Genomic DNA, 1,153,433 nt, shown 5'->3' with positions numbered 1-1,153,433 from the left:
CGTGTACCTTTGATGACTGCACGACACAAAGAGCTACGCCTCGCCTGGGCCCGTCAACATCGACGTTAGACTGTTGATGACTGGAAACATGTTGCCCAGTCAGAAGAGTCTAGTTTCAAATTTTATAGGGCGGATGGATGTGTATGGGTATGGAGACCTCACGAATCTATGGATCCTGCATTCAGCAGGGAACTTTACAGGCTGGTGGAGGCTTCGTAAGGGTGTGGGGCGTGTGCAGTTGGAGTGATGTGGGACCCCCTGATACGTCTAGATACGACTCCGACAGGTGACACGTACGTAAGCAGTCTGATCACTTGCATGCATTCATGTCCATTGTGCCTTCCGACGGAATTGGGCAATTCCAACAGGACAGTGGGACACACCACACGTCCAGAATTGCTACAGAGTGGCTTCAAGAACACACTTCTGAATTTAAACACTTCCGCTGGCCACCAAACTCCCAAGAAACGAACATTATTGAGCATATCTGAGATGCCTTGCGACGTTCTGTTCAGAAGAGATCTCCACTCCCCTGTATTCTTAAGGATTTATGGACAACCATGCAGGATTCATGGTGTCATTTCTCCCCCCCCCCCCCCCCATCACTACTTCAGACATTAGTCGGGTCCATGTCACGTCGTGTTGCGGCACTTCTGCGTTCTCGCTGCAGACCAACACGATATTAGGCAGGTGTACCAGTTTCTTTGGCTCTTCAGTTTACAATATAAACGTACTAAAGTAGCAAGTGAGAGACAATAGCTGCAATATTTTAGGGAAGTGCTCATGCATCGTTCTCATCAGTTTCGCTCTAACAGCATGCGTCGCAAAAGTGGTGGAACGGAGGACCATCAGAGCAATCCCTATGTGTTGATGTTAAAATATTTTTTTAGTAAGTTGAGAAGAATGAAATACTTCACTTTCGGTGCAGGGTTGTAGGGTCGTTTAAAGTTACTGGCTAGTAACCAAGTTACTTAGATATAAATTGATTTAGTGGCGTGCTTTTGAAGAATGTCGCAATTTTTAGGGTCAGAAAGGCGGAGTCTTCATAAATGCTCCGGCTTTTACTAGCGTGCAAGTACTCGCCGTTCGGCTACTGACACGTACAGTAACTGATGAAAAGTATGTGGACATCTTCGAGACTTAATGCGAGATGTGTCCGCTTTTCGCCTCCAAGACGGCTTCAGTTCTACTGGGAGTCACTTTCAGTGAGATTTCAGGACGTGTGTAGAGGAATGGCAGCCCATTCTTCCTCGAGAACCGAAACCAGGGAAGGTAGCGGTGTTAGGAGCTTGAGTCCGGAGCGAGGTCAACGTTCTAATTCATCCCAAAGGGTCAGGACAGCCCATTTCACTGTCCACAAACCATTGCCTCACAGATGCTGCTGTATGTCAGTATGCATTAGTATGCTTGTAACCTCCCCCTCATTTATCGACCTTAATGACAGTGAAAAATTAAACCGCGTGCACCTAATGGAAATTTGGGAGAAGCCATCGTTACGGAAGTTAATTTGTCGGTAAAGGAGGAGGAAAGGGTTACATCTAAATGAGAGGAAAAATCCAAATGAAATTGGTGGTTCGAAATGGTTCAAATGGCTCTGAGCACTATGGGACTTAACTACTGAGGTCATCAGTCCCCTAGAACTTAGAACTACTTAAACCTAATTAACCTAAGGACATCACACACATCCATGCCCGAGGCAGGATTCGAACCAGCGACCGTAGCGGTCGCGCGGTTCCAGACTGAAGCGCCTAGAACCGCTCGGCCACTCCGGTCGGCGAAATTGGTGGAAATTAATTTTGAGGAAAGGGTAAAATTAATAAAGAAAGTAAATGCGCGGTCGTTACGTTAACAATTAATTGGCGTTAATTAGATATTTGAGATTTGGGGAAAATTACGGTCGTCAGTCCTATTGACAACTACTATAATAACTGAAAACTAAAGATTAATGCACATATAATTAGCACTAAAAGCGTGGCAACCGAAGGTAGACACGTGTTGTGTGAAAACTGAATGTTTGTCAGAAGTAATAAAGTTCGCTACACTCTGACTTAATTTAGCAAAAGAATTAACAAAACCGGAAAATTGAAAGTTAATTTAGTGACTGAAATTAATAGTGCACTTTGTTTCTGAAGCACTACGAAATTCAATAAAATTAGGTTAGTCTTGGGCTACCTCAACAATCATTTCAAAAGCTACTTGAATCTACGCAATTTAGAAATAAGAGATTTAACTTTGAACTTGAATTAAATGGTTCAAATTGCTCTGAGCACTATGAGACTTAACATCTGTGGTCATCAGTCCCCTAGAACTTAGAACTACTTAAACCTAACTAACCTAAGGACATCACACACATCCATGCCCGAGGCAGGATTCGAACCTGCGAACGTAGCAGTCGCGCGGTTCCGGACTGCGCGCCTAGAACCGCTAGTTTTATTAAATGATTCTGAAAAATTAACAATAGTAAAATTTAATACGTACCAAGCTGAGCTGCAGTCACAGGTAAGCTAAAATATGGTAACAAAACCCGCATTCTTAATTTGTGCTTGTGTGATCTATATATTGTAGCCAGCTATGAATACTTTAACTGAACTTTGAAATTAAAGCAGTGAAGCGGAATGATATCACTTTAATGCTGGCGTTTGAATTTCAACGGCACTCGGGATCATTCCGGAAAAGGAAGGAACCCTGCTTGCTAATGCAATTGGGACAATGAGCAACAAAGGTTCGTGCTAAGTTGCTGTATTTTTGTGATGCAACAGTTTGAAAAGCTGAGGTCTGCCATACAGTTCTAAAACATTACCTGCTTGCAGTCTTCCTTGTTGGTTGATTGAAGGTTAGAAGTCGTCGATCGAGGAGGTGGCGACAGTCACTCATTGTCGGCCGTCGCAGAAGCTGGATGTTGGCGCGCCTTCTTCTCGACACGGTCACCAGGCGAAACGGGCTCTTGATGTGCGCCAGCTAATGCTTCCCGTCCGCGACACCATGTCAGAAACTATCATAGCAAGTCGAGCGCAATTACATGCTGCCAAACCCCGAAAGCTCGGCAACTCGCGGGAGCGTCACACAACACACCTGCTCCACCACCCTACTCCCGCCAGACTCCCTGTGCCCGCGCTCCTTGCGGCAGAATTAACTCTACCAAAGATCCTAAACACTTTGGTTCTCGACACGACCTATCGATGTAATCGTTCAATAGCATAGTTATCCCTAGGCCAGACTCAGCGTAAAAATACAAATAATATTTACAAAACAAACCAATTATACATCGACATATATATACAAACAGTAGAACAAAAAAATGGCTCTGAGCACTATGGGACTCAACTTCTGAGGTCATTAGTCCCCTAGGACTTAGAACTACTTAAACCTAACTAACCTAAGGACATCACAAACATCCATGCCCGAGGCAGGATTCGAACCTGCGACCATAGCGGTCTTGCGGTTCCAGACTGCAGCGCCTTTAACCGCACAATATATAAAGACACAGAAATGTCATATCTTCAGGTAACAAAATAAGGAAGAAAATTTATAGTGTAATAGATGGAAATAGGATGATACGCATTTCCGGCGTTACATGCTGATGCAAACTGTTATCGTCTCCGAACTGTCGCTCTACGGTACGCAGTACGCAATGCTATGTGTTAGTATTCTTCTGCATTTAGCGTTTCCTTAAGCACGATCTGGGCACCACACCCTAACCACGAAAAACACTCCCATACCGTAACATCGCTTCCTCTGGAGCTCATTGTTGGCGTTACACTTGAAAGCTTACTTTCTCCATGCATTAATGGTACCCTAACCGTACCAACAGATCGCCACAGGGAATGGCGTGATTGGTCACTCAAAATCACTCGTTTCCGGTCATCCACCGTCCAGTGCTGTCGCTTTTTAAACCGCCTCAAGCGCCCCTCAGCGCTGATCTCAGAAATGTGTGGCTTCTGAAGAGCTGCTCGACCACTGTTCCCCATTGTTTTCAACACGCTGCAGACCGTCATTATGCTGACTGGACTGCTGGTAGCACTTTTAAACTCAAGAGTCATTCCTTCCACCGATTTAATGATACTTCTTACAACCATTCTCCGGAATGCTCACCGCTCTCTTGCTCGTAAATACAGCAAGCCTGCCTGATCACGGCTTAGCTGTGGTTGTGACTTGGCGTTTCCACTTCACAGTCGCATCACATACAGTTGACATGGGCAGTTTTAAAAGGGTTCTAGTGTCCCTGACGGATTTGATAGTCCAGTGACATCCAATGACTTGACGGAGTCACTGAGCTACCCTTAGCGACCCACTCTGCCGTTGCTGCTTCTCTGCTGACTACACTACACAACACACCTCCTCCTGTACTGGCAGGTTCGCGTCTCGTTACACCTACCGGCCAATTCCCTCTTACGAAGGCGTGTCCGGACACTTCACATCAGATGTTGTACATACTACAGAAGCACTGCATTGCAGAGTGTGAAACGTTCTTTGTACCAGTCGTAGCGATTTTATCTCCTTTTAAATTTGCGTACTGAGAGAACGAAAAATGGCCGTGTAACGTGTGTCTGACTCGGCACGAGCCCCATTCTCGCTTATACCCACACGAGATGTGCGGCGGAGGCAGCAGATTTGTAGGGAACTCTTCCTCGAGTACCGATTCTTTAAACTTACTTAAAAGCGTCCAGCTGGAACAACATCGTCTTTCTTCGAAGCATTGCAATTTACATCCCGCGAGGATCACTAGGAAACTTCGGTACGCTCTCTACAGGCCCATTTCCACGACCCTGCCACCGCGTCCCTGACACTCATCGGATCTGCATCTACATCCATACTCCGCAAGCCACCTGACGGTGTGTGGCGGAGGGTACCTTGAGTACCTCTATCGTTTCTCCCTTCTATTCCAGTCTCGTATTGTTCGTGGAAAGAAGGATTGTCGGTATGCTTCTGTGTGGGCTCTAATCTCTCTGATTTTATCCTCATGGTCTCTTCGCGAGATATACGTAGGAGGGAGCAATATACTGCTTGACTCTTCGGTGAAGGTATGTTCTCGAAACTTTAACAAAAGCCCGTACCGATCTACTGAGCGTCTCTCCTGCAGAGTCTTCCACTGGAGTTTATCTATCATCTCCGTAACGCTTTCGCGATTACTAAATGATCCTGTAATGAAGCGCGCTGCTCTCCGTTGGATCTTCTCTCTCTCTTCTATCAACCCTATCTGGTACGGATCCCACACTGCCGAGCAGTATTCAAGCAGTGGGCGAACAAGCGTACTCTAACCTACTTCCTTTGTTTTCGGATTGCATTTCCTTAGAATTCTTCCAATGAATCTCAGTCTGGCATCTGCCTTACCAACGATCAACTTTATATGATCATTCCATTTTAAATCACTCCTAATGCGTACTCCCAAATAATTTATGGCATTAACTGCTTCCAGTTGCTGACGTGCTATTTTGTACCTAAATGATAAGGGATCTATCTTTGTATGTATTCGCAGCACATTACACTTGTCTACATTGAGATTCAATTGCCATTCCCTGCACCATGCGTTAATTCGCTGCAGATCCTCCTGTATTTCAGTACAATTTTCCATTGTTACAACCTATCGATACACCACAGCATCATCTTCAAAAAGCCTCAGTGAACTTCCGATGTCATCCACAAGGTCATTTATGTATATTGTGAATAGCAATGGTCTTATGACACTCCCCTGCGGCACACCTGAAATCACTCTCACTTCGGAAGACTTCTCTCCATTGAGAATGGCATGCTGCGTTCTGTTATCTAGGAACTCATCAATCCAATCACACAATTGGTCTGATAGTCCATATGCCCTTACTTAGTTCATTAAACGACTGTGGGGAACTGTATCGAACGCCTTGCGGAAGTCAAGAAACACGGCATATACCTGTGAACCCGTGTCTATGCTTGGTCTCGTGCCTACTGAGAAGAATCAAAATGATAGAGCAGAACTCTAAAATTGGTTGCAGCAGCATCTCTCGTAACTTTTCCTTTGCTGAAAGAGTTATGTTGATATCACTGGAGACCTAATTTATACTTCATTGATAAGAGTCGTAAAATCGGAAACCTATTGGCATTTCATCGTCACTCGACACTTCGTTTTGTTGTTGATTGCCCTTTCAGTACCTGAATATGGGAAGCAGAGAGAGAACCTATTTGGTTAATTCTTTGCACTGTTGGTCTTACGGAAAGAATGGATAATTGAGGTGGATTCAATAATTAAAATTAGTGTTTTTACACCATGGCACGAATTCTAAAATATGTTGTGAAACATCTACTGACGAGTCAGCAGTTTCTACACTTCTTGTTGTCAACTCGTGCTGGTTCTTCATTAGGAAAATTCTGAAATTTGAAACAAATTTCTTTACGATAGGACAACGGAGAGGATACTTAAGTTCTGTTAGTGAAAATTTCGAAGAAATCCTTTAGTAAACTGTGCGAATTTCCTTCAAATTTTCCGCAGAAAAGCGGCGTTTTTTTGTAATGTTTACTGCTAAGTATCTTCGTATTCTACTTAATGTATTTTCGTCGGCACTCAACTTAGTCTTTCATCCCCAATGTTCATCCCCTTCGCCGCACCCCAATTCTGCAGAACCACTGAAAACGAAGCTTATACGGTTTTTTTCGAAAACGTTTGTCAATTGGCTCTTTAATTAGCTACAGAAGAGGATTATAGTACAGCTTATTTGCGTTTTTTTCCCCGAACGAATACAATCGAACCCAACGTTGTCTGACCGACTAAACAATGTCTGACATCGTGAAAGGTATTACTAATTTGATATCAAGAAACGGACATGTCTCCGTAACCTGTGTGGTGGCGTTCGACTCGGAGGTAAGCTGGTTCGAATCCTGGTGGTGGTTGGAATTTTCATTGCCAGTTTGTGACCAGTAAGCCGAGGAGAGGTGCTGGCGTAAATTTTCTGATTACCAGTCTTAGTCAAGGGTCATGGGTTAAATTACAAACATCTCCACAGTGTCTCATGAAGTGAAGACATGCGACACTGGTGATTGTGATACCAATGTCGGATGGGGACTCCGAGCTTGGCGGACCCCTTGGCTCTTTTCGATAAAACAAGGCTACGAGCCGCTACTGTGTTTCACCCTCCCCGTTCCCATCACTCATAACACCACGAACCCGACACTAAACTGTCCAACATTCATCGCAGTCACCCACACGACACAGAAACACGCTTAACATTTCATAACTGGTCGGAGGAAGGTGATAGAAAACCACCACCTCTAGGACGTTGCCAGGAGCATTGGTGCACGATTCCTGCATTTCTTCTCCCTACACTCGGTTCCCTGAATGTGGGAGTGTCTACCTATCTCTCAAGAAATGGGCTGCTTCTTGACTTCGATAACATAAACGAAGGCAGAATACTGCGGAACGGTCGTTAATAGTTAAGTATTGGTGACGCTGGTTGTACTTAAAAAAGGTCCAGGAAAGAAAGTCAAAATTTCGCTGTGTGCTTCATGTTCATACACTACTGACCATTAAAATTGCTACACCACGAAGACGACGTGCTACAGACGCGAAATTTAACCGACAGGAAGAAGATGCTGTGATATGCAAATGATTAGCTTTTTAGAGCATTCACAGAAGGCTGGCGCCGGTGCCGACACCTACAACGTGCTGACACGAGGAAAGTTTACAACCGATTTCTCATACACAAACAGCAGTTGACCGGCGTTGCCTGGTGAAACGTTGTTGTGATGACTCGTGTAAGGAGGAGAAATGCGTACCACCACATTTCCGACTTTGATAAAGGTCGGATTGTAGCCTATCGCGATTGCGGTTTATCGTATCGCGACATAGCTGCTCGCGTTGGTCGAGATCCAATGACTGTTAGCAGAATATGGAATCGGTGGGTTCAGGAACGTAATACTGAACGCCGTGCTGGATCCCAACGGCCTCGTATCACTAGCAGTCGAAACGACAGGCATCTTATCCGCATGGCTGTAACAAATCGTGCAGCCACATCTCGATCCCTCAGTCAACAGATGGGGACGTTTGCAAGACAACAACCATCTGCACGAACAGTTCGACGACGTTTGCAGCAGTATGGACTACCAGCTCGGAGATCATGGCTGCGGTTACCCTTGACGCTGCACCACAGGCAGGAGCGCCTGCTATGGTGTACTCAATGACGAACCTGGGGTCACGAATGGCAAAACATTAATTTTATCGGATGAATCCAGGTTCTGTTTACAACATCGCGGTGAACGCAGATTGGAAGCGTGTATTCGTCATCGCCATACTGGCGTATCACCCGGCGTGATGGTATGGGGTGCCATTGGTTACACGTCTCGGTCACCTCTTGTTCGCATTGACATCACTTTGAACAGTGGACGTTACATTTCAGATGTGTTACGACCCGTGGCTCTACCTTTCATTCGATCCCTGCGAAACCCTACATTTCAGCAGGATAATGCACGACCGAATGTTCCAGGTCCTGTACGAGCCTTTCTGGATACAAAAAATGTTCGATTGCTGCCCTGACCAGCACATTCTCCAGATGTCTCACCAATTGAAAACGTCTGGTCAATGGTGACCGAGCAACTGGCTCGTCACAATACGCTAGTCACTACTCTTGATGAACCGTGGTATCGTGTTGAAGCTGCATGGGCAGCTGTACCTGCACACGCCATCCAAGCTCTGTTTGACTCAAAGCTCAGGCGTATCAAGGCCGTTATTACGGCCAGAGGTGGTTGTTCTGGGTACTGATTTCTCGGGATCTATGCACCCAAACTGCGTGAAAATGTAGTCACATGTCAGTTATAGTACAATATATTTGTCCAATGAATACCCGTTTATAATTTGCATTTCTTCTTGGTGTAGCAATTTTAATGGCCAGTAGTGTAGTGACTAGATCATCAAACTAAACATATGGTTACGGATAAAGTATCTTTTCGTCTACACGGCGCGAAATGGGTGAGAAACCAGTAGTGACATGGTAGTTAGTCTGTAGTCAGCTGTCGATTCAGGCCGCCGTCACCAAGACAGTGGCGGCGGCGGCGGCGGCGGCTCTCCACCTGACGAGAGCGCCATCGCCGGCTGTTTGGCGGCTGTGTTGTTGCGAGGCAATCAGCCGGGCATGCGGCGATGTGGACAGCGTCAGCAGGGCGCGCCCGCCGTCAATCAATAGCGCCGCAGTCAGCAGCTGACGCCGCGCCTCTGACTGCTGACCTGGCCGGCGAAAACTCTCCGCCCGTCACGTACTGCCCGAATCAGTAGCCGGACATCGCTGCTTTGTTCTGGCCCGTCGATGCTGCCGCAGCTTTGTTCCTAACTGCACATCTAAAACTGCTTCTAAATAGCCCCAGTGCAGTCCGGCGAGAAACGATAGCTCCGTTAAAGACGTACTTGATTCTTACTTTATTTCCGGCAGCGAGAGTTCACGTTCGTAATAATCTTGAGCGAGTCCTATGGGATTAGCCTCGATAAATACGAATCTTGGTCTATTTCTTCAGACAGTTACTTGCCACCACTTTTACTGTTCCTTGGTTCGGAATGCATGTTAAAAAGGCAGAACCACGAACATGGAATGAGTTCAGAGACAGGCTGGTTGGACGTTAACAGGTCGTTTCTGCATATACAAAGTACAACAAATGCACGGGTTACTTAAATGGGAACTTTTACAAGGAGACGTAGTTCTCGCATACACCGACGTGCCAAAAGTCATAGGGTAACTAATAATATCGTGTCGGACTTCGTTCTGCCCGGCTTGATGCACCAGATCGACATCACGTTGATTAAACAAGTCACCTGCAGAAATACTGAGCAGTTCTGCCTCTATACACTTCCTTAACTGCGAAAGTGTTGCCGGTGCAGTATTTTGTGTACGAACTGACCTCTCGAATTATGCCCCATAAATGTTACATGGGACTCATGTCGAGCGATCTGGGTGGCCAAAACATTCTGTTGAATTGTCCAGAATGTTCTTCAAACCAATCGCGAACAATTGTGGCCCGGTGACATGGCGCTTTGTCATCCATAACAATTCTATCGGCCGGCCGGAGTCGCCGAGCGGATGTAGGCGCTACAGTCTGGAACCGCGCGACCGCTACGGTCGCAGGTTCGAATCCTGCCTCGGGCATGGATGTGTGTGATGTCCTTAGGTTAGTTAGATTTTAGTAGTTCTAAGTTCTAGGGACTGATGACCAAAGAATTTAAGTCCCATAGTGCTCAGAGCCATTTGAACCAATTCTATCGTTGTTTGGCAACATGAAGTCCATGAATGGCTGCTAGTGGTCTGTAAGTAGCCGAACATAACCAGGACACCATTATGAAGCTATCACCAGTTTGCACAGTGTCTTGCGACAACTTGGGTCCATGGGTCTGCGCCACACTCGAACCCAACCATCAGCTCTTTCCAACTGAAATCGGGACTCATCTGACCAGGCCACGGTTTTCCAGTCGTCTAGCGTCCAACCGATATGATAAAGAGCTCAGGAGAGGTGCTGCAGACGACGTCTCGTATTAGCAAAGGCATTCGCGTCGGTCGTCTGCTGCTATAGTCTAACGGATACGTTCGTCGTACGTCCGACGTTGATTTCTGTAGTCATTTCACGTAGTGTGGCTTGTCTGTTAGCATTGACAACTATACGCAAACACCGCTGTTCTCGGTCGTTAAGTGAAGGCCATAGGGCACTGCGTTGTCCGTGGTGAGAGGTAATGCATCCCATTTGGTGCATTCTTGACACTGTAGATGTCGGAAGACTGTCAATTCCCTGACGATTTCCGAAATGAAACGCCCCAAAATGAAAATTCCGCTAACGCACTGCCATTTTATACCTTGTGTACACGTTTCTCCTCCCATTTGTATATGTATGGGAGATGTGTTTGAGGAGGACTGAGCGACAGTTTTTCTGCCAACACCGTTTATCTCGAGACAGACAGACAGACAGACAAACACAGAGAGAGAGAGAGAGAGAGAGAGAGAGAGAGAGAGAGAGAGAGAGAGAGAGAGAGCGCGCTCAGTTCTCTTGAGGAGACGCACGAGTTGTCATTTTCTCTCGACAGATAAATAAAAATATCCTCGTATCATATAGTGACTTGCCTTACAGCTTCTATCTAGTAGGTCACATCTATTACTTCCCCGAGTGTCGTCCTGACATAGGAGAGAGGAAGAGTTTAGAGCTTACAAGGGGTGTTCAAGCCAGTCTGCAATTTCTGAGCGGTTAGGAGCGGATGCAGAAAGGTAAAGTTCCTGTGATACTAGATAACTGCTCGGATTAGCACAAAATACTGTCATAGGGGATCCACGACAGGTGCAGATTTTGGGACTCAAAAGAGGTACTTGCTGTAGGAGACCCAGAGAATTCAAAGGAGTGAAATACACTTATTTAATGCATTCACACTAACTACTACACTAAAGGTTAATTCTACACTACGGGCCATTAAAATTGCTGCACCACGAAGATGACGTGCTACAGACGCGAAATTTAACCGACAGGAAGAAGATGCTCGGATATGCAGATGATTAGCTTTTCAGAGCATTCATTCAAAAAGGTTGGCGCCGGTGGCGACATCTACAACATGCTGACATGAGGAAAGTTACCAACCGATTTCTCATACACAAACAACAGTTGACCGGCGTTACCTGGTGGAACGTTGTTGTGATGACTCGTGTAAGGAGGAGAAATGCGTACCATCACGTTTCAGACCTTGATAAAGGTCGGATTGTAGCCTATCGCGATTGCGGTTTATCGTATCGCGACATTGCTGCTCGCGTTGGTCGAGATCCAATGACTGTTAGCAGAATATGGAATCGGTGGGTTCAGGAGGGTAATACGGAACGCCGTGCTGGATCCCAACGGCCTCGTATCACTAGCAGTCGAGATGACAGGCATCTTAACCGCATGGCTGTAACGGATAGTGCAGCCACGTCTCGATCCCTGAGTCAACAGATGGGGACGTTTGCAAGACAACAACCATCTGCACGAACAGTTCGACGTCGTTTGCAGCAGCATGGACTATCAGCTCGGAGACCATGGCTGCGGTTACCCTTGATGCTGCATCACAGGCAGGAGCGCCTGCGATGGTGTACTCAACGACGAATCTGGGTGCACGAATGGCAAAACGTCATTTTTTGGGATGAATCCAGATTCTGTTTACAGCATCATGATGGTCGCATCCGTGTTTGGCGACATCTCGGTGAACGCACATTGGAAGCGTGCATTCGTCATCGCCATACTGGCGTATCACCCGGCGTGATGGTTGGGGTGCCATTGGTTACACGTCTCGGTCACCTCTTGTTCGCATTGACATCACTTTGAACAGTGGACGTTACATTTCAGATGTGTTACGGCCCGTGCCCCTATCCTTCATTCGGTCCCTGCGAAACCCTACATTTCAGCAGGATAATGCACGACCGAATGTTCCAGGTCCTGTACAGCCCTTTCTGGATACAGAAAATGTTCGACTGCTGCCCCGGCCAGCACATTCTCCAGATGTCTCACCAACTGGAAACGTCTGGTCAATGGTGTCCGAGCAACTGGCTCGTCACAATACGCCAGTCACTACTCTTGATGAACTGTGGTATCGTGTTGAAGCTGCATGAGCAGCTGTACGTGTACACACTTCCAAGCTCTGTTTGACTCAAAGCCCAGGCGTATCAGTGCCGTTATTACGGCCAGAGGTGGTTGTTCTGGGTACAGATTTCTCAGGATCTAAGCACCCAAATTGCTTGAAAATGTAATCGCATGTCAGTTCTAGTGTAATATATTCGTTCAATGAATACCCGTTTATCATCTGCATTTCTTCTTGGTGTAGCAATTTTAATGGCCAGTAGAGTAGGTATTAGAAAAAGCAAGGTATCATACAGTTGGCATAACAGAAGTTAGTGTCTGAGTCTCTGTGGTGAGAGCTAAAATAAGTAGCAACCACTAGCAACGTCGTACAGTACAAGCATTTGAACACCACTCCAAGTGAAAAACAGGCTTAAACCGGAGCATACCCGAGGCTGGCGTCGAGCGACATGGAGTGGCCGTCCCAATGAACCGACTGGACTCTTTTTCAGTACGAAAATCCTGGAGTTTTAAAGGATTGTGGCGGCTCACGGTTACTCCTTACCAGTGATGGGCTCGCCAATCAAACGGCACGTTACAGGCATCGGCCAGCCAGAGAGGAGACTCTGCATCTCCCTGGTGCCAAGTCCGTATCCTTCAGCTTCTCCTAGTTGTACGTAGTGATATCCCTGGCGCTTGCGAGAACAAACTCCATGTTTGGTAGCAACAACATTCAGCTGAAAGCTAAACGTCAGTAGCCTTCCTAATATGGCTAGCAACAACAGTGTTTCACGTCACTTCACCCCACTCTACAGGTGGAGACACTCGGCAGTGGCGACCGCAATTTTCAGCAGTTTTTCATATTTCCCATTTCGCTCGAAGCTGTCTCAGTCCACTGACATTGAGGTTCTTAGGACCTATTGTGATGCCTGCTGCATATGCTAAGATGGTCCTGTTTGTGACCACCATCAACTGTGACACGTTACAACATTGTCTGGATCAGTAGTAGACAACATGGTCCCTGCAGCCCAGTTTTCGCGGTGGGCGGTTGGCGTTTTCCAAACATTTTCAATAGGTTTTCATAAAAGTTCTGCAAAGTATTTGATACGTAATTATTAGCTATTATTGCTTTAACTTGCCGTAACTGTAATGCGTAAATTTTATGAAATAAAATTACTTCCCTGCGTTGCAAATCACCATTACTGTGGAACCGGTGTCCTGTTAGAAAAATTTTTTACTAATGGAGATAAAAAGAGGCCTTAGGCATAAAAGGTTCACTACTCGTAGTCTAGACGGTATATGGAGTTGCCAGCTAATTCCCTGAACTGAAACTCCTACTTTGAGGCGACTGGTCGGACTCATACGCGCCTTCCGGTTCTGTTCATCTCTTGTAACCTAAATGTTGGCACTAGCGCTTGCGCTCTGTACTTTGTTTCTGGTTTCCAGTCCGGGAGTTAACAACGCTGAAGTCGATAAGTCGACGATACATGACAAAGCTTCTCGTGCATACCTTGTGAGACTACTTCTCTACGCCGAAATAATTCTGCATAAAAATGGCTTTTTTGGCCACAATGTTCTTCAAACCAACAATTGTGGTCCAGTGACGTGGTCCATAACATTTTCCTATCCTGTTCTGATCTCATTATCACAGAGGAGCTCTTACACTCAACGCCCTCAATGATGTATTGTATATATGCAAGTCTCTGTTTTTACCCGTAATGTTTGTTCTTTACTACTCCCTTTAGTACCATGGAAGCTACTGCTTGATGTTTTATCACATGTAATTAAATTGTGTCGCTTCTTTGTTTCTATTTCTACATATTCCTCCTGGCACGAATCTCATTTTCTGTATTATCATTGCACGTAGCTTTCAGCATAGCAACACCACATCTGAGACACTTCGATTATCTTCTTTTCCGGTCTTCCCACATCGTTTGATACACTTTCATGAATAGCTGTGCTCCAGATGTCAATTTTTTCCGCAGACTGAAGCCTATGTTCGCTCTAGTAGACTTCCTTTGGCAAGATTGTTCTGCCTTTGGTAGTCTAGTTGCTACGTAATCTTCGCGTCGTCCGTCATTTCTAACTTATGCTCCTCAACACTTACGTGCCTCCATCCCCCCTCCCCCCTCTCTGTCTCTCTCTCTCTCTCTCTCTTTTCTTCTTCTTAATTAGTCACATCAACTTCACAACTCTAGGCAAACATCCTAGTAAAAAGGGGAACAAGAGAAAGTCACTGTTTAAGTAAACAGCATCTAATGGCGGAAGATACTTCCAGCTGCCTGTAGTGCACTTTTCGTTATTTTGGAGTGAGGAAGTTGTGTATTGGCTCACAGAGCCAGTTTGATAAAAGCAGCGCAGGTCCTTCGACGTGAATAAATAAGCAGTCTCCTACTCTTGGCAGACGAATATAGAACTACACTGTCTGAACCGCGCTGGTTGGTTCTAGACCTTGCACAGAGCAGAAAGGTTTAGGCTAGAAAATTGCAAGCATGAAGAATGCATTTCACGCTACACACACTTCAAAGAGGAAAATAATGGAAGGCATCGCCAGACAGTGCAGCGGGCACAAAGAGGGAGGCGAGGTTATCAGTTACATACTAATATAAGGGGAAGTTATTGAAAGGGACCACACATTATAATAAGGGCAAAGACGAGACCCTTGTAAGCAGGCTGTTCAGATTTTTATATTAGTAACGCCACGTAGCGCTCTGTATGAAAATCACTGGCTGTGCTGTGTGCAGACTGTGGCTAGTTTGCATTGTTGTCTGCCATTGTAGTGTTGGTCTATTGGCTGTTAACAGCGCGTAGCGTTGCGCAGTTGGAGGTGAGCCGCCAGCAGTGGTGGATGTGGGGAGAGAGATGGCGGAGTTTTGAAATTTGTAAGACCGGATGTCATGAACTGCTATATATATTGTGACTATTAAGGTAAATACATAGTTTGTTCTCTATTAAAATCTTTCATTTGCTAACCATGCCTATCAGTAGTTAGTGCCTTCCGTAGTTTGAATCTTTTATTTAGCTGGCAGTAGTGGCGCTCGCTGTATTGCAGTAGTTCGAGTAACGAAGATTTTTGTGAGGTAAGTGATTTGTGAAAGGTATAGGTTAATGTTAGTCAGGGCCATTCTTTTGTAGGGATTATTGAAAGTCAGATTGCGTTGCGCTAAAGAATACTGTGTGTCAGTTTAAGCACAGTCATGTATAATTGTTCTAAGGGTATGTTTCATATGTCGACCCTTAGCCGAGGATACATCACTGGAATCTTCTGATTTTTTTTCTTGTAGTTTGTGTAATTAGTGTAGCTATTGTTTATTGCTAGCGCGTAATTGTAGAGAGAATCTCCTTTGTAGTTGCAGTCTTTCATTGTTGTTATGGCATGCATGTAGATTTGCACCAAGTATTTCGCAGCTGCGCTTGCAATTAACTAGATATCATTTTCAGTGCTATGTTAATGTGTTTTCTTATTTTGCTCTTCAAATTGTGCTTTTCTGTGTTGTCGTGTGAAATACTGACACACTTATGGCGTGTGAAAAACGTAATACTAGGCTCGAAAGTAAACTGAGAAATGACAGTGAAGACGAAAGCAGTGTGTTAGCGCCACCATGTAATGAGTTAACTAATGTTCAAAATAGTAATTTGGTAACTGTGCATAGGGAAATGGAGCGGGCGTCAAATAATGGTGTAGACAGTGAAACAGGTAGTGAACAGGGAAGCATTATCGATCGATCGGTCGGCAACAGCTCACCTCAGGAATTGGGAATGACAGAACATAATATTGCAAATACTGTAGACTCAGGTTTTGGGTTCTCACCGTTTTCTCAAATGAGTCAAGACCCATTTTCCGCTTGTCAAAATGTGAATGTTGCCGGTGCAAATTCACTGCCGAAAAGCACTGAGGAACATGTTTCAGACACCAGTGCATTGTTATTACAATTAATGCAACAAATGGGACAAAAGCTTCAAAAGTTAGACACAATGGAACACCACCAGAGACAAACACAGCACAAGTTAGACGCAATGGAACAAAATATTCACAACACGCTTGAACAAACACGTGAAGATTTAACTACTGAGTTACATAAAATCGAATCGAAATGTCAAAAAGTCTGTAACGACGTAAACACACAAATTTGTGAGCATTTTCAACCTATTTTTTCGCGGCATGAAAATGCATTACAGAATCACGAAGCAGCCATAAAAGAACTGCAAATTATTGTTCATGAAAATCATGAGACCTTGCAAGCTAAAATTGACTCAGTTGCATCTACCGATTCGGTTATGCAACTTGCAAAAACTCAGGAAAACTTAAAGGACACAGTAGAAAGACACATGGAGAAAATTAGTTAATTATCAGAGAAAGTAGTTGAAATTTCGGATCAGCTAAATAATTTATCTACGAAGGTAGATGATAATCTGAATGACACAAAACCGGTAGTCTTTAATGACACAGAAGAGTGCGAACAAATTAGGAAATTCAAACAAAATCAGAATCAAATTAATACGCAACACCAAAGAGAAATCCGGGAAGTACAAGATCAGCTGACACAGGTAATACAAGAATTACGTATTTCAGAGGCCACTCGCGCTCCAATATGGGAAGAGGGACATGGAACTACGGAACAGCCACAAAATAATAACTCAGGGCACTTCGGAAATTATGAAAGAAATTGGCAAGGTAAACCGAATTTTGAGATGGAACCGCCGAAACGACGTAACAATGACCGACATGCGACTCGCCGACATGATGATTTTGACTATAAGCTGTTCATTACCACACATAAATTCAAAACATTTAAGAATTCTAGCAACGACATTCATCCACAAGCGTGGCTCCATCAATTCTCTCATTGTTTTCCTCCCAACTGGTCATCAGAGCACAGATTAGAATTTATGTGTGGGTATTTAGAGAATGAACCAGCTGAAAGAATGCGATCGGTCATTCACGGTTGTCACAGTGAAGGAGAATTTTATCATGCCTTCCTGTCAGCGTATTGGTCTCAAACTACACAAGACCGAGTAAAACATAGCATCATAATGATGAAACATTTCGAACAATCTGAATTTTCCAGTCTTGTGAAATATTTTGAAGACATGTTGCACAAGAATCAGTACCTGTCAAACCCATACAGCCGCATTTGCTTAATCAAATTGCCTGAACATTTAAGAAATATTATTTTGGCAGGGCGTTGCAAAGACGACATTGAAGCATTTCAGGGACTGTTACAAGAATTAGAAATTGACACAGGCAGTCGCGGGATGCGAAAACAGGAAAACAATCACTACAGTTCAAATCCGTCACAATTCCGTGACGACAGAAACAATAACTGGACACAACAAGGCTATTCTTACAACGCAAATCGTGACCAAAACAGACACCACCCATATGACAATCACTGGCAGAGTAATAATAGTTACAGAGAAAGATCGCATTTCTGTAGTAATGAATATGACAGAGATTACCATAGAAACAAACAATATGGGAACAAAAACAATTATTATCAAGGCAGTTAAGATTCCGGGAGAAATTCTCCACCACATGACCGACAAACAAGAAACTATGTAAACTACCGACAAAACGACAGACCTGAATTCCATCAGAACTGGCGGGATTCAAACAGAGGAGGGCACTCTCGATAAGGTGAATTTGTAGAAGTTAGGTCTCCAAATCCCAATAACGACGCGCGCCAACAAAGAGACAATAGGCAATGACTCATACCGTTGGCAGCCACAAAACGTATGTATAAAACTGACGACGCAGCTGCCGTAGCTAGTAATTACGTAAAAATGGAAGACATTAGGGACATCTTACTCCAGGAACGCGACATAAAACATAACGACATTGCATATCCTGTGATTCACATTACAGTAAGTGACGTAAAATTTACTGCAGTACTTGTCTCTGGCAGTCCCATTTCAGTAATTAGTGAACAGCTTTTAGCAAATGCAACAAATCGAACGATTGCCCCACACTTCCGTTACGTAAGATTAAATTACAAGGTGCAATAATTGGAAAAAGTGTAGATGTACGCCAACAAACCAACTTAGAATTCTTTTGTCAAAGCTACAGCTTCTCTATGAACTTTCTCATTGTTCCATTATTGTCGACAGAAATTATATTGGGAGTAGACTTTTTGAATGAATACAAAGCAATCTTAAACTTTCACGATGCTGAAATAAGTTTAGAGAAAGAAGGTAAGTCAATAGCTTTGAAATTTGAAGATTGGCTCTCAAACCATGACGAGGAAATTAATCGGCTTTACCTTCTGTTAGACAACAGTTCGGAATTTTCTACGGAACTAGACACTAACAATCACTCTGCAAGTACTGACAGGGATGATATCGACGGCATATTTGAAACGAATGAGTTAATTCAGAAAAAATTCAAACAATTGAGAATTGTAATGACACTGATAGGCAGGACCTTTTTGAGATTTTACAAGCACATTCCACAGTTTTTACTCACAAAACAGGAACAATCAAGGGATTTCAATACCAATTTCGTGTTCGTGAGCATACTAAATTTTGTGTTAGACCATACGTAATTCCAGCACATTATAGGGACCGTGTTAGAACAGAAATACAATCTATGCTTGACGAGGGCATTATTGAGCCTGCAGTAAGCTCATACAATAATCCATTACATGTTGTTGAGAAGAAAAATGGATCGATCAGGCTTGTCTTAGATTCGAGACAAATCAATACTATCATTATTCCTGAAACAGACAGGCCGCAAACGTTGGAAGAACTTCTTCAAAATTTTAATGGTGTAAAAGTGTTGTCTTCCATTGATCTCAGATCCAGTTTTATCAGATCGAACTTCATCCAGAACGTAGAACACACACAGCTTTCCTTTGTTTCGGCGTTTGTTATCAGTTTCGGAAACTTCCTTTTGGTTTGAACATTTCTTCGGCAGCATTCATGCGCGGGCTAAATTCCATATTACCCGAGTTCTTAAAACGTCACATCACCTTATATGTGGAAGATATTCTAATAGCAGAAGTTTCATGAGAACAACACAATCGCATCCTCAACAGCGTGTTACATATTTTTGCAGAATCTGGAATTACAGTGAACTTGGAAAAATCGGAATTCGGTAGGTCAAAGGTGAGGTTTTTGGGACATATTATTTCTTCTGAAGGCATTCAGCCGGATCCTGAAAAGTTAGAAGCAATCAGAGCCATTCCAGTTCCACCAAAAAAAAAAAAAAAAAAAAAAAAGCCCGCAGTTTTCTAGGTCTCGTAAATTTTTACCGTCGTTTTCTGAATATTCAAATTCTAGTTACACGAAAACTTTGTTCTCTCACTGGAAAAAATACTATTTGGAACTGGGACGAACAAGCACAGTTGGAATTCAATTCTTTGAAAGAATCGCTACTTAATGCGCCAATACTAGCTCATCCAGATCTGTCACAAGATTTCTGCCTTAACACGGATTCTTCTAAAGTCGGTCTTGGTGCCCATTTATTTCAAGAAGCCATAGAAAATGACACTACTGTTCAGAAAACCATTGCTTTTGCTCGCCGATTGCTAACAAAATCTGAAAACAATTATTCCGTTACTGAATTAGAAGCTTTAGCTATCGTTTGGGCATTTAACAAATTCCGTTTCTTTCTTTCTGGTAAGCACGTAAAAGTATACAGTGATTATCGTGCATTACAATGTCTTATGTCTTCAAAATTAAATCATGACAGGTTAAAACGTTGGGCATTGTTTCTGCAAGAATTCCACTTCACAATAGTCTACATTCCCGGCAAGGAGAACATTGTTGCAGACGCGCTGTCACGCGCACTGGCTGGGCTTGAGAAAAGTAACACAGAAGGCAACATTGAGAAAAATTTCAGTATTCTTTACATTCAGAAAGTCGCCTTTGAAAACTTCATCACCACATCTTTAAAGGACATTGCTCATAAACAAGATAAAGATCCGATTTGGAAAGACATCAAGAGCAAATGGCATGAAAAGACACACAGATTCGGCATTATTACCTGGTTAGAAACATTAGAAACAACATACTCTTCAAACGCTGCACTGTTGATGACAAGCTATGGGTACTTTGCATTCCAGACGATTTTGTTAATAAGCTCATTTGGTACATTCATTTCAGCTACGCACATTTTGGTCCACGAAAATGTTATATTCTTCGAACGACTTGTTATTTTAACAATATGGAAAAGAGAATTCGAAGAGTCTTGTCTATTTGTAAAATTTGTCAAAAGGCGAAACCATCTACTGTCTCACATCGTGCTCCATTGTTTCCTATTATTCCTTCTAAATTAAAAGAATTTGTTGCTGTTGATCTCTTGGGACCGCTTGTCAGAACATCTAATGGATTTTCGTACGTTCTAGTCGCTGTTGAACTTACTTCAAAATTTGTTGTTTTCAGTCCGTTACGTAAAGCCACTGGACGGTCTGTATCCAACGCCTTTGTTAAAAATTTCTTACGTGAAGTTGGACACGTTAGTAAAGTCATTTCAGATAAAGGACCGCAATTCAGATCTGCTGTTTTGTCACGCATGCTTCGGAATCATAAAATCAAACCTGTTTTTATTTCATTGTACTCACCACATTGTAACCCGTCTGAAAGGATTATGAAAGAAATCTATAAGCTTTGCAGACTTTATTGTCACAGAAAGCGTCAGCATTGGGACAGATATTTACACTTATTTCAAAACGTACTGAATGACTCCACTGCTTTACCACCTACTCTTGTACTGAAGAATGAAGAACCACCGAACAGAATCAGAGAGCTTCTACCTTTCCCGGATACACGTAAACTTCGACACAAGGACATAACTGATTTGGCTATTAAAAATATAAAATCTGCAGCAGACAAAAGGAGAAAACTACACGGTAAAGCAAATGCAAAGAAATTATATATTGGTCAGAAAGTACTCATTAAAGCTCATTCATTGTCACATAAGAAGAAACACTTGAGTCACTAATTCTGTCTAGTTTACAATGGACCTTACAGAATACGATGTATACCACATGATAATTGCGTTGAAGTTGAAACTCTGCGTACGAGGTAGAGCAAAGGTTTATACCACATTTCACATGTAAAACCGTTTATTGAAAGATAATCTGCTCTTTAATTTTGTCTTTGCCATATAACTTTTCACTTTACATTGCTAGTATGCTTTGTCAGACTTAGAATCTGTTAATAGGCAACAATGTTTGAAGTTAAATATCCAGTCAAGAGCCAAGAGAACTTATTTAAACAGAAATTACGAATGCATTGTTAGTCTGAACAGACGACACAGTGTTGTTTTGTGTGTACATTCTTGCTTGTTAGTTGCACGATTATGTAACAACTATAAGGCTCACATACTTAGAACATTTACCAGTACTGCTAATGAGAATTTAATGCAACATTTTGGTTTACTTGAAAATACATTCTGGATTTAAAGTACTTTCTGTGAGATACCAGATGACACAGTGGTCAGTTTATGTGACAGCTCACGATTTTATCACGACGCCACTAATGAGTGACAATTTACAATGTTGCTTTTTGCGGTATATCTGTTTTATATCTGCACAGTTTTTTTTGAATTCTTCTGGAAAGTTAAACATGTTTTAGTAGTAACTTTTGTGGTATAGCTACAAGGAGACAGCCTTTTCCGTAGGACAACAATACGTTACAAAAATGGTTCAAATGGCTTCGAGCACTATGGGACTCAACTGCTGAGGTCATTAGTCCCCTAGAACTTAGAACTAGTTAAACCTAACTAACCTAAGGACATCACACACATCCATGCCCGAGGCAGGACCCGAACCTGCGACCGCAGTGGTCTCGCGGTTCCAGACTGCAGCGCCAGAACTCCGCGGCCACTTCGACCGGCCAATACGTTACAGCACAGTACTTTCTTCATCACGGCAATAAGCGTAATAACTAAGATATCTATACACAAAGCATTTCACTTTTGTTTATCATGAGGTAAGTACATTGACTTCTGCAGAACTTAGCTTTCGGAGGACGATAACTACGAGACTTCCACAGAGATTATCTTACAACATGACGCACTGTTTAGCGCTACAGTACACGTATTTGAGTGATTAATTTCGCACTTAAAACATTTATTTTTTTAAGATATTTGAAGTACAATGATACAAGGGATTTCCGTGATACATTTCATTCCATTGCAGTAACCTGTAACACCTGAGGGTATAATTACATTAATCCTCAGGGGGGTATACGCTTAGTTTGTGTACCATGTGTTTGGCAAGCACTAGGAGCCCTAGCTAATATGGTATTTGCTTATACAGCTTTACACATCGGTACCATATTTCTCTAACACACAAATTACACAGGTATCTGATCATTTAACTGAGAGATAAACATTTTTTTTACTACGTCAGTGACACATGTTTATGCAATTACAGAGTTGGATTACTTCACACTTACGAAATTGTATTTTGTCTGTACTTTGTGAACTGTTCATATTTTTTTGGAACCATTGTGATACTATGAGAGCTTTGAATGATGTATTTGGTATGGGATCATGATTTTAAAGTACGTTTGAGGTAGATGACACTATTGAAATGAGCAGAGAATTTTTTTAGGTTTTGAAATTATTGGAGGAAGCTACGACGATTTTGAGAGTTGACTGAGGTGTTATGATGTTATTATTACGATGACTATGTGTATTATGCTGTTGCGGTATGTTTATGATCAATAAGCTGATGTTATACGAGTTACTTGAGTATGCTACGTATCTGTTATGATGAAATATTGAAGAAGTGTCGACGAATAAGGTAAGGAATAATTAGTAGTGGTTAGGGACTCTGGTTTGTGAAAAAGGTTGTTGGAAACCAAGAATCGTACTTTAAGAGTTATGAAATGTATGTAAATGCGTGAATGTATTACAATGCCAACGAAAATTTTTTTGGAATCTGTTATATCAATAGGGATTTTGTTTCTACAGATTTGTAACGCAAATTCTTGACCTGTGAAATATTTTTATATGAGACTGCCACTGTAGCGGAAACTGCTGTCGTAAATATTTCCAAGTGACCACCTGCACGTAATGCGTCGTGGGCACCCAGCTGTGTCAGACGCCTGGAGAAAAAGCCGTTGGTGCGTGCCTTTTTCAGAGGCACAGGTAGAAAAGAAAAAAAAAGGGAGGCCATTATCCTCGCTATTGACATTCCTTTTAGAAAGCATCGCAAATACGACACGCTCAAACTTGAAAACATATGATTATACTGTGGAGCTCTTAATTTATGATATTTATTAAAATGCCTAATGAAACGATGAGAAACATTTCACGGCTATTGTCTTGCTAGTTGAGAGAAATGCCATATGGCTTGCTTTATGTATTTATTTACTCATTTTGTTTAATATCTAGTTTCTAGCTGCACCACAGCATTGGTTAAAATAAAATTTAATAGATGTACTAATATAAATATTTTATGCCTACAGATCCAGTAAATAATTTTATGATCTATTCAAAAAAACGAAGGAGCATAAAAAGACATTTTCCTTCACAGGAATTGCACACGGAATTTTCTTTTCAACTACTTGGTAATTTTTTTGGTAGAATAACTTTTTGTGGTGCACCACTTTAATTACATAGACATTAAGATGTGAATATACATTTCCCTTGTCTGCATTGTTGTCTTTAATGTAATATTTTTTCTGCTTGAGCTTTGTCATGTTTAGATATAAGTTATTGCATTTGCTGCTGCTCTGTGTCAGACATAGCGCTACTGAATTTGACTTTGTATTACGCTGTTAAGCCAGTTTTACTACGGATTTATTTTTCTTGTTTGCTGCACAGTGCCTTATATTAGTTGTAATATTGCAATTGCTTTGCCAATTTGAATTTTTTGTCATTGCTGTTTGTGTTAATTGTTTTGTGCTGCTGCATTGCCTCGTCCCTTAGTTCAGCATCTGAGCTCAGTAGATTTAACTTAACTTAAGAGGGGGTAGACTATATAAGAAACTAACTATGATGAACTGGAAGAAATGCATTGAGAAGCTATAAGAAAATGGTTTGGCCAAAAAAAAATTTTGAAAGAGGATATGAACCAAAAAAGTAGGGTTTAGGGGCAACAGGTTTAGGTAGGATTTTCTTGGAAATAAATGATGAGGTAAGATAATGGAAAATAAATAATGAGGTAAGGAATGTGTGAACATATAAATCCAGAAAGCATGCTTGGATAGAATTTTTTTGGTGGAAACAAATGTTGAAATAAGAGGAAAGATATATGGAATGAAGTTTTGGGGTGGACTGCAATACCAAATGTCACACTGAAAACAAACCCTGTCCTGTATTTTTGTGTTATTACGCTATGTGAATTTGTGTTTTTCCTGTCTGTATGTGTCTAGCTAATAAGATTTATGTTGTAGAATTCTTCTGATAATATGTTATTTACCTTGTAAATATGCTTAGACATTATTTATTCTATTTTGTTTTAATGCTCATGTGTGAAGTTGATGTTTCAAAAGTTATTCTGATCTTTTATGTATTTATTTATGTCATAATTCCTGTAACACTGATGTATATGTTATTTCGATTCTTTTGTAAAGCCCGTATTACTACAAATGTTATCTGTATTGTTATGTTCTTTGATGATGTATTTTGTACCTTTGTTATTGTATTCTTACGTTATACAATTGTAATTGACACCAGTTCATCAAATTAAGTAACTTGTAAGTTACATTTCACTGCACACGTTTCTGTTGGTCATAGTATATGGACAATTTGAGAGAAGTAGGGACTGATAGTGTATGCACGAGTGTTAATAATTCAGCAAGGGACTGGATAACAGCATTGCTGGTTCTAAGGACATTTCAAATAAAATTTTGTGAGTGCACAAGTCACCACTTGTTCATGGACTTGCTATATTGTCCACAAGACTCTTCGATGGTGATTGTGCACCTGCACAGTTACAACAGATGGCTGCTGGCCATCTCTACAAGGACTACAGTGGGTCTGCATCTTCGATGACCCACCAATACCATTATTTCTACAAGGACTACAGTGGGTCTACACCTTTGCTGACTCACCAGTACCATTATTTCTACAAGGACTGCAGTGTGTCTGCACCTCTGGTGGCCCACCAATACCGTAATCTCTACCAGGACTACAGTGGGTCTGCTCTGTGATGACCTACCTACCAATACTCTTCAAAATTTCAACTGACTCTGCTGTGGGTTTGCTCTGTTGTGGCCCATTACCTGTCTTCATGTCAAGAGTCAGCACTGTCTTTCCATTGGAAGGACAACACTACTTCTTCAAGACTGCATGGAAATCCACTACTTCAGGGTGCATTTTCTTTTACTGCTCAGACTTTGGAGAAAAAAAAACCACTGCAATTTTACTGTGATGAATGATCAGGACTGTCTTTTTGGACTGTGTGAAAATTTTAGCTTTTGACCAACATTGTATCGATAAATGTAATTACGAAAATTTTTTCAAATCTGTATTGGCCACTGCCCAAAACAATTTGTAAAATTTTTTGTGGTGAGCGTGGGGGCTATGTAAGTAGGCTGTTTAGATTTTTATATTAGTAACGCCACGTAGCGCTCTGTATGAAAATCACTGGCTGTGCTGTGTGCAGTCTGTGGCTAGTTTGCATTGTTGTCTGCCATTGTAGTTTTGGGCTGTTGGCTGTTAACAGCGCGTAGCGTTGCGCAGTTGGAGGTGAGCTGCCAGCAGTGGTGGATGTGGGGAGAGAGATGGCGGAGTTTTAGAATTTGTAAGACTGGATGTCATGAACTGCTATATATATTATGACTATTAAGATAAATACATTGTTTGTTCTCTATTAAAATCTTTCATTTGCTAACTATGCCTATCAGTAGTTAGTGCCTTCCGTAGTTTGAATCTTTTAATTAGCTGGCAGTAGTGGCGCTCGCTGTATTGCAGTAGTTCGAGTAACGAAGATTTTTGTGAGGTAAGTGATTTGTGAAAGGTATAGGTTAATGTTAGTCAGGACCATTCTTTTGTAGGGATTATTGAAAGTCAGATTGCGTTGCGCTAAAGAATATTGTGTGTCAGTTTAAGCACAGTCATGTATAAATTTTTCTAAGGGGAAGTTTCACCCTGAACCACAACTCCCTGAGCCTCAGTCGTCCTCCTCCCGATATCTGTAGCCGTGTAAGAGGCTACATTTAGTGTATTTCTCTCTCTCTCTCTCTCTCTCTCTCTCTCTCTCTCTCGCGCGCGCTTTTCTGTCGCTCCCATTTGTTTCCTACATGTCGTACTTTTCCCAGCATCACTAATATTATTTTAATTGGTATATAGATAACATGCTAAATGCAAACAGCGAATAAAGAAATAAATTTCTAAGAAATCAATCAGTATTATACTCCCGTAGTCACACGAAATAGTTAAATCGTATTTCCTACTGTTGAAACTATTTTCGCTTTGGGGTATTTTCTCCTTATCTTTCAACGTTCATTTGTATCTAGTGAGATGAAGACCTCGGAAACCCGTAGGGATATCCTTCAACTTTTCCAAACGTAATTTGGCAATGCCCTTCGTCGAGTGTTTTCAGTCTGCAGTCAACAAACGCGGTACCCATCGCACATTCAGCTTAGTCATTTGCACAAGTCATTAACTCTGTTGTGTACCTCTTGATGTAAGATGTCTGTCGTCTCAAAGAACGCAACAATATTAATATGACTGTCTACCATCGCGATTCCATGCGTTTTATTAACAATTTTTCTCGCAGAAAGCTCAATGGAGCGCCCACAACGTGCCAAAATTCCACGTTTAAATTTGTCAAGTAGCAAACGACTGAGTACCACCGAAAAGTCCCCTTTGAACTTTTATCCAAAACAAATATTTCTGTGCTACAGCCCATTTTTAAAATGTTCTGTCATTGCGCTTATCTCGTCTTTGTTAGTTTATATGAAACGCACGACGTTGGTTACTAAAGATGACTAACAACACGCTTAACAACAGTAAGAAATGTTAATACCCTATGGGATTGTTGGATGAGGTATCCCTAGAAGTCGTCTTTATTTTTTCTTTTTTTCAATTGAATTTATTGCGCTACAGCCTACACTGTACAATCAACTCACACTTCAATGAAAGACGCATGCATTGATGGAAAATTAGCGTTGGAATATTCGTTTTGTAAACGAACACAGTTACAGATCAGTACCCTATAATCGTTGAAAAATCAAATATTATTGACTTTTGTGCAGCTAACTGACAGTGATATGTTTGTGTTAGATACAGATTGCTGCAGCAACAGTGAATATGTACATCGTATGGAAAAGTCTGTGATCCTGTGTTACTAACAAAGTCATCACGCGGGGTGACAACAGATGACCTAGCTTCACAAGATGATTTAAAATGGTTGTACGAGTAGTGCCTCCTTGCCGTCTGGGGCGCCCAAAGAAAAGCTGGCGTCTTTTTCCGCGAGAGAGGAAACGTGTCTCCACCATGTGCCTGTGAAGATGTTTGCAGTAATATCCGTGGTTAAATTCGAGCCTGGCTGGTAGGTAGGCGATGTGCCTCGGTATTGACAAATGGCTAAATTGCCGCCTTTATGTCTTGCTATTTCCTCCCATTCCTGTTGACAGTCTTCTATCATGCGTCTCTGTATGATCTATCGGTAATCCGACTTGGGATTGCAGTACAGGTCGTATGTCGTATTACAACTTCTTTGACTAAGCGGTAGACAGCTTCATTGCCAGTGGTCCCACAGTGTGATTTCGTGCAAGCGACATTAACGAAAATGAATTCTGCACGCGTGGATTCCAGCACTTCGATCATCCTGTTTAAAATGGGGTTTTCTGTAACAGCTTTCTTTGACGCGCGCGCGCGGGTGTGTGTGTGTGTGTGTGTGTGTGTGTGTGTGTGTGTGTGAGCGCGCGCGCGCCTTGTTGCGTCGTAAGTTAACTGTTCAAAGTCGGTGCCTGTGATACGAACGTATGAAGTACATCGTCGCACTTGAGAAGTTGAGAATGGTGAAAAAGAAGCGAGAGGACGAGAAGCCGTGGCGGTACGTAGGCTACTCTTTCGTTACGCGCAAATGGCGACGTAGAATCTCAACATTTCCACCCGACGAACAGATTAGCATCATCAGTGTCATACGATCTCATTAGTGGCTCGGAACTCAACCCAGAGTGTTGGAGAAATGTCTTGTGATAAGGAACTGTACGCCATCATCTCTCCCCTTCTTGTTAACGACATAGTAGCGATGAAAATTTCTTTCATGACTACGATTCGAAGCGAGTACTCCCTAGCCGAACGGCACCGTCAGCAACCTCGGACACGTAACAGCTGAACAGTTTTCCCCATATTTTACGGAATTTTAGTAGACTGATCAGTCTGTGACAGTGGAATTTCCTGGTGCAAAAGCGGTTTCGTCAGAGAACTGATACACTTTTAGAGGTGCCAGACCACTCCTATTGTCGCCAAGTATTTTTTTTATCGTTCAGGGAATAATGTCAACTGACTTGATTCTCCACAAGACGGTGTGGCTGGTGGAAGGGACGGGTCGGTGTGGAGAACGCTGAGAGAAGGATAAGTTTAGAGGGTGAGTCTGGACGTGGGAGTTGCTGAAAATTTCATGAGGGTGGATGTGGCGTGAAGACGGATATACGGGTAGAGTGCGCGGGTGTAATGGCGCGGCAGGCAATCGGATTTTGTGTTAAGGAGGCAGGGCTTGGGTCGTGTCGACTGAAGCGGAGAGAGTGCGTGTTTCGGTGAAAAGCACAAATATGAAAAAGGTTTTGATGCACTACAGGACAATTCTTTAAACTTTACTTTTATTAGCGTAAATGATCAGGATTGTCGGACATTAAATTGGAAGGCATAGGCCATAGGCGGAAAATAGATTTTAGAGGTGTAGGTACTGGTGGAAGATTTGAGGCACTGTGTGTGTCGTAAGTTTTTCGCTCGTTTTACCCGCACCCGTGGTCTACGGGTATCGTCTTTGATTCATAATCAAAACGTCTTCGGTCCCGGGTTCGATCCCCGCCACTGCCTAAATTTTGATTAATAATCAGCATTGGCGGTCGAAGACTTCCAGCATAAGAAGTCAGCCTCATTCTGCCAACGGCCTTCTCAAAGAGGGCGGAGGAGCGGATAGAGGTTCAGGGCACTCTCTTGTCCTAGGGGTAGGAAACTGCCCCTAAAGGCGGAAGAATCAGCAAAGATCAACGACATGAAGATGCAGAAGGCAATGGAAACCACTGCATTAAAGACACGTAACGTGTATCCACAGGACGTGTGGCCTGTAATTGAAGAAGTGTCATAATGATCTCTCCATTGGCAAAAGATTCCGGAATAGTCCCCCATTCGGATCTCCGAAAGGGGACTGCCAATGGGGAGGTTACCATGAGAAAAATATTGAATATTCTACGAAAGGATAACGTTCTACGAGTCGGGGCGTGGAATGTCAGAAGCTTGAACGTGGTAGGGAAACTAGAAAATCTGAAAAGGGAAATGCAAAGGCTCAATCTAGATATAGTAGGGGTCAGTGAAGTGAAGTGGAAGGAAGACCAGGATTTCTGGTCAGATGAGTATCGGGTAATATCAACAGCAGCAGAAAATGGTATAACAGGTGTAGGATTCGTTATGAATAGGAAGGTAGGGCAGAGAGTGTGTTACTGTGAACAGTTCAGTGACCGGGTTGTTCTAATCAGAATCGACAGCAGACCAACACCGACAACGATAGTTCAGGTATACATGCCGACGTCGCAAGCTGAAGATGAACAGATAGAGAAAGTGTATGAGGATATTGAAAGGGTAATGCAGTATGTAAAGGGGGACAAAAATCTAATAGTCATGGGCGACTGGAATGCAGTTGTAGGGGAAGGAGTAGAAGAAAAGGTTACAGGAGAGTATGGGCTTGGGACAAGGAATGAAAGAGGAGAAAGACTAATTGAGTTCTGTAACAAGTTTCAGCTAGTAATAGCGAATACCCTGTTCAAGAATCACAAGAGGAGGAGGTATACTTGGAAAAGGCCGGGAGATACGGGAAAATTTCAATTAGATTACATCATGGTCAGACAGAGATTCCGAAATCAGTTACTGGATTGTAAGGCGTACCCAGGAGCAGATATAGACTCAGATCACAATATAGTAGTGATGAAGAGTAGGCTGAAATTCCTGACATTAGTCAGGAAGAATCAATACGCAAAGAAATGGGATACGGAAGTACTAAGGAATGACGAGATACGTTTGAAGTTCTCTAACGCTATAGATACAGCAATGAGGAATAGCGCAGTAGGCAGTACAGTTGAAGAGGAATGAACATCTCTAAAAAGGGCCATCACAGAAGCTGGGAAGGAAAACATAGGTACAAAGAAGGTATCTGCGAAGAAACCATGGGTAATAGAAGAAATACTTCAGTTGATTGATGAAAGGAGGAAGTACAAACATGTTCCGGGAAAATCAGGTATACAGAAATACAAGTCGCTGAGGAATGAAATAAATAGGAAGTGCAGGGAAGCTAAGACGAAATGGCTGCAGGAAGAATGTGAAGACATCGAAAAAGATATGATTGTCGGAAGGACAGACTCAGCACACAGGAAAGTCAAAACAACCTTTGGTGACACCAAAAGCAACTGTGGTAACATTAAGAGTGCAACGGGAATTCCACTGTTAAATGCAGAGGAGAGAGCAGATAGGTGGAAAGAATACATTGACAGCCTCTATGAGGGTGAAGATTTGTCTGATGTGATAGAAGAAGAAACAGGAGTCGATTTAGAAGAGATAGGAGATCCAGTATTAGAATCGTAATTTAAAAGAGCTTTGGAGGACTTACGGTCAAATAAGGCAGAAGGGATAGATAACATTCCATCAGAATTTCTAACATCATTGGGGGAAGTGGCAACAAAACGACTATTCACGTTGGTGTGTAGAATATATGTGTCTGGCGATATACCATCTGACTTTCGGAAAAGCATCATCCACACAATTCCGAAGACGGCAAGAGCTGACAAGTGCGAGAATTATCGCACAATCAGCTTAACAGCTCATGCATCGAAGCTGCTTACAAGAATAATATACAGAAGAATGGAAAAGAAAATTGAGAATGCGCTAGGTGACGATCAGTTTGGCTTTAGGAAAAGTAAAGGGACGAGAGAGGCAATTCTGACGTTACGGCTAATAATGGAAGCAAGGCTAAAGAAAAATCAAGACACTTTCATAGGATTTGTCGACCTGGAAAAAGCGTTCGACAATATAAAATGGTGCAAGCTGTTCGAGATTCTGAAAAAAGTAGGGGTAAGCCATAGGGAGAAACGGGTCATATACAATATGTACAACAGCCAAGAGGGAATAATAAGACTGGACAACCAAGAACGAAGTGTTCGTATTACAAAGGGTGTAAGACAAGGATGTACCCTTTCACCTCCATTGTTCAATCTGTACATCGAGGAAGCAATGATAGAAATAAAAGAAAGGTTCAGGAGTGGAATTAAAATACAAGGCGAAAGGATATCAATGATACGATTCGCAGATGACGTTGCTATCCTGAGTGAAAGTGAAGAATAAAATGATCTGCTGAAAGGAATGAACAGTCCAATGAGTACACAGTATGGTTTGAGAGTAAATCGGAGGAAGACGAAGGTAATGAGAAGTAGTAGAAATGAGAACAGCGAGAAACTTAACATCAGGATTGATGGTCACGAAGTCAATGAAGTTAAGGAATTCTGCTACCTAGGCAGTAAAATAACCAATGACGGACGGAGCAAGGAGGACATCAAAAGCAGACTCGCTATGGCAAAAAAGGCATTTCTGGCCAAGAGAAGTCTACTAATATCAAATACCGGCCTTAACTTGAGGAAGACATTTCTGAGGATGTACGTCTGGAATACAGCATTGTATGGTAGTGAAACATGGACTGTGGGAAAACCGGAACAGAAGAGAATCGAAGCATTTGAGATGTGGTGCTATAGACGAATGTTGAAAATTAGGTGGACTGATAAGGTAAGGAATGGCGAGGTTCTACGCGGAATCGGAGAGGAAAGGAATATGTGGAAAACACTGATAAGGAGAAGGGACAGGATGATAGGACATCTGCTAAGACATGAGGGAATGACTTCCATGGTACCAGAGGGAGCTGTAGAGGGCAAAAACTGTAGAGGAAGACAGAGATTGGAATACGTCAAGCAAATAATTGAGGACGTACGCTGCAAGTGCTACTCTGAGATGAAGAGGTTAGCACAGGAAAGGAATTTGCGGCGGGCCGCATCAAACCAGTCAGTAGACTGATGACAAAAAAAAAAGCTTGTCTTGGGCAGGAATGCCCTTTCGCCATTGCTAATCTGATTTTGATGTCCTCCTTGCTCCGTAATTCATTGGTTATTTTACTGCCTAGATAGCAGAATTCCTTAACTTCATCTACTTCGTGATCATCGATCCTGGTAAGTTTCTCGCTGTTCTTACTTCTACTACTTTTCATTACCTTCGTCTTTCTTTGGTTTAATATCAGTCCATACTCTGTACTCATTAGACTTCATTCCGTTCAGCAGATCATGTAATTCTTCCTCACTTTCACTCAGGATAGCAATGTCATCTGCGAATCGTATCACTGATATCCTTTCACCTTGAGTTTTAATTCCACTCCTGAACCTTCCATTTCTTCCTCGATGTACAGATTGAACAGTGGGGGTGAAAGGCTACATCCTTGTCTTACACCCTTTTTAATACGAGCACTTCGTTCTTGGTTGTCCACTCTTAATATTCCCTCATGGCTGTTGTATATATTGTATATGACCCGTTTCTCCCTATGGCTTACCCCTACTTTTTTCAGCATTTCGAACATCTTGCCTCATTTTACATTGTCGAACGCTTTTTCCAGGTCGACAATCCTATCAAAGTGTCTTGATTTTTATTTAGTCTTGCTTCCATTATTAACCGCAACGTCAGAATTGCCTCTTTCGTGCCTTTACTTTTCCTAAAGCCAAACTGATCGTCATCCAGCGCATTCTCAATTTTCTTTTCCATTCTTCTGTGTATTATTCCTGTAAGCAACTTGGATGTATGAGCTATTAAGCTGATTATGCGATAATTCTTGCAATGTCATCTCTTGCCGTCTTCGGAATTGTGTGGATAATGATTTTTCGAAAGTCTAATGGTATGTCGCCAGACTCATACATTGTACACACCAACGTGAGTAGTCGTTTTGCTGCCACTTCCCCCGATGATTTTTAGAAATTCTGATGGAATGTTACCACCCTTTCTGCCTTATTTGATCTTAAACCCTCCAAAGCTCTTTTAAATTGTGATTCTAATACTGCATCCCCTATCCCTTCTTCTATCACATCAGACAAATCTTCCCCCCCCCCCCCCCCCCCCTCCTCCGTCATAGAGGTTTTCGGCGTATTCTTTCCACCTATCTGCTCTCTCCTCTACATTTAACTGTGGAAATCACGTTGCGCTCTTAATGCTACCACCCTTTCTTTTAATGTCACCGAAGATTGTTTTGACTTTCCTGTATGCTTAGTCTGTCCTTCCGACAATCATTTATTTTTCGATGTCTTCACATTTTTCCTGCATCCATTTCGTCTTATCTTCCCTGCACTTCCTATTTATTTCATTCCTGTATTTGTATTTCTGTATTCTTGAGCTTCCCAGAACATTTTTGTACTTCCTCCTTTGATCGATCAATTGAAGTTTTCCTTCTATTACCCATGCTTTCTTCTCAGTTACCTTCTTTGTATCTATGTTTTTCTTCCCAACTTCTGTGACTGCCCTTTTTGAAGATGTCCATTCCTCTTCAACTGTACTGCCTACTGAACTATTCCTTATTGTTGTATCTATAGACTTAGAGACCTTTAACCGTTTCTCGCCGTTCCTTAGCACTTCCGTATCCCAGTACTTCGCATATTGAATCTTGCTGACTAATGTCTTGAACTTCAGCCTACTCTTCATCACTACTATATTGTGATCTGAGTCTATATCTGCTCCTGGGTACGCCTTACAATCCAGTATCTGATTTCGAAATCTCTGTCTGACCATGATGAAATCTAATTCAAATCTTCCCGTATCTCCCGGCCTTGTCCAAGTATACCTCTTCCTCTTGTGATTCTTGAACAGGATATTCGCTATTACTAGCTGAAACTTGTTACAGAACTCAATTAGTCTTTCTCCTCCCTCATTACTTGTCCCAAGCCCATATTGTCCTGTAACCTTTTCGTCTACTTAGCCCATAGTTTACGTTCTGACCATTTCGTGGGCGCAGTCTAACGAAATTATCGGTCACTGTTCTTGGATGGTTGACCTTTCTGGCGATTTGGTTATTAGAGTGTCTCATTTCGTTGTATGGACCAATTTTTCTTTTCTCCGCTTGGCATTGTCACAATAGTGGTTTATGTCCACAGAATGCCCTGTCACTGTTGGTGTCTGTTTCCTATCTGCAGTAAAGGCACATACGCACACACTAACATTACACAACCTGAATCGTTGACGTCTTGTTACCCACTGTACTACTAACATCAGATGCGATGCCATTTGACTTCATTTATAGTATACTGAATCTCATTCTGTTGCACATAGATTGTGCACATCTGTTCCAGCCGACAATGTTAACTTTCCTAGAAATATCCACTCCGTTATACTGAATTCCACAACTGTATACGATGACAACAGCCGTGTTTAGAGTGCTGCTAGAATACGTTCCTGATTCACGAAGACTAAGGCACCACATCGCTCTTTACCTGATTCTTCAAATCATCGGATAGCAATACATAAATACCTGTAACTATCCGTCAGTCCGTCAGGTGAAATGTAGCAGTCAACATCACAGCAAGTTAGTAGCAGTACGCGATCTGATGACACAGACCAACGATGGAAAAACTTTTTTGCTGAAAATACCTTATTCTTATGTTTTTTAAGGTGGGAAATCCAAATATGACACTTAAATAACTGTACACCCACCATTTCTCCACATTTTACACGGAAATTTATTAAATTAAGTGATTTTTAAAAGATTTTAACAGCCTTTATATAGTTAAAATAATTTGAAAAGGAGGTGTAATGAATGTAGATGATATTGGTAGCACAGCTGAAAAACATTTGCTGTCAAGAAAAGTTCGATTCTATTTTTGTGTTAACAGATGGTCTTTTATTTACTGTCAACCTAACCTCACTTCCCCGTTTCCTGTGCGTGTGCTCAGTACAATGTCTAATCGTGGTTGTAAAAACTCTGCTGACAGTTTTTGTTACATTTGTGGTGAGTATGTGACTAAAAAACACTAAAGAAACTTTTACAGACTTTGTGAAAAATGTTTATCATACTTTGGATCTAATGACCTTGAACGAAAAATAAGCATGGGTATCATTCAAGTAAGTCGTTACAAAGATCTTAAGACATAAAAAAGACCCAGAATATGTTCTATTATAGCTACAATGTCAAAGAAGTTTAAAACTTTAGTATGTTTAATGAGCCTGGAAGTTCTCTTTTTGAACAGTCACCATGATTACTTTCCGGAAAATGTGGGAGATGTTAGTGAGGAGCAAGGAGAGCGTTTCCACCAGGACATTAAAGTGATGGAAAAACGCTACCAAGGATACTCGAACACCAAAATGATGGGGACTACTGTTGGTCACTTCACCGAGAAGTTCAGCAATCGACTCATCGTAGAAAAAGCTACACAAGAAGCATCAAAGAAAAAAGAGAAAGAAAATACAAACCAATTCCAGCTGAGAAGTGAAACCTCTATTAACACACATCGTTGTTTTAAGTAGCTTACTGTAAATACAAACCATGCTTATGTTGTAACAAAGCGTTTCATTAATTTCCCCATTTACTGTATAGCATAGGATTTTTATACTATATACTAAAAAGAATTTTGCTCGAAAACTGTGAGTGATACAAGAAAACTAAGGCTAGATTTGGATTCAGCTTATAAAAATGCATAAAGATCAGCCATCAAAGTAAAGAAAAGTTTTACAATGTAACTTTTAATCCGTCTTGATTGCAAAATGTTTATTCATATGACCGGTTTCGGTTCCTTTAGAACCATATTCAGATCTGTAACGATAATGATACTAATTTATTATTTCACGAATGCAAGCCTTTTTCATCCTATCTAATAAACATCAAATGTACCAGAACGTACCTGATGTTTCGGTTACAGGAGTAACCCGTCCAAATACAGCAACTTTCACATGCTGCGTCACATAAAATTGGTTGGCAGAATGCACGTCATTTATATTAATTATAACACTATTCCCAACAGGTGGCGTCTGGTACATTTGTTAAAATACATATGCCCATACTGTATTCAGTAGATTTTTGTAATTAACTTTTATCTCTAAAAATACTTAATTAAAATCTGTAGATGTCAAGGTTATATGTATTGTAACAAATGTACCAGACGGCACCTGTTGGTAATAGTTGGTAATAATTAATATAAATGACGATAATTCTGTCAACCAATTTTATGTGACGAAGCATGTGAAAGTTGCTGTATTTGGACGGGTGAGTCCTGTAACCGAAGTATCAGGTACGTTCTGGTACATTTGATGTTGATTAGGTAGGATGAAAAAAGTTTGCATTCGTGAAATAGTAAATTAGTATTATTATCGTTACAGATCTGAAGATGGTTCTAAAGGAACCGAAACCGGTCATATGAATTAACGTTTTGCAATCAAGACGGATTATAAGTTACATTGTAAAATCACTGATTGCGGCTATTCTATCAGACATTATGTCTGTTTTTGTAAAAAAAGTTTACCAAAAAATTTTTCGTTGGCTTGTGTAATCAGTGGGTGATTTCAGATGGACATGGCGTACCTGAGGATACCTAAGGACTCACCTAGTGGCCGAATTGAGGACATTATCAAGGCGGACGCGGGGTCCACTGGGTTTACCTTTTTGTTGGATCCTGCATAATGTCCGTTCCACACCGACACACAGCCTTGGAAAATGTTTGAGTAATGTAGCACCAATTTTGATATTGCAGCATTGGAAGACATTTCCGAAAAGGGAAATAGGTTGTGGTTTTTCAACCAACGGAACGTTGCGGGTCAGCCACTTGGCTGTTACAGCAGTTGTAACGGCGCGAGCCTACCAGCGTCCCCGCGCAGCCAGAGCCTGTTAGGGCGCGCCGCCTCCGCAGAGTCCCTGCGGGAGCGGCTGTCCCTGGCGATGCCGGCGGCGCAGCCATCCATCTCAGGCCTGATTGCCGGCGCGCCTCCCGCCACTTGTTTGCTGGCTCTGCTTTACGACTGAGCCAGCCATTCGTTTAACTCCCCGTTCCAATCGCAGTCCCAACGCTTGGGCTGGCTCTAGCGCTCTAGGTAGCCCGTTAATCACTCCAGAAAACACTTTGCTAGCTCATTTACTAGAAACAATTTACTTAGCATACCCCATTTGGGATTCCAGAAATGTTGCTCACTGAGAATACTACACTACTGGCCATTACAATTGCTACACCAAGAAGAAATGCAGATCATGAACGGGTATTCATTGGACAAATATATTATACTAAACAGACATATGATTACACTTTCACTCAATTTGGGTGCATAGATCCTAAGAAATCAGTACCCAGAACAACCACCTCTGGCCGTAATAACGGCATTGATACGCCTGGGCATTGAGTCAAACACAGCTTGGATGACATGTACATGTACAGGTACAGCTGTCCATGCAGCTTCAACACGATACCACAGTTCATCAAGAGTAGTGACTGGCGTATTGTGACGAGCCATCAATGACCAGACGTTTTCAATAGGTAAGAGATCTGGAGTATGTGCTGGCCAGGGCAGCAGTCGAACATTTTCTGTATCCAGAAAGGGCTGTACAGGACCTGCAACATGCGGTCGTGCATTATCCTGCTGAAATGTAGGGTTTCGCAGGGATCGAATGAAGGGTAGAGCCACGGGTCGTAACACATCTGAAATGTAACGTCCACTGTTCAAAGTGCCGTCAATGCGAACAAGAGGTGACCGAGACGTGTAACCAGTGGCACCCCATACCGTCACACCGGGTGATACGCAAGTATGGCGATAACGAATACACGCTTCGAATGTGCGTTCACCACGATGTCGCCAAACACGGATGCGGTCATCATGCTGCTGTCATCAGAACCTGGATTCATACGAAAAAAATGACGTTTTGCCATTCGTGCACCCAGGTTTGTCGTTGTGTACACCATCGCAAGCGGTCCTGTCTGTGGTGCAGCGTCAAGGGTAACCGCAGCCGTGGTCTCCGAGCTCATTGTCCATGCTGCTGCAAACTGAATTGTTCGTCCAGATTGTTGATGCCTTGCAAACGTCCCCATGTGTTGGCTCAGGGATCGAGACGTGGCTGCACGATCCGTTACAGCAATGTGGATAAGATACCTGTCATCTCGACTGCTAGTGATACGAGGCCGTTGCGATCCGTTGCGATACTGCGTTCCGTATTACCCTGCTGAATCCACCGATTCCATATTCTGCTAACAGTCATTGGATCTCGACCAGATCTCGACCAACGCGAGCAGCAATGTCGCGATACGATAAACCGCAATCGCGATAGGCTACAATCCGACCTTAATCAAAGTCGGAAACGTGCTGGTACACGTTTCTCCTCCTTACACGAGGCATCACAACGACGTTTCACCAGGCAGCGCCGGTCAACTGCTGTTTGTGTATGAGAAGTCGGTTGGAAACTTTCCTCATGTCAGCACGTTGTAGGTGTCGCCACCGGCGCCAGCCTTGTGTGAATACTCTGAAAAGCTAATCATCTACATATTCGAGTATCTTCTTCCTGTCGGTTAAATTTCGCGTCTGTAGCACGTCATCTTCGTGGTGTAGCAATTTTAAAGGGCAGTAGTGTATTTAAACATTCACTCGTCAAGTAGAACAAACCTTAAATAATAAAATATCGCCAGTTGGTATTTTTTGTAATGTTTCCAAGGCTTTCAATTCACTAGACCACTTTGCTCTTAGAAAAACTGAAGTTTTGTGAAATTCGTGGCCTTGTGCACAGTTGGTTTGAATCACACTTACCAAACATAATGCAAAAAGTTGTGCTGAATAATTCCAATAGTATTGGAAAGGTAGAAAACTTTAGTGACTGGGAACAATTCACAAAGTTAGTTCCACAGAGTTCAATTCTGGATCCACTCCTATCCCTTAAATATTTGAATGATCTTCCACTAAACATCCAACAAGCAGAATCGATTTTTTTGCACGCAATACTAGCGTTATAATAAAAGAGTCTGAAACCCACAGAAAAGATCGTTTTTCTTCGAAGAGTTATTAAGCTGTTCTTTGAAAATGGACTCTCTCTAAATTTTGAGAAAACATTATATTCAGTTATTCTGCCACAAATATTAATACCAACAATTGATGCAGCGCATGAGCAGGGGTCAGTAAACGGGTAGAATGCTCCAAATTTTTTGGGTCTACATACTGATGAAAACTTTAACTGGACGAAGCATATCAGTGAGATTCTCAAACAATTAAGATCAGCTGCTTTTACTGTTCGAGTAATTGCTAATCTTGCCATCCCAAACAGTCTTATGGAATCATATTCTATCTCATCATACAGAAAAATAGTATTTATTGCACAAAATCCAGCAGTAATAATCAAATATGGTTTCCACTCACGGTCGACATGTGGGCACTGCTTCAAGGAGCTAGGCATTTCAAATGCGCGATACAGTACATATATTCCCCAACGAAATTATTCATAAATAATCCATCACAGTTTGAGAACAGTGATGTCCATATCTACAACAACAGAGCGAAAATTGACGATTATTTCACATTATTGAAGCTGTCAGTTGCTCAGAAAAGAGTTCATCTTGCAGCAACAAAAATATTTTATCATTTGCCGAAAAACATAAATTGTCTTAAAAGTAGCGAGGCAAATGTTAAATGTAACCAAGAAAAGATACCGCCTGGACAGCTGCTTCTGTTCCATGTAAGAATTTCTATTTAAAAGCTGGTAACTTAAAAGGAAAAAGAAACTTTTTTAAATGTAGTTGCATGGGTAGAACTAAAAAAAGTGTTAATTAATGTCAACACCAGTCGTAACAGGCATCTTGTAAACTCATACCTTCCACATCATTCGATGATCTTTGGAACATGTAACTAAGTAATTAACTAAGTAGCTAATTTATCATTAATTTACAAGAGGTGGTCATCAATTGACTCAACGAAGAAGTTACGCTGTGACCATGAAACACGGTGATAGAGTTTGCACTTCTCTATACATCCACCCTTCAGTGACACATGTTTTCCAGCGATGGATATTTTGTGGAGAACCTTGGCCCAACAAGTCCCCGCCTCGAAAATAACGTCATCGTTCCTGAAATGGTTAAAACGAGTTTCATGCTTTGCAGAATGATCTGAGTCGGTATCGTGTGGCGAATACAGCTTCCCACGAGCATACGTCTTCACAGCGTTATGTAACCCCCTCGGAATGTTTGGATAATATGCTTGTGTGACGATTTGCTCCTTGCTACCACGGGATAGCATTTCCAAAAAACAGTCAGCATCATCCTGCCCCTGAAGGTTGAGTTTCCGCCTTTTTGGTGGTGGTGAATACACTCATGTCCCCTGCTTGCTTTGATCCTTTGTTTTTTGGCTGGCTGCGGCCCAAGGTGATAATGTGCCAAAATAAATCGTGGATAATGGCCCGACATAACAGATTGGCCGGCCGGAGTGGCCGCGCGGTTAAAGGCGCTTCAGTCTGGAACCGCAAGACCGCTATGGTCGCAGGTTCGAATCCTGCCTCGGTCATGGATGTGTGTGATGTCCTTAGGTTAGTTAGGTTTAAGTAGTTCTAAGTTCTAGGGGACTTATGACCACAGTAGTTGAGTCCCATAGTGCTCAGAGCCATTAGAACCATTTTGAACCGTAACAGATTTATACTTTATACTTTTTATACTTAAAAGAGAACACTGTTTCCTTATACCCAAATTCTGTTTGTATCATATGATAAAATTTTTCTGTAAATAACAGGTGTGATAGTGGAGATATCTACTAAGCTAGCGTATTTCGTACACTTGCCTCTATCCAACATACGTATAATTTATTCTTTGCAATTTGTAACAGTAGTTTTCACTCATGAAAGCGCTAAACGATCTCTGCATCCACAATGTGCTTTTAAAACATTCTGCTTTCATAATTACGATGACTTTTTAATCTACACAAAGTGTCCCAACGGAATAAATGAGATGTGTGTTTCATCACGTCGCTAAATACGATAAAAAATTGATAATTTTCACCCTTCAAAATATTTTTATAACACGTAATAAGTTTCACGGTATTTTGACCTGCTATATTGTGACATACATTGTATAATTACATTTATGTATTTGACTTATTGGTTTCAGTGTAATATTTTACGTAAATTAAGAACCTTATATATCTGACTCCCTACGCCAGATGGCGGTTACTATGTTATAACAAATTCTGTTATATTTGATGTCATGTTATTTGTATATTTTTCTTCTTTTCTAGTCCTGTAATCTGACACCATATAACCTCATCTGTTTTTATTCTGACACGTTTTTTAAGTTGTTTGAAAATAACACGTCAGCGTATGTTGGCAAGATGTGCATTTCCACCCTGTTTTTTTTCTTGCTATGCGTTTTTTAATGTACAATTTTAAAATTGCAATATTCAATTAATGATTTGCAAGTGCACGTTGGTATTTTGTGGTAATCTCTTGGCAAATAAAGAATTGTTAAGTCTTCACGTGACTCACGCCACGTAGAGGGCGTTCCAAGACCCCGTCACACCGAGGTCTGCTGTATAGGTGAATGTAAACAGCGGCTTCAGTTACTGTGATCGCATCTCAGTCTTGGTTACTGATAACTTGATACCAGTGTCTGAGTTTAATTTGTACAGGTACGTTCTTTCCAACAGTTGGTTTATACGCAGGTGTATTTGTGTTGTTTTTACTCACTGATCACTATGTAAAAATTTGTAACTCCCAGCACTGAAGATGATCGCTATGTGATCGAAAATCGATTCTGCTATCAATAAAACATGAAAATTACGGTCAACGCTTACCTTCCTTTTAATTTAACTTGTATGGTCGTTGTGCACACAGCACTCCATGGAGTCACCAATCGAGAAAGATTTCCGTTGCTTCCTCGGTTCGCTACGCTTTGTGAATTTGTGCGAACAGTCGCGGAACCCAGCGGACGGCGTTCTTTGACGTTTTCAAAATGTCGTACGAGACGCTGACAGTTGATCCACGGCTGACGTTAACTTTTTCTGCTGTCACCTGCACTGTCATACGCCGATCTCGGAGCACCGGGGCCGCCACGCTTCTTCGCAGGGAGAGGGTCAGTCTCTTCGTTCCTCGTCATTCAGACTTGTTTGACCTGACCTCTGAGTCATACGAAGTGGCATTGTTGCAGCATAGAGAAAAAAAGTAACTGACTGGGAGGGTTCAAAAAAATTAGTATGTAGTCTTATATATATATATATATATATATATATATATATATATATATATATATATATATATATATATATATAATTTTTTTTTTGAGGTCATTATTGAAATTTCAGTATGACTACCCATCATAGGTATAAATCGTTTAGAGCCTGACAAACCCATTCCTCTTGTTGTTGTTGTTGTTGTCTTCAGCCCTGAGACTGGTTTGATGCAGCTCTCCATGCTACTCTATCCAGTGCCTAGTGCAGCCTACATCCTTCTGAATCTGCTTAGTGTATTCATCTATTGGTCTCCCTCTACGATTTTTACCGTCCACGCTGCCCTACAATACTAAATTGGTGATCTCTTTGATGCCTCAGAACATGTCCTACCAACTGATCCCTTCTTCTCGTCAAGTTGTGCCACAAACTTCTCCCCAATCCTATTCAACACTGTACCTGAAAGAATGAAGTAAATGTTTCATGTTGGTGATCAAATGAGAATGACGCGCTACTAAATATGAGCCCAGGTAGTCAGAACAATAGAACCTCTTTAAGTCAATGAACAAAGATTCTCTGGGTGTGTAATTTGTTGCAAGCTTAGTCATTCGTTCTACACTTGAATGCCATTGGAATGGTTGTAGGTGGTCGAAGTAATAGAATCGTGTTCCACAAGGCGGAGGGCTTGGAGATGGAGACGTAGCTGACATCCCACGAAGCAATGTGGAGGAGGCACACGGTGAAATGGACAGTTATTCGACACGCAGCCTCTGGGGTACTGCTCTGTCTTCCGTTGCAGGCGGAGTCTGCATTAGCGGTGTCCCAAGCGGATGGTCGCCACTTGTGCACGGAGCGACTCTCGACGTGTACTGCCGCAGATTGATCGAGCGGCTACGTTCATAGCCTGGTCGCGGACTGGTGCAGGGACTTGGGTCAGGCACGTGACTGGTGGCAGTGATGTGCTGCCAGCGCCCGCCACCGGAGACAGTGATCGCTGGAGAACGTGTAGCAAACGGGTGAGGAAGCGGGCGACTCGCGGTACGCGGCTGTACGAGCGGCAGTTCGATCGCAGGGACTAGACATGAGATACAATAAAGACGATTATTGATTTCCCGTTACCCACATTGTAGCTTTTAGATCTCCAAGAAATCCTACATTTTGTTATTAGTAAAATTTAAAAATATCGCAATGAAATTCTAAATATTTTGAGCAGTTTGAAAAATTATGAAACAAAACTCATTCTTATTATGTACTTCCATAATTTTATCGAAAGACATATAACGTAAGTAATATAAGTGAAATTATTTTTATACCTTTTAAAGTTACCTATAGTTCTGTTTACAATCAACATGACAGTTTCTAACACCAACGCACTTCTCAATGGAATGATTTATAAACAAAATTTCACCAGAATAAGATTTTCCCCAGGCTGTGGCTAAGCCATGTTTCCGCAATATCCTTTCTTTCAGGAGTGCTAGTTCTGCAAGGTTCGCAGGAGAGCTTCTGTAAAGTTTGGAAGGTAGGAGGGGAGGTACTGGCAGAAGTAAAGCTGTGAGGACGGGGCGTGAGTCGTGCTTGGATAGCTCAGATGGTATAGCACTTTCCCGCGAAAGGCAAAGGTCCAGAGTTCGAGTCTCGGCCAGGCACACAGTTTTAATCTGCCAGGAAGTTTCATATCAGCGCACGCTCCGTTGCAGAGTGAAAATATCATTCTGGAAACATCCCCCAGGCTGTGGCTAAGCCATGTCTCCGCAATACCCTTTCTTTCAGGAGTGCTAGACCTGCAAGGTTCGCAGGAGAGCTTCTGTAAAGTTTGGAAGGTAGGAGACGAGGTACTGGCAGAAGTAGGGCTGTGAGGACGGGGCGTGAGTTGTGCTTGGGTAGCTCAGGTGGTAGAGCACTTGCCCCCAAAGGCATAGGTCCAGAGTTCGAGTCTCGGCCCGACACGCAGTTTTAATCTGCCAGGAAGTTTCAAAATTTTACCAATCTTCCAATAAAAACATGGTTCGTTGTAGATTGTATCTTGATGTTTTTATTTAATTCTTGCAATTAGCTAATTTTGACTTTGCGTTATTTTCAATCATATGCATCGTACCACGCTTGACGTTAAGTATCGGATTCATCTTAAATACATATAGCTACACACACCATACTCCACAAACATATGTGGGCAGAATTCAGATCTTAATGCTACACCGACGCATGTCACAGTCAGTATTGTGAGATATGTTATGGTGTACCGTCATGATCTAGATTCTGCCTGCATGTATTTATGGATTATGGTGTGTGGCCATACATATGTAAGATGAATTCGATTCTTGCGCAATGTAAAGCGTGTTGTACTTAGACTGATGAACCAAAACATTACGACCACCGGCTTAACAGCTTTTTTGTCCGTCTTTGGAAATCACTGATTCTGCGTATCATCCAACAGCTTGTTGGTAGGTTTGTGGAGGTATGTGGCATTAGATGTCTAGGCACAGGTCATGTAATTCCCGTAAATAATGGGCCGCTGAATTGGGTATGCCGTGTTCGCGCCCGATAGAGACCCAGATGAGTTCCATAGGGTTTACACCAGGCGAATTTGGTATCCGAGACATCAACATGAGTCCGCTATAACGCTCCTCAAACCGCTGTAGCACGACTTTGGTGATGAGTTACGGAAAATTATACTTGCTGAAAGATGACATCGCCGTCGGGGAAGACATCGAGAGCGAAGGAACGCAGGTGACCTGCAGCTGTGTCAGACTGTCTTCAATTAGTACCACAGGTCCCATGCAAGCGCAGTAGAATGTCTCTCACGGCATAATACTGCTCGCACCAGCCCGCGTACGTGGCGCGCTGCACGTTTCGAGCGGCCGTCCACCTCGATGATGGCGTTTGTGGAGATTACGAGCGACCTAATGTAGCAGACGTGTGATTTGCCCGAAGAGCATATACATTTTCATTGATCGACGGTCGAAATCCAACGATCCCGTGCCAATCTCAATCGTAATTGACGACGCTCCATGTTCAGACCTGTGCGATAACCGGTGTGCTCCGAAACACTTCAGCGTGCACCAGCATTGCGAACTTCCGGCAGAGATGCCACACATCACCATCTATCCTAAATTACAGAACAGACAAGCCTCAGAACCCCGCGTTCTGTAAAGAGTCGTGGAAGCGCAGCCATTTAGCGCCTGGTGGTAGTTTCACTATCCTACATCTTTCCGTAGATGCTCATGACATTCAAATCGACAGCAGAAATAAAAGGCGAGAAAGTGTTAATAATACTATGTTCTAAAAACTAATCTATTTTCTCTTTCTGTGCTTTTCATGGCTTACAAAAGGTGCTCTGAACAGTAAGGTACGTAAGACAGTGCGTGCGCAAGGTCTCTCCCCCTCCCCCCCCCCCCTTCTCTAAAAAAAAAAAAAAAAAAAAAAAAAAATATGCGCGCGCGCGCGCGCACACACACACACACACACACACACACACACACACACACACACACACACACCTTGCCTGCAGCTTATTCTTCTGCAGCTTCGGAGGTGTTTCTTACTGTAATGGCATATGCTTGTTGCTTGGGACTCTGTTGCAGCTGGCTGCCCTGGAAGTTTTGTTACGCTCACTGACATTAATCACCTTCTCCGGATCACCGATTGTTCACTTTGTGGAAGGATCTAGCTCTTTTAATCAGTTCAGGAGGGGATCACCCAACCCTTATATCAATGTAAATAAATCAATCAGCCTCCCTTATGTTGCGTTCATACTAAGAATTTTATATATCTTTTTATGATCGCATTCATCGTGATACAGATACGGGATCAAGATAACCAGTTTCTTTGTCTTACGCTCCTTTTAAAATGTGGGTCTGAGAAAGTAGTGTCGATGGCAGAAGTAAAGCAGTTATAAAATTCAGAGTAGTAATAGGTAGAAAATGTTTGCTGGTAAAGAAAAAAGTGGTAACATCTGCAGTGTAACCTTACAAGGAAGTCAAATGAGGACGATAAACAATAAAAGAAAAAAAAGGCTTTGAATACTAGTACTCAAAAAAGTATGTCACAGCTTGACTAAAGCAAGTGATCGCTTGACAGAACTCATCTTGAGGCACCAGCGTGTAGTTAATATGGTAATGAAGGGGGAAGTGTTAGTGTTAACAATTGAAGAAGTCAACGTTCGTTTTCGAGAGGATGTAAGCAACAGCCAATGGCCACATTTTTCTGCGTTTATTTCAAAGTATCAATGAATAAAATTAAAGAAAACTCAGAGATAGAATAAATTGTCGAGTATTTTTCATTAATTAAAGTACTTAATATGATTCGTTAAAACGGTATCAGCATTTGCATAATCCTCTAAAGTAGGCTGAATGTTAATGGTGGTACACAATATCGCGGAAAGCGCTTGGCAGGGATAAATATTCCGTTTTCAGCAAAGCGACGGACTGCCTCTGGCTTAATTAAAACTTATATTCGGGGTATATCTTTCAACTGTCCGAGATGGAATTTTGTGCTGTTATTTAATTGTGATCGTTTTAAAAGAACAATAATTGCGAACTTGGAGTTTCAAAATAATCTCTAAAATATGACGGGCTGCTCTGACAGTGCCCGTCCAAATGACGTCATGTTCCTAAGATGTAGGTAGAAATTATACTCAGTGCTACATACGTTGTCCTTTCTAGGAGACCGAAACAAGATTAAGGTTCCACGATGTTTTCTACGTAATATTCAGTAAGTGATTGGCGTATTTCAATCCGATGATGGTATCCAGAATAATCTGTATGCCCATTAAAATATAGTAATGTAACTTGTTTTTGGGATTACAAGGTTGGAGGTCATTTTGAGCCATGCACTACACACAAAATATATATCTTACCTTGATGGATTCGGCTAATCATTTGCTGTCGAATGGGTCTCATGTTAATTGCTCATATTCAGTGTTTCAGTACAATTTCAGCTTTGTATTCACATATTGGTATGCTGTGCCATTTCATATCAAGATGCCGTAGCGCATTTAAACTTACGCCATAAAAAAAAAAAACAAGTTCTCGTTTTAATTCTTCCACCAGACTCTGAGTTCATGGAAGGTGCTTTGCACTTTGTAAGTTTTCTAGATGGAGAGAAACTTCGTAATCCTTATTTTCACATATTAAATATGTCACACTAAATCAGGGAAATATAACGAAACACTGTCTAGTGTAACCTTCGTGTTGTTGAATGGCTGTTCAGAACGAACACAGCTGAAAGGGAAGGTGACAAACGCTTTATTTGTGGCTGGCGCGTGACCAGAATGAGTCAGAGGTATGGCAGTTCCTTTCACGCGATTCTCGGAATCCAAGTGACGTCCACGCTTCTGATTCTGGTACTCGCCTGCTACGTTGAGTTTTCTACTTGTATGCAGAAGAGAATATGTACCAAAATTTGAGCGTATCGGACAATTCGTGAATGTAGGAAAATGAACACATAGTTAGCAACAAGATCTGGATAGAACCGAAGGGTTATGGTAACACCATTGCCTCTCCACAAATTCAACAATCCATTTTCACCTTAAAATTTTAACTTGCCGTACCAAGCACACCAAGAAAAGATCAAGATCCTGATAAATATTCTGTTCCATAATTTCGCGTGTTCTACCCTTTATCTCGGTGTCAGTCTGAAATAGTGCCTAGTTAGATCTACGTAACCTACTTTATGGTGTATGACGGAGGGTATTTGTAGGCCACTGTCTGGAGGTCCGTCCCCCACTCCTCATGCCCACCGATCCGCACCCGTTTCTTTCTCAGTCGCGACCAGTGCCCGGTAAGAACGATTGTTGATAAGCCTACGTGTGAGCTCGCATGTAAACTTACCTTACCGTTCTTTTCAGGAGAAATACGTAGGGAGAAGATATGTTGACTGACTCGTCTAGAAACGTATGCTCTCGGGATTTAAACAGTAAATCACACCGTTATGCGCAACACGCTTCTTGCAGTGTCTCCTGCTGGAGAAGACTGACCCTCTCCGTGGTGCTTTAGCACTTACCAAACGACCCTGTGGCGAAATGCGCTGCTGCTGTTTTTGCGTCTTTTCTCTCTCTTCTATTATTCCTTTCTGGTACGGGTCCCAGACTGACGAGGCTCCTCCGTGGTTGGATTACTCTTCTTAACGATTCTTCCCGTGAATCTTAGTCTGTCATTCATCTTCCTTGTGATTTGTTGTACGAGGTCGTTCCGCTTTAAATACATACACATACTCCCAAATGTTTAATAAATGTCACTGCTTCGAATGATATTTTTCGGCAACCATGTAACCATACAATAACGGGTCGTTCCTCTCATTTATGCGCAATAAATTAGTTTATTGGGCCTAGGTCAGCTGCGAAACCCGCTCCGAGAGTAATACGCTGTGAAGTCGTCTTACATTTCGCTACATTTTTCTAACGTTGCTACTTTTCTATAGACAACACCAGCATTCACGTACGGTTCTCTAGCACTCCTTTAGGATGCTCTCGAAGTTACTTTCACGTATAAAGGTAACGAGATTTTAATTTAACAATGTTTGTCTTCGTTTTATATTTGACGCGTGCTGAGACGTTTTTCCACTCGCATATTCATTCTTAGATGCACCTGGTCATCCTGCAGGGCTACACTCTCAAGTCCCCTGGTTTCATTTCGCATCTTACATTTAGGATTTCTGTATCTTACTGAATAAGAATATCGGAGTCTTTCCTTTGTTGTCGCTACGGACGGTTTTTACTAGCTAGCAAGGTCTATTTGACGAAATGCATGATACACATCATGCTGTCTTAAGATACGTTTATTTACTACTGGTTTCGATCATGGACCCTCTTCACAGTGGAAAAATGTCTATTGTGATACCTTCACTATTAATTTTTTTTTCACTGTGAAAATGGTCCATGATTGAAACAGGTAATGAATAAATGTAAGACAGGGCAGCGCATATCATGCATTTCTCCAACTATATCGATGCTGTTGACGTCTCAGAACGTGGTTTAGTAACAGCAGCTTCTAAAGACATCTTGGAGTTAGGAGCAACCTCTGTTGACAAGTAGCCAGATTTCCAAAGAATTGCGTAAGAATCTACCGCAATCGTTGAAATACCTTTCCCGAAGAGATTATACAAGTATGTTAATTTATCTAATATATTGTAAGAAGCAGCACGAGCAGTAGTATTCCTCGATTCACAGCTGAGAAAGAAAGCTATAAAATTGTTCCAAGTACTCTGGTGTACACGTAACGATTCGCTGCCAACAAAAACAAAAAGATTATAACAATACTATATGAAACTTCCTGGCAGATTAAAACTGTGTGCCCGACCGACACTCGAACTCTGGACCTTTGCCTTTCGCGGGCAAGTGCTCTACCGACTGAGCTACCTGAGCACGACTCACGCCCGGTCTCACAGCTTTTACTTCTGCCAGAGTGAAAATCTCATTCTGGTATAACAATACTATTTTTAATAGTAATTTTGAGCGTGTAATAAGTGTATAAGATTCACGCTGTCAACACTTATCTTAGTTTCTGAGCTTAACACGGTTTTTAAAGTTTCACGTTGAAATATCTATGTAATAGCTGATTGAAAATCGATATGGGGCTTCACTAGCAACAGTCTGCAGTATACGTAGAGCGAGGAGCGCGTGAGCTGAGTGGGCACGATGCAGAGCGGTGAGCCTCACTGAGTGCTGCTCGTATCTGCTCTCGAACGCAGATTTAACGGCCGGAGAAGGCGACGTGCGTTAGCAAATTACACATGAGTATGAAATACGTCTTGTTATCTTTCCCATCAAAGGAATGAATGTGTAAGAAAATGATTGAACTTTAATCCTCCGAAAGGTAATTGTTCGGAAGTGGGATGCATCACAGTGACCGTAGCAGGAGCACATTGAAGAACACGAATAATTATAATGTCAGTGTTAAATAGTATCATAAAACCTACTTGGCAAAAAACGGCTCCATTATAGGTGCAGAGTCGTAATTGGGAGCGGAAAAACTTAGTGTAGGATGGACCGTGATAACATGAGGTATGGTGCAACAAATGATTTCCATCCCACAGAAACAGCAGTCGAAAGTGGTAATAAGAAATTTAGATAGCAAGGTTCGACTTGTCAAAATACAAATGCGCATGTGATACCGGACTAATGGCACGCAGTCGGCAGTCACCAAACCAGTGGCTTCCCAACGAAGTTAAATGGCTGAAATATAAAATAATTTTTTGTCCATGATTGGTAAAAGATATTAATCACTTCAGTAGTAAATAAAAACACGTTTGATCTTGAATTACGTCATCATTTTACCAAATTAGACAGAACAAGAAAAATTGTTTCCTTACGTGAAGAGAAGGAAGACAAAAGGGTAAGGAGACTTAACTACTTTCGTTGTTTTGAAAAATATCAAACACTGAATCACAAACGATGGTAACAATACAATTACAATTTGATGTCTGACGTAGCGAGACATTATAATTTATTAAAGTCTAATCTAATGCAATAAGCACAATTTTTGTGACTGATGGAGGCATCATAACCATGAAACAGAAAATACAGCAAAATCACAAGCTGTATATTGTTGACCGTAGCCGTTTTGTCCTAAAAATGGATAAGCCTCACTGAAACGGATGGAAGATATACTAAATAATGCCGAGGCTTCATTCGAAGCACGATGAAAAAAATTCCTTGTTGCATGTATTTGCTGTCATGGTCCGGACTACTAAACGAAAACCGATGCCTGCATGTAGTAATTTTTGGGTAGTTACCTGTCACAGAGCAGTAAAAGATCTTCGCCTTAGATGAGAGTAAGGTGATTTGTTCTGAATGGTAATAAATTTTGAGCTTGTTTATGCGAGTAAAATAATTACTTGTACCACATCTGTTCCTTTTACTCCATATGTCGTGACAGCAATTCTCATGATGCAAATGTGCAAAATGTGATACGAATACAGCGGAGTTTCTCAGCTCTTTCCCGTGTTCTGCCGACAGTGTAGTGAAGCCTGACAGTGACTAAAACGTGGTTGTTTATCCCTGGGGACCACTTCGCCAGTTACCGCATAACCACGCAGCCCACAACTGCTCACGCACGCCAGCTACCGAGCGCAATAAACCCAATTAAATTAAATTTTATTCTCATTACATTTATTTGCGGGTGAGATCTGTAAATGAAACAACAAAAATCATCACTGGCAATTGTTTAATTGGGAAACGTATGACCATTTTCCAACTCGTTGTTTAATTTTGTCAGAAACGTTCTTATTTTAAAAACGTAGTTTCACTTGTCTGCACGATACACAATTTTGCATTATAATATCTGGACAACGGCAGAAATAGCTGCAAATACCCGGCTGATTACGGCAATACGTTGCACAGTGAGCTGAGTGAAGAATTTAAGTAGCATACCAGAGTTCGATGCTCTGTCTTAAATCTGCATTTCACAGTGACTGTCCCAAGTACTATGCAGGTCAAAACGTATCGCGAAGTTCCGGAAATACTAAATTGAACGTGCAAACACATGGGATTATATTCCTCATTTTCGTAGGCTTTTGGTGGCAGTGTGTAAAGCTTGCTTGTAGAGATCCTCCTTCGTTCCAGTTAGTAGGATTTCAGTTACGTGAGACCGCAATTAGTGTACGTGTCAGAACAGTAATTCAAAAGATTTAAAATAATGTAGCCTTTTACGTATCTTTCATCTGTTAGTCAAACTGGAGATGCTAACGAATGATCTGTTTTGCACAAAGAGTTTTGCTTTTTTACTCTACTGTTGAGTTTTTCCGTTAGTTCAGCGTCCTTTCTGAAATTTTCCTTCTACTTTTTACTGTGGCCAGACCCTACTATTCATTGGGGGATTCTTGTAATTCTGTTGTTCCCGCATAATCGACTCAATTCCGTCCCTCTCTCCCAACACACACACACACACACACACTCTCTCTCTCTCTCTCTCTCTCTCTCTCTCTCCACCCCTCCCTCTCTCCTTCTGGCTAGTTTTCCACTTCTGCCATAGGTAAAAAATCTTTAGTTTCTCGGTAAAAAATATTCTAATTCCTCCTGCAGGGGGCTGTTACAGCCGTGTTATTGGCTTAGAGAGCTAGAGGAGGAACAAATTGCGGTTAGGGGGTAGTAGATAAAGATGGACAGCAAATAGAAAGAGGAAATATCGTTCAAGTGACGAAGAAGACGCAGCTAAATGTAAGTAAACACAAGTAAAGGAGGAACATATAATCAGATTCAATATAAGTGAATATAATTACGCAAAAACTATATAAATTACTTGTATAGTTCAACGCACAACTTTACAGATAACGAGAGTATGAGGTGAACCAGATCCTTATCCAACGGCCATTGGTCTGATAAACCATCCAGACTGATTGTGATTTGAGCAGTTTTCCACAGTCGTTTAGAGAAAGGCTTCGTTAATCACCAATTAGTATCTCAGAAAATATAATTCACAAATAGTTAAAATATAACAGGAAGCGCAACGACCTGGCAACTAACAATAAATAAAATGAAAGCAGGTAGAGCCCATACTACAGAATAAACGCCAGAAAATACGTATTATTTCTAGGCAGGTATTCAGAACGAGTTCTCCTACTTTTTTTGGAGCTCACAATTCATTGACTGCCCGTAAGTAGCTGGGTAGAGAGTCAAAGAGTGCAGTTTTGGGTCCTTCAGTGTTATGTGGATCCGACCTCTCCCTCTTCCCTTAGTACCACCCCTCTCCCTCCTCCTTTTCTCGTGCAGCATTGCCGTATATCTTCTAAGATGGGGGATCTAGCAGACTCACAGTACTACTTTAAAAAATTCAAGATGGAGACAACATGTCAGTTAACATGGCTGAATCGACATTTAAATGTCTACTACTGGTACAACTTAAGCAACTGTTCTTTCAAATTCAAGATTGCGGAAATAGGTCGGTTACAGTGGCGACACTGGAGGTTTATGTTTAATTTTATTATTTTTTTACACACACAAAAAATTTTGCATCACCTTCGTTCCGAGAGTTCCGGACCCTGTACAGAAAATTGGAATAGAGATCAACATAAACATCATTTCTGCCCTTTCTATTGCTCATGAAAACCACACATTGCATCTTTACCAACATACAGAGAGACCTTCAGAGGTGGTGGTACAGACTGCTGTACACACCGGTACCTCTAATACCCAGTAGCACGTCCTCTTGCACTGATTGTATTCGTCGTGGCATACTATCCACAAGTTCATCAGGGCACTGTTGGTCCAGATTGTCCCAGTCCTCAACGGCGATTCAGCGTAGATCCCTCAGAGTGGTTGGTGGGTCACGTCGTTCATATACAGCCTTTTTCAGTCTATCCCAGACATGTTCGATAGGGTTCATATCCCAAAAACGTGCTGGCCACTCTAGTCGAGCGATGTCGTCGTCCTGAAGTAGGGAAGGGGGAAGGGAGTGACAGATGCGAGTGAGGTTTCTCTTGGCACAGATGAGCTGTCGTTTAGCATCTGATCTGACTACCAGCCCCATCCATATCCCCTTTAACCTCTCTTCAAATTTTTTCTCAGCCGTGGCATCAATATTTCTTTCAATGCTTCGATTGTACTGCTCCAATCTACTTACATCATTCGATGAAATTTCTGGTTGATGTCACCACCTCAATATGATCGAGGGACTGATCACGTCTGTTCAGTCCCTTAGCCCCCAAAGGCAATATATTGTTGTTCACAGTATCAGAGAGACACCTGCTTCATTGCGCATTTGTGTAGTTTATCAGCAGAAAACTTGTACGCTTTCCCGCTTAAGTCGTATCAGATTTTCTCTCGCCCCCACGTCGTATGAGTTCTCGCATATTTTAGAGGTTGTCATGTTATAATATTTGACATTGTTGGAAACACGTTTCATCGATTTGTACGTCTGTACTTGTAACGGATCTTGTCAGAACTTAGTGAATGTGCCTTTATTGTTACGCACTTGTCCAATTAAGATTTCAGACCGGAGGTGTTGCCTAGATGCGAGGGTGGATCAAAACGTAACGCCCATTGTATCAAAAAAATCAATAATAAACTTATAGGAGTGCAATTAACCAGAACTGTCCTATACACAGTACTACCGTGCTACATAGTCACCATGAAACTGTAAACATTTGCAACATCTTTGGACCAAGGTACCTAAAACTGGAAAATTTGAGGACTTTGCATTTTGACCCATGATATGAAAGCTATTTTTGCGTGAAATCGGTAAACCTGTTTTATGAACGAAAGAATATTCGACATCGCTTCTACTGGTGTTCTTATCGTGATTCAAAAATAAGTGTGGTCGTTAATGTAAATAAGTTAAAGGTATTCCTTGTCCACTGTGTACGCTTATATTGTAGCGTAACAACAAGAGACTAGCTTGTATGGGTCTTCAGTTCTTGTCATTACCGAGAACTGTGTTGCAGCAGGCTGACACCGGGAGCTTGAAGTCGACACAAGTTCACAGACACAACCCAAGGTCGCGGGCACGTTTGCAGCGGGGAATTACCTCTTGGAGAGCCAGGAACTGCTTTGGTTCATTCCCATTACTTACGCCTAGGGCCGAAATCACGCGTGGCCTCGCAGCACATGTTAACGTCCACAACAACCATCCTGAAAGTGCTCTGGAACAGAGTAATTCCTGGGCCTAGGGTTGTGCAAAATTTTCTCTGAACGTGCTCTTACACATGATAGGGTAGCTCTAATTCTTCGGCTCACGCCACGTCCTACCGGCTCTCGGTGATTTAGCCAAACGGAAAAGCACGCACTTTCCGTGAAAGATAGCTTCTGAAAGCCATCCACTCTCGACTAATGCCTAGTTTGCCTTTATCTACCGTCAGACGGCCGTAGTGGCCGAGCGGTTCTAGGCGCTACAGTCTGGAACCGCGCGACCGCTGCTGTCGCAGGTTCGAATCCTGCCTCGGGCATGGATGTGTGTGATGTCCTTAGGTTAGTTAGGTTTAAGTAGTTCTAAGTCCTAGGGGCCTGATGACCTCAGCAGTTAAATCCCATAGTGCTCAGAGCCATTTGAACCATTCTACCGTCATCTGCAAACATCTGGCGCAGTCGACGTGTAAATATTGTAAGATTCTTACATGGGCTCCCTCCTGCATTTTGCGCTGAGCAGACGAAAGAAGCGAGGTGCCTCGGTCGTACGTGTACCCCTGCCTCGACAAACTTTATGTGGTGAATGCATGTACTTCCTCCGTGTGTCACGAGATGGGTTGGAATTGCCTCGTACACATACATCACGGATGCTGTGACTCAGCTTGCGCCTGGGCGAGTTGACGCCTTGTTTTGGTAAGGGTGACAGGTTTGGTGAGCATTCAAGGCCGCCGCTGGTACGGAGAGGAGCCGACCGCAGCCGCCGAGTGCGCACCGCTGCAGTCGCGGCCTGAATAACGCGCGTCGCGTGCATCATTGATGCTGTCCAGTCGCTCCCAACTCCAACTCGTCTGTAATGCGGAGCAACTGTGGCTGGCGCAGCGCTGAACACTCTGCAGCTGTGTGGAGGAAAACTCCTCTCAAATGCCGGAAATAACAAATGTTACGCATTGTACTGAGGTAACCTACCTGCACAGTACTGTGTAGTTATTGTTTTAGTTCATTGGCTGACTTACGTAGGTGACGTGACAATCTTCAGCGGTATCTGCACTACAGGTAACAAAACACCTTTTACAACATACTAATCACTAAACTATAGTGTTTTGTGTGAGATAATGCGACTACTATTTCCCGACATGATTTGGGTTCCTTTATATATACCGGTTTCTTAGCAGACGTCAGAATCGTTTGCAGACATGTCTTGCAATTGGTTAATTATGTTCGGTACGTGCTAAAAAGCCTAATATATTCATCAGCCAAGTCACATTATGATTCATGGAAAAATAACAATAACGGTAGCTCATAACGAAAGGCTTTTTGCTGTAGATAAACATATTGTAAAAGCCATTTGGATACAGCTTGTCATATACTTTTGTGATCGATTATGAAAGCAAAGTCAATCGCGGCACCCAATTTGAACTTACGACAACAGGTCTATGTTCTTGATCGTTTGCTGATACCTTTCACATCATACAATTCTTCCAAGACTGTGTTTCAGGAATTCTGTAAGAAAACCGTATTTCGAATGTTCAGATCACTTTAATACGAAACCTTATCTTTCGTATACCACGAATTGAAGATCCATAACAAATAAAGACTGCAGTAGGATAACAGGTTTAAAGGGCGCGAGGGGGGGGGGGGGGAACACCTTGTTTAATTAATTCAAAATTACGTGTCACATCAACAAAGGAAACTGCAGCGTAACTTTGAAATTCAACTCGGACTGTTTTGAAAAGAAAAATGTCTTCAGCAGATGTTGCAGGACAAGACATCTAGTTTTGCACAAACAAATGTCATACCAGAATAATTGTTGTTGTTGTTGTTGTTGTTGTTGTTGTTGTTGTTGTCCTTCCAAGCTGTTGTATCCTGTACAGGCTTGTTCACGTCTCAATAACTACTCCAACTTAGATCCATTTGAACCTGCTTATTGCATTCATTTTTTGGTTTCAGTATGAAATCCCCCCCCCCCCCCACTCGAAACTGATGATTCATTAGTGTCACAGAAAGTGTCCTATCAACTGAATCATCCTTTTAGTCAACTTACACCACCTTGCACAATTCTGTTCAGTACCACCTCATTAGTTACGTGATCAAACCATCTAATCTCCAGCATTCTTCTGTAGCAACACATTTCTAAAGATTCTATTCTCTTCTTGTCTGAACTGCTTATCGTCAACGTATCACGTGCGTACAAAACTACACTTCAGAAAAATACCTTCAGAAAGGACTTCTTAACACATTTAAATTTGATGATCACAAATTTCTCTTCTTCAGAAACAATTTTATTGCCGTTGCCAGTTACATTTTATATCCTTTCTACTTCGGCCAACATCAGTTATTTTGCTTTCTAAATAACAAAAATCATCTACTAATTTGTCTCGTTTCCTAATCTTATTCCCTTAGCATCACCTGACGTAATTCGACTGCATTCATTATCCTTGATTTGCTTTTGTTGATGTTCGTCTTATATCGTTCTTTGAAAACACTGTCGATACCGTTCAACTGCTCTTCCAAGTCCTTTGCTGTCTCTGACAGAATTACAATGTCATCGGAGAACCTCAAAGGTTTTATTTCTTCTCCCTGGACTTTAATTCCTACTCCAAATTTTTATTTTGTGTTCTTTACTGCTTGCTCAATATTCAGACGGAATAACATTGGGGAAAGGCTACAAGCCTGCCTCGCTCCCTTCCTAATCTCTGCTTCCCTTTCACGCCCCTAGAATCTTAGAACCGCCATCTAGTTTCTGTGCAAATTGTAAATAGCATTCCTCTCCCTGTATTTTATCTCTGCCACCTGTAGAATTTCAAAGAGAGTATTCCAGTCAACACTGTCAAAAGCTTCCTCCAGATCTACAAATGCTATAAACGTACGTACGTCTGCCTATCTTCTAAGAAGTCGTAGGGTCAGTATTCCCTGGTGTCGATCCCATATTTCTCCAAAACTCAAACTGACCTTCCCCGAGATCGACTTCTATCAGTTTTCCTATTCTTTCCATACAGTTCGTGTCAGTAATTTGGAACCACGAGTTATTAAACTGATAGTTGGGTAATATTGACACCAGTCAGCACCTGCTTCCTTTGGAATTGGAATTATTGCAATCTTCTTGAAGTCAGGATATTTAGCCTGTGCCATACATCTTGCACACCAGGAGTAGTAGTTCTGTCATGGCTGACTATCCCAAAGGTATCATTATTACTGACGGAATGCCGTCTACTGCAGGGCCCTCGATTCGACTGAGGTCTTAAAGTGCGCTGTCGCATTCTCGCTCCTGTATCATATCTCCCATCTTCAAAAAAATGGTTCAAATGGCTCTGAGCACTATGGGACTTAACATCTGTGGTCATCAGTCCCCTAGAACTTAGAACTACTTAAACCTAACTAACCTAAGGACATCACACACATCCATGCCCGAGACAGGATTCGAACCTGCGACCGTAGCAGTCGCGCGGTTCCGGGCTGCGCGCCTAGAACCGCTAGACCACCGCGGCCGGCTCCCATCTTCATGTAAGTCCTCTTCCTTTTCTGTAACATCGCCTTCAGGTTCATTTCTCGAATACAGCCACTCTCTATACACCTATCTTTGAGCTTTGGATAGTACTGGTTTTCCTTCCGAGCCCCTCTAATTTTCCTATGGGTGGAATCTACCCTTCCCCCAGACATACATCCTTCTATATCTTTGTATTTGTCCTTCCCTACTTAAGGATTTAGCAGTTTCTTTCAATCTCACGTTTTCGGCATCTATATTCCCATTCGCCTGTGTAATACGCGGCATTTTTATATTTTCTCCTTTCATCAAATACATATCTCCTGCGATAGCAAAGCATTTCGCCTATGTCTAGTCTTTTTACCTATTCGGTTCTCTGCTGCCTTCACTACTCCGTGTCTCGAACCTACTGTACTACTACTTACTGTTTCAGTCAAACGTTGTCTGATACTCTTTTTGAAACTCTAACCATTCCCTGTTTCTTTCGACTTCACACAGTTCCGTGCCTGTCATTTCCCACCTTTTTGGAATTTCTTCAACATTAATAAACAGCTCATAGCCAAAAAATTGTGGGCAAAGTCCCACACCTTAGACTGGTGGAGAGAGGGACGACTTATATTTTTCGATATAGGCCTACGCCAAACATAACTTGAGAGTGAGTTGTAGATTTGATAGCACAGGCAAACTTCGGCACCAGAGATCTGGAATCGTGCGCAGCCATTAAATTCGTCACATTACGCTGATGAAGTCCACAGGTTGGATTTGTGTCATGCTATTTTGAATAAGGGCTTAGACTTTTTCTTTATCGACAAAAAAAAAGGTTCAAATGGCTCTAAGCACTATGGGACTTAACATCTGAGTTCATCAGTCCCCTAGAACCTAGAACTACTTAAACCTAACCAACCTAAGGACATCACACACATCCATGCCCGAGGCAGGATCCGAACCTGCGACCATAGCAGCAGCGCGGTTCCGGACTGAAGCGCCTAGAACCGCTCAGCCACAGCGACCGGTTCTTTATCGACACCAAGTGTAGGTAACGGCAAACGCTGAAGAAACTCACGCGCCAGATACTACTCTGGGAATGATGTAGGAAAATAAAATAAAACATCATCACTGTAATGAACTACTTACGTCGTCACATATACACTACCTCATCAAAAGTATCTGGGCACCTATTAGTGCACATTACTATCACTGCTTGAATGCTTTCAATGAGGTGTGTGAATGTCTGTGAAGTACTAGCAGCCCAGTCCTCATACAAGGAAGTGATTTTAGACCTGTGTTGTGGAGCAAAGACAACAAGTTGTTCCATTAGATTTGGGTCGGACTCTGTCCACGTCAGTCCATTTTAGGAATGTTGTTGGCCGCAAACCACTGTCTCACAGTTGTTGCTTCGTGACAGGTCGCATTGTTGTGCTGGTACAGTTATTGTCTCTGGGCTGTTCCTCTACCGTACACAATACACACATCTGTGAAATATATTCGTAACGTTCTTAGTTCAGCGTTTTCGTAAGCACACCAAAGGTATAACACCCTAATCACGGTAAACATCCGCTTACTGCAGTACCACGTGGTCCGTACTACACCATTGGCACTGCATATGATGGCCGGTAATGTTCTCTAGGCATTCTCCAAACCCAAACCCTTCCATCGGATTGCCACAGAGAGCATTGTTATCCATCTTTTGCAATCACTCGTTTCCAGTTATGCACTGTGCATTAGTGTCGGTCTTAAGACCATCTCGAGTGTCACTTAGCAACGACTACTGTACGCCATTCTTTTTAACTTCCTGTTCACAACCGTTGTGCTATCTGTACTGCTGTTGGCGCTTTGGAGTGACTCCCCCTGCTAATTTCATGCAATTTTTTACAACCACTCACCTCGGTGCTCGACGGTTCCTATCTCTGATCACTTGAGGTCTGCATGCTCTGCGTTTAGCTGTAGTTGTTCCTGCACGTTTCCGTTTCTCAGTCACATCAATAGCAGTCGACCTGAGCACCTGAAATGTCCCTGATGGACACGTTTCTCTAGTGACATCCAGTGACTGGTCCACGTTAGAAGTCGCTGAGCTCTCCTGTCCAGTCCATCCAGCTCTTGCTGTTTAGAAGCTGCTGAGCACCTCTTGGGCAAGACATGATATCGGAGAACGAGTTCAGTTTCTGAAAACACGTGCATTAAACGCAGCTCACCTTGTGCTTCCTCAAGAAAGATGTCCATGTCATTTGTTTCAGAGATTGCTCCGTTTTAAACGGATAGCTCTTCCTGTGTGATCTTTTGATGTCAAGAAATTGTTGCACACAGCCACCTTCGTAACTGAGGTCGAAGTGAAGCTGCGTTCTGAATACAGGAGAGGGCGCAGTGTGTCACGGCGTGCGCTGCTCACTTCATTAGTTTTTCTCTGTCTGTAGAGTTGGCTGCTCTTAAACTGTGTACTGAACTAATGCGCAACCGCCCCAACTGACGCTGCTTCGGCACAATAGAATTTTCCTCTACAAATAACATATTAGGAATTGTAGCAGCTGACCATGAAATAACTGGTCATCATGCCTCGATTGATCATTCCTAGATCAGACAGTGCGCACACGATCGCTTCACGAGAAGAGTACACGAGAAGAGTAGTTATTAGCACGGGAAGGTGACCGGCGTATTGTCGTACACCACAGAGGCGTCATTCAAACATTCGGGGAGAGAGAGAGAGAGAGAGAGAGAGAGAGAGAGAGAGCGCAAGTGTTTTCGTACGCCAAGAAGGTGGACATGCGGAATGGAACCTGGATCAGTGGCGTCGATTTATCTTCTCGCTGAGCGCAGGATCTGTCTGACGCCTGATGATCGTTGTTGAAGTGTGTGGGAGCGTCTGAGTAGTTCAGTGCTATGGGTTCCTTAGGGAAGTGGGCCAGTCATGTTCAGTGCGGTACCATGTATGGAAGTCTCTCAACGCAATCGAAGGCAATTTGAAAGCTGCGTTCTAACTTGACAGGCTGCTGCTGGCCATTGTCGAGCCTCATAGTCAACATATGGGATACAGTTCGACTTGGCTTGAACCCTTCCTCCTGGCAGCAGATTCTTACGTTCATGATCTCCTTCAATAAAAGGCGATATACATCCACCGATCTGCAGATAGTGAAAAGCTTTTCTTGAGTTTATCAGAACACGATATCTTGGAAAGAGGCGCAGGCCAATGGTCGATAATGTCTTCCTAGATGTCGTGACAGGTGTTCACACTGACGCCTGACAGCCGAGTTACTGATCGCATCGATGAATTTTTAAACATCGCTGCTCAGAACCTTCCACTGGACGCTGAAGGTCCAACAAGAACGGTTAAAACACTGAATGTGCCCCAGTGCCGCTAGTGTTTCCAGTATCCTTGAAAGATGTGCCAGAAACACGCTTAGAACGACTCTTATCGATGCTGCTTCCAGAAGAGCATCGCATCTGCATCACTGTAAGGAACTACTTCACATAGCATGCTGAGAAACGCCTCACTTTAAAAGTTGATTAAATGTAAGATGATGACCGTAAACAAAATAAATAGTGATGAAAGTTTCAGCATTGGTGGTATATTTCAGTGACCTGCGAAAATGTTCTCGGATTACTACTACAAAGCTCTCTGTAATGCAACGAAACGTGAAAACAGCAATGACTTACGGCGTGTGGCAGACTCCGATAAATTGGCAGGGTGCTGATCAAGTTCGGTTCATCTGTAAAGACATCAAATGTAAGACGATGATTTGGTCTGTTTTCGAACATTGTTGTAGGGGTTGGGGGACCTCGTCTAGCTGGTTTGACAGAAGACTTCAGAGGAAACATCAAACACCCTGCCACACGTTGCAAGTGTAAGCGATGGTCAAAACAGGATTTTGAGTAGTTGTGAGATCATTGTGTTGGAGCTGATGAATCCGAAGAAAGTAGAATTTTTAGTTCTCATACGGTGCATCCTTCTGTCACCAAGAAAGCCGAAGACACACAGCATACAGGGAAATCGGAAAAACATCATCCGCTAAGTCACAGTGCGGACGTAAGTGTGTGTTATGCAATTGACAGACGGTCATTGAAGAGGATTGTGATGAAAAGTAAGAGAATGCCAGCAAAAAAAGTCACTGCAGAACTGAATGTCGCATTCCAAAACCGCGTCAGCACAAAAAACCTAAGGAAGCTCCGTAACCTGCGAATGTCAGGGTGAGCTGGAATTTCAAAACTACACATCAATTATGGGAATGCCCATAGCAAGAAAACAGCAGCTATGGCATAAATTTTGATACGAAAGTAGCATGCATTCATGAATGCACATTATAGACACGGTCATTTTCAAACTTGGTACATATGTGTAGCAAGGAATATGAAATTAAATTAAGGCTGTTGTAATACAACAGTAGTAGAAGAAAAATTACCTTTAAAGCGTTTAGTCAACATGTGTGGTCGTGTCTCATATAATGCATTCAAATATCCGTACAGTTAATGTTATTAATCAGTTAATCATCCCCTCACACAGAAATACAACGCGACTTCGTCAAACAATTACAGTCTCATAACTCTCGGATCGCTGAGCGTGGCAGCAGTCTGAAACAAAGAACAAACGTCAGGAAGTAATCCGAATGGTGCCGACTTATAACAATCATTGCTTGGGAACTGGCGGCCAACGTAATAGTTAGCCTAATGAGGACCCATGACGCACTAATTTATGTAAGTTACCAATTTGTAATAAGGTCGGTATATATGCCGCCCCTGAAAGTGTTGAATGTGTGTGCGTTGGGTCTTGATATACGGCCCTGTTCCATTCTTTATGGGTGCTCCAGAAACTGCCTTTACATCTGTCGGTTTCGTCCCTATAAAAAGGTGTTCAGTTCTGTCTACTAGGAGGTTCTGAAACCAGTCATAAATCTGGTCCGGTAGTCGGTAAGCTCGTTCTTGTTCACAAAACGACGGTGACCAGCTGCATCGAATGTCTTCAAGGAATGCGGTGTCCATCTGTATTTCATGGACGATTTCGCAAGATCACAGTTTACGGAATCCGTATTCCGCTTTGTAAATCACATTTTTCGTTCTCCAAAAAACGTCGTAATGTGTGGGCATAGAACGTGGTCCATAACTCTGTAACAGTCTGACGACGGTAAAATATGCCATCCGTCGACCCTTCTGGAAAACGGGAATGACCTGTGCTTTATTCCAGTCCCTCGGTACCTCATTGCTCTAGGGTACTATGATAAACCGATGCTAGAAGGGGAGTAAGTTCATTCGCATAATTTATGTAAAGCCTCACGGGTATGTTATCTAGTACAGACGCTTTTCCACTGTTGAAGGAATTCCGTTGTTTTCTCATTCTGTGAATCCTCACCTTATTATCTGTCATTCGGCTTTAGTGCGATCGGTCCAAGCCTCAGCCTTTCTACATTATCTTTTTCAGATATGGAATACCACAGGGAACGATTGAGAAACAGTGCCGACACACAATGGATGTTGACACAGTATCCGATTTAGTCATTCCTGCCCACTGGCGATTCAGGGTATCCCTTTTTTTTGTCAGTTCCTTTGGGAACCAGGGTTCTTACGAGGGAGCAATGTTATTTAGTCTACTCTCCATACATTTGAGTCATCCTTGAAGATAAGTGTTCTCTGTTCCTCCGTGTCGGCGTACATTCACTGCCCACATACATAGCGTTGGTAATCCAAAGACAGCTCTGGAGGTGGTCTTTGTGCGCTCTGTCTAACGGCATTATCGTGGCTCAGGGCCTGCTAGAAAGGTTTATTATTTAAACAAGGACATTTGTGAACACAAAGGGACCCCTTATTCATATCACAAGCAACGACTACAGTCAATTAACTACTTGAGCAATTACACTTTTCACAAACCGAAGAGATGGTAGTACCACTCAGAGTTTCAAAGAACTAATTTTACTGACGCATTAAGTTTCCCACCTAAACATACCACAAGGCTCACTAATAATGAGAACTGGTGACTGGTGACCAGGACACATGCGACAAATCATCTCCTGTTCCCAACACGTCACCACCACTGGGGAACAAACATATCCAATGGTATGGACATGATCAGCGAAAACAGTAATATAGCCCTCGGCAGCAATGCGACCTTACAGAATAAACATGGGGCGCGTAGAATAGAGTACCACGATTTGGCTACCCAAATCACCAAACCCCTGCCACCTTTCACTCTTTGGACGTAAGCTTGGCCAGCAATTTGAAACACCTTTCTGGTGACCACAATAATGCTTGACTCCACAGTTGAAACGTGGTTCTGTAGGAGTCTGCCTTTCTTTCTGGAGACTGTAACTGTGTTGGTTTATTACTCTCAACAAGTTTTAAGCGTGGTAGTTTTAGGTATTTATCTGAAATATTTATTCTTTTAAGAGAGACGCTCATTCAGTCTACTCTCGACTTACTCCTTTTTGACTGCTATGTGATATTTACAATTATCGCATTGCATTTACTGTCTGCCAGTTTCCCACCAGCATACGTCGAGGTTGTCCTGTGAATAGTTTTGGGACTTAATTCGATGAAGTTGGTTACGCTAGCTATTCTTTCCCAACCTCAAGTTCCAAAAGATGCCCTACTTTGAAACATGCAGTTGTGCGCCGTGTACAAATGAAGAAGCAGACCGCGGTGCCGCCAAGTGGCGTGCGGCGGTTTTGCGCAGCATTGCTGTGTTTTCAATGATTCCGGCCCTTAGTTCCAACTGCCATTTGCTTTATCGCTTATTTACGGAGACAGATTTAGAAACACTCTGGTTTGTATACATCAATTTATTTCTACTTGTTCAGTTTCACAGTGACCTTCGTTAATACTGTTACTTTCCATTCAGAAGGAAAAAAATACCTTCTGTGAAAAGCTGTATTTGTCGTCTACTGTGTGCTGGAGAATGTTTTGCTGAAACGTCTGGAGAAGAAGAAGAATCGTTAACACAGCGGGACAGCGCGCCAGAGAAAATGTCTTGTTCGAGAGATTACAAGAGCATTAATCTGAAGTTGACGTCGTAATCAGATTATGGAAATCCCGGAGAATTTGCATTTAAATGTGTGGCCCGCGGTGAGGTCTCGCCTCGCACCGCCTTATCTCGGAGCCCAGGTGACACGGCGTGGCTAGGGGAGCGGCGGCGCGCCCTGTCCACGAGACTCGCTGCACTGAGTCTTAGTAGGTGAACGCGTTCTAGAAAGACACAGATGTGTGTGATTTACGGCCATACGGTACTTCAGCACATTTGCGAGGGAGTGTATGCAAACCTGAAGTCTTAGTTGAGCCAAAACAGATGGAAGAATACACACTGCTTCCTCTTACGCGGCCGTTTTGGATTTTAGTATCTACGCAGCTTCATTGAGCATGTTAGAAACTGGAGTAACGCGAGCCTTCGGCAAGGGTACCCATTAATGTTCACAACTTCCAAAGTTTTTAAATGTTGTCGTTGCTAAATGGCAGAGAAAATTATCGACACTTTTCAAAACTGAAGGTATTGCTGTGGACACGATGCCAGTTTTGCAGTCGAACAAATCATTTTACTTCAATCAAATGTGATCTTCGAAGGAACTATACGTTCTTCTGAAGGTAGTTTTCGAGTAGCTAGGATACTTCGAGGCTAGACGCCAAAATTATGGATTCAGAGGAAGTGGACACGCCAGTCTAATAATATTATTAAAAATAGTCAAACGAGGCGACATATCGATTTGTGTTTCGATTAGTAACAAGGTTGACCGGTTGAACTTAAAAAGAACAGAAAACGTAGAATGCAAATAGTTACTGTAAAATATGGTACAGAAAGTATATTAAAATATACCAGTTCAGCTTCTTAAATTAAATTACCATTGTAATGTGTAATAGTAATGGTAACAACATAGGAACTATCTATCCTACTTCGCGTCACGTTTACAACAGCGAGTTAAACTATATCAACAGTGTGTGCAGAACCATTCTCGACTTAAGTAAGTTAGAAGAACTACACAAATATAAAAACTGGAAATAAAATAACTATAGCCCTCACTATCTAAAAGTCACATATTATTCACAAGTACTGGTTCAAATGGTTCTGAGCACTATGAGACTTAACATCTTAGGTCATCAGTCCCCTAGAACGTAGAACTAATTAAACCTAACTAACCTAAGGACATCACACACATCCATGCCCGAGGCAGGATTCGAACTTGTGACCGTAGCAGTCGCGCCACAAGTACTGGATATAAGGTCTGCCTGTTATGCAAAATACCGCTTTTTTCATATGGACACAAACATAATTGAACACCGTTGCTTCTTCTTTATTCATATCATTGAAATGTGTTGTTCTCAAATGAGTTTGATGCCAAATTAGAATTTTATTCTCTCTCTCTCTCCCTCTCTCTCTCTCTCTCTGTGTGTGTGTGTGTGTGTGTGTGTGTGTGTGTGTTTGCGGGGGAGAAGGGAGGGAGGCAGGGTTGCTCCTTTTATTTATTTGTATCGTCTTTCCTTTAATGTTCCTGTAATGTTTCTTTAATGTGTTGAACAGTGTTCCTTTGCACAGTGCAATTTAGCCGGTTATAATCTTTTTTTCCTGCATGGGGAAGTTTTCTGCTGTTTTAACTTCATGGCAAAGGCTGTGCCCAGATTTTAGTTCTTGTAAATATATTTCTGTTTTAGTTGGATGAGGGTTGTGGGCTGTTTTTAAAGATTGGAAGTGTTCTTGAGAGTAACTTGTTTGAAATTTTTCTGCATGTCTGCCTTGTGTGTACACAGGAAACACCTGTAAATAAATTCAAGAGCTCAGGCCTTTATAAACTTAAATGCAACACTGGTAAGTCTGTATGAAGGAAGAATACTTTCGCTATTTTATGAGCAAACCTGGCCAATATAAAAGCAGCAAATTCAAATAATGAATATTTCACCGCCTACCCAAGCATTCTCCAGCAAACTCTACCGTAACTACAAGAACATCTTAATGACATGTCAAAAGATAATTCTCAATATACAGTTTCATAAAAACTGCCTAGCTCATAACTTAATTCGAGACTACATAAAAATCTCTGTGAATGGCATGTCAATGGCAGCAAGATAAGTGGAAAGGAAGGCGGAGGTAATGTGTTTAAGACAAGAAATTAGGAAACTGTACGCTAAAAACAGTTGCTCAACCAAAAACTTCAGAAGAACACATCAAGAATTGGCAAATAAATTTACAGAATCGGCTTACTTCGAGGAAATAACAGAAAGAAAAAAGGCACACATACAAAAAATTATGTAACATAAGCAGGAGAAACAAAGCCAAAAACTCAACAGAATCATAATTAGCAAAAGTACACACACTGCAAACAATCATCAAAATTAAACATATAATTTCCATGGTAGAATCGTAAACTACCCAAAATATATGTCATCAAACAATGAAAAAGTCTACTTGAAAAAAGACGACACAGAATTAACACAAATAACAGAAGACGTAATACCAAATCTGAACACATTAGAAAATAACAAGAAAGACTCAGCACACCAAATTTTAATGCAAACTTAACAAGAGAATTGCTAGCTGCGGAAATGACGCAGATAATCAGAACACACACATCCATCATATCCAATAACAGAACGCTTGAATAAATCCTAATAATCTAAAACTAAAGCAACACAATGTCATATTAACAAAGGCACACTCCCAAAATACTGTAACGAAAGTGCAAAAACAAAATATACCATTAAAACCAGTCATCAACTTCAGAAATGGCCAATATTCTCACTCAGTCCAACATAACACACAATAGTAAAGATAATACACTTTTTAAAACATTAGGTACCTCAAAACTTAAAGAAATTAATGGACAGAATCAAGAACACAAAAACAGATCCAGATAGTCCTATATCATCATTTGATGTTACATCAATGTAAACTAATATTCGAACAGATGAAACATCATCTTGGCACAAGAGCTAAAACACAAGGCAATACACCAGATACACACAGTGATGAAGTAGCAATCGGACTAAGGACGTAACAGCACAAAATTAGTTTGTGTTCCACAAAGCATTATATTCCTCACGTGGTCCACCAATTGGATCACTAATTAGTGGCCTTTTAGCCAACGTATTTGTGAACAACTTAGAGCGCAAGAACTTCAGAAACATAATAAAGCAAAACAAAAAAATACGATATTATATACTGGTACCATTATGTTGATGACTAAGTATGACACACACACACACACACACACACACACACACAAATAACGAGTGGCGTGTTTCAAAGTGCGAATGAAAAAAATGAACCATTTCATCAGTCCCTTGAACCAACGGCGGTCGTTGTTCCTCCTCCTGCGTTATGATAGAAGAGTGATACTGACACAACGTGTAGACGGAGTGGGGACAAAGCCGTACAGAAAGTCATTAGTTTGCACGCTTCGGATTCTGTTTCCGGGAAATGTCACTTGCAATTTAATAAAGTTATCGTTGCTTTCGTAGTTTCAGTTGGTAGCGTGCTGTTATTCCTCCTGGCCTCTTAAAATTGCAGAAATTCATGAGTTTTGTACCTCAGGTTATAATGACCCTGTATCCTTCACTCTATTCGTAAACATAGTGTACTCTCCTAGCCTTTCGTCAAGAGTAGTTGGTCATGCCTGCTTAACTGCGATACTTCTTTTGCTGTCTGTCGTAGCGTCTGACATCGGACTCGCAAATAAAAGCAAAACATTACACTCTGAGCACCGTTTCAAAGTAAACTGTTACGAATGTTCACTGCCTTTGTGCCTGTCTGAATATTAATTAGGCTCCGTGGAAAACCAAGAGGTCTTTGTATCCATAAACAAAGCATACACTTCACTTCTTACCTTTAATTATCGTTTTGATAATTGTTTTCCATTAAAACACAATGTCCGTATTTACCACTGAGCCAGGAGCCAATAATAACAACCTTGATAACTTCCCTTCTAAAAATCAATGATTCTGCTTTGTAATACCCGTCGCAAGTCCTGGTGGGATGAATTTTGAAAGTAAGTCGGTTTTTTAAACTTGTCACAGTTAATGAATCTACTTTTAAATAAATGTAATTTTTTCTTTTAGTATTAGAATGAAACTGTTACCATGTTCAGTGACTTCTGTGGTAACCATTACCTTACGATCTTTGCAAGAAGAAATGAAGTGACGCAGCATGTGAAAGTTGCTGGATTTGAACGGGTTACTCCTGTAACTGAAATATCAGATCTGAAGATGGTTCTGAATGAACCGAAACCGGTCATATGAATAAAAAAAAACTTTGTTTTGCAATCAAGACTGATTATAAGTAACAGAAATGAAGTCAACAGACTGAATCTGCTTTCATCTTGGGAATTTAAGAAAGCACTATTATAACGGTATCCGTCAGAGTTCCGTGTCTCCACTTCATTACCTTCATGAACTAAGGAAACATTGCATGAAGTGCGGTTACTTTTCCACATAACAAATAAAAATTTTAAGATAAAATTAAAGCAGAATAATAAAATAAGATGGTAACAGTTTTAGATGTAACTCTTGATGTATTAAACCGAAGTCACTTTTTATCACAGTTTATGTTTACACACGTCTGGATTTCCTGTGGAAGAGTACTATTGAAATAATTTGTCAGTATCTTGCCTCGTCGGAAGAGTACAGCTGAGAAAGTTGTACAAAACTGCTTCCACATCTGAAATTACTTAGCTAAACCAAACATGCCAAAATGTCTACCTTTTGAAACCATTATCGAAGTATGATGGTGCAGTTATTGCAATACCATGATTTCAGCCCGGAAACATCTTGCATATATGCCTAAAATTTACATGAGACGATTTAATACTGCAGAAGTACTCATTATCGCTTTCCTTCATCAGCGTTAGTACAAAACATTGAAACCTTGGAGAGCGCACCATTACGTGACCTCACTTCCTACACCACAGTACGCCTGCTGTACACCTCGTTCCGTAGAAAAGCCGACCCAGCAACGGCAACGACACGGCCTACCTGACAGCCCTATCTCAACACTGCTCACGGCGTCAGCCTACTGCGCATTTTCTCTCGTAGAAAAGGCGTTCCAGAAACGGAACGAGAAAGAAACAAGCTTAGCAGTCGTCAAGCCTGAAAGGTTCCCCATTTCGTTGGCTGAGTAGAATTCTTTTCATAATAATCAATTATAGCGTCCTCAGGAGCAGCCCAGACTTAACAAACATCATTGTTTTAAATTCTTATCCGGTCGGAGTGGCCGTGCGGTTCTAGGCGCTACAGTCTGGAGCCGAGCGACCGCTACGGTCGCAGGTTCGAATCCTGCCTCGGACATGGATGTGTGTGATGTCCTTAGGTTAGTTACGTTTAATTAGTTCTAAGTTCTAGGCGACTGATGACCTCAGATGTTAAGTCGAATAGTGCTCAGAGCCAGTTTAAATTCTTAAATATATAACAATAAAATAAAATGTTCATTTAATATAATATACTTTTACAGTCGTTTTATAACATCTGTTCCCACTTATTCATCTTAAAATAACCATTAATAAATCACATCAGAAACTGGCGTCCGCAGCTCGTGGTCGTGCGGTAGCGTTCTCGCTTCCCACGCCCGGGTTCCCGGGTTCGATTCCCGGCGGGATCAGGGATTTTCTCTGCCTCGTGATGACTAGGTGTTGTGTGCTGTCCTTAGGTTAGTTAGGTTTAAGTAGTTCTAAGTTCTAGGGGACTGAGGACCATAGATGTTAAGTCCCATAGTGGTCAGAGCCATTTATACCATTTTTTGAAACTGGCAATACACTACATAAATGTAAAAGTAAAACTGTTCCGTACAAGGTGAGATGTTTGTATAACACGTTTAAATCATTTAGTTACAGAAAGAAATGGTTGCTTGATTTGTTTTCTCACAGTTACAGATACGAGATTGGAAAAAAATGTAGAAACACCGCGAGAAGTGACTGTTTAAACATAAATGCCGATGCTACCCAAGCTTGTTTTCTTTGATCAAGAACGGCACCTGTCCAGCGTCAAAACGTGGCGTGGGTCAGTCGTAGTCAGGATAGGTGTCTGTGGTCGATGACCTCGCCCTTTGGTCCACTCCCCAAATCAACCAACCAACCAACTAACCACCGGGGTTGTGTGCAGTTTTGGGTGCGTTATATCGGTGCTGAGTAAATTCGAAAGTTGGCAATTTGTTGTTGCTCGTATGGTGGGTGCTTCCGTAAACAAGATGGCCGAAAATGTTGGGCACCGTATTAAAGATTCATACCACATTCTGGGAAAATGACGAAACATCATGCACTAAGTCACAAAGCGGACACATGTGTGTATTGTGTGATCGTGACAGTAATTGCAGAAGACTGTGACGGAAAAATAAGAAGGCGACAGGTCGAAAAAATCACTTCAGAAGAGAATGTGGCTCTCGGGAACCCAGTCAGCATCAAAACAACACCAAGGGAGTTCCGTAAGTTGCAAATAGAAGGGCGAGCTGGAATTTCAGAACCACACACCGGTGAGGTAAGTGCCCATAACAATTAAACGTAGTGGCTAAGCCATTGAAACTGGACTACGGAACGACGGAAGAACGTCATTTGGTGGGTGAGTCTTGCTGCACACTGTTTCAAATTATTGGCCAAGCTTACGTCCAAAGAGTGAAAGGTGGCAGGGGTTTGGTGATTTGGGTAGCCATATCGTGGTACTCTATTCTACGCGCCCCATGTTTATTCCGTAAGGTCGCATTGCTGCCGAGGGCTATATTACTGTTTTCGCTGATCATGTCCATACCACTGGATATGTTTGTTCCCCAGTGGTGGTGACGTGTTGGGAACACGAGATGATTTGTCGCATGTGTCCTGGTCACCAGTCACCAGTTCTCATTATTAGTGAGCCTTGTGGTATGTTTAGGAGAGAAACTTAATGCGTCAGTAAAATTAGTTCTTTGAAGCTCTGAGTGGTACTACCATCTCTTCGGTTTGTGAAAAATGTAATTGCTCAAGTAGTTAATTGACTGTAGTCGTTGCTTGTGTTATGAATAAGGGGTCCCTTTGTGTTCACAAATGTCCTTGTTTAAATAATAAACCTTTCTCCCATTTTGCGATTTCCTTGAGTCTAAAAATCTGTAAACTGCAACTCAGTCTGAAATAGTTTCATCATTGCCCTTACAGATACATCAGTGAATTCACAGGGATAATTAACAGAAGGGCGGGAGAAGCTCAAGACAGAATTCATGGCAGACGTGATAGTTTTGTTTACTGCTGAAACATCTGGTCTCAGTCAGTCAGTCAATCAATCTATCTATGGCGTCGCAGGGAAAGTAATATAAGGCCCGCGCCACCCAGCTCATCAGCATATTGCAAAGATGCACCGCTGTTCCCGCCACATAAAAGCGGCCATCTCGCTGTTTGGCGTGTTGGAGGGGGATAGGGGAGGGAGGCAAGGCATCATTCCCAGTTCCGCCTGCCCCCGTCCTCTGCCTGCCGCCACAGGGGATTGCAATTTTGGAAATGATTCTGTCGCAGGCCGCAGGCGATGCGCAGACGACACGCGCCTGACACGGCTCTTTCTCGTGTCTGTAGCCTCCATGCCTCCAGAGACGTTCTCCTGGAAACACTGCCTCCTGCCTCCTCCAGGCGCTGACTGAGCGGGGACTGACTCCCCCTCCCCCTCCCCTCTCTCTCTCTCTCTCTCTCTCTCTCTCTCTCTCTCTCTCTCTCTCTCTCCCCCCTCCTCACCCCTTCTTCCCCCACCCTCCTTCCACCCCTCATTCCACCCCTCCTTCCATGATACAATGGTATCACATTGGAGAGGTTTCCTATGTGACTCGTAAATACGACGGCGGCAGCGGCTTCCATGCGAATTTCGCCTGGATAGCATTACACTCGCAAGGGAACCTCCCCATCGTAACCCCCTCAGATTTAGTTATAAGTTGGCACAGTGGATAGGCCTTGAAAAACTGAACACACATCAATCAAGAAAACAGGAATACGTTGTGTGGAACTATGAAAAAAATAAGCAAAATATACAAACTGAGTAGTCCATGCGCAAGACAGGCAACATCAAGGATAGTGTCAGCTCAGGAGCGCCGTGATCCCGTGGTTAGCGTGAGTAGCTGCGGAACGAGAGGTCCTTGGTTCAAGTCTTCCCTCGAGTGAAAAGTTTAATTTTTTTATTTTCAGTTTATGTGACCAACTCCTATGATTTCATCACTTTTTTGGGAGTGATTATCACATCCACAAGAAAACCTAAATCGGACAAGGTAGAAGAATCTTATTACCCATTCCCCAAGTGTACAAGTTAGGTGGGTTGACAACATATTCCTGTCATGTGACGCACATGCCGTCACCAGTGTCGTATAGAATATATCAGACGTGTTTTCCTGTGGAGGAATCAGTTGACCTATGACCTTGCGATCAAATGTTTTCGGTTCCCATTTGGAGAGGCACGTCCTTTCGTCTACTAATCGCACGGTTTTGCGGTGCGGTCGCAAAACACAGACACTAAACTTATTACAGTGAACAGAGACGTCAATGAACGAACGGACAGATCATAACTTTGCGAAAATAAAGTAAGTCAACTTTTCACTCGAGGGAAGACTTGAACCCAGGACCTCTCGTTCCGCAACTGCTCACGCTAACCACCGGACCACGGTGCTCCTGAGCTCATGTTATTCTTGATGTTGCCTATCTTGCGCATGGACTGCTCAGTTTGTATATTTTGCTTATTTTTTTCATAGTTCCACACAACTTCTTCCTGTTTTCTCGATTGAACTGTGTTCAGTTTTTCAAGGCCTATCCACTGTGCCAACTTATAACTAAATCTGAGGGGGGTGCGATGGGGAGGTTCCCTTGTCAGATGTTGCATCGGAGGCGGACACACAACCCCAAGGAACCAAGCTACGAATGGGTGAAGTATTAATCACGAGCACCTTGGTCGCCAAAGAGAGCAGAAACTGCAGTTCATTATTGCTGGGTCAAATCTCAGTGCTCTCCAGTTTTTATGCCGCAGAAGGTACGTGACATTCGGCAACTACATCAAAGGAAATTACACATATTATGAACAGTCATTCATGCAGATTTCACCCACAAGGCAATCACGTGGCCGCAGTACACGTCGACAGCTACGGCGTGCCTCTTCGGCATGTCTTCGCGGATCTGGCCGTCAACTAACGCGCAATGTGACTGAATAAGGTGACCTTTACTTACAGAAGGTGCTCGATGCTACGCCCCTCTGCGGCCAGAACAGCCCGATAGCATATATCAAACAACTGTCTAATTTAGGACGAAATTACAAGCTAAATATTGTCTTGAAAATCTTCGATTGCGTGCTGAGTAAATCTTGCCTTTTATCATCCGCCGAAGATAGAAATAAGGAGGATTTAAATCTGGCGAACGAGGCGGCCACTTAGCTGATACTTCGTAATGTTGTTTGGCGCATCGGCGGTTTGTGCTCTTGGATGACATTACTTTAGGTTATTTAATTAGTAGTTAGTTCTCCGGGAAAAGGTTACAATATATTGTTCACATACCTGTCAGAAGATAACAATTGATGCAGTAAGATCAGTCCAGTAAATGGTATTGTACCAATTGCACACCACGCTCCTGTTTCCACATTATTCCGTGGCAGTTGATACAACGATTTTTAGAACTGCAACGCCGTCTGTCCTGATCAATTAATAAATGCAGCCGTCCTTTATAAAAAAAAGTGTTTCATCATTATTCTCTCCGTTGTGCAAAGACTGCAATAGACAGCTGCAGTACTAACAGAAGGGCAAAGTATATCAATTTGTCAGTCACTGTAAAACCGTTGCAGTGAAGTTCTAGTGTGGGCGTGTGCACAGTTCTGTGGACAGATGGTACTCACACACCAGTCTCAAGTGCTACGTGGCGCAACGTTTTTCTCGGACCTCTTTCCGAGGTTTCTTGTAACTCCCGTATTTGATTCTCGGTTAAAACACTTGGCTTTCTAGATCATTTTTTGTGCAACGCTTACTTTTTTTTTTGTTCTGTTACATAGGTTCTGTAACAGATCATATGTTAGGTGGGACTGACGGATGACATCGAAAAAGAAAGAAGGGCAGCTCGTTTCGTATTATCGAAAATAGGGGAGGTACTGCCACAGACATGATTCGTGAATTGGAGTGGCAATCATCAAAACAAGGGCGTTTTTCGTTGCGACGGGATCTTCTCATGGCAATTCAATCACCTGTTTTTTCCTCCGATTGCGAAAGCATTCTGTTGGCACCCACCTACGTAGGGAGAAATAATGAGCACGATAAAATGAGAGAAATCGGGGCTCGCACAGAAAAAATTAAGTTCTCGTTTTTCCCGCGCTCCGTTCGAGAGTGGGACGGTAGAGAAACAGCTTGAAGGTGGTTCATTGAACCCTCTGTCAGGCGTTTTATTGTGAATGGCAGATTAATCACGTAGATGAAGACGCGTGAATTTTATATGTGAGTACAAAACAGAATATAATATAAAATTTAAAATGTATTAATTATTCAAGTTAATTGACTAATTAATTAAAACCATAAATTAACTAGCCACTCCCCCACATGGGAAATCCATCAGCCGTCCCCTCCCACCGCATCATTCGTCTCCCCCACCTGGAAATTGGCGGGCAAAGGATTCAGTCTGTGCTGGAGAGGGAGGATCTCACGACAGGAAATTCAAATCAGTGTCAACTACATATCAAAGAATATACTGTTTGTTTATAAAATTCAATTCGCAAGCGGTTTGATCTCATCATTCTCCACTGGTTTGGAAGACGCATGTCTTGAAAAAATACATGGAAAAGTAGTTGTTAAATAGATCGCTTTTTTCTGATCATGCAAGGAATACTGTCATGAAATCAGCGTCAATGTAACTCACCGCAAGTAATTACACTTTCAACAATCTTCCGACTGTGTCCTCAATCCAACTGCGCGGCAGACGTGCAGGCAGCTGTGTGTACTTCCGCGCGCGCAGGTCGAGACAGAAGCCTGCAGACAGGACCGCCTCACGTGGCGCGCAGACTGGTAGTCGCTCTAGTCGTCAGCTGACGGCAACTCTTTGATATTGATACCTGAGCTGAGAAATTCCTATCGAGACACTCTCTCTCTCTCTCTCTCTCTCTCTCTCTAACGGCCACTGCCTGCCGCACTCCACTTCCGGGCTCACATGCGCCGTTGGTCGCGGTCGGACCGATCCGCAAACAAAGGAACGTTTACTTGTGAAACACCTCAATCCTCTCCCTACTGGATACCGACTCACACGAGAACTCCTTCCAAGGTAAATACCTGACTGGAAATCGATCCAGAAATTTTGCTGAAGTCAATAAATTGACGGACTAATTAATTTCTGGTCACATTATCACGATGTAGGGGATATAAGGTGGATGCAGTAACTAACTGGTCTCAGTAGCAGTCTGCCTCTGGAAGAAGAATCACGAAGTGTCAACGGCAGCCGAAATCCTGTCTATTGCAGATGAAGTGTAATAGTAAGTACTCATTACATGTCATTGCTACTATTACCACGTGTAATGGTTTGCTCCTCTTCTTTGTCAAGTTCCCTTTCTTTGTTCAACTCTATGTCATTATCTGTGGGTGCTTACTGTTTTTTTTCTCCTTTCTTCAGCGGCTTCTGGTGTGTCGAGACCGGCAGCGATGCCATCGTATCCCGCGCCGCACAATCTCGCTACCACGCTGGGATACAACGCTACACTATTCCCTCCAGCCATTGTGCTGTAACACCGCAACAAAATAAAGTCCGGATACAGTGCTATTCTCTACTGTGCGAATACTGTGCTGTACCACCCCGTCTCAAATTGAGTTCAGGTACAGTCCCATACGTTACTGTGTGAATATTGCACTGTACTGTCCCGACCAAAAACGAGTCCAAGTACTGCGCTGTACTACACATTCTGCCCAATGCGCTGCTCCTACCGATACATAAGGATAGTACTCACGAGGGGCAGTCTTCCCCTCTCCAACGGACACCTTGCACACGAAATAGCGCAATTCCGGTGGAAGTTTACAACTAGATTGCAAATAGAATCAAATTTAGAATGTACGACCGGAATATCGCGTGACTGGAAGTGCCGCCATCTTCGATCTTCAGAGTAAAAGGAGGCTTAACAGCTGCAGTTCATTAGTAATAACTGAAAGTGTCAACATGAATTCCTCCAAAGCGCTTAACATGCCTCAGCTGTTAGCTTGGAGGATCAGACCAACTGATAAACGCTTTCGTTCATGGTTACTACTGGAGAACATGGACAATCTTATTCCTTACATTGGTAACATAAATTGCACAGAAAATGGTATGCTCCTTAATAAGAAGAATTTAAATGTGATTGCTGCTATTACAGAACCGTTTTGCAGTAACATTATGGTAGTTACGATCTGTGATGAAGTGGACTGTCAGGAGCAGTTAGAGACGGCACGATCTGTAATATTAAAGAAGGGAATACGTGGCTCATTTAACTATTATCAAAGTTCGTCATTGGAAGACGTGATGTCAAGGGGAAGCTGTCATTTCTTCTACATGGGAGCGACAGTGTGACAACAAGAGGAATATTGAATAAAATCGGCAAGGAGGCACTGGAAACCATCAAGCAGAAGTGTAAAAATCCTGTAGCTATACCATAAAAAGTGGAATTAGCTGAGTTGGAAATGGACGCTCTAATGGAAAAGCTGCCAGGAATATTGCAACAGCTACGTGTATACGACTATTACCTTTTGAATTTGGTCATAACTAAAGATTTCACCGGGATTTTTAATAAAATAGAATTGTGTGACTACCTAATACCGAACTACGAATTCTGCGTAGAAGCAGATCACCAGGGAAGCAGTAATGTGACTGTGGAGAACGATGAGGTACTTGGAATAGGCTGTTTAACGTGGATGACCTCCAACTGTAGAGTAGAGATATACGACAAACTAATATGTCAGATCTAAAGCACAGATTCGAAAAAAGTTATCGGTAAACACGTTGTAGATTTTACAAAGTGTCCAGACATGCCACAATCAGAAACTCTTGCGTCCTCCATGTGTAAACAACACGAAATTTCCAGAGTGGACGCTACAATATACAACTATAGGATGGATCGTGTGTTTGACCCTGTGGAAAACCGTTAAAGTATTTTAAACTCTAACAAACAGTGTGTACATCGTGCTCCACTGTACTCTGTGCCAATCACATCCGTGTGGCGTCAGCTAACCAATAATTTACAGAGCAGCTGCTGTGTGGTGTGCAACAACATTCTGGGGTAATAAGGGTACCCGAAAATTGACTGGTATGCAAGTAAGTCTGCCAGACTCTCAAGTTACAAGTTATGCACTGTCTGCATACAGTTTTAATTATCTACCTGTAAAATACATGGAGATCGTAACACTAACTCCAACAAAGATAATACAGGTATTATACAGAAGTGCTATAATAAAGCACGACGAACATATTTCTCTTAATCCAGGACATTGTTCTCCGCAATACATTTAGATATAGATATCTCTCACAAACAACGTTATTACCCAAGTCTTAAGAAAAAGAAGCAATGTATCAAACAGACTTATGCCATTCCCCATTAAAGAAATTACGGCTTTACGTGCAGTTAGTGTGTGTGTGTGTGTGTGTGTGTGTGTGTGTGTGTGTGTGTGTGTGTGTGTGTGAGAGAGAGAGAGAGAGAGAGAGAGAGAAAACTGGAAATGGAAGTGATCGAAGCCAGAAACGAAAGCTGTAGTATGTGGCGTAGACAACTGCTATAAAGGAAGAATTTAAACTGCAACTTGAAAAAGAAGCTATTGCAAATGTATTAGTAGTAGTAGTAGTAGTAGTAGTAGTAGCAGCAGCAGCAGCAGCAGCAGCTGCTTTAGTCATCTGTAGATATCTTTTTACAAGGATATAGGACATGTCAAAGTATTTACAAGTTTAGACCAATTTAAAATAAGTCGTATATACATATATTTACAGATTTCTATTTAATGACAATCAGTAGATATACTCCTGGTATGCAATACTTTTTTTTACAAATAACTTATTAAATAATATAATGGCATACTTCACTCGTATCTCACTATCAGTCACTGCACACACTATAAACACATTCATAACACTTCACACACACACACACACACACACACACACACACACACACACACACTGATGATCTCTGGGCCATTTGCTGCACCATAACTTCCCATTTGTTATCCTGAAAAACTTAGTCAGCATCCCTCTATAATAATTGTTGTTGTTCTCAGAAAGAGGAAGAGGTGTTAGTATTGTGCAATGCACAGCTTGGGGGTAAGTTTTTCTAGAAAGGAAAAAAAGAAGGGGAAAAAACATGAAGTGAAGGTGTTAAGTGGAATGTTGGAGTTTTATAATCATTATTATTATTTATTTGTATAAGATTTTGTATCAAACCCGTACTCTCTTTTATTTAAGTAATCCTTCAATGTATAAAATGTATTGCATAACAGGTACTTTTAACTGCCTTTTAGTAAGTGTATTTTTGCAGTTTCTATAATCTCTTTTGTTAATTTATTGAACAATTTTATTCCTTGGTAGAATATGCTGTTTTGAGTTTTATGTTTATTTTTTCTTTGTGAATGTAAGTTGAGTCTAGCTGTTGTTGCATGGTTGTGGACAGAGCTGTTTCTGCAGTAATTACCAATGTTATTTTTGATGAGTGCAACTGACTGGTAGATGTGTTCACATGATATGGTTGAAATCCTAAGTGTTTCGAACTGATTTTTACAATGAGCTCGACTACCATTTTTGGTTATTCTTATGGCTCTTCTCTGGAGTTTGAAAATTGTGTTCATATTTTGTGCATTTGTTCCCCCAAAACGAATGCCATAGCTAAGAATTGAGTGTACATAAAATAGTATGTAAATAAAAGACACTGTATGTTACACACTTATTATAGGATTCTAAGGGCATAACATGCTACAACATTCTGTTTGCAAGTACCTTTGTGTGTTGACACCACTTCAGCTGAGAATCAACATTCATTCCTAGAAATTTTGCATTTGTTACACAATTTATAGAGGTGCCATCTACATTTAATTTAACATTGTCATTTTCCCTCTTCAAACTGAAATTCATGGCATTAGTTTTCTTTAGGTTCAATGTCACTTTATTGCTTATTGAGCAGCCGTAAACTTATTTGAGAGCTTCATTTGCTTTCTCTGCAAGGCATTCTCTTGTTTTCTCAGTGACTATAATGTTGCTGTCATTAGCAAAGAGAATTTTTCCACCATGAGTAACACTACTGGGAAAGTCATTATTGACGTATATCAGGAATGGAATTGGTCCTAATATGCTATCTTGCGGAACCCCTATATTAATGTATTTTGGTTCTGATATGTGTTTTACTAAATGTTTAGATCTCTTTGAAGTATGTGTTATCTCTACTCTTTGTACCCTATTTGCTAGGTAGGATCGAAACCAGTCATTAGCTAACCCTCTTATTTCTAATGCTTCTAATGTATTTGACATAATCTTGTGGTCAACTGTATCAAAGGCCTTAGAAAGATCCAAAAATATGCCTGTGACACACTGATCTTTGTGAAGAGCATCAAGTACAACCTTTGTGAATTCTACTATGGCTGACTCCGTGTTTTTGCCACTTTGGAAACCAAACTGTGATTCTCTTAAAAGGTTGTATTTATTCAAGTAATTCATTAATCTGTCTTTCATAATGCTTCTGTTATTTTTGAGAATGGTGACAGCAGGGAAATGGGTCAGTAATTTTCTGTCTTCTGTATTACCTTTCTTAAGCAAAGGTACACCTCTTACCTATTCTAACTGCTCTGGAAATGTCCCTGATGTGAAGGATTCATTTATTATATTTGTTAAAGGGCCCTGTATAATCTCTATCCATTGTTTCAGTACACACATCGGTACTTCATCTAAGCCTACTGACTTTTTATTTTTAGTTTTTGAACAGTTTCATTGACTTCGTTCTCTGTGGTTGGAAGTAATATCATCGTATTTAGTGCAACATTATTTACAGGTGTTATATTTGTTCTGGGGAATTTTTACTGTAACTTCTCTGCTATACTTGAAAAATGTTGTTTTACATAGTGTTCTAAGTGTTGTGGATCATTTATTACCTTATCCCCCTCCCTTAGCAGCATTTTCCCTGTCCATATTTGTGACCACATGGTCAATTACTGGTGCAGTCATTGTAGTAACCCTTGTTGCACTATTGACCAATAGGGACACACCAAAAGTTTGAATGATATCTATGAGGGTGCTGCTGGATTCATTTATGATATTAGTTTTGATGTTAATATCCCCACACATAATTATGTTGACCTTTGTACTTGAGATTTTATCTAGAACTTCCGTTAATTTATTGAAAAAAGTGTCCACACTACCACTGGGAGATCTATACACACATAAAATGATTAATTTCTTGGTGATATCAAGTCCTGTTAATTCAACAACTGATATTTCAAAGTGTTTCTCTTCACTTGCTCTACTGAGGTCATGTCTTGATTTGAACTGTGTTCCTTTTCTGATATAAATGCATGATCCTCCACTCCTTGAAGCAGTTCTGCAGTAAGAGTTTGCCCTTTCATAAGATAACACTACATTTTGGATTTATGTGCTCAGTAACACAAACTACTGTACAGTCCAAAGACTGGAACTCAACTTCTAATAGTTATATTTTATTTTTTATTGATTGCATGTTTTGATGGAGGATTGTTAAGTTTGTGAAATGCCCCATGTTACTCTTTCCAGGCAAGGCTTGGAAATTGCTTTATACTCAGCGTGTGATGTAATCTGGCTAGCACTGGGGAATATAAAGAAATTGCATTTACTGTCAATAGCACTGGTAAGTGTCAATATGTTGGAGGACTGGCCGAAAAGGATGGATTGGAGCACATTTAGAACATTAAAGAGCGCACGGTAAACTTGTTTATAAAACTCTGTCGCCACCTGGATCTGATTAAAAAGATGGATACATTGCGTATAAGTGTGCTGAACTAGATGTTGTTCCCTTAGCGACAGAAACCGTTTTCAGAACTTAAAACCAACGGTATAACAATATTTAATGACCACTCGTTTGCCAAAGTTGTAAACATGAACATATGGATGGAAATACTACAAGAATGTGCGGCAGAAGAGCTGCTACAGTACGACCAGGAAGATTTGGAGTAATACAGCAATAATGTTACGCAAAAAATAAGAGGCAAAATTAAAATCGCCGAAAGCTCTCGTCTAGAAGAACTGCTGAAAGGAACCGAGCTAGCTGTTACAGCCATAAAATAGTTCACAGGAAGAAACTGAGGTATGTGGTGGAACTGGAGACTGTACCTTCTTCATAACTGTGAAATTACTGGCCAGAGAACGAAGTAGAAGACTCCAATGTAGATTTAAATTATAAGTTAAAAATTAAGTTGGATGTTGTTAAGCGTATGCCAAACAAACATAAGGAAAGGAGTGTATTCTGTGTGTGAATGTATAGGTCGATGTTAGTAAGCTTTTCGTACAAACATATTTCCTTCTCTTATTCGTTCACCAACTTAAAAAACACACACACACACACACACACATCCTACTTACGATGATCTACGTGCATTCGATATGGGTAATGGGATAGCCTTGAAAAGTAGCCGAAGGCAAGGCAAACATCGATTTTTACGTATATGAAAAGACACACAACACAGCATCTACTGTATGTGATCATTCTCAATCAACCATCACTTTTCCTCCCTTATAACCCAGTGGATACGTTGCAGAACCCCTGTTACAGTGCCTAGATGGCATCGAGATAGAATGCGTTGCAAATAACGTTTGTTAGAGGGAGAAATATCCGCTTAATATCACGTTCTTTAGTCAAATCACTTTCTAAATTCGGTGATAAGGGTGATTTTATTAGAAGCTTACACCGCTGGTGACGTGCACCGGCACTTTCGATCTATTAATACGCACCCCAACGAACACCATCTATATTCAGTGTTGCGGTATTTGTGTGGAAGGCCACTTTGCTCAGAAGCAATATCCTACGTCAATTTATGAAGCGTGTATAGCTTTTAACATGGACATCGTTAGCGCTACGTGTGTGAACCTGTAGAAACAAGATAATTTTTGGCCAGGGTGACAGTAACATAATCGTTGGGATCGTGTTTTCAGTAGTTGCTAGCTTATAAGACGATTACGTCTCCTTTTCTAAGACATACTGGTTCGATTCGCAAGAAAAACAAACGGAGCATTTCCATCCACCCTGGAATTTTCGATCAAAATTGTGTGGTGCCACTAGAATGCAATTAATGGCGAAGTATTAGACTTTGTAGGGGACGTGTGATAGAGTCGTTGCGATGAGTAGGCTTATAAAGTATGTGTTGGGATTTAAAGTTACTGTGACCAGTGTTCCGATATGTGCAAAGAAACTATGTCCAGTTGTAAGGGCGGTATGGAATTGACGTGGAAAACTGTGATTTCAGTGCATCGATAGTCACAAGGGGTTGAAAGATTGTATGTGGAAAATTACGTCCAGTTATAAGGAGGATATAGTTTTATGTGGGCAACTGGTATTTCCAGAGCGACAATAGTCAGGATGTTGTATCTGCGATACTTCAGTCATTGTCGAATGTCACCATATTGGAGCTGCAATCGTAATATTTAATTGTAATTGAACTGATAAATATATGGCTGGTTTCCTAGGACGACTCTGCAAGCCATATGGGTGCGTGGTGGAGGTAGCCGGTGACGAACAAATGGACATTTCCAGCTTAAGCGGGTACAAAGAAAAGTTCCAACTGGTCAGCTAGTTGACTCTTGCCCGCAGCCACAGTGACAGGTCCTGGGAGCGGCCATGGCAGCGCCCTCTGGGTAGCTGAATAGTGAAGTAGTCTGTATGCTGGTAGAGCAGTGACAGAAGTGGACGTGTGTGTTGTGTGATAAGATAAAATATGTCAGCTGTTTGCGCTGGGCGATTATTCCTTCCATGTAAATTGATCGGTTGACAGCTTGGTCGCAGCCTCTCCGACCTCTGAGTATTCGGCATGGAGGGCATGTGAATGCTGGGGAATGGGACAGCGCGGTCGTGGGTAACCGTCAGTCGACGGACGGCGCGCACGTTTTGTGTGTGTGTGTGTGTGTGTGTGTGTGTGTGTGTGTGTGTTCAGGAATTATGAATATGTGATACACGACCTCTGACCTGGGACGCTGTTTGTGGACATCGGGAATGAGCGTGTGAGTTGTTCAAGGATTCCAGCGATCTGAAGCATCTATTACTCAATGGAATGTGATTTAAGTGTATGGTCCTTACTGCTTCTCAGTACAGTCTAGTGGACTCTGTCTTGTATCGGAAAGCTGGAGTAATATATGTTGTTGTTACTATCCTATCTTGCGGTAGACTCTTCCTCCTCGTCCTCATCGTTCTTCGTCCTAGTGTAGCCGAGTGAACCAACTTCAGGGTTATATAGTGATCTAAAAAACAAATAACAACGCTAAATTCCCGATTGATCAATGTATTGTGTTCGATATTGATTTGCGAGCAGACTCCAGTCAAACCCCTCTCTCCTGCAAATAGCTTATGGACATAGTGTAAGTGAGCTGGAATTTAAAATTTTTAGCTACCTCCAACGTAATAGGCTTACTACCAAACGACTTACCTGTGCAGTATCCTCCAACAGGATTCAAAGAAAAAATCTGGAAATGGGAAGAGTAGATTTCCCTTATTTTATCGTGGTGATCGTTCCTCCCTATGTACATCGGTGCCAACAAAATATTTTCGCATTCGGAGGAGAAAGTTGGCGATTGGAATTTCGTGAGAAGATTCCGTCGCAACGAAAAACGCCTTTCTTTTAATGATGTCCAGCCCAAATCCTGTATCATTTCTGTGACGCTCTCTCCCGTATTTCGCGATAGTACAAAACTTGTTGCCTTTCTTTTAACTTTTTCGATCTACTCCGTCAGTCCTATTTGGTAAGGATCCCACACCGCGTAGCAGTATTCTAAAAGAGAACGGACAAGCGTAGTGTAGGCAGTCTCCTTAGTAGGTCTGTTACATTTTCTAAGTGTCCTGTCAATAAATCGCAGTCTTTGGTTAGCCTTCCGCACAACATTTTCTGTGTGTTCATTCGAATTTAAGTTATTCGTAGTTGTAATACCTAGGTATTTAGTTGAATTTACGGCTTTTAGATTGGACTGATTTATCGTGTAACCGAAGTTCAACGAATTCCTTTTAGCACTCATGTGGATGACCTCTCACTTTTCGTTATTTAGGGTCAACTGCCACTTTTCGCACAATTCAGATATCTTTTGTAAATGGTTTTGCAGTTTGTTTCGATCTTATTAGTAGATAAACGACAGCGTCATCTGCAAACAACCGAAGATGGTTGCTCAGATTGTCTCCCAAATCGTTTATATAGATAAGGACAGCAAAGGGCCTATAACACTACCTTGGGGAACGCCAGAAATCACTTGTTTCACTCGATGACTTTCCGTCAGTTACTACGAACTGTGACCTCTCTGACAGGAAATCGCAAATCCAGTCACATAACTGAGGCAATATTCCATAAGCACGCAATTTTACTTCCAGCCGCTTGTGTGGTACAGTGTCAAAAGCCTTCCGGAAATTCAGGAATACTCTATCGATCTGAAATCCTTTGTCAACAGCTCTCAATAGCAATAAAGAGCTACTTGTGTTTCACCCATGTTGACCGTGTGTCAATAGACCGTTTTCTTCCGTGTAATTCATAATGTTCGAACTCAATATATGTTCTAAAATTCTGCTGCATATCGACGTTAACGATATGGGCCTGTAATTTAGTGGATTACTCCTACGACCTTTCGTGAATATTGGTGTGAACTGTGCAACTTTCCAGTCTTTGGGTACGGATCTTTCGTCGAGCGAACGCGTGTATGTGATTGTTAAATATGGAGCTAATGCATCAGCATACTCCGAAAGGAACCTAATTGGTGTACAGTCTCAAAGAGAAGACTCGCTTTTATTAAGTGATTTAAGTTGCTTCACTATTCCGATGATATTTACTTCTACGTTACTCATGTTGGCAGCTGTTCTCGATTCTAATTGTGGAAAATGTACTTCGTCTTCTTTTGTGAATGCATTTCATAAGGCTGTGTGTAGTAACTCTTCTTTGGCAGCACTGTGTTCGATAGTATCTCCATTGCTATCGCGCAGAGAAGGCGTTAATTGTTTCTTGCTACTAACATACTTCACATACGACCAGTTGTGGAATCAAATCCCGGAATTTTCCACCATATACGTCAGTCTTAGTGTCCACCAATGAAGCAAAGAAAAATTGTCCCACACCGAGGGTATCGATTTAATTAATTAGTCAGTCAATCTGACAGAGTCAGGGAATATTTCCACGACATCCACAGCCTTGCATTTTTGGAAGGATTGGGGGTTTCCCAGGTGTCTGCTGCTTTGTTCAGGACAAACGAGGGGTTGGTGTGGCACATGACACACGCTACTTACGTCTTCTAGAATGTCTTTGTTTCATCCACTACAGGTTTCCATACCAGTGGAACTGTGAGAGCAAAGCAGTACACCGATTACCAGAACCAGGTCTGCATGAATGGCAATGGGAGGAGGGTTGAGGAGGACATCTTACATACGTCGGTTCATGCAGCAGGAAATAGGCACTTCAGTGGAAGTGGAGATGGTTTCACGGGCGTCAAATATCAAAAAGATACTCTGGGATAGTTTTACTGTCCACGTGGCGATGCTCGAGGAGCTCACTGGATGGGCGCATAGTGAACTACTGCTCAGTATGCGTTTGGCTGCTGTCGGACTGTGTGGGTTACGGGCAACACGTGCAGGATTGTGCTTGTGTTCTCAAACGTCTCTGCATACAAGTCCTTCGAAATATGGGGAGTGTTTTTGAAATTTAATTAGTTTATTTGCTTTCATCTGTCTATACATATGGGGATGGATCACATCACTCTCTGTGATGTGATCACCAGTCAGTAATTGCCACCGATGTCGCTTTGGGGCACTGGGATTTCTCGCTAGTTGTTCACAGACCTGAGCACAAGGCTTCCAGACGTGTTGCCCCGACGGCCCCAGTGAAATGCTGTAAGGGAGTCATTTCGCTAGTACTATACATTTGCTCAGAGCTGTTAGCAGGTGTGCGTTTTATAGAGTCTATGTGCGGTATACGTTGAGGCGGTTTTTTCCCCGCAATCTTTTTGGAATGTTTAGGTTCTTATTAGCGATGTTTATTTTTGAGAGATTCACTCTGTGGTATGTTATCCCCACAACCAATCTGTAACACTGTAATCAGAGCAGGACATCACGCCTGATGTGTGTGGCAAAGGAAAATTCGTGCTTCCTACCACCTCTTACCTATCGGCACGTTCAGGCAAAGGATTGCCGTCACCTGACCCTTTGTTTGGGGAATTAGAGCGACTTCCAGTCTGTGGACTACATGAGCCCGCCCCCTGTGCAGGCTTCTCTCCCGACCTGCGTGAATGTGAATGCGCAAAGTGGCCGGTATGTCTGCCGTGCGGAGACACAATCAAAAGATTTTTAACAATGTAATTACATGTGATGAGTTAACGTTGATGTCGATTTCTTGACGGTATTCCTTGCACGACTGGACAAAAAGCAATCTTTTTAATTACTTCTTTATAAAGACTTTCATCTTCCAAAACAGTAAGAATGATGAGCTTCTCCCCACCAAATAACTGAGATATCCAACACCGCGAACTGCTTTTTATAAATAAATAGATATCCTTTGCTATGTAATTGATACTGATTTGAATTTCTCTGTAATTTATTCAGGAAAAGTGGCCTTTTATCCTTAGTTTTTGATCATCCCTGCCGGCCTAGGTGGCCGAGCGGTTCTAGGTGCTACAGTCTGGAACCGCGCGACCGCTACGGTCGCAGGTTCGAATCCTGCCTCGGGCATGGGTGTGTGTGATGTCCTTAGGTTAGTTAGGTTTAAGTAGTTCTAGGGGACTGATGACCTCAGAAGTTAAGTCCCATAGTGCTCCGAGCCTTTTGAACCATTGATCATCCCTCGTCCACAGACTTGGAGAATATCATCATCCACACAGTCGCAAATATAGCAAGGGCTGATACATCTATAAATTACTCGGCATAAAAACTCGTGCATTCGTGGCCATAGGAAGCCTATTAGAATGAAACACAGACGTTAATATAAGGAATAAATTTCTGAGAATTTACGTTTAGAGTACTGCATTGTATGATACTGAATCATATTCAGCGAGGAAATCGGATCGGAGGTGAATGGAGGCGACTGAGATGTGGTGCTACCGACGAGTGTTGAAAATTAGGTGGTCCTGTAGGCTAAAGAATGAGGAAGTTTTTGAGAGCGTTTGGGAGGTGAAGAAACTTTGAAAGCAAGAAGCCGTAAGATGGTAGGTCATGGATTAAGACATTAAAAGAATAGCTCACGTGGAACTCGAGGTAGTTGGAAAGGGTGGACAATGTATGGGAAGACAGGGATTGGAACACTCGTATTCGCAAAAAGTAATTGAAGACTTGGGTACGAGTGCTCTCCGAGAGGAAAAGGTTGCCAGAGGACAGGGGCCCTATCAGACCAGTTAATACTAAACGTTAACTCCGTCCGAACAGGCCATGAAGGCCCAACGGTACCGACCGGCCGCCATGTCATCCTCAGCCGACAGGCATTACTGGATGCGGATATGGAGGGCCATGTGGTCAGCACACCGCTCTCCCGGCCGTTGTCAGTTTTCGTGACCGGAGCCGCTACTTCTCAGTCAAGTAGCTCCTCAGTTTGCCTGACAAGGGCTGAGTGCACCCCGCTTGCCAACAGCGCTGGACAGACCGGATGGTCACCTATCCAAGTGCTAGCCCAGCCCGACAGCGCTGAACTTCGGTGATCTGACTGGAACCGGTGTTACCACTGTGGCAAGGCCGTTGGCAGGCCAGTTAATAACGAAAATAAAACTACTATTTGACCCTTTTAAGAGAACTGGTCGAGTTCTGTCTGCTAGGAAATGACAAGACTGTTCAGATGTTCCCTAATTTTGTATTTTGTTGATTAGGCGGCAGTATCGATTGCTTTCCGAAAGTCAAGAAACACAGCATCAAAGTGTGCTGCGTCATTAGCTGCTCTCTGAGTTGCAACGACGAACTCAACGATTTGAGTTAAACAAGATATCTGTTTGTGGAACACGTGTTTATTTCTTAAGCAGTATTTTTTGTACTCCATAAAGCGTGTCCCATCATAGTGGAAAATGATTTTAGAAGTGTATCTGCCTATCTCGCCTATTTACATACATTAAATAATACTCGTTTATGTTGATCAAGTGGAACTGTGTGCATCAAAGGTTGATCATCTGCGGGCATTTTTTTCATTTCTCAGCAGTACTGTAATGACACAGAGTACTCCTGTATACAACTGCGTCGTCCCAGGTATATTCAGATATCGACTGAAGGGGGGTAGGACGTCAAACGGGCCGACTTGGAGCAGGAGAGGCACCACAGGACAGTCTAATTTCCACTGTCTATACTTTTACAAGTAAATTCATAAAACTTTGTCAGCATGACCAGGAAGGATTCAGGATTCACACTCGTAGCAACGGAAGTTCAAAAACATAACAAAATAATTTTTTTTACATGTGCAATTTCATCATTTTTTTCACTTACTATTGGCTGCATTTGTTGCTATAGGAACACTTTTCTTCGTAAGTAAGAGAGACTGCTCGATGAATTTTGTACAGCATACAAACCATACTTACAGGTATCTGAAACTCTAGAATCTATTTAATTTATGAAAAAATGAATGAGCTGTTACGTTTTAAACTTTGTTTAGAAAAAAAAATCAAATTTTGTAGTTAATTATCTCAATTTTTACCACAGTTTTTAATAGATTTGGAAAATTCTAGAGTTTCATACACCTATAGGTATGGTTTGTATGATGTGCAAAATTAATCAAAGAATCTCTCTTACTCTGTGAAGAAAAATGTAACTATCGCAACAAATGCAGCCAAGAGTAAGTGAGAAAAAATGATGAAATTTCATATCTAAAAACAATTTATATTTTGTTATGTTTATGCACTGCTATGAGTGTGAATCCTGAATCCTTCCTGGTCATGCTGACAAAGTTTTATGACTTTATTTGTAAAAATATAGGCAGTAGAAAATAAAATGTCCTTGGTGCCTCTCCTGCTCCAAGTCGGCCCGTTTGACGTCCTACCCCCCTTAAATAATCAAGAGGTTGTGTTCCGCTGAACTAGGTCGCAGAACACAGTAAGGCAAGCGGGTTTGGCATGTGGGTTGCTTCACTGTGGGCCCGAAACATCCACCACACGTTAAGTATTGCGCTTTTGTATAAGGATTAGTAAACAAAAATGAGATAGGTGGAAAAAAGCAAGTAAACTTTTTTATATCGAAAGGAATCGCCATAAATGTTAACACACTTATCCCACTGAGAGACAAGACGTCAGTGATCCGTGGAAAAAATTCTGTGGTTGCCTGTGGAGCCATGGTTGTAACGAGGCATGCACTTCTTAGTCTGATGCAAATCGACATACACAAATGTCTTTGTCCGGGGCTCCAAAAATACTGGAAAGAGATCGGAACTGTTTGGAGAATGTATAAAGGCTTACCAGCGAAGCTTCTGCAGGGTAATCGAAACAAACTTGGTGACATGTAGGCGGGTTCACATGATTCGTATCGGACGAAGACGTGCGGCAGTGGTTCAGTAGGTAGTCGGAAACTTTCTTCCATGAAGGCATTGACCGTCTGGTCTCTCAGTGGGATAAATGTATTAATAGTTACGACGATTACTTTTGAAATGTAAATAGCTTATGTGCTTTAATTCCCATCTGTCTCGTTATCATTTGAGTAACCCTTCAGTCTCGGCTGATGTCTGCTGTTGCGATTTCCCTGTCAATAGCGTGCTTGGCCTGATATTCGCACGTATTTTGCAAGGCGGTCACGGGAAAATATATCGAAGATAAGTAATGAGCTCAGTTTCACGCCATAGCTCGTAACGGAATCGGTACTGATTCTTTTGCAGGAATTATCCGGCCTCAGTATAACATAGTGCTTCATAACGTATTACCTAATTCCATAATACACATGCACGTAGTTAGCGGCATAAGACATGTGAAGTTGGTAATTCCTTAACCCATCTTGAGTTTTGTTAACATGTTCAAATGCAGGTTACATAATATTTATTCGTAAAGGCAGGAAGATTAGAGTTTAACGTTCTGTTAATTATTTGACACTTTTAACTGAAATTTATACATGCTGTCTTACATGGTAATAAACTGTCCGGGAGGAAAAACAGCAAAACCAAGACTGGGTTGTGCGGTATTAACGAAAGTTGGCAGGCATGTATCTACCTCTGAAAGATGATATCTTCAAATTTCAAATGGTTCAAATGGCTCTGAGCACTATGGGACTCAACTTCTGAGGTCATTAGTCCCCTAGAACTTAGAACTAGTTAAACCTAACTAACCTAAGGACATCACACACATCCATGCCCGAGGCAGGATTCGAACCTGCGACCGTAGCGGTCTCTCGGTTCCAGACTGCAGCGCCTAGAACCGCACGGCCACTTCGGCCGGCTCAAATTTCGCACCAGTCGCCTCTTGGGGCGCCGCTATGAGGATGCAGATCAGGTTTGCTTTAAACACACACTTAACAGTCGTGAGCGTTAGTTACCTTTGAGACTGGACGTGGTGAGTTGATGTTAGTCAAGAATGCCTTTAAGCCGACAAAGACGCAATTATCAACACGTCACTGAGTTTGAACGAGGTCGTGGAATAGAGCTCTGATAAGCTGTATCTTTGTAACACCACAATCGATTGTGGACAATCGGTACAGTACAACTTTATTTATGAAGTGTTTACTCGTTACTAGTTCAGTTCTTTGGATCACTGGAGGGAGGTGATACTTTATGATGCATGAATTGTTTAACGTAATAGTGTGTTTGAATACTGGAGTTTTGTTAAATACGTTTATGTATGAAAAACTGCAATGTAAAAACTGGTTCATACTTAGGGATTTTGTATTGTATAATGTAAAAGACATAGTGATTCCCCTCCGCTACGGAAATGGTGTGGCACGAGCTAAAAGGTGGAATTGGCGCTCGGTCTGGGCGCTGAGCGAGAGAGCGCAGCAGGCAGTCAGTAGCCAGCAGCCAGGTGCCGAGCGAGGCATCCAGTATCTAATTTGTGATGGATTGGCCTCGGGTGTAATTGTGGCTGTAAAATGGTGCTCTCGCATTGGAAATGGCTCTAAAAATTATACTCACCTCGCCAAGAAGCACTAAATAGAGCATATTACTGCCAAAGGAGAGACTAGGTAGCCGCCACGTGCTCGCCACCACTATTGCGCCACCACTTCATCAGATTCGACAGGTTAGAAATGTGTAACATTATGAACCAGAGTGTTTGTATGATTTAATTTACAATAATAATTCAAATATTGCTGAACTTTCTGTTCGAACCATGAATTTACTCCCATCATGGTACCAAGCAGGGTCCTTTCCTCAAAGTATGTAAGTCCGAGTATTCTGTTTGTGAAAGACTTGTATTAATCCATTTCATTTTGCGTCGAACTTATGAAAAGCTCCAAGTTACTTTGAATAGTTTCTACTTTACAAGTGTCATTGTTTACAGTGTAGGAACATTAAAATTGTCAGTGAAAACTACTCGCTTCACGAGTAACATAAGGGGCACATAATACTTATCAGATGAAAAGTTTTTAATTTACTATGAATTGCTAAAGTTGGAAAGTGCCAAAGATATAGTATTGATGAACGAAATAGAGGTTAATTTAAAACCACTTGTTTCACAAGTGATGTTATGAGGCACTTAAATTTTAATACTATTTGAAGTTAACTTTTAATTAAAAGTCTTTTCTGAAGTTTTTTGTCAGTGCAAACGGTATTAAAAGATTGCAAGATAAATGATCTTAAGTGTGGAAGTAATTCAGATTTTTTCATAATTCAAAATATTTTTGTGAAGTGTATACAGTTAGCTTGTATAGAGAAGGGATGGTTTGTGGGACCCCAGTTCATTCTTTTCTATCAGGAAGAAACCAAACTGAATAGTTGTTTGCTAGCTAAAGAAACTAGAAGTGATTATTTAATAGAACATGTATAAAAGGTATGTGTACAGTGCTACCTTATTGCATTTGTGATGTGTATATATGTGTAGTCAAAAGTTAATTCTTACCAAATGCCACTTAGTCTTGCGTATGCCCTAGGAAACAATTCATGTGCCAAATTAGTGAAAGGTAGAAGCGAAGATCGTGGTTAACAGGAATAAAGCCTCTTTTCCATTTCTATGATTGCTTAACTATGCTGCTGATAACTACTGTTACCCACTGTGTAGTTCGTCTGGTTATTGTAGGTGTTCATTGCACTTGATTAAGAAAGCATTTATGAAAGAGTAAAAATAGATTTATTAAAAATGTTTCCAAATTATAATGCCTAATTAGGCTGGCGACCGTTTTATTTTTCATTTACAAGAACTCTGTTACTGTAACTTCTTGCAAAATTTTAGTCTTTCTGGTATCTACTAACTGCTACCATTACGAATTTCCTGTTCGATTCCCTCTGTCTGTTAGGTAACACACGGTCAAATTCAAAAAATTCTCCCAGAGGGTAACATATACTGCAAGTTTCTACCAAATTTGGTAATCATTAATACGCGGTAGTGTTACTTCCTCTTCACCGATATTTGAGAAAGACTTGGCAGAAATGTAGCCACTGTGCATGACTGCTGGTGTGGTGGTCATGGTGGTCACGAGAATGTACGGTCGCAAGAAATAGCAAATCATATGTAGTCTTAGAAAGATCAGCTAATAAAATATTTGTGGACATTAATCACTGGTTCCTAGCCAATTCCTTGTCACTAAACTTTGTTTTTTTTTTCACACTACATGCAGTTCAGAACTTGTAAGGGATGTCCCATTAGTATATGCCTAACATTTGATGACAAGCAGATAGAAGAAGTGGACAGTGTTAAATTCTTGGGATTACAGCTTGATAATATATTCAACTGGGAAAAGGACACCACAGAACTGCTGGAGCGTCTTAACAAATCTCTATTTGTTATGCAAATTGTGTCAGACATAGGGGATATAAAAATGAAAAAGCTGGCATATTATGCTTACTTTCACTCCATAATGTCACATGGATTATTTTTTGGGGTAATTAATCAAGCCAAGCTAAAGTTTTCCGGGCACAAAAACGTGCAGTAGGAGTTATATGTGGTGTGAACTCAAGAACATCCTGCAGAAGCCTGTTTAGGGAACAAGGTATACTAACTACTGCTTCCCAATATATTTATTCCTTAATGAAATTTGTCATTAAAAATATATCACTTTTTCAAACCAACAGCTCAATGCATGGAATCAATACTAGAAATAAGAATAATCTTCACAAGGATTGAAAGTCACTTAGTCTTGTACAAAAAGGTGTGCATTATTCAGGAACACACATTTTCAATAACTTGCCAGCAGCCATAAAAAGCTTAACAACCAATGAAATTCAGTTTAAGGGAAGCCTAAAAGATTTATTGGTGGCCAACTCCTTCTACTCCATTGATGCATTTCTCAGTAGAACCAACTGATTCGTGTATATATATAAAAAGCACAATCTAACTTCTGCACCATTTCAGTGCAGTCATGTGTTCATTGAAAATAAGTATTATAGAAGTTGTATTACATGTTTATTACCTTATAAATAAATAAAAAAAATATTTTAAATTCAGTGCATTAGTATTTGTAAAATAATTCTTTCATATAGTGTTCATTAAAAAATGACCATCATTCCACTCGGGACCTGTGGAATGGTACATTAGCCTATTTGTTTGAGTTATAAATATTTGTCATGTATTGTTGTTTTTCTAACATGTTCTACATCCTGGAGGAGCTCCTCACGACAGATCAATAGGAATGAAAGTAAATCTAATCTAATCTAAGAAGACCGGGCTCCAGACATCCACGTGGGACTGCCGTGTTCGACATATGGCTCTGGCACATTGTACTGAATCTGCAGCAGCAGTTTGAGGAGCAGTTATCACTACAGCGACACAACTGGTACGAATCGGCAACTTCAAGGACAGCTCCGAGTCAGACGCCCTGTAGCGTGCGTTCCATTGATCCCAAACCATCGCCATTTGCGACTTCAGTGCTGTCAAGCGAGAGCTCATTGGATGGCAGGGTGGTGGTCTGTTGAGTTTTCTGACGAAACCTGGTTTTTCCTCGGTACCAATGATGGCTGTGTTTTGGTTAGGAGGAGGCCAGTTGAGGGCCTGCAAGCAACCCATCTGCGTGCTAGACACACTGGACGTACACCTGGAGTTATGGTCTGAGGTGCGATTCCATATGATAGGAGCATTAGAGTGACTATCTGGGCAGCAAATATGTACGTAAATCTAGCGATTCGATCTGTTGTGCTGCCGTTCATGAACAGCCTGCCAGAGGGTGTTTTACAACAGGATAACGCTCGTCCACTTATCACTGTTGTAACCCGGCTTGCTCTAGTGTGTGCTGACGTGCTGCCTTAGCCTGCTCCATCACCAGATCTGTCTCCAATTGAGCACATATGGGACATTTTCGGGCGACAACCCCAGCGTCATCCAAACTAGCATTAACCGGCTTGTAAAGACCGACAAGAGCAACAGGCACGGAACTCCACCCCAAAAACTTCCATTCTCCACCTGTACAACACAATGCATGCACGTTTGCATACATGCATTCAGCATTCTGGCGGCTACAACAGTTATTATTGTACCAGCATTTCGCATTTGCAATGGTTTATCTCGTTCTAGAATTAATCTATCGTTTCGCAATGTTAATCCCTTAAATATGTTACCTAGACAAATGTACTCTCCAAAATAGCCCGCCCGGTTAGCTGATGGTCTAACGTACAGCTTCCTGGAGCAGGAAGGAGCGCCTGGTCCCCATCACGAATCCGCCCAGCGGACTTGTGTAGAGCTCTGGTGATCCGGACAGTCTGTGCATGGTTTTTAGGCGGTTTTCCGTCTGCCTCGGCGAATGCGGGCTGGTTTCCCTTATTCCACCTCAGCTACACTATGTCGGCGATTGCTGCGCAAACAAGTTCTCCACGTACGCGTACACCACCATTACTCTACCACGCAAACACAGGGGTTACACTCGTCTGGTGTGAGACGTTCCTTAAAGGGAGTCCACCGGGGGCCGAACGGCCCAATAACTCTGGGTTCGGTGTGGGGCGACGGAGGGGTGACCTGGACTGCGGTAGTCGTCGTGGGGTTGTGGACCACTGCGGCTGCGGCGGGGCGGAGCCTCTCCGTAATTTCTAGGTCCCAGGTTAACATATAACATACAAACTCTCCAATTTTCATTATTCTGAGTTATTTTTCTGGTTTTGTGGTTATTTTTCGTTAGAGTATTTAATTTTCATGTAAGTCAGTTTAGTTTGTTTCTCTCATTCGAATTTCATGCTTTTCTAATGCCGATTCAAAAATCATAAGTGTTTTCAGCTGATGATGTGGTTCAATTGTTTTGGGTATAATGTAACGGAGCGTCATTGTTACGTGCTGCTGGAGATAGTATCATTATGAAAACAGGGTCTGTCGCGTTCCCCAATCTGTTTTGGGAGGCTGCGCCTCATTCTTTATCAGTGTTCGAGCGTACGTAGAGATTTCGAAGGAGTGGAGTCCAATTCCGAGTCCTTACATCCAGATCACGATGTGCTTTGATTTAGCAAAATCGATTGAGGGAAACTTGAGGTGTGGACCGCGAGGGCGGAACCGCCCGCGTCCCAGAGCGAGTGCGCCAGAGTTGGGCCGTAATGACCCCGCACGCATCCGTGCGCAGCCGAGAGGCGTCCCGGCGTCGGCTGGTGGGGAGTTGGCGCCGCGTGGACGCCGAGCGCCGCGACGGCCGACTGACGGCGCCGATCGATAGGGCGGCGGAGCCTGCGCCACGTCTGACTCACCCGCCTTCCGCCTGGAATTCGTCGTTCCCACGGCGGCACGCGAGCACCTGCCCGCCTGCACACACCTCGAAGGCTGTTCCACATCCTGACTCATATTCCTAATAAGTCTTAGAGTGACATTGCCAGCCTGCATATCGCTGTAACGAGACGTGCGTTTGTCTTATCCTCTGTCGTCTCGAAGTGCTAATTAAACATTATTTCTATATTCGAAGTGCTCTGATTTCCTACATAAACGGGATGGAAAAGCGCCCATAATTCAGGAAATGACCTCCATTTAATTTTAGCCTGAGGTTTCTACCCATATACCGGGTGATCAAAAAGTCAGTATAAATTTGAAAACTTAATAAAACACGGAATAATGTAGATAGAGGGGTAAAAATTGACACACATGCTTGGAATGACATGGGGTTTTATCACAATAAAAAAAATTGCTAGATGCATGAAAGATCTCTTGCGCGCGTCGTTTGGTGGTGATAGTTTGCTCAGCTGCCACTTTCGTCATGCTTGGCCTCCCAGATCCCTAGACCTGAGTTCGTGCAATTATTGGCTTTGCGGTTACCTGAAGTCGCAAGTGTATCGTGATCGACCGACATCTCTACGGATGCTGAAAGAAAACATCCAACGCCAATGCCTCACCATAACTCCGGACATGCTTTACAGTGCTGTTCACAACTTTATCCTCGACTACAGCTATTCTTGAGAAATGATGGACATAATGAGCATTTCCTGTAAAGACCATCATCTTTGCTTTGTCTTACTTTGTTATGCTAATTATTGCTATTCTCATCAGATATAGCGGCATTGGTCGGACATTTTTGAACATTTGTGGTTTTTTTTTGTTCTAATAAAACCCAATGTCATTCCAAGCATGTGTGTCAATTTGTACCTCTCTATCTACATTTTCCGTGATTTATTCAGTTTTGAAATTTATACTGACTTTTTGATCACCCGGTATATGATGAAGGCTTCACTGCAACTCAGGATGACTGACTCATTATCATAATTTAAAGCGAGTTCTCATTCGAGTAGTAAAGATGCTGCCAAATAGAAGGAAAAGACTTATTTTACGAATCACTGAAAATACACAGTTAAAATGATCAGTTACAAAATTCCTGTGTTTATACAAAAATTAAAGAAGTGGAAATGAATGTTATACCGAACAATACGGGTTTTTACTCAACGACGTCAAAAATGGTTTGTATATTTACTTCCATACTGAGGTGTAAAATACAAGGTAATATGTCGCTGTGAATTCTAAAGTTGCTTGCGTGACTACTGCGAAAAACATCTAAAAGTTCTACTTTCTTCAGGAAATCCATTTCCCTGTAATACAAAAAATTACGGGTAACCTGTCTCGCCTGATGTCCAATACACACATGCTAGTCTGGTTTCTATTTTATTTCAGACGCGTTATTGACCTTCACAGTACTCTATTTGCAAACGTGGATATTACTCTTAAACAAAAATTTTTAATTTTGTTTTAGTAATTATGCTCCTGCGGTTAAAAGTGGAAAATACCATCCTATGTAAACAAAAATGATGGTTTACAGATAGCAGAACCTTTTGAAAGTCAGTGCGTGTAAAATTAAACAAATTTCTGAATATCAATTTTTATCAATTATTTTAACTTTTTTAAATTCTAGAAGATAAAAGTAAGCAATGCAAAGTACGTCGTCCAATTCTGTTAAGCCAATCGGCATAACACACATGTAGCAAAGTGAATACAACTTTTTTCAGAACTGCTGAATTTGGGTACAAATTACGTTTTTATGCTTGTTGATCATTTCGGAAAAGGTTCAATTCGTCCTGTTTTCAATTTTTGTACGATTGCCTCCTCGTAAGTATTTCTCAGAATGACGGGTGTTATTAATAGCATTAACGAATCATGGAACCATAATGGTGAACGTTCCGTAGCAAGATCAATTGTATAAAAATACACATTACATGTAGTATCGATCGCATATACAAATTTCACCGACGTCAGAATTTTTATATATTGTTGTAGTTTTTTGATAAATATTGTAACACCTTCACAGGTGTGTGCTTTACAAGTCGTGATAATTTATCTGTGCCCCTTATCTGCCGATTGGTCTCAAAATGCTTTGTAGAAAGTGTTCTCGAATCACAAAATCAGAGGCGATGAAATACTCTAGCTTCATCTTCCCTGCAGTCCTTACGTGGAATGTATGCTATATCAACAATTTTATTACCGGCATAACAAACTGGTTTCATAGTTTTTCCAACAACGCCCAGTGCAAGACTGTAATAATTAGCGCCTCAGTTCGTTCACTATTTTCATATAAGTCAGTTTCGTGAAGCTTCTAGTACTGGAGCATTTCTCTAGAATAGGTTCATATGTGATTTCGACACATCGCAAACTCCCGAAATTTCAACAGCAAAAGTGTAGACTGGAAGTTTTTATAGCTGATATTTGGTTTATGGCATAAAGGCGTGATTGAAGGCAGAATTATGTGCCTGATACTTCGTCTTCCATCAGAGGCTTTAACGAATAATAAATCTGTTAAGACTCACAGCAAACTCAGCAAGCCGAACTGTTTATGTGTACCCACGTGGATACATCTGAACATTTCGGCCTTGTGTAAAGCCTGTAATAAACTCTCCACCTGTGGAAGACGAAACGTTAAACTGACAATTATGCCTTGGTCCAAGGCCTTAAGGCCACAAATTAAATATCAGCAAGACCGCAAATACCGGCTGTGAAACCCTACATTATATGATAGTTATAACTGATTTTAGGTGTTCGTTCTCCCTGGGAGCGTTACATGCAGGTATTTAAATGATGATTAATTGATGTTCGGTTGAGAGGGGGGTTGGGGGGGGGGGGGGAGAAGAGGTGCGGTAATGGATATTTCTCGCGACTGTGGTTACTCGTGTATTTATTAACGTGTAAGCCGGCCCATCATTTCTTACGCAACTGCATTTTTCCTTCGTTTCGTTCTCGTCTTCTTTGCTATTATCACGGCGGTCGTTTAGAGACCAGCATCGCCAGCGAAGAGTTAGAGGCCACTCTGCATCAAATACCGTTAAGACGCACTGAAAATGAGGTCGGTCCTTTGATGTTTGTTTGCGGTACACCAGACGTCTCCTAATTTATAGTGAACAGTCACCATCCAGGACTACGTACTCGTACTTGGACCTATGGATGAAGAATTATTTGAAGAGTGGTTGGTTGTGTGGAAGATTAGGGAACAAACAACGAGGATATCAGTCCCTCGATTACGAAACTAGTCTACAGAGGTGTCACCATGCAGAAATAAGAGCCTTCTAAATGTGTTACCGTGGTGTATCGAATATGGACGCTAGAAAGAAGTAAATTCAACTAATGGAAACGTTAAAAAGTGTCCAAAGTTAGGCTGGTGTCTTCGAACGCATCACCTACTCCATAAGGTACTGTGTTACAATTCAGTCTCCAGCGACTCACCTTTTCTCTACACTATGTCGTGCTGTCGTAATCTTACAATATGCCCGCATTTGACATCCAACCCTTCGTTATGCAAATCTATTTTCGCGTTACTTTTCAAACTTCAGTTAAGTTTTCCTGCTACTCCCGTGCTTCCTGTACGGGTAGAACTGATTTCAATGTATGAACTGCAGTCCTGGGGTTCCGGACAAATGTCGAAAGTCCGACGATTTACACCACACGCGAAGGGCCCCGACCTTCGGGCGTATCTGAGAGACCGAATCCGACGGGCATGGCCTGCACATTAGTGGGAAACGCCGGGTGTGAGACAGGTGCGCCGAATCCGTCAAAAATAGCCGCGAAAGTGGCCTGCAGAAACGGGCTCGTGTGTCGCCAGCTGTTTGCAAACGGGATAAATTCACAGGCGCGCGCGCCACCAGCCGAATAGCCCCCTGGCAGAAGGTTTCACACACACTGCTGACGTCGCATAGCTATGCTGAAGCCATACATGTCCTCAGCCACAGTAATCCAAAGGTACAGGGTCGTTTCATGGCGTTTTTTATTTACTTTTATTTTTGTTATTATTAAATCATGATATTGTTACAGCCGTTTTGTACTCTGTTTTTGATATTTTTTGGAGGTTTCAAATATTATTGTGAGCTGCTCCACGGTAACTAAGTTTTCAATTATAAGTTTTATACTTCTATTACGAAGTAATTGGTGATCCCTTACCGTACTGTACTATCAAACAGTTCATGTGCAGAAAGAAAGAAAGAAGTGCATGTTATAAATATAGTAATAGTGCGCTGACAGACTTTTAAAACTTCAATGCAACTGCATGAGCAATCAACTCCATCTCCGTTTACTAAGTAAAATTTGTGAACGCGCTGTTACTATAGGAGTTGACTATATCTTGGCCTGGTTAAGACAATGGATCCCTTTGCACTTTGGTACGAAGCTGTATACGGAACGCAATGAGGTGTAGACGTACCAAATTATCATATCAAATAACTTTTATATGGTATACGAAATTAAGAACTGTTTTTTAAATATTCCTAGACAAGACAATTTCATGAATGAATACTTTTAAGCATTGTTACGTTGAGATCTCGTACTGTGCTTCCGCGTAGTTAACCACGCTCTTTTAAAGGTGTACAACAACATTCCATTAGTTTTTAAAATTTTCAATGATAAATTTTATACTTCTATTACGAAGAAATTGGTGATCCCGTACCGTTCTGTATCATCAAGAATTGTAACGTTATGAGGGTACAATACAGCTTACCTACAAGTTGTTCAAAAGTGAAACCACTATTATAAGAAAATATGAAACGGAGGTAGTACTTTACAAGGAAACAAGATAGTATTGTAGCCTATCCTTGATATTATTAAATCTGTCCATTGAGCAGGCAGTCAAAGGAACCAAGGGGAAATATGGAAATGAATTACAGTTTAGGGAGAAAAATGAAAGCCTTTATGTTCGGTGAGGACATTGTAATTCTGATAGAAGTGGTAAAGGACTTGGAAAGAATTTCACCAGTGTCCTGAAAAGACTATATAAAATGAACATCAACAAAAGTATGACGAGTTTAATCCAGTATGGACGAAATAAATCAAGCGATACTAAGGGGATCAGATTAGGAAATACACAGTAAACGTTGTAGACGCGTCTTATTGTTTGGGCAGCAAAATAACTGACGACGCCTGAAGTAGGCAGGATATAAAATGCAGACTTACAATAACAACAGAGACGTAGTGCGTTAAAAGTGATTATAAGTTTAACTGTCAGACTTTTCAGGAAGTAACTGGAGTATACCTTTGTATGGAAGTGAAACGCGAACTATAGAAAGCATGGATAAAAAGAGAATAAAGCTTCTGAAGTGGGATGTTAAGGAAGGATGCAGATAAATACGTAGGCAGATGGAGTAAGTGGTGATATCGTACTGACGACGAAAAGGTTTCATAGAGAGACTGAAGGAAGGGATTCGTTGATAAAAAGACATCCTGCGACATCAAGGAGTGGTTAATTTGCTAACTGAAGGACGTGTGAGTGGCAAAAATTGTGAATGGTTGTGAGCACATCGGTTGTTCTACTTGCCACTATGGGTGTGAGCAGCACACGGCCAATTGTATGGAAAACATACTGAAAGGCAAATAAAGATTATATTCTAATTTGTGGCTTGACTCGCTAAATCACAGGGGTCGGTCATACACCGTCGCTTGAAAATCCACACATTTGTTACAGAACTGATCCTTAACCTTTTTAAGTAGATAAACAAGTTAACGAATAAAATGGATAAATAAGTCGGGATTAATAATGTTGACGAAACCGAAGGATTATAATTAAAACAAAATAAATGTTTATTGAATAATAATCACATGTGTGTGAACGGTGGCCTCATATAAATTGCGAATTCAAATAAAAAACAAACAGTAACCGATGCGTGTAATGGAGGCAGAGGATAGAATACCGAATCACATGCTAGCGACGTTCATTTAACTGCACATTCATACACGAAAATACACGAAAATCAACAGCAAGCACTCAAAGCCCGAAAGTGAAGTTTCTCACCATCAAACGCAATGTAAATTAAAGTTCGTTATGCTAACTGACCACTGCTAAAAATGCAAAAAGTGAATCACACAGGAATATAAATATCAACTGCAGCAAATAATTATACTTCAAAGTCGTCTCAAATGTCATAAACAAAATTAAAGTTAATAACTTGGTGCAAAATCAGTCACTGAGTACGCAGTCAGATGATGAAAGCCCAACGAAAATTTGAGGTAAGAACCCGTGCTCATGAAGTTATTCAAAGTCCAACTAAAGTTAATGCAAGCGGCTCCTCTCGCGTACAGTCTTCTTAAGACTCAGCAACAACAACCAAAGCACAGGACCACCGACCAGCAGACCACCTCGTGCGTCTTGCAGCTGGTACTTAAATTTCTTGTGTGTTATCATACTATTCTTAATGCTTGTTAGGTACTTAAATAAGGGCCACAGTTCGAATTACATCTATTTTCACAAGATATTGGAATACTGGTAAAATTATTGTGATCATTTTTGGACCTGTTGTTGTTGTTGTTGTTGTTGTTGTTGTTGCTGCTGCTGCTGCTGTTGTGGCCTTCAGTCCGAAGACTGGTTTAATGCAGCTCTCCATGCTATTCTATCCTGTGCGAGCCTTGTCATAGCCTAACAACTACAGCAACCTACATCTTTCAGAGTCTGCTTACTGATTCATCTGTTGGCCTCCCTCCACGTTTTTTACCCCTCACACTTCCCTCCAATACTAAACGGGTGATCCCTTGATGTCTCAGATTGTGTCCTATCAACGGATACCATCTTTTGGTCAAGTTGTTCCACAGATTTCTTGTCTCCCCAGTTCTGTTCAGTGCCTCCTCATTAGTTACGTTATATGCCCATCTAGTCCTCAACTACATTCCATTGTCCTTGTTTTGCTTTGTTGATTTTCATCTTACATCCTCCTTTCAAGTCACTGTCCATTCCATTCAACAGCGCTTCCAAGTGGGACCTCTTCTTAAAATAATAATACTAAACAAATTATCACAAAAATAACGAAGTATGCCTATATCTGTTTCCACACTGTGACAAAAAAAATTGTGTGAAATTATAGGCAAACATGACGAGTTTGAAGAGTGGGTGTCATTCTGCTCTTTACATGGACTGTCTTTTACGATGCTGATTTTATATAATTTTGTTAATGGCCATCTACATAACTAATAGACTGAAGTATATCAAATAACTGTGGATAGTCGTCCACTAGGAACATTAGATAAGGATCCGGGAAACCCATTCTGCCTTCGTACTACTCGTAAATGTGGAGGATTTATAGTATTGCCACATTTGCATACAAACTTTCAATAAGCTCACCAGTAATTGATTATTCGCATGCATGGCGTTTAATAGCTTGTTGTGGTGCTCATTAAGGTCGTCAGCTTTCTTTTGGTATTCCATACGTTAAGATAGCTCCAGTGATATTGTATCATGATTAAAACGATTATAACTCCCGTAATATTTATCCTAGAATCAAGCATGAAGTTGCAGTGAGCTCGTTCCATCGCAGAAGTTTTTTCATATGTAGTTGGTTTTGCTGTATTGTGTTTGTAAGGCATGTGAAATATAATAATCACCTTTCATTTCGTCCACCTTAGCTGCAACTGAATTATCTCCTCCTAGCCAAGCGCGCACACTGAGGCCCCAGGCAAATCTCGGCGCTCGGCGAACAGCCCACCTCTGCGGGCGCTGTTCAAACATGCACCACAGCCTCTCGCTCTGCCAGCCGGCCTCTCGTAATGTCATAGGACATGACTCACGCTGTTCATAATTTCCTATCTTGCGTTTCATTCATTCATTATTTTCACTAATCTGTTTCAATGTTTATGCACCTCTACAAATGATCCCCTGTGCTATTCCTATAAGTGCAACGTTTACCATTCCTAAATACGAAGACGGGGCGTGAGTCGTGCTTGGGTATCTCAGTTGGTAGAGCACTTGCCCGCGAAAGGCAAAGGTCCCGAGTTCGAGTCTCGGTTCGGCACACAGTTTTAATCCGCCAGGAAGTTTCATATCAGCACACACTCCGCTGCAGAGTGAAAATCTCATTCTGGATTCCTAAATACGGTTAGACATGTGTTCTCTGGTAACGATCCTTTTCCGTGCTTCGATATACGTAGCGTACTCGTATTTCATTCTTCCACTTAACTGTTAACATCCTGATGTTAGACTGCCTTACGTGCACTGAACGATCCTTGTTACCCTCTGCTTACCTCCTTGGTTCATATGTTATGTCAGAGTACAACACTGTCTTTCAGAAGTGCATTTGAGGAACCCCTTTGTCGATTCTATGCCAGTATTTGATACTAGTAAACGTCTTAGGCAGAAGTATCCATTGCATAAAACTGCGTAGGCTCTGATCTTTAGGGACTCGCTTTTTCCTTCCTGCTGCCTTAAAATACTTTAGCCTCAGTCTGAACTGTGTACTAAGAAACACATTTATTTCATTCAAGTTTATTTCGCTTCTTCTCTACTTTCGCTCACCGAGGTTTTTTGTTGTTATTGCACCCTCTGATTCTTGGTTGTACAAGTGAAATAAAACTAGCGGTTATTTGGAGTCCTATCTTATATCTTTCGAGTGAATTACTTACCGATGCTTTCGTTTTTCAGTACTCGATCTTTACATTTTTATTGATATTTTAGACTACGTATTTGCCTTAGTATAACATCATCATTGTCATTCTCTTGCAATAACTCACGGCAATGCAGCTGGGCAAGGTCCTCGACCATCACAGAGATACAGAACCCTGTCATTTTCAAGGCACAAATGAAACGAGAGATTGCAATGAATGGCAACGTAAGACCAGAGTAAGGCACTAGCGCCATCACGCAGACAAATATGGCGAATATCTTACGTTATCGACAGTGAAATATTAATTAAAAATGGGTCAGCAACTACCGTTAATTTTATCCCCTCGTTGTTTGATCGGGAAGGGACCAGGATTGTTAGATAGTTTATTCTGATGGCTTCGTTAATAATAACATTCTAATAGCTGGAAACGTGTATCAGAATCTCTGTGTTGTTGGTTATATTCCAGCTGATGAGCAGTACGGGCGCAGTGTTTATATTCTTAGATTTGCTCCACTATTATAAGCTTGTGTGACGCCTGTGCTCTTTACAACGGCGTTCCACGGTCATGATGGTCTAACAGATGTTTGACATGTCAAATTGCATAAGATACAGTTGGACAACAACTCACAGAAACTAAGATCATCATTTACAAAGCGTAAAAGGGCGCTACTGTTACATGGTGATCGACAAACTCACTTCACAACGCATTTTCTGATAATACGAACGATCTTGTTGGATATAGCACCTGCACAACACAGAAACGCTGTAGACAGTTTTCATCATAATTCAGCTGTTCAAGGATGGTCTACAGAGACACTGGCGTCTGATTTGTCTCTCACTATACCCGCTCCGACGAAACAACTTCACGGTGGGATAACTGCGCTGACAAACTGGCACCATACGGACTCGCCCATAGTTAATTTTATTCATACATTTGCTAAAGTGGTATCACAGAACCCTTAAAGAACTCTGAAAAATTGTCTTTATAATCAACAGTTGTTCAGAAATAAAATATTCCAACATTTGTGAATTCTTAACGTGGTTGTCGATTGCAGAGTGTGGAGCATGAAAGGCTGATAATTGTGTAGTAGCTCGTCCGAATCGTTAAGCAGTAATACATTTCACTTTTATTTAAATTCCATATTTATTTACAAATAGAAATGTTAATTGACATCTTCTGAATTATAATTTTTAATCAAAAATGACTCCAGTTACTATTTATCTGAAAATAAATTAACATCTACAATGAAGCGCCAAAGAAACTGGTATAGGCATGGTTGCCCAAATACAGGGATATGTAAACAGGCAGAATACGGCGCCTATATAAGACAGCAAGTGTCTGGTGACGTTGTTAGGTCGGTTACTGCTGTTACAATGGCAGCTTATCAAGATTTAAGTGAGTTTGAACGTGGTGTTATAGTCGGCGCACGAGCGATGGGACACATCATCTCCGAGGCAGCGATGAAGTGGGGATTTTTCCGTACGACCATTTCACGTGTGCACCGTAGATATCAAGAATCCAGTAAAACATCAAATCTCCGTCATCGCAGTGGCCGTAAAAAGATCCTGCAAGAACGGGACCAACGGTGACTGAAGAGAATCGTTCAGCGTGATAGAAGTGCAACCCTTCTGTAAAACGCTGCAGATTTCAGTTCTGGGCCATCAACAAGCCTCAGTGTGCGATCCCCTCTACGAAACATCATAGATAGGGCTTTCGGAGCCGAAAGTACACTCGTGTACCCTGATGACCGCACGACACGAGGCTTTACGCTCCGCCTGGACCCCTCAACAGCGACATTGGTCTGTTGATGAGTTAAAACATGTTGCCTGGCCGGACGAGTCTCGTTTCAAATTGTGTCGAGCGGATGGACGCGTACGGGTATGGAGACAACCTCATCTAGATCTACATGGATACTCTGCAAATCACATTCAAGTGCCTGGCAGAGAGTTCATCGAACCACCTTCACAATTCTCTATTATTCCAATCTCGTATTGCGCGCGGGAAGAATTAACACTTATACCTTTCCATGCGAGCTCTGATTTCCCTTATTTTATTATGGTGACCGTTTCTCCCTAGGTAGGTCGGAGACAACAAGATATTTTCGTATTTGGAGGAGAAAGTTCGTGATTCGAATTTCGTGAGAAGATTCCGTCGCAACGAAAAACGCCTTTCTTTTAATGAGTCCAGCTCAAATCCTGTATCATTTCTGTGACACTCTCTCCCATATTTCGCGATAATACAAAACGTGCTGCCTTTCTTTGAACTTTTTCGATCTACTCCGTCAGTCCTATCTGGTAATGATCCCAAACCGCGCAGCAGTATTCTAAAAGACGACGGACTAGCGCTGTGTGGGCAATCTCCTGTTACATTTTCCAAGTGTCCTGCCAATAAAACGCAGTATGTGGTTAGCCTTCCCCACAACATTTTATGCGTGTTCCTTCCAATTTAAGTTGTTCGTAATTGTAATTCCTAGGTATTTAGTTGAATTTACGGACTTTAGATTTGACTGATTTACCGTGTAACCGAAGTTTAACGGATTCCTTTTAGCACTCATGTAGATGACCTCACACTTTCCGTTATTTAGGGTCAACTGCAAATTTTTGCTCCACACACATCTTTTCTAAATATTTTGCAATTTTTGATCTTCTGATGACTTTAAAAAGTCTTTTTGTGGAAAACTATCATACTGAAGATGCAACGTCGGACGTTGGTCGTCATATGTTATATCGTGGCACTAGCGGTTTAAGGTTTTTATTGTCTTTCTACTATGGACACCCGGCATGTCAATAGTGGACTGAATAGGCTAGTGGAGGCTCTGTAATGGTGTTGGACGTGTGCAGTTAGAGTGATATGGGACCTCTGACACATTTAGATACGACTATGACAGGTGACACGAACGTAAGCATCATGTCTGATCACCTGCATCCATTCATGTCCATTGTGTATTCCGACTGACTTGGGCAATTCCAACAGGACAATTTGACAACCCCACGCGTCCAGAACTGCTACAGAGTGGCTTCAAGAACACTCTTCTGAGTTTAAACGCTTCTGTTGGTCACCAATCTCCCCAGACATGAGCGTTATTGAGCATATCTGGGTGACTTGCAATATGCTTTTCAGAAGAGATCTCCGCCCCCTCGTACTCCTACGGCTTTATGGACAGCTGAGTAGGATTCATGGCGTCAATACTCGACAGCACTACTTCAGACAGAAGAGTCCATGCCACCTCGTGTTGCGGCACTTCTGCGTGTTCGCGGGGGTTCTACACGATATTAGGCAGGTGTACCAGTTTCTTTGGCTATTCAGTGTAATACAGACATGGGAAAAGCCTTTTTGTGGAAAACTATCAGACTGAAGATGCAACGTCTGACGTTGGTCATCATATGTTACATCGTGGCACTTGCGGTGTATGGTGTGTGTTGTCTTCCTACATACGCTGTCTTTTGGTTCCTGGTTGACAAGTCGCTAGTCCCGCCCACAGCAGGCTTAAGTTGGCGTCCATAGCGATCTTTCGTCTGATTTGTGCCTTTAAGATGACAGGGTGGTCACCTGTCGAATTGCCGCGCGTGATAGTCGTGCGGTTTAATGCGCCTTGCCACGGTTTGCGCGGCTCCGCCCGACAGAGGTTCGAGTCCTCCCTTGGGCATGGTTGTGTGTGTTGTCCTTAGCGTAAGTTAAAGTTATATTAAGTGGTGTGTAAGCGTAGAGACCGATGACCTCAGCAGTTTAATCCCATAGAACTTACCATAAATTTTCTTGTCGAATTATTTGCAGTACTCGAGAATATTACCCGGCTTAACTTTGTTGAACGTTATTAAAACTATTAACAGTCGGCAGGAGTTTAGTTGTTTAGTGTTCATTTGGAATGATCCGATTAGGGCCTAAATACCCTCTCTCAAGTCCGACAAGGAGCAACAAATGCCAAAAAATATTACACAGAACGCTCTCAATACTAGTTAAATTATGACTTCTGAAAAATGATCGTGAGATCAGTCATGATTACCAACAACAATACCAACAGTAAATAATAATAATAATAATAATAATAATAATAATAATAATAATAATAATAATACTTTGTTAGCCACATTGAAAACCGTTTTTAGTATCATTATAAACGAGAGGGACAGTAAAAAAGGAGAAATTGACATTAGGTGCTAAAAAAATATACTTACAGTAGAAGACACTGTAGGGAGAGCGAAAGGTGTTAGGGGAGGTGTGAGTTGACAAGGGTGGCTAGCAGACTGGTGTATGGAAAGCGTAGCTATTGATTGGTGGACCGTTAGCTGACTTTTGAAATTTGGGAAGTATTTAATTTGTTTGAGATTGTGAGGAAGACCGTTGGACAGGCATCTTCCCGATAAGAAAATGATTCTGTGAAATGTGGCAGTATTGTGTAGTGGTAGAAAGAGAATTTTGTTTTGTGGAGAACAAGTATTACTGCTATGCTGTACAGATAACAGTGTAAGCGTTGACGATACATACGAGGGAGTGCAGTCATTGAGAAGACGATAGAGCAAACACAGGGTGTGATTGTCTCTACGCATATTGGCACATAGCCAAGATAATTGTTCATAGTCAGGAATGATATGTTCGAAATAGCGAAGGTCACAAATGTGTCACACACGAGCGTTCAACGCCAGTTCCAGCCAATGTGAGCTCTCATACGAGAGTCCCTGAAGAACAGGATCACCATAATTAAGGATGATGAGAATTAGTGAGTGTACAAATTTACTTTTAACTTATTGGGGAAACAGCTATTTGTATTTCTTTAGTGAATGAAACAAGGCACAGACATTGTTGTACTACCGTTGTGTGATCGGGCTACTCTACGTTTTAGAGTTACCTCCCATATTCTTTGCAATAGACTAAAAAGTTATTTCTGTACCATTTAGGATCAAGTGTGAGACAGATTCCATGAACTGATGAGGGGTAATAAGTCTTTTGTGATGGTGTAATAACGCATGCGTTAGAAATGCTAAGTTAGAAACCTATGTTCTGTGATAATGCAAATAAGTCAGCATTTATATGCTGGACGACTGTCAGTAGGTTTCTTGGACTTCCATTTGAAAATACTGAAGTTCGTTAGTGTACAAGTGACATTTGCTGTGGGACCGAACAGTCGACACATCGTTAACGTATAATGAGGAATGTAAGTGGGTCCCTTAGTTTAGCACTAGAGCACGGTGCGGTCTGAAAAGTAGGCTAGCTTCTGGAAGCCTCGGCACGAGTACGTAAGAGCGCCGGGACGCGAGGTCGGCCGTGGGATTAAGAGGCGCCTTGGCCAGCAGCTGCCTGGCACAGCGCCAGACGCGGTGCGAGCGAACCGGCTCGCGGCTCGCCGCGCCACAGGGCGTGAGCTGCCGGCCTGCCTACCCACAGGCGCTCTCCCGCTGCGGGCCTACGAAACGGGTACTGCTCGCAGTGAGCACGCCGAAACTAATACACAGCTTGCGGGATACGACATTGATGCTGTCGTCTTCATTACACGTTACACGGACGTATTCATCTAGATCCAGTGGCAGACGCTGCAGGAGCGACTTTAACGTCATTGTCTCTTTTTATATGAAGTTACGTAAAATAACTGAAAAATGAAAATACTAACTTCCTGTAAATTCTGACTTAAAATGACGGCGATGTTAAAGAAAACTTTGATTCTGGTGTTAATACTTTTTCGTAAATTGTTACAGAATATCAGTAGCAACTATAAAACAGTGCGGACCACAGCTTGGGAGGCTTATCTTTTCGTAATCTATAAATTGGCCACGGAATTTAATGCTTTTTCCTTTCGGAAAAGAATATGTTAACGTATAACCGCACTTCATAATGTAAAAATGCTGCAGATTCTATCGGAATTTAAAGAAAAAAGACAGCTGCGCATGAAATTGCTCTTGAAAATTACGCGGATAAAAAAAAATCGGTATTTAATTATTTCACAGTTACTAATATTGTAAGGAAAGCAGGGGTATCTTAAATGAAATAAAAAATAAATTAAACAATATATTGAAAGTAATCTACAAAAACACATTTGGTCGTCACAGTGACTAATTGATAGTTACGACGGAAAAACAAAAAAAATGTGTCTGTGAACATAATACTTTCATGTGATTCCTATAATTTAATTATTTCCAGAATCAGATTAACCATTTATTCTCCAGATACGAATTAGAGCTGAAACCCAGCTAAATTAACTTCAGATCAAAGCTAGTGTAATTCAGAATCGAGTGAGCCAACAAAGAGAGCGAGCAAAATAAGCAGACAATGAGATAGCCGGACGGAGTGGCTGTGCGGTTCTAGGCGCCACAGTCTGGAGCCGAGCGACCGCTACGGTCACCGGTTCGAATCCTGCCTCGGGCATGGATGTGTGTGATGTCCTTAGGTTAGTTAGGTTTAATTAGTTCTGAGTTCTAGGCGACTGATGACCTCAGAAGTTAAGTCGCATAGTGCTCATCTACATCTACATCTATACTCCGCGAGCCACCTTACGGTGTGTGGCGGAGGGTACTTATTGTACCACTATCTGATCCCCCCTTCCCTGTTCCATTCACGAATTGTGCGTGGGAAGAACGACTGCTTGTAAGTCTCCGTATTTGCTCTAATTTCTCGGATCTTTTCGTTGTGATCATTACGCGAGATATATGTGGGCGGTAGTAATATGTTGCCCATCTCTTCCCGGAATGTGCTCTCTCGTAATTTCGATAATAAACCTCTCCGTATTGCGTAACGCCTTTCTTGAAGTGTCCGCCACTGGAGCTTGTTCAGCATCTCCGTAACGCTCTCGCGCTGACTAAATGTCCCCATGACGAATCGCGCTGCTTTTCGCTGGATCATGTCTATCTCTTCTATTAATCCAACCTGGTAAGGGTCCCATACTGATGAGCAATACTCAAGAATCGGACGAACAAGCATTTTGTAAGCTACTTCTTTCGTCGATGAGTCACATTTTCTTAGAATTCTTCCTATGAATCTCAACCTGGCGCCTGCTTTTCCCACTATTTGTTTTATGTGATCATTCCACTTCAGATCGCTCCGGATAGTAACTCCTAAGTATTTTACGGTCGTTACCGCTTCCAGTGATTTACCACCTATGGCATAACCGTACTGGAATGGATTTCTGCCCCTATGTATGCGCATTATATTACATTTATCTACGTTTAGGGAAAGCTGCCAGCTGTCGCACCATGCATTAATCCTCTGCAGGTCTTCCTGGAGTACGTACGAGTCTTCTGATGTTGCTACTTTCTTGTAGACAACCGTGTCATCTGCAAATAGCCTCACGGAGCTACCGATGTTGTCAACTAAGTCATTTATGTATATTGTAAACAATAAAGGTCCTATCACGCTTCCTTGCGGTACTCCCGAAATTACCTCTACATCTGCAGATTTTGAACCGTTAAGAATGACATGTTGTGTTCTTTCTTCTAGGAAATCCTGAATCCAATCACAAACCTGGTCCGATATTCCGTAAGCTCGTATTTTTTTCACTAAACGTAAGTGCGGAACCGTATCAAATGCCTTCCTGAAGTCCAGGAATACGGCGTCAATCTGCTCGCCAGTGTCTACGGCACTGTGAATTTCTTGGGCAAATAGGGCGAGCTGAGTTTCACATGATCTCTGTTTGCGGAATCCATGTTGGTTATGATGAAGGAGATTTGTATTATCTAAGAACGTCATAATACGAGAACACAAAACATGTTCCATTATTCTACAACAGATTGACGTAAGCGAAATAGGCCTATAATTATTCGCATCTGATTTATGACCCTTCTTGAAAATGGGAACGACCTGCGCTTTCTTACAGTCGCTAGGTACTTTGCGTTCTTCCAGCGATCTACGATAAATTGCTGATAGAAAGGGGGCAAGTTCTTTAGCATAATCACTGTAGAATCTTAAGGGTATCTCGTCTGGTCCGGATGCTTTTCCGCTACTAAGTGATAGCAGTTGTTTTTCAATTCCGATATCGTTTATTTCAATATTTTCCATTTTGGCGTCCGTGCGACGGCTGAAGTCAGGGACCGTGTTACGATTTTCCGCAGTGAAACAGTTTCGGAACACTGAATTCAGTATTTCTGCCTTTCTTCGATCGTCCTCTGTTTCGGTGCCATCGTGGTCAACGAGTGACTGAATAGGGGATTTAGATCCGCTTACCGATTTTACATATGACCAAAACTTTTTAGGGTTCTTGTTTAGATTGTTTGCCAATGTTTTATGTTCGAATTCGTTGAATGCTTCTCTCATTGCTCTCTTTACGCTCTTTTTCGCTTCGTTCAGCTTTTCCTTATCAGCTATGATTCGACTACTCTTAAACCTATGATGAAGCTTTCTTTGTTTCCGTAGTACCTTTCGTACATGATTGTTATACCACGGTGGATCTTTCCCCTCGCTTTGGACCTTAGTCGGTACGAACTTATCTAAGGCGTACTGGACGATGTTTCTGAATTTTTTCCATTTTTGTTCCACATCCTCTTCCTCAGAAATGAACGTTTGATGGTGGTCACTCAGATATTCTGCGATTTGTGCCCTATCACTCTTGTTAAGCAAATATATTTTCCTTCCTTTCTTGGCATTTCTTATTACACTTGTAGTCATTGATGCAACCACTGACTTATGATCACTGATACCCTCTTCTACATTCACGGAGTCGAAAAGTTCCGGTCTATTTGTTGCTATGAGGTCTAAAACGTTAGCTTCACGAGTTGGTTCTCTAACTATCTGCTCGAAGTAATTCTCGGACAAGGCAGTCAGGATAATGTCACAAGAGTCTCTGTCCCTGGCTCCAGTTCTGATTGTGTGACTATCCCATTCTATACCTGGTAGATTGAAGTCTCCCCCTATTACAATAGTATGATCACGAAACTTCTTCACGACGTTCTGCAGGTTCTCTCTGAGGCGCTCAACTACTACGGTTGCTGATGCAGGTGGTCTATAGAAGCATCCGACTATCATATCTGACCCACCTTTGATACTTAACTTAACCCAGATTATTTCACATTCGCATTCGCTAATAACTTCACTGGATATTATTGAATTCTTTACTGCTATAAATACTCCTCCACCATTGGCGTTTATCCTATCCTTGCGGTATATATTCCATTCTGTGTCTAGGATTTCGTTACTGTTCACTTCTGGTTTTAACCAACTTTCCGTTCCTAATACTATATGCGCACTATTTCCTTCAATAAGAGATACTAATTCAGGAAACTTGCCCTGGATACTCCTGCAGTTTACCAATATTACGTTGACTTTTCCTGTTTTTGGTCTCTGAGGACGGACGTTCTTTATCAACGATGATAATGTCCTCTCTGGTAAGCCGTCAGGTATTTTATCGTTTCGCCCAAAAAACCCCCGTGTGCACGCCACACGTACTCTGCTACCCTAGTAGCTGCTTCCGGTGTGTAGTGCACGCCTGACCTGTCTAGGGGGGCCCTACAGTTCTCCACCCAATAACGGAGGTCGATGAATTTGCAACCATTATAGTCGCAGAGTCGTCTGAGCCTCTGGTTTAGACCCTCCACACGGCTCCAAACCAGAGGACCGCGATCGACTCTGGGCACTATGCTGCAGATATTAAGCTCAGCTTGCACTCCGCGTGCGATGCTGGTTGTCTTCACCAAATCAGCCAGCCGCCGGAAGGAACCAAGGATGGCCTCAGAACCCAAGCGGCAGGCGTCATTCGTTCTGACATGTGCTACTATCTGCAGCCGGTCACACCCAGTGCGTTCAATAGCTGCCGGAAGGGCCTCCTCCACATTACGGACGAGACCCCCCGGCAAGCACACCGAGTGCACACTGGCATTCTTCCCCGACCTACCCGCTATTTTCCTAAGGGGCTCCATAACCCGCCTAACGTTGGAGCTCCCTATAACTAATAGGCCCGCCCTCTGTGACTGTCGGGACCTTGCCGGAGAATCGGCCACTGGCCCAACAGGCGAGGCATCCTGTGGTGGCTCGGAAACGATGTCATCACCACTAGGAAGCACCCCGTACCTGTTGGAAAGGGGTAAGGCAGCTGCCACGCGGCCAGATCCCACCTTCGCCTTTCGGCCAGGCACGCGCGAGCCCACCACTGTCCGCCATTCACCCTGGAGTGATGGCTGACCGGTAAGATGCTCACTGCCGGAAGACGCAGCGACATCAGGGGTTCCATGCGATTCCAAGGCCACCGAAGTAGGCATAGGTCTCAGAGCCGTTTGAACCATTTTTTGAGACAATGAGATAGAAAAGTGAGATGGAGGAGCATTGTACAGTGGTTTATATAAATCGCTTATGATGTTTGTCCGTTTGGAGATAACGTTTATGGTTCCAGTCTAGTATCTCTGATACAGTACATGTATCCCTAATAGTAGTATACATTTCGTTTGCGCAGATTGCAGTGTCAGTGTCCACATATTTACATTAAGAAATAAATTTCAGGGGAAAAATTTTTTAAGTTCGACTGCAACGCCATTGGGCGTTTGTATCACGGCGTGGTTCACGATTTAAACTCTGTGAGCGTACTTTCATACTCAATATGTGGCTTCCTCCCTACGTACAGAGACACAAGTATTGACCTATATGAAATAAAATAGTCATAACTTTTGAACGGTTTGCGTTAGAACGTTCAAAGCGCACGGCTGGCCGCGGGGCATGATGGGAATTAGTATGTGCGTGCGCATGGTTTCGTTTAGCGACGAAGCCTACTTTCATTTGGACGAGTTCCTCAATGAGCAAAATTGGTGCATTTGGGGGACTGAGACTCCGTATTTCGCAATGGAGAAGTCTCTTCTTCCTCAACGGGTGATTCTGTGGTGTGCAGTGTCCAGTCACGGAGTAATCGGTGCGATATTCCTTGACTACAGAGTTGTACGTGGAGGTTTTGGAAGATGATTTCATCTCCATTAGACAATGTGACTTTGATTTCGACAAGATGTGGTTCGTGCAACACGGAGCTCGACCCCATCGAAACAGGAGTGTGAATGTATCACGTTGACATAAAAGCTTTCTGGGTGTGGTACCGCGTCATAATGTTTAAAACTACTGCTGCTGCAGAAAAACCAACGTTTCGGCCACGGTTGCAGCGGCCTTCTTATGGGTCTACTGTACATTATGACGCGGTATCACACCCAGAAAACTTTTATGTCGACTGAATCTGGCCACGGAAGCGTATGCAATTAAATGTAGCACGTGTTGTAAAATTTTATGTTGTCCCAACACTTCCCCTACTTAGTATGTGTGGATGGACTTGCTTTATCCATTTCCTTTATTCTCTTTCATTCCCCATCAATAGTTAGTGAGCGACCTTCTCCTGAAATATCTTATTTTACTGACGAGAGAGAGAGAGAGAGAGAGAGAGAGAGAGAAAGTGGGATTGGGCAGTGGTGGCTGCTGCAGCAGCAGCAGCAGCTGCTGCTGCTGCAGCAGCAATTACGTTGTGACGAACTGCAGCCGCTAATTACCGAGATGGAGATGGAAGATGACGCGAGGTAATGAACGGCTGTCCGCCGTATATGCACCACTACTTGTAAACTACCTCACGCAGCCCTCTCCAACACTAATACCTTACCCTTAACACTAAACGGCAAACATGGTAACATTTTTTAGGCCGAACGATCATAGGTTGCAGATGTTCTGTCTAACGGTTTCCAGGGACAACGGAAATGTGGACCTTAATTATTTCATATAATTATAGACAGAATTTAAAAACTTGAAATGCCGTCTTAATCCACTCATGTAGTCTTACGTTAAAAGATCAGCACAATAGAACAGGCAATATTAAAGTTAGTAACTGTTTAGACACTCCTATATCCACGTAGCGTTAACTCACGGCGGGCAAATTACACAGACTATATTCTTGGACTATTTCAGAATGAGAGCACTTAGCGATTCCCAACAAACTGTGCACAAAATCACTCTTCCTGCTGTAAAACTTCACCCTTACGTGTAACGCTTTAATTTATTACTTCCTTACTACTTATTGTATCCGCGACACATTCTGCAAATAGTAACGACATGCACCACTGAACGTGCCTGCAATATTGTGTCCAAGAAAGGCACGTAGTTCAGGAGATACGAAGTTCTAAACATTGAGAAGTGTGAAAAATTATCAACATGTTGTTTCATTCTTTAATGAATCAGGTGTAGGTGGGGGGGGGGGGGGAATATTACAAATACTAAACTAAAAGCTTTTCCGTTACTCAACACGATCGTCACTTGTCGTTAAAACTTAATGCAGAGTATCGTCTCAAGTTGTAACTATCTTATGTTGAGCTCAAATGTTATGGTACGTACCAAGTCGTTGGAAGACCACTTCACAAATATTGAGCCTTGCTGCATCTATGGTCGCCCATAATTGAAGTGTTTCCGGTGCAGAAAGTTGAACATGAAATGATCTCTCGATTAGGTCTCATAAATGTTCGATGGGATTCATGTCGTGCGATCTGGGTGGCCAAGTCATACGCTCGAAATGTCCAGAATGTTCTTCAAACGAATCGCGAAAAATTGTGGCCTGTTGATATGATGTCGTTGTTTGGGAATGGCTGCAAATAGTCTCGAAGTAGCCGAACATAACCAATTCCAGTCAATGATCTCTTCAGCTGGACTAGAGGACCCATTTCATTCCATGTCAACACAGCTCGAACAGTCCTTTGTTGACATCTTGGGTCCATGTTTTCGTGGGGTCTGCGCCACACTCGACCCCTACCATCAGCTCTACCAACTGAAATCGGGACTCATCACCAGGCCACGGCGTTCCACTCGTTTAGGGTCCATCCGATGTGGTCACGAACCCAGGAGAGACGCTAAAGTCGATGTCGCGCTGTTAGCGAAGGCATTCGCGTCGGGCGTCTGCTGCCATAACCCATTGGTGCCAAATTTCACCGTACTGTCTCAACAAACACGTTCGTTGTGCGGTTATTTGACGCAGTGTTGCTTGTCTGTTAGCACTTACAGCCCTACATAACGCCGCTGCTCTCGGTCGTTAAGTGAAGGCCATCGTCCAGTGCGTTGTCGGTGGTGAGAAATGATGCATGAAATTTGGTATTCTTGGCACACTCTTGACACTGTGGATCTCGGAATATTGAATTATGTGATGATTTGCGAAATCGAGTGTTCCATGCATCTAGCAGCAGCTACTACTCCGCGTTCAAAGTCCGTTAATTGTCGTCGTGCGGCCATAATCACGTCGGAAACCTTTCCAAGTGAAACACCTGAGTACAAATGACAGCCCTCTTATACCTTGTGTACGAGATACTGCCGCCATCTGCATAAGCGCATATCGCTATCCCATCACTTTCGTCACCTCAGTGTATATATGCCGCGGTACTCGTCCTGACTTCAATTCCTAAGTGATGTATCACGCAGACAACTGAATTGTTGAGCAGTCTTCCTTACCAATCTCTAAACACACCAAACACGCTTTTCGTGAGAACCTCACCATAGTTCTTTCAAAGAGCCATTTTCAAGTTCGCTGAGCACCTGTTACACATTTTCGTATGGACTTTACTGATAAGATAGTGACAGCGCACTCCAAACGCTAAAGCAGTACCGTAGACTTTGTCCACCGGCGTCTTATGTGCAGTTGACGTTACCGATGAAGCGCACTTTGATAAGTCTAACAGTGGAATCTTATTGAATGGGCCTCTCTCCGATTTTTTGATACTTTTGTCGAATTTGAAGGTCATAGTCGAGACATCCGTTCCCTAAAGCATTTCTCAATAAAAAAATTAAGAAAAAGTCGATTTTTGAAGAGCTACGAGCGCAGAACATGCATTGTAAATGAAGGACCTGTTATTGTTAACCGACAGAAGTTCTGTTGATTCTGCTCAATCTCTTAAAAAAAGTATCGAATTCATATATCTCGTTTTTGTACAAATTATTACATTTATTATGTATATTTACATTTTCAAGTGAATAGTAATTAAAAACTAACAGTTCTTTTTATTTATAATAACGATTCAATTTATATTAGCTAGTATTTCAATTTCACGACAGATATAGAATTCAGACAAGAGTAAAAAATATAGATTGCTGTCAACAGAATCGAACCAAGGACTTCTAGAATACAGCACTATGAAGCTACGCTAGATATAGGCACTGATCTGTCACACTGATCGAAATATTTCGAGTGTGTTGGCAAGTGGTTCAGGAAACTCATATCCGGACACTGACATCCAAATCTTACAAATACGAGGAGAACTGCAGACTTGAAGACTCCTGTCGTCGCTGTTGCTGACTGCATTTGTTGCTTCTACTTAACATGATGACGCGTTATTACTGCAAAGTATGCGGTAAACGATGTAAAGACTCCAGACGTTAATCAACAAGTAGGAGGTAAACTACACGGCCTGTTCTCTCTGTTATTGACATCTTGTATTTACTCACACTTGAAGAAAACTGACTTCATTACTCGAAGTGGAAACAAGTCATCTCATCAAACGTATCCGGGCAGCACAGTGTAATGCAGGATTGACCACTAGACGTAACGAGAAGCTGACGCACTACTACAAAAGAAGACAGCGAGTCTAGAGACGTCGACAGCGAAGCAGCGACAACAGAACGGGTCGGTCAGCAGATGTCAGTGACATCTAACGCGGATTAGTCATTAGACGACAGTCGAGAAGGGAAGGAAGGAGAATTAATGTGTAATTACTGACGACAACGATGTCGTTATGGACGGATTACAAGCTCGGCTTAAAGAAGGTGGTGGAAGGAATTTGGCGGTGTCCTTTCAAAGCAGCAGTATCGAAGTCTGCCTTTAGCGATTTAGCGAAATTACGCAAAACCTAAACCAGGATGGCTGGACGGGGATCTGAATCATCGTAGCCCGAATACGAGACCAGAGTGCCAACACTGCGATACCTAGCTCGGTAACCTCATCTCAGTAATGGATCCATTAGGGAAATTTCAGTCCATCTAAAGCTGTTCAAGTCGAATGTTCGTGATATAAAATGCGGAGAAAGAACCACAGGTAAATCAAAACCAGGTTGACCTCGTGTACTGATTGACAGAGACCACCGAGCATTGCAGGGCGTGATGGTAAAAAATCGAATAACGTCAGCAGAATGGATCATTGAGAGTTGATAAATGCTTACCAGCAGTCCAGCTAGCACACTGACTGTGCGTAGGTAACTGAAAAGAAAGGGATGCAACAGTAGAGAATCTTCTCAAAAGCCACACATTTGTTATCAGTGCTACATGAAGCTTGAGGTCGTGTAAGAAGCCATGTCACTGGACACTGGATGACTGGAAACGTGTGATTTTGAGTGGCAAATCATGCTAACTCTGCGGAAATCCGGTGGAAGGGTTTGGGTTTGGCGAATTCCTGGAGAACGTTACTTGTGTGTCGAGACAACAATAAAGTACAGAGGAGGTGACGTTCCTTATGGAGGCATTTTTCAAGGTTATTGGTGAGAAAATGATGCATAATGGTATGAATGAATGAATTATACAACAATATGTTCTGAAAAGTAGAGCAACAGTTCGGAGGCAGTGACTGATTGTATCAGCATGACTGTGCACCCTCTCATTGTGCGCCAGCACACCAGGCAGCAAAGAGGTCCTGAGAAGATCGATAGAGGCCAAAGACAGACTAGCAAGAAACGTACCGCCAACGCCGTCTCGGCCGCCAGTATTTAGATCGCTGCCACAGACCGGTGAGCCCATCAGCTCCAGTTAGTCATCCAGTGACTGAACGAGTCATCAGTCGCAGCCCAGTGGGAGATGCAGTCACAGTTAGCCTAGCCCATAGCTCAGAGTACTTTGTACTTCACCAGCAGTGAGGATAATGTGAACTATTATAGAGAACTTCTACCACAACACCTGGACTACCTTGAGTTATGTAACTTTCTCATTCTTATGAATAAAGAACCCAGTTAATACATGAGTGCAGTTTATGTTACAGAACGAGGATACCAGCCACCAAACAACATCTCCTCCTTGTTTCCCATGGTACCAGCCTACAGTGACAACGAGACAACACAAAACTTTTAAAGCGGGATTCGTGAGGCAATGGTTTGTGGACAATAAAGTACCTGAACTAAAATGGAGTGACCTGCACTGAGTCCTGACCTGAACCTAGTGGAACACCGTTGGGATAAATTAGAACGTCGACTCCGTTCCAGACTCCACCGTCCACCAACTGTACCTCCTCTAGTTTCGGCTATTGAGGAAGAATGGGCTGCCATTCCACCACGTACAATCAGACACGTCACTAGAAGTATCCCCAGCAGAGTTCACGCCATCATAAGGGCGAAGGGTGGACACACCCGATATTAGTATCCACTGACAGGTGTCCAGATACTTTTGATTAGATTGTATACTACAGCTCCCTACGATCAGATTCCATAAGAGAACACCGAAGTTTCTGATACCACTGCTCAGTTGGTCTTCAGTCTCTAAGCACGTCATATACACTGCGCAACCATATTATAGGAACACTTCTTCAAAACCCCGTAATTGTCTCCCATTTGCGACGCATAACTTCGAAATTTTGCTCAAAGGTCGCTACAGCCCCCCTCTGTAATGGTGTAAAAGCACTCTCGGGCTCGGTGACGCTTCGGACAGCAATAGGTGTCGACACATACGAAAAAGAGGGAACAGACCAATAGTTCCTGTGAGACGTACGTTGGATTAACGGTATCACATTGGCACCAAATTTCACCGTTGTCCTGCACAACGCTACACGATGGGAGACAATTATGGGGTTTCGGAAAAGTGATCCTTTAATTCTGTTGTGCAGTATAAATTAATAATCTGAGAACACTCACTAAATTGGCTTATAAACCTGTCAGTGTTACTGTAATTTAAATTAGACAGTGTTCCTTGTATAATACAGACGTAATACATGCTTCATGGGTTTAATCTAGGCTCTCTCTCTGTTGACACACCGGACACATTGTCCAGAGAACACTTCGAATATGCAGTTTTCAACAAGCCCAGTGGTTTAAGTACGTTGTTAATGAGAAAAACTAAAACAAATCCTATTAATATGTTATTTTTGTATTAACGATAGTGCGTGGACAATTTTCTGAACATATTCTTAGAGGATCATGAAAACTAACTTCGAGAAAACTGTTTATAGTTCAAGCGCGTAATGGTTCCTTTACAATAAAATGAACACGAGAAAAAATTCTGGATCCAAATTCATTAGGTTTTGTTAGTGATTAATATATAAGATTTCGAAGCTAAATACTATGAGCAGGTAGGGTCCGTTCTACGAAGAGCGCTTATTAGGTGATGCTGAAAATTATTAAATGGTGAGACCAAAAAATACCGGGAACTTAATAGTATTGGAAATAAAGTTTGCTCGAGGCATGCTTATGTGGATTCGGCGCAACGATAAAGCAAAATCAATTTGTAACTCCCCGACTGAATTCATTTCCATCAGTTTAGTGACTCCAGCAAATTTTTATTTCCTCTTTGGCACGCCCGAAAAATTTTCGGACATTTCAGTATCATAAAAGGTTTATTTTCTTCCAGAACGAGATTTTCACTCTGTGGCGGAGTGTGCTTCCTGGAGTGTTAGTTCTGCAAGTTTTGCAGGAAAGCTTTAGTGAAGTTTGGAAGATAGGAGACGAGGTACTGGCAGAAGTAAAGCTGTGAGGACGGGGTGTGAATAGTGCTTGGGTAGCTCAGATGGTAGAGCACTTGCCCGGGGAAGGCAAAGGTCCCGAGTTCGAGTCTCGGTCCGGCACACATATTTAATCTTCCAGGAAGTTTATTTTCATATACATCAAACTGTCACTGTTTTCACGTCTTTGACACGTGTATGAAAAACTGAATGTCTGAATACGCACTGAGTCTCAGTGAAAACACTTATTTCCATAATAAAGCTTTCTCTCACTTTATGTTTGGAAACGTCAGAGATACACCTTCCTTTTTTTGTTTTGTTTTTAGTCGTTAGTCTTTTGACTGGTTTGATCCTGCCACGAATTCCTCTCGTATAGCAACCTTTTCATCTCAGAACAGCACGTGCAACCTAAGTTCTCAATTATTTGCTGGATGTAGTCCCATCTCTTCCTTCCTCTACAGTTTTTACCCTCTGCAGCTCCTTCTAGTACCACGGAAGTTATCCCCCGAAGCCTTAACAGATGTCCTATAATTGTGTCCCTTCTTCTTGTCAGTGTTTTTCATAAGTTGCTTTTCTCGCCGATTCTGCGGAGAAGCTCCTCAGGTTTCAGGACTGACGATTTTCGTGTAGAGTTTCCACAACTACATCACTACTCCGCAAGCCACTTGACGTGTGTGGCGGAGTGTACTTGTAGTGCAACTAACTGATACTCCCTAGTCAACTCCCTAGTGACGCATGGAAATAATGATTGTCAGCTAGCCTCTGCGTTAGCTCCAGTTTCCCGAATTTTCTCGTCGTGATCGTTTTGCGATATGTATGTGGAAGGAGGTAATACATTGCCCGACTCTTCACAGAAAATACTCATTCGAAATTTCAGTAGTAAATGTGTCCGTGATGCACAACGCCTCCCTTATAAAATCAGCCATTGGAGTTCGTTGAGCATCTCTCTAACGCTCTAGCGTCAACTAATAACATTGCTGCCTGGTAAGCGTCCCAGATTGACGAACAGTACTGGAGAAGTAGTCGAATAAGTGCCCTTGTAAGCCACTTCTTTCGTGGTGAGTTGCATTTCCTTAAGATGATTCGTGTGAATCTCATTCTGGCTTCTGACTTTCCTACTGTTTGTTCCTTCTGTTTGTTTTATGAGGTTATTTCACTTGAAGTCGCCCTGAATAGTTGCTCCTAGATATTTTGCGATAGATACTGTTCAGAGAAAATTGACGTCAATAATGTAGCTGTACGCTATCGAATTTCTTTTCTGTGTTTGCACATTTCATTACGTTCTGGTCAACTGCCAGAGACTGCAAGTTAATCAATCCTGTGCAGGTCTTTCTACAAATCCATACTGTCTTCTGGTGTTGCTACGGGCCTGTAGACAAAAGCATCATCTGCGAACAGTCTTAAAGGGCTTGCGGCGGTTTTTACTAGATCATTTATGTACATCGTAACAGTAACGATCTTGTCACACTTCCTTCGGGTACTCCGGAAATTACCTTTACATCTGTCGTTTTTGTTGCATTAAGACTGCCGTGTTGAGTTCTGTCTGCAAGAAAGTCTTGAATCCAGTCGTAAATCTGGTCGATATGCCGCAAACGCGTTTTTTTGTTTCTTCACTAAACGGCAGTGCAGGATGGTTTCAAATGCTCCCTGAAGTCGAGGGACATGGCAACAACTCGAGCGCTGGGGTTGCCTGTAACGCTATGGACCTCATAGAGGAATAGAGCGAGCTGAGTTTCGCACGATCTCTGTTCGCGGGATCCGTGTTGATTTTTGTAAAAGAGGTTGTCGTTCTTCAAAACGTCATATTTCTAGACCATAAAACATGTTTCATATTTTTAAAACAGACTGAAGTTAGCGAAATAGACGAATAAATAAGTTCATCTCTCCTACAACTCTTCCTGCAAACGGGAATGACTTTCGCGTTTTTCCAGTCGCTAGGTACCCTTCGTTGCTCCAGTTAACTAACTGCTGCTGGACGCGGAGCGGGTTCTTTCGCAAAATCTTTGTAGAGTCTTACGGGTATCCCAACTGGCCATGATACCTTTCCACTACTAAGCGATTGTAGTCGCTTTTGTACGAGTCGAATCATGGAATGTCAGAATTTTGAACGTAATAGGGAAACCAGAAACTCTGAAAAGGGAAATGCTAAGGCTCAGTCTAGTGAAGTGAAACGGAAGAAAGACAAGGATTTGTGGTCAGACGAGTATTGGGTAATATCAACAGGGAGTAGCGTTCGTTGTAAATGGGAAGGTAGGGCAGAGAGGGAGTTACTGTGAACAGTTCAGTGATAGGATGGTTCACGTCAGACTCGACAGCAAACCAACATCGACAACGATAGTTCAGGTGTACATGCCGACGTCACAAACTGAAGATGAAGAGGTAGAAAGAGTGTATGAGGATATTGAACAGATAGTTCCGTATGTAAAGGGAGAGGAAAATCTAATAGTCATAGGGACCTGGAATGCAGTTGTATGGGAAGGAGTAAATAACAGGTAACGGGAGAATACGGGTTTAGTAACAGAAAGCAGAGGAGAGAAAGACTAATAGAGTTCTGCAGTAAATATCAGTTAGTAATAGCGAATACTCTGTTCAAAAAACACAAGAGGAGGACGTAAACTTGGGAATGGCCAGGAGATATGGGAAGATTTCAGTTAGATTGGATCATTATCAGGCATGGATTCCGAAATCAGATGACTGTAAGCGTACTCAGGAGCAATATACGAGGTGCGACAATAAAGTAACGAGACTGATTTGAAAAAAAAGTTGCTTACCGTTTTAGTCGAGTTTAGTGTTGTCTCCTTCAAAGTATTTCCCTTCTGATAGCACACACTTTTTCCAGCGCTTCTGCCATTGATGGTAACATTTCTGCAACTCATCTTCTCTAATATCCTCCAAGACCCTCGTCACAGCTTTTTGGACAACTTGTGTTGTTTGAAAATGGTACCCCTTGACCGCCGTTTTGACTCTTGGAAATAGAAAAAAGTCGCATGGAGCGATATCTGGTGAATAAGGTGGCTGTGGTAATACTGAAATTTGTTTAGAGGTTAAAAATTGCTGTACTGACAAAGCAGTATGGGATGGCGCATTATCGTGATGCAGAATCCAATTATCAGCAATGTTGCCACGGACACGAAGAACTCTCTTACGAAGTCTTTCTAAAATTTCTTTGTAGTAATATTGGTTAACTGATCGTCTGGGAGGCACCCACTCTTTATGTACAATTCCTTTGGAATCAAAGAAGCCCATAAGCATGCATTTCACTTTTGATTTTGACTTGGGAGCACCATTGCAAACTTCGGCATTTTTCCTCTGGATCGTACTGAAAAAATCAACTTTCATCACCACTGATAATACGGCTCAACAATTCCGGATTGACTTCCGTTTGCTCGGACAGATCGGCTGCCACATTTTTCCGTGTTTCTCGCTGTTGCGGTATGAGATTTTTGGGGACCATTTTTGCAAAAATCTTTCTCATACCAAGATCTTCAGTTATTATTAGACGAACCGTTTCTCGATTCATGCTGAGTTCTTTTGCAATCATTTTCACAAAAAAATGGCTCTGAGCACTATGGGACTTAACTTCTAAGGTCATCAGTCCCCTAGAACTTAGAACTGCTTAAACCTAACTAACCTAAGGACATCACACACATCCATGCCCGAGGTAGGATTCGAACCGGCGACCGTAGCGTTCGCGCGGTTCCAGACTGTAGCGCCTAGAACCGCTCGGCCACCCCGGCCGGCTCATTTTCACAGATAATCTTCGATCAGATGGTACGAGTTCACGCACCCTGGTCATGTTGACATCCGTCCGTGAGGTTGATGGTCGTCCACTGCGGTCTTCATCTTCAACGTTCCTTCTGCCTTCACTAAACATTTTATGCCAACGAAAAACTTGAGCTCTTGACAAAATCTCTTCTCCAAAAGTCTTCTGAAGCTTACTGTAGTTGTCGTCGTGTTTTCAGCCAATTTAACCCAAAAAGAAATGGCATAGCGTAGCGCAATATTATGCGGTCCCATTTCCGTGACGAGACACACAAACATGTGTTAACTTATTACATCACAACCCTCGATTGACAGTTGCATCGATATGCCGCTTGGACTAGAAGCAGCTTATAGACCAAGGTCAAATATATTGTTCCTACGCAAGCCTGCAGGGTTGCCACATCTTGCGAAGAAAATCAGTCTCATTACTTTATTGTCGCACCTCGTAGACTAAGATCAGAATTTAGTAATGATGAAGAATAGGCTAAAGTTTAAGAGACAGTCAAGAAGAATCAGTGTGCAAAGAAGTGGGACACGGAAGTACTACAAAATGAAGAGATGCGTTTGAAGTTTTCTTAGGCTATAGACACAGTGAAAATTACTAGTTCAGCAGGCAGTATAGTTGAAGAGGAATGGACGTCTCTAAAGAGGGTATTCACAGACATTGTAAAGAAAATCATCGGTACAAGGAAGAAACTGCAAAGAATCCTTGGATATCAGATAAAATACTTAAGTTGATCGATGAAAGAAGGAAGTACAAAAATGTTGAGGGAAATTCAGGAATACAGAAATACAAGTCTCTTAGGAACGAAATAAGTATGAAGTGCAGGGGAGCTAAGGCAAAGTGGCTGCATGAAACATGTGAAGGAATTGTAAAAGATATGATTGTTGGAAGGACGTATTCAGCTTACAGAAAAGTCAAAACATCCTTCGGTGTAACTGAAAGCAAGCGCGGTAATATTAAGAATTCAATGAGAATTCCGTTATTAAATGCAGCGAAGATAGCGGATATGTGGAAAGAGTACATCTAAGGCCTCTACGATGGAGAAGACTTGATAGAAGAAGAAACAGGAGTCGATTTAGAAGAGTTACGGGATCCAGTAATAGAACCAGAATATAAAAGAACTTTGGAAGACTTCAGATCAAATAAGGCAGAAGGGACATATAACATTCCATCGGAATGGCGATTGACTCCTCCCAGGTGGCGCAGTGGTTAGCACACTGGACTCGCATTCGGGAGGACGACGGTTCAATTCCGCGTCCGGCCATTCTGATTTAGGTTTTCCGTGATTTCCCTAGATCACTTCAGGTAAATGCCGGGATGGTTCCTTCGAAAGGGCACGGCCGATTTCCTTCCCCATCCTTCCCTAATCCGAGCTTGTGCTCCGTCTCTAATGACCTCGTTGTCCACGGGACGTTAAACACTAATCTCCTCTTCCTCCTCCTCCTCCTCCTCCTCCTCCTCCTCCTCCTCCTCCTCCCCCCATGTTGCGTCGTCTGTAAAGAGAGTGCGTGCGAAGAAATAGGAATCACGACGTATTCGCATATCGGCCTATCGACAAAATGCCAGGCGTCTCTTAGGATCCCCAGGCTCAATTGCTTGGGTGACATGTAAGCGATATGGGTGGAATTTAAAGTATCTTAAAACACGAGATACCGCTGATCGAGACATGCCATGCATTCGCTGAATCTGACGAGTCGAAAAATGTGGATCTTCAGCGACGATGGCACGAACTCCGAGCGCAATCGCCTCTCTCGGACCTGTTTTTCGTCTGTGCATTTTCAAGGTCCGTCTTTCAACTCTTCTTACCAGAGACCTAATTTAACCTTCGGCATACAATCTTTGCGCGCCTGCATCATTATCGCTACACTATCCAACAATTTTTATCATTCTCAGTGTTTCTAACGGCGTGTAATCAGCCATTTCGGACAGATTGGAGTCGAAAAATAAATTGTACTGATTACTTTTACTGTTATTGGTTTCCTTATGTTTTTCCTTCAATGAAAATCCGGTAAGAGTGTTGCAAAACAAATAACTTACTACAGCGTACGCGACCCGTTTGTTTACACTTGCTCGCTGCTGTTCACGTCACAATGTGAAGCCAAAACATACAGTATTCAAGCGCGCTCTTTCAGAAAACTGCTTAGATGTGTAACGGATGTGTGTCTTTCAAGAGGGCACCTTTACATATCTCAGTATTGACGTAAATAATGAAATACCCCATCGTAAACCGTCCTTTCCAAATATGGAGAGAAGGCAGAAACGAAAGACGGGCTCGAGAACGTCGATTCCGAGACAAGGTGACTCAGACAAAATTTTTCTCTTGTTGGCTCCAAACATTCGTGTTGAGAATAAGTTTGCTTGTACGGATTTGGGAAAATTTTACTTCGCAGGAACTCAGAGTCTCACGAGACGAGATTGTTCAGAGGTCGGCGAGGTGGAATTTTTGTAAATCCTCAACATACATTTTTTCTAAGACAATAAGACAAAAATTTATGAGAGTCACGCCAGTCAACTGAGCGAGCACAGCCGAGAAATTTTCAGAGTCTCCAAAGGTAAAATTTCTCTGAACACCCAGTCATGATTTCAAATTCCCCGACGATGACGCTTATTAGTTAGCCTCAAAGCTACGCTCTTCTCTTCTCCTACTGTGCCGGCACAAGCACAGCGCTGGTCTCTGATTCGGCGCCCTCCACGTGGTGCACATTGGGTTCCGCTAATGCCGACGGTATTTGCTTTCAGGTTAATCCCTGGTGAAGAGTTTCAAGGCCATTTCAGGGTCACGAAAATTTCACCAATGGACAGAGTTTAGAAACCATACAAGATTTTCATTTGAAAATTTTCCCGATCTCGCTTCGTTCTCGAGATACTGGTAACCTGGGAAAGTTACAATGAAGTGCGCCCCGTAGGCAAACGATTGGTTTTTCGAAAAAAATGTTCCCTACAAACAATGTCTCTTTTCTTCACGTAGAATACGAATATGGAATAGAAAATGGTGGTTACCATCTACAAAAATGAACTTGACCTCAGTTTGACCTTGAAAACAGGGTGCAAGGTCATTTCGAGGTAACCATCCCATGACCCACCTCAAACATTACAGCTTTTACTAGAAACTTTTTGTGCAGGATTATGCCACTCCAGAGATATCGGCTGGTATAGATTAACATGGGACACCCTGTAGAGGGAATTGATTCAGTATAGTACTTAAGGTAACTCAGAGAAATAGGCAATGATACGAACAGAAATTACATTTTTATTAAAAGGCGCTAATTACACTGGAGTCACCGCGATTCATGAAGGGCTTCTGGACGTAAGAAAAGACGGGGCATGGTTCTCAACAGAGTGTGTGATCACCACAGACAGCAGTGGGTACTCTGCAACATATCCCCACGCTGGCCGCAACGTTGGTAAGGAGTTAATGTGGTAGAGCGTTCCATTCCCCCACCACCGCGGTTGATGGGATGGCTTTGGTGCTTGTGGACGTTCTGCAGTACGTTTCTCCAACGCATACAACACGTGCACGTGTGATTCAAGTCGAGGGAACGCTCAGACTGGTCCACTCGTCGAATATCCTCTGGCTCCAAGAGCCCTGTTCGATGTTGCCGAACACTGTCGTCCACAAAAATGAAGTCAGGGGCGGACGGACCCCTGAAAAGACACAAATCGCACATTGGAAAGAAATAGTGCTCCAATAACATTGATCAATGAGTGTACATTCTTCGAAGATTTTGAGGTCAATATGTGCCATGTGTGAAGATATGTGTAGAATCACTGCTCGGACTGAATCTGTTCTCGTGCGAGAAGAGCACGTAACTCCACTCGTCGTTGACCCAGTCTCTATGATATTAGCACCATCGCAAAAAATACCACCGGTGTCCTGGTCTCAATGGAACAAAACGTACTGGTCGTAGGGCAAAAAGACCACTCCCATGCAGTCGCCGTGCCAGTGTGCTGCGTGAGATTATGTGCCTCGCAGACCTATTAAATGTGATTACAATTCTACCTGCTGCCCGATGTGGATCTCTTTTTGCATGTTGCACAATGTAGCGTTCATGTGCTATTGTAGTTGACCTTGGTTGACCACCTTTTCTCCTTCGGGCAGCATTATTTGCTCCCCATGCACGTGAAACAATGCTGTGAGAAATACTAAACTTCTGCACTATACGCGTCAGAGTTTGCTTTCTTCCAGTTTCACGATCACTCATACTCGTGTGAAATCATCCATGTGTTGTTCTTGTCTTCCGCCGGCCGCTGTGGCCACGCGGTTCTAGGCGCTTCAGTCCGGAATCGCGCTGCTGCTACCGTCGCAGGTTCGAATCCTGCCTCGGGCATGGATGTGTGTGATGTACTTAGTTACATGTAAGTAGTTCTAAGTCTAGGGGACTGATGACCTCAGATTTTAAGTCTCATAGTCCTTAGAGCCATTTGTTGTTGTCTTCCAGTCATGTTAAATGAAAAATGTCACCAGAGTGCAGCGAAAATGTCACCAGAGTGCAGCGTAACTGCTTGCTGACTGACTCTCTCTCTCTCTCTCTCTCTCTCTCTCTCTCGTTTCCCCAGCTAGATTTTGCGCTGTAGTCACGTTGACCTCATACCATGTGAGGTCTGGCATTCCGTGCACGACTGGGAGACCTCCGGAACATGCTCGTGGACTTCGATTTGTTTACCGCCGAGTTAATACGTTATGTTGAGTCTTACTAGAAAATTAAAACTTTGTGCCGGACCGGGACTAGAGTGAAAATTTCGTTTTGGAATATGTTATGTTACTTAGACCCTTTTTTTTTTTTGTCATCAGTCTACTGACTGGTTTGATGCGGCCCGCCACGAATTCCTTTCCTGTGCTAACCTCTTCATCTCAGAGAAGCACTTGCAACGTACGTCCTCAATTATTTGCTTGACGTATTCCAATCTCTGTCTTCCTCTACAGTTTTTGCCCTCTACAGCTCCCTCTAGTACCATGGAAGTCATTCCCTCATGTCTTAGCAGATGTCCTATCATCCTGTCCCTTCTCCTTATCAGTGTTTTCGACATATTCCTTTCCTCTCCGATTCTGCGTAGAACCTCCTCATTCCGTACCTTATCAGTCCACCTAATTTTCAACATTCGTCTATAGCACCACATCTCAAATGCTTCGATTCTCTTCTGTTCCGGTTTTCCCACAGTCCATGTTTCACTACCATACAATGCTGTACTCCAGACGTACATCCTCAGAAATTTCTTCCTCAAATTAAGGCCGGTATTTGATATTAGTAGACTTTTCTTGGCCAGAAATGCCTTTTTTGCCATAGCGAGTCTGCTTTTGATGTCCTCCTTGCTCCGTCCGTCATTGGTTATTTTACTGCCTAGGTAGCAGAATTCCTGAACTTCATTGACTTTGTGACCATCAATCCTGATGTTAAGTTTCTCGCTGTTCTCATTTCTACTACTTCTCATTACCTTCGTCTTTCTCCGATTTACTCTCAAACCATACTGTGTACTCATTAGACTGTTCATTCCGTTCAGCAGATCATTTAATTCTTCTTCACTTTCACTCAGGCTAGCAATGTCATCAGCGAATCGTATCATTGATATCCTTTCACCTTGTATTTTAATTCCACTCCTGAACCTTTCTTTTATTTCCATCATTGCTTCCTCTATGTACAGATTGAAGAGTAGGGGCGAAAGGCTACAGCCTTGTCTTACACCCTTCTTAATATGAGCACTTCGTTCTTGATCGTACAGTCTTATTATTCCCTCTTGGTTGTTATACATATTGTATATGACCCGTCTCTCCCTATAGCTTACCCCTACTTTTTTCAGAATCTCGAACAGCTTGCACAATTTTATATTGTCGAACGCTTTTTCCAGGTCGACAAATCCTATGAAAGTGTCTTGATTTTTCTTTAGCCTTGCTTCCATTATTAGCCGTAACGTCAGAATTGCCTCTCTCGTCCCTTTACTTTTCCTAAAGCCAAACTGATCGTCACCTAGCGCATTCTCAATTTTCTTTTCCATTCTTCTGTATATTATTCTTGTAAGCAGCTTCGATGCATGAGCTGTTAAGCTGATTGTGCGATAATTCTCGCACTTGTCAGCTCTTGCCGTCTTCGGAATTGTGTGGATGATGCTTTTCCGAAAGTCAGATGGTATATCGCCAGACACATATATTCTACACACCAACGTGAATAGTCGTGTTGTTGCCACTTCCCCCAATGATTTTAGAAATTCTGATGGAATGTTATCTATCCCTTCTGCCTTATTTGACCGTAAGTCCTCCAAAGCTCTTTTAAATTCCGATTCTAATACTGGATCCCCTATCTCTTCTAAATCGACTCCTGTTTCTTCTTCTATCACATCAGACAAATCTTCACCCTCATAGAGGCTTTCAGTGTATTCTTCTCACCTATCTGCTCGCTCCTCTGCATTTAACAGTCTAACTCCCGTTGCACTCTCAATGTTACCACCGTTGCTTTTAATGTCACCAAAGGTTGTTTTGACTTTCCTGTATGCTGAGTCTGTCCTTCCGACAATCATATCTTTTTCGATGTCTTCACATTTTTCCTGCAGCCATTTCGTCTTAGCTTCCCTGCACTTCCTATTTATTTCATTCCTCAGCGACTTGTATTTCTGTATTCCTGATTTTCCCGGAACATGTTTGTACTTCCTCCTTTCATCAATCAACTGAAGTATTTCTTCTGTTACCCATGGTTTCTTCGCAGCTACCTTCTTTGTACCTATGTTTTCCTTCCCAGCTTCTGTGATGGCCCTTTTTAGAGATGTCCATTCCTCTTCAACTGTACTGCCTACTACGCTATTCCTTATTGCTGTATCTATAGCGTTAGAGAACTTCAAACGTATCTCGTCATTCCTTAGTACTTCCGTATCCCACTTCTTTGTGTATATTGATTCTTCTTGACTAATGTCTTGAACTTCAGCCTACTCTTCATCACTACTATATTGTGATCTGAGTCTATATCTGCCCCTGGGTACGCCTTAAAATCCAGTATCTGATTTCGGAATCTCTGTCTGACCATGATGTAATCTAATTGAAATCTTCCCGTATCTCCCGGCCTTTTCCAAGTATACCTCCTCCTCTTGTGATTCTTGAACAGGGTATTCGCTATTACTAGCTGAAACTTGTTACAGAACTCAATTAGTCTTTCTCCTCTTTCATTCCTTGTCCCAAGCCCATATTCTCCTGTAACCTTTTCTTCTACCCCTTCCCCTACAACTGCATTCCAGTCGCCCATGACTATTAGATTTTTGTCCCCCTTTACATACTGCATTACCCTTTCAATATCCTCATACACTTTCTCTATCTGTTCATCTTCAGCTTGCGACGTCGGCATGTATACCTGAACTATCGTTGTCGGTGTTGGTCTGCTGTCGATTCTGATTAGAACAACCCGGTCACTGAATTGTTCACAGTAACACACCCTCTGCCCTACCCTCCTATTCATAACGAATCCTACACCTGTTATACGATTTTCTGCTGCTGTTGATATTACCCGATACTCATCTGACCAGAAATCCTGGTCTTCCTTCCACTTCACTTCACTGACCCCTACTATATCTAGATTGAACCTTTGCATTTCCCTTTTCAGATTTTCTAGTTTCCCTACCACGTTCAAGCTTCTGACATTCCACGCCCCGACTCGTAGAACGTTATCCTTTCGTTGATTATTCAACCTTTTTCTCATGGTAATCTCCCCCTTGGCAGTCCCCTCCCGGAGATCCGAATGGGGGACTATTCCGGAATCTTTTGCCAATGGAGAGATCATCGTGACACTTCTTCAATTACAGGCCACATGTCCTGTGGATACACGTTACGTGTCTTTAATGCAGTGGTTTCCATTGCCTTCTGCATCCTCATGTCGTTGAACATTGCTGATTCTTCCGCCTTTAGGGGCAGTTTCCCACCCCTAGGACAAGAGAGTGCCCTGAACCTCTATCCGCTCCTCCGTCCTCTTTGACAAGGCCGTTGGCAGAATGAGGCTGACTTCTTATGCAGGAAGTCTTCGGCCGCCAATGCTGATTATTTATCAAAATATAGGCAATGGCGGGGATCGAACCCGGAACTGAAGACGTTTTGATTATGAATCAAAGACGCTACCCCTAAACTAGCTCGACTTTAAGTTTTGCACAGCAGTGTAGTAAAGTCAAACTGATGGACAGACATGGTCTACATCTGCATCTACATCTACATCAGTACTCCGCAAGCCACCTGACGGTGTGAGGCTGAGGGTACCTTGAGTACCTCTATCGGTTCTCCCTTCTATTCCAGTCTCGTATTGTTCGTGGGAAGAAAGATTGTCGGTATGCCTCTGTGTGGGCTCTAATCTCTATCCTCATGGTCTCTTCGCGAGATATACGTAGGAGGGAGCAATATACTGCTTGTCGGTAAAGGTATGTTCTCGAAACTTCAACAAAAGCCCGTACCGAGCTCCTGAGCGTCTCTCCTGCAGAGTATTGCACTGGAGTTTATCTGTCATCTCCGTGACGCTTTCGCGATGCTTATTGCGATTTTTGTCTAAGGCGTTCTTTATAGTATGCTCCGATGATTTTGCAGGTAAATACGAAGTGTGACTCACTTTTAAAACCTTTTGTAACACTGTCATTCTGAGGGATACTTGAAAAGGACTGTGCTTCCGTTGACCGGTAAACAACGTTTCAGACAACGTTTTAGCGTACTGTGTTTTAAAAGTCAGCCCCGGAAATGCGCACTCGCTTTGTGAGTCGGGAACAAATGGCCTTGCACCGCCAGCGTGAAAGCCGCGCCAGAGAAGAAAGGAGGTTGCAGCAGGTTTAAATTCTGCGCGCTGCGCCGCACGAGTCGGGAGGATTTTGGCCTTTTGCATGTGGCGTGATAGCGCTGCCGCTCATAAGAATTCCGGTGGGCGGACCCTTTCGCATTCGGCACGTGGCGGAGCGCTTAGTCCGTCCCGTGATGCATCGGCCGTCGAGGGAGACGGAGACCCCCTGGCAGGCGTCGAGCCGTAATTCATGGCGTCGCCGCCGCCGTTATTTATGGCGCTCGATTTTTATTTTACACTTGCGGTCGCGGTCCCGACAGGAAGTTGGCCCGGACGGAGGGGGGAAAGTAGGAGGCAATAAAACTTGGCAAAGTAGCGCTTAACTCGGCGTCGCGCTCTCTTGACAGCTCTCGAGTGGCCCATCAGGAAAGATGACTTAACATGTTTCCGGCAGAAGTGCACCGTTCGTGTTGTGAGGGTTGTTGCAGTTCTTCCTTCAGAGAACTAGCCATAATTATCACATTTCAGTTGGTGTACTTCGTTAATGACGAATGTAGTCGAATTAAATCAGGTGATGCTGAAGAAAGTACATAGAGAAAAAAAAACTGAAAAAAACAGTCAAATGTTTTGTGAAATGATACGTATAAAAGTAAAAAATAAAATGGATTAGAAAAAATTTTTGCCTGTCTTTGAATGGTGGTCGAATTCATGTATAGCAGCTGAGAGCTCTTCCGTTGGTGGCATATGGAACCTCTGAGTGAAATTCCACTGCACAAATATTCTCTGGTACTCTTTAGAATTGTAAGACCCTAAGTTAAAAATTGAATTTTAAGTTTTCAATCGGCACCTCATTTGCTATAAGCGATATCGAGCATGATTCAAAGGCTCTTAAAATGATTCTCTAATCTATTTTTTTCACGGCTTTCAGACAAATGATTTCACAAAACATTAGCCCTTTTTTCTTAATTTTTTAATTTTTCTGTTTTTTTTTCAGAAAGTATAAAATATATTGATCGGTATTCCAATATTATTAGGAGTATACAGGGTGATTTTTTTCCACCGTGCACAGACTCTAGGGATTGATCAGTGAGCGAATACGGAACAAAAAAGGTCCACTGAACTTAAGTCCGGAATTGCATGGTTTCCATGCTAGACACTATTTATTCAATCACACATTGTTACGCGGAGTGTGATCTAATACGAGCTATAGCGCGCAGCCACCATTACAGTATGCGTTGAAAATGATTACCATGTGCCTCAACGCATGCGTGTACGCTCTGTAGCATGTTCTGTCTCGCACGTTCACATCGGCCATGCTGCTTCCGAATGATGTCGAAGACAGCATGAGTACTATGCTCCAGTGTCTCCATATTTGGAATGGGCTTTGCATACACGACACTACTGAGAGGACCCCATAAACAGAAATCGCGCGGGTTGAGATCTGGTGAATGAGCAACCCATGCAACTGGACCCCTCCTCTTCCAGCGACGAAGGAAGACACGATTGAGGTGCGTCTGGATGCTAACGGTGAAGTGGGCTGGAGCAGCATCATGCAGCAGCCAAATAACGCTTCGAATACATTTCTTCCAGCAGCGGAGGCGAAGTCACCCGTTAGAAACGCCGATAGTTCCGGCCTGTTGGGCGATGTGGGAGGAAGACTGGTCCCAAAATAGGTCGCCAATTATCCCGGCCCAAACATTACGGCTGCACCGATGCTGATGATTCGCTTTTCCTATACTGCATACTATCCTATAGATGACTCTTATGAAAGTCGAAGATACCACTCCGCGTAAAGAAGGCCTAATCTGTGTATAAGATGGATGACAAAAATCCCGCAAACTTGGTTGCCTGGTGAAGAGACCAGTGACAAAACTGTTCCCGATGTGGAAAGTCTGTCGCTAGTAAGCCCTGCACACGCTGTAAATGATAATGGAACAATTGCCATGGAGAATGTTCTACACGCTCGTCTGGCTTACTGTGTACTGGCGGGCCAACTGCCTGGTACTGACTCGGCGGTCGCCTTACCCCTTGTTAATCACATTGTCCTCCAAGTCTGGCGTCCGAACATTTCGGGTACGTCCGTAGTGATTTCCTGCTTCTTGAAAACACCCTGTGTCAAACAAACGACGAAACGCTGTTGCAAACATTGAATGCTGTGGTCGTTGTCGGCGGGGATAGGTCTCCTGATACAACTTTGCTGCCCGCCGCCCGTTGCCATTTGCCTTTCCGTAAGTAAACACCATGCCGGCAAGCTTTCTATTCGAACCATTGTGTACAACGCTGTATCACATTCGCTACGAGGTGAGTCAGTAAGAGAAGTGAACCGGACACGAAGTTACCAATTACTTTGACAGGAGACTGGGCTAGGGCATGACGTACGAGGAAAAGTACCACCCTCTAGGAGGAAACGATGCACACTAACTGTGGGTGCATGGTACAGCGCTTATTAGACAGCAGTCTCAGTAACAAAATATGATTGAATATATCGTCTCTGACATGGAAACCATGGATTTACGAAGTTGATTGGGCCGTTTTTGATCCGTATACTTTCATCGATCAATCCCTAGATTTGGTACACAGTGGAAAAAATCACGCTGTATAGATCAAGAGAAAGTAAAAAAAAAGCTGCAAACTATACTGTGATTTCATATGTTTGGCACTCAGTTTCCTCACTAGCAGCAAATGTTTGTGCAATATTTCAATTTTCTCTCAAATGGCTAGTTAAATGTTTCTTGATTTTCCTGATAACTTTCAATCCGTTATACTTTTTTGAAGGCTACACTTCACTCTGGCAATTTTATACCCCATTTGTTCATTTCCCATTCTTCGTTGGGCTACGAAAAATCGGACAAAATTCTTTGTGTAATTTCTAGGAAGTCTTGTTTTCACTTCGCTGAAAGATTTGTCCAAAAGGCACTTACTGTGGCAAGAAACCGTTTTTATTTATGCAGCAAAATAAGTGACGAAGACCGTAGTAGAGAGGCTATTAAATACAGATTAGAAATTGCAAGAAGAGGTTTATTGAAAAAAGAGAATGTTACCACCAAATATAAATTTGTTAGGAAGTTTTTCGTGAAGGTATTTATATGGAGTGTAACTACAAAGAGTTCAGACAAGAACAGAACAGATGCTATGGAACGTGATGGTACCGAGTGTACTGAAAAAACTGGGCGCTCGATTGATAGGACGCATTCTGAGACATCAAGAAATTTGAAAGTAGCTACTGAGGGGGGGGGGGGGGGGGGGTTCAAATGGCTCTGAGCACTATGGGACTTAACTTCTGAGGTCATTAGTCCCCTAGAACTACTTAAACCTAACTAGCCTAAGGTTATCACACATCCATGCCCGAGGCAGGATTCGAACCTGCGACCGTAGCGGTCGTGCGGTTCCAGACTGCAGCGCCTAGAACCACACGACCACCTCGGCCGGCTTGGGGGGAATGGTAGCCGTGTCTGCTGGTCTACTACAAGGACGTCCAGATAGAAGGACGTAGAGTGTAGTAGTTACGCAGAGTTTGAGAGTTTTGGACAGGATAGTCGAGCATGGAGAACTGCATAAAATCAGTCTCAGACGGCGACGGTGACAGCAAAAACTAATATAACAACAAAGATTGTTAGCTTACAATTTTGCGAGCTTTGGTTGTACAGGCTACCTCGTAATAATTTTGTCTTTAACTATAGCTGACGTCTGATTTAATGTGAAACAAACACTAAAATAAGAATTCTGAATACGCCTCTCTGTGTAGTATGAAGTCTTTTATACTGATAGGATCATCACATTCCGAGCTATTGCCAGATTGCTAATTCCTTATATTCTGAGAGTCACGCCTGTAAAGGTGTATTTGTTCAGCGTGTCTGCAGAACATTCTACGATAAGTGGCACATTATCGCCAACTTTTCAACAGCTTTCCGATCTAATACGTAGCTGACACATGAGAATTAACATTCCTTATCGCTTGCAAATGAACGTAAACATTCCTTACATGTTTGGTTCGTAACTTTTCGTGTGGATTTATTCATTGTTGTAAAGAAAATGGCGATCACAAAGAGGGTTCCTTCGTAGATGAATTTAATACCTAATATTAACGATAATGGTAGTAAAGAGTAACAAACGCTTCGCGTTCGTCTAAACGACAGAAATCAAGAATCGAGGAAGAATTCTAATGCATTCCTCTAACGAAAGTCTGGGGAACACAGAAGAACTGAGAAAATATTAACGTCGATTTCGAGATACTGAGTGAATTTATTAAAGTAAATGAATGATGCTGGTGAATCTTCCGGTTTGTATGGTCGTGGTCCTAGAAACTTTCCTGTTCCTGACGTTCCGTCCACAGCTGTGCTGGACATCTTCGGAGGTCCTCCTGATGACGCTGAGTCTAGCCGACTGTGAGTCGGGCGTCGGAGAGCGACTTAAACGCTGTGTAGGATGGACGTGTGATCAGCAGAGATGATTCTTGTCAGGGATAAACTTACGTGTCGACTGTCTCCTGTCAAGGATAAAGGCTTATCTATCAATTCTGCAGAGCCACTGTCCATGTATCACTAACTCGTTCTGCATTTTAATGAATAGATTATGTTAAAGATGTCGTAGAGGTTGATGAAATGTTTTTGAAAAATCTGTCGATTACGTAAGTGGGAAGAAGCTGAAGCGTCGGTACATATGCGTAATTTTCTTAAAATGTTAGCGCATTTACTACTTACCGTGGCGCTGCAAAATGCACACTCCTAAACTTCAGCAAAGCATTCTACTGTCAACTTTGACATACTGCTAGAACAAATGTGAAGCTGAAAACTTTGACATGATAGTTTGGAGTAGTTCGAAAACTACTCAGTAAACACAGCAACATGTTGTCTATGGGAATGAAAAGTCGTCCTGGAAATATGTTCTCTCAGGAGTGCCACAGAGGTCACCACTTCCCGCTCGTCAGTTCAGTGGTTATGTACATATCAATTTCCGTCGATTTCCAGCATTACCTAAGTGGCAGACATGAGGATATGAGTACAGCGATCGTCCAACGGTAACATGGGTTGAAGTCCTAGGACGAACTAAATGCGAAAAAGTCTCAGTTTGTCTCCTGAGAAATTAATATGTTGAGAATTACGCGAACAACTGCCTACTGCTCTTTTTACGGCATTCGAATGACATATGAGTAGACTTTATAATTATCCGGGCTGTTATGCCGTGGTCGGTTGATGAATTCTGTGTCAATTCCCAAAGTTTCGTCTCCGACTGCGGGAGACATCTTCAAGGGGGTCCGTATCTCGATGGAAGGTCCAACACACCCTCTGGCTCGCTACTGACTGCCGCTAAATTCCGTGTCCGCGTGCTCCCGCGCCGCGGCGTGACGTCACGTGTTTTGAAAAGGTCAGTGCAATTGGTCGCTGTCCGTCGCCGTCGATCGCCGTTGCCATCACCCAGTAGTGTATGGGTGGTACACATCTTCTTTAACACCGGCATCCATATACCGTTTAATTTCACGCCCTCCTCCTTTCGATCGAAATTATTAGGATGTTTAGCGATTTCGATTGCTTCCCTGTAGAGCTTTTCGTAATATCCGCTTGTGGCCGCTAGTACTTGCGTCTCCTCGAAACGAATATTGTGGTTCCCTGGCTGGAAAGCATGCTCCGCAACAGCTGATCGTTCCGTTTCTCCTCTTATACAGTTGCCCTTGTACTCTTCCAAACGTTTAGAAACAGTTCTTTTAGTGGTACCCACATAAACATCTCCACAGCTGCATGGGATCCTATACACTCCAGCTTTTTCCAATGGTTTGCGAGCATCCTTGGCAGGCTTAAGGTATTCATCAACCGACCACGGCATAACAGCCCGGGTAATTATAATAGATATTTCCGGCCGTGAAAGTCTACATTTTAGTATATGAGTAGACTGTGAAGAATCCTTGTCTAACTGTGGATGAGCATCTCAACTGGATGGAAAATACTGCTGCCACGTACAGTAAGACTTCCACTTGCCTCAATGCCCTCAAAAGTTTCCACAGGATTTGAAACAACCAGTGCAACTATTCGTTCTACCCAACATGGCACGAGCAGTGAGAACGCTACACAATTAGAACTGACCCCGAATGCTTGCAGACGTAAATCTGAAAAATCCGTCAGTTTGACAGTGTCACTGCTTCATACCCCAATTAGGTTGGTTACAGCTAGACATGTTACGTGGCCATCATACGCCACGTCATCGGCTCGAAGGGCGCAGGCAGCCCAGTAGTTCGCATCATAGGTGAAGCACCTGTCATCTCATTATAAGCGAGACACTTTTCTAGTACACTATCGGTGCCCATCCACAAAACAAAAACGGTCGCAAAAGCTTTCTCTGTTGCTACCTTCCACTCGTGGAACCAGCTATCCCGCAGGCTTCATACTATTCAGTGGCAAGTTTCCTACAAGAAACAGCTCAGGCACATCGGTCTGTCATCCTTATAACGTTTAACCAAAAGTTAACTACGTCGCCAGTTTTTCTGTGTCAAACAGTGATTCAAATTCTTTCCATTTTTTCCCAGTTCTGCTTCTTTCTCTTCGCATTTTTCTGTATGACAAGCCACTTTATTTTCTACTTACCTTCGTTAATAGTGATTGACAACGTTTATCGCTCTCTCCCTCTCCGTCTTCCATTCTTTCTCTCATGTCCATTACTGCCGACGCTCATACGTTTAGTCTACCGTCCTGTAATTTGTACTCACATTTATTGTTGTAATTGTCCTTATCGAATGTAAATAGTGTTTTTCCTCTGCGCTATAACAGTTTCTTAATGTTTTCTATGTTAGATGTAACAGCATGCTTACAGCAATACACATGATGTAAAATATGTAGGAAATAAAATACATAGAATACATTATTAGGTGTAATAGAGGCCCTGATGACCCAAATGTAGCAAGGCTAGTTAAGTAAATAAAATATTACTTTCCGTATGCAGTATACTGCTATGAGATATAGGTTTAAAACTGTGTCAGTGGAACGAAAACGTAAATTCAATGTCCTGTTAGATTGATATAGTGACCGATGTTGCCAAGTTCTCCAGATCACTATCTTCCTGCGTATAAGGTTTTTTTCGTCAATAAAACTGCACGGTCTCTCTCAGTACCATGGCATCATCTGCTTAGGATTGATAAGTACTCGCTAATTCCATCATTACTGACTACAAGTAAAATAGATTAATATTAGCTGCTGACCTGGGATGCCTTCATACCTTCCAGATACTTGATAACCGGCACACCAGTCAGTGTTAGAGGGCCTTCCCGTGAACCTGACATCTGAAGTACCATGAATCACTAGAGACTTTTTTCACAAAGTCTCCGAGCATTGTCAGATATTGGCGGTAAGAATCAGAAAAGCTCCTAAGAATAACCGGGGAGCGAATCACAACCATCGATTTAGAATCTGACTGTTAATGCAACAGCTGCTTTTCTGTTTAAGGAATAGAATCTAAATCGATGTTGCCAAATTTCGGTGCACATCTTTCGCACATCCCTGCTCTTCTGGAAGTATCTGCTAGGAAAGTCACAGAATGACAACGCCGAATGGCAGTTATACCCCGTTTTAAAATTCAACGTCACGTCTGTATGATCCGTAACTTCCTTAGGAGCCTATGAGACGCAAGAAACTTATTTCGTGACTGTTCGTAACGATAAAAATGAGAGCAGCGTCTTGCGTCATCCGTTTACTTAGTAAGCGCTACGAAGATAATCAGCCAACCGCAGTGGTAGACGCTACAAGATGTTAGTTCTGCATCACTCTGTGGTTCACTAATAAAATTCCGAGAGCACACGTTCCTTGAAGAGTCAGTTAATGTATTGCTTCCTCCTAATTACATCTTGCGAAGAGACCATGAAGGTAAAACTGTAGATGGGAGCTCAGACGGAAACTTTACCAACAACCGTTTTTGCCGCATACCATTCGCGACTGGAATAGGAAAGGGCATAATTGACTGAGCAACACAAAATACTCTGTCACACACCGCAAGACGTCTTGTGTAGTACAGAGGTAGATGTAGATGTCTGCAGTCGGCAGTCGGCAGTGATGTATCTGTTCTGATGCAGTGGGCGCGTGAATGGACTCCTCCCAGGAAGTAACTTTTTTTTTCTTCTTCACGAGATAAATCGCGGCTACTTAGCGATGGCAGGCAGGCGGAAGCGATGCTATCGCCAGGGGCGGCTAAGTGATTTCCGCGTCACGTAGCGCGCCCGGTAACGAGGCTGCCGCCTGTTTCGCCGCTGTCCGACCCGCTCCTCCAGGGAATGCAATTTGCATTCTCATCAGGCGACCTGCAGCCCGCCAATGGAGGGGGCTTCCTCGGGCAGCCGTGGCCGGAGATGGGACGCTCGCAAGCTTTGCACACTCACACACGTCACCTTCATGTTTGCAATGAGAGGCACCCACATGCGTTGCTCATACTGTGGCATCAAGCAGTCAGGCCTGCAAGATGAGTGGTCTGCCAAGCGAGTGGATTCATTCTTATTTATCGAGTAACATTAGTACTCACACTTAAGTTACAAGTTATCCTCCCATATGATTAATACGCAACGGAAACACGCATCTGACTATCAGTAATTTACAGAACTCTGACTGTACGCTACGCACTGGCAATACCACATTTTCTTTTTGTCTTTTATTTAACGGCTTTTGTCACCACGTGGCCACCGCACTGAATATGAATGGCGCACACATTATAAATTCGGGACATTATGACAACATACAATTCGAAGGAAAAGTCCACCAATCTTTTTCTTTTCACTATCTTATTTATTCCGATAAATTCTCTAACCTAAACACACAAATTCTACAACCTACAACAATAACACATGAGAAATTCCGCCCAGTGGGCATGGCTTTACAATGGTGAATCTCTATATTATGGTCTCGTAATTACTTTTAACACTACAGTGCACTTTCTGGATAGGATGGTGGATCTTTTATTATACCTCACACTTCGACTCTCACAATCATCATCACGAAACTTTCTTCCAGACCGAGCGGTACCGAAGGAACAAGCATAACCCACTAATCTTTTGAAACTACCTTGCTACTCTCCCATGCAAACCACACATACCCAAATTACATGACATACATCACACTGCAATAAGAAATATAAAACACTAAATAGTCACAACACTATCACTTTCAGCTTTCCCACTTCAATTAATATTTATCCCAGTTTCACACGACACTGCCCCACTTCGTAATTCTACTTTCCTACTATGAACTCTGGAGATCTATGCACGTCTTCCTGTGCAATGCAAGCCAAGTGGCGTTGCTGGATAGACGGCTGACTCACCTTGCTTCTCTCTCAGAGTTTGAATCTAGCGTCACACGGAATTATATCACGCAAGGTAATAATAAGAACGTATTCATCACACACGCGAGTCCTCAACTGATACCATGGACGAGTACTTCTCTTTATCCTTTGTCTCATACACAGATTGAGACTCACACAGTACTCACCACGAGGAAGTACTCGTCTCTAATTCCAAGTCCTGCACACGCCATTTCTTAAATATTTCAACTTACGGTACACACGCTATTTCTTAAATACACTCCTGGAAATTGAAATAAGAACACCGTGAATTCATTGTCCCAGGAAGGGGAAACTTTATTGACACATTCCTGGGGTCAGATACATCACATGATCACACTGACAGAACCACAGGCACATAGACACAAGCAACAGAGCATGCACAATGTCGGCACTAGTACAGTGTATATCCACCTTTCGCAGCAATGCAGGCTGCTATTCTCCCATGGAGACGATCGTAGAGATGCTGGATGTAGTCCTGTGGAACGGCTTGCCATGCCATTTCCACCTGGCGCCTCAGTTGGACCAGCGTTCGTGCTGGACGTACAGACCGCGTGAGACGACGCTTCATCCAGTCCCAAACATGCTCAATGGGGGACAGATCCGGAGATCTTGCTGGCCAGGGTAGTTGACTTACACCTTCTAGAGCACGTTGGGTGGCACGGGATACATGCGGACGTGCATTGTCCTGTTGGAACAGCAAGTTCCCTTGCCGGTCTAGGAATGGTAGAACGATGGGTTCGATGACGGTTTGGATGTACCGTGCACTATTCAGTGTCCCCTCGACGATCACCAGTGGTGTACGGCCAGTGTAGGAGATCGCTCCGCACACCATGATGCCGGGTGTTAGCCCTGTGTGCCTCGGTCGTATGCAGTCCTGATTGTGGCGCTCACCTGCACGGCGCCAAACACGCATACGACCATAATTGGCACCAAGGCAGAAGCGACTCTCATCGCTGAAGACGACACGTCTCCATTCGTCCCTCCATTCACGCCTGTCGCGACATCACTGGAGGCGGGCTGCACGATGTTGGGGAGTGAGCGGAAGACGGCCTAACGGTGTGCGGGACCGTAGCCCAGCTTCATGGAGACGGTTGCGAATGGTCCTCGCCGATACCCCAGGAGCAACAGTGTCCCTAATTTGCTGGGAAGTGGCGGTGCGGTCCCCTACGGCACTGCGTAGGATCCTACGGTCTTGGCGTGCATCCGTGCGTCGCTGCGGTCCGGTCCCAGGTCGACGGGCACGTGCACCTTCCGCCGACCACTGGCGACAACATCGATGTACTGTGGAGACCTCACGCCCCACGTGTTGAGCAATTCGGCGGTACGTCCACCCGGCCTCCCGCATGCCCACTATACGCCCTCGCTCAAAGTCCGTCAACTGCACATACGGTTCACGTCCACGCTATCGCGGCATGCTACCAGTGTTAAAGACTGCGATGGAGCTCCGTATGCCACGGCAAACTGGCTGACACTGACGGCGGCGGTGCACAAATGCCGCGCAGCTAGCGCCATTCGACGGCCAACACCGCGGTTCCTGGTGTGTCCGCTGTGCCGTGCGTGTGATCATTGCTTGTACAGCCCTCTCGCAGTGTCCGGAGCAAGTATGGTGGGTCTGACACACCGGTGTCAATGTGTTCTTTTTTCCATTTCCAGGAGTGTATTTCAACTTATTGTACACACGCTACTAATTCAGCCTAACTTAAGCACACGGAAGTATTTCAACTTAATGCTACACGTGGTTTCATTGTGACCGTTGGTCACTTCCGAAGATTCCTACAATCCCATTAATATTACCTGCCTGACATTTAATTCTCCCCACAAAAGTTCCTGAAATAGAGAAATTAATATTTCAAACTACTCTTAAATATTCCACATGCATACCATGTCTCCACTCTTTCGTCATTACGGAGCACAACTAAAACAGGTCTTAACAGCACAAGATCCAGCGGCAGAGTGCCGAAACATGGCCGTTCTCTAGGTCCTCTCCCATCTCTGTCGAGGTGGGGGAAGCACCTTGCTATCGTATTGGTCAGCCACATTTCAGGCGCTCAAAGCTCTGGTAAATTTCATCTCTTTGGTCCCACCAAAGGTGGCCAAAGGATCGACTCAAAGATGATCATATATTCACATTCACTATCTGCGGTTAGCAGACGACCATACATTCATTCATTTCACAGATCTCACCAAACTGGATGTAGGGATTTACTTTGTGGTAGTGCACATGTGATCAATTAAATAAATAAATTGTCATCTTTTCCCACACTGGTATCCGGGTATTGAAATTGAGTTATTTTACAAAAAAAATGTGTTGTTCTGACAAAAATAATGAAGTATGTTGTACCTATTTTCAATGTCGGGCGGTACTGTACCCTTTCAAGACTTAAATTGTCGGTGCATAGCACACTAACGTTGTCTGTAGAAACGTTACCATTTAGCAAACCTACGTATAAACTAAGTTTGTCCTTAGAGAATCTGCAGCTTTTTTTTTTAAAAAAAAAAAAGATTCGTACGCTTTCACAAGGCTTCTACATCAATGATTGTAAAAACTTTGGGTAGGCTTTTAAGTTGCGCATCGAAACTAAAAGTTTACCTTGGCGTCAGTTTGCAGGTTACTGGCTCATCTGCTTACTCGATGAGGTTTCCTCGGCGAAGTAAGCGCGTTCGCTCGTTCATTACCCAATAACCGTCAAGTCGAGATGACGATAAACGCCAACAACGAGCGCAGGTGCAGTTTAGCTACATGTGTGCGACATGAATTCCGTTGAGAGTACGGCACTGCACCACTTGCAGCGTTCGGCGCACATGGATATCGCCTTACCCTGCTTGGCCTCAGCGGGTCTGAGGGTAAGAATAGGCCCGAGATATTCCTGCCTGTCGTAAGAGGCGACTGAAAGGAGTTTCACACATTTCGGCCTTTGTGATGGTCCTCTGTAGGGTTTGACATCCATTCTTCAGAATTTTCCCGAAGGGCGAGCCAATTACAGAAGAGCACCTTACATGGTGCGTCGTAACCATCGTGCATTGAGATCTTTAACCCATTTCCTCGTCGTCGCATTTCAGTTCCGCTCATTCTCCATCTCTTGGGCGAGGAATCCTTCCTGGGTGCGTTTCTCTGCACCCACTATCCAGTGTTGCTTTTTTGCGTCGATGATGACCATGGACTTCTTTGCACCTGATATCCAGCACGGTAGCCAGTCCGTTGTGGTGGGGTCGCCATGTACCCTGTTGGTTGTGGCTCCCTGGCCATACAGGGATTGCTCTGCTGATGCCTGCGCCGTTAACTCCCCACGTATGCCAAGGGGTACATGCCCATCCCCCTGGGGCATCGGGACTCCCGGCGGTGGCCATCCTGCCAGGTGGCCTTCACTGCGACTGGGTGTCGCCCGTGGGGAGGGCTCCTGGTCGGAGTGGGTGGCATCATGGCGGATGACCCGCGATGAAGCGTAGTACATCATCTCTTGATGGTGGTGAAACACCAGCAGTCTGTAAGTGTTCACGAGCTCAATTCAGTGCACAGAAGTACGACACCAAATCGTTTCCCTCCCTGGCCACACCATGGGGGGAAAGTCAGCCTAAGGATGGCAATGGATCTTATTCACCCCGGTACCTTGTGTGTTCGAGAGCTGATGGGGAATCTTTCATGACGATGAAGCTCAGTTTCTTGTTGAGAATGTAGAGGACAAGTTTGTGGAGGTGGAGGGATTGTCCAGAATGAGATCTGGGTCAGTCTTGATCAAAACTGCATCTTCTGCCCAGTCAGGAGTTACTCGCTTGTGAAAAGCTAGGGTATGTTTCTGTAATCATCACGCCCTATAAGAGCTCAAATAAGGACCATGTTATCATATTTCACAGAGACCTTCTGTTGCAGTGTGACGATGAGCTGCGCGCCAGTTTAGAGTGGTGAGTTGCACATTTCATATGGTGTGTCCACCGGGGTTCGAGGGATAATCAGGTTGCCACCAGTGCCTTCATCTTGGCCTTCGAGGGTGATACATTGCCCGAGAAGGTCAAGGTGATGGTCTACTGCTGTGATGTAATGCCATATATCCCTCCCCTGATGCAGTGCTTTAAGTGCTGGAAGTTGGGCAATATGTCTTCCTGCACCACATCTAGAGATTGTGGACGCCCAATATTCCATGGGCTCCACCTCCAATCTGTGTCAACTGTGAAGAGCACCATTTGCCTTGTTCACCATACTGCAGGATTCTCCAAAAAGAAAGGGAAATCATGGAGTACAAGACCCTGGACTGACTGACTTACACTGAGGATAAGAGAAAATTTGAACACCTGCATCCTGTATGTATGGCATCATCTTATGTCGCCGCTACAACAGTTCTGGCACCATCAGATAAACAAACCCCAGTCACCTCTCAGAGCCAGAAAACTAAACCTGCCCCGTTGATGTTGGGAGGGGGGGGGGGGCGGAAATTCCCTCCCTGTTGCTCCTGCACCACCTACTTCAGGTACAACACTCCCCCCACTCCCCCCAACCATCGGGGACGTCTGTCCCCACTTCTAAACTGGAGAAGTGTAAGTCTTCTTCGGCTTCTCTCTCTAGGAAGGGGTCCCTTGGGTCACTCCCCTCCCAGGTGTCTGCTAGTGAGAAAGATGACACTTGCCAGTGGCTGAAGAGATCAAAGGCAGCTGGTCATAGGGTTTCACGCTCATCCACAGTCCTGGAGACTGAGCCAGTGGAGTCCTCCCAGCAAGGGAAACCTAAGGAGCAGCGTGAGAAATTCAAAAAGAAGACCAAGGAAATTGCGGTGGCACCCACACGTACAAGCTCTGTGTCTGAGGACGGGATGGAGATAATGGCGTCGGCTGAGGACCTAGATCTCACCAGACCCTCGGACACAATGGATACAGGCTTATCAGGCAAAAAGTCGGTGGCAGCAGGTGACCCTGAGGCGTGAACTGCTTGCTCCACGCTGCTGCAGCTCTACAGTGCCCTTGTTCAATCCCGCATTGACTATGGGAGTGTGATTTATGGTTCGGTGGCGCCCTGAGCATTGCGTTTGCTCGACCCATTGCACTACTGCGGAGTTCGACTAGCGACAGGAGCTTTTAGGACGAGTCCGGTGACAAGCGTACTGGTGGAGGCTGGAGTCCCTCTATTGAAGATCAGACTTGCACAACTGCTCGCCAGTTACGTTGCACATATTCATAGCACTCCTGAACATTCTAATTACCGTATTCTTTCCCCAACCATGGCAGTTCACCTCCTGCGTAGGCGTTCCAGGTCAGGGCTAACGATTGCGGTTCGCGTGCGATCGCTTCTGTCTGAATTGGAGTCCTTCCCTCTCCTCGAGGTCCATCATGTACACCTCTGTGGTGTAACTGTAGGCCGAAGCTTCGCCTGGACCTTCGTTAACCCTGCGGCTCTCCGCTGTCACGTCCTCTCGATACTTGAAGTGTTCCGGGGCTGTGAAGCGTTTTACACCGACGGCTCGATGGCTGATGGTCACGTCGGCTCCGCGTACATGGAGGACATACTGAACACTACTCCTTGCCCGATGGCTGCAGTGTTTTCACGGCAGAGCTGGTGGCTGTATCTGATGCTCTCGAGCACATCCATTCATGCCCTGGGCAGTCATTTCTTCAGTTTACTGACTCCTTGAGCAGCCTACAAGCTACAACCAGTGCTACCCTCGCCATCCTTTTGTGGCGTCCATCCAGGAGTCCATCTATGTCCTGGACCCTTCTGGTCGTTCAGTGGTGTTTGTGTGGACCCCAGGACATGTCGGCATTCCAGGCAACGAACTTGCCGACAGGCTGGCGAAACAGGCTACGCGGAAACCGCTTCTGGAGACGTGCATCTCTGGACCTGACCTGCGTTCTGACTTAGGCCGCAGAGTTTTTCGGCTTTGGGAGACGGAATGGCATAACAGTACACAAAACAAACTGCATGTCATTAAGGAGACTTGGAATGTGTGGAAGTCTTCCATGCGGGCCTCTCGCAGGGACTCTGTGGTTCTCTGCCAGCTCCGCGTTGACCACGCTTGGGCGACCCACGGCTACCCCCTTTGCCATGAAGATCTGCCTCAGTGTCGGTGCGGCGCCCGGTTGACAATATCCCATATTCTGGTGCACTGTCCCACTTTGACTGCCCAGCGACGAAATCTTGGGTTACCGGACTCGTTTCCGCTCATTTTATATGACAACGCCTCGTTGGCTTATTTAGTTTTACGTTTTATTCGTGAGGGTGGGTTTTATCATTTGATCTAAGTTTTAGCGCATGTCCTTTGTCCCTCTGTGCCTAGTACTTTTAGGGTGGAGGTTTTAATGTGTTGCACAGTGGCTGGCTTTCCTTTTTTATTTTCGTGGTCGGCCAGCCACTGTTTTCTGTTTTCTTGATTTACTCTCTTCTGTTTCTAGCGTATCTGTTGTTTTCTTGTCCTCTTTTGTTCCTTGTAGTGTTCGTTGACTTTACTTCGTTCTTGTGGTTTTTCCTTTCTTTTCGTTTTGTGTTGTACGTCTCGTCTGTGTTAGTCTCACACTAGTGCCATTGTTTTATTAGGAACAAGGGACCGATGAGCTCATAGTTTGGTCCCTCCCCCCCCCCCCCCCTTTAAATCAACCAAGCAACCAACCAACAGCCAATTGAAGGTGGGCCCACAGTGTAGTGTGGTACGAAGCGCGGTGCATATCGACATTATTTACTCATCTGTGCCTCCATTTCCCACAACTTCTGGTGAACTGTAACGCCGCATTGCAACATCAGGCAATGCGATGAATTCAGATGAGCTCTTGAAACGAACGTTATCTGCGTTTATATTCCTTAACCCGTCTTTCGGTGTGTGGCGGAGGGCAATATGTGCACCACTGTCACCCCTCCCTCCATTTCCTGTTCCGGTCTTGAATGATGCACCGCAAGAGCTGTTTAGCTTGAATCTCTCTAAATTTACCTACATTGTCTTTTCGCTAAATACACTTAGAAGGAATCAATATGTTGACTAACCCTTGCTGGAAAGTCCCTCGCGGGATTTTAAACGTGAAGGGCTACTCATCTCTCGTCGCGTCTACCATTGGTTGAGCATCTGTCATACTCTCGCTTACTAAACAAATAAAACGCGCTGCTCTTCTTCAGATCTTCTCTCTTTCCTCTATTTGTCTATTCAGATACGGATCCCAGATTGACAATCGATATTGAAGTATCTGTCGAACTAGTATTTTGTAAGATACGCCCTCCATGGGTGGACTACACTTCCTGAGGGCGTTCCAGTGAATGTCAGTGTGAGACACGGTTTTCCTGTGACTAGTTTTACGTGGTCATTTCACTTTAAACCCCTTGTGTCCCCATATATTCAGATATTTGATTGATATAACTGCAATCGTATAACTACATGGAAGTAGTCCTTTCCCACTATTTATGTGCACTACATTAAATTTATTTACATCGAGGTCAGCTGACAGACCCCGTATCGACCCTCCTGCACTATGCTCCACGTCCCTATCACTGCGACTTCCTGTGTACAACAGCACCATCGCTGAATAGGCTCTTGGAACTTCCCACGTCATCCACAACCTACGTTATTGCGAAAAGCAGCTTTACTACAATTCTCGCTTGGGTTACACCCCAACTTACTTTTATTTCTGAAGCTTAATCTCCATTAAAAATTACGTTCCGTGTTCAATTTGCGAGGAATTCTCCAATCCAGTCGCAAAGATCATCTACGTACACGCGCAGTTTATTTTTTGGTGCCAGTGATGAACTGTATGTGACGAGTTTGACTGCATATGGCTGTTTTACGTGCGCCTTATGAAGAGTACATTGAGTGTTTGTGAAAGGGTGATGTAAACGTTGATCCTAATTGTAATGATAAGGACCCCGAGGTTGCTTTGCATGCATATACCATTCTAAAATAGAATGGTTTGTTTGAAAATAAGAACTCCGTAGTCCTATGTTTAACTTTAAATTTTAACTGTCAAGTCGTACATTGTATATCATATCAGTCGTGTTACAAGCATCTATGTCTATATGGGTACTCTGCAAGTCACAACTAAATGCCTAACAAAGGCATAATGTTAACCTAGCAGATATATAGCTTCTGAAGTAAAATTTAAAATATAAGAAGCGAGAAAGATGACACAGAGGTTCACAAAATTTATGCACATGCGATAGGACAGCGATATATATCCCAGTCCGCCCATCCAGACTTGGGCTATTGATTTCCCAAATCGTAAAGGCAGTTGTCGAAATGATTCCCACGAAAGGCCACGGCAGATTTCTTTCCTCATGTTACCCGTCTCCGGCATTCTTTATGTCGACAGGACGTTAAACTCCAAGCTTCCTTCCTGTCTTTACGTCAGCAGTTATTAACACGTTAAAAGCTTTTAACAGCTGTAGCTCACAGACGTGGCACGTTCATTGCGCTGAGATGAGTATTTCACCAGGAGCATTGCACGGTGTGGAGAGGGCAGGAGTAAATGTTCGTAGCTATTTGTGTTTGGTCGCATAGTCAGTATCTTCAGGCTCCAGGAGACTCCATTTCTACAGGTTATTCGGTGCATCTCTCCATCCGAGAAGTGGCTTGTTCCTTGAATACTGCTTCATTGCCTAACAACTATGATTGGTGAAGCAGGTGTTGTTCAGGGGCAGACAGCTTACTCCAAGTACGAGTGATGCCCAGAAAGTAATGCTCCACATTTTTTTTTTTCTCTCGGCCGAAAAGAATGCTACGAATGCGAAACGTTAACATGTATTATTTGAAGTCTCCTGGGTAAGCGCACCAGGTTTTCGTCACTTCCGACGGATAGCGTAGCTGCAGGACAGTTTCAAAATGGCGTCTGTAGGTGATGTACGTTACAAGCAATGTGCCGTCATTGAATTTCTCACTGCAGAGAAAGAAACTGTCGAGAATATTCACAAACGTTTCTACAATGTCTATGGACCATCTGCTGTCGACAGAAGTACAGTTAGTAACTGGGCACTGAAGGTGAGGTCATCAGAAGGCGCTTAGGCGGAGCTCCACGATTTGCAGCGGTCGGGGAGAAAACACCTAACACGTTGCAGCGGCCTGATGTTGCAGCGAGCTGCTGATGTCATTAGGGAGGACAGACGCATTAGTACTCGGCAGTTGGTGCTGCATATGTCAATCAGCAAAGGAAGCTTGGATCCAATTTTCCGCTCTCTTGGATGTTCAAAAGTGTGTGCAAGATGAGTCCGACGATGTCTAACGGTGGATCACAAATTGCACGGAAAAACATGTCTTCTTTTGTTGCAACGTTTTGAAGCTGAGGGGGGAGGCCTTCTTGTCCTAGATTGTGACAGGTGATGAAATCTCGGTTCACCCGAAAAAAAAGACAGCTAATGGAATGGCGTCGCGCCCACTCCCCACAGAAGAAAAATTTCAAAGCAACTGCTTCCGCCGGTAAGGTCATTATCACCGTTTCCTGGGAATGTGAAGATGTGATTATCATTGATACGATGCCAAGAGACGGTACCATAAATTCTGAAGCATATGCCAAAACAGTAACAAAACTCTAGACGCGCTTCCGACGACTTCAGTGCCATACCAACCCAGGAGATGTTTTGCTGCAACATTATTACGCTTGGCTCCCATACAACTCTGAAAACTGCAGGACACATCGCAAAACAGGGTTGTACAGTGTTACCTCATCCACACTACAGCCCTGACCTAGCCCCCTCGGACTTCCCTTGTTTGGGCCATTAAAGGATGCCATTTGTGGAAGACATTTTGAGGAAGATGAGGTGATTCACACAGTTGAAACGTCCCCTTAGAAAAATTATACATGACTGTGCTTAAACTGACACAAAATATTTTTTAGCGCAACGCAATCTGACTTTCAATAATCCCTACAAAAGAATGGCCGTGACTAACATTAACCTATACCTTTCATGAATTCTTACCACACAAAAATCTTCGTTACTTGAACTACTGCAATATAGCGAGCGCCACTACTGCCAGCTAAATAAAAGATTCAAACTACTGAAGGCACTAACTACTGATAAGCATAGTTAGCAAATGAAAGATTTTGATAGAGAACAAACAATGTATTTACCTTAAAAGTGTTCAAAAGTCATATATAGCAGTTCATGACATCCATTCTTACAAATGTACTGTTTCTGATAGATACACGTCCAGATCATCCGCTCTCAAAATTCCGCCATTTCTCTCCCCACATCCACCACTGCTGGCGGCTCACCTCCAACTGCGCAACTCTACGCGCTGTTAACGTCCAGCTGCCCAACACTACAATAGCAAACAACAATGCAAACCAGCCACAGACTGCACACAGCACAGCCAGTTATTTTCATACAGGGCGCTACGTGGCGTTACCAATAAAAACCTAAACAGCCCACTTACACAGTGAATCACTGGCCCCGCCCCAAGGACAAGGATTGGTACCGCCAGGGCATCTACGCCCTTGTTTCGCACTGGAGGAAGGCCGTAGAACGGAATGGATATAACAAAGAAAATTAGGGTGTGCAGGTAAAACACTATTCTTTCGTGTGTGTAATTCTCATTATGTTCAATGAAGAATTGTGGAAGAAAGAAATGCGGTGCATTACCTTCTGGTCAACCCCCGTAGTATACCAGAGTGCGTACGAGTCTAATGGGCCTACTGTTCTTGTTATATAAGGAAGCCGGTCACTTTGTCTAGCCTCCTTAGTAAACAACCGGTCAGCTGTATTTTTAAGATACATAAACATAGTTAATAACCCTAATGTGGACAAATCGGTCATACATACTCTTATATTATATTTAAATAAGTGCTGATTTGATCATGTATAAATGGTTTTTGAAAGCCTGCGACTGTAGAAACAATAGGTTTGTTTTTAAATAAATAAATCTTCTGCGGCCAGTCACGATTTTTCTTTATTTTACTTTTCGCACGACGCGTTTCGAGAAATAATTCCCATTTTCAAGTGCGTTTTTTGTGTGTATTAAGCCATTTCTTTTGATGTTGTCTGTGTGTGTGTGTGTGTGTGTGTGTGTGTGTGTGTGTGTGTGTGTGTGTGTGTCTGCTTCATTTAGTTGACTTTTACTGTAATGCATAAGAAACATGCGATTTGTTTTTTAGTTGGGTATCAATTCTTTTTGTGAAGTTGTGTTGTTGTCTTCAGTCTTGAGACTGGTTTGATGCAGCTCTCCATGCTACTCTGTCCTGTGCAAGCTTCTTCATCTCCCAGTACTTACTGCAACCTACATCCTTCTGAATCTGCTTAGTGTATTCATCTCTTGGTCTCCCTCTACGATTTTTACCCTCCACGCTGCCCTCCAATGCTAAATTTGTGATCCCTTGATGCCTCAGAACATGTCCTACCGACCTGTCCCTTCTTCTTGTCAAGTTGTGACACAAACTCCTCTTCTCCGCAATTCTATTCAATACCTCCTCATTAGTTATGTGATCTACACATCTAATCTTCAGCATTCTTCTGTAGCACCACATTTCGAAAGCTTCTATTCTCTTCTTGTCCAAACTATTTATCGTCCATATTTCACTTCCATACGTGGCTACACTCCATACAAATACTTTCAGAAACGACTTCCTCACACTTAAATCTATACTCGATGTTAACAAATTTCTCTTCTTCGGAAACGCTTTCCTTGCCATTGCCAGTCTACATTTTATATCCTCTCTACTTCGACCATCATCAGTTGTTTTGCTCCCCAAATAGCAAAACGCCTATACTACTTTAAGTGTCTCATTTCCTAATCTAATTCCCTCAGCATCACCGGATTTAATTCGACTACAATCCATTATCGTCGTTTTGCTTTTGTTGATGTTCATCTTATATCCTCCTTTCAAGACACTGTCCATTCCGTTCAACAGCTCTTCCAAGTCCTTTGCTGTCTCTGACAGAATTACAATGTCATCGGCGAACCTCAACGTTTTTATTTCTTCTCCATGGACTTAAATACCTACTCCGAATTTTTCTTTTGTTTCCTTTACTGCTTGCTCCATATACAGATTGAATAACATCGGGGACAGGCTACAACCCTGTCTCACTCCCTTCGCAAACCACTGCTTCCCTTTCATGTCCCTCGACCGTTTAACTGCCATCTGGTTTCTGTACAAATTGTAAATAGCTTTTCGCTCCCTGTATTTGAACCCTGCAACCTTTAGAATTTAAAAGAGAGTATTCCAGTCAACATTGTCAAAAGCTTTCTCTAAGTCTACAAATGCCAGAAATGTAGGTTTGCCTTTCCTTAATTTATTTTCTAAGATAAGTCGTAGGGTCAGTATTGCCTCACGTGTTCCAATATTTCTACGGAATCCAAACTGATCTTCGCCGAGGTCGACTTCTACCAGTATTTCCATTCGTCTGTAAAGAATTCGCGTTAATATTTTGCAGCTGTGACTTATTAAACTGATAGTTCGGAAATATTCACATCTGTCAACACCTGCTTTCTGTGGGATTGGAATTATTATATTATTCTTCAAGTCTGTTGGTATTTCGCCTGTCTCTTACATCTTGCTCGCCAGATGGTAGGGTATTGTCAGGAATGGCTCTCCCAAGGCTGTCAGTTGTTCTAATGGAATGTTGTCTCCTCCCGGGGCCTTCTTTCGACTCAGGTCTTTCAGTGCTCTGTCAAACTCTTCACGCAGTATCATATCTCCCATTTCATCTTCATCTACATCCTCTTCCATTTCCATATCGTCCTCAAGTACATCGCCCTTGTATAGACCCTATATATACTCCTTCCACCTTTCTGCTTTCCCTTCTTTGCTTAGAACTGGGTTTCCATCTGAGCTCTTGATATTCATGCAAATGGTTCTCTTTTCTCCAAAGGTCTCTTTAATTTTCCTGTAGGCAGTATCTATCTTACCCCTAGTGAGATAAGCCTCTACATCCCTATATTTGTCCTTTAGCCATTTTACACTTCCTGTCGATCTAATTTTTGAGACGTTTGTATTCCTTTTTGCCTGCTTCATTTACTGCATTATTATATTGTCTTCTTTCATCAATTAAATTCAATATTTCTTCTGTTACCCAAGGACTTCTACTAGCCCTCGTTTTTTTACCTACTTGATCCTCTGCTGCCTTCACTACTTCATCCCTCAGAGCTACCCATTCTTCTTCTACTGCATTTCTTTCCCCCATTCCTGTCAATTCTTCCCTTACGCTCTCCCTGAAACTCTGTACAACCTCTGGTTTAATCAGTTTATCCAGGTCCCATCTCCTTAAATTCCCACCTTTTTGCAGTTTCTTCAGTTTTAATCTACAGTTCATAACCAATAGATTGTGGTCAGAGTCCACATCTGCCCCTGGAAACGTCTTACAATTTAAAACCTGGTTCCTAAATCTCTGTCTTACCATTATATAATTTATCTGATACCTTTTAGTATCTCCAGGATTCTTCCAGGTATACAACCTTCTTTTATGATTCTTGAACCAAGTGTTAGCTATGATTAAGTTATGCTCTGTGCAAAATTCTACAAGGCGGCTTCCTCTTTCATTCCTTCCCCCCAATCCACATTCACCTACTATGTTTCCTTCTCTCCCTTTTCCTACTGACGAATTCCAGTCACCCATGACTATTAAATTTTCGTCTCCCTTCACTACCTGAATAATTTCTTTTATCTCGTCATACATTTCATCTATTTCTTCATCATCTGCAGAGCTAGTTGGCATATAAACTTGTACTACTGTAGCAGGCATGGGCTTTGTGTCTATCTTGGCCACAATAATGCGTTCACTATGCTGTTTGTAGTAGCTAACCCGCACTCCTATTTTTTTATTCATTTTTAAACCTACTCCTGCATTACCCCTATTTGATTTTGTATTTATAACCCTGTATTCACGTAACCAAAAGTCTTGTTCCTCCTGCCACCGAACTTCACTAATTCCCGCTATATCTAACTTCAACTTATCCATTTCCCTTTTTAAATTTTCTAACCTACCTGCCTGATTAAGGGATCTGACATTCCACGCTCCGATTCGTAGAACGCCAGTTTTCTTTCTCCTGATAACGACGTCCTCTTGAGTAGTCCCCGCCCGGAGATCCGAATGGGGGACTATTTTACCTCCGGAATATTTTACCCAAGAGGACGCCATCATCATTTAACCATACAGTAAAGCTGCATGCCCTCGGGAAAAATTACGGCTGTAGTTTCCCCTTGCTTTCAGCCGTTCGCAGTACCAGCATAGCAAGGCCGTTTTGGTTAGTATTACAACGCCAGATCAGTCAATCATCCAGACTGTTGCCCCTGCAACTACTGAAAAGGCTGCTGCCCCTCTTCAGGAACCACACGTTTGTCTGGCCTCTCAACAGATACCCCTCCGTTGTGGTTGCACCTACGTTACGGCCATCTGTATCGCTGAGGCACGCAAGCCTCCCCACCAACGGCAAGGTCCATGGTTCATGGGGGTAGGTTTGTGAAGTTAGTGGGTAAAATTTAGAAGAATTTGTACTTAGAGTTTTCTATTGGTCCATTTGTGCAGAGTCTCACGCACACTTAACATCACACACAACTTGTACACTTTACACATCGAAAATATCTTACATAAACAAAACAATTACAAAGATCTTCTTACAGGTAGTCCACAGATATAACATTATAGGTCTTCCACAGATTATGATATGCTTTTGTGCAGAGGTTATTTATCTTAACAATTTGGCACATAAATTACTTATATTGATTTTACAGTTGTGCTTATTTCAATGTTTTACTATTTTTAGTTAAGTATATTGTCGAAGCATTTGAAGAAATTCACTGATTCACTTTCAAGTTTTTCATTTAATATTTTATCTTCATGTTAACTGTAATGTGAATATATCTCCATTTATTCAGGCAAATCCATTTTATGTCCTTTATTTAGTCGGTGGAGTCCTGTAGTTATTAAGTCGTTTCCCCATCCACTTCGAAATAGTTTTGGCTTATCCCACCATTTACTGCGGTTTGGTAACCACCTTCACGACATGGACTCGTCATTCGTACTATGCAGGCGGGTCGAAAACGTTGTTTAAAACTCGCTGCAACTTACAAATTACAGCTATTGAAATATTAAAGGCCATTTGCTACAAACACAGCAGAAGGCATCAGACGCCAGGAATGGCTGTAAATAAGGTTTTAAGGCTTACTGCTAAAATACAAATTCCAAAGTAGAATTTTAAGGCAAATGACCAGAATCACGGCTGAAGGCATCACACGCCAGGAACGGCAATAATATAAAAATTTAGAAACCTGCAGTAAAACAGCAAATACAATAGCAAAGGTTAATTTAAAAGACAAGCAACTGATCACCAAACGCGTAAAATAAGATGATGGTAAACTTTGTAACACAACCCTTAATATCCATTGAACACTACACTGCTAGATTTATTCCAGAAGGCTAACAGAACTATTAACTAGATATAAATTACCTTTAATGTAGGCATTACAAGGTATTGTAATAAATAAGACAATAATAAAGCACAAGGACCAGTACATAAGTTACTTAAAGGGTACTGAGGCAGATTATACCCGCAGAAGGCGTGGGCTGAAGGAGCGTTGCACTGAACTACTGGCCATCAGACCTCCTTTTAGAACACACGTCTTACAAGAAACAAGGAGCCACGGTCGGTGCTCCAGGAATCGACCTCTGAGAAGGTCCGGCAACGAACACTTTCGCGAACCATGAGATAGGCAGCCAAGGGTTGCATTCACTTCACAAGATGGTAACTCAGACTAGTGGCAGCAGTGTAACGTATGACTAATGATAATCTTGCTGAAACTACCTGACGTCCGATAAACCAAATGCAACGATGGAACAATACACCAAAGCCGGAACCAGCGGTCTGCACTACGTCCCCAGAATACTGTGTTTACAGCGCCCGGTACGAGAAAGGAACCACTACCACCAGATTAGAAGAATCACCAACCGGCCTACAATCTTGAAAGCTGTCAAAACTACACGCCTCACCGGACAGCAGCGGCAAGGCTAGGAAACGTACACTGCCGTTACATACACTAACCCCCAGGGCAGGTAACTGGGGCGTTAGCGACCACGAGGGAAGAAAAATTACCGCAGGTTGAACTTAACAAATTGTAAGAAACTGAATGCAATAAATAGTAACAAGAAGTCGAGGAAAGCTAATCAGATCCGCCTTCCCCAAGCACTTCACTCGCTGCTCTTCGCCTCGGCGACACTACGAGCAGCAACACGACCCAAGCCACTGGAAAATCGTGGGATATCACAATGGTGGAGGTTTCTCTACTTGAATTGAAATGCACCCATCTTAAAGCTTGCTGGATCCGGTTTACGACGAAGTCGTGCACCCTCGTGACCACAGCCCTTGCATCCGGCAGTCCATCATGCGTGCCGCCAGCAGTCCCGGCACTGTGCGGACCTGGCTTCTCCTGAGTCCCCAACCGAAATGGCCCATTCACACGGCCCGGAAAAACGACGACGTCTCCACAAAGATAGGGCGCCACTAGCAGACAGGCAACGCTTGCGAAACCGAGTGGCGCCAGTCAACACGAGAAGAAGACAAACAGCCGCAACCATGCCAACTAAACAATACCGTCTGGCATCCAACAAAGGGCGGAAACCTACAAACAGCACCAACGTGAGCCGTAGCACAGCTCAACCGTCACATTCGAATGTAAGTATTATTAATCCAACGATCTATATCACTGCTGATTATTATTCATAAGGTGTCTTCTCATTTATTATTATTATTATTTCTCCTACAGTGCAACGATCCCTGATAACGCTGTCGAACAACAACTGTTCCATTGCCACCGCCACCACACAGTAGCGCACCAACAGCTTACCCGGTGTATCGCTCAGCAACATCAGCAGGAAACACAAGAACTGTTTCTGGACTCTGAATTCCAGCTATCGTCATCGTCGGTACCGTATGTCTGTAATATGGAATTTAAACTTGTTGTTAAAGGCCTGACCTCTAATCATGAGTTCAAAACAGACTATGATTGGTATGTTTTATCTCAGAATTCTGCCAAAATAACTGTTCAACGCTCAAACGTCTTAGGTGTTCCTGGAACGCCGTACAGCATCTACTGGGGACTAGTCAAGAACAGTGAAAATATACCTTAGTGAGAATACCGCACAGTGCAATCACTTTCAGGAATGAACGTAGAGAAACTTAACGTGTCCTACCTCAACCAACCAGTATGTGCTGTGTATGAACGTCTCGGGTGGTGGGAGTCATGTATTTTAAAACTTTACCACTACGTTGAAACCGTGATTAAAGGAAATGCCTACAATAACACGTTTAATAATACGTTTAGGGTGTACGTTACAGAGAATAACATTACTTTAACAGTTGAGCTATAACACAGTACAGCTTGTTGAGTGGTGTTGACGGTCATAACGGAAATTCAAAGTCCGGGAACAGATCTTGTATATCCTGCTGCTTTTGCTGCACCGATATATGAGGTAGACTGCTGCTGCTCTGGTGGTGATTTAGACAAAGGAAATTCAAAGTCTGGGACCAGTTGCTGCTCCATTGCATCATCAGCGCCCCGTTACACTGTGGGAGGAATAACAAGAGATGAAAAGACACATAATGAATAATAATGACCAATGATAGAGATCGATGGTTTAAGAATTCTTGCATTGGAATGACAGTCTTCTTCTCTTCCTGTTATTCTGTATGTGGGCGATGGCTGATCTCTACTGCTGCTTCTGAAGCTTCATGGTAGTCACAGACGCACAGGGCACGAACGACGATTCCTTCTTGTGATGATGTCTACCATATCCCGAGGAATGTTGGGGGTAAATCTCAACTATTTTGAAGTGAAAGGGAAGTCGTATTAGTAATTAAGCCCACCCAACTGGACTAGAAGAGTGGTGGAGGAGGCAAGTGGCTTTTTTTGGATCACAAATTATGTCCAATTAGATCAGACTAAGAGCGTCTGGTCACAAATCAGACATAAGCTTAGATAACTTGAAAGCACAAGTGAGCAATTCGTTTAGATAAGGAGGCTAAGACAAGTGGCCGGTTTGTTTACATAAGGAGAACAAGAAGACAATTGGGCTCTTGCCCGCTCTGTTATATCACCACTCCCTCCCTTGCAAGCTGCCTCATGCACTCTAATTGTTGGAGAGACGGTACAACTTAGGTTAACTTTTCGAAACTTGGATTGATAATAGGCGACCAGTTATCAATCTGCAGCTCCGTCTGAAAGAACAGTAGCTTATTTTAGTGGCCTCCAGTAATATAGCTAGTGAAGGAACACAGTTACATAGCAAGAGTCTTATCAGTTGGTTGGTTCCCCAAGTCGTGATAGTTAATAAGTACGTTGATATCATCTTTGGCATTTGCCTTGACTTGCCTTGCCTAAACAGCTCTCGAGATAATTTTAATATCGGGACCGCGTCTTAATATATTCCGTTTGCCGCGACCCCTCACTCTTAAACACATTTGCACATTTATATGGGCTTACCGGAAATATTGCAACATACCAGTGATTCTAGACAAAGACCTCCTATTAGGGACAATATTAAGTACAGTGCTACTGAACACCACCCTCGTCACCATTTTGCTGAGAAACCCAATCTGTCATACCTCTATGTAAAATTCGCTACTAGTTTCCGTTTTCTGTTAATTGATTGACATTCTACGTCAAAATAATGCAATAGAAACTACGTGGATTAATAAAACGTAACAAAATCTAGTTACCCACGACACAGGCTGGCCATGACATAAAACAGAACAAAACTGAAATATATCACATTTACGCACTCATTCCTATATAGCAAACAGCACAAGTAACTACAGCTATTGCAACAGAATTCTGTCTCCTGCACTATGTTACTGTGCGGGTGCTGAAGACCTTGCTGTTGTGCGCCCAGAAAAACCATCTACTATTACTCTGTCTCCTGCAGGGTTCCTACAGCTGTCGCTGCGTCCCGCATATCTGTCGCCATCGATTTCTTTCTTTCCATGTTTTCTCGTCTTCTTCTGCTTCTTCTTATTCTTCTCCTCTTTTGCTCATGGCCGTCTATATTCCATCCATCCAGGCATTCTTCGTTCTCCTCTCCCTCCACTTCCTCCCACTCCCTGAAGATGCTACATCAACATCTGTTTTTGGCCACCTGCCATCTGTACTCGCATTGTGTACTCATACCAGACGAGCCGCTGTTCTTCTATTTTGTCTGTGATGCTTTTTTGAGTCTGGCGCATTTCCCTAATCATTGCATTTGTTACGTGGTCTCTACAAGATATTCTACACGATCTTTTGAGGTAGTACATTTCCATAACTCTTACTTCGTCTTAATTTCTTTTCAGTAACCTCCCAGTACTCGAAAATCCATTTCCACAACTCTGTTTTTTATTTTTTGCAGTAAGCTCCCAGTATTCGAAATCACAAGTCGCTATAGGCCCTACAAAACTTCCGTAGAGTACGTTCTTTACGTTACAACGTATCATAGGAGACCTTAACAGGAAATTAACTTCTAGACTCCTGCTTTCCCGTGGGCTATACGTTGCTATATTTCGCAATTACTTGTTCCGTCTTCCGCTATGACGGTATCCAAATATTTAACTTTTTAGTATCCAAATATTTAACTTTTTACACGCCGTGGTGTGTTGGCCATCTTCTGTTGTTTTTCCGATATTTTCACTACTCGATAGGTATTCGGTCTTTCGAAAATTTAATTTCAATCCCCACTGGTCAGTACTACCTGATAACGTGCGAAGAACAAGGTGTACCAATATTGATCCTTTATCTGAATGCTCATTTTTACACATTTGCTGCTTCACAGGTCTAAGGCTTTTTGGGTGTCTATTTTAAACAGTGCAGGAGATAAGCAGCTTGTAACAGAACTCAATATGAAAATACTTCGCATAAGCTTTAGTTAACAGTTGTCCATTGTATAGTGTGGCAGTTATCTGTTTTACCAAAAATGAGTAAATAAAAGCCCGCATAATGGTTGCGCAATACTGAGAAGTTTATTTTGAAATGAAATGGAACAAAAATTAATCTGACTGAATTTGTTCATGTTGCCGAAAAATCTCTCCCCCCCCCCCCCCCCCCCCCCACACACCTCCCTTTTTTGAAGTCTTGCAAACAGCGGGCACAGTATGACACCAGAGTTTAAACACGCAAAAATTAAGTTCAGGGCACTGTATTTCGTATCTTTTAAAAGTTAGTGATACCTTACAATATCAGGAAATGGAGAAAGTATCTCAACTATTTCCAGAATTTTTTAAGAAAATTTATACGAATCTTGTAATTGTCTAGATTGTAAACAGTATACAACATTAAATTTGACAATTATTCTCGGTTGTTTACACAATCATCATCAGACCACTCTCGGTAAAAACATTGTCAACGTATGCGATGCGGTCTAATTTTACTGTATATGTCGACACAGTGTTTTCACCGTGACTGATCTGAGGATGGTTGTGTGAGTAATCGGAAACAGTTATCAAATTTTAGTATGTTGTTTGCGATGTACAAAATTGAAATGTTTTGTATGATTTTTTAAAAATTTTCTTTTAAAAGTTCTAAGAAGACCGTCTGAAGCGATATCACCTCGGCCGTAGAGAAAATGTTAGCAGCCGTCACCTCTCGTAAATAGGAATGGGGTGACTCATGGGCATTCATCTCATTCGGTCTTGTTTCTGAAGGGTACTTCAGTTAAGACAAACCATTGCGGGTGGAACTTGCACCATCCGCAGCTAAATTCTCCCAATGGCACACGTCTATTTTGCGCAGGCTTATACTGCCGTTCTCCACATTTGACAACAAAACCATAACTAACGACGCACACCTAACAGTTATATTGACATTGTTTATGTATGGCATGGCTGTTTCGGATTACAGACTAGTTGATAAACGTTTAAACTATGTACTCGCATACAGCCAGTAAGTATTCATCGCCGGCCGCGGTGGCCGTGCTGTTCTGGCGCTGCAGTCCGGAACCGCGGGACTGCTACGGTCGCAGGTTCGAATCCTGCCTCGGGCATGGGTGTGTGTGATGTCCTTAGGTTAGTTAGGTTTAAGTAGTTCTAAGTTCTAGGGGACTTACGACCTAAGATGTTGAGTCCCATAGCGCTCAGAGCCATTTGAACCACTTGAAGTATTCATCGAATACCGATATCTAATACCATATTTCACATTGCTTTATGAAAGGTGGTAAATCTGGCAGTAGATGGAAATACAATGACACCTCAACGCAGAACGGCACTAACAATGGGAACAGTTTGTACTCAGTGGCTACACAATGATGGTAAAATCGAAATAAGTGAATCTGTATACTATTCATAGTTGTTGCGTTTCAAAATCGTTGTTCCAAAACTGCTTGTGACCGTAATCTCGTAGTTACACATCTGTCTACAGATTGTATCTTACTATAATTTCAGTATCTCGTAGAAATTGCTCTAGGTACACTGCAGTCTTCTTTATGTAGGTGTCCGATGCCATCTTGGGAATAATTTCTCCTCGTGTCAGTATTGGCCAGTGGCTGTTGTTCTTAATACAGACCAAACTAGGCACCGTCTTTTCAGGTCCTTCATCTGGACGGAGGAAACCGTATCATCATGGAGAGCTCATCGAGAAATCCGGACGTATATATTGTCCTGATGGACGGACAGGTTCCCTCAATAACCATTGCAGCTCTGGGCATTGCTGCTGCTGTCGACGCTGCTTCGCAGACGACTACGACTTGTCCCAAGGCAGAATCTGGCATTATCACTGAACGAACTTTGTGTCAGTCATAGATCCCATTAAATAATTACTATTAAAAACAGTCTTGATCACGATTTATTTAACAAGGTGACCGGTTTCGACCACTACTGTGGTCATCTTCAGACCATTGAGTAGGAACCTCTTTCTGTTGGAGAATCACTAGTGATGATCATATAAAATTAATTGTTGGTAAGGCGGGTGCTAGGTTGAGATTCATTGGGAGAGTCCTTAGAAAATGTAGTCCATCAACAAAAGAGGTGGCTTACAAAACACTGGTTCGAGCTGTACTTGAGTACTGCTCATAAGTGTGGGATCCATACCAGGTCGGGTTGACAGAGGAGATAGAGAACATCCAAAGAAGAGCGGCGCGTTTTGTCACAGGGTTATTTGTTAAGCGTGATAGCGTTACGGAGATGTTTAGCAAACTCAAGTGGCAGACTCTGCAAGAGAGGCGCTCTGCATCGCGGTGTAGCTTGCTGACCGGGTTTCGAGAGGGTACGTTCCTGGATGAGGTATCGAATATATTGCTTCCCCCTACTTATACCTCCCGAGGAGATGACGAGTGTAAAATTAGAGAGATCAGAGCGCGCGCGGAGGCTTTCCGGCAGTCGTTCTTCCCGCGAACCATACGTGACTGGAACAGGAAAGGGAGGTAATGCAGTGGCACATAAAGTGACCACCTCCACACACCTTTGGGTTGCTTGCGGAGTATAAATGTAGATGCAGACTGGAAAACCCTCCGGAATAACACTTCACTGGAAGTGATCTCCCGATTGTCTACGGGACTAAAGCATCGATATCCATTTAATTGTAACTGTGTCCGTTGACGCAGTCCAAGCAACGATCTCTAACTGAGATCGGAAAATTTTCTTGACATCTCTTTAGAAAACCTTTTAAATTAGCAGTCTGCAAGTTCCTCGGATGTAGTGTGGGGGCAGACACACATGACTTCGTGCACACGACTTCCCTTCCTTGGCGTAAATGGATCAGGAAAAGCATCCTGCTACAGAAAATCCTGTGTGACGGTCATATATGGCCTGTTCCGCAGGCTGGAAAACACTGAAGAAAGTATGATCAAGGAGTAGGTTTAGGTGCGATATCCAAGGCAAGGAATGTTAAGGTGAAACTGGAATATGTCGTCAATATCTGGTAAGTCGTGATGTCGTCTATTAAAAGCTCACAAGTAAAAATGTTCGACATTATGAAATATTACTGTATCTCATTACTACCTATCAGAACCCCCCGGAGAGCATTAAAGATAAACACCAGGCCTAATTGTTCAATTGTAAAGTGACCTGTTTCCAAATTACATACAAAAATAACCACTATTTCAGTATACATATAATTCGAAAACGATGCTTTGCTGATTAACATTTTTCTTATGTGAGAAACAATATAAATGTAAAATTAATACTGTAACTAATCGAAAGAAATAGAGCACATGGTCAGGATGTACCAGTAAACTTATCATTATAAAATTAATACAACAAATTAAATAGAACATATAAATAAAGCACGTTAATTGAATTTCCGATATATGTTAGCACTAAAATTCAGGCACCAGTTGATTTGTTATAAACAAATTTAGAAATGTAATTGTTACCTGTAACATAAATAAGTCATAAAATGTTACATTAACTCGTAACTATGTTGGAAATAGATTCACCTTGTTCAGCACTGAGATTGTAAATTTTTAGCAATGTGTATCTCATATTCGGTTCAACTTTTAATTGTGATTTTACATAAAATTGTAATTTTCATTGTAGGTAATTGTTAACAAAAGTACAAATAGAGGTTACGCAGGCTCCTTGGGGCACTCGTTTTTTGGCTAGGGTTGCGAGCAAATGTATTGTAGGCTCACACCTTTGTTGATTGTTGTGAACTCTGTGTCGTTTGATGTCAACTTTGGGTACATGTGATGTAACCGGTACAGTTCACCAGGCTCGGACACCAGAGTTCTGGAAATATATTGGTATTAAAACTGCACAGCGACGAGACATGAATCCAGGAATTTTACAAAACACCGAGAACTAAACAACTCTAAATGTTGGTAGAATTGACGTGAAAACAACAGCGCATCGACTGGGCGTTTCACTCAAACCATTTGCAACGCGGAGGTGGGAAAATATAAACATCTCAATCACTAGCTTAGAGGTTAGTTAAGGTAAACTACTTGTTTCATGTTTTCTGTTTCTATAGTTACCACATTTGGACCACGGGATCAACCGCGCCGTTGTGTACACAGATAGTTCGTCAAACAACAGATACTGAAGAGTTGCATGTGGTCAGAAACTTCATGTACTAATTTAACTTCCGGAATGCAGTCTTACTTATTACTTGATAAATTCTGGAGAAAGTATATTCTCCTTAGGAGGGTTAATGTTTCATGAAATTTGAGGGGACAAAAGATGTTACCTGCAGGATATTTGCTATGATGTGCATGTTGAGATGAATGTGGAAATACCGGTACAACAGGTTACAATAATCGCACTTAACACTAAACTTCCTGCAAAATAATTTAGCGTTTAGTCGCAGCAGCGCAGGTCATTCGGTGCCGTCTACTTACTTCAGATTGTAGAGAAGGCCTTTCCGCTCACAAAGGCGAGAAGAACGAGTTATAAATGGGGCAGAAAACTGAAATAATGACGAATAATTCTTGAAATCTATCCTGTATACACCACGTTAAAATGTAAGCTGCTTTTGTTGTTTTCAATAAACTATATGTTTATAATGTGTAGCATATTTATTTTTACGTAACTAATGCGTGATTACTGGTCATTATTAAAGGGAATGATTACTGTCGTTAAGGCGTCATGAAATGTGGATGGTGGATAAAAATATGTTGATTGTGTCAGTTCGCTTATAAGCAGCTCATAAATATTTCACAGAAATTTCGTCGCTTCTTACTACGTAACACGTATTTCTAATGCTTCGATACGAACCGAGAGTTACAGCACCCTTTAAATATTGTAAAAACACTTTCATGGTGATGAGACACATCATGTAAATTCCGTCTCAAGTCAATCATTAGCGTTATTTATACGACAATGGACTGTTTTGTAAATTATATGTCAGGTAAAAACTATTCGAAATCTACAGTAATAATAAGAGAAAATGATCAGCAAAAGAAGGTTCGTGAGAAAGTTAGTTTACGGCCTATATGGAGGTGATTCGGACACAAAAAATGTGTATAACAAAAAGTGCAAAATGTGCTTCACGGGCGTTTTCAGTATGTAACTCTGAAGGGTACACAATTCGAAGACTGCGTTTATCTTAGTCACTTACTTCCTCCGAGAGATACAGAAAAAAATATTTAAGTACTTGCTCCCCTAATTATGATCTCAGGCAATTCACTATTACCGTTTTACTTACTGTTCGTCGCTTTCGTCTTTGTTTCGCTTACCTTAAAGCCAAGTTTATCGCTAACATTTACCTTCGATTCTATTCTTTGAATACTTATGTACGTTAGTTCAGAATAGCTACGTCGTATGAGGCCCTCACCATTTCTAGCTGTTCTCCCTGTCTATTCATTCCTCTTATTTGACACGAAAGTTAAATAAAATTTCTCCTAATATGCAGCACATCCTTGCGCCCTTCTTAGGAAGAGTTTGTCTTTAATGTTTCAGTTTTGTTAACTTTACTCGACGTTTGTAAGTGTAGTAAATTATTCATCACGCTGTGTACTTCAGTCCCACATTGATAAGAATCACGACGTACGATTCCACTTCGCACTTCAAACGCTTTTCTTTAAGTCAACAAATATTAAGCCGATACTCTATTCTTTAATCTTATTTTATTATTCAGATGTACTTTTTAAAAGTACGCGGGTGTACTGAAAAGTAAAGTTTCTCTATTTTTTTATGTGGAAACGCTTAAAGCGAAAGTTATTTACATTCTATATCTTTGTTCTTCATTTCTACATATGTGCAACCCTCTGCCGCTGGAGGGCACAAGCGCTGCGACATCTGCAACAATTACGACGCTGTGAGTTCACTGCCATGTATTATCCCCCGTACAGTCCCGACTTGGTCCCATCCGATTTTCGGCTGGTTCGGAAACTTAAAGAATACATTCCATGACTTCACTCAGATAGTGACGATTCGGTGCAAGCAGAAGTGAGATTGGAGTTCCGTTAGCGAAGTCAAACATTCCACAGTGACGGTATCAACAACGTAGTCTCTCGTTGGGAGAAATGTGTTCGTCGACAGGATGCCTTACGTTGAGAAATAAATATGCAGACATGATTGACGAAGCTGCAGAATGTTTGTTTTATTTAAACAGCTTTGAGTTTCCACAGCAAAAATTCGGAGCTATTACTTATCAACACGTCCTTGTATAAAACATTTCTTCTACTCTTGACAGGTGTGATTCAATTGCCTGATTTATTTACTGTTTCCTTTGCATGTATTACGATAAGTTTTACTGTATGCGCCGTCAATTTTTCTTACAACTGTTTCTCAGATTACTTAAAGTATCTTTTACCCATTCTGGAAAGAAAGTAAAGATTCAGACTTAATATTTGATCGACAATTAGGTCATTAAATACGGAGCACGTATTGGGCTTGGTAAGGAAAGGTGAGGAAAGCGACCGTTTCTCATTCATAGTAACCATCCCGCAATTTGCATCAGGTGATCAAGGGAAATCACGTTATACCTAAATACTGATGGCCGTAAATGATTTGAACCGCGGTTCTCCGGAATCCCAGCCCAATGCGTCAGCCACACCTCCGCCCCCGCCAGTCTTGGCTGTCACGATGTTGCTTCTCTGCAGTGCGTGTTTATCTCAGGCTCGAGTTGAGTTTTATTTCATGAGAATCTCCTTGTGCAGAAGTATTTGTAGTACCTATGTAACAAGCACGTCGCAGACGTTAACGGATGAAATACTAATTTGTATTTGATTTTGGAGAGCGGTGAAGCAATTAGTAGTTCCATATGGTGCTAGCTTTAGTGTCAAGAATGCATTTGAAGGTTTACTGTCGAAGTAAATAAACATTCATTAAAAAGATATAATTTTTTATCAGATAGAATTAGCCACTTTCTGTATTGTTCTAACCCATTATACGGTTAAATACAGTATAAAAGCTAGCAGGATAGAAAGAAGCGAAACTCAAATAACGGTAACTGCATGTTCTAAAAGTAAATGTAATCACGTCCTTGTGTCCCACAACATTGTGTGTGGAACGTAGTAACACCACCACTACGACGTGAGCAGAGAGGTATCCAGGGCAGCCCCTTGCGATGAGCAAGGACGTCTCTCCCCTGGTACGATGGCGGCCTGTTTACAGACGACGCTTGTTTGTCGCGGTACGTAATCACTTGTTTGTGGAACGTGACTCCTCGGTAGCAGCCCCGCCCACTCCGTTCCGAAGCAATAACACGCGCCGGCAAATTTTTCAGGAGAAAGATTATAACTAATGACAAAAGTATTTGTAACGTAATTTGTAATTTAATCGGGCTTATGGGGTGCAAATGCGCAAGAAGCTTCGTGATCTTCGAGGAAATACTGAGGACGTGAAATTCGAGGAAGGAGAAGCCTTTGAATATTCCACAGCATTGCATAAAAAAAAATCAGCACCCTTGTCTGAAGTGGTAATACTCTTTCATGACATCGCAGATACAGCCGGCCAACTTCTCCGAAGTCGGAGCAATACTCTGCAGGCTATCATGCGGCATGTAGTACATTCTGTACCACAATTATTCCTCTTCTTTTTACCCCACTCTCGCGAATGAAAACTACTGATACTGCTCTCTCAACATCCGAATGTCGCAGGCTTTATCGTCGCGGTCATTATGCGATATACAAATTACAGACAGTAATCGTTTTCATGATGCGTGATAGAATATTTTGAGAGTAAAGATGTACGCTATGCACAGCACGTTTCTTGTAGCGTCTCGCTTTGTAGTAGCATTTTTGTGACTCACTCACATTTTTGTGACTGACTCGTCTGTGACGCTGTAATCAGTGATTTTTTTAAGCTCTCTCTCTCTCTCTCTCTCTCTCTCTCTCTCTCTCTCTCTCTCTCTCTCTCTCTCTCTCTCTCTCTCTCCTCCCCCTCCCCCTCCCCCTCTCTCTCTCCCCTCTCTCCCCTCCTTCCCCTCTCCCCTCACCTCACCTCTCCCCTCCCCCTTTCCCCATCCTCCCCTCCCCCTAACTGGTACGAGTCCGGAGTGATTACGTGTACACAAATACTGATGTAACGATGGATTTGAGTATTCCTTCGTGAGGGAATAGACTTCCTTAAAAGTCGTACGATAAATTGTCCGGCATCAACCTTGATCACGACAACGATCGCGTGGTCGTTCCAACTTAAACCGCTCTTACGTGATGGTTGCATCTCATTCCAGTGTTTGCTTGCGTACATCAGTTGATACTTGGCGTATATGTCGGCCTACGGTCATTATTTTACATTTATTTATGTTGGAAGTCAGTTGACAGTTCTCGTATCTAGCACAGCATTCTGAAATAAGCTAGGTGATGCCTTCTTTGAAAAGAACTGCATTAAGGGGCATATATACATCCCATGCCCACAGTGTTAAATTTGCATTATTGAAGACCCATTACCTCAAAACCTTTGACAGAGAGAGATCTGAAAATTTGGGGAAGTGTGGTTTCACAACTTTTCTGAGTTACCGACCAAGAATCATAACATACAGACAACTAATTAGTTATCATTTTTTAAAATTTATGTTCAGTTTTTTAAATCCAGTTTTGCTTGTGTATATAAAAAACCATTGTAGTAGAAATGTTTTGGTAGCTCCGCAGCAGCAGTATATTAACAGGTAACACAGTGTGAAATTAAGCGTACTTATCTGTAAGAGTGCCTGAGATAAACGGTCAAATACTAAAAAAAAGTCTTTTTCAGAAAGTCAAGTTTAAACGTTTCATTTGATATTGACTGGTATATGGAGGCATGCCAGGTGCTAGAAAAGCCAGGCCCATAATCAGCATTATCTCGATCCTGTTCTCGATCATCCTGCAAACCTAAAAGCTGCTTACTTTTACTGTCTCTTGCTTTTCCTCTGCTGCTCACTGGGCTTTCATGGTCCTAAGTCGATCCGCCCACTGCAATGCTTGATATCATTCTAAGGGCCAAAAGACTGCAAGCCTTGCAGTGGGTGGATCGACTTCGATCGCCTCTTTCTTCAGAATTCATTGAGCAGTTATTGCACACCTCCTTCCGCTTAATTCAGTGCCGATTGCTCAGCAAACAGCAAGGATTCGATTGCTTTTTGAGTTTGCTAAGCAACTCTCAGTTTTGTCGGAAATTTACGAAAATGAATCTCTCACATCATCTACTGTAATAAACTTTAAACACCTATAAATTTATATAGTGTGGTAGATACCTGCAGGACAAATTTAAATAAACTGAAAACGCAATTCTTTTTGACGGTGTGTGCTTTTCTGCTTGATAAAAATGTGGCACATTTCTAGACTTTTCTTTGATTCGTGTTTCCGTTGACTGCTGTAATGGAGAAATGGTTACAAAAAAAAAAAAAAAACTGAGTAAATGCATCATCTTCATGACGAGAAACAAAGCTTTGAAATTCCTACCAGCCTTAATCCCGCACTGCAATCTCTGCATCTTGTAGCGTTCCTTGTCCCCCGTCGCCACAAAAATGCTACCGATGGAGACTCGTAACACCTTTCCACGCTCCGAATAACACCTGGCGGGATACAGTCCCTACTAATAAGCTCCGCACTGTCAAGGAGACTACGGCTTCATTGCGATTCTCCTCCTGATCCTCAAGAAATGAATCCACCGTCCTGTGTCGCTCCTGCATCGGTTATAACCCGTAGTTTCGTTTTAGATAATGGACCACAAACAGTACCTCAAATCCTGGTGCAACGAACACCTCTTCCTCGCTCATCACGCCAATCATGGTCTTCAGAATTCCTTGCCTGACGGATGACATACAGACTGAAACTTCCTGGCAGATTAAAACTGTGTGCCGGACCGAGACTCGAACTCGGGACCTTTGCCTTTCGCAGGCAAGTGCTCCACCATCTGAGCTACCCAAGTACGACTCACGCCCCATCGTCACAGCTTTGCTTCTGCCAATACCTCGTCTCCTATCGGCACACAGTTTTAATCTGCCAGGAAGTTTCATATCAACGCACGCTCCCATGTAGAGTGAAAATCTCATTCTGTTGACATACAGACTGTTTAACTGGTTCTTAGTTTCCTCCAAAAAATTGATTTTCATTCTCAGGTATATCGCTTTAAACTGCTTCGGTGGCGGGAGTGCTGGGGTAGCGGTGTCTCCTCTGCTAGCCGCCTTGTTCATCCTTCTTTTACTGTTTGAACTGCTTTTTTCTACCGCACCATATTTTACATTTTTACGAATAACACTCTTATAAAGACAGGGACTTAAGAAATCCTTATCCTTGGTGCTAGTCATGGCTGCTGTCGAATGAACAGCTAAACAGGTCTTTATGCTTCCTCCTCCTCCTAGAGAGTGGGTGCAGTTCCCATCTTTGACTATAATGGATCACAAGTGGGACGGCAGTGGGAGGAACAGAGAGACGCGCGGGGCACCCACCTACTGACCTCATTACTTCTCTCACCTTATTTTCCTCCTGTCGTTCCAGTTGATGTTCATGGTGTTTTTAGCATTCTCACTTTTACTATGTCGTATCTCCCGCAGAGAAGGCAACGTTTATTTCGTTACTGACATTCTTGGGCGTCAGATATGTATGCGGTCTCTCGCCCTCGTATGAATCTTAGTAGAGCCCTCGTTCGCTCTCTGATTTACGTACAGCACCGAACCATATTATTTTTCCTCTCTTTAAATTATTTTTCATCTCCAGCACCACTAGGCCCCTATTGCTTCCAGTTCCTGTATTCTACGTTATCACAAACTATGACAGTTTGACAGAATTCTTGCCTGATTCCAGTAACGTCAGTTGGAGTATCTTTTGGCCGAAGGCTTCATGAAGTCGCTGTTCAATGCCAGCCAACAAGCCAACTAGAGCTTTACTTTGACTTTTTACCATTTTATTACGAATACTGCCTCTGTTAATGGCTGAGAACCACTGTTTACAACTAGTGTGTAGTTTCTGTTCAAAATCAGGGCTGGACATTGGAAATTGTGGATCATAAAATGGATCATAAAATGAAAAGCAGCGTGCTTGTGGGGGTACAGTGCACTGAAGAAGCAGGAATGTAGGTGTCTTCCAATCAATTCTCATGAACTTCGCTGCAGAACTGCACGCCAAGCGCTTGAATATGTTCTATGGCATTTTAACCTTAGTCATACTTCGGCGTGTTCACCCCTGAAGTGTCAAGTGGTAGGTTAATTCTGTCTGTGCTGGACTTTGCGAATGGAAAAAACGTTACCTTGTGAGCACTGATAGCTTTTGGAGCACAACGTATGAGCCATTTACATTTGTGTTTTTATTTTGTCTTTGTTTTTCTAAACTGGCGTCTGGACAGTGTTCACCAGCCCGGATCGCCGTGCGTGTTAAAGCTCCGACCCTGGACCGAATTCGGCTGGCCAGCCTGGATGTAGTTCAAAAATGGTTCAAATGGCTCTGAGCACTATGGGACTTAACATCTTAGGTCATCAGTTCCCTAGAACGTAGAACTACTTAAACCTAACTAACCTAAGGACATCACAAACATCCATGCCCAACGCAGGATTCGAACCTGCGACCGTAGTGGTCGCGTGGTTCCAGACTGAAGCGCCTAGAACCGCTCGGCCACAGCGGTCGGCCGCCTGGATGTAGTTTCCAGGCAGTTTCCCCACATCTGAATAGCTGAATACAGTGTTGATACCCAAGTCCCTCGTCATTTGACAATTAGCAAAGATTTAGAAAACGTTCGCACTTTTTCAGATGGATAACTCTACACACCAACATTTGGAATACATACATTCCGTCCCCAGGGGTAACGGGGCGGTGATAGTAGGCCATCCGGTCACCTCTTAAACTAACCGTGCCATGTCCAACACATTTTATGCTGACCCTGCGTAGATGCAGGACAAAGGTAGAAGGAGGAGGAGGAGGAGGAGGAGGAGGAGGAGGAGGCGGAGACGTTCGGGCATAATTCATCAGAATAGTTTTCAATAAATGTAGCTGAAATTCAGTAGTTCCTACAAAGTAAAAATAAATGCAATCAGCCGGCCGGGGTGGCCGAGCGGTTCTAAGCGCTACAGCCTGGAACCGCGCGACCACTACGGTCGCAGGTTCGAATCCTCCCTCGGGCATGGATGTGTTTGTTGTCCTTAGGTTACTTAGGTTTAATTAGTTCTAAGTTCTAGGGGACTGATGACCTCAGATCTTAAGTCCCATAGTGCTCAGAGCCAGTAGTAAATGCAATCAGAGGTCACAGCACAATTCTCTCAGGGCAATACGTTCGGTATAGTGTTAAGACAACGACGTACCGCAACGGCAAATTCAAAAACCACACATATGTCTGAGGCGGCCATCTCTTTACCGAGTAGTGACACGCACGGAGTCCACAGGTGTTTGCTGTGTTTGGGGTGGCAGATAGTAGTACAATTATCGAATCTTCATGGTACCGATCAAGCTACGAAGGATAGTCACGAAGCTTTAGTTATCACAGACAAGAAATAAGGTTAAGTGATGAATATTTTGTATGTTTGCGGGTGCATATCTGCGGACCCGGTACACATTGACACCCTCGCGATGTAGTACCGCAGCAAGCCGTCATAGGCGCTATAACAAAATGTCGCAACTTGTCTGGATGTCGTTAGTGCGTCACACAATCTTGTTGTGGGTCCTCTAGCGCAGAGCTACGGCACTGACGGTAGTGTGCCGCAGACATGTATCAGCAAACTTAACGTTATTTTTCCTCGGTCATCATTAAAGCTCTATTACTACCCTTTATACTTTTTCTTGTCTGCTGACGTGATTTAAATCACGTACAAAAATTTTCGCGGCTGGACATCAAAGGCGCTTTGGTGCTAGTCGCTGCCAGGTACTTAGTTGCTAGAGGTACCGTACGGGCGAGAAGACAGTACCCGAAAGTATTACTAGAAGGCGAAAAGCAATCTGGGTATTACTGTAAACTGAGAAAAGACTTATTGTATTAGCAACAATTATTATAGAAGATAACGATTAGAATTTTAGAAATGAACTTTTAGTTTTAAAAAATTAAAAAGTTGAACTAATACAATAAGTCCGGAAATAATGTTTTTTTCCTCGGTGGACGATTAAAACCATAGTTAAAAGCCGAGCGGTCTTAGGCACCTTGTCACGGTTCGCGCGGCTGCCCCCGACGGAGGTTCGAGTCCTCCCTCGGGCATGGGTGTGTGTGTGTGTGTGTGTGTGTGTTGCCCTTAGCGTAAGTTAGTTTAACTTCGATGAAGTAGTGTGTAAGCCTAGGGACCGATGATCTCAGCAGTTTGGTCCCACAACACAGTGCCACAAATTTCAATTTTCGTAGTTAAAACTCATATATATATATATATATATATATATATATATATATATATATACACAAGGAGTCCGGAAATGTTTTTCCCTCGGCGAATCATTGAAAACATAGTTGAAGCTCATTTATAGTTCCAAAAAAAATATTTCCTTTATTCAGCGTTGCCCAACAAGCCACCATCAGGAAGACCATTTACTTTTATTATCGAATTAGCACAACACACAGAAAATCCACCCACGGCAAAAGCGTTTATATCAGAAAATGCTATTCGACCATACTGATAACCCATCACCTCCCCTATTGAATTTCCGAAGCCGACAGTACCTACTTGAGTTTCTTTGATTTCACGACAATGTGACATTAACGATTCGGTACGCCCTCAATGTACTACATGAAACGTATTTTACCCAAATAGATTAGTCTCACTGTTTTTACTGGAAATGAATTGTGCAGTGTGTACTTACTGCTGAGACGAAGGATTATCACGCTTTCCTGCACCACTTACCCGGAGAGGGTCATGGACCTCGTAAGTCAGCAGACTAAGACCTGAGCTCCAAGCTCTCGGGCCTCTGGAGGCCTCGCGAAGTTTCCCAACTTGAGGCAGCTGCTGCTGTGCGACGGTAGGACGGCCCCCCCGGAGTCCCAGCCGCCAGGCCGCGTCTCTGAGAGGGGTCAGACATCTCTAGCGTCCAGCACATTCAGTGAGTGAGCAGGTACTGAGGAAGAGGACGCAGGGATCGCCTGCAGGCCCACATACAAAGATCGTTGCAAATGTGCGTACAGATGCACCGCCACATGTGTCGTACTACTTCATTTCTTCATAGTTAGATTTCAACACTATAAACGTCTCGGGTGTTGACGTGCCGGTTTATCTGTACAGCACTAACCACAGCCCCGATTCTTCAAAGAATTGATCTCCCATGAATAAAATAGTTTCAAACGTCTGATTACTTTCCAGATGAGTTAACGTGTTAATCTAGTTTTTCACGCACCTTAGTGTTCATGACGACATATCTCATACGCTGTGTGTCATACAGTGATACAATTTTGAAGGTACGTTCAGTGTTCTATGTGGATGTCATCTGCAAAACGTGTTACGAATAGAAGAAGTAATAAATTAAAACCTCATGCCAGATGACTAGGTTATAGTGCATGAATGGGAAATAGTAGTAAGCGATAAACTTTCTCCCTTCATTGTTTTTGGTGTTTGGCGCTTGTCAGGAAGAATAGACTTGTAAAAGATGTGGAATTATGAGTACAGTTTGTTGCAAGTCGCTAAGTGCTCTAATTATCAAACACTTGGTAATCTACGCGCTGTGAGTTATGCTGCCTCAAGACACGTGTACAGTTTCTACATCTACGTCATTACTCTGCTATTCCCAATAAAGTGCCTGGCAGAGGGTTCAGTGAACCACCTTCAAGCTGTTTCTCTACCGTTTCACTCTCGAACGGGGCGCGGGAAAAAACGAGCACTTAAATTTTTCTATGTGAGCCCTGATGTGTCTTAATTTATCGTGATGATCATTTCTCCCTACGTAGGTGCGTGCCAACAGAATGTTTTCGCACTCGGAGGAGAAAATTGGTGATTTAAATTTAATGAGAAGATCCCGTCCCAACGAAAAACGCCTTTCTTTTAATGATTGCCACTCCAATTCACGCATCATGTCTCTGTGGCACTATCCACCACTATTTCGCGATAATACAAAACGAACCGCCCTTCTTTGAACTTTTTCAATGTCATCCGTCAGTCCGACCTGATACGGATCTCACACCTCACAGCAGTACTCCAGAACAATACTCCAGAATAGGGCGGACAAGCGTGGTGTAAGCAGTCTCTTTAGTAGACTCATTGCACCTTCTAAATGTTCTGCCAATGAATCAGAGCCTTTGGTTTGCACTACCCACAACATTATTTATGTGATCATTCCAGTTTAGGTTACTTGTAATTGTAAACCCTAAGTATGTAGTTGAATATACTGCCTTCAGATTTGTGTGACTTACCGCTTAATCGAAATCTAGCGGATTTCTTTTAGTACTCATGTGAATAGCTTAACACTTTTCTTTATTCTGGGTCAATTGCCACTTTTCGCACCCTACAGATATCTCACCTAAATCATTTTGCAATTCGTTTTGGTCGTACATGACGGTAGATAACAGCATCATCTGCAAACAATCTAATAGGGCTACTCAGATTATCTCCTATGTCGTTAATACAGATCAGGAAGGGTAGAGGGTCCATAACATTTCCTTGGGAAACGCCGGATATCACTTCTGTTTTAATCGATGACATTGCGTCCATTACTACGAACTGTGACCTTTCTGACAGGAAATCACGAATCCAGTCGCACAGCTGAGGCGATATTCCATAGGCACGCAGTTTGGTTAGAAGACGCTAGTGAGAACAGTGTCGAAAGCCTTGTGGAAAGCTAAAAAAATGGATCAATTTGACATCCCCTGTCGAAAGCACTCATTACTTCATGAGTATAAAGAGATAGTTGTGTTTCGCAAGAACGATATTTTCTGAATCCGATCTGACTGTTTGTCAGCAAATGCTTTTTTACGAGGTACTTCATAATGTTCGAACACAGTATATATTCCAAACCCCCACTGCAAATCGACGTTAGTGATATGGGCCTTTAATACAGTGGATTACTCCTACTTCCCTTTTTTGGGTATTGGTGTGACTTGAGCAGTTTTTCATTCTTGAGATACAGATCTTTCTGTGAGCGAGCGGTTGTATATAATTGCTAAATATGGAGCTATTGTACCAGCATACTCTGAAAGGAACCTGACTGGTACACAATCTGGACCGGAGGCCTTGCCTTTATTGATTTAAGCCGCATTGCTACACCGAGGATATCTACTTCTATGTTTTGGCAGTTGTTCTTGATTGGAATTCAGGAGTTTCGGAAAACCGTGTTTAATAACACTGTTTTAGTGGTACTGTCATCAGTGACTTCACCGTTATCATCGCGCAGTGAAGGCATTAACTGCGTCTTGCCGCTGGTGTGCTTTATGTATGAACAGAATCTCTATGCGTTCTCTGCCATATTCCGAAACAGAGTTTAGCTGTGGAATACTTGACTGTCTTAAACATAAGATTATACTACTGAATGAGTAGTGTGTGACAGCATTTTAAATGCTGAAAATCAAATTATGTGGAATACTGAAAATGAAATGATTTATTCCCCCGGAAGCCGTTGTTTATTTTTATTTATTTTGTTTATTTGTTAGGTAATCTGTAAATGGGATTAGTGACCGGTTCAGTCGTTTAATACTGTTGATTAGTAACACAGCGGCACAGCGCGATAGCAAACCGTCAGAGCCGTTCGTAGTCTAGAACAACTACACACATTTTTGTGTGAACTAATTGAATATCACATACATTGGTATGGTAAGCAGGACAGTTCCGCACTGATCAATAAGTGATGCAGCTTATCTTTATTGCTATTCATCTCTGACTTCGCAGATGCTCTGAAGATAGTGAAAGGAAATTCCAGAACGGCAATAAAACAGCACCGAGTGAGGTGGCGCAGTGGTTAGCCACTGGACTCGCATTCGGGAGGACGACGGTTCAATCCCGCGTCCGGCCATCCTGATTTAGGTTTTCCGTGATTTCCCTAAATCTGTCCAGGCAAATGCCGGGATGGTTCCTTTCAAAGGGCACGGCCGACTTCCTTCCCAGTCCTTCCCTAATCCGATGAGACCGATGACCTCGCTGTCTGGTCTCCTTCCCCAAACAACCCCAACCCAACCCAATAAAACAGCACGGGGAACAGATACCCGTGCTAAAGCTGGCAGACGTAGCCCCCCGAAAGGAGTGCTCAGCATACTTGGCACAGAAAGTAGCTTAACGACTAACGTAGAAAACACGAAGATGTTGAAGAAAGTAACCTGTTGTTTTACGCCGAAATCGGTGTCTGCGTATTAGTGGAAAATGTGAAATAATCAATGGAGTAAAATTATACGGGATGGGCGAATCAAGGAAGATATGCATCTGAGTGAGTTAGAGTCTGGGCCCGGCACACAGTTGTAATCTGCCAGGAAGATTCGTATCAGCGCACACTCCGCTGCGGAGTGGAAATTTCATTCTGGAATCATTCTAGTGAGTTCATACTCATTGTTAATTTTTATGAATGATTCTGTTCAGATTGGATAATGCATTTTCATTTATTATAAAGTTTTTCTTACTGTCCTAGCAGAATATTTCTTAAATTTCGTGCGTGTTTTTCTATTCAAGAGGTGTAATCTCTAGGTTTGTGACAGTAAGTGTAAGTCTGTACCGCAGAGGTCGCTCATTTTTTTAAAGGCAAGCGTCCTTTTCAGTCTAGTAAGACAGGCAATCAGGTTTCAGCTGTCAACAATGTAAGCACAAATTCAGGAATTCTGTAGCACAGTTTTCATGGCTTCTGAAGAGGCAGCTACACAGCTTTTTAAGGCATCCATTGCTGACACATCATTTGGATAGCTAATTGCATACATAGGTTCTATGTGCTTTTATAGTTTCCTTTTTTCAGTTAATCTATGTGCGGACGCAGGAGGAGTCTGCCACAGTTCGCCGGCCGCTGTGGCTGAGAGGTTCTAGGCGCTTCAGTCCGGAACCGCGCTGCTGCTGCTACGGTCGCTGGTTCGAATCCTGCCTCGGCCATGGATGTGTGTGATGTCCTTAGGTTAGTTAGGTTTAAGTAGTTCTAAGTGTAGGGGACTGATGACCTAAGATGGTAAGTCCAATAGTGCTTAGAGCCATTTGAACCATTTTTGGCCACAGTTCACGAACAGCTGAATCGATTTGTCTCGTCAGAGACGGGGAGGAGTCTTGCCTGCGGCTGTCGAGCGTGCATGGTGAAGTCACCTGCAAGTTATTGCAGCAGCGACACATGTCACAAGGGTTCTGTGGTCATTCGCAGTTGATACAGGCGGAAGAGGTGCAGGCTGCTGCCATCGCGTGCGGAGTCAAAGCGGAGCTCCTAATTTGCAGCATCGTTCCCAGAGTCGGCCGGCGTCCTTTGGTTTGGAGGAGTGTGGAGAATACCAAAGGCTTCGTCGACTTTGTGACAGACACCACCACCACCACCACCACAACAACAACAACAACAACAACAACGGGACAGACCTCGAATGTTGTAAACGATTTTTCCGATTACTACGGGGGAGTTCAGTTAGACTACCACTACTGTGATGTACGTTAGCAATGAGCTGCGCCTCGTCCCTGTAGAAGTGATGGGAATGTTGCTCGTGTTGCCGCCGTGGCATTGTTTTGGCGCCGTCCCGGCGGCTGGCGCGCTCCCAGCAGCAGCTGGCAAGGCGGGAGGCGGCGGCCGCCTGTGACGCACGGCGCGCGCTATTACGGCGAGGGCCTAACCGCTGCGGACAAGGCGCGCACCGCTCTCTGCCGTCTCTCGCTACTACATTAAGAAGCTTAATAGATACACGGCCTACTTCCCGTCATGTGTCAAAACACATCACACTACACATCGACACAGCACCACATTCTCAAGAGGGCAGAGACCGCAGCTCGTGGTCTAGTGGCTGGCCTTGCTGCGTCTGGATGACGGGGCCCCAGGTTCGATTCCCGGCCGGGTTGGGATTATCTCTGCCCGGGTACTAGGTGTTTGTGTTACCCTCATTATTTCATCATCATTAGTGACAGTGGCTAGATTGGACTGTGAAAAAAACTGGGCTGTGTAAAAATGACTTTGTACGGGCGCTGATGGCCGCGCAGTTGAGCGCCCCACAAACCAATCATCAACACAAAGAGGGCAGAGGCTTATTTGGGTAAAAATCTACTTGATATTATAGCTGATCGTAAAAGGAAAGCGGGATAAATTTTAAGATTGTGGGAAATGTGCGACTTATTCCGTAAAAATTAAGGAGTTTCTAATGTGTTATCAAAATAGCTGGCTCACCCCTGTTTTTTTGTAAGTCATCAGCTACGTTTTTTAGGTAGCTTATTGTATTATACGTGACCAAAAACAGTTTTAGAAAGATTAGCGACGAGCGATGTTACGGAATACATAAGGGGTGACAGAAATAAGGTCCTCTCAGTGTCCGCTGACACTGTTGTTGTCTGTAAGAAGGTATAGTCGCTGTATGATACTGGAAGAACATAAACTTCTCAGAGCTTGGCAGACTGGTGCAGGTTACGTTTCTGGATGCTTAAACGACCTCCATCACAACATTGCATTCGCTGTGGAACTATAACACGGTGGTGTGTTCTTTTCTTGGATATCCTAATAAGGCGAAAGGCTGTTGATACCGTACCACATGTAGTTAGTAGGAAGACGGTCCCCCACAAACGAGCTGTCCACCATCCATCTCAGAGACATAGATACTCTGCTAATCGCCCTGATCAGTATCAGTAGGCCGCGCGTCATCTGTGTCAACGAAAGTACCCCAGTAGAACTGCGACACCCGAAGAAAGTGTTCCGTCGAAATTGGTGCAATGAAGCCCAAATTAGAAGTGTGGCCAAGAACAAATGCAACAAAACCCCAAGAAGGAGGAGAAGAAGAAGAAGAAGAAGAAGAAGAAGCAGAGAAGCGTCTGTTTCCTTCGGAACGTGGAGCCACTCTCAGCCAAGATTGCGAGGCTGCTTGGATAATGTGACATGAAGACCTACTTTTCGTCGCTGCCGAAGGGAATAAATGTTTGTGGCCCTGCAAAGAACCCAACTGAGACTTTACTTACTACCCCTTGCGAATGTGACCACCAATACATGGGACAAACGCAGCGCTCCGAGGAATACATCAGGTGAATATCGCTGGGATACAAACGGAAACCATCGTTGACATAGCACTGCCTAACTGAAGCACATGCGTTTGAGAACACTAAGTTGCTATGCCTAGTTAGCGGTTATTCGAAAAACGTAACGTAATCTTTAGAAATAAAAGTCCGTTAGACTGTAGTCTGTAGAGGCAAAGGTCTTCAGAAAAGTTCGTCGTGAAACAATGCGTTAACGGGACTACGCCGAGAGCTGACGACGGGGAATATGTACCTCTGCCGTGTGCCATGTTACTCGGAATTTTCCCGAACGGCGTTCAGTGTCCGAGGCGCGAGCGTTGCCTTGTGCAAACAGCTGCTTCTGCTAGGTTTTTCGAGTCGTCAGTTCATTCGCTGCTGGCGGTTTAGATACGACATTGGCCCCTGAATTTGGCCTGTTCCGATCCAGAACCGACTCTTCCTTTAGTACAGGATTCCAGCTTTACCCTAAACACTGCAGGGATAAATATGTATTTTACCATCAAACGTTTTTACCGAGCCATGGAAAACCTTTAATAAAAGTCATATGTGCTTCTAGATCTCCTTTGGATTCATGTGCGAGAAGTGTTGTTTAGAAATCCTCAACTGCTAATGTGTTTCATCGCTTTTGCGTCTTACGTGATTCACCCGTTACAGTTTATAGTTACAACGTCGTCGTACTTCCAAATTGCGTAATCGACGCTACTCTCGTTTCTAATTGTGTACTGAATTCCGTTGCACACAATTTAAGTCAATAACGTGGGACGTTACACTGAAAGAAAGAGTCTCAACAATTTAGATTCTCGTTACAAATTTCGTGCACTGTGTCAGTTGGGACTCGAACCGAAATTTGTACCACCCACTATGGCGGTTGAATTATTGTATCACGTCTCAAAGGAGGGCGGAGGCTTTTCTGAATTATGCAGGGCGCTATAGCACGCCCTGTGCGTGAGGTATCGGCCCGGCGGGCTCTCAGTTAACAGGTCTGCCTCGCTGTGCCGGCGCCTTGACAGCCAAGTTTGGCTGCGCTTCCTTGTTAGCGAGGCGGGACGGCTGTAATGCGATACGGCGCTCCCCGCGGAGCCGGCAAAGTATGCGAGCGGAGGTGGCGGCGGCGCGGCGGCGGCGGCAGCCACCAGCTAGCAGCCACCCAGCTGCTCCCAGCCACCTACCTTGTTAGCGCGCTCCTGGCGGCGGCTGCTACCAGGGCCGCGCCTGCGACTCCCTAATTAGGCTACCCTCGACACGGACACGTTATGCGGGCTAGCCTCCCGGCCTCACTGCGCGCTAATTCTGGGGTGTTGCTGACCGCGCGAGCTGATTGACCAACCCGTGCATCTGCTGCAGTTGCATTTACATTTTATAGCGCGCAAATCTCTGTAAATGCCACATACGACAGAATTTATGAGACCATCTTGGGGGAAACGCTCTTGGAAAAACATTTGTCCACCGCATAGATTCCGTCTCCAAAACGTTGTCCAGAGAGGGCCCTAAAATGGCTGTCTGCTGCTAACATAAAAATGTTCATTTAATTCCGAAAGTTTCCGAGTCACGAATTTCCTCAAATGGAAGTAGAATGAGGGTGCAACATAGGACGGTATAGGCTGTAGACATTCTAAGCACCTGTACTTTAAAAAAATTTCCATTGTTTACCTACTTTTGTGCGCAGATAATTTGTCCACAGAAAAGATAATATGTTTATTAAATTTTCTATACATGTTTATTCTAGCGTTCATCTTTGCCTACTTAACCCAGAAAGCTTGGGTTGTATTCGACAGTTGTTGTTCTACCTTTCATTGTTGTTGTTGTTGTTGTTCTACCTTTCATTGTTGTTGTTGTTGTTGTTGTTGTGGTCTTCAGTCCTGAGACTGGTTTGATGCAGCTCTCCATGCTACTTTATCCTGTGCAAATTTCTTCATCTCCCAGTAGCTACTGCAGCCTACATCCTTCTGAATCTGCTTAGTGTATTCATCTCTTGGTCTCCCTTTACGAATTTTACCCTCCACGCTGCTCTCCAATACTAAATTGGTGATCCCTCGATGTCTCAGAACATGTCCTACCAACCGATCCCTTCTTCTAGTCAAGTTGTGCCACAAGCTCCTCTTCTCCCCAATTCTATTCAATACCTCCTCATTAGTTATGTGATCTACCCATCTAATCTTCAGAATTCTTCTGTAGCAGCACATTTCGAAAGCTTCTATTCTCTTCTTGTCCAAACTATTTATCGTCCACGTTTCACTTCCATACATGGCTACACTCCATACAAATACTTTCAGAAACGACTTCCTCACACTTAAATCTGTACTCGATGTTAACCAATTTCTCCTTCAGAAACGCTTTCCTTGCCATTGCCAGTCCACCTTTCATAAGGAAATGAATAAGAGGAATGCCTTTTGTATCCCTGGACTACCAGCTTGTAAACATAGCACACAGTGTTTTACGATAACGAGGTCAGCATCCCCGCAAAGACATCGTTTAAATTTTGTCATTGTTACAATTTCGCTTAGATTATACTAACATATTACGATGGATGCAGCATCTCTCTTACCGATGTGCTGTGAAGAACTGCAGCTCCAGAAGGGAAGCGATTTACTAGCCGGCCGGTGTGGCCGAGCGGTTCTAGGCGCTTCAGTCTGGAACCACGCAACCGCTACGTCGCAAGTTCGAATCCTGCCTCGGGCATGGATGTGTGTGATGTCCTTAGGTTAGTTAGGTGTAAGTAGTTCTAAGTTCTAGGGGACGGATGACCTTAGATGTTAAGTCCCATAGTGCTCAGAACCATTTGAACATTCATTTACTTATTGTTCGTCACGTTTTGTGAACACCGACCTCCAAACCAGTAGAGGAAGTGGTAAATCTCTCTGGCGCGTGACAATAGATATGTTGGTGTAGATTTAGAGCTGAGCGCAATTCGTCTGTGCGCGAGTGTCGTCGCTCGCCAGTGTTCGAACAGTGTCAAAAAAATGTTCAAATGGCGCTGAGCACTATGGGACTTAACATCTGAGGTCATCAGTCCCCTAGAACTTAGAACTAACCTAAGGACATCACACACATTCATGCCCGAAGCAGGATTCGAACCTGCGACCGTAGCAGTCTCGCGGTTCCAGACTGAAGCGCCTAGAATCGCTCGGCCACTCTCGAACAGTGTCGACTTGTTATGTGACACGTTAGTGGATAGTCATAGTTAACCGTTTTCCGTAGGTCGCTATGCTCAGACAGAAATGTGAAAAAGCTTGACAACGTGTTCTGAATGGAAATCAATGAGTTTGTTCACGGCGATTGAAGTTTCCCTGTAAAAGTAACGACAGTAATTATGGCACATAGTAGACAGTTACCTGTGCTGACTCTAGCATAATCTGTCTTGAAACAATAAATAATTACTTTTTCAGTGTCAATCGTGTTTCAAGGTTAAGAAACACAGCCTTTCATGAACCATATCCCTATTAAATTGATTCGAAGGAAGAAAGATAGAGGCTATGAGTGATGACAATGAGATGACTGTAGGTAAAGATCAGTAGTCGAAAGTCTAATCAGTAATCAATGTCAGTGACTAACATAAAATTTAATTAAAGGATATCTTATGTTGCTACTTGTGACGAGCACATTTGAGATCAGACCAGACAGAGAAGTAGTACAGTGCAATCAGGGGGTGGACTTCGTAACGGCCACTCTATGAAGTCTCCAAGTATTATAATAGTTAAAAATGCACACAACAGCGCCCTGGGTCGCCGGTTCCTTCGCAGGTACTCCACATTTTTACAGAATACTCAAAACGAATCCAGATCTTCCATTCCGCTTCCCCATTACTGAGGTGTGTGTTGGTCATTTTGCCATGTTGCTTTCGTGCGTTACTGTTAGGTACGTAATTAACAATGCGAGATCTGTGTGTCACAGATTCTGTGATGGGTACTCCCCTTTCCTCTCTCTTTATTATGGGAAAAGAGTTTGTGCTCTGCAGTCGTCAAATTATGAAGAGATACCAACCATCAAGTTGTTCAACTGATACATATTTTTTTAAATATAGAAAACATGTTATAGACGAAACTGGCTGCGTGGGCGAAAAAAACGTGTGCCTAGAGCCCTAGGGAAGTGACACTGTGCAGACCAAGGCAACAGAACCGCGTTAGTCTCAAATAGTGGCAACTATACCCCAGGTCTTCCCATAACAAAGTCCGAAGAGTAAATAAGGGTCGTGAACTTAAGTATCGGATCTGGTGACTTCCACCAACACGGAGAAGTTTTATCTGCATGGAGAGTATGGATTGCATAACAGAACTATAGAGAACCAAGAAGTGAAGGTGAGACTTAAGGTGAAGCAGGTTTTATGATATATGCAATATCCAGTACACAATGTAACTCCTGATATGAGAGCATACTGGAAGCATTTATGATCTTAGATGAGTTGAAATCAGTGTTGGTGCAGGTATGTGAACGATTTGATGACAGTGTATTTTTTTCCGACAACACAACTTTGTCACGTGTCGAATAGTTTTGAGTGTTCTAGAGAGAAAGAAATGCCACTTCGGAGCTGCATAGCTATAGAAGATATTGGAAAGGAATTTGCGTAGTAAAGGAGGAAATTTTTGACTGTGAGTTACTTAAAAACGATATTGAGAAAGGGGTGGAATGAAATTAAAGTGGAATACTTTTACAGTGTAATTCAATCAATAGCAGTGAGAATATATTTGATGATAAAGCGGAGTGGATGTTGGATAAAGTACTAGATACTGTGTGAAACATTCGTTGTATATATATTTTTTAAGTTTACTCCGGACATTGCAATAATGTCATTAGAATTTCTTCCGATGAAATAGGGTGTTTTTTTTTTTTTTTTTTTTTTTTTTTTTTTTTTTTTTTTTTTTTTTTTCACGGCCTGCTGTGACATGACGAGTGTGAACACACTTGTATATTTTAACAACAGCGTGGATAAGGGGTTCATGTCATGTTATAGTAAATGACTGTAACTGTATTTGTTACATAAAAATCTTCGTCTACAATGATCAACTGAATCCAGCGTCTGTGGCCGTTATCAGGTAATTAGAGTGCACAGTTACATTACAAAAGAAAACGCATAAAATCCAAATTATTTTCGCAACAGTGCAGAAATGCGTTAGCTGGTGGCACGTAATATGATACTAATTTTGAAGTAAAAAAAAAGTATTTTTCGCGTCAACGAGATATCCATACAGGTGCTGCCGAGGTGGCGACCAGGCCGCAACTCTGTCTCACATTCAGTCCATTTCGTATCGGACTGCAGAACTGTTCCAACGTATGAAAGCCATGTGACGAGCTGCAGAAGCGAGCAGCTAATAACTCACTGCTCTCTGTTTTTTATGAGCGCTACCTTTGCGCTACCAACATTTGGAGAGAGCTACCATTTTGAAGAGCTCTTGGTTCCCCAGCCACGTGGCAGTGTTGAAATAACAGGACATTTTGCTTGTATGACGCTCATCACCTTCTGGCGAAGTGGCGAGGTGTTACGGTTGCTTCGATATTTATATGTGAGGGCAACCTCCACCTTTCTGATTCTAGTGCACCCGGCAAGGATGATAGGGCATAGTTTGATCGGTGGGGTCGGGGGGTGTCGCAGAAGCTGAGTTGGAATTTCTGTATGGGCGAAATTGGTTCGCTTTCCGTGCTGTGCTGGCAACTGCTGAGCGTATTTTCGGCGTATTTCTGAAGGCTCCTTTGCGTTTCACCGATAGCCACTGGCTCGGCAAATCAACTTGGTCTTTACAAAATTACGTATGTGCCGGAATGAAAACCCGTCCCAGCTGAGTATGTCATTGGCACGGCAGTGTTTTGTTGCCCGCCGGACGTGAGCCATCGCCGAGAAACTGACAACGCCCTACTGATGCACTTTTAGACGGTACAGCTGGGCTTACGCGTACCAGACCACGCTGCCTCTGCTGGTCAGCTAACCGCAGACCACAGCCTGGCCGCCCACCGAACAGTTTTCCGAGTTTGACTCGGGCCGACGCCTCCCGTCTGCCGCGATGCTACGAGATGCCTCTTGCTGCGCCTTGCTTCAGCAGATTGGCGACCAGTGCTTCGGTCGTTGCCGCCGAGGAGTCAGCATCCGCCGTTTAGGCACTGAACGGGTAATCATCCGCCTCCCAGGTTTGTACGATCACCGCAGTCCTTTTGCTACGTCTCATGCACGGCGCTGGAATATTATGGCGCAATGCCAGAACGCTCCCGGAACCTGAGAACGCACTGGCAACTGTTTAAGCCTGAGAGAATAATGAGGAATTCTTATATTCACCGAAGTACTCCGAAATAATGTCACGCGTTTGAAATTTGCAAAACAAGAGGATACATGTAGGAGGAATGCCACAGGAGGTCATTCAGACGAAGGTGAATGGACATCTCTAAAGGGGCAATCGTGATTGCTCGATGGACAAACATTAATGTAAGGAAGAAACCTTGGGTGACAGAAGGAATACTTCAGTTGATCGACGAAAGAAGCTAGTACAAAAATATTCGGGGAAACACTGCAATATAAATCACTTAGGATTTAAAAAGGAAGTGCTGGGCATCCAAGGCGAAAAGGTTGCAGAAGAAATGCGAAGAAATGGAAAAAGAAACGGAGGATTGACTCAGCATTTACAGTGCGCATCGAGAGCGTAATGTCCACATACCTGTTATCAATATAAACCCGTCCAGGCAATAGTAGCGCTACCTGATAAGGAATGACTGGCAGTCAGCAGCACCCACGGCTCATGTAGTATCAGTGATCGTGCTGTCTGTATGTAGAATGGGGAAGGGGCACGATTTGTCTGAACTTGACGGAGTGCAGATTGTGATGGCCCGGAGGCTCGGCACGAGAATTTCGGAAACTGGCATGACTTCTCAGGTGTTCTACGAGTGCTGTGGTGGGTGTCTTTAACACGCAGCGCACGCAAGGTGAAACCACGTCCAGACGTTGTGGGGTTGGTGTCGCACGTCGCAGGCTGGGCATACTGGTATAACAGGACAGGCGGCGTTGTGGTGGAACTAACGTCAGACTTTAATGCTGGACAGACTACAAATGTTTCTCAGCACACAGGGCACCGATTACTCTTAACGATGGGCCTCCGCAGCCGATGACTCTTGCTTGTGCCATTGTTAACACCCCGGTATCGGCAACTACCACTGAAATGGGCATGTGACATTCGGTACTGGACGTTGGCACAGTGGCAGAACGTTGCGTGATCCGATGAATTCCATTACCTTTTTCATCTTGACAGTGGGAGGGTGCGAATCTATCGTCTTCCAGGGGAACAGCTTCTTGACACCAGTACCGCGGGAAGGAGACAAGCTGGCGGCGGTTCCATTATGCTCTGGGGAACATTCACGTGGGCATCCATGGGTCCAGTGGAGCTCGTGCAAGACACTATCACGGTCAAGGACTATTGTACATTCGTTGCCGACCATTTGCACCCACTCATGACGATCATATTTCCCGACGGCAAAGCCATTTTGCAACAAGATAATGCTCTGTACCAAGGACAGGAACGTGACGACGTAGTTAAAGGAAAACAGTGGCGAGTTCCAATTGATGTGGTGTCACCCCAACGCGCCATATCTGAACCTGATCGACACATTTGGGATGTGTATGAACGTGGCGTCAGAGCTCATAGCCCCTCTCCCCGGAATTTACGGGAATTTGGTGTCCTGTGTGTGCAGATGAAGTGCCAAATCCCTCCAGTGACTTGCTAAGGTCTTATTGCTTCCATGCTGAAACAAGCGTCGCCGCTGTCACCCGTGCCAAAGGTGAACATACCGGCTATTAGGTCGGTGGTCATAATGTTCTGGCTAATGAGTGCAAAAAAGTCAAAGCACCCTTCGGTGAAATTAACAGCAAGGATGGCAACATTAAGAATCCAATGGGAGAGGAGAGAGCGAATAGTTGGAACGAGCGCATTCATGGCCTCTTCGAGAGGGTGGAGTTGTCTGATAGAAGAAGAAATTGCAGCCGATGTGGAAGACATAGTGCCGCAGATTACTAGAGTCAGCATTTAAAAGAGCTTTGGACGACTTAAGATCAAATAAGGCAGAAGGTACAGATAACATTCGATCGAAGTTTCTGAAATCATTTCCGGGAGTGGCAACAGAATGACTATTCGCGTTGGTGTGTAGAATGTATGAGACTGGCGAGAACTATCAGACTAACGGAAAAATCATTCATAAATTCCAAGGACATCAAGAGACGACAAATGTAAGAATTATCGCACACTCAGATTAACATTTGATGCATCCAACTTACTGACAGTAATAATATAGCGAAGTTTGGGAAAGAAAATTGAAGATGTGTTAGAGCACGATGAGTTTGGCTTCAGGAAAGATAAAGGCAAAAGGCATGCAGTTGTGACGTTGCTGTTGCTAGGGAAAGGAAGAAAGGAAGGCTAAAGAAAAATCGAGACACTATCATTGGATTTGTCGACCTGGAAAATTTGTTCGACAGTGTAAAATGGTGGGAGACGTCCAAAATTCTAAGAAAAATTGGAGTAAGCTATAGTGAGAGACGGGTAATAAGCAATATGTACTAGAACCAAGAAGGAACAATAATACCGGAAGACCGAGAGGTAAGTGCTTGGATTAAAAAGGTTGTAACACAAGGACGTTGTTTCTCGCCCTACTATTCGATCAGTGCATCGAAGATGCAATGATGGAAGTAAACGAAATGTTTAAGAATGGGGTTAAAATTGAGTATGAAAGGATACCAATGATAAGAATCGCTGATGACATTGCTACCCTAACTGAAGGTGAAGAAGAATTACAGGATGTGTTGAACGGAATAAACAGCGTATTGAGGACAGAATATGGACTGAGGGTAAACCGAAGAAAGACGAAAGTAATGAGAAGTAGCAGGAATGAGAATAGTGAGGGACATAATATCAGATTTTGGTATCACGAAGTAGATGAAACTAAGAATTTTTGCTATCTTGGGAGCAAAATAACCCATGACGGACGAATCAAGGAGAACATAAAAAGCAGACTAGTACAAGCAAAGACAGTGTTTCTGACCAAGAGAAGTCTGCTGGTATCAAACACAGATATTAATTTGAGGAGGAAATTTCAAAAATGTACGTTTTCAGTGCAGCGTTTTATGGTAGTGAATAATGGACAGTGGAGAAACCTGGACAGAAAGGAATCGAAGTGTTCTAGATGTGGTGCTTTTGAAGAAATCGGCTCTAAGAGACATAGTTTGTGAAATTTTGACCTTGAAATTATCGGAACATTAGACCTGGAAAAACGTAGTGAATTTTGATTATTTTAGACTCAAAAGATCCCTTTTCTCCACTGAAATTACCGAACTGACCTCTATGAGCACTTGATTTCATAGTCAAAAGTATATGTAGTACTTTGTAAACAATAGCGGAACAGGCTGTGTTATGATCAGTTCTAACAACGAAAAAAAAAATACATTCGGTCCTGAATATGCTGTATTATCAATATCTATAGACTGTGAACATAATCCTCGTTGTCAGACAGCTGTCAAATTTTTTAGTTGCCAGAGTTTCCGTTGCTTGCATCAATAGCGAGCGAGAAGGCTTGCTACTGTTGGTCAGTTCTCGAAAAGCACTGGTGGACGCCATACATCACGCAAACTACTGCATGTCGCAGCAAAACACGTAAATGTGCCTGATAAAAACACTCCACACCCAGCGCACTCCGGCAGGAAAAGTGACATAAGTCAAAAAACGGCAATTTTTAGTTTTTCGCAGAAGATTGCATGCGACGTACCTCAACGTGCACGAAAAATATAATGGAATTTACTGCCAATAATACATACCTGAAATTTAAAGTAAGCTTGTACTAATTCTCATTATAAGCATTATGGAATTAATCCTTTAAGTCGAGTTGTTACTGTTCTTGCCTGAGTACGATGCAAAAAAGCACACCCTTCCAAAAGGCAAATAAAAACATATACAACAACAGCTACAATAACATAAAACAGAATGACGAAGGTCGTTAAGAGCAATGACTACTTGTAATGGTAGAATTAACAATGTCAACACTGATTGCGAAAACTCTTCACCGAAACTACAATTATTTGTAGAAAGAGCAGTAGTGGCCAAAAGTTCATTACAAAAAGAAAAGAAAACTACAACAGAAGCTGGTAAGCTACATTTAAAGTCTTGAGTAAGCGGCTGAGAGAGCAAGAGCTTTGCGTTGAGTTTGTCCATGATCGGTCCGTCGAGCGTCGACGATGGTTAGTCTGTGACAGCGTAATTGAAGCAGCGCACTTAGTAATATCGGATAATATTTTCCTCCTTTGATGACAAAATGTCCGAACGTAATTGTTCAAGTGTAGATCTAAGGTCGTTTGTGTACGACTACAACGTTCTTGACATACACGATTCTGTTTTTAACACCCCATACAGCTGAACACAGTTAAAAAGGGTTTAAAATTCATTTAACTCGCTGATCGTGAAGCTACAAGTCGGTCACTTTATGTCATGCCTGTCACAGTTACGTACACAAAATTCTAGCGAGTCAGTTTTACACAAAGAAAAACAATTTAAATGTTTCCCCAGCGACATCTAACGTTTGTAGCGTGCGCGACACTTCATTAAATTGCAAATAAAATAAGGTTCTTAATGTACATTAGCTGGTACAACTCGGACAGGTGCAAGCTGTTTCGTTCTAATGACGTCAATTATCGACTACCCGCGGGTGCATTGCCACTGCTGTTTCTAGCACTCTGCCAAGCTGGCAATATTCGAACAGTCTAACATTTTCTTTCACATCGTTCGAATTAACATCTAGTTCAAATCATACGCGAAACAGAACAACACCGCAGTAAATTTTGCGCGACGTTCCAGTAGCGCGTTACACATCATACACATGCTGATACACACACTGGTCGACTGCGGCTGTCGATATCGCTCTCGAATAACTGTTCGTATATTACATTTAGTAATCACAAGCATTCAGTATCCAGTCAACTCTTAAATCCACTGAATAAACAACTGATTCACGCTCATAGCGAACAATCAACTTCTGTTTAATCCGCTTAATCATGCCACTGGCATGAACAATAATGTGAGGTCTGTATCACAATACACACCGCCACGAACCCACTTGCCATAAATACAAACAGACAGTATCCATTGTTTCACCAATAACCTGCAGTTAAATCAGTTAAAATGATCCTGAGTTTAATTTTTGCATGTGGTCCAAGCAGCAGACTTTATCATTTCTCTGAGGAAGTACGATGTTCTCAAACTCGCAGTACATATCGACCACTAGTTGCAACACAAATGGCCGGAATCTTTCCGCCCCCCTCCCCTCACCAACCATGCATTCGTCGCTACTTGTTCCTCATTTAAGAGAGAAATGTACTTTAATCAGAACATGCGTGCATGAAACCGTGTGACTTAAGTGAATGTGGATAGTCTCTCGTTGCGCTGCTGTGTTTGACCCTTCACACACAAGGAGAGGCACCCGTAAGGCCTTTACGCAACATGTGCGATTCCATTCACACCTGTCTCCTCACTGGACGTCTCTACTTCCGTGTGGGGCAAGCGCAGTCGCGCAGCAACTAGCCATAAACCACACAGGTGCAAACGCGCCTTAAGTGTGATTGTACGAATCTGGAGCACCTGCCATCTGCCGACAGTAAATAAAATTAACACGCGAATATCTTAATACGGACTGTGTAAAGAACAATACGTAAAATAAATGGCGATCGTAAGTGTAAATTACAGTGCATACCATAAGAAGGCGTCCCTGCTAGGCTTTTTATTTAGTGTGATCCACTGCAACACTTTTTAAAATGTGTCTAATTTTTGTAACTAACTCAAATTCTGCTCGCCGTCCAACCGTGAGGGAGGTGAACGACAGAAGCAGACCGTTGAAGAAGGAAATATATCAAAATGGTTCTTGTTTTGATTATATTTAACTGAAAATCACAGACCCACGTAAGGAGCACTAACAAGGGCACCTCCCCATCGCACCCCTCTCAGATTTAGTTATAAGTTGGCACAGTGGATAGGCCTTGAAAAACTGAACACAGATCAATCGAGAAAACAGGGAGAAGTTGTGTGAAATTCTGAAAAAAATAAGCAAAATATACAAACTGAGTATTCCGTGATCAAGATAGGCAACATCAATGATAGTATGAGCTCTGGAGCGCCGTGGTCCTGCGGTTAGCGTGAGCAGCTGCGGAACGAGAGGTCCTTCGTTCAAATCTTCGCTCGAGTGAGAAGTTTTCTTTCTTTATTTTCGCAAAGTTATGATCTGTCCGTTCGTTCATTGACGTCTCTGTCCACTGTAATAAGTTTAGTGTCCGTGTTTTGCGACCGCACCGCAAAACTGTGCGATTAGTAGACGAAAGGACGTGCCTCTCCAATGGGAACCGAAAACATTTGATCGCAAGGTCATACGTCAACCGATTCCTCTACAGGAAAACACGTCTGATATATTCTATACGACACTGGTGACCGGCATGTGCGTCACGTGACAGGAATATGTTGTCGACCCACCTAACTTGTACACTTAGCGAATGGGTAAAAAGATTGTTCTACCTTGCCCGAGTTAGGTTTTCTTTTGGATGTGATAATCACTCCCAAAAAAGTGATGAAAACATAAGAGTTTGTCACATAAACTGCAACAAATGAATGCAACAGTTTCACAGTCGCACAGTTTTCCCTGTGTTCTGTCATATGTTTTTAACGTTTCCAAATTTTTCCTCGTGTACACCGTCAAATCCTGCATATGTCCAAGCAAATCTGAACATGTCCTGGAACTTTGGAGAGCGAAGTTGATTATGTGTGAGTGCCTGAACTTTGATAATTGTCTGAAAATAAAAAATTAAACTTTTCACTCGAGGGATGACTTGAACCAAGGACCTTTCGTTCCGCAGCTGCTCACGCTAACCACGGGACCACGGCGCTCCTGAGCTCGTATAGTCCTTGATGTGGCAGATCTTGCACGGACTACTCAGTTTGTATATTTTGCTTATTTTTTTCATAGTTCCACACAACTTCTTCCTGTTTTCTCGATTGATCTGTGTTCAGTTTTTCAAGGCCTATCCACTGTGCCAACTTACAACTAAATTCGAGGGGGGTGCGATGGGGAGGTTCCCTTGTAAGTTAATTTACAGCTCTACATCTATATGAATCCCCTATCAAGTTCACAATGACCTGCTATTCCTTACTAGCTGTCAGCAGTTACATTTGTGGCATTAAAAATAATCGTTTGAGTGATAAATTTTCGAACGGTTTGCTGTACTAAGTCCATGTCTCCACAATGATTTATTTGGCATGTGGGCGAGGTTATGTGGGACAAATAATAATCTAGGTTAGGCAGCCGCCCCATCGACCCTATTTTCCGCCACCTCTTATTGCATACACATCAGTGCTCTGGCCCAGGTTAGCTCATTTCATTCGTCAAAAACGTTACAGATACCTAGAACAGAAATTCTCAAAATTTGAGCATAATATAATAGATGAGATATCGACACCACACTATGTAAATCTGCTCAACTGTTTTTGAACAGTTACACCAAAGACGTGAATAGTATTTTAGAGAGCTGCGTTGCAAAATGGGACTTCAAGAAGAGAGAGACTGAACAAAGAAAGTGAATAATGATCGCAGTGGAGTGCGCCGAGTGCGAGAGAAACCCCCAGACCATTAGTGGCGTCATGTGAGATGAAAAGTCGCACTCGTTATTCATCGTCAGGATCCGTGCGGTCTCACTGCGTGCTGCGCTCTCCGCCTTCAAAGGTCGCCGACTTTTGGCCAAGTTCTTAAAAACCTCAAGAAGTCACACTTTTCGGTGAGAGCTAATAGCGAAAGTTTTTTCTCCTTTCCTTTTTTTGATGGGTGCGGTTAGCAGCTCAGGAATCAATCCCTGATTCACAGGGTGAAGAGAGTGGCTGCCACAAATAAATGGTACGGATTTTCGTATTTAAGGAGAATTGACGCAAAATAGGTGACGAACACACTAGGATCTCGTATAAGCGAAATTGAAAGTGTGACCTCATTTAAGTATTTGCATGTACCATATATCATAAATGTAACCTCTCACTTAGGAACAAATTAGTTTTACGTTTATAACAGTTATTCTCAGTGAAATATGCGACATGTTCACCATTACATTTACATGATTCCCTAAAGCAATGTTTTTTTACACAGCTATTCGTGCTTACGTATGTTCAGACCGTCCCCCCCCCTCTCTCTCTCTCTCTCTCTCTCTCTCTCTCTCTCTCTCTCTCTCTCTCTCTCTCTCTCTCTGTGTGTGTGTGTGTGTGTGTGTGTGTGTGAGTGAGCACGCGACACACACACACACACACACACACACAGAGAGAGAGAGAGAGAGAGAGAGAGAGAGAGAGAGAGAGAGAGAGAGAATTGTACCCATTAAAAAAGGACCTTCGTCGCTATGGAGTCCTGTAGATGGTGTAGAACTGGTACGAGCTGCCTTCAATAAGCAATACTAAACTTTTTTTTCTCGGCCAGTTTCGGTGGTATGCGTTGTGGGAGACGGTGGAATATTTCCGCTTCAGCCACCGATATGTGGCGGCGCTATGCGTAACCTTCGGTATGGCGTCTGAAACGGAGGTGCGTTCCAAGTAGAAAGCTATTATTAAGTTTCTTTTGGCGGAAAATGCCTATTGACAGGCGCTTGCAGAATGTCTGCGGTGACCTGGCACTGAACAAAAGCAGAATGAGTTGTTGGGCAATGCTTCTGCCGTCGTAGAAACAAGGTCGCGGCGCAAACCAATCTGATCCAAAGCGATCGCAGTGAAACACCTCGCTGCTCAACCGAGCGTCTCTGTTGGTAATGCTGACGCACTCGTCCACCGTTTGGGATGCTCAGAGGTGTGTGCCTGCTGATTTCTTCACCGCCTACCAGAAGACCATAAAGAACAATTCCATCTGTTTGGCGCAGCACTCCACGGAAAGCAGTACATGGGCGACGGGGAGTTTATTAATGAAGCAAGATGTTGGCTTTGGGATCGACTAGTAAAGTGGTATCATGCGGGCATAAAGGTTCTTCCAGTAAGGTGGCGTAAGGCCGTCACATTGAACGGAGATTAAATTGAAAAATAGGACCTTCTACATCTGCATCTACATCCGTACTCCGCAAGCCACCTGACGGTGTGTGGCAGAGGGTACCCTGAGTACCTCTATCGGTTCTCCCTTCTGTTCCAGTCTCGTATTGTTCGTGGAAAGGAGGATTGTCGGTATGCTTCTGTGTGGGCTCTAATCTCTCTGATTTTATCCTCATGGTCTCTTCGCGAGATATACGTAGGAGGGAGCAAGATACTGCTTGACTCTTCGGTGAAGGTATGTTCTCGAAACTTCAACAAAAGCCCGTACCGAGCTACTGAGCGTCTCTCCTGCAGAGTCTTCCACTGGAGTTTATCTATCATCTCCGTAACGCTTTCGCGATTACTAAATGATCCTGTAACGAAGCGCGCTGCTCTCCGTTGGATCTTCTCTATCTCTTCTATCAACCCTATGTGGTACGGATTCCACACTGCTGAGCAGTATTCAAGCAGTGGGCGAACAAGCGTACTGTAACCTACTTCCTTTGTTTTCGGATTGCATTTCCTTATGATTCTTCCAATGAATCTGTCTGGCATCTGCTTTACCGACGATCAACTTTATATGATCACTACATTTTAAATCACTCCTAATGCGTACTGCCAGATAATTTATGGAATTAACTGCTTCCAGTTGCTGACCTGCTATTTTGTAGCTAAATGATAAGGGATCTGTCTTTCTATGCATTCGCAGCACATTGCACTTGTCTACATTGAGATTCAATTGCCATTCCCTGCACCATGCGTCAATTCGCTGCAGATCCTCCTGCATTTCAGTATAATTTTCCATTGTAACAACCTCTCGATACACCACAGCATCATCTGCAAAAAGCCTCAGTGAACTTCCAATGTCATCCACCAGGTCATTTATGTATATTGTGAATAGCAACGGTCATATGACACCCCCCTGCGGCACACCTGAAATCACTCTTCCTTCGGAAGACTTCTCTCCATTGAGAATGACATGCTGCGTTCTGTTATCTAGGAACTCCTCAATCCAATCACACAATTGGTCTGATAGTCCATATGCTCTTACTTTGTTCTTTAAACGACTGTGGGGAGCCGGCCGCGGTGGTCTAGCGGTTCTAGGCGCTCAGTCCGGAGCCGCGCGACTGCTACGGTCGCAGGTTCGAATCCTGCCTCGGGCATGGATGTGTGTGATGTCCTTAGGTTAGTTAGGTTTAAGTAGTTCTAAGTTATAGGTGACTGATGACCATAGAGGTTAAGTCCCATAGTGCTCAGAGCCATTTTGACTGTGGGGAACTGTATCGAACGCCTTACGGAAGTCAAGAAACGCGGTATCTGCCTGGGAACCCATGTCTATGGCCCTCTGAGTCTCGTGGACGAATAGCGCCAGCTGGGTTTCACACGACCGTCTTTTTCGAAACCCATGCTGATTCCTACAGAGTAGATTTCTAGTCTCCAGAAAAGTCATTATACTCGAACATAATACGTGTTCCACAATTCTACAACTGATTGACGTTAGAGATATAAGTCTATAGTTCTGCACGTCTGTTCGATGTCCCTTCTTGAAAACGAGGATGATCTGTGCCCTTTTCCAAACCTTTGGAACGCTACGCTCTTCTAGAGACCTACGGTACACCGCTGCAAGAAGGGGGGCAAGTTCCTTCGCGTACTCTGTGTAAAATCGAACTGGTATCCCATCAGGTCCAGCGGCGTTTCCTCTTTTGAGCGATTTTAATTGTTTCTCTATCCCTCTGTCGTCTCTTTCGGTATCTACCATTTTCTCATCTGCGCGACAATCTAGAGAAGGAACTACAGTGCAGTCTTCCTCAGTGACAGCTTTGGAACAATACGTTTAGTATTTCGGCCTTTAGTCTGTCATCCTCTGTTTCAGAACCATTTTGGTCACAGAGTGTGTGGACATTTTGTTTTGATCCACCTACCGCTTTGACATAAGACCAAAATTTCTTAGAATTTTCTGCCAAGTCAGTACATAGAACTTTGCTTTCGAATTCATTGAACGCCTCTCGCATAGCCCTCCTCACACAACATTTCGCTTCGCGTAATTTTTGTTTGTCTGCAAGGCTTTGGCTATGTTTATGTTTGCTGTGAAGTTCCCTTTGCTTCCGCAGCAGTTTTCTAACTCGGTTGTTGTACCACGGTGGCTCTTTTCCATCGCTTACGATCTTGCTTAGCACATACACATCTAACGCATATTGTACGATGGTTTTGAACTTTGTCCACTGATCCTCAACACTATCTGTACTTGAGACAAAACTTTTGTGTTGAGCCGTCAGGTACTCTGTAATCTGCTTTTTGTCACTTTTGCTAAACAGAAAAATCTTCCTACCTTTTTTAATATTTCTATTTACGGCTGAAATCATCGATGCCGTAACAGCTTTATGATCGCTGATTCCCTGTTTTGCGTTAACTGTTTCAAATAGTTCGGGTCTGTTTGTCACCAGAAGGTCTAATATGTTATCGCCACGAGTCGGTTCTCTGTTTAACTGCTCAAGGTAGTTTTCAGATAAAACACTTCAAAAAATTTCACTGGATTCTTTGTCGCTGCCACCCGTTATGAACGTTTGAGACTCCCAGTCTATATCCGGCAAATTAAAATCTCCACCCAGAACTATAACATGGTGGGGAAATCTACTGAAAATATTTTCCAAATCATCCTTCAGGTTTATCCTTCAGCTGCTGAGCCCGGGGGCCTATAGAGACATCCAATTACCATGTCTGAGCATGCTTTAACCGTGACCTTGACCCAAATCATTTCACATTTCGGATCTCCGTCAATTTCCTTCGATACTACTGCACTTCTTATCGCTATAAACACGCCTCCCCCTTCACTGTCCAGCCTGTCTCTGCGGTATACATCCCAATCTAAGTTTAGGATTTCATTACTGTTTACCTCTGGTTTCAGCCAACTTTCTGTCCCTAGTACTATATGGGCGTTGTGACCGTTTATTAATGAGAGCAGTTCTGGGACCTTTCTATAGACGCTCCTGCAGTTTACTATTAGCGCATTAATATTGTAGCCAAAAGAGCGGAGAATAATATGGTGTACTGAAATCCTGAATAAAAGCAACGTACTTTAAGAAAAAAATGTGTTGCATTATTTATTGAACGCCCCTCGTACTACCAGCCGGTCACGTAATCATTCACCGCTGACGCAAATGATGATAAATAGCGACGGGTATGCGCCAAGTAAATTGTCCGATGTTTTGAAGTATTGCAGCGTATTGTTCAACCCTCTGCGGGGAATAGTGCACCACACACAGCCGTGCAACACGGTCTCTGAGCTGTCGTCGTAAAAAGCTCCTAACTGACAGGGATCGTAGGATAATGCCGCGCCTTGTCAATGAAACCGGTTTGAATATCGACAGGAATACTGTTGTCACTGAATTGCCGGGAACCTCGCTACAGGGTGTTTCTCACGGCGGTACATAAAGCTGCACGTGTTCAGTGGGCAAAAAAGGCAGAGAACGCACAGTAGGTGACTGTATGCGTGTGTTGCGGCACGGTAAGCAATTTCGCCTCTTTTCAAACTATACTAGACGTTGAGTGTGTAACACCATAGCTCTAATGCTCTACTGAATTATTTTGCCTTTTGTTTTATTTAATGTTACATCATTGAGCTTCTGTAAATGTGTTTGATTGAATAGATAACACAAAATTGTATACTCCTTTCTTTATAAAAAGTTCGATGTCATGATTTGATGATATGCAATGTAGTATATCTGTCGTTTAAATTCTTTGTCTCAATTGGAGAGAGACAAAACTTACTGTATATAATAGTAATTTCTGTGTGAATAATTTTTTTTAGAAATGTCAATATGTGCAAATGTTCCGTTTTATTTACTATGTTTGGTTGCTGTTATGTAAACTGCTGACCTTGACTTAGGGTCATTAGTTATTTTGTTTGTAAGGCCGGTATTACACTATCAAATTTCTTTGTCAAAGATTTGATCAAAGATGTGACCCAATATTCCGTCCAATATATTTGACAAAGATCTTTGACGTAGCGCTACAAGGGGTATTACACTGTCATCAAATTTTTCGTCAAAGTTCAAGATGGCTGACAACAACTTGTTATTAACCGCAGCAGTTCTACGTACTCCAATTGCATTGTGTGCACATGCGGAAAAGAAGTGGGGGGAAAAAATGGAACCATACATACGAGGTTGACAGTCTTAAAAGTCCTGGGATTACAACTTGATAATAAATTCAGTTGGGAGGAGCACACCACAGAACTGCAGAAACGCCTTAACAAATCTGTATTTGCAATTCGAGTGTTAGCAGACATAGGCAACATAAAAATGAAAAAGCTTGCCTACTTTCATTCCATAATGTCATATGGGATAATATTTTGGGGTAAATCTTGAAGTCAAACAAAAGTTTTCAAGGTCCAAAAGCGTGTAATACGTATTATTTGTGGAGTAAATTCACGGACCTCCTGCAGAAACCTCTTCAAAGAACTGGGTACTTCAGATTCTTGCATTGGTACTGGGGGGAAAATAAGAAAGAAAATGAAACTGTTGGCGGGCCAGAAGTACAGTGAGACTGTCGTTTGGACGTACGAGATTTGCAGGTTAGCTTTTTTTGTTTTGTATTTCATGCCTAGATACTTCCGTAGAGCTATTGTTGCATGTGGATCATTATATGTAATGATTATTACAATACATGCAACGATATGTTTGTACAGTTATCTAGGCATGAGAAACAAACAAAAAAAAACTATAACTCTCGTAGGCCCAAATGACAGAGTCTCCCTATACTTCCGGCTCGCAGGTTAACTACTGTCTCTCAGTATATTTACTTCTTAATAAAATTTGTCGTAAATAATATATCTCTTTTTCCAACAAACAACTCAGTTCATACATACAATACCAGGAACAAAAATGATCTGCACAAGGACTTAAAAGCACTTACTTTAGTTCAAAAAGGGGTCCACTACTCAGGAACACTTATCTTCAATAATTTGCCAGCAGACATAAAAAATTGTTACAAATAAAGATCAGTTTAAAAGGAGCCTGAAAGACTTACTACTGGCCAACTCCTTCTACTCCATTGGCGAAATTTTTAATAGAAACAAATGATGTATTGTATTTATTCATACTATTAGTATTGTTATTTCAGCTTAAAAAAAATCGACATGTTCCACATCCACAAGGATCTCCTCAGCACGGATCTATGGAACGAAAAACTAATCTAATCTGGGTGAAGCCGTGGGTTTTACGACGACACGATAAAAGCATTCAACAAAACTTGTTACGTGAGCTTACAGTGGAAGACGTCAAGTCGTACATCAATTACTTAAGAATTGATGAGCATACATTTCTGTATGTGCTCAATGAAGTGTATCCTCATATCACAAAGCACAATTTTCACTTAAGAACTGCTATATCTTCAGAAGACAGGCTCACTATAACACTCCGATTCCTTGCTACAGGAGAGGGTTATGTTATGTTAGGTTAGGTCAGGTTAGGTCTCCAATCTTCTTAATGTATTTTTGTATTCAGGGTGCCTCACGTTGTAAAGCACCTCATAAGCTTCAGACATCTCTATTAATTCTGTAGTTGTCGGCACACACCAATTGTATTTACCGGCAATGGTTATAAAAACATTACAGACGACAGAACGCTGCAGCGATGCTAGCGCTCCGCGTGGTAACATATCGCATTGCAGTGAACAGAAGACAAGCGATTTCTTTGATCAAATATACGGCCTCGGCCTAGATTTGATCAAATATTGGACGACATTTGTCAAAGATCCCTATTACACTATCAAATATCTTTGACAAAGATATTGGACAAAGATATTGGACAAAGAAATTTGATAGTGTAATACCGGCCTAACAGTTGTTGTGGTTCCCCTCGGCAACGGAACTGTGTAGCGCGCGAAAATTATGGTTAGTCTAAGTAGAAAAGGTGGAACAAGACGTCAGTCGGGGACGACTACCAAACTATCAACTGCTCATGTAAAAGTTGTGTATTGTAGTGGTTCCGAGAGAGGCTTTTCCTGACGTTTTCCAGTGCCTTGGATGGATGGATAATGGCTCTGAGCACTGTGGGACTAAACACCTGTGGTCGTCAGTCCCCTAGAACTTAGAACTACTTAAACCTAACTAACCCAAGGACATCACACACATCCATGCCCGAGGCAGGATTCGAACCTGCGACCATAGCGGTCACGCGGCTCCAGACTGACGCGCCTAGAACCGCACGGCCACACCGGCCGGCGATGGATGGATAAAGAGCTGAAATTTTTCTGAAATTGGTATCTATCATCGCCACCAAGAAATGACAGAGTCCAGCAATTCTGCCTGCAAATCCACCTACCAACATGCGACTGCCACCACATTGCGCAATCACTGTAATGGAACACTGTAGTAAGGTACAGTGAAGGATCAGCTTATTGGATGTGTTAGTGTGCTCAAATAGAAGGTAATTTGTAACTGAATTTATGTTCCTACCTTGATTTTTTTTCCTTATCATAACACCTCTCCGTTTGAACTAAAGTGATTACCGAGTGTCCTTACTGATAGAACATTAAAGCCCAGTGTTTTACTAATTAATGCCACTTGAACATATTAAAAAGGAAATTAAAGTTAATATGGCAAGAGAGTGAATTAAAGTAAATGATGCTTGCTGAAAATAATTTTCCTATTAAAACTGCTTATTAATACGTTGTTGCCAACTTCAAAATTAAAAGTTCTTAAAACTGAGGCTTATAAAGTTTTGCTTAGTAAATGATCACATTGCTGCCTGTTGTAAATCGCAAAAGGTGAGTCAGTATCTTACAAATATGTCAACTTTGTGTCTCACTGTAGTAAAAGTTGAAAACTGCAATTGTGGAAAGTTATACACTCACGCTTGCTGAGCATTTGTTTCTTTTGTGTATTGAAAGTGCATATTAATAGTGTAATAGGATCCACAGGTTATCCTTTATCCTCATGATAAATAACAATTAATAGAAAGACCACTATATATGAAAACAATAATTTCTTTACTCAAAAGACAGTGAGAAGTAACCTGTTATTGAATTCCATTTAACATTCGTTCTAAATAGAAAAGTATTCAGCTGAAAGAGACTTAACCTGTGACCAGTTCATAATTTTGCAGTGAACTACATTTACAATTCTGTGACAGTTAGGAAAATGTTTGAAAAGTAATACTGAACCTATGTCCAATTTATGATTGTTCAGTGAATATTAATAGTAATGTTATAAAGACCATTCAGTTTGAATAAGCCCTGAAAGTAATAGTGTGTAGTGTTATAAGGTTATATTTATGCGAATAGTTTGGTCTGATCTGGTAGCTCCGACCTTAACGTGAACATACAGTATTCAGGTGCCAGAGTTCATTGAAGCCGCGTGTGGCAAAGTATAGGTTGTGTTTGTCTGTTAAAGTTACTCATACTTACTTTCTTGAACAAGAATGTCAATCATTCTCTTGCCTAATTAGGCTGGCGATCGTTTTCTTTACTCCTTGAACTGTGTAGATTGGTAAAATATTGTTTTTTTACTGTTTAAATATTTACGTCTTTCTGAATTTTTCACCGTGCGAGGTGGCGCAGTGGTTAGCACACTGGACTCGCATTCGGGAGGACGACGGTTCAATCCCGTCTCTGGCCATCCTGATTTAGGTTTTCCGTGATTTCCCTAAATCGCTTCAGGCAAATACCGGGATGGTTCCTTTGAAAGGGCACGGCCGATTTCCTTCCCCATCCTTCCCTCACCCGAGCTCGAGCTCCGTCTCTAATGACCTCGTTGTCGACGGGACGTTAAACACTAATCTCCTCCTCCTCCTCCTCCTGACTTTCACTTCCGATAAGCCACCTCCGTTAGGTACAACACGGTCAACATAACAAAATTCCTCTCAGAAGCTAACACTGCTCTGTTGCTTTATACCATAATTGCTTTAACAAGATAGTTTTGTTTCACGACCTGCCTCCAACTTTAAGGTTATGGTATAGCATTAGCGGACGGAGGTGTTGAACAGGAGTATTTGTTCTGCTGGGGCATAGTACGTAATAAACTAACTTTAGTATTTTATTGCACATGCCACGTAAATCCGTTTAGCAGTGTTATAAGTGTACGGACGGCCCAGTTCGTTTAACCCGCGACGTGTAGAGGCTGTAGTTGAGGCTGAAGGCGATTTTGTGACACTTTTGGGGTGTCCTTTGTACCGCGACTTGGGCTCATTCATTCATCTTGACGTTATTATGAACCAGAATGTTGATTACTATGTTCTAGGTGACCAGATGTTACCTTTCTTCTAAACGTAAGTATGCTGTGAACAGCTCCGTCTTCAAAGATAACAGCTATTTTCACAGGGGTGTTTGCATACGATTTTACTTTGACGATGATTCAAGTGCCGTATCGTATCCCCAATGGCCCACTAAATCTCCAGGTGTTAATTCCTTAGCAAATGTGTGGGATTATTTGGAACAGCGGGTGGAATGTAGCAGCTAACGTGTTCGCGATTCGGTTTCTCTACGACATCTAATCAACTGTGAGTCGCTTCAGCTAGATATACAGGAAGGAACTTCCGATCTGAGGCCATTATCAAGGCCAGTGGTGGTGTTATGCGGCATTAGCGTGGCGTCACACGAAGATGACTGATTTATGTCCGGACGTTAGGGGACGTCTGCTAATCACGTGAGCTCAAAATCGATGGGGGGGGGGGGGGTGGTCCCGCGAAACTTCACCTAATCTCATTTAGGGGGGCAGGGCAATGAATATCTCGTGCCACCTTTTTAATCCACAGGATATATCTCATTATAAAATGGAAAATATTAAAGTGCCAACCAGTCTTCACGACCCCTCTGAAACGAGCGCATCACACATGTCCATGCCCGGAATTCCCTTACTGAAACCTGTGCGGCACAAGTGTCAGATTTCATATGGTGAGTTCTCTCTCTTGCGCCGGTCGAAATCACTGCGTGCCAGTTCAAAATAAATTTGTATCAAAAAGCGGCATGTCGAGAAGTCGAAACGCACGTGCGAGCAGGAATTTAATCGCTTGTGGAAGGAAGCTAAGCCGAAGTTCTCCGACGAGAATTCTCTAGTTGTTTTTGTTGTTGTTGTTGCTGACGTTGTTGTCGTTGTCGACGTTGTTGTCGTTGTCGTCTTCAATCCAGAGACTGGTTTGATGCAGCTCTTCATTCTACTTTATCGTATGCAAGCTAGCTTCACCTCCAAGCAACTGCTGCAACCTACATCCTTCTGAATCTGCTTAGTGTATTCATCTCATGGTGCCCCTCTACGATTTTTACCCTCCACGCTGCCCTCCAATACTAAATTGGTGATCCCTTGATGCCTCAGAACATGCCATATCAACCGATCACTTATTCTGGTCACGTTGTGCCACAAACTCCTCTTCTCCCCAATTATATTCAGTACCTCCTCATTGGTTACGTGATCTATCCATCTAATCTTCAGCATTCGTCTGTAGCACCACATTTAAAAAGCCTCTATTCTCTTCTTTTCTAAACTATTTACCGTCCATGTTTCATTTCCATACATGGCTACATTCCATACAAATACTTTCAGAAGAGACTTCCTGAAGCTTACATCTATACTTGATGTTAACAAACTTCTCTCCTTCATAAACTATTTCCTTGCCATCCCCACTCTACATTTTATATCCTCTCTAGCTCGACAATCATCAGTTATTTTGCTTCCGAAATAACAAAACTCATCTACTACTGTAAGTGTCTCACTTCCTAATCTAATTCCCTCAGCATCACTTGATTTAATTCGACTACATTCAATTGTCGTCGTTTTGCTTTTGTTGATGTTCATCGTACATCCTCCTTTCAAGACACTGTCCATTCCGTTCATCTGCTCTTCCAGGTCCTTTGCTGTCCCTGACAGAATTACAGTGTCATCGGCAAACCTCAAGATTTTTCTTTCTTCTCCCTGGATTTTATTCTTACTCCAAATTTATCTTTTGTTTCCTTTACTGCTTGCTCAATATACAGATTGAATAACATTGGGGATAGGCTACAACCGTATCTCACTCCCTCCCCAACCACCGCTTCCCTTTTATGCCCCTCGACTCTTATAACTGCCATCTGGTTTCTGTACAAATTCTAAATAGCATTTCGCTCCATGTTTTTGACCCATGCCGCCTTCAGAATTTGAAAGAGATTATTCCAGTCAACATAGTCAAAAGCTTTCTCTAAGTCTTCAAATGCTAGAAACGTATGTTTGCCTTTCCTTAATCTATCTTCTAACTTAGCCTTAGGGTCAGTATTGCCTCATGTGTTCCAACATTTCTACTGAATCCAAACTGATCCTCCCCGATTTCGGCTTCTACTAGTTTTTCCATTCGTTTGTAAAGAATTCGTGTTAGTTTTTTGTGACCGTGACTTATTAAACTGATAGTTCAGTAAGTTTCACACCTGTCAACACCTTTATTTGGGATTGGAATTACTATATTCTTCTTGACGTATGAGGGAATTTCGCCTGTCTCATACATCTTGGTCATCAGATGGTAGAGTTTTGTTAGGACTGGCTCTCCTAAGGCTGTCAGTAGTTCTAATGGAATGTTGTCTACTCCCGGGGCCTTGTTTCGACTTGGGTCTTTCAGTTGCTCTGTCAAACTCTTCACACAGTATCATATCTCCCATTTCATCTTCCTCTACGTCCTCTTCCATTTCCATAATATTGCCCTCCCGTACATCACCCTTGTATAGACGCTCTATGTACTCATTCCAGCTTTCTGCTTTCCATTCTTTGCTTAAAACTGGTTTACCACCTGAACTCTTGATATTCATACAAGTGGTTCTCTTTTCTCCAACGATCTCTTTAATTTTCTTGTAGGCAGTATCTATCTTACCCCTAGTGAGATAAGCCTCTACATCCTTACATTTGTCCTCTAGCCATCCCTGCTTAGCCATTTTCCACTTCCTGTCGATCTCTATTTTGAGTCGTTTGTATTCCTTTTTTGCCTGCTTCATTTACTGCATTTTTTTTCATTTCATCAGTTAAATTCAATATGTCTTTCGTTACCCAAGGATTTCTACTAGCCCTCGTCTTTTTACCTAGTTGATCCTCTGCTGCCTTCACTATTCCATTTCTCAAGGCTACCCATTCTTCTTCTACTGTATTTCTTTCTACCATTGTTTTCAATCGTTCACTAATGCTCTTTCTGAAACTCCTATTTTTTATTCATTATTAAACCTACTCCTGCATTCTCCTAGTGATCACATAAATAAAGACATTCAAAAGATACGTAATCATACAGTAAAAGTAAGGTTCAACCAATGTTATCTTTCGTCTGCAAAGTAAGTAAAGTTTGAATGACGTTTAATGTATATAACTCCCGATAAAAGGTCAATTCCTTAGGGACCCATCAAAACAGTTAATACTATTTTCGTGGAGCCGTAGTGTCTGTCTGTCCCGTCCAAATATTATCGAGGGTTGGCACGTTTCAAAAAATGGTTGAAATGGCTCTGAGCACTATGGGACTTAAGTTCTGATGTCATCAGTCCCCTAGAATCTAACTAACCTAAGGACATCACACACATCCATGCCCGAGGCAGGATTCGAATCTGCGACCGGAGCTGTCGCGCGGTTCCAGACTAAAGCGCCTAGAACGGCTCGGCCACTCCGGCCGGCGCCCGAGGCAGGATTCGAACCTGCGACCGTAGCAGCAACGCGTTTCCGGACTGAAGTGCCTAGAACCGTTCGGCCACAATGGCCGGCTTGGCATGTTTGAAAACAGGGTTTTTAATCACGTGTTAAAAACACAATACATTTTCCCAATTAAACGTAGTTTTAATAAAGTGAATTAATCAGTGTTTAAAACTAATTTTAAAATTATTTGTACGTACTTTCAATCTACTGCGGGTAAACCTCCCGCGAAGTGGTGGTGCTCCCAGTTTTGAAGAAAATTCCTCACCTAGTTAATGGACGTCCCCTTTGTGAATGAGACTGGCGAAATGTCTAGTAGATGCCATTTTCATCTCCAGTATCTGGTATTTCCGTAACTTCAGAACGGAAGATCCCGGACGTTTAAGAAGACATGTAACACACGACTTAAAGTTCAGATTTTAATTAGTAAATGGATATGACGTAAAGTTTTTAATTATCACCTCGAAAAAATAAAGTTACATGATTATTTTTTGGTTTGTATTTAATTACGAGTCTGCAATCCTGGTACACACCGACAGCCCCGCGCCGCAGCACCGTAGCAAGTTGGTAGGAGAGGCAAACAAAGTGGAGCAAGGTGCGGTAACAGATTTTTCAGCAGCAGCGGAAATGCTTTGGGCTACTTCAGATGACTTCTTTAGCCGTGTGGACCAGCCTGCCTCAGTTGCAGTAGGTCCACCGTTGCTGAAAATGAGTGTATGGGCCGCATCACATTGTTTTGGTTCCTGTGGCAGCATGCTGTGGTACTGTGGCGAGGGGGTTTCAGCATGGGCCACGACCGCAGACACGTACGCGCAAATAAACAAGAAATTAATTACATAATATTCTTTTCCATTTATTATTTGTAACAGCGTGACCTGGCCTCGTGCAGTAGAGAATTGCATTTATTGTGTTCTGCAGGGAAACGAGAAAGTTGCTCTCAACGACTTGCAGGATCAATTTAAGTCTTGCAACGTCGCCGTTGTTGTGTACTGCACCTACAGAAATAATGTCACTCACCTAGCGTTGAGTTGTTCTTCTGGAGTCCGGCCTTTACGCCTGCCCTGTTAAAAACGAATAATATGTGTGTATTGGAGAAGCCGTAGCAAAGTAAATAACTTTACACGAGTCTAAGGGGTACAAAAAAATGTTTTGTCAGCGTCAGGTTGTGTGTGTGTGTGTGTGTGTGTGTGTGTGTGTGTTTTGTGTGTGTGTGTGAAAACTTCAATATGTTGTAATTTGTTTGATACAAAACACCAAATCTATGCTAATGTGAACTACAATTTTAGCACACTCACACGTAATCGCAGTCACTCACCGAAGCCAGTTTATAAAATTAAGTGAACCCGTAACCAAAAGGACCACCAAACCGATCGTCTGTGACAGAATCCATATTACGCTATACGATCACTTCGACTGTTCAGTTTGCGGCCACGGTTTTTATAACATGCCACGCGGATTTTGGTTATTCAGAAGTCATAGTTCACATACACTACTGACCATTAAAATTACTACACCAAGAAGAAATGCAGATGATAAACGGGTATTCATTGGACAAATATATTATACTAGAACTGAGATGTGATTACATTTTCACACAGTTTGGGTGCATATATCCTGAGAAATCAGTACCCAGAACAACCACCTTTGGCCGTAAGAATGGCCTTGATACGCCTGGGCATTGAGTCAGACAGAGCTTGGATGGCGTGTACAGGTACAGCTGCCCATGCAGCACAATACCACAGTTCATCAAGAGTAGTGACTGGCGTATTGTGACGAGCCAGTTGCTAGGCCACCATTGACCAGACATCTTCAATTGGTGAGAGATCTGGAGAATGTGCTGGCCAGGGCAGCAGTCGAACATTTTCTGTATCCCGAAAGGCCCGTACAGGACCTGCAACATACGGTCGTGCATTATCCGCTGAAATGTAGGGTTTCGCAGGGATCGAATGAAGGGTAGAGCCACAGGTCGTGACACATCTGAAATGTAACATCCACTGTTCAAAGTGCCGTTAATGCGAACAAGAGGTGACCGAGACGTGTAACCAGTGGCACCCCATACCGTCACACCGGGTGATACGCCAGTATGGCGATGACGAATACACGCTTCCAATGTGCGTTCACCGTGATGTCGCCAAACACGGATGCGACCATCATGATGCTGTAACCAGAACCTGGATTCATCCGAAAAAATGTTTTGCCATTCGTGCACGCAGGTTCGTCGTTGAGTACACCATCGCAGGCGTCCTGTCTGTGATGGAGCGTCAAGGGTAACCGCAGCCAAGGTCTCCGAGCTGATAGTCTATGCTACTGCAAACGTCGTCGAACTGTTCGTCCAGATGGTTGTTGTCTTACAAACGTCCCCATCTGTTGTCTCAGGGATCGAGACGTGTCTGCACGATCCGTTACAGCCATGCGGATAAAATGCCTGTCATCTCGACTGCTAGTGATACGAGGCCGTTGGGATCCAGCACGGCGTTCCGTATTACCCTCCTGAACCCACCGATTCTATATTCTGCTAATAGTCATCGGATCTCGACCAACGCGAGCAGCAATGTCGCGATACGATAAACCGCAATCGCGATAGGCTACAATCCGACCTTTATAAAAATCGGAAACCTGATTGTACGCATTTCTCCTCCTTACACGAGACATCACAACAACGTTTCACCAGGCAACGCCGGTCAACTACTGTTTATGTATGAGAAATCGGTTGGAAACTTTCCTCATGTCAGCACGTTGTAGGTGTCGCCACCGGCACCAAGCTTGTGTGAATGCTCTGAAAAGCTAATCATTTGCATATCACAGCATCTTCTTCCTGTCGGTTAAATTTCGCGTCTGTTGCACGTCATCTTCGTGGTGTAGCAATTTCAACTGCCAGTAGTGTATTAAAATCGGAATTTCACATGTTCGTTTTCCTCATACATTCGTATCCACTTGGCCGCACTCCATGGTCGAGTTTTAGTCATTATTCTGCAACATCATCGCAGCTGTTTAGGGCTCCTTATATCCGATTCCGTACATGATGATGGCTGAGCTCCGAATACACTATGTAAATTCCACAAAGCAATTCCTTAACCTACGAAATACGCGCGAACGTACTGTCGTCTGACTGGCGGTTTCACACAATAGCCAACACGATATTAATATTAGACTGCGAGATCTTGTGGCTTTTACACGTGACCGGTCACAACTTAATAGCTTTTAAGAAGGATTTACTAAATGAAAAAAATTTAGGAAGTCTAGTAATATCAAAGTAACTCCTTCTTTAAGTAAAAGAATTACCGTATAATGTTTCTTGTTTTCCCAGTCCCATAAACTGGCTAACTGTACCTTACAAAATTCCCCTGAGAGTATAATTCACTTTCTCTGTACAATAACAGATCTCAAGATCTCACACTGACATATACTCACTTAACTGACGTTGCAGTATTCGTTTAATATCTTACATTTTACTGATATCTTCAGACACATTAATAAACAATTTGGAAATAATCAATGACAGTCGTAGTAATCACAATAACGACAGTTTTGCTTCCAAAATGTTTTAACTATCTGATAATTTCATAGTCCGTAAGAAGCTGACATCTCTCGTAGCTAACATGAGCGTGATATGAAGCGCTACGCCTCAGTCTTAGAGGCTATTTAATCGAGTATGCATTTCAAATTTTTAAAAATAAGTTATTCGCCTTTGCTGATAGTACACCCGTTGTTAAGCTAATCGATTTTTGATGCTTGTGTTAAAGAAGTTTCTAGAGGTTTAAATTGTAAAGGTAAATTCTGTAAGTGTTTACCTGTCAGCGGTGATCGCCCAGTTCTATAATTTTACATCTTTATATGTATGCAATTAGTCGGGCTTATTTGTTTTGCAGATGGTATTCAGAACTTACCAGGTTTCCGTGCCTTAGACTTCTGGGGCTGAAGACATCTTAAGTTTGGCTATTGGGAGTATATAACCGCAGTTTCTTTAAGCTGTGGCTGTTTAAGTCTACTGGCGAAAGCTCTGAGAAGTAGAACATCCAGTTACGTTTTTGGTGATTTCTTTCATGTTTGCTGGAACGTGGTTCTGCAATGTGGCGGTATACGTTCTCAGTCGATCTTCCAGGTATCTCTGATGATCTTCCCGGTCTGCACTGAGGGCTGCCGTCTCTGCTTCGATTTAGTTCAGATCGAGAACTGTGAACAGACGAGAGCTTCAGTGTTTTCCACAGCTCTCAATCCGTTTTCATGCTCTTCTGCGTTTTACTTGCCGTTAGCAGCCGCTTGTCGTACGTTTCGTTTCCCATATACGCAATTAGATCGCTCGATGCGAAGTAAGTGTGTGTGGATACGAGCGAGACGAGAAAGACGCTGCACTCTGCCGTCATAAAGACTGCACCTGCTGTAATAACCTGCCTGTGTTGGATCGATACCTGTTCAAACAGGCAGCTTCCAATTAACGTCGTGTGCGCTGGAGGCCCCTCTCCAATTATCGTGATGACGCTGAGGTCCATCAGAGGACAGGCAACAGTGGGCCGGCCAAACGTACGCGCCTGTGTGTGTGTGTGTGTGTGTGTGTGTGTGTGTGTGTGTGTGTGTGTGTGGGGGGGGGGGGGGGGGGTCGTGCGCGCACGTTCACACCTTCCCCTCCGGCGGACGTCGCTGGCGCCACGACACCGCTAATGTGATTGTCTCCCGTCTCCTCCGGTCCCAGCCCAGGTTACCGCGTGTGTGGGCGGTTAGGAGGTGGAGGGAGAAGTAGGGGGTGTGGGGCACGAGGTTTGCTGTGAAGCCGCAGCAACGGCCCTACACCTCCCGGCTGAGGGCTCCGCTCATCGGACTAGAGGTACGGGGCGTCCGGGCAGCTTCGCTTGCACTTCAAGGGAAGTCGCAAAACGGCAGTAATAAATCGCAACAGAAAGATACATTTTTTCCATGTTAAAGCTTCAAGATTTCAGCGAATACGTTATAGCTCTCAAAGCTTTCTGGAAGTGTAAGAATGTGGGGCTTCTCTTGAACAAAACTTGAAGAGGAAAGACGTAAAAACAGAACATAAAAAGACGAGAAATGAAACTATGGCAGCATTAAATATATTTTGAAAAGCGCTTCGGACTTCGTTACCTTGGCATAACGTGCCTGCACTGAGACGTTAGAATTTTCTCCTATACTGTTGGAGACATACCAACAAAATTTACAATGACTGATTTACAGTGTGCATTTCTGTAGAAATTTTTTGGTACCTCTGAAATTATTACGTCGAAATTTTCTGTTGCATACATTTTAGTAATCTGAAACCACTATTCAAAGAAATTTTTTGGTACCTCTGAAATTATTACGTCGAAATTTTCTGTTGCATACATTTTAGTAATCTGAAACCACTATTCAAAGACTTGTAGTACGCTAAGTTCCACTTTATTTGAGAACTGTGCCTCACAGCTTCATAGGTTTTGAAATACATACATGCTCATGAGTTATAACTATTATTAACATTTCTTTTAGTTTGCATTTTCGAATAATAGTATCCCAATGAAAAAAGACTTTAGCCCTCCCCCCCTTGCAGTGGAAAATTCAATTAGTCAGATAATATTGTATCAACCGTTTGACTTGTATTAAGGATAACTCGTACCTGCTCTCAGTTGCATGCTTTCGTTAAAGTCTTGCACTGCACATACACGTGCTGCTGCACGGGGTAACCGCGCGGTCTTAGGCTTCTTGTCGCGGTTCGCGCGGCTGCCCCCCCCCCCACCCCCACCCACCCTGGTCGGACGCTCGAGTCCTCCCTCAGGCATGGGTGGGTGTGGGTGTGTTGTCCTTAGTGTAAGTTAGGTAAGTTAGATTAATTAGTAAGTCTAGGGACCGATGACCTGAGCAGTTTGGTCCCATAGTCCTTACCACAAATTTCCATACACGTGCGTCGGCGTCCTTACTGGGTGTTAAAAATATTTGTTTATGAATTATTCATTTTACCAATTTTTTATTACAAACGAAAACAATAAATGAACTGTGTTTGCAGTGTTATCGAAAAAAATTTCATTTCCGCGTAATCGTAAAAACGCTTTTCACAATATGAAACATTCGTAAAAAGACATAGGCATAATGTACAAATGTATAGGTATTGCCGGCCGCGGTGGCCGAACGGTTGTAGGCGCTACAGTCTGGAGCCGCGCGAACGCTACGTTCGCAGGTTCGAAACCTGCCTCGGGCATGGATATATGTGATGTTCTTAGGTTAGTTAGGTTTAAGTAGTTCTAACTTCTAGGGGATTGATGACCTGAGATGTTAAGTCCAGTTAAGTCTCATAGTGCTCAGAGCCATTTGAACCATTTTTTGTATAGGTATAGTATCCAATTCAAGAAATGTGATCCAGAACAGTTTCTGTACGCTGAACGCAGCCGTATAGCGTGTTTACAACGCGATTTTGAAAACACATCTGTCGCAACACCTGTTCATTGCTCTGTAGGTGGCTATTGGGTCCGCCTACAGCAACTTGCGCTTCGCAGTTGAAAGCTGTCGCAACCGCTGCCAAATGTCAGGGCTACCCGTAATTTGGCTTGACTGTTTACAATAAATGGTCTTGGTAGTTAAGAACAAATTTACTGAAACTCCATGGATGATACGGCCATTTTTCACTTATCTGAGTGTTTATGACGTCATATCTCTTGAACTATGTTTAGTTCAATGATCTATTTGTGTAGGTACCTTCAGCGGCTGTGTGAATGCTGCCTGTAAAATATATTGTGAGTACAGTTAGTAGCACAGAAGTAATACCTTTAAACGGCATGAATGAGTCAGCAGTTTTTCACCCATCTCTTTATGACGTCATATCTACTGAAGTATGTTAGGTAGGCGATTCTTAGCCCCATAGCGATTGTTGCCTGACAGTAAGGAAGTTTCCTCCAAGTATGGTTGAAAACGGTCCAGTGGTTTATGAGGAAATATGGAACACGCGCTCGCGTGCGCGTACACACACACACACACACACACACACACACACACACACACACACACTCTCTCTCTCTCTCTCTCTCTCTCTCTCTCTCTCTCTCTCTCTCTCTAGTATTACAAAAACTTTTAATAGAGCATGTTCTAAATAAACAAAACAAGTATCAAAATAAACAAAATAAGTATCAGTTGTACCTACAGTGTAATATTACTTATTTGCAAACAAAACACAACCATACAAAATTAACATTGTGCGTCAAAATACTGACTACGAACAGGTAATTTGTTGGCACTGCAAAACACACTGTTCTTCTGTTTCAAAATCACATGAATGGCCTTGTTCCTTCACATCTCTAATTACACTGGAGCATGTGCGCTATTACTAGCGCTAGAGGTTACAAACAGATTCTGTCCACTACATTCCGGTGTCTGATGATATACCCCATCTATCCCTGATAATCAACAATATTAATCCGCTAGCATAAAATACTGCGGGGTGTAACACAGCAAGAACTAGTTTCAACTTCACTTCAATCTACATTTACTGAACACTAACGTGTTGTTTCATCCTGCATGCGCTGTAGATGGACAACTATACGCCACGTCTCTTCTAACCTTCGCACTAGATCGTGAGACCGTGTTCCCTGGTCGCGCTGAATAAGCCCCGTTCCATTGAGGCAGCGCTGGTAGGGCGGGACGGCCTAATAACTAAAGCCTCCTTCATTCCAAAAGGAATAATACATACATATATATGAAATTGGTACATGGGTCAGTACCTCACCAGTACCCACACCGGAGTGGGGGCTTACAGTGTGTGACACACCTCAAATGTATATATTACAAGGAAACGTAAACTAAACAAATTAACAAAACAAGACACATCGGGCGCTGTGCCGTCATTCGCTCAAAGACTCTGAACGACGCACAGCACGACGTCAGCATCCTGAACGAGATGGTGGAGAACTCCCGCACCTTGAAGCCCAGCCTCAGGAAGTCTCTTGCGAACTGTGGGGAACATGCTCCCCTCCAATTCAGAGCGGCTGGTGAATATGTGACGCTCTGGACGTCAGGACGCAGGTCGAGGACGGCACGCCTGATGGGCGTCGTGTCGTACTTGGCCGCCTTCTGCTGGTGACATCAGTGCAGCCGGAGGTGGTCGCCGACTATCTGGGCGTCGACTGTGCGGTCCTGGCCGTCTTTGACCGCGACGATGTCAAGCTGCGGAGTCCTTCCGGTGTTCGAAGGTGGGACTCCACCGAGACGTCTAAGCCACTTTGCGCGAGTCCACGAGCGAGGTACTTCGCAACAGCGTCATGATGCTTCACGCGCGACCCGTGCGTTTGTCCGCAAGCCTGGATGACGCGGTGGTCTCGACGGCCCTGCATCCCGCGCCGTGTCGATCGTCAGCTGCGCGCCCGCGACTGCGTCGCACCTTGGAGGACGAGGCGTTGATGCGGGCGCGGGTGGCACTGACGAAGTCGCGCCCAGAGAGGAGAACACAAGTGTCGGCGACCCATTGGTGCTGCCCCCGGATGGCGGCAGACTCGGCTGCACCGTCGAAGGCGACGTGCAGGCGACCCGCCCACATGTCCCCGAACTGCTCTGACGCCATAAGGACGTGGCCTTCCCACGTCAAGTGCCGCGCCGCGACCTCGCGCTGTACCTGGCGCAGGCCCGCGTCGTCCGCAGCTGGCCCCATCTTCTGCAGCGTCAGGAGTCGGACCCGCCGTAGGGTAGGGCCCATCCAGTGGGCAGATGGAATGCCGAGGCCCCGTGGGCTACAGGAGAGTGGAAGTAACCCAATGGGGTGTCTGCTGGGAGGAGGAACCATCTACTGACAGCAGCTCGTAACGCGATGCCTGTGGCGTTCAGGGCACCAATACGGGTGCAACTGAGGGACAGCCCGTGATACAGGCCCAGCAGCAGCACGTGGACTAGGGCGTACAGGCGCTGTTGCTGTTTCAGGGGAGCCCAGGTGATGATGTCCAACTGCTCTTGCAGGTGGCGGCGAGGATGAAACAGGCACCGAGAAACGCAGCTCGAGGGAGCAGAATGTCTCACCCACGTGTAGGAGTGGCGTGGTGGCGTTGCCAGCATTCAACGTGATGGAGTCGTCCACCTTCACCTTCTTCTCGCGGCTGGAGGCAACTAAGGCGAGGGTGAAACACTTTCGCGCGTTGATGTGCAGCGCCAGATGGGCGGCGGCTGCCGTGGTTGCGTCGATGACGAACTGCAGGACCCTCTTCGTCGATACAAACAGCAGAACATCATCAGCGAAGGCCGCAGCGTTGACCCTGCGACCTAAAATCTGGGCTCCTACGTGGGAAAGCAGGGTGTTCAGCGTAATATCTATGGCCATGTTGAAAAGTAGAGGAGGGAGACGTTCCCCTTGACGGATGCCCCTTCACAGCTGCAAGGCCACGCTCACGCCGCCGCCTCCGCCACCGCTGCCGCCTCCCACTATCACCGTAGTGCTGCCTCTGAAGCAGCTCTCAACGTAGCAAATTTGGTTAGAAGACCATGCACTTTTCGCACGGAGATTAGGGCAGCATGGTCTAGCAGGTCGAACGCCTTAGACAAGTCGAGAGATGCAACAAAGACAGATCGGCTGGAGCGGACTGCGTCGACGAGAACCTGGTGCAACATGTTCGTGTTTTCCAGCATCCCATCCCGAGGGGTGAAGGCCCGCTGACGTCCGTCCACATCACACAGACACATCAGGTGTAAGCTAGAACCTGACGGCAGGTCCTCGCCAGCACCGAGCATACGGTGTTGGGACGAAAGCCAGTGGGGGATGCTTGTGCAGCCATTTTGGGTAGTAAGGTGGTCCGGGCATGTAGGAGGCGAGGAGGGAGTGCTCGCGCAAGGAGGAGGAGATTCATGATCTTCACCACCACATCGCGCGGCAGGCGTCGTAGCTTGGCAGGGGTTAGGCCGCCCGGGCCTTGTGCAGAGCTCCTGGGCGGCAAGGAATTGCCGACCTCTTCTACTGTGACTGGCCTCCACAAGTACTCTAAGTCCACAGACTGCGAGTATGGCAGCAGGCGGTCACTGATGGCTCCAGTAGTGGACGGCGGTTGCTGTTGGAAGAGGTTGGCCCAGAAGTCATGCAGACTGGGAATGTCAGGTGGCGGCTGTAGCAGGGTGCCATCCTTCAGACCCCGCACGCAACGCCCCTGGGACTGCCAGAAGGCCTGTTGGGTGCACGCGAACTCCCACCGGCGCCGCTTCCGCTGATGCTGAGGCGGCTGCTGCCACTTAGATGGCGTGTACGGCATGGAACTGTGAATTACCCCTTCCTTTGAGCCAACAGCAGCATGGGCAGCCCACAGCATGCCCAAGATGGTGGCGGGTTGTGTCCCAGACCCCAAACTGATGATGCAGTTCAGGGCCGAGAAGCACTGCGCGGACGCGGGAGGCCCCGCTAGGTGCTCCCAGACGGCCGCGACGACACCGGTCTCTGACGGCAGCGTCCCTGGTGGTGTCATGCTGTCCTCTCCCCTGTCGGTGGCGGTGATCTCGCTGGCCCCAGGCTTGACGCCGGTTCCTCCTCGTCCCTCTCCCGCAACACGACCAGAAACTCCTGCACAGGCTGGCAGTGCACAGGCTTCCGTCTCTGGCACTTGATGGCGTCGAGTGTCCTGTCGGGAAAGACACGGAGGAGCTTCTGGTTGGCGAAGAAGGACCGGCAGTCCCTCTCATGTAAGAGATTGGCCTCCACCTGGGCGAGCGAGAGGGCCGCCTCCTCAGTCCACCTCACATGTTTCCAGTCAGTGTTGACGCCCAAGCTGGCTGCCACCTGGTGGTGCAGGCGGCGGTGGACCGCCAGGCCGGACTTAGTAGTGAAGGTGTGGACACATTCAGGGCATTCGTATGCTGTGAGTCCTACAGGACCCTCAGCAAGGTCGGTTGGCAGGGTAGGCGTTGGGGTAACTGGCTTGGCACCTCCAGCGAGAGGGCCAATTCCCCTGTTTTCTCTGTTACTGCCCCAGCTAGAAAAGGGTATAATGCGAGAAGGAGGGCTGGTAACCCCCGCTCCACCCCCCCCCCCCCCCCCCGCTAAGCCCCCAGTGCACTCTTATACTCGGCGAGATTAGCTGGCCCACTAGAAGGGGGGGGGGAAGACTGCAGGTGGTGAGGAGAGGCTAAGAGGGCTAGGCCCATGTATTGCACATCACTCACCCTGTAACTACAACCCAAAGAAGGAGCTTCACAGCAGTGGCCCAGCCACGAGAAGACTAAGGTTCGGGAACCAAAGTCCAGCCATAGACGAGTCACTGCTGTTCAGCTAGATAAGTGGACAGCCTCACGGCTATGATGCCCAAGTTTGAGCTACTGGTGGGGCGTTTACATCGTTAAGGGCCACCATCTCTTGTTGTTCTTACAATCAATCATTCCCTGGTGGCCTTCTTTTAATCACGCAGCATTTGGGTCCGCTGTCTTCTCCATGCAATTCCCATGAATTGCCGATGAATGTACACGCCTGATGTTACCGTTTTGCATACTAAGTCCCTTTTCACAAAAGGGCTTACGGCAAACTTCTATCATATGTCGTTATTCCCTGAACCCCACGTCCCTCTCTCACCCAAAACTAATGGTAGTACCAGAGGTTCTGTAGTTAATGAATGCTTTTGCTGGATTGCATTCAGCACCTCCTGTGCAGAATACTTCTGCTCTTTGATATTGTATGCCCCGCGTAAACTGCCGTCATATTCATAACTGACGGTTGCCTCTATGAGAGTAGCATAACCAGATCCTGGTTTTCGGTTGATATCATGGAATACCATCAGGTCAGGGACATATCCGTTGGAATTTCTCGAAGTGTAGGCGGGGGCTTCGATGACGTTATAGGCCTTGGTGGTGAGAGCAGTTTTGACCGTCGGTGTGACCTTTTTATGGCGATCGATCAGGTCAAAGTGTGTCAATGGACACCTTTGCGGAATATGCTGCAAAGTTTCTCACCTATTTCGACAAGGCCCTCCCGCTCTACAGTTTGTATTGGGGCCTCTGATGTACAGAGAAGGCCGATACGCAGATGGATTGCGCCAGCACATTCTCTGCCGCTCCAAAACGCGGATGGGTCATTAATCCACTGACTGCAGGAAGTCTCTAGCCGACTGTGCTGCAGGCCCCTTCCTAACGCTGTCGAATGAAGGAATTTCCGCCAAAAACCCGCTACACCTTCTACTGTAGGAGGCGCCTGTATAGTCTGCGTCTTCACGATGTTTCTCAACCCCGCCACCAACATTGCCGCTGTACCCGTTCCCATAATTGCTGCTATTTGTCTGCCCGCACTAGCCAATAGATTTTCTAGGCGTCTTAGGTGGGACGAGCCCACTAGTAGCTGCACCGATGGCACACCAAGCCCTCCATCCTTCAAAATGGTTCAAATGGCTTTGAGCACTATGGGACTTAACTGCTGGGTCATCAGTCCCCTAGAACTTAGAACTACTTAAACCTAACTAACCTAAGCACATCACACACATCCATGCCCGAGACAGGATTCGAACCTGCGACCGTAGCGGTCGCGCGGTTCCAGACTGTAGCGCCTAGAACCGCTCGGCCACTCGGGCCGGCCTCCATCCCTCTGCTTGGCATCAAAGAACGGAATGGGTGTGGTTTTTGGCAAGTGGAGTATCTGCTTCAGGAGCCCTCTAATGATTAGACCTACATAATTTAACTTCTTTTTTGTTATGTTACGATTCTGCAACGAGTGCAGCAACCTGGGCACAAGATACGTATGCAGCACATTCAGTTTCTGCCAAGGCTTCAATGGTTCTTCGTAAGCCTCTCCACTAACCCAGGAAATCTCGTAACAGATGCTTTGATTCCACGGTCGCCGTAGTGGTATCCTAGGTATTGTAGTTAAGAGAGTCATAGTGACTCCCGCCAAGGCGCCTCGCGGAGCAGCCGTGGTTTATCCCTCCCAGTGATGTCACGGCAGGCGAGGCCCGTGGCTGGAGCGATAACTGAGAGGCTGCCCGCTGCTCCGCACAGTGGCGACCGGGGGTTGCTGCGGGAAGCGCCGGCAGCTGCCACCGTGCACTCAAAACATTCAGTCGCAGCAGCGCTCGCACGCCCTGTTCTGCGAACTTACAAAATATGTCACTCCGTTTCCTCGAATTAGCAAAATCGCAAAACCCGATACCTGTAAATACCTACGTAAGTTGTTTCTTCACTTCAGATGTGTATCTCCACACTTTTTGAGGCCGGCCGCGGTGGTCTAGCGGTTCTAGGCGCGCAGTCTGGAACTGCGCGACTGCTACGGTCGCAGGTTCGAATCCTGCCTCGGGCCTGGATGTGTGTGATGTCCTTAGGTTAGTTAGGTTTAAGTAGTTCTAAGTTCTAGGGGACTGATGACCACAGATGTGAAGTCCCATAGTGCTCAGAGCCATTTGAACCAACCAACTTTTGGAGATGATATTGTTTTCTTCCACCGAGTCTATCATGTTATTGCAGATCTTCGCAGGTTTTGGATTAACTGCCCTCTACTCAGAGGGTTGGCTGTACATGCTGACAGCTTAGATGACCGTAAAGAATCTCTTCTCAGACTTGTGTCGATACTGAACTCTCGGCACGGATGGTTCCTGCTCTCGTTCGACATCTCAAGATTTCGAAGGAAACCTTGATATCGCTGTGAGGCACGAGCATCCATAAGAAACTACAGTAGAAACTGTAATGCTGCTGGTTTCACTGTATTAAAGGACTGTGCTCCTTTGTATAAAGATGTCAATGTCTAATTCCTCAGTGTTGCCCTTTGTGTATCATATCGCACTGATGTATAATACGCACCATCAACTACACGGCTTAAAAATTTCCTAAAAACCTTGAGCGAACTTGGGGAAGAATTAATCTTACGGACACTGTCTTTGAAAAGCGGGTGTTATGTAATTTTATTTGTTGTGGTGTTTTATGTTGTGCTGGTATATTATTTGGATAAGTGTTGGTTTGTACTGTTGGCATTCAAGTGATGTATTGTTTGCCGGCCGTTGTGGCCGAGCGGTTCTAGGCGCTTCGGCCTGGAACCGTGCGACCGCTACGGTTGCAGGATCCTGCCTCGGGCGTTGATGTGTGTGAAGTCCTTAGGTCAGTTAGGTTTAAGTAGTTCTAAGTTCTAGGGGACTGATGACCTCAGATGTTGAGTCCCATAGTGCTCAGAGCTGTTTGAACTGTAATCTAAACTCCTCTTTTGCGTAATATGTTTAGTGACGAATTCTAGCTAAAGCACTGTTAACGCTATTTAAATGCGAATTCTTGACTCTGTAAGAATTGCCATGTGATTGCAGATTCGTTCTCCACGTCTCCAGCGTCTCTCCAAATGCACGTCGACGCAGATATCTGCAACTCTCTAGGTTTTATGAGAATGTAATTGTAGAAGAATAATTAATTTAGAGTCTGATCTATTGATCAGCCGAGATGAGCTCTTTATTTCCTCCGATACAATATGTTTATAGAGCTGTTGTCTCAAGTTAACCTTAACGAGAACAATAGTGTGGAGAACAATAGTCAGAATAATTAACATTCCAGATAAAAATGTAAGTTATATATAAATCAGAGACGATAGTATTGTTCGTATCTCTCTCCAAAATTACAGCGTCTTTGATTCCTACATACATCGCACACTGTCTAACAGTCAATTTACTAATAAAATTGTTCGTATTAAATTGTGACATTACACGAGCACGAATTCTGTAGCCTGGCACATCATTCTAAGAATGCAACGGGACAAAATCGTTACTTGTTACTGAGGGCACAATTTCATGTATGATCATACTTTTAACAGCTATAGATCGAGAACATCCCCCCCCCCTACCCCCCCCCCCCACACACACACACACAAACTGAATGACATAAAATTATTGTATATTAATAATTTTTACTTATGGACCACAGATACGTCAATAGTTACACTCATAAGTTTGGCAATAACATTGGATCTTTGGCAAAAACATTTGACAGTCGGTAACAGAAACCAAAACATTGCTTTAAAACAAGCGTTCAGTGCATAGTGTTGTGGAATGGGGAAAGAAACCGCAAATTGGCATTCATAAGAAGAACAACAACACCAAAAATGCAACAGGAGCGTAATATGTAGGAAATTGTCCACGCAACCTGTAAGTACAGTTCAAAACATTACTTCTTAATAGGAAATACCAACCACCAGAACTGTTTATAACCTATAGGCACAATGACAAAAATGTAAATAAAATAGCTAACATATGTACATTTTCCAGGCCACTGATGATGCCTTGCAGAAAATAAAGGCGAAACGCGTATGGCACTAAAATTGTGTTTTGTTCGGTTGCTGTCAGACGGTCCATAAGTAAAAATTATTAATATACCGTAACATTACACGCAACTGAGGAAGACAGGACTATAAAAGTTGAATGACATAAAATATGCAAAACATTCTCGGTTTTCTTGCCGTATCAATTCGGGATAAAATCTCGAGCTATCGACGATAGCCTCCATCGTCAGGAGCAGCTCCTCCTGACGATGACGATGGAGGCTATTGTCGATAGCTCGAGATTTTATCCCGAATTGATACGGCAAGAAAACCGAGAATGTTTCACATATCAGTGTCGTCGCGAAAGAGTGCGTTCTCTCGTATTGAATGACATAAAACTGAAACACCAGAAGGGGAGCAAGAAAAGAAATGAAACTTAATGGGTTGAGAAGGAAATTGCTGCTATTTCAGTGGTTATAATATCGAATCAAATTTACAAAGAACTCGATTGAATGAGCCCACTTACAGAATGACGCTGCACTCCAGCTGGACTAGATTCAGATACACGAATGACGGCGGTTCACGCATGTCGTGGCACAGATGGGTACTGCACTGTTGGCGATTCCAAACCTCAGCTGCGGTAGGCGCATGCGCGTCCTTTCCGCTTGAAGAAAGCTTATATCCTGCAAATTGTCGCTCTCTTGCTTACGCAGAGTTTTTCACTTACCACAACCATCATCGATGACAACTCGTAACGAATTGAATAGAAATTCACTAAACAACTCGGCACGATCATGTTTAATGCTTGCATTAGCTACGGCATTCACGTTCGTGACTCGAATTATAATTCTGTTGAGAAGGGTAGCATAAATTCGTTCTATTCTCTCTTGAGGCAAACTGGCCCACAACTGTTGTAACTAGTCGTTAATATTGTAGTGGCCACTTCTGTCCCCAAATGTAGCGGGAAGAGACAGAAGGCGCCGTATTAAGACTCTTCTGAGCTTTCCAAGTGATTTATTGTTTCCAACTACAGTGCCCCTGTTCCTCTCGATCTGCGTCACTGGGTCCCGCAATGTTGAGGATACCACTTCGCTGCCTGCGAAACGGCTTGGCGCAGAATGGCTGCCTCCTGACCCGTGCAAGCACTGCTGTGTGTTGGCCATGTGTGGCAGCAGAGTTGCGTCATCGTCAGGGGATGCCGGCAGTTGACTCAGCGGTCTGCGTCCCTGTCAACTCAGCGCCACTCGGTGAGGGGGCCACAGGCAGCCAGCTGCGTGCTTCTCGCCGGCGTTTCTAAGATCTCAGCGGCAACAAGCGCCCACGATCCAGAGTCCGAATCTGCGGCCCTTGCCTCAGGATGCCTCTGGCATGTGTTGGAAGCCAGGACGACTGCCCACGTTAGCGAACCGTGTAGTGGCCCGCCACTGGCTGGCTATGGACCCCACGTTGGCCTCGGAGGGTCGAACCAGTGACCCACCGTGGACTGGAACGCTGGCGCCCCACCTGCTGCTGCGTGTAGCTGGTGGTGTGACAGGCCCCGCTGTCCAGGAGAGCTGCCACACTCGGATGAATCTCTTTAGAGACCCACACCTATTTATATGTGGCTGTGCACCTCTGTTTTGTCATACGCACTGCTTTGCGTCACATTCTCATAACACGCTAGGTTGGCCAATGGGCCACTTCTGCTTGTGATTTGCAACATGCAAAACTGCTACGTATACTCTTTCAGCAATTTTACAGCCCTCTGGCCTCTATTCTACTTCTGAACTGTTGGTATGCGTAACTCACTGCAATCCGACCCTCACCTGGCTGTAACTTGTGCTCAGAATATTGCACAAAACTAACTTTCCCTATCCTAAACGGTGATGACGCTACAATATTCTGCATATCACCTTAGGCACGGAGTTACATCTGATCTGGTCTCTGATACATTGTACCACTGGTATCTAGCCACAGGGGTACCTGAACATCGCGTAGGCTGCTCAGACATCTATGGACAAGTATGTCCTGTTGAAAAATGGCACCATGATAACATCGAATTCGAGGTAACAATGAGGCTGCACGATGTCTGTGAAGTATGGTTCTGACTTCACAGTTTGGTTAAAGCCGTGACCTGAAGTAATACTGCCATGGCTCCCCACACCAAGACGCCAGGAGTAGCACCGCTTTCCCTCTCCGAAACATTGAAAGAATGGGACCTCTCGCCCAGTTCTCCACTGTGTTCGCCGACGATGATGGTCCAGGGTAGTGCAGTGCGGCGATTCATTTCTGAATATAGTGCGACGCCACTCATGAGCAGTCCATGGTTCCTGGTCACGGCAGCCGTTTGCGTTGCGATGCTGGTGGCAACCTATATGTGTATTGGTAATTCTCTAGCCTGGTTGCTGCAGACCTCCGACTAATGGTTAGGGATGGTACAGAATACTGCAGGGACTCAATTATTTGTTCTTCAATGGCAGATGCAGATGTGAAGGGGTACGATGTGGTTGGTGCACAGTGCGGCGATCCTGCCCTGCGACTGCCACACGTGGTCTGCTGAAACCTTGACGACGGGTTGCCTGCCTGTGGTCCAACGTCGGGTCACACCCTAAAGCCCTAATCTGAATACTGCACGTTTCGACCAGCCGCCCAAATGGAGACCCACAGTAAGGCCCCCTTTCAACTCTACCAGTTGCTGATAATGGTGTCTCAGATGAATACGCGGCATCTTTGTGTCCTTCGGTGATTGCTCAACATCTTGTAACACAAAGACAGCGAAACAATAACGAAGTGAAAATAAACAGTGGAATGTGATGTGCACTGCAGATTATTAATCCTCTTTATCATCAAAACGGTTGTCTTCAAGGTCTATATAAGCCTACGCACAGTGCGTACTACATACTGCTGCAAATTGGCATGCAGACGTCAGCTTCCACAAATTACATCAGCCGGCACTGAACTTCACCGTTTTGGTTACAAGAAGATAGCAAGGACTCTATGAAATTAAAGTCCTAAGTCTGCTCTTCATTTGCACCCTGTACCTACACTGATTATCTGGAGGTGTTTCAGTTCCCTGGCGTCTTCTATAGACGTCTCGTGGATGCCATTTGTAGGTACTGATTCCACCATTGGATTCTTCTTCTCAACAGTTCGCGAGTTCGTTGCTCCCTACACTGAATGCTGCAAGGAAAAACAGCGCTGCAAAATGAAATTCCGAATTATGACTAGGCCGAAATAAAAGAACGGATATTGACTCAGGATGCCACAAATGCCTCTCCAGATTTATTCAGACATTGCCGTAAACGGCTCGCGGACGCACAGAGCGAATAAAAGCTAATTTTGAACTTTTAAATATTTTTCTGAACACTGTAAATAAGTCTCATTGCACGCAACATGCTTTAATGTCTCCCGGTGATACCAAACGATACATTACAGCGCCACTCAATGTTCTGTTACTTACAACAGACGTCTTTACACCTTCAGTCCCGATCGCGACTCCTGCAGACGCTTAACCACCGTTTCGCGCCTGTCTCCTCCTTCTCGCTTCTGATTGGCCCATCTCAACGTTTAATGAAAGTTGACCTTACTTAAAACATCCAACTTTTGTTAGAAAAATTATTGAAGTTCATGAAATCATTAAATGATTATTCTCAGTACAAGTAAAAGCACCGGTGTGGTTGGAAGTTAAAATTTAATAATGACATGCAAAAGCAAATTGTGACCGATATGCGGCTTTGCGCCCCGTCCAAACGGTTACACTCCACTGCTTCGAAATAGGTGGCGTCTCGTACGTTCCGTGTTCCCACACTACGTGACCATCGGGCGTCACGTGGTGTGAAGTCAGGTATCGACTACCGGTTACTGATGCGGCTTCGTTATATGCACCGCAGCCTATACTGTAATGTAGGAATAAAAGCGGGGCGCAGTGTGACACAAATGGCACAATCTGACGCTCTTCACGGCCGTTCAATACCCTACCAGGCCTGGTAACAATACTAGACACGAATAATACTAATGCGCTATAGTGGCTGTCCTACATGTCAGAGAACTGTAACTCATTTAACCTTTAACTACATTCGTGGCGTAATTTATTACACCAGGTGCCACCCTTTTCTTTACATTTCCGTTACTACTAAACGTTGCCACTCCGCTTCTATGTAAACCTTATATCGGATGTGCACAGACGCGTGCTAACCAGTGACCATTGTTTCCGTAGGTACTTAGCAGTCGGAGTCGAAATCTACCCAATGAAGGTATAAAAGGTACTTTCCTTATTTGCCTTCACGAATTGTTTTTCATTGTTTTAGACGGAAGGAGCGACGTCTGAAAGACGATCGAATTTTGGAGTTATTGTTACTGAAGACTGATGGCGCACTGGATACACCAGATCATTTTCTAGATATAGCGGAGTTTAGTAACAATGAAACAGAAAATCTGTTCATCAGACTGAAGTAGCGGACACTGAAGACTCAGAAGAAGAGAATGTTTGCGAAGAAAACCAAGAAATAGGAAAACAGTCTGACTTTTTTATGAAATACCCGTTATAAATAAGATTAGCTAAAGGGTGCATCAATATCAGTGGAACGAATTCTAAAAAAATTTTTTTTGAGGTTTTAGGACTGAATGGACGAAGTTCCTTCCAAAAATTTTGAAGATGGTATGACCGACGAATTTGCGTTGCAAGTCGAAGCAGGAACGGTTCACCTAAAGAAATCGAAGGTGTGACGATGCCACATATGTCCATGGCTTAAAAACACACAAATTAAAAGAGAACATAGTCTAAAGTCCGAAATACATGTGCAAAATGCATTCCGTTGACGAATAGATGTGTCTTGTTTGTGTGAACGAAAATAAGTGCTTAGTTGATCTGTTCATTTACTTTCTGCCGTTTATTTAATTGGAAGACATTGTTTATTTTTTCTTTATAATTTATTTAATTGATCATTAACTCAAAACGTGTTTCTGAACGTTGTTGAAGTGCATTTCATTTGCTTTTAAGTTAATTCCAAAAACTCTGTTTAAGAGGCCAAAGCTATTGTAAGAGCCTTAATTCTTGGTGATAATGTTTCTTTCTTAATAATAATTAATTTTTCATAAACATGAGCTTTTCTTTTATTGATTCCTTAACAGCACTTCAGAGAAACGTAGAGGTAAATAACTTTCAGATGGTTTTTGTTTTGGGTTCGAAAGCTACCCCACATAGTTACTAACGGCAGTCTAACTAGAGAGTGTAGTCAAGAATTATTATTCCCAGCCGATGGTGTGTACATGGACAATCGCGTCGTCATCCCACCGCATCATATTTTTGTCAGAGTACATACAGCCATTTTGGAGGAAATGTGTTGGCAGAAGTGTGGTATTGGAAGTAAAGCCTTCCTATTCCATTACATACTACATAAGCGTTTGTCAAAGACTAAGAGTCTTTTTCCGTTAACTCATGTTAGGTACCCAGTTTTTGTGAGAGGACTAAAATATCAACGTTCAGTTGTTTCCATAAGTCGTATAATGTCAATAAATATTCACTTCTACAATGCTCCATGAAGTAAACCCTGTCGATCAGGCCCGACAAAAATAGGTTATATGACCTGTATCCTGCCAGCAGTCTACAATTTCTATGGACTTGTTTATCTGAGTTGTTTACATCAGATATTTCCTATTTTTGCCATTATACAGAGTATTCGCTTCTCACCCACAATTACACACATGAATTTTCCGTAGGAACGTCTTCATAGTGTTTTGTGCTCTTACTGAGTGGTGTCACTATCAGAATAAATGATGGATGTTAGTAGTTCACGTCTGTCGATGTATTTATGAGACATCAAAGGCGTGCATAATATGTTACTTTATATGTACCTACACTGAAGAGACAAAGGAACTTGTACATCTGCCTAATATCGTGTAGGACCCCCGTGAACACGCAGAAGTGCCGCAACACGACGTGGTATGGAGGGAATTGACACCATTAATTCTGCATGTCTGTCCATAAATCCGTAAGAGTACGACGGGATGGAGTTCCCAACAGCACGTTGAAATATATCCCAGATATGCTGAACAATGTTCATGTCTGGGGAGTTTGGTGGCCAGCGGAAGAGGGTAAACTCGGAAGAGTGTTTCTGGAGCCACTCTGTAGCAATTCTGGACGTGTGGGGCGTCACATTGTCTTGCTGGAATCGCCTAAGTCCGTCGGAATGCACAATGAATATGAATGGATGCAGGTGATCAGACAGGATGCTTACGTACATGTAACCTGTCAGTCGTATGTAGACATATCGGGTGTCTCACATCGCTCCAACTGCACGCTCCGGACCATTACAGAGCCTCAATCAGCTTGAACAGTCGTCTGCTGAAATGCAGGGTCCATGGATTCAGGAGGTTGTCTCCATACCCATAGACGTCCATCCGCTCGATACAATTTGAAACGAGACTCGTTCGACCAGGCCACATGTTTCCACTCATCAACAGTCCAATGTCGGCGCACGAGTGGCCTACGGCTCTGAAAGCCAATATCGATGATGTATCGTTGAATGGTTCGCACGCTGACACTTGTTGTTGGCCCAGCACTGAAATCTACTGCAATTTGCGGAAGGGTTGCACTTCTGTGAAGCTGAACGATTCAGACGTCGTTGGTTCCGTTCTTGCAGGATCTTTTGCCGGCCGCAGCGATGTCGGAGATTTTATGCTTTACCGGATTCCTGATATTCACGCTACGCTTGTGTTATGGTCACACGGGAAAATCTCCACTTCACCGCTACCTCGAAGATGCTGTGTCCCATCGCTCGTGCGCCGACTGTAACATCACGTTCAAACTCACTTAACTCTTGATAACCTGCCATTGTAGCAGCAGTAACCGATGTAACGACTCCGCCATACACTTGTCTTACATAGGCATTGCCGGCCGCAGCGCCGTATTCTGCCTGTTTACATATCTGTATCTGAATACGCATGCCTATACCAGTTTCTTAGGCGCTTCAATGTAGATTGTAATAACAATTTATGTGCCTTAGGCAGTTATTTAAATAACAGGAACGCCTGCGCCTCATCCGCTAAGATAACAACACGAGAACGTACGACTCACCATTAATTCTACAGTAATTTGTCCACAGTTTTCGTGAGAAAAAGTAGATCGCTTCACAGTTAATTTGTAATTCTGGCTGAGGTTTGAAAATTTCCCATTTCTATTACTAAGCAGTTACTGGCGACATGGAAGTTGAGGGGCAGCCACATGGTGATGGATTTCATAATCGTAGAAAAGGTGTTCTCAAAATGTTGTGTCTGCAATTGTTAGCGGTCGGCTAATATTTTAGCTTGTGCGGTTGCCCACTTTCTTTCGTTATGTCTGTTCGCAGCTAGAATGCACGCTCCCGTTGAGTGACAGTAATCGTTCACTTGTGTTTCAGTTCTGAACCTAATTAGTTGAGACACAACTGTTGGTAAAGAATGCAAAAAAATACCAAAAACACGTTATTGGAGTACTGTCAGTTTTCCGTATACGTTTGTAACTTTCCGTCGCAGCATAGCAGACGGAGTCCCGATACACTGCACGCATAAGACGTTGATAACTACACAGACGAAGTGCAGATTATCAGTCGCTAACAAGTACTCTTAAAGACTTCGGTACAGCTGATCGTCGGAAAATAAATAGGCTGTTGCTGAGGCTCCTGCATGACTTCATACAGAGCATTACACTCCCGTAACGTTTTTAGCAAGGGATTGCTAGAACTGATAATTTTGTGTAGGAGATTTTTAGACTTTTAGATTTTTTTAAAATATGTGTTTCCATTTTCATCAGTTACAGTCAGCCATTTTGTACATATTGCTTGCCAAGTGTAAATTAGTTTTATTTCGTTCCGTAACGCTTTCGAAACACTCTTCAGGAAATAAGAACTGATATCTTGATTACGGTTGAATTTAGGACGCTTCGTTTGTAGAAGCATGTGTGTCCAAGAATCTTATAATAAAAGTGAACGTTATTAAGAAAGGAAATACGTGATATTGATTTTCAGAGAAAGAAGTTTCCCTGTATTTACCTCTTATTTTTTGTTGAAGTGGAGGCATTTATAACATCGCTGTTAAGATAAAACAGAAAAGTACGCAAGCAGGTAAAAAATGTCATAAGACTGCTAGTAGATGATGCGGTAAGTTAATACCGATATGGATGGGCATGTGGTCAGCACACCGCTCTCCCGACCGTATGTCAGTTTCCGAGGCCGGAGACGCTATCTCTCAATCAAGTAGCTGTTCAATTTGCTTCACAAGCGCTGAGTGCACCCTGTTTGCCAACAGCGCTCGGCAGACCGGATGGTCAGCCATCCGAGTGCTAGCCCAGCCCGACAGCGCTTAACTTCGGTGATCTGACGGGAACCGGTGTTGCCACTGCGGCAAGGCCGTTGGCATAACGATTTACCTGATGAATTTAAATAGATCATCTCACAACATCGTCGGGTTCTTTCATCAGAGCATACGTCTTTTCCATAGAATACGCGGTATACCCGTGGCCGTTTCATGCAGGTGCGATGAAATGTGTGGATTTCGATATTATTGACGATAGTAGGTGTATTTCTTCAGGTATGCCTTCATCTTCGATGCTAGAGATATCATGTCCATAGCACATGACCATAACTATGGTACAGATAACTAATAACAATTGAAATCCTGCTCCCAAATTAAAAAAAAAATAATAATAATTTTCGTGTGGCTCAACGGCCTGATGCCATCCTTAGAATTGTACATCTCCACTTCATCTACGAGCGTGTCGCAAGTAATGCTACTGGTGAAAGGGGGCCTGAAATCCAGCGTGGAATGTCGACCACTGGAAAATATTCACATCACTGAGAGGTGCAGACTAGGTTGAAGGTAAGTCTCGAGATGTGCTGCTTCACCACTAAACCACCAGCCCCCACCGTGTGCAGCACGACTGATACGTCAGTGAGCTCCACTGAGGGGTGACAAACCAGATCGTGATAAACTGCACCGAATGAATAATCTTTATGTAGCAGAATGTTACTGTCTGGCCAGAATCGCGTACGAAATACGGATCATTTCGAATTGCATTTTTTTCTAGTCCTAAAGATTGAGAAATACATGGCTGGATGAGCGATCATCACGCACTCGATCGGTACTCACTGACGATGGCGGCTGTCCAGCCTTATAGATCACGGCATTAAAACGTGTTACATGTTCCACATACCAGGTGACTGCCACTGAACCTCGATGTATAGAAAGCAGCGTCCTGACTGACTGGCTCATCATCGGCCAGCGCAAACTGCTGAGGACGGAAACGTGAAATTTGGAGAAAGTGGGATCTTATGCTGTAGGCATCGCTCAGTAAGCGATTTTCCGAAATTCCATCCCTGAGGGGATGAAATAGGTTATGCGGTGTGTTTTTGAAAATATGTCGCTATTAAAGCAATTTCAAAGACAGAACAACGAAAATTGCTGTCTAGTTTCTGGTTCAGAAACAAAGAAATACGTGTTTTACAATTTTAGAAATTTAATGCCTAAGGGGGTGACACAGGGGAAGAAAGTTTTTATGGAAATATTTCATTAGAAAGATATTTTCGAAGCTAAATCTATGAAAATTTTTATTTGGCTTCTCGGTAGGAAATAAAAAGTAATACGCTTCAGTGTGTTTGGTTATTTAGACCCTGAGGGGGCGAAACAGAGGACGAAAACTGTTATGAAAATATTTCATTATGAAAGCACTTTAAGCTAAATCTAAACAAAATTGTGTGTGGCTTTTCGGCTAAAACAAAGACTTAGTTCAGTTAAAAAAAAGACTTATTTCAGTGGTTTCGAAAATACAACCTCTATGGGGGTGAAATTAGGTATGAAAATCTTCATGAAAATATTTCGTTATATTAAAATGTTGTTAAAGGTAGATCTGTGAAAATTTGTATTTAATTTCTAAAGAGATATGGGTTAGGGGATGAAAGTTTATGTGGAAATATCACCGTAAAAACTCAAAAGGCATGATTAACAAAAGCCTCTGACTCTAGCTGCCAGAATCGCTTTTTGATCACAATTACTTCCGGAGAAGACTATGCTCCTAAGGCCTTAATTAGCGTATGAAGTTACGATGATGTTTCAGTCTGTGAAAAACATATAATTTCGATTAAATGTGAACAAAAATCTATGCCGACCAGTGAAGCAGCGGTCGCAACGCAAGGGATCACGGAACAGGACATCCATTTAATTTGCCTGAACGCTTATTCACAGTTACGCGTACACTCAATATAACGGTCATAAGAAAGTCGATGTCACGTTGCGATTTAGTTATTTGAAGATGTAACTTCAATGTCTTTGCTAATTGCTGTGGAAGCTCCGTGTTGCTTTCTTGTAGCAAACGATTTATTAATTTTGTTTGGCAAGCTGTAAAGCTTTTTTCCCGTCAAATATCGTTCAGTATGTGAGTGGACCTGGTAATAAAGCGCCGATATAAAGTGAACTGTGGACAGCGGCGGCCAGTGCGTCCGTCGCAGCGGCAGATGGCGGTGCCCGCTCCCCGCTCCCCGCTGTTCTGCGCTCGTTGAGATGTGCACTGAGCGGACAGGTTTAATTTCCGCCTGCGACAGGGCTACACATCTGGCCTGATACAGATCTCATTGTCACGGGTCTCGAGCTTCCTCATCAAACCGCCCTGTCAAATCAGCAGAATCGCTATCGCTCTTTATTTCCAATATCTAACGACAAGCAATGCCGTCTGACAGAACAGTGTATACTGATGTGTGAGATAGTATCACAGCCTCATTCAGGTTAACAAAAACTACAGCCAACTCTTGTTCCTTCAGGAAGTCTGTAAACAGTCTTAATCCTTGTCTGTCGTGGACTCGGTGATAGCAAGGTTTGTACTGCCATATATATATATATATATATATATATATATATATATAAAACTCTTGACTGTTTATTCAATATAAATACAGAAAACTGCGACCAGTTTCTTGAAACGGTTAAACCGGTTTTCGAATCTTTTCAGGTTCATCTTCAGATAGTGCACAGGAGGTTACATGAGTCTTTCGTAGCGTAATCCTGGGTGCTGGCTATGTGACAAGAATATGGAATATACTTTAATGTGTGGCCTTGAATACTGTTTATATAGCGAGTGGATCAAAAATCGTAGACAACATTCCATTGGAACTACTGATGGCCCTGGGAGAGCCAGTCGTGACAAAACTCTACCATCTGGTGAGCAAGATGTATGAAACAGGCGAAATACCCTCAGACTTCAAGAAGAATATAATAATTCCAATCCCAAAGAAAGCAGGTGTTGACAGATGTGAAAATTACCGAACTATCAGTTTAATGAGTCACAGCTGCAAAATACTATCACGAATTCTTTACAGACGAATGGAAAAACTAGTAGAAGCCAACCTCGGGGAAGATCAGTTTGGATTCCGTAGAAACACTGGAACACGTGAGGCAATACTGACCTTATCTTAGAAGAAAGATTAAAGAAAGGCAAACGTACGTTTCTAGCATTTGTAGACTTAGAGAAAGCTTTTGACAATGTTGACTGGAATACTCTCTTTCAAATTCTAAAGGTGGCAGGGGTAAAATACAGGGAGCGAAAGGCTATTTACAACTGGTACATAAACCAGATGGCAGTTATAAGAGTCGAGGGACATGAAAAGGGAAGCAGTGGTTGGGAAGGGAGTAAGACAGGGTTGTAGCCTCTCCCCGATGTTGTTCAATCTGTATACTGAGCAAGCAGTAAAGGAAACAAAAGAAAAATTCGGAGTAGGTATTAAAATTCATGGAGAAGAAGTAAAAACTTTGAGGTTCGCCGATGATATTGTAATTCTGTCAGAGACAGCAAAGGACTTGGAAGAGCAGTTGAACGGAATGGACAGTGTCTTGAAAGGAGGATATAAGATGAACATCAACAAAAGCAAAACGAGGATAATGGAATGTAGTCGAATTAAATCGGGTGATGCTGAGGGAATTAGATTAGGAAATGAGACACTTAAAGTAGTAAAGGGGTTTTGTTATTTGGGGAGCAAAATAACTGATGGTGGTCGAAGTAGGGAGGATGTAAAATGTAGACTGGCAATGGCAAGGAAATCGTTTCTGAAGAAGAGAAATTTGTTAACATCCAGTATTGATTTAAGTGTCAGGAAGTCATTTCTGAAAGTATTTGTGTGGAGTGTAGCCATGTATGGAAGTGAAACATGGACGATAAATAGTTTGGACAAGAAGAGAATAGAAGCTTTCGAAATATGGTGCTACAGAAGAATGCTGAAGATTAGATGGGTAGATCACATAACTAATGAGGAGGTATTGAATAGGATTGGGGAGAAGTTTGTGGCACAACTTGACCAGAAGAAGGGATCGGTTGGTAGGACATGTTCTGAGGCATCAAGGGATCACCAATTTAGTACTGGAGGGCAGCGTGGCGGGTAAAAATCGTAGAGGGAGACCAAGAGATGAATACACTAAGCAGATTCAGAAGGATGTAGGTTGCAGTAGGTAGTGGGAGATAAAGAAGCTTGCACGGGATAGAGTAGCGTGGAGAGCTGCATCAAACCAGTCTCAGGACTGAAGACCACAACTACTATATATATATATATATATATAATATAATATATGTGTGTGTGTGTAAAAAATTAATGCGAATATTACTTCAGTATGACTATCTCCCTAGGGATATATTTTATGCAGAATTTGTTTCTACGTAGTTTGACCTCCGTTTCTAAAGACTTTCTGTATTTGTAAGATGAAAATCATTCTATATGCTACTTTTGACAACCAAAGTATTCTGACATAAATGCTGACTCTTTGTTAGAAATCTGAAAGTTATGGTTCACTAGTATCTTAAAATTCTCACCGCTCAGCGAAAAAAATTCAGTAATACAAAAATAGACGAATTACTTAAAACGATCAGTATGGCGCGCTGGTGAAACACTGGACTCTCATTCGGCAAGAATGAGGTTTAAAATCCTGTTCGGATATTCAGATTTATCTACTCGTGATTTCGCGTAAATTCTTAAGAGGACACGACTCATTTCCTTCTCTATCCTTCCCAATCCGCATGTGTGTTCGTTATGCAATAACCTCGCCGTTGGCATGTTCAAACTGGAAAAATTGTGATCGAGAGTCGAACAACTCTTAAAAGTATTTACTTAACAGAACAGGAGTGCTGCTTGTAAGCAACCGTCTACAAAACGTTAAAATGGATCAGATAAGACAACACTAACATTTGTCCTTAAAACAACGGTCAGTTTCCTTTCCGGACTGAATTTTGATGGAGAAAGCTTTACTGTAGGTTTCACAACTCCTGCTTACATGGACTAATGCCGAAGGAGGCGTAAAAGAAACGTAGCAATGAATTCCACCTGATTGTTTCGGACCGTTAGCAAACGAGCCTAAAAGCTCCCTAAAATTTATATTGTCGATCAGCTCAAAAATATCCTTCTAAAGTGTGAATCGCGGTTCTAACGTGGACAAAAATAATTCTTCGAACTTTTTTATATTAAATCTGTCATATCACAGAAACGGTTAAATCCCTTACAGACATCCTTACTAAAAACTTTTTAACATCGTAGTTTTTACTGTCTTGTTCAAATACTACAGCTACAGAATTATCTTTAAAAACGATAAAAATTCTTTGTAACCAGTAACTAAAAGGTTGCTGAACATTTCTGTTTTAATACAGTTTTGTCACTAACTGAGTAGGGTTATATTTAAAGATACAGACTTGTCACCTAACATCTATTGTGGCAATTGAAATGGAAATTTGGTTGTAGTAAAGCCGTGCCTTCGAAAGCCAGTTTTCAATAAACTGTCTATCAGATGGACAGGAAACTTTTCTGTTCCATTTTGAAGCAGTCTGCAGCGATAAATCAGCACCTAATCATCATACATATTACTTCCTTTTCTTTGGCTTCGTGTAACCAGTTTTTGAACAAAATAGTTTCTTATGTACTAAGATTATTTCACGGCGTTGCAGTACATTTGGCATTATCGAGCATAAAATGTGAAATATAAACAGGACTGCACATTTTGGTTCTGATACAGTGATTTAATTAAACAAGATGTGAATAGTGTGAAGGTGGCGTCGGTATCCAAAGTTGTAAGTTGTACTGATTTCGAAACTGGAGAAGAGTGCAACGAGATCATAGTTTATGATTGCAATTTTGGCTATTTGTGATTGTTTGGGATATACCTAAATCAGAAACGGGATGCTAGCATGCCTCGATGTGAAAAACGTGAACAATAATTTCCCTATAATAGAAGCACTTGAAACTATTAGACGTATCCTGCTAACCCATAATGAGTACAGCAGAATGTAAAGAACTAACAGAACTTTAACAGTTCATTTCAAAATGTAGCTTCCTTTTTCTTTTTCTTCAAGTGACAAATTATATTATCAAAACATTGTGATGGAATAGGTTGGTATTTTAGTAGATATATTTTTGAACTATATAGAAATTAAATTTTTTCTGAAGTTTAAATAGCTAAAAGAAAAAGGTATTAAGGTATTATGAACGTTACTTCAGTGATATTTTTTAACTGATCGAAGGTGAAACTATTAAGGTTAACGCATTTCGAAGCAATAGGCACCAAGGTATCGCAGTAGCTCAGTGGCGGATACATATGAGAGGAGGAGGGGGGGGGGGGGGTCGCGGAGAGATGTTTTAGAAAATTTAATATTATGCGTCGTTTGCAAGTTAACAATGGACTAAAACTTACAGTAAAACATGGGTTGAGAAGTGCGTACGACAAATTCGGGGCCTCTGGGATGTCAGTGGCGACCACAAAGTTTCCGTTTTAGGGCATTGTTGCAGCGTATATGCAAAGTAGCGGGTATATAAACACCGACATGCCTTAGTGAGGCATTCGTGTGTTTTCAGAGTGAGTGCGCTAAATACAGAAACGTGAACAAAGTGGCGTTATTACCAAATTGCCTAAACAGAATCAACGTTTTGTTGCTCTTTCCTCGGCTTCCACAGTACAAACACCGGTAGACATACATCGGAGAATGAAGAATGTGTATGGAGCAGCAACCTGGTGAAAATCATTGTTGAGGAATGGTGCCCCAAGTTCTGCTCTGGTCACGATTCGACCGCGCTGTTGGACCTGGGAGGCCAGCATCGACTGGGATACTCAAGTGGCAGACACTCCAGTGCTCGTCCTATAGGCCTGATCTCTCTACATGCGAATATCACTCCTTCGGTCCCCTAAAAAACGTGTTGAAGGGTTGACGATTCCTGGCGGACGAAGAAGTGTATCAGCCAGTTATGGACGTCATCACACAGGACGACATGTTATTTCACCAAACGAATATTTTCAGTCTGAGCGTCTGTGGTTGATTGCCTCAGTGGTCATGGCAATTTTGCCTGATTGGCATACCGACTCTGAACTGTACAGCCTTCAAATGGAAACTTTTTATCGCCCCTTATAGGATTGGTTCAAATGGCTCTGAGCACTATGCGACTTCTGAGATCATCAGTCGCCTAGAATTTAGAACTAATTAAACCTAACTAACCTAAGGACATCACACACATCCATGCCCGAGGCAGGATTCGAACCTGCGACGTAGCGGTCGCCCGGTTCCAGACTGTGGCGCCTAGAACTGCACGGCCACTCCGGCCGGCTCCCTATAGGATTGACAGCAATAGCTGTGATAAGTGCTACACCGGCGAACAGGCCGTTCTTTTGATATGGGGTTTAAGGAACATTTACCACCATGTAATATAACTGAAATTTGGTTGCATTAAGCAGAGATAGGCTATACTATAGGGAACATTGAGAATAGGTCGTGTTCTCAATTTGCTGGAGGTGCTTGAATTTTTTTGTAAACGAGAAGCAAGCGACAGCAAGAAGCTCAGTGGACGAAGCGATGTTGTGCGCAGTACCTACATTGCTCTACTTGACTACATCCTGCTTTAATCGTCTAACGCCTGTCTCGATGTGTGTGTCTTTTATGATCATCAGCCAGAACAGATCGCGTTGGATCTATGCATTATTTTGTTATGATGCTCGTGTCGCTGTCTTGTTCGATTGCCTCTTCTCTGTTTTTACTATGTATTTCATTGGCTGCGCGATCCCATTAATTACCTGGTACAGTTGTTTGTGATTCACCTGCAGGTTACGTTCGCCTGTGCCGCAATTAGACGGCTACGCCAACAGTGGGCACTAATGAGCCTACTCGCGCTAGTGTCAAGTTTTATCTGTGTGGTCTCTTTCTTTAGTTACGTTGTTAGCTCCTTGAGCTTGATATTTGGGAATATTATTAATGTATTTTTAAAATGATAGCATTAGTATTTCGAAATGGCTTATCATCACATAGCTGTTCACGTTTGATCATTTCAGAATACAGTGTCCATCAAAAAGAATCATCCGATTTGGCACGTCTATATTTCTGAAACTAATAAATGTGTACAATGAATTTTTTTATTTATTTATATATACATATTTTTTTATGAACGGGAAACTTAATTGTTTTCATACCTTTTCAAAGGTGTTCAATACACAACATATGTCAGTGCGTTACTCAAATTGTTTCTACACTGTAGAGAGCATTGTTGTGTTACAGCTTCCACAGCTGGTGTTACGCGATGCCTCAGTTCATTCATTGTTGTTGGTAACAGAGGCACATAAACAGAGTCTTTTATAAACCCTCACAAGAAATAATCACGTACAGCCAGGTCTCATTGAAGGGCAGTAATGTAAGGCTGAATCATTTGTTCCAGTGCGTCCGATCCATCGTTCAGTAGTCCTTTAATTTAAAAATTTCCGCGCTTCCAGATGCCACTGTGGCGGTGCCCCATCTTGTTGATACATGAAGTCGTTCAAATCAGTCTCCAACTGTGGGAAAAGGAAGTTTTCAAGCATATCGAAGTATGTACTTCATGTAACGGAGTTCGTGGCAAAGAAAAATGGTCCATAAACCTCTTCCCGTGAAACTGCACAAAACACACAAAATTTTGGAGAGTCCCTCTCGTGTTGTACAGCTTACATGTGGTTGTTCCGTACCCCATATTCTCACATCGGGGGCATGTTGAACTGTCGAGCTGCACTGCGGACTCCTTGTGAAACTATGGCAGATGCTCTCGACGTCTGTCAGACACTCAGGGACGGCCCGGCGATTTGCCTTTACACAGACAACTTGTTTTTCTGAATTGTTCAAATGGTTCAAATGGCTCTGAGCATTATGGGACTTAACATCTGTGGTCATCAGTCCCCTAGAACTTGGAACTACTTAAACCTAACTAACCTAAGGACATCACACACATCCTTGTGCGAGGCAGGATTCGAACCTGCGACCGTAGCGGTCACGCGGTTCCAGGCTGAAGCGCCTAAAACCGCACGGCCACACCGGCCGGCAATGAATTGTTCATGCCACCGTGTAACGCTCTGTGCTGTAGGGGGACCCACATCATACCTAGTACGAAAGTCACGCTGAACAATTGTTACTGACTCGCACTGCGCAAAACATAGAACACACAACATTTTCTATTGTCCGGACACGAGTTTTACTAGATCTGAAGTGGGCACACACTGTTGCTACCTACCGAAAGTTTGCTCTTCGCAACAGTACGGTATGTTGTTTACGCACACATCTCAAAAACATAATAGTTACGATATCTTTTTAAATCGGATGATTCTTTTTTATACACTCTGTATAATTTCATTTGCGTTGTTAAAGTACTTCATTTTATCACTTTAAACTTATAACCGCTTGTAATTCCAGAACAGTTCTTTCCCATTGTACGTTTTTATTCAATTTCATATTTGAATAATTGTATATTTAGCCAATACGTTTGCAGCAACGACCACTTAAACAGATTACGATCTAAACATATTGTCTATGATAAGTGTACTACAGTCTGCTGTGGGCAGTATCTCCGTTCACATGACGACTCTGTCGGAAGTGTGGCCTAGATCGCACCAGTCTTAGCTGTGTCGCATGCCTAGCTAATTTTGTTTGTACCTCTTGACAGTGTCACTCTGGTTCCATTGTATTACATCGTGGTTTAAACAGATGTGACATCAATAGTCTGAGGATAGTCCTTGTGATCATGGATTGTAGTAAAAGAAACATCGGTACACGTTCCTTACACTAAACTGTTTGATAAAAAGAATGCGGACTCTGATTGGTCGACGTTACTATGGGGTGTGTCCACCTTTCGCTTTCACGAGGGCTTGAACGGTATAGGGAACACTTTCGATGAGGAATGTATGTGGCAGAATGGCAGCCCAGTCTTCCTCGTTAGTCTAAACGAGGGACGGTTGTGCTGGTGGATGTTGGGGTCTGGAGCAAAGTCGACATTCCAACTCATCCCACAGGCGATCCGTTCGGTTCAGGTCGGGAGTCTGGGCATGCCTGTCCGTTTCAAAACGTTGTTCTCCACAAATCATTGTCTCATAGATGCTGCTTCACAAAGCACGGTGCATTGTCATGGTGACACAACCAATTATGGTCTCAAGATTGTTCTGTGTGGAGTTCACACTGTTGTAATGGGCGTTCATACCCTTTCACATTTAGCGATTTCTTAAGCGCAATAAGAGACAACACCCTAAGCACGAAACTTCCCCTCGCCCAGGCCGTAACACCGCCTCCTTCATACTTGGTACTACTCATGATGACCGGTAGCCGTTCACTAAACCCAGCTCGACCATCGGGTGCCAAAGGATTCATCACTGCAAATCACTCATTTCCAGTCATTCACTGCCAGTGGTTTCCCTCCTTACACGCCATCAAGTGTCGCTCAGCACTGACCACAGAAACGTTTGGCTCGCCCAGTGTCCCCCGCTCTTTTCTACTCCCTATGCTCAGTCACTGCGCTATCCGGGTTCTTGGTGCCACTTCAGAACTCAAGCTGATTTCTTGAGGCATTCTACAACTAGCCCTATCCGCCCCATCCCCCACCCCCACCCCTGCCCTTAACCTTTTTGTAAATGTTCCTCCTTACTAGGCTGTTAATTTCTGTGACTTTAAATTTAACTAAGAGGATAAAATGTTGCTGAAGGATCGAAACGTCATATTGCCAGCTCGGGAAGAAAACATATAGTTGTAAAAATTAGAGAATGGTATTGAATCTCACACTGATCTTAAGGCATAAAATATTTCTGCAACAGATTATTTCATTACTCATACGTGTTTTCCTACAGGCCCAGAAAGCAGTAAACTTTGTGACAAAAACAGTTAACTGAAAATAATTTACATATTAATAATAATAATAATAATAATAATAATAATTGGAACAGACAAATGTAAGAAAAATAGCATAGTCAAGGGAAAACACACTAAACAAGAAGATTACATATTGGATAACCACAGCGACTGCATAGAAGCGATGGAAAAAACGGATGCCTATAAATATCTAGGATACAGACAAAAAATAGGAATAGATAATACAAATATTAAAGAAGAACTAAAAGAAAAATATAGACAAAGACTAACAAAAATACTGAAAACAGAATTGACAGCAAGAAACAAGACAAAAGCTATAAATACTTATGCCATACCAATATTGACATACTCATTTGGAGTAGTGAAATGGAGTAACACAGACCTAGAAGCACTCAATACACTTACACGATCACAATGCCACAAATATAGAATACATCACATACATTCAGCAACAGAAAGATTCACATTAAGCAGAAAGGAAGGAGGAAGGGGATTTATCGACATAAAAAACCTACATTATGGACAGGTAGACAATTTAAGAAAATTCTTTCTAGAACGAGCAGAAACTAGCAAAATACACAAGGCAATCACTCATATAAATACATCGGCTACACCACTGCAATTTAATAACCACTTCTACAACCCTTTAGATCACATAACATCAACAGATACGAAGAAAGTAAATTGGAAAAAGAAAACACTTCATGGCAAGCACCCATATCATCTAACAAAGCCACACATCGATCAAGACGCATCCAACACATGGCTAAGAAAAGGCAATATATACAGTGAGACAGAAGGATTCATGATTGCAATACAGGATCAAACAATAAACACCAGGTATTACAGCAAGCATATTATTAAAGATCCCAATACCACAACGGATAAATGCAGACTTTGTAAACAACAAATAGAAACAGTAGATCACATTACAAGCGGATGTACAATACTAGCAAATACAGAATACCCCAGAAGACATGACAATGTCGCAAAAATAATACATCAACAGCTTGCCTTACAACATAAACTTTTAAAACAACACGTTCCTACATACAAGTATACACCACAAAATGTACTGGAGAATGATGAATACAAATTATACTGGAACAGAACCATTATAACAGATAAAACAACGCCACATAACAAACCTGACATCATACTCACCAATAAAAAGAAGAAATTAACACAACTAATCGAAATATCCATACCCAATACAACAAATATACAAAAGAAAACTGGAGAAAAAATTGAAAAATACATCCAACTGGCTGAGGAAGTCAAAGACATGTGGCATCAGGATAAAGTTGACATCATGCCAATTATACTATCAACTACAGGAGTCATATCACACAATATCCACCAGTACATCAATGCAATACAGCTACATCCAAACATATATATACAACTACAGAAATCCGTAATTATTGATACATGTTCAATTACCCGAAAGTTCCTAAATGCAATATAACACATACCGTACAGTTAAAAGGAAGTGACGCTTGATCAAGGTCCGCGTCACTCCATTTTTAACCGGACTTAACGTCTGAGAAAGTGAAAGATAATAATAATAATTATTATTATTATTATTGTTATTATTATTATTATTATTATTATTATAGGTCTCGTTAATTATAGACTGCACAGCAACTTGTGAATGTTGAAATGCAAATACAAGGGCGCACAATGGTCGCGTCAACAAATTGTCTGCTTTCAACTAATTTTAAAAACTGAAAAAGTATACAAAAGATTTTACTTCTACAGACGTTCAGGGTTGAGCATTCAACTATTAAAATAAAGTCGTAAATGACTTAAAGATGTTATTTCGATAAAATTCGTCGTACAGTGGGTGATACAACCTTCTAGTAGCAGGGCTCGAACAAGACGACCGCTACTAACGGTTCTCTCCATTTTTAACAAAAGAAAATCGAAATTTTCACATATAATTTCGATGTCACAATTCCTCAGAGGTGTAGTCTTATAGCTAGTATCTTTGCAACCCAACGATTTATTATGCCATCCATCAGTACATGAGGTATGTCTGATTTTGGTTAGCTGTGCTTGTTTCTTCGCGTTTCCACTCCGCAGTCACATCTCCAACAGTCAATGTGGGCAACTTTCCAAATAAGTGAATACATTAAATGTAATCACAGTTGCGAATATGAATAATCATCATAACATATGGTTGTGGACATCCCATAACGGAATGACGATAAATAAAATTAGTGCCAGACTGGGATTCGAACACGGATTTCCCGCTTATCGTCAAGCCGTCGCCTTACCATTTGGCTACGAGAGCACGACTCACGGCCAGACGCAAGAAATTCTCCATCGTACTTCCGAAAAACACAGATTCTGCAACATACCGAGTTTTTAAAACTCTGTCTTGAATAACGAATTGAAAGAGTTGCATCTTTCTTCGTCAACACATCAGCTCCGGTACACCACTGACCTGTAGGCTTCCATCTACTCAACATCAATTTTTTCAGCGCTCGTTCCCTTCAAATGCAGCAAACAAATTGCCGGACAGTATTCGACTACGTCAATGGGCTGCGGAATATTGTTTTGACTCGGCTTGTGGTATGCTATGGTACTGTAGAGTAGGTATTTCCTTGTGTACCGCGGCTCCGATACTGCCCGGTAGCATGCTTTAAATGTGAGAAGATGTATTTTAATCCACCTGTGTAGGAAACACAATCCTGTACTGTTTGAAAGCAGTATTATTGGTATGCTGCTTCACGTAGTCACATCCATTAAACTTAACTTCGGAGGTCATCAGTCACCTATAACTTCCAACTACTTAAACCTAACTAACCTAAGGACATCACACACATCCATACTCGAGGCAGGATTCGAACCTGCGTCCGTAGCAGTCGCACGGTTCTGGACTGCGCGCCTAGAACCGCGAGACCACCGCGGCCGGCTAATTGTGAATGTCGCCTGCCTCATAGATGAAGCATTTTCCTATCGAGTGAAGGAGGTCTGTAAGGAAACCGTATTCAGAACGCTAATGAGAATCATTCAGAGGCGTGCTGTTAGATTTTGTTACTGGTAGATTCCATCAACACGTGAATGTTGCGGAAATCCTCCGCGAAGTCATATCAGACTCACTGGAAAGAAGAACACATTCTATTTGAAACACTACTGAGAATGCTTAGAGAACACGATTTGTGACAGGATGCAGAACGATCCCGCTGCGATCGAAGACCAGTGAAGGTATATTAGGGCTCCTACGGAAGCATACAGACAGTCGTTTTTCCCTCGTTCCGTTTTCGAGAGGAACAGGAAAGAAAGCGAATGATTAGCAGTGGTACGATGTAGCCTCTGCCATGCACCCTAAGGTGGCTTTTCTGAATACAATTGTTTTTAACGTTGTGAATTAAACGTCCTCTGTTTCCTACATTAAACTTCGTGTGTGTCTGTGTTGTAATCGTGAACAATGCAAGTGGTTTAATTACGAAACGCTATCTGATAAAATACGTCGCCAAACTATCTGAAATTGTGTAACTGTATGCCTATATTGCAATTAGCTTTTACCAAATTAATTAGAAAACCAAACTGTAAGCCAAATTAACTGTAGTGCTCAGTATTGCGAAAAGTACGACGTTGAACTACATGACTCATAGTTTCAAGACACAAGAATAACAGAATGAACATTATACATTAAGTTACAAATAGAATGTTTATAGAACTAACAGCTCGAATGTTTCTGTTAAAATGGCCTGTAAATTTACGTTCACGAAAAAATCTATCTGCACACAACGTGAAATCAGAAATGAACATTACCTAAATTGACTGTGACAACAATATTGAAATGCAAACCTAACTGTATGTTCTCACTGTGATGTAACTGGCCCTAACAGATTTTCATGGCATCAGGAACTGGGTACTGCTCGAAGTGATGAACACAAAGAGTGCAGCGCAGCAGCAGACAAGCAACAGGACAGAAACGGAGCCTTGCGCAGTGCAGTGCTAGGGCATGCAACTAGGCTAACCACACAGACCTTCAGTCTTCTACACTGTGTTCCACTCAACGCAATTGAGAAAAAACTAAGCTCTAAAATACTGCATTATGAACACTGGAAACTCATTCTTTTTATGAGAAATATTACTGTGCCATGAAATCAATTACTGGAATGGCGAAAGACTGGTAATGTAACTTCTTAGTGCAAGCCACGGGAACTGGTAACCTTCCTTTATCACATCTGAAAAATGCAATGGTGCCTAACGGTTACTGCTCGAGTTGTTGCTCTTCCAACCAGCATCCCATAAGAGCAAACCAGTTGTGTCTTTACCTGCGGTCACTTCAGGTACAGGGGCTATAAAAGGCTCTGTTTAAAAAGCATAGCTCGAAGTAGTCACAGGGTCGAGCCTCGTAAGTTTGCTTTCATGCCCCGCACCTAATTTGCTGCAAACAATAACCTGTTGCTGTGATCCTGCAGTCAAACAGTATAAGCATCGGTTAGAAAGGCGAGTTAATAAAATACTCAGAAATACAAAGTGATAGTTAAACGAATACTTTAATAACAAGGGTTCTATTTATCTTGTTTATGTTTGTCTTTAACCCTTGACTTGAGGGTATATATATATATATATATATATATATATATATATATGTGTGTGTGTGTGTGTGTGTGTGTGTGTGTGTGTGTGTGTGAATTATTTTATTTGCCATTTTAACTGCATGTTTCTACCACTTGAGATTCATCATGTTGCTTTAAGATTTTTGGTTGGAGGCCTGCAGCCGTGAAATAATTGTCCTTTTTAAACTCATAGTTCTAAAGATTCGGCTATGTGTCGTTTTGGTTTAAAGGTGTTATTAAATTACAATAAATTACAATTTTGAGTGAACCTAGCCGACACCTTATTTGGCCCTTTCCACAATCCTAATCACCTGTTCTGCCCAGCGAGTTTTATGGGCGTTTCACAGTGTATACGAAATATTCATCAGCTCAAAACAGTTCAGAGTTAAACACGATGATTCACAAATTAACATAAGTGATACAAAGAATAGTAAACTACACCCTGTCTGTCCTCAGTTCCGTAATATAAGTGGAGTACATTCAGATCCGTTCGAATCCCTTCAAAAGTTTATCGTACTCTAACGGTCGTTTACCGTTCCGAAGCAGTCACCTACACCACTGAATCACTCACGTTACGATAGGCAGTCCGCCTTCTTCCAGCACTCGGTACAGATTGTCCAGAATCACTCGCCTGAGCGCTTCACTCTGATAGTCCCAGCCTCGACCAGACTCCGGCAGTATTCCGCCACTGTCCACCTCTCAGTGGCTGAAGGCCATCACCACCAACAGCACGTCATTCTCAAGATCTAGAGGCATTGACTCACTTGATTACTTCCCGCACTGAACTAATGTATTATAACAATATTTAAATAAAAGAAATGTTATAAACATTCGATTACACTCAGACCATTTACAATAAATAAAAGCTATAGTTGTTTCAAAAATAAATAAGCCAGCATTCTCATGCAAGTGCGCTCACGTTAAATGACAACGAATTGCCGTTAACTACAATTATTTAGGCCTGGTTGTCAGAAGCGTTTTTTGGCATTCTCTTACAGAGATTGTGTCTGCTAAAACACACGGGTGACCACTTTTAAATTTGCACAGTTTTTAATAGCACTTCCAGTCGACATTTAAATAAAGTACCCGGAAAACCAGTAAAATATTCATTAAACAAAACCACAAGTATAATAAAATACAAGGTACTCATGCTGCATTCATTTGCTATGTAAATGTGGAGAATACGATGTTCTGACAGACATTTGCAGAATGAAAAAGATGTAAAAAATATCGTAAATCAATAAATAAAATAGATACAGTTACGTAGCTTTCAGGGATGATAGCTGTAATGCAATGCTGTCTTTATTAAAATCACATGAAACGATTAAAAGTTTTTAATTCGGGGGTTGATTGTGTAAATGTTTATTCACTGTGAAATATTAACTTCTCCAGTTTTAAAGATACTGATATATTGTTGTCTCTTTGGATGTGCCTCATTTTTTCGGAGATGGCACATGCATTCACATTGTGCTAATATGTGACTGTGAGTTATTGTCGAATCTCAGAAAGCTGTAACTTAGCCATCTTTAAGATTTTCTGACTCCCCGCCATTTCCTGCAGCACCTCCTCCACAAAGGACATCCGAGAAACAGCCTTCCAAATTCCCAGCTTCGGGATTTCCCCCCTGGTGTGTCGCCTGGAGCGACCACGTCGTTCTATCGGCTCTGGGGCCGCACACCTTTGCAAATAAATTCACTTTACCTTGTGCTTATTCTAGGTGGTCCAATAGCTCGCCTAAGTACGCACAACATTACAAGAATGAAACTAAACCAAACCAATAAAGAAAAATTCTACTAAAATGTTCTCTCTTTCCAAACAGATCATAAATTTTGACCGGGCAAGCAGCACAGCGACCACAGTAGCTGCAAATCTTCACTTCTCAAATTAAGATTAACCAAACCATTTTTCCAAAATTCTACTTCCTCTGGATTTTTTATCTCTGGGCTCAGCAAGGTATTTCCAGATCCCTCAGTAGTACGACCAGTACTTCACTTACTCACTAGCTTCTGTTAGACTTCTAAACCAAAGACAATGCTTCCTCAGTAACACAACCTAGTACGTTGTCCTCGATGGTGAGTGTTCATCGGAGGTGAGGGTATCATCTGGAGTGCCCCAGGGAAGTGTGGTAGGTCCGCTGTTGTTTTCTATCTACACAAATGATCTTTTGGATAGGGTGGATAGCAATGTGCGGTTGTTTGCTGATGATGCTGTGGTGTACGGGAAGGTGTCGTCGTTGAGTGCCTGTGGGAGGATACAAGATGACTTGGACAGGATTTGTGATTGGTGTAAAGAATGGCAGCTAACTCTAAATATAGATAAATGTAAATTAATGCAGATGAATAGGAAAAAGAATCCCGTAATGTTTGAATACTCCATTAGTAGTGTAGCGCTTGACACAGTCACGTCGATTAAATATTTGGGCTTAACATTGCAGAGCGATGTGAAGTGGGACAAGCATGTAATGGCAGTTGCGGGGAAGGCGGATAGTCGTCTTCGGTTCATTGGTAGAATTTTGGGAAGATGTGGTTCATCTGTAAAGGAGACCGCTTATAAAACACAAATACGATCTATTCTTGAACACTGCTCGAGCGTTTGGAATCCCTATCAGGTCGGATTGAGGGAGGACATAGAAGCAATTCAGAGGCGGGCTGCTAGATTTGTTATTGGTAGGTTTGATCATCACGCGAGTGTTACGGAAGTGCTTCAGGAACTCGGTGGGAGTCTCTGGAGGGAAGGAGGCGTTCTTTTCGTGAATCGCTACTGAAGAAATTTAGAGAACCAGCATTTGAGGCTGACTGCAGTAAAATTTTACTGCCTCCAACTTATATTTCGCGGAAAGACCACAAAGATAAGAGAGATTAGGGCTCGTACAGAGGCATATAGGCAGTCATTTTTCCCTCGTTCTGTTTGGGAGTGGAACAGGGAGAGAAGATGCTAGTTGTGGTACGAGGTACCCTCCGCCACACACCATATGGTGGATTGCGGCGTATGTATGTATGTATGTAGATGTAGAACCAAAGATTACGTGCTCATGCTCAGAATCAAAGTGGTGTAAGATATCGACTACTGAAAAGCTCTATCTAAAACAGACTCAGTTTACAGCTACGAAGTATGACACATGAATACCAAAAGCAAGGTAGAAACCTTACAACGTATATACACTGAAGAGCCAAGGAAATTGGTACATCTGCCTAATATCGCGTAGGGCCCCCGCAAGCACGCAGAAGTGCCGCACCACGACGCGACATGGACTTGACTAATGTCTGAAGAAGTGCTGAAGAGAAATGACACCAGGAATCATACAGGATTGTCCATAAATCCGTAAGAGTGCGAGGGGGTGGAGATATCTTCTGAACAGTACGCTGGAAGGCATCCCAGTTATGCTCTATCATGTTCATGTCTGGAGAGTTAGAGGGCCAGCGAAAGTGTTTAAACGCCGAAGAGTGTTCTTGGAGCCATTCCGTAGCAGTTTTGGACGTGTGGGGTGTCGCATTGTCCTACTGGAATAGACCAACTCCGTCCTAATGTAGAATGGACATGAATGGATGCAGGTGATGAGACTGGGTGCTTAAGTACGTGTCATCTGTCAGAGTCGTATCTAGACATAATAGAGGTCCCATATCACCCCAACTGCTCGCGCTCCACACCATTACAGAGCCTCCACCAGCTTGAACGGTTCCCTGCTGCCGGCCTCTGGTGGCCGAGCGGTTCTAGGCGCTTCAGTCTGGAACCGCGCAACCGCTGCGGTCGCAGGTTCGAATCCTGCCTCGGGCATGAATGTGTGTGATGTCCTTAGGTTAGTTAGGTTTAAGTAGTTCTAAGATCTAGGGGACTGATGACCTCAGATGTTAAGTCCTGTAGTGCTCAGAGCCATTTGAACCATTTTTTTTGGCACCCTGCTGACATGCAGAGTCCATGGATTCATGAGGTTGTTTCCATACGTGCATCCGCTCGATACTATTTAAAACGAAACTCTTCCGACTAGCCAAATGTTTCCAGTCATCAACAGTCCAATGTCACTGCTGACGGGCCAATATGAGGCTTAAAGCTTTGTGTCGTGCAGTCATCAAAGGTACACGAGTGGGCCCTCGGCTCCGAAAGCCAATGGTTCGCACGCTGACACTTGCTGATGGCCCAGCGCTGAAAGCAATTTGCGGAAGGGTGCACTTCTGTCACGTTGAACGATTCTCTTCAGTCGTCGTTGGTCCCGTTCTTGCAGGATCTTTTTCCGGCTGCAACGATGTCGGAGATTTGATGTTTTACCGGATTCCTGATCTTCACGGTACACTCGTGAAACGATCGTACGGGAAAATCCCCATTCCATGGCTACCTCGGAGATGCTGTGTCCCATCGGTCGTGCGCCCACTATAACACCACGTCCAAACTCACTTAAATCTTGATGACCTTTCATTGTAGCAGCAGTAGCCGATCTAACAAGTGCTCCAGACGCTTATTGTCTTATATCGGCATTGCCAACCGGAGCGCTTTATTCTGTCTGTTTACATATCTCTGTATTTGAATAAGCATGCCTATACCAGTTTCTGTGGCGCTTTGGTGTATATTTAGATATGTAGCTCTTGAAATAAACAAACAAAAATTACGTAACTTTATTTTTTCTAAGTGACAGTTAATAGTTTCTGCCGACCTCTCGCAGTTGTTGACGAAATACTCGCAAAACGCCGTGCGCATGAATTCGACTTCGTTGTCGAACAGTTTTTCCTGCAGCGTTGAACATGGACGTCTTTCCTCCTGCGTTCTCAGTTGACCTCGCGCCCGATTCGGTAGTTGAAGCTGTCACCGCTCGTGGACGTGAATGGGGTTGCAGCGCGGCACGCTGGACTAGGTCTGGCAGGGCAGTAAAAGCTGGCGTTATCGCGCGCCGCCGGGCCGTTAGGCTGAGTCACGGCGCGACCGTCTTGTCTCAGGAGCGGCCCGGCGGCCTCCGGGCCGATAAGCGGAGGCGCATCGCTCAGCCGGCTGCCGCATTTGCACTTCAACCAGGGCCGAGGCGTGTCTCACACAGGACGTTAGCGGGTCTTTATAGCCGACCGTCGAAGTGTGTGCCTAGCAGAGCTCCGTCTGGTTGAAAGGGGCAGGAAAATAAAATATCGAATATCACTGTCCTACCTTTTGGCTACCGCATAAACTCGCTATGGGTCATATTCAGATAAGCGTTGACAGAAATCAAAATAAATTCAGGTTCTTGTGTCCCAATGATATATTTTTAAGTCATCATACTGTAGACTGTATTCATGCTGTCCATTTGTTTCGACCTTGCTCGCAGGCCGCGGTGGTCTCGCGGTTCTAGGCGCGCAGTCCGGAACCGTGCGACTGCTACGGTCGCAGGTTCGAATCCTGCCTCGGGCATGGATGTGTGCGATGTCCTTAGGTTAGTTAGGTTTAAGTAGTTCTAAGTTCTAGGGGACTAATGACCGCAGCAGTTAAGTCCCATAGTGCTCAGAGCCATTTTTTTTCCACCTTGCTCATCCGCTCGTAACCACTGCACGAAAGAACCTATCAGGAGAACAATGCCTACCTAAAAAAATAAAAAAAAAACTTTTGTTCGATTGGTGATGTCTTCAGTCTTTCCCTGTCTTGCACTAAGCTTGTCAGCACTGCCTATAATACTCAACATCATTTACAATCTGCTTTTGTATGATCTAGTCTTTATCTACACCTCGATTTTCGCCACTGCAGGCCGGCCGAAGTGGCCGTGCGGTTAAAGGCGCTGCAGTCTGGAACCGCGAGACCGCTACGGTCGCAGGTTCGAATCCTGCCTCGGGCATGGATGTTTGTGATGTCCTTAGGTTAGTTAGGTTTAACTAGTTCTAAGTTCTAGGGGACTAATGACCTCAGCAGTTGAGTCCCATAGTGCTCAGAGCCATTTGAACCATTTGAACCATTTTCGCCACTGCAGCTCCTTCCAGCGCTAAGTTTACTATTCGTGGATGATATACCACGCGTCCGTCTGTGCACTTAATTTTCAGCTTTCTTCGATAGCATCTCATTTCAGATGCTTACAGTTTGTTTTTCTCTCCTGGATTTCCGACGGTCCGCGTTTCGTTACCATACCGTCCTCCGCTCCACAAGCACTCCACAGTCACGTATCTGTATCCGTTGTTTCGTTGACGAAAGCTATGGCTGTCTGCTTCTGTTAATTGTCTTACTACTGCCACTGCTATGTCGTAATCAACGTCGTTATCCTCCTGTTACTCAGCATCACCTTCAGCTTTTGCCTTATCGTCAAACCAGGTTTAGTGTACGTTGCCAAAATGTGATCTATATTTACCCGCCTAGGTCATGTGCGATTCATATAGTACACTGTCAAGTACAGATGAAGTAGCCTGTCCATGAGTCTCGGCAGGACTAAAGTAAGGCCTTTCTCCCTTTATAGCGTTTATAGACGCAAATAGATATTTACATTACTGGCTATTAAAATTGCTACACCAAGAAGAAATGCAGATGATAAACGGGTATTCATTGGACAAATATATTATACTAGAACTGACATGTGATTAGATTTGCACGCATTTTGGGTGCATAGATCCTGAGAAATCACTACCCAGAACAACCACCTATGGCCGTAATAACGGCCTTGATACGCCTGGGCATGGAGTCAAACAGAGCTTGGATGGCGTGTACAGGTACAGCTGCCATGCAGCTTCAACACGATACCCCGGTTCATCAAGAGTAGGGACTGGCGTATTGTGACGAGCCAGTTGCTCGGCCACCATCTACCGGACGTTTTCAGTTGGTGAGATATTTGGAGAATGTGCTGGCCAGGGCAGCAGTCGAACATTTTCTGTATCCAGAAAAGCCCGTACAGGACCTGCAACATGCGGTCGTGCATTATCCTGCTGAAACGTAGGGTTTCGCAGGGATCGAATTGAGGGTAGAAAAAAAAATGGCTCTGAGCACTATGGGACTCAACTGCTGAGGTTATTAGTCCCCTAGAACTTAGAACTAGTTAAACCTAACTAACCTAAGGACATCACAAACATCCATGCCCGAGGCAGGATTCGAACCTGCGACCGTAGCGGTCTTGCGGTTCCAGACTGCAGCGCCTTTAACCGCACGGCCACTTCGGCCGGCTGTGAGGGTAGAGCCACAGGTCATAACACATCTGAAATGTAACGTCCACTGTTCAAAGTGCCGTCAATGCGAACAAGAGATGACCGAGACGTGTAAACAATGGCACCCCAAACCATCACGCCGGGTGATACGCCAGTATGGCGATGGCGATGACGAATACACGCTTCCAATGTGCGTTACCGCGATGTCACCAAACACGTATGCGACCATCATGATGCTGTAAACAGAACCTGGATTCATCCGAAAATATGACGTTTTGCCATTCGTGCACCCAGGTTCGTCGTTGAGTATACCATCGCAGGCGCTCCTGTCTGTGATGCAGCGTCAAGGGTAACCGCAGCCATAGTCTTCGAGCTGATAGTCCACGCTGCTACAAACGTCGTCGAACAGTTCGTGCAGATGTTGTTGTCTTGCAAACGTCCCCATCTGTTGACTCAGGGATCGAGACGTGGCTGCACGATCCGTTACAGCCATGCGGATAAGATGCCTGTCATCTCGATTGCTAGTGATACGAGGCCGTTGGGATCCAGCACGGCGTTCCGTAGTACCCTCCTGAACCCACTACCAACGCGAGCAGCAATGTCGCGATACGATAAACCGCAATCGCGATAGGCTACAATCCGACCTTTATCAGAGTCAGAAACGTGATGGTACGCATTTCTCCTCCTTACACGAGGCGTCACAACAACGTTTCATCAGGCAACGCCGGTCATCTGCTGTTTGTGTATGAGAAATCGGTTGGAAACTTTCCTCATGTCAGCACGTTGTATGTGTCGCCACCGGCGCCAGCCTTGTGTGAATGCTCTGAAAAGCTAATCATTTTCATATCACAGCATCTTCTTCCTGTCGGTTAAATTTCGCGTCTGTAGCACGTCACTTTTGTGGTGTAGATATTTTAATGGCCAGTAGTGTACATACACCAAAACTAGGGAGGTTGTATTTTTCAATTTTTTAAGGGGCTACCGAAAAACTGTTTTTTATTTTTTCTACAGAAATGGCAAAATTTCATTATTACTTCTGCTTTTTATAATATAAAAATATCTTAATGTATATAGGGGCTTGAGAATGTGACGCATGTAACCGCACGCCAAGACTATTGTGCAATGAGAGTGGCGCATTGTCAGAATAGAGTAAATGTTTCGGATATTCTGCAGATAATTCTGCTGTGGCACACGTAACTGGTGCATAACAGTGTGCGATTGAAACGACATGACAGCTGGAACTCCACATTTGAAGCACGCGGGACAGTACGATTCTTGTACGCTAGAGGTCTAAATTACGCACAGGTTAATCGTAGAATTCTGTCGATACATGGAGAGCAAATACAATGTCCCGTGTCGCCGCAGTGAAATGATGCCAGGAATATGTCCGAGGCTTCAGAGATTGTGAAGTTCAAATATTGCATCTTGCGATTTCTGTTCTTACTGCGATCTAAAAGAACGCCAGGGGGAAGAGTTCTTCCAACGATGAGGATGTTCACACCACGGTTTTCCAGTGTCCCCGTGCCCAAGAAGCGGACACCTGACCTGCGTCTGGGAACTGAACATTGCTAGAACGATCCGATCGTTGACAACAGAGACTAGGTGAATGTTCAAAAATAGTCTCTTGTATCTGTGTCACCTTGAAGTGTAGCGCAGCGTCCAATAAAAATTACTTTACACACCATAATAATGTGTAATTTACTTTACAAAGTCCCCTCGTACTTCCTAAAATATAGGTAGGAAACTAAATAAGTAGGAGCTACATGTAACTGGAGTATTTGTTTTCTCATTCTTCCTTCGAAAAAGTAACTTTATCCCAATTATTTTAAGCTTAATGGCCAACAGTAGGCTTCTCTAGTGGCTTCTATTACTTGTAAGCTCTTGTAGTATAGCTGCAGTCATGGACTGTGCGGCTGGTTCCGGCGGAGGTTCGAGTCCTCCCTCGGGCACGGGTGTGTGTGTTTGTCCTTAGGATAATTTAGGTTAAGTAGTGTGTAAGCTTAGGGACTGATGACCATAGCGGTTAAGTCCCGTAAGATTTCACACACATTTTTTTCTTGTAGCCTAATGAATATCAAATAGATTTTATGCAGAATTTACTGTTACAAAATTGTACTTCCTATTCCCTTGCAATCAAAGGATAGCTATAAATTTAAACCTTTTACTTCATGGCGTATAAACACGATAAGTTCTGAAGAGACCTGTATCAAAAGCCTGTAATAGATGCGATGGCCGACTGTGATGTTTTGGTTGAGTTTCGCCGGTAGTGTAGCACAGTAACAAAGGTGACAGTCTACAAAAAGCCTGTGTCTGCCGCTCTTGGGTACTGCTCGAGAGTTTGGGATCCACTACAGGTCGGAATAAATGCGGATGTCAAAGCAGTTTAGAGGAGTCCTGATAAATTTCGATCACTACAAGAGTGTAAGGAAATGCTTCCTGAGCTTCTGTGGGAATCCTTGGAGGGAAGAAGGCGATCTCTTTTCCAACGGCTATTAAAGAAGTATACAGAAATAGCATATGCGACCGACTTAAGTACGGAGTTGTTTTACGAGTATCTAGCATATTTCGTTTTCTGTTTGAGTAATTGCCAATCTTAGTCTTAATATATGTAGACAGATAAACATCTAACACAGACCTCAAAGAAACAGCTAAAAACGAGTAAGTTCCTGGCCTTAACGGAATTTTTATTGAGTTGCCCCTTTATTTCGGATTCAGCCTTTTTCCTAAGTCATGTTTATCAAACATTCCTCGCGCAGATGATTTCACTGCGTGAAATGAGTTACTACCGAAGCTAATATTCAAAGGCGGAGAAACAGTTGATTCATGCTTACTAGGAACAACTAACGTATGACGACCCACTTTTTCAGTTGCTTTCTTTTACATCAGTAAGGTTTAACGATTTACAGATATCAAAGGCGCTGCTGATATTTGTGATGCTTATCTCGTAATGTAAAGCGGCAGTACGGATGTATGATGGTTTGGGCATTAACAGAAAAGCACTCAAGTTGTCGTACTAGCTTGACGAAAATTACTTCAGCGCCTGGCCTTACTTAAACATTCTTGCGTAGCGGCGTCGAAGGTGCCTGGTAGCGACGACCCCCTCACGACGGTGAGATTAGAAATACACTTGTCAGGGCAACGAGTAAGACACCCTCACCTCAGGCGTGCGGGCTTTCTTGTGAGAGCAAGAGCAAATCAAATCACACTCAGGTTGCACTTAGTGGATCCTAGTTTGACCTTCGGGCCACCGGGGCAAGACGGGTTGACCCGTGTGATGACGGCTCCAGCGGACTTCGGTAGAGCAACGATGCTTTTCCATGCCACACAGCGGCAGCCCATCCACTCGATGCCTCTTACGTGCTGGGCGACCGTTATTTACACGATGCAGGGCCAGGCGAGTTGATATGCGGATACTCCAGGCATCAAACAGCGTCCTGCATTTTGGTAACACCACTGGTTATCGACAAAGTGGTTGTATCAAGGTACCGACGGTGGCCGTGAAAAAGAAACGCTGTACCAGCTGATTACTGCAGCCGTGGCGTGCGCCGGCTAGCGCCTCCGGACTCAACTCACGACTACACACAATCGTCATCAGGGAGAGTCCGCGTTTGTTGCTTGCATAAAACTGTCCATTTTCAATCTCTAGATCGCTGCCCGTTTCAGAGATTTGTTTCAGTTACAAACGACCTCGGAACTGAATGACAGTGAACTTTCGGTTCCGTTTTCAACAGGTTACTATGTAACTGTAACAAATATCTGAAGACAAGAAGTTGAACCTAAACTAGTCATGTGGACAAAAAGGAAAGTGTTCTGGAGACTGAAATTTGACTGTCATAAATTTTACAGAAGATCTTTCCTCTGCAGACTTGTTATTGCAATTGAATCAAAGATTGGCCAGGATATTACAGACACGTGTATAATGGCATGATGGCCTACCTTTGTCATATAAAACTGTTAAACGTCCCTGATCCAAATCTGTGTTGTTTTATCGCAGATACACACACAGTTTCAGATATTCCTTTACAATTTTGGAATTCCTGTGGATTGCGCGCAGGTAGTTCAACGGTCTGTATCGACAGACGATACGAATCTCAGATATATTCGATGTAATTCATTTCATATCAATTTTAGGGCTACGACAAACTGAACTGAACACAAAGATTCTGCTTTCCTCCTCTTCCCTCATCCTCCCCCTCCTCTTCTTTCCTCCCAACTCCTCCTCCTCTTTATTCTCCCCCTCTTACTTCTCCCCCTTTCCCTATTTGTCTCCCTCCCCTGCACCTCTCTTATCTCTCTCTCTCTCTCTCTCTCTCTCTCTGTCTTTCTCCACTCCCTCCCTCTCCCTCCATCCTCCACTCCTCACTCCCTCAACACTTTCCTTTACCCCTTACTCTTCTCCCTTTCTTTCTTGTCTCACCTCTCCACTCCTGTCCCATGCCTCCCTTTTGTCTCCTCCTCCTCCTCTCTTTCACCACCTCCTCTCTTTCACCACCTCCTCTGCTTCACCACCTCCTCTGCTTCACCACCTCCTCTGCTTCACCACCTCCTCTGCTTCACCACCTCCTCTGCTTCACCACCTCCTCTGCTTCACCACCTCCTCTGCTTCACCTCCTCCTCCTCCTCCTCCTCCTCTGCTTCACCTCCTCCTCCTCCTCCTCCTCCTCTGCTTCACCTCCTCCTCCTCCTCCTCCTCCTCTGCTTCACCTCCTCCTCCTCCTCCTCCTCCTCCTCTGCTTCACCTCCTCCTCCTCCTCCTCCTCCTCCTCTGCTTCACCTCCTCCTCCTCCTCCTCTGCTTCACCTCCTCCTCCTCCTCCTCTGCTTCACCTCCTCCTCCTCCTCCTCCTCCTCCTCCTCCTCTGCTTCACCTCCTCCTCCTCCTCCTCCTCCTCCTCCTCTGCTTCACCTCCTCCTCCTCCTCCTCCTCTGCTTCACCTCCTCCTCCTTCTCCTCCTCCTCTGCTTCACCTCCTCCTCCTCCTCCTCCTCCTCCTCCTTCACCTCCTCCTCCTCCTCCTCCTTCACCTCCTCCTCCTTCTCCTTCACCTCCTCCTCCTCCTTCTTCTCCTCCTCCACCTCCTCCTCCTCCTTCTTCTCCTCCTCCTCCTCCTCCTCCTCCTCCTTCTCCTCCTCCTCCTCCTCCTCCTCCTCCTCCTCCTCCTCCTCCTCATTTTCTCTTTCTGCTCCCCCTCTCCCCCTCTGTCTCTTTAATGGTTTTTCTTTAACAACACTCCTTGCTCCCTTCACTTTTCTCCTTACTCTCCTCCCTACATTCTTTAATTTCGTCCTTCTATTCTTCTGTCCATCCCAATTGTGTGTGTGTGTGTGTGTGTGTGTGTGTGTGTGTGTGTGTGTGTGTGTGTGTGTGTGTGCGTGTGCGTACAGGAGAGAGAGAGAGAGAGAGAGACGCGGCTGAGACGGCACACACTCACAAGCAAGGCTCGGAAGGCCAGTGGAGGAGTGCTTTTCCGCTCTAACTGAATCCTCTCTTGTTTCTGCGGAGGTCGCTGCGCTGCGATAGGTCAGGGGTCAAGTGTCGGCGGATGGCAGCCACCAGCAGCAGCCACCTGCCGGCTCTCCGTTGATTAATACTCCCACCCCTCTCCCGCCCCTCACCGCATCACGCCTGCCACGGCATGGCCCACCTCGCGAACGAAACAGAGCCTACTGGTGATCGCGCTGCTGCTGTTCGGAGGGGGGACCAACAGTGGAGGTCACCTGTGTACTGTACCGTTCGGCAAACTGTAACTCTGCCTTAACAAAAGGTTAATTGTAATATTTCTTTCTCGGAGGTCCGGGGTCGTCAAATTTTTCTCCGTATTGTGTACCATTAAATATCTTAGCAAGGCTGTTAGGATCAACTGGCTGCCCTGTCGGAAATCCAATTCTGCATTATCTGCGTACCACTTTTTTCCCAGGCCACAGAGGTACATTGTTGAAATCGTTACAATTGTCCCTCACCCAATCACTGTACACAAGAATCCTTCTGTTGTTTGTTAATGGAAAGCGAAAGATGATCAGCAAAGGCGTGAAACATAAAATCTGTTTCTGCGTGGGAAATTTATTCTTAGAAACAAAGGCAATGATCGGAAGTACGGTGTGGTAGGAGCATTTGTGGTCACTTGCCGAACGTAGGTACACTGCACCCGCAATATTTATGTTTGAGTTACTGACGAGATGGGTCTGACTGGTAGATGTTGTAGACAGGCAACAACATCGTCACGGAGCGCACTTCCAGTGATTAACTGAATTCAAAGTTGTCATATTGTAGGTTGGAAAGAGGGCGGTTCTACCGATAATAATTACTGTTTTAGAGTAAAAAGATGAAGAAACTGGGAGTAGTTGCAGGAATCAGTAAGTTAAAATGTGCGGTAGCTTTAGTTTGTAACACAATGACCGAAGATTACAAGATAAATCAAGTATGGTGGAACTAACTACTCAGTTACTGAAATATAGGCCTATGCAAATTACAACAACATTATGTGCACTTGCATCTCTTTAACCAATATGTGCGTGACTTACTCCCAATTTCAACAGTGTCATCGAAGAATAGTACAGGGTTAACAAGTTTGCAACCGCAATAATAACGGAAAGTTTTTTTGACTGTTTCATTTCTACTCACAGAAACGCTTACGGAAGCCAGTGACTCAAAAGTGACAGAATCTCGTAACAAAACTACACTCGGCACCACAGTTACGAAAACGAAAGGAACATTAGCATTTATGTAAGTTGTACTTTAGCATGTGTTACAAAATGTAGGGAGTTATCAAATCAGACAGATCATCCTTTTTATTTTCTGCAGTGGCAGGTTGTGATCTGTATGACGGAGATGGTTTTTGGTGGGTTGCTTTGCTTTCCCTCTTGCAAAAGAATAATGGACTTACAAGGAGCACATTTATACCGTGTGTCTTTTTAGGACAACTGTCTAACAGTACTGGGAAACAATAATTTATCCATGATGTTGAAGGCTGAGCTTCGTGGTCGTGGATTAAATGTTTTGTCGAAATATAGCGAAGTGGCTGGCTACTGCACATTAAATAATCTTTGGTAAATCTTAACCACTTCTTTTTGCACTGTAGAAATGGATGTCCAACATATTTAGTTTTCCACATTGACAAACCATTTATCGGCAGGCCTGAATATTGGAAAAATTTGCTTTTTTCGTCTCTGTAGGTTTTCTTTCTTGCTCTTGTTTCTCAGCTAGCTGCATCCAATTATTTGGGCTACTTTCCTCTTTCATCTTCGTTATGTGAACATGATAAATAAGATGTAACACATGAGCCTGACGTAGCTCTACGAATTTGTGGTTCCTTAGTATTAACATACGCAATGCAGCCTTCCTCCCCCTCCTCAGTGCATCAGTTTTACAGAGTTTAGTTACACATCCTTCATCATTTGCTTCACTCATCATATTAGCGGTATACCTGACCAGCGATGCATTAATCAAAGATTACGTCGAATGTCCAAAGTTGGTACTCATAAAATTTCGCAGAACGTGCGAGGATATGGCAGACACTGCTACACGTAAAAAGTTGACGTAGTTATTTTGTCATTGACTGCTGCAACTTTTGTATCTCTTGACTTTGAAGTTTGTGAATCATCCGCCATTACGTGGTGTTCACTAGTGTCCTTTATTACTTTCCTCTCTTCTGGAACTAAAATACTGATCTTTACTTCATCGCAGATGTGTCAAGTGTCAGTGGAAGGATATTTTTAGTGCAATACTTAAGTCTCGGGTGAGTCTCTCATACACTTCACGACCTATAGGCTTGCTGCTTTTGAACCGTGCCCTAATCCGCGTAATTCGTACAAGAGGATGGGATGATGACAAATAACTTTCTTCCGAATGCCTCTTTTTCACACTCCGGTGGAGACAACAGACTCGCCTTTTCGTTGCCTCCGTCAGAAAGCACACTTGGTGGTGGATGACATACCCTGAATGGACTTATTTGATGAACAGAACCTGCTGCATTTGTCGCTGTTGACTGTTTTCGAAGAAGGGTAGGAAACTTAGAACTCCTCTTTCTTTCTTTCTTTCTTTCTTTCTTTCTTTCTTTCTTTCTAAGTCCTTTTGAGACGTGGTGATTAGGAAGCTAAGTCGAATTCCCCAGTGTTCTTCAAATATAACGCGGCGTTGTTCACAATTAAATCATTCTCTGCATCGTAGTCTGCAGTCTCCCAGTGACTTACATACCTTCACAACCGTGTACTCGCCAGCATTTGTGTGCAATGCTGAACGCCTACATTAATGCTGAAGGCCAAATGTCAGTCGCTGTTCTCGGGCTTTTTGTCGGTCAAATTAGTGAAAAAATTTGCGCTTCCGATGACGCCTACATGCATTTCTTCAAGAGTATCAGACAGTGGTGACTGTTTCTGTGGCGGCATTGCTGCTACCAAGAGCCAGCCTGTAATGTCAACCTGTGTCAATTGCTGACGTCGCACTGTCAGACATCATGTCAACGTCAGTGACGGAGGCACGCCAGTGGTCCCACTGTTCTCGTTGGAACGTAGACAAGCCTACGGGTTTCCCTGTACTCCATCAGGGTCGACATCCGACCTCTATGCACCACGAAGGCCACAGCCGATGTCCCTGTTAAGCTTATTGTAGGATATTCTTATCTATCAGTAAACCGGCTCTCCCGATACTTTAAACAATCGAACTCCCATGCGTAAATACCACATCTACCGAGCTGTGTATTGTGCAATAACATAATTTATAGGTGCCGGCCGAAGTGGCCGTGCGGTTAAAGGCGCTGCAGTCTGGAACCGCAAGACCGCTACGGTCGCAGGTTCGAATCCTGCCTCGGGCATGGATGAGTGTGATGTCCTTAGGTTAGTTAGGTTTAACTAGTTCTAAGTTCTAGGGGACTAATGACCTCAGCAGTTGAGTCCCATAGTGCTCAGAGCCATTTGAACCATAATTTATAGGTACGTTCGTACGTATTTGGGGGTACTATCCGAAAAATGTGAAGCGAATAGAGCTAGTAGTAAAGTAGTAGAGTTAGTAGTAAAGAATTAGTAAATTTTTACTTTCACCATCTTTTGGCGGTGGGGGAGGGAGGGAATCAGAGAGAAAAAATTTCAGAAGGATTTGAAATTATCTGTAAATCTTTTTGCCGATCGGTAAGTGCTCTAATTCTTGAACACTGGATGAATAAAGTCACGGTAATTTGTGCGCCATATGTTACATTGCCCCTAAAACAAACACAGTTTCTAACTGTAATACTTTATTATTTTAAAAATACAGCTCTTAATGAAGAGTAGCGTTTTCCATTTCTGCATTTGGGCTGTAACTGTACGAAATATTCAAAAAACCAAATTTTTATTTCCCATGGAAGCCGTTAGAGAGGCAGCATACAACTACTCCGCGTCAGCCGCTAGTGACGTTCAGGGTGTGTCACAGTTCATGTTACACATTTCTAGAAGGGACATAGTAGATCAAGTTTCACATAGGAACCCATATCCGGAAACGTCATGCAACGACACTACAGAGCGTCAAAGTGGTAGGCGCCGGCACTTGTAGATTTATGTATATACCGGGTGATTCCATCATGACGTTACAAACTTACAGGGATGATGGAGAAGGATAAATGTATCGATTTGAGACAAGGTTCCCTGTACTGGAAACGAGCGAGTCGAAAGTTGTAACCGAAAACCATTGTGACACCTCAGACAGTGGAATACATGTACTGGTAATGTTATTGCTAAGATTGTCTGATAGACAACTTTCAGATGTGGTAGTAGAGATCAAATCAAGAAAAAGATGTAAGGTAAAGGCGGGCTGTAAAATGGATACCTGAGGAGGTACTGTGCAACGTATTTTCTCTACACAAGTTCTCATATCTCTTAAAGACTGCATTTTAGAGCCCACGTTGACTTCACATTTTTTTCTTGTTTTGATCCATACTACCTCTTCTGAAAGTTGCCTACTCTAAAATCTTAGCAACAACAGTACCAATATATGTGTTCTACTGTCAGGCGTACCACAACAGTTTTCAACTATAGATTCGTTCGTTTCCAGTACAGAGACCCTCACCTCAAATTGATAGATTTATTCTTCTCCATCATCCTTCAAAGTCTGTAACATCATCACGGAATCATCCTACACATACAAATATCAAAAAAAGTTTTGCATCACCTCGGTTCCGAGAGTTCCCGAACATATACAGAAAACTGGAATAGAGATCAACATAAACATAATTTCACCCCTCTTTATTGTTGATGAGAACCACACATTCCATGTTGTACCACCATAACCTTCAGAGGTGATGGTCCAGGTTGCTGCACACACCGGTAGCTATAACACCCAGTAGCCCGTCCTCTTACATTGATGCATGCCTCTACTCGTTGTGGCATGCTATCCACAAGTTCATCAAGGCACTGTTGGTCCAGATTGTCACACTCCTCAACGGCAATTCGGTGTAGATCCCTCAGTGTGGTTGGTGGGTCACGTCGTCCATAAACAGCTCTTTTCAATCTATCCCAGGCATTGTCGATAGGGTTCACGTCTGGAGAACATGCTGGTCACTCTAGTAGAGCGATGCCGTCGTCATGAAGGAAGTCATTCACAAAACGTGCACAATGGGGGAGTGATTTGGCTTCCATGAAAACGAATGCCTCACCAATATGCTGCCGATAAGATTGCACTATTGGTCAGAGGATGGCATTCACGTATCGTACAGCCGTTGCAGCACCTTCCATGACCACCAGCTGCGTACGTCGGCCCCACGTAATGTCACTCCAAAACAGCAGGAAACCTTCACCTTGCTGCACTCGCTGGACAGTGCATCTAAGGCATTCAGCCTGAGTGTGTTGCTTCCAAACACGCCTCCGACGATTGTCTGGTTGAAGGCATATACGAAACTCATCGGTGAAGAGAACGTGAAGCCAATCCTGAGTGGTGTATTGGGCATGTTGTTGGCTCCAACTGTACTGCGCCGAATGGTGTCGTGGTTGCAAAGATAGACCTCGTCATTGACGTCAGGAGTGAAGTTGCGCATCATGCAGCCTATTGCTCACAGTTTGAGTCTTAACAAGATGTCCTGTGGCTGCACGAAAAGCATTACTCAACATGGTGGCGTTGTTGTCAAGGTTGCTCCGAGCTATAATACGTAGGTAGTGGTTATCGACTGCAGAGTAGACCTTGGGCGGCCTGAGCGAGGCATGTCATCGACGGTTCCTGTCTCTCTGTATCTCCTCCATGTCCGAACATCATCTCTGTGGTTCACTCCGAGACGCCTGGACACTTTCCTTGTTGAGACCCCTTCCTGGCACAAAGTAACAACGTGGACGCGATCGAACAGCGGTCTTGACCGTCTAGGCATGGTTGAACTACAGGCAACACTAGCCGTGTACCTCCTTTCTGGTGGAATGACTGGAACTGATCGGCTATCGGACCCCCTCCGTCTAATAGGCGCTACTCATGGATGGTTTTTTACATCTTTGGGCGGGTTTAGTGACATCTATAAATAGTCAAAGGGACTGTGTCTGTGGTACAATGTCCACAGTCAACGTCTGTCTTCCGGAGTTCTGGGAACCGGGATGATGCACAACTTTTTTTGATGTGTGTACATACATTTACAGCTCCGGCTCCTAAAACTTTGATGCTCTGTAGCATCGTTGGATGACGTTTTCGGACAAGGGTTCCTATGTGACACTTCGTCTTCTAAGCCCCATTACAACCTTCTAGAAGGACGTAACATAAATTGAGAAAAACCCTACAGATACGACGTCGTTGATTAAAGCATTTCAGCAGGTGGCACTATATGTTATTTTTCATCAAATTCCATTTCATACATATTCGTGAGACTGTATTCAGCAACTGAGATTTTTCTAAAGCTAGTTTTAATGTGGCATTTGGACTAACCAATAAAATTGCTCGTCTACTGACAAGGAGGTTATGAATTCAAAGGACTCTTGTACCACGAAGTTCCTTAGTCGGTGGAGCATCTTTTATATTCTAGGATGGTCGGGAAGTAGGTCTTGTGTAGACATGTGACTACCTGTTTAACCAGATGACAGACCCACAGAAAGAAAGGGACGCTTTATGTGCAGCTTTCCGTGATTGTTTAGTATCTTCGTGCTTTTGTTTTATAGGGAGCGTTAACTCGATGACTCGATACCCATATATTTTTCCAGATCATTTGTTTCTGATGGATAATCTCGCAATCGAAATAGTGATTGTCTGTCGCTCTGCGGTGTACAGAATACCAGAGTCGCTCATCCGATTTATGTTAAACTAAAACGCATAAAATGGTACTTTCCCTTTCTCTCCTCTCTTCGCCTGCATAGAAAGATCGCATGACAGTCCATACCAGAACACACAACGAAGAAGTAGGTTTATAGGCGCAGCCATTTCGTAATTGAGCTGTAACAGAAATCAATTATCGACCTACCCAAGTTAACAGGCTTGTAACCTGATATGCAAGTTGAGTGGTCTCGTTAATCTTTCACATGAGCAGAGTGACACCGCCTGTACGCTGTGTGTGTGTGCGTGTGTGTGTGTGTGTGTGTGTGTGTGTGTGTGTGTGTGTGTGTAGGCTTCATTTAATAGTCGTCCTCGCAGCGAGCAATTGAGTGCTGCTTGTTTGTCGGCGCCAATATCGTTGCTAACGTTGCTTGCCATCTTGTCGAAGTACAGAATCGATTGTTCTGCTCGATTACCCTCTTCCTCCCCCTTCATGACGCTATATGATCAAAAAGTGTTCTACCACGTCCAGTTATTTAATATCAGACGGCATCCTATCGTTATCATTGTTGTTTATAGTGACTGTCCATAAGTAAAACACACTTAGCTGTAGAAACAACGTGTGAAAGAATTTTCGTGCGTGTATATTATAACGATGTGTCTTTAATGCCAGTGCGAGAATTTTCACTTCCACTGTCCATACATACGAAACAAAGTGTGCATTCTACAATAAAAGCTGCCTGGGTACCGACAGCGAAAAACTGTGGTATTCTATCGTTACTAGCATTTTTCCCTGAATGAGGCCTCATTACCATTTCATTGTTTGATAATTGTTAAGCCATTTTCAGTAATTTTTGAATGAACACTACTATTTAAAATTAATATCATTAAAGCGTAGCATCAAAATTCAAATTCAGTGTAGAAGAACCATCATTACTGGAAGGAACTTGTTTCAACTCTTTTTAAGGAATCAATGCTTTCCCTTCCGCAAACATTTGCCGCACGTCACGTGATGTTCGTGATTAATTTATGGAAGTTCTCTCAATGTTTAACAGAACCTTCGCATTGTATATACATTTAAATTATGATGCTTACATCGCCTTCTATTGCTACATTTTGTAACTTTTTATTTTTCTTCTGCCATATGTTTTCACTCTTCTCCGATAATATTCCGTTGCTATTTGAAGTCATTCTGACCAGTGGTGTTATTTCTATAACGGTCTGAAAGGTTAATTATAATCACCTTGTATTATATTAATAGTGGTCGACTACAAAAGACAAATGAATCATATAACAATGCCTAAGGTGTACGTTTGACGTTGAACTATACTACTCAGTGTGCATGGGTGTACAGGTGTGATACAGTTACTGGCCACGGTCATACCACATCGGATGGGAAAAATCGGTTTTTAATTGTCCTCAGGCCAGAAACCGCATAAAAAGCATCTCTCACATAGGTTTTTAATTGTCTTGAGGCCAAAGACCGCATAAAAAGCATCAATCAGAATCAAATCTTATTATTAATTTCCGTGGGACTGGCGCAAAACATGTTCAATATGCTGCCCACACCGTTTTCTGTAACAAGCTGAAATCTAGAAACAGCATGCTCCACAACTGATCGAAGTGTTTCCAGGGTCACGTTCAGAATGTGTTGCGGAATGCGTGCCTTCAGTGCAGCTAAGTTTGCAATGGGAAGACGGAACACGACATCTTTCAGACAGCCCCATAGACAGAAGTCACACGGATTAGGATCAGGTGATCGGGACGGCCAGGCTGTAAGGAAATTGCGGCTGATAATTGTAGCATTTACGAAATGGCGCTTCAGCAGCTGCTTAACTGGATTTGCAATGTGCGGAGGTGCGCCATCTTGCATAAAAATGATCCCATCCACAAATCCACGCTGTTGGGGAGCTGGAATGATGTGGTTGCGCAAAAGTCGCTCATAGAGCTTAGCATTGAAGTTACAGGTAACAGGACCAGAAGCATCTGCCTCTCCGAAAAAATATGGCCCTATGGTAAATGATGCTGTAAACCCGTATCAGACAGTAACCTTTTCAGGATGAAGTGGTACTGGTTGATTTGCGTGTGGATTTTCCGTTGCCCTTATTCGACAAATCTGTGTACTGACGTATCCTGTCAGATGGAAGTGGGCTTCATCTGTCCACAAATTCTTCCAAGGCCAATCATTGTCCACTTCCATGCCAGCAATAAATTCTAAAGCAAAGGTCTCTCTTGCTGGCAGGTCAACAGGAAGCAACTCGTGCAGATGGGTAATTTTGAATGGATAAAAAAGACGGATGTTTCGTTTGATTTTTACGCACCGTGATCACGGGTAGGTCCAATGTTCGGGCAACTCTCCGTGCACTACACGTTTGCACACAACCAGTCGTCTCCTCCTGCGTTACTGTGACCACTGCTTCGATTGACGTCGAATCAATTCGTTTTCTCCCTCTACCAGGTTGCAAACAAAAAGAACAGTCTTTTCGAATTTCCAAATCATTTTCTCCAGACCCATGCCAGTCATCGGACCAACGCGTTTTTTCAAACCCTTCAGTGTCCGGAACTTGTAATACAGCTTTACAAACAGAGCGCGATCCTGCATTGAGACAGTCATGGCAAACGTCGCAGACGCGAAAGGAGGAAAAGCCGTGTACTCGGCAAGTTTCTACAAACTTCAGTGGGTCGTGCGCATGACAGGTGTTTTCATTTACGTATTCTGACACATACGGTGCCATCTATTGATCAATTTTCACTCTATTTTTTTTCTTCTGCCACACGTTTTTGCCCTTCTCAAGTAATATTACGTTGCAATTTGACGTCATTCTGACCAATGGTGTTATTTCTACAACGTTTTGAAAGTTTAATTTTAATTATAATCACCCTGTATATTTATATTTTCCTATTTCGTTATTATTTTTCGAGAAAATTATGGCAGAGTCCCTTTATGTGTGGGAATTACTCATGTTGTACTCTACAAATATACGTTTTTGGAACCAGAAATAGGTATTACATGGCTAGCAGCATTCACAATAAAATAAAAGTTTAGGTATCAGAAGTGAGTGGTGTATTGAGAACGAGCGGAATACAGTAAATGTGTATAGTGAATTGTTTCCTAGTTTCGCGATGAAACCGTGACGTGATGCAGCGTTTTGTACCCTAAGGTCCGTGAATGGATGCAGTGCTAAAGAATTAATTCGTTATCCGTGCTTCTGCGATAGAAACGTTATTTCGACAGTACAAATGCCCGTGAGACTATAGGGGTAGGAAAGAGTAGGTGCACTGAATGCGTTACAACTGTCAACACTTTCTGGTACAGAAGAAGGATGTGAGGGGGAATCAACCCGCCGGAACTACCGCCTCGCTCCATCGCCCCGTTCCCTCCCTGGCAGACCACACCCCTTTCTCCTCACTCCACTCCAGACAGCGCCCTCTGAATTTTAGCGCTTTGTATCCCAACGTTACGCTTTATGGTGCAGAAAGCTGGATAACGGCGGGCCAAGTGCTTTAAGTTGCGAATTATGGTTACGGTGGAAAGTTCTCTTCACGGTACTGTAGATCGGGTGCGGATCGGAGACGTGGCGAGGAACATAGCAGAGAAAATGTGTCTTTGAAGAACTGAAATGAGGTGAAATGTGACCACATGTTGGAGGGATTGCCGAGTTTTATATTTCTGGTCGAAGCGAGTACGTGGAAGTAACTATAAAACGTTCTAAATTTTGTCCGCAATAGAAATGTTTGTACCCGTGCCCTATCAGGTCAGTGAGCAATAAATACTGTCTGCAACCATAAAAATATATTTTTATTGCGCAGTAATACATTCCAAAGCCCTCTAAGCTAAAATGGAACGAGAAAGTCAAGCACGACTCGCGGCGTTTGAAAGCGTAGTACGACAATAACGTCTAGAAGTCGGGTGCAAATTATTATTGAAATGTACTAATTCTGTCATCAGTGACAGAAGGAGAATTATACACATTTAGGATCTTGTGTACCGCGGAGAGGGTGTACGTTCAAAGAGTCTGACAACATACTACTTCTAATCACTCATGTCACGCCAGATGACCGCGATGACTAAATCAGAGAAACGGGAAATCTTACGGAGGTTTATCCACACGCAACATTAATTCCACACGCCATTTGCGAGCGGAGAATGAAAGGGGTGGTGACGGAAATCATAGAGGTGCCCTCCGCACACGTCGTAAGGTTTTTTGCGTAGTATATACACCGAGGCACCAAAGAAACTGGTATAGGCATGCGTATTGACATGCAGAGATACGTGATCAGGCAGAAGACCACAATGCTGTCGGAAATGCCTGTATACCACAAGAAGTGTCTAACACAGTTGTTAAATCCGTTACTGCTTCTGCAAAGGGAAGTTATCAAGATTTGAGTGAGTTTGAATGTGGTGCTATAGTCGGTGCACGAGCAACGGGACACAACATCTCCGAGGTAGCGATGAAATTGGGGATTTTCCCGTACGGCCATTTCACGTGTGTACCGTGAATATCAGGAATCCGGTAAAACATTAAATCTCCGACATCGCTGCGGCCGGAAAAAGATCCTGTGAGAATGGGACCAACGACGACTGAAAAGAATCGTTCAACATGACAGAAGTGCAAACTTTCCGCAAATTGCTGCAGATTTCGATTGTGGGCCATCAACAAGAGTCAGCGTACGAAACATTCCACGAAAAATCATCGATATGGGCTTTCGGAGCCGAAGGCCCAATCGTGTAGCCTTGACGACTCGCCTTGACCCGTCAACACCGGCATTGGACAATTGATGACTAGAAACATGTTGCCTGGTCGGCCGAGTCTCGTTTCAAATTGTATCGAGCGGATGGACGTGTACGGGTATGGAGACAACCTCATGAATGCATGGATCCTGCATGTTTGCAGGGTACTGTTGAAGCTGATGGAGGCTCTGTAATGATGTGGAGCGTGTGCAGTTCGTGTGACAAGGGACCGCAGATGCGTCTAGATACGACTATTGACAGGTGACACGTACATAAGCGTCCTGTCTGATTACCTGCATCCATTCATATCTGTTGTGCATTCCGGCGGACTTGGGCAATTCCAGCAGGACAATGTGACACCCCACACGTCCAAAATTGCTACAGAGTGGCTCCAGGAACACTTTTCTGTGTTTAAACACTTAGACCATCAAACTCCTCAGACATGAACACAATGAGTATATCTGGGATGCCTTGCAACATCTTGTTCAGAAGAGATCTCCACACCCCGTAGTCTCACTGATTTGTGGACAGCTCTGCAAGACTCACGGTGTCAGTTCCCTCCAGTACTACTTCAGACATTGGTCGAGTACTTGCCACGTCGTGTTGCGGCGCTTCTGCGTGCTTGCGGGGACCCTACACGATGTTAGGGAGGTGTACCAGTTTCTTCGACTCTTCAGTGTATGTAGATATACGTTAATAGAGAAGAATTCTCTGTATGAGATTTCGTTCGAAAATATATCTTCGGCATCGTACAGAGACTTAAACGTCATTCCTTGCGAAGTTACAATTCCGTTTCAGTACGTAGTTTCATATTACAATCGTAGTGATAATGCACAAGACAAATGTCTTCTTACGGACTGCACTGATGAAAAATCTACATCTACACGGATACTCTGAAAATCACATTTAAGTGCCTTGCATATGGTTCATCGAACCAGCTTCACAATTCTCTATTATTCCAATCTCGTATAGCGCACGGAAAGAATGAACACCTATATCTTTCCGTACGAGCTCTGATTTCCCTTATTTTATCGTGGTGATCGTTCCTCCCTATATAGGTCGGTGTCAACAAAATATTTTCGCATTCGGAGGAGAAAGTTGGTGATTGGAATTCCGTGAGAAGATTCCGTCGCAACGAAAAACGCCTTTCTTTTAATGATGTCCAGCCCAAATCTTGTATCATTTCTGTGACACTCACTCCCATATTTCGCGATAATACAAAACCTGCTGCCTTTCTTTTAACTTGTTCGATGTACTCCGACAGTCCTATCTGGTAAGGATCCCATACCGCGCAGCAGTATTCTAAAAGAGGACGGACAAGCGTAGTATAGGCAGTCTCCTTAGTAGGTCTGTTACATTTTCCAAGTGTCCTGCCAATAAAACGCAGTCTCTGGTTAACCTTCCCCACAACATTTTCTGTGTGTCCCTTCCAATTTAAGTTGTTCGTAATTTTAATACCTAGGTATTTAGTTGAATTTACGGCTTTTAGATTAGACTGATTTATCGAGTAACCTAATTTTAACGAGTTCCTTTTAGTACTCATGTGGATGACCTCATACTTTCCGTTATTTAGAGTCAACTGCCTCTTTTCGCACCCTTCACATATCTTTTCTAAATCGTTTTGCAGTTTGTTTTGGTCTTCTGATGACTTTATTTGTCCATAAACGACAGCATCATCTGCAAACAACCAAGGACGGGTGCTCAGATTGTCTCCACAGTCGCATATAGATAAGGAACAGCAAAGGACCTATAACACTACCTCGGGGAACGCCAGAAATCACTTCTGTTCTACTCTTTGACTTTTTGTCAATTACTACGAACTGTACACTGGACTCGCATTCGGGAGGACGACGGTTCAATCCCGCGTCCGGCCATCCTGATTTAAGTTTTCCGGGATTTCCCTAAATCACTCCAGGCAAATGCTGGGATGGTTCCTTTGAAAGGGCACGGCCGACTTCCTTTCCCATCCTTCCCTAATCCGATGAGACCGATGACCTCGCTGTTTGGTCTCTTCCTCGCAAACAACCAACCAACTACGAACTGTGACCTCTCTGCCAGGAAATTACAAATCCAGTCACAGAGGAAAGTCCACTGGACCTGACAGGATACCAATTCGATTCTACGCAGAGTACGCGAAAGAACTTGCCCCCCTTCTAACAGCCGTGTACCGCAAGTCTCTACAGGAACGGAAGGTTCCAAATGATTGGAAAAGAGCACAGGTAGTCCCAGTCTTCAAGAAGGGTCGTCGAGGAGATGCGCAAAACTATAGACCTATATCTCTGACGTCGATCTGTTGTAGAATTTTAGAACATGTTTTTTGCTCGAGTATCATGTCATTTTTGGAATCCCAGAATCTACTATGTAGGAATCAACATGGATTCCGGAAACAGCGATCGTGTGAGAGCCAACTCGCTTTATTTGTTCATGAGACCCAGAAAATATTAGATACAGGCTCCCAGGTAGATGCTAGAAGACTTCCGGAAGGCGTTCGATACAGTTCCGCACTGTCGCCTGATAAACAAAGTAAGAGCCTACGGAATATCAGACCAGCTGTGTGGCTGGATTGAAGAGATTTTAGCAGACAGAACACAGCATGTTGTTATCAATGGATAGACGTCTACAGACGTTAAAGTAACCTCTGGCGTGCCACAGGGGAGTGTTGTGGGACCATTGCTTTTCACAATATATATAAATGACCTAGTAGATAGTGTCGGAAGTCCCATGCGGCTTTTCGCGGATGATGCTGTAGTATTCAGAGAAGTTGCAGCATTAGAAAATTGTAGCGAAATGCAGGAAGATCTGCAGCGGATAGGCACTTGGTGCAGGGAGTGGCAACTGACCCTTAACATAGACAAATGTAATGTATTGCGAATACATAGAAAGAAGGAAAGGATCCTTTATTGTATGATTATATGATAGCGGAACAAACACTGGTAGCAGTTACTTCTGTAAAATATCTGGGAGTATGCGTGCGGAACGATTTGAAGTGGAATGATCATATAAAATTAATTGTTGGTAAGGCGGGTACCAGGTTGAGATTCATTGGGAGAGTCCTTAGAAAATGTAGTCCATCAACAAAGGAGGTGGCTTACAAAACACTCGTTCGACCTATACTAGAGTATTGCTCATCAGTGTGGGATCCGTACCAGATCGGGTTGACGGAGGAGATAGAGAAGATCCAAAGAAGAGCGGCGCGTTTCGTCACAGGGTTATTTGGTAACCGTGATAGCGTTACGGAGATGTTTAGCAAACTCAATTGGCAGACTCTGCAAGAGAGGCGCTCTGCATCGCGGTGTAGCTTGCTCGCCAGGTTTCGAGAAGGTGCGTTTCTGGATGAGGTACCGAATATATTGCTTCCCCCTACTTATACCTCCCGAGGAGATCACGAATGTAAAATTAGAGAGATTCGAGCGCGCACGGAGGCTTTCAGACAGTCGTTCTTCTCGCGAACCATACGCGACTGGAACAGGAAAGGGAGGTAATGACAGTGGCACTTAAAGTGCCCTCCGCCACACACCACTGGGTGGCTTGCGGAGAATAAATGTAGATGTAGATGTAGATAACTGAGTTGACATTCCATAAGCTCGCAATTTCACTACGAGTCGCTTGTGAGGTACAGTGTCCAAAGCTTTTCGGAAATCCAGAAAAACGGAATCGATCTGAAATCCCTTGTCGATAGCACTCAACATTTCATGTGAATAGAGAGCTAGTTGTCTTTCACAGGAACGATGTTTTCTAAACCCACGTTGACTGTGTGTCAATAGACCGTTTTCTTCGAGGTAATTCATAATGTTCGAACACAATATATTTTCCAAAATCCTGCTTCATATCGACGTTGACGATATGGGCCTGTAATTTAATGGATTACTTCTACTACCCTTCTTGAATATTGGTGTGACCTGTGCAACTTTCCAGTCTTTGGGTACGGATCTTTCGTCGAGTGAACGGTTGTATATGATTGTTAAGTATGGTGCTAATGCATCAGCATACTCCGAAAGGAACCTATTTGGTATAAAGTCTGGACCAGAAGACTTGCTTTTATGAAGTGATTTAAAATGTACTAATTTACGGTATCAAAGGTTGTTGCACCCTATGATCTCAAGTTCCCAGCCGGTTTTGACTCTCATTGGGAAATTAGCGGTTCTAATATTCAGTACAGAGGTTGCATCTCACTAGTTTCCAGGAGAGAAAGTCTTAGACACAAGCTCGTAGAGCTATTAAAGGCATCTAGCGGCCCAAATCCCAAGGTACATTGAAAGTTAACCCTAGTGGGGACTGTGTAAATCATTGAGAATGTTGGCATTATCTCAGTGTTCTAACATTTATTTTTTCTTTAAAACAGACGTAAATTATGCTAAACAAGTTATTGACTGAATATGTAAATCACTAACAGGTGATTAAACACTACACTGGACAAGGATCCTGGGTGGCAGACGCAGTATAACTAGTGGAGTGAGTCAAGTACTCTGGCCCTAAACATGTGGATAACGCAATCTGAATTGACCAGACGCTGAGCAGACTTTGACTGATCAAATCTACTGTAGTTACTCTACATAGGTGCAGCGGAGAGCAAGTGGCGATTGAGATCTGTACGCCCTGACAATGCCGGAGTGGCAGTACGTTACCCTGTTTGCTTTATGTGGCAATGTAACTTGCAGCTGGCGAGATGTATGCGGTGGAGGTGAGACGTGGAGGCAGCATCTGTGAATCGATCGCGGCCACGATAGAAATGCAAGAATCTCACGGTCTAGCGATCAGGCAGACGGATCGCAATTTACTCACTACCAGAGGTCTGAAATCTTGGTAGATTTCAGTTTGTGACACACCTATTCTCTGGTCGTACCAGGGACCAATTTGGTTTATTTATATAACAGAGCGCACAAGGATACCAAACGTCAAGAATCGTAAACCAAACATGACTAAGTGTGCCCTCGGCAAATGAGTAGTGTGAGACGTTTAAAGTCACACTGTCGGTACAGTAAGAACTTCGCCACAGGCTCCCCAGTCTAAACTACTCGCAAGTGAAGTCAGTCTCAGGAGAGGTCCCAAGTACCAACCACATTTGCCAGAGCAACGACCAGAAGGTGCTTCCAGACCAAAGTCCACACCCGAGTGCGTCGCACCTCTCCAGAAATTTTTTTTTAAAAAATCCGTTTTCCCGCAAACAACACTGCCTTCACCCCTTCTTGAGCCAATCACAGGGCTCTAGAGGAGCTAAGTTTCCCCTCCCACCTCCCACATGAGAGTACAAACTCATGTCGAACCAGGGAAAGAGTTAAGAAACCTGCATCTCTGGAAGAAAAAGAAACTGTCAATTACTGGCCTTTTTAAGATTTTGCAGGGGGGAAAGACTATTTTCTCCAAACTCATGTCACTTCCCATGGCAAGTCACTTCCCATGGCAACAAGCAAACAGATCTTTATCTAAATCGCCAGTGCCTTGGAGCTTGTTAGTCCTAGCTACGAAGTTTAGTAAAGATTCTATCTCCAAACGTTTCCCAGACGCCAGATTTTTCTTATACAACCGAGGGGGCCAGGGGGAGTGGTTCACTGGCCTATTTGCACTTTTGGCGAACACAAAAGCTTGTGAATTCTTATTACGCATGGCTCTGGTCACAATTCCCGGTTAACGATTTCACACGCGTTCCTTCAGACCGTCGCCCCCAGCGCAGGCTTCTGCTGGCGCTATTACAGGTAGCTCGCCATTGTCCTACTGGAGACCTGTCACAACAAGGGTCTTTCCTGTCTACCCTCTATGGCTGTGGGACTGTTGGGTAAGGTTTACTAAGGGATGAGCTCACCACCAATTGATTTCAACTCCCAACATGCCGTTTGTATGAGCTAAGAACCATAAAAATACTTCATGTTTTTAGGGCTGTACCAGGCTCAGTCAATGTCTGCTCAGGCCGTTCAGTATCTACAGTCTCGCTCCAGGTGCGTCATGTTGTAATAAAATCTTAAATAATATTCTGTGTGTGGAAAATAGATGAGAGAGTAACTTGTCCTCTCTCAACATTCTGTGTCAAGACTACTTCATGGGCAAAAACACTCATGTTACTAATAATAGCTGTAAATTACGTTGATAAGTCTGTTTATGCTTATTGATGTCTAGATCTTGTAAGTATTTGCATTCATTACGATCACAGCCATCAGATCACAACCTGGAACTTCTAAAGAAGACTCTTCAGATAGCTTAAGAATACGAGTACCTATTGGTGGACTGTCTGTAGTTGTGGTTCGCCTCTGTCGAGAAGATCACTTCATGTCCGACACATGAAATTTCATTCTATGTTACGCCGGACTACACCAGATGGAGCATTGTCACAGTTGCCGTCGTCGTCTTCAGTCCAAAGACTTGTTTGATGCAGCTCTCCATGCTACTCTTCCTGTGTGTATGTCTTCACCTCTGAACAACTGCTGCAGCCATGTTTATTAAATTCATGTGTTGGTTGCCCACTACAGTTTTACTTCGTCCCTCTGCCACAAACACATGCAAACACGTACACATTCTTCAGTACTAAACTGACGATTGATTGTTGTCTCCGAACATGTCCTGTCATCTGATCCCATCTTTTAGACAGGCTTGCCACAAATTTCTTTTGCCTCAGATTCTGTTCAGTGTGTCCTCATTTGCCCACCTCATCTTCAGCATTCTTCAGCAGCAATTTCAAAAGTTTCTAGTCTGTTCTTGTCTGAACTGCTTTTCATCCATTTTTTCACTTCCGCACAGTGGTACACTCCATACAAATAGCTTCAGAAAAGACTTCTTAACATTTAAATGTTTATTTGATGTTGACAAATACTAACCTTAGAGACATGCGTTTCTCTCGGTTGCCAGTCTTCATTTCATATCGTCTCTACTTCGGCCAACATGGCAGAAATCGTCTACTACTTTTACTGTCTCATTTACTGATCTGGTCTTCTCTTTGTCATTTGATTTAATTCGACAACCTGCCATTCCCTTCGTTTCATTTTTGTTGCTGTTCATATTCATGTCCTCCTTTCAAGACACTGTCCATTCCGTTCAGCTGAACTTTCAAGTCCTTTGCTATCTCCGACAGAATGACAATGTCATCGACATATCACAGTTTTTTATTTCTTCTTCCTGAACTATAATTCCTACTCCAGATACTTCATTCGTTACCTTTACTGCTTGCTCAGTGTACAAACTAAGTAACATTGGGATTAGGCTGCAACACTGTCTCACTCCCCTCTCAACTATTGCTTCCTTTCTATATCCCTTGACTCATAAGTGCCGTCTGATTTCCGCCCAAGTTGTCAATAACCTACGGCTTCCTGTATTTTGCTCACTGCTACCTTCAAAAATTTAAAGATTGTACTCCTGTCTACATTTTCAAAAGCTTTATCAAAATCTACAAATGCTATAAAAGTAGGTTTGCCTTTCCTTAACCTGTCACCTAAGAGAAGATGTGGGGTTAGTATTGACTCGCATGTTACTTTATTTCTCTGGAACTCAAACTGATCTGTCCCGAGGTCGACTTGCAGCACTATTCTTATTCTTCTGTAAATAATTCGTGTCTTTATTTTTCACTCATGACTTATTGTATTGATTATTCTGTGGTATTAACACTTGTCAGCACCTGCTTTCTTTGGAATTGGATTTACTATATTCTTCTTGAAGTCTGAAGTTATTTGACCTGTTTAATAATTCTTGCACACCAAATGGAACAGTTTTATCTTGGCTGATTCTCCCAAGAATATCAATGGAACAGGGAGAATGTCGTCTACCTTTTTCCAACTGAGGTCTTTAGTGCTACGTCAAATTTTTCTCGCAGTTCCATACGTCCCCTCTCATTTTCAAGTGCTTCCTCTTTCTTTCCTATAATACTGAATTTAAGGCCTTTCCCGGTGTATAGGTCCTCCATAATTATATTCCTTCGATCTTTCAGCTTTCCCTTTTTTTTTCTTTTATTTGCCATATCGCGTCTTGATATTCACACAGCGCCTTCTCTTTCTCCAAAAATCTTAATTTTGCTGTAGGCGGTATCCATTTTTCTGCATAGTTACACTTGCTTTTACGGGATTGTATTTCTTCTCTCTGCATTCCTGCTGAGCCATTTTGCATTTCCTGTTAATCTAATATTTTAGACGTTTGTATTCCCATACACCCTTCATTGCCACAGTTTTAGATTTTCTCCTTTCGTCACTTAAATTCAACATATCCTGTGTTATCCAAGGATTTCTGCTAGGACTTGTCTATTACCTTTATCATCGCCTGCTTCCCTCACTCCTTCATCGCTCAAAGCCATCCATTCCTTTTTCACTGTACTGCAGTCCCTTGTTTCAGTTCATGACTAATGCTCCCTCTGAAACTGTCAACAACCCCCAGTTCTTTCAGCTTATTCAGATCCCACCTCTTTAATTTTCTACCGTCTTACAATTTCTGTCTTACGTGAGCAATCCGGTGTGTCTCGATCTCCTCTACGTATACAGACTTAAAAAGTATACAGTCTTGAAACAAGTATTAGCGATGATTAAATTATGCTCTGGGTGGTATTCTACTGGGGGAGAGGTGATACATTTTTCGTTCTTTTAACCTAGTCCATATTCCCCTACTGTTTTTCCTAAAACAGATTCTCTTTCACGTTTCGTATTCAATTATTCATGTTATTCAAAGCAAAAGAGCTATATTTTATCAGTACTGTTCTACTTTCACATTTGCTTAACGTGGTTCCTTGGCTGAGTCAGTATGTGTCCGATGTGGTTGAATCCTTTGTTAATACGGAAAACGCTTATGTGCGTCGTGGTTCGAAGTCTACACTAAGCTTTAAGTTGTCCTATAACTGGCCGACTGCTGTAATGAACGACAGACCTCTCTAGACGTGGAGCAAGGCAAGATAATGCCTAAAACACAGAGAAAGAACCGTATTGTATGTCATTACAAGCTTAATGGTGAAAATGTAGAGTATTAATGTAGAGTATTAATAGAGAATACTAAGAAGCGACATGATAGTGGCGGTCAGGTAATAACATTGTTCCAGAAGACGATAGAAGACAAATTTGCCGGAAGAGTAGCGGGAAAAATGTGGTACGCTGTGAAGGAAGTAGCACACAAGACGCCAGTGCGATCAATTGTGATGTCCTAATCAAGTAAGCAAGAAAACGGATGTCGAACGAAGAGACGCGCTGATAGTCGTAGTATCGCACACTGAAGTGTAACAGATGCTGTAGTGGATTTGTGGTAGACACACTAAGTGACGGGCTGTGTCGTCCCATGAATTTCCACAAGCTCTCCGCAACGGGTCGGGCTGAGGAGCGAGCGGGGCGGCAGTACGAAGCCACTTGAGTTCAAGTGGGAATGACTGAGTTCTCTGAATATTTCCGGCACAGATAAGGAGTAATATATTCTTGTGAAACCTGGACTAAACAAGTAATGGCCACTTCGTCTCACACATCCGAAGTCTACAGGATAGCACATTGTAAACTGTGTACACTACTGGCCATTAAAATTGCTACACCAAGAAGAAATGCAGATGATAAACGGGTATTCATTGGACAAATATATTATACTAGAACTGACATGTGATTACATTTACACACAATTTGGGTGCATAGATCCTGAGAAATCAGTACCAAGAACAACAGCCTCTGGCCGTAATAACGCCCTTGATACGCCTGGGCATTGAGTCAAACAGAGCTTGGATGGCGTGTACAGGTACAGCTGCCCATGCAGCGTCAACACTATACCACAGCTCACGAAGAGTAGTGACTGGCGTATTGTGACGAGCCAGTTGCTCGGCCACCATTGACTAGACGTTTTCAATTGGTGAGAGATCTGGAGAATGTGCTGGCCGGGGCAGCAGTCGAACACTTTCTGTTTCCAGAAAGGCCCGTACAGGGCCTGCAACATGCGGTCGTGCATTATCCTGCTGAAATGTAGGGTTTCGCTGGGATCGAATGAAGGGTAGAGCCACGGGTCGTAACACATCTGAAATGTAACGTCCACTGTTCAAAGTGCCGTCAATGCGAACAAGAGGTGATCGAGACATGTAACCAATGGCACCCCATACCATCACGCTGGGTGATATTCCAGTATGGCGATGATAAATACACGCTTCCAGTGTGCGTTCACCGCGATGTCGCCAAACACGGATGAGACTATCATGATGCTCTAAACAGAACCTGGATTCATCCGAAAAAAAACGACGTTTTGCCATTCGTGCACCCAGGTTCGTCGTTGAGTACACCATCGCAGGCGCTCCTGTCTGTGATGCAGCGTCAAGGGTAACCGCTGCCATGGTCTCCGAGCTGATAGTCCATGCTGCTGCAAACGTCGTCGAATTGTTCGTGCAGATGGTTGTTGTCTTGCAAACATCCCCATCTGTTGACTAAGGGATCGAGACGTGGCTGCTCGATCCGTTACAGCCATGCGGATAAGATGCCTGTCATCTCGACTGCTAATGATACGAGGCCGTTGGGATCGAGCACGGCGTTCCGTATTACCCTCCTGAACCCACCAATTCCATATTCTGCTGACAGTCACTGGATCTAGACGAACGCGAGCAGCAATGTCGCGATACTAGTAAACCGCAACCGCGATAGCCTACAAACCGACCTTTATGAAAGACGGAAACGTGATGGTAAGCATTTCTCCTCCTTACACGAGGCATCACAACAACGTTTCACAAGGGAACGCCGGTCAACTGCTGTTTGTGTATGAGAAATTGGTTGGAAACTTTCCTCGTGTCAGCACGTTGTAGGTGCCTCCACCGGCGCCAATCTTGTGTGAATGCTCTGAAAAGCTAATCATTTGCATATCACAGCATCGTCTTCCTCTCGGTTAAATTTCGCGTTTGTAGCACGTCATCTTCATGGTGTAGCAATTTTAATGGCCAGTAGTGTATGTTAGTTCTTTATTCACTAGAGTCATACGGAAAGTTGTTGACGTAATTAAAAGGAAAACTGAAAGAGTATTGCATAGGCTCTAGCACGATGAATGGAATACTCTATTTTCACTAATAAAATAAACAGATAAATACGTACACAGCCTAAAACATAGGTTGCTACTGCAGTTTATGATGGAATATCTTTCGCAGGAACTGCTACTTGTAAATGAGATATCGGAAATCGGTCTTAGCTGGCGCAGTGCACAAAAGACCGCCCAGTCATTTAAACGCGCCTGTCTTCGCACAGCAGCTTTTACTGGCCCCCACTGTGAAGTTTAACCTCATTGCTTAATGCATGAATAAATTTCTTCATGGAAGGAAAAAATCAAAAATTATGTCGCTTTAGAAGTACCCGAAACACTCAGGACACGGCAGCAAATGTCAGAACTGTTGGCAGCTTTGAGTAGAATCTGCACCTACCGACACAGGAACTCGAAAAGAACGTTACAGTTACTAGAGTGGCATTGGTATGATGTGAATTCGCAACACCGGAGTTAAGTGACAACTTGAGGGTGTCTCAATATAAATTTTATTTTTGCAGAGCTCTCTACACATGCGCAAACAATCCGAAGGGAGTGAGGGGTACGTTCATTGTTTCATTGGTCCTTACGGAATCGGTCGATACTGTGCGCTTCTTGGGAGCGGACCGCCCGTTCTGTGTGCGAGAATTTTACGAAAACTGTGAGTCTCCGTCTGTAGCATGGGAGGAATTCAGCAGTGATCGTGGATTGTATAATGTATATGATGCTCAAAGTGTTTGCCTTATCCGGAAATGGATCAAAACGTTTGAGGAAACGACTTCAACACTGGCCAAAAGGAAATCAGGGATACGAGGGTCATCATGAAAGGGCGAATACGTGGAGAGTGTAAATCGGTCTCTTCATGACGATTTTAACCTCTCCATTCGTAAGAGTGCAAGTTCTTTAAATCGCTTCACCGAATTCTGCAAAAAGACTGTAGACTGCACCTTAACCAAATCCAATTGGTACAAGAATTAAAGCGTCACGATACCAGACGTACGGTGCAGTTCGTTAATGATGTGACGACTGATTACCCCCTGTTTAATTACATCTTGTTTTCTGACGAGGCTCGTTCAAATGGTTCAAATGGCTCTGAGCACTGCGGGACTTAACATCTGAGGTCATCAGTCCCCTAGAACTTAGAACTACTTAAACCTAACTAACCCAAGGACATCACACACATCCATGCCCGAGGCAGGATTCGAACCTGCGGCGGCAGCAGCAGCAGCAGCAGCAGCAGCTCGGTTCCAGGCTGAAGCGCCTAGAACCGATCGGCCACAGCGGCAAGCACGAGGCTCGTTTTCACCTCAACGGTCATGTTAGTAAGGAAAGTTGCCGCTACGGCAGCGCAACGAATCCTGAACAGAAGCATGAGAAGCCCCGTCATTAGCCAAAAGTTAATGTACGGGCTGCGATGTCGGCTCGAGGAATAATTGGCCCGTACCATTTCCGAGGACGAGAACGGTCGTGCAGTTACAATAAATTCGGAACCTTACGTGACAATGTAAATGGCTATTCGTACCTGAGTTGCAAAACTTTCCTGGTTATAACCAAAAAACATAGTTTCAGCAAGACGGAGTCTCAGCACACAGGCCGAATTCGTCTATAAAACGAGTTGGCGAAATTTTCTCTGAAAAATTGATCTCCAGGAGCGGTGATATAAATCGGCCACCAAGCAATCCATATTTGAGCCCCATGCATTTTTCTTATGGGGATATGCCGAACCTAAGTGTATGTCAATAATCCGACTTCTCTGGAGGAACTCAAAGAAAATATCCGTAGCGAAGTGGCAGCTATCCCAGTGTCTACCTGCCGAGCCGTCATGCAAAATTTAGTTCATCGCTTAAATAAGCTGGATTGCATTGAAATGACACTATTTTTAAGTAGTAGTTTCTTAAATTTTATATTTCAGTAATAAATTTAAAGTTTGTAGATAGAGTTAGAGCTCTGATTTATTTTGACACACCAAATGTAAACTTTCCTTTGAGACATCCTGTAGATTGTGGTATGTTACGCTGGGTCGGCAGATACTTTGTGTAAGAAACAGAAATTCCATTTTTCAGCTACTACATAAATTTTATTTTGAAAACGGTTTTCAAAGTAAAAACTGGACTGCACTTGTACAGGGAGCATCTTCAAGCTTCGAAACATTGTAGATCCATTTTCATTTAACGCATTTCGTATTTGGTTTTTAGTGTTAGCGTGTTTACTAACCTATTACAGTAAAATGAATTTTCTGCGTTTAAAATGAAGCTACGTTATATTAAAACAGTTTTTAACTAAGCAAAAAGGATATTCAGCTTGAAAAAAAAACAATGTTTCGTAATTAATTTGTTTGTTTGCAGGTACACTTCTACGACCCTGGCACACATGATATAACTTCGCGCTTAATAGTAACGTAACAAACTGCTAGAGGAGGCAGAACAAAGCGACGCAGTTTATCGATAATCTTGATTAGCGAGTGCGCCGGTCGGTGTGGCCAGCCTGTTCTAGGCGCTTCAGTTTGGAACCGCGTGGCCGCTACGGTCGCAGGTTCGAATCTTGCCTCGGGCATGGATGTGTGTGATGTCCATAGGTTGGTTAGGTTTAAGTAGTTCTAAGTTCTAGGGGACTGATGACCACAGATGTTAAGTCCCTTTGTGCTCAGAACCATTTGAACCATTTGATTAGCGAGCGATAATTCTTTACCCGTCTGGCCGTAACGTTTCCGCAGTTGCCGAAAACAAATCAACGCACGATATTCAGCTTCATCAATTGACTGCGCCCCTTTTCTCCTTTATCGGTCTGCTATGGCAGTGTGACGCGGAGATTTGAATGTGTGCCAGGACCGGAAACAAACAAATAAATTACGCTCGTAACTTTATTTCTTTTTTTTTTGTAGGGGATTATTAGAACTTTACGACTAACCCTCGTGTGTATAGAAGCTGCACGAACGACTTTCTTACACGAAAGTAATGAAAACACACCCTAACACAAAAGAAAGGAAAGAAGAAAGACGCACCACGAACAAGCGCTGTGGAAATCAGATGTGATGTACATGTACAGACATACAAATGATTACAATTTCAGAAAAAGATGGATGATTCTTTGAAGAGAAAGGGACTCACAAATTGAACAAACCAGTAACGCGTTGGTTCACCTCTGGCTCTTACGCAAGGAGCCCCCCCCCCCCCCTCCCCCACCACACCCTAGAAAGTGCACTGGCCTGGCCGCTCAGTGTGTCTTCATATTTGTACCTCTCCACACCAGAAATAAAAACTTCGAAAGTGATTTGGTTTACTAATAATTTTTAATTCTTTGTAGAGAAATATGTTAATGTCTCGTTCTCAGGAGCCGTATCTATTTCGTCCACTGAGTCCACAAACGGTGTGACGCAACGTAAATGAGATGGAATACAGTGGATACGCATTTCAGCAGAGACTCCGCGGTGGTCGTAAACCTTGGAATAGCCCGTGCGCTGTTGTCGAGTGACGGCAGCAATTGGTCAGATAATGAGCCAGCAGTGCGCAGCGTTTGTCGCGCTTTCCGGGGATTCCGCAGAGCAGCGCAGCACGATGAGACGACGGCACTGGCCGCCGGCTGTTCGCGGTCTGCCAAATTCGGGGCCGCGGTCCGCCGTGCCAGCGCCAACGTGGCGCACTGCAGGGGTCTGTTTGCCAGTGCGCTCTGCCCACTGTGCTTCGTTTGCACTGCCGTTGCTAGTTTGACGGGCAAACTGTATCCCACTGCACGCCGGCATCCAAGCATAACAAGATGTTTCAGCACCACTGTGGCATGCTGTCGGTAGTTGACATGCACTATTGACTGATTCCAGAGTGACATCAACATTTGTACCAGCATTTTGTCATTCAGTGAGGAGAAGCCTGTAACGAATACAGGAAGCTGATTAAGATCAGGAGATTAATTTCTACTTTTTTGTGTTACATTTATGATTGACACTTGCATATGTTGTGTGAACTGCGTCCATCAGTCACCTTTTTGTGTCAGCATTGATGTAAACCAGTAATGGACGTATATCGCTTATTTCAGTTCCTATTAAAATTATGCAATATCTTTTGTATTGATCTGCAGTGTCTCCTATGTATTGATACACAGCCAGCGATGTACCCGACAATACAGCTCTAAATTCTTTCATACTGAACAAACTGCATACTTACATTAGAACAAATAATCCCTCGGTCACAAATATTAAGTCAAAATTGACCAGGTTTCGACACTACTATGAGCGTCGTCTTCAGAATTAAACTAAATGTTTTAAAACATATTATTTCCAGTCAGTACAAACTTTAATTTTATTAATGTATTATATACCTAATAGGTTTTAGAACAGTTAGTTTAATTCTGAAGACGACGCTCATAGTAGCGTCGAAACCTGGTCAATTTTGACTTAATATTTGTGACCGAGGGCTTATTTGTTGTAATATAATTCTGACACGGTCACTGAACCTTAGCAGCTATGTTCAAAGTTTTGTGCATACTTACTGTTTGTCAAACCAGATGTGAGGCTGGTTAAATACACGTTCAATAGGAAATCGACGGAAGAGCAAGATAATTTGCCGTTAATTGAGTGTGATAGAGAGGTTACTATTAACGATGTATGTTAACGACGTAAAGGCAAGGTTAAGCTTTCCGAGACTATCTGGAGAAGTACAACAGATATTTTAATTGAGAACAATATTATCAGGCTTATTCTCATATAGGGGAGAGGTGATAGATAATATCGGAAATAATTAATAGCATTGAAAAAGTTTTAATTAAAATTATCGATGTATAATCTCTCGTGAGAATAACGTCCGCAGCAAAGTAGCACCTCACGGAGGTCACAGAGCGTTCAACGCGGCTACTTTCGTTCCTAAATTCTACTATGCGCGGGTATTGTTAGTTCTCTTATTTTGTTTTCTGTGATCTGAATAAGTGTACGTAGCTGCGGCGTGCGACATAGCTGGCATTTGCGTGTGATATGCTACGGAAGGGATCAGGGCACTTGCGTTAAAATGCAAGAAAAGTGACTATAGTTAATTTATACGGGACAGAATTATGCTGAAACTTATACTGACGTCTAGTTAGATCTTTGCCGTAAGGTCATGGACTAAGAATATGTGAGGAATAGTGTGCGCGAGAGAAAATAGCGCTCAGTATTAAACTCTATTACATGCCGAATAACCGATAGTAGGATCTGTGGACTACACGCGGGGACGTTAAACCGAATATAAGAACGGAATTGGACACTTACCGGTAGGTTTGTAAAAGTAAAAACGTACAAAGTCTGAATGACTGTACCGAAGTATAGTAATGGACCACCAAGCGAGGTGGCGCAGTGGTTAGACACTGGACTCGCATTCGGGAGGACGACGGTTCAATCCCGCGTCCGGCCATCCCGATTTAGGTTTTCCATGATTTCCCTAAATCACTCCAGGCAAATGCCGGGATGGTTCCTTTGAAAGGGCACGGCCGACTTCCTTCCCCATCCTTCCCTAATCCGATGAGACCGATGACCTCCCTGTCTGGTCTCCTTCCCCAAACAACCCAACCCAACCCTATACTAATGGACCATACTCATTGCTGTTGTATATTATCTTTGAGTGACGAACTATAAAAATCACGGACGTTTTAGTTGCCGTAATTGCTGAGAGTAATTGTACGATCAGCCCTCCTCCCTTTCTCTCTATATAAAACGCAAATATTCATGATCGTTTAATTATTCTTAAATGTTGTTAACAAAAAACTAAAGTTATTTCCACAATAGCGTGTGTATTAGTCAACGACAGTCATAGGCAAGCTACAAACTGTATCTTTGGATGAAAGAATGTTCGATTATGAAATATTGCGAAGCGTAAATTGTGACTTAAAAGCTACTTAACATTTCATTTCCAACCGCAAAGAAATGAAACAAAATCGAAAACAATACAGGTAAGGACGTTGAAATAATAACCGACATCCAAAGACGTTATTAACTATCTGGAGTTCGGTAACGCAGCAACAAATGAAGGGTGATCGACTCTTCAAAAGTCAACATTAATTATTATTATTATGAAAACCCTAAATTTAGTCGCCGTTACAGTGAAGATGTTTGTGGCTGCACCATATGATGGGTAGGTGTAACAAAAAGTCGGGAATATACAGTAGATAACAACATCAACATCTTACGTCAGAGAAGCCGACGACAGCAGATCGACGGAGGGCGGCTACAAAAGATTGCCTTATGCGCAGAAATGTGCCACTGTTAGAGAATTAGTGCGAAATCCAAAAAGACTTGAAGAGCTACTAAAAGTGGAACGATCATATCATGTGAAAATATGATAAAGTAAAATCGCGTATCGAATTTGGGTAAAACGTACGATCCCTGCCTTCCGCCAGTTGTTGACTGCCAGGTACGCCTCACTAACCGACTCTAAGCTTCAACTCACCACATACAATCACCTCAGCAAATATTCTGTTACGAAAGAGAATGGATTGGTAACGAAGGAAAGATACATTTATAGAAAGTAACACTAGAATGAATCTGTTTGAAAGCTTTCGAGTCAGAGATAGCTGATGCATAATCAGGTTCGAGACAATAAATTTTACGTGTATAAGAAATAACTGAACACCGTTTTCTTTTGCATTCTTTATAGGTATATCTAAGAGTGCCTATGCTTTGTGCACTCTGCAGTTATTTTTAAGAAGTTATAATCGTATATTCATGCTTTTCTTATTCTGGTTGTTTTCGACTTTGTTTCAGGTGAGTTCCAGCAGACAGTAAGTTACGCTGTACATTTATCAAGAACATCAGTTCGGTTAGCATCCAGAGAACTCAGAGTTCGGTATTCCGTTTTCCATTGCTTTGAATAACGCAATGTCAGCGGTAAGTATTAAGTCTTCTGTATTTGCTTTGAATAACGCAACATAAGCGCTAAGTACACGTGCAGTAGAGAGCTAACTGCCGTCTGCGGAATTTTATGTTCTTTGTTGCATTATCGCTTACGATACTTATTGCCAATTAGTGAGGAAAGAACCATGTCATTGGCACTGCAAGGACCGTAAAATATTTCACCCGCTGTGTATGTTAAAATGTTTGTAGTTTGCCTGCAGCAGTAATCGCTTCATTTGCGTAGATACTTACGCTCCCAAATATTTCCATGCAGCGAGAAAATGTAAAAACTACTACAAAGCCATTTGCTCTTTAGGTGATCACTCTTCGCCGCGACATCAATTGATATGTTTACACGTCAATAATGATACAGACGACGGTTCGCTCAACTAACTGACCCTCAATTCCAGCTTGGTCCCACATAAGTAAAATGTGAAGCTTCTTTGTCTGCGCTTGTAAGCATTTACTCAGCAGCAGACGTGCTAACACCTGTTTTTCATGTAGCGTCCTGCCTGAATGTAGTCGGTTAGAGTACTACAGACAGACGAAATGAACATCTCAGTAATTTTCACAGGCAAGGGGGGTAGAAGCGGAATTATACAGCTCCAGATTACTGGACTACATCATTTATGAAAACTTCTTCAATGCCCAATCCGCGTCATCTTTGACTATAAAAATGGAGTTTTCGAAAATATTCCGCATCCTCAGCGACAGGAGCTGATTGCTGGGATAGATGTGTGTTGCTTACAGTAATAGTATGGCAAAATGGGGGTAATGGACAGTGATCAGAGAGCAGCTCCTCTTATTTCCTCACCTTCCCCCACCCCCCACTGGGTCCCCAGAATTACGAGACACCAGAAATTCTCAAATTTTTAATTTTTTTCTTCGCGAACGCACTGCTTTTTGTTCCCGGGCCCCGGCTCCACCAAGCTCAAATCCCAATAAGACGATGCATAAGATATTCGTATCTTCAAAGGATATCATACGTACTTCAGTAAGACTACGTTCTGCCATCCATGCTTTTCTAAGATTCTGAAAATATTCTATTTTCAGCATAACGCTAGGGCAGAGCGCAGTTTATCTGGCCTGTGTATTCACATGGCATTCCTCGTCAGTGAACGTCAGAATGCCGATATAAATATAGATGTCACTTTGCATGTCAGCTACCGTCAAAATGTCACAGTGGTACAGAAAACTTTTTTGTGCTTGGAGGCCAACGTACAATATGCAGATACCTTCAGGCAAAGGCATTGTTTTGCTGGAACCATATATTTAATTCCCTGCTTCCGATCAAACACAACTTGAGGTTGTTCAGCAGTGAGGAGTAGATGCAGATATAATTTGACGCATTCTGAAATATTAGTGGTGACTGCAAGTAATTTTGACAGCTGCTGCTTTACGTATTGAAAGAATATCAATTGTTGACACACGAAAATCTGTACCAGACTGGGATTCGAAACCAGATTTTCTACTTATCGTGAGTGGTCACCCTGACCACTCGGCTATCCGTGCACGCTCCCAAGACAGGCCTAAACCTTCATATGCTACAGCCCCTGCTACTCGCAGCTTTACCTGGATTCTCTAAGTCGAGTGACATGAAAATCGGAATGTTTGTTTAGAAAGATTGTTTCAGATCTACTGATCCAACGTTTTCTAATCTTGATCCTGGTTTCATTTATAGTGAAGTCGTCATGGTCTGGACGTTGAATCCTAATCATCGTACATTCCTTTATCTCTGAATATGCGTGATTGGTGTTATTCGGTGCACTTGTGATTCGACCTTTACTTTCACTCCTAGCGCAGATGAAGATTTCTTACCGATTTCACAGAAATTAGTTAAGAATAGAAATGCCCAAATAATAAAGGGTACCTTCAGCGAGAGGAGAAAGGTGTAAGATCACAGCACCATCGATTCTGTCCCGCAGTTCGGCGAATGCGTCTGTTATTTAGTGCACTGTTTCCCCAGCGCTAATGCGACAGCGAATTAAAGTCGCATCTGGGCCACGCCGTTAAGGCAATAACCGGAAACCGCGCTGGCTGTCTCTGGAATTCTCAAGGCGGCCCTCCATAGTCGTTACGGGTGGCCAGTGCTCTCTTCACCATTTAGCGACAGCGGCACATCGCAACCACTGTCCGGCTGGTTTGAATTAAAAACTTGGGAGACTGCACGGAAGCTTCTCAGTTCCGTGTAACTTGTAAAATTTTTGTTGTTGCTGCGTCGCTTTTAAATTTCCTGAAGCGAAAAAAAAATTATTTTTCTTATATCGTACAGAGTTTCAGAAGATGACTGCGTGCGAAGAAGACATGACTGCGTGCGAAGAAGACATGACTGCGTGCGAAGAAGACATGACTGCGTGCGAAGAAGACATGACTGCGTGCGAAGAAGACATGACTGCGTGCGAAGAAGACATGACTGCGTGCGAAGAAGACATGACTGCGTGCGAAGAAGACATGACTGCGTGCGAAGAAGACATACAAAAAAATTGATATATGTCAGCGGAAAGAGTATCTCCCCACGTGTTTAACTCGCATTACACGTGCACAATATGGATACTGTGACACGGCGTACTGCCATACTAGCGGACTCGATTTGACTGGGTTGCCTATCTGCAGGCGCGAAGCAGTTCGAAGCGATAATATCAGCGGGTGATTTGTATGTATGTTCTGACACCCCTGGCCCCTAGTGCAGCAACGACAGTGCACGTATTACCAATCGAAACTGACAGATGGGCTCTACCCAATGACAAGTGTCATTTTTCTGTATGTCTTGGAGTTTTCAGTGCAGTCGACTTCTGAAACCCAGGAGTTACTTGAGAATAACTTTACATCTGCTTGTCCTCGTTTGATTCTACATTTTCTCTCCAAGATATTTTTCTTAGTTTGTAGATTTCCTGTGTCATTTTTTTTTTCTACAGGCCCCTTGAGGAAAGACAAGTTTTTGTACTACTCTCGAACAAATGAACGTTTTCAATTTTAAACCTAGCCACATGTACACACTCCAGAAGTCACTGTACACCACGCGCAGTAGCATACTTTGTACTAGTATTAGCCAGTTTTCTATCTTACTGCATTAGCATCCTGTACGGTCCTTAATCAATCTGATATTCTACGGTCGCAGGTTCGAATCCTGCCTCGGGCATGGATGTATTTGATGTCCTTATGTTAGTTAGGTTTAAGTAGTTCTATGTTCTAGGGGACTGATGACCCCGGATGTTTAGTCCCATAGAGCTCAGAGCCATTTGAACCTCTGATATTGTTGTCATGATGGCTATAAGAGATACATATTGATGGCAAGGGAACTGCCGCACGCTCTCCAAATGTGCCAAACAGGTATTCAGCAGGAAGAACACTGCCTTTGTTCCAAGGATTCATGTTTATGTTTCCGGAATATTTCGTTACACCTCCGCGTGGGCTGTACCGACCTCTTGAGATCCTTGCAGCGCGTGTCCCAAATACTTCGGGATGTGTTGTTGTGCCTGCTTGATAAGGGTCAAAATCGCTGGAACAATAGAGTTGCACTTACTTGCCTTTTGCATGAGGCATACTTCATAGATGCATTACTTTTCCCCGGAAACCTTCCAATAAATGTCTTTCAGTAGCATTCCCTATTACTTATCTTATTTATTTGTCTTATTTTATATCGCTTGTTAGTACTTACGTGCTGTGACGAGCTCGAGTTCTTTCTATATGTTACAGGTATTCTGTTCGCCCACATCCAAAGAGCGTTGCAGTTGATTAACGAAATAAAATGTTAGTCCAAGGCTTTCTGCATTTGCCTACAATGATCAGCATATGTCTTGTAGACAGCTTGTCATCGACCATTCTTGTAGTGTATCTGAATCTGTACGACAAATCGTTTATGTATATTGGCAACATTCCTATTACGCTTTTTTGGGACGCACCCGCGGTTACTTTCATTTCTGCTGAACATTCTTCGTGCATCAAAATTTACTCTGATATGTGAGTGCAGAAACTGTCCAGCCATTCGTGTATCAGTGAGGCTGTTCTGTGTAAACGTAACTTCGTCGCAACTCTAAGTGTCGTAAGGCGTCGGATGCCTTTTGGAGAACTAGCAAGACCTTGTTACCTGCATGAAACTGCGTGAATACTTGTAGCTTTTACTGTAAATGTTGATTTTAGTGGTGGTACAGACTCTAATGGTCGTCGAAAGAAACACACTTTCTGTTCAGTGTCAGGCACGTTTCTTTTCTACCATTTTCTGTTTTTGTGATGAACAGTGCGAATGGCGTATACAGTTCTCATTTCGTCTTCATCTAAAGTAGAGATTTTCGATAACGTAGCGATCGCTAAATGTATGAAATCTATTGTAATTTAACTAACGTAGAAAGAAACAAAAATCAGTGCTTATGATGTCATGCAAGCATAAAATAAACGAAGTATTATACAAAAGAAACTATCGATAAAAAACTATTTCAACAGAAGACTGTTCAAAAAGCTACAGGCGAGGATCCTTAATTGAGGTGAAAACTGAGGTCGTCCTTCATACAGGATAAAGCTGTTTCCTACTCATGTCCATGTTGGTATTATACTGTGCTCCTTTTCGAATGGCCTGCGTGTCGACGGGTTGTATACAAGCCCTCCCTTAACGCCATGACAACCGTTCATCACCTGTACCATCAGTCAATCCACTTTATTTCGTGCCCAAAGCAAAGATGTAAAATCTATCCAATGGATCCGTCACAGCACGAAGGATAGGGTCCATAGAGTACATACTGACTGTAATTGTTAACTGAATGCAAAACTGGCGCTTAAATTTCCTCATTTGTTCTGTTCTTAAACTCTTGATGGGATGAGGAAGGAGGAGAAGTCACAAGGAAAAAGGTCTATTCAGTAAGTCACACATTTATTCAACAATTACAGGCTGAGACTGCTGGATCGACAAAACCGTTCGTTGACGTTTCATCGCTGTTTGTGGGAAATACATTACGAGATGAATCAGAGGCAATTGCATCGAAGGCTCAAGGGGCCCCGATTTTGCACAGCCGTTCTCAGCTACATAGAAGGCACTACCAATCGTCACGTGATGCCAAATACAGGTGACATTATGAGTTATCAATCGATAGAATTACTCTCTTTGAGCAAAGTCGACTTCCACATTTTACATAACTCACCCCTCAATTCTGTTAGAATTGTTTTGGAGCTTCATAAACTTATGTTCTCTGTATACAAACGTTGTATTGGCTAAAAAGCTAGTTTCACGAAAAATTATTTTACGTTCTTGGTAGTACAGTGGACGTTCCGCAACGGCCAATTGAACAGTTAATTCGAAGACAGCTACTCTTGTGTTCGGATAAACACGGCCCCCATAGATGACATTCGTCTTTTGCAGTACTAATGAATTTGTGTTTCTGGTGGAGCTAAAAAATCTACTTGGCCCCGTACTTTACCAGAATTTGCCAATGCGATCAGCAATATTGTCTATAAATGAGACAGCCCCATGGCTGTCATTCTTCCTAATTAGTCCTAGACATCTTTTTCTCAGCCGCATTGCACGTCTCATCTCTCTTCTAAATAATTGTCTAAGAAGCAGACTGTAAGAAACTTCCACGGTATTATCTCTTTATTCTAAGTAGTTCAGTTCAGCCTTACTGTAAGATCCATAATATCACATATTAGATTAATGGATCTTGGACATTCGCGACTGGACTGAATAGTGAGTTTTGCAGAATCAATCTCATCTTTTTTTCCTTGTGCAATTCACGACGTACGAAATTGTTTTCAGCGCCTGAAGATGGAGTAGCAAAATGCTGAAACTGGTTACCAAATAAAATGTTGGAAACTAGACGGCTGAAAGGTGTTTAAGATTTTTTGAAGGGTGTTCTCGTTGTAAACCGGTTGCCTTGCTTAACGTTTCGGCGCTTCAGTGCTCAGGAACACTGGCGCAACATGGCACGGAAGCTGCTGGTACATGTGACTCGGAGGCGTACCGTACCTTTCGCAGAAACGCAAGTTGATTTGCTGTTGTTGTTGTCGTCGTCGTCGTCGTCGTCTTCAGTCCTTAGACTGGTTTGATGCAGCTTTCCATGCTACTCTATCCTGTGCAGGCTGCTTCATCTCCCAGTACGTACTGCAGCCTACATCTTTCTGAATCTGCTTAGTGTATGCATTTCTAGGTCTTCCCTCTACGATTTTTACCCTCCACGCTGCCCTTCAGTACTAAATTGGTGATCCCTTGATGCCTCAGAACATGTCCTACCAATCGATCCCTTCTTCTAGTCAAGTTGTGCCACAAACTCCTCTTCTCCCCAATTCTATTCAATACCTCCTCATTAGTTATGTGATCTACCCAGCTAATCTTAAGCATTCTTCTGTAGCACCACATTTCGAAAGTTTCTATTCTTTTCTTGTCCAAACTATTTATCGACCATGTTTCACTTCCATACATGGCTACACTCTATACAAATACTTTCAGAAACGACTTTCTCACACTTAAATCTATACTCGATGTGAACAAATTTCTCTTCTTCAGAAAATCTTTCCTTGCCATTGCCAGTCTACGTTTTATATTCTCTCTACTTCGACCATCATTAGTTATTTTTCTCCCCAAATAGCAAAACTCCTTTACTATTTTAAGTGTATCATCTCCTAATCTAATTCCCTCAGAATCACCCGACTTAATTCGACTATATTCCATTATCCTCGTTTTGCTTTTGTTGATGTTAATCTTATATCCTCCTTTAAAGACATTTCATTGACATTTGTTGACGGAGGTGAAAAACCTGAGACCCAGTGCTCAATTTGGGTGCTAGTTAATATCTTCCCTTCCACAATAGTTGGTATACTGGGTTCGCATTCGGAAGGACGACGGTTCAAATCCGCGTCCGGCATTCGTGATTTAGATTTTCCTTGGTTTCGCTAAATTGCTCCACGCAAATGCAGGCAAGATTCCTTCGAAAGGGCATGGCTGATTTCCTTCACCGTTGTTGAAAGAATCAGAGTTCGTGCTCCTTCTCTAATGACCTCGATGTCGATGGGACGTTAAACATTAATCTTTCATCCTTACAAAGACAGCAGTACCGTTTACTGACGAAAGAGGGACTATTTTTTGTGGCCAATGTTACTATGTCTGCCACAGTAGTTCTGGAAGGACCACTGAGAGGTTAGGTTGCAATACGCGGGCGCCGCTCATCGGCCACGTTCACTTTGCTGGTGTATCCCTGCGCATGAAGCCGTCTAAGTTCGTACGAACACCTGATTTAACGGAAAGTGCTCTCTTCGTGATAAATAGAAACTTCGGCCGGCCGGAATGGCCGTGTGGTTCTAGGAGTTACAGTCTGGAACCGAGCGACCGCTACGGTCGCAGGTTCGAATCCTGCCTCGGGCATGGATGTGTGTGATGTCCTTAGGTTAGTTAGGTTTAATTAGTTTTAAGTTCTAGGCGATTGATGACCTCATAAGTTAAGTCGCATAGTGCTCAGAGCCATTTGAACCATTTGAAATAGAAACTTATTAATACAATCAGGCGTTGACTCAAAGAAATCAGGGAAAAAGTTCTATAAACCTACGTATTATAATTTTCTGTTCATCGGTTCTCGTCCGCCCTCACGGGCCTAAGCCTGATTTGCAAATTTGCTCATTAACTAATTACTGAAGTCTCCGAATTAATTTTAGCGTCGAGTGCATCAATTTCTTCACATTAAAATATTCGAAAATTTTTTTGGTATCTCTCGAAGGTGAGGCATCACAGGTAAGGAAACCCACGTTCGTACTGTACCCCATAAGTGGAAGACGAAATGAAGACGTCTGAAATGCCTCTGCAGCTGCAAGTACTTCCACTGGTGGCCAATAACCTGTGCGCAGACGACGGTCTCCCTGATAGCTCGTACGCAGCGGAGGACGAACGGCGGCAGCGCGTTCCTCGCCGTGCCTTGTCGCCGGGCGCCCTGCGAGCAAACTCAATTCCCGGCCAGGCGAGGGCGGCTAAATAATCGAACAATCCCCCGGCGGGGTGCTGCTCGCTGCCAAATTGAAAACAGATCGCAATGAAATTCCTCGGCGGGACCACGCCTGCACCCGTCGCTGCTCGCAAACCACTTTATAAGACTTCTTAGCGGCACCGTTTAAATTGGATCCGCGCTTTCGTTCTGGTGCTGTTGTCCGTGCCCCGCCCCCCCCCCCCTTTCTTGCTGCCGGCTGCAGCGGTCGTATTGCCGAAACCGAACACGAAATGTGCCGACTTGGAAAGGAAGTGCGACACGTGTTTATTATTCCGCGACCTCGCCTCGCCCCCTCCCGGATGCTGTGCGGCAGCCAACGCATCACTGTTACACCAACTTCTTCGTTCAGTTACGTTTCTTGAACGATATATTTCCCTGACATGCTCCTTGTCAGTATTCAATAATCTCTTTTATTACTATGGAGTGGTTAGGTTGAAGACCTTGTAACCCTCAAATGTTTCTATACGCTCTTCACCGTGCGAGCGTAAAAGTGTCATTATGATGCCTGATCGAAGAGGAAGGTATACAAGAACTCTACATCTACACTTAGCGAGCTACTTTACGGTGTGCGGCTGAGGGTACTCTTCCTTGTTAAATTCGTGAACGGTGTGTGGAATGAATGACTGTCGATAAACTCCGTATTAGCTCTGCTTTCTCGAAATTTTTCGGTGTGCTCATTTCCGGCAACGTGCATGGGAGACGTGCTCACCTCCCAGTGATACACAATACCCCTCTTGTAGCCAGCTACTGCCACCTGACTTCTTTAACCATCTCACTCTTATCAACCGAGATTGCGGCTACAATCTCAGCAAGGCTTGGGACCCGGCATTGAATGTAATTAAGAATACTCTCAGCAAGAAGTGTGACTGGCGACCAGGCCGGACGTAGCAAGCAAATCGACGCTACGACAGATTCCGACGCCCACGTCTTCGCGACCGCCGGTGCGCGGGCGCGGACGGCGAAGAGAGCGGCCCGCGGGGGGAGGGGATTTAAATCGGCCGCCCGCCCTCAGGAGCTCAGTTCGTCAGCTCACCTGACGATGGCGACATGTCTGATCGCCGAAATATTGTGTCCGTTGGACACTATGAGCCGACAGTACACCCGTGGGCTGTTCGAGCATCTCCGTAATTGTCTCGCGATCACAGAAACGAATCCGTGAAGAGACACATCTCTCTTCGTTGGAACTTGCCAGCCGCCTCTATTAATCCATCTATGACGGGTCCCAGACTAATGAGCAATACCCAAGAATATAGCCGCCCGATGTGGCCGAGCGGTTCTAGGCGCTTCAGTCCGGAACTGCGCTGCTGCTACGATCGCAGTCCCGAATCCTGCCTCGGGCATGGATATGTGTGATGTCCTTGGGTTAGGTAGATTTAAGTAGTTCTAAGTGTAGGGGACTGGTGACCCTCAGATGTTAAGTCCCGTAGTGCTCAGAGCCATTTTTGAACCCAAGCATCTATCGAAAGACTGTTGCGTAAGCCACTTCCTTTGTGAATGAATTACATTAACATTATTTCTATGAACCGCAGTGTAACAACTGGTTTTCCAGCTCTTTGTTTTACGTCGTCATTTTACTTTACAGTGAGGCGAAAATGTCGTGGTACATTTCCTAATACCGTGTCGGAGCTCCTTTTGCCCGTATTAGTGCAGCAACTCGAGGTGGCATGAACTGAACAAGTTGTTCGAAGTCCCCTGCAGAAATATTGAGCCAAGCCTCTGTAGCCACGCCCTTATAGCCGTCCATAATCCCGAAAGTCTTGCCGGTGCAAGATTTTGTGCAGCAACTGACCTCCCGATTCTGTCCCAAAAATGTTCGATGGGATACATATCGCGCTAACTGGTTGGCCATACATTCGTTCGAATTGTCCAGAATGTTTATCAAACCAATTGCGAACAATTCCGGCCCGGTGACATGACGCATTGACATCCACAAAAATTCCATCGTTGCTTGGGACACTATGTCCATGAATGGCTAAAATGGTCGCAAAGTAGAAGTATATCTTCTAAAGGGTGCGGGAGTTACGACTCCTGGGGAGGCGAGTGGGTATTTCAGCATGGCTGTGTGCTGATGTTGGGCAACGCTGGTGACCTTGAAACGAGTTCCACCAGCCGCCGCTAGGGCTGGGAGGATCGCGCTCAAGTTTTAACAGACTGCCGGCACCATTATGGAGCCATCACCAGCTTGCATAAAGCCTTGTTTACAATTTGGTGACATGGCTTTGTGGGGCCTGCGCCACATTCTAAACCTACCATCAGCTCTTACCAACTGAAGCTGGGACACATGTGACCAGTCCACTGTTTTCCAGTCATCTAGGGTTCAACCGACATGGCCGTGACCCCAGGAGAGGCGCTGCAGGCGACGTCGTGCCATTAACACAGGCTCTCGCGTCGGTCGTCCTCGACCGTAGCCCATTAACGCCGAATTTCGCCGCACTGTCCTAACGGGTATGTTCGTCGTACGTTCCACATTGATTCCTGCGCCTTATTTCACGCAGTGTTGCTTGTCTGTTACCACTGAAAACTCTACGCAAACGGCTCTGCTGTCGGTTGTTAAGTTATGGCCGTCGGCTACTGCCTTGTCCGCGGTGAGCTGTAATGCCTGAAATTTGGTATTCTCAGCACTCTTGACATTGTGGACCTCTGAATATTGACTTCAATAACGATTTCCAAAATGGAGTGTCTCATGCTTGTAGCCCAAACTACCACTCCGTGTGCAGAATCTGATAATTCTGTCGTGCGGGCCCAATCACGACGGAGATCCTTTCACCCGAATCACCTGAGTGCAAATGACATAGCCGGCAGTGTACTGCACCTTTACGTCTTGTATACGCAACACTCTAGCGCTCTGTCGCTATCACGTGACTTCTGTCACTTCATTGTAATTCGCTCTGAATGTTTTTATTCGGTAAACGACCGTGCAGAAGTGTACCTAACGCTTTCCTGAAGTCACAAAACACGGTGTCAACTTGAGCGCCGATGTCTACGTCTTTTTCAATCTCTTTAACGAACACCGCGAGCTGGTTTCGCAAGATCTCTGTTTCCAGAATCCGTGTTGATTTTTGTAGAGATTTTCGTTCTCCAAAAAGTCTTGATAATACTATGTTAAATTTCTCGTCACGCGATTTAAAAAGGAACTCGACGTAGTGAAATCGAACTAGACTGAGACAGCCACAGAACAAAACTGACAATTCTGATGCCTCAGAGAATCTCGAAGTGCGTGAATGAATCATCGTCACCCGTCCAACAGGACAACATTTTTGATTAAGTTATTGCTTATTCGTATGGTGATAGTCACTCATTCTGAAGGAATCACTTGCAGTGCGCAGCTAGAAGAGTCTGTATAAAAGTCTCCAATAGATTTGATTTTATCCTTCGAAATTTTAAACAGCAAACTAATAATGAAGAAATAGTTGCAGATACTGTAATTAACTGGCAAAATAGTGATAATATAGGGCTGCTCATTAACAGTGGACTTCCTTAATTCCACAGCAGCGTTTAGTTTCAGATATTTCGTCAATAACTTTTAATTAGTATGGTGGACTCCGTTAACCCTGCGTCTCTCCGTTATCACTTCCTCTCGATTCTCGACATGTACCGGGGCCTTGAAGTTGTTTACACCGACGGCTCGATGGCTGATGGTCACGTAGGCTTTGCGTATGTTCGTGGAGGACATATTGAGCAGCACTCCTTGCTAGATGGCTGCAGTGTTTTCACTGCAGAGCTCGCGGCCATATCTCCTGCTCTTTAGCACATCCGCTCCTGCCCAAGCGAGTCATTTCTCCTTTGTACTGACTCCTTGAGCAGCCTCCAAGCTGTCGACCAGTGCTGCCCTCGCCATCCTTTGGTAGCGTCCATTCAGGAGTCCATCTATGCCCTAGAACGGTCCCGTCGTTCAATGGTGTTTGTGTGGACCCAAGGACACGTGGAATCCCACACAACGAACTTGCCGTCAGGCTGGCGAAACAGGCTACACGGAAACCGCTTCTGGAGATGAGCATCTCCGAAACTGACCTACACCGCAGGGTTATCCGGTTTTGGGAGACGGAATGGCATAACGGTACGCACAAGAAACTGCGTGACATTAAGGAGACTACGAATGAGTGTATGTTTTCCATTCGGTCCTCTAGCAGGGAAGCAGTTGTCCTCTGTCGGCTCCGCATTGGCCATACGTGGATAATTCGTGGTTACCACCTCCGTCGCGAGGACCCACCTCGGTGTTGCTGTGGCTCACAAATGACGGTCGTCCACCTCTTGGTGGACTGCCCACTTTTAGCCGCTCTGCGGAGGACTTTTAACTTTCCCAGCACACTACCTTCGGTGTTGGTCGACAATGCCTCAACAGCAGCTTTAGTTTTACGTTTTATTAGTGAGGGAGGGTTTTATCATGTAATATAAGTTTTAGCGTATGTCCTTGTCCCTCTGTATCGTCCACCCTAGTGGTTCTAGGATGGAGGTTTTAATGTGTTGCAGAGTGGCTGCCTTCTCACTTTTATTCTCATGATCAGCCAGCCATGGCGATCTGCTCTTTTGTTTTGATCTCTTCTACATGTTTCTTGGGCCTCTCTGTGGTTTTCTTGTCCGATTTTGTCCATTTTAGTGTTTGTTGTCTTCGTGTCATTTTTGTGGTTTTTCTCCTTTCCCCAGTTGTGTTTTATGTATGTCTCTATTATTTTACTGCCACCCTTGTGGAATTATTTGGAACGAGGGACCGATGACCTAGCAGTTAGGCCATTTCCGAATCCAACTTGCATTACATATCTAATTTTCCGAAAGGTGAAATAAATACTAAGAACACGTAACGAAACAGAAATCTCCCCAATATTAATTTTACCAGAAATGACCATGCGCATGTAAAAAACTTAGAAATAAAATAATCAGTCCATTACATTGTAACAGAATTTAATCCAAAAAGATATTAAAAGTGTAGGGAACGTAACTATAATCATGAAATTTGAACTGAATTAATTAAATACTGCACCCATTCTGAATCGATTGTTAATGTTCACCAAGAAAATTAGAAGAGCCCCACATTGGCTGCGGAATACCATAATATGACAAATACTGATGCGTAAATAAGTGCCATGCAACACAAGTGTCAACCTCTACGTTTTTACGTGGGCTGTAGACTTCATCATAGAAAACACAACTACTCTGTTCTGACTGGCTGCAGCCAACTGACTTAATGACGCGTACTACACGTGCATTTTACTCGTACTTTGGAAAAAACACATTTTGACCCGTAATTTGTGTAAACGTGCAAGAAACGGGAGTAGCGGTCATGGGCTCTGTAATTACACATTTATATGTAGGAAAAAAAGGAAAACAGAAACTGGAAAATTCTGTTTAATGGCAGATAAAACTCAGTACTCGTAAATGCTACTAGAATGAAAATAATGCCGATATGTAAAGTATTCTCGAAAATATATCATCTGCTCTGGAAAGTTATTCTCCAAGAGAAGAGCTTCCTATCACTTATAACGTCCGATGAACAATGAGTTAGCTGAAGAAACTGGCGTGTCGTCCTCTCACGTTGGCGGTCCATGAACCGCTAGTGCGATCCTCATTAGCAGTTTCAGTTGTAATGGTCGTCTTGCACATGACCACTCATCTAATAAATGCTAATGTAAAGTGCGATATTTGCAACGTCCTCTTGATCAAAGTATGTGTAGTCTGCGACGCAGACCGAACGTGCTCCACAAACAAACAACTCATGTTGATAAATGTCATAGTCCTCCACAGCACGATCTTTTTAGTTTTGTATCAGATTATTGCGAAAAGCACTTCATATATCACAGTCCGCAATGTGCTCCAGAAACCATTCATTTCTTAAATGCCTTGCTTTATACTCCCAACGTTATGGTGTCGCGATTATTATTTCTGCAATGCTCTTACGAAGCATTCAGCTAGGTATAACTGTCTCTTCTTTGTCCCGACTGACAGCTTTTCACTACATTAGGTTACGACACAGCAAGTTGTAATAGAATCACTGGGATTTGTATGTTCATTAAGTTTACAGTTGACTCGGCTCAGTGAAAACTGCCCATTCGGGAAACACCACACTGTCCGCACATCGTGTCTTAAAAGTGCAATTGGTGAGACTACTGTCCACGTTTTGATAGTACTGTAACATGTATGGATTTAATCGAAACAGTTTGTGCTGAACGAACCGAAAACCATATACGTCGCAGACGGAACAGCGTGTTACCAAGTTTTGTTTTTGAGGTATTAGTCCACGAAATGACACACTGTGGTAAGTTTAGTTTTTAGTGTCATCGTCCGCTGTATGTATCATGCTACACCAAAAGAAAAGTCTCAAAGACTGCGGTCTCGATCACACATCTCAGCCGCTCGCACAAGATATGACACTCAGTTTCTCTCGGCTCTTCAAAAATCCTTCGTTACCGTTTCACTTGTCCATATTTCATCACATTTTTAAAGCTCGACTTCCCTCGCAGAATATTTTGCAAATTACGATGTTTTTGCACTTTTACGCGAAACCACAACTTCAAATTTATAAACAATAATTTGTATTGAGAAACATTTTAAATGCATGCCATGAGGAAACGACAAAAAGAAATTCTACAATTTGGCAATTACAAAACGTCTACAAAAGAAACAAAAAAACCTGCGCTTCTGTCGCTCCCTTCAGTGTGAAAGGAGACCGAGAAAATCAAGAGAAGAAAGGAAAAAAAGAAAGAACTACATGGTAGTATATAGTTATCTTCACAAGCAGATAACGCATATATAAAGATTCATCCGATTGTACGAGGCTGTATTTTCTATGTGAATACAGACAGAAGCTTTGTATGAACGGGAACCGGGAACTTGTTCATCGAAACTAAAAGTTTACGTTGGCGCCTGTTGTAAATAGCCAGTTTATGTGGTTGCTTGCCTCACTCGTTTCTTTGTCGATGTGCGTAGAGTCGAGATGGCGATTACACTAGGAATAAAACAGTGTATTGCGTTCTCCGTTTCGGCACGTGCAAAAGAGCTACAATCGTACGGCGTGGTTTTCGTCGAGAGTACGACGCTGCAGCTAGAGCGCAACACATTGGACGATGGTAGCAGAACTCCAGGTCGCCTGTCTCACTGTTCGTCACGTTTTGCGTTCAGAATTGTGGAACGAGTTCGACTACCGTCGGGATGATTGTTTAGCGCCCTGTGAAGTGACGTTGAAAATTCAGAATGATAAATGAAAACTTTGGTCCTTATTATTGGACCATGAGGTTACAACACTACGGCCCATTTCTGTTATATTATAACTTCAAAGCTGGAGGCAGTTCGTATAATGAAATTATTTTTATTAAAACAATTTCACCATAAAGAAGCAGAGCAGTGTTACCCTCTGAAAGGTATTTTGTTGTTTTGACCGTGATGTACCTAACGGAGTGGCTTATCGAAAGTGAAAGTCAGAATTACGTAAATATTTAAACAGTAAAAAACAATATTTTGCCTATCTACACTGTCCAATTGAAAAAGAAAACAGTCGCCAGCCTAATTAGGCGTAAGAGTAACAAACAATTTTGTTCAAGAAACTAAATATATGTAACTGCAATGGAAAGATCCAACCTATACTTTGTCACACCAAGAGTTCAACGAACTCTGGTACAAGCATATGTTAACGTTAAAGACGGACCTCATAGTCAGAGCAGAACAAAGCTATTCGCATAAGTACAATATATAATGACATAAACTTTTACCTTCAAGGCTTGGTCAAACTGAATGGTTTCAATAATATTACTATTAAAGTGCACTTTAGGATTATACAATTAAGCATAGATTTTGTCTCACTTTTCAAATACTTTCCTATCTGACATGAAATGTGAATACGGTTCACTGCATAGATATGTATTGTGCATATATTAAGTCTCTTTCTACTAAATACTGTCCTACGTAGCATGAATGTTAAATGGAGTTCACTAGCAAACACTTTCTCACAGCCTTTGAATAAAAGAAGTTACTGTTTTCATAGGTAGTGGTCTTTCTGTCAAATGTTACCTAGCACGAGCACAATAGACCAACTGTGGATCCTATTACATTATAAATATGCACTTTCAATACACGAGAGGAACAAGCACTTAGCAAGCATGAGTATATTACTTCCCACAGTTACAGTTCTCAACCTTTACTGCAGAGAGCCACAAAGTTGACATATTTATAAGATACTGACTGACCTTTTGCAATTTACAACAGCCAGCACTATGAGCATTTACTAAGCAAAACTTTATAACCCTCAGTTTTAAGAAGTAAGTTTGAAGTTGACAGCAAACTGTTTTAATACCTTTTTTTATTACTGTATTACTTTAAATTATATTTTTCACTTTAGTTTTTTAGCAAGCCCACAAACTTTTAATAAACAGTTTTAATGGCAAAATTACTTTGAGCAAACATTATTTACTTTAGCACACTCTTTTGCCACATTAACTTTCTTTTTACTATGTTCAAGAGGCATTAATTAGTAAAACACTGGGCTTTAATGTTGTTTCAATAAGGACACTCGGTAAGCAATTCAGCATGGGAAGGACCCTAAGTGGGTATGTGACTGAGGATAAATCAAGGTAAGTTTTCATAGATAGTCTTTTTGTTTACCTTATTATTAAAAACAAATAAATCATCTACATGAGCTGATCCTTCACTGTACACTTCTACAATTCCTTGGTTCCGTTAAAGTGATTGCGCAACGTGGTGGCAAGTGCATGTTGGTGGGTGGATTTACAAGCGGAAATGCTGAACTCTGTCATTTCTTGGTGGCGATAATAGATACCAATTCCAGAATAGTTCCAGCTATTTATCCATCCATCCGAGGCTTTGGCACATTGGAAAACGGCACGATAAACCTCTCTGGGCTCCAGCACAAAACACAACTTTTACACGAGTGGTTGCGGTCCTCAGTCATTACTTACGCGATGTACCTACGCAATTTTTGGCATTCTTCTATAGCAAAATATCTCGGAAGTTTGTCTTCTTGTCTAACCTGCTTACCGTCCACATTTTACTTCCATACAAGGCTACACTCCAGACAAATACCTTCTGAGAAGATTTCTTAGCATTTAAATTAATATTAGATGTTATCAACTTCCTCCTTTTTCAGAAATGCCTTCTTACTATTACCAGTCTCCATTTTATATCCTCTTTACTTTCATACTTCATCCATAAGCCGTTACTTTGCTTCGCAAATGGGAAAACTGTTCTTATATTTCTAGTATCTCATTTGCTAATCTAATTCCCTCAGTATCACATGATTTAATTCGACTGCACTGCATCGTCCTTGATTCACATTTGTTCGTTTTCACCTTACAATTTCTTTTCAAGACACTCTACGTCCCATTCAGTTGTTTTCTTTACTCCTTTACTGCCTCTGACACAATTACTATATGCTCGGCAAGCCTCAAACGTTTATTTCTTCTCCCTAAATTTTAATTCCCTCTCCAAATTTGTCCTTTTTTTTTTTTTTTTTTTTTTTTTTTTTTTTTTTTTTTTTTTTTTTTTTTTTTTTTTTTTTTTACTGCTGCTGCAGAGCGATTGATGTCAGGGACAGGTTACATCACTCTCTCTCTCTCTCTCTCTCTCTCTCTCTCTCTCTCTCTCTCTCTATTTCTCCCCCTTCCAAACTATGGCATTTCTTTTATGTCTACCAACTCCTACAAATGCAGTGAGGATTCTGTGAAAGTTGTAAATAACCTTTTGCTCCCTATATTCATGCCTGCAACCTCCAAATCTTCAGAGTGTAGTGCAGTCTACATGGTCAGAAATGTTCTCTAAATCCACAAATGCTGTAAACGGACGTTTGCCTTTCTTCAGCGAGTCGTCTGACACAGGCATTTGCGGAACACAAACTGAGCCTCTCCGATGTCGGTCTCCACCAGATTTTCCATTATTCTATAAATAATTCGGGTGAGCGTCCTGCAGCCATGATTTATTAAACTGATGGTTCAGTAGTATCCACCCTTGTCAGCACTTGTATTCCATGAAACTAGAATTACAACATTCTTCCTGCAGTCTGAGCGTATTTCGCCTGTCTCATGTACCTTCCATACAAGGTGGAAGAATTTTCTCATGACTCACTATCCGAAGGACATGAATACTTAAGGGGATGTCGTCTCTGCAAGGGCTTTGTTTCAACATAGATCTTCCAGTTCTGTGTCAAATTCTTCTCACAGTATCACGTCTCCAATTTCATCTTCAATAGTTTGACGTACAAGAAACAGATCACATGTATGGAGTTCAAGTAGTTTACACAGATAATACTCTTGTTTATGATGAAAGTTTTAACATATAAAATGTATCAGGTTGTATGCCTGACGAAAAAAAAGTGAAGCATCCAGAAGGAGAGAAGGAAATGAAGTTTCTAGGGTAGAGAGTGTATGCGATGTTACTGCAGTGACCGGAAAATCGAGTCAAATTTGCGATGAACTCGGCACTATAAGCCAATAATCAGTACGACGCTGCACTACTTCTGGCCTGACTGCATCCACTGATTCGTCTGGGAAGGGTATCATGAGCCCTTCATGCTCTCTCCTGAAGCAAGCTGCCTCATACCTGTGTAACTCGTCATTGATATCCCGGATTACTGGCAATGGGGTGGTTGCCTTACGAGCTGGTTCCACAGATGTTATGTCAGGGACAGATCTGAGGATCTCGCTGGAAAACCGAATACCTCAGCATCACACAGATCGTTCATACGTAATCGTATCATTTGTGGACGAGCATAGTCCTGTTGAAAAATAGCACAACGATACAGTCGGATGAGAGGTAAACGTGACGAAGTAGGTTGTCGTTGAGTACGGTTGCGCCGCAGAATTTGTCAGTACCACAAGTGACCTGAAGTCATTCCCGATGGCTCCCCACACAATGACCTCAGAAGTAACACTGATGTGCTTCTCCAGACTACTGTAAAAATGGGTCCTCTCCCGGGGTCGCCGCAGTGCTCGCATGCGATCCATTGGGGGGTAGTGTCAGTATCGTGATTCACGACTGAAGACAATGTGACACCATTCATCACCAGCCCTTGCTGCCCGGTCGCTTCACGACAGTAAACGGAGACGTTCGTGTTGTGCTTTTAACGGTAGCTCTAAAAAATGGTTCAAATGGGTCTGAGCACTATGGTACTTAACATTTGAGGTCATCAGTCCCCTAGAACTTAGACCTACTTAAACCTAACTGACCTAAGGGCATCACATCCATCCATACCCGAGGCAGGATTCGAACCTGCGACCATAGCAGTCGCGCGGTTCCAAACTGAAGCGCCTATAACCGCTCGGTCACAGCGGCCGGCTAACGGTAGCCTACACGTGAGACGGTAATTAGCTAGCAGTTGCTGCTGTTACTAATCTCTGACCAGTGGTGCGGGATGGGACAGAATGTAATAGATGTCCGTTATTTGTTCTCAAATGGCAGGTTCGAGATTTGAAGTAGCTACTAATTGCTTGGTGCAGAGGACGGCGTCCCTCCATTAGGGTAATAAGACGTCGTTGACCCGGACCTTGACGACGAATAGGCTTCCCCCCACTTTCACAAGCAGTCCAATGTCGGGCTACCACAAATGTGGATTTTTTTGTGATTGAACCAGTCGGCCAATAAAATAATGAGGCCCATTTTAAACTCTGCCACGTGCTGATAACGGTGTCTCACACGAGTACGCGGCCTGTTCGTGTGTTTCACAGTAATCACTCAAGATGTAACGCTGCTCACACCCCTTACACACCCCACCAGACCTGGTAACAACACTCAACAATTGTGGTGGCCGTTCTACTTGAAAGTCAAGCAATGTTCATATCAAACGATAGTTTGTATGTGTGCGATGTTACATTGACATCGGAGCATGTGTTCTGGATGATGGGCGTTGTCAGGATGTCTAGATGTTCAGGTTGCACACGTCGAATACCGTTGTTTGTATTATAAACGTGGTTTTTTTGTGTCATGCGGGCCTGTAGCTACTGCTGACTTGCTTGGTAATAAAAGATTCTCTCTACAACTATTCTGCGTTTCAGTGGTATTCTTAAGAGTGACTGTTAGTGATAAAAAGTATTCGCATCCGGAGATACTGTTGCTGATTAAGTCACAGACGGTGGTCCTAAGCTGAAAAGAACGTGGTGATCTCAGTTAGCGCGCTGAGTTGAAAATGCTGGGAACCTGCATCCCATCCTGTGGTACAGTCAGCGAGGCGCGAGGCGGCTCCAGGGCGGCGGCCCGGGCGCCGCCCCCGCACTTGACTGGGGGAGGACCGCGGATCGTGGAGCGTGGACCGGGAGTGGCAGGCGCGGAAGTCTGGACGTGGCCACAAAGCGCGGCCCAGCAACAGGTGGCTGGAGAATACAGGCAGATAAAAACCGGCCGGCCGGCAGCCGATAAAAGGCGGCTCAAACAGACCGGCGAGGGCCGGCGGGGGCGGGCCCGTACAGCCGCGGGGGAGCTGGCCGGGCCAGAGGCGCAGGCCTCTGCATTACGCGCACAGTATCTCCGAAAAATAACTGCAGCGTACCCAGGACTGTACCTGCCACGTTCTGAACTACAAATACCAGCTCCTTACAGATTATATAGCACTTATGTGAGGCTACTGCAGCAGTTCAACCTTCAAATTTCGGCCCAATTAGTACCTTCTCTTGTACGTTACATTAAAATGTATTATGCCTTGCAATCGTAATGCCATTGTGATTTTATTCTGTGAACTTGCCCCCCTATGGCTGTTGTTGTTGTGATCTTCAGTCCGAGGACTGGTTTAATGCAGTTACCCATGCTACTATATGCTGTACAAGCCTCTACATCTCCATATAACTACTGCAACCCACATCCCTCTTAATCTGCTTGCTGTGCCTATTTCTACGTTGCCCTTTACCATTTTCAGTCCCCCTCCCCACATCACTCCAACGATAAATTCATGATGCCTCAAAATGTGTCCTGTCAACCGATCCCTTCTTCCAGCCAAGTTATGCCATAATTTTTTCTCCCCGGTTCTCTCCAGTATCTCCTCATTGTATTGTATTGTATGTTAACCGGGGACCTAGAAACGATGGAGAGGCTCCGTCCCCGCCGCAGCCGCAGTGGTCCACAACCCCACGACGACTACCGCAGTCCACTTCACCCCTGCGCCGCCCCACACCGACCGCAGGGTTATTGTGCGGTTCGGCCCCCGGTGGTCTCCCCAGGGAATGTTTCACACCATACAAGTGTAACCCTTATGTTTGCGTGGTAGAGTAATGGTGGTGTATGCGTACGTGGAGAACTTGTTTGCGCAGCAATCGCCGACATAGTGTAACTGAGGCGGAATAAGGGGAACCACCCCGCATTCGCCTAGGCAGATGGAAAACCGCCTAAAAAACCATCCACAGACTGGCCGGTTCACCGGACCTCGACACATATCCGCCGGGCGGATTCGTGCCGGGGACCAGGCGCTCCTTCCCGCCCGGAAATCTCCTCATTAGTTACATGATCTACTCACCTAACTTTCAGCAGTCTTCTGAAGTATCACATTTCAGAAGCCTCTGTTGTCTTCTTATCTAAACTGTTCGTCGTCCACGTTTCACTTACGTACGGGGCTACACACTACAGACAAATACCTTCAGAAAACACTTCCTAACACTTGAATCTACGATCTTAATAAATTTTTCTCGAGAAACGCTTATTTTGCCATTGCCAGTCTACATTTTATGTCCCATGTACTTCGGCGTCAGCTATTGTATTGCCCAAATAGCAAAACTCATCTACTACTTCTAGTGTCTCACTTCCTCATACAGTTCCCTTAGCGTTACCTCACTTAATTCGACTACATTCCATAAGCCTCGTTTTGCTTTTGTCGATGTTCATCTTATGTCCTCGTTTCAAGACTGTGTCCATTCCATTCAAGTACTCTTCCAAAACCCCTGCCGTCTCTGGCGGAATTATAATGTCATCGGCAAACCTCAGAGTTTTCATTTCTCTCCCTGAACTTTAATTTCTACTCCAAATTTTTAATTTGTTTCCTTACTGCTTGTTCAATGTACAGATCCAAATGGCGTCAAAAATATATCACTTCTTCCCTTTCGAGCCCCTCGTCTCTTGTAGTTGTCGTCTGGTTTCTGCACAAGTTTTAAATAGCCTTTCGCTCCCTATATTGCATCCCTCCTACCTTCAAAATTTTAAGGACTAAATTCCAATAAACGCTGTCAAAAGCTTTCTTTAAGTCAGTAAATCCTAAAACGTAGATTCGCCCTTCCTTAACCTATCCCCTACAAGGAGTAGTAGGATCAGTGCTGGCTCGCGCGTTGCTAAATTCTTCTAGAATCCAAACGGATCGCCCCCGAGGTACCATTCTTTTGTACATAATTCGTGTTAGTATTTTGTAATCGTCACTTTTTAAATCGTCAGTTCAGCAATATTCACACTGTGGCTCCGTAGACTTTCCAGGCGTAGTAACTGATGGCATTCATATCGGATCTCCAGTCGGACACAATATTTGAGCGGTCCACCTAGCCGCCATCTTCAGTTGAGCGGGCCGCCGCACTAACTCGCCGGAACTGAAATCAAACACGTCGCGGTGGCTCCTTTATGCACCGCCCGTGATTCCACCTCTCGTGCGCGCAACAGCGCACCGGTGGTGAAAACTCGCGGAAACGATAAATTGATATCAAACGCTGTTGATAGCTTTTGATGACCGAAACAAAGACCGTTGTCTTTTAAGAACAAGCAAAGCAGGGTTCCAATTCTTACTTAAGAGATATCTCTTATCTCTGTTTATAATATAGTCAGATAGCCGAATTTCAGTGGCTTATTTCACTAAATAATCCCACTACCGCGTCGCAGGGGCAATCACTTCTATCTCATCGTACAACATTTTATGTGCTTCAGTAAGACAATGTTTCGCAACTGTGGCGATGGTGCTCCACGCGTCGATCCTGGACCATCCAAACCATTTGTAAAATATGGGGGTTCCCACAATGGCAGGGGATTTCGTAGACTCCAGACTTCCTCAAACCGAAATAATGCTTCACGGAGTCCAGTTGAGTCTTAGCTGGCGGACGGAATACACTTCTAATATCAATTTTGCGAGAACTGTTCGTTACTTTGGGATAAAAATGGCCAACAACATTAAGAAGCATGCTTGTTTACCTTAGTAAGGGACACCATTCGTTTTACACTTAGACAACTGGATTTCATATCCGAGGATTTATGTCATTTGCATTTGGAAGTTTCGGCGTTGCTGTCTGCTGCATCCTGGAATTGACCTGACAGTTCATCCTGGGCAATATCAGACTGGGACCATGCAAATGCCGTCAGTAGGCAAGCCTCGAAGTTTTAACAGCTTTCTTCTCAGTCGACAATATCAGCTGATGACACCCGTTGACTTGCTGTGATCAGTCTCACAACCAAACAACTGGACGATGCTAAGCTGACAGTATTGGAAAAGGGATTGAATTTTGCGCCTACACCCAGGAATGTTCCCATTAGGGAATTCATTCCCGCCGTTGAACAATCGGTGTCCCAGATTTTGCCGACGGTCTGGCTGAAGAAGTTAGGTAAGAGGTCTCGTATACATTGCGTCGGGTGCCATGCCCGCGAAGTTAAGATATTCTCGCGTGAAAGAGCCGCGATAGGGGCCATCAGAGAAGATCAGCATTTAATAGTTATACCAGTACACCAGGGAGAAGCAACGGTTCTTCTTTCGCGGGACGATTATGTGAGTAAAATGGATCTTTTGCTGTCTCGGCATACCGAAGATTACAGAACGATCCAACTGAACGTATAAAACGCAAGACGCTTTCATTTTCGAAGAAGAGTTCATTACCTGACGATGTTATTAAAATGTCGACCAGGTGCTGCAGTCCCGACGAGATTACACTGTTTGCCTAAGGTGCACAAGCAAGGAATTCCTCTTCGACCCATTGTTAGCAATTTGGGCGCTCCTACTCACAACTTAAACAAGTAATTAGTGTCCATTCTCAGTCCCCATGTAGGAAAATGCGAACATCATATTTCCAATTCTCTGCTTTCTATTCAACGTTTGAAGTATGTATCTCGGTCCCATGGACTGATGCTGTGTCTCTTTTTACCAGAGTTCCTCTTGAAGATTCTTTGCCGTTAGTAGGTAAAAAACTGGACGAAGAAACAACTAAGCTTTGTTGCCGTGCCTTGACGTCGATATTTTTTTATTTAATGACAATTACTTTGAAAAACTGACGGGCTGGATATGGGGAGTCCATTATCCTCCATAGTCGGCAGTTTGTTTATGGTTAAATTTTGAGGACATGGCACTAAAGACGGCTTTCTTGAAACCAACTTGCTTTTGGAGATACGTCAACGGTGCTTTTATGGTATGGCCACATGGGAGGGATCCTCTGGATAGTTTCCCCAGATCATTTTAATAATCTGTATCCCAATATTAAGTTCACGATGGAAGTAGAAAAGGATGGAAAACTTCCGTTTTTAGATCTCTTGGTCCACAGGACGGATGATGGAACGTTAGGACACAGTATTCATTGTAAGCCCACGCATACAGATATCTTCAAGCATCAAGTTGTCACCCATCGTACCACAGCAAAGGGGTCCTACGTAACTGGATCATATAAATGCTGTGTTCAAGCAGAATGACTATACCGACAATCAGATCCGTCGTGCTCTATAGATTGGACCTTCGCGGGAACAAACAGTAGATGCAAGCAAATCAGTGGCATTCCTGCCTTTCGCGGGAAGCATCTCTTAAAAAATAGGAAGAACTTTTAAGAAATTTGATAATAAAAATGTATTCCGTCCGCTGCTTTGCTGGCCTCATTAAAGGATAATTTGGGTTTGAGGAAGCCCGATGTCTACAAAATTCTCCGCTTTTGCGGGAAAGCCTATATTAGACAAACGATTCGTACGGTCCACAATCGATGCGTGGAGCACCATCGTCACAGACGTTTATTTCAGAGAGAAAAATCTGCAGTTGCGAAATATTGCCTTACTGAAGCACATAAAATGTTGTAAGATGGGAGAGAAGTGGTTGCCCGTGCGTCGCATTATTGAGACTGTGTAGTGAAAGAAATCATTGAAACCCAGCTATCTGACAATATTATGAACAGAGATAAGGCATATCTCTTAAGTAAGAGTTGGAACCCTGTTTTGCTTGACATTAAAAAACAATGGTCTGTGTTTCGGTCATCAAGAGCTGTCAACAGTGTTTGATATCGATTTATCGTTTCCGCGAGTTTTCACCACCGGTGCACTGTTGTGCCTTCAGCCAGAGGGCAGTTCGCGCATGCGCAGTGGACCTACTGCGACGTGTTTGGTTTCAGTTCCGGCTGGTTAGTGCGACGGCTTACTCACGTGAAGATAGCGGCCAGGTGGACAGCCGAAATATTGTGTCAACATGGCGATATATTCCGGCTGGAGACCCAACATGAATATCATCAATATTCACATTTCTCAGAACCTGGTTTCTTTGGAATTGGAATTATTACATTCCTGTTGAAGTCTGAGGGTGTTTCTCTTGTCTCACATATCTTGCACACCAGCTGAAATATCAGTAGTTCTAAAGAAATTTCCTCTGTTCTAGAATCCTTGTTTCCATTTAAGTCTTTCAGTGCTCCGTCAAATCTTTCTCGTAGTATCAATAACTCCCATCTCGCCTTCATCGGCTTCCCCTTTCCTTCCGCCTTCCAACTTTTCTTTCTTAGCTTTGAACTGGTTTTCCTTCTAGATATTCGTACAGCTGCTTCTCTTTCTTCGAAAAGCCTCTTCAATTTTCCTGTACGCGGTATCAACCTTTGCAGTATTTATATATTCTTATGTATCCTTGCAGCTGTCCTCTCGCCTTCCTGCTTAGCCATTTTGCGTTACCTGTCAGCCTCATTATTTAGACGTTTGTATTTCTATTGGTTGGCTTCATTACTGCAATTTTATATTTTCTCCTTTCATCGATTAAATTAAGTGTCTCCTGTCATTTCCAAGAATTTGTGCTAGGCCTTTTTTTACCTATTTAATCCTCTCAAAGGTATCCATTGCTATTCTACTGTATTCCTTTTCCCTGTTTCAGTCAATCGTTGCGTAATGGTCCCTTTGAAGCTCACATCATCATCATCATCATCATCATCATCATCATCATCTGATTCTTTCAACGTATCGAGATCACCTCTTCTTAATTTCCCACCATTTTGAATTTCTTCAGTTTTAGGCTGCAGTTCATAAGCAAGAAACTGTGGTCAGAGTCCACATCTGCCTCTGAAAATGTCTTTCAATTTAAAATCTGGTTCCTACATCCCTGTCTATTCATTATATAATCAACCTGAAACCTTTCGGTGACTCCAGGTTTCTTCCAAGTACACGAGCTTCTTTCATGGTTCTTAAGTGCTAGTGATAATGAAATTAGCCTCTTTGCAAAATTTTAACAGGCGGCTTCATATGTCATTCCTTTCCCCCAGTCCATGTTCACTTACTATTCTTCCTTTTCTACCGCCGAACTCCAATCACCTATCTCAGTTAAGTTCTCCTCTCCCTTAACTATCTGAATAATTTCTTTAATCTTATCCTAGATTCTTTCAGTTCAACGCTAATGTTTTCACTATGCTGCTCGTAGCAGCTCACCCTCATCCCTGTGTTCTTATTCATTATTAGACCTTCTCCTGCATTACATATATTTTATTTTGAAATTATGAGCCTGTGCACATTTGATTAGAAGTCCTGTTCATCCTGCCACCGAACTTCGTTAAGCTCCGCTACTTGCAACTCCAATTTATCCGTTTCCCTTTTGAGATTTTCTAAGCTATCTACCCGATTAAGGATGTAACAATCCACGCTTTGATCCGTAGTATGCGAGTTTCGTTGAGGAGTTCCCGCCAGAAAATCAGAATGAAGGACTACTTTACCTCAGGAATGGTTTACCTCAGAGGTGGTCATAATCATTTAAACATAAAGTAGAACTGCCTGTCATTGGGAAAAGTAACAACTATAGTTTCTACTTGGTTTTAGCCGTTTGCAGTACCACAACAGCAAGACTGTGTTGGTTGATGTTACAAGGCCTATTAATCGATCAGTCATGCGGACAGTCGGTCCTTCAACCACTGAAAAAGCTGCTTGCTCTCTTCAGGAACCACATGTTTGTCAGGCTTCTCAATAGATGTCGTTGGACCTACAGTATGGATATCCGTTTCGTTGAGGTGTACAAACCAGCCTGCCATGCCAAGGTCCATGGTTCATGGGTTTTGAATTTGGCCCGGGTCTTTAGGTATCACATATCCCCGACATATTGTCGATGGAACGCCGTCCAATGTAGGCCATCTCCTGGCACGCGGTCGTCACGCTTGCTACAATACTCGACACACCTACTTGGAAAGGAAGCGTGACGACTGTCTGCCAGGGGATGGCCTGAGGATGGTACTGCCTACCGAACGGGTAGGCAATGGGCAACATAAATAAATCGTCACTGTGGACACTAACATGCACTTTTCCATTACGTATCCATGAATCCATGACCGACCTCGGCCTGGAACTCTTTTTTAGTCATCTTACATTGTAGTAAAAGGGGCATTACTGTGAAATGTATTTTAAAATATTTGGAAGCTGCTTACAATTATGTCAAAAGTATATATTTTACGTTGGGAAAACTGAATTCCCTTTTCTCTACCTGGGGGCCTTGGCTGCTTCTGGCCCACTGCATCTTAATGTCTTCACAAATCATATTTATTTTAACTTCACTTAAACTAAAAACTCAACTGGCTGTCAAACGGCCCTTGGCCAACGAATTGGGCCGATCTTTTCTCTCCTTCCCTCTGCCTTTTACTTCACACTCTGCCTCAGACGATGTCACAGAGGTTAACTTATTATTATTATTATTATTTATTATTATTATTATTATTCCCAAGTTATCAAGAACACCTAAGAGGCAGTCTGTCGCTTGGTGGAATTATGAGTGTCGTTCTGCCCTCAGGGGCACGAAGGCGGAAGTTTTTTTAGTCATCAGTCTACTGACTGGTTTGACGAGTCCCGCCACGAATTCCTCTCCTGTGCCAACTTTTTTTTTTATCTCGGAGTAGCTATTGCAACATACATCCTCAATTATTTGCTAGATCTATCGCAGCGTCTGTCTTTACTTGGGTGTGCAAAGGTACCATCGGTGCTATGTGGATGGATCCCGATGGGAAAGATGACTCCTACCGAACAGGCCTCGGAAGGTCCAACGGTACCGACCGACCTCCGTGTCATTCTCAGCGCACAGGCCTCACTGAATGCGGATATGGAGGGGCAAGTAGTCACCACACCGCTCTCCCGGCCGTTGTCAGTTTTCGTGACCCACTACTTGTCAGGCAAGTAGCTCCTCAATTGGCCTCACAAGGGCTGAGTGAACTCCACTTGTCAACAGCACTCTGCAGACCCCGACGGTAATCCACACAAATGCTAGCCGAGCCCGATAGCGCTTAACTTGGGTGATCTGACGGGAACTGGTGTTACCACTGGGTCAAGGCCGTTGGATCGAAAGTAAAGGCGAGGAGAATAATTCCAGAGAGTAATAGATGGTGTTAGCGAGAGTTGCTAAGCTCCATCGGTAATTCGGCACCCGAAAATGAAATATGTAAAGCCATTAGAAGGATTTCTAGGCGGAACTCATGACCACCAATAGCAGTTCTACGGGAGCAAAGATGCTTCGTAACTGTGCCGGAGACATCGCTCGGAGATTCACTCACTTTCGTGAGACAGTTAAGGCTGTATCTAGCCGGTATTCAGCTTCCTGTCGTTATCATGCGGCAGAGGAAAGGGCTGGTTTTGATTTCCCTTCTACCAAATTGGAGAAATACAAGCGCTCTCTCTCTCTCTCTTACAATTTAAAATCTGTTTCCTATATCCCTGTCTGTAGCTCGTATTCTGCACCAGAGAACCACCTGATAACGTAAAGCATGTTAAAGCACCCTTCAACTTTTTGATGAAACACTGGTGACAGATTATTTCCCAAACCATAGAAGGAAAGGATTTCAGATTTCAGTCTCGTTTTTACATTCAGGGAAGGATCGTAATAACCCCAGTAGCTATCGCAGCGTCAGTCTGTAATGTTGCTTCCTCTTTTGGGATACTAAGTTTGATAATTACGTATTGTTTTAAGATTTAAAACAGGATAATCAGCATTACATAGTTTGCTGCAAGAGCGCAATTAATGTTCAAATTGTTAAACAGTTCAGAATGACGTACTTTATCATCAAGTGATGTGTTTTCTCTAGTGCAGATCATAATTCATTCCATGGGATTACCAGACGCTTGGGTAGTACAATGGCAGGTATTGTCGTTGGAAAGTTGGAAGACTGGTGACATAAAACTGGATTAATGTTAAGTTTCAATGCAGTGAAGCTTTTCGAAAGATAACAATAATAATCGTACTTCCTAAACATATTAGAGTGCGGGCTCGACATGCAAATGTTCAAATGCTAAGACGTAGCACGCGATCGTTGCGTCATCAAACCGGCCTCTTTCAGTGTACTTAACAGAATGAAAAGACACACAAAGTTTTGATCCGTGGAATGGGATTGTAATCGTCTTTCGCTAAATAAAACATGATTTATTTTGAACATGTAATTATCATTTCAGCGTAAGATTACAACAACAAATTCTGCAGGAACTTTTCATGTGACGGTCAGAGCAAGAAAAAAGGAGACGACAAAGCAGCGTACTTCACTTCTTACAAAACAATCTAGACTCAAGTTTTACAAAGAAATACTGATTATGATATAAATGTAAGCTTTGCACGTGGCAAAAAATTACATCGCTGACTTGGCGAATTGTAATGGTTCGCAACACTGCCCTCTTGAATGGAGGTGAAAATGTCTGTCACAGATTTAGGAAACTTCGTTCAATCACATCATTCTGGAGCTTAACGGTAAGTATTGTTGTTATGGTCTTCAGTCTGAAGACTGTTTTGATGCCGTCTCCATGCTACCATATCCTGTGCAAAGCTCATCATCTCTTAATACTACCGCAACCTACGTCCTTCTGACTCTGCTTACTGTATTCATCTCTTGGTCTCCCTCTACGGCTTTTACCCCCCGCATTTCGCTAAAATACTTAATCGGTGATCCCTTGGTGATTCTGTCAAACGATCCCTTATTTTAGTCGAGCCATGATGTCTCGCAATATGTCCGCTCAATCGAGCCATCCTTCTAGTCAGATTGTGCCACAAATTTGTTTTCTCCCCAATTCTATACAGTACCATCTCATTAGTTACGCGATCTGTACAATTAATCTTCAGCACTCTTCTGTAGCACCACATTTCGAAAGCTTCTATTATCTTCTTGTCTAAACTGTGTATCGCCTGTGTTTCACTTCCGTACATGTCTATACTCAACACAAAAACGGAAACTACGATTCCTCAGGACTTCAAACATCCTCAAATGTGCCAGTCATAGCTTTTGTGGAGCCGGCAGGGCATGTTTGCACCAATTTTATAAAGCCTTTGTGTGACTCCGACTAGAATACAGACGCCAGATTTATGCATCAACCTCATAATGCTGGAAGAAACATCAAAAAGCCGGATGCAGTTCTCTACGATCGTATTAGGCTGTCAAGGAGCCTAACACGAGAGTCTAGCTTGAGTGCAGAGCCAGGTGTGCCTCCACTGTCTGTTCGCCACTTCACTTCGTGGTACTCCATCCGTATAGAACTCCGTCTGTTCCAAAATCGCCAACATCCATCTCCGTTATCCAGTCACCACTGAATCCTCCCTTTCGTAACTGCCCATGGGCAACGAGGCCGTTTGGGATCCGTGCGATTGAGAGCCCCGAGTTATTACAGATAGAGGATATTGTGATCCGAAGCTATGCGTCGAGTAGGCGATCCCCCTCGATACTAAAGAGATAACTTTTTGGAATGGCAACAGGAAGCGTTGCATCCCACATTATAGTTTTAAAACTAAATTTTATGAGTATTTAAATCATCACCAGGATTTTATTAATATTTACATTGATAAGTCTAAGCAGGAAGACTTTCCCAGCTGCTCCGTCTCGTTGACAAAATTTGTCTTTAGAATTGGGCTTCCGTTTACTACGTGAAACTGTTCACTACCCTGAGGGCTGCGACGCAGATGGGACACCGTTGTGGCAAGAAATTCATCATGTGCTCAGAGCCCCAAAGTGTCCTTTTTGCTACTGATCAGATGTGCCCTCGGATAGGGTGGTGCAAGAAATCAAGGACATCCTCCTCCTCTTGTAAAGATAAGATAAGAAAAGGAAATAATTTTGTGTTCGGTCGAGGGCACACAGGAATCCGGGACAGTGAACTCGCAGATACGGCTGCCAAGACTTGTCACCTTTCAGCTCCTATTCGCTGTTCAGTCCCCCTACAGGCTGTTACCAAACACGTGGCCTGGAAAACCATGTGTCGTTGAGAGGATCAGTGGCTGTAAGTGAGGGATAATAAACTGCGGTCTGTTAACCTTCACTGCGACTATGGCGTATCTTCTTGCGACCACTGAAGAAGTAGATCCTGTAAGGCCGACAGAGGGACACAGCCCAACGACACGCGTTTTTTTCTTACGTCGCGAACAGCCAGCAGTGTGTCACAGATGCGGAACACAGCTGTCGATACGACGTATTTCACTTCAGTGTTTTTCATACGACGAGCTGAGGGTAGACCTGGGTCTACCTGCCTTTTATTTTAACCGGTAATGAGGCGAGTTTCCTTCGTATTTTAAGATTCGTGTACTGTCATGACCCGTTCCATAAACATTGGGAGGAGATTTTAATGTATCACAGAGGACCTTGGTAACCCGTTACTTTTAAGTAATCTAGGGACTTTTCAATGTATCTGTGGTATTTTATTCTTGATCTGATCTTGTTACACTGCTGCGTTTTACCTACGTTTTATGGTTGGTGTTACATGAATCTCAAAATGACAGCGCCGTATTTTAAGCGCTTGTTTGTTGATACAGCTTGCTTTTAAAATCTGTCGTTACTCTTCTCTGTATATCCTGCAAGGGCGCTCTTTAGCCTCAAAAAACACTAAATAATAATAATAATAATAATAATAATAATAATAATAATAATAATAAAGGTCGCTACACTATGCACACATTGATTACCAAAAAGCTTTTGATAGTGTACCCCACTCATGGTTACTACAAATATTGGAAATATACAAAGTAGATCCTAAATTGATACAGTTCCTAAACATAGTAATGAAAAATTGGAAAACCACACTTAATATCCAAACAAATTCAAATAATATCACATCACAGCCACTACAGATTAAGTGTGGAATATACCAAGGAGACTCATTAAGTCCTTTCTGGTTCTGCCTTGCTCTGAATCCACTATCCAACATGCTAAATAATACAAATTATGGATACAATATTACTGGAACATACCAAAACAAAATCACACATCTGCTATACATGGATGATCTAAAACTACTGGCAGCAACAAATCAACAACTCAACCAATTACTAAAGATAACAGAAGTATTCAGCAATGATATAAATATGGCTTTTGGAACAGACAAATGGAAGAAAAATAGCATAGTCAAAGGAAAACACACTAAACAAGAAGATTACACATTGGATAACCACAGCGACTGCATAGAAGCGATGGAAAAAACAGATGCCTATAAATATCTAGGATACAGACAAAAAATAGGAATAGATAATACAAATATTAAAGAAGAACTAAAAGAAAAATATAGACAAAGACTAACAAAAATGCTGAAAACAGAATTGACAGCAAGAAACAAGACAAAAGCTATAAATACTTATGCTATACCAATATTGACCTACTCATTTGGAGTAGTGAAATGGAGTAACACAGACCTAGAAGCACTCAATACACTTACACGATCACAATGCCACAAATATAGAATACATCACATACATTCAGCAACTGAAAGATTCACATTAAGCAGAAAAGAAGGAGGAAGGGGATTTATCGACATAAAAATCCTACATTATGGACAGGTAGACAATTTAAGAAAATTCTTTATAGAACGTCCAGAAACTAGCAAAATACACAAAGCAATCACTCATATAAATACATCGGCTACACCACTGCAATTTCATAACCACTTCTACAACCCTTTAGATCACATAACATCAACAGATACGAAGAAAGTAAATTGGAAAAAGAAAACACTACATGGCAAGCACCCGTATCATCTAACACAGCCACACATCGATCAAGACGCATCCAACACATGGCTAAGAAAAGGCAATATATGCAGTGAGATGGAAGGATTCATGATTGCAATACAGGATCAAACAATAAACACCAGATATTACAGCAAGCATATTATTAGAGATCCCAATACCACAACAGATAAATGCAGACTCTGCAAACAACAAATAGAAACAGTACATCACATCACAAGCGGATGTACAATGCTAGCAAATACAGAACACCCCAGAAGACATGACAATGTAGCAAAAATAATACATCAACAGCTTGCCTTAAACATAAACTTATAAAACAACATGTTCCCACATACAAGTATGCACCACAAAATGTACTGGAGAACGATGAATACAAATTATGCTGGAACAGAACCATTATAACAGATAAAACAACACCACGTAACAAACCTGACATCATACTCACCAATAAAAAGAAGAAATTAACACAACTAATCGAAATATCCATACCCAATACAACAAATATACACAAGAAAACAGGAGAAAAAATTGAAAAATACATCCAACTGGCTGAGGAAGTCAAGGACAGGTGGCATCAGGATAAAGTTGACATTATACCAATTATATATCAACTACAGGAGTCATACCACACAATATCCACCAGTACATAAATGCAATACAGCTATATCCAAACTTATATATACAACTACAGAAATCCGTAATTATTGATACTTGTTCAATTACGCGAAAGTTCCTAAATGCAATGTAACATACACTGTACAGTTAAAAGGAAGTCACGCTTGATCAAAGTCAGCGTCACTTTCCATTTTTGACCAGACATAACTTCTGAGAAAAAGAAAGAATAATAATAATAATAATAATAATAATAATAATAATAAACCCCGTGGAGGCCCGGGAAAAGAATAGGCCTCTGGTATATTCTGCCAGTCGTAAAAGGCGACGAAAAGAACAAACCACTAATAGGGCTAACCCCCCTTTTAGTGTGATTACTTGGTTCAGGACAGAACTAAAGAAGCCTCGGACAAGCGCCGTCATGGTCGGGGACGACGCTTGAACCCTATGCCCGTCCACAATGGTAACGACACTGCTAGCCAACTGGAAAATGATTTAAATCCAAATAGAGGTGTTTTGCAGGATATGCTTCCTGCAACCACCCTAGAAGGAAAACAAAGACAGAGGATGAGATGGTCAGATGAAGTTAATCGACACCTCATGTTCTGTTATTACCAAGCAACAAACCTAGGAACCAACACAACTGGATACAGATCACAAGTATACACAACATTTATTACCAGATACCCAGAATTAAAATTTTTAACATAACAACGACTAGCTGATCAGATCCATGTAATAATAAAAAAATAACAGGATACCTCAGTCAGAATTAGAAAACATCAAACAACAAGTACAACAAATACTGGAACAAAATAATGTGCAATCAGAAGAAAAAGAAAATACAGTAATGGACTCAAACATCCCTGAGCAAACAAACAAAGACCAACACGCATCAATTAAACAATCAGAGGAAAACAAAATCTTAAGACAGCCACCAGAACAAGCACAAATAGAACACGAAGAGACACACTTGTTAGATATAGATGAGAAATTTCAGCTGACGTATATAGAATACAAAGACACAAATACAGACATTAGACCATTCTTGCATAGACCGTCAAATAACCCACAAGTCGAAACAACAATAAAAACTATCAAAACAATCATATACAACAAAATAAATGAAAATACAACTATGGAAGAGTTACAACTACTGGTTTATATAGGAGAACTCACTACACTAAATATACACACTAGGCAGAGATCAGAACAAACCAATACACAGAAGAAACCCACAAAACCAGCATGGCAACACAGGCTACAGATCAGAATAGAAAAACTGAGAAAAGACATCGGACAGCTAACACAATTTATAAGAAATGAAATATCAGACAAAAAACGAAAAAGGTTAGGTAAAATCTCACAACAAGAAGCAATAGAGCAATTAGATGAAAAGAAGCAGAAATTACAAGCATTGGCCAAACGACTTAGAAGATACAAAAAAAGTGAAAATAGAAGGAAACAAAACCAAACATTCAACACAAACCAAAAGAGATTCTACCAAACAATAGATAACACACACATTAAAATAGACAATCCACCAAACATAACAGACATGGAACACTTCTGGAGCAACATATGGTCAAACCCGGTACAGCATAACAGGCATGCACGGCGGATACAAGCAGAAACAGACACATACAAGATGATACCACAAATGCCTGAAGTGATAATTTTGCAACATGAAGTCACCTGAGCAATTAATTCTACACACAATTGGAAAGCCCGTGGAAATGATAAAATAGCAAATTACTGGCTAAAGAAGTTCACCTCAACACATTCACATCTAACTAAATTATTTAACAGTTACATTGCAGACCCATACACATTCCCTGATACACTTGCACATGGAATAACCTATCTGAATCCTAAAGATCAAGCAGACACAGCAAACCCAGCTAAATATCGGCCCATAACATGCCTACCAACAATCTACAAAATATTAACTTCAGTCATTACACAGAAATTAATGACACATACAACACAGAACAAAATTATAAATGAAGAACAAAAAGGCTGCTGCAAAGGAGCACGAGGATGTAAAGAGCAACTGATAATAGATACAGAGGTGACATATCAAGCTAAAACTAAACAAAGGTTGCTACACTACGCTTACATTGTTACCAAAAAGCCTTTGATAGTGTACCCCACTCATGGTTACTACAGATATTGGAAATATACAAAGTAGATCCTAAATTGATACAGTTTCTAAACATAGTAATGAAAAACTGGAAAACCACACTTAATATTCAAACAAATTCAGATAACATCACATCACAGCCAATACAGATTAAGCGTGGAATATACCAAGGAGACTCATTAAGTCCTTTCTGGTTCTGTCTTGCTCTGAACCCACTATCCAACATGATAAATAATACAAATTATGGATATAATATTACTGGAACATACCCACACAAAATCACACATTTGCTATACATGGATGATCTAAAACTACTGGCAGCAACAAATCAACAACTCAACCAATTACTAAAGATAACAGAAGTATTCAGCAATGATATAAATATGGCTTTTGGAACAGACAAATGCAAGAAAAAGAGCATAGTCAAGGGAAAACACACTAAACAAGAAGATTACATATTGAATAACCACAGTGACTCCATAGAAGCGATGGAAAAAACAGATGCCTATAAATATCTAGGATACAGACAAAAAATAGGAATAGATAATACAAATATTAAAGAAGAACTAAAAGAAAAATATAGACAAAGGCTAACAAAAATACTGAAAACAGAATTGACAGCAAGAAACAAGACAAAAGCTATAAATGCTAATGCTATACCAATATTGACCTACTCATTTGGAGTAGTGAAATGGAGTAACACAGACCTAGAAGCACTCAATACACTTACACGTTCACAATGCCACAAATATAGAATACATCACATACATTCAGCAACAGAAAGATTCACATTAAGCAGAAAGGAAGGAGGAAGGGGATTCATCGACATAAAGAACCTACATTATGGACAGGTAGACAATTTAAGAAAATTCTTTATAGAACGACCAGAAACTAGCAAAATACACAAAGCAATCACTCATATAAATACATCGGCTACACCACTGCAATTTCATAACCACCTTTACAACCCTTTAGATCATGTAACATCAGCAGACACGAAGAAAGTAAATTGGAAAAGAAAACACTATATGGCAAGCACCCATATCATCTAACACAGCCACACATCGATCAAGACGCATCCAACACATGGCTAAGAAAAGGCAATATATACAGTGAGACGGAAGGATTCATGATTGCAATACAGGATCAAACAATAAACACCAGATATTACAGCCAGCGTATTATTAAAGATCCCAATACCACAACAGATAAATGCAGACTTTGCAAACAACAAATAGAAACAGTAGATCACATCACAAGTGGATGTACAATACTAGCAAATACAGAATACCCCAGAAGACATGACAATGTAGCAAAAATAATACATCAACAGCTTGCCTTACAACATAAACTTATAAAACAACACGTTCCCACATACAAGTATGCACCACAAAATGTACTGGAGAATGATGAATACAAATTATACTGGAACAGAACCATTACAACAGATAAAACAACACCACATAACAAACCTGACATCATACTCACCAATAAAAAGAAGAAATTAACACAACTAATCGAAATATCCATACCCAATACAACAAATATACAAAAGAAAACAGGAGAAAAAATTGGAAAATACATCCAACTGGCTGAGGGAGTCAAGGACATGTGGCATCAGAATAAAGTTGACATCATACCAATTATACTATCAACTACAGGAGTCATACCACACAATATCCACCATTACATCAATACAGTACAGCTACATCCAAACTTATATATACAATTACAGAAATCCGTAATTATTGATACATGTTCAATTACCCGAAAGTTCCTAAATGCAGTATAACATATACCGTACAGTTAAAAGGAAGTGACGCTTGATCAAGGTCCGCGTCACGTCCCATTTTTAACCAGCCTTAACGTCTGAGAAAGTAAAGAAATAATAATAATAATAATAATAATAATCTGCCTCTCGATTCAGCGGAGAAGCACCTCATTCTTATCAATCCTCGTAGCTTTGAACATCCACCTATAGCACCACATCTCAAACCATTCGATTTTCTTCTTTCAGTCCATGATGCGCTTCCCTACAACGCGGCTTTCCACACGTACAGTCTCACAAGTTTATTCTTCAAGGCCGATATTTGATACTGGTAGACTACTTTTGGCGAATGACGCTCTCTTAACCTGTGCTAGACTGCTTATATGTCTTCCTTGCTTCGTTCGTCGTGTTTTATTTTGCTTCTAAGGTAGGAAAATTCTTTAACTTGATCTACTTCATGGTCCCCAGTTTTGATGGTGTTGCACTACTCTCATTTCTCCTACTCCCCAGTACATCCTTTAGTTTACTCTCACTCTACATTTTGTCCTCATTAGACTGTTGCTTCCATTCAACAGTTCCGGCTGTTCTTTCTCACATTAACTGAGGATAGCGTCCCAGAATCTAATGACTATTTTAATCCCACAGCGCGAATCATTTTTATTTGCGTCATTGCTCGTTAGATGTTCATGCTTAGTTTTTGATGCGAGCATTTCTCTTTTGGTATTCCCTTCTTGTTGTTACATTTTAGTGTTGTTCATACGCTTTGTTACTCACTTCCCCTACGATTTAAACTTACTTTTCTGAAAATTTTACATATGTTACTCCATTTTTTTGTTATGAAAAACTGCTTCTACCGTAGATCTGTAAATTTTGTACAAATGTCTTAAGTGTCCTTAAGTTTTGCATTCATTATCATTGGCAAGAATAATAGACAGAGGAATGGAAAAGAAAGTTGACGGTCTCTTAGATGACAATCAGTTTCGCTGCAGTAAAGGCCTTGGAGAGGCATTCCGGACACTACACGTGATAACGGAAGCAAGATTCAAGAAAACTGAATACACGCTCATATGATTTCCCGACGTGGAAAAAGCGTTCGACGATGTAAAATGGTGCAAGATGTTCGAAATTTTGAGAAACATAAGAGCAAACTATAGGGAAAGACGGGTAATATACAATGCATACAAGGACCAAAAGGGAATAATAACACTGGGATACCAAGAACGAAACACTTGGACTAAAAAGCCTGGAAGGCGGGGATGTAGCCTTTTGCCCCTACTCTTCAGTCTGCTCGTCGAAGAAGCAACGACTAAAATAAAAGTTCATGCGTGGGATTAATATTCAGGGTGAAATGATGCCATTAACATTCGGTGATGACTTTGCTATCTTTAGTGAGGGCGAATACCATTTACAGGCTCCGTTGAATGGAATTACTAGTCCAATGAGTACAGAGTATGTGGACTGGAAGTAAACAGAAAAAAGAAATGAGAGGTAGCAGAAATGTGAACGGCGAGAAACTTAACATCAAAGTTGTTGGTGATCATGAAGTAGATGAAATTACTGTATTCCCTACACTGAAACCAAAACAACTAGAGACGAAAAAAGGAAGTAAAACACAAAAAGGAGATTAGGAGAAGTAAAGAGGACATTTTAGCCAAAAGAATTTTACTTGTATCAAACATAGGCATTTGTTGGATGAAGAAACATTCAAGAATATAAGTTTGGCGCACAGCATTCTATGGTAGTGAATCATGGACAGTGGGAAAACCGGAACAGAAGAGAATCGAAGCATTTGAGATGTGGTGCTACAGATGTTAAAAATTTGGTGGAGTGGTGAGGTAAGGAATGAGGCGGTTCTCCGTGGAATCGGCGAGGAAACGAATATATAGGAAACGCTGACAATAAGAAGGGACAGAGTTATGGGATCTCTGTTAAGACGTCAGGGAATGACTTCGATGGTACTACAGGGATCTGTAGAGGGCGAAAACTGTAGAAGAAGACAGAGAGTGGAATACATTCAGCAAATAACTGAGGATGTATGTTGCAAGTGCTACTCTGAGATGGAGAGGTTGGCACAAGAGGGGAATTGGCGGGGGGCGGGGTGGAGGACTGCATTAAAATCTTACGCGAAGCCAGAAATGCAACCATGGTGCTTCTACCTATCCGTAACCTAAATTGATGGTCACCTAACAAATTGTCTTTTCCAGAATGAGATTTTCACTCTGCAGCGGAGTGTGCGCTGATATGAAACTTCCTGGCAGATTAAAATTGTGTGCCGGACCGAGACTCGAACTCGGGTCCCGAGTTCGAGTCTCGGTCCGGTACACAGTTTTAATCTGCCATGAAGTTTCAAATTGTCTTTTCCTTTATTGTGTGTTGTTGTGGTCAGGAACTTAGATGTGTGAGATGTTACTTTGATCGTGCGGTAGTTGTCGCATTTATTTACCCTTGTAATCGTCGGGATTTTTTGTATAATTTCGTCCGCTAGTCCGACAGTATATAACCAGCCCAATCGACTCTGCACATTAACTTTAAAAAAAATTATTCAAGAAATTCCGAAAGAATGTTTTCCATCCTTTTTTTTTTCTTTTCCTGATAGAAAACCTTACGGACCCCTCTCAGTCTTCTACTCTAATAGTTCCAAATAGCTAATCGTCCCTTTTTCATGACGTCAGCAGACAATTCTGCACCTCGTAGAGACTCTTAATGCCTCGGAAATACATAAAACTGGAAGTGTGTGCCTGTGGAAGTACCCCATAATATCGACGCCCAAGGGAAATAAATGTGTGGAGAGCTGTGATAACTAGTGAACGTCGGACGTCAGAGGTCGCCATAAATACCGGAGAACGTTCCTGGGTACGACTAAGCTGCTGGCGGACGGGGAGAGCTGTTGAACTCGAATAAAGAAGTCTTATTTTCTTTTTTAGCTCTGTGAAATTTTTACTGTTTATTTCTGAATGTGAGTAATTCACTTTGAAAGTTACGAAGATGGCAGCGTGTCCTATCGAAAAACGTCTGCGCTAATGTGAACTGCGTTCAATGTATGTTTAGATTTGAATTATAGATTTTAATAAAGGAAGACAACAAATCCAAAGGACATGGACAAACACAACATTATAATGTATTAAGTACAACATGTCAGTCAGCACAATGAAATTACTTGAAAGAAGTAAGTTTCCTGCAACGCTATTTATTTCGGTTTTATTTTTATTTCCAATACTCCGACGTATCCGCTGTGTAGCAACACTGACAGAAAGAATATTGCAACACCAAAAAAAAAAAAAAAAAAAAAATGTAGAGTAACTAAATCTCGTGAAAATATTCGTCTAGGTGATATACGTGAACGATCAACATTGCAAGATCACAGCTTAATGTAAGCGCGAGATAAGCCATTGCAAATATGAAATGCTGGTACATTAATTACTGCCAGAATGTTGAATGCAAGCAAGCAAACGTGCTTGGATTGTGTTGTACAGGTGACAGCTGTCAGATTGCACTTGGTCGGTCAATACAGGGACAGTTAATGCCTATTGTATATGAAGCTTGAGTTGTCATCCGACGATGCCCCGTAAGTGCTCGGTTGGGGACAGATCTGCTGATCGAGCAGGCCAGGAAAACATGTCGATCCTCTGCAGACCGTGTAACTGTGGACAAGAATTATATACGCAGGAATGTAAAAGGAAATTGAGGACCTGTTAGATGACGGTCAGTTTAGCTTTAGGAAAGTTAAGATAATGGAAGCATGACTGAAGAAAAATTGACACGTTCATAGGATTTGTCGATCCGGAAAAACCATTCGACAGTGTCAAATGGTGCAAGTTCGAAATTCTGAGATGAATAGGGCTAATTTCCAGAGAAAGTCGGGGCAATACACAGTATGTACAAGAACTAAGATGAAGCAATACGTCTGGAGGGTCAATAATGAAGTACTCGCATTAAAAACTGTGTAAGGCAGGGATGTAGCCTTTCGCCCCCACAATTCAGTCTTAAAAGAAAGGTTGGGGAGTGCGATCAAAACTCATGGTACGTGAATGATAAGACTTCCTGATGACATTACTATCCTCAGTGAAAGTGCTAACGAATTACAGGACGTATTAAATGAAATGAATAACTTAATGAATACAGATTATGGAGAGAGAGTAAACTGAAGAAAGACGAAAGAAGTGAGGGGCTGAAGAAATAAGATTTTACTTAGCGGCGAAATAGGTGGTCACAAAGTAGAGGAAGTTAAGTAATTCTGCTTCCTTCCAAATAAAGTACGAGTGGCATAGCTAGAGGGCATCCCTCAGCAAAACAAGTCTGGAAATGTAAAAGATCGGTCTCAATCTAAGAGAGAAATTTCTCAGAATGCACAACTGGAGCAAAACATGGTATGGTAACAAAAATCATTTTATTTATTTATTTATTTAGTTAAATTTTACACGACTAGTTCCGTAGGGCCAAATTGAGAAGCAAATTTCCATCGTCATGGTACGTGTCAGTACATGAAATTACAAACTGGAAAGTAATAACAGATAAAATAACATGTTAATGAATCCGAAAAAGATGTCAGGCAATAAGTTTATGTAAACGCAATCAACAGTAACTTGGGAATCAGCTTAATTTTTCAAGGAAGTGCTCGACAGAATAGGAGGTGTGAGCCATGAGGAAAGACTTTAGCTTAGATTTGAAAGCGCGTGAATTACTGCTAAGATCTTCGCATTTTTACGGTAGCTTGTTTAAAATGGATACAGAAGAATACTGCACGCCTTTCTGCACGATAATCAAGGAGGTGCGATCAAAATGCAGACTGGATCTTTGTCTAGTATTATCTGAGTAAATATTGTTAACGAGAAAGACAGTAAAGAAGAAAATATATACGTGTATAATTAACAAAGGTCGACAAGAGGTACGCGAACTAACACTGCTTACTGCACGAACCGCCCATTTCAGAGCCAAAAATACCTTTTGAGACTGGGAAGAGTTACCCCAAAATATAATTTCATACGTCATAAGCGAATGAAAATAAGCAAAGTAGACCACTTTTAGTGTTGTACTATCACTTACTTCAGATACCGTTCTAAAAGTAAAAATTGCAGCATTAATTCTTTGAACAAGATCATGAACATGGGCTTTCCATGTGCCGCGGGAGCACTGTAAAAGAAGAGAATCGAAGGTTTTGCGATGCGGTGGGATAGAAAGCTGTTGAAAATTCGGTGTACTGACAAATTAAGAAATGAGGTGATTGTCCACCGATTCTGCGAGGAAAGGAACACTGACAAGGAGGAACGACAGGATAACAGAGCATGTCTCCAGAGGTTAAGGAATAATTTCCATGCTACTAGAGGGAGCTGTAGAGAGTAAAAACTATAGGGGAAGACAGAGATTGGGATACACGAAACAAAAATTCTTGTACTCGTGAGCTGAGGAGGTTGGTACGAGAGAGTGATGAGTTGCGGTCCAAGCAAACCAGTTGGAAGAGCGATGACTCGAGAAAAATGGCCCATTAAACATTTCGTTTCATCTAGTTGACTATGATGGAGGTCCGTAATAGAGCGCCGCCTACCGTTGCCATTCACCACCGATCATCATTACCAGCATCCGTTGACTATTTGCAAGTCCAGGATCGATATCTTCAAGGTGCCTCAGATATGGTAAAGGAACTAATCAGAGGGCCTACGATCAGTATTTGCTGTGGTGATTTAGTACTGTTCGATCGCTTACCTCGTCATATGCAGGAAATGCCAAACTCCTCACATTGCTGTCGATTTATTATTACGGAGTCGGGGAGTAAAGCGAAATAGCGCTGACAGTGCTCTCTGAACGACCGTGGCATTTAACCAGCAACTTACAGGTTTACATTAAGGACAGACTACAAACACGCAATTGCAACGATATTGTGACCGGCCAGGCCGTCGTACACGAATTAAGTCAGATCATTCATGAGGAAGTCGTTATCAGGAGAAAGAAAACTGGTGTTCTACGGATCGGAGCTTAGAATGTCAGATCCCTTTATCGGGCAGGTAGGTTAGAAAATTTAAAAAGGGAAATGGATAGGTTAAAGTTAGATATAGTGGCAATTAGTGAAGGTCGGTGGCAGGAGGAACAGGACTTTTGGTCAAGTGAATACAGGTTTATAAATACAAAATCAAATATGGGTAATGTAGGAGTAGGTTTAATAATGAATAAAAAAATAGGAGTGCGGGTAAGCTACTACAAACAGCATAGTGAACGCATTATTGTGGCCAAGATAGATACGAAGCCCACGGCTACTACAGTAGTACAAGTTTATATGCCAACTAGCTCTGCAGATGATGAAGAAACTGATGACATGTATGATGAGATAAAAGAAATTATTCAAGTAGTGAAGGAAGACGAAAATTTAATAGTCAAGGGTGACTAGAATTCGAGAGTAGGAAAAGGAAGAGAAGGAAATGTAGTAGGTGAATATAGAATGGGGGTAAGAAATGAAAGAGGAAGCCGCCTGGTAGAATTTTGCACAGAGCATAACTTAATCATAGCTAACTCTTGGTTGAAGAATTATGAAAGAAGTTTGTATATACGGAAGAAGCCTGGAGATACTGGAAGGTATCAGATAGATTATATAACGGTAAGACAGAGATTTAGGAATCATGTTTTAAACTGTAAGACATTTCCAGGGGCAGATCTGGACTCTGACCACAATCTATTGGTTATGAACTGTGAAAAAAAGTGGTTCAAATGGCTCTGAGCACTATGGGACTTCTGACGTCATCAGTCGCCTAGAACCTAGAACTAATTAAACCTAACTAACTTAAGGACATCTCACACATCCATGCCCAAGGTAGGATTCGAACCTGCGACCGTAGCGGTCGCTCGGTTCCAGACTGTAGCGCCTAGAACCGCACGGCCACTCCAGCCGGCCCATGAACTGTAGATTAAATCTGAAGAAACTGCAAAAAGGTGAGAATTTGAGGAGATAGGACCTGGATAAACAGACTAAACGAGAGGTTGTACAGAGTTTCAGGAAGAGCATAAGGGAACAACTGACAGGAATGGGGGAAAGGAAATACAGTAGAAGAAGAATGGGTAGCTTTGAGGGATGAAATAGTGAAGGCAGCAGAGAAAAAGTAGGTAAAAAGACGAGGGCTAGTAGAAATCCTTGGGTAACAGAACAAATATTAAATTTAATTGATGAAAGGAGAAAATATAAAGTGCAGTAAATGAAGCAGGCAAAAAGGAATACAAACGTCTCAAAAATGAGATCGACAGGAAGTGCAAAATGGCTAAGCAGCGATGGCTAGAGGACAAATATAAGGATGTAGAGGCTTATCTCACTAGAGGGAAGATAGGTACTGCCTACAGGAAAATTAAGGAGACCTTTGGAGAAAAGAGAACCACTTGTATGAATATCAAGAGCTCAGATGGAAACCCATTTCTAAGCAAAGAAGGGAAAGCAGAAACGTGGAAGGAGTATATAGAGGGTTGGTGGGACATGTTCTGAGGCATCAAGGGATGACCAATTTAGTATTGGAAGGCAGCGTGGAGGGTAAAAATCGTAGAGGGAGACCAAGAGATGAATACACTAAGCAGATTCAGAAGGATGTAGGTTGCAGTAGGTACCGGGAGATGAAGAAGCTTGCACAGGATAGAGTAGCATGGAGAGCTGCATCAAACCAATCTCAGGACTGAAGACCACAACAACAACATTCAGCCGTTCCAATGACATCGCTTCAGAACTTGTTCCAAAAGCAGGCTTACTGCAGACACTGCCTTCAATGATCTCAATATCAGCGGGATGTAGAAGTCCACTCTTTGCCAAACACGACGCGGTTATAAATCCATCGTTTTAGAGCCGCCCGGCGCCGGTACGGAGACTGCAGCATCTCGATAGGCGCGGTGGACGCAGGCCGCGCCGGGGTCGGGGCGCCGGCTTAACGTGTGTAATTGGCAATCCTGCGGCGGGGCAGCGAGCAAATACCGCGCCGTGGCACGGCGCGCGGAATTACAAGTCCGCAAACAGCACCCCGCGCCACGGTACAGCCGGGGCGGAGAAAAAAAATGGGGGCGGGGGACCACGGTGACTGTGTGCACGCGCATGCGCACGAACACTGTCGACACGCCGCCGATCTCCGCAGAAGCGCTCGCTGTTTCGCGAGTTTGGCCCGGTTTCAATATACTTCACCAAGCTGGCGACGAACGAAACCTTGGACTCGTACTGAATAACGGATTGGTGTAGTGCTGGAAAAACTACATTTTAAGCTGGCATGAGGCGATTCAGTTGAGTAAGCAGTTTTTATAAAGACAATGCAGCTGTGATTTCTAACGTCCGTTGTGGCGCCCATCGGATGAGTCCACATTCTGAAAATCTTCCGAAAGGACTTCAGCTATTCTCCCTGAAATTTTGTGGCCATTTGTCTAATTCAACGACGTCAGTTGAAGGCAGAGTCACGTAAGGTGCATATTGTTGTATGTACCGAAAGTCTGCCGTTAGCGTCGCATTTTTTTCTTTAGAGCGCAGTCGGTGGGGGCTGCCCCCAGAAGAGTTTGTTTGGATACCCCGATGTCGATATGCACCAGGATTTTAGAACATATATTATGTTAGAACATTATGAATTACCTCGAAGGAAACGGTCTACTGACACAGAGTCAACATGGGTTTAGAAAACATCGTTCCTGTGAAACACAACTATCTCTTTATTCACATAAAGTGCTAAGTCCTATTGACAAGGGATTTCAGATCGATTCCGTATTCCTGGATTTCCGGAAGGCTTTTGACACTGTACCACACAACCGGTTCGTAATGAAATTGCTTGCTTACGGAGTATCGTCTCAGTTATGTGACTGGATCTGTGATTTCCTGTCAGAGAGGTCACAGTTCGTAATAATTGACGGAAAGTCGTCGAGTAAAACAGAGGTGATTTCTGGAGTTTCCCAAGGTAGTGTTATAGCCTCTTTGCTGTTCCTTATCTATATAAACAATTTGGGAGACAATCTGATCAGCCGTCTTCGGTTGTTTGCAGATGACGCTGTCGTTTATTGACTAATAAAGTCATCAGAAGATCAAAACAAACTGCAAAACGATTTAGAAAAAAATCCGAAATTTGTGAAAAGTGGCAGTTGACGCTAAATAACGAAAATTGTGAGGTCATCCACATGAGTATGTACATCTGCATCTATATACATACTCTGAAATCCACCATACGGTGCGTGGCGGAGGGTACCTCTTACCACAACTAGCATCTTCTCTACCTGTTCCACTTGTGGCGTCGCAACTAGTGCGCGATCGCCCATTTGTCTATTAAAAGCTTTACTTCAGGATGTATGTGGGCTGCAATGTAAGCCGGTAGAGTATTATACGGTCAGTAACGGACGAGTTGTGTCCTGCAGACTTAACGTCACGACCGTCTGTTGCAGCTGCGCGTGTGAAAGCAGTGGAGTAGCGCTGGCAGGCCACTTATATTATACGAAACTAAAAATATTAATAACTAACAAAGGAATAACCTGAGGAACGTCATATTTGATGTACATCCTTCTGTTGTGAAAACAAACAATATGTCAAAGTCTGAGGTCAAAAATAGTTGTATTTTGGAAGTTAGTAAAATTACATAGAAAAACGTAATTTTCCGACAGTCAAGAAGTTAAATAAATACAGTGATGTAATAGTTCACCTTCAGTGACTATGTACGATGATCTGATAACATTTTCAGAGTTCATATATAAATTTGGAAAGTTTTTTGTTTCAGAAAACCTCTGAGACTTTTCTATAATAATAATTTCAAGAATTCTAAGTAAATATGTGTATTGTGTGTAAGGGTGCGTGTGAATGAGAATGCGTGCGTGAGAGTATGTGGGACGTTCGGAATTATTAAAAATCATTCATGTAATTCTCTACAGGAACTGGCTAGTGTTCCAACTCTGTAACGTGGGAACGAGTCCACTAGTGGTTCCCCTACTAGTGAATGTCGGATGTCCAAGTATGTATGTTTATGTATAAGACAGCCAGAACATTCGCGACTACATAATTTCCAGATGTAGAGTAAAGCTTATAGTTCATTTTGTTTTGTTTATTTAATTAGAGAGTTTTGTGTTACTTAATTTGATGACGTCAATGAGCCTAGGGAAGTGGTTGGTGCTTGCTAGATTTTGGCGCGAGCCGCGCCCTGGAAGTGAGTTCTCATTGGTCTTAAGTGCTGTTAGCCAATGAGAAGCGAGACGGTTGGCCGCCTAGCGAGGAAATATAGTTTTGAGTGTGGGAGAGTGTGGGGGGAGTCGCGAGTTAGCTTTGATTGGAGGCGGTTATGCTGGATGTGACTTTTCACATAACGTGTAAGATGAAGTCTTGAGATGACTTCCCCGTTATGGTCCAGTGCTAATGGTATCTGGTAGTGACCAGAATCTGTTTATGAAAACTTTAGAGTGTTGTGATAATTCGTTCCGACGAAAATTGCGAGTGAACTTTGAATTATATAGCGTGGCGGTACTGAGTTTAATCTTACTGAGTATTTTATGGCGAGCATAAACTTTAACTAAAGACAACCACTGAATATCGTGTTCAGAAGTAATTGGCCAATCATTGACTGTGTTACAAGTAATTGGTTTCGGAATTTGGGAAGGTAAAAGTTCTGGCTGTTTTAGGTATGGTGATAACTGTGAGCAGAAACTTTAGTAATTTTCGTAAATGTGGGCTGATGATCTTGCGTGACGACAATAAAGATCTATTGAAGGTTTAAATTTGAGCTTCATGTTTAAAGTACGAGTGACATCCCCTTTCCGAATCATTTCTTTAAAGTACATAGACAATTTTCAGCAAATTTTACTTATAGCGGCCTCCGACTTGTAGCTATCAGGTTACAGTTTCCTCAACACTGCTTTTCTGTGATCTCGTAAGTAGCCGCAGTCAGGAGTTTACGTGCGAAGATCTACCGTTGTAAAGAGGTAGGTGAAGAAAAATTATAAAAGAAATTGCATTGCAGCAGCAGCGACGTATAATCCGTCGCAATTGGTGCATCGCACGCACGCACGTAAAAATCCGTCGCACACTCCCAAACAGAACGAGGGAAAAATGACTGCCTGTATGCCTCTGTACGAGCCCTAATCTCTCTTACCTTATCTTTGTGGTCTTTCCGCGAAATATAAGTTGGCTGCAGTAAAATTATACTGCAGTCAGCCTCAAATACTGGTTCTCTAAATTTCCTCGGTAGCGATTCACGAAAAGAACGCCTCCTTTCCTCCAGACACTCCCACCCGAGTTCCTGAAGCATTTCCGTAACACTCGCGTGATGATCAAACCTACCAGTAACAAATCTAGCAGCCCACCTCTGAACTGCTTCTATGTCCTCCCTCAATCCGACCTGATAGGGATCCCAAACGCTCGAGCAGTACTCATGAATGGTCGTATTAGTGTTTTATAAGCGGTCTCGTTTACAGATGAACCACATCTTCCCAAAATTCTACCAATGAACCGAAGACGACTATCCGCCTTTCCCACAACTGCCATTACATGCTTGTCCCACTTCATATCGCTCTACAATGTTATGCCCAAATGTTCGTTAAATTTCGGTTACACGATTAATCAGTCTAATCTAGAAGCCGTAAATTCAACTAAATTGCTAGGTATTACAATTACGAACAACTTAAATTGGAAAGGACACACAGAAAATGTTGTGGGGAAAGGCTATCCAAAGCTGCGTTTTATTGGCAGGACACTTAAAAAATGTAACAGACTTACTAAGGATACTGCCTACACTACGCTTGTCCGTCCTCTTTTAGAATATTGCTGCGCGGTGTGGGTTCCTTACCGGATAGGACTGACGGAGTACATCGAAAATATACAAAGAAAGGCAGCTCGTTTTGTATTATCGCGAAATATGGGAGAGAGTGTCACAGAAATGATACAGGATTTGGGCTGGAAATCATTAAAAGAAAGGCGTTTTTCGTTGCGACGGAATCTTCTCACGAAATTCCGTTCACGAACTTCCTCCTCCGAATGCGAAAATATTTTTTTGACGCCGACCTTTATAGGGCGGAACGATCACCACGATAAAATAAGGGAAACCAGAGCTCGTACGGAAAGATACAGGTGTTCATTCTTTCCGCGCGCAATACGAGATTGAAATAATAGAGAATTGTGAAGGTAGTTCGGTGAACCATTTGCCAGGCACTTGAATGTGATTTGCAGAGTATCCATGTAGATATAGCTGTAGATGTAAAATCGTGTCAACCGCTCGTCGGAACACTGAGCGGGGAGTGAAGTTCAAAGTTTTATTTGGTGGGAAGTGGCAGTTATTCGGTGTTGTGTTGTAACGGTACAGATATCGATTCGATACTTGAAGGATCGAATGTACCATTATGCTCTTTGTTACATCACAGCGGCATCGCTGACGTGGATACACCTTCGTTCTAGAAGGGAGGGTTCGGCGGCTGGAGATCTTTGGGCGCGGAGTAGTGAGTCCCCTGGCATCCTGCTCCGGGAATCGCGCGTAAAAAAAAAAAAGTGAAGTAGTTTTGTGACACTGCGGAATACGATCAGTTCAGCCGGAGTATGCTTACAAGGCAGATTCAGAGTCGAGCATAAAAGGGGAGACTTATAGTCGAACCAGAGTTCGAATGCGAGTAGAACGCGTGTTTGTATGAGCAAAGTTCGAATTTTGAAGCTCAGAATTATATTTCGTATCCGGGAGAAACATCACGAAATGAAAAGGCGATCGTGCAGTAATAAACAGGCTATGGTAAACTCATAAAAACGCATGATAAATCGGTGACTGCAGTTCCAGTGTGAATGCAATCTGAACCAGCAGGAACGTGTTATTTTAATTTAAAATGGAATAAATGAGCTTTATCGTACAAAAGTGTTCACATATTGCAACACCTTCATTATTAGTAGCATGTTTTGGAAGGGATAGAATCGTGGAACAGTGTGTTATAGCCTCAAGGTCAGAACTTCAATTATCGGCACATGTACTTCGGGAGTAAGTTCGTCCTCTATAACTGGGTACTTCGTGATATACGATGCCTAATTTTACTAAGCAGCCAGGCTGCAGCAAGTATTAAATAACTACAGCATATTCACTGAAAAAACAGTAGGGGTGCTTACAGTGCGTACATGTGCGCCGCGCAGTACTGCAGAAGATCATTCAGTGCACAATTTAAGCGAATTCGTGGACGTTAACACTTGTAATCGGATACATCTGTCGAGCCGCGTCGACTGAAATAGGAAGAACGTGATAACGATCACGAGAAAATGATTAGTACTTGACAGATTTGGCTGTGAAAATTATTAACGTTTTTGTATGAGAATAGCATGTGAACAACGCAGCCCTGGGAAAAAAGACATTTTAGCAGAGTTCATTACTGAAACTGTGTTGCTTTGATTGGTATAATAACCCGCGTTCCCTTCGTGACGAACTTTTACATTTTGCTGAAACATCGCAGCATCTCTACAAACGACACTGTGTTGAAGCTTCAGGTAGCTGACATAGGTCACGATCGTAAAACTAACGCTTCTATCACCTAACGTGGTGAAGAGTAAAGAATATTACGTTAATATTTTACTAGCCAGGCCGCTAACAGCATTTTAGTTCATCTTGCCTTGTAAGTGCTGCAGTTGTCCCAGGCAGTTGACAACGTGCCAGTGGCAGCTATTTCCAGCTACATCGCTGACAAGGCTACAAATGGTCTTCGCAGTACGTGGAACGAAGGGCAGTTCCATACAACATAGCCGCTGAATGAAGAGGTTAATATAACATTTACAATACTATTAGTGATCATGCCAATCAGAATTCGAACACGTGTATATGAAAATTAGCCCTCGTTTCCTCGGTGACTGGACGTGTACGGGTATGGAGACAACATCATGTTTCCGTAGACCCTGCATTTCAGAAGGAGACTGTTCAAACCGAGCGGGGTGGCGCAGTGGTTAGACACTGGACTCGCATTCGGGAGGACGACGGTTCAATCCCGCGTCCGGCCATCCTGATTTAGGTTTTCCGTGATTTCCCTAAATCACTCCAGGCAAATGCCGGGATGGTTCCTCTGAAAGGGCACGGCCGACTTCCTTCCCAATCCTTCCCTAATCTGATGAGACCGATGACCACGCTGTCTGGTCTCCTTCCCCAAACCAACCAACCAACCAAGACTGTTCAAGGTTGTTGAAGCTCTGTAATAGTGTGAGGCGTGTGCAGTTGGAGTGTTATGTTACCCCTGATACGCCTATATAGAACTCTGACAGGTGACACGTATTTAAGCATCCCATCTGATCACTTGCATCCATTCATGCCCACTGTGCATTCCGACGGACTTGGGCAATTCCAGCAGGACATTGCGACACCCCACACGTCCAGAATTGCTACAGAGTGGCTCCAGAAATACTCTTCCGTGTTTCAACTCTTTCGCTGGCCCCTAAACTCCCCAAACTTGAACATTATTGAGCATATCTGTGATGCCATGCAAGAGATTTCCACCCCTTCGTACTCCTACGGATTTATGGACAGCTCTGCGGGATTCATGGTGTCAGTTCCCTCCAGCGCTACTTTAGACATTATTCGAGTCCATGGTAAATCGTGCTGCTGCACTTCCGCGTGCTTGCGGGGCCCTACACAATATTACGCAGGTGACCAAGTTCTTTTGGCTCTTCAGTGTAAATTAATATCATCGTAAAAATGATTGGCTGTATCTGTAAAGTTCTTTAAAAGTAAATAATAAGTAGGTCGCTATGGCTTTCTGTCAAAATACTAGTAAAAAGCACTTAGTACATTGAAGATTTAATTGCTAGTCTCTCTAATCTAAATTTTGGAAAAAAACATTATGTTAGCATGACATATTACCAAGTATCTTTAAGTCGATTGTATTCCGCTGCCTACATCATTCTAAAAGGTTGTGCTGAAAGGCAGTGCCTCCGAATTTTTATATGAAAATTGATAAATTTTAAAGTTTTTTTAGTTTTTTAAATGAAACGAACGTTATTAACATTCTACATCTTTATTCCTCACGTCTATATTGCTCAGTAGACACCATACCGTCGCTGTAGGGTGTTTGACTTTATTGGCGAGCCACAAACTCATCTGTTTGCACCACTTCATCCCTATTAAAGTGAAGTCCTCGAAGGTGTTCTTAAAGTTTTGGAAACAGATAAGAGGGGATGGGCCCAAGCAGGGACCGTATGGTGGACGATCTTCGACAGTGAACCGAAAGCGTCGGATTATTGCATATACCTAAGCCCTCGTGCGTGGTCCGGCGTTGACATGCTGAAGGAGGTGTTCCATGTATGACGAATCTTAGAATTCGTGCTTTCTGTTTTTGTTTCTCTCCATCCACCGACATAGTTATGTTACACACCGCCATGTTTCGGAGCCCTCTAAGAGCACAGGTTTGCAGCTTCCGTCAGCGAAACGGAAAACTCGATCCAGTAATGTGCATGTAATACCTCAACCGATATTGAGAACAAAATAAAAAATTCGGAGGCATTACTTTTCAGCAAGCTCTCGTATCTAATACGTATTTCCAACACCTATACAACAGCAAATCTATAAAAAAATCTGCAAGTGCTTACGGAACTGAAACATCTATTTACATGTACGGTTTGGTCAATAAGAAAATCACTTAAGAACCACCTATGTGCTATAACGGCAAGAGATAGAACCAGAAGTGATTGGATCATGAAAAAAGCACACTCTTAGTAACGGAAGGCAGACTGAGCAAACATCAGGATACCTCCATGGCAGTTGTGGACCTAGGGAAATCCATCGACAGTGTAAGGTGGAGTAAAATGTTGCATAATCCTTAAAATGTAAGCACATATACATACGCTCTAGAATATCTACAAAACACAAGTTGGAATAATAAAATTGGAAAGACGGGAGAGATCAGTTCGTTTTACGGAGGGAACAAGGTAGATTTTCTGCTTATCGCAAATTTTGCTGAACTTTTACCCCAACGAAGCAATGAATTAAGTGAAATGGAATTTCGGTCCAAAAATAAATACCGAAAGGGAACAGATGCCAATGTAAAAAGTTCGGAGTCGACTTAACTTTTGTAGCCGGATGTGAGCGATGGAGGAGACTTGTTGAAAGAATTAACTCCAAATATGGCACGAGGATAAGCAGAAGAATGACGAAAATTATAAAGAGTAGTAGAAAAGAGAATATCAAGTTAACATCAGAAGTGAGTAGTGCAATAAGTGAAAGTATTGTATCCAGGGAGCAAGATAACAAAAGATGGCCGAAGCAAGGAATAACGGAACAGGAGAAGAAAGTTTTCTTCAATAAAAGAGTGTTCTGTTGATGGCAGATATTGAGTCATGAACAAGTAGATGCTGAAAATGAAGTGAAAAATGAATCATGGAAAATTCAGAGAAATAGTATTGTAGGCATCTGAAATGTTGAGCTACTGAATAAAGTTACATACAAAGTAAACAAAGTAACAAAAGTAGTACCGAAAATAATAGGTGAGAGAAAGGAGTTAGTGGAGAACCCGTACCACGAGTAGGTATGGTATAATGGGATACGCCCTGGGACATCCAAGAATAGGTAGCCTGTCAGTGGTAGAAGCAGTGTGATGAATTGAACCAGACAAAGACTACAGAATATTCCAACAAATGGTAGAGGACGTTGTATTTAGTAGTTACGTAGAGAGGACAGGGAAAGATGAAAGACAGCAACAAAGCAGCCGGCTAAGGACTTGAAAAACATATTAAACAAAAACTGCATCTTCCCATTTTCCTGTACTGACTGAAAAGGAGTAGCGAGATTCTTAACGTAGAACCAACGTATTATGTAATCTAAACTGAACGTGGAAGCTGCCGATTCTAGTGATGTCAACGCTTAAAAAACGAATACAATGCTCTCCTGCCCGTAGCTCACCACCTTGAGCACGTAACAGTTCATCTCATAGAATTCCGAGTTCGATTTTCTGACCAGAACTTGTGTAGGAGTGACATGTTCGCAATCCTGACCTGTTGATAGCCGCGCGGAGTAGCGGTCTGAGGTGCGCTGCCACGGTTCCAATCCGCCCCCCATCGGAGGTTCGAGTCCTCCCTCGGGCATACGCGTGTGTGTGTGTTGTCCTTAGCGTAAGTTAGTTTAAGTTAGATTAAGTAGTGTGTAACCTTAGGGACCGACGACCTCAGCAGTTTGGTCCAATAGGAACTTATCACTACGTGACCTGTCGATAGCATTTCAGCAGGAACCGCATTGTACGTCTGGTACACAGCTCTTTTAGACGTCAACAATAGCGCAGTACATTGCTACACATACTAGGTTTTCTTGTTCTGTTGACAGTCATTGTATTCACGTTCCTTGTGGCAAACAATACGTATCCATTTTCAGGATTTCAGGTACATTTGAAGTATGTATATCTCCATTGGGACCCACAGATGATGTGCAATGGCTGAAACTCTGGAATCGCATTCGGGACTGGAGTGAAGCGTATTCCCGTATGGCCTTTCAGAATTTTTTTACTGTGTTTCAGTTCTTTCGCGTCGTTGTTACGGTTTAGATAGTTTCACTAAGAAATAAGTTTACAGTTTAACCCAACGCTAGATATCCTTGACGTACCTTTTATCACAGATCTGATCATGAAAATGATGAAATGCGATATAAATACACCACCTGACAAATAAATGTGAAGCATCCACAAGAGACGGTCGGATATCAATGTAACTTCGTACCCTACACACTATAGGCAGGTATTTAAACGATTGTTGTTGAAATTATGGCAGGTAGAACTTCCACCAGTGAGCATTAGTGTTGTCACCAGACCTGGTGAAGAATCGAAGGTGCCTGAATTACGTAAGATGTGGAGTGATCACTGTCAAGGACACGGAGATGTCTTGTACTCGTTGAGGCAACTTTATCAGCACCTGACAGGTTTGGAAAGGTGTCTAACTGTGCGTCTCCTTTTGGCCGGCTGGTGGAATCGTGCAATGTCCGGGCCTGTTTTTGCACAGGGTGGCAACGTGAGGGCAGGCATACCCTACGACAACGTGCGACCACCACAAGGGAGGATCACCGAAATGTGCACCAAGCACATCCTAACCACCTCACATCTGCGTCTGCCGTCCGAGAACAAGTAACACACTCCCTGAAACAATCTGTCACCTCGCACCGTTGATAGGAGACTAGCAGCAGCCACACGGGGGAACTGCCGACACATGCCTAGGCTCCCATTAAAGCCAGAACACAAACGACTGAGTTTGGGGTGGTGCCGTGACTGGGAAATATGGACTGCTGACAAATGAGATCGCACTGTGTTCAGAGATGAATCGTGGTTCTGCACTACGTCAGATGTCCATCTTTGGCGAGTACGGAGGCTGCCATGGAGAGGTCCCATTCTTCCAGTGTTTTGGAGTGTTACTCCTGGCGTGGCATCATGGAGTGGGGGAGCCGTTGGGTACAGCTGCAAGTCACAGATTGTAGTGATCTGGCGGCACAATAGGACTTCACAGACTCCTTCCGCCATCATGTGTTGCCTCAGATGAGGTTTTTTAAACAGGACAATGCTCATCCACACTCGGCATTTGTCACTTTTGTCACTTTGAAGTGTCTGCATGATGCTGAGGTACACCCCTGGCGATTACGCTCCCAAGATCCCTCTCCGACAGAACATACATGGCACCATCTCAGACATCATCTCCGTCCCAATGCTCGAACCAAAGAAATCTTGACAGTTGTAGGCCATCTTACCCCTCAGGAGAGGATACAATGGTTTTGACACCGAATTAGCGCATGTACCCAGGCCAAACGTGATGCAGTGTCATATTGATAAATAAGCTCATACTGCCAGGTTTTTTTTTTTTTTGTTTTTGTAAATTGGACTCAGTTTTGTAATCACAGGTGTAATATCACATACCTTCTCAAAACGTGAAGTTCCATTTCGTTTCTCCTCCTGGGCGCTTCACTTCTATGACAGACAGTGTAGACTAAGGGAGACTGAATAAAAAAATGGTTCAAATGGCTCTGAGCACTATGGGACTTAACTTCTGAGGTCATCAGTCCCCTAGAACTTAGAACTACTTCAACCTAACTAACCTAAGGACATCACACACATCCATGCCCGAGGCAGGATTCGAATCTGCGACCGTAGCGGTCGCGCGGTTCCAGACTGTAGCGCCTAGAACCGCTCGGCTACACCGGCCGGCGAGACTGAATAAAAGTTAGACTACATGATACAGCAATAATTTATAAGTCAACGATACGGAAGATCATTTTGGATTCCGGAGAAACGTTGCAACACAAGATGAGTCGTTAATCTTATGACTTACCTCAGTAGATAGGCCGAATAAAGGCAATTCTACGTTTGTAGCATTTGTAGAGTTGCCGAAAGCTTGTATTACATTATCTTTTCTACTACTGGCAGGATAATGAATTAGTTTTTGAATTGGAAATATTTTGACTTTCAACTGTGAAGTCAAACGAAATGTTTTTACGGACGGCTGCCGAACAGGCACCATCAAACATACGTGAAATAAACTTTCTAGTAAATTGAATAGTAAATGTTCTTAGTTTTTTTCTTCTCAGAGGCAAACTCTGCCTCTTCTTCCTGCTGCGATGGCAGCCTCGAATACAGCAACCGTAGAATTTGCTAATTGTTGACCACGTCGCCTAATGAAACAAACTCATATTTCGATGTGGTGAGATGAACAGTTTGTCAGATAAATAGACAGGCATTGTAATTCACTTCACGTTGTCTATATTAGCCCAAAATCCAATTTATTAACAAACCTATTACAATAGGAAGAGCGATGAAATGTACGCGTTCTCTCTTCATCAAGACGCACCGCAGACTTCTCTCTTTTCACCGACTTAAAAAAAGTGACAGTCACAACTCTCTCATCTAACAGCAACTCTGCAGCAGCGCTTCGCTTCCTTGTTTTATCTTACATGTACCTCTTTGGAAGCATCTAGGAAGTGCCATTACAGCTGCCCCCCTGCTGTGGGTTGTGGATTCATGTACATAGCACACGCTACAAAATGTTCTTTTCTTATTAATTTATACAAATTTTTGCATTTTACATTTTGTACGCAGAGGGACAAGGTGCAGTCATCTGTTTTCATAGCCTACGGACCAGAAGCCTTTATTTTGGCCATTCAACCATTGGCATATTTGTCTAGTAATCTTTAACATACTATATCACTAATGAGTGTCAGCTATGTGGGAACCTCGTTTTTATCAAATTCTTTATATGTCATATATTTTATCAAACATTTTCTTACACTAAATTAAAATCACAAATAAATCAATTACTTTACACATACACTCCTGGAAATGGAAAAAAGAACACATTGACACCGGTGTGTCAGACCCACCACACTTGCTCCGGACACTGCGAGAAGGCTGTACAAGCAATGATCACACGCACGGCACAGCGGACACACCAGGAACCGCGGTGTTGGCCGTCGAATGGCGCTAGCTGCGCAGCATTTGTGCACCGCCGCCGTCAGTGTCAGCCAGTTTGCCGTGGCATACGGAGCTCCATCGCAGTCTTTAACACTGGTAGCATGCCGCGACAGCGTGGACGTGAACCGTATGTGCAGTTGACGGACTTTGAGCGAGGGCGTATAGTGGGCATGCGGGAGGCCGGGTGGACGTACCGCCGAATTACTCAACACGTGGGGCGTGAGGTCTCCACAGTACATCGATGTTGTCGCCAGTGGTCGGCGGAAGGTGCACGTGCCCGTCGACCTGGGACCGGACCGCAGCGACGCACGGATGCACGCCAAGACCGTAGGATCCTACGCAGTGCCGTAGGGGACCGCACCGCCACTTCCCAGCAAATTAGGGACACTGTTGCTCCTGGGGTATCGGCGAGGACCATTCGCAACCGTGTCCATGAAGCTGGGCTACGGTCCCGCACACCGTTAGGCCGTCTTCCGCTCACGCCCCAACATCGTGCAGCCCGCCTCCAGTGGTGCCGCGACAGGCGTGAATGGAGGGACGAATGGAGACGTGTCGTCTTCAGCGATGAGAGTCGCTTCTGCCTTGGTGCCAATGATGGTCGTATGCGTGTTTGGCGCCGTGCAGGTGAGCGCCACAATCAGGACTGCATACGACCGAGGCACACAGGGCCAACAACCGGCATCATGGTGTGGGGAGCGATCTCCTACACTGGCCGTACACCACTGGTGATCGTCGAGGGGACACTGAATAGTGCACGGTACATCCAAACCGTCATCGAACCCATCGTTCTACCATTCCTAGACCAGCAAGGGAACTTGCTGTTCCAACAGGACAATGCACGTCCGCATGTATCCCGTGCCACCCAACGTGCTCTAGAAGGTGTAAGTCAACTACCCTGGCCAGCAAGATCTCCGGATCGGTCCCCCATTGAGCATGTTTGGGACTGGATGAAGCGTCGTCTCACGCGGTCTGCACGTCCAGCACGAACGCTGGTCCAACTGAGGCGCCAGGTGGAAATGGCATGGCAAGCCGTTCCACAGGACTACATCCAGCATCTCTACGACCGTCTCCATGGGAGAATAGCAGCCTGCATTGCTGCGAAAGGTGGATATACACTGTACTAGTGCCGACATTGTGCATGCTCTGTTGCCTGTGTCTATGTGCCTGTGGTTCTGTCAATGTGATCATGTGATGTATCTGACCCCAGGAATGTGTCAATAAAGTTTCCCGTTCCTGGGACAATGAATTCACGGTGTTCTTATTTCAATTTCCAGGAGTGTATAAGGAAAATATTACAAATTTTGTTTCGCATCATGTAGTCCTTTTTCACAGTCAGTTAAATATTTATCTTTCTTTATTTACATGTATAACAACTGCGTGTCTCTCCTTTAGTTTGCAACAAAAATTTGCGTCGTCTCTGTCCTTTGTCTTTCTATTGTCGCGGAGTCGTCCGCGTGAGCTGGCTTCATTGTTTGTAGTTCTTTGCGGCTATTGTTTTCCGCACCGCGTAGACCATTATTCCAGCGCGTGATGCAGTGTGATTTACACCTATCTACGAATTCCGTAAGCTACAACGGTCTCCACTGCACCGTGAGGCCGAAGGACCTTACTGGACCAGATACGTCCGGATGAAATCTTCGTCGATATTTGGGGTGGGGGTTCGCCTTTCAGTTAGCACGTACCTCCATTGTTCCGCTTATTTAACTCGGTACTGCACATTCATTTAACTTTCTGCATTCCAGGTGATGAACCACTTCGCGATTGCGAACTTGAATCGTCGCACGGCACTTTCTTTAACCACTAGGTGGCAACTCCACATATCTGAGCTACGCTGCATAACTTAGTACCACTCTTTCACACGTATTTGTACTTTCTAATACGTCTGATGTCGCCTAAGATCCGTTTTCACTGGTTTATAAAATATACTGGAACATATTTTACAGAGACATGAAACAAATAAATGTCTCACCACCACATTTACAAGAAAATCTTATCTATATTCTAATTGTAGGTTCCTCGTAATTAATTTTTGCTGACACCTTCATTTTTACTTCTAAGATTTTTTTTTTTTAAACTTTCAATGAGTGAAGAAATAAGTTCTCAAAATCTTTACAGCTCCTGCAACAAACTGAAAACTGATATTATCGTCAATACAATCAAGAGCAATATCAGCACCATACGAGGAAAGGAAAAGCATAGGAATTACATCAGGAACTTCTGTTTAAAATAATCATCTTACTGCTTCTTATACTAGTGTTTGTTTTCACAAACTATTTATGTTACTTGATAGAAGGCATTTAAAGTACTGCTGATAAGTCCGGTTTTGCTCACAGCATAGTGATTGTTCCTCATATTCCTATCTGTGTCTCAAAAACCTCTGTTTAATATTACACAGGTTTGTCAAAAATAGTCATCCGTTGTTAAAAAATTATAACTATTGTTTTATTTGAGGTATGTGCATGAGCAACGTACCGTCGGAAAGAGCAATCTCTACAGTTGTACATGGTTTCCGGGGGTAGCAGCAGTGTGCGCCCAATTCAGTTCTAGTAAAAATGGTGTCGGGGCAACAGTAAGCGTTTTGTGTTCTACGTTTTGAGCAGTGCGGATTAGTAATAACTGTTCAGCGCTTCTTTCGTGCTAGGTATGGTGTGGATCCCACTACAGCACAGAACATTAGACGATGGCATGAACAATTCCGAGAAACAGTTTGTTTGTGTACAGTCAAATCGCCGGGCCGTCCACGAGTGTCTGATATAGATGTCGAGCGCATCCTCCATAGTTTCACAAGGAGACCGCAGAAATCCGTTCGCCGTGCAGCTCTACAACTTAACACGCCCCCGATGTCCGTCTGGCATGTGCTGCGTCGACGTTCACGCATGAAACCACACAAAATTCAGCTTCTGCAAGCTCTTCGTGAAGGTGACAAACAACAACTAGTGGAATTCTGTAATTTCTTTCTTGGCAAGATGAAGGATGACAGTTTTCTTAGACACGTAGTGTCTAGTGACGAGGCAACATTCCAATAAAATGGAAAGGTAAACCTTCATAATGTGAGATTATGGGATACGGAACAACCACATGAAGTTGTACATGAGAGGGACTCTCCAAGATTTAATGTGTTTTGTACAGTTTCACGGGGAAAAGCAGTACGGTGCATTTTTCTTTGCCGATAACACTATTACAGGAGGCACATATCTCGATATGCTTGAGAACTTTTTTCCCCACAGTTGGAGACTGATTCGAACGACTTCATTTACGAACAGGACGGGGAACCGCCACATTGGCATCTGGAAGTGCGGGAGTTTTTAAACTAAAGGATTATTGAACGACGGATCGGTCGCACTGGACCAAATGATTCAGCCTTACATTACTGGCTTCCGAGGCTGTATGTGATTATTTTTCGTGGGACTTTGTAAAAGACTTTGTGTGTCTCCGTTACCCAGAACAATGACTGAACAGAGATACGCAGAACACCAGCTGTGGAAGATATAGCTCAAGACATGCTCACTGCATTGTGGGAACAATTTGAATACGACAGTGACATACGCCGTGCATCTCAAGGGGCTCGTATTGAACACCTATGAAATGATATGAAAAAACTTTTTGGGTTTCCCGTTCACCAAAAAACAAAATTCATTGTGTATGTTCATTAGTTTCAGAAATATAGACGTGCCAAATCGGATGATTCTTTTTGATACATCCTGTATTTTTTACTCAGCTAATCACTGTCGAAACCGTCTTTGTATACTACAAACCGATATATATGTACACAGCTTTCATTGCGTTTTATGTTCAGGTTCACTGGTAACTTTGTCTCTGAACATAGCGTTCAAGTGTTTCTATAACGCTAGTTTTTTTATTACTCTTTGAACAACTTGAGCGTAAGTGTTGATTTACCCTCAGATGAGGCTTGCATATCCATGTAAGATAAAAAAAGGAAGCGATGCTTTGCTGCAGAGTTCCTGTTAGGTGAGAAAGTTGTGACTGTCACTTTTTTTTTAAGTCGGTGAAAAGAGAAAAGTCTGTGGTGCGTCTTTCATTGGACATAGCACTCAAAGGTTTACGTAATCGCTTAGGCCATTCCGTGTGTTCATTCACACATACGCATAAAGTACAACTCGTTACATGTAATACTTTTGCTAATAACGTTTCAACTACATACCTGTCAGAGTATATGTTTATCAGTATTTGATATTAACTTATGCACTCTTTGATAGTGACTTGCCAGGTTTTACTGTGTTTGGGTAACTAACGCTTGTTTACCATAATGAACCTTAACTCACCTTGAGGCTTGTAGTTGCTAGCCATGCAAAGCTTTTGCCATTCTAATCACGTGTACCTAATTTTATTTTTTTCCTTCCTATACAGTACATCAATTTATACAGTACATAGTTTTTCGTATTCACTTTAATGGAGAGATATTTTTCAATATAATAGTGTAAAGTATTGTATAATCGTCATAGATTATCGGTTGTAGTTTTATATAAATAACGTGATTCTTTTTTTGTTGTAAGTAGCTATAGCTAACGTAATATAAATTGCAATTAATTTTAGTAACATCACTATATTCATTACACTGTTTCTCGTAGTAGCCTAATCGATAACATTTGCCTTACGTATTACTTTAGTATAATCGTAACCTTTTTGTAAGTAGTTCTTACCCCGCACGCGATAGCTCTTACTGCGTAAAAAAAAACCCTTTTGTATGTATTACTTCTTACTCTGATATATCTTTCTTCTTGTACATAGTCCTAAATCTACGTACGGTCGTATTTGTGAAGTTGATTTTGAAGTGCGTCGCATAATGACTTGGCAAAACGGACATGTCATTAGATAATATGTTTCATACTACCAAATTTTTTGTTACGATACTCAATATACATGTTTATTCTTATGGTTAATACACTGGCTAGCGATACGGGTTATCAAGTATACTTTTTGTTCCTATAATTAGTTGTACACTTAACGTGGAAAATTTGCTACTTCATCTGTTCCAGTTCCTAGTAATTTGGTCTTAGGTATGTGTCAATGTTTACTTAATACGGTTTATTCATAGTATTTCCTTTGTGAAATTAAGTATTATTTTGTCATTTTCACTAATTAATGTTTGAATGACGCGCTTTGTCTCTTACATCCAAACATTGTTCGTTAAGCCGTTCGGTGACCCGTTGCGTATGTGCTCATGCGAGAATATGGCCACTGCAGACTTTCAAAAGTGAGAAGAGGAGAGGGGAGAAATGTTACCACGCGTGACTCAGCAACTCTTCCTCTCTCGCTGCGCCATGCACAGGCTGCCAGACTGTGTTGTTGTAGTTCGTATTCACTGTTTTCAAAAATGTATTTAACGTACAGTTTGTATATTGGCACTTCGCTCTGAATAGAATAACAAAATTTTCATAATAGGTTTCCAAGAATCTCCGTACTTACCTTGGATTATACCTAGTCTAACTTTCCTTAAGAGATTCACCAATTTGTTTTAAAAATAATATGGATATTTTGCGTGTAGTGAAGCTAGGCGCTGAAGTGCTAGAGATGCAGTGACCTCTTATGTTTAGCGTATAAATTCTTTGAAATCTTTATGTGGATATAACCCATGTATTTTCCCTGTTTTTGAGTTGCTCAGTAAGTTGCATCCCGGGTGTGGTGCTCCGTGTATACTGCACGCTTCTGTGTATAACTACTGCCGTTTTTTTGTTAAGCTTTTTGTGTTTGGTCAATTAACGATGTGTGCGTGATTGCACCACCACCTGTTAGGACTGCCGTATGTAGCTGGGACGTCGTCGGGACACTCCGAAATTGGGGAGTAGAAATGAAGTAAAAAATTTATTTAAGATAATTGCTTTTCATTCGGACACAGTTAGAAGAACTTGTTGCGGCAGAAGTATTTGGTACACTATTTCTCGGAAGAGTTCATCTTTCTACTACCATTCTTCCAATTCATGGTTGGTTTCAAAAAAGCTCTTCAGATAAATATATCCCTGAAAATAATTCTCGCTTGAAATCATCACACTATTTTTAGCCAGGTTTAAAATAGTGTTTTCAGTCATCATCCAATCTGGGGTTTCAGATAGTCATCAAATCAAATACTTGATATTTATTAGAAGGAATAGCCTCTTTCTCTAAGTAATCAAATACTTTGGTGTTTCTTATTTCAGTTATCGAGACTTTATTCTTCTTCTTCTTTTATTTCAAACAGAGCCAAATGTGGTTGTGGAAACATGAAGCAAATTTCACTGATCGGACTACTGAAAAAAATGGTTCAAATGGCTCTGAGCACTATACGACTTAACTTTTGAGGTCATCAGCCCCTGGAACTTAGAACTACTTAAACCTAACTAACCTAAGGACAACACACACATCCATGCCCGAGGCAGGATTCGAACCTGCGACCGTAGCGGTCTCGCGGTTCCAGACTGAAGCGCCTAGAACCGCTCGGCCATACCGGCCGGCTTGCAATTGTTCTATGCATTCGGAAACTTAGTGTATTTTTAACAATCGCTATAGCTGTGGTCCTGGCTGTAGACCTCTTTGCGGCAGTTAGGAGTCGGGATACATTGTGGCATTCAGTTTTACGGTACATTGAAGAGAACTGATGGATTGATATTGCCTGACAACTTCATAACTTGTTGTTAGTTCTGCAGAAGCAACGAGCAGATCTTCCTGGATATCTTCTTTAATTACTAATGTAGAAACAGTCTTTGATGTCGCTGCTACTGTAAATCTGTTTCTATGATTCTTCGTAGAAATGCGATGCCTTACATCTGCCTTATCTCCGTGAGTTACTGAGATGTAACACCTACAGATCTCACACAATGCTTCCTGAACCGAACGTCCTTTCTTGACGAAAGACCACTCTTTTGTGCAATCATCCGAAAAGTGACACTATCTATTTCCATCCTTAGGCATTTTCGTAGGCTATAAGTTTATTAGACGGTAGACAGTCGACAATAGCACTGTAGTCATCGAAGTACGCGTCAGTATTCTCTTCACGACCTATATCCCTGCAGCAAAAACTTCAAACATTACTAACTTGCACTCTCTGTTCGTATTACGTTTAGAAAGAAGCTTCTTATCAGATCGCTATGCAAATTGGAACTACCCGATTCTTCCGCGTGGCGCTGCTTAAATAGTTCCAGACCTGTACTACTGGAGAAGTCTGGTATTTTCTCGAATGATGGATCTGACTCGAGAAGGTACTTGCATCGTCAACACAGTGCACGCAACATGCAAAGCCACCTGTGAGACGGCCTTGCCAACATGAATTTGCTGACATATATAAAACTAACCGAGCCTGCGTTTACGTTGTGCGCTAAAAGATGGCGTTACTTTTAGGATTTGAGCCAAACTCGTAATAGTATTATGCAAAATCAGGAAAACGTTGGGTCTTGTTGGGATGTTGGGACAAGAAGGTCCATACCCGTGACGCTCCTTATAGATCAAGCCGTATGGCAACTCTACTGCCTGTCAAACGTGAAAAGTAGTTGTGCGACCTATTCTTTTATCATACTGTTTTTTCCTGGCTTGTGCCTTTGCTTTCAACGCTTTTAAGACTTGTCTAACCTTTTCTTCTAACGGTCTCTCTTTCTCAGAAAATGTAGGTAAGGATTTAATCTAGTCGTCTATTTTATACTTCTCGTACATTAATTCGATTGGTGTAAAACCTGCAGATGAGTGTGGCAAATTATTTACTATTTGCTGAAAGGGCGTCACGTATTCAACCCAATTAGTGCGTGTGTTTGGTGTATGAATTCTGATAAACCTGTTAAGCTCACGAAATACCTGTTCTTCTTGGCTTTATCGGGGATAAAATAAGGATATATGTTATGTGACTTGGCAAATTCTCTCGACTTGGCACATGCGAAGTTAGTTGCATTATCAGTCAGAATAGCTTTTGGTTTACCAACTCTTCCAAAATACACTCCTGGAAATTGAAATAAGAACACCGTGAATTCATTGTCCCAGGAAGGGGAAACTTTATTGACACATTCCTGGGGTCAGATACATCACATGATCACACTGACAGAACCACAGGCACATAGACACAGGCAACAGAGCATGCACAATGTCGGCACTAGTACAGTGTATATCCACCTTTCGCAGCAATGCAGGCTGCTATTCTCCCATGGAGACGATCGTAGAGATGCTGGATGTAGTCCTGTGGAACGGCTTGCCATGCCATTTCCACCTGGCGCCTCAGTTGGACCAGCGTTCGTGCTGGACGTGCAGACCGCGTGAGACGACGCTTCATCCAGTCCCAAACATGCTCAATGGGGGACAGATCCGGAGATCTTGCTGGCCAGGGTAGTTGACTTACACCTTCTAGAGCACGTTGGGTGGCACGGGATACATGCGGACGTGCATTGTCCTGTTGGAACAGCAAGTTCCCTTGCCGGTCTAGGAATGGTAGAACGATGGGTTCGATGACGGTTTGGATGTACCGTGCACTATTCAGTGTCCCCTCGACGATCACCAGTGGTGTACGGCCAGTGTAGGGGATCGCTCCCCACACCATGATGCCGGGTGTTGGCCCTGTGTGCCTCGGTCGTATGCAGTCCTGATTGTGGCGCTCACCTGCACGGCGCCAAACACGCATACGACCATCATTGGCACCAAGGCAGAAGCGACTCTCATCGCTGAAGACGACACGTCTCCATTCGTCCCTCCATTCACGCCTGTCGCGACACCACTGGAGGCGGGCTGCACGATATTGGGGCGTGAGCGGAAGACGGCCTAACGGTGTGCGGGCCCGTAGCCCAGCTTCATGGAGACGGTTGCGAATGGTCCTCGCCGATACCCCAGGAGCAACAGTGTCCCTAATTTGCTGGGAAGTGGCGGTGCGGTCCCCTACGGCACTGCGTAGGATCCTACGGCCTTGGCGTGCATCCGTGCGTCGCTGCGGTCCGGTCCCAGGTCGACGGGCACGTGCACCTTCCGCCGACCACTGGCGACAACATCGATGTACTGTGGAGACCTCACGCCCCACGTGTTGAGTAATTCGGCGGTACGTCCACCCGGCCTCCCGCATGCCCACTATACGCCCTCGCTCAAAGTCCGTCAACTGCACATACGGTTCACGTCCACGCTGTCGCGGCATGCTACCAGTGTTAAAGACTGCGATGAAGCTCCGTATGCCACGGCAAACTGGCTGACACTGACGGTGGCGGTGCACAAATGCTGCGCAGCTAGCGCCATTCGACGGCCAACACCGCGGTTCCTGGTATGTCCGCTGTGCCGTGCGTGTGATCATTGCTTGTACAGCCCTCTCGCAGTGTCCGGAGCAAGTATGGTGGGTCTGACACACCGGTGTCAATGTGTTCTTTTTTCCATTTCCAGGAGTGTATGTTCTCACGATTCACTTGGTTATAGGCCCTGCCGTTAGGGCTTAGTTGGCAACAGCTGCACATATAAAAAAAAAAAAAACATAGAAGGCTGTTACGTGTTTAACTCCTCCCCTTGCCGTCGGAAAAGATCCTGCGGCATCGACTGATTCGAAATCAAAGGACTTCACTAGTATAATTGGAATGTAATTCATTAAAGCGTGATCTGTTTTTAGTGTCTGGTCTTTATATATACCTTGAAGACCTGTTGTACTCTACGTCTAATGTTAAGGAAATAGTAGTATGACATTTTCTGAGCGTACTTGACTTCACTATAGTGCCCCACGAGTTATTTGTATACCTGACAAAGCTGTCTACATATGCTTCGGGTTAACAAACCCACCAGCTACCAGACTGAGGCGTTCGACAATAAAACAAAAGTCTATTACGTAACTTATAACGTGTTCTCAAGCCTCGCATCGTCAGTACTTGTTAGTTGTCTTATCTTGTTCCATCGAGTATCTTCTTCTTGAAGCTGACTCATTTTTACATAATTTCTCATAATAGGAACTATATGTACTATCGTACATGAGTAGAATCCTGAAGTCGGATGTTTGTTTTTCTAATTCTGTATGTTCATTTAATCGTTTTGGAAGTGTAGAGAGGGCATTTGCCAAAGTATTCTCTCCACCTTTATATAAATTAGCTCACAACCGAACTTTTGAAGAAAAAGACACCATCTGGGTAATCTTTTGTCAAATGGCTTACATGTAAGTAAGAATGAAAGTGGTTGATGATCACAATGTACTTTTGTGTGATTTCCCCATACGATGTACTGGAATTTGCAGAATGTCCATACTACTGCTAGCGCTTCGTGCACTGTTTACCGTCTCCCGCCGGAGGTTCGAGTCCTCCCTCGGGCATGGGTGTGTGGTTTGTTCTTGGTATAAGTAGTGTGTAAGTCTAGGGACCGATGACCTCAGCAGTTTGGTCCCTTAGGGATTCACACACATTTGAACATTTTGAACACTGTTACGAAATAAGCGCCTTCATATTCTGTCAGTGTGTGACTAGTAAAACCGATTGTACTTCCATTCTGATTTTCATTATAGTGGTTCATCTTGAACAGTGATACCCCCAGACCCTGGAAGGACGCATCGGTACTGAGGCAAAATTAGTGTGTCATATCAGGATATACCAGTACTTCAGCGTTTACCAAAGCTTGTTTTATGACATCAAGGTCTTCCTCCAATTTTCTGTCCGCAGCCAGGTGGGGTTTTTCGTCAAAATATTGAGCAGTGCGTCACTATTTAGTAGTTGGTGAGGCACATACACTTTTTTTTTAATTTGTGGGATAGAAAAGTGTCTGAAGGCGTCTAGTTTGTGTGGAAAAGTTCGAATATCTCGTGCTGAAATAATGTGTCCCGAGAAATTAATCTCCTTTCTGACAATTTCTGATTTCTTTGTCGTATCTTAAATAATTATTTATTAGCTTCGTGCCCCGACACTCCTATTTTCGATCGGTGGTGTGAGGTCGAGGCCGACCGATTGCCGTTTACAGTCTGGCGCTCCTGTCGGTCACTTGTGCAATTTTTATAACTTGATCGGTATTTTGCCGTGTTCTACTCTGCGCATAATTTGGGGCCGCGTTTAACTGACGTTGGTTTATGCCACTCCCATAACCGCTGTTTTCATAACTGTGATATATGCATCGGCGATCATTCCTGTTCCTATACCACTGTTGCCTATAATCGCCGGGACCGCAACAATTATTCCAGCCATCACAGTTGCTTCTTGATGGTGAGCCACAGTACCCTCCGTTGTAATTTCTACTATTTCTCTCTTGGAAACTGTTACTTTGACGATTTCGAGTACTGCGTTGCCGCTATACCTCAGTGAGAAGCCTGGAAGTCGCCTATGTTTTATTAGATCCTTGTCATTTATGACTGACCATAGGCCAGGCACTAGTCAACAGATTGCGGCGCCGTCCTACGCGTTTTCGAAAGCGGTAATGCTGCGAATGGAGACCCTAGCACATTTCATTGCGAACTGTCCTGCTTCGCTTTCCTCGCAATTTGTTTTTGGTGAAACTGTTCTGAATAGCTGCGGATGGCGGTTCGTTCGAACTATCTCTTTCGCTGATAAGTTCGAATCTTACCGTCTATTCCTTTCATATCACTATTCGTTTTAGCGAGAATTTTATGTTCTTTTTCATTTGTGATCTCTTCAACCGCGTCAACGTGTTTTTTTTCCCTTACGCACTTCTAAACTCCGGTCTCAGCTCTCTCATTTAATCTTTTTACATCCATATTGATACATTCGTACTCAATATTCAAAAAATTATGTCCTGAATTCAGCAATTCTAAGTCTTGCATGAGTTTTTGTACAACTTTGGGCAAATTTTCGCACGGAGACTTCATTTCAAGCTAGAGCTTGAGCTAAGCTTTCATGTGAGCTTTGTAGACTACCGTGCGCCGTTGCAAGTTCCTCAAATTGGCGTGCACTTTGACCTTGATCTCCACCGTACTAGAAAATGTTTCGTCTAGCTGATGGTAGATAGTAGTAAATTTTATATTAAATTTATTGGTTGTATCTGTCAACTGTGTGTTCAAGGTAGTACGCAAATTTTCGCAGTCGTTCCAAAATGTCGTGATGTTTTTTGTCTAAGACCAGAGGGCACATTTGGGATTTTTTTTTTTTTTTACTCAAGTCTGTACCTAACTCAGTATTCATTTGTATTAATTGCTGAAAACGTTCTTCTATCGTTGATACCTGCAAATGGTATTGTCTTAAGTGCCTATAGGCTGAGTATGTGTGTGTGTGTGTGTGTGTGTGTGTGTGTGTGTGTGTGTCATTTCCGTTCACCAAATATCGAGATCGGAAAATTTCCTACGCCTGTTGTGTTGTTTCTGTCCAAATTATTTTGAAAATACATATGTCCTACTGGGAACTGTGAATTAATCTCATCAACTGTTAACCACGTGACATCATTTAGTCTAACATTCTGTTCATTCATTGCACTTGAGTTCGGGTGTATGTAGTTCTCGATTGTGACATGCCATACTGCTGCGATGAATTCTCATTTTCATTATCTTGTATATTAGGTTCTGATTCAATATTTTCATGAGCAGTATTGTTGGTATTAGTTTTCTCATTGACACTTGATTCAATTTTTACTGACAGTAAATGTACATACTGTAACTGAATTATTGAAATCAATAGAAACTCAATTGTTGTGGTACATTTCACTCGTCATGCACATTCGCAGAAGATGAGTTCTCATTATTGTCACTGTTACATATATCAAATCGTTTACTATTGCAATGAAAAATCAGCTGTACCATAACACTCGTTAAAATTCTGACTATAGCTCAGATAAAATACGGCGATCGAAATTTTACCCAAATCTTGTACAGAAATCAGACAATAGTAATAAGAATCGAAGAAAATGAAATGGAAATAATAATTGAGAAGGTAGTGAGACAGGGTTGTTACTTACTCCTGATGTTATCCAGTCTGTTTAACAAGCGGTAAAGGAAACCAATGAAAAATTTTGAACGGGAGTTAGTTTATGGAGAACAAATTAAAACTTAAAGATTTGCCGATGACATCGTAATTCTGTAAGAGAGATGGAAGAGCAGTTGAATGGAATGAATTGTGAGATAGTGGAGGAATAAGTTAGAAAATGGGATACTAAAGCCAGTGTGCTACTTGGGAAGCAAAATAACATATGATGGCTGAAGTACGAGCGTATAAAACGTAGACTGGCAATACCTAGCGATACATTACCGAAAGAGAAATTTGCTATTGAATACAAATTTAAATATTAGCAAGTCTCTTTGGAACATATTTATCTGGAGTGTAGCCGTGTGCGGAAGTGGAACGCGGATGACAAACAGTTACGAGAAACAGAGGAGCTGTTTAACGAGGTGCTACAGGAGATTTCTGAAGATTAGATGTGCCAACAGGACAACTGACAAGGAGGTACTGAATTGAAATAGGGAGAAGAGAAATTCATGGCATAACTTGACTGATCATTTGAAATATTTTTTTATCGAAATGATTTGGAATGAGTCATCTTCAACTTTCGTGTCAGTTTACATGGTGTGTATAAATGGTGAGTTTCAGTAGATAGCTAAATGTTCTGTATCTGAAAGCTCCTGAATGGCACATTTACCTAAATTAATGAACATATACATGCAACTATAATGTTTTTCTTTTCACTAGCTACCCGTTTTTAAATAAAAATTCGTCTTTGGAACAGGAGTTGTCCAGAAGAAATGATTTTCGGTTTGATACGAAATATAAAGTACAACGTGCAAGACATGTTATTGCACAAAAATGATCAATAGTTTTCGTTGATGCACATTGAACTTCGTTCTGAGTCACTGACAGTTTTGCTAATGAATCCTGAAGGTAATTTTTTCTTCTAGTGTTGTACATATACATATCATTATTCTTCTCAAATTGTGATGGATTTTATATGAGCAATTCGTATTCTGAAGGTATTGTTAAAACGCCAAACACCTTGAAGAGGTACCTACAAGATGAACGAGGGTGAATATCATACATTATTCTTGCTGCTGACTTTTGTGCAGTCATTACTTTCTTCAGTTACCTCCAAGAATTATTTGAGAAGACTTGCAGTCATAACAGGGGTCTGTCCTAATAGTCGTCAAGCATTTCTTCTAATGTTTCGGCAGATATTTGCAATTTCATTTATTTTTTTTTCGGTTTGTAGCTGGATTCATCCGAAACAAATGCTGTTCGTCACATCTTTCATGCGACTCCCAGTGTCGACTTAGAGCATTACTTTATTTCCCGTTTAAAACAAAATATTTAATTCGGAGTTTTACTTGCCCATTAAATTCAGCGGTCCCAGCTTAGTCTAGTGGGATTTTCTTGTTATTGGTATGTCTCAACAGTAAAACATGACTCCAGCAGAGATGGCACTGCTCTGGCCCACGCTGACTGCTAGCGCCATGCAACAGCGCTGCTCAGTAGCTGTCGGAGTACTGCCTATTCTTCGTGCCTTGCTGTCCCAGTTAATACATATCCATAACACGAATATCGCAATCTAAGACCGCTCTGGCGAATGGGACGTAAAATTGCGCTTTAAAATCATTTTGTCTGCAATGGCAAACAAACGGACGATCTCCGTCCACACTGGACGTCACACGAAAGATGTGATGAGCAGTACTTGTTTGGACTGACTCCGGCCACGCACTGAAATAACGAAATTGCAAATGTCTGCCGAAGCACCAGAGGAAATGCGCCTGAAGACTCTTGAGGCCGTTTCTCGCAGTCCCACATCGAACGTAAGGACTTCTTCGTTTGGTATCCACCTGTATTTCATTTTTTCCATTGTGCACAGGGTCGTCTTCTGTTTATCTTTTACTGAGGTAGCCAATATAGTGCATTTTTCTCCTTACTTCATCTCTAAATCTCATCTCATGCCCTACCGTTGTGAACGCCGTTTTTCCGTCTCTTCTGTCACGTGCGCGGGAGTTTTAATTTTCTTTCTGATTTCTTTATTTCTGTCGCCTTGAAACTACACAACTTTTTCACAAAAAATCCATTTGCGCTGGTGTGGATTATGGGCTGGTGGTTATGCAATCGTGGGTTCAGTATTAATAACAATGTATTAAACATGCGTAGTAGTATCACTATATAAAATAGAAATTACTGTGGGAAAACAATAAAATTCTTTGTTGTCCGAATAAACTTTAGTAGGGGCCGAATAATAACACGAAATTTTCTCTTTAAAATAACAGTATAGAATAAACATTCTGGCCCTACAACAGGCAGTCAATACAGCATTACACGGCACTTCCGGGCGACGGCTTTCAGTAGTCGTGACACTAACAAGTGATAGTAAAAATATTCACTTTACTAGGAAATAATGAGTCATACAGCCACTAACTAGGCCTTGCTATATTACTACTGTTTACATCAGCTACCAACAATGCTACCAGCCTACCCACGCTTATGTCTAAATGATGAGTAATCCAGTTACACTTATGACAAACCAGTCAGGTAAACCACATGAATTTTCAGTACAATTAAATGAATCACTGGTTCAATAAAACGGAATCCAAGCACGATTCAGAATCAGTGTTTGCTGAACAGAACCACTGTTGTGAAAGAAACAATTTCTATTCAGTGCGATTTCGTACACAACGGTAAGGATAAGTGAGCTGTAGAGTGATTTGGCAACTGTCGTTGTAGGAAAGTTGGACAGGAGCAGAAATGATTAGCGAGCAAGTCAGCATAATAAATACAAGATTTACTTGACTTGTATGTTTCCACGTGTAGAAAGACTCATTACAAATAATGCAGCAAGAAATAAAGTCCAGCTTTCAATGTCAACAAGGATGAGGCTCTCTGAAGTGAAGCACAAACGATGGTGTCGGAGCCGCGACTAGGAGCCACTATGTAGTGTTGCGTAAAGAAAAGGCTCCAAGTGACCCCTGTCACTGACGCTGGCCATCCTGTATTGTAGGGCAAGAGGCCAGAGGCGCGGCTCAGCGGTCGTGCACCATAGCGTCACCCGATGTCGAAGTCTGAAGGAAACCTGCAATTCCATTACCAACTTTGACGCTCGTGGGATGGTTTCGATACATGATACCACAATTTGAACTCTCATTCAATCAGTACAGTTTAGCGCTCAGCGTTACTGACTTAACACACGTGCTTACTAACATAACATTCACTGTTGTGCAACAGTGGAATCCATAATCCGTCATTACAGAAGGTTCACAAATTCCTGTAGTACAGTGAATTACAGTTGATGATATTTCCTGCATTCAGTTCTGTAGAACACTGTGCTTCGACTTGAACCAAAGGTCAACACTGTATCAACATTAACTCCGAAAGCACTTTGCCTGTGCTCTTTATAATCTGCTGAGGCCGTTACTTGCCTTCGCTGTAGTCTTGTTCATGTAAATGGAGAAGACAGCACCCACTACCCCATTTTGTCGTCAACAGGACAGCCGTCGGTGCTTATAGTTCTCACACTAACTCATTGAGGCCCCTCGGGCTTCTCTCAGACCAATTTTGTTCGTGCCTCCCAAGAAACTGACTGCTCCCGTGGCGACCAAGCCAAAGCGCCAAACAAATATGGCCCATTGGTTATACCTTGAGGTGGCGAAAGTCATGGGATACAGATATTTGCACATATCCAGATGGAGGTAGTATCGCGTACACAAGGTGTAAAACGGCGATGGATTGGCGGAGCTGTCTTTTGCAGTCAGGTGATTCATTTGAAGAGGTTTCCGATTTCATTCTGACCACACGACGGGAATTAAGACTTTGAATGCGGAATGGTAGTTGGAGCTACATGCTTGGAACATTCCGTTTCGGAAGCCGTTGGGGAATTCGATATTCCGAGATCCACAGCGTCAAGAGTGTGTCGAGAATACCAAATTTCAACGTGGACAACGCAGTGGCTGAAGACCTTCACTTAACGACCGAAAGCAGCGGCCTTCACGTGTTGTTGTCAGTGCTAACAGACAAGTATCACTGCGTAAAATAACCGCAGAAATCAATGTGGGACGTACAACAAACGTATTCGTTAGGACAGTGCGGCAAAATTTGGCGTTAATGGGCTGTGGCAGCGGACGACACACGCGTGAGCCTTTGTACACAGCAGGACATCGCCTTCAGCGACTGTCCTGGATTCGTGACCATAGACCATAGACGACTGGAAAGTAGTGGCCTGGTCAGATAAGTCCCGACTGCAGTTGGTAAGAGTTGATGGTAGAGTTCGAGTGTGGCGCAGACCCCACGAAACCATGGATACAAGTTGTCAACAAGGCACTGTGTAGGCTGGTGGTGGTTCCGTAATTGTGTGGGCTGTCTTTACATGGAATGGAATGGGTTCCTTGGTCCAACTGAGCTGATTATTCGCTGGATATGATTATATTCGGCTACATGGAGACAATTTGCAGCCGCTCAAGAACTTCATGTTCCTAAACAACGGCGGAATTCTTACGGATGATGATGCACCATGTTACCGAGCAACAATTGTTCGCGATTTCTTTGAAGACCATTCTGGACAGCTCGAGCGAAATGTTTGGCCATCCTGATCACCCGACACGAATCCCAGTGAACATTCATGGGTCATAATCGCGAGGTGATTTCATGCACAAAATTTTGCTCAGACAACACTTGCGCAGTTATGTATGGCTATAATAGGGCTTGGCTCAACATTCCTGCAGGGAACTTGTAGCGACGTATTGAGTCCATGCCACGCCGAGCTGCTGCATTACACCGCCCCTGCCCCGTTGCCCGGCTTGTCAGCTTCTACCTGCAGCGCTCTCTGCCGCTGGCTCAAGTTGAAGCTGCCGCTTCCTCTCGGTGGAGTCGGCTCTTCCTGACTCCATCTCCTGCAGGCTAGCCAGCACGCCGATCGGAAACCTCGGCCGTCACGCCAGTACGTCACCCGTCCCCTTCCCCCTCATCGACCCTGCACAGTCCACCGGACTGCTAGCCGCTTTCACCGCGTCATCAGTGCTATCCTCCGGAAGATGAGAGTTACTAATCGTACTACAGACTCAACCAGCGCCGGCCGTCCACGCTCGCGGCGGTCGCATGTCCCGCAGCAGCCGCGCTCTGGCTGCACCAGTGGCACATACCCAAGAACATGACCGCTGGCTCCGGGAAAATAGTCGTGCCATTTGACTTCAATTCTGTTGTTACCTGTCTAATGGACTTCATTGTAAGATCAGTGTTGTGACGTAACAAGACTGTTACGCCACACGGTAGTAGCCAAAAGAAAGGCACGCTAAACTAACGCTGTAGCCGATAGTGCACGCACGGCAATAAGCATACGGGCGTGAAGTCTGGAACATAAAAACTTATGAATGAATACGAAGAAAAGTATGTAGATGCTTTTTACTTATCTTTTCTTTATTCCTTGGAATACATTGCTCTTGAATACTAGTAAGCTATAGGCACTGATACAATTGGCTCCTTGCTAGTTCGTAGCCATTAACTTCTGATGGCTATTCTGTCTCTCGGCTAATGAGAGAGAAAGGCTTCATACAACTGGGCGATAGCTAGGTTCGCGTACAACTGGGCGGTAGCTTGGTTCTCGTACAACTGGTCGGTAGCTAGGCTCTCGTACAACTGGGGGCGAGTCCACACTCGTATCACGAGACCTGCCTAGGTGGTGGCGCTAGGTCTGCGATCCCAGTGGCGACACGCGGGTCCGACATGTACTACATGGACCGCGGCCGATTTAAACTACCACCTAGCAAGTGTGGTGTCTGGCGGTGACACCACAATCAGTACTGTCTAAAAAAAAATACATATATCCTTGATGAATATTAAGTCGTTTATCCACACATGTAACGATTATAGACGACATAGAGATAACCATCCCTGGGGTAAAGAAACAAGTGAATGATTTGAAAGTAAATAAATCACCAGGTCCGGGTGGAATCCCAGTTAGCTTTTACAGAGAGTACAACACGGCATTGGTTCCTTGCCTAGCTTGCATTTATCTTGACTCTCTCGCGCAGCGCAGAGTCCCAAGCGACTGTAAAAAGACGCAGGTGACTGCAGTATAAAAGAGGGAAGAAAAGAACGAACCCGCAAAATTGCAGACCAATATCCCTAACTTTTGTTTGCTGCAGAATACTTGAACGTATTGTCAGTTCGAATACGATAAACTTTCTTGAGACTGAGAAGCTTATCTCCACGAATCAGCATGGTTTTATAAAGCATCGTTCGTGCGAAACTTAGCTTGCGCTTTCCTCACATCATATACTGCGAACTATGGATTCCGATTTCCGTAAAGCATTCGATACGTTTAATAAGTCTTTCATAATACGGAGCCACAGCCATAATATATTTCTTTAAAGTTAATACCGCCATTAGACTTGTTTATTTTCAGTGTTACATTTACACTTACACGGTCATGATTTCGGCTTCAAAGTGCCATTATCAAGTGTTTTAAGTGTTATACAGTGCCTAAGATGGCATACTCTCTTTGACCAAGACAATTTGACACTTAGCCAACTGTCATTCAGTCAAGATGGTATACTCAGTGATGAAACAACGCAGTAGGCTTTACCAGAAATATTGACCCTTACACAATGTGTCTAATAGTGTATTTTAGATACGAGAGTATGCCATCTTAGGCACTGTGTAACACTTAAAACACGTGATAATGGCACTTTGAAGAAATTCGACACTTTGCCCCACTGTAGACTACTAACGAAGGTACGAGCATATGGAGTAAGTTCACAGGTATGTGAACCCAGTATGTTGTCCTCGAAGACTAGTGTTCATCAGAGACAGTGGTATTGTCAGGAGCGTCCCAGGGAAGTGTGATACGACTGCTATTGTTCTCTGTATACATAAATGATATGGTGGACAGGGTGGGAAGTAATATGCAGTTTGCTAATGATGCCATGGTGTACCGTAACGTGTCGAAGTTGAGTGGCTGTAGGAACATACAAGACGACGTAGATAAAATCTCCATTTGGTGCAATGAATGGCAGCTAGCCCTGAATGCGGAAAAATGTAAGTTGATACGGATGAGTAGGAAGGTCATACCTGTTGTGTTCGGACACAGCATTAGTAGTGACCTGCTTGACACAGTCAGGTCTTTGAAATATCTGGACATAACGTTGCAAAGTGATGTGAGGCGGAACGAGCGTGTGAGAACTGTGGAAGGGAAGACGAATGGTCGATTTCGGTTTTCTGGAAGAATTTTAGGAAAGAGTGGTTCACCTGTAAAGGAGACCACGTATAGGACAATGGTGCGACTTGTTCTTGAGTGCTACTCCAGTGTTTGGGTTCCGCACCAGGTCGGGTTGGACGAAGACATCGAAGCAATTCAGAGGCGGGCTGCTAGATCTGTTATCGGCACTGAGATGCTTTGGGAACTCAAGTGGGAAACCCGGTGGGAAGGCGACGTTCTTTTCGAGAAACATTATTGAGAAAATTTAGAGAACCGGCATTTGAAGCTGACTGCTGAACGATTGTACTGCCGCCAACATAAACACTGCCCTTAACCCTTCGGTGGGCGCACCTTTCATACTTCCATGAATGGGCGCGTTGCGGCTTTTGCACCGCTATTAGTTTTACATTTTGAAACGTCCCCTTTGAACAATTATACATGACTGTGCTTAAACTGACACACAATTTTTTAGCGCAACGCAATCTGACTTTCAAAAAATCCCTACAAGAGAATGGCCCTGACTAAATTAACTTACACGTTTCACAAATCACTTACCTCACAAAAATCTTCGTTACTCAAACTACTGCAATACAGCGAGCGCCAATACTGCTAGCTAAATAAAAGATTCAAACTACGGAAGGCACTAACTACTGATAGGCATTGTTAGCAAATGAAAGATTTTAATAGAGAACAAACAATGTATTTACCTTAATAGCCAGCATATATATAGTAGTTCATGGCATCCATTCTTACAAATGTACTGTTTCTGATGGACACACGTCCAGATTATCCGCTCTCAAAAATCCGCCATCTCACTTCCCCACATCCACCACCGCTGGCGGGTCACCTCCAACTGCGCAACGCTACGCGCTGTTAACAGCCAACTGCCCAACACTACAATAGCCAACAACAATGCAAACCAGCCACAGACTGCACGCAGCACAGCCAGTGATTTTCATACAGAGCGCTACGTGGCGGTGGCGTTACCAATATAAGAACCTAAAGAGCCTACTTACAATTTTTAACCTAAGGAAAAATAACCATCCCATCAATAATAAATAGGTAAAATGCATCAATTTCTTTTTCCGTAATTTCAGCACTTGCTTTTGGACCTGGCAAAACTTTTAAGGCCGCGCGGGATTAGCCGAGCGGTCTCAGGCGCTGCAGTCATGGACTGTGCGGCTGGTCGTGGCGGGGGTTCGAGTCCTCCCTCGGGCATGGGTATGTGTGTGTGTTTTTCCTTCGGATAATTTAGGTAAAGTAGTATGTAAGCTTAGGGACTGATGACCTTGACAGTTAAGTCCCATAATATTTCACACACATTTGAACATTTGAAACATTTAGGATGTTCTTGGCCTTGCTTTTAGGGGAAGAATGAAGCGGTTCACTTATCGAAATAGTTTCTTTATCTTTCCCTACGTAAAATCGGTAATTCTCTGTTGTCTCCCCTCTTCAACCAGGCGGTCATCTGTTTCTTCTGTTGACTGTTCGGAGACACTGCTGTGGTTTTCTTCTTCAATAACTTCGTGTTCGGACTCAGATTGATATGAATCTGACAATCCCTGTAATTCTTCTTCTGGCAATTCTCGCAGTAGTTTCTCATAGTCTTCAGGACGTACAGTTAGACGGTGCCTGTCAAATGCCTTGATTTTCTCCATTTCCACGCATTTATGAGACCTAATAAACACAAGTCTTCGTAAAAGTAATATATTCTAGCAAATCAGTATCCAAGACTGTAAAAAGTAATGAAAATTGGACATGGGAACTTTGATTCGATTCGAATATACATTATATACTAATATAAAAGAAAGTACGCGGCAAACACACCGCAACCGCAACACTCACGTTTCAAACAACAATAGTGACCAAACTTCTGAAAGCATGAATAACGCAAATGTAGTAAGTTGTGACATTCGTTGAGAAAAACAAATGCGTATCTGGACGTGGACGCAACTGTAATGCTATCTCTGATAATAACAGAAAACTAAATTTTGCGGCTATCTGCCGCAGGCGCGCCCACCAAAGGGTTAAGGACCACAAAGATGAGAGAAATTAGGGCTCGTACGGTGTCATCTAGACTGTCGTTTTCCCCTCACTGTATTTTCGAGTGGGACAGAAAGGGAAACGACTGACAGTGGTACAGAGTACCCTCCGCCACGCACCATACTGTGGATTGCGGAGTATCTATGTAGATGACTGGACCCAAAATTGAACCCCGTGGGATTCCGCGATTTGTTCCCAATTACTAAAATACTCCATCGTTACCACACAGTTAGAATTCTTCAGCGCTACTTGCCGGCTTCTGTTTGTTACGTGTGATTCAAATTAGTTGTTACGCAGGGATGCGTAGACTCGTGCATGACGTGCAGTGCTGCACCTGATCAGTTTTTCGCACTGAAGACCACAACAGGAAACAGTGTATTAATACCATACAGTAAAAAAGAAGGAAGGCTGTTGACACGACGGCCCATAAACACGTTTCACGCGAAAAATGTTAAAATGTGGTTGAGAGCAGCTCTGACGTGGGCGCGGGCACACGCGTACAGCGGAGCACGGTGCAGTCGCTGGTCTGTCCCCTGAGACTGCGTCCGTGCGACGCCCGTCGCTTCCAGCCTGCGGTTACTGGCCACGGGGCCGCTACTACTTGCGGCGCTGCGTTCCTGTCCGGTCGCTGATTGCCACCTCGATTTCCTCCACTGTTCCATCATTTTAACATACCTCATCTGCGCCACGCGCAGGAATGCCACTCTAGTTAAGCGCATTGGTCCACTGCCTGTGTCGAGGAAATACTTAGCATAGCTTGTAGGACACACACACACTGTAACACGCCCGGGGGTACAAATGGGGGTGGGGGACCCTTAAACTGGTTGTCGCTTCTGCTTTTCTAGGCCGGCCGCCCTGTCCACGCCACGTACCTGACGATCCGCGGCGGTCGTACTGTTCTGCTTCATACTGCTGCTGGCTTGCCTGAAATTATCTACCGAAATATACAGGCGGGTTTACGGGAGCCACTCAACGTTAAAACATAACACAGTCCTACGTCTGCTATGAACATCTGTATTCTGAGACGATAGGAAATCACAGGTTGCACTGTTTACACTCTAAGTCGTAAATGTTGTTCCCAATTGACAGTCTTGATGATTATCCCTCCCCAGTATCACTTGGACGAGCGTACGCGTACCGAACACGGCGCTGATGATTGTTGATGATGCGAAAGTCGAATAATCGAACGAAAGTTCTTACGCTCGCCACACATACACAGATTTCTGGTACCAGTCCTCCTTGACACTAGTAATGATATTTTAACATTGTTCACAAAGTTAAATTTACAGTTCACAGTTCTCAGTTGGACGAGCGTGCGCGTAACCGACGCGGCGCGGTCGATTATTGATAATGCGGAAATGCGATGATCGAACGCACGTCCTCACGCCGCTACAAGACACTGGCACTTAAATGCTCTCTTTTGTGGTAAATAGTATTACTGATTCACATAAGTTCATTCTTGGAGACCGAACACGGCGCGGATGATCGATACTGAACGGTACGACACGCAACGAGAGGATACACAAACACGTTATCGGCGGCACTGCTCATCTTTGCATTACATCTCGACGCACTTTCCTCTGAATCATTTCCATGTTTCATCACTTTACTGTAATAGCACTTCTAGCAACACAACTTCCATACTAACAATGCCTCTCACATGCAGAGCTACCCACAACACAACAGTTTCGTGTCCCGTGCTCGACACTACAGACGCGGCTGTCGGCAAAGATACTCCACAACTAAGCCAGCGATATGACAATACGCTTACAACACACACACACACACACACACACACACACACACACACACACACACACACACACTCTGCCCGTAAATATGGAATCTCGAAGATGATTCCTAGTTGGTAAAATGGACATTCTCAGTTTCAACAAGTCTCTCGCAGTCAAGGAGAACCTCACTACAATTTTCCTCAGAAGTAAGGAATTGGAACGCCATTCTTTGCTCGGTCAACACTGACGCAGTCAAACATACGACGGGTGTTCAACAACGCAACACTGTTCTCTTGAAAGCGGGCTGGTTTCATTCGGGTTTCCTGTACACCACGTTATACCCCACTCGTTTTGGCTACAAAGCCTCATTTGTCAATATAATCTCCGTTCAATGCGACAGCCTTACACCACCTTGCTGGGAGGGCCTGTATGTTCGCATGGTACCCACCACTCTACTGGTCGATTCCGGAGCCAATGTCTTGCTGGATCAATAACCTCCAGATAATCCGTATGTTACCTCCCGCTAATTGCATCCTTCACTGGGCCAAACTGATGGCAGTCGGAAGATTCAAGGTCCGGGCTGCAGCGTGAATGAGCAAGAACATTCCAATGAAGTTTTGTGAGCTCCTATAGGTTGCGCAGATTTGTGAGAGGCCTTGCGTTGTCGTGGAGAAGTTGGTTTGCATTTTTATGTTTACGGACACGCTGAAGCCATTTCTTTAATTTCCTGAGGCCAGCATAATAGTTACAGGGTTGTTCGTTGCGCCATGAGGAAGGACATCAGACAGTTAACCCCTTCAGAGTCCTAGAAGACAGTCTCCATGACTTAACTGGTTGAAGGTTGGCTTTTTACTTTTTCTTCGGAGAAGAGGTGGTGTGGCGCCACTCAGTGCATTATCGTTTTGTTTCCGGTTCGAAGTTACAAAGCTATGTTCCATCACCAGTGTCGATGTTCGACAAGAAATTGTCACTATTAGCCTCGTAACCCACAAGCAATTCTTCGTTCTTCTTTTCGGTTTTCTGCTAGGCGGCGAAGAACCCAGCGGGCACACACCTTTGAGTGATATAACTAGTGGATGAGCTTGTCAACACCAACAGAGACGTACAATTGTACGGCGACGTGTTTGACTGTGATCCGTCGATCACCACGAATGAGTGTGTCTGCACGTTCCAGCAATGCAGGTTCACAGCAGCGCGCGGCCGGCCGGAACGGGGGAGATGGGACAGGTTTCCGCGACCTTGTTGCTATGACGACAGACGCCTCGCACAACGACGCACCGTGCTTTTATTCACTGCCAAGTCTTCCTAGACATTCTGCAAGTGACTATGAATACGTGCGACGCTCGCATTTTCTGCTAAAAGAGACTCAATAACAGCTCTCTGCTTGGAACGCAAATTGGTTCCAGACGCCATTTTGAAGGCTACTTGTAGCTCCGCAATTTGCCGGAACCTCATGAAACTATTGCGGCTGAAGGGGGAATATTCCACAATATCCCACAGCAAATTCCTGATTTTTTTCGAACGAATTTGGTTAAGAACAAAAATGTGTTGCATTACTTATTGAACACCCCCTCGTATTTATGTACCCTAATCTCACTACCTGTAGCGGTTGTACGTTGAAACGTAAAGTGTACCTGCCAGGCAGAGTCTGTTATGGCATTTAGCCATTTTCCTTACAACCAAGCGAAACATTTCGTTACCTTTAGTAGCAAACGCGAAACTGGATTGTTCAGAGAGAACGTAACGGGGCACGATTCCTTTCAAGGAGCTTCATTATATTTCAGTGCCACTTCCATTTCATAAAATCAATGTTGTGAAATGTTCGTGTGCCACAGTTGATATGTGTGTATGCTGTTTACGTTTGAATTCTTTATGGTACCACGCAGAAGTACATAAGGACCAAAATGAGACAAAAGGCATTCTATAACAAATGTAAGTGCACGGAACTCGCCCACTTTAAACGTTTTCAGTTGGATGCACTTCAGCAACTTTTTCTCTGTTATGAAAGAGTGTCAGACTATATTATGCCACTCCGATTAGAAGGGGAAAATAGCCCGAAACAGGTCGTGGTAATAACATAAGACTTCTTAAAAGTATCTGTGTTCCTCCTTGCCAGTCCTTAACTGAGTAACAACTACGGAGCAAAGTAATAATTTTATTTTATTTCTCGATAAATATTTCACAAACAAAAAAAATGCTTAAAGTTTTGTACCTCTTGCACATCTTCAAAAGCTTGTGAGCCTAAATTCATGGGAGCAGGAGATGAAAGTGTACATTGAAGAAATTCAGTAAACAACTTTAACGTAGAATAAAAACCGAACGATTGCCAGAACACAGGAATTCGGCTCGAAATAGCACACCTGTGTAATCCAAATTTTCCGACCACCCCAGTGGTTGAATCTTCTTTGGCACACTCTCTACAAAGTGATCTATCCCGTGCTGTTCCGGCCTGCCACCTTCCTGAGGTCAACCAATGTCTAAGAGATGTAAACAGACACAGCAGGGTACTCCAGTCGCTTGAATCCTGCCCCTCGAACGAACGTGTCGACGAAGTGGGAGCGGCCTGGAACCTGTTGCCCAGCCTACACAGTCAATACTTTGTCTAGGGACGAGAAACGTCAGACATCGATACAAGGCATCTGTCTAAAATATGGCTGATTCACTTGCCTGCCGATCACTTGAGAGAGCGTGTCTAAGACGTGCCTTGATACCTGGCCGCCCCCATCCCGTCTACGACGACTAACAGAAGTAAGATAAATCCGGCACTCGTTAGTGAAGGAAGCCAGATGTCAATCCAAGTTACGAAACGTCATAACAACTAACAATTTGAAATTTCCATATGCCGCTTTTGGATAACGTAGCAAGACATCTCCGGACACGAATGTTCTGTTGTCAACTACTCCTAAAAATTCAAAGATGTGTCTTCTGCATACAAAGTGATGCTCAAAAGTCGTTTTTCGAAGCCTATGTCCGGTACTCATCGAGTTCCTCGAGCATGGAAAAACCATTAAGTGACATATACTCTGAGAGACTCCGTAGCCTACGCAAGTCCATCGAGAGCAAATGTCTTTGCCTGCTCACGGAGGGAGTGATTCAGCTCCACGATAACGTGCGCTCCACCCGTCTCCGAGGTCACACACGGTGTAATGGCCACAGCTTGAGCATCCGCACTGCAGCACGGGCATGCGGCTCTGCGACTCCTCTGTGTTACGTCCACTACGCAAACATCTCAGAGGGAAGCACTTCAACTCGGACAACTAACTGAACGACACAGTGTTGAACTGGCTCCTGTTACAGCGACAGGTATTCCGGAAGCAGGGAGTCCTTCTGCCCTTGAATCAGTGGGGTAGTTGTCCTCAGGCGCCTCGTGATAACTTTTTACCCGTAATGTTGTTAGGTACCTTCTGTTTTGACCACCCCTCGCAATTCGCGACACGCCTTGCTTCCCGCGCCGCCCACCAGCTGCTTTGGGGCTACTCTCGCACTAGCGCTTGCATAAGCGACGCGGTTGGCGGCGTGTGTGCCGCTGCTGGCAGCGCTCCGAGTTTGGCGGGGCAGAAAATATTCTTCGTGACAGAACAGAAATGATAACGAAACAGGACTTAATTTACATCTCTATACAGCTCTTGAAGGCAGAGCCCAATAAGAGAATAATAATAGAGTAAGAATAACACATAGAATCGGACCAACAACAATAATAGCTTACGGATGTCGCCGAAATAATTTGAACGAAAATCCAGTCAACGGGTCATTTAGTTGTGGAGCGTAGTAGAGTGCGGGACGATGGTATTTGTGATAAGATTGCTTGGGTAGTAATGAGAGAACGAAATACTTGCTTTTTTAGCACGAGAGCGGAATACTGTAACAACATATATTAAATAAAATAGGCAATTGCCATATTTATAGACCAAGGGAGAAACAGTCTTACAAACATCCTATAATAACTCTGTGTTTAATTACATGAAAAGTAAAAGTTGTGCAAAACAGTGACTAGCTTATTGGTGTGAAAACAGCGCAAGGAGGCAAGAAGTTTGTGGACATTCTAATACTTAAATTCAATCTTCGCACGTGTTTGGCCTGAAAAATATTATATGCCACTCGGCATGAATTTTTGATTACGTTTCTATTTAGTACGGCGCTGAGTTAGTCGATAGGAATTTTGGAATTACGCCATTTCACCAGTGTCTTTCGGATAATATACGTAGCTACTGTAATTTAACACATAAGTGAGGTCATGGACATGAAACATCTAATATGGAAAAGGGCATGAAAATTATTATTGCATTGAACAATCATAACAAAAACCTCCGGACATTGCGGGAAAACTTTCATATACAAAGACCCTTTCAGTAATAACTACCGAATCAGTATAAGCAACAACGCAGTTATTATGTTAGCTATTAAAACAACAACAAACAGAAATGTAAAATATAACTAGAATAAATAATTAACCAATGTCTCCCCCCCCCTCTCTCTCTCTCTCTCTCTCTCTCTCTCTCTCTCTCTCTCTCTCTCTCTCTCTCTCTCTCTCTCACACACACACACACACACACACACACACACACACACACACACACCCCTCAACAACAACATCAAAGGACAAATACCAAACCACACCATAGGCACAAACACATGTTCAACTTAAAGCGAAAATTGCAAATGAAGTGTTGTAATCAATGTGGGTGAACAAACGCTGAAAATCGGCCATCTTGACCGATTAAACACATCTCCAGGACGACACGCGCGTTCTAGGAAAACTTGAAATCGTAATGTCGAACGATAATTTAACCTCAGGAAACTTGTACTGCAAAAGTTGATGCTAACCTGGAGAACAAAGAATAACATGAGAAGTAACATATTTGTAACTACTACATAATGCAATACCATATATATGTAAAAACAAACGTGGATTACAGGATACTGAAGATCTTCGCAAATAAAAGAAGCGAAAAGCGGAATGCAAAAAACAAACTGCATTTTTTAGTCGCAAAGGCGGAATATATCTCCATGAAGTCATGAGAGTTTTGTAGAAATTCTTCAGTTCAAGATGACAGTACAATTCGTTGCCTCGAATCAACATGAATTAATGCATTCTTCCCAGTTATTCAGTACTGCTTCATCACAATGTACTCGTCACATCTGCCACATTACGCAGATTTCTTTTCAGCCAATATGCGCTGCATATACGAGGAAAAAAGAGCATACTGTGTATCAGTATAATATGGGAATAAAGTGGTGGCTACATTATGTGACCGACCGCAGATAGCTACCAAACACACCACATCAACATCTATATTCCTCTATGAAGTTGTTTCACTTTCACGATTTCCGAAATCCAGAGTTGCCACACTGCTCCGTGTAAATTATTTTATTCCTAGCGGGGTAAAGGGGAAGAAGGCTGAAAGAATAATTTAACCGGAGTATTCTTAATGTTTTAGTCAACAGTGCAGATTGCATTAAACGTAGTTGAAATGGCGGTCTAATGTTATTCTTGTAGAAAATGAGCATAGCACGCAGCCGGCGGTGAAGGAAGTAATTACATAATAAACTAATTTTCACAATTTGCTTAACAACTTACTTGGAAAACAAGTGGTGAGAACAGTCTTTACAGTACGTTGTAGTAGTAGCAAGAGGTGAAGTCGAATTACATAATTATTGTGTGAGTATGTTCCCTTCACTGCAGAATTACAATGAAAATTCTTGCTGGCATGAGAGATTCAGGAAACAAAGTAGTCTGAATATAAAACTTCCTGACGGATTGAAACTGCTTGGACTCCTGGAAGAAAGGATATTGGGGAGACATGGCTTAGCCACAGCTTGGGGGATGTTTCCAGAATGAGACTTTCACTCTGAGTGTGCGCTGATATGAAACTTCCTGACAGATTTAAAACTGTGTGCCGGACCGAGACTCGAACTCGGAGCGCTAGTTGTACAAGGTTCGCAGAAGAGCTTCTGTGAAGTTTGGAAGATAGGAGACGGGTCGTGAGTCGTGCTTGGGTAGCTCAGATAGTAGAGCACTTGCCTGCAAAAGGCAAAGGTTCCGAGCTCGAGTCTCGGTCCGGCACACAGTTTTAATCTGTCAGAAAGTCTCATATCAGCGCACACTCCGCTGCAGAGTGAAAAATCTCATTCTAGTCTGAATACAGCTTATCGACGATCTTGTATAGAAGTGGATCACTACCACAGGTATAGATCAAAAACTTATAAATTAATTAAAGAAGCTTTGCCATGAACTGCGTGAAAAATTTCATAACTCTGGGATAAAAACGAATGAGTACTATTTATAAGTTATTAATCAAGAATGTTCCAACGCAAAAAGAAAAGATTCAATGCGGAAATGGAAAAGTGATCTCGAGAGAGTGAGGGGATCGTGTAAGCACTAAAACGCAATGCTGTATCTTATTGGTGAAGTGGCTGCTGAAACGTCGTCATTGGTTTGACGATGGTGTTTCGGCAGTGGAGCCTGCTGGATTTTACTGAGTGATAAGTTTGTCTGTTTTCGTACGTGACGTGGGCCCATAGTGGAGCGGGGCCGTAGAGTATTACGGCGTCGCTCCCTAACGCCCCCCATTGCTCAGAGGCAGCACGGCCGGGCTCTGCTGTGCGGCGGCGCAGCATCCGCAGGGGCAGCCGGAGGTAACGACGCCGTAATGTCTGGGATTATGCGGCCTGCAGCTGCCAGCGGCAAGAAGTCGGACAGGCCGGAGCTCCCGCCGACCAGCAAAAACACCAGCCGTCTCTCTCTCTCTCTCTCTCTCTCTCTCTCTCTCTCTCGTCACGTCACACAAACAGGAACTTCAGACAATGAAGATGAAGTGACGAATATAAACCCTACCATACATGAACGTCACAGAATTCCTATTATTGTCTGGGACAGTGGACAACATAGCGCCAGAAATAAATTAGAATGGTCCCAGTCCAACGAAGTTTCTGGGATGCTTCGCTTCCCAGCTTGCTGCGAAATTTGGCTGGAAGGAACAGCGCTTCTGTAAAGGGCCTGATCTGAAAGAGCCCATTCTGCTGCTTCTAGTAGAGACTGGAAAAAAAAGCGAACAACTGCAATATCTTTATATGGTTGCTACCCTTTACGGCTTGCTTGCATTTGTGTTTGAGTAAATATGAGGGACTTAAATGAGCTTAAACCACGAATAAGGTGCAAGTGACAATGAACTAATGATAAGGATTATGAAATAGTTCACAATCTGTAAACTTGAGACTTAACTCTGCTCCAAAATCTCCACATTCTACAGTCAAAGGCTCTAATGAAGGTAACATACAATCAGACTTCGAAAAATTCTTGTTTAACCTACTCCAAGAGCTGCTAATAAATAATTATTTTGAACTAGTCTTCATTGTGAGGTAACGCAAAAGTAGCTACAATAGCCTTCATGGCAACGTTATCACTGTGGCGTCAAATAAATTAAAAAACATAAAGGTTCACGGCCAGCAATACTTAAACGTAACATCACAGATAATCAGACATAATGTACTGCCAAAAAAACGTCATTGCCCTATTTCATAAGGTGCCCCCACCCCTATCATAATGCTGCTCGCACATGCCATAAGTTCGATTTTGTTAATGGAGTAGCAGTGCGAAACTGTATCGGACGGGTATATGGAACGACGACATTTTCGCTACGCAACTGAGGCGCGATGATTTATTCCACCATCAGTTTCGTTCTGCAGCCATTTCAAGTGATCTTTAAGCGCCTTGACAGTCAGGCACTTCGAAATGCGTATTGAAAGTGCTGCATGCCAAAGTCGATAGTGTAATAAAATATCACGAATTCGTGGTTGAGCCGTTCTCGCTTTCGATATGTAATCGAAAGCGCTATTCAACCTCTCTGCACGTAGCTAAGCAACGGCCCTCTTGGCGTCGCGCCGGAGGACACACTCGGTCTGTCGCGTCGGCCTAACACCGCCCTGTGTCAGCTTGAGATCGGTTGTTGCCGATGGATAACAGGAGGCAGCTTCTTGTGGTTATGTGGGACATGGACGCTGCGAACAACTGCCGGAACTGAACAGCACATTGAGCCAAAGTCTGAATTGCCCATCTGCCAGTTCACATGCCTGAGAAACCTGCCGGCTTCGTGTTACGTCTACTGTTTGTCATCTCCGGGAATAGCAGGAAAGATGGAATGAATGAGCTATATGGCCTTTCTTGGCGACCGCGTTCATGTATACACTGCAGTATTGGGAGCACGAGGACAATTTTGATATCGAATTGATATGGAAATTAATAAAATTACATAATTACCACCACACACACACCAGGATGACGTCATGTGTTTTCCTCATCCTTCAGGTGGGTCCCCGCCCCCACCCCTGTCCCACCTTTTCCTCCTACCGTATTTGTGAGAAATTAGAATTTCGGCGTGAAATCTGAATTTTTGTGGGTATTTCAAAAACGGAGGGAACTTCTTTGTCCCAGGACTGAGCTGACGTCCCATCCCCACCCACTTCACCTGGGTATTGGCGGGAAATTAAAAATAGCAGTGCCGTTTCCGGGACTCGAACCCTGGTCCTTCTGGATGGAGTGCCCAAGTGCACCCCCAGCACATGGAAACTGTCCAGATGCAGGAGAAGGTTACATAAGTGTACTCTACTGAAGTTAATATTGGTCCTAATTATGTAATCTTAATTACACAACTGTATGCATAGCCCTACACAACTCAGCTCAAAAATTGACTATGTTATACAACTGGTGTTACCGTACTGGGAAAAATTTCACAATACCACTAGCAAAGAGTGGCAGACGTACTCAAACTCTATTCTTCACCTACAAGCTGTTGGCAAAAAGGCTGAAGTAGGAGGTACTATCTCTCTTTTTTTGGTTGAAATTATCTTCAACTGACGAAATGCTGATGTTGGACAGAGAGGAGTTTGATAAGTGTACCCGTAAGCATACAGCTGAGAACGGCATCTATCACTGTTTACTGTCGGAGTTCGTTACAGACGCCTGCTCGATAATCACTGTACATACCAAGTAATTGAAGCCAATACATGCTACTACAACTAATCGAAAAACCTTCATTTTTCTAATTACACATCGAAACTGCCGTGAAAAAAAAAAACAGCACTTTTAATCAACTGGTCATAATACAACACAGGTACTGGAAAAAATTGTCGTTCTAAAATGTAAAACCCCAGTCTTATTTTATAGCTTGTTTGACAACGCATGAACCGGTTTTCAGTGTATGCGGCCTGTAGGTATGAACTATATGTATTTCGCTTAAATTCAGTAGATTACTAATAAGCCTGGTTAAATATTGCACTTATTTTTAGGTTTTAATATGAAATTTCTTTTGTATTGTTATAGAATCTGAAGATAGTCATTGTATGGCTGAAAGCGGTTATGACTGTGCCATAAGAATTTGATTGCGTCTATAAATAAACAAAAAAAATTCAGAATAATCAATCTCCCACTCCATTGACAAAATGTCGTTTTCTCCAAAAAACTGTGTTGTTCTGATTGTAAGATTAAATTCTAATATGTTAATTTCTCAAATTACAGAAGTGCAAGAAAAGTGTATTCGTTACTGATGTTCTATGGTTGACCTACTTATTAGTATGAGTCACCTCCTTGGGTGAACGGTTTTGAAGACTGCGCATCAGCTGTAATTGCTGCAAGCGTTTCAAGGTTGGAATTTGAAGCATACGTTGAGAATCATACGGAAAAACAGTTTACAAAAATATTTCCTAAAATGTATTTCAGTTGTGCACGGATGTTCTCGAACTTCGGATGGCCTGATTGGTGGTACCTAGTACCGAAAGCTGTTGTCATTTGACAAAGTGAAAATGCTTCCGTAGATAAATGCATTTTTTGCCACTGGTAGTGAGATAAGTTTGTAGTTCTGTGCGTATGTCCTACGATCTTCAGTGGAGAGACATGCGCCTTTGTCGAGTCACGATGGAGGCTTCGTTTTTCCAGGAATCGGCGGTAAACTGTGGCTAGAACAGACCCGAAAAGTAACTTCAAAGCACAGCAGCCCCACTGCCGCTAAGATGGCTCGCAGCGACCGAGTGGCCCGCACTTGGCCGCGGGTGGCCGGCCGTGGCAACCCACGCGCCAACCCGCCGCTAGCCGGCCTCCGGATGTAGTGGAAAGCCGCTGCAGGGGCGCCGCGGGCCGCAGCACACAAAACTCAATTCGGCGCGCAGCGTGTGGTTTGGCTCTCGTGCGGACGCCGGGTTGCGGGCCGATCGTTAATGCAGCAAATTCGCCGGCGCAAAGAGTCGGCCCCTCCAGTAACGAGCCATGTTTGAGCACCGGTATCGTATTTATCTCTCGTGAGCCTATCTGTACGTGAGAGCACATCATCATGTCGCACTCCTAACGAACAAACAGAGATATGCAATTCCAATTCGGTCTTTCTAAAGATGTGTGTCCACTTGCTCTACCTTAAAAACTAGAAGCGAAAATTCTGTTGACATTCAAACATTCAAGTATTTACCTAATATCATTTCTGACTGTCAAACGTAATTTCTTATTAATCACTTTAACATTGTCATAGATTATTCCCATATTCAATAAATTAAAATAAGTAGTCATAAAGCTGAAACTACCCATTCCTTCTAATACATTCTAATACGAAAAAGGGTGCATCACGAAGGGTACAAACAAATAGTCGATTTCAGACAGACAGGATGAATTATTCAAGAGAAAGAGCTTTACAAATTGAGCAAGTCATAAATGCGTTGATCAGTCTTTGACACTCGCGCAATCGCTTATTCGGCTTGGCATTGATTGACAGTTGTTGTATATCCTCCTGAGGGATATCGTACCAAATTCCGTCCAGTTGGCGCATCAGATCGTCAAAATTCCAAGCTGGTTGGAGAACCCTCCCCATAGTGCTCCAAACGTTCTCAGCTTGGGAGAGATCCGGTGACATCGTTGGTCAAGGTTGGCTTTGGCAATCATGAAGACAAACAATAGGAACCGTCCCTGTGTCGGTCCCTGTGTCCGGGTGGGGCGTAGAATGTCGTCGATGTACCTCTGTGCTGTAAGGGTGCCGTGAATTACGACCAACAGGGCCCTACTATGAAAGGAAATGGCACTCCAGACTATCACTCTTGGCACTCAGGTTGGTATCCCTGTCGAAAACATCTCCAGACACAACTTGAGCCTGATAGCTCATTGACCGAAGTAGAACCGCTCTGCGAATTCCCGCAAAGTTTGTGACAAACGAGTCCGTACGCGGGAACCTGGCGACATTCGTTTCCCATTTCCCTATACATGTATCTCATTGGCGAATACATCTTTAACTTTGTCGTGAGAGATAGGGAACGGATTTCCAGACTCCTGATTGGAGGAGCAGTTGGGCCCTTTCTGGGGTCGGCCAGAAAATATTATGCCGGGTGCCTTTCCGAGGTCTGAAAGTAAGATACCAAAAGCTGAGAGAGGTATTCGTATCCAGATTGGTATGGGTTTTCTGATTCGAGCTTCTCCTTGTTGATGCTACTCTGAACTCAGCGCTCGTATGTGTTTTTCTCGAGTTCAGCTCTCTGCCAAGTCTTTAAAGTTTCACTTTGAAGGTACGCGCACCCGCGGCGAGTAATCACGAAAACGATGAGATCCGCGATATTCAGCCGCATCACTTCGGCTCAGCCCACCAACAGCAGCGGGCGTAATTCGGCACATCCCGACTTTTCGGCAACCACCTCAGTGGCAGTCATGGTAAGGTGGCATTAGCAACGCACACTCTCGACTTCCGAAATCGCGATATATCGAGGGAAAAGGAGCTCATTTATGATTTCTGTATTTTAGTATTCGAAACTTGATGTACGCCCTTCACGCACTGTTGTGCAAGTTTTTCTGAAATCTGATTCTAGATTGAAATGAGATTCTTTTCGTAGCCATATGTGTTTTCTTTCGTAATAGACTTAACGCATTGGAGATAATCCGTCAAACGACGTTTCTTTCTGATTGTCCGTTTATTCATTGATATGTTGTGTGTTTCCGTTTGAATTCATACCTTCTCGCGTATTTTACATAATTTTTCAATCACTGCTGAAAACTTAATTCGTGTTATTTATGTATCTGGACACCATCTCAACCGTAATTGTTCAGCATCATGCTGTTGGCAACCATAGCAGTCTTTTACTTTCTTATAGCTGTTCTTTTTTAATTATGTAAATTCATTATCAAATTGTTTTATAACCTCGACGTTTATGTGTCATGAGGGATTTTTACACACAGTTTGAATAAATATTATTTTAACAGATCAAACTCTGTCACTCAGCAACCATTAAAGTAAATTATTCTATTGAATAATCCTCAGCCCATAAGCAATAGGCGAGGCCCCCTGTTGGGTTCAGGAACCTATCAAATAACGTTTTCCGATGTGAGCGGATGTTGATTTTTTTTTAAATTTATTTTCTCTCTCTCTCTCCCCCCCCCCCCCCCCCTCTCTCTCTCTCTCTCTCTCTCTCTCTCTCTCTCTCTCTCTCTCTCTCTCTCTCTCTCTCTCTCCGGCTACTCCATTATCATTCTGTATGATCTGGGGTGGTAGGTTCAGCATCAGTCAAATCTGCAACCACGAAGCACCTGATGAACAAGAGGTCGTGATGATAGCACACAGCTTCTGGGAACTAGTGTTGCAGCCACAGGATACTAGTAACGGGCGCCACTGATCTCCGAACGCTAGCCGTTCAGGTTGTCACGGCATGTCTCTCGTGTTGTCGTGCATTCCACCAGTCCGTTCTGCCAGCGCTTCCTGGCCGCGTTCCAGCTGCGCGCGTAGTATACATTCACCGCCCGCTGTATGTATTGCCAACAGAATCAGGCGATGATGGGGTTCGCCACACCAATATGACGCACTTTAGTCCAATGGCCATAAAGCGCGGGTCATGCATCTTATAGAAACACTGTTAGCATGTTGCGCGCCATTTGCGTCGCTGTTACAACGGGCGAGTCACAATTAGTATCGAAAACTGACACGGGAGAAAGTGCGTGATAAGAGAAGGAATAATCTTCCCAGCAAACATGGGTCCGCAAAGCATCAGTTTTCAAGATAACGGTGAAATGGTGATTACGAGACGCTAGTGCTTGAGTTCATAATGTCATTCGGTTATCTCCACCTGACATTTCATCCATGGACCACCTTAACAGGAAATACAATACTACTTCAGCACGTTACACCCTGTAATTTACTGTGCACACTTACCATTCAAACAAGCATTTCCACCCGTCGTCCTCGCATTTAGATGCAAGTAGCGACCGCCCCGGTTTCTCACGGGTAGGACTAAGTATCAAGGACCGGCCGCCTTGGCTGGCGTAGCGGCAAACCTTTCTCGTGAAACAGCTTTTATACCAGTATTTCTTGAGATTAGTCTTCACATACAGAGAGAAAAACGTGGCGGGGGAATTCAGTTAATCATAGTTCAGCTAATTTTCACGAAATATTTATAAATTATTTACACAAACCTTTGTCGTCAATATTTTTACTAGTGAAAATCATACCAAAATCCTAAGGTAGTTCCTGAGATTAACCTTGTATACATGCAGACAGAAAAGGCGGCAGGGGGCATTAATTTATAGTAATATGTCTAGATATGTGTAGAGTTTGGTGGAACTCCACGGTTTCTCTGCAGTTGCGATGTCTGTCTACTGCTTTTCCCGCCAGATACCGCCTCCTGTTTAACTGACCATCTGGTAGCTCCCATCAATGCCTCGAGATGTCACTCTAAACGCCAGTTAAATATGAAACCGAGAATAATAAATACATTACATACTTAACATAGCTATAACAAGCAATAGTCAAATGAAAATTGCAGAGATGGGAAAAAGTAAATAACATGTTTATTATTTCACCATAACTATTAATATACACTTATTCCCCTGTGAGACAAGACAGTCAGGGAAAAAAATGCTTTCGGTTGACTACGGAAACCCAGGCAGACCCACATGTTGCCAACGTGCTTTTCGATTTCGCTGCAGAGGTTCCAGGGGGAAACCCTTACACATCCTCCATGCGATTTCCGTATTATTGCAGCCCTGGAGGAAGTCATTCGTGGCCATTGATTTGCGTTGGACGAACCGGTCGACGCCTGGGCAACCGCAGACATTTTACATCTTGTCTCACAGTGGAATAAATGTAGGGTCTATCAATTTTTATGGCGATTACTTTTGAAATACTAAACAGTTCATTTACTTTTTTCCATCTGTCTCGTCTTCATTTGACTGTCCCTAAGTGAATCAGTCCGTTAGTGAAAGCTGTACAAAAATTTCCACAGTAGTTCCAGAAATTAGCCTTCACTTAGAGAGAGAAGAACCCAGCGGGTTACTTACATTTAGTAATATGTACACACATCGCAATCCTCTCCAAAGTGAGATGCGAAGTCTTCGAAACATTTCCAGATAATCTTGCGAACATTGAACCATATCATCGGCAGAGCTGTGCACTTCGGTTTCGATATGAGCCCTGACAGAAATCCGCATGTCGCAGCTCAGACGATGTTGAAGGGCAAGCTATAGGCTTCGCTCGACCCATCCATCTTCGAACGCATGGGTGCGTTAGCTGTTGTCTTATGTAATTACAAAAATACACTTTAAGAAAAAAGACAAAGACGCATCATAAAGGAAGTATCCGAATGCGGCGAATATCGGTAGAGATGATATACAGGGTGGTCCACTGATAGTGACCGGGCCAAATATCTCACGAAATAAGCATCAAACGAAAAAACTACAAAGAACGAAACTCATCTAGCTTGAAAGGGGAAATCAGCTGGCGCTATGGATGGCCCGATAGATGGCGCTGCCATAGGTCAAACGGATATCAACTGCGTTTTTTTGTTTTTTTTTTAAATAGGAACACCAAAAATTGCTCTGAGCTCTATGGGACTTAACTTCTGAGGTCATCAGGCCCCTAGAACTTAGAACTACTTAAAGCTAACTAACCTGAGGACATCACACACATCCATGCCCGAGGCAGGGTTCAAACCTGCGCCCATAGCGGTCGCGCGGCCTCAGACTGTAGCGCCTAGAACCGCTCGGCCACTCCGGCCGGCTAGGAACCCCCATTTTTATTACATATTCGTTTAGTACGTAAAGAAATATGTATGTTTTATTTGGACCACTTTCTTCGCTTTGTGATAGATGGCGCTGTACTAGTCACAAACGTGGTATCACGTAACACTCCGCCAGTGCGGACGGTATTTGCTTCGTGATACATTACCCATTTTAAAATGGACCGTTTACCAGTTGCGGAAAAGGTCAATGTCGTGTTGATGTATGGCTATTGTGATCAAAATGCCCAACGGGCGTGTGCTATGCATGCTGCTCGGTATCCTGGACGACATCATCCAAGTGTCCCGTCCGTTCGCCGGATAGTTACGTTATTTAAGGAAACAGGAAGTGTGCAGTCACATGTGAAACGTCAACCACGACCTGCAACAAATGATAATGCCCAAGTAGGTGTTTTAGCTGTTGTCGCGGCTAATCCGCATATCAGTAGCAGACAAACAGCGCGAGAATCGGGAATCGCAAAAACGTCGCTGTTGAGAATGCTACATCAACATCGATTGCACCCACACCATATTTCTATGCACCAGGAATTGCATGGCGACGACTTTGAACGTCGTGTACAGTTCTGCCACTGGGTACAAGAGAAATTACGGGACGATGACAGATATTTTGCACGCGTTCTATTTAGCGACGAAGCGCCATTCATCAACAGCGGTAACGTAAACCGGCATAATATGCACTATTGGGCAACGGAAAATCAACGATGGCTGCGACAAGTGGAACATCAGCGACCTTGGCGGGTTAATGTATGGTGCGACATTATGGGAGGAAGGATAATTGGTCCCATTTTATCGATGGCAATCTAAATCACGCATTGTATGCTGATTTCCTACGTAATGCTCTACCGATGTTACTACAAGATGTTTCACTGCATAACAGAATAGCGATGTACTTCCAACATGATGGATGTCCCGCACGTAGCTCGCGTGCTGTTGAAGCTATATTGAATAGCATATTTCATGACAGGTGGATTGGTCATCGAAGCACCATGCCATGGCCCGCACGTTCACCGGATTTGACGTCCCCGCATTTCTTTCTGTGGGGAAAGTTGAAGGATATTTGCTATCGTGATCCATCGACAACGTCTGACGACATGCGTCAGCGCATTGTCAATGCATGTGCGAACATTACGGAAGGTGAACTACTCGCTTTTGAGATAAATGTCGTTACACGTATTGCCAAATGCACTGAGGTTGACGGACATCATTTTGAGCATTTATTGCATTAATGTGGTATTTACAGGTAATCACGCCATAACAGCATGCGTTCTCAGAAATGATAAGTTCACGAAGGTACATGTATCACATCGGAACAACCGAAATAAAATGTTCAAATGTGCTTACGTTCTGTATTTCAAATTAAAAAACCTACCTGTTACCAACTGTTCGTCTAAAATTGTGAGCAAAGTGTTTGTGACTATTACAGCGCCATCTATCACAAAGTGAAAAAAGTGGTCCAACTAAAACATCCATATTTCTTTACGAACTACACGAGTATGTAATAAAAATGGAGGTTCCTATTGAAAAAAAAAAACGCAGTTATATCCGTTTGAACTATGGCAGCGCTATCTAGCGGGCCAACCATAACGCCATCTGGTTTCCCCCTTCAAGCTAGACAAGTTTCGTTCTTTGCAGTTTGGCCGGCCGGTGTGGCCGTGCGGTTCTAGGCGCTTTATTTTGGAACCGCGTGACCGCTACGGTCGCAGGTTCGAACCCTGCCTCGGGCATGGATGTGTGTGATGTCCGTGGGTTAGTTAAATTTAAGTAGTTCTAAGTTCTAGGGGACTGATGACCTCAGATGTTGAGTTCCAGAGTGCTCAGAGCCATTTTCTTTGCAGTTTTTTTGGTTTGACGCTTATTTCGTGAGATATTTGGACCTGTCACTATCAATGGACCACCCTATATGAGTCGTACTCGCACTTGGCCAGGTTTTCGATACCCAGGACAGTATTTCTTATTGATTACAGTGGCGTCCTGGAGTCGTGGTTGTTTCGCAAGCCCTGTCTATTTTCGGCATTAATTTTGCTACATCCTATATTAACCAGTGATGAACGTGACGCTTTGCAGTCCCCGTGCCTCACGATTATTTCCGTTGGTCTCCTGTGGCTGCAGCTACGTAGAGGTCGATGTTCCCTGGCGCAGCGCTGTGTTAGGCGCGGAGTGCCCGCCCGCTACGGGCAGTGATGCAGCGCAGGAACGCCAGCGGGCGCCAAGAATAGTCGGCGTGCGTCACAGCGGGCCGGCCTGCACTCCCGGATATTATGCCGCCCCCGCAGCCGGCGCCGCGCCGCCCCGCCCCGCGCCGGCTTCCGGGCCCCTCACGAGGTATTTTTCGCTATCCGGCCCCCCTCACTTGCTCCCTACGCCTTCCTTCCCGTCGGCATCGGCATCCTGTTTACTGGCCGGCCGGATCTTGATGCCCTGTATACGTTCGGGGTAGATGCGACGCTTTCTGGACCAATCGATGGTACCGTGAGTCGCCAGTCAGTGTTCACTGACACGGCACACTAACCTAGGATCTGAGTATCGTAGGGCGTGATACATGCCAGTAGTATTGTACTTCGTGTTCTCAGCATAAACATAGAGGCACCTATGTTAGCGTAATCGTATTCTACATCTACATTTATACTCCGCAAGCCACCCAACTGTGTGTGGCGGAGGGCACTTTTCGTGCCACTGTCATTACCTCCCTTTCCTGTTCCAGTCGTGTATGGTTCGCGGGAAGAACGACTGCCGTAAAGCCTCCGTGTGCGCCCGAATCTCTTAATTTTACACTCGTAATCTCCTCGGGAGGTATAAGTAGGGGGAAGCAATATATTCGATACCTCATCCAGAAAGTCCGCAGCTCGTGGTCGTGCGGTAGCGTTCTCGCTTCCCACGCCCGGGTTCCCGGGTTCGATTCCCGGCGGGGTCAGGGATTTTCTCTGCCTCGTGATGACCGGGTGTTGTGTGGTGTCCTTAGGTTAGGTTTAAGTAGTTCTAAGTTCTAGGGGACTGATGACCATAGATGTTAAGTCCCATAGTGCTCAGAGCCACATCAGCCACATCCAGAAACGCACCCTCTCGAAACCTGGACAGCAAGCTACACCGCGATGCAGAGCGCCTCTCTTGCAGAGTCTGCCACTTGAGGTTGCTAAACATCTCAGTAACGCTATCACGCTTATAAAATAACCCTGTGACGAAACGCGCCGCTCTTCTTTGGATATTCTCTGTCAACCCGACCTGGTACGGATCCCATACTGATGAGCAATACTCAAGTATAGGTCGAGCGAGTGTTTTGTAAGCCACCTCCTTTGTTGATGGACTACATTTTCTAAGGACTCTCTCAATGAATCTCAACCTGGCACCCGCCTTACCAACAATTAATTTTATATGATCATTCCACTTCAAATCGTTCCCTACGCATACTCATAGATATTTTACAGAAGTAACTGCTGCCAGTGTTTGTTCTGCTATCATGTAATCATACAATAAAGGATCCTTCTTTCTATGTATTCGCAATACATTACATTTGTCTATGTTACGTGTCAGTTGCCACTCCCTGCACCAAGTGCCTATCCGCTGCAGATCTTCCTGCATTTTGCTGCAATTTTCTAATTCTGCAACTTCTCTGTATACTACAGCATCATTCGCGAAAAGCCGTATGGACACTATCTACTAGGTCATTTCTATATATTGTGAAAAGCAATGGTCCCGTAACACTCCCCTGTGGCACGCCAGAGGTAGTATGAAGTGCAGTGGCTCATTCTTTAGCTTTTGAATGTGTAAGTGTGGGCCCCCCTTCTGTGGTCGGAGAGGGAAAGGGTGTACTGTGCATGTATTATACTCTGCAGTTACAGCGTCCGTGTAACTCGGTAAAAGCCAGGATTTCTTTAATTTTTACATAAATCTTTCAAATTTAAGTGGAGATTACGCTTTCGTGCAACGACGACTGAAGCTAATTATTAGGCTCGGGTTCGCACACAGACCATTCCCTTCGCTATCAATGCTTTCGCCTACTGACACATCGACTTGGCGTGTACCTTCGTTGATAAGCCGTATTTTGTCGTCTGCATGTCCAGCCAATTTCTATAAAACTTTCACTACAACTCTTCGTTTTCGCAATCGAAAATGCATAACGCGAACCTTTTGTTTCGTCTGTATTTGTCGTATTGCTAACAATGTGTGTAGTATATAAAACTGTATGTTGTTCGTAAGGTACTAATGTAAATGCTATAATTTTTCGGTAATCTCACTGTTATATAATAAGCAAATACGGACGTAGAGGAGTCAGTTACAAGATCCTTAAGATGAATGTTTGTGCTTAAAGCCGGGAGGACATGAATTGGAGATCTCGGAAACGTTTACAGAAGTACTGTCTCTTCAGAACATTTTATCCCGAAATAAAAGCAACGGAAACAACCTTGTACTGATGTTCTGTCGCGAAAGCTCAAATGTGTACGGCTATCACATGAAACTCTAGAAGCAGTTGGGCTGCAAGAGCATTTCTGTTTCCAGATTACAGGAAAATCTCGCGTATGCCATTCAAGTCTGTCGTCCAAATGCACAAACGGAGAGACTAAGGAGGAAAATTAACGACAACGTAAAAGTGTTGTGTTAGAAAGAAACCTACAAAATGCCAATACAGTAGTTTAAATGAAAGTGTAATAGATCGTAGATTTTCGTCACGCAACGTCTGCGGTTTCTTCCTAATCGTTTGTAAATTTCTAGAACGTTTTCTCATAGAGAAACAAATGTCCATACCCTCTCTGTCGACTTCATCTGCATGTTTGTTTCTTCAGAACATGCTTTGCTGTGAAAAATGGCGAATTCTGTGCTGCGAAATTATCCCTAATACGCACTGAATATGACGTCAAAAGAACAGCATACGACATAGCTGTCTTAGTATGCGCCAGATTGCAACTCAACAGTCTCTTCGTATATGTTAAAGCATTCACCGGATTTCGATCCCGCCACATTCTTAAATAATAACAATGCATACGATTTCTGATAGACGCTAAACTCGAAGAAATGCCAGTATTTTACACGTGTGCTCTTGCGGTATGTAATCGGAATCGCGATTCAGCCTCCTTGCCTGCTCAGCGACCAATCAGAGGGCACACGTGCCGTTTGTCGCATCGACTTAACGCCACCCCGGATCAGCTCTGCCTCGTTTGTTGCCGAGCGATGACAGGAGGTTTGCCATAACGGCAGCAGCTGGTGCTTATGTGGGGCACGGAACATTATTTTCAGTGAAAGTCTTCATTGCCAATGTGTCACTCTACAAATAGTAACCTCCCCCTTCCTAATCGGCCTACTGGATTGCGATATAACTGACCGTGATTGCATATGCCCAATGAAATTTTACAGTGATGCCATCTTTACCGAAGGAAAATAACGCAGGTTAGTTGCAGGAAAGTGTACAATAGCCTCTTCTGAAGGAAGAATCTATTCTAAATACTGTTGATAATTTTGAATGGGTGGAGTATAGTGCAATCTCTCAAGGACCGCACAGGGGGAAAAAGGGTACTACGTAATATTTACTACAAAAATCACTAATAACACAAAGAAAACACTGATTAGCAACAAAGACTTGACGATCGCCAGCCCGTTAGGGCCACGAATTTCCAGGATCGTGAGAAAGACAATGGCAAAGAAATTTAAGCAAATAATCACTGGCGTGGCAACAGAAAGTTGTCACTCTTTTCTACAGCACAACAGTTAACTCGAAAAGAAATGAATCAGAAAGCACTGAAATACTAAATTTTGAAAGTAAAATTGGAGTTACTAGTTAAATGAACGACTGGCTTAATTTAAACTTTGTTACGTAAAAAACTGACCATCCGTAACCTCAGTATAATGTAATGCAAAATTTAGAGAAAGGCAAGCAGTTTCCTTTTAATTATTGAAAGACTGAATTGAATTTACTTTAAGCAAACGATCAACTGATTTTACTTTTAAAATAACAACAGTAAAATACATATCAAGCTAGCAGAAGTCACTCGCTAAACTAAATACAGAGTAAATGAAATTGCGCACTCTTAATTTGTCCCTATCTTTAGCTATAAGTTTTGGCAGTGACATTTTACTTTACTTTAAGTGGCCTCTGTTATGCAATACAAGAATGAGCAGTTACTGAGGCAGGAAATTTAGACTGAAACTGGTCATTAGCAAACACACAGCCGGCCGAAGTGGCCGTGCGGTTAAAGGCGCTGCAGTCTGGAACCGCAAGACCGCTACGGTCGCAGGTTCGAATCCTGCCTCGGGCATGGATGTTTGTGATGTCCTTAGGTTAGTTATGTTTAACTAGTTATAAGTTCTAGGGGACTAATGACCTCAGCAGTTGAGTCCCATAGTGCTCAGAGCCATTTGAACCATTTTGAACCAAACACACAAAATTAGCAGTAAATAGTTAATCAATTTTTATATTCTTACGACACTTGGTGATTACATGGAAAGGAAAGGGACCCTGCTTGGTAAAAATGTCTGTGGAGAATGACAACACAGGTGCCCTACAAGTTTTAACTATTGCGGGTTATTATTCAGGTTAGCCATACTTTGTGAAGGAAATGTTGCTGGGTAGTTTATAATTCTTCGCTTAACAGTCTTACGATGTTGTAGTTGTTCGGACGGCGAAGAATGTATCTGACGACAATGCTGAACTGCCGTTGTTGTTGCTGCTGCTGCTGCTGCTGCCGTCGCCGTTGCTGTTCGGTGATAGCCCCCAGTGATCTCCAGAGCCACAGATAATTATGGGACAGGCGACAGTTGGAACTGCAGCTTCCTCAGCCTGTCCACTCCTAGCGTGCTCTCAGTACCTGCAGGTTAATGAATCAGGCGTATCTACACTGGCGGATGGTGCGAGCATAGCTGCACACCGAGTCGGCGGGAGCGCCCAGCAAACACTTCCGCACTCTTTCATGACTCAAGCTGCTCTGCCTCCTCTCTTCTCGCAAGGCGCCAGAAAGTCTCCATACGCAAAGATAAACAACGTGTAGGGCGGCCGGTTGATTATCATATTGATAAATCCTTCATTAGCGATAGGAGAAAATTGGAATTACTGTAAATATTGTGATGTTTAAAGCTTTCACGGCGTACTGATTGTTCCCTGAAAACACGGAACTGCCGGATATCAGTAACGTCCTGCCACGATATTTCAGCGCAGAGTCTTCTGGCCATCTTCTGCTGCTTACATCTAATACTTTCCCCTCTTTGGGGAAGTGTGAGGGGGAGTTTGTAGCCTTTCGGCTTTTACTCCCCTGTGTACTTGAGTGTGTGATTATTTCTGTACTTTTTTGATGTCTGTGAAATGTGATGTTTGTTCTGTGTGAGTCTGGTACTTGCCTGAGGTTTGGCGAGATAGTTGTAGCATTTTGGGTAGGAGTAGGATTTGGGAATGGGTATTGGGATCTTTCTCTTCGACTTAGTCTCGAAGATCGTCATGGGGCGATTGTGTTTATCGCGGGACATGTCATACCGACCTAGGGAGTGGATGAGGGCGTTTCCTGACCTGGAAGTACTTTCATAGAAAGCGCTTGCCAGGTCTTGGAAACGCTCTCTCAGGAGTGGGATTTCCGCAGCGGCATGTAAATCGTCGATAGGGAATCCAAGGGGTAAACGCAGTGCCCTCCTGAGGGCGCGGTTCTGCAGCCTCTGGAGAGTGTCCAGGTGCTGCTTCGCCGCGTATCCCCAGACAGGACACGCGTATTCCATGACTGGCCGGATCAGGGCCTGGTATACGTTCACTCCTACTGAGCAGGAAAGGGAGCTGGATGAGTTGAGGATTGGGTACAGGATGGACATTCTGGCGCAGACCTTCCTATGGACTTCGTCTATGTGGGGTTTCCACGTAAGACGAGAGTCCAAGGTTACGCCAAGATACTTGGCGGTTCTGCGCCAGGGGAGTTGGGTTCCGTTTAGGTGAAGGTGGAGGGGGGGGGGGGGGGGGCGTTGAGGAGGTTCGCGCCTTCCGAGCCTACGGGTAATCAGCATCGCCTGCGTCTTTTCAGAATTGACGGTGATTCGCCAGCGACGGGCCCAAGTTTCTGTGTCATCTAAAAGCCTTTGTAGCCTACGGATGACCAGGTCCTTGTTCGCGTTTCTTGTGTAGAAGGCTGTATCGTCAGCGTACTGAGCGGTGTGCACCAGGGGGGCCGTTGGTGTGTCCGCAGTGTACAGACTGTACAAAACGGGCCCCAGGACCGATCCCTGTGGCACCTCAGCACGAATACGCCTCTTGGTGGAGGTGGCTGTTTCTACTTTGACAGAGAAAGTTCTGTTCGAGAGATAGCTTTTGATCTGCTTAACTATACTCACGGGGAACCCTTGGGTGTACAACTTGTAGAGTAGCCCTCTATGCCATACTGAGTCAAAGGCTTTGGCTACGTCTAGTAGCACTATCCCGCAGTAGCCTCTGTGGTTGAAGCCCTCTGTGGCTGCCTCAACCACTCTCATGATCTGTTGTGGGGCAGAGTGGTTCTGCCGGAATCCGAATTGGAATTCCGGCAGAATTTGCTCTCTGGTGATATGTTCTTCTATGGGTCTTAGCAGGAGGCGCTCATAGATCTTGCTGAGAGTTGGCAAGAGGCTAATCGGCCTGTAGTGCTGCGGGAATAGAGGGTCTTTCCCTGGTTTGTGTATTGCGACCACTTCCGCGTGTTTCCAGCAAGCTGGGAACTCGCGGGTACGAGTAATCTCGTTGAAGACGTTCGCGAGGTGTTCGATCGCCGTGGGTGGGAGGTTTTTGACCAACTCGTTGGTCACATTGTCATGTCCTGGCGCCTTTTTGGTGGGGAGGGACCTAATGACTTTTGCCACGTCTTCAGGGGCAAACACTGTGGGTTCGTCTTCTGGGTCCTCCTCAGCATTGAGGAAGACGGCCAGTTGACGACGACCACTCTTTCATGCTCATCATCCTGGGGTTCAGCCGCTTGGAACTGCTTCTCGAAAGTGTCGGCGAGGGCGTTGGCCTTTTCAGCATTGCTGTAGGCCATACCCCGCTCGCCGTGCAGTGGCGGCATCCTAGTGCGTCTTTTTGTGAATTGTTTGGTTGCTTGCCAAAGTGTGTGATCGTCTACTTTGAGGCTTCTGAGGCGGTTTTGCCATTGCTGGTTTCTATGCTCATTGAGCGCTACCTTCAATTCTCTCTGTAGACGATTGAGCAGCCTCCTTGTGGCCTGGTTTCTGGTTATCTTCCACTCTTTTGCCACTCTGTTCTTATGTCGAATTTGAGCTAGCAAGTGTTCCGGGATCTGTATTTGCGGCGGCGGGCCATCCCTTTGTGGAGGGGTGGCCTCTTCTGCTGCCTGCAGGATGGTCCCTGTTAGGTCTTGTAGCGCTTGTTCTACTGTTTCGGCAGTAGGCGGCGGAGCGCGAGCGATATCAGAGGCGACAGTTTCTCGGTATCGCTCCCAGTTTGTACGTTTGTAAGACGTCTGGTACCGTGGGAGTGCTACCCATTCTCCCACGTCGACCTCTAGGATCACTGGGTTGTGGTCGGAGGACATTCTGTTGATCGTCCTCGCGGTCACAAACCCTGTAATCCTCCTAGTGAGAGCTATGTCTAACACGTCGGGCCTGCCTCCATTTTTTGGAAAATGTGTGGGCTCGACTGGACCCCATGTTTCGAAATGGTGGTTGCGCGCTAGTTGTTGCAATCTGGCGCCTGCTCTGGAGGTTACTCTAGAATTCCAATCAGGATGTTTGGCATTGAAGTCTCCCCCTATTATGAGTTTGCCTTCAATTTGCCCTAGAGTAGCTATATCTCCCTCATCTATCTGGTCATGCGGGGGTCGGTAGATTGCAACGATTGTTAGGGGTCCAGTGGCAGTGGTCACTTCCACTGCCACTGCTTCGATTTTATTGGTAGCTGGTAAGAATACCTGGTGGTGGGGGATCCCTCTTTTTGTGTATATGGCCACTCCTCCGCCATGGGTTGGCCTGTCTTTGCGATAGGTAACATAGTTGGGGACTGTCGCTTTTGTTCCCGGTTTTAAGTGGGTTTCCCCCATCATGCATATGTCGATGGAGATCTCCTTCATGAGTTCTCTGAACTCGACCTCTTGGTTAACAATGCCGTCTGCGTTAAAGACGCACATTGTCAGGCCTTGGATGTTTGGTCGTCTATCCATGATGGGGTTTTGAAACTACCGAGGAAGTCGCAGAGGGGAGCGACTGCTGGACTGTCGCTTGAAGGGCAACGAGGATCTGTGTGTTCTGCTTCTGGGCTTCCCTGAATTCCTTCATTATTTCCATGACGAGGTTCATGGTCTGCACCATTACGCCTAACAACTGATCCATAGGGGGGGAGTGTGTGTGGGGTTCCCTAGAGCTTCCTCTGACTTGGTGGACCTGGTCGCTGTTGTTGTGTGTTTCCTGGTGTTGTTCTTGTGGCTGTGATTGGTGTTGTGGTGACGGGGCCACGCTTTCATGACTTCTCGGAGGAGAAACCACTTCCGCATAAGTCGCCCTCGGTGTGTCCGGCCTAGGTTTTACCCAGGCCTTGTCTGTGTGTGTTGTTGTATTTTGTTTTCTTGTGTGTCTGGTTGGGTTTGTCGTGGTTTGTTTACGCGTGTGGGGGGCGGCCTTTGCGCCCTTTGCCTGCTGTGAGTGTCTTTTGTGGACCTCACACCCTTGGTAACCCGCTGTGTGGTTTTTGCCACACAGCGCGCACCTTATTTGTGGGTCCGTGTGCATGAGTGTGCATGTCCTGGTGTCGTGGGCCTCGGCGCACTTCCTGCATCTCACTGGCATGTTGCAGTGCACAGCGATGTGGTTCAGGCCCTGACACCTGAAGCACTGCACCGTCTTGTTTTTACGGCGCAGCGGCTCCGTGGCGACAGGCACTGCCAGGACCATCTTAATCTCCCTCTTGTTTTGGGGGATGTCAGGGAGTGTTACCTGGTACAGCGGCCACTTACTGTCAATGCTGCCCATTTGCTGTACTACCTTGACGACGTACCCCCGGGCAGTCAAGTCTGTTTTGATTGCCTGGGGGGACACTCGTCTCGGTAGGTCTCTTATGACTATGTTCCTGTTTCTTGTCTTACTTGTGGGGAACGTGTAGTGAGGTATGTTTCTGGTCTTGAATAGTGTTTTGACAGTGTTGTAGTGTTGTAGTGTTCGAGTGTGTGTACTGTTACTTTTATTTTGTCTCCACCAGCGGGTTTTGCCTGGAAACTGCCTCCCCAGATTTCTGTCTTGAGCAACTCAAAGAGCTCCTCGTAGTTTTGAGGAAACTCTGCGACAATTGGGGGGAGGTGGTGGGCGACTTGGTTCTGTGTTTGTGTTGTGTTTTCAGTCTCTGGCTCGTCAGCAACCGCCTGAAATCTGTTCGGGGTGGGTTCCACTCCCCTGGCTGGCGGAAGCTTCGGCTGGCGAAAAGTTTTCTTCGCCAGCACGAAACCATCCGAGTCCTGCCCGGTTACGTGGTTCCCGTCCAGTGTCGGTGTTTCCTGGTCCCCTCCGAGTGCGGCGACAGGTGCTGTCGGGGGCGCTGGCTCCTCAGAGGGTATGGAGGTGGTTGGGGTGGGAGTGGTGGAGTGCTTTTTCCCCTTGGAGAGCTTCTCCTTTTTGTCTTTCCTCACACGCCGCTGCTTTGATGTGGTGGACTTGAGTGGGGGGGATTTAAGGTATTTGGAGCGGGTGGAAGACTGAGACGAGGGGATGGGTTTGGGGAGGATTTTGGTCGGCAGACGGGGCATCTGCTTGCCCTTCTTCATGGACGTAAGATATTCGGGAAGTGTGCCGGTGGCGTGGGCAAGCAGGAGCGGGGATAGGACGAGGTTAGGAGGGGCAGGATTGCAAGTACTGACTATATATTTTGATGTCGGTGTGTTGTGTATGACTGCTGTGTTTCTTGCCATGTCCGGAGCGGGAAGTGGGGCTGCTGCCAAGGGGGTGCCAGTTACAGCCATCGTTGACACCGTTAGGTGGCCCGGCTGCATTGCTGGCCCTACTTTCCTAGTGGACGCGAAGGTCTGATCGGCGGCGGCGGAAACCTTCTCTGCGGTTCCGCGGCCGGCTGCCAGGTCCTGGCCCACGTTTTCCCTAACTTTGGGGGGGGGGGGGGGGGCAGAGCATGGCTCTGGGGCGCTCGAAACGGCCGGAGACGCGGCCCGCGGCAACAACAAGACGCGCCTTTTGTCGACAGCGGAAGACCGCTTCGACCCCAAGGCATCACCTGCACAAGACATTTCCGCAGCGGCGAAAAGCACGACAATGCTGCTCTAGTTAGTTCCTGAGGTTGCTTTGCCCTCAGATGATGCTGAGCGCCAAACTGTGTTTTAACAAAAACTCAGTTGGACACTCCTGCGTCCTTGGTATGCGTAAGTTTCAAAGCTTTACGCACCCTCGAGACGTAACCCGCAAGCAGGTCCCTATGGCTCGGTGTAGTATCGTATGCGCTCCTGCAGCTCCGCACGCGATCACTGCACAGTACGACTGTCACCGGGCGACTTCTGGCCGTCTTCAGGTGAGTGCCACTGTAGTAGTACTGGCGAATACGTTCTGAGCTCCGCTATTTAAAGCCATACTGAGGTGGCATTGCGCATGCGCTGCTCAGCGTGCGCGTTCATAACAGCTCCGTGCGCTGCGCCTCGCGCCCTCCACGGTGAAAGCTTGGCGTATCGATATCAGGTCGATTTTCGTATAACTACTTTGACTGCGAAGTTTCTCTATAACAGGATTCCAAGCAGAGTTTAGCTGATAACCGCTATCTCGATTGATGAGAGTTTCGTTGTCAGACAATTTTGTTTTCACAGATTCATTGATAATCGAGCTCCAAAAGCTTGATGTATGGGCCAAAATTTTTGTGTCGTTGTAATTCATGGAATGGTCTGTGGAAATACAATGTTCGGCGATTTCGGACTTGGTGGGTTGGAGAAGGCGAGTATGCCGTTGGTATTCCACAATGCGTTCCTGCACAGGTAAGTTTGCAACATAGTAGTCATGGCAGGGGGCGCTTACACCGGATTGGCTGACGTCATTTGACATCTGCCCTATCGTTCGAGCCTCATTCATTTGTCTGCGAGTGGTAGAGGTGGTATGGAGAGTTGTAGGTGGTCTGGCTGCACTTATTGTTCATCCACATCATACCAGACGGTGCTGGGAGCAGTTGCTCGCGTACTCGCTGATGAGGTACGGCCTCTTCTAGTTCTGGGGTGCGGCGTGCGTTGGAGTAACACAGTTACACCTCCTGACGACGGTGAAAGTACCCCTTTCCTGAAGCCGTTCACTAATGCTATGGACTCTGACGTTTTACATCATGATCTTGATAAAGGCGACGAGCAGTTTTACCATCACCATGAGCTACGCCACACAGAAGCATCATGTCGGTGTATTTTGCAAATGCGTACTCATTCGTGTTGCTCTAAGGATCTCTCAGACACGAGAATGAGGATCGAACGAGATCAGAGAGGTAGTACGGGTGTCAAGGGACATCGGTCCCCCTACACACACACACACACACACACACACACACACACACAGTGACTAGCCTGTTGCAAAACTATCCCGCAAACATATTTTCAAACATATGCAGCACGGAAAGGGTGCGGGGGTTCCTTTTCAAAATATTATGTACTCACTCCCCTCTGCAAGTCCTAGAAGTCTGTAACGGGAATTTCCGAACACCTTGCATACCGGCGGAAGAACCTGCTATAGTAATAGGATATTCAGGACGCGGAGGAAGGATGTTAGAAGTCCTTTATTGGTGTTTGCATTATTTCTTGTCATTGCAGGAAATAAACGTTCGTGATTAGTGTTTGCTTAATCGTTGGACACTGGTGGACATGTCGGAATGAGAACCGAGCGGCATTTGTGACGTAGCGCAGTTTACTTGCTGCTACTGCCAGTACTATGCGTACGTGCGGCCGCTGCGGTGTCCCGTGCGTCTACATATTGACGATGCGGTCACATATCCAGAACAATTTTACTGAGTGTGAGAACGGCCACGGAAATGAAGGCTCATACGAGGGGCGTCTGAAAAGTCCATGCAAAAATACAAACTACTTACCTGTTTGGGCTAAACTTTATTTTTCGACATAGTCTCCTTTTGGACTTCCATACTTCGTCCAATGCTGTTCTAATTTGTTGATCCCTTCCGAATAAATAGGATTGTGCAAGTCTGCAAAAAGTTATTAGTTGCTGCAATCACCTCCTCGTTTGAATAAAATCTTTGTCCTGCCAGCCATTTCTTCAAACTGGGGAACAAATAGTAGTCCGAGGGAACCAAGCCTGGAGAATAGGAGACATGTGAAACGAGTTGGAATCATATTTCCATTAATTTTGCGACCACAACTGCTGAGGTGTGTGCTGGTGCACTATCGTGATGGAAAAGGACTTTTTATCGGTCCAATCGCCGGCGTTTTTCTTGCAGCTCGGTTTTCAAACGGTTCAATGAAGATGAATAATATGCACCTGTAATAGTTTTACCCTTTTCCAGGTAGTCGATGAGGATTATCCCTTGCGAATCCCAAAAGACAGTCGCAATAACCTTTCCGACCGGAGGAATGGTCTTCGCCTTTTTTGGTTCAGATTCTCCCTTGGCAACCCATTCTTTATATTGTTCTTTGGTCTCAGGAGTATAGTAATGTATCCATGTTTCATCTACAATGACGAAACGACGCTTAAAGTCCTGCAGATTCTTCCTGAACAGCTGCAATCCATCCTTGCAACACTTCACACGATTCCGTTTTCGGTCAAGCGTGAGCAATCGCGGAGCCCATCTTGCGGATAGCTTTCTCATGTCCAAATGTTTATGCAAAATATTATGCACCCGTTCATTCGAGATGCCCACAGTACTAGCAATCTCACGCACCTTAACTCTTCTGTCATCCATCACCATATCACGGATTTTATCAATGATTTCTGGAGTCGTAAACTCCACAGGGCGTCCAGAACGTTCAGCATCACTTGTGCCCATATGGCCACTCCGAAAATTTTGAAACCACTTGTAAACCGTTCTAATCGAAGGTGCAGAGTCACTGTAATGTTTATCAAGCTTCTCTTTAGTCTCCTGAAGCGTTCAGCCTTTCATAAAGTAATGTTTAATGACCACACGAAATTCTTCTTCGTCCATTTTTTGACAATCACTCGACTTCCTTGATTCACGCGAGTGCCAAACACAAAGAAATAGACCAATATGGCTGAAACTTGGTGTGCGTTCTTTCCAAAGATGCTACTAACTAAACATGACCTCGATACGCGCCGGTGGTGCCACTCTCTGACTTTGCACGAAATTTTCAAACGCCCCTCAAATGAAGCGAGTAATTGGATGGAATCTTATGGTTTCAAACGCAGAAACTGTTTGCACCATGTTCTATTGTCTCATCTAGTGGCGTTCTACGGAACTGTGGTCAAAGATTTCAATGTGTACCAGGAATGCAGACATGTACGATGTAAAGAAATAAAATTAATTATGTTACATTATTTCTTCGTGGGCCGAATTAGAATTTTCATAGAGTGTACCGTAATACACAGTGTACGTACTTCGATGGTTACCACATCTTAAATTTCATACCTACACTGCCCAAAGCAGCTGCGCGGAGAAGTTTTCTATAAAACAAGCGAAACGGTCAATAGGAGTGTCAGGCAGCGAAGGTGATTAGCTTTGACCACCTCTTCAGGTGACCCCGATCTACACTGTTGCGCGGCAGGTGATAACTCAGCGGCGGCCACCCCGCAGTTGCGCCCAGAACGAGAGACGCAGCAGCGGCAGCTGCAGGCGGCGAGGCGTGGAGCAGGTAATCCGGGCCGGGCAGGCCAGGGCAGCCGGGGTAATCCCAGCCCATTAGCGCCACGCGCCGCTTTGTCTGGGCGCGGCCGTCGCGGGACCAATTACCCGGGCAATTGTTGGCACCCCTGCAGCTGACACCGACGCCTCCGCCCTGATACCCGCCGTTCCCGCACCGCCGAGGCAGGGCAGCCACCACTGTCCTGTCAGAATACGTGGTTATCCCGCTGTTCCTCCAAGCTTCCCTATTTCCCCATCACGACTGTGCAACATTTGCAAGAATGCACGGTGTTTGTTATTTCGGACAAGTGCGAAAGAACTGACACAACGCGGAACCCGCAGCTGTGATACATATTATGTAATTGAAACATAGAAGGTGGAGGAGGGAAGAGGAAGGAAAGGAAAGGGACTAATGATATCGGCTGCATCGGGACTTTGTGGGGAATCAGCGCCGACGAGTGAAAATTTGTGCCGAACCGAGATTCGAACTCGGAATCTGCTGTTTAATAGACAGTTACGTTAACCACTGTGCCATCTGGACAAAGGGTTTATCGCAAATGCTCTGAATATTTCGACATGCCCCAGCCGACTCACATTCCCAGCTAATGTTACCTATCCTCAGTCGCTGTACATGTCCTCCATGTGGTCTAAGTTTAGATTCCTGCTGGAGGTCGAACTAAAGTTACATCCACACCCATGGGCAGTTAAGTCCATACCTTCAGTGTGTATGCACGTTCCATTCGAACACCAGCGGGAATCTAAAATTAGCATTGAGGACGTGGACGAGCAATGCGAATAGGTGGCGCTAAGTGGGAATGTGAGTCGGCCGGGCAGCGACTGTGTCCAGATGGCGCTGTAGTTATCGTAATGCCTAGTAACCAGGAGATCCTCGGTTTGCATCATAGTCTGGCACACATTTTCATTTCGTGATGCTGATTCCGCACAAAGTCCTGATGGAAACGATATCATTAGCTCCTTCCCTTTTCTTTCTCTCATCTCCTCCTTCAGTTATACAATATTTAAAAGAGGGTTGAAAAGACAAGGGCCCATACCAGTCAATAGAGAGTCGACCCACGTCTGCTTCGGCATCTGCGCAGTCAGTGTGACAGATTGCTAACGGAAGGGTCCAGTGTTCACTTCCTGGCGGGTATGACATTTTGTCCTTTCAGGAACTGGGTGCTGTGTTGTCCTTACGTTTGTATCGTCGTAATTGACATTGCTGTCTTGAGATGACTGTGTGGGCATGCCCCGAAATCTAATAAAAAAAATACGATTGAAGTATTTTCAAAGTATGGTTACACAGCCAACCGGTTACACATAACTGGTAGGTACATCGACATTAGGGGTGTCTTCATCAGAATGAAATTATGTTAAATCGTAGTACTAAATTTCTAAGAAGCAATGGTCAGAATTTTCAAGTGATAGTGCACGATAAAGTGCGTCAATGCTTATCGCTCCTTTCAAGAGCACACTCTTCGTGTCAGTCACAAATTCCGTGTGTGTAAAAAGTGAGAACTTAAGCAAGGTGTTTCCGCTCTCCCTACTTGGGAGTTTCATGCAACCTGCATCACTTTCAAAAAGCGCGTGCAAGATTTTCTCATTCTCTCGCTCCATACACACAAGCTTTTAGACGTACAGAAAAACGAGCAAGACCTTTTTGCATGGAATTTAATGCAGTTAAATTTTGTACTGGGTTAAACTTTCGCTGCAGGCCACAGTTTTCGAGTCATGCAAGAAAAACACTTGTGAAGGTCACTTTTGTACATTTTTCTTGAATAGTTCAAAACTACGGCCTCTAGTGAAACTGTATCCAACTACAGAATTTAACTGCATTAAATTTCCAGCAAAAATGAGCTGTTCATTTTTTCTGTAGGACTAATAGTTTACATGAAGGAAGCGAGAGAATGCGAAAACCTTGTGTGTGATATTTGACACCGCTGTGGGTGGCATAAAATCCACCGGTAGTAGCAGATGAATCATTCTCTATACAAGAACATAGCACCAAATGTGCTAATTACTATCGAATTGCTATTAGCTGCACACATGCACTACCTGATCAAAAGTACCTGTACACCTGTTAATGGACTTTAATATGAGTTGTGTCCACTCTTCGTCTTTATGAAGGCCTGAATTCACTGTGGAGATTTTCAGTAAGGTGTCTGAATGTCTGTGCGTGGCAGCTCATTCTTCCTCAAGAGGTGAAACCAAAGAGGGTAGGGATGGATTCTGGAGTCTCCAGCGAAGTCATCGTTCTAACTCGTGCCAAAAACTTTCAGGTCGGGACTGAGGGTTCATTTCAGGAATGTTATTGTCCGCATGCAATTGTCTCAGAGAGGTTGCTTATGACAGGGTGCATTGTCATGCTAACTGTTCCGCGAGAGTATGCAGTACATGACGGTGTAAAATATGTTCGTATCCTCCCCCATTTAGCGTTCACGTAAGTGCAATAAGGGAAGCACACTATAATCACGGGAAACACGTCTACAGCGTAACTCCAACTCCGGTGTACTTCACTGTTGGCGTCAGGTAACGTTCTCCAACCCGAGCGCTTCCATCGGACTGTCACAGCGTATAATGTGTGATTCTTCACTCCAAATCACCATCCACTGTCCAGTGGCGTCACTGTTTACGTCTCCACAAGCGTCGCTTAGCACCGACTGCGGAGATGTGCGGCTAGTGAGGAGGTGTCCGCCCCCATGCTTTTTAACTCCCTATGCACAGTCATTGTGCTGGCAGGACTACTAGCAGCACTTAGGAGCTCATGAGTGATTCTTTGCACTAGATTCATTAGATTTTTCACAACCACCTTCCGAATGCTCGACGCATCCTGCCAGCCAGTGCACGAGTTCGATCTGGTCTTGGTGTAGCTGTGGTTGTTCTTTCGCTAATTCACATAACAGTCACATCACTCACAGTCGAATTCCGCAGCTTTACAATTATTGTGGCCAAGATAGACATGAAGCCCACGCCTACTAATGTAGTACAAGTTTATATGCCAACTAGCTCTGCAGATGACGAAGAAACTGAAGAAATGTATGATGAAATAAAAAAAAAGGTTCAAATGGCTCTGAGCACTATGAGACTTAACATCTGTGCTCATCAGACCCCCTAGAACTTAGAACTACTTAAACCTAACTAACCTAAGGACATCACACACATCCATGCCCGAGGCAGGATTCGAACCTGCGACCGTAGCAGTCGCGCGGTTCCGGACTGAGCGCCTAGAAGATGAAATAAAAGAAATTATTCAGATAGTGAAGGGAGACGAAAATTTAATAGTCATGGGTGACTGGAATTCGTCAGTAGGAAAAGGGAGAGAAGGAAACGTAGTAGGTGAATATGGATTGGGGCTAAGAAATGAAAGAGAAAGCCGCCTGGTAGAATTTTGCACAGAGTCCAACTTAATCATAACTAACACTTCGTTCAAGAATCATAAAAGAAGGTTGTATACATGGAAGAAGCCTGGAGATACTGACAGGTTTCAGATAGATTATATAATGGTAAGACAGAGATTTAGGAACCAGGTTTTAAATTGTAAGACATTTCCAGGGACAGATGTGGACTCTGAGCACAATCTATTGGTTATGAACTGTAGATTAAAACTGAAGAAACTGCAAAAAGGTAGGAATTGAAGGAGATGGGACGTGGATAAACTGACTAAACCAGAGGTTATACAGAGTTTCAGAGAGCGCATAAGGGAACAATTGACAAGAATGGGGGGAAGAAATACAGTAGAAGAAGAATGGGTAGCTTTGAGGGATGAAGTAGTGAAGGCAGCAGAGAATCAGGTAGGTAAAAAGACGAAGGGCTAGTAGAAATCCTTGGGTAACAGAAGAAATACTGAATTTAATTGATGAAATGAGAAAATATAAAATTGCAGTAAATGAAGCAGGCAGAAAGGAATACAAACGTCTCAAAAATGAGATCGACAGGAAGTGCAAAAGGGCTAAGCAGAGATGGCTAGAGGACAAATGTAAGGATGTAGAGGCTTATCTCACTAGAGATAAGATAGATACTTCCTACAGGAATATTAAAAACCTTTGGAGAAAAGAGAACCACTTGTATGAATATCAAGAGCTCAGATGGAAACCCAGTTCTAAGCAAAGAAGGGAAAGCAGAAAGGTGGAAGGAGTATATAGAGGGTCTATACAAGGGCAATGTACTTGAGGACAAATTATGGAAATTGAAGAGAATGTAGATGAAGATGAAATGGGAGATATGATACTGCGTGAAGAGTTTGACAGAGCACTGAAAGACCTAAGTCGAAACAAGGCCCCGGCAGTAGACAACATTCCATTACAACTACTGACAGCCTTGGGAGAGCCAGCCCTGACAAAACTCTACCATCTGGTGACCAAAATGTAAGAGACAGGCGAAATACGCTCAGACGTCAAGAATAATATAATAATTCCAATCTCAAAGAAAGCAGGTGTTGACAGATGTGAAAATTACCAAACTATCAGTTTAATAAGTCACGGCTGCAAAATACTAACGCGAATTCTTTACAGACGAATGGAAAAACTAGTAGAAGTCGACCTCGGGGAAGATCAGTTTAGATTCCGTAGAAATATCGGAACACGTGAGGCAATACTGACCCTACGACTTAACTTAGAAGCGAGATTAAGGAAAGGCAAACCTACGTTTCTAGCATTTGTAGACTTAGAGAAAGCATTTGACAATGTTGAATACTCTCTTTCAAATTCTGAAGGTGTCAGGGGTAAAATACAGGGAGCGAAAGGCTATTTTCAATTTGTACAGAAACCTGATGGCAGTTATGAGAGTCGAGGGACATGAAAGGGAAGCAGTGGTTGGGAAGGGAGTGAGACAGGGTTGTAGCCTCTCCCCGATGTTGTTCAATCTGTATATTTAGCAAGCAGTGAAGGAAGAGACACTTAAAGTAGTAAAGGAGTTTTGCTATTTGGGGAGCAAAATAACTGATGATGGTCGAAGTAGAGATGATATAAAATGTAGACTGGCAATGGCAAGGAAAGCATTTGTGCAGAAGGGAAATTTGTTAACATAGAGTATAGATTTAACTGTCAGGAAGTCGTTTCTGAAAGTATTTGTATAGAGTGTAGCCATGTATGGAAGTGGAACGTGGACTATTAATAGTTTGGACAAGAAGAGAATAGAAGCTTTCGAAATGTGGTGCTACAGAAGAATGCTGAAGATTAGATGGTTAGATCACATAACTAATGAGGAAGTATTGAATAGGATTGGGGAGAAGAGGAGTTTGTGGCACAACTTGACTAGAAGAAGGGATAGGTTGGTAGGACATGTTCTGAGGCATCAAGGGATCACCAATTTGGTATTGGAGGGCAGCGTGGAGGGTAAAAATCGTAGAGGTAGACCAAGAAATGAATACACTAAGCAGATTCGGAAGGATGTAGGTTGCAGTAGGTACTGGGAGATGAAGAAACTTGCACTGGATAGAGTAGCATGGAGAGCTGCATCAAACCAGTCTCAGGACTGAAGGCCACAACAACTACAACAACATTAAAGGTTGAAATGTCGCGGATATGTTACTTACAGTGACGTCCAATGATTGGTCCTTGAGTTCTCCCGACCGATTCATTCTACTATTGCTGTTTTTCCACTTACGACGCGATACTTCCAGAGTGTTCGGATACACACACACACACACACACACACACACACACACACACACACACACGCAATTGTATTATGATGACTGATGAAGAGAAAGGGACCTGTTTTGCGTGCAGTTATGCGAACTGCCCTCATGTGTGTGCCTATTCGGGTAAGCATAGCTCGTGTTGTTTGCCCCCCCCCCCCCTCCCTGCCCCCAACTACCCCAACGCATGACGACACAACACGCACACTGTGGTAGTTAACTTCTCCGTCAGGAACGGCAGACGGCGAACAGTATCAAGTTCATCAGGCGAAGACGGTCATCTCAGGTACATCTTTGACTGGTTCGTACACAGTTCTGGAGTATCTAGGACATAGATTCACTACAGTATCGTAATCATGATATTGAGTGCTATTACTGTCAACGCCATCGATCCAAGTGATCAACTCCTTGAGAGCAATGGCTCCCAAGGGAGCTAAGGTGAGGCTATTACGCTACCTCATGAGTCGTCCATATTCTGCTGTATCCACTTAACAGGCTCTTAACTTCTGTAAAGGTCCTTTGATACCCGTTCTTATGAAATGGGTACAGCTTCTTTCGACATCTCTTATGAGCTAACGAGCAGGCGTGTCACGTTCCCGTTGGTTTTCGGTTTCGTGCTAATTCCTGCTTGAACCTGTCCTCTCTCTCCTGACCCATTCGCGGCATACTTCTTACTTCTGTCCCTGTCTCTGGTGTGACAGCACTTTGCTTATAGCAAGGTGAATGAGTTTTAATAAATTTTTCTAATTTTTCAGCCCCTTGCTATTCTGTGCTGTAACAGCACAGCCTTCTGTTCGGGAGTCTACAGACGTGGCACCCAACGGGCATAAACAGGGGTCATATTGAGATGATCGTGCATAATCGTGAAGACACTGCTATATAAATTTCTTAGTAGTTCACTGAGGTGACGTGTTGTTATCCTTAGATCTTCAGACATTCGCAGCAGCTACACTCGCAGAAAAGGCAGAGACGCCAGGCTCACATTGCTTAACACAGACGAGTCGGCCTTCTTCGAAGTCCTTGCACGCTAAACATTGTTTCAACGAGATAGTGCGTCTTCACTGTACGCTTTCTGCAGTTTTTCGTAAGTTTCAGTGGTTGTATAATTTGAGCAAAAACGGAATTTCAATGCCCCGTGCTGCTCCTGTCACATCACCTTCAGTTTTTGGTATGCGAAATGGAAACAGCGTCTGTAAAATGGAGCATTATTACCAATCTGCCTATACGAGAGTGCTGCCGCCTATGAACATTACACATGAAACCCGCTCTTTTAAAATATTCATTTCCCTAAATCGCTTCAGGCAAATTCCGGGATTGTTCCTTTGAAAGGGCATGACAGATTTCCTTCCCCATCCTTCCCTAATCCGAGCCCCATCTCTAATGACCCTGTTGCTGGCGGGACGTTAAACATTGATCTCGTCCTCCTCAAATATTCGTGGTACAGACCGCAAACTATTCCCGAAACTCCAGGGAAAAATCAGTCTCCGTCTTTGTTGATCGGCCCTCGTAGTAGGTGACCCATAAAGAACGCAATTTTTAATTTAATAATAAAACACATAATTTATCTGAAAATTTCTAGTATTTTTATATCAATATGAGACACGAAGTCTGCGATATAACACGAATTAAAATATCGGGTAAGTGTCCTCCACGGCATCGTCTGCACACATCGATTCTGTGGCCAAAATTTTGGACGACTCTAGAGCAAAGTTCGGCCGGCAGAGGACACGTCTAATTTCTACCTTGAGTTGAGGGATGGTTCGAGGATTGTTCACATAAACACAAGATTTGACATACCCCCACAAAATTTTCATACGGTGTCAGATCACAGGATCTCGGTGACCTGTTCTGAGGAGCAGCGAATCTTTTTCTCAGCGTTGTTGTTGTTGTTGTTTCAGCGGCAGTTTGGCAGGGCTAGAGCCGCATGTGCTCCACATTCAATTCTTGCAGTTGCGACCATAAAAACTGTGTTATCATGTAGCGATAACGATCACTAGTCGCTGTTACTGCTTTTCCAGTCTCGTCTTCAAAAGAGTACGGCCCAACTACTTCGCCAGTCCATAACGCGCACCAAAGAGTTACTCGTTCTGGATAAAGACACTTCTCACGAATCACGCAAGGATTCTTCGAGCCCCACATCTGGCAGTTCCGTTTATTCACATAACCACTAAGCTGCAAGTGTGCCTCGTCACTGGAGATTATTTTCTTACGAGAATCACTATCGAATTCTCGTTTTATTAATACCGAATCGGCAAATGTTCGACGCTTCAGGTGGCCCATCTCCTTCAGCTCTTGCGTTAGATGGATCGTAATAGGGTGCAAATGCAGATCTTTTGTTGAAATTCGACGCAAACAGCTTCTCGCAATGGCTAACCGTTGAGAGCGGCGGTGAATTGACTTCACTGGACTTGCAGCGACACTCTCTCTGACGAGAGCGACATTCTCTGCCGATTGACGAGAACGAGGATGCCCAGGTGATTTGATGTTCACTGTCGATCCTGTATCTTCAAATTACCTTACCCGTCTCTGGGGAATTGACATATTAGGCGCATTGCGCCGACCGGGAATTAGACGAAGTCTTCGAAAGGTCTCTGCATAGCATTCATGGTACATGAAATGCACATTCAAAATCTGAATGCGTTGATCCGTCGTGTATCTCTCCAAGTTTTAGCTGATAACAATACGCACAAATGACAATTGACAATGGAAATCGGTAACCAGAGTATTAACAGACAACAGGAGCTTAAGTTCCAGATAACCTAACAAACGGAAAGAAGCGCTCTATTTAAAATTGCGTTCTTTTTCGAACACCGTGCAGTAGTGGTGGTGTTGTTATTTATTGCTCGTGGGGATGTCTAGTTAGGTATAAGCAGAGTCAGGAAAAAATCGTTTTAATTTAAGGCCAAATTTGATGTTATTTTTGGGCATATTCGGTGTTATTTTTTTGCCAAATTCGGTGTTTATCGTTACATTCATTGCGGTTTTTTGCCAAATTCGGTGTCCTCTTTGCCAAATTCGAAGTTACTTTTTGAGAAATTCGGTTTTACTTGTCTATTGGGTTTCTTTTTCCATGTACGAATTGTTTGACGCCGAATTCGGTGGTTTTTTTTTGTTGCATTTGGGATTGTTTTTCCCAAATTCTGTGCTGTGTTTTCCCAAATTAGGCGTTTTTGGCATATTCCGTGGGTTTCTTTGCGAAATCTAGCGTCGTTTAATTTGCGAAATACGATGTTGTTTTATGTCAAATTTGGTGTTTTTTGCCAAAATCCGTCTTTTTTCGATTTAGGTGGTGTTTTTTGTTGAATTGTACTTTTTTTGCCGAATTGTTCTGTTTTTGCCGAATTGTTCTGTTTTTGCCGAATTGTGGTGTTTTTTGCCGAATTGTGGTGTTTTTTGCCGAATTGTGGTGTTTTTTGCCGAATTGTGGTGTTTTTTGCCGAATTGTGGTGTTTTTTGCCGAATTGTGGTGTTTTTTGCCGAATTTGGTGTGGTGGTGTTTCTTGTTGAATTGAGTGTCGTTTTTCGAATTCTGCGTCTTCCCCAAATTATCAGCTGTTTTTGCAAAATTCGGATGCTTTGGAAAACTCGTGTTTTGCAAAATTCTCAATTTGTCGAATTTTGTATTTTTTGTCAAATTGTGTTTGTTTAATTCGATGTTATATTTGTTTAATTCGATGTTATATTTGCATAATTTAGTGTTATATTTGCATAATTTGGTGCTGTTTTCCCCGGTTCGGTGTATTTTTGCCAAATTAGGGATTCTTTTTGCTAAATTAAGGATTGCGTATGCTATGTTTGGTGTTGATGATCGCCAAATTTGACTTTTTTTTCTTAAATTCTGTACTGTTTTTGTCGTCCTATCTGACTTCATTACGCGGGAATAGAACTGTGTTTTAAGATGACACATGAACTTCAGCCTCACGGTGATCAGAACTCAAAATGTTGTTTTAACAGCCAGTAACTGTCAGCTACAAATATTAGTAAAATTACATTCTCAGATTTACAAACCGTTTATAATGGAAAACATTGCAAATCTTCGTCACATCTCGTAAAAATCTCTGAATCGCGCTACTTCGCTAAAAGCCGCTAAGTCACGTTATTTTTCGCAGTATCGTTTTCGCGAAATTTTCCTGGCTCTAGGTGTAAGCGAATGAATGCCCTAATGTTGTCAGGGGAAATAAATGCGCAAATAAGTAGATTCGAAAGAGAGTTAAACGTATTGAGCTGGTGGAGCGACGCTCTATGTGCTGGCTGGCCATTGGGCGGTGGCTCACGTGGGCGGCCGCTGTCGCTTGACCTGGAAGCGCCCGGCTCGCACCTGGCTGCACTCTGAAGGCGCGCTGCGTGCTGCAGGCGCGGCGCAGCCTGAATAATGGATGCGGCCGTAATTAGGCGGGGTGTCCCGTCGCGCCGCCGGTCTCGGGCAGGCCTCGGCAGCCAGTCGCGGGCTGTACAGGCTAGCAACCTGCGTAGCTTTGCAGAGGCCGCTGCAGCAAATGCTGGCGTACCGTTCCAAATCGCAGCGGTCTACTGTCGCGGCGGATTAGGCTGCTACCCACTGTAGCAATGTGACGGGCAGCACACCTGGCCATATCGTAGCTCAGCCGGTTGCAGGACTTCCGTCTGCACTGTCTCAGTCCGATGTACAGAGAAGTGGCCACACATTCATCGAGCAACGCGCTCTGTTAGGGAAAGCCCGTCGGGTGCCTACACCTGACGCTGCCGCCAGTACTGCAAAGTGCCCGGTTGGACTCGAGCGTCTGCTCTCCCCCGCCAGCAGTCTTGTTCCGCAGTTCAGTCGTAAGCTCCCCGTACTGCGGAGCTCACCCAAACGTCTTTCCTTCAGCGTGGCCCAGTCGCCGCAATTGCGGTTACGTCGCTGCCTCCGCGGACTCCTTCCCTGTCAGTATCAACCGTTAATCAACTGCACATTGAGACCAAAAAAGACATTGGACAGGCGTATGCACATACGCTGCCGGCGGTAGTATCGCGTACACAGGGTACAAAAGGGCAGTGCATTGCCGGAGCTGTCATTTCTACTCAGGTGACTCATGTGGAAACGTTTCCGACGTTGCTATGTCCCCTCGACGGGAGCTAATAGACTTTGAACGCAGAATGGTAATTAGTGCTAGACAAATCGGACATACGAATTCGGAAATCGTTAGGGAATTTATTATTGCAAGATCCACGGTGTCAAGGGTGTGTCGAGAATCACAAATTTGAGGCATTACGTCTCGCCACGAACAATGCAGTTTCCGACGGTCTTCACGATCGATAGCAGTGGCATTTGCGTATAGTTGTCAGTGGTAACGGACAAGCAACACTGCGTTAAATAACAGCAGAAGTAAATGAGGCATGTGCGACGAACGAACGTATCCATTAGGACAGACCGGCGACATTTGGCGTTAATGGACTATGGCAAAATGTGGGACGTGTGACGAACGAAAGTATCCATCAGGACAGTGCGGCGAAATTTGGCGTTAATGGCCGGCCTGTGTGGCCGAGGGGTTCTAGGCGCTTCAGTCTGGAACCGCGCTACCGATACGGTCGCAGGTTCGAATCCTGCCTCGGGCATGGATGTGTGTGATGTCCTTAGGTTAGTTACGTTTAAGTAGTTCTAAGTTCTAGGCGACTGATGACCTCAAATGTTCAGTCCCATAGTGCTCAGAGCCATTTGAACCATTTGGCGTTAATGGGCTGTGGCAGCAGACGACCGACGCGAGTGCCTTTATAAACAGCACATCACCTGCAACGCCTCTCCTGGGCTCGTAACCATGTCGATTGGACCCTAGACTACTGAGAATCGTGGGCTAGTCAGGTGAGTTCCGACTTCAGTTGGTAAGAGCCGACTGTAGGGCTCGCGTGTGGCTCAGACCCCCACGAAGCCATGGACCCAAGTTGCCAACAAGGCACTGTGCACGCAGGTGGTGACTCCATATTGGTGTGGGCTGTGTTTACATGGAATCCACTGGGTCCTCTGGTCCAATTTAACCGATTATTGGCTGAAATGGCTCTGAGCACTATGGGACTTAACAGCTGCGGTCATCAGTCCCCTAGAACTTAGAACTACTTAAACCTAACTAACCTAAGGACATCACACACATCCATGCCCGAGGCAGGACTCGAACCTGCGACCGTAGCAGTCGCGCCGTTCCGGACTGCGCGCCTAGAACCGCTAGACCACCGCGGCCGGCAACCGATTATTGACTGGAAGTGGTGATGTACGGGTGCTTCGAGACCATTTGTTCCCAAACAACGATGGAATTATTTGGGTGACAGTGCGTCATTGTAAGGTGGCTATCATTTCGCACCTTACAAGCATTCATCCACGTACTTTGCCGTGAAGTACAGCCATAATAAGATATGATTTGATAGGATGTACATCGTGTTGTTCTCTCAACTAAATAAAGACGCGAAATGTGAAGAAGCAGTCAACCGAACAATTTACATGGGAGGGAGTAATGGCCCAGTGCAGACACTCGTCCATATTGAATCTTCTCAAATTTCCACTCGATTCTGAAAGCTGCCCAACATATACTAAGTATTAGTTCATTATTTATCCGTCTAGAGGACTACACGGTTAAGTCCGCTACATTCCTACTCTCCAACAGGCCTTTCCATTCGGGCATCTCCTACCGTTAACGAGAAACGTGAATCATTCCCGTCACCGGCGCTGCATGCCATGCATGCTTAGGCAGAATCATCCTAGAAAACAGGTCACATATATGTTTTATCACTGTACTTACAATTAAATGTTACGATTGCGGTCTCAATTGATCGACATTCGACAATGAACAAAGTATCGGAATTACACCCTGCTGACGGCTGTGGCTCTGGAAATAGAAATATCTGTACTATTGTTATGACCTGACATACTCTTCCCTTTGCTGTCACTGTATTCCACGTCAAATCCATACCTTCCTTTGCACACGTCTAAGCACAAACACGTACTTTATAAGCCTGATGCCCAAGGCGAACCTATCGTGCACCCCCTTCTACTACGTATAATACTTCGTCAATAACTGATTGCCTATGATATGAAATAATGCTGACCGAAAATCAACGATGGGTGGACATATCTCAAGTTTTTCTTGCGAGTGCTACCACTGTGTCTTAGAAAGAGAGGTTTAATCGTCTTACAAACCCGCAGATGTTAAAAAAAGCCAATCCCACAACTACTGTATGTTACTGTCACAAGCAATCTTGGTTCTACAGGTGCACACAAGTATACATGTTAAACGCTATATCTGCTTTATAAATCCATGCATAGCGTTACCTACGAATCACGTGGTTTATCCAGACAAATACCGAGATGGTGATCGTAGGAGTGTATATTATCAGACCAGCAGTCCAGTTACACGTGGCCCACAGTGCAACCTCGTCATTAAACAGCAGAATTTTGAAAGTGATTCGGCTAAGGAAAGTGGATGAAACCGGTTTTTGCAATCCCCTCACGTCGCTGTCGCTAGGTATTTCTCCAGTATTTGTGAAGCATTCTGTCTCGATGCAATGTCAAAGGGTCGGTGATACATCCACTGGGCCATAGGCCGTGGTTGATTGAGAAAGATCACAGACAGTAGATGGTGTGACGTTTGAGGTCGTAAGAAATGTACACTAGCTTTTCAGATCTCTAATGCCACGCTTTCCGCTAGAAATGCTGTCTGGGACTCGGAATCAAGTTCCTCCATTCAAGCACATAACTGCGTTGGATCCTGTGGAGAAGTCTTTTAATGATGACAGCCACTACTGAATCATATTTCTGGCAGTCTCATATCTCGAAACGAGTCACATTTCCCGAACCTGTGTGCTGCAGTAAAATGACGGGGAATAGATATAAATTGACCGAATATACACCGAAATGCGGAAAAAATTGAGGAAGTACTTACGTACCTTCTGATTCGTGCAGAAGAATTTGTACATGGGAAAAAGTATGCGACAGCAAGAGGAATCCGAGAAAACGTCGGCATGGAAGCGAAGGGAATCAGGGAAGCAGTCAATTTGTCTCCGTCGAGCAAGCATTATACCTTATGTCTATTGAGGTACCAGTGATACACGCGAGTCGACCACTGCATTTGACGCTTTTCAGGAAGGCAGAGAACCATCCGCGTGTGTTACAGAGCGGACACAGCAAAAAATGAAACAGCCGACTTATGTGTCAGTAATGTTGACTGATTTAAGTACCTCACTATGTTTATACAAGTCTACACGGCAGAACTACTTCTAAAAAAGTCAAATTTAGTAACTGCCTAGTGTTACTTACTTGGGTTTCTGTGTGTGTTTTTCCTTAATCGTCGATGTCAGCGTTTATTAAACCACTAAAAAGACAATGAATTCATTTTTTCAAAATCGACATAATTGACAATTGTACCTTTGTATCGAGACATGAGCAGCACCGTCTGGAAATTTTTTTTGGAAATGTGAAATAAAAACTATGTGCTAATTGTGGACTACATGAAAACGCACCCGAGAACAGTGAGTTGATTACAGTTATGTAAGGGCTGTGGTACGACGCGCGTATAGAGTGGCAGGTGTTGCTTCCTCACGATCTGAGGTAAGTGCACTTTTTCTGACGAAATGTCCCATTGCTGTGAACTAAGACTACAGCGTAGTTACATTCAATGCGCAGCGTCACCTGAAGCAATCCAACTACTGATTAAAAAATAGCAGCCAACACCAACAGCAAGCAGGCGGGCGAAGAAGGTTAAGCTAGGATAGTTTTTTTAAATTTTAGAGCGAATAGATATCTGATGTTTCAAAGTTAGACACTAGGTAATGGGTGAAGCTCAGAAACACTTAGTGCAATGCTCTTTCATCGCCTGTAAAAACATAGGAATTAATAATACAGGGGCTTCAAAAAGAGTGATCCGATTTCAGAAGACTATTATGTTCTACGTAGAAACTTGAGACAAACTTGCGGATGAAACTAAACTTTAACCGTGGCTCATGTTGTAAGTTATCTATGCCAGCCGCGGTGGTCGTGCGGTTCTAGGCGCTGCAGTCCGGAACCGCGGGACTGCTACTGTCGCAGGTTCGAATCCTGCCTCGGGCATGGATGTGTGTGATGTCCTTAGGTTAGTTAGGTTTAAGTAGTTCTAAGTTCTAGGGGACTGATGACCTAAGATGTTAAGTCCCATAGTGCTCAGAGCCATTTGAACCATTTTTTTAAGTTATCTATTCGTGTCGTTGCTGGTACGGGTGCAGCTAGATCGCTCGATCGCCATGTAAGAGCATTCCTTAACAACCAGCTGCCTCACTGCCTAAGCGACAGGTTGACCGTAAGGAGCATACGGCTCTCGCATTGTAGCATTGGAATGCTAGGTCGCTTGATTTCAAACAACGTGATTGTCCTTGTGCGTATTTGTGTAAGATTCCTTGAATGTTCCTCACCTTCCAACAACTCTGGGTAAACTGCGACACTGCATAATAGCAGCACTAGCTACAAGAACCCCAGATCTGCTCGCAGAAGTGTGGGACGAATCACGAATCTATCGTTCGATGGAGAGCACTATGAGGGTTTGCGAAACTATTTGGTTTGATCCTGTAAGTAAAAATGGTTCAAATGGCTCTGAGCACTATGGGACTTAACATCTGTGATCATCAGTCCCCTAGAACTTAGAACTACTTAAACCTAACTAACCTAAGGACATCACACACATCCATGCCCGAGGCAGGATTCGAACCTGCGACCGTAGCAGTTGCGCGGCTCCGGACTGAGCGTCTAGAACCGCGAGACCACCGCGGCCGGCTCCTGTAAGTAATTGCAAAGTACACTAGTTAAACATATAATCACGAAAACACCACAATTAAAAGAGAAAAGAAAAGCAATTGCTGAGAAACACCGGAAACATTTATCTACAAACCCTACTTGTTCGCTCTGTATAGGAAAGGGGTATTCTGTGCTGTGAACAGCAGCATAAACTCAAGGTAAAGACAAGCAGTACATGAGACCACGCATGTCTGCACACTACGAACGAAGAAACAAGAGACAGTGTGTGATCTCTTGCTGAGGTTAACGTAACGCCACAAAGACGCCATTTGGACCCTGTTTTGCAGGGTAGCATACTCTGCCGACTGAAAGTGCACAAGGGAGAGACCGAAGCCTCAGCATCCTTGGTTGTGCCACAGAGTGTTGTTTCGATGCTTTGACGACGGTGTCGAGACAGATGTTCGTCATAGGTCAGTTCACGATCGACCAAGAATAACCACTCCACAGCAGGACTGATATTTGGACGTAGCTGCCGACGAAATCTGAGCACACCTGCAAGGCAATTGGCTGAAGAGCTTGCAACTGCCACAGGCGTTCACAGCAAGCTGTACGTCGGAAGCTCCGAACAGCAGGACTGTTTGCCAGGCGTCCAGCCGTATACTTCCCGCTCACTTCACCACAGAGACCGACCTGTGTGTTCTGAAGTCGGCAGCATGAAGATTAGGCCACGAAACAACTAATGAATGGATAGACGAATGTCCTCTTCACGTATGAATCCTCCTTTGCGAAGTAATTCTCGTCGCACATTTCTCTGGAGAGAACTTGGTAGCCGATACGACCCCAGGAGTATCGTGATGATGGGGTCATAGTGTGGAGAGGTGTCATCTTGCCATACGGAGCCGCACATCTTCGTTACTAGTCGGAGGAACATTGTAAGCGCTCAGAGGTAGAGGGGTGATGTACTGCTACCACATGTTCTGCTTTACACAGATGAAGCCAGTCCAGACTTCTACTTTATGGACGATAACTTTCGTCCTCATCGAACTGTTCTGGTGGATGTATTTCTTGAAGGCAAAGACATCGGTCGTATTGATTGGCCAGCGAGGTCCTTGGATTTGAATACTATAGAACATGCTTGGGGTGAATTAGGGAGACGAAAGGCGTCCATCAGCTTCTACCAAGACCACTTCCAGACTTCCTCACCGCTTTTGCTGATGAATGGATTCGACTGCCAAGATAGTTCTTCAGCCGTCTCGTAGAGAGCATGCCACGTCGCTGTGAAGCATGTGTGGCTGTTACAGATAACCATGTAGCCCATTAAGAGCTTCTTTTGGTTCGGAAGAGATTTCACAACCATTTATTTATTTATTTATTTATTTATTTTTCAAATGTGTAGCTTAGCTATCAGAACTTCTCTAACATAATTTTTCGGACACTGCTGTGTGGTCAAGCTGTAGCTTGTTCAGTAATCCTTTCGACATCCTAATAATGCACTATGTCCTCTTTTCGTGATCATGCTTAGATTTTGGATAGTAGTGTACTCCACTGTTGCATGCTCATGCTTCTAAAATCGATGGTTCCTTTGAAAATTAAAACTTTGTTGTCCGTTGCGTAAGTTAAAATTTACTTACAGTTTCTATCTTCGTTAATGCAGACGATAGTCTTGCGAAATAGGATTAACATTTTTTAAAGACCGTATATTATTTGACAATTTACAGCGCCAAACATTCTGTCACAATTTCTTCACGGACGATCAGGAGTCAGCATGATGCACGCTTTTTGTACAGACGGAAAATCGTTAGAAACTCAAGTTGAAACCGTTTTCAGTTGTGGTCAAGTTAAGCTCGGCATTGGAGGAATTTCTTTCAGTTACGAACGTAATAACAAAGGAGAGTGTACCTGTATTTCCGCCAACTGCTGCAAGCGGTGCCAGTCGCTAGTATCCACCGTACTACGGAAGATGTGTCGCGCTCAGGCCCCTGGGTAATCTCAGCTGGCGCGCCTTCATTTGAGCTCTCACGCTATCGACGTCATATAACAGCTCGTACCCCTCCCTTTACCCTGCTGCCCTCTCTCCCCCATCAGTCTCCGTCTATAAAGCAAATGACTCGGCTGGGGGTCATGTGGAGCTCTGATGGACTGCCTGCGAGGCCATCCATCAGTATCCCCGTAATCACAACCCTGTTGGCAACTGTTGCCTATGCAGGTTTCGGCGAAGTGCTGCGGCGACAGGTGTGCGAACTCTCTTTGACTCTGAGACGAGGCATTCGCCGTGTGTTTCACTGCTGCATCAGATCGTAGTTCTAAGCACGTTTCTTGAACCATGTCACAGAAAATTACTTCAGACATCCGCCAGAAATGCAGCTTAATGCTGTGTCAGTCACAACTATTATCTCAAATGACCCCCATCCTACGCGGGAGTCCTTTTGTGATATGATGTGATTTTAGATTAATCTTTAGTTGGTGATACTTACCTTTACTGAGTTAATTATCTTTTGCCGTAATCCGGACGACCAGCTATTTCATAAAGCATCGACAGGTCTTGAATTGAATTAATACCCACGTCCTGCGAATATCAGTTATTCATGCATAAAAAGTTCTCGGTTTACTTGCCGCGTCAAATTTGGATAAAATCCCAGGCCTTTGATGACTACCTCCGTCTTCTTCGTCAGGGGTAAAACTGACTGTCGTGGACCGGTGAGTCTTCCACTTTTATAAGCAGTGGACCTCTTCTCATGGCTGGATGACGTCACGGTGAAAACGGCGCGTACAGAGTTGGCGCTTTATCCAGCGTTGCTTGCAGCGCCATCCATCGCAACAGGCGGAGAACTGCGAGAAACGTAAGAAGTCTCCCTCTGCGCTCTTTCTTTATCAACTGCGCGCTTCCATGCATTGCCGAGTGCATATCCGGAGTCTCTGTTGAAATAATTGTTACACAGTCTAATTTCAACTGCTTCCCTGATGACAGAGTCCCAATAGTTTGAAGCGTGAGCAAGTAGTCTTGTTTCATCGAATAAAATCTTATGTTTATTTAACAAACTGTGTTCAGCCACCGCTGGTTTTTCTAGATACCTGTATTTCAGGTGACACTGATGTTCCACACAGCGATCGGCAACAGTTCTTATAGACTTGCCCACATAATTTTTGCCACACTCGCAAGGAATGCTGTGAATTCCCGGTACTCTCAGGCCGAGATTATCTTTCACGGGTCGCAACATTTCCTTAATCTTCCTGGGTGGCCGGAAGACTGGTCTGATTCCCTGCCGGCTCAGGACTCTGCCGATCTTGCTGGTCGTTGCACCGCAGAATGGTAGCCGCGCGATGTGTTGGTCCTCTTGATCTGTTCGAACAGCGTCCGTCCTAGGTTTCTTCGCCAGAGTAGATCTGATATCACGATCAGAATATCCATTTTTTTCTGAATACCGTCGTCACATGGTTAATCTCGGAGCCGAGGTGGCCCTTGTCCGAAATAATTTTTGCTCTGTGTACCAAGGTATTTAGCATAGCTCTCGTCTGAGCTCGGTGGTGAAAACTACGCGCGTTTAGATATAAATCTGTAAGCGTCGGTTTTCTGTACACAGAATGTCCGACACGTCCATCTGATTTTCGCTCCACCAGCACATCTATGAAGGGTAACTTCCCATCCTTCTCCACCTCCACTGTAAATCTTATGTTCTGATGTATACCATTCAAATGATCAACAAACTGCTGCAGTGCCTCATTGCCATGTGGCCAGATTAAAAATGTATCGGTCAACATACCTGAAGAAGCAGGATGGACATAAGGGAGCACTGTTCAACGCTCGTTCTTCGGAGTCCTCCACGAAAAAGTTAGCTATGGCTGGTGACGGTGGCTAACCCATGGCTGTTCCGTCAGTCATTTCATATTCAGTTCGACTGATAACACACAAAATCGCTTTTGTTACGTGTAGCCAGTATGGGCATCGGTAATTCATCATTTCCCTTACCGTATGTAATGAGCTACTATTCCAGTGTCTGTTATGTATGGTCAAAGTGATTATTAGAAATGATACTGAGAATAGACAGGAATCCACAAAAAAAGTAAAGTATGAAAGGCCTCGCTGTACTTGCTTATCACAGCACTAAACTGTTGAAATTTTTTCTGCGCAACATACCTTAAGTTTGAAAAAATCGTTTTCCTGGGAGTGACGGTAGACAGTTGGCTGGGGAAAGTTCCAGTTCCACGGGAAGAGAGAATCACGTATCACAAAATAATCACGTTGCACTGTTGAGCAATAACAAAGATATTTTGTTTTGTCACATTATATGACAAATGACTTATAAATTAGCGGTTTACTTATGTATTAATTCAAGCTTATAGTGCCTCCTGTCTAATATTCTTACATTTTTTCATTGTCAACAATATGATTTAAGGAATACGCAGCGGACGTAATGAAAGTGACTGTACACAAGAGAAAACAAGGAAAATAGTACATTCTTGAATCGACTGAATCAACAAATCTTATAGTAATTGATTGGTTAGCGGAACAAGAGAGTCGGACGTCACATTTCTTCTCGGAAAGAGCGGTAATCGGACATCAATGTGGCCATACTGATTATAGTCTTTGACAGTTCCAAGAAGCTGCTAAGATTTTGTCTTCAACTGAGCTCCTGTCGATGAGGTCTTTGTTAAAAGCGAGGGGTTGTTTGGTCTGTATTATTGTCGCTGTGAACATTAATAAACTAAAGTCGTAAAACTAATACTTGCGGTACAATAAATATAAATTCCTGTAGTTCGACAATTCCAAGAGGCTATCCAAGAAGCGTAAACTGAAGAGCCAAAGAAACTGGTACACCTCTCTAGTATCATGTAGGGCCCCTGCGAGCACGCAGAAGTGCCGCAACACGACGTGGCCTGAACTCGACTGATGTCTGAAGTAGTGCTGGAGGGAATTGAGACCATGAATCCTGTAGGGCTGTCGATAAATCCGTAAGAGTACGAGGGGGCGAAGATCTCTTCTGAACAGCACGTTGCAAGACCTCCGATATATGCTCAATAATGTCCATGCCTGGGGAGTCTTGTGGCCAGCGGAAGTGTTTAAACTCAGAAGAGTGTTCCTGGAGCCACTCTGTAGTAATTGCGGAAGAGTTGAGAGTCGTATTGTCGTTCTGGAATTGCCCACGTCCATTGGAATGCACAATGGACATGAATGGATGCAGGCGATCAGATAATGTGCGTACGTACACGTGTCACCTGTCTGAGTCGTGTCTAGACTTATCAGATGTCCCATATCAGTCCAGCTGCACGCGACACGTGCCATTACAGAGCCTCCACCAGCTTATACAGTCCCCTGAGGCCTTGTAGGGTCCATGGATTCATGAGGTTGTCTCCATACCCGTACACGTCCATCCGCTCGATGCAATTTGATACGAGACTCGTCCGACCAGGCAACAGGTTTCCAATTATCAACAGTCCAATATCAGTGTTGATGGGTCCACGCGAGGCGTAAAACTTTGTGTCGTGCACTCATCAGTGGTACATGGGTGGGTCTTCGGCTCGAAAAGCCCATATCGGTGAGGTTTAGTTAAATGTTTCTGATGCTGGCACTTGCTAATGGCCCTGCACTGAACTCTGCAGCAGTCTGCGGAAGGGTTGCACTTCTGCCACGGTTCTTTTCAGTCGTCATTGGTCCCGTTCCTGCAGGCTCTTTTTTCCGGCCGCAGTGAAGTCGGAGATTTGATGTTTTACCGGATTCCTGGTATTCACGGTACACTACGGTCATCCTCACTTAAATCTTGTCAACCTGCCACTGTAGCTGCAGTAACCGATCTAACAACTCTATCAGACACTTGTTGCCTTATATAGGCGTTGCCGACCGCAGAGCCGTATTCTGCATGTTTACATATTTCTCTAATTGAATACGCATGCCTATACCAGTTTCTTTGGTGCTTCAGTGTGTATTCCATGCGATATGAGAGGGAAGCAATATTGTTGGCTGCTGAATTATTCAGATTAGAGAAGACGCCGTAATATTGGATCGCCAATATGGGCGCAGATGCTGCCAGTTCCCTGACGAAACCGAAGTTCACTATATTGTAATGGGATCATTAAGGGTCTTGCGTTGTATGTGCGTTACAAGTAAATCTTGTACAGCACTTCAAGGGAGTTTTGAATAATAACGGTGTTTCCGGTTGAATCATATTGGGTTACTATAATTTACCGGAATTATATTACGGAGATGTAAACATTTCCTGTGGGAGTAGCACGCAGAATTTCATGGAAAAACTGGTAAACACGTTTTCTGGATAAATAAGGCGTACGTAGCGAGGGTCATGGGAGAGCAGTGTCCCTCCCCACATCCTTCTTTAAAAAAAAAAACACACCTTGCATCTTGTCCCTGCAGACAGACCAGACCTAGAGACTTTCTTGAGACGTATGAAGCAAGTGGAAAAGCCTCAGCATCTGTCCGAATGAAATTGAAATTACGTTTTCAATCTAGGATTAGTATTGCTTAGGTAATCACGAGTTCAATAATAATGATAACTGGCCTAGAAATCAATCAATTAAAAGGCCAATGAAATTACTCAGTCAATTTATTCATTAAATCAATTTTCCCCGGGTTTCAGAAACAAAGATGGCTCGTCTGAGTAGAGGACCATTGAACGTTGGGGGCGGAGCACTTTGTGTTCACCGGTCAATTAGTCAAAAAAATTCACAAAATGGCGAAAATCTGTGTAAATTGGGAGCCGTTACTGTCATATTGAAGCTGCAGCCACATCGACGCGTGACACTCACAAAACTGGTGGCACCACAGGGCCACAAACGTGAACATAGCGAGCCCGAGCTGCCCCTCCGGTCGATATCAGAGGAACTGTTTGCATTGTTGCCCACCAGTAATGTTGGCTGTAGCGACATATTTGTTTCGCTGGATGCACGTTGCTGTGCTGCAACCGAGGTGATAAAAATACAGACACACTCACTCCCAGCCCCATTTCGTTGCAGGTTGTAGTGGGCTTACTTCGTTATTAGCAGTAGTGGGGGAGCTGCCGTCATTTTATTGTACATACAGGGTGATAAGTATTTAAACCGACATAGTCTTGGAGGATTATTTAATCCAGTGGAGGCCATATTAAGCTCTTCAGTTGTTAGAGGCCGTATTACGATCTTTAGTTGTTAGAGGGCGTATTATGCTTTTCAGTTGTAGGCAACTGCTGTCTACCAGTGTAACAGCGCATTGTCTCTGTTTACCAATGGATTTCTACACCTGGAGTGAGTACACTGATATGGTTGGTGCGTACTACGTAGCACACCAGAACGGGCGAACTGCACAGCGGGTTTATCAACAACAATATCCTAATCGCCGTATCCCGCATCATACGACCTTTGCTGCTGTGTACCAACGTCTGCATGAGACCGGGTCATTTAGTAGATTACCTGGACAGGGACGCCGTCGCACGGTAAGAACGCTGCGATTTAAGGAAACCGTCTCGCAGCATGTCGAGCGGGATCCTTCAGTCAGCACTTACGCAATTGCACCTAACATGGGGACGAATCAGACGAATGGACGAATGTAAGAACAATCCTTCGAGAGCAGTTGTTACGTCCATTTCACTTACAGCGTGTCCACAACCTGGAACCAGTTGATTATCCACCCAGAGCACAGTTTTCGCAGTGTTACCTGGAACAGTGTGAAATGCACCCTACATTTCCATCCTCTATGTTGCTTACCGATGAATCAACGTTTGGGCGTGATGGAGTCTTCAACATGCACAATTCGCATGTTTGGGGTGAGGATAACCCACATGCAACAGTTACTAGCGCTCATCAAGTGCGGTTCTTCGTTAATGTGTGGGTCAGTGTTGTAGGGGAGTGTTTAATTGGGCCGTATCTGCTACCTAGGCCATTAAATGGCAGGCACTATTACAATTTTCTCTCCAGAGCATTGCCAGAATTGCTGGAAGACGTCCCGCTCCCTACAAGACAACACATGTGGTTCCAACATGACGTGGCGCCGGCACATTTCAGTCGTCGTGTGCGTCGATTCCTGGACCGACGGTTCTCAGAAACGTGGACTGGCAGAGGTGGTCCTGTACCATGGCCTTCTCGATCCCCAGATATGTCCCCTCTTGACTCTTTTGTGTGGGGAGAGGTGCGCAACCTTGTTTACGCAACTCCTGTTGCATCAGAAGAGGATCTGGTTGCCCGGATAGTAGCAGCAGCAGGAACGATTCAGGATACTCCTGTGGTTTTTTCCCCTGTCAGACAGAACATGATCCGACGGTGTAACCTTTGTTTACGTGTCAATGGAGGCATGTTTCAAAATCTACTGTAATTGAAATTGGGTTGTGTTAATGTGTTGTCTCTTGGTCATAAAAAAATGGAAACGTGTTTGTTGGTTTAAATAATTTGCCGCCAGATAAATCTTCCTCTACCGGTTTAAATACTCCTCATAGGAAAAAATGACATAGGGAATAATATTTGTTTTGATGTCCCCTACAACCTCCCAGAGTTTGTCGGTTTAAATGATTTTCACCCTGTATGTAGGCTTCCATCATACTGAAGCAACGACGTTCGGATCCAGTCAACTTTAGTCAAGCTGTGCGCGAAACAACGCTCTTGTCAACTTGGTCCATGATCAAGAAGCAAATACGCTGTTTATATCGCGAGCAACCGTCATTACGATTCCATCGATGCCAAGATGGTAAGCTTTGTCGCATTACTCCTGTATGTGTCCGTGTTACGCGACTCCTGATGGCTAATAATTTTCTTTCGTGATTCTCAGTTTTCAAAATTCATCCCAGTTTCTGCGATTACCAATCTCTAGCGATTAGATGAGATATCTTTGTTTCTAGTTCGTCCTTTTTTTTTGTCATGTGTGTTTCGTCTCTTACAGTGAGCAAGCAGCTCTTCATATACCGTAGAACTGTGAGTTGGTTAAATTCCATTCTTTCTGCCAGACTATTCACATTTACGTCTTTTTATGTCGAATATATTTAAATTGAATTAACTGACGGTTACTGGTCTGCAGTTTTCCTACTGTACCCATCATTAATTACGTCATTTATCCAGGCAATGGACTCCGCTGCTGTAGGTGAAGAAAGGCTGATGTGTCAACAATGCAGGCAGCAAATACGAAAACAGCGACAGGCAGTGTGTCTCATTTCACTACGAGAAACCTACAGCCCGAAAACAAAACAAACAATAACGATCTATTAATTCAGTGTCACTTTGTAGGACACTGACTACTAACAAGCCTACGCAAAGTTGCATTCCGTGAAGTCTCGAAATAATTTAGTCATTCATCATGCGAACTAACGCGAGTTCCCCCTCCCCCTCTCCTCGCAGCTCAGAGCTGGATATTCTCTTTCTGGAAATCATTTTATCATATTGAACAATCGGTTGACAGTTCACATATTCCGTAGACAACAACCGCCAGGTTGCTGTTGCCCCTATAGCGGTTACTAATTTTTAAAGAAGTGTAAGAAGCGCACGAGGCTCTTTCTGTCTGGGATGGCGTACTGACGAGTGAATGCTTACAATATCACAAACGCGCACGAGGCTCTTTTTGTCTGGGATGGCGTACTGACAAGTGAATGCTTACAATATCACGAACGATGTGGAACTGTGGTCAGTACCGCGCCGGTTATCCGTGATTTCCCTAAATTAAAGGAACTACCATGTAGGTCTTTAAAATAAAGACGCGCCTGATTTCGTTCCTTATTAACCTTCAACGCAAGACGGTCTTCAATCTCTGGAGACCTTTTCGTCGAAGCTCGTCATCGACGGGGTGTTAAACCTTAATCCTTCTCCTCCTCTACAATAATCATTCGGCTTTGGGGATAAAACATGATGAATTCTATAACTTAAATTAGCGTGTATCGATAATTCTGAGACCTAAAACGTTTACAGTAGCATTGCATGAAAAGCAAGATACTGAATGTTGTGTCAAGGTTTAAGAGGAGAGTAAAATGCTTCCTAAAGGAAGAGCAGAACTACTGAACAAGTATCTTAGTGGCTACGCTAGAACCGCTCAAACAAATTAATAACAAAATTATACCAATTACCGTCACTCTTTGGCATTGCGTCAGCGGTACAAGTGAGCTTGTTTGTTATTTACGTCTCATTATTTGTCATATTGGTAAAAGACATTATGATGCCCTTATTTACTGTAATGAATGTCGGAGTGTGCAAGTACGAAACGCTGGGTTTATTATCGCCACATAGGTAACACCACACACAGTTGAAAATCATCTTAAAAGGGACTGGACTATGTACTTCTCTCGTTCCATAGTTTATCGATTGACACATCACTTGTGTAGATGTAAAAGATTGTATGATACATCTACATCTACATGATTACTCTGCAATTCACATTTAAGTGCTTGGCAGAGGGTTCATCGAACCACAATCGTACTATCTCTCTACCATTCCACTCCCGAACAGCGCGCGGGAAAAACGAATATCTAAACCTTTCTGTTCGAGCTCTGATTTCTCTTATTTTATTTTGATGAGCATTCCTACCTATGTAGGTTGGGCTCAACAAAATATTTTCGCATTCGGAAGAGAAAGTTGGTGACTGAAATTTCGTAAATAGATCTCGCCGCGACGAAAAACGTCTTTATTTAATGACTTCCATCCCAACTCGCGTATCATAGCTGCCACACTCTCCCCTATTACGTGATAATACAAAACGATCTGCCCTTTTTTGCACACTTTCGATGTCCTCCGTCAATCTCACCTGGTAAGGATCCCACACCGCGCAGCAATATTCTAACAGAAGACGAACGAGTGTAGTGTAAGCTGTCTCTTTAGTGGACTTGCATCTTCTAAGTGTCCTGCCAATGAAACGCAACCTTTGGCTTTTTAATGCGGTGCCAGAACGACAGAGCGGTCTGTAAGTCATATTCAGAGCTGCATTCCGATGGTACTTGATAACCGCAAATTTTTCAGCGGCTGCCCTAACCATTAGTAGATATTTCTGTACTGGCACTGAACTCATATTTATTGGATTAGAAAAACCAAACACAGGTCGAAATTTTTTTTTTTACAGCCCAAACTCGTACCACAGTAATCCCTGCTTTGTCAGCTCAAGAACGTCAAAATGGCTGATTAAGAGTTAGATGCTGTTGAGTTGAAAATTGGTTAATGACTTTCCCGTCCGTTGGAAGCTGAAAGTGTTAAGGATGTGGGGGTCTGGCAGTGGTAAACTACTAGGCACAGACTGAGAGAAATTGAACAGTTTTATTTAAGGACCATAAATTTACATCAAGACACGCTGATAACCTGAGCATTGTAGTTTACTCATACTGAGTATGAAGGGGCTACCTGTATTTACTTTCTTAGGAGAAGAAAAACTTCTTAGCTAAGATCCCAATGAAACACCGTATTGTGGATGACCGGTTTCGGTATACTATGTTACCGTCATCAGATCTTCGTACAAGATGTTTGTAATAACCTGTGCGAAGATCTAATGACGGTAACATAGTATACCGAAACTGGTCATCCACAATACAGTGTTTCATTGCGATCTTAGCTAATAAGTTTTCCTTCTCCTGAGACTGAACAATTTTAGTAAAGTAATACAATTACTGCACTGTAACGCTCCAAAATCAAAATATTTCTAAGGCGCCGATATGGAACAATATGAAAGAATTGTTTAAATGCGCCCAACACAAGTAAATACACCTCACGCATACGAGGTTTCTATCTCTGACCAGAATACAAAATAGTTTCACAGACGCCAAGAAGTAACTGTATCATAGAATTACCTTAATGGCCGCAAAAACAACTCAGGTCACTTACCTGAATCATTTTTAAAACATCAGTAATGCAAAGTAATTCAAAGGATAAAGCATCAAAACAGCCTAATCTAAGATGCCACCTAGACAGTGCATAGTTACAGTTACTACAAACATCAGCCGGCCGCTGTGGCCGACCGGTTCTATGCGCTTCAGTTTGGAACCACGCTGTTGCTACGGTCGCAGGTTCGAATCCTACCTCAGGCATGGATGTGTGTGATGTCCTTAGGTTGGTTAGGTTTAAGTAGTTCTAAGTATAGGGGACTGATGACCTCAGATGTTAAGTCCCATAGTGCTTAGAGCCATTTTAACCTTCTTGGCAGGTTTACGTGTCCTAGATAATGATTCCAACCATACTAGTACAAATGGTTATGGAAAAATTGTTTTAGAGAGATCTCCAGCAATCGCATGAGGATTCCCGCAGACCCCGATATGACCATTCCGACGCTTAAAGTAACTGCCACATATTCCTTAGGCCGCTTCTGTCTATAAGAGACGTATGTAGGAGATAGAATCGGTAGTATTTTATTGTGAAAACAATCTCCATAAGACGAATAAAATTCTTTCTTTCTTGTATCAGCACCTTCTGAAGACAATAGCGCACCTTCTGTTTCTGCAGTTCCCTCCAAACATTTGCTAGAGCTGTGTCCATAAAACATGACAGAGTATGTGTATTGCTTGAAGGTGCATTACTGTAAGTCTCTCTGATGGATTCTCCAAACTCGTGTCTTGACGCATAACGACTTCAGTCGTCAGAATCGCCAGATTGAAGGATTTCCTGTTTTCCGAAAGCGTGGCCAAAGTATAGCAACGGTACTGTATTGTTGGTGTCTCGTGTTAGGAAATCAATGTTTACAGATACGATGACGCTTTTTCTGTTGCTCTTCGCACCACCGTGACACACAGTCATGTCACTGATCTACTGCTAGATTCCTAACGTCACATATAAACAACAATATTAGATAAGGCACGTTGATGATATGGACCCAGAAGTGGATCACAAGTTGTCTACACTGACTAACATGTTCACTCATACGTCTAAATAATAAACGATAAGTCAAAAGTTACATGTTTCTTAACAAACACTCTTCCATTGTGTGATTAATAAGTTCTTCAAATTTCGTCATAAAGGTCCTCAGTCACGTCATATTCCACTTACCTCACTTTATTGTAGAGTTCTGGAACACAGCTGTTTATTTCAGCGTATGTGAAACTGCTGTTTCATAGAAAGCAGCCTCGAATCGGAGAGAAGCGTATGTGTTACACAAAAAACACTTTCCGCTTTCAGACGCCTCTTGGAGTGTGCAGGTAGCGCCACTGGTATTCACACTGTTTTCCATGAATTATTGGAAGGCTACACTAAAAGCACACTGTTGCTTAGCAACCAATTGCAAAATCACTGATCGCACGCTATGACTGACGGTAAACATTCTAGAAAACACAGCGTGCGGTTCTCGTTGGAAAGATCCACTAGACGTCAGAAGCGAAGTCTACGTCGGTTGTAAGACATTTATATTTGCGTCCACATTCCGCACTCCACAGTACGACCTGTTTGCGGGGGGTTACTGGTTACGGTTTATGTAAATGACAGCATCTAAGGTGATAGCTGTTTGAGACTGCCGTAAAATTAAACTGTAGTTTACAGAGATACGTTATCAAAAGAGTTCCTTTAATTTTCTGCCGCTAAACACGAATTTCAAGTTCACAGTGCATCGTACGTGTACTGTAACCTCCCCGCACAAATTAAAGAAAATAATTAAATGAGAATGGACATCATGCTAAACGTAACCTCCCAGCAGAAATAAAAGAAAAGTCTATGATAATGAAAACGAGCCAAATATTTGGTCCCCACAAAAATTATAGAATAATAATGACCCAAATGTAAACTCGACACAAAAATTGAGAAATGAAATTTAATCATTAAACCGACAATAATAGGGCAGCATCGCTGACCTTAGGTCCTGTGCAATAATTAATCTGATAAATTGATTCTGGGAGGAAAAGCATAGGAAATATTGTTTCAATTGGAATGATTCTTTTCTTAAAGACGATTGCTTTGAAAACAAAATTATTATTGGGGCATTTCTTGAACAAATTAATTACAATTAACATACATTACATTATCAGATGTGCGCAATGCTGCTTCATTACCTTATTTAACAATATACCTCGTCCCGAACCTTGACCAGAGACCCATGTCGACGCCCGCCGACTCCTCACACACAACTTCCTACTCGCAACTGAACTCTCGCGCGGTCAAGCGCAGACTAGCAACGATAAACAACTCTCTGGTCAGAGATTCTGTCATGCCTCACCATCGCTGGTACTGAATACATACGCGTTTCAGTACGTACTAAAAATTCGCATCATTCTGCTCCCCACATTGAACGTTAAGTCCTCTTAGAACTGCCAGAGCAAGCTGATTCGTTTTAAAATATGAGGACGTACATACTACCTCCAATACGAAACCGCCATGAAAGTACTGCCATCTTGAAACCGACCCTATTTATCTGATGCTATGTGTTAAAGGAAAATTCTATCTACAGATACAGGTATATCAATAAGTAACATGTACGGGAATTTCATGAAAGTTTTCATACAGTACGGCATTTGTGCGACATTCTGGTTTGTTAAATAGCGTTGTAAATCACACCCTTCGTAGAAATTTCTACTGAGCTCCAGTGAGAGACAATGAGGGTGGAGTTTACTAACAGAAAAATCAGGAATTTATATATGTTGCACGGCAGATGAACCAGTGCGTCTTAGCAGCGTTCTTATTGTATTTATTTATTTGCAGTTTTCTCTAATCACTCGCTTCTCTGCTTTTGTTCCAGCAGAAGAGAATGGCGTCATGTCGACCATACCGGACAGACCCGTGGAGTTGTCACACTTCACCAAACTGTGCGAACAGCGTCGCAAGTTCCCGGTGCTGTACAAGGTCGAGTTCCAGGTGAGTCTCTCAACTGCGTGCTGGCTTCTAATCCTTATAATTTTTCACTCTGCTGCGGAGAGGATGATCAGGCAGTGGATATGGTGTTCCCTGTAGCAAACTTCAATATATTGATAGCGACAGGGAGAGCTCTACGTGCAGAACGGGTCTTATTGATGTTTGCTATTTTCTTGTTAGCGCTAGACAGCAGCAAGTGAAAAGTTTTAGGTTACAGCTTCTGATCTCCACAGATGCGAAACGCAGTGACATTTCAACTGGCCGGACATACACAATGTGATTTTTCCACCGTGTACAAACTCTGGGGATAGATAAGTGAGAGGATACGGATCGAAAGAGATCTAATGAACTTACATCCAGAAATGCATGGTTTCCATGGTAGAGACCATTTATTCAATTGTATTTTGTTACAGAGGCTGCGGTCTAATACGCGTTTTAGTATGCACCCACAATTACAGTATGTATCGTTTCCTCCTAGAGGGTGGCACTGTTCCTGTTACGTCATTCCCTAGCGCCCTCACCTGCCATTGTAACTGGTAATGTTGTGTCCGATTCACTTCTCTTGCTGACTCACCTTGTAGTGGATTTGATACAGCGTTGTACACAATGGTTCCGATTCGAGCGGGCAGAAAAGTTGTATCAGGAGACCTATCCCCTGTTTGCAGACGACCGTGTGGAACATTCTCCATGACAATTGTTACTACCCTTATCACTTAAAGCGTGTGCAGAGCTTATTAGCGACATACTTTCCACATCTGAAGCAGATTTGTCACTGGTTTCTTCACCAGGCAACCACGATTCCGGGATTTGTGTTATCCGTCTCATTCACAGATGAGACCACCTTTACGCTGAGTGGTATCTGCCGGCCATTGTTGCCGAGCGGTTCTAGGCGCTTCAGTCTGGAGCCGCGCGACTACTACAGTCGCAGGTTCGAATCCTGCCTCAGGCATGGGTGTGTGTGATGTCCTTAGGTTAGTTACGTTTAAGTAGTTCTAAGTTGTAGGGGACTGATGACCTCAGATGTTGAGTCCCGTAGTGCTCAGAGTCATTTGATTTTTTTGAGTGGTATCTTCAGGTTTCACAATAGCAGTGTTTGGGATAGTATGCAGAACCTCCGTGGTATGACGACAGCGTATCATCAGCATGGGAGCAGCCGGAATGTGTAGGCCGGGGTAATGGGCGACCGTGTTTTGGACCAGTCATCCACCCACGTCGCGTAATAGGCCGAAACTATCGGCGGTTCTTGCGGGTGACTTTGCCTCCCTTGCTGGAAGAAATGCCATTGATGATTCGAAGGGTTATGTGGCTGTTATGTGATGGTGTTCCAGACCACATCGCCGCTGACGTCCGGACACAGCTTCCCTGGTCGATGGTTCGGACCAGGGGGTCCAATTGCATGGCCTGCTCGTTCATCGGATCTCAACCCGTGCGATTTCTGGTTTTGGGGCCATCGCAGAAGTATCGTGCATGCAGAGCCCATTGCAGATGTGGAGACACTGGAGCAGCGTATTCATACTGCCTTTAACGCTGTTCGTAAGCAGTGTGGCCGATGTGAACGTGTGAGACAGAACATGCTACGACGCATACAAGCATGCGTTGAGGCACATGGAAACCATTTTCAGTACATACTGTAACTGCCGCTGCATGGTATAGTGCGTATAAACCGTAGTCTGTGTAACAATGTATGATTGAATAAATTTTCTCTTGCATGGAAACCATGCACTTTCGGACATAAGTTCATTAGACATTTCTTGTACAGTATCCTGTCATCGATCAATGCGTACAGTTTGTGCACAGTGGAAAAAATTACGCTACATATCACACTATGTGACTCTTGTCTTTCATTTCTCATCATTGAATGGCTGATGATGTAAAACACATAGGTAACAGCGACTGTACAAAGAATACACAAAGAAATAATTTACATATACTTTCAAATTTTGAAAAAGTGGAATTGTTCAACATCGAAAACCCCTAAGACGATTTTCAGCATTATGAATTATGTGTTACTAGTTGCTTACGGTGGAAATAGCGCCTCATCCCTTGATTCTTCAAGTTTGTGGGTGTTTTCAGCCATGTTATCCTTTGTTGTACCATAAAACGCACCCATTAGTTTACGATATTTGCCTGTCACCCTAATAGAGTTGTAACATAGGAACTAAAATACTTATCAAAATATGTATTGTTCGATACAAACGCAGATAAAATGATTCATGGCAAAAATAGTGTCCTTCAGTAGGAGAAAGCTTTTAAAATTCCGTTAAACTGTGTCGTGCACAGCCTTCGGTGCATCGGCTGGCGGAAGAAAGTTATGGCTGTGTGTTAATGCGCAAATCAGCGTCCATCCGCTTGCATTCAGCGTAATTGCACGCGTAAATCAGTGACGTAATCGTTCAGGACATAATCGCTACTGACGTAATCCCCCGTTGATCAACACGCACTGTTGTATTAGCAGAGCCGCTCGCAGATTCTGCTTCAAATCGTTATATCGGGAGCTTTCCAAGCTCACAGAACATCGATTATTTATGTATGTATCTTTAGTTGACACACGATTTTGAACAGTGCAAACAGTCACAGACAAGCATGTAACACCCTTGTCTTAGTCTTATGATTGCATTTCAGCACTGTTTTGTTTTGTTTAAACGTGCCTAAATGATAGGGTGATTGGCGTAAAGAAGACAATTGAAACATCTATATGTATGAAGATGAACTTGAAATTATTAACTAACGTCATACTTCAATAACTTAGAATATATGTGACATAAGAAGTTAGGTGGGGAGAGGAAAAGAAAGAAAGGAGAAAGAAACTCCTTGAAAATGCAGAATCGATTGCGAACTATAAAATAAACTAAACAAGAGTCTGTTCGTAAAAGTGGAATAAGTGTAGAGGTAAATTACACGGTACTCGTAACGCCTGCTCATCGGAAAAAAATAAGGCTCGCTACTAAATGTCTCGAGGTGTGTGTGTGTGTGTGTGTGTGTGTGTGTGTGTGTGTGTGTGTGTGTGTTTGATAGAACAACGGTTGAGAATTGCTGCTACATAGGGAGATTCTGAGGCAGATGCTAATTGACAGGATTGCTCCCGAAATAACTTTTGACGGTATTTTATGGAGTCTGTGGGAAGGTAGGGAAACCAGGGACACTAAAATAGTGTGCTGTACATTCATTGAGAGTAATGGATGTTCGAAACGTGCAGTACCCCTGCACCTGGAAAAATAGCCCCATTCTGTTTATGAAAATACACCAGTAAAGAACTCTTATTGATTAACACTGAGCGAAATGGCGCAGTGTTTACTGGAGCATGATGGTTAACATCACATTCTTAGCCAAAAACTGTCCAACACAGATAGCTGTGGGTGTAGGTGCAATGTCTTGGTGGATGAACCAGTCTCCTGTCTGCCACAAATTAGGTCTTTCTTGACGAACACTGTTGCACTATCTACTTAAAACGTCTAAATAAAAGTTATGATTGATGGCCTTTCTTGCGAGAACAAACCTTGAATGAACTAACACTTTGGCATCAAAAAAGCAAATCAGCATTGTTTTGATGTTTGATTTGACTTGACGACATGCTTTTGGATGGCGTGATGGTGATGTCTTCCATTGGCTTGACTGTTGCTTTGTTTATTGGTCGTAACCATAGCACCATGACTCTTCAACTCGAAGTTCCTTTTGATTTTCACTCAGGACCCGACGAATAAACTTGACAGCAACCCTTTTCATTCCCTAATCTTCCGTTGAAATTCGATGAATCGAGCTCCAAGATAACCCACTAATCTCTGACAGTTGATCAATTGTCTGCCTACATCTACGTGGATACTCTGCAAATCACATTTAAGTGCCTGGCAGAGGGTTCATCGAACCACCTTCACTATTCTCTATTATTACAGTCTCGTATAGCGCACGGAAAGAACGAACATCTATATCTTTCCGTAGGAGCTCTGATTTCCCTTAAATTGATCGTGGTGATTGTTCCTCCCTACGTAAGTCGGTGTCAACAAAATATTTTGCATTCGGAGGACAAAGTTGGTGATTGGAATTTCGTGAGAAGATTCCGTCGCAACGAAAAACGCCTTTCTTTTAATGATGTCCAGCCCGTATCCTGTGCCATTTCAGTGACACACTCTCCATCTTTCGCGATAATACAAAACGTTCTGCCCTTCTTTGAACTTTTTCGATGTACTTCGTCAATTATATCTGGTAAGGATCCCACACCGCGCAGCAGTATTCTAAAAGAGGACGGACAAGCATAGTGTAGACAGACGCCTTAGTAGATCTGTTACTTTTTCGAACTATCCTGCCAATAAAACGCAGTCTGTGAGCTCAAGCTCTCGGATTTTTTTCAATGTTTTTGTCGATTCATACACCTGATGAAACGCCCAGAACGAGGCTCGTCATCATCCGACATGTTGCCATTTTAAAATCGAGCAAACCACACTTACATTTGAATTTTTCCCATAGCGTTATCTTAGTAAGCTGGTTTCAACATTAAAAAAGTTTCAGCAGCATTTTTACGGAGAAGAAAACAAAATTTCACAGCTGCACGTTTTTCACTTGAACTTGCCACCATAAAAAACGAAACAAGAACAAAACAGCGCTAGCAAAAGCAATCACTGCAGATGAAGAGAACAAGCCAGGTTGACAACATAGGCGACACTGAAATGTCTAGCGGCAGAAGTGCGAACTACACAAGCTACGCCCACGCCAATGTCATTCCGGTGTTCCCTCGTACTGTGAGCAAATTGGCTTTGTTTCTGACTCTGAACGCTATCTCCCTAAAGGGCTCCATAGCACTACTAAAGTCGCCCACTTACAGCCCAACTGTTCGGCCGCACCCCTCCTGCTGAGTGGATCACCGACCCCTCTGACTGTGTGTAGGCACATTGCGACCGCATGGTTGACCCTACCTGCCTGCGCTAAAGGAGTGCGAGATGGTAGGTAGTGGTCGCAGCAAGCGAGTCCATCAAGTCCACAACACACCATGACACCCAGAACACGGACCCAACTGCCTACAAAATCGCCAACACAAAGACGAACGTGTCGAGATATTGGAAGGGGGTAGGGGGTGGGGGAGGGGGCGGCCTACTGGTCAGCCTGTTTATGGGAGTCTTAACATTGGCGCTCCCAACAACTAGCAAACCCCTGTACCTGTGTGCCTGCTTGGAAGCGGATGGAGTAGTCTCCTGTCATAGCGTGAATGAGAGAAGCCAGACGGCCAGTCTCTTCATTGACCCTCTGACTCGAGTGACACGAACCCGTTACCACCCAACACTCACCGTACGGTGGGCCGGATCAACCGTTTTGGGTGCACTGGAAGGTGTCTCACCATCAGAGCCCGTGGGCAACACCAGTGACACCTGGGGTTAGCCATGTGATGCGCCAGATTCTCCATAAACTCTACACCCCGAGGCGACAGCCTGAAGATGGCTGACCATAGCCAAAGACACCTTCAGCTGTTTGTGAACTGCGCCCAGCTATCACAAAGCACGCACACATCCTATCCATTCTAGCACGACTAACTTAAGAAGTAAACTGTAAACGCACGCAGAGAAAGCCAAACATAAATCTGTTATGCTCCTGACGTGTCACCTGTGGAAGCTGACACCTTGCTGAACTGTGTATCTGGCCACTCAAAGGAAATAACGACTGTGCTGAAAAACATGCACAGCATATAAAAATTAAACTACGAAGAAAACACAGAAAAAACTAAGTGCATAATACTGGTGCGTAGCATACGAGAGCTGGAATCTACCACCCTGTTGGTTGTTTCATGCCCCTTTGCACCTGCGCTGAAAGAGGCCTGGAAAAATTTGTAGCTATTTTATGCCAGTTTTTTCACTTCTATAGTCAGAGTTATTCTGACTGCGTCGTCGAATTCAGTTTTAGTTGTTGCTGCTGCTGCTACAGATTGTCGGGGCTGTGTCCTACTCTTCATGGTTTCATTAATCCCAACAAAACACACCTTTTGTTTCGAATCCACGTGGCCTCTTTCCTAGGTAAATTATGATGGAGAATGTCTTACTGTAGCGTGGTGAAAGTTCTGCCGTTATCAGTCAGTTCGAAACAGTATAATGCCCTGTCGAGTGCAGTTTCATTTCCACCTTCACACAGAAAGAAGGAACATTTTCACCTGACGGTATTGCAAATAACGTTTTCTAAAAGCCACAGGAGCATCCTCATTTCGACACAGTATTTTTCAAAACATTGTGACATAGTTTAAAAATATAAAGAGGGCAGGTCGCCTCCAAGGTGCCAGAGGCTAATAAATACATCCATTCAGTAGCACACAAAGATCCTGTGTCGTTTGTCGGAGGCTGGCGTATAGGAAACCACTTTCCGTCCCACTTTATTTTTCACCACAGGGCGAAATCTCAGTAGAACCCTGTGATCAAACGTGATTCCTCACTTTGTATAATTTTGTTTGTTTTCGCACCCTGCCGTCGACGTGTAGCAACATGTACCATGATTAGTCTAAATGAGCTTTTACCACTCTTCGAGCGTCCATTGATTTTTCTCACATCTAAATACACCCGTTTCACCGTGGACATGATTGCACGAGTTACCAGCACGAACTCAGTGTCCCCGCATACGGCATCCACCGAGCGGGGTAGCGCAGTGGTTAGAACATTGGACTCGTTTCCGGGAGAACGATGGTTCAAACCTCCGTCCTGCCGTGCTGATTTACGCTTTCTGTGACTTCCCTAAATCTATTAAGGTAAATGCTGGTGTGGCCTCTTCGAAAGGGCACGGCTGTTTTCCTTCTCCATCCTTCCCCAATACGAGCTTGTGCTCCGTCTCTAATGACCTCGTTGTCGACTGAACGTTAAACACTAATCTCCTCCTCCTCGACCCCGGAATCCAACATAGGTTAGATCTAGTGCGGTGATACTTCGATTAACTTTCTGTGCTAACTGATCTTCGTGCAACTTAACATTTCAACTCTGTAGATATCTACGAACGCTGTTGTTTTTGATCGCGCTCTGAAAAATTTGTAGGTATTCCACATCTTTGCCTACGCAATACGATATGGTATGAACTTGTTCTATCTCCGGTGTAAGAGTAGTAGTTAAGTTTCACCTATAACCACGAAAAAATAAAGTTAGTTACTCGATTTTTGTTCGGTCGTTCTTACTTGTCTGCATTTCGGGTACACATTGAAATCCCAGCTCCACGGTACCGTAGCAAATAGATAGAGAAGTCAGAACAAAACGGAGTAACCCACTGATACCGTCAACTACAGTGTGGTAATTTGTTTTAAACGGCAACGGAGATTTTGCAGCTGGTCAGGCCTGGCCAGACGTCTAAAGAAGCCAACTCCGTGGCGACCTCACGTACACTGCTGTGGCGGGTCTGCTACTGTGTTGAATAACTAATTTCAGAAATGTTCGGGTTTTGTAAAAATTTTGAAGTTTTTTTATTCCTCTGGTGAATCGACCTATTAGAGGTGTAGCATAAACATATATGAATATTATAAATGTTCCAGCGAAAATCTCACTTTGCGTACTGCCGGCCGATGTAGCCGAGCGGTTCTAGGCACTTCAGTCTGGAACCGCGCTGCTACTACGGTCGCAGGTTCGAATCCTGCCTAGGGCATGGATGTGTGTCATGTCCCTAGGTTAGATAGGTTTCAGTAGTTCTAAGTTCTAGGGGACTGATGACTTCAGATGTAAAGTCCCATAGTGCTTCGAGCCGTCTGAACTATTTGACTGCGTACTAATAGCTCTGCTCACAACAACAATCAACTTCTGCCTCTCCGGGCAACTAACTAAGCCAAGGGTAGCTAATACTCCACTAAACTAAGAATTAATAACTCGCCCACCTTCATACAGCAATTGCTAATAAAAAAACCAATATCGCGTAGTCACACACTGCCAATATGTAGAAAGGGAACGACGAATTACTTGCGCAAATTGATTCTGCGTATAACTTATTCCGTTAAAATCGATACATTCATTGTGGCTCGTAATACTTTATTAATAACTTCCTTTAAAACGAAATCGTATAATATTAATGGCAACAATTTCGACTATCTGGCACCACTCAAACAATACGTCAGTCAGGGATGTATACAGAATAAATCTGATAGAATACAATGAATTTCTTATTCTTTATTCATTAGGAAACAACGGCTGGTTATCATCGCCGCTTTTCTTGTTTCACAAACACTGTTGTGCGCCACCGTTGTATCTTGATTGATCTTGCGGAAACTCCTCCGAGTTATGATGGTATTCGGCGGTTTTATAGACTAAATGCAACGGTTCCTAACAAGATGGTGGTTGTTGTTGTTGTGTTCAGTCCGAAGACTGGTTTGATGCGGATCTCACTCCTTCTCTCTCGTCAGCAATCCAGTTCATCTCAGAATAACTGATGTTACTAACATCCATTTGAACCTGCTTCCTGTGTTCATCTTTTGGCCTTTATCAACAATTTTTCCTCTCCCCCTTTGCTTATAAAAACTCAAATGGCGATCACTTGATATCTCGGAATGTCTTACATCAACCAGTCCCTTCTTTTACTCAAGTTATACCAGAAATTTCTTTTCTCCTTTATACTATTCAATGGCTCCTCACTATTTACACAATCTATCGTCCTTATCTTCAGCTTTCTTCTGTTTATCGTTCGTGTTTCCCTTTCGTACAGTGCTACGCTTCAGACAAATACCTTCAGAAAACAATTCTGACACTTAATTGTACATTCCATATTAACAAATTCCTGGTTATCAGAAACGGTATTCTTGCTGTTGTTATTGTTCATTTAAACATGATTTGTAGGAAGGATAAGGAAAGGGGAAGGATGGGTGGGAAAGCTTGCTGGCTAGCCTCACAGAGCATTGTTCTAATGCAGTGGCGAAAGTTGAAAATTTGTTCCGGACCCGATTCATCGCTTCTCACGGAAGGTTGCCTTAACACATTCGGCAATTCGGACACGGTTCCTGACCGACTCAAATTTCCAGCTTATCGCATACTGCAATGCAGCGTCCCTCGACCATAAAACTCACTATTAACAAATCCTGATCCCCGTAGGAGTTTGGATGGTATTTGTGCTTTCGCACTGAAACAAACGTCGAGGAACCGTCCCCTTGTTTTTTTTTTCGGAAATATGTGTATTTGAACGTTCTCTCTTCTGTCGGACATGTGACAGAACAGACACCTCTCAAATGTATACAGTTCTACAATTTATATCCTCTCTACTTCGCCCGTCATCGGATATTTCGCTGCGCGATTCGTACATCATTTCCTAACCTAATCCGCCCATTGCCACCTGATTTAATTCGACTACATTCCATTAGCCGTGTTTTCATTTTGTTAATTCTCATGTTGTATTCTCCTTTCAAGACCCTGTTCATTCCGTTCAACTGCTTTTCCAAGTTATTTATTGTCCCAGACGGAATTGCAACCTTATCGATAAACAGCAAAGTCTTTTATTTCTTCTTTCTGATTTTTTATCAAATTTCTCCTTGATTTTCTTTCCCACTTGCTTGTTATACGGATAGAAAAATATCGGGGATAAGCGACAACCACCTTCTCAACAACTGATTTCCTTTCATGCCCTTAAATTTATATAATTGCCGTCTAGATACTGTACATGTTGTACTACTTTTTATCCTTGCTACCTTCAGAAATTTAAAGTGTGTGTTCCTGCCATCAATGTAAGGAACTTTCTGCAAATCTACAAATGGCATAAACGTAGGCCGTTCCTTAACCTATCTTCTAAGATAAGTCAGTATTGCCTCGCGTGTTCCAAAATTTCTCCGAAACCAAACTGATCTTCTCCGAGGTCAAATCCACCACTTTTCTCATTCTTTGGTAAATAATTAGTGTCAGTAATTTGCAGCCGTGAATAATTCACTGATAGTTGTGTAATATTCACATCTGTGAGAATCTCCTTACTTTGTAATTGGAATTATTACATTCTTCTTGAAGTCTGTGGCTAATTCTCCCGTCTCATTCCCCTTGAACTATGAGGGTAGTGTTTCTGCCTCATACATTTTGCACACGAATTAGGATAGTTCTGTCATGGATGACTGTTACAAAAAAATTAGTAATTTTGAGGGAATGTCGTCTGCTTCTGGGGCCTTGTTTCGGCTTAGGTCTTCAGTGCTATGTCAAGTTATTCTGGGAGTATCATGTCTCCCATCACATCTTCATCCATGGGCTCTTCCCTTTCCTCAGGGTGTTTGAGAATTCCTATTTTAGGCTTATAGTGCTTAAAGAGGGTCTAGTACACTCGAGTTGAGAAAAAAGAGAAAGTCTTGAACGACAAGAGATCGAACGTTCCAATTCACAGGACATGTACGTTAGCATGTTCTACAGAAGTGATTAGCATTTCACTCATTTCGGTTCAGCATGTGTTCAGATGCCTAGTAGGAACAGGATCCGCCACAGTTCCTGATAATTTGTTCCACGCTTGGTGACATCGACGCGTATAAGGCGCGAATGGCGTCCTGTGACTGAGCCACTCACGTTGCACTCCCCTGGTTCCAGTGTAACGTTCAACTGTGGTGATTGGCACTGGGTCACAGCACTGTACCTGTCGTATGACTTTTTTTTTTCGTCCGTCTTCTGACTGGTTTGATGTGGCCGGCCACGAATTCCTCTCCTGTGCTAACCTCTTCACCTCTTCATCTCACACTAGCACTTGCTGGATGTATTCCAGTCTCTTTCTTCTTTTACAGTTTTTGCCCTCTACAGCTCCCTCTAGTACCATGGAAGTCATTCCCTCATGTCTTAGCAGATGTCCTATCATCCTGTCCCTTCTCCTTATCAGTGTTTTCCACATATTCCTTTCCTCTCCGATTCTGCGTAGAATTTCCTCATCCCTTACCTTACAGTCCACCTAATTTTCATCATTCGTCCGTAGCACCACATCTGAAATGCTTCGATTCTCTTCTGTTCCGGTTTTCCCACAGTCCATGTTTCACTACCATGCAATGCTGTACTCCATACGTACATTCTCAGAAATTTCTTCCTCAAATTAAGTCCAATATTTGATATTTGTAGACTTCTCTTGGCCAGGAATGCCCTTTTCGCCATTGCTAATTTGATTTTGATGTCTTCCTTGCTCCGTTCGTCATTGGTTATTTTGCTGCCTAGGTAGCAAAATTCCTGAACCTCATCTACTACGTGACCATCAATCCTGATGCTAAGTTTCTCGCTGTTCTTATTTGTACTGTTTCTCATTACCTTCGTCTTACTTCGATTTACTCCCGGTCCATACTGTGTACTCATTAGATTGTTCATTCCGTTCAGCAGATCATTTAATTCTTCTTCACTTTCACTCAGAGTAGCAATATCATCAGCGAATCGTATTATTGATATCCTTTCACCTTGAATTTTAATTCCATTCCTGAACTTTGCTTTTATTTCCATCATTGCTTCATCGATGTACAGATTAACCAGTAGGGGTGAAAGGCTACATCCTTGTCTTACACCCTTCTTAATACGAGCACTTAGTTTTTGGTCGTCCACTCTCATTATTCCCTCTTGGCTGTTGTACATATTGTATATGACCCGTCTCTCCCTATAGCTTACCCCCTACTTTTTCCAGGATTTCGAACGTCTTGCCTCATTTTACGTTGACGAACGCTTTTTCCGGGTCTTGCTTTTTCTTTAGTCTGGCTTCCATTATTAACCGTAACGTCAGAATTGCCTCTCTCGTGCCTTTGCTGTTCCTAAAGCCAAACTGATCGTCATCCAGCGCCTCCTCAGTTTCTTTTTCCATTCTTCTGTGTATTATTCTTGTAAGCAACTTGGATGCATGACCGTTAAGCTGATTGTGCGATAATTCTCGCACTTGTCAGCTCTTGCCGTTTTCGGAATTGCGTGGATGATGCTTTCCCGAAAGTCTAATGGTATGTCGCCAGACTCATACATTCTACACACCAACGTGAATAGTCGTTTTGTTGCCACTTCCTCCAATGATTTTAGAAATTCTGATGGAATGTTATCTATCCCTTCTGCCTTATTTGATCTTCAGTTGTCCAACGCTCAATTAAATTCTGATTCTAATACTGCATTCTTTATCCCTTCTTCTATCATATCAGACAAGTCTTCCCCCTCATAGAGGCTTTCAGTGTACTCTTTCCATCTATCTGCTCTCTCATCTGCACTCTTAATGTTACCGTCCATAGCTCGTGGTCTCGCTTCCCGAGCACGGGGTCCCGGGTTCGATTCCCGGAGGGTTTGCTATTTTCGCCTGCCCCGAGATAACTGGGTGTTTGTGTTGTCCTCATCATTTCATCATCATTCGTACAAGTGGCAAGATTGGACTGAGAAAAGGTTGGGAATTTGTACGGCTGCTGATAACCGCGCAGTTGAGTGCCCCACAATCCAATCATCGTCGTCGTCATCATCTTCTTCTTCTTCTTCTTCTTCTTCTTCTTAATGTTACCACCCTTGCTTTTAATGTCACAGTAGGTTGTTTTGACTTTCCTGTATGCTGAGTCTGTCCTTCCGACAGTCATTTCTTTCAAATTTTTCCTGCAGCCATTTCGTCTTACCTTCCCAGCACTTCTTATTTATTTCACTCCTCAGCGACTTGTATTTCTGAGTTTCCCGGAACATTTTTGTACTTCCTCGTTTAATCGACCAATTGAAGTATTTCTTCTATTACCCTTGGTTTCCTCGCAGTTTCTTTCTTTCTAGCTATTGTTTCCTTCCCAACTTCTGTGACTGCCCCTTTTAGAGACGTCCATTCCTCTTCAAGTGTAATGCCTACTGAGCTATTTCTTTATCGCTGTATCTATAGCTTTAGAGAACGTCAACCGTATCTCGTCATTCTTTAGTACTTCCGTATCCGACTTCTTAGCGTATTGATTCTTCCTGACTAATGTCTTAAACTTCAGCCTACTTTTCATCACTACTACATGGTGATCTGCGTCTGTGTCTGCTCCTGGATACTCCTTACAATACAGTATGTGATTTTCGAATCTCTGTCTGACCATGATGTAATATAACTGAAATCTTCCTGAATCACTTGGCATTTTCCAAGTATACCTCCTCCTCTTGTGATTCTTGAATAGGATATTCGCTATTACTAGCAGAAACTTGTTACAGAACTCAATTAGTCTTTCTCCTCTCTCATTCCGTGTCCCAGTCCATATTCTTCTGTAACCTTTTCTTCTACTCCTTACCCTGCAAGTGCATTCCAGTTCCCCATGACTATTAGGTTTTCACCTCCCTTTATATACTGTATTACCGTTTCAGTATCCTCATACACTTTCTCTGTCTCTTCTTCTTCAGCTTGCGACGTCGGCATATGTAGCTGAACCATCTTTGTCGGTGTTCGTTTGGTGTCGATTCTGATACGAACGACCCTGTCGCTGAACACACTCTCTGCCTACCTTCCAATTCATAACAAATCCTACTCCCGTTATACCGTTTTCTGCTGCTGTTAATATTACCCTATATCATCTGACCAGAAATCCTTTTCTTTTTTCCATTTCACATCACTGACCCCTACTATACCTGCATTGAGCCTTTGCATTTCCGTTTTCAGATTTTCTGGATTTCACCATATCCCACACGTTTTCGATTTCCCATAAGTCTGGTGATCTGGGGGGCCAAGGCAAAAGGCTGACATCCTGTGACACCAAGAAGCACGTGTTCGTGCAGCAAGATGTGATCGTGCATTGTCTTGCTGAAATATGACATCTGGGATGTTATGTAGAAAGGGAATGACTGCGGGTCGCAGGATGTCATTCACGTAGGTCACACGGGTCACAGTGCCCTGGACACGCACCAACTGTGATTTGTGGTTGTACCCAGATGCACGCCACACCATAAGGCGTTGAGTTGGTGCTGTATGTGTCTTGCGAATGCAATCACTGTGATGCAGCTCCCCCTATCTGCGGTGAACCAAAACGCGGTCATCATTTTCAAACAAAAAGAACCTGGATTCTTCCGGAGACACTATTGGTACACTATCTGATGCCATTCCTGTCCAGAGTGACGTCGTTCCAGACACCATTGCCATCTAGCATGTTTCTGCACATTCGTCAAAGGTATGCGGAGAAGTGGACGACGCGCACGTAAGCCATACCGTAATAAAGGACAACGGACCGTCACCGCTGTTAGTATACCATGTGTTACACTGTTGCATCAGAGCCGGCCGGGATGGCCGAGCGGTTCTAGGCGCTACAGTCTGGAACTGCGCGACCGCTACGGTCGCAGGTTCGAGTCCTGCCGCGGCCATGGATGTGTGTGATGTCCTTAGGTTAGTTAGGTTTAAGTAGTTCTAAGTTCTAGGGAACTAATGACCTCAGAAGTCAAGTCCCTTACTGCTCAGAGCCATTTTGTTGCATCAGAGCCGAGGAGGAAACAGATCTTTCCTGCAATTCCATCGGATGAGGTGTCGATCTTCTCTGGGGTTGATCTGGGTCGTCCGGCCTGATCCATCTTGTCGTGTTCTGCGGCTTTCCGTGAAACATTCCACACAGACTCGTATCACTGTCGAAACATTTCGTCCAAGACAAGCTACGGTTTCGCGGATGGATGGGGTCACATTCTCTCATGCCAATAATGCACCCTCTTTCAAACTCATTGATTTGACGGTACTGTTAGCGCATACATCTGTGAGGCAACCTGTACGTCTGGTCAAGTCTACCTTCGGTATACAGCGACAACGAGAACCGCAGGCACATTTTACCGGTAGGTGGTGTTCCGCCGCGGCATCGATGTTAACATTGACCGGCGGGCCGACAAGGTTCAAATGCTAATCATTTCTGCAAAACGTACCAATGTACGTGTCCTATGAATAGGAACGTCGTATCTCTAGTTGTTCAAGATCTTTCGTTTTTCTCTGAACATCAGTCTGGATAAAATTTTCACAAGCAACCCTTTTCGCGAAAGGTACCATTTGTATATAGAATAGTCTGAAGATCCGATCGTTTTCGAATTTCCCGTTTCGCGCTAGGCACGCAAGCAGAGGAGAGGGCGCCATCGTCAGTCTCTGTTGTAAATGTGAAATCACGTTCGATGTTCGTGGGGCTACAACAACGGCTGCAGGAAACTGGTAGGATGTCGACTAGGTGAGTTGACTGCACAGCTCAACGGAACTCGCAGCACTCGCGGCTTTGGAAGGACGCCTTCCGTCTCGTAGAAGAGAACCCGACAACGAGTACCCTAAACACTGCCATTGTAGTGGCAGAGCCCGCAGTTCCGAGCTCATTGTCTCCGCTGTGTGCGTACAGTGAAGCGGGAGATTTGAAAGTGATCCGATATCTGAATTAGAAGTTTGTATAATAATGCGTTCAAGTTCATTTTCCTTGTACAGTCCCTCTATGCATTTTTTCCACCTTCAGCCTTCCCTTCCTTGTTTAGTACGGATTTTCCGTCTGAGCTATCTTGATATTCATACAGCTACTTCTCTTTCCTTCAAACGCCTCTTTAACTCTCCTGTAGGCGATATCTATTTCTCTCCTAGTGAAATATGCTTCCTAATCCTCACATTTGTCACCTATCCATTCCTGGCGAGCAGTTTTTCATTTCCTATCAGTCTCGTTTGTTAGACGCGCATATGTCCTTTCACTTCTTCATTGACTGCGTTTTTATATTTTCTTATTTCGTCAGTTAAGTTCAAAATCTCTTGTGTTATCCAAGGATTTCTACTACGCATTGTCTTTTTATCTATTTGGAACTACACGGATCAAAAAAAGTTTGGCGTCTCCCCAGTTCCCAGAACTCCTGAAGATAGACGTTGACTGTGGATATTGTATCTCAGACACAGTCTCTTTGACTGTTAAGAGCTGTCACTAAATCCGCCCAAAGATGTAAACAACCACTCATGAGCAGCGCCTATTAGACGGAGAGGGTCCGACAGCCGATCACTTCCAGTTATTCCATCAGAAAGGAGGTACATGACTCGTGTTATCTGTAGTTCAACCATACCTAGACAGTAAGTACCGCGGTTCGATCGCGTCCGCATAGTTACTCTGTGCCAGGAAGGGCCCTCAACAAGGGAAGTGTCCAGGCGTCTCGGAGTGAACCAAAGCGATGTTGTTCGGACATGGAGGAGATAGGCTGCTACTGGAGTGGATGACCGCTGCATACGGATTATGGCTCGGAGGAACCTTGACAGCAACGTCACCATGTTGAATCATGCAGCCACAGGATGTAGTGTTACGACTCAAACTGTGCGCAGTAGGCTGCATGATGCGCAATTTCGCTCCCGACGTCCATGGCGAGGTCCATCTATGTAACCACGACACCATGCAGTGCGGCACAGATGGGCCCAACAACATGCCGAATGGACTGCTCAGGATTGGCATCACGTTCTGTTCGCCGATGAGTGTCGCATATGCCTTCAACCAGACAATTCTCGGAGAAGTGTTTGGAGGCAACCCGGCCAGGCTGAACGCCTTAGACACATTGTCCAGCAAGTGCAGCAAGGTGGAGGTTTCCTGCTGTTTTGGCGTGGCATTATGTAGGGCTGACATACGCCGCTGTGGGTTATGGAAGGCGCCGTAACGGCTGTACGATACGTGAGATCCATCCTCTGACCAATAGTGGAACCGTATCGGCAGCATATTAGCGAGGCATTCCTCTTCATGGACGTCAGTTGGCGCTCCCATCGTGCACATTTTGTGAGTGACTTCCTTCAGGATAATGACATCGCTCGACTAGAATGGCCAGCATGTTCTCCAAACATGATCCCTACCGAACATGCCTGGGATATATTGAAAAGATCGGTTTATGGACAACGTGACCCACCAACTACTCTGAGGGGTCTGTCGCCGAATCGCCGTTGAAGAGAGAGTGGGACAATCTGGACCAACGGTACCTTGATGATCTTGTGGATAGTATGCCACGACCAATACAGGCATGCATCAATTCAAGAGGACGTGTTTCTGCGTATTAGATGTACCGGTGTGTACAGCATTCGGGACCACCTGTATGGTGGTACAACATGCAATGTCTGGTTTTCATGGGCACTAAAAAGGGCGGAAATGATGATTATGTTCTGTACGGAACCGATGTGATGCAAAAGCTTTGCCGGCCTTTGTGGCCGAGCGGTTCTAGGCGCTTCAGTCTGGAACCGCCCGACCACTACGGTCGCAGGTTCGAATCCTGTCTTGGACATGTTTGTGTGTGATGTCCTTAGGTTAGTTAGGTTTAAGTATTCTAAGTTCTAGGGGAATGATGACCTCAGATGTTAAGTCCCTTAGTGCTCAGAGCCATTTGAACCATTTGCAAAACTTTTTTTGATGTGTGTAGTTGGCATATAAACTTGTACTAGTGTGGTGAGTGTTGATTTTGTGTCCATCTTGGCTACGATAATGCGTTCAGTATGCCACCCGTAGTACCTTGCTCGCTCTCTTGTTTCCTTATCCATTGTTAGACCTGTTCCAACTTTACCTCTGTTTGATTTTGTATTTATAACCGTGTACTTACCTGACCAGAATTGCTGTTTCTCCGGCCACCGAACTTCAGTAAGTTCCGCTATATATAACTTCAACTTATTCATTTCCGCTTTCAAATTTTGTAATCTACCTATCCTATTATGGGATCTAACATCCACGCTCTTGTCCGCAGAACGCCAGTTTTGTTTCTTCTGATAACGACGTCCTCCTGTGTAACTCCCTCCCGGAGATCCGAACAGGGGTCTATTTTACCTCCGGAATATTTTACCCAAGAGGATGTCATCATCTTTTAACCATACAGTATAGCTGCATGGCCTTGGAAAAAATGACGGCTGTAGTTTCATCTAGCTTTCAGCCGTTCACAGTACCAATACAGCAATGCCTTGTTGGCTGATGTTAATAGCGCAGATCAACCAATCATCCAAACTGTTGCCCCTGAAACTACTTCACAGATAACTCACCGCTATTGTCGTTTTGTGGTGCGGATTTCTGTGTTGCCGAGGCTGTGCTTCGTGGAACATACAAAATGATAAATGATTTTCTTCCCACTTGCCCCTCTTTCCCATCACTTAGCAAACATATTTAATAAATCATTCTAGTTTTACATGTTGAATTAATGCACTGCCGGGGAATAAAAAGGCGAATGTAACCCACTATTATTATATTGTATTTATTGTCGCGTCCAATATTTTCATTAAACTTTTTAAGTAAATAAAATATCTGCCTATGGGGAAAGTTGGCGTCGCATTTTATTAGATATCAATGATCAGGCCAAGATGATTACAAGTAGTATAATTATTTGGCAACTTAGATATACTATCGTTTCATGGTAATATCGGTTGCTCCCTCTTCTTTTGTGCCATTTTGTAGCGTTACTTTGCCTGACATTCTGCGTTTACATTTCGAATCGAGTACAATCTGCTGGTATGAAAACGTTTAGAGAAGACCGTCAAACTAGGCGTTCGGGCTTACATCAACGGTTTTTCGATCCATTTACGTGATTGACAATTATGACACTTTTTGGATAAAGCAGGTTTTTATGCTAGAATTGTCTTTCTGATGTAAGATTTCGATGTGTTTGTGATTCATTCTCTCCCCAGCAGAAGCGAAGTCGGACGTGGCTGATGGTCGGCGGCAGATGGCTCGATGTTGTCTTTAGCCAACAGCAAACACGACACACTTCGATAGAGTGCCTGTTTCCTTGTGCGTTTGCTCAAGAGCGTGGGCGCTTTCTCCCGCTTTTATCGTCACATTGGAATCGCTTCTGTACGTTACGATCCACACTGACTCCCTGATCACGGTAGCCGAGATGCAGGAAGGTGTGAATTCACTTGTTTTCACAGTCGCTTGCTACCTGCTAGGGAATATTGCGTTGTGTAACGTTACACGGTTTAGTTATTATGTTACATATTTCGAACATTAACAGTAGCTTAATGTTACGAAAGCCAGATTATAAGTTCTGTCTTCATTTTGAAGACAGTTATCATCCATACGTGCTTGCATGACCTGATTATAAAACTACTGCATGTTTTGATTAAGAAACCCATGTTCTTTCTTAAATTATTTCTGAATTAACTATACGCAGACATAAGACTCGATCGTGTGGATGACGTTTCTTTTTTTTTTTTCGTTTAACGTACGTTACAAATAAATTTTTGCAAGATCAAACACCGTATAATCCAGTGTTATAAATGAAAGGCATGTCTATTTTTGATCCAGAAAGTTCGATTGTGAGCTGACAGTCTGGAAGATGGAATTTGAAGGGTTGATTGAGTAACGTTGGTTATTAATTTGCAACGCGTGAATTGAGTAGGTGGTTCTCCAGTGACTTTCTCATGGGAATCATTACGAAAAGAAACATAGTAACATTGTTCTCTCCCCATATAGTAACTACTGAATAATAGTTCTCTCAGATCAGTCACGATTTTTAAAGAGATTGTTAGCCATCTCGATCGGCTGCGGAAGATTATTAAAACTTACAAACGGAAGGCAGGTGACTGACAGCGCGCTACAGCTTCAGGCGACAAACACAAGGACGACGGTTCAATCCCGCGTCCGCCCTTCCTGATTTAGGTTTTCTGTGATTTCCCTAAATCACTCCAGGCAAATGCCGGGATGGTTCCTCTGAAAGGGCACGGCCGACTTCCTTCCCCATTCTTCCCTAATTCGATGAGACCGATGACCACGCTGTCTGGTCTCCTTCCCCAACCAACCAACCAACCAACCAACAAACACAACAGCAGGTATTGCTACGTTAGCGACATCTGTGTTGCTGCCTGTCTTTCGCAGCAACTGGCGACGTTTGAATTCAAACGTGTTTGAATCTCGTTGCTGCATCACGCGCAAAAGAGAGTGACAGCCACGTGTCTTCTCAGCAAAGCAGTGGAGTGGATGCGACGACAGCTATGAATTACTTAACATCCGATTTTAAGAAAACTGTTCGGTAAAAAAAAAAAAAAATCATTCTTCCGCATATTATAGCTTGATATCTTTAAACGATAAAGGTCTGAATTTATTTTCGTTATTCCTCATAGTTACTGTGCTAAACGAAATTTTTAAGAATTTGCAGAGGTAAAATCACATTGCGTAGACTTTACGTATGGTTAATTTAAGGCCATACGTTATTGCATATGAAATGTAACCAATATATCTAAATTGTATTTAAAGTTGAAACCGGAATGATCTCTCTTCTCTTTCTTGATATATTGGTTGTTATATCCGCGGACTGGTCGCTCACGGCGCGTCCGAACCTTTCCTGCGCTTCGGGACTCAGTTGGTCGTAAAAATGGTCGTATCTCATAAACGGTTCAAGATATCGAAACGACAATTTCTGGAAATGACAGCACGCAGAGAGGACTATTTTATCGTATGATTAACACTCGATACGTGTTTGTAAACGCGTGAGCAGAGCGGAAACAAGACTCCCTATAAATTACACCATGAGGTGATGTCCCAATACTCATAGGCAAACAAAGAGAGAGAAACAGGTAAACGGGGTATCAAAGTGACCAGCGTGGGGTCTAGTTTTGTATGAAAATATTTAACTGCTTGAAAGTAATCAGGGTAATTAACGGAAACTTAATTAATGAGTTGAGGGAAAATTGAAATATTTCACGAAAAGCTGTTGCCAAGCTATATAAATAAAGTGTCAAAAATTTCATCTGTTCAAGGCCTAGCTATTTTGCACTTAAAAAGGTAGATTGGTGCGTATTTAAGTGTCTAAAAGGCTTCCATCGAATCAAATAACCAACCAAACGAGGAGTCGGTAAGATCATGCTTTCTGAATAAAATGTGAAAATAAAAAAATGAAAGAAATCAGTAAAATATTTTATGAAATGATTTTTGTAAAAGAAATAAGTTGATCAGAGAAACGTTCTACGTGATTTTGAATGATTCTCGAAATCCTGAATAGAAAATGAAGTGCACCAAACGTTTCCCTAATAATTTTCATTTCATACCTTTAGACAAACCATTTCACAAAACGTTTCACTTTATTTCAAAAAAATTTGTATGCTTTGCTTTCAGACTATTTAGATTAATTGAAACTCTTCACCTTACCACTGACTGCTGATGAATTACGTTCGCAACATCAAATAACTGTAAAATTTCACGGTTCATTGCAATTTGTTAGGAATGTAATGTGTGTGATATACTGGGGTATGTGTGTATACATTTAGAGATAAAGTACTTTGGCAGTACTTTAAAAATATACTTAGCGCCGCAGCGTAAACACTATACATAAAACTTAGTACACAGAACTGTACCTGAGTCAATTAAAATATAAGAAGTCAATTAAAATAATATAAATTAACTGGGATCGAACCTAGGACCTTTAATTACTGCATGTAAAGCTAGCACTACACCACAGTCAGATTACGCTCAATGGTATCAATCTGGTATCTACAGTAGTCAGTAATTCTTCCACCTATATTGGCTGTTAAAAGTTCTTGGTCATGTAAAAAACATCCCTCTTTAATTTATTGATGAGATAGTCGAATTCTCCTCTGCTCATTCAAGCATTCACCTGTATGCGAGGAATTTGTTTGGTGATCTTCGTAGTTGATTATGTAAATTATGATATTCTCCATGGAGATTCTCCCTTTGTAAATTTCATGCACAGCATTCCTTTTCGATTTATTTTCTTAAGTAAACCTAATTCTGTAGCCTTACTCTCCAGCTACAGTAGGGGCGCCGTTTTATAGAAACAACTTGTTGCCTCTAAGCATCCATCTTGTAGCGCGACATTGTCGCTCGCGCGCAGGACACCCGAGCTTTTCGCCCGATGCTGCTGCTTGTCGCTGGAGTGTCGCGTATCCAGAAGTCGCTCGCTGTCGGTCGCTTCTGTCGCTCACGTGGGACACGGCGTTAGAGTTAAACGTTTCGTTCGCATGTTTGTCACTGCAGGTGGAGAGCTAGCTCAACAGGAAAGGGTGGCGCAGGAAATTGTAGTGTAGCTCATCTATGGATGATGAGGAACTCAAATTGAACGGATTGTTAATTGTAACCGATTATAAGAGACAAAACCAGGACAATTCGATTCACAAGCAAACCATGATATGAGCCATCCTGACACACTTTACGGGCCTGCATCAGTCTCTTTCCTTCTTCCTAGTTCCTGAAACTTCACATAGATCTCTCATAGTGAAAGAGCTCCTCCAGTAAAAGAACTCTTACACTGAAATAACTGTGGTATTCCAAGATCTACACTACTGGCCATTACACCATGAAGATGACGTGCTACAGTCGCCACATTTAACCGACAGGAAGAAGATGCTGCGATATGCAAATGATGTGCTTTTCAGAGCATTTACACAACGTTGGCGCCAGTAGCGACACCTACAACTTGCTGACATGAGGAAAGTTTCCTACCGATTTCTCATACACAAACAGCAGTTGACCGACGTTGCCTGGTGAAACGTTGCTGTGATGCCTCGAGTAAGGAGGAGAAATGCGTACCATCACGTTTCCAACTTTGATAAAGGTCGGATTGTAGCCTATCGCGATTGCGGTTTATCGTATCGCGACATTGCTGCTCGCGTTGGTCGAAATCCAATGACTGTTAGCAGAATATAGAATTGTTGGGATCAGGACGGTAATACGGAACGCCGTGCTGGATCCCAACAGCCTCGTATCACTAGCAGTCGAGATGACAGGCATCTTATCCGCATTGTAACGGATCGTGCAGCCACGTCTCGATCCCTGAGTCAACAGATGGGGACGTTTTCATGACAACAACCATCTACTCCAACAGTTCGACGACGTTTGCAGCAGCATGGAATATCAGCTCGGAGACCATGGCTTTGGTTACCCTTGACGCTGCATCACAGACAGGAGCGCCTGCGATGGTGTACTCAATGACGAACCTGGGTGCGCGAATGGTAAAATGGTATCACCCTGCGTGATGGTATGGGGTGCCATTGGTTACATGTCTCGGTCACCTCTTGTTCGCATTGACGGCACTTTGAACAGTGAACGTTACATTTCAGATGTGTTACGACCTGTGGCTCTACCCTTCATTCGATCCATGTGAACCCCTACATTTCAGCAGGATAGTGCAGGACCGCATGTTGCAGGTCCTGTATGGGCCTTTCTGGATACAAAAAATGTTCGACTGCTGCCTGGCCAGCACATTCTCCAGATCTCTCACCAATTGAAAACGTCTGGTCAATGGTGGCCGAGCAACTGGCTCGTCACAATACGCCACTCACTTCTCTTGATGAACTGTGGTATCGTGTTGAAGCTGCATGGGCAGCTGTACCTGTACACGCCATCCAAGCTCTGTGTGACTCAATGCCCAGGCGTATGAATGCCGTTATTACGGCCAGAGGTGTTTGTTCTGGGTACTGATTTCTCAGGATATGCACCCAAATTGCGTGAAAATGTAATCACAAGTCAGTTCTAGTATAATATGTTTGTCCAATTAACACCCGTTTATCATCTGCATTTCTTCTTGGTGTAGCAATTTTAATGGCCAGTAGTGTAATTTTCGTATTTTTTTCCAGCATTTCCAATTTCACAGATGAATCCTTCGATAATCTGTTTCGCCGTATTGGCTTTTTTCTTTTGATTGGATCTCGATCCCCAAGCCTATAAGATTTGTAAATAGATATAAAAGCATTTTTGTTCCCCACAGTGACTCTTTTCAAAATATACTTGTCACCTGTTTGCAAAATATCATTTCCCCAGAAGAGGAGGAGGAGGAGGTGGAGGAGGAGGAAGAGAAAAGGTGGGGGGCGTTCGTCATGTGAGCAGGACTTGTTATTTGTTGTTTACCGCATGTGCAATAAGAAATGGGGCTGGAGAGTCAGTCAGACTGTTTTCGTCCTTCAGATGTCAGTGCGTTTGTCAAGCAGAACTATGATTCATTCGCTGGTACCGAATAGGATTTTTCTTTAATGTGAGGCACTGAACCTTGCGATAAGCTGAATAATCAGCGTCTCTAGTTCCAAAATCCGGTTTCAACAGCCAGAAAAGCAGGTTTCTGACGACGTATTCGTACGGTAGTGCCATTTAGTCACACTAAAAGAGAGAGCGCGACAGCGGACGCATGTCCAGCAGTTTCTCTGGATAAATTTATACAACTGAGAACGTACATACAATAGGCGTTCCTGTCTAAAACAATGTCTTCGAAACAGAATAAAAGTAGTCCCAATCCCTGTATTGCTCCCAATGGTTTTGGGATGTGGTGGTAAAATCTTTTGTGTCGTATTTCTCTTCAGACTTGTTTAAGGATCAACGTTTCGACCCTCTGCTGAAGACCTGCCGTCAAGGCCACCAGTGGAATCACGCGGTGCCCGCAGAGGGACCGAAACATTGCTCATTGAAGACGTTTTAAGTGTAACATGACGTCGCTCGAGGGCGCAGAAGATTTTGCCATTGATAAAAAATGCCACGAGAACTCGCAATCTTTTTCTCGGAAATAAAATAAAGTGGAAATCGTCTGCGAAATATTCTCATGTGGAAAAGTATTTAGCTCCCTTTCGTCTTAGATTTGGCTAATTGTAACCGAGTTCTTCATTGTGCCCGATCTAAAACAACCTGCCGTGAACAGTAGGATAGGAAGTAACATCTTGTTGAAAACTTTTTTCTTTAAATAAGTATGTTGTGTTTCCAATTTCCCTTCCACTCCAACCGCCTGTTTCCCTTATCGACTGTTCAAAAGAAAAACTTGGAACCTATAACCGAGTAACGAAGCTGGAAGAGAGAGGTAACAGTAGCATTGCTGGTATTTGTTTTTATCGGCCACGGAGTTGCTGACGCAGGGCAGTTGCCGTTCTGCGTGTTCGCCACAGTCGCCGCAAAATCCGGCCCTGGGCGCCGTGGGCCAAAATACACGAGTTGGCCGGCAGGAGCGGGACGGCCGGCAAATGCCCAGGGCAATTAGTGACGGCTAAATGCGATTACGAGAGCAAATGAACGCGTCGTGCAAACGAGGCGAATTGGAATAATTGCGTTTATAAAGTCTGCGGGACGCGGCCGTTGCTGGCGCAGCACAGCGCAGCGCAGCGTGGCCTGGGCCGACAGAAGGCAAGAGACAGAAGAGTGCGCAGTGAACCGCGCCGCGCCGTGCTGTGCTGTGCGGGTGCCGTCACTGGCGCCAGCACGCCGCCGCGTCCCTGTCGCTGTCCCCGTCCCTACGCGCAACAGGCTGCCGCTCAGCTGCGTGTCGCGGTCGCCAATCTCGCCTCGTAGATCAATAGTCCCGCCGTGGCGCCGCCACCCTCACGTGCCACCCGACCACTGATTCACGTCTCTGCCGCCAGCACTCTCTGATCAGGTGCCGGTTATAAAAGATTGGGGGAGGGGGGGGGGGGGGGGGCAGGAGACACAAAAGTTCCGACAATGCGAACTCCGTCGTTAATTGGGTTGTCGGGAACACAGTCGTATGATTAATTAGGACAGAAACAAACTGCCGGTAGCTAACCCGTTAAGAGTTTGGACTATCAGACCAATTGTGTGATTGGATTGAAGAGTACCTAGATAACAGAACGGAGCATGTCATTCTCAATGGAGAGAAGTCTCCAAAAGAAAGAGTGATTTCAGGTGTGCCGCAGGGGAGTGTCGTAGGACCGTTGCTATTCGCAATATATACAAATGACCTTGTCGATAACATCGGAAGTTCACTGAGGCTTTTTGCGGATGATGCTGTAGTATATCGAGAGGTTGTAACAATGGAGAATTGTACTGAAATGCAGGACGATCTACAACGAATTGACGCATGTTGCAGGGAATGGCAATTGAATCTCATTGTAGACAAGTGTAATGTGCTGCGAATACGTAGAAAGAAAGATCCTTTATCATTTAGCTACAATACACCAGGTCAGCAACTGGAAGCAGTTAATTCCATAAATTATCTGCGAGTAGGCATTAGGAGTGAATTAAAATGGAATGACCATATAAAATTAATCGTCGGTAAAGCAGATGCCAGACTGAGATTCATTGGAAGAATCCTAAGGAAATGCAATCCGAAAACAAAGGAAGTAGGTTACAGTACGCTCGTTCGCCCACTGCTTGAATACTGCTCAGCACTGTGGGATCCGTACCATAGGGTTGATAGAAGAGATAGAGAAGATCCAACGGAGAGCAGCGCGCTTCGTTACAGGATCACTTAGCAATCGTGAAAGCGTTAGGGAGATGATAGATAAACTCCAGCGGAAGACTCTGCAGGAGCGACGCTCAGTAGCTCGGCACGGGCTTTTGTTGAAGTTTCGAGAACATACCTTCACCGAGGAGTGAAGCGGTATATTGCTCCCTCCTACGTATATCTCGCGAAGAGACCATCAGAATAAAATCAGAGAGATTAGAGCCCACACAGAGGCATACCGACAATCCTCCTTTCCACGAACAATACGAAACTGGAATAGAAGGAAGAACCGACAGAGGTACTAAAAATACCCTCCGCCACACACCGTCAGGTGGCTTACGGAGTATGGATGTAGATATAGAAGAGGGTTCGTACGCAACGCCTATGGCTTGTAGCTAATTGGAATGACGAGTTTGACCTCAGCAGGTGTTACAACAATACTACTTAATGCTTCTTCCGCTAGGAGTCAAGGTAATCTGTTATTGGCAGATAACGTTTTTCATTCTTTATACGTGAAAGGATTCAAATTACAGCATTCACTCTTTTGGAAACAAGATAACTTCTCGAAATGTTTTGTTGCTGCTCATTTCCTCGCAAAGGGTTATCATACGAGAGGCTTTAAATAAGTAATGAAATAATTTTTTTCCTGAAAGCAGATTGGGTTTTATTTGGGTTTCCAGCACAGTACATTACTCCACATTCTTTTGGCTAAAAAAACCCTATTCTTCAACATAGTCTCTGTTTAATGCGATGACTTGGACCCCTTACTGGAAGGGCCTGTATGCCCGCATGCTACCACTCCGCTGGTCGACGTCGGATCCAACTTCTCGCTGCATCAATAACCTCCCCATAATCCACGTACTGCTTCTCTCTGAGTGCATCCTTCATCGGGCCAAGTACATGGAAGTCGGAAGCTGTAGGATGCGGGCTGTAGGAAGGACACTCAGAGACGTTTCAACAGCTCATCTCGGGTGCGCAGACTTGTGTAAGATACTGCGTTGTCGTGGAAAGCGAGAAGTTCGTTTGCATTTTTGTGGCGACGAACACGAATCACGTGGAATGAGTGTGTCCGCACATTCCAACATTGCAAGAGTCACAGCTGTGTGCGGACGGCTAGCACGCCGGAGATGGGACAGCTTTGCACGACCTTGTTGCGACGATGACTCATGCCTCGCCTAATGACTCACCGTGCTTTTGATCACTGTCAGGCCCCTGTAGACATTCTGCAAGGCCTAAGAATAATATCTATAATGCCCTGATTTTCTGCCAAAAGAAAATGACAGCTCTCGGCTTGAAAAGCTCGTCCATTACAGACGCCATTTTGAAGGCTACGTATAGCGCCGCCACCTATCGGAACTTCATGAAACTACAGACGCTGAAGCGGAAAAATTTCACGATGTCCCACAACAAATTCCGCATTTTACAGTGGAAACTGTCTGCCAAAAAAATGTGTAGCTTTACTTTTTAAACGCTCCTCGTATTTACTTAGACGGCGATACACTAATCCAGGTTTTGCTTACGAAAGAGAAAGAACATCGCTTACGGAGCACTCTCAGAAACTTGGTACGTTGACAGAACATCTTGTTTATTTGTATCATTAATAAAATTACCTCAATTTCAAATCACAAGTAATAATACAGAATTCACAATTAAAATTTAAAAAAATGGTATCGCCAAAATGTTGAGGGGAAAAAAAGCCATGTTATTTATAGTTTTTCACAGAGCTCTTGCTCAGCCTCCGCGGAACACTAGTGTTCCACGCAACACAGTTTGGGAAACACCACTGTAACCGCAATATGTCAATATAGAAAGCAGTACAACGATTTTATGAAGAAGGACCAGTACGTAACGGAGAACAGAAACAAGCAGATTTCGATGCAGTGGAAGGACAAGAGAGACTTCGTGAGGATCAGCACATTCCACGACGCTACATTTCAAGACGTAAATTCAAAGAATGACGTCGAACAAAAGCCAAGTGTTGTCATCGAATTCAACGAAAATATCGAGGCTTTGGTAGGAGCGTTTCCCAGTTGCAAAGAAACCAAATGGCCAGGAGTAGACTAAAAAAAGTTATCAGAAAATTTTTCATTTATTGAAGGTTTCATGTTTCAATGCACATGTTTTGTAGGGGGAAAATACGGCGACGGAAAAAGCAGTTTCGAACTCTCGATAGCCGGCCGCTGTGGCAGAGCGGTTCTCTAGGCGCTTCAGTCCACAACCGCGCTCCTGCTACGATCGCAGGTTCGAATCCTGCTTCCGGCATGGATGTGTGTGATGTCCTTAGGTTAGTTAGGTTTCAGTAGTTCTAAGTATAGGGGACTGATGACCTCAGATGTTAAGTCCCATAGTGCTAAGAGCCATTTGAACCATTTTTTGAACTCACGATAACCTCGAGGGAGCAGTTGAACATACCCTCTCCAGAAGAAGGGCCGTCAATCGGACGCCAACGAAGAACATCAACTCGTCTTCAAGGAAAACATTTCCGAGAATGTTTGCCAAGCACAAAAGAAAGACCATCAAGAAGGTTTGGAATATGGCGGAGGAGATGACTTCGGAAACAGACATCTTGTTCGTTAATTTCCTCTCCTTGCAGCACTATGTTTCAAAATATTTTGCACAGAAAAGGACCTGTAATTATGTGAAAATCTAATTTGATTCTCTTCTCTAGCAAGTTCTATTCCTTCCCAATTAAGTTTACTTTTGTTCTGTAATCTAAAATAAACAGAGAAATATCTTAATGAACGAGCAAGGCACGTGGCGGGACTACTCCAGTGAGCGCCAGGGCAAAGAAATTCCCACGTAAGTTGTTAAACGCCCTTCATTTTATTCTACTATGATCGATTTCGACGCCTCAGGCTCCATCACCGGATAGAGGAGACGACCCACAACTAAGACATATAATTAATCAGTGCAATACATAATACAATTAAATTACATATTTTGTATGTTCCAAAAAAGTCATTGCTGTCTTCTGGCCGAAGTGAATCAATGATCTCGACGCTCATATCAAGACAGTACATGGATTAACTTGTGTATAGCTTCTAACAAGTGAAATTTATGAAGTGATGTGTAACTCCCGTATTGGTAATAGCCACAGCCAGATGCAATCGCGTGTCCTGTTTCAGAGGAAACCTCTCAGCCTGCAAGATCCGGGCAATTAAAAAGGGTGGTAGTATTGGTAGTACGGAGCTCCAATATTTCGCGCATGGACATGACTGCAAAGGTGGGGGAGAAAGCCAATGTGCACTTCGTGTGCCTACTGGGTGGAGTCATTCCACGCTTGAGCGGGACCTTCAGGATGCCTTCAAGAGTACACGTGCAGCCAACTGCAGGTGCTGGCTCACGTCGATACCACTTATATGTGTCACTTTGGATCGCAAGAGATGCTCGTCGCTGGTTTCGAGCGGCTATCAGAAGTGGTAAAAGATTACAAGGGTTACTTGCGAGATGTAAGCAGAGCTCACCATTTTTCATCATAGTCGACAGGACCGATTCCGGATCTCTGGCTCAAAGCCAATTGGAGGGTGTGAATCAAACGGTTCTGCGACAGTGTAGGCTGCAGATTCTGTTACATCCACCAGAGGGTGGTGGGGTGTCGGGTTCAACTAAATAGGTTAGCAGTCCATTACGCGCAGGAGGCTGCTACACAGGTAGCAAGGGCTGTGTGGCCTGGATGGGGCGGTTTTTTAGATTAAAGGGTATCGCGGAAACATAAAAAGGGTTTCAGTCTCAAAGGGTGCAGTCAGAACGTAGAACTAAGAACCATCGGTATAACAGATGTGAGTTGTCGCAGCTATCTTCGGAAAGTACCAGAGCTCAAAGCGCTAATAGAAATCCCTGACGCTCTTATTGTTATTGGCACTGAAATCTGGCTAAGACCGGAGGTGAGTTCGGCCGAAATGTTTGCGAAGGACGAAACTGTGTTCAAAAAGGATAATCTAAAAGCAGTTTGCGGTGACGCGTTTATTGGAAGTAGTTTATCTTGTAGCGAAATTGAAGTAGGTAGCTCCTGTGAGTTAGTGTGAGTAGAAGACATTCATGGCTACCGAAATAAAATAACAATTGGATCCTTTTACCGACCTCCCACTCAGATGACACATTTCTGATTTTTGAATTCAGTTTGAAACACGTACCCAACTCACATAATTATAGTTGATGGTGACTTTAATTTACCTTCGATTTGTTGGCGGTAATATATGTTTAAATCCGGAGGTACGAATAAAACATCATCAGAAATTGTGCTAAACGCGTTCTCTGAAAATTATTTCGAGCAATTGGTTTCATGAGCCCACTAGAATAGTAAGTCGTTGTAAAAACACGCTTGAACTCTTACAAGGGAACCTCCCCATCGCAACCCCGTCAGATTTTGTTATAAGTTGGCACAGTGGATAGGCCTTGAAAAACTGGACACAGATCAATCGAGAAAACAGGAAGAAGTTGTGTGGAACTACGAAAAAAAATAAGCAAAATATACGAGCTGAGTAGTCCATGCGTAACATAAGCAACATTAAGGAAGTTGTGAGCTCTGGAGCGCGGTGGTCCCGTGGTTACCGTGAGCAGCTCCGGAGTGAGAGGTCCCTGGTTCAAGTCTTCCATCGAGTGAAACTTTTACTTTCTTTATTCTCCCAAAGTTATGATCCGTCCGTTCGTTCATTGACGTCTCTGTTCACTGTAATACGTTTAGTGTCTGTGTTTTGCCACCGCATCGCAAAACGGTGCGATTAGTAGAGGAAAGGACGTGCCTCTCCAATGGGCACCGAAAACATTTGCTCGCAAGGTCATAGGTCAACCGATTCCTCCACAGGACAACACGTGTGATATATTCTATACGACACTGGTGACGGCATGTGCGTCACCTGACAGGAATGTGTTGTCGACCCATCTAATTTGTACACTTGGCGAATGGGTAAAAAGATTCTTCTACCTTGCCGATTTAGGTTTTCTTGTGGATGTGATAATCACTCCCAAAAAAGTGATGAAAACATAAGAGTTTGTCACATGAACTGCAACAAATGAATGCAACAGTTTCACAGTCGCACAGTTCTCCCTGTGCTCTGTCAAAACATGTTTTTAACGTTTTCAAATTTTTCCGTGTGTAGACCGTCAAATCCTGCATGTGTCCAAGAAAATCTGAACATGTCCTGGAATTTTGGAGGGCGAAGTTGATTATGTTTGAGTGCGTTAACTTTGATAATAGTCTGAAAATAAAAAGTTTTTCACTCGAGGCAGGATTGAACCAAAGACCTTTCGTTTCGCAGCTGCTCACGCTAACCACGGGACCACGGCTCTTCAGAGTTTATAGTGCCCTTGATGCTACCTATCTTGCACATGGACTACTCAGTTCGTATATTTTGCTAATTTTTTTCAAAGTTCCACACAACTTCTTCCTGTTTTCTCGATTGATCTGTGTTCAGTTTTTCAAGGCCTATCCACTGTGCCAACTTGTAATTCAATCTGAGGAGGATGCGATGGGGAGGTTCCCTTGTTAGTAACAAATAATCCTGAGCTGATAACGAGCATGAAAATGGCTTCAAAGGTTAGTAAACAAGGGGTTGTCGTATCGAGACTGTATACCGTAACTCCCAGAAGCTCCAAAAATAAACGAAAAACATATGTAATCAAAAAAGCAGATAAAAATTCGCTTGACGCCTTCTTGAGGGAAAATCTCCACTCCTTCCGAATTAACAATACAAGTGTAGCCCAGATGTGACTTGAGCTCAAAGAAGTAGTATAGATAGCAATTGAGAAATTTATAACAAATAAATCCACAAACGACGGAACTGATTTCCTTGGTACACAAAACAGATCAGAACACTTGCAGGAACAACGAAAAAAGTATGCGAAATTTAAATGAACGTAAAAAACCCAAGATTGTTGATATTTTGTAGAAGCTCGAAGTTCATCGCGGACTTCAACGCGAGATGCATGTAATAGTTTCCACAACGAAACTTTGTCTCGAAGCCTGGCAGAAAATCCAAAGAGGTTGTGATCGTATGTGAAGTATGTTAGCGGCAACACACAATCAATGCCTTCTCTGCGCGATAGCAATGGAAATACTATCGATGACAGAATTGCTAAAGCAGAGTTACTAAACACAGTCTTCCGAAATTCCTTCACCAAAGAAGATGAAGTACATATTCCAGAATTCGAATAAAGAACAGTCGCCAACATGAGTAAGTTAGAAGTAGATATCTTCAGAGTAGTGAAGCAACATAAATCTCTTAATAAAAGGTAGTCTTCCGGTGTAGATTCTATACCAATTAGGTTCCTTTCAGAGTATCCTGATGCAATTGCTCCGTACTTAAGTCATATACAACCGCTCGCGCCGGCCGCGGTGGTCTCGCGGTTCTAGGCGCGCAGTCCGGAACCGCGCGACTGCTACGGTCGCAGGTTCGAATCCTGCCTCGGGCATGGATGTGTGTGATGTCCTTAATGTAGTTAGGTTTAAGTAGTTCTAAGTTCTAGGGGACTGATGACCACAGCTGTTAAGTCCCATAGTGCTCAGAGCCATTTGAACCATCTGAACCAACCGCTCGCTCGACGGAAGATCCGTAACCATAGAGTGGAAAGTTACACAGGTCACACTAACATTAAATAAAGGCAATAGGAGTAACCTACTAAATTACAGGCCCACATTCTTAACGTCGATATGCAGCAGGACTTTGGAACATTTGTTGTCTTCGAAGATTATGAATTATTTCGAAGTGAACATGGATTTAGAAAACGACGTTCTTGTGAAACACAACTAGCTCTTTACTTGCACGAAATGTTGAGTGTTATCGACAAGAGATTTCACATTGATTCTGTATGTCTAGATTTCCAGAAGGCTATCGACACTATACCTCTCAAATGACTTATAATCAATTTGGATGCTTATGGAATATCGTCTCCGTTATGCGACTCAGTTCACGGTTTCATATCAAAGAGGTCACAGTTCGTAGTTATTGATGGAAAGTCATCGAGTAAAACAGTAGTGATTTCTGGCGTTCCACAAGGCAGTGTTACAGCCCCTCTGCTATTCCTTTTCTTTATAGACGATTTAGAGGCCGGCCGGTGTGGCCGAGCGGTTCTAGGCGCTTCAGTCTAGAACCGCACGACCGCTACGATTGCAGGTTCGAATCCTGCCTCCGGCATGGATGTGTGTGATGCCCTTACGTTAGTTAGATTTAAGTAGTTCTAAGTTCTAGGCTACTGACGACCTCAGATGTTAAGTCCCATAGTGCTCAGAGCGATTTGAATTTTTATTTAGAAGACAATCTGAACAGCCGTCTTAGGTTGTTTGCATTGTCGCTAACTGTGTAGTACGTAAATTCATTAACACAAATTGCAAAAGAATGCAGAAAAGATATTTGCGTGGTGTGAAAACTGGCAATTGATTCTAAAAAATGAAAAGTGTGAGGTTAGCCACATGTGTGCTAAAAATAATCTGTTAAACTGGACGATAAATCAGTCAAGTCTGAAGGCCGTAAATTCTGTTAAAGAGCCAGGAATTACAACTTAAATAGGAAAGGAGACACAGGAAATGTTATGGGGAAGGCGAACCAGCGACAGCGTTTTATTAGCAGAACACTTAGAAGACGCAACAGATCCACTAAAGTGAATGTTGACTCTACGCTTGTCCGTCGGATTTTGGAGTACTGCTGGGTTAACGGAGTACACCGAGAAAGTTCAAAGAAGGGCTGCACGTTTTGTTTTATCAAGAAATAGGGGAGAGTGTGGCACTGACACGATACAGGATTTGGGGTGAACATCATTGAAACAAAGGCGTTTGTCGCTGCGAGTGGATTTTCTCACGATCAGTCACCAACTTTCTCCTCCGAATGCGGAAATTTTTTGTTGGCACCGACCTACATAGGGAGAAACGATCATCATAAAAAAAAGGGGAAGTCAGAGCTCGCATGAAGAGATATAGGTGTTCGTTTCTTCCGGGCGCCGTTCGAGAGTGGAGTAATAGAGAAATTGTGAAGGTGGTTGGACGAGCATCTGCCAGGCACTTCAGTGTGATTTGCAGAGTATCCACACAGATGTACATTAACCTATCAGTATTGGCAAGACGTTTATGCCTTAACTTAATAAAAAATCCCGTTTTATCTTCTAGCCCCAAACATATACACATCCATCTGTGCGCCGAAAGCCATCATACGGTGTGCGGGAGAGGGTACTTCTGATACCATCATCATTTTCCCCCTCCTCTACTCCATTCACTAATGGTGCGTGCGAAGAACAAATGTTTATAAACTCCCATATGAGCCCTGACTGGTTTCTGTGGCTTTCCGGTCGAGCTCATTTCGCGAGACATGCTTGGCAGGACGTAATATGTTTCCTTACTCTTCTTCGAAGGTGCGCTCTCGAAATTTCAGCCGCAGACCTCTCCGTGACACAGAACGATTCTCTTGTGGCGACTGCCACCGAGATTTTTGAGCGTCCTCATCACACTAGCTCGCCAACTAAACGATCCCGTGATGAAACGTGTCGCTCTTTGTCGAAATTCCCCAACTTCTATAATAATCGTACTTTGCACTGGTAAACAGTGCTCAAGAATTAGTTAAGCAAGTGTCTGTAAGCCACTTCTTTCAAGGAAGATTTAAGTTTTCTAAATGTTCCTCCAAAAAGCTTCAGTCTGTCATCTATTTTTCCTACAATTAACTCAGTGTGGTCATTTCACTTAGGGTATCTCCGGGCAGTTACTCGTAGATATTTTGCAATTTTTACTATTTCCAGTAATGTTTCACCAATAACGTAATCGAAGAGTTACTGTGTCAAAAACGCAGGACTACTGAGGTAATTACTATGAAATAATTTATTATTCTGTAATAAAAGGAACAAAAACTTACCTGTCACTCAGTTTAAACTTATAAGTTACCATTGGGAACCATCTACTATTAAAATGTTGAAGATACCTATAAACCGCAGATAACCATATTTACCTTGTGCCATAACATCACATCAGCAGGACACATCCGTGACGGGATTAAACGTGCTATCATGCATAGTACGTGATCTCAAACGTTACAGGCTAAAATTAGATGTTCTCCTGGGAGGTCATGTGTAGGATGTGTAAAGTAATTACTAAAAATACCATTGAGACGCCCTGCTAAACCCGCGGGACAGGACAGGTAGTTTATGTTGTGGAAAGGGGCCAAAATAAGCGGCTGTCAGTTACACTCTAACATAAAACCTTTTATTTGATCAAACATTAAAAAAGCCAAGAAAAATTTAAAAAAAACACAGCTTTAGTTTTGGAACTTAATTAGCAGCTGCAGCTGAAATCGAAACTTGATCTCAGGAACAATTTTCTATAAACGGATTTTTGTGTGTGTCTCCCAAATGCGTCAAGTGAAGTATCGCACAGTCATAAAATTATTCGTTTTGCAGATTACCAGCGGAATTTGAACAAAAGTTAGCGAAAGTTAGTAATGCACTTATATCGTTTCTTTCAACAGCTAAAAACTGGCAGTACACGTTAAAACTGGTCATTCTTCCCTGGCTTTTCCACAGTCGAGGATTCGGTTTTATTCAGTGCTGTGCAGCAGACATGCTCGCTTTCAGAAACTTCATATTCTTTTGCATGCCAGGATATGATGCCATGAGATTTCTCCCGTTGAGAAAAACTTTATTTGCTTTCGTTAAGTCTACTTCGACTGTGTTCCAGAGAAAAAACTGAAAGTAAGCCATAGCATCTGGCTAGGCTAAAGAATTTTTCTTAGAGTTTATTGAAGGGACGACTTGAAGTCAGCTCGCTTGTATAATGTGTACTGTGCCTGCACGGATTCTTAGATGACAATGTAGATGAAACGAGGCTACCCAGTGTTTCGTGGAGCCGTCGTCGCTCTGTTTGCCGGAGTCTGTACCCGAGGCAGGCTGACCGCGAAGCTCGTGTACAGCGTGGGTTGCATAACGCAGGCTTTGGTGGCGCTCTAGCATCGCGGAGGTTTCCACGCCTGGATTGCCACTGGCTTCCCCGCTGAACACAATAAATCCGAGGTCCCGTGCAGCGAGATCCCGGATTATAACTCGATATTTCTAAACGATAATGTGCGTGCCCCAAGGGAACAGAAGGATGTATTCACTGATATCTGTAAAGATTTCAGTACGTTGTCGTTATTCGATCAGAAGTGGATCGCAGGCGGAGAAATATCATTGATGAATCGTGAAGCAAATCAGTACATCAGTCTTTCGTTATTTGCCCTCCGGTTTTCTTCTTCTTCATAGCTCTCTTGTTCCGTTTCTCTTTATTCCCATCCGCATGTTCCCCAAAAAGACCTATCCCTTTTCTCCGCCTTCGTATTTTGCCTCTAATGTCAGTCAAGCCACTGTTAAATGTTGTAGCTGGAAATTAGTCGTTTAAGAAGTTGACTTTTAGTGTAGGTAGTTGTTTTTCCTCTGTCGCGTCACGTAGTGCAGGGAGTTTCCTTCTGCGTATTAGAGTCCCACACGCCAAAAGTTAATGTTTCGTCTAAGTACTATCTAAAATCAGAAGATACATAGGAAGGAAAAAAGTAGGTTTTCCCTGGTTTTGGATCAATAGCGCAACTATATTTGGTAAATAGTGACGACAGAACAGAACAGGCGCTTCACATAAGATATTTTACCTCCACTAACATCAGTTGAAAGTCCTAGTAAGACCATCTGTTGAAAATTCTTGAGAAAACAAAACTGAGCACCAGACCAACACTACATCCAAGATGTAGGCGTGGAAGATTACTCAGTTCACAGATTCACTCGATGAGATTCCTCACAGCTTATACACTGTTGCTGAAAAGTGAGTTCCGCTTTTAAAATTACTTTTTTATTGAATTTATAAAACTGAGGGTGGTTAGTTATGAACGAATTCGATGAAGACTTTTATTTTATAGCTGCCTCTTTGAAATCCCAAAATGTAAACTACAACCTTACTTACTGCTGACATACTTTCTCATTTGTTTGCGACTCCGTGGTTTGGGAATGTTAATCTTACAGCTGCGGATGTTCAGTTCCCACTAATGAATTTAAAGACTCTGGAGCAACTCGTAAAATGCCCAAGAAAACTTTTTCATCAGGGAAACAGAGTCCAAACGACTTATTTCCCGATTTCAATGTTGCGACCATACCACCAATATCAACGAATGTTGCATAATTGGTTTCAGGAATATTGCCATTCGTTGGATTTGATAATATCAAATGAAGCAGACATCATACTAAGTAAATGATAAAGTCGATCAAAACGTGAGGAAATTCAACGTCGCTCCTCCGTCTTCGTTCACGGGATGTCTGCTGAAGTTCAAAACCACTAACGAAAAGACAACAAGAATCTTCATATCTCTATTCTTCGATATCGTAATAAAATGACATACATCGCCGTATATTGTTTTTATAAGTTAATGAAACTTACGATTTCGTTTACTTCAATTTGAAATAAGTGCAACTACTCTTTACAGATGAAGCTCCTGTAAACTATAAAACTTTCATCAAAACTCCAGTAGTGGTTTTCATGAAAACACTAACTTACAGTAACTGGCGAACTGAAACCAGTGATATTGCACAAAACTCAGTTGACACATTCTGTTGTACTGTTTGAAGTCTAAACTTATTCTTTGTTAATATTTTTAATTACCAGGTGCGCTAGTTTTTCATTTTCACTTTTTGGAGAGACTGTCATTGTTCTTGTTTCCTTTTTTAGCATCCCGTCAATAAAGAGCTCATCAAAAAGCAGCAACAGCTCAATTGAAATATTACAAGTTCATCGTTGACAGCTAAGCAATAAAGTATCTACAGAGACAAGTAATGTCTGGCGCTGTACAAATTACACCCAGTTCTGTGCAAGTGTTAACACATTATTCGAATGCATAGCCTCGACGTCTTTTACGTTAAAAACCAGAATCTGTCGCTACCAAGTCCTACCGTGCTTGGTGAAGTAATCTCAGTTACATTACACCTAATTTGTGTCATTAATGTTCATTGCACACAATGATGTAGACTTTGGAATTCATTCTAGTCTTAGTCATTTAACAGTTAATTTGGGTAGTATAAGGATGTTTAATCTCATAAAAATTCATGGAATAACCCGTCAGATCTTGACAAATCAGCATAGCGCAAAGATTGGTGTACTGCTTTTAATGTAGAGTACTTTAATGTTGTGCACTTAACTAAGAGAAAAATGGTATTAACGAATGACAACTAAAATCAGCAATGTCATTTTAGAATAAAGTGAATAGAAACAAGATGTAAGAGGGCTACATTATTTCCTTTGTACATAAAGCAAACTGAACGGTCGATACGATACTGGAAACCGCAGTTTGTCAATAACGAAGATTTTCTACAGAATACTTTGACGGTCTATGCTGGAAAACTGTTTAGTTGTGTGACGCTGTGATCATATTGGACCAACAGCAGGAATGGAGGGGAAGAGAATCGTAACGGGTTTCTTTGATTTTCCGAAGGCGTAACAAAAGTCCTGAAATATCTTAGCTGGCAGGCACTCGAAGAGTGCAACACAGAAGTGCGACTGCAGAATTCTTGACTGTAACTGCGAACACATGAGGCACTAGTGAGTGGTAAGAGTAGTGCCGAGTTACGAGGGGAAGGCGACAGTAAGTTATGTAGAGAACTACCGAGGAGTAATTTCACGGGTTGGACTGCAGCTGTGGCCCCGGCTCTTCCTATCCGCCACACTCGGCTCCCCGCGCCGAAGGCAGCTGCGGCCACGTCGCGTCTTATGAGCACGCTGCGTCTCCTTAATGGAGCCTGCCCGCTCAATCAAATCACGCTGCCGAATGGAGCGGTTACTGTTCTAATCACGGCGGCGCGCGCAGTGCCTGGGCGATAGTCAGGAACACATTCTCTGAGGCACGCAGCTACCAAGCTCCTAGCACGGAATGAGATTCATTCTGAAAATAATGGATCCGCTCTATGACCCAGTATCTCGTTCATCATTCACATTCGATTAATGTTGTGAGACTGTCTTCATTTTCCTCATTAAACACTTAAAAATAGTGTGATTAATATATTCCACGTCTCAGTATTTACAGTTCAGGCTGTCTGTTCTGTGCAAAGGACGTCCGCGTTCGCATACAAAACCTGAAGATCCTCCGCAGTATAGAAAGTTCTCGGGCAAAACAAATTTGGGATTCGGAAGAACTCTGTAAGTACAGCTTAATAGTGTCTTTTTTTCAAGTCTACAGTCTTTAGACTTGTTGGAGGCTGTGCTCCATCCTACACTGATCTTTTCATCTCTGTATAACTACCACTTTCAATGTCCTCCCTAATGTGTTTGGCATGTTGTAGTCTTGGCCTACCTCAAATGATTCTCCCATTCTCCCCATCTACTGCCGCACACAGTTGCAGTTCTCCCACTAACCTATCACTTTTTCCGGCAAGTATTTTCCATAGACTCCTATCCTCACCTGATCTTTTTGGTACAACTTCATTTCCTACTTTATCAGTCTACTTTATTTTTATAATTCTTCGATAACACCACATATCAAATGCCTTTTCTTTTTTAAATTCCGTATTTCTGATGGTCCCTGTTTCACTTCCATACTATTTTCTGCTCAAGACTTTCACTTTCAGGAACGATTTCTTCAATTTCACATCGATATCTCATACCGATAGAGCTATTTCATAGAAGACAGCTTTCTTCACTAGTGCCAGCCTACTCCTTATATCTTCCTTCATTGGGCTATCCTATATTATCTTGTTTTCTAGATCAGACAAATTTTTTCACTTCTTTTATTACTGTGTAGGTAGTTAATCTCATTCGTGCTATCTTTTCTCACCTTAACTCTAAAGCGACTTTTAATGAAACTATGTTATCCATTTCTTTCAAATCATTTTCAAGTCTTCATTCGATCCCAAAAGAAAGGCGACATCTGTCCCCTTAAATTTTATTTCTCTTTCGAAATTTTTACGTTCTTCCACCTTTATCAGTACAACTTGTGTTTCATAGATATTATAACGAACATAATTTGTCAGCCTGTGTGCTTTACCACCAATCTACCAACGACTCTCAACATTCTGTTGGACATTATACTGTCTAGTACTGGGTCCATACAACCTGTAAGGATATTAAAATTTTTCTTCAGTCTGCCACCATTATTAAGGACATTGTTTCGGTGGTACCGTAGCACTTCCTGAACCAAATCCATCTTCCCCCACCAGGTCTTCACTATTTATTTCTAAATTTATGTATATTATTACAGTCAGTGAGACTTGTCAGACACATATTCCCATAATTTTTACATATACTTGTACAGACCTTCGTTGGTACAGTGATACAATGTTTTTCTGGAAATCTGATGGTAGTCACCCGTTCCATAGATTTTTTTTTACACATAAATTCGTAACAAAACTTTTTGACTTACTTAGAGAGGTCACAACAACACTGTTTGACTTACTTAAAGAGTAGTCATTGCAGACATCTCAAGATGTTAGCAACAAATCTAAATCGTAGCAGTAACATATCTGAATTCGTTCATATGACTGGCATGTAGGGAGCTGTCGTTTCTTCCTCCTCCTCCTCCTCCTCACCATTCTTTCGATTGGCTGGCAGCTCTCCATCTGGATCTATCAGAAAACAATTTCTTCATTTTTGCATAATTAAAGACTCTTGCATTATGTATAACGTTTCTTAAAAATGACAATCGCGATCTTCCTCGTGCTATCTTCCCTTTTAATGTTCCTTCTAGAAAATTAAAGAACGGCTTGTGTAGTGTTACATCACCACTCGTGTCTTATTCTCTTCATTGTTGTCCTAAAATGATCTTTCTTCGCAAATTCTTTGGGTGGTGGTTTTATCTGTCCACTTTAATAGGCGTCTCTAGCACCATACCTTAAATGTTTCAAGCCATTTCATTTAATTTTTGTCTGTTATCCATGTTTCACAGCCATACAGTGCTACGTCCAAACGCAGCTCTGAACGACTTTTTTCCTCACTTTAATATTTATGTTTTTTAAACATAGTTCTTTCCTTTATGAACGTTGCTTTCGCTTCTGTAACATTTTGTCTTCTGTCTTCTTCAGCTTTTATCTTCAGTTACATTACCCCCTGTTTATATGGTTTTTGGAGGACATGATTATTTTTGTCTTTTTTATTTTTCATGTTTTCCTCTTCTCTTACTACTATATTCATAACGTCTGAGAGTCTTTGGTGACTTCTTTCATGAAGAGCTGTTGCACCTATGGCATCCGCGAAACTAGTAATCGTACTCTTCCTCTGTTTATTCTGGTGCCTGTACAGTACTCTTAACACTATTTACTGCGTGTTCTATGCAGATATTGAATAGATGTGATGATAGATTGCACCATTGTCTAACGCTGTTTGTTTTAGTTTCTTTGTGTGTTTCTTATCTTTACTATTGCTGGTTGTTTTTGTATATTTCCGTGATTGTCTTTTTATCTCTAAACTTTAATCATCTTCAGAATTCCCAGTAGTTTATTGAATACTTGAAAATGCAGTACATTTTCTTGAAGTCTACAAAAATTGTATAAATTTTCATGTTGATGTTAAAGCTTTCTTCAGTTGTACTGTGAAGGCATAGGATAGCTTCTCTTGTGTTTCTGCATTCTCAGAACCCAAATTGGCCTTTAGCTCAATTGGCTTCAGTTTTGTTCTTGAATAGTCTGTGTACTGTTCTTGTTAATATTTTCGAACCGCGAAATAGAATGCTGGAAGTCCTGTGATTTTCACATGTGGCTGCTATGTTATGTTTTGGAAATCGCTGTCATCACGATTTTCTTAAAGTCTTCTCGAAAAACACCAGTTTCATATGTATTTTATATCCGGAAAATTTAGTATCAAATAGACACATCAAAGATACAGATGATTTACTGCAGTGAGATGATTTACATGGCGGCTTCTCCTTGATTTTTAGCTGTAGTCAGTAGGGAAGTGTTGCTACCCAATCGTAGGCTAGTTTTCTTTGGTCCGCCCCGAGTATTTAAATTCCTGAGTACCCCCTCCATCAGGGACATATTCCCCTATCCGCCACCTGGGGAGGCGCGCGAATGATTTCAGCGTCAACAACTTTTTAAATTTTTGGAATCGTGAGTATAATTGCTTTCTAAAAATCATCGTGTGTTTGTGTTTTTGTAATTTAGTGTTACCTTTTTCCACTGTAGATGTTCCACACGATAGACTCCTATTTGAAAAGTGCAGCTTGTGGGGCGGCGGGTGGAATAATTGTATAAATGTTTTGTATTTATGCTGTTTGCTGTTCTCAACACTGGCTCTCTAACTACAATATTGGCAACCAGAAAGTGATTAGCAAAACGTGAAGCCTGTAATTAGAATTCCTAGTGCCTGAGAAATACATTTATAGCTACTGCTTATAGCTCTGAGGAATTAGGAGATTGTCCGGGATTCATAATCAAAAACCATTCTCTCTAAAATGTTCACTACATTCTGAAAGTCGCAGACCAAAAAGCATCCACACAATCCAACTACCAGAGCAGTTCAGAGTCTAATGCGCTGATGCCACTATAACTGTTCAAATTAAATGTTTAAGTGAATGCTCGCCATAATTTGATGATGATGTTCATCAAACGCCATGCTAATAATGGTAGAATGTCTGTCCTGTGACGGCACGTGAAAATACGACATACACAAACTAAAGATAGATCAATAACGTCATCCCAAAATTAACACTTCACTCGAAAACGATTTCATGGTTACGCATATCCCGAGTAACTTATTACTGCATCCGAGGCTGTTTATATCAACGATACCGAGGCGAAGCGACTCCCGGCACAGGTGGTGCACTAATCAGCGTCCGGAGAGAACTGGGGCCTTCCGTCCTCTTCACGCAGCTTTCTTCTATATAAAGCCGCGGTGCGGACGGCTAAGGGAACGCCTGATCAAATCTGCTCTCCCGACTAGCTGCTGGGCTAGTAATGCACCACTTCAAGTTATCGAATAAATCATTGCTTCCTTTGCTGATGGCGGATGAAGCTCTCAATTTAAATGTGCAATCAGCACAGAGGTAAGTAATCATAATAAAAGTCTGACGTGGCTAAGCCAAATATTTTGGGCGAGATGATTAATTTAATTACACTACACACAGTAGACGAGCTCTGAACTTGCTCTTTGGAGATACGCTATCGCTACAGTTTCATAGTTACTCAGTTGAAACTTCTCACATCTTTATGATTATAGCGGATGTGAAACTCAGCTCGCCCTATTTGCCCAAGAAATTCACAGTGCCGTAGACACTGGCGAGCAGATTGATGCCGTATTCCTGGACTTCAGGAAGGCATTTGATACGGTTCCGCACTTACGTTTAGTGAAAAAAATACGAGCTTACGGAATATCGGACCAGGTTTGTGATTGGATTCAGGATTTCCTAGAAGAAAGAACACAACATGTCATTCTTAACGGTTCAAAATCTGCAGATGTAGAGGTAATTTCGGGAGTACCGCAGGGAAGCGTGATAGGACCCTTATTGTTTACAATATACATAAATGACTTAGTTGACAACATCGGTAGCTCCGTGAGGCTATTTGCAGATGACACGGTTGTCTACAAGAAAGTAGCAACATCAGAAGACTCGTACGTACTCCAGGAGGACCTGCAGAGGATTAATGCATGGTGCGACAGCTGGCAGCTTTCCCTAAACGTAGATAAATGTAATATAATGCGCATACATAGGGGCAGAAATCCATTCCAGTACGATTATGCCATAGGTGGTAAATCATTGGAAGCAGTAACGACCGTAAAATACTTAGGAGTTACTATCTGGAGCGATCTGAAGTGGAATGATCACATAAAACAAATAGTGGGAAAAGCAGGCGCCAGGTTGAGATTCATAGGAAGAATTCTAAGAAAATGTGACTCATCGACGAAAGAAGTAGCTTACAAAACGCTTGTTCGTCCGATTCTTGAGTATTGCTCATCAGTATGGGACCCTTACCAGGTTGGATTAATAGAAGAGATAGACATGATCCAGCGAAAAGCAGCGCGATTCGTCATGGGGACATTTAGTCAGCGCGAGAGCGTTACGGAGATGCTGAATAAGCTCCAGTGGCGGACACTTCAAGAAAGGCGTTACGCAATACGGAGAGGTTTATTATCGAAATTACGAGAGAGCACATTCCGGGAAGAGATGGGCAACATATTACTACCGCCCACATATATCTCGCGTAATGATCACAACGAAAAGATCCGAGAAATTAGAGCAAATACGGAGACTTACAAGCAGTCGTTCTTCCCACGCACAATTCGTGAATGGAACAGGGAAGGGGGGATCAGATAGTGGTACAATAAGTACCCTCCGCCACACACCGTAAGGTGGCTCGCGGAGTATAGATGTAGATGTAGATCTCCCTTCTACTTAAATTTAAACATCCTAGCTTTATTTATTCGCCTACTTAACCTATCTTGCTTCCTTAATTTTTAAGATAAAAACCAGAAAATCATGAATTTCAACTAAAATTTTAATTTGTGAGATCTAGAATACTGTTTCTACTAAATTATTATGCAAAAGGAATCTAAATACAAATTTTTAAGTTTCTAGCTCTTTTCTGTTGCGCCAATGATTTTTACAGAAAAATGTCCAAATTTCGAAAATGGTTAAAGTTATTGAACTGATATCCAACACATATTGATTTAGTATTACACCTGACTTGCTAGAAACGTTTAAGGTTATTGACTTGATTTTTAAAGTATTGCGCCACATTTATGATGTCAGAGCTAGTTACAGCGGACTGGCTGGCACACAATGGAAAGACTGATGTGAATATAATAAGGCGTGAGTAGGCTGCTTCCCTACATCACTCTCTACTTAATTTTTTTGAATGTAAATGAAACAAAGTTAATTACAAAAAGGGAAGCAAGAGTACAGCTTAACTCCCTATGAAAAATTAAAATTGAAATGTAAACATATAGAAATATTAAAAGAAAACTTATTACCTACTTCAATTATTTAAATTGCTGGGATGTTCACTGCCCCTCAAGCAAAATTATCACTCAAAATTTAAGCAAAAATCAATGAAACACTTTGGCATACATATTGCCTTAGACAAACACACAAAAATATGTAAAATTATGAAAATCTTAAATTCATTAAATTGTAAATTTTTTTTTACATACATAAATTCAAAGAAAATAACATGGTTATTCAAGATATATAAACAGAAAATTATATCTTAGCAGTCTTTTCTAAACCTAAAAGGAAATTTCACAAATCATGACAATTTCATTTTTCCACACGTGGTTGTAGCCACTTTGGCTGGCGTTCTACACTTCCATTCACAAGGGAAGAGGGGGGGATGTTGCTATGGTGTGCGTCCTTCACGTCCACTCTAACTTACATGGGGAAAGGGGAGGGGTCACTATGAGTGGCGTCCAAGTCACTCCATGCTTTCACTCAACTACCAGGCTGCCATTATCTGGTTTGTCCTGTAGAACAAACAAAAAGAGTGCCTCAGACTCTGTTCATTTAAAATCTAAGGGTGGGTCACAATGAAATGGGGATATATATATACATTTTATCATTCAATATGTTGCTGGAACAAAGTTAACAGAACTTTTTCAATTTTACTCTCGCGGTTACTTAACTGTAATAAAATCTGTAAACAAATGGCTCAAAACGCCGTTAGTCACGTACTAGAGAAAATTTATGCTCAAGGCATACAATCATGAATCCTATTTAATCTCAATCTATTATTTCTGGGCCAGAACACTGAACCAATGCTCGGTACATTCGTGATACATTTGTATTTTATTTACTTAGCTGACTCATCTTCGATTACCTTATTCTTAGAGATAGTATGAGTATATTTGATTAGTAGTTGTCTTCTCAGCTTCTTTGTACATGTGAGTAACTTGTGGTAATAGTACAGTTCTGAGTGTTCAAAACACACTACGTTTAGTTGACTACTAAATCCACTTATTGGTCTTCTGCTGCTGTGTCAGTTCCACATCTGCAATTATGTACTTACTTACTTTGCTAGTGTATGAACTTAAGTAATACTCACTCCATTAAAATTTAAAGCATAAGATAGCACATTTATTTCATATCTATAGTGTATTGCAGCTGATCAGTTTGCTCACGTTGCAATCCATTTCCACTTGATTGGATGCTGAAACCACAGGTAGTCTCTGTCGGCCTACCACCAAAGTGCATTAAGGAATTATGGCCGAGCGTAATGCTAAATTCCTTAAACCTATAGGACACCGCGAGCTGCTCTGTCTCATCTAAAATAAGGGTACCTACGGTCGCATTCACGCCTCCAACTCATAACCTCAATACGTGTAGGTGTGTCCTGTCACACACTACACCAAATAACGGCCAGCTCCAACCTCATAAATATTTCAAGGACGTGTCCTTCACGTCTCAACCACAAACACTGTTCAATTCTATTACAATTACATTCCTTGCTACACAAGGTGAGTTCATTCTTACAACTTATCTGCATATTTTTCATAACACTAAACAATTTCTTTTACTATCAATTAGTTAGCTCTACAGCATACAATAAGTTTCACTGCCACTGCAGATCCTGCTTGTACACGAATTTGCATATCTTTTTAAATAACTGTTGGTGGACCATTTCCAATAAAACAGCAACTATGTACTTATAATATTACCAGGGTTCTATACGTACTTGTTACTCAATTACCTTTGTATCTTAATTACATCATACTTCTGTGTTGTTTATGTCACTGTTAGGTTTGTTACATTAGGTATTTTCTTCACTAATCGGTGGATAGAATGGTTACAGAACTCATGGCTTGATAGCCATGACGGAAAATTTTTGTATTGCAAAGAAGGAGTCGAAACTTTGGTCGATAGGAAAGATGAAGATAGAGTGAGACCTGAAATGGGAAAGAAGATCTCACACAGGTGGGACTGCACAGCTGCCACACTGTGCAGTGGTTACAGAACAACCTCCTCCCTACAGAATTCATTCACTACCTATGAACTTCTTTAGGTCGATCACGTTCCTGAGACCGAATAGCTTTTTACTCTTAGGGTACTCTAGCCTGTATGTATTGGCATGTGGTTTTCCTATGATCCTGAAAGGTCCTTGGTATTCGAACATGAATTTCTTTGTTTCTGCATTTATTTTCTTTGATTTTTCCTTGGTTTTGACAAGGACTAACTGACCTATTTCAAAACTGGTGGGTACAGCTTTTGCGTCATGACGCTTCTTTCTTTTTAATGTTCTTTTCCTTATATTTGCCCTAGCCCTTAAATTCTTTTCGTCTGTGGATATTTGCGTTAGAATAGGGAATTCTACCATATCTGCAATCACATTGTGTGGTTCTTGGCCAAACATCAATTCGCAAGGCGCAAAACCAGTTGCATCATGCCTTAAGTTGTTAATTACATTCTCAAAATGCTTCATGTGCTCTGCCCAACTTGAGTGTTTCCGAGCACAATAAGTCCTGCAAAGCCTATTCAATTCTCTCATAATACGTTCACTCATATTTCCTTGGGGGAAATACTCAGATATTTTCAGATGTTTCACTCCGGCCTTATCCACACATTCTTTAAATCTATCAGAAGTAAATTGAGGCCCATTGTCTGACAGCATATTCTTCGCAACGCTAACGATCACGAAGAAATCTTTTTCCGACTTTCCTACCAACGTTTTTGCATTTGCTCTTTTAATTGAGTATAGCTTAACATATTTACTAAATCCATCCACAACAACAAAAACATGGGTGCACTCACCTCTCGAAGCAGGAAGAGGGCCAAACAAATCACAAGCCAGCAATTCTAGGGTTTCAGTTGGCTCTACTGAATGCATATCCCCTTGTATACTGGTGTTAGCAGCACGGACTTTCTGGCACACTACACAAGATGCTAGACGCTTGGCAACACGGCGGTACATGTTGTCAAACACAACCTTCTCTTTTAATTTGGCAATGCACTTCTTTGCACCGTAGTGTCCATACCTCATGTGTACATAGTCGATTAGTAGGGCTACATGTTGTGAGGGAATGCACAGCTTCCAATGTGAAACTCCTACATTTTTCCTTCTAAAAGAATACCTTTATGCAGACAATAGTGTTGCGAAACCTTAGGATAGTTCGCATTTCCTAAATAGCTCTTCACTAATTTCAGCTGGTCATCTGCATTCTGCTCACGTCTGAAGTTCTTAATCACCCTCTTTAATGCACTTTCTTCCTTTACTTCGTGCAACGCAAACATTCGTACTTCACTTAGGTCTGTTGCTATAATTCCCGCGTCATCACATAGCTCCGCACTTCTAGATAACCCATCAGCTACCAGATTGTCTTTCCCTTGAATATATCTAACCTCAAGTTCAAACTGCTGGAGATACAATGACCATCTTACAAAACGGGCATTCCTCAACTTACAGGTCTTCAAAAAGGTCAACGCCTTATGGTCACTGTAAACAATTATCTTGTGACCTAATAGATACTGCTCAAATTTCTGTACCCCAAATACAATTACCAGTGCTTCCAGTTCTGAGATGCCATAATTTCTCTCTGCTGCCTGTAACGATCGACTTGCGAAAGTTATAGTCTTGTGCACTTCTTGTTCGTTCTCTATTTCTACTTGGAATATCTCCACAGCTATACCACAGCCACTAGCATCAACAGACATACAGAATGGTTTTTCAAAATCAGTATGATGTAAAATAGAACTGTTAATTAAAGATTATTTAAGCACCTCGAACGCCTGTTGGCATTCTTCTGTCCAAACCCAAGGGGTATTCTTTTTCAGCAGGAGGTGAAGACAGGGTGCATTAAAAGCCTGATCACTAACAAAACGCCTATAGAAGCCGAAAAGACCGAACATCGATCTCAACTGCTTCTTGTTTCTGGGAGCCTCAAATTTTTCAATGACTGCTAGCTTGCCTGGGTCAGGCAGAATATCTTTTCCACTTACCATATATCCCAAGAAACCTATTTCCTCTTTAACGCACTCTGTCTTTTCAATCTTCAGTTTCATGCCACCTCTCTCAATAGCCTGTAACACTTCCTCTAATAAAACTATGTGTTATTCCCAGGTAGGAGTTGCTATTAACAGATCGTCTACGTAGACTGTTATTTTATTACTTAAGGCTGGTCCTAAAACATGGCACATCACACGTTCGAAGGCACAAACAGAGATGTTAAGTCCGAAAGGTACCACACGGTATTGGTAACAAACTCCTTCGTACAAGAAAGCTGAGTACTTCCTTCAACTTTCCGCCAGTGGCAAAATCCAATATCCACACGTGATGTCCATAGAAGTTAAGAATTTTACTCCCCGGAATTTTTGCAATAACTCGTCCATGTTCTGCGGTCTATCACTTTCCCTAACCACTATTTCATTCAACCAACGAGCGTCCAAGACCAATCTGACACTCCCGTCTCTTTTTGGTACAACAACAAGAGGATTATTGTACTCATTGACCGCTTTTTCAATCACACCCCACTCTAGCATTCTCTGTATCTCCTTTCGAGCCGCCTCCTTCCTAGCTACATGTATTTGGTATGGCTTCCTGAAAAACACTTGCCCAGGTTTCACCTTTAATTGACATTCATAGCCTTTGACCACGCCAGGTCGATTTGAAAATACCTTTTGATGCCTTTTTAAAACCTTTCTCAGTTCTTCCTTCTGATTAGCTGAAATTTTATCGATTTCCTGCAATTTAGCTTCTAATTTGTCCAAAATAATTGCTGCTTCTTCTTCTTCTTCTTCTTCTTCTTCTGTGTTTAGCTTACTTTTACTAAGATTAACACCTTCGTCCCAATATCTCCTATTTTTCAGAACTCGTATAGGCAACTCCCAAGTTTCATCATTAGTTACTACATGTTTATCAATAAAACGTACCGTAATTACTCCTGTTATCGGCAAGACCAATTTTAACTGGCTTCTTTCAAAGTCAACAGCACTATGATATTTCGACAAGAAATCTATGCCAATTAAAACCTCAATACTGAGATTGTTTACAATTAAGCATGGATGATCAATTAAATTACCATTAATATCAAAGGGTAGTAAAGCTTTTTGCTTTACCGTTTTTGACACCTTGCCAGTAGCACCAATTAGTCCTGATACCTTCATTACGGTAAGCTTGTCTTTACTAGGTAATGCATCAAAGAAGGACTGAGATATCGCACTCACCTCACTTCCACTGTCTAAGTGACAACGTACATTGATACCCAACATATTCACTATTATTATAGGGTGGCTTATTCTAGGTTGTACAGGTCGTTCCTCAAACTCATCCAATACTTCCTTTTGGATTTGTCTCCAACTAAAGTGATCGACATCTGTCTTCATTACATTTAGGTCAAAGTGTGTAGGGGTTTCCTGAATTACATTTTCAGCTGCCTTTTTCAGTCGGTCTATTAATTTTCAAATCGAAACGCCGCACGCCTTCATTACATTTAGGTTGCTGAACATGACCCAAATTACTGTAGTCTGAGCGATTCTTCGCCTCCAGACCGGGCATAACACTAGTTACAGCTAAACCACTTTCACTATTATCGTCGGATTCCTTCTCTAGTGACAACTGGTCACAGCTACTGGGTTCATCGACCCCCAAGAGGCTATCCTCTACATTCTCACTTACCTCCTGTCCTAAATCTATTAGTACAGTATCAACATCGTGCACAGACACTTTAGACAAGAGCACACCATCCTCATCGTAAGTATAAGCATGAATTTCTTCTGCTGCTTCACCTGACAGTTCAGTATTTTGTAGCTCTTCCCTACCATTACACTGCTGCGCCTTCTCTTTCTCTTCCCACTTAGAAAGCTTCTCTAACACGGTATCTATCAAATACTGGGAGTGGTTTAATATTTTTGCAGTATCATTGGATGCTACCGACCAACCATCCACATGTTCAGTCTGAGTATACTGATCTATCTTACCAATTACTGTAAATACTGGCTTAGGAAAAGTAACCGCCTGGTGAGCGCCAGTGTCCTCATAGACGGGAACTAGTTTTCCTGCCTCGGCCTACTACTATTTCCTTTATTTCCATTATAGTTAACTGGCACAGCATTGCTTTCCGCACTGTTGTTTACCTGCATAATTTTGTTCGGAACAAAATTACTATCATTTGGATCCCATTGTTGGTTCTGATAATTATTTCTCCGATTCCTACCTCTCTTAGGATGGCGAACACCTACTATTCTGATGTTTACATTGCCATTCTGCTCGTTCTTAAAATTACTACTAGTGTTATTACCATTTCTGTTATTACGTGCTTGCTCCTCATTGGCAGCAGAACGCTATACACGTTCCAAATACTCAATGAAACGATCAAGATTGTCTCTAGGGGCAGATATAATTCTAGTTTGCCAATACCATGGCAGTTTGGCTTCAAGACCTAGTATTATCATTTCAGGTTTTAGCTTTTCGGCCAAATGTGACAAACGTGAGATCCATGACCTGACAAACTCTTTAATAGATTCCTTGCCTGCATTGAAGCGTTTTCCACTCCAAAATTCTCTCAACACTTCATTTTGCTTATTATTAGACCAATACTCATTAATGAAAGCTGTTTTAAATTCCGCTAATGTTTTACACTTCAACATAACATCAGCTGACCAACGCATGGCGTCACCCGCTAAATGGCTTCTAATAAATGAGATTTTCTCTCGTTCAGACCAAGTTGGCGGAATCACATCTTCAAAATCGTTCCAGAAATCTAGCGGGTGGATATTTTTATCTGGATCGAACCGCAAGAACTGCCGACGCCCGATAAACGCTACAACTTGTTGCATACTACCATTACCAGAAGTTACTGAAGCTACTTTACTCTCAATGTTAGCAATGTTGGATTCTAATTTATTGCCCATTGCCTCAAACCGGTTATTAAAATTGGTTTGGCTGGCCACAATCCTGTTATTTACCTCAATTATATCAGATTTTAACTCAATTGTCATTCTAGCATTACGGGCTGACATTTTCCATTAGTGGCAGCTATTGCTTGTAATATTACATTTAAATCAATAGCCCCAGTATCTTTGGGTTGCTCACTAGCTGGCTTTTTATCACACTCAGGTGACGAAAAACTAGCTCCAACACCAGAATCATCAAAACTAAATGACACATCTGATTGAACAGTCATATCTAACTCCTCCTTTTTAAACTCTACCATCTCTGATGACTGTTTCATTTTTAATTCATCAGAGAAACTATCATCCAATAACTTAATACTTTCTGATTTCTGCTTTACTACAGGGGTCTCTACTATTGAATCGTTGCCCTTTTTCACACTACTGTCAGGAGACATTAGTTCGGATTTCACTTAACATTACTATTTTCATACATACACTCCTGGAAATTGAAATTAGAACACCGTGAATTCATTGTCCCAGGAAGGGGAAACTTTATTGACACATTCCTGGGGTCAGATACATCACATGATCACACTGGCAGAACCACAGGCACATAGACACAGGCAACAGAGCATGCACAATGTCGGCACTAGTACAGTGTATATCCACCTTTCGCAGCATTGCAGGCTGCTATTCTCCCATGGAGACGATCGTAGAGATGCTGGATGTAGTCCTGCGGAACGGCTTGCCATGCCATTTCCACCTGGCGCCTCAGATGGACCAGCGTTCGTGCTGGACGTGCAGACCGCGTGAGACGACGCTTCATCCAGATATACATGCTCAATGGGGGACAGATCCGGAGATCTTGCTGGCCAGGGTAGTTGACTTACACCTTCTAGAGCACGTTGGGTGGCACGGGATACATGCGGACGTGCATTGTCCTGTTGGAACAGCAAGTTCCCTTGCCGGTCTAGGAATGGTAGAACGATGGGTTTGATGACGGTTTGGATGTACCGTGCACTATTCAGTGTCCCCTCGACGATCACCAGTGGTGTACGGCCAGTGTAGGAGATCGCTCCCCACACCATGATGCCGGGTGTTGGCCCTGTGTGCCTCGGTCGTATGCAGTCCTGATTGTGGCGCTCACCTGCACGGCGCCAAACACGCATACGACCATCATTGGCACCAAGGCAGAAGCGACTCTCATCGCTGAAGACGACACGTCTCCATTCGTCCCTCCATTCACGCCTGTCGCGACACCACTGGAGGCGGGCTGCACGATGTTGGGGCGTGAGCGGAAGACGGCCTAACGGTGTGCGGGACCGTAGACCAGCTTCATGGAGACGGTTGCGAATGGTCCTCGCCGATACCCCAGGAGCAACAGTGTCCCTAATTTGCTGGGAAGTGGCGGTGCGGTCCCCTACGGCACTGCGTAGGATCCTACGGTCTTGGCGTGCATCCGTGCGTCGCTGCGGTCCGGTCCCAGGTCGACGGGCACGTGCACCTTCCGCCGACCACTGGCGACAACATCGATGTACTGTGGAGACCTCACGCCCCCCGTGTTGAGCAATTCGGCGGTACGTCCACCCGGCCTCCCGCATGCCCACTATACGCCCTCGCTCAAAGTCCGTCAACTGCACATACGGTTCACATCCACGCTGTCGCGGCATGCTACCAGTGTTAAAGACTGCGATGGAGCTCCGTATGCCACGGCAAACTGGCTGACACTGACGGCGGCGGTGCACAAATGCTGCGCAGCTAGCGCCATTCGACGGCCAACACCGCGGTTCCTGGTGTGTCCGCTGTGCCGTGCGTGTGATCATTGCTTGTACAGCCCTCTCGCAGTGTCCGGAGCAAGTATGGTGGGTCTGACACACCGGTGTCAATGTGTTCTTTTTTCCATTTCCAGGAGTGTATTTACACTTGAACCGTTGTCTGGATTTACAGTTCCCAACAGACATGGGTCCTGATTTAAGTTTAACTTCTGTTTCTTTTTTCGGTTCCATCGCAGACAGTCTTTTAGTGCAGGTTAGTAAAAGTTTTAACAGCTTTTCACTTAACTTAGTTCCTTCTGCACGACGTATGGCGTTGCCGGCGCGGCGTACCAGGTTTACTGATGTGACGCGGCCCGTTGAACTGCAGACGGCACCTCGACAACTGCTGTGTTGTGGGCGTAGCCCGCAACAGCAGACGCCGCTCCGGTCGCTCCGACGGATGACTGCGGTGCGGCGAGACTGACTTTTCGCGATGCCAGCAGTGCAGCTACACTCAGCGCCAGCTCTGTCAGTCCAGATGCGTTATTAATCCAATTGCGTCGTCCACATGCACACGTAACACTGTCTATCACTGTTCCATTGCTCAGTCGCGTGTCGCATTTCACTTCCAAATCCGAATATTTAAAAATCACTTTCACTTTTACTCAGTTTGTTTCCCGGCCGATTAGCAACATATGTGGGGCGGCGGTTGGAATAATCGTATAAATGTTTTGTATTTATGCTGTTTGTTGTTCTCAACACTGGCTCTCTAACTACAATATTGGCAACCAAAAAGTGATTAGCAAAACGTGAAGCCTGTAATTAGAATTCCTAGTGCCCACTTCATCTGAGAAATACATTTATAGCTACAGCTTATAGCTCTGAGGAATTAGGAGATTGTCTGGGATTCATAATCAAAAACCATTCTCTCTAAAATGTTCACTACATTCTGAAAGTCACAGACCAAAAAGAATCCACACATTACAACTACCAGAGCAGTTCAGAGTCTAATACGCTGATGCCACTATAACTGTTCAAATTAAATGTTAAAGTGAATGCTCGCCATAATTTGATGATAATGTTCATCAAACGCCACGCTAATAATGGTAGAATGTTTGTCCTGCGGCGGCACGTGAAAATACGACATACGCAAACTAAAGATAGATCATTAACGTCATCCCAAAATTAACACTTCACTCGAAAACGATTTCATGGTTACGCGTATCCCGAGTAACTTATTACTGCATCCGAGGCTGTTTATATCAACGATACCGACGCGTCGCGACTCCCGGCACAGGTAGTGCGCTAATCAGCGTCTGGAGAGAACTGGGGCCTTCCTCTTCACGCAGCTTTATTCTATATAAAGCCGGGGTGCGGACGGCTAAGGGAACGCCCGATCAAATCTGCTCTCCCGACTAGCTGCTGGGCTAGTAATGCACCACTTCAAGTTATCGAATAAATCATTGTTTCCTTTGCTGATGGCGGATGAAGCTCTCAATTTAAATGTGCAATCATCACACAGGTAAGTAGTCATAATAAAAGTCTGACATGGCTAAGTCAAATATTTTGGGCGAGATGATTAATTTAATTACACTACACGCAGTAGACGAGCTCTGAACTTGCTCTTTGGAGATACGCTATAGCTATAGTTTTATAGTTGTTCTGTTGAAACTTCTCACATCTTTATGATTATAGCGGATCTCCCTTCTACTTAAATTTAAACATCCTAGCTTTATTTATTCGCCTACTTAATCTATCTTGCTTCCTTAATTTTTAAGACAAAAACCAGAAAATCATGAATTTCAACTATACTAAATTATTATGCAAAAGGAATCTAAATACAAATTTTTAAGTTTCTAGTTCTTTTCTGTTGCGCCAATGATTTTTACAGAAAATCTCCAAATTTCGAAAATGGTTAAAGTTATTGAACTGATATTCAACACATATTGATTTAGTATTACTCCTGACTTGCTAGAAACGTTTGAGGTTATTTATTTGATTTTTAAAGTGTTGCGCAACATTTATGACGTCAGAGCTAGTTACAGCGGACTGGATGGCACACAATGGAAAGGCTGATGTGAATTTTATAAGGTGTGAGTAGGCTGCTTCCCTACAAGCTCCTAGACCAGGGAACACCTGAACAGCAAACGCCTGAAGGTCGCAGCTGCTGACACCTGATGTAAACTTGTGAACAGGTAGCCGGTGTCCCTTGCCGGACGAGGCGAACTGTGAGGACGAATATATTTCCGCCCCTCGACGAATTTGAAGTTAGAAAACACAGAGGACAAGCTCATTTGGACTGGGATGGGCTTGTTTGATCGAACTACTGAAGGATTTTTCCCCTGGAGACCTAAAACTAGACGACTTATCAAGTCAAACTCCAGTGTCTTGACTGCTGCACTGCTTGCCATCTATAAAACAGCTTTAAACGTCTGATCACAAATGAGTTACTGTGTTAAATATTTGACTTATAAAATGTAGGCAAGAAAAAGTTTGCTGTAAGTCGCAAAGTCCTCTCATACTCAATACTGGACGAATAAAGTTCGGATATTTGCGCGCTATCGTTTACGCTGTCACAAGGTGAACGTACAGTTTAGGATTTCAGTATTCGCCCGAGTGTGTTAAAAGTTTAGCATAAGATTAAACCTCTTAATGGCTGGAATGTGAAAGCATTTTAAATTTTTAAACTCGGTTAAAAATTACGTGAAGCAGTGAAAATAACATTTTTGTTGCTTGTGAAAGCCCTCAACTGGTACTGGGTTCTGAGATAGTGGTTTAGTAACATGGATACTTGACAGATTCGTGTGCGTGAAACAATTTTTTTTCTCATTCTTCGGTTTCCTAATGGCTTGATGCAACCCGTTCAGATTTCTCTCCTCTACAGACGTTTTTGTCTCAGATCAGCTTTTATATCCAACTATTACAGTGATTAGTGTTATGTAGTTATGTCTTCCACGTGTGTACGCTTCCCTCTAGTGCCACGAAAAGTCCTCTGCTTATGAATTTACACATGTTGAATCAAATTATCCTTTCTTCCAGTCCGTGTTTTCCACATATTCTTTTTCTCTTCGAACCAACAAAGTGTCATAGAGCTGTAAAAGCAGTCACCGCTTGCGCCATAAATAGTTTGGGTTATTTCAGTATTAAATTTTTTTATCTCGCTATAAGAAGCGCATACAACACGTTTGTTCCAGTTTTTATTGTATATTACTCTTAAGAGATGCCTTGTTACACTATTTTTGAGTAGTAATTTTTTAAACATAAATTGTTATTTTTGTGTACATAAAAATACTTATCGGTAATCACAGAACGTAGGGGCTGATAGTCGTGAATATTACCGACCAATGAGGTGTTGCAAAATACTGACATGCGTTGTTGGCAATAGAAAGAAAAGGCTGCTATAGACTGATCTCGGTTAGAGCAGTTGACCTTTCGGAGAAATGAGGACAACAGGAGGCAATATTGACTCTGCGACGTACCTTCGAAGATAGGATAATAAAAGGTAAAGCTACCTTCATAGCATGTGTATATTTAGAATCAGCTTTTCGCAATGCTGGCTGGACTGTAGAAATTAAAATTCTAAATCTAGGAGGAATAAAACGGATAGTGTCTTGAAATATAAATAAAAGTAAAAGAAAGGTAATGCAATTTACTTGATTTACATCGGTCGATACTAACGGCAGTATAATAGAAAATGAGAAAGTAAAAACAGTAGATGAGTTTTGCTGTTTGGATGTAAAAATGACTGACACTCTGGGTAAGCTGCGTTACACCGGTGTTGACATTGTAAACTGATGTGAAAATGTTTGCAGCAAGGGCCATAATAGCGCGTAGAATCACATAATGGCGTCACAGACGAGTGAAGAAACACAAATTCCACCTGTGCCTGCACGTGTGTGTCATCAGACTCTGGAGTTGATCGGGCCGACGACAAGCGCCAGATGTAACGTGTGCCGAGCAAAGCGGAGAAGAGAAGAAGGCCCCCATTGTTTGCTGCCGCGTCAGCAGCGCGCCTGTTCGAGTGGGGCAGCCGCCGCCGCCTCCTCCTCCTCCTCCTCCGCCTCCGCCGCCGCGAATATCATTAGGCCAGGCCGGCCTGCGGGTGTGCAGTGCCGCGCCGCGCTCTGACGCAAGCACAAGCACGCTCGCGTCACCATGGAGACGCAGCCCTCCTCTCCACCCCCTGCCCGCCACCTGCTAATTTATTCAGGTCTCTAAACAATCCCCGTCTCGCAATTGACCCACAACTCATGCGTGTACGTGCAGTTAGTGGGGAGGGGTTCCTCGCGCAGGTCTTGTGATCTCTGTTTTCATCTTTGGTTTTGGTACGTATCCTGGAGTAACTGGCGCCGAGGGCAAGAGAAGTTAATATGAATTTTCATCTTTTTTTTCATCAGTCTACTGACTGGTTTGAGGCGGCCCGCCACGAATTCCTTTCCTGTGCTAACCTCTTCATCTCAGAGTACCACTTGCAACCTACGTCCTCAATTATTTGCTTGACGTATTCCAATCTCTGTCTTCCTCTACAGTTTTTGCCCTCTACAGCACCCTCTAGTACCATGGAAGTCATTCCCTCATGTCTTAGCAGATCTCCTATCATCCTGTCCCTTCTCCTTATCAGTGTTTTCCACATATTCCTTTCCTCTCCGATTCTGCATAAAACCTCCTCATTCCTTACCTTATCAGTCCACCTAATTTTTAACATTCGTCTGTAGTAATACATCTCAAATGCTTCGATTCTCTTCTGTTCCGGTTTTCCCACAGTCCATGTTTCACTACCATACAATGCTGTACTCCAGACGTACATCCTCAGAAATTTCTTCCTAAAATTAAGACCGCTATTTAATATTAGTAGACTTCTCTTGGCCAGAAATGCCTTTTTTGCCATAGCGAGTCTGCTTTTGATGTCCTCCTTGCTCCGCCCGTCATTGGTTATTTTACTGCCTAGGTAGCGGAATTCCTTAACTTCATTGACTTCGTGACCATCAATCCTGATGTTAAGTTTCTCGCTGTTCTCATTTCTACTACTTCTCATTACCTTCGTATTTCTCCGATTTACTCTCAAACCATACTGTGTACTCATTAGACTGTTCATTCCGTTCAGCAGATCATTTAATTCTTCTTCACATTCACTCAGGATAGCAATGTCATCAGCGAATCGTATCATTGATATCCTTTCACATTGTATTTTAATTCCACTCCTGAACCTTTCTTTTATTACCATCATTGTTTCCTCGATGTACAGATTGAAGAGTAGGGGCGAAAGGCTACAGCCTTGTCTTACACCCTTCTTAATACGAGCACTTCGTTCTTGATCGTCCACTCTTATTATTCCCTCTTGGTTGTTGTACATATTGTATATGACCCATCTCTCCCTATAGCTTACCCCTACTTTTTTCAGAATCTCGTACAGCTTGCACCATTTTATATTGTCGAACGCTTTTTCCAGGTCGACAAATCCTATGAAAGTGTCTTGATTTTTCTTTAGCCTTGCTTCCATTATTAGCCGTAACGTCAGAATTGCCTCTCTCGTCCGTTTACTTTTCCTAAAGCCAAACTGATCGTCACCTAGCGCATTCTCAATTTTCTTTTCGATTCTTCTGTATATTATTCTTGTAAGCAGCTTCGATGCATGAGCTGTTAAGCTGATTGTGCGATAATTCTCGCACTTGTCAGCTCTTGCCGTCTTCGAAATTGTGTGGATGATGCTTTTCCGAGAGTCAGATGGTATATCGCCAGACTCATATATTCTACACACCAACGTGAATAGTCGTTTTGTTGCCACTTCCCCCAATGATTTTAGAAATTCTGATGGAATGTTATCTATCCCTTCTGCCTTATTTGACCGTAAGTCCTCCAAAGCTCTTTTAAATTCCGATTCTAATACTGGATCCCCTATCTCTTCTAAATCGACTCCTGTTTCTTCTTCTATCACATCAGACAAATCTTCACCCTCATAGAGGCTTTCAATGTATTCTGCTCTCTCCTCTGCATTTAACAGTGGAATTCCCGTTGCACTCTTAATGTTACCACAGTTGCTTTTGATGTCACCAAAGGTTGTTTTGACTTTCCTGTGTGCTGAGTCTGTCCTTCCGACGATGATATCTTTTTCGATGTCTTCACATTTTTCCTGCAGCCATTTCGTCTTAGCTTCCCTGCACTTCCTATTTATTTCATTCCTCAGCGACTTGTATTTCTGTATTCCTGATTTTCCCGGAACATGTTTGTACTTCCTCCTTTCATCAATCAATGAAGTATTTCTTCTGTTACCCATGGTTTCTTCGCAGCTACCTTCTTTGTACCTATGTTTTCCTTCCCAGCTTCTGTGATGGCCCTTTTTAGAGATGTCCATTCCTCTTCAACTGTACTGCCTACTGCGCTATTCCTCATTGCTGTATCTATAGCGTTAGAGAACTTCAAACGTATCTCGTCATTCCTTAGTACTTCCGTATCCCACTTCTTTGCGTATTGATTCTTCCTGACTAATGTCTTGAACTTCAGCCTACTCTTCATCACTACTATATTGTGATCTGAGTCTATATCTGCTCCTGGGTACGCCTTACTATCCAGTATCTGTTTGCGGAATCTCTGTCTGACCATGATGTAATCTAATTGTACTTTAATAATGATTTATTATCCAAAAACTTTGAATAACTATTTTACCCACTTAGTGACTGAATTACCAAAAATGCTGAAACACACTTTCTTTTTATTTTCTGAATGAGAAACCAAACAGCAGTTTTCGTAGTTATAGCTTAAAAATTTCGTTAATAGCAACATACTTTCAAAAGGTCTTTCAGCTCCCTATTTCATCCCCTTAGGGGTTGAATTTCAAAAGAAAGTGAAATAACTATTTTGTTTCGTTCCTAACAGAGGAGGCAAGTACAAATTTTCATAGTTTGGTTCAAATGGCTGTGAGCACCATGTGACTTAACATCTGAGGTCATCAGTCCCCTAGGACTTAGAACTAGTTAAACCTAGCTAACCTAAGTACATCAGACACATCCATGCCTGGAGCAGGATTCGAACCTGCGACCTTAGCGGTCGCGCGATTCCAGACTGAAGCGCCTGAAACCGCTCTGCCAAAACCGGCCGGCCAAATTTTCATAGATTCAACTTAAAAAATGCTTGCATAATGAAATCTTTCCATAAAACTTTAATCCCCTATTTCACTCCCATAGTTGTTGAATTTCCAAAACCAGGAACGTATGTGTTTTTTTTTTAATTTCTAACCGAGAAGCCAAATTCAGATTTAATTTTCACAGGTATGGCTTTAAAAATGCTTTCATGGGGAAATACTTGATAAAACAATTTAATCGCCTACTTCGCCACCTTACGGGATGAAGTCCCAAAAACGCCCACACACACATTTTTTATTTGTAACCGAGAAGTCAAATATAAAATTTTCATAGACGTAGCTTTAAAAGTGCTTTAACATTTCTTTAACAATAAATCAAGCTAAGAAAACTTTCTCCCACTATTTCACCCCTGCAGGAGTTAAATTTTATTTCTGACCGAGAAACCAAATAACGATTTTTGTAGGCCTAGCTTCAAAATTGCCTTAATAGCGACATTTTCAAATAAACCTTTCATCTCCAATTTCGTACCCTTAGGGATGGAATTTCGAAAAATTCCTTCTTAAATGACGCCTAAGGTATAGGATCAACCCCCTCAGTAAATTTCAAGTTTCTTTCCTCAGTAGTTTGGGCTGAGCGATGATGACTGAGTGAGTGAGTGAGTGAGTGAGACAGCCCGTCAGCCGGAACATTGAATTATGCTATGCTGGGGTGGATGGTGTACATGGGAGCACGGACCATGACAGCAGTGGAAGTTTTCTGCAGTAACGGGCTCTTTTCCTACCCTGAAAACGAAGATGCAAAAAAGTTGAAAGTGTTCACGGAATCTCGTTTCAATTCCAGAAATACAGCGGCTTCGATGTCAGCAACAGATTACGGCCAGTATCCATTAGCCTGCTGGAAGTATGAGCGCGCCGTTACGTGCGGCGCAGTAATTTGTGGGGAGCTTAATAGCGGGTCGTGTTGCGTGTCGCGCGGGGCCGTTGCCTGCTCAGTGCCGTGACGGCGACCTGTTGAATATTCCTATTTGCATTCCTTTTATTAGCTGGAGTTATTGTGCAGATCAACAGGTACACAGTAAAGCGTGAAATAGAATGCAACCCCAATAAGTGCGCCCATCAGCGGAGTCTGTCAACAGTCCTAACCAGTTACAGAATGTCAGGTCGCTTTCAAAATCAGTAATCTACTCCTAGCACAAACTTCGTGTCCAATTGAACATGGGGAATGTGAGGTACTGCCGGACATCTATTTTGTGGCTCAAATGGCTCTAAGTACTATGGGACTTAACATCTGAGGCCATCAGTCTCCTAGACTTCGAAGTACTTAAGCCTAACTAACGTAACGACATCACACACATCCATGCCCGAGGTAGGATACGAACCTGCGACCGTAGAAGCAGTGCAGTTCCAGACTGAAGCGCATAGAACTGCTCGGCAACAGTGGCCGGTAGCCATTTTGTCTTGGGACTTCAGATATGTGATTAGCTTTTGGAACTCTAGTTTTCTGTACATCCACATTCCAATAGATCATGGAACTAAATCTGCTGCTATATCTTCATTTAGTAGGTTTTATAGCTTCAGATGTAACTGTACGGGTTATTTTATTTGTAGTCGATTTCGGTGTTACATCACGCCTTCTTGAGACCCCTCTACGACATGCTTTATCCACATGAGCCCCTGGTATTCTGTCAGCCGAGTAAAACCCTCGTCGTGAGTAACGTTCCGATAGCTTCCCTAATCGCCATCTTTGCCATAAGATGACAAGTAGGGCATTTGTCGAATTGTTGTTTCCAAAAGCCACAGTTAGTTGGGTGACAAACCTCGAGGTTTTTATGACTTATTTAATGATACTGGCAATTTTCAGCAACAATGCATTGAAATACGAAAATAGGCGTGGGCATATAAATCAGATTTTGTTGCAGTTACTTGAGGATTGGTATTTTATTGATATTTTTGAGGCTCGAGTATGATTTTGTGTTTTACTATTATGTCACTTTAACTCACACCTAAACTTCCAGATGCCAGACACTCAGAACGGCACCAAATGTTGTGTGTCGATAGAGAATCAGTCAAAACACGGATTTGGTTCGTGCTGTGTGCTGTCGTCCAGAAGAACATGTGTAAATGGTAATTAAAAGTAATACGGAGTATAGGAAAATCGTATCTGTGAGGAGCTGGCATGGAGATTTCTGGTAGGTGAGTTGGTAGTGTCCGAGGTCGTTTCCCGAGTTGGAAATCCATTGATAACGGATTTTTTTAAACAATTTATGCTTCAAATTGTTGTATGCGAGAGAATTTTTCTGACATCTAGATGGACGCTTCGGAGTTTGTAGCACTGTTCTTTTGGTAGTCTGCTTTTGCTTCATTACTTGAAAGTAGCGAACCTTTAGAGTTCATTTTTGTACATATGTGTGGTATTATCTACGCTATAGGTTTGCTGCTTTCAACTAATGAAGCGAAAGCAGACTGCCAATAGCACAGTGCAAGAAACTTCGAAACGTCCTTTTATATGTCAGAAAAATATTCTACCACATAACAATTTCACGGGTAAATTATTTAAAAAAATTCGCCACCAATGGGCTTCGTTCTCGAGACCTTTGGTACGACGACCTAACACTCTGCCAGAAATTCCATGCCAGGTCCTCATAGATATGCTTTTCCTGTACTCCGTAGTTATGGTGTTACTTTTAATTACCATTTACACATGTTCTACTGGACGACAGCGCACAGCACGAGCTAAATCAGTGTTTTGGTTGCTACTCTATCGACACACAACTTTTGGTACCGATCTGAGTGTCTGAAATCTGAGATCTGGAGGTTTGGGTGTCAGCGACGTGCTACCATACTAATGACCCACTGGAACGGTTTAATCATTCGTATGATGCCTGCAGTAGTCTACATGAAGTGCTTTAGAAACAAAACCTCAAACAGAACGCTTTCGAAATATTTGCCATCGCAGAAATTTGGTGACCAGCCACAGAATGCTACTTACACTACTGGCCATTAAAATTGCTACACCAAGAAGAAACGCAGATGATAAACGGGTATTCATTGGACAAATATATTATACTAGAACTGACATGTGATTACATTTTCACGCAATTTGGGTGCATAGATCCTGAGAAATCAGTACCCAGAACAACCACCTATGGCCGGTATAACGGCCTTGATACGCCTGGGCATTGAGTCCAACAGAGCTTGGATGGCGTGTACAGGTACAGCCGCCCATGCAGCCTCAACACGATACCTGAGTTCATCAAGAGTGGTGTCTGGCGTATTGTGACGAGCTAGTTGCTCGGCCACCATTGACCAGACGTTTCCAATTGGTGAAAGATCTGGAGAATAAGCTGGCCGGGGCAGCAGTGGGACATTTTCTGTATCCAGAAAGGCCCGTATACGACCTTCATCATGCGGTCGTGCATTATCCTGCTGAAATGTAGGATTTCGCAGGGATCGAATGAAGGGTAGAGCCACGGGTCGTAACACATCTGAAATGTAACGTCCACTGTTCAAAGTGCCGTCAATGCGAACAAGATGTGACCGAGATGTGTAACCAGTGGCACCCCATACCATCACGCCGGGTGATGCGCCAGTATGGCGATGACGAATACGCGTCTCCAATGTGCGTTCACCGCGATGTCGCCAAACACGGATGCGACCATCATGATGCTGTAAATAGAACCTCGATTCATCCGAAAAAATGACGTTTTGCCATTCGTGCACCCAGATTCGTCGTCGAGTACACCATCGCAAGCACTCCTGTCTGTGATGCAGCGTCAAGGGTAACCGCAGCCATGTTCTCCGACCTGATAGGCCGTGCTGCTGCAAACGCCGTCGAACTCTTCGTGCAAATGGTTGCTGTCTTGCAAACGTCCCCATCTGTTGGCTCAGGGATCGAGTCGTGGCTGCACGATCCGTTATGGCCGTGCGGATAAGATGCCCGTCATTTCGACTGATAGTGATACGAGGCCGTTGGCATCCAGCACGACGTTCCGTATTACCCTCCCGGACCCACCGATTCCATATTCTGGTAACAGTCATTGGATCTCGACCAACGCGAGCAGCAATGTCGTGATACGATAAACCGCAATCGCGATAGGCTACAATCCGACCTTTATCAAAGTCGGAAACGTGATGGTACACATTTCTCCTCCTTACATGAGGCATCACAACAACGTTTCACCAGGCAACGTCGGTCAACTGCTGTTTGTGTATGAGAAATCGGTTAGAAACTTTCCTCATGTATCACGTTGTAGGTGTCGCCATCGACGCCAATCTTGTGTGAATGCTCTGAAAAGTTAATCATTTGCATAGAACAGCATCTTCTTGCTGTCGGTTAAATTTCGCGTCTGTAGCACGTCATCTTCGTAGTGTAGCAATTTTAATAGCCAGTAGTGTAAAAACTGCGTAGGGCACAAATTGTGCAACAGTGTAATAATAAACTAAAGATGAACAGCTGAAAGCAGCACGGAGTAACTTCACAGCTTGGGTTTGATTGCCGTTACCACAGACTTACCCAAACTCGACTGCAGAGGAATTTTTTGTAGCTTCCGTAGGGTACTTTCCGGATGCTGTATAATGGACATGGACCGGGAGGCAGGTGTTCAGACGCATGTGGCGGCTTTAATGGAGCGCGCCAGGAAGTAGGTGCAGGGCGCGGCCTGGCCGCACGCCGCACAGTGTTTCCGGAGCGCCTGCTGGATATGCAAACCGCGCCACGCGGCGCCCCGGCCAGCCGGGCCCGTCCCTGTAGCGGGCCTGCCCTGGCGCCAATACGCGGTACGCCGCGAGATTGCCAATTACGCGCGTTAGCGGCACGGGCTGAGGGCGCCGCCACCGGCCTGCAGCACCATCTCGGCCTCAAATGCTGACACGAATCACTGTCCGTGGCTTCCACTGAGTAGCGCCCTCCGCGAGCTGGTGGTGCCACCAGAAGCGGCTATGTGCCGTCCCAGGGGCTTTAAAAATCGAATCGGCTCCTGGCAGCCAGGCTCGCTGTAATACTGAAGTACTTGACATCACTCACTTATCAGAGCCACACCTTGCTTTTAAACGTACACGTCTCACAAACATGAAGTTTAAGCTATTGTAGTCTTCAGTCGGAGGGTTTTTAAAGTGCGTCTTTCAGAGCACTTTACAAATTATGATGCGGAGTTATATGGCATTTTGATGGCACTGGAGAGAGTTCACAGACATCACCGTACGTGTTGTCGTATCTGTTCCGACTCTCTTAGTGCACTGCAAGCACTTTACTAAGTATGTCCGGTAGATCCGCTGATTCAGCTCATCCGTGACTCCTTACAGCGGTTCCAACACTGTGCCAAGGAGGTGATCTTTTGCTGGGTACCTAGCCACATTGGGATACAGGATAACGACAAAGCCGACAAAGCTGCCAAGAAAGGATCTACATTTACATCTACATCCATACTCCGCAAGCCACCTGACGGTGTGTGGCGGAGGGTACCTTGAGTACCTCTATCGGTTCTCCCTTCTATTCCAGTCTCGTATTGTTCGCGGAAAGGAGGATTGTCGGTATGCCTCTGTGTGGGCTCTACTCTCTCTGATTTTACCCTCATGGTCTCTTCGCGAGATATACGTAGGAGGGAGCAATATACTGCATGACTCTTCGGTGAAGGTATGTTCTCGAAACTTTAACAAAAGCCCGTACCGAGCTACTGAGCGTCTCTCCTGCAGAGTCTTCCACTGGAGTTTATCTATCATCTCCGTAACGCTTTCGCGATTACTAAGTGATCCTGTAACGAAGCGCGCTGCTCTCCGTTGGATCTTCTCTATCTCTTCTATCAACCCTATGGTACGGATCCCACAGTGCTGAGCAGTATTCAAGCAGTGGGCGAACGAGCGTACTGTAACCTACTTCCTTTGTTTTCGGATTGCATTTCCTTAGGATTCTACCAATAAATCTCAGTCTGGCATCTGCTTTACCGACGCTCAACTTTATATGATCATTCCATTTTAAATCACTCCTAATGCGTACTCCCACATAATTTATGGAATTAACTGCTTCCGGTTGGTGACCTGCTATATTGTAGCTGAATGATAAGGGATCTTTCTTTCTATGTATTCGCAGCACATTACACTTGTCTACAATGAGATTCAATTGCCATTCCCTGCAACATGCGTCAATTCGTTGTAGATCGTCCTGCATTTCAGTATAATTTTCCATTGTTACAACCTCTCGATATACCACAGCATCATCCGCAAAATGCCTCAGTGAACTTCCGGTGTCATCCACAAGGTCATTTATGTATATTGTGAATAGCAACGGTCCTACGACACTCCCCTGCGTCACACCTGAAATCACTCTTATTTCGGAAGACTTCTCTCCGTTGAGAATGACATGCTGCGTTCTGTTATCTAGGAACTCTTCAATCAATTGGTCTGATAGTCTATATGCTCTTACTTTGTTCATTAAACGACTGTGGGGACCTGTATCGAACGCCTTGCGGAAGTCAAGAAACACGGCATCTACCTGGGAACCCGTGTCTATGGCCCTCTGAGTCTCGTGGACGAATAGCCCGAGCTGGGTTTCACACGATCGTCTGGGATAGTGTTGTCCATCCCGTTGTACGCCACCATCTCATTTTCTGACAGATGTGTCATGCGTCAGTTGGAGACTGAATGGTTGCAGGAGACAATAACTGCGTAAATCGACCATAAGGCTTGGTGGAATTCATGTCAGCCTCACCGCTGGAAGGAGGTTTTGCTTACCAGACTGCGCATCGGGCGTAGCCCTTTCACACGTGGCTTCCTCCTCAGGCGGGAGGATCCACCACTCTGTGAAGAATGTGGCGTCCCACTTTCAGTTCAGCATACTGTGGCTACATGTGTCCTGTATACTGATATTAGGGCAGCCCTCGGTATCGCTGGAGATCTGCCCACCATCCTTGCAGATAGCGATGCCAGTGTTAAGAGTGGTGAAATATTTTGAGCCGTCAGGCCTCCTCCGTAAATTGGTGGGAAAGGGCGGCAACCTTCAGTACGCTATAAACCGCTCCGCATGTGGGGACAGACTTCGACCCCACCCATGAGATTTTTTAATCATCATCATCATCTTCTTCTTCTTCTCCAGTCCGAAAATTAGTTTGATACAACGTTCCATGCTACTTCATTCTCTCTTCATCTCCATCCATTTGCACGTCCATACTGTACTCAGTCTGTTGTCTTCTCCTACAATCTTTGCCGCCGGCCGGAGTGGCAGAGCGGTTCTAGGTGCTTCCGTCTGGACCCGTGCGATCGCTACGGTCGCAGGTTCGAATCCTGCCTCGCGCATGCATGTGTGTGATGTCCTTAGGTTAGTTAGGTTGAAGTAGTTCTGAGTTCTAGGGGACTGATGACCTCAGATGTTAAATCTCATAGTGCTCAGAGCCATTTGAACCATTTTAACTATCTTTGCCCTCCGCACACTTACATGCATCTCCTTCCGTTACCAAATGGACAATTTCTTGATGAGTTTGGATGTATCCAGTCAACAAGTTCCATTCTTAGTCACGTTTTGTTAAAAACCTGCTTCGACGCCGATACAATTGAGAACCTCATCAATATGTATTCAATTTACCCACCTAATTTTCACTATTATTCTGAAGAACTTCCAAACTCTTACATACTTTTGTTATCTGAACTGCTAATCGATCATGTTTACTCCCGTACGAGGTTACTTGCACGACAAGTACTTTTAGAGAAGACTCCGTAATACAGGGTGTATCAAAAAGAATCATCCGATTTACAAAACAACTCATAACTTTTATGTTATTTGAGATGTGTGCGCGAACAACGTACTGTTGGAAAAAGCAAACTATAGAGTTTTACATGGTTCCCGATAGGCAGCATCAGTATGCGCCCACTTCAGTTCCAGCAAAAATGGTGTCGGGACAACAGAAAGCGTTTTGTGTTTTACGTTTTGCGCAGTGCGGACCAGTAATAACTATTCAGCGCTACTTTCGTACTAGGTATGGTGTGGATCCCCCTACAGTACAGATCAGTAGACAATGGGAGGAACAGTTCCGAGAAACAGTTTGTTTGTGTAATGGCAAATCGCCGGGCCGCCTCCGAGTGTCTGACATAGACGTCGAACGCACTCGCCATTGAAACTTCCTGGCAGATTAAAACTGTGTGCCCGACCGAGACTCGAACTCGGGACCTTTGCCTTTCGCGGGCAAGTGCTCTACCAACTGAGCTACCGAAGCACGACTCACGCCCGGTACTCACAGCTTTACTTCTGCCAGTACCTCGTCTCCTACCTTCCAAACTTTACAGAAGCTCTCCTGCGAACCTTGCAGAACTAGCACTCCTGAAAGAAAGGATATTGCGGAGACACGGCTTAGCCACAGCCTGGGGGATGTTTCCAGAATGAGATTTTCACTCTGCAGCGGAGTGTGCGCTGATATGAAACTTCCTGGCAGATTAAAACTGTGTGCCCGACCGAGACTCGAACTCGGGACCTTTGCCTTTCGCGGGCAAGTGCCCGCGAAAGGCAAAGGTCCCGAGTTCGAGTCTCGGTCGGGCACACAGTTTTAATCTGCCAGGAAGTTTCATATCAGCGCACACTCCGCTGCAGAGTGAAAATCTCATTCTGCACTCGCCATTGTTTCACAAGGAGTCCGCAGAAATCCGTTCGCCGTGCAGCTCGACAGCTGAGCATGTTTCCGATGTCCGTTTGGCCTGTGTTGCGTCGACGTTTACACGTGAAACCACACAAAATTCAGCTACTGCAAGTTTTTCATAAAGGTGACAAACTACAACGTGTGGAGTTCTGTAATTTCGTTCTTGGCAAGATGATGGATGACAGTTTTCTTCGACACTTAGTGTGTAGTGACGAGGCAACATTCAATTTAAATGGAAAGTTGAATAGCTATAATGTGAGATTATGGGATACGGAGCAACCACATGAAGTTGTACAATATGAGAGGGACTCTCCAAGATTTAAGGTGTTTTCGCAGTTTCACGGGAAAAGCTGTACGGTCCATTTTTCTTTGCCGTAAACACTGTTACAGGAAGCACATATCTCGATATGTTTGAGTACTTTTTTCCCCACAGTTGGAGACTGATTCGAACGACTTCATTTACCAATAAGACGGGGAACCGCCACACTGGCATCTGGAAGTGCGGTAGTTTTTAAACCAAAGGGTTATTGAACGACAGATAGGTCGCACCAAATGATTCAGCGTTACAGTACTGTCCTCCAAGGTCACCGGACGTGACTGTATGTAATAATTTATTGTGGGGATTTATAAAGGACTCTGTTTATGTGCCTCCGTTACCAACAACAATGAATGAACTGAGACATCGCGTAAAAGCTGTGGAGGCTGTAACTCGACTCGTGCTCACTGCATTGTGGAAACTATTTGAATCCCGCATTAACATATGTCGTGCATCTCAAGTGGGGCGTATTCAGCACTTCTGAAAACTTTTGAAAAAAAAAAAAGCTTTTTGAGTTTCCCGTTCATCAAAAGACAAAATTCATCTTATATGTTTATTAGTTTCAGAAATATAGACGCGCCAAACCGGATGATTCTTTTTGATGCACCCGGTGTACATTACTTTGGTATCACCACGTTTGCCCTTTTCAGAAACTTTTCTGCGATTTTGTATTTTGTTTCTTTTTTATTTCTGCCGTCGTCAGTTACATATTTCTCCCAGTAGCAAATTTAATCTTGTTGTTACCCTCAGTCCGAATCTGATTTGATGCAGATCCCCACGACACTCTATCCTGTGCAAGCCTCTTTATCTTTTAATAACTACTGCAACCTACATCCTTCTGAATCTGCTTACTGCAGTCAAGCCTTGGTCTCGCTCTACAATTTTTACTCCTCGACCTACCCTCTGATGGTAAATTTATAATCCTTTGTTTTCTAGTCAGCCTGTGCCATAAGTTTGTTTTCTCTCCAATTATGTCGAGGAGCCGGCCGCGGTGGTCTCGCGGTTCTAGGCGCTCAGTCCGGAACCGCGCGACTGCTACGGTCGCAGGTTCGAATCCTGCCTCGGGCATGGATGTGTGTGATGTCCTTAGGTTAGTTAGGTTTAAGTAGTTCTAAGTTCTAGGGGACTGATGACCACAGCAGTTAAGTCCCATAGTGCTCAGAGCCATTTTTATGTCGAGGATTTCCTCATTACTTACCTGATCAACCCGTCTAATACTCAGGATTGTTCTGTAGCGCCACTCGTCTTGTCTGAACTGCTTATCGTCCACATTCATTCAAGGTCACTCTCTCTTGACAAAAAGTGGCACTCTCAAGGCCCCCCGCCCATAGGTCGCTGTACTAGCCCCTAGCGTAGGCTGGCGGCTTGTGGTCTGGCGGGTTGCCGCAGGCCGGTCCGCAGGCGCTTCCCCTGCAGCAAATCCGCTGCGAAGGAGACGAGACCGCGGTGCACGTGTGAGTGACGCACACGTCGCCCTGAGAGTTCTCTGTCCCTCTCTGGTCATTGCTCGAATTGTCCCATCAGGTGGACCGCAGAGTCGGGTGCCGTGATGTCTCCTATCGTGATGTACGCTGGTTCTGTCCCGTTGCTTTGGTCGGCCCCCTAGTCTGCAAGAAGCTGAAGTGTCAGAGCAGCTCATGCCTTCAACTTGAATGGTGTTGCTGGACCCATGATGGAGTACCCACCAGTCGCAGCTTCTGTCCTGGACTCCGACATTAGTTATTCGTGGTTACGGAACTTCTGTCATTACGCCAGGCAGTGAGAGCATGACTGCTACAGTGTGATAAAACTGGAACAATCTTAAACAACATATTACAATACAATACTCAGAGATCCTAGGCGGAACGAAACATGCCATCGATGCTACTGACAGACTATCTCAAAGCTAGCTGGTCTGGGTATTCACATTGAACTGAGGAGAGGCTATGCTGTGGGAAGTCATTCGTAAAGACTGAATTGGTCCACTTTATTGCGAGTGGTTGGTGGCCTCTGGCCTACTACGTTTGTTTAATCAGTTTGTTCCAGAACCATAAATGCTCCCCTCGGTCATGATAGGCGTTGTTGCAATCTATCTCGTGTATACTCCTTAAAGTTACGAGAGCAACGCAAGCAGTTCGGTGTGCGCTTGTCTTAAACTTTTCCACTGAGCTCATTCGCACTCCCTCACAGAAATGACCAGTCGCGTATATTATCGTGATTGTCAGGGGATTGTTGTCATTAACAAAATTATGTACAGTTGCTGAGTTGGATGTTTAATCAAGAAGTTGATTTGTTAAATATCTGGTGGCAGGTGTTGGGAGGCTTTGGAAACGTTGGCATGAGTGGTTGGCGCCTCTAATTACCTTAATTGCAGTTGACACAGAGAACATCATTATCTTGAAAAATGGTTTAGAAGTTATTACCAAGCGACGTATTTTCATATGTTAGCTATTTTTATGCCCTCCTCTGCAATTAATATTCTTTGTAATTACATTTCTAATTAACTCTCCAATTGTTTACATCGCACAGTTTTCCTATTTTCAGAATTTGAGGCCTTATTTGTAAGTTTTGCATATGTGGTTGGATAAAGCACGAGATTTGTACTGTCGTGGAATGTTAGTAACCGGATCCAAACTGGAATTAATTACGTAACTAAAATAATACAAGAGACATTATTGTAATTAAAGTTGAGATTGATTTTATATTTAAAACTACAGACAATACTAAAAAATTTATGTAATTCGATATTGTATTTTATACCTTATTCGCCTGTAACATCAGTTCAGTCAGTCAAAGAGATCTGCGAAGTATGCCTGTCAATGTTTTGTTAACGTGACGAGTATGCAGTTCAGTTGTCAATAAATTTTGTGGAGTTTGTTATATTCTTTCATCAAATGAACTCCAGGCAATAGAAAGTTACGTTAATGTAACAATCCGAGAAGAAAGTTTTAGTACTACCGAAAAACACCTCTCCAAACTCCACTATATGATAAAAGTTATAATTTGTTCTTCTGCTAAAACTGATTTCTGTCTCCTCCACAAGAAATCGAGAATAGTAACTAGTTCATTAGGTCTCCTGCTCTGCAGCTACAATTATTAGTGTTTGAAGCTTTGTACATTTAAATGGAAAAGTCAGCATGTTAAACTTAACTCCATTCAAACTGATTCTAATAACAATTCCCACATTAACGATAAAGGTATCATGGAAAAAAGGTCAATATATGATGATTACTGTGAGGGACGATGGCCTTCGGCGCGTTACAGCTTGTGACCAGATATTCGATAGCGCAGCCTGTTTTAAAAGGCGTCACACATTGTGCCTATGATCAGTCATTATATGAAAAGAGAACAATGAAATTTCTATAGTAATCCAAGATAGATGAATCTAAGTCAAAACATAGCAAAAACGTGAATGAAATGTGTCGGCGGTTGCGAAAAAAACGAATGTCAAAAAATTTTTGACAGTACATGCATCAGGAGAATCTTCAACAATGGTCTTCGTGCTGATAGTTCTTCGTGCTCCAGAGGCCGTCGCACCGTGCGTCTGCATGCTTGTCTTGCTGTCAACAAACCGATACTTCCCGGCTAAAGGAACTCGAGTGCCTGTGCATAACTGCATGGCTGAGCGAACAGCGTAGCTGTCATCTCGAGCGCTAGTCGCTTACTGCCTGCATAGTCTCGAGCATCTCTTTCCTGAACTGATTGATTATATTCGCATGACAGAAGCAATAACGCCGAACGATGAAGTGAAGCCTCATTAAGCCACAATTCTGCCACCTGCTGGTAGATATTTCTCCTCTTTACGCGATGCGTAATAGGAGGGATGGAGCTTTAGTAGTGGCAACTATTTATTTACAGCTCGTACAAAATAGATACGTATTTCAAAGTTTTACCGACCTTCAAAGTAGTCACCAGCACTGTGTATAACCCGTTGCCAGCACTATGGAAGCCGCAGGATACTCTTAGCAGTGCCAGTTGTATTGACAGTTCGAGCGGCGCGGTCTATTGGCCGACGAATTTGTAGCAGTTCAGAAGCGAATGCCGTCAAGTGCTTCCTTCAGTTTAGAAATAAAGTTTAACTTAGGAGGGCTTAAGTCAGGGGAGTGCAGTAGGTGGTATAGCACTTAGCAACCCCATCAGTCAAACAAATCGGTAACAGCTTGCACTGTACGTGCTTGAGCATTGTCCTGCAAGATGATGGTCAGGTCCTGCAGAAAGTGTCATCACCTCTCTCTCTAAGCTGGTCGTAGGTTGTGTTCCAAAAATGAACAGCATAAAGACAGAAGTGATGACACTTTCGGTAGGACCTGACCATCATTTTGCAGGACAATGCTCAAGCACGTACAGTGCAAGCTGTTACTGATTTGTTTGACTGATGGGGCTGCTAAATTCTATATCACCTACTACACTCCCCTGACTTAAACGCTCGTGTGTTCAACTAGATTTCTAAACTGACGGAAACACTTCACGGAATTCGCTTCAGAACTGCTACAAATTCATCGGGCAATAGACTCCGCTGCTCGAAATGTGTACACAACTGAAAGTGCTGAGAGTATCCTACGACTTCCACATCGCTGGCAACGGGTTATACACAATGCTGGTGACTACTTCGAAAGTCAGTAAAACTTTGAAACACTATCAATTCTGTACGAGCTGAAAATAAATAGTTGCCATTAAAGTTCCAACCCTCGTACCGTCTTCTCAGAATCTAATCCCAGATGCGATTTCCGAATGAGAAATTCAGTGCGTAAACTTTCATTATACACAGAATACAGCTGGCATTGCTTTTATCTACTCTGTAGGTCTGCACTGAAATGTTAATCATTTACATATCCAGAGGTGTTGTACACTTCATGTCAATTTGAGGTTTGCTTCATGCCGCCTCCAAGGGGTTGCAGTTTCAGTGAGCTACTTTGTATGTTTCACGTCTAGATCACACAGATGTTAACAACATTTTGGCAGAGCTGTCTTCAGATGCCAATTTAACATAGAAAGTGGAGTCGACTAAGATATGCAAATTTAAGTGACTCCTTGTGTTACTGGCACGTTAAAACACCTGAAGGAAGATACCTATTAAGGTGGTGAAATTGACTATATTACTCTCACATTATATTGGGATTTTTCTTTATGTGGGCTTGTCCCAGGGCTGCAATGCTAATTCATGATTTTCCAGTTACTTTTGTTATTACCCAGCAGCTCGGTGTCCTTCTATAAGTTTCTCTCAGGGATGGAGTTAAATGCGCCATTTTTTGGCGATACGTGTCTTGCTTTCTTTCATGTGTGAGAAAGAAGTGAGAACGATTTGAATTACTTATCAGCTGGCAGTGTCAAAACTGTTTCCGAAGAATGGTCAACAACGTGTACGGACAATTAACAAAGAAAAATGTATTTTAGCGAAAAGGGAAGTAACGTATTCCAGTGACCACCTCTGGATTAAGTATATGACAGAACTTCGGTGTAAGTGTACGGATGCCTTGTAACTATTGTTTTTCTATTCGAATCATTCGTTCTTAATTCAAATTTTTCGAATTTTTCTTCCGTGAAGACATGGAACGTCTTTCATGTCTACGAAATTTGCTGCTGTGTGATCAGCTGTGTTTCTCGGGCATCAAGGTGAACTGTAGAACGATACGTATTAGGGGATACTGCAGCGGCGCTTGGAGCTACAGTCCGATCCACGTACGATGGTGGTCCGCGCATGGCGACGCCCAGACGAGGATTGTAGTGTTGCCGCTTTCAAGCGCCTGGTTGAGATATGGGCATAGAAGGGCGTTGAGCTTGAAGAAAGAGTGTATCTTGGAAATTATGTCTCGCGCTTGCTTCTGTAGAATTTATCGCTTACCACCATCATCAGACGTGGCGACTCCCAGCAAACGGAATAAAAATAAACTAACTGGCTAGGATCAAGTTTAATGCTCGCAAGATTTGCTACCACGTTCACAGCAGAGCGCTCACAACGTTACTTAAATCTCGTTGGCAGTCATCATGCCAGGTATGAAGAAGTGGCCTTACCTCGACCGCTGTCGCTATAGCCAAGGAGCCGCTCCGTGAGGAACTGGCCCTGCTGTTCGTGCGGTATTGGCTTCGTCTGCGCCTCGCTCCGGCGGGCTGCGATATTTCTTCCCGGCTCTATAAGACAAAATTCTCGCGTCAGTCGACTTCTCGGGCGCCCGTCCTCTCGATTTCTCACTCTTAGCGTCCCTCCCTCTCCCCTGCAGCTTCTTCTCTCCGGCAAGTGAATCGAAGCGAATCACTTGATAGGGGAGGGAGGGGGAAGCAGGGCAGGGCGAGGCGAGGCGAAGCGCTGCCCGCCGTACGAGATAGCGCGCGCTCCATACATCTCCACGGCGCGGCGTGGCACGACAGGGCTTGGCGATGCGCCCACTCGGAACGCCGGATAACGCACCCCGATAGTCGGCCCAGGCCGCATTCGTTCTCTTCTTCGGTAGTCGGTCGTAAACAGAATTTTTTCCACTCTCCACAGACCGTAGCTCTCATGACAGATTTATAAACCCATCTGTCACCGTCAAGACTTTCATTAACACGGATATTGTAAATATTCTTACATGAGTGTATGTCGATAGATGAGGAAAGTAAAGCAGAAATCAGTCAGCTGGCTGATTCGAGTATCAGTTAGTCGTCTTATTCGTGGTGGAATTGGGGGTTGAAATGGGGTTGATACATTGCAACCATCCTCTGTCGTGGGGAACGGTGCATCCATCATAACATGGAATGCGAATAACGATACGATGTGATATTCTCCTCAGAACTCTTACAATCTCCACAAACGGAAGGGAAACAAAAGGTCTCGAGCCACCTACTTGGCCGGAACGTGACCCTTCGTATTTTTGCTCTTGACACCCGCAATCTGATCGGGTCGTCTCCTCTATGTAAGCTGCACCATATACTTGGATCATTACTTTCGTTAAGCACGACTAAAATCGGGTTGAGTTGTCCAAAAAAACCTTTTTTTGTTACCTCATGTCGCCACGACTTATATTTTCTCTTTTGTTCTAAATCTGGGTTAGCGATGTTTGCCTTTTATTCGACAGATGTTGCTGCATTTATTTTAAAATACCTTGAAGAGTGTTTCTGCTTAGCACTTGCGGAAGTTAAACAGCGCTTCGAACCCTTTTCGTGACACACATTATTTATTTCAGATTCATTCAGTGGCGAAGTTTTGATTTCTGTTAGCCCAAAAAGATTAATGTAAAAATTTACAAATAAATAAATATTTTCAATTACTTGATAAACATTTTCTCATGTGCCACCCGCACTACATTACTAAAACGCAGTTAAAATGTGTAAAAATTTGTTTCTTCCTCCAATTTAGGTCTGCATCCGGATGCACATTTCTAAAGACACTGATGGCAGACGGTATGACTTACACTATTTAATTCGCAAACTGAGCGAGGCGAAAATTAATCACAGTATGCAACCGACCACGCTTTTATTTCTCTTATTCTACGAGAAATGTACGATGGTGGCTGAAGTGTTCTTCGAATACAGGTCGTCTCTATTTACCCTGTAGGGTTTCTTGAGAACAACGTCGCTTTATTATTATTATTATTATTATTATTATTATTATTATTTTAAGTTCCCATTTATATTCTCGACCAACTCAGTCAGATTTTATGGTATTACTTTATTTTTCTTTTGCTATCTTTGATTTTTGTATCAATAGTTCAGAAGTTTTTTAATTTATTTGTGTCAGATAAATTATATAGTTATGTACCGTGTCGCCCCTGACTTGGAATATGGAATACCATAACAATACTTTGTTGGACCTCTTTGGATATAGGAACGAAATTATTTTGTAGTAATAACACACAGAAGACACACAATAACTTTTCTTAATGCCGTTATCCTCGTTCATAACATTATGCTCTTCCATTCAAATGGATTTCTTCTCTTATAAAAATGATAAGTACCCCGCTGCTTTCATATGCAATCTTGTGACTGTGTTTGATAACGGCGGACCAGTTAACATAAATCGTCTTAATGCTTTCAAAGGCAAACTAAAATTCCCTGGCTTCGTATTCGTTTCGTCGAGTGGGAGACAAAGGAATGCATTGACGAACAATAATGTGAAACTTTGCCTTACTTTATCGTAGGTGGTAAAATATATTTAATACTTAAATATTGATATCATTTTTTACTACGTTGGAAGCAAAAAAGCTCACTACAAGTTACACATTGGCTGTATTGATCTATTATAATTCTAACAGCCGATGTATAGAGTAATTTGATGATGGTACCATGCCATAGTGGTAAGGATTCCAAACGCCGGAACAGGTTTCTACAAATCGTCCCGTCTTGCGTGCAGGATACTTGTAAACGGATACTTTCCGGTTATTTCGCCTTTTTATGGGCGTTATCTTCCATTTATAAATAGAACCATTCAATGCACCTAGTGTAAATACTAAGTCATTCAGCATTTCCTTACAGTCATCTATTGATCATATTTTCTTGACGACAACATTATTAGCGAACAATTTGATAGTGCTGTTGATACTCCCTGGTGAATACTTCATGTACACTGAGAAGACTAGTTTTCCTGTTGCGTTTCATCTGACACAGCCGATGTTATTTTAGACTCGGTTTAACATTCTCCGGCCGCTTTAACATACTGGAATCTGTTATTCAAAAATTCTTCGAGTCTTTCGCACATGTCTGCATGTACTTCGATTGGTCGTATCTTGCTTATCAGATGACAATGATATTTGATGTGGAACACCATTCTAAAATATAGGGATAGCTCGTATATTAAATAATTTTTAGTGATTAACATTCCGTAATAACTTTATTTCCTTTGGAAAGACTTCTCATCCCCAATGAAAAATTCGTTGTGGAAAAAAATAGCGTATAATTATTGTTGATGTAATACTCGCGTTTTTCCCTGCTCGAGATCATCCATACCACTCATATATATCGAGAAATTGCACGGTGTATTCGCAGTTTAGCTTCTATGACATCAGATGGTGATTTTCATTGGCTGACACCTGAATCTGTATGCGTTCCTACGCGCAGTCGGCCTTTGAAGTCTCAGTTTTGTAAGTCGCCTGTTGGCGTGTCACCTGGAGCACGGATGTGGTTTTTAAACATATGTAATACGTAGAGAGAGAGAGAATGAATTTTAAAAAGCAGTGAACTAAAGAAAACGGTACCATCAATTATACTGACAATATCGGGGAATGTATAATACAAAATGAACAATGGCCAACATGTGCTAGCTCGGCTACAGTAACATGATGCTATCTATGAACACATGACTATTTTTCCACCGAGATTTCGTTAATTAAAGCATATGCTTCAAACATAACCACTGCTGTCCACAAATTGGTGGTACCTTGTTTAGATTTTTGTTAGCGCTGTTTTACATTATTATGCACGTACGACGATACAGCACATGAACCTTAATCACTAGATGATTCTTCTGTGGTGTCATTATCTATGTGGTAAGTAGAGCTATGGGGCGACGAGAAGCACAGCATGCGTGAGAAAGTTATTTTGTGCACTGGTTTACTGTAAAGATAAGTATCTAAGAAGTCATTCATTGTGTGTCAACACTTAATTTGTTCGCCTGGTACACTCACATGACTGTAGCTGACTTAATTTAGGCGACGAGGTTTCGTAGTCTCATTTCATTTACTACCAACAAGATGTTTACTGAATACAGCGTCACTGAGCACTAAAATTAAACTCGCGGGTCGAAACAAATCCCTGTCCGTGCTGATGATAACTATCACTCTATAATAATCTCTGTGCAAAGAAGATATCCATTGCCGACCGACTTCTTGGAAATAGGTACTAATCATCAAACTAATGGACTAACACTGTGCACTTCTAAATTTGTATTCCCTTTGTTTTATGGTGATATATTTCCCATCGCGAATTATTAGCATTAATTGAAATGTAAGCAAGATACCCGTAACTGGTGACTCTTAGCAATGTAATTAAGTGTATTGAATAGTACGCTAAAGGTTGTTGGGATAGGGTTCAAGTCACTAAAGTGTGTCGATGTTTTGACAACATATACGGTAGAGCCGGTCGTTGTGGCCGAGTGGTTCTAGGCGCTTCAGTCCGCTGCTGCTGCTGCTGCTACGGTCGCAGGTTCGAATCCTGCCTCGGGCATGGATGTGCGTGATGTCCTTATGTTAGTTAGGTTTAAGTAGTTCTAAGTCTAGGGGACTGATGACCTCCGATGTTAAGTCCCTTAGTGCTCAGGGCCATTTGAACCATATACGGTAGACATGTAACAGTGAAACTGTACGTTATATACAAGACGTAGGTCATTCATCGGTCTTCAGTCATAACTAACTGAAATTGATTTATCCTGCATGAAAGTATGAACAAACAATGGCGACATCTGGAGAAACGCTACTGCGAAATCTTGCCATTTCTGTTTTTGTTGATGTATAGGAATGGGCCGTTTAGTATCGTCAAACATTTACTTAGGACGTCTATTATTTTACTGAAACTCACAATAATAAGTAAGAATGTACGATTTTAGTGAGTGAAAACTGAGAAAATACTTGTTACACAATAAACTGAAAATTGCCTTGAATCTTAAGTGCGATCACATTAAACATCTACAAATTACGGTAAATAATAGGTCACTCATTTGTTACCATTTCTTGTTTTCAGCTGAAACATTGCCAGGCGCATGTCTGTGAAATGTAACTTGAAGTGCGACTGAGTTTATTTGTAAATGCTTCGACCTTCAATTCTAGAATGCAACGTAAAAATTTAAAAGTTTTCGTCTGCTGAACCAGCACTATCATAAAAATCCCTGGAAATATTAATGTTCCAGCACAGCAATCTTGACCGAGGCCCTAAATATGAATCTGACTGCTTAATGAAATGCTCAGCTTCCTGCGACAGCGAAGTTCTACCGCACCGGGCGTGAGTCGCAGAAGCAGAGAACACTCCATCGCAAAACTAAGACCAAATTAATCACGCTGCTTTACTCTTTACATTAACTGATTAAAATTAAGACAACAGCTTCGTAAATATAATCACTTGTTAAAAGACACAAATGTCTCCAGAAAATGTGAGCTATATTCGTGACAAAAGTTACAGCTAGTGCTGCTTGTATGGTTACACTCGTGACTTTTAATAGAATAGATTACCGGCATATCAGCAAACCCATGGCCCAATGGTAGTCAGGTCAGTTTAGAAAAGGCGCAAAATTACGACTGCTGAGAAACAATTTTTTGCAAAACAACGGATGGCTGTCGACGACACATCTCGCCCCTATTGTCCCCTAACTATTGTGGTGCTCCTCCGCTGTATCTTATTGGTCAGCGTGGCGGATTGCTAACCGAAGTGTCCGATTCCCGGCCGGGTCGGAGATTTCCTGCGCTCGGGGACTGGGTGTTGTCTTGTGTTCTTAGTTCGTATAGCCGTAACTGACATTGCACTACTGAGATGGCTGTGCGAGCACGTCCCGAAAGCTACAGGGTGGCGATGCTGCGTGGCGGCTCGTATGTTCTTATACATGCAACAGATTGCCACAAAAATGAATGATAGAAACATTTTCCTCCCACTTGCTGCCCTACTCCCACCACTCAGCAAACGTTTGCAAATACGCTATCCTAATTTTGCGATTAGAATTTATACCTCAGGCAGGCATTTTCTTTTTTTTTTTTTTTTTTTTTTTTGAAAAAGGGTTGTACTGCAGCATTACAGTAATAGTAATAGTAATAGTAGTAGTAGTAGTAGTAGTAGTAGTACTTAGGCCCAGCTCAGAGTGACAGCTACCTCAGGGTGCACAAATCATAGCAAAATAAAAAAATGTAGAACATAAAATGTGATACCTTTCAAATGCAAGATATTAGAATGCTGCTTCTTCTTCCTTAACAGGCAGCAGCAAGGTGGGATAAAGAATAATGCACACTATAATGAGAACCGAATTCCTCACATTTTTTTATAGTTTTCACGAGCGTTTCTGACACCCAGAAGGCGAACGTTCAACGTCAATTTTAAAAAAAAACCTGTGGCTGAATCAAAAAAGTATCTCATTTCACCAAAATTGAACTTGCTGAATTTTTCAGTTCAAGAAAGTTAATACGCTAAAAACACTGGCGGAAAAAAATGTGGTACTACCGATCATTGTGTTCGGCTTGTGGCGTGGTGCATCACACGTACAACTAGAGCAGCAACTGATACCACAGTGACACAACGAACTGTTACAAATCGTTTACTACAAGGACAGCCGCGATCCAGACGGCTTGTAGCGTACGTTCCACTGATACCAAACCATCATCATTTACGCCTTCAGTTGCGTCAAGCGAGAGCTCATTGGATGCCAGGGTGGAGGGGTCTTGTGTTTTCTAATGAAAGCTGGATCTGCGTCGGTGTCAGTGAAGCCTGTGTGTTGGTTAGGAGGAGGTCAGTCGAGGGCCTAACATCAACCTGCCTGCTTGCTAGACACACTGGACCTACACCTGTGTAAGTAGGCTGTTTAAGTTTTTATGTAAGTAGGTTGTTTAAGTTTCGTACACCATGGCTGCTAATTTCTACATCGGTCTCGGGATTCGACATGTTGTACTGCCGTTCATGGACGGCATTGCAAGAGGTGTATTCCAACAGGACAACGCCCGCCCATATGCCGTTGTTGTAACCAAACATGCCCTACAGAATGTCGACATGTTGCCTTGGTCTGCTCTATTACCAAATCTATCTCAAATCGAGCACATATGGGACATAATCTAAAGACAACTCCAGCGTCATACACAACCAGCGTTAATCGTCCCTGTGTTGGTTGGTTGGTTGGTTGGTTGGTTGGTTTGGGGAGAAAGGGGGCAGACTACAGGGTCATGAGTCCCCTCCATGTATTGACCAGCCTAGTGCAACAGGCATGCATCTCCATCCCACAAACTGACATCCGGCACCTGTACGACAGAATATATGCACGTCAACATGCTAGCATTCAACATTCTGGTGGTTACACTGGTTATTAATGCATCAGCATTTTGCATCTGTAGTAGCATACCTCACGCTTACATTGGCAAGCGATCTCGCATTGTTAATCACTTAAATAGTTTACCTAGACAAATACATTCCCTAAATTTCGCTACTCCACATTAATTATTTTTTGGTGTCGCGATTTTGTTCCGTCAGTTTGTATTTAACACAGACGTCATAACAGGTGGAAAGTAGTCGCAACTTGCAACTTACATTAAAACATGTGACTACGTGGGCTTCCCTGGCGTAGTAATTCTTGGTACTCTCGACGGGTCTGCTGTCGGATTTTAGGATCTCGGCAACAAAATCGAGGAGACTGTCTACATTGAAACATATTTGTTAATGCTATGATAGCAGAATGGTTGACTTGGGTACGTAACGTTAGCTCTCGTTGCTGGGTAACAGCGGCTGCTGTGGCTAATTTAATAACAAGGTAACATGGAGGGGGAGAGCTGGTCTCTGGATGGGGCAGTCATTCCGCGACTGGAGTTCCACTCGGCTGCGTCGTTTCAATCGGAGCTGACAAATAGCCTTTAGTCTCTCTCTCTGTCTCTCTCTCTCTCTCTCTCTCTCTCTCTCTGTCTGTCTCTCTCGCCGGGCCGCACCCTGCGCTGCACCAGCGCACACCAGAACGCCAGACTGTAGCTCATTAGGCGACGCCGGGCCCTCCAGCGCTGGAGTGTGCTCCAGGTTCCGGGCGCCTCGCCCGCTCTCGGCTCGCTTTGCTGATCATCGGACAGCGGGCAAGGTCGCGCACCCCGACCCCCGGCGCTCTGTCTGCTCCTCTAGAGGGAGAGCCAGCAAGCAGGAACGGTTCAAAAGTCAGTGGTGAGGGGTCTCAAAGCGTCTCTAACAAACAGCGGACTCCTTTCGACAAAAAATTGTAGGCAGTTGAAGCGCTGACGTGTATTTTAAAGGGGTAAGAACCACTTTTAACGCTGACACCATTATTTTGCTTAATAAAGAAGAAGGGACAGAGAGGTACATGCATTCCTAGATGCCGCTTCTTTAGTGCGAAAAAATACTTGCGACTTCATTTAGTCACTGCGTGCTTTTCTCTTAACCTGTCACCAAACATACAATTCAAATAACATTCTGTGGAGGTATTCCATGAAAGACAACATTTTTCATTGATCTTAGGATTATTTTTGTTGGTAATACACTGTCAGGGACAATATTTTACTTTTCAGCTCCTTTCGGAGTTAGCACTTCATTTTCGAATCTGATATTGGCATGCACTGGTAGGACGTCAATATGGTCTTCGAAAGTGGAGTTGTAGCCGCGAAACGAGTTGGGATACAACAAGTAAAGAATAGTGGCTGCAAATGTGTAATATTTCTGCCTTAGTCAGCCATCATATTAGGTTCAAATGGCTCTGAGCACTATGGGACTTAACTTCTGAGGTCATCAGTCCCCTAGAACTTAGAACTACTTGAACCTAACTAACCTAAGGACGTCACACACATCCATGCCCGAGGCAGGATTCGAACCTGCGACCGTAGCGGCAGTGAGGTTCCAGACTGTAGCGCCTAGAACCGCTCGGCCACAACGGCCGGCCATCATATTAGGCTCCAAGAAGCTGTTCCCAGAGCAGTGGAGATGGAAGAAGTATATAGGTGACGAAATGTGGTATGAGGTGTCTGTGGCAATTGTTAGATTCGATACCATTCCCGTGAGAAAGACCGCTCTGTGATTGGCTGCTGTGTTCGGAGCGAGGGCGCCAAAACGTTAAAGTATAGTTCTTATTATTAGTTAAACTACACATTGGAATGACTTCACTTTTTAATATAAATATCTCTCAACAGCTGACTATCAATAAGTCATTTTAGAATTATTAAAAACAATTTAAATCAAAAACAAAATATTGACGAAATTGCAGACGAAGCACTTCGGAAGCGTTCGGGCCACGCCTTTTCTGGTATGGCGCGCAAAGTGTTTCGGGCTGTTCGTCACTCTGGATTAGGCAGTCGAGATGTACAGTCATGTTGTCTGTGGAAGGATGTGTTTGCCAGTATTCAGTATTAAAAGATTCATTCCGGTAGTCATGAGGCACAGACACGTGCCACAAATAGTATAAAGATACATTTTCGTAAACATTGTGTTTGATCATGTACTTTGCTGTATCAGAAGGTGCTGTATTAAGATCATGTAGTCTTCTCCTGTGGCTATATTAAAATACGCGAGTGGCATCCCAAAGAAATGATACATTATTTCAGAACAGAACCTCACTAAAAGTCAGTTTCAGCCTCAAGATACATAACCTACGATCTGCGTGCTGTTTTCCGCGCTGGGGACATCAACTTGAAGACAGCAGGTTAGTGAACTATAACAGAATCTTCGTATTCCACACAGTACAGTGGAAACAACTAGGCGCCTCTCGTGTACTGCATGCACAGAACAAATGTGCTCAGTGACACGTCATCTGCAGTAATGCAGAGGAGGTAAAGGTGGATGATCGTTATTAACGCCAACAATTAATTCATTCTTCCTTTCTTGCCGTAAACGATGTATTAGTAGAAATTGACTAAATGTCGCTAATAATTTTTCATGGAGATACATTCCTATAAAAAATACACTCCTGGAAATGGAAAAAAGAACACATTGACACCGGTGTGTCAGACCCACCATACTTGCTCCGGACACTGCGAGAGGGCTGTACAAGCAATGATCACACGCACGGCACAGCGGACACACCAGGAACCGCGGTGTTGGCCGTCGAATGGCGCTAGCTGCGCAGCATTTGTGCACCGCCGCCGTCAGTGTCAGCCAGTTTGCCGTGGCATACGGAGCTCCATCGCAGTCTTTAACACTGGTAGCATGCCGCGACAGCGTGGACGTGAACCGTATGTGCAGTTGACGGACTTTGAGCGAGGGCGTATAGTGGGCATGCGGGAGGCCGGGTGGACGTACCGCCGAATTGCTCAACACGTGCGGCGTGAGGTCTCCACAGTACATCGATGTTGTCGCCAGTGGTCGGCGGAAGGTGCACGTGCCCGTCGACCTGGGACCGGACCGCAGCGACGCACGGATGCACGCCAAGACCGTAGGATCCTACGCAGTGCCGTAGGGGACCGCACCGCCACTTCCCAGCAAATTAGGGACACTGTTGCTCCTGGGGTGTCGGCGAGGACCATTCGCAACCGTCTCCATGAAGCTGGGCTACGGTCCCGCACACCGTTAGGCCGTCTTCCGCTCACGCCCCAACATCGTGCAGCCCGCCTCCAGTGGTGTCGCGACAGGCGTGAATGGAGGGACGAATGGAGACGTGTCGTCTTCAGCGATGAGAGTCGCTTCTGCCTTGGTGCCAATGATGGTCGTATGCGTGTTTGGCGCCGTGCAGGTGAGCGCCACAATCAGGACTGCATACGACCGAGGCACACAGGGCCACACCCGGCATCATGGTGTGGGGAGCGATCTCCTACACTGGCCGTACACCACTGGTGATAGTCGAGGGGACACTGAATAGTGCACGGTACATCGAACCCATCGTTCTACCATTCCTAGACCGGCAAGGGAACTTGCTGTTCCAACAGGACAATGCACGCCCGCATGTATCCCGTGCCACCCAACGTGCTCTAGAAGGTGTAAGTCAACTACCCTGGCCAGCAAGATCTCCGGATCTGTCCCCCATTGAGCATGTTTGGGACTGGATGAAGCGTCGTCTCACGCGGTCTGCACGTCCAGCACGAACGCTGGTCCAACTGAGGAGCCAGGTGGAAATGGCATGGCAAGCCGTTCCACAGGACTACATCCAGCATCTCTACGATCGTCTCCATGGGAGAATAGCAGCCTGCATTGCTGCGAAAGGTGGATATACACTGTACTAGTGCCGACATTGTGCATGCTCTGTTGCCTGTGTCTATGTGCCTGTGGTTCTGTCAGTGTGATCATGTGATGTATCTGACCCCAGGAATGTGTCAATAAAGTTTCCCCTTCCTGGGACAATGAATTCACGGTGTTCTTATTTCAATTTCCAGGAGTGTAGTTTTCTGTTGAGAGCAAGTCGCAGCTGAAGTAATCCATGTTTCTGAAATAAACCACTTACAGCGATATACGAACTTTCACAGGAACACGACCGGTTTCATCATGTCAAATCACATCTTCATGTGTATATGTCAGTAAAAAAGTTTAAACCCTGATACGGGAAGAGTCAGCCTTCTCAAAATAAAATACTGTTTCCCGCAATAAGCATGGCGTCATAGTTCAGAATGACTGACATGTTAAAGGCGCGTTTAATGCATACCAGGAAGCGGCATACAACAACCCTCAAACCACCTCGCCGTGCAGGGCGTGACTGCTAGTCATTGTGCTCATGTGTGAAACAGAGGCACTATCGCCTCCATACACATAGCGAGGAAAGTCACAAACATTTTCGCCCGTATCAAAATATTGTGGGAATGATTCAGCGTAAAAGTCATTAAAAATAGACTAGATGTACGGCATTTACAACAAGGCCATTGTTTGACTGCTAGATTGTTGATCCTGGGCCTGTTATATGCATCGCCCGGATCTTGTACGGGTACCGGTGTAAGACAGACCACAAAACTATGCGCACTGTTGACCGTGGAATGGCCAAGTGTCGTGACACTGCACTGTGCGGGCCACTGGGTGCGTGGTCATTTACAGCTACAGCGACCACGCCAGTGACTACCACCGAGGTAAGACGACATACTCTTCAATGTGCCACGCAAGCTCACTCGTATTTTAGAATTTTTCAGTTTCTCTAAACCATTTAATGACATCGAGCCTGTCCTCAGACACTTTTAGGCAGTGATACTCCCTCAGCGCAGCACTGCAGTTGCTGGCTTTCATATGAAACAGTTTCACAAACAATGCACGGTCTCCCATCTCGATAGCCACACTGTTCACTGATGGTATGGCTTGTCAAATGACAGGTCTTCAGCCCTAACTGACGCCTCTTGGATCTTTATTTATGGCATGTTACCCATCTTACCCTACGGCTACTTCTGTTTTTTTTCAAAATTTCGAACATCTTGCAGTATTTTGCATTATCGAGCGGTTTTTACTGGTCGACAAACAACATGAATTTCTTTTTCTTCAGTCCTGCTTCTATTGTCAACCGGAACATATTAACTGTCCCTCTGGTGCCTTTACCTTTCCTAAAGCCAAACTGATTGTCATCTAACACATCTTCAAATTTCTTTTCCATTCTTTTGTATATTGTTCTTGTCAACAACTTGGATGCATAAGTTGCTAAGCTGATTGTGCAATAATTCACGAACGTATCATCTCTTTGCAATCTTCAGAACTCTGTGGAGCAGTGAAAACGTGTCTAGTGGTCAGATGAATCACGTTTCTTGTTACACCAGACCAATGGTTGTGTCGGGTGTGCCAGATTCCTCTGATCTGAACCCATAGGGACACCTAATGAAACTGTATCGTCCCAGTCTCAAACATCCATCATATACAGAGTGGTCCATTGATAGTCACCGGGCCAAATATCTCACGAAAAAAACATCAAAAGAAAAAAACTACAAAGAACGAAACTCGTGTAGCTTGAAGGGGGAAACCAAATGGCGCTATGGTTGGCCCGCTAGATGGCGCTGCCATAGGTCAAACGGATATCAACTGCGTTGTTTTTTTTTAAAATGGGAACCCCCATTTTTATTACATATTCGTGTAGTACTTAAAGGAATATGAATGTTTTAGTTGGACCACTTTTTTCGCTTTGTGGTAGATGGCGCTTTAATAATCACAAACGTATTAGTACGTGGTATCACGTAACATTCCGCCAGTGCGGACGGTATTTGCTTCGTGATACATTACCCGTGTTAAAATGGACCGTTTACGAATTGTGGAAAAGGCAGATATCGAGTTCATGTATGGCTATTGTTATCAAAATGGCCAAAGGGCGTGTGCTGTGTATGCTGCTCGGTATCTTGGACGACGTCATCAAAGTGTCCGGACCGTTCGCCGGATAGTTACGTTATTTAAGGAAAAAGGAAGTGTTCAGCCACATGTGAAACGTCAACCACGACCTGCAACAAATGATGATGCCCAAGTAGGTGTTTTAGCTGCTGTCGCGGCTAATCCGCACATCAGTAGCGGACAAATTGCGCGAGAATCGAGAATCTCAAAAACGTCGCTGTTGAGAATGCTACATCAACATCGATTGAACCCGTACCATATTTCTATGCACCAGGAATTGCATGGCGACGACTTTGAACGTCGTGTACAGTTCTACCGCTGGGCACAAGAGAGATTACGGGACGCAGACAGATTTTTTGCACGCGTTCTATTTAGCGACGAAGCGTCATTCACCAGCAGCGGTAACATAAACCGGCATAATATGCACTTTCGGGCAACGGAAAATCCACGATGGCTGCGACAAGTGCAACATCAGCGACCTTGGCGGGTTAATGTATGGTGCGACATTATGGGAGGAAGGATAATTGGCCCCATTTTATCGATGGCAATCTAAATCACGCATTGTATGCTGATTTCCTACGTAATGCTCTACCGATGTTACTACAAGATGTTTCACTGCATAACAGAATAACGATGTACTTCCAACATGATGGATGTCCCGCACGTAGCTCGCGTGCTGTTGAAGCTATATTGAATAGCATATTTCATGACAGGTGGATTGGTCATTGAAGCACCATGCCATGGCCCGCACGTTCACCGGATTTGACGTCCCCGCATTTCTTTCTGTGGGGAAAGTTTAAGGATATTTGCTATCGTGATCCACCGACAACGTCTGACGACATGCGTCAGCGCATTGTCAATGCATGTTCGAACATTACGGAAGGCGAACTACTCGCTGTTGTGAGGAATGTCGTTACACGTATTGCCAAATGCATTGAGGTTGACGGACATAATTTTGAGCATTTATTGCACTAATGTGGTATTTACAGGTAATCACGCTGTAACAGCATGCCTTCTCAGAAATGATAAGTTCGCAAAGGTACATATATCACATTGGAACAACCTAAATAAAATGTTCAAACGTACCTACGTTCTGTATTTTAGTTTAAAAAACCTACCTGTTACCAACTGTTCGTCTAAAATTGTGAACCATGTGTTTGTGACTATTACCGCGCCATCCATCCCAAAGCGAAAAACGTGGTCCAACTAAAACATTCCCTTCAAGCTAGACAAGTTTCGTTCTTTGTAGTTTTACGTTTGACACTTATTTCGAGAGAATTTGGCCCGGTCACGATCAATGGACTACCCTGTGTATACTGACTGAAGCAACGAATGAAATTTTGTACCTAGGCCAGGATTCGAGCCCTGTCTCCTGCTCACTGGGCAGATATGATGACCACTACATTACTGCCGTATAGATTACTCTCGGTGACATCCGTCTGAGTGTAAATATGCCGGCCGGTGTGGCCGTGCGGTTCTAGGCGCTACAGTCTGGAACCGCGTAGCCGCTACGGTCACAGGTTCGAATCCTGCCTCGGGCATGGATGTGTGTGATGTCCTTAGGTTAGTTAGGTTTAAGTAGTTCTAAGTTCTAGGGGACTGATGACCTCAGATTGTAATTCCCATAGTGCTCAGAGCCATTTGAACCATTTGAGTGTAAATATCTGGTGCCACGCACATCCGGACACCTACCAAGGACTTCTCGAATCGGTGCCACGCACAATCGCTGCTGTATTGCGTTCCAGAGGTGGACCAACACACTATTAAGCGGGCGGCCATAAGATTTTGGTTCTTCAGTATAAACAGCCTATTCCGGTTCTCAGTGTAGCACAGTACCTCGAGAATTTTCTTTCACCTTAGTTTGCCCGTCAATTCAACGCATAACCAAGTAGAATTTGCAAAGTGAAATCTTTCTGACGCAGTTTAGCTTACAATTTATCACTCTACTACAGAAGTATGGCTGCTAATACCACCCCCGGACAGGTAGGAATGTACTGTGCAATGCAATAAACATTCCGTTTCCAGCTTAAGAGCAGGAGCCATTTTGGGGACTGTGCTGCTTGTGTAATAACGCGGCTTGATAATATTAAGTAATTACTCAGAGCGCTGAGGCCGCAGTCAACAGCTGTAATGAGATTACAATGGGAACGTCGCTTAAAGAGTGCAACAGAACGAGATGAAAAGCACGGCTAATTGAGTTACTCGAGAATAATCGCGAGGCTGCTGAAGAGAGCAAGGCAGCCTCTAGCCGAAGGTAACAATGGTAATTATTGTTTCAAAAAAAAAATCTACGTAAAACAATGTGGTAGCTAAAAGCAGATTTCATGTGGACTGAAGATACCCGAACCTTATCTGACAGCTCGTATCTAAAATTATAGTTCTGATAACAGTATTATCAATTACTTAACAATAATCAAAGTCTTTTGAAAGCAGAATACATGCTGAAAGCTCCAATATTTTATTTATGTGAAGCACATAAGTACGTCAGTTATAATTGTGTCACTTATAGACATTATTAAAAGTGGTTTCAGGCAACAATTTAATCAGTCTTTCTAAAACTGTTGCCTGCAAGTAATCTTACCAACATATGTATATTTCGCTCACAAATTACGCATGACTTTGACGCACGATCGTCTTGTTTCAGCCGGGGAGACCTCATATGAACAATCCTTGGTTGTGTCCTTTGCTGCTCCACTGATCTTTGTGTATCTGTTCCAAGTTTTCCTCGTTATGAGTATCACACAAATTTGCACCTGATCATCTAAGAACAATTCTCCCCAGGCAGCGTAGGATACAGACCGCAGGAACAGAAGTCTGAAAGATTTTTGTTGTTGTTAATCGCTCTTTTTCATTTCTTAATTATTGATTGTTGTAGCGCCAGTTGCACATATTCACACATGATTAATAGTTTCGTTCATAAGCAGTGATTATCTCCATATCTAAAAACTTAAAAGAATAGTTATCTCTTTAGATGATATTGATAGAAAAATATTCTAAACTAAAGACGTTATAATTGCAACTGCGTATTGAAATTACGTAGATCGACACTGTTTAAAATTTGAAATAACGGTACTTCATTACCCACGAGTAGAGAAAACTCACCGTTCTTCAAACAACATAAAATTACGCTTATGAATCCGTTTTATGGCACCAAGCATTATATTGAACCAACCATGCAAGATGCAAAGTGAATGGTGAGCAGAAAAGGGAAAAAGATGGGAGGTGAGAGGAAATCCTGATATCTGCTTTCTTAAAAATATAACGCGTCATTCATGACGTATGGATTTGTATCCGACACCGTTGCATCAGTATAATTTTTGATGCCATGGAATATGCTTAGAAGCGTACTCTTGTACTGCTTGTTACCTTTATTGTAAAACTTCGTATTGTTCTGTTCGAAGACTGGTTACTTTCACTACTCGTTATTAATGAGGTAGTGTTTTAAAAAGTTTATATTCTAAACAATGTCAGTCCATCTATTCGTAACGTCCGTAACATTAAATATTTTTCTGTCTATGCCATCTAAAGAAATAGTTATATATTAATGTTTTTGCTTACGATGGAAAATAGTAATCCAGAGGGAATGTGCAACTGAAACTGTAACAACAAATATTTTTTAAAAAATTGAAGTGTTTCGGAACCTCTCGGAGATTGTCATCCACTATATAAATTCCTCTTCATGTAGAAACTATTACCGTTCTGTTGTCACGCATGCGTAAGACTACAGATAGTCAAAGCGCGTACGGCAAACGCCAGGGTGGTTCCTTTGACGCGTTCGTGTCCAATTTCCTTCTTCTGTGAGCTTGTGTTCCATCCCTAATGACATCCTTGTCGACAGGGCGTTAAAACGTTGTTAAATATGTAGAATTAAAAATAGCTGCTGTAGTGAACAATTATTAGCAGACTAAATTGCTGGCACCACGGATGATGCAGTTTTCCAAGTTGTTTGAGGTCATAAACTCTGAAAACAGTCAAAATCAAATTGTATCTTATCTGAGCAGTGTCTTTGAATGAAGCGTAACGTCGTTTGTCACAGTGATATGAACAAAAGAGATCGCTTTTTCGGCAAAACAATGTGCCACGCTGGTGCCCCGAATTGTGCCAGTGCCAGTGCTTTGAGGAACTTGTGTGTGTGTGTGTGTGTGTGTGTGTGTGTGTGTGTGTGTGAACGCGTTGCAGTTCAGCACAAAATGAGAGTGGCTGCTGCTCGCTAGTAGATAGGTGGATGTGCTTGTTCCGGGTCTGCTTGAACCCCAGCTTGTGAGGGATTCATGAACTCCCTGGCCCTACGTCTGCAGCCAGTCAACATTCAGGTATGCGAAGATGGCTAGCGAATTCAAGTGCGGAGATATCCTTCCCATAGTCAAGGGACACGGTAATTTTTACAAATAACATCAAACAGCTCCTATAAAACTACACTTTGTTGTATCTAATTTTAACTACGGATATTTAAAGCTTTAGATGATACATGCTACATATCCACAAGTGGATATGTGTTTAGCATTGTAAGCTCTAAAGTCTGCCACACGATAACTTTTTGCAGAGCAACAGTTTCATAGCAGCTTTTTGGTGGCATATGTAAAAAATACCTTTTATCGAAAGAGCACAGCATAAAACAATACCATGTCTAATAAATATTTTTAGATCTCCATATTTGGCGCGATATGGCGTCCACTGTAATAGCACAGAACACAAACTCACTTTTAAGACAGGGTGTCCCAGGAGAAATAGCCAATATTCAGGAATACAACATGAAAGATCATTCGAAGCAGAAACGTCTAGTATACAAAGGCTCTAAAAACCATGGCTTAAGAGTTACGGTCTGTGGGTACTGTCTCTGATTAGTAACCATAACGGTCTCGGTCGCGGCATCGGGTCCCGCCATCGCTTAAATTTTGAATAATAATCAGCATTGGCATAACAAATCACACTCTTTCTGTCAACGGCCTTGTCAAAGAGAGCGGAGGAGCGGACAGAGGTTCAGGGCATTCCGTTGCTCCTAAAGGCGGAAGAATCAGCAACGATCAATGGAATGAGTATGTAGTAGGCAATGGAAACCACCGAATTAAAGACACATAATTTATATCGACAGGACATGACCCCTGCAGCTGAAAAAGTGTCATGGTCATCTCTCCACCGGCAAAAGATTCGGACCTCCGGGAGGAGCTGCTAAGGGGGAAGTGATTACGAGAAAGAGACTGAATATCCAACGAAGGGATGACGTTCTAAGAGTCGGGTCGTGGAACGTCATAAGCTTGGACGTAGTAGGGAAGCTAGAAAATTTGAAAAGGTACGTGCAAAGGCTCGATCTAGATATAGTGGGGATCAATGAAGAGAAATGTAAAGAAGACAAGGATTTCTGATCAGATGCAACAATACCAGCAACAGCAAGAAATGGTATAACAGGAGTAGGATTCATTATGAATAGGACGTCAGGGCAGACAGTGGGTTACTGTGAACACTCCAGTGATAGGTTGTTCTCTTCAGAATCGCCAACAAACCAACACCGGATACAGAGAAAATAGTATACTGAAGGGGTAATGAATATTTAAAAGGAGATGAAAATCTAATCGTCATGGGGGACTGGAATGCGGGTGTAGGGGAAGGAGTAGAAGAAAGGGTTACGGGAAAATATGGATTTGGTACAAGGAAAGAGAGAGGAGAAAGACTAATTGTTTCGTAACAAGTTTCAACTAGTGGTAGCAAATACTCTGCCCAAGAATCGCAAGAGGAGGTGGTATACTTGGAAAAGACCGGGTGATACGGGAAGTATTCTGTGCGATTACATCATGCTCAGACAGAGATTCCGAAATCACATACTGGATTGTAAATTGTACCCAGGAGCAGACATAGACTCCGATCACCATGGAGTAGTGATGAAGAGTAAGCTGAAGTTTAAGGCATTAGTCAGGAAGAATCAATACGCAAAGAAGTGGGATACGGAAGTACTAAGGAATGACGAGATACGCTTCAAGTTCTCTAAGATTACAGATACTGCCGTTAGGAATAGCTCAGGAGGCAGTACCGTTAAAGACATCTCTACAAAGGGCAATTACAGAAGTTGAAAAGAAAAGCGTAAGTACAAAGAAAATAGCTTCGAAAATACCATGGTAACAGAAGAAATACTTCAGTTGATCGATGAAAGATGGAAGTATAAAAATGTCCAGGGAAATTTACAATACAACTCGCCGAGGAATGAAATAAATAGGAAGCTCAGGGACGCTATGACGAAATGGCTGTGTGAAAAATGTGAGTCTTCGGTGAAATTAAAAGCAGGGGTGGTAGCATAACACGTGCAACGGGAATTCCACTATTAAATGCAGAGGAGCGAGCGGATTTGTCTGATGTGATAGAAGAAGAAACAGGAGTCGATTTAGAAGAGACAGGGGATCCAGTATTAGAATCAGAATGTAAAAGAGCTTTGGAGGACTTAAGATCAAATAAGGCAGAAAGGATAGATAACATTCCGTCAGAATTTCTAAAACCATTTCGGTGGGGAGGGGGAGGGATGGCAATAAAGCGACTGTTCATGTTGGTGTATAGAACGTATGAATCTGGCGATATACCATCTCACTTTCGGAGAAATATCATCCACACAGTTGCGAAGACTGCAAGAGCTGACAAGTGCGACAGTTATAGCACAATCAACTTAACACGTCTTGCATCCAAGATGCTGAAAAGAATAATACAGAAAAGAATGGAAAAGGAATTTGAATATGTTTTAGATGTCAATCAGTTTGGCTTTAGGAAAGGTAAAGCCACCAGAGAGGTAATTCTGAGATTGCGGTTCATAATGGAAGCAAGACTAAAGAAAAATCAAGACACGTTCATAGGATTTTTCGACCTGAAAAAAAGCATCTGACGGCGTAAAATGATGCAAGATGTTGCTAATACTGAGGAAAATAGGTGTAAGCTATAGGGAGAGACAGATAATATACAACATTTACAAGTACCAAGAGGGAATAATAAGTATGGAAGACCACGAACGAAGTGCGCGGATTAAAAATGGTGTAAGACAATCAATCCGTACATCGAAGAAGCAATGATGGAAATAAAAGAAAGGTTCAGGAATGGATTTAAAATTAAAGGCGGAAGGATATCAATGATACGATTCACTGATGACATTGCTATCCTGAGTGAAAGTGAAGAAGAATTACAGGATCTTCTGAATGGAATGAACAGTGTAATGAGTACAGAATATGAATTGAGAGTAAACCGAAGAAAGACTAAAGTAATGAGAAGTAGCAGAAATGAGAACAGCGAGAAACTAAACATTAGGATTGATGATCACGAAGTAGATGAAGTTAAGGAATTCTGCTACCTAGGTAGTAAAATAACCAATGGCGGTCGGAGCAAGGAGGAACCGGAACAGACGAGAATCGAAGCATATGAGCTACTGCAGACGAATGTTGGAAATTAGGTGGACTGATAAGGTAAGGAATGCGGAGGTTCTGCGCAGAAGCGGAGACGGAAGGACTATGTGGCACCGACAAGGGGAAGGGACAGAATGATCGGACATCTGCTAAGACATGAGGGAATGACTTCCTTGTTACTGAAGGGAGCTGTAGAGAGCAAAAACTGTACAGGAATGCAGAGATTGGAATACATCCAGCAAACAATTGAGGACGCAGGTTGCAAGTACTTCTCTGAGGTGAAGTGGTTGGCACAGGAGAGGAATTCGCGGTTGGTCGCATCAAACCAGAGCTACAACGTGAGCACTTACCCTGTACGAGAGATGTGTTTCACAGTATCGAAGATGTAATATGTTTTGTACATAGTTCCGTGTAGTCAGCGCGTACACAACTTTCCCACCAGAGCACGCCCCGCTAAGCACAACAGCACAGGCGCAGCGCTCGTCCGTCTCCGCACTACGAGATGGCACTGTCTTAGAGACGGACCAAATTCTGCTTCCACCGATCCGCGTATTAATATGTAACGCACCCAATGAGATTGCTGCTAACGTAGAACCTTTTCTCCTCGCGGAACACACTCGCGCAGTGATACCTGAACGCGCGAGGTACTATAACGAGTGTACAGACCTCCGATCAGCCAGTCTGCGTCATTCTGCATTAGTCTGCAGTCAAGTTTCAGTCTGCGTCTAATAAGATTATCATATTCCTGTACATAACCATGAAGATAAATGTATAGACACTTTGTGAAGTATTAGAGATATGTGAGAATAAGATTAACGTATCAAGACCAAAGGAACTTCAGACTGTCAATTGTAAATAGCATCCAGAACCAAGTTAAGTTATTTTTATGCTTTTTATTATTTTAATAAATGTGTGTGAAAATTAATCAAGTTCTGTTTAAAGTTGGCCACCGTCAATCTGCTACTCTAAGCGTGCAAGTGGCATTTCTATCGTCTGACCTAACGGTAGAAGACAAACTCGCCACGATAAGACCAAGAGACATATTGCTGACACTCGCCTACTTCGTTAGAGCGACAAGTCAAATAATCTGATGGTGTGTGTACCGAAGGTCTTACAGTACGCACACCACTCATAGTTCTTAAGGTACACATTTTAGAACCTATGTTTATTAGACTTTTTTGTTTCGAATGATCGTGCCTGTCATATTCCTCAGTATTAGTCATTCCTCCTGGGACACCCTGTATGCTTACCTTATTGCCATGCCCTTGCTGAAGAGATAACGTGCGTATTTGCTTTACTTTACGCGGTCGCCCGCGTATAATGAACAAGTAAGACAACGAAAGATCTAACAACGCTGTCGCTGACGAATATCATGAAACAAACGCGCTGGCCATCGCTCACAGTATCAGCTGATTTCTCCGATAAAGCAAATACGTTATCTGTATCTGTTTTCAACCTACAGTGCGCTTCATTCATGAACTATATGTAGCGATTCAAGGCTCCTGGGATAGTTTACTCGTACAACAACTGTCACACCTGATGAGTGAGATATGCCATTTGCGTGACTAGGAGGTCATTGGATGTTATCTTCAGCATCCTCTTCCCTATGACAGATTTCAGTTCGTATAGAAGCACACTTTTCTATACAACAAAGAGTGTCGCTACGCATTTAGGCGATCACTAGAACAGCGCTAATGTTACACATAAGAAACACTTCTATTCAGAAATTGCTGTATGCTTCATAATACCCAACGCTCTTTAATTTACTAGCAGTAAAATTTCCTGAACTGTACATAATGTTTCATCCACTCTAATGCCTAACACCCCACTCATTTTGCGTCAATTTCAGTGACAATCTTTTTAAGGCATAAAATTTTTCAGCGGCTCTTCGTCTTCAGAAAAATTTCAGTGGAGACTATGAAAGGAGCTACCAAGTACCACAGGTTCTAATGATTTGCTTCGCCGGTACAGCTAGAGTATAATATCTAATAGATACGGCCCCTTGCTGATGATTAAACGAAACATCGCTTTTCCACCGATCGGAAATATAAGATGAATGCTAGACGTCGTTTATACGAATGCCCGGAGTTTGTGAAAACATAGTGCCTGGTCTCTATACGAGTTTCACTCGCGGTATCGAGTTAATTGAATATCGGTTTAAGTGACGGGAAAAATACACGTTTTTTGCAGCTGCTACAAGAGAAGAGTTTCCATCTGCGGCTGCGTCCGTACCGCGGGAGGCTCCCCAGGGCACGCCACGGCTTAACTCGCCCTCTGGCTTCCGCCTGCAATCTCTGCGCCGATAAATCGCGGAGCTAGCGGGGCACAGGTGACGTCACGGGCCTGATAACACAGTTACAAGGGCGGCGCCGGGAGCACAATGCCGAAATAAAAATCCCTCCTCTGTCTGCGAGTTGCGTGCGTGCGCTATTGTGGGGCGTGGCGGAAGCTGCAAGGTGGGGGGGGGGGGGGGGGGAGAGAGAGAGAGAGTGAGAGAGAGAGAGAGAGGGGGGGGATGGACTGGCGGCCGCATGTGGGCAGGTGCCGCGGAACAGATACTGTCTCCAGTTGCAGAGCATTCACGGAATTCTTCACAGTAGCTGCGTACGCTTCTGTAGAATGTACAAGCGCTCTTTGGTAATATACTGGATATCATTAACCCAATCAGTAGGTCATGTTCATTCTGGAATTTAATCCTTCCTTTTAGAAAGCGTGAAACTAGTCCAATAACTGAAATCATAAAGTTACTGCGACAGTTGTGCTTTCTCATGTCTATCACAACGCGATTCAGAAATTTATTTTTGTTGCTCTTGCAGTGAACACTCTTTTATTATCATTTCTACGGGTGAATTGTATTGCGTCTTTCCCTGCAGTCTTGTGTGTTCTTCTTATCAACGGAGAAAAGAAGATCTTTATACAGGGGAAAATTACATGGAGATGTTACAGGGTGATGCTTCTGTATGGTAATTGTGCCTCCTTCATCATGCAGAACTTCACACTCATTTCAAGTATTTGTTTACGTTAAATGAAAACCTAATAAAAAAAGGTTACGATGATGTTGGTTGCCAAAGAGTCAGGGTACAATCAAAAGTAGTACATTTATGGGATTACATTTTTATTTGCATTAAAATTCCGCTGACAGCTTCTGTTAGTAACTGTGAGAACTGTTATTAAATAAAGATAACATTATACAATAATATTTTCTAGTATTATATTACATAAGTTCTTTACTTTGTAGCTGAGTTCAGTCTACACGAGGAAGAGATTTTTATACGGGTTCAGAATTTTTCGCCCAAACTTTTTATGATGCACAAAAATTTCTAATGTGTATTTGACCCATTGCTTCATATTTCTGAAGGTGATGGAGTTCATTAAGATCGCCGTGTTTACGAGTGGGTTTACAGCTTCTTTTTTATGTTTGTTGCAATTGATGGTTTTGTAAATTGATTCTATGTGTAATAACTCACATGTCGAGTGTACCGAGTGTGAAAGTTTCTGCCAGTCAAGCCCATGCTTTCTCTTGTGCAAGGTTTTCAAGTGGCTTTACATATGACCGAGTCTACCCTAATTTCTGCTGCCATTCTCAAATACAGTATGATTTCTTATGCTGATTGGAACTGCTGTGAAAGTAGGCAAATATTGCTGCATACTGCACAGTTTTCTCTTGAGAGAAGGTGAACTTCTTAGCCAAGATGGCTTTTAAATAATTTTTGTTGTCGATAACTGGTACCGGTAAGCATGGTTGCCGTCTTCAGATCTCTGTGAAAGGTTATTACGTGCCTCTTCCATCACTTGTACGAGTGCTTTTCCTAAAACATTGCCATATGTGTGAGGAACGAAATCAACGATTTAGTCTAATGGTGCCCTGGATGCAATGAAGTGCAGAGTGGTCTGTGGTATGGGACACGAGCATTTGTCGTTTTAGTCTGTATATTTTGGTTCCAACGTAAACGTGCCGATGCATCGTTCATCGCGTCCCTCACATACCCAACAACGTTTTAGAAAGAGTACTTGTGCAGTTGGTAGAGGAGACATCAAGATCTAAAGATGGTAACCATGACTACAGAAACCGGTAATCAATAATAAAGGTTGTTTACAAATGATCTTGGCTAAGAACACCTTCTCTCATAATTATTACAGGTCGCTCCGCGGTTTGAGGCGTCATGTCACTGACTGCGTGAAGGTTCGAGTCCTCCCTCGGGCGTGGGTGTTTGTGTTGTTCTTAGCATAAGTTTGTTTAAGCAGTGTGTAAGTCTAGAGACAGATTACCTAAGCAGTTTGGTCCCTTAGCCAATTCACACACATTTAAGCATTTGAACAGGTCGCTCTCTTACAGTTCCAGATCCAGATGAGTAAACTACTGGCTACGGTATTCGTTGCGCAGTCGCTCTGAGGTGACATCCATTCGCAGCTAAGTTAATAAATCTCCAGAGTGGTGCTGGCCCAGGAAATGAACTCGTTACTTGAAATGAAACCACCTACTATTACTTGCATTTGGACAGTGTGTAGGGATTATCCTCCATGAGAAAGGATTTTGTTGAGACTTTCGCAACAAGTCATTATCATTGAAGGATTTCGTAAATCATTGAAGGAGTCGTCTCGAGTTAAGACACGAGCTCAACAGGGATGATGATAATTACTACCATGTGTCAAATAATCGCTACCTATACATAGCGCCAGATTCCAGTTCATCATAGATGTTTGGGAGATATTACCGGGTCCCACGCTGCTCTTAAGCGATTGAATGAGCAAAAGTGTGTTGTTACCTTCGTTACCTTCAGAAGGTTTTGACTTTTGTGGTCGAATATGTTCCTTGCAAGTATCGGTACTGCAGGTCATGAGACTGAAGTACATTGATGACCTGCCCACTTACGTGTTATCGTTCATAAACTTCCCAATTAAATAAAAAGAAACGTATGGATCTACGCGCTCATATAGCCAGAACGTTAGCGTTGGAATCTCTTTCATCTTCGTACTCATCACATGTTTGATTTAGTTACCACGACTGTTTTTAGTTACGTTTTGTTTGAATTCTACACACACGGAAGACTTCCACAGAGAAGGGTTGTTTAGAACCTACAAATTGACTTGTCCAGAATAACCTTCCGTGTTTGCGTCCATCCAATTTCACTGCTTCCAGCCAGTTGGCACAATGCAGTAAATACCTTTGAGGATCCATTTACGTCCATGCAGCGTGTTACCACAGCCGCCCTCTGTAGTCACACGGCTTTGCTAATCCGGCCACCCCTTCCAGCATTTCGTTGTGTAACTATAAACATTGCTTATTTGAATTATAAACGCCACGCCTGAAATTCGATAAATCGTATGAAAGATTGCTCTAATAAGTTTTCTAATAGGGATACTAGTGGTAAATTGTTGCACAGTCCACAGAATCAAACACTATCGTGCTCCTCACACCACTGTAGCACGATTCTCGCTCCGAGACACGGACAGTCATACTGCTGAAAGATCACATCGCCGTCGGGGAAGACATCAACCGTGAAGAAATGCAGGTGGTTTGCAGCTGTTAGTCTGTCTTCGATTACTACTTAGTCTCATGCATAGCGTAATATGGCTCCCACCAGCCCGCGTCCGCGGCGCGTAGCATGTTTCGAGCCGCCGTTTACCTCGACGACGGCGTTTGTGGAGATGACGATAGACCTAGTGTAGCAAAAATGTGAATCACCTGAAGATCTGAGACGTTTCCATTGATCGACGGTCGAATCCCGATGGTTCCGTGCCCACTGCAGTCGTAACTGACGAAGTCGTTGGGTCAACATGTGAACACGTAGGGGTGGTCTGCTGCGGAGCTCCATATTCAACAATGTACGATGAACTGTATACTCCGAAACACTCGTGCACCAGCAATGTGCTCTTTCGGCAGATATGCCACAGATCACAATCTATCCTATTTTACAGAGCAGACAAGCCACCGAACCCCAAATTCCGTGAAGAGTCGTGGACATCAAAACATTTAGCGTCGTTTGGTAATTTCACTGTCCTTCTACCTGTTTCCGTAGATTTTCACAACAATAGCACGTGAACATTCGACCACCTCGCCATTTCCGAGATACTCGTTCACAGGCTCTGTGTAATAATAATCTGCGTTTTGTCAAAGTTGCTTAACTCAACGGATTTTTGCATTTGCAGCCCATATCTTCACTAGGGTGGGCCCCCGTCCATGTCTGCTCCGTTCACATACTTTTATTACCGCATCTCGTGCCCACATCGCTACCAGACGGTATTCGGCTTCGTGGTGGGCAGTGGTTATATTATTTTTGGCTGATCAGTAAATTGGTCAGCTTTCTCATTCCCCACAGTCCCAGCATGGCCCTTGATCCACCCATGTGGTATCCCCATTCGCTTCTGTGCAGCTTTGATGCAGCAGCAGTATCTGTTGAGTATTGAAGGTAACACCTCCATTTGAACTCACCAACTGATGTCAGTGTTAACACATCGGAGTGGCCTGCACTCTTCCGTTCAGCAATATGATACGCATGCATGGTACTCCCGCGCATTTTCTGATGCGACATTCGGTTGTCTCATTCTTTTCTTATCGCTTGGAATACATGAAGTACTTCCTTGGTCACCTACTATCCGTTCACATCAGTACAAACCCTGTTCCACCCATTTCATCTTAATTACGGGCATAATTAAGTTTTTCATTGCAGTAGCCTCTTCCCTGATCGATTTTATAGTCTTCATGCCTCTCGAAGTGAATACTGACATGCATCTCCCACTGATCGCTGACCATCTCTCAGGCAGTGAACATTTTCCACATGTGAAGTCCATATCACACTGCCATATGACAAGATTGGTAATACACACCAATAATTATTTTTCAGTTTCAGACGTAATGGAAGCTATTTTTTGAAAACTTGGTTCACTTTAGCAAAATCAGTCCACGTCATTTTTACTTTTAGGCTCATTTCTTTTGCTGCCCTTCTAAGAGTAGTACTCGTATTTATCATTATTAATAAACGTCAGTGGTCAAGAATTTTGTGAATTTATAAAATCGAGTTTTAAATGCCCGGACTTTGAGAACATTTTCAGTGAATAAAGGAATATTGTCTGGCAGTGAAATTAAAGCTTAAGTTTAATCTCGTGGGCTCTGCAAGGACAACACATTAGTTAGAAATATTTAGCCATGTAGTTAGTGGAGAGTATCGATTGTTGTCGAAAAAGCCTTAAAAATATTATTCCAGTACCACAGCTTCATGATGTGAAAAGTATGTCACCGCTCGTTACCAATGGAAATAAAAACGAATAGCAACTCGGAGCACTACTTACAATGCACTCTGCTCGCACCAAACCGAATACGGGAAATGGAATATGAACGAGGCAGCATCGAAAATCTCGTTCATTCGATATTTATTAGTTTAATAAGAATACTACAATATTTGTGACCTTTTCAGTTTTGAAATCACTTAGTGTGAGTGCCACTCGTAATAGCTGGTAGCAGATCGCTTCTTTGGTCTGAAACGTCCCACAAATGTCCATGGTCCCGTGCGATGTCTGTGCGCATATCTCTTTCTTGCCGACATGGCTCCCAGCCCGGCGGTGTTAATTATTCGACTTACTTGGAAACCGACCTCCCTCCTCGTCCGCAGCGTTAATGTCGTTAGCTCTCGTCTCGTTGCAGCTGATATTGCTCCGTGCTCCCATGCCAGAGAGTTGACTTTTCAGTGAGTTTTAAAAGTTTCAGTAGATCGTTGGGTTCACGGTTTTGCTCGTTAACTGCAGAGCAGCGCGCCGGGCCAGGCAACATTGTTTGCGAAGTTCAGTAAGGACACATTTTGTAAGCCAAAGTGGCAGTTCGCACCCGGTTTCGTGTTGCTTAATTTCATTGTCCTGAAGGAACACAGTTTCATCAATTAATTGTATTCAAGCGTAGAATGCTATGTGCGTGACAACTCCTTTTTATATTTTTTCACCAGTTCGCACTCGTATCCCAAAAAAATTACTGACACCTACCCAAACATAATAGTGATTCCAAAGAGTTCTTGTATGAGATACAATTATAAAATTTTACGTTTAAAAACTGGTTTTTGCGAAGATGTAATTAGGTGATGCTTATCGAATTAGACTGAGAAATGAAATGTCAATGAGTTTCTTTTTCTCTCTCTCTCTTCTCTTCTCTTTGGGTAGAAAAATAATTCACGATTGCCAAAGTGAAGAGGGTATTGTAGACAGACTGGCAATATCAAGAAAAGCATTTTTAAAGGGAAGGCAAAGATATTAAAATCTCTTTTATATATGTTATAAAGCTGGGAAGTACTTTCTGAACGTAATTACAGAGGGCAGCCTTTTACGGAGGCGAATCGACGAGATAAGTAGTACAGACAAGAAGAAAACAAAAGCATTTCAAACTGATGTTACAGAAGAATACCGAAGTTTAGACGAACGGGTACTGAATATAACTGAGAGGAAAAGAAATTTAACTAAAGGGAGGTATCGACAGATAAGACACTTCCTGTGGCGTCAAGAAATAATAAATTTTGTAACAGGGGAAGTGTGTGGTGGCAAAAATTATAGAGAAAGTCAAACGACTGATTGCGGTAAGCAGGTTGAAATAGGAGCAGGTTTCGTTAGTTACGTAGAGATACGAAGTTCGTACAGGGTGATTAGTATGGAGAATTGTATCAAAGCAGTCTTCAGAATGAAAACAACTTGAATTTTTTGAGATTAATTCACTGTAATATTGTTGATACTCTTGTGCCGTTCAAGCTTGTGGAGAATGGGGAATTGAGGCGCACAAAATGCTTCCACGTTTCTGATTCAAAACTGGTTTATCAGTTTATAAAAACAGGTTTCACAGTATAATAGCTATATTCTGCCAGTGTCTAGTAGTTTAAATAGTTCAATTGGCAAGTAAGAATGCCATTGTCATAAATCATTCAGCACCTGTACCATCCCCATTGTGTACATTCTGTTTTTTGCTTTGCGCCTGTCCGGCGAGTATGCATCCAGGGAAAAGCGTGAACAGGGCATTGATAATTAAACTACCGCTATTTGAGACGGCCCCCATGGAAAACGAGCAATAGTAGGACAACGAAACTTGGTGCAAACATTTGTAAGGACGTGCGGAAGAGAAATAACGAATAAACCATTGAAAGAAACATATTTTAATTTTCACATGAGAGGCTAACATTTGCTACTTTCGTACGATGTTTAGGTTCCAGCTAATTGTGACGCTCATCTGCATCCACAACAGCCTGGAATCGCACTAGAGATAGCTCTATTGCTGCCCCAAACTTCTTGGACGCGATGTTTGCTAACTCCCTCGCTATGCTCATCTTCAACTTCCACAGTGTGTTAAGGTCCCGTTAGTAACCAGCGTCCTTCATGTAACGCCACAGCCAGAAATCACGCGGGTTCAAATCTGGTGATCCTGATGGCAACGCAGTTAGGAACGATCAGCCTATGAGTTGGTTTCTCCCAAACCTGTTACGGAGTAGTAGCGATCTTTAATTCGACGATACTCGCGAAAAGCAGCAGTAGTGTTAACATCATTCCTATAAAGTTAGATCTCCAATGGTAAGTAGTTTTCCGTCTATACTGGCCCAAGTAGCGAAAGTTTAATTACGAGGGTTGCCCAGAAGGTAATGCACCGCATTTTTTTTTCTCATCCGAAAACAATGCCACGAATGCGAAACGTTACATATGCATTATTTGAAGTCTCCCGAGCGAGCGCCCCAACTTCCCGTCACTTTCACCAGCTAGCTGCAGGGCAGTTTCAAAATGGCGTATGTAGGCGATGTAGTTACAAGTGACCAGCCGTCATTGAATTTCTCACTGCAGAGAAAGAACCTGTTGGGAATATACAGGGTGAATCAAAAAGAATACCACAACTTTAGGAATTTAAAACTCTGCAACGACAAAAGGCAGAGCTAAGCACTATCTGTCGGCGAATTAAGGGAGCTATAAAGTTTCATTTAGTTGTACATTTGTTCGCTTGAGGCGCTGTTGACTAGGCGTCAGCGTCAGTTGATGCTAAGATGGCGACCGCTCAACAGAAAGCTTTTTGTGTTATTGAGTACGGCAGAAGTGAATCGACGACAGTTGTTCAGCGTGCATTTCGAACGAAGTATGGTGTTAAACCTCCTGATAGGTGGTGTATTAAACGTTGGTATAAACAGTTTACAGAGAATGGGTGTTTGTGCCATTTCAACCAATAAAGTTTTTGGTCCCTTTTTCTTCGAAGGTGCTACTGTAACTGGACTACAGTATCTGGAGATGTTAGAGAATTGGCTGTTCCCTCAGCTCGAACAAGAAGCACAACAATTCGTATTTCAGCAGGATGGAGCGCCACCACATTGGCACTTATCTGTCCGTAACTACCTGAACGTCAACTACCCGAGGCGATGGATCGGCCACCAGGCAGCCCGTGACAGAGCACTTCATCACTGGCCTCCAAGAAGCCCTGATCTTACCCCCTGCGATTTTTTTCTTATGGGGGTATGTTAAGGATATAGTGTTTCGGCCACCTCTCCCAGCCACCATTGATGATTTGAAACGAGAAATAACAGCAGCTAACCAAACTGTTACGCCTGATATGCTACAGAGAGTATGGAACGAGTTGGAGTATCGGGTTGATATTGCTCGTGTGTCTGGAGGGGGCCATGTTGAACATCTCTGAACTTGTTTTTGAGTGAAAAAAAACCTTTTTAAATACTCTTTGTAATGATGTACAACAGAAGGTTATATTATGTTTCTTTCATTAAATACACATTTTTAAAGTTGTGGTATTCTTTTTGAATCACCCTGTATACTAACGCTTGTGCACAGTCTATGGGGCATCTGTTGACGTAAGTACAGTTAGTCGCTGGGCACAGAGGGTGAGCCATCAGAAGGCGGTTCGGCGGAGTCCCACCATTTGCATCGATCGGGGAGACCATCCATGGCAATCACACGTGGTACACATGACCTAGCCACGTCAGACTTCCACTTGTTTCGGCCATTTAAGGATGCCATTCGCGTAAGAGATTTTGAGGACGATGAGGAGGTGACTCACACGGTGAAGCACTGGCTCCTCAACCATGACAAGGATTGGTGCCGACAGGGAATGCACCCCCTTGTTCGCCGCTGGAGGTTAGGCCATAGAACGGGATGGACATTATGTGGAAAAATATGATGTGTAGATAAAACACCATTCTTTCATGTGTGTAATTCTCATTATGTTCAATAAAGAATTGTTGAAGAAAAAAATGCGGTGCATTACTTTCTGGGGAACCCTCGTATAACCATTCTTTATTTTGTAACGGCTTTTGCCAATGCATCTGCAAAAAGATCTTTGCGCGAAGCATGCAATAACTACCACCGCCATACTTACCGAAAGATCTTGCCCAGAACACGAGAAAATTCTAGTCCTCCGTGAAATAGCTAAGCAGATCGAAGGTTTCTATCCAGTCACTAGTTGATCTGTCTGGTGGGGCAACAGAAGAGAGCAAAAAGAAACTGGCGTTCTTAAATGTCGCGTTTAAGAAATCGTTCACGCGCGAAGATTGTACAAATGCAGCCTCGTTTGACCATCGCACAGACTTCCGTGTAGAGGACGTTGTAATACGAATCTGTCTGGAAATCTGTATTTAGCTCCTATGGAACCCAACTGCTGAGGTCATCGGTCCCTAAGCTTACACACTACTTAATCTAACTTACGCTAAGGACAACAGCTCACCCATGCCCGAGGGAGGACTCGAACCTCCGGCGGCGGAAGCCGCCGGTGCCGTGAGAAGGCGCCATAGACCACGCGGCTACCCCGCGCGGCTAATAGCAATCCCTGCCTGAGAGAAGCAGCTGAAAGGCTCTGAGCACTCTGGGACTCAACATCTTAGGTCATAAGTCCCCTAGAACTTAGAACAACTTAAACCTAACTAACCAAAGGACATCACACACACCCATGCCCGAGGCAGGATTCGAACCTGCGACCGTAGCAGTCCCGCGGTTCCGGACTGCAGCGCCAGATGCGCACGGCCACCGCGGCCGGCGGGAAGCAACTGAAAGAGTTGAAAATAAATAAGTAGCCATTCCCGGACGGAATCCCAGTTCGGTTTTACAAAGAGTACTCTACGCCATGTTCCCGTTACTTAGGTCCGCATCTCGTGCTCTAGTGGTCAGAGTTGCTGCCTCTGAATGGTGGGCTCCCGAATTCGATTCCATGCCGGGTGAGGGATATTCTCAGTCAGGGGACTGGGTGTTTATGTTGTCCTCATCATTTCTCATTATTCAGGAAAATGGCGAAACTGGACAGTGAAAAGATTGAGAATTTGTACAGGTGCTGATAACCATACCATTGAGCGCTCCACAAATCAAAACCACCACCACAACCACCATCCTTCAGTAGCTTGAATTTATTGCGAACCTCTCGCCCAGTGCAAAGTCCCAAGTGACTGGAGAAAAGTGCAGGTATACAGGGTGGTCCATTGATCGTGAACGGGCCAAATATCTCACGAAATAAGCATCAATCGAAAAAACTACAAAGAACGAAACTCGTCTAGCTTGAAGGGGGAAACCAGATGGCGCTATGGTTGGCCCGCTAGATGGCGCTGCCATAGGTCAAACTGATATCAAGTGCGTTTTATAAATAGGAACCCCCATTTTTATTCCATATTCGTAAAGAAATATGAATGTTTTAGTTGGACCACTTTTCTCGCTTTGCCACTTCTACTGAGAATCAATATTCATTCCTAGAAATTTTGCATTTGTTACACAGTCTATGGAGGTGCCATTTACATTTAATTTAACATTGTCATTTTTCCTCTTCAATCTGAAATTCATGGCGTTAGTTTTCAGTGTGTTCAATGTCACTTTATTGCTTATTGACCAATCACAAACTTCCTTGAGAGTTTCATTTGCTTTCTCGTCTTTTTCATCATACTTCTTGCAACAGTGGCTCAGCACGGGAGACTACCCTCCTTTCTACATCCATTCTCGTAGGGAACGCGGCATCAATGTTAAATTCCTCTGTCCGTGCTGCAGTTAATCTAATCTTACCCTCACTATCTCTGTTGGAGCGATATGCAGGGCGTGGTAATATATTCAGAGAGTCATCATTTAAAGCCGGTTCTTGAACTTCTTACGTAGGCTTCCCCGCTCTATTTTATGCCTTTCTTCACGAGTCTGTCAATTCAGTTCTTTCAGCGTCTCAGTGAATCTTTCCCGCGGGTCAGGCAAAAATGTGACAATTCGCACTGCCCTTCTCTGTATAAGTTCAGTATCCCCTGCTAGTCGTGTCCCACACAGTTGGGCAATATCCCAGACGAGGTTGCACGAAAATTTGTATTCAGTCTCCTGTGTAGATTAATTGCATTTCCGTAGTGTTGTTCCAATGAACCGCCGCACTCTGCTATCTGCTTTATCTACGATTGTCTGTGTGATCGTTCCATTTCATATTCCTACAAAGTGCTACACTCAGTTAATTGTATGAGTTGACCGATCCAAATTAAGATTCGTTGATACTTTTTTTACAGTACTGTGAAGTGCATAGTTTTAAGTTTGTGAACACTATAGCAAGTTACACAACTTTGGACCATATTGAAATTTTATCAAGGTTTAACTGAATATTTGTCCAGCTTACCTCAAACTGTACTTCGATGTAGATAATTGCATCATCTGCGAAGAGTCTAAGGTTCCTATTAATATTCTCCATATGTTGTTGTTGGGGTCTTCAGTCCTGAGACTGGTTTGATGCAGCCCTCCATGCTATTCTATCCTGTGCAATCTTCATCTCCCAGTACCTACTGCAACCTACATCCTTCTGAATCTGCTTAGTGTATTCATCTCTTGGTCTCCCTCTACGATTTTTACCCTCCACGCTGCCCTCCAATACTAAACTGGTCGTCCCTTGATGCCTCAGAACATGTCCTACCAACCGATCCCTTCTTCTAGTCAAGTTGTGCCACATGCTCCACCCCAATTCTATTCAATACCTCCTCATTAGTTATGTGATCAACCCATCTAATCTTACGCATTCCACATTTCGAAAGCTTCTATTCTCTTCTTGTCCAAACTATTTATCGTCCATGTTTCAATTCCATACATGGCTATACTCCATACAAATACTTTCAGAAACGACTTCCTGACAGTTAAATCTATACTCGATGTTAACAAATTTCTCTTCTTCAGAAATGCTTTCCTTGCCATTGCCAGTCTACATTTTATATCATCTCTACTTCGACCATCCTCAGTTGCTCCCCAAATAGCAAAACTCCTTTACTACTTTAAGTGTCTCATTTCCTAATCGAATTCCTTCAGCATCACCCGACTTAATTCGACTACATTCCATTATCCTCGTTTTGCTTTTGCTGATGTTCATCTTATACCCTCCTTTCAAGACACTGTCCATTCCGTTCAACTGCTCTTCCAAGTCCTTTGCTGTCTCTGACAGAATTACAATGTCATCGGCGAACCTCAAAGTTTTTATTTCTTCTCCATGGATTTTAATACCTACTCCGAATTTTTCTTTTGTTTCCTTCACAGCTTGCTCAATATAGAGATTGAATAACATCGGGGAGATGCTACAACCCTGCCTCACTCCCTTCCCAACCACTTCTCCCCTTTGATGTCCCTCGACTCCTATAACTGCCATCTGGTTTCTGTACAAATTGTAAATAGCTTTTCCCTCTCTGTATTTTACACCTGCCACCTTCAGAATTTGAAAGAGAGTATTCCAGTCAACATTGTCAAAAGCTTTCTCTGAGTCTACAAAGGCTAGAAACGTAGGTTTGCCTTTCCTTAATCTTTCTTCTAAGATAAAGCTGAAATACTAAACACCTTTTTCCAAAGCTGTTTCACAGAGGAAGACCGCACTGCAGTTCCTTCTCTAAATCCTCGCACAAACGAAAAAATGGCTGACATCGAAATAAGTGTCCAAGGAATAGAAAGGCAACTGGAATCACTCAACAGAGGAAAGTCCACTGGACCCGACGGGATACCAATTCGATTCTACACAGAGTACGCGAAAGAACTTGCCCCCCTTCTAACAGCCGTGTACCGCAAGTCTCTAGAGGAACGGAAGGTTCCAAATGATTGGAAAAGATCACAGGCAGTCCCAGTCTTCAAGAAGGGTCGTCGAGCAGATGCGCAAAACTATAGAGCTATATCTCTGACGTCGATCTGTTGTAGAATTTTAGAACATGTTTTTTGCTCGCGTATCATGTCGTTTTTGGAAACCCAGAATCTACTATGTAGGAATCAACATGGATTCCGGAAACAGCGATCGTGTGAGACCCAACTCGCTTTATTTGTTCGTGAGACCCAGAAAATATTAGATACAGGCTCCCAGGTAGATGCTATTTTTCTTGACTTCCGGAAGGCGTTCGATACAGTTCCACACTGTCGCCTGATAAACAAAGTAAGAGCCTACGGAATATCAGACCAGCTGTGTGGCTGGATTGAAGAGTTTTTAGCAGACAGAACACAGCATGTTGTTCTCAATGGAGAGACGTCTACAGACGTTAAAGTAACTTCTGACGTGCCACAGGGGAGTGTTACGGGACCATTGCTTTTCACAATATATATAAATGACCTACTAGATAGTGTCGGAAGTTCCATGCGGCTTTTCGCGGATGATGCTGTAGTATACAGAGAAGTTGCAGCATTAGAAAATTGTAGCGAAATGCAGGAAGATGTGCAGCGGATAGGCATTTGGTGCAGGGAGTGGCAACTGACCCTTAACATGGACAAATGTAATGTATTGCGAATACATAGAAAGAAGGATCCTTTATTGTATGATTATATGATAGCAGAACAAACACTGGTAGTAGTTACTTCTGTAAAATATGTGGGAGTATGCGTACGGAACAATTTGAAGGGGAATGATCATATAAAATTAATTGTTGGTAAGGCAGGTGCCAGGTTGAGATTCATTGGGAGAGTCCTTAGAAAATGTAGTCCATCAACAAAAGAGGTGGCTTACAAAACACTCGCTCGACCTATACTTGAGTATTGCTCATCAGTGTGGGATCCGTACCAGATCGGGTTGACGGAGGAGATAGAGAAGATCCAAAGAAGAGCGGCACGTTTCGTCACAGGGTTATTTGGTAACCGTGATAGCGTTACGGAGATGTTTAACAAACTCAAGTGGCAGACTCTGCAAGAGAGGCGCTCTGCATCGCGGTGTACCTTGCTCGCCAGGTTTCGAGAGGGTGCGTTTCTGGATGAGGTATCGAATATATTGCTTCCCCCTACTTATACCTCCCGAGGAGATCACGAATGTAAAATTAGAGAGATTAGAGCGCACACGGAGGCTTTCAAACAGTCGTTCTTCCCGCGAACCATACGCGACTGGAACTGGAAAGGGAGGTAATGACAGCGGCACGTAAAGTGCCCTCCGCCACACACCGTTGGATGGCTTGCGGAGTATAAACGTAGATGTAGATGTAGATGAGTCGTAGGGTCAGTATTGCCTCAAGTGTTCCAACATTTCTACGGAATCCAAACTGATCTTCCCTGAGGTCGGCTTCTACTAGTTTTCCATTCGTCTGTAAAGAATTCGCGTTAGTATTTTGCAGCTGTGACTTATTAAACTGATATTTCGGAAATATTCACATCTGTCAACACCTGCTTTCTTTGGGATTGGAATTATTATATTATTCTTCAAGTCTGATGGGATTTCGCCTGTCTCTTACATCTTGCTCACCAGATGGTAGGGTTTTGTCAGGACTGGCTCTCCCAAGGCTGTCAGTAGTTCTAATGGAATGTTGTCTCCTCCCGGGGCCTTCTTTCGACTCAGGTCTTTCAGTGCTCTGTCAAACTCTTCACGCAGTATCATATCTCCCATTTCATCTTCATCTACATCCTCTTCCATTTCCATATCGTCCTCAAGTACATCGCCCTTGTATAGACCCTATATATACTCCTTCCACCTTTCTGCTTTCCCTTCTTTGCTTAGAACTGGGTTTCCATCTGAGCTCTTGATATTCATACAAGTGGTTCTCTTTTCTCCAAAGGTCTCTTTAATTTTCCTGTAGGCAGTATCTATCTTACCCCTAGTGAGATAGGCCTCTACATCCTTACATTTGTCCTCTAGCCATCCCTGCTTAGCCATTTTGCACTTCGTGTCGATCTCATTTTTGAGACGTTTGTATTCCTTTTTGCCTGCTTCATTTACTGCATTTTTATATTTTCTCCTTTCATCAATTAAATTCAATATTTCTTCTGTTACCCAAGGATTTCTACTAGCCCTCGTCTTTTTACCTACTTGATCCTCTGCTGCCTTCGCTACTTCGTCCCTCAAAGCTACCCATTCTTCTTCTACTGTATTTATTTCCCCCATTCCTGTCAATTGTTCCCTTATGCTCTCCCTGAAACTCTGTACAACCTCTGGTACTTTCAGTTTATCCAGGTCCCATCTCCTTAAATTCCCACCTTTTTGCAGTTTCTTCAGTTTCAATCTGCAGTTCATAACCAATAGATTGTGGTCAGAATCCACATCTGCCCCTGGAAATGTGTTACAATTTAAAACCTGGTTCCTAAATCTCTGTCTTACCATTATATAATCTATCTGAAACCGGTCAGTATCTCCAGGCTTTTCCATGTATACAACCTTCTTTTATGATTCTTGAACCGAGTGTTAGCTACGATTAAGTTGTGCTCTGTGCAAAATTCTATCAGATTGCTTCCTCTTTCATTTCTTAGCCCTAATCCATATTCACCTACTACGTTTCCTTCTCTCCATTTTCCTACTGACGAATTCGTCACCCATGACTATTAAATTTTCGTCTCCCTTCACTACCTGAATAATTTATTTTATTTCATCATACATTTCTTCAATTTCTCCGTCATCTGCAGAGCTAGTCGGCATATAAACTTGTACTACTGTGGTAGGCGTGGGCTTCATATCTATCTTGGCGACAATAATGCGTTCACTATGCTGTTTGTAGTAGCTTACCCGCATTCCTATTTTCCTATTCATTATTAAACCTACTCCTGCATTACCCCTATTTGATTTTGTGTTTATAGCCCGGTAGTCACCTGATCGGAAGTCTTGTTCCTCCTGCCACCGAACTTCAGTAATTCCCGCTATATCTAACTTTAACCTATCCATTTCCCTTTTTAAATTTTTTAACCTACCTGCCCGATTAAGGGATCTGACATTCCACGCTCCGATCCGAAAACGCCAGTTTTCTTTCTCCTGATAATGAAATCCTCTTGAGTAGTCCCCGCCCGGAGATCCGAATGGGGGACTATTTATCTCCGGAATATTTTACCCAAGAGGACGCCATCATCCTTTAACCATACAGTAAAGCTGCATGCCCTCGGGAAAAATTACGGCTGTAGTTTCCCCTTGCTTTCAGCCGTTCGCAGTATCAGCACAGCAAGGCCGTTTTGGTTAGTGTTACAAGGCCAGATCAGTCAGTCATCCAGACTGTTGCCCTGCAACTACTGAAAAGGCTGCTGCCCCTCTGCAGGAACCACACGTTTGTCTGGCCTCTCAACAGATACCCCTCCATTGTGGTTGCACCTACGGTACGACTATCTGTATCGCTGAGGCACGCAAGCCTCCCCACCAACGGCAAGGTCCATGGTTCATGGGGGGGGGGGGGGAGGAATATTCTCCATAAGGTCATTAATATATAACACATACCGCAAGAGACCGAACACACTTCCCTGGGGAACACCCGAATTTACTTCTACATATGTCGAGGGCTCTCGATCCAAGATAACATGTTGTGTCCTTCTTACCAAGAAATAATCTGCAGTTCGTGGTCTAGTGGCTAGCGTTGCTGCCTCTGGATCAAGGGGTCCCAGGTTCTATTAGCGTTGGGGATTTTCTCTGCCCGGGGACTGGGTGTTTGTGTTGCCATCATCATTTCATCAACATTCGTGACCGTGGCTCCATTTGAGTGCGTAAAAAAGAATTGGACTGTGTAAAAACTGGGACTTTGTACGGGCGCCGATGAACGCGCTGTTGAGCGCCCCACAAACCAAACATCATCATCCCTACCAAGAAATCCTGAAACCAGTCACAAATGTCGCTTGATACCCCGTACGATTGTACTTTCGGTAATAAGCGTAGATGTGGTGCTGAGTCTAATGGTTTCCGGAGACCGAGGAATACTGCGTGTACCTGACTGCCATGATCCGTGGCTTTCTGTACGTCATGTGAGAAAAGTGCTGGTTGGGATGAAGGTCATCATTTCGTTCGAGGTACCTCATCACCTTTGGGATCGCAATATGATCTAAGATCCTACAACAAATAGATGTCACACACATTGTACAGTCGTTTTTTGGATCGCTTCCGTTACCCTTCATGTGGACAGGCGTGATCTGTGCTTTCTTCCATCTACTGGGCACGGTTTTCTGTCCAAGGAATGTATGGTATAGTTAAAAGAGAGGCTGAATCAGCAGCAAGTTGAATACAAAATCTGATAGAGGTTCCATAGAGTCCTGGACCTTAGTTCAATTTTGACGATTTCAGCTGTCTCTCAGTGTCACTGACATTATCCTTCCCACCGAGAACAAATGGAAAGATTGTAGCGCTAGCAGAACGCACCCGTACGTTCGTCTCGGAACGTCTTTCTACTTCTGGCTGTTCATTTGCTTCGCACGAGAGATAGCGTTCATTTTACAGTGCTCTCCCCCGCCCCCCACCCCCTTCCCCGGCCCCGCCTAGCGTCGTGTCTGGGACGCGGCTGAGGGGTTATGGCAGGTGCTGACAAAAGGGCTGGCGCTCCCTCTTCGCAGACCCGATCTCGGCACTCATTTCCGTCGCTAACTCTGCAGGTAATTGCGCCAGCCTGGTCTCCAGCGGAGAAACACTGCAGGTCTGCTGCTACTCTGCAGATCGCGCACTCTCTGACGCTTCTGCATATTTTAAGGCATGCGCTTCCTTTCTGAACTTCACATATTTCTCTGCCACTGCAGCCTGTTATTTCTTGCCTAAGGTACGTACAGGCTACCAAAGAAGTACTGTATTGCCACATTAAAGGACTAACTCTTGCGAAAATGAAATTGGGAAGCAACGGAGATATGCGGTATTATGGAACTTAAAATTGTCGTCATAGATATCTTCTTAAATCAGATTTGTCACAACAGAGTAATGCGTATTGTTGTTTTACATCCACGAAATAAACAGAGTAGTTTATCAAGAGAATTAATGCGCAGAAGACCCATTAATTCGTATGGTATGCGACTACAGATAACGATGTTCGTTAACACTGTATGAACATAGTGTAATATAGAGTTTTGAAGTAAATTTACATTCGTACAAAGATGAACTTCTGTGTTAATGTATCTCACAAATTATCTGTGTTTTTCATTAAACAAAGAGAAATTTTCGGTAGTAGAAATATAACCGTTTACAGAATCTTATCACTGCTGGTTACCTCTCTTACGAGGCTAGTAGTTAAATAAAGGTTTCTCCTGGCATGGCGTGAATAACAGTTTGTTTGTGTGGCCATCCTCCGCAGCAAGCATATAAATACGTGTTTTGCAAATCAAACTGCTTTTTACTGCTGCTAGTTACTTTATTTATCCCATACGCGTTTCGCCTTCTCCTGAGGAAACGCAGATCAGCAAATCGTAAGTAATTACTTTTTTACAAAAAATCGCGAAGTGAACTGTTTGATAATTTATGATTAACAAAACTGTATCGTTATAGATTCCACTGATGATGCCTTAGAGCAGGAGAAGGCGAAACGCATATGGGATAAATAAAGTAAATAGCAGCAGGAAAAGGCAGTTTGATTTGCAAAACAAAGGTTTCTCTGTTAACGATGTTTTCAAGTTTCAACGAAGATCACGTAGAAACTGTTATTGTTATAATAACGATTTTCTGGCTACTGATGGTGGGGGTCGATGATTACAGAAGTAGATGTTACATCATCAGTTGCACAAGAAACGAATGTGTAAATAATCCAATATTAAGCAGAGATACAAGAATAGAACTGACCAAAAAATACGAATGTGGTACCTAGGAGAGATGCGAAAGTTTATTACGTCTCCGTTGGTTTGGATGTAGGGGAAGAGTCTATGCAAAGTCGAAAAGATTATTTATTCGGTGCGGATGTGGTGCATTTTAACTGTGGCGTCGAGAAGAGTGAGGGAGAATCTTTGGCGGAGGAGCCGCCGTGGCGCTGCCGGTTGACCTAGTTGCTCCCTTAGCTGGCAAGTAGAAGCTTGCGCTCCGTAACGGCCTACACGTGCGGCGACGGGCGGCGTCTGAACCCACATCCTGCCGCTTCTGGAGTACGCTGTAGCGTAAGGCTGTGCAGATTTTCTATCGTCTTCCACGGATCTAAAAAGAACTAGATTAGTGTATTTCATATGTAAAGGATAAACTTTTATACACCAAACAATGATAAAACAGGATCTTGTATTGATTTTTGCGGTACACCAGTAGTGATTTCGGGCCATTTTCAAGAGTGTGAATCATCATTCACATTCCATATGGTTGTGTACGTCAGCTGTCACGATGTACTGCTGCAAAATACGTTTTCAGCTACTCCGTTTTCTGCATGTTCTTTCTTGTTCCTTTTCAGTAGTGATGTACCACCTTTTGTTACAATGTGCTGGCTACGTGTTATGTAAGGCATCCGCCAATAAAAGAGGATGTAAGAAGATAGCCACAACTACAGTGTCTCTTCCCCCGGTATTCACGTATACAACAGCTTGTCGATCAGTAACATACACTACTGGCCATTAAAATTGCTACACCAAGAAGAAATGCAGATGATAAACGGGTATTCATTGGACAAATATATTATACTACAACTGACATGTAATTACATTTTCACGCAATTTGGGTGCATAGATCCTCAGAAATCAGGCCCAGAACAACCACCTCTGGCCGTAATAACGGCCTTCATATGCCTGGGCATTGAGTCAAACAGAGCTTGGATGGCGTGTACAGGTACAGCTGCCCATGCAGCTTCAACACGATACAACAGTTCATCAGGAGTAGTGACTGGCGTATTGTGACGAGCCAGTTGCACGGCCACCATTGACCAGACGTTTTCAATTGGTGAGAGATCTGGAGAATGTGCTAGCCTGGGCAGCAGTCGAACATTTTCTGTATCCAGTAAGGCCAGTACAGGATCTGCAACATGCGGTCGTGCATTATCCTGCTGAAATGTAGGGTTTCGCAGGGATAGAATGAAGGGTAGAGCCATGGGTTGTAACACATCTGAAATGTAACGTCCACTGTTCAAAGTGCCGTCAATGCGAACAATAGATGACAGAGACGTGTAACCAATGGCACCCCATACCATCACGCCGGGTGATACGCCAGTATGCCGATGACGAATACACGCTTCCAATGTGCGTTTTCCGCGATGTCGCCAAACACGGATGCGACCATCATGATGCTGTAAACAGAACCTGGATTCATCCGAAAAAATGATGTTTTGCCATTCGTGTACCCAGGTTCGTCGTTGAGTACACCATTGCAGGCGCTCCTGTCTGTGATGCAGCGTTAAGGGTAACCGCAGCCACGGTCTCCGAGCTGATAGGCCATGTTGCTGCAAACGCCATCGAACTGTTCGTGCAGATGGTTGTTGTCTTGCAAACGTCCCCATCTGTTAACTCAGGGATCGAGACGTGGCTGCACAATGTTACAGTCATGCGGATAAGATGCCTGTCATCTCGACTGCTAGTGATAGGAGGCCGTTGGGATCCAGCACTGCATTCCGTATTACCCTCCTGATCCCACCGATTCCATATTCTGCTGACAGTCATTGGATCTCGACCAACGCGAGCAACAATGTCGCGATACGATAAACCGCAATCGCGATATGCTACAGTCCGACCTTTATCAAAGTCGGAAACGTGATGGTACGCATTTCTCCTCCTTACACTAGGCATCACAACAACGTTTCACGAGGCAACGCTGGTCAACTGCTGTTTGTGTATGAGAAATCGGTTGGAAACTTTCCTCATGTCAGGACGTTGTAGGTGTCGCCACCGGCGCCAACCTTGTGTGGATGCTCTGAAAAGTTAATCTTTTGCATATCACAGCATCTTCTTTCTGTCGGTTAAATTTCGCGTCTGTAGCACGTCATCTTCGTGGTGTAGGAATGTTAATGGTCAGTAGTGTATTTGTGTTCGCAGACATTAACAACACTTACGACGAGGGCGCTCACGTTGGCTGCTACGATCAATCGCCACTGTAGGTTTGGAATTTTCGTCACGGACATGCTGTTAGTAATCACTGATTAGTGATATATTCTTAGTAAAATCGCAGTCCATTACACCGTCCAATATTTTGTAATTACCCTATTGCCTCGTAAGTATTTTTATTCCATGATAAATGACTGAGGGCTTCGTTTACGGACCTTTCGCTTTACGGTTGTTAGTCGTGTGCTCAGCGACTCACAGTGTGCTCGACATCATGCACCTGGACCCATGTCCGCTGCTGTACTTCAGAGAGTCGTCCCGTGGAAAGTACCGAGCGCCGAAGAGAACAGAATGTTTCTGTGACTCGTGTCGCACTTTTGCATTCAGTTCTCCTTTCGCTCTATGTAAAGAGTGGAACAGCTAAGGTGGCACGCCGGCGCCGCTCGCTGTCTGCGAGTCACACGTCGTCTGCCCCGTGGTCTTAACAGAAGTGCTGGCGCCTTGGCGACGGCACCCGCTGTTGCTAAGCGCCGTGCAACGACACCAGCGCAGCAGCACGCGTCTCTGCTCGGCAGCTGGCTGTCTGCCCGCACTGTAGTAAAAGCTACCACACACAAAGTTACAGGTTGATGCAATTTTTAATACAGAGAGCGCTACGAGAAGTTACAATGTTAGTACTCAAACAGGCAAGTACCTAGAATAAGGTGACATTTAGACCTGTCATTATGTGAAATATAGGCGTGCGCCCCTGCCCAACCATTAGTTTTTGTATATGTGATGTCTGTCCTTTCGGACGTGCCCGATAGGACACCACGTGTATAATTACGGCAAGACTGACCTATGAACTCTTCAGTGCAGATGCATACCACACTCGAACTCTTACGGGAAACGGCGAAACGCCGTGAGTAATGAGGATAATTGGCATGGGCTCTACGTCAGTAACGTGTGGATAAATGGAGAATTTGGGTGTGACGAGAGGCGTGATAGAGTAGTCCGTGTAGTCGCTATGATCACCGTGTCCGGATGGCTTACTGGTCGGAGGATCTGCCTAGAGAGTAGGACACCAGGTCCCGAATCCCCGTCCGACACAAATTTTCGACGTTCTCCATTGATCAGTATCAGTGGCCGATAACAGAAAAATATCACTTAATTCCATCGTGTATTTGTTTGTATCAAATAAAAATCGGCAAACAGCCGGAATTTTTTTTTCAAAATCTCGAAGACTTGAGTTGCTGTACACACTCCACAAAAAAATCACGGAATCCAGGTATTGATGGCTTCGGTTTACATGCAACTGTGTATCTGATCATCTATACATGGAGTGCAGTCCTGATATTAAGTTCCTCGCTATTATCATTTCTGCTACTTGACATTGTTGTGTGTGTTTGTGTGTGTATACTAAACCGGGGACGTAGAAACGACGGAGAGGCTTCGTCCCGCCGTAGCCCTCAGTGGTGTGGTGGGATCCGCATCAGGTGGGACTGACGGATGACATCGAAAAAGTACAAAGAAGGGCAGCTCGTTTTGTATTATCGCGAAATAGTGGAGATAGTGTCACAGACATGATACGTGAATTGGAGTGGCAATCATTAAAACAAAGGCGTTTTTCGTTGCGGCGGGATCTTCTCATGAGATTTCAATCACCAGTTTTCTCCTCCAATTGCGAAAACATTCTGTTGGCACCCACCTACATAGGGAGAAATGATCTTCATGATAAAATAAGATAAATCAGGGCTCGCACAGAAAAAGTTAAGCGCTCGTTTTTCCGGTGTGCCGTTCGAGAGTGGAACGGTAGAGAGACAGCATGAAGGTGGTTCATTGAACCCTCTGCCAGGCACTTTATTTTGAATAGCAGAGTAATCATGTAGATGGTTCACAACCCCACAACAGGCCACCCACCTCACCACCGCCCCACACCGAACCCAGGGTGATTGTGCGGTTCGGCCCCCAGTGGACGCTCCCCCCTCCGCCCCCCTCCCCCCTCCGCCCCCTCCCCCCTCCGCCCCCTCCCCCCTCCGCCCCCTCCACCCCCTCCCTCCTCCGCCCCCTCCACCCTCCGCCCCCTCCGCCCCCTCCCCCCTCCGCCCCCTCCACCTCCTCCGCCCGCTCCACCCTCCACCCCCTCCACCCTCCGCCCCCTCCACCCTCCGCCCCCTCTGCCCCCTCCACCCTCCGCCCCCTCCGCCCTCCGCCCCCTCCGCCCCCTCCGCCCTCCGCCCCCTCCGCCCTCCGCCCCCTCCGCCCTCCGCCCCCTCCGCCCTCCGCCCCCTCCGCCCTCCGCCCCCTCCGCCCTCCGCCCCCTCCGCCCTCCGCCCCCTCCGCCCTCCGCCCCCTCCGCCCTCCGCCCCCTCCACCCTCCGCCCCCTCCACCCTCCGCCCCCTCCACCCTCCGCCCCCTCCACCCTCCGCCCCCTCCACCCTCCGCTACCCTCCTCCTCCTCCCCCCTCCGCCACCTCTGCCCCCTCCACCCCCTCCCCCCTCCGCCACCTCTGCCCCCTCCGCCCCCTCCCCCCTCCGCTACCCTCCCCCTCCCCCCACGGCTCCCCGCCCCCTCCCCCCCGCTCCCCTCCCCACCCCCCTCCCCCTCCACCATCCCTTCACCCCCTCCCCCTCCCCCTCCCCCTCCCCCTCCTCCCACCCCCACCCCCACCCCCTCACCCCTCCCAGACGAATCTCAACCCAAATGTATGCGTGGTAGGGTAATGATGGTGCACTCGTACGTGGATACAGTGTTCGCGCAGCATTCGCGGACATAATGTAACTAAGGCGGAATAAGGAGAACCAGCCCGGATTTGCGGAGTCGATGGAAAACTGCCTTAAAAACCATCCACAGACTGGTCGACACACCGGACCTCGCCACTTATAGGCCGGGCGTCTTCGTGCCGGGGAGCAGCACGTCTTCCCACTCGGGAAGCAGCGCATTAGACCGCGCGGCTAGCTGGGCAGGCTTAACATTCCTGTACTCAATACACAGTTAATTCCACCCAACAGATCCTGCCAGTCTTCAAAGATCCCGTAAATCTCCTTCACTCTCACTAAGGATACCAATGTCATTAGCGAATCTAATCATTGATATCCTGTCACCTGAATTATAACCTCATTTTCAACCCCTCTTTTATTTACGTCATCGCTTCTTCGATGTATAGACTGCAGAGGAGTAGCGAAAGCTTGCATCTCTTACATCTTTTTTAAACCAGTCTTATTGTTCCCTTTTGGTTCTTGAACACATGGTATATCACTCACCTTTCCCTACAGCATACTCTTATTCTTCTCAGAATTTGCACCGTTTTACATCGTCGAACGCTTTTTCCAGGTCGTCAGATCCTATGAACGTATCTTGATTTTGCTTCAGTCTTTCTTTTGTTTTCAAGCGCAACGTCGCAACTGCCTATGGTAGCTTTACCTTTGCTAAAGCCAAACTGGTCATCATCTAGCAGATTCTCTGCTTTCTTTTGCAGTCTTCTGTGTATTATTTTGTCAGCAAATTCGACGCATGAGCTGTTAAGCAGCGTGTCAGATAACTCTCGCACTCGCCTGCTTCGCTACCTTCGGAATTGTGTGGATCATATTTATTTCTGAAAGTCCGATGGTTTGTCACCAGTCTTATAGAATCTACACACTAGCATGAATATTTTTTGTGTGTCCATCCTTCGGATTGAATGTTTGAAGGACTTCGGCCGTTCAGTTATGTAATAAAATGGAATACTTCAAGCTGTCCTTTCGATGTCATTGTTACCAGTTTCGGTAATTCACTCACCACCTTCAGGCCTTAACTGAAGCTGAGGTGCTGAACTCAATCTTAAACACGATCCCATTAGTGATAGTTGTTGGCGGCTGACGGGGTCGTGTATACGACTGGAGTTCATCCCCTCAGCGTCAGTTGAGGCATGGAGACGGTGTGCTGAATCACTGACACTGGTAGCCATACAACAAATAACATCGAAAGGACAGCTGCAGGTGTTCCATTTTATTACAAGTTTGGTAGTCGTTAGATTACAAGTTCCCCCAATGACTTAAGATATTCCGATCGAATGTCATCAGTCTCTTCTGCCTTCATTGATCTCAAGTCTTCCATATAGACTCCAATTTCTTCTATAACGTCATTAGCCAAGTCCTCCCGCTCATAAAGACCTTCTATGTGCTCTTTCCACCTATCCGCTCTCTCTTCTGTAAAAATGCAAGTGCCATTGCACTCTTCATGTTACCACTCCCACCCAAGGCTGTTCTGACTTCTCTGTGTGCTGAGTCAGTCCTACTGACGATGATTCCTTTTTCGATTTCTTCACTTTTTTCCTGCAGCCGTTTCGCCTTGGCTTCCCTGCACTTCCCATTTATTTAATTTCTGACGGATTTATATCAAGTTTCACGGACAGGTTCAGATTCATTAGGGTTAGATGTAACGAAGTTATCTTGGTTTTCCAGAAGGTAAGGATTAATTAAGCGTAATACAATTAATGACGATGTTATTAATACAAATATAATGGCATCCTTGAATGTGAAATATGGGTGAAATGGAATTTGACCAATAGGAATTCATTCTTTTAATCCCATACAAATTCCTCTTCTTAATACCAATGTTCTACTTGCATCAGGAGTAACAGTAGCATGAGCACATCTCACACTTGCAGAATCTAATCACACTCAAGCATTACTAGGACCAAAACAAAAAAAATTCCGGTAAACGTGGCTTCTAAAATGCATCCCTTAGGAGCTATGAGCACTTATTCATCCTCGCTCGTGTAAAACACGTCTCCTCTATTGAACAAGTGCTCTTGCCTCTTAAGATACACATTTTAGAATCCATGTTTACTGGACTTCTTTTTTCTGATTTGGTGTAAGGATGCTGCCCGTAAAGCTTCTCTTTTTTTGAAGGGGGGGGGGGGGGGGGGGGGGGAGGCGTGCGGGGGACACTCCGTATAAACACGTGCCGTGTCGGCGGCCAGTCGCATCCGTCGTTCCCTCGACGGCTGTACACAGCTTCCTCGCTCGCGACTACTGCCGACCGCGCCTCACGTAGCAGCGCAGTGCCAATGACAAACAGCCCGTCGCGTCCCACACGGTACCCCGCCCTCATCTGCTGGCCGTTATTAACGGCCACCGCCATTTCAGCTACCACTAGTCCAATTCAGGACGCTGTTCTTATTACAAGACGCCAAGGACAGTAAATTGCTCTATCATAGGTCGTAGCAAACGGCGCCTTTTTTCTTGCTCCCCTGTACCTCTGATTCTAGCGGCATTGTCCAAATTAAAACCGTGAATCATGGCGGTTTTTCTGCTTTAAAGCTCCGCTGTGCTGATATACACACATCAAAAAAAGTTTTGCATCACGCCGGTTCCCTGAGGTCATAGACGTTGACTGTGGATATTGTATTACAGACACAGTCCCTTTGACTGTTCAGTGATGTCACTAAACCTGCCTAAAGATGTAAACAACCATGCATGAGCAGCACCTGTTAAAAATGTTCAAATGAGTGTGAAATCTTATGGGATTTAACTGCTAAGGTCATCAGTTCCTAAGCTTGCACATTACTTAACCTAAATTATCCTAAGGACACACACACATACATACACACACACACACACACACACACACACACACACACACACACACACACACACACACACACACACGAGAGAGGACTTGAACCCCCGCCGGGACCAGCCGCACAGTCCATGACTGCAGCGCTTTAGACAGCTCGGCTAATCCCGCGCGGCAGCGCCTGTTAGACGGAGGGCTCCGACAGCCGATCAGTTCCAGTCATTCCACCAGGAAAGAGGTACACGGCTCGTGTTGTCTGTAGTTCAACAATGCGTAGACGGTCAGTACCGCGGTTCGATCGCGTCCGCATTGTTATTTTGTGCCAGGAAGGTCTCCCTACAAGGGAAGTGTCCAAGCGTCTCAGAGTGTACCAAAGCGATGTTGTTCGGACATGGAGGAGATACAGAGAAACAGGAACTGTCGATGACATGCCTCGCTCAGGCCGCCCAAGGACTACTGCTGCAGTGGATGGCCGCTACCCACGGATTATGGCTCGGAGGAACCCTGACAGCAGCACAATCTTGTTGAATAATGCTTTTCGTGCAGCCATATGACGACCTGTTAGGACTCAAACTGTGCGCAAGAGGCTGCATGATGCGCAACTTAACTCCCGACGTCCACGGCGAGGTCCATCTATGCATGCACGACACCATGCAGCATGGTACAGATGCAACAACAAGCCGAATGGACCGCTCAGAATTGGCGTCACGTTCTCTTCACTGATGAGTGTCGCATATGCCTTCAACCAGACAATTGTCGGGGTTGTGTTTGGGAGTAACCCGGTCTGGCTGAACGCCTTAGACACACTGTCCAGCGAATGCAGCAAGGTGGAGGTTCCCTGCTGTTTTGGGGTGGCATTAAATGCGGCCGATGTACGCCGCTGGCGATCATGGAAGGCGCCGTAAAGGCTGTACGATACGTGAATGCCATCCTCCGACCGATAGTGCAACCATATCGGCAGCATATTGATAAGGCATTCGTCTTCATGGACGGCAATTCGCACCTCCCATCGTGCACATCTTGTGAATGACGTCCTTCAGGATAACGACATCGCTCGACTAGAGTGGCTAACATGTTCTCCGGACATGAACCCTACCGAACATGCCTGGGATAGACTGAAAATGGCTGTTTATGGACGACGTGACCCACCAACCACTCTGAGGGATATACGCCGAATCGCCTTTGTGGAGTGGGACAATCTCGACTAACAGTGCCTTGATGAACTTGTGGATAGTATGCCGCAACGAATACAGGCATGCATCAATGCAAGAGGACGTGCTAGTGGCTATTAGAGGTACCGATGTGTACAGGAATCTAGACCACTTGCTTTGATGGTCTTGCTGTATGGTGGTACAACATGCAGTATGTAGTTTTCATGACAATAAAAATGGCGGAAAGAAGTTTATGTTAATCTCTATTTCAGTTTTCTGTACAGATTCCGGAACTCTCTGAACCGAGGTGATGCTAAACTTCTTTTGATGTGTGTATTAAAGGAACAACCGTCCTTGTCGGCCGAGCTAGTGAAATTACTGAAATGAAATGTATCAGACATGTACCCAAAAATCCGTGTGCAGTGCATAATTGACCAGCCAGTGTAAAAGGAGGCGGGGAGTACTATGTTGTTAGTAGAAATGCAGTTAAGAGTAGCGTGTGTCGATTGGGGGCTAGTCGTTGGATGCTATCTGACTAACAGATCCATCAGACTAATTTCAACCTTTCTAAAGCTGCCCAACTGTAGGTGGTGTTATTGTGAAGTGGTTCGAGAAGGATCAGGCAGACTTGTTATGTTGACAAACAGGGACCTCCGAAAATTACGGTGGGTGCCCGTAAAAAGCAGCATGAAATAACCGAAAGAAATCGCTCGTTAGGCCAGCAGGGCTACCAATTGTCCAGCTAGCACAACGACTGTGCGTGCGTAGGGACTAAGAAAGAACTGCGTATAGTGGTCGAGCCACTCCTAATAAGGTGCACATGACTGACCCTTGAATTGGGTAAAGAGCGACGCCGGTGGACAGTGTGATGTGGACTCGTGATCATACTGTACCCTATGGCCAAGCGATGGAAGGATTTGGGCTTGTCGAATACGTAGACAACGTTACCCATTTTGAAAAATGAAGAAACAGCAGAAAAGTTGCTTAGTTCACAATCTTTTATTGGGTACATGACCGGTTTCGGAACAGTTACAGTTCCATCATCTGGTGTAAAAAATAAAATCACTTAATCATCTGAGGTCATCCTCACTCCAATGTTTTCATGGAACCAAAGGTTACTTTACCTATTGTCGTATGTAGTGCCAACATTGAAGTAAGGAGGAGGTGGTGGCTATAGGGAGCGGCCATAGGTGGTCCCGATATTGCAGTTCAGAAAACGCTAATGCGGGAGAACTTCAAGATGTTCCACAGCATTGTGTACTGCGTACAGTTCAGGGACGTTTCTGAGACGGTGAGCCATTGTATGATGCATCTGTGAGACAGCGGTTAGTAGAAAATAATATTCCTGAAGTCGACAAGTCTGCCCTAAGTACCGACATCTACCAAATAAGTACACTGAAGAAGCGATGACGGAAATGAAAGAATGGTTCAAGAGTGAGATTAAAATTCAAGGTGAAAGAACACCAATGATAAGATTCGCTAATGACATTGCTGTCCTTAGTGAGGGTGAAGAATGTTTACAGGAAATGATCAATGGAGTGAACAGTGTAATGAGTACAAAACCTAGAATGGAACTAGAACGAAGAAAGGCGAAAATAATGTGAAGTAGCAGAAAATTGGTGATCACAGAGTAGATGAAGTTGAGAAATTCTGTTACCTAGGCAGCAAAAAACCCATGACTGACGAAGCAAAGAGGACATGAAAAGCAGACTAGCACTGGCAAAAAGGACATTCCTGGCCAAGAGAAATCTATTATTCTCGAACACAGGCCTTAATCTGAGAAAGAAATTTTTGAGAATGTGCTTTTGGAACAAAGCGTTGTACGGTAGTGAATCATAACTGAGAGGAAACGGAAATAAAGAGAATCGAAGCAGTTCAGATGTAGTGTTACAGAACAATGTTGAAAATTAGGTGGAGTGATAGTGAGGAATGATGAGGTTCTTCACAGAAACAGCGAACAAAGGAATATGTAGAAAACACTGACTAGAAGAACGGACAGAATGATAGGACGTGTGTCAAGACATCAGCGATCAACGTCCCTGGTACTAAGCAGAACTGTAGACGCCCCACTACAGCAAGTGCCAAAGTGTCGTCTGCACGTAGACCAACGTCGACCAGATTTGCACTTCGATCTCTGGGATGAATCTGAACTTAGATTTAGCATCAATGCCCAACATCACTACCTTCTATGGTATCAGTTCTTGCAGAAGAACAGGTTGCCAACCCTCCACACACATTTAGAGACCGCACTGTAAGTATCCCTAGCAGAATTCAAGGCGTCATAAATGCGAAGGGTGGACACATTCCATATTAATACTCATTAGACGAATGGAAAGACTGGGAGGTCGATTTATGTTCCCCGCTAAGTGTAAGGGCACGCGAAACAACACCGATGCTACTGCTTACCTTATAGGAAAGTCTGAAGAAAGGTAAACCAGCGTCCACTGCATATGAACATTTAAGCAGTGGAACATGAGTTAAATATAATACGAAGCAGACGTCACTAGCCGTATGACACTGCTAAATTCGAATGAAATGAAACTGGAAAGAATGGAAAGAACATGCTGCTGCTCGAGTTCTTTGTGCTACATTGTACCGGAAGGAGTAGAAATCAGTTTCACATAACGGACCTTAACACTCGTTCGAGAGACTAGTTACACACATCAAAACAGACCCCTTGAAGACTGTTCCATAGAATATCTATCACCAGTCACCGAATCTGAAATTTCTAGCCCAGCTATGAGCACAACTACGCTCTGCGGACATTCGGATTCCCCCCCTCCCTCCCACCCTTCTCTCTCTCTCTCTCTCTCTCTCTCTCTCTCTCTATCTCTCTATCTCTCTATCTATCTATCTCAACTTTTCCCGCTGATCATTTTGTTTCGTTTTTTAGAATCTTAATAGATATTATTTGTGCGTGTGTAATTTCCGCAAAGTGTTCGTACCGAAAACTATGGGGCAACTTGTGAAGAGGTCGATGGGACAATGTGTTATACCTTTGATTAGCTGGGTTCAAATGGCTCTGAGCACTATTGGACTTAACATCTTTGGTCATCAGTCCCCTAGAGCTTAGAACTACTTAAACCTATCTAACCTAAGGACATCACACAACACCCAATCATCACGAGGCAGAGATAATCCCTGACCCCGCCGGGAATCGAACCCGGGAACCCGGGCGTGGGAAGCGAGAACGCTACCGCACGACCACGAGCTGCGGACTTTGATTAGCTATGAGCGTTTGACTAACAAGCGACACTGCTGCAACATTTTCCTGAAATTTGTTATCTGTAGTTGGGTGAGCTATAATTCCAGTTACAGAAATGGAGGATCGTTACTGAATAAACTTTAGCCCTCAGACGATGAATTAATCTTCAGTGATACTTCTATTCGTGAGTGCTTAATATTGGTAAATTAGTAATCACAACGTAAGCTGCATGGAAATGCATCCTGTTGTACCGAAAGTCGTCTTAATATTTCTCAAATTACAAGGTAATGTTGAACTCGATCAAATTTTCAACCTAGTTCAGTGCCGTTGATGTCACAACAGCGTCACTGAGACATAGGCCTGTAAGTCTGACGTCCAGGACACGGGTTAATGTTAGTGAGTATTTTTCTAAGTCCACGGATTGTAGCTCGATCGCTATCAGTCTTCGGCCTTTCTTTGAAAAATGTCTAATCCTTGCCCTCCTCAGCCTTGGTTCTGTGTGTGTTCAGCTTACAAGAGCGAGTTCTTAGCCTCAAGACTCTTTATGCAAATTGCAATTGCGCTTTGGTTTGTCTGCCAGATCGTCTCGGTGGCAGTTTTTGGCTCCAGTTGTTCTAAGTATGTTTGGCTGTTTCTCCAGACGCTTTCGTTGATAGCGGCTTTTCTCCAGACGGCGTTCTGTGGTATCCATATGAAATAGGAGAGAAGCAATTGTGTTATTCCACCAGCAGATGTTGTCCCTCCATTATCTGCCTCCATGCACACCATACACAGGTATTATACCGATTCAGTACACGTTTATGCCATACAAGGCATATTATATATAATTACAACAGATTGAACACGCTGAAGAGCTGATCAGAATTGTTCCAGCGACGTAATCCTTATCCTATTAGATTTTCTACTAAAGGCTTAACAAAAATACTCATTTCATACTTTTTAGCAAATGAAACGTATGTGTTTTTAATTTCACGCAATCCGTAGCAAGTCAAATTAATTTAGATAAATAACGTACTCCTGTATATCGCTGTAATGGAAAGCGTTAAATATTCATCAGACGAACCGCCCTGACACAAAGGCAGATGCAGAAATTCCAACACTTGCAGAATATTCCAACAACGATGGTCAGCAATGATGTAAGTCTTCGCGATACCGAGCGGGATGGCGCAGTGGTTAGCACACTGGACTCGCATTCGGGAGGACGACGGTTCAATCCCGTCTCCGGCCATCCTGATTTATGTTTTCCGTGATTTCCCTAAATCGCTTCAGGCAAATGCCGGGATGGTTCATTTGAAAGGGCACGGCCGATTTCCTTCCCCATCCTTCCCTCGCCCGAGGTTGCGCTCCCAGCTATGGTTAATACTGGTAAAATGGAGTGAATCCGTCTAGCCCCGGACCTTGGTATAGTTTAACGCGGCCTTGCAAATATAAGCGATTAAATCACCCACACAATGAATGTTTTAATATTGATAAATAATACTTATGTCATCGGTTTCTATTCCTGGTGTGCTTTAAACATACACTAAGTTCAGATTTCATTCATTGCAGCGTGACAGATGTAGCACTAGTTGTGTTATATTTACCTTGCAGTGTTACACCACCCAATTAATGTCTGTTAAAAACTGAACACAGCATAGTGCAGACTGCAGCTGTTTCTGTAAACGCAATTAAATAACAGTCGCCATTATCAATGACTTATTTCAAGACAATAATACGGCCACGCAGTACATCCTGCGTTTATTGGAACGTAACGGCAAGTTTCCATGTATGACTAGAACAGCGACAGGCATTCGTTAGAAATGTCGTAGTTCTAGAAAATAAACATTACTCATTCGTGACATGTGCACGTTCAAAATGTTTTCTTTCCATTTTGTTACGGCTAAACCAGAAAATGATATGAACATTAAAAAACGTGAACCGATAAGCATATATTTTTATATGTCGTAAGACAATTTAAGACAAATCATTATGAGGTTCGTGATGTTTTCGACAGCCTATATCACATTATGCCATTCCTGTCCATTTTCAGTGAAAGTCCTCAACTTGTGAATGTCCTAACGTGTTTCCGAATAGTCAATATAAATTGGGAAATTGAAATCATTTGTAATTTATTTTTTGGACAATGTTGTTCGCTGTTTAGTAACATGTTCATTAAACCTAGTACAATATGATACGTGCAAATCGTGTAATGACAGACGGCTGGTTCGTTTTTGATTGTTTCTATCCTATCGCGACGGATGATCTCTGCGTCACAGTTTCCGCCGATTCTCTTGTGTCCGACTAAGTTGTTCCCAGGTCACAATAAAAACTTGCGTGTCATGATAAATATTCTGCAAGTTAATTAGTGGGAAATAGCATCTGGTCCCTACAGCAAATAGCCGACAACGTAGGTGCTTCATCTGAAAAGGTTTCAAAACTTGCCTCGCTCTGCAGCGCCGCCGGAAAATTCAAGTTGGACGGTGCCGTGCCTATGACGATACGGTCTGTGATCTTCCTGTCACCTTACCAGTGTACCGTGTAAACTTAGCCCAGTTATGCGGTATTTCGCTTTCGTCTCGCTTGCAGTACTGAGACGTTCGTGGCAGCTTTCCACGTGAATACAAGCGCTGCCATCGTTGTAACCTTCAGTGCATTCATTTGACGTAAAAGAGAAACACAAAAAGTCCTCCCTCCTTTCACTCGATATGAAGGTCGTACATTTTTCAAGTATAAGAACGACTGGTAGTTTTATTCATGGAGTAGCGTGATTACAGATATAATATTTAAATATAACCAATTAGTTACAGTACTTCTTTTACAGATACACTATCAGTTCAAGCAAGACTTTTAGGTACAGATTAAAGTTCTGGCAGAAGATCTGCAAAAGCCATATCGTTGACGCTTTTCTACGTCGTTATACGGTTACAAAAGATGGCGATTTCGTTCGACTGCACAGCCCAAAGACTAGTCCGACGGACTAATATCTTTACCAGCGATCTTTGAAGTGCCTAGGAGTGCGACATAAACTCTCACGAAATGAGTTTCTTAGACGGTGCTTGAGATGCTACAGGGAAGTGTGCTCCTTTTTGCAGTCATGCTTCTCCACACTGTTATCGCGCAGCAGCGATAATTTTCTTGGAATATAATTTTCTTTTATATGGGTTTCAAACAACTGCCAAAAATTGCTGTTTCTGGTGGAACTGCTGTTTCTGGTGGAATTGACATGTGACGCAAAACGCTGAGAATTGCCGTTATTTTTAAGACGTTAGCTTCGTTTACATGAAGTAGTGTGGTTTTAACTGACTTGTTTCCAATGAACTCATTATTTTGCTGTAATTGTTTTCAACAATATTGAGCTCTCAGATTCGTCTCTCTCTATATGGACTCAATCAGTGTAAGATGTTTTAGTACAGCATCTTGAAGACAAGGTGGAGATTAGCCTTCAGTCGGCAGTTCCATCGCTCTTTCTTCTCTCTCTTGTCCTTTATCCCGTATCGTCATGGAGTCGGTATTTTGTTACTGATCTGTCGGTAGTAGTGGTGGCAGTTTCCGCCGTCCCATCCCCTCCTTCCCCCTCAGTATCAGCCCCTCCCCCTCCGCCCACTCCCGAGAACGGAACGTGTGCGCCCCAAGTGTCAGCTCATAGTATTGTCCCACGTGGAAGTGTGCGAACGTTTTCTAATATTTGTGAATCGAGCTAGAGAGATGGGACGTGGGTAACAGCCCGGTATTCACGTAGTGTTCTGTGGTAAACCGCCCAAAAACGACATGCAGGCTGTGGGGCACACCAACCCTGCTCGTTAATCAATTATTAAGTGATTAATGTTGCAAGATCATAGGTTAAGGCTATGTGTGAGAAAAGCCTTTGCAGTTGCGAAATTCTGGTAAGTTAATAACTGTTATAACCACGAAAATGTTGAATTCATGCACCCAAATGCCCGTGCAGTGTGTCAGATGTCAGTATGTGGGACTGAGTTCCAAGCCAGTTGCACTTGTGCGGTCATTACAGGCACAGTTAATGCTGGTCATGGATTCGATCCGTAACCAGCGGGCCTCCCCCGACTCCCAGATTCGGCTTGCTAACGCGCAGATATTCAGGTGGATCAGTCATCAATTCCATCAGAAACAGCAATTTTTGGCAGCCTTTAGAACAATAAAATTATATTCCAAGAAAATTATCGCTGCCGCGAAACATAGTGAAGTTCTCTCCAAGGGGGAAAACTTGGTCGCAGGTTGGTTTGAAGTGGTTAAAAATACTGAGTATATAAAGAATTAAAGAGAGGAGCACATCGCGACAAGAGATAAAAGGATACGGGAATATTATGTATAAAACCGCAATTGCAGCGCATAATTTAGCTAGTGAGTTAAGAGCTCCTATAATCCAGCTGATCTTGAGTTTAACGAGACTGCAGACGACAGGGAGAGTCATAGCCTCTTGTAGAGAAGCTGAGCCCGTGGTACGGCGTGGTAATTAAGGGATAAGCGCTCGACGATAACAGCGTAATATGCACTGCTGCGATCTACTTTTACGGCGGGGCGGTAAAAATTCTTTCTTCTAAAGGATGATCTCTTACTGTTAGCTCCGCTTGACGATGCACTGCCTCTGACATGCCCTTTTTCATCCACTCAACGCCAAATACACACTTGCACCCAAACGTCCATGTCGGAAGCTATATTCCTACTCTGTGTCGTAAGTTCTGGCACGTAAATTTTTTTATGGTCGGGCGGGACAGTATCCAATAGCTCACGCCACGACAGCCAAGCCTTACTGCGAATGTCTCCTGCTCTTAAGAAAATCAACCTGTGCCGTATCTCGCAGCTACGATAACCACTAAGACATTTAAAATGACTCCATGTAAAACATGAGTGAGTGATCAGTATACTTGGGGGATGGGAGGGAAGGGGGGAGAAGAGTGCGAAATAATCTTTAATATAATAAGAATTTTATGATCAGCAATTTTAATTTCCTCAGCGGTTCTTGCACTCACTCATTTTGCTGTTTTTGGCAGCCACCGTCAGGTGGATTTGGGAAACGATAACTTTCGCAATTTGTCTGCTCTTTTTCCTTTTAGACTTATTGCAATTTTGACTGCGTAGTCAATTTCAAGTGTTTTTACAATAACCGCATACATTTCACCGTTCATACCTTGTCACAACGTTATTACACCAAGAAAAGTCGCACGGAGTGTACTATCGATCGGCAACGTACGTGATGAGCTACGTTTCATCACGTCAACTTCACTTACGTAGTATGCGGGATGCAGAAAAATATCGAAACACTGCCATAGATGCCTGGTTAAACATAAATGAAGACGTTAGAGAAGCCTGCAGGTTTCACTGTTGTATGTAACAACGAACGGCACGGCGCCTACGCAATGCCCTCAATACGTTGCAAGTGCCTGTCATAGTCAGAACGATGTTCTGTGCAGTTGTGACTAGGATATGGCGGAGCCAACTGAATTCTAATGTGGGTAAATTGTTGTTACTCGTATGATGGGGTACTTCCGAATCAAATTAATCGAAGTGTACGGCGTCTCAAGAGACACCGTATCGAAGATTTATACCACGTATATAAAAAAAAGCGGAGAAACATCATCCGCTAAGTCACGACGCGGGCGAAAGTATGTTCTGAGTGATCGCGACAGACGAACACTGAAGAGAAAAGCTGCGTAAGCCACTGCAGAACTGAATGTCGCACTCTTGAACTCTGTTAACACTAAAACAGCATCAGGGAGAATGAGATTTTCACTCTGCAGCGGAGTGTGCGCTGATATGAAACTTCCTGGCAGATTAAAACTGTTTGCCGGACCGAGACTCGAACACGGGACCTTTGCCTTTCGCGGGCAAGTGCTCTACCATCTGAGCCACCAAAGCACGACTAACGACCCGTCCTCACAGCATTACTTCTGCCGTTATCTGGTCTCCTACCTTCCAAACTTTACAGAAGCTCTCCTGTGAGCCCTACAGAACTAGCACTCCTGGAAGAAAGGATATTGCGGGGACATGGATTAGCCACAGCCTGAGGGATGTTTCCAGAATGAGATTTTCACTGTGCAGCATCTTTGCTTTTCGCGGGCAAGTGCTCTTCAATCTGAGCTACCCAAGCACGACTCATGCCCCGTCCTCACAGCTTTACTTCTGCCAGTGTATCTTTCGCAGGAGAGCTTCTGTTAAGTGTGGAAGGTAGGAGACGAGGCACTGGCAGGAGTAAAGATGTGAGGACGGGGCGTGAGTCGTGCTTGGGTAGTTCAGATTGAAGAGCACTTGCTCGCGAAAGCAAAGGTTCCGAGTTCGAGTCTCGGTCATGCACACAGTTTTAATCTGTCAGGAAGTTTCAGCACGAGGGAGTCTCTTAAGCAGGGAACCGCAGAGGGAGCAGGAATTCCAAAACCACTTATCAGTGATGCTAATGCGCGCATCAGAAGACAGTGGTGCCAAAGCATTCTTTCCAACTTCTGACCGAGTTTGTCTCAAGAGTGAACCACGGCGGAACTTCGGCAATGATTTCGACAACCATATCATGGTGTTCCAGGATCCCATAGATACTTTGCAAGTTCACCTTACAGCAAAGGATCGTGTGACCATTTTGGCGCATAAGATCCATCTTACAGTACTACAGCAGAGCCGGATGGCGGCAGGGTGGCTACGTTGTTCAAATGGTTCTAATTACTATGGCACTTAACATCTAAGGTCATCAGTCCCCTAGACTTAGAACTACTTAAACCTAACTAACCTAAGGACATGACACACATCCATGCCCGAGGCAGGATTCGAACCTGCGACCGTAGCAGCAGCGCGGTTCCAGACTGAAGCGCCTAGAACCGCTCGGCCACACCGGCCGGATGTTCTTTAGTCTTGCTTCCATTATCAGCCGCAACATCAGAACTTGCTCCTAGACACAAGTCTGTCTGCTGCAGTGAGCCGGGAAGCCCCGCCGCGCTAGGGCACCAAATGTGCAGGGCGTACGTGGTACAGGAAGTTACTACAGTGCCACTCTCTCGAACTCGTCGCTCCTTCTGGAGGCTCCATATAGCCTCCTTATCTGGTATAGCTCCTTCGTCCTGATAGACTGCTGGGCTGTGAATGATTCTGCTACCAAATCGATAGCTATTTACAGGGGGTAGGCAAAATAATGTGACCTCCTGTACTTCCTTGGGAATGGTTTATTAATAAGGGGTCGGAACCTCATTTGGACGTAATACAGCAACGGATCTTCTTGGAATACTGGCATACAATGATTGTATAGTCTCCAGTGGAGTGTTGCGTCACTCTTCGATCGGAACCGCTTTCAACTCTTGTAGTGACGAAGGAGGCGGCAATCTGGGCTCCGGAGACTACGCTCCAATACCGCTCACAAGGGTTCGATAATGTTCAAGTCCGTGGACTGTGCTGGCTAGGGAAGATGCTGCAGTTCAGTTGCATGCTCCTCATACCACGGTTGTACTGTCCTTGCTGCGTGAGTGGGTGCATTATCGTCCTGAAATATGGCGTCATTGCTAGAGAACATCATTTGAATCGTGTGTGCACCTGATCACCTAAAACGTTCACATATTCGATGGCTGTAACACGGCCTTTGAGAGTAATGATAAGACCAGCAGAATATCATGATATGGGTGCCCACACCGTCACACTTCCACCTCCATGCTTAACCGTTGGAATCAGGCAATCAGGATTGGAGGCTTCTTTTGGCGTTCTCCAAACGTGGACCCGGCCCGATGTTGGAAATAACGAAAACATTGACTCGTCGGACCATATGACGTGTTTCTAGTAATCAGCAAATCCAGAGCAGGCCGCTGTGGCCGAGCTGTTCTAGGCGCTTCAGACCGGAAACGCGCAGCTGTTACGGTCGCAGGTTGGAATCCTGCCTTAAGCATGGATTTGTGAGATGTCCTTCGGTTACTTAGGTTTAAGTATTTCTAAGTAGTTTCAAGTCTTGGGGACCCATGACCTCAGATGTTAAGTCCCATAGTACCTAGAACCATTTGAGGAAATCCAGGATTTATGCTCCTCACACCATGTTTTACGCTTCTTTGCGGTGGTTGTCGTCACTAATGGTTTCGGTACAGCAGTTCGTCCATGAATAATGCGCTTTATAGAGTTCGCGGCGGACAGTGCCGATAGATACAGGGTGTCGACGATGGCTATTGAGCTCCACAGTCACTTTAGCCTCCGTAGTTTTGTGTTGTTTTGTCACAATTCGTGTTAGCGTACGACGACCTCTGCCATTTAGTTTTGATGTGTAGGCTGTCATGACTGTTGAAACATTTGCTCTTGAAACATTCAACAAGTTTGCTGTCTTGGTTACTGATGCTCTAGGTAATCGGGCGCCTACAATCTGCCCTCTTTGGGACTCTGTCAAGTCTTTCATTGCACGTCGGCCTCAGACTCTGACTGCAAATACGAAGTGTGCACTACTCTTAAACAACCTGCACTGATGCATTGTCTATACTGAACACGCACAGTCCAGCGCGACACTTGCCTTACCTGCGTTGTTGACCGTCAAACGAAACCATCCCATTACTATCACTTCTCGCATTATTTTGCCTATCCCCTGTATTTCATGTAGCAGCGCAACCGTTACGCCAATGCACCACTTCTGGTCACGTAATCGCCAACACCACCGAAACCTGATGATGGAGAATTCCCCTTGCCTATGTCGTGCATTACCGCTGGGATGGCAGTTTACACTGAGCGAGCCCAGCCCACCTCGCAATAAATCAATATTATTATTGCCTCAGCCCGAATAAGGACGCACCGTGCTCACCAGCTACCGGCGACTAAAGCAATATAGCGCAGAACCTTCTTACATTATTTATTCATTTTATTCACCGCATGTCGATACATATAGGAAGATTAGAAAACTAGTATATTTCAGCATTCAAAGCTCTCCAGCATAACACCAGTGACAACAGCTATATGCAGATATTAAGGTCTTTTATGTATTTTATCACATCACTCGTTGCTGTCAGGAAATCTTCGAGAGGACCCTTGCAGGCACGTGCAGGTGATATTGATATAACTCGAGCAACTGTATGTTGTTCCCCATCAGAGTCACACGATGGTGATGAAGATTTGCTCCACTTGCAGAGTGTGTCTGCACATCTTCTACGGCCCGTTCCGATGCAGTTCATGCGATCCAAATTCCTAGAGGCTGGCCGAATCCAGGGGGGGGGGGGGTTTCTTCTGGATGCAAGGCAGTTCCAGGAATTGTGGAGGACAGTTTTGTTGTCAGCAGTGTTTCCATTCACGATTAGTATTGAATTCAGTTTCCTGTGAGAGTCCTGGCTGGAATGACCTGATCTCAGTCTTTTTCGCTCCGCAGAGAATAAACCATTCAGTACTGGAAGGTCGCTGTTCTCGGCAATCTTCTGATATTCCGGCAGTAGCGCACTCTTCCGTCTGCGATCAAGAGGTGGAATGTTGCTGAAGATAGATAACCAGTATGTGAGAGTAGACCTTATTAGTCCAGGAGCAAAGCGCATGGCATCGTCAAGTTGTACGTCTACCTTTTCTATGTGTGGACTATTAAGCCCAACAGGCGAGCAGTACTATGCTGCTGAATATATCATCCGACTGTTGCCGCCCGAAGTGTGTCTGCTGACGATTCCCAACGAGTGCCACCCAGTTTATGGAGAATGTTGTTTGAGCTAGGCTGATTTTGCCACTAAAATGGCAGCAGCCCTACAGTACAGTGTATGTTCCCCAACGGGGATGCTGTGTTCCAAGACGGGGGGTGGGGGGGGGGGGGGGGGGGGGGGTGGGGGGGAGGACGCTATGTTTACACAACTCGCGCCGTTCAGGAGTGACTTTGCGAACACAAGCATTAATTGTCGCGATTCCACCGGCCGTCAGTCACCAGATATCGCTATTACTGAGCTTTGGTTGTCTGCTTTGAAGAGACGGACGCGTGTCGCTATCTGCCTGCAACTTCGTTATCTTAATTTGCCACTTTTTTTCTTCAAAACTATGTAAGACTTGTGTCTATCCATACCGAGATGACTAGAAGCTGTTTTAATGCCAACGGCTTTCCTACATCACATTAGTCGTAGTAGTGTGTTCTGTTCTTGGTGTTCCCATATTTTTATCCACCCTCTGTATGTGAAACATGTGTTACCTCTGACGCTAGAGGAGGCACGAATGTCATATATGATCTCATTAGAGACGTAACTGTGGTCCTTTTGCATAGCTAGGGGCAAGCTACGGGACTCTTCCACTTCAACCTGTCGGCGATTAAACATGTCTATAGCTATGCCAGGCGTTACAAAACAAGTTGGAGTGATTGTGAGATTGGAGTATTTGAATGTTTTCCGAAGTTTTAAATCTTTCCGTCGGACAATGATGGAAAGATCGCCCAGTGAGAGGATTTACTAGAGTGCACATGTCCATTAGCTTTTGAACATGCTGTGAAATGCCAGGCTGGGAAACCGTACGTAGATGTTATCTCAGTGTAAATTTCTACAGTACCAAGCTAGCAACAGTGAGGTCGAAGTTCCACTCAGATACACTGTGTAAAATGTGAACACACATCACAGATGAAAAATTTATAACCTCGTTTTCTTTACATCACATCCATTACGTAAAAGTAAGACCTGCGCATAATTCAAAATGGCTCTGAGCACTATGGGACTTAACATCTGAGATTATCAATCACCTAGAACTTAGAACTACTTAAACCTAATAACCTAAGGATATCTCACCAATCCATGCCCGAGGCAGGATTCGAACCCGCGACCGTAGCAGTCGCGCGGTTCCGGACTGAAGCGCCTAGAACCGCACGGTCACCCCGGCCGGCGTGCATAATTCATTTGTAAATGTACAGCTACAGTTCTGATTCAAGGTAATGGTACAGACAAAATCAATGATCAGTGTTACCATGTGTTGCACGTTAGTAGTAAGCTATTTCCATAATTTATCGTAGTTTAATTTGCTGTTTGCGAAACAGTTAACTCAGTCATGTTGCAAACTATCAATTTAACATTGTATAAGAAATAATTGAATATTTATGTTTCAAATTAACATCAAACGAACGCATGCTCTTGAACCGTTCAGAGAATATGTCATTCATGTAAATCGGTCAATAGGCTCAGAAATTGTAAATTTTATATTGTAAAGATACGTCACTGGTGACACCGTGGTTGGAAGGGAAGGAGTGAAAGCGGCAGCCAGTGACAGGTAGGTAGCTGTGATAGCGGGGGATCACAGGGTTGAAGGGCTGGGCGAGGGTTACTGTTTGGATATGGGAAACGAGACTTCTTGCTTGTACATGTTTCAGTGAAGGCTACGTGTAGAGTTCCTGGACGGTATACAATCGCTTAAAAGCTACAAGATTTTCGAGAGAATTGAGCGTTAGATGTTGTCGCGAAGTATTTTGCAGTTTGAACACTGTAATTGTCGTCAGGTGTCAAGAGGAAAGGAGTAAGAGGTGTAGAAAATGAAACTTGTTCATTATTTAATAAGATGTCGGTGATCTTCCAGCTTGCGTTGCTATTTCAACATTTTGTAGCCGCAAAAAGACTAGTCTTTTTTTTATTTGAAAGTACAACCTCGTCTATTTTTAATGAATCACATTGACTCCATCAACTTGAATTCCTTTTACGCTGCAGTCAACAAATTCTACAAATTAACTTCACGCATTTTAAGTTGAAGAGAAGAACTGTTTCACAAATGGTTCAAATGGCTCTGAGTACTATGGGACTTAACATCTGAGGTCATCAGTCCCCTAGACTTAGAATACTTAAACCTAGCTAACCTAAGGACATCACACACATCCATGTCCAAGGCAGGATTCGAACCTGCGGCAGCGCGATTCCGGACTGAAGCACCTAGAACCGCTCGGCCACATGGGCCGGCTTAGGAGATTTCGCATAACTTTTTTCACCTCAGTATATTACTGAACCACTATTCCAGAATCTGAATACAGTTGCAGGCTGTGTATCTAACGGCTTGCAGGGGCAACAAAAATTTGATTTTTGATATTTCTCGTAGCTATAGACAAAATTTAAAAACTTAAAATGCTGACATAATATACTTATTAAGAGGTATAATATTATGTTAAAATTTCAACACAATAAGACAAGTAATACAATTAGAAACTGCGTGTTTGTCTTTAGGCAGCACACATTGAATCAGAATACCGAAAAGGTGGCCATAAATTAAAAAAGGTTAGGAGTCAAAAAGTTTCGTTTGATAGGCTGGCTAGACTAATGATGGGACTATTGAATCCAGGTCCTAGAATATGGAAATCTTTCGGATGAAATGTGTGTATTCAGCGAAATACGATCGACATTGTTGAAAATGAAGGCTATTTTAGAATGTATGTACGTTATTATGAACAACTTGGTCTTTTTTTAATTAATTTCTTACCGGAATGCAAGCAAAAAATGTAAAACGAGATAGGTTTTAGATTTCACGACACTCCGGCTTCTTTTTAATTATGTCTCTAAGAATGTACTATCATCTTCGCGAATCAGCATTAAAATCCAGATAATAGCCGCAACCCTGGCTATCAGCCATCTTTTTAAGAGACAGCTGCAAAATGCCGTTATTTACACCGAGAAAATATAACTGGAAATTTTACACCATTCCAACGACCAGGTTTTATGTCAAAAGAGTGCATACGGTACAATACGCCTACAGGAGTCCATAGACTCTTAGTCCGCGGACCGCACGTAATTGTTTCAACAATTTTACCAATGGGCTAGCTGTCTAAAGGTGCACAGGAATGAACAAACAAGTTAAGCTTTGCCCGAAAGTCTTTTCGCGTGAAAAATATTGAGAATGTGTTCTGGAGACGTCTGGCAACAATCGATCTCTCATTTAGTCCTTGCCGAAACCATCTCCGAGGAAAGTGAAAACTGTGTCGTCGAAAGCTGTTACCCTCGTGGTTTCTGCTGCAGAGGTTTGCAAGAAATCAGATGCTGAGGATAGTGAAGAGGATACAAATGTCGGTCAGGAAGAAAATGAAGCAACAGGAAGCACAAAGTGGAAGAAGATGAAGACTTATAAAACTTTCAATTTTTGTTACTAATCTCGCTTTTCTGTAATGAAGGCAGTAACAGAGACAGTTTCATAATAAAGTTTAACATTAAAATTATAAATGTTCACGGAAACCCTTTTTTTGTTTGCTTCATTATTTTTTCCCAGATTCTTTTCGCCATATTGACTTTATCAATTTTGGTATAAAAGTCGTTCTTAGAAGGATCATAAACCCCATCGTACCCATTTTTGACCCTATTAGAGCAGATTTTTAAATTTTTTGCCAGGGTTTCAGGGTTCTGGCCCACTGTGCAGCGTCACCGAAGGTGAGCATGTATCTACAAATTGAGTAGGGACTTCCAATAAGCTTTACACGTAATACTAAACTTTGACGAAATTTTTTCTCACTGGCCCCGCCACAAAACGGCGAAAGGAAGAACATTAATCACTCACTATACTTTAACTGATCATCCGGTCAAACTTCAGTATCCGGAATGAGACTTTAATTTGTTACTTGTTTACCTCCAATTCTTTTCGCAGACAGTTTGCAGACTGTATCCACATATAACACTGAGAGTGACTGGACAGTTATATCACTGCAAGACACATAGTTCGGGAGATACAACGTCATGTAAGTTGAGATGCGTGTAAAGGTAGCTTTTGCTTAAAATGGAGCACAAATTACTCAGACTACACTAGTCCAGCGTGTGACAATGAGAACATTTAGCGACTTGTAACTAACTGAAACGTCGTTTGAAACTGCAAGCTTCTCTCACATGCTTAACGCAAATATTTAACGAATAACTCATTTCTAAAGTAATCGGGGGTTCGAAGATGTTTCATTAATGAGAGTTCGATACTTTAAAGAATCGAGGGATTCCAGGTATTGCAAAAAAATTGGTAACGTTGAAAACAGCGGTAGTTGGAAGCTTGCCGTGCTGTAGTGGTAAAAAATGATGCTACGGAGGACGTCCTGTCGCACGAAATCGCAGAGCGTTCATCATCACCCGCAGAGGCGGCAGCAACAGCGACAGAGGGCAGGCGTACTGGCTGCCATTGTACGGATCCTGGCTTGCTTCCAAAACCAATCACGTTTCGCCGCTTGTAATCCATTGCTCGTGTCTCACGTTTTTGCTCGCCGCCATTTTGGCCAATATTTCTCCGCTCTCCACGTTGGCATCGTCTGGCTCTGGAACATATCGCTGTGCAGTGGCTACACCCATACTTGGCAGCGTAGCCTTCATCGCTGTTGGTCCTAAATTTGCTTGAATGCGTTTGCTCTTCTGTATTCAACGTGCACGTAAACAAAGAAGAGCAAGTTTTCTTCACTACTGATAAGGAGACGTTTCCAGATATTAATGAAGTATTCTGATTCGGAATACTAATACAGACTTCGATATCTGATGTTTTACTCTGGGACAGATAGACGTTATGTTTTCAGTGACTTGTTGATTCCATTATCACCAATTTGGATGACTCCGTGAACCTGACGAATACGAGAAAGTCATCTAAATATTATACACGATCATAGACTCAGAAAAATACTCTCTTTACCAATCTTTCCACGCCATTGTCTCGTGGGTTAAGTTTAATTTGCTCACTCTTCTATACTCCTTCACATAATGAAGTAATTGTCTTGTCCTGAATTTACTACGAACTGCGTTTTTTTTTTTTTTTTTTAATTTTACACAATCAGTTGTGAACATTCAAAATTAAGTTTCACGATATATTATTTCTCCTAGCAATACTGTTATCGGATGTACCTCCCAAAAATCGTTATCCTGTATTACCCTTTCCGATTGCTCTGCTTCATAGGATTTCATTCTCTTTTTTTTCCTACTACTTAGGTTTTCAATAATTCCTCCACACTTCGTTCCCATAAAACTTCATAAATTGTTGTACGCATATTTGCATTTCATACATCCAGTTTCAGAGGATTATGTAGCTGCAAAGCATTTAGCAGTTGTGCTTCCGTTGAACTTCTATATTTTCCTCCGTTTCATTATTTAAGTGCTTATTGTTCATCTTTATAACTAATGCATTCCGTTTATTAATGCTCAATCTGTTTTCGTGCAGATTATTATCTGTTTTCCGTTTAAGGTCTCAAGTGCCTGTGGTGAACTGATAAATATCTCCATTCTGAAAGGTCTTCATTCCTTTTTCTGTCATGTATCTTGGCGTCCCCTAATTGTTCCTCCATGTTAAAATGGATTAAATGCCGCAACTCATAGACAGCCGGATATCAGCCTTGTCCAACGCGTTTTGTGTGGTGACCTGTCTCCCTATAGCGTGTCCACAACCTACGGATGACAGATGGAGATTCATTAGCATGTGCAGTGACAAGACGGAAAGCCCATCCTTTTTGTATCAAACACAGCGCTTTTGCAACATGTATTGCATTAAGACCTCGCATTGAATGTGCTTGACTGAATCCAAAGTCCCCAGATGACAACCGACAACTGTGTACTTCACTAGAAAACAATGGGTCACGGTTACTCACTTGCTTCTCAGAGGTCACCTGACACTGTAATGCGTGACACAAACAATGACACCGAGTGATTTTAATTTTTACATACACTGAAAGCGTAGATATCAAGCCAGGCTATAAGACTTCACATACCGCTTGTACTGAAATAGACTTCTGACTAGGAAATTAGCACAAAGTTTTATTAGCTTAGTCTTCGACCCAAGATAACACACAATTTCGTGAGAAACGTACATCCACATTTAATAGTAAAAGAATCTGTACATGATTCAAGTTAAACTGTATCTGTAATGTTAATGAGCAATAAAAGGCTTCTGCTAAGTGAATAAATCAAACAAGTTTGCTTCAAGAAATTAACGAGATACTTTTGGTTCACTGGTATTGACGGAAACAACCCACTGGAGCCTTGGACTCGTCATAAGTCATGACGACAAAAAATGTAGAACTATCACAGAGAGGAAGAAACATCTTTAAAAATGAGCATTTAGAATGTCAAAACACCAGTTTAAATAAGTGATAAAATCTGGCTATCAAAACACTGGAGGTAACAGTTATACACTTTGCAGCATTTGAGTATTAGAGCAAATGTGCATTACAAGAGTTAGGATTAACCCATTAAGTCCCAAATTAATTTATTTAAAAAACTGAATTTTTTATTCCTTAATTATAATGTACATAGTGTATGAACCACAATAAGTACAAAAATAGCCAAAGAACATTTATACATGCAGATATAAATGCCGTCCTCAAAATAGGACGCTGGGATTTAACAGTATCGTATAGCATACCAAACTGTATTCAAGTCTTAACTATTTATTTTTTTATGAAATGGTACAAAACACTTCACACACAATGTTACACGGTATTTAACACACATTGTTTTTGGTTTCCCGTTGCATTTAGCTCTTACACATCTTGTTTGCGTGCTTCTTTTGTCATATGACCAATTCCATCAAACCTGATGTCTGGTATCACTCTCATCTGACTTGATGAGTATTCCATTGAACGTCCAATATTCGGTCTTCCAGTGTCCAATTTCAGGTATGTAACTGTAACAGTACGTCTGAAATCCAGTACTTCAAAACGGCAGGGTGTTGCAATTGTGTCTTCTTATTTGCTTGTCTACTGTACCGCATAGCTGCTCCCAAAGGTTCAACTTTGTAAAAATTTGTACCAATTGTAGCGCATCTGTTGTCGTGCCATCGAGCGAATAAGATTTCACCACTCCTGTCAAACTGGTAGTCATAGTTTACTCGAACTGTCTTTTTCAGTTCGTTGCTGCTCAGTAGTGGACAGTCACGAACTCGATTTTCTCTGACAGTCCCAGTTGCTCGAAAACCCAAATTTCTCAGATGAATCAGAAGATCTCTACTAGTGAAGAAATTGTCAAAGTACACACAATGATTCTCGGGTTTTTCAATGCAGTCGGGCGTGTTTACGACTGCTCTTGATCTCAATAGTAAGTCATCCCTTGCAGTATCTTCTGAATCCTTTCCACAATATAAATCAAATTTGAAACAGTAGCCACTTGCTCCACAAAGAGACCACAACTTATAACGAAATCTAATAGGCTTGCAGTAGCCGAGTTTCATATTCGAACGTGCAGCAATACAAATAACTGAAATAATAACACTAAGTCCCAGTGTCATATTTTGGAGAACACCAAATTTTATAACAATGGAAAACAATGAATATAACTCAAATTGAGCTAACAAATGACATAGAACAGTAATAGTTGCAAATTAATAATTTATTGTGTATTTATAAATAAATATGTGCTCTGTCCTCAAAATAGGATACTGGTACTTAATGGGTTAAGCTCTTCAGAAACCATGTTCTGCATTGACACTCCCAAAATTATGATATAACTTAAGAGAATCAAACGATTATTAAAGGTCGCCAGCCAAGATGATAATTTAAAGATTTAATACCGCACGTCCGCAAAAGTCTCTCCGCAGCGGCGAGCCTCGTTTGTCTCGCCTTGTGAGGCGCATAAGGTTCGCAACACATTCTAGCCTAGCCTGCACGTGGTCCGTGAACCTGCAGTGGTAGAGTGGAGGTAGTAGGGTTGCCTGTGCGTTCTAGCTGTTACTTGTGCTACTGTCTAGTTCTTGTGTAAGCTGAGTGTAGTGAGAATGCTTACTATTGCAGAGGGAGCGTTTTTATTGGAGGTGATTCTCCGTGCCTGAGGAACTGTACGGACCATGTGAGGTGGCAATTTAGAGCGCGTTTTTTCCGCTTCGAGGTGCCCACATTGTGACACTACGAGATTTAACTTGCAAATTCCGGGCAACAGGTTCAGTTTATGATGCACCACTAACTGGTATGCCCACAATTTTAACACAACGAAGGCATGACTACATTTAGGACATCATGTTGCGGTGTGAAACAATCATTGAGGAGGTCATAGCAAGAGACTAAAGTCTCTCATACGACACCACATAAAGCCGTCACCAAAGATCTGCCGATGTATTCATATAAAGTTACTGCCGTGCAACAGTTACATTATATGGACCATCCGAAACGAATAGCGTATTGTGAATGGTTTCAGCTGTTTGTTAACCGACATTGAACAGGTGTTTTAGATCGAACTTTTTTCACTGATGAGGCTTCGTTTCAACCATCCGGCTACATTAATTCCCAAGTTTCACGAATTTAGTCATCAGAAAATCCACAAGCCTTAAGAAAATTGCCATTATTTTATTAACAGTTACAGATTTCTCTGATTTACTATCTGTTGTGAATTTATACGCATTCTTCCCATTGTAACGTCACCAAGCGACGACAGTTGATTGAAAACTCTGTCACCTAAATGCTCCCAACTTCTTACTAACACACAGTCTCACTTTCTCAATATCTCCAGCTTCCTCGAAATACATCTTTTACACTTGTCTGTCATTATTTATACGCTCTATTCTACAGTTAGTCCTATAGACGCAAGTCACTACCTTACTAATTACTACGTTTTCATACTTACTCTTAAAAAATATTAGTTTATCCTTAATATCATATTACCGAAAAGCCGGGGTCTGTATGGCTTAAGAATCAAAATGACCTGCTGTCTTCTCCGTCTTCCCACCATAATTAAACGTTTCAAAAACTGTGTCCTCCACCGTACACATGTAGCCCAACCGAATAGCTGTCACAGTAGGACGTTGACGACGACTTCATCACCTCCTCCCCCGCCGGCCGAAGTGGCCGTGCGGTTAAAGGCGCTGCAGTCTGGAACCGCAAGACCTCTACGGTCGCAGGTTCGAATCCTACCTCGGGCATGGATGTTTGTGATGTCCTTAGGTTAGTTAGGTTTAACTAGTTCTAAGTTCTAGGGGACTAATGACCTCAGCAGTTGAGTCCCATAGTGCTCAGAGCCATTTGAACCATTTGAACCACCTCCTCCTCCTCCTCCTCCTCCTCCTCCTCCGACGACGACGACGACGATGTACAAGAGTAAGTCAATCATTATCCGTAAAGTGGTTACAAAATTTTATTGCAGTCAAATTGGAAACTTACAAGAACATCTTTCGACATAGTCTGCTTCCGTTTCAACGCACTTGGTCCATCGTTGTACAATTTTCCTGATGTCCTCATAAAAGAAGCTCGTCAGTTGAGCTGCGAGCCAGGAATGCACCGCTTCTTTCACTGCTTCGTCCGAGGCAAATCGACGGCCCCTTAATGCCTGTTTGAGTGGACGAAACAAGTGATAGTCAGAAGGGACAAGATCGAGATTATGTGGAGGATGATCCAATACTTCAAATGTGACTTTCTGGAGCGTTTCAGCAGTGTGGGCTGCAGTATGCGGACGGGCATTGTCGTGCAACACCACAACACTTTTCGACAGCAATTCTCGGCGGTTGCTTCGAATTGTAGGCTTTAGTCTGGCAGTTAGCATCTCACTGTAACATACATTGTTTATTGTTGTGCCCCTTTCCCCATAATGTTCCAGTACTGGACCTTGTGCGTCCCAAAAAGCCGTAAGCATCAGTTTTCCGGCGGACGGTTGGGTCTTGAATTTTTTCTTGCATGCCGAATTTGGATGTTTCCATTCCATACTCTGCCGTTTACTCTCCGGCTCGAAATGATGGATCCATGTTTCGTCAACAGTAACGAGCCTGTCTAGGAAGTTGTCCCTTTCGTTGCCATAGCGATCCAAATGTTTTTTGCAGATGTCCAAGTGCATTTGTTTATACAACTGTGTGAGTTGTTTTGGGATCTATCTTGCACAAACTTTATCAAACCCAAGTCTGTTGTGGATGCTTTCGCAGGCAGATCCGTGAATAATTTGCAGACGATGTGCCACTTTGTCAATAGTTAATCGTCTGTGTAAGAGAATCATCTCACGTGAACGCTCAATGGTTTCTTCATTTGTGGCGGTAAACGGTCGTCCGGCTCCTTCACCGTCAGGAACACTTGCACCAACATTTCGGAATTTTTCAATCCACTCGTAGACAGTCCGTTGTGGCAAAACACTGTTCCCGTATTGTACCGAAAGTCTTCGGTAAATTTCGGCCCCTGACAGTGCTTCCGACCACAAAAAACGATCACTGAACGTTGCTCTTCTTTGGTGAAAATAGACAGCGGAGCAGCCATGATTAACAGCATTGCAGCGATAACGAAACTAACGTAGCAGCTTGAAAACTGCAGAGATATAACAACAAATAAACAAAGCATGCGTCATCAACGTAAAACGACAGTACTACCAAAATAAACAAAAATCTAACTAAATTGCGGATAATAATTGACTTACCCTCGTATCCCAGACCAGGTGGGTTGCCACTATTCGAGCCCGATTTATATGGCCGATCTTTCTCGATATTATAGTCACTTCCGATGTCTATTGTTCGAAGATAATTTATTAAATTATTACCTTGCCGAGTGAAAATGAGAGTAATTACTCATTTTTCCAACGAGACAACGCTGCTGCACATAACTTGCACCAGTCCTTACGTCTTTTAGATTAAATCTTTGGAGACAGAGTAATTATGAAGCGTCTCCGGCCCCGTGCTCACCGGGGCCGGAGGCTGTTTCCTTTGGGGTGCGGGTAAAACATTTGTGTATCAAAATAACCCAAAGACAACAGATGACCTGAAGTCAGGATAACTGATTATCTGCATTTGATTGCACGTGCAACAGTGGTAAAGATGCTCACAAATAAATGTATAAGTGTTGAACTACGCCTTCAGGACAGAGGAAAAGCTTTCCACCCCATCCTGTGATATTAGTGAGTGCAGTGTATTTGTTTGTAAATATTATAATTAACTAATTTCGTTCTTGTAACGGTAATAATGTTGAATCCCATCTCCCAGCATGACTGCATCCACTAACCATGAGTCCCGGTCCCTCACTTACGTAGGAACATGAATGTGCTGCCGACCCTAGGTGCCTCGCAAGTCGAGACACGCGGAGCTCGCCCCTGCAGAGAGACTTTGCGGATGCACTGTGCATTATTCAGTCTTTGTCATTCGACACACACACACACAGAGAGAGAGAGAGAGAGAGAGAGAGAGAGAGAGAGAGAGAGAGAGAGAAAATGTTGTCGCTCACAGTAAATGAAACTGATAAACATACACATGTAATATTAACCATGAGAAACAGCAGTCAGTCAATGTTCAGTAGCAGTTATCAGGTGATCCACACAGACAATTTTAAGCGTAAAGTTCTTACCAAATACGCTTTTCCTCTACGATCGTCCTGGACTAGAAGTTTCATAAGCCTCCATGTCGTGTGCTGAAATTGATCCACTTTGGCTAAGTTCGTTCCTAACAAGGGAACCTCCCCATCGCACCCCACTCAGATTTAGTTATAAGTTGGCGCAGTGGATAGGTCTTGAAAAACTGAACACAGATCAATCCAGAAAACAGGAAGAAGTTGTGTGGAACTATGAAAAAAATAAGGAAAATATACAAACTGAGTAGTCCATCTGCAAGATAAGCCACATCAAGGAGAGTGTGCGATCTGGAGCGCCGTGGTCTTGTGGTTAGCGTGACCAGCTGCAGAACGAGACGTCCTTGGTTCAAATCTTTCCTGGAGTGAAAATTTTACTTTCTTTATTTTCGCAAAGTAATGATCTGTCCGTTCGTTCATTGACGTCTCTGTTCACTGTAATAAGTTTAGTATCTGTGTTTTGCGACCGCATCGCAAAACTGCGCGATTACTAGACGAAAGGACGTGCCTATCCAATGGGAACCGAAACCATTTGATCGCAACGTCAAAGGTCAACCGATTCCTCCACAGGAAAACACGTCTGATATTTTCTATACGACACGGGTGACGGCATGTGCGTCACGTGACAGGAATATGTTGTCGACCCACCTAACTTGTACACTTGGCGAATGGGTCAAGAGATTCTTCTACCTTGCCCGATTTAGGTTTTCTTGTGGATGTGATAACCACTCCCAAAAAAGTGATGAAAACATAAGAGTTTGTCATATAAACTGCAACAAATAAATGCTACAGTTTCACAGTCGCACAGTTTTGTCTGTGCTCTGTCAAAACATGTTTTTAACGTTTTCAAATTTTTCCGTGTGTAGACCGCCAAATCCTGCATACGTCCAAGCAAATCTGAACATCTACTGGAATTTTGGAGTGCGAAGTTGATTTTGTGTGAGTGCCTGAACTTTGATAACTGTTTGAAAATAAAAAATTAAAATTTTCACTCCAGGGAAGACTTGAACCAAGGACCTCTTCTTCCGCAGCTGCTCACGCTAACCACGGGACCACGGCGATCCTTAGCACTGATTATCCTTGATGTTACATATCTTGCAAATGGCCTACTCAGTTTGTATATTTTGCTTATTTTTTTCATAGTTCCACACAACTTCTTCCTGTTTTCTCGATTGATCTGTGTTCAGTTTCTCAAGGCCTATCCACTGTGCCAACTTATGACTAAATGTGAGGGGGGTGCGATGGGGAGGTTCCCTTGTAACGTGCTTCTCGAAATTGAGAGCCAGACCTGGACTGCGGGAACTGCCCGGAAGGAGGAGGCTCCATGCAGTACTTTCCCATTCGGCTACAACACGGAAGCGATTAGCAGCAAGAGCCTCTAGCCCACCACCGGTGTGTAAATGACCCACTTCACGCAAGCATGTGAGTCATTCAGCGAGCGTGACTGACCGTCGAAGCACCAGCTGCCTACTCGCCTTCTACACTGATGGGCCTAAACATTATGAGCATCTGCTTGACAGCTTGTTTGTCCGTCTTTGGAACGAAATACATCACTGATTCTGTGTATCAGGGATCCGACTGTTTGTTCGTGGGCTTGTGGAGGAATGTGGCATTAGAGGTCTACGCACAAGTCATGTAATTCTCGTGAATAATGCGCCGCTGATACGTGTAAGCGATGATGGCGCCCGATAACGACTCAGATGGGTTCCATATGATTTCCTTCAGACGAATTTGGTCTCCGAGACATCAAAGTGGTTTCACTATAATGCTCCTCAAACCACTGTAGCACGGTTCTGGCTCCGAGACCCGGACAATTGTACTGCTGAAATATGACACCAAGAGTGAAGGGACGAATGTCAGCGTGTCTTCGAGTACTACCACAGGTCCTACGTAAGCGCTGGTGAATGTCTCCCGTAGCGTAACACTGCTCCCACGAGCCTGCGTTTGTGACGTGCTGCACGTTCCGCGCCGCCGTTCACCTCGATGACGGCGCTTGTGGAGACGACCAGCGACCTAGTGTAGCAAAAAATGTGATTCACCAGAAGAGCCGGCACGTTTCCATTGATCGATTCTCGAATCTCGATGGTCCCATGCCCACTGCAATCGTAACTGACGATGTCATTGCATTAACATGTGAACAGGAAGGAGTAATAACCTAACCTAAGTCAGCTGCAACATTGTACGATGAACGTTGTGCTTCAAAACACTTGCACCGGCATTATGCTCCTTCAGCAGAAATTCCACAAATCACCTTCTGTCCTACTTTAAAGAGCAGACAACCCTCCTAATCCCACGTTCTGTGAAGAGTCGTGGACGTCGAACCATTTAGCGCCTAGTGATAGTTTTACTGTCCGTCAATGCTCACGTCAGTAGCATATGAACATTCGGCCACCTTCGCCATATTCGAGACACTCGTTCACAGGCTCTATGTAATAATAATAATAATAATAATAATCTGCTCTTTGTCAAAGTCACTTACGTCTGTGGATTTCTCCATTTGTAGCCCACATCTTCGCAAGGGTGATTACCTCATCCGTGCCTGCACCGCTTACACTCCTTCCTTATCATGTCACGTGCCCGCAAGGTCGCCAGGCGGTTTCGAACGTCGCGTTGGACAATGGTCATAACTTTTTGGCTTACCATTGTATGTTGTTCAGAATGCTTCACTGGAAGTATTATATATCTGGACGAAGATGTTGGCGAATTAATCACACCTGAAAATGGGAACCAAGTGCTGAAACTAGTAATTTGAACACTGCAATTTTTAAGTTATCTTGTAAAGAATAAACTAATATATATATATATATATATATATATATATATATATATATATATATATATATATATGACTGTAGCAGAAATGAGATTAACGATAACGAGGACATCAGAATTGGTAAATAGATAATAGATGAAAATAAGCAATTCTGCTGCAATGGAAGCATAATAACGCACAACGGACGAAATAGTGAGGATTTAAGTAGCACGCTGTCACAGAGCATTCCTGACCAAAATAAATCTACTAGTATGCAGTGTAGTCGTAATTTCAGAAAGAAATTTCTGAGAAAGTATGTCTAGAGCACAGCACTGTATGGAAGTGAATCATGGAGTGTGGAATAGCCAAAGAAGAAGAGAATGTAAGTGTCTGAGATGTGGTGCTATGGAAATATGTTGAAAACCACGTGGGGTGCTAAAGAATGAGGAGATTTTCGGAGAATTGGCAAAGAAAGGAACGTACGGAAAACACCGTCAAGAAGAAGGAAGATAACGCGAGGATGTCTGTTAAGACATCAAGGAATAACCTGCTTTGTGTCCGGGGGGCGGGGGGGGGGGGGGGGGGGGTTTGCGAGAAAATCTGTAGGTGAAGACAGAGTTTGTAACACAGCCAACAGAAGATAATTGAACGTTGGCGCCCCGTCAAACAAGTCGAAAGACTGAAGACCGAAAGAATGAAGCATGATTTCGCAATAAGTTATTACACTCGTCTGTGTGCTCTTGGTTCACACAACGTCGACAAACAGCACGTGTTACGTAGAATGGTCTCAGCGTTTAGAAGTGCGTACACGCTATCACTTGGTATTTTGCCCACGATATGGGACTGGTCACGGCTGTTGGCCTGTCGCATCTGGTATACGACGGTCGCCCCACCCCCTCCGTCTAACGCTCTTTTTACGGCATCTTTACAACTTGGCCGTAAAAAACGTATCCGTAGCGTGAGGATTAAGCCGTAGTGGGGTGGCTCGCGGGCTGACCGGAAAGTTGCGGCCGCGCGGGTCTTTAGTGGTGCCGTGCCTCGATTAAGGGCCGAATCGATAGCTGTCTGGCGCTCCGGCAACAGCCGCCCGCACCTGCCCGCAATACACCCGGGACTTTGCTGGCAAATTGTGCTAGGCAGCGTTCTCGATGCCACCTCTTACTTCACTTGTAGCATACGGCTGATACTCTCCCCACGGCCCAAACTATGCTGAATCATGTTCACAGGTTCACATTTTCTGGACACTCGTGAAAAAAAAACTTTTGTCGCCATATTAAAACATGCCTTAGCGGAATTACGCTGCAGTTAACACACTGGATCCACGTAAGAGCGGAGCTTAAATTGATGCCGTGGTTCATGTCTTATGGTCGGCAGCAATTTCACTCGGTGAACGAAATACTGTGACGCAAATGCAAACTGCTCATCGTGAAGCACCTGTTCGATATTTATCAAAATTTTGTGGCGATGTTGATCACATAACTTTTAAACTATTAAATCTTCATTCCAGTCGTAACTTACAATGAAGGGCCAAAAGAACTGGTATAGGCAAGCGTATTCAAATACAGAGATATGTAAACACGCAGAACACGGCGCTGCGGTCAGCAACGTCTATACAAGACAACAACTGTCTGGCGCAGTTGGTAGATCGTTACTGCTGCTACAGTGGCATGTTATCAAGATTTAAGCGAGTTTGAACGTGATGTTATAGTCGGCGCACGAGTGGTGGGACACAGCATCTCCAAGGTAGCGATGAAGTGGGGATTTTCCCATAGGACCATTTCAGGAGTGTACCGTGAATATCAGGAATCCGGTAAAATATCAAATCTTCGACATCGCTGCCGCCGGAAAAAATCCTGCAAGAACGGGACCAAATACGACTGAAGATAACCGTTCGACGTGACAAAAGTGCAACCCTTCCGCAAATTGCTGCATATTTCAAAGCTGGGCCATCAACAAGTGTCAGTATGCGAATCATTCACCGAAACATCGATATGGGCTTTCGGAGCCGAAGGCACAATCGTGTACCCTTGATGACCGCACTACACGAAACTTTACACCTCGCCTTGGCCCGTCAACACTGACCTTGGACTGTTGATGACCGGAAACATGTTGCCTGGTCGGACGACTCTCGTTTCAAATTGTATCGAGTGGATGGACGTGTTTGGGTATGGAGACAACCTCGTGAATTCATGGACCCTGCATGCCAGCAGGGGACTGTAGATGCTGGTGGAGGCTCTGTAGTGGTGTGGGGCGTGTGCAGTAACAGTGACATGGGACCCCTGATAGGACTAGATACGACTATGACACGTGACACGTACGTCACGCATTCTGCCTGATCAGCTGCATCCATCATGTCCATTTTGCATTCCGACGCACTTGGGCAATTCCAGCAGGACAATGCGGCACCCCATACGTCCAGAATTGCTACAGAGTGGATCCAGGAACACACTTCCGAGTTGAAACACTTCCGCTGCCCACCAGACTCCCCAAACATAACATTATTCAGCATATCTTTGATGCCTTGCAACGTGATGTTCAGAAGAGATCTCCACCCCCTCGTACAGCCCTGTAAGGTTCATGGTGTCAGTTCCCTCCAGCACTACCTCAGACATTAGTCGAGTTCATGCCACGTCGTGATGCGGTACTTCTGCGTACTCGCGGGGGCCCTACACGATATTAGGCATGTGTACCAGTTCATTTAGTTCTTCACTGTATTTCCACTATCAGACAACATTATGAAGTCCGACCTCCTCATAAATACACTCTTGCGTTTCTTGTGGCTTGGAAGCAAGCGGCATCCGCATGCCATCTTCAGAAATTTCTTGACCGGCATGGAGGACGTGCTGTGTCAGGTCATTAAGATTTTTGCCTGTAGGCTGATATGAATGTATGTGTCGTCCTACCACATCTCGCAAGGAAGCATCACCATCTCGACCTCGTATTTTAAGGAGAAAAAAGTACGCTTGGGAGATACCCGCCCCAGCAATCGACCTCGCGCGAAAATTTGGGCCATAATTTTGACAGCAAGCAGTTATGACATTCTGAAACTACGGCTTTCGAACGCTCCGACCCACTATTGTCGCTTAATGCTCTAGTTCAAATGGCTCTGAGCACTATGGGACTTAACATCTGTGGTCATCACTTAGAACTACTTAAACCTAACTAACCTAAGGACATCACACATATTCATGCCCGAGGCAGGATTCGAACCTGCGACCGTAGCAGTCGCGCGGTTCCGGACTGAAGCTCCTAGAACCGCTCGACTACCGCGGCCGGCAATGCCCTAGTCCAAAGTACTGTGCGGTGGAGTAAGTGGTTGTGAAATTCTGTTTCGACCTTGATAATATGCTTTGTTCATTGTGTCAAAATTCACGGTTTCCAACCTATAGCTGGTGCTTGAGCTTTCGTTTCCTTGAAGAGTTATTTTGATTCACAAATGGAGTGTAAAGGGATGAAATGAATTAATGTCATTGAAATAGTAGCGTAGCATTATTTAATTATTGACATCGTTGCTGTGCGTTATTTCCTTTGGATTTTATAGCTGACACTGTTAAAATGAAGTACGTATACATGAGGTGCACTGTTCTTCAACTTTATTGGCGTGGTTAAATTCCAAAACAAAAATCAGTAACTTCATTCCATTATTATTCTTCAGTTGCTTAGGTTTATTCACTTTGATTTTGATGCGTATATATAGCTGAAGAATATTAATACAAAAATATTGTTCAAATAATATTCAACGTGTGCGCGGGAGAGGTTGACATTCTGCGTATCCGCGTCACTCATTTTTCGCTCACAATAACAGATGTCCTGGAACAAAATTTCAAAACACGTTAGGGGGATGTATCCACTAACCTCCTCCTCTTCCCTCGTCTTGGACATTTCGCGAATAGGACGACTCTGGTTGTCACCCCACCTGAACATCTAGAATGTCATAAGCGCGTACTATCAGAATTATGGCCTCTAAAGTTTCGTGCGGGATCGATTATTACTGGATCTGATATCTTTTAAGTGCCCTTTTTTCTCTTTAAAGTATGAGGTCGTGTTGGTAATGTTTCCTTGTCAGACATTCATTACGGGTGAAAGGAAATTGCGGTGTTAACTGCAGTGAGGAGCCTTACACAATCTTCTGGAGTATGCCATTTTGCATGATTCGGTAAAAACTTCGTAGGAAATCACGCTTTATTTTTCGGGTCGTCAGTCTTTTGACTGGTTTCTTGAGGCTCCAGGGTGAGTTATTTATTAGAAATGCCCCCAGTATCGGTCTTCACCTACAGACAGTGCTCTCTACTGCCCCTCCAGATTTACAGTTGTTGCTTTATCTCTGGATGAACTCCTGCAGTCAGTGTAGTACAGCCAACTCTTAGTGCGACCTGTCGATATGATATTCGGATGTCACTAACTCTAATGATACGACCTTCTTGACTCGGAAAGAGGCACGTGACGTCTTCTGCGCAAACTGCATTGCCATTCCCACCGGAACCAGTAACGCTAGACACGACCAGTAGCCATCATGATCTCATGCCGTTCTACATAAGTAGGAATGACTTCTTGTAAACTGAAATGAATCTCGCGTGATGTTGAAATTTTAATCGACGTACCCCAGCCGCATGTCAATAATGTAGTATCAGTTTGATAAAGATCGGTGTAACACTTTATTACTACGAGTGTAAGTCCTCCTCACTGGGGAGACATCATGGGAGCCAATGAAGCAACTAACGCATTCTTGTAATGACCTGGGACAAAAACAGCTGAAACAAATAGGAAAGCTCCCCCCCCCTCCCGCCCCTGCGGGTCCGGGAATTAGAATAGGCATGAGGTATTCCTGTCCGTCGTAAGAGGCGACTAAAAGGAGTCTCACACATTTTGGCTTTTATGTGATAGTCCACAGTAGGGTTTGACCTCCCTTTTTCAAAATTTTCCCAAAGAGCGAGCCAATTGGGGAAGGGGGCCAACATGTTGCATAGTGTCCATTATGCACTGAGACCTCATGCATCCTTCGTCGACGTAGATCTGCACTTCCGCTCATTCTCAAGCTGTTGGGCGAGGTCACTCGCCTGGGTGCGGTTTCTTCCATCCTCTGTGCGGTATCGCTTTCTGCGCTGTCGACGATAATGGACTTCTTAGCTCGTTTGCCCCCGATATCCAGCACGGTAGCCAGTCCGTTGTGGTGGGGCCACCATGTACCCTGTTGGGTGTAGCCCCCTGACCACACAGGGATTGTTCTGCTGGGGCCTGCGCCGTTAACTCCCCGCGTATGACAAGGAGTAGATGCCCGTACCCTGGGGCATTGAGACTCTCGGCAACGGCCCTCCAGCCAGGTGGTCTCTGCTGCGGCTGGGTGGCGCCCGTGGGGAGAGCTCCTGGTCAGTGCGCGTGGCTTCAGGGCGGATGACACGCCATGAATCGTAGTATTTCATCTCTTGCTGGTGGTCAAACATCAGCAGTGTCCAAGCAGTCAAGGTCTAACTTAAGTGCTAAGAAATATGACCACAAATCGTTCTCTCCCCCCCCCCCCCCCGCACCTTCCCCCCCCCCTCTTCCCCGGCCGCACCGTGGGAGGAACGCCAGACGCAGTATGGCAGCGAAGCTTATTCACCCCGGTACCTCGTATGTACGAGAGTTGATAGTAATCTTTCTTGTCAATGAAACCTCAGTTTTTTGTGGAACATTTAGAAGACAAGTTTCGTTAGGTGGAAGGCTTGTCCAAAGTGCGGTAAGGGTCGGTCTTGATCAAAACAGCATTCTCTTCCCAGTCAGCAGTAGTACTCGCCTGTGACAAGCTGGGGGATGTTTCTGTTTCCATCACGCTCCATAAGAACTTAAATATGGTCCAGGGTATCATATTTCACAGGGACCTTCTTTTGCAGTCTGACGATGAGCTACGCACCAATTTAGAGCGGCGAGGTGTCCATTAGTCCGGCGCGTCCACCGGGGTCAGAGGGATAGTCAGGTTGCCACAGGTGCCTTCATCTTGGCCTTCGAGGGTGATACATAGCTCGAGAAGGTCAAGGTGATGGTTTACCTCTGTGACGTAAAGCCATATATCCGTCACCCGATGCGGTGCTTTAAGTGGTGGAAATTCGGCCATATGTCTTCCCGCTGTACTTCCAGCGTCACCTGTCGGGATTGTGGACGTCCTTCACATCCCAATACTCTGCGCCCCGCCTCCCATCTGTGTCAACTTCGGAGAGCACCGTTTGCCTTGTTCGCCAGAAAGAACCCTGGACCAATTGACTTACTGTGCTGCACATGTTAGCCCTGTATTTAGCCATATTTGTAATTTTACCTTTACGAATGCTCAGTTTCCTGACCATTTAAAGTACTCAGTAGTAAAGCTCGCTTTATAAAAGGGGAGAAAGGGATAATGTAGATAATTTTAGACCTATCTCTATGTCATCAGTGTTTGCAAAAGTTATTGAAAAGGCTGTGTATGTAAGGATAATTGATCATTTTATATCACACGATTTGCTATCAAATAATAGTTCGGCTTTAGAAGGCGTTTAACAACAGAAAATGCTATATTCTCTTTTCTGTGTGAGGTACTGGATGGACTAAACAAAAGGTTTCGAGCGCTTGGCATGTTTTTTTCTATTTAACTAAGGCATTTGATTGTGTTGATTGCAAAATATTGCTCCAGAAGTTGCACCGTTACGGAATACGGGGAGTAGCTCACAATTGGTTCATCTCTTACTTCAACAACAGACGGCAAAAGCTCATTATTCAAAATGTTGACAACGGCTGTGATGTGAGGTCTGAGTGGGGTACTGTTCCTTATTTGTGTAAATGATATCCCTCCAGTATTACGGGTAACTCAAAATAATTCTGTTTGCTGATGACTATAGCTTGGTAGTAAAGGATGTTATGTGCAATATTGGCTCAGTTTCAAATAGTGCAGTTCATGACGTAGGTTCATGGCTTGTAGAAAAGAAACTAACGCTAAATCACAGTAAGACTCAGTTTTTACATTTCCTAACACACAGTTCAACAAAACCTGATGTTTTAATTTCACAGAGTGGGCATATGATTAGTGAAACTAAACAGTTCAAATTTCTAGGTGTTCAGATAGATAGTAAACTGTCGTGGAAAGTCCACATTCAGGATCTTGTTCGAAGACTTGGTGCTGCCATTGTTGCTATTTGAACGGTATCTGAAGTGAGTGATCATTCGACACGAAAATTAGTCTACTTTGCTTATTTTCATTCGTTTATGTCGTATGGTATTTTATTTTGGGGTAAATCTTCGCATTCTAAAAGGATATTTTTGGCTCAGAAACGGGTGGTTCGGGCAATACATGATGTGAACACAGGTCGACAAGAGGCTCGTGAAATTACTAGTCTGGATCTTTTGACGTTGGCCCCTCAATATAAATACACTCCTGGAATTGAAATAAGAACACCGTGAATTCATTGTCCCAGGAAGGGGAAACTTTATTGACACATTCCTGGGGTCAGATACATCACATGATCACACTGACAGAACCACAGGCACATAGTCACAGGCAACAGAGCATGCACAATGTCGGCACTAGTACAGTGTATATCCACCTTTCGCAGCAATGCAGGCTGCTATTCTCCCATGGAGACGATCGTAGAGATGCTGGATGTAGTCCTGTGGAACGGCTTGCCATGCCATTTCCACCTGGCGCCTCAGTTGGACCAGCGTTCGTGCTGGACGTGCAGACCGCGTGAGACGACGCTTCATCCAGTCCCAAACATGCTCAATGGGGGACAGATCCGGAGATCTTGCTGGCCAGGGTAGTTGACTTACACCTTCTAGAGCACGTTGGGTGGCACGGGATACATGCGGACGTGCATTGTCCTGTTGGAACAGCAAGTTCCCTTGCCGGTCTAGGAATGGTAGAACGATGGGTTCGATGACGGTTTGGATGTACCGTGCACTATTCAGTGTCCCCTCGACGATCACCAGTGGTGTACGGCCAGTGTAGGAGATCGCTCCCCACACCATGATGCCGGGTGTTGGCCCTGTGTGCCTCGGTCGTATGCAGTCCTGATTGTGGCGCTCACCTGCACGGCGCCAAACACGCATACGACCATCATTGGCACCGAGGCAGAAGTGACTCTCATCGCTGAAGACGACACGTCTCCATTCGTCCCTCCATTCACGCCTGTCGCGACACCACTGGAGGCGGGCTGCACGATGTTGGGGCGTGAGCGGAAGACGGCCTAACGGTGTGCGGGACCGCAGCCCAGCTTCATGGAGACGGTTGCGAATGGTCCTCGCCGATACCCCAGGAGCAACAGTGTCCCTAATTTGCTGGGAAGTGGCGGTGCGGTCCCCTACGGCACTGCGTAGAATCCTACGGTCTTGGCGTGCATCCGTGCGTCACTGCGATCCGGTCCCAGGTCGACGGGCACGTGCACCTTCCGCCGACCACTGGCGACAACATCGATGTGCTGTGGAGACCTCACGCCCCACGTGTTGAGCAATTCGGCGGTACGTCCACCCGGCCTCCCGCATGCCCACTATACCCCCTCGCCCGAAGTCCGTCAACTGCACATACGGTTCACGTCCACGCTGTCGCGGCATGCTACCAGTGTTAAAGACTGCGATGGAGCTCCGTATGCCACGGCAAACTGGCTGACACTGACGGCGGCGGTGTACAAATGCTGCGCAGCTAGCGCCATTCGACGGCCAACACCGCGGTTCCTGGTGTGTCCGCTGTGCCGTGCGTGTGATCATTGCTTGTACAGCCCTCTCACAGTGTCCGGAGCAAGTATGGTGGGTCTGACACACCGGTGTCAATGTGTTCTTTTTTCCATTTCCAGGAGTGTATATTCCTTACTGTCACTTCTTGTTAACAATATTAGCTTATTCCCAAGAATAAGCAGCTTTCACTCGTTTAATGCTCAGCAGAAATCAAACCTGACTCCCTTAACTCTTCTGCAGAAAGCTGTGCAGTATAGTGCTGCAACCATTGTCAATAAGCTACCACTCGAATTCAAAAATCTTAGCAGTAATCCACGCGCTTTCAAATCGGAACTGAAGAGTTTCCTCATGGGTCGCTCCTTCTATTCTGTCGAAGAGTTCGTTGAAAAATTTAGCTGATTCTTGTTGTATTGTTGATTGCGTTTACTTAAACTTATGGACTAACTTTTTTAAGGTTCATGAACATTTATTTTTATCTGTTATTACTTTTATGTTGTAATTTCATGTATTGACAAGTTCCATGACCTTGGAGATTTGCTTCTCAATTTGGTCCTACGGAACTTGACGTGTAAATAAAAGAAAAAAAATACACTGAGACTAAGAGAAAATATGAGAGGCTACATCCTGTGCGTATGACGTCAACATACGCCACCGCTACGACAACGGTTCTAGCATTTTCTGTTCTGCCACACTCAATTGGTTCTCAGTGCCATCAGACTCCACCTGCCCCCTTGATGGTGGGGCAGTTCCCTCCCTGTTGCTCCTGCACAACCTACTTTGGGAGCAACGCACCCGCCCCCTTCCAGCCGTGGGGCATGTCACTCCCCACTTCTCAGCCGGAGAAGTGTAAGTCTTCTTCGGCTCCTCTCGCAGGAAGGGATCCCTTGGGTCACTCCCTTCCCAGGTTCCTACCAGTGGCAAAGCTGACACCTGCCAGTGGCTGAAGCAACCACAGGTAGCTGGTCGTAGGACGTTGTGGTCCTCGTCAGTCCCTGAGACTGCATCAGTGAAACACTCCCAGGCAGACAAACCTAAGGAGCAGTGAGAGAAACCTAAAAAGAAAAAGACTCCCAAGAACTAAGGCACTGTGGTGGCACCCACACCACCACTACCCACAAGCTCTGTGTCTGAAGATGAGATGGAGATTCTGGCGTCGGCTGAGGACCCATATCTCGCTGGGCCTCGAGACACAATGGATGTCAATCGCAGCCCGCCTCTCGTGGTCGTGCGGTAGCGTTCTCGCTTCCCACGCCCGGGTTCCCGGGTTCGATTCCCGGCGGGGTCAGGGATTTTCTCTGCCTCGTGATGGCTGGGTATTGTGTGCTGTCCTTAGGTTAGTTCGGTTTAAGTAGTTCTAAGTTCTAGGGGACTGATGACCATAGATGTTAAGTCCCATAGTGCTCAGAGCCATTTGAACCATTTGATGTCAATCGCACAGGTGCTCACCTGGTGGCAGCAGGTGACCCTGAAACGTAGGCAGACTCACTGGGTGTTTCATGCCTTCCCAGTCTCACGATGACGTAATCCTCCAGTGGAATTGCGGCTGTTTTTTCCACCACCTGGCTGGGCTACGGCATCTGTTAAGCTTTACACCTGCTTTCTGCATTGCCCTCCAGGAAACTTGATTCCCGGCAATGCGGACCCCTACCCTCCGTGGCAGGAGTGGCTTTCGGAGTATGGATTCAGTACTTGATTTCTCGAGATCATAAGAAGGCAAGGGGTCAGTGAATAGATTATTCCCATGGATGTTATAAAATCTTGACTGCAGCCGTCTCCGCCACTTCTGAATTCTGATATCATTCTCATAAACGTGGATCTATATTTCGAAATGGTCTCCTGAGACACTCCCAAAGAAGCGTCTTATAAAGTCTTCAATGACAGATTGGTGTGAAAATCAGCCTTGATCGTTCTGGCGCTGCTCTTCTCTGGACCTTCTGTAAGCCCTAATGATACGAGCCCCAGCAATATTCAATCGAAAGAGGGATTTGTATGTACACTGCCTTCTTCATGGGATTCTTCCAATGGCTGGCAGTTTGGCATCTGCCGTATCTGCGATTAGCTTGTGTGGTTGTTCCACTTCAAAGACAAATACTTCGCACGATTCGTTGACAGGCAGTGTACACGACGTTTCGAGCTTCAAATTAAGGCGACTTAGATGTTTCTGTAATCAGTTATCCACCATCATCTAGAGACAGCAGTCACAGTCATTGCGGCGTGCGTGGACCGTACAGAATGAATTTTTATTCCGCAGCGAAGTGTGCGATGATATGGAATTTCCTGCCACATTGGTGTGCCGGTCCAGGACTCGAAACTGGAACTTTTGCCTTTCACGTGCCGGCGCTATACCGATTGAGCTATCCAAGCACTTCAGGAACTGCCCTCGTGGCTTTACATCCTTCTAGCGGTGGTAGTCCGGCAAGGTAAGCCGGAGAACTTCTGTGAAGTTTGGAAGGTAGGAGACGGGCTAGCGGCGGAAATAAAGGTGTGAGGGCGGGTCGTCAGTCGCGCTTGGATAGCTCAGACGGTAGAGCGCTTGCCAGCGAAAGGCAGAAGTCCCCGGTTCGTCTATCGGTCCGAAACCAAGTTTTAATCTGACAGGAAGTTTCAAACCAGCGCAAACTCCACTGCAGAGGGAAAGTTCATTCAGGAAACAGTGATAGTAATTGTGTCCAGAATTGTGTGAAGGAGGTACTTGTGACGCTATTTTATCCTAAGCGTGAATATCCAGAAACCGTCATGTGATGCCTTTGAAGTCGACGCTTGGGTTCAAGACGTTGTAAATAGGCTGTTTAGGTTTTTATGTTGGTAACGCCACACAGCGCTCCGTGTGAAGATCACTGACTGTGCTGTGTGCAGTCTGTGGCTGGTTGGCATTGTTGGAATTTCCACTATTGTAGTGTTGGGCGTTGGATGTGAACAGCGAGTAGCGTTGTGCAGTTGTAGGTGAGCCGCCAGCAGTGGTGGAGGTTTGGAGAGAGATAGCAGAATTTTGAGAGCGGACGTTCTGGACGTGTGTCCATCAGAAAGAGTAAACTTGTAATACTGGATATCATGAACAGATTTTATATATACAGTGTGTTGCAAAAAGGTACGGTCAAACTATCAGGAAACATTCCTCACACACAAATAAAGAAAAGATGTTATGTGGAAATATGTCCGGAAACGCTTAATTTCCATGTTAGAGCTCATTTTAGTTTCGTCAGTGTGTACTGTACTTCCTCGATTCACCGCCAGTTGGCCCAATTGAAGGAAGGTAATGTTGACATCGGTGCTTGTGTTGACATGCGACTCATTGCTCTACAGTACTAGTACCAAGCACATCAGTACGTAGCATCAACAAGTTAGTGTTCATCACGAACGTGGCTTTGCAGTCTGTGCAATGTTTACAAATGCGGAGTTGGCAGATGCCCATTTGATGTATGGATTAGCACGGGTCAATAGCCGTGGCGCGTTACGTTTGTATCGAGACAGATTTCCCGACAGGAAGACGCTCGAAGCAATTGATCAGCGTCTTAGGGAGCACGAAACATTCCAGCCTATGACTCGCGACTGGGGAAGACCTAGAACGACGAGGACACCTGCAATGGACGAGGCAATTCTTCGTGCAGTTGACGATAACCCTAATGTCAGCGCCAGAGAAGTTGCTGCTGTACAAGGTAACGTTGACCACGTCACTGTATGGAGAGTGCTACGGGAGAACCAGTTGTTTCCGTACCATGTACAGCGTGTGCAGGCACTATCAGCAGCTGATTGGCCTCCACGGGTACACTTCTGCGAATGGTTCGTCCAACAATGTGTCAATCCTCATTTCAGTGCAAATGTTCTCTTTACGGATGAGGCTTCATTCCAACGTGATCAAATTGTAAATTTTCACAATCAACATGTGTGGGCTGACGAGAATCCGCACGCAATTGTGCAATCACGTCATCAACACAGATTTTCTGTGAACGTTTGGGCAGGCATTGTTGGTGATGTCTTGATTGGGCCCCATGTTCTTCCTCCTACGCTCGATGGAGCACGTTATCATGATTTGATACGGATACTCTACCTGTGCTGCTAGAACATGTGTCTTTACAAGTACAACACAACATGTGGTTCATGCACGATGGAGCTCCTGCACGTTTCAGTCGAAGTGTTCGAACGCTTCTCAACAACAGATTCGGTGACCGATGTATTGGCAGAGGCGGACCAGTTCCATGGCCTCCACGCTCTCCTGACCTCAACCCTCTTGACTTTCATTTATGGGGGCATTTGAAAGCTCTTGTCTACGCAACCCCGGTACCAAATGTAGAGACTCTTCGTGCTCGTATTGTGGACGGCTATGATACAAAACGCCATTCTCCAGGGCTGCATCAGCGCATCAGGGATTCCATGCGACGGAGGGTGGATGCATGTGTCCTCGCTAACGGAGGACATTTTGAACATTTCCTGTAACAAAGTGTTTGAAGTCACGCTGGTACGTTCTGTTGCTGTGTGTTTCCATCCCATGATTAATGTGATTTGAAGAGAAGTAATAAAATGAGCTCTAACATGGAAAGTAAGCGCTTCCAGAAACATGTCCACATAACATATTTTCTCTCTTTGTGTGTGAGGAATGTTTCCTGAAAGTTTGACCGTACCTTTTTGTAACACTATATATATATATATATATATATATATATATATATATATATATATATATATATATATATATATATATATATATAATTGAGACCTCTCGTGGCAAAACGTCAGCTGGAACACGTAACAAAGATGCACAGAAATCTCTGGAAGGAGAAAGAGAAACAGGTAAATAATTAGACGGTCTCTTACAACAGCTAAGGCCGGGGGGCTGCACTGCCTAAATAATCGGTAACCTTCTTCATAATAATTATGATTGCAACAGGCGTTTACCAGCCATGGTATTAGATTGAAGCTGCATGTTTTGGCTAAATTTCTTGTCGGTGTAACTTTCTGCAAACGTCTAAAATAAATTGACTGAATTGTCACGACATAGAAAATTAGCTTGAAACGTGCAAGGATGTTTGAGAGGAAAAATGATCGTGCAACGTACTCGTATTTCCAAAAACTAGAAAACCTAATTCTGGTAAAATTGCTAATCTTGAATAGTTTGCTATTGAAAATAAACATGATGAAAGGGGAACGTGTACTGATCACCACCAACAGATATAGTCGTGTCGGGATCAGCTCGGTTCTGATGGATGAAACGCTTCTGAGCTACTGACCAAAGAGTCAGATACGATGCAGAGCAGACCAGCTATTGAGATAGTCGGCATCCACGGTAAGTGCACTAGCAAGGTGTGGCTCTTTACGATACTCATCCGAGAAACTTCATCAGTCGTCGGTGGAATCAGAGCCCGCACGAACAACAATAACAACAAGTAACTGTTTGAGGTTTCGAGTCCCGTGGCTGCGAACTCCGGAAATCTGTGTTGGCTTTTGTGCGCGTACATATTGTCTGACGAAGTTAAAGGAAGCCAAACAGTCCGTGCTGCGCGAGCCTAACTTGTGTGTTTCATTCGCCAAGTACCTGAAGACTTCTGTGCCCTTCTTTATTCGGAGCGCCCAAGAGCAGGCGAGCAAGCCACTATGTGAGAAGGGGATGGGTGAAGGGGAAGGGGGGAGAGAAGTGAGGGGAGAAAGAGCAGGAGAGGCGGCGGCAGGGGCAGGTAGCAAAGCGACAGAGGGCCGCGGGTTTACGCGGCGCTGTGCTGCTGCTAATCGAAAGCACGGGTTGCAGACTTAGTTCCGTGGCGCGAGCCGTGCTCTGCTGAGCACTCGTGTTCTCAGAGGACCGCCCCGGAACACCGTAATTAACATTCTCCCGACCCCAGAGGCCTGCCGCTAAATCTGAGCAGGATATACACTCCTGGAAATTGAAATAAGAACACCGTGAATTCATTGTCCCAGGAAGGGGAAACTTTATTGACACATTCCTGGGGTCAGATACATCACATGATCACACTGACAGAACCACAGGCACATAGACACAGGCAACAGAGCATGCACAATGTCGGCACTAGTACAGTGTATATCCACCTTTCGCAGCAATGCAGGCTACTATTCTCCCATGGAGACGATCGTAGAGATGCTGGATGTAGTCCTGTGGAACGGCTTGCCATGCCATTTCCACCTGGCGCCTCAGTTGGACCAGCGTTCGTGCTGGACGTGCAGACCGCGTGAGACGACGCTTCATCCAGTCCCAAACATGCTCAATGGGGGACAGATCCGGAGATCTTGCTGGCCAGGGTAGTTGACTTACACCTTCTAGAGCACGTTGGGTGGCACGGGATACATGCGGACGTGCATTGTCCTGTTGGAACAGCAAGTTCCCTTGCCGGTCTAGGAATGGTAGAACGATGGGTTCGATGGCGGTTTGGATGTACCGTGCACTATTCAGTGTCCCCTCGACGATCACCAGTGGTGTACGGCCAGTGTAGGAGATCGCTCCCCACACCATGATGCCGGGTGTTGGCCCTGTGTGCCTCGGTCGTATGCAGTCCTGATTGTGGCGCTCACCTGCACGGCACCAAACACGCATACGACTATCATTGGCACCAAGGCAGAAGCGACTCTCATCGCTGAAGACGACACGTCTCCATTCGTCCCTCCATTCACGCCTATCGCGACACCACTGGAGGCGGGCTGCACGATGTTGGGGCGTGAGCGGAAGACGGCCTAACGGTGTGCGGGACCGTAGCCCAGCTTCATGGAGACGGTCCTCGCCAATACCCCAGGAGCAACAGTGTACCTAATTTGCTGGGAAGTGGCGGTGCGGTCCCCTACGGCACTGCGTAGGATCCTACGGTCTTGGCGTGCATCCGTGCGTCGCTGCGGTCCGGTCCCAGGTCGACGGGCACGTGCACCTTCCGCCGACCACTGGCGACAACATCGATGTACTGTGGAGACCTCACGCCCCACGTGTTGAGCAATTCGGCGGTACGTCCACCCGGCCTCCCGCATGCCCACTATACGCCCTCGCTCAAAGTCCGTCAACTGCACATACGGTTCACGTCCACGCTGTCGCGGCATGCTACCAGTGTTAAAGACTGCGATGGAGCTCCGTATGCCACGGCAAACTGGCTGACACTGACGGCGGCGGTGCACAAATGCTGCGCAGCTAGCGCCATTCGACGGCCAACACCGCGGTTCCTGGTGTGTCCGCTGTGCCGTGCGTGTGATCATTGCTTGTACAGCCCTCTCGCAGTGTCCGGAGCAAGTATGGTGGGTCTGACACACCGGTGTCAATGTGTTCTTTTTTCCATTTCCAGGAGTGTATATATTGAGCGGTTTATTTGCATTCGGTATTATGTCCCCACTTTGCTTGTTAACGCCCCTCATCCGGCTGCGACCTCGTGGGCGAGATTTAAGCCATTCTCCTATGTCTACGTCGTTTCCGCAAATGGATATTTCCCTCACGTTCTAATTACCGACTTAGTAACTTCTTTCTCAGTTGGCTCTCTGAGTGTTTTTCGTCTGGTCTCCCAATAGTACTACGTACATCATGCGCAATCAACGCAAACTTCGTAGACTGGATGCACCCACATCATTTCTCCCTTTGCTGATACGAGGTGTAGAAGTATGAAACCGAAATTTGGTTGCAATAATTATACGTCTGTTGTTTGAAACTGATAAACAATATTTTATTGGAAATAATCTCCAATGCTATTCATACATTGCCGGCCAGGGTGGCCGAGCGGTTCTATGCGCTACAGTCTGGAACGGCGCGACCGCTACGGTCGCAGATTCGAATCCTGCCTCGGGCATGAATGTATGTGATGTCCTTAGGTTAGTTAGGTTTAAGTAGTTCTAAGTTCTAGAGGACTCATGACTTCAGCAGTTAAGGCCAATAGTGCTCAGAGCCATTTTTATTTATACATTTATCCCACCTCTCCGGCAGGCTATGAGTGACACACCAAAAAAAAAGAAGTTTTTTTTTAAGTGAACCAGTCAGTGAGCCACTTTCGTACATTTTCATAAGAATTGAAGCGTTGTTCAGCGAGAGCGTATCCCAGTGATGCAAATAGATGATAATCGGACGGAGCTAAGTCTGAAGAATAAACCGCATGCCCTAGTATTAACCAACTGAACATCTCGATCACTTCCCTGACCCATGTTGCTGAGTTTGATGGGGCGTTATCATGGAGCAGTATGACTTCTTGTTGCCTTTTCCCAAATTCCGTTCATTTTTCAGGTAATTCTCGATTTAAATCGATCATTTGCTGTTGGTAGCAATCAGTGTTAAAGGTTTCACCAGGTTTTAGCAGCTCGCGATAGATGACACCCTTCTGATTCACATAACACAGAGAACTGTCTCCTTTCCAAATCGATTTGATCTTGCAGAGGATGTGGATTATTTGTCTGGGTTTACCCATGACTTACGACGCTTAGGATTCTCAAATTATATCCATTTTTATCACCTGTCACTATTCGATGGAGAAACAACTTTCTTTTGTATCTGACGAGCAGCATTTCACAAGTGGTCTTTCGATTTGCTTTCTTTCTTTCTTTCATTCAGTTCATGCGGAACCCATTTTCCCCTCATCCGCATCTTTCCCATAGCTTTCAACAGAAGAGAAACGGCTTTCTACGGCACTTTCAGTCGTTCCGCGAGTTCCTATTGAGTTTCAGTATCATCTTCATCCAATAAAGCCTGTAATTCGTCGTCTTAGAACTTTTTCGGTGGTTTCCCTCGCTCGTCGTTTCTCACGTCAAAATCACCAATTTTGAATTTTTTGAACCACTCGAAACACTGTGTTTTCCCAAGAGCATGTTGGCCGAAAGCTTCGACAAGCATTCGATGCGATTCTGTAGTAGTTTTCTCCAAATTGATAACAGAAAACGAATGCTGTCCGCAAATCGTAATTTGTAAGCGCATAACTCGACATGTTTACGGGTTTGAAACAGATGTCGATGTAAGGAACTTGGGTTACTATGTGCCGACATTCGTCGTCAGCCGTTACAGGCAGCAGATGCCGCTGCAGACGCGGTCTCACGGGCCCTACACTGACGGCTAAACCATCCATAGGAAAATTCCGGTTTCATACTACTACACCTGGTAGATCTCACGTGAAAATTTCAGTTACACGATGTGCACAGACCAATGTGTCAGAGTATGGGACCAACTAGCATACGAGTATAAGTTTAGTGGTAAACTTCGAGAGCCTCACATATTCTATAAATATCCGTAGCTGCATATATTGAATCTATAGAGATCATTAAGATAAAGTCCGAGCCACGTCAGCACGTCGATCATCACCTTCGAAGGAATTAAATGACTCATTTGCCTCATTTTCGCATCTTTTTCATTATTTTTCGGTTCTTAGTTTACCAGTTATTTTCCTTTTTTCAAATTTCCATTTCTGAGACAGTATTCTGCACGAGTTCTCCCGATGAATTGGTCGATCGGATACATTCAAAGCAGCAGTAGGAGTCCTTGTACTGACGTTCTCCAGTAGGAGACATTGCTCTATATCCTTCGAAGGATATGCATAATTTGTCACTTCTTGAAGTTTGAACGCCAATACACTTGCACCTAAACTGACTATAGATGTAAATTCGCCATTACAGTAGAGTTTAAAGAGATTTAGTTGCACCTATATCTTCTGTTCCAAAAGTGACCATTTTCTGAATGAGTTTAGACGCTTTCATGCCGACTTCTGAAGTGCAGACTCTGTATCGCTACTCTCAGCCAGATACATCCCGAAGTATCAGTTTACCACTTTCCTACTGATCGGAACGCCATCTATTCCAATAAAAGGATTTCTGGTTTATACAACTGTTCCTTTAGCAGCACCGGCGGTGTTGTTTGCGGCAATTCTCAATTTGTTTCGCTCACACCAGTGCTGAATCGTGTATAGAGCTGCGGTACATTTTTTCTTATGGGTTCTACAATCTCCTTTAATTACTACGGGGGAATGCAAATATGTTAGCGAACATTGCACTCTGATGTGTCTTTTCCAGTAGTGCGTTGATCACAAGATCCCACAAGTCAGGAGAGAACTAAGACTACTGTAGATTAACTTCTGCTTGTCATTTGATTGTTGGCACACTGCCGCAGCAGTAGTCTCTGAAATACTTAAATAAAAACTAGTGTGATTTCCGTTGACTTACCTTCGCAGACAAAGACGGCCACCAGAGATTATCGAGGGCTCCGGTGATGTCTGTTGGTTCAAATGGCTCTGAGCACTATGGGACTTAACATCTGAGGTCATCAGTCCCCTAGAACTTAGAACTACTTACACCTAACTAACCTAAGGACATCACACACATCCATGCCCGAGGCAGGATTCGAACCTGCGACCGTAGCGGTCGTGCGGTTCCAGACTGAAGCGCCTTTAACCGCGCGGCCACTCCGGCCGGCTGGTGATGTCTGTTACGATGGCTACTGCGTTATTCACAGAAAATCAACGATTACAGTCGTTTGATTTATAGCGTCGTCGTACGAATTTTCCGTTCCTGAAACGAAGCTGTGGTAGAAGGATTAAGTCTTTTCAGAGTAAACTCAGACAAGAAATGCCTCCGCTTAAAAACGTCCCCATTGTTGGAGACACTTCTCCATGCAGCTTAGAGAAAACAGATTCCATCACAGCAAAAAACTTCTTTATTAGGCAGCATAATCAGAAAGAATCTACAAAGACAAGTATAAATGGACATCTAACGATCTTCTTCATAACATTCAGTCAGCGAAAATAACATACAACAGTACTGACATCTGCAACTTTTGTAATCCTATCTTCCTCAGTTGCGTTTGATATTACGGCATACTGATAATTTTTACTTAGGAACCGTCTGACAGAAACTGAATAAAACACAATTTCAGTGCCACACGCGTTACGCCTTTACTTTCTGCAAGGCATCGTCAGTGGCAGATTGCGTGGACGATTTCCTACATATTACGCTCCTGTTGCGTTTTGGATGTTGTTCTTATAAATGCCGATTTGCGGTTTTTTTTCCACATTTCACAGCACTATGAACTGAACACTTGTTTCGATACAATGTTTTGGTTTCTGAAATGTGGGGAAAAAACCGCAAATCGGCATTTATAAGAAGAACAACAACACCAAAAATGCAACATGAGCATAATATGTATGAAATCGTCCACGCAATCTGCCACTGATGCTGCCTTGCAGAAAATAAAGGCGAAACGCGTATGGCACTAAAATTGTGTTTTATTCAATTCCTGTCAGACGGTCCATAAGTAAAAATTGTCAATATACCGTAATATACAACAGTTTTTAAACGATACAGTAGTTTGCGTCACAGAATATTGACGTAGAGGTACTGAAATCCAGCACATAACATTATCATTCTACGAGAAGGAAACCTCTTATTATGGTACTTCCTTCACGGGCTTGAGGGGTAGAGACCAATTTTATATATATGGTGAACCAGCTAAGAGTTGTATCGCAGATTTTCTCTGGTCTTTCAGCAGATATTTGCAATTTCTTTTTTGTTCAATGTAGATGGAGTCGTCCCAGACAAATATTGCTCATCGTGTCTTTCAAGTGACTCCCATTGTCGACGGAAAGCGTCAGCCTGTTCGCAGAAACTGTTTTTACAACAGAAATTTACGTCCTTACACGATAGAGCGGTCCCGGATTAGTCTGTTGCGATGTTTGTTTTATCGATACATATTAACAGGAACAGTAGACCCGAAGAATAGACAGTACTCTAGCAGCTAGAGCGCCGCCATTGCCCGCGCTGGCTGCTACCGACAAACATGCAGTGCTACTGAATCCTTGTTAATACACATCGGTAAAACCAATATCGAACTAACCTGGGAGCACTATCGAATAGGCACGTCAAATTCTGATTTAAAAGTAATTTTCTTTGTACTGGGAAACAAACAGACGTTTGCTGTTGACACAGGGCGTCCCATGGCATGAAAGACGTGACAAGCAGTAATGGTTTGGGGTGACTCCAGCTACACAATGCAGAAACGAAATTGCAAATATCTGCCAAAACACCAGAGAAAACGCGCCTGGCGACTCTTGGGAGAGACACCGGATATGTTGAGAGGCACCCACATGCCTTGCTCATACTGTGGCATCAAGCAGTCAGGCCTGCAAGATGAGTGGTCTGCCAAGCGAGTGGATTCATTCTTACTTATCGAGTAACATGAACTCTAGTACTCACACTTAAGTTACAAGTTATCCTCCTATATGATTAATACGCAACGGAAACACGCATCTGACTATCAGTAATTTACAGAACTCTGACTGTACACTATGCACTGGTAATACCACATTTTCTTTTTGTCTTTTATTTAACGGCTTTTGTCAACACGTGGCCACCGCACTGAATATGAATGGCGCACACATTATAAATTCGGGACATTATGACAGCATACAATTCGAAGGAAAAGTCCACCAATCTTTTTATTTTCACTATCTTATTTATTCCGATAAATTCTCTAACCTAAACACACAAATTCTACAACCTACAACAATAACACATGAGAAATTCCGCCCAGTGGGCATGGCTTTACAATGGTGAATCTCTATATTATGGTCTCGTAATTATTTTTAACGCTACAGTGCACTTTCTGGATAGGATGGTGGATCTTTTATTATACCTCACACTTCGACTCTTACAATCATCATCACTAAACTATCCTCCAGACCGAGCAGTACAGAAGGAACAAGCATAACCCACTAATCTTTTGAAACTACCTTGCTACTCTCCCATGCAAACCACACATACCCAAATTACATGACATACACCACACTACAACATGAAATACTACACTAAATAGTCACAACACTATCACTTTCAGCTTTCCCACTTCAATTAATATCTATCCCAGTTTCACACGACACTGCCCCACTTCGTAATTCTACTTTCCTACTATGAACTCTGGAGATATTTGCACGTCTTCCTGTGCAATGCAAGCCAAGTGGCGTTGCTGGATAGACGGCCGACTCACCTTGATTCTCTCTCAGAGTTTAAATATAGTGTAACACGGAATCATATCTCACAATTTAACATTAAGAACATCACACACGCGAGTCCTCAACTGATACCATGGACGAGTACTTCTCTTTATCCTTTGTCTCATACACAGATTGAGACTCACACAGTACTCACCACGTGGAAGTACTCGTCTCTAATTTCAAGTCCTGCACACGCCATTTCTTAAATATTTCAACTTATGGTACACATGCTATTTCTTAAATATTTCAACTTATTGTACACACGCTAGTAATTCAGCTTATCTTAAGCACACGGAAGTATTTCAACTTATTGCTACACGTGGTTTCATTGTGACCGTTGGTCACTTCCGAAGATTACTACAATCCCATTAATATTACCTGCCTGACATTTAATTCTCCCCACAAAAGTTCCTGAAATAGAGAAATTAATATTTCAAACTACTCTTAAATATTCCACATGCATACCATGTCTCCACTCTTTCGTCATTACGGAGCACAACTAAAACAGGTCTTAACAGCACAGGGTCCAGCGGCAGAGTGCTGAAACATGGCCGTTCTCTAGGTCCTCTCCCATCTCTGTCGAGGTGGGGGAAGCACCTTGCTATCGTATTGGTCAGCCACATTTCAAGCGCTCAAAGCTCTGGTAAATTTCATCTCTTTGGTCCCACCAAAGGTGGCCAAAGGATCGACTCAAAGATGATCATATATTCACATTCACTATCTGCGGTTAGCAGACGACCATACATTCATTCATTTCACAGATCTCGCCAAACTGGATGTAGGGATTTACTTTGTGGGAGTGCACATGTGATCAATTAAATAAATAAATTGTCATTCTTTCCCACACTGGTATCCGGCTTTGCTGTATTAATTGAAATTGAGTTATTTTACAAAAAAAATGTGTTGTTCTGACAAAAATAATGAAGTATGTTGTACCTATTTTCAATGTCGGGCGGTACTGTACTCTTTCAATGTACATCGGAGTATAAGTGCAGATATTGCGATCATTGGTACCTTAAAATGTGTAAACGTGCTAGTTGTTTTTCCCGTGCGTTTAACAGTCATGGCACGTCACGTAATTTATATGGCGGAATGATTTCTGCACCGTAATTACTGCAACACTAAGTGGACTACGCCTGTCAGTGTGGACTACTCGTTTGTGTCCCTGTGCCCACATTCAACACCTGACCTGCTCTCCAGGAGCAAATGAGTGTTAATTCCCCTTATACTTGGAGGTACTAACCAATCTAAAAATACACCACTCCTAATAGCTTGTCCGAAAATGGAGTTGATAGTGACGTAATGTAGTTCAGCTACTGTCCCCACTCACCAATAAAAACAATTTACCATCGACAGCAGCGTCACTGACGACTGTGATACGTTACAAGATTCTATAACCTTTGTTAGGCGAGAACGATTGCCTTTAGTTAATAACCTTGTGAGAGTGTTATGCGCCACCACATTTACAACGAAGAACTTTTATATGCCCGAGTTTACATTTTTGCTGCTTGCTTATTTAATTTTGACTTACGGTAGGTAATACTAAAGGACAACTTTGACAGATTTATAAATGAATTAATGATTAATGTTTCCTTGTTTTATAGAGCTTGATAATGGAATAACGTAGTCACGAAACGTGTTGAATTAAACAAATCACACACATTCGACAAATGGTGCGTAATAATTTCTGTACCGGTTGCTCGTATTCGTTTTCTGTGTCAGCGGTATACCCAGTTGAGGTGTCTGTCAGCACGATAGTCTTCATCTATGTGCCTATTTTGCAGTTTACAGTTAACTATTTGGCAGAAGCTCATAGAACCACTTTCGCCGGCCGAAGTGGCTGTGCGGTTCTAGGCGCTGTAGTCTGGACCCGCGAGACCGCTACGGTCGCAGGTTCGAATCCTTCTACGGGCATGGATGTGTGTGATGTCCTTAGGTTAGTTAGGTTTAACTAGTTCTAAGTTCTAGGGGACTAATGACCTCAGAAGTTGAGTCCCATAGTGCTCAGAGCCATTTGAACCATACAACCACTTTCAGACCGTTGCGCTCTCCAATAGCACGTGCGAATATTGAACACCTAAATCTTTCAGTTCGATAACTCATATTTTATTACGATAGTGATTTATCTCTAAGTGGAAGAGAGAGAACAAAATATTTTCACATTCGGAGAAGAATGTTGGAGGCAGAAATTTCGTAAAAAGATCCGGCCTCAACTATAAACGCTGTTGTTATAATGAGCGGCACCCCAACTTGTTTATCATATCCGTGACATCCCTTCTTCTATTTCACGATTATACAAAACGAGAGGCCCTTCTTTGAACTTGTCACATGTCCACTGTCAACGCCATTTGGTAAGGATCCATAGGCGCAGCAGTATTCCAGAAGAGTTCGGACATGTAGTCCAGGCAGCCTCTTTAGCAGATTCATTGCTCCTTCTAAGTGTTCGGCCAATAAAATGCAACCTGTGGTTCGCGTTCCCATATAATTTTCTATGTAATGGTTCCAATTTAAGTAATTCGTAATTATAGTTCCTAGGTATTTAGTGAAATCGAGAACCTTTAAATTTGGGTGGTTTATCGTGTAACCGAAAGTTAACGGATTCTTTTAATACTGTTATGGACCTAATAATTTTCGTTGTTTCGAGCCAAATGCCATTTTTCACATCATGCGGCTATGCTGTCTACATCATTTTGAAATTCAGTTTGATCTTCTGATTACTTCACTAGTTAGTAAACGAAAGCGTCATCGGCAAACAATCTTACGGGGCTGGTCAGACTGTCTCCTAAATCGTTTGTATAGATTAGGAACAGCAGAGGTCCTGCATCACTTCTTTGGGGAAGCACGTGCCGTCCACGTTCGACAGAGCCGCAGCATGATCGATATCTACGATTTTTGAGTCAAAGGAACCGTGAGCCGAGTGCTCCAGAACTCAGTTCAACGTTAGAAGAGACTACAGGACGCCGCGTATCGCATCCGACTGTTTGGAGATGTGCATATTGTGGATCTTCATCACCCGAGGACAATGGCTGTCATCGCATAGCACACGCCACCACTGTGGACACGGTTACGGACGGCCAAGAAATCGTGCTGAATGGACATCCGAGGATTGACGTCGGATGTTTTCTAAGCACAAATCTCGGATCTGTTAGTACTCCGAAAATCGCAGACAACGTGTTTGGAGACTATCTGGAAATATCGAAAGCCTACAGTAGTATCTCTAACGGGTGAAAAACTGTGACGAGACAGTGATGTTCCGCGGTGGCAGTAAATGGACCCACCGTACACCTCTCGTGGTTGTTGCGGGCAGCCTCACTGCTGTACGGTACAGGGACGAGATACTGCAACCAGTGTGGGACCGTATCGCCAACGTTATGGTGATAAATTCTTCATTGATGACAACTCGCGTGCTCATCATAAAGTCCTTGGGAGCGCTACCGTTCAGCACTCTAGGATCGCCAGTATTGAGTGGCTCGCCTATTTCCCGGACATGAATCCAATTGAGCGTGCTCAGGCTGGAATGAAACGAGCTGTTTTTGGACGTCAACAGCGACCTATGCGGAATCGCCATTGAAGATTGAGATAATTTGGACTAGGCCTGGCTTGATGATCTCATCAATAGTATTCAAGCCTGCATTCGAGGAAGAGGATCTATTTTTTTATATGACTGCGCACTGCTGCTTTGCAGAGCCACTGAAGTGACTAGCCGGGCATCGGGCAGTGGGGTGGGCGTGTCCTCACCTCGCTTGTTGACGTGACTCATCGATGAAAGCATACACGGTGCCGTGCGGGTAGCCACCCATTGTCCCCGTTCGTTCAACGACGAGCGGGCGCGTATTTCTCCCGGGGTGCGACGCGCGTGTTCAGTTACGAGAGCTGCCGGCACTTTGTGGGCCGCCAGCGACCGAACACGGCCGTTTTTAAGAAAATGCCTCGTGTCCAGCACTGCAGTTTAAATTAATAGCCACTTCTGGCTCTATTAAGTTCGCGGTTCTCGGGCCCGCCACTGGGTCACGTTGTGCAAATCCCGCAGATGTTACTCAAGGCAACTTGCCGATATATTCTGTAGATTCTAATGATTCAAGTGGTTGCTCTAACTGCCTGCTACGAGGCAGCAACGGCTGTTGTCCACACCATTTCCATAAGTCTCACATGAGCGATGAATTTCTTTCCAGACAGAAGCGCTCCCTACTCGAAACTGAGGTGAGGCAGGTAATTGTACGGCACATCCAGAAGACTTTCATGGAATTGTACTCTGATGACGGAAGACTACGCTCGTAGAGGAATTAAAATGTTACAGGAATGAATCGTAAGACATTAAATTTTAAGATATAAAATTGCTGACGAAGACCACAGATTGGGTTCTGTTGATGGAGGCAAAAACACTGTCACAATCTATTCCTTGAAAACGTCAACGATAAAAACGATTGACTATCATTGAGGTATAAGAAGGGTAGGTGGCGCTACTGAATTAAGCTGTATATTGCTTTGAAGCCGGCGCCGCCATGTTAGTAGCCCCTAAATAATAGCAGACTACTGTTTACAATTGCTTCCTCTTCTTAATTTCTGGTGTGTACTTAAAACAGTTGTTTTAAATACTAGATCTTATAGTGCTTCCGTGGATAACAGTGTCAGTAAGGCATTTTCGGACGTTTTTCCGATCTGTTTGATCCAGTATTACGATACATTGACATCGTTAACATAACTTTCTTTTTGTTACACCTTTAGAATAACCAGGAAGCGAAGTATGTGATGTGAAAAGGCTGCTTCCGTAATCCAACAGTTTCCTTAATACAGAATGACGGAAATGATGTTTCGTATATGTCCCCGAAAATGCTGGGATATTTTGATATGTCCGCACGGTTGGTAATATTTCCTTCTCACAGCGTTCAACCAGAGCGCTCTTCTGGTTGTATCGATAGGAAATCGAAAGTCGTATTACATAAATAAAGTCACTACAGCAATAGTAGGCAGTGCAACTAAAACTTATGTACATAAAGGAAAATAACGCTTGAACAAGTCTACTTACAAATGAAATGCGCTTCCTTTACACTTTAGACTATAAGTAGAACGACTAATACACCTGTAAATGATACAGGCTGGCATTTTTTTATCAAATACTTCCAGCGGATCTAATGTTTGGGTCTACTAACATGTGATGTCATGACAACTTTCCGTATTATACCACCACGATAATTACACAAAATTGTAAGGCTGATGTATTAGCATGAAAAAGATCATCATCAGTCGTTGTTGAAGCGTGCTGTTGCACACTGCACCCTGCCCACTACAGTTTTACTAATGCAGCGAAAACTGATGTCGAGAGAAAACATAGCGTTACCTGTTGTAGATTAAAGTAGCCATTGAACAGACATCTCGTCCAGCCCTACGCAGCAAAAACGCCGTTTAATAAAGCCGTAATTGCTTCATTATCTCGGAAGACGAAAATTTTAGGATTATTAGCCACAGAACAAAATACTTTATTTATATAACATGATATGTTAGAAACGTAATCGCAATAACTCCATCATTTATGAAATATTGAATCCCTGCACACAACTGTGGACATCCTGTGTTTGAAAAGCACATTGTATAGAGTAAGATTTATATGGAACACGGACTGCTCTAAGCTCATCCTCTCTGCAAGCCAGTTGATATGAGCTTCAAATGTTTTCTAACAGATCATTATTTCTTCAGTAATCGTTTATCGCTGTGATCTTTCAGAATTACATTCAATGTAGACGCAGCTAATTGTAAGTTATTTCTAACTACCACCGAGGACTGTAAATCTACACTCAAAAATAAGTCAAAGAACCAGTTTCCACATCAGCCATCACAGGTTCAAACATAAACACAGAAGGACACAGCTCCAAAAAGCGTAAAGGACTCCGTCAGCGCAATCAAAGCACGGACTGCCTCCCTCGAGGCGGCGTCGTTGTGTGCCGGGCTACCATCATGCACTCTCCAAACTGGACACGACAACTTTAATCATTATCTTCATCTTCTTCTTCTTCTTCTTCTTCTGTGGCGGTCAATCCAAGGATTGGTTTGCAGTAGCTAGAATGGCAGCTTGTCTCCATTCTGTGCGTCTTTCAGCTTTTCTGTTCATTTCTTTATGGGTGTTACATCCCACATCTTTCACGATTTGATCCATGTACCTCAGCCGTGGTCTTCCTTTTGGTCTTTTTCCCTCGACATATCCCTCTATGACTGTGTTCAGAAGTCCTTTATGTCTTAATAGATGGCCTGTAAATTGCACTCTTCTTTTAACAATGAAACTCCAGAAGCTTCTTTTCTCACCTGCTCTTTCCAGAATCACTTCGTTTGTGACCTTATCGATACATTTTATTTTGAGCATGCGTCTATAGCACCACATTTCAAAAGAATTTAGCTTCTGGTCTTCCTCTGTCCCGAGAGTCCATGTCTCACACCCATAGCATGCCACACTCCACACACATTATTTCAAAAATCTTTTCCTGATTTCAAGGCTGATGCTCTTAGATGTTATGATATATTTCTTCTTGTTGAAAGCAGCCTTTGCTTGAGCAATTCTACTTCTCACTTCTGTCTTGGTCCTTCCATCCCTGGTAATATTACTGCCCAGATAAGTTCAAATGGTTCAAATGGCTCTGAGCACTATGGAACCTAACTTCTAAGGTCATCAGTCGCCTAGAACTTAGAACTACTTAAACCTAACTAACCTAAGGACATCACACAAATCCATGCCCCAGGCAGGATTCGAACCTGCGACCGTAGCGGTCCCCAGATAAGTAAATTTATCAACTTGTTCAAGCAGTTCATTGCCTACATGAACTTGGACTTTCACTTGATCTTTTTGTCGCATGCCATTACTTTTGTTTTTGCTTTATTAATTCTCATATTATATTCTTCCCCCATAACTTTATCCATTCTATTCAGTACGACTAAAAGATCTTCTTCACTTTCAGCTAGGACAGTTATATCATCGGCATATCTTATCATATCTATTCGTTGGCCATGAATTACTACATCTGTCTGTGAATTTTCCCTTAATTTTTTCAGCGCCTCTTCAATGTATAGGTTAAAGATATCATGGCGGAATTCCAGACACTGTCATTCGCGCTGCCCTATCTCGCTAGAAATAATAGATGAAATTAATCGTTGAATTTCGTTAGTCAAGCAAACCAGTTGATGTGTAGTCCTCCTAAGGAAACAAAACCACCACGGAGAAACATAACTTTCCATACACAAAAGGCAGTATGGATATAAACTGATTCTTGCCAGAGTTGGGCTCTGACACAACTACGATTCGGTGGTTTTGGTACAGTACATTAAGGGGTAGAAAATTATAGGATTAAGGGCGTTTTCGGTGGCATTGATAGGGAAAGAAATATAAATGAATGTCTAAGGAGAAACGAGTAGCCATTTGGTTGGTTGGTTGGTTGTTTGTTTTGCATATACTTATTTTGCATATCAATAATTGTTTGCCCATTCTGCATTTTACATCCTTATAGTATAGAAATAGCATTTTATAAGTAATAATAATTAGTTAATGACGTAACTTTTGTGCTTTTTTGTAACCAAACCAATTACTTTCTATGCAAATACATTATACATGCACAAACGTAAAAGAATCTGTGTGATTGTTGTTATTTTGTACTCAACAGACCGTTATTTATCATGATCAAAGGCAAGAGTCTCTTGTTATTACTGATAAATGCGAAAACGTTTATGAATAAAATTAATATGTTTTATACACTGAAGAACCAAAGAAACTTGTACACCGGCCTATCACCGTGTAGGGCCACCACAAGCACGCAGAAGTGTCGCAACATGACGTGACACGGACTCAACTAATGTTTGAAGTATTGGTGCAGGGAATTGACACAATGAATCCTGCAGGGATGTCCATAAGTCCGTAAGAGTACGAGGGGATGGAGATCTCTTCTGAACAGCACGTTGCAAGGAATTCCAGATATGCTCAATGATGTTCATGTCTTGGGACTTTGTTGGCCAGTGGAAGTACTTAAACTCAGAAGAGTGTTCCTGGAGCCACTCTGTAGCAATTCTTGCACGTGTAGGGTGTCGCATTGTCCTGCTAGAATTGTCCAAATCCGTCGGAAAGCACAATGGGAATGAATGAATGCAGGTTATCAGACAGGATGCTTACGTACGTGTCACGTGCCCGAGTCGTATCTAGACGTATCATGGGTCCCACATCACTCGACCCGCACACGTCCCACACCATTACAGAGCCTCCACCAGCTTGAATAGACCCCGGATGACATTCAGGGTCCAAGGATTCATGAGGTTGCCTCCATATCCGCACACGTCCAACCGCTCGATACAATTCGAAACGAGACTCGTCCGACCAAGCAACATGTTTCCAGTCATCAACAGTCCAATGCCGATGTTGACGGACCCAGGCGAGGCGTAAAGCTTTGTTTCGTGCAGTCATCAAGGGTACACGAGTGGACATTCGTCTCCGAAAGCCCACATCGATGATGTTTCATTGAATGGTTCGCACGCTGACACTTGTTGATGGCCCAGCATTGAAAACTGCAGCAGTTTGCGGAAAGGTTGCACTTCTGTGACGTTAAACGATTCTGTCACGTCCAACGATTCTCGTCAGTCGTCAGGATCTTTTTGCGGTCACAGCGATGTCGGAGATTTGATGTTTTACCGGTTCCTGATATTCACGGTACACTCGTGCAATGGTCGTGAGAGAAAATCCCCATTTTAACGCTACCTCGGAGATGCTTTGTCCCATCGTTGGTGCACTGACCATAACATCACCTTCAAACGTACTTAAATTTTGATAACCTGCCATTTTAGCTGCAGTAACCGCGCCAGACACTTGTTGTCTTACACAGGAGCTGCCGACCGCAGCGCCGTATTGTGCCTGTTTACGAATCTCTGTATTTAACTACGCATGTCTGCGCCAGTTTCTTTGGCGCTTCAGTGTGTAAGTTCAACGAAGTATTGAAATGATGTTATATATATAATGTTCTGTGTTTCTTTATTTTTTATAGGTAATTTGTTTTTCTAGTACTGTATGATTAATCTACATTTTTTAAATTTTTATTACAACATTTGTTTCACACTACAAATTAACAATTTTCCAATAAAATCTGAATTAAACATTAACGATTTCAGTTTTGCTTTGAAAACTTTTTATGTAACAGCCAGGAGAATAACTGTATGGAGCAAAAATGTTGTGTAAGTTACACAGCGCTTTGTATATCCTCACTCAGTTACTACACGGTTTGTCGCTTCCGGTTTCTAGGGGAGTTCTGTAAGACACTGATCGCAAACTCCAAGCAAAATGGAGTAAAGCCTAATAGGTATGCAACACGCCTAACGTACATGTAATGCGGCTACGACCTTAACTGACTTCCTTATGACAGTCTACGGCAGTTCCACAACTCGAATTGTTGCTGATTACAGTCAGTAAGCTTCAACACTGAAGCCGGTACTGGAGAGACGAGAGAGGAAATAACGAGGTTTTCGCAGTTCCCGCGATACGTGCGGCCTCTCGGTCCAGCGCAGCCGAAAACCCCGGCGGCTCTGGCGGCGGCCCTACATGAAATGTGGCGCGGGTCGCCGCGTGGCGTAAAATACGGCAGTTTTAAACTGGCGGCGCCACCACCGCCAGCGCGGGAGAGCCATACGTCCGCCGCCCCGTAGGCGGAGGTCTCCCTTCTTCCATCTCTTCCTGCTTCTGCAGCCCCTCGTCTCCTATCCATCCTTCTCTCTCTCTCTCTCTCTCTCTCTCTCTCTCTCTCTCTCTCTCACACACACACACACACACACACACACACACACACACACACCCTGGCACGTTTCATGTTATAGTACACGCTATAGCTAATGGGAATAAAACACACTATATAATATTTGTCCAGTTTTTATTGTTAGAGAGATGCATCTGTTAGAATATAGCTCAAACAAACATGCACAGGAGGAGTTAAGCAAAGGTAAATCATTAACCTGGCAAATATCTAAATGGGTAAGGTACGTCGACCATGTTGGCCAAGAAACATGACAATTCATGCTGTTCGATCTTCCAGGGAAAGTAAGGTTCGCATTGTTTTGCAAATTAACCGGGGAACTAGAAACGACGGAGAGGCTCCGTCCCCGCCGCAGCCGCAGTGGTCCACAACCCCACGACGACTACCACAGTCCACTTCACCCCTCCGCCGCCCCACACCGAACCCCCAGGGTTATTGTGCGGTTCGGCCCTCAGTGGACGCCCCCCCCCCCCCCACAGACGAGTGTCACCCCAAATGTTTGCGTGGTAGAGTAATGGTGGTGTACGCGTACGTGGAGAACTTGATTGCGCAGCAATCGCCGACATAGTGTAGCTGAGGCATAATAAGGGGAACCAGCCCGCATTCGCCGAGGCAGATGGAAAACCACCTACAAACATCCACAGACTGGCCGGCTCACCGGACCGCGACACAAGTCCGCCGGGCGGATTCGTGCCGGGGACCAGGCATTCCTTCCCACTCCGGAAAACCGTGCTAACTGGGCGGGCTAAGTAAGCTTTAGATAACATGTCAGACGACGACTGGAAAGTACTGGGACCACGTCACACTGTAAGAATATACTCACTCTTGTAGCCAAAGGAACTTCTTCCAGAAATGCTGGAAGCTTTTCTTCTTCTTCTTCTTCTTCTTCCTCTTCTTCTCCTTCAAGGAAGTGTAGATAATGGAACCTTGTAAGACGACACGGCAACACAAGAAACTCAGTCAGCTATCCATGACACAACAACACACGGATACACAGAAGCTATTTTGAAAATGTCCCTCCTCAGTTGCATGGGTTTTCGTCGAACCACACAAGTGAAACTAGCGTCACCTGCCAACAGCATTAATTGGATTATTCGGCGACTTCAAACTAACCAACGACGAAATTCCAATCATCATCTCCTTCTCGACGCTGACGAATGAGCTATAAATGATAACGATACAGGCCGTGAATAGGGTAATATCAGGAATTTTCTTGTATGTGCAGCATCGAGACATGCCGAAATTTTGTTTGTTGGATTACTTTCTACCCAGTGAATAATATCTGCTACGTCACCCACACACTGTTCATTTGCACAGTCAGATGAAATACGGAACATTTTCAGAAAGTAGGTTTTATATTTTTTAGCAAAAGTGTCTTTAAAAAGAGTTACAGAATTTTGCTGACAACTTGTTGACAATTTTTCCATGTAATCGCCATCCCGTTCAAATAATGGAGTGAGCCGTAGCACAGACTTCTGTACACCTTCCTCCATGAACTCTCTCAACATCGCTTTTCCCATTGCGGAATCTCTTTCAGCATCTACTCGTCGGTTGATAATTTAATTCCACGCATGTGTTCCTTCAAGGAGGTGAAAAGATGATAATCTGAAGGCACCAAGTCAAGGAAACAGGGGGGAGGGGTTGGTTCAAACAATCCCAGCCAAGTGGGTCCAAGAGCGCCATGGTAGCTGAGAGACAAAGGGCGTTGCCGTGCAACAAGGATACTACTCTCGTTAGTCTTTCGCTCGTTTTGAATGTATGAATTTTTTCAGGATCTCAGAATGCCGTTTTGTATTGATGATCTACCCATGCAGCAGTAATTCGACAAAATTATGCCCTTTCGGTCCCAAACCATTGATGTCATGATTTTTTTTGCCCAAATTGTGATTTTGAATTTTTTCGCAGATTCGACACTGTGGCGAGCGTGTTTTCGACTCAGGCCTTTAGTGAACCGCCTACGTTTCATTTCGAGTCAAAACAAATCTCAAACAATCCTCGCCTTCCAATCAAAGTCGCTCAAGAAACTTGCGGGTGCTACTGACTCGACTTTTCTTGTGCTGCTCTGTCTGCTGTTTTGGGATGCACCTTGCGCACAGTTCCCGGTATCTCAGCACTTTTTTGGGTGTCTCTTCTCGTATGAGAGAGTCCCGGAAAAATCGCCGAAATTGCATCCCTTGTCAGTCGGCGGTCTTCACGAACAGTTTTCACAAATTTTTGCACCAACTCGTCAGTGAAGACGGGAGATCTTCCACGCCTCTGTTCGTCGTGAACATTTCTTCTGCCTCCACTAAACTCCATACACCGCTTAAACACACTATGTTCACATCATCTTCATCGTAAACTACTAGTTGTTATTCCTTCTGCGAGTAGGAAGACGATCACAGCACGTGGCTCGCACTTGGCTAGATTTCTTACAGACATGTTTCACTCAACTGCACACTGCAACGTGGACTTAAGTGCTACCATGTGCCTGCGATGCTCGCTGTGATCGGGGAGACCCCCTTTACCATTCTAGTAACAGTACACATACTTTCTCAACATGCCCCATACAACTGCTAGACGCTGCATTAGATTGAAGCAGTTTACTAAGAAAATGAGTGAACAATCTTTAATGTGACAATCTGTGGTTAGTAAATCATGTGCCTTGTTCTTTACAAGCAGCGGCACCTCTTCCAATATTAAACCGCCACACTGGTACTGTATCGGCATGCCCAGCATTTTTAAATTTATGCGACATACTTATGTAATACAGAATGAATTGGCCAACAAATCAGAATCAGAGTTGAAAAATTGTCTTAAATAAAATGAAACGCAACTTGAATTTCAAATCAAACATGGCAGTCGATAAATAAACCCATAGCAGCTATTGCACCAATACGCGAAATGAAAACCTATCTTTTTAACCAACTGCATCTCTGTAGCCAATGAAAATTGGGCGCTTGTTACATGGAATTTGTTACCTGGACAAGTTTACACTATCACCTCGTAAAATATTTGCTACTCCTCTTGAACCGCCCTGCATATCCAGGAAAGTAAACATATGGGTGTGCGTTGTCGCAGAAGTTTGTGGCAGCCGTTCTCCCAAAGGGCGACAGCGGTGAGTGCCGCTGTTGTCGTGTTACCATTAGATCACATTCCACACGTGTTTTGTCAATAAAGTTCTCCTCGACTGCTCTTACCAGTTGCACACCAAAAGTATATCGAAACAAATAAAACCGTAGATGTGCGTGTGTTCAAAATCTTAAATCTACGCCGATTGCTTTGAAATTTTCACACAACGTTGTATTTAAATACGCGCCTTTTTTCTACATCTACTGGAGAGCCATTTAAATATACGTATAAATACGTGTTTAATATAGAAAGGGAAAACTTTGTAACAAAAAATTTCGAAAAGTACTTGACCGATTTACTTCAAATTTTTCCATGTAATTTTTTTAAATGTACTCTCTCTCTCTGAGTACTATGCGACTTAACTTCTGAGGTCATCAGTCGTCTAGAACGTAGAACTAATTAAACCTAAATAACCTAAGGACATCACTCACATCAATGCCCGAGGCAGGATTCGAACCTGCGACCGTAGCGGTCGCTCGGTTCCAGACTGTAGCGCCTAGAACCGCACGGCCACCCCGGCCGGCTTTAAATGTACTAATAGACAAAGACAGCATTGTCTGGGTATTCATTTTACCAATTCTCTATTACAACCGAAAACTAAAAATGAGCTGTGTTTGTTGTGTAATGTCGAAGATATTTCATATCCATGTACTCGTATTCGTGAAAATACCTTTGAAGTTATGAAACAGTCGTACACAGAAAAATACCTACAGTATGCTGGGCAGTTTCTGTACATTGGGCGCAACTGCTCTGCGTGTCTACAAAGCGATTCTGTAAACGTATTTGTGGCAGCGCCTCTTCAGAGCTTTATAGTAGTTTTCGCCTATAGCCGTTTCACTTCTCAGTTGAAAACTACCCAAAGCGCTACCAGGCGTCTGCGATTTCCTTAAATTGGCTCCGCTGTAGGAGTGTCTTATTACTAAAGAATAAATGTACTCGTGTTTAAACTTAACGCACAATGCGGCATTTTTCACACATCTCGGTGTATATGACGTCATATCTCCAGAACTTTGTGCCGTACCGGGATATAATTTTGTAGGTGCACTTAGCGGAATATGTGGCTACTGTCTGCGAAATTCATTACACAGAAGAAACAAACTTTCACGCGTCTCGTTGTTTACGTCATATCTGTTGAACTATGAGAGGTAGTTGAGCCCTATCCCCACAGCGATTATTGCCTGATAGTAGGGAATATGTGAACCAAATTTGGTTGAAATTGTTCCAGTGGGTTGGGAGGAGATGTGAAATACATACATTCACTCAATTCATGTCAAAAACTTATCGAGATGTTTGCTAACAGCGTTTCCCTTTTACATGTTGTATACACATTTATAACTTATATCTACATCTACGTCTACATGGTTACTCCACAATTCACACTTAAGTGCCTGGCAGAGGGTTCATCGAACCATTTTCATACTACTTCTTTACCATTCCACTCTCGAATTGCGCGTGGGAAAAAGGAACACCTAAATCTTTCCGTTCGAGCTCTGATTTCTCTTATTTTATTATGATGATCATTTCTCCCTACGTAGGTGGGTGTCAACAAAATATTTTCGCATCCGGAAGAGAAAGTTGGTGATTGAAATTTCGTACATAGATCTCGCCGCAAAGAAAACCGCCTTTGTTTCAGTGGCTGCCACCCCAACTTACGTATCGTATCAGTGACACTCTCACTCCTATTGCGCGATAACACCTAGGTCATTTAGGTAAATCAGGAACGGCAGAGGGCCTATGACACTACCTTGTGGAAAACTCGATGATTTACCGTCCCTCACTACGAACTGTGACCTCTCTGAGAGGAAATCATGAATCCAGTCACACAACTGAGACGATACTCCATACGCACACAATTTGACTAATAGTCGCTTGTGAGGAATGGTATCAAAAGCCTTCTGGAAATCTAGGACTATGGAATCGATCTGAGATCCCTTGTCGACAGCAGTCAGTTTCTTCAAGCTGATTCATAATGTTCGAGTACAGTATATGCTCCAAAATCCTACTGCAAATTGAGTTCAGTGATATGGGTCTGTTATTCAATGGGTTACTCCTATTTCCTTTCTTGAATATTGGTGTGACCTGTGCTACTTTCCAGTCTTTAGGAACAGACCTTTCGTCAAGTGAGCGGTTGAATATGATTGCTAAGAAAGGCGCAAAGGTGTCTGCATACTCTGAAAGGAACCCGATTGGTATACCATCTGGACCAGAAGACTTGCCTTTCTTAAGTGATTTGAGTTGTTTCGCAACACCTAAGATATCTATTTTTATGTTACTCATGCTTACGGCTGTTCTGGTTTAGAATTTCGGAAAATTTACTTCGTCTTCTTTCGTGAAGGAATTACGGAAAACTGTATTTAGTAACTCCGCATTAGTGGCACCATCATCGGTAACATTTCCATCGCTATCGCGCATATCCATGCGTATTATAGAAGTGGATATATATATGTGCTTTCATAACCTGTTTGAGTATAATATATGTAGGTTTATACAACATACAAAAGGGAAACGTTAACAAAAATCTCGAACAAGTTCTTAACATGGATAAAATAAGTGTATTTTAAATTCTTATGTAAACTCAGGCTACCTATGTTTTTAAACAAAAATATACAGTTTTTCTGTTAAAACAGACTACAAGAATGAAAACGCTGTGCTTTGCTCCGCTGTGAACATGTGCAGTTTTATTTTCTTTCTCGCAATCCATTTTAACTACGATAGTACAGCATGTAAAGCACTAGAAAGATCGTTGCTCCCATAGTAATTCTGTCTCATTATTTATGTTTTTAAACAAAAATTGTATACACAACAATGTGCTGTTTTGTTTTCTTTCCCGCAATCTGTTGTATTCATGGCTTACCTCCTTATGATTATAATGCTACTACGGAATCCGACTTTGCAATAAGAAGAAACAACTCTCAAGATCAGACAGAGGGGAGGAGTAGATAGACGGAGAAAGGGGATGAGAAAATTAACACAGAGGGGGGGGGGGGGGGGAAGGAGGAGACGATTAGACAGAGAGAGATGGAGGAGGGAGAGGAGGAAATATACAGAGCAGGGGGGAAGGAGATGGACAGAAAGAGAGGGAGGATGAGGAGATACACAAGGAGAGGAGGAGGAAGTGGACAGAGAGAGGGGAGACAGGAGATTTGGACATATATCCAATTCCCATACGTATTTAGAAATTGTGAATCATTGCAGGATTCGGTAGTAGCTGTATAAACAAATGAAGCCGATGTCATAGCTTCGCAGTTATTAAGCGTTAAAAATCACTTGGGTGCGTCACAAAATTAGGCTCACTGTCAGCTACATCTTAACAACAACCGCACATACATGCATGTTTACTCTTACTGGGTATAGGGAGGCCTGCGTCACCTGCCCTGGCTTGCAAATCATCAAGCAATTTCATCGAGAACAGTGTAGTTAACTGAAGCTCTCGTCCGTGCTCTGCTGAGTTTTGCGTGACATTACGACGTACGTGTGACTAGCCACAGTAATTATGTAAATTGGCCAAACATGACACGCGCGGAACATCAGGACACGCAAAGCAATAATGCGTCCTGAGTCTTTGCCATTGAGAGTTCTTTGAGCTCCTTTGTTGCTGCGATTCCAAAACCAGAAATTTTAGTAAAGCAGTTTTTGACAGGATAGGACGCTAGATGCGGCCTTAGGATGGGGAAGTCTTCAGAGAATGCGTGGTACTATGCAGGGCGTTTGTGTATTGTGCGCGTCAACTACTTTACGAGGCACTATGAAATTGGGTTTAAAATAAAGTATTTTATATAAGTCGTCTTAAGTACTTTCATAACTCTTATAATTTTGAAGTAATACGTCATAACGGCAGTGTTTGGGGCATTTCAGTCCCACGGAAACGAAGCTAGAAGCACGCAATCTCCTGTTTATCTCCGTTTCCTAACACTAAGTGCAGGAATGTGCCTAAGAATTCATGTACTTTTTTTACTATTAACGTTTGGACTGTGTATTTACTTCATTTTCTATGAGGTAGCGGAAATGTGACACTTTTGACGCCATTCTCAGTTAGCAAGTACTTTGTATTCAAGTGTCTAATGTAACCTATACAAGTAACAGAACGTTCATCCTCGATCCTGTGGAAGTAGATATTCTGAAAAAGTGGAACCTTACAGTTTTCGAGCAACAAATCGTATCTGGAATGCAAGTGGTGGAACTGTTCCGACATATAATTGCGACAGTAATGTGATATCAGAAATAACAGCAAAATGTTAGTGAAATGGTACGGAGACTGGATGTGCGAGTCGTAAGGTGCTGGCCATACAAGAACCAAACATTTCATGCTTTTATTATTATTTTTCTTTTATTCTCAATGTCTAAACAATGTGATTCCCCAAACATAACAATCATTTAAGAACTTGCTACAGAATCACTCAAGACGATCAACTTTGGTTTAGAGAAAGAAAATCTTTTGAAAGATTAACGCCAGAAACATTCAAGGAAATAGACATTTAAAAGACAATCCACCCAGAGCCGCAATCGATGAATCTCATTACAGTTTCGAAAGAGAATCACGAAGAACTTTTAATGCAGGCGTAAGAATAACCACAACTGAAATTTAATTTTTTTTTTTTTAGATTCTAGAAATATTTAATTCATGAAATCTTTTAAATTCACTAAGACAACAAAAGTTATCAAGCTAGGAGGATTTTTAAGTGATTGATTAACACAAACAAGAAAAGCCTGCACTAATCAGATTCACACTGTAGTTTAAAGGGGAGCTGAAATTTAACACATTAACTGTTGTATTTTTGAATGATGGAACAACAAATAATACAAGGCGTGAGTAATCAACGAGGATATTTCCTCTACAAGTGAAGACAGAAAACAGAATAACACAAGTTCACCGGCTGGGCTAGCACTGCCACTGGCTGGTTGTATACGGTGGCTGGAGTGCCGAGTAGTAGAAATCTAGACGAGGGCGAAACGAATGGTGTGGCGTCGAGGTATAAGCAACAGTGTAAAGTCCAGGACGCGACTGGTGGAGTGAAGTGCCGTATGTGCTTGTAAAGTCCTGCCGACGTAGGAATATGCCCGCCGGCGATGGCGTGGCACCGCGAAACTGGTGCAGTACTGTGGTGCGGCTGTTTGATGATGGCCGGGCGTTGCGAAGTTACCACGGAGGCAGCTATTGGGTTGGTGCATAAGTTCGTAGCGTTTTTCCTTAAGTTTAATGACATACACATGATACAGACTTTAGTCATCAGTAATACATTCTCCTTCACTATTTACAACAGTCTGCCAGGAATGGGTCACTTTTCGATCCGTGACTGTAGAAATGATGTTATGAATCGAAGAACTTGTTGAGCTTTGTTCGGAGTGCTTTTTTATCTAGAAAAGAAGCTTCTTGAAACTTATTCGATGTTGTTGTTGTGGTCTTCAGTCCAGTGACTGGTTTGATGCAGCTCTCCCTGCTACTCTATCCCGTGCAAGATTCTTCATCTCCCAGTACCTACTGCAACCTACATCCTTCTGAATCTGCTTAGTGAATTCATCTCTTGGTCTCCCTCTACGATTTTTACCCTCCAATACTAAATTTGTGATCCCTTCATGCCGCAGAATATGTCATACCCACCGATCCCTAGACAAGTTGTGCCACAAATTTCTCCCCAATTCTATTCAATACCTCCTCATTAGTTCTGTGATCTACCCATCTAATCTTCAGCATTCTTCTGTAGCACCACATTTCGAAAGCTTCTATTCTCTTCTTGTCCAAACTATTTATCGTCCATGTTTCACTTGCATACATGGCCGCACTCCATGCAAATACTTTCAGAAACGACTTCCTGACACTTAAATATATACTCGATGTAAACAAATTTCTCTTCTTCAGAAACGCTTTCCTTGCCATTGCCTGTCTACATTTTATATCCTCTCTACTTCGACCATCATCAGTTATTTTTCTCCCCAAATAGCAAAACTCCTATACTACTTTAAGTGTGTCATTTCCTAATCTAATTCCCTCAGCATCACCCGACTTAATTAGACTACATTCCATTATCCTCATTTTGCTTTTGTTGATGTTCATCTTATATCCTCCTTCCAAGACACTGTCCATTCCATTCAACTGCTCTTCCAAGTCCTTTGCTGTCTCTGACAGAATTACAATGTCATCGGCGAACCTCAACGTTTTTATTTCTTCTCCATGGCTTGTAATACCTATTCCGAATTTTTCTTTTGTTTCCTTTACTGCTTGCTCAATATACAGATTGAATAACATCTGGGAGAGGCTACAACCCTGTCTCATTCCCTTCCCAACCACTGCTTCCCTTTCATGCCCCTCGACTCTTATAACTGCCATCTGGTTTCTGTACAAATTGTAAATAGCCTTTCGCTCCCTGTATTTTACCCCTGCCACCTTCAGAATTTGAAAGAGAGTATTCCAGTCAACATTGTCAAAAGCTATTCGATAGAGAGTGTAAAAGGTGAAAATTTGAGGGCACAAGATGAGGTGAATAAGGTGGATGCTGAATGACTTCCCAATCCAACTCCTGTGTAGTGATTTTTGTCAGCCTAGTAGAACGCGGGCGCTATCGTGTAGTAACATCACTTCACGCTGCCTCCCTGATCGTTGTTCTTCTTTTGCGTCTGCAAGACGTCTCAGTTGTTGACAATACATACCAGCAGTGATGGTTAAACCTCGGGGAAGCAGCTCGTAAGACAGCACACTGTCGCTGTTCCACCAGATGGATAACATTAACTTTTCTGGATGCGCGCAGGTCATTTATACGGGAAGTTGCTGCTGTGTTGGGGCTCAACCATTCCTTTCTTTTCCTTATGTTGGCATAAAGACACCATTTGTCGTCACCAGGAACCATATAGGGTAGGAATGGTCGGTATTGTTCACGAGCCAACTGATGACGAGCAAGCAGAGATACACATAAGAACACCAGTTGATTTCTGTGATTTCGGTTTAGAGCATTCGATGCCCATACGCCCAATTCTTGAACCTTCTCCATTGCTTGCAAATGTTGCGAGAGGGTTGAATGATCACAGTTCATCAAATATGTCAGTTGTCCATTACACTGACGTGGATCATTGTAGATTAATGCGTGTAAACTATCTTGAAAGCTTTCTTGAACGTGGAGAGTCACTTACGTCGAAACGATACTCTTTAAAATGACAAACCCGTTTTCTTGTCGTGCTCTGCCCTGTGACATTACCGTACGCACGGCGCAAATATTTCTGGCTGTCTGCGCTGCTGTCACACATCTACTGATCTCAAACAGAAGAGTATGTAGGAAATGTTCCGATTTCTCCACTTAGCACTACATTTTGTAGCGCCAACAAATTTACTCACTATCTCCAAATGACAAGTGAAAACTCAAATAGCAACAGTTAACTACAAAAAAAGGTCGCTCGATAAATAAATCCATAGCAACCGGAATACCAACAAGCAAAACAAAAGCACAACGAACTTACGTACCAACCTAATATGTGCATGGGCCACGCATGCGGTACCCAACGGTGAGGCGTTGCACATGAATCGGGAATGGCTGGCCGTCGGCTGTGTGACGTGAGGCCACCCATCAAACAGTTGGTTGCTTGGTTCAGCTCTGACTCTAAAACAAACGCAAGATGATCATTAGAAATATATAACAAATGCAATTTGCAGATCGCGTGCAGGTGCTTACCCTCGTGGTAAGAGAAACTGTGCCTGTTTTGCCCACAGAGCAAATAGACAATTGAACACACAAATATTTCAGAATAATTTCGATTGCTGATCATTCAGAAGGAAATACAGATGTAATTCTAAACAATCAACGCACGACTGCAACAAACACGAAAGATAATAAAAGTTTCAACCTTTGAGCGTTCAGAATAAGCCACAGATACATTTAGTAAAGAAACAGTCGCTATACTTAGTGAGGTAATAATGGAACTACGGCCGGCCAAAATGTGTACCCCTTTACAACAGTCTTAAAAATACTCAGACGTGTTCCGATTACCAAGCGTGCCGAACCATTTTAAAGACTGAGGCCAAATAATAGCCACTAGCGAGGCCTACACACACTGTAGGTGTGAACCCGACAAAGACTCACTTAGCAGCTTTCCGCAAACAGCATGTAACAGTTAATCCCACGCAAAAAGTGTGCTTTAAGGTGGCTATTTTAAGATGTTACTGTATGTGTTAATACTTGTAAAGGAAAATGACATATTTGAAGAATTGTGGTTAGAGAAACAGTTGTTAGGCAACTGTGTCTGCGATGGAAGAATCGTGGAGTCGTAGAAACTTCAACAGTCAGTAGTGAATAGCTGCGGTGCACAGCAGGCGGATTTTTTGTTGAGTCTACAGTGTAATGCTTGTACGCATTTTTGGAAGTATGTGAGTTACAGATTTATTGCGTGGAGAAATGATGACTCAGAACAATGGTTGGACAGCATACGGACATAAAAAAGTTTTTGAAATTAAGAACAAGGTATTATTTGATGACGTAAAACGTTTATTTTTATTTTTCTACGCTTGTATGTTTGGTGTACTTCACCCCGTCACGAAACCTGTCTTCGGACTGAAGACAACAACAACAACAACATACTTAAGTCAAGCTGTGGTGTCCCTCTACAATTTCTAATCCACACAACTCCCTCAATTACCAAAGTTACAATTCCTTGATGCCTCAGGATGTATCCTATCAACAGTTCCCTTCTTTTAGTAAAGTTTTGCCACACATTTCTTCTTTCCCGTATTTCGATTCTTACTTCGTGTCCTTTCCCTACAAGACTGAACTCCAGATTGTACTTCTCCATGACAGTAAAACTGAGATGTTTGACAGTAAAAGACTGATAGAAAAACTGAAGTACAAAACACATCTTAGATGTCTCATGAAAATACATTTCCCTAGTTGTAGGTAGTTCGCCGGCCGTTGTGGCCGTGCGATTCTAGGCTCTTCAGTCTGGAACCGCGTGACCGCTGCGGTCGCAGGTTCGAATCCTGCCTCGGGCATGGATGTGTGTGATGTCCTTAGGTTAGTTAGGTTTAAGTAGTTCTAAGTTCTAGGGGACTGATGACCTCAGATGTTAAGTCCTGTAGTACTCAGAGCCATTTTTTTGTAGGTAGCTCCTACAACAGAGCAGAAAATGGTTCGTTATTCAATTCGTACCGTAAAAATAAACCAACTAATTGGCAACACACGGCCACATTAACTATGTAACGACTACTACACTGCTGTAGGGCCTACAAAGTGTCATTACTGTTATTATTATTGATACTGTTGTTATCAGTGGTAGTTGTCAGACACACAGCACTGGCAGCTTCAAGTCCTCCAGTTTCTGCCATTTCAGAAGTAAGGGGTCAAGCAATCAAGTGATTTGCAAACAGTAGGCCTAAATATAGCGCACACCTTTTAATGTGGTTGTTTTTTAAATGGGGATGCAGTGTGTGGGTGAAGTAAATGTCGATAGAGAGAGGAGTGTTACAGAGGCAGCATGTTTCATAACGCCAACTAAGGACAGTTAGCTGTATTTTCTTGAGGATTGCAGGTATTATTCGTTATTCACTGAGAATTGCTTCGTCAGTCTATAAAAAATGATTAGAAATAAGCAGTGTCAATTGTTTCATTAACTCATTAGTTCGTGGTTCAATAAAACACCAGACTAAATACCATTTCAAAAATGAAAGTGTTGAAAGAAATTTTTTCTCATTCTAAAGTTTCGTGAAGCGTTTATGTTCATGGTAGGAGGAAAGTGGGGTATTAGTTAAAATCTGATTGTACTCAGTAGTGTTGTCAGAAAGGTGAAAAGAAAAATGTTCAAATGTGTGTGAATTCCTAAGGGACGAAACTGCTGAGGTCATCGATCCCTAGACTTACCTACTATTTAAACTGACTTGAACTAACTTATGCTAAGAACACACACACATGCCCGAGGGAGGACTCGAACCTCCAGCGGGAGGGGCCCCACCATTTGCGACTTGGCGCCTCAGACCGCACGGCCACAGTAAGGTTGAGAATCACTGTTCTAGATGGTTACTCGTACGTTTTTTACGGAAGTTAATATTTCCAGCGATTTGTCAGCAAAAATGTCATTTTGCTGTAGAGGATTTATTCGCCTATTTTCGTGCACTATGTTACATTTACTTTAGTTCATTGTCAACTGCCAGTCTTAGCATCATCCATCAATCCTCAGCAGATCTCCCTGCAGTTCGCTACAGTCTTCTGTCTCATAGACAACTGCATCATATGCTAAGTCTCATGATGCTTCCAACGTTTCCCACTTATAGTGTAAACAGTAACGGTCGTATCACATTTCCTTGGTATAATCCTGAAATTTCCTGCACGTCTGTCTATTTTGTTTCGTTAAAAAGAGATGAGTTTTATTTGTGAAGAAGCCCTTAATGGAGCCGCAAATGTGGTTCGATACTCGGTATGCTCGTATTTTTTCCTCCGCTAAACGATAGTGTAGCGTTGTATCGAACACCTTCCAGAAGTTACGGAACACAGCACCAACCTCAGCCTGTGCGCTCTGGATCTCGTGCGCCACCAGAGCGAGCTGATTTTCACAACATCCATTTTTATTTTTTAGAGGAGTATTTAGTTCTCCAAAAAAATCACAGTATGTGAGCATAAAACATATCCCTTAATTCTACAACTAAAGCCAGCGATACAGGCTTATAATCATGTGCATTTGTCCCATGAACTCTCCTGAAAAGTTGTTTAGTTCTTACTCACACCACTAGCAGTGAGTTGACGCATTATTCTTGATGCAGATTTTATCTGGAAAACGCTTTCCGTATGCAGATCAGATGAAATGCTCAGTTAAATACAACGGAGCACGCAGAGATGATACTGACGTAGAAATCAACGAACTGAAGTAGCCACCTGGAATACCAGCGGCGACCCCCTTATAAAGAGCAGCTGGATCTTTCTGCCTCATAGCGTAAACTATGTGAGAGGCAGACCTGTGACGCAAACTTAAAGCGCAGAGCGAGCGCAAATTTGCGCGCACACCGACCGTGGAAGCGCCTATTTCACGAGACGTTGAGCGTGACACCAGCCAAAGTTCCTGGCAGCTGGTCAACGACTGTGGCATCAGCCAGGCTTAACGATTCCGTCGCTGTCCGTGACGCTACGTCTCTTCGTAAGCCCTCACCACCACCCGACCATTTCCACGGGCTTCCGAGAACACTGTTGCATTCTGTCATGGAAAGTATGGCTTCATTTGAGTATTTCAGTGATCTGTTGTTCCTTGGAGTGTCAGAATTTTGTTCCTGTAGATAAAATTCAAATTTTATTTGCAATCATATGATTTACATTTTGTTCCTACCCTGTTACCGAAGAGGCAGCAGAACAGAATTAGCGATCCGCTGATCATACAGAATATTGTATTGGTTCATGTGCATTTGGTTGACCTAGGACTCCGAAACTGGAAAATAATCGTTCATTTACTTTCAAAACTATGAATCACTGATGTACTCCACAAGGGAGTACTTCGAAGATACCACAAGAATGTTTTCCCAGACTTCTGTTTTCTTCGATGAGTACTCAGCAGCTCACAATTCACTGTTATGACAGAGGATTCACAGACCCCTCTTTCAGACCACTCACGACCGTTCCGTTATTAAATAGCTCGTTTGAAATATACACACATTTTTCCGTGAGAAATGTTTTCTCTCTCATTTTATTACGATAATCACTTCTATGAAAGTGAAAGCCAATCTTCGGAAAAGAAAGTTGATGATTGGAATTCCCTGAAAAGATCTCGCCGCAGTGATTGACATCCCGGCTTGCCCATCATATCTGTGACGTCATCTCCCATATTTCGTGATAACGCAGAACGAGCTGCCCTTTGATATTTTCGATGTTCTCCATCAATATTATCTGTTAAGACTCTCATACCGCGCAGCAATACTCCAGAAGTGAACTCACAAGCAGTCTCACTACTTGACTTGTTGCGTCTTCTAAGTGTTCCGCCAATAAAACCTTCCCCAACAACGTTTTCTGTGATATGATTACAGTTCAAGTTGTTCGTAATGGTGATCCTTAGATATGTACTTGAGTAGATAACCTATAAATTTCTCCGATTTATCATGTAGCCGAAATTTAACGCAATTTATAGTACTGCTGTGGAAGACATCACAGGTTTTATTATTTAGGGTCAATAGTCATTTTTTGCACCATGCTGATATCTTTTCTAAATCATTTTGCAATTCATTTTGATGTCTAATAACTTCACTAGGAGGGAAATAACAGCAGTACAGTTAACTGTTGGGATGGTTGGTTGAATTTCTAAAGTAACCATTAGAATGATTCACTATGAACACCGAGATATGTTGCGCGTACCATTTTCTATTACTCTGCTCTGCTACTAGCACTGTGGTTCTCTTTTTCGTCTTAACTTTTAGATGCAATACAACTCTTGACGCGCAGTTCTCGGCTGACCTAACTTTTCCCTGGAGCTATGACAAAGAATCACAGTGATGTCATCAGTATAGGCAATGCCACTGTTATTCAATGGACTCTCGTTTTTTTTCAGTGATTCTATTTTGTGACACTAAAAAAAGTTTAAACATCCAGCCCTGTGGGCAAGTTTTTGTGATTCTCCTTGTAATTTTATCCTTGTTAATTTCCCACAGTACTACCCTACCCTGCCTTGTCAGTACTGAAAACTACAGTAGAGAAATCATTTCCTTACGATGTGAACAGAGCAGGCCACCACAAACTCTAAAAGGTTCCGTTTGCATCGATCAAATTTTCCAGTTTTCCTTTTATGTTGTCAATAACATTGATGGAGCAATTAATCGCATCGTTTGTGGTCTTGCCTTTGCTAAATCTGACTTAGAATTCACCAAATCCATAAAAATTTCTATGACTTCGAAATTTGTTGCACAGAAGTTTTTCTTGGATTTTTCCTAAAGTAGCTTAACAAGCAGTGTTCCCAGGTATTAGGTATTCTTCATTCTTGCACATTTTTTTCGATCTACCCTTACCTACTCATGAAGCACAAGAGACGCACATGTTAAAATATGCAGTCGCTTACGTGTTTGTTTGGCCTACTACATCGGCGTATATTGTGTCAAGTCTCGGTGCCTTGTCTCTCTTGAGCTGAGAAACGATTACATTCACTTCTTTCTGCTCAAATAGATTGACTGCTTCTTCTTCCGCTTAAGACGTTTGCGTCATTGCCCTGAAATTTTGTTCGGCCTTAATTTTCCTCGTCTGTTGCGTCTTTAGGGAATAGCATCTCAAAGAACTATACGGCAGAATCGTTCCACTTAGCTGTCACGGAGTTGTCACGTTTCTTAACGGTTCATTAAGTGTAAGATGATTTAACTTTATCAGTTAATATTTTTTAAAGTAATGAGCTATGTGTTTAACTGTAATTGATTTTGTACATACCCATAGTTCAGTTTTTGTCCGCAAGATTAAATACCTATACTATTTCTCTTACAGTACGATTTTTTTGTAGTCGCCTCTGTTGTTCCAGTCACCCCTCACGTATTTTATTTTGTAATTCTCTCAGTGTTCTTTGGAGTTCTTCCAGCTCCGCACTCCACACTCCACACTGTTTTAGGCAGTGAGCTGATTGTTTGGTAGGAATAGTTTCTTTTTTACATTTTGAGTAATTTTAACTAAGACCTCTGTCATTTGATTTCCATTCATCCGCATTTCGTAAGATCGTGAGATACATTTGATGTCCATTCTCCCTGTAATAAACCGGATTTTCATTCAGAGTGTAGTCCTAATACAGACACGATGAGCCGCTGGCGCAGCTACATATGCCTGAAGATGATACAGAGAGATGGATACTAGTCATACTGTAAAAATATGCAAGTGAGACTTGAAAATAAACGATTTACAAAATTCTTTTAAAGTGCACAGTCACTATTTTAAGGTTGTATACAGTAAAAAACTGTTCTCTCATGAGCCTTAACGAAATACCTAAACCCTTCTTCTTAACATAATACCTTACTACTTCTTGTACATACTTTTTGTATGACGTCTAGCACCCCTAGTGATATCTGTGAACTACGCAGGAATAACAAAGATAACAGCGTGTCCTACAGGATGGGCGAGTCTGGTGTCGGGCTGTCAGCTTTAAATAGTGTCCTGTCCTCCACTATTGTGTTAAGCTTTAGATTGTCCACATAATTCCTCTACATATGTCTTCTGACGTTCGCTTTTGTGCATTTTGCAGATACCTAGTGGTTTGTAACATCTCGACCTATCGCAATCGTGGTGAAAATGGCTATAACGTGGCCGTTTTCGCATACGTTGCTATGAGATGTATAACAAAGGTCTCACATTCCGCTCTCCGCCTCCCTCTGGTACGTAAACAGTTTTTCCCTGGTTGACAGGATACACTTCCTTCCTTTTCTTGTGCATTGAATGCATTTCCATAGCGCCGGTCGTCCGGAAATATACGTATCCTATGATCAGATTGGCCATAATACGTACAAACTGCTTTAAACAACCGTGTAAGCTGCCCTAGAGGGAGACACAGTTGTAATCAATGTATATCCTTAGCAATAGCTATGCCAAGACGGACATAATTCTTCTTTCTGATGCCTCCTTTAAAAAATCGAGTTTCGTTGCAATATGAGTTACATTTTTCTCACACAATCATTCTGCTATCTCCTCTGGCTGTATATCAATAGCTAACTGTAACTTCATTTGTATAGGCACTTTTGTGATTGTTACCGAAATAAAGTAAATATATATCGGACCTTGCTTGTCGTATTGCTTTTTAAACTGATTCAGGATGTATGGAAATTTGACAAAATTACTCCATACACTCCAGTAATAAATGTTGTTTTTAGAACAGATGCAAAGCGGAAAACAGACTACTTTCGCGTTAGGTTCAAAAATGGTTCAAATGGCTCTGAGCATTATGGGACTCAACTGCTGTGGTTATCAGTCCCCTAGAACTTAGAACTAATTAAACCTAACTAACCTAAGGACATCACACACATCCATGCCCGAGGCAGGATTCGAACCTGCGACCGTAGCAGCAGCGCGGCTCCGGACTAGAGCGCCTAGAACCGCACGACCACCGCGGCCGGCTTCGCGTTAGGGATTTTACTTATTACGAATAAATAAATATTTTTAAAATGTTTTTTGATACAACACACATTTATTTCGGATTAAAAAGTATAAAATAATGTCTCCTAGTCCAATTAAGATAGTTCTGCAAACCTATTATTATGGATTTTTAATAACTATGAAAATACTTGTCACTTTTGTGGCGATAAAAGTGAGGCGCATGCAATAGATAGTAGTTAAGTATGCTATTTATGCATCAGTTATGTACTGTATGTGATCCTCGTTCATCTTATAAGCCGTACAAACTGATTATGGGGTTCGGAGCGTCTAAGGAAAGAGTAGAAATGATTTTAAACCTTTTACTCCAAGATAAAAAGTGTTATATTAAAAATTCATTTTTATTTAAATAAATTACTTTTTGCTTTTTAGTCCTGTGTGTGTGAGAAATTATTCAGTCCAACTACTGATGAGACTACACCAGAGACATGAGGTAAATATCAGATTTATTGAAGTTTCTCTTCACTTGAGTCAACAAGTAAATTGTTTGCTCCACTGCATATTGCTCGAGAAGACTGAAGGTAAAAATTAGAGACCTTAGCGTTCACACGGAGGCTTACTAGCAACTTCCTTCCCTCCCGTGAAATATTCGCGCCTGGCAGAGGAAAAGGCGGAATTGGTAGTGGCACACGAAGCACCCTCCGCCACACCCCGGGCAACAAAGCGAATTAATATTGCATTGACATCCAGTTCTGAGTTATGCCGTACGGGTCCTGGCGGTCTTACAGCCACAGGAATTTGTATTCCAATCTGCAAGTGATACGCGTGCTGAATTTGGTAGAAATTGCTTAAAGCGTGACAGAGGTGCACCTGTAAATCGGAAGAATTGTCGCTGACTCTTTCTGCAGCAGGCACTTTACTCACATTGCTCCTGTAAGGGCTGCGACGCAACCTGCAAAGCACAGCCGTCGTGCAAATACTCGCGGTGATCAGCGCTATGCTTCTTCGTTACCCAGTTCTCATACATATCCTCAACCCTATTGCAGGTACGTGGTTCTTACACCCACATTACTTTATTGACATCCAGTTCCGGGCTATTTTTAAAATTTCAGTTCTCTCTCTCAACGGGAAGTTATTTTAAAATGAAATGTAAAATCTGTACCAAACAAACAGGCGGAAAAAAGCTACCAAAAAAAAAACGTGTTAAAAATTGAAGACGCTGCGGCATTTCAGTTGGTTGCTTATTTATGGATCAACGAGTATAATGAACTGTCAACAACAACACAATATTGAATGAGCAAGTGAACTTCTGTGATCTGCTGCTTCAAAGCAGTGCACAGACTAAACAGCTTTCTCCAATAGCTTGTTGATGAAACCAGCAGGTGATTTAACAACTGTCCAACAATTTAAACGTCAAGTAAAACGGCATTCCGCCTCCGCAAAAAATGACATTGATCTATATCGTATCCTAATCTGCTACCCAATCCTAACCCTGAGAATAACTGCTATTGCTTCTCACTAAGTTAAACTGTTGAAGTGCACCGTGATTTCTTGATTCTGCTATTAATAATGTTCAGAGTGGAGGTTTACAGCATATAACATGTGCCTTTCATAGAGACACGGTTTATAACAAGACGTTGCTTGATTGCATTGTGAAAACTATTATTTGCCTTCATTGGAACTGCTTCCCCAAATCTAGTTGAAGTTCCGCATGCGTATTAATCTGACCAAAGTTATTGGGACTTCTTCTTCTTTTTTTTAGCGGTGTTAAGTCCCTTTATTCGGTACGAAATCAGTGGCACTAACTACATGGAAACAATTTCAAATACAAATGCACCAGTAAGGTTCACAAACATACTCACCTGTAGAAAAGGTGAAGCACTGTTGCCGACAATCATTTTCAGCAGGATTAATTTCGCAGTAATCTGCTCTTGCATTATCTGGCACTGCTGTGACAGGTTTCCGCAATCTCTAATACTGCCTTCGCGTTAAATTATTCTGGTTATCGTTTTAACCCATTTCCTGCACTAGTAATCGGAGAGTATTGCCATAGAAACACATTATCCTTTCAGAAATTATCGTCGAATGCTCTCTCAAATTAAGTCCTCCCATTGAATCGCTCATTTCTTGCAACTCTGAATCACGCTGATCGACAGTTCTTATCTGTCCCATAGTCACAGTAGTAGTTTCCCATCTAGGTCACTTTTATTAGGATTCCATACCTCCACCGGTAAAATGGAGTCCTTAGAGGATCACTTCGTTGTCCGTCTGTCTGTCTGTCCGTTTGTTAAAAAGTCCTTTCTATTAGGAACGAATAAACTTCTCAAGTTGAAATTTTTGCCCCATATTAGTTGAAGTCAGTTACATCTAAAGATATGGCCATTTTATGTCGAATATTTTGATACTCCAAACACACTTACCAAAACCTAATAGGTACTTTTCGTTGATCTATAATCATGAAATTTGGCAAGAAGCAGTGTTTCACAGTACAGGTAAAGGAAAACATTCAAAAAGTTATAATTTGTAATTATATCGTAAGAAACAATTTTTTTGTCATTTTTTATCCGACTGTCCGTCTGTGTGTCTGTCCGCCCGTCTGTTAAAGCGGTTAAGGCGCTCAGTCCGGAACCGCGCGACTGCTACGGTCGCAGGTTCGAATCCTGCCTCGGGCATGGATGTGTGTGATGTCCTTAGGTTAGTTAGGTTTAAGTAGTTCTAAGTTCTAGGGGACTGATGACCACAGATGTTAAGTCCCATAGTGCTCAGAGCCATTTGAACCATTTTGAGCCGTCTGTTAAGACCTTTTTTCTCAGTAAAGGCTAAACTTACCAAGTTGACATATATGTCTCATACTAAGGTCTATAATCCCTTGGTGCTGTAATAAATGTAAGCTTCCAAGTCAACGCAATCAAAAGATATGCCTATTTATCTCACATATTTTGATACACGCAAACTCACTCATCAACACCTGTAGGGTGCTTCCCGTTGAACTAGAATCATGAAATTTGGCAACAGTGCAAGTAAAGGGTAAAAATAAGGATATATTACGACTATCAATCAAGAGGCAAAAATAGGCGAGTTTCTACAGTCCAGTAATGGGTGAACTGTTTGTATGCATAAGTAAGGCTGTACGGAACCCTGAGAGCCCCAGTCCTCCTCGCACCTGGCCAATGTTTCCTTTCTCTGTGCGCTGTACAACAGTTTACGTTTGCGTTTCAGATGTTACACATCCCCGTATCGCTTTTCAATATTACTTAACTGTCCCTGGAAGCAACGTCTATTTTTCCAAAAACAATTTTTTTACTGACTAAAATCATTTAGTTAAAGATTCGGTTAGAAACTTTCGTATAGCGGAGAAAGTACCAATTTTTTATCATGCTTTTTGCCGGCCGGAGTGGCCGAGCGGTTCTAGGCGCTACAGTCTGGAGCCGCGCGAGCGCTACGGTCTCAGGTTCGAATCCTGCCTCGGGCGTGGATGTGTGTGATGTCCTTAGGTTAGTTAGGTTTAAGTAGTTCTAAGTTCTAGGGGACTGATGACCTCAGATGACAAGTCCCATAGTGCTTAGAGCCATTTGAACCATTTTATCATGCTTTTTGTTTTTTGTCCAATCGGATCTGTTTCTTTTAGCATTAAGATCCATTTCTTGATTAATTTGTGCCTACTTTTTCGGTATGATTCCTAATTTTCTACAGTTTTCCGAATAATACTGTGTGTTCGATATATAGCAAATCAGTAAGTTAAGCAGCACCTGGGATGAATCTCCTATAGTAACAGACCAAAGAAGAGTGAGAGACTGTGATAGAGGTGAAGCTTGAAGTTCCTTTTACGCTGTTACTGTTGTCCACATGTTAGAATCATTTACTGTCGTAATTTTTCATAAACAGCATTTCTCTTAGCAACAGTTAAAACTACATCGCTTAGCTAGATTCCGATTCTTTCATGTGTAATATTTATAATCCCTTCTACACATGGGTGCGTGATTATAATTACTTATCCCTAGATACTGTAAAATAATGAGCGTTTTCTCAGATAGTATCTTTGGATTATGAGATAAGCGAGAAAACAATGAAACTTTCAAAATTCTAAAAGCTACAGTCACGTTGAGAAATACATTTCGACTGTATCTTCAGGTATACTGTTACACTGTGAAACGTGGTTTGATGAATCGCAAAAGGAAAGAACCTGATGTTAGACGTCGAAATGTATCAGGAAGTCGAAGGAAAGTTGCTGCTCTAGATGATATTTCTGACACAGAATTCAGAGTAGCAGCAAATTACAGGATTCTTTTTCCTATTCATCTGCATTAATTTACAAGTATCTATATTTAGAGTTAGCTGCCGTCCCTTACACCAATCACAAATCCTGTCCAAGTCATCTTGTATCCCTCTACAGTCACTCAACAACGACACCTTCCCGCACACCACAGCATCATCAGCAAATAGCCACACATTGCTATCCACCCTATCCAAAAGATCATTTATGTAGATAGAAAACAACAATGGTCCTACCACACTTCCCTGGGGCTCTCAAGATGATACCCTCACCTCCGATGAACACTCACCATCGAGGACAACGTACTGGGTTCTATTGCTTAAGAAGTCTTCGAGCCACTCACATACTTGGGAACCAATCCCATATGCTCGTACCTTAGTTAGGAGCCTGCAGTGGGGCACCGAGTTAAACGCTTTCCGGAAGTCAAGGAATATGACATCCGTCTGATACGCTTCATCCATGGTTCGGAAGATGTCATGTGAAAAAAGGGCGAGTTGGTTTCGCAGGAGCGATGCTTTCTTAAGCCGTGCTGATGCATGGACAGCAACTTCTCTGTCTCAAGGAAATTCATTATATTCGAATTGAGAATATGTTCGAGAATCCTGCAACAAACCGATGTTAAGGATATAGGTCTGTAATTTTGAGGATCCTGAATACTCCATTGACACAGTCACGTCGATTAAATATTTTGGCGTAACATTGCAGAGCGATATGAAGTGGGACAAGCATGTAATGGCAGTTTTGGGGGAGGCGGATAGTCGTCTTCGGTTCATTGGTAGAATTTTGGGAAGATGTGGTTCATCTGTAAAGGAGACCGCTTATAAAACACTAATACGACCTATTCTTGAGTACTGCTCGAGCGTTTGGGATCCCTATCAGGTCGGATTGAGGGAGGACATAGAAGCAATTCAGAGGGGGGGGGGGCTGCTAGATTTGTTACTGGTAGGTTTGATCTTCACGCGAGTGTTATGGAAATGCTTCAGGAACTCGGGTGGGAGTCCCTGGAGGAAAGAAGGCGTTCTTTTCGTGAATCGCTACTGAGGAAATTTAGAGAACCAGCATTTGAGGCTGACTGCAGTACAATTTTACTGTTGCCAATTTATATTTCGCGGAAAGACCACAAAGATAAGATAAGAGAGATTAGGGCTCGTACAGAGGCATATAGGCAGTTATTTTTCCCTCGTTTTGTTTGGGAGTGTAACAGGGAGAGAAGATGCTAATTGTGGTACGAGGTACCCTCCGCCACGCACCGTATGGTGGATTGCGGAGTATGCATGTAGATGTAGATGTACTTGGTAAACGAAGAAAATCACAGAAATATAAATCACTCAGCATGGTGGGAAGTTGCTCTAAATATCCATATGATGATTCATTTTGTCACAGAATTTGACGTAATATGTATAGTCGAATTTTTATGGCGAAGTTCAGCCGAGGATGACATAGGACGCAGGCCTGCATAGGTTTGAGTACTCCGGCCCTCTCAAATATTTAGTGCTCCGTGACGGCTTAGCCGTGAGTGCCGGAGGATTCTCTTCCGTAGCGCGTAGCGGGAATGTGTGCTGCGGTAGAAGTACCGCCAGATAGGCGCTTGCGGGTAATGTTCTGTGGCTACGATTCCCTGCTGCAGGGGAAGTTGCCGCCTCTGTGGGAGGTAATGGCCGACCGCGGCAGTTGCCGCTCAGGCGGAAACGTCACAGCGCACTCTGGAAGGCGGGCTCTGGTCTCTTTCCGGGTCTACCGCAAACCCCAAACTGCCACTGCAGGCGCTTCCAGTGAGGGCCTCAAGACTACGTTGCCGCAACTCCCACGTCATACTGGCACGCACTCAAGAGTGTATGCAAAACTTATTAGGACACGTGTATAGCAATATACAAGCCCAGTGTTCAGCAACAGAAGTGCGCTCTCTCTCTCTCTCTCTCATTAAAACTGGACGTAGAGTCTAGCCAAACAGCTGTATCTTCTATACACATCAGTGGGCAATATTAACAGGTGGGTAACATATATCCTAATAACGCGGGAAATACTGGAGAGAAATAAATGAAAATATTTATGTATATAGTTTGTGTGACACTCATTTCTACAAAGTAAGAACTCAAACGCCGTTGATTAGCATGAGTCCAATGTGGTCCAAATCACACGTTGCAAAAGGGCTTTGAAAACGTGGTTACTACGGTGCGTAGTCGCCTCGAGCAGACACGCAGCATGCGCAACGAGTGACCATACTATCAACAAGCGAGTTCAGCAGAGCCTGTGGAAGTCGCACCCACTCCTCCAGAACGTTTTTTAACTCCTGAATGGTTACATGTAAAGTGAAGGTGGATGGAGGGGAAAGGAAAGGAATTACTGATTTTTCCTTTCCTTTCCTTTCCATCCCCCCCCCCCCCCCCATCCACCTTCACTTTACATATAATGTACCACAGCTGCGAATTCCGCGTGGTGTTTGTTCTTTCGGAAACGTCGGAAGGAACAGACACCATGCACTCATATCCTGAATGGTTCTGGGTGGGGGTGGGGTTTTGTAACTGTTCTCCCAAGAGCACCACAAGTATGGTCAATAGGATCGGGTCAGATGATTTAGCTGGCCACGCCGAACGGCGAATATCCTAGCTTTGCATATATTCATTAACCTATGTGGTTTTGCATTGTCGTCCATAAAAACTAACTGAGGGCATATAGCTCCCCTGAAAGGTCGCCCATATGACTGTAGGATCTCCCGCCTGTATCTCTGAGCAGTCACGGAAGCATGCCAAACACGTGGAGCGGTGTGTGGGTATCATGCATCATCCTTGCGCAAATCAGCACACCTCTGCCACAATATGCATCCCTTTCCTAATATTTCGGAGATGGTATCGTGTCCCACCTTCCCCCCAGATGAATACTTGCCGAGAATCAGTTTGTACACTGAATCTGTACTTATCTGTGAAGAGAACATAAGCCCAATGAAACTGTGCCCACTGTCTCTGCTGTGTGCACCATTGTAAATGCTTCTTTTGTGGGAGGAGGTGAGTGGGATGCGCACGGACGGCTTCCTGGCGTACAGCCCTGGCCCATGTCGCCTTCTGGTAGCTGTCTTCCTGGAACCCGATGCTCCTGTGGCAGCAGCGACGTCACGGTAAGGTTGTGTGGCTGTAGACGTAATCTGGCGGTTGGCTGAAAGAATCAAATGCCGGTTGTCAATGGCCATTGTGGCTCACGGGCGACCTTATCCTGGTTTTCTGGTCACTGTCCTACTGCTTTTAAACTGCTTCCACAAATTCGAGATGACACTTGGCGTTACATCCTGTTCTCTTGCAACCTGTGCTTGGGACTGCCCAGCCTCAAGCGCATCAGTGTTTCTCCAATTCAAACCGTCGTATTAGCGACGATGTATACTCATTCCACATAAGAAAATAGCTATAAAACAACAATCACTATTATACTGCAGAGTGAACTTAGCTGCGCGGACTTACATACCACCCTCTGGCGTTGGGCCACTCACACTAATACTTAACCTTACCTCAACAACGCCAGCGCCACACTGCTTTTATGTGTCACCCCACAGCCCCGGTTTTGTGTGATTGTTTCGGAGAAAACGGTACCCATCTCTTAATTTTATCCACCAATGTAGCTTGCTGGCGTGGGTCTGAACATGCAAGCTAATCTCAGGAACTGTGCTAGGGATTTGGTTCCAATTTTGCAAATTGATACACTGATTGACGAGGAAGGTTTTTGTATATGCTTTATAAATATTTCGTACAAATTGTCTGAATTATGGTGAATTTATGTTAAATCGTGAAAACGATGCCCCATTGCTACCTATCAAACAGCCGCCGTAACTCGATGGAGCAGTGCACAGCTTACATCGCGAAAGTTGTTTAAAAATAATGATACCCAGTTACATACTGTTGTGCTGTACACGGTGGCCAGAAAACAAAACACGCTATGCTACGCAAGTTCAAAAATGGTTCAAATGGCTCTGAGCACTATGGGACTTAACGTCTGAGGTCATCAGTCCCCTAGAACTTAGAACTACTTAAACCTAACTAACCTAAGGACTTCACACACATCCATGCCCAAGGCAGGATTCGAACCTGCGCCCGGAGCGGTCGCGCGGTTCCAGACTGTAGCGTCTAGAACCGCTCGGCCACAGCGGCCGACTGGTGTTTGTAGTAACGGTAACTATGCACTGTCTAGGTGGCATCTTACATTAAGCTGTTTTGATGCTTTATCCTTTGAAGTGGCACTCGGTTCATTTGGTAAATTCATTTGCGTCCTTAAACGGTAGTAGGGAAAGGGGGGAGAATGGAACCTGGCCGTAGAGCCTTAACGCCACCTGTACGAAGGCAGGTAGGGTCGCTTGTTACACTTATACTTTGACTAAATACTGTGTACTTCGGTTCAGCAGGCGAAATTCCACCACTGTCTATAGATATTTCTGAATGCGCCTATCGCCGATCTTGGAGATTCACATCCTGAAGATAAGCAATAATCCGACAGCCCCCCCCCCCTTTCGAGGTTTATTTGGACTATACGCATTTAAAGTAGCTAAGAATTTTAACTTATTTACGCATTTTCTCTTTTTTTATTCTTAGCACCCTTTCACTACTACAACATTCTTTTTCCAATATTGAGTCTAAGGCTGCTGATTATAAATTCGCATCATTACATACACTGAATAGCAGACTACTTGAATGGCGTGGCACATGATTCACATAGTTCGATCATTCTACATCAGTGTCACATATTTGACCATTACTTGGTAGCTGTTCTCAAAACCATCCAGTGAACAGTTTCTGTAAAGGATATTTACGCTTCCTTTAGACAGTAACATGGTCATCATCGTAATCAGGATTTCTGTTATCAAGTGATGTGGCTTCGTCAGGTACTGTGTTCAGCTACGTTTACGACTTCTTTCGTGTCAGTTTTATTTCATCCGTCTGGCAGTCTTCTTTTTGGTCTGTATGTCTATCTGTCTCCGGGACTCTATTCCAGCACAGCCGACATGGACAGCCCATGGCCATTTCGTAGTGGATGTTTTCTCCATGTTGTCTTTGAAGTCGGTAATTTATATAATGGCCAACGGCCTTGTCGCAGTAGTAACACCGGTTCCCGTCAGATCACCGAAGTTAAGCGCTGTCGGGCCGGGCTAGCACTTGGATTGATGACCATCTGGTCCGCCGAGCGCTGTTGGCAAGCGTGGTGTACTCAGCCCTTGTGAGCCAACTGAGGAGCTACTTGAGTTAGAAGTAACGGCTCCGTTCTCGTAAACTGACATACTGCCAAGAGAGCTATGTGCTGACCACATGCCCCTACATATCCGCATCCAGTGACGCCTGTGGCCTGAGGATGACACGGTGACCCGTCAGTACCTTTGGCCTTGCAAGGCCTGTTCAGACGGAGTGTAGTTTAGTTTAGTTTTTCAATTTATCTAATGCATACTGTCATTTTTCGTCTTTCGTCTTTCCTTCTATATCCCAAAACAGATCTCTCTGGGCCTCGCTGTTCAATTGCAAGTTTCCATCTTGTACATTCGTGAACTGTTCAGGTCTAAAAACCATAGGCCAACATGGGAAGGACACACAGATCAAAACTATTTTTTTAAATTTTTACTGCCGTGTTGGACATTAACATAGTTGAACTTCTTCCAAGTGCTTGCCATCTTACCTTGATAGGTGGAAAGATTTCAATTTTATTTCTCCAGGCACATTTACTAACTGGCCAAAGTAGATTATTCTCTGACAGTGTCCAGTAGTTTATTTTTGAGTTTCTTGCGGTGTCCCATTTATTAGACATAACTTCTGTCTCGGAAAGGTTTACCTTCAGTCCCACTGCCTGACATTCCGAGGCGAGATTCGATACGTCCCTGTCTTGACGAACAGTCAGGCACCCCATCGCACGGTAAATCAACCGATCTTAATCCGATAAAACGTCTTAAACTATTTGGGAAAACGAAGAAATCATCATCCACGCAGTTTGGTACATCTACGGAAGTTATTTCATCCATACGTGGTATGCCACAAGCAACTAGAGAACTTGCTTTCTCCCACATTGTAGAGACGGTATTAGGTGATATTGGAGCTATGACTGCTGGGAATATTCTTATTCATTCATTGGGAACCGTGGATCAACTAGCCTACTGAAACCACAGAACTTAATCTAAACTAGTTAAGTTCGAACATATATACAGAGGGGTCCAAAAAAATGTATCCACTGTTTAAAAGTCCATAATTGGAAAAGTAATTGACGGAGTTGTCTCATCTTTGGTAGTGTAATAGTTTGTAGTTCCAGCAATCGCCACACAAGCGTTGTATTGCGTTGTTTTGTTTTGTCGTATGACAGTCGCCAGATAGTCAGTATTTTATTCTTAGTTGCACCCAGTTACTCGAGTAAACATGGCTGGCGCAAGGCATACATCCGATGAAAGGAAGTCAGTTTTGCAGTGGTATTTTAAGTACGAAAACATTAATGAGGTTCAACGGCAATGGCGAAATGAGTATCAAACAGAGCCACCGACACGTTTAACTATTCGACGCATTCGAGAAAAAGTTGAAGACGAAGGCTGTGTATCCCACGCCGGGTTCCCGGGTTCGATTCCCGGCAGGGTCAGGGATTTTCTCTGCCTCGTGATGACTGGGTGTTTTGTGCTGTCCTTAGGTTAGTTAGGTTTAAGTAGTTCTAAGTTCTAGGAGACTGATGACCATAGCTGTTAAGTCCCATAGTACTCAGAGCCATTTTAACCATTTGAAGGCTGTGTTAAAGATGTACACAAACAACGATCTGGACGACCTGCAACAGTAACAAGTCCAGCTAACTCCCGTCGTGTGTTACAAAAATTCACTCGCTCACCACAGAAGTCTGTGAGACAGTGTGCCCGTGAAACTGGAGTGAGTCGCTCAAGTGTTCGGCGAATTTTGAAAATAGCGAAGTGGAAGTGCTACATCCCACGGTTGCTACACGCAATGAACGAGGACGACCCAGATCGTAGAATGGAGTACTACGAGTGGTTTACTAAGACGATGCGCAACGATGAAGAGTTTGCAGAGACGATTGTGTGGTCTGATTTAGCTCCCTCTACCATTTTCTTCCTGTGTTGTCCATGTTTTACTGCTGCCGCTACCCCCTGCGGGTTCGGGGGTAAGAATAGGCCCGCGGTATTCCTGCCTGTCGTAAGAGGCGACTAAAAGGAGTCTCAAACGTTTCGACCTTCTGTGATGGTCCCCTCTTGGGTTTGACCTCCTTTTTTCTTCCAAATTTCCGTCGTCAGTGCGTGCCATTTGGGGAAGGACACCTTACGTGGTGTTTTTGTATTGGTCCATCATGCTCCACCATCTTGCATGTTACCTATTGTCGTGTGGGGGGGGACTACGCCCAACATCTTCTGGGTGGTCTCCTTCTCGCCTTGTGCGCACTCTTCTTCTTAGCGCCTACGACAACTGTGGACCCTTTAAACACCTAAAATCCAGCACGGTAGCCAGTCCGTTGTGGTGGGGTCGTCATGTACCCTCTTGGTGGTAGCCCCCTGACCACGCAGGGATCGCACTACAGATGCCTGAGCTGTTTCCTCCCCATGCATGCCAAGGAGTATGTGCCCATCTTGTCTGGGGCACGGGGACTCCGGGCAACGGGATATCGGCCAGGTACCCGTTGCTTTGGCTGGGTGGCGCCCTTGGGGAGAGCCCTCGTTCGGAGTAGGTGGCATCTGGGCGGATGTGGCGCAATGAAGCGCAATAAATCACATCAAGCTGGTGGTCGCACGGCCACCAGCGTCTCTAAGCGAGGTAGAGTCGACTTCGATGCTGCGCAGTATGACCCTCAGACGTTCCCCTCGTTGGCTGCGCCATGGGAGGGACGCCGATCTAGTGCCAAGCGGGAGCCTTACGTACCGCAATACCTTGTCTGCAGCAGGACTGATGGTGACTCCTTTCTTCCGACGAAGCCTATGTTTTTTGTGGAACACCTGGAGGATAAGTTTGGGGAAGTGGCGGGGTTGTCAAAAATGAGGAATGGTTCCATCCTCCTCAAGACGTCCTCCCCAGCCCAGTCACGAGCGTTGCTCTTGTGTGATAAGCTGGGTGACGTCCCTGTTACCGTCACTCCCCACAGTAGCTTAAATATGGTCCAGGGGATTATTTACCATCGTGACCTCTTGTTGCAATCCGATGACGAGCTGAGAGCCGACTTGGAACGACGTGGTGTGCATTTTGTCCGTCGTGTCCATCGAGGACCCAAGACAAACAGGGTGGCCACCGGTGCCTTTATCTTGGCCTTTGAGGGTGATGTCTTGCCCGAGAAGGTCAAGGTGATGGTTTACCGTTGCGACGTCAAGCCATATGTGCCTCCCCCGATGCGGTGCTTCCAGTGCTGGAAGTTTGGGCATATGTCCTCCCGTTGCCCATCCAGCGCTACATGTCGAGATTGCGGACGCCCCTCTCATCCTGATTCTCCATGTGCACCTCCGCCTGTATGTGTTAACTGTGGGGAGCACCACTCTCCATGCTCGCCGGATTGCCCCGTTCTTCATAAGGAGCGGAAGATCATGGAATTAAAGACCCTGGACCGGCTTACTTATCGAGAGGCTAAACAGAAATATGAAAGGTTGTATCCTGCTCCCCTTCGAACATCTTATGCTGCAGCCACGTTATCGTCGCCCGCACGAGCGACGGTTGTCGCTTCATCTGTGCCGCCTTCAGTGGGCCCTCGGGGCCATGTATCTCTGTCTGCCCCCCTCGTGCCTGGGGGCAAACCTTCCTCTCTTGCCCCCTTAGCAGTTGGGGGCAAACCCTCTTCTGTCGCTCCCCCCAAGCTTACTTCGGGAGTGACATCTGCTCCACAACCGGGAGGCTCGATTCCTCCCCCTCCTTCTCCGGCGGCGTTGCCTCCGCCGGTTCCTCTCTCACGGAAGGGGTCCCTCGGGGCTCTCCCTTCCTCCGTTTCTTCTCCTTCCCAGCCAGATGTCAGCCAGTGGCTGAAGGTTCCGCCACCTGCTGGTCGTAGGGCTTCTGCGTCGTCGTCAGCCTCTGACGCTCCTTCAGAGAAGCTCTCCCAGCCCTCTCACCCTAAGGGCAGACGCGAGAAGAAGGAATGGAATGTGTCCAAGAAGAAGGACGTTCCGGCGGTTTCAGCACCGCCTGCTGTACATAGTCCTGGCTCCGGGGATGAGGTGGAGATCCTCGCCTCTGCCGCGGATCTCGCCCTCACGGAACCCTTGGGCCTCTCCTATGGACTCCGCTGACTCTACCCCAGTGGCGGCGGTTGGCTCTGAAGCGTTGTCTGCCTCTTAGTCGCATTCACGCCCTCCCAGTCCCTTCCTGCTTCCATTCTCCAATGGAACTGCGGCGGTTATTTCCGCCACCTGCCAGAGCTCCGGATGCTTCTGAGTGATTCCCCTGTTCTCTGCATTGCTCTGCAGGAAACTTGGTTTCCTGCACTGCGGACCCCCGCCCTTCGCGGTTATCGGGGATACTATAAGAACCGTGCTGCCTGTCAACGAGCGTCAGGTGGGGTTTGCCTCTTTGTTCACCACTCTGTCTGTAGCTCGCCAGTACCCCTTCAGACGCCTTTAGAGGCAGTTGCTGCCAGGGTTGAGCTCTCGCCGGCTATTACTGTTTGCTCTGTTTACATTCCTCCGGATGGGGAGCTCCCCCGCCATGTCTTGGCTGCGCTGCTGGCTCAACTCCCGCCACCATTGCTGCTTCTGGGCGATTTCAACGCCCACAATCCTCTATGGGGTGGGACTGTCTCCGATGATCGCGGTCGGGCCGTGGAGCATGTGTTGGCTCAGCTCGACCTTAGCCTCTTGAACACCGGTGCTCCCACGCATTTCAGTGTGGCCCATGGCTCGTTCTCGGCCATCGATCTCTCTATTTGCAGCCCTGGACTTGTCCCATCCCTCCACTGGAGGGTACATCCTGACCTGTGTGGCAGTGACCATTTTCCCATCTATTTGTCACTGCCACAGTGTCATTCTTCTGGGCGCTTGCCCCGCTGGGCTCTCCACAGGGCTGACTGGCCAGCTTTTACTTCCGCTGTAACCATTGCGTCTCCCCCACAGGGTGACATTGACGAGGTGGTCCGTGTTTTCACCACGTCCATCATTTCGGCGGCCGAGGCTGCTATCCCCCGTTCCTCTGGCCTCCCTCGGCGGAAGGCTGTCCCCTGGTGGTCGCCGGAGATTGCTGAGGCTCTTCGCGACCGTAGGCGGGCTCTCCAGCGTCATAGGCGGCACCCGTCTCTGGAGACCCTCATCGCCTTTAAGAGGCTCCGTGCCTTCGCCCGTCGTCTTATTGCACGGCGTAAGCAGGAGTGCTGGGAGAGGTACGTCTCCTCCCTGGGCTCCCGTGTCTCGTCCTCGCACGTGTGGTCCCGGATCCGGCGGATTTATGGCTCCCAGACCCCTATGGGGGTCCCTGGGCTCTCCTTGGACGGCGCTGTCTGCACGGACGCTGCCGCCATTGCTGAACGGCTAGCCGCGCACTTTGCTCAGAGCTCTGCGACTGCATCCTATCCCCCCGCCTTTCGCTCTCTAAAGGAGCGAGCCGAGCGGACGCAGTTCTCATTCCACACGCGTCGTTCTGAAACATACAATGCACCTTTCAGCGAGAGGGAATTCCTCGCCGCCCTCGCCGATTGCCCTGATACAGCACCAGGCCCAGACTGCATCCACGCGCAGATGCTGAAGCATCTCTCCAGGGACTGCCAGAGACACATTCTCGCGATATTTAATCGCATTTGGAGCGAAGGCGTGTTCCCGTCGCAATGGCGGGAGGGCGTTATTGTCCCCATCATGAAACCCGATGCGGACCCACTGGCGGTGGACAGCTATCGTCCCATTACCCTCACCAACGTTTTGTGCAAATTACTCGAACGTATGGTGGGGCGGCGTTTGTGTTGGGTCCTTGAGTCGCGCGGTCTCCTCGCTCCATCCCAGGGTGGCTTCCGTCGGGGCCGGTCTGCAGTGGACAATTTGGTGCGGCTGGAATCTGCTGTCCGTACGGCTTTTGCCCGACGTCAGCATCTTGTTGCTGTATTTTTCGATCTGCGGAAGGCGTATGACACCACATGGAGGCATCACATCCTCGCCACGTTGCATGGGTGGGGTCTTCGTGGTCGGCTCCCAGCTTTTCTTCAAAACTTTTTATTGCGCCGCTCTTTCCGGGTGCAAGTCGGTGCCACCTCTAGTTCCTCTTATATACAGGAAAATGGGGTCCCGCAGGGCTCGGTGTTGAGCGTCTCCTTATTTTTAGTGGCCATTAATGGTCTGGCAGCAGCAGTGGGGTCGTCGGTGTCTCCTTCTTTGTATGCCGACGACTTCTGCATCTCATTTAGCTCCACTACTACGGGAGTCGCCGAACGCAGGCTGCAAGTCGCCGTTCGCAAGGCAGCATCATGGGCACTGACTCATGGCTTTCAGTTCTCTGCTGCCAAGACTCGAGTAATGCACTTCTGCAGGCGTCGGACGGTCCACCCTCATCCTGCACTTTACCTCGACGGCCACCTGCTTGAAGTGGTGGACACTTGCCGCTTCTTGGGACTCGTGTTTGATGCCCGGCTCACATGGGTTCCTCATGTTACTCAGCTGAAGCAAAAATGCTGGCGGCACCTCAACGCCCTCCGCTGCCTTAGCCACACGTCTTGGGGTGCAGACCGCTGCACGCTACTGCAATTGTACAGAGCCCTTGTGCAGTCCCGGCTTGATTATGGGAGCCTGGCCTATGGGTCTGCGTCACCCTCAGTGTTGCAGTTGTTAGACCCCATACATCACTGTGGGGTTCGGCTTGCAACTGGCGCTTTTCGCACCAGCCCCGTGGATAGTCTACTGGTGGAGGCCGGGGTTCCCCCGCTGCGGATTCGCCGCCATCGTCTGCTCGCCGACTATGCTGTCCACGTACATTGCTCGCCAGGCCATCCCAATCGTCGCCTGCTTTTCCCTGCCTTGGTCCACCACCTGCCCGAACGGCGACCTCGGTCTGGGCTTTCCGTAGCTGTCCGTGTCCAGTCCCTGCTGTCAGAACTGGGGTCATTCCCTCTTCTGCCTCCCTTCCGGGTCCGTACACCTACGCCTCCCTGGTGTTTGTCCCGGCCGTCCGTCCATCTGGATTTGGCACAGGGACCTAAGGACTCGGTTCCGCCTGTGGCCCTCCGTCGCCGTTTTCTTGCGCTCCTCGACTCATTTCCGGGCTGTGAGCCTGTCTACACTGATGGTTCCCTGGTTGATGGTCGCACTGCCTACGCTTTTGCTCACGCTGCCCATGTTGAGCAACGCTCCTTGCCGGCTGGCAGCAGTATTTTTACTGCAGAGCTGGTGGCCATCTTGCGAGCTCTTGAGCATATGCGTTCCTGCTCAGATGCGTCCGTCGTCATCTGCAGTGACTCCCTGAGCAGCCTCCAGGCCATCGACCGCTGCTATCCCTCTTCTCCTCTGGTGTCCTCTATTCGGGAGTCTGTTTCCACCATTACCCACTCTGGTCGTTCGGTGGTTTTTGTTTGGACGCCAGGTCACGTTGGCATCCCGGGGAACGAACGTGTTGACAGGCTGGCCAAAGGGGCGATAGACGCCCCAGCTTTGGAGATCGGCCTTACGGCTCGCGACCAGCAGCTGGTGTTGCGCCGTAAGGTACTTGGGATGTGGGCTGCTGAGTGGCGTGGCATGACAGCCCCGAATAAACTACGGGCTGTCAAGGGGACGACCGATGTGTGGCGTTCCTCCCTGCGGGCTTCTCGCAGGGACTCGGTAGTCCTGTGTCGGCTGCGCATCGGCCATACGTACCTGACGCACGGCCATCTCTTGCGTCAGGAGGATCCCCCCCCCGTGTCAGTGTGGGTCCCGGCTGACGGTCGGCCACATTTTGCTGGAGTGTCCTCGACTGCGCACACTCCGGCAATCTTTTAATCTCCCGGGCACTTTGGCTTTGGTTTTATCTGACGATGCCTCCAGGGCTGATGACGTTTTAAATTTTATCCGTGGTAGTCCGTTTTATGGTTCGATTTAGGGAGGTCCTGCACCTTTCCCTTTCTGTGTCTTTTGTCCTTGTGTCTGTTGCTGTTCTGGTGTGCCGTGAGATGGTTGACTCTTTTCCATTTTTGTTCTCGTGGTCAGTCAACCAGTCTCCGGCCATCTTCCTTTCTTCTGTTTCTTTCTGTCTGGTGTGCCTCTGTCCTGTTCTTGTTTGTAGTGTTTATTGCTGCATTTGTGTTCTTTTAGCGCCTGGGGGGACGTCTCCTCCCCCTTTGGTTTTTACCTTCTCCGTCGATTTTGGGCTCGCCTGATTTTGGAATGGGGGACTGATGACCTTCGCTGTTTAGTCCCCCTTAAACATCCCAACAACCACCACCACTGCTGCCGCCCTGCTTCATCCCACGCTTCGGTGTGGGTGAGCACATTTTTTCAATGATTTTTCCCCGTGTTTTATGTTCCGTTTTATGTCAATGTTCTGTGGTTTTTTTCTTGACACCCGTCTCACTATGTTACTGCACGGGCGCTGAAGACCTTGCTGTCGTGCGCCCACAAACCCCTCTACTACTACTACTACTACTGTGTGGTCTGATGAGGCAGAGATCAAACTCAGTGGTACAGTAAATCGCCACAATTGCATCTACTGGGCCGCCGAAAATCCGAACGTCCATGTAGACAAATCTGTGAATTTGCCAGGAGTAAATGTGTAGTGTGGGTTGTCTTACCGGGGCTTGATTGGGCCATCCTTCTTTGAGGGCACAGTTACCGGTGAGCTGTACGTTCAGAAGCTTCAGACATCCAATTTACCTGCCATCTGAGGCTTGTATGGAGACGGAAGAGTTTACTTTCAACAAAATGGTGCCCCAGCCAACTACCAAAATCGTGTTAGGCCGTATCTCGACGAAAATCTACCAGGAAGATGGATAGGCCGTAGAGGTGCTGTGGAGTATCCATCACATTCCCAAGACCTAACTCCTCTGGACTTTTACCTGTGGGGAACACTAAAGGACGTCGTTTATCGACAAAAACCACGCACATTGGATGAACTTCGAGAATCCATCGTACATTCATGTGCAAATATCCAACTGAACACGTTGCACTCAGTAGTTCGTGCTGCACTTCGGCAGCATCGTTTATGTGTGGATGTTTCTGGTGACCATTTCGAACACCTACAGTGATATCTTTAAGTTGGACTTTAAGCTACACTTTCACCAAAAATGAGACAACTCCATCAACTGTTTTGCAAGTTATGGACTTTTAAACAGTGGATACATTTTTGAACCCCTCTGTGTCTGTGTGTGTGTGTGTGTGTGTGTGTGTGTGGCTGAAAGCATCAAATGCCGGTTGTCAATGGCCATTGTGGCTCACGGGCGACCTTACCCTGGTTTTCTGGTCACTGTCCTACTGCTTTTAAACTGCTTCCACAAATTCGAGATCGCGCGCTAAGGCAACAATGCTAAGCACACGCTTTTGAAAAAGTTGAATAAATATATTCTTCAGGAGTTGATTACATCACTAACCTCTAGCAGATGCCCAGCGTCATATAAACTCTAAGACAGAACAAACGACACACCACGAAGTATCTGAATGAGGTGGAAATTGATAGAAGTGATACACATGTACAGTCAAACAAATGGTTACAGTTTCAGAAAAATTTGATGATTTGTTCAAGAGAAAGAGCTTCACAAACTGAGCAAGTCAATAATATAATGGTGCATCTGTGGCCCATATGCAAGCAGTTATTCGGATTGGCTTTGAATGATACAGCTGTTGGATGACCTACCGAGGGATATCGTGACAAATTCTATCCAACTGGTGAGTTAGATCCTCATTGTCTCGAGCTGGTTGAAGGGCCCTGCCCATAATGCTCCAAACATTTTGTTTTGTGGAGAGATCCGGCTACCTTTCTGGCGACTGTGGTGTTTGGCAAGAACAAAGACAGGCAGTAGAAACTCGCGATGTGCGGACGGGAATTATCTTGCTGAAATATAAGCCTAGGGTTGCTTGCCATGAAGAGCAACAAAACGGAGCGTAGACTATCATAGATGTACCTCTGTGCTGTAAGGGTGCTGCTACGAATTGAAATGGCACACCAGACAATTATTGCTGGTTGTTGGGAATAATGGTGGACGACAGTAAGGTTGGTATCCCACCGCGTCCAAGCCATCTTACAAGTTTCGATGATCATCGGGGCTCAAATCGAAGCGGGACTCATCAGTGAAGACAATTCTACTCCAGTCAATAAGATTCCAGACCGTTGACGTGTTTGTTACATCGACATGCTGCCATTATCTTGTATTGATTTCCTTCTTCGTACGCTAACCGTTAGTTTTGGACCTAAGACGTGAAACAAAGGCGGTTGCGTAAAAACCGTTTTTAATATATATATTTTTTTTACCTAAAATTTAATAACCTCTCTCACACTGGCCTGATTTAGCTTCACTGATCAGGATAGTAAAAACATGCGTATGTTAAGGGAATTTTCATTCACAAAGCAGGCTTATCACATTCACACAGTTCAATACTGTTCTGTCCTGATTAAATTCAGCTTAACTTAAATTCCATAAGGCAGTGAAGCAATTTCGAAGTCTCGGTGCGACAAAAATTGTCAGCCGATCTCCTGAAAACATTTGTAATAATTATTAACTTTCGGTGATCACATGGGGAAGACCAGAGATCTGCTGGTAAGACCGTGTTAGCCTATTTATTTGAAGTAACTAGATATCTTGAGCGTACAAAACGGCAGGTTCTTCCAGTGTAAATCAGACGTTCCCCACTGATCCCGTGCAACACAGCGTAGTAAGCAGACACTGTCAATAATAATCAGTTAAATAATACGCGAACACGCTTACTTTAGTTTAGTTCATGTATTAAATTCCTTCTCGTACAGAATTTCATCAAGATGGCGACTAGCTCAACAATACATACATATACATCCTCCTTATTTCACGGCTAATCGGCAAGATCTCCTTCATTCTTTTCATTAGAGAAAACATAGATAGCAGAGAAGCTATTCCATGGAGTAAATGGACGCTCCAAGGAATAATAGGGCTTGAAACTGCTTTGCGTTGATAATCATCGTACATTAAAGTTTAGGAATCTGTAAGATAAGAAGAGATATTTCGAGATATGTACTTTATAATTTATAAAAATTCTGAAAAGATCGCTGAGAGACCGCTGCAAGAGACATTACACGTTTTAGAAACTAGTGTGGTTTCTGTACAGTGGCAACAGTTTGGATTTGTACAATGTTTAGTCGTGGTGACTTTACTACGGTCCACAAGGCAAGAAACGTTTAACTATAGGTCATGGTGTCGAACTTGGCTGGTCAAAGTGCAACCTAATCCACCCAGAATATCTTTGGAATAGGCGTGACTCGTAGTTAGAGGATCTGAGGCGGAGACGCCTCAAAAGATACATTATATTTTTAAATGTGACAGAATTTCTCAGCAATTCGAATATCTCTCACGTCAATTTAAACAATAACAGTCAGCGTTTTTTAGAACAGAGACATCGAATCATGTTCTTCAAACAAATAGTAGCTAGTCCAAATGCTGCGACATGAAATGTTGCTTTGCTTCATGTAATAGAGGTTAGAGGGCGCGGCTTCTGCAGTGAAGCTCTTATTGCCTTCTAGAAGGCTGATCTAGCTGAGCCTAAGGGAATCTTACAACCTCCACATTATTTTCGCGTCCTGCTCTTACAACGAGAGGATGATGACCAGAGTCGCTGAACCTCCTTTCTCGATACCCTCTCTTTCTGTACCTCCCACTTGTGGTTTAAAGTGTCGTTAATCGACGTTTAATTGTAACTTTTATTTCCGACATTGGCAATTGGATTCATTGTCGTAGCAGGAAGCTACATCTGTAAATGCTAGAGTGCACAAAAATCCGGTAATGGGTCGCTGTCTAGCGAGAGTTTCACGAACGGTACGAAACATGTCATTACTCTCTATTACTAACAAGTTCCTTACTTTCAAACGGCGTTTGATTGCAAAACGTATTACTCCTCGCAAGTTCGTTTTTTGTTTCTTGAGGTGCGTTTCAACAGTTTTCACAATGTAGGTTAGGACGGAACGAAAAGCAGATATTTTGAGACGTACCTGAGGGGAGCGAAAACGTAGTAGGCCTCTCCGGGCATTCGGGAGTTTGACCAGATTGGTAAAAGCTTTGCAACCTCCCCCTGTACGGAATCCGTAAGCCACAACTGATGTGGAAAGACAGGTGTTAGTGCATATTGCTCTAGGACACAACTGACAACTGCTCACCTTGCTAAGTGGACAACAAAATCAAGTGTGAACACATTAAGTAAATTAACGAGAACAGGTAAAATAAATAAAAATTTCGAGTTTATTAAAACATAGAGGAGAACCTTCCCTATATATTAAACACTTTAAGAGTACCAGAGAGGACTATTGCAAGTTATTAGTTTGGAGCCCATAATAATATGACATGTCCGAGTATTTCGGCTTACATACACTACAGGCCATTAAAATTGCTACACCAAGAAAAAATGCAGATGATGAACGGGTATTCATTGGACAAATACATTATATTAGAACTGACATTTCATTACACTTTCACGCAATTTGGTTGCATAGATCCTGAGAAATCAGTACCCAGAACAACCACCTCTGGCCGTAGTAACGACCTTGATACGCTTGGGCATTGAGTCAAACAGAGCTTGGATGGCGTGTACAGGTACAGTTGCCCATGCAGCTCCAACACGATACCACAGTTCATCAAGAGTAGTGACTGGCCTATTGTGACGAGCCAGTCGCTTGGCCACCATTGACCAGAAGTTTTCAATTGGTGAGAGATCTGGAGAAAGTGCTGGTCAGGGCAGCAGTCGAACATTTTCTGTATCCAGAAAGGCAGTCGTGCATTATCCTGCTGAAATGAAGCGTTTCGCAGGGTACGAATGAAGGGTAGAGCCACGGGTCGTAACACATCTGAAATGTAACGTCCACTGTTCAAAGTGCCGTTAATGCGAACAAGAGGTGACCGAGACATGTAACCAATGGCACCCCATTCCATCACGCCGGGTGATACGCCAGGATGCCGATGACGAATACACGCTTCCAATATGCGTTCACCGCGATGTCGCCAAACACGGATGCGACCATCATGATGCTGTAAACAGAACCTGGATTCATCTGAAAAGATGACTTTTGCCATTGTGCACCCAGGTTCGTCGTTGAGTACACCATCGCAGGCGCTCCTGCCTGTGATGGAGCGTCAAGGGTAACCGCAGCCGTGGTCACCGAATTGATAGTCCACGGTGCTGCAAATGTCGTCTAACTGTTCGTGCAGATGGTTGTCATCTTGAAAACGTCCCCATCTGTTGACTCAGGGATCGAGACGTGGCTGCACGATCCGTTACAGCCATGTGGGTAAGATTCCTGTCTTCTCGACTGCTAGGCCGTTGGGATCTAGCACGGCGTTCCGTATTACCCTCCTGAACCCACCGATTCCATATTCTGCTAACAGTCATTGGATGTCGACCATCGCGAGCAGCAATGTCGCGATACGATAAACCGCAATCGCGATAGGCTACAATCCGACCTTGATCAAAGTCGGAAACGTGATGGTACGCATTTGTCCTCCTTACACGAGGTATCACAACAACACTTCACCAGGCAACGGCGGTCAACTGCTGTTTGTGCATGAGAAATCGGTTGGAAACTTTCCTCATGTCAGCACGTTGTAGGTGTCACCACCAGCGCCAACCATGTGTGAATGCTCTGAAAAGCTAATCATTTGCATATCACATCATCTTCTTCTTGTCGGTTAAATTTCGCGTCTGTAGCACGTCATCTTCGTGGTGTAGCAATTTTAATGGCCAGTAGTGTATTAGGTATAAAGATTTATTTTATCTGACAGTCGTTTTAAATGTTGTGTCGTAGGAATTGCTTCAGAAAGTCAAATGATAAAATAAGATCATGAAACAATAGATATTAGGCTCTTCAGACGTTCATACCTTGTTGGCAGATATTCCGACAGTCATCACAGCAACGCACTGGCCATAGCAATACGGACTGAGCCGGTGCGCGGCCACATTTGCTTTGGAAATGTATGTCTCTGCACTGCAATTATGACATATGTACAGCGGAGTGCAGAGTAAACAGTAGTTGGGACTGGGAGCGTCGACTCAGGGTTGGCCGGCTGGTTTCTGGCGACTGCTTGCGCAATGGGCGGTCCCCACACGCCGCCGGCCGTATTAGCCGGATATGATTTAAACTGTGTGCGGCGCAGTGCGTCTCTCTCGTTAGTATGCGTCCGGCCGCCGGCGGCCGAACCTCGCCCTCTGCTTCGCAGCCGCGCCCCGCCCGCATGGCCGCCCCATCCTCCCCTGTCCTAACCCGCTGCGGCTAATAAAACCGCAACAGGCTTCGCCAACGAACTGTTGTCGCAATTATTTTCTTTTCCTGTTGTCATCAGTTTTTCCAACTGCTGGAATCCGCTCTCCTTGTCTTCCAATATTGAATTACTTGTTTCGTTTCTGCAGGTAACTTGTTCACGTGTTGCAGTTTCTGCTAGCCGCTTCGGCTACTTCCACTAAACGGGAGGTCACAGGATGTCTTCGACAGAATTTGTACAGGCTGTTCAGCTATTCCCGTTACAAATTTCGAGGACTTGTAAAGTTTGTTGTTGTTGTGGTTTTCAGTCCTGAGACTGGTTTGATGCAGCTCACCATGCTACTCTATTCCGTGCAAGCTTCTTCATTTCCCAGTACCTACTGCAGGCTACATCCTTCTGAATCTGCTTAGTGTACTCATCTCTTGGTCTCCCTCTACGATTTTTACCCTCCACGCTGCCCTCCAGTACTAAATTGGTGATCCCTTGATGCCTCAGAACATGTCCTACCAACCGATCCCTTCTTCTAGTCAATTTGTGCCACAAACATCTCTTCTCCCCAATTCTATTCAATACCTCCTCATTAGTTATGTGATCTACCCATCTAATCTTCAGGATTCTTCTGAAGCACCGTATTTCGAAGGCTTCTATTCTCGTCTTGTCCAAACTATTTATTGTCCATGTTTCACTTCCATACATGGCTACGCTCCATACAAATACTTTCAGAAACGATTTCCTGACACTTAAATCAATACTCGATGTTAACAAATTTCTCTTCTTCAGAAACGCTTTCCTTGCCATTGCCAGTCTACATTTTATATCCTCCCTACTTCGACCATCATCAGTTATTTTGCTCTCCAAATAGCAAAACTCCTTTACTACTTTAAGCGTCTCATTTCCTAATCTGATACCCTCAGCGTCACCCGACTTAATTGGACTACATTCCATTACCCTCCTTTCAAGACACTGTCCATTCCGTTCAACTGCTCTTCCAAGTCCTTTGCTGTCTCTGACAGAATTGCAATGTCATCGGTGAACCTCAGAATTCTTATTTCTTCTCCATGGATTTTAATACCTACGCCAAATTTTTCTTTTGCTTCCTTTACTGCTTACTCAATATACAGATTGAATTACATCGGGGAGAGGCTACAGCCCTGTCTCACTCCCTTCCCAACCACTGCTTCCCTTTCATGTCCCTCGACTCTCATAACTGCCATCAGGTTTCTGTACAAATTGAAAATAGCCTTTCGCTCCCTGTATTTTACCCCTGCCACCTTCAGAATTTGAAAGAGAGTATTCCAGTCAAGATTGTCAAAAGCTTTCGCTAAGTCTACAAATGCTAGAAACTTAGATTTGGGCTTTCCTTACTCTTTCTTCTAAGATAAGTCGTAGGCTCTGTATTGCCTCACGTGTTCCAACATTTCTTCGGAATCCAAACTGATCTTCCCCGAGGTCGGCTTCCACCAGATTTTCCATTCGTCTGTAAAGAATTCGCGTTTTTGCAGCTGTGGGTTATTAAACTGATAGTTCGGTAATTTTCACACCTGTCAACACCTGCTTTCTTTGAGATTGGAATTACTATATTCTTCTTGAAGTCTGAGGGTATTTCGCCTGTCTCATACATCTTGCTCACCAGATGGTAGAGTTTTGTCAGGACTGGCTCTCCCAAGTTCTAATGGAATGTTGTCTACTCCCGGGGCCTTATTTCGACTCAGGTCTTTCAGTGCTCTGTCAAACTCTTCACGCAGTATTGTATCTCCCATTTCATCTTCATCTACCTCCTCTTCCATTTCCATAATATTGTCCTCAAGAACATCGCCCCTGTATAGACTCTCTATATACTCATTCCACCTTTCTGCTTTCCCTTCTTTGCTTAGATCCGGGTTTCCATCTGAGCTCTGGATATTCATACAAGTGGCTCTCTTTTCTTCAAAGTTCTCTTTAATTTTCCTGTAGGCAGTATCTATCTTACCCCTAGTGAGATAAGCCTCTACATCCTTACATTTGTCCTCTAGTAAGGGCAGTGAGTAAATAACATTGCGAGCTGCAACCCATTTGTTACAGGCATTTGAAAACATGTTGATAACGCGACGACTTTTACAAGTAACTGATTAGGAGTGACCCAGTACATCACTTGTTCTACAGTTCCACTCATTAATAGCCAAAGAAATTGGACGTGTACTTGTTGACGGTTCCTCTTCAACGCCCCTTCGGGTGTGCGGTGTCTTTTAGGAGCACCACAGTCGCACCTGCTGATGATGAAGGTACCTTTTCTCGAAGCTGTCGCGTAATTGTGGCGAAAGGGGCATCCAATGGAGATGGGCGTGGAGAACGATCATCCATTAACTTGAGCGTCGCCACTCAGAACAATCATGTCGGTGTATTCTGCAAACGTGTACTCAACTACGCTGCTCTAACGCACTCACACACCCGTGAGTGAGGCTCGGACCAGGTCGGAGAGGTAGGACAGACGTCAAATGAAAACAGGTGATATGACGTAACCGACTCGTATCACAACTGCCCGGTTGCATAACTACCTAGCAAAATGGTTCAAATGGCTCTGAGCACTATGGAACTTGACATCTGACGTCACCAGTACCCTAGAACGTAGAACTACTTAAACCTAACTATCCTAAGGACATCACACTTCCATGCCCGAGGTAGGATTCGAACCTGAACACTCTGTATTTGGTGTGATGAATGGTAGTTTGCTGTAAATGTGGAAAAATGTCACTTAACGCAGATAAGCAGGAGGAATAGCCTTGTAATGATCTAATGCAGTATTAGTGATGTGCTGGCTGACACAGTCACGTCGACTTAATGTTTAGGCGTAACGATGCGAAACGAAGTGAAGTGGAACAAGCGCGTATGGTAGTTTGTAGGGATGTAAATGGTCTACTAAGGTACTTTGGGAGAAATCTAGGAATGTGTAGAACTTCAGTGTGATCCGTTCTTGAGTACTGAATTTTAAGGAAGATATTGAAGCAATTCAGAGGTGTGCTGCTAGATTTGTTACCGGTTCTATCAGCACGCGATTATGACTATAGTTAATGAAAAGCCACTCCATTTGCTCATATACAGGGTGACCGGAAGCCGTCTGAAAAGCTTGAGAGGATGCAGCAGGGCAGGTTGTGCTGAAAAATAATTGTTGAGAAGAAAAATTTGATACGTTGCGCAGTTTCCGAGTTAATTAGCATTGAAGTTATTCAGTCAGGTCGTTGCGCAAGCGCAAATTCAAGTGGTCTGCCAGAGACGGTGTAGCCAAACGTGTTCTTCCCCTGGTTTCCTAAAAACTAATAAGAAAGATATACATAAATTGGACATGGGACGGTAGTAAGGACTGAACCGGATTCAAAGGCTGCATAGTCTCGTGCGCTACCATCTGCGCTCCGAGAACTAATATATTATGTGGCGGGCCACTTGAATTTGCGAGCACAACAGCTTGTTTGGCTAACTTCAGTGCCAATTAACTCGCGAACGGCGCAACGTATTCAATTTTTTTCTTGCCAATCATTCCTTAGACACCCAACCTTCCAACACACTTGTAGGTCTCTGACCAACCTGTATGCTGGACTCGACCGGTTTGGATGAGCGGGCCGTAACAGGTGGTGGGCTTAAATAAATTACAGGGTGTACGTATAACGTTCGGGAACATGATCAGTTATTCACATCAATAAAAAGTTTTGCATCACCCCAGTTCCCAGAACTCCTGATGATAGACGTTGACTTTGGATACTCTATCACAGACACAGTCCCTCTGACTATTCAGAAATGTCAGTAAACCAGCCCAAAGATGTAAACAACCATGCATGAGCAGCGACAATTAGACGGAGGGGGTCCGACAGCCGATCAGTTCCAATCATTCCACCAGGAAGAAGGTACATGACTCGGGTTGTCTGCAATTCCACCATGCCTAGACGGTCAATACCGAGGTTCGATCGCGTCCGCGCTGTTACTTTGTGCCAGGAAGGGCTCTCAACAAGGGAAGTGTCCAGGCGTCTCGGAGTGAACCAAAGCGATGTTGTTCGGACATGGAGGAGATACAGAGAGACAGGAACTGTCGATGACATGCCTCGCTCAGGCCGCCCAAGTGCTGCGTGACCGCTACCGACGTATTATGGCTCGGAGGAACCCTAACAGCAATGCCACCATGTTGAATAATGCTTTTCGTGCGGCCATAGGACGTTGTGTTACGACTCAAACTGTGCGCAATAGGCTGCATGATGCGCAACTTCACTCCCGACGTCCATGGTGAGGTCCATCTTTGCAACAATAATACCATGCAGCGAGGTAGTGATGGGCCAAACAACATGCCGAATGGACCGCTCAGTATTCGCATCACGTTCTCTTCACCGATGAGTGTCGCATGTGACTTAACCAGACAATCGTCGGAGACGTGTTTGGAGGCAACCCCGCCAGGCTCAACAGCTTAGACACACTGTCCAGCGTGTGCAATAAGGTGAAGTTTCCCTGCTGTTTTGGGGTGGCATTATGTGGGACCGATGTACGCCGCTCGTGGTCATGGAAGGCGCCGTAACGGCTGTACGATACGTGAATGCCATCCTCCGACCGATAGTGCAACCATATTGACAGCATATTGGCGAGGCATTCGTCTTCATGGACGACAATTCGCACCTCCATCGTGCACATCTCCCGAATAACTATCTTCAGGATAACGACATCACTCGACTAGAGTGGCGAGCATGTTCTCCGACATGAATCTATCGAACATGCCTGGGATTGATTGAAAAGGGCTGTTTATGTACGACGTGACCCACCAATCACCCTGAGGGATCTACGGCGAATCGCCGTTGAGGGGTGGGACAATCTGGACCAACACTGTCTTTATGAACTTGTGGATAGTATGCCACGACGAATATAGGCATGCATCAATGCAAGAGGACGTGCTGCTGGGTATTAGAGGTACCGGTGTGTACAGCAATCTGGACCATCACCTCAGAAGGTCTCGCTGTATGGTCGTACAACATAGAATGTGTGTTTTTCATGAGCAATAAAAAGGGTGGAAATGATGTTTATGTTGATCTCTATTCCAATTTTCTGTGCAGCTTCCGAAACTCTCGGAACCGGGATGATACAAAACTTTTTTTGATGTGTGTATTTATTGCTCAAGATCCAAACATTGTACAGATATCATACATATGTCAGTTTGAAGAGAAACCCTGAAAGGTATTTTTTTTCGTGTATACCGCCACAGCGTAGTTTGGTAATTTGCCGATTGTCAGCGCGAGTCGTAAACATGGCGAGTTCAATTGCGGAGCGAGCTTTCTGTGTTTTGGAGTTCAACAAAAACGAGTGTGCTACAGCTATTCAACGGATGTTTAGAACCAATTTCGGTAGGAAGCCATCAACAAGGAGGGCCATTTACCACTGGCACAACAAATTCGTTATGACGGTTTGCTTATTCCCCCGCCAAACAGAAGCGGACGCCTCAGTGTGAGTGAAGTGAATATGGAGCGCGTACGAGAGACATTCATAAGGAGTACAAATAAATCGGTGCGTCGTGCATCCTGTGAACTTGAAATGGCATCAGTGATAGTGTGGAAAGTCATGCGACAGAAGCTGTCTATAAAACCATTCAAATTGGACCTGGTGCAGAAGCTCAATGACGACGATAAAAACAAGCGTTTTGAGTTTTGTTCGCAGTTGCAACAATTGAATGAGGATGGGTATGGCATTGTTGATGGCTTAATTTTTACCGATGGAGCCACTTTTCACACTAATGGGAAAGTGAACAGGCATAATTATCGAATCTGGGGTACAAAGCATCCACACATGCATTGAATTTGAGCGTGATTCCCCAAAGGTAAATGTTTTTGTGCCTTGTCACGTTGAAAACTATATGGCCATTCTTCTTCTCCGAAAGCACTGTCACTGGATGTTCCTACTTGGACGTGGTGCAGCAATGGCTGATGCCTCAGATGGACTCTCCGATCATCCTTCAGCAGGATGGGGCTCCACCCCATTTCCATCGTGAAGTTCGTGGGTACCTGAACACGGAGCTGCCGCATCGATGGATGGCCGTGCTACAGAAGGAGACAGCTGTTTCATGAAATAGTCTCCCCGACCATGGCAAGAATTCGATTACCGTATTGACGTCTGCCGGGTCCCTCATGGTTCACAGTTTCTCTTCAAAATGCAATATGTATGACCTCTGTTTATGGACCCGTGGTCTAGGGGTAGCGTCTTTGATTCATAATCAAAACGTCTTAGGTCCCGGGTTCGATTCCCGCCACTGCCTAAATTTTGATAAATAATCAGCATTGGCGGCCGAAGACATCCGGCATAAGAAGTCAGCCTCATTCTGCCAACGGCCAAGGGCGGAGGAGCGGATAGAGGTTCAGGGCACTCTCTTGTCCTAGGGGTAGGAAATTGCCCCTAAAGGCGGAAGAATCAGCAATGATCAACGACATGAGGATGCAGAAGGCAATGGAAACCACTGCATTAAAGACACAGGACATGTGGCCTGTATTTGAAGAAGTGTCATGATGATCTCTCTATTGGCAAAAGATTCCGGAATAGTCCCCCATTCGGATCTCCGGAAGGGGACTGCCAAGGGGGAGGTTACCATGAGAAAAAGATTGAATAATCTACGAAAGGATAACGTTCTACGTGTCGGGGCGTGGAATGTCAGAAGCTTGAACGTGGTAGGGAAACTAGAAAATCTGAAAAGGGAAATGCAAAGGCTCAATCTAGTAGGGGTCAGTGAAGTGAAGTGGAAGGAAGACAAGGATTTCTGGTCAGATGAGTATCGGGTAATATCAACAGCAGCAGAAAATGGTATACAGGTGTATAATTAGTTATGGATAGGAAGGTAGGGTAGAGGGTGTGTTACTGTGAACAGTTCAGTGACCGGGTTGTTCTAATCAGAATCGACAGCAGACCAACACCGACAACGATAGTTCAGGTATACATGCCGACGTCGCAAGCTGAAGATGAACAGATAGAGAAAGTGTATGAGGATATTGAAAGGGTAATGCAGTATGAAAGGGGGACGAAAATCTAATAGTCATGGGCGACTGGAATGCAGTTGTAGGGGAAGGAGTAGAAGAAAAGGTTACAGGAGAATATGGGCTTGGGACAAGGAATGAAAGAGGAGAAAGACTAATTGAGTTCTGTATCAAGTTTCAGCTAGTAATAGCGAATACCCTGTTCAAGAATCACAAGAGGAGGAGGTATACTTGGAAAAGGCCGGGAGATACGGGAAGATTTCAATTAGATTACATCATGGTCATACAGAGATTCCGAAATCAGATACTGGATTGTAAGGCGTACCCAGGAGCAGATAGACTCAGATCACAATATAGTAGTGATGAAGAGTAGGCTGAAGTTCAAGACATTAGTCAGGAAGAATCAATACGCAAAGAAGTGGGTAACGGAAGTACAAAGGAATGACGAGATACGTTTGAAGTTCTCTAACGCTATAGAGACAGCAATAAGGAATAGCGCAGTAGGCAGTACAGTTGAAGAGGAATGGACATCTCTAAAAAGGGCCATCATAGAAGTTGGGAAGGAAAACATAGGTACAAAGAAGGTAGCTGCGAAGAAACCATGGGTAACAGAAGAAATACTTCAGTTGATTGATGAAAGGAGGAAGTACAAACATGTTCCGGGAAAATCAGGAATACAGAAATACAAGTCGCTGAGGAATGAAATAAATAGGAAGTGCAGGGAAGCTAAGACGAAATGGCTGCAGGAAAAATGTGAAGACATCGAAAAAGATATGATTGTCGGAAGGATAGACTCAGCATAGAGGAAAGAACATTAAAAGCAACGGTGGTAACATTAAGAGTGCAACGGGAATTCCACTGTTAAATGCAGAGGAGAGAGCAGAATACATTGAAAGCCTCTATGAGGGTGAAGATTTGTCTGATGTGATAGAAGAAGAAACAGGAGTCGATTTACAAGAGATAGGGGATCCAGTATTAGAATCGGAAGTTAAAAGAGCTTTGGAGGACTTACGGTCAAATAAGGCAGAAGGGATAGATAACATTCCATCAGAATTTCTAAAATCGTTGGGGGAAGTGGCAACAAAACGACTATTCACGTTGGTGTGTAGAATATATGAGTCTGGCGATATACCATCTGACTTTCGGAAAAGCATCATCCACACAATTCCGAAGACGGCAAGAGCTGACAAGTGCGAGAATTATCGCACAATCAGCTTAACATCTCATGCATCGAAGCTGCTTACAAGAATAATATACAGAAGAATGGAAAAGAAAATTGAGAATGCGCTAGGTGACGATCAGTTTGGCTTTAGGAAAAGTAAAGGGACGAGAGAGGCAATTCTGACGTTACAGCTAATAATGGAAGCAAGGCTAAAGAAAAATCAAGACACTTTCATAGGATTTGTCGACCTGGAAAAAGCGTTCGACAATATAAAATGGTGCAAGCTGTTCGAGATTCTGAAAAAAGTAGGGGTAAGCTATAGGGAGAGACGGGTCATATACAATATGTACAACAACCAAGAGGAAATAATAAGAGTGGACGATCAAGAACGAAGTGCTCGTATTAAGAAGGGTGTAAGACGAGGCTGTAGCCTTTCGCCCCTACTCTTCAATCTGTTCATCGAGGAAGCAATGATGGAAATAAAAGAAAGGTTCACGAGTGGAATTAAAATACGGGGTGAAAGGATATCAATGATACGATTCGCTGATGACATTGCTGTCCTGAGTGAAAGTGAAGAAGAATTAAATGATCTGCTGAACGGAATGAACAGTCTAATGAGTACACAGTATGGTTTGAGAGTAAATCGAAGAAAGACGAAGGTAATGAGAAGTAGCAGAAATGATATCAGAGAGAAACTTATCAGGATCGATGGTCACCAAGTAGATGAAGTTAAGGAATTCTGCTACCTAGGCAGTAAAATAACCAATGAAGTACGGAGCAAGGAGGACATCAAAAGCAGACTCGCTATGGCAAAAAAGGCATTTCTGGCCAAGAGAAGTCTACTAATATCAAATACCGGCCTTAATTTTAGGAAGAAATTTCTGAGGATGTACGTCTGGAGTACAGCATTGTATGGTAGTGAAACATGGACCGTGGGAAAACCGGAACAGAAGAGAATCGAAGCATTTGAGATGTGGTCTATAGACGAATGTTGAAAATTAGGTGGACTGATAAGGTAAGGAATGGCGAGGTTCTACGCGGAATCGGAGAGGAAAGGAATATGTGGAAAACACTGATAAGGAGAAGGGACAGGATGATAGGACATCTGCTAAGACATGAAGGGATGACTTCCATGGTACTAGAGGGAGCTGTAGAGGGCAAAAACTGTAGAGGAAGACAGAGATTGGAATACGTCAAGCAAATAATTGAGGACGTAGGTTGCAAGTGCTAATCGGAGATGAAGAGGTTAGCACAGGAAAGGAATTCGTGGCGGGCCGCATCAAACCAGTCAGTAGACTGATGACAAAAAAAAAGAGACCTCTGTACAATGTTTAGTTAGGTCCCCGAACTTTATGTACTCCCTCCATTTATGAGCAACTGGAGCCGCCTTTGGTTAATTTAATATGCAATTGTGTAACAACAGCGTTCTCCTAACATGGAGAAAGTAGTAATACTACAGAAATGCTCTATGAATTCGAACGTGAGGCCCTGGAGGGAAAAGGACGTTCTTTTCGTGAAACACTGTTGAGAATGTTTAGACAACTGGCATTTGCGACAGACTGCAGAAGGATTATACTGCCACCAGCGGTCATAAATATCGCGTCAAGACCGCGGAGACAAAACATATGGGGGTCGTATGGAAGCATATTATAGTCAGCCGTTATTCCCTAGTTCCACCTGTAAATGGAACAGGAAGACAGGACGACCAGTGGCACAAGGTACCTTCTGCCATGGAGAGTATGTTCGTACATGGAGACTATGCAGATACAGACGTAGATGCAGTACTGATCTTGTTAGTGGTAATTTAATAGCTTCTGGATGCCTTAGCGTATTTTCAACTAATTTGTCCCTTCTTCTTATACAGACTTCCACAACATTCTGTCGTCGCCTGTTCACACAACAACCACTTCTTTTCCACTTCCTCTGTTTGTTTAACTTGTAACATCCTCTTATAACATCACGTTCCAAATGTTTCCAGTTTATTCCTTGCCGAAATTGTCATGGTCCATATCTAGCTTACAAACAATTCTGTACTCAGAATGCCCACTTTCAGGAAACTCCAAGCATTGCTTGACAATATTTGATATTGCAGACCTCTCTTGAAATTTCTTGTCATATAAAAACTCTGTTTCGGACCAAGTACCTTGCTTTTTGTGGGAAATGCTATTAGCACGTGGGATATCCAGCCTCGCCTCCTGCATCATTCTCACAGCTTCACCTTTCTTCTACCTTCCAAACATCACAGATGTTCTCCTCTCTTCTATACATTCTGATGCAGCGGGGTACGCCGGAAACATTCTGTTAAGTCTGAAGGTGTGAGAGAAATATCGGTGGAAGTAAAGCTGTGAGGACGGGATAGAGTTGTAACTAGATAGCTCAGTGTAAAATAGTTCACGCTTTCGTGGCCTCTTGTTTCGCATTATCTGCTGCCTTTCGTACCGGGAGCCTTGATTTACGTTTGTTTGATAAATTTTATGACCTTTCGCCAGTAAAAGTGGCTGGCCCTGTCAAAGATCCATCCTCTATGGCCGCCGCCGGCACCAGCAGTGGAGGATGGATCTCCAACAATGTCAGCCACTCGTACTTGCGAAACGTTATAAAAATGACTAAACAAACGTCGACCGAAGATCTTGAAACGAAACCTAACGGACAGTACGTCATAGCTTAAAACTTCCGGGCTGGTAGGCCGTGGTCGATGTATAAAACTCTCCCCTGACGTTTCGTCGCCGCCTGCGGGAGACGTCAACCGAGGGAAAGCGGCGAACTGCAAAGAGAACTCCAGGAAGTGCTGATTGTATCCGTGAGACTGGCTGGAAGAATGTACGGTCCAGTCAGAAGACCGTCCAGAACACCTGCCCACACATTGATACGAAATTTGTGTTGGAATCCCTGGACACGGTTGGCATGTGGGCTTTCGTCTGTCCAAACATGGCTGTTTTGAGAATTGCCAACACAATCGCTAGTAAATTTACATTCAGAATGCGCCGTGGAGACACTAAGGTCTTGTTCATGCAGCGCCGCTGAAACTGCGTACGAACTCAACGCTTGGTGGAAAAATAGCTGGCATTAGTGACCCTGTCCTTTAGACTTAATACGGATGTAGTTGTTAGTCAAGCGGAACATACTAGACGGCGGTTGGAGCAATCGATTCCGCAATCCATTGCACGCGCAAGCGCTCGTGTGCGCCTTGACGGATTCTCTTCAACGTGATGGAGTATGACTCCTCGAAGTTCGGGTGTGCGGCGTCTCCTTCGAGTATCACAGTCACGCATGCTGACAGTGAAGGTACTTCTTTCTCGAAGCCGTTACCTAACAGGGGCGGTAAGAGATGCGACGAACTCGGACTTTGTGGATAACGATATTGATAAAGGCGACGAACAGCTCTTCCATTACCGTGAGGTTCGCCATACACAAGGATCATGTCGGTTAATTCTATTAATGTGTACTCAGCCGTGTTGCTCTAACACTCATAGAATCGTGAATGAGGCTCGAATTAGGTCAGAGAGATAGGACAGACGTCAAATGACATCAGTCGAGCCGACGCAGGCAGCCCCTGCCGTATCCACCCTGTTGCATACCTACCCCGTAAATGTATTTTCAAACGGTTGTAGCACGGGAACGGTACTTTTCGGGACAGGGGTTCCAGTTCAGAATATTGTCTACTCAGACCCATCTAGAAACCCCGGAAGTTTTTAAGCACAATTTTAGAGCACTTTGTGTTTACTGAGTTTTGCAGCGATGGGGAGGGCATCAGATCACTTAATTAACATAATACCAATAACAGACAAAGTACGTGTTGAAAGGTGGCTACACTGAGTCACAGCGCGAGAGATTGCGCCAAAGATTATTATTCCGCCGCCTCCACTGGTGCAGTAGTAGTTCAGAGGTTGCCGAGGGCAGTAGTTGTTGAGAGGATGTCGAGGTCAGTACTAGTTCAGAGGATGTCGAGTGCAGTTGTTGTTCTGTTGGGCGAGAGTGTAGTTGCTGTTCGGTTGGTGTAATGTATAGATGGAAGATGTTGCAATGATCACGGTGTATTTTTCGTCAATATATACTGAAGTAAAGAAAATTATTTCACATTTCTTTAATGACAATGCCTCTTGGTCACAGGTTCAGTCAACAAAGCATCTGGCTCGTGTTCATGTATTAGACTTGTAATTCTGGATTCTATGTGCAATTATAGTATTTCTGGTTTTTCAATTAGTTCATTGTAAATGGTGGTTAAAATATCTTGTCTTATTGAGGAAGAACCGTGCCAGATACATGTACGTTGAGTCACACTACCACACACAGAAGAGTTACACTTGTGCTTTGTTGTTTCGTAGCTTTTATAGTTGCAGGGGACTTAATTAATCAATTGTGTTAACAGAAGTTTCTTGTCATTCTTTATTTTTATTTTATGCAGTCAGATTGCGTGCTAATACTACTGAGTGCGAACCGGTTACGAGACCGTAGGAAAATTTCAAGAACAAAGGCCTTAAGTAATGTGCGAACTTCGAATGAGTAAAAACTGAGGACGGTTAACGCAGAATATCATAGTTTCGTAAGGGAAACTGGTGCCGCGCGGGGATCCGCCCTTACATTTCCGTTTCTGTTGGAAAGCACGCACCATTTAGGGAGACCTCGCAGTCCCTACGGATGACGGAACTCGGCCACGGTAACGTCACACGACGCTTTGCGCAATGCGGCATACTGTGGTTGTGTAGGCACGGAGATAGTATACAGGGGACGTGGGACGGCGCGGCGCCAGGCTCAGCGTTTCTCGCTGACGAGACGAGGCCAGCAGAGAGCAGCGCACACACACCGCCCACCAGCCTGTGTGGCGCGCCGCGACGTAAGCTGGCGAGTGCGGCTCGGGCTGTCTGCTTATGCGGGTGCACGTCGCCCACGGCTGCATACTGGGCGGGGCAGCTCTCGAGTCTGTAAGGGCGCGGCATAGCGCGACAGCCAGCTGATGTGGGACTCGCCGGACAAAGGCTGCGTACGTGTTGTGCGGGACACCGCGCGCGGAAACCTTGCAAACTTCCACCACACTAAAGAATATCCACCGAGCAGCTACAATTTTTTTCCTTTGAACTTCCTCGCAGACCGGTTTCGGTAACAAGTATTTCCATCATTAGTCTGGGACTAAACACTCTCGAAATCCGCCACATGCTGCGTTCTATGTCCAACCGGGGTGCGAATGCAATGCGACCAGTCACACACACAATCTTCTTTCCCTACAAAACACAGTTCTGCAACCAATAAAGGCGTCCACTATGTGGAAATGCATCAAGGTGGATTATATCTCACCTGCGTCTAGCGAGACGATATGTACTGACCATGAACATTGCGCGGAAAAAGACGAAACGTGATTCAGCAATTAAAGTTGTTAGGTCTTCACAACATTTACCGTTGCGGCGGCGCGGTTCCTTCCGTCCCTTTGTACTAACCTGCACCTACCTGTGAACTTTATCTCAGCATATCATCAGTAGGGAAGCCGAGCGAAACGTACTGTACCGGCTGCAATTAAAGTCACTAATCTACGTTTCGGGAGAAAGTTTTCACACGAAATGAAAGGCTGGAAATTTTGTCCTTAATTAATATATTCTGAAACTTCGGTGAACAAGTATCACCGCCAAGCCCGTGCTACTCTTAACACAGTCACTCACAATCCCTTTCACTCACATTCGCAAGTTTATGGTGTTGCATTTCCCGAAAACGTAATAGCTACAAAAATACGGATTGTTTTTGATTGAGAATGCTCGCCAAATATTAAGTCTGTCGGTACCAAATGCCGTCACAGTTTTTAGCCACCGACCTACTCAATACGCCACGCGGAATTTATGTCTTTTCTCGTCACAAAATTCACTTAAAAATTCCTAAATTTCTACACACCCATCGGAATAATTATGCCGTCACTTTCCAACACTTATGATGTATGAAACACTGCTAGATCCGGCAACTTATCATTCCCATCGGAACTACTACTACACACGTCTGCACTGTTTCATGGCTAGGCTCGCACTCTTCTCTAGAATACTCTAAGTCTTCTCTACCAGCTGAGAAAGGCGCGCGAAGAATATTGCGTTACCATTGGTTCGTTTACTCAACAGCCAATAGCAAAACAACATTCTCCCGAGTCAGTCCGCGCTTTTCATCAATAACCAACCGCAAAATAGTAAACCTTGTAACAGGTCCATGATTAAAGAATTTGTTACTAGCGCACTCGAGCAGATGTAATTTCAATAGATTGCTCACGCGCTGCCTGCGATATGTACGCTATAAGAGAATCTCGTACCAGAGAGCAGTGTTGTATGTAGTGGGAACTGTATAGGAGTAGGTAGTTGCTAGCTAGCTGTCGTGGGTGTGGAGTTGGCTGGGCCGGTCGTGGGATCGATGGCGATGCCTGAGCGTTGTAGTATAACGTAAAAGCAGCCTCGCGCATATTTACTATTGTTATATCAAGTCCCATGTAAATGTTTTTTAAACAAATCTCTTAGTAATAATCTTTCTTATAAAAATTAACTTTTGACAATCATTCATCTCAATTTAAAAAATTTACTAATTTCTCCAATCCATGGTCATCCCGATTATTGCAAAGAAAAATCAGTTGTTTCTTTTTATACATGACAAATCTATCGGCCAGCATTGCACTGGGCTGTGCCAGAAAAATTTCTTATAGGAGCAGATACATACGCGTTATCCAGCGACCTTATTGAGGTAAGAATTTTCAGTTTATTCATAATGATCTTTCAGGGCCATGACGCAGCACTGCTGACGTCCAAAATTTACCGGTTTAAATTCACAGTCAATTGTTGAAACGTTATAAGAGAGCCACAATTCTATTGAGAGATAAGTCACATTTTATTATTGGTAGGTTACGGAATTTCTTATTGGGAGGTTATGCTGAATGTGAATTATATAATTATATTTTTTACTGTTGGGAGGTTGTTATAAATATTTTTTTATCTGTGGGGATGTTACGACCTAACAACTGCACTTCTTACCGACTTAATTATCTAATATGCTGAAGTTTTGTTTATGTTATTTACTATTGTTATTTATATCTGAATTAACGTTCCCTTTACCATAAACTTACTTTACAAATCTTTTCTACTAAAATCCCCTTTGTCCACATTCATACTTCTCCGAAATGTTCCCACACTAAATCCCACTACATAACTCGTTAAACAATTATCTTCATATTAACCTTAAACCACACTCACGCATCATTCATGCTGCTAAAACACAATAATAACATTTTACATACACAAAAAGACATAATAACACTTTATGAAAATACTAGAACAGTTTATGAAAAACATTCTATTACTTTAGTGCACTCTAGTGGGCACAATCGAAACTAAACCCCTATCCAATACTGCCCTCTATCGGCTGATACATAAACTACGTGCGCGTCCAGACTCGCGTCACCATCTGTCACTATCCAGCTCTCAGACACGTCTCCCACTTAACCGCCTCCAAGGCAGGGTCGGTATACGGCGCTACGCCTCACCGTGTCTTCAATATAACGCTTCTGCATTTTGCAAAATGCCCACACTAAAAAATAGACATTTTATTACTGTAGTAATATTAATTTGTTTCGAGGAGAATGCCGAAACTTCTTAACAGGGTAAAATTGTCTGCCAAGCCGAGAGCAGAACCTCGGACTTCTGCCATTGGCGTGCAAGTACTCTGCCGACTGGGCCATCCAATCACAACTGACCGCCCCCCCCCCCCCCCCCCCTACACGGAACCGTACTTGTGCCAGTATATCTTCTTATACCTTCCAAACTTCCCAGAAGTTCTTACCTAGCGAGACTATATTCCTGGAAGAAACGATATTGGGGGGAAATGGCATAACTATAGCCAGTCTGGCACAGTGTTTTAATCTACCAAGAAGTTTCAGATCAGCGCACAATCCACTCCAGAGTGAAAATTCATTCTCGAAACAATCCCCAAGAAAGTGATGTTTTGATAAATGTATGTGGTTTCAAGTTGTTAACTTCGCGTTGTTCGTAATGTTCAGAGGTATTAAAGAAGAGAGGATTGCTGTACTAGTATGCGAAACTTACTAACGTTAGATCCATTTCAAGTAGATCTATTTATTCACTTTCTGAAGGCCCATTAATCGAAGGAAATGGACAATACATACAGACCGGATGGCGAATGTAAAGAACTCACACAGTATTTTATTACAAAAAAAGGTTCAAATGGCTCTGAGAACTACAGGACTTAACTTCTAAGGTCATCAGTCCCCTAGAACTTAGAATTACTTAAACCTAACTAACCTAAGGACATCACATACATCCATGCTAGAGGCAGGATTCGAATCTGCGACCGTAGCGGTCGCGCGGTTCCAGACTGAAGCGCCTAGAACCGCTCGGCCACTCCGGCCGGCAATTTTATTACACTTTTTGAAAGCGGCTTCCACTGCATTTGACATCGACTGAAAGGCTCGTTTGATTTAGTACTCCAGTCCTGTGGCATTATCAGCTGTCCATTTCACTGTAACTACCGGGTCCTAAATCATCAACGATGTGCAACTGCGAATTTTAGTAACTACTGTAGTCGCTAAATCTGGCCAGTCATTCGATTTATGTAAGTAGTCAGGCTTTCGTGGCCATTGTAATTGAAGTTAAAGTCTTCGGGGTTGTTAGGTGGTGTCATTATTTCTTCTGTATTATCGACTTTCGACTCCTGTGTTGGACCTCCTTCAGGATCTTGTGGTGTCCACTGTAGATTGAGCACTGTCAGAGACCTTATAAATGGTTGTTCCCCAGCGCTTTTGTTGGAGAGGTGGGATTTTTGGCTCCATTGGGTGACTATTGTATTCCCGCGCTAATGACGAAGAAGGGGCTTATTGGCTAAAACTCTTGTGGGTAACATTGGTGGGCCAACGTTATTGATTACGAAGAGATTCTACTGCACTTACGCTGGAGGAGGAGGAGGAGATAGATAAGTGTTTAACGTCCCGTCGACAACGAGGTCATCAGAGACGGACCACAAGCCGGAATTAGGGAAACATAGGGAAGGACATCGGCGTGCTCTGTCAAAGGAACCATCGCGGCATTTGCCCGCGTTGGCGTTCTTCTTTCTTAATACGTTCTTAAACAGTCGTGTCCTTCTTGTCTACATACACTTCGCCGCAGCCACACGTCGTTTCTTAGACACCCACAGTGTGGAGCAGTCAGATGCATCCGTTTTCTGTCGGAAAAAGTGTTTTACTTTTTGACTGAAGAAAGTGGTCTGAATTCAGTTTTTCCGTAGAATTCTGCTTACATGGTCAGTGATCCCAGAAACAAATGGTAACTTAATAGAGATAGAAAGCAGTTCCTTGTCGTTCCTATTAGAGTAATTAATATTTCCCTTAAAAGCCCCGTCCATAGACAAATCGTCACAGCCGTTGGCCTTCATTGTTTCCGTTAAAAAATCCGATTCCAAGCTGTTGTCATCGCTGATACCGAAGGCTCGTGAAGACAAAGGTGTTGCAGTGCTCCCCCTTCTTCGGCATTAGCGCGGGAACACTTCTCTTACTGTCCAATGACAATGGCTCACCAGTGGTAGCCACAAGATTTCTACCACGTAATCTCACTTCTCAACACAAGTGCGGAAAAATCCCCTTTGCAAGAAAAGGATATACTGGTCTCAGACAGCGCTTAATCTACAGTGACATCACAACATCCTGAAGATGATCCCATCAGAGGGGTATAAATGTCGATCGTTGGAAGAAATATGTCGCGGCCTAACGACCCATCGCTTCCCACGCCCGGGTTCCTGGGTTCGATTCCCGGTGGGGTCAGGGGTTTTCTCTGCCTCGTGATGACTGGGTGTTGTGTGCTGTCCTTAGGTTAGTTAGGTTTAAGTAGTTCTAAGTTCTAGGGGACTGATGACCATTGCTGTTAAGTCCCATAGTGCTCAGAGCCATTTGAACCTAACGACCCATTCTATTTATAACTTTCTTTGTCATGCTTTACGACGTCTTCATTCCCTACTGTATCAGTACACCTGCCTACTAAACACCACTTTTAAAAGGCCTTTAATCGGTCATTTCTGCCTCTCCCTCCCACATTTTGCACCCTTACAGAACTGTGCTTCAGAACAGCTTTTCATTAAATTCTGTTTCGGGTGTAAAAATTTTTGTCTTTTGATGTTAGCAGCCGTTTCTTTTTACAAAAAAATTGTGGAATACTCGCTATTACATCTCGCTTGGATCTTGCTTCTTCATACGGTCTACTTCTGAGGTAACATAATTCATCCACATCTCCCGGAGCCTCTTGTCCAGTTTTAACATTTATGCGGTTGTAGAAAGTCTGATAATCGCCACTGAACGGATTTATTTATCACACAACACGTCTCTCAAGTATCTTCACCTTCATGTGTCTTTAGATGCACACCTGAGGATGGAAAATATCTTCCGAAACATGTGAAAAGGAATAAATCAACTCGGTGGCAAATTGCGTCCTATTCTTGTCTACGACAACGTTTAAGGTTTAACGTTTAGCCATCCAGCGTGCCCACCTGCTTTGTGCATATGCTTAGTTCTGTTCTTGGCTGTTCTTGTGTGTGTGCCCGTCACGGACGTCGATTAGCACGAAGACGCTTAACTCAAGCACCAGCATTTCACGTAAAAAGCTTACGGCGCAATCAGAAGTCATCTGAAATGCCTCATTAGAAAGCTGGGGGAGTGTAGATGTAGAATAATATATTTAAGAACTTCATTTGACTTGTTGATCTGAAGGAGGCAAAAAGAAAAGGAATTGCCTCCCATTTACACTTAGCAAAACGACTGTAACAGTAAAACCTGACAAATTACGGATACTCACCACCAGTCGCCTTGTCGCTCGAGCTGTTCGCTAATGGAACAGCAAACGAGGGAGAGTGGCGGTTGTTCATCAAGTACGCTCCGCCACACACCGTAAAGTGGCTTCCAGAGTTGAGCTGCAGTTGTAGAATCACACTGTGGATGTCAATCAGAACCACTACTGCTGTATTTAAAGCACGTTTATTACGCCACAGGCCGGCTTCGTTCTAAGCGAACATCTTCAGTTGACATCGAATGTTCACCAACAGCCTTCGTAACTAATTGTCATAAAGTGGCAGGGATGTGTCGGTGTAATGACTTAACTGGCGAAGTACGAGTAGCACCGGCCACTGAGGGTTCCGTACAGACTTAAATATGTACATAGACAGTTCCTCCTTCCTGGGAATAGAGAATCTCAACGACGTTTGCTTGATATTGATACAGGCAAGATACTGGTCCTGGGAATTTCAAGACCTTATCAAAATCTCGAAAGTAATTCTTCGGATTAGTCTGGACATACCAAAAGAAGCAAGCAGGCAACGTCAGCTTTTATATGTAGAGAGAGAAGATTTAGTAAAAAAATTTATTTTACTTACTAAAACATGACTACAACTTAGGTTTTACATTTGCATGCAGTAATATTCGTCTAGTATACTTTTCACGGATGATCAGTGCAATGTATGTTGAAATGGCAAAAAGATATTTTTGTGTGTTATAATTACAATTTAACAAGTTTCAGATTTTTTATTTTACATGTAATGCGAAACCTTACTTCTTGCCGTATTTCATGATTCTAGGTTCACAGGAAGCTGTATATTTTCGTAAGTTTTCGGGTTTCAAAAAATACGAGACATAAATGACCGAATCTTTTCATCGCACTGACTTAGAAGCTTAAATCTTTTGCACAGATACCGCCAAGGGACCGTAGACGTTAATATGACGTAAATTTGAACTTGACACGCCAGACGGTTCCACAGAAAAGGTTGCCTTAACACAGAACAGACAGACAGAGAGCCAAAACTATGACAAAAATATTTATTTTCGTGTGATGTAATACAGATGAACCATTTTCGAATTTTTCCTTAATCCTGTGGTATGAAATCTTGCTTCTTGTCGAATATTATGATTCTAGGTCTACGGAGGTACCCTATAAGTTTTGATGGGTTAGTTTGTGAGTTTAAAAATATGTGACATAAATGGAGAATCTTTAATTTGCATTCACTTTAGATTTTTACATCGCCAATGGACGATAGACCTTAATATGTGACATAAATTTGAACTTGATACGCCAACCTGTTCCAGAGAAAAAGGGTCTTAAACAGACAGACTGACGAACAGACCGACGGATAAAAAAAGATGAATACTTTTTCGTGTTATACAATTGCAAATTAAATTAGACTTCGAGAAAGCTTTTGACAATGTTGACTGGAATACTCTCTTTCAAATTCTGAAGGTGGCAGGGGTAAAATACAGGGAGCGAAAGGCTATTTACAATTTGTACAGAAACCAGATGGCAGTTATAAGACCCGAGGGGCACGAAAGGGAAGCAGTGGTTGGGAAGGGAGTGAGACAGGGTTGTAGCCTATCCCCGATGTTATTCAATCTTTATATTGAGCAAGCAGTGAAGGAAACAAAAGAAAAATTCGGAGTAGGTATTAAAATTCATGGAGAAGAAATAAAAACTTTGAGGTTCGCCGATGATATTGTAATTCTGTCAGAGACAGCAAAGGACTTGGAAGAGCAGTTGAACGGAATGGACAGTGTCATGAAAGGAGGGTATAAGATGAACATCAACAAAAGAAAAACAAGGATAATGGAATGTAGTTAACTGGGGTGATGCTGAGGGAATTAGATTAGGAAATGAGACACAAAGTAGTAAATGAGTTTTGCTATTTGGGGAGCAAATTAACTGATGATGGTCGAAGTAGAGAGGATATAAAATGTAGACTGGCAATGGCAAGGAAAGCGTTTCTGAAGAAGAGAAATTTGTTAACATCGAGTATTGATTTAAGTGTCAGGAAATCGTTTCTGAAAGTATTTGTGTGGAGCGTAGCCATGTATGGAAGTGAAACATGGACGATAAAGAGTTTAGAAAAGAAGAGAATAGAAGCTTTCGAAATGTGATGCTACAGAAGAATGCTGAAGATTAGATGGGTAGATCATATAACTAATGAGGAGGTATTGAATAGGATTGGGGAGAAGAGAAGTTTGTGGCACAACTTAACTAGAAGAAGGGATCGGTTGGTAGGACATGATCTGAGGCATCAAGAGATCACCAATTTAGCATTGGACGGCAGCGTGGAGGGTAAAAATCGTAGAGGGAGACCAAGAGATGAATACACTAAGCAGATTCAGAAGGATGTAGGTTGCAGTAGGTACTGGGAGATTATGAAGTTTACACAGGATAGAGTAGCATGGAGAGCTGCATCAAATCAGTCTCAGGACTGAAGACCACAACAACAACAATTACAAATTCACAACTTTGGAATTTTCTCCTTTACTTGTACTGAGAAATCTTGGTTCTTGCCAAATTTCATCATTCTAGGTCAACGGGAAGCATCCTAGAGGTTTCAATGAGCGAGTTTTAGAGTATCAAAATATATGACATAAATGGGCTGTCTTTCGATTGCCCTGACTTAGAAGCTTAAGATTTTTGCATCGGCAAGGGGACCATAGATCTTAACATGTGACATCTGTTTTGATACGTCTAGCGGTCCCTGAGGAAAAGGAGTCTCGACAGACAGACAACATAGAGTGTCTATAGGGGTTCCTCTTTTGCACGTTGAGACACGGAACCCTAAAGGCGGCACCTTTCTGCCACTTTGTGAGAATTAGCTACGCAGAATGCTGTTGTAATTGCTGAATGTTATTTAATGCTGGGAGAAAATTCCAGAGAAACGGAAGGTAGCAAGAATTATGAGCAAGTGAATGAAAGGATATTAAAAATAATGCTCAAATTATAGAGACATATCCATTTTAAATGCTGGTTGTCAAATCTTTTCGTCTATCATTAAAAGAAAACTCAAGCCAGTACACAAAAATTTTTAAGAGAGGAACTCTGAAGCTTACGTAAAGGCGGGTCCAGTGCTGCTGGAACATTTGTTCTAAAGAATTGATTAAAAAGAGAAGAGAATTCAACAAGCCACTGTTTCTGCTCTTCCTAGACTATGATAAGGCGTACGATAAGGTAGGTAACATGAAATTAAGCCAAGTGCTGACTACAATGTACTTTTAAATTAGGCTAATGTCATTAAACCACGGTACGATAACTCTTAAACTAATGCAAACGAAGAGTTGTTATCTGTAGAACAGGGACTAAAAGAAGGTTGTGGTCTTCCACCAGTCCTTACGTATGTAATCAACAAATTTTTAAAATTATGGAATTCTAAAAACGCCAAGACGGTGTGCCATAAAAGAAACAAATTTATTAATACTCTTTTATCTACGGACGACCAGGATCTCGTAGCAGACAGTGAAAGTGCTTTTCAAGGTATTGTAATTAAATTGTATATTTTACAAACTTATCGAGTGGCTATATCTGTAAGTAAAAGTAAACTAATGGCATTGGAAGTGAAACACATAACAAGAGCAAAAATAGGAATAAAACGTAAGATAATAGAACAGATAAATTTATTTAAACATATCGGGACAGGCATATCTGTACTAAAAAAACACAGATGTTAAATATACAAAAATATAACACTATAAACAGATGTTTAAGGAAGTACCTTGGCAGAAATATGAGAAGAGAGAGAACACTCAGACTTCCCATCTTGGTGGCTAAACCTGTTCTTATTTATGGTAGTGGACACTTTACAGCCGGCCGGAGTGGCCGTGCGGTTCTAGGCGCTACAGTCTGGAACCGCGTGACCGCTACGATCGCAGGTTCGAATCCTGCCTCGGGCTTCGATGTGTGTGATGTCCTTAGTTAGGTTTAAGTAGTTCTAAGTTCTAGGGGACTGATGACCACAGCAGTTAAGTCCCATAGTGCTCAGAGCCATTTGAACCATTTTTTTGACACTTTACACTAAGAAAAGGAAAGTAACAAAAAATTGAAGCAGCTTAGATGAGGTTTCTGGGGATATTTCTTGGACTAGCATTAAAAGAGAGTGCGTAGTGAAGACTTAAGACAATAACTAGATGTGAAAACAAAAGTGGTAGATGAGATTAGGCACTACCAAAAGAATGTTATGGTGACATAAAAGAAGATTACCTCAGCGCCCGCGGTGGCAAAGTAGGTGGAATATAAGATGTCCAATTAAGTGACAACTGTTCCCTTAAACTTCTTTGATTGGGAACGTGCCAGCACCGACGCCTTGAAATGATAAAGGAGAAGGTGGAGGAGGAGGACTGTTCGTGAACTTTCAGTGGCACCTGGTTATTGTTCTTAACTGAGTTTCAAGAGCAAAATCGGATAAGTACTATGGTTTATTTAGATTCATTGGGGCGGGGGGGGGGGGGGGTGTATGTATATGCGTACCGACTGAATATTACTTGAGACCGTTCTCACGGTTGGTGGCGTCAGTTGCGCTGTGAATCAGAGCGAAGAAAAAACGTAGCCATCCTGAAGCCACCTTGCTATACGGCTGCGTGCCTTACTCCATCGAATGTTATTTCGTATTAACTTGCTACGTTACAAGACTTGTTTGGATGTAAATGAAAAAAAATTAATTATGTGCGATAAATGTTTCTGGATCGCATGGGGTCTTTATTGCATGTATCGTGTTCCATTTTAGAACTGCTTGATATTACGTACCAACAGCAATCTCTAAATCCATCATGATTCGAAACTGGTTCATTTCTGGAGCATCGTATTTCAGCAGCTCATTGTGATTGTCTTAACTGAAATAAAAGATGTCCGTCCTTCTCTGTCATCAGTATAGACGCAACAAAGCACTTAAAAATCGCCAAAAGAAGTATTGCGTTTACTTCACTCACTCAAGTACGCAACTAGACATCCAAACCTAGACCTCGTAATTATCGTCTGCAGCTATAAACAAAACAACTGCAGCCACATTTCGTCAATCGCCAGTGAATTGTGGCTAATTTAAGCTCGGACACAATTTAAATTATGTTAATTCTGCTCCACTGTCAAATTTAATGCCTTTAAATAATTCTCTATTTCTATAAAAGAGCTGAACTGTTGTATTTGGTTGTGAGATTAGTGTCGCATGCGGTACTTTGCACGATACTTTTGAGCAGTTAATGGTCAGCAATAAGTATATGTTTTCTATTTTTTTGTTTTGTATACGAAAATAGACCATACAACTCTGAAGACTTCAGGTTGACCATGAGCCAGCAAACAAATCGGAATCACACAAGTTACATAAAATGTAATGAAATGATAAGTTTCGTAATTAAACCTTCCTGAAAGTGCAAGGGTATTTTGGAACGACTTTACCAATTTATTTTATCAAATTCTTGACATTAAGTAGTAGAAAGCGTTACTAATTCAGGATCTTAGAATATCATGAAAACGACAATGTATATTTTCCTTTTCCCTTTAGGACCTGTGGAACAAAATAGTAGGAGCAGAATCAGATATAATAATGAATGCTCTGCGTTCTTAAGATATCAGCTAACGCAATATATTCCCTGAACCACAAAATATGAGATTGTATAATCAAACATTATGACGGCGCTCCTCCTTTATATAGAGTTATCTATATTAAACCGTTTGTGATGATAAAATTTCGAAACATTATTTCTGCAGGTACTCCAAATCTTGAACACGTTTGCATTACCGTAGTCTCCAGATTGTTAGGAAAAAATACAAATTCTGGGAGATATAAAAATTGAATATCAGAGCGTAATCAGAAATTTTAGGGACAACAGATGGCAGCACTAGTATTCAACAGATACAGATCAACCCTAAAGTTAAACTCTAAAGTAAGATAGAGGTAAGAGGATATACACAAGATAAAACTTCTTACTTGGTCTTCACCTTACGTTCTTAGTAAAAACAACTAAAAGGCGAGCGAGGTGGAATCTAAATAACAAGACAGTTAATTCCCATGTATCTCGCCCTAGAACACGTAACAGCAGAGATTTACATAAAATTGTCAAGCGTAGCAGAAGCGAAACAAAGAAACTGTATTGAAAAAGCTAACTGAAAACCGTGCTTAGGAACTTCAGATAGTAAGTCACACTTATCGTCCGACGCTAAAAGTGGTGCATTGATAGAAGAGAGAACATGTTCTGTGTTTCCTGCTGCGGTCTGGATAACAGGTGCATCACAGCGTGCGATTAAAACGTGCAGCACCTCGAAACGTACTCCAGAGTTGGAGTCCGCGGGACAGTACGATTCTTGTGGGTAACACGTCTGCACATAGAGCCACCATGAAATCTGGTGGTGTGTGCACCAAATTCTCCGTCGCGTCCAGTCGTAGAGAAATTGTGCTAAAAGTTTGACCAAAGCCGCACAGAAATGGAGATACTCCTCTGGGAGGTCTATATTCTGCTTCATTTGACTTTCATATTTTTGGCAAGCTGAAAGAACACCTCGGGGGAAAAAGAGATTTTCCGACGATGAGGACGTTCACACATCTGTTCCCGAATGGGTCCATCACAAAGGACCGGGTTTCTATCGTCCAGAAACTAGGTGATCTGTAGAGCTTTCCGACCTTGTTTGCAGAGACTTAGAGAATACATTGAAAGTGTCATGTTTCTGAATCACTTTGAAGTGTAGTGCAGCGTTCACTAATTGTTACTTTCTCCTTCCATAATAATGTGTGGTAGTTAGAGATCATAAAATTTTTGCTACCTCTTCTTTGCAATGCTAACATCTACAATAAGATCAAATCATTGGTCTCGCTCTCGGTATGAGCCTTTTGTTGTTTCAAATTCTTACTTGGCCCTCATGTTTTAGGTTTTTCATTGTTTTTCTTCATTGCTAACGGCATTGTACCGAAATGGCCCGTCTCATAAAGCACCCGCCTAGTCCTCTATTCATTCCCATTTGACCGAGACGCTAGAGTTGTATAAGCTGAAAACAGATTCAGGTCCTTTTCAACCAACGTATTTCAGATTTTACGTGGGTATTGTACACTGAAGAGCCAAAAAACTGGTACATCCCCATAAGGTAGTGTAGGGCCCTCGCGAGCGCGCAGAAGTGCCGCAACACGACATGGGATGGTCTCGACTAATGTCTGAAATAGTCCTGGAGGGAATTTACACCATGAATCCTGCAGTGCTGACCATAAATCCGTAAGAGTACGAGCGGTTGGAGATCTCTTATGAACAGCACGTTGCAAGGCATCCCAGATATGCTCAATTATGTTCATGTCTGGGGAGTTTGCTGGCCAGAGGAATTGTTTAAACTCAGAATAACCGTTCCTGGAGCCATTCCGTAGCAATTTTGGGCGTGAATTGCCTGCTGGAATTGCAGTCAGAATGTCCGTCAGAATGCACAATGAACATGCAGGGATGCAGGTGATCAGACAGGATGCTTACGTACGTTTCACATGTCAGAGCGTACCTAGACGTCCCATATCATTCCAGCTGCACATGTCCCACACCATTACATAGCCTCCATCAGCTTGAAGAGTCGGCTGATGACATGCAGGGTACATGGATTCATGAGGTTCTCTCCACATGCGCACACGTCCGTCCTAGCGGTATAATCTGAAACGAAACTCGTCCACCCAGGCAATTTGTTTACAATCATTAACAGTCCAATGTCGGTGCTGACTGGTCCAGGCGAGGCGTCAAGCTTTGCGTCGTGCAGTCATCAATGGTACACGAGTGGGCCTTCAGTTGCTAAAGCCCATGTCGATGATGTTTCGTCGAATGGTCGCACGCTGACACTTGTTGTCGGCCCAGCATTGAAATCTGCAGCAATTTTCGGAAGGATTGCACTTCTGTGACGTTGAACGATTCTTTTCAGCCGTCATTGGTCCACTCTTGCAGGATCTTTTTCCGGCCGCAGCGGTGTCGGAGATTTGATGTTTTACTGAATTCCTAATACTCACGGTACACTAGTTAAATTGTGGTACTGGAAATTTCTCATTTCATAACTACGTCGGAGATGCTGTGTCCCACCGCTAGTGCGTCGACTATAACACCACGTTCAAACTCACTTAAATCTTGATAACCTGCCGTTGTAGCATCAGTAACCGGTCTAGCAACTTCGCCAGACACTTGTTTTCTTACATAAGCGTTGCCGGCCGCAGCGCCGTATTCTGCCTGTTTACATATCTCTGTATTTGAATACATAGGCCTATACAAGTTTCTTTGCGCTTTGGTGTAAATACGTTCAGTCTAATGTGGGTTGGTTCCATAAGCATTACACTGCTGCTTTCCGTCTTTGCCAATTGTCGATTTCGGCAGTGAGCTCGTTAAGGGGGGTAGGAAGTCAGACGGCTACTTGGAGCAGGAGAGGCACCACAGGACATTTTAATTTCCACTGTCTATACTTTTACAAATACATTCATAAAACTTTGTCAGCATGGCCAGGAAGGATTCAGATTCACACTCATAGGAGTGGCAGTTCGAAAACATAACGAAATGATTTTTTTTTACATGTGAAATTTCATCATTTTTTTCACTTACTAATGGCAGTATTTGTTGCTATAGGTACACTTTTCTTCATAAGAGAGAATCTTCGATGAATTTTGCACAGCATACAAAACCATATTGAAAGGTGTATGGAACTGGAATTTTTCAAATCTATTAAAAACTGTGGTAAAAATTGAGATAATTAACTATAAAATTTGTTTTTTTTCCAAACATGAAGTTTAAAATATAACACTTCATTCGTTATTTCATAAATTAAATAAATTCTAGAGTTTCATACACATGTGAGTATGGTATGTATGCTGTGCAAAATTCATTTAAGAATCTCTCTAACTTATGAAGAAAAGTGTACGTATAACAACAAATGCAGCCATTAGTAACTGAAAAAATGATGAAATTTAACACGTAAAAAAAAATTATTTTGTTATGTTTTCGAACTTCGACTGCAATGAGTGTGAATCCTGAATCCTTCCTGGTGTCTGACAAAGTTTTATGAATTTATTTGTAAAATTATAGACACAGGAAATTAAAATTTCCTATGATGCCTCTCCTGCTCCAAGTCGGTCCGTTTGACGTCCTACCCCCCCCCCCCCCCTTAAGATCTTGGACGTGTATCCAAAAGGATTAGGGTTTTATACCAATGCGGGCTTTCGTATAAAGATTTTCTGTAGATTTCCCTAGAGCCGGTTCAGTAAAATGCTAAGGGAATTTTGTTAAAGAAGGTCACGGCCGATTTCTTTCCATATCCTTCTTAACTGTAAACTACTGATCTGTCTTCAGCGACCTCGATATTACGAAAACGTTAAACTTCTTTCTTTACCCTATGCGCTAGACAACACACTGTACCCCAGCTTTCGATCTTTCCTTCTTTCTTTTCGTGCTCTCAGATATCATTGCTGTGAACGGAACGGTTATTTCTAAAAGTGAACGTTCAGTAATCTCGTTTATTCAAACAAAAGGAGACTCAGAGGGAAGGAGAAAAGTAATTATGAAAAAAAGAAGCGGACATGGCTGACGCTGTCGGCGGGACACTGGAAGACGAGGGTGGTGGACGGCGGGTAGCGGCAACAGCAGGCGGCAGCGGCAGCCTTACAGAGCCGTTTGGTGGCGCTCGACGCCAGCCGGCGATCGATAGGCACTCAAGGGAAATGGTCCGAGTATCCGTATTATCTATATTAAAGGCTGCCGTCTGCTGCCCGGTCGGGTCGCGTCGGCTCGGCGACTCAGATAAAAATAATTTCATTTGGGCCCTGGTCGATGAAAACTTACCTCTCATCCACTCTTTTATTTTTACACACTCTCGGAAACTTCATTCGCTTCTGCTTCAGTGAGTGTTACGGGAAAGGATCAATACACCGCGATTTTTATACTAAACAGTGGAGGTAGAAACATGGTGAGGTTGATACGCAGAGCACGGAATAGTAGTATTATTACACATTAGGAAATTGTAAAAAGTATACTGACAAGTAGAAAATACCAAAAACTTTCTCCTGACTTTCTAGCGGTTCTAGGCGCTACAGTCTGGAACCGAGGGACCGCTACGGTCGCAGGTTCGAATCCTGTCTCGGGCATGGATGTGTGTGATGTCCTTGTTAAGTCGCATAGTGCTCAGAGCCATTTGAACCATTTGACTTTCTAGCAAATAAACATTTGCAATTATTCCATGACTTCACACGTATCAATAAAGTTTAATTACAGCGGAAGATATTAATTACACCATCCAAATTCTATTTCATTCAACGTCCTTCTCCCACACATAAAAAGCAATTTATTCCCTTATAGCAGATGATACTGTACGTATTACTTTAAAAAAGTTGGGGACGCTAAATTAAATGAAACACCGTACTTCCCAAATATGTTCAAATGGCTCTGAGCACTATGGGACTTAACTTCAGAGGTCATCATTCCCCTAGAACTTCGAACTACTTAAACCTAGCCGGCCACTGGTGGCCGAGAGGTTCTAGGCGCTTCAGTCCGGAACCGCGCGACTGCTACGGTCGCAGGTTCGAATCCTGCCTCGGGCATGGATGTGTGTGATGTCCTTAGGTTAGTTAGGTTTAAGTAGTTCTAAGTTCTAGGGGACTGATGACCTCACATGTTAAGTCCCATAGTGCTCAGAGCCATTTGAACCATATCCAGTATAATAATTAAAGTATCATATTTTTAACATTGTAACAAAGAAAAATATTTCACTTTTGTTTACATGACACTTTTCCTGTCAGTGATAAGTGATCGGGTCAAATAATCAGGAACTTTGATAAACGAGTTTTAGAATAAAACGAATTGAAGCAGTTTCTAAAGAATGATTTAATTTTCAAAATAAGCGCCAACATCAAACTTTGCATGTCTTAAGCTGTGTTCTTACGAACTTCATCAACATTTTATGAATTGTTTCTTTCGGTATTTACTGTATATGATAAAGCTTTTTTACACTCAGGGTGTACGGCAGTATTAAATTTTCCACATCTGCATAGTGTTCTGCGTCCACAACACTTGTATCTTGAATTTGGATGCTCAATTCTGAACAACCAATGATTCTTGCCATCTTATCTCATGACAGTGTGAACTTTGAATTTAGGTCCAGTGATTCTCCCGTTAACGCTCTTGCTACGAATTATTTGGTGACAAAGACGTCTTGTTAAGTTTAGTAGAGGATTACTAGACTGACCGAGTATTCTGTGGAGGGGCCATACATTTACAGTTGACGCATTGAGGGCCCAGATGAAGAAATTCCACCTTTTCCTCGCGTGATAAGTAACTGTAAACCGGTCATGTGCATTTACAACTCCCATGTGATCATTACACTCAGCAACGCACAAAGTTTGACAGACTTCGATTATCGTTTTTTTTTCTGGTTGCTCCACGGCCTGCTTTCCTTCCACCATGACCGTAGATGCAGTTAGTCGCAGTTTTAACAGGATTTCCTCCTGTTTCGTTTTCTGACATATCAGAATCAACATCAGTTTCTACTTTTGCAGATCAATGAGGAGGAAACATAACAACATTTACAGTGTGTTTTTATCATTCTCGCCATCACTTGCTTCCAATGTATCAATAATTTCTTGTCTGATAAGCTCCTAGAAGGAACTACCCTTGCTCAGTTATTATAACTAGTCTTATTATAATGAGTATGTTATATGCCGCTGGCAAAAAAATGTCAGACATAATCAACAATAAACCAAAGCATAACAATGAACAGAAATTGTTATAAACTTTGATGTATATCAAAGCATTATGTTTAAATATTGCGTTACACGTTTTGTGATTTAACTAAGTGTAAGTTAAGTGACTGAAAATTCTCGTTTACGATATCAAGCTTACGTTATGAAACTAAAAGATATAAACTCTGAGTTTAAGCGCCATTACAGACAAAGGTTACAACAGAAATGTCTTGTTGTGTGTTCAGTTCATTCATTATATGCCTGTTGTACAATCTTTCCGTTGTTTGTATTCAAATGCGATCAAGAGATATAAACATGAACCAGCTGTACCTGGCAGGAAGTCCTGCCACTGCTATTAAATTAGTTAACGTCATTTTCATTAATGAATGACCCTATATCCGACGTACTCTTCATGAGACAAATCAGCAACTGTATTGATATTTAAAACAGTTTCAAAATGTCGTTTTTTTTTACGGTATAGTTGCACATTTTAACGCAGTGGGCCTAGGTTTGAGCTCTCTGGATCATCTTCAGATCTCTGCATTTACGTCATCAACCCGAATACCATTCCACATCTGTAGTTCCGATACAGACACGATGCAACTAAACAGATCTGAAAATAATCCACGGAAGTTGAAACTAGTCATACCATATGAAAAATGTGCAAGTGGAACTGAAAATTAGCGATATTTTAAAATCTTTTTAGTATAGAACTAAATAAATCTAAGAGGAATTTTTGCGTGCAGTAGAGCACCACTGGCATTTGTAGCACATACAAAAGTGCCCCAGAGACTGGTTGAGTCCATTCAGTACGCATTCATTGCCTGCCTAGAGAAAGGGTAGACATTAAGTTTTAATTATCACCAGGAAAAACAATGTTAGGTAATTATCTTTCCGGTTATCTGCAGGTATATGCCTACTGTGATGGAACACAATGAAATCCCCGCACCATAGTACTGTAGCATGTCGCTAGAGGAGTTAAAAAATGGTGAAATCCGTTAATGGAATATCGTGTGGTAATTCTTATTCTGCATTTGAAACGGAACAGCGCTGCAACAATCCAGCCTGGTCTGATTGAAGTGTACGGCAACGACGCACCGTCACTTGGCAAAATGATTAGGTGGCGCAGACTCTTACAGTGTGGTCAAACAAGTTCTATAAATATCGAAGAGCGGAGAGACAGATCATCTCTCTCTGAAGAACCGAGAATCACAAGAGGAGAAGAGACTAGCATTACGAAGGTCGCCGCCCTCTTGGTTCAGTGACAGCTCACACTCGTTCAGAAAGCCTGCAGAACGGAAGCAGCAAAGGAGCAAAGGACATCGAAACAATTAAGGTTTATTGGAGCTGTATTGAATGCCTTTGGTGACAGACGTAATGATATCTCCAGTTCATCTTTCACGTACAGGTAGACACTATACTGAAATTTTCTGGCGGATTAAAACCATATGATAGGGGGCTCCAACCAGGAAATTTTCCTTTCATAAGCAGTGCTCTTACCGCCTGAGCTACATAGGCACGTCCCACGACACGGCCTCACAGGTTTGATTCCGCCAAAGCAGGAGGGAGATACAGGCGTAAGTAAAGTTGTGGGGTATGTCGTAGATAGTTCTGTCGGTAAGAGCATTGCCATAATGCAGCAGGCTCTTCGAAATAACTTCATTATCCGCCAAATCACAATTGAAGAACGCTGGGCGTAGCACTCTGCGAGACGAAGGAGCTAAACACACAGTGAAATCGGCATCGCAGATAAAAACGAAAGTCCCAGCCGTCATCGGGAAAGGTAATGGTCTCTTCTTCTGCACTACGTGTATAGGTAAACTACAAATTCCAACTTCACATGCAGAGTTCTTCCCGTATTTTCCTAGGTCATAGAGGATCTCTTCTTCCATCTTGCTTATAAAGCCTTGCCTGTTTCGGCAATTATCTTCATTCATTTTGTTAATACGTTCTTTCCATTTTCGTATGTAATTGTTCACGCCTCCTCAAAATTATAAACATTAAATTTTGCTCTTCTGTCTTCATTACATATTCTGTCTGATCTTGAGCATATTTTAAACTTTCTTAAAAGCCTCATTTCCGCCGTTTGTATCTCACTCGTGTCGTCCTGTGTAGGCACCCAAGTCTCCTTCCCATACATTAAAACTGTCGTCATTACATAGTAAATTTTGGATCTTTTGTCCTTTCATGTCTTTTTATTCCAGGTTCTGTTTATAGCACTACTTATGTGTTCGGAACATTGAATCTTAGAGTCAGTTTCTTGATCTTTATTGTAATTTATAGTTGCTCCTAGATAGCAGAAACGACAGATGTATTCTGTGAGTTTTGTGTCGATCATTATCTTTGAACAGACTGGATATTTTCCTTTGAATGCCATTACTCTTATTTTAAAAACCAAAATTTCTAAGTTATATTCTTTAACAGTTTGTTCAAGTCTCTAAAGAAACTTTTGAATATCATTTTCTCTTTTTTGTGTGACTGTAAGATCACTCGCAAAAAGTAAAACTTCTATGCTTGATTGTGATTTACTTTGATTCTGTTTTCCATTCATTTACGAAATGGTCGTTGTATACGTTAAATAATGTGGATGAAATGCTACATCCTTGTCTAAGCCTCTGAGTAGTCGTTATGCAGTCAGCTGTTTGGTATATTCTTTTTAGTATGTGAATTAAATGGTGTGGGTGTCTTCGTAGAGTCATAATTTTCCATAGTTTCGGTCTGTTTACTTTACCGAAGGCTTTTTTTAATTCGGTAAGTGCAATATGAGTTCCTCACCTTTGTTTTAGAGTGAACTTACCAGTGCAAGAACGATCTTTTCTAAATATCAGTTATTATTTTAAGCCGTTCATAAATTGTCGTAGAATGGACTTCATAGGTGGCGTTGAGAAGGCATATCCCTCTACAGTTATCGCAGTTATTTCTTTCATCTTTATTAAATATATTATTTTAGCTATAGGCCATTCAAATGGTATTTCACTATTCTTCCTACTATCATTTATTTAATGTAACATCTCCTCCCCTTCTTTATGAATTCAGTGATTGTTCCGTCTGGGCAGTGAGCTTCTGGTTTTCTTTCTTTCTTTCTTTTAGTGCTTGTCTTAAGGTCTTAACTTCAAATTATTTAGTCTACTATATTTGTCTTTTGCACTTTTGATCTCAATGCCCCATAAACTTTTGTAGTAGCTTTTCCACGTTTAAAAATTAATTATATTGAATCTTACCATGTCATTTTCTATTGTATTAAGTGTATTTAGATGTTTACTATTTTGTAGACTATTAATTGTCGCCCATGAATATCATATTGCTTATTTATTACATACCTCTCCCAAGCTTGTTGAACTATTCCAGTTAAAGGTTTTGTTTGATTTCTCTTTTTTATATTCTTCCTGATTGTATGGTATAGGTAATTTTAGGTTTTTTTATATGCCGTTTATTTCCCTTTGATATCTTGATATCTCCTGACGGAGTTTCTGGAGGCCGTGAAGATGAAGCTTATGGAAAGCAACACAAGGAGGTGTCTTTGCTCCTCCGGTGTAGGACATAGCCACACATACTGCTTCTTTGGATAATTAAATTTTCCCTCACCCTCCAGTATTATCCTTACACGACGTCCAGTGACTTCGTACCCTTTCCCGATATGAAGAAACTGTTGGGTGGCAGGCAGTTCCAGAATGACAACGAGGTGTCTTTGAGGTCGAATGTTCACTGAACAGCCAAAATCCAGTCTTCTACAACAAAGGTCTCCTACAATTCGTCCGTCGTTGGGAAAAATGTGTCGCGTTGAAGGTTGAGTATATAAAGATGGACTAATACCCTAGCGAAGTTTCTTGGTCGCAGCTCTATTTTGTTGAGGTGATATACTACACCTCGTACTGGCACATCTGTGTAATCCAGCATGACGAATTTCCTGATATTTATAATACAGTTTGTTTCTCATTAATAGTTTTGACGTGTAATTTTAATGGCATGTGTACTTTTTTAAATCAGCTGTACTGATTACCTTCCAACCAAAGAGCCTACGACAATGTTCGATTTAATGGCAAGTGTAATTTCGTATATCAGCTGCCGAAGAGCCTACGACAAATGCGTTGAGAATGTCGAAAGAAAAGTTGTATCAGCCACGACGTCTGTGTTCTAAGCCACGAGTTGTTAGACGTTGGTGGGTTGCTGACAATGCCCAGCGCAGCCCCTGAGTACGAACGGAGTATGCTGACCCGCGAAACAGGCGCAGCAGCTGTAGGTGCTGCAAGGCGCGGGTGTGGCTGCCGCGGAAAACTAGGTTCTACGTGAGCCCTGACTTTGTGCGCCATGACATCCCAAACGTGCTCTCTGAGAACTATAGTAAACGAATTTACACATGAATTTATCCAGTAGACTTTCTCACCATTTTCCTCAAACAGTAGTAGCATATTTCAGGATTTCTGCCATGTTAGTGAAAAATTCCTTGTCTGATTGGGCAGCCGTCCATCATGATGATATACTAGTGGATAGTGACGCTGGGTACACCATCTATAGCGTCTTTTGTAAAAATGCAGAACCTTGTGACCCCCAGGTGACTATAGCACAATGCTGGTGCACTAGATCTTCGAATTCAAAGTATGACAAATAGTACATGACGAGCATAAGTAAGCATATTTCATACAAAGATAATGTATTACATTCAAGTGATTCCTTAAACGCTTGTTTTCCATATTTTTACTTTTTTTTATTATACACTACTAGCCATTAAAATTGCTGCACCACGAAGATGACGTGCTACAGACGCGAAATTTAACCGACAAGAAGAAGATGCTGTGATATGCAAATGATCAGCTTTTCAGATCATTCACGCAAAGTTGGCGCCGGTGGTGACACCTACAACGTGCTGACATGAGGAAAACTTCCAACCGATTTCTCATACACAAACAACAGTTGACCGGCGTTGCCTGGTGAAACGTTGTTGTGATGCCTTCTGTAAGGAGGACAAATGCGTACCATCACGTTTCCGACTTTGGTAAAGGTCGGATTGTAGCCTATCGCGATTGCGGTTTATCGTATCGCGACATTGCTGCTCGCATTGGTCGAGATCCAGTGGCTGTTAGCAGAATATGGAATCGGTGGGTTCAGGAGGGTAATACGGAACGCTTTGCTGGATCCCAACGGCCTCGTATCACTAGCAGTCCAGATGACAGGCATCTTATCCGCATGGCTGTAACGGTTCGTGCAGCCACGTCTCAATCCCTGAGTCTACAGATGAGGACGTTTGCAAGACAACAACCATCTGCACGAACATTTCGACGACGTTTGCAGCAGCATGGACTATCAGCTCGGATCCCTTCTTCTAGTCAAGTTGTGCCACAAACTCCTCTTCTCCCCAATCCGGTTGAAATACCTCCTCATTAGTTATGTGATCTACCCATCTAATCTTCAGCATTCTTCTGTAGCACCTCATTTCGAAAGCTTACCCTTGACGCTGCATCACAGACAGGAGCGCCTGCGATGGTGTACTCAACGACGAACCTGGGTGCACAAATGGCAAAACGTCATTTTTTCGGATGAATCCAGGTTCTGAAACTTCCTGGCAGATTAAAACTGTGTGCCCGAACGCTTTACTTTCATATCAGCGCACACTCCGCTGCAGAGTGAAAATTTCATTCTGGAAAGCTCCCCCAGGCTGTGGGTAAGCCATGTCTCCGTAATATCCTTTCTTTCAGGAGTGCTAGTTCTGCAAGGTTCGCAGGAGAGCGTCTGTAAAGTTTGGAAGGTAGGAGACGAGATACTGGCAGAAGTAAAGCTGTGAGTACCGGGCGTGAGTCGTGCTTCGGTAGCTCAGATGGTAGAGCACTTGCCCGCGAAAGGCAAAGGTCGGGCACACAGTTTTAATCTGCCAGGAAGTTTCATATCAGCGCACACTCCGCTGCAGAGTGAAAATCTCATTCTGAAATCCATGTTCTGTTTACAGCATCATGATGGTCACATCCGTGTTTGGCGACATCGCGGTGAACGCACATTGGAAGCGTGTATTCGTCATCGCCATACTGGCGCATCGCCCGGAGTGATGGTATGGGGTGCCATTGGTTGCTAGCCGGGCTGGCCGAGCGGTTCTAGGCGCTATAGTCTGGAACCGCGCGACCGCTACGGTCGCAGGTTCGAATCCTGCCTCTAGCATCGATGTGGGAGATGTCCTTACGTTAGTTAGGTTTAAGTAGTTCCAAGTTCTAGGGGACTGATGACCTCAGAAATTAAGCCCCATAGTGCTCAGAGCCATTTGAACCATTTTTGCCATTTGTTACACGTCTCGGTCACCTCTTGTTCGCATTGACGGCACTTCGAACAGTGGACCTCACATTTCAGATGTGTTACGACCCGTGGCTCTACCCTTCATTCGATCCCTGCGAAACCCTACATGTCAGCAGGATAAGGCATGACCGCATGTTGCAGGTCCTGTACGGGCCTTTCTGGATACAGAAAATGTTCAACTGCTGCCTGGCCAGCACGTTCTCCAGATCTCTCCCCAATTGGAAACGTCTGGTCAATGGTGGCCGAGCAACTGGCTCGTCACAATACGGCAGTCACTACTCTTGATGAACTGTGGTCTCGTGTTGAAGCTGCATGGGTAACTGTACCTGTACACGCCATCCAAGCTGTGTTTGACTCAATGCCCAGGCGTGAAAATGTAATCACATGTCATTTCTAGTATAATATATTTGTCCATTGAATACCCACTCACTATCTGCATTTCTTCTTGGTGTAGCAATTTTAATGGCCAGTAGTGTATTCTTCATCCTACATTTATCATCAGCATCACGTAGGAAGAAAACTTAAAATATAATATGAAACTCGTTCTTACACGAAATGGTACTTGGTTATTTCTGGTTTAGTATTAATGCCCATTGGCTTCGTATTAACAAATTCCATGACGCATGGAAAAGAAGAGGTGGGTCAATCCCATAGCTCTATGTTTAGTTTGTGGCTGCGTATTGAAGGCTATGGCGTACCGAACCTTGTTACAAGATGCCGTTGTTGTGGAAGGTTACGAAACCATATACCATAGTCCAGAGATGCATCAGCACATAACGGATTTACTGCAATGCAGTGTTGACTATAACAGAAGGTATGTTGAAAATTTTATATAAGAAAGAGTATCATGTCGTACCCTGATCTGTGCTGGTCCTGTGTGTTTCTCATAATGAGAGTTGGAAAAATGCTTTCTATCATGGAAATTGAATCATCTCTCATTATACATGTTGTCGCAGTCATGGTCTCTGCGGCTGGTCCCGGCGGAGGTTCGGGTCCTCCCTCGGGCATGGGTGTGTTTGTCTGTCCTTAGGATGATTTAGGTTAAGTAGTGTGTAAGCTAAGGGACTGATGACCTTAGCCGTTAAGTCCCATAAGATTTCACACACATTTGAACACATTTATACATATTCCAGGAGGAATGCTCAATATTGAGGAGTACAACAGCAACGATCATTCGAAGCAATAGTCTAGTAAACATGGGCTCTGAAATACAAACCTTAAGAGCTATGAGCACTTGTTCAGTACAACAGAAGTGTTTCGCGGAAGTGAAGATACATAAGTTCGTATAGCTCTTAAGGTACGCACTTCAGTGCTCGTGTATATTTACATTTTTTTCTTGTTGTTCGTACTATCACCTCTCAAAATACGGAAAGCAAAGAGCTCACGTCCAAATAACATATTTTTTTATATTCTGTATGTTTGGAACATGTCCTGAGAGTCTGTAGTATGTTTTTGTTATCGCGGTTCATCGTAGTGCGTGTGTAGACGTTCTTCAGGAAGACTGAACGGGAACTGTGATTACTGTGAGCAGGCATCTTGTTCTCATTATTTTGTCTTCGAATCTAATTGTCACTATGTCCGCTGCAATAAAAAAGGATCGACAGTTTCAGACGCATGGTAGCAGTTTGCAAATCGTTGCAAAACGAAGTCAGTCACGTACTCGGAGAAGATATCCACGTCAAACTAATTGCTGTCTAATAATGTGTTACGTCACGATCTCTTAAGTATATACAGAATGTTCACATTGCTATCTTAAGCTGTGATTAATCCACTAACAAGCTTCGCACAAATATATGACCAATAGAGTTAGGCATCTCGAACATAACTTCACTGAAATATTTTAGGCGACTTCTTTATGTTCGAAGCGCGTAACTATATTTGTTATATCTCTGCAAGAAGGTATTGTTAGTGCATTAATCAGTGTGAAGTTGGTACTACTTGCACCGCTAATGAGAATGTTATATGTATCTAAGCGATCGAGACATAATATATTATTATATTATAAACGTTTTCAAAAATGATTCAAATGGCTCATAGCACTATGGGACTTAACATCTGAGGTCATCAATCCCCTAGACTTAGAACTACTTAAACCTAACTAACGTAAGGACATCAGACACATCCAAGCCTGAGGCAGGATTCGAACCTGATACCGTAGCAGCTGCGTGGTTCTGGACTGAAGCGCCTAGAACCGCTCGGCCACAGCGGCCGGCCGTTTTCAAACATTACATACTTCCAGCTGGCAGTGCGTCCGTTTTTACAATTCTGTGAGACTCCTTGACATTGTTGCCAGCCGTCAAGCCATCATGATCTTCGCTTTGTGAAAATCGCTAATATCAGTGAACAAGACATTATCCGGAAGAGAACTCATATTTCTATATTCTAAGCAGCTATGCACGTCACACGCCTTGCACATGAAAGCTGTACCCACAGTAGATGTTCAGCCAGATTTTTATGTACCCTTTCAATTCTCAGTGTTTCCATTTCTTTGCTGATCTCCGTAGTTAGTGGATATGTTGTCAAGATTACAGATATGTGTCGCCTGATGGTTGCCCCGCTTCTCATTAACAGCTGGGCTCTTACTCATCGGAACAAAGTCAAAACTGTTCATAACTATTCTTCCGTTCCTGTTGTTGTCTGAGTTAACGGCCCCATATCGTTCAGATTTTTCTGCTTCGCGCGATCATACCCTCCGTACACTCATGCTAGCCGTTCGGGGCGCTGTATCATAGAGCCATTTGTTGTTGTTGTGGTCTTCAATCCTGAGACTGGTTTGATGCAGCTCTCCATGCTACTCTATCCTGTGCAAGCTTCTTCATCTCCCAGTACCTACTGCAACCTACATCCTTCTGAATCTGCTTAGTGTATTCATCTCTTGGTCTCCCTCTACGATTTTTACCCTCCACGCTGCCCTCCAATGCTAAATTTGTGATCCCTTGATGCCTCAGAACATGTCCTACCAACCGATCCCTTCTTCTAGTCAAGTTGTGCCACAAACTTCTCTTCTCCCCAATCCTATTCAATACCTCCTCATTAGTTACGTGATCTACCCACCTTATCTTCAGCATTCTTCTGTAGCACCACATTTCGAAAGCTTCTATTCTCTTCTTGTCCAAACTATTTACGGTCCACGTTTCACTTCCATACATGGCTACACTCCATACAAATACTTTCAGAAACGACTTCCTGACACTTAAATCTATACTCGATGTTAACAAATTCCTCTTCGTCAGAAACGCTTTCCTTGCCATTGCCAGTCTACATTTTATATCCTCTCTACTTATGGGGCCTCATAATGTACTCAAAAACTAATACTATTCTTGACCGCAGTATTTCTGTTATTCTGTCTCACAGGTTCCGGTCTTACGCCATTCTCAAAGGTTCTACGAGAGAAATAATGAAAAGAAGCGTTAAAAGATTAGTACAATCGCATGACGTATACAACGTAAAAACGAAAGCAGCAAACACACTGTGAAAAAATTGATAAAATTACATGAAATACACACCTTAAAAAAGCCGTAAAAAAGCAAAGCAACAACTTACCAAAATACACTACTGGCCATTAAAATTGCTACACCAAGAAGAAATGAAGATGATAAAAGGGTATTCATTGGACAAATATATTATACTAGAACTGACATGTGATTACATTTTCACGCAATTTGGGTGCATAGATCCTGAGAAATCAGTACCCAGAACAACCACCTCTGGCCGTAAGAATGGCCTTGATACGCCTGGGCATTGAGTCAAACAGAGCTTGGATGGCATGTACAGGTACAGCTGCCCATGCAGCTTCAACACGATACCACAGTTCATCAAGAGTAGTGACTGCCGCATTGTGACGAGCCAGTTGCTCGGCCACCATTGACCAGAATTTTTCAGTTGATGAGAGATCTGGAGAATTTGCTGGCCAGGGCAGCAGTGGGACATTTTCTGTATCCAGAAGGGCCAGTACAGGACATGTAACATGCGGTCGTGCATTATCCTGCTGAAATGTAGGGTTTCGCAGGGATCGAATGAAGAGTAGAGCCACGTATCATAACACATCTGAAATGTAGTGTCCACTGTTCAAAGTGCCCTCAATGCGAACAAGAGGTGACCGAGACGTGTAACCAATGACATCCCATACCATCACGCCGGGTGATACGCCAGTATAGCAATGACGAATACACGCTTCCAATGTGCGTTCACCACGATGTCGCCAAACACGGATGCAACCATCATGATGCTGTAAACACAACCTGGATTCATCCGAAAAAATGACGTTTTGCCATTCGTGCACCCAGGTTCGTCGTTGAGTACACCATCGCAGGCGCTCCTGTCGTGATGCAGCGTCAAGGGTAACCGCAGCCATGGTCTCCGAGCTGATAGTCCATGCTGCTGCAAACGTCGTCGAAATGTTCGTGCAGGTGGTTGTTGTCTTGCAAGCGTCCCCATCTATTGATTCAGGGATCGAGACGTGGCTGCACGATCCGTTACAGCCATGCGGATAAGATGCCTGTCATCTCGACTGCTGGTGATACGAGGCCGTTGGGATCGAGCACGGCGTTCCGTATTACCCTCCTGAACCCACCGATTCCATATTCTGCTAACAGTCACTGGATCTCGACCAACGCGAGCAGCAATGTCGCGATACGATAAACCGCAATCGCGATAGGCTACAATCCGATCTTAATCAAAGTCGGAAACGTGATGGTACGCATTTCTCCTCCTTACACGAGGCATCACGACAACGTTTCACCAGGCAACGCCGGTCAACTGCTGTTTGTGTATGAGGAATTGGTTGGAAGTTTTTCTCATGTCAGCAGGTTGTAGGTGTCGCCACGGGCGGCAACCTTGTGTGAATGGTCTGAAAAGATAAAACATTTGCATGTCACGGCATCTTGTTCCTGTCGGTTAAATTTCACGTCTGTAGCACGTCATCTTCGAGGTGTAGCAATTTTAATGGCCAATAGTGTGTGTGTAATACATTCATATGTACAACCTAAACCGAATTTGTCAAAGATGGATATAAAGTATCTGATATACAGTACTGGCGAACTATATACGCAAAATATTAGGTAAAGCAGAACACAGAACTACACTCCTGGAAATGGAAAAAAGAACACATTGACACCGGTGTGTCAGACCCACCATGCTTGCTCCGGACACTGCGAGAGGGCTGTACAAGCAATGGTCACACGCACGGCACAGCGGACACACCAGGAACCGCGGTGTTGGCCGTCGAATGGCGCTAGCTGCGCAGCATTTGTGCACCGCCGCCGTCAGTGTCAGCCAGTTTGCCATGGCATACGGAGCTCCATCGCAGTCTTTAACACTGGTAGCATGCCGCGACAGCGTGGACGTGAACCGTATGTGCAGTTGACGGACTTTGAGCGAGGGCGTATAGTGGGCATGCGGGAGGCCGGGTGGACGTACCGCCGAATTGCTCAACACGTGGGGCGTGAGGTCTCCACAGTACATCGATGTTGTCGCCAGTGGTCGGCGGAAGGTGCACGTGCCCGTCGACCTGGGACCGGACCGCAGCGACGCACGGATGCACGCCAAGACCGTAGGATTCTACGCAGTGCCGTAGGGGACCGCACCGCCACTTCCCAGCAAATTAGGGACACTGTTGCTCCTGGGGTATCGGCGAGGACCATTCGCAACCGTCTCCATGAAGCTGGGCTACGGTCCCGCACACCGTTAGGCCGTCTTCCGCTCACGCCCCAACATGGTGTAGCCCGCCTCCAGTGGTGTTGCGACTGGCGTGAATGGAGGGACGAATGGAAACGTGTCGTCTTCAGCGATGAGAGTCGCTTCTGCCTTGGTGCCAATGATGGTCGTATGCGTGTTTGGCGCCGTGCAGGTGAGCGCCACAATCAGGACTGCATACGACCGAGGCACACAGGGCCAACACCCGGCATCATGGTGTGGGGAGCGATCTCCTACACTGGCCGTACACCACTGGTGATCGTCGAGGGGACACTGAATAGTGCACGGTACATCCAAACCGTCATCGAACCCATCGTTCTACCATTCCTAGACCGGCAAGGGAACTTGCTGTTCCAACAGGACAATGCACGTCCGCATGTATCCCGTGCCACCCAACGTGCTCTAGAAGGTGTAAGTCAACTACCCTGGCCAGCAAGATCTCCGGATCTGTCCCCCATTGAGCATGTTTGGGACTGGATGAAGCGGTGTCTCACGCGGTCTGCACGTCCAGCACGAACGCTGGTCCAACTGAGGCGCCAGGTGGAAATGGCATGACAAGCCGTTCCACAGGACTACATCCAGCATCTCTACGATCGTCTCCATGGGAGAATAGCAGCCTGCATTGCTGCCAAAGGTGGATATACACTGTACTAGTGCCGACATTGTGCATGCTCTGTTGCCTGTGTCTATGTGCCTGTGGTTCTGTCAGTGTGATCATGTGATGTATCTGACCCCAGGAATGTGTCAATAAAGTTTCCCCTTCCTGGGACAATGAATTCACGGTGTTCTTATTTCAATTTCCAGGAGTGTATATTGTAGTTATGAAAGTCATATGTATCAAAATTTGGAATCTTTGATACAGTTAATTAATGTAATATAGTATTGAATGACAAATAATTTTAACAAATATGAACTGATACAAGGAGTTCAGAGAAAATTATCGGTGCTAGAAGACGTCAATAGCGATGCAATTACAATACGTGAACATCTAGTTGTTCAATCATATTAATTACAAAAGATGAGAAATTTCGCATTCAGAATAGCATATTAAAAAGTTATAATCAGTATGTTGGAAATCTAGATCATAACAAAAAAATTCTGAAGTTATACGCAAAATGCTAGCCTTATAATAAACTATTATTTTAAAAACTTTATATATATATATGAATCCTTCACCCACTGTCCCTGCTGTCGAGACATCTTCGCGGGCACCGGGCGCGGTTGGGCCACCCTCTCCCCAAGGGGTGTGGCGGGTTCAGCGGCGTTCGCGGCGCATGAGGCGGAGGGTAAATGTGGAGGCTGGCCGTGTGGCATCGCCCGCTCTGCCTGTGAGTGGACATGTGGCCGCTCCTTCAGCAAGGTCCGAGCAGGCACACGGGGGGAGGGGTTTATTAGTTATTGGGAGCTCCAACGTTAGGCGGGTGATGGAGCCCCTTAGGGAAATAGCGGAAAGGTCGGGGGGGGTCTCATCCGAGATGTGGAGGAGGCCCTGCCGGCGGCGATAGAGAGCACTGGGTGCACCAAATTGTTGCTCATGTCGGCACCAATGACTCCTGCCGTCTGGGTTCAGAGGTCATCCTCAGTTCGTACAGGCGGTTGGCGGAATTGGTGAAGGCGGAAAGCCTCGCTCGCGGGGTGGAATCAGAGCTAACTATTTGTAGTATCGTTCCCAGAACCGATCGCGGTCCTCTGGTTTGGAGCCGAGTGGAAGGCTTAAACCAGAGGCTCAGACGATTCTGCGGACATCTGGGGTGCAAATTTCTCGACCTCCGCTATCAGGTGGAGAAATGTAGGGTCCCCCTGAATGGGTCAGGCGTGCACTACACGCCGGAAGCGGCTACAAGGGTGGCGAAGTACGTGTGGAGTGCACATGGGGGTTTTTTAGGTTAGGGAATTCCCTCCCTAGGCCCGACAAGACGCCTCCTGAGACGCGGCAAGGTAGGAGTAGGCAAAATGCAAGAGGGAATAAAAATATTAATGTGCTAATAGTAAACTGCGGGAGCGTCTATAGAAAGGTCCCAGAACTGCTCTCATTAATAAACGGTCACAACGCCCATATAGTACTGGAGACAGAAAGTTGGCTGAAACCAGACGTAAACAGTAATGAAATCCTAAACTCAGATTGGGATGTATACCGCAGAGACAGGCTGGACAGTGAAGGGGGAGGCGTGTTTATAGCGATAAGAAGTGGAATAGTATCGAAGGAAATTGAAGGAGATCCGAAATGTGAAATGATTTGGGTCAAGGTCACGGTTAAAGCAGGCTCAGACATGGTAATTGGATGTCTCTATAGGCCCCTTGGCTCAGCAGCTGTTGTGGCTGAGCACCTGAAGAATAATTTGGAAAATATTTCGAGTAGATTTCCCCACCATGTTATAGTTCTGGGTGGAGATTTTAATTTGCCGGATATAGACTGGGAGACCCAAACGTTCATAACGGGTGGCAGGGACAAAGAATCCAGTGAAATTTTTTAAGTGCAATTGAGCAATTGAACAGAGAACCGACTCGTGGCGATAACATATTAGACCTTCTGGTGACAAACAGACCCGAACTATTTGAAACAGTTAATGCAGAACAGGGAATGAGCGATCATAAAGCGGTTACTGCATCGATGATTTCAGCCGTAAATAGAAATATTAAAAAAGATAGGAAGATTTTTCTGTTTAGCAAAAGTGACAAAAAGCAGATTACAGAGTACCTGACGGCTCAACACAAAAGTTTTGTCTCAAGTACAGATAGTGTTGAGGATCAGTGGACAACGTTCAAAACCATCGTACAATATGCGTTAGATGAGTATGTGCCAAGCAAGATCTTAAGAGATGGAAAAGAGCCACCGTGGTACAACAAAGTGGTTCAAATGGCTCTGAGCACGATGGGACGTAACATCTTAGGTCATCAGTCCCCTAGAACTTAGAACTACTTACACCTAACTAACCTAGGGACATCACACACATCCATGCCCGAGGCAGGATTCGAACCTGCGACCGTAGCGGTCGCGCGGTTCCAGACTGAAGCGCCTTTAACCGCGTGGCCACACTGGCCGGCGTGGTACAACAACCGAGTTAGAAAACTGCTGCGGAAGCAAAGGGAACTTCACAGCAAACGTAAACATAGCCAAAGCCTTGCAGACAAACAAAAATTACGCGAAGCGAAATGTAGTGTGAGGATGGCTATGCGGGAGGCGTTCAATGAATTCGAAAGTAAAGTTCTATGTACTGACTTGGCAGAAAATCCCCAGAAATTTTGGTCTTATGTCAAATCGGTAGGTGGATCAAAACAAAATGTCCACACACTCTGTGACCAAAATGGTACTGAAACAGAGGGTGACAGACTAAAGGCCGAAATACTAAATGTCTTTTTCCAAAGCTGTTTCACAGAGGAAGACTGCATTTCTCACGTCCGTCGGCCGTCGTAATTTAATATATTATTATTATTGTTGTTGTTATTTTTCGATTGTTGCCGACTTACGTGGTGGGCCTTGATAAAAATGATATTTCATTCAATTTTGATTTACGTTTAGATGCTTTTGTGAAGTTCTCCTTTTTAACAATATTAATCTTAAATTATTTGTTACGTTAATGAATGTTAGACTCGCTGAATCTTAAAACATGAGCATACAAGTTGAACATTGGAATAAACTTTTCATATTAATTTCCTCGGCTAGTCAGTTCACTTTAAAGCAAGAAATCTTTAGTTATGAATTACAATTGCGGCCCACACACGCGCGAGAGTATTTTTTCTTACCTCCGTTAACCATTGCCACGTAGTCGGAGTCCTGGCTCTGGCTGTCGGGTATGGTACTGAAAATAAGAATCTTAAAACTACGTATTTCTGCAACTTCGTGCGGTTGTGGAGAAAAATTAATATCATGTTAATTGCGGACGAGTATTTCGCTTCCGCTAATATCGCCACGTAATGGCGTCGTTGGCTGCATCGGCCGCTGCAATTGTTGAACTGTAAATTACTTGAATGCAGGTTAATTCAAGGAAGGCGGACATGAAATCGGGATCACCTCTTACAAATTAAAAGTGCACAATAATATTAAATCAATATATTATCTGCTTAACTCATACAAATATGCTTACATTTGCCAGCACTCGCAAGATGTCTGTTTGCACACCACCAAGACAAGAGAAGAAGTGAAGACGACTAAAAAATTAACAAAAGAGCGTATCTTGTCGTCTCTTTAGATCACTTTGTTATATTTCTTTGCATTCGAAACTTAGACAGAGAAATTATTGTTTTACGGCTACATGATAAAAATATATTATTCAATTTCTAAATGTCTCTTCTTTATAAATACTGTTTTTTAAGTCTTTTCGTAATATAGCACTGGGGACGATATACACTGTAGTTCCTTCTCTAGATTGTCGTACTGTTGACAAAATGGTAAATATAGAAATAGACGACAGAGGGATAGAGAAACAAAATCGCTCAAAAGAGGAAAGGCCGCTGGACAAGTTCTATTTTACACAGAGTACGTGAAGGAACTTGCCCCATTCTTGCAGCGGTGTACCGTCTCTAGAAGAGCGTAGCGTTCCAAAGGATTGGAAAAGGGCACAGGTCATCCCCGTTTTCAAGAAGGGACGTCGAACAGATGTGCAGAGCCATAGACCTATATCTCTAACGTCGATCAGTTTTAGAATTTTGGAACACGTATTATGTTCGAGTACAATGACTTTTCTGGAGACTAGAAAGCTACTCTGTTGGAATCAGCATGGGTTTCGGAAAAGATGGTCGTGTGAAACCCAGCTCGCGCTATTCGTCCACGAGACTCAGAGGGCCATAGACACGGGTTCACAGGTAGATGCCGTGTTTCTTGACTTCCGCAAGGCGTTCGATGCAGTTCCCCACAGTCGTTTAATGAACAAAGTAAGAGCATATGGACTACCAGACCAATAGTGTGATTGGATTGAAGAGTTCCTAGATAACAGAACGCAGCATGTCATTCTCAATGGAGAGAAGTCTTCCGAAGTAAGAGTGATTTCAGGTGTGCCGCAGGGGAGTGTCGTAGGACCGTTGCTGTTCACGATATACATAAATGACCTTGTGAATGACATCGGAAGTTCACTGAGGCTTTTTGAAGATGATGCTGTGGTGTATCGAGTGGTTCTAACAATGGAAAATTGTACTGAAATGCAGGAGGATCCGCAGCGAATTGACGCATGGTGCAGGGAATGGCAATTCAATCTCAATGTAGACAAGTGTAATGTGCTGCGAATACATAGAAAGATAGATCCTTTATCATTTAGCTACAAAATAGCAGATCAGTAACTGGAAGCAGTTAATTCCATAAATTATCTGGGAGTACGCATTAGGAGTGATTTAAAATGGAATGATCATATAAAGTTGATCGTCGGTAAAGCAGGTGCCATACTGAGATTCATTGGAAGAATCCTAAGGAAATGCAATCCGAAAACAAAGGAAGTAGGTTACAGTACGCTTGTTCGCCCACTGCTTGAATACTGCTCAGCAGCGTGGGATCCGTCCCAGATTGGGTTGATAGAAGATCAGGATCATTTAGTAATCGCGATAGCGTTGCAGAGATGACAGATAAACTCCTGTGGAAGACTCTGCAGGAGAGACGCTCAGTAGCTCGGTACGGGCTTTTGTTGAATTTTCGAGAACATACCTTCACCGAGGAATCAAGCAGTATATTGCTCCCTCCTACGTATATCTCGCGAAGAGACCATGAGAATAAAATCAGAGAGATTAGAGCCCACACAGAAGCATACCGACAATCCTTCTTTCCACGAACAATACGAGACTGGAATAGAAGGGAGAACCGATATAGGTACTCAGGGTACCCTCCGCCACACACCGTCAGGTGGCTTGCGGAGTAAGGATCTAGATGTATAGCTCATGATGAGTAGTGGATCATTAGATCCACGCCAAATCTTGAGATCATGTACGAAATATTATTTTGGTTATTTTATATTCTCAGGTAAATGACTTCATGTGATTGGAGATGACAAGATTTGAATGCCAGTAATTTGCTCTGATAGATAAAGGAGTAGGAGGTCAGCGTACAGTATCTGCTTTAACGGCTAGAGATAAGCACAAATGTTGTAAGACGTAGTACAATGTGAGCGTACCGTTGAACGCCTAGCAGTATTATATAACAATATTCAACTTATCACAGAACCAGTACTATATAGTATACCAAGCTAACAGCATATAAAAGTAGGATGCAACAGATAAAAGCATACTGAAAATTTCCTGGTATATATAGGCCTTCAGAGATGCACAAAGTAAGGCGCCAATATTTATTTATTTACTTTTAATACTTAAAAGATGTTAACTGGTGCCATATTATTTATAATCCTGACGTTGTGTTACGCTGAGCTAACCATGAAAAATGAGATGATCGCTCATTATATTAACTAACAGGTTCTACAGAAAAACATGTTCGCTGTCTAATAACAAGTATATCATGGAAAATACTGGAGTTATAACGCCGTACTGACCCATTAGTGATTTCAAAAAATATTGCTGATCTATGACGAATAATTAACATACCAGTATAAATTGCTCGCTGTCAACTGACAGACGGAATACACAGACACGGTGAACACCTGTGTGCATCGGACTGCAAGTATTTTATGAAGCAAAGGCTATAGATGTTTTGAGAACAAACTAAAGAACCAGTCCTTGGATAAATATGGTCGTTCATTTAATATATTTAAAGGTGGATTTTTCCTATTAAAATATATCCAACTGTTCTAGCGTGTCATGGAGTTGCCCTTTAGGTGCATTACGTAAAATTTTAAATTCTCGTGAACGTCATCAATAGTATGATTATTGTGCAGTAAATGCTGTTTAACACTACCTTCATTTCTGTACTGCGTATGTTTCCTAAATCTCCTCTTGTAGGTCCTACCCGTCTGCCGCACGTAAAAGCTTTCACAAGCATTACATCTACATGGATACTCTGCAAATCACATTTAAGTGCCTGGCAGAGGGTTCATCGAACCACCTTTACAATTCTCTATTATTCCAATTTCGTATAGCGCGCGAAAGGAATGAACACCTCTATCTTCCCGTATGGGCTCTGATTTCCCTTATTTTATCTTTGTGATCGTTCCTCCCTCTGTAAGTCGGTGTCAACAAAATATTTTGGCATTCGGAGGAGAAAGTTGGTGACTGGAATTTCGTGAGAAGATTCCGTCGCAACAAAAAATGCCTTTCTTTTAATGATTTCCATCCCAAATCCCGTATCATTTCTGTGACACTCTCTCTCCCATATTTCGCGATAATAAAAAACGTGCTGCCTTTCTTTGAACTTTTTCGATGTACTCCGTCAGTCCTATCTGGTAAGGATCCCACAACGCGCAGCAGTATTCTAAAAGAGGACGGACAAGTGTGGTTCTAGGCGTTACAGTCTGGAACCGAGCGACCACTACGGTCGCAGGTTCGAATCATGCCTTGGGCATGGATGTGTGTGATGTCCTTAGGTTAGTTAGGTTTAAGTAGTTCTAAGTTCTAGGCGACTGATGACTTCAGAAGTTAAGTCGCATAGTGCTCAGAGCCATTTGAACCATTTTTGAACGGACAAGTGTAGTGTAGGCAGTCTCCTTAGTAGGTCTGTTACATTTTCTAATTGTCCTGCCAATAAAACGCAGTCTTTGGTTTGCCTTTTATTTATTCTGTTTACCCCTGAGCTTTCACATTTATCGCGTTTGGCATCGATTGAGTGACGTAAATTGTTGTCCTCGTTATTACTGGTTTGTAGCTCTATCTGTACGTTCAGTTTCTTTAAAATGGTTCACTGGCCCCTCGATAAAACTGCCATTATACTTCGCCCGTTTCTTCTTTCTTTTCAATCTGATTAAATGGTTCAAATGGCTCTGAGCACTATGGGACTTAATTTCTGAGGTCATCAGCCCCCTAGAACTTAGAACTACTTAAACCTAACCAACTTAAGGACATCACACACATCCATGCCCCGGCAGGATTCGAACCTGCGACCGTAGCGGTTGCGCGGTTCCAGACTGTAGCGCCTAGAACCGCTCGGCCGCCCCGGCCGGCAAATCTGATTACCTAAAGACGACTTGTTATTAAGTCGAAGTCATTAATATCATTTGAGTGAGCTGAGACTGTAACGTATACCAAGAAATGCCATGTGGGTGTGTCGATGGGTAACTTGACAGTGTTAGGTAGATCAGAACAGCCGGCAGTATCTGTTAGCTTCCCTCGCGAAGATCGCCACGCCATCCGCCACTGGTTCCGAAGTTTGAGCTGCGGACGTGGGATTCCTCGAAAGGCTTCGGTAAACTTTCACATCGACTGGCGAACTCTGCTTTCGCAGGAGTTAGTGCCGCCTCCGCTCCGCCCACGCGCCTAACACGCTGTCGCACCTCGCGGACCACTCCGCCGCCCCCAGGCGGTGATCGGGAGGAGGAGGAGGAGGAAGAGGAGGCTGCTGCTGCGACAGCGAGCTGCCATTAGTCTCGGCTGGCGCCGGCCCCGCTCGATACGTTAACCACCGTTACTTCGCGCAGCACCGAAACCAGCAGGTGTCGCGTTTTTCCCACATTCTTGCGAACCGTATTCCCCGCTCACAAGCTGCCTACAAGCGAAAAAAACGCCTGTCTCATCTACGAAAATATGAAATGGTGGTCCCATATTTCTTAATTAACTAGGAAAATTACCTTTTTTTAAAAAAAAATCATGATACATGAAAACTCCATTTGACAACAACAGTATGTAGGAGTGTGACCCTTTGAACGGGTCAGACTTGACTGCACGATTCTGGTGTGGAAAGGCGGCTAAGTATGTAACATACCATTTATTTTACCAACATGCTCACACAGACATACATTGATCTTTCAAAATTTTTACCAGTAGCATGAATCTTCTTTAAATATTAAACACTGCCGCGCGTGATTAGCTGAGCTGTCTAAGGCGCTGCAGTCATGGACTGTGCGGCTGGTCCCGGCAGAGGTTCGAATCCTCAAAAAAATGGTTCAAAGGCTCTGAGCACTATGGGACTTAACTTCTGAGGTCATCAGTCCCTTAGAACTTAGAACTACTTAAACCTACCTAACCTAAGGACATCACACACATCCATGCCCAAAGCAGGATTCGAACCTGCGACCGTAGCGGTCGCGCGGTTCCAGACTGAAGCGCCTAGAACCGCACGGCCACTCGGCCGGCGTTCGAGTCCTCCCTCGGGCATGGGTGTGTGTGTTTGTCCTTAGGACAATTTACGTTAAGTAGTGTGTAAGCTTAGGGACTGATGACCTTAGCAGTTAAGTCCCATAAGATTTCACACACATTTGAACATTTATTAAACACTGAATACAATCCACTCCGATTTCGTAAAGTATACCTTTACAATCCAGCAAAACAGTGGTAAAATAATTAAAATTTTAAATTCCCCTACTTAGATCGCTTGATAAGGCTTATAAATTTTAATAATACAGAACACAAAACACAGCGTTGTAATGTCTGCCCCAAACAGAAGTTCCATACATTACTTTGACCAGAAGGGCTAAAGACACAGACTTTATACCCAAAACCAGCTTTAGTCACCAAATTCTCAATCAAATTTAACAACGAATTAAAATGAACTCTCACGGTAATCTGATTGTCTAACTATAGTAGGACAGTTTCAAATACTTATAGCAAATAGCAAAAAACTGTTTAATATATTCACACACACACACACACACACACACACACACACACACACACACACACACACACACACAAAATATGAAGACAATAACATACTTCTTTAATATAATTTACTTTTTATAGGTATCTCAGTATCCTGAAATCTCTCTTCCAGTATTTCTTGAAAGTATAGCGAGCCCCAATCAGTTTAACATACAAATTTGTTCTTGAATGATAGCACTAATAGCCAAGAGATCGGGCACCGCGAATTCGCGGGCCCCATATGCAAGTAAACTGACGCTATCCGAAAAAATCTCCACGGAAAATACATGCAATTATTTCCAAGTTACAAGCACTATAAAGTTCAAATACCAGAACTCAACTCAGTCATACGTTGAACTGTTCTCTCAACTGAGGGTGGAAAAATTGGGAAGTGTTGCCAGTGCACGATTTTGTACACAAACTGACCGCTCGATTATATCCCAAAAATGTTTGATGGGATTCATGTCGGACGTTCTGGGTGGCTAAATCATTCGCTGGAATTTTCCACAATGTTCTTCAAACCAGTCGTGAACAATTGTGGCCCAGTGACATGATACTGTTGTTCGGGAACGTGAAGTCCGTGTATGGCTGCAAATGGTTTCCAAGCAACTGACCTTAACCATTTACAGTCAATTGGACCATAGCAGACAGTCCATTCCATGTAAACGGAGCCCACATCATTATGGAGCTACCAGCAGCTTGCACAGTGTCTTATTGACAACTTGCGTCCATCACTTCGTGTGATCTGCGCCACATTCGAACCCTACCAGCAGCTCTTACCCAGCTGGAGGCAGGACTTGTGTCACCGTTTTCCAGTCATCTAGGATCCAGCCGATATGGTCACGAGCCCAGAGAGGCGCTGTAGGCGATAGCTGTTATCAAAGACAGTAGCGTCAGTCATCTGCTGCCACAGCCTATTAAAAAAATGTTCAAACGTGTGTGAAATCCTATGGGAGTTAACTGCTAAGGTCATCAGTCCCTAAGCTTACACACTACTTAACCTAAACTATCCTAAGGACACACACACACACACACACACACACACACACACACACACACACACACACACACACACACCCATGCCCGAGGGAGGACTCGAACCTCCGCCGGGACCAGCCGCATAGTCCGTGCTGCAGCGCCATACACCGCTCGGCTAATCCCGTGCGGAATAGCCTATTAACGCCCCATTTCGCCGCACTCTCCTAACGGATACGTTCATCGTACGTCCCTCATTGATTTCTACGTTTATTTCACGCAGTATTGCTTGTTGTTAGCACTGACATCTCTACCCGAACGCCGCTTCTCTCGGTCGTTAAATGAAGGCCATCTGCCACTGCGTAATGCTTGGTGAGAGGTAATGTCTGAAATTCGGTACTTTCGGCGCACTCTCGACGCTGTGGATCTCGGAATATTGAATTCCCCAACAATTTCCGAAATGGAATGTCCCATGCTTCTAGTTCCTATTAACATTTCGCGTTAAAAGTAGGCTATGTTAAGGGGGTACGTTGATGAAAAACACACAATGTTTCAAAAATGCACCAAATCCACAGTTTTGGAGATAGGGTAATGAAATTTTGTACCACGCTTTACATGAAAGTAACACATTTACATATAAAATCCTTTGATTTAATATATTCTACTTTTTTAATTGAAATTTAAAGTTTTATTTTCAAAAAATAATATACATTCCTTTATCTCAGAAAGTATTCAAGAGATTTGTACAAAAATTTCTTTGTTTCATCTCTCTATATGTTGTAAACTCTCTCATGTGAATTTTGGAGTAGGTCAAATAGGAGAATTTTCATAATTTTTTAATTATAGTTCCACAAGTACAATTTTAAATTCATGCAAAATTCCAAGCACTTTGCCTCATATCTCAGCTTGCAATCATAATTTCAAAATTTACTCTTGAGACAACGTTTATTAGGTTTACAGAAATGTGTGTACAAAATTTCATAATTATAGCATTCATAGAATCTGAGGAAAAGGCACATAAACTTTAAAAAACAAACTTTTCAGGAAACGCAATTTAAAGTTCAACCAAACTTTTTTCCTCATGTCACTTCAGAAGGCCCACAATTGTACTCTGGGTCGTCTTTCCCTTCAAGCCTTCTCTTCTGGTTTCTTGTTGTCCGTCTTCTTTCCTTTACCAGGTCTTCAACTGACTTTTCAGCTGCAGAGACGCGCTGTAAATTTTTCTCAGGGTGTCTTAAGTAAAATTTTCTATCTTGTAGCCCATTCTTTCTAATACCTTCATCCTACCGACGTTTCCATCATTAAATACATAACTGCACCATAAGTTGCAATTCTGACAACTGTAGCAAATGCAAATGTGTTTTTAGGGCATCGCTTCCGTATGAGATTATAAGATACGGAGCAGAGCCAAAGATGATCTATAAAGCCAAAATGTATGTATCACGGCCTTCTAGATGTATCCCACACACGTTTGCTTGAAAGTAATACACAGAATCGCTATTCACTGAGCTGGTATTGAAGTGCTCCTTCAAAACGTGGGCGTGGCAGGGAGGCCGCGTCGCACTTTTAATTAATTTTCAGGTACTTCAGATGCGATTTCAACATTGAAACTGTGGGAACTTATTCTCCGTGAGTTGTACTGACAAATAAAAAATAAATCGAAAATTGACATTTTTGGTCAGTTTCATCATCGCCTTAATTCGCGCTGTGCGGCCATAATCACCTCGGAAACCTTTTCATATGAATTACCTGAGAACAAACGACAGCTGTGCCAGTGAGCTGCCCTTTTACACCTTGTGTACTCGATGGTGGCGCCATCTTATATGTGCATTTCGTTACGTCATGTCTTTCGTCACCTCAGCGTGTTTACGATAAATTATACGACAGTTCCTTCGCAGAGATGTCTCGAAGTGGACATTACAACTCTTCAAACAAATAATAAATTTTCCACGCTGTCGTTATTTTCTCGGCCCGAGATTGTCTGTGATATACGAAAATTTCGACACACTATTAACAAACAGTCAAGGAATTAGGTTTTTGGAAATGATGCAGCTAAACATCTGTGCGAAAACACTCCATTTCTGTAGACAGAAAGGCCCAAACTAAGCTCCCAGATACTAGCTACGAACTGTACATTCTAGTGCAGAATATTCACTAGATACTGGCGATCAGAAAAGAAGCCTTATTTCTGTATGGAAATTGGAGATTCTGAGTACTGGAATTTACAAATATCGACACTCTGTCAGTATACTGTAGTCATTGTTTTGTCATTCATCTAACACCACTGAAAGTTTGCAAAAGCTCGACTAACAGTTACGCTGCAACTGATCACAGAACACAAGCTGATAAAACAATGCCTCCCTGATCAATTCACGCTGTGTAGCGCTAAGCCTTCCCCCCCTCCCCCCATACAAAAGCTTTTTTCTCCACGCTGAGGAATATAGCCTGTTCCGGATATATGGTGAAAAATCAACCCTTTCTGCTACAGTGGAAAATACTGTAAACAGAAATCGAGGTAATACCGAGACAATAGTGACACGAACAATGAACATACTTGGCAGATATTTGTCTGCAGCGGTCTGTACACAGAGGCGACTGGATGGGTTAATACCAAAATGCATTATGTGTGGAGAGGAACTTCTACAAACTGCTAAATGTAGCACTAATCTGGGCCTCGAATTTTGTTCGGCGCCTGCAGCTGGAACAAATTTTGATTATACACCCTACTCTCTGGCGTACCACTCGTTCGTCTGCTCCACGCCTAGAGTTCATCGTTATTGCGTTTCGATGTTTTGGTGAAATTCTAGAAAAAGGTATTTAGTATCAATTCAAGAGTTTCTTTTACAAAAGATTACTTGTAAAATAGCCTTTCCACAGAGTCCGATATTTTTTACAAAAGTACGAGTCTTCAACACACTACTTTCTCAAAAATCTGAAAACTCTGTTGCCCAGAAACATTATTCAGAAACGATGTCCACCGTGCGGCCGAAATTTGCATTTTCTGGAGATATTTCCTGTTAATACTACTGAGCTAAACCTTCTGCAATACGCGTTTGTATTGCAAAGGCCTTGATGGCTGTCTGTTTCTGTTTAATTCACATCTGAAAGATGTAAATTAAGCGAGCCATTCCAGTCGTAACAAAAGGAATGGGAGGATGTGACAGGAACGGCAACGTTTCTGAACTGCTTGCGTGCTTCTTTCATGGCAATGTACTGCATTTGACTGAATGCGAACAAACTTAGTTGGGAACTACGGAGATCGACATGAAAACAGGATGCAAAAGATCGTGAGAGTCTACGTACGTACTACAGTGTAGCAGTTAGTCTTTCAAATAAACTGAATTAGTCTCGTATCTATGCATCAGCTAAGGAAAGAGTGCTGTGAATACGACAGAGAAGCATTCACGTGGTTTCTGCACCCACCCTAACGTCGTCATATCGACGTTAAAAAATTGCATTTGTTCTAAAGTATGTATAGCTTTCTCCTGGTTGCCGAAGGGTACCCTTTTCCGAAGTGTTGTGTTATCGGTTCGTAGGAGGAATGGATGAAGGACTGTTGCGCGAGAATCATTAGAAAACGAGCCCGTGCCTGGGCCGTTGACAAGAATATGTTTCCGCGGCAGAAATGGTCCAGACGTAGCGTCTTTTACCAGTAATCAAAACGAACAGAGGCCCAGATTCGACCCCTGTCACTTCTTAAATATTTAATAAAAATCATGAGCAACGGCTGCCGAAAACTTCCAGCATAAGAAGTCATCCTCCTCCAGCGAATGACATTGTCAAAGAGGGAGGAGGACAGGCCTGCAATTTAAAAAAATATCTTGATTATCTCTCCATGGGCAACAGATTGCAAATTAGTCCCCCATTCGGATCTCCGGAAGGGGAGTACCAAGCGGATGTGGAAGGTAACAATGAGAGAAAGAATAGTCGAAAAGGTAACTTCCTACGAATCGGAGCGTAGAATGTCAGAAGTCTGAACATGGTAGAAAAGCTAGAAATCTGAAAAGGAAGTGCAAAGGCCATTGAAGCGAAATAGAAAGACGAAAAGGATTTCTGGTCGGACGAATATAGGGTGACATCAACAATAGCAGAAAGCGGTAAAATGGGAACAGGATTCTTTATGAATAGGAAAGTAGGGCAGGGAGTTGGTTTTCTTTGGGGGAAGAGACCAAACAGCGATTGAGGGAAATCACGGAAAACCTAAATCAGGATGGCCGGACGCGGGATTGGACCGTCGTCCTCCCGAATGCGAGTCCAGTGTGCTAACCACTGCGCCACCTCGCTCGGTATTAGGGCAGGGAGTGAGTTGCTATGAACAGATTCAAAATGGTTCAAGTGGCTCTGAGCACTATGGGACTTAACATCTGAGGTCATCAGTCCCCTAGAACTTAGAACTACTTAAACCTAACTAACCTAAGGACATCACACACGTCCATGCCCAAGGCAGGATTCGAACTGCGACCGTAGCTGTCGCGCGGTTCCAGACTGAAGCGCCTAGAACCGCTCGGCCACACCGGCCGGCACTATGAACAGTTCAGTGGCAGGGTTGTTCTAATCAGAATCGACAGCAAACCAACGCCAACAACAATACTTTATGTAAAAATGCCGGCTTGGTAAGCGGAAGATGAAGAAATGAGAAAATATATGATTTCAAATGTGTTTTTCTGTGTAAACATAGATAAAAGAAAATCATGAGGCACTGGAACACGGTAGCAGGAGAAGGTATAGAAGACAGAGTTAAGGCAGAATATGAACTCGGTAGTAGGAATGAGAGAGGAGAAAGACTAGTAGAGTTCTACATAAATTTCAGCTAGATTTAACGAATACACTGTTCAAGAATCACAATGGTACCGGGTACTTATAATTAAACCTTTCCTACTGATCACGTTATAACACGGAAACTAATTATCGTACGAGTACCAAACTTGGTAGCATTAATGTCAAGGACTTGGGGAAAAGAAATAATGCAGAGACAGTTCAGTTAAAATATTTTTAATGTGCGGCTACGGTACATCACACAATTACGTACCAGTACCATTACTGCTACAAAAGGGGCTCAGTATGGCGCCCTCCCGTGCCCAGAAGAATCTCAAAGCGCAGGATTGCATGCTTTACAGCAAAACGAAGCATGTCTGTCGGTATTCTGGCTACCTCTCTTGATATGCTGTGCTTCAGATCAGCACATGTGTAAATGTTCCCCTGGTAAACCCTGTCCTTCAGGTAGCCCCACAGCCAGAAACCAAAGGAATGAGATCAGGTGCTCGCGCCGACCAAACATTTGGAAACGATCGGCTGATAATTCGATCGTTTCCAAATGTGTTTCGGCGAAGCAGGTGAAATTCACGAGCGATGTGCGCTGGGGCTCCATTTTGCATGAAAACATTTGAATGCAGTTCGTCTCTCTCCTGCAGGGCAGGAATGACATATTGGTGAAGCATATCGCAGTAAGCTGGCCAGTCACACTGAACGTCTTCGGCCCTTTAGCGCCAACCTGTTCAAGAAACAAGCGGCCTGTGATGAACGTACCTGTGAAGCCGCCCCATACGGTGACACGTTTACATACAGGGGAACTTCATGCACTGTGACTGGAGTTGAAGATCCTCCAAGCTCGGCAATTCTGTGTGTTCACCTCACCCGTCAAATAAAAATGAGGTTTGTCTGTCCTTAGGATGATCCAGGGCCAGCCTTCGTCAACTTCAGTCCTTGCGAGAAAGTGGAGAGTAAAGTCAATACGTCGCTGTGCGACCTATGGTGCAACCTTCTGTAAGATATGGATCTTAGTACGGATACCATTTGAAAACGGTTCGGAGCAATTTCCGTACAATGGACCACAAGATGTCCAACTGTCGTTACACAGTACGCGCACTACCTGACGATCGGGAATTGCGTGCAGTGTTGTTTGCCACAGCAACAGCGATTTCGTCAACCACATGTGGTGCAACCGGTCGTCGGCCTCTTCCCGGAGCGGCGGCCAGTTCTCCAGTTGATTGGAAATTCTTCTTCATGCTCTTCACTGCAGGTGGAGAGAGAAGACACTTTCGCAATCCTTTCAGCCGGCGAAATTCTCGAAGTGCAGCTACAGCATTAGCGGTGTTTTGATAACAGAACTTCACCAATAATGTCCTGCTCCTTTTGTCGAAGCTCATGTTGACATCTCAACTGGTCAGTTGTATGAGACTATGAATCACGATGACTGATCACGGCATCTGATGGCCATAGTTGGACGGTGACGCTGTGACGCATGGAAATCGTGCACCACGTTCTCTGCACATTAATACTACCAAGTTTGGTACTCGTACGGTAATTAGTTCCCGTATTATAAAGTATTAAATGAGGAAAGTTTAATTATAACCACCCGGTATACTGTACACAAAGAAATGGCCCAGAGCACAGGAAAATACCAGCTGTGTTATATCATGGTGAGAGATTCCGAAATAAAGTACAGGATTTTAAAGCGTACCAAGGAGCAGATGTAGACTCAGACCACAATTTAGTGATGATGAAGCATCGACTGAAGTTTAAGAGAAGAACCAGAGTGGAAAGGATTCATATACTGAAGTACTGAGGAATGATAAGATGTTTTGAAATTCCCTAAGAGTGTCGATATTATGATAATGAATACCATAGCAGACAATTCATCTGAAGACAAAAGTAAGCGTCTGAAAGGGGCAATTACAGAAGTATGACAAGCAAACATAGGTACAAGGGAGGTAACTGCGAATAAACTTTGGGATATAGAAAACTCAAAACAATTTCCGGTGAAATTAAAAGTAAGGGCATCAACATTAATGGCGCAAGAGAAATTCCACTGTTATGCAGGGAGGAGAGAGCAAGTGCATGGAAAAGGTTGCGCTGAAGGCATCCACGAGGCGGAAGTACTATCTGATGGCGGGATAGGAGAAGTGGGAGTCGATGTGGAAGACTTACTTAAACTAGTATTATAATCTGATTTTAACAAAGCTTTAGAAGATTTGAGATGAAATAAAGTAAAAGGGGGACATAGGATGGCTTTTTAACGTAATTAAGGGATGGAGCAACCAAAGCACTTCGTATGGTGGTGTGTAGAATCTATGAGACAGGAAACATACAAATACGAAAATTATCATCCACACAATAATAAAAATAACAAGTGCAGGTAAGTGCGACAACTATCGCAGAATTAGCTTAACATGTCATACATCCATTTTGCTAAGAAGAATAACATACAGAAGAAAGAACACTGAGGATCTCTTACATGACAATCAGTTTGGCTTTCGCGAAGCGAGGAAAACCAGAGATGCGGTTCTCCTGTTAGGCCTGACAATGGAAGACAAACTACATAAAAATCGATAAATCTTCATAGGCTTTGTCGATCGAGAAAAAGCGTTCGACACCCTGAGAAAAATGGGTGTAAGCTATAAGGAAAGAAGTGTAAAATAGTGTATGTACAAGAACCAAAAGTCCATACGAAGAGCTGGAATGAATACTCTTAAAGAGTGCAGAGTATGGATTAACAGTTAACCGAAGAACTACAATAGCAATGAGGAACAGCAGAAATGACACAATCAATACGCTTTACTTCAAGAATGGAAACAGTGAAGAGGACAAATTTAGGGAATTCTGCTTTCTTGGAAGCAAAACTACACAAGACGGACGAAATAAAGAACGTAATAAGTAGCCCAGGCAAAGAGGATATTCCTCGAAAAATCAGTTATTATTAAACATAAGCCTGAATTTGCAGAAAAAATTTCTGAGAACTTACGTTTGCAGTATAGCATCATATGTTAGTGAATAATGGACTGTGGGAACACCGGAAAAAAGAGAACCTTAGGGTTTGAGACATGGTGCTATTAAAGGATTCTGAAAATTAGAGGAACCGATAATACACAGACGGAAAAAAGATCGCAACACCAAAAAATAATTAATGTAGAGTATTGAAATTTCGGATAAGCGTTTATCTAGGTGCCATATTTAATTGACACAACAAGTTAATATAAGCGCTAGGCAAGCCATTGCAAATGTGAAACGCTAGAGCGTTGAAAGTAAGCATGCAAACGTGTTTGCACAGTGATGTACAGTTACCGAATGTCAGTTTGTGGTTTGGAGTTCCACGCCTGACGCACTTGCTAGGTCAATACTGAGACAGTTAATGCTGTTTGTGAACGACGCTGGTGTTGTCGTCCGGTAGTGTCCCATATGTTCTCGATTGGGGACAGATCTGGGGATCGAACAGGCCAAGGAAACATTTCGACAGTAGACATGTAGACATGTAGAGGATGTTGGGCCACGACAGTGGTATGTGGGCGAGCGTTACCCTGTTGGGAAACATCCCTTGAAATGCTGTTCAAGAAGGGCAGCACAACAGGTCGAATCACCAGACTGGCGTACAGTTTTGTAGATAAGGAGCGTGGGATAGCCACGAGAGTATTGCTGCTGTCATATGACATCACATCCCAGACCATAACTCCTGGTGTAGGTCCAGTGTAACTAGCATGCAGGCTCTCAACTGGCCTGTTTCTAGCGAACACACGGCCATCACTGGCATCGGGACAGAAGTAAATTTCTTCATAAAGAACAACAGTCCTCCACTCTGCCCTACAATGAACTCTCAATTTTAACACCACTGAAGTCACAAATGGCGGTGGTTTGGGGTTAGTACCATGCATTCTACGGGGCCTCTGGCTCGGAGCTGTCCTTGAATAACCGATTTGTAACAGTTCAATGTGTCACTGTGTTGCCAGCTACTGCTCGAATTGCTGCTGAGATGCAGTACGTTGCACCAGAGCTGTATGCCGAAAACGATGGTCATCGATCTCGGTGGTACCACGTGACCGTCTGGAGCCCGGTCTTCTTTCATCCGTACATTCTCATGACCACTGCTGCCAACAGCCATGTACAGTGGCTACATTCTTGTCAAGTCTTTCTGCAATATCGCAGAAGGAACATCCAGCTTCTCGTAGCCCTATTACACGACCTTGTTCAAACTCAGTGCGTCGTTGATAACGGCGTCTTTGTTGCCTTAAAGACATTATTTGCTAACACAACTCACCATGTCCAGTCTCACAGGTAACTAATGCTCATGACCTTCACAGTGTGTATTTAAAGCAAAACTTGATTTGCATCCACATAGACGCGCTACTATGGCCACTTTTATGCGATTGGCGCGGAATACGAATAGACATCATCTTTCAGATGTAGAAATACGCCTACTAACTTTCATTAATGTCGCACAAGTTCTCCTTGGTTTTAGGTTTTTTTTTTTTTTTTTTTTTTTTTTCATCCGACAGTGTGTAAGGAACGATGGGACTCTCGGCAACACTGGCGAAGAAAAAACCTAATGTAAAGCACCGACGAGAAAAAGGGATAATAGTGTATGAAATTCTGGTCGTATGTAAAGTACACAAGCGGCAAGACGCAGTCAGTACCTTCGCTGCGCAGTGCCGTTGGTACTGTTACCAACGACTGCGCCGCTAAAGCGGAGTTATTGAACGCAGTTTTCCGAAATTCCTTCACCAGGGAAGACGAATGGAATATTCCAGAATTTGAAACACGAACAGCTGCTAGCATGAGTTTCTTAGAAGTAGATACCTTAGGGGTTGCGAAGCAACTCAAATCGCTTGATACGGGCAAGTCTTCAGGTCCAGACTGTATACCGATTAGGTTCCTTTCAGATTACGCTGATACAATAGCTCACTACTTAGCAATCATATACAACCGCTCGCTCACTGATATATCTGTACCTACAGATTGGAAAATTGCGCAGGTCGCACCAGTGTTTCAGAAGGGTAGTAGGAGTAATCTATCGAACTACAGACCTATATCGTTGACGTCGGTTTGCAGTAGGGTTTTGGAGCATATACTGTATTCAAACATTATGAATCACCTCGAAGGGAACGATCTATTGATACGTAATCAGCATGGTTTCAGAAAACATCGTTCTTGTGCAACGCAGCTAGCTCTTCATTAGCACGAAGTGGCCGCCATCGACAGGGGATCTCAGGTTGATTCCGTATTTCTAGATTTCCGGAAAGCTTTTGACACCGTTCCTCACAAGCCACTTCTAATCAAGCTGCGGGCCTATGGAGTATCGTCTCATTTGTGCGACTGGATTCGTGATTTCCTGTCAGGAAGGTCGCAGTTCGTAGTAATAGACGGCAAGTCATCGAGTAAAACTGAACTGATATCAGGTGTTCCCCAGGGAAGCGTTCTGGGACCTCTGCTGTTCCTGATCTATATAAATGACCTGGCTGACAATCTGAGCAGTTCTCTTAGGTTGTTCGCAGATGATGGTGTAATTTAGCGTCTAGTAAGGTCATCCGAAGACCAGTATCAGTTGCAAAGCGATTTAGAAAAGATTGCTGTATGGTGTGGCAGGTGGCAGTTGACGCTAAATAACGTAAAGTGTGAGGTGATCCACATGAGTTCCAAGAGATTTCTCTTGGAATTCGATTACTCGATAAATAGTACAATTCTCAAGGCTGTCAATTCAACTAAGTACCCGGGTGTTAAAATTACGAACAACTTCAGTTGAAAAGTCCACATAGATAATATTGTGGGGAAGGCGAGCCAAAAGTTGCGTTTCATTGGCAGGACACTTAGTAGCTGCAACAAGTCTACTAAAGAGACAGCTTACACTACACTCGTTCGTCCTCTGTTAGAATATTGCTGCGCGGTGTGGGATCCTTATCAGGTGGGATTGACGGAGGATATCGAAAGGGTGCAAAAAAAGGCAGCTCGTTTTGTATTATCACGTAAAAGGTAGGAATTATCATCAAAATAAAATAAGAGAAATCAGAGCTCAAACAGAAAGGTTTAGGCGTTCGTTTTTCCCGCGCGCTGTTCGGGAGTGGAATGGTAGAGAGATAGTATGATTTTGGTTCGATGAACCCTCTGCCAAGCACTTAAATGTGAATTGCAGAGTAATCATGTAGATGTAGATGTGATACGACATGTGTTAGGACGTAAGGCAATAACGTCTGTGGTACTGGATGGGACTGCAGAGGATGAAAACTGTAGGTAAGAGAGAGATTGGAATAAGTGGAACAAACACTGAGAACTTGTGTGCTGCTGTGAGATGAAGACGTTGGCACAAGAGAGGAAATCGTTTCGCGCCCCCTCAGGTCAATCAGAAGATTGACGACTCAAAACAGTGATGTACTAAGTGCCCTGGACCCGATAGGTGACGCATACAACGTAGGAACTCCGATCCTCTGAACACGGTGGCTGTCTTTCCTAGAAGGACAGGACCATGCGGCTTATCTCGTAGGTGGAGTATCTCCAAGAGCATGACCAACAGTACAAAGTACCATGCAGCGCACTTCAAAGGACATACATACACTCATACATAGATACACACGCGCACACGTAATACGTATGCTTCCATACACATGCAATAAACTCAGCTTTTTCTCTGGGACAAGGATAAGATTGTCCGAGAAATAAGCCAAAATCTTTTGAATCCCATACCTCCGATCAAGGTTTTTGAGAGACTTACGTCGGTTATGAGACGAATGTTTGAACTGGAAGTACCACTGCAAGTACTACCATTGAGTATTTATTAATGTCTAGGGCAATGGACAGTATTTTTGCAGAAATAAAGTAAAAGCTGTACAAATTCTCCAGTTCCGACAAAAGTAATGGCTGATCTGGTTGATCCGTAATCCGTCTGTTCCCAGCTGGAAACCCCTCTACCATACGACCACCGCAGCTAGTAATTTGCTGAAAATAATCACCGGTCTCTTTGATGGAATGAGTATCAAAATGGTTCAAATGGCTCTGAGCACTACGGGACTTAATTTCTGAGGTCATTAGTCCCCTTGAACTTAGAACTACTTAAACCTAACTAACCTAAGGACATCACACACATCCATGCCCGAGGCAGGATTCGAACCTGCGATCGTAGTGGTCGCGCGGTTCCACACTGTAGCGCCTAGAACCGCTCGGCCACCCCGGCCGGCTGAATATCAAAGACACATCTATTCCATGCAATAGATGTTCAGGTTGTTTTTACCGCTTGAATCCTTCGCAACGCACTCGACTACTCTAAGGAACATTGCTTACGGCGTCGTCCGCTATATAGGCACAAATGCACGGAAACGCTTTTACCTTGAGTAGCTTCTGTACATGCTACAAATGGCAGTTACTCTGTATAGCAGCACAGTGGCGTTATAACGTGGAATGGCAGCGCAGAAATACATGGGTAACCTTGTTCTCGTAAAAAGCAACGACTAGAGGCGCTAGTGTAAGACTACTTTGATGACGGTAGTTGGATAACAAAGCTTTACTGTGCTAAAGTCGATTCTCCAGAGAAGAATAAAGTTATATTGTGAGAGTCCGTCGTTGCTGGTATGAATCTAGTATGCACTTAAAGCAGTCACGAATGCGTTCGTGTTTATTGTGTCGCCAGTTAGCTCATCTGTACATAATCGTAGTGACAAAGAAGTTGCTAATTCCCGGCCGAAACTGTTTAAAATTAAATACTGTACTTTCTTTTGCATGTTCTAAATGTGCAGTTACTACTGTATATCTTGCAATTTTTTTTAGCGGGGTACTAATGATGAATATAAATTTTCATGACTGTTGGAGTATCTTGTATGCCTCCTGCAATAACGGTCGACTGCAAAAATTAGAAAATCACAAATGAGTTGTAGGCGGTTGTGTTCATCTCGCGTCCTGTGTGCATACTTTAACTTACCTACAGGGACGTAAAAGGATTCATTGAAGGGAGTTATGGACAGGCAGGGTTGCGAAGTTCTTTTCAACACGTTTTCCAAAAACTGTCTTGAGTAGCTAGATTGACAGCCCACTCGTAACTGAAGTATTTTAGACCTTGTAGCTACAAATAGACCTGACCGTATTGATGGTGCAATATACGAGTAGAGACGGGAATGAGAGATAATGATGTCATCATAGTGACGATGGTCACCAAAGTTAATAAACGAGTCAAGAAGGCTAGGAGAGCAATTTTCCTAGAGAGAGCAGGTAAGCAGTTGCTAGCATCCTACTTAGACAATTAACTGATCTCATTTGGTTCCATTATGACTGACGTAGCGAAATTGTGGGCGAAGTTTAAACAGGTTATAAATCTGTAAAAAGATCGATGCACGAAGCAAACAACTACCATCGTCATACCTTAGCAAAGGATCTTGCCGAGAACCCGAGAAAATTGTGGTCGTACTTAAAATCGCTAAGCGGGTCTAAGGCTTCTATCCATTCACTCGTTGACCAATCTGAAGTGGCAATAGAAGATAGCAAAATTGAAGCTAACTTTTTAAATTTCACATTGAGTAAATTGTTCACGCAGGAGAACCATTGAACAGACTCCTGTATGGAGAGCATAGTAATAGGCATCCCTGGCGTAGAGAAGCAGCTGAAAGAATTGAAAACAAGTAAGTCGGCAGGTCCGGATGTAGTCCCATTTCGGTTTTACATAATGGCCCAGAGAACTGTGACAGGACAATATACGGTTAATGCTGTTTGTCCAGCAGGGTGGGCAGCAATTTGGGGTTGTTTGCTGACGATGCTTTGGTGTACGGAAAGGTGACGTCGTTGAATGACTGGGGCAGGATACAGAATGTGTAATTAGTGTGATGAACGGCCCCTAGCTCTAACTGTAGAAAAATGAAGTTAGTGCAGATGAATAGGAAAAACAATCCTGTAACGTGCTGCCGGCCGGAGTGGCCGAGCGGTTAAAGGCGCTACAATCTGGAACCGCACGACCGCTACGGTCGCAGGTTCGAATCCTGCCTCGGGCATGGATGTGTGTGATGTCCTTAGGTTAGTTAGGTTTAAGTAGTTCTAAGTTCTAGGCGACTGATGACCTCAGAAGTTAAGTCGCATAGTGCTCAGAGCCATTTGAACCTGTAACGTGCTGCTTGACACAGACAGGTTGATGAAATATCCAGGCGTAACGTTGCAACGCCATATGAAAGGGAACGAGCATATAAGGATTGTAGTGGGGAAGACGAATGGTTGACTTCTGTTTATTGGCATAATTTTAGGAAAGTTTGCCTCATCTGCAAAGGTGACCGCATAAAGAACACTAGTGCGACCCATTCTTCAGTAAAGCTTGAGTGTTTGGAAACCCCGGAAGGTCGGAAGACATCGGAGCAATTCACAAGCGGGCCTCTGAAGTTCTTACTGGCAAGTTCGAACAAGGCGCAAGTACACACATCAAAAACAGTTTTGTATCACCTCGGTTTCGAGAGTTCCAGAACCTGTCCAGAAAATTGGAATAGAGATCAACATAAACATCATTTCCGCCCATTTTATTGCTCATGAAAACCGCACATTGCATATTGTACCACCATACAGTGACGCCTTCAGAGGTAGTGCTCTACACACCGATACCTCTAATACCAAGTCGCACGTCCTCTTGCATTTATGCATGCCTGTGTGCGTCGTGGCATACTATCCACAAGTTCATCAAGGCACTGTTGGTCCTGATTGTCCCACTCCTCAACGGCGATTTGGCGTAGTTCCCTCATAGTGGTTGGTGGGTCACATCGTCCATAAACAGTCCTTTTCAGTCTATCACAGGCATGATCAATAGGGTTCATGTCTGGAGAACATGCAGGACACTCTAGTCGAGCGATATCATTGTCCCGAAGGAAGTCATTCACAAGATGTGCACGATGAGGGTGCGAATTGTCGTCCATGAACACGAATGCCTAGCCAATATGCTGCCGATATGGTTGCACTATCATCGGAGTGTGGCATTCACATATCATACAGCCTTTACGCTGCCTTCCATAACCACCAGCGGCGTACGTCGGCCCCACATAATGCCACCCCAAAACAGAAGGGAACCTCCACCTTGCTGCACTCGCTGGACAGTCTGTCTAAGGCGTTCAGCCTGACCGGGTTGCCTCCAAACACGTCTCCGACGATTGTCTGGTTGAAGGCATACGCGACACTCATCGGTGAAGAGAACGTTATGCCAATCCTGAGCGGTCCATTCGGCATGTTGTTTGGTCTATCAGTACCTCGCTGCATGGTACTGTGGCTGCAAAGACGGGTCGCCATGGACGTCGGGAGTGAAGTTGCGCATCATGCAGCCTCTTGCGCACAGTTTGAGTCGTAACACGAAGTCCTCAGCTGCACGAAAAGCATTATTCAACATGGTGGCGTTGCTGTCAGGGTTCCTCCGAGCCATAATCCGTAGGTAGCGGTCATCCACTGCAGAAGTAGCCTATCTCCTCCATGTCCGAACAACATCGCTTTGGTTCACTCTGAGACGCATGGAAATCTGCCTTGTTGAGAGCCCTTCCTGGCAAAAAGTAACAATGCGGACATAGTCGAAACACGGTACTGACCGTCTAGGCATGGTTGAACTACAGACAATACGAACCGTGCACCTCCTTCCTGGTGCAATGACTGGAACTGTTCGGACCCCCTCCGTCTAATATGCGCTGCTCTGCATGGTTGTTTACACCTGTGGGCGGGTTTAGTTACATCTCTGAACAGTCAAAGGGACTGTGGTTGTAATGTAATATCCACAGTCAACGTCTGTCTTCAGGAGTCCTGGGAACCGGGGTGGTGCAAAACTTTTTTTGATGTGTGTACTATGGAGATGATTCGGAAACTCAAATGTGAGGAATGCTATTGAGAAAGTTTAGAGAATCAGCATTTGAATGTGACTGTAGACTGGTCCTACTGTCGCCAATGTACATTTCGCAACGTGTACTAGGGCTCGTGCATAAGTGTATAGAAAGTTGTTTTTATCTCGCTCTGTTTGCGAGTGGAACAGAAAGGGAAGTGACTAGTAGCGGTACAACGTACCCTGCGCCACGCAACGTACAGTGGCTTGTGGACTACGTATGTAGATGTAGACAGAGAACGGCGCATACACCACACATGTTAGTAATATGCTTCAAAGACGTTTCAATTCGTGACTTTACGAATGTTGTGAGACAGCCTGGAACTCGGTAGCAGCTAACACACACTGTCAATCGACAAATCTTCCTAGAGGGTGGACAACCTACTTTCTATGGATCAATCGGAACGGAAATAAAAGTACATCTGAACCGATTTCTAGGTTTTACTCAAACCTGTCATTCGTTAGGCATATTTACAGACCTCTGAACCACCGTTCTTAAAAAGGGACTGTACCCCAGGTCTTTAGTGTTAATGCAACCGACGCCTTTTTGGATTAGAATGTGTAGTCACAGTAAATCTGCTACGCTCTAACAGGTCACTTCTGAATGACGCATGGTGTTCATCTGATGTAGACCTTAGAATACTGATAAAATGTTCTGTAAACGTTCGCGGGAAAGACTCGGAATCAAAGGCGGCATACATCGATACATCCTTTTCAACACAGTAACTAATGTGTGTGGCGCACGATTATTTTCGACATATGCGGAAAAGGTCCGGAGTATGCACAATGTAGAATTCTTCTGTGCGCTCCGAAGATACACACATGGTCAGGAAAAAACAGAACAGAATGAGATTTTCACTCTGCAGCGGAGTGTGCGCCGGGCACACAGTTTTAATCTGCCAGGAAGTTTCATATCAGCGCACACTCCGCTGCAGAGTGAAAATCTCATTCTGGAAACATCCCCCAGGCTGTGGCTAAGCCATGTCTCCGCAATATCCTTTCTTTCAGGAGTGCTAGTTCTGCATGGTTCGCAGGAGAGCTTCTGTAAAGTTTGGAAGGTAGGAGACGAGGTACTGGCAGAAGTAAAGCTGTGAGTACCGGGCGTGAGTCGTGCTTCGGTAGCTCAGTTGGTAGAGCACTTGCCCGCGAAAGGCAAAGGTCCCGAGTTCGAGTCTCGGCCGGGCACACAGTTTTAATCTGCCAGGAAGTTTCAAAAACAGAACACTTTGAACGATTAGAGATAGGACGTTCATATTGACAGAATACGTACATTAGTATGTTCCGCAGAAATGAAATGCACCATGTCAGTCCGCTGGTAGAAGGTCAACATTGTTACAGCGGCGCAAAACTACCCAATGGTAAAATGTTCCTTTGGCTCTCGTGGTCGCTATAAACCGAAGGTAATGGATCAGTGTAACTTGAGCAGACGTGCAGGATGCGTCGCGGACGGATGCGCGAACCGTACCGTCAAACGAGAGGATAAAAGAGGGCGTATTATTATCATGAGAGATTGTGATGCATCCATCCGGGAAATTGTTGCTCGTATGGCACGAAGTGTTTCGGCAGTGCAATGGGTGTGTGCATAATGGTTCACGGAAGGCCGTAGAATACAACAAGGTAGGCCAGGCCACATCACACAGACCGCCCCCCCCCCTTCCCCCACCCTCCTCCCCACGCCTCACACTTCAGTATTGGCCCTCGTGACGTCATTCAGCGCGTTATCCATAGTCGGAGGGGGGTTCCTGCGACGACGCACTGACAGTCCGCACTGGTTCCGAGCATGCTCAGTTAGGGTTGGTTGGTTGGTTGGTTTCGGGGAAGGAGGCCAGACTGCGAGGTCATCGGTCTCATCGGATTAGGGAAGGATGGGGAAGGAATTCGGCCGTGCCCTTTCAGAGGAACCATCCCGGCATTTGCCTGGAGTGATTTAAAGAAATCACGGAAAACCTAAATCGGGATGGCCGGACGCGGGATTGAACCGTCGTCCTCCCGAATGCGAGTCCAGTGTCTAACCACTGCGCCACCTCGCTCGGTGCTCAGTTAGGGTCATGGCAACAGGCAGCCCAGGTCATTCCATTCAGAAGGTTCCTGCCTCCTGAAAGGTGTTTGCGAGCTGAACTCCGTGTGCCATCGTCAAGTACTGACTTAATGGTAGGCTGGAGCATCCTGTCCCAGTACAACATCCATATACTGCACTGGCTACAAATTATCTTTAGAGGATGAGGATAGTCGTCTGACAGCCGTATACGATAGCGGCCCAAAACACGGCTGACTCACCATTTTACCCAACCGCTTGGATTGGAAGCAACTATGTACTAATGAACGTCTCAGGGGTGCATACTCTTCTACAAGGATCACCATGTGCCAGACGATCACTGCTGGCTGGCTGGCTCTGAGCACTATGGGACTTAACTGCTAAGGTCATCAGTTCCCTAGAACATAGAACTACTTAAACCTAACTAACCTAAGGACATCACGCACATCCATGCCCGAGGCAGGATTCGAACCTGCGACCGCAGCAGTCGCGCGACTCCAGACTGTAGCGCCTAGAACCGCTCGTCCACTCCGGCCGGCTACGATCACTGCTCATCGGGGAAGAAAATCCCACATGTATCCAGTTTTCACTCCATGTTTTCCATTGCCCAACTTCATCGACCACAACGGGTGCTGGAGAGTTTGTACTGCTGTGTACATTTGATGCCTGGAGACAACGTGGATCGTGTGTAAATGGTTGCGTACTGCCTGAGGTGATATGGCTGTTCCAGTTACGTCTAAGGAGACAGAAGAGAAGTAAGAAACAAACAAAGTGACTCTACAAATCATGAGGATGGTGGGAAAAATTTTTGGAGCTAGTTAGCTATTTGATGAACTATTATTTCAGTTTCGTGCAGTTTTTGTACTGGTTGCTCTGTTTAGTGAATTTTGCACAGAATGAGCAACTCTCTGGATAACCACGAAAGATTCTCAGGCTGCAAGAGACTATGAAGATTTACACAGACATCTTCCTTAAGCTCCTCCGCTAAGAAATAGTCAACCCTTTATCAGAATCTTTACGATTTTCTTAACAATGGCGTAGGCTATACTGGTGCACACCCACCCTCTCGCTTTCCCGGCAGAGGGAAGAAAGCAATGAGCATCATTTGTTACTAAAATATGGAAACTTTATAAAAAGATGCAAATTGTACTTGCAGATCGGTTACGAATTTTATAAGCCGCATAATCATAGTGGGATAATTGTCTTATTTAATAGAGCAAAAACCAGCTTGAATACTACACCAGTAGCGAAGAGCAACTAGCTGCAACGGAGAATGCGTCCAGTTCCTCGATCGTACTGATATCCACCGAGAAAGCGTGACCTAGGGCTCGCACCGGCCAGCTGAATATTTACGGACGACCTAGGTACAGTAGAACCAGGTGCGTCTGAAAATACCAGGTATAATCCTCAAGCGAGATAATTTTACCAGTGGACATTTCGCTGGTTTTGCTGTACCGGTTTCTCCGGTCAGCATTTCCTGTCACATGCACATCACAGTCAGGTCCGATACTTAAATTAGTAAGCATATTAAAGAGTTGGATGCTGGTTGATGTTCGAGCCCTGCCTGTCATTCTCTGTTCCATATGTTCGAGCAGTTTGTAACTTTTTCCGGAAGAATACTGTTTGATTACATAGCGCCTCCAGCCTCGCGAAATTTCGGCGCCACAGAATATTTGATAAGTTTTCACATACAGAACAAACAATAGCGAAATTAAAACACACATCACATTATTGCAGTAATTGTCTGTGCGGGAAACTGTCGATTCTACACAGCTGATTTCACCTTGTTTTTAACACGATGTGCAATGAAATTTCGATGCTCAATTATTCTGTCAGTTTTGCTTCTGTTTACGGAATCCACCTGTTGCTACATGTCACACACACACACACACACACACACACACACACACACACACACACACAGGAACAGTTATTTTCAATGTGAGCAAAAATTATGTAAAATGATTAAAACTCAAAAATTCATCTTTTTGTGCATTGTTTTTTCCTTTGACTCTTCGTTTAGTTTGAATTGAAATTACGACTTTATACTGTTTTTCATGTGTAAAATTTCGTTACCATGCACATGTAAAAATGTATAAAGAATCTTGTGCCATACATAAACTTTGCATACTGTAGTCATACACAATTTCTGCACCGTGTACGTTTCTCAAATGTTCGATAATCAGCAAAATATTTAATCTACACCAATTTCAAAATGTAATGAAGAAAAAGGAACTAAACCAAGGAAGTAAAGCCATCTTATCGGTATCAGCTTCGCTAAATGTCATTGGCTCATTGCTTGAATCACCACGTTTGGAAATAACTCACATTTAAAGTTCCAGATGAACAAAATGCAGAAACTTGTCTTATATTTTTAACTAAAAAGTTTGCTTCTATTCTCCTGCATATATGCACACGTCCTTAATTTCCTGCTACCCTTGTGATTTAATCAGTTTAAAGCGAAAGTGCTGGTGTTGTCCAGGCACTGTACAGGGTGATTTTTTTCCACCGTTTACAAACTGTGGAGATTGATCGATGAGAGGATACGAAGCAAAACAAATCTAATCAACTTGCGTCCAGAAATTCATGGTTTCCATGCTAGGGACTACTTATTCAATCATACTTTGTTACAGAGACCGCTATCTAAAACGCGCGGTACCACGCAGCCACAGATACATTAAGCATGGTTTCGTCTTAGAGTGCGAGGCTGCTCCTCATAAATCATGTCTTAGCGCCCTCTCCTGCCACAGTCACTGGTAATGCTGTGTCCTATTCACTTCTCTTGCTGACTCACCTTGTAGTGGATGTGATACAGCGTTGTACACAATGGTTCCGTATTCGAGTAGAGAGCTTGCCGGCATGGTGTTTACTTATCGAAAGGCAAATGGCAAAGGGTGGCGGGCAGCAAAGTTGTATCAAGAGACTTACCCTCGCTGACAACCACCACAGCGTTTAATGATTGCGACAGTGTTTCGCCCTTTGTCTGAGGCAGTAGTTTCGGGACGCATGAAATCATGATGGACGTACCCGAATGTCTGGGCACCAGACTTAGAGGATAACGTGATTAACACTGGAAGGCGACCGCCGTGCCAGTACCAGGCAGTTGGACCGCCGGTACAGGGTACGCTAGACAACCACGTGGAACATTCTCCATGACAATTGCTACTAGCCTTATTACTTACAGCGTGTCCAGGGCTTACTAGGGACAGACTTTCCACATCGGGAGCAGTTTTGTCACTGGTCTCTTCACCAGGCAACCACGATTCCTGGATTTGTGTCACTCATCCTATTCACAGATGAGCCCACCTTTATGCGGAGTAGTATTTTCAACTTTCATAACTGTCATCTGTGGGATAGTATGCATTATAGGAACAGCGAATCATCAGCATCGATGCAGCCGGAACGTGTGGGCCGGGATTATTGGTGACCGTATTTTGGGAGCAGTCTTCCTCCTACGTCACCTAAAGGCCAGAAATATCGGCGTTTCTTGCGGGTAACTTTGCCTCTGCTGCTGGAAGAAGTGGATTCGAAGCGTTATGTGGCTGCTGCGTGACGGTGCTCCAGTCCACTTCGTCGTTAATAGCCAGACGCATCTCAATCGTGTCTCCCTTGGTCGATGGATCGGATGAGGAGTCCAGTTGCATGGCTTGCTCGTTCACCAGATCTCAACCTGTGCGATTTCTGTTTAAGGGGTCATCTCAAAAGTGTCGTGTATGCAAAGCCTATTCAAAATATGGAGACACTGGAGCATGGTATTCATGCTGCCTTCGACATTGTTCGGATGCAACGTAGCCGATATGAACGCGTGAGACAAAACATGCTACGGCGGGTACACGCATGCCTTGAGGCACATGGAAACCGGTTTCAACACATACTGAAACTGTGGCTGCATGGTACAGCGCGTATTAGACCGCAGCCTCTGTAACAGTGTATGATTGAATAAATGCATTTCCGGACATAAGTTCATTAGATCTTTTTCGTTCCGTATCCTCTCATCAATCAATCCCTATAGTTTGTACGCGGTGGAAAAAATCACCCTGTATGTAAGTTAAATTTAGCAGCTAAATTTTAAATCATAATACATGCTATAACAGTACTAGACTTAATAAAAGCAAGTCTTCTGGTCCTGACTGTATACCAATTAGGTTCCCTTCAGAGTATCCTGATGCATTAGCTCCATACTTAACAATCATATACAACATTTCGCTCGACGAAAGATCCGTACCCAAAAAAGTGGAAAGTTGCACAGGTCACACCAATATTCAAGAAAGGTAGTAGGAGTAATCCACTAAATTACAGGTCCATATCATAACGTCGATATGCAGCAGGATTTTGGAACATATATTGTGTTCGAACATTATGAGTTACCTCGAAGAAAACGGTCTATTGATACACAGTCAACATGGCTTTAGAAAACATCGTTCCTGTGAAACACAACTAGCTCTTCATTCACATGAAGTGTTGAGTGCTATTGACATGGGATTCCGTATTCCTGGATTTTCGGAAGGCTTTTGACACTGTACCACACAGGCGCCTCGTAGTGAAATTGCGTGCTTATGGAATATCGCCTCAATTATATGGCTGGATTTGTGATTTCCTGTCAGAGAGGTCACAGTTCGTAGTAATTGACGGAAGGTCCTCGAGTAAAACAGAAGCGATTTCTGGTGTTCCCCAAGGTAGTGTTATAGGCCCTTTGTTGTTCCTTATCTATATTAACGATTCTGGAGACAATCTGAGCAGCCGTCTTCGGTTGTTTGCAGATGACGCTGTCGTTTACCGACTAATAAAGTCATCAGAAGATCAAAACAAACTGAAAAACGATTTAGAAAAGATATCTGAATGGTGCAAAAAGTGGCAGTTGACTCTAAATAACGAAGAGTGTGAGGTCATTCACGTAAGTGCTAAAAGGAACTCGTTAAACTTCGGTTACACGATAAATCAGTCTAATCTAAAACCCGTAAATTCAACTAAATAACGAAGTATTACAATTAGGAACAACTTCAATTGGAAGGAAGACATAGAAAATGTTGTGGGTAAGGCTAACCAAAGACTGCATTTTATTGGCAGGACACTTAGAAAATGTAACAGACCTACTAAGGGGACTGCCTACACTATGCTTGTCCGTCCTCCTTTTGCATACTGCTGCGCGGTGTGGGATGCTTACCAGATAGGACTGACGGGGTACATCGAAAAAGTTCAAAGAAAGGCAGCACGTTTTTTATTATCGCGAAATATGGGAGAGAGTGTCACAGAAATGATACAGGATTTGGACTGGACATCATTAAAAGAAAGGCGTTTTTCGTTGCGACGGAATCTTCTCACGAAATTCCAGTCACCAACTTTCTCCTCCGAATGCGAAAATCTTTTGTTGGCATCGACCTACAAAGGGAGGAACGATCATTACGATAAAATAAGGTAAATCAGAGCTCGTACGGAAAGATATGTGTGTTCATTCACGAGATTGGAATAAAAGAGAATTGTGAAGTAAGTTCGACGAACACTCCGCCAGGCACTTACATGTGATATTCAGAGTATCCACGTAGATCTAGAATTTCCGGACAGAATCGATGTGAAGCAGTGAGGGTAACCCCTTTGGTAGTAAGGTATCGGATTCGTTTGATGTTTGAGTTATGTAAAGGCGAGGACTGTCTAATGATCTAGTTGTTTCACATAATGTATAACGTCAACTTGAGGGTGCATAGAACTTTATGAGGAGAACGGCGACCACATTTACTTCATGTTTTCAATTTGGGTCTCAGACAGTCTCCCACCAGAAGCAACTACTGGGACGACCAGTGGGTAACTGGGTACCAAGTCATTCCTCAGTTACACGATACGCAAACATTTAGAAAAACGTTCGCTTACTTTCACATGGATGACACTGGTCCTGTAAATTTAGATACGTAAGTTCAAATAAAGTATAAAACAGACAAATAGTAACCAGCAGAAAAGTGTTCCTATCGGAGCACCAAAAATGCTAATAAGACTGACTGACAAGTGTGTCACCAGAAGCCTTATTCTACCTTCCTCTGCACCTTTAAAAATATCTCCAAAAATTTTGGAATGTGAACATATTGGCGCTTTTTTTAAAATGCGACTCACCTCAAACTCTCACAATCTCCCCTAACAGTAACTCAGTCACATCGCCTAGTTGATCACTGTAAGTTGATCGTGCCCGTCCTGTCCCAGTTGCCCTTTCTCGCTCACCCTTTCTGTCCAACTTATCGTCCTTATCCCTTTGTGTGTGTGTGTCTCTCCGTCACTGTCTCCTGTGTCCCACCCACAGTCCCCATCGTTCTGTCCAACTACTACAGTCTCCTCTCGCTGTCATTACCTCCCCGTTGCTCTCTCTTACTGCTGATGTCTCATTCCTTCCTTCCAAGAGCTGCTGTTTCTTTTCACTGTCTCTGTCTCCCACACCAACGTTGTCATTGTCATGTACTCCGCCTCCGATTATCAATGGCTCCCACCCAATTCCACTTCCTCTTTATCTCTTTATTCCTCCCCCCCTCTCCCCCCCCCCTCCTCGGCACTGTCTTCTTCACTCTTTTTTTTAGCATTGTTTTGTCACTGTCAACTACGCTCCATTGCCACTGTACCCTTTCTTTTTCTCATCCTGTCACTGTATCCTCCGCTCTTTCGATAACACAACCACTGTCTACTATCTTCCAGTACTTATTACCTTCCCGCCTTTTCCCCACTGCCACTGTCTTTTTCTCTCCCAGCATAAAAAATCGCAAATATATGCGCATGCCGAAAATTTTGGGAAAATTTTTTAAGGTGCTTGGGGAGATAGAATGAGGCAGCTGGAACCTTACTTTTTAGTCAATCTTTTAAATAAACAGGAACATATTCGCGCTTTCGTGCTCCGATAGGAACATTATTTCGCTGGTTCCTTTCTTTTCTCTGCTGCAGCAAGGCACGTAACTCATTTGAAAAGAAATGTATTGGTCAGTGAAATGTAGACAGTTTGCTCGTGTGAAACTGAAATAACACCAAACTAATTTTCCACGTCAGACCTGATTTTCATGACAGACAAATATACACGAGCTTCAGTACTACAATGTGGGGTTTCCGAATGATAACGGCTACACTTTACAGCCTATTTGTCCGTGCTACGTCACTTTATAAACTACGTTTTCTGCTCACACCGAATTGTGCGTGCGGTTTTTACGTGTTCAGGTAGAGTAACTTTGAACCTTTATATCTCGGAAACTGATAAATATATGAAGAAAATTTTTAATGTTGTTAGAGATCGGGATCTTAGGAATACGTCGTAAAAATTACTGCCATTTGCTATACATAGCCGTCTAGGACTCCGCGCTTGAGTTTTAATACCAAAAACAAAGGGGTTTTTGGGGTGTTTCTCGATCATGGATAAAGATTTTTGAAAACGGGAAAATGGTTCTTCTAGATAAGTACCTAGAGAATACGCCGTTAAAATTTGAACAATTTGCTGCTATTTTGTATAGATTTCGATTCATACTCCATTTTAGGTGTAGAAGTAGGGTAACTTTGAACCTAAGTCTCTTGGGAACGGATAAAGATATCAAGAACATTTTCAACTTTGTTCGAGATTGAGACCTTAGAAATATATTGTAAAAATTACAGCCATTTGCTTTGCACAGCCGGTTTGGAATGCTCGTCTGGGTGTTGGTTCGCTGGTGACGGGAAAATATAGTAAAAAACCATTTCTGTCGGGTTTTCCGAGGAACCGTGCACGAACTAGTCGTACCTCCGTAAGTCCCATCAAGTTCACTGTAGACCACATCAAATGAAAAAAAGAATCAACCGATTTGCTCCAGTTTCCTAAACAGGAGAAAGTGCGTAATATTCCTAATCTGACCTTGTGCTGTAGGACAGCGACACTAAGACGATCCTTCTGTTGCGCACACAAATGGTCCCCAGTGCAAGGAGTAACCAAAATACTTAACCGTATCTTTTTACCACCAATAAAACCTCTAGGTATGAGCAACGGGAAATCTCGTTTTTATGCGCGGCGTTTTGAAACGTATTAGGTACGCATGCTGTCGCGTGCATACCGATTACTTTGGACCATATTTGCAATTGCAAACTTGTAGTGTAGGAGAGGTCATCGGACAATAAATGTTTAACCATTATTCTAAAAGAACTTGCTTATTGCACTAAATACCAGAGACCGGTTATTTAAATCTTATTTGTTGCTGAAATCTCTTGTACTTTAAGCAATACGTTCATTTACTTTCATTAACAAACCACAACATTTTACATTTGAAATCAAGTAAACTTTGCAGTGAAACAAATACAAAAACGATGTTAGGTAAGATTGATAATAAATATGAAAACACCAACATTTACGAAAAATTAAAAAATACAAGATATCCTAAGTTTATCAGTTAATTTCAATCATTTAAAAAAATGAGCTATTAAATAGCAAACAGGCCAACCGCTTTTACAGTTAGTATAAATCGGGCATCTCGTTTCCAAAAGGAACCCTGTTTGGATGGCGGCAGACTTCACCACATAGTAATAGCGCCTGCAACACAGCAACTATTAAGCACTTAAAATAATGTGAATAAAATATTTCTAACCTTGAAACGAGGTAATTGGCAAATTTCAAACAAATAATTAAAGTCACTAAAAATGTTTACTGTTTAACAAGAAAATGAACGAAATGTGTTGATTAACAAAATCAATTAGAAAATTTAAATATCGATAAACAGCACACCTAAATCACTTGGCTTGCTCCACTCTTTAAATTTGAGGAAAGGTCGTTTACTTCGCGTTATTACACGATCACTGAAGCTAACTCTGTGTCTGGTAACCTGGATGGCGGAGCTCACACAATCTTACTTTAACACGTATATTTAGAGCAGGCTAGTGCTTCTCAGTAATAAAACTCTCAGTACGTCCTTCATCGCTAGTGCTGTAATTTAATTACCATATACACCAGCCACACCTAGAGGCTGATCCTAAAGTGACTGCGTGTCACACACTACAGGTAATAGCTTTCACCATAATCCATATCTGTAACGGTGCTTTCAATAGTAAACAAACAGTAACTGCATTTGCCGAAAGCGTGATACACGCGTGTAACTACTCCGAGCTAGCACGCGCCCAGTGCTGACACTGATGAGGAGAATAAGGCAGGAGCCATCGACCGATTTCCCAGAAACTTTTCACAATGGAAGAGGGATCGAAATAAGCGAACACGTATGTCCGCTTATCCGTAGATACACGATCTTGTCAGAGAATACGACGGCCGAAGTTTCCGCTGTCATATAAATGCCTTTTAGGAAGCGATGAGTTCGACCGAAGCTATGGCACAGTAACTAGCGCCGCGGCTTAGCATTTTCGCGCCCAATGTTCTAAACCCGATTATTGTCTTTCTTTTTCCGCTTACCTCACCAAGTCCATAGAAGATTATTACACGAATTTTTCTTATCTAATTATGGCATACAACAGCGTTACATTAAGTGTAAAATTACAACTGGGTTTCACAATAAGTGTTATACCTTTACTACGTAATTATCTATAGTATTTTCAGGGGTTATCATGGTTTTTTTTTTAATTCTCATGTTCTTATAGTTCAGTCTTATGTAATTAATTCTTACGTTTCATTCTTGTGTTTGTTTTTCAGGGAGATTTCGTGCATTTCCTTGGATGACACCGGTCGTAGAAACATTGAAAATATAGAAATTCCTAACGCCATGAGCATTGTGCAAACTCAGGTTTGCCACAGCGACGTTTCTTCGTATCAATATCACTCGTGAAAGAAACGTTGTTAACGTTGCTGAATAGTCCATGCGTTGGCAATAACTCGCGGCAAACAACGCATAACGGATCACTTTTCGAAAACTGGTGCTTTCAATTGATTATGAATCAAGATGCACTACAGGAAGTTCACCGAACGCAACTTGAAATAATTTTATCATTCATTTATGGTTCTTTCTTTTAAATTCGTTCACCTGAGAGACAATTATTAAACAAATAAGTACAATGTAGTTTCAAAATGCATTGGAAAAGATTCTTCTAGTAATCTTCTGCGGACATGTGTAGATAAATGAAAAAAATTAAAATCGAAGCAGTAAGCTGATATCGAACACGGGACCCAAAAGTGCGAAGGCTCAACAATACTCGCAATTTCACAGCTTCGGTTACACTTGTTAGGCACTAGAAGGCTTATGAACTGCATTAGAAACTTTGACCGCCGTTTTCTCAGAAACGACTGAGTATCTACGGATAAGCCGAGACATGTTTTCGCTTATTTTGACCGCTCTTTCACTGAGCGAAATTTCTGAGAAACGTGGTGAGGGCTCTCTCCGTGTTCTCGTCGCGAGACACAGTGTACTTCGTTTAGCCCGGCAGAACCCAACAGCGGTGCATACGACCGCCAGCGCACGGGGTACGCGACACACGGCCCGCGGTCTGTGGCTTCTTGCACGGCGGCTGCACTACTACTACCCACACGGAAGCACTCGCTCCTCGGTGTCACTCTCGCCACATCTCCACTGTACTCGTCATTTTAAAACTAGCAGCGCCAGAGTTCCTCTAGCAATCACAACTCGAATTTGGCGCGAGATATCGAACCTAGATAATCACGGAAGCAAAGTCGGCTGCGCCACGGCTCAAACACTATACACGGATTGCAATTGTTCCAAAGAAAATGCCTTTTACATACTGCAATCGAAATCTTTATTTTTATTTATGCACCCAGACGCGTTTCGCTTTTTTTACAAGGCAGCTTCAGTGGGTGTCAGGTAACTTCTAATTCACTGCATCAAAGCAAACTGCTTTTTCTCATCTGGCAACCAGGTGGACATCTTACAGTTCACTTTCAGTTCACTGTTTTCGTTACACATCACTGTAACTGCCATCCTTTTAATATACACGGATATTTGGGGTACACATGATGCGGTGGCCGGGGGGGGGGGGGGGGGGGCGGTGACTGTTTGGCGACAAGTGGAGTACCGCTCACCTCTTACGTCAACCATGTCAAATCCGAAATTAACCACGCCGATCCCGCGTAGATGCGGGACAAAGGCGAAAGAACAAGGCAAAGAAAGAGAAATCATGCACTAGTGATGCGGCGGAATCTGAACAGAGGAACACTACACAGCATTACCAGGATATCTACGAACGCTGTAGTGGCGGGGAATTAGCGTGTTAGGTACACTCAGAGGGACGAGGGGCTCGGCCTAAGCCTGCAGTCGGTTCGTCAATAAAGTCACGCTTCGCCTTATCTGGGCAACGAAGGCTTGACTCGGAGGCTGCGGTAGCGAGTGGAGGATTTTGGCAAGTGAGTGGCACTACCGCTGTCAGTGGGCTGTAACTCCAGGAGGGCGGCAAGCAAGGCGGTGCGGCCGGGTAATCCAGTCGACGGCGGAGGCCGTGGCGCCGGCTGCAGCGCCGTTCACACTCCATTTAGCGGCGCGTGAAGAACGAGCAGCTGAGCGCGTCTCCCCAAATTATGCCCGGCCGCCTGGAAAATTGCCAGCGCCTGGAGCTGGAGGCTACCGCGCGTGCCGAGGGCCGCATCAGGGCAGCCCCGACGGCCGCAGCCACTGGCTGGCGTCGCCTGCCTGGCGTCTGAGACTTGACTTCTCCGTCCCGTTCTGCTACGTTACTCTCCAGTTTACACCGATATTCAGCCTGTATTTAGCAGATGACTACATTGTAGTACCACAAGTGGGAAATAATGTGCGCTACACGATAAGCAAGTTCAGGGAAGCTTAAAGAGGAATGCCGTAAAGCTTGTCCGTAGATGAATCTGATGTAGTGCGAATATTTGACCGTTGGAACGAAAAAATAAAATAATTTGGAGGAAAATGGCGAAGTAATTGCAGGTGTGGGAAAGCCAACATATCTTGTGGTATCACACTACTGGCCATTAAAATTGCTACACCAAGAAGAAATGCAGATGATAAACGGGTATTTATTGGACAAATATATTATACTAGAAATGACATTTGATTACATTTTCACGCAATTTGGCTGCATAGATCCTGAGAAATCAGTACCCAGAACAACCACCTCTGGCCGCAATAATGGCCCTGATACGCCTGGGCATTCAGTCAAACAGAGCTTGGATGGCGTGTACACGTACAGCTGCCCATGCAGCTTCAACACGATACCACATTTCATCAAGAGTAGTGACTGGCGTATTCTGACGAGCCACTTGCTCGGCCGCCATTGACCAAACGTTTTCAATTGGTGAGAGAACGTGCTGGCCAGGGCAGTAATCGAACATTTTTTGTATCCAGAAAGGCCCGTATGGGAACTGCAACATGCGGTCGTACATCCTGCTGAAATGTAGGATTCCGCAGGGATCGAATGAAGGGTCGTAACACATCAGAATGTAAGGTCCACTGTTCAAAGTGCCGTCAATGCGAACAAGAGGTGACCGAGACGTGTAATCAATGGCACCCCATACCATCACGCCGGGTGATACGCCAGTATGGCCATGACGAATACACGCTTCCAATGTGCGTTCACCGCGATGTCGTCAAACACGAATGTGACCATCGTGATGCTGTAAACGGAACCTGGATCACCCGAAAAAAATGACGTTTTGCCATTCGTGCATCCAGGTTCGTCGTTGAGTACATCATCGCAGGCGCTCCTGTCTGTGATGCAGCGTCAAGGGTAACCGCAGCCATGGTCTCCAAGCTGATAGTCCATGCTGCTGCAAACGTAGTCGAACTGTTCGTGCAGATGGTTGTTGTCTTGCAAACGTCCCCATCTGTTGACCCAGGGATCGATACATGGTTGCACGATCCGTTACAGCCATGCGTATATGATGCCTGTCATCTCGACTGCTAGTGATACGAGGCCGTTGGGATCCAGCACGGCGTTCCCTATTACCCTCCTGAGCCCACCGATTCCATATTCTGCTAACAGTCATTGGATCTCGAGCAACGCGAGCAGCAGTGTCGCAATATGATAAATCGCAATCGCGATAGGCTACAATTCGACCTTTATCAAAGTCGGAAACGTGATGGTACGCTTTTCTCCTCCTTACACAAGGCATCACAGCAACGTTTCACCAGCATCGCCGGTCAACTGCTGTTTGTGTACGAGAAATCGGTTGGAAACTTTCCTCATGTCAGCACGTTGTACGTGTCGCCACTGGCGCCAACCTTGTGTGAATGGGCTGAAAATCTAATCATTTGCACATCACAGCATCTTCTTCCTGTCGGTTAAATTTCGCGTCTGTAGCACGTCATCTTCGTGGTGTAGCAATTTTAATGTCCAGTAGCGTATTTAATAAACAGGGCACAAGTAATGATGATGGGATTATTTAAGCACGAGCTGTAACAAGGGCAGTGAACTAGCGTCTGTTCTGTATAACATAAATATGTGAAGGGCAGTGCAGAAGAGAATGTGTAAGAGAGTTGCTTTGTACAGAGCGAAAGCCGAGGACGTTAGCAAAATTTAAAAAAATAAAGAAAACTACTTGCCGTTGAGATGGATTACGTAAGACGAAGCACAGACTGTACTTGGATCGATAGCATTAAAAAAAATGACGTAATCTGGCAAAGGCTGAAAATGGATAGGGATATCCGTGAAGACATTCGACAAAAACTGCTCGTGTGCGAGGATGCCCAGAAAGTAATGCAACGCATTTTTTTTCTTCGACAATTCTTTATCGAACATAATGAGAATTACACACACGAAAGAATGGTGTTTTATCGACACACCCTATTTTTCCACGTTATCTCCATCAGGTTCTATGGCCTTCCTCCAGTGCGAAACAAGGGCGTTTACGCCCTGTCACTACCGATCTTTGACCTGGTGGCGGAGCCAGAGCTTCACTGTGTGAATCATCTCGTCTTGAAAATAACTTCACGAATAACATTCTTTAATGAATGACATCAGCTCGCTGCAATATGTCAGGTGTGACAGCCGCTAATGGTCTCCCCGACCGCTGGAAATCGTGGAGGTCCGCCGAACCGCCTTCTGATGACCTCGCTCTCCGTACCTAGCGACTAACTGTACTTCTGTCGGCAGCAGGTGCTCCATAGACTTTGCACAAGCGTTGGTGAATATTCTCCGCGGTTTCTTTCTCTGCAGTGGGAAATTCAATGACGGCACGTTGCTTGTAACACACATCACCTACAGACGCCACATTGAAACTGTCCTGCAGCTACGCTATCTGCCGCAAGTGACGAAAACTTGGCGCGCTCACTCAGTAGACTTTAAATAATACATACGTAAAGTTTCGCATTCGTAACATTGTTTTCGGCTGAGAAGAAAAATTCGGTGGAATCTTTCTGGGCAACACTCATAGGTTGGCCATGTAAATAGTATGAATGAAGACAGGATGATATATAGGATACTACAATGGATACCATCCAGGCGGAAGAAAAGGGATTGCCCACGTTACAACTGGCAAGATGATGTGGAGGAAGCAGTGGAAGCGAATAATACGATTGTGTCTGGGGCCAGAGAACCGGCATCGAAAATAATCAACAAGAAGAAGAAGAAGAAGCCCAAGTCCATTCTTTACCATTCCACGATAACTCGGTAACATTTCACCGTATTTTGAGCCAAGCGAGATGCAGTGGGAAAATGTATGTTGGCTTTGAGATTTGTCGGTGATTCTGTTGTCAATTGACAGCCTGCCACAGATAACATCAGGAGATGCAGCTTGAACATAAAAACACGTTTAAAGTTCTTGCCAATATCCTATAGCTTGTCGTATTTGCTCATGGGGAAATCCTTCCGTGCAGACAATTTGGCACAAATGCCTAGTAGGATTGACTGTATTTTGAACTTGTCATTGTAAAAGGTTTCGTTAATAACACTCTACGAAAGAAAATCGTTGTTTTTTAATTTAACTTATCACTCGACTTCAAAATCACTTGTATGGAGACACCTTCATCCCTTGCCAGCTAATAGGAATGCACATGCGTCGAGAAAAAACATATCACTCTGGCATACCCAATATGGTGGCGGGAAGAATCATATCACGAAGGTATGTCTGGAAAATGATTGCTAAGTTTATCTCCATTATTTCCCAGCTTTTGCTGACAGGGCACTGTGGAGTACAACAAGGAGTGTGCTGCTATTCTTTTTAAAGTTGATCATGGTTTAGTATGTTTCCTTTTTGGTTTGTAGATATCACAGTGTTGGGGCGAGCTTTAGGTACAAAGGAAAACTATAGTCCACGATAATTGTGGAAAATTGTAGATTGAGGCAAGATCACCGGCCGTTAAAGGATTTGTCAAGGGTCGTTGGCCCAGTGGCGATCCCACGTCAGCACTAGGACTTCTGTCGGTAACTTTGTAACTTTCCAAGTGTAATTTTCTTTAATATGAATGAAATAATAATAAACTTTACGATATCGCTGAATGAAGACTGATCTGTGGAATGGATACAGAACTCGAATTGTCGTGTGTAGTGTTGTAACTGCAAGTGGTATGCTTTCTCTGTGTTACTGTCAGCAAACTTTACGCGAATCGATTGGGCAATGCAACTCCCAGTACCAATAAAGAAATACAGCCACTGCATAATACATTCAGCCTCTTAAGCACTGAATCCTAAGGCCCTGTTCAAAACTAATAACTTCGGTCCCTGTACACATAGCAAATAAATTAAACTGTCTTACCTCTAAAGCAGCAACGGAGTAACGCAATATATTCTGGTCTCTCATAAAAAAATATGAATATGCTAGCTACAGGCTCAGCAGTGTGCAACGCTGTCTGTAATACTTGAAATGCACATGAAATTCATTTGGCTGATAAACGAGAAAATGTAAGAAAATGCAACTTCTTCGAAAAACGTATGACCTGGACTGGGAGGTGGTACTGGTATGGTGAAAACACTGAATTTTTTTAGCAAAATTGTATTGCTAGTTAACTTTGACTTTTCAAAAACATCAGGCAACTGAAGTTACATTACTCACAATTGATTCACAATCAATGAGATTTAAACAGCAAGTATTATCTAACTTCGTTAATCCAACATAAATGCAAATCATCAAATTACATATAGCTCTGTTAACAAATCTTAAAAGCACTACAAAAATTAAATATTTAACTAGCCGCTTTATCAAAATCGTTTACCGAGATTCTGGGGTTGGCTCTGCGGTGGCACGCATTCACCGATCCACACTATCGACACTATCATAGACATTCATCGTTTTCAGTATACTAGTTTCGTTTTAATTTATTAATCTTCTTGTCTTATTCTGGTGCCACATGCAAGTGCGACTCGGTATACTCCTTTCACAACCAGATGCTTTTGATGTTTTTTAAGCGACACATACAGTGTGCCCCAGTATACTCCTTTCAACTTCTATCACTTCTGGTAATGTTTGTTAATGTGAAGGATACCGAATTGCACCATCGTTGAGAATCCACGATTAGCTGTCGGTCCTCATTGTAAGTGACTGAAGTAAGGCAATCCAAAGATTGGAAGAGGGCAACGGAATACCATCTCATCAGGAGCCTCTTTAGTGCGACGTTGGAAAACGCCAATGGTGTTTACAGTATTCGACGCACCACGTATTGTCTACCACGAAACGCCAATATTGGCTGCTAATAGCAACAGGGGGCTGCATCAGAGGTACTCAGTGGTGAGCATAGCAGGAGGCTGAGGGGGTGTAGCTGAACTGCTTAATCGACGAGTAACACAGCAGTGCTACAGCGCTAATGGAGTTGGCATAAAGCAGATCAATGGCAACGACAAACAATGCAAACATTGCATTAAGTCTACAACAACAGTTACCGAAGCTGAAATTTCGTCATACAGGAACCCGAGGGATTTCGCATAGTGATAAAGAAGTGGCAGATGAAATACTAGCGTTTCTGCAAGATGTGTGAGTGAAAAGTATGGTGTCGTGTACGCTCGACTGTGCTGACAATGTAGATGAAGAATACGGTGATGACGATACAAGCTTCAAACAATTACATTGGAACAGGTGTCGAGCCATGTAGTTCACCATCCTTGTCGGACAGGGAGCCACAATCCCGTCTCCAGTGAAACGTAGCAAGGACAATCGTTGTCCAAGGCGCGAGAAAACACCATAAATACGTACATGGAAGATCATCCTGGCATAGTAAAAAAAAGAAAAAAAAAGATTACAAACAGATTTAGAATAAGTGCACAGCAATATGATTGTGTAGTTCGTAAGACGCACTTGCTCCAAAAACTAGTAGTAGCGCGTTTCAAGGATGCAATTTAGGGATATGCATGATAGTGACCTAGTACGTTATGCACTTCAAATTGCTCTCGACATTGTATATAGTAATTTCGAGAGCAGCGGTGGATAGTTGTATAACTTCAAACAGTGATACAAAATTGCTAAATGTAAGATAGCCGGCCGAAGTGGCCGTGCGGTTAAAGGCGCTGCAGTCTGGAACCGCAAGACCGCTACGGTCGCAGGTTCGAATCCTGCCTCGGGCATGGATGTTTGTGATGTCCTTAGGTTAGTTAGGTTTAACTAGTTCTAAGTTCTAGGGGACTAATGACCTCAGCAGTTGAGTCCCATAGTGCTCAGAGCAAAATGTAAGATAACAAAATGTTGGGTGGAAAGTTATTCATTGCGTTGCAAGAAGTTAGAGGTGCTCTGCACCCAAACATTCTTTCTCGTGTGCGTGATCTTGCAAGGGCAGCAGGGAATGTTTAACTGCCGGCCGGTGTGGTCGAGCGGTTCTAGGCGCTTCAGTCTGGAATCGCACGACCGCTACAGTCGCAGGTTCGAATCCTGCCTCGGGCATGGATGTGTGTGATGTCCTTAGGTTACTTAGGTTTAAGTAGTTCTAAGTTCTAGGAGACTGATGACCTAAGATGTTGAGTCCCATAGTGCTCAGAGCCATTTGAACCAATATTTAACTCACAGCAAGCAAGAATGGGAAAATGGGCATAAGAGTGCGACTACTATGGTATGAGCACTGCTTTTGGTCAGTAGCTGGTCAAAATAACTTGCTTTTGCTTGATTCCTGTTCTGCGTATAAAAATTACCCTTCTTCAGAGCGAACGATCCCTCCTGAAAATCGTGCGAGATTGTAATTCAGACAACATGGATCCACTCGACAAATTCACCTCTTGATGATTGTGCTTTTCGACCTGTAAAACATATTATTGCACTAACTGTAGCTACGCCATAAAGGATAGCCAGTTTCACGATAAGCTCCTGGACAGACTGTTCTACGTTCGATTGCATACCATCACATTCCATCAGTTCTCATCACCTCATTACACCAATATTATTTTAAATGACTTCCTAAGAGTGGGTACCTAGCTGAACGTCGTACATGATTTGTGACTCCTAAGGAGTTCGCTTTCATTCTTAATGGTGCGAACGTTTGTGATCACTGTGGCGCACCATTTCCCATTCGATGTTCATGGTGCAACTTAATGGTTCATTTCAAGATTTTTTGGGTGTTGACGATGTCCATTTTGTGAAGTGTAATACGTACACCCCCCATAGAACGTGGATCCCTCCGTCTGCCAGGCAGTCATTTTCTCTTGCCCTCCTGATGCACATGGTGCTTTAGCCTTGCTAAAGACTGGACTTTCGACGTCGCACTCAAGCGGTTTCTTGTCAGTAGGGCCATGCATACTAAAGCAATGTGTTGTTCAAAAACTACCGTCGACTTGAAGAATGCATTTTTTTTTATTTTTACAGAATATGACTACCAAGTTCTGAGAGTTGCACGAAATTAGCATTCGTGAAGAGCTGCATCGACCAAGGCTTAGGATTGAAGACGACAAAACCATTATATTCTGTTTCCATTCCAGAACAAAACTCGTCGTGTACGTAGGCCATATCCATCCAATGAGCATCAACATCGGTATCCGTTGCATCTGACGATAGACTTGTTGTCAGTCGTAGCTAGACTGAAATACTAACTCAGTCTTTCTTATATAGTTACCCTTAATACTTTATTATACAGAGTGCTGTGATATTCCTCTAGTAAGACCTTACTTATAACTTCTCCCAAGCGAGATAATTCAACATCTCTATTTATTTAGCTCTCGGCACAGAGCAAAGGGTTTCTGTGAGCGCAATGCGGGTCCGCGAAGTACATTTTTCGTGAAAACGTCAGGATAAAATCATAAGTGTTTCGTATTAATATGTAATTTAATTGCAGTTTCTTTAATACAATAGTTATAGAGAATCGTGTAATGGTTGCAAAATAGATAACTCACAAGTTTATCACATGCAGCGTCGGTTGACAACACGGCGATATTTGGTTGTCGCCATACATACACATCCCACGCTGTCACATTACTATCTATGTCGATATTATCACTGCTACCAGTACTGCCTTCCAACGACGCCTGCACATCATCCGTAGACGTTTTGAATGCCACTGACAGCTCTATGCCCGATGAACCAGTTACGTAATCGCTTAGAGCCGTTTTTTCATTTCCTTTTCGACACGGCTGTAGTTCACATTCGCTCGGTACTGGACTTCGTAGGCCTTTTGGTTTCCTTTCGATGCGAGCGTTCCTCCGACTTGCGTTTTCTATAATTTCGATGAATTTACGAATTATATGAGGCAACATTTTTCGTTGTTTTCAACTAAATATCGATTCTCACTTATATTCCGGAGAATATTTTTATCGTCACACTTAGAGTCCTTGTAGTGCTCCGCAAGTTCTTCACAATGTCCTCGCTAAATGCATTTCCACGCTACACCAGTTTCAAATTTTATGCGAAGCTAGTTCGTAATATTCACGTGGATGCGCCTACACTAGTATGACGTCTTAGGCAAAACAAATGCTGCATGACAAACGCGTCCAAATACAGTGTCTCCGTCGTGAACTCAATCACTGTTTACGCATTAATAACCTCGAATTTGTAGCCATTCGTATCTGACGGTATTTCGTCACACAAGAAAGTTAGACCGACCGTCATTCTAAACAGTATATAGACGTTTTCCCGTCAAAAATTGTTATATGGAAATTAATAGTTCCAGAACTCTGCCCCGGCTATTAGTAACAGAAATTTCTTCTTCACGATGCCGTATTTAAGTACGGCTTAAGGATTTTATTATGTTAGTGACGGAGAAGTTAATCATGTCGTGGATTATTTCTCTGCAGCGACAGAGCTAATGTGGCACTATGCTGGTGCTGATACCTTATTTATTTCCCATTGATTTCGCACGCTCATTCAATTTGTTTGTAATTAATTCCTTTATGTATTAACTGTGATAACGGTAATATAATCATTACTGCTGTACCGAAGTTAACACTGCACAAACGAATACGCGGCTACGCGATTAGCATAACTGATGACGCGGAATCATGTACAGAAGGATCCACTGCACTGCAGTGCGTTGGTTGGAAGGCACGTTCAGGTAATTATCGGGTGTGAAATCTACACCACTCCCTCGTGTAAACGTGTGATACAGCCTTTCCGAAATGTTAATCAAACTTGCTGAACTGTTAACATCACCTTTACCGAGTGAACGAGTAAATCCGAACACGATGTGGGGCATTAGTTGTAATCGGATTGCGTCTCGTATTCGACTCTTTTTTTTCGGACAATGTTGAATAATAATACGCCGTGTATACAACAGACTCCACAAAACATTTTGTCTGAGGTGGCCTCGGGTTTGTAAACGACGTGCGCTACTTGATTTGATCTACCTGGTTACTCTGTCGCGCTCCGACCAACAACGGAATCTAAGCGTAGCCAAACATACCTTCATGATAAGATTCTTTCCGCCACCATATTGGGTATGCCAGAGTGTTATGATTTTTCGCGACGCATGTGCATTCCTATTAGCTGGAAAGGGAGGAAGGTGTCTCCATATAAGTATTTTTGAAGCCGAGTGATACGTTAAATTAAAAAACAACGATTTTCTTTCGTAGAGTGTTATTATTAACGAAACCTTTTACAATGACAAGTTCAAAATACAGTCAATCCTACTAGACATTTGTGCCAAATTGTCTGCGCGGAAGGATTTCCCCACGAGCAAATACGACGGGCTATACGATATTGGTAAGAACTTTAAACGTGTTTTTATGTTCACGCTGCACCTCCTGATGTTCTCTGTGGTAGGCTGTTAATTGACAACAGAATCACCGACAAATCTCGAAGCCAACATACATACTCCCACTGCACCTCGCTTAGCTCACAATACAGTGAAATATTTCCCGAGTTATCGTGGAATGGTAAAGAATGGTTCAAATGGTTCAAATGGCTCTGAGCACTATGCGACTTAACTTCTGAGGTCATCAGTCCCCTAGAACTTAGAACTACTTAAACCTAACTAACCTAAGGACATCACACACTTCCATGCCCGAGGCAGGATTCGAACCTGCGACCGTAGAGGTCACGCGGTTCCAGACTGAAGCGCCTTTAACCGCACGGCCACACCGGGCGGCAGTAAAGAATGGGCTTGAGCTTCTTCTTCTTGTGGATTATCTACTTTTGATGGCTGTTCTCCGGCCCCAGACACAATCGTATTCTTTGCTTCCGCTGCTTGCTCCACATCATCTTGCCAGTTGTAACGTGGGCGACCGTCATAATTAGGCCTTCCATTCAGCCTGTTCCCTGGCTTAATTGTTTGTTTTCCTGCCTCTCCTAGGATTTCCCATGCTTCTGTAAGTAAATTATTGAGCGATCTAACCTTTTGGCTCGATTTAGCAGTAAATGCTGATTAGTCAAAAATTGTAACACACTCATTGAAAACTTCGTCACACAAGCATCCTAACCACTGTTCTGAAATCTCTCTTTAGATTACCAGAATCACTTTAGGCTATTTTTCTCCTCTGTCTAGTGTCCACCCAAGAGGTGTGTTCAACTACCCTAAATACAAAAGCATATCAACTAACTCAAAGAATTCTGTTTCTGAAACTTCCTGGCAGATTAAAACTGTGTGCCGGACCGAGACTCGAACTCGGGACCTTTACCTTTCGCGGGCAAGTGCTCTACCATCTGAGCTACCCAAGCACGACTCACTACCCATCGTCACAGCTTCAGTTTTGCCAGTACCTCGTCTCCTACCTCCCAAACTTTACAGAAGCCCTCCTGCGAACCTTGCAGAACTAGCACTCCTGAAAGAAAGGATATTGCGGAGACATGGCTTAGCCACAACCTGGGGGATGTTTCCAGAATAAGAATTTCTGTTTGCAGTTTGCTTTTCCTGAGTTCATTATAAATTAGTTTCAAACCCACAGTGCAACTCGTGCTATAAAATGACCCATTCGTTATAGAATATTAATCTGCAGTTGGCTATATGCAAAAAGTACACCACCATCAGCCAATTGAAAGTGGTTCAAAAACATGTCATTAACGTGTATTCGCAGATTATTGAATTTTGATGAAATGATATTTCCTTCCTTCTTTCTTTATTCATCCTTCTATTCTGAATTTATGACTGTCATGTTGAAGTCTCATCGAGGCGTTAGCAGTGATGACAGAAATCTTGCGCACCCTAACGTAGACGGAATAAGTGATTTGTTAAAGAGCTATTAGTGTAGATTTTGTTGAAAATGGGTAAAAAGCCTTCTGAAAAATTTGTTATTTCAATGTAAATTAGGAATTCACAATCTTCACTCCATTGAAAATGGTCCATTATGTTATTTCGATTTGTAAAGCTAGCCTGATCCTATGGTTGGCTGAAATCCAATGTTTACATAGGCGGTTGATGGTAAATTCACTTACACATACCAGAATGGTACTTAAGTATTTAGCTTTTAAGGTCTTATGTTTCTTTTTCTTTCTTTCTTTCTTTCTGGTGAAGTGGAACAATAAAGCGTTATTACTATTCTCGGAATTTTCGTCAGCAGATATTCCATAGTTTATTTTTTAACTTTCCTATCAACATCATTTTTTATTTAATAATCTGAAGGTTACTCTGTACACCAATGACTAGTTTCGGATTCAAATAAAATTATTCTTCACACTTATTCTGCTTAAGAGTAAGTCGTAGATTAGGACAGTTTCCACAAGCCAGTAAAAACTTGCTAAGTTTTGTATCATTTTTTTCTTGCAGCCTTAATCATTCCTACAGAAACAGCATCGTCCCAAGGTCCCTTTACTTTTTGCTTGCCTCGAAAGAACTTCATTTTGACTCTCACAGCATTTGCGTATTTCAAAATGACGTCCTAGCCCGATCGCTGCTGTAAACGACATCTGCCCCGAGGCTAGTAATTTGAGGAGCAATCAAAATCTATCGTATTATCCTCACCACAATGTGATTTCACCACGGCCCGATTATGTGGGTAGTGTTAAAGGTCGCAAAATACATGTGCCCAAGCAGAGCTTTCAATTCTAGAATTGTATACTACAGTTCAACATGTATGTTAGCGGAATATACACTGCCTGACAAAAACTTTGAAGCGCCAAGAAGGGGAAAGGAGGAAACGAAATGAAACTTCACAGGTTGAGAGGGCATGCCACGTTGTTTCATCGATTACAGTACGGAGTCAAATTTAAAAAAAATAAAAAAAAAATAAAAAATATGCCATCAAGACTGCTTCCAGTTTATTTATAATAATTATAGATTGCTGTTTCCTATAATAAGAACTATGTTCTTTAAAGTGTTAAACTTTACAAAGAACTTAGCAGTATGAGCCCACTTGTCAGTATGCCGTTGTAACCCCTGTGGCTTGGATTCATGCACCGATGCGATTAGGAAGGGTGTCTAAAGCCGTGGTAACCTCTCCTCGGCCAAACTAGCCGATAACTGCTCTAACTGGTCTTTGAACTCCTTAACACTGGCACTGGGACGTAGTTTACATCCGATCTAGTCACACACATTTAAGTTCGCAGGCTTCCCCAGCCAGTGACATTTGGAATGAAACCATTTAGGGTATTAGGTCGAGTCATTATAAACACTAAAGCAAGTATTTTTTAACTGTCGACGTTTCGACCACCCTGCTGCGGTCCTCTTCAGGTAAATTGATATCCCCGAATAGAACCACTGCAAGTAGGTCGAAACGTCGGCAATTTAGTTGCTGTAGTGTTTACAGTGACTCGGTCTAATATCTAAAATTATTTTATTCGAAATAGCTGCGCACACGTTCTATCGAGGACAGATCTGGGTATCTTGATGGCACGAGAGTACCTGAACGTCATGCAGACAGTTCATAGCGACACGTCACATGTGTTGGACGAGCATTATCCTGTTGATAAATAACACCACAAAACTTTCACGTAGAAGACGGTGTAATTAGATGAATGACGAACACTAACTTCACTTAACGAAGGTTTATTCAGCACTTGCAAATGCAAGAGCGCGGAGCGAACTGCCGCCTACCAGAACACATACAGTATATATACAGCTACAGAACATACCAGTACAGTGATGCTTGACATTTGTGGATACTTCTAGAATGTACTTGAACCGAATATAGAAATTAAAATTGTGCAGTCCTGGTGAGTTTTGAACTCACGGCCCTCCATGCAACAGTTTATTATCATAGCCACTACGCCACGGTCATACACAACTTCTTCTGCGACATTGCTCATTCCTTACGAGAACAGCGTCTCGGTGTTACGTCCTACTAGGCCGGAAACGAGTCATCGGTCCTGCATACTCCGACTCCCGATGACTGATGCTCCCCCTGACGGTGATCTTCTTAGTACTTCTTTTGCCGCTACGCTCTTCGTCACCTTTCCGCTTTTGCCTGTCGCTGGATTTCAGGATCCTTGTACCGCTCCGTTCGAAGGACGTGGACTGTATCTCTGATCTTTCGTCGTCTTGTGTCGGCGTTGAAATCTTCAACTACATACTAACATCAGACAACTGTCTTACAACCTTATAAGGTCCAAAGGAGCGCCTGAGGAGCTACTCAGAGAGACCAATCTTCCGAACAGGAGTGAAGATCCAGACGAGGTCACCAAGCTGGTAGGCAACAGGGCGGTGACTCGCGTCATACCTTCGGCGATCGTTTTCTTGAGCCTGCAGCGTGCGGAGTCGAGCTAACTGCCGAGCTTGCTCAGCTCTGGTTAACACCTGGCCGATGTAGTCGTCTTCCATGTCATCAAGATGTAACGGAAACACAGTGTCCAAAAACCAGAAGAACATAAACCAGATTTTCAGGTCTATTTACATCACATACCGAAAATTCATGATAAAAAAAATACAGTCACAAAAATCAAGAATTATTCTTCCTATAACTGTAATAATCTCAACAATAGTATTGGTTTTAACATCAACTTTAATTTCAGTATATGAGAGGTAACACATGAAGTTGGACGATGTCGTGACCTACCGTTGTGCTGTTAGAATTCCCTCAGTCAATACCAGTTGTGGACTGAAGTCATACCCAATGTTTACTACACCATGAGGAATAACACGGCTCTGCCTCTCTGACACACAGGAAGAATGGGCCTTCTCCCCAGGTCGCCTACATATCCGACGACGACGACGACGATTGTCATCAGGGACAGTGCAGAACCGCGATTCATCGTTGAACACAGTGCGACGCCATTCATCGGCATCCACGCTTCCTGGTGACGGAACCGCTGCAGACGCAGCCGTTTGTGTTGTGTTGTTAACGGCAGTCTGCGCTTGGTACGGTAATTCTCTAATCCGGATGGGGATGTTCTCCAAATAATGGTGCGGGATGACGCAGAATGTTGCTGAGAGTCCATTACTCTCTCTTGAATAATAGGCGCGGTTGTGAAGGGGTTAAGATATGCTTGGTGCAAAGTACAGGAATTCTCCCTTATTGCAGTCAGACGTGGTCGGTCAGAATTTTGATGACGAGTGAGCCTGCTCTCATGGTCACGTGCAGTCCAACATCGGGCCACTGCGGTATCCGAAAGACCTACAAATCTGAATATTATCCGAGGCGACCAGCTGTCCGAATGGATATACACAATGAGACTCCCCCCGCCTCCTTAAAACGTTTTCAGGTGCTGATAGCTGCCCCACACTAGCACGCGCATCTCCGAGTCCTTCAGAGTGATCATTCAATATCCTATACTGCTCACGCCCTTTAAATACCCTATCACGCCTGGTAACAACTAGAAACAAGAACAAAACTGATGTTCTCTATAGGTCGTTGTACCTGTCGCAGAGAATTGCACCTCTAATCATTCACATACGCACCAATGGTGTGTACGTGTACGGTGTTAGACTGACACCTGGCTGTGCCTTCTGGGTGCCTCACTTTTCTTGTCAAGCATCGTCGATATGTAACTATTTCTGAGGTTATTCCAGTATGACTGACAGACAGACAGAAGACAGATTTCAGAGCTTGGAGGTAGGCGGATGTCTCCATTTCGAGCAATAAGCTTATCTATTCCGTGAGGTTCCGTGACGAAGTTGCTCGCATTTCTAGTTGTCTGGTATGCATTCTTCTGTGTGGCATTTCGAAAAGCGGATCCCAGGCTCCTAACATGAGCAAATACCTTGCCGCAAATTTGGTCAATTGTCAAAATAGAGTGATGATTGCAGTTCAAATGGTTCAAATGGCTCTGAGCACTATGGGACTTAACAGCTGTGGTCATCAGTCCCCTAGAACTTAGAACTACTTAAACCTAACTAACCTAAGGACATCACACACATCCATGCTCGAGGCAGGATTCGAACCTGCGACCGTAGCAGTCGCGCGGTTCCGGACTGCGCGCCTAGAACCGCGAGACCACCGCGGCCGGCGAAGATTGCAGTGATCAAGCACCATGGATATCCAGAAGAACCATCTTGTACATTGTTTGTACGTACTGGTAGAGAACGCGTTTGCAGCGGTACAGGAAAACTCTAAATTAAGCAGCAGTGCAGACTTCTACGGTTAGTATTTACATCCTCAGTGTCTGTATGGCCACTGGGCAGCTGTGTAAGAGGTGGTCCTGTGCCTGACTTTTCGGCTCTTCCATAGACGCAACGAAGACGTCACTCTCTTCTGTTGCAGATTATCGAACCTCTCCTTCTGTTACCAACCGTCGTCGCTGAATCTACTCCCTTAGTCGGTACGTTAACTATCGATCTTATCCCAAATATTACAACACAACTTATTATTGTGGATGTAAACTCAGTCCGTGAAAGTCTCCATTGCTGAATCAAAAACCTTTATGCGGCGGACGTGTGGAGAAAAGCTAAATTTTAGCATGAACACGGAATATGAAACCGTGTTTACTTAGTTATTTCAACTTGCTGCCGAGACACTTCGACAACATCGAATTTTCTGCGTGTATAAGACAATCATTTCGACAGCATTGCATCCATCACACGAAACGCCATCTGATCGCTGTGAATTGTAAATTAAAGGAGCTGCAAGTTTCGCTCAGTAAGTTGTTGTGTCGAGCTGTTCGGGACGAGATCACACCGAACTATGGAAAGACACTGGTGTACAAAACTTGGAAACCAAAGTAACTTTCATATGAGGCGTCACTGCCAAGTAGTACAGCCCTACAAAACTTGGACCGTACATAAAAAGAACTGCTACAGAGTAGTATAGAAGGTAAATGAGATAAATACGGAATGAGACGAACATGTATGACACTTTCATTCAAAGACAATAATTACTCAGCAGTCACCGCGATTTATAATGGTTCCCTGGACATTACAAAAGACGGGACATGGTAAACATCTACTTGCTACAGTGACCGCTTTAAACATCTACTGTAACAATTAGATATCTACTAAAAACAATACTGCTGGCCCCCCTGCTTCGATCGCAAGCGAGTTAGTTTATTCCTAGACGTCGGTCAGGGAACTGAAGATGGCGTAATAAAGCGCCGAAACTGGTTGCCTAATAAAATAAGGTTGAACATTGACGGCTGAAAGGTGTTTAATTTGACATCCTATATCGAACAGCCGAGTTTCGCGACATACAGGGACTACCACAGGTATTCCTTAACAACCTCGTGAACAGCACGGGAGAACGTTGCAGGGCATGCAGTGCCGTCCGTGGTGGTTGTGCAAACTACACTACTGGATTAAAATTGCTACACCACGAAGATGAAGTGCTACAGACGCGAAATTTAACCGACAGGAAGAAGATACTGTGCTATGCAAATGATTAGCTTTTCAGAGCATTCACACAACGGTGGCGACACCTACAACGTGCTGACATGAGGAAAGTTTCCAACCGATTTCTCATACACAAACAGCAGTTGACCGGCGTTGCCTGGTGAAACGTTGTTGTGAGGCCTCGTGTAAGGAGGAGAAATGCGTACCATCACGTTTCCGACTTTGATAAAGGTCGGATTGCAGCCTATCGTGATTGCGGTTTATCGTATCGGGACATTGCTGCTCGCGTTGGTCGAGATCAAATGACTGTTAACAGAATATGGAATCGGTGGGTTCAGGAGGGTAATACGGAACGCCGAGATGGATCCCAACGGCCTCGGCAACGTCATCTTATCCGGATGGCTGTAACGGATCGTGCAGCCACGTCTCGATCCCTGAGTCAACAGATGGGATCGTTTGCAAGACAACAACCATCTGCACGAACAGTTCGACGACGTTTGCAGCAGCATGGACTATCAGCTCGGAGACCGTGGCTGCAGTTACCCTTGACGCTGCATCACAGACAGGAGCGCCTGCTATGGTGTACTCAACGACGAACCTGGGTGCACGAATGGCAAAACGTCATTTTTTCGGATGAGTCGAGGTTCTGTTTACAGCATCATAGCCGGGCGGAGTGGCCGAGCGGTTCTAAGCGCTACAGTCTGGAACCGCGCGATCTCTACGGTCGCAGGTTCGAATTCTCTCTCTTGTAATGCCCAGGGGACAATCATAAATTTCGATGAATTCAATGTCGTTATTGCAGTTCGTTCTATGTAGGCTCCAAATTTTGTAAAACTATGTTACGTGACAATGACAGTTCCTGCGAAAGTTATTATCGTTCTTCAGTTTTTCACACCAGTATAGATTCTGTAAGAACGACTACTGTACAGAAGAAGAAGTTCAAAAGTTTGTAAATGAGTAGTTGTAGTCTTCGTTATCCACGTTGTAATGCCCATAAAACCGAAGTGCCCACGGAAGTACCATTGTTTGAGAAACACACAAACCTAGCTTAAGCTGCGTTGCGGAGTGGCGCCGTACATCGAGTCGATCGGCGCACTGCCTCGCGAAGTGGAAGGCACCTCTGGGAGGCGTCGAGCACACCGCCTGAGGCTCAGCTTCCCCCAGGGATGGACGTGGGCGTATCAGGGCGCGCGTCCGCTGGAGAGGAAAGCCCTGTTCTGCCTGGCCCCTTGATGGACTGACGTCGAGGGCCAATTAAGGCGGCGCCGGGCGCTCCTCGCCGCGTGAAATACTGCCTCGCAGGCGACAAACGAAAGCCGCCCTGCCCACCCACGCAGCCAGCTATCCATCCGCACGTCCAGCGCAGCCAGGCCAGCCACGGCCGGCCGCCCGCCCTTCTGGTCTCGACACCGATGCGCTATAAAACGTGCCGCCTTTATTAACCGCTACTTCAGTCGCGCCACGGCGTGTATCGGATTCCGATGTATATCGTCGCCAGGCGCTCCTCCCCTGGTACGCTCCCAGGTACACGCTGCCAACTCGGGCACGTGTGCTGCCAGTGTTCGAATTGTTTAATGCGTAGACGATTCGCGGCAGTGTTGGATACCTGCAACCTCTACCCTACTTTTCGATTCTATAAAGAATCGATCTCCGACGCAGAAACTAGCTTCAAACGTCAGATTCCTTCACAATCTTCACGAATCTCGATGTTGACGACGTCATATCTCCTATGTGTCGCACATTCGTATAACGTGCATGGGGGCCTAACTAAAAGAACAAACGAATAAATGCAATAATTTTAGTAGCTGCGTGACCGGTTTCGAAGTCTCGTAACCGGTTGGCCCTGACTAGTGTTAGCACGCAATCGGACTGCATAAAATAAAAATAAAGAATGACAAGGAATTTCCATTAACACAATTGATTAATTGTGTCCACTGCAACTATAAAAGCTACGAAACAACAAAGCACAAGTGTAACTGTTTTGTGTGTGGTAGTGTGACTCAACGTACATGTATCTGGCTCGGTTCCTTCTCAATACGACAAAATATATTAAACACCATTTACAATGAACTAATTGAAAAACCAGAAATACTATAATTGCACATAGAAACCACAATTACAAGTCTAATAAATGAACACGAGCCAGATGCTTTGTTGACTGTACCTGTGAGCAAGAGGCATTGTCATTAAAGAAAACTGTAACACCTTTTACCTCATTATATATTGACGAAAATTTTCCATTACACCAGCATCATAAATCAAAAGCCCATCTCCTTTCTCAAATACACTGTGACGATTGCAACTTCTTCCGTCTATACATTACCCCAACCGAGCAGCATCTACTCTCTCACCCAACAGAACAACAACTGCCCTCGACATCCTCTCAACTACTACACCAGTGGAGGCGGCGGAATAATAATCTTTGGCGCAGTCTCTGGCGCTGTGACTCAGTATAGCCACCTTTCAAACTTTACGGGTACATTAAGTGGTATATTTCAGTACCGTCTGCAAAATGTGTTGCGGATAGAGTTAGTAGTAAAGAATTAACAAACTAAAACATCATACCTGTTACTCAAGTTTCACTTCAATAGCGAAAACGTAGTAAGCAATAAACTCTCTTCTTTAATAATTTTGTGGGGCTATCAGTGAGCAACAGTTTCAAACAAGTTTGAAATTATGTCTGAAGTTTGTTGGAACTCTCTCCTTCTCACCTACTGGATAAACATACTTGCCCGCGAATGTCAAAAGGTTCCGAGTTCGAGTCTCGGTCCGGCACCCAGTTTTAATCTGCCAGGAAGTTTCGTATCAGCGCACACTCCGCTACAGAGTGAAAATCTCATTCTGGACACATCCCCAGGCTGTTGCTAAGCCATGTCTCCGCAATACCCTTTCTTTCACGAGTGCTAGTTCTCTTCGGTTCGCAGGAGAGTTTCTGTAAAGTTTGGAAGGAAGGAGACGAGGTACTGGCAGAAGTAAAGCTGTGAGGACGGGTCGTCAGTCGTGCTTGGGTAGCTCAGTTGGTAGAGAACGTGCCCGCGAATGGCAAAGGTCCCGAGTTCGAGTCTCAGTCCGGCACACAGTTTTAATCTGCCAGGAAGTTTCATATCAGCACACACTCCGCTGCAGAGTGAAAAACTCATTCAGATGCTCAATAATGTTCATGTCTTGGGAGTTTGGTGGCCAGCGGAAGTGTTTAAACTCGGAAGAGTGTTCCTGGAGCCACTCTGTAGCAATTTGGGGCGTGTGGGGTAATGCATTGTCCTCCTGGAATTGCTCAAGCCCGTCGGAATGCACAATGGATATGAATGGATGCTTACGCACATATCACCTGTCAGAGTCGTATCTAGATGTATCAGGGGTCCATATCACTCCAACTGCACACGCTCCACACCATTACAGCGTCTGCACGGCTTGAACAGCCCTCTGCTGACATGCAGGCTCCATGGATTGTCCATAGCCGGCCGAAGTGGCCGTGCGGTTAAAGGCGCTGCAGTCTGGAACCGCAAGACCGCTACGGTCGCAGGTTCGAATCCTGCCTCGGGCATGGATGTGTGTGATGTCCTTAGGTTAGTTAGGTTTAACTAGTTCTAATTTCTAGGGGACTAATGACCTCAGCAGTTGAGTCCCATAGTGCTCAGAGCCATTTTTGATTCTCCATACCCGTACACGTCCATCCGCTCGATACAATTTGAAACGAGACTCGTGCAACCAGGCAACTTGTTTCCAGTCATCAACAGTCCAATGTGGGTGTTCACGGGCCCAGGCGAGACGTGGAGCTTTGTCTCATGTAGCAATCAAATTTACATGAGTGGAGCTTCGGCTCGGATATCCCATATCGATGATGTTCCGTTGATTATTCGCACGCTGACACTTGTTGATGGCCCAGCATTGAAATCTGCAGCAATTTGCGGAAGTATTGCACTTCTGTCACGTTGAATGATTCTCTTCAGTTGTCGTTGGTCCTTTTCTTGCAGGATCTCATTACGGCCGTAGCGATGTCGGTGATTTGATGTTTCACCGGATTCCTGACTTTCACGATACACTCGTGGAATGGTCGCACGGGAAAATCCCCACTTGACTGTTACCTCGGTGGTGCTGTGTCCCATCGCTCGTGCGCCGACTATAACACCACGTTCAAACTCTCTTAAATCTTGATAACCTGCCATTGTAGCAGCAGTAACCGATCTAACAACTGCACCAGACGCTTCTTGTCTTATAGAGGCGTTGCCGACCGCAGCGCCGTATTCTGCCTGTTTGCATATCTCTATATTTGAAAACGCGTGCCTATACCACTTTCTTTGGCTCTTCAGTGTGTGTAGTGTGGGTAATTTGCGTGTCGTGAGGTACGATGCCGCAAGACATGTACATAGATTCTAACTTGAATACTTGCCTTACTGTGTTAAACGTCTTAATAAGTAGATTGTCAGTATTTTAAATTTTCAAATTCGCCCAATAATTTTATGAGATAGTGAAATTCAAATGCAGACCATAGTGGCCGAGCGGTTCTAGGCGCTTCAGTCTGGAACCGCGCGACGGCTACGGTCGCAGGTTCTAATTCTGCCTCGGGCATGGATGTGTGTGATGTCCTTAGGTTAGTTAGGTTTAAGTAGTTCTAAGATCTAGGGGACTGATGACCTCAGCTGTTAAGTCTCATAGTGCTCAGAGCCATTTTGAAATTCACATTTTTCTACTCCTGGAAGCCGTTAGGTTGGTAACCAGCAAGTGGAAATTAGTATTCGTAGCCGTTTAGCGATGTTATGTGAGAATCCTATGCGTTCCTTGTCCTTTGTAGGCGAGGAAACAATAGCCGTTACTGCCAAGGATTTTTCCGTCGTAGGATGATTGAAAACCTAGTCCGCTGACACAGCTGAACGTCTTGAACGAGAGATAGCGGTTTATTTTTCGACAGCTGACACCAACGACCGGGAAGGCGGTATTGTAGCCTCCAGTCATCCCACACCCCCCACTGCACCCCACCCCCAGCAGTAGGCTTCAGCTGGGACGGTGTTCAGTCATCTTCAACGGGTGACTGTGTGGTGTATAATGTCCAGCCAGAGTAATCGGTGTGATATTCCCTGATGGCACGGTGACTACCAAACTGTACGTGAAGGTTTTGGTAGATGATTTCATCCTCATAATCCAAGGTGACCCTGATTTCGACAAGACGTGGTTCATGCAAGACGGAGCTCGACTCCAGCGAAGCAGGAGAGTGCCGGATGTCCTGGGGACCGCATTCTGGCTCTGGGGTACCCAGAGGCCATTGGCATGGGCCTCTCCGGATCTGAACGGATGTGACTCCTTTTTGTGAAGCTATATTAAAATGTTCAAATGTGTGTGAAATCTTATGGGGCTTAACTGCTAAGGTCATCAGTCCCTAAGCTTACACACTACTTAATCTAAATTATCCTAAGGACAAACACACACAACCATGCCCGAGGGAGGACTCGAACCTCCACCGGGACCAGCCGCACAGTCCATGACTGCAGCGCCGTACACCGCTCGGCTAATGGCGCGCGGCAAGCTGTATTAAAGCCAAGGTGTATAGCAATAAATCCAAAACCATTGCTGAGTTGAAAACAGCCATTCAGGAGGTTATTGACAGCATCGATGTTCCGACACTTGAGCGGGTCATGTACAATTTCGTGATTCGTCTGTGCCACACCATCGCCAATGATGGTAAGCATATCGAACTTACCTGTAGTGACGTTTACATGTTGAATAAAGTGTGTGCACGCCGTAATTTGTGACTAATTCACGTTTTCTTTCAAATAGTTCAATAATTGTCATTTTGTAGCTGGAAAATATCTCGAAAACTTCGACCGCCATTTTTCCAGAAACGATCGAGTATCTGCGGATAAGAAGAGAAACTTATTTGCTTATTTTGACTCCTCTTTCACTCGGCGAAGTTTCTAGGAAATCGGATGATGGCAGATGCTGTGTTCTCCTCGTCAGCAGTTACCGTCGAAGATTTTGTAGGTAACAAAAAGGGTTTTCCTCACCCTGTCTGGCTGTCAGATCTACTTGAGACGTGTCTCCATAAAAGTCAGCGCCGTTGTCAGCTTCTGTGGGTCCAGGCCTCGCGCGCCAGCCATACTCGTGCAGCAGGCAGCGTCGGCCCCGACACGCGGACCGTGTGCCACGCCTCACGTGCGACGCGGTGTGGTGGCTTCCGCAGTCGCGCCCGCTCTGGTAGGCGCGCGCTGAATGACGCCGAACGCTGCCTTATCAGCGCCACCCTCGCAAATAGTGGCGCCTGAATGGCTGCTGAGCCTGTGTTTACATTTCGCCGCCAAAGTTTACAGAGGCAACTTCCCCTCGCTGTGTGTCGCCGCTGTCCAGGCCTACGCCGCTACTCCCAAGTTGGTGAATAGTGTCACTCAGCCGCGGCGTGCTTCGCCACTGTGCGGCCTTTGCAACAGTGGCAGGGCCTGGCACCCATCTGCTGCGATGTCACCGTGTGTTTGGCGTTCCAGATAATCGACCACGTGCCGCCTCATTGTGCTCTCTCTGCTCCTACTGGAACTACACGAACGGGTCGACCGATGCCGTCACTGTTGCCGACAAAGCTGGATGCGTCAAGAGTTCTCTCACGATGTGCTGTCCAGGTACCTCCGTTTCTTATTTTGCTTCTAGAGAGGGAAACGGGTCTCTGCCTGAACACCGAAGCAACATGCAGATTCTGTGGGAGAACAATAGAGGAAAAACTGTCTCGAAAAACTGTCTCGAAAAATTGTACGAGAAAATTAAGTGAAAAACAATAACTGAGGCACACACAGATAAGAATAGCTACTGCACTGCTGGTTGCTGTGAACAGAGCTGTGACGACAGGCTACGTTAATCAGAAAAACTGGCCAGGTGCGAGCAGGACTCGCGCACTGAGGCATCCTTATAGACTTAATTATGTACATGCACAGCTCATCCATTTCGGGAATCGAGAATCTCGACAATTTTTGCCTGTTATCGACTTTGATACTGATAGGATACTAGTCCTATGCATTTCAAGACCTTCGAGAAAGTTTTAATTTCAAGACTGAAGTCGGAATACAAATGACAAAAGAAATATTTTTTCGTGTGATATGATCAAAAAATTAACAATTTTCTGATTTTTCTCGTTTACTTGTACCGCGAAATCTTTGCTTCTCTCCAAAGGTAATGGCTCGCTGTCAACTGGAAGTACTCTGAAGGATAAAGGGGTGAGTTTGCGACTATCAAAATATGTTACATATAAGGGCGTGTCTTTTGACTGCATTGAGAAGCTTGAATTTCTTACACTGCCGTTTGACAGTAGATTTGAGTTACTGACATAAGTTTCAACTAGGTACATTCGTGACAAGGAGGGGGTTTTGAGATACAGTGACGAAGACGACGGCGACGACGACAACACCAACACCAACAAAGTGGTCCTATGAAGGTTCGGTTTCTACCGAACGAGATACGGAACCCTAAAAGACTGAATAGCATCATACAAAAGTGGTCTGAAGCCTTTAATAAATATAGAAAATTACGTCATTTGCGATCAGAAAAGAACGAAATGGAAGACAACATCCAATTTCCAAAACAGTCGTCGTTCTCGATACATTGGAGGAAAGGGCGGGTAAGTATAACAGCTACTGGGCTATCAGTTTGCGTAGGACGGACTGGATTTTTCCTTGCATTCGTGTATTGTTCTGGTCATTATTATATAGCATGCAATATCAAAGATTGTCTCAGAAAAGGAATGTACACAGATCCTGCACTCCAGTATTCGAAGAAAACCGTAATGGGCATCGAAAAATCCTTTGACAGTTAAGGTGGAATTATTTCCAGTAAACGAAATTGCAGTAATACCTGTGGAAATACTGAGTAAATCTTACTGTCCATTCTGTTGCAGTAGTAGGCCGAGGAAATAATGAAAGCATTGGAAAAAAATTGCAGAATGAGAGCAAAAGGGGAAGAGTTAATTCCAGTAGCTAAGATTTCCAAGCAAGCTGATCTCTCTCTCTCTCTCTCTCTCTCTCCCTCCCCCCCTCCCCCCCTCCCCCCTCCCTCACCCCCTCTTTTATGCCGCCGTAAGAAGTCCGCTGTTTTCCATGATTTGGCAAATTTCACTTTATTTTAACGTTTCGGCCGTGTGGAAGTGTGTGTTGGCCCTTGCTATTCATGTTGCATGTTAATGACGTTGCAGAAATGTCAACAGTAACAACAAACTTTTCGCAAGTAATGGAGTTATTTATAATGAATCACGGTCTGAAAGAAGCTGCAAAATTCTTTGGTCAGGTCTTGATAAGATTTGAACAAGGTAAACAGACTGGCAACTTGCTTAAATAGTTCAAATGGCTCTAAGCACTATGGGACTTAACAGTTGAGGTCATCAGTCCCCTAAACTTAGAATTACTTAAACCTAACTAACCGAAGGACATCACACACACCCATGCCCGAGGCAGGATTCGAACCTGCGCCTAGAACCGCACGACCACCGCGGCCGGCCTTGCTTAAATGTCCAAAAATGTAAAATGTTGCGCTTCACAAAACGAAAAACCGTAGTATCCTGTGGCTTCAGCATCAGAGAGTCGCAGTAAACTCATGTAAATGCGTGGATGTAATACTTTCTACGGACATGAAATGAAATGGAATGAACATAAGGTTCAGTCGTGAGTAAACCAGATAAGACTTCGGTTTATTGGCAGGACTCTTGGGTAATGTAATCACTTGTTAATTACACGTGTGATCCATCCTAGAATATTGTTCAAGTGTCTGGTACACGTACCAGATAGGAATAGCGGGAGATATTGATGCACCCCCCCCCCCCCCCCTGTGCTTAAATCGAAAGAACTGCGTAGAAGGTGAGCCGAGCATCTCTTTGGAGACTTCCGGCACTGAAAGCCATGTGATAAATAAGTAATAATCCAAACTGTCCTCGTTTAGGGCCCTTATTTTGTCTGTCGGAACATTCCTTTATGGTGAAAATGATCGTTCTTACATTTCAAGTAGTGACAGGTGCATACTTAAATGAAGAAACCTGAGAAAGTGTAAGGCTCAGCAATTCCAGATCCCTTGCATTTTCACCATCAAAAGTTGTTCTATCTTCTCTAGCGAACAGAGATCTCTTTATTCCAAAAACAGTCACGGTGTCCCAAAAAATTTGTGGTCGTCCATTCCTGATCAACTTCCTCAGCTCAGATCAAGACTGAAAGAAGAAGAGTGTAGAATGACTTTGGAAACTGAAGCGTCGTTGGAGCATGATTGTTTCTTAGTGGTTTGCTAAGTATGGTTTGCCGAAATACAACAGTCCTAACAAGGGAACCTCCCCATCGCACCCCCCTCAGATTTAGTTATAAGTTGGCACAGTGGATAGGCCTTGAAAAACTGAACACATATCAGTTGCGAAAACAGGAAGAAGTTGTGTGGAACTGTGAAAAAATAAGCAAAATATACAAACTGAGTAGTTCAACGAAAGATAGGCAACATTAAGGACGATGGGAACGCAGGAGTGCCGTGGTCTCGTGGTAACGTGAGCAGCTGCGGAACGAAAGGTCCTTGGTTCAAATCTTCCATCGAGTGAAAAGTTTAATTTGTTATTTTCGGTTTATGTGACAAACTCTTATGTTTTCATCACTTTTTTGGGAGTGGTTATCACATCCACAAGAAAACCTAAATCGGGCAAGGTAGAAAAATCTTTTTACCCATTCGCCAAGTGTACAAGTTAGGTGGGTCGGCAACATATTCCTGTCATGTGACGCACATGCCGTCACCAGTGTCGTATAGAATATATCAGATGTGTTTTCCTGTGGAGGAATCGGTTGACCTATGACCTTGCGATCAAATGTTTTCTGTTCTCATTGGAGAGGCACGTCCTTTCGTCTACTAATCGCACGGTTTTGCGATGCGGTCGCAAAACACAGACACTAAACTTATTACAGTGAACAGAGATGTCAATGAACGAACGGACAGATAATAACTATACAAAAATAAAGTAAAATTTTCAGTCGAGGGAAGACTTGAACCAAGGACCTCTCGTTCTACAGCTGCTCACGCTACCACGGGACCACGGCGTTCCTAAGCTCATGTTGCCCATTATGATGCTTATGTGGCCCATGGACTACTCAGTTTGTATATTTTGCTTATTTTTTCACAGTTCCACATAACTTCTTCCTGTTTTCTCAATTGATCTGTGTCCAGTTTATCAAGGCCTATCCACTGTGCCAACTTATAACTAAATCTGAGGGGGGTGCGATGGGGAGGTTCCCTTGTAAGTAACGAAATCATACTTCCGCTTGGTGAGAACTCCGAGAACATTGTTCAATAAAATGTTTGTTATTTATGGAAATTTTCAGAACATATGAAAAACACGACTCTTTTTAAGGTCCTCTGTAGCAAATCAAACATCTCCTTTGACAAAATCCTGGTTACGTACTTGATAGAAGGACGCCAGGTTTGTTTAACCCGCAGGATAGTGTCACGGGGTGCTGAAAAAAAGTGAACTGGCAGACTCTTGAAGATACACGTAAACGATCCCGAGAAATTCTACTTACGTAGTTTCAAGAACCGGCTTTAAATAACGACTCTAGAAGTATACTACAGCCCCCTACATATCGCTCCCGCAGGAGTCCTGATAGCAAGATTCAGTCAATTAGAGCACGCACAGAGTTATTTAAACAATTATTCTTCCCATGCTCCAACGTGAATGGAATGATAAGAAGCCATAATAACTGGTAGAATGTGGGTACGCTCTGCCGTTCCCTTGACAGTGATTTGCAGAGTATGAGTGTAGAAGTAGATGTGGATTGCGGACGGAGCAGTGTCGCTGTGGAGAGGGCGCCGCTCGGCGGGTTCGCCTCAGCCGAGGGCAGCTTTCGGTTTTTTCCGCGGCCCCCGGGGGCTTCGGCACGTGGGAGGTCATGCGTGGCCGCGCGTGACCCAAAGCCACGTAACAAGCCGGCCTCCGGCCGCCGCCACGGTCTTTGGACTCGATATGATAAAGCGCCACACAGCCTTTGAGTTCCCTGCTGCACGAGCCCGGAACAAATTGCGTGTTTGCGTGGCAACGCGTGTCGTGTGCTGTCAACGCGACAGCAGATTCACTGCTGTGGGGAAAAGATCAGGGAATGTCCCAGTGAAGAGTGTGTTTATTGCAAGGCGATAGTGACTTCCCGCTTTAGGTCATTAATGTTGACCATGATTGCAAACCCACAGTCTCAGTCAAAAGTCAACACCCTCACCCGCCGGCGAGTTGTGGAAGACTCACATCTCGCTCTCCTTGGAAAAGTCTTTGCGAATTGTCATAAACTTCTTATGACCAGTCAAGGGTTTACCAGTTTCGTGTGGTTTACTATGATGAGTGATTCTATAGTGTAATGTTAGTATTCGTTGTGCTGGTGATATGCTTCAGAGCAGAAATAAAAGAAACATAGACCGTGAAATTGAATTCCATCGCATCGCTTCTTTTCGAAAGGGGTCACAGGATACGTCAAGGCTAAAGTATCTACTCATCTGGAAGATTAACATCAAATATGTCACATGCACAACCTGCTTATAAGGTTTTGGAAAGAATGGAGATCTAATGAAGGACATTGGTGAACATTATAGCAATATGGAACTAGTACTATCACCATTCCTATCCTCACGTGACAAAGTCTGCTGATGAAAATTAGCCCGCGATTCTCTAGTAGTTTTCTTTTTCCATTGTGTGAGACATGGAGCAAAAGAAGTATTAATATCGCTATTTTACTCATTATGTAACATGCTCTCGGATTTTAAGAGCAGCATTATTGGTTAACTGAGTAGGTGAGTTAAAGAATTTAAAAAGGGAAATGGATAGGTTGAAGTCAGACATAGTGGAAATTACTGAAGAACGCCGGCCATTGTGGCCGAGCGGTTCTAGGCGCTTCAGTCCGGAACCGCGCTGCTACTACGGTCGCAGCTTCCAATCCTGCCTCGGGCATGGATGTGTGTGATGTCCTTAGGTTAGTTAGGTTTAAGTAGTTCTAAGTTCTAGGGGACTGATGACCTCAGATGTTAAGTCACAGTGTGCTTAGAGCCATTTTTTTGAACTGAAGAACGGTGGGAGGAGACCTGTACTTCTGGTCAGCTCAATGCAAGGTTATCAACACAAAATTAAGTAAAGGTAATGCAGGAGTAGACCTAATAATTAGAAAATAGAACTGCAGTTAATTTACAGAATTAATGGAGACAGTTTAGTTGTCGGTGGCTGACTAGAATTCGATAGTAGGGAAAGTGAGAGAAGGAAAAATAGTATAAGATCATGGCGTGGGGAAAATAATGAAAGAGTCGCCTGTTAGAATTGTCACAAAGCATGATTTAATAATCGCTGACACTCGGTTTAAAGCTCATAAAAGAAGGGTGTATACGTGGAACAGACCTGGAGACACAGAATGGTTTCACATTGAGTATATGAGGTTAGGGCAGAGATTTAACAACCAGATTTTAAACTCTAAGACATTTCTAGGGGCAGATGTGGACTATGATCGTAATTTACTGGTTATGAACTGCAGATTGAAACTAAAGAGATTGTAAAAAGGCAGAAAATTAAAGATATGGGGCCTGGATAAAGAAGCTGAGTTGGTTGAGAATTTCAGATGGAATACTAGACAAAGATTGACTCAAACGGCGGAAGAAAACTGGTAGAAGAAAAACTGATAGCTTTGAGACACGAAATTGTGAAGACATCAGAGGATCACATGGATAAAATGAAAAGGCCTGGTAGAGATCTTTGGATGACACAGGAGAACCCGAATTTAATCCACGAAAGAAGAAAATGAAGAGTACAGATGGCAGGCTAGTACTAACCAACGAAGGGGATGCTGAAAGGTCAGACGAATATGTAGAGGGTCTCCATAAGGAAAACAAATAGTAAATAGGTGAATGCTAGGTGAAGAATTTGACAGAATACTGAAAGACCTAAATGAAAACAAGGTTTTTGGAGTAGATGACACTCCTCCAGAAATAATGAGATACTTGGAGGAGCCAGCCTTGACAGAATTATTACACCTGGTGTGCAACGTACACGAAATAGGAGAAATACCCTCAGACTTCAAAAAATATATAATTATTCCAATTTCAGAGAAGGCTGCTGCTGACGTGTGAATATTACCGAAACATCAGGTTAATAGTCATTACTGCAAAATAGACACGAATTATTTGCAGAAGCATGGAAAAATTGATAGAAACCAATCTCGGCAAATATGATCTTGTGTTCCGAAGAAAGGAGGAACACGCAATCCTAGGACTTATCTTAGAAGTGATACAGGCACGAAAAGAAGAACTAATAATGCCATTTTAGACATCATGCAGCGTGCTCTTGGATTTTTAAGAGGGCGCATACAGACGTATTTGCCAGTACTAGAAATGCTGGCGAGTAGTATTGATGACCCCAAAAATCCTCAATATTGTGAATATATACTGAGCGTAAGAGATTGAAGAAAGGAAAACCTACATTTATAGTATTTGTACATTTAGAGAAAACTTTTGACGATGCTGACTGGTCTCAAATTTTGAAGGTAGAGGGGATAAAATCCAGGGAGTGAAAGGTTATAAATAACTTCTCCAGAAATTGTGTGTCTACTGACAGGAAAGGGAACCAGTAGTTGAGAAGGGAATTAGACAGGATTCTAGCCTATCCCCGTTGCTTAAAAAATGTTTAATTTGGAAAGGGAATTAAAGTTCAAGAAGAAAAAATAAAAACTCCAGAGTCTGCCGATCACACTCTAATTCTGTAAGAGCGGCAAAGAACTTGGAAGAGCAAGTCAACGGAGTGAAAAGAGCTTATAAGATGAAAATCAACAACAAATAAAACAAGGGTGATGGAATGTAGTCAAATAACATCAGGTGATGCTGAGTAAATTAGATGAGGAAATGTGACACTAAAGTAGTAGGCGAGTATCGCTGTTTGGGCAGCAAAATAGAACTAGACAGAGGAGGTATGAAACGGAGACTGGCTACAGCAAGTAAAGCATTTCTGAAAAAGAGTAATTTTTTTGCCTCTAATATAATTTAGTTTTAGGAAGTCTCTTTCTGAAGACATTTATCTGTAGTATAGCCTGCTATGAAAGTGAATCGTTGACGTTATGCAGTTCAGACAAGAAGAGAATAGCAGCTTTTGAAATGTGTGCTGCAGAAATATGCTGAAGATTAGACGGGTAGATCGCTTAACTAATGAGGAGGTTCTGAATAGAGCAGGGAAGAAAGGAACTCGTGGCACAACTAGATTAAAAGAAAAATTTCGTAAGGGAAGAAAGTGAGGTGAGTAAAAATTGTAAAGGAAGATCTAGGTGCGATTAATATAGGTGTAGGTGATAGCAGTTATTCATAAAATATGGCTCTAGGCACTATGGAACTTAACATCTGAGGTCATCAGTCCCCTAGACTTGGAACTAATTAAACCTACCTAACCTAAGGACTTCTCACACATGCATGCCCAAGGCAGGATACAAACCTGCGACCGTAGCAGCAACGCGGTTCCAGACTGAAGCGCCTAGACCCGCTCGGCCACAGCCGCAGAGAGTTACTCAGAGAGGAAGGGACTTGCACGGGTAGAGTGCCGGTCTGCGCGTCTCCTCAACCGTAAACAAAACCCTTGTGCGGAATTCACATCGTCAGTGCGACTACAAACTCCGGATCCACCGCACCGGACGTTTCACTAGGTTCACGATTTTACACAGTGTCGGAACAGAGACTCTACAGCGTTGTTAAAACAATATTGGTGACTGCTTTTGCACGCTCTTGACAAAGAGCCTGCTTTTACGGTAGTAACCAATCCTTGGTCTGGTTAACGAGATACACATGTTCCGGCGTAGCAATTTCAACGTAACTTGGTTCACTTGAGTTACGATCCGAGTAAAATAATGCTGTTGCGATTAGACAACCCTACAACCCTAGCACCCTTATTGGTGGGGTGTAGTTCTAACATATCCACCTTCTGATTAATTAATTAAACTTCACAACATTTATAAAAATCGATTAACTTAATAATAAGTAGCTTTCAATTTAAATAACCTGTATAACGCTGTCTACTTAGCTTTTATAACGGAATACACCACCATGTTGCAGAAACTGTACATTGGGATGCATAATCCACTTCCAGATAGTCCGGAGGCCTCAACATGTGAGGATCTGGCGTTTTAAATAAAAGTCAACTCCAGAAAATTTTCGTTTTGACAAATGTATATTTTCTCAAAGAACATCCCTCACACAACAGTAACACAACCTGAACTTTTTTTCCTTTCGTCGGTTTAACAGGCAGCACTGTTGACATACTTTCTTGTCATTACACGTTCTTTTGGTCTCATTGTTTTCAGAATAGATTTATCGCAGGTACAATTAGAAAGTTTCATTAGCAAATATTCTGTCAGCGCAGTTTTTAACCAAAGAAATGTCCGTTTATTATAAATATAGTTTCAGGTATTGGTTTTTAGGTTCCGAGGCGAAAATAAAGCGAATGCCGTTAACAATACTTGACAAAAAATTACACATTTCTTATTAATTACTGAATAACTTAGTTTCGTCAGAATCTCATAAAGGTCATATGTTTATATCGGAAATTTATAGAAGGTATACAGGCATTCTGAGTCTGGCATGATTCCGTAAAATTGTCGTGATACATTTCGAATTGCATTTACATGAAATCATCGAATTTTAGTGATTCATTGACTAGTTACAAGCTACAATTTGATGCGAATGTTGACACGATATCTTCACTTATTGTTTTCAGAAGTTAGATAATTTTCCGATAACCGTTATCAAAAAATGGTGCAAATGGCTCTGAGCACTATAGGACTTAACTTCTGAGGTCATCAGTCCCCTAGAACTTAGAACTACTTAAACCTAACTAACCTAAGGACATCACACACATCCATGCCCGAGGCAGGATTCGAACCTGCGACCATACCGGTCGCGCGGTTCCAGACTGAAACGGCTAGAACCGCTCGGCCACTCCGGCCGGCTTAACCGTTATCAAACTGCCTATTCCAAAGTAGTGCATTACTGGATAATTACAGATTCTGACTAATTACTTTTATCTTGCGGACTAGTTAAGCTAATTAGTTATACTACATCGTGTACATAATGTATGCAATAGCGTCTGATCATAGATTATGAAGCAAGAGATGTTTCATTACATACTATGTTCTGTGTAATGTGGATCGGATAATATACAGAAAAGCTATCTGGGCGGTATCGAACAGTTCATAAACTGTCGCTCACTATGTCCTATTACAATGTTTGAAGGGGGTGGCGTAAAAACAATCGTAAACGAACTACGTTAGTGTAGAAGAGACACATACTTCATTTCTTTGAGCACCGTAGATAAGACATGAGGTTATGTGCACTAACGCGAATCCGTCAGCTAAAGCTGAGATTAGTCTTCTCCTAAACTTTGCTTCTGCTAGCTTCCAATGATGATGGACATAATGTAATTCGGCTACTTGTTAATCAACTGACACACGTGTTATCCCGAGAGTATCTTGTTCTCTATCATTTTCCATTTACCACATGATTGTTATGAAATTTAAGTTCACACGGAATACGTTCGATAGCACAAAGAAGCTACTCAGGAGTACGATCAATAATCTCGATACCAGAAGGGCATCGGCATACGTTTTTGCGGCGTGTCATATCACGGGGTGAGGTGGCGCCCAAGTTGACAGACCAGAGTCGTATTAAGAAAGGACGCACACGAAGCACAATCACATATACAAGCCAGTTGATGGTACACACATTAACCTGTTATCGGAAAAATACACACGGATTGTCTGCCCATTGAATGTTCGCTCAGTACTCGACAAATTCATCACTTTCAACTATTATTTCTAGGTTACAATTTGTATAACACCCAACGCGGATTTAAATTATTGAGAAAGTGTCACAGTTCACACAGCAAATCCGGAATTTGGCACATTCATCTTTCCGGTCCGTTAATACTTTCCAACATTCCACGATCTTTTTTGAGCTCAGGGGTAACACGAAAGACGGGCCCGAGCCCCGAACCCTATTGCCTCCATTACGCACTCTGTCTCGCCACACAAAATATGCACGAAAGAATTCTCTTCTGATTGGCTGGGACCGATCTTAACCAATGAACTTGCAGTTAAGATCCTCTCTATCCCGCGCCTTCTGCCTTGTACCATAACTTTATCTATATTTCTTTACATAAATTTATTAAGTAATTAGTTTCGGAACAACTAATAATAGCAAATTAAATTCTTCTTCAATAACTAAAATATCGGTGTACGTTTATTGTGTGCTCAATACCGTAACCTGGTGTATTACAAATCTGGAGCGTATGCGTGCGTCAGGTATATGGTCTCACGGTCACGTAATACACGCAATCATACACAGTTACGAAAATTTGTCACATATACTGTACACAATTCTTACCCCTTTACTCGTTCAATAGTTTGTATTATTTACCATGAAATATAAGGTTAATAACAAACAAATATTCTTTTTTAAAATCAAATAATTTACAGAAATCTGTTAATTACTGAAAAGCTAGATACCATCGAGATTTTTTTACGAATGATTAGCAATACTTGCAGTTTTACAAGAAGTTACTGGTTCATGTAAGCTTTAAATTCTGCATTTTAGTGTGTTTCCTATCTCTAGCAGCATGTCAAATAGAAGGTTGAAATTTACAATGATGTTAGCCATTGCCATATGAAAATATTGTACACAGTTTTATTCCAGTCGGTCTATGCCAAGCGCTGCATTCAGTTTACAGTAGCGTACGTAATACATCTAAAAAGTTTTGCATCACCCTGGTTCCCAGAACTCTTGAGGATAGACACTGACTGACACTGTCCCTCTGACTGTTCAGAGATGTCACTAAACCCGCCCAAAGATTTAGAGCCGATCAGTTCCCGTCATTCGACCAGGAAGGAGGTACACGGCTCGTGTTGTCTGTAGTCCAACCATGCCTAGACTGTCAATTCCGCGGTTCAATCGCGTCCGCATTGTTACTTTGTGCCAGGAAGGGCTCTCAACAATGGAAGTGTCCAGGGGACTCGGAGTGAATCAAAGCGATATTGTTCGGACATGGCGGAGATACAGAGAGACAGGAACTGTCGATGACATGCCTCGCTCAGGCTGCCCAAGGGCTACTGCTGCAGTGGATGACCGCTACCTACGGATTATGGTTCGGAGGAACCCTGACAGAAATGCCACCATGTTGAAACATGCTTTTCGTGCGGCCACAGGACGTCGTGTTACGACTCAAACTGTGCGGAACAGGCTGCGTGATGCGCAACTTCACTCTCGACGTCCATCTTTGCCACCACGACACCATGCAGCGTGGTACAGATGGGCCCAGATACATGCGGAATGGACCGCTCAAGATTAGTATCACTTTCTCTTCACCGACGAGTGTCGCATATGCCTTCAACCAGACAATCGTGGGACGCGAGTTTGGAGGCAACCCGGTCAGGCTGAACGCCATAGATACACTGTCCAGCGAGTGCAACAGGGTGGAGGTTTCCTGATGTTTTGAGTGGCATTATGTGGGGCCGACGTACGCCGCTGGTGGTCATGGAAGGCGCCGTAACGGCTGTACGATGCGTAAATGCCATCCTGCGACCGATAGTGCAACCATATCGGCAGCATATTGGCAAGGCATTCGTCTTCATGGACGAAAATTCGCGCCCCCATCGTGCACACCTTGTGAACGACTTCCTTCAGGGTAACGACATCGCTGGACTAGAGTGGCCGATATGTTTTCCAGACATGAACTCTATCGAAAATGCCTCGGATACTCAAAATCGATGACGATAGCGACATGTTTGATCGCCGAAATATTGTGCCCGTTGGACATTATGGACCGGCAGTACACCCGTGGACTGTTTGAGCAAGAAATACGCCGGGAGAAGCTGAAGGATCACATGCCTGGGATAGATTGAAAAGGGCTGTTTATGGACGACGTGACCCACCAACCACTCTGGGGGACCTACGCCGATTCGCCGTTGCGGGGTGGGACAGTCTGGACCAACAGTGCCTTGATGGACTTGTGGATAGTATGTCACGACGAACACAGGCGTGCATCAGTGCAAGAGGACGTGCTACTGGGTATTAGGATACCAGTGTGTACAGCAATCGGACCACCACCACCACCTCTGGAGGTCTCGCTGTATGGTGGTACAACATGCAATGTGTGGTTTTCATGAGGAATAAAAAGGGCAGAAATGATGTTTATGTTGATCTCTGTTCCAGCTGTCTGTACAGGTTCCGAAACTCTCCGAAGCGAGTGATGCAAAACTTTTTTTGATGTGTGTATTTCGTCGCCTATATGGTAAGAACAGCTCTGTGCTGGAGCTGCAGGTTGCTAGCAAATAGTTGGCTCACGTGAACGAACATTGCCACGCAAGAGACCTGTCTCGCCACTTGTCTGAAGCTAATTTGTGACGGATTTTGTGAGGGCGCCATATGAGGTTAAGTCACGTTCTTCTCTGAAAGTGTTTGTCTTTAGTCCTACCTTACATGCAAGTGAATCTTACGAAGCGTTTGAAGGGTGGTGTTACAGAAGAACGCTGAAAATTAAACGGGTACTTCGGGCAACTAAAGAAGAGTTCTTTAATCGAATTGGGGAGAAAAGAAAGCTGTGGCAAAGGTTGACTAAAAGAAGGGAGTCGTTGGTAGGATGCATCCTGGGACATCAAGGAACAGTAACCTTGGTAATCTAAGAAAATGTATGTGTTAAAGGGATAAAACATCGTAGAGGGATCCAAGAGGATGTAAAGTGCAGTCATTGTACAGAGATGAAAAGGCATGCACAAGATAGATTGGCATGGAGAGCTACGTCAAATCAGAATGAGCTTTTCACTCTGCAGCGGAGAGTGCGCTGATATGAAACTTCCTGGCAGATTAAAACTGTGTGCCCGACCGAGACTCGAACTCGGGACCTTGCCTTTCGCGGGCAAGTGCTCTACCATCTGAGCTACCGAAGCACGACTCACCCCCGGTACTCACAGCCTTACTTCTGCCAATATCTCGTCTCCTACCTTCCAAACTTTACAGAAGCTCTCCTGCGAACCTTGCAGAACTAGCACTCCTGAAAGAAAGGAGTCTCGGTCGGGCACACAGTTTTAATCTGCCAGGAAGTTTCATATCAGCGCACACTCCGCTGCAGAGTGAAAATCTCATTCTGGAAACATCCCCCAGGCTGTGGCTAAGCCATGTCTCCGCTATATCCTTTCTTTCAGGAGTGCTAGTTCTGCAAGGTTCGCAGGAGAGCTTCTGTAAAGTTTGGAAGGTAGGAGACGAGATACTGGCAGAAGTAAGGCTGTGAGTACCGGGCGTGAGTCGTGCTTCGGTAGCTCAGATGGTAGAGCACTTGCCCGCGAAAGGCATAGGTCCCGAGTTCGAGTCTCGGTCGGGCACACAGTTTTAATCTGCCAGGAAGTTTTACGTCAAATCAGTCTCTGGACTGAGGAGGAGGAGGAGGAGGAGGAAGAAGAAATCACCATTTCTGGTTGCTAGCTGCTACATTATAGCCACTCGAACACTCGCTAGGAACTGCTGTATCAGCGACATATTCTTTTATTAAGATGGCGCTGTGTACTCTCTCTCTAATTGTTTTGAGTAGCCGTATTGATTGTATTCTCATCGAATTTTTGCATTATTTGAGTGTGAAAGTGTTGGATAAACAGCAGACGACGCTGTTGGGCACGAACATCGCACGCCACAGCCCGGAACTGCAGTCTGTCATGTTCTACGGGTGGGTTGTTCCAGGCTCGAAAAGCTATCATTGGCTTAATATGGAATTCATAGCCCAGCCTCGCAACTTGGACCAACTCTGCTTTGTCTCTGACATAGAGAAGTGTACGAGAAGTTGCATTCGGCGCCTCCCCGCCCACAGTGGAGTCGGAGTCGATATTTGGAGTCGGGGGATGAGTGAGATTCAAACCGCGCACAAGTGAGTGTGTGTGTGTGTGTGTGTGTGTGTGTGTGTGTGTGTGTGTGTGTGTGTGTGTGCGCCCGCGCGCGAGCGCCAATAGGTGAGATTGGAAGGTGGAGGCGGGACGAGAAGTGAGGTTGGCGAACAAATGGAATCGAAGAGATGAGAGAGCAAGAGCATTGAGAAGTTCAGGGATGTTCAATTTCCGTGCAGTGAGTTTGGGGACGGATGAAAGCTACTGCGCAAGCATTTGCGATTAGTCTCATTTGCCATTTCCATTAATCACTCCAGGCGATCTTCGCGAACACTTAATGAGGCATCGGGGCGTCCTGTCGTGTAAATTCAGCCGTACAGCGTGCTTCACTTCTGAACCTTGTTTAATACTCCATATCTGAAATGGAACGAGCTGCTCAATAATAAGTAGTGAAGTCGTAACAGTAATATTATACTGGAACTAAGATGTGGCTGTTTATGGCTTTAGTCTTCAGGTTTCTTTTTCTCGTTTGAAGCAACCTGTCACGAAATCCTCTCTTATGCCAGCTTATTCCTCTCAGTGTAGCGCCTACACCCTATGTTCTCAATTATTTCCTATGTGTATGCCTCTCTCCGTCTTCCTCTACAGTTTTTACCATCTACAACTCCCTCGAGTGCTATCAAATAATAAGTATTGCAATATCGTTGTTGTAGAGCAGTTTAGGATCGCTCTTTTATTATTTGTCTACGAACAATTTCTGTGTTAGCACAGAGCAACATCCGCCCACGCAAAGTACACCACAAGATATGGCTGTCTACCACACACCCACACTTAGAGTGAGTAGAACCACTGGCTGGTGGTGTCGGCTGGATAATTTGAATTGCTTCCGTATAGGTTTCGACTTAGTTATCGCTGTCACCACCAGTCTACAGTAGTTAGTTCCAACGCTGCCCCGTGCGGCACAGGGCTCCTAACGTAGGTTCCAGGTACCTCTAATGCACGCGTTCTGCCCCTGTACGAGTTATTTGGTCGTCCCTGCCCGCGAGTGTGTAGTCTATGCCGCATAGTCACAAACGCTACAACTTGGCGGCCTGTGCGTCAGCTGTTTGCGGAACCTTGCCCACTGCTGGCTGCGAGCGTCTGGCTACCCGCAGCCTACACTACTGGTTGGTTTCAAAAAGTGCCCTGCAAGTTTCAACTTGTTTACCCCCTCGCCACCAACACCACTTTAGTATCAGACGGTGATTTCGATTAGCCGCCCATCACAGATATCGATATGGAGGAAATATCAGAAACACTTGGTTCAAAAATGGCTCTGAGCACTATGCGACTTAACTTCTGAGGTCATCAGTCGCCTAGAACTTAGAACTAATGAAACCTAACTAACCTAAGGACATCACACACATCCATGCCCGAGGCAGGATTCGAACCTGCGACCGTAGCGGTCGCTCGGTTCCAGACTAGCGCCTAGAACCGCACGGCCACTCCGGCCGGCCAGATACACTTGGGCAGCACGCCATGACCTTCGCAACTGCAGCGACGTCATGTGGACCCATCCAGTGTCCATTAAGTGACTGTGGGCTCACACTTCTCCCGAAGTCTCGCTGTTTCATTGAAGCTTTCGACATGTGCCATTGATTAGTAGAGTGAATGATTTTTCCTGTGCTTACGTTTGCAGTTCGGATTGCTCCTAAGACTGTTTTTGAATGATTAATACCACTTTTACTACACTCTGCATTTTGCTCCTAACTAGCCATTCAATTCGTCAACTGCACCATAATCGACCACAGGTAATTCCGTCATTGCAGATGACGCGGTAATCATCGTGACGAGACAGACTACCTTGCAGTTGGCCTAAAATATGTACCACATGTACTTCAGGCTGAAAATTAACGTAGCGCACCACATAGTGATTACCATCACCATCTGTGTCATCATACAGGCATGCCGCGTAATGTCAACCATAATAGTTCATGTGGCAGGCAGCACATCACACATCTTTAGCCCGCCTTAAAGTTGCACACGGTTCTATACGGTAGACGTATTTTGGATCACAAACCTATAAAGTCAAAATCTGTGACCCTTTCGCCTCGTCTTTCTTCAGACTGGTAACCTTATTAAAATAAAGAACAACTGCCTTCAGTCATAATCGTGATTTTATTTCATTGCACTATGGGGTTCGTCTTCAGGTGCTTTGACAATCTACATTTTTTTTCTGAGACGTTGTCACCTAATATGCATTGCAGTCTTCCACCCAGTAAATGAAGAGGTCTGTCTCCACATAAAGTAGTGTTCTGCTGTCCGCAGACTACGAACAGAGAAAGTTCCAAGTCACTTATAAGGATTTTATTAACTCTAAACTGCCAACAGAATGTCTCTTCTAACACACAAAATAACTGATCCACTGCCCGATACTGAGGCTCATAATAAGGAATGAAAAAAGGAAAAAAATCATTGTTGCCGTTATACAACAAAATGGTATCTCTAGACAAAGACGGATGTTCGGCGTTGACAGAAAAGTCAAACAACAAAACAGATACTCGGAGGCTTCTTAATGAGCGCCCCGGTGTCGGAGACCATGTAACCTTACTGGATGCTTGAGGACGTAAAGAGTTGGGTCGCGGTGTGCTTACACGGTGGACTGCCCCGCGGTTGCTGCGACGGCACCGGTATAAGCACCTGACTGATGGTGAGCGGAAGATCTCAGATGCCGGCACAGGCGGCTTTCTCGGTGTGAACGCCTTCCGAGTCTCGGTGCGGGGCTGTAGAGGACGCCCGCTCCAGGGTACAATGCGGGCTGTTTCCAGTCACGTGTTGTGCCGAAGAAATTAGGTCCGTGTACACCGCGATCTCTTGGTGGCGCAGGCCGGCTGCTGGCCGTCGATGAGCGCTGCACGTACAGGAGGACCTGCAAAGCTGACCCCTACTCGGTCCGGGGCCCGCTTTACAAGCCTTTTGTTGAGCGGGTAGTCGGCGTTGTAGGCGCACGGCCTAGTTTTATTACTTTCTGTCTTCAATATGAGTTAGCGTAAACTCAGAATGAAAATAGTACATGCGGAGTTTTTATACCGGGTAGTCACATAAAAACGAGCAGGTTTCGTGAACTGTATTGTAACTGTAGGCATCTCCGTAGCCACTAATTCTTCGTGTAAGATGGTAGCACGTTTAAAATTCGGCTGGGAAGTAAATTGTTTCGCCCCCAACACCGATCCCAACGATTGACTAATTTAATTTTACAATATTTTTAAAATTTTTCTCTTGTGTTGCCAAATATCGCGTTGTTCATTAATTTGCAAAGAAAAAAATTTCTCAAATGCACAAATGTAAATGGTCTTTTGCATGTCTTTAAATCTATGTACTCTTTCAATCAGAGGCTCTGGTTAAATTGGTAAATGTGAGAGACGCTAATCAGTTCCATACCCAAATTCAGACATTGCTGGAGGTTCCTGTAATGTATAATGTATCTCTTTTTATTCCCCAGCGTTGTCATCAGCATGAGAAGGAAACCACGTCGCGAAACTTGATGATCTGGGTGCATTAGTAAATAGCTGTGCTTGTCACAAAAACTAGTGGGACACACCTCGTGTACCTCCAAGACATATCCTACACCAGAATCATCCGCCACTGTTGAAAAACCAATTACATCATTTTCAGCACGAGTTAGCTACTCAAACCCTCTGAACGGTGGCTGCAGGGAATTTCAGGAAGGACTGGACCAGGAGCTTACAAACCTTCATTCACCTTTTCCTTACACTGTTTTATCGACAGCTAAATTTAACAATTTACTCAGTGATTAAATATCTTCGACAAAACGGTCACCAATAAATTTTACAGTATTAATAAATACGCCATAAGTTGAGAAACAACCAATTAACATAGAACGCACTTAAATACCAATGAAAACAAACCCGGTTAATTTAATCTTCTATAAGAAGCTGGAACAGATTTTTATCATAAAAACAGGCCTTAAGGCTTCGACCCCGTTACAGAATAAACCAAAGTCTAAACTTACCATAGCATAAGCATCAAGGCGGAACAATTTCCGGTATATAGAAACTCGTCAGTACGTGAATATTACGTTGCCATTAATGAACAGGATAATAAGATCGCCAGTACAGCTCCCACAAAGGGAATTTTAATGTACAGGGAGAACGAGGTAAACAGTGGTCCCAATAAAGGCATACAAACTAATGGCCAAGTTATTTATTGATCTCTTGATACATTAGTACTAGCGGACTCTTGCGGTGCTTGGAATCTACTGGCTGATGCGAAAATATCTTAAATATATCGGGTAAGTAACTTAACTTATATTCCGGAAGTACCAGACGAAATGGCGTGGCTTAGTCTCAAGGAACACGGAAACTCTAGCGCGAGCACAACTCGTCCGCCTCGTAGTCTATTCCGTTCGGCCGGCAAAAAAGAAAGAAAACAGGAAAGGGAATGCATAGAGAAAGTTCGCCACGGATACGCTAACACCAGTCCGAGCTAGGACTAATGCAGTCGTGAGGCGGCTAAATGGCACACAAACCACAGATTAGTACATTGAAACAACAAAGATCAGATATAACAAACAAGAACCCACTAGACAATTTATCGTAGTAAATAAATGAAACTGCAACCAGTCTCTTTTTTCAAATAGTTTTTATTATTCCGTGAACCGGTTTTCGAGCCTTTTGAGGCTCATCATCAAATGATTTTCCGGAAGTTGCGTATCTGTTTCAAGCATAATGCTGGGTGCTGGCTCTGTGACAAGAAGATGGAACTTTGGAATTGTTTGAATACATCTGTAAGAGGCGGACATCTGAGTGTATTCAATGCCTTGCATATGCAATTTTCCATTCATGAGGTATTTGATCGCCTTTCAAACATTTTTCAAAGAGCCTTTCCAGAATCTCTCAAAGAATTGTGAATGCAGCTTTAATATGCTCAATACTGGCATTGCCTGGTCCCGGAGCTTTACCAGTCTCTCTTTGTTTCACCGCACTTACTGCTTCATCACGACTTGTTGCCGTACCTCATCAGGCTCCTCACTCTCCTGCTCCAATCTTCTGAAGCTTTCATATTCAGCTCTTATCTTCTTGTAACACATCCTGATAATATTACAACAGATGATCCATACATATTGTCCTAACCTGCCCGATACCTCAACTATATACAATTCCCTTTCCAAATATCTATTTGCAGAACATACAGATTGAATAACGTTGGATATAGGTTACAATCGAATCTCAGAAAGATTGCTTCCCTGACATGTTCGTCGACTCTTACAACTCCAGTCCGGTTACTGTACCCCTTCTACCTTCAGAGAGCATATCCCAGTCATTTTCTCAAGAGGTTTCTATAAATCTACGAATACTATAAACGTAGGTTTGCATTTCCTTAGTCTGTCTCCGAAGATAATACATAGCCACACTATTGCCTCGCAAGTTACTACTTTTATGTAGAATCGAAATTGTTCTTCCGCGGTCGGAAAATGACTGTGTAATATACACTTTCGATCGCAACGACCTTGTTTGCAACTGTAATTACATCGCTGGACATTAAAACTGCAACACCATGAAGGCAGCATGCAACACAAATCAAACTGGCATTAAGTGTAGTACATTCCTGAAATCGCAAGTAACTGTTTCAGCGCAACCGCGCAAAGTAGGTACTATGGGCGTTCAGTAAGTAATGCAACACATTTTCATTGAATTTCTTTTGGCGGAAGAGCAGAGCATCGTAGATGTTCAAACGCGCTTGCAGAAGGTCTACAAGGACCTGGCAGTGAACAAAAGCACGGTGAGTCCTTGGGCGAGGCGTCTCTCATCATAAAATGCACCCGCAGACCTGTCCAATCTTCCTCGTGCTGGTCGGTCTCGCACACTCATTCGAGGTGATCGACAGATCACGAGCAAACACCTCGCTGCACAACTGGAATTCTCTACTGACTCACTCGTCCACCAGATGGGGTACTCAGAGGTGCTACTCACAGGAAATTGAAGAAACGACTTCAGCGTTTTGGCACAGATACGCAAATGAACTTCTCTTCTACATGACAAGGCAAGGCCTCACGCAAGTCTGCCACCCCAGGAGGAGCTCACAAAACTTCATTGGAATGTTCTTCCTCATCCACCCTACAGTCCTCATGTCGCACCTTTCGACTTCCATCTTTTTGGCCCACTGAGGGTTGCACCCCGCGGGAAGCAGTACGTGGATGATGGGGATGTTAGCGTGGGGAGTAACATGGTGTATTGGAATTCTGAATAAAACCGACCAGCTTTCAGGAACAAAAGTGATTACTTACTGAACGCCGCTCTTAATAGTACGACCACCTATAATCTGAATATAAGGAAAGATTAGTCTGTGCAGGGGATTATTCATTCTCATTGATCCACGAGTGTCATTCGAATATGGAATAGATGACTTCGAAGACTGAACACTAAACAGGGCCTCAATAGCCCTATATTACAAGCGAAGAAGAGGACTGACCTGTTCGATCGACCTAGCGGGATCGTCAACCATTTAAATAAAGTACATGAAGGCAGAAAATGAGATTTTTGCAGAAATTCAAGTATCCACATGGGCAGTGCAACTTCGTCTGGGGCACCGTGGACCTCAGCACGGGAACCATTGTTGCGGCTTCTCTTGATGCCCAATGATAACAATGGCACGTGTGGAATGACGTCCCGCATCAGAAAGGACGTATCAGTGTGTGAAGGCTCTAACGAGAAAGAACATAGCAAGATTTCTTTCGTCATCGTCATACGGGACCAGCACAAGACGAGGTGGTCTCGGGGGTTCACATAGCCGGTGATTTGGACAGCAACCGTAAGTTTCTGGCGTGTTAAGCCAAGTAGTACATGTACTATCTTCGAGGTCTTTCTAACGTTATCTTTCAACAGTATAACTAAAGACCGTAAACTGTCGAGCATTCTCTCCTGACCTACCCGGCCAGTACATTCTCCGAATCTCTCGCACATTTAAAACGTTTGTTCGTGGATTGCCGAGACCCTGGTAACGCCACCGCTCGCCAGTCACTTCGGTTGATGAGCTTTCCGTAGAGTTGAAGCAGCAAAGAACGATAGACCGGTATCTGCCATCCTAGCTCAGTTCGATTCAGTGCCTCAATGTCAAAATTACCTATATGGTAGACAAGGTGTCCATTCATTCTTCTTATCTTCTTATATGGTGCTTCATTGAATACGGTCTCTGTCCATTATCTAGAGTACATCGCTACAACATCATAATATGAAAATATTTAGCCACTAATTAGTAAGTGAAATCAATTATTGCCTAGTTCGGGATATAACTACAGTTATAATTGTAATGCGCTCTCAGAAGGTCTTCTCAGTACACTGTGACGAAAAAACATTGAACAATTTGTAATACGAGGGGCGTTCTATATGTAATCCAGTACACTTTTATTCTGAAACCAAGTCGGTTTTATTCAGGCTAGGAACCCAACGGGTACTCCTTTAGTACCACAACTGGTGGATGAGTACGTCAGCACTACCATCTGAGACGTCCAGTTGTGCAAAGAAGTGTTTGATTGTGATCCGTCGATCACCTCGAATGAGAGTGTCCACAAATTCCAAAAATGATGACAGAAGCCTCAGCCAATGACTCATCACGCTTTTCTTGACTTGCAGTTCTACGTAGATATTCTGCATGCAAGCACCTATGAACGCCTGCGATTCTCTGGTTTCCGCCAAAAGAAACTCAGTGACAGATCTCTGCTGGGAACGCACTTCCATTACAAACGCCATTTTGTCGGCTACATACAGCGCCACCACCTATCGTAGATTTGTGAAACTATAGGGGCTGAATCGAGAATATTCCGCGATGTCCCACAACCAAACCCGCATTTTTTCAGACGAAATCGGCCGAGAAAGAAAAATGTGTTGCTTTACTTGTTAAACGTTCCTCCTGTCTTCAGTGTTTAAGGTTTGATTCACTTGCATACAAGCTTCTTTCGGGTAGCTAATCATTTTTCTCCAAATTTTGGTTGTAACCTAACTCCTCATGGCAACTTTCGCTAAGATCTCACGCGAAATCGTACCTGGAGGGTTAGAAATTTAAGTTCTTTAAAGTGCGACGCACTGTTTCTTTTCGTAGTACCGTAACTTTAGTATAACTACGATAAACGGTAGCTTACGCCCTCTGTGTGCTTCTTTCCACATTCATTGCTAGGATTGTACAAAGTGATGAATTTTTCTCTCCCAAGGAGGAAGTTAACAGAATGTACGGTCACGCCCTGCAGACTTCACCGAAACGTTTAGCTGTTTTTGGTGCGGAGGCCGGCCACGCGACCTTCAGTTACAAAAGACAGCTACTTGCCTTGCCTTCTCCTTGTCACGAGCACCTGCATCCGCTTAGTTGGACCCGTGTTTATTTGTACACTTGACAAAATTAAATATTTTTCGCCATTTACGTTACGTAAAATTTATTGAACATTTGACCGGTGTTTCTAATGTATGTTCCTAATTTGATAACTCACTGTATAGTATCTAATTTTATCACTAAAGTGCAGAATTGATTGGATGGTTCGATACACGATAGAACACTGCCCTAATCGTCGCAGGAAATAAAATATGAATGCTTGGTGACTGTTCTTTCGGAAAAGAACAGACGCCACTTATTCATATAATTGATTCGCCTCGATTGGCAATGAATCCACCACCCTCACTGCGGATGCAAAATTACGTTCGAATTCCTGTGGGAATCTCAAAGTAGCGAGCATGGCGGACATGGACAGGGATAGGTGGCGCTAGGTACAAGTGTGGGTCTGTCGAAAGCCGTGCCGAGATAGTAGGCGTAATTGCGATAAACACTGTGTCCGGATGACGCAGTGGTTATCGCAACTGTTTAGTAAAGAGAATAATCCTGGGTTCAAATCCCAGTCCGAAACACATTTTCAATCGTCGCTGCTGAGTCCTCATATAGTTCCGATGTAGCTGACATCAGTAGTCCCTTTCCTTTAATTTCCTTTCCCTTCCTTTCCACTCTCATACTCACTAAGGTACCTTAGGTACATTTCCTGTGCGTTTGTGGTTCCAATCAGCTTCCGCAACAGCGCAACAGCAGTTACACTCAGTGAGATTCAACTAGATCTGTGACCACTTGCCGTAAGACTTTTCCTGAACAATAGAACTAAAACTTCGAAGACGGTCGCGCTCAAACCCAAGATTTATAAGGCGACTTTAATTTAATTGTAGCACATTCGAGGCCAATGCAAAACACTATTGCACAACGTGACTTAAAAAGTTTACCATATCATGTTAATAATTACTTTTAGAAAACTCGGTCAAGAAAACCTAGTTTAACTGGAACATATATCTCAGCAAATTTAAATGAGAAAGGCGATCATAGAATTAATTAACAATTCTTTAGCTCTGATGGAGCGTTCAGCACCGTATTCTTATGATGTTTGTGATGAAAAGCTTTTGTCGTAATCGTGAACTTATGAAAAATACTTGTACATTCAGAATTATCACTTAATTTACTTGACTAAAGGAAACCGGAAACTTGTTGTAACCAAGAATTTACAGGCACCCAACTTGAATTACTCTATTTTCCCAGGCTCTATCAGATATTTTCTAAATTCCGACAGAGCTCTCTGACAATTCTGAAAAACGGTTAACAAAGGTAAGAACTGCCTTGCCTTGAGTATGTAGATAATGAGGTGTTGCTTCCGAGACCAAGTAGCTGATGACTGACGTCTTAATATCGCAGTATGGGTGACCATTATTACAACAAGCCCTTGTGCTTCGTTAACATCATTATGCTTTTGGTAGAGCCACGCAACGTTGCCATCTGTTAGTTCAGAAAATCTTGCATTCTGCAACTTAAATAACAGAGACGAATTTTTCCCGTGATCTGCTGCTGCCATTTCCGATATCAGAGCTGGTCGCACTAATTCTGAATCCTCAACTTTACTAATACGAGTAGGAACGCTACGCACGTCCGCACCCTCTGTCCACCGAAAGGAAAACCAATGTGAATGCCCTCGTTTACAAAATGACAGTTAAACTATTAGCATTTATTTCATTGCATATCTTCATTCAGATACGTTGCGTTACGTCACTTTCTAGGAGTTGTGGCCTTCTCAGATACGAGCGTACCATCATTATGAGAAATTTATTGGGCAATTTCATTTTATGAAGTATGTAACATTCTGAATATAAATTTAGGTTACGATACATGGTCTATGAATCCAAAAGTGAGTTTAAAATACAAGCAGAACCACAATTTATGTGATACCATCCCACCAGTAAGAATTAACATTTTGCTACGATTTGTTGTGGGTAGAAAATCTTATAATATCACAGGAATGTTTCTCATATTCACTTAACAGAACAGCGCACGACTTGTGGCTTGAGCGTCATGAACACCGGTGCTTGAGGATCAGAACTGTGTAGTAGTTCCGCTGTCTGTCACACTCGCAAGGACCAGTTCCACGTTGCAAGGGGAAGGGTGATTTTATCCAGCTGGCCTGTCTTTCTTCTTAAATGGATGGTTGTCGGGGTCGACGAGGCCGATTTCAAAGGCGAGTAATTCTCACACGACCGCCGGTGTTTTGCCATATACGTTACAGAAAAACTTATGAAAGGCCTGGCAAGAAGAACGTAAGTCTGAACAGACATCGTCAAATGAAAATACCTACCTTCTGCAACTGCTGCTGATTGGTGGAAGATCTGATCTCGCGCAGCCGTTGGGAACTCGAAATTGCAGTCGGCCGCCAGCCTTCATGGGGCTGAAGCGGCGAGTTGTAGGCCCTCTGGAGTGGAGTTTGTCTTTTAAAGTGGTTATTATTTCAGAGATCTGGAGCCAGTGATTCTTGGCGATCTGCGAGGCTTATTTTCCTATGCGGTGGGCCTACAAAGCATTTGGAAGTGCGTTCCCGTGCGAGGCCGCGGAATTATGCTGAGTCACTTTCCTAATTTTCTTCGTTAGAGTTACGGATTAGTAAACGTTGACATGGGCTCTAGAAAGAGGCCTCAGAGCAGAGCTTGGAACCTTTAGCTAGACGGAAGCGGTGTTCGGTTAAAGTAACGGACTTGGCTAGCGTTAATTGGTGCCAGTACACTTCTTTCTGTGCAAATTTGAGTCTGGTGCTTTTTGTATGTAACTCTCTCGCAAATGACTTTAAACTGTGTTCCTACTTCAGTGCTCTGAAGATTATCTCCGCAAATCACTGAGAGACAGTTGGAGGATGTGTACGAACTGTTAGCGGTGACGTATTTCATTCTAATGGTCAGATCCCGGAATCTTTTCTGGAAGTAGATAGTTACATGGTTTTTAATTATTGACTTTGGAGTTCTGAGAAGTTTAATCCTGCGCCTCTGGTCATGAAGAGGCTGGTGATCCTTATTTAAACAGATTGGATCTTGTGACAGTTGGGAAAAATTCGTGAATGATGTAGAAGACCATGTATACGGTAGACAAGACTTTGCCTAAAAATTATTACAGAATTTAAATAAACCAGAAAGAGAGAACACACAAATACACGTGATAACACGTGAAGAATGAACTGTACATTAGAAAAATGTTTTGTTTAACCTGAAGGCAGACTTTTCTACTAATCCTTATGATAGGACTGGAGAATTACTAAAAAATATTAACTTATTTGCCCTGGGATAGTTAGAGGCAGTAATAAGAAAACAAAAGAACAGAAAAATCACCAGGACCAGATGACATAAAATAAAGAAATCGTGAAGAATGGAGCACTTTCGCTTAAATTATGCCTTCTTTATCTATTAAACACTTGCTGGCTTGCAATGAGGAATGCCGATATACGGTTAATGAAACTGTTTCGTCTATATTTAAGAAAGGAGAAAAGAAATAAACCCACGAACCACAAAGGTTTAGGTATATTAAACTGTAAGTCGATATTTTAAATAACTTAGTGGAGTCACCCTCCCAAGAGTACAGAATTGTTTTCGAAAAGGCAGAGCTTGTATTGACAATGCATTTACTTTGAAACGGCTAACAGACGAGAGAAGGAACATAATTTGTCCAGGTATCCAGAATTTTTAGATTTAGAGAAAGCCTGTGATAACATAGACAGGCATGAGCTTTGGGATATAATGGCTATTGGGGGCTACCCTTAATACATAATAATGTGTATGATAAGTTTATATAACGGCACCTCCTTCAGACTCACTTCATCTGTTTAAGTGGGGAAAATGTAGTTATGAGTCGGGGACTAAGACAACATTGTATATTATCATTCACACTTTTTAACATTTATCTGGATGATATCCTACACAGATGCAAGGATTAAGAACAATGTAGAATTAAATTAGGGTGGAACGCATAACACTGAAAATAATCTACAAAGAGCTATTTTGCTGCAGTCATGGACTGTGCGGCTGGTCCCGGCGGAGGTTCGAGTCCTCCCTCGGGCATGTGTGTGTGTGTGTGTGTGTGTGTGTGTGTGTGTGTGTGTGTGTGTGTGTGTGTGTGTGTCCGTAGGATAATTCAGGTTAAATAGTGTGTAAGCTTAGGGACTGATAACCTTAGCAGTTAAGCCCCATAAGATTTCACACACACAAGAGCTATTTATTTACTGCATAAGATTTTGAAAGGACATAACTTTAAAATTTCTGTCTCAAAATCAGTAACTACGGTATTTGCGGGAAAATTCTCAATAACAGCAAAAATTATTTTGGATAACATAATTTTAGAACAGGTTCAACATTTTAATAATTTACGTTTTGAAATCTCGTATGATTACCATAAAGATATAAATACTAAATTAAGGAGATACTGAAAACAATGCTGACCGAAACACAGCTCAAACTATACAAGATGGTGGCAGTGTCGGTTATTCTACGTGGCAGCGACACTTGTGCATTAAGACACAAAGATCGCTGCCACATACAACCAACAGAAGTGAAATTCATTGGGGCTCTATTGAGATGTATACACACTGATGAAATAAAAACCAGAATATACGAATTCAGTTACAAATATTCGCAAATAAGGTTTAAAATGGACGAGTATTGAATCAAATGAGAGGAGCATTTAGAAGTAATGGACAAGACAAGGATTCTGAAAATGGCACTTTCATACATACCTGTTGGCCAAAGGGACACACGAAGACCAAGACAAAGATGGAGTGAAGCTGGAACAGGTCGAAGGCCTAATCCCTGAAAGGATGTGGAGGAGGAGGAGGAGGAGGAGGGGGGGTGGCAGTTAATAGAAGTAATCTGTCCCGCCAGTAAAAATTTTTGATTAAATCGTGAGAGCTGTACATGGCGTGATTTGTTTCGCATTCTGCACGTCGCTAAGAGAGTGTGGAATCTTTCCATGGTCGCTGGTGTGATTCTGAGCGGCACAACGTGTGCAGATAACGGGTCAGTGGTATCACAAAATGTAGCTGTATCATACAGAACAGTACCTCCTCGAACATGGACTGAGCTAGAACCGATCGTGTGTAATTATTCGGACTGAAAATACCCCAATCCGTCTCCCTTAAATTTACTGCGCCCAGAAAGTTTAAGATACCGAAACCAGAAACACACAACTTTTTCCTCATTACATTCATGCATGCAAGTAATTACCCAAAAACATGAACGTTACAAATGATCACCGTTTAACCCAAATCGAAAAGATTGCCACTGATAAAATATTTTCATAAACAAACTGAACAACTCGTGGCGTGTTTCTGCCTACTAATGTGGTTCAAATGGCTCTGAGCACTATGGGACTTAACTGCTGAGGTCATCAGTCCCCTAGAACTTAGAACTACTTAAACCTAACTAACCTAAGGACATCACACACATCCATGCCCGAGGCAGGATGCGAACCTGCGACCGTAGCGGTCGCGCAGCTCCAGACTGTAGACTCGGCCACTCCAGCCGGCCCTACTTATGTAATAGCGGATGATGGACAGCACACAGACTTCATCGACACAGCATAATAATTCGTACGAGATTAAATGCAGAAGAATAAAGCATGCAAATACACGTTAACACTTGCAAACTACATAAATAAAGAGGCGTTGGAAATTAAAAGCAAATGAAAAGAAACAAAACTGGTTAACTCTTATCTCATTAGTATTCGTAGCTGTTGTTTGCAAAACTGACTGCGTCGGAAATTAGTGGGTTTGCAAAGTTATTATGAAAAGAAATAATTCAGTGAATGAAACCATATTTTATTTACTGTCCTGAATGATACTGAAAGCAAAGTTGAATAGCATTACAATATGACAATTTAGAATTACACAAAATGAATAACAAAGAAAAGTTATTGTTTCTGTATGAAGAGTTTCTACGTCACTGAGTATAACAATGTAGTTCTCGGTGTCTCTTGGACAATGATCCTTCAAAACAGTTTCCACTTCGTTAATGCTGTCGGCGAGTCGTCGACGTGCGCGTTGTTAGGCCACGGTCCCTGAGCACGTAATCTAGAAACTGGTATTGTCTTGCTGAGCTCCTCGATCGTGGCCGCCTCTTGCGAATATAACAGAAACGCTCTATGTTCGCAGAACTGATCCCAGTTTCCGTATCCGCATGCAACGGAGAACATAAAATACGGTTCTTTCCATAACGTTTGTTATACAGTCTGACCATTGTTCTAAGATTTATGCTTTACGATCGCGGCGCGTCACTTTTCGCATTATATCCGTCCCCATTACGAAAGTAAATGGAGTCAGTTGCATAGTAAACCATCAGTCCGCTGTTTAAACCGAACAATCCGTGCCTTGCGCGACTGTCTACCTAATCATTGCAATCGCGCGGCGATCGACACACCGTACGTTCACTGTTCACGTTATTTGTATCAGTATACAACACGAAAATGCAATACCATATTTTCTGTTCCATTCCATAGTCCGTGATACACACTAAACAGTTTGTGCTGCCTACAATCGAAAATAATGTCTTCACAGCGTGCGCACAGCTTTTACCCGTCTGCTTATCGAAGCTTCATGCTCAATGAGTCATAATGCAGTTCCAGAAAATGACCAAAGCGACATGTAAAGCCACTTGTTCTTTCAATCGCGGTACACATCGAGATCATAAATGTAACACTGTCCAAACACTGATATTTTTCACCGGCCAGGAACACAATGCGTAGCAGTACACGCTCTGCAGGGCAGTCACCTCTACTCTTTATGTTCTTCTCACTCCAGATTCTCTATTGATGTTTTCCCTGTCGACGTATCGACATGTTCTACACGGCTTATACAGCTCGCTTCACCCAACTGCACTTTGAAAGATTCTGATTATAACGATTCACAGGTTTACGCAATACCACAGTTTCACAGTACTGTGCTCGTGGGAAATAGATTCAAATAACATGTTAACAAATAAAGCATGCAACATCAGAACAGTTGAAAATGACAATCACGTTCACAACAATTACACTGCGTAAACCAAGACTTAAATTCACAGAACTTATGCTGAGATAATCTTTTCAATGTATGATGAAAGTAAAGCAGGAAATAAGTAAAAGAAACTATAGAAAGAAAGAAAAAAGTCTATATCGGTCTGTAGTGCTGCCTTCCCTAACGGTAGCTCAGATGACGGACGAAAGGAACGTTTCAAACTTATCGCTGTATTATTTCTGCACAAATTAGGCCACTCTCTGTAACAGGTAAGTAGCAGTCCCTGTCATCTAGTAATAAGGGCGTTATCCAATGTCGATTCATTGCGTGGCGTTTCTCTGTACGACACCAGAATTATTGTGAGTTATATCAGTGGTTGTCCTTGAGAGGGTGTGAGTTGAATACGAGTAGATACTTGCACACGACTATATTGAATGTTCGTATCCTCCCGACGGCATTTTTCCTAATGAATGGAGCCGGCCGAAGTGGCCGAGCGGTTAAAGGCGCTACAGTCTGGAACCGCACGACCGCTACGGTCGCAGGTTCGAATCCTGCCTCGGGCATGGATGTGTGTGATGTCCTTAGGTTGGTTAGTTTTAAGTAGTTCTAAGTTCTAGGGGACTTATGACCACAGCAGTTGAGTCCCATAGTGCTCAGAGCCTAATGAATGAAATGGATGGTACGTACCAACCTAATAGCAGCAGCAGCAGCAGCAGCAGCAGCAGTCACCAGAAGGCATTCTCATCATTTTATCCTGCTGGGACACATCACATTGTTAGTGTACGAATCTCATAAGTAGCTACTTTCTGCAGTATTGCTTCCTTGCAAGTGGCACAAGATCTCACTGGCGCAGTTTCAAACGACGTTAGGGTGTTTTGTCTCGTGATCTGTATAATTGCTCTATTGTGACTTGTACATCATGGAAGGTATGGAAATTCACAGCAATATTGTTGGCGGTATCAGGTACGTGATGTACCATTGACCTGTTAGTTATGTAAAGGATATCAATGTTTTGTTTTACTATTTAAAAAAATAAAGCAGTGCAGTAGGTATAATCCTTCCCAACCACGTTGCTCCCTAAGCAGATGATTCCGGGTATTGGTTCTTCATGGCTGAGGTTCATCCATATTTAGAATTGAAATCAAAATTACTAGTTGTATGTTAGACTCTGAGGAACACCTTGTAATATAAAATAAACATCTCGTGTTACGATTGAGTTACGTAATGTATGTTAGGTATTACTGGGAATTGTGGACTGCCTCAACACCCCGACTACCGTATGAGACGCTTCCCTCAAATCAGTGTAAATCAGGTTAGCGCCGTTAACACAACTGTAGGCGCTTAGGTCAACTAACTCGGCGGAATAATTGAGTTGTTTAATTAGACTTGTTTAGCGTGTGGCATGAGTTCATTTGCAGGAACTTTGAAATTAACCACACACTGGCAAACAGGTAATGGTAAGGTCAGCAGGAATGTAAACTGCTGGACAGTAACGAAATTACAACACTTCTAAGTGGTCAAACTTGTGGCATTGAACCAACGCCACGTAAGTACGAGCAGCATAGCGCACATTATTAGAAATACACTAAACCGGGAATACGTTGACTGATATTCAGATTAGATTATATGACCTTTTTTTAACTTTTGCCATATTTATATTAGTGAACACAGGGGCTTGTATAGAAGGATTGGATACTATTTAGTGCAATAAATTTTCTAAAATACAGAGAAAGTAATTGAAACATTGTAGGTGGTCAAAATTAACATGGAATTGGGAACACATTGACCAACCTATTCTTTCACCACGACTGTCAACTACCATTCCATTTGTGGACAATATTTCAGAAATACAATGAAAATTTGACCACTTATAATAAATACACTGATCTAAAATTTTCCTAAGTGCTTTATTAACCCTCATAAAAGAAAAAAATCCTAGTATAGTACATAAATCAAACAGTCTGATTCATTATCAAAAATACAAAAATATAAGTATAATGAAAGGTACTAGGATGGAGTACCAGACACATACACTATGTGATCAACAGTATCCGGACATCTGGCTGAAAATGGCTTACACGCTCGTGGCGCCCTCCATCGGTAATGCTGGAATTCAGTGTGGTGTTGGCCTACCCTTAGTCTTGATGACAGCTTCCACTCTCGCAGGCAAAGGTTCAATCAGGTGCTGGAAGGTTTCTTGGGGATTGGCAGCCCATTCTTCACCGAGTGCTGCACTGAGGAGAGGTATCGATGTCGGTCTGTGAGGCCTGGCACGAAGTCGGCGTTCCAAAACATTGCAAAGGTGTGCTATAGGATTCAGGTCAGGATTCTGTGCGGGCCAGTCCATTACAGGGATATTATAGTCGTGTTACCAATCCGCGACAGAGCGTGCATTATGAATAGGCTTCTCTATCGTGTTGAAAGATGCAATCGCCATCCTTGAATTTCTCTTCAACAGTGGAAAGCAAGAAGGTGCTTAAAAAATGGCTCTGAGCACTATGGGGCTTAATATCTATGGTCATCAGTCCCCTAGAACTTAGAACTACTTAAACCTAACTAACCTAAGGACATCACACAACACCCAGTCATGACGAGGCAGAGAAAATCCCTGACCCCGCTGGGAATCGAACCCGGGAACCCGGGAAGGTGCTTAAAATATCAGTGTAGGACCGTGCTGCGATAGTGCCACTCAACACAACAAGCGGTGCAAGACTCCTCCATGAAAAACACGACCACACCACACCACCACCGCCTCCGAATTTTTCTGTTGGCACGACCCACGCTGGCAGATGACGTTCACCGGACATTCACCGTACCCACATCGTGCCATCGGATCGCCACATTGCGTACCGTGATTCATCACTCCACACAACGTTTTTCCACTGTTCAATCGTCCAACGTTTACACTCCTTACACCGAGCTAGGCGTTGCTTGGCATTTACTGGCGTGACGTGTGGCTTATGAACAGCCGCTCGACTATGAAATCCAAGTTTTCTCACCTCCCACCTAACTGTCATAGTACTTGCAGTGGATCCTGATGCAGTTTGTAATTCCTGTGTGATGGTCTGGACAGATGTCTGCCTATTACACATTTCGACCCTCTTCAACTATCGCTTCTTCCCCCCGCACGCAGCCCTCGCTACACACCGTCAAGTCAGCAGCACTGCACTCTCTGTCTACTCTGTCTCCATCCTCTGCTTCCTTGCCGTTTCCCGCACCTCTACGGGGTCTGAATTTTTGTAGGGATATGGAATCTATGCACCCCATCTTCTTGTGTTCGCAGTAAATCTGTCCGTCAACAGACGAGGTCAGTCTGTACTCTTTTGTGCTGTACGAGTCCCTTCACGTTGTCGCTTCACTATCACATCGGAAACAGTGGACCTAGGGATGTTTATGAGTGTGGAAATCTCGCGTACAGACGAATGACACAAGTGACGCCCAATCACCTGACCACGTTCGAAATCCGTGAATTCCGCGGAGCGTCCCATTCTGCTCTCTCACGATGTTTAATGACTACTGAGGTCGCTGATACGGAGTACATGGCGGTAGGTGAAAGCAAAATGCACCTGTTATGAAAAACGTATGTTTTGGGGGGTGTTCGGATACTTTTGATCACGTAGTGTAGCTGAAAATTTAGTTGAGCATAATATCTTAAATTTCACCCATCGTAAACATAAATTCTCATTTCAAAACACCCGATGTAGTCAGGACTAAAGTTATTCATTCTTTATTTATCGAGTCAGTATCTGGCAGTTGTGGCAAAACAGACTTCATTCCTCGTTTCCGAAGATATACGACGTTATATGAAGGGCTTATTTCAATAGTGGTACAAGTCCATTACCGCCACTTTTCTGTCTATAATGCTTCTGAAATTAATGAGCCAAGCAAACAGAAAGATAGGTTCATCTCTATCAAGAAGCCATATGCTTGAATATTTCTGGTATCTCAACTGCAGATTTTTCAGCGCTCATTTAACTTTAGGACCCTGTATCTCAATACGAACAAAAATGGACTTGTACCACTACTGAAATAAGCCCTTCATCTGTTGTACCTGAAACACTGCCTGAACCACAACAGCTTGCAATTTCAGCAATATATGACTGACATTGTTTGCAGGCAAATTAACAATTACAAATGAGCCTTCGTCTATATACCGATGGTTAATGTATGTATTCCTTAGTCCCGCACTGTCATAGGCATTAAGACTGTTTAGTAAACAGAGAAATCGTAATAACTGGCAGACAGATCTATGTGAATACTAAACTAATCACTGGTCTGTTCTGAGAATTAATCGAGTAACATACTTGGTGCAGCTGGAAACACGGAAGGCTTTTCAGTTAAATGATACTGGTGTATTTTGTACAAGCAGATTTTAAAACACATTTTCTTGTACAGTTACAAGTCACAACAGGTTCGTCAACTTTTTCACAAGAAAATCGTCACTACATGGCGCCACCTAGAGTATGCTGATGGAAATATCCAACCAAAACTCCCAACTGACAGCCAGCACAGAGCCTTAAAACTTTTGGTGCGTGAATGGTCGAAGTAACCATGGCGGTCAAAGTACACACAGTGCACGGTACTTCACAAAAATTGCGGGATAAATTTGTTCATCCGAAATGGAATGTGCCCTGAAATATATTGTGCCCACATGTGTGGTCGTGTTCAGAGGATCGAATGCGACACACGCATTCCTACACTACATTTTGCGCTTCCCAGTGCAAATTCCTTTCCCAGACTAATAGTTTCTTCCGGCATAGATGTCACTCCTGTTGAAGAACAGCTTTTATATAAGAGCGGAAAGACATGACACTCAAGTGACAGACATTGTGCAAGACGGTTAGAAACTTCAGGTCTACATTTCAGTAGACCACTCTTGGTAGTTAAGGGAATAAAAACAGGACATACAAATTTATGCTCAGTAAAGAGTACTTTCCGATATTCTCTCATTTCTGCTTGTTTTTGGTTGACCTTGGAGTAGGAAAGTATATCTAGATAGTGGCCCGATGTTCATATCAGATTCATTTAACATAATAACAGGCGAGCTACAATACCGACAGACAACACGGATTTTTGAAGATCATTCCGAAACATAAACGTTAGTAGCCAGCCAAGTGTACTGTTAACGGGCCGTCTATGATGAAGCTATTATGAGTACAGCAAATGCTGATGATAAAGATAAATTGACGCGTCAACAACGATTCGGCTTCAGGTATAATGGGCGATCAAAAAGTTTCCGTTCGAAGCCCATGCAGTCCAGAATCGCTATGTCATTCAGGCAAAAATCGCCATCCAACCGACGCGTTAGATTGAAGATACCCGTTTGGTAAAACACCCTGTCCTGCTGCGTGAAGAAGTCCGTAATGGCTGCTGCTCATCCTCGACCGAAAGGAATCGTAGACCCTTCAAGCCCTCTTTCAAGGTACCGAAGCCGTGATATTTGCATCTGGAGAGATCAGGACTTCAGGGCGGGTACTCGAGTGTCACCCACTTGAGGCTGGCCTCCCAGGTTGACAGCGTCTTGTGTCGAATAGCAATCAGCAAGAGACTTGACACACCATTCCACAATAGTCGTTTTCGACATACATGCTGCCCCATACACAGTCTTCATTCTCCGATGGATGTGTACCGGTATGGTTCCCTTGGCAGCTAAGGAAAGAATAACAGCACGTTGGTCCTGTTTGGAAGCATTTTGTAATAACTTCGCGAACAGTTTACATTTCGGCATTTACCATACGCGCGTCGGAAAGAAACGACTGCCACGCTAACTCTGTGCTTACATGTCGGTGCTTATATACGTGCATAAGTGCATCGGAGCGGCGGTATGTTGTACATGCGCTGCAGTGACGCCCTCAAATGGAAGTTTTTCATCACCTCTTTCTGTAGTGGTGAATATCTGTGGCATTATTTGTTATTCTAGGATACCATTATCGTCAAACCTGTCTGTAATTCCTACAGAAGAATCTGCGTTGCCTCCCTTAGGAAACTGGCGGCTGCTGCGACAGAAAAGGCATCCAGTCACTAAGTTTAACCTAATAAAAGATACATTTACCGATACTTGACTACAGCAGAGTCCGTACTAATCAGGGTAAACGCAAGGAACAGAATAGAGAATAGAGCTAAAATTTTGGCCATGTAGCTAATACATAATGGAGCGCAACGAAGGAAGGAAGAAAGATTAGGTCATCGTAGAAGTGGAGTGGGATTTAACGTCTCTTGGGCGATGACGTCATTAGAGACGAAACATGCTCTCGAATTGGGGAAAGATGGAGAAGAAAATCAGTACTGTCGTTTTCGAAAGTGATCATTAAAGATGGTGTATAAGCTCCGATAGGACAAGGAAGAGGAAAAAGAAATTCTCGTATCCCTTCTTAACATTCACATTTAGGAAAACTTCGGAAAAGATCATTCCGGGTGCTCGGAAAATGATATGAACCACAATGTTCCAGCTTGATAAGCACTACGTCACCTCTCTTGATGTGGAACGTGAACCAGCTATCGTATTACTTTCGATACGATAGCCGTACTGGAACAACGTGCCTTTTAATCTGAGATGCTGTACAGGGACAGGTTGGGATTTTCCAATGGATGAGGAAATACATTATGACAGTCGCTTGTATTGTATCGCACTGGAGCCCATTTAAAGCTTCTGTTCTAAAATTGACAATGTTAACTTTGTTATAGTATGCATTTGTCTAGCTGTGCAATAAATGCTCCGCCGTGCGGTTTGAGGCGCCTTGTCATGGCCCACGCGGCTGCCCCCGTCGGAGGTTCGAGTCCTCTCTCGATCATGGGTGTGTTTGTATGTTGTCCTTAGCGTAAGTTCGTTTAAGTTAGATTAAGTAGTGCGTAAGCTTAGGGGCCGATGACCTCAGCAGTTTGGTCCCATAAGGCCTCACCACAAATTTCCAATAAATGCTCCGTTGTAAGCTCACATCTAGCTCTCTAGTTTCCATTCAGAATGAATTTTGCTCTCTGCAGCGGAGTGTGCGCTGATATGGAAACTTAGTGGCAGAATAAAACTGTGTGCCGGGTCGGGACTCGAACTTGGGCAAGTGCTCTACCGACTGAGCTACCTAAACCAAAAAGCGGTGTGAGGACGGGTCGTGAGTCGTGAAGCTGGGCTTTACGGGCAGATCGTGAGTCGTGCTCCACTACCTTAGTTGGTAGAATGCTTGCCCTTTAAAAACAAAGGTACAGCGTTCGAGTCCCGGTCCGGCATACAGTTTTCATTTGCCACGAAGTTTCTAATCATCCTGTTTAGCTAGTTTGGTTATGTGTTCAATTAGTTCTTTGTACTAACAACATGGAATTAATCAGTTCATAGGCTACTTCATAATATTCACACATAAAAATGGCTCCATTACAAACATTGACCTATGTTTCTGTATGACATTAAAATTACGTACTCTCAGAAGGAAAATAACAATGTAAATTTTTCGCACACCAGTTCTGAGATTTAAAGCTTTTTTTTTTTTTTTTTTTTTTTTGGCATAGCAGATTTTCTCAGCAGGAACTAGTGTAGAATGCTATCTGTCGAGCGTTTTGACTCAGTAAGGAAATCATTTAAATTGTCATAGGATCATTAACTCCTCTTTTAAAGCTGAAATTAATTTCATTGAAGAACAACGAAGATTATCTTTTCTTCTGGCGTTATAATTCAGTCAGTCATTGTTCCATTTGACGAGGAATAAATTATTTTCAAAAATTTTCTCGAGAACCCACATCTGCTGATACTGATGATCAAAAGCCTAATTCATTAAAAATTTGTCTACGTGACTTACTCGCATACTACCTTTTTTTACACGCACACAGTTCTCTCTCTCTCTCTCTCTCTCTCTCTCTCTCTCTCTCTCTCTCTCTCTCACACACACACACACACACACACACACACACACACACACACACACACACTCGTACTAATTGTGTTTGAAGTAAATTTTACTACTATCGACTCAATTCTTTACAAGAGTGCTCAAAGATTTGTGTGGCTCCACCTCACTCCTTTCTGTGTCACACTGTGGCCGATGCGTGGTGGAAATACTTTCTATTTATAGAATTATGAATGTTATTGCTGTTCTGAAACTATAACTGATTGTTGATGACGAATTTCATAAGCGACAAAATGTACACTAACACTGCAGTCAGTGTGCCAGACTGTTTAGAGCTGTCTACAAAAGGCTGTGTGATGGACGCCACTCGTCATCCCTGTTGCACTCTTAGGCGTAACAAACATTTCTCTCTCCAATGATGAGTTGTCCCAGAATAAGACGCCATAAGCCATCTGGGAACGAAATTAGGAAAAGTAAATTGACATTTTTACGTTTTTATCTCCTAAATCTGATATCTGTAACGCAAAAGTTACAAAGGTATGACGTGTCAGTAACTTATATAAGCAACAGGTAACTTCCAGTCCAATATCAGTATAAATATCTAATAATTTGGAATACTCTGTTTAATTTATTGATTTACCTTCATGCACTATTTGTAATGGTGCGATCAGGCCTTGCGCAGTAGCATTACTGAACTGTATGTATTGTGTTTTATTTGTTTTCAATGACAGTCCATATGCAGAGATATTATCTATTAATAGTCAAGAAAATAATATTTGCATGTTCAGATGTTGAAGTTACTCAAATAAGCTTGCTCGTATTACACTGACGGAAAAAAAATCGCAACATCAAAAAAGTAAGTAAGGTAGAGTAATGAAATTTCGGGAATACATTTGACTAGGTAGCATATTTGACTACAATTGCAAGATCACAGATTAATTTTAACGTGAGATAAGGCATTCCAAATATGAAATGCTGGTACGTTAATAACCAGCGTAACCGCTAGAATTTTGAGTGCAGCGTGCAGCCGGCCGGTGTGGCCTTGCGGTTCTAAGCGCTGCAGTCTGGAACCGCGTGCCCGTAACGTCGCAGGTTCGAATCCTGCCTCGGGCATGGATGTGTGTGATGTCCTTAGGTTAGTTAGGTTTCAGTAGTTCTAAGTTCTAGGGGACTGATGACCTCAGATGTTAAGTCCCATAGTGCTCAGAGCCACTTGAACCATTTGCAGCATGCAGACGTGCATGCATTGCGCTGTATTAGTGCCGGCTGTCAGGTCGTGGGTTGGAGCTACATGCCTGTTGCACTTCTCTTCAATACAACGACAGATAATGCTGGTTTTGGATGACGCTGAAGTTGTCGTCCGACGAAGTCCCGTATGTGCTCGACTGAAGACAGATCTGGTGATCGAGCAGGCACGACATCCTAGAGTGCGTGCATACTGGATTATAACAGCGGTACGTGGGTGAGCGTTATCCTTTTGGAAAACGCCCCCTGGAATGCTGTTTATGAATGGCAGCTCAACACATCGTTTCGCCAGACTGACATGCAGATTTGCAATCAGGGTACGTGAGATAACTACAAGAGTGCCCTTGCTGTCGCACGAAATAGCACCCCAGATCTTAACTGCATGTGTGTGTCCATTGTGTCTAGCAAGGAGACAGATCTGTTGAAAGCCCTTAACTGGCCGCCTCCTATCCAACACAGTCCATCACTGGCACCGAGGAAGAACCAACTTTCATCAGAAAACACTATAGATCTCGCCCACACCTCCAATGAGCTCTCTTTTGACACCACTGAAGTCACAAATGGCGGTGATTTGGGGTTAGTGTAATGCACGCTAAAGGGCGTCTGTCTCGTAGTTTTATTTGAAGTAAACGATTTGTAACAGTTTGCTGTGTCACTGTGATGCCAACAGCTGCAGAGGCAGTCAATGCGCCAGCGCCACACGCCGAACACTGTGACGGTCCCTCTCGGTAGAGCCACGTGGCCGTCTGGAGCCGGTCTTCTTGCCACTGTACATTGTCGTGTCGACCGCTGCCAGCAATCATGTACAGTGGTTACATCCCTGCCAAGTCTTTCTGTTGTATCGCAGAAGGAACACCCAGCTTCTCGTAGCCCTGTTATGCGACCTCGTTCAAACTCAGTGAGGTGTTCATTGTGGTGTCTATGTCGTCATAAACGCCTTCTAGTTTAATATGAACTCACCAGGTCCAATCTCAAAGGTAACTAACGCTCACAACCGTTACAGCGTGTGTTTAACGCAAACCTGATTTGCATTCTCATAGTGGCGTTACTAGCGCCACTTTTATGCGACTGGCGCGAAACTTGAGCAGTAGGCCTAATCACTTTTCAGATGTAGAAACACGCCTACCACTTTCATTTATGTCACATAACTCCTTTGTTGCAACTTTTTTTACGTCATTGTATTGCATCGTGAGCAAATGATCCCTTCTCGGTGTTCTTGCTTGTCACTTTCGTGAAATAGAAATTTTCTTTCTGAAAGATGAATCATTACAAGTTCGTAATTCCAGAGGACATTGGCAAATGAATATAGACAAACAGGTATAAGAGTTTTTTTTCTTTCAGTAATGGCAGAAATGGTTTAGTTTAAGTACAGGAGGAAGCCAAATGATACAAAGGGAATGTATACAGAGATCAACGATCATGTTCGCACCTACAAACGGTACTCAGTCTGGATCGCAATTTACTGAATTACTCTCTAAAGTACCATTCAATAAATTTCACTCCACAATAAATATTCATTAGTGTCCTGTGAGGAGAGTCTTGTAAAGACTAATGACGAACGACAGCAGGGGATAGAGGGATAGCTGTATTAAATATTGATACGTTGAGTATCATATTTCTTTTTTTCCACTGCGTATGTTTTCATTTATACGCCTCCTCGAATTGTTCAAGCCGACACTAAGTCACACATCAGAGAGGTTAACGGAACTGCTTCTAGCAGGCGACCGACGGTGGCACAAACGATGGTGGTCTCTTTGGTAGAGTCTTACACGGAATAAATAACTTTGTTGACGTTGTCGAACATTATTCTATCCCGTTTTGCATATGACACAGGGTTTCAGTTCAGCGCTGTGAAGCGTTTATTTAAGTCGATCGTCAATGTAGATTCACGGGTCGAACTGAGAATACGTAAGAATATTTGTGAAGTCCTCTGCATTATTTATACGAGCAGTGGAAGTGTTTCATTTCTCAGAAATACCCAAGGTGACCATTAATATAACCCACGAACTGCAGGGACAGATTCCTAACTAGGGAGGAAAAAAGCTCCTATGACCATGTGTCCGGAAATACATCGTTGCCACGGTAGATGACAGTTCCTCCGACCATTTGCCGTGTGTTTCTTGTGTGTCGAAGGTGATAGCAATAGTTGCGGTCAAATTTGCAGGGTACATATAATCGTAATCTGGCTCGCGCCATGTTGGTGGGCCACTTGCCTAGTGCTTGTACTAGGGTTCGTCTCAAAATCCTGTAGATCGCGGCTCTCCAAATCTGGCGTATGCACAGTCCGAGACCTCCCTGCACGTCTGAAAGGACCCATGATCACAGAAACCTCCAAAAAGGGGTTGAAATGTCATGTGACGTGATTGACGTTCTGTGATGGTGCTTGTTTTGGTATAGCCGTGCTGCCTCTCGACCATTTTCATCTGTGGCCGTAGACACACACACACACCAGCTCGGCTTGTTCCCGGCATGAACTCCGAACTATTGTGCTGCTTACAGTACCCTGCGTCAATCACACAGCCTGCAACCCACAAGGAACACAGGGCACGTGGTCAGAAAAACTGTCATTCGTCAGCTCCACATACCGTGGCAACTATGCTTTTCCGGACTCATGTTCAACGGACCTTTTTTCCTCCAGTTCCAGTCAAGAATCCGTCCCTGCAGTTCTTCGGCGTTATTAATGTTCACCCTGTATGCACTCAACTCCAAAGGAGTATTCCTTCTAGTGGATGTGATAAATGTACAATGCAGAACAGTCAGATCTATTTACCTTCTGATCATAGATTATCTAAGTTTGGCGTCCGCCCCTGGCAACTGAGTGGTAGCGAGACGGAATGTCATACCTAGCGGCCCGGGTTCGATTCCCGGCTGGGTCGGAAATTTTCTCCACTCAGGCACTGGGTGGTGTGTTGTCGTTATCATCATCATCATCATCATCATCATCATTTCATCCTGATCGACACGCAAGTCGCCGAAGTGGCGTCAACTCGAAATACTTGCACCAGGCGAACGGTCTACATCTACATCTTCATTTATACTCCGCAAGCCACCCAACGGTGTGTGGCGGAGGGCACTTTACGTGCCACTGTCATTACCTCCCTTTCCGGTTCCAGTCGCGTTTGGTTCGCGGGAAGAACGACTGCCGGAAAGCCTCCGTGCGCCCTCGAATCTCTCTAATTTTGCATTCGTGATCTCCTCGGGAGGTATAAGTAGGGGGAAGCAATATATTCGATACCTCATCCAGAAACGCACCTCTCGAAACCTGGACAACAAGCTACGCCGCGATGCAGAGCGCCTCTCTTGCAGAGTCTGCCACTTGAGTTTGCTAAACACCTCCATAACGCTATCACGCTTACCAAATAACCCTGTGACGAAACGCGCCGCTCTTCTGTGGATCTTCTCTATCTCCTCTGTCAACCCGATCTGGTACGGATCCAACACTGATGAGCAGTACTCAAGTATAGGTCGAACGAGTGTTTTGTAAGCCACCTCCTTTGTTGATGGACTACATTTTCTAAGGACTCTCCCAATGAATCTCAACCTGGTACCCGCCTTACCAACAATTAATTTTATGTGATCATTCCACTTCAAATCGTTCCGCATGCATACTCCCAGATATTTTACGGAAGTAACTGCAATTAGTGTTTGTTCCGCTATCATATAATCATACAATAAAGGATCCTTCTTTCTATGTATTCGCAATACATTAAATTTGTCTGTGTTAAGGGTCAGTTGCCACTCCCTTCACCAAGTGACTATCCGCTGCAGATCTTCTAGCATTTCGCTACAATTTTCTAATGCTGCAACTTCTCTGTATACTACAGCATCATCCGCGAAAAGCCGCATGTAACTTCCGACACTATCTAATAGGTCATTTACATATATTGTGAAAAGCAATGGTCCCATAACACTCCCCTGTGGCACGCCAGAGGTTACTTTAACGTCTGTAGACGTCTCTCCATTGAGAACAACATGCTGTGTTCTGTTTGATAAAAACTCTTCAATCCAGCCACACAGCTGGTCTGATATTCCGTAGGCTCTTACTTTGTTTATCAGGCGACAGTGCGGAACTGTATCGAACGCCTTCCGGAAGTCAAGGAAAATGGCATCCACCTGGGAGCCTGTACCTAATATTTTCTGGGTCTACCCGACGAGAGGCCCTAGCCACACTACATTTCCATTTTATCTAAGTCTGGCTACTTAATTGACAACAGAGAGAATATAATTTACTGCAACAGTATCATAGTCACTAGTCAAACAGGAAATCGCCCGGCAAACTCTCGAAAAAGAAGTTGTGCTCAATTCTTCGAGACTGTGGGACCGTTCGATAGAATGAATAACAGAGATAAAGCGCTGCAGTTACCAGAGAACGTTCGTTTTTTTTCTACTGAGTTATCTTGCATTATTTTATGTATACCCTACAATGTTAAATTAGCTTCGCAATTATGCGTTCCGTTTTAAAAAATTGTACTCATTCTATGAGGTATATGACAGACATAAGTAAATTGTTTTGCGATGTCGCTCCTGTTTTCACGAATATTTTTGTTGTATTACTATGCGTTTTGTATTTTACAATTTTATCACATTACCAGAAATCTTTACCAAGGAAACTTGCAAAATTTTCACTGTAGATTGTTTGTCTTGTTGCAGACCGCCTGCAAAGTGGAAACGCATTCTTGCCGGCACGCCATGAAACCCGCCAACAAGGAGAAGAATCAGAACCAGAAGTGCATTCCATGTGAGTATGTAGCACATTAGCTGTACCGAAGCTGAGCGGCTGTATTTGCATCTATGGGTATCAGGCTTTTGGTTGTACCTTGGTTACCACCACGGTTCAGGTAGTTGAACTTCAGTATCAGTCCGGACGGAAGGAAAGTTGGAAACGATGAACAAGGACCATGGTCGAGCCTCTTCCAGATAACGTGCGAATTCTCTTAAAATCGTCGCAGATGTAGAGATTCTTTGGAAATGTGTATGAATTAGCTGGAATTTCTTGACATATTTCTTGAAAGAGTGGAGTAATTTTGATTTGCAGTGAGACATGATAGACTGGCGGACGTCGTGTGATTCTTTGATGATTTACAGTAGTAGTAGATACTTAATGTATATGTCGAGTGCGGACGTCTGCTAAATTTTGTGGCACACTATAAATCTATTACTGACGTCGAGACAAGAAATAACTCATCTCTAGTAAATAACCAGTTATTGAGAACTTGCAGTTACTGTTAATAACCGGGCTTCTGCAATCATAGTCGTCCACAAGGGGAGGCAAGAGGGTGCATTTGCCCTCCCCATCCACCTCCCCCCTCCTGGAACGTGGAGTAAAGAGTTTCTGTGATACACTTAGCGGATAACCATCAATTCCTTGTGATTTTCAATGATCAGACAGAACATTATGACAAACCCGTCCAGGAGACAGTAGCGTCACTGACGAGGAATGACAGCTGGTCAGACACACACACGGTGCATCTAGTATCAGCCCGCGTGCTGGCCATGTGTATAATGGGGATGGCCCGGCTGCACAGCACGAGCTTTTTCGGAAACTGCACGACTTGTCGGTTATTCGATGAGTGTTGTGGTGTCTTCAACACGTGACAAAACCAAGGTGAAACGTGGTGGAACCAACATCAGACTTCAATGGCAGGACGAGTAAAAGTGTGTCTGAACAAACGGTTCACCGAACATTCCTAACGACGGACCTCCGCAGCCATGCATGTGCCAATGTTAACACCACGATATCGGCAGCTACGAGTGAAATGTGCACATGACCATCGGCACTGGACATTGGCGAAATGGAAGAGCGTTGCATGATCTGATGAATCCCAATACCTTTCTTCATCGTGCCGATGGGAGGGGTCGAATCCATCGACTTCCAGGGGAACAGCTCCTTGACACCTGTTCAGCGGGACGCAGACAAGCCGGCGGTGGCTCCATTATGTTATGAGAAACATCCACGTAGGCATCCAGTGGAGTTCATGCAACGCAGCGTGACGACCAAGGAGTATCGTACACTGGTTGCATATCACGTAACGCCTTAATGACGAACAGTTTTCCCGACGGCAGTGGCACCTTTCAACAAGACAACGCGTCATGTCATAAGGCCAGGCGTGCGATAGAGTGATTCGAGCAACATAGTGACGATTTCCAATTATGTGCTGGCCCCCCCAACTCGCCAGATCGAAATCCGATTGAACACATCTTGGATGTGATTGAATGTGGCGCCAAAGCTCATCGCCTCCTTCCCAGGAATTTATGGGAAGTAGGCGACTTGTGCATGACCGCGTGCACAAGTAGTGCTAACTCCCTCCAGCGACCTACCAAGCCTCATTGCTTCCATGCCATCACACGTCGCTTCTCTTTTCACTGCCTAATGTGGGCCTACCGGCTATTAGGTAGGTGGCCATAATGTGGTTGATCAGTGTAGTAAGTGTTCAGTATCACCTATAAAATTTCGTTCTTAAACCTTAAAGTTTCTTGAAACTGACCAACTCATTTACATAAAAAGAATGGCAACTTTAGAGTCTTGACTCCGCCCCCCGCCTCTGAAAAATTTCTGCAGACATCCAGGTCTGCAATTGGCAGTTATTAAAATAATTGCGTAATACTGCGCGCGCCTTGTCTGTAATGTGCGTATTCGGGTTTGCAGTAATCTAACCATAAAAATAAGTACACTAACCTATAATATTCGTACTTATCGTGAAATAACTGGCTATTTTCGTAGAGATATAAAAGTGAATCCTAGTATTCTTGACACGTACAGCCACTACTAAAACGTACGGTTCATGTGCAAGCCTGAGTTACATAGAACTTATTCATAATCCTGCACAAAAAATGTAATAATTTTTAGTTACGCAGGATAACCTAAGTTCGACTTTATAAAAGCTCTCATTTCGGTTGTCCAAGTAGTTGCCACTGATAACGAAGAACTTCGAAGTCCAGCCATATGTTAACATATTCCACTACTTGGAAAAAGAATTAAGTAAATGATATTTGTGCGGGTAAACGTTGTTTAACTTTTTAACTGGCGTGAATTTTCAGTGTTCTGTTTTATGTCCACGGGTGACTTATTAAAGAGTTCTGAGCTAAAATAAAGCCCTATTTTGAGTACCTGTAATTGCTCTTAATTATCTCGTATTGGAATCTCAAATTAACCCTTTATTTAGTAACGAACGTTAATGAGTAGCATATGCAGATAACTGTAACACGCTACAGACTTTCCCAATATTCTGTAGAGCGCTTGATCGTCAAACCAGCAATACGAATTGACTATCCGCTTTTGTGATTAGGCACTTCACAAGCTTCAGAAGCGATAGACGAAAAGATTGTCTCTCTAGACAGAGCGATAAGCGATACATATGAATGCAAAGGACATAAACGTTGACGATGGTTGTGTAGAACCGTAGTAATAATTATACTCACGAAGTATGGATGACACTACATAATAAGGCTAGCACCTTTTGACATGTCGCAAGTTTGATGCAGCTTTAATGCGCCGGCACCTTGAAACTGCATTTTTTTCCTTGCACATAAATTACAATACAGAAAAATTTTTTTGAATAAAAGTAGTCCCGGCAGCAAAATTGTTTTTATTAATAGCAATTACACGTTTCGCCCTTGTGAGGCATCATCAGATTATGTAAAAATGTAGCAGAAGCAGCTTCATTCGCCAATTGCCACAGCAGGGCATAAAATAAGAATAAATATCATATGGCTAATGCATCCACTCGTCAAACGTCTTATCAGAAACGAAAATAGTGTGTGTTAAGGCCAGTTCATCATGGTTTGCGCAGTGTAGAAACATAGATACAACATGTAAGCTGCCAGTTAGAGAGCGTTCCGGTGAAACAGGTCTGCTAAGAACTGGTAGGTTAGGTTTTGCTGTAGTGCTTAGCACACTCGCTTCACTGGAACACTTGCAGTCGCTTTTGCTAGCACACACATTTCACCAAACGCTCTGTACATGTGTTTCTACGCTGTGTACACTTTCCTGATCTGATCTTAGCATACATTATTTTTGGTTCCGATAAGACTTTTGAAGAGCAGATACCGTATCCACATGATTTTTATTTTATATCCTGTTGTGACAAGTGACGATTGAACTTTCTTCTGCTACATTTTTACATAATCTGATGTCTTACAAGGGCTAATTACAAACTGGACAGATCTGCAACCAACTTCGGATCAGTAACAAGCTGCCATCAACGGATAGAGTAATATTTTATTAGTCGTAGCGCAGTTCTTTTCTTAGTTTCTGTTTCTCCACTAGATTTTGTTTTTAGGAAAGGCTTTTTGAAGGAAACTTGTCATTTGCATTTGATTGACTAAGAGCATCACGCCAAGATTCATCAGATAACGACAGCAGGAAATATTGTGTATTTCGTTTGCAGAAGTTCCTCTAACGTGCAAAAGATTCAATAGGCAAATGGCAACTGGGACACAGCAGGTAACTGAGGCAGATGATCACCATGTCCTGTACTGAATGTCATTGCTGAATACCTATCCACACTGACACAGAGTTGGTCAAGTAGAGCGTCACAAGTTTTTGTAATGTATGCCAAAGAGTTTATTATTAGAGGGAGGTTATGACTTAACGACGTGAAGAAAGTTCTGTGTTTCTGTATTACTGTTTTGCACAGTTAATATTAAAATCACAACACTGTACTACTGTTCTTTCTTACCTTTTGAGGTTACTCAAAGCAAGAAAAAGATACCTAAAAAAAACATTAATACTGCCCTCTGTGTATCTATAAATACACAAAATCACTACTTTCAGTGGAGTTGATTCTAGTGCTGCAATCTCAAATACCTTTGCTAATTTACAAACAAAGTCTAACATCTTGCCATCTGGGTTTTGTTTTATATACAACTTCTTCCATGGTTAGGAGTAGTTTTACAGAAGGAACTTGTAAGCTTAAAGTTCGTAGTTTTTAAGTTTTGTAGGTAGTCATTAAACACCCAATGTTCACACATGCATAAAACTGACATCTCTTCAGTCTCCTGTATGGAGTACACCAAGTTCATCTTGTTCGAATGTGTGTGAAATCTTATGGGACTTAACTGCTAAGGTCATCAGTCCCTAAGCTTACACACTACTTAAACTAAATTATCCTAAGGACAAACACACACACCCATGCCCGAGGGAAGACTCGAACCTCCGCTGGGACCAACCCCACAGTCCATGATGCAGCGCTCAAGACCGCTCGGCTAATCCCGCGCGGCGAGTTCATCTAATTTCTTTAATAGTGACTAGACATTATGATCTCCGAATTTTAGAGCATAACTATAATTTTTTTTTTAATTTAGTGACTTAGACATTATGATGTCCTAATTGTAGAATATAGCTATAATTTTCACTTATTTCATCACCTTTCGTGAAAGATGGTGCTCTAAAAAAAGACATACCAGTTCGGGCGTTACAATTCTTACTATAGTTTATAAGCCATCTAACAAAGGTGTCTGCTGATTGTTTTGAGTTATTGACTATTATTTTATACATTTCTCTAGCTATTAAAGACTTTCCATCATAATTTAAGTGAAGCTCGTGATTTCTAAGTATGGATCCGTCTAAAGCACTTACAGGCTAACAATTCAGTGTTCGTATATTTTTACACAGGCTGTTAATTTTTACTTTTATCATTTCAGTCAGTTTCTTTACCCAAGGCATGAGGTTCAGAGCATATCTTTGGCTCCGATGTATGTGAGCACCTTCGTGTGGTCGAGATTTGGGAGTGTTTCCTTCATAGTAGTGATAACGTTTTCTGGCTGATCTGTAGCAATGTCGGTAGACACAGCATAAATAACAACATGATCACCAGAATCGAGATTTTCCGCAAGATTTAGCCAACAACTCCGTCACTTCATAAATCTGGGTACTTGGTTTCACGAGCCCAGTAGTTTTACGCCAGGTTTTGTGTTAGAAACTTTCTGGGCTCATTTCAGGCTGAGGTTATCTGCAAAGATCAGAACTTTCTTTACTTTCGCAGGTCGTTTCTGATCAGCGACAGTATTTACAATAGAACTACTACCATTTTGTGCGACCATGAATGCCGTCACACAACTTTATGGACGTTGTACTTAAACGATGGTGGGCTTTATAATCTCGAGAGCGTTAGCTCTTGAAATATAAACGTAAAAAGTGAAAAACACGTTAACATACAGTAATTGAAGTAATTACGTGTTCTGAAGTGTATTGTGCATCACAAAAGCACGGAAGGAAGGAAGCTTGAAACAGGGTAACAGTGTGGCACCACTTAGACATGCCTGACTGCGTGAAAACAGTTTTCTAGATCTGCGTCAAAAGTGCAAAATGGTCAAGTGTCCGTTGAGGTAACTGCCGCAAGACGATGCCGATGCTGCTGATTTTCGTAGTGTTGAGTTCAGGTAACTGTCTTTTTTTCATTTATTGGGAGATCATTTTTTTCAGCACACTGAATTTATTTACTTGATGTGCTGGTAATACTGTAGCTGCAGTAACTGTAGAAACTGGGTCCCTTACACTGCACTCACGGTTTCTGTTAACTGTTAAGCTTTTCTTAACCCCATTAACATGGATCGTTAAACTGAATACCAATAATTTTAAGTTGTCTATTTCTGAAATTTAACCAGTAAGTACCGTATATTTGGTCGGATAAGATGACTTTCAGATAAGACGAGGTATAAATTTTCGTCAAATGCATATAGTTTTGCTGTATGGCCGTCCTGTAAGACAATCTCTAAACTATCAAAGGCCTGTAAATTTAGTCTAGAACAGCGACCATCTGGATAATGACCTTGGGTATTTATAAAAGCGTCGTATTGACTATTCAGTTTTGCGGACGTACCCATTCTATACTACTAAAACAATTAGTACGACTGCACACGTCATAAAGCAAAAGCCTCCTTCAGCATTGTTACGGTTTGGCTTGTAGAAGCAGTGCCGAATAACTAACTCATGTGTACAGTTAACAAGTATTGCTGGAAGTTGTATTGTGTGTTCACAAATTTTACGCCGATTAGGCTCACAGTAGAAATTGCTTGAAGTGTGTGGCTAATGACAGAGCCAACAAAAATAAGGAAATGAGAAGGAAGATTCAAATTAAAGGTCATAAAACAGGCTAAAGAACGCAGCTACGGTGCTGCAACAAGGGCTTTCGACATAACAGAGAGGATGGTAAGAGATTGGCGAAAGAATGAAGATGCCGTTAAAAAAATGACAATGAAAAAGTGTTCTATGAGGAGAGGAATAGCTTGCTGGCCAGCAAAACAAGCGTTGCAGAACGGGTACGAGAACAGAGGCAGAATTGTTATGTTGTTACAAGAAATATAATTAGGGCTTATGCATTGAAGTGGGCATGAGTCAATCCAGAGCACGGCAAAGAATCTAAAGCAACAGTAGGTCGATTCATTCATTTCGTGAACAGAAAAAAATCTGGTAAGACAACAGAAAACAAAAACTGCGTAAAAATTACCGAAAGATCTTGGCCATAAAGTTACTAGTTTTCGTAAATTTGTTATTTATACGTGGCATAAATACAACTTTTCACCCTCTCGTAATGGAAATATGGATGAAACACCGATGAACTTCGACATGACAAACAACAGAACTGTGGAAACACATAAAAGCTGTACAAGTCTGAATTACAAGCCGTGAGAAGACCGGGTTTACAGTAAAATTATTATGCATGGCAGATGGAACAAACTTAAAATCTATGGTCATTTTCAAGCTGAAAGCCATTCCTAAACTGAAGTTTCCAACAGGTTTTCTTATACATTTTCACAAAGAGGGATGGATGGACCAAAATGGTCTAAAACTCTGGGTGAAAAATATGTTGCAGAGTCGACCAGGTGCTCTACGGAGTCAACCAAGTTTTTTTGATATGTGATATGTTCTGTAGTCCCATAACTGAGAACCAAAAATCACAAAGTACGAACAAATACACATATTGCTGTTATACCGGATGGTCTGACTCTGATGCTACACCGTTTAAACCATTAAAGACCTAATGCGTGAACAATGGAACAATTGGATGAGGAATGGCGTAATGTCGTATACGAAAGGTGGAGCTATGCGGGCTGCATCACTTGATGTTTTGTGTAATTCCACGATAAAATCATGGGAGAAAGTGAAAGTGGAAACAGTAATCAAATCCTTCAAGAAGTGTGGAATTTCCAAGGCTATGGTAGGCATTGAGGCGATCTGTTATGGAATACTGACGACGAAGCGGAATTCCATTCACAAGGTGCAGAATGAAATCCATATGACGATGTTCTCTGTAACGAAAGTGAGGTTGTACTTAAGATGCTGTTTTCCTTAGATTTTGATGATGAGGATTTTGCAGCGTTTTAAGTGCAACTGTTCAGCGATTTATTTTATTTTATAATGGCCTTAATTTATATAAAATTTGAATCTGTGTTGTATATCTGCCGTACGAAATGATCCCGATTTTTTGATTCTTCAACTATCGTCTTATCTGCCGATGTATACAGTAGTTCACTGTTTGCTTAAGATGATTGGTCTCCACTATTTTTATTGTCGTTCCACGACACAAATTAACACACTGAATGTACCTGTTTTGGTTTCCACTCTCACATTCGTTAGTTACATTTCGTTGTTTTGATTTGGATCTTGTGATTTCATCTGCATTTTCCACTTTGACTACGCAAGTGGCACAATTCTGCCGCTGTTTTATGGTAATCACAATACGGGAGATCACCATTTTGCAACTGTGACACAGATCTAGAGAATTGCTTACAAGCAGTCGTCATGTTTGTGTCAGACTATTCCGCTACTTCATCTTTCCTCCATTCTGCTATGGTTGTGATGCACAATACACTTAAGAACACACAAATACTTAAATTACTGTATATTACACATGTTTTCCACTGTTTACTTTTGTATGTGAAGACCTAATGGGCTCGTTAATACAGTGTCCGCCATCTTCTAAGCACAGTACCCTTTTCTCGCCTTCAGTTGCAGTATGGTGTAAAACAGTTAGAATTAAGATGGAATAAAAGCCCACTGAGCTACAACTACCTCGCCTGGTACAAATTTCTTCATTTCATAACGGATTTTAAATAGTGCTCTTTCTACAGCAAATTCGGTCATACAGGTATGGTGCATACGTCACTTGTGAAATACCACATTCTTACTGTAATAAAAAAATAACAAAAACAAAAGAAGGTCTTACAATTGGATTCAAAAGGGCTATTAGTTTCTAACATCCATATAGGCCAGATGAACAATACTGGCAGTACGTCAAAACGCACTTAGAAGCGAAAACCTATCAAACGGAAAACGGATTCTTCATTTTACCGTGGCTGACTAATACTTCCTACGCACAAATAGGTAGACAGTCCTCAAGCCCTCTAGGGTTTCAACCGATCAACTACTGCCGGACCCAAAAGTGAAGAAGTGATTTGTATCAGAGCTCCGAAATTTGCTTAGTCTCTCTAACTGTTGATGAAAATAAGATGGATCTAATGGCTCTGAGCACTGTGGGACTTACCAGCTATGGTCATCAGTCCCCTAGAACTTAGAACTACTTAAACCCAACTAACCTAAGGACAGCACACAACACCCAGTCATCACGAGGCAGAGAAAATCCCTGACCCCGCCGGGAATCGAACCCGGGAACTCGGGCGTGGGAAGCGAGAACGCTACCGCACGACCACGAGCTGCGGACAATGAAGATAAGAGATTTGTGCAGGCAATTAATACGCTGTTGTGCCAACTATGTAATAGAATGCACTCTAAGTGGAAATCAGTCTACTTCAAATCACCAAGCACTGGAAGGGCAATTCTAACAGAACTGAATCGTATTTGAATGCTCAGTGTTTTTCTGTAGCTAAAGCTTCCCTATAAGCGAGGTAAGTTCTAGGTGAAAAAGTTGTAATTACTTTTATGTAGAAAGCAGTATAAAATTTAATTGAAAGCAAATTTTGTTTATTGTAAGTCTCACCCACAGCGCTTTATGTACCTGAACTCTTTTTTTCAAATCTCACTTTACATCGAACGACGGACGCTGCACCTAGTGGCCCGAGTACAAGCTACTATTTGGTCATTCTGCACAAGTGCAAGAGTTTATCTTGATCTATAACGATCCGCGCTACGACTAGTGGGCCAGATTTTTACGACTGCTCACTCTAGAAAAAGCATGCTGAAATTCACATCATTTCCAACTATGAAATTTGCTCTACAGTCTGTTCCAATTAATCAGCTGTAATTGATCCATTCTGGGTAAAAGAATCTCCTATTTCAGAATGAGAAAAACAAATCAAGGGGGGGGGGGGGGGGGGGAGGAGTTGGGTGGGTCTCTATTGCACACTCCTGAATTACCTTCACAGCGCGATGCCAATGATAATACACTGAAGCGCCAAAGAAACCGGTATACGCATGCGTATTCAAATACAGAGATACGTAAACAGGGAGAATACGGCGCTGCGGTCGGCAACGACTATCTAAGGCAACAAGTGTCTGTTGCAATTGTTAGATAGGTTACTGCTGCTACAATGGCAGATTATCAAGATTTAAGTGAGTTTGTACGTGTTGTTGTAGTCGTCGGCGCACGAGCGATGGGACACAGCATCTCCGAGGTAGCGATGAAGTGAGGATTTCCCGTACGACCATTTCACGAGTGTACCGTGAACATCAGGAATCCGGTAAAACATCAAATTTCCGACATCGCTGCGGCCGCAAAAAGATCCTGCAAGACCGGAACCAACGACGACGAAGAGAATCGTTCAACGTGACAGAAGTGCAACCCTTCCGCAAATTGCTGCAGATTTCAGTGCTGGGTCATCAATAAGTGTCAGCGTGTGAACCATTCAACGAAACATCATCGATATGGGCTTTCGGAATCGAAGGCCCACTCGTGTACCCTTGACGACTGCACGACACCAAGCTTTATACCTTGCCTTGGTCCGTCAACACCGACATCGAACTGTTGATGACTGGAAACATGTTGCCTGGTCGCACGAGTCTCGTTTCAAATTGTATCGAGCGGGTTGAAGTGACGGGTATGGAGACAATCTCATGAATCCATGGACCCTGCATGTCAGCAGAGGACTGTTCACGCTGGTGGAGGCTCTGTAATAGTCTAGGGCGTGTGCAGTTGGAGTGACATGGGACCCTGATACATCTACATACGACTGACAGGTGAATGTACGTAATCATCCTGTCTGATCACCTGGGTCCATTCATGTCCATTGTCCATTCCGACGGACTTGGTGTCAATTCACTTCAGCACTACTTCTGACATTAGTCAAGTCCATGTCACGTCGTGTTGAGGTTCTTCTGCGGGCTCACGAGGGCCCTACAAGATGTTGGGCAGATGTACGAGTTTCTTTGGCTCTTCGGTGTATTACCGAAGACAGTGGCACTAAAGTGGGGCTACTGAACACCGTTTTCAGAAATTCTTTCATCAAAGAGGACAAGTAAATATTCCAGAATTCGAATGGAGAACAACTGCCAACCTCGTCGGAGGTTCTAGTCCTCCCTCAGGCATGAGTGTTTGTGGTGTCGTTAGCATAAGTTAGTTTAAGTTAGATTAAGTAGTGTGTAAGCCTAGGGACCGATGACCTTAGCAGTTTGGTCCCATAGGAACTTACCATAAATTTTGAACTATTGCCGTCATGAGTAACTGAAAAGTAGGTATCCTCGGTGTAGCGAAACAGCGTAAACTACTTAATAAAGGCAAGTCTTACGGTCCAAACAGCATACTTATGAGGTTTGTTTCAGAGCATGCTGGTGCAGTAGCTCCATAGTTAGCAACCGTATGCAACCACTCGCTCAACGAAAGATCCGTCCCAGAACTGGAAACTTGAACATGTCACACCACTACGCAAGCAAGAAAATAGGAGTAAGTCGCTGAATCAGACCCATCTCACTAAGGTCGATTTGCAAGAGGCTTCTGGAACATATACTGTGTTCGAACATTATGAATTACCTCGAAGGTGACGGTGTGTTGACACACATCAGTACGGATTCAGCAAATATCGTTTCTGTGAAACTAGCTCTTTACTCACACGAAGTATTGAGTGTTGTTGACAGGGCCTCTCAAAGTGACTCCATATTTCTAGATTCCAAGAAAGCTTTTGACAATTGTTCCTCACAAGGGACTTTCAATCAAACTGCGTGGCCATAGAGTATCGCTTCAGTTACGCAACTGGATCCCTGAAAGGTACGTAGCAATCGGTGGAAAATCGTGGAGTGAAACACAAGTGATATCCGGCGTTCCCCTTGTTAGAAGCCCTATGCTGTTCCTAATGTACGCAAATGATTTAGGAGATAATCTAAGCAGCCCTGTTAGATTGACTGCAGATGATGCTGACCCTATCGTCTAGTAAAGTCATCAGAAGGCTACGGACACTTGTAAAATGACTTAGGCACAATATCTGAAAGGTGCAAAATGGGGCAGTTATCTCTCAATAAGGAAAAGTGTAAGCCCATCCACATCAGTACCAAAAGAAACTCTTAAATTTCGATTACACGATAAATCGCACACATCTAAAGGATGTGAGTTCGACTAAATATCTAGATATTACAATCGGAAACAACTTAAACTGGAACGATGACATAGATAATATTGTTGGGAAGGCAAACCAAAGACTACGTTTTATTGGCAGAACACTTAGGAGATTCAACAGGTCTACTAAAAAGACTGCCTGTACTACCCTTGTTCGTCCTCTGATACGGTATTACTGTGCTGAACCAGATAGGATTGACAGAGGACATCGAAAAAGTTCAAAGAAGAGTAACTCCTTTGGTATGATTGCGAAATAGGAGTTAGAGTGTCACGGATAAGATGAGAGACTCAAGATGGCAGTCATAAAAACAAAGTCAGTTTTCCTCGCGGCGAGATGTTTTCACGATATTTCGATCACCAACTTTGTCCTCTGCATGTGAAAAATTTTACTGTCGCCACCCTACGTAGTGAAAAATGAACCTCATAACAAAAAAGAGAAATCAGAGTCGTACAGAGAGATTTAAGTGTTCATTTCTTCCACGCGCTGTTAGGGAGTGGAACGGTAGAGAAACACCCTGGACGTGTTTCGAAGAACCCTCTGCTGGGCACTTACGTGTGAACTGCAGAGTAGTCATGTAAATGGGTTGTTGATGCCTATATTCTCCACAGAATGTTCGAGCAAGGAGTATGTGGAAAATACTGACAAGGAGGAGGGACAGGCTGGCCGCTGTGGCCGAGCGGTTCTAGGCGCTTCAGTCCGGAACCGCGCTGCTGCTACGGTTGCAGGTTCGAATCCTGCCTCGGGTATGGATGTGTGTGATGTCCTTAGGTTAGTTAGGTTTAAGTAGTTCTAAGTCTAGGGGCCTGATGATTTCAGATGATAAGTCCCATAGTGCTTAGGGCCATTTGAACCATTTGAAGGAGGGACAGAATGATACGACGTGTTGAGATGTTAGAGAATAATATCACCTCTACTATATGGGGCCGAGGAGGGGAAGACGGAGATCGATGTATCCAACAGGAAGGTGAGCACGTTGAATGCAAGAGTTATTGTGAGATGAAGAGGTTGGCCAGGAGAGGAAGTGGTGGCCGCATCAGACCAGTCAGAAGAATGGTGACCCACTACACTGCCCCTCCCCACACCATCCCCCACCAAAAAAAAATCATTGGCTGAGGGTAGAGACTGAGGCGGAATTGAAATGTAAATTTTCCCAAAAATCAATGAATCCCGGCCAAAGTAATAGTTATGCATACTGCGTTGTTTCGAAGGCTAGTGGTTAAGAATGGTGCTCTGGAATAATGTATACAAATAGGAAAGTCAAATATTGTAAACTAAATTTAAAGAGTGTTCATCTGTAGCTAATCCGTTAAAAGAATATACTAGTTCTGACACTGCAATCCTCTATAAGGTTGATAATATAACAGCTACGACAGCAACACGTGGTGTGGGTAGGCTTGTAACTAATTAAAAGCAAGAACTGCATGCACTACGTTTAGAAGGGTAATGAAACGTCCACATCATCTTTCTGATTTAATCTTTCGTCTAAGTGGCATTGTTGGGGTGCTTTGGCAAGAAGCACGATAAGCGCAGACATTGTCTCTCAACGCTTCTGGATAAAGTTCACCATCTGTGTGGTGGAAGTGATAGTACGTCTGCAGTGACGTTAGCTCAGATTATCACTAATGCAGATAATGTCGAAGACAAGACCTGATCATAATGTACGAAGCCTCGAACCACATTATGCGGACGTGTTTTGTGGAATTGTCACTAGTTACTCGAGACGATTTCTTTTAAAGGTTTATTACCCACTCACAGTATCACTAATTCCTAAAATACAGTTTTGTCTAACCCTGTTAAGCCTCTATATAAATATAGTTATAAAATAAACGTCCTTTCTGACGGTTATAATTTTTTTTCTTTGATTAGTATTCTTACATGCAGCAGCTGGTAAATTTGAGAAGCAGCACTTTTGTCAGGTTACCTTTCATTCGGAAAGCTGAACAACTGTGTGAGACTTATAAATTATAGAGTGCAGCAAGTAGTCGTCCTGTTTAGATTTTATTATGCAAATGCTGATTTCGGCTAGTAGCTAGCCATTCTCAATGCTAAAATACAAGAAGTACATAGTCAGATGTTATAATAAAAAGTTACAACTAATGGCATAACTTATATGGTCTGTATATTGCATACCGCTATTTTTTATTCCCGATACATGTAAGTCCCTGTTGTTCGGGCGCCAGTCACATTTCTTTGAACACTACTGTATACAGAAAGTAGGCTGTGTGGAGAATACATTGGTTGGTTGCTTGGCACCCTCTATATGAACTACGTACATAATATTTAAGGGAAGTAAAACACTATCTGACGTTGCTTAGATGTTTAAAGAATAAAACTGACTCACAAAGAGTGAACCTGGAAATTTTCTTATATATTTTTTCTACATTTACCGGCAAATATGAAATACGTTGGGCAGCAATGTAAAGAATTTTACTTATGTTTTATTTTATGAAATTCCCATGTAAATTTGAAGTGTTTTACTTTCCTTAAATATTACATACGTAGTTCATTTAGAGAGCGCCGTACAACCAACCGATGTGTTCTCCACACAGCCTACCTTCTGTATACAGTAGTATTCAAAGAATTGTGACTGACTCCCGAACAACAGGGACTTACATGCATTGAGAATAAAAATTAGTGGTATGCAATATACAAACCGTATACGTTATGCCATTAGTTGTAACTTTTTATCATAGCATCTGACAATGTACTTCTTGTATTTTAGCACTGAGAATGGCTAGCTACTACCCGAAATCTGGATTTGCATAGTGAAATCTAAACAGGACGGCTGATTGCTGCACTCTATAATCTATAAGCACTTTTTTGATAGAGTAAAACACGCATTAGTGGCTTTCTGAAACATGAAGATGGAAAGCAAATGACACTTCCTGATTATTACACAGGCACACTAAAGGTTAATGGCAGATAGTGTATCGGATCGGAGCTGTTTCTGTCTTTTGCCATATTGCTAGAACAAGGACGAAGCCATAAATTTGTCAAAAAAGAAGGGGGAGGGGGGTGATCCGCTATGTTACAGAGCACCTTACTATTACAATGGTTCATGTTTTTCATTTATTTTAAAAATACATTTATTTTTTTAATTTTATGTACATAATTTGCTTTCGGGAGGCCCAAGTATTATTTCTTACATAAAATTACACAAAAACTTTTCTTAAAAAAGTGTTACATGTACTCACAGTAATATATACACACCCAAATGCACAAGTAAATATTTCGTATTTGGCAATATAACTTCACTTTATTGCCAAACAAATTATAATACTAATATAATGTATTTCTTTTCTGCTAACAAAACACAGCTTATACTCCTAATATAACGTCCAATATCGCACAGCAGGAGAATCTTAACGTTCGGTTGAACGGCTGGTAAAGTTAAACGCGTTCAAATCTCTTTTAGCAATAGCCATCTTTGTCATACTACAATACTGTATTTAAATTTACGACTAATCTGATACCAAGTCAGATATCCTTCAGCACATCAAAGCTTCCCACGTTCGTCAAATCAATCTCAAATTTCACAAAAGTATCTTTCACTTCATTAAAATTCTTCAGTTTCCATAAGTGATGAAGAACTTCTCTTCTGATTATTCTTTAAGCAGCCAACTTGAAATTGTAGGGAGCAAATTTATTTGTAAAACGCAATACACAAATATTATGAGCTACAATTTTTGGAACTTAACGTTAATTTACGGATTGATTTCAACTAGACTTACAATGTATGCTAGCCCATAAATGAGTTTATATTTATCTATGGTAATATGGTTGTACAGTGTTTGATGCCAATAAACTTCTCTACGGTGCACAACATACGTACATTACTGTTTTACGTCGTTCATTTACAAACACGTTAGAGTTGTGGCAGTTAGACTCATCGTTCCAAAAAAATTACGAATAAGACATCTCGCAGCAGAACATGGTTCTTGTAGTAAAACTTGAAGACATGATATATCGCCGTTACCCAAATGAGCCATCTTTATGCACAAAGACATGGTATAAAATGACGATCGCTAGACGACTTCCAATATAAATTGATAAACTACGCATATTGTCGAAATCTTACATAAACCAACATTAAAATTTAATACTGACTATCTGAGAAATAAATAACTATTCCCCAAATCAAGGTAAGTACTGTTACAAAAGTAATGACATTATTTTTATATGATTGTTTCTATAACTTAAAAACCTTACAGTTTGGAGATAACAATATAACATTTGGAGAAGCTTCATTTATTATTATGGTATTGCAACAGCGTAAATAGATTTTGGGCGAAAGGGGGGGATTGCCGCGGGAATGCAGGGCGCAGTCAGACCGGATGAATTCAAGCAACCCACCGAAAAAATCCTTTAGAAACGAATGAAGTGTAGGATGTGCTGCCGTCACATACCCCTTCGGCTCTCCACAAACCGCTGACCATCGTTCCGTATCGGAGCTCGTCTTCATAATTCAGCATCGTCCCGGTAACCAGAGTGGGCGATATTTCGCCATTTATGCTGCTAACAAGTGAGTTTGAACAAAATTTTTAAAGAAATGCAACCATCGCCGTTTGGGCGCTATTTTTATTAATCAACGTGATATTTTGGTGACACAGGCAAATCCAAGTGTATTTTATGAGCTGATTTTAATTTAATGTTATTTGTGATCATGTTTACCTCTCCGCTGCCTTGTGAAATACTGAAATATTGCACCCCCAAAGTTCTACAGTTTCCAAATAACAACTCCAGTACTAACATAACCAGCTTCAGATAGGTAATTAGGCTGTTGCAGTAGTGCGTACATATTTTTGACTTATCGTAACTCGAGTGGACGAAACAAGATCGGTTTTTCCTCATCTTCCTTGTTACTAACTTACCGTTATACACTACTGGCCATTAAAATTTCTACACCAAGAATAAATGCACATGATAAACGGGTATTCATTGGACAAATATACTAGAACTGACATATGATTAAATTTTCACTCAGTTTGGGTGCATAGATATTGAGAAATCAGTACCAGAACAAAAACTTCTGGCCGTAATAACGGCCTTGATACGCCTGGGTATTGAGTCAAACAGAGCTTGGATGGCGTGTACAGCTACAGTTGCCCATGCAGCTTCAACACGATACCACAGTTCATCAAGAGAGTGACTGGCGTATTCTTACGAGCCAGTTGCTCGGCCACCATTGACCAGACGTTTTCAATTGGTGAGAGATCTGGAGAATGTGCTGGCCAGGGCAACGGTCGAACATTTTCTGTATCCAGAAAAGCCCGTATAGGACCTGTAACATGCGGTCGTGCAATATCCTGCTGAAATGTAGAGTTTTGCAGGGATCGAATGAAGGGTAGAGCCACGGGTCATAACACATCTGAAATGTAAGGTCCACTGTTCAAAGTGCCGTCAATGCGAACAAGAGGTGACCGAGACGTGTAACCAATGGCACCCCATACCATCACGCCAGGTGATACGCCAGTACGGCGATGACGAATACATGATTCCAATGTGCGTTCACCTCGATGTCGCCAAAGACGGATGCGGCCATCATGATGCTGTAAACATAACCTGGATTCATCCGAGAAAATGACGTTTTACCTTTCGTGCACCTAGGTTTGTCGTTGAGTACACCATTGCAGGCGCCAATGTCTGTGATGTAGCGTCAAGGGTAACCTCAGCCATGGTCTCCGAGCTGATAGTCCATGCTGCTGCAAATGTCGTCGAACTGTTCGTGCAGATGGTTGTTGTCTTGCAAACGTCCCCATTTGTTGACTTAGGGATCGAGACGTGGCTGCACGATCCGTTATAGCCATGCGGTTAAAATGCCTGTCGTCTCGACTGCTAGTGATACGAGACCGTTGGGATCCAGCACGGCGTTCCGTGTTACCCTCCTGAACCCACCGATTCCATATCTGCTAACAGTCATTGTATCTCGACCAACGCGAGCAGCAATGTCGCGATACGATAAACCGCAATCGCTATAGGCTACAATCTGATCTTTATCAAAGTCGGAAACGTGATAGTACACATTTCTCCTCCTTACACGAGGCATCACAACAACGTTTCACCAGGCAACTCTGGTCAACTGCTGTTTGTGTATGAGAAATCGGTTGGAAACTTTACTCATGGGAGCACGTTGTAGGTGTCGCCACCGGCGCCAACCATGTGTGAAAACTCTGAAAAGCTAATCATTTGAATATCACAGCATCTTCTTCCTGTCGGTTAAATTTCGCGTCTGTAGCACGTCATCTTCGTGGTGTAGGAATTTTAATGACCAGTAGTGTAATTAATTATCATAATAGCATAAAGCACAAAAGCAATAAACGGCAGCACTTGCGTTAAATTCATCTGCAAGTAAGAACTGAGCAGATTGTCAACAACCGAGCTCAAATAAGGTCAACAAAGTAGAGCAGTTGATCTTGGCTAAAGTATGAACGGGGGAATAGCCGCTAGGACTGTTGATGATCTTGTTGACTATTGAAAGTGCGTATTTTCTTTTTTCCGTATCACTGAAAATAAAAATAGCTTTAAATTTGACCGCATGGCAACTAGATCGCAAGGAATTTAATTTCGGCGATAGCGGGGTCCTTGGACAGACTCATTCCTCGAGTGTTTCTTTCACGATAGGACATTCTGACCGCGATGTTGCCACATTGCTACAGTGTGCTGCTCCTACTGTGGTATCTCTTTCTGCTTCTTCCTCTTCTCTGCTCTCCACTGGAGATTCAAGCCGACCACGACATTTTATTCCGGTGTCGGACAGCGATTTGCTGTCAGAGTGGTTTTCCACGGCAGGGTGAAGGACCCCAGCCGCTGTAGGGCGCGCGGATCGATCTGTGGCAAGCCTGTCTCACGGGCTGAGGCGTTAATTGGTGGCGACAGGGCTGGCGCGACCACGTGCGGGTAGGCAGACTAACCACGTTAATCCTGCGCCCCAAACTGCGTTAACGCCGGCGCGTGTGGTGGCGTGTAGAGGGGGTTGGGCGAGCTGTTGTGGGGGAGCGGGAAGGGGGGGGGGCGAAATTAGTGCCCGCCTGTTGCCTGACGGCCTGCGGGCGTTTGTGCGATCATCAGAGGCTTCCTTCTGAATTTGCTGCACAATGGGGGCAGCTACAAACAGACACACGCGGCTTTCGGTTTTCCTCTTCATGTGCCATACAAGAGGTCGTCGTGCGTGAACAAACTAAATATTGTTGTTGTTGTTGTTGTTGTTGTGGTCTTCAGTCCAGAGACTGGTTTGAAGCAGCTCTCCATGCTACTCTATCCTATGCAAGCTTCTTCATCTCCCAGTACTTACTGCAACCTACATCCTTCTGAATCTGCTTAGTGTATTCATCTCTTGGTCTCCCTCTACGACTTTTACCTCCACGCTACCCTCCAATACTAAATTGGTGATCCCTTCATGCCTAAGAACGTGTCCTACCAACCGATCCCTTCTTCTAGTCAAGTTGTGCCACATATTTCTCTTCTCCCTAGTTCTATTCAACACCTCCTCATTAGTTACGTGATCGTCCCATTTAATTTTCAGCATTCTTCTGTAGCACCACATTTCGAAACCTTCTATTCTCTTCTTGTCTAAACTATTTATCGTCCATGTTTCACTTCCATTTATGGCTACACTCCATACAAATACTCTCAGAAACAACTTCCTGACACTTAAATATATAATTGATGTTAACAAAATTCTCTTCTTCAGAAACGCTTTCCTTGTCACTGCCAGTGTACACTTTATATCCTCTCTACTTCGAACATCAGCAGTTATTTTGCTCTTCAAATAGCAAAACTCCTTTACTACTTTAAGCGTCTCATTTCCTAATCTAATTCCGGCAGCATCACCCTACTTAATTCGAATGCATTCCATTAGCCTTGTTTTGCTTTCGTTGATGTTCATCTTATACCCTCCTTTCAAGACACTGTCCATTACGTTCAGCTGCTCTTCCAAGTCCTTTGCTGTCTCTGACAGAATTACAATGTCATCGGTGAACCTCAAAGTTTTATATCTTCCCCATGGATTTTAATTCCTACTCCGAATTTTTCTTTTGTTTCATTTACTGCTTGCTCAATATACAGATTGAATAACATCGGGGATAGGCTGCAGCCGTGTCTCACTCCCTTCCCAACCACTCCTTCCCTTTCACGCCCCTCGACTCTTATAACTGCCATCTGGTTTCTGTACAAACTCTAAATAGCCTTTCGCTCCCTGCATTTGAACCCTACCACCTTCAGAATTTGAAAGAGAGTATTCCAATCAACATTGTCAAAAGCTATCACTAACTCTACAAATGCTAGAAACGTAGGTTTATCTTTCCTCAACTTATCTTCTATGACTTGTCGTAGGGTCAGTATTGCCTCACGTGTTCCAACATTTCTACGGAATCCAAACTGATCTTCCTCGAAGTCGGCTTCTACCAGTTTTTCCATTCGTCTGTAAAGAATTCGTGTTAGCATTTTGCAGTCGTGGCTTATTAAACTGATAGTTCGATAATTTTCACACCTGTCAACACCTGCTTTCTTTGGGATTGGAATTATTATATTCTTCTTGAAGTCTGAGGGTATTTCGCCTGTTTCATACGTCTTGCTCACCAGATGGTAGAGTTTTGTCAGGACTGGCTCTCCCACGGCCGTCAGTAGTTCCAATGGAATGTTGTCTACTCCGGGGGGCCTTGTTTCGACTCAGGTCTTTCAGTGCTCTGTCAAACTCTTCACGCAGTATTATTCTTATTCCCATTGCATCTTCATCTACATCCTCTTCCATTTCCATAATATTGTCCTCAAGTACATCGCCCTTGTATAGGCCCTGTGTATACTCGTTCCACCTTTCTGCTTTCCCTTCTTTGCTTAGAACTGGGTTTCCACCTGAGCTCTTGATATTCATGCAAGTGGTTCTCTTTTCTCCAAAGGTCTCTGTAATTTTCCTGTAGGCAGTATATATGCCTCTACATCCTTACATTTGTCCTCTAGCCATCCATGCTTAGCCATTTTCCACTTCCTGTCGATATTTTTGAGGCGTCTGTATTCCTTTCTGCCTGCTTCATTTACTGCATTTTTGTATTTTCTCCTTTCATCGGTTAAATTCAATATATCTACTAGCCCTCGTCTTTATACCTACTGGATCCTCTTCTGCCTTTGCTATTTCATCCCTCAAAGCTACCCATTCTTCTTCTACTGTATTTCTTTCTCCCATTCTTGTCAATCGTTCCCTAATGCCCTCCCAGAAACACTCTACGACCCATGGTTCTGTCAGTTTATCCAGGTTCCATCTCCTTAAATTCCCAGCTTTTTGCAGTTTCTTCAGTTTTAATCTACAGTTCATAACCAATAGATTGTGGTCAGAGTCCACATCTGCCGCTGCTAATGTCTTACAATATAAAACCGGGTCCCTAAATCTCTGTCTTATCATTATAAATATTATCAGGATTGAATTTCGCTCTCCACTCACTGGTTGTGGTCGTTCTGCAAAAGCTCGCAACTGGCCTTCAGGGGGCGTTACTGTGTTATTAGTAATTACACTACGACATCAAAAGCGTGAGGGCATCCCTAAGTAATACGGTAGGTAAAACAAGAGGCGGATCTGCCGTATGAAAGGAGACTGGGAGTACTGTGTTGTCAGCAGAGAAGCACTAACAGCAGGATGGACTGCTCAGGAGAGTTCAGAGACTTCGAACGAGGACTCGTCACTGGATGCCACTAGAGAAACAAGTCCATCAGGAACATTTCAACCCTTCCAAAGTTGCCCACGTCGACTGTTTGTGATGCGATTGTGAAGAAGAAACTCGAAGGAACAGCCACAGCTAAACCGAGATCAGCCAGACTTCGTGTATTGATGGACAGGGAGCGTTGCGCATTGCTGTTGGAAAAAAAAATCTCATTATATCAGCCGAACGAACCACTCGTGATTTCCAACGCTCTGCGAGCAACCCACCACAATCTGTGAAGGATTTGAAAAAAGAATGGCGTACAGTGATCTATCAGCTCTTCACAAGCCACACATTTTTTTTAATCAATGCTAATAGACGTCTGAGATAATGCAAAGAGCGACGGCACTGGATACTGGATGACGGGAAAAGAGTGATTTGAGTCATTTGTCACGCTACACCCTGTAGCAGTCCGATGGGAGGATTATGGTTAGGCGAATACGTGGAGAACTTTGCATGTAATCATGTGTAGTGCCAGCACTGAAGTTCGCACATGGGTTTTTTTTTAGGCTGGGCAGTAGTGCGAGGTGTCCTGATGAACACTCACCAGTCGACGTGCAGGCAGGGAAATCAGGACGCACTCAGTCTAAAGACACTTCAGCTATCAAGATATTAGCAGTAAATTTTGAGACTGTTCGGAATAAAGTTCCTGAATTTACTGCCCTCCAGGAAGTGTGCGGCGCACAAATTATTCTCGGGACTGAGACCTGGCTGAACCCCGAGATAGGAAGTTCTGAAATATTTAGTGAGGGTTGGAACGTGTATCGGAAAGACAGATTAGACACAGTAGGAGGTGGTGTCTTCATTGCAGTTGACAAAAATATTGTGTCTACTGAGGTCGAAGTAGAGTGTAATTGTGAAGTTATCTGGACACGTTTAACAGGGCTAGTGGAAATAAAGTTAATTGTGCGGTGCTATTACCGGCTACCAGGTTCCACCGTGACAGTTCTAGAATCATTCAAATGGATTCTACATTCTGTATCGCAGAAGTACCCGGATCATGGCAAATTAGCCGGAGGCGATTTCAACCTACCTAGTATAGACTGGGGTGTCTATGGATTCATTACAGGTGGTACAGACAAGCCGGCGGGTGAATTACTTTTGATCACATTATCCAAAAACTTACTGGAAGATGAAGAAGCTTGTACAGGATAGGGTAGCATGGAGAGCTGCATCAAACCAGTCTCAGGACTGAAGACCACAACAACAACAACAACAACAACAATAACAACAACAACATCCAAAAACTGTCTTGAGCAGCTAAATCGACAGCTAACGCGTAATCGAAATATTTTAGATCTGGTAGCCACGAACAAACCAGACCTCATCGACGGTGTCAGTGTTGAGACAGGGATTAGTGATCATGATGTTGTCATTACGACTATAGTTACGAAAGTTAAAAAGTCGGTCAAGAAGGCTAGGAGAGTATTCTTACTAGAACAGATAAGCAGTTGTTAGCATCCCACTTAGTAAATGAATCGACTTCATTTACTTCCCGTACGATGGACGTGGAAGAATTATGGGCAAATTTTAAGCACACTGTAAATCACGCATTGGACAAGTATGTGCCGAATAAGTGGGTTACGGACGGAAAAGACCCACCGTGGGTTAACAGCGCAATTCGGATAATGCTCAGGTAGCAAAGGCAGTTGCACTCGCGGTACAAGAAAGATCGGGAGAATGAGGACAGGCAAAAGTTAGTAGAGATTCGTGCTGCTGTAAAAATAGCTATGCGCGAAGCATTCAACCGCTACCACCGTCATACCTTAGCAAAAGATCTTGCTGAAAACCCAAGGAATTTCTCGTCTTACGTAAAATCGGTAAGCGGGTCGAAGGCTTCCATCCAGTTACTCACTGATCGGTCTGGCCTGGCAACGGAAGACAGCAAAACGAAAGCTGAAATTTTAAATTTGGCATTTGAGAAATCTTTCACGCAGGAGGATCGCACAAACATACCGCCGTTTGAGTCTCGTACAAATGAAATGGGTGTGAAATCTTATGGGACTTAACTGCTAAGGTCATCAGTCCCTAAGCTTACACACTACTTAACCTAAACTATCCTAAGGACAAACACACACACCCATGCCCAAGGGAGGACTCGAACCTTCGCCGGGACCAGCCGCACAGTCCATGACTGCAGCGCCATAGACCGGGTCTCGTACAGATTCCCGTATGGAGGACATAGTGATAGACATGCCTGGGGTTGTGAAGCAGCTGAATGGGTTGAAAATAAATAAATCGCCAAGTCCTGATGGGATTCCAATTCGGTTTTACGGAGAGTACTCTACTGCATTGGCTCCTTACTTAGGTTGCATTTATCGCGAATCTCTTGCCCAACATAAAGTCCCGAGCGACTGGGAAAAAGCGCAGGTGACGCCTGTATATAAGAAGGGCAGAAGGACGGATCCTCAAAATTACAGACTAATATCCTTAACATCTGTTTGTTGCAGGATTCTCGAACATATTCACAGTTTGAATATAATGAATATCCTTGAGACAGAGAAGTTGCCGTCCATGCATCAGCACGGCTTTAGAAAGCATCGCTCCTGCGAAACGCAACTCGCCCTTTTTTCACATGATATCTTGCGAACCATGTATGAAAGGTATCAGACAGATGCCATATTCCTTGACTTCCGGAAAGTGTTTGACTCGGTGCCCCACTGCAGACTCCTAACTAAGTTACGAGCATATGGGATTGGTTCCCAAGTATGTGAGTGGCTCGAAGACTTCTTAAGTAATAGAACCCAGTACGTTGTCCTCGATGGTGAGTGAGTGTTCATCGGAGGTGAGGGTATCATCTGTAGTGCCCCAGGGAAGTGTGGTAGGTCCGCTGTTGTTTTCTATCTACACAAATGATCTTTTGGATAGGTTGGATAGCAATGTGCGGTTGTTTGCTGATGATGCTGTGGTGTCATTTTTCCCTCGTTCTGTTTGGGAGTGGAACAGGGAGAGAAGATGCTAGTTGTGGTACGAGGTACCCTCCGCCACGCACCGTATGGTGGATTGCGGAATATGTATGTAGATGTAGATGAGGTCGTGTTACCGTATGGGGGTGTTTTACGGGGCCCGCAAGACCGCTACGGTCGCAGGTTCGAATCCTGCCTCGGGCATGGATGTTTGTGATGTCCTTAGGTTAGTTAGGTTTAACTAGTTCTAAGTTCTAGGGGACTAATGACCTCAGCAGTTGAGTCCCATAGTGCTCAGAGCCATTTGAACCATTTTACGGGGCTAGGGGGTGGTCCCCCTATCGCGCATAACAAGAGACTTAAGGCGGAGCGTACAGTAGAGGAACAGTTCAGTGACAATAAATGTCTGTATCAACGTGGTCAATGCATCCTGTCATAAAGCAGCATCTGTGCAGTAATGGTTTGTGGACAGCAACATTCCTGAAATGGATTGGCCATTCCAGGTCCCGAACACCTTTTGGGTGAGTTAGAACGTCGATATCGCACCGACTCCAGCCTTCAACATCAGTACCTTCCCTGGTTTCGGCCCGACATTCCTCCACAGACAGCCAGACACTTCAGCGAAAATCTCCCCAGGAGAGTTCAAGCCGGCGTAAAGGCCAAGAGTGATCTACATCTACATGGATACTCTGCAAATCACATTTAAGTGCCTGGCAGAGGGTTCATCGAACGATCTTCACAATTCTGTATTATTCCAATCTCGTACAGCGCGTGGAAAGAACGGACACCTATATATTTCCGTACGAGCTCTGATTTCTCTTATTTTGTCGTGGTGATCGTTCTCCCTAGGTAGGTCGGTGTCAACAAAATATTTTCGCATTCTGAGGAGAAAGTTAGTGATCGAAATTTCGTGCGAAGATTCCGTCGTAACGAAAAACACCTTTGTTTTAATGATGTCCATCCCAAATCCTGTATCATTTCAGTGACACTCTCTCCCATATTTCGCGATAACACAAAACGTGCTGCCCTTCTTTGAACTTTTTCGATATACTCTGTCAATCCTATCTGTTAAGCATCCCACACTGCGCAGCAGTATTGTAAATGAGGACGGACAAGCGTAGTGTAGGCAGTCTCCTTAGTAGGTCTGTTACATTTTCTAAGTGTCCTGCCAATAAAACGCAGTCTTTGGTTAGCCTTCCCCACAATATTTTTTGTGCGTTCCTCCCAATTTAAGTTGTTCGTAATTGTAATATCTAGGTATTTAGTTGAATTTGCGGCTTTTAGATTACACTGATATATCGTGTAACCGAAGTTTAACGAGTTCCTTTTAGCACTCATGTCGATAACTTCACACTTTTCGCTATTTAGAGTCAATTTTCTCACCATAGAGATATCTTTTCTGAATCCTTTTGCAATTTGTTTTTGTCTTCTGATGACTTTATTAGTCAATAAACGACAGCGTCATCTCCGAACAGTTGAAGACGGCTGCTCATACTGTCTCCCAAATCGTTTATATAGATAAGGAACAAAAAATGGCCTATAACACTACCTTGGGGAACGCCAGAAATCACTTCTGTTTTACTCGATGACTTTCCGTCAATTACTACAACCTGTGACCTCTCTGACAGGAAATCATTAATTCAGTCGCATAACTTGTAACACTAACGGGACGTGAAACACGCTAATGTTACCCTCTGTTACCATGGAGATCTGCTCCGTAGTTTAATTTATTTGGTATAATTCTCTCAATTGCTGCCGATACTATTTCTCTGAATTCAAGCCACATCTGGTCTACTTACATCATTAATTTGGAAGGAGTGGAAATTGTCTCTCAGGAAGGCATCACGTGAATTTTTATCTGCTTTTTTGAATAGGTATGTTTTTCGTTTATTTTTGGAGGATTTGGGGGTTACTATATTCAGTCTCGCTATGACAACCCTGTGTTCACTAATCAAACCATGTTCTACTCGCCAATAGTGCGTGGGAAGAATGGTTGTCGATAAGCCTCCGTATTGACTCTAATTTCTCGAATGTTCTCCTCGTGCTCAATACGCGAGGTTTATGTATGTGTGTCTGTGTGTGTGTGTGGGGGGGGGGGGGGGGGGGAGGAGAAGTAATATGTTGGCCGACTCCTCCTATAAACTGCCCTTCCGAAATTTCAATACCAAATCTCTCCGTGATGCGCAACGCCGCTCTCGTAACGTCTCCCAATGGAGTTTGTTGAGTTATAGGGGACTTATGACCACAGCAGTTGAGTCCCATAGTGCTCAGAGCCATTTGAACCATTTTGGAATTTGTTTAGCATCTCCGCAACACTCTCTCGCCAGCTAAGCGATCCCGTAAGGAAACGCGCCGCTCTTCGTTGTATCTTCTCTATCTCCTCTATCATTCCTACCTGATGGGGATCCCAGACAGATTAGCAATACTCAAGAATCGGGCGAAGAAGCGCCTTATAAGCCATTCCTTCGTGGGTAGGTTACATTTCCTTAAGGTTCTTGCGAAGAATCTGAGTCTGGTATCTGATTTTCGCACCATCTGTTTTATATGGTCATTCCACTGAAGATCGCTCTGGATAGTTACACCTAGACATTTTACGGCAGACGCTGTCTCCATCTGTCTGTCAAATGGTTCAAATGGCTCTGAGCACTATGGGACTTAACTTCTGTGGTCATCAGTCCCCTAGAACTTAGAACTACTTAAACCTAACTAACCTAAGGACATCACACACATCCATGCCCGAGGCAGGATTCGAACCTGCGACCGTAGCGGTCGTGCGGTTCCAGACTCAAGCGCCTAGAACCGCTCCGCCACTACGGCCGGTCCAGCTGTCTGTCATCAGTAGTGTAGCTGTACAGTAGTGGATTTGTTTTCCTATGTATGCGTAATAAATTACATTTATTTACGTTCAGGATTAACTGCCAGAGTCTGCACCATTCATCAATTCTCTGCAGGTCGTTCTGCAAATTCTTACTATCTTCTGGCGTTGCTACTTTGGTACAAACGACTGCATCATTTGCGAATAGCCGCAAGGAGCATCCGACGCTTTCTACTAGATCATTTATATATATTGTGAACAGCAACAGCCGGCCGTTGTGGCCGTGCGGTTCTAGGCGCTTCAGGCTGGGACTACGTGACCACTACGGCCGCAGGTTCGAATCCTGCCTCGGGCATGGATGTGTGTGATGTCCTTAGGTTAGTTAGGTTTAAGTAGTTCTAAGTTCTAGGGGACTGATGACCTCAGATGTTAAGTCCCATAGTGCTCAGAGCCATTTGAACCATTTGAACAGCTACAGTCCTATCATACTTCCCCGTGGTACTCCGGATATTACCTTGACATCTATCGTCTCAGTCCCGTTAAGAGGGACGTGTTGAGTTCTATCTGCAAGAAAGTCTTGAATCCAATCGCAGGTCTGCTCCGATACACTGTAAGCTCGTGCTTTTTTCATTAGACGGCAATGCGGGACGGTGTCAAATGCGTTACTGAAACCAAGGAACGCGGCATCAACCTGAGCGCCGTTGTCCACTGCGCTGTGGATCTTACGGAGGAACAGAGCGAGTTGAATTTCGCAGGATCTCTGTTTGCGGACTCCATGCTGTTTTTTATAAAGGAAATGTTCATTTTCCAAGAACGTCATAATTCTTGAGCATAGAACATGTAAGATCAGTGTTTAAGGTCTCGTTGGGCGTCGAGACCAGAAGGGGCAGAATACAAGCCCGGGATGGGGAAGACAGTCGGCTGCATCCTTTTCAAAAGAATCTTCCCGGCATTTATCTTAAGCGTAGAGGGTAACCCCAAGAAATGTAGACGTAAAACGTACAGAAAGTGGACAAAATATGCAAGCACCAAAAACATAAGACTAATACGGTGTAGGAATCCTGTTGGCATTCAAAACACCTTCTAGTCGACTCGTAGTGGATAAATGCAGATCCTGTATGGTTTTAAATTTACACACACTTCCTGATAAATAGTGGCCAGTTGAGGTAACGATGATGGAGACGGGTAGAGATCGTGTACCCTTCTCTCCAAAGTAGGCAACATAGGCCCAATAACATTGAGATACAGTGACTGTAGCAGCCAGGAGAGATGCGACAATTCATCCTCCTGTTCACAAAATGGCTCCTGGACGACACGAGCTTCTTGAGCAGGGGCCTGTCGTCTTGGAACACAGCACCACCATTGAGGAAGAAACCACAAATCATAGGGCACACCTGGTCAGCCAAAATTGCCACATAAACCTTGACAGTAATGCGATCTTGCAGAGTAGCGGTGGGGCCCATGGATACGGTTGCCGAAATCACAACCAAACCCCGCCATGCTTTACTCGTGAGACATAAACACGGCCAGCAGTGGGAAACCGTGTGAAACAAGACTCGACCGACCAAATGACTTTCTTCCATTTCTACCAGGGTCGCGCAGAAAGTAATGCACCGCATTTCTTTCTCTGCCAACAGCAGTGGTAAGAATGCGAAGCTTTAGATATGCAACATCTGTATTTTCCGGAGTGCGCGCGTAAATTTTCCGTTTCCTCCGACAGACAGCGTAGCAACAATAGAGCTTCAAAATGGCGTCTGTAAGTAATATACGTTACATGCAGCGTGTTGTCATTGAATTTCTCACTGCGGAGAAAGAAACTGTCGGGAACATTCTCAAACGTTTGTGTGCAGTTTATGGGACATCTGCGGTCGACAGAAGTACGGATAGTCGCTGGGCGCAGATGGTTAAGCTATTACGAGAAGAGGGTTCGGCGGAGCTCCGTGATTTGCAGAAGCGCAGAGACAGTCCATGGCTGTTACACCTGACAAATTGCAGCTTGCTGATGTGATCATTCGCGAGGACCGATGCTTAGCTATTCGGCAGTTGACGCTGAAGCTGTCAGTCAGAAAAGAAAGTGCGGGTGCAAATCAACCGTTCTCTTGATTACTCAAAAATCTGTGCACAACGGGTTCCGCGCTGTCTTAGGGTGAAACACAAACCTCTCAGAAAAAATAATCGATCTGATTTCCTGCAGCTTTCTGAAGCTGAGGGGGAAGGCTTCTTGTCTCGGATCGTGACAGGTGATGAATCCTGGGTTCGATATCGATGTAATGACGTCGTCCGCACTCCCCACAAAAGAAAAAAATTCAAAGCAACTGCTTCCATCGGTAAGGAAAAGATCACTGTCTTTTGGGACTGTGACGGTGTTACACTCATTGATGTGATGCCAAGAAACAGCACCATTAATTCTGGAGCATATATGAACAATTAGCTATAAACTCAGGGGGCGCTTCCAGTGACTTCGGCGTCGTAGCAACCCTTATGATTGGACATAACGCTCGACCTCACACAAGTTTTAGGACTTCGAAGTGTTCGTGAAAGACAATTTGAGGATGGCGAAGAAAAGATTCGCACAGTGAAGAAATGGCTGTGTGACCAGAACGAGGAGTGACACCGACAGGGCAAACATACCCCTGTGTCTCACTGAGGGAGGGTGATAGAACGGGGAGGAGAAATAAATAATTGCTGTAGAAAAAAATGCGGTGCATCATTTTCTGGGCGACCCTCGTACACAGTACACGTTTTGTGGCTTATTTCCTGTTACGGTCATTTTCATTACTCATGAGTAGTTTTGGAATTCCAGATCGCCCTCCCATTCCTTTCTAATGCTGTTCCCTTCGCGTTATGTGGCGTTGGCAAGGTTCACGAGAGCGACATTCATTTCTGCAGTGACTTGCAGCTGTCGTCCTCTTATTTTTCGTCACAGTCCTCTTCAGTCACCTTCGATCAGAACCAGTCAACACACACTTTCGTCTGCGTTGTGACTTATCGGATGATGTTTCTTGACTTCCGCAAGGCGTTCGATACAGTTCCCCACAGTCGTTTAATGAACAAAGTAAGAGCATATGGACTATCAGAGCAATTGTGTGATTGGATTGAAGAGTTCCTATATAACAGAACGCAGCATGTCATTCTCAATGGAGAGAAGTCTTTCGAAGTAAGAGTTATTTCAGGTGGGCCGCAGGGGAGTGTCGTAGGACCGTTGCTATTCACAATATACATAAATGACCTTGTGGATGACATCGGAAGTTCACTGGGGCAGGATGTTCACTGAAATGCAGGAGGATCTGCAGCGAATTGACGCATGGTGCAGGACATGCAATTGAATCTCAATGTAGACAAGTGTAATGTGCTGCGAATACATAGAAAGAAAGGTCCCATATCATTTAGCTACAATATACGAGTAGTAGGTCAGTAACTGGAAGCAGTTAATTCCATAAATTATCTGGGAGTACGCATTAGGAGTGATTTAAAATGGAATGACCATATGAAGTTGATCGTCGGTAAAGCAGATGCCAGACTGAGATTCATTGGAAGAATCCTAAGGAAATGCAATCCGAAAACAAAGGAAGTAGGTTACAGTACGCTTGTTCGCCCACTGCTTGAATACTGATCAGCAGTGTGGGATCCGTACCAGATAGGGTTGATAGAAGAGATAGAGAAGATCCAACGGAGAGCAGCGCGCTTCATTACAGGATCATTTAGTAATCGCGAAAGCGTTACGGAGATGATAGATAAACTCCAGTGGAAGACTCTGCAGGAGAGACGCTCAGTAGCTCGGTACGGGCTTTTGTTGAAGTTTCGAGAACATACCTTCACCGAGGAATCAAGCAGTTTATTGCTCCCTCCTACGTATATCTCGCGAAGAGATCATGAGGATAGAATCAGAGAGATTAGAGCGCACACAGAGGCATACCGACAATATTTCTTTCCACGAACAATACGAGACTGGAATAGAAGGGAGAACAGATAGAGGTACTCAGGGTACCCTCCGCCACACGCCGTCAGGTGGCTTGCGGAGTATGGATGTAGATGTAGATGTAGATGTAGATGCAGACACAAACAGATCATACGAGCGCTAAAAATTTGCCTTCGTTCGAATTCACTTGGCTCCGACATAATGCACTCTAAACTACACAGAACATTGCTCTCACCACGACCGGCACTTGCCACGTACTGAGGACATTGCACAGATTAGATTAGATTAGAATAGTACTTGTTCCGTAGATCATGAATACGACACTTCGTAATGATGTGGAACGTGTCAGGTTAATAAAAGGTGTCTATACAAGATATTACATATATCCAAAAGTTCACAGGTGCCGTTGTTGGCAAAATACAATAGCGCAACCTGCAGTCTTGGCTTGTGCCTGCTTTTTTCTTCAGTCATGCATTTCTTGCCATGGCCTTGTTCCCATATTTTTGTTCGGCCCCTGCAAGTGTAGAACAAGGTGCGACACATAGCCGACACTGGTGTGAGAGACGTCTAGCAGCGTGTTTATTACTCATAAATAGTTTTGTCTGTGGTACACATTTAAACGTGCCGACACAAGATATTGACTTTACTCACTGACTCGATCAGTTACACACACATACACACACGCACACACACATACACACACACACAGTTTTTAGTCACAAGATGAAATACAATTCTAACAGCCCATAATTTGTAGACTGAACTTTTGTTATTTTTATTTATGCCAGTGCTCATCTACGGATCGCTTGTGCCTCAAAGTAATTATGTTGGCGCTTTATTTCATGATCATTCATGATGAATAAGTTATGGAAGTTCTGTACAGAGAATAAGATCGTAACAGCCACAATATTGTCAATAATCGTCGAGGTTTACCTAGAGAGAGAGAGAGAGAGAGAGAGAGAGAGAGAGAGAGAGTTAGTTATACAATTTTCGAATGCTGTAACTAAACGTTGTTAAATAAGAGATCGGTACTTGGAGAAGCATGTCAAACTACTTGTGAGGACGGACGGTAGTCAGTGAGCAATGATCAGACGACGACTTTATCGGTAAATAATTAACGGGAATATGAAAAACAGGCCTCCTGTTTGTATACGACGATGGGCTGCATCAAGTAGGGATTCGCGAGCCAGATTAAGGAGCCGAACGCGGCAGCCATTCTCCCGAGGAGGATGAGGGCTGATAGAAATTAGTTGCAGAACTGTGAGTGTCTTCAGGTGGAGGCATTTGGCGCATCACTGAAGTTACCAAAGTTCACCACCTTAGAGCGTGTTGAACCAAATGCTAGTGCACATCTGTAAGTGTGGTGTCTGTTCTTTCAGACGTATCCGAAACTACAGACACCAGACATATAAATACACTGACGGAAAAAACCGTACACCAAAAAATAACTAATGTCGATTAATGAAATTTCGGAAATACGTTTGTCTAGGTAACATATTTAAGGATTGCACGATCACAGGTTAATGTAAGCACGAGATAAGCCATTGCAAATGTTAAATGCTGTTGCATCGATAACTGGTGTAACCGCCAGAATGTTGAATGCAAGCAACCAAACGTGCATGCGTTCTGTTGTACAGGTGCTGGATGCCAGCTTGTGGGCTGGAGTTCCATACCTGTTGCACTTGGTCGGCCAATACAGGGATGGTTAACGCTGTTTCTGAATGACGCTGGAGTTGCCGTCCGATGGTGTCCCATATGTGCTCGATTGGAAACAGATCTGGTGATCTGGTCAAGGCAACACGTCGACGCTCTGTAGAGCTTGTTAGGTTTCGACATCGGTATGTGAGCGAGCGTTATCCTGTCGCAAAACGCCGGCTGGAATACGGTTAGTGGATGGCAGCACAACAGATCGAATCACCAGAATGGCGTGCGATTATGCAGTCAGGGTGCCTGGGATAACCACAAGAGTGCTCCTGCTGCCATACTAAATTGCACCTCAGACCATAACTCCAGGTTTAGGTCCAGTGTGTGTCTAGCATGCAGACAGGTTGGTTGCAGGCCGCCAACTGACTTCCTCCTAACCAAAACAGGGCCATCAGTGGCACCAAGTCTAAAACTGCTTTCTTCAGAAAACACAATAGACCGCTTCCCTGCACTCCAACAAGCACACCACTGAAGTTGCAAGTGGAGGCGGTTTGGTGTCAACGAAATGCACTCTACAGGGCATCTGGCTCGTAGCAGTCCTTAAAGTAACCCGTGCGTAACAGTTTGTTGTGTCACCGTGGTGCCAACTATTGCTCATATTGTTGCTGCAGTTGCAGTACGATGCACCAGAGCCGTACGCTAAACGTGATGGTGTTTCCTCTCAGTCGTGCTACATGGCCATCCGGAGACTGGTGTTCTCGCGATCGTACCTTCCCGTGACCACCACTACCTGAAATCTTGTACAGTGCCTACGTGCCTGCCTAGTCTTTCTGCAGTATCACAGAAGGAGCATCCAGCTTATAGCCCTATTACACGATATCATTCAAATTCAGTGAGGTACTGATAAAGGCGTCTTTGTTGTCTTAAAAGGCAGTCTTGAATAACATCAACTTAGAATGTTCAGTGTCAAAGGTAATTAACGCTCACTACCATCACAGTCTGTATTTAAAGCAAACCTGCCGGCCGGTTTGGCCGAGCGGTTCTAGGCGCTTCAGTCTGGAACCGCGCGACCGCTACGGTCGCAGGTTCGAATCCTGCCTCGGGCATGGATGTGTGTGATGTCCTTAGGTTACTAGCGCCACTCCTGTGCGACTGGTGCGAAATTCGAATAGACATCATCTTTCAGATGTAGAAATATGCCTAACAATTTTTTCTGAAAATTATTTCGAGCAGTTAGTTCATGAGCCCACGCGAATAGTAAACGGCTGTGAAAACACACTTGTCATCTTAGCAACAAATAGTCCTGAGTTAAAAACGAGCATCAAAACCGATATAGGGATTAGCGAACACAGGGTTGTCGTAGCGAGATTGAATACTGTAATCCCTAAATCCTCCAAAAATAAGAGAAAGATATACCTATTCAAAAAAGCAGATAACAATTCACTTGACGCCTTCCTGAGAGACAATCTCCACTCATTCCAAATTAATGATATAAGTGTAGACCAGATGTGGCTTAAATTCAAAGAAATAGTATCGGCAGCAATTGTGAGATTTATACCAAATAAATTAACAAACGACGGAGCTGATCCTCCTTACAAAACGGGTTAGAACACTGTTGCAGAAACAACGAAACAAACCTGCCAAATTTAAACAGACGCAAAATCTATCTCCAAGATTGGCGATCTTTTACAGAAACTCGAAATTTAGCGCGGACTTCAGTGCGAGATGCCTACAACAGTTTCCACAACGGAACTTTGTCTCGAAACCTGGCAGAAAATCCAGAGAGATTCTGGTCGTATGTGAAGTTTGTTAGCGGCAACAAACAATCATTGCCTTCTCAGCACGATAGCAATGGAGGTACTATCGAGGACAGTGCTGCCAAAGCGGAGCTGCTAAACACAGCCTTCCGAAATGCCTTCTCAAAAGAAGACGAAGTAAATATTCCAGAATTCGAATCGAGAACAGTTGCCAACATGAGTAACATAGAAGTAAATATCCTCGGAGTAGTGAAGCAACTTAAATCACTTAATAAAAGCAAGTCTTTTGGTCAAGACTGTATACCAATTAGGTTCCTTTCGGAGTATGCTGATGCATTAGCTCCATACTTAACAATCATATACAACTGTTCGCTCGACGAAAGATCCGTACCCAAAGACTGGAAAGTTGCACAGGTCACACCAATATTCAACAAAGGTAGTAGGAGTAATCCACTAAATTACAGGCCCATATCGTTAACGTCGATATGCAGCAGGATTTTAGAACATATATTGTTTCTCCTCCGAATGCGAAAATATTTTGTTGACACCAACCTACATAGGGAGGAACGATCACCAAGATAAAATAAGGGAAGTCAGATCTCGTACGGAAAGGTATAGGTGTTCATTGTTTCCGCGCGCTATACGAGATTGGAATAATAGAGAATTGTGAAGGTGGTTCGATGAACCCTCTGCCAGGCACTTAAATGTGATTTGCAGAGTATCGATGTAGATGTATGTTGCACAACACCTCCTTGGTGTTGCGATGTCTTTCTGGCCAGTGTACGTACATATATGCACCTTCACGGTAGCTGAGATCTTCTGTAAGGATGCACTCACTCTTCCGAACCATTGTGGGACTCAGCTGAATAGTTCCGAGCAAACACAGGGAATAATGAACGGAGGACACTACATCTGTAGTGTTCGGCATGTTGGAATTTGGGCTGGATGGGAGGCAGACTCGAATGGCCGAAGCAGTTAAGGCAACCGTTCCAGGGCAGTGAAGCTTCCGTGTCTCCCGGTCCAGCACAAATTGTCACATGTCACCGTTGCATTTAATGCAATGCCCATATGTAACTGAGATCTGAAAATTTGTTTTTCAAATGCTCGTAGTAAGCGATTGTCGTGATCGAGATGAGCAGCTACTACTATTTGTGATACGTCCTTCATAGAAATCTTATAGTTGTGGCGCCTCTGGAACACCTCACAGCTGGCTCTGATCACACGCCTCCCGACTGGTTGTTTGGAAGAGTCACACGTTCAGTTCAGTGGCCTTAATCGCCAGCTAAATGTGCCGTGCTGAAACTGTGCTGTGGCACCTTCCACTCGAAGGAGGAAAAGTTCCTCTTGTTGCGTGACACGGTTTACAAAAAATGGTTCAAATGGCTCTGAGCACTATGGGACTTAACTGCTGAGGTCATCAGTTCCCTAGAACTTAGAACTACTTAAACCTAACTAACCTAAGGACATCACACACTTCCATGCCCGAGGCAGGATTCGAACCTGCGACCGTAGCAGTCGCGCGGTTCCAGACTGAAGCGCCTAGAACCACTCGGCCACTCCAGCCGGCGACACGGTTTACAAAAAGGAAGTATTAAATAAAATATTTTCTCATGAGACTGGCTAACGGATTAGCAGAATACGTTCAGTTTATTTGGATTTTGCACATACAGATTTCAGTCATTGATCCCATGGAGTCAGTAACCTGCTATAAGCCTTCATTTAAGATCGTTTGTCTGTTACACTGCTCACATGGTGTCTTCTTCGCTCTCCACAACCAAACGTATGACTACTTTTAGAATATTTGTTTACGAAATATAACGGACGCCAATACGTGTGTGTGTGTGTGTGTGTGTGTGTGTGTGTGTGTGTGTGTGTGTGTGTGTGTGAGAGAGAGAGAGAGAGAGAGAGAGAGAGAGAGAGTGAGAGTGAGTGAGTGTTCATTGTGTGACTGATTGACAGCATGTTAATTGTGTTTCTGTGCCAGGAAAATATGCACTGATGATTGTAGCACAAAACTCCACTGTACAGCCTACTGGAACATGAGCGTGAAAAACTGACACAAAATAATGGGGAACATTAGCAGTGTGTTACTACGGTTTCTGACCAGGACTTCACTGACATCAGCATTAGCACTTTTTATCTTCAAGGCCATTCTGGGAGTCCAGCCATGCTCAGCCAGTTGTGGCTGTTAATGAATGTGCACTTTACAGGAAATCCAGGTACTGCACCCCCCTGCCCCCACCCCCCTTTTCGGCAGTCGATTGCTTACAAGATCAGCTGAGTAACTTTTTTTATTGCTGGCCCCTTGCAATCACTTTGAAATGGTTACAGAAAATACACTGCATGTAGGTGCTTAAGTGCAGTATTCACAGTACATGTGGGACTGTCTGTGCAGTATGATGGAATATGTAGGGAGGAAGACTACAGACAAATACGACACGTGTCCTACTCCTATTAACATTTACATGTTAGGTCGAAAAGTGTCTCTAGTAGAGATATATGGTAATGCAGTTCTAGAAATAACCTCATGGTGTGGGACGGCGGGTGGATTTATCGTGATATAAAATGTTCCTTTTATTTATTTAATGCTGTTGTTTGCCGTTCTCAACACTGGCTCCCTAACTACAATATTGGCAACCAGAAAGTGATTAGCAAAACGTGAAGCCTGTAATTAGAATTCCTAGTGCCCACTTCATCTGAGAAATACACTTATAGCTACAGCTTATAGCTCTGAGGAATTAGGAGATTGTCTGGGATTCATAATCAAAAACGATTCTCTAAAAATGTTCACTATATTCTGAAAGTCACAGCCCAAAAAGAATCCACACAATCCAACTAACATAGCAGTTCAGAGTCTAATGCGCTGATGCAACTAACTGTCCAAATTAAATGTTTAAGTGAATGCTCGCCATAATTTGATGATAATGTTCATCAAACGCCACGCTAAATAATGGTAGAATGTCTGTCCCGCGGCGGCACATGAAAATACGACATACGCAAACTGAAGATAGATCATTAAAGTTATCCCAGAATTAACACTTCACTCGAAAACGAATTCATGGTTACGCGTATCCCGAGTAACTTACTACGGCATCCGAGGCTGTTTATAGCAATGATACCGACGCAACGCGACTCCCGGCACAGGTGGTGCGCTAATCAGCGTCTGGAGAGAACTGAGGCCTTACTCTCTCGCGCAGCGTTCTTACATATAAAGCCGCGGTGCGGACGGCTAAGGGAACGCCTGATCAAATCGGCTCTCCTGACTAGCCGCTGGGCTAGTAATACACCACTTCAAGTTATCGAATAAATCATCGCTTCCTTTGCTGATGGCCGATGAAGGTCTCAATTTAAATGTGCAATCAGCACACAAGTAAGTAATCATAATAAAAGTCTGACGTGGCTAAGTCAAATATTTTGGGCGAGAGAATTAATTTAATTACACTACACGCAGTAGATGAGCTCTGAACTTGTCCTTTGGAGATACGCTATCGCTATAGTTTTATAGTTGTTCTGTTGAAACTTCTGACATCTTTATGATTATAGCGGATCTCCCTTCTACTTAAATTTAAACATCCTAGCTTTATTTATTCGCCTACTTAATCTATCCTGCTTCCTTAATTTCTAAGACAAAAACCAGAAAATCATGAATTTCAACTAAAATTTTAATTTGTGAGATCCAGAATACTGTTTCTACTAAATTATTATGCAAAAGGAATCTAAATATAAATTTTTAAGTTTCTAGCTCTTTTCTGTTGCGCCAATGATTTTTACAGAAAAACGTCCAAATTTTCAAAATGCTTAAAGTTATTGAACTGACATTCAACGCATATTGATTTAGTATTACTCCTGACATGCTAGAAACGTTTCGGGTTATTTACTTCATTTTAAAGTATTGCGCAATATTTATGACGTCAGAGCTAGTTACAGCGGACTAGGCTGGCACACAATGGAAAGACTGATGTGAATTTTATAAGGCGTGAGTATGCTGCTTCCCTACAACGGGACAAAAATGTGTATCTAAAACATTCAGGCATTGTTAAACTGAAAGATCCGTATTATGCCTTATCAATTGCATCAAATAGATTGTGTCATTGACTGCCGTAAGTAAAAGGAGCATGCTGTGAATTTGTTGAGTATTTGTGCAACAACAGTGTAAATATAGAGCAAGTGGAGCAATGCATCAGTGTTTGTATTCCACCTGTACCGAAGTGTGTCATTACTGGTACACTAACTGTAAAATCAGTGGAGGCTGAACTTACTGAAGGAATGCCCATCTATGTAATTGCACCTATAGGCTTCAGTACAATAAAGGCTGAATTCAACGCATATATATAACAATTAATTGGACAGTACTGTAAAACAAAGTGATTTTATGTAAATATAATGTCTGTTTGTAAGTGAAAAAAATGTTCTATAAAAATTGTTCATGTTTGCTACCATCTTACAACTACTTTACTGGTGAAAGGATCAAATAAAAACACAGGTATAGCAAATTAACTCTTGGTTTTTCAGTAACAGTACATTTTCAAAAATAAATAATGTTGCAGAGATACATTATACAAAGAGAGGAGGGGATTGATTTTATATAAATGACAGCAACTGATCAATTACTATTGATTTTTATATACAATATTTACAGCATCACACACTATACATGATTACCAGAGATACATTATACTATGAGACGATGGGGTGTACCCGTGGTCTAGGGGTAGCGTCTTTGATTCATAATCAGAACGTCTTCGGTCCCGGGTTCGATCCCCGCCACTGCCTAAATTTTGATAAATAATCAGCATTGGCGGCCTCATTCTGCCAACGGCCTTGTCAAAGAGGGCGGAGGAGCGGATAGAGGTTCAGGGCACACTCTTGTCCTAGGGGTGGGAAATTGCCCCTAAAGGCAGAAGAATCAGCAATGATCAACGACATGAGGATGCAGAAGGCAATGGAAACCACTGCATTAAAGACATGTAACGTGTATCCACAGGGATATGTGGCCTGTAATTGAAGAAGTGTCATGATGATCTCTCCATTGGCAAAAGATTCCGGAATAGTCCCCCATTCGGATCTCCGGGAGGGGACTGCCAAGGGGGAGGTTACCATGAGAAAAAGATTGAATAAAGGATAACGTTCTACGAGTCGGGGCGTGGAATGTCAGAAGCTTGAACGTGGTAGAGAAACTAGAAAATCTGAAAAGGGAAATGCAAAGGCTCAATCTAGATATAGTAGGGGTCAGTGAAGTGAAGTGGGAGGAGGACAAGGATTTCTTGTCAGATGATTATCGGGTAACATCAACAGCAGCAGAAAATGGTATAACAGGTGTAGGATTCGTTATGAATAGGAAGGTAGGGCAGAGGGTGTGTTACTGTGAACAAATCAGTGACCGGGTTGTTCTAGTCAGAATCGACAGCAGACCAATACCGACAACGATAGTTCAGGTATACATGCCGACGTCGCAAGCTGAAGATCAACAGATAGAGAAAGTGTATGAGGATATTGAAAGGGTAATGCAGTATGTAAAGGGGGTCGAAAATCTAAGCTGGAAGGCAGCTGTAGGGGAAGGAGTAGAGAAAAGGTTACAGGAGAATATGGGTTTGGGACAAGGAATGAAAGAGGAGAAAGACTAATTGAGTTCTGTAACAAGTTTCAGCTAGTAATAGCGAATACCCTGTTCAAGAATCACAAGAGGAGGAGGTATACTTGGAAAAGGCCGGGAGATACGGGAAGATTTCAATTAGATTACATCATGGTCAGACAGAGATTCCGAAATCAGATACTGGACTGTAAGGCGTACCCAGGAGCAGATACAGACTCAGATCACAATATAGTAGTGATGAAGAGTAGGCTGAAGTTCAAGACATTAGTCAGAAAGATTCAATGCGCAAAGAAGTGGGATACGGAAGTACTAAGGAATGACGAGATACGTTTGAAGTTCTCTAACACTATAGATACAGCAATAAGGAATAGCGCAGTAGGCAGTAGAGTTGAAGAGGAATGGACATCTCTAAAACGGGCCATCACAGAAGTTGGGAAGGAAAACATAGGTACAAAGAAGGTAGCTGCGAAGAAACCATGGGTAACAGAACAAATACTTCATTGATTGATGAAAGGAGGAAGTACAAACATGTTCCGGGAAAATCAGGAATACAGAAATACAATTCGCTGAGGAATGAAATAAATAGGAAGTGCAGGGAAGCTAAGACGAAATGGCTGCAGGAAAAATGTGAAGACATCGGAAAAGATATGATTGTCGGAAGGACAGACTCAGCATACAGGAAAGTCAAAACAACCTTTGGTGACATTAAAAGCGACGGTGGTAACATTAAGAGTGCAACGGGAATTCCACTGTTAAATGCAGAGGAGAGAGCAGATAGGTGGAAAGAATACATTGAAAGCCTTTATGAGGGTGAAGATTTGTCTGATGTGATACAAGAAGAAACAGGAGTCGATTTAGAAGAGATAGGGGATCCAGTATTAGAATCGTAATTTAAAAGAGCTTTGGAGGACTTACGGTCAAATAAGGCAGAAGGGATAGATAACATTCCATCAGAATTTCTAAAATCATTGGGGGAAGTGGCAACAAAACGACTATTCACGTTGGTGTGTCGAATATATGAGTCTGGCGACATACCATCTGACTTTCGGAAAAGCATCATCCACACAATTCCGAAGACGGCAAGAGCTGACAAGTGCGAGAATTATCGCACAATCATCTTAACATCTCATGCATCGAAGCTGCTTACAAGAATAATATACAGAAGAATGGAAAAGAAAATTGAGAATGCGCTAGGTGACTATCAGTTTGGCTTTAGGAAAAGTAAAGGGACGAGAGAGGCAATTCTGACGTTACGGCTATTAATGGAAGCAAGGCTAAAGAAAAATCAAGACACTTTCATAGGATTTGTCGACCTGGAAAAAGCGCTCGACAATATAAAATGGTGCAAGCTGTTCGAGATTCTGAAAAAAGTAGGGATAAGCTATAGGGAGAGACGGGTCATATACAATATGTACAACAACCAAGAGGAAATAATAAGAGTGGACGATCAAGAACGAAGTGCTCGTATTAAGAAGGGTGTAAGACGAGGCTGTAGCCTTTCGCCCCTACTCTTCAATCTGTTCATCGAGGAAGCAATGATGGAAATAAAAGAAAGGTTCACGAGTGGAATTAAAATACGGGGTGAAAGGATATCAATGATACGATTCGCTGATGACATTGCTGTCCTGAGTGAAAGTGAAGAAGAATTAAATGATCTGCTGAACGGAATGAACAGTCTAATGAGTACACAGTATGGTTTGAGAGTAAATCGAAGAAAGACGAAGGTAATGAGAAGTAGCAGAAATGATATCAGAGAGAAACTTATCAGGATCGATGGTCACCAAGTAGATGAAGTTAAGGAATTCTGCTACCTAGGCAGTAAAATAACCAATGAAGTACGGAGCAAGGAGGACATCAAAAGCAGACTCGCTATGGCAAAAAAGGCATTTCTGGCCAAGAGAAGTCTACTAATATCAAATACCGGCCTTAATTTTAGGAAGAAATTTCTGAGGATGTACGTCTGGAGTACAGCATTGTATGGTAGTGAAACATGGACTGTGGGAAAACCGGAACAGAAGAGAATCGAAGCATTTGAGATGTGGTGCTATAGACGAATGTTGAAAATTAGGTGGACTGATAAGGTAAGGAATGTGAGGAGGTTCTATGCAGAATCGGAGAGGAAAGGAATATGTGGAAAACACTGATTAGGAGAAGGGACAGGATGATACGACATCTGCTAAGACATGAGGGAATGACTTCCATGGTACTAGAGGGAGCTGTAGAGGGCAAAACTGTAGGGGAAGACAGAGATTGGAATACGTCAAGCAAATAATTGAGGACGTAGGTTGCAAGTGCTGCTCTGAGATGAAGAGGTTAGCACAGGAAAGGAATTCGTGGCGGGCCGCATCAATCCAATCAGTAGACTGATCACAAAAAGAGAGAGAGGATGAGACAACAGGAACTGATCATCCACTACAGATTATATAGTATTTACGTTGTTTAGGGACAAGCATCAGCAGATGAAGGAACCCCCCCCCCCCCCCCACACACACACACTCTCATACACATGTAAAAGCAGACTGTGTGTGTGTGTGTGTGTGTGTGTGTGTGTGTGTGTGTAGGTGGGTGTGTTAGGTAGGTGGTCGACATTATGGCCACCTACCTAACAGCCAGTTGCCCGCCTTTGGGATGGAAAACAGTGGCGACGTGTTATGGCATGGAAGCAGTGAGCCCTTGGTAGGTCGCTGGAGGGAGTTGACACAACATTTGCACACACAAGTAAATTCTGGGGAATGGGACGATGAGCACTAAGCCACAGGTAATTGGCCTCAGATCGGACGAGTTGTGGGGGGGTCAGCACATCACCTGGTCAACTGGAACTCGCCACTGTGTTCCTTGAACCACACCCCTGGCCTTACGACATTGTACATTATCTTGTTGAAAAATACCACTGCTGTCAGAAAACATGATCACCATGAAGGGGTGACACGGTCTGCAACAAATGTGTGGTACTCCTTGGCTGTTATGGTGCCTTACATACGCTAACTGGACCCATTAATGCCAACCTGAACGTTCCCCAGAGCATAATCGAGCCACTGCTAGCTTGTCTTCATCGCGCATTACAGGTGTTGAGGAGCTGTTCCCCTGGAAGATGAAGGATTCACACCATCCCATCAGCATGGTGACGAAGGTTTCAGAATTCTTCAGACCATGCAATGCTCTGCCATTGAGCCAACTTCCAGTGCTAATGGTCATGTGCCCATTTCAATCGTTGTTGCTGATGTTGTGGTGTTAACATTGGAACATGCATGGGTCATCGACTGCAGAGGCACATCGTTAGGAGTGGTCAGTGCACTGTATGTTCAGAGATACTTGTACTCTGCCCATCATAAAAGTTTTTTTTTTATTAGTTCCACCACAGTTTACCGCCTGTCCTGATTTACCTGTCTACCCAGTAGTAATGGGCATTGGCTGCCAATCCCACGTCTGTACATGGTTTCACCTTGTTTTCACCACGAGTTGAAGATACTAACCACAGCACTCCTCGAATACCTGACAAGTTGTGCAGGTTCCGAAATGAGCGCGCTGTGCCTCTGGGCCATAACAAGCTGCCCTTGGTCAAACTCAGATGGTCGCGTACCTTCCCCATTCTACACGTGGACAGCACACTTACTGACACTACATGCATCGTGCATGATACTACATACATGGTGCAGTCATTCCCCCTACAGGTGATGTTGCTATTGCCTGGATGAGTTTATATCGATATTAGGTCGGTGATCATAATGTTCTGGCTGATCAGTGTATAATAATATACAATATAGAAGCGCACACAGTTTGCAGTAATTCTCTCTCTCTCTCTCTCTCTCTCTCTCTCTCTCTCTCTCTCTCTCTCTCTCTCTCTCTCTCTCTCACACACACACACACACACACACACACACACACACACACACACCGCTCAAGTGAGTAGTGTGAGAGTCCCAATCCCGTCTGCACAGATGAAGCATTTGTTGTCATTGCACAACAGACTGAAATTAAGTTGCAATGCAGTATCACCTGATAGCCCCATGACGAAAAGACTACTTGCTGCACTGTATGAGGAAATTCAACAACACCTAGCAGACACTCATAGTATTAAAAGACGAGAGCCTGTTAAGGCAACGTGATGCATACCCTTCTTGTGACTCTGGGTGGCGCCTGCATCTTCACAGTATGCACACATGTTTGATCTAAGCCCTACAAACTCAAGCCATTTGCCTCATCTTACATTAGGCCAATAACCTTCTTGTTCTGAGGTGCTACACCATAAGGTTTATCGTAACATGTCCAGGTATGTTGAATTCCTTGGAATTGTACCCAATTACTTCGAATGGGTCAAAACCTTTCACCCTGTAGATGAAAAGGTCTGTATCAATGTAAAGTAACTTGATATCAGCAAAGTTTGTTTTTTTTTTTTTTTTTAGTGGTATCGGGACATATGTCGTTTGGATAGCTCCAGAACACAAATACCGATATCAACAGTAATCGTTGTGAACTCCACTGAAACCTTAGCCACCACCACAGTGACTACTCCTTCATTAAAGATTGCAGCCCACTTAAAACTGGCCTGACGATGTAATCTCTTGCGCCGTAACAAATATCCCAAGGGTAAACCAAATTAATTTGGCGACGGTTTCCAACATTTAAATATTTCTTTTTTTAAAGAAAAAATTATGTACTGTGACCATGGCTTCACTATTAAGTTAAATTATAGTCACATTCCTTATGACAATTATGTCGGAATATGGTTTATAACATTTCCACAGTTTTGTCAAAAACTGAATTATTCATTAATTTATAAAATCACAAGAGCCTTCCGTAGGACCAAATTCAGGAGCAAATCTCCAAGGTCATAGAACGTGTCAGTACTGAAATTAAACGTAAAAGTAATAACAGATAAAAATCAAGTGTTTATGAACCCGAAAAAGTCAGTCCATAAGTTAAAGTAAACACAATCAACAATACAACAAGAATCAACTTAATTTTTCAACGAACTCTTCAACAGAATAGAAGGAGCGGCCCATGAGGAAACTCCTCAGTTTCGATTTGAAAGCGCGTGAATTACTGCTAAGGTTTTTGAATTATTGTGATAGCTTTTTGAAAATTGATGCAACAGTATACTGCACACCTTTCTACACAAGAACTAAGGAAGTCGAACCCAAATGCATGTTGGATTTCTGCCGCGTATTAACTGAGTGGAAGCTGCTTATTCTTGGGAATCAACTAATATTGTTAACAAAAATGACAGTAAGGAATATATATATTGAGAGGACAAAGCCAAAATACCCAGACTCGTGAACAGGGCTCGACAAGAGGTTCGTGAACTTATACCACGTATTGCCCGAACAGCCCCTTCTGAGCCAAAAATATCCTTTTAGAATGGGAAGATTTACCCCAAAATAAAATGCCATACAACATAAGCGAATGAAAATAAACAAAGTAGACTAATTTTCGTGTCGAATGATCACTCACTTCAGATACCGTTCAAATAGCAAAAATGGCAGCACTAAGTCTTCGAACAAGATCTTGAATGTGGACTTTCCACGACAATTTACCATCTATCTGAACACCCAGAAATTTGAACTGTTCAGTTTCACTAATCATATTCCAATTCTGCGAAATTAAAACGTCAGGTTTTGTTGAATTGTGTGTTAGAAACGGTAGTAACTGAATCTTACTGTGATTTAGCGTTGGTTTATTTTCTATAAGCCATGGAATTAGGTCATGAAGTGCACTATTTGAAACCGAGCCAATGTTGCACACAACTGCCAAGCTAGTGTCATCAGCAAACAGAAATGTTTTGGAGTTCCCCATAATACTAGAGGGCATATCATGTATACAGACAAGGAACAGAAGAGGCCCCAAAACTGATCCCTGGGGCACCCGCCACCCCCACTTGACTGTACCCCACTCAGACCCCACCCCACATCACAGCCATTCTCTACACTGTGAATAATGACCTTTTGTTGTTCAAATGGCTCTGAACACTATGGGACTTAACAGCTGAGGTCATCAGTCCCCTAGAACTTAGAACTACTTAACCCTAACTAACCTAAGGACATCACACATATCCATGCCCGAGACAGGATTCGAGCCTGCGACTGTAGCGGTCGCGCGGTTCCAGACTGAAGGTCTAGAACCGCTCAGCCACTCCGGCCAGCCCTTTTGCTGTCTGTTGCTACAATAAGAGTTGAACCAATTGTGAGCTACTCCCCATATTCCGAAATGGTCCAACTTCTGGAGCAGTATTTTGTGATCAACAAAATCAAACGCCTTAGTTAAAAAAAACAGCCTAGCGTCCGAGACCTTTTGTTTAACTCATCCAGTATCGCATAGAGAAAAGAGAATATAGGCTTTTCAGTTGTTGAACGACTTCTAAAGCCGAACTGTACATTTGATAACAAATCGTGTGATCAATTATCGTACATACACAGCCTTTTCAATATCGTTAGCAAACACTGATGGCATAGATAAAGGTCTAACATTGTCTACATTATCCCTTTTTTTCCTTTTTATAAAGCGGCTTTGCTACTAAGTAATTTAATCGTTCAGGTGACTGACCATTCCTAAAGGAAAAATTACAAGTATGGCTAAATACAGGGCTAACATGTGCAGCACAACACTTTAATATTCTGCTAGGAGTCGCGCGGGTATCTGTGTGGTCTTGGGCGCCTTGCCACGGTTCACGCGGCTCCCCCTGTTGGGGGTTCGAGCCTAGGGACCGATGATCTCTGCAGTTTGGTCCCATATACCTTACCACAAATTTCCAAAAAATATCCTGCTAGGCACTCCATCATATCCATGGGAGTCCTTAGTCTTCAGTGTTTTAATTATTGACTCAATCTCCCCCTTGTCTGTATCACAGAGGAGTATTTCAGACACCAATCTCGGAAAGGCATTTGCCAAGAGAGTTATATAATTCCCTGTAGAAACTAAATTTTTATTTAATTCACTAGCAGTGCTTAGAAAATTATTGTTAAATACTGTACATACATCCGATTTTTTTCCCGAGGGCATGCAGCTTTAGGAAAGCTGCATCAAACCAGTCTCAGGACTGAAGACCACAACAACAACAACAACAACAACAACATATCTGATTTATCAGTAACAAAAATATTTTTACTACGAACTGACTTTATATGGTCGACCTTGTGCTGCTGATCACACTTCCTTCACCCCTGACGATATGGTTTTAATTGTATCGTCTGAATTAGCTATTATATTTACGTACCACATGCTCTTTGCCTTCCTAATAACATTTTAAACACCTTACAGTACTGTTTGTAATCGGCTACTGTAACTTGATTGTGACTACTTGTAACGTTTTGATATAATTCCTTGACGAGGTTAAAAAAAACTCTCTATTTCTGTTGGATTAAGTGTCTTACATAGTTTTTAATTATATATGACATTTGTTTGAGTACAAAAGCCTTTTGATGTTAAAATTTGTGCATCATGGTCTGAAAGGCCATTCACCCTGTTACTAACAGAATGTCCATCTAGTAATGAAGAATGAATGAAAATATTCTCTATGTCTGTGCTACTGTTTGCCTGCACCCTAGTTGGAAAAAACACAATCTGCATCAGATCATACGTTCGGTATTAACATCACTGTACTCCTTCAGCCAGGGATGCTGCTCTAAGGAGATGGCATGGTTAATTCTAAGAATTTGCATCCCCAACCTGAGACACTGCTGGAGGTTCCTGTAGTGTAGAATACACATCTGCTTACCCTTTAGCGATGTCATCAGCTTGGGGATAGAACCATTTTCCGAAACTAGGCGCTCCAGACACATTGCCAGTCACTGTGCTCATCATGCAGTTCGGTGGGACTTCCAGGTCTGTTCCAGGACATATCACCTACCAGCATCATCAGCCGCATTTGTGCATATCTGGCGTCCATGTAAGTTTGTGTAGCCAGAGATTCTCTTGCCATTTAGCGCTAAGGCGAGGGGGAGGTGGGGCTGAAGGGACGCCACATGGGGTTGATGGCGGTACAAATTTACAATTCCCAGGAAATGACGAAGTTCATGGTAATCTGGGGAGCGAGATAGTTGGCAAACGAACTCTGTGTGATCAGGGTTGGTCAAATGCCAGAGGCATTCACAATGTGGCCTAGGAATGTAACATCGATTTGTTGAGGTTCACACTTGTCATTTTTATCATGATACTGTTATCAGCTAGCGTAGTGAGAACTTGTTTGAGGTGAGACGAATCAGTGTTTAAGTCAGCTGAGAATATTAATATGCTGTCGAGGTACGCACAGCAAAATGACAACTTGAAGAGTCCTCTGTCAGTAAACCATTGCCACATGTGGGCTGCATTTTTTGAGTCTGTATGGCATACAAAGGAGCTCAAATAGGCCAGAAGGTGAGATTATAGCCGTCTCACAGATGTCCTCAGGGCATACAGGGATGCGTTGGTAAACTTTCTTGCAGTCAACGATGCTAAACACTGTAGGAACAGCGAGGTAGTGAAATCCTTAATGATAGCTACAGGGTAATTATCTATGATGGAACGAGCATTGAGGGTGCAATAATCACACACAGTCTGCCTAAACCATCTTTCTTGGGAACGAAATACATTGGTGATGCATAGCAACTGTCTGATGGACGTATTGTGCCCATCTGAAGGAATTCGTCCACTGCGACCTTTGTCATATGGAGATGATCAGTGGGTAGTCTGCGGGGGCGTTGACCCACCAGGGGCCCGGGGGCTGTTCTGATTTGGTGCACTATTCCATTCTTAACTGCAGATATAACAAACAAGTCCCAAGGAGAGAGGCGCTGAGAGGTGTTGCGCAATGTGCAAGCTAGTCACTAATCTATAGTATCTCCGAGGGTGCAGCAGGAGCGTCAAGCAACTGATCTTGGCACGCGGCCAGTGCAGGTCTGTGGGCAATGGCAGAAGGAGAGGAATGCACACACCTGAGGAGGTGGCTTGTCTCAGTCTCTCAGCCACAGGGATGCAGTGGAAACACATTTTATTGTCATTCAGGAGTTGCGTTCAAGCTGCATGAGTGTCCAAGTGGAGCTGCTAAATGTCGTGGATGAGTTCAGTGTAAATGATGCACTGTTGCAAGCACTGCCCAGCAGAAGATCATTGAGTTCCACGATCCGGTCGCAGGTTGGTGTCCTCGTGACACATTGTTAAGGTGACTGGATCGCAAATTCCCTTGACAAAATATCTGGAAGGTGAGTGAGTTAACCCGCCCATGTGGAGTGAGGAAACAAAGTGTGAGGCCTGAAACAAATTGGCACAGAGAACTGGTTCACTCACGTTAGCGATAACGAAGGTCCAAATGAACGGCGAGGCGAATCAGAAGTAGAATGTGCGGGAATGAGAACCACTAACAGGAATGACAGTCATTGGCGGCCTTCAGTTGGATCTGCGGCCTGTTTGACGTTGGTAGGGACGGTGAAGGTGAGTAAGTGATAAGCTGAGAACTGGTGTCAACGAGAAGGTGAAGGCCACTGTTCTGGATGAAGATATACACTACTGGCCATTAAAATTGCTACACCAAAAAGAAATGCAGAAGGTAAACAGGTATTCATTGGACAAATATACTATACTAGAACTGACATGTGATTAAATTTTCACGCAATTTGGGTGCATAGAGCCTGAGAAATCACTACCCAGAACAACCACCTCTGGTCATAAGAAGTCTTGATACGCCTGGGCATTGAGTCAAACAGCTTGGATGGCGTGTACAGGTACAGCTGTCCATGCAGCTTCAACACGATACCACAGTTCATCAAGAGTAGTGACTGGCGTATTGTGACGAGCCAGCTACTCGGCCACCATTGACCAGATGTTTTCAGTTGGTGAGAGATCTGGAGAATGTGCTGACCAGGGCAGCGGTCGAACATTTTCTGTATCCAGAAAGGCCCGTACAGGACCTGCAACATGCGGTCGTGCATTATCCTGCTGAAATGTAGGGTTTTGCAGGGATTGAATGAAGGGTCGTAACACATCTGAATGTAACGTCCACTGTTCAAATTGCCGTCAATGCGAACAAGAGATGACCGAGACGTGTAGCTAATGGCACCCCATACCATCACGACGGGTGATATGCCAGTATGGCGATGACGAATACACGCTTCCAATGTGTGTTCACCATGATGTCGACAAACACGGATGCGACCATCACGATGCTGTAAACAGAACCTGGATTCATCCGAAAAAAAATGACGTTTTGCCATTCGTGCACCCAGGTTCGTCGTTGAGTACACCATCGCAGGCGCTCCTGTCTGTGATGCAGCGTCAAGGGTAACCGCAGCCATGGTCTCCGAGCTGATAGTCCATGCTGCTGCAAACGTCGTCGAACTGTTCGTGCAGATGGTTGTTGTCTTGCAAACGTCCCCATCTGTTGACTCAGAGATCGAGACGTGGCTGCACGATCCGTTACAGCCATGCGGTTAAGATGCCTGTCATCTCGACTGCTAGTGATACAAGGCCGTTGGGATCCAGCACGGCGTTCCGTATTACCCTCCTGAACCCACCGATTCCGTATTCTGCTAACAGTCATTGTATCTCGACCAACGGGAGCAGCAATGTCGCGATACGATAAACCGCAATCGCGATAGGCTACAATCCGACCTTTATCAAAGTCGGAAACGTGATGGTACGCATTTCTCCCCCTTACACGAGGCATTACAACAACGTTTCACTAGGCAATGCCGGTCACCTGCTGTTTGTGTATGAGAAATCGGTTGGAAACTTTCCTCATGTCAGCACGTGGTATGTGTCGCCACCGGCGCAACCTTGTGTGAATGCCCTGAGAAGCTAATTATTTGCATATCACAGCATCTTCTTCCTGTCGGTTACATTTCGCGTCTGTAGCACGTCATCTTCGTGGTGTAGCAATTTTAATGGCCAGTCGTGTATATTCTGTTGTTCAAAGAAGCGTGATGTGTTGAGGAGTACGAGACGTTCTCGTGATGATCGAGGCAACTTATGCGCCCGACACAGCCTGGGGCACCTCTCGGTGGCTATGCACCAAGTTTGGCTGCTGGCAGTGCTGTCGGCTATTGCATGGGGCATCCCCTGGCATGTGGCGCAGTGGGGGCCACAATGTGCCAGTGTGGGTGTTGACCGTGCTGCCTGCAGTGCCGTCAACATCGGGCGGGTTCGGAAATGCTCGGCGGCGGTCGTAGGTAGCAGGCGCTCGTGGCGATACTGCGTCGCCCCCCACACTATTATTGTTGCCATTGTTGATTCGTTGTCGATGTTGAATAAGTGCCAGGCGAAGACGAGCGTTCAGCGGTTGATAGCCACTTCCTAATGCCACCATTTGAACTTGAGGCAGGTTGTTCAACCACTCAAAGCGCCTTTAAGGCCTCGTTAGACGTGGGATGCGGGTCGATCTCCATGAGGAGGCGCTGCCACAGCTCAGATGGGATCTCGTCCTGTTAATGTTCATCGTACATCACGTGATACAACTGCTCCTCGGGAGTACGTCACAACCGCCGTAGGAGCATCGTTTTCGCTGTCAGGTATTTGTCGCTGGGAAGGGGTGCGAGAAACATGTCAGTGATGGTGTCTGCTTGGCTGTCCGGGTGGCTGAGCAGAGCGACGTATTTCTTGTCGTCGGTGAAGATAGCGTTCGCGGCGAACACCTTTCCACGATAGCGAACCAAAGCTGAGGGTTATCAGTTCGGAATGGCAGAAACTTGAGTTGTGATGCCACATCTCGTTCCTCAGAACAGCTTAGTGGCAGCAAGGCTGTGTCCGCAAGATGTGTGTGCAACGAATCTTGACGGACAGCTGATGTGGCAGCTGGTAGTGCAGCCTGCTGCGTGAAACACGGACCGCACGGCGCGGTCCATTGCGTGTGAATGACACACGTTTGGAAGATTAAACTCGTGGAGCACAAGGTATACTATTCGTGTTCGCTGTTGCCGAAGAACGTGTAATAGCGTCATGATTCGCGAGGTTCGCGGCACAATTGGTGCAAGGAGGTCACATTGTCGGAACGGAGCAAATGAATTCGCATGAATGAACAGCACACGGAAGTCAGTGTCATCAACTGTAGAACTGCGGTACGTAATTATGACGAATAATCGAGAACATCGTAAGTACGGAGAACAAAACACACGACGCGATATTCAGTATACGAGAATGTACAACTGCTTGCTATGAAGTCACAGACCCAACTGCTGAGTCAGAGAGAATCTGCATTGTACTTCTCGCCGGTCAGTGATCGTGCTCTACGCACATCGTCTATATCGTATGCTCCGAATATTCATAATTCATCTTCAGTCGAACTTTATAAGCATGATGTAAACATTTCCTTCAAAAGTGTCATTTGACAGACGTTTCAGTTCAAAAATGGTTCAAATGGCTCTGAGCACTATGGGACTCAACTTCTGAGGTAATCAGTCCCCTAGAATTTAGAACTACTTAAACCTAGCTAACCTAAGGACACTACACACATCCATGCCCGAAGCAGGATTCGAACCTGCGACCGTAGCGGTCGCGCGGTTCCAGACTGTATACCAGGTAAACTGTTTTTTTCTTCGAAGTAGTGTCCTATACCTCATAAACTATACATACTGACATCAGTTAAGAGCTCGAGTTTCGTCAGAAGTGCAGTTGACGAATTTTGGAACCCATTACATTCATTTTCAACAACTTCTTTAAAAATTTGTGATTATTAATATGCTGTAGTTACCGGTAATGGTACACTCCCGGAAATTGAAATAAGAACACCGTGAATTCATTGTCCCAGGAAGGGGAAACTTTATTGACACATTCCTGGGGTCAGATACATCACATGATCACACTGACAGAACCACAGGCACATAGACACAGGCAACAGAGCATGCACAATGTCGGCACTAGTACAGTGTATATCCACCTTTCGCAGCAATGCAGGCTGCTATTCTCCCATGGAGACGATCGTAGAGATGCTGGATGTAGTCCTGTGGAACGGCTTGCCATGCCATTTCCACCTGGCGCCTCAGTTGGACCAGCGTTCGTGCTGGACGTGCAGACCGCGTGAGACGACGCTTCATCCAGTCCCAAACATGCTCAATGGGGGGCAGATCCGGAGATCTTGCTGGCCAGGGTAGTTGACTTACACCTTCTAGAGCACGTTGGGTGGCACGGGATACATGCGGACGTGCATTGTCCTGTTGGAACAGCAAGTTCCCTTGCCGGTCTAGGAATGGTAGAACGATGGGTTCGATGACGGTTTGGATGTACCGTGCACTATTCAGTGTCCCCTCGACGATCACCAGTGGTGTACGGCCAGTGTAGGAGATCGCTCCCCACACCATGATGCCGGGTGTTGGCCCTGTGTGCCTCGGTCGTATGCAGTCCTGATTGTGGCGCTCACCTGCACGGCGCCAAACACGCATACGACCATCATTGGCACCAAGGCAGAAGCGACTCTCATCGCTGAAGACGCCACGTCTCCATTCGTCCCTCCATTCACGCCTGTCGCGACACCACTGGAGGCGGGCTGCACGATGTTGGGGCGTGAGCGGAAGACGGCCTAACGGTGTGCGGGACCGTAGCCCAGCTTCATGGAGACGGTTGCGAATGGTCCTCGCCGATACCCCAGGAGCAACAGTGTCCCTAATTTGCTGGGAAGTGGCGGTGCGGTCCCCTACGGCACTGCGTAGGATCCTACGGTCTTGGCGTGCATCCGTGCGTCGCTGCGGTCCGGTCCCAGGTCGACGGGCACGTGCACCTTCCGCCGACCACTGGCGACAACATCGATGTACTGTGGAGACCTCACGCCCCACGTGTTGAGCAATTCGGCGGTACGTCCACCCGGCCTCCCGCATGCCCACTATACGCCCTCGCTCAAAGTCCGTCAGCTGCACATACGGTTCACGTCCACGCTGTCGCGGCATGCTACCAGTGTTAAAGACTGCGATGGAGCTTCGTATGCCACGGCAAACTGGCTGACACTGACGGCGGCGGTGCACAAATGCTGCGCAGCTAGCGCCATTCGACGGCCAACACCGCGGTTCCTGGTGTGTCCGCTGTGCCGTGCGTGTGATCATTGCTTGTACAGCCCTCTCGCAGTGTCCGGAGCAAGTATGGTGGGTCTGACACACCGGTGTCAATGTGTTCTTTTTTCCATTTCCAGGAGTGTATTAACTAAAGATGTGCTGGGTTGATACACTACGAAATGTTTGTTCACAGTGGACGTACCACTCGAAAAAACATAGTGCGAAATGCAGCATAATGTGTAACAATTGGACCTTGCCCTACAGTAGGACAGACGCTAAGAGCAGAGAGAAATAATCTCTTGTTTTTAGCCATCAAGAAGAAAGATGCTGCCCATCAGAACAGAAAACCATGTAAAATTTTATAAATGATAATCCTTTTGCTATTTGATCATTAATTTTATTTCCTCTTTGGAACTACTGCAATTTCGACTCTAGCCAATTTCAAGTGCTTGGGGAGATCCATTATTAATCTTCCGAAATTACATTGTGTGTGTAACATATTTCGAAAGAATAATATTGAATTTACATTTACATCTTCATCTACATCTCTACTCTGCAAACCACCGTGAAGTGCATGGTAGAGAGTACTTGCATTGTACAGTTATTAGGGTTTTTTCCCCGTTTCATTCATTTAAGGAGAGTGGGAAGAATGTTTGTTTGAATGCCTCTGTCCTTGCAGTAATTATTCTGATCTTATCCTCACGATCCCTATGTGAGTGATTAGGAGTGATTAGGAGTGGACTTTAGTATATTGCTAGAGTCATCATTTAAAACCGGTTCTTGAAACTTTGTTAATAGACTTCCTCGGGATAGTTACATCTATCTTCAAGAGTCTTCCAGTTCAGTTCGTTCAGTATCTCTGACACACTCCCACGGATCAAACGTGCTGCCCTTCTCTGTATGCGTTCAATATCACCTTTCAGTCTTACTTTGTGCGGGTCTCACACACTTGGACAATATTCTAGAACCCCTCGCATGAGTGATCTGTAAGTAATTTGCATTGTGCACTACCTCAGCACTGTACCAATAAACCGAAGTCTACCACCTACTTTATCCGCGACTGAGCTTAGGTGATTATTCAGTTTCATATCTCATAAAAGGAGGTTGTGTACATGGAAGAAGCCTGGAGCTACTGACAGGTTTCAGATAGATTATGTAATGGTAAGACAGATATTTAGGAATGACATTTCCAGGGGCAGATGTAGACTCTGACCACAATCTATTGGCTATGAACTGTAGATTAAAACTGAAGAAACTGCAAAAAGGTGGGAATTTAAGGAGATGGGACCTCGATAAACCGACTAAGCCAGAGGTTGTACAGAGTTTCAGGGAGAGCATAAGGGAACAATTGACAGGAATGAGGGAAAGAAATACAGTAGAAGAAGAATGGGTAGCTTTGAGGGATGAAGTAGTGAAGGCAGCAGAGGATCAAGTAGGTAAAAAGACGAGGGATAGTAGAAATCCGTGCGTAACAGAAGAAATATTGAATTTAATTGATGAAAGGAGAAAATATAAAAATGCAGTAAATGAAGCAGGCAAAAAGGAATACAAACTTCTCAAAAATGAGATCAACAGGAAGTGCAAAATGGCTAAGCAGGGATGGCTAGAGGACAAATGTAAGGATGTAGAGGCTTATCTCACTAGGGGTAAGATAGATACTGCCTACTGGAAAATTAAAGAGACCTTTGGAGAAAAGAGAGCCACTTGTATGAATATCAAGAGCTCGGATGGAAACCCAGTTCTAAGCAAAGAAGGGAAAGCAGATAGGTGGAAGGAGTATATAGAGGGTCTATACAAGGGCGGTGTACTTGAGGACAATATTATGGAAATGGAAGAGGATGTAGATGAAGATGAAATGGGAATAAGAATAATACTGCGTGAAGAGTTTGACAGAGCACTGAAAGACCTGAGCCGAAACAAGGCCCCCGGAGTAGGCAACATTCCATTAGAACTACTGACAGCCTTGGGAGAGCCAGTCCTGACAAAACTCTACCATCTGGTGAGCAAGATGTATGAGACAGGCGAAATACAATCAGACTTCAAGAAGAATATAGTAGTTCCAATCCCAAAGAAAGCAGGTGTTGACAGATGTGAAAATTACCGAACTATCAGTTTAATAAGTCACAGCTGCAAAATACTAACGCGAATTCTTTACAGACGAATGGAAAAACTGGTAGAAGCCGACCTCGGGGAAGATCAGTTTGGATTCCGTAGAAATATTGGAACACGTGAGGCAATACTGACCTTACGACTTATCTTAGAAGAAAGATTAAGGAAAGGCAAACCTACGTTTCTACCATTTGTAGACATAGAGAAAGCTTTTGACAATGTTGACTGGAATACTCTCTTTCAAATTCTGAAGGTGGCAGGAGTAAAATACAGGGAGTGGAAGGCTATTTACAATTTGTATAGAAACCATTTGGCAGTTATAAGAGTTGAAGGGCATGAAAGGGAAGCAGTGGTTGGGAAGGGAGTGAGGCAAGGTTGTAGCATCTCCCGGATTTTAGTCAATCTGTATATTGAGCAAGCAGTAAAGGAAACAAAAGAAAATTTCGGAGTAGGTACTGAAATGCATGGAGAAGAAATAAAAACTTTGAGGTTCGCCAATGACATTGTAATTCTGTCAGAGACAGCAAAGGACTCTGAAGAGCAGTTGAACGGAATGGACAGTGCCTTGAAAGGAGGATATAAGATGAACATCAACAAAAGAAAAACGAGGATAATGGAATGTAGTCGAATTAAGTCGGGTGATGCTGAAATGAGACACTTAAAGTTGTAAAGGAGTTCTGCTATTTGGGGAGCAAAATAGCTGATGATGGTCGAAGTAGAGAGGATATAAAATGCAGACTGGCAATGGCAAGGAAAGCGTCTCTAAGGAAGAGAAATTTGTTAACATCGAGTATAGATTTAAGTGCCAGGAAGTCGTTTCTGAAAGTATTTGTATGGAGTGTAGGCATGTATGGAAATGAAACATGGACAACAAATAGTTTGGACAAGAAGAGAACAGAAGCTTTCGAATTGTGGTGCTACAGAAGAATGCTGAAGATTAGCTGGGTAGATCACATAACTAATGAGCTTTTGAATAGGATTGGAGAGAAGAGAAGTTTGTGGCACAACTTGACTAGAAGAAGGGATCGGTTGGTAGGACATGTTCTGGGGCATCAAGGGATCACCAATTTATTATTGGAGAGCAGCGTGGAGGGTAAAAATTTGAGAGGGAGACCAAAAGATGAATACACTAAGCAGATTCAGAAGGATGTAGGTTGCAGTAGGTACTGGGAGATGAAGAAGCTTGCACAGGATAGAGTAGCATGGAGAGGTGCATCAAACCAGTCTCAGGACTGAAGACCACAACAACACAACATCTCTACAATGTGTTAACCCAGGTATCTGTACGAGCTGGAAGAATGCAACTGTTACTCTTTGCTATTATAGTCAAAGGATGCTACGTTTTTTAGTTTTTTGAAGTGCACAGTTTCTGAACATTTAAAGCAAGTCGCCAATCTTTGTACCACTTTGAAATCGTATCAAGATCTGACTCAATATTTATCCATATTCTTTCAGTCAGAAATAGCTACATCATCTGGAAAAAGTCTGAGGAATCACTTGAAAATAACTTCAGAGACTAAATTACAATTGTGTAAAAAAAGGAATAAAATAAAAGTGAAGTTTCAGAAGCATTATCTTTTTAGTGCAAATGCAGGGCTAAGTCACGTGGTAGAGGACTTAGGGTTTTTATGTAAAGACTTTACGAAAGTATTGATAGTGGGTGGGGCGGGAAACAGTTTGGACAGGGATGGGCCATATGACGTATGTGGTAACCCGGACAAAATAGCTTCCCTGACTCGTGGTACCAACGTACACTTTGTCGAACTGTTCTGTCGTCGTGATCGACCACACCTTGACGGAGCTGTGAGGCGAATCAATTTGAGGTTACGGATGGCTCTGAGGGCAGCCAACTTTGCTCATGTTTTGTAAATAAAATTGCCTTTTCCTGCTGCCATTTAATTTATTCATCCCAGACGTGTTTCGCCTTTTTCTTGTTCTAAGGCATTATCAGTGGGATGATTTGCTGATCTTCGTTTCTTCTCATCTGGTCTGGAGGTCGCACAACCACTTTATTACTGACATATAAGCACAAATTTGCGTTCTGACCTCCTTCACACTGTTCACCATGTTTCTCTTTCTTTTTGTGGTGTACTATTGTTCTTTTGCCATTCGATATAACTATTTCGTCGCACACTGCTTTTCACAACGTAAATATTGCAACTCCATTACTTTTTTTGGATTTATGCTGCACTGATCCCTTAGGTTTACGGTTTATATTATAACATAGTAGAGGCCAATTCCCCTGCTGTCACCATTCTCAAAAATAATAGAAGTAATTTTGAAAGACAGTTTAATGAATTACCTGAATAAATATAATCTCTTAAGCTAATCACAGTTTCGTTTCCGAAGCGGCAGAAATACGGAGTTAGCCATAGTAGAACACACAAAAGGTGTACTTAGATGCTCTTGACAACGATGAGTCACAGGCATATTTTTGGATCTTTCTAATGACTTTGATACACTCGACCATAAGATTCTATCAAATAAATTAGAAGCATTAGGAATAAGAACGGTAGCTAATGACTGTTTTCGATAATACCTAGCAGATAGGGTACAAAGAGCAAAGATAACACATACTTCAAATAGATTAAACCACTTATCAGAACCAAAATACATTAATATAGGGGCTCCGCAAGGTAGCATATTAGGACCAGTACTACTACTGATATACATCAACGACTTTTCCAGTAGTGTTACTCCTGGTGAAAAAATTCTCTTCGCTGATGACAGCAATATTAATCACTGAGAAAAGGAGAGAACTTCTTGCAGAGAAAGCAAATGAAACTCTCAAGGAGATTTACAGTTGATTAATAAGCAGTAAAGTGACATTGAACATAAAAAACTAATGCTATGAATTTCAATTTGAAGAGGAAAAATGAGAATGTTAAGTTAAATGTAGATGGCACCTCTATAGACTGTGTAACAAATGCAGAATTTCTAGGAATAATATTGATCCTCAGTTGAAGTGGTGTGAACACACAAAGGTACCTGCAAACAGAATGTCATCAGCATGTTATGCCCCTAGAATCCTACCATCAATGTATAACATGCAGTTTCTTTTAGTTACATACTATTCATATGTACACTCAGTTCTTAGCTATGGCATTCTTTTTTGGGGAACAAATGCATGAAATATGGACGCAATCTTCAAACTACAGAAAAGAGCCATAAGAATAACAACCAAAAATAGTAGTCGAGCTCACTGTAAAGATCTGTTCAAAACACTGGGGATTTTAACTACTCTGTGTGAATACATTTATCAGTCACCCTTACGTATCAAAAGTAACTTTGGTAATTACTGCACATACAGCTCTGTCCATGACCATGACAATTACATTCACCAAGAAAAAATAAACATAAAACTCAAAACAGCATTTTCTACCAAGGAATAAAACTGTGCCTTAAATTACTAAAATAATTTCAAAAATACACTTGTTTAAAAAGGAAGCTAAAAGTACCTGTTAAGCAATACATTGTATACAGTGAAGGAGCACTTAGATAAATCAGAGTAGGGGTTTGGTAAAAAAAGTGTTACAAATAAATAATAATAATGACTATAAAAATCCAACATTCCACACAAGACCTTCACACTACATTTTTTCCCTTCTTTTTTCCTTTTCTAGAAGTACTTACCCCAAGCTATGCAAAGCACAATACTAACACCTCTTCCTCTTTCTGAGCTCAATATCTCACTCATTATAGAGGGATGCTTACTCAGATAATCTGAATAGCAAATGGGAAGTTGCGGTACAGAAAATGACCCACAGATTACCACTGTATGTGTGTATAATGAGTGAAGTGTTACGATACAACGTGTGGCTAAAACATGTCTCCGCAATATCCTTTCTTCCAGGAGTGCTAGTAGTGCAAGAAGAGCTTCTGTGAAGTTTGGGAAATAGGAGACGAGGTACTGGCAGAATTGAAGCTGTGAGGACGGGACGTGAGTCGTTCTTGGGTAGCTCAGTTGGTAGAGCACTTGCCCACGAAAGGCAAAGGTCCTGAGTTCGAGTCTCGGTCCAGCACACAGTTTTAATCTGTCAGGAAGTTTCAATGTGTGTATAGTGTGTGTGCAGTGACTTATAGGGAGTTGTGAGTAAACAGTGTGGCATTACATTATTTAATAAGTTATTTGTTAAAAAAGTATTGTGTACCAGGAGTAAAGCTAACGATTGTCGCTAACTATAAGTTATTTAAAATTGATCTAAACTTGTAAATACTTCGGCATGTCCTACATCTTTGTAAAAAGAGATCTACAGATGAATAAAGCTACTACTACTACTACTTCTTACTAGTATCTGTTCACAACGTACTGAACGCGGTTCCCTAGCTCTGGATCGGATAAGTCGATCGATTTCTCTCGACAGCAAGTGTTTTGTGTCCGCCCACTGCCAACATTAACGATCCAACAATATAGAACCTATGTAACGAAGTGATTGTTGAGCAGTGCCATGTCAAACTACGCACGTGTTGTGCCAGCAATGCATGACAAAACGCGGCCTGTTCCTCCCGCAGTGCCCGGCCACGGCCAACCCTTAGCGTGCGTTGGAAGTGGGTGCTTGCGTCCGGCATATTTTGTTTGGCGGTTGCCACACTGCAGATAGAAAAGCAAAGAAACACGGATTTATACACGTGTAACATGTTGCAACATACTAGAAGAAAACAGCTCTTTCCTTATAGCAGGGCAATATTCAGTCTGAAGCAGATACTCTCCATAAGAGCAGAGTGACTAATGGAAGACGCAAGTGAAGTTCCTCCACAGAAACGGGGTGGCTAATGCATGACACGGGCGAAGTTAACGTTTACAAACACGGAGACGACCTTTGCAAAGCGTAACATTGAAAGATGATGATTTCCCGATAACAGAAAACTAGATGGACTTGAATTATGTGCAAAAATACTCACGTTAACGTTTCTGAATTTCCTGGCGGTGTTATGCATTTGTAATGGAAAAGTATATTAATGTGGAGTTACGTTGGCAACAACGGAGTATATTCACAATTAGAACGAACCAATCACAAAGTAAGGTTTATATGTTGTAACAGCAGCTACTGTGTAAATTACAGAGCCATCAACATTAGCATATAATGTCTCGTATCGTTGAAAGACAAATAACTCAGCAGTGACCTGCACAGAGCGAAAGTTTCATCTCTGTTCTACAGTTTGAGGTCATAATGATGTGTGTGAAATATAGAACGAATGTGAATTTTTTGTGAATTGTGTTTTATTCATCTCATGACGGACATTTGCAATCCATTTGGTTTGCGTACAGCAGACATGTCAAAAATCTGTAATACAGTTACAATGATTTTTACATTGATAAGTAATAGCAATACAACAAATAATAACACTATAAGGGATTTCTTGGAATGTTTAACACATTTTATCCAGCTCAAATTTCCAGTTTGTTCTGCATGAATTCATCAAATGAGTAACATTTCAGTGTCAGTACCTCATATAGCTTTCTTTTAAGTGAACCTAAATTCTAAATTCATCGGCATCAACTTATTCCCTTGTAATTTATTACGAATTTTCATTCCTATGTGTTGAGGGTCCCTGGGCATACAGTCTGAGGCAGTGGGTGGGGAGTATAAAATTTTCTTTGTTGTGAATGGACAAAATGGTTTCCCTCAAATAATTCATGTCTGAACTCTCAAGCTGCTGCAACTCCGATTGTTAATATCGGTGCAGTACTATTGACATATATTTTTTGTTGATTTGTACGTACCATGCGTTTATATTTCATGGTTATTAAATATTTTCCGTGTAACTCATTTAGTGGCGTGTACTGAACTTTTCGGACCGGTAAGCAGTTGTAAAAGAATAAAATGTCATTGTTAAATCTGAAATTACCTTATTTGCCACACTCAATTTTGTGAGCTATATACAGTTTACAGTTTTTGTGTCCCTTGTGTGTCAACCAGTGATGGAGATCATTGGTGTCAACAGATTACCTCAGTTAATGTACTACATGCAGGAGTAGTCAAAAGAAATCCAAAGAGTTGTACAGTTTCTCAGTATGCAGTTAAACTTAAAGAGTCCATTTGGCAATAAAATTCGACAAATCACGGACACTTTTACGGCACGTATCGCCAGCTGTGATCTTAAGCTTGGAAACCAAAAGGAAACAGATTCTTTTTTCCAATCTTTTATGGGTTTTGCGCAAGTTCCGGGCAACACTGGTTATAGTGGTCATCTAAAAGTTCCAGAAATAAGAGTAAAATGAATCCACCTTATAACTGCCCCATCACTGTGTCGAAAAATTTTACAGTAGTAGAATCTTACGTACAATTTCTGTTTCCAAAATTACCGCAGCGTTATGTGTAGGACGTTATGTCCATATATCGGCCATGAAGACCTTTCCTATATTCTTTTAAATCCGCCACGTTTGGTTTTAAAAATATCTTGGTATTAATTTGTGCTAAAGATTACCTGATGCCGTAAGCTCTGACTCGAAGTTGTATTAAAAAAGGAGTCAGTGAGAAGGAAAATACCTGCAAAAGCATACATTATTTTTTAATGTGTATGCCAAATTTCATGATGGTGTCCAAGTGAGAGGGCTTTAGAACTGTTATTAAGTTGTAATAATAATATTTTATTTAACATCGAATGATTCAGGTTGCAATTCTTGATATATAATACAATAATACATTCTTTTGAATACGTCATTGATTAACAAAATGATTAAGTTACAGATAAAATGTCTTACATAACACAATTTTGCTGCGCACTTCTTATTCTGCATGTAAGCATGATATTCTCGTAATGTGCAAAATAAATTTTGCAACAGGAATGTCTTCAGCTGAAATTTAATCTTCGTTGTGGGAAGGGTCATAACTGTACTGGGCAGTGCATTCACTAATTTTAAACCTGCATGTTGCCAACCTTTTCGTAGAGTGCTGTTCCGTGGCTGCTGATACAAAATTTTTCTTTACTTTCGGTGTTTTACTGATGCAAATAAAAAAATACGTGGGGCTGTAGTCCATTAAAAGTAAAATGGCTTTTAGGGTGTCCATGTTTACTACAGTTAGCACACCAATTTTTGGAAACAAGCTATGGCATGATTCCTTACGTTTTGTCCCACAGATTGTGATCATGATTTTTATTTGTCCCGTAAATTGTACAGGTGCATACTTGTAATATAGGACAGGTCATTTTGCTTGCATCTAGGCAATACACATATAATAGGCGATACAGTAATAACATACAATAGTTCACACAATATGTATATAGTGCTAAATGATTTACATTAGAGTTAAAAATATGTTTTTGTGAATCTCATATTGTAGGCCTACATGAGTAGTTTTAATGCTAGTTTAGTTCCTTACACTTATCTGTAATTCAAGCTTCTCTTATTGTGCATAACGTTTATTATTCACAATATGGACGTTTCCTCAATGTGTGCTCATGTAATCAAAACACTGTAGAATTATTCTTCTATCAAAAGTCTTTTTGGGAATGGTGGGAACATTATCTCAGTTTTGAGGTTTTGTAAGTATCTTGACAATGCTTGTATTAATCTTGTACCAATGTATTAAGGTTCATTGTCAAAATTTTGAAGCCTGTCTGAAATGAACCACCATTGTTTTCTGTTCCTTGTGTTATGAAGATGTTACAGTGGCCTCCAATTTTGTGGGATCTTGTAATGCAGTTATAACACTCTTGAGATATATACAGAGGAGATATATACGGTGATGGAGTTGTCAAAATATTAAGTTCTTCTAAACGAGTTTCTACAAGATTCTTTTTGCTTGTTTTGCAGTATAATTCGAATGACTTTCTTCTGTAGTGTGAATATTCTTTTCATCCCTGTGATGGTTGAGTTCCCCCATACTGCGATCCAATATTGCATGTATGCTTCAAAAAGTCCATGACAGACAGTGCACGAGAGGTGTTGATGTGCATACTGAGCAAGTTGTTTCACTACAAATATCACTGAGCTTAGCTTGTCAGATACAGTATTTATCTGCTGCTTCGAATTTAGCTCAGTGTCTATTGTTATGCCTAAAAATGTAGCTGAAGTTACTTCTCGCAGTTCTTTTTAACCTAGAAAAACATGTGGATGTAGGTTCAATGGCTTAAATGTATACACTAAGATTCTGTGTGTAGAGATAAGCACTTTAATGATCAGCTTGGTATCATTATACATAAACACACAGTGACTCCAATTCAAATGTTTGCAATGGACTGAAGGTCCGCGTGCTATCTGTCGCAAACCTCAAAGATGGCAGGAGCAGTACGAACATCTGGGTCTGTAGGTAGGGCCCATGCAAGTCATTACTGATGGGCGAGGGAGGGAGGGGAAGGAATGACAGTTCTTATGCCACACAAGTGGGCGTAATAAGTGACCCGGATCATCACAATTGGTTGGTGGGGGGGGGGGGGGGGGGAGTGAGAGGAATGGTGACAGTTAGGAGTCCTGTAGCATCGATGAAAGAAGAGATCACATTGATCTCTGCACCTGGGGGAAGGTGTTTGATGATAGAAAAGGAAGAGGTGGGAGGGATGTTGTTTGAGTGGGGAGGAGCATGAAGGATGAAAATGAAATTGTCACGTACCTTTAGAGAGATGTCATCCGGGGCAAAACGGGACACATCTGTTTGGAAGGTGAAAGAGCAAAAAGGGAAATGGGAAAAGTGGGTGAGTCGTGAGGAAGGGGAACACTCCCCATCAGGGGTTGGACTCTGGCAGGCTGGAGATGGAGCCAGTGTCGAGCAAGCATCTGGCGGCGAGACATCGGTGTCGTTGGAGACCTCATGCGGTGATGTAGGCAGCTCGACGGGGACAGGCTCGTCTGCAACTGAAACGGTGAGAGGTCGGTCGTGTAGGAGGATGTCAAATGTGTTCATTGCACACGTTAACACTTTATGGGGGCTGGGCATTATAAAGCTGCATGCACTGAGCCATTGCGTAACATCACATAATTGAACTTGTCTAGTTCATTGTGGATAAACAGAGCCAGAGTGGAGTGAGAACCGTGAGGCGACACACACTGTTGAGATATATGGGAGCACACCTGCTCTACTAGGGGAGGGAGTCCAGTGTCTGCAAGCGAAGGTAAGTCCTCGGCAAACTGGACTGGAAGGACCAATGGTTCACCATACAATATTTCGGCCAGAGAACCCTTGAGGTCCTCCCTGAAGAACACACGGATGCCCAGGAGAACCCGAGTAATGCGTCAGACCACAAGGAGTTGTGGCACATGAGAGCGGCTTTTAAGGTCCAATGCCACTGCTCCACGGGGCCATTTTTTTGGGGGTGGTAGGCAGTAGTCTGGAATCGTGCCACCCTACAGAGCTTGCATAATTTGGAGAAAAATATAGATTCAAATTGTCGGTCTTCATCTGTTGGATGAACAGCCGAAGCAAGAAATCCATGTGGCTTTGAAAGAATGAGCAACATAGTCTGCAGAAATGTCCACCATGGGGGTAGCCTCCACCCAACAGGTCGCCTTTTTGATAATTGACAAGATGTATCTATAGTTTTGTGAGGGGGACAGTGGACTGTCCGAATCGAGTTGTACATGTCTGAAGCGACCTGGAGGTACATCAAACCTGCCAGTATGGGGACACGTGTGCCTACCGACCTTGGAGACCTTGGAGCATTGGCATGCAACAAATGCTCATGTCCAGTCGCAGCACTGAGCTTCGATTCCAAGCCACACAAAGCATTCGGAGATAAGCCTGATTGTGGCCTTGATGCCTGGGTGGGTGAGGTTGTGCGTTGTGTCGAAAACCTGTCATCTCACAGATTATGTGATGAGTGGGTGAGGTGAACCAGTTGAGACATCACGCTTGACCCATGGAGCATGCGAGGCTCAATCTTAAGAGCCATGGAACTGTCTGTCAGTAATTTCATGATTTCTGCGTCATGGTGCTGCGCTCGGGCGAGTCCATCACAGTCAATTACAGTATCTATGGCAGAGATGCAGGAGAGCCAATTGGCCACGATGTTGTCTGCTTCCCATATGTGGCAAAAGTAATTTGTGTATTGAGCAATAAGGTCCATGTGGCAAGACCAGTGGGAAGGGGTGCCACAGGTGGGTTGCGTAAAATGTCTGAGGGGGACGGTGGTCGGTGAAGACCGTAATGTCTCTGCCCTCAGTCTCTTCACGGAAATAATGTATAGCCTCATACACAGCAATTAGCTCCCAGTCAAAAGCTGACCAATTCTTCCAGGAGGGTGATAATTTTTTTGAGAAGAAATGTAGGGGTTGAACTTTGTCTCCAACGTGCTGTTGCAGGACGGCCCCCATTGAAGAATCGCTGGCGTCCGTGGTGACGTAGATTTTGTCGTCTGCGATTGGATGAGCTAAGGTGACAGCTTGTGTGAGGACCTGTTTCCAATCCGCAAATGCACGCTCCATTTCCTTGGTCCACAGCACTTTGCTTGAGCCTGTTGTATGTGGGCCTGACGGGGCATCTGTCAGTGGTGTTTGTAGTGACGCAGCCTTAGGGATGTGGTGACGGAAGAAGTTAATCATCCCCAAAAAATGACGCAAATCATGGTATGTTTCAGATGGGGGTAGCTGTCAAACCAGCGCATCTCTGTCCAAGGTGGGTCTGATACCTGCAGCAAACACTTTGTGGCCAAGAAAAGTGACTGAAGTGCATTGGAGTTGCGATTTGTCCTCGTTGATTATCACACTGTTATCGAATAGGATACGAAACACTGTCTTGAGATTAATTTCATGTTGTTCTGCTTAAGATGAAAACATTAGAATATTGTTGAGGTATGCATCGCAGGATGCTGCAATGGCATCTGGTTTACTGATAAGTAATGTGCCTGAGTTGCAACATGTGAAGGTAACTGCTGTTGGCTGTTGAAAGACCACATGGTGCAGCAACAAAAGATGATACGAAAACCACGAAAACAGTTTGGAGCACTTGGCATCGGGGTCACCATTGTGGATGTAGGTACGACGGCTTAAATGAATACGCTAAGATTCCACATGTAGAGATAAGTGCTTTAATGATCAGCTTGATATCATTATACATAAACACACAGTCACTCCAATTCAAATGTTTGCAACAGACTGAAGGTCTGCATGCTATCTGTTGCAAACCTCAGAGATGGCACTCCAAAGATAGGTCACTCAACCAATTGCATGCTGCCACAAATATCTGTGTGTTCTTCCTTTTGAGTAGTGTTGAAAACCATGTACATAGGTTCATTTCCTGATTAATGATTAAATCATTGCCCATCAACCAGGTGTTATTGATTGATATGAAAGTGTTTTTCTCGAGTTCTGCAAAGTTGTTGGAAAGATTTAGCACAGTAATATCGTCTGCATACAGTATCTTATTTCAATTTTCATATGTTTCTTAGGATCATAATCTTCCCCTTTTTGTATATAGGTACTATATTAATTAATTAAAGTTGATAAGGAAATATTACTTCTTGGTGTAAGCAGTTGGCAACATCCAACAGTGGTCTGATTAGTTCTGTTGCCACCTGCTTGATTAGGTAGTTTGACACTTTGTCATATCCAACAGACTTTTTCCTCTTAAGCTTTTGTATAACCTTTGTCACATCCTCTTGAGATACCAGTTTCAGGAACATTCAGTGGCTTGGCTTATCTTCCTTGGTTATTGCATGCATGCTTTAGATTTCCTACTGTAACTATGTAACTATTATTCAGGACGTTGGAAATTTGTGTTTTGTCTGTAATGATTCTGTTACTCACTTTCGCCCTTTCTATTTCATTTGTTTTCTGTGTATATTTTCTGTTGCCCCTATCTCAGGCTGTTTTCATCTTATTTGTTGATTTTAAAATAATCTCACTAATTTATTTTGCTTTTTCTTGTCTTGTCAAATGTCTGTACTTCTTCTGGTGCTTTTTGTAGGTTTCAGTACTTCCCCCTTTTTCATCACTCTTAAGGCAGCCTTCCATGCTATTATTTCCTTCATTATCCTTTGCTTGTTGTGGAGAATTTTTCTTTTCTTCTTGGGTTTTGGAAATGCTGTATTGAAGTAACATGTTAAGATTTCTTGAAAAGCATTGTATTTTTCATCTGTTCCCTGAGTTTGAAGAATGACTGTCCAAAGTTCTTTTTTCAACATACCGTATGTTGATGTTTTGTTGGTTGAAAAGCCTAACATCTCTTTCTACATATTTGCCTTCTTTAGTGAGTTTAGATTTCCATATACTTCACATATTGTTGAAAATAATCAGATGCAGGTGAAATCTCAAGCAGAGGTGCAAAATCGCTATTGAGCGCCTAGTGACAGGGTGAGACCACAGCCGGTGCATCACCCGAAACGTGCGCGGGCCTGGCGTGGTTGATGCAAGTCTCCCTTTGGCCGGCACAGAGGGGGACATGTTAAATGATGGACTGCTCTGAGGAGGGGGCAGTCATGCATGTGGACCCCAAAACTGGACAGCCGCGTGGTCCATGTTGGGGTGCGGTAGAAACTCGGGCGAGGGGTTTCTGGAATCTCGTGCTGGAGGAGCATTCTGTCGAGTGTAGAATGCCGTAGAAGCGTCTGCACTGATGTTTACATCGCCCGGTGTGGTGTGCTGGCGGAGGTTAGGGCCGTCTGGCCGGTCGAAGCAAACACTGGAGAGACGAACACTCCCGATGTATTAGTAGCACACGGGGTAAAGCGTTGCACTTCACAGTCGAAGGTCTATTCTGCGGTCGCAGCGTCCTGCACTGCCAGAAGAAGTAACAGTTGCGACATTGTCTATTGGTGGGAAACCAGTGATACACAGCGAACGAATGCTAGGTATTTTTGCGACTCGGTGTCACCAATGTGGGTATTCTGGCTATAGCGACTAACCACACACAGAAAACTCTAACTGCCTAAGACCAGGCGCTTTTATTAAGGTTCATATAAATACACAAAACACAAAGAAAACAATACAGAGAATCATATCACGAACATCATAACCCAACTCTCCTAGAACAATCCAAAGAACAACGAGTCCCAAAGACCATTTACTCTGCACTTCGCAGGTGGCACTTACTGGCGCTCAATGGTCAGCACAAGCATCTCCTCAAATTTTTTTTCTTTCTTTTTGTATATTTTCCCATGTCAATATTTAAATCAACACGTATTACACGACCTTTCATTTTGTTTTTTCTAGTAGGTTGTACTTTTTTTTCTTTTTTGACGTAAGTATTTATTTTGTCACTTTGTAATTGGTACACACAGGATACTTGGCTCTTTATGCACAATACCTGTAATTTCAAAATCTTTCTCTTTACTTTGGGTAAATTTTTGTGTGTATCAATTATACTGCAATCATAACTCTTGGCAAATATTGCTACTCCTCCACCCTCACATTTTGATCAGTGGAAATTATTCGCAAGAGCGTAATCTTTCATAGTAACACTACATATTTCAATCTCTTTTAATCCATGTTCACTTATACCATTATGTCTGGTCATGTTCCATTAGTAAGTACTTCTAATTCAAATTTTTTATTGTTCCCATATTGTGCATTTCCATGCAGAATTCTGAGCCTTATTTCTTTCTCCTTATTGATAAGTTCTCAGTTCCTATTTGGTCATCATGTTCACATTTCTTGCTACTAATATTTAACTTCCATTTTTTTTTCTTGGCTTGACTGTACCATAAAAAATCACTGGCCTGAAGTTGAGGTGCCATCCTTTTTCTTACAGAAGTTCTTGTAGGCACTGTTTGGGGTAGCTTTTCTTTTTGCCTTTTTGTGACTGCTGCTTGCCGATGCTCATCAGCTTTGTTGGTTTTGTTTTTTGGACATAGTTCCAGTGAAATATGTTCTTCTTCTGCAGAGGGTTCTGTGTTTTTATTTACTGTCTTCTTTTCTATTGAGGATATGTTACAATTCAGCTCAGTTTCATTAGGCCTAGCTATTTGTTTCTGCCCTACATCATTGGGTTTGTCTATTGGATTAATCTGCAGTGACTGTAAAAATACTTGTAGCTGATCAGTTAATTTATGGCAACACAGTATTTCAACTAAGCAAAGCAAGTGAGCCAATATTGGCAGAACTGAGGCATTGTAAGCTGCAGACAGATGAACGGAATGAGTTAAAACAGATGGGGAATCAAAGTGAGGACAGTTGAGTCAGCAACACCTTGCTCACACACACACACACACACGCACACGCACACGCACACAGGCTTGCTTTTCAGCTGTACTGCATATGTGAGTCCATGGCTCATTTCTTCAAAAAGGCCTCTGGGTGTCAACATACTCTAAAATAATTTTATAGCTCCACCCCCTGGTGCCTGTAATTTTCTAGTGAACCAGTACATGAATTGGCAAGCCACAATACATTCATGTAAATGGACTTTTTTAATTGGTACCTTGACTCATTCCGTATCCATGTATGTTGTTCTCATTGATGGGATTTATGGAAAAAAAGAATGAATGAATGAGTGAGTGAGTGATTATGCAAAGATAAAGAGATCTACAAAGAATAGACTGTTGTGGAGAGTTGCATCAAACCAGTTTTTGGATCGAAGACTACATCAGTGTTATACTACATTCAAAATGTGGATTACATGAAGAGACTTCATATAAAGGATGAAGATTCGGCTAATGAATTTTGTCTTCCAATATACATGTCTCAAATTTATATTGTGACAAGTAATATTTACCTATTAGAAATAAGTTTATGCAGGAAATAGAGAGGGGAGGACAAAAACTGGTTTACTGTTTTAGGGCTGATATTTCATTTTCTCTTTAATTTTGCTTTACTGTGAGACATGTAAACTAGATTTAGTTAATATACTCTTAGTTTAGTAAAGTCTTGAAGGAACTGAGCTGTATTTGATACCAAACATAATCACTCTTTCAGATGACTACAACCGAGTGGTCCTAGATCAACTGGATGATGTTCCAGATTCGGATTACATAAATGCCTCATACATAGATGTGAGTACAGGTACTTAGTATGAAAGAACAAAAATATTTTGTCTAATTATTGTGTTATAAGCATCATTTGTTGTACGTATCAGTTTCAATGCACAGGGAAATAATGGCTGTTGCCAAAAGGAAAAAAAAACTGGTGGCTGTGCTTGATCATTCTGCTGCAGGTGATATTTTTTTTGGCAAAGATGCCACCTCCATCCTCATTACATCATCCCCAAGCCAAAACTACCTCTGGTACATTGTCTTCCCCTTTTCCCTGGTAGTTGCAGCATCATATATTTTTTTGTCTATTATTGACACTGGACAAAGTCTTCTGCACAATTTCTTAATTTACTGGTAGAGGGTGAAGACTGAGTAGTTTCACAAAGGAAATAAACTCTGCTTATTTTCATTCATATATTCTAGCCTTTTTTAAAAATCTTTGTGGAGTATCAAGATTGCATGTTGATTTCCACAGTATGGGATATTTTTAGTGCTATTCATTCACTGGCACCTGGACGCTTATCATCTGTTGTCTCAAAATTGTGCCAATGTAATGTCTGGGATTAAGAAATGAAATTGTTACAGAGTGAGAATATTTTCCATTCAAGAGGAGATACGGTGTTTATTGTGAAAACCCAAAATAACATTTGTCAAATGTCTTCAGCGTCATTTTTAATTGATCTGCTTCTACACCCATATCCTGCCATCAATTTTGAAGTGTGTGGCAGAGGGATTGGATTGAACTGAGTTGGGTGAAGAGACCAAACAGTGAGGTCATCGGTCTCATTGGATTAGGGAAGGGTGGGGAAGGAAGTCAGCCGTACCCTGTCAAAGGAACCATCCCGGCATTTGCCTGTAGCATGTGGCAGAGGGTACTTTCTCATTATATCACGTATTAGGTTTTCTTCTTAGTCAGTTCGTCTGACAAGGATGGAAAGCTTGAATGCCTCTGCCCACACAGCAGTTATGCAGGTCTATATGCTGTCTTTTGGAGTGATATTTTGGGGGCTATAGTGTATTTCTAGATTCCTCGTGTAATACTGTTTCTCAGTCCTTTTTGAATGGGATTTTGTGGGATAGTTGGTATTTAACTTAAAGAGTCTGACAGTTCAAGTTTTTCAGAATTTCCATATTGCTTACCCATTAGTCAAACAAACCTGTGACCATTTGTGCTGCCCTTCTTTCTGCATGTTCACTATTGCCTGTTAGTCCTACTTTAATGGCCCCACACACTGGAACAATATTTTATGATAGGTTAACGTGTGTCTTTTGTAAAAAATTGCATTTGTAGAGTTCCTACATTGTCCCTGTACCCTACAAATGAAATGAAGTCTGCCATATGACCATGGTAAACATTTATCAGTCATAGTGGAATCCTGCACTGTACTGAGCGATTTTGGCATGCAGGAAGTGGATGTAGTACAACTCATATCTTCCATCATGATAAAAGTGGTATGATGAATTTGCCATAAATGTCAGTATTGCAGTAGTTTTTTATATTCATTTCTAATACATTTTAGCCTATAATCATTTTAAATAAAAGTAGTCTCTCAATTTATGTAAATCATATTCATCTGTTGATAGGTCTGGACATAGTTAAATGCTTTTGTAGTTCCATGTCTCACACCTACGAATCAAAGAATAGTACTCATTTAACCAGTACCAGTACTTAATGTTTGTATGTGTAAATAAATTCCGCAAAACTTAGTTTTCGCATTTTGTACCACTATAATGAGGCTAGATGGCTCTGTTGGCAGTTGCTAGACTGTGAATCCAAAGTCTGTAGCTCAACCCCCAGGTGAACTTAGGTTGTGTTTTTTTTTTTTTTTTTTTCACTCATTGTTATTTTACCTTTGGCAATGATTTGTCAAAACTGAAAATTACAACAGTTTGCACTTTGGATAAGAGCGCATAGTGAACTGTGCCACTCCCATGCCCTCCCCCCCCCCCCCCCCCCCTGCCTCTCCCCCTCCCTCCAGGTATCTGGCTGGCTAAATCAGTTAGAAGATCAAAGAAAGATTAAAGCAAACCTCTTCTGATAAGATTATGCCTGAGATAGCAATGTAGTGTTCACACCAACCTGTATTTTGCCTATGAGGATAGCTATAACTTTCATTACCAATGGGAAGCTGTGCATCATAGGTGTATAGTGCATATTTTGTGTATTTAAATTTCAGTAATGACGCCCAACACTTGTAGTAGTTTTGCAAGTTTGTCTTAGGGTACTTCCCTTATAATTTGGTGTGCACTTCCTTATTCTACTTATATTGCCAATGATTTAAAGTAAACCTCCATATAAAGCAGATCCGTTGATATTAATTATTATTTGAAACTGTCCCTTCTATATCTTGACGGACTTTGGACACTAAAAATATATTCCATGCTAAAAAGATGTGTTCTTTATATCTTATCCTGAAATTCAGCATCCATGCCATATCCTTAAACTGTCTTGACAGTTCTTGGATACCAAGCATAGTGGAGCAGTAGTTAACGTACCAAGCTCAACCTTTGGAGGAGTGTGGTTCAAATCCCTGTCTGGCCATATTTTTCTTTTTTCTTTCTTTCTTTGTTTTTCTTTTTTGAAGATTGAATAATATAAATTCTGGAATGGTTCCCTTTGAAAAGGATGTAATAGATTCCCTTCCCACCCATTGTCCTATCTGAATTTGTGCTCCATCTCTTATGATCTCTTCATTGACAGGATGTTAAAACATAAGCATCCTTCCTTCCTGTTCCTGTGCCACATTTCACAAACTACAAAAGAAACTTGCCCTTCATGATGCACTTCCACTCCAAACATAAAAGTTCTACCACATCCCCCTCCAAAATTATGATCATTTGTTATTGTGCCCTTTAACGAAAATATCCTTCCCTTACGTCGCTCCCAACATTGCATCTCCATTCATTGGTATTATCCTACTTATCTATCCTTTGTAATCTTGCAGTTAATCTGTATACTGTCCCAGCTTGTAACACTGCTCCCCATAGGTCATAACACTGCAAACTACTTTTGATTAGATTTTCACCACTATCTCTTACTCCATCAAAATCAGGGAAACTTAAGGGAACAGTCATGTCGTCCACCAGGTCTACTGTAACTATTGTGCAGAAATCTGTGTGGACATGAAAACCATCTAGTGTCCACTGATCGTAGAAATAAACAACTCGGTTGCAACAAACTCTGCTCATTACAATTTGGTACCAAAGCTGCTTTATAACTTGCATCACCTATGCCCACAGCTCCTCCTCCCCCTTGTGTCTAATGATCACGTTTTTGATGAAATGCTAAACCTTAATTCTTGTTTTGAAGATAATGATATCTTGGAACCACTCATATGACAATGGCTCATTCAGCAGGTTCAGTACATACAGCAGTTCTACTGTCTCATTCCTCAATCTCTCCTTTTGTCCCTGTTATCCTACCTCTGCTTCTAGTCCTCCATCCTTCTATTTCTGTTCCAGTTTCATTACTTTTTGTTGCTGGTTTCATTTCTCCTATTGTATTATATTTATAAATCTGTTTATCCAATGAGTGTAACATACCGATGATCTCCTATGTGTTATATCTGCTGCATGCCTCCAATAAAAAGTTGTTGTTTAAAAATTTTCATACAATTCAACATCAGCTCAGACAAATAAGAAGCTGTTACACAGATGACATATTGTTGCTACATAGGTCACAAAGTTCTGTGTTACATGTAAATTTTCTACTATGAAGTGATGTTGATGATATCTCTTACTTATTTCTTGATTTTATTCTTTTGTTGCAGAGCTTGCTCAAACCAAATGCATACATAGTGTGTCAAGGTCCAACAGAGGTGACAGTGACTGACTTCTGGCGGATGGTGTGGCAGGAAAATGCCTGCTGCATAGTTATGCTCACAAAAACATTTGACTTCATTCGAGTAAGTGAGAGAGTAGCCTTAAGCAGCTCCTTGTGCTGTAAAGTAAGGGAGATGTCAGGACATTAGGCCTAAGACGTGAGTGTTTTGTGACAGTGGCAACTTCACTGAAAAGTTATTGGGGCCTTAAATGCACAGTTTTTTTTTTCAGTGATTTGAGAAAATATCATTCTCTTCATGTGGTTATTTACCTTTTTTGTCTGTGTTCTAAACTAGAAATGATATGCACATATCACTTAATAGATTTTTGTGAATGTTTTTTTCGTAGCTGTGATTTTTGTCATTTAATTGATTGATTGCTTTATTAATCTATGAAACAGACCATGTCATATGGATTTCGTTATGTAAAACATTGGAATTTTTATGGCTTAAGATTAATTGCTCATACAGGAATTGGCAATGATTTTTTAAAAATCTAATTACATTTTTTTTTACAGTCTTAGTTAATTAGTATTTCTATGTACACATTATAAACAGTACTTCTTCTAATAGCTAACCTGTTTTTAATTTTAGTACTCCATTGACATGTAAAGACTTTTATTTTGTAAATTATCTTTCAGTTTTGTTTTGAGAGAGTAGATAGTATCTTATTATAGCATTGTATAATAAACTCTGCTGAGCTTTAACTTTGTTTTTTTCTGTTCAGATGCAAATTATAACAGTTTATGGTTTCAGAATCATGTACTAAGCCATTTTGAACATAGTGGTCAATATTTTTTTTAGAATACATAACACTCTGAAAATTATATTCGCAATGCACGGTTAATATTTCCAGCATTTTAAAATGTTTGAGGCAGTGATCTGTTTTTCCAGTTTTGGTCATTATATCTATTGCTCTTTTTTGCAGTCTGTACAGCCTGAATATTTATTGTAGTCACTCCCCAAAAAATTATGCCACAGCTAATAACTGAATGAATATAAGCAAAATACGCTGACCTGATACATGAAATATTGTATATTGATGTAAAAATTCGAAGGGCATAGCGTGCTGGAGGGATTCTATTACTAAGTATTTTTACATGTTCTTCCCACAGTCAAATGCATTCCCACAAGTTTTATGTTTTCCACACATTGTATAACTTCATTATTTATTTTCAGGTTGTTGTAATCTGGCTTTTGTTTCTGTAAAAGTTTGTAGTGCTTACTTTCTTTAATTAAGAGTGACTTTATCATTTATTGCCCATTCGTATATGCTCCTAAGTGTTTCTTCAACTTTCTCTCTTAGTGCTTCTAGTGATTTGGCAGTGATCTGTACATTTGTGTCATCTGTGAACAATATTATTTGTCCATGCTCCACACTTTGTGGGAAATCATTTATGTAAATTAGGAACAGTACTGGACCCAGCACACTACCTTGCGGTATCCCTATATTTATATATTTGGGGTCAGAAGAATGTTTTTCAGTATATTTGGAGCTACTTGATGTATGTGTAATCTCAGTGATCTACACTCTATTATCTAGATATGACTGAAATCACTTGTCAACCCCCCCCCCCCCCCCCCACCTTTATTCCCAGTTCATCTAGCATATTTAATAGTATTTTGTGATCAACTGTGTCGAAAACTTTATTTAGATCAAGGAATAATCCCCTTATCCCCTGATTGGAAACTGAACTGGTCAGTGGGAAGGAAGTTGTATTTATATCATAAGTCTATCTTTTACCATGCTTTTTATTATTTTTTCAGAGCAAGAGATTGGTGAGAGAGGCCTATAATTTTCTATATTTTCAGTGTCATATTTTTTGAAGGGAGGCAGTAATTTAGCATATTTTAAGTAGTAAAGGATGAAGGATTTATTTATAATTAGAGACCCGAGTTTCACCTGGCATACACAATTTTCAAACAACTTACGGGAATTCAGCCAGATAGTATTAACAGCAACCGCCAATATTTCAGCGAGAGCACACCTTGCCATTTTCAAGGCAAACTGCAACGGACAGGCGATATACAAGCAAATTTAAAACCTCGGTTCTCGGACTAATGCAGAAAAGATAAAACACACACACACACACACACACACACACACACACACACACACACACTGAATACTGGTTCCACCAAAGATCACCAAAGTTGGAGATATAGATAATGAGACTATGAACTAGCAGTTGAGACTCTGTCCCTCTGTTTTTTGACTAAGGAAAGAGCAGGATTCCAAACAGAGTTTAAACAAAAACCTCCATCCCTGTTTACAAGGTTGCTCGCTAATTTAATCTCAACTGCCTCCTTAATAACACTGTCCCAATAGCTGGACGTGCATGCCAATATCTCAGTGCTGTTGTATAACATAGGGTGACCAGTATCCAACCTATGTTTGGCAAAAGCAGATCTACTTGGGTGCTGTAATTGTGTGTGCCGTTTATGCTCAGTACATCGGTCCTCCACAGTCCTGGTAGTTTGACCAGTATATGCCATGCCAAAGCTACAAGGAATGCAATATACACCTGCCTTATGCAAACAAAGATCATCCTTAATGGAACCCAAAAGCACTCTAATCTTAGATGGAGGTTGGAAAATGCATTTCACATCATATTTCCTTAAAATAAGACCGATCTTAGAAGTGCTTCCTTCGTAAGGCAAGAATGTGTCAGAATCAGCATCATCATCAATCACCAAATGCACAGTTGGTTGATAGTGCAATGCACATTCTGTCTGTCTTTCACTATAACCATTTTGAGGAAACGTAGTTTCAAGATGGGACAGCTCAGCTGGCAAAGTCTCAGTGTTGGAAATGACATGTGCCCTGTGTACCAAGGTACGGTGTACCGCTTCATGCTGAGCCGGATGGTGACAACTATTAGTCTGTAAAAACAAGTCAGTGTGAGTATGTTTCCTGTAAACTGCATGTCCCAATGATCCATCATCCTTCCTCCTAACCAAAACGTCAAGAAAGGGAAGACAACCATCCTCTTCCACCTCCATCGTAAAACAAATGTTCAGGTGGATCGAGTTCAGATGTTCTAGAAAGGCATTCAAATTCTCCCTACCATGAGGCCAAACAACAAAGGTATCATGCACATTCTGAAGAAACAGGTAGGTTTCAAAGGTTATGATTCCAATGCACTTTCCTCAAAGACTCCCATAAACAAATTTGCAATAACAGGAGACAACGGACTAGCCATTGCAACTCCACCTGTCTGTTCGTAATACTGGTCATTGAATAAAACGTAGGTGATTGTCAACACATGCCAAAAGAGATTAGTTAATTCGGCACCAAACCTAACCTCAATTAACTGCAATGAATCAGACAGAGGAACACGAGTGGAGAGAGAGACCACATCAAAACTTACTAAAATATCAGATTCATTCAACCACAGTCACTCCAAAAACATAAGAAATTAGCTGAGTTCCTGATATGATGAACACACGAACCAACTTGTGGACTCAACAGAGAAGCAAGATGCTTGGCTACACAATATGTTGGTGCACTGATATTACTCACTATAGGTTGGAAAGGAACCCCTTCCTTATGTACCTTTGAAAGGCCATATAATCTAGGGGGAGCAGCACTATAGGTGTTAAAGACTCTTGATAGTGTCCTGCGACAAACCACTTTCCTTCAGAAGGCTGTTGGTCTTTCTCTCAACAGTTTTTGTGGGGTCAGCATCAATTCTGCAATACGCTGAGTCAGATAATAAATGTTGCACCTTTTGTACATAATCCTATTTGTTTAAAACAACAGCGGCATTGCCCTTGTCCGCAGGTGAAATAACAATGTCAGAATTAACTTTGAGTGAGCATAAAGCAGCCCTCTCTGCTGCTGTTACATTACTCTTCGGTGGACGAGCCCTAGTTTACACATGGCATGCATCCCTCCTAACCTCCTCTGCAGCGTCAGGAGGAAGTTTGCAAACTGCCTGTTCAACTGGACTAATAAAATCACTACCGGCAAACTCTTTGGTGTGGGTGCAAAATTTAAACCCTTCCCAAGCATGGATAAGGTTGTGTCGTCAAAAGATTTCTCTGAGAGATTTATCACAGAACATCGACATATAACATCAGATTCCGAGTGATGAAAATGCTCAAACTTTTCCAAATGCCAGGTAGTGACAGAATTGTATTCCCAGCCTGCTTGAGTCCATGAGGCACCGTCCAACCAATCTCAATGTTGGGACATGATTTTCATCACAACACCTCAGTAAGCACATTGCAGTCTAACTTGACAGCTATGAAGTTTACCCAACTTTTGAAAACACCGATACATTTCCTCCCCATAAGTAAACAATGTGAGACCTGAGTTTCTCCTGGCATATACAATTTTCAAACAACTTTTACGGGAATTCAGCCAGGTAGTATTAACAGCAACCGCTGATATTTCGGCGGAGCACACTCCCGCCATTTTCGAGGCATACTGCAACAGACAAGCAATGTACAGGCAAATTTAAAACCTCGGTTCTTGGTCTAATGCAGGAAAAATCACACACACACACACACACACACACACACACACACACACACACACTGAACACTATAGTTGAATTCTTTTATCTCGGCGGCTCGCGCATGCCGGCCCAGACGCGGGAGATTGCTGCGTTGCCAGTTGCACACGACGCACGCGCCAATAGAAGCAGCGCCATAGTATAGCATAGTTCGCAAGCTTACGTTTAGGGGGGAGCGCGCAGTTCATGAAGTAAAGCCATCATGGCCGCATTAACCCTTTCGCTGCTACAAAGACGTGCTCCCTGCATTCCGCGCTGTGGGCGATTTTGTCACTGCACTGCTCGCCTGTGCAGACACATTGTGTTCCGACTGCTTTGACACTCTTTATCATTCGATTCCACAAAAACTATTTGGCTCAAAAATTAGATTTTTACCTATCTTCTTGACTGATACCTTCCCCCCATAAATGATTTAATTTTGTTTCGATGTTCAGTGCAGTTATTATGCAGCATTAAATATAGTAAACCTTTGCACGAAATTTTGAAGAGTTTGCAGAGGTACAGTCCATAGAGTACACTTTCCGTATGGTTGATTTTAGTTGCCACAATGTTGAGAATGAAATGTGGGCAAGATACCTATATATTTCATTTAATTTAAGTACCACATAAGTGTCGTATGTAATATTGAGAAATATTCCACCTTTCGCGACTGTAACAAAAGTTTTACTTACACTGGGCACGTTTGGCTTTATTTTAAAGCACTTCAATCAATCTAAAGGAAGTAGACAAAATACATTAAACAAAACTGTGGACTTACAAAAACATTAGGACTTGAATACACCGTCTGTCAGAGAAGTGCTCAGAGCTATGTCAAATATAATTTTGTGTGTGGCACACACAAACGGCATTTATTTGCTAAAACACTGATGAGCCAACACAAACGTTGAATATTGTGCTACCGCAGCACAAAACTATGAAAGGTGACTTGGCAATGGAGGACACAAAATACAGTCCTCTTATGATGCTTCAAAAGAGAGAAACGCGTCTGGTCTAAATAAGTCGCTTATTACAGTTGCAGAAGAGGGATATATTTCAATACCATTGGTAAAACTGCGACTGTGGAACAAAAACAAGAAATAGAACATGAATACCATTGTGTATGTGCCATACCTTTCACCGATGGAAGTGCTTTAAAATAAAGCCAAACGCGCCGTGTGTATATAAAACTTTTATTACAGTTGCGAAAGACGGAATATTTCTCAATATTACATACGACACCTATGTAGTACTTAAATTAAATGAGATATTGTTACACAGTTAATATTATATGAAATTTAGGTATCTTGTCCACATTTCATTCTCAACATTGTGGAAACTAAAATTGACCATACGGAAAGTATACGCTATGGACTTTTACCTCTGCAAACTCTTCAAAATTTCGTGCAATGGTTTACTACATTTAATGCTGCACATCAAAACAAAATTAAGTCATTTATGGTGGGAAGGTATCAGGCAAGAAGACGTGTAAAAATCAAATTTTTTGGCCAAATAGTTTTTGTGAAATCGAATGATAAGTGGGTCAAAGCAGTGGGAACACCATGCATCTGCACAGGCGAGAAGTGCAGTGATGACAAAATCGCGCACAGCACGGAATGCGGGGAGCACGTGTCTGCAGCAGCGAAAAAGTTAATGAAGAGGCAAAGCACTAGAAATTTCATTCAAACAAATAAAATTCGTGAAGTAAGGCACTCCAATATTGTTTTTAAATAAAGAAAATATTAAGCACCGCCCAAGGTTTGAACTCATAACCTTTCACTTGGCAGCCCAACACCTTAACCGTTCCGCTACCTCAGCTCATCAAACAGTGTATCTCCATAAGGACTCTAACACCTCACGCAATTACTTATAAACACTGTTGGTATGACTATGAATTACTAACGCTTCGTCGAAGTACAACAGGAAATAAACAATTACCGCTGTTCTTTATTGGGAAAAAGCAGTTCGTGAGATTGAAACAAACACCTTTCCTTGCTATCGCCTGAATTAGGAGTCTTATTGCTTGTTTGGTTTAATTAATTAATAGAATATGAAGCAATTGGTATAAAGAATGCTTTTTCTGCTATCAAAACATTGCTTTTGTTCTATTACTTTATTTATGACTGAACGTTTCTAAAACTGAAGACACTCGTCCGTGCTCTGCACTGCTGTCGAGATCTGGCAACGTCGTTCTCTGTTCATTGGCTGACTATGTTTTGTGACGTCAGATGCGCAGAACGAACCTAAACTCGGCCGCCAAGATATATGACGCGCACTTTAGTGCCACCAAAGATGACCAAAGTCAGAGATATCGATAGTGAGACTATGAACTAGCAGGTGAGGTAACATTGCCTCTGTCAGCTAATGCTGATGGTAGGCTCTCTATACAGTTCTTAATCAGACAAATTGGTATTTCATCCAAACCTGCTGAAATTTTGTTTTTCTGTATGTGAATTGCTTTATAGACTTCCTCCTTTATGGTGGGCAGTAGTACCATTGAACATGTTATACATTTGTTTAGCTTTTTGAGATAAAGGGCTGTTCAGAGTTTTTCCTGTAATTTTGTACCTATGCTGCTAAAGTAGTCCTTTATATGGCTTGCCATATCTTTTGCCTCTTTTATTCAATTCCCTTTGTATTTGATTTTTATGTTTAATTTATTCATCTTTCTGGTACCTGTTTCCTGCTTACAATCTTTTATACTGCCTTGTTTTTGTTTTTAGTAGTGAGTATCAGTTTGGAATTATGAGCTTTCTTTGCTGCAAGCATCACTTTCCTGTATGTTTGCCTATACCATTTATAAAAATGTGAGAAAGGTGGATTAGGTTGGCTGTTTTTAATGGAACTGAATACTGCAGTGTTTGAGATGATTTCTTGTTGCCTTTCGTTGCCAATTGGTTTTGTTCTACTGTAGATAGTGGACATAATACTTTAGGCAAACTCCCTTCAATTTTTAGTTTGAACAGAGTCATGAAGTTTTTGAATTTTTCACTTTCATCTACTTCTGTGTATACTGCTTCCTATGTTTGAGCTGCTATTTGTTTGATCTGTTATTCTTGTTGCACTATTAGCCATTGACACTAATTTGAAACACCGAGTTATGCATAAGGAAATGTTACAGGTAGGATCAGGATATTTAAGTCAAATGGAAAATCCAGAATGGAATGTAACAATATTGTGGAAAGGAAAGTTGTTACTCACTGTATAGCAGAGATGCTGAGTCGCAGATAGGCACAACGAAAAGAGTCGCAAATAAACTTTTGACCAATATGGCCTTCGTCAAAAATACACACACACACACACACACACACACACACACGCACACAGGCGCGCGCGCGCGCTTGCTTGCTCGCGCAAACGCAACTCACATACACGTGAATGCAGTCTCTAGCAGTTGAAGCCACACTGTGGCTTCAGTTGCCAGAGACTGCGGTCGTGTGTGTGTGTGTGTGTGTGTGTGTGGTGTGTGTGTGTGTGTGTGTGCGTTGTCTATTTTTGATGAAGACCATACTGGCTGAAAGCTTATTTGTGACAGTCTTTTCGTTGTGCCTATCTGCAACTCAGCATCTCTGCTGTGTGGTGAGAAGCAAATTGTTATATTTGAGACTCCATGTACGAGGATGTTGCCCTTTGGAGTTGATATCATATGAAGAACTTGATTTAGTTTATATAAAAAGATATTCATATCTCTGGTAGAGATCTGTATAAACATAAAATAGTTAATTTTTTACCCTTGTCTTGGTCCCTTAATTCTCTTGCAGTTAACTCAAAATGTTTCTCTTCACTGATTGCACGTAGATTACTTCGAATATTATATGGATAATTTTGTTTCACATAGGTACAACAACCTCCACACTTTGTAGATATTCCACTCATGTTATCTAAAGCTTCAAGACATCAACATGAACACAAAAAAGAAAGAAAACATCCTAGTTTCAATATGAATCATTTTTCATATTAGAGTACAAATGTGTATTTTCTTTCTTTTTTTGTCTGCGTGTCGATGACTCAATGCTTCTACTTTCTGGTGAGTGGTATCCTTTACTCCTAAAATATTTACATTCTGTCAGAACTTTTCTGCCATAATCACCCTATACCTTTTTTTTATTTTGAACATAACAATCTTTATATGTCTGTTTCAACTGAAGTCACAGTTTATGTAATTGTTTTTAGAGTCCCTTAATTTTCATCTAGTGCCTCTTCTGCCATTAATTATTTGATCAATAATTCAGACTTCTTACACCAGATAAATACCAACAGTGATGAAGATAACAGAATAAACTTTCCAGAACAGAGCACCCATAACTCACTGATCACTGCATCAAGTAATTTTCAATTAGTAGTACAGTGAAGGAATTTGTGTGAGATGAATCACTGAATTTTTATTAATGCCATTGTCAAACATAGGTACTGCAGAATGAAATAATTATTTGACCTTCAACAAAGAAAAAAATATCAGAAACCAGTTTGTTGCAGGAAGTGAGTAAGATTTCCAATGCAATTGAATTTTGAGGCATGTAGTACTTTAGGTGATGTCTTGAGGAGTTGTGATCTGTATATAAAAGGCAACTGACTGATTCACTCACTGTCTCATTATTGGTTCAAATGGCTCTGAGCACTATGGGACTTAACAGCTGAGGTCATCAGTCCCCTAGAACTTAGAACTACTTAAACCTAACTAACCTAAGGACATCACACACATCCATGCCCGAGGCAGGGTTCGAACCTGTGACCGTAGCGGTTCCAGACTGAAGCGCCTAGAACTGCTCGGCCACACCGGCCGGCTGTCTCATCATTGCCCATCCCAAACCACTAAGAACAGGAACTTGAAATTTACAGAGAGGGATGATCTTATATTGTAGATGTAATTTAAAAAGGGATTTTGTCAGTTTCATCCCTAAGGGCGTGAAATAGGGGATGAAAGGTTTTTGAAAATATATCGCTATTAAGGTAATTTTGAGGTATGTCCTACAAAAATTGGTATTTGGTTTCTTGGTGAAAAATAAACAAATACATGTTACAGCATTTTCATAAATTTAATCACAAATGGGCTGAAATAGTTGGTGAAAGTTGTTTTTGAAAATAAATCATTATTAAAGAAATTGTAAAGGTTTTTTAAAGCCACATGTATGAAAATTGGCATTCGACTTCTCAGTTCCAACTGAAAAAAAATATGAATTTTAGTGTTTCTGGAAATTCAGCCACTAAGGGAGTGAAATAGGGAACGGAATGTTTTATGAAAATATGTGTCTGTGTTGCTAGGGAACATTTGTTGTGAACGAGGGGGGGGGGGGGGGGGAGAGAGAGAGAGAGAGAGAGAGAGAGAGAGAGAGAGAGAGAGAGAGAGAGAGAGAGAGAGAGAGAATATGAGTTAGGAGATGAAAGTTTCTATGGAAGTATCATTACAAGAAAGCAAAAAGCATGATTAATAGAAGCCTGGGACTCCAGCCTCCAGAACTGCTCTCTGGTCATAAATACATGCAGAAAAGACCATGCCTCTATGGCCTTAATTAATGTGAAAAGTTTAAAAGCCGTTGCAATTTATGAACAACTTAAAAATTCGATTAAAGAAAAACAAAATATGTGCGGACCATACAGTCTGCATGAGCGAAGCAGTAGGCACTAAGCTGGTCATCAATAATAAGTAAAATGGAAAAATTGTAATCCTCAGTGACTGGACTTACAAAGTACTGGAGAAGGTTGCTGTAAAGGAGCAAAGACTTAATGTGACAAAAAGTGATGTCAGATGTTGTACAATATATTGAACAAACTGTTTATGCAATCACAGCTCCACTCTGATTACTGAAACTGGACAGCCAAACCAAAAGGACAATCTTTAGACCTCTAATTATTCCAGAGACAGCATTAATATGATGTAAATGATGCCAAGACCATAGAACATGATGTGACAAAGATATACCAGGTGTACCGGTATGAAATGAGCGTTAAGATACAACTGTGTCGATAGGGAACATTGGTTGTGAACGAGCCTTAATTTTTTGTTTGTTTTGTTGGTATGACATCTGTCAAAGATATTTAGTGTACATCAAGTCATGGAACAAACATCATCATATGTTTCCATCGTGTTAATAATGTCAAATTTTGTACCAGAAAGTGATGATTTGCAGAAAGCATTAATTTTTTTGTTTTCATTTGAAAAAAAGTGCTGCAGAGTCGCATCGAATGCTTGTCGAGGCATATGTTGATCATGCTCTATCAGAAGCAACATGCAAAAGATGGTTTCAATGGTTCAGAAATAATGATTTTGATGTAAGAAATGAAGAACATGGAAGACCACCAAAAAAGTTTGAAGATGCCGAATTGCAAGCAATATTGGATGAAGATGATACTTTGAGTCAGAATCAAATGGCAGCAATGCTAAGTGTTGCACAACAAACAATTTCTAACCATTTGAAAGCTATGGGAAAGATCGCATTCCTCGAGGTCCTCCATAAACCGATTGGCCACAACGGCTTCCCATTGCCCTCCATCAGTCTGTTCATAGTACCGATCATTGAACAAAAAGTAAGTGGAAGTCACCACATGTCGAAACAAATTTGTTAACTCGACACCAAACTTAACCTCAATTAGCTGCAATGAATCAGAGAGAGGAACGCGAGTGAAAAGAGAAACCACCTCAAAACTGACTAAAATATCAGAGTCATTCAAATGCAATCCCTGCAATCGATGTAAGAAATCTGCAGAGTTCTTATGAGGTGTTCACATCTACCTGCTAGTAGGCTCAACAAACTAGCAAGATGTTTAGCTACACGATATGTTGGAGCACCAATATTAGAAACAATAAGTTTCAACGAGACAGCCTCTTTATGGACCTTAGGGAGGCCATATAATCTAGGTAGTACAGCACAGTAAGAATTAAGACTCTTGATAGTCTCCTCTGATAAAGAACTTTCCTTCTTTCTCTCAACACTCTTAGTAGGGCAGCACTGATTTTGCTATACACCGAATCAGAAAGTAGACACTGCATCTTTTGAATGTAATCATGCTTGTTCAAAACAAAACCGTGGCATTTCCCTTGTCCACAGGTAAAATAACAATATCAGGATCCATTCTGAGTGAACATAAAGCAGCCACATCAGCTGCTGTCATGTTACACCCATAAGTTATTTGAACATTCAATTCGCCAGGAAAAGTTAAGGTCTCACATTGTTTACCTCTACGAGGAGGAAGTGTATAGTTGCTTGCGGATGTTGGATAAACTTTGCAGCAGTAGAGTAAGGTTGGAATGTGCATTATAGTTTTTATTGAAGTGTCGAAATCATAGTGTGGTTCCAACGTTTGCTAAGGTTGTGCATCATATTACTTCTCATGCCACCAATCACATCAAGCTGCGTGTTGGTTTAGCTCTTGTTCATGAAAAGACCCACTATACTCACCATCAATTAGATTTTGTTTCTAAGGAATTGTTTCAGCTTCATTTAATGATGGTTTCCAATGTTTCTGAATTTTCTTGGGATTGGGTGGATGGAGCCTCTTGGTCCCAGTCTAACTGGGAATTTCAATCTGTAACTGCTCATGATTTGGCAAAGTTTGAACATTTACTTGGCTCAGTGTCTAATTCTAATTTTAATTTTCGACGTTCTGCGATCAATCTCTCAAAGAAAATGTTTGACGACACAGCTTTGTCCCTGCTGGGAAAAGATTTGAAATTCACACCGACTACTAAGAGTTTGCCAGTCATTGATTTTATTAGTTCTATTGAATAGGCTGTTTATAAAATACCTTCAGAGCCTGTGGAAGAGGTTAGGAGGGAAGCTTGTCGTGTGTTGACTGGAGCCCGTCCACCCAAGTGTAACATTGCAGCAGCTGAGGCGGCTGCATTATGTTCACTCACCATGGATTCTGATATTGTTATTTACCTGCGGACAAGGGAAATACCACAGTTTTGTTGAACAAGCATGATTACATTCAAAAGATGCAGTGTCTACTTTCTGATGCAGCATATCGCAGAATCGGTGCTGACCCTACTAAGAGTGTTGAGAGACAGACTAATAACCTCCTGAAGAAAAGTTCTTTGTTAAAGGAGACTATCAAGAGTCTTAATTCTTACTGTGCTGTACCACCTAGATTATAGGCCTCCCTGAGGTCCATAAAGAGGTTGTCCCGTTGAGGCCTATTGTTTCTAATATTGGTGCTCCAACATATCATGTAGCTATACATCTTGCTAGTTTGTTGAGCCCACTAGTAGGTAGGTGTGAACACCACATTAAGAACTCTGCAGATTTCTTACATCGATTGGAGGAATTACGTTTGAATGACTCTGATATTTTAGTCAGTTTTGAGGTGGTTTCCCCTTTCACTCATGTTCCTCTCTGATTCGTTGTAGCTAATTGAGGTTAAGTTTGACAATTTGTCAAACAAATGTGTTTTGTCATGTGCTGACTTCTACTTACTTTTTGTTCAATGGCCAGTACTACAAACAGACTGATGGAGTGGCAATGGGAAGCCTGTTGTCACCTATTGTGGCCAATTGGTTTATGAAGGACTTTGAGGGACGTGCATTGGAGTCGGCGACCTTGAAACATGCGTCTTTTTCACTTTTGTTGTTTGGCCTCATGGTAGTGAGAATTTAAACCAGTTTTTGGAACACCTGAATTCAATCCACCCGAATATTCAGTTCACTATGGAGGTGGAAAAGAATGGATGCCTTCCCTTCCATGAGGTGTTGGTCAGAAGGAAGACTTGATGGTATGTTGGGACATTTCATTTATAGAAAGTCTACTCACACTGACTTGTATCTGTGAGCTGATAGTTGTCACCATCCAGCTCAGCGTGAAGGAGTAATTCGTATCTTGGTTCACAGGGCCCCCGTTATCTCAGGCCTTGAAAGTTTGGCAGCTGAGCTATCACATCTCGAAGTCACCTTTTGTCAGAATGGTTATAGTGAGAGGCAGATCAAATGTGCATTATGCTATCACCCTTCTGTGCAACGGGTGAGTGACAATAGCAACGAAGTGGCACCTAAGTCTACAGCCTTTTTGCCTTACGCAGGAAGCATTTCCAACAGGATTGGCCATATTATGCGGAAATATGATGTGAAATTTGTTTTTCGACCACCTTCTAAGATTAAGGCCCTGTTGGCGTCCGTAAAAGATGATCTTGGTTTGCATAAGGCTGGTGTCTACCGTATTCCTTGCCGTTGTGGCATGTTATATATTGGTCAGACAATCAGGCCTGTGGAAGATCGGTGTATTGAGTATTGAACATAAGTGTCACACAAGCTTACAACAGCCGAGCAAATCCACTATTGCAGAACATTGTTTTGACACTGGTCATCCTATGGAATACAACACGGAGATTCTGGCTTGCATGTCCAGCTAATGGGATAGTGTTATTAAGGAAGCTGTTGAAATCAAACTATCAAGCAACCTTATAAACAGAGATGGTGGATTTTGTTTAAATGCTGCTTGGAATCCGGCTCTGTCTCTCATCAAAAAACAGGAGGACAGAATTAGTGCTACCTCACCTGTTGATTAATAGTCACTATTGATATTTCTGATGTTGGTTATCTTTGTTTGTGTTGACACTTGTTCTGTGTGTAGTATCTTCCTTATGTCTCCTTTGTGAACCGAGGTATTAAATTCCCTTGCACATTTCTGCCTCCTTGCATTTGTGCCTTGAGAATGGCAGGGTGTGCACCTGTTGAAATATCGGTGGTGGTCAACGTCACCTGGCAGCTAACCCGTAAGTTATTTGAACATTCAATTCACTGGGAAAAGTTATGGTTTCACACTAACAAGCTGTCCATCCGCTGATAAACTATGGCCAAGAGACATCTGGACTAACCATTTGTTGGGCATGCAGCACAACATTATGTACTTGACTTTGACTGCTTCATAATCTGTACCATCTGGATTTCTTCCACCAACATCAACTTTTCTGAACTGTGCACATGGAAAATCTCCCTGCATTGTAAACTTCACTAGTCCTTTCCTTCACCTGCCTAGCATCTTCCCTGCTCTCATTCCAGTCCTACACATACCTTCTTTTCTGCCTGTGCACCTACATAGCCATTTATCTATCTCTACTTCTCTCCTATCATCTCTCCCCCTCCACTCACCATACCCCCCCCCCCCCCCCTTTCCAGGTTGCTCTGCCCCACACAGCCACCCAACACTTCACCTATCAACCCACACTATGCTGTCCCTGCAACATCCCTGCACTCTCCCATATGCAGCATTAGCATCTTTCCCCATCCCTACCCCCTACCTTACTATCCCTCCCAGTCTTTCACCCCACATCTCTTCTGCAGCCCGACTTCTCACCCCAGCAAAGATGGATGCTCATCTCAGACACAGTTGGGTCTTAGCACATGATGTCAACAATGGCTGGCTTAGAGTGAGTGAGTGTGTGTGTGTGTGTGTGTGTGCGCGTGTTTTGTTTCGTTTTGTCTATGACTGATGAAGTACTTAATCAGAAAGCTTATAATATCTAGTAGTCTGTTTGCAGTGTGTCTGTTTGCCAGTAAATGCATCTTCTGTGTAGTGAACAGCATCTATCCTTTTCATATTGTTGTTATTCCATGCTGAATTTTCCTTGCTTGATTAAGTTAAAGGTTGGATCTAGATGGAAATAGGAATCAAGAATATTATAAAAGCAGCTTGTACATAAAGATAAGAATCTCCAAACTTTCAAGTGGTAGCTGGTGTTGGTCCAGCACTGCTTCAGAAGTTTACAGAGGGAACTTCCTCTACAACAGTGTTTCGTTTCAAGCAACTACTTGACCTGAGCTTATGCCTCAACCAATTGTGTCACATTTACCTCATTTTATACATCCTCTCCTCTTCCTTACCTGCCATCCTCATTGCTCCCATCATTTCTATGTTTTAATTATCTTCCCTTTCCATTTTTCATTCATGTTTTGAGGCTTTTCTTTTTCTCCCCTTCTGTTGAATGTTGTTTAACTACTTATTGGGGGGCTGATGACCTTAGCTGTTTAGTCCCCCTTAAACATCCCAACAACCACCACCACTACTTATTGTTGTTTATGTGCTTGTACATTTTTCATTCTCTGTTGCTGCCGATTTTTGCCTTGCCTTAAATTTGTAAGATGTTTCTTACCCCTGGGTTATAAAATTTCACCTCTACCATTTGCATAAAAAGAAAAGCCTTTTCTGCTTTCATCTCATCTTCTGCTACCATTTCATTGTTAGTTGATTTGTTGTTCTGTTCTGATGTGTTTCTCTTGACTCAGGTGTATGAATGATTTTCCTGTGGAACTGCTGAATGTTACAATCTCTCTGATTGTTCCTTCACCTTTGCCAGATGAAGGAACCCTTGGTTCCAAAAGGCAACAAATGTATTATTTCTGTCATCACATGATAAACACAAGTTTTAAAAATTTTTTTCATAGAATCTTGTTTTCACATTTGATGATCAACTTTCTTCCATCAAAAAGGGAAGTGACTTTGTAGTAGTATAGATTGTTCTCCTGTGACACAGTTTTAGTCCTGTAGTTGCTCTCCAGGAATGAGCTATGACTACTGCTTCTGTTGTTATCTTATGTTGTAATATGAAGATACACCATTTCACATTTCCAGCTCTCTAACACTGCAATAAACTTAGTTACTTTGCAGTTCCATTACTTTGCTAAGTTTCGATCACACTGCATGAAAGAAGGAGATAGCCAATTACACAATACAGAAAAATTAAGTCTCAAATTTTCAGAAAGAAGAAATTTCATTTTGAATCACAAATGAAAAGAATCAGTACTTATCCCTTATACTGCACAATGTGAAACATGATGGCATAGACTATAAAAAAAATTAAAAGAAGCATCAAATTATTCTCTTTGTTGCCTTCTGTATTTCCCTAAATCTTTTTGATTCTTATAATTTGTGTTAACATCTGAATTATCAGTACAGAATATGCTACTGGCATATACACTCCTTTTGCTTCCTTAGATAAACATAAAACTTCATTTTAGTGTTATTTCATAATTATGCACATCCACTATTGTAATATGTCTAATAAACATTTGAAGATGTACACTTAGTCTGCTATCAAAAAACATGCCTGCTTGCAAGCTTACGGTATTGTCAACAGGAACTAAAGTGTTGGCTGCAGTAGAGAGAGAGGAGAATTTGTCTCATTTTGTTAATGAAAACATTCTGCCTGAGCAGCACTAGCGTTTCATAGACACAAAAGGGAATATTTTCCAAGAGAAACTTTAGGTGGTCAACTGGTGCTATTCTCATCCTGACTGGCATTCAAGTAGTGTCTGTATCAACAATAAACACAGCAGTCTACATCAATTGATCAACAAAATTTAACTAATATAGCTAGTATTTTCTTTAGTTTCATTTTATGTTCTGTTATATGTTCTTCTTTTTAATACCACCCATTCAGATTTATGAATGACTTCGAGAAACTTTTTGGGATAAGATTTTATATACCTGGTCTTTTGAATGTAGTCTGTAGTATATAACTTAGTATTACATCTTTAGTACATATGTAAGTTACAAGAACTATTTTCTTCCTCTCCAAGACTCCGAATTCTCAGCATCAGGACTGGTGGATCAGGCCTGTTGCTGGTGGCAGGTAAATACCTGGATCAGTGGCTCTGCCCAAGCCATTGTTCACACATACCATCCATGACAAAATTCTGTTCTAATCTGCCACTTGAACCATGCAGCTTCCCTGCATCAATCTCTATTTCTGCCAGCAGGGATACTAAATCTCTACCCTCTGAAAAGGCGACAAAGGGCCAAAAATGGTCCAGTTTGAGCCATTACCTCTGTTGCAGGACTGGCGAGGGTGCAAGATTCCCCAGCAACAAATCAACCATCGAAGCATACCGACACATCTTGTTCTGCCAGACTGGTGGAAGACTGCAGAGCCTGGGGTGGTCAGGTAGGGGTGAGGACTGTGCCACTGGCAAGCCAGGGAAAGAGTGCACTGGTTCAAATTCCATGAGCTCCACAGTGGTAGGCATGGGAGATAGTCCCACTGTCTCTCTGTTCCACAGTCGAAGTAGGATGGTGTAGGGCACAGTGGGGGCAGTAGCGGATGAGGACACTGTGAGAGTCTCTCACTGGAACACCACCAGCTGGCTTGGAGATGGAGGCGTTGAAGGTCCAGCAGGTCATCCCATCCCTGCTGCCAGCTGAAAGACCAGTCCCAGACTATTTTCATCGTCATCATTCTCACAGACACTGATGATTGTCCCTATTCTCAATTACAAATACATTTCATGTGTTTCATAACGGCTGTAGTCATCGCAGTGCATGCATGCAAATGAACGTTAAATCATTCTTTTTAACAGCACAAGCAGTGTTTTGGGGGCGAGATTTGTGATGAAGAAAGGCCTAACAATGGAAATTCCTCCTCAGTCTAGCTATCTTCATTGTCAGTTGTCTCTGACAGAAAATCAGCATCGAGTCTAATAATTCGCTTACAGATTTTGTATAAGAGTTCTCAATAATATATTAAATTTCTTCATTAGTGACACCCTACTAAGATGAATTAACTCCAAATTATTATTATGGTCAAGTAAAATACTGTCTAACTGATGATGCAAATAACAGCAACAACACATGAAACATGTTTGATAATTACGTGATAATATGAAGCATGCAAACCTATCTGACAATCCATATACCACCATTCAAGGCAGCAATTATTGACCAAAGAAAAATAGAATGCAATAAAACAGCAATATTCTAAAAAGAAGTTGAGCCATGTTTCAATTGACAGCTCCCACTGTTCTATGTATAATTCATGAAATTATGAAAAGATAGAAAACTGTGGTACACCATTGTTGAAAGTAGAGGATTTTTAGAAAATCCAAACGGATGTTATTTATCCCTGCTGCCTAGTTTTACAGGTCTGCAAAGGATCTATCAATGTGCTCTTTCTACCTATGCGCCGTCTTTTGTGTTTAGCCATGGAATTCCTTTGGACTCTTAATGTTAACACCCCCACTTTTAATTTCACATAATAAATACCAAAGAAACCATTTGCAACAGAAAGGAATGGACATCCCAGAAAATAGCAGTCATGGAACTGGACAGACAAATTTGGGCACAAAGTGACTGTGAAAACCTTTGGACAACAGAAGTAACACTTCAACAGAGAAACAAAAGGAAGGAAATATATAAATGTCAGAAAAAGATAGGAACACAGCACTATAAGATACTTGGAAATGAAAGCAACAGGAAGGGAGAGAATTCAAAGCAAATTGACTGCAAAAAATGTGGGAAATCAAAAAGGAATGGTCATCAAGAGGACAGATTTAGTATACAGAAAAGAAGATTTTACTGTATGCTAAATCTGCCCTCCTGATGACCATTTCTTTTTGATTTCTCCCATTTTTGTGCAGTCTTTTTGCTTTAGCTTCTCTTCTCTTCCTGTTGTTTTCATTACCAAGTGTCTTATATTGCTGTGTTCATATCTTTTTCTGACATTTTTGTATTTCCTTCATTTTGTTTCTCAGTTGAAATATTTCTTCTGTTGCCCAAAGTTTTTCACAGTTACTTTGTGCCTAAATTTGTCTGTCCAATTCCATGATTGCTGTTTTCAGGGATGTCCATTCCTTTCTGTCACAAGGGGTTTCTTTGGTATTTATTATTACAATATCTACAGTCTCAGAGAACTTCAAACACACATTGTTGTTCCTCAATATTTCAGTGGTCACTTTTTTGAGGCATGAATTTCTAAAACTTCTAGCTACTCTTCAGTCTTAATTTAGTAATGTTTTTGTTTCTTCTTTTGCTGGTACGTCTGTCAAAATTTCTAGTGATGTCTTTATTTCTTCCTGTCATCTTTTTTTTTGGTTTCTTTTTCCCTTCATAAATATTTTCCTTTTATGATAGTTGAAAATTGTGGAAATTTGCGTGTCTAATTTTGTGGCTACATAGGCTCCAAAATTACAGTCATAGTGTAAAAATTTAGCTAACAAATGAGTCGCTCACCATTTTTCTAAGATGAAGATAAAGATCTCATTTTCAGAGTAGATTGACTGAGTTTCAGTAAACCTGTGAAACTGTTTGCAGAACACTTGCAACACTTAGTACGAAATTGTAAATATCTGAAGTGATTGTGTTACCATAACAGACAGAAGATAAGAATTGGGGATTATCGGTTTGAGGGACAGAACAGAATAATTTAAACATTAGTGGCCAGAATGAATGGACTTTTCTATACTTAGAAATGGCTCTACAGTGCCTAGTACATGGAATCCAGAAAATGACAAAGATTAGTGTTTAATTCCTCATCAAATAGATGAGTCAAGCTAGTGTGTTTTAAAAACTGCAATAGGAGGATAACCTGTAAGAAAGAACAGGCTAACTGACAGCCTATCAGTGTGAAAGGAGAGTAGGAAAATAAAAGAATTATATTTCAAAGTGGTAAGGACTTGTATATTTCAGAATATGAAAGTAAATTTGAGTAGCAATATTGTATTTAAAAAATAGATGTGTTGAAGGTTATGAAGGTAATAGAAAGTGACAGTAAATGATGTGGAAAGGATATCAGTGAGACATTACCTTATTTTAGAGCTCAAATTGAGAAAATCACAGTCCTGCTGAAATATTTTATTGAAGCATTTAAGTCCTGGCTGTTACTGAGTGATGAGGGTGTGCATCTAAGATTTTTTAAAGTGGGAGATGGAGACTGTCCAGACATGTTTGCAGACAAGATCGGTGGGATAGTTACAAGAGATCACAGCTGGAAAAATTCTTGATATGAATGTGTAAGAATTTGATACCAGAATAGATACATCTTCCACAGATATGTAGCTTCAGGGAAGAGAGAATTTGATATGAAAGGGATGCTTGCTGCCAGCATATACGAGGTCTGTCTAAAAAGTATCCAGCCTTTGATTTCCCTCCACAAAATAGAGATGATAGTGCAGCACCTCTGTACAAAGTAAAAGAAGAGACCTTTATGCGCATGTGTGAATTTTGTCCCCGCCTTCCGGCCTGTCAGTTCTGGGCTGTCAGTTGCTGCCTCTCGGTCACTGTGTGAGGTGCTACACAATGTGTTCATTGGATTACTGATTCTCTCAAGATGACTGAATGTGTTGAGCAAAGATACTGCATCTAATTTTGTCAAAAACTTGTTGATTCTCAAAGCGAAACAATTAATAAGATTCAGCAGGCATTTGGAGAAGATGTGATGGGTGTAACACAAATTAAGGAGTGGTTCACCCGATTCAAAAATGGCCGCACATCAGCAGAGAGTGACCAGTGTTCCGGCAGGCCGTGCTCGGAGTGCAACTGTTGTTGAGAGGGCACCAAATTTGGTGATGCAGATCATCATTTGACTGTGCAGGAGATTGCCCAAGAGGTTGGAGTGAGTAAATATTCTGCACGTGCAATTTTGTGTGATGATTTGAACATGCACAGAGTGGCTGCGAAATACGTGCCCAAGTTGTTGTTGCTGGAGCAAAAAGACCTCCGTTTTGACATTGCACAGCACCTTCTGGACACCACTAACACTGATCCTGGGTTTCTGAACACTGTGATAACTGTAGATGAGTCATGGGTGTACGAGTATGACTCAGAAACAAAAAGACAATCATCACAATGGAAGCATCCTGAGTCTCCAAGGCCTAAGAAAGTGCAGCAGGTGCAAAGCAAAATCAAAGTGATGCTGACTGTCTTCTTTGATGTCCGTGGAATTGTGCATCATGAATACACACTGGAAGGGCAAACAGTGACAAAGGAGTACTATCAAGGTGTTCTCCGGAGACTCCGTGACGCAGTTCGGCGCAAAAGACTAGACATGTGGATGGAAAAAAACTGGCAACTGCATGATGACAATGCCCCTGCACATTCATCCCACTCGATCCAAAATTTCTTGGCCAAACATGGAATTACAGCCATTTGCCAACTTCCCTACTCTCCAGACATGTCTGGTTGTTTCCAAAATTGAAGACGCCACTGAAAGGATCCCGTTTTGAGAGTGGAGAAGAGATAATGCAGAACATGATGATGGAGCTGAACACCATTCCAAAAGAAGACTTCCAGAGGTGTTTCCAGCAGTGGAAGGATCGGTGGGCTAAGTGTGTGCAAGCACAAGGGGTCTACTTTGAAGGGGATTAGGGTCTTAAACCTGTCAGGTATTCAAAATATTTTTTCTGGCCAAAGGTGGGATACTTTTTAGATAGCCCTCGTAGGTATTGTTGCTTGTTGGTTTGTTTCATGTAGATGTAAGTTTATAAGTGAAATTCAGTGAAGTAATCAGCCAGAAAGGTTACTTGGAGTTTGTAGAAAGATAAGAAAAAATTCAGTTGGGAAAAGGAGATCAGCTATTTTCAGGAAACGGATGAGCTGTTTTTTATCATGAGTCCATCCCACAAAGATTTCATTAATGACTTTGTACCAAGACAAGGGGGTACACAACTTTGGAAGTCAACAAAAATATTTTTTATGTGGCACATGAAATGCTTGGAATAGGATGTGACATTCATGGTCTCATGGCAATGTTTTTTATATCTGTACATCAAAGGTGAAAAAGCCAAGAGTAAAAATAAAACTGGCTAGTGAATGAAAGTTCTGTTTGGAGACTTTCAGGTGAATATTGTGAGAGATAGTGTTAAGGTGCTGAGAAACTATGTATACATGGTGGCTTGTAAAGAAGCAGTCACATTAGAAAAAAATTATGTGCTTTAAGCCATAGTAAAACTTTCATGTTGTCTAATGACTATCAGGTTTGGTACCAAGTACCATCGTCAGGTCATCGCCTGGTGCAGTCATCTACACACCTATCTGGGTAGGCAAGCTAGATTACTGCACGCCAGAGGATGACCTGATGATGGTACTTGGTACTGAAACCAGAATTATTTGACAAAATAAAAATATGAAGATAGACCACTTTTCCGAAGATAGACCACTTTTCCGAAGATAGACCACTTTTCCGAAGATAGACCGCTTTTCCTGATTGTATAGGTGGTTGTTCCAACTGACAGTATGTTTGGAATGTGTAAGAGATTGCATCAGTGGTGATAAGGCAGTTAGTTGGTGGGAAGAGGAAGAGGACGGGAGTGGGTTTGAACTGCTCCGCTTCCTGCTAAGTCCTGCCTCATTTTTACTGTCACCTATCCCACCTACCATATGCTACTGACAAAGCATGCAGCATACAGCTTTAATGGAACATCACATCCAGAACTACTTATGCTATCTGCTGATGCATTCACTAAATGACTTTTTACACAAAAGACACAAAGATTGGGGTTGACACCCTCACAACATATGGTCATCAGAACACATCTGAAGCCTGAATAATGAAAGGTTGGGGAAGGAAATTTCCTGTTCCATTTGAAAGTCGTCATCCCACATGTGCCTCTCTAAGCAATGTAGGTAATTCATGAATAACCTAAATCTGTATGCCTGAAAACTTATTTGAAATGCCTTTCTCTCAAAAGTGAGTCCCGTGTCCGACCACTGCACCTGCCTGTTCCTTCCCCATCAGCCCCACCCCCATCCCCCTCCCCTTCCTGTTGAGTCTGATATTATCAAACTGACAAAGTCCAGTAATGAACACAAACTGTTCATCTTGAGAACATCCATTACCTGATTGCTTAACAAGTACAACAGGATGACTCAAGAATCCTGATGGCTGCTGTGTCACACAATCCATTTGGATTCTCTCATCTAATGTCAGATCCCCTTGTCTCCAGTTACAGATTTTCTCCAGTATATTTCCCAGTTATTTTGTCTTCCTAGACCTAACCACATTAAGGTAGATACATACTAGGTTATTGGAAATGGAAATGCCATGTGTCTAGGGCCTCCTGTTTGGTAGTCTGTTTGCCTGGAGCAAGTCTTTTGAGTTGACGCCACTTCAGCAACTTGTGACCCAGCGGGGAATTGAACCTAGGCTATTAGGCATGACATTCTGTCACTCTGAGCACTCAGCTACCAGGGGCGGACACTAGGTCAATTAAGGCCAACAAATGACAGAGACTGGATTTGGCCAAACATGGGTTGCCAGTGCATTGATATTTCACTTGTCATCCACTCCAATGGAAGAGCTCGGGGACAAGGGATTCGGCCATGTTGAATCGAAGTTGGCTCTGATAACTTGCTGACTTTGATCCAGTTGCGTAATTGTTACAAAGTAGTGTTTCAGTTACAATTTCACTGGCTGATATTATTAGGAAAGAAGAGGATTTAGCAGTCATTGCAAGTGCAGCACTTATTTTACTGCAAGAAGCTGATCGTCAGGAAAAGAAGAAGAAATGACAGTGATAGACACCTCTCTTTTAAATGAGTAGGCAGCTGTGAGGTTGAACAAGCTTGATGTCTGACTTTAAAGCTGAAATGGAATGTGGGCTATTTCAGAATTTTTTCCCTAATGAACACAACGGATTTTGGATTGGTACTGAGTTGTGTAGGCCCTAAAATTTCCAAATATAACATCTCTTTTATGAGAGCTGTACCTGCAGCAGAAGGTTAATAGTCACTCCCAATTTTTTTGTTTTTCTTTATCATTTCTGGCCAAGAGATGTCAGTAAAGACACAACTTTCTTTTTCACACCATGCATATCACTTTCTAATATTTGAGTTATTTTCCTCCAAGCGTCTAGTCTTTTCAGTTTGTTTTTATATTTGCAGCTTGTAGGGGGCTTCCTTCCATAATAAAACTCTCTCAGCTTCAGTGCTCTCTCCATATTCCACTCTATACTCTAGTATTCTTAAACAGAATAAATATGCACCTTTAGTGAGAGCAGGCATTGCCTGCAAGGGAAATGATGACTGTTTAAATTAACTTTTTCAGGACAGCCATAAATCACACTCAGAAGTTCTGTTAACTGTTTTGCTCTTGAATTTAATGGTGAATTACTGTAGTTGAAACTGTAAATTCCAAATATCATCGTGATGTTCTTGATAAAGAGTGAAACCAGTCAATAAAACATACTAAGCGTTACATGTGGCTGTCCAGAAAAACTTAAATACCCACCCATTCTAGAAGAATGACAAATTGCTACTGAACCAACGTACATTCAACCCAACATCCACAGGAGGGGAGAGGTCGTAATGCTAACCAACCACCAATGCTTTGATGTTACCACCAACACAACAAACTGCAACCAACATCAGTGGCTTCATTGCCACTAATTTGCTGCTTATACACACTATACAAGTCTTGGCCAACAAAGCAGTTGGCTGTCATTTGCTGCCCTTTGCTGACCTTCATTGGCCTAGTGTGCATGCTCCTTTAGTCATATTTATTGGTTTATTTATCATCCATATCCCCACCCCAATCAGACAACCCATTATCTAATACTTCAATTGTATCACATATTTCACTTGCCATTTTCTTTTCTTCCTCTACATCCATCTTTATTCTTTACTACACCCAAACCTTCTGTCAACTCTGAACTGAAACTGGCTCAGTGCTTACTAATGCACTGTTTTAAAACTCCATTTTATCAGATGGCTTGAAGTTTCACAGTATATGCAGTAAAACTGTGTCATCAGAAAACTGTATCATGTATGATTTAACTTACAAAATATGAACATTTGAATGACACCTGTTTTATTTTAGGTAATGTGCATGCAGTACTGGCCTGCTGCAAAGGATAAACCAGAAGTGTATGGACAAATATCTGTGTCTGTTGTGAAGGAAGAGGAGTTGGCCAATTTCCACATCAGGACTTTCAAGCTTGTCAGAAAAGCTGAAGGAATGGTGAGTTATGACATTAAATGCTTGCTCCATCCCCATTCCAGAAATCTTGTAGAGTAAGTTATAACATTCACTTATTCTGGTAAATTTTCAAGATATTATTTGAACCAGTAACTTTGAAGACTGTTGTACCTGCAGGTTTGAGAAATTCCTGTGAAAGATGGAAATATTTTCATGAACAACTAAGTCAAGTAGTTTCAATGTGATCTCAAGAGTGATTGTAAAGCTCCTAGTCTTCCTAGTACAAAATATAATCTCTTACAAAAGGTAGCAAACAATTAAGTGTTTGAACATTAGCATCTTTAAAGAACTATTACTCTTTCATTAATATGCAAGTGACAAATTTTGCAACAAACACTTAATACAAATTAAATATTGTTTTCCAAGTTGTGTTTATATCATACTGTTGAGAGCATTGTGTTCATGTGTCACTGCAATTTTATGAAGCTATTTTGTAACTTGAATCACAACTAAAACACTGTGGATGAGTTCTGGACTAGTGAGCAATGACACTGTGACTGAAGTGTCATAAATATGTTAAGTACAGAGTACATATGCATGCTAATATTATTATGGCTTCTTCAGTGTTAGTTTTGTAATTGCTGGGAACTTTTTTTTTCCCCATCAGTCTTGTGACTGGTTTGATGCAGCCTACCACTAACTTCTCCCCTGTGCCAATCTCTTCACCTCAGAGTAGCGCTTGTAGCCTACATCCTTAATTACCTGCTGGATATGTTCCAATCTCTGTCTTCCTGTACAGTTTTTGCCCTCTACAGCTCCCTCTAGTACCATGGAAGTCAGTCCCTGATGTCTTAACAGATGTTCTATCATCCTGTCCCTTCTCCTTGTCAGTGTTTTCCACATATTTCTTTCCTCTCCGATTCTGCGCAGAACTGCCTCATTCCTTACGTAATCAGTCCATCAAATTTTCAACATCCATCTGTAGCATTTCAGTTCTTCAATTCTCTTCTGTTTTTTCCTACAGTCCATGTTTCACTACCATACAGTGATTTGCTCCAAATGTATATTCTCAGAAATTTCTTCCTCTAATTAATGCCTATGTTTGATTGCAGTAGACTTCTCTTGGCCAGGAAAGCCCTTTTTGCCAGTGCTAGTCTGCTTTTGACGTCCGCCTTGCTCCGTCCATCATCGGTTATTCCTTAACTTCATCTACTACGTAACCATCAATCCTGGTGTTAAGTTTCTCGCTGTTCTCATTTCTGCTTTTTCTCATTACTTTCATCTTTCTTCGATTTACTCCCAGTCCATATTCTGTACTCATTAGACTGCCCATACCATTCAGCAGATTATGTAATTCTTCTTCACTTTCACTCAGGATAGCAGTGTCATCAGCGAATCGTATCATTGATATCCTTTCATCTTGAATTTTAACTCCACTTCTGAATCTTTCTTTTATTTCCTTCATTGCTTCTTCGATGTACAGATTGAACAGTAGGGGTGAAAGACTACATCCCTGTATTACACCCTTTTTAATCTGAGCATTTTGTTCATGGTTATCCATTCTTATTATTCCCTCTTGTTCCTGTACATATTGTATATTACCTGTCTCTCCCTATATTTTAACCATGTTTTTCTCAGAATTTCGAAAATTTTGCACCATTTTACATTGTTGAACACTTTTTCTAGGTCTACAAATCCTATGAATGTGTCTTGATTTTTCTTTAGTCGTGCTTCAATTATCATTTGCAACATCTGAATTGCTTCTCTGGTGCCTTTACCTTTCCTAAAGCCAAACTGATAGTTATCTAACACAGTCTCAGTTTTCTTTTCGATTCTTCTGTATATTATTATTGTCAGCAACTTGGATGCATGAGCTGATTGTGTGATAATTCTTGCACTTGTCAGCTCTTGCAGTCTTCAGAATTGTGTGGATGATATTTTTCTGAAAGTCAGATGGTATATTGCCAGACTCCTACATGCTTCACACCAACATGAATGGTTGTTTTATTGCCACTTCCCCTAATGATTTTATAAAGTCTGATGTAATGGTATCAGTTCCTTCTGCCTTATTTGATCCTAAGTCCTCCAAAGCTCTTTTAAATTCTGATTCTAATACTGGATCCCCTATATCTTCTAAATCGACTCCTGTTTCCTCTTCTATCATATCAGACAAATCTCCCCCCTCATAGAGGCCTTCCATGTACTCTTCCCACCTATCTGCTCTCTCCTCTACACTCTTAATGTTTCCAACCTTGATTTTAATTTCACCAAAGGTTCTTTCACTTTTCTATATGCTGAATCAGTCCTCCTATCATTTCTTTTTCGATTTCTTCACATTTTTCTTGCTGCCATTTCGCCTTAGCTTCCCTGCACTTCCAATTTATTTCATTCCTCAGTGACTTGTATTTCTGTATTCCTGAATTTCTCTTAACATTTTTGTACTTACTGCCTTCTTTCATCCATCAACTGACGTATTTCTTCTGCTACCTGTAGTTTCTTTGAAGTTACTTTCTTTGTACTTGTGTTTTTCTTTCCAGCTTCTGTGATTGTTCTTTTTAGAGATGTCCATTCCTCTTCAACTGTACTGCCTACTGGACTATTCTTTATTGCTGTATCTACAACCTTAGAGAACTTCAAACGTATCTCATCATTCCTTAGTACTTCCGTATTGCACTTCTTTGCATATTGATTCTTTCTGACTAATCTCTTCAACTTCAGCCTGCTCTACATCACTACTGCATTGTGATCTGAGTCTGTATCTGCTCCTGGGTACACCTTACAATCCAGTATCTGATTTTGGAATCTCTGTTTGACCATGATGTAATGCAACTGTAATTTTCTCTTATAACCCAGCCTTTTCCAAGTATACCTCCTCCTCTTGTGATCCTTGAAGAGTATTCACTATTACTAGCCTCTCATTCCTTGCCCAAGCCCATATTCTCCTGTAACCTTTCCTCCTACTCCTTCCCCTACAACTGCATTCCAGTCCCACATGACAGTTAGATTTTCCTCTCCCTTATGTACTGAATTATCCGTTTAGTATCCTAATGTACTTTCTCTATCTCTTCATCCTCAGCTTGTGACGTTGGCATGTATACCTGAATATTGTTGTCGGTTTTGGTTTGCTGTCAGTTCTGATAAGAATAACCCTGTCTCTGAACTGTTTACAGTAACACACTCTCCGCCCTACCTTCCTATTCATAACGAATCCTGCTTCCGTTACACCATATTCTGCTGCTGTTGATATTACCCTATACTCATCTGCCCAGAAAGACTTGTCTTCTTTCCATTTCACTTCACTAACCACTAAATTATCTAGATTGAGCCTTCACTTTTCCCCTTTCAGTTTTTCTACCTTTTTTAGCACATTCAGGCTATTTCCATGTATACCATTAAGGTGTTGATGGAACTCTAGCAGTTTGGCGCTGCCATGTGGCCAAACTACAAATATCAAATTTACCATGGAGATAGAAGGGAACGGAAGCTTACCCTTTCTGAATATCCTGATCACAAGACACATGGTGTACAGAAAGAAAACACACACAGACCTCTATCTTAATGCCAACAGCTGCCACCACCCAGCGCAACGCAATTCTGTACTCAACACCTTGGTGCACAGGGCCAAGGCCATCTGTGATAAGACAAGTTTGCCAGGAGAATTGCAACACCTAAAGAAAAATGGATACAGTGACACACAAATAAGGAGAGCTCTGAAGACTGACCACAAGAAGAGAGAAGAGAGACCAGATGAAGACGAAGCAATGGGCTGTCCATTCTTGCCATATGTGGGTCCTCCAATGGCCAAGATCGTGAGAATTCCAAGAAACATAAAGTGAAGACCATTTTCAGTGCAGCGGTAAAAATCAAAGACCCTCTCGGTTCAACCAAGGATCCACTAGATCGGATGCGAATGTGGGATGCAATATATAGGACAGACACAGTTTTGCATCTCACAGTGCTGCAATGAACACCTCAGTCATGTACGCTTAGATCAGACCAACAAATCTGCTGTGGCGGAACATAGTATTGACGAGAAGCACACCTTTGATTTCAAGGACACAAAGAAAATATGCAGTACAAACGGATTTTAGGACTCAGTAATCAAAGAGTCCATAGAAATATGGTTACACGACAACCTAATCAACCGCGACAGTAGCTATCATCTCAGCACGGCTTGGAAGCCTGCAATCAAGAAAATCAGAGAAGAATGTTCCGTTCCACCAAGGACCACGGACAGAGCAGACAGAGACGGATGCCGGGACACAAACCCCGCACACGCGTCCAGCTCACCACCGGCCGCTCCAGGCGCATCGGGCGATTCCGTGGGCACATGACTGGCCGGCAGCGGGAAGCAGAGAGCAGTCCAGCAGAGATATCAGTCCGCAACCGACAATATCCTGACACTCCACCTGAAGATAATGGAGACGCATTCCATCAAAATGTCGCTACGAGAAGATAATGCTACTTAACTGACCAAGAAAGCCTGCACACACATTAAGCCAGTTAAGTTGTGGTCATTCCTATATAAAATGCTGAGCAGCGAACCAAATTAGTTGATAAACAATGTGTATTTCAAAAATTGCTCTGTCTTTGATATTGTAGGATTTACCTGTGGTGGAACTGGAGTGGGTGTTGTTGGGTGAGTGCAAGGAGCAGGTTGTACAATGGGGATGATTGCATAGTTAACAGCCTTTGGATAGGGGTAATGATTTTGGAATGTCATAATGTTTGACTAAGATGTTATGAAGGTTAAGAGGGCAGTAGTAGACAGCAGTGGATGCTGTGAGGAGGGTATCAGGAATAGAAGATCTCACTTCAGGGTTTGACTTGAGACAGTCCTGGCCTTGGTGGAGAAAATTATTGATCTATTCAAGTCTTAGGTGGTACTGGGTGATAGGAGGTTCTCCAGCCCCCCCCCCCCCCCCCCCCCCCGCCTCAATTGCAGTTCTGAAACTCTGGTGTTGGTTGGGTGAATTCAGATGGCTTGGACTGTAAAATATTCAGTGAAGTAAAGTACACTGTACTGTGTGATATACTTGGCAACTGGTGGGTCCAGCTGTCTCGAAGTCAGAGGTTGGGAGTGGCCATTGCTAAAGACAACCAGCTCGTTAGTGCTCATACCCACATAGACAGCTGCACAGTGGTTGCAGTGAAGTTGGTACACCACATGGCTGCTTTCACTGGTAACACTTCTTTGATGGCGTAGGGAATGCATGTGACAAGAGTGGAGTACAACTGTGGTAAAAGAATGTGTGGGACAGATCTTGCATCTAGGTCTTTTGCAGGGATATAGCAGTAGGTTAAAGGGTTGGGAACAGGGATGGAATAGGGATGGTCAATGATACTGCACAGATTGTTTGAGTGGTGGAATACCATTTTGGAAGGAGTGGTGAGGATAATGGGGAGGAAATTATTCATTTCAGGGAATGGCAAGAGCTAGTCAAATCCCTGGCAGAGTGTGTGATTCTGCTGCTCCAGTCTTACGTGGTTCTGAGTCTGAAAGAGGGCACTCCTTTGTGGCTGGACAGTGGTTATGTGATGGATGGCAGGTGACTGGGGAGACAAGGCATGGGAGATCTTTTTCTGAAAAGGGGCCAGTGAACTCCTCGGCATATATGTAGAGAGGCTAATTGTCCAGCAGGTATGATGACCACAGTTTCGAGTTTGATGTGGAGTTACTGATCGATTGATCGAAAAGGTGGGGTTTGACATAGAGGAAGGTTACTTGGTGGACTAAATAGGACAAAGTGAAGCAAATTGGGGAGAAGCTGTTCAGGCCCTGGGGAATGTGGATAGTGTTTCCTCATCTTTGGTTCAGATCATGAAGATGACATGAATAAATTGGAACCAGGTGAGAGTTCTGGGATTGTGGGCAGCTAAGCATGATGTCTCTAGATGGCCCTGAGTTTGTTGGCATAGGATTGAGGTACAAGTGTGCCCATGGATGTACTGCAGATTTGTTTTTGGGTGCTGCCTTCAAAGGGGAAGTAATTGTGGGTGAGACTATAGTTGGTCATGGTAAGCAGGAGGAGCGTTGTAGGTTTGGAGTCAGATGGGCAATGAGAAAGGTAGTGCTCAGTGGCAGTAAGGTCCTGGCCATTTGGGAGGCTAGAGCAGACGAAGGAGACGTTGACATTTACTAGCCTGGTGTGACGTGGTAAAGGGACAGGAACTGTGGAAAGCTGGTAGGAAAACTGGTTGGTGTCTTGTCTATAGGAGTGTATGTTATGGATAATAGGCTGAAGTGCTGATCCACAAAAGCAGATATTCTCTCTGTGGCAGTGCACTATCCAGCCACAACACAGCATCCTGGGTGGTTGGTTTTATGGGCTTTAGGAAGCATGAGATGGTACGAGTGCAGGGAGTGATGAGGGGTCAGGAGGGATTTGGGAGGGGAGGGGGCAGAGAGAGAGAGAGAGAGAGAGAGAAAGAGACACATGGGAGAGGTTTTGGGAGGGATGCAAGGATTTGAGAAGAGACTGGAGATCCTGCTGTGGCTGGGGTTGTAAGTGGCCAAATCCAACAGCTGCCGGAGTCCGTCCTCTAGGTAATCCCTGCAGTTCAAAATCACAGTGGTGGAGCCTTTGTTGGCAGGTAGGATTGTACGGTGAGAATCAGTTTTTAGGTTGTGGATTGAATTTCTTTCTGTAGAATTTGGAGAATGATTTTAATCTAGAAAATGACACTTAGGTGAAGGAGTACTCTGAGTAATGCAATGTTCAGTATTGGTTTTGGGTTGAGTCTGAATGGTAGGGTTGCTGATAAACTGTTTCTGCCCTAGGGGCCATGATAAGGGGAGAAGGTCTTTAACAAGTCCAGCATCATTGACTTTGCAAGTGGGCCAAAAGGTGAGGCCTTTGGAAAGGACTGATAATTTAGTGAGACTGAGACTTTGAGATTACAGATTTACAACTGTGTTGCAAGTCTGTTTAGGCTTTGGATTCTGTAGGGCTTCAGGAGGTAGTTTCTGAGAATGTAGCATTGCTCTTATCCCTGCAAATGATGTAGATGCAAGACCTGTCGCATACATCCTGTCACTACCTAATACTCCACTTCTGGCACAAGCATTTACAATCTCATTAAAGCGACTATGTGGCCTGCCAACTTAACTGCAACCACTATGGGGCAGTCTATGTGGGCATGGCCACTAAAATGCTCTCTACTTACATGAAAGGCCACAGCCAAACTGTGGCCAAGAAACAGCTGGACCCACTAGATGGTGAAGAGGACATATAACATGGTGTAGTTGTCTTCAACAACTGCTTCACAGCACATGCCATCTATATTCTGAATTGTGCACCTGGTAACTGTCCCAGCAACATATACTTTGTTCCTGTAACCTTCCTGGCATAGTTCTTAGAGTCTCTGTCCTCTATCTGTCTCTATTGACTTTCGCTGTTCCTGCTCCAGCCTCACACATCTTCTATCCTCTGAGCTCATCTGCGTAGTCCTTTCCGCATCCATGCTTCTCTCCTTTCCCCCTTTTCCCCCTCCCCCATCCATATATCTGTAAATATTAGCAAACACTTCCTGGATTCGGGGAGGCAGGCAGTCCCTGCAGGGGAAATGTGTGGTAATGGGGGAAGGTAATGTAGATGACCTCTACTACTAACATTGTCAAATTCAGTAATCAATAACTAACTTCATTAAAAAGCATCATTTAATAAGTTCCTTTCCCGTGGGTGCACATCTTGCACGTTGTTGAAGAACGGCATATTTTATTTTAAGTACAAAATTTTTGCTGCATCATTTATTTATTTACTGGTAATGATACAAGTTACACGATTAGCTTGTTTTGACATTTTGCCATTATCAAATGTTTGTTTGAAGGTGATGATATAGGTATAATATTGTTCCTTACATCTATGTTAGTCTATGGCACCGTATGCTTACGTCTTAGCTTTTAAGACGTGGTCCACATGGTATCTTGGAATAAATGCCAGTTGTCTTTTTTTATGATATGAGCATGTTATTTATATGTTTACTTTGTATTTGGGTGCCCTTGTAGAGCATTTTTGACAGCTTCAACTCCAGTGATGATACATGTTTACAATGAAAATACTGTTTTGTGAAAAGTCAGTGGTTACATTTAATTTTTCAGAGATAGTATTTTTACAATTTTTTACATAAATTAGAAGTGATTTATTGGTTTGTGTGTCTTACAATGATTTACCCTTTTTATGATGTCAATAAAAATTTTTAGGCATTTTTTGTGTTCAAAATCTGTTTGTTGGTTGAATATGTCTTCTTGGTATTTTTCTGTATGAGTGTAAATTTCCATTTCCTCAAAAATTTTCATTGTATGTCCTTTAAGTACTTTGTGAAGGATTTTCAGGGAATTTTCAATATTTTCCGCTCTATGTTCTTGGCTTTTTAAGTGCAAGTAAAATGTAGATTGGTGGCTTTTGCGGTTTTGTGTGTGTTCTTTGCATCTGATTCTGAAATTGTTGCCTGTTTGTTCAACATAATATTAACTACAATCATCGGAGGAAATCTTGTAGAAGTCTGGGTCTGGAAAAGCGGAGCTATTATTTTTAATTAATGATATTTCGACTTTCAAGTTGCCGACCGGTGTGGCCGTGCGGTTCTATGCGCTTCAGTCTGGAACCGCGTGACCGTTACGGTCGCAGGTTCGAATCCGGCCTCGGGCATGGATGTGTTTGATGTCCTTAGGTTAGTTAGGTTTAAGTAGTTCTAAGTTCTAGGGGACTGATGACCTCAGATGTTAAGTCCCATAGTGCTACGAGCCATTTGACTTTCAAGTTGTTATTCAGATGAAATGTTAATTTTATGTTTGTTTTCTTAAACAAGTTGTTCATTTTTTCCATTATTTGCCCTATTTATGATGATGTAACCTAGGTAGGTTTATTTGTAATATTTCCTTCTCTTTTTAATATTATTTCTTTACATATGCCATTTGTTTTTGATTTTGTAAACTGTTCCTGTAATTTTAGCTGTATTTCCTAAGTATTTCTAATTCATAATCTCTAAATTGTGTATCACTGAGATTTTTTCAAGTGTGTGAAAAATTGGAATGGTGATGTGATTTTGGATTGAGGTTCATGGTTGTTAATTTACTTTGCACTTTTATTAGCTTGTCTAATTTCTTTTTATAAATTGAGTGTATTTTATGAATATGGATTGGGGGACAGAAATGAAAGAGGAAGCCGCCTGGTCGAATTTTGCACAGAGCACAACATAATCATAACTAACACTTGGTTTAAGAATCATGAAAGAAGGTTGTATACATGGAAGAACCCTGGAGATACTAAAAGGTTTCAGATAGATTATATAATGGTAAGACAGAGATTTAGGAACCAGGTTTTAAATTGTAAGACATTTCCAGGGGCAGATGTGGACTCTGACCACAATCTATTGGTTATGACCTGTAGATTAAAACTGAAGAAACTGCAAAAAGGTGGGAATTTAAGGAGATGGGACCTGGATAAACTAAAAGAACCAGAGGTTGTACAGAGATTCAGGGAGAGCATAAGGGAGCAATTGAGAGGAATGGGGGAAATAAATACAGTAGAAGAAGAATGGGTAGCTTTGAGGGATGAAGTAGTGAAGGCAGCAGAGGATCAAGTAGGTAAAAAGATGAGGGATAGTAGAAATCCTTGGGTAACAGAAGAAATATTGAATTTAATTGATGAAAGGAGAAAATATAAAAATGCAGTAAGTGAAACAGGCAAAAAGGAATACAAACGTCTCAAAAATGAGATCGACAGGAAGTGCAAAATGGCTAAGCAGGGATGGCTAGAGGACAAATGTAAGGATGTAGAGGCCTATCTCACTAGGGGTAAGATAGATACCGCCTACAGGAAAATTAAAGAGACCTTTGGAGATAAGAGAACGACTTGTATGAATATCAAGAGCTCAGATGGAAACCCAGTTCTAAGCAAAGAAGGGAAAGCAGAAAGGTGGAAGGAGTATATAGAGGGTCTATACAAGGGTGATGTACTTGAGGACAATATTATGGAAATGGAAGAGGATGTAGATGAAGATGAAATGGGAGATATGATACTGCGTGAAGAGTTTGACAGAGCACTGAAAGACCTGAGTCGAAACAAGGCCCCCGGAGTAGACAATATTCCATTGGAACTACTGACGGCCGTGGGAGAGCCAGTCCTGACAAAACTCTACCATCTGGTGAGCAAGATGTATGAAACAGGCGAAATACCCTCAGACTTCAAGAAGAATATAATAATTCCAATCCCAAAGAAAGCAGGTGTTGACAGATGTGAAAATTACCGAACTATCAGCTTAATAAGTCACAGCTGCAAAATACTAACACGAATTCTTTACAGACGAATGGAAAAACTAGTAGAAGCCAACCTCGGGGAAGATCAGTTTGGATTCCGTAGAAACACTGGAACACGTGAGGCAATACTGACCTTACGACTTATCTTAGAAGAAAGATTAAGGAAAGGCAAACCTACGTTTCTAGCATTTGTAGACTTAGAGAAAGCTTTTGACAATGTTGACTGGAATACTCTCTTTCAAATTCTAAAGGTGGCAGGGGTAAAATACAGGGAGCGAAAGGCTATTTACAATTTATACAGAAACCAAATGGCAGTTATAAGAGTCGAGGGACATGAAAGGGAAGCAGTGGTTGGGAAGGGAGTAAGACAGGGTTGTAGCCTCTCCCCGATGTTGTTCAATCTGTATATTGAGCAAGCAGTAAAGGAAACAAAAGAAAAATTCGGAGTAGGTATTAAAATTCATGGAGAAGAAATAAAAACTTTGAGGTTCGCCGATGACATTGTAATTCTGTCAGAGACAGCAAAGGACTTGCAAGAGCAGTTGAATGGAATGGACAGTGTCTTGAAAGGAGGATATAAGATGAACATCAACAAAAGCAAAACAAGGATAATGGAATGTAGTCTGATTAAGTCGGGTGATGCTGAGGGAATTAGATTAGGAAATGAGGCACTTAAAGTAGTAAAGGAGTTTTGCTATTTGGGGAGCAAAATAACTGATGATGGTCGAAGTAGAGAGGATATAAAATGTAGGCTGGCAATGGCAAGGAAAGTGTTTCTGAAGAAGAGAAATTTGTTAACATCCAGTATTGATTTAAGTGCGAGGAAGTCATTTCTGAAAGTATTCGTATGGAGTGTAGCCATGTATGGAAGTGAAACATGGACGATAAATAGTTTGGACAAGAAGAGAATAGAAGCTTTCGAAATGTGGTGCTACAGAATAATGCTGAAGATTAGATGGGTAGATCACATAACTAATGAGGAAGTATTGAATAGGATTGGGGAGAAGAGAAGTTTGTGGCACAACTTGACCAGAAGAAGGGATCGGTTGGTAGGACATGTTCTGAGGCATCAAGGGATCACCAATTTAGTATTGGAGGGCAGCGTGGAGGGTAAAAATCGTAGAGGGAGACCAAGAGATGAATACACTAAGCAGATTCAGAAGGATGTAGGTAGCAGTAGGTACTGGGAGATGAAAAAGCTTGCACAGGATAGAGTAGCATGGAGAGCTGCATCAAACCAGTCTCAGGACTGAAGACCACAACAACAACAACATTTTATGACTGGTACACCAGACACATCTGTCTGCTAATTCATTAGTATAGTCAATATTAATCCTTTCTCTGCTGTGAGCACATATACACAACCTGCTACTCAGTTCCCCAGGTGTAATAGATGCATATAAACTTGCTGCATGGGTTTTCATGCTGTGCTGTGGACATGTAAATGTATCCTGACCTGCCGACCTACCACTGCTACAGACGAGTTACTTCATTATCTTGGTGCTATCATTTGCAAATACCCTTGTTTTGATATCTTGAATTGCTTGTGAGATGTGACAATTGTTATGACCACAATTTATGATGCGCGAGGACATGCGTGGGTGTGTCATACGTGACCATCCTTTGGAAATAAATCCCTATAACTCAAGAAAGAAATGAAATATCTTTCTGCTCTCAATTTTACTAAAATTTTGATACCTTATCTACATTTCATTTACTATGGTATAAGAGCTAAAAACGACCACATGCGAAGTTTATGCAGTTTGCTTTTACCTCTGCGAAATCAGTAAAATTTTCACAATATTTTACTTAGGAACTATAGCATGTAATGAAAAGAAATTCAGCTCTTCCAAAAGTGAAGATATCAGACTGTCACAGGTGTAAAAATCAATTTCTTTCACTTGATAGTTTTCTGAAAAATGATTGACAAATATTTCATAGCACCTGGCAAGTCTGCATGGATGGAACTGGATGCGTCATGCCCAACTGTCATATATGAAACCCAGTAACTTATGAACAAAAGGAGATATTCTACTGCTCTCAATTTTCAATGAAATTTCAATGTCTTCTCTACATTTTGTTTACTGCAATGTATGAGCTAAAACCAACCATGCACAAAATTTACAGAATGCATTATTACCTCTGCTAAATCTTCAAAATTTTGTGCAGTGTTTCACTTAATCTGATACAGCGCAGTAAGTATGAGAGATAACAAAAAGAAATTCAGTTCTTTATCAAGTGAAGATGTTGGATTGTGAGATGTGCAAAAATCAAACTTTTCGTGTAATAGTTTTTGAAAAATTGGATGACAAGTATTTCACATTGGCTGGGACATTGTCTCTCAGCACAGGAACCAGCATTTGATGAGCAGTACAGCTGCAACAAAAAAAGCTGCCTCAGAATATAGTGCAAAGAGCACAATTATAGCAGCAAAAGGGTTACAGGTGTTAAGCACTTGCTTCACTGTGAATGAGTTATGAAAAGGTCTTGATTAATCTGATCTTTAAAATGTTGCAAACTAAATTATAAAGATGAGCTTAATCAAGACCTTTACATAACTGATTTACAGTTAAGCAAGTGCATAATACCTGTAATGTTTGTCTAAACTAACAAACTTTTAGACAGATATATCTGATGCACTAGTTGTAATGTATACTCAGTCCACACAAATAAATTAAATAAGCTAATAAAAGTACAACATAAATGTAATAGACATGAACCCCAAACTGATATCACATCATCATTCCAATTTTTCACATACATAACATTGAAATGAGAAGTAAAAACATAAATAAACTTACTTGTGTTACAATACCATACATAGGACAAGTATCAGAGAAGATGAACAACTTGATTAAAAAAACAAACATGAAATTAAACAATGAAAACTCCAGATAGTAATATCAACAATGTAGGAATGGTTTTTTTATGATTTACAGTACACGTATTTTGAATGATTTTTTTTTCTGTGTTTTTAGCATCCACACTAATGCAAAGCCACTCAGTTTGTTTGCTGGGTATTCACTATGTGCCTGCCAGTTCAAATATTTATCTACATTTAAACCTAAAAATTTGACTGAGTCAATGTCTTTTATGTCTTGGTTGTTTTGAACAATCTTAATCTCCTCACATTTTGACTGTTTGGTTTTGAAGTGCATCATGCGAGTCTTAGACATATTCAGATTAAACCCATTTAGCTGAAACCAAGTTTCTAAGGTACTGAGGGTATTGATCACAGATTTCGGAATTTTTCCCAAATCCTGATCTTCAACTAAGACAAAAGTATCATCTACGAACAGAATTGATGGGAAGCTGATATTTAATGGTAAGTCATTAACATGGAAGAGAAATAGGACTGGGCCTAATACGGAGGCTTGTAGAACACCCTGATATATAATTTTTTTTCCCCTAGTCAGAAAAATAATGTGTGTCATTTAAAGAGATGCTAACTCTGTACTTTCTGTTTGATAAGAAGTATTGAAGCCATTTTAGGGTACTGCTGCTAATGCCATAGTTTCCAAGTTTGTAAATAAGCAGCGCCTTTGTGGTTTACAGAATCAAACGCCTTTGTGAGGTCGCAGAAAATTCCTGCATCTTATGTCTCTTATCTAATGATGTACTGATTTTCTCAATGAAATTGTTCTCTGCATCTGTGATGTTTTCTCCTGCTGAAAACCAAATTGATTGATTAGTATACCAGAATATTTTGCAATGAAGTCTTGGATTTGGGCAACGGCAAGTTTTACAAATATTTTAGATATGACTGGGAGAATTGAGAGAGGACAATAATTTCCCATCATCTCTCATGATCCCTTCTTGAAGAGTGGTTTAACTTCAGCATATTTCAGAACCTCTGGGAAACAGCCCTCTTCGAAACATAGATTTATTTTTTGAGTTAGTGGGTTTGCAATTTTATTGTGTATAGCTTAAATAACTTTGTTGGGTATCCCACCCCAACCTGTAGAAATTCCATTATAGACATGTAGCATTGCTGGAGTCAAAGCTGCCAAAAAATCTGTCAAAAATAACTACAAGATCATGCTAATAAAAAGTAAATATAAAAATAACACGATCATATCATAACAAAAAGACAACCGACATTTACCATTCAAGATGTCGTATGGACCACGTCATACAAACTGAGACATAAGCATAAGGTGCCATATGTATTCATAGACTAACATAGACATAAGGAACAATGTTATATAAGATAATGTCATCTTCACAGATACACTTGATAGCAGTAGAACACAGAAATGAGCTCATCATGTACCTTGTATCACTATGAGTAAATAAATAAGTAGTGCAGCAAAAACATGTACTTAAAATAAAATATGTCATTTAATTCCTTGCAGTTCTGCCCTTGGACTTGATAATCACCTGGATCTGGTTAGGGATTGAGTCTACAAGGCTGTGCAGGTATGCCACATCCATGTTAACCGATTCACTGAGGATTTGATTGTGCAGTTCCACCAAGATGCAGAGGCGCTGATGGCAGCATTTTACCCGCTGTTCCAACATGCTCCACAGATTTTCTGTGTAGTTCAAATCAGGTGATTTGGGCATGCCAGTCGAGATGTAACAGAATGTGGAGGTGTTAAGAAAACCAGCCACATATTCTTCCAGCCTGACGATCTTTGCTGGTGTCAGCTTTATGTGCCTTTGAGGTGACCTACTCCAAATGTTCGTTGCATCTGGTTCCCATCCCAATATTCTCCCACTACACATTGGGATGGACCTTCACTCACTGCCCACAAGAATTCCTGGTGTCTTTGGAAGCAATTTTGATTCACAAACTGTGAAATGTGTCTTTGGTCTCTCTGTCAGGATCTTTTTTTGGTGACAATTCCAATGTTGTTTTTCTTGGCCACCACTGCTTGTAGATGTGTTGAACACGCGCGATGAAATACCAACAAATCCAGCAAATTCGGACCCTGTATGGCTGTTGTCATGGGCAAATATGATTGCCCCTTTTTGCCTCTCTGTCATGTCCCATGTTTATGCACAGTGTCCACTTGAAATATAAAATGTCTCACTGACTGCTATTGCTGTATGCTCACATAGAGGCAGTGTTTGAGCAGTTGAGCACATGACTCCAGCATTGCACCATCTGTAAAGGCTTAATGATTCATCTGTGTGTACACACAGAGGTGACTGATTGTTTGTGTGTGTGTGTGTGTGTGTGTGTGTGAGAGAGAGAGAGAGAGAGAGAGAGAGAGAGAGAGGTCCGTGAAGATTTTGACACTAGTGATGTTCACAGACACTGTTCAGACTGCCTGTGATGGCTGTTGAGTTAGAGATGTTGCCGATTACCTGTATATCTCATTTTGTGGTTAAAAATGAATTGAAACTTCCTGGCAGATTAAAACTGTGTGCCGGACCGAGACTCGAACTCGGGACCTTTGCCTTTCGCGGGCAAGCGCTTTACCAACTGAGCTACCCAAGCATGACTCACACCCTGTCCTCACAGCTTTAATTCCGCTAGTACCTAGTCTCCTACCTTCCAAACTTCACAGAAGCTTTCCTGCGAGCACTTGCCCACGAAAGGCAAAGGTCCCAGATTCGCGTCTCGGTCTGGCACACAGTTTTAATCTGCCAGGAAGTTTCATATCAGCACACACTCCGCTGTAGAGTGAAAATTTCACTCTAGGAAGATGAATTGTTTGGCACACGAGGCATCGACAGACGCTCTAGAAGAGCTAGTTGCCCATCAGGCTAAAGGTGTAGGCATTACTTGTGATTTTGACTTGGTAACAGGCAGTGTGGATTGTGGCATTCATCCTGCTACCTTTTATAGAGCCTATGGTGTTACCACTCGATGCTTATGGATTTCTGAGTATTTGATACAATCATTAGCATGCAGATGACTGTTGCACATTAGTGTGAACAGAAAACATTTGCAGCAACATCTCCAAAACAATGTTCATCGCATGGCAGTTTGAACACTGAATCTGAACATCACTAGTGTCAAAACCCTCAAGGACCCCTAGCAGGGAAAAGGCGCACCTATGACACTTTCATCACATACAAAAGCGTTTCTTTTTATTTGCTCTAAGTACAGGTTTTGCACTGTGTGTGTGTGTGTGTGTGTGTGTGTGTGTGTGTGTGTGTGGAGGGGGGGGGGGGGGGGAGGCATGCATGTGTAATTCTTAATTGCACTAGTCATCTCTCTCTTCCCCTTAATCTATCCATAATTTTGAGTCTGTCCTCATCATCTCTAAATTGAAGCTGGTACAGTGCTTAACAATGTATCACCTCTGACCTACACTCTCTTACATCACCCCTTTCATCTTGCCCACTCTCTTTCTCACTACGGGAATGCTTCATCATCCTGCAGTCTGAGTGAGAGCATTCCTAATTTTTTCACCTTCTCCAGCATATCCTTTACCCCTCTCCAACAATGAAACTATTAGTTCTGCAAGCTAGGTAATGAGTCCCTTTTATATGTACCTGTCAACTGTACTATGTCTGCTGAAGGTAAGTACTTGACAGCAATAGTGTGTCATAATTTATTAATGTATTACTAATTGGCACATGACTACATTTATATAAGGATAGAATAAAATTTTACTTTAATGTTGCTTTTATAGGAAGATGAGGAACGGCAGCTTCTCCAGTTTCATTACACGGAATGGCACAGTCATACTTGTCCTTTTTCCAATGCCATCCTGGAATTCCGACGGAGAGTTCGTGCTGTAGTAGGACCACATCAACAGATGAAGAATGGTCCTATTGTTGTACATTGCAAGTAAGCACTTTTTTTTCCAGTTTAAGTTAACTGTTTAGTTTCACATCTAACAGTATAGTCTCACCCAAAATCACCTTTTTATTTTTTCCTGAAATTAAGAAAGAATAATATTTGTTAATCAAATTCAGTAGGAATTATTAAAATGTCTTCAGACTGCTAGCAATACCAAGTAGTTAAACATATCAGATTACACAGGCCAATGATGTGAAAACTTTTTTGCTGAAAATACCTTATTATTATGTTTTTTACGGTGGGAAATCCAATTATGATACTTAAAAAACTGTATCACCCACCATTTCTTCACATTTCACAGTTAAATTTACTAAATTAGGTGATTATTTAAACAATTTAATAGCTTTTATGTAGTTAAAATAATTTAAAAAGTAAGTGTAATGGATGTAGATAACACTGGTAGTACTTCTGAAAAACATTTTCTGGCAAAAAAAGGTAATTCTGTTTTTGTGTTAACAGATGGTGTTTTGTTTACTGTCAACCTAACCTCACTTCCCCATTTCCTGTACATGTGCTCAGTACAATGTCTAATAGTGGTTGTAAAAGCTCTGCTGACAATTTTTGTTATATTTGTGGTGAATTTGTGATTAAAAAACACCAAAGAAACATTACAGCCTTTCTGAAAAAGGTTTATCTATCATAGTTTGGATCTAAACTTGGTGATCAAGATAAATCTTGGGTGCTGCATAAAGTATGTTATGTATGTGTTGAAGATCTAAGAAAATGGTCCAAAAAGGAGAAAAAAAGCCTTTTGATTTGCTGTTCCTATGATATGGAGGGAGCCAAGAAATCATTCGATGGTTGCTACTTTTTGCAGTGTTGACATTACTGGTCATAATTCAAAAAACAAGAAGGTAATAACCTACCCTAACCTACCGTCTGCCATCCTTTCAGCAGGGCATGGTGTAGATTCGCTGATTTGTGACCCACCAGATGACTTAAGTATCTCTGCCAAAAGTTTCCACGCCTTTCAGAAGGTAAACTAAAACAAGGCATCTTTGTTGGACCTGATATTAGAAAATTGATGTTTGATGTTAACTTTGAATCCACAATGACCTAAAATGAGAAAGAAGCATGGGTATCATTCAAGCAAGTCGTATCATTCAAGCAAGTCGTTACAAAGTTCTTAGGACATGAAAAAGACCCAGAATATGTTTCTATTATAGCTACAATGTTAAAGAAGTTTAAAACTTTAGGATGTTTAATGAGCCTGAAAGTTCAATTATTGAACAATCACCTTGGTTACTTCCCGGACAATATGGGAGATGTTAGTGAGGAGCAAGGAGAGTGTTTTCACGAGGACATTATAGTGATGGAAAAACGCTACCAATGCTACTGGAACACCAACATCACGAGGGACTACTGTTGGTCACTTTACCGAGAAGTTCAGCAAGCGACTCATCATAGAAAAAGCTAAATAAGAAGCTTCAGTGAAAAAAGAGAAAGAAAATACAAACCAATTCCAGCTGACAAGTGAAACCTCTATTAACACACATCATTGTTTTAAGTAGCTTACTGTAAATACAAACCATGCTTATGTTGTAACAAAGTGTTTCATTAATTTCCCCGTTTACCGTATAGCATAGGATTTTTATACTATATAGTAAAAAGTATATTGCTTGAAAGCTACGGATTATGCAAAAAAACTAAGGCTAAATTTGGATTCAGCTCATAAAAATCTTCGATCAGCTATCAAAGTAAAAAAAGATTTTCAAAAAAAATTTTTTTGGTCTGTGTTATTATCCAAGATGTTTGCTGCTATTGTCAGTACTTGCCCAGTGGCTACAAAAGAATTTCCTAATGTCATTTAGCAGCATAACAAGGTAATCTCGGTTGTTTCAATTTAAGTAGCTTCTTTTCTTGCACTACACCAGAAGCCATGTATTTTTGCAACAATAAAAGTGCTAATGTCACCTATTTCCTTTCCAAAATTACTTTGTTGTGCACAACGTCTGGCTAACTCGACTGTCACACATTATTGATATTTAGCATAAACTGCTCCTTCTTAACCATATATGTTCTTCCATGTGAGATTGGAAAGTCGTGTGTAAAACAAACAGTGGAAGGATTTTAAGTGCCACTGACACTATAGTTGAGGTATTGAGTGGTTGACATGCACATAAACACAAATGAAATGATTTCCTTCCTCATAGCTAGCAAACTAAAAACAAAACACACACAAACAAACATGGCTATGCTGTCCTGGCTTGGCAGTCTGACAGGTGAGGGATTGTATTAGATGGACTTGGTGAGAGGAATGAGGAGGAGGAATGGTTAGTAGTCTTATCATAATAACAACTCTGCTTTAATGTCTGCACAGCCTTTTACATCAACTTTACCACTAAGGTTAGGCATAGAACTTTCCTCTTCTCTGCTTCTCTCCTTTATTCTCCTTCCAGCACAGCCTCTCGATGCTGCACCTGGCAGCACACAATCCTGCCTGTATACTTTTGCAGATGACACTACACCATTTCCATCCACATCTACCGTGCTCGCCCTCCCAAATCTTCCACGCATCTCCCCACACCAAATTGGGTGAGGCATGAGAGCAGTTTGGCAGCTTTTTTTTATGCACCCACAACAGCAATTTGCTATTTGAAAGAACACTCTTCTATAATGTCTGCTTAAAAATCTACCATAGTTTTTCCCTTTGCAAATGACAGTTGATAGACTGCTACTTGTTTTCCTATGATAACTTTCCGCTACAAACACATTACATGTACAGTTATATCATTGAGCCCTACAGTGTGTTTCAGCTCCTATGAGACTTAAGCAAAATTGTAACAAGATGAGTAAGATGCAATACATGAAAATGAATCTCAGTCTTTCAAGAAAAAGGTACATTAATTTTATGTAAATGTCTATGTAGAAGAAAAGTAAAGTGTGTGAATGTAGTTGAATGAAAATGGATGGTGGAAAATCACTTGAAACAATCAATAACGAATGCCAAGAATTTACTCTCCACCCTTATTAAACATCTCATTTGTATTAGCTTTTTGCATAAAGCTTTTATCCCTTTTGTCAGGGCTTTGACTACTTAGCCTTTTGGCTAAGGGACGTTCTACCCACAGCCCTTCCTACTCCTTCCAAAGTGATATTCCACCACCCGCCTTCCCCTCTTATCAATCTAGAAAATTCTTGATTTCTCGTGCAACAACCACTCCAGCCCTTTATCACACACCATTGTGGAATACCCAGTTGCAAGACTTATTCTATGCACCCACCCAGCACATTCTGTTGAAGTCTCATCATGGGAATTTGCTCTCCTGTCATAGGTAGGGGCATGTGCCAGCTCTACTGGATTCTCGTACAGATTATTTATTTATTTATTTTTTTTAAGGACATGGACTACGATGCAGCTGTTCTCTAGAATGAATGGCCACCTTCAAACTGGGGCCAAGAGTGAAGTTAAACACCCCGTGGTGGGACACATCTCTGAGCATGTGTGTTTGACTCCAGTGGCTGCTAAACAAATCGGGGCATCTGGATCCTTCCTTCACCTAGCACCTCTGAACTACTTACATGGATATGGTTCTTGCAGTTGATCTTGCCATATATATAACCTCATTTGTTACTAGGCCCTGTCCCGAACCCAAACAACGCTGATCCCATGCCAGCACCCCCCACCCCTGTGCTCTTGGCACAATCTCATTCTTCCCTCACACCCTCCTCTCTGCAGTCTCATACTTCCTCTGTTCTGTCTTCCATTCCATCTTCCAAGTCATTGTGCATTTGATTAGTTTAATTTGGTGTTGTTGTGGTCTTCAGTCCTGATACTTGTTTGATGCAGCTCTCCATGCTACTCTATCCTGTGCAAGCTTCTTCATCTCCCAGTACCTACTGCAGCCTACATCCTTCTGAATCTGCTTAGTGTATTCATCTCTTGGACTTGCTCTACGATTTTTACCCTCCACGCTGCCCTCCAATACTAAATTGGTGATCCCTCGATGTCTCAGAACATGTCCTACCAACCGATCCCTTCTTCTCGTCAAGTTGTGCCACAAGCTCCTCTTCTCCCCAATTCTATTCAATACCTCCTCATTAGTTATGTGATCTACCCATGTAATATTCAGCATTCTTCTGTAGCACCACATTTCGAAAGCTTCTATTCTCTTCTTGTCTAAGCTATTTATCGTCCACGTTTCACTTCCATACATGGCTACACTCCATACAAATACTTTCAGAAATGACTTCCTGACATTTAAATCTATTCTCGATGTTAACAAATTTTTCTTCTTCAGAAACACTTTCCTTGCCATTGCCAGTCTATATTTTATATCCTCTCTACTTCGACCATCATCAGTTATTTTGCTCCCCAAATAGCAAAACTCCTTTGCCACTTTAAGTGTCTCATTTCCTAATCTAATTCCCTCAGCATCACCCGACTTAATTCAACTACATTCCATTATCCTCGTTTTGCTTTTGTTGATGTTCATCTTATACCCTCCTTTCAAGACACTGTCCATTACGTTCAACTGCTCTTCCAAGTCCTTTGCTGTCTCTGACAGATTTACAATGTCATCGGCAAACTTCAAAGTTTTTATTTCTTCTCCATGGATTTTAATACCTACCCCGAAATTTTTCTTTTGTTTCCTTTACTGCTTGCTCAATATACCTATTGAATAAAATCGGGGAGAGGCTACAACCCTGTCTCACTCCCTTCCCAACCACTGCTTCCCTTTCATGCCCCTCGACTCTTATAACTGACATCTGCTTTCTGTACAAATTGTAAATAGCCTTTCGCTCCCTGTATTTTACACCTGCCACCTTCAGAATTTGAAAGAGAGTATTCCAGTCAACATTGTCAAAAGCTGTCTCTAAATCTACAAATGCTAGAAATGTAGGTTTGCCTTTCCTTAATCTATCTTCTAAGATAAGTCATAGGGTCAGTATTGCCTCACGTGTTCCAACATTTCTACGGAATCCAAACTGATCTTCCCCGAGGTCGGCTTCTATCAGTTTTTTAATTTAGTTATTTGTGTATTCTATTTATAATTATCGTGACATCTCACTATAATGTGGAATGAGTCAGTTTTACAATTATTTTATGTTTTCTCAGTGAAAAACATTCCAATATCTTTACATGATTGTCTTTATATATAATATATGCAGTGATATGTACTCAGCTATCTTTCCTCTCTCTCTCTCTCTCTCTCTCTGTGTGTGTGTGTGTGTGTGTGTGTGTGTGTGTGTGTGTGTGTGTGTGTGTGTGTGTCTACCGTTGCACATTCAGATAATTTTCTGTGGAGTAGGAGTTTGCAAGAAGATATGATTTCTGGTGTTATTCTTCTTGGATATGCAGCCTAATAATGTAGTCATTTTGACACAATATTTCAATGGATCAATTGGACTCCACCATCAGCTGAGTATGCTCCCCCGCTGTGCATTGTTGAGACATTTGTAGTGTCTGAGGTCAGTGCACTGCCAGTCGGCTCACAAAGCACTTGGTTATTTTAGTTATTGATCACTAGCACGCATAACAGTTGTATTGTGTTTGTTCAGGCGTAGTGGTGTAAGTATTTTCATCATGAGTAAACGGAAACATACAATGTTAACTCTCAAAGAAAAACTGAATGCTTTGAAGTGGATAGACAATGGTGAAAATGTATCTAAGCTGGCAACAGAACTGGGTGTTGGTAAAGCAACCATTTGTGATTGGAAGAAGAGAACCGAGTGAAGCTTGAACAGTCCTGTGCGACGTCTTTGGGAAAAACACTCAAAATTCGGCAGACTTTGAAACAGTCTCAGTATGATAAAGTGGATGAAGCTCTTTTCCTTTGGTTTACACTGAAAATCCTTTTGATTGATAACACGCCATCTCACACCAGCACTGAGGAATTATGTGATGGAGAAATTGCGCCGAAGTTTTTGCCGCCGAATGTTACACAACTTTTACAGCCGATGGACCAGGGCGTACCGCAAACATTAAAACTGATTTACAGAAATCAATTTTTAAGAATGCTGATCCAAGATGTCAGCATTCCTTTAGTGGACAAAATAAAAAAGACCAGTGTAAAGGATGTTGTCTATTAGGCTACTGAGGTATGGCAGAATATTTCAGAAAATACTCTGAGAAAATCATGGAGAAAACTGTGGACAACTTTTGAATTTCAGGACAACTTAGTTGAAAATGAAGAGGAAAATCTACTACAAATTATACAGACAACCCTGGATGTGAAGAAAGCTAGTGAAGGAGATGTGGATGAGTGGATGGCAGCAGATGGGGCATCTGTGGAGAACCTTACTGATGCTGATTTAGTTGCTGCTGTGACTCGAGACCAGGAAACCAGGAAGAAGTGGACTGCTATGATGGAAGAGGCAATGAGCCTGAAAGCAACAAAGGAGAGTTGGTGCCACACAGTGGTGTAGCAGAAGCCCTTGACCTCATGCTGCATTATTTGGAGCAACAGCCCACTACTACACCTGCTGATTTGATGTTTAGGAGATGATGGCGCAACTATGCATCATATAACAGACTGTCTTCATGATGCCAAAAAAACAATGACTGAGTTTCTGTCATCTAAAAAGTAGGGATAAAATGTCCACTGTATTTTAGTAAGTTTGACAGATTTTCTTTCGTTGTTATGCATTGTTTAAACCTAATTTTGTCGTGCCAATTTTTCTAATACATGTTTACTGTACTGTGTAAATTAAAATAGTGTGTGTGTACAGCAGTTTACCACAAAGTTTTCCATACTTAGGCTAACATTACCAGAGTTCAGATTAGTGGGACTCTGCTGTATTTTCTCATAACTCACGCCCCAGCCCCAGCCCAAGTTGGTGTACAGGCTCCAAATTAGGATCTATCTGTTTCAAAGAACTACAATCTCTGTCTCCCCCATGACTTTTCAGTATTTATTTCTTTCAGTTCTTGGAATTATCAGGGTGCTGCTGTCTTTTACACTTACAGCTCTAAAACTGTGAACAGAACAGGTTATATTTTTACATCTCCCATCAGTTAAGAACACCATTCATTGTCAGGAACATGTTTTTATGGCAGAGCTGATGGTCATTAACATAGCCCTTCATTTTATTAAAAGGGCCTCCCTTGACCTCCTTTTAATACATGGGGTCTCAGGAGCAGTTGCCACACCGCTGATCAATATTACTCTTATGACCCTGTGATATATTCTATTCATGAGGTTCTTTCTGACCTTATACTGCCAGCTCAGCTGTCTTTCTTTGGGTCTAGCCAAACGGGCTGACTGACTGGCGAGAGAAGAGATTACCCACCCCCTGTTCGCTTTGATCATCCCAGGTGTGGATTTGTTGGTGAACTAATGCCTCTGCTCATTCAGCGATATAACAAAATTTATTGGGCTATGGCATCCTCTGGTACACTCTGCACTATCAAGGAAACTACTGCTGCATGTCACTGCTCCTTCCATTCTTCCCAGAAAGAATCCACCATGTATCTCACATCCACATTGGTCATACTAGACTGACGCAAAGTTCTATTTTATGTCAGGAGCCACACCCACATTGTAGTCATGAGCCCTTACCGACAGTCACTCATATCCTGGTGGACTGTCCCCATGGTTTATATTCTCAGATGTAATGTTTCAAACTACCTTCAAGGCGAGGCGAGACGATTGGCAGGGGGATGGGGGGGGGGGGGGTCTCCCACCATATACTAAGTCGTGAAGTCCCTTGACCCTCCTTCCTTTGCCTGCTGCCTCTACCATCCCTTCTTTCCTTTGTTTTAATTGTTTTTAAGTGGTTTTCCTCTTTTTCTGCCTCACTCTGTTTCCTGTTGCTGGAGTATCACTCTCTTGATAAGTGGGTGCTGTCCTCCTCGTTAACTGTCAGCTTATGATGGGATCAGGGGTAAGATGTCTGTGGGAGGGCCTACTCTTTTGCATACAGAGCCCTGGGGGCACCCACATGTGGTCTTAACTATTACTCTCTTCTTTTTAATTATTGACTGTCTAAATGATGTCCATTACAATTTTAGCCTTCTCCCTTTTACTGTTCTGAATGTCTTGACTAGAAGGCTTCTTCAGTTTGTAGATATCTTAGGCCTTAATTACACTGGTTGGGGTCGGATGTTGGAGGGGTTTCTCTTAGTACAACCAAGCCCTGGGAGACCATTTACCTGCTCTAACTTATTTGCCAATCCTATTTGTATATTTTTACTTCTTTATAAATCATATTTTAGCTCTGGCACCAGTATTTCCTTCAATGGCTTGGTTTTACTACACTTACGTGATTTTCTCATCAGATGAACATTCCTGGTAGATGCCACTACCTTGAACCCTTGCTTGAGAGCTGATGCTGGCCTTGGTGTTTAGCCCCTTACCCCCAGTTGATCAACCAGCCACCCAACCATTAATTCCTGTAAATTTGTTTCAGATACAGAGATCAACTTTTCTCTAATCATGAAAGGCAGTTGCACCTTGAGGATTCTCAGAATATCGTGATGAGACATCATGTCATCCTAATATTGCGTGTTATTAACATACTTCTCAGAGTAATGTCTCATACTTCCCTTCTAAAAGTTAAATGGTTCTGGATTGGATAATTCCTTCCTAAAGCTCATTCTGTACTGTAGTAGCTGAACCACATATTTCTTAGATATGTGATTAATTGTGCCACGAATTTTTGCTATGAATTTCCACTGCAATTTGTTCATCCTTGCCAGAAGTCCATTTCACAAATTTGGTTGCAAATTGTTCTCCCTGCAACTCAAATTAATCCTTAATTTTTTTCTCTTGATCTATGAACGTGTTAATCTTTGATAACTGTCAATCAGTTTCAGACAGTGACACCTGAGGTTGTTTTATTTCACCTACCTCATCAGTCACCATTCTCATTGCTTCAGGTAACCCCACCTGAGCTTATCTTAATTTAATTATTTCCTTCCGCAGTGCAGTTTTGGTTTCAAAAATCACCTTCAGCAAAGTGGCTTGGTTTTTAGAAATTTCCTTCACCAAAATAGTATGGTTTTCTGAAAGCTCCTCAGTGTTTATGATGCTTTTTGCTTTGTTGGCATAACTTCCTGTGTTACTGATGCAACCGTTATCTGATTAAACATAGCGGACATCATCCCAGAAAGCATTTCCATTCTCTGCTTCATTAGTGGATTTTTCTTTGAAGTGCATGTAGTAGTAGGCCCAACATTGAACATTGCTTTCTGAACATTGCTCTTGTTAGTTACTCCCATTGCCATTTGTTTTCCTATCTTAATCAACTGAAACCCCAACAAAATTCATAAAATCACTACTCGGCTAACAAAATGGTAATTGACTTATTGTAACACAAGTGTATCTGCTTGTTACTTTGAGAATAAAGCTCTAAAATAACTTTAAAAAACTAGCATTGCATAGCCATGATGCTTATGTTACATGTCATACTGAAAAGTAAAACATGTATTTCCTTAAGTGGTAGAATCTTCACCAACAAAGTTTTCATCTCTGGCAATCCTCAACCCAGTATTTCCGGTGCATGAAATGGAAAAACAAAGCATACAGTGATACAAAGAACATTTTTACAACTTACTGTAGTCCTGTCACTGTTGCCATTTTAATATATTATTACAAGAATATTATATTAAAACTGGAATTTTGTATGAGAGATCTATATATACTTTTTACCTCTCTCTCTCTCTCTCTCTCTCTCTCTCTCTCTCTCTCTGTGTGTAACCCCCCCCCCCCCCACACACACACACACGCCATATCTCCCACATCCCCTTCCTTCCTCTGTAGCTCATGATGAGTTCAAATGAATGTCAATGCTTTGCCCACCTTATTGTTACACAATTAGATATGTTCTTTTTTCACAAGTTTTAATTGAAATAATATGCCAAAGATTGCAGGCTCTAATGTACACGTCCATCATCTCACCAAACCATTACCATATCACTCATATTAACTAACACATTAAACATGTATATATTGAAGTATAGGAATTTTCTAACTGCAACAAATTTGTGAACAGTTCTCATCACAATGGTGACATGTATTAAATGCAGTACTTATTTTAAGATATCCATAACTCCAACATGTCCTTTGTCATCCAGATAATAGACCAGAGTTCTAAACATGAGTCTGTATCAGAGCAAATCATTATTCTTGCATTTTGTTGCAAGAAGCAGTGGAACAATTGAACTGTGTCACCGGTAAAATACACCTTGAGTGCTATGTACACACATTAAATACATTGACAACTTACATGAAAATATAATTTTGAGCTAGTGTAGTCTCACGCCAGTCGAGCCACAGTGCCAGTATAATGCAATTGGCTGACACAATATGTATCATCATTATAAGATCCACCACAGTTATAATTCTTTTTATTTTTTAAAAATATGACATGATCAAGAGAAACACGTGGCAATATAGTCATGCAGGTGTGTGTGTGTGTGTGTGTGTGTGTGTGTGTGTGTGTGTGTGTGTGTGTGGCAGGAGGGGTGAAAAGTGGGGGGGGGAGATTTCTTCCATTACTTGTCTATTAACATATATGCTTTCTCATGATACTCTGCCTCAGTTATGCAGCTACAACCCTGAGGGAAATGCTTCTAGGTTATGCTCATTTTTTCAGTGTCTTCTATATTTAATTAGAGATATGTTAAAAAAACTGTAAATACTTTCAAATGTTGTCAGTAAATCTGTAACAATTTTATTCTGCTAATACGTGTTTTATGATTTTATGCATGAACAGTGATGGAGGAGGACGGTCTGGTGTTTATCTGGCAGTAGATTCAAACATGGAACTTGCTGAAGAAGAAGACTGTTTTGATGTGTTTGGCTACTTTAAGAAACTCAGGCAATCCAGGAAAGGTCTCATAGAAACTTTGGTAAGACACATCTTCTAACTTTTAGTTGATTTTTTTGCCATTTCCATGATGATGAGAACTGCTACTGTGTAGTTTCCCATAATTGCTATTATCATATACTAAAAAGTTTTTCACTGTTAATTTTTAGCCATGTTGAATGGGGAAGAAAAGTGCAAAACCACTTCTTCTTTGGGAACATGAAAAACAGATACTCTTGTTTAAAAATAAAAACAGAGGAGTTAGTTTTGATTGTGCAAAATAAACAGTTCCAAGCATAAGTTGCAGTAACTAGTCTTGGCTTGTATCTCCCTCCACATCATTCAAAATCTGGCTGCTTACTTTCCCCATTGCATATTTCTCTCCGCTCTTTCTCTTTCCTCTTTTGGAGTTATTTTGATACTCCTGGTACTCCTTATGTTCAATTATGTATGTCCAATAGTCTATTAAAATTTATATCTTCTTTCTCATTTCATTAGCTATTTTCAGTACACGTTTACCATTTTCCATTCCTCTGCATGTCCAGTTTCATATAGAGTGAGGTATTGCTATATTTAAGGCAAAGGACTCCTATTCAGTAGGAGGGAAATTAAAAGCCTACTTCAGCAGTTAAGTTCATGATTTCTATAAATCACCTTAGTTAAAATCTTGGATGGGTTCTTTGAAAAGGATGTTGGCTATTTCATTCCCCTTTAATGTGTAACCCACACTTACACATCATTTTCAGTGAACTCATTGCCAACAGGACATTAAGCCTTTAGTTTTCTTACCTCCTTATAATTTTTAATCTGTTTGGTGTTCTACTCATACTCCCAATCATTCATTTTCATTTCCTTGCCCTTCCTTATTTCCAGTAACTTGTCGTTACAAATTAATGTTGGAGATGATAATGCTGTATAATAATTTTAAGTATTAATCTCTTGCTTTGGAACCTTGACTGTTGCCTACTTCTCTGTTATAGACCACAAAGTACTTTTCTCATTGTCATGCATTTTTTTAGTGTGAGCTGCTCTTTCTTCTTTCTTTTTTCTACCTGTGCCACTTAGAATAATAATTTTGATTTCAAAATATAATATACACATCAATTTTTAGCACTGCAACAGTGTAAATTTTCAGAAACTTGGCTTTGTTCTCTGCTGTTGTGTCTGCACTTCCAGTTTTATTTATTTATTTTGTTGTATATAAAGTTATAAATACAGAATTGTTTAAATTGTAATACATAAAAAATTTAATAATGAGCAATAAAGTCTACTGGTGACAGGAGAAAATTACATTCTGCAATGATTAGAGTTCCTTGAAAATTAGATTCACTATTAAGAAACTATGTTATGCATTTCAGTATGCCTCCTTGACCCTTATCATGTGGTGAGGTGAATAAGTTGTAATTCACATTATTACACATGTTTAAGTACAGTACCAAAGAAATGTGTAAATTCAAAGATAAAATTATCAAAAAATAGTTATACAGCTATGGTCTCACAATGTGTGATAGCACTTACATACTGGATTTTTTCCTAACTTTGGAACACATTTCACTGTTCATTAATTAAATAAGCTCCATGTATTTCAGATTGAAAAACATTCTGTGTTGCAAAGTTATTGGAAATAACTTTGTAATTCATGCTGTTTTTCAATCTGGAATAATTCAGAATGGCTGCTGTACTGCCTGCCTAGAATGGAATGGAATAAATTCTAAATCTACATGTCTTAAAAATTGGGTATGGTTATATGACAGTGGTTCCAACTGCAAACTAACTCTTCCGACAGACAAGTTGTACATTTAAGTCTACCTCCATACTCTGAAAACCCTGTGAAAAGTGTATCACATGGTACTTCCAATTGTAACAGTTATTAGGGCCTCTCCTCATTCCATTCACATAAGAGAAGAATGATTATTTAATTGCCTCTGTGCTTGAATCTGATCTTGTCCTCATGATCCCCCTTGGAGTGGTAAATCGGGATTTTTGGTATATTCCTATATTCATCAGTTATAACATGTTATTCAAACTTTGTAGCAAAGATTCCTCAGGATAGTTAGCATCTGTCTTCATGTGTCTGCCAGTTCTGTTTCTTCGGCATCATTGTGACACACTCCCATTGGTCAAACAAACTTTTGACCATTCGTGCTGCCCTTCTTTGTTTACATTCAGTACTCCTCATTAGTACTATTCGGTACGGATCCTACATACTTGAACGGTGGTGGCTCAAATGAGTGATTAGTAAGCAGTCTCCTTTGTAGATTGGTTTTGTTTTCCTAGTATTCTGTCTATTAACCAAAGCCTGCCACTAGCTTTACCTGCGACTGAGTGTATGTATTGTTCCTTTCTATATCCCTACAAAGTGTTACACACAGGTATTTATATGAGTTCATCAACTGCAATTGTGACTTGCTATTGCTGTAATCATAGCAATAATAGAGTACTATGTTTTTTTCATTATGTGAAACGCACAACTTTACATTTCTGAACATTTAAATCAATTGCCAATCTGTGCACCACTTTGAAAGCAAGTCAAGGTCTGACTGAACATTTGTACAGTTCTTTTGTGAAAGTACTTAATTATAGATAAAAGCAGCATCTGCGAAAAATCTCAGGTTAGTATTAATATTTTCTGCAAGGTCACTAATATAAAACAATGCACAACATGAACAGCAAGGGTCTCAAGGTATTTCCATGGAATATGTCCAAAATTTCTTCTGCATCTGCTGATGACTCTCCATCCAAGATAACAGGCTGCATCCTCTCTACCAAGAAATCCTCAATCTGTGACAAATTTCACTTCATACTCCACCCCACCCCCCTCCCTAATCTCCCATACAATCATATTTTTGATAATAAGTGTAGTTGTGGTACTGAGTCAAATACTTTCAGAACTCAAGAAGTACCACATCTTTCTAACTGTCTTGATCTGTGGCTTTGAAGAGCTCATGTGAGAAAATCACAGATTGGGTTTCACATGATTAATGTTCCATTTTCATTGACATGGAGGTTATTCATACAAAGATGCTTCATTATGTTTGAGCTCAGAATATGCTTCAAGATTCTATGACAAATTGATGTCAAGGATATTGGGAAGTACTTTCATGGATCACTTCTCCTTCCCTTCTTGTAGATGGGTGTGACCTGTGCTTTCTTCTAACTACTGGGCATGGTTTTTTGTTTGGGCTATCTGTAGTTAATTGTGATTAACAGAGGAGCTAACTCAGCTGCAAATTTGGTGTGGAATCCGATAGGGATTCAGTTTAGTGATTTCATATGTAAAGATTTTTTTAATTACCGCTGCCAGTCACTAAACCTTTACATATTTCTTGAGGCAGCCACGGTCGAAAAATAGTCAAAATGGCTTCAAATTCTTAGTGATTTCAGCTTTTTCTTGGCACCACAGACACTAATATTTGTATCGCATATCTTTGCTGTAGTACTGAATTAAAGTGGGGCAATACCCTTGGATTTTCTATTGTAAAGGAATATTTCAAGATAGAACTCAACATTTCTGCTTTTGATTTGCTAGCATCAACTTTAGTCCCTATCTCATCCGTGAGTGCCCACAGACAAACTTCAATACCAGTAACAGCCTTTACATATGACCAGAATTTCTTTGAGTTTCGTGAAAGAGTTTCTGATAGTGTTCTGCTACAGTAGTCATTGAAGCTTCCACACATTGCCTTCTTGACATCCAGATGCATTTCATTCAGCAGTTCCCTTTCCACAGCCCTGTGCTTCGTTTTACGTCTATTATGCTTAGTTCTGTTTCCTTAGAAGTTTCTGTACACTGACTGTACATAATGCAGGGTCCGCCCCATCATGAACTGTTCTTGGTACATATTTATCCAGTGTATGATCAACTATTCTTTTAAACTTGAATCAGAGTTCCTGTATATGGTTCTGTCCAGAGCTAAAAGTGCAAGTTCCTCATTGAGGTGTGACACTGCTGCTTCTTTATCTCATTTACTGAGCATATAAATCTTTCTACTTGTTTTAGTTGCCTTCTGTAGTTTATTAACCAGTGTTGCTACAAATGTATGGTCACTGATACCAGTTTTGATGTGGACATTCTCAAAGAGGTCAGGTCTATTTGTTGCTAAGAGATCTAATATATGTTTATCATGAGTGGACTCCTGATCAAAATGTAGGTAATTCTCAGAGAAGACATGTGTAATGTTCTGCAGGACACCTTGTCACACCCACCACTTACCAATTTTCCTAGTTGGTTGTTGGATAATTAAAAATCTCTGCCAATGATTTTAGTACGATTGGGGATTTATGTGCTTGTCAATTTAAGTTTTCTCTGTTATTGTTATTACATTTGGAGGTGAGCGAGAGAAGGATCCAGTTATAAGTTTATGCTCAGCATTGATACCAAGTCTTACCCCAAGAATCTCGCATGTGCTTTCTGTTTCAATCTCGGTGGATTTAAGTTTCTTGTGTACTGTGACAAATACACTTTGTCCATTTACTGTTAGCCTACCCTTTCAGTATATGCTTAAAGTTTTGCTCCAAATCTCACTGTTATCAGTTTTATATTTTAACCAACTTTATAGGTTTATGTGTCTAGTATTGTATGCTCTGCTGCTTTTAGGAGCGCTTCAAACTCTGGCACTTCCATTTAGGGCAACTCTACATTTCTCAACCCAATAACGCAAGTCCAAGAAGTCATAGCATAGCTAGTTACAGAAACTTCAAAGTTAGGTCTGACTCACCACTGCCCGCACCGAAACTAGGTTTATTGTGCGATATTGCTCCCTGTATATCTAGTACAGCCAAGTAGTGCCCTTAAATAGTGCAAGGAGTCCCTCTACCAGTTTTTTGTTAGACACAATTTCTTCAGGTCTAGTTGTCCGAAGATTCTGTATCTTTTACTCTCCAATGCTGTGCATTCAAAGATTAGGGGTGATGCAGTTTCTTCATCCTCATCACAGATCCTACCTTTAGGGTCATCTTCCATTATGCCCATTGTGTGTAGGTGTTTTTTGAAGTTCCCATGGCCGGTCACCAGTCCAGTCATGAGTTTGATCTCTTTCCTGTACAATCCCAGGATTACAGAGCTTCTTTTAAAACATGGCTTGGGCATCATTACCTTACCATGTTTTTGTTTATGGATCTTGGTCCAGTATCCTGCATGCTGTTTCCTAAGCCAGTTCCGTAGTTCTAATTTGATCATAGCCTTGGTGATTGTCAAGACAGGTTTCGGTCCACTAAATGAAGTTCTTGCCCCCATCCTAGCCAATCTCTCGGCTTGTTCATTGCCACAGGACCCTGAGTGACCAGGTACCCACACTAGGTACACCCTGTTGCTTCCCCCTAGCTCCACCAGAGCCCTGTGGCAATCTGCAACAATCTTAGATCTTGTTGCAGGAGCTGTCAATGATTTCAGGGCTGCCTGGCTGTCTGAATAGATGTAGATGCTACGGTCATTGTAGCACCTACTCATATTCTCCTCCACACATGCCCTGATTGCAGTAATTTCAACTTGGAATACAGAGGCCAGTTTCCCTAGAGAGATGATGCTCTCCAGTCTTGGCCGAACCCCGTACAGCTCTGACCCAAGGCCTTGATCTGTTTTTGACCCATCGGCGAACCAAACGATGTCCCCCGTACGGTGTCAAACTCTTTTCTCCCAATGCTCCCTGCTTCCAATTATTATGTTGTAAGGCCTGTCGAAGCAGTTGGGAGATATTATATAGTCGGCGGGCATTTCCCCAGCCATACCTATATTTACCTCACTCACTACGTTAGTGTGTGATTCTGGATATCCGAATGAGATCCAGATTTGTTAAGTCTGTATGCCCCAGCTGCTGCCTCCATCTTAACCCAAAGTTGAAGTGGAGGCATATCCAGCATGGCTTCCATTCCAGCGGTTGGTGTGCTGCTAATTCTGCCCGTTATGGCTAAACAGGCCAATCTCTGCACTTTGGCAAGCTCTTTAGCAGCAACACGCTGTTCTACCTCCTTCCACCACACTATGGCCCCATGGGAAATCCTAGGTCTACCACTGTGGTGTATATCCAGCACATACCCCTGGGGCTTAGGCCCAAGTTTTTGCCACAAGCCCTCCTAGTACTCACTAAAGTGCTTTTTGCCTTGGAGCAGATACTCTTAATATGAGGGATCCAAGTTAGCATCTCATCCAAGGTTACCTCTAGATATTTCACTATCCCCTTCACAGGTAGAGTGTCATCGAAGAGCTTTAGATTCCAACTTGCATACTGAATATGTCTCTTCATAAATGGCACCACAACAGTCTTTTTAGGATTAACTCTCAGATCCTGTTTAATGCACCATTTTTGCATAATGTCCAATCCTCCTTGTGCCATATTCCTGACTGTGTCAGTGAATTTGCCAAGTACTACTATGACAAGGTCATCTGCGTATCCTTGGCAGGAGCATTGTCTGGAATTTAGTTCCTCAAGAGTTCATTCACCAATAGATTCCTTAATAGAGGAGACAAAACTCCTCCTTGTGGGCAGCCTCTAGTGGTCTTAATTACCATCTTTTCATTCATTATGGTAGCCTCTACCTTCCCTCCACTAAGCATGGCTGTGGTCCACCTACATATAGTGGTCCTCAGGTCATGCACCTCTGCTGCCCTTACCATGGAATCGAAGGTTATGTTACTAAAGCCCCATTGATATCCAGGAAGATGCAGAGGGCTATTTCTTGGAAGTGAAGTGCTTTTTCCACCTTCCCAGTGAGTTGATGGAGAGCTGTCTCACATGATTTACCTGGTTGGTATGCGTGTTGGTTCAGGTGTAGTGGGACCCTACTTAGCCTCCTCTCCCAAACATATACAGTAACCAGTTTTTCCAATGTTTTGAGAATGAAGGAGGACAGACTGATTGGTCGCATTTCCTTGGCCTTGGTATGATCAATTCTCTTATTGTAAGATTGTAACTGACAAGGGCCTCACGATATTTAGCCCATTGTCCTGTACGTCTCGCAATATTAAACAGTCTCCGTACCTGTTTTCTTTGCGTTTCCAATTTGTTATTCCACCAAGGAACACTCCTATTTGTGCACAGTTGTTCTGATATGAGCTCACTATGGCCGCCGTTGGATAAGCAGCTGCCAGCAGCAAACCGTATACTCATAGCTCACTTATTTGTTTAATAGTTTAATTCTTAATTTCTTTGCGTGTTTTTGGGTACTTGCATTGTTTAATTCATAAATTTTGAGCATATTGTAGTATTTGAGAGTTGTAGCATCGCATTTTAGTACCTGAATAGTATAAAATCGCGTAGTCTCCTTCTGCCGCTGAGCAGTGTGTGCAGTGCGCAAGTAGCAGCATTTCTGCACTTACTAGGCAATCTTGTATTTTAATAACCGTTTAAATTCTGCATCGAATTGTTTGTGCTCTCTGTAGATTAGTTCAGACATTCTTTGCACAACAGTTTTTAGCATGGATAGGGACTGCGACTGCTGTGTTCAGATGCAGGCTGAGTTGGCATCCCTTTGCTCCCAGCTTCAGGCAGTGTTGGATTCGGTCACACAGCTTGAGGCTGTTGCCAGTGGGCATCACTGTGGGGGTCCAGATGGGGGTTTGTCGGGGACGGCCAGCTCGCCCCACGCATCCCCCGAGGAAGGCCTCTCCAGTTTGTCTGATGAACTGGTTTCAGGCTCTATCTCCGGCTGATACTGATTTTCAGCCGGACATGGCTGCTTGTCCTGTTTCAGAGGTTACCCCTCAGTCTGCAAGATCCGGGCGGTCACAGAGGGTGGGCTTACTGGTAGTTGGAAGCTCCAACATCAGGCACGTAATGGGGTCCCTTAGGGATATGGCAGCAAGAGAGGGGAAGAAAAGCAATGTGCACTCCGTGTGCTATGGGGGGGAGTCATTCCAGATGTGGAAAGGGTCCTTCCGGATGCCATGAAGGGTACAGGGTGCACCCAACTGCAGGTGGTTGCTCATGTCGGCACCAATGATGTGTGTCGCTATGGATTGGAGGAAATCGTCTCTGGCTTCCGGCGGCTATCTGATTTGGTGAAGACTGCCAGTCTTGCTAGTGGGGTGAGAGCAGAGCTCACCATCTGCAGCATCATTGACAGGACTGACTATGGATCTTTGGTACAGAGCTGAGTGGAGGGTCTGAATCAGAGGCTGAGATGGTTCTGCGACCGTGTGGGCTGCAGATTCCTCGACTTGTGCCATAGGGTGGTGGGGTTTCAGGTTCCGCTGGATAGGTCAGGAGTCTACTACACGCAGCAAGCGGCTACACGGGTAGCAGGGGTTGTGTGGCGTGGACTGGGTGGTTTTTTAGGTTAGATGGCCTCGGGCAAGTACAGAAAGGGCAACAGCCTCAAAAAGTGCGGGGCAAAGTCAGGACGTGGGGACCAAGCAGCAATCGGTATTGTAATTGTAAACTGTCGAAGCTGCATTGGTAAAGTACCGGAACTTCAAGCGCTGATAGAAAGCACTGAAGCTGAAATCGTTGTAGGTACGGAAAGCTGGCTGAAGCCAGAGATAAATTCTGCTGAAATTTTTACAAAGGTACAGATGGTGTTTAGAAAGGATAGATTGCATGCAACCGGTGGTGGCGTGTTTGTCGCTGTTAGTAGTAGTTTATCCTGTGGTGAAGTAGAAGTGGATAGTTCCTGTGAATTATTATGGGTGGAGGTTACACTCAACGGCCAAGCTCGGTTAATAATTGGCTCCTTTTACCGACCTCCCGACTCAGCAGCATTAGTGGCAGAACAACTGAGAGAAAATCTGGAATACATTTTACATAAATTTTCTCAGCGTGTTATAGTCTTAGGTGGAGATTTCAATCTACCAGATATAGACTGGGGCACTCAGATGTTTTAGGATAGGTGGTAGGGACAGAGCATCGAGTGACATTATACTGAGTGCACTACCCGAAAATTACCTCGAGCGGTTAAACAGAGAACCGACTCGTGGAGATAACATCTTGGACCTACTGGTAACGAACAGACCCAAACTTTTCGACTCTGTAAGGGCAGAACAGGGAATCAGTGATCATAAGGCCGTCGCAGCATCCCTGAATATGGAAGTAAATAGGAATATTAAAAAAAGGGAGGAAGGTTTATCTGTTTAGCAAGAGTAATAGACGACAGATTTCAGACTACCTAACAGATCAAAATGAAAATTTCTGTTCCGACACTGACAATGTTGAGTGTTTATGGAAAAAGTTCAAGGCAATCGTAAAATGCGTTTTAGACAGGTAAGTGCCGAGTAAAACTGTGAGGGACGGGAAAAACCCACCGTGGTTCAACAACAAAGTTAGGAAACTACTACGAAAGCAAAGAGAGGTTCACTGCAAGTTTAAACACAGCTAAAACCTCTCAGACAAACAGAAGCTAAACGATGTCAAAGTCAGCGTAAGGAGGGCTATGCATGAAGCATTCAGTGAATTCGAAAGTAAAATTCTATGTACCGACTTAACAGAAAATCCTAGGAAGTTCTGGTCTTATGTTAAATCAGTAAGTGGCACAAAACAGCATATCCAGACACTCCGGGATGATGATGGCATTGAAACAGAGGATGACACGCATAAAGCTGAAATACTAAACAACTTTTTTCCAAAGCTGTTTCACAGAGGAAGACCGCACTGCAGTTCCTTCTCTAAATCCTCACACAAACGACAAAATGGCTGACATCAAAATAAGTGTCCAAGGAATAGAAAAGCAAATGAAATCACTCAACAGAGGAAAGTCCACTGGACCTGACGGGATACCAATTTGATTCTACACAGTGTAGGCGAAAGAACTTGCCCCCCTTCTAACAGCTGTGTACCGCAAGTCTCTAGAGGAATGGAAGGTTCCAAAGATTGGAAAAGAGCACAGGTAGTCCCAGTATTCAAGAAGGGTCATCAAGCAGATGCGCAAAACTATAGACCTATATCTCTGACATCGATCTGTTGTAGAATTTTAGAACATGTTTTTTGCTCGCGTATCATGTCGTTTCTGGAAACCCAGAATCTACTCTGTAGGAATCAACATGTATTCCAGAAACAGCAATCGTGTGAGACCCAACTGGCTTTATTTGTTCATGAGACCCAGAAAATATTAGATACAGGCTCCCAGGTAGATGCCATTTTCCTTGACTTCCGGAAGGTGTTCGATACACTTCCGCACTGTCGCCTGATAAACAAAGTAAGAGCCTACAGAATATCAGACCAGCTGTGTGGCTGGATTGAAGAGGTTTTAGCAAACAGAACACAGCATGTTGTTTTCAATGGAGAGACATCTACAGACGTTAAAGTAACCTTTGGCGTGCCACAGGGGAGTGTTATGGACCATTGCTTTTCACAATATATATAAATGACCTAGTAGATAGTGTCGGAAGTTCCATGCGGCTTTTCGCGGATGATGCTGTAGTATATAGAGAAGTTGCAGCATTAGAAAATTGCAGCGAAATGCAGGAAGATCTGCAGCCAATAGGCACTTGGTGCAAGGAGTGGCAACTGACCCTTAACATAGACATATGTAATGCATTGCGAATACATAGAAAGAAGGATCCTTTATTGTATGATTATATGATAGCGGAACAAACACTGGTAGCAGTTAATCTGGGAGTATGTGTGTGGAACGATTTGAAGTGGAATGATCATATAAAATTAATTGTTGGTAAGGTTGAGATTCATTGGGAGAGTCCTTAGAAAATGTAGTCGATCAACAAAGGAGATGGCTTACAAAACACTTGTTTGACCTATACTTGAGTATTGCTCCTCAGTGTGGGATCCGTACCAGGTTGGGTTGACAGAGGAGATAGGGAAGATCCAAAGAAGATCGGCACATTTCGTCACATGGTTATTTGGTAAACCTGATAGTGTCACGGAGATGTTTAGCAAACTCAAGTGGCAGACTCTGCAAGAGAGGCACTCTGCATCGCGGTGTAGCTTGCTGTCCAGGTTTCGAGGGGGTACGTTTCTGGATGAGGTGTCGAATATATTGCTTCCCCTACTTATACCTCCCGAGGAGATCACAAATGTAAAATTAGAGAGATTCGTGTGCGCACGGAGTCTTTCCGGCAGTCGTTCTTCTCGCGAACCATAGGCGACTGGAACAGGAAAGGAAGGTAATGACAGTGGCATGTAAAGTGCCCTGCACCACACACTGTTGGGTGGCTTGCAGAGTATAAATGTAGATCTAGATGTAGATGTAACAGCCTCTGCTACTTCCTCAAATTCTACTGGTTTCCTTATCATGGTTTTAATTTCCGATAAGCCTAAGTCAAGGTTCCTCCTATATGTCTACCAGTCTGTTTTCCTGGGATTTCTATAAGTCATGGGCTGTCTGATTCCCATTTCAACCTTGAATTTAATGTACATGTGGTCCGATGAGGATGGCTCCAACACCACATGCCATTGTTTGACATAGCTACCCATCGTCATGGAACCAAATGTTATGTCAATTACTTCTTCCCTTCTGCTATTCCTGAATGTAGGTTCATTGCCCCTGTTCAGGACCTCTTAAGTTGTTAGCTAAGAGGAATTCAAGAAGGTACTCACCTCTACTGCTGGTGTCCTTGCTGCCCCACACTAGGTTGTGGGTACTGGTGTCGCACCTCACCAGCAGTTCGTCACCTTGCCGATGGCAAGTCTCTACCAGTCTCCTCACCTCCAAGGAAGGGGGAGAACTGTCTTCATAAGAAAGGTATGCTGAGGCCAAAATAATTTCCCTTGTGATACCTCCCTCACATTGCTGCATTTTGATGGTCACCAAGTCCCTAGAGCAGAAATCCATCATTGGCATGAAAGAAATGCCATTTCTAACATAGATGCATGTTTTGCAGTTTCTTAGATTCCTAGCATAGATCAGCTTACCTCCAGTGCCTCCGAGGCCCGATACACCCCCTTTGTATACATAGGGTTCTTGTATCAGGGCTGTCTCCCCAGGCAGTGGCTCAGGGCAGCAGAGGCCCCTTTACTGTGCTGCAAATTAATCTGCAGCACCTCCAGGCTCTGTCTTACTGCCATCTTTGAGATCTTTTAGAACCCTGACAGTGACCTGTGAGAACCCTAAAATAGTTTCAGGTCCTGCTCTCGCATCGCCTTCAGGGACTTCTCACCAACCTCCACCACCAGGGTTCGTCCTTCCAGAGCAACCTTCTGGTTAATCACTCTCCAGTCTTCTGTCGGGACTTTTGGGTTCTGGGGCTCTATTTTCCCGAACAGAATCTTGGAAGAGACTTCCTTAAGTATCTTGGGTACCCATAATGATATCTTTGCGGTCTTAAGAAGCTCCACTGCCGTCTTGACCAGCAGCTTCGCATCTTCCCACGGGGAATGGGCACCTTGTCCTTGAGCCATTCTACTGTGTGCAGCCTCTCACAGACAAAAATGAGTGCACCATGATCTAGATAGACCCTCCTGAAGTTGGGACCTGGGCCAGACTCCCCCCAATCTTTTCAAAGAGGGCCATCTGTACTAGTTCCTCCTGCTGCAAGGTGATGGCCACCAGTGGATAACCTTCCTGGATAACTGGCATCCTAAAAACCGAGACTGCAGTACTATAGGTCTGTTTTCCTATTTCTTGCCTCGGTTTTTTCTGGACTCGCTTATCCAGGGAGGAGGGAGTCTTTGATTCCTCCCTTATCTGCTTACTACTTGTTTTTGACGTTGTGGGGGTCTGTGTGTCCTCTTCAACCTGAGACAGTTTTTTCCTGGAGGTCTTGGGTTCTAGTCCCTTTACTTCCCTCCACTTGTGTTTAGGAAGCCATTCTTTTCGTTCCTTTTTCCTCTGTTCCCTGAGTAGCTTCCTCCTTTGGGCCCCAGACAAGCCTTTGATCTTAATCTGGTCTATCTTCTTGGTTACAGTTCCCACTTCTGGCTCAGGTCTAGACCCTGATTCAGTAGTGGAAATGTCTTCCATCAGTTCATTCCCTGATGTTTGGGTATTTGAGGTCTCAATTTGCCCATCAGTTACTTTTTCTTTTTCTGTAGTCGTGTCTATGTTGGTCCCATGAGATTTGGGGATCTAGAAGATCCACACCACGAATACCTCATGCGGTTAAGGCTAATTACTCATGGAGGTCGCCTGGTATCCCTGAGGCTCCATTTGCGACACATCTTCCCATGTGCCACGCACCCTTCAGCACAGATTGCATCACACCTTGGGTTGGGTCAAGGAATAGGGTAGGACTAGGAGTGGATAGGGAAGATGGGACATTGTGGGACACTCTTAGTCTGATCCATCAGCTGAGGCCTTTCCGGCATTAGGTCCTCTACCTTCGGCATAGCCCTCAGCTTCCTGTGGATACGCAAGCCTCTCCACTTGCATGGACAGTGCTTCGTCAAGGTGGTGTTCCCCAGAGAGGTACCTGAAATATGAACTAAAGAATAAAGTGATAAAGTAACTGGTGACCAGTGACCTCGTATATCAAGGACTGATCTTACAAACTGCTTCCAATAGATCTTGCCCCCTTGCAGTTTCCACTCAATTTGATGTAGTTTTCCTGTGATCTGTCCTCCCACCTTTGTTCACAGTCTTCCCTGGTAGCACTTTGCCTCTGGCTGAATTAAGTTGTTTTAGGAATTCCGAAATGTGCTTTTTCCAGTTTAAATTCTCATTAATATAGACACCTAAGAATTTTGAAGTTTCCACCCTGTTTATTATTTCCTCCTTGTGTGTTATGCTTATCATTGGTGTAGTATCCCTAGATGTGCAGAACTGTATACTTTGTGCCTTTTTTGAAGTTGAGGGTGAGACAGTTTGCAGAAAGCCAATCAATGATACTTTCAAGATCATTCTGTACCATTTCTTCTGTTCCTGTATGTGAGCGTGGGTTAATTGGAATGCTGGTGTCATCTGCAAAAAGAACTAATTCTGCTTGTTGTATATTAGATGGATGATCATTTACATATATGAGGAACAATAGTGGATCTAAGATTGAGCCTTGGAAAACCCCATACATGATTTCTCCCCAGTCAGACTAAGTCCCCAGACTATATTGGTTGAATTAATTAGTACAACATCCTACATTCTTTTGGTTAGATATGTCATTACCCACTGGTTGGCTATATCAACATTCCCTTAAAACTTCAATTTATCTGGGAGAGTAAACATGTAAATGGCATTTTCAGTAGAACAACTGTTCTCAGATCGAAACCATGATTTTCTGAGGATGTTATTGTTTGTCAAGCATGGTACTATTCTAGAATGCATAATTTTCTCCAAAAATTTGGAAAATGATGTCAGCAGTGAAACAGATCAGTCTTCATTGACATATGTCCCATCACCTTTCTTAAGGAAAGGTTTGCAGTGGCATACTTCAGTCTCTCTGGAAAATGCCTTGAGTTAGTCATGCATTACATATCTCAGATAAGACAGGGCTTATTGTATGGGAACAAGTCCTTAGTACTCTATTGGATCACCATAAAAACCAAATGGTCTGTTATTTTTGTGAGAATCTATGATTTTTCTTAATTTCAGAAGGATTTGTTGGTGATGCATTCATTTGATTGAGTTTTGTGAGAGTTGCTGTTACTTATCTCTTGACCTGTTTGTCCGTATACTTCCTACTATATTGAAGAAATGAGTATTAAATATATTTGCTACCTGTGACTCATGATTTATAGCCCTTCCATGCAGATCAGTACTGAGGTTATTCAGTTCTGTGGCTGGTTGTCCTCTCTCTCATTTAACCAAATTCAATATAGCCTTACGTCTGTTGTTGGAATTTCTGATTTCTGACATAATGTGCATGTTCCTTGCCTTTTAATAACTTTTCCTAGTAATTTTGTGTAGCTTTTGTAGTGTCTAACTACTGCATGATCTCTACTTGTTTTGCCGACAGATGCATTTGCCTCTTCCTTTCACAAGATACTCTAACCCTCGAATGATCCATGGTTTCTTACATGGTTGTTCACTATCCTTTCTTGTGAGCTATGCTGTAAGCTATTTTCAAATGATGATATGAATTTATCATGGAATAGATTAAATTTTATGTTAGCATTTGGTTCATTATAACTTTCATACCAAGTCATCTCTTGAATGCTATTCATAAAAACATTTGTCCTTGAGTCATTAATTATTCTAACCAACTTCCATTGAAGAGTATCCATACTGTTAGACACTATGTTATGTATCCTAACTAATTGTGCATCATGATGAGAGAGAGCATTTGTTACCGGGTAAACAGTTATTTTCTTGCATTGAACTTCACCAAAGAAAATATTATCAATTAGGGTTCTACTGTCTTTATCTCCTGTGTTGGAAAGTTAATTATGTAGATCAAACTGTAGAATCCAAATAAGGTTTCCAGATTTCCAGCTCATTTTTCCTTTCAGAATTCTTTAAAAAATCTACACTTATGTCACCACAGTTACGCTAAAGTCACCACAAACTATTAACTGCTTTCTGCTGTCTGACAGATAGCATAGTAAGGAATCCAGGTTCCACATAAACAGTTCAAAATTTCCCATTGGGGATCTGTAGACAGTTATAATTAAAACTGAACTATTTTTCAGTATTAATTAACAAGCATAGACTTCTATGTGATGGTCACTGCAAAATCTACTAATCTCAATCTTTTTGCACTTGTGTTCTGTCTTAATATATGTAACATATCCTCCTTTTCCCACATTAGTTCTGCAGAAGTAAGCTGCTAGTGTTATCTTTTATATTTAACGTACATAACCTTGCAGTTATGTGGTGCTCAGTTTGACACAGAATGTCCTCTGTTTTTCTTTCTTTCTTTCTTCTTCTTCTTCTTTTTCTTTTTCACAGCTCTCTACATTTTTCTGACAAGAAGCTCTTCTACCTTATTACTCAGCCCTCTGATATTTTGATGAAATAAGCTAATCTTACTTTACTGTGCATTCTTAAGCACTTTGTGGGGCTTGTCTGTTATTTTGACTCTTTTCAAAACAGTGTGCCTGAATCCTGATTCTAACCCCAAAAAGGTACCCCTCTTACACCAGTAGCCACAGGGATCTTCCCCTCAAATTTTCAGGTGTACGCTGTGCCTAGTACATCCACATCTCCCAGTTGTAGCAACAGGCACTGCATTCATGTGTGTTTCCATTTCAATCAGCAACAGCCTGCTCAACTCAGTGTTCACATGGCTCATAGCAATATGGGCCCTAGGCTGGTCATGGCACTGCAGGACCTCCACAAAACTGACATTTGTGTATGTAGTTGCTACCCTTATTTCATCCATGTCACCACTAATGCTGTAATTTCTAACCAAGTTTTCCCCACTCCACCTACTACCATAACCTGATTGTCTTTGCCAAAATCTTTGCCCAAATTCCCTACATCATCTGTCACCTGGCTAAGGTTAGCACTTGAATTCACAATGCTTGTATCCTGGCACCCTGTTCCTAATTTGTCCTGTACCAACTCACCTAAACCCCTCCCATGGATACTACCCAACAGCAAGACTCTCTTCTTACTACTCTCTTTTAGTACCGACCTAGTATGAGTTTCTTAACTAGAAGTGTGCTGCACCCTGCTGTGACCCACAGCTAGATGAGGGTGTCCCCCTCCTACTTCTATCAAGTTAAATTTATTTGCTATTATAAGCAAAAATGTAGATGAAGATATTGAGGGGCTATTTCCCTTTCACCCATTGCTTGTTACCTTTACCCAGTTCCCTTGATATTTTTCTCACTTCCGCATATCTAGTTCAAATTTCATGTGTTGTAATTCAGCGTGAAGGGCACAAATCTTTGTCTCCTCTTTAGCAATTCTCTTGTAGCATAATGAAGCTAGTGCATTCACTTCAGTCTTTTATAAAACCACTGAAATCGATTACAATATCCAGTGAGTAGCATCTTTGGGAATTAAGACTTAGTTGTTTGGTAACTGGTGGCGAACTTTTACTTGAACTCACGATGTTAAGTATTAGTTTTATGAGTAACAATACCAGAGAAGGAAAGTTGGTACTCACCATATAGCGGAGATGCTGAGTCGTGATAGGCACAGTAAAAAGATTCACACACTCATAGCTTTCAGCAATTAAGCCTTTGTCAGCAGTAGACACACATACTCACACACATGCGCACACACACACTCATGCAAACACAACTTGCAAACACGTCTGCAGTCTCAGAGAGCTGAACTACACTGCAGATGTGTGTGCAAGTTGTGCGTGCGCATGCGCCTGTGTGTGCGCGGGCGGGGGCACTGTTGACAAAGGCTTAATTGCTAGAAGCTATGAATGTGTTAATCTTTTTATTGTGTCTATCGCAGCTCAGCATCTCCGCTGTATGGTGAGTATGATCTTTCCTTCTCTGGTATTATTACATTCCATCCTGGATTTTTCATTGTTTCATTTTATGAATAAGAGAGACAAAGATGTTTCGCAGTTGCTGTCTGAGCCCATACTTTCACAGAGATCTTAACATTAAGATTGGACCCAACAGACTTTTATGGGATAGTTACACATAGTTGTTACACATTAGCTTCCCACCTGCAGACTTTAAGATACATAAATATTATGCATTTGATGTTGAGGATCAGACTATGTAGGGACTAGTTGCTCATAGATGTTATCATTGTTATATTTAATCCCTCACTTTCACAAAGATCTTAACATTCCGATTGTACCCTGCAGACTGGCAATTTTTGGCTGAGGTTGGTCTTATAAAGTCTTATGGAAAGACATTTGTTGATTTTGGAAACAACGTAATATTTTGAAAATTGTCTAGGTTAAATTTTTCTATTCCAAATGGACTTACGCAATGCAGTAAAGAGTTTTATGAAATGTTTTCTGATTACTAATTTAGAAAAGATTATTGAACTACACTCCTGGAAATTGAAATAAGAACACCGTGAATTCATTGTCCCAGGAAGGGGAAACTTTATTGACACATTCCTGGGGTCAGATACATCACATGATCACACTGACAGAACCACAGGCACATAGACACAGGCAACAGAGCATGCACAATGTCGGCACTAGTACAGTGTATATCCACCTTTCGCAGCAATGCAGGCTGCTATTCTCCCATGGAGACGATCGTAGAGATGCTGGATGTAGTCCTGTGGAACGGCTTGCCATGCCATTTCCACCTGGCGCCTCAGTTGGACCAGCGTTCGTGCTGGACGTGCAGACCGCGTGAGACGACGCTTCATCCAGTCCCAAAGATGCTCAATGGGGGACAGATCCGGAGATCTTGCTCGCCAGGGTAGTTGACTTACACCTTCTAGAGCACGTTGGGTGGCACGGGATACATGCGGACGTGCATTGTCCTGTTGGAACAGCAAGTTCCCTTGCTGGTCTAGGAATGGTAGAACGATGGGTTCGATGACGGTTTGGATGTACCGTGCACTATTCAGTGTCCCCTCGACGATCACCAGTGGTGTACGGCCAGTGTAGGAGATCGCTCCCCGCACCATGATGCCGGGTGTCGGCCCTGTGTGCCTCGGTCGTATGCAGTCCTGATTGTGGCGCTCACCTGCATGGCGCCAAACACGCATACGACCATCATTGGCACCAAGGCAGAAGCGACTCTCATCGCTGAAGACGACACGTCTCCATTCGTCCCTCCATTCACGCCTGTCGCGACACCACTGGAGGCGGGCTGCACGATGTTGGGGCGTGAGCGGAAGACGGCCTAACAGTGTGCGGGACCGTAGCCCAGCTTCATGGAGACGGTTGCGAATGGTCCTCGCCGATACCCCAGGAGCAACAGTGTCCCTAATTTGCTGGGAAGTGGCGGTGCGGTCGCCTACGGCACTGCGTAGGATCCTACGGTCTTGGCGTGCATCCGTGCGTCACTGCGGTCCGGTCCCAGGTCGATGGACACGTGCACCTTCCGCCGACCATTGGCGACAACATCGATGTACTGTGGAGACCTCACGCCCCACGTGTTGAGCAATTCGGCGGTACGTCCACCCGGCCTCCCGCATGCCCACTATACGCCCTCGCTCAAAGTCCGTCAACTGCACATACGGTTCACGTCCACGCTGTCGCGGCATGCTACCAGTGTTAAAGACTGCGATGGAGCTCCGTATGCCACGGCAAACTGGCTGACACTGACGGCGGCGGTGCACAAATGCTGCGCAGCTAGCGCCATTCGACGGCCAACACCGCGTTTCCTGGTGTGTCCGCTGTGCCGTGCGTGTGATCATTGCTTGTACAGCCCTCTCGCAGTGTCCAGAGCAAGTATGGTGGGTCTGACACACCGGTGTCAATGTGTTCTTTTTTCCATTTCCAGGAGTGTATATTATGCATCCACTTGAGGATTAACCTACTTACAAATATGGCAGCAATGATTAGCTCACTATGTATTGCTTATGACAGACTGTAGTATTAACTTCAGTTGGCCATATTTTCTTATTAACTGAGCTTATAGAAAAACTAATTATGCATTGAAATAGGCATACTGAAAACAATTTATTGAATAATAAATTTATATAAAACTCAGGCTAACAACATTCTGAAATATTCACGTACATACTACATATTTCTTGACCATTTTGTTCCTTTGTTGTAAGTGTCTCAGACTTATTCCTCACAGCCACATGGTATCTTCAAGCTATCTCAGTCTGATATAGTTTATCTGTATCAAATATTATGATATTATGTTGCTGTTGCTTGTTTGACTACTCCAGTACTGGATTTGTAGTTCGACTTTCTAAACAAGTAGAAAGTGATCTGTGATCCCTTCGTGCTCCTCTGTATGTTCTTACATCTTCTATGCTCTTCTTATGCTTAATATCTACCAACAGATAATCAATTTGATTTATAATTTTCCTGTCTGGTGATTTTCAATTCTGTTAATGAATCTTCTAAGGGGGAAGATTGTCTAGCTGATTATTATATCTTGAGCAGCCACAAAATTGATTAGCCTTAACACATTATCATTTGATTTCTCACTTAAGCCCACTTTCCCAGTATACATTCAGTATATACTCTCCTGCCCAACCTTGACACAAAATTTCAAACTAAAATTTTTATGTTTCTGTTACTCACTCCTTCCACTGCTTTTTCCAGTTCTTAAAAAAACTTGTCTGTTTCCTTTTCTTTACTCACTTCTGTTGGGGCATTTGCCTTTGTAAATGTCATGTCCCTGTATTTGTGTTTAATAGTGAAACATGATAATCGTTTACTAAATTTTTTGTAATGCAGTCACATCAAGTTTGTATCTCTCTATTTCTGATATTATTTCCTTAGTAGCTCCTAGTCTGTATAAACTTTTAGTATTGCATGTGTCAACTCGTATAACAGTTCAGTAACCAGTCTTGTCTTCTGGGGTAACAAAATGTTCCAAGCCTCATGTATGAAATGTCCCCTGATTGTGTTGTGGGTGCTGTAGAGGGTAAGCCCAGTAATGGAGATGTCAAGTCACTGCTTCTGAGCCAGCAGCATTTGTTTTCTCTCCTAGAAGAGCAGGCTTCACCACACCCCTAGAGCCCCCCCTCCATCTCCTTCCCCCCTGTCCTAATCTGTGGGGTAGATAAAAAAGGAGGACAGATGTTTTGTTGGGAGTCACACTTTGAATCCTCAGTTGAGACCTGTCTCCATAGATTGAAATTACTAGTAACTAAGCTACCACCAGTATAACTCTTATCTACATTGGAACACACAAACTTTCCTGCCCACATGGACAGTGCTTTGATAAAGTGATGCCCCCTGATAGAGAATAATAATGGTGTGCTTTACTTAATTATGTTGGAAAAGAAAACCTGTTGAACAGGACTGTCTTTGTTTACTACATGAAAACGTAAACAACAGTATGATTGTAACTTGGCTTTACCACGTTTTCACATTTTCTTGAGTAATATAGAAAAATGTGAAAATTTTGATAGGAATTTTAAAACACACACTAACACACACATTTATTGTGTAACCTGCGTTGAAGCAACTGTTACTGCAAGTTGCAGTATATAAGTTCTCTTTAATAATACATAAAACTTGCATTTCTCCTTGGTGCAGTACGGCCAGAGAAAAGTTTGCACATAATAGAGAGTTAAACCTTACATATGCATAGTGACATTAATACAGATTGTAACATATGATTACTATAGACAATAAAACAATTGATAAGAAATATGTATGACAATATTAATACAATTTACCACACACATGTTATTTCAGGTATTTCACAGTATTTAGTTATATAATAGGAAAACATTCCACGCGGGAAAAATATATTTAAAAACAAAGATGATGTGACTTACCATACGAAAGCGCTGGCAGGTCGATAGAAACACAGACAGACACATACATACACACAAAATTCTAGCTTTCGCAACCAATGTTTGCTTCGTCAGGAAAGAGGGAAGGAGAGGGAAAGACGAATGGATGCGCGTTTTAAGGGAGAGGGTAAGGAGTCATTCCAATCCCGGGAGAGGAAAGACTTACCTTAAGGGGAAAAAAGGACAGGTATACACTCGCACACTCACACATATCCATCCACACATACACAGACACAAGCAGACATTTGTAAAGGCAAAGAGTTTGGGCAGAGATGTCAGTTGAGGCGGAAGTAAAAAGGCAAAGATGTTGTTGAAAGACAGGTGAGGTATGAGCGGCAGCAACTTGAAATTAGCGGAGGTTGAGGCTTGGCGGATAACGAGAAGAGAGGATATACTGAAGGGCAAGTTCCCATCTCCGGAGTTCTGACAGGTTGGTGTTAGTGGGAAGTATCCAGATAACCTGGACGATGTAACACTGTGCCAAGATGTGCTGGCCATGCACCAAGGCATGTTTAGCCAAAGGGTGATCCTCATTACCAACAAACACTGTCTGCCTGTGTCCATTCATGTGAATGGACAGTTTGTTGCTGGTCATTCCCACATAGAAAGCTTCACAGTGTAGGCAGGTCAGTTGGTAAATCACGTGGGTGCTTTCACACGTGGCTCTGCCTTTGATCGTGTACACCTTCCAGGTTACAGGACTGGAGTAGGTGGTGGTGGGAGGGTGCATTGGACAGGTTTTACACTGGGGGCGGTTACAAGGGTAGGAGCCAGAGGGTAAGGAAGGTGGTTTGGGGATTTCATAGGGATGAACTAAGAGGTTACGAAGGTTAGGTGGACGGAATCCCTGAACCATTACACCAACCACCTGAAAACAGCTTTCACATCCCGCAACTACCCTCCCGACCTGGTACAGAAGCAAATAACCAGAGCCACTTCCTCATCCCCTCAAACCCAGAACCTCCCACAGAAGAACTACAAAAGTGCCCCACTTGTGTCAGGATACTTTCCAGGACAGGATCAGACTCTGAATGTGGCTCTCCAGCAGGGATATGACTTCCTCAAATCCTGCCCTGAAATGAGATCCATCCTTCATGAAATCCTCCCCACTCCACCAAGAGAGTCTTTCCGCCATCCACCTAACCTTCGTAACCTCTTAGTTCATCCCTATGAAATCCTCAAACCACCTTCCTTACCCTCTGGCTCCTACCCTTGTAACCGCCCCTGGTGTAAAACCTGTTCAATGCACTCTCCTGCCACCACCTACTCCAGTCCTGTAACCCGGAAGGTGTACACGATCAAAGGCGGAGCCACGTGTGAAAGCACCCACGTGATTTACCAACTGACCTGCCTACACTGTGAAGCTTTCTATGTGGGAATGACCAGCAACAAGCTGTCCATTCGCATGAATGGACACAGGCAGACAGTGTTTGTTGGTAATGAGGATCACCCTGTGGCTAAACATGCCTTGGTGCACGGCCAGCACATCTTGGCACAGTGTTACATCGTCCAGGTTATCTGGATACTTCCCAGTAACACCAACCTGTCAGAACTCCGGAGATGGGAACTTGCCCTTCAGTATATCCTCTCTTCTTGTTATCCGCCAAGACTCAACCTCCGCTAATTTCAAGTTGCTGCCGCTCATACCTCACCTGTCTTTCAACAACATCTTTGCCTCTTTACTTCCACCTCGACTGACATCTCTGCCCAAACTCTTTGCCTTTACAAATGTCTGCTTGTGTCTGTGTATGTGTGGATGGATATGTGTGTGTGTGCGAGTGTATACCTGTCCTTTTTTCCCCTTAAGGTAAGTCTTTCCGCTCCCGGGATTGGAATGACTCCTTACCCTCTCCCTTAAAACTTGCATCCTTTCGTCTTTCCCTCTCCTTCCCTCTTTCCTGACGAAGCAACCATTGGTTGCTAAAGCTAGAATTTTGTGTGTGTGTATGTGTCTGTTTGTGTTTCTATAGACCTGCCAGCGCTTTTGTGTGGTAAGTCACATCATCTTTGTTTTTAAATACAGTATTTAGTTAGGTACATATGCTTATCAGGATAATAAAATGATATGTGTAAAAATAAAATCATACCAGGTCAGTTAATACAGGGTGAATCAAAAAGAGCTTTACAAATTTGAACGATATAGAAATGTATTGAGATAACTTATAGAATCGTTAGATGTCGTTATGTAGCAAACACCTCAAGTTGGATTCAGATAGTGCATCAGCACCCCATTCTGCCACCAGGAGTGCAAAATAGTGCACAGCTAAAAAGGTACTTTCTCTGGTGCAGAGTATGCCCACAGTGTGTATTGGTTTCATGAAACAAACTCTGAAAACAACTGTTTGGCATGAATTTTGCACCGAATATGCTAAAGAACCTCCAAACAGGCCTACAATTTACTCTTGGCACAAGAACTTTTTTGAGATGGGTTGTACACTGTGACATGACAAATCAGCGGGATGCCATCATGTTGACAATTATGCTAAACAGCTTAGGGAGAGCTGTGCCCGCAGTCCACAAAAATCCACATGAGATGCATCTCGTGAGATTGGCATTCCACAAAAGATTCTTTGTTGAGCACGGCGTAGATGTTTACACATGAAACCATACGGATTCACAATGGGCAACACATTACAGATGCATATAATGTTGCTCATGAGGAATTCTGTGCAGAAATGTTGCATTGAATAGAGGATGACAAGACATTCCTGAACCCTATCATCTTCAGCAGTGAGTCAACATTTTATATCAGTGGCATGATAAACACTCACAACTGCAGAACATGGGGCAGCAAAAATCCACATAGAACCCTGAAACACAGTGATGACAGCCACATAGTTAAAGTGTTTTGTGCTCTTAGCAAATTGAAAGTGTATGGCCCTTTCTTCTTCATGGGGGAAGCTATCACAGGTATTGTGTATCTAAATAGGCTTGAAAACTTCTTAAATCCACAGACTGACGAAGATGACTGATTTGGAATGCTTTACTACCAGCAAGATGGTGCACCACCTCATTTCCTCAAGGACGTTCGAGATTTCCTTGATAATCGTTTCACAGGTTGATGGATTGACAGTGAAGAGCCAATTATATGCCCACCTCACTCCACAGACTTGACACGACTGGATTTCTTTCCCGGGGATTTCATTAAAGACCATGTATACGTTTCTTCCCTACAAAACAATTTAGCTGACGGGAAATACCAAATCCATACTCCCATTGCACAAGTTATGTCCAGTTCACTGCAACGAGCAGGCCTGTCTTTGTTTACTGCAAGAAAATGTAAACAAGAGTATGGTTATAACTTGGCTTTACCATGTTTTCACATTTTCTTGAGTAATATAGAAAAATGTGAAAATTTTGATAGGAATTTTAAAACACACACTAACACACACATTAATTGTGTAATCTGTGTTGAAGCAACTGTTACTGCAAGTTGCAGTATATAAGTTTTCTTTAATAATACATAAAACTTGCACTTCTCCTTGGTGCAGTGTGGCCAGAGAAAAGTCAGTACATAGTACAGAGTTAAACCTTATATATGCATAGTGACATTAATACAGATTATAACACATGATTGCTATAGACAATAAAAATTGATTACCAGTGGGACTGATAGAGAAGATCCAACGAAGAGCGGCGCGTTTAATCATGGGTCGTTTAGCTGGTGAGAGAGCGTATCGGAGATGCTAAACAAACTCCACTGGCAAATGTTACAAGAGGAACATTGTGCATCACGGAGAGATTTAGTACTGAAATTTCGGGACAGCTCTTTACAGGAGGAGTCAGACAACATATTACTTCCCCCCACATACATCTCGTGTATTGAGCACGAGGAGAAAATTTAAGAAATTACAGCCAATGCAGAGGCTTACCGACAATGATTCTTCCCATGCACTCTTTGCGAGCGGAACAGGATTGGAAGGATCAGATAGTGGTACCAATGGTACTCTCGTGCTCACACCATTAGGTGGCTTGCGAAGTATGTTGTAGATGTAAATGTAGATGTTTGCTGCATAACAAGCGGTAGTCGTATCGAACCAAAATGACACTTGACACTTTTACATGAAACTTGAGGTTGTTTGCTACAAGATAACACATCAACAGAGTCTGTTAGTTCTCACAATAAATTCCTGTATCATTCCAAAGTTATGAAGTTCTTTTTGATTCACCTTGTACAAGAGGTAATTTTACATTACAGTACTTCACTTCATTTAGCGAGGAATTCATTTACAAAGTAAAAATTGTGTTCCATCAAAAATAACTTCTACTTGTTTCTTTCTGTATCAATTTGATGTCAGTAGGAGACTAACAGAAATAGTTTTCCATTACCTTCATCCTACTGGTTAATATGATTTGTCTTGTGTGTAGGTTCATAGAAAGGAGACTGCAGTGAACACCCATGAAAGGTAATTTTGTTAACTTTCAAACAGTGAAAAGCTCAGGTTAGAATTTCAACAGTTTTGAAAAGAATAGAGTGCTAGTCATCACAAAGATGTCATATTGAGTTGCTAGCTTTCTGTTAGAGATGACTATGCAACTGAAAGGAAGACAAGACAGGAGAAGATTCCCACCAGAAGCATATACCATACTTTAGTCAAGAGGCAAGGCCGAGTTCTGAATTGCAAGTGACCTTATTCCATGTTAATATATTGTAAAGTAATTAAATGACTTCTCCATTCTATCTTCTTTGCAGGACCAGTATAAATTTGTTTATGATACGTTGGAAGAATATATTGTTTGTGGAAATTCGTGGTTTCCAGTAAAAGAACTATCACAGCGGCTCAAACAAAAATCAATGAAAAATCCTATCACCAAAATGAATGAATATCAGAGAGAGTATCAGGTGAGCAGAATATTGATTTCAGTAGGTATTCCTGTAATCAATTTTCACTAAAATGCTACAACTAATATTAGTTACCAATTTTAGCTATATTAACTGAATTTATAAGGAATAACATTGCATCAGTTGTTATGGTAATGCTTATGAGTGGATATTATAATGGAAACCCTCATTGTTTATTTCTTGACAATATTTGTTTTAGTTGATCTGCAAGCAGACACCCCGTTTCACAATAGGTGATTGTGCAGGTGGGCACAGAGGTGACAACAGAGAAAAAAATCGGGATGTTCTTATTGTGCCACGTAAGTTAACATGCTGAAAAAAGAATTTGAGAAACACACAGATTTCAGTTAAACTTACTGACCACACTTTAAACCTCAAAATACAGATAAACATGGATGTTATATAAGAAATTATATGAATGTATTGTGAGAGAGAAGGACAAATCATAATTTATGCTTAATAGATAAACATATGTTCCCACATACAAATGTGTGTGCAATCCAATCTACTTGAACATTTTAAGGAAGTTAATCTGTACCTTTGCTTCTCTTTTTTTTTTTAAGTTATTAGTTTGTAGTAAGAAAGGAATATTTAATTAAGAAATTATGAAAAACTACACCACATGGATTATTTGGATTTTTTGCAGTGTGTGGGTAGAGGGACACCAAATGAATACTCTCATCTCATCTTTCATGTGATGCCCAGAGTCGATGGAATGCATCAATTTGTTCCCTATTACAAACAAAATTATTTGTTAAGAAACATTTTACATGCCCATTCAATAGAATGGCCACATATTAGTCTAGTACAACATGAGTTTTATTGATATGTGTTAACAGGGACAGTGAAACATGAAGAATAATCAATACCCCAGCAATGACAGCATTACGGCAGTAGCTACGGCGGTAGCAGTCAGTGTGGACCAGGGTGGTGCTTTCGTTGCTGGAGTCCTGGGTATTCTTTGTGTTCCACTGCTCCTGTTAATACATGTTGGTAAAATGAATATTGCACTAGACTAATTCAGGGCCACTCTATCAAATGGTAACATAAAAATCCACTTTAAAAATCATTTTCTTTGTAATGGGGTGCAAACTGATGCTTTCCCTCAACATGGGGCATTGTGTGAAAGATGGAATGAGCAGTATTTGTCTGAGCAAAAATGAAATTGTAAAAATCTGCCAAAACACAAGAGAAAATGCAGCTAAATGATTCTTAGGAGGAACACTGTTTATAATTTTTTATGTGTCCAATTCTTAATTGCACTATTCATCTCTCTTCTCCTTAATCAGTCTTTACTTCTCACTTTGTTTTTATTATCTCTGGATTGAAGCTGGTGTAATGCTTAACAATGTACCATCTCTGTGGTGTCTTCCCTTTCTTGTATATACTGCTCGTCCTAACTACAGGTGCGTCTCTCTCATCTTGGGGTCTGAGTGACCTGCCTTTCCTATTTAAATTTCCCCAACCCATCCCTCTCTCCTCCCCTACAGAGGAACTGTTAGTTCCAAATGGTAGGTAGTGGCTCCCTTTTACAATTGCAGGTTTCTACTGGTGGTACCAGAATTTATTAATTCCAGTATTATAATTTCAACTTGTCACAATCATTCAAGTTTTAGGCTAGCTTGGCCTATTCTATTGGCCATCATTTCTGTGGTCTTTCAGGGTCTTTCCTGCCGGTAGATTTATAGCTTCACCTTTTGATAGGAACCTGGCTTTTTGACATACATGAAAGATGTACACAAGCATATCCTATGCACCATTACTTAGGTCACTGTATGCTTTTAATTCCTTGTGTGTGTGTCTTCATATTGGAAAATTGTTGTATTGTGCCTCTCATCTGGTAGGACCTTCTGATTGTTGTCATAGCATTCTTGCTGCTTTTAACAGCTAAAATAAAACTGGATGTAATCTGTGCACTTCTTCCTTTAAATTACATTCAGTTCCTTTTGTAATGACCATATCATCAACTTATAAAATTCAATATTGTATTGTGCCAATTTACAAATAGAATTTGATCATTACTTCAATGTTCCACTCCTTCAGGAACTTGCCGCACAAATATTAAAAGGTGTAGAAGATACACGGCAATCTGACCTCATCCTTTTGTGAGCTCATTCAGTCATTCATTGTGTTCCATAGATCCCATCAAGAAGGATAGCCTTCAGGGATGTGGAACAATGGAAGGTATACAATAACATGAGACTAGGACATCGTAGAAACTTAAATCTGTTTACTGTATTAATAATAAAATATTGCTATGCTGATTAATGCTAATCGTGCTTATGCCTTGTGAATCTATCAAGTGCGTTGGTGAGAAACTTCTACTTTGAGAGAAGGTGCTGCCTCCTCAGTTTTGTTACATTAGCTCTTGTTTATCTGCTATTAGTAGCTTAATATTTTCTTGATTACAGTGGTATTTTTCAAAGAAAATATTTTTTACATTGTAAGTTCTGTTCGTAGTGCATCATAACTTGTCATAAAGCTATATAATAATCACTACTGTTTGCCATGTAGCAATATACTGAAGTATTACATGCAACTGAAAAAGGCAGGACTACAAAAGTTGAAGGCAGCAAAAAATTGGCTAACAACCTGTATATTAGTAAACATGAAAATAAATTACAATTTGGAGTGTCGTCAAATCTGAGTTGGGAGTAAAGAACAATTGCTAAGAAATTGTCCAAATAAAAATTAAAAATTGATATAATTATAGATCCTTTTCAAATGTCAAACTATTTCAATGATTTCTTCATAAATGTGGCAAAATCAGAAGTAGATATCACTGCCCACCAGGACAAGGTAGATGTCAACTTTGTAAATATAAAACAAAATGCAGCCCTTAAAACATTCAAAAGAATTATCCCAAAAGATGTGGAAGATGCTGTAGTGTCTTTAAAAACAAGAAATCAACTGGGTGGGATGAAATTCCAACCACTGTAGTTGAGGCTGTTTATAACATCATTTCTCATCCATTGGTTAAAATTATTAATCAGTCATTTGAGGAAGGAATTTCCCAGATGTGTTAAAATATGCTGAAATAAGACCATTGTCCAAGAAAGGCTCACTAGATGACATGGGAAATTACCACCCCATTTCCCGGCTGCCAGTTTTTGCTATGGTGATAGAAAGGATTGTTGCAAAACATCTTGAAAACTTTCATATAGAAAACAATATTACAGTTAAAAATCAATTTGAATTTCAAAGGGGAAAAATACAATAAATGCTATCAGGGAATTCACTGAAAAGATAAGCTCTGCTTTAGACAATGGTAAAAAGGCCACAGTTTTTTTTTTTTTAAACCAAAGCTTTGGACTTAGTCAATCGCTTACTACTTCTACACAAGCTAGAGAGGTATGGGATTGTGGACAGGGCATTGCAGTCATTCAGATCTTATTTGTCAGAAAGAAAACAGAGAATTATTCTAAATTCAAATGGAAAAAAAAATTCTCGGACTGGAAAAAGCTTTGTACAGGGATTCCATAGGGCTAAATTTTAGGGCCTTATCTTTTTCTGCTGTACATAAATGATTTACCTTTAAACATTGATGTTCACTCTGTGTTATTCTCAGATGACACCTCAGTTTTAATTGAAAATGACGATTTAGAACAAATTTATGATAATGTGGAAAATATAATGGGAAACCTAGAATTTTGGTTTCAGCAAAATGGATTAAGACTCAAGGTCACAAAAACACAATTACTGCAGTTTAGTGCTAAAACATCATCAGCATCTCCCATAAAAATAGCGCATGGTGATCAGGAAATGACTGAAGCAAATTACGTAAAATTTCTAGGTCTAAATCTTGACAAAAATTTAAATTGGAAGGACATGTAAACTTCTTAGCAAACAAACTTAACAGCCTAGCTTATGTGATGAATGTCTTATCTGGTTCCACCCATATGGACACCAGGAAGATAGTCCACCACAGCTACTTTGAGACTATAATTTGATATGGAATAATTTTCTGGGGAAACTCCATGAACAGCTCAAGATTACTTACACTTCAAAAGAGAGTAATAAGAAACATGTGTTTAGTCCAAAAAAGAACATCATGTTGCCCATTATTTAAAAAATTAAAAATACTAACCATTTCTTCACTGTACATGTACGAAATTTTTATTTTCATCTATAAAAATCAAAACTCCCTTGACAGTTTTCATTTCAACCACAATTACAGTACTTGTCACGGACACAGTTTCAAACTTCCCTCTCATAATTTGAAACTTTATGCTCAAACACCATTGTACATGGGATTAAAAATTTACAATAAATTAAATAACACAAATCTGTAAAATATGGAGTTTGACCCACTAAAGAGATTGTTATTTAATACACTAGTGGAAAAATGTTATTATTCAATTGAAGAATTCATGCACGACAGTCCAGCAATTTGAAAAGAAAAAAAACAATAAAAATTATTATTGTATAATAAATAGTTAATATATTGTATAAATTGTATTGCAAGCTGCAAAATCACTATAAGTATTCTATATGTTCTTGTTAAATTGTTCATGTGTAAAAATGCAGAAATATCTGCTGAAATACGTTAATTATTATAACTTTTTTTTTAAGTAATGTGATGTGACTCCAGTACAAAAATCTCCAATTTGTAACTGTATGTTATGAGATGAATAAACTACATTCTACACAAGTGAGATGTAGAATATTTATACCCATTTTTCTTTTTATGATGTCATTCACAAATTATCTTCTGTCATGATTTTACTTCTTCATGACTTCCCATGAATTATAAGTGCCTATAATGTAACAATCAACACTGTACTGTTGAGAAGAGTTTTTTTTTTTTTTTTTTTTTTTTTCATCTGCTTCCCATTGAACTTGTATAGCCAAGCTATATTTGCACACGGACAAGGATGATCCAACAAGAACTTGGGAAATTGGAACTACACATTGATCTTTTGATGATGGCCATTTGAAAGCATTAGCAGGACCATGAGGTTTCATAAAGCAGACGGTTATATCTTGCAGCTCAGGAGAGACACTTATTACCTGTCCCACCCACCAGTGACTGTCATACACACAAGAAATAAAGTGGCTCTCACTACAAAGTCTTCTAATGTATACTGTGGTCTCTGCATTTCACATGCAGTAACAGGCTGCATTTCATGGAGAACTATTCTTGTATTATATGGGCCACTCAGGGATGCAATCCAGTAGTGACTTGATTGACTTCCAACCACAGGCTTCATAGTAGACCACTCTTCTCTCTTTTTTAAAACAGAATTCCCCTAATGCACTTTCATTTAGAATTAAGAGCTTCATGTTTGTTACTAATGTTGATATGGCATGTACAAATCCAGTAGCATCTCTTACAGCATCAACAGCTTCATGCTGGAGATTAAATCTTTTTGCAAGATGTTTATAGGGACCTCCTATCACATAACATGCACTTTTTCCATGACCTGATGCTGAAAATTTCCATTTTTTGTCTTAATTCCTGTATTACAGTGTTGAGCAGGCTCATAAAGCTGAAAGTGGTTTTTAAAATGAGATGCTGCACCATCAGTCAAATACACATGTTTAGGAAATGCATGGCCTCTAGATGCTATGTCATCAGTTATCAAGCTGACAGTGTAGCATGCATGTGCACTGTCATAAATGAGATCATCACTAACAATAGCAAGACAGTATGATGTCCCAAGCAAGTGAGCAACACACATGATTTTTGATACTATGCCTGTGATGTGATCCAGTGGTAACTTTGAATTTCATTCTGCAAAACAACAGACCAATTCTCAGCAAAGCCAAAATGAAGAGCTAGTGTGTTGGCATTCTGGGATGTGGTTGATTTTACTTCTGCTATGGCCTGTCTGTGGAACCTCCAGATATGATTGTGAGCTATTCCCTTCATGACCCAATGCCTAACCTCTGTAACAAACTTCTCTGGCTCTGCTGTCTTCTTCACCAACTCTCCTCCCTCCCATAACACATAGGTTATGTCATTATCAGTATCCTGAAGGTGTAATGCTTCAACTGTCATCACTTCAGCAGCAGGACACGTTGCACACTTCTGCAATCAACATTTATCTTGTAGCTCTTGACATATGCACAGAAGCATCAGGTTTAACAGACAAGTTTCAAATTAGTGCAGTAAATACATATGCATACTTTCTTCATTGGCTGGTATTTTGCCCATTTCAGTCATAAGGAGTAGAATTTTGTGAGACCAATTTTTAAATTCTGGTTCTCCTTTTTCATTAGGATCATTCTTATTGATTTTTGTCACATTTCTTTTTTACCTTTTTAAATTTTTCACTAACAGAAATAACATCAACCTGATTAGGACTTCGCCTGCTGCAATCTTTATCATCCCTCAGGAACTATTCCAGAGCCACAGTAAGAACCTGGGCATGCCCAAATGCCTTTCTCATTCTTTTTTTATGAGCTTTTAAAATCAAGTAATGTGAGGAAGTGGGTATGTGTTCGGTAACTGCTGCTTAGAGTAGCTACCTGGTATCAGTATCAGTAACTATATCTTCTCAGTACAGGTGGCTGCTGAGATAGCAGTATTTAGGTTTTGAAACCATACATCACATTTCGTGCCCATATCACTGTCTTCAGGTTCTGCACAAAGTGTCTGCATTATACACTTCACAAAGTTTTGAAGATGTTGCCTATGTAATATTTGTTTTCTTCCCTTTTTTTTTTTTACATACCCACTTTCTTCTTGTGCTTCTTACCTTTCCTGGAAGTTTAAGGGGGGGGGGGGGGGGGAGATATAGTAAGGGCTTCAACAGAAATGCTAACATTCAATGCGTCAACAACTTCACACTCAGGAATATAAACATCTGCACTGTCTTCTTCAGTTTCACATTCGGTTGATGGTGATCGTTCAGGTGCGTTGTCACTGAATTTTTTCTTGTAGTGCACAGTGCACTGTGGATGTGATACTAACACCATTACTTGAGGACCAAGGTATTTCTGGAATTACTCTGACAGATTTCCAACAACTGTGAAGCATTTTTCACTTTCCTGAAACACCACCCTCTTGTGTCTTTCTTTCATAGTCCACACACATCACTCTTTCAGTACAGTGTTTCCACACTGACATTGTATCTAACAGAAAGTTCAAACCAAACACAAAACTTGATGCAGAATGGTTTATGTGCAAGTTCTTACTCATTTGTTATAAATATAAGTGTGCTGGAAACAGTGTTGCCAACATGCATATTGTATGCTAGAAATTCAGTGATGTGAAGCACGCAGAATGTTGAAAAATATTTCTCACTAGTAACATATTAACCAAATAATATTTTCTGTAATTCTCAAAAGTTTCAGATGGGTGTTTTTGAGTAAATAATTCATAAAAACTTGTAAAAATGCAATTTTTTACACATTTAGTAATAAATATTTACTTAATACAGATAACTGCAGCAGAGAATATTCTGTTTATAGTTACATCAGTAGTATCTGGTAATATGACAGAAAAGACAGCATTCTGTGACTTTCAAAATTATAAAAAAAACTTTAAGTGGAAAAATTTAATTAAATTTTGTATTTTCATCTAAAATTTGTAAGTTAAAGGAAGTTCATAAGTTTGCAGATGTCAACTAAATTTCAACACATTAAGGGGGAGCCTTAATGCAGAACATCTGCCAGGTTTCCAATACTTTTGGTTTATTTGTTCTTTCTTTTTTGTTTTCTCCCTCTCCCTCTCCCTCTACTGTTTTAATAGTTTTATCAAAGCGCTGAACCATTTACAAAAATTAAGATAAAATGAAAATACTTTATTTCTTAACACTTAAGGTACAGAAGTCTAATATATATTTTTTCCAGAAAACTTAATGATCTCGAGTTAATATGACCTGTATGGTTTGAGATGAAATCACACTGTTAGACTTTAAGGCATTTGGCCAAAGCCTTCTTCAGCAAAGAAAACACACACACACACACACACACACACACACACACACACACACACACACACATAATGACACAAGCAAGCACACCTCATGCACATATGACTGCTACCATTGGCAACCCTGATCAGAATGTGACTGTCACATGAATAGCAACCTGTAGAGGGGCAGGGTAGAGGGAGAGGTAGCAGATTACGTATGGGGGGAGAGAAGAGCACTGTCTGGCAGGGCATGCTAGGACTAGATGGTGGCCTGATGAGACTGCCAGGTGCAGTTTCAGGAAGTGGAATGTGGAAGAAAAATGGGGAGCAGAAGAGGAGAAGCAGGGAAGGCAAAGGACAGGTGCGTGCATTGGCAGAGGGTGGCACATAGTGACTATAAGGAGACCTGAAAAGGGAGGAGGTGATATGACAAAAGGGGCAGAAATTGTTGGGTGGAGGGCTAGGGAACAGTAGGTTACCGTAGGTTGAGCCGGGGATAATTTTGGGGGTCGAGAATGTGTTGTAAGGGTAACTCCGATCTGCACAATTCAGAAAAGCTGTTAGTGGAGGGGGGAATTCAGGTGGCCCAGGTTGTGAAGCGGCCATTGAAATCAAGCATGTTATGTTCAGCTGCATGTTGTGCCACTGTGTGGTCTGCTTTGTTCTTGGCCACAGTTTGGTGATGGCTGTTCATCCTGGTGGACAGCTGCCTGGTGTTCATACCAATATAAAAAGTTGTGCAATGATTGCACCAGAGCTGGTATATGTCACCTGAGAAAGCAGTCTCGTATGGACGATTTCAGATGTTCTTATGCATGTGACACACTTTTTTTCATAGTATTAAATTACAGTCACCATGAAGCCAGCATTTTTGCAATTCTGGAAGATGCAGTCATGTCTCCAGTAGCAGCAATAAAAGCTGCAGCTGGAGTGATTGTAGGAACTGCTCAAACAGGTTGAGAATTCCTCCATACTCAATGATGATGATGATGATGATGATGATGATGTTTAGTTTGTGGAGCACTCAACTGTGCGGTTATCAGTGCCCATACAAATTCCAAATCTTGACTCAGTTCAATTTTGCCACTTGCACGAGTGATGGTGAAATGATGAGGACAACATAAACACCCAGTCGCCAGGCAGTGAAAATCCCCGACCTGGCCAGGGATTGAACCCAGGACCCCGTGATCCAGAGACAGCAATGCTAGCCACTAGACCACAGCTGCAGACTCCATACTCATGCCACACTGATAGTGGACCATGTGCTGGCAGAGAAGCTTTAACTCCTGTCATCCCTATCACTGTTCACCAGTTTTGACAAGGCTATGGAAAGTTGAATTACCTGCACTGGTTCTTGTTGCACTGACAGTTAAGGCATATCATCAACCCAGTTGACAAGGCTGCTTTCTTACTGTGCAGCAGTGTGAGATTATTTGAAACTAGCTTTCTTACTATGTAGCAATGTGCGATTATTTGAAACTGTGCAGAATTTGAAGCTGTCTACAGACCCTCAGAAACTTAACTTCGATAACTTTGTCAGTTACTCCTGCAGTATTTTGGTCATCGAACCCATGTTGTCTGAGACGTGGATCACTGATCTACAAAATCTTTTCGCTTAAGTGCTTGTTTGGGTGTCTCCATTGTGTTACTTTTTATGCGGTCTTGCTAGGCCTTGTCCATCCTTTCTTTAGCCAAAGTTGCAAAGATTGTTGAAAGACATAAACTTTCCGTTAGTGGTAAGGGATGTACTTTTCAGCAGCTTGCAAGTGGCAGTGTTAGATGTGCATGGCAAATATCCCCCGGAACCTTGTGGGGTGAGCTGAGCCACTGTGTGTTGATGCTGTTGATGATTCAAGTCCAGTGATTTCACAGTGCTATGGCCATCTGTCTGCATTGGGCTTTGCAAGTATGTGTCAGTTGTAATGTAATCTCCTCTCACATTTTACTTTGGGTTGTTTGTGTTCCTCTCCTTCCGCACCTGTTTCTGCTCAATCGGCGGGCTGACGGTCCTACCCCAACTGTCATTTGATACATGTCCAACAGGACTGCCCACATATAGAGACCATGTGGGGCCTGCCACATTTCACAAAAGTTTGACATTGAGCCTTGGAATGCTTGTTGGAGGCCTACTGTTTTCCCTAGACTTGAAGGCTGATTCCAAGGTCTTGCAAGCATCGCCCAAACGTATTCTGCTGTCATTGGTACTGGACGGGTGACAATCAAACTGATTAATGTAGATAGTTACAGATAGTTGCTGCCTAGCATTGTAACGGCCACTACATCACATTGTATCTTTTAGTAAATAGTGCATGCATTTGAGGGGGAAGTTCTCCATCACTGCCCATCATAAGAATGTGGAACGTCGGTTTACGTTACTGGTAAATACACTGCTGGCACAAAATATTTTTGGTTTAGACACATTTCTGTCTTCCAGATAATTGACAAAGTACATTTAGTGTCTCAATCAGTCCCCTTTCAAGATTTGGGATCTATGGCCATACACCCAGATGTTTGAGAATATCTTGGGTTGGGCAGAAAATTTCAAGGCACACATCTCCCTTAAGCCACCAGTGATACCTAAATTTTTTGTCCCCAACCTATTCCCTTTGCCATGTGCAACAAGTTCAAGGGCAAGTTGCATCATTGGAAGGACCTCGCTATTGTTTCTTTTATTTTGTTGAGTCAGTAGGCCACCCCTTTGGAGGTGCTTCAGAAGCCAGATGGCACCATGGAATTTTGCAGTGATTTTAAACAGTCAGTCACTGTGCAGTGAGGCACAGACTCATATCAATTTCTGCACCCAGAAAAGATGTTGGTGAAGCTGTCAGGACGCTAATATTTTTCACACATAGACTTGTGCAATGCATACCTGCAGTTTCTGTCGGGCACAGCTTCTCAGCATTTCTTAGTGTTCAAGGGCCCTTTGGGCTTTACCAGTTCACTCACTTGCCTTTCAGAATTTCATCTGCATTGGGAATGTATCAATGATATTTTGAACAGTTGATTCAGGAGATTTCCTGTTGTGTAAACTACCTCAGTGACTTCTGAATAAAGAAACTCTAACAAGATAGGAACATTTACAAAATCTGCAGATGGTTTTTGAATATATTCTGGAAAATTTCCTTGGTTGCAAGGTGGAAAAATGCAGTTTTTTTTTTTCCTTTCCAAAGGTGTATTTTTGGGAGATGTGCTTAGCAAAGATCTCTGTATGTTGTTCAAACTCTTTGAGCCCCTGTAGAACGAATTGCACATAAAGTTTCATTCCATCTCCTGGGGTTTAGAGCCTGACTTGTTGTCAAGCCACTGTGGGCTTGTATACCTTATGTACCTACCGACAGTGATGATTCATGTTGTTGTCACATCTTGTATGGTTAGTAAAACGAGAAAAGCAGATATCCAGGGAAAAAAGACTGCTGCTCCTCCTCTCTTATTATTATCAATTGATTTTATCTTGCACTATGTACTAAGCATTTTCAGAAAACTGTTATGAGCTGCCTTTATATTGGGAATGTTAAAACATATTTGATATGAAGACTTGTGTTTTGAGGAGTTTACAGCTTCAATCCAAATATTCTCAGAAATTATAAAAGGAGTAACTAATAAGGTATTCCTTTACTTTATTTTTAAATGTATGAGAATTTCCAATTTCCTTTCTGGTGTCTACTGGTGATCTGTTTATGACTTTTGTATCAGAGTATTAAACTCCATTCTAAATTCTAGACAAGGATATGTATTCTGCATGGAAAATGTTTGTATGTCACTTACTGTGGTTGTGAACCCCACAGATCATCATAAATTTACTATTATTATGAACCACAAGTACTATGAGGGTGTAAATGTTTCATCATGTGGATGTAATAACCCCAAGATCCTTTCAGAAGTTTTTGTGAAACGTTCAGTCACCAATTTCATATGATATTCTAACTGCTGGAGAATAAATACTGTTTTGTTTGTAGCTACAGAAGATTATGCCAGAGGGCTATATTGAGAGAAATTGTGATAACAATATTATCTGTAAGTTGATACAGTGAGAGCAATTTCTGTGTGAAAAACAGGCAGAACTGAGCATTTTGGCTAACTTCTCCACATGCTAGTGCCTGCTAAGTTTGTTATTGTTGAAATGCATAACTTGGATGGTTTGTTAAGCGTAACATTCAGGACAAAATACAGACCAAATAAATGAACACCTAGTAGGATTTGGTTAACAGTGAAAGATTTCTTTCTTAGTCATAATTGCTGCTGTGGAATATGTGATAAGCTCTACAAAACAAGGTCTGTTATGTGCCTGCTAATGGCCTTGTACAATACAGTCTGTACATAACTGTTAACAACAAGTGGTATGTCAATTCTCGTACATCATTTCTCATTTGATAGTTTAGAATACTGATGCTAATACTCCAGCAGAGATGGAAGCCGCAAACCAGAAAAGTGGCATTTTGTTAATGAATGGTCCCAGAGACTAGACACAGCATTGATGAATCAACAGTGTCTCTGTGTGTCCTCACTGTCTACAACTGTACTTCTCTTTGGAGAATCATTGGATGAAACTGCTTTGGTCTGCTGATTTCGGTATTCGGCACCACATCTGGTAAAACTGTGCAAACTATGTCTGTATCTTTGTCCAGTGCTGTGTCAGATACTGTACTTAACCATTGAGATGCCTGGGAATTTCACATATAAATTTCATTCTCTTTGAGCGCTACTTCTGGTACATGTAAACTAATTTTGTTTTTGTACTAACTTTATGTGAAATTGTGTGATTTTAGTCGTTATCTTAGTTATGATACCAGAAAGATGAAGTACTTCTATCACCTTCAACATTATATGTAATTATCAGTGAGAGTTGTGAATGTACATTGGTTTAATTCTAGGTTTTAGCACCATTTTTACATACAATATGTCTAAAAGAAGAATCAAGGTTAGGTTAATTGAAATACACATTTCTTGCATGTTGAATTTTGTCACTATTTGAGTGTATGTCATATTATGAAATTTTTTATAGTATGTTTCTTGTCTGTTACAGCTGATAACTCAAGACCTTACCTGACATCATTTCAAGGAAACAACTTCACAGATTACATTAATGCTGTGTTTGTTGATGTAAGCTTCTTACAATATTAATTATAATACAATAACTCTCTCTTATGTGTTTTGGGGAGATTTAAAATAGTTAATACATATGATTGTAAGCTAGTGCAAAATGTTAATTACAGGAAATATTCAAAACATTGATTATGCTACATACTTTCTGTGATCCACATGGAATGTTGTCATATGAAACCTCATTTATCCATAAGATTGAACAAGTACTTGAATCGATGATAACAAGCAACCAGTAGAACCTATAAAATTTGATATTTTATTGATATATATTGTATCACTATTCCAGAATGAATTTCTGCTATGTAGTAGAAATTGCTCTGATATGGAACTGTCTCATAGATGGAAACTGGAATCAAACCCAGGGGCTTTGCCTTTCATAGGCAAGTACTCTACAGACTGAGCTACTCAAGAATCATTCAAGACCCATGCCCACAACTTACTTCCACTAGTACCGCATCTCCTAACTTCCAAACTTCACAAAAGCATGGAAGGCAGGGGATGAGGTACTGATGAAAATAAAGCTTTGAGGATGGGTCATGAGTTGTGTTTCACTAGCTTAGTCAGTGGAACACTTTCCTACAAAAAGTGAAGGTCCTAGGTTCGCCCATTCTGGCGCACAGTTTTTGTCCATCAGAAAGTTTTATATTCCTATCATCTTAATTGTAAGGGGTACAATTGTATGATGATGATCTGCAATGTTATTGCCACTGCAGGGCTACACAAAACCGAGAGAGTATATAGTGACAGAATGGCCTCTGAAACATACACTTGGAGAGTTCTGGTCACTGGTATATGATTATGAATGTTCCGCAGTGGTTGTGCTGTGCGTTCCTCCCCATAATTCGGTGAGTAAAATTATTGTTGTGAAAAAAGTAAAAACAAATCCTTATTGGACTTAGTAAAATACCAAAGTGTTATGAAAGATAAGCAGAAATGCTACTTACTTTGGATAGAAAAAATTATAATTAGGCATATTCTATGAATCTCATAGAGAATAGTTTTTAGAATGAGGAAATAAGTCAAAATGTACATTTAATTTAATTTAAGTGTAATGCAGTGTTATAATTTCATGTTATTGTACTATAGTGCTAATTGTAAAGGGGAACCATTTTAACAAAACTCAATAGTACTATTTATAAAGTTTTACAGTAGAGGTGTTTTTTAGCTGTATCCAATATCACTGATTAAAAAAATGGAAAAAATTAATGCTGCTCATCCATGTTGAAAGGAGTAGATGAAAGAATAATTGTAGTTCATCAGTAACAGTCCTTATTGAGGAAAAAAGTTACAGAATTACAATTTTTTACAAAATTCAACATATCCACTTTTTCATGCATATTTCTTCTATATTTTATTAAAGTAGATGTTATCAATATGAATTCTAAGCGTTTAAATTCATTGGGCTATATTACATTTTGTAAATAATATCAGAATAAGAAGTTAGCAATGCATTACTAAATTTACATTTTTTTCATTAAGTTAACCCATGAACAGAAGTTTCCACCATAACAAAACCTGTTTCTTACGTCTTAAACACATTATGACACTCTAACTGAAGAATATCCAGGTTGGAATAATGACAGTATTGTGAAAGAGGGTAGATTGCTACTCACCATGTAGCATAGATGTTGAGATGACTCATGATCTCAACTATATGGTGAGTAGCAATCTGTCATTTCCAAAATATTGTTGAAACTCTTACTGATACTTTCAAGTGGCAACTAAAGCAGTACTATGTTTTAATACAATATTGAATTTAATGCTGCATGAAATTCAAAAAATACTGAAAAACGGTCCTCTTTAATGTAAAGGTTCATCATAGTTTTGCAATTTTGTCTGTAGCATCATTAGCATTGCCTTGTACAACTTTTGAATAAAACACAACACTTAACTTTCCTCTGAATCACTTTCACAATAAGACATCAACTTCCTCATGTCATGAGCCTTATTTGTGCTTACATGATTCACTGATGAAAGTTGAGGTGCTTCAGACATCACAGAACACCTTCTCTTTCCAGGTTTCAGCACCTCAACGTTCATCGGTGAAGCAAAGTAAGTATTTTGAAAAAGGCTTTGTGCCCTGGTCTTAGGGCTTCTTACGTAATGCAGTACTCTTGCCTCAGATATCTTAAAAGGAAATCCAGCTTCGATTATAGATTTGGAGATTTATTTCATACCTTAGCTGTACCAGTCTTTACCCGAAAATGTAACCTCATTAAACATTCACAAAATGTCATGATCTTCTGAGGACAGAGTGATTGTTTGTGTTTTCTTAGTTCTGTTTCAGTAAGGGCAAAAATCCTGTCGGGAGGCAGGTAGCTACACCCACATACAGGGAAATAATGCGGAATTCCTTTAAATACCCTTGAGTGTTCAGTGTAACTCATAAGCATTGCCATCATTGTGGAGTTTTTGTTTTGGGAGTGAGAAGAATGAGAAAATAATCTGAGACTAAGAGTTTTTCACACTCTTTCATCAGATCTTGTTCTCTCTCAGCAGATGCAATTTCATTTGCTCCCTATCCTTAGCCAGTCTCAAGCTATGTGTAGTTAACTACTTCATGTGCTTTCTTTTCTAAATATTTTAATATCATACAGTTATACCACCAGACCCATCTGGAGTAAAATATTTCACCAATAGGCAGTTTGGGTATGTGTTTATTCTGCTGGTGGTCAAAACAAACTGTCACAGTATTGTTTTTATTTTCGTTTAAAATATTGAAAAATCTTTTTGCCTTTATATTGTGTAACCATAGTCTATTCTTATATGGTTTTTTTTTTTTAATTTCGTGTCTTGAACTGACTTTAACTCTACAACAAAGTGCACACAAGCTGAGCAGCTGTAAGTTTGAGGACTTCCAAAGCCCAGGTTGAAACATTTTTATACTTTGAAAGAGAACAACCTAAACTCAAGAAACATTTGGCCCATCATGCATTTTTTTAAGTTTTAACCCTGGTGGAAGATATGACCATTTAACTTTATTTTTAGAGCAATGAGAAGGCTTTTATACTTACATATATCTTTCTCAATGAGCTACATCTGCTCTTCACCCCTTTACGGCAGCTTGCGAGCTCATCCACCTAAATTCTCCTTAGTAGTACACCTTCCAGCTTACATCTTTTGGCTCTGTCTGTAGACATTCCTGGAAAAAATATGTATGAAATAAAAGTAACCTGTTCCAACAGTTATTTTCATTCTACAAACTTTTTGGTTAGGCTGTAAAAGAAATCAGACTTACTCTGTTACTTTTCTGAATTTTGAGGTACATGTTAGAATCCCTCACCCTTCTTCTTCTCTTATATGGTAGGAATCAACAATTGAAACTCCAGGTAGGAATGTCAACAATGTAGGAATAGACAGAGTGCTACTTACCATAAAGAATACATGTCAGGTTGCAGACAGGCACAATTAAAGGACACTCACAAATGGCTTTCGGCCATAGCCTTCACCAGTAAAAGCAACACACACACACACACACACACACACACACACACACACACACTCGCGTGCACAAAGCAAGGAACCCTCATGCACACGTGACTGCCAACTCCCACGATCTTGGGCCACAATGCAGTGGAGGCAGGGATGGGAGGGGGATGAACACTGTTTGGTACAGTGTGCTAGACTGCCAACAGGCGCAGTGTTGGGAGGTTGTAGGACAAGGAGGTGGCGAAAAAGGAGCAAAAGAGGAGAGGAGTGGGGAAAGATCGGCAAACATGTTGGTAGAGGGCTGCAGATAAACAGGATGGGAGATGAGAATTGGGAGGATATGGTAGAACAGAGGGGGTGGAAACTGTTGGTTGCAGGTTGCGGACATGGTATGTTGCTGTAGGTTGAGGCCAGGATAATTATGGAACCAGAGAATGCATTGTAAGAATAACTCCCATTTGTGCAGTTCAGAAAAGCTGGTGGTGGAGGGAAGGATCCAGATGGCTTGGGTAGTGAAGCAGCCATTGAAATCGGGCCGGGCCATCTGTGAAGGCAGTCATGTCATTTACCAACTCTGCTCCAATAATTACACAGCTTTTTATGTTGGTATGACTATCAACCAGCTGTCCACCGGGACAAACGGCCACCATCAAAATGTGGCAAAAGCAAAGTAGACCACCCTGTGGCACCACATGCAGCTGAACATATCATACTTAATTTCAATGGCTGTATCACTACCTGAGCCATCTGGGTCCTTCCCTCTGTCACCACCTTTTCTGAACTATACAGATGAGAGTTATCCTTACAACATATTCTCTGCTCCCATAATTATCCCGATTTCAAGCTACGGCAACGTACTGTCCATACAGCCTCCAGCCAACAGCTTCTACTCCCTCTGTCCTATCATCTCCTTCCCATTCTCATCTCCCACTCTGTTTATTAGCAACTCTCTGCCAACACATCCCCCTGTCTTTGCCCACTCCTCTCATTTTTTGCTCATTTGTACCCATCTCTCTGCCCCACAATCTCGGGATGCTGTACCTGTTGGCAGTTTCACAGATTCCACCAGACAGTGTTCATCTCTCTCCACACCCGTGCACTACTATTCCCCTTTCCCTTTCCCTCCTTACCCTCACCCTCACCCTCACCCTCACCCACACCCTCACCCTCTGCCTCTGCCTCCAGATTGCTGCTTGCATCCCATGTGGTGATCTATTCCAATCCAACATGCTGGAGTTGGTGGTTGTGTGTGTGTGTGTTTGTGTGTGTGTGTGTGTGTGTGTGTGTAACAATCTGTCTATTCCTACACTGTTGCTCATATGGTATGAGACTGACACAGATCTTTGTCTACTTTTATCATTCCCCTTCCTTCTTTATCTTTCAGGAAAATTCCCTCTCATGCATCATATTAAGAAATTATCCTGTTCAAGTTTTGTCTCAGCCGCATAAAGGTTGTCTCTAAAATGTCAATCATTGAAACACAAACTTCTAGCTCTGCATGTTGTTTACTGTTTTGTTTCAATGTGGTTATAGTCTGTATTGAGATCTTCATTTGAGGGTGCAGTTATGCACTTCTTAATCTTTTGAGATTGATGACTCATACTTTCTTCCTCTTTTCACCTCCTATTTTGAATCTTCTAACATACTACTAATGTCATCCAACAGGAACATTAGACAATAGCTGCTAATCTTGTATGAAACACTGGCAGAACGTGAAAGAGAGTTGGACGGGAGAGTGCACATTGTTGTCTAAGAAAATGCTTAGCAGACAGCTAATTTATCTTGTAGAATGTTTTGTGACTGCCCAACAATACACAGATTTGACTTAGTTAAATTTTGTGGTATCTTGAAAAATGAAGATGTCACGTTTTGTGCAAATTATCTGTATTTAGGTGCCATTTACAACTGCAAATATTGTCATATTTTGTTAGCCATTGTGTGAGGCTCATATTAAAGTACCAGAATTTGTTAAAAAATGATTTAAAAAAAGATGGCGTTTGTTGAGTTTCGTTAAAACAGTTCTCAATTATAAAATAACCCAAAACATTACATTCAAGTATTGTCTGTGACAATACTCTACAGTGATGCAGGAAATGTTGACCAACATAAAGTCCTTTAATTCACAAAATGGATTCACATTTTGCCAGGTTCAAGTCCCAGTCTGACACATATTTTTATGTATCACAAACAGCTGATTTCAGTCTGGATTCACAAAATGTGAATCGATTTCATAATAGTTACTGCAACTGTAATTCTCAGAACATTGTCGGTTTCTTCATACATACATACATACATGCATGTGTTACCCTGTATCTGTCTCCTATCTGTACTAATATCAGTCACTTGAAGTCATCATTTGTAGGGGTGGTTTTAATGTTGTATTCATAGTGTTCACTATTTTTTGAGTAGAGACAAGTACTGCTAATGAAAAAGTAAAATTGTCATCAAAATAACAAGTTGTAGGATTAACACTATATTCTTATAATACGTTTCCATATTCTGCAACTATTGTCTGTTCAAACCTACCTGTCATTTTACACACATCAAAAAAAGTTTTAAATCACCCCGGTTCCGAGAGTTCTGGAACCTCCAAAAAAAATTGGAATAGAGATCAACATAAACATCATTTCCGCCGTTTTTATTGCTAATGGAAACCACACATTGCATGTTGTACCACCATACAGCGAGACTTTCAGAGTTGGTGGTCCAGATAACTGTACATACCGGTACCTCTAATACCCAGTAGCACATCTTCTTGCATTGATGCATACCTGTATTTGGTGTGGCATACTGTCCACAAGTTCATCAAGGCACTGTTGGTTTAGACTGCCACATTCCTCAATGGCGATTCGGCGTAGATCCCTCAGAGTGGTTGGTGGTTCACGTCGTCCATAAACAGCCCTTTTCAATTTATCCCAGGCATGTTCGACAGGGTTCATGTCTGAAGAACATGTTGGCCACTCTAGTCTGGCGATGTCATTATCCTGAAGGTAGTCATTCACAAGATGTGCACAATGCAGGTGCGAATTGTCATCCATGAAGACGAATGGCACGCCAATATGCTCCCAATATGGTTGCACTATCGATTGATCGATTGGAGGAAGGCATTCACGTATTGTACAGCCTTTACGGCTCCTTCCATTACCACCAGCACGGTACATCGTTCCCACATAACGCCACCCCAAAACAGCAGGGAACCTCCACCTTTCTGCACTCACTGGACAGTGCATCTAAGGTGTTCAGCCTGACTGGGTTGCCTCCAAACATGTCTTTGACGATTGTCTGGTTGAAGGCATATGTGACACTCATCGGTGAAGAGAACGTGATGCCAATACTGAGCAGTTCATTTGGCATGTTGTTGGGCCCATCTGGTTGCAAACATGGACCTCGTCATGGATGTCGGGAGTGAATTTGCGCTTCATCCAGCCTATTGCACACAGTTTAAGTCGTAACATGATGTCCTGTAGCTGCATGAAAAGCGTTCTTCAACATGATGGAGTTGCTGTCAGGGTTCCTCCGAGCCATAATCCATTGGTAGCACTCATCCACTGCCGTAGCAGCCCTTGGATGGCTTGAGTGCAGCGTGTCATTGACAGTTCCTATCTCTCTGTATCTTCTCCATGTCTGAACAACATCGGTTTGGTTCACTCTGAGATTCCTGGATACTTCCCTGGCTGAGAGCCCTTCCTGGCACAAAGTAACAATGCGGTTGTGATTGAACTGCGGTACTGACCGTCTAGGCAAATTTGAACTACAGACATCATGAGCCGTGTACCTTCTTCCTGGTGGAATGACTGGAACTGATTGGCTGTTGGACCCCCTTCGTCTAATAGAGGCAACTCCTGCATGGTTGTTTCCATCTTTGCATGGGTTTATTGGCATCTCTGAACAGTCAAAGGAACTGTTACAATACCTACAGTCAACGTCTGTCTTCGAGAGTTCTGGGAACCAGGGTGAAAAAAACTTATCTTGATGTGTGTATTATGTTGAATTAACAAATTAATAATTTACTTTGCAAACCTTACAATTGTGTACTGTGACTTCATTTACAGTACATTTTCTCACATCTTGAGAAGAGATAAGAGTAAATCAGCATTATTATATTATTCTTCTAACTCGTGTTATTTGCAATCAGGTAGTAATTGTTGTTGTTGAAACAATGGTCTGGTGAGTTCTGGTTCAAAAAGGAATTTCAGGTTTTTTTTTTTTTTTTTTTTTTTTTATAATACACTACTGGCCATTAAAATTGCTACACCATGAAGATGACGTGCTACAGATGCAAAATTTAACCGACAGGAAGAAGATGCTGTGATGCGCAAATGATCAGCTTTTCAGATCATTCACACAAGGTTGGCACCAGTGGCAATACCTACAACATAGTGACATGAGGAAAGTTGCCAACCGATTTCTCATACACGAACAGCTGTTGACCGGCGTTGCCTGGTGAAACATTGTTGTGATGCCTCGTGTAAGGAGGAGAAATGTGTACCGTCAGGTTTCCGACTTTGATTAAGGTCGGATTGTAGCCTATCACGATTGCAGTTTATCGTGTTGCAACATTGCTTATCCGCATGGCTGTAACGGATCGTGCAGCCATGTCTCGATCCCTGAGTCAACGTTTGCAAGACAACAACCATCTGCATGAACAGTTCGATGATGTTTTGCAGCAGCATGGACTATCAGCTCGGAGACCATGGCTTTGGTTACCCTTGATGCTGCATCACAGACAGGAGCACCTGCGATGGCATACTCAACGATGAACCTGGGTGCACGAATGGCAAAAAGTCATTTTTGAGATGAATCCAGGTTCTGTTTAGAGCATCATCATGGTCGCATCTGTGTTTGGCGACATCGCGGTGAATGGACATTGGAAGCGTGTATTCGTCATCGCCATACTAGCGTATCACCCGGCGTGATGGTATGGGGTGCCACTGGTTACGCGTCTCAGTCACCTCTTGTTTGCATTGACGGCACTTTGAACAGTGGACATTACACTTCGGATGTGTTACGACCCGTGGCTCTACCCTTCATTCGATCCCTGCGAAACCCTACATTTCAGCAGGATAATGCACGACCGCATGTTGCAGGTCCTGTACGGGCCTTCCTGGATACAGAAAATGTTCGACTGCTGCCCTGGCCAGCTCATTCTCCAGATCTCTCACCAATTGAAAACATCTGGTCAATGGTGGCTGAGCAACTGGCTCGCCACAATACGCCAGTCACTACTCTTGATGAACTGTGGTATCGTGTTGAAGCTGCATGGGCAGCTGTACCTGTACATGCCATCCAAGCTCTGTTTGACTCAATGCCCAGGCGTATCAAGGCCATTATTACGGCCAGAGGTGGTTGTTCTGGTTACTGATTTCTCAGGATCTATTCACTCAAATTGTGTGAAAATGTAATCACGTCAGTTCTAGTATAATATATTTGTCCAATGAATACATGTTTATCATCTGCTTTTCTTCTTGGTGTAGTAATTTTAATGGCCAGTAGTGTATTACTAAATGAAATGTCACAGGCCATTAGGTTGCGTCTTCTGCCCTTTATTCATTCCATTCACATCATCACATTTCGTCAAGCATATTCAGACAACACTAGGCATAACTGGCAACCCCTCCTGCCAAAACCTTTACACCAAAGAGCTAACTTTAAATTTACTCTAGTTCTATCAACATTAACATTTTGATAAAAGCAAAAGAACTTCATTGATTGTACTTATCTTCTTATCTTTTAGTAATAAATTGCATTACATACAAACATACTATAATACAGCTTTTCCACAAGAACTTAATCTGTGATGAAATGACAAAGTATATAAATGCTTCTTGAATTAGCATCATTTGGGTCCATGCTCAATTCACAGAAGCATTGCGTATTGATTTGTGGGTGTGCTCAATGCAATTGAGTTGATGGTAATAATAATAATAATAATAATAATAATAATAATAATAAGTAACAAAATGCCAACACATTATGTTCCACATGAAATATTAATATATCATAGACTTCACTAATATGATGTATCATGTTGTTTATTAAAAATGCTGTGGCATTCACCAGTTTCATTCCACTATTCAAGTTCAATTTACCAAAAAAGTTCCTCTAACTCAGTAGTAACTGAAAATATGCAGAATGAACTACTTTAATTTTTTAATCACCTATATCCCTGATCATGTGAACTACAAACATAACTGATGAATACTAGGCAGTGTGTTTTCTAGTCAAGATTGTGGTCTATCTTTAATCCCCAAAACTCAACCCTTTCTGCTTGTTATATTTCATTGTATTAAGAGACTATTATTGTAACTTGTGGGGTTCTGTGAGAAGCACTGAACTGTATGTATGAAATCTTGTTCAAATTCTGTGATAATCCAAGTGTCTTGAACCATCTATTGATTTTTTTCATTAGCTGTGTTTTTAGTAAGGAGACTGGTACAACGTTTTATTCTTATCAAGTCCTACAAGGTCGAAAATTGTTACATTCACACTCTTATATAGTCAGAGTACTACACACTTGGAGTAGTCATATTTAGCTAACAATATGAAAGCTACCTTATTTGTCAAAGTAATCTTTTGCAAGAGACTATCAGTTTACAGTTCGGTATGTACTCGGTTCTTAATTTCAAGCTTTTTTTCCTGTTGCCATTTGAAATTAAGTTCTTGTTTCTTCAGATTATGTATTGCTCTATGTGTAAGGTATTTGCATTATATTTCAGCAAACATTTCCATCTTTTTGGCCAGAAGGGAGGCATTCCAAAAAATATGGACCTGTTTTTACAATTGATCATATTTCACACAATCACTACACGAACATCAAGACATGGGTATTCCGCATTAATAAGAAGGTAATAACTATTTTTATTCTCACAGACCTGGACAAATCTGTTCATAATAATTGATACTTTTGATATTTAATTTTATGAAAAGTTATTAACTTTGCATGTACTTCAAATGTATTATTTTTCTTTTTTAAGTAATGTAAGTGGCCTAAATCTGATTACAGTAGCTTCATGTCATCTTTGAATCCTTCTGATGTCATGAAGTTCAAAAAAGCTCCACAGTGCTATGCTCCTTGGGAATACATGGTTTGTTACTGCTGTTTGTAAAAGAAAATATGTTTCTAAACAGCTAACATACAGGCCTGTTCCCATCTCTATACATTAGTAGCAATTATCTTCTAGTGGCATGAAAATGCATTTTAATACATATATAATGACTACAGATTATTAAAGAAAAAGATAAACCCCTTATCTCTGCAATATAAGTTTATTTTCAATACCCATTCAGTGGTATGTTAAACCATTATCTTCCTTCATTCCCTCCCCTTTTATCAGTATCCATTCAGTGCATGAAATGACTAATCAGTTACCATAAATCGTAAACAGTAAAAAATGATAAACATGTAAATAGCATCTGTGTACTAAATTCTCAAATTGGACATTGGTGATGACAACAACAGAAAGCATAAAATAATAACACTCAGATAGTCAGACTGTTCTATTTTGTAGAATAAATAAGAAAAAAAATGAACTAAGGTTTTGAAAATGTGTTTGTGTTACTTTCCTATTACCTCTACTTTCAAGATATAGGGAACATATTCAGAGTGCTATGTATTTATAATTGTTTGCTTTTCTATTGTAATACTCTTGTTCTATATTTTAGTTTCATCAGATACTACAATGTTGTTACCATTTGTTGACATCTCATCTGGGGCTTTAGTAGTAACTTCAATCTACAAATTCAGTATCAGAGGAAAATACTAGTAAATCTTCTAACACAATGACTACTTGAGATAACTGAAACTAGTCAAAGAAAAATGTTGAAAGCTCAACTATGTGTATAGTGCTGCTAACTGTACAGTGTCTCATAAATGCATGCGGCATGAGGAAAGGGCCTTCTGCATATGCATTTGCGCATTTGTAAGAACGACAATTGACAAGATGTCTATCATGAAACATCTTTACTTCAGAATATTGTTAAGAATTTCAAACTTTTTCTTTTCCTCTTGACTGTTATTTTCTTGTGTAATACAGATCCCAATTTCAGTCAGGATAGGTAATACTTTCTAAATTTCACAACCAAACCAAAGAGGGAATTAAAATGTTTACCTATTACAAAGCATTCAAAAGGATGTCTTTTTGCTCATTGTAAATTCCTTAAATACTCTGCAGGAAGCTAGAAATATTCTATGTCATGAAGTTACAGGATTTCCCTTAAGCATTAAACTATAATGCAACCAGTCCTTTGTAGGACCTTTAAGGGAACCACTCATGACATAAATAATAGTTCATGTAGTGATTCTAAATGAGTTGTCTATTTTTGTGTACAGGGTGCAGATTCTGTATGAAGTTAAACGATCTAGTTGCCTGTGGGGCTCTGTATGGCTTTGTGTGCAACATGATGTTTGGACAGTTTTACTTTATAGAAACCTGATACCGATTCTTTGTATACTACTATTCTGAGAAGCTCTACTTTTCCTGACATGACACACAAATATGGGTGTCATTTTCCTACAGGACAGTGCACCACTCAACTTGCTATCCAAAGGCCCATGATTTCTGAATAATACTTTTCTAGTCTCTTGTGGAGAGATAATGCTGGATTAATGAACTGCTTCCTTGGTCACCTTACCTTTTTAAGGACTGGTTTGTGCAGCTCAAATGAGAATATGTTTAGGTCCAATTACACTGTATGCTGTGAAGGGAGCTCTACAAAATATTTCTCTTGATTATAGTGTGTTTTTTAACTTATGTTCCAGTAAAAAGGCTGTACCTTTACTCCATGTTTCAAGATAGACATACTATACATAGTTTTCATTATGTTCTTATGATATGCTTGTATTATAATATTATTTATGTCTTTAACATCATCATTAACTTTCTTCTGCATGCATCTTTGCTTTCTTCTTTGAAATAAAGGCATTGATAATCTGAATGAATTCAGAATGTCTTATTGAGTCAAGCTCTTTTGAAGTTAGAAGCATGCTATTGTGCTAACAAGAAGTATTTGTTTATAATTTGAGCAACTTATTAACTGCTGCTTAAAAATTTAATAGCATGCTTTGTGTGTACATAGGACTGTAGAACAGGTCACAGGCCCGCAGTTGTTATCACTGGACAAGAAAATAGAAAGGTAGGAGAAAATACTTGCATATATCTTACGGATATATTTTATTTTTTCATCTTTGACAGTTATCATGAGACTAAAATGTAATTACTATCATAAGAAATCTTAAACATTCTCACTTACCTGCTTAGTTTTATGCAGAATACCTTTTTTTCATAATATCAATGATGCTAAATAAAGTTAACTGCAGTTGTAAATTTAGACTGGTCAGAATACTGAATATAACAATTGTAAACTACTTGTTCAAAATGATAATAGCTACAGCTTTTCTGTAAGTACTCACTTCAGTTCATAAATAGAAGAAAAGGCCCTTCTACCAATCTGGTTTGTTTGCGAATTTGCATCCTGCCAGTGCATTACCAATTCTTTGTGTAAGTATACTTCTTAATATACCCTTATGCGACTGAGCTTCACTGGTACTTCACTTACACATCCTAGATGAAACACTCAATCAGTTGTCATATAGTGTCCATTAAAAACTTTCCTACCCAAAGCATTAGCTTTCTTTAATAATGCTGTTTTATCTAAACTGTGTCAACAGATGGGCTATCTTTGACAGCTTTGGAAGCATACTCCATCCTGCCATCTTTTGGACTGCCATGATTAATTTCTTTTTACAGGCATTCCTGATGCTGTGAATTACCAGCAGCTTCAAAACAGATAAACAGGCACTCAGTTCTGTTTGCATGCATTGTAGCTTGCAACCACTGTCTGCCACTCTCTCATAAACTGTAGTGTAATGTCACTACAGTCTGCTTCTCTCTCACAAAGAGGTGATTTATGATTGTCTCTGAAGTGCACGTCACTTAAATATAGTGTAGCTGTCTCAAAGAATGTACAGACACATGCAGCAAGTCTTTTAGGTGATACATATATGCTATACATGTAGTCGTATCATCATCGTCATCATCATCATCATCATCATCATCTCCCATTCGACATTCACTGCTGGCTAAAGGCCCCTCCAAGAATTCTCTCTGAGTTAACAGTATCCAGCTACGTGTGTCCAAATTGTTCCTGTATGTTTTATAATGTCATATACCCACCCACTCTTATACCTTAGAATCCAGCAGACAACTTCATGGTCCATCCACTACTAGCATCTATTTGCATCTCTCCATTGATTGTTGAGCAGCCCTCAGTTTTTGGTGAGCTATCTTATTAAAGGTCACAGGTCAAAATTTGTAATATACACCCAGACACATCGAATGCTTCTTTCTTAAAACTTAATTCAGTTCACCAAAAGAACTCCAGATTATTTTTACCCTTCTGTTTATTTATTTCGAGACTAATCTGTGTACCTTATTTACTCGAATCTAAGCCACACTTTTTTTCTGGTTTTTGTAATCCAAAAAACCGCCTGCAGCTTAGAATTGAGTGCAAAGCAGGCGGAAGTTCTGCAAAATGTTGGTAGGTGCAGCCCAACTAACTTTTGCCGTCGAACATATGTAGCGCTACACAGGCATGCTTTGTAGGCACAAAGATAACTACTGACACCAAAACCTCTGCATCAATAAATAAATTAAAAAAGAAAAAAGTGAAAGATGAGTTTTTTCTCCGCCCCGAGTTTCGACCACTGCATTTTCATACATTATCCAACAAAGTAAATACAAATTCCGTATTGTTCATCTTCGAATGTAGCAGAATTTCAATGTACTACAAAAATTTGACTGGCAAGACTGTTTGGGATGTTTGTCAATATGGCCAACTCTACGTTCTGAATTTTTTCCTACCTATGAGAAGAGATGGTTGCTAATAGGAACCTGATGAAATGTGAATCACATGCAGAATTCTCTGCACCATAAGAATAATACAAATATAAACATTTTGCCATGTATTCTTTCGTGTTTGCTGCTATCTCATTTAAATCCTGTCTGCCTAATAAACTACAAAACTACAGTGAGACAATAGCAAACGCAGAAGAATATACGTATCGTGTCATGTTTATATTCATATTATTCTTATGCCTAATAGTGATACAGTCAGAAATGAAGCATGGCAACTGACTAGATTTTTAAATCTAAGATGACTAATTTCTGTGCAGAATTTGATGAACTAAAGAAGCAGCCACAAAGATTTTCAAACGGAGAAAAATTTTTGCCTAACTCTCGTTCAGAACATGTTCTATCATACGCAGTCTATTATTTGGTTCTTGTTGATCATTATCAAAGAAAGCAGCAGTGTAAGTAACAACAAATAGCAGTCTCTTGCCATTGTTTCGCTAATGAGACGATTCCTCTTTTTTTTTTTTAATTGTAAGCGGTGGTAGTGCGCACAAAAGCAAGCCATGCTGCGAGCGGCGACAGGCCGTAAACACGCACTATCAGAATGCGACAAACAATGCATAACACAGTACAGTAATGCATTTTCAGCTTAGAGGGACGTAAACCCCTATAACAAAGAAAACGGCACTTATCAGATGAAAGCAAAATAAGCAATCGATTCAAACCAGACGAAGCACGTGAAAAAGGGTACCCGTATGAATACGGACGGAGGGCCTGACACATAGCAATGGATACCTGGTAAAGTTTAACTGCTAAGCTTATGACCCAAACCAAACTATTGTAGCTGTATCGTCATTCATTCGATGTAAATTGTGTCTCATATTACAATGGACCAACTTTATTTCGATTTGGAGGTGCGGCCTAAAACTTTTCTCTCCCCTTGAATTTCGAGTCTCAAATTTCAGGTGTGGCTTAGATTGGGGAATTTTTTTTTCCTTTATTTCGAGTCTCATTTTTCAGGTGCGGATGAGATTCGAGTGCGGCTTAGATTCGAGTAAATACGGTAGCTCCTTAGGCAAAAAATCATAGATTGTTTCCATGACCTCGTTACTAATTATAAGAGTTTCTTCTTCATGAGTTGGTTTTACATTACCTTAGTTTTATTTTAACTGATACATAGACTGTCAGGTTCTTTCAACCATTATTTGAAGTTTATCTGCACTAGAGGTAAACAATGCAATGTCATTATCAGAACAAGGTGGTTCTGGTACGTTACATTAACATCATTCCATCAAGTTTAGGGATCTGGTGACTTCACCCAAGGCTGAGTTTTAGTGATATAGGATCTCCCTGATGGATACTTCTTGAGACTGTAGTCATATATATATATATATATATATATATATATATATATATATATATATATATATATATATATATATATATATATATATATATATATATATATATATGTGTGTGTGTGTGTGTGTGTGTGTGTGTGTGTGTGTGTGTGTGTGTGTGTTATCTCCGATGCAGGCCTCATTGGCCTTAAGCTCATTTTCTGACAGTCTTTTTGTTGTGTCTATCTGCAACTCAGTGTCTCTGCTGTATGGTTAGTAGCATCTATCCTTTTCATAATACTCTTAAGTATTTTTTCTTGTGACATTTGTTTCTGGTTATTAACCCACTGTCCAGCATAACTGTAAAATCTATATTGTACAAAGATATAATTAGTGACACAAGCAGAAAAAAGCGTGTCTTTTCCATATTGATGCGTGTAATCTTCAGTTTACTGGTGTAGATTGAATTGGTGAATTTTTTTCTCAAATACTGTTTGTGTATGTCATTGAAACTGATGTAAAAACATTTTCAACATCTATGAATCCCTGGCAAACTGGTAATTGATATCTGTTGTTTCATTCTATAATTTTGTTCATTACATGAAAATAGTACATAAATGAAAATGTGTAGATGTGTTTCTACATCTGAAAGATGATGGCTATCCAAATTTCGCAGCAGTCTCATAAGAGTGGCATTCATAGCACCACTATGAGAACGTAAATCAGGTTTGCTTTAAATACATGCCGTAATGGTTGTGAGCATTATTTATCTTTGAGATTAGACATCGTGAGTTGATGTTAGTCAAGAATGCCTTTAAGGTGATAAAGACACCATTATCAACACTTCATTGAGTATGAACAAGGTCACGTAATAGGCCTACAAGAAGCTGGTTTTTCCTTCTGCATTATGCCAGAATGATTTTGTAGGAGAGTAGTCACTCTACATGATTGCTGGCAGCAGTGGTTGAGAATGTATGGTCCAATTCCCAGTCAGTACACCGCATGTGAAACTGTAGTTTCCATCCGAGATAAATATTGGGTTGTTTATTCAATATGTATCTGCTGTTCGCCATGTCGGACAATATATTTTGGGATTCAGATTGAATGCTTGTTTCATATTGAATGAAGCATGCCTAGCATTACTTTTTTTCTTTAAAATGCAATGTTAAAATCACTACAAAGCACTATCTTCATATTTATTTTAATATTTGTCCAAAAATACAAACCGTTGTATTTTTGTTAAAGGTAGGACTTCAGTGTTATAGTGTCCCTAAATCCCCCCATAATATAATAGTTGTTACAGAGTGATCAGTCTGGTTGTGATGATATGAAGCCACCTAATTTGAACACGAAAATATTGATCCAATATTCCTTTCATATTTAATATTAATCATTATGATAACATCCTAATTTTTGGTTATTTCAGCTCTATACAGTCTGAAAACTATGTTTGGCCTAGTTTCAAAATCATAAAACAGTTTTTTATTACACTGTGCTGGCTTTTGTGGTCACTGTATACTGCAGTTAAAATTTCTGGGCTGAGAGGTCGTGCTTAATACACTAAACTATTCCCAAATGTTTATCTGCCCTGACAGCAGTAGATATCATCTGAGGTAAAACAGAAAGTGCATGAATGTTTCTGAGGGGCCGCTGCATTTATAAAGCTGTGCGGAGAGCACTGCCATCTGTTATGTGGTAATGAGTGGGTGATTATCTATAGCTGGTGCCATCATTCTCAATTAGAAATAATTAATTGTCACTGTGCTGGCATAAAGTCAGTGTCCTCATTTTATCTAACTTAATATCATCTTCTTTTCTATTAAAATTCTAATGATGATTGTGAATCTCTATGTCATGTGCATATGATACTGCATTGTCTTTGCTGAAACACTTGTCTTACTGAATTTTGTTCCATAGTTTCCATGTCAGAAAACATTTTCTGCTCTGGCCAATTTGTCAGTATTTCCCAGATGGCAGTCCCTTTTCTGTTCAGCTAACAGTGTGTGACCAGTCCTTTTTGTGGTTCCAGTTGTGCTGGTTTGCTTTGTTTTGTTTCTTCGTTGATTGTTGCCCTTGGTGTTGACATACTGGCTTAAAAAAATATAAAAAAGACAGATGCACAGTTGCATTTCACAGTCTTTTACTTTCACTGTCCGCAACCCCCCCCCCCCCCCCCCCTCCCCCATCAATAATACACAGCTATATATATATGGCCAGTGCACTATTGTTTAAACTTTCGATAAGCCTTATTAATAGTTTGCGGGCAAACCTCCACATACTGCTACAATAGTTTACTATTGAACATATATGAGCAGTAGAAAGCTAACCACAAAGTTCACTGTTCTTGAAGAATAAAAAGGTACATATGGAGCAGACACTGTCGTTGTTTTAACACATGGCCCAACAGTGGAACACATATTTCACAGTTAAGTTGAAGCATTGTTGTTGTTCTAACCAACACAGGTTTCTCGTTTGAAATTCGGACGTGGACTGACTGTCTCGGGACCAAAAATTGGGCCATTACATATCCTCACAATAATAGGTACTGAAACTACACATTATTTGAAGTTAAATTTACAGAAAACTTGACTCATTCTTCTTACTGAATACATTGAAAAATCGGGTTCTTTTTAGCAGTTTCTTCTACTACAAAAGTTAGGCCAAATTATTTGTTAAATCATGAAATTAACAAACAATACTTTTGACAAAACTGAAATTCATGTCTGATTTAATTAAAAGACTGGCTTCGCTAACATGTTTTTGAAGAACTAAATAGATACTTTAAGGTTATTACTAATTCGTCTTCCAAATGTTTACAATTAGTACAGAATTTATATTTGTTTATACATCAACATTAGAATTTAAGTTACGAAACAATTACTGATTTCACCCTGTAACAAGAGATACTAACTAGGAACAGTCAAAATAAATTAAAAAATCTGTTACGTACATAAATTTAGCACAAAATCAGATCTGGTGTTATGTTCTTTAAAACTGAGGGCCAAACTTTCTCTTTTATGAAAATGCAGATTATACTCATGTATGTTAATGGCAATTAGTTAAAAGTGAAAAAAATGAATTCTAAGGTGGCAGATGGCAAAACAAGAGGGGAAATAAAAATATCTCACCTTGCTTCATCACATCACCTCCCATTGGACTGACCAGATAGGTGTTGCAAATAGCTAACTCGGCAGTTCAGTGACAGTGACCCCATAAATTGAATTCACACCAAAAAAAAATTACACAGGAAATCTTATCAAAAGTACAGTACATATGTCTTTTCAAATTTATACTTATATGAACTGGCCATATGAAAATCCCCATACAAAATATTTCCATACAGTGCATTGTACAGTGCCACAAAAGATCACAAGCAATGCTTTTAACAAAATTTTGCATCTTTATCATAAGTGCTATCCTTTTTGGGTAAGCAAAGATTACATTTAAAGATACATATCATTTTATAAAAGTCCTGTCTTGCTTAACAAAAAATTAATACTCACGGGTAGCAAAGAAGTCAAATTACACTGTACATTTCAGTTCATGTTTAGACAAAAAAATTCAATTGTTCAATGTTTAGTCATTTTCACAAGCACTTCCACTTTTTCAATTAGCTTTTACACATCTTCTCACCAAGTACCTCTAACTTAATTCTAAGAAAGTAATAATTACCACTAATGGTAAATGATAGTCATTATGTCATAAATAAATACATCACAGTTCTTATAACATTACAATAACTACCATTAAAATTGACCATAATATGAAAGTTGTGGACTAGCAAAAATTTTAAATTGAGTGTGCATTGCTCTACCAAGCATTACTCTGAGTCATAACTGTCTGAAACTGGTTAAACTTGAAAGATCTGGGTCTCTTTCCCATTTGCAAAATAGCAAGAATTCAAGATGTGCAGTAGCATATGTTTACTAATCATTACATTATGAAAAAAATATTCACCATCACGTAACTTAATTACTAATCAAATCAATATTTAGGTGATGGAAGTTGTACAAAATCATTGCCCCACTTCTCTACTCAACCGAGCACCACTCTCATTCCACCAGAGAATTAAATCCTCACAAAATCATTAAATGGTACCAAATAGTTGACCTGTCAGAATATTCACGTGAGTTTAGCAGCACAGTTATCAGTTAATCAGCAAAATTACCATTCTTTGTCCCAGTATTACCACTTTAAGCTCATGATTCCTTAGAATACAAAGAGAGGTTTTTCAGATAACATATAGGTCCAATGATACAGCATTATATGATTAAAATATTGCTCTTTCTGTTAAGCTCTCATTCCCAGCTGCAGTGTCATGAATTGCATAAAAGATACCGTACCCAAGGTTGCCTAGTTCAAAAATAGATCCTCAATGCAGTTTCACCACATTTGTTTGTATACAGTTATTTTTTCCATACTCAATCATGTCTGTCAGCTCCACTATTTTACTTACCTTTCTTACCTTGTTAGCTAGTGGAGTGCATGCTCAGAAAAAAATCCTTACTGCAGAGACAGGCTCCCTAACCATTAAGACCCTAACATTATTCACTGTTTTATTATTTCATTATTACTTTATTGACTAATAAATAAACATCTACTCTGCTTGTCTAATGCTCAGTTGATTCTCCTGAAAAACACTCCACAGTAACAGATCCTTATGCTAAGACAAACTTAACTCTCATTACTGTTCAGACAAAATTATCAATCAGAAAAACTATTATTTCATTGCACCCATCAAATTGCTTGATATTCTAATCTGAAGGGAAATGTACCTACAAATTTTGCTTAATCTTTCTACACACATTACTCCAGGCAACTATGTTTAAAGTTGTAATTCCTTGATGTTAGAAAAGGCTGTACCATGTCGCACTTCTATAGTTATCTCCATATACTGATTGCACTGAACACAAACACTTTATTATACCCCAATTAATATTATGATCTCATATTTAAGATGGTTTTTCCTGCATATTGCCTCTGCTCCTGCACCCATGAGCTGATTACTTCAGATGTTAATTATCCTTCACACATGCTGACACCTTTCATTTTCTGTTTACCTTACCTCTTTGACATAAATTCTTTAATCATGGTTCCAATTTACTTTCTTCCATCCTCTTATAACTCCATTACTTCCAACTAGCAAAACGTAATATACATATATACACAGACAACACTAGAGAAACCTTTTCTACAGTATTTTTATACTAAAGTATCCTACTGTATAAAATCACATGAAAGTAGAGGATAGAATAATTCTTATTCACTTATAAACTTTAGATTGAACAGGAGAAGAGTTTGACTGTCTCAGGAAACATGAAAAATGAGATAGACAGCTGGGGTAAGCATTATCGTCACATAATGAACCCAACACAGAATGTTGAACCCCCTACTTGCCAATTGCACAGGAAATTAGTCTCAAATATTACATCAATGCTGAAGTTTTGAATCACCAACAAATTGCACTCCAACAGCTGTCCTGCCAATTCCTGAGTTAATAGTACCTCTTGTTTCACAGTCCTTGATAACTTACCAGTAGCATCAATAATTTTTATTCCAGAAACATGCATCAGTACTATACCCTCTGTGTTCTTAATATATTCAAAATTTGCCTGTGAAATGCCATTCAGATCACTACCACTATCCAGTAAACACTAAACATGTATACCTTGAACCCTTGCTGTTATTACAGGGTGCCACACTTTGTTTTATCCTCTCCCTGTAAAAACTATCATCCTGCTTACCAAAATGGTTATCAGACACAATCAAATAACATATAGCAGGTCCACTTCGTCAGTACCACTCTCAAACGCTAACTCTTCATTAGGCCTATATTATCCTCCTCTATTATTTCTTTACTTAACACATTGCCATCATTATCAATTATAAATTCAAACACCTCATCCTCGTCACTACTGCATTCATCGTTGCTATCATCCTTACAACTGCTGTCGGAATCAGACCCACTTTCACTTTATATGTGTTTTAGATTTTGTACCTCTTCCACCTTTTTCTCCATTTCATTCAAGTTTGAATCTACATTTTCATTTAATTTTTCCAGTTTTTCCTCTACCACCACTGCACACTTGCTTTCTACTTCCGTTTCTAAATCATTTTTAATGTGACCGATTGGGTTCTCAAGTTTAACTCTACTTTCAGCACAAAATTTCTCGGGAGCTTTGACTTCATCTTTACACTGTTTCTTGGAAGCCTCCACCTTCCTACTATTGTCATCACAAAGTTTCTCAATCTCTTCTACACGTTTACTACTCATCAATGTTAATTTCTCGTTAGTATTCTGCTCTACTTTGTGTTTTCATCACACTCTTTCCCTTCTGCCTCAACCTTCTTATTTAATTCTTAAAGGCTAGAGCTAACTACCTTAATTTCCTTTTTTAATTTCTTTCTTCAGTTCATCTTTTAGTCTAGCCATGTCAGTTCTTATACTACTAATGTGTACTTGCACACTACTGATGTTATTTTCAGCTGTACTATTATCTTCTTTCATACTCATCTTACTCAAAATACTCATAATTTGCATTAACATCGCTTCCATATTTCCGTCTGCTGTAAACTTTTTTGCTGACTGTCACTACTAGATTCCTCCTCTTTAACCTTAACAATCTCACACACTTTAGTACTGTTTTCATCCATTTCGTTCACATCACCTCACAATGTAGGTGACGTTTTTATCATTTCATCTACAATAGGACTTTCATCCCTATCATTCAAAGTTAAATTCATTACTGATTTATAATCTCTTTCGTCTACAAAAAATGGTTCAAATGGCTCTGAGCACTATGGGACTTAACATCTGTGGTCATCAGTCCCCTAGAACTTAGAACTACTTAAACCTAACTAACCTAAGGACATCACACACATCCATGCCCGAGGCAGGATTCGAACCTGCGACCGTAGCAAAGTCGCACGGTTCCGGACTGCGCGCTTAGAACCGCTAGACCACCGCGGCCGGCCTTTCGTCTACAGAACCAGTCTCTTGTTTCCCCTTGTAACCCATCACACAGCCTTGTTGGTTAAGGTCACTCATTATGTGTCACTTAATATAAAACAGCTTTTGCAATGAATTACCTTTTTTTTAATCACCCCTCTGCCGCTACTCTGCTGTGGTTCTTGCTGTTGTCATCTGGATCAGCAAGGCGTCTTGTTTATCTCCGGTCAGCTGTGTCCACATGCATGCTGATTGGCTGCTCCTGTACTCAGTGTCTGCTTCCATAGAACCCACTTGCTGATTTACTGCAGCACTTTCTTCATTATGAAGCCCCAGTGCTGACTTGCTGTATCATCCCTTCCATTTAAATTTCTGTAAACCGCTCGAGTTCACACTTCACTGACACAGTTAGTGAGTTCTAGTTTACTGTGCCCATCTACAATAGTAGTTACCAAGGGTACCACATGTGATGGTTTGCTTCTTTTTATTTCTTTGTTGATTGTTGACCTGTTGTCCTCAACCCCCCAATAATACACAGTTACATATATATGCTGCGTGAACTATTGTTTAAACTTTCCATAAGCCTCATTAATAGTTTGCAGGCAAACCTCCACATACTGCTACAATAGTTTACAGTTGAACATCTACTAGCATTAAAAACGTAATCACAAAGTTCACTGTCCTTGAAGGATAGAAAGGTACATATGGAGCACACACTGTCATTTTTTTAATACATGGCCTAATAGTGGAACCCTTATTTCACAGTTAAGATGAAGCATTGTTGTTGTTCTAACCAACACAGGTTTCTCTTCTGAAACTCGCCGTGGACTGACTGTCTCGGGACCAAAAATCAGGCCCTTATATATCCTCACAGTAATAGGTACTGAAACTACACATTGTTTGAAGTTAAATTTACAGAAATCACAATTAAAACTTAACTCATTCAATTAACTGAATACATAAAAAAATTGGTTCTTTTTAACATTTTTTTCTACTACAAAATTTAGGCCGAATTAGTTGTTTAAATCATGAAATTAACAAATATAGTTACACAAACAATACTTTTGACAAAACTGAAATTTGTGGGAATTAATTAAGGGCTGGCTTTGCTAACATGTTTTAGAATAGAACTAAATAGATACTTTAAGATTACTAGTATTTCATCTTAATTAAGGGCTGGCTTTGCTAACATGTTTTAGAATAGAACTAAATAGATACTTTAAGATTAGTAGTATTTCATCTTCCAAATGTTTATAATTAGTACAGAATTTATATTTGTGTATACATTAACAATAGAATTTAAGTTACGAAACAATTACTGATTTAACCCTATAAGAAAAGACACTAACTAGGAATAGTCAAAATAAATTAGAAAATCAATTACATACATAAATTTAGCACAAAATCAGATCTGGTGTTATGTTCTTTAAAACTGAGGTCCAACCTTTCTCTTTTATGAAAATGCAGATTATACTCACATATGTTAATGGTAATTAGTTAAAAGTGAAAAAAATTCTAAGGAGGCATATGGCAAAACAAGAGGAGAAGTAAAAATATCCCAGCCTGCATTGTCACACAGTGTATACTTGTCCACAACAAAATGGAATTCTATACACCAGGGGTTGCTGGCAGAAGCTGTACTTTGTCTGCTGTTCTTAAGCATTCTTTTATCGTATTGGTGGGCATAAATATTGTTTCAGATCCATGTTTGATCAGCATTTCTAAATCTACATCTACATCTCCTACATGCTCTGCAAGTTACCTTATGGTGTGTGGTGGAGGGTACCGTGCACCAGGCTAGTCATTTCCTTTCCTGTTCCATGTACAAATAGAGTGAGGAAAAAATGACTTCCTTTCACTTCTTTGAAAAGTCTTCTGACTGGTTTGATGTGTCCTGTCATGAGTTCCTCTTCTGTGCCAACCTCTTCATCTCAGAGTAGCTCTTGCAACCTAAATCCTCAATTATTTGCTGGATGTCCCCTATCATCCAATCCCTTCTTCTTGTCAGTGTTTTCCACATATTCCTTTCCTCTCTGATTCTGTGCAGAATCTCCTCATTCCTTACCTTATTAGTCCATCTAATTTTAAACATTCAACTGTAGCACCATATCTCAAATGCTTGAGTTCGCTTCTGTTCCAGTTTTCCCACAGTTCATGTTTCACTACCATACAATACTGTGCTCCAAATGACATTCTCAGAAATTTCTTCCTCAAATTAAAGCCTATGTTTGATACTAGTAGATCTATCTTTGCCAGGAGTGCCCTTTTTGCCAGTGCTAGTCTGCTTTTGACGTGGTCATTGCTCTGTCTGTCATTGTTTATTTTGTTGCCTAGGTAGCAGAGTTCCTTTATTTCATCTGCTTCGTGATCATGGATCCTGATGATAAGTTTTTTGCTGTTCTCATTTCTGCAACTTCTCATTCCTTTCATCTTTTCTCATTACTTTCATCTTTCTTCATTTTTAATCTCAGTCCATATTCTTTACTCATTAGATTGTTCGTTCTATTCAGCATATAATGTAATTCTTCTTCATTTTCACTCACGATAGCAATGTCATCAGCAAATCGAATTGTTGATACTCTTTCATCTTGAATTGTAATGCCACTCCTGAATGTTCCTTTTATTTCCATCATTGCTTCTTTAATATAGAAATTGAACAGTAGGGCTGAAAGACTACATCCCTGTCTTACACCTTTCTTAATCCAAGCACACCGCTCTTGGTTGTCCACATTTATTATTCCCCCTTGGCTCTTGTACATATTGTATATTACCCATCTCTCCATATGGCTTACCCCTTTTTCTCAGAATCAAACACATTGCTCCATTTTACATTGTTGAATGCTTTTCCAGGTCAACATACCCTATGAATGTGCCTTGATTTTTCTTTAGTCTTGCTTTCATTATCAGCAGCAATGTCAGAATTGCCTCTCAGGTGCCTTTACCTTTTCTAAATCCAAACTGATCATCAAGTAGCAGATCCTAAATTTTCTTTTCCATTCTTTGGTATAGTATTCTTGTCAGCAACATGGATGCATGAGCTGTTAAGCTGTTTGTGTGATAATTCTCACACTTTTCAGCTCTTGCAGTCTTCGAAATTATGTAGATAATATTTTTCCGTAAGTCAGGTGATATGTCAGCAGAGACATACATTCTACAGACAAACACCAATAGTCGTTCTGTTGTCACTACCCCCAATGATTTTAGAAATTCTGATGGAATGTTATGTATCCCTTTTGCCTTATTTGAACTTAAGTCCTCCAAAACTCTCCTAAATTCTGATTCTCATACTAGATCCCCTATCTCTACTAAATTGACTCCTGTTTCTTCTTCTATCACATCAGACAAATCTTCCCCCTCATAATGGCCTCCAATATACTCTTTCCATTTATCCCCTCTCTCCTCTGCATTTAACAGTGGAGTTCCCATTATACTCTTAATGCTACCACCCTTGCTTTTATGTCATCAAAGGTTGTTTTGACTTTCCTATATGCTGAGTCAATCCTTCCGACAATCATTTCTTTTTTCTATTTCTTCACATTTTTCATGCAGCCATTTCATCTTAGCTTTCCTGCACTTCCTATTATAATGGTAGCATAGCAACGTAAGTGGTGTTCTGTCACCTTAAGACATATATAACAATAGTATGTAGTCATAGCAAATGTTCTAGTCCTGTCTAAAGGCTGCTTACAACACTCATGATTTCTACTCTTGCAATTGTGTTTTGTACTTCAGATGTTATTCTAGCTTTGGTAATTTAAGCACTTAAACACAACTACCTCCTTAACAACTGCTAGTGACCTCAGATGCCGCGTAATGGATAAAGCTCGGTCAAATGTAAAGTTATCATATAGTCTTGGTTGCAGCTTTTCTTTTTTGTCAGTGAGTGATAATAATACTGAATAACATGGTCACCAGCCAATATGACAAATCGATTGATGTTATTTAACAAATTCACCAAATTTGGTCTTTACTATATTTTGCTTATTATTAAAACTTTTTCTCTTTTACTAGTTTCTATCACTGAGGGAACAGGCTAATACACGTAGATAGCTGAATAATGACTGCTTTCAGAATTGGTCACATGCACACACTTAGAAAGTTTTGGTCCATGAAAACAATTCTACTTTTGTTTCTGAAGGTAAGATCAGCAACACTGCCTCTGAAAACATGTATTATACACAAGCAACAGTATCAAAATGATTGCAAAAGATTTTTTTATACTTGGTTTTCCTCAGTTTTATCGAAATAGTTACTTTACGTAATTTCTTGGACAGAAGGTCCCAATAACCAAGTTCACTCACTAGGTAGTATTGTTATTTACTTTACTTACTTTCAAGGCAATCTACAATTCCCCACATTTACTTTAATGGTTGCACTTGAGTGATCATTTAAATTTACTTCGCAAGAAAACACTCAGTTGCGCAATAATGTTTTACACCAATGGATTCTCTGTTTCATTCTCTTTAGTAGAGGAAAGGAACCCTACTTGGAACACTTTAGATAAAATGAGTAGTTTTACTTTTAAAAAAATAAAATGATCATTGAACAAAACATGCAAAAAATTGTTAACACAGCTTGTATACAGAACTATGGACAGTGAATTTCAGTAGTGTCATTGTGAGCACAGTTGCTGGAGATTTAAGTGCTTTGAAGGCATGTACTATTTTGCAGCAATGGAGATTATTACTTGTCTTCATGGCATTGAATTATGCCACGTATACCATCATAAATATGAGTTCAGCTGGGTATCTGCGGCAGTTGAAGTAATGGATGCCTTAAACCATTTCACATCTCCGGCTGCTATGGCCGAGCGGTTCTAGGCACTTCAGGTCGGAACTGCACTGCTGCTACTGTCACAAGTTTGAATGCTGACTCGGGAATGGATGTGTGTAATGTCCTTAGATTAGTTAGGTTTAAGTAGTTCTAAGTTTAGGAGACTGATGACCTCAGATGTTAAGTCCCATAGTGCTTAGAGCCATTTGAACCATTTCAGATCCAGGAACCAACACTCGTTGCAGAGGTAATTTTATATCTCCTCTAAAGCATTGCAAACTTGTACCTTAGAACTTTCCCTTCACTCACATCTATTAAGCAGTTAAACTTTGGCTTTGTTTAAACAATACTGGAGAGTACAGTGAGTGTCAGCTTTCATCACCTGCCTCAACAGTGTCTTGTGCCTGTCTGGCTCACTCCACTTTTCCCCTCTGCCACCCACTTCCATTAGTAGCAAAAAATCTCCACATTTTCCAACCTTCCAGAATATCGGTAAATCCCTACTGGTTTTCACCTGTATTTAACTTTAGCCCTAAGCTGGTGTTGACTTCATTTTACAAACAATTATGCATAGCTAAATAAAAGATACTTATTGTTACTTACATAACATTATAAACACTTGTTAATTACATATAAACATTAAATATCACACAGTCAATAAGATTGTCTTCTGCAGACCCTCGTATACACTGCATACTGTACAAATCTCATTCTTTGCTTCATTAGTGCAAAGTCTCTTGACTCTAAAAAGGTTGATAGTGTTACACTATTTATTTATTTCCTCAGTGACTTATATTTCTGTATTCCTGAATTTCCCTGAACATTCTTGTACTTCCTTCTTTCATTAGTCAACTGAAGTATTTCTTCTGTTACCCATGGTTTCTTCACAGTTACCTTCTTTTTACCTACGTTTCTCTTTCCAACTTCTGTGATTGCCCTTTCTAGAGATGTCCAATCCACTTCAACTGTACTGCCTACTGAGCTCTTCCTTATTGCTCTATCTGTAGCCTTAGAGAACTTAGTGTGTGTCTCATCATCCTTTAGTACTGTCAATACCACTTCTTTGTGTATTGATTCTTCTTGACTAATCTCTTGAACTTCAGCATACTCTTCATCACTACCACATTGTGATCTGATTCTATGTCTTCTCCTCAGTACCCTTTACAATCCAGTATCTTATTTTGAAATCTCTATCTGACCATAATATAATCTAACTGAAGTCTTCCCATATCACCCAGTCTTTTCCTAGTATACCGCCTCCTCTTGTGATTCTTGAACAGAATATTCGCTATTACTAGGTGAAATTCAGTTAGAATTAGAGAATTCAATTAGACTTTCTTCTCTCACATTCCTTGTCCCAGGCCCATATTCTCCTGTAACTGTTTCTTCTGCTCCTTCCCCTACAACTGCATTCCAGTCCCCGATGACTACTAGATTTTCATCTCCCTTTATGTACTGTATTACCCATTCTGTATCCTTATATACTTTCTCTATCTCATCATCTATAGTTTGTAACGTCGGCATGTATACCTGAACTGTCATTATTGGTGTTGGTTTCCTGTCGCTTCTGATAAGAACAACCCTATCACTGAACTGTTCACAGTAACACACTCTTCGCCCTACCTTTCTATTCATAACGAATTCTATTCCCGTTGTACCATTTTCTGCTGCCGTTGATGTTACCCTATACTCATCAGACCGGAAATTACTCATCTGAGCAGGAATCCATGTTTTCCTTCCGTTTCACTTCACTGACCTCTACTATATCTAGATTGAGCCTATGCATTTCAGTCGCGCAGGGTAGCCGAGGGGTCTGAGGCACCTTATCACTGTTTGCGCAGCTCCCTCCATTGGTGGTTCAAGTCCTCCCTCAGGCATAAGTGTGTGTGTTGTCCTTAGCATAAGTTAGTTTAAGTTAGATTAAGTAGTGTGTAAGCTTAGGGATCAATGACCTCATCAGTTTGGTATGATAAGACCTTACTACAAACTTCCAAATTTCCTTTGCATTTCCCTTTCCAGACCTTGCCCTGACTTGTACAGCATTATCCTTTTTGATTATTCAGTATTTTTTTCATGGTCATCTCCCTCTTGGCAGTCCCTTCCCGGGGATCCGAATGGGGGCTATTCCAGAATCTTTTTCCAATGGAGAGATCATCATGACACGTCCTGTGGATACACAATATGTGTGTTTAATGCAGTGGATTCCATTGCCTTCTGTGTCCTCATTCTTCTGTCTTTAGGGGCAGTTTTCAACTCCAAAGTCAAGAGAGTGCCCTGAACGTCTGTCTACTCTTCCGCCCTTGACAAGGCCACTGGCAGAACGAGGTTGACTTCTCATGCCAGAAGTCTTTGGCCGATAATTCTGATTATTAATGAAAATGTAAGCAGTGGTGGGTTTGAACCCAGGACTGAGTACGTTTTTATTATTTATCAAAGATGCTATCCCTAGACCATGGGTATCACTTAGGTGGTCTTTTATTGGCTGTCTGAAGCACTCATTGTTCAAAAATCTCCATAAACAAGCTGTCAACAGTTGGACTAAGAGAGCTGACCATGGCCATTCTGTCAATTCGCTCATAAAATTCATTGCTGTACTGGAAATAGGCTGTAAGAGATAGTATCTTAGTAAAATTACTGTATCAGTAATAAAAATATCCGCTGTATATGGAATAGCTTCATTCACAAGAATTATTGTAAATAATGACACAGTATCCACAGTAACAAGAATATCCCTGTGGTTCACATTCTGGTCTTTTAATTGTTCAATAAAATGCATTGAGTTTTTAATATAATTGTCAGTTCTGCCGATGTACAGTTGCAACCGTGAGGCTTGACATCTAGCCGCGTCATGGGTGGAAGGCCCTATAGCTCTCACATTTGGTCTGTCTAGGAGGATAAGTTCTGCCTGTAGAGTTATTCCGTATTGTCTGAAGAGGAAGAAGACACTTTTGGTTGGTAATTCTTAAAACTTCTGTGAAAAGATCTTTCTAAAGTTTTTTTGTAAGTACTCTAATCCAAAACATCAATAATTTTCCACAATAATCTTCACTCTTCAATACAGCTGTGACATTAACTTTGTTAGTGGTAAGGACAATGATGTTTTTATCTACATTGATATCTCTCAGTGCCTTCCTATTTACTTGTAATACATTTCTGTTAGGTGGCTTTGATTTACATAATATTCTAGCCATTTTTGCCCTAAGTCACCAGCAGGCTGTTTTTAGTAATGTCACAGCAATGTTACCTCTGTTAGATGAAACTGGCTCTTCGCCTTTAGCTAATTCTGTAACAGACAAGTTAATAATGATTCAAGAATTGTCAGCAAATAGTGTTTCTGGGCTGTTTTTCTATAAGCTATCAAACTCTCTCTTCTGTTTATTACTTAACACTTCTGCACTGACTTCCATTGTCGTAAATGTTACCACTACACCCTACTCCAGTCATAACACTGTATTTCATTACTGATACATAAATGGATTATCCACTCTCATAACATTGCTAATTCCATGTGGTTGTGTATGCAATGAGATTGTGCTGAGCAAACCATCCTTCTCACTTCAGAGATTCTGGAACAGTTGAAGTATTGTGACATCATAGCAGGAAAGCGAATGTACACAATTGTGTTGTGCAGTCCCATGTCTGGTGCCACTGGGCAGAGCTAATAAAATTTGTGAGTTAATTTATTTACAAGATGAGTTGAATCAAGAAAAATGATACTCTGGTAAGGAGGTTGAATCGAGCAAACGCTCCAAGAAGAGAAAAAGCCAGGGCTATTGAAGGACAATGGCCGCCAACTGCGAAAACTTTCCTCCAGTTTATTAACAAAGATTTGGATTGCAGTGGAAAAGAGTTGGCCATTTATAGGGTTGAAATTATCTTTAGACCTACCAAGAAGATAAAACTGTCCTTCAGAACAGCAAATGTCGTACAGCATCCACACCCCGAAAATACCATTTGGTTGTGGGAAAGTGCACATGGGAACCACAAAAAGAAGTGATAACAACCACTTAGCTGAACACAGAAGAAACTTCTATCTGGAACTTGCTGGCTAATAGACTATAGCAGAACACGTTTTCTGAGATGGATCCCACAAAACAAAATTCAGTGAGACAGACATTTTAGCAAAAGCAATGCAATATCATGTGTGCATGTCCTAGTGATTCACTAACACTGTAATAATATGAATAGAAAGTAAGAAGGTGATAAGTTAGACACAATATGTATGTTGACTTTGCAGCAACAGGCCGGCCGAAGTGGCCGCGCGGTTCTGGCGCTGCAGTCTGGAACCGTGAGACCGCTACGGTCGCAGGTTCGAATCCTGCCTCGGGCATGGATGTGTGTGATGTCCTTAGGTTAGTTAGGTTTAACTAGTTCTAAGTTCTAGTGGACTAATGACCTCAGCAGTTGAGTCCCATAGTGCTCAGAGCCATTTCCATTTTTGCAGCAACAGAATGACAATAGCTTTCTTTTAGTCAAGAATGATGGTGCCAGTCAGAGAAAATCGTGCAGTCAGCATGATGTGACAAACCATGGTGCCTTCTGCGCAACTTTATAAACATAGGGGGCTCTTGAGCATTTGATACAGTTGCTGTTTTACCTCCAAACATGTCTACTGCCATCAGAGACAAAATATTTGGGAATAATTATATATATCAGCCACAGCTTCTCAGCCCACAACTTTTAAATGACGTTCAGTTTTCTAACGTACTCCATCCACGATTTGTTTACAACAGCTAATATGTCTTTTTAGTCCTATGTACAAAGAAGGTCAACTTTCTTAGTATTTCTCCATTTTTGTTCCATCTGAATGTGAAGAATTTGAATGCATCACTAAATTTTAGTAATTTTGTTCCGTAATGAAGTTGTTTTTTAATCTTTGATGTGAATGTGAGTCTTCTCTTTCAGTCTTTGCAGCACACTTTTAAACCATTAACAGCTAAGAGTGCCCCATCATTATACATGTTTCCGATATCTGCTATGTCCTAAGAATCTTTTAAGGAAATCTAAGATTGCTTGTACAATTTTCTTTTTATTGTTAATTACTGCCCATGTATCGTCTAAATAGATAAAATTTGATGATCACCATACATAAGTTTTCATGATTCAGGAAACTCCTGGGCTGAATAAAAATATGTAATGGACTGTGTTGAGAGCTAACTCATGCTGCATTGTCCTATCTCAATGAACTGTTCTACACTGCTGCTCATCCTACAACACCAGGACAGTGTAGTCAAACAGTCCAATGTAGGTGTGTGTGTGTGTGTGTGTGTGTGTGTGTGTGTGCGTGTGTGTGTGTGTGTGTGTGTGTGTGTCGTTTATCTCAGTATATTCTTTCATGATCTTGTTATTATTTATTTGAAAGTCTTGCCGCTCTTTAGTAGCTGCCTTATTTCATTTGATACTTCTTATTTTTCTTTCATCATGTCTTTCCTAAATTTCACTAATTCTTTAAGTACATTTGCAAAATAATCACCCCCTTCCTTATTTTCTAAAATGTTGAAGTAGAAGTATTTCCTGAAGTTTTCCCAGCAGGTAGACTATTCCATCATCTTTCAGGCATGCATCTGGGATAGTATTATTTCTTCTTCTGATATTTCAGCTAATAATGTAACAGCCATCTTTGGAGTGAGTCATTGGCAGAATAACACTTGACACAGTACTGTGAAGTACATTTGCTTGCATCAGAGAGAACACTGCAAGCACAAAGTCAGTGAATACATAGTGCTTATGAATTATGTGGTTGTTTTTTGGAATGGTTGGCTCCTGTTGGAAAGCCAGGGCATGGAGATTTGGAGTGATAATTCATCTGAAAATGTAATAAGTGCTTTCATGATTTGTTGAACTGGAAATCCTTGTCTCCGCTGAGCAGGCTGTCTGCAAATTGTATTTCTGCAGGTTCCTTGACCACTGAATCCCAGTAGGGTTTGACTGTGGCCAGTATCTTTATTTTTCTCTGTAATCCATGGAATGGCCAGTGAAAATAAAATGTTCATCCATTACAGATTTGTTGGGCTATAGAATGTGGGTGTATTTCTGTTGTTTGTTTCACTGTTTTTGTACATTGTGTGTTTGTTCTGTGTACCTTCTCCACATTGACAGGGAATTTATACCTTCCTTTTGTAAAAGCAGATGATTAAATTATAGTTCATAGAGCCTAGAAGAGTTGCCATCTTGCCTGGTGGGAAGAAGATCATACCCACTTTATGCTTTTTCATTATTTTGGCATCTTTTAAAGAAACATTTCCTACATGTGGTGTTTTTGCTTGCAGAGCTCTCTTAATTGGATGTTTTGTATGTCCATCTTTACTGAATACCTCTTCCAAGTGTTCCAATTCAACCTGTAGGCTGCCAGTTTCAGAAACTATATGAGCCCCATGTATTAAAGTTTTAAGTACCTTCATTGTTTGCAAAGGGTGATATCAGCTAGACACTTAAAAGTACATATCAGTATGGGTGGACTTACAGTACACACAATCAATCCTCCTTGCATCAAAATAATACATCCTAAAATGATAGGCAGGCATTTATTTTCTCTTACATGGTAAATGTGATACTTCCATAAATGGAGTTAAGATTCTCAAGCCACTCCTTCAATTTGTCCTTACATGGAGCCAAATCATGATTATGTCATACACGTTTCCAACACTGATGGTTTTAAAACTATGGAGTTCAGCATTTTTTCATCAAAATCCTTCGTAAATAATTTAGCTATGGAGGGTGAGAGAGAGCTATCTGTGGCAACGCCAACAATGTGTTCAAAACATTGGTTATCATATAAAAGGTAAGAGGAGGGTAGCACATGCTTGAATAATGCAGTTGTATCTTCCTCAAACTTACAGCTAATCAGCGATAAAGAGTCAACAATGGGTATTTTAGTAAACAAGGATACAACATCAAAGCTAACCAATAAATCAGAAGTATTAAGTTTCAAAGTTTTTCCAACCATATAATTTGTAAGCACTGTGGATTTGATGACACTGTGCTTGCTTTGTTTTGATCTTAGATGCATAAAATTTTAGCTAAGACTGATAGTGTTATGAATCTTAAACACTTAAGAAAGTGAAGCTCGTAGGAGTTTCAGTCAGGCCTTGTGTGTTTCTGAATGTCAGAGCTGGGTCATGACCGTGCATTCCGAGTATCTGCTGACAGATTTCACAAGTCACAATTGTCATTTAGCAAGCGATACATCGTTCATTGTATGACTCGTAATGTGTTCAAGGATACAGGGCTGCAGATGCTTACTCACCACTCTGTCTCACAGAGTGAGGTGGCACACTGGACTCGCATTCAGGAGGATGCCGGTTCAATCCCGTGTCCGACCATCCTGATTTAGGTTTTCCGTGATTTCTCTAAAACATTCCAAGGCAAATGCTGGGATGGTTCCTTTAAAAGAGCATGGCTGCCTTTCTTCCCCATCCTTTCCTAATCCAATGAGACCGATGACCTCGTTGTTTGGTCTCTTCCTTCCATCCCAACCCAATCACTCTGTCTGTAGTGATGGTTTATGAACAGCCCATATGTACTTTTTTGTCTTAAAGCAATATATCAAGATGGATACCATATGGATACTAACAGCTGTTTAACAAGCAACCACCATGTGGAAATAAATCAAGATGACAAGAAAATATTCAATGAGATTACCATTTGCAGCCACAGTTGTTATTTCCTTGTTTGTTGTTAAAATCAATCCTTTTTATAATAACAGAAAATAAATAATGTTTTTGGTTAAGAAAATAGTATATATCACTATGATCAATATAAACTGTATATCACCCTGTTCACCACTTCTGACAAAGCCACAACTGAATTACAGGTCTCTGACACATTAATTTTAAATCTCTGAAGTATTGTGTTTTGATCCCTCTAAACCTGTCTTGCTTTGACTCCAGAGACACTGTTAACACATTCTGGTTCTCTGTGAGCACTAAGTAATCTGCAAGAAATAAAGTTCTCTTATCTGTTTGATAGTTAAACTATAAGCCACTTTCTTTCCATTTCTTTTCAGACAAAAGATTATTTGTTTTCATTGAAACTAGGTAATAGTGTTACTGTATATATTGCATTACAATTTGAGAATGTAAAGAGAGTTGCACCAATTCAAAGCCACACTTATTCAGACTGTGTTGAGAAACACTGCATCTTATTCATTTGTTGACAATTTCTTCAAGTGCAAGCAGCCAGGGTTTCAACTTCGATTGCATGTTCTATAGTCAACGAAAACCGAAGATGATGATAATTCTTTGGGTTACAGTAAGTCCCCCTGGACATTACGTCTGTCTGCTGAAGACGGCTCATTGAATGTAACCCACTGCTTTTATCAAGCTGTCACAGAGAAAAACATTGAGCTGCACATTATGGATGCATAAGTTTGTAAGTTATATAGAGAGAAAAGGAATTGAAGACAGCATAGAATATGAAGAACTATGCACACCAGGAGACAGACAGGTCTTCAAAGTAGGTTTCCCATTCAGATTTCTCAAGGATACAGAACAATAAGAATTTTGGCCACAAGGAGTAAGAGTAAGTGTTGGATTCTTTATTTAGTGTAGTGAAATGATGTGGAAAAATTGCTTAGGGACAAAATAAAAAAATTGTGTTTTATTAACACATGAACACATTTTACATTCAGGCCATGTATACAGTCTTGTTGCCAATCATCAGCCATAGATTATCATTCCACAGAGGTCTAATGCAGTCAGCACAAAGTCTGGTATGCACAACCATACACATTGGAAAACACTGTTCACATTTCTCAGACACTCCCACTTGAACAAGTATTTTTCAGATACTGAACACTACACATCACAAGTTAGACCATAATGTTTCACCAACTTCTGAAACTCGCCTTTCTTCAGAGGCTAAGTTAGGAGATATGATCACATTTCTTCTGTACATAATTGATGGTTACATTTTCCTGCTGTTGATGACCTCTGATAAAGTGATGCTTTATGTCTATAAGTTTGGATCTCACGCCGGTGAAACTATTGTTGGCAAGCTTCATTTCTCCCATATTATCACAAAATATCACAGTTGGTTTTATTTTTGTATGAGATTTTATTTCACTCATCAGTGTTCTGATCGACAGAGCTTCATGAATAATGGGGTATAAGGCCATGTATTCAGCTTCCACGTGTATTCAGCTTCCACTGTGTGACTCTTACATGATTAGGTTACCAATCTTCCCGTTAGTTTAAAGCAACTTCCAGTGATGTAGTGTGTGCTTTCCATCTCACTTTCCCAGTCTATGTCACTGTACCCTTATATATTGTCATTTCCCGTTTCAGAATATTTCAGCTTATAATCAGTATTCCCTTTAAATATCTGAGTGTTCTCTTGGTTACAATCCAATGTCTTTCTCTTTGTTCAGTACAGAACTTAGTTAAGGCATTTGTGGCAAATGCAATGTTTGCTCTAGAAGTGTATACTAAGTACAGTAGACTTCCTACAGCTAAATAGGCTACACTTTCATTAAATTTCTTGTCCCCATCAGTTATTAATAGTTTTGTACTATTTTCTGTTGAGATAGAAATAGGCATTTAAACTACCATACCAAAATTTTCTAAGATTTTTCTTTTAACAGAGATAGATGAATTCATAATTCTTTTCCATTTGTATTTCTTGGGATCTTCTTGCCCAAGTACTGACCAACTTCACTTTAAGACATGCATATTAAATTCTGACTGTAACTGTTTTTTAAGAAAGCTCATTTTATTCTCATTGTTCATCAAAATAAAAAAAAAATAAAAAAATAAAAAAATCATCTATCCATATGACCATGATTGTAATTTCTTCTTTGCTTCTTTTATAATACATACTTGGATCTGCTTTTGTCTGTGACGTTCCCAGTTTTATCAAAGTTTTATGTAAACATTTCTTTGAGCAAAGGCCACGCTGCTTTAATCGGTACATGCCTTTCTTCAGATGCCAAATTTTCCTTTTCCTTCGACTTGGTCTTTTAACTTCATCGCATGGGATCACATATATTTCCTTACCCAGCTTTAGGGAGAGCCACTTGTGAAACAACACACCATGTACCAGCTGTTATGTAAATACTGTTCAGCGTAACCAAATTATCAATTAGGGATGAATAGGCATACCAGCTGTTATGTAAACACTGTTCAACCTCACCAAATTATCAATTATGATGAATAGGCATAGGCAGAGGGTGTGTACTAGCAACTTTAAATATCCTGTTGCAGAGCATGCTCTACAACATGATATTCATGACCTAGATGCGTGCTTCACCACACGCGCCATCTGAATTCTTCCCCGAAGGCACCAGTTTCTTAGAACTCCGCAGGTGGGAACTAGCACTAGAACATGTTCTTGGTCCTCACCATCCATTTGGCCTTAATTTACATTAATTTCTTTTGTTTCAGCATTTCTTCACTGTAACTACTCTTTGTTTCACTCTGTTTTAGTTTTCTACATCTTTCATTGTCCAACCCGTCTATTTTTCATCCCCCCCTCCTCTGTTACGTACACTGCACTTAACTTTTCACTCTTATTAAATCATGCATGATGTTTGAACTGTAATCTCTGTCTGCGTACGACCCTGTCTTCTACCTTTAAGCTCGCAAGTTTTCAAATCTTGTCCTATGCAGGCCCCAACAATCAGTTTTTCTTCTCATCCTGCAGTTCTGGGTGGCATTCCCAAAACCTACCCCTTGCCCTATACCTCTCCAGTCATTTTCCTTCACCTCTCTTCCTTCCCCTTCAACCCTTCTGCCTGGAGAAGGAGACCCTGGCTCCGAAAGCTTGCCAATTGCAATCGTCTTTTATGTGTGTGTCCTGCTGCTGCTTGGTGAGTAGAGTTTTTATCTATCCAGTTAAATAATTTCCATCCAGACAGGCTGTTTTCACATCCATTTGATGAATTAATAGGTCTTCCCTTACTGCAAGAGATAAAAGGTAACTTAATGACGAATATTATGCCACTAGTGAGAAGGTCTCATTATAATCTATTCCATGAAGGACATGGCCATGGAGACATTCAACCTCCAATTCAGCTCTGAGGTTGTGAAATCGCCCAATGTCAAGGTAGCATTGTCATTCCCTGACCAGCTGTGCAACAAGCCATCAAACTCTCACCTCAAGGGGTGAAGCGACCAGCTACACAACCAGTAGGCCGGAAAGGACAGAAGGAGTACTCCCATGAAGAGTTTCTATGTCCCTCCAGCCAGCCAACACACATATTCCTCTAACCAGAAAGGCTAAAAGAAGTCCACCAAAGGCAAACGTTCTTCTCCTTCGCTGACTCGAAGATCCTCTTCGGCGGTGTCACCACATGATACCTTTGCCTGCCCGTCCTCCATGCCACTGGTGCGCTCCACCAACTGGTTTTCAGTATTGGACTCCACAAACTGACTGCACAATCAAGCTGACTCTTCTGTGGACCCCATGGAGGAGGAGCCTCGTGCTTCTGTGCCCTGTAGTAGCGACTCTTCACAGGCTGTAACTCGGCAGCTGCATGGGAGACACCCCTACATCTCTTCCTCATCATGACTCTCCTCCAATGGAATGTTTGCTGCCCTCTGTCTCACAAAGAGGATTTATGGGTTGCTTTTAGCATTGCAGCATCCCCTTGTAGTCTGCCTTCGGAAATGAAATTGCATCCTCATGACCATTTTGAGCTTTCACATTTCTTCCTGGTTCGTTTTGACCATCCCTCTGAGGTCAGCATCCCATCTCATGGGGGCATCATGCTGCTCATTCGGGATGACATTCATAGTCAACGCATCTCCCTGACTACCCATCTTCAAGCTGTTGCAGTTCACCTTTTTATTCCCCATCTGACTTTTTCCCTCTGTTCCATTTATGTCCTTCTGTCATTTGATGTCACCAGGGCAAACTTCTTTCAGCTTATTGGGCAGCTATCTCCCTCATTTTTGCTATTCGGTGACTTTAACAAGCAGCATCCCATTTGGGGTTCTTGCAGAAACTGTTAGAGAGGTGCCCTCTTTGCTGATCATCTTAATCAACTCAGCCTCTTCTGCCTTAACACTGGAGCACCCACTTTCCTTTCCGACTTCTCACACACCCATTCCCATTTGGACCAGACAGAATGCCAATAATCGTTTATGTTCCCGCTTGGGTTTGCCATCTGAGTTATTGGCTGTTTTAGAAAATGACACGTGGACTGTAGAACACATTTTACTTTTTATCTGCCAAAGCAATATGGCAAAGGCCATTTAATTTTTAGTTTTGGACTTCAGTTTCTGTATGATGTCTTTTTAGCCCTTTCTCCATGTCCCTGTTTATAGCTGTCTTCTCTAATGTCACTTTGGACTGATGTATGGTCGTTTTTTTAATTCCTCTCTGTCTTCATGTTCTATGACTTGGGTGCATATGAGCCCAGTTGTTTTTTGCGCCCTAAAACAAAAACACCACCACCACCACCACCACCACCACCACCACCACCACCACCTCACACTGTAAATCATTCTTCACATAATTTTCCATTCTAGTCTCATATTCTTCAATAAGGCCATATGTTGTCTATTCAAATGTCAAAGTCTACTATGCCACAAGAAACCTTTTGCAATATAAACAGAATGATTTCAAGTCTGAGCAATATCTTGAACTGTATTTAATTTGTAAATACCTTTTACTTAGTTGCAGTAGCTACAATATTGCCACAAGAGTCAATAATTTTGGCTCCCTCTATAGAAAAGATAACCTTGCTACCCTTCTATGCTATTTTGCTTACCAACAGCAAATTAGTTTCAGTATTCTTCACATAATGTAAATTTTGAGCAGTGACAATTTGTTTCTCCCTATTTACCAGAAAATTAAGATCAACCTTTCCTGCAAATTCACACTTTAATGTAGACCCATCAGCTGTGAAAACTCCTATGTCAGTCGTTGAGCAAACATCATACAAAACTGATGGAGCTTTAATAATATGCACAGATGCTCCTGAACCTAGAAACCAGTTTGCATGATCAGCAATTGCTTCACTAAAAAATTAAAAAACAGAAGATGCCTTACCTTTATGAGTAGTTTCTCTCTCAGGGGTACTAGAATGAACATGCTTCTTTTCATTAATATTCAGCTTTTGTTACACTGTGATGAAAAATACTCAATCTTCTGGCATCTGAAACATTTTATTGGCTTCTTCTTGTATTCAGAATGTAAAGCCGATGCTGTTTCTATCTTTGGTTCATAAGAAACTGCTCATTTTTCACATCCTGTAGAATCTTTACCTCCATACTATCTGCTGTAAAGGGTATTCCCAAACTTTTCAAACCCTTAATGATAGGTGAAGATTTAACTGGTAGCCCAGCCAACAGTATAGTTCCAATCCATTCTTCTGGAATATCAAAACCTATATTCCTCAGACAGTTTGAGACAAATTATTTTATTCACATGTTTGTCCATGTTTTTGCACGTGTTTAATGTGTTATCTGCTTAAACCTCCACCTTCAAATGTGTTTTTTAGTTTGTCCCTTACCTCCTTTGCTGATGTAGCCTTTTCTAAGTGAACATAATTTTCTGGAGCAATCAGAAGGATTAATTTTGGTTTCACCTTCTGATTCTTAGCAGAAGAACTTGATTCAGTAGGTTTCAATGTATCATTTATGATGTCCGACAAGTCATCCAAGTTCAAATATGCCTCAATGTTAAATTTCCAAGTTGCATAGTTCTCACGCCTACAAGCCACTCTATTTGAAGTATCTGTGTTGTACTCATATTAACAGTCACTTTTATTCACTGTGCACACGTTATACAAACTTCTATGCGCTTTTGCACAAAAACACATGACTGTGACATTTATTATTTCACTTTATTCAGTTCTGGACCCATAACCTGTTGGATTCTTTGATTAGCGCAGTGAAGTGACATGGAAAAATTGTTTAGGACAAAATAAAAATGTGTATTGTGTTAACAGATGAACACATTTTACATACAGGCTACACACATGCTCTCATTGCCAATCAGCAATCATAGAATATCATTTCACATAGCTCTAATGCACTCAGCACAAAGTGTCGTATGCACAACTATACAGATTTGAAAATACTTTGTTCACATTTCTCCAACAGTAAGGAGACTTCACTTTCAGACAACACACTACAGCAAAGGAGCAGAACTACAGTAAACATACAAATATTCTCTTATGGTGCATAGAAGTCTTTAAACAAATGCAATACCATTCATACCAATGGTACGATGTCATTCTCCTCACAGAAACCTTTCGACGGAAGAGTATACTATAAAAGAGTACTACAGATTTCACTCTTTTGCATGTCATACCACAGGCAGGCCAGAAGGATGATTTTCCATCTTCTTCAAACTGTGCCTAGAGATGAAATAACAATTATTGTTGAAACAAATCATGTCACTATAATAGACAGATGTGCTCAAACACAGATGATGGTAGATAACAAAATTGAAAGTATAACAGAGATATTACCACAAACAAAGATCGACAAAAGAGTAATTTTTGCTGATGATCTCAACACAACGATAGACAAAACAAATATTGAAACAGAACAGATGCTGGAAACACTTGGAAGAGGAGGATATAATCTCAACAACAAACCTGACCGGAAAATATAGGTAGCACCCAATGGAACCAGTGCAACGGACCTCATATTATTGAGAGGTGAAGGCATAAAGCCAATTAGTCAGAAAGGTCTCTGGGCATCAGTGGTAGTGACCAATAAGAAAACACATACCAGTCATGACAACTTTTGAATGTAATCAGCAATTTCCAACAACTAAGCCTAAGTCAAACTGGATATCCAGGAAATCAGACATAGTGAAGTTAAAAGAAAGCCTAGGAAAATAAAAAGAATGAACATCTCGTATACTTACACCAGACATTGGAAGCAGTGGAACTATGCCCAGTGACTGCAGTCAAGTCAAACAGAAATGAAATACAGGAAATCACAACCATGGCCAACAAGGAGTGTTATGATGAACATCAGAAGATGCTGTCAGCACTATACAAAGCCAGAACCACAACACAATAATACGACCTATCACTATATGCTAAGCATAGGTCATACAAAACACTAATAAAGAAGAAGAAGGTGGACCATGTAGAGGAACAGGCTAGATGACTAGCAGAACATGCTCAAAGAGGCCAATTCACAGCATATAAAAAACCTAGAACACCAGCAACAAAAGGAATCTCAGTGGACACATGGAAAACTGTTTTGAAGCCATCCTAAACCTCCAACGCAAGAAAACAGTCTGTGAATACAGTTAACAGAAACAATAGAAAGTTGCATCTCTATAAGAAGAAGACAAGAAATACACCATGTGATAACAAAGGCAAAAAACAAAAATGCTTCAGGGGCAGACAGCATATATACAGTACATCTCAAGAAATCCATCACATGATGGAAGGCTACTGATTGGAACTATTTAACAACTGCATGAAAATAGCAAAAATACCAGAACAATGCACAATCAAAATCCATATCGTATGAAAAGGAGATACCTCTGACCCAGACTTATATAGAGGCACAGCATTCGAAAACACATCTTTCAAAATTTCCGTGGAAATATTAAGCAGCAGGCTTACTGCTGGAGTGGCTACCCAAATATCAGAAAACCAAATTGGTTTCAGAAAAGGAAGAAGCGTCCTACATAAAGCAAACTGTTTAATAGAGCAAGTGCAAAACACCCTAAGACATCAAAGGAAAAAATATTTTGTTGTTTTTATAGATTATAGCAAAGCCTTCAACACTCTTAACAGAGAAACACTCACTCAAAAACTCAACATGTAATTGGCAACACACACAAAATAATGAGACACATAATATGGTACAAGCACATCCAAATATGATATCATCACATACAAGAAGTCAACTCAAACAAAGGGAGTGCTACAAGGAGACCCAATCAGTGTAACACTGCTCAACAATCATGCCAGCAGACATCATGAAGGTCATCATGGACAGCTCAACAACAATCCTATTTTATGTGAGTGACATGGTAATACGTTCAGAATACAAAGAAGAGCTACAAAATGTGCTAAACAGACTCACATCAGGGGCTGTGGAAAATGACCTACAAATAAACCGTAGCAAAACCAAACACATTGAGGGAATATAGTATAGTTGTAGGTAAACAACTAGAATTCTCTCATATACAGATTTATTCACACTTAGCGTCTACACAGATACAAGTCTGGAGGCTAACTGCCGTTAGCGTCCAACATGCTCTCCAAAGCCCTCTCCTCAAAGATAGAACACATACGCACAGAACAAATATCGATTTTTATGGCGCTCTACGCCACATAGCACCCCCCCCTCCCCCCCCCCCCCCCCCCCCCCCCCCCCCCCCCGCGCAGTATGGAGTACGTCCCTGGGAATGGGGAGGGGTGAGAAGTTAGGAAGATAACGCACCTTGCCAGAAGGCCTAACAAAGGCACGCAAATTGCCACACGCAGCACTTCTGCTCAATTTAAAGCGGCGCACCACACGAGATTCTGCACTTCCTCCCTCCATATTGTCACACGCGAGTACCACACACACTGTATCGCCATTTACGACAACAGATAATTTATGTATGTCATCAGGGTGCACATGTGTTGTGAATTCTCGGATGGCACCTGTACGAGCAATGGTAGGGAGGCAGGGAGGTGTGGGAAAGCCATGGCAGGGAGAAGCATCTGCTAAGAGGGGGGTGGCAGGTGCACTAGACTGTGCAGGAGACAACCTCGGGCGATCAGCTGACAGATGAGGGAGCGTGACCGAAGGCAACGAGGAGCCAGCGTGGGTTGAACGGCATGACAAATAGCTGTCACACGAAGATGGTAACACAATGGTAGAATCCGAGTGGTTGGCAGTTCGACTGCGAGGGCTGTGAGGAGTGAAGCCCCGAAAAGATTGGCCGCTCGAATTAAATGAACGCGGAGAAGGGGCAGTGCTCGACAGAGAAACACGCTGTGGAAAATCAATACCCAAATGCATGGTGTGGGAAGATGGATGGCCGCTCGAAGCAGGAGTGGGAGAAATAGGGGCAGAATCAGGGAGGTTCACCTGAGGCTCAATGAAAGCTGGTTTCACTCGGTTGAGTGAGACCGTGGTTACAGAGTCTTTTATGAGGAGATCCATGTTATTCTCAGAGTGTTTGATGACCTTGTAAGGACCTGTGTAGGGCGACTGAAGCGGGGCTTTGACTGAGTCGTCTCTGAGAAACACGTACTCACAAGAGTCTAACGTGCGCGGCACGTACACACGCGGAGGTGTATGAGCATCTGGAGGTGGCGGCTGAATTTTGCTGCAGTGCAAGCGCACCCACTCGAGAAGTGAAGGGAGTTCAGAGGGCCGTGGAAGTGGGGTCGGAGTGACTAATTCTCCAGGCAAAACCAGAGGTTGGCCATATACCAACTCGGCTACGGACCCCTTGAGGTCTTCCTTGAAAGTTGCACGAAGGCCAAGAAGCACGAAGGGCAATGTCTCTGTCCATAGTGAGTAATGGCAAAGCAGGGCAGACTTCAGGGTGCGATGCCATCGCTCGACAAGCCCATTGCTTTGGGGGTGGTATGCAGAAGTATGAATTTTGACAATACCACACATTTTACATAAGTCAGAGGAAACTGAAGACTCGAATTGTCGCCCCTGATCAGTGGTGAGGTAAACAGGTGAGCCAAATCTAGAGATCCACGAATCTAAGAATGCTCGACTTACTGTCTCAGAGGTAATGTTCAGAATAGGCACAGCCTCAACCCACCGAGTCATCCTGTCAATAGCTGTAAACAAGTAACGGAAACCCTCGGAGGGGGGCAAAGGGCCTACGAGGTCGACATGAACATGGTGAAACTGGCCTGGAGGTTGGGCAAAACAGCCAAGGGGTGGAGAAGTGTGCCTGGAAACTTTGTTCTGTTGACGCATCATGCATGCCCTTGCCCAAGACTGACAGTCACGGCGCATGTTTCTCCAGACAAACCGTTCAGCTACCAGACGGGTGGAGGCTTTGACACCGGGGTGTGCTAATGTGTGTAGTTTGTCAAAGACCTGGCATTGAAGGGGCTTAGGAATGAATGGCCACAACATACCAGTCGATTCATCACACCACACTAAGTCAGATATGCCAGGGAAAGTAGAGCGTACCGGTTGGAGAGAGGAGCTGTGGTCTGAAATTAACTGCATGGTATCGGGGTCTGCCGATTGCAACCGAGGTAGGTCCGTTAAGTCAATTAAGGTTGTGACAGCACCAACACGCGAGAGAAAATCAGCGACCACATTGTCCGCTCCTCGGATGTAGCGAATGTCATTTGTAAATTGCAAGATGTAATCGATGTGACGAAAGCGTCGTGGGGGCGGATCAGCCGCAGGATTTTTTATGGCAGGAACCAACGGCTTGTGATCAGTGAGCACATAGAAATCTCGTCCCTCAACATCAGTTCTGAAGTGTCTTATGGCCTCGTAAACTGCAAGTAGTTCTCTGTCGAATGCTGAGTATTTCTTCTGCGCGTTGTTTAGCTTTTTTGAGAAAAACTGTGGGGGGGTCATAACATCGTTGTATGTCTGACTCAGTACTGCGCCGATAGCATTGTCACTAGCATCAGTAGTGATAAACATTGTGGCGTCCACCCGTGGGTGAGCAATAGTGACAGCGGAGGCCAACAGCTGTTTGAGTTCATTAAATGCCTTGTCCATGTCTGGTGTCCATGGTACCTGGCGGGTGCCAGAAGTTTGTGGGCCAGTGAGAGCATCTGTGAGAGGAGCCTGCACCGCAGAAGCGGCTGGCAAATGTTTCCGGTAATAATTAACTGTTCCAATGAACCTGCGTAATTCCCTGTAGGTCTGAGGGCGTAGCATCTCGAGAACAGGCTTGATCTTGTCCTGTGGTGGTGTCAGACCATCCGATGACACAACATAACTTAGGAATGTGACGGATGACTGGTGCAATTGAGTCTTTTTATTGTTCAGTTCAATACCAGCGGCTGCTAAAATATCTGTCACGACTTGAACACCCTCCTCACTCTGTTCTAAAGTAGAAGCAAAAACCAATACGTCATCCATATATACGAAACAAAAGTCTAGATGGGATAAAGTTTGATTGATGAAACGCTGCCACGTTTGGGGTGCATTTTTCAACCCAAACGGCATAAATTTGTATTGGAACAGCCCAAAGGGAGTGGTTATGGCAGTCTTTTCAATGTCCTCCGGAGCCATAGGAATCTGATGAAATGCGTGCTTACAGTCCAAAACAGAGAAGTACTTTGCACCTGCGAGCACATGATTGAAGTCTGCGATGTGTGGGACTGGATATTTATCAATGATGGTGCGGGCATTTAAACGCCTATAGTCTCTGACCATACGCCAAGTACCGTCTTTCTTTTGGTCAAACAGGATAGGACTAGCCCAGCAACCGGAAGAAGGTTCAATTATTCCCTTTTGTAACAGATCGTTCAATTGTTCTTTTGCAATTTTCATAAATTCCGGCTTGAGGCGGCGTGGACATTGCGATGGGTGGCCCATCGGTTAGACGTAACCGATGAACTGTGCCGTTAGTGACTACTGCAATATGTGGCGCGGCACGATAGTCAGATGTCCGTGAAGCGGAGCAGGCAGTGGCGGACGGGCCAAGCTGTGGCGCTGAGGGCACACAGGTACAGGTGTGCCACCCGCTTGTAGGCTGCGTAAAGGCCGCACACGTGTTAACATGGGCGAGGTTGGTACACTGGTTCTTGGTAGCGGGCCGTGCCGCTACGAGCGCTGTAGGCACGAGTGGGCGTGGCCGGACAGCAGATGGCCGTAGTTCATTGCCACAAGCTTGGCAAGTTAATTTTCCATTCGGAACGCAAGGAGCATGAGCACTCGGACATACCCTATCATTACAAAAGGGGGTGCTGACACAGTTTACAGAGTTCACAACATTGTCATTAGCGTGCGTGGGCACAGGAACACCAGACTGGCACGGACTGACCTTGTCTGTAGCCGACGAGTCATCTGCTTGTAGTGCCGCGAGGCGTTGTTGTGTGGAGGCCAACTCGTGGTGTATGTCACGGAGATGCAGCAGCATTTCCATACGTTCCATCTGCAACTTAGAAGACTTGGCGCACTCCACTAGCCACTTGTTTGTCCAAGATTGCAGCTCCAAGGATAGGTTTACACACTTCTTAGCACAGCACACATGTTTGGTGTTAGCCGAATTGTCACTCGGCGAAGCGAAAGGAATATGTTTGTTAAGGGAGGGGTAAAACACAGTATTTTGCACAAAATCTAGTGACAACTGATAGTGCTTGAGGAAATCAATTCCGAGAATAGGTTCTTCAATTGTTGACACTAGAAACGTCCACTCCAGCTTGCACTCGGGCGAAAGTTTCAATGTATACAAAGTGGAACCCGAACACTGTAGGGTAGACAAGTTCACTGCACGAAGTACTGTTTTGTGTGGTTGCACTTTATTGGTTGCTAGGTGAACCGGCAGCAAAGAGACGTCTGCACCAGTGTCTACCAGAAAACATACACCTGATCGTAAATCACGAACATAGACTCGACCACACTTACTGTTATTGTCCGAAACGGAGTGCAACGTGGGATGGTGCCCATTGTTTACATCGCAGGAGTTGGCACCGTAGCCTACCTGCGGTTGGAGTTTGGGTAAGAACACGGTGACTGGCATTTGCAAGCTTGCTCCCCGAATCTCGCGTGGAAGAAACAGTAAGGTTGGGCGGGCCTGTGCCCTTGTGGGTAGTTGCTAGGTGACTGAGTATGTGCCCCAGAGTCTTCGACAGAGGCCGATGCACTGTCGTTGCGAGGAGTTGAAGGTGCAGGCAGGGCGGCTAGTTTAAAAAACTTGTTATCAGCAGCACCAGACAAGGGCGTGGCGTCGGAAAGCGTCGTAGTGCGGTCACGTCCAGAATGCAGTGCACGGAGCTCACGTTGCCTGCCGGAGTATGCTCTGTCAGCGGCGCGTAAACGTTCATTTACTGGCCTATCTTCATACGCAGAGATTGCAGTCTGGACAGGCAAAGGCAGCTTTTCAGTCCAGATTTCTGCGAGTGTGTCATCAGGCATAACTTGCTCATCGACGAGAAGACGGATGCACCGCCACAGCTGGGACGGAGACCTGTCGCCGAGACGCTCTTCGTAGATGAGCTGTTGCACATTTTCTCTCCTGGTTTTGGAGACGCGCTCCAGTATCGTTTGTTTCTCCACAGCATACTTCCCTGCTAGGGGGGGTGCTTTGACCAGATCATAAATTAAATCGACGCGGTCGTGAAGATGGTTCATGAGGCAGGCGAAGCGTGCGTCGTCGTCCAAAGCACAGACATTGAATGTTTGCTCAACCAGGTTAAACCAGAACTCCGGGTGAGCGGGTTTGAAGTCTGGTAATTTCGGCAGATTCGGCACTGCAGTCACTGCGGAAGTGCGCCTATTACTTCGGACGGAAGTAGAGCATGCAGAAGATTGCGAGTCCGGATTATTGGCGTCCCGTAATGCGGGAATCGCGAAATTCACTTGACGCCGGGGGGGTGGCTGAGAAGCGACGGATGCTCGAACGGTGTGAGGATCGTAGTCAAAATGTGCATTCTAATTGACGTGGTAGCTCGGAGAGAAGCCACAAGTGCTTAAGTACGCCGGTGAATGTCCGTTATGCACACAGTATTCACTCGACCGTCAGTGGTGGGGCTGGTTGTAGATGTCGGAGTAATTACTATCCAGCACAGAATTGTTGACCTGATTAGAAGCAACACAAGGATCCCACACACGTCCACTAGGATGCACACTCGGTGTGATATTTGCTGTTTGGCGAGCATTGAACACCTGTTGACTAGCCGGCGCGGAAGGATAGACACGTGGCGGGAACTGATTCGAGTTTGAATTTACTTCTGGATTTTCCAAAGTAGCAAAACCTTGCTTGACGCCATGAACTGTATTGAATTGTGTGTTTGACACAGGAGTAGAAATGTTCCGACCAACACTCTGTGGAGAACACGTGGGAAGGTCCAGGCTAACAAAGCCAGAGTCCACGACCGTTGGCGGTTGGAAGAAACTGGCGGCACTCAATGAATTCCACTGCATGTTCTGGCTGAAGGATTCCGAAGTTTCTTGCGGCATGTCCACTACGACAGCAGGAGTGCTGGAGAGATGTTTCTGGAATCCGGGCGGCGGTGAATGCTGAATGGCCATTGTCTGGAGCTGAACAAAGGCCCTCGCGATCGCGGAGAAACCAGACGCGGTAGGCGTGTAAATAACCTTCAGGCGGTAACTCTGATGCGTATTACACAAAAACGGGGTCACCAGTGAGGGAATATAGTATAGTTGTAGGTAAACAACTAGAATTCTCTCATATACAGATTTATTCACACTTAGCCTCTACACAGATACAAGTCCGTTAGCGTCCAACATGCTCTCCAAAGCCCTCTCCTCAAAGATAGCACACTTACGCACAGAACAAATATCGATTTTTATGGTGCTCTACGCCACAACATGATTTTCAGAAGAGGTGGTAAACTCTCACCGAAACGAGAGATGAATCCAGCAACCAAATGAAAACTTCGTGTGCAATGAACGCTGAAAGATCTCGTGCAAAAAAAAAACTGCAAAAAAGAGCAGTGTCAATAATAAAACTAAGACTAGAGTAACGTAACTTAGATTTTTATTTGTATTTGTATTTGTTTTTTGTATGCATTTTCATTAACAATAATACTCTTCAGTTTCAGCATTTCATTGACAGAGTACAGAAACTTTATTTACATTCCTTAAAGTGTTTATTAATGGTTCTGTCTACAGTTGCGGTATTTATTAGGTGACTGGATTTGAATCTTATTGGTTTACTTTCAAGCCTGGCCTGCTGAGGCTGCACTGACAGTGCCTGATCTTATTAATGAACATTGAGTGGCAACACATGCTCTACAGATGTTTGCAGGATGACTGCCACAATTCACAAGTTTGAGTTTGACTTGTTAACAGATGTATATGGATTGTGGCGTTCTTCCTGCAAACATTTGTAGGGCATGTGTTACTACTCAGTGTTTGTTATTAAGATCAGGCACTGGCAGTGCAGCTTCAGTAGGCCGGGCTTGAAGATGAATCTGTAAGTGTCGAAACTAGGCACCTAATAAGTACTGCAACTGTTGACAGACTCATTAATAAATTCTTCAAGGAACAATAATACTGTCCAAAGTTTCATTCTGATTAAAAGATTCTATGCATTTAATGCCAACATTTTCTCTGGAAATAAAGCAAAGAAGAATTGGAACCAATAATTTTCGTGTGTGTAAATAAGTGGTTTAATCACTTGTCATCTTTGGAAATTTTTTACCTGATGGAAGTCGATATCCATCATAATTGGAACTGGATATCCATCGTAATTGGCAATAGAGTCTATTTAATTTTAATATAGAAACTAATTGTAGTTTCCTCTCTTTTTGTTAATTGCAGCTTTTATTTACATATTTTTATTATTTGTGTGACAATTAGATAAACAAAGCCTGTCTTCAGTTCTTAGTTTTCAGTAAAGGATGCTGTAAGTCATTTTCCGTAATAATCTTATCACAACATATGAGGAAGCAGAGGGAAATTATGGCAGTGAACATCATTGTACTACAGAATGAATTTTCAGCCTGCAGCGGAATGTGTGCTGACAAGAAATTTCCTGGCATATTGAAACTGGCTGTGAGATCACGATTTGAATCTGGGACCTTTGCCTTTTGTGTGCAAGTACCATACCAGCTGAGCTAACCAGACACTTGCCTGTGAAAGGCAAAGTTCTAGGATTTGAGTCCCAGTCCAGCACAGTCTTAATGTGCCAGGAAGTTTCAGCTTTCTATTATTTGAAAAAGGATACCAAAACAAGTTAAATAAGATATTTGAAATTAAAATGTATAGTTTTATAGATTGCAGTTTAGATAATGTAAGCCATGTGTCAGAATTTATAATTTCAAATTGGTGTTTTGCAGATTGTTTCACTGACTGAGCTGATGGCAGGTGTGAAGGCTCCTCCAAAGACAGTCCAGCTTTTTCAGCTGACCTGTTGGCCAATGGGCCATAAAGTTCCAACATCAACCAACTCATTAGTTGAACTCATGAATATGGTGGAGCGATGGAGGCAGAGGACAGACTATGGGCCTGTTGTTGTTGTTTCTCAGTAAGATTCTTAAAACTATTTCCATATCTCTCTCTCTCTCTCTCTCTCTCTCTCTCTCTCTCTCTGTCTCTCTCTCTCTCTCTGTGTGTGTGTGTGTGTGTGTGTGTGTGTGTGTGTGTGTGTGTGTGTGTGTGAGAGAGAGAGAGAGAGAGAGAGAGAGAGATTTCTCTTGTTTTTTTTTTATGCTTGCATTTACCTGTGCATATACTAAATAAAAGACGTGTGCATGTACTTATACATTATTAAATAGCTCACTGCATTTTCCATAGTAACAAATCCAATTCCTCTCTAAAAACTTTTCATGGTGTGCTGAATTGTGATCTATGGGATAGAAGGAAGTGACGTGATCTGTAACAGCTTAAAAGTTTCCTGATATAAATGATTATCAGAAAATTATTGTGGGACTGGAAGTTGATGTAATTATGCATTTTATAGATGCGTAAATGACAATAGAATATTTTGGATTGTGAGGCTCATTTGCAAGAAGAATCAAAAAACTTCATAGTTGACACATTTGAAAGTAGTCACTTAACTTTGCTGTATGCAACAAGCAGATTCATCTGTGGTAACAAGGGTAGGAAGGGTAGATGGGGGGAGGGGTGGGGCGTAATGACAAACAAAAAAATGTGAATATATAAATGAAAATGAAGGTATGCCACTTCTAACTGACCACTAAGGGATTTACTATATTTTCCAAAAAGGCTGTTTTACCTTAACCAAGTTTTAGCTGGTTTCTGGTATCACCAAGACATTATTTAATATTACAATAAACAGTATATTGCCCCATTATTTATCATTCAACTCATGAATAGGATCTATATCACAATGCTTTTAACACACTCATAATGTGTGAAAGAGAGAGTAGAAGTTCTAAGTTTTGTTTAAGGCGTTAGTCCAAGTTATTAAATTACTTCTCTGTGCACTGAGGTAACTGTACACAATAGTGTGACTCAGCTATCATACTGTGACAGAGTAAATTTCGTAATTTTACTGAAGACCTGTGAAATGAGCCTTTCAGGCATACATTTAGCTCTTAAATACAGAGTACATAAGAGTCAAAAGTAGGATGTTAGGTGGTCACCTTATATTCGTATTAGTTGCCATATATTAATTTCAACATTTCTCAACAATTCTAACAATAGTTTATTTAATAACAACAGTTTTATGAAAACACACCTTGAGAAGTGAAAGAAGGTATGGGCCAAGCTAATGACTTTTATGGAACCCTGCCTCCAATGAAATCTTCACTGATATCAGTCTGTTTGAGTGGCACGTAACACTGTACATCATAAACAATTTAAAACAGTTTCCTTGTGACTTGAGTTACAGTGATAAAACCTTGTGTAAAATTAGCTGGATTTTTTGCCTGTAATTTCTGAGGGTTGTGGAGGTATAGATGCTGGTCATGCAAATCATTCCTAATGGAGGTCTGATCCTGATTGAGTGCATGTAGTGGTAGATGTTCTCATGAACAAGTTTTCCTAAGTGACTTAACACTCCATCTGTCAACAATTTTGTAATTTTTCTGTATAAAATAGTGGACAAGTTTTATTCAATAATAGGAATAGCTGTAAGAATTATGTAAAAGAAATGCATCATGAAACGCAAAATCTGAAGTTAGAAGTGATTGTTAATTAAAATTTAAACAATGGAAAATTCAGGATAGAGTGTAACACTATTATGAAAAGGATAGTTGCTACTCACCGTATCACCATATAGCGGAGATGCTGAGTCGCAGATAGGCACGACAAAAAGACTGTCACAAAATAAACTTCCAGTCAACAAGGCCTTTGTCAAAAAGAGAAAACAAACACACACACACACACACACACACACACACACACACACACACAAACAAACAACAACTCTCACACGTGACCACAGTCTCTTGCAGCGGTTGTGTTTGTGTGTGGTGGGGGGGCAGTTATTTTTGACGAAGGCCTTGTTGGCTGAAAGCTCATTTTATGACTGTCTTTTTGTCATGCCTATCTGTGACTCAGCATCTCCATTATCTCATAAGTAGCAACTATCTTTTTCATAATATTGTTAATTAACTTTTATCACACATAGTGCAGGAAACATGGGAATTGCGTTCTACATTATAAACACAGGAGAAAAGTACTGATAACATTTTTGGGTGTTTGTAACACCATATACTGTTGAATGACGATTGTTTTGGACTCCTTTGATGCAGCATCAAAGACATGCCCATCAACTGTGGTGCTCTGGGCAACAACACTGGACACAGGCGTATCACCACATTGTCTTTCCAGACTAATCCCAGTTTTGTCTAAAGCTTCACAGTGGACATATCTATGTTTGAACACTCTGAGAATGATCATTAACAGATTGTGTTCATCTTTGTCATCTTGCAACAAGTTTACATACACAAGGTCGTGAGCAACAGAAAAAGATTACACAGAAAAATAGTGACTTCCGACATGTGAACTCTGTGCGCCCCTTAGCTGGAGGGTTAAGGTTACGGCACAGTACATCAGAGTAAATCCTATCAATAGTGACTGAACCTGTCTCCCACTATCACTTATCCCCCCAGGGGGTCCACAACTCTTTTGTGGATACGTGCGTAGCGAGCAAGGGACCCCGAGCTAATGTGGCCCTCCTTCCTTTTCCACATCCTTCCTCATCCCCCGTCTTCGCCCCCACCTCCGCCTCTTTCCTTGCCTTTTCTCCCCCTCTGGGAGTATGTTTTGTGCCTACGTCCGGAGACGGACGCTCAAAAATGTAACACATTCTTCACTTTCTCTGCTTGCAGGTCTTTGTCCTCTTTTCCTTACCTCTTCTCTTTACCCTTTTCTCCGCTGTGGCGTTTGAGACCTTTCTCCTTTCCTTTCCCTTTCTTTGTTTTTCCCTTTCTCTTTTTTCCTCCCTGTGCGTGTCTGAAGGCCGACCCACGCATCTCCATGCGTAGCCGGTGACAGGGTAACGCGTAATTCCCCACCCCGGGTAGACAGGTAGGACACGTACGTACCTCCTGGTAACAGCCAGGCCCAGGGTGGGGTGATTACCTGAGCTGTTACGTTCCGAAAGTGCCGATTGGTCCCTCCGTCCATTCCTCGGGAGGTGTGACCTGAGGTGTGAACAATCACCTAAGGTGGGAGTGCCCTCAGAGAGGGCCCCCACAAGGGATGAGCGTGCCATCAGAGACGCCAGTAATCATGGGGGATACGTCCACAATGGTTTCCTCATCTTCTACTATGTCTGCTCACAAGCGTAATTTCAATGAGTCTCAGCCACAGACAGTTCTTCCATCATTGCCACAGTTCCTTGTTGTTTCTCGGTCTGATGAAGGTCACGACTTCTCCAAGGTCAACCCTTTCATTATTCAGAAAGGTGTTGACGCAATTGCAGGTCCTGTAAAGTCTTGTTCCAGAATACGAAATGGCACCTTGTTGTTAGAAATAGTCATTGCCCTCCAGGCACAAAAATTGCTGCGTACTTCACTGCTACACACCTTCCCTGTCCGGGTGGAAGCACACCGCACTTTAAATTATTCACGTGGGGTCGTCTGTACACGCTCCTTGGAGGGATTGTCCGATGAGGAAATTCAACACTACCTGTCTGACCAGTAGAGTCAAGAAAAGGGCTGACATGAACAGCGTTCCAACCCGTACTGTCTTCTTGACATTTAACAGAGTTCAACTCCTATCGAACATAAAAGCGTGCTATGAGATAATTTTCGTTTGCCCTTACATCCCAAACCCTACGCGTTGCTATCAGTGTCAGCGGTTCAATCATACCGGCCAGTCCGGTTCCAATCCGGCCAAATGTGTTACGTGTGGCAAGGGTGCCCATGATGGTGCTTGTCCACCTCCATCCCCTCGTTGCATCAACTGTATGGGTGACAACGCTGCTTCCTCTCGAGATTGCCCCATTTTTAAAGACGAAAAGCTCATTCAGGAAATCAGAGTGAAGGAAAAGGTGTCAACCTTTGCTGCTCAAAAATTATTCGCCAGTCGAAAGCCCACTGTGCTTCAGACAGGTAAATACAGCACTGTCCTTGCCTCTCCTTGGCCAACAAAGGAGGCAGCCACGCAGACTTGTGATCTCACCTTTAGTGCCACAGTCGTCAGATCGGCCAGCTAAAAGATCACCCGTTCAACCTCCCAACTCTCGCCTGCTCACTCTATGGCTCACCCTTAATCAGGTTCTGCTAAATCTCAAGCCCAAAAGTCAGACACCTGGACTTCCAAAAAAGAGCCTACTCGTCAAGATTTTTTACGTACCTCAACTTCACAACCATCGGTTCCTCCTTCATCTAAACATCCTGTTTCCAAGAAGGCTAATAAGAAACCCAGTTCCTCTCCTTCGCCCCGGCATGTCTCATCTACAGCACCACCTGGCGGTAGCCGCCCTCGGCCGTCTTCTGTGTCGCCGAGGCGCACTGCTGGCGGCCGATCACCCGCTGTTCGCTGGTGGCAGGAGCTGCTCCTGAACAACCTATGGATCAGGATCTTCTGCCTTCGTCTGAGTGCCGTTCCACGCTGTCGGTCGCATGCTCTGAGCAGTCGTTTAGTTGACGGCAACCTTAGTCACATTCTTCCATTTTCTGTCCACCCTATGTCCGTTATCCATTGGAATATCCGCGGCATTCGAGCCAATCGGGATGAATTGACGATCCTCTTACGATCCTACCCACCGGTCATATTCTGTCTTCAGGAAACAAAGCTGCGTCCCCACAACCGCTTTGTTTTCCCCCATTTTCAGTCAATCTGATTTGATCTCCCCTCTGTTGAAGGCACTCCAGCACATGGAGGACTCATGATTCTTCTCCATGATACTCTCCATTATCACCCAATCCCCGTAAACACTTCCTTCCAAGCTGTTGCTGTCCACCTTTCCTTTTCTGGATACATATTCTCTCTTTGTACTGTATACATTCCACACCAATGGCACGAGCTGATCTCCTTCATCTTCTTGGTCAGCTTCCGCCCCCCCCTATTTGCTGGTTGGGGACTTCAATGACCACCACCACCCTCTTTGGGGATCTCCATATCCTTGTCCGCATGGCTCACTATTGATAGACATCTTCCACCAAGCGGATCTTGTTTGCCTCAACACTGGGGACCCTATATTTTTGTCTGCCTCCACGACAAATTTCTCTCATTTGGACCTTTCGGTCGGTACTGTTCTGCTATCTCGGCACTTCGAATGGTTTGCCCTTGCTGATACACACTCAAGTGACCACTTTCGATGTGTCCTTCGATTGCAGCCACAACTGCCATATATGCGCCCGCAACACTGGAAGTTTTCCCAAGCCGATTGGACACTTTTTTCGTCTCTAGAGACATTCGATGACGGTTACTTTCCTAGTGTCGACGATGAGGTCACTCATATTACAGACGTTACTCTTACAGCTGCTGAACGTTGAATACCTCGCACCTCCGAATTGCACTGGCGCCCCCCAGTTCCTTGGTGGAACGAGGCATGCCGTGATGCAATACATGAGCGGCGACGTGTTCTTCGCGTTTTCAGACACCATCCTACTTTGGCCAACTGTATCCGCTATAAGCAGTTCCGTGCACGATGCCGTCGCGTCATCCGCGATAGCAAGAAGGCAAGCTGGGACTTCTTCACTAGCTCATTTAACACCTTCACTCCCTCCTCGGAAGTTTGGAGTCGGATTCGACTGTTATTTGGCACGCCTAGTTTCTCCCCTGTCTCTGGGCTCACTGTCGCGCATGATACATTAGTGGACCCTGTCGCAATTTCTAACTCATTGGGTCAACACTTTGCTGAGATTTCGAGCTCTTCAAATTACCCGCCAGCATTTCTCCCGAAGAAACGTGCAACGGAAGTGCAACCTCTTGCTTTCTCCTCTCAAAATCGCGAAAGCTATAATACTGTTTTCTCCATGCGGGAACTCCAACATGCACTCTATCTTCTTCTCGCTCCTCCGCCCCAGGACCGGATGTTATCCACATCCAAATGTTGCTGCATTTATCATACCATAGTCTGCGTTACCTCTTTCGCCTTTATAATCAAATTTCAACCGACAGTACTTTTCCCAGATGATGGTGGGAAGCTATCGTCGTTCCTGTTCCAAAACCTGGAAAGGACAAACATCTCCCCTCTAGCTATCGCCCCATTTCTCTCACGAGTAGTGTATGTAAGGTTTTGGAGCGTATGGTGAATTGCTGTTTAGCTTGGTGGCAAGAGTCCCGCAATCTTTTAACACCTGCCCAATGCGGTTTCCGAAAGCATCGTTCTGCAGTTGACCATCTTATTGCACTCTCCACTTATATCATGAACAATTTTCTCCAGAAACGCCAAACAGTAGCAATATTTTTTGATCTGGAGAGAGCATACAATACCTGTTGGAGGATAGGCATCCTCCGCACACTGTTTTCTTGGGGCTTTCGAGATCGGCTACCCCTTTTTCTTCGCAAATTTATGGCATAGTGCACATTCAGAGTGCAGGTGAACGCTACTCTCTCCCACACTTTCTCCCAAGAAAACAAGGTACCCCAGGGCTCCATGGTAAGTGTTGTACGGTTTGCCATTGCCATAAATCCAATTATGGATTGTCTCCTTCCTGATGTTTCGGGCTCCCTCTTTGTGGACGGTTTTGCGATCTACTACAGCTCTCAACGGACCAGCCCTCTTGAACGACGTCTTCAAGGATGTCTCGATCGCCTCCGCTCTTGGAGCATCGAAACAGGCTTCCGCTTTTCTCCCAGTAAGACCGTTTGTGTTAATTTTTGGCGTCGTATGGAGTTTCTTCCACCTTCCTTACATCTAGGACCTGTCAACCTTCCGTTTTCGGACGTCGCTAAATTCTTGGAAAACTGTGCTGGTCCTGCCACGTTTCCTATCTTTCGGCTCGCTGTCTGCGATCCCTCAACACCCTCCGTGTCTTGAATGGTACCTCCTGGGGAGCGGACTGAGTGGTCCTTCTCCACCTCTATCGTGCCTTAGTGTGCTCGAAATTGGACTATGGAAGCATAGTTTACTCCTCTGCTCGGCCGTCTATTCTTCGTCGTCTCGACTCTATCCACCACCGTGGATTACATTTAGTGTCTGGAGCTTCTTACACCAGCCCTGTGGAAAGCATTTATGCTGAGACTGCTGAACCTCCACTGTCCAGTCGGCGAGATGTCCTTCTGAGTCGTTATGCTAGCCATCTGTCTTCCATGCCTGCTAATCTGGCCCATGACATTTTTTTCGATGCCTCCTTGGATTTAGGGTATGCAGGCCGCCCTTCCTCCCTCCTACCACTGGGAGTCCACTTCCGTCAACTGCTCCATTCTCTTTCCTTCCGCTTTCCTAAAACTTTCTTGACAACTGGGGTACAGACTGCCTTGGCTCCATCCCCGGACCTGCCTGCTCTGTGACCTTTGTCACACTTGTTTATCGTCGGGCATTTGCTGCTTTTGCTGCTCTATGTGCACAAATGAAGGAAGCTACATTTATTTACACTGATGGCTGAAAAACATTGTTTGGTGTAGGGAATGCCTATATTGTTGGCGACACCCCAAATCGATTTCGGCTTCCCGACCAGTGTTCGGTTTATACTGCGGAGCTCTACGCTGTTCTACAGGCTGTCCAATACATCCATTGCCATCAGCGGATGCAGTCTGTTATATGTTCAGATACTCTCAGCTCTCTCCTCAGTCTCCAAGCTCTCTACCCTGTCCACCCTCTGGTCCACTGGATTCAGGACTGCCTCCACTTGCTCCACTTGGGGGGTCGTCTCTGTGGCGTTCCTCTGGATCCCAGGACACGTTGGTATCTATGGAAATGAGGCAGCCGATATAGCGGCCAAGGCTGCAGTCCCTCTTCTTCAGCCAGCTATTTGCATGATTCCCTTTGCCGATCTGCAGAGTGTTTTATGTCGTCGTGTTGCTCTTTTATGGGATGCACATTGATCGACACTTCCCAATAAAAAATTGCGGGACTTGAAAGCTCTTCCCTGTGCTTGGACCTCTTCCTCCTGAACGTGTCGTCGGGAGGAGGTAATTTTCACTAGACCCCGGATGGGGCACTGTCTTTTTAGCAATCGACATCTTTTAAGTGGTGATCCTCCCCCACTCTGTCCCCACTGCTCTCAGCTGTGGACGGTAAGACACCTTTTACTTGAGTGCCCCTATTTTATTCTGTTACGCGCCCGGCTACAGCTGTCGCCTGATGTATCTTCTTTTTTAGCAGATGACACGCACTCAGCCGATCGTGTTCTCAAGTTTATTATTAAGCCATTGAGATGGTGTCAGTCATTTGAAGCTCTTTTTTGGGACAACCTGACCCCTTCTGTAGTGGTTTTTTAAGCTTTCCTTCTGTTTTTAGTTTCTCCAATTTTTTGAGTTTCGTTCCCATTGCCGCTGGTTTCCAGTTTCATTTTTTTTACCTTTTCCTAAGTCACAGACCGGACACTAATGACCATAGCAGTTTTGCGTCCAAAAACCATAACAAAAAAAAAACTATCACTTATTTACATTTGAAGGACTAAGAAATATTGTGAAAATGTTGCTAATGACTAAGTTCCCATTATATTTGGTGTAACTGGATAGATAAAAAAATCTGCTCACCAAGCATCTACAGAGTAACACACATATAAAAAAAAGGTTCTACTTACCCAAGCTTTCAGGGCCAGTGGCTCCTTCTTCCAGCAGAAGGGTTGAAGGAGAAGGGAGAGGTCTGGAGGGAAAGGAACTGGACAGGTTTAAGAAAAGTGGTAGAGTTTGGAAAAGACACCCAAAACCTGGATCAGGGGAAACTTACTGGATGGGGTGAGAAGGAAAGATTGATTGTTGGGGACTGCACAGGACAAGATTTGAAAACCCGAGAGCTTAAAGGTGGAAGACAGGGTAATATGCAAGCCAGATATTACTGTTAAAACATCACGCAAGAGTTAATAATAGTGAAAGCTAAGTTGATTATACGTAACAGAAGTGTGAGGGGGACAGCAAAAAATAGACATATCAGAAAATGAAAGACTTAGAAAGCTAAAACAGAGTGAAGAAACGAATAGTTACTGTGAAGGAATGCTGAGACCAAAGAAATTAATGTGAATTAAGGTTAGGCAGGTGGCAAGAACCAAGGATATATAGTAGCACCAGTTCCCACCTCCAGAGTTCTGAGAATCTGGTGTCTGGGGGAAGAATCCAGATCACGTATATGGTGAAACAGGCACCAAGGTCACGACTGTCATGTCCTAGAGCATGCTCTGCGACAGGGTGTTGTGTGTTGCCGGTACACACTATCTGCCTATGCCCCATCCTGACAACTTGGTGACTGTCATGCCGATGCAGCACAGTGTTTACATAACAGCAGGTATGTGATGTGTCATTTCACAGGTGGCTCTCCCTTTGATAGTATATGTTTTGCTAGTTACAGGGCTGGTATAAGTGGTGGCAGGAGAGTGCACCAGGCAAGTCTTGCAGCAGTGGGGATGGTCACAGGGATAGGAGCCATAAGATAGGGAGATGGGTGCAGAAGGAGTACAGGGTCTGATAATGATACTGGAGATTGGGAGGACGATGAAAAGCTGTTCTAGGTGTGGTGGGAAAAATCTCAGACAGAATAGATCTCATTTCAGGGCATGGTTGTAGGAAGTCTTCCTTATCATCCCATCCAGTAAGTGTCCCCTGACGGGGGGGCCAGTGTGGCCGAGTGGTTCTAGGCGCTTCAGTTTGGAACCGCGAGACTGCTATGGTTGCAGGTTCGAATCTTGCCTCGGACATGAATGTGTGTGATGTCCTTAGGTTAGTTAGGTTTAAGTAGTTCTAAGTTCTAAAGGACTGATAACCTCAGATGTTGAGTCCCATAGTGCTCAGAGCCATTTGAACCCATTTTGTCCCCTGACCTGGGGTTCTGAGTGACTTTTCTATACTCTACTCCATTTTCTAAATCTCTCCAGCTCCTTTCCCTTCAGTCCTCTTACTTTCCCTTCAACGCTTCAGCCAGAAGAAGGAGCCACTGGCTCAGGAAGATGGCACAAATAAAAATGTTTTTTATATGTGTTTTCTTCTGCCACCACTTGGTGAGTAGATTTTTTATCTATCCACTTACACTAAATGGTCACAAACTGATTATTTTCATTTATATTTAGTGTTGTAGCACAATAATACACAATACAGTACACATAAAATAAAATATACATAAAATACTCACGTATAGCAAATTTCTGTGTGGCACATAGAAACACGCAACAGAAAATGCTATGTATACTAACTTTGAAGTTTGTGCTCTTTCTGTCATTGAAGTACACACATTTTTATGCAAACAACCACAAACACCTCCAAACTCATATGCCGGTGACCTGCCTTGGTCACAACAAGTGTAAATATGAAAGTTGATTCTTGGAGGTAGTGAGAGGATTAGGGGTGTGTGAGAATATGGCAGAGGAAATTTGTGCATGGACTAGGTTTGTGTGGTAGTGTTTGACAGTGAATGCTCTTGTAAGACTTTAAGCATACTGGGCAAAGGAGTTCTTGTCACTGCATATATGTTGTCCATTGATGGCCAGGCTACATGGAAACGATTTGTTTGGTGTGGAAGTGACGACAACTGTCAAAATACAGTTAGTGTTGGTAGTTAATGGGTTTAATATTGTCAGAGGTGTAGGTGGAGCCAACAGAGAGGAGAAAGTCAACATACAGGAATGTGACACATTGGTTTGAGGAGGACCAGGTGACTTGGATGGGAGAGAAGGTGTTGAAGTTGTGGAGCAATGAGGACAGGGTATCCTGGACCAGGGTTCAGAACATGAAGATATCATCAGTGAATCTGAACCAGACAAGAGGTTTGGGATTGTGGGAGTCTAGGAAGGTTTCCTCTAGATGGCCCATAAACAGGTTGGCATGGGAGGGTGCCATGTGGGTGCCCATGGTCGTCTCGAGAAAACCTTCCTATTTTTCTGGAAAACCAAACACCTTATCTGGTTCATTCTCATTGATGATACTTCAATGGCATGGACTCTAGACCAAGACACTCTATCCTCATTGTTTTAGAGCCTCAACAGCGTCTTTCCCACCCACATCACCAGGTCCTCCTCAACCCAATGTGCCACCTTCCTGAACGTTGATATCATCCTCTTTGTTGGCTCCATCCATATCTCTGTCCATATTAAACCCACTAACTGCCAACACTACCTGTATTTTGACAATTGTCACCACTTCCGTACCAAAAAAATCTCTTGCATGTAGCCTGGCCATCAATGGACAGCATATATGCAGTAATGAGAACTCCGCTGCCCAATATACTGAACGTCTCATAAGGGCATTCACATACAAGCACTACCACACACAGACCTTGTCTACAAACATATTTCTCATGCCATATCCTCATGCACCCACTAATCCTCTCACTATCCCCAAGAATGAGCTACAAAGGAGTGTCTGCCTCATCACCCAGTATCACTCTGGACTGGAACAACTGGGCCATATCCTTAGCCTGGCTCTCAATTACATGTAATCATCCCCTGAAATGAGGAACATGCTACCTAAGATCCTTCCCACCCCTCCTAAAGTATTATTTCAATACCAACCCAACCTGTGCAACATCCAAGTCCATCCCTGTGCCACCCACACTCCCAACCCCTTCTTGTCCTTGTGGAAGACTCGGATCTAAGCCCTGCCCTGTCCACCCATCTGGCACTTCCTACTCCAGTCCTGTCACAGGCTTACCCCATCCTATCAAAGGTAGGGCCACCTGTGAAAGTAACCATCTCACATACTAATTGTGCTGCAATCACTGCGCAGCTTTTTATATCAGTATGACAACCAGCTAATTGTCCACAAGAATGAATAGCTACCACCAAACTCTGGCAGCCAAGAACAAAGTTGGCCACCCAGTGGCACAACATGTGGCTGAGCACAACATGCTTGATTTCAATCACTGCTTCACATCCTGGACCATTTCTACCACCACCAGCTTTCTGAACTACACAGGTTCCTTGCAATGCATCCTTCACTTCCTTATCTCTCTTGTTCTTAGTCTCCGCTAACATAAATTTCTCACACACTCCACTCAACAGTTCCCTTTTCCCCTGCCCTGCTACCTCCTCCCAGTTCATTCTTCACATCACTTTCACTGTACGCCACTCCCCAGTGGCTCCATTGCATGTGGATTACTTGCCACACCAGTACACCTTCCACCCATCCCTCCTTCTTTCCTAGCTGGTTTACTGGCTCCTTCCCTCTGAACTGCTAGGTATCCATCTCTAAGCCATCTTTTTGCCTCCCGCCTCTCTCTCCCTCTATCCATCCCACCTGACACAACACCCACCTTAGTCCACCCACCGAACTGGAGTTGATTATTTTCGTAGATTAAAACTCGTATTTTCCTTTTTATTTTCTTCTCAAAAATAACTTGTACACAATTAAAACAAAACTGTGACTCCAACTTCCAAAACAAAAGCCTCCAAACCAAAAGAGAAATACCTTGTTTTAATAACTAAAAAACTGATACATTTTGGCATGCTTTGTGTGACCTTATATAGCGTCACTATGTGTTCAAAAGCATTCCAGAAGATTATAACTTTTAATTGCAGTGCTTTATAATTTATACTTCTCTTCTTAAATATTCATATATTTTTTAGAAATAGCAATTTTAATGCTACAAAGAGAACTCTTTCGGAAAACAAATAAATTCTAGTTTTTTAAGTGAAAATTCTGAATTAAATTTCTGTTTAATAGTTTGTTTAATGTTAAAAAAAGATTATTTTCTTGTAATATACAAACAGAAATCTACTATCTCTACAACAAAAATGTAACTTGAAACATTTTTAATCCAAAATTTGATCTTCCCTACATCTTTGAGCGTTTTATTAAACACTTGAATTTGACTGAAAATATTGTGAGATGTGTAACAAAACTGGCTCAAAAATACGTATGAAATGTGGTATCAAACACTTTGTGAGTAAGAGTTTAGACTATCCCAGGTGCATTACAACATACTCTCAGATTTTTTGAAAATCCTTACATACACAAAAGCCACAATTGGAGAAAACAGGGAGTCTGAAGATTAAAATGCAGACTCAACCTATGCCATCGAAAAGCATTTACTCTTACATAAAAAGTGGTGATTTTGCATTATGAGTGGTTGAGCCAACATTTTAACTTTTGAATTTAACACAACCGTAATCTTGTATGCATCATAGATAAAGTGAAAAAGGGCATTCTAGTTGTTGGCAGCATGAATGTTAGGTGTGTACTTCAGAAGCAGCTTCGTGGAGAGAAAAATCCAATGTGAATCCTGTGTGTATTAGAGAGGCAATTGTCAACCAGGCGGAGGAGATCATATTGAGAGCAAATGCAAGAATGATTTGCAGTCCGCAGCTGAAAACACCAACAACAAGTGTCATCTGGAATATGAGACTAATCTCAGCTACTTCCAGAGACTGCTGAAATTGGTGAAGACAGCTAATTTCACTTAAAGGTTCTCAGCACAGCTGTAGATTTGTAGCATTTTTCCAAGTACTGGTGTTTGTCCCATGGTGTAAAGGCCAGTGTAGCATCTACACCCCGAGGCCTTGTGGACTCTGTGAGAAGCCTGATTATAGAGTCTGAGGCCTATATTAGAGGGTGGAGACTTGTTGAAGAAACTTGAATAAATCACACAAGCACTATACACCAAAAGTGGCCACTTTTTTGTAGGTTAAATGAAATACCACGACCCCAAGGTGATCTAAGGAACCAGTTCTTTAAAGCAGATACAATACTTGGAAAGTTATGGGTAGAACAAAAATAATGAAAAGAGTGTAGTTGTCCTGTCTACAAAGGAAAATTAGAGTAAAAGATTGTAGATTTACAAATTTCTTTACATTGGTAGAAGGGAGTTTTAGGAACAACATACTAAAAATCATGAGGTGGGCTGTGAGCCTTTAAAGGGGAGGAAGAGGGGGGGGAGGTTGTTTAAAAATTGGCATTTTTATGTTTTTCTTGAATAACTGGAAAACTGTCGATTCTAGGGAAAATGCTCACAAGTAGAAAATTAAACTAGATTAAATTTCCTACAAAAAAAAAATGCCCCATTCATTGTTCCCAAGGACCAATAGTTTGTGTTGCAGGGAATGGAAAAATCACAAATTCTTAAAAATAGTATTTTAATCGTGTAAAATTAATGTTTAATTTTAAATGAAGTAGGTTAAGAACAATATTAAATGTGTGTACCACTCGTAAGTGCAGCAGAGTTGTATTAAACCTTTCAGGCCTGAATTTTTATGGAGGGCTGAATATTTTTTTTAGTGCTCTAATGTTCCTATATGGTGTTTAATGATTTTACAAACATGATCATACACATATAAATGCCCCATTTTCAAAATATACTTTTTACAGAATTATGTGCATTGAGTCTGAATCAACACTGAAATCATTGTAGACAAAAAACTTTATTTGCAACATGTAGCTCATCTCAGTTCACATATAATCCCTAGTTTTTATTTACGTAACACTACAATGATGCTTCATACACTAAGCAGCCATTTGCAGTACATCTGTTCACATTCCAGGCTGATGTGCAGGGCTGGCATCCAGTGTAGGAAGCACAAACTTTATGGGATGTGACCTTTCTGTCGCTTCAGGTCTAACAGGCTGTTGAGTACCATAATTCCACACAGAATCTGCCAGGACTGGGGTGTAAGAGGATGGGAGTGGGGGAAGGACAATGGTCACCCGAGGGGAGGCAGGTCATTGGTTTGTGGTCACGCACTTCCCTCCTTCGTATGCCTGCAAACTGATGAGCAAGCAAATGATTCCATATTCTGTCTACCCAACTACATCACAAGTAGCAGGTACAGGGTGTTTAACAAAGTTATACCAATGCTTCCACACGTCATCTTGTGAAATATTAGTGACGCAGCCTGGGAGTGTTAATTTTCCACAAAATGTGTTAACACTGCATGTAATATAGATCTGAGTTAGGAATAATACTAATGCAAGAAACACATATTGACAGAACCTATGTAAATGTGTTCTGCACTGTTAGAGAGGAAATTAATCATTAGTTGTCCTTTACAATAGCTATAGCGTTTTTTGGGAAAGGCAACTTTATTGACCATGAGTGCTGCTCACTTTTCAATTTACAGAGAGCCTATACCTCCCAAGCATTTCCTGTTCAGTTCTCTTACATGAGCAGATAAAATAACGTTACTGAGCACATGTTAATATGGTGGAGTTAATTTCAGTTTATTAAGTCAGTGATTATTTGGAGTTGTTAGCTGTTATATAAGAATGCTCAACAGCTGCAGCTGCCTAGTGTTTACCAAATCAAAGAACCTGCTGCAAATGTAACATACCATCAATATGTATTAGACAATGGCATTTTCATTATCCCCACAATCAGTGGCTGGAATACTTTTCACAGCTTGAGGGGTACCAAATTCATACACCTAGCCAGAATTCTCTCAACATGTGAAGAGGCCAGATGCTTAAATTGGCTTCTTCAGCACCAGAAGTAGGTTGTGTAAGTGTTACAGGACTTCAGATATTTCAACATAAGTCAAACAATGCATTGCACCAGGTTAGTGTTCTAGACTTGAATGTGATCGGACATATTCACACCCATCTTGCAAGATATGCTGTGAATGTGTGCTAAGTGGCTCCACTCAGTGCAGCCCACTCTTCAAGTGCCAGTAATCCCAGAATGGAAGAGATTTATGCAGTGCACCAGTAACACAATGTTGAGAGAAGGTCATTCACGAATTCACCTACCTATGACTACAATGTGGTTATAGGCATTACAATAAACTGTCAAAAATAGTCGGCAGCAACATGCCACATTTATTAATCCAGTCCCTTTCCCAGCACTCATAGGTCACTGACAACATCACACTTACAAATTAAACACTTCTCAGCCATTGTTTACAGGAAAATATTCTACTTAAAGCTCGCTTAACAACTCCAAATGAGTGCTCAGTTAATAAACTTAAAATAACGCCATTATATAAAAATGAGCTTATTGAAGGTTTGTCTGTTCACTTACAAAAAATAGACAGGAAATGTTGGGGAGGTACAGTCTCTCTGCAAACTGAAAAGCAAGCTCCACTTACAGTGAGAGGAGTCACCTTTCCTAGAAGAATGCTTCAATTGCCATATAGGATAACTAAAAATCAATTTCCCCTCTAGCAGTGTCAAACAGTGTGCAGAAATTTATGTGGAATTTGTCTATATGTGTTAGTATTATTAGTAACTCATGCCTACATTCATATTAATGCACTTAGTGGAATATAAACACCCCCAGGCAGATCTGTGTACTGTGTCATCAGCAAGGCAAGCAGCAGGGGAGTCGATATAGGTTTGTGAAACCCTCTGTAGTTGCTTCATGTGGCATAGTGGGATAGGCAGAATGGAGACTCATCTGCTTGCTCTTTAATTTGTGGACCTAATAAGCAGGGAACTGTTGCCCTGGCGCTCTCTCTCTGATCCTCACCCCAGTCTGCCAACATAATGCAATTTATACTTTAACATGGCTCCACTGAATGTAGATGTGGTACACACATTTAATAGTCATTCTTACCCCCTTTCATTTAAAATCAAACATTAATTTTATCCATTAAAGCACTATGACCAATAATTTGCAATTTTCCATTCTATGCAACAATCCTAGAGAAAAGAATAAATAGGACCTTCTTTATAGGAAACTAGCTGTGAGTGTCTGTCACTTCCTGGGTATTTATTTATTCCTATCGTCTATTAGCCCAACTCCTCCTCACCCCCCTCTCTCTGTCTATCTTGTCCACCCCCTCTCTCTGTCCACCTCTTCCACCCTCCACTCCCTACCCACCTCCTCCACCCTCCACTCTCTGCCAATTTCCTCCTGTCTGCTCCCCCCCCCCCCCCCCCAATCTCTGCCCATGTCCTTCTGCTCTCTCCTGCAGAAAGCCAGCATTATGGTTTCATTATTGTGACATGAAGCCATACTTCCCACCACTGATGAGTTGTTTTCAGTGTTTGCTATTCGGGCAAATGTGTTCCCACTGTATGGAGGCACCTTTGTGTGTTGACTGTGGACCCCAACTCCTTGAGGGTAGCCCTGTCTTCCACTATCCGTGTGTTATAATTATCATAACTATCAATTTCATGCTCACCAGATTACCTGGCCTAGAAGAAGGAAAAGAATAGACAGGAGTTTAAGTCCCTTGATCAATTCTCCTACACTGAGGCTCATCAGAAATATGACCATCTTCACCCTGTGTTGATGACATCTAACATTGCCTCTGTTATGTCCTTTCCCCAACCTCCCTCTTCCAAACCATAGTCCTATCCCCCCTCTCCTCTCCCCCTCCCCTATGGTTTCCATGCCCTCCCCTCTGCATGTTGCTCCCCCTCTCTGGCTGGAAAAGTGTCCCCCTCTTCAGTGTTCACCAGTGGTGGACTACCTCCAAGGACCTACCCCCTCCCTGTGCCTCCCAGGCTGTTGCCACAACTTGACTGCGGGACCCACTGTCCACAAGCCCCTAGGTTGCCTGCTCTCTCTCTCTCTCTCTCTCTCTCTCTCTCTCTCTCTCTCTCTCTCTCTGTTCCGGATCTTGCACAGACCTGCTCTCTCTCAGTGTCCCTGTCTCCTTGATCTATAAAAGACAAGAAAAAGAAATCTCAGGACAGGGCCCCTCCGGTGCTCCCACAGATGCCATTTCCCACTAACAACCTGAGTTCTGACCTCTTATTTGTGGGTCTGCAGCTCGTGGGCTAGTGTTGCTACCTCTGGATCACAGTGTTCTGGGTTCGATTCCTGGCCGGGCTAGGGATTTCTCTGCCTGGGGACTGATTGTTCGTGTTGTCCTCATTATTTCATCATCATTCGTGACAGTGGCTAGATTGGAGTGTGAAAAAAAATTGTACTGTTAAAAAATTTGGACTTTGTATGGACGCTGATGACTGAGCAGTTGAGCACCCCACAAAACCAAATATCACCACCACCATCTTATTTATGGATGTCACTTGTCCTTGCCGATGATTGATGGTGACTTGGCGGCATGATTGGCTCCAGCCCATTCACCTCCCATTTGGATCCCTGTTCGTGCTTATTCAATGGAACTGTAATGGCTACTACTCTCACTTCATGGAGTTGCAATCCCTTATTTCATTTTACTTGGCAGCTTGTGTTGTTCTCCAGGAATCTCATTTTACTGATGCTCACTCATGGATCCTTCTTGGATTCCGTGCTTTCTTTCTGAATAGGGTTGACCCTTTGACAGCTTTCAGTGGCATTTTCACATTGGTCTGCATGGACATTGCTAGTACATGGATCCGATTTTGTACCACGTGAGAAACACTTGTTGTCTCAGTCCACTTGGACTCTGCAATCATGGTTTGTAATCTCTATCTCCCTCCTACAAAGCACCTACACCTGATGTCCTGACTACCCTCCTTCAGCAACTGCCCCATCCCTTCCTCCTCCTTGGGGATTTTAATGTCCATCACCCTTTGTGAGGCAGTGCTTTTTTGCTAGTTGCGGGTTCCTCATTAATCAATTTCTTATGGACTGTGACTTGTGCCTTCTCAATGATGGTTACCCTATTCGTTTCAGTGCCACATATGGCATTTTCTCTGCCATTGATCTTTTGTTCACTTCCCCTCTCCTTCTTCCATCCATACACTGACCTCTGTGATAGTGACCACTTCCTGTTGGTTCTCTTTTCACCTCCCAATGGCCAGGTTACCTGCTAGGCTTTCCATCATGCCTATTACCCTCTATATACCTTCCAGGTCATGTTTACATCTTCCTTGTCAGGTTGTATTGATGAAATCATTCAGAATCTGTCAATTAAGATAATTCATGCCACCAGCATTGCCATCTCCCACTCAACAGCCTGTTCCCTGGTGGAGCAGGGCCATTGCCACTGCCATCGGTGAGAACTGTTGCACCATGCAACATTTTAAGCAGCACCTATTCTGCACTTGTCAGATCATCTTTAAATGTCTTCATGCCAAAGCCTGTAACTTAATCCAATAGAGGAAGTCCCTTTATCATGGATGTTGGTCACACTTCGCAACCTCCAAAGTTGTTAGTGACAGTCTTCTATTCCGAGCCTTGCCCTTCCAGGTAGCCTTTGTACAGATCCATCAGTTCTCACCGAACAACTCATGACCCATTTTGCGATGGCTTCAACATCAGCCTCTTATCCAGCTGCCTTCTTAATCTGGAAACAGCGGGCTGAAACTTCCCACTTATGTTTTACCTGTTGTCAGGTGGAATCCTACTGTGAACCTTTTACTAAATGGGATCTTCTTCTGGCCCTCTCTTATTCCCACTATTCAGCCCCTGGCCCTGATTTCATCCACAACCAATTGCTTCAACTCCTCAGTCCTCCACAAAAAGATATGTGCCTCCAAGCATTTTGCCCTCTCAGTATAGAGACAGCCTTGTGGTTCCTGCCCATAAGCCCAGCAAGGATCCATTATCCCTTGATAGTTACCAGCTAATGTCCTTTGGAAGTTATTTGAATGGATGGTGGCTCATCAGCTCATTTGGGTCCTCAAATCTCAGGACCCATGATCTCCTTACCAGTGCAGCTTTTGGGAGGGATGGTCTCCAATTGATGATCTGGTTTGATTTGAAATGGCAGTTCGAAAGGCCTTCTCTCAGTGCTGCCATCATGTCACAGTTTTCTTCAATCTTCATAAGGCCTACAGCACAGCTTGGTGCCATCATATGCTGCTTAAAATCCATGAGGGGCGTCTTTGGGCCCCCTCTCAATATTTATTCACCAGTTCCTGTCCCACCAGTCATTCAGAATTTGGGATGCACTGTTCTCAGCTCTCCACAGACCCGGGAAAATTGTGTTCTGCACTGTTCTGTATTAAGTGCCTTTCTTTTTCTCATCACTATCAGTGGACTTGTGGCCTCCGCCAGATCATTTGTCACCCCTGCTCTGTACATGGATGATTTCTGCATTTGGGCTAGCTCACACTCAGAGGCCTCCATGGTGCCATTCAACCCACTTCCATATGGGTGCTCTCCAGTTTTCAATTCACTCACCTTAAGTCAAGGGTGTGCATTTCCGTCACCATACTATGGTCTATCCTGATCCAGAGCTCTACCTCAGTGACCAACACCTGACCGTGGTCCCTCAGTTCTATTTCTTGGGTCTCCTTTCTGACAGCATATCATTCTTCTGAACATTGGCTGTTTTGGTAAACTCGGTGTTCACTTCCTTGCCCGTAGCTCCTGGGGTACGGATCATTTTACTCGTCTCCACCTTTATTGGGCATTAGTTCTGTTTCATCTGGACTATGGTTGTCAAGTTTATGGATGAGTTGCCCCTTCCACACTGCTCCTATTCGCTCCAGTTCTCCACTGTGGTATCCGTTTAGCCAACAGTGCCTTTCACAGTATCTCTGTTGATAGTCTTCTGGTCGACAGTGGAATCCATCCTTTATTCATCTGTGGTCCCAGCTCATGGTTTTCTATGCCATCACTGCCTGCTCTTCACTTACTCACCTCCTTCTGCTCCATTCCTTTTACCACTTCGGGACTTTGCCCACCCACTGCCCGCCCTTCGGGGGGGTTTACCATTTGGGCTCCACCTCACTTCTCTCCACTGCGATTTCCATCTCCCCGCCTTGTCTTTTTCACCAATTCTCTCCTGGTTAGTTCCTTTGGTTATTTCCCGGCCCTGGATTTGAATGGACCTCTTCCAAGGTCTGAAAGTCTCCGTCATTCCAATGATGTTCCATTGTTTGTCCCGCTGGCTGTCACAGCAGTTTCAGAATGCTATTGTTCCTTACACTGATGGCTCTATCACACTAATCATGTGGGATATGGTTTCACATCTTCTGTTGGTGCAGAACACCATCTCTTGACTGTCATGGTAGGGTCTTTGCTGTGGAACTGATGTCCATCTATTAGGCCCTCTGCTTTATTAAACGGTCATCCCTCACCTGAATTTTGTTATATATAGCTGAATGAATGGCCAACAGGCCAGGCTTGGTGGTTTTTCCAACACTCCTTGATATCTGCCATCCACAACCTTCTCACTGATCTTGGTAGTGTGCTTGTTCAATATATCCAGCTTTACATAGATCCCTTTTTGCTCAATCGTGAGCTGACTTTTGGGATCTACATGCAATAAAGGAGACTGTCACCACATTGCCTCTCCCAGCAGGAATGTAACATCCTCTACCATCTTCTTATTGGCCATATTACATTGACACATGGTTTCTTACTCCGCAGTGAGCCACCCTCTCTCCCCTTTGTAGTGTGAGGCCCCCTCATGCTAATCCATATTTTGCTGGACTGCCCCCACCTTTTGTCCCTTCACCCTAAATACACCCTCCCATCTTCCTTGTCCCAGGTGTTAGCGGATGCCCCTTACATTGTTACATCTGTCTTTGGCTATCTTCACTAAAATTGTTTGTCTTCTCAGGTTTAAGTACCTGAATTTCCACCTGGAACTGGAGTCCCTCAATTAGTGTTGGCATTGGTTATGGAGGCCTTGCCCCCACACCAGTCAGGTTCTTCCCCCCTTTTCCCTGTGTGTTGTCTGGTCTTTTGTGCAATTTTGTTTCCCCTTTTGTTGTGGCTTCTTTCCCTGGTGTTGTCCCCGTTGTGTTATGGTCATGCTATGGAGTGGGGATCGGGAAGTGTCGGTGGCAGTGCTGGTGCCCCAGTGTACATAGCGTCTCTGGGGTGCCCCTGCTCTCGCCATTGCCCCACCCTCCCCCTCCTTTTTTTCTTACTCTTTCTGCTGCCTCCATGTTTCTTTTATCTCTTTGTTTACCCTGTTTTCCTTTTCCATTGACTGGACTGTTCTGTTTGTATTGTTTGTCCCTTGGTTTCTGCCACCTTAGATCATGGAACTGATGACTTTGCTTTCTGGTCCCCTCCCCCAATCAACCAACTGACCATCTGCCAATCTTCTCCTTCCCCCTCTGTCCATCTGTTCCCTCCCACCCTCTGGTTTTGTCCATCTCATCCTCCTCCCTCTCTCGATCCATCCTTACTTCCCCCACTCCCTTTCCATCTCCTCCAATGCCCACTCCCAGCCCATCTTTTCCTGTTCCTCTCTCGGTCCATCTCCATTGTCCCCTCTCTCTGTGCATGTCCTTCCCTTATCTGTGTCCATCTCTTTCTTCCCCCTATCTGTCGGTCCATTTCCTACTCCCCTTTCTCTCTCCACCTTATCATTGCCACCACAATAGGAAGTCGTTGGTTCTTACCCTTACAGGATTCCTTTCCACGTAGTAAGTAATATGTGTACTAAATTTAGTTCAAATCAATCCAGGGGCTTAGGAGGAGCTTTTTAGCTATGGCCTTGTCCACGTATGCACATGTTATGTCTTTTATGTGTGTTTAACGTAATTCACACATATTACACCTGTAACTGTATTGAAATTCACCCTGGGGTTTCTTCTCACACTGCTCATTGTTTATTATGTCAGATCACTTTAACTTTTTGTCATACAGTGACATATTTTTGTTGGTACATTCAGCCACACATGTGGATACTGCCCGCAAAATGTGTTATGAACAGAGTTAGCAGAAAAGAAGTAAAATATTTAAATGTAATGCATCTCATTGTTTATGTAGTTGTATCTCCTGAGCTACATGTCATACAGTGGTATTGCAAAATGTATTGTGAATGGAGGCATTAGTAAAGAAATAGTCAGTTAAAATGGCATGCCTGATACAGCATTTTTACTGCATGAAAAGTGAAAATGTAGTAAGTGATAAATTTTTTTCCTTACATCATTTCATGGGGGGTTCTCACTGGAAAAACTTTCATAAAGGGGTTCTGGTCCTAGCTGCTGGTGATGGTGGTCATGTGTGCATGAGATGTGCTTGCTTGCATGTGTTTTTGTTTTGTTTTTTTCTAACAAAGGCTGCAACTGAAAGCTTATGTGAAAGTGTCTTTTAATTATCTCTGTACGCAACTTAATGTCCCATCTTTATGATAAGTAGCAGTCTATCTTTTCCTTATATTGTTGTTTTCATAAAGGTTTGAAATTATATGTAAAGTATGTTGCAAGTCACTAACTGCTCTCATTTTCCAATACTGACTGAATATATTCTGACTATTTGCGTTTCATGAGCTAAGCTACTTTTTCACCCCCAACTCTTTGATAGATAAGTGGTTCTCACCCTCACAGCGATTCTTCGCAGTAACTGATATGTGTACCAAGTTTGATTGAAATTGGTCCAGCGTTTTAGGAGGAGATGTGGAACATACTTACTTACGTATACACATACACCCATTTTTATAATATGTATAAATTTAATGTATTTTAATATTGTTCTGCCCCCTCGCGCCCCACCCCCCCACCCCCCTGCCTCACTCCCCAAGCCCCCCCATGAACAATGGACCTTGCCGTTGGTGGGAAGGCTTGCGTGACTCAGCAATACAGATAACCATACCGTAGGTGCAACCACAACGGAAGGATATCTGTTGAGAGGCCAGACAAACGTGTGGTTCTTAAAGGTGAGCAGCAGCCTTTTCAGTAGTTGCTGGGGCAACAGTCTGGATGATTGATATTGCCTTGTAACATTAACCAAAACAGCCTTGCTGTGTCGGTACTGCGAACGGCTGAAAGCAAGGGGAAACTACAACCATAATTTTTCCTGAGGGCATGCAACTTTACTGTATGTTTAAATGATGATGGCATCCTCTTGGGTAAAATATTCCAGAGGTAAAATAGTCACCCATTCAGATCTCTAGGCAGGGACTACTCAGGACGAAGTCGTTATCAGGAGAAATAAAACTGGCATTCTACAGATCGGAGCACAGAATGCCCGCTTCCTTAATTGGGCAGGTAGGTTAGATAATTTAAAAAGGGAATTGGATAGGTTAAAGTTATATATTGTGGGAATTAGGGAAGTTTGGTGGCAGGAGGAACAAGACTTTTGGTCAGTTGAATGCAGCATTATAAATACAAAACCAAATAGGGATAATGCAGGAGTAGGTTTAATAATGAATAAAAAATGGGAGCATGGGTAAGCTACTACAAACAGCTTAGTGAATGTATTGTTGTAGCCAAGATAGACATGAAGCCCATGCCTACCACAGTAGTACAGGTTTATATGCCAACTAGCTCTGCAGATGATGAAGAGATTGAAGAAATCTATGATGTGATAAAAGGAATTATTTAGATAGTGAAGGGAGATGAAAATTTAATAGTCATGGTGGACTGGAATTTGATAATAGGAAAAGGAAGAGAAGGAAAAGTAATATGTGAATATGGAATGGGGGTGAGGAAAGAAAGTGGAAGTCGTCCGGTAGAAGTTTGCATATGGCATAACTTACTCATAGCTAACAATTGGCTTAAGAATCATTTGTATATGTTGAAGAGGCCTGGAGACACTGGTAGGTTTCAAACAGATTATATAATGGTAAGACAGAGATTTAGGAACCAGGTTTTAAATTATAAGACATTTCCAGGGGCAGATGTGGAGAGGATATAAGTTGTAGACTAGCAATGACAAGGAAAACCTTTCTGAAGAACAGAAATTTATTAACATTGAGTGTAGATTTAAGTAAACAAGACTCTCACTAATCTGGCCCTCAGTAATCTGGTGCACATCCAAAAACACTTTCACAATGAATTACCATGTGCAACAATGTTTAGTTAAACAATGCTTTATATACTGTATTTGAAATTGTAACTTTCTTCACAGCTCAGAAACATGTCTTCTAAAAGGAAACATGTTACGGTAGACCTCAAGCATATACCGTATTTACTCGAATCCAAGCCGCACTTTTTTCCGGTTTTTGTAATCCAAAAAACCGCCTGCGGCTTAGAATCGAGTGCAACGTGGAAGTTCTGAAAAATGTTGGTAGGTGCCGCCACAACTAACTTCTGTCGTCGAATATATGTAGCGCTTCGCAAGCACAAAGATAAATACTGGCACCAAAACCTCTGCGTCAGTAAATAAATTTAAAAAAAGGCGGAAGACGAGCTTTTTTTCTCCGCCGTGAGTTTCGACCACTGCATTTTCATACATTATCCAACGAAGTAAATACAAATTCCGTATTGTTCATCTTCAAATGTAGCAGCATTTCAATGCACTACAAAAATCCGACTGGCAAGAATGTTTGGGATGTTTCCCAATATGGCCAACTCTGCGTTCTGAATTTTGCCTACCTGTGAGAAGAAATGGTTGCTAATAGGAACTTTTATGAACTGTGAATCACATGCAGTATTCTCTCCACCATAATAATAATACGAGTATAAACATTTTGCCATGTATTCTTTTGTGTTTGCTGCTATCTCATTTAAATCCCAGCTGCCTAATAAACTACGAAACTAGAGTGAGACAACAGCAAACGCGGAAGAATATACATATCATGTCATGTTTATATTCATGTTATTCTTATGCCGAATAGTGATACAGTCAGAAATGAAGCACGGCAATTGATTAGATTTTTACATCTAAGATAACTCTAATTTCTGTGCAGAATGTAATGTACTAAAGAGGCGTCTGCAAAGATTTTCAAATGGAGAAAAATTTTCGCTAAACTCTCGTTCAGAACATCATCTATCATACGCAGTCTATTATTTGGTTCTTGTTGATCATGATCAAAGAAAGCAGTCTCTTGCCATTGTTTCGCTAATGAGACAATTCCTCCCTTTTTTTTTAATTGTAAGCGGCAGTAGCGCGCACAAAAGCAAGCCATGCCGCGAGCGGTGACAGGTCGTAAACACTCATTATCAGAATGCAACAAACAATGCATGACACAGTACAGTAATGCATTTTCAGCTTTGAGTGATGTAAACACCTATAACAAAGAGAACGGCACTTATCAGATCAAAGAAAAATAAGCAATCAATTCAAACCAGATGAAGCACGTGAAAAAGGAAGGGTACCCGTATAAATACGGACGAAGCGCCTGACGCACAGCAACGGCTACCTGGTAAAGCTTAACTGCTAAGCTTACGACTCAAACCAAACTACTATAGCTGTATCGTCATTCATTCGACCTAAACTGTGTCTCGTATTACAATGGACCAACTTTGTTTCGACTTGGAGGTGCAGCCTAAAACTTTTCTCTCCCCTTGAATTTCGAGTCTCAGATTTCAGGTGCGGCTTAGATTCGGGAAAATTTTTTTCCCTCGATTTCAAGTCTCATTTTTCAGGTGCGGCTTAGATTCGAGTGCGGCTTAAATTCAAGTAAATACGGTATACCAATGCCTCTTCTTTAGTCTTTTTCTTCTTCTTCTTCTTCTTCTTCTTCTTCTTCTTCTTCTTATTGTGTATCCTGCCTTCTTGAGAGCTCTTGTAAAGAGACACGATACATCAAGTTCTGTAGTGGTGTAGGACAATCAATGAAGCTACACAACAGTTAATAATTTAACTTGTGAAACTGCCAGTTCATTGGAATTTATGGAGAGAATAACACTCTCATGCTGTCAGCAAACTTTGTGTAGCATTTTGTGTGTGTAATGGGCCTTACTACTCCGCAAATCATTCTAATGAATTAATTAAGCTGCTTTACAGTGTCGCTAGGCAACATAATCAACAAGGTGATATGTGTCTCAATTAAAACTTGACCTCGATATTTTGAATAAACTTTCGGTTCATTTTTTGTCAAAATCAGCACTTGTCTCAAAATTAATTTCCAACTTCGTGCATTAGATCCAAACGCATTTGTAACTGTTGTATGCAATTTACTGCACAGCCTGATCATGCACTGGCATGTAACATATTTCAAATCTAGCACGCAGGTTTCAGTTTTCCCTAATGAGCTAAATGACCCATTTGTAATAATGTGATTTGTCTATCTCACATAAAGTTTAAATGAAACTGGATTTACTATCCATTTGGGTCAAGACCGCAAAATAAAATTCACCACGTAGGTCAGCAAACTGTACACACACACTTTTAGCACTCTAAGTGATAACTCGTCTCAGAGTAAAAGCCACACATAAATTCACACTTTTTTATGCATACAAAATTCAAAACACCTTTATATTAAACAAATAAATTACAGCATGTAATTACTAACTAAACATTTCCAATTCTGAATAAACTTCAAGAACTTGTATTTCATAATCAATAAAATTTTATCGCCTGAGAGAAATTATTAGTTTGCTAAAACGGATTCAGATTACAGTCAACTCGTGTCTGGGCGATGATGTCATGAATTAACACTTGCTCAGAATGAATAAAATACCAGTACTGAAAAATACTGTCCATTGAGTAATTTACTGACTTTTATAACAAATTTGGAACCCCTTGCATCGCAAGACAGAAACTCGAAATTTTAGACAAGTTAATTTGAGGTTCTTCGCAGAAAGCCTTTGTTACTGAGTTCAGTGTTGGACTAGTAATTATTTATGACATTAAAAAGACAGTACTCAACAGTACTATTGTTCTTTTGCAATATTTATGTTGTCAAAAGCAGTGTGCGATGAAATAGTTATATCGAGTGGCAAAAGAACAATAGTACACCACAAAAAGAAAGAGAAACATGATAAACAATGTAAGGAAGGTCACAACGCAAGGTTGTGCTCACATGTCAGTAATAAAGCGGTAGTGTGACCTCCAGAGCAGATGAGAGGAAATGAAGATCAGCAAATCATCCCACGGATGATGCCTTAGAACAAGAAAAAGGCAAAACGCATCTGAGATAAATAAATGAAGTGGCAGCACGAAAAGGCGGTTTTATTTACAAAACAATTTCCCCCCCCCTGCAATGGATGGCCACGCAAACAATTTGCATATGCATGCCTGTACCAATTTCTTCGGTGCTTCAGTGTATAAATAACACATTACACTACCCACATTAACATACCACATTACAGTGCAATAATTCTATATACATGTGTGATATTGCATATTAAATACTGTAATTATCAGATTCTTTTACTTTACACATACAAAATCAGATGTCCTATTCCATAATTAGATTAGGACTGAATCCACATCACAAACATTATATCATCAGATGTCACACATTGCTAAGTGTACTGCAGCTTGACAACTAACAACAGCTGTTACAATGTTGTCAAAGATACCCACATATCCAAAAATTGCAGGACTATAAATAAGAGAAGTGTAAGGCACATTACATATATATATTGCCGATGTGCCATACTTAGTTGCTGTATTATGTATTGGGTAACCAGTGACCGAAAAACACACTTGAAAGTGTACAAACAAATGTAAACAAATCTTTTAAACAGTATGTTAAAATAATATATTTAATAAGCACAAATTTCATGAAATATTGAAAGATGAAACAATCTATTGATTTCTGACATACCAAACTTAACAAATGCTTGTTGTACAGGTCATCAGTGCCTGAAGGACAAGAGTAATGCATAAAAGTACAAATTCCATAAATATTTTAAAATTATATTATCAATGGTGCACCAATAGAATTCTCTTAAAGCAGATAGCTTGTACATACAAATGTGTGTCTCTGTGTTTGGCGTATATATTGCCAAAATGGGTAAGTAGTGGTAGTAGGTACCAAAAAGAGAAAGACTGCCAATATATAATCAGTATTCATTTCTGAGTACTTCTTATTGGACCCATAAGGATGCCAAAACGATCCTCTCAAAATCATGAACATGCATCTTCCATTAAGCAGATACATAGTAACATACCACATTATTTGAAAAAATGTATGGAACCAAATAGCAAAATTAGAGAATGTCATTGCAGAAATATTTAATGACGTGCACTGAGTAAAAATGAGTCAATGCAGACTACATAATAAAATAATCAAAGTGCCAACTAAATTAGCTTTCAATTCCATTTTTTAAATATGTAGAAGGTACCAAAAGGTAAAAATCTTTTTAATATCTGTCAACCGATATAAAATGTAAGGCAGGGCAGCAAACAAATGTCACCTGTGACAAGAAATGGAGGAACCTACAATGGGTACATCAGGTAATTCATGACATAAAGAAGTAGAAGTAGTAGCAGCAGTAGTAGTAGTAGTAGTAGTAGTAGCAGTAGTAGCAGCTTTATTCATCCATAGATCTCTTTTTACAAGGATATAGGACATGTCAAAGTATTTACAAATTTAGACTAATTTAAAATAAGCTAATTTGTATACACATACATTTACAGACTTCTAGTTAGAGACAAACATTAGATTTCCTACTTGTATACAGTACTTTTTAAAAAAAAACTTGCTAAATAATGTAATGCCACACTGTTCACTCGTAACTCACTATCAGTCACTGCACGCACTATACACACATTGTTTCATAACACTTCACTCACTACACACACACACACACACACACCGGTGATCTCTGGGCCGTTTTTTGTACCGCAACTTCCCATTTGCTATTTAGATAAACTGAGTCAGCATCCCTCTATAATGAGTGAGATATTGAGCTCAGAAAGAGGAAGAGGTGTTAGTATTGCGCTATGCATAGCTTGAGAGTAAGATTTTATAGAAAAGGAAAAATGAAGGAAAAAAATGTAGTGCAAAGGTGTTTTGTGGAATGTTGTTTTATAATCATTATCATTATTTATTTGTGTAGCCTTTTTTTTTTTTTTTTTTTTTTTTTTTTTTTTTTTTTTTTTTTTTTTTTTTACCAAACCCCCTACTCTCATTTATCTAAGTAATCCTTCAATGTATTACATAACAGGTACTTTTTAGCTGCCTTTTTAAATAAGTGTATATTTGCAATTCCTTTAATCTCTTTTGGTAATTTATTGTGCATTTTTATTCCTTGGTAGAAAATGCTGTTTTGAGTTTTATGTTTATTTTTTCTTGGTAAATGTAAGTTGAGTATAGCTCCTGTTCCATGGTCATAGTCAGAGCTGTTTGTGCAGTAATTACCAATGTTATTTTTGATATGTACAACTGACTGGTAAATGTATTCACACAGAGCAGTTAAAATCCCTAGTGTTTTGAACAGATCTTTACAATGTGCTCGACTACTATTTTTGGTTATTATCCTTATGGCTCTTTTCCGGAGTTTGAAAATTGTGTTCATATTTTGTGCATTTGTTCCCCAAAAAGGAATGCCATAGCTAAGAATTCAGTGTACATATGAACAGTGTGTAACTGAAAGACACTGCAGGTTATTTATTTATTTATTTATATCCCATAAATCCAATACTGTGAGGCATTCGCATGGATGTAGGACATCTCAGAATTATTACAAATAATACAAAAGGAATACATAAAAGTACCTCTTGCAAGAGGATATCTGGTATAAGACAAAATACACGTTAATAGGTATAGAAAATATTACATTAAAAAATATGGTAGATCTTAATAGCTAAATGAAATACACAGTAATGTTAACCGTGATTGTGAGTATTGTAATGCACAATAGCACATCAAATTAGTAAATGAAAAAATCAATTACACTTAACTCTACTGAAATATTCTTCTACTGATTAGAAGGAATTATCTAATAAATACTGTTTGAGCTGTTGTTTAAATTTGGGAAGCTCTACACTGATTATAGGATTCTAAGGGCATAACATGCTGATGACATTCTGTTTGCAGGTACCTTTTTGTGTTCACACCACTTCAGCTGAGAATTAATATTCATCCCTAGAAATTTTGCATTTGTTACACAGTCTATAGAGGAGCCATCTACATTTAATTTGACATTGTCATTTTCCCTCTTCAAACTGAAATTCATGGCATTAGTGTTCTTTATGCTCAATGTCACTTTATTGCTTATTAACCAATTGTAAACTTTCTTTAGAGTGTCATTTGCTTTCTGTGCAAGGAGTTCTCTTGTTTTCTCAGTGAATATAATATTGCTCTCATCAGCGAAGAGAATTTTTACACGACGAGTAACACTACTGGAAAAGTCATTTATGTATATCAGAAATGGTATTTGTCCTAATATGCTACCTTGAGGAACCCCTATATTAATGTATTTTGGTTCTGCTAAGTGGTTTACTAAATGTTTAGATCTATTTGAAGTATGTGTTCTCTCTGCCCTTTGTACCCTATCTGCTAGGTAGGATCAAAACCAGTCATTAGCTACCCCTCTTATTCCTAATGCTTCTAATTTATTTAATAGAATCTTGTGGTTGACTGTATCAAAGGTCTTAGAAAGATCCAAAATATGCCTGTGACACATTCAACTTTGTCAATAGCATCAATTACTACTACTACTACTACTGTGAATTCTACTATGGCTGACTCTGTATTTTTGCCATTTCAGAAAACAACCTGTGATTTGCTTAAAAGATTGTATTTATTTGGGTAATTCATTAATCTGTCTTTCATAATTGCTTCTCTCCCTCCCTCCCTTTTTTTTTAATGGTGACAGCAGGGAAATGGGCTGGTACTATGTTATCATAATATAACATAAACCAAAAACTTAAGGGGTCAGTGCAGTATAAATTCAAAAAACCAAGGAAATGTGATGTAGAAAAATGAGGCTGCATAAAAGTAAGAATAAAACTGAAATATGAACTACGCAATATGTAACATCATACTTGTTAAAGGAGAGTCTGTGAAAATAGCTATGCAATATTCATTGCAACATACATTATTGTTGTATACATACAGATACCAAAACATTTTCCCAAAATCATATCTATGCATCTAATGTTAAGCAAAATATATATTAACATGTCAAATTATTTTATGTGTTACCATGAATTTTGCTTTATATTAGGTGCATGGACATGATTTTGAGAAGTATCTTTTGGCAGCTTTATGTCCGTAATGTATGTTGCACCGAATATTGAGTATGTATGTTCGCAGCTCTCTCTTTAAAAAGTATGATGTTAATTTTTGCATAGTTTTTATCTTACTGTTATTCTTACTTTTATGCAGCTTCAAACTCTGTGGTGCAATCCTTCAATTCATAAATATTCATTTTCATTTTTCAACATCATCTTTCCTCAGTATTTTGGATTTATATTGCTCTTATCCCAAAGGTTTTTTGTTGATTTTATATTGTGCTCACAGAATATGCTTTACATCATGAATTACCTGGTGTATCCATTATTGGTTCCTACATTTTGTATCACAGGTGAAATTTCTCTGTTGCCCTGCCTTGCATTTGATATCAGTTGACATGTTAAAAAATGATTTTTGTCTTTTGGTACCTTCTAAATATTTGAAAAGAATGGCACTGAATGTTACATGACACCTTGTTTCTTTTATTAAGTAGCCTGTATTAGCTCATTTTTTACTTGATGAAATAATTTTCACACCACATTACCTAACTATTCCTACTTAGTTCCATACTTCTTTTTTCCCAAATAAAGTGATGTATTACTATGTATTTGCTTAATGGTATACATGATTTTGAGAGGCTTATTTTGGTTCCCTTATGTGTCCAATATGATGTATTCAGAAATGACTGATGATTTTTTATATATAGACACAACCTGTTAGCCTCTCCAGTAAATTCACCAAAATTACACCACTTTCATCTGTTTCTGGCACATCTACTTGAGTTTCAGTGTTGCCTCCTTCTTCCCATCACAGACGAGTTGCTTTATGATCTAAGAGTTTTTCCGAAGACCTAAAGAGAGAAATTGGAGGAATTAGATTCCAAGCTTCAGCAATCCAATGAATGACACTTAAAACATCGATTTTTTTAAGAGCTTGCACAAAAACTACTTCAGCATCAATCGCACCAGATAAGTATTCCAGCAGCTTGTGTCTGTAATGTTTTTTCACCACCTCAAGAACATCTTGCTCCATCGGTTGACATAGAGGCATTACGTTTGGTGGAAGAAACACAACTTTGATATCCCAAACCTGTAGATCATCTGGGTGAGAAGAAGCATTGTCCACAAGAAGTAGTGCTTTTCGAGGAAGTCCATTTTCCTCCATGTATTTTTCTACAGCTGGAACAAACTCTACCTGGAACCACTTTTTGAAGATGACACCATTCATCCATGTCTTAGACTGATTCGCGTAACACAATGGCAAAGGTTTATCAGCTGGTTGCTGTCTAAATGCTCTTGGTTTTTTTTGGAAGTGCCAGTTAAAATGAGGCACAGTTTATGATTGCCGGTAGCATTACTGCATGCAAGGACAGTAAGTCTTTCTTTGCTTTTTTTTATATCTGGATGCCGTTTTTTCTTGTTTAGAGGCAAGGGATTTTGTTGGCAACATTTTGTAATTCAACCCGGTTTCATCACAGTTGTAAAGTTGATCGCCAGTATAACCTCCTTTGTCAATGATTGTGTGCAGTTTCTTCTTAAAATCAGTGATAGCAGCTTCATCCTTGGATAGTGATTCGCTGCTGTTGGCAATTTCACGAATACCATGCTGCTTCTTGAACCGATCCAGCCAGCCATCACTTCCAAGGAATTCTCACTCCTTCCCTTCAATCAGCTCATAAAAAGTCATCACTTTTTGACGAAGTAGAGGACCTGAAACTGGCACACTTTGGCCCTTATTTGTTCATCCCACAAAAACAAGGCCTCTTCTAACTGAGGATATGCATCTTTTCTCATTGTTTTTCGAGATTTCTCTGCGCTGCCTGACACTTGGATGTGACAAAATTTTTCAATTTCTGATCAATTTGTCTTCCAATCAGTAATCGTACTCCTACTGACATTCAAATCCGCAGCAACTTTTGTGGGTGGCTCACTAGCAACAATTCTCTGCAAAGCACAAAGCTTTTGTTTCAAGAGATCACATTCTTCTTTTGTTCCGTGTCCATAGTCCATTCAGCGTTTTTTTTTACCGACACCGACTGATTCTTTTTTGGTTTTTGGCCACTTTTATCTCTGGGCATTTTAAAGCATATAGTGCGAGTATGAAACATTAAAACAAACACACACACACACACACACACACACACACACACACACACAAAACTTGACAGCACTCGAGACGCACTAGACAAAGCTTTTTACTTTTGAAACCAGGCTGTGGCAGAAATTGAATGAAAACATTTGACACATCTATCCCCTCTCTCCTGTCCAACACCAGCCCACGCAGCAACACAACAGTGCATTGTATGTTCATTGTCAATTTGTTAAATGCTTGGCTTCGTCAGATGTACCGACAACAGGCGGAAAGTGTTTGGCGCCGCACGCTCATTGTCAGTTTCAACAGGGCTATGTTACACTGCATAGAGCTATACAGTACTTCCAAGGAGTTCCATTAGATGACAATGACATGAAACCATGCAGTACGAACAAGAAACATTCTAAAACTTCAACCAACACATGCACAAATTGATGACACTTGGACTTGTGACATGCGCCAGTGCACTGATTAGCAGTAGACTGCCGAAAACCACGAACGAATGCATGGCTACAGGAGCAGACAAGTTGAAACTTGTTAAATGTCAGTCTAGCTAGCCAAAAGCATAGCTGCAAGATGTGTCAGACAGTGCCAATGTGAGCCGCAAAAATCAGAAAAATTTGTTTGGATGAAGTGGATTTTGGATAAATGCAATTCAGATAAACAGGAATTTACTGTATTTAGAGACCGTGGGTCCACACAAAAACAAAATTTTAATATTATTTGTTTCAAAATTTGGAGCAGGAGCATAAATCTCATAATAACCTATGTCTTCTACTGGGCTAAAGCCCTTAACAGTCAAACAAGCTTTAAAACTTTGCTTTTCACCAGCTGTCTTCTACTTACATACCCATCTGTTCTTTAATGGAATAATGCCAGATGGTAGCTCAACACATTTCCAACTATCATGATTCTTCAAATAGTTAATTTTTTCCTTCATTGCAACTATCCATTCAGCTATCTCATTAGAATTAATAGCTTCATGGTACAATAATGGTTCATCTTTTCTTCCTCATACAATATTTGTTAGTGTTTCTTCAGTATAAGCCATCCCTTCAGAACCCACAAGTTCCTGATTACCTTCTGTTAATAAAGGCAGCTCTCCCAAATTTTTATTCTGATTTTAGGAACCATAAAATTCCTGTTTAAAGCTTGAATATTCTCTTTCACTTCGGATTGCATCTTCAGTACTTACAAATGATAATGCTCCTTCATTGTACAGTTCAATAAATCCTTTCTGTTCTCTGCTTTCAGGAGAGAATTTGCCACTAATTTTTTTTTAAATGTAAAGTTCCTAGATTCCACAACCTGTTTTGTTCCTGGTATCCAGATCCTGTATACATGGCCATATAGAGTGCGTATAATTAGATAGCCATTTTTGCCCTTGTAGATGATTTAGAAACATTTGCTTTGGCTGGGTATGTGAATGAAAAATTTTCACATCCTGTCACACGTAACTGTTGTACACTAGGATTTCTTCCTGTCCACAACACACAAAGCATTTTTTGGTTGTTGTAGTTATTTGTAACACAGTTCCCTATGTATGCTGCAGTATGAATCAACTCAGTCCAAGAACTCATTCATAAATTCCTCCTTAGCAACTGAGACCTTACCATATCCATAACATTCTGTTTAGGTATTCAGCTATATCATTTTGCTGTGGTTTATGTCATAGTTACTTCATGCTGAATTACTTCAGATTCATAGAACTGCAACCATTAGTGCTAGCAGAATACCAGGCTATTGTCAGTCCAGATTCTTTTTAAATATTTAGAGAATAATTTCTCTATCTAAATCATCCATTTCTTTAATTCTTTAAACATTTCTCCCATATTTTCTGAGAAACACACAATATGTGTCTGCTAGCATCATCCATGATACTCGTTAAATATGTATTGCCTCCTAAACATGGCATGCTCTTAGGCCCTACAAGATCACTATGAGCAAATTCCAAAGTGGTTGTCCTTTCCTTCAAATTTTGTATTACAGCTTTTGGAAATGGTCTTTGAGTCAGTGTACGCACCAAACAGTCATCACACAGGTATATTTCACCTTTTTGTCTAATCCCAGGATTATTACCTTCTTTTTATCATGTTGTCAATTATACTCTTACTTACTTGCATCATTCTATGATGTCAAAAGCCTAACGATTTTGTGTCCAGTTCATTACTTCTCGATATGTCCATCAATCTTCTGTCATCAGCACAGGGCTTCATATTTACGTAATATAAACCAACTTTCTGTTTAATTTTAATTAGAGAGTTTTTCAAATTTATTGTAGATCATGCAACACTATTTATTATAAATAACTTTTATATCATTTTCTGTGAGGTTTTGGGTTACTCCTATTTCCTTTCTTGAATATTGGTGTGACCTGTGCTACTTTAGGTACAGACCTTTCGTCTAGTGAGCTGTTGTATGTGATTGCTAAAAATGGCGCTATTGTGTCTGCATGGTCTGAAAGGAACCTGATTGGTACACCATCTGGACCGGAAGACTTGATTTTCTTAAGTGATTTGGGTTGTTTCAAAACACCTAAGATATCTACTTTTATGTCTCTCATGCAAACAGATGTTCTGGTTTCGAATTCTGGAATATTTACTTAGTCTTCTTTCATGAAGGAATAACGGAAAACTGTATTTAGTAACTCCGCTTTAGTGGCACCATCATCGGTATCATTTCCATCGCTATCGCGCAGTGATGGTTTTGACTGTTTTTTGCCAGTGGTGTACTTTACGTACGACCAGAATCTCTTTGGGTTTTCTACCATATTTTGAGACAATGTTTCATTGTGGAAATTATTAAAAGCATCTTGCTTTGACATCTACAGTAAATTTTGATCTTCCATGAAACTTAGCCAGTCTTGAGGATTTTGCATTCTTCTGAATTCAGCATGCTTTTTTCGTTGCTTCTGCAACAGTGTGTTGACGTGTTTTGTGTACCATAGTGGATCAGTCCCATCTCTTACTAACTTATGTGGTTTGAATCTATCTATTGCTGTCGATACTGTATCTTTGAATTTGAGACATATCTGGTCTACACTTACATAATTAGCTTGGAAGGAATGGAGACTCTCTCTTAGGGAGGCACCAAGCAAATTTTTATCTGCTGTTTTAAATAGATATATTTTGCGTTTATTTTTAGTGGTTTTGGTTGATATGGTTTTGAGCCTCACTGTAATGGCCTTGTGTTCACTAATCCCTGTATCCATCATGACGCTCTCTATTAGATCAGGACTATTTGTGTCTAAGAGGTGTGGTGTGTTTTCACAACTATTTACAATTCGCATGGACTCATGAACTAATTGCCCAAAGTAATTCTCAGAGAAAGCATTGAGTACAATTTTGGAAGACGTTTTCTGTCCACCACCAACTTTGAACATGTATTTTTGCCAACAGATCGAGGGTAGATTGAAGTCTCCACCAATTATAACTGCATGAGTGGGGTACTTATTTTTAATGAGATTCAAGGTTTCTTTGAACTCTTCAGCTATTATATCATCTGAGTTGGGGGGGGGAGGGGGATTATTATTTTGGTGCGGCTGTTGAGTATAACCTCTACCCGCAGTGATTCGCAGGAACTTTCTATTTCAACTTCACTACAAGATAAACTACTACTGACAGACACAAACACACCACCTCCTACTTTATTTAATCTATCCTTTCTGAACACGGTTTGCACCTCCAAATTTCAGCAGAATTTATCTCTGTCTTTAGACAGCTTTCTGTTCCTATTATGATTTCAGTTTCAGTGCTTTTTATCAGAACTTGAAGCTCTGGTACTTTTCCAACACAGTTACGACAATTTACAACTACAATACTGACTGTTGCTTGGTTGATTCTCATTGTTTCTTTGCCCTGTACCCTTTGAGACTGGAGCCTTTTTTGATCTTTCCTGAGACTGTCTAATCTAAAAAATGGCCCAGTCCAGGCCACACAGCCCCTGCTACCCATGTAGCTGCCTCCTGTGTGTAGTGGACACCTAACCTATTTAGCGGAAACCGAAATCCCACCACCTTATGCCGCATGTCAAGGAATCTACAGCCTACATGGTTGCTGAACCATCTGAGCCTCTAATTCTGACCCTCCACTCAGCTCTGTACCCAAGGTCCGCAATCGGTCCTGTCAATGACGCTGCAGATGGTGAGCTCTGTCTTCATCTCGCTAGCAAGACTGGCAGTCTTCACCAACTCAGATAGCCACCAGAAACCAGAGAACCTCTTCCAATCCATAGCAACACACATCATTAGTGCCTACATGAGCCACCACCTGCAGTTGGCTGCACCCTGTACCCTTCATGGCATCCGGAAGGACCCTTTCCACATCTTGGATGACTCCCCCCGGTATGCACACGGAGTGCATATTTGGGCTTCTTCCCGTCCTTAGCTGCCATATCACTCACCTAACATTGGAGCTACCAATGACAAGCAATCCCACCCTCTGCACTTGTCCGGACCTCTCAGGAAGACCAGCCACTGCCGCAACAGGCAAGGCCACCCTTACTGGCTCAGAAGTACTATCAGCAGTGTGCAGTACCTCAAACCTGTTACGGAGGCATAAGGGTACAGCCTTGCGGCCATTACCAACTTTCGCTTTCCACCCAGGGATTCACGACCCTGCCATGGTTCGCCAATCACCGTCAGGCAAGTGTCACCAGCAGGGACATCCAAATCCGAGGGCGCAGTGGCATCAGAGATCCCAGGTGATGCCACAGGTTCCAGATGCGCCAGAGTGCTCACCTCAGGTGTCCCAATGTCACTGCGGCCCAGGGCAACAGCCTGGAGTCTGTCGACCAAAGCCAACATAGCTTCCAGCTGTTTACGGACGGTGGCCAATTCCCCCTGAATCCATACACAACAGGCACAGTTCCTATCCATCCCTAATAATTTTTTTTCCTCTCTTTTATCTCACAAGTTGTTCAAAACACACAGATGGCTGACAACTATGCGAATTTACACTACACCTGTATTAAAATGCGATGCCACGACTCTCAAATACTACAATATGCCCGAAATTTGTGAATTAAACTATGCGAGTACCCAAAAACACGCAAAGAAATTAAGAATTAAACTAGAAAACAAATAAGTGAGCTAAAAGTGCTGCTGGCTGCTGCTTTTCCAATGGCGGCATCTGTTACCAGAGTTCCAAATCCAGTATTAAAATTCTGGTTTAAAAAGATACAGAATAAGCCTTCTTAACCTATAGATAAGCAGCAACAGAATCTCGACTCCTCTATATGGTGGGTAGCAATGTATCCTTTTTACAATCATGTCATTATAAGTGAAACTATGCACAAGATTATAATATGACAGCTTCTAGAGTGCCTCACTGGCACTTGGAATCATTATCAAGCAAGCAAGAGAAAAATATCAAATGAATTTATAGATGAAGCCCATGTGAAAATCTAATGGATTACTTACAGAACTTTGATGGGGCGCTGAGGAAGAATGGCAGCAGTGTTCTCACAAAGACCTGTTGAATGAATAAATCTAGAGAATATACTTTCTTCACAAGAAGAAGAACGAATTCTAAGGGAGAGTGGGAAGCAGAGGAAGCAAGCTCAGCACATTGGCTGAACATAGTCCTCTGACATTGTTTCACCACAGAAAACCTTAATAGAATCCATTCTATCAATCATTGTATTAATGTCAAAATGGCAGATAATTGATTGCAGAATAGAAAGGCAACTACAAGTGCTTATTAGTGGAAAAGTGTAAGTAGTGGAAAGGTTTAAGGACCAGATAAGACACCTATAAGATTCTACAAAGACTATAAGATTATGTGAAAGAATCTGCTTCTCTTCTAGCAGCAGTTTATTTTAGCTTGCTGGAGCAGTGAATGACAGCTAACAACTGGAAAAAGGTGCAGTTCATTCCCATTTTCAAGAAGGGTCATAAAACAGATGCTCATAATTATAGGCATATGTCACTGATGTCTATTTGTTGTAGAATTAAGTAACATGTTTTAGCCTCAAGAATTATGATGTTTTTTGACAACAGAAATTTCATCTATAAAAATCAACATGAATTCCACAAACAGAGATCTTATGAAACTGAGCTCGCTCTGATTCACCATAAGAATCTTAAGGAAATGTAGCTCATCCACAAAGGAAGTGGCATATGTTTGACTGATCCTTGAGTACTGTTCACCAATCTGGGGCAAGATGGCCGTGAGTGTAGAAGTGTGCAACTCTAATATGAAAAAAAGTTATAGTTATGTGCTAAAAAAGGGAGTTTGCGAGAATTGTAATGTCGAAATAACAAATTTAAGAGAATTAGTCAACACTTTAAAAAGCGAAATCACCACACTCAAGAATGAAAATCAGTAACTACAGTTGAAGAACAAGTCAAGTGAAGTGGCACCTGACGAAAGGTACAAATCGTCCGAGTGGAAAGAAGTGAGACACAAAGGTAGGACTTTAGCTGGAAAAATAACAATGAACTTTGCAACAGCAGTTACATTTACAGATAAACAAATATGGTGTTCTGCAGTCCAGTGATGGTGTTAAAGGCAGTGTAAATGATCCAGGCCATTCAAAAGACAATGCACTGAAAATGAGTAATCACTCTGAGTAAAATGATGATAAACAGGGAACATCAGGTAAAAAGAACAGTGTGCTTTTTTTAACAGACAGCCATGGCAGGAATATATCTAGTATGTTTCAAGAAATAAATTGAGACATAGCAGTGACCAGTGTTGTCAAACCTGGAGCGGGAACTAAACACGTTTTAGACACTTGCATTTAAACAAAATCCACGCAAGAAAATGACTTTGTCATATGCATAACGGGATCAAATGATGTTGCGAAAAGTGAAGCAGATGTTTGCATAAAAGTGCTTCAGAACTTTCTGGAAAAAAATAAATCAAGGAATACAGTTGTTGCTACAGTGCCTCATAGCATAGGCACGATCTAATCTATAGTTCGTGCGTTAATAAAGAAATTCGAAGAACAAATATTAAAATAAAGAAACTGTGCTTTTTAAAATAAAGAAACTGTGCTCTGAATAGACAAATTGTGCTGTGGTCGATATAAGTAAACTGCAGCGTAACCTTCACACCAGACATGGGCACCACCTAAACTATGAAGGGAAAAAGTTTGTGTGTGAACGTGTCAACAAAATAATTAAAGAAAGACTCACACAGAATAAAACAATCTATGAAAGTATCGGTTTGAGTAATACCTGGAATATTCGTCATTTTTTAGTAGAAAAGTCGGTGAATTGGCAGGTAATAAACCTCCTGTACTTGAACTAGGTGCTAAAAGCAACATTCAAATGAGAAGAGCGTTCACAGACAATAAACATAAATCTGTTAATATGATGTAAACGAACATTCGCTGCATTAGGAACAAAGTATTATAATTAGAACATTTTTGCGGTATTGAAAATGTTGATGTTGTTTGTATCTCAGAACATTGGCTGACAGAAGATCAAGTACAATATTTTGTTCCTCAATGGTATGCTGTTGGAGACATTATGTGTAGAAGTGAAAGAAAGACTGGAGGTGTTCTAATATTTGTTAAAGATACTATAATGTTTACCAAATTAGATGTTAGCTCTTACTGTGCAGAACTAGATGGAGAATTTAGCTGTATAAGACTAAATGCAGAGAATACTATAATTGTTAGCTTATATAGATCACCAGGAGGAGATGTAAATACATTTTTTGAAAGATTTGAGCAGCTTATGAGGAAAATATTAAAATCTAAAATAAAACTAATTATCTGTGGTGATTTCAACATTGAAATGGCCAACAGTGATGAACATGTTACTAGAACATTTTTTAATATCTCAAGATCACAAAATTTACAATATACAAATTACACACCAACACGGGATAATGCATGCATGGATAATAGTATAGTAAATTTTTCTAGAGATATGTATGATGTCAGACTTGCCAGTAGAGCCCTAGCTGATCATGAACCGTTGATTTTAACATTCTGCTGTGATCAGTTGCCTAAATCAGTCAGAATCAAGTCTAATGCCACATGGATAAGGGGGCAGAAAGATGAATATATTAATTTATTTATTGATAGATTGTCTGATGTTAACTGGGACTTTGTATACAACACACAACCTGAGAAGGGTGCTAGTGAAATGGTGTTTAACAACTTCCTGAAAATACTCCAGAGTTATGGTACTCCTGCTCACCATTAATCAAGTACTTCTTATAGAGCTTATCAAAAACGTAAAAAAATCTACAAAGACAAACTGTCCTTGGCCAAAAAACAGGCATGTGAACATTACATTGAATGTGAATGTGCTCCCAACAAATGTAAAGCTGCATGGGACATAATCAACCAATATAATTCACAAAGCCATACACAAGATGCATGCTGGTCCGAGAAGGAGTAAATGATTACTTTCTAACCTCAGTGAGTTAGCTGAAAAACAAAATCAAGCAAAATAGCACTTGTGCACTAGATCATCTTGGTGCTGTGCCCCATAGGAGGTATACTTTCCACTGGAATGTTGTCATCCCAGAGGATATTGTAAAAGCTGTGGCAAGGTTCACCAACTCCAAAAGTATGGACTGTTATTGGTTTTCTAACTATGTAATGAAAAAAATAATACACCTTATCAGTCAACCCCTTCCTTTCATTTTTAATATGTGTTTAGAATGTGGAGCTTTCCCAGATGCACTCAGAACTGCTAAAGTGATACCAGTCTTTAAAAAGGGAGATAAGCATCTGCCCCAAAACTATCGACCAGTTTCTATTGTCCCAATTTTCTCTAAAGTTTTTGAATATCTAATGTACAGTCAACTAAATAACTATTTTGAAAAGCATGACCTCCTCTCCAACAGACAGTTTGCATATCAACATGGTAAAAATACCACTACTGCTGTCACTGAAGTTGTTAACCAGGTGTTAACTGCATTCGAAAATAAGGATCTAGTATCAGTTGTACTTTGTGATCTTAGCAAAGCCTTCGACTGCATACCATTTAACACCCTACTTGCAAAACTGAAATTTTATGGCATACAAAAACCATCTTTAGATGTAATCGAATCATACTTAAGTAACAGGAGACAGTTTGTATCAATTAAAAATAGATGCTCCTCACTGAAGGAATTTTGGACTGGAGTGCCTCGGGGCTCGGTCCTAGGTCCTTTTCTGTTCATCATTGCAATTAATGACTTACCTTACCCTGTAGGAGCAAATTCAAATGTGTGTTATGCAGATGACACATCACTGCTCAATACACACCATGACACAATAGATCTGCATCAGGCAACACAGGAAAAACTAGAACTAGTAATGAATTGGTTTTCTTCTAATGAACTCCTATGTAATCCTGATAAAACACAAAAACTAATTCTGGGTTTAACTACAGCTGTTGAAAGCAAATCAGTAAAATTGTTAGGATTCCACATTGATTCAAAATTAAACTGGGAGGAACATATTAGCCATATCTGCAAGAGAATAGCAAGAGTGTGTTATCTCATCTGGAGATTGACAGATGTAATCACTGATGAGTATCTAAAGGTGATATATTTTGGCCTGTTTCAGTCACACATTTCCTACAGCATATTGTTATGGGGACATTCTTGCTTTGTCAGTGAAATTCTGAAAATTCAAAAAAAAAAAAAAAATCAGAATAATGAGCAAAGTTAAGCCCAAAGAACACTGCCACCCCCGCCTTATCAAGCACATGATATTAATTGTTGTGAATCTATACGTCTTGGCCGAGCGGTTCTAGGCACTTCAGTCTGGAACCGCGCGACCGCTACAGTCGCAGGTCCGAATCCTGCCTTGGGCGTGGATGTGTGTGATGTCCTTAGGTTAGTTAGGTTTAAGTAGTTCTAAGTTCTAGGGGACTGATGACCTGAGATGTTAAGTCCCATAGTGCTCAGAGCCTATACGTCTACACAGCACTGCTTTATGTCAAAAGCAACTTACATGAGTTCAAGACCAGAGAGTACATACATCCCCACTACACCAGAGGCAAGCCGGACTTCGACACACCAAGACAGAGACTCACAAAGACTGCAAACTCACACAAAATAATGAGTTTAAAACTCTTCAATAAACTTCCAGCATCTGATCGGTCACTGACCAGTAATATTTTCAAATGTAAGATTTATGACCCATTTTATAAGATAACAGAATATTTTGAAATAATTATTGACATTAGTACATAAGAATATTTCTAAAAGAGGTGGAATTAAAGTGTAAAAACTTTACTGTGAAGTTATTGTTAATTGTATATTTAATGTTCAGACCTATTGTGCTGTAAGTGGTCAATGGTGAATAAACTGAATACTGAATACGTACCACATAGAGCCCCAGGTGGCAGATAGGGGAGTGCTCTCCAGATATGGAGGGTACCGGGAAATAAAATACCTGGAGTGGACCAAAACTATCAACTGAAATGCACTAACGTCTGCCTGGTATCCAGCAGTTAGGGGTCAGCGTCTGTTCACCTAGATGGTGTGGCTGCAGCAACCTTCTTGATCTCAGCAATCAAGTTGTATTCCTCATGATCCTTCCTCGGAAGGACCACCACCAAGTTAGTTTTCAACTTGAAAACCAAACATGATGATAACACAAGGAATGAATCCACTACCCCGGGCACCAGTTGCAAGGCTGGCTTTACCTGGTCATCGGATTCTGGGGGACCAGGAGCATCATGTTATGCCTAAGGTTGAGAACCAGATGATGTCCAAATTATTATGCACAAAACAAAGACACTTCATCGGTACACTTAATACTAATACTCTCTTCAAACTGGGCAAGATCAAACAACTTACAGAAATGCTGCAAAAATTCCAGATCAAAATCCTTGTAATCCAGGAAACACGATTTACGGACGAAAACCATTTTGACACAGACAACTACAGGATCTACAAAGGAAAACCAGCAGTTAAACCTAATGAGAAAGGACTCAAACAGTTTGGTACAGCATTTGTAGTCCACAAATCTATAAGCAACACTGTCATTGACTTCCAGTCTGCCTCAGAACGTGTATCAACACTCTCCATCAAATAGGCCAACAAAGCATATACCTTGATCAATGCACACACCCTTAAATAACTATAACAAGAAGAACCCCCAGAAAGTGGATGACTTCTGGAATGACCTTGAAGAGATGACAAACAAAATTGCCAAACACTATGTAATAATCTTGTTGGGCGACTTTAATGCACAATTAGGCAAAGAGAAAAAATACAGGAAAATCACTGGAATCCGCACAGCTCACAAGAGAACTAACAAGAATGGGGAAAGATTGATAAGCTTTTGCGAAAATTTTGGCCTCGTAATTATGTCAACACAATTCAAAAAACCCAACAAGAAACTGTATACTTGGAAGTCGCCCAACACAATGTTGGGTGAATCCCAGATAGACCATGTGGCCATCTCCAAGAGTAACATAGCAGAAATTCTGAATGTGAAAACGAGAAGAGGATTTTTTGAATCAGACCACCATCTTCTACAGATAAAGGTCAGATTACAACCCAACAGAAAAAAGCCAAAACTAAACAAAGTGCTGAGACCAGACCCCGAATACATAAAACTCAACAAGGAAAACATCTTACAGAAATTAGTCAGACACACCACAAACTGGACAGAACTTGTGGATGTCCTCAAATCCACGATGAAATAGGGTCAACCCCCGAGAAGGAGAAAACACAGGTGGTGGAATATAATATGTGACCAAGCAATAGAAGAAAGGACCAATGCCTGGAAAAACTTCAATAGTCACAAAACATCAGGAAAATGGCAACAATTTCTAGTAATCCAAAAACAATCACTGAAAACTATTCGGAGGGAAAAAATAAATTATGACAAACGGCGATTAGATGAGATAGAACAAGACTTTAAGAAGAACAACACCAGGAATTTTTATAAGACATTTAAAGAACATATTGCAGGATACCAGCCATCCAATCTTTGCTTCAAGAAACCTGATGGTTCACTAGAAACTAACACGAAGAATAACTGCCAAATCCTCGCAGACTATTTCAACAAACTTCTCAACTACAAAAGACCTACAGAGGATATTCACTACCAGACATCTACACCAAATCACGGCGCTAAACCACCGACCATCAACGAAATAGTAGAAATTATCAAGACACTGAAAAAAAAATAGAGCCCCAGGAGAAGATGGAATTATTGCAGAACTATGGAAACTAAATGATGAAAGATTAACAAGAAAAATCCACAAAATCATATTAAACATTTGGAAAACAGAACAGATACCTTCTGAGTGGAAATGCGCACTCATCCATCCACTCTACAAGAAAGGGGACAAAACTGAACCAAACAATTACAGGGGTATCTCACTTGTGCCGGTCACATATAAAATCCTATCAAAAGTTCTCATGAATAGATTAGAAGAACGAGCTGACCCACAAATAGGAGAATACCAGGCTGGTTTTTGCAAGGGACGATCATGCATAGAGCAGATCTGGAATCTGAAAATGACTCTCCAGATGAGAAACACCTGAAACACAGTGGTCACTTTTATAGATTTTAAATAGGCCTACGACTCAATAGACAGAGTAGCGCTCTGCAACACGCTAGAAGAATTCAGCATTGCGGAAAGACAAGAGCAATCATTCGGCGAACATTGACACAGTCTCCAAGGTTAAATTTATGGGGGATATTTCTGAACCATTTGAAATCCAAACTGGAGTGCGACAGGGTGACGGACTTTCACCATTACTCTTTAATATCATTCTTGAAAAAATTATGAGGATGTAGGAAAAATAAGTCAAAGGAATCCAAATTGGCATTAGAAGATAATAGATTCAATGTGAAGTGTTTAGCTTTTGCAGATGACCTTGCAATCCTCACAAATAATAGAAAAGAAGCCACTAATGGCATAGAGAAGTTACACAAAATTGCACAAAGAACTGGCCTGCAAATCTCGTATGAGAAAACCCAGTACATAGAAAGAGTGCCACAAGACAAATTGCCTATTGTGACATCCAATGGGAAAATCGTACAAGTACCACATTTTAAGTACCTGGGAGAAATCATCCAGCCATCAGGGATCAACCTAAAGGCCAATGAGGAAAGAGTAAAAAAACTACAGAAAGCATATAAACTCATGTGGAACTATTATAACAAAAAGTCCATATCCATTAACGCAAAATTGAGGCACTACAACACTGTCGTACTTCCGGAGGCACTGTATGCATCTGAAACAACACAAATAGGTGGACAAACTAAAATCAAAGGAATAGAGAAACAAGAAAGGAAAATTCTCAGGAAAATTTTTGGTCCGATACAAGAGCAAGGAATCTGGAAGAACAGACCAACATCAGAATTATATAAATACACAGACAAGATTACGGATACAATAAGAAAAAGAAGAATGCAGTTCTACAGACATATCCACAGGATGAATGAAAACAGCATTTCAAAGCGAATTCTTAAAGTCATCAACTCAGGCAGGGGAAAAACAAAATGGATAAAAGAAGTTGAAGAGGACCTCAGACAAGCGCACATAACAGTAAACGATGCAGAAAATAGAACTGAATTCAGGAACATCATCAAAAAACATAAATTTGACACCACAACACAGAAGAGACCAGGATGCAAATGGACAGTGGAGCGAAAGAAACAACACAGTGAACACATGAAGAAAATTTGGGCTCAGAAAAAACATAATCAATTATCATAAAAGAATTCAAGTTCAAACGCTCTCTTTAAATGGGAATAATCAATAATAATAATAATAATAATAATAATAATAATAATAATAATAATAATAATAATAAACCCCGTGGAGGCCCGGGAAAAGAATAGGCCTCCGGTATGTTCTGCCAGTCGTAAAAGGCGACGGAAAGAACAAACCACTAATCGGGCTAACCCCCCTTATAGTGTGATTAGTTGGTTCAGGACAGAACTAATGAAGTCTCGGAGAAGCGCTGTTATGGTCGGGGACGTGCTTGAACCCTATGCCCATCCACAATGGTAACGACACTGCTAGCCACACGGAAAATGATTTAAATCCAAATAGAGGTGTTTTGCAGGATATGCTTCCTGCAACCACTCTAGAAGGAAAACAAAGACATAGGATGAGATGGTCAGATGAAGTTAACTGACACCCCATGTTCTGTTATTACCAAGCAACAAACTTAGGAACAAGCACGACTCGATACAGATCACAAGTGTACACAACATTTATTACCAGATACCCAGAATAAAAATTTTTAACAGAACAACGACTAGCTGATCAGATCCGTGTAATAATCAAAAATAACAGGATACCACAGTCAGAATTAGAAAACATCAAATAACAAGTACAACAAATACTAGTACAAAATAATGTGCAATCAGAAGAAGAAGAAAATACAGTAATGGACTCAAACATCCCAGAGCAAACAAACAAAGAACAACACGCATCAGTTAAACAATCAGAGGAAAACGAAATCTTAAGACAGCCACCAGAACAAGCACAAATAGAACACGAAGTGACACACATGTTAGATATAGAAGAAAAATTTCAGCTGACATATATAGAATACAAAGACACAAATACAGACATTAGACCATTCTTGCATAGACCACCAAATAACCCACAAGTTGAAACAACAATAACAACTATCAACACAATCATACACAACAAAATAAATGAAAATACAACTACAGAAGAGTTACAACTACTGATTTATGTAGGAGCACTCACTACATTAAATATACACACTAGGCTGAGATCAGAACCAACCAACACACAGAAGAAACCCACAAACCAGCGTGGCAACACAGGCTACCGATCAGAATAGAAAAACTGAGAAAAGACATCGGACAGCTAACACAATTTATAAGAAATGAAATATCAGACAAAAAATGAAAAAGGTTAGGTTAAATCTCACAACAAGAAGTGATAGAGCAGTTAGATGAAAAGAAGCAGAAATTACAAGCATTGGCCAAACGACTTAGAAGATACAAAAAAAGTGAAAATAGAAGGAAACAAAACCAAACATTCAACACAAATCAAAAGAAATTTTACCAGACAATACATAACACACACATTAAAATAGACAATCCACCAAACATAACAGACATGGAACACTTCTGGAGCAACATATGGTCAAACCCAGTACAGCATAACAGGCATGCACGGTGGATACAAGCAGAAACAGACACATATAAGATGATACCACAAATGCCTGAAGTGATAATTTTGCAACATGAAGTCACCCAAGCAATTAATTCTACTCACAATTGGAAAGCCCCTGGAAAAGATAAAATAGCAAATTTCTGGCTAAAGTAGTTCACCTCAACACATTCACATCTAACTAAATTATTTAATATAATAGAGGGAAACATTCCACATGGGAAAAATATATCTAAAAACAAAGATGATGTGACTTACCGAACGAAAGCGCTGGCAGGTCGATAGACACACAAAGAAACACAAACATACACACAAAATTCAAGCTTTCGCAACAAACTGTTGCCTCATCAGGAAAGAGGGAAGGAGAGGGAAAGACAAAAGGATGTGGGTTTTAAGGGAGAGGTTAAGGAGTCATTCCAATCCCGGGAGCGGAAAGACTTACCTTAGGGGGAAAAAAGGACGGGTATACACTCGCGCACACACACACATATCAATTCACACACACATATATATACATGTGTGGATGGATATATGTGTGTGTGTGCGAGTGTATACCCGTCCTTTTTTCCCCCTAAGGTAAGTCTTTCCGTTCCCAGGATTGGAATGACTCCTTACCCTCTCCCTTAAAACCCACATCCTTTTGTCTTTCCCTCTCCTTCCCTCTTTCCTGATGAGGCAACAGTTTGGTGCGAAAGCTTGAATTTTGTGTGTATGTTTGTGTTTGTTTGTGTGTCTATCGACCTGCCAGTGCTTTCGTTCGGTAAGTCACATCATCTTTGTTTTTAGATATAAATTATTTAACAGTTACATTGCAGACCTATGCACATTCCCTGATACACTTACACATCGAATAACTTATCTGAAACCTAAAGATCAAGCACACACACCAAACCCAGCTAAATATTGCCCCATAACATGCCTACCAACAATATACAAAATATTAACTTCAGTTATTACACAGAAATTAATGACACATACAACACAGAACAAAATTATAAATGAAGAACAAAAAGTCTATTGCAAAGGAGCACGAGGATGTAAAGAGCAACTGATAATAGATGCAGAGGTGACATACCAAGCTAAAACTAAACAAAGGTCGCTACACCACGCATACATTGATTACCAAAAAGCTTTTGACAGTGTACCCCACTCATGGTTACTACAAATATTGGAAATATACAAAGTAGATCCTAAATTGATACAGTTCCTAAACATAGTAATGAAAAATTGGAAAACCACACTTAATATCCAAACAAATTCAAATAATATCACATCACAGCCACTACAGATTAAGTGTGGAATATACCAAGGAGACTCATTAAGTCCTTTCTGGTTCTGCCTTGCTCTGAATCCACTATCCAACATGCAAAATAATACATATTATGGATACAATATTACTGGAACATACCAACACAAAATCACACATTTGCTATACATGGATGATCTAAAACTACTGGCAGCAACAAATCAACAACTCAACCAATTACTAAAGATAACAGAAGTATTCAGCAATGATATAAATATGGCTTTTGGAACAGACAAATGGAAGAAAAGTAGCATAGTCAAAGGAAAACACACTAAACAAGAAGATTACACATTGGATAACCACAGCGACTGCATAGAAGCGATGGAAAAAACAGATGCCTATAAATATCTAGGATACAGACAAAAAATAGGAATAGATAATACAAATATTAAAGAAGAACTGAAAGAAAAATATAGCAAAGACTAACAAAAATACTGAAAACAGAATTGATAGCAAGAAACAAGACAAAAGCTATAAATACTTATGCTTTACCAATATTGACCTACTCATTTCAGTAGTGAAATGGAGTAACACAGACCTAGAAGCACTCAATACACTTACACGATCACAATGCCACAAATATAGAATACATCACATACATTCAGCAACAGAAAGATTCACATTAAGCAGAAAGGAAGGAGGAAGGGGATTTATCAACATAAAAAACCTACGTTATGGACAGGTAGACAATTTAAGAAAATTCTTTATAGAACGACCAGAAACTAGCAAAATACACAAAGTAATCACTCATATAAATACATCGGCTACACCTCTACAATTTCAAACCACCTCTACAACCCTTTAGATCAAATAACATCAACAGATACGAAGAAAGTAAAGTGGAAGAAGAAAACACTACATGGCAAGCACCCATATCATCTAACACAGCCACACATAGATCAAGATGCATCCAACACATGGCTAAGAAAAGGCAATATGTACAGTGAGATGGAAGGATTCATGATTGCAATACAGGATCAAACAATAAACACCAGATATTACAGCAAGCAAGATCCCAATACCACAACAGATAAATGCAGACTTTGCAAACAACAAATAGAAACAGTAGATCACATCACAAGCGGATGTACAATACTAGCAAATACAGAATACCCCAGAAGACATGACAATGTAGCAAAAATAATACATCAGCAACTTGCCATACAACATAAATTAATAAAACATTATTTCCCACATACAAGTATGCACCACAAAATGTTCTGGAGAATGATGAATACAAATTATACTGGAACAGAACCATTATAACAGATGAAACTACACCACATAACAAATCTGACATCATACTCACCAATAAAAAGAAGAAATTAACACAACTAATCGAAATATCCATACCCAATACAACAAATATACAGAAGAAAACAGGAGAAAAAATTTAAAAATACATCCAACTGGCTGAGGGAGTCAAGGACATGTGGCATCAGGATAAAGTTGACATTATACCGATTATACTATCAACTACAGGAGTCATACCACACAATATCCACCAGTACATCAACGCAATACAGCTACATCCAAACTTATACATACAACTACAGAAATCTGTAATTATTGATACTTGTTCAATTACCCGAAAGTCCCTAAATGCAATGTAACATATACCATACAGTTAAAAGGAGGTCACGCTTGATCAAGATCCATGTCCCTTTCCATTTTTAACCAGACATAACGTCTGAGAAAAAGAAGAAATAATAATAATGTCCCTATCATAAACAGCACTATGAGCAGTTCAGAGGCAACCTCTACAGTAAGTTCCAATTAAAATGTTCTTTCGCCTTGATTTCTAATCATCAAAGTTAATTGCTCCCCACAAAAGTGGAAAATAACCTCACCACTTGCCTCGTGATTTTGTCAACATTATGGGCAGCACACAAACAGTTACTTATGTGAAATATAAGTGATCCAGGACAGTGTACAGTACCCGCGAGTCCACTTCCCACTCTTACCAAACACGCATTTAATAGCAGCCTGGCTGTGATGTCATCTGAGGCAGAGTATAATCCGGCATTTGACTGATACATACAGATTGATAGGTGGGTGCAAAGTGTGTCCTCTGCAGTTAATCAGGTTTTTCCAGTGTTATGTTATGTTACATAATTTGCCAAATATTTTTTCTTATGCCTAAAATAAAATTTTGCTTTCTGTTTTTCTCCTTGTTATGTTATAGTACTACTGTAAACAAAGATTTGCTATTTTATTCATTGATCAATGTCAGCTGATCATCATCATTTTGCTCCCTTAAGATTTTGCATACTTTCTTCAAAGCACTTTCCTCCTTGAGCTCATTATGACCAATTTGCTTGCTTCATTCCAATCTGCTTGTGGAATTTCTAATTCCCTGCATAACTCAGCATTTCTTCATAGCCCATCTGCTACCAGATTGTCCTTCCCTTGTATGTATTTAATCTCAAGGTCAAACTGCTGAAGGTTTATAGCCCACCTGGTTAATCCTAGATGTCCTGGTTTGCAAGTTTTTAAAACTGTAGGTGCCCTGTGACCACTACAGGTTATCACCTTGTGCCCTAACAAGTGATGCTCAAACATTTTCATATCAAACACAATAGTCAGTGCCTCTAATTTCAAAATTCCATAATTCTGCTCAGCAAGTGAAGTGAATGACTCAACAATGCAATTGTTTTATGTACCTCTTGGTCTCCTTCTGTTTCACCTGGACCACCTGTACTGCAATCCCATAACTACTTGTGTAAACTGACATGCAAAAGGGGTTCAAAAAATCTGAATGATGCAAAAGCAGACTACTCATCATAATGTTCCTTAATTCTTCAAAAGTGGTCTGGCACTCTTTAGTCCAAACCCAAGGGGCTATTCTTCTTCAACAAGTGGAATAAACAAGGTGCATTAAACAATGAATCTATATCAAAGTGGTGGTAGAATTTGAATGAACCGAACATTGACCTGAGATGCTTTTTATTTGTGGGCACTTCAAACTTTTCAGTGACTGATAATTTGAAAAGGTCAGGTAATATAACTTTCCTGCTAGTTTCATGGCCCAGGAATTTTGTCTCTTACACATTCAATCTTCTCTAACTTGCACGCGTCCAGTACTAATCTAATATTTCTGTCATGTTTACGCACAACAAGAAAAGGATTCTTTTATTTACTAACTGCTCGCTCAATGACACCCCATGCCAACATAAGTTGAATTTCTTTCTTAACCGCTTGCTTTCTTGAAACATGTATCTGATATGGTTTGTTGAAAAATACCTGCCCAGGTTTAACATTCAAATGGCACTCATACTGTTCAACTTTCTCTGTTTATCAGAAATCTGATTTGTTGTCTTTACCTTTGCCTCTCTCTCTTCTAGTTCCCTACCACATTAGTATCTTGCACATTATTACTGAATTCAGAATCTTCCTCCAAGTATACCTTATTCCTTATTGTTCTAATAGGCAGCTCTCATGCCTCATTATTACTGCCTGTATAATTTCCAATAAAAGGTTCTTTAACTACACGAGAATCAGGTAATGTTAATACTAAGTGGCTCTGGTCAAAATCAATCCTTCCTTGACATATTGTTAAGAAATCTGTGCCAATTAACATCTCAATACTTAAACCAAGCACAGTTAAACAAGAATGGTGTATTATTATGTCGCCTTACCAATTGGTATCAAAGCTTCATGCTATATGGGTCTAGAAACTTTTCCAGGAGCACCAGTTATTCTTAAACCATTTACTTTCATGACAGTTAATTTATTCTTATTAGGAATAGAATCAAAGAACACTTGGCACAAAGCACTAGCTTCACTGCCACTATCAAGAAGACAACACACTATTACTCTTAAGATGTTAGTTTTTATAATAGGGTGAGTTATTCTGGTTTTAACAGGTTACTCAATAAAGTCTTCTAATAAATCCTTTTTAATCTGTTTCCAGCTAAAGTAGTTTTATTCAGCTGCAAGTACATTCACACTTAGATTCACTGGGTCATCAATCTCTTCTGTTCCAACTATCTTTTCCAACCTGTTCACCAGTTTTAAATCAAAGCACTTGACAACTTCCCCTACTTTTGTTTGCTGCACATCAGCTAAACTACACTCTACCTTTGAGTGACTGTGTCCCTGCTCAAGATTGCTATATATAACACTATTATCGTAATTTAAAGTTTGTGGCAAGTCAATACAGCTAATAGGTTCCTTGACCTCGTTATTATTGGTACCCCCTTCATCCATTAATTCCTCCTCTTCAAAACCTTGCAAAGCTTCCTCTGCTTTCTGTACCAAAACCTTAGGCTTCATATTGCCATTATTGTAAAAGATGTAAGCCTTTATTTCATCTTCATCCTTATCGGATTTAAACCTGTTAACTTGTTCCTCCCTGTTATCTGTAGTGTTTCCTTTTCCTTCTTGACCCTTTTTTTAAAAAAAAAAGTGTCCAAAATGCTGTCAACTATATAAGCAGGAGGTTTAGCATATCACTGGTACTGTCTGTTCCCATTTCATCATCCCTGTTATCTATTTGCGTGTGCTGGCTGACTGTGGTATGTGTTTTTTTTTTTTTTTTACTGGCTGTGTTACTGCTTGTACCTTGTGAGTGCCAGTTTCCTCATAGGTGTGACTTACTTTCCCACATGCGACCTGTTGTGGTCATTCGATACAGAATCAGATAGGGTAGTACTTGGCTCTCCATCTTATTTCAATGATAAAATCACTTTACCTTCTAGTCCCATTATAATCATTTCTGATTTAATCTTTTCTGTCAGGTGTGACAGCCATTAGACCCACTTTCTAGAGAACTCTCTTACTCACTCACGTCCTGGAACAAACTTTTTACTACTCCAAACACTCTTAAAACATTGTTTTGTTTGTTGTGTGACCAGCACTCATTAAGAACTGCAGTAGTAAATTCGGAAAGAGTTTTGTATCTAGTGAGTGCGTCAGTTGACCATCGCAAAGCATCTCCTGACAGATGACTTCTTATGAAAGAATTTTTTCTAATTCTGACTTTGCAATGTGCAAAACATCGTCAAAATCATTCCAGAACTCTAATAGGTGAATTTGTTTGTCTAGATCAAAACATGTAAATTGATGACATCTGATGAAAGCTGCATCAACTGAAGCAACATGTTGTAGAGTAGTAATACAAGAGTTATCAGAGTTTACTCAATTTTCTGTGTTAGTAATACTAGTATTTAGTCCCTCTGCTTGTAGTTCTACTGCTTCCGCTCTGTCAGAATTTCACAAAATCCGATTTTATTTTCTTATTATATTTATGACAAGCATGAACTCTAGTAGTTACTTCTTGAAATTGATTAGAGCATAGTTTGGATTCATTGCCTACTCTTTCTGACAACCTTCCTTCCATAAGTTCATCTGTGCCTTTGAAATCTTTGCTAATTTCGGCTTTGAAAGTACTATGCAATTTAGTTAGCTGTTCCCCTATTTTGACTTGCAGATCATGGTGGTCAGAATCAATTTTATAATTTAAACTATTCAGTTTTGAGGTCATTCTTTATTACTATCCTGTAGTTCTTTAGTATTAGCTGCAGTCTTACTGTTCAGTTCTTTATTATTATGCTTTAGTTCTTTATGATGTGATTCATGTTTAGCAAACAGTAATTGCATCCAGTTCGGTGTTCTACATTGCCACTTAGCATTACCACCAATTTTAAAGGAGTATGTAGCATTCCCTGACTTGGCTGAATTTCAGAAATATTGAAGTCAGTCTCATTATCTGATAAGTCTACTAATTCTACTTTTTCATTTTTGACCTCAACTTCATTTACCTTGTCATCAGAAAATGGTTCTAACTTTGCATTAACACTGAGCTTTACTCCTGATTTTGGATTTATTACTTTGGCAGAACCATCCTCATTAATTTCAGTTTCTTTCAGTTTCTAAATCTGAGGATTCATCGTCAGAGAGTGGTTCCATCTTAACTTCACATTGTCCTTATCAGTACATTTCATTTTCAATAGCCTGTTGGAAGCAGTTAACAAATATTTTAAATATACTTGACTTGACTTAATTGCTTGACCTTGACAAGCAATGCCAGTATGGTGTACTGGAAAATGGTATGTGATGCATTGCAATGTAATTCAGGCAGCAGAAGCAGCTGTGTCAGTGAGGATGGCCTACTGCTGTAGCTCCAGGGGAGGTCTTGGCACCAGTGAGCATGTGCAGCAGCTTGTAGGTAGCTTGCAGGTCCACACTGCTCTATGATGATGCACCATCTTCTTCTAACCTCAGCACTGGTGGTAACTGTGATCTAGTGTTGTCTTATTCACCCCTCTGTCACAATCAAAGTTACTGGGGCTAACATTCACAGTTTATTTTCCACTTTTGTGGTGAGTGATTAACTCTGATGATTAGAAGTCAGGGCGAGAGACTTATTTAGTTGGAACTTACTGTAGAGGTCACCTCTGGACTGCTCATAGTGCTGTGTATATTAGGGACATTATTATTATTATTATTATTATTATTATTATTATTATCATCATCAGAAATATTACTATGTTTGTGTGTGTGAACTTTTACTGAATATGTTAATCAGATAGAATTCAAAACTTTTACTTATAGTCATAGTTCCTGACCCCGCTGATTAAATAGCTAGTAGGAACATTTACTTTCAGTGGGCGCAATGAGAATGTGGACTTGCAGACTGGAAATTATGGTCAGTAGTTTTCAGGCTATTGTAGAAGACTATGATGAACAAATTCAATTTTATTAACCCACTGCCCCACAAACAGATTACTTCCTCCCACATCAGTCTTGTGAAATGACCATGATGAAAAAATTAGAGATATTATAGCTAATATAGAGGATTACTGTAAGTCATTCTTCCCATGCGCTATTCATGAGTGGAACAGGGAAGGCAACTCTTTGTGACAGGTAGAACATCCACAAGAATGCATTAGTGTTGTTCATATTTAGTTTTCTTAACAGGTCTGTTAGGATATATGTTGTTGTTGTTGTTGTGGTCTTCAGTCCTGAGACTGGTTTGATGCAGCTCTCCATGCTACTCTACCCTGTGCAAGCTGCTTCATCTCCCAGTAAATACTGCAACCTAAATCCTTCTGAATCTGCTTAGTGTATTCATCTCTTGGTCTCCCTCTATGATTTTTACCCTCCACGCTGCCCTCCAATACTAAATTGGTGATCCCTTGATGCCTCAGAACATGTCCTACCAACCGATCCCTTCTATTAGTCAAGTTGTGCCACAAATTTCTCTTCTCCCCAATCCTATTCAATACCTCCTCATTAGTTATGTGATCTACCCATCTAATCTTCAGCATTCTTCTGTAGCACCACATTTCAAAAGCTTCTATTCTCTTCTTGTCCAAACTATTTATCGTCCATGTTTCACTTCCATACATGGATACACTCCATACAAATACTTTCAGAAACGACTTCCTGACATTTAAATCTATACTCGATGTTAACAAATTTCTCTTCTTCAGAAATGCTTTCCTTCCCATTGCCAGTCTACATTTTATATCCTCTCTACTTCGACCATCATCAGTTATTTTGCCCCCCAAATAGCAAAACTCCTTTACTACTATAAGTGTCTCATTTTCTAATCTAATTCCCTTAGCATCACCCAACTTAATTCGACTACATTCCATTATCCTCATTTTACTTTTGTTGATGTTCGTCTTATATACTCCTTTCAAGACACTATCCATTCCATTCAACTGCTCTTGCAAGTCCTTTGCTGTCTCTGACAGAATTACAATGTCATCGGCAAACCTCAAAGTTTTTATTTCTTCTCCATGGATTTTAATACCTACTCCAAATTTTTCTTTTGTTTCCTTCACTGCTTGCTCAATATACAGATTGAATAACATTGGGGAGAGGCTACAACCCTGTCTCACTCCCTTCCCAATCACTTCTTCCCTTCCATGTCCCTCGACTTTTATAACTGCCATCTGGTTTCTGTACAAGTTGTAAATAGCCTTTCGCTCCCTGTATTTTACCCCTGCCACCTTAAGAATTTGAAAGAGAGTATTCCAGTCAACATTGTCAAAAGCTTTCTCTAAGTCCACAAATGCTAGAAATGTAGGTTTGCCTTTCCTTAATCTAGCTTCTAAGATAAGTCGTAGGGTCAATATTGCCTCACGTGTTCCTATATTTCTACAGAATCCAAACTGATCTTCCCCGAGGTCGGCTTCTACTAGTTTTTCCATTCGTCTGTAAAGAATTCGGGTTAGTATTTTGCAGCCGTTACTTATTAAACTGATAGTTCGGTAATTTTCACATCTGTCAACACCTGCTTTCTTTGGGATTGGAATTATTATATTCTTCTTGAAGTCTGAGGGTATTTCGCTTGTCTCATATATCTTGCTCACCAGATGGTAGAGATTTGTCAGGAATGGCTCTCCCAAGGCTGTCAATAGTTCTAATGGAATGTTGTCTACTCCCGGGGCCTTGTTTTGACTCAGGTCTCTCAGTGCTCTGTCAAACTCTTCACGCAGTATCGTATCTCCCATTTCATCCTCATCTACATCCTCTTCTATTTCCATAATATTGTCCTCAAGTACATCGCCCTTGTATAGACCCTCTATATACTCCTTCCCCCTTTCAGCTTTCCCTTCTTTGCTTAGAACTGGGTTTCCATCTGAGCTCTTGATATTCATACAAGTGGTTCTCTTTTCTCCAAAGGTCTCTTTAATTTTCCTGTAGGCAGTATCTATCTTACCCTAGTGAGATAAGCCTCTACATCCTTACATTTGTCCTCTAGCCATCCCTGCTTAGCCATTTTGCATTTCCTGTCGATCTCATTTGTGAGACGTTCGTATTCCTTTTTGCCTGCTTCATTTACTGCATTTTTATATTTTCTCCTTTGATCAATTAAGTTCAATATTTCTTCTGTTACTCAAGGATTTCTACTAGCCCTCGTCTTTTTACCTACTTGATCCTCTGCTGCCTTCACTACTTCATCCCTCAAAGCTACCCATTCTTCTTCTACTGTATTTCTTTCCTCCATTCCTGTCAATTGTTCCCTTATGCTGTACTTGAAACTCTGTACAACCTCTGGTTCTTTCAGTTTATCCAGGTCCCATCTCCTTAAATTCCCACCTTTTTGCAGTTTCTTCAGTTTTATATGATGAGTGTGAACATGCCAGACGTTGAGTGGTTAGGTGTAGGACATTGAGCTGTTGTGTACTCTTGTGACCCATATTATCAGCAGCTAATAATATTTGAAAGGGGCCTCATTGTGGGATCCCATTTGGCTGTCTGGTTGAATCATGCAATTTGCATATTTCTGGGCCTTTTTGATGTGACAGTAGCCCAATGTTGGACTGCATGAGCATGGAGGTGTATTTGTCATCAAGGTTCTGGTTGACTATATCTGACCACCACAAGGGAAGAGCACCATATTGTGCAGTAAGCATATCGCAACATCTGTGCCTGCCATCCAAGAACAAGTAATTGGCTCCCTGCACCATTGGTCGGAGACTGCAGCAGCCCGACTAGGGAATTACCTTCCATTGTGTAGACTGCCATTAACACAATACAGACAGCTGTCTTTGGAGTGGTGCCAAGACAGGAAGCATGGACTGCTGATGAACAGCTCCACATTGCATTCAGCAATGAATCACAGTTCTGCACTACCCCAGATGACCATTGGCAGCAATTATGGAGGTGACTTGGGGAGAGATCTCATTCTTCCACTGCTTTGGAGAGGCACAGCAATGTTACTCCTGATATCATGGAGTGGGAGTCATATCGTATGACTTTATATCACAGCTGGTGTTGATTGTCAGAATTCTGATGATATAACAGCATGTCAGACACACCTTGCATCATCATGTGTTACCATGTGGTGTCACTTTTCTATGGAACAATACTTGTCCACACGTGGTGCACGTCTCTGTGAACTGTTGGCATGATGTTGAGGTACTATGTCCAGCAAATTCCCCAGATCTGTCTCTTATGAAATGTGTGAGGTGAGCTTGAATGTGAAGTCCATTCCAGCACCAGTGTACAAGGTATAAAGAAGTGGTTACAATAGTTGTGGCCCAGTTTTCCTCAGAGAAGGATAGGGTGACTTTGTGACAGCTTTCCCAACCAAATTATTGCATGCATCGAGGCCAGAGAACATTCATTATTGTACTGATAACTGGGTTCATACTGTCAAGTTCTTCATAGATTTGACACAATTTTGTAATCTATGAATGATGCAACAGGTCTCTAAAGAGACTGCCAACACTATGCTTCTGTTCCTCTTCTGGAATATTGCTGCACAGTATGATATCTGTACCAGGTGGGATTGAGGGAGGTCACTGAAAAAGTTGAAAGAAGGGCAGCCTGTTTTGTATTATCACAAAATAGGGGAGAGACTGTCATGCATATGACACGCAAATTGGGCTGGCAGTCATTAAAACAAAGGTATTTTTTGCTGCGGCTGCATCTTTTCACAAAACCTCAATCACCAAATTTCTCCTCTGAATGTAAGAAATATTTTGTTGATGCCAGCCTATATAGGGAAAATGATCATTGTAATACAGTAAGAGAAACTGGAGCTTACACAAAAAGATTTAAGTGTTCATTTTCCTTGCTTGCTGTCCAAGAGTGGAACGGTAGAGAAATAACATGAAGGTGGTTTGATGAATCCTCTGGTAGAGACTTAAGTGCAAATTACGGAGTAGTCATATAGATGTTCATGTGGATCACATACCCTCCCACCCTTTGAAGTTTCATCTAGTTTCCTCTCCCCTTCTGGGTGCTTCCCTTTTCTTGTATCAGGCAGTGTATATTAAAATTGTCTTCTTGGTTGACCATAAAGTATTAAATCAACATTATTCATAACTAATATACGTATCAGGACCCACCCAGATAGCCATATGTGTAAAAGCACCACTTCTGGAATGGGGAGTGCACTTGCCCCAGATCAAATCCGCCCACGGGTTGGCAACGAGGGCCAGCCTGAAGTGGTTTTTCAGGCTGGTGCCAAGTTGTGCCTCAGTTACATGATTTACAAACTTTTAGAAGAAAGGTTTTGCTCTCTTTCACATGAATAACATTTTGTGCAGACAGGTGGGGTACACATACTGTATGCCAGGAGAGGGGGAGGGGGAGGGGGAGGCGGTGGTAACAATTTGTTGACAGGAAAGGCATCTGTCCACTACTTAAATTAACCATGCCACATCTGTTAATAACCATGTTGACACTGCACTGGTGTGGGACAAAGGCACAAGAAAATGAACAAGAGTGTATATATATATGATAAAAGGTATGGATTCTCATAAGTAATCCATTATTACTCAAGATCACAAAAACTGTCGTACAATTATGGTAACTGGTTTCAGCTAAACCAGCTAGCCATCTTTAGAGTTGAAGTTTTATAGAAAATTACATGTGAGGGAGATTAGTGTGACACAACCTGCCATTATTACAAAGTTTACACAAAGTGAGAACATACCAAATATGACTAACACTGCTGTGTCTAATCACCAGGCCAGTAGGAGACACTCCGACGACAATAAATTATGTACTTATGCTTAACAGTAGTCATGGGCCAACCTTTTTGCACATGTACAGCTCAATGAATGTTAAAATACATATGACCTAAAAATATACATATCTAATAGGACGCAGTGTGTCATTATATCATTGCAAGGTTGAAACCATATAATTCTTACCCAAATATGTGAGAGCGTCGTCACATTGTACAGTAACATTATATTAGCCAGTATCCACATATGAAAAGAGCTTATCACAACTGGTGGACAAATTTGTCCCTGTCACATAGCACCAATGCAAAACAGAGTAAAATGAAAATGCCCATGTCAGAGCAGGCAGAACACTGATTGATGTTAGGTGCTTGTGGCAATTTAAGAAAAACTATGTGCCACCAGGTGGCATTGCAGTTATAATATATTAACTAAAGCAGAAAAATAACTGTAGAAACTATTATGTGACATAGGTATATAAAATGTAATAATAATAATAATAATAATAATAATAATAACTGTAACTAAACAAGTAGAAAAGTCCCAGATAACGACAAAGTGGTAAAATGCCCCTAGAGGGCATAAAATTTTGATATAGTGTAGTTCAGGATAATGTAACCAACCTAAAGCATTTAAGTATGCAATACAAAAGGATATAAAAACGTAAGTAAGTGAGGACTGAACCTAAGACCCATTTGTTTTATCATCAGAATTTCCCATTTGTTTTATCATCAGAATTTAAGATAATGTCATAGGTGATGCAGAAACATGGAATTGACTGCATACCAGCATTCATAAGAACAATGTTCACATAGTGAGTATTATGTAGTTCAAAGGCACTTGTAAAATTTGTGTATCTTTTAAAAATGACTCATAGTACGTAGCCTACCTGAATTTCAAGTCTTCACAGCATTCCATTCACCATTATACATATGAGGAATCAGTCCAGGGCATTCCACATCCCCTAAACTATACTCAAAAGTCCCTCCTGATGTTTCATTGCCTACAGTTGGCAATGGAACATCAGGAGGAAGAATTTCTACTGTTCAACCATACCCTCTTGGCCCAGAAGTTTTAATTAATGAAGACACTAGCAATGAAAGCCTACATGTTATGATAATGAAGAAGGGCTATGGGTTAATGGAACATATCAGAAATGCTTTCATTTAACAGGTGACATCATTCTTTTTGCCTCTAGTGCAGATAAACTTTAAACAATGAATGAAAAGAATTAATAAAATAAGATTGGCCAGAAAATCAATTATAATAAAACTAGACTGAATAGGGTATTCCAAATGAAGCTTCTATGTGGATGAAACAAGAAGTTTACGATTAGTATACAAGGTGTACCATCAGGAATGGTCAGTATTCATTCAAAGAAAAAAGTCTAGTTAACACAGGCTCTAAAATGCATACTGTAAGAGTTATGAACACTTATTTACCTCTGATACTGTGAAACACTCTCTTCTACTGCTCATAGATCTTAAGGTTTGCATTTTAGAGCTCAAGTTTACTAGACACTTTTTTCTTGTTTTTGTCTATATTACCTCCTCCCAAAATATGGGAACCAAAGAGCTTGCGGTAGAAGACATTTGTTTCACAAATACTGAAAGTGAAGTAGTACTGACATCTCTTAATGTGTGGATTTTAGAACCTATGTTTACGGGACTTTTTTTGCTTCAAATAATGACTCCTGCCATATCTCTGAATGTTGACCATTCCTCGAGGGACACTCTGTACTTTACCAATTCTAACTTAGCGTAATAAAACATAAACTAAGTGTGAGAAAACCTTCCAAAAACTGGGGCAGGTTAGCAGGAAATCGAAAACTGCCTGGAAATTACTAAGTGAATTCAGGAACTGACAGCAGTAAAAGAAATTATTATGATTGTACTGAAAATGAAATGGAAGCAATTAGGAGATTAGCCAGATGAATGGATACTAGGTGAGCCATGGAAAGGCTTTTGTGGATTTCAAAAAACAAGAAAAGATCAAACAGGTAGATAATATTAGGAAACATGGAGGAGCAGTGGGGGTGTCTAAGCTTAAGACCATACTGCATGGAGAAGACAGAAGAAGCACATGAAATAGTTGCGCTACCGACGAAGATAATGATTGACCATATTGTTCACTTAATAGTGTAAACATTAGTTTTACTGTTCTTAGCACTGTTTTAATGTGTATGTTAATATTTCACAGTTGTTGATTGCTTTGGAACAAAGTCTGCAAAAATGCACCTTTTAGTGTGCTAGAGATTATCTCTGTAGTGCTCTTAAATTTGAATTAAAGTATATGTCGTACTACAGAATTGCTTTGTTTTTCTCCAACAGGGATGGACGAAGCAGATGTGGTGTTTATTGTGCAGCAAATGCTTGTATAGAACAGGTTATACAGCATGGAGAAGTAGACATTTTCCAGGCTGTCAAGACTGTTCGTAGGCATCGTCCTCAACTGGTAGAAAATATGGTAAGGACATAACAATGTATGGTCTGTTGAAACACTTTAAGACTTTGTGAACCAGAATTGGTTGACAGCATTTGATTTAAGCTTACTGGTTTGACTTCAGTATTAAAACTTGTAACCTGTCATCTACAGTATCACTCAAAAGAATTTTGTAGTTAAACTAGTAGTTTGATATGTATGTTTATCTATACACAAAATCCAAACAAACTGGTTGTCAGACAGAAGATTGCTTGACCTTGCCATAAACACTGTTTTCAAGGGGTTTGTAAGTATTTTGTAAAATGGGAAGAGTGCAACAAACCTAATTACATGAAGCAGGTCTAATTCTAATACTTTTACTTACTTTCAGCTATGCCTAAAAGTAAACAATATCCAGTAGATTTTAGACAAGGTGTCTTAGGAGCACTGAGTCAAGGCCAAACTCAGTCCTTTATCGCAAAGGCGTTTGGCATCTCACAACAGCTTGTGAGTGTCTGTGCCTGGCTTCAGAAAAAAATGGTGATGATAGAGAACAATGCACAAAGTAAACAGTAAAATGAGAAACACCTTCAACAGCCCTTTGATGAACAGAGAGATCGCATTGTTGAAAAAGAGGTCTACGCATCCCAGTTTCTGAATGCTGGTGCCTATTCAGACCACTACACATGAGGTTGAATTCTTCCTACACGTCAGTCAGGGGACCTGAAGATGGCATAGTGAAACACTGGAACTGGTCACATAAATAAATTGCATTTGAAATATAGATGGCTGAAAGCCAAGAAGAAGATAGTGTCATCTCATACCTGACCCCAAAAAACCAGCCCAGGCAATATATAATAATCTGCAGGTAAAACACAGGGTGAAGGTCCATATTTCAGCAGCTAAACATCACTTAGCAGCTATAGATCCGAATGGCAGGCAAACTTCTCAAAAACTTATGAGAGTGCAAAAAATAAGAAGGTCACACTGCAGATTGCTAAGAAGTGCACATTGTGAACCACTGAAGACTGGTCAAAAATTTTATGGAGTGATGAAAGCAAGTTTAATCTCTTCTCTCCAGATGGGATCCAGCAGGTTCGATAGCCAACAAACTAAAGTAATGACAGAATGTGCCAAATACCCACCTTGGAGCATGGAGGAGGAAGTTCTGTAGTGTAGGTCTGTTTCCTACAAAATATCGAAATTTGTGGGGTAAGGGATAGTCCAAAGTATGAGGAAACATTAACAGACCACATGATATGTCACAGAAGATAAAACATGCCTAATAATTGGCAGTTCTGGCTTGAAAGCAATCCAAAGCATACTTCTGGCCATGTGATGACAGTTCTGAAGCAGCACTCCTGAAAGAAAGGATATTGCAGAGTCATGGCTTAGCCACAGCCTGGGGGATGTTTCCAGAATGAGATTTCCACTCTGCAGCGGAGTGAGCGCTGATATGAAACTTCCTGGCAGATTAAAACTGTGTGCAGGACCAAGACTCGAACTCGGGACCTTTGCCTTTCGCGGGCAAGTGCTCTACCAACTGAGCTACCCAAGCACGACTCACGCCTCATCCTCACAGCCTTACTTCTGCCAGTACCTCATCTCCTACCTTCCAAACTTAACAGAAGCTCTCCTGCAAGTCATGCTTGGGTAGCTCAGTTGGTAGAGCACTTGCCCGCGAAAGGCAAAGGTCCCCAGTTCGAGTCTCGGTCCGGTACACAGTTTTAGTCTGCCAGGAAGTTTCATATCAGCGCACACTCCGCTGCAGAGTGAAAATCTCATTCTGGAAACATCCCCCAGGCTGTGGCTAAGCCATGTCTCCGCAATATCGTTTCTTTCAGGAGCGCTAGTTCTGCAAGTTTCGCAGGAGAGCTTCTGTTAAGTTTGGAAGGTAGGAGACGAGGTACTGGCAGAAGTAAGGCTGTGAGGATGGGGCGTAAGTCGTGCTTGGGTAGCTCAGTTGGTAGAGCACTTGCCCGTGAAAGGCAAAGGTCCCAAGTTCGAGTCTCAGTCTGGCACACAGTTTTAATCTGCCAGGAAGTTTCATATCAGCGCACACTCCGCTGCAGAGTGAAAATCTCATTCCAGTTCTGAAGCAGCACAAACTGAAAGTATTCGAATGGCAAAGCCAAAGTCCAGGCGTAAACCCCATAGAACGGTTAGGAGTGAACTGGATAGACTTGTTCACCAACAATACTGCACCAACAAGGAGACTTTCTGCAGAGACTGTGTTAGCAGTGGAAGAAGATTCCTGAGGCACAATTGGCCAAACTCGTGGACTTGCCACTCAGGTGTGCTGCAGCAATGCACACGAAGGGCTGTGCAACCAAGTATTGAGCGAAGAATATCATGGGTCACGAGTTCATTACTGTTTTACTTCTGTTTGGTTTTAACAAAATATGTTTGAGCCTATGTAATTTCCAGAATGAGATTTTCACTCTGCAGTGGAGTGTGCGCTGATATGAAACTTCCTGGCAGATTAAAACTGTGTGCCCGACCGAGACTCGAACTCAGGACCCTTGCCTTTCGCGGGCAAGTGGTAGAGCACTTGCCCGCGAAAGGCAAAGGTCCCGAGTTCGAGTCTCGGTCGGGCACACAGTTTTAATCTGCCAGGAAGTTTCCTATGTAATTTGTTCATTGTGTTTTATTATTAATGCAAAGATTAGAATTGTATAAGAAGGGTAAGAAAATTAAATACACATTACAAAGATTTAGTAAATAAGATCTTATAATTAAATTTTCTTCTAAAGAATTCGTTTTCTGAATTTATTATCTGCACAAAATTTAATTATCAACTTCTGTTCTTTCAGTCATGATCTGAGACCATTCGTGATAATCTTAAATGCATTGAGAATATCATGCATAAAGTTAGGTAGAATAGCTCTGCATGCCATCTCAGCATCAAGCAATGACACAGTGGTGTGGCACGAGCTTTTTTCATCATTGTGTAATCACATTTAAACCTAGAAGTATTGTCACTATAAAAATCAAACTTTTATCCACCATTTGGGGTCACTTGCTATGTGATTTTATATATTTTTCTTGGAAATGCCAGTTAAATGGCTATCAACAATATTATGAATCGGTTGCCCATATATTTATTAACACCCTGTACAATGTTCCAGTGACTGGAAAAGTAAAAACACAACTGGAGTGAAGCGATACCCCATGAATCCAGAGGAATGGACATGTCCATGTCCTGGAGGGGGAAGGCACAGAATTTTATGTCCATAATTGTACTGCATGGACGCTAAAGGTATATAATAAAATTCTGATGATGACTGAGTGAGTGAGAATAAGCATTTTTCACTATCCATAATAATAAAAATATTTTAGTTACGTTACCCAAGAAAATTGACTTATCTGAAGTCATAGACAAAGAATAATTTACTTATAGGTCTCACCCTTCATTGAGATCATAATGATGGTTGACAAAGCTCAGAGCATGCCACTGGTGGTGGTGGTTGAATATTGTTAGAGTAATAAGTTGAAATGGTCATTTATTAATCAATGGAAAGTCCAGGTTTGAATATCAACAATGTTATGAAGAGGATGGATTGCTACTTGCTATAAAGGTGACACACTGAGTTGCAGACAGGGATGCCAAAAAGTATGTTACATATAAGCTTTCGGCAAAAGCTTTCTTAAGAAAAGAAAAACACTTGCACATTGACACAAGCAAGCACACCTCATATACCCAAGATTGCTATCTCCAGCCACATTGGCCAGAATGCAACAAAAGCTTGTTGAATGGTAGCATCAGTCTAGAGAGGGCATGGGGGAAGGGAGAAAGGGATAGCAGAGTATGGATGAGGGAAGAAGAATTGACACTTTTGAATGTTGGGCTCCATAAGGTTCCCTTTCTGTGCAGTGACCGTGGAATATAAAATTATAAAGAATGTAGCAACCAGTCGCGTAAACATAATTTATTTATCTTGTTGCAAATCAATTTCGACTGATATCAGTCATCATCGGTGCATTTTTCTAACCAATACATGCCATAAGTAGAAGTACTGTCCTTGACTTCTTGACAGAAATCTGCCAAGGACAGTACTTCTACTTATGGCATGTATTGGTTAGAAAAATGCACTGACGATGACTGATATCAGTCAAAATCGATTTGCAACAAGATAAATAAATTATGTTTCCACAACTGGTATTTACATTCTTTATAATTTTAAGAAATGAAACACTCTAGTGGAGATTGCAGGGAGTAGAGTTGGCAAACTGAGGCTGCCAGGTGCAAGGTTTGGTGACTGCGGGGGGAGGGGAGTTGTTTGGTTGGTTTGTGGTGGAGGGAGAGGCAAGGAAAAATATAAATGGAAAGGAGAGGAGAGGAGTAGAAAAAGGGAAAAGACTGACAGGTGCGTTAGCTGAGAGCATCAGGCAATTAAGATAGGGGGAGGCAAATAGTGAGGAGGTAACAGGATAGAGGGTGCAGAAACAGTTGCGTAGAGTGTGTGGGGCAGAAGGTACAGGAGCTGACTGTAAAATGAGGCTGGGATTATTGCAGGAGCAAAAAATGTATTTTAAGGGTAACTCCTATCTGCGTGACTCTGGCAAGCTGATGGTGGAGGTGAGGATGCAGATGACTTGGGTTTTGAAGCAGACTTTGAAATCAAGCACATTGTGTCGTAGTATTGCCCACTTTGCTCTTGAGCATTCTTCCCGGCGGACAGCTTGCTGGTAGTCATACCAATATAGAAAACTGAGAAATGATTGCAGCAGAGCTGGTATATGACATGGCTGCTTACACAGGTGACCTGACCTCTGATGTGGTAAGATAAGCCTGTGAAGGGACTAGAATATGAAGTGCTGGTGGGTGATTGGACAGGTCTTGCACTGGGTTTCCACAAGGATATGATCACTGTGGCAAGGGGATGGGATTGGAAGTGGCATAGGGATGGGTTAGGATGTTTTGAAGACTGAATGGGCAATGGAACTCCACTTTAAGAGGGGTGGGGAAGATCTTTGGTAGAATACACCTAATTTGAGGCAGTGATGGCAGATAATTATTAATCATATCTGGAAATTAGGGAAACCCTACCCAAGATCCTTCCCGCCTTTCCTGAAGTTATCGCCCACCCAGCCTATACAATATCCTAGTTTATCCCTATGCCACTCCCAGTCCCAACCCCTTACCACAGGGATCATATTCCTGTGGAAGACCAAAGTGCAAGACCTGCCAATCCATCCACCCAGCACTTCCTATTCCAGTACTGTCACAAGCTTCTCTTACCCCATCAGAGACCACACCAGCTGTGAAAACAGACATGTCATAAACCAGCTCTGCTGCAATCATTGCTCAGCATTTTATATTGGTATGTCTACCAACCAGCTGTCTGCCAGGAAGAAGGGCCTAGGACATAACATGCTTGATTTCAAAGGCTTGTTCACAATCCAAGCCATCTGCATCCTCCTTTCCACCATCAGCTTTCCTGAGCTGTGAAGATGAGAGTTACCCTTAAAATACATTTTTCAATCCTGAAATTGCCCCCGCCTCAACCTACCATCCCAACACCTTCCACCCAACTGTTTCTGCCCCCTCTGTCCTCTCTCTTCCTCCTGATTCACATCCCCTCACCCTCACTATAGATTGTTCTCTGCCAGTGCACCCACTGGTCTTTTCTGCTTCTCTAATCTTGTTCTCCCACACCTCTTTTTCACCTCCCCTCCCCCAATCTTTCTCCCACAGCTTCCTGACATTGTACCTCGTGGCCTTGTTCTGCCATCTCTAGTCCCTGCACACTGTGCCAGGCTGCACTGATTCCTCTTCTCCCACCTATACCCTGCTATCCCTTCCCCTCTCCACTTCAGATTATCTCTCCCAATTGACGCATTTCAAATTGCTTTCTGATCAGAGCAGCCAGAGGTAGCAGTCATGTGCTTTTTCTTGCCTGTGTGTATGTGTGTGTGTGTGTGTGTGTGTGTGTGTGTGTGTGTGTGTGTGTTTCTTCTTTTGAAGAAGGTTTTGGCTGACAGCTTAGTTTGTAATAGTCATTTCTTTGTGCTTCTCTGCAACTCAGTGAGTCACCTGTACAATGAGTGATGATCGACCCTTTTCATAATTGTTGATATTCCAACCTAGACTTTCAGTTGTTTGATTAAACAACTATGTCAGCCTATAACTCCCAATAAGGTTTGACCACCATCAGTGACACACTCTGAGCTTCGTCAACTCTCAGTTTTGTGCCTCCCTCACTTCTGGTCACTGGAAGTTTATACAAGGGGTTAACGAACATATGGGAAACTCCTGGAAATGGGCAGAGGACTTGAAAGGAAGCGAAAATGTTAATATGTACATACAGTCAATGTGGTTTCATTTTCTCACATACTTTTTTTTGTTACATGTTTGCTTCATGTGTGTGTTTTTGTTTTCAGATTTCCATCTTCGTTCTACAGATATTTTTGTTTCTTGATGCATAAATGACCTCTAACACAAGTACCTAAATGCCACTTCATAGAATGTCTTACTCGCTCACATATTCCAAGCATCTGCTAAAATCCTTCCTGAACATGCTGGTGAAGAATGGCAATATTCATAATAGGTCTTCAGTACAGTGTGTTTTAAATCCCCTCCAAAAGAAAACTCCTGTGATTGAGATTAGATGATGGATCATGCCAAGATGTTGCTGTCTCAGGAATTATCCATTTATTAGGGACATGCTGATTTAAAATTGTGCTTGTGTGCGGAGCAAAATGAGATGTTGCCATATTGTGAACCACTCATTCTGTAGTGCAACATCTCCCCGCAAAACATTTAATGTTCCATTAAAAATTCACTGTGTGATGCTCCAGTCAGTGTTCTGTGGGGAAAAAAAGGAGGGTCAATTAATCTGTCTCCAATTATGCCATCTGATACATTAATGCTAAACTATTGTTGATGTCTTGTTTCCAAACTCCAAAAGGATTCTCATCCATCCATACTGGGGTGTAACATTCCACACCTCATACATGTCACTCAGCTTTGTGTGTGTGTGTGTGTGTGTGTGTGTGTGTGTGTGTGTGTGTGTCAGCTTTATCTTCCAACTAATTTTCGATTAACATTCTTCAAATTAATTGCTGTTGTGGACCTTCTATGCAGTATGATTAAACCATGCTGTGTGACCTCTCCTTGACAATTGGGGATGGGTGCTGAAAGAGAACTCCAATCTATTTAAGCAACTGAAATGATGTAATCAGATTTGTGATAACTCCTCTGCATTATAACAGCAAAATTTCCACTGTACTCTTATTTTTACAATGGCAGATGATGCAGATTGCTCATGAGTTGCATCTCACAGCATATTGTAATGTGACTATACATGTTTTGACATTCGAGAGCAAAATGACAAAATGACAGATCTCAAGTATGATCTTCAACTGTTTAGTCATTTACATTCTTACCAGTGTCCCCTTCCTGCGTGACTTGCAAGGTACAACCAAGCTACAATGCCAAAGTATAAGCAAGCCTACCAAGCAGGTGGAGATGTGCAGTCACTATCATGCCTTGTCATTGTCCATAGCTGGAGGCATTCGCACCCCATCTGCATCTAAAAATAGCATGTTAAGCAAAAGTGTGCACAATGAGTTCCCTCGCCCTTAAAAAGTACCTAAACTACATTTTTCAGTTCCCACAAACATCTTTGGTCAATCTAAGAGGATGGAAGTGTAACTTATTATTCCATAGAATCCCATATTACACTGCAGATCCCCTCACTGAGAATGACAGATGTCATGTAATCCAGTTTAGTTAACTAACATCTCATAACATTAAAAAATGTACTCTTTCAATAACAGTAGGTTTTTTCTTCATTTCACTTAACATTATTTCCAGTCCTTAAAGTCCATTTAGAGAGCATCCAATCTTATTTTTGAAAATAAATCTTCATACGTAATTCAGCTTGTTTGGACAAAGAATAGAATTACATGTAATGTACTTTGTTCAAAAAATTTGTTTATGCCATACTCCTTCATTCAGTACATTCCGTAATGCAGTAAACGATTTTTCCATTTTCGGTTTTATTGATATTGGTCCCTTTCTATGAGATTGATATGTAAATCTCCCCCCCCCCCCCTTCCCGTTCCATGTAGAATATGAGAAATAACTGAACTGTTTAATCAGGTTGTATCATAACTGCCTTTCTCTTTCACTCGTAAATTATTTCGTATGAGAGCATAAGTTACACCAGTTTATTTTAAAAAATGTTTAGCTTTAAATTTACCATAAGGTATCAGTGCTGGCATTTTCATTTACATCACTTTCTACAAGTTCATTTCTCAGATCTGTGGTAAGTCAAATTTGTGCCGAAATGTGTATGCAAAGAATCATCAGTGCCCTATTTTGGCGAACACCCTGACACTGACTAAGTCACTCTAAAGCATCTTATCTCTGTAAGAGCTGTGGTTACACCTGTTTTGTGGGTAGATACTATGTAAATCCCTTATTATCTTTTCAATGTTATTGTCCCTCTATTCACCCCTTTACAAAAAAAGAGGTGTGGGTCATTCATTCTGGGGATCCACCTGACCCCTGGCATTGACCATTCATTCCAAGGGTCCACCTACCTTCTACCTCTCCAGTACTACACAAAATTGGATGCACCCTATCTTAAATCTTTTAACAACATGCACGGCTTCTAACTCTTACCTTTAAACCCCCCAATGACAAAGTATCCCCATAATGTATTAACTCTATCCAGTCACTCCAATATGTATTTCCTGACTCCTCCTTTTATAACTTCTACTTGTGCTTCTTGCTGTGTTATAAATTACCTTCCCATAAAAACTATTTGTTAATTAATTGTTCACCCAGGATCTACCCACAACCGATGGATTATATGATTTATCTTCCTTTATTATCAAAGCAATCACTTTCTGCCTGCACCAAAAACCATGCAAAAGTTTAGTTTGCAATAAGTGATAATATACTCTATTCTTCATTTCTTTTGACAAGTTCTTGCACTTCATATTATTATATTCTCAAGTTCTGTTGAAAATAATTCTGAATTTTCTCTTAAAAGATAAGACACATTTACTTAATACCTAGTTAGTCCCTTGACTGTATGACCAGAGATGTAATACATTACTTTAGTCTTTTTATTGGTTTTTCAAATCATTTATTCACTAGTACTCCCTCTTCAAAGATAACTTGAGTGTTCTGTATTACTTTCATTCCTCATTTTTTGGAAACCTCATTAGTGCTCTTTCTCCAGAGATAATAACATGCTCAGCTACAGCAGCCATAATTTGCTTGCCAAACTATCTCTGTTTTTTCACTTACATGTTAGTGTGTGATACTACCCATCACTTAAAAAAAGTCTCCATTCCCATCCAGTTCCCCATTCTTTGTGATATGGCTAACCTGTATTTCCATAAAACAGGTTGTCTGTGTCAGTTTACTGCATAATTGTTTCATTGGTGAATGTGTGTTACTGCTCCAAGCTATTACGTATTAGTAGGTTGTAATTACCATGAAGTTCTGTGTGGAAAAGAAGTGTTTCAGCAATAGAAACATGTGAATGTGGAAGGAGGAACAACACATTACATACTCGTGTCAGAGAATTAAGAAAAATGAAAACCAAGGATGGGTTTGCTAGGATCAAACAATGAAAGAAGATACATCCTCAAAGATGAATTCTCACTGATGGGTTCTTCATTAAGACACCAGAGGATGTAGTGTGGTCAGCATTACCCTACATAATTGTCTTATGTTTGTTTCAGCCATACAGACTCCAAAAATTGATGCTAACATACCCCTGCGGTATTTATTTATTCATCTATTGTATCCCAGACCACTTTTACAAAATCTTTAAGGTTACAGTAAAGAGAAAACATAAAGCAATACAATACACGGCAGTGGGAGAAGTGAAGATCAAATAAAGTAAAATACAGAAACACAGAAAACACTGTTCATTTAAAAGAGATGGTATGATTCTGTCTGGAATTACAATCTTTATAGCCCATGTGAAGCCTAGTACATTGCAGCTTGTCATTGTCTGTTACTAGGTCCTGTATCATGCAAGGTTCATCCAATTTCCTGCAGACTAGTAGGTGTTATGGTCTTGCAGTTCTCCAGATTCACAGAGTTCATCTGTACTAATAGAGCCCCATTTCTTCAGGTGTACTTTGCATCGTGATACATCCATTCTTAATCTATTCAAGGCTTTCCACATCGTGTATGAAAGTTTGAAGCCAGCTGTAGGTTCTACCCTGGAGCTATTCCCTGGTCTTCCTGGTTCCAGTTGCACCACAATTCTTCTCATCGTGCTTTAGGCGGTGAAGGGGTTGGATCAGTTGTCTGTAGAAAACACTTTCTTGATTTTTTTTCATTTTTTTTATTTTATTTTATTTTATTTCTTAGTGGGGCAGTTCCAGACATTGGATGCCAGGGTTCTGTTTCTTGTTTTTGTTTCTCAATTTCAGCTGTTTTTCTCCTTCTGATGTCTGGAGGGGCTTTGCCCATAAGTTGGTACTGCTGGTTTGTGGGAGTTGGGCGGAGGCAGCCTGTTATGATGCATCCTGTCTCATTCAGAACCATATTTACTTGTTTTGCATGGGTGGATTTTTATCATACAGGTACTGTGTTCTCTGCTGTGGAGAAACATAACACTAGAGCTGACTTACGGAGAACTGTGGGTTGTCTCCCCATTTACTATTTATAAGCTTGTGGGTGACATTGTTCCTGACACTCACTTTCATCTTTGTGTCCAAAAAGTGATCCCTGAAGATGAGAGCGTGGTCAAGTTTGACTCCAAAATATTCTGGTGTGTCGCAATGAGAGAGGTGCTGTCTCCTCCATGTTATGTTGAGTTTTCTCCTGGCCTCTCTACTGTGCTGGTGAAAAGCACAGATTTGGGTTTTTGCTGGGTTTGGCTTGAGATTGTTATTGTCGTAGTAGTCAGATACATTCTCAAGCACTGTTCTCAGTTTTCCTTCCACCTCTTCAAATGTTTTGCCCTGAGCAGCAATGACTGTATCATCTGTGTAGATGAAGGAGCGAGCATCTGTACTAATTGACTGGTTACTGATGTATACATTGCACATCAGTGGGGCAAGGACACTATCTTGGGGTAGTCCATTTTTCTGAGTCCGCTGTTAGCTCCTCTTTGTCTGCAGCAGGCACTGGTTGAATTGCACCAGTCAATAATCCTTTGTGGGTTATATATTTTTGATATTAACTTATTATGGTTAATGATGTTAACAAAAACTGTACCTGTCATTTGTTTCCATTCATAGCCATCTTCTATGAGCTGTGTGAGGTTCAAAATTTGTTCACAGTGTGACCTCCCTGGGTGGAACCCTGCTTGCTCTTTAATAATATTCTGGTCTACATGTATGGAGATGCGGTTGAGGATCGTTCTTTCTAGGACTTAATGGAGCTGGCAGAAGAGGGAAATGGTCAAAAATTTTTGAGATCTGTGTGGTTCTCTCCAAGTTTTGGGATAGCTACTATCTTTGTCTTCTGCCAGATCTTGGGGCTTTTCATTTCAAGGACCCATTTGTTCGTCATAGCTAATAACCACTGTTGGTAGCAGGTATGAACATTTTTATTTGCTCTGGGCATAGATCATCTAGTCCAGCAGCAGCAGCTTTACTATTCTTCATTAGAGAGATGGAGTCTTCTAATTCTTCCAGGGTAATGGTTGTGCCTTGATCAGCGGTCGTCAAACTGCATCCCGAATCAAGTCTCGTAGCGATCAGAGTCTGCGTTATGAATTTTGAGACGGAAGTAACATGGATTTGTGAATGCACGTTACAGAGACAGTCATCTTCAAATGTGATACTTGCTTGCAGCAAGGAACATTATATTGAAGATCTTATCATACAGTGCAATGAGTAGAAGAAAACTGACATTCAAATCATATGTCATATTGTCTCATATTGAATAATGCTTTAAAACAAAAGTACCATTACTTTTATTAACCAATTAACCAGCCGTTCACACAGACAACACAAGACTTAGTTATGCAAAGCTGTGCTACGACTTTGGGATCACTGAGGGTGCTACAATCTGAAATAGAGAACAATTGACACGAAGTGGTCTGAATGGTGCTGATTTTTAACGATCACTACATGGGGGCCAGCTGCCAACTTATCACACCCTTACCACAACTAGTCTACCGAAAGCTTGCAACATACCAATTTGTATAGCTTACCAATTAATAATAAGATTGGTACATATGTGGCCCAAGGTGTCATCCCTCAATTTTAATACTGGCTCTTGAGCAAAAAGCTTTGACAACCACTGGCCTAGATGGTCTTCTCATTGAGTGACTCTCTAAAGCTTCTTTCTTGTATGTTTGCTGTTGTTTCTGCCATTGAGTAGGAGCTGATGTGCTATTTGATTTGGTGTGACCTTACATGGATTCTGAGTGTTAGTTGGTGGGTTATTATTGATGTTTTTAAGAAATTGCCAGGCCTTTCAGCTATTATGTTTCATATTTAGATTTGTGATTAAGTTACACCATTTTGCTCTTCTCGAGTCTAATATGGCCTGTAGGAGTTGTTGCCCCGCCACACTTTTTTCTTCTGAAAATGGGTTTCTCTCAAAAAGCTATAGGTAATGTTCCAGGAGAACCTTTGAGTTTCACGTTTGTTTTGGGGATCACGTCTAGGTTCTGCACCTCTTTGTCAAGTTCTTCAGTGAATTTGTCCCACTAGGGACATTTAAAATTAAAGCACATTTTGAATTGGGTGGTTGCTTGTTTAACAACTTCTTCTACCAGACATATTATGGCTTAATGTTGTGTACATGGGAGGGGTTCTCCTGCATCCTTCCTGGTTTGATGTGCAATGTGTTCACTGTTGAAGATGTTATCAGGATAGTATCTGTGGTTTCACCTGCTGCTGTTAAAGGAAGATGGAAGTTTGGTATTCTGAATTAATTTCAGTCCAGTTGAGTCTGCCCGGCTTTCAAGATCCTCTCTGGTTTTGTCTGTGTGCCTGTACTTTCAGGCTGAGCTATGGCAGCTGAAATCGCCCATTACTAATTTTGTTGGTTGTAACTCAAAGTTTGACAGTTCATTGAATCTGGCCTCTCTTTTCAGTGCATTTGTACAGGATTGTATCTCTACAGTCAAGATTTCAATGTCTTCTTGAGATGTCAGTTCTGCACATATAATGTCTAATTCAGTTTTGGCAAAGAGTGTGCTGCCGTATTACCTATGTGGTCTTTCAATTACTAATTCCATTCCGTGGATCTTTGGTCTTCTATTGTTGGGGCCACTGTGGGTCTCTTGAACTAGTAAGGGATCACAGTTGTGTCTTTTTCATGCTTCAGTGAGTAATACCTCTTTTCCATATGAGAGCCCTTCAATGTTCATGGATATCATCAAAGCTGACTTTGATAAAAGTCGTTTGGTGGTGTCTTGATGTTGAAAGAATTTGCCATTAAGCAAAAACCTAACGTTGTCCAGGGTACGCCCGGTTACTGTCATGATCTTCGAGGAGGCTCCTTTCGTATGGTGAGCATGAAGGTATGGAGTGACAACACATTTGTAATTAATTCAGCTGTCTTCCTTAAAGTAAGTTATTCTGTTGCCACTCTCTCTGCCATCCTCCATGATAATGCACCATAGTGTAGGATAATATGTCATGTATATGCCTATCCTGTGTCATTATATACCATAACAGTTATGGGATGGGTTGTGTTCATATGAGAGATGTCCACTAAGCAAGTTTAACTACTTTATTTAAAAAAAATACACACAGTTTATGATGTTGAAATAATTTTATTGACATTGTACAGTGCTTCTGTTACTTTTCTACATAGTTGCCTTTTATTTCCTAGAATTTTTGGTAATATGACACAAGTTTTTCAAATCAGTGCTGCACGAGGTCAGGTCCTGTATTATATCCTGTACCTGTAACTAGCTGTTCACTGTTGATGTGACTTCATCATCAGTGTTGACGTGATTACTTCCAAGATGACTTTCGAGCTTGGGGAATGTGTGAAAATCACTTTGGGCAACATTCGGTGAATATGGAGAATGTGGGAACACTTTAGTTGGATCTTCTGAGCTCTACCTGGGTCATTCAAGCTGTGTGAAAATGAACATTGTCATGAAGGAAGATAACTTTGTGAATCAAAAATCCATGACATTTTCCTATGATGACTGCTTGTGTACTCAACAAGATGAGCACAGATCCTGACCTGGTACAACACTGGTCTGGAAAAACTCATGTCACGGTACAAAAAATGCTTGAAAAAACATAGCACCTATGTAGAAAAGTAGTAGAAGTATTGTATAATGTCAGTAAAGTTATTTCTACATGATTAACTGTGTGTAATGTTTTATTGGATGCCCTTCATATTTCCTTATCCATTTCTTATATCAATGAGAGAACTATTTTAAGTCTTCCTGTAGTGGGACAGTGACTAGTCTAACATTGTGGAAGATAGATTTAGGTTACACAGCACAGGATGGAAAGGGTAGAAGAAACTGTTCGAGAGGAAATGAAATGTGAAATACTGAAACAGTTAATTCGGATATGTGGTGGCTGTCAATCTGCTGAACCTTCAAAGGTCACAGATTCCTCTGGGGATTTGAATTTCCATAATATGTCGGTATTAAATAAGCATTTCCCTTGATCCACTCTGGGATCTACAAGAAACAAAGCTTTAAAAAAATTGCTTGTCTCTTTCCGTATATTTAAATTATTATAATACAATGTAATCAGTACACTCCATGCACTTTTGAGTCTATATGAGGGCCATTAATACTTCCATCTTCTTAGCCCAAAGAGTCATACAACTTCAACAGTGATAGGAATATGCTCATTCGTATTTAAACAATGTTACTAGATTCTGAATCAGCTACTCAGATCCGGGGAAATGAGTCCTTAAAACTACACAAAATGAACTATTAATAAAATGAGTCTCAGTTTGGGGCTGTTTACAGCTCACCTAACTGGGTGCACAGCAGTCTGCATTCCACATAGGCTAGGTAATGTACCGATGAACCTCTGCATATTCACCTCGTAGCCAGCTGACCAGCTGCTGCACTTGAAAGAGGAGCTTAACTGTTTTTGTGCTCACCATCTGCTGCAGGGATGCCATTGGAGATCACTGCTGCAACTGTAGTCTTGAAATTACCACACAGAATTCTCCCATGTCGCCAGTGAGAGTCTTCTTCACAGACGTGCCAAATGTTACTTAACTCTTTAACTGCTCTGAACGTGTTAACATGCGTCTCTTTGCACCTGTCCCTGTGTGCTCTGAAAGTGTTTATGCGGGCCACCAGTCCTCTTAACTGGTACTCTGAACATTCATAGTACCAGTTAAGGAGGACTGGTGGCACGCGTAAACACGTTCAGAGCACACAGGGAGAGGTACGAAGGTGCGTGCGTTAACACGTCCAGAGCAGTTAAAGGGTTAAGCACGCAAATATCTGTCGCTGTTGACCCTGTTGCTGTGCTCAACTAACCTCCTTCACCCAACTCTTTATAATAGTTAACACTTCTTCAGTCTCCAGTATCCTAAAATTATTTCATGAATGTTTTCTTCTTTTAGCACCTCTAATTCACATCCTGCACTGCAAAATGATGTGTATCCATGTTGGTTGGTTATGGTGTGATACACTCCATACACAGTCTGTCATCCGATTGCATGTGTGTCAACTTTACCTTCCAAATAATTTTCAATTGCTGTTCTCAAAGTTAACTGCTGTAGTAGACTTGTTACACTGTGCCACTAAACCATGCCATGTGACTGCTTCTCCTTTGCAGTTATGGTGGGTGCTGAAAAAGAGCTCTGATATATTTAAGCTACTGAAATGATGTAATCAGTTTGCAACAATGCTTCTCTGTGATAACAGCAACATTTCCACTGTACATGTACTTTTGCAGTGACAGGTGATGCAAATTGCTTATAAGTTGCAACTCATAATAGACCATATCATGTATGTGTAAGATGCTTTGACATTCGATAGCGAAGTGACAGAATGACAGTTCTCCAGTATGATCTTCAGCTGTTTGGTAATTTACACTCTTGTCAGCATCCCCTTTTCTCTGAGACACCCAAGGCTCTCCCAAGCCTCAATGCCAAAGCATAAGTGAGCTGCCCTAGCAGATGGAGACATGCAGTCACCTTGAACATTGTCAATGTCTGGAGCTGAAGGCTTTTGTACTCCATGTGTGTATAATATGTTAAGCAAAAGTGCATGTAGTGGAATCCCCACACAAAACTATCTATACTACATTTTCAGTTTACACAAACATCTTTCATGGTCTTAAGGGGATACAAGTGTAACATGTTATTCCATAGAATCCCCTATTACCCGACAATACATGACTGTTGTGAAAATTCTGCGGTCTGTTCCTGGTAAACTTTGGCTCAACAGTGAATAGTGTAGCAAACAGAAGGTGTTGATGCTGAGCACACATCTCCAGTAACCAAGAAGAGAAAGCTTCTCTGGATTGAAAATCTGTCTCAGTAATGCCTTGCACTCTTTTAAGGTGGTATGGATGAAAGGGTTGCACTCCATGACACTTTCCACACTTTCACAAGACTCGCATTCTGTTTTTCTGTTATTTCTCTATTACTGCTGCCATTACTGTCCTCAGTGTCATGAAGTACTTGGCCTTCTAAATCAGCTGTTCTAAAACTGTTCGGTCTTCCACTATGAAATGGCCTTTTCTCAAAGTAATGCTCTGTTCAAAAATCATAACAGGAGAAGTTAAACTTGGTAAAGGCAGATGGATATAGGAAGATATCAGTTAAATTACACCATGGTCAGACAGAGATTCTAAAATCAGATATTGCATTGTAAGGCATGCTCAGGAGCAGATATAGACTCAAATCACAATTTAATAATGATGAAGATTAGGCTGAAGTTTGAGACCAGTTGGGAAAAATCAGTGTGCAAAGAATTGAAATACAGAAATATTAAGTAATGAAGAACAGATATGCTTGAAGTTCTCTGAGACTGTAGGTATCATGATAATGAACAGCTCATTAGGCAGCTCAGTTGAAGAGGAAGGACACTCCAAAAATGGAAGACACAGAAACTGGAAAGAAAAACATAGGTACAAGAAAGGGAATTGAAAAGAAACCATGGGTAACAGAAGAAATACTTCAGTTTATTGGTAAATAAAAGAAGGAAGTATAAAAATTTGCAGGGAAATTCAGGAATACAGAAATATAAATCACTTAGAAATGTAATAAATGGGAAATGCAGAGAAGCTAAGGTGAAATAGCTACCTGAAAAATGTGAAGAAATCCAAAAAGAAATGATTGTCAGAACTGACTAACCATACAGAAAAGTCAAAACAACCTTTGGTGAAATTAAAAGAATGGGTGGTAACATTAAGAGTGTAATGGGAATTCCACTGTTAAATGCAGAAGAAAGAGTGGATAGGTGGAAAGAGTATATTGAAGGCCTCTATAAGGGGAAGAAAGGTAAAGGCACCAGAGAGGTAGTTCTGACATTGCAGTTTATAATGGCAGCAAGACTGAAGAAAAATCAAGACACGTTCATTGGATTTGTCAGCCTGGAAAAAAGCATTTGACAATGTCAAATGGTGCAAGATGTTTGACATTCCAAGAAAAATAGGGGTACACTATAGGAAAAGATGGGTAATAGCCAATATGTACAACAAACAAGAGGGAACAGTAGGAGTGAAAGATAAAGAGTGTAGTGCTTGAATTAAAAAAGGCCTAAGACAGGGATGTAGTCTTTAACCCCTATTGTTCAGTCTGTACATCGGAGAAGCAATGATGGAAACTGAAGAAAGTTTCAAGCAGAATTAAAATTCAAGGTGAAAGGACATCAATGATGACATTGATATCCTCAGTGAAAGTGAAGAAGAATTACAGAATCTGTTGAATGGAATGAACAGCCTGATGTAGCAGTTCACCTACCTTGCTTTATTTCTTCATTTGTTGTCTTTGGTGTTGACATACTGCATTGCTACACTGGCTGAAATATGGCTTATGGATTCCAACACTGACTACTGTAAATTATGTGGCTGACAGGTGCACAGTTGCATTTCACAGTACTTTAATTTCACTGTTATATGGCCAGTACACAATTGTTCAACTTTCGATAAGCCCCGCTAATTGCAGGCAAACCTCCACATACTGCTACAATAGTTTACTATTGAACATCTACGAGCAGTAAAAACATAACCACAAAGTTCACCATTCTTGAAAAATAGAAAGATACGTATAGAGCAGACACTGTCACTGTTTTTACACATGGCCTAATTGTTTAACACTTATTCCACAGCTAAGCTGAAGCATTGTTGTTGTACTAACCAACACAGGTTTCTCAACTGAAACTCGGCCGTAGACTGACTGTCTCGTGACCAAAAATCGAACCCTTATATGTGATCACAAAATAGTTATTGAAACTACACGTTGTTTGAAATGAAATTTACAGAAATTACAATTAAAACTTGTTGTTGTTGTGGTCTTCAGTCCTGAGACTGGTTTGATGCAGCTCTCCATGCTACTTACTTCATTCAATTAACTGAAAACATCGAAAAATTGTATCTTTTTAACAGTTTTTTCTACTACGAGGGTTAAGCCGAATTATTTATTTAAATCATGAAATTAACAAATATAGTTACACAAACATTACTTTTGACCAAACTGTTAATTACTTTGGAATTAATTAAAGGCTGGCTTTGGTAACATGTTTTTGAATAGAGCCAAATAGAGCCTTTAAGATTACTGTTAGTTGTTCCTCCCAATGTTTATAATTAGTACAGAATTTATATTTGTTTGTATGTCAACAATAGAATTTAAGTTATGAAACAATTACTGATTTTGCCCTATAATGAAAGATACTAACTAGTAATAGTCAAAATAAATTAGAAAACCAATTAAATACATAAAACTAAGCACAAAATAAAATCGGTGTTAAATTCTTTAGAACTGAGGGCCAACCTTCCTCTTTTATGAAAATACAAGTTACACTCATGTATGTTAATGTTAATTAGTTAAAATTGAAAAAAACGAATTTAATTGGCAGATGGCAAGACAAGAGGGGTAGTAAAAATGTCCCAGGTTGGGGTTGGGTTGCTTGGGGGAGGAGACCAAACAGCGAGGTCATTGGTCTCATCGGATTAGGGAAGGACGGGGAAGGAAGCCAGCCGTGCCCTTTTGAAGGAACCATCCCAGCATTTGCCTGGAGTGATTAAAGGAAATCACGGAAAATCTTAATCAGGATGGCCGGACGTGGTATTGAACCATCATCCTCCCGAATGCTAGTCCAGTGTGCTAACCGCTGCGCCACCTCACTCGGTATATCCGAGTGTGCTTCGTGACACAGAGTATGGATTGACAGTAAATCAAAGAAAGACAAAAGTAATGAGATCTAGCATAAATAAGAACAGAAAGACAGTTAACATCAGGATCGGGGGTCCCAAAGTAGATGAAGTTAAAGAATTCTGCTACCTAGGCAGCAAAATAACCCATGATGAATTTAGGAACGTGGATATCAAGAGCAGACTAGCACTTGCAAAAAGGGCATTGCTGGTCAAGAGAAGTCTACTGCTACCAACACTGGCCTTAATTTGAGGAAGAAATTGCCGAGAGCCTAAGTCTGGAGCACAGAAGTGTATGTTAGTGAAACAGGTACTGTAGGAAAACTGGAACAGAAGAGAATCAAATCATCTGAGATTTGCTGCTATAGACTAATATTCAAAATTAGGGGAACTGTTAAGGTAAGGAATGAAGAAGTCTGCGGAATTGGCGAGGAAAGCCATATGTGAAGAACACTGACAAGAAGAAGGGGCAAGATGTCAGGAGATGTGTTAACACATCAGAAAATAATTTTCATGGTAGGGAGCTGTAGGCAGTAAAAGGTGTAGAGCAAGGCACAGATTGAAATACAGCCAGCAAATAATTGAGGGCATAGGTTGCAATTGCTACTCTGAGATGAAAAGGTTGGCACGGGAAAGGAATTCATGGTGGGCCGTGTCAGACAGTCAGAAGACTTATAACTCAAAAGAAGTCAATTCTTCAACTGAACTTGAGTTATTACATAATATGACAGTCAGTAATGAGTGTGGGAAAGGAAATGAAATATCAGTTTCACATCTCAAACTGCGCACACAAATGGTCGGAACTGGCAGCACAAATACATACGGGAATAACTGTATAGAAATGAAGAATGTAGGAATAGACAGACTGCTACTTGCTGTAAAGAAGACACATTAAGTTGCAGACAGGTGCAGTTAAAACACTCTTACATAAAGCTTTCAGCCCCAGCCTTCATCAGCAAAAGAGAAACATACACCATTCATACACACAAGCAAGCACACCTCATGTACACATGACCGCCAACTCCAGTGTCTCGGGCCATGCACTTATTGACACTATCATCATTTCATTATTGCCTTTCTCTTTTGCAGTAAGGCTCTCACCTTTACAGATTTGGAAGCCATGCAGCATCGCTCTCTTCTTACCTAAAGTGCATGTAGAATTAGTTGCTGCTTTTGACGGTTCAATACGGAGCAAGTGGAGGGAATCATAGTTGCCGTCATGTGCTGAGCACATCAGATGGTGATGATAATGCCAGGCCTGTTTGACATGAAACCTGTCAGGCTCCCTAGCTGGCATGAACAGCAAGCCACGCAAGCTGGCCGATCTGCTATCTTTCTCAAACAATTTTAAAGAAACTATTCGGTAATAAACTCTGATTCTCATAAATCTTATAGCTTATTTCATCAGCTTCAAGATGAACTGCCTACCGTATTGATAATGGCCATAGTTATTGGCATATTCAATGTCGGGTAAACTACTGCATGAAATTCTTAAGGTTTGCAGTGAAAAATAAGGCTCGCACTGAATTTGCATTTGCTGCATGTTACATCACATGTTACTGCTTATGAAATGTAGATAACATATTGAATTATTCTTTAGATTTGGAAAGAGATCACTAACTGTCTCCAGTCTTGAGAGAATGGAATGTATGTGAAGAGTACTCTGTCACAAATGCATGCACCAGTAAAGAAGCCAGAATGAAATATTCACAAATCCTTTGTATCTCATTAACGGTCTGAGATATCGAAACAGATTTTGGCAAATGATAGCACATAAAGGGGAGTTTATTTTCCCATACGATTAATATGTGAAACTTCACAATATTCCATGATATTAAAGCTACTACAGATTTTTTTTTCAGTGACAATTCTTAAGAACCATCAACAGCTGGTGAAATTAGAATTGCTGTGAGTTTTGCAACAATATAAGTGAAGAATTAAATGTTGATTTTTATTCTGAAAACTGGCTGTCTTCATGTTCTGCTGTGTTTTGGCAAAATAAGCAGATTTTAACATTGTCACAAGAGAAGTTACATATTACTCAAAACTCGTCACAGTCCTCACAACAGAATAGTATGTGCATTGTCCACTACTATTGTCAAAGAGTATTTTGCAACAGAACATTGTCTTCACAAACATGGAACGTATTTTTGGATGACAACTTTTAACGTGAACCTCATGTTCAGATATGCTGGACTGTCATTATCAATGCGACACCAATACAGAACACTTGGGCTTCAGCTTCAGATCACTTAAACGCCAGAAAATACCACTTTACAATGAGAGCTGACTAATGCAGATTTGCATCTAACATGCGACACCACGTGGTTCTGTTTATCCACAGCATGGCAACAGGGGCACTTTACCAACTGAACCACTGGTGGTGTGGTAGGAAATGCCAGCTCGCTACTAGTGTTCCCTGTACAACAGCATCACCTCCCCCCTCCCCCCCCCCCCCTCCACCCTCCTCTCCAGTGAGCCAGACATCAATAATTGCAACTAATTTTAAATGGACAATAAGGCTCTCTGGCTTGTATGTTGGTGATCTTGTGAATTCTTCTATGTTCCAACACCATTCCAGTAATCTCATATGCAACCATATAGAACGGGCATTTCCCTCCCCTTCAACGGAAGAAAAACACACCCCGGGGGGAGGGGGGTTGTACATATAAAAGAATTTTAATGTTACAATGTTTTGAAATACATTTTCACACTACATAGATACTGATAAAAGATAATGACCACTGCCCACTGAGAGACTAAATGCCACCTGACAGTATTGTGGCCCTGTGACACAGTAAAGGACATGAATGGGGAATCATTATAGTGATGACACAGAACACAAATTGGGAATTCCTTAAGTGACCATCTTGAAAATGTCTAAACTGGTCAGCTGTTCATGGGCTACCTTTGTGAACATGTGCGAAAAGGGGTTGAAGGATTGTGAAACAATAAGTGGGTGACAAGTCGTCCAAGCCTCATCACAGACCATGGAGTCGGAAGCTTACCCCATTTTTTTTTACGCACATGCATGGTGTGTGTGTGTGTGTGTGTGTGTGTGTGTGTGTGTGTGTGTGTGTGTGTGTGTGTGTTGGGGCATGGGAGGGTAGGAGGCGTGTTGGCTCATCATTCCTCTGTCTGGTTTGATGTACGGTCTGCCATGACTTCCTCTCCTGTGCCAACCTCTTCATCTCAGGGCAGCACTTACTCCCAGCATTCTCAGTTATTAGTTGGATATACTCCATCCCTGTCACCTCCTACAGTTTTTATGCTTGACAACTCCATTTAGCACTATGGAAGTTATTCTGTAATGTTATAATTCATGTCCTATCATTCTGTCCATTCTTCTCCTCCTCAGTGTTTTCCATCTATTTCCTCCTTTGCCACTTCTGCGGAGGACATCCACATCTCTTATTTTCCCAGTACACCTAATTTTCAACTTCCTTCTGTAGCACCACATCTTATATGCTTTGAGTCGCTGATTTTCCAGTTCCTAGTTCACATCTATACAATACTGTGCTCAGATGTACATTCTCAGACTTTTCTTCCTCAAATTAAGGCCAATGTTTCATAGCAGCAGACATCTTTTAGCCAGGAAAGCCCTCTTTGTCTGTGCCAGTCTGCTTTTCTTATGTTGTCCTTGCTTCATCCATCATAAGTTATTTTGCTTCCAAGCTAACAGAATCCCTTTACTTTATTGATGTCATAGTCTTCAATTTTGATCTTATGTTTTTCGCTAATCTTATTTCTGCCACTCCCCATTGCTTCCATATTTCTTACTCTCAATCCATATTCACTGCTCAGTAGACTATAAATTCCATTCATTATGTCCCGCTGTAAATCTTGCTCACTGTCACCCAGTGTAGCAATGTGATCAACAAACTTCTCCTTCATATTGTCCCCCTGAATTTTAGTCCTACTACTGAACCTACCTTTTATTTCTTGTGGAAAAATATGGAAATGTGTCGTAAGGTCCTATGGCACCAAACTGCTGAGATCATCGGTTCGTAAGCTATCAAACTACTTAATCTAACTTAAACTAGCTTACGCTAAGGACAACACACACACACACACACACACACACACACACACACACACACACACACACACACAGCGAGGACTCGAACCTCCAACGGGAGGAGCCACGCAGACCGTGACAAGATGCCTCAGACCACACGGCTACCCCCACGCGGCTTTTATTTCTTGTCACTGTTGCTTTGATATATAGATTTAAGAGAGCTTGAGGGGGAGGAGCTGCATCCATGTCACATAGCCTTTTTAATCTAAGCATTTCGTTGTTTTGTCTTCTATTCTTATTGTTCCTTCTTGGTTACTATGCATCAAGTATATTACCTGCCTTTTCTAATAGCTTATTTTTCTAGATTTTGAACGTCTTGTGCCATTTTACAGTGTCAGGTGCTTTTCCTAGCTCTGAAAATTCTATTAACCAGTCTCAATTTTCCTGAAGTCTTGCTTCCATTATCAAGTGGTAACATCAGAACTCCCTCTCTTTTACCTTTCCAAATGTCAAACTGATCATCATCTAAGAGATCCTCAATTTTCTTTCCCATTATTCTGTGTGTTATTCTTACTAGTAACTTGGATGCATGAGCTTTTAAATTTATTGTGTGATAGTTCTTGAACTTATCTGCCTTTGCTATCTTTGGAATTGCATAATGATATTTTTCTGAAAGTTTAAAAACATATCTCTAGTCTCATACATTCTACATACCAACTTAAATAATCATTTGGTTGCCATTTCCCTGAATGATTTAAAAAATATCAAGGGAATGTTTGTCTATACCTACTTTGAATACAAGTCTCCCCAGAGCATTGACAAACTCCGATTGTAATGTTTGATCCCCATGCCTTCCAAGTAGATTTCCATTTCTTCTTCTATCAGCAGATAGTTCTTCCCCACCTAGAGGCCTTCAATGTATTTTTTTTTCCATTTATTCACAATTCCTATGAATTTGAGAGTGTAAATCCACAAGCAAATCCACTTGATGGCATTGCTTTTAAATTCACCAAAGGTTGTTCGACTTTTCTATATGTCGAGTCATCCCTTCCAATGACCATTTCTCTTTTGATTTCTTGATATTGTTCCTGCAGTCATTTTGTCTTAGCTTCATTGCTCTTCCCATTTATTACATCCCTAAGAGACTTATATAGCTGCACTCCTATCTTTTTCTTTGCATTTTTATATATCTCCTCCTTTTCCCGATCAACTGAAGTATTTCATTTGCTAGCCAAGGTTTGTTGTCTTCCTTGTACTTGTATTTTTTGGGCAGCTTCTGTGATTGCCTCTTTTAGAGAATTCCACTCCTTTTCAACTGAACTTCCTGTTGTGGTATTCATTATCGCACAACCTATGCCTGCAGAGAGCTTAAAACATACAACATTACTTCCAAGTTCTTCAGTATCCATTTCTTTGCATGTTGATTCTTCCTAATGATTGTCTTAAGCTTCACCCTACCCTTCATCATTACTAAACTATGGTCTGAGTTTAAATCTGCTTTGAGTGTGCCTTACAATCCAGTATTGATATTGAATTCTCTTGTCTGTTCCTATGATGACCAATAATGTCATCAATTACGGTTGTAGTGTGTGTGGAATCATTGATATTGGACTGTTGATTATCGGAAATGTGTCACCTGGTTGCATGAATTGCATTTCTTCCTACATCATTCAGTGGTTGTGCCCAGATATACCATCATCTGGCCAGTGGCTGTTCAAAATATGCAGTGCATCACAGATACATTCTGATACTGGCAGTATTATGAGAGAGGGGCATTTATCTGGGCTTTCATGGCATTTGTGGTAGTAATTGAAGTCACAGTGGCCAGCTGGTTCTAGGCACTGCACTCTGGAACCTCGCGACCGCTACGGTCGCAGGTTCGAATCCTGTCTCGGGCATGGATGTGTGTGATGTCCTTAGGTTCCTTAGGTTTAAGTAGTTCTGACTTCTAGGGGACTGATGACCTCAGCAGTTAAGTCCCATAGTGCTCAGAGCCATTTGAACCATTTTGAAGTCACAGTGACAGCTAGATGAATACTACTAAAGACCACCAGCAACCCTGCATGCTTGATATGATTTGTCAGTATCAAATTATCTTACACAAAGCCCAAAGAGATTCTAGTCATGTGTAAAGGCTGTTAGTGACACCAAAGTTAATGTCCAGTCACTCATGAATGAGACAAGAACTGAAATTTAGGGTAGCAAATCAAAAGCTGAAATGCTTAGCTCCATCTTCAAATGTTCCTTTCCAAAGGATAACCCAGGAGAATTGCCTGATTTAATCCTCATACAATTGAAAAGATGAATGAAATAAGTGTTAGTGTCATTGGTGTTGAGAGACAGCTGAAATCATTAAAACTGAACAAAGCTCCAGGGCCCAATTGAATCCCTGTCAGATTCTGTACTGAACTTGCAGCTGAGCTAGCCCCTCTTGTAACTGTTATATATCATAGATCCCTCGAACAAAAAACCAAGCCCAGTAGTTGGAAGAAAGTGCAGATAACACTCATTTACGAGGAGGGTAGTAGAAGTGATCCATAAAACTACTGTCTAATATGTTAGCACTAATTTGTTGTAGAGTCTTGGAACATACTCTGAGCTCAAATGTAATGAGGTATCTTGAACAGAATGATCTCCTGCATGCCAATCAGCATAGATTCCAAAAACATTGATCAGGTTATAACACTACTGCTCCACTTGTTATACTGGCATGCAGTTAACCTTGTGATGACAAGGTTTATTTCTGTCACAAGGCAGCCACGTACAACACTACTGGGGTAGTAAATTTGCCTAATATGTCCTAGACTTGCGGTGGATGTTACCTTCTGTGAGGAGTTTAGAAGTTTGACCGAGTTTGCCTAATGGAAAAATTGGTATTGAACCTTAATTTCGTAATAATAGCTGTATGTAGACAGCAGAAAGAAGTAATTTTGCAAGAAGTAACAGCAACTGATTACTGTTAAATGAAATAGTTATACGGTCGCCAACCTGATTAGGCATAATAATGTGAAAAACATTATTTGTAAAGAATCTACTTTTCCTAATTCGAAATGAACTTTCATTAAATACTGTTCTGTGAAGTGCAATGAACATACCCAATCAGACAAATTACACAGTGAATATCTGCAGTTGTCACTTTAGCAGTAAAGCAGTTACAAGATTTGCAAATGAGCCCTTTCTCTTGTTTAATTTAATCATTACTTTTGCCTTTAACTAATATAGTCTAAACTTGCTCTTCACAACCCACACAAGACCAGGTAGCACATGATAATAGTGAAGTACAATTAGTACACACACATTTACTATACAAAATAGATAATGAGACACAGCATACAAACCTTCTACCTTTGATTCTCAGTAATCACTTCAAGAGTCATTAACCAGAAACCTACTAATCTGATTTATCCTCTTTATTTTGATGGGAAAGAAATGTGGTTCCACAAACTATCCCTTTCATTGTAACAACAAAACTGGACACACTTCCAGAATTATGTAGCATTAAGGTAGAATTGGGTTGCTCCTGCATCTGAGATCATTAAGCTTGTACTAATTTTAACACTATGATTTTTAGAGTTTTTCCCAAATTGAGAGCACCCTTTTACAGCCACGTATTAAATCCGAGGCTATTCCATTCCAATTGCAATATTGTAAGTTTCGCTCAGCACCTGCGCTGGTTACTCATCAGTTACTTGCTACCGACCGACTACTGTACCTTCACACTTGCCACCCAGACTGAGCGCCACATCCACCTTTTCCTAGGGCACCAGCTCACTTCCCTTGCATAGGGGAACTACTTTGGGTTTCTCTTTATATAACACAAAGTCCCTATGCATGAACCAGTTATTTCATAGTTGCCGGCAAACATATTTTATAAAAGCTCATTATTTAAACATATTAAGAAGTCAACACAAATGTACATAATTAAATACCGCTTCCCTCCAAATAAAACAAAGAACTTAACTTGCAAGGAGTAAACATGTCACACTACCTTTCCACTTCTTTATAGTAGGTCAAAGACATTTCATAATAAAGAATATACACTTGACATTATGCAGGATTAATCAGTACAAGTTATTAACAACTTGCACTTTTCTCACATGACATACTGAAAGTTTTGGACCATGGCAGTCAGGCAGATGGAGTATGATTTCTTAAGAGTGTTGACTCAGTACCTCATCTACATTTATTGTCAGAAGTACAATCATATGGGATATCAAGTGAAATTTGTTACTGGATTTAGGATTTATTGATACAGAGGACACAGCATGTTATATTGTATGTAGAGTCCTATAAGGTGAACATCAACAAAAGCAAAACAAAGATAATGGAATGTAGTTGAATTAAGTCGGGTGATGCTGAGGGAATTAGATTAGAAAATGAGACACTTAAAGTAGTAAAGGATTTTGCTATTTGGGGAGCAAAATAACTGATGATGGTCGAAGTAGAGAGGATATAAAATGTAGACTGGCAATGGCAAGGAAATCATTTCTGAAGAAGAGAAATTTGTTAACATCGAGTATAGATTTAAGTGTCAGGAAGTCATTTCTGAAAGTATTTGTATGGAGTGTAGCCATGTATGGAAGTGAAACATGGACAATAAATAGTTTGGACAAGAAGAGAATAGAAGCTTTCGAAATGTGGTGCTACAGAAGAATGCTGAAGATCACATAACTAATGAGGAGGTATTGAATACAATTGGGGAGAAGAGGAGTTTTTGGCACAAATTGACATGAAGAACGAACCGGTTGGTAGGACATGTTCTGAGGCATCAAGGGATCACAAATTTACCATTGGAGGGCAGTGTGGAGGGTAAAAATCGTAGAGGAGACCAAGAGATGAATACACTAAGCAGATTCAGAAGGATGTAGGTTGCAGTAAGTACTGGGAGATGAAGAAGCTTGCACAGGATAGAGTAGCATGGAGAGCTGCATCAAACCAGTCTCAGGACTGAAGACCACCACCACCACAACAACAACAACAACAACAGCAACAACAAGAGTCATCATCAGATGTCGAAGTAACTTCGGGTGTGCCTCAGGGAAGTGTGTCGGGGTCCTTGCTTTTCATGTTGTATATGTAAATATTAACAGTAACCTCAGACTTTTTGCAAATGACAGTTCTGTGTAGTGAAATGCTGACTGAAAGAATAGGCATAAAAATTCAGTTCAGTCCTTGGTAATACTTCAAACTGGTGCAAAGACTGGCAACTTGATTTAAATAGTCAGAAGTGTAAAATTGCGCACTTCACAAGAAAAGTAGTATGCTACGACTGTATGAGTGACTCACAGAATCAGCCAACTCCTTCAAATAGCTGAGTGTAATGCTCTGTAGTGATATGAAATGGCATGATTATATATGCTCAGTCATGGATAAAGCAGGCTGTAGACTTTGGTTTATTGGTAAAATACAGAGAAAATGCAATTAGTCTGCAAAGGAAATTGCAACCCATGTGGAATATTGCTCAATTATGGGGGACCAATTCTAAATAGGACTAATAGGATATTCAACATATACAGAGAAGAGCAGCACGAATGAGGCATGGGAGAGTTTTCTTTCAAAATTTTGCAGTTTGCTAATTTTAATATGTTTCTAGTTAGTCTGGATATACATTTGCATTTCAAACTACAAATCTTCCAAAAGTAAGGAAATTATGAAGAAAAATATTAACAGTGTTGTTGTAACTTGAAAATTAATTTTCTAAAGGTGACGGATATCAAGGAAATTAGAAAATATACCGCATTCCTTAAAAATAACATCTGACCCATAGATACATATAATAAGGGAAAGGCAACCACTAATCTTCAGCAGACTGATGCGTGGAGCACAGAAACACATAATAGAAAAACAGAATTCACACTATCTTTCAAGCAGTGGCCTTTTTTCCAGCAATAGCACATACATTCATACACACAAAATATCACAGACACTGAGGAGGCACAGTGGTTAGCACACTGGACTCGCATTCAGGAGGACGATGGTTCAATCGCACGTCCGGCCATCCTGATTTAGGTTTTCCGTGATTTCCCTAAATCGCTCCAGGCAAATGCCGGGATGGTTCCTTTGAAAGGGCACGGCTGACTTCCTTCCCTAATCGGATGAGACCGATGACCTCGCTGTTTGGTCTCTTCCCCCAAACAACCCAACACCTAAACACACACTCCCATGGCCATGGTGGTTGGCTTTCCGTTATATTACTCATACTTATTGCACCCTCCAGGAATTTCCTTTATTGCTATAAATCTCAACCATAAAATTAGTGAATTAGCTCACAGGCTATAACAATTTTCCTCAAGTACTGAAGCAGCAAAACATTGAATTGGTGACCATTTTGACTTAACTATGAAGCAGTATCATTCTTTCCTCCTAAATGAAATTTCATTCATACTCTCCAAATTGGTACAGAGCTTATTTTTGTGTGTTTTACATTTTCTGAAATGCACTTTTTTTTAGTTTAGCGAATTTTGTTTTGCCTGCTCATCACATGTGCTCCTCAGTACATCACCAAAAAGAAATGCATTCAATGAGTATAATTTAATTTTACTGAATAGAAATGAGTTTGTTAGGATTATTATGTAAAATAAGGGAAAGGCAACTACTTGCCTATAGAGGAGCAATACATGAGGCACAGAAACACACAACAGAAAACAGCATTAACACTGGCTTTCAAGCACTAGCTCACTTTCTAGCAGTGGTACACCCATTGACACAGTGACCCACTCATTCACACATTCCCATGGCCACAGCAAGAATATTTATTGATATTGGATTATTTAAAGCAGTTGTCTGAACTGACAGATGTGGTAGGTAAGTATGCAAGGAGGGGGTAGTGGGAAACAGGCAAGTGTTTTGGCAGATGAGTTCATGGTCGCACAAGTAGGCAAAAAGAGTGCAGAGGATCCTACAAAAAGAGATGTAGGGAGAAGAGGTGGGGTTTGGGGGTGCAAAGGGGAGTAAGATAAGATGAAAAGGGGAAAAGGAGGGGATAGGGGTTGAAAAGGAGAGGGAGAGGGCAGTGCATTATCTACCTGGAGAAGGAGTGGTCTGGTCAGGAGAGATTAGGGAAAAGACAAGGTTCGGCAGTGAAAATAGATTAGTGGAGGTTTTTGTCAGGGGGATTGCAGGAGCACAAGATGTATTGGAGAACCAATTACCATCTCGGAAGTTCAGAGAAAGCAGTTTTGGAAGGGAGTCTCCAAATGGCCTGTGCAGTGAAGCAGGTGTTGAAGTGTGAATTTGTGTTGCGCCACATGTTTGACAACTGGATGGTGAAGGGATGGGTAAGGATATTCTGTAAGTTGGGTTGGAAGTAGAACGCTACTTTGGGGAATGTGGGTAGGATTTTGGGTAGGATATGCAACATTCTCTGGACACAATGAGAGGTAGTTGAAACCCTAGTAAAGCATGTGGTTGAACTTTTTGAGGCCAGGGTGATCAGAGGAGTGCTAGTTGATGGTTGGTTAACTGGTTTACTGATGTCACAGGAGAAGGCGGCATGGGTGACTTGTTTATGGGTGAGCTGGATATGATATGGTCTGTCAGAAAATATTCTGGAAAGGTTATTGCTATATTTTGACGAGTCCTGCTTTCCACTGCAGATGTGGCATCCACAGATGATGAGGCTGTAAGCGGAGTCTTTTTAATGTAGAATGGGTGACAACTGTCAAAGTGGAGGTTATGAGAAATTTATCTTCTTTTGTAGATGTCCTGTAAACAATTTTTTTAAGTTTCTTTTGTATCGTACCATCATTTCCTGCCACCTTTCGCTCCTTCATATCTCAAATGGCTTCCTACACCTAATCTTGCATTGAATCTGGAATGTAATTATTTTTATTGTTAACTATTTGTGTTTATGTTTCATCTTGTGAGCTACACAGGCATTTAAGGAAATCATCAAATGCTTTTACAGTATTCCTCCATTGTTAGTTATTGTGCTACCCCCTCTTACTGGATGAGATTTGATAAATTTGTAACACAAGAATCTATTTGTTTTCTTTATTCTCATGTCACTCTTAAACATTTCTGCCCTGAAATTTTGATTATTGCTTCTCACATTGTCTGAAATAAATTTATGAATAATTTTATTTCATTCATCAAATTCTGAGATGTTGCTATCATTGTCTATGCAAAACTTGCACTTTCTCTTTGATAGTTGCCTTCATAGACACACACAAGAAGGAAGACAGGCCAAGAGGGGATACATGCCTCCACCCCCCCCCCCCCTCCACCCCACCCCCCCACCACCCCCTTGGAATCTGGAGTACAGAGCTTTTATTCATTAGAATTCTCTTACACCATGGAAAACCATCAGTTCTCCGAAATATAATAAGTTTTTTCAGTTTTTTGTATGAGTTATAAAATTTAGTTTCTGTGGTATGGTACATCTCAAAGTTTCCCAGTTCATTTATATCAAAACGACAATTTCATATACTTGTCCCTACCCCATGGAAAAATATCTGCGGATACCCTTAGTTCCTTCCTTTATTTGAGCCATATATTCTTCTTCCATTTCTTTACCTGCAACATCTTTTGCTATTTGTGTCAATACCTTTGTAAACAAATTACCTATCTTTCTGCTGTTGATATAATCATCTGCTGCATTTAATTTGTTCTGATATATCTCTTTATTCTTAAATAAATTCTCATAATCTACTTATCTTGTTTCCTTTCCATCCATTTTTACTCTGGATCTTATGAATCTAGTATGACTCCAGATTTTAAAATGAATCAGAACTGTCCAAACCCAACATATTTCTTCATTGTTTCATAAAACTGTAATTTTTTTTTTTTTTTAGTTTCATTTGGTCCTTGCAAGTTCATTTTCTGTTTGTTCTATAACTTTTGTCCCGACATTAAAGTGAACCAACATTATTTTGTCATGGAATCACTGGCAGAAATCTGGAGTTGAAATAGAAAGAATAAGACTGCCACTAAGAAAGATAATGAAATAGTTATAAAAACATGAAACAGAATCTTGTATACATTACAGAGAGACGAAATAATAGTGAAAAATTTTAACTGAACAAGAACCAAAACGAAATGGGTTAGACAGAGGGAAAGTCTCTAGAAATGTGTTGTCTAAATGGAGAGATTGCAAAGCAACAGAATATTTTATAGTATCATATAACAGAGGAATTTAGGGGCCCAGAACAAGTAATGTGAAGGAAAAAGTAGTTTCACTTCTGTTCTAGACAACATTCCAGATAATCTAGCTCTCAAACATGACATGCAGTTCTGTGTCAGTATTTGATTCCAGCAGAGCTCTTTTGTTGAAGAAAACAGCCTCACCCCCCCCCCCCCCCCCCCCCAACCCCCTCTGCTTATTGCTTCATTTACCTTGTGTACTCATGCTTCTGAAATAGCGGAGTTGTTTTCAGTTTAATTTTCATCTTTGTTTAGTTTGTGATTAACCCCAAAATTCTGTACTCCCCAGATGGGATTGCTCTGCCAGTAAAAGCTGCGCACTGACTTGGGAATGATAAGCTCGTGATTCCCAAGATGTAGATTGGTCAACACCAGCTCTGAACAAGAGAATTCTCAGCTGTGAGAGATTTTTAAAATTCTCATTTATTTATTTTTAAGTACAGCCTTAACATAAACCCAGTAGTTGGCATCTATGATGTAACACTCCATCACACTATCAGTTGTAAGATGATGGTGGTAAAATGTAAAATTGAATGTTGTGATCAGGACTATGCATATAGAAAGGTAACTTACTTCCAGAAATCTACCAGTAAATACTGCATGGTATCATAGTTATTGGGATAGCTGCAGAAATCATTTTAAATAAAATGGCAGAACTTGTCTAAAAAGTCACTGTTTTGCTGCACAACTATGCCCAATCACTTAACAGCAGTTACGCATTGTTGAGCATCATATGGGAAGTACTGAACTGACAATATTGTCCCTAACCTTCTACTGCAACCTGACACTCATTAGCTAGAGCCATGACACTTTCCTAGAAAGAAACTATGTCAGTTGCTTCTTGTCTTTGCCTGTCCCTACCTCTTCAAATCTCCTTGCTGGCACTAGGAAGGCTATATTTCTGCATGGATCTGAACCATTGTTTAGCCATGTTGAATACTATATTAGGACACCAAATGTTCATGAAATTTGTTGGACAAATAAATTATAATGGAGTATCTGGTATTGAAAATGTGTAAGAATGGCTTAACTATAATGATCAGTTAAAAATAAAATTTTTCTTGAGAGGCTCCATTCTTGTTTGAATGTTTCAGTTGTTTCTCTCAGGTGTCCATTTTTATTTTGTCAGACCAGTCATTACTTTAGGTAAATTTACTGTTATGTCACTATATACCTGATACAGATTTTTTTCTGTTTCCTAACAGACGGAGTACAAGTACTGTTATGACCTGGTGCTACATTATGTTCTACACTATCTAAACAAGGACATGAAGGAGAAAAAGTGAGAATGTGAGCAGGAGAAGCTCTGGTTCGTGGAATTCGGGCGTGGCTCTGCACTGCCACCATCATCGCCTGACAACTCACCGACATGGGGTGGAGGTGGTGCAGGAAGTGAGACAGATGGTGGTGTGAGCAAGGATCGCTGGTCGTGTTGTTCGTGTCGACAGGTGGTGTCACCGTGCTGTGCCGAGACAAATGGAGCACGTGCCCGAGACCGCACCCCACAGCACAAATCGGCGGCTTCGACACCGTTGACTCCACAGCCGCCACAACTGCCACTGCTTCCCCCACAACCTCCACCTGCTCAAAGTGCCTCAGGTCCTGTGCCTTTTCCAGTGGCATGGCCTCGCTACTCTGGTAGTGTTGTGGCGGGTACGTGTAATCTCGCCGGTTATGATCTGTTCTCACCCTGGGATGACCATCCACCGCCTAATGCCACTGTATCGGTACCAGTCCCCAACCCAGCTCCTCCCCATGTTCCTATCCCTACCCCTGCTCCTGCCAAACCAGCACCACCAGCAATGAAGCCGCCACAACCACCTCCGTTGCCGACTCCACCACTGCCGGATAAAAAAAAAGATCTTCCAAGTTACTTTTTCTATGGCCCACAGCGCAACAAGCCACGTGGTTACCGGGTTAATGGTGGTTCAGGTGTCTCCTCTGCTGGTGGTGTAATAAGATATGCCAGACGCAGTCTAGCTTCCGTCACCGAGCCAGCTGCACAGGCGTTCTCAGCACCCGCAGCTCCTGCAAGTGGCCCTCGCTGGCGTGCAGATGCTGCTGTAGTGGGTTACGGTGGTAGTGCTGGACGTGTCAGTGAGGCAGTGGCTATCCCACCACCCTTGCGTGGCAGGGGTCGTTACTGGAAACGGGGTCATAACCGTGCAGCAGCAGGCCGTGCAGGCATCTTCTGTAAGGCTGGCATATGTGTTGCCAGTGTCAGTCTACCTGATTACCGAGAGAGGGTGCCGTGCACGTACGATGCTTGTCGTGCTGCTGCTGCTTGCACTGGTAATGTCAGCTCACGTGATCTACAGACAGGTGTCACCCCAAATGGCACACGTATACGTGTTCAGGTGGAGATCAATGCCCGGCCTGAGGATTACCACCGTGAGGTCTTGGCTGCACCCACTGAGGCATTTCCAGTCAGTGATGCCATGGCTGCAGCTGAAGACCGGGCAGTTCGCAGAAGACGCAGCCCAGGCTTCTCCCGCCGCGAAGGCAGCAGTTGTGCTACAGACGCCCTTCCTGCTATCCATAAATTGGCAGTCAGTGGTGGTGGGAAGGAAGGCGGTTCCAAAGAGCTCAGTAGCAGTTCAGGTGTGACAGGGAAGTCTCCCAGCAAAAGAGGTCGTAGTTTTTCTGCTCCTGGTGGTGGCAGCAAGCCATCTACTGGTGGTGAAGAGGAAACTGCAATCTCCACTGCTGCAGGAAGCAGCAGTATTGGTGAATCTGTTGTTGCAGCTGCTGCTGCTGCTGCAAAAGACCTGCCATACATTGATAGTGTCTCCAGTGAGAATGATGTTGTGTTTGCCGGTGAAGTAAGTGAGCGCACACTGGCTGGAGATTCGGACAGCATGCCTGAGGATGAGGATGAGATGGGTGATGAAGAGGGTGAAGAAGAAGAAGATGAGGAGGAGCAAGAAGAAGAGGAGGACGTAGAAGATGAAGATGTAACTGCTGGCAGTAGATACTCAGTGTGTGCAGAAGACAATCAGGAGTGGCCTTTTGATACAGTGGCAGCAGCACAGCGAACATACAGTGAGCAGTATCTGGATGGTGCAGTGGAGCACTTCCCTGGCACTTACAAAAGTGCGGAATGTGTCCGGTATATTTATACTGATGGTAGTGGTAGCCTTGTTGCCCCTTCCCTGTTCCCTGATGAGCCATCTAGCTCAGTCAGTGATGAGAGTGAGTGTACACAATGTTACAGTGACCATCCTATCCGTGAGTTCACGAGAGAAGCACGTCCTGTTACTAAAGCACGTTCTGAAGGTGGCATTGTCATGGCTGCCGGATCACTGCCACTGGCTGGTTACTGTGCAGAATGTGATGAGCTAGTAGTACTGCCTGCTCCACTCACACCGAGGGTGCATCGTGGTGATATTGGAAGCAGCAAAGGCCTGCTGCTGACTGATGATGATGTTGATGATTTTGAGCTGGATGATGATGATGAGGAGGAGGAGGAAGAGGGCACTGAAAAAGAAAAAAATGGCAATGTTAAGGGTGAGGTCAGAAATAATGATGGCAGTGATGTCACCAGAACTGCTCCTGAGAAAACAATCAATGATGCTGATGTCAAAATTCAAAATGCATCTGTTGCCACTCCAAAACCTGTTCCATCTGACATCAGTGGAGCAAACAAAGTAGAATGGGTACGATGCCTTGAAGATCGTGATAAGGTTTCTGATAGTAGACGGGGTGACTTGGAAATGAAAGTTGTGGGTGATGCCATTGTCATTTCAGCTGCAAGACTGACTGGTGGCCGCCAGAACTCTAACGAATCAGGAGCCTCTGTTGCTGACAGGACAGCTTCAACTTCAGTAAGTGGGAGTCAGGAAGGAACACCATCTTATAAAGCACCAAAAATAAGTGGGACTGGAATTGCAAGAACAACTTCACCAAGAACACAGAGTGGAGATGGTGTTCAGAATGGTGAGTCTCTTATTGTTGCAGGAAGAGCTTCTAGACCACGAACTCTTGAAGGACTCCAGTGCTTTACTAGTAACAGTGGACCTAGAGGAGTCTCAGGTATGGTTGGAACAAGGACTACTTCAGAAGTTGCTCACAATTGCGAGTTGCCTTGCAGTGACACTATTGCTCGCAATAGTGATCTGCGTTACAGGGAACAAATGAATTGCTTTCCATTCTGACAGTGGATTTTTCTTTTTTCTCGTGTTTCCTCTTGTGTGGTGTGCCTGGACAGAATTGCTCTGCCTGACCTTCAGACATTTGAAGCGACAGTCTGACTGTATGCATGGAGACATTTTCCGAATGAATAGCGTACTAAGTCTGTTACTTCAACAAATCACGAGATTCCTTTGGCAGATATTGTATTAAATGTGAAAGTATGATATGTGTGTCACAGAGATCATATAAAGATTGATGGTTGTGACTTTGGATTCGCTGTCTTGATATTGACAGAACATTTCATTACAGGTTTCTGTGCACAAACGATTTTTTAAAGTGCATTTTGAGCATGAATTTTGTGGATGGTGAAATATATATTCGTGTGCCAGTGAAACTGTTTAAAGTTGCGCAAGACAGTACTATATGATTTTTACAAACATTACTGACTCAAATCATTTTAAGAGGTAATTTTTTTTATTCTGTGCAAAATATTTGTCATGACTCAGTGAATGTTTGTAGCAGCATTTTGAAAATTTGGTTTCTTGGAAAACAAAAAATATGTTGTGTGTTGAGGAGTGTGAAACTTGTAAGGAATGAAGTGGTACTCTCTTTTCAGAGCAAATTCCAAATTCTAATCATTCTTCTGCCAGCATCTTGCATCAGTTTGTTCATATTTAAAAAAACTAATTTTCAGGTATAAAAACAAAAAACTACAAAAGGAAAAATCAGTTATGTTAGATTCATAATGAAGAACTGTTGTTAAGTACAGGTGTTGAAAATAATAAATCCGCAAGAGGTGAATGATGTGTCTGTGCTGTTAGTGCCTTTCCTGTTTTCATTCTGCCATTTAAATCTTGCACATGCCCTAAACCAATTAAGGGACTGCTTTGAATGCAAAAGGGTGAACTGCTAAGTGACTCTTCAGAGCAGTTATAGACAGCACGTCTGGTAGAATAATGCAATGAGGACCAGCCGTTACACTTAAGTGATTAGCCAGCAATTTTGTGGGGTGTAGGTTTCCTTTATATGTCATTGTGAAGAAGTACTACTATCACTTGTTTTTCCTTAATCTTATTTACACTGGTTCTAGTTATATGTTTGAACTGAACTTGAGTGTAAAATGTGTCTGACCAACTTCCACATTTTAAATTCCTTGAAATAGCGTATTTTAATATTAACTAGAAATAAATATTGGTATATTTTTACGTAAAAATGACAGTAAATGGATGTGACATTTTTTCATCACATCCTCCAACGTTGACTTGAAATATAATACATTGTAATTATAATCTATTTTTAATATACATAGCCATCTTCAAGAATTATATTTCAGTACTTTATTAAACATCTATACATGGAATGTTGTTAATGACACTAAAAAAATGAGAGAATCTTACAGCTTTGAAGGAATATATGAGCTGAAAAATGTGGTCTAATGACATTTGCAAATTTTGCTGTGAAGACAGTTATATATATATATCAACACATTCAGTACTTGGAAGATTGTGTTTTAACTAAAGATGCACTTAATCTGTTAAACTTTTTATTGCATACATGACCTGATCTTTTACCATAAAAACGTATGTTGTTTCTCTTTGCATCAGTCATAATGTATGTAGAAGGAACACACTTCTTGTTGGTGATTGCATCACATATGACATGTGTATGTTTAGGAGAAAATATCTGTCAATTTCATACTGGGATGCCATTTTCTACTACTTGATATTGTCCTGATCGACATAAATCCAAATTTAGGTGTGTCAACAAAATCAAATTTGTATTTGCTTCCTTATGTTTTACAATTCATTTCAAACATAAACACATAGGTATATGAATCTCAGAATTTTTTTGTATGACCACTGGAATAAGTACAAAGGTAAATATAACCAGTTAAACTATGTGACAGGAATGTGAGTAAATGTATGTGCATTCACATGTTGTTATGTACTGTTAAAATACAAAACTACAAATGCTGCTGCTTTTGTGGGTAGATGATATTGTTTCAATAATTTCCTATAATATATAAAAGATAAAGTGAAATAATAATACTGTTAAATATTTAAATATATTTCAGATTGAGAAAATATTCTCATTTCAAAAATTACATTTATTCCATATTTAAATGTTGATATTTGACTGCATTACTGCATGCTAAATGTAATATAATTTGAGGCATTGTAATAATGTGTAGCCTGTTGCATGTTCCAATAATACTGCTGCATATTACTTTTAAGTTTCACTGTGGAATTTGCTGTATATTTCTTGTATTGTGCATTGTGTTCCAATTTGTGGAATCACAGTGGTGCGAATCTGAGACGGAATTGGCAGTGTATTTAAATTCTTATACCAAAAGTGGTGTGACTCAACTCTGTCATTGTAAGCATAATTTCTTTCTACAACAATACTTTTTTGTTATCAAATTGCTAATCTTCTAAATAAAAAGGTTAAACACTGGCAGAGCATTAATAATAATAAACACTACTGTGATTTTGAGAATGAAATGGTGATAAGGCAGAGTCATGTATGTGTATTCAATTGGCTTCCTGAGGCTTTGGCAATGTGAAGCTACTGATTATATAGCTGGCAATGTATACAAGCCTTCAGTATATTGTTATTCTTAACAGCATCTAAAACAAACAAAATATGCAGCATAATCAAAGTCCACTCCTTAGGATGATGCTGACAGAAACAGGCTCTGTGAGAGAAGTAGATGGTGTATTAATTGAAGGTTGTGAGCCTTTTAGCCAGAAAATCCATATTTTTCCATTACTGGCACTGAACAAAAAGATAAATACATTTTTGGGCTTTTCTCATCTTTCTCCATTGGCAGATATTATTTACTTTACCAAATATGTCAATCAGGTGTTAAAAAAAAACACAATTTTATATACAAAACATCAAGTTTTCAGGGTCCAACAGTTTAATATATATGTCAGCTTAGCTTTAATGAATCACATGGTCAATATATCCCAGCAGATAGACAATCATATTTGTGCATAGTAACAAGAGTTAGAACTTGTGTCTCTTTGTTACAACACTCTTCACATGTCCATTTCTTTACATTCTCCATTCTCTACAGAACAAGTGGTAACTACATTTATTGTACCTACCTATGTGTTCTGTTTAAAGTGTTTTCAAATGCTTCCAGGATGAGTTAAAAACTTGTTAATGACGCTATTTTAATATTAGTACATTATTGTTACATAGCAAAGTATCCCTTTTGTCATTGCAGTAATAACGAAAAGCAGGAAAAATTCTACAGCATTATAATGGCAGAATTTGATTTTGTTTAATCAGCATGTGCCTCAGTTGTGCATTGGAACTATGAATGACCTGCCTTATACCAGAAGTATGTGCTCAGAATTAATGTCATCATTGTTCCAGAATGCCATGTGAGCCCCTGTAAGACACAAATCCATATATGATGCCATTTTCAGAAGTTTTCTTCTTCCTAAACTTGCAATTCTGTGTGTTTTTTGGAATTTTTATACCTTGTGATCCAAATGACTGAATTTAAATAAAATGTTAATGAGCAGGAAAAACTAAACCGTGTACAGAACCTCACAAATAAACGTTCTTTATGAGAACAACCACCTGTGATGCTGGTTAGAGTGCCAGAAGACTCAGTTTCCTACACATTGTTTGTTATGCCCTAAAAATGAATAAGCTTGAATAAATTATATTAGTAAAAAATTAATGAGTTTTTTGTGTGTCATGTGACTTATTTGCTATTCTACCCAACATTAAATTTATCTCCATGCAATATGAATGTGTTCTGAACTGATCTTACAAGAAAATGGATTAAGCACATCTTCCCAGTATCATATAGCACCTTCCTTGCCCAGACATTGCTGAGGATCCACTTTGGTCCATGATCTTTCCACTGCCATTGACAGTGCTCTGAACAGGAGCAAGGCATGACACGTCTTGCTCACCAGTGTCACAGATGTGCACCACATGTTTGAAGTCAGATCACCTGATGGGATGGGGAAACAAAAGCAACATAATGTCTGAGTGTAGCTCATATTATTTTGATAGTATGTGGGAGTGATCAGGTAAGACATTGTTCTGTTGCAGGTGCAGGTAATCTATGGGATTCTTTAGGTAAACAGATGAAGTATGTGACTTGAAAGCAGTTTCCTGTATAGTTCACCAGTAAAAGATGATAGGAGACATGTTAGGGACTCCATTGCATCATGTATGATCACACCCCAAATGAGAGTAACACTCTGCTTGCCTTAATGGTATCCTTTTTACAAATGGAATGCATCAAATTGTATGGTTTTCAGAGTCCTTGTACCCTGCCATTAGTGTGTACCAACAGTGTTCATCAGTCAGGTGACCTTTTTATATATTTGGTGTGAGTAATAGCATTATTGTGTCAACATTAGTATCTATTTTCTGTAGTGTGCAGTGAGCAGAGATACAAGTGTGAAAAAAAACCTCAAGTGGACATTAAGTGATTGAGTTCTTTCATTTTTTTAGTATATTTTTTGACAAAATTATAAGAGCATTGCACAGTTCTGAAATTGGTTTTGACGAGCCACAGTGGCTGAGTCAGTGGTCATGTTCAGACTAAGTACACAGCTGTAGCTGATTTCCTTTGTCTTGTGATTAATACTGGAACACAATTTTAACATCGGAACAGAAATCACCTTAAGCATGTGCCTTCAGTCTTAAGATGACCATCGGTTGGTTGAAACATTATAGCATTGCGATATGTTCCTGTGATTTCATTGCAGAAATATAAAAAATAAAATAAACATGATTGAGGTACAATGACGTCTGCACCCCCCATAGAGAGGAGGTTATTCTGGTTGGTTGGTTGGTTGGTTGATTTGGGGAGAGGGGACCAAACAAAAGGCCTTTGATCTCTTTGAATTAGGCAGGGATGGGGAAGGATTTCAGCCATGCCCTTTCAAAGGAATCATCCTGGCATTTGCCTGAAGCAATTTAGGGAAATCACAGAAAACCAGGATGGCTAGAAATGGGTTTGAACCATTGTCCTCGCTCGGTAGGTGATTATGAATGGTTTGGTTACTCACCTGTTATTGTTGAGTATCATTTAATTCCAGGTGATTTGCTACAGTTTAGCTGTGAGTCTGCTGTTACCGTCTACAGTAGCTGGTGCTTACTCCTACACTGACATGATGTTGCCCATGCTAGTTGGATTTAATGGTGACAATTGTAACTGAATTGAGGTGTTCAGAGAGAACTCTTGTCACAGAGGCACGTAAAAAGCTCAGCACCTGCACAACACTGGACAGTGTCTCATATGTTGAGCACCTATGGCCTGGCTTCAATTGAATGTATTGATATCTCTCACCTTACCCAACATGAACTCGACTTTTCCATGGAGTACCAGTACCAGGCTTAAACCATGTCAGTGGTGTGAAACACCCAACTATTCCCGCAGCTGAACCTGCTGGTCTGTTCTCTCTCGAACACAGCAGCTGTCTCATACTCAATTGCTCATGAGTGTATATTGCAAATGCCCAGATGAAATGATATGGGTGTGTAAATACAAAAGGAATTAATATGACAAGTTGCCCATACTACACAACAATGTGTCAGATGAAGGACAACATACAAATATTTATATATGTATATGTGGCAGTGACAGTTTTCCCACTAGTCAAGATACTTGTGGTAACATTGACATGGTCACATATTGAAAGCAGAGTCTGCGTGACCTTAGAGGATGAGTAATCCTTCTGTTGGGTGTGATCTGACTATTAATCTTGCCCACCCTGTCTTGACTGTTGTGCCAATGGACAGTAAATGGTCTGATGACGTCCTCACACGACACACAAAACTATACCATTTACTGTGTGACCTGAGTGTTTGCTCCATCAGAGCAGCTCTCTCTAAGTCATTTGCTTGTGAGTGTATTTTTTGCAAGTGTTATTATTCTTCATAAACCTGCAAAAAGTTTTCCAAGCGTCCTGATGACATATTCAAATAATAATGTATTTTCTTGTTGCATGTAATTTGTCATCATTGTTGCTAGAAAAAATGTATAGTCTCTTTTTGTGCAGAGTAACAACAATAATGTGGGTCACAGCATGGGATAAGTCTTTTGTGTTGCCAATACATAACTGAATTGTATGTCAGACAATGGAAAATCTGGGCTGGAATATCAACAATATGAAAACAATGTGTTGCTATTAACAGCATGGAGGAGACACTGAGTGGCAGACAGGTACATTGAAAAAAGGCTGCCCTTCATCAGATGTAGACAAGACAAGACAAAACCAAACAAGTCACACACACAGTATGCAGGGATTTAGTGGGGACAGAATAGTTGTCTGCTAGGTGCAGTGTCAGGAGGATGTGCAGGGGGTGTGGGGAGGGGTGAAGGGGAGATGGAAATGAGAGAAATGGAAACAAATATGCAGGTGAACTGTTGAATTGAAGATGTGTATAGGGCTGGAGAGGGGAACGGGAAGGGGATCAGTAGTTGGGGAAAAGGGGCTAGTGAAGACTGAGAACACGGGGTTTATGGGAACAAAGGATATGTTGAAGTGAGAGGTCCCAAATGTGAAATTCAAAAAATTGGGTGCTGGTGAGAGGAATCCAAATGGCACAGGCTCTGAAGGAGTCATTGAAGTCAAGAATATCGTGTTGAGGAGCATGGTAAGCTGGGAGTGGCTCAGCTGTCTCTGGCCATAATTTGGCAGTGGCCATTCATGTGGACAGACAGCTTGTCAGTGGTCATGCCCACATAAAGTGGGACAAAGTGATTGTAGCTAAGTTGGTAGATAACCTGGCTGCTTTCACACATAGCTCTGCTTTTAATGTGGTAGGAGATTCCAGTGACAGGACTGGAATAAGTGGTAGTATGAGGTTTTATGGGACAGATCTTGCATCTAGGTCTTTTGCAGTGATATGAGCCATAGGGCAGGGGTTGGGAGCAGGGGCGGAATAGGGATGGACAAGGGTGTGACATAGGGTGTGGCATAGGTGTGGGAACACTGGGAGCATATTTTTCATTTCAGGGCAACAGTGAGAGGTAGTCAAACTTTTGTGTAGAAAGTGGTTCAGTTGTTCCAGTCGTGGGTGGTACTGAGGCAATAAAGGTGAAGCACCTTTGTGGCCAGACAGTGGATATGTGGGGGATGGTGGATGACTGGGGAGACAAGGCAAGGGAGGTATGTTTTTGGACAAAGTACGGAGGCTTCAGTGGGACCCTTGGTATATTTGGAGAGGGACTGCTCATCACTATAGATATGAGGACCATGCGTGGCCAATCTGCCTGGAAGTGACTCCTTGTTATGGAATGAATGGCAGCTGTCAAAACTGGGGGTATTGCTGGCAGTTGGTAGGTTTGATATGGAGAGAGTTACTGATGTAGCCATCCTTAACATACAGGTCAACACTTAGGAAAAAAGAGGACTGGGCAGCAGAGGACCATGTGAAGTGAATGGCAGAGAAGTTGTGGTTCTGGAGTAAGGTGTATAGTGTGTCCTCATGATTGCTCCAGATCATAAAGAAATCTCAATGATTCTGAGCCAAGTGAGGGGTCTAAGATTTTAGGTAGTTGGAAAGGATTCTTCTATATTAGTTGGGAAAGATTCCTTTATATGGGCCATGAACTGATTGGCATTTGATGATTTCACCTCATGCACATTGCTGTACGATGAATTGTTTTGTAGGTGATGGTGTCAAAGGAGATGTTATGTGTATGATGATTTAGTTGTTCATGGTGATAAGGAAGAAGAATCTGTCAGGCATTGGGAAAGGTAATGTTCAGTGGTGACAAAGCCAGGGACATTAGGGATGTCAGTGCAGAGAGAGGAGTCACTGACACTAATGAGCAGGAAATGTGGAGAGTCAGTAGAAGGAATGGTTAGTGTCTTTTATATAGGAGAGAAGGTTACAGGTAAGAGGCTGAAGATATTGATCATCAAGTGCAGAGTTCTTAGTTCTTCCTCTGTGTGTGCATGAGGGGGGGGGGGGGGGGGGACAATGAAAGGGCACAATGCAGAATCTGGGTATTTTGTTTCTGTACTTTAAGGCATGTAGAAGGTAGGAGTATGGGGAGTGGTGGTGTTGAGGAGGGTGATAGATTCAGAAGGGAGTTTGTGGGATGGACCTAGGGATGTGGGAAGCAATGGGGGATCCTGTTGGTTTATGGTGTGGGGTGTCTGTGGCACGGGCATGTAGATGGATGTATCTGTCCCTCCACCAGGTAATGTCTGCAGTTCGTAAACACAGTGGTGGACCCTTTGTCGGCAGATAGGATTATAAGGCTGGGATAAGTTTTGAGGTGGTGTATTGTGTTTCTTTTTGTGGATGTGAATTTGGTATCTATGTTGAGGGATTTGGTGAATGATGGTGAGACAAGGTTAAGCAATTCTGAAAAGTTAACAGCACTGACTTGGGGAGGGGAGTGAGGATGCATAACATTTCAATGAAGGAGTAAATTGAGTAAGGCAGGGTTCATTATTGGTTTTGGCTTGAGTCTAATTAGTAGAGTTAGTGGCAAAAAAGTTTCCTCTGAAGTGATCAGGAGAAGGAGAGGTCTTTAACAAGCCCAGCATGATTGAATTTGTAGGCTGGGCAAAAGGTAAGGCCTTCAGAAAGGACTAACACTTCTCTGGGACTGAGGCTTTTGGAGAACAGGTTCATGATCATGTTATGGATCAGTTTAGACGTGAGTTCTGTAGGTATGCAGGAGGGAGTTTCAGCATGTGTGGCAAATGTAGTATTTTTGAAGGCAGGATTTTGTGGTTATGAGGGGATGTGTGAGAGGTTTAAGGAGGGCTCCTTTAGTGGTGGTGGATAATTGTAGTCCAGGTGGGAGAGGAAGACGAATGGATTGGACAGCTTTTTGAAGTGGCATTGTGTGAGCTCTAGTTTCTGGTGTGCCAAGGGTTTCAGTGTGGGAGGTGAGATGCAGGACATTGGGATTGCAGAGCTGGAGTGTTTTACAGAAGGAGTAGAGTCAGTGCAAGGAGGTTCGGTCCCGATTTGTATGGTTTTGCAGGATTTGATTGGTGAGGGCTATGGACTGGCAGGCTTTGCACAGCTAGAAGGCATTGTGGAAGGGGAGGATTCCATGAGCTTGGCAACAACACAGGAATATTCTGTATGATTGAGTTCTGGCTAGAGGTAAGGAAACTTTTCAGCATTTGTGCAGATGGTATGAGCAAATATTCGCTGTGGAGAGTAAAATATATGTGAAAATACATAAAATTACAAAAAATATCTGAAAATATCACAAAAACACAAATTAGATGAAATGTGGGGCCTGTCTGCCACTCAATGCCTCTGTGTGGTTGGTAGCTATCTATTTTTTCATATATAATTATTTATTTACTTTATTTATTTTAGAGTTCAATGCATCCTTGATATGTATATATCACTAGCATGTATAACATGTCAGATTATTATAGTAATAACAATATATGAATCATCATAAGCTCACAACTTGAATCATATGTAAATAGATATACAAAAAATGAGGTCCTAGTGTGCTCTGGTAATAAATCGGATAACTGTAGCTATAACAGTTGTGCTCTATGAGAAAAATCGCGACATAGCAGTGACTAGTGTAGTGAAATCAGGAGCGGGATGTAAAAATGTTGTATACACTAACTCTCGGATGAAATTAATGCAGGAAAATGACTTTATTGTCTGTATAACGGGCTAAAACGATGTGGCAAAAAATGAACCAGAGGTTTGTGTGAAAACAATGCACAATTTTCTACAAGCTAATAAATGCAGAAACACAGTAGTTGCCACACTGCCTAATAGGCAGGATGTAATTTATAGTTAGTGTGCAAGCAAAGAAATTCAGAAAACAAACATTAAAATAAGGAAACTGTGTTCTCAATATGCTAAGAGCGTTGTACAGGATATAAGAAAGCTGCATCAAATTCTGCACATGAAGCATATAATGCATTTGAACTATGAAGGGAAAAGGTTTTGTGATCATTTTAGTGAAATAATTAAAGAAAGACTTCTAAGGAATAGAACAATCTATCAGCTTCCTGTACATCTTCCAACAACAGCGAGTGGACTCAACCTGCTAGAGCAAGACAACCACCATCAAGAAGTGAGGATTTTTACTGACCACAGATGAAAACAGCACCTCCATAGTTCATCCCAGAAGTGTTCTTCAGATTAAAATGAAAGGAAGGCAGAGACAAATAAAGGTAAGTGATGAATCAGATATGACAAGCAGAAACCCCAAGTTTATAACTATCCATCAAAATGTGCAGTCATTGCAAAACAAAATCAATGAGCTAGAGGAATTACTATCACATCAATTAAAAGAAGTATCTGTAATTTGTTTTAGTGAACATTGGCTAACTGATGAGATGTTAGCAATTACAAGTATACAGTGTTATTTTATGACATCTTGTTTCTGTAGAAAAATATCTACACAGGGAGGAACATGTGTATTTGTGAAAGACAGTATCAACTATTGTTGCCTAAAATCTCTTGAAAATTTAGGAAAAGAAGACGATTTTGAAATCTCTACTGTAGAGCTTGACAGTATCAGGGACCTAAACAAAACAGTTATACTATGTGGAGACTTTAACATTGACTTTAACAAAGTTTCAAAAGATAGAGATGATCTTATGCCTGTTTGTGCAACACACAACCTGCTCCCAATTATAAATTCCCCTTTCAAAGTTACAAGTGTATCCAGCAACACTATTGATATGATACTGATAAAAAAGGATAGCCATGAATATGCAGCTAGAAACTTCAACACAGGCTTCAGTGACCTCTATGCACAGCTTCTTGAAATATCTTCAATGCCGAACTTAATTAAACAAACAGAAACAATAAAAATAGGAAGAACCTTCAGCCATCAAAATATTGACTACCTTAGGAATTTACTAAAGAAGGAAACATGGACTGAAATGTACAGATACGAAAACACAGATGAAAAGTTAAACATATTTTTGGATATATTTACACATAATTTTAACATGTCATTTCCAGCTAAAAATCAGAAAATCAAGTGTAGTAGGCTTAACAGAAAAAATTGCTGGATGACAACAGGTATAAAAAAGTCATGTGCTGAAAAACGAAGATTATATGAGATCTCCAATGAATTCCTTGCATATTTCAAGAATTATAAAATGATACTTAAAAAGTGATCAAAGAAGCTAAAGTAATGGCAAATGACTGCTATATAAATAATGCCAATAACAAAATGAAAGCTGTGTGGAGTATAGTGAAACAGCAAACTGACAACGTTTCTCCTTAAAATTCCAATATTAAATTGAATTTTAATGTCAAAGAAATTAATAATCCTAAAGAAATAGCAAATGTGTTCAATACTTATTTTGGCAATATAAGTAAGCAATTAATTGCTGAAATCAAACCTTGCAATATAAACTGCCCAGTATCATCTGTAAATACTAACATAAATCCTACTTCACTGTTTCTATTCCCAACAACCCAGAAAGAAGTCCTGTCAGTTATCAGAACTTTAAAAGTCAATCATTCCACTGGAATAGATGGCATCCCAGACAGCCTTATTAAAAAATGTGGAGATCTCATTAGTGAACCATAAGCTCACCTTTATAATAGTTCCTTTCAAACTGGAATTTCCCCATCATGCCTAAAAACAGCTAAGTTCAAACCACTGTTCCATAAAGGTAAAAAGGATGAAGTGGCTAACTACAGACCCATTGTTCTACTATCTTTATTCTCAAAAATCATAGAAAAATTTTTTCAAAGAATAGTAGTAGATTTTCTGGAAGAGCACAAAATACTCTCCACAGCACAACATGGTTTCAGGAAAGGCCGGTCAACTGATACAGCAATTTTTGAACTGTTAAGTGAAGTACTTCAGACACTAGATAATGGCAAAAATGGCATTGTAATATTTCTATATCTCTCTAAGGCTTTGATATCATGGATCACACAAAACTATTGCCTAAGCTTGACAACATGGGGATTAGAGGAACATCTAACAACTGGATAAAGTCATACCTAAGCGGTCAAAAACAAATGGTTGAAGTGCAACATCAAAATTTCATCTAACTCACTAAACACTATTCAAACTATGAAACCATTAAATATGGAGTGCCACAAGGTTCCATTCTGGGACCTCTTCTATTTCTTTTATATGTGAATGACCTAAACAAATTCTGCAGGAATGTCATCCAGTTTGCTGATGATGCAAGTGTGCTAGTGAGTGGGAAAGAAATGGAAATGCTTCAGAAGTCTATGACAGAGACACTGAACAATATTGGAAACTGATTCAGTCACAACAAATTGGTAATAAATGCAAGTAAGACAGTGGGACTAAATTTCTATAATGTTATAAAAGGTGAGCAAACTGTTCAGATCCAGATATCTGACAAAGACCTTCAGAATGTAGACAACATTATGTTCTTGGGAGTATGGCTCCAAGATAATCTTAAATGGGTGATGCATATTGAAAAAGTTTGTAAGAAATTAAGCACTACATGCTACTTAATGAGAATATTAGAGGTGTGCTGCAACAAAGATTCTCTGAAAACTGTGTATTATGCCCATATATTCGCAACGGAAATATGGAATTATTTTCTGGGTTAACTCTTCCCTTATCCAAAAGCTCTTTAGGCTACAAAAAAGAATTATAAGAATAATGGAAGGTGAAAAATGGAACAAAACCTCTAGACCACTCTTTAAAAAGCTAGATATCCTCCCACTTCCATGTATAAATGTGTATGAGGTAACCGTGTTTGTGAAAAAATATTGAATGGAAAATCCTACTCTCTTCCAGAAAAATGAAAATATCCACTCCTATAACATCAGGCAAAAAGGAGACTTTCATCTAGAGCCCACCAACACCGCCCTGAATGAAAAAGGAACCCTGTATTATCGGGAAGTTATTTATAATAAACTTCCCCCACAATTTACATCCATAAATGACCTGGCAAATTTCAATTCAACTGCTAAGACATATTTGAGTCATCACTGCTTCTATAGCCTCCATAAGTTCCTTCAGAAAGTTCACTAATGATTTGTGTCTTTGCCTTAGTGATGTATCATATAAATTTACTAGAACTTTAATGATTTACCATGTATATGTTACTGTAATACAAATATTAATCTGCCAGTACAGTACATGCCCTTTCTGCTTTAAAATATCTACTCTTTATTTTTGTACAATATTTGCTCTGTATATTGTAACTCAGTGATCATTTAATGTAGAAATAATGACATTCATGCAAATTTAATATTATATTTTGTTATACGTTTATTTGTCCTACATCAGAATGTACTATTTGTGTACTATATGATTACCAGGACCAACAAAACTCTACTCTACTCTGCTCTGCTCTACTCTACTCTACAAACAAGTTAAGGGTTTACACTGTAATTCACATATAAAATGATCTGATGGAATTACATTTTCCTGGAGAGATGTGAGTCTCAACTTTATCTTCAATAAGGATAGAAGCATAGTAATGAATTAAAATAAAATGTTCTGTCAATAAGTGGGATACCAGTGTTACATAGATAGTTTATCAAATAATGCCCAAAATTAAATGCAGTTCACAGAGAATTACACACTGTCCAAAAATTCCTGTAAAGAATAGAAAGAGATATTTTAAATAAATATCAAGTTTCTTTTTTTCCCAGATCCCTAGTGATGGATTTGACTTGAACTGGAAGTTTATTGTATGCCTTTATGTTGAAAAACATACTCCTTTCTGTACAAAGATGAGATTTTTAAAATCTTTGCTAAGATTATGTTTACTTCTTGTATTGTGATTATAATGTGCAATGTTTGTTTTATAAATTGTGTGATTAAAAAAAGGAAAAGGAATTCAACAATCAGTCACAAATCTTATCTGTATGTTTTCACAGATATGTATTTCAGCTACTGAATAGCTGTCTCCAGTGCATCTAAACTGAGTCAATTAGAATCTGGCTATGTATGTGCTAAATCATGTAGTAACATATTGTTATAAGCTTGGCAAATCTATTCAACTCAGTTTAAGCGTACTGAAGATAGCTGTTCAATAGCTGAAATCTAGATCTGCAATAAAATACAGATTGGATTTATGACTGGTTGCTGAATTCCTTTTCCTTTCTTAAAATATACCACTGTTATTCTGCACAATAGTTATGATGAAATCAAAGTTGTATGGTTCTTGTTGACAAAGCACAGAAGTGAATAGATGTGTTGACATGACATGGTGAGTGCCCCACCTGTCTGAATAAGTTTCTGCAAGAGCATCTGGTGTGGAATCTGTTACAAATTCTGATGAACCTATTCTGTGTCATAAAGACTTTTTTTTCTTGTGATATGAAGCCATGTCATAAATGAATAGAAATATGCAAGGTATGCAGCTTTGATTGTTTCCTAGTCACAAACAGAAGCAAAAGAGCAAATATGTAAACTGACCAGTTTAGGGTGTTATTAATGTAATCTCAGGAATTTGGAAGACTCAACTATCAATATTTCTTTGTCACCACATCTTATTTCAACATCCTCCTATTTTTTCTGTGCTGTGTGAAACTGAATGTACTGAGTCTTGTTAGCATTGAGGGAAGTGATCCAATGTAGTGCTTCTCTGATTGTTGTTGCTTAGTTTATCAGTCATAATGGCTGTGTCATCTGCCAATTTGCAGGTGAAGTGTACTTTTTGGCTCATACATCCAGCAGGTCATTGATAGAGATTAATAATAGTAAGGGACCAATCATTGAGCTCTGTGGTACTCCATATTTCACTGTGCCTCAGTCATATCGGGCATGAGCTACTGCAGAATATTCAAACCTGCTTTCAATAATCTAGATATGATTCTAGTCCCTTCTTTACCATTTAAGCCATAGTGCTCAGCCTTCCTAAGTAGAATTTTGTGATCCACACTGTTGATGATTTAGAGCAGGGGTAGTCAACCTTTTTTACCTACCACTAATTTTTGTATCTCTGTTGTAAAATTTCCTGACCACCCACCAGTTCCACAGTAATGGTAGTTTCTAAAGTAGGGAAGTAACTTTACTTTACAAAACAGAGTTACAGAAAATTAAAGTATATAATAATAATAATTACTAACCAAATATTTTACATCAAAATTTTATGAAAACCTAATTAGAATGTTTTTAAAATACCTGCCAGACACCCTGAAAGCTGGAATGTCGACAGTGGGTAGCATGGACTAGGCTAACTGCCATTGCTGTAGATAGATCACAAAAGGTTCCAACTAGTGACAAGAGTCTGTCAGTGAAATATAAATTGTTTTATCAAATATTTTGATCTCCTTAGTTAGCCACTATCTGCTGTAATCATACAGATTGTGACTTTTTTAAATTCTGTTAGGAAACACAGCTTCAAACTGGGCAACACATTCATTAATATGAATAGGATAAATTTGCCATTCACATTCTGTTAAATATTTCAACCTCTGAAAATGCCTGCTGAAGGCTGCACAGGTGATTAATCTAAAGGATCTAATGATACAACTGCTCTTGTTAACAGAGTTTACATAATGCATGGTCAGCAATTGCCCATCATGACCATTTATTTGTTTATCATCATCCCATTTGTGATATAGGATTTGTCAGGATACATTTTAACAACTATATAACATCTTTACACAATTTTTTTCTATGCTGAATTCATATTAATCTATCTTAAGTTTAATACAATATACAACCAATAAGCATTTTTATAACATAATTTATTATGTACTTGACAGACCTAGTCCTTGATGTTGTGATTTCATTTTTCACATTTATGATATCGTATATTCTTATACAGTTGAAATTTGTCTTAAATATGCATTAGAAAATCCCTAAACATCTACAAAAATACTGGCAGTCCGGTTCGTAATTGTCATTTTATTTATCCCCTAGATTATACATTGTGTGCAGAGAAACACATGATGATATAGGACAAGTCAAAAATGTAGATGAGATGATACATGGTTAAAATGATTATGGCAGATATCTTTTAATGATTTAAGTGCTCACACAATACCTGTGCAATGCCAAGGAACATAAAAGTGTATAGGCGGATATTTTATGAAAAATTCAGAATTGCACACTAATTCTAAATAAGTTCACAATATTAAGGGTAAGAAACATATAAGCAAATAACATTGAAATTCAAAATTACCATATGTGTTTAAATATCCATTAATAAAGTAAAACAGTAATGGTGACACACTTCTGTATTAAGGTGTTCAGGTTTACATACAAAGTACATAACATGGACAGAACAAATTTTTATGTTTCAAGATATTCATCTATACCAGAACAACACTTTTTCAATAAATATTTATGGACAGCAGTTTTATATTTTGAAGTGTCTTTTATTGTTTTAGTGTTATTAGGTAGCTTATTGTACAATCTGTTTCCTGTTTGCAGTTGTCCATTCTGTTTTAGTGCTGTGTACGCATGCTGAATATGTATATTCTGCTGTCTCCTTGTGTTAAACAGATGGATCCTCTGGTTAGTCAATACAAGACTGTTGATATTTTCTAAGATTTTCCTAAGATATATTATGACATAGTAATGGAAGGATGTGAAGTTTCTTAAATAAGGGCTTGCATGAGCTCCTTGTGACAGCATTTTCTGTGGCTCTTACAGTTCTCTCTTGGCAAATAAAACAACTTATGCTGGCAGATTCATTTCCACAAAAGATTATGCCATATTGCAATAATGATTCTGCCTGGGCGAAGTATACATTTTTTAGTCTCTCTTGCAATGTGCAGCCAGAAAGAATTTTGATAGTGTAACAAATGGTATTCAATTTATTTGTAATGTATTTTGCTTGTTGGATCCATCATAGATCATCTTAGATCCATATTCCAAGAAATTTTGTAGAGCTTACATTTTCAAGGGTACTGCTACATAACTCTGTCTGGTGTTAGTGGACATTTATTTTGCACTGTGTGTAAGTGCATTGTAACAGTTTTTTCTGTGTTTATTACTAAACTGTTTCCAGATAACCGTCCAGATCTCTGAGGCTGCTACGGTCGCAGGTTTGAATCCTGCCTCTGGCATAGATGTGTGTGATGTCCTTAGGTTAGTTAGGTTTACATAGTTCTAAGTCTAGGGGACTGATGACCTCACATGTTAAGTCCCATAGTGCTTAGAGGCATTTGAACCATTTTTTCCCAAATAACCAGTCTGAAATGTGGGTGGTACACTTTTTAATCTTATGGAATAATTCTTCTCTGGTCCTTCCTTTTGTTATCACATTGGGTCATCTGCAAATTTTATGTATTTATGATGTGGACTGGTCGATTCCATGTCATTTACAAAGAGTAGAAACAAAATTGGTCCTAGAATGGAGCCTTATGATACACTGTACTTAATGCTCTGATTTTCTGAGCAGTAGGACTTTATCTTGTTCCCTTCTTGGATAGCAAGCTCAACTACTTGCTCTCTTACTTGGAGATATGATTTGATCCATTCATAGGCTGGACCCCTAATACCTACAGATTCAAGTTTCTTAAGCAAGATATTGTGATTCATGACATCGAATGCTTTAGAGAGGTCTAGAAATATGGCTGAGGTATGCTCTTTGCTGTCTATTGCATTTACAGCTTCATTTAGGAATGCAAAAATGACAGTCTCAATAGATTTAGATTTTTGGAATCTGTGTTGTGTATTTGAGATGTGATTTTTTTTCCTATGAAAATGATTAGTCTTCTATAATAGAGTTTCTCAGTTATTTTGGAAAAACCAGATAGTAGTGAAATAGGCCTGTAGTTTGATACTTCTGTTTTTACACCTTTCTTGAACAGAGGTTTTACTTTTGCTGTCTGACATAAAACAGTTACAGATGTCAACAAGTGGCCTGGCAATGAGGGGAGCACATATCTTCAAGATGTAGTCAGGGATATTGTCATTGTAATTTGGGCTTCAGTTCTTTGATTATGACAAGTATTTCCTTTTCATTGACGGGGTATAGAAAAATGGAGATGTTTGGCTATCTGTGTAATGTAGGAATTAAATTTATTTGCAATTTTTGTAGGTTCAGTTATCACAACTGACATTTCCATTAGGCAGTTAATATTATGGAAGTCTGTCTGTTCTGCTGCAGTTTCCTTCCTTACAATATTCCAATTCTATATGGCTTTCATCTTATTGGTGGAATTTTGTGTGTGTGTGTGTGTGTGTGTGTGTGTGTGTGTGACATTTGCCATTATTTTTGTTTGTTTGACAACATTTCCGAAGATCTTTTTCTAGATTTTGTAATAAGTATCAAATTCAGGTGATGTGAGTTGTTTGTACAATATGTGTAGTAATCTTTTTTCTGTTTAAGGATACCAGAACCTAGAAGGGATCCATTATTTTTTGTTTTCCTTGTGTATAGTTTCCTCTGTGTTGGAGGGAAGCACAATTCAAAATATTAGGAAAAATTACAGATAAATTTATTATATTTTCCATCTGTATGTTTGCAGTTATAAGTCTCTTTCCAGTTTTCTTTGCTCAAGTAATGGAGAAAGTGATTTATATTTTCATTACTGTATTTTCTACTGGTGGAAGTTGGGCAGTGTTTAAATTGAAGCTCATTTTACGTACTCAAGAGTTTTTGTGCTGTGTGATCCCCAAAGCCTGTGTTTAGTGTTTCTATATTATAATTCATTTCTACATTTATAAATACCTGATCAATGGTGGTAGATGAAATCTTTGTGATACATGTTGCTGTTTCTACAGTAGATTTCATGTTAAATGTTTGCAAGAGATTCAGTAATTCACTCTTTTCATTGGTGTCCTTTGCAAAGTCAATATTAAAATCACCGCATAGAATAACTCTTGTGTTTCTTTGTGTTAGTCTGCTACATAACTTTTTAGGAAAGTATATGTGCAGTTCCTTGTCAGTCTTGTGGGAATGTCATCAACTGCCTTCAGATTACAAGAGCTCACTAAATTCTCAGTATCTGTTCAGTCATTATTACAAGTAAGAAAATTTACATTAAAATCAGCAAGCATGATTATTTCTTTGGTTTTAGAGAACAGGTGAGTTAAAAGTGATTCTACCTGCTTGAAGAATATGTTCAGCTTCCCTGAAGGAGCTCTATTCACAGCAGTCACATAAATAGGCAGTATGTTAATAAGGACTTCAAAGCAACAACCCCCAAAGTGTTGATCAACACAACTTTTTACATCCATAGACTTATATACCAGTTCTACATTATTTACATGCATTATCAATACATCTTTCTCCATTGTATGTCTAATATGATAAGCTGCTAAGTTGTACTTATCTACGTGCATAATTTCAACCCTTTGTCTCATATCGTGTTTGATAAAATAGGACATTGTCTTTTGTATTGCAGTCATTAATGCAAACAGACAGCAGGTCCAGTTTGCTTCTTAGACCCATATTATATGCACAAAGTTTGACAGTCTCTAAACTCTCTGATCTCATGGCACTGTTCTTTGTAAATTGCAATTAGTGCTTAAATGGAGTGTATTTACAGTTACAGTTAGGTTAGTCCAGGAACTGAGGCAGGGTACCAAAAATTCTGTAGAGTTGTGCATTTTCAAATTTTTGTGCTGCTTCTGCTTGCCTATGGTACTGTTGATGATGGTGGAGGTACATCAGGTGGTGAAAGATCTTGAACTGTTGAAAATTGTAGAGGAATCATTAATAATGAAGGGTCTTGGGCTAGTGATGAAAGCTCAGCAGCCAATGAAGATCTGAAACTGCTGCTGACGAAGGCAGGGGCCACTGCTGTTGTGAATTTGATGAGTGCTTATTGAGATGGCAAAATCACTGTTGCTACACCTGAAGATTGCAGTAATCTTTCTATTGATTCTTCTGCTGTTTGCACAGATATAGTTGGACCCTCTATACCCACCACTGCATGCAGATAATTGGAACACTGTTTACTTTACAGGTTGATAAAACAGCTTTTGTTGGTTCAGCACACATGGTTTCTTTACCACTTTCATTTCTGTGCAGGCCATATTTTATAAAGTGCTCTTGTACAGATCTGTCATCTGGTATGAAAGATGCATTAGGAAATGATTTAAAACTTTTTTGATATCTTCTATTAGTCTTTGTGATTTCAATATCACCCCACAGTTTTCCTGTTAAGTCATCTCCATGAAACTGCTGTAACAGAAAACTTAATATATAGTTTATTTTGAACTTTCAGCCTGTAAAGAGCTTCCATAGTATTTCAGAGAAGCTCCTGATTTGACAGTACCAATTATATCAAGTTTTCTTCAAGTATTACATAAAGTTCTGGAGATTCCTTTTCCATCTCTACCATCAAAAACACACATTTTGCAATTTTTCTCCAATACACATTTACATATACACTCCTGGAAATTGAAATAAGAACACCGTGAATTCATTGTCCCAGGAAGGGGAAACTTTATTGACACATTCCTGGGGTCAGATACATCACATGATCACACTGACAGAACCACAGGCACATAGGCACAGGCAACAGAGCATGCACAATGTTGGCACTAGTACAGTGTATATCCACCTTTTGCAGCAATGCAGGCTGCTATTCTCCCATGGAGACGATTGTAGAGATGCTGGATGTAGTCCTGTGGAACGGCTTGCCATGCCATTTCCACCTGGCGCCTCAGTTGGACCAGCGTTCGTGCTGGACGTGCAGACCGCGTGAGACGACGCTTCATCCAGTCCCAAACATGCTCAATGGGGGACAGATCCGGAGATCTTGCTGGCCAGGGTAGTTGACTTACACCTTCTAGAGCACGTTGGGTGGCACGGGATACATGCGGACATGCATTGTCCTGTTGGAACAGCAAGTTCCCTTGCCGGTCTAGGAATGGTAGAACGATGGGTTCGATGACGGTTTGGATGTACCGTGCACTATTCCGTGTCCCCTCGATGATCACCAGTGGTGTACGGCCAGTGTAGGAGATCGCTCCCCACACCATGATGCCGGGTGTTGGCTCTGTGTGCCTCGGTCGTATGCAGTCCTGATTGTGGCGCTCACCTGCACGGCGCCAAACACGCATACGACCATCATTGGCACCAAGGCAGAAGCGACTCTCATCGCTGAAGACGACACGTCTCCATTCGTCCCTCCATTCACGCCTGTCGCGACACCACTGGAGGCGGGCTGCACGATGTTGGGGCGTGAGTGGAAGATGGCCTAACGGTGTGCGGGACCGTAGCCCAGCTTCATGGAGACGGTTACGAATGGTCCTCGCCGATACCCCAGGAGAAACAGTGTCCCTAATTTGCTGGGAAGTGGCGGTGCGGTCCCCTACGGCACTGCGTAGGATCCTACGGTCTTGGCGTGCATCCGTGCGTCGCTGCGGTCCGGTCCCAGGTCGATGGGCACGTGTACCTTCCGCCGACCACTGGCGACAACATCGATGTACTGTGGAGACCTCAAGCTCCACGTGTTGAGCAATTCGGCGGTACGTCCACCCGGCCTCCCGCATGCCCACTATACGCCCTCGCTCAAAGTCCGTCAACTGCACATACAGTTCACGTCCACGCTGTCGCGGCATGCTACCAGTGTTAAAGACTGCGATGGAGCTCCGTATGCCATGGCAAACTGGCTGACACTGACGGCGGCGGTGCACAAATGCTGCGCAGCTAGCGCCATTCGACGGCCAACACCGCGGTTCCTGGTGTGTCCGCTGTGCCGTGCATGTGATCATTGCTTGTACAGCCCTCTCGCAGTGTCCGGAGCAAGTATGGTGGGTCTGACACACCGGTGTCAATGTGTTCTTTTTTACATTTCCAGGAGTGTATAATTTACTTTTTCATACACTTTCTTTTGAGGCTTATTACTGCTTTTACAATTACCAGTTTTTCTTTTCATTAGTTCAGATTTACAGTATTTGTGGTCTACAAGTTTTACTGTATCCAACACAAATTTCTCTATTTCATGCACTAAATGACATGCCTTTTTAGGCCTTGGTTTTCATGCTGCACAGTCTCCTACCATGATTTGTGTTAACACTGATTTTGCATTCTATGAATAACTTTCTGCTGCTGAAACTTCTTTTCTGAGTGCTTCTGCCGTGGATTCTTCCAACCCGGCACTAAATTTTATGTCCACAATTTTCTGGCAGTTAGTGTGCATTAAAGCACATTCATATGGCAGATTTATCATATTTAAATCTGTCAAACAAGACAGGTGAGCCCACACATACCAGTTGAAATATTCAAACACCTTGTGGGTGTTCAAAAAAACAATTCCTTTATTCCCACATATATTTAGCAATGACTTAATACTACACACATGAATGAATTGTGTAGACATGAACAGCACGGAATAACTAACAAAAGCTAAGTCAAAGAATGACTATATCACTGCACGTATATTAACACTTCACGGAATGTTTATGAAGCACTGTACACTTGTAGGGATCGATTGTCAGAAATAGGTCACTACATGACTCCCCCCTTTAATGCTAATGATACCACAGATTAAATTTCACATGCCATCCAGCTCTTGTAACTACTTCTTTCTTGAAACCGTGCGGTGCGTCACGTGTGTCAGTGGTTGTGTCACGGAGTGGTGTAGTAGTCCTCGACGTCGGTCTTGGTGTTGCAGTGATTGGTGTTCACTGAGCATTGTGGTGTTCATGGGGTACAGGAACACATCCTGTTGCTTCTCCTGTCTTCTCTGGTTTGTGTTCAGTGGTAGCTGTGGTGTCTGTTGCGTCCAGAAATGCGGGCTTGATACGGTCCACTGCAACTGTGGTTGGCGTACCGTTAATCATTATGCAGTATTGGTATCGCTACTGACTACCAGATATGGTCCATCATATGGTGGCTGCAGTGGTTTACGCACAGTATCATTGTGTAAGAATACATGTGCACACTTGTTTAGCTCCGCAAAAATGAATGAGTGTCTTCCAAGCTGGTTTCTAGGCATTGTTGGTCTCAGTTGGGGTATATACTCTCTTAATCTTGTGGCGAATTCTGAGGCTGTGATTGTATCATCTGCCATGCTGTGCAGAAATTCTCCAGGCAGGTGTAACGTTTGTCCATACACCAGTTCTGCTACTGTTGCTTTCAGATCACTTTTGAATGACGTTCGTAGACCCAAAAGTACGATAGGTAGTGTCTCTGTCCAATTTGGTGTTGCGTGACATCTCAGTGCTGCCTTTAACTGTTGATGAAGATGCTCAACCATGCCATTTGATCTGGGGTGGTATGCCATGGTGCGTATGCGTTTCGTACGTAATAACGTAGCCAATGCTTTGAAAATGTAGGCTTCAAATTGTCATCCTTGATCAGTTGTAATTCTCAGTGGAACTCCAAACTGGGCAATCCAACCACGAAAAAATGTTTGAGCTATAGTTTCTGCAGTGATGTCCTTCATTGTAAATGCCTCAGACCACCTAGTAAATCTGTCAATCACCATGAGGCAATAACTGTAGGCTTCCGATGTCGAGAGTGGGCCGATGATGTCAACATGCACATGGTCAAAACGCTGATTTGGTGGAAGAAATGTGCCTAATGGTGCCCTGATGTGCTGTGTGATTTTATTCCTCTGGCACGCCAAGAATTGCTTCACAAATGTTTTACAGTCTGTGTGCATACATGGCCATACAAATTTTTGTTTGACCAATCTGAGTGTGGCTCGTACTCCTGGGTGTGACAGATTGTGCATTGATGCAATTGCCTGTGTTCTGAATTGCTGTGGCACAAATGGACGTATCTTTCCTCTTGCTAGGTCACAGTTCAACTCAATGCTTGCTTCAGGAAATGTCATAAGCTGTAGCTTCAATCCTTTCTCTTGTTGCAATAGATCACGCAACTCACTATCACATTGTTGCGCATGTGCGAGGGCATCTTAATCAATGGCCTTTGTCACTGCTTCCACCTGTGCGATGTCATCTGCTACTGTGGACACTGCTTCTATGCGAGAAAGTGCATCAGTTGGAACATTTAGCTTCCCTTCCACATACACAATGCTGGTCGTGAACCGGCTGATATAATCTAAGTGTCGCAGCTGCCTGGGCGATGCTTTCTCTGGCTTTACCTTAAAGGTATAGGTAAGCGGTTTATGATCTGTGTAAATCGTGAACTGTCACCCTTCTAATGCGTGTCTGAATTTTTTTACTGCCGCATAAGTGGCGTACAGCTCACGGTCATATGTTGCCCAACGTTGCTGAGATGGTGACAACTTATGACTATAGAATGCAATGGGCTGCCATAACTGATCAATCTGTTGCTGAAGTACGGCACCAATGGCAGTGGATGAAGCATCAACCATGAGAGCGAGTGGAGCATGCACGACCGGGTGTGCTAATTGTGCAGCCTCTGCTATAGCTTTTTTTATAGCGTGAAACGCAGTGTCTGCCTCGATAGTCCAATGCACACTGTGGTTAGGTTTAGGGATCTGATAGTAAGCTCGAGCTAGATCAGTGGTAGAAAATATCGTCTTACCGTGAACATTTGTAGACAAGTCTTCTATATGTGGAACTGGGTACCAGTCTGGAATGGTCCTTGCATTGAGTTGGCGATAGTCACCACAGGGGTGCCATCCATTCTTCTTTTTAGGCACGATGTGAATTGGGGATGCCCAACTGCTACTAGAAACTCTGCAGATAACTTGTGACAGCGTGCTGCGAAATTCCTGCTTTACCACTTTTAGCTTTTCGGCCGTTAAATGTCTAGGCCGAGCGTGAGTTGGCGGCCCTGGCGTGGTCAAAATGTGGTGGATGTTTGTATGCTTGACTGGTGGGAGAGTAGGCGATTGCTGTGTGATCTCGGGGTATCCTTTCAGTAATCGTATATATAGTGTGTCGCCTGTGACTGTGCGTACCTCTAGTGGTGTGATACAACAGACTTTTCCTGTTTTACGCAGACTAGTAGTCAAATCTATTAGTCGCTAAAGTCGCAGATCTGGCAGTAAGTCACAGAAGGACAAAAAATCTGCTCCGATAATAGGCTGTGATATAATTGCTACTGTAAATTGCCATTCAAACACACGGCGTAGCCCCAAGTTAGGGAATAATGTTACTCGACCGTATGTTCTAATTTTGGAGTCATTGGCGGCGAATAGATAACAGTCATCGCAGCTCTGGCGTGATAGGCAGTTTGCTGGGTATGCGGACACTTCTGCACCTGTATCGATGAGAAACTGTAGTTTTGTTTCACGGTCTGTCACAAAAAGTCGGCGAGTGTTTGCACTGGAAGTTATCGCTGCTACGGTGTCTGCTTCATGTTTCCACTTGCAAGGAGGTGTACACTTTCGTGCATCATTACCAAATGTCTTGCATAAGTTCTGTAGTGATGGTGATCGATTGCGACTTTGTGACCGTTGGCGGAACGGCCGTTGGCGGTTGTGCGTTGTTTGTATTGCAGCTACCTATGCGGTCAACTCTGCCAGTTGTGATTGTAGGGAGACTAGCTTCACTGTTGGTGAATTTTCTTGTTGTGGCGTTAATGTTGAGACACTTTATGTGGGATACGTTTCAATTAACCTCTCAGCCATTTGTGCCAGTGCGTTTAAATTGCCTGCACATACCGTGAGAATTTTTTGAGTATCTGACGGCAGCTGAGACAACCATATATTTGGGAGCACATCATTAGTTACATTGTTACTTGTCAGTGTGGGCAAACGTTGTAAGAGTTGTGATGGAGTGCGATCTCCTAGTTCTTCAGTGTGCAGTAGCTTCTCTAGCCGTTTTGCCTCTGATTGTGACAAACGCGTTATTAATGCATTTTTAATGGATGCATAATGATCGGTATCCAGTGGCGCGGCTAGGATATCTTGTACTTCTGCTGCAACCACATAGCTGTACTTAGTTTCGTCTGCCGATATTTTTGTGAGGACGAACTGGCTTTCTAACTGGGCAAACCACAATAGAGGATTATGTAACCAGAATGGTGGAGGTTTTATTGTCACCCTGTTAATTGCACTGCTGGCTTCAGGTTGAATTGAGACTGGTGAATCGGTCATTATCGTGCTGAAA

General features: G+C 42.5%; 1 protein-coding gene, 2 non-coding genes and 1 pseudogene across 3 annotated transcripts; 3 read left to right on the top strand and 1 right to left on the bottom strand.

The window, feature by feature from the left end:
* Positions 1 to 235,354: 235,354 nt before the first annotated feature.
* LOC124799470 lies at positions 235,355 to 235,472 on the bottom strand (annotated as a pseudogene).
* Positions 235,473 to 434,917: 199,445 nt separating this feature from the next.
* On the top strand, positions 434,918 to 1,124,773 carry LOC124798363 (receptor-type tyrosine-protein phosphatase kappa). The gene is made up of 15 exons (XM_047261733.1): positions 434,918 to 435,026; positions 809,084 to 809,171; positions 880,100 to 880,176; positions 883,926 to 884,060; positions 908,987 to 909,127; positions 925,937 to 926,094; positions 936,766 to 936,901; positions 962,675 to 962,824; positions 963,024 to 963,123; positions 975,709 to 975,785; positions 976,502 to 976,633; positions 985,934 to 986,062; positions 1,027,005 to 1,027,192; positions 1,090,944 to 1,091,079; positions 1,124,653 to 1,124,773. Exons 1-15 carry the CDS (start codon positions 434,928 to 434,930, stop codon positions 1,124,731 to 1,124,733), a joined length of 1,827 nt encoding a protein of 608 aa, XP_047117689.1. The 5' UTR covers positions 434,918 to 434,927; the 3' UTR covers positions 1,124,734 to 1,124,773.
* Positions 564,776 to 564,848, top strand: Trnaa-cgc. The gene has a single exon. It is a non-coding gene; the product is annotated as a tRNA-Ala (tRNA).
* On the top strand, positions 730,402 to 730,476 carry Trnas-cga. Its single transcript has one exon. It is a non-coding gene; the product is annotated as a tRNA-Ser (tRNA).
* Positions 1,124,774 to 1,153,433: the final 28,660 nt, after the last annotated feature.

The sequence above is a fragment of the Schistocerca piceifrons genome, chromosome 5 (genome assembly GCF_021461385.2).
Source record: "Schistocerca piceifrons isolate TAMUIC-IGC-003096 chromosome 5, iqSchPice1.1, whole genome shotgun sequence".
Lineage (NCBI taxonomy): Eukaryota > Metazoa > Arthropoda > Insecta > Orthoptera > Acrididae > Schistocerca > Schistocerca piceifrons.
This window is presented reverse-complemented; position numbering and strand designations above follow the sequence as displayed.

What these genes read in the sequence shown, in the direction of transcription:
- LOC124798363 (XM_047261733.1), top strand. Translation starts at nt 434,928, where the DNA reads ATGTCGACCATACCGGACAGACCCGTGGAGTTGTCACACTTCACCAAA. An exon ending in CCTATTGTTGTACATTGCAA is followed by an intron (nt 926,095 to 936,765) that starts GTAAGCACTTTT and finishes ATGCATGAACAG; the next exon opens with TGATGGAGGAGGACGGTCTG. An exon ending in CTCAACTGGTAGAAAATATG is followed by an intron (nt 1,091,080 to 1,124,652) that starts GTAAGGACATAA and finishes GTTTCCTAACAG; the next exon opens with ACGGAGTACAAGTACTGTTA.